The sequence below is a fragment of the Anas platyrhynchos genome, chromosome Z, assembly GCF_047663525.1.
Source record: "Anas platyrhynchos isolate ZD024472 breed Pekin duck chromosome Z, IASCAAS_PekinDuck_T2T, whole genome shotgun sequence".
Taxonomy (NCBI): domain Eukaryota; kingdom Metazoa; phylum Chordata; class Aves; order Anseriformes; family Anatidae; genus Anas; species Anas platyrhynchos.
In genome coordinates this window covers 9,754,309-10,865,745 of record NC_092621.1, presented here as the reverse complement: position 1 = coordinate 10,865,745, position 1,111,437 = coordinate 9,754,309, and the positions used below count along the sequence as shown (strand labels likewise).

Genomic DNA, 1,111,437 nt, shown 5'->3' with positions numbered 1-1,111,437 from the left:
TCCCGGTGTCGGTCCCGGTGCTGGTCCTGGTCCTGATCCTGGCCGTCACGGGCCGTGCTGCCGCCGGGCACGGGCACGACGAGGATGAGGAGTCCCCGCACGCCAAGGAGAGAGGTGAGACGGGGGTGCGGGGGGACCGGGGGGGGGGGGGTCCCGGCTGCACCGGGAACCCCCCATGAAAGGGTTTAGGGTCCCCGATGCATCAGGGCGCCCCTGTGATGAGTTTAGGGTCCCCGATGCACAGGGTCCTCAGGGCATGGAGCACCCCTCTGACGGATTTGGGGTCCCCGAATGATGGGCACCCTTTATATGTTGTGCTGTCCCCCGTGCACGGGCACCCCGATACACAAAACACCCCTCTGATGGATTTGGGGTCCTCAGTGCACGGGCACCCCAATACACAGAGCACCCCTCTGCTGGATTTGGGGTCCCCGACCCACAGGCACACCAATGCACGGAGCACCCCTATGCCAGATTTAGGGTCCCCAATGCACAGAGCACCCCTCAGCCATGTTTAGGGTCCCCGATGCACGTGTGCCCCGATGCACAGAGCGTTTCTATGCTGAATTTAGGGTCCCCAGTGTTCGGAGCGGGGGTCCCCCTTGCTGGCTTGAGGGGCTGCCGTACCGCCCCCGTTAGGGGCCCCCAGTGGGGCCGTGCCCCTCCGGCATCGCGCAGCCCCGCAGCCGCACGTCCCTGCCTTTGTCCCCGCTCCCGCCAACTCCGGTGCGGCCACGACCCCCGGCAGGAACAGCCCCGTTCCCCACCAGATCCTGTTCCTACTTTCCTGAGGGGCTCAGGGCTCCCAGCACGGGGTTTCAGCCTCCCGGAGGGGCCGGAGCTATGGGGCAGGTGTGGGGCTGCCCCACAACTGGGGATGGAGCAGGGGGCTGGGGGCTGCGGGGTGCCTCCCCCCACCCTGTCCCTGGTGGCAGAGGGGGCTTCCAAGTTTTGGGGTCCTTCTTTTAGCAAGGGGAACGCTCAATCCCTTTGGTCTCAGTCCCTTTTCTGACCCGGAGGCTGTGGCGCTGCCAGCGTTCAGCAGGGATTTTGGGGCAGTGCCATGCCTCAGCTCGCCTGGGGCTGAGCACAGCGCGGGGACGTTCCCGTCCCAGCCTGGCCCGTGGGTTTGTGTTTCCCAGGCTCAGCCTGCTAGCGTGTCCTTGTTTCTTTGCCTCTGGTAAGAGTTGCCCTGACCTGCACGGGGACGGCTGCCATGCGGCACGGGTCGGCAATTGTTCGGTGCCGGGAGCTGCTTTTGTTGCTGCGATGAATCACGTTCCTCGCCGCGCTGCGCGTGGGGACGGGGACGCGGATGCTCCTCGCCGCAGAGATGAAGTAACTCCGGCCACAGGGCAGGAGGGTGCCAGGCTCCGGCTGCCTGGGGATGGGACTGGGAAAAGGGGACGGGGGGCAAACGGGCACCCTGACCCCCCCGGGGGTCTGGCTGGAGCCCCGCGGGAATGTGGGGTTTGGTTGGGACCCAGGAATGCCCCCATGCAGCCACATGTCACCGCCAGGCTGGCTCCTTTCCTCCTCCCAGCGTGGGCACCAGGTATGGCCGGTGGCTGCTGGGCACCTGGCACAAGCTGCGGGTTGCCCTCGAGGCTGCCCAGCTCTGCGTCCCCTTCTTCTTCACCCCCTGATGCCTTCTTCCTCCGGTGGAGCCCATTTTTTAGCTTAACCCACTTTCACTTACCTCACTCCCCAGCCTTAAGGGATTCCCCATTTTTCTCCCTCCTGCTGGCACGGCCCTTTTTGCCCAAGGCCCTCCAGCTGTTTCCTCTTTCCCCGACACTCACCGAGGCCACTTGGGTTCACGGGGAGCAGGAACAAGCCGCGGTGATTCCTGCCCTGTGCCTCCCCCTCCCTGTGGGATGCTGCCTGCATCTCGGGGCCCCGCAGCCCCCCAGGAGCACAAAGAACAATCCCTGCGGCAACCTGAGCTGCCGGTGGCAGATTAAAGGCTGATCCACAAGGCTCACGGTCGGTCAGGGTTTAGAAACACACAAGAAAAGGAATTTAATGCAGCTGGGTTTGTGTGGGATCAGTGCATGCAGGGGTTGGAAGGGCATGGGTGCTGCGTGGGGCTGCTTGGGGGGGGGAAAAACGGGGCTGTGCTTGTGGGGCAGGGCTGGGGGCTTGCTGCTGTCCCATCCTGCGGGGTGCAGAGGTTCCTTGTGGGATTTGGCAGGAGGATGCTGCCCAGACGCCGTGCCAGCCCCAGACCTCGTGCCAGCTCCTTGCTGGCCACAGATACGCTCGGGGAGCTGGCTGTGGGCAGCGTGAGCGCGGCGGCACAGCCCGTGTACCTTGATCGGGTTACTGCTTGCGAGGGAAAGGTGCCTGGACCTGTCTGCTCGGCTGGGACCTGTCTGCAGGGGCAGGTCGCTGCTTTGAGGCTTTCCCCCTGTGCATCTCTGCATGTCCTGGTGCTCTCTTGGCTCCCAGAGCACCAGGAACACCCCCCTGTGCTCTGCTCCATGGTGCCCCAGCCTGGCACTGGTCCTCAGCGAGGTGATCCTGCCATCATCCCACAGCCTTTGTCCAGGGGCTGGTTCGGGGCTGTGGCAGGATCCCAGGGCAGCCTGTGGCTGAGCACAGGGCATCGTGTGCCCGCCCGATAAGCGAGCAGGATGTCTGGAGCCATAAACTCCTGTCGGAGCCCATGGCGAGGAGGCACCAGACAGCCCTGCTGCCATCAGATGGCATCGGCACGCGGCTGCCACCGCACATTTGGGCATCCTCAGGTGCCCTGCAGGCTGTGCATCCCCTAAACTGCAAGCAGCTGAGGGCAGAAGGGGCATCCCCCTGTTTTCACCCTATTCCCTGGCTCTGCTGAGGGTGCCTCTTGCTCCGTGCAACCAGCTGTGGGTCTGTGCCCGCATCCCTGCAGCGTTTCCTGGGAGCAGCCTGCTGCTTCAGTGCCTGCCAGCAGCAGCCCCTGGTCCTGCTGGCTCCTCACCGTGCCCAAAACTGCTCCTGCCCTCGCCCCCAGGCTGCAGGACATGCAGAGCAGCACGCCGCTAATGGCAGCGCCTGCCCGGACCCGGCAGGAAAGTGTTGTTGGATGGTGTTGGATATCAAGGAGCGAGCGCCAGGATCCTGAAGTGGGAGGGAGCGAGCAAAGTGCCTGTGTGTGTGTGTGGGGAAAGCACCAAAATGGGGAAACTTGGTTGATGTTGCTCCCCCCAGCTCAGGGAAGGGGGTGGGTTTGGTGCTGGGTGGGAGCGGAGGGGCTCCACGTGGCTGAGCACAAAGGCTTTTAGTGCCTGCAGCCGCAGCCAGCTCCTGTTAGAGCCCCGAAATATTTCCCTGCTGGGACCCCACCGAGGAGTCCTCTCCTCGCTCACCCTCTCCCAGTGCGCTCGTCAAAGCGCTGGGCACCAGCTGTGCTTCTGCTCCCCCCATCCAACATTTTTGGGAGTGCTTTGCAGCCCCTGTACGTGCTCGGGGTAGGGCAGGGCGTGCAGAGAGCTGCAGCACCTCTGTTGTGGTGTGTGGCAGCGGTTCAGCGGCGAGGGGAGCCGGCCCCGTGCGCTGCTCGGAAGGAGAAGACGTGCTCCGGCGGGGAGCGTGGGAGGGAGGCTGAAATTATGCAAATCAGCGTTTGCGCAGGGCGGTGGGGTAATGCTGGTGACGAAGGGTCTGGTGCCTTGCAGGGCTACGCCAGGGTGGGTGCCAAAGGCTTGATCCCATCGCCGGGCTGGGCTGGCACCGGTGCTCCCCCTGCATCGCTCGGGGCGTGCGCCGAGGGACCCGGTGCTGTGCCCAGCTCCGTGGGTGGGGAAATGCACTCGGGTGGCCTCGGTGCGTGGGTAGGTGCAGGTGGATGCTGGGGTACCAAGGGACCCCCGGGGGAATCTGGTACCCTGGGTGCAGCTGCAGCCTTCAGGCTGTTGGATCCCCGTTTCCCTATAGAGGACCAAGAAATGTGGGGCTGTGAGCCCCTGTGGAGCCCCTGCGCCGCAGGAGCAAGCACTGGGACCTGGGGAGCCGGGGTGGGTGGCACGGTGCTGACGCAGCAGGGCAGGTGCCAGCACCGAGCTGTTGCTCAAGCTTCAGGTGGAAGGATGAGAAGCCTTCTGTCAAGGCAGAGTTCCTGGAGGTGAGCAGAAAAGCAGGGTGCCGGGGCAGGCTGTGCCGGTTCGGGCATGTGCAGCGCACCCAGGCATCGTGTGCCAGCCCCGTAGCTGCTCCAGGCCCGCCACCCTCATGCTGCAGGAGGGGAATCCTGCCTGGGAAAGCTGCTGAAGCACCTCTTGGGGGTCCTGTCTGTGACCACTGCATCCTTGGCACAATTGCACGCTTGTTCCTGCCCTGTGCAGGCAGCCGCATCGTGCCCAGCCCTCTGCTGGGCTCTGCACCTCCAGGAGCACCCCACACCTTGGGCAAGTGGCTCCCGAGCCTCTGAGGTGCTGCAGAGCGATCACCACCACGCTGTTCCCATATCCACGGCCCTGCTGTCCCCAAGCATCCGCGGCCACCAGGGCTGGCTCCTGGCAGGGAGGAGGGCAGGATCCCGCTGGGCTCGGGGCCCCGCATCAGCTGCCTGGGCCTGGGAAAGCGTGCCTCTTCCTTTCTCACCCGTGAGCTGGAATCCACTCCTATTAATAGCAAGCGGCTGTCGGTGGCCGTTGTCAGTGGCAGGGCACTTGTTGGCCCCCGCTGCACCCCGTCCAGGCTAATGGGCATCTGCACTAATGAGGGATGGAGATGTCTGGGGACTGGGCTGCGCCCTGGGGAGCTGAGGGAGCGGGGTGGGTGCTGGCCCCAAGCCTCTCTGACCCTTTTTGGGTTGGGATGTGCCAGCTGGGGGTATCGGCGCCGTGCCACCACGAGCACCCCGGTGAGAGCGAGCCCGAGGAGGTGAATTCGCTCTGTCCTGGTGCAGCTGGAGGAGCATGGGCACAGCTGCTCCGCGATGAAAGCCTGTATCTGCAACTTATTTTTCCCCTTATAACGGTGATAACAAAGTGTCGAGCCCTGGAGTTTCCCCTCGGGGTGATGCACGCAGGGAGAAGGCAGTGCCCCCCGGCTGTGGGGCAGGAGGAGGAGGAGGAGGAGTGGGGAAGCGAAGGCTGGGAGGGGGCTGGGGGTGCAGTGTGAGCCCCGGGACCTGCTGCTGGGGCTGTGAGCACTGCCTGTTCGCTGCCAACCTTTCCCTTCCATTCATGCTCTTGTGTGTGTTTTGTTTTTTTTTTCTTTTTCCCCTTTTCCTTCTCAAGGTCCTGGTGACAACCACTGGAGCTATGAAGGTAAATACCCTGCAGTTTTCCTGCTTTCCCCCACCACCCAGCGCACGCTGGGCTCGAGCCAGCCGTGGTTAATGATTACAGGGCTCCTGTGCGCACTCAGCGGCTCGCCCTTCCCTCCTGCCTGACCCTGCTGCTTCAGCGGTGCCCGAACCCGGGCATGGGTGGGCTGGAGAGCCCGGGGTGCTCCCATTTGGGGAGGGCAGCAGCAGCTCACCCAAACCCTCATGTTGGGGTGCCTTTGGGGCCAGGCTTCCCCCCCAGACAGGAGCTGGCCGCATCCTATGCCAGGCTGGGCTCCCCAAGGCTGGACTTGCAGCCTGTGCTGGGACTTTGACCTGCCCAAGGATTAGCTCGTGTCCTCACCCTTGCCCTCTGTCCCCTGTCCCTCTTGTCCCCTAGGCTGGGGCTGGCCTGAAAAGTGCTGGAAGCAGCCCCCTGTGGTGTAAGGGGAGGTTTTGGGGACATCACCCATCCCTTTGTGGGGCCGGCACCTCGCCACCTGTGGCCGTGGGCACGTGTGGCCCTGGTGGCACCGTGCTGGAGGGGCTCACGTAGCAGCAGGAGAGGCAACGATGAGCAGCGAGCGTGTGACAAGCTGCAGGCTCCTCCGCCTGCCAAGTCCACTTGTAAATGATCTTCTCGCGCTCTTCCCAAACACCCCAAAAATAGACTTTTCTGGCAGCTCACCGCGCTCGGAGCCCTTTCGTGGCACAGCTGCGCGCCGTCACGTGGCAGCAGGGAGCTGCTCCCGAGCTAGCTTGGTGGAAACCAAGCCTGTGAGCGAGGTGCACTGCCCAAACTGCGCCTGCCCCTTCCCTCCCACCCACCCCAATTCCCCCCCGGGGGTCTCCTCGCTTGGCTGGCCTCACCGCTGCTGCCTCCCCGTTGCAGAACCGGAGCGCTGGGGCGAGCACTACCCGGCCTGCTCGGGCAACAAGCAGTCCCCCATCAACATCGAGACGGAGAAGACCATCTTCAGCCCCGAGCTGCAGCCCATCCAGCTCTCCGGGTACAGCCTGCCCAACAGCAAGAAGTTCAAGCTGAAGAACAACGGGCACACAGGTGGGTGCGAAAGGCACCGGGTGCCGCTCCTGGCAGGACCAGGCTTCCCTGAAACCCTCCCAGTGGCTCTTGGAGAGCTTTGTTCAGGTGCTTTCCAGCCTGGAGGGGAGAAACCAGGAGATGGAGAGCTCACAACTCGCTGCCTTTGGGTGGTGGCTCCGGGAATTTGTTATAATCCATGTTTCCTCTAAAAACATGCCCCTAATACTTCTGGTGCAAGTTTGCAGGCATCGTTTCCACTTTCAAAGGACTGGTTGGTCCCTGGTGTGATTAGCCCTGATGGTACCCACCCCTCAGTCTTCTAGGACACAGCTTTGGCCAATTTAAAGCCCATGCTTCAAGACACTATCTCAGGATCTTAGGGCACTTTTAGAAATTGTTTATTTCCCTTCTCCAGTTTTAGAAGGGCTATAAAGCCCTTCTAAATACTGCATGCAGATACATGCACTATCTGGCATGGAAAGACTGATGCTACGTTAACATAAATGGATTCCGTTCCAACTTTTTTGGGGGGGAAAAAAAAGAAAAAAAAAAAAAAAATTTCCTTCCTGCCCTGCAGCTGGAGATGGCAGCTCCTGGCTGCCACCAGGTCTTTCCAGGAGCACCTCGCTCATCCTGTGCGCGCTGGTGGCTGCCGGTCCCCAAGAGAAGCTGCTGGGGACAGCAACCTGCTGAAGGTGTGATAAAACAGCCCCGTGACCCGATGCAGCACACTCGACCAGTCGGACTCGCTGCGTGCCCAGAGCTCTGTTTTACAGCCTCCCGCCCCAGCGTGCCTGCATAGCTGAACGGGTCGAGCTCAGCGGTTGCTATTTTGGACACCCTGGCATCTGGCGTTGCTTGGTGTTCAGAAAGCACTTGTAACATTTTTGTTGAGAGGGCTGGGGGGTGAAGAAGTTTCTCGTCTGCTTATAAGATGCCTTTTTAAATTATTATTATTATTATGGAGCCTTCTGTGCTCGTTCTGAAAAGCCGGGGTATTTCTGCTGTCGCTCCTCCTTATACAACGTGTTCGCTGCACAGACTTTTGCAAGGGCCTGAAAATGACTCAGATAAATACTAGGAATGCCCTGATCTAGATACACAAAAGAAATGTTGAAGCAGGTAAATCCCCAGGGAGGGAGCAGTGTCCCGCTTCCTGTATTTGAGTTCTGTATCTCCGAGCCCGGTGGCAGGCGGCACAGGAGAGGACAAATGACTCATCACAGCCGCGTTGTGTTCCTGATCCCAAACCTGTGCCCTGGCTGGCGATGTGACTGACACTTCACCTACAGAGGCATGAGGAAGGAAAAGGGCTGACGTTAAGAATTAGAAGGTGCTTGGAAGGAGAGGGCAGCTTTTCTCAGGGTCCGGGGATGCTCCGGGTGGCTTTGGTGCATGTCCCAGTAGCTCAGCCCTGAGGTGTGCCACACCACGGCGTGAGGGCTGGCTTTGCTAGATGGAAATTTTGGACTTGGTCTTGGCCAAAAATTCAAATCCTTGAGTTTTGCCTGCCGATCCTTGAACTTTGCCCACGGGCTCTTTATATTATCCTCGCTTAGTGCATCAGGTGTTGGACAGCATCCAGCACAGGGCTGCCCCGTGAGTCTCTGCAGAGGGGCAGAGCCCTCTGAGCACTTCCAGCTCCAGGAACAGCCGCCGTGATTTATTTATCTGGGTGTCCTACAACCCCAAGCCGAAAGCCAAACCCTGCTGCATTTGCACAGCGCTATCCACTGCCCCACCTACAGCCTCGTTAGAGATCAAAAGCGAGTCTGTTCGCTGTCTCCAGCTTCCACCAGCCCAGGGTGACTCTTTCCCCCAAGCCACCTCCTCTGCGAACCTGGGGCGGACTGGACTCTGTGTTTTACTGACCGACCTCTCCCTCCTGCCCCGCAGTTGTCCTGGATCTGCCCGAGTCCATGGCCATCACGGGTGGCTATGCCCAGCAGTACCAAGCCAAGCAGCTGCACCTGCACTGGGGCTCCCCGTCGACAGCTGGCTCCGAGCACACCGTGAACAGGAAGCGTTTTGCTGGGGAGGTGAGGAGCCCTCGTCCCCCTCCACCGTCCTCTCCCAATGCTGGGCTAATGGAGAAGGAGTTTCCCATGTATACAGCCTGCCCTGCCAGCTCCCAAATGGTTTTACCCCTTTTTTTCCACCAGCTGCTGTCCTCCAGCCCCGCTATCCGGGGCTGGTTTGCTGCCTGTAAGCAAGGCAGCTCCCATGGGCAGCTGTTTGTGCTCACTTCTATCCACTGGCACGTGTTGTCTCCATCCCAGCTGCACATTTACCCCTAGCAGGGATGCTCAGTGTGGCTGCATGCCTCTCCCAGCCCTTGCAATGGTCGGGGAGCCCCCATGGGGGTGCGCACCTCTTTGGGGTGCCCAACCTGCATCGGGGCTGTGTGTTTCCCTCCAGCTCCACGTGGTCCACTACAACACCAAGTACGAAAACTTCAAGGTGGCCTTGGGCTACCCGGATGGGCTGGCCGTGCTGGGAGTCTTCCTGGAGGTGAGAACCAGAGCCCAGACCTGGGCAAGGAGGGGTGGGAGTGGGACCGGGCTGGGCGTCAGGGGTAATTCTGGGGACCCGCAATGGTGCTGGTGCCCGTGGCGAAGAGGGTCCAGCAGGACAGGGTGCCCCTCGCAGGCAGCCAAACCTCCTTTTGCTGCTGCATTGCAGGTCGGGCCGAGGGAGAACCCTTACTACGAGGAAATCATCAAGCATCTCCAAAAAATCCAAGGAGAAGGTAAGGCTCCCAGCAGAGAAACCCCTTGCAGTGGAGAGGAAGGGAGAATCCCCTGCACTCCCTGGCACACGGGGTGCATGCAGCAGGGTGGTGCGAGGCTGGGCTGGGCGATGCCCCGGGTCGGGTGTGCTCCGTGAGCCCCGCGCTTGGTCCCGTTCCCCTCCCTGGGGCTGCCCTCACTCCCCTGCCTTCTCCTCCCAGATGAGGAAGTCATGGTGCCCGGGTTCAACATCGCGGGCTTGCTGCCCGACAGCCTGCACCTCTATTACCGCTACAATGGCTCCCTGACCACCCCTCCCTGCTTCCAGTCGGTGATGTGGACGGTCTTCAACCAGACCGTGATGCTCTCCCATGACCAGGTCTGTTGGGGCAGCGCCCGTGCAGGTCCCCGTGGATGCCGTGCGCCGGGGCTTTTTGGCTCCCCAGCACAGTGCGCACCCCGCCCTATTCACCCTGCTCTCTCCTCCCAGATCTCGGTGCTGGTGACGAGCCTGCAGTACGACGACGGCAAGCCCCTGCAGAATAATTTTCGGCCGACCCAGGCCCTGCACAAGCGGTGGGTGCTGGCGAGCTTCGAGCCCACCTTGTCCCGGGAGAGGCAGGTGCCCACGGGTAAGGAGCGCGCGAGCACCCTGGGGGTGCACCGGGCTGCTGGGGCGCAGGGCAAAAAGTGGGGCGAGGCTTCTCTTAGGGGAATGCATTTTTCTAATGGGTTACCCTGGGTTTTGGAGCAGGGCTGGGGGGTGCCAGGCTGGGTACTCACCACCCTGCTCGAGGACAAACAGAGGATGGTTCCCTCGGTGTGTCCTCGAAGCCCTTTCTGGTGGTTTCCAGCTATGAGTAGAAGTTCCCGCTAGCCCTCAGGTGCGACTATCACTCTGCATCACCGTGTCGGTGCCCCTTTTCAGTTCTCTGAGCTCGCTTGGGGCTTTTTTTCCCTGTCCAACATCCTGTTCCTCCTCCTTTCCGCTGGCATTTGTCGCCTTGTGTCAAGGTGACTAATAGAAATAGCACACAGGATGGGTCCCGGGCCCCAGGGGAATGCCTGGCTAACCACACAGTGGTATGCCACCTCTCCTCACCACCACACCTGCAGCCAGCTCGTTAAGGGCTGCAGGATTTAATCACCATGGTCCTCGGCCTCGCTCGCAGCTTCCCGGATGGCTCCACGGCAAATGCTTCACTGAAGCCCGGGGAGATAAAATCTACCGCATTTTCTTTGTCTGGAATATCACTTATCAGAGAAGGATATCGGGTTGGGCTGGCATGCTCTATCTTTGGTAAACCTGCTAGAAACATTATCGTGCTCTCCGTTTACCTCCGAGCCTTTTCTTTTACCCCTTTCTGCAGAAGCTATTCCTCAGCAGGCGCCGGCAGAGGCGAGGGGGCGGAGGTGCAAATGAGCTCACCTCTTTTCTTCCCGTTTGCTATTTCTATCAAACCACCCCAAACAAAGCCTGTGGCCCTGAAGTCGTGTGTCTGAGTGCCGGGCTGGTGTCCCTGTGCTCCCGGATGAGGTTGCTGGTCCCCAGACCTGGCAGGCACTGGGGTGGTGCAGCCTTCCCCGCTCCACACCGCCCCGTGCACCAGTGGGGCTGGGTCCTGTCCCACCTCGCTTTCAGCTCTACCTCCCTCACCCACGCTTGTTGATTTTTCCCAAGCTGGAGGGTCAGGAAAGCTGCTCTAGGATGCTGGCACTGATAGTGCCACCCGGCGCGCGATGCTGGAGCTGTGCAGGTGATAATGCTGCCGGGGCAGAGCAGCGCTGCTGCGCTAGGTAAATATTGCCTGGCACAGGATTTAGGGCATGGGTAGGTGGTGGTGTGGGCTGGCTGTCCCCACGTGGGGAGCAACGAGAGCAGCCCAGGTTTGGCAAAGCCTTGTACTGGCACTTTCCTCCCCCCCTGGCTGTGCTGTGTCTCCTGGGGGTGGTGGCAGCAGGCACAGGAGGTGCTGGCCCTGGGGAGGGTGCCGGGGGACACCCAGTGGGGATGGGGCATGCAGCCATGGGGGGGCTGTTCTGGCATCCCTACAGCAGGCTCTCACACCTCTCCTTTTTTAATTTTTCCTCAGCGGGACAGACCAGCTCCTCGTTTCACGCAGGTAAGTGTGCTCAGCCGAGGCTGCTGGCTCCGTGTCCCCCCCCAGCCCTGTGTCCCCCCCCTACTCCCCTCACCACCACCACCACCACCCGCCCCGTGACGTGCCTGTGCTGGGCTTGCAGGGGACGTGTTGGCTGTGGTCTTCGGGGTGCTCTTTGCCATCACAGCACTGGCCTTCATGTACTACGTCTACAAGCAGCGCAGCCAGAACGCACGGTGAGTGGTGGGCAGAGCAGGGTCGGGGGCACCGCTGTCCCCCCCCCCATACCCCTGCACACTGCTGTATGGGAAACGAGCGTTACGCAGACGAGTTTTCGGGGCTTCCCTCTCTGCCCTAACACCCTGCTCTTTGTCCCACGCCAGGCTGGACTCGCCCACCAAATCCAAGGTCATCTACACAGCGGCCACCACCGAGAACACAGCGTGAGCCCCGCGGCTCAGCCCCGTCCCCTCGCTCCCACCCCGGGCTCGGGGGGCACCAGCCTCCCCCGGCTGCACAGACTGTTCACCTGGGGCAACGCCCAGCCCCAGCAGATATTTTTGTTACAAAAAACGATAAAAACGTTAATAAAAAAGGCCAAAAAAGGTGTAAGAGCTTCCTGTGCTGCCGGCCACCTCTGCCGTCCCAGGAGCAAGCCGCGGAGCGACGCCGGACCCTTCCCATCGCAGAGCCTCCATCCGTGCCCCAGGCAGAGCTCCAGAGCAAGCAGTGCGGGGCTCCTCACACAGCCCAGCCCTGCCCTTCAGCGCCCTGGGACTTCTTCCTCCTCTTTATTTGTGCAAAGCCTTGGAAAAACAGCTGCTGGGGCTTGGTAGGGCCGGAGCGCTGCAGAGGTGAAGGCAGCAGCCCCTCGGCTTCCTCGCCGGCCCCCACCCTGCTCCTCTCGAGCTGCTGGCCTCCGAGGCTCGCGTGCAGCCAGAGCCAAGCCCTGGGGAGCATCAGGGCCCTGCTGCAGCCAAAAGCAACGGGCTCAGGCAGGGGTGAGGGGAGGAAGACACGGGAGGAAGCCTCCACCCTGGTGGCAAGCGAGGAGCGGCCGAAGCACCCCCCCCCCCAGGGCTGGCACACACCCCACTCAGCTATGGTGCTTATTTTTTTTTTTTTATTGGTATAAAAGCCCACTGTGGACAAAGCCGCCTTCTCAGCACTGAGCCCCTGGGCTGTTTCAATATCCCCATCTTGTAAGCACAGCATCAGGGCCGGTGCCTGCCTGAAAAATCCCCCTCCGGCCCCTGGAGAGGGCGACGATCCCCGGGGGGCAGCCCCCAGCACCCCTCCCCAGGCCGTGCTGGCACCAGCTGCAGGCTCGCTGGTCCACGGCCACCCAACCGGAGCTGCTGGGATCCATCTCCCCACATCCCTTCCCACCACCTTCCACCCCCAGCAGCTGCCCCCCTGCCCCACACCAGCCCCCCGACGCCACCCCCAGGATGCCAGCTCACTGCAGTCCGGCGCTGGGGCCACGTCTTGCCGTGAGCAGGGGGCGAAGAGGTGGAGAAAGAAGCACCACAGGGCTCAGCCTCAGCCCAGACAGCGCCTTGCAAAGCTGCTTCCTCCACCCCAGCGGCACAGGGGACGAGGGGGGCATCTTCTGCGCCGGGGGGAGAAGCGAGGGGGGTCCTTGGGATCAGTCTGAGGAAGGATCCGTCCCAGGCAGGGTAGTTCAGGGCCAGCAAAACCAAGTCCTGCAGGCTGGGCTGTCCCCGGAGGGGCAGAGGAGCAGGCCAGCCCCGGTGCCACTTGTCCGCTGGGTGGTGGTCCCTGCCCCTCCGGGGGCTGGCCGGGGTCCCCCCCTTCCAGGAGAAAAACGTATTGCAGAGGAGGCGAGTGCCGATGGTGTCGCCGAGATGGAGGGGAGGGCAGGGGCAGCTGGGGACAGGAGCGTCCTGCGGGGCCTCAGGATGCCAGCTGGGGGCTGGCTCCGCTCTGCGAACCTGTGGAAACCAAGACGGGGTGGTGGGGGGGAGATTTTCACCAAATTTCATACCCAAACCACCTCCCCCTCGGAGTCAGCCCCAGGGTCTCCTCCTGTCCCGTGGGAGAGGCAGTCAGCTCCTCGCCTCGTTCCCCAAGAGACCCTTTCCCCACCCCAGGACCCAGCACCCAGAGGGTCCCCGGCACCCAGAGGGTCCCCAGCACCCAGAGGGTCCCCAGCACCCAGAGGGGTCCCTGTGCCCCTTTACCAGGCACTTACAGAGCAGGAAGCGGCGCAGGTTCTGTGCAGAGCCCCCCGAGAGCAGGTAAGCCCAGACAGCAGCAGCGGCCATCAGCAGGTAGGAGGGCACCAGGCTGCCCACGTACAGCGGGTTCCAAAACGTCTGGGGTGGGGGGAAAAGCAAAAAAGGGAAAGGGTGAGAGGGGTCTCCCACAGCCCGGCTGCTCCACGTAGCCACCGTGTCCCCCTCCTGATGGTTCCAGTGGTGTGGGAAGCCTGGTGAGGGTCTGGGATGGGACAGGGATGTGTGGCAGCATCCCTGGAGGCAGCACGGGGCTCTGCTCGCAGCACTCACCGACCCCGAAACCGCGAGGTGCATGAGGACGACGGCGGCGATCTCCCACCAGCGCCGGTTCTCGCAGCCGTGGAAGAAGAGGATGCCCCAGAAGGTGTGCAGGAAAATCAACACCATGGTCATGAAGGCTGCGGGGAGCAACAGCGGGGGGTCAACAGGGAGCCACGGGCCCTGCGGGGGGCTCCGATGGGTACGGGGAGCAGGGATGTGGGTTACGGCCCCATTCCTCACCTGAGGTCAGGAAGTAGAGCTGCGAGTCCCCGTGGATGCCCACGGTGCCCGGTCCCAGCGCGTCTGCCAGGAGGTTGATCATGGAGAAGGCACCGCTCATCAGCCCAAAGCCCACGCCAGCCACTGCCGGGACAGAGAGGCCGTGACACCCCAAATCCACGGTCCCCCACCCCCACCCCCAGGGACCCCCCAAACCCCACCAGTACCCCGGGTACCCGCGCGGCACTCACCGTATGCCATTTGCTGGATGGAGATGGGCGAGCAGCCGTCCTCGCTGAGCGCCACCAGCCCCTCGATGGCCTTCCTGCAGGGAAAAATGTGTCACCAGCAGGCACCTGGCTCCTCGCTCAAAAATCCTGCCCTTGATTAATGGCCCTGCGGGCACTCTGCACCAAAACGCACCGCGGGGACCCTCCTGAGCCACCGCCACGGGGCTGAGGCCACCTCGGGGACTTGTTCAGCTTTGGGACCCTCAGCACAAGGACATCGAGGGCCTGGAGCGTGCCGGGGGAGGTTCAGGTTGGAAATTAGAAATTTATTCTCAGAAAGAGCAGCCAGGCACTGGGACGGGTTGCCCAGGGAGGTGGTGGAGTCACCGTCCCTGGGGGTGTTCAAGGAAAGGCTGGACGTGGTGCTTGGGGACAGGGTTTGGTGTGTGACAGTGGTGGCAGGGGGGTGGCTGGAACAGATCTCGGAGGTTGTTTCCAACCCTAATGACTCCGTGACCCCAAATCCAACCCCACAGACCAGGTGTGGGGGCCGCCGGGGTGCCGCAGCCCCAGCAGCAGCACCGCAAGCTGCAGAGCGCACCCCTAGGGCACGCACGCAGCTGGGAGAGCAAACCTATTATATTTTTTTTTAGAAAACACACAAAAAAAAAGAAAAAAAAAAAAAACACAGAGGGTGCAGAAAGAAGCTCCAAAAAAAAAAAAAAAAAATAGGAAAAGAAGATTGCAGGGAGGAGAGGCCGGGGCTCTGCAGGACGGAGCTCTGCCACCCTCTGCCTGCGTGCCGCAGTGCTGCCACCTCCCCGCCGCCACCACCACCGCCACCGGGTCTGGGGCTCAGACTTTGCCCCGGTGTCCCCGTGCCCCCCGGTACCTGAGCAGCTTGTAGTAGAGGAAGCGGAAGGCCTCCTGCAGCAGCACCGAGAACATCACCCCGAAGATCAGCAGCCCCCGCTGCAGCGCCTCGTCGCGCGGGTCGCTGGCCTTCACCGCGATGAACCAGATGAGGGAGGACAGCAGCAGCGACACCAGCCAGAAGAACGCCCTGCGGGGCACCGGGAGCGTGTCACCGGGACGGTACCGGGGACGGTAACGGGGCCTGGGCACCGCCGTGTACTGGTGCTGCCCGTACTGGTACCAGTGCCATGGTACTGGTGGTGCTGTGAGCACTGGCGGTGCCCATACTGGTACCGGTGCCATGGTACTGGTGGTGCCCGTGATGGTGCCGGTGCCCCGGTACCGGTGCCCCCGTGAGTACCGGGGGTCGCGTTGTGCCCGTGACACCCCCGGTGCCCACACCAGTGCCCGGTACTGGTACCAGTATGGGTGCTGGTGGTCCTGCAGCACTCATAGCAGTGCGGGTACCGGTGGCTGTGGCCGTGCCCACACCGGTGCGGGTGCCGTAGCCCTGCTGTGCACACCCGTACCGGCACCACCACCCCTCCCGGTACCGGTACCGGTACCAGTGCCCACCCCAGCCCCATACCCATACCGGTACCGGTACCAGTGCCCACCCCAGCCCCGTACCCATACCGGTACCAGCCGCAGCACCGTGCCCCGGGCTGGGTGCGGGTCCCGGTGCTGATCCCGGTGCCGGTGCCCCCCACCCCCCGGTCCCGGTCCCGGTCCCGGTGCCGGCACGGACCCGGCGATGAGGATGATGATGCGCAGCGGGTCGCGGGCGATGGTGAAGAGGAAGAGGCTGAGCGCCGGCCCGAAGGCGATGAAGGTGCACCCGAAGAAGACGGCGAGCGTCATGGCTGCGGCTCCGGTACCGGCTCCGGTACCGGCACCGGCTCCGGTCCCGGGGGGGGTCCCGGGCTGGGCTCGCACCGCGGGGTCCCGCCTGCTCCCGGCCCGCGCCCCCCGCCCTTCCGGGGCCGCCTGACGTCACCCGCCGCCTGCGCGCGCCGCCGCCCGGCCCGGAAGAGCGGCGAGGGGCGGGGCCGGCACCGGGCAGCGGGGGCGGGGAACCGGGAGGGGGCGTGGCTTCGGGGAGGGGGCGTGGTCTGCCAGGAGGGGGCGTGGTCTAAGCATAAGGGGCGTGGTCTAGACACAGGGGGCGTGGCCCCGCCCAGGGCCGCCTGGTCTACCCGGAGCCCACGGTGGCCGTGTCCCGCAAAGGGGGGGTCCCCCGTGGGGTGTCCGGGGGTGGCCCGGGGAAGGTGCTGCGGCTGGGGGTGCTGCATAAAGGGGGCTGCAGGAGAGCTGGGGGGGGATCTGTGTCTGGGGGTGGTGATAGGACAAAGGGGAATGGCTTTAAAATAAAAGAGGGGAGATTTGGGTTAGGTGTTTGGAATAAATTCTTTATTTTGAGGGTGGTGAGGACCTGGCACAGAGGAGCTGTGGCTGCCCCATCCCTGGCAGTGCTCAAGGCCAGGCTGCATGGGGCTGGGGGCAGCCTGGGCTGGGGGGAGGTGTCCCTGCCCGTGGCAGGGGGGCAGAATTGGGTGGGCTTTAGGGTCCCTCCCAACCCAACCCATGCTGGGACTCCGCGGTGTGCAGCTGTACCCCCGGAGCCCTGTCATCTTTAGGGTTCCCCTCCCTGTAGAGCAAGGGGCAGCGGAATGGTGGCAGCGTGGTGCTGGGCCCTGGGGGGCCGGCTGGCGGCCTTGGTGCTGCCATCACCGGGAACAGCCCGCAGAGCCTGGCAGAAATGAGTTCAGAGGTGAAGGAGGAGCTGTGGGAGGGGTGCAAATGGTCGAAAGGGCCAGCACGGTGCAGGAGGCTGGAATGGGGAACGGTGCTGGGTGTGAAAGGGCTCTTTGTGTCGGAGGGACGCCCGGCAGCTGGGGACGCGCCCTGATAGGGAGGCCTGTTTGCAGGGCAGGGTGCTGTGGCGGCTTTGCCCTCTTGTGCCTCTTCCAGACAGACAAATCCCCTCCAGGGAGCTGCTTTGAGCAAACACCAGCTCCACTCAGCGATGTGCTGTGAGGAAAGACCTGAGGAGAAACCCCAACCCTTGTGCACGTCCTGGGATGTGGCAGCCCAGAGGGAGAATGAGCAGCAAGGGCAGAGCCCTTTGAAGCTCAGCTTCAGCCTGCAGAGCTCCAAACGAGATTTTGGGGGCCAGAAGCACCTGGGCAGGAAAGAGCTGCCAGCTCTCCATCCTCTCCCGAGCCCAGGGGCGCAGCAAATAAAGGGAAGTGGTCAGGGAAAGCTCGCCCTGTCACTCGACGGGGTGATGGCCTGGCCCAGCGAGGGGTCAGCACAAATTAATGTTTCCTGGCCACCTGAGGCTGTGCTGCCAGGGGGATATCCGCAGGGTAGTGTAGGACAGCAGGGCTAAATGCAAGCCGTGGAGGGGCCTGGAGCAGAGGGCAGGGCTCGATCACAGCTCCGGGCATCCCCAGGGAGCCCATCCCTGCTTGGTGACAGCGGCGAGGCACATCCTGCCAGCCTCCTCTTTGTGCTGGAGAAAACACAGCAGAGCAGGAGGGGACTTCCTGAGTGTGCTGGGAGTTGGTGGCCTGCCATGAGGGCGTCTGTGGGTTTGTACAGCTGTCCCTCGGGCGGCTGGTAGGACAGAACGCAGCGAGGGCATAGGGTGAGCAGCTCCAGGCCTGGAGAAGACCCCAGTAAATGTGCACGTGCTCATTTTGGGCTGAGCTTGGGACTTTGAGGTTCCCTGTGCATCCTAAGGTCCCATCCCAAGGCCAAGGCCGTCCTTGTGACTGCTCTGCCTGCCCCACAGCAGCAGCCCCGCACCTCCCAGCGCCCGTGCCCCCCACCCACAAGGACCAAGCGCACCCGTCCTTCTTGTCAAACTGCTTTAATATTTGGACATGAAGACAGGACAGAGCCGTTGGGGCTGTGCACAGACAAGACGCCCCCCGAGCCACGGTGTAAGGCTGCAGGGCTTCCCTTCTCAACGGATGTGTGGATTTGGCCAAGGCGCAGTTCAGCTGATGACATCCTGAGCGTGCCAAGTGGGGTGCACGTGTGGGGTATAGGGAAGAGGGGCGGGGGCTCCCCAGGCAGCTCAGAGGTTGTTCAGCTCCAGCAAGGTCTGGTCCAGGACCTGGTGGATGCCCACGTTCTCCTCTTTGGCACTGGCCAGACTCTCTGTGAACACAAGGGACACCCAGCCACGCACACAGACACGGCACAGCCGGACCCACGCACACCACGCCAGGCACAGACACACGCACACGGGACACGGCTCAGTATGAGCAGCCCCAGCAGCGGCAGGGATGAGCCCACGACCCCCGGGTGGGGGGCAGGCAGCCCCCCTGTCTTCAGCTTCTCCATCCTCCCGCTGCGCCCCGTAGCCCTTGGCCAGCCCCTCCGTGGTGCGGGTACCACCACCACCGCCACCACCGCGGCCCCATCTCTCCCCGTCCTGCCGTCCCCACCAGCACGTGCACGAACCCTTGAGAGAGGAGAAGCTGGTGCCAGCGGCACAAGCTGGGTGCTCCGTGAAGAAGAGGAGTGAGACAGCAGCCCGGGAGGGCGGGCAGAGAGGACAGCAGAGAAGGAGCAGAGATATCGAGGCTGCAGGGATGAGCTCCGACGGGCAGCCCGCTGCCAGGGTGGCCTCCTCCGGTGCTGGCTTGCGGTCGGCATCCCCCTCCCCGTTAAGAGATGGGGATGGGGGCACCCTGCGGGGACCCCACTCTGAGGGCACCCTCCCTGCGTGGTTTTGGGGTGATGGGAGGGAGGGGATAGCAATGACATAAATCTCCAAATCCCTTCCCATGCCAGGGGACAGCCACCACCGTGTGGGCATCCCAGGACTCGACAAAACCCCTGATCCCTCTCCCCAAAAAAAAAAATTGGCTCCCCAAAGACTCCCTGTCCCCCCCAGCAGGGTGGTTATCCCCATGGGGAGCGGGCAGGGGTTCCCAGCCCCAAACCAGCCTGGCCAAAAGGGGGCAGGGGGGCAGCCGGGGCTGGGTGTGAGGCTGTGCTGGGGCTGGAGCTGCCTTAGCTCAGTTGTTAAGCTCGGTAAGGATGACCCGCAGCTCGTTAGTGAGAACGCGGTTTTTCTCGGCCTCCTGCCGGGAGCGCTCTAGAGAAAACGGAGACGTCAGCGCAGCAAAGGGGAGAGAGAGAGAAAAGAGAGTTAGTGAAAAAGAGACAGTGCTGCCTGCGAGAGCCTGCGCTGGGCACCCCGCTGCGGTGCCACTGGTGCCACACCAATTCTGGGTTTTGGGGCAGGGTAGGATGGTGAGGGATGAGGATTAGGGACCCATTTAGGGCCAGGAACTGCTGACGAGCAGTAGGGCCAGCCCTGTTGGCACGAGAAGGGGATGGAGGAGATGTCAGGGCTGCGAGAGGTTGTCGTGGTGTCCGGGGGTGTGGGTGGGGAGAGGACAGGACCGGGTCTAACCCTACTAATTCAGGCTGAAAGAGCAATGGAGAACGTCTTGGAAGGTGGCAGAAGATGAGGAAAGCTGTGTCCGGGAGCCGGGGGCGGTGGGGGAACGTCCCCAAGCTGAGGCACAAAGGGGCTCAGCAGTGGGGGTCCCCACAGCCACCTCCCACCCCCGGCTGCCGGCGAGAGGGAGCAGGCAATGAAGGGGTGAGCGTGGGGAGCCAGAGCAGCATGAAGAAAACGAGGGAGAAACCAAGGAGAGAAAACGCTTTATTGAGACCAACTCGGTGACCCGGAGGGACAGAACAGAAAAGAAAAAAGTCATGAAATGCAAACTGAAGAGCGATGTGCGAAGGAAGGAGGGGAGCGGGGAGAGGGGAGCAGGGGGGGGAAAGGGGGGGAACCGGGGGCTGCCTGCCTGGGGACGGACACCCCTCATCCCCATGGGGCTGGAGCCCAAATCTCCTCGGAGGTGCTGCTTCTCCGGGACGTGTCCCCCCACCCTGGGCACGGCTTTGCTGGGGGGGGTGCGGGGTCCCTGGTGCTCGTGCTGCCGGGACGTGGGGGCTGCTCCCCTTTCCCCCAAACACCCTGTAGCGCCTTACGCCTTGCTTTCCCCAAAAAGAGGGACCCCCACGGGCCAGGAAGGACAGAGTGGGGATGGGAAGGGCAGGGGGAGCAGTGGGGGGGCCGGGCAGGCAAGCGGCCGAGCTGGGGAGGGGGGGGATGAAGGTGAGGATGAAGGGGTTGGGGGGGGAGTGCGGTGCTGGTGCCGGGCCGGAGGGGCTCAGAGGGAGGTGATGTCGTTAAGCGCATTGTCCAGCTCCTCGCTGATGGCTTTGTACTTCATCTTCTGCGCATACACTTCGTCTGCAGGCAGTGGGGAGGGGGCAGCAGGGGGGTGGCGGGCGGTGGAGCGGGGAGGGGGCGAGTGGCAGAGAGAGAGAGAGCGGGGGTGAGCGGGGCACAGGGCGTGCGGGTATGGCATCGGGCACAGGCAGAGTGGATGCAGCCCTATTCCCCTCCCACAGACCCCCCAAAAAAACCCACAGCACCCCAGCCTCCCCCCCTACCCACCCCATTGCACGGGGACCTGGCTTGCCCATGGGGTGCTTTGGCCTCAACCCAGCTGAGCCCCCCCTAATCAGGGACACGTCCTGTCCCATTGTCCCCATGACAAAGGGGTCAGGAGGCGGTGGGGGTGTTTTTACCTTCCAAATCATCGATGGTTTTCTCCAGCTTCGCCACAGACCGCTCGGCAAACTCTGCCCGGGTCTCCGCCTGCAGGAGAGGACGAGTGTGATGGGGGCGTCCCTAAACCTGCCCCCAAAGCCCACCCCGGAACCCAAAACCACCCCAAAATCATCTCCTGCGCCTGGGCTGCTTGCAGGTGCCGAGCACATTAATTAACCTCCAAGCCTGGGATTATTTCCCTGGGAGCACCCATGGGGACCCAAAATGAGCCTTACCTCCTTCAGCTTTTCCCCTAGGAGCTTGATTTCCTCCTCGTACTTGTCCTCCTTGGTGGAATACTGCAGGGACACAGAGATACGTCCGTGAGCCCCGTGGGACACAATTTGTCACCCTTTTTCCCCCCCCACCACCCAAGGGACCCCGTCCCCCCCAGCCCCAAGCTCTGCGCCCAGCCCCCGCAGCCCCTACCTTGTCAGCCTGGGCCTCCAGGGACTTCAGGTTGTTGGTGACAATTTTCAGCTCCTCCTCTAGGTCACCACATTTACTACATCCCAAGCAAGGCGTGGGGAAGGGGGGAGGAAAGCAGGGCCGGGGATGGTGGTTGGGGAGGAGAGGAGCGGGGAGCAGGAAGAGCGGGCGCAGGGCAGGAGGAAAGAAAAAGAGAGAGAACAAGATGAGAGAGGAGAAACCTCGGGCAGCAAGGGTGGGAGAGGAGCAGAGCCGCCGGGCACGGGTCCCTTCCTCGTGCCAGCCTGTGTCAGCGCTATCACCACACTCCTGCAGTCCTCCGAGGAGGAGGAGGAGGAGGAGGGTGAGGAAGAGGAAAGCGGGCACGGAGGATTGTGCCCAGCCCACGGTGATGCAGGGGAAGGCGAGGTGAGGGCTGGCGGCCGAGGCAGAGTGGAAAAGAGGTGGCTTGAGAGCGACAGAGAGAGGGGGGGCTGCCGCACGTCGCCCCGCGCCCCTGCCCCGGTACCTCTTCCTCTGAGGCAATGAGGGATTTGAGGGTCTGGTCCATGGTCCGCAGCTCCTCCTCCAGCTGTCTCACTCGGCTGGGGTGGGAAAGGGGCCAGCAGAGAGCAGGGTCACGGATGTGCTGGGGGGTGCGATCCCTCTGCCTCCCCCCCACCCCACACACACCTCCCCGTCCCCACAGGGACGCTCGGACACCCCTGTCCCCACACGGACACGGCATGGGGGTGGTGTGGGACCCCCCCTGGGAGCCCCCCGCTCACCTCTCCGCAACCTCTGCCCTCTCCTCCGAGCGCTCCAGCTCTCCCTCAAGGACGACCAGCTTGCGGGCGACCTGTTGGTGGCATCAAAAAGAAGGTGTCAGCCCCAGAAAAGGGGGTGTAAGGCCACAAGGGGTGTCCCCGGGGGGACACCGGGGGACGGGGCACGCACCTCCTCGTATTTGCGGTCAGCCTCCTCTGCTATGTGCTTGGCCTCCTTCAGCTGCATCTCCTGGAGCTCCATCTTCTCCTCGTCCTTCATGGCCCTGTTCTCGATGACCTTCATGCCTCTGAGGGAAGCCAAAGCAAGGAGATTAGGAGGTTTCTCCAAGGAGAGATGTTATGGCTGTGGGTCGAGGTGGCACCTACACCTCCTGCCTGCCCCTGCCATCCTCCAGCCCCAGCACCACGGGGCAGTGCCCGGGGACAGCGGCACCCCCTTGGCCACCCCGTGCCGGTGGCACCCCGGGGATGCTGCTGAGCACAATTAAAGCAGCAGAGATGCCCCATTCTGGGGACACGTCCTGGAGCAAAGAGCTGTGGGCATGGTGCCTCTCAACCAGGCTGGTCCCAAACTCATCCCTCATCCCTCAGGAGCTGCTCCTTGCACCGTGCAGGAATCCCCTCTGCGGAGAGCAGGGGGCTGCTGGTGATGGAGGGTGACCCGATACGACCCTGGCTGTGCCCCCCCCCGTCACACCTCTCGCTCTCATCCGCCGCCTTCTCGGCCTCCTCCAGCTTCTGCAGGGCGGTGGCCAGGCGCTCCTGGGCCCGGTCCAGCTCCTCCTCCACCAGCTGGATGCGGCGGTTCAGAGAGGCCACCTCAGCTTCAGCCTGGGGAGCACAAAAACACAGGGTCACCGCCCGTCCCCAGTGCATTTTTCAGCAGGAAAATGTGCATTTGCCTGGAGCACCCCTTTGTGCCGTGCTCGCCCAGCTGGGACACGCGTCCTGTTTGCCCACCCCAAGCACCTCGCTCGGTGCCACACAGCCCCGGAGGTGGAAGGGGTGCGCTCCATGGGGCAGCACGGGGTTTGGGGTTTGCAGAGCCGTGAGTAAAGGAGGAGGAATGCCCTGTGCAGATTCGCTCCCGAAAAGGAGATGGGAGCCACTTGTGGATTTCCTGTTTACGGAGGCAGCGGCGGAGCCAAGCGGCCGGGACGCCCTCCCCAGCCCCACACCACCGAGCCCCACTGCGCCGTGGGGCCATTTGGGGCCCCCGTGCTGCCCCCCCTACTAATTTACAGCCCGGTGCCGGGGGGCAATGGAGCGAGTCGCCCTCGTCGGGCTGGCTCCTGGCCAAACCTCCTATGGGGCCGGTGGGACCGGGTCCCATTATTTCCCCTCCCCAACCTCCTCCCCGTTCGTTCCCAGGCTCCCCGCGCGCGGGGCCGTCCGGGAGAGGTGGCCCTGGCCCCCCGCCAGCCCCTCGCCGCCTGGCCCCCGCGCTCTTTCCATTTGCTAAGGCCCTCCTGCTCCGTCACCGCCGGGAAACGCTGCCTCAGCAGCTCCCGGCCCCGCAGGGAGGGGGCTGCTGGAAGGAGAGGGGAGCAGGGATTAAAAAAAAAAAATTAAATTTAAAAAAATGGGGTGCAAAGGGATGGGCAGTGCTGAGAGCATTGTGCCTCCTGCTTATTCATGGGCTGGAGCAGGCCTGGCACCGCGCTCCAGCAGCACCCTGGGGACACGGAGCAGGGAGCCAGGCGGGGATGTCCCCATACCCACCACCACCATCCCCTATAGGTGAGGGATGGCAGCACCTCTGCTGACGCTCTGCATCGCACCAGAGGGGGCTTTTTTTCCCCGGGGATGACCCCCCCGAAGTGGGTCAGAGCTGCCCGGATGGGCAGTGGGGAACATGAGCTCGCCGTCAGCGCCTGGCGAGCGGGGAACCCGATCTGCGGCGGCAGGAAGGGGCCGTTTCCTCCGCACGCAGCCCCGGGTGACAACAGCCCGGGTACCGCGCCCAGCTCTGCCGCCCCTGATAGCGCTGGGGATGTTACGGGAGCAAGAAGGGGGGGGGAGCAGAGGAAAAAGGGAAAAAAAAAAAAAGCACGAAAATAACGCCCAACAACAACAAGAGAAAGCAAAAAAAAATAAAGCCGCAGCAGGAGCGAGCTGCCGCCTGGAAACGCCGTCCCGCTGCCACGGGGTGGGAATTGCAGCCCACAGTGGTAAATAGGGGGGTTTCTCCCCAAAAAGGGACACGATGGGGAGCAGGGGGGCTCTGCTGGGGAGCCGGACACAGAGCCTGGGTGGGGGGCTCTCTGCTGAGCCCCCGAGGGGGGCACCTTTCCCGGGGGCTGCCAGCCCCAGCCCAGCTGAGGCGCTGAGCTGGACGCTCACCGGGGAAGCCGTGGCGAGCCCCACATGGGAGCATCCCTACCAAGGCCCACCTCTGGTGCTGGGGACCCTGCCCGGAGCCCCCCACCCCGTACCCACACCCAGGGGGCTCCCACACACCGGGATGAGCACCCCGTGCCCCCCAGCCCCCTCTCCCCAGTGCAGCAAGGATGCCGGTGCCAGGTCCCCCCAGGGCGTGCCATGGGGCACCTGGGGAGCGGCCACTTGTGCCCGTAGCGGGGTGGCCAGCACCCACGGGACCGTGCAGCTCTGCTCCTCAGCATCCAGCCCTATGGGGCCAGCGGTGCTGCCCCAGCAGCGGGGGGTCCCTGGGGTTCCCCAGCCCCAGGAGCCTTACCCGCTCCCGGGCCTGCCGCTCGGCATCGGCCTCCCGCTGCAGGTGCTCGGCGCGCTCCTCCGCCTCGTCGGCCACCTGCTGCAGGCTCTGGATCTTCTTCTTGACGGCGTCGATGGAGCTGATGCCGGCCATGGCCGTGCGGCCGGCGGGGAGCACAGGGAGGCCGCAGCACCGAGCCCTTTGTGGGATCTGCCTGGCTCGGGCAGGAAGCGCTCAGGCGGCGGCCGCTCCCGCCGCCCGCCCTGCCTCCATCCCTTCCTGCTCCTCCTCCTCCTCCTCCTCCTCCTCCTCCTCCTGCTGCTCCTGCTGCTGCTGCCATGGGCAGACCCAGGCCCGCTGCGCTCCCTGGACAGAGCGCGCGGTGCCCCCCGGGTAGGGCGCATGGGTCCCCGTCAGGCTGGGTGCCAGCCCCCTCCCCAAAAAAGCAGATACGTGCCCTCCCCGGGCACAGCAAGTGTCCCCCCAGCCTGGGCAAGACGCACGGTGCCTTCAGAGCAAGGCACGTTGCCACCCACCCTGGGTGGGGTGCCCCCCAGCAGGGCACATTGACCCCCCCCGGGCAGGGTGCATGGCTCCCCACCCAGCTAGGGCACTGGGTGGTGCCCCCCAGCATAGGGGATGCAGCCCCCTCCTAAAGCAGGGCACGCAGTGCCCCCCAGGGCTCCAGCAGAGAGGCAGAGAGGAGTTTGGAGATGATTTTTCTGGGGAACAGGGGTCTGGGGGTGCCCTGTGAGCCCCCACGGGCAGGGGAGCAGCGCACACATGGGTGCTGCCCAGCTGCAGAGCCAGGGGAAGGATTTCTGCCCCACAGGCAAGAGGGATGGGGCAGGAGGGCAGAGCCCACTCCGGGGCATCCCCTGGGGTCCCTTGGCACAGGGTGCCCCCGCTGTCTCACCCCTTTGGCATCTTCTCCCCAAGCTGGGACCTGGCCAGCAGCCCCACAGAGACCCCCGGGGCCAGTGCCCCAGGGGAGAGGTCGGTCCCTGGCTCCGTGCCCCCCAGCTCTGTGCCCCCCAGCTCCGTGTTCCCATCTCAGCAGATGCCCCGGTGCATCAGGAGGGCACGGCACGGTGGCACAATCTGCCTGAAGGAGCTCTGGCAGCTCACACCTGCCTCCAGGGACAGATCCGAGCCATTCCCGGGCTGACCCCACTGGCTGCCACGGGGTCTGGGGCCACCCTAGGGGGGCCAGCACCCAGCCATGCCACTTGGGGTGGGTCCTGCAGCCCAATGTCCCCAGCCAGGTGGCATGGGGGCACGTGGCATCGGGCTTGGCCCCTCTCCCAGCCTGACACTTGGGCACAGAGAGGTGCACGGGGCACAAACGGGGGGTCCCAGTGGCCTAAGGGCAGTGGGATCAGTGGGATCTGGCAGCGGGGGACAGGCTGTGGGGGCAGGCACCCCGTTCCAGGCTGGGTGCCTCCTGCCCTGGCCCCACCCAGGGATGCAGTCACTTCCCAGCAGCGCCCGTTCCCTCCCACCGGCTCGGGGAATCGCCAAATAAGAGCAAAGTCTCGGCTTGGGAGAGCACCGGGGCGGGAACTTGGGTGAAGCCTCCGGGATCGTGGCCTGGGAACGGCTCAGCCTGCCTTTCCCTGCGCCCGGCGGGTGGCTGGGGACGGGCTGGCCACCGAGGACAAGTGGGGACGGAGGGGCTGCGGGGGATAAACCCTGCTCCGGGCTGGCGTGCTGTCCCCTCATGGGGGACACGGAGGGGATAGGGCCGTGGTGGCCTCGTCAAGCTGCTGGGAAGGATCTGGAGCTGCCAACCCTGCGGCTCGGTCCTGCTGCTCCTTGCTGAGTGGGAGCACTTAGCGCTGTCAGCACGTCCCCATCGGGGACACCTGGGGACTTCCAGGTCTCGCACGTGGAACAGGCTGTCCCCGCGCACGGCACAGCCTCCTGCCCCTTCCTGACGCTGCTCCTTCACCACAACCCCACTCCAGGCCCTTCCCCTGAGGGGCCAGGGGCTCCCCGTCCCCAAATCTGCCAGGACAGGGCTCTCCTCACCAAAACCCACGACCTTTCCCTGCTGCTTTGGAGCGCTCTTGGTGCCACCAAGCACCCTTGTGTCCCCTCCGTGCCCCACACCAAGCTCACTTCATCCCACACTGATCCCACCAGTACAGACCAGTACAGACCAGTACAGACCAGTACAGCCCCCAGCGCAGCCCCCGAGGCCAGCCCAGCGTGCCTGCCTCTTGCCAAGACCAACCAGCCCTTCCAGAGGGTTTCCAACGTTTTAACAACTTTGTGTCTGAGTTTGGGCAGTTCCAAGGGGTCAGCAAACAGCCCCAGAGCCTTCCTCAGGACAAACTTCCCAAAACTCCTACAGGAGGCAGCCGGGCACAGGGGGACACTGGCACCTCGCTGTCCAGAGCTGGGGGGCGCACAGGCTGGGGACACCCCCTCCTCGCCCCAGGAGCCTCTCTGGGGACAGCCATCCCTCTGTCCCTTTTGGAAGCACCAGGGATGATGCAAGGCAGGCACTGGTGGGACTGGGGACACTGGGGTGGGTTTCAGGCTCTGTCTCCTCTTTCCCCCATCCCCATTTCTCCGCTGCCACCACCTCCTGTGCCCATGGAGGTTGGGGGTCCCTACTGGGTGGCACTGGGAGGGGGGGCTCCGGTCACTCCTGGGGGCTCTGGGCCACCCTGGGGCCATTGCTGCTGCTGCTTGTCCCTGCCTGCTGTCCCCTGCCCTTGGCGGCCACCTTGGGGATTTGACGCATCCCCCCCGTTTGGCTCCACGAACCAGCTGGGATTGAATTTTTGGTTCTCAATCCTGAAAAGCCTGGCCGTGCCCCTGCTGGCCGCGCTCCCGACGGCTCCCCTTTAGCTTCTCCTCCAGTTTCCAGGGTTGGCTTTCATCAGAGAAGGACTGGCCATCAAAAGGAGGGTTTATTTATAGGGTGTCAAATGCCCGCTGTGGCACCGCGGGTCGTTATACCCCGCTCCCGGGCGGCTCTGGGGCTGCGCACAGCTGTTCCGCCCTTCATCCCCGCCGGGCACAAGCCAATTTCAACACCTTCCTAACATCTCCCCGGCGGGATCCATTTCCCAGGAGAAACATCAGTCATGGCCCTAAATAAAACTCTTCCTGGCCTTTCCCTTCCCAGGGTACAGGGCGGCACGTTGGGGGTCCCCCCCACATGCACCCCAAGCATCCTATGCAACCGGTGCCCAACACCTGGCCAAGGGCGAGGACTTTTCCCATTTCTCCACTCTTTTCCCCTTTTCTACCTCATTTGAGCAACGATGTTCAAGTTTTCCCTACACATACATGGGCGACGCTCACCGAGGATGTGTGTCCCGGTGAGTTTTGGGGCGCTGGGGCTGAGCGTTGCCCCCAAACCTGGGGGTACCCCTGTGGGATGTGCCCAGCACCCGCTGCCCATCCCGGTGCCGGCGTGGCGGGGCCGGATCCTGCCACCCTCCCCACCAATATTTCCCATATAAGGCTCCCCTCTTCCTTCGCCCCCCCCCCCCCCCCCGGGGTCTGGCGCCCGCGCAGGGGAGGGGAGGGGTTGCCTACGTACGTCCGTGGCTTTCTTCTCCGCCTGCTCCAGCTTCTCCTGGGCCTCCTTGACGGACTCGGAGTACTTCTCCACCTCATCCTCCGTGCCCTTCAGCTTCTTCTGCAGGCCCTGCTGTTCCTCCTCCAGCTGTGGAAGGGACGGGTTATGGGGTGTCAGGGGGGGGCTGGCACGAGGTTGGCAACCCCAGGGCACCTACCCATCAGGGCACGGTCACCCTCATCCCATTGGCATTGTCCAGTTGATTTTGGGGCCACACGTCCTTGGAGAGCCACAGGTCCTTGGGGTCGGAGGACCCCTGAGCCCGGAGAGGGCAATGGGGTCCCAATGTGGGGGCACCAGGAAGGTCCCCACCTCTTGTGGCTGAGGTGGGAGCACGCTGTCCCCAGGGGTGTCCCTGGCAGAGGGACAAGGGGGTGGCACTAGGGTGTCCCACCAAGACCCAAGGAGTTTTGGGGGTGCTGAGGGGCAACAGGGACAACAGGCTGGGACACTGATCCCCAGGGCTGGACACCCAGCGGGGTGAGGTCCCCAGGGTGGCTGTCCTTAGGGTGGGGGTCCCCAGGGCTGGGGGTCCCCAGGGTGGAGGTCCCCAGGGTCGGACACCCATCGGGGCAAATCCCAAGGGCTGGGGACCCTTAGGGCTGGGATCCACGAGCTGAACACCCATCAGGGCGAGATCCCCGGGGCCAAACCCCTTTAGGGTCAAGCTCCCCATCAACTTTTTTTTTTTTTTTGGGGGGGGGGAGTTCAGTGCGACACCCACCTGCTTGCAGCGGTCCTCCGCCTGCTTCTTGTCCGCCTCCGCCTGCTCGGCTCGGTCGATGGCGTTCTCCTTGTCCAGTTTGAGCATCTGCATCTTCTTCTTGATGGCCTCCATGGTGGCGGTGGCGGTGGCGGTGGCGGTGGCGGGGCTTGGAGCACGGGGGGCGGCGGGGCTCGGAGCACCGGGGGCGGCGGCAGCACCGGCACTGAGCCCCCCGCCCCGCCGCGCCGCCTAAGAGCCGGGGAGGGGCCGCGCCGGGAGGGGGCCGCCCCGGTACCTCCCCCGCCGCCCGCCAGCACCTTTTAGGGACAGGCTTCGACACCGGCACCGAAAGGGACGGGAGAACGAGAAACGGGGGGGGGGTACCGGGGGGAGGCACCGACAAGGCACCGGGAAGCCGCGGGGGAACCTGGAGAGGGGCGCGCCGGTGGGGATGGGTGGGGGGCACCGGCAAGGGACGGCGCTGGGGACAGCCCAGGGCTCTGTGTTAGGGTTACACTGGTGGCACTGAACTGGGGACACCCCCAGGGGACAGCGCTGGGGACACCCCAGGGGGACAGCACTGGGGACACCCTAGGGGGACAGCAGCGGGGGTACCCTGTTGGCACTGCGCTGGGGACACCGCGGGGCTCTGGGCACACTGAGTGGCACACAGGGATGCCCACGCGCTGTAAAACCCCACAGGCACAGTTTTCTGGGGCCGCAGGGACCTTCCTCGTGCTGCGAATGCGCTGGGGGCACCCGAGGACTGTGGTGATGCTGCTGGACCCCGGTGTCCCCTGGGTTGTTTGTGGTTCCTGTCACCCCTTCAGGACACCGCGCTCCCGGCACCGCAGCCCCCTGCTGCAGTCCTGTGCCCCCCGGAGCTGGTGGCACCCCTAAATTCACAGCATTTTGCTCAGCCCTACGCAGATCCCCGCTGCAATAACGCTCCTGTTTCCCAGCACCAGTCCCATCCTCTCCCTGTCCCCCTGCCACCCCCTGAGGGTGGCCGCGGTGGGATCCCCAGTGTCCCCCCCTGCACCGGGCAGGCTCTTCCCAGCACAGCCCTCCCAGGACACCCTTCGGTGCCGCCCCGGCATCCTCCGCGCAAGGCCTGGCAGAAAAACACAGAGGGAAAATCCTTTGGGAGCGAAGGGAGCCGAGCACTGACCTCCCTCCCCATCCCGCTGCTGCGTCACGGTGGGGCAGGGGCCCCGCTTCAACGGGGGAGCCCCGGTGCCACCCCGATGCCACCATCACCTCGTGCCCAGGTGCCACCGACCCCAGTGTGCCGGCACCTACACGTCCCCTAGGGTGGCATTTCGGCGGGACAGGGGGCGTGCGGGCTGCCCTGCTGCTTCTGCCCTAAATAAACCGTATTCCGCAGGCAAAAAAAATGCAAACCCTTCAGATCCCGGCTCCTCCAAAAATACCCCGTGCTTTAGCCCTGCTCGTAAATGCTTCTGGCACATTCCCAGCTGCAGGGTGGGCTGGGGGACGGGGGCGGGGGCTGGGATGGGGCAGGGTGGAGGGGACGTGTGGGCTCCCCAAGCCCATCGCCCCCCAGCTGCATCCAGCCCGGCACAGGGCTCCCCAAAATGTGGTGAGAGAAATCTGCCCTGGGTTTTTGGCAGAGGGGCGCAGAGAGCTGGAGGGAACAGCTTTGTGGGGGCGACCCTGAGAGTGCAAGACAAATTTTGGGGGTCACTGGGAGGGCGTGAGGGGCATCTCCCAAGGACCAAGGGGCTGCCGGAGCCATGCAAAGCGGTGGAGCCGCGGCTGGAGGCTGGCGAGCGGTATTAGTGCTGACGAATTAGGCACATATTTGGAGAAGGAGAGCCAGGAACCGCCAGCACGCCGCTCTCGGGGGGGAGGATCCATCTCCCGTCGTTCCCAGATGAGGATGGATGGCCTTTGGGGGAAGATTCATCAGCTCGGGGCAAAGCTGGTGATGTGCACGGTGCGAGCAGCCGGGAAGGGGCTGAGGCTTCCCAAGCCCGGATGAATTTGGGACACGGGCACCTTGTGACTGAGGTGCCCCAGGTCCAAGCACCGCTCGGAAAATAACCCCCCATAACACAGCTGGGGAGATTTACGGGGCCAGGGCTCTGGCCAGGCTGAACCCTGCCCCGTGTCCCTCCCCTGGGGATTTACTGCTGCCATCTGCGTCCCCTCTCTCGCCCAGAGGACATCGCCGGGGGTCCCCGCTGCTGGCAGCCCCCTGCCCAGGGGCAGGAGGGGCAGGGGGTGAGCTGTGCCCTCTCGCCCCTCCTCAGAGTGCCCCGTGTCTGTCCGTACCTGGTCGGGAGCCTGGTGCCGGGTCAGGCCAGCGCAGATTGTCAGGGGACAGCTGGGAGGGCTGGGATTCCTGCGGGGCGCACAAATCCCCCCTGGAGCCAGGCCACCGCCGCGGGAGAGCGGCCCCAAAGCAGGGGGGACGGCACCTCCACCCCCCCGGGATCAGCAGGGATGTTGTGGGGGGGGGGACCCCAGAACAGCTCCAAGCCCCCTGGCGTGGCCACCACCACCCCTGCAAGCTGAGACCTTGCAGATTCGTGACATAAAAGACCCATCCTCCTGGGTGTTTGCTGGTGCCAGGGGGAGTTTTGGGGACAGGGGGGACGCAGGGCGCAGGGGATGACAGAGGTGTCCCCACTCCACCCCGCAACATCCCTAGCACCACTCGGGTCCCCCCAAAATTGAGTGATGGGGTGGGAGCAGGTGGGGCAGCTGCCACCCACACAGGTCAGCCCCGGGGGGGATATTTTGGGGCCTGAGCTCAACGCCGGCAGCCGGGGGGGCTCCGGCTGCATTCCCAGCCCCACGGCACGCTGAGGGACACAGCCCCAAGCGGGGAGGCTCGGGGGGGGGTGAGCGTAGCGGGGGGCTCCCCACCTGCACCCCCTCCTGCTGCCCTGCCCGGGGATATTTTCGTCCGTCCGTCCGCAGGAATGGGGCCAGGAGCGCAGAGCCCCGGGGGCAGGTGCTGCGCTGGAGCCCGGCCGGCCCCCAAATCCCCCAGCAACAAAATCCCCCCCTGGCCCCCAGCGGCACCTGCGAGGGCCGCACATGGCTGGCAGCGGGGGTCCGGGCGGCCGGGTGCCGCTGCTGGACGTGCCTCGAATATTTTCCGTGCTGGAGAAGCGCCTGCGCCACGCTCCCCCCCCACCCCCCCAAACCCAGGAGGGCTGGCAGCCCCACAGGGGGGTCTGCGCCCCTGCCCACCATGTCCTGCCGTCCCAAATCCACCCAGCAGCCCCCAATTTTGAGATGCTGGCACCCCCAGGGATTGCCAACCCACCCTTTTCCTTGCGCCTTCCCCACGGACACGTGCACGGAGAAAGCAGGAAATCCATTTTTATTGATGAAGGCATCTTGTCAAAGAGCCATCCAAATCCCCATACATCAACCCCCGAGCTTCGGGGGAAAAGCTGGATTCCTTTCATGTGTAACAGGCGATGCTTAAAGTATCAAAATAGTGAGAGAAGCCTCAGCAAGTGCAAGGGATAAGGGATAAAGGGGGGGGTCCCGGAGCCACGGAGGGGTGAGGAGCTGGTCTCTGGGCCCCTGGGCAGGCGCTGGGCTGCGGGGGGTTAGTGGGGACGAGGTGAGCGAGGGGGATAAATGAACTCTGAAAAGCTGCAGGCTCGATACTAAAGAAATTTAAAAGTTATAAAAAATACTGAGTCTCAGAAAACAACGCAGGCACTTGGGAAGGAGGAGGAGGAGGAGGAAGGCAGAGCTGGCTGGGAGGGCGGGGAGGAAGGGCCCCAGGGAGAGGGTGACGAGGTTGGGGGAGAGCAGCTCTGGGGCAAAGGCATCTCGTGCCTGCCCCGAGCAGAGGCACTGCGGTGGTGCGAGGATGCTCTGGGGAGGCTCGGTGCCTCCCAGGGATGCTGAGGAGGAAGAGGGGCGGGTGGTTCAGCCAGCAGTAAGGCAACAGAGGTGAAAGGCGGCTCGGTGCAAGAGCGTTAGCAAGAGGAAGGTGCAGAGCTGCTCCTTGCAGCCCATGGCACAGGACAGGGCGAGACACCAGCCTGTCCCCCCGTCCCGCCTGGAGGAAGGAGAAGAAGAAGAAAGGAGCGAGAGAGAGGGCGACAAAGGCACGAGAAGAAAAAAATAAAAAATAAAAATCCTGAAAAGGGTTTAGAGGGCTGGACCCACCGCAGGAGGAAGCCCCCCCGGCCCTCTTCAATGAGGCTTAGCAGCGGGGGCACCCGGGGCTGGTCCAGGACAGGCTCCCACTCCCGGCAGCCCCCCGAGGTGCGCGGGGAGGCGGGCTGGGCGGCGAAGCGGAGGTGCTGGTGCGGCGCCTGCTCGGGGCGGTGCTGCGCGGTGTCTGGGTTAGTCCCGGCGCGCCGGTGGTGGTGCAGGCAGGGCTGTGGGGTACCCGAGGGCAGCCCGGCGTTGCTCGAGGTGGGGGGTGTCTTAAATAGGAGCCGGCGGCAGCAGTCTGTGCAGTGAGTGGCGGCAGGGCTCTGCCCGGGCGCAGAGCGGCGGGGGCGCGCGGGGCTCAGTTCTGCTCCTCGTCCCGCAGCTCGGAGGGCAGGAACTTGTACTGCTGCTGCCGGATCATGGCCAGCTTCTTGCGCGCCTCCTCCAGCTCACGCTCCTTGCGCAGCATCTCCTCCTGGGCGGCGATGATCTGCCGGGGGAACGGGGAGAGATGGGTGCCTCGTGCGCCCCTGCGGCTCTCGCTCTGCGCCCTGCCACCATCCCCTCCCACCTCGCCGTCCCAGAGCAGCCCACACCACGCCCCTTGGGTGGCACAGGAGAGCGTGTGGAGCTCCCCCTGCCCCGCTGGAGCTCCCCCTGCCCCACCGCAGCAGCCCCGCTCCTCACCTGTGCGATCCCCCCCACCATCTTCTCCTTCACCACCACCGTCTCGTCGTGGTCCTGGAAGGCGGCCGCCTTCTGCGCTGCCTTCACCAGGTTGTCCGACGCTCTCTTCACCGCGTTCCCGGCCGCCTGGAGCAGGAGAAGAGGTGAGGGAACAGCATCCTAAGCCTGGGGCACAACTTACAACTTGGTGGGGGCGCCCCTGTCCCAGCCAGGCAGGAGAGGAGGCCGGGCGAGCTGGGAGCTGCCGGCAGAGCTCCCCGAGGATGGCTCGCTGCCACCAGCGCTGCTCATGACCATTTCAGGCACTGCTGCTCCCAGACGGGTGCTTGTGGTGCTTCCCTCGCTCTGCTCCCATCCAAGCAGCAGGGCAGGGATTTTGGGGCAGCCTGGCTGACCTCTCCCAGCCTTCACCCCGCCGGGATCCTCACGCTGACCCCCAGCGTGTGGGCATTAACCTCCATGCCGCGGCCACAGAGGGTTAATCTCCGGTGTCAAAACACGTCCCCAGACATTAATGCCAGGGATTGGGTGCACACATTTCAGGCATTCCCAAGCCAGACCATCAGCCCTGAATGCCCCCGGGGCTCAACAACCCCCAGCCTGGTGGACAGGAGCCCAGGATTACACACGCAGGCAGCCAAACAAGGTCCAAAACACACGGAGCCTGCGCCCCAGTGAAGCACCCGACGAGTGGATGGGGAACCCCAGCCTGGGACTCACCTGGAGCCTCTTCATGGCCTCCGAGTCGTGGTCAGCCTTCACCTTGCAGGCCACCAGGAGCTGCGCCGTGGAGGCAGCCACCTGCTTGGCGGACGAGATGAGCTTCTCCTCGCTGGCGTGGCCCTGCACCGCCGCGTTGGCGGCTTCGCACAGGTTGTTGGTGGCCGCTGCCACCATGCGTGCCTGCAGCAGGAGAAGGGGGTCAGGGGGGGACGGGGAGCCTGCAGGAGAGGGTCCCCCAGGAGGACAAGGGGATGAGACATCGGCTTCCACGCCACGACCCAGCTGGTGGGAGAGGGAGCAAGCAGGGGGCTGCCTCCTGCACGGAGGAGAGCACGAGGGCAGCGCGTCCTCCTTTTGGGAGCAGGAGCAAGGGGAGGTCCCCTGCCGCACAGGCAACACGTGTCCCTGATACTCACGGCTGAAATCAGTCCCTGGGACCACTGCCCGTCATCCACCGCGTTGGCTGGGATGGCTCCCACCTGTGGGGCAGGAGAGGAGCACTGAGGGCTGCTGGAGAAGGCAGGGAGCCCAGCACAGTGCTTCAGCTCCGACTCTCGTGCTGCTCCTGCCCTTCCTCCCTCCCAGCCCTACCTTTCCTTGGGCCACCAGCTCCCGCTGGGCGGCTGAGGCTGCCTTCACCAGGGCGCTGGTAGCTGCCGCGATGGATTTGGCAGCTTCCAGGATCTGCTCCTCAAAGTCCAGGCTCTCATCTGCTTGCTGTGGACAAGAAGAGGAGCGTGAGCCCCAGGTGGGACTGCCAGGAAGGTGGCAGGGGGCTCGTGGGGGGCTCAGCACCCCGTCCTACCTTGGGCTTGGCCCTTGGCTTCAGCTGCTCCAGCTTCTTGGCCGCAGCCTCGATGGCAGCCGCTGCACCCAGCAGCTCGTTCTCGGCGATGACAGTGGGGTCTTCTGGGTCAACCCACTCCGTCCCTAGAGGGGACAGGGACCCAGGCAGGTTAAAGCCACGCACGGCCTCCTTTCTGACCCACCCCACCTCCTCCCACCAGCACGAAGGCCCCAGGCTCTAATCACAGCCCTAGATGCTGTCCCGGAGGAGGACGGAGCCGTGGCGCTCACCTTTCATGGCCTCGGCTGCCTGGATGAGCTCGGTGACAGAGCTGGCCACACGCTTGGAGTACCCGGCCAGCTGCTGCTTCAGCTCGTGGGTCGGCTTCTGCAGGATCTGGGGGAAAGGAGCAGAGCTGAGCACGCGAGGGAGACCACAAAGCAGGGGCAGGACCCTACCTGGCAGCCCCTTCTGACCATGTTTTGCCCCTCGACCCCAGAATGTGGCTGCCTGAGAAGGTGCCACCACCAAAACCCAGCCACTCTCGTTTCAGGGGACCCTGAGGGTCCATTGGAGGCGATCCCCCAAGAGAAGGGGAGCAGAGCCCCCCAGCCCCATGAGTATGTGTCAGTCACTGATTGCCATCCTGTCTCAAGCCAGCTCATCTTTTCCTTTCCCTTGGCCCTATTCAGTCCACACCTTCTGGGACACCTCGCAGCACCGAGGTCCTCATTTAAGTCAGGGTCCTTCCAGCGCTCAGCAGCTGCCCCCCAGGGTCCCCTTTTCCCCCCGCAGGATCCCCTTTTCCCCCCCAAGGACCTCCTCCTCCCCACTCAAAGCACTTCCATGCACACACCACGGCACGCCCGAGGCCACACGTCAGCTCGAGCAGGGTGAGTAGAGGCACAGACAGCGGGGTCCTGCCCCAAAACCACACGGCAGCAGCCGTGCCACCCCAGCACCAGGCTGGGCACGCCACCAGCAAAGGCTCATGCTGAGGTTAGGCACCGGCAGGCACACCGAGTGTCGCCGTACTCACCGGCTGACGGGGAGCACCGAGGGGAGAGAGAAGAAGGCAGTGAATGCCCTGGCAGGCAACGGGGACACGCGCGGGGTGGGGTGGAGGTGAGGAGGAGAGGGGGGAGGAAGGTGGGGAGGTCCCGTGCCCTGCTGCCATCACCGCTGCAAACTTCAGCCCTGCCTGCTGCCTGGTGGACGGGGCACCTCGCTGCTCCCCACCCTGAGCTCTCTGCCTGCACTTTTCAGCCTGCATTCCCCTGCTTTTGGTGATGGAGACCTATTGTTACCAAATACCACGTCCCCACGGAGCTTCGCATTCCTTCCCCTCCCCAGTGAAATATGCTGCTGGCTGGCTCCTTCCCTGGGAGCTGCGTTTCCCATCCCCAGCCAAATAACTCCCCTGCACTCTGACCGCTCCTGCTCGCACACCGTGGCCTTGGTTCCCAAAAGGACTGATCCAGCACACACACTGCAAGCCTCCACTGCTGCTGGGGGCAAGGCAGCGTCCTGTCCACAACCTTCCCAACCACATCCCTCCGTTTGGGGCAGGGCTGACAAAGAGCTGCTGACTGCCCCCCCAGCACCTCCACGCTGCCCTCCTGAGCACGCCTGGGCGAAAAGCCGTGTTATTAACTCTGTCATCTGCCCCGACAAGATTTTTAAAGTTGCTAAACGGTCCTCTTTCTGGAGGCCAGAAGCTTGCTAAGATGCACCTCCGGTGAATAGTTCACGGGATGGGCTGCACGTATGAAACTCAGGAGACATCGCGTGGCGGCTGGAAGGCGACACCCAAAATGCAGGGGAATAGCACGCTTCTGCGAGCAGTCTGACCTTGGGCACTGCCACAGTATGTCATTAGCCCAATCATCTGTTAACAACAGGTCAGCCAGAGAATTTCACCTAGCACTTCGGTCTTGGCTGCGGTGACTTAACGAGTGGCTGGAGCATCTTCCAGAAAGACATTTGATCTAGATGCAGAGCACGGAAAACTCACTGCCCCCCTTGGAACCGTATCCCTATGTCCTCCAGATAAAACCATCCTTTGGTTTCCCCCATGCCTGGCTTCAGTGTCTAGCCCTCGGGTCCTGCCTGCCTCCCTCTTTGTTCTCAGTCCCTTTTTAACCACCCTAGTGAAACCATGCTGTTCACAGACCCCACGCTCGCTCTTTTTCCTCGCTCCAGGTCCAGGCTATCATCAGCTCTGCAGGCACGCGCTCTGTGCATCCACCCCTGCAGCAAGATCAGCTCTCAGCATCTTGCCAAGAATGCAAACCGCTGGAAGCACCTCACTGCACCCTTTCTTCCCATCTCCTGCTTAATCCAGCCTTAATTTGCTTCATTCGAGCCACACCGATCTTGCAGGGCAGCTCATTAAAGCGGCCAGCTGAAGGGCTCGGGAGGACTGAGCTGGAGGAGGGCTGGATCAGGAGGGTGCAGCTGGCCTCTGCAGTCAACACCTCTGCCACCGCAGGCACTGCCTGTCTCGCACACCCTTGTGCGAGCTTAACGAGCTCTGTTTTCACACTGGCTCTTTCTCACTCCCACCACTCATAATGGAAGCTGCTTCAGGATTCTGTTCCTGTGTTGTCGAATTTCCAGCCTCCATCTGTTTATGGCCGGTTAATCTCCATCTGTTGTTAGCCAAATACTTTTCTTTAGAGCTTGCTGATCACTCCGACATCTGCTTCCGTAAGTAATTGCAGGCGGCCCTCCCATCCCTCCTCACCTTGCCTGCCTAAGCAATCAGGGAGCACGAGAGGTGCTCCTTTCCTCTGCGGGACCTTCACGGGGACGGAGGTGGGCCACACAGTGGGTACAGGGGCGAGGAACGGGAGAGGGACCTGTCACCAGCTTTTTCAAGTTGATTTTAACATCGACTGTCTAGCTCAGGTCAAAGCAACCTTAGCCCGGAGCACTGCAGCAATGAAGAGCTGTGCAGGCTCAAGGCAGCCAGCAGGTCTCTCCTTCAAGGCAGGACCTGGAGGACACACCTGTGTGCCAGCAGTGACCCCATGCCACCTCCTCCCCTGCGCTCAGCCCCGTGCAGGGCTCACCTCGGGCACTCATGGGGAGCGCACTAAAAAGACCTCAGAGGGAAGAAGATCTACAGAGCCCAAAGGAAGACGGGGATCTGGGGAGCACCCCGTTGTTCAAGGGAAGCCTCAGCAAACCACGGAAAAGGAGTCTGGGGACACTCACCACCAGCACGTGCTCCAGCAGCTCCAGGTACCCATCGGCACACTCCCTGCCGAAGCGCAGTGCCCGCTGCCGCACGTCGGCGCTCACCTCGGGGTGGTAGGCGGCCTCCTGCAACCCAGGGACAGAAATTCGTATCAGGACGCCTCCCCTGCCATATAGGGGCTCAAACAGGCCACCTGCTTGTCCCCCAGCCCCGTGCCCGCCCCACAACCCCTGCCCATCCCCGTGGCACCTTGCAGGCGCGCAGCATGTCCGCAATGGCGCGGCGGCTCAGGTTGGCCGTGGCGATGACATCCTCCTGCCGACACGAGTTGCCGGCGGCCACAGCTTTGGCCGTGGCCATGGTGATGCCTTTCGTCATCCGGATGAAGTCCTCCGGGGTGGAGACCTGAGCAGGAGGCACCGGGGAGGAGAAGACCTGAGAAGAGAGAGGCACAGGGGTGAGGTTTTGGGGAGGCAGGAGGGCAGGGGGGGAGCCCCGCGGCGCTGCGCTCACCGCCAGCTCCTGGCGGATGTGCTCTATCGTGGCCTCCAGTGCCCGCGTCCCCTTGGTGGCCTCGTCCTCCACAGCCTTCACTGTCTTCAGCAAGGAAGTGACGTTGGTCACCATCACCTGTGGGAGGGAGAACAGAACTGGGAAAAAGCCCCCCGGAAAGCTCCGGGATGCTGCCGGCGCCTGTCCCTCCCTCGTGGTTTGGTCTGGATCTGCCCCTTCTCCATACTCCACTCACACCTCCTCATCTTGATCTCTGTGCCCCCTTGCCCTGACTGCCTCCCAGTTGTCCTCCCATCCCCAGACAGGCACAGAAGTCCTTTCCTCCTCTTCTTCCAGCCCTCCTGCCCCATCCCCTTCTCCCCGTTGCACCCCAGTGCAGACCTTGGCGGAGTTCTTCAGCTGGTAGACAGCAGGGTCATCCCCAGCTTTGCCAGCAGCTGCTTTGGTGGCACCGATCAGATCCCCAAGTGCCTTGGCCACGTCCTTCACAGCATTGATCAGAACCACCTGGGGAGAGCAAGACCAAGGTCACGGCTTTGCTGTGGACACACTCAGGCTGCGGGTGGGGTGGCCCAGCAGCAGAAAATTCGGGCACCCCAGAACATGCCATCTACACGGCGTTCAAATCAGCCAGCTCTGCTAGCACCAGGCAAAAAACTCAACCACACACCCCACCCTACCTGAGTCTCTGGGTCTTCAGAGCCCAGGCTGGCAGCACCCAGCTTCACCACCTCCGCCAGGCGGGTGATGGTGGTCACGGAGGACTGGGCAGCCTGCGCCAGCTTCTCCTGGCTGGCCGTGGCGTTCTGCACCAGCACCTTGGTGTCCTCCACCAGCGCCTTGGCTGTCTTCAAGATGCCCTCCCTGGGGAGAAGAAGGGAGTCAGAGAGGGGTGTTTAAGGAAAAAACAGAGAAGCCTCTGCATGCACACGTGCTCCTTGCTCCCTGCCTTCCATCTGTATGAGCTGGAGGGGAAAAACTGCCGGCACAACCCGAACTCGCAGGTCTCCTTGGGGCTGAGCTTACAGAGATGTGAGTAGCAGGGCAGAGCCTGCCCCCTGTCCCCAGCTGAGCAGGGGCTGGCCAAGGTGTGGTACCCCCCACCCTGGTACCTGTGGTCAGCGAAGGTCTCCGAGTTCTCCCGATTGAGGGTCCCTGCCGTGGCAAACATGATGGTGGTGTCGAGGTCAGCGATGATGCCAGAGACGGCGCTGGCAGCGGTGATGCAGGCTTGAGTCCCGCGGTTCCCAGCCTGCAGGGCTGCCAGCACGTGGGACACCTGCGTGGTACGAGCAGGGTGACTGAGAGAGGCACAGCAGGCTCAGGACATCCCTACCACACACCTCTGACACCTCCCCAGGACAGACACCCTTCAATCCAAACAGGATCCTTCATCCCCTTCTTAGCTCCCATTTATTTTTATCTCGTACCTATCGTGCTTGTGGGTACAGGAGACACTGCACTCTGCTGCTTTCCAAACAAACAGGGCTAGCACCTTATCAGAACATTACAGCTCCTTCCTTCTGTAAGTGCTAAGCTCAATTTCTGTGCTTTGGCAAGAGCTCGTAAGATAGTAAGTTTCCTGACGGAAAGTAAAAGCTTGGAAAGGAAGAACCAGGAGGAGGCCCCGGGCACGCAGACATGTGCCAGGTGGTACGAAGCAGTGTTTGCTTTGCCTCTGTAATCTTGCTTGCAAGCATTGCCACTCTACCCTTATCAGTTGTATTTTTTAAACCATTTTTTTTGGTCTGTTCCTAATCAGTGTGCTTTTTCAGACTGGCTGATGGGCAGGATGCTTTCCATCAGGCTAGCAAAAGGTGCAGGGGATACTGATCACCTAGCATGAGCTTCAGGCTTACTGGAGGCACAGCAAATACTACACACACCTCTGCAAGGGCTGATTTAGAGAGCCCTGGGCTGCCAGCAGCGTGTGGATCAGTCTTCCTTGGCAGGCTGTTACCAGCACTTCAGCAGGCAGCACCTGGCTGCCACAATTGCCCATCACAGTGCAAGTTGTGATGGTGCCAGGAGGGGAACCCATCCTCTGCCGCACCAGCTGAATTGTGCCAGGGCCAGAGAGCAGACAGAGCCCAGCAGGGTGACATGAAAACCCCTGGTGGAGGCTCAAAGGGCACGTGGCTCAATCCAGAGTTGTTCTCACATCCTTCCTCCCCTCCTGGTACCCGCCCTGGGACCCTTGCAGCCGCTCACCTTCTCGGAGACCTTGCGCGCGCTCTCGATCAGCTCCTTCTTGGTGTAGGCATCGCTGGGGCTGCACTGCAGGGCTCCAGCCTTGGTCACCAGGGCAGCACAGCCGTGACCCAACTCCTGCACCCGGCGCTTGATGTGGGAGCCGATCTGCAAGAAAATACAGGCGTGAGACAGCCCGAAGGGACACCCTGCCCGGGTCCCCCCTCACGATGCTCTCACCTCCTCATTCTCGGCGGTGAGCGCAGCCGGCTTGGCCTCCTGTGCCAGCTGCCCGTATTCGTTGGTCAGCTGGTTGGCCAGTATGCCCAGTTCGTCTGGGTTGGTGGTGGACTTGGTGACCTGCAGGTGGGAGAAGAGCAGGGCTCAGACGGGCTTTAGGGTGGGACAGGGGAGCAAGGAGGGCAGCTGCCCTGCTGGGCGAGGCGGCAGCACCACTGCTTCTGCACCCACCATCTCCTGCACGGTCACTGCGATAGCCTTGGCCGTCTTCACCATCGTGGTCTGGTAGTCCACAAAGGTCCCCTCTGGTTCACCCATTGGCCCCTCGTCAAGCTGAAAGAAAACATTGGGAGACTTTGGCCCTGCCCAGTGATCCTGCTTGGCCACAGCACAGCAGGAGACTCGTGCTGCCCTGCCTCAGGTTGTGCCCACCATGGCCCTGAGTGTGCCCTCACCACCCTGAACCCCAGAATTTTGATGTCGAAAGATCTGAACATCTTCTGCATCTCTCCCTGCCTCTGCCTCCTCCTTTTCCCCAGCCCTCTCTGCGTTCCCCTCACCTGGTTGATGGCCTGGGTGATGGAGTCCACCATGCCCCCGACGACACCCGCGGCGCTGGCTGCCTCGTTCAGGGTGGTGGTCAGGTCCTCCACAGCCTCCTTCATCATCTGCACGGCCTCCTCCAGAGCCTCCTGCGTGTGGGCGGCTTGCTGCAAGGAGGAGACGGAGTGAGAGAAGGAAGAGACAACAGGGACACCAGCTCTGGGTTTTGGTGCCACACGTAGGACACGTGGCACGTGTCCGAGGCTCACCATGTGCACCTCCTGCTCACCTTGGGGTTCCCACCGGCCTCCTTGGCAGTGTACAACATCTGCAGGGCAGACTCGGCCAGCGTTTTGGTCTGGTCCAGGAGGTTCATCTGCTGCTGGTGGTTGGGTGTCTTGGAGGCAGCGCCAATAGCCGCCAAGATGAGTGGCTCAAAGTACTGAGCCATCTGGGACACCTAGGGAACAGCAGCGTCAGTGCCAGCAGCTCCTGGAGGCTGCTCACAACCCCTCCTCCCGATGTGGGGTGCTCCACACGCCTGCTGCCTCAACGCCCCCTCCCCACCCATCCCCTCCCGTTACCTTGTGTCCCAGCTGCGAGGCCTCAGCCCGCGCGGCGCTGGCCACGGGCTCGATCAGGTGGTTGATCTCCTGCACGGCCGTGATCATCTGGTTGTGCAAAGCCTGTTGTGAAAAAGAGCGCACGGCATGAGGCCGCGGCAAGGCTGGCCTCGCTGAGCTCTGCTGGGGAGGAGTTAGCCTGCCCCCGTTAAGCAGGGCTCCCAGGTGATGTTTGATCGCTGAACAACAAGCTCTGGCTCCGAGGGCTGGCAGACAGGGTGCTGCACAGCCCTGCTCTGTCCCTCCAAGACAGACACACAGCAGGGACACAAAGCCTGGAAGAAGGCTGCTCTACCCAGCACCTGGCTGGGCGGATGCTGAAGACACAAGGAGGGCTCCCAAAGCCCTGTGTGGAAGCAGAGGAGGCCAGCAGGGGCTCCAGACAAGGACTTTGTCCCCCGCTCACCTCCTGGGAGATGCCTTCTCGAGGGGCCAGCTGCTGGCTGATGGCCGCCAGGGAGGCCTGGTCTACCTCCCGCATGCACCTGTTGAGGACGTCGATGGCCTCATCGCACTCCCGCTGCCCAGGAGCTTTGTCCCTGCGTGACAGACAGGCCAGATGAGCCAAAACGTCCTCGTGGAGTGAGCCCAGCCAGGGGAAACCATCAGCAGGGGCTCTGGCCAAGCACTCCAGGCAGGCTGAGAGGGCCGCAGCCCCGTCTAGGCCCTCACGGCCCTCACCTCATGTTGGTGATCAGCTTCTTGATGGAGTCCGAGACGGTGCGAGAGTGCCCGGCCAGCACCGACCACTGCGGCGGGTCCTTGGGGTTGACGGCCAGGGAGCGTGCGGTCTGGATGAGGCCGGCAGAGCTCTCCAGCATGGTCTTGGCAGACGAGACGATGGGCTCCATGGCTCTGCGTCCCTGCGCAGGGAGACGGAGGCCCAGTGACACAGACGGAGGGGCACGTCGCCCCTTCTCCTCACCCAGGAGCAGCCCCTCGGTGCCCAATGCTCAGTGCTGCCTCCTCATCGCACCCTCCAGACACCATTTCGGCTCTGGGTCCCATTTCAAGCTCCTCCCCACCCTGCCGCAGCGCCCACCACAGCCAGGCCACCCCCTCCCTGCCCCAGCGGCACCCCACCTCGGGGCTGATCTGGGCAGGGACGGTGGCAAACTCGGGGTTGGAGGCGAAGGCTGTCAGGTTGTCCACAGCCTCTATCAGAGGAGCCGTGGCCGCGCGGCACCGCTCCCGGTTCTCCTCGTTGAAGGCTCCATCCAGGGCCTGGCGTGGAGATGAGATCCAGCAGTTAGCCACCCATCCCTCAGCACACCCCAAATCCCAGCTCTGCGGGGCTGGCCACTGCCACCCCAACCCCAACACACCTTGATGGTCTTCACCAGGTTGGCCGTGCTGTTGGCCACCTCCTTGGCCGACTGCACGAACTGGCGCTTGGCCACGGGGTTGGCGGTGCGGGAGGAGGCCAGGCGGCACGTGTTGCACAGGGCCGAGGTGTGCTTGGCCACGATGGTGGCTGCTGACAGCACCTGGGGAGGAGAGCAGGGTGAGGCAGGACCCGCAGCACCTCCCTGCTTTCCAGCACCCCCTTTTAGGCAGGAAAACGGCCGTGGTGGTGCCCAACCTCACACCCACCTGTGACTGCGTGCAGGCTGGGTCCACCAGGTTCTGGCAGGCCATCTGGATGGCTTGGTTAGCTCTGGCAAACTGAGTTGGGTCCACCAGGCCCTGCTGTCCCGCCTGGCTGTTGGGATCTGAAACTCCCACCAGGTAGGCAGCCTGCGGATAAAAGAGAGGCAGTGAGGGCTTGCACCGGGGCAGGAGAAGGCTCCCAGCACCGGGTGAGATGGATGGGGCTGGGACCGAGCGCATCTCACCTGGGCTGCTGCCTCGGTGAGCCCGCAGAGAGCTTTGGAGGCGGCGCTGATGGACTCCCCGAATTCGGGCAGCTTGCTGTTCTTGGCGTTCTGCGAGATGCCGGCCATGGACTCGCCCAGCACCTGCGGGACACACGGCCACCAGCTGGAGACCACCGCTGGCTGCCACAGCCTCAGGGCTCACCGTGCTCCGCCAGCCGGGTGCCTGTAACCCGCAGGAAGACACCCACCTTGGAGTTCTCCATGACGCTGTCCAGGCAGTTGAAGTAGGACATGTCATTGACGGTCTGCGTGGGGTTCTCCAACAGCTCCTTCACCGTCTAGAGAGACACACGGGTGGCACGTCAAGGGGAAGGGTCCGAGCTCTCCACATCACTGTGCACTTGCAGCTCCTTTTTGCTCTCTCCTGCCTCGTGTGGCACAGAGGAGCTGCTCCTCTCCCCGCCCCAGACATCCCAGCACCCAGCCAAGCAGAATTCTCCAGTTCTCACCTCCAGCTCCCTCAGGGCATTGTCGCACTCCTTCTGTCCTGGCGCCTGCTGGGTGCACATGGTGATCAGCTGGTTAATGCTGTCGGTCACAGCCCTGCCGGGGAGAGACAACGCCTGGATCAGTGCCACCGTCACCGCCCAGAGCCACCACCACTGCAAACATCCTTAACCTGGCTGTGGGGCATGTCCTGGTGCAGGAAACGGGCAGAGGTTCGGGCTGGAGGACACTCCTACCAGCCCAAGGGCCTGTCTCTTTTGGCAGCCAGGCCAGGATGACGTTAGATAAATGGTTTCAGGACAGCCCCAGAGCAAGCTGAGCAGCATGGAGGCAAACACCAGGACTCCTGAAGCTGCTGGCCCAGCACACACTTTGGCACTTGCCCACCTCCCTCCACGCAGCCCGAGCAGTTCCTCCTACCGTGCAGCCGCTGCCAGCTGATTCTTGAGGTTGGGGGACGCAGGGTCGGCAGAAAGCGCCTTTGCTGCCAGCAGCAGCTTGCTGGAGGACATGGAGATGCTCTTCAAGTTTGACACCACCTGCGCCTGGTCTTCCTTGTTCTGCAGGGAGCCAAAAAGTCACCTACAGCAGGTTCCCGAGCTCCCTGCCCACCCCCTGAGTTTCTCTGGTGGTTTCTATGCTGCGCCAGCTCCCTTCACCCAACCCACCCGCTGGCCACCAGCAGCAAGCGTTTGGTGACTACACTCACTGCACGCAAGCCACTTCCTCCCCTGCTCTTGCTATTTATCCCACCTCCAGGCTCCATCTCGAGGGTGTTACCCACAGCAGCTCACAGCAGTCCCCGAACCACTGCTCGTGGCTGCATGCCTCCCCCAGCACTCAGCAGCCTCCCACCGTAGCCAGGACTGCCAAACGGGTGTTTGCTCTCACCGGGGACAGGCTGGCCATCTCCACGCCCGCCTGCAGGAACTCGTTGAAGTCCTGTCCGAATTTGCCCGAGGACTTGGCCAGGTCCTGCGGGGTGCCCCGCGATGCCTGCACCAGCTCGTTGGCAGACTGGTTGAGTCCCGCTGCCGCCCGGTTCAGCTGGCTCTGTGCCTCCTGGAAGGTCTTGTTGCTGGGAGGGAACTGGAGGCAGGGAGGGGGTCAGGAGCAGCACGGTGAGCCCAGCACCCTCACACACCTGGGGACGTGCCGGAGAGCATCCAGCACGGCCGGTGCGCACCGCAACACCTCCCCGTCCCCCTCAGCCCCGCGCTGAGCTCACCGAATCCGACAGCAGCCTCTTGCTGGCCTCTCCCACCATGCGGATGGCAGCGTCCACGTCCCGCTGCCCAGGCAGGCAGTTCACGCAGCGGTTCAGTGCCTGAGACACCGCCTTGGCCACCTGCAGAGGACAAGAGCCTGGACCTGAGCAAGGGTCCCTGGGCCACCCCCATCACCCTGCCTCCATCCCGCTGCCTCCCCCGGGGTCCCGGTCCCACCTGCACCAGGCGCTGCTGGCTGTCGGGGTCTCCAGGCTTGGCCACCGCCTTCCTGGCCTCCTCGATGAGGTTGTTGGCCTTATCCATCACGTCGCTGGCGCACTCCAGCATGGCACCCTGCGCCTGCGGGTCCGACGTGTTGGCCGCCACGCCGCGGGCAGCCTGGCTGAGCGAGCGCAGCGCCTGGGCCACCTCCCGGGCAGCGATGCCTGTCAGGGGGGAGAGTGATCAGTCAGAGAGAGCACAGCCCCTCCACGGGGCACGGCCAGGGCATGAGGGCTGGTACCTGTGTAGTTCTCGTTGCCCTGGGCCACCTCGCCCAGCAGGTGGGCAATGGCAGAGGTGACGGCCTTGGTGCTGTTCCCCAGGTCCTGGGCGCACTTCTCCATCTGCAGGGCGAGCAGGGGTTACACCCCACCCAGACAGCCCCCAAACCCCGTGCACAGCACCCTGTGTGCCCCCTCACCGTCTCTCCAGGCAGAGGTTTGAGCTTGCCATCCCTGGCGGCCGCCTTGGCCTCCTGCAGGTCCCTCTCCAGGCTCTGCACCAAGCCCAGGGCCGAGTCGATCTCCAGGGGCCCGCAGGCCTCCTGCGCCTGTGGTGGGGAGAAGGAAGAGCGGTTTTGCAGGAGCTTGGCCACATTTAGAGCTGTCCCACCCTCCTCCAGCAGCCTCTCACCTTCTGTGCAGCCGTGCGGAGCTCGGCCAGGGCTGCAGCCAGGTTTTTGGCACACTGGCTGAGCTGCATAGCGGATGCCTGGTCGGTGATGGTGGGCACGGTGGCCTTGGCTGCGGCTACCATCTTCCCACCGGGCTGCCAAGAGAAAGAGGGGTGAGACGGGGTGGCACACAGCTGGCTGTCCCCTGGCTGCCCGCGGCAGGCAGCAGGTTTGGGGGTACCTGCAGGAAGTTCTGGCTGGCGGCGATGAGAGCCAGCTGGGCACTGGGGCTGTCTGGCTGAGACTGGCTTCCCCGCACACCCTGCACCAGCATGGGGATCTGGTCAGCCACCACCTGCAAGGAGAGAAGGTAAAAGTCACCGCAGGGGACACGGAGAGTGCAGGTCCCTCCGGTGGCTCCAGCCAAACCTGCCCTCCCTGCCCCCTGCAGCTCGGCCACCCGCAGGTCTGACCGATGGTGGCTGTGGAGAGAGGCTCTGTCAGGGAGTGTAGCAATAGGACAAGGGGAAATTGCTTTAAAAAAAAAAAAAAAAAAGAGGGTAAATTTAGTTTAGATATAAGGAAGGAGTTCTTCACTCAGAGGGTGGTGAGGCCCTGTCCCAGGCTGCCCAGAGGAGCTGTGGCTGCCCCATCCCTGGCAGTGCCCAAGACCAGGCTGCATGGGGCTGGGGGCAGCCTGGGCTGGGGGGAGGTGTCCCTGCCCATGGCAGGGGGTTGGAGCTAAATGATCCTAAAGGTCCCTCCTAACCCAAACCATTCTATGAGCTCACGATCATTGATCAGAATCAGACATGATCAGAGTCAGACATGAACCTAGCCCCTCAAGAGCATCCTTGCAGGCATCCCCCAGAACCCAGTGCTCTATAACAACACCCAGAGCCATCCCCGACCCCTTTACAGATGCCAAACCCCACTAACATTTTGCCAAAGATGCTGCATGACACCAAGTCAAGTTTAAAAAACCTTTAAAACCCCCTCACGCCGTATTTGCCAGAATCACTGTTCTCACAATAAGGCTGCTCGGCACAAACACAATAAAAGCTGGGCACGTAACTACAATTCTCTCCCAGCATCTTTTCCCACCAGGTTGGTCCGTTCTGCCCCGTGCCCCTCACCTTGCAGCTCTGCACCAGCTGCTGCTGGGCGGCAGGGTTCTTGTTGGAGGCGGCAGCGTGCTGCGCGGCGGCGATGGTCTGGGTGGCGGAGGCGGCCGCTTGCTTGGCTGCGTGCTGCAGGGGGAAATCCGGGGTCAGCCGTGGGGGCAAGGTGGTTTGGAAGCCCCTCCACCATGAACTAGGGTCCTGCTTCCCTCTAAGGCTCACCAACCCTGCTCCCTCTCTGCCCGGTGCTCACCTCCAGCTTGTGCACCAGCTTCTTCTTGATGGCGTTCTGCGCCGCAGCGTTGGTGGCCATGCGCAGCCCCTCTGCTGCCTCCCGCAGCCGCTGCTGCTGCTCCTCGCTGTCCGGGTGGGCTGCGGCTCCCTGGGCAAAGCAGGAGAGCCGTCACTCCTTTATAGCCCACACTTTACGGGGAGCAGCCCCTCTGCTCCAGCAGCTCCTCCCGTGCACCACGAACCTTTGCGGCCTCGACCATCTTGGCGGTGGCGTCGGCCAGGATCTTGGCTGCACTCAGCAGCTTGCGCGAGTTCTCCAGGTCTGTCTCTCCCTCTGCGTCAGCCTTGATGGCGTTGACGAGGTCGGAGGTGGCCTGGGCCAGGATACGAGCCTGCCTCACCATTTCCCCTGGGACAGAAAGGAAGGGTGGCCATCAGCAAGTCCCCTGATACCTCCCCACTCCACCACACCAGCCTCCAGGCACCCGACCACAGCAAAGGCACAGCAAACAGGCATGGAAACACGGCCCCAGAGAGGCTGCTCCACCTACCCGTGCTCCCTCCAGCCCCCCACCCACTCTGCTCCCCCCCCAGGTGCCAGCAGCCGCTCGCTCTCACCCGCGTCGCCCATGGAGCTGAAAATGTTCTCGGTGACGTTGAGGATGGTGTCGGTGGCCTGGTCGTAGCGCCCGATGGGCTGCCCGCCCGTGGCGTGCTGCTTGATGTGCTGCAGCAGGTCATTCAGGGCCTGGGTGACGGCGGTGGCTGCCACCCCCACCTGCTTCAGCAGCTGGTCGTCGCTGGTGGCCGCCTTGGAGGCCTCCACGCAGCCCTCTGCAGACTTGGCCACCAACTTGCCGGCCTCGATCAGCTGCTCCTGGCACACCGGGGAGCTGATGGTGGGAGCCACCACCTGCAGGGGAGGAGAAAGCTCTGTCACCACGCAGTTCCTGCTCTCCAGGAGCTTTCCCTGACCTCCAAGGAGGAGAGGAACCAGGATTTGCTGTCCCAAACCCCGCGGGGTGGTGGTGGGTGCCTCTTACCTTGGTGCAGGCCACCAGCTGGGAGGTGGAGAGGGCGCACTGCGTGGCGGCCGCGATCACCTGCGTCTGCAGCGCCGAGTCCTCCGTTTTCTGAGCCACGTTCTTGGCTTTCAGCACCAGGGCGGCGGCGGCACTGGCCACGGCCTTGGCCAGCTGCATCAGCATGTCCTGCGGGGATGGAGGAGGTCAGCGCTGGAGTCACCGCGGAGCCCAGCACGGCACGGCCGCCCGCGCGGCTCTCTCGTGAAATATTCAGCAGGGAAACATGAGCTGAGGGGGCCTTTCCGCCACCTCGGCCTCGCAGCGAACTCCTGGAGCGGCTGGTGTGGCTGGCAACTCCTCGAGCACATCCCTACGGTGTGCCACAGCCGGCACCAGGACGCTGCCCTGGATAGGAACAGCTCCAGGAGCAGCTCGGACAACCTCCAGCATCACCCGTGATGCTGCGACAGGAACAACCCGTGCCACATCCTCAGTGGTACCGCAGCGAGAACCACAATGCCAGGATGCCCTGCCAGCAGGCAGCTTCCCTCGCAAAATGCCCGACCCCACAGCACGCTGCAGCCCTCAGGACCTGCAGGGAGCTCGGACGAGGTGCTGTGCCCAGGGCACGGCTCCCCGGCGGCTGCACGGGCACCCTCCTGCTGCAGACAGCAGCTACGGCGCTGCCAAGCCCCGGCCCTCCTTCCGAGGGCGTGCTTGCAGAGCGTAAACCAGGCAAAACCACCACCAGGCTCTTGAGCAAGCCCTGAAGCTGCACCCTGCTACGACAGCGAAGCCTCTGGCCACCAAGCAGAAAGGTCACACCGTACCCATGTCTCCTGCGAGCAAAGGCTGCTCCTGCTGCCATCCAGGCAGGACAGCAGCCCGAGAGCACATGCACCAAGCTCAGGAGCCACCAGTTCCCCGAAGCACAGCAGCTGCCCGAGGCAGAGAAGCAGCCCCCCGGCAGAGGAGCCCAGAGGAAGGAAGCAGATACACTTGGGTCTGGTGGCGGAGGGGCAGGCTGCCCTGCACATTGCCCTCCGGTTCCTAAATCTGCCCCTTGTGGCCACAGTGAACCGAAACGTCTCCGTTCGGGAGCCTGTTTTAGTCCATGCGAGGGCTGGCTCCCTCTCCCAGCACAGCCTGCTGCCTCCCTTGTGCTGGGAGCAGCAGTCATGGAAAAACAGCGTGGCTCAGCAAAAAAAAAAAAAAAAAAAACAACAAAAAAAAACCAACCACGAGGCTCCAGCTGCCTCGGTTCCCTGCTCTGGGCAGCCTCACAGACCCGGGCACAGCTCGCCCGGGCAGCGACCCGAGTGCATGGACTTCGGAGAGCTGATTAGGAGAAAAGCAGATTTTCCACCAGAGCCCTTCTCCCAAGAGTTCAGCTGATCGTCCCCAGAGGAGCAGCCCTCACATCCGAGAGGGGCAGACACCACCGAGCCATGCCTACAGCTCCCTTTTACCGTCTTTGGGTCAGAGGCAGACAGGATCCAAGCGCTCCGGCTTTCTGGTATCTACATGAGAATCCACAAGACAAGAGGCGTTACAGGACCGCGGCTCCAAGGACGGGGATGGGAATCGGCCTGTCCCCTCCCTGGGCAAAGTCACCCTACGCGGGCCAAGCTTCAGCACGGACCTCTCCTGCCGGCAGAAGGTCCCCGCGGGGCGCTCCTGTGCAAGGCAGAAGGTTTTTCCGAGCGCGCGTCCCCGTGCGCGGCCAGGCGCACCCACCTGGAACCGAGGGTCGGTGTCGCTCTCCCCGATCTGCTGCAGCAGCTCCCCGCTGGTCTGGCCCACGAGGCCGGCAGCCTGCAGGAGGTTCTGGCGGGGCTGCAAGGAAGGAGGAAAAAATGAAAATAAATAAATAAATAAATAAATAAAAACAACAGTGGGTTTTGAGTACCGTCCCTCTGCACCCTCGCACCTCGGCGCTGGCAGGCTGCGCCGTTTTCAGCAGGTCGGAGACGGCGCTGGCCAGGTTCTTGGCTGCCTGCAGGAGCTGCCGCCCGTTCCCTCCCTCATCCTCCATCAGCGCAGCCAGCAGCTTCACGCCCTTGGACATCTCGGTCAGGTTGGAGGATATGGTGGTGACGGCACAGCCCACAGCCGTGTAGTCGGTATCTGCCGGGTCCCCTGCACGAGAAGGAGAGGAGATGTGGGGGTGGGATACATCCAGTGACGCCCCCAAAAGCCCCGAGTCCAAAAAGTGGTCACGTTATTTGGGAAGGACGGCACGGGAAAGGAGAGCTGGACCACGCTGCGGCCGTGGTTTAGGGGAGGAGAGGTCAGGCACAGCAGGGGAAGGATGGGGAGCAGCCTGTGCACAGACAGGGATGTCGTGGGGTGGAAAGGCACGGAGTGCTGCTGGTTCTCCAGGCACATCAGAAGAGGTCTGGGCTCTGTTAGCCCTGCTTGAGCCAGGCTGCCTCCCTCCAGTCTCCAAGGGAGGGCAGAAACATGGATCTTCATCCAAAGGCTGGAGAAGGGAGACCAAGCCTTCCCCAGAGGTGGAGGATGGCTACTGTCCTCACCTGCAGTCAGGTTGACCACCGAGGCTGTGCCAGCGGTGATAGCATCCACCTGGGAGTGGATTTCATGCTTGGACTCATCCATCTTGTTCTTGCGCCACGCTTTGGAAGCCTAAAATGAGGAGAACAGGGTCAGGAGGTGGAGGTGGCGGTGGGGAGCCCCAGACAGGTGAAAGAACGGGGAGACAAGGAGAAGGGAAGGAAGAGAAGGGACCTCCCCAAATTCAGCTCATCCTAAAGCTGCAAGCGTTTGAGAACAAGCCCCCCACAACCAAGTGCCTGGCCACAACCCCACCTCTGCAGGGAGCAGATCATCCCAGGAGCTGCCGACACTTCTCCTGGCACACAGCCTCATCCACCCCACCACAAACCAAAAGCCCCCCCAGCAGGGCTCCCCCAGCCTGGACCCTTTTTCCCCAGGCACTCACAGCATCCTGCCCGAGGGGCGGCAAGGTCTCGAAGTCGTCCAGGGTGGCCTGGGCTGCGTTCACAGCCTGCATGCTGGAGTTGATGGTGCCCGTCAGTGCCTGCTGGGCTGAAGTCTGCAAGGCAAGGGCAGGGTGAGGGGAAGCGCTCTGGGAAGGAGCTGACATAAAAAAAGGGGGGCAGACAGCAAAAAGGGGGGGGTCTCCACTCTGCGCCCCCAATGGGAAACGCCCCATCCCACTCCAAATTGGATGCCCAGTGGGGAACCCAGCCCACAACCAGCTCTCTGGGGACAGAAGCAAAGACTGGAGGGACACAAAGCTTTTACTGGGGGCAGGCTGAGGACCACTGAGGGTGACAGACTCTTTGTGGCCCTGCTCAAACATTTCCTTGGCTGCAGAGGAGGATGAAGAGGAGGGCAGCCCCCCCAGCAGCAGAAAGGCTGCGCCACAAACCACAGCAGCAGGAACAGCCCCACAGGTGCCTGCACCCCACAGCGGTGGGCACAGGGGAGCTCTTACCAGGGGGGGCATGTGCCCGCGGTGCATCTGGCCGCTGGTGATCTGCAGCTGGGCCTGGGGCATGGTGCCCACCTGGAAATTCTCGGGGCCCCCGGCCCCTGTGCGCATGATGGCCGGCAGGGCCACCGAGCCCAGCTCCGCCTTGCCAACACGGTTGAACTGCTGCTGCAGCACTGTCGACCTGAAATGGGGGGAAAAAAAGCAGCAGGTAGATCCAGGAACACTTGGACAAACCTCCCCAAACCAGCATCGCCGCCGTGTACAAGCACCCCGAGGGTGAAGGGTGCCCGCGGGGTGCTGGGGGCTGCAGCCATCCCGCAGCACAGCACGCTTACTTCTTGGGAGACACCGAGTCCTCCAGCATGGTGGACTCCTCATCACCCTCCAGACCGAAGTGATCCTTGCTCTTTTTCTGTGGAAATGAAGAGAAAACACGTCAGCCTGCGTGCACCTCCCCAGCCTCCCCAACACTGCCCAAGCTGGGGCACCCCCAAAACCCCACGGCACATCCCCAGCCCCCCCAGCAGCACTGCGTGCCCAAGGGGCACCTTGCAGCACCCCAAGGAGAGGAGCCAGCTGTAGGCAGGCTCCCCACACACCCAGGCACTCGCCTTTTTCAGGATGATGTCGATGTAGCCGGCGATCAGCTGGGCGATCTGCTCCCCCTCCGTTGTCTGCACGGAGTAGTAGCCATCCTGGTAATCTCCGAAATCCTGCAACAGCATGGCACGGGGCTGCACCAGGGCAGGGCGCTTGCGCCCGTCCTGAGCCCCTCTGGTATGTGCTAAGCACCCGTGGCCAGCTGCTGTGCCAGGAGCAGGGCTCAGCACCTCCATCCACCCATCTCGGGGCCAGCAGAGGCAGGGGGAGCAGGGTAAGGCTGCCCCACGGAGGGGGACAACTCGGGGGGCGAGCAGGAGGGCTGGGGCTGGCTCCTACCAGGGTGAAGCTCTTGGGGGAGGCTGCCCAGCGCTTGATGTTGGTCAGGCTCCACTCCTGAATCACTTCCTTGGTTTTCTCGTCCACGCGCATCACGCACTCCTTGGTGATCCCCAGCAGCCGCGGCACCAGCTTGTTCTTCCCCTTCATCTTCTCCTGTGGGACAGACAAAGGGGTGAGGGGCTGTCCCAAAGCTGGCTCAGGAAAGACACAGCAAAGACCCCCAAGGCCACGCTTCCAGGTGGGTCTTGGAAAGGACACGGGGAAAAGCAAGAGCCAGGGAGCGAGAAGGCAGCACGGAGGGAAAGCCAAAACGAGGGGCAGGGAGACGAGGAAAGCTGGAGCAACGTGGGGTGAGGAGCGGATGGGGACAGGAACGATGCAGGGATGCTGGAAAAAAAGGGAATTTTGGCCAGCCAGCACAAGGGGTGGGGTGGGGAGCTGCTGCTCTACCTTGACCAGGAAGAAGGAGACGCCGTAGGTCTTGAGGGAACGGGCCAGTTTCACGTAGCGAACTTTGGCCTCGATCTCACTCATGTTCCCGCAGCCCTTGTGGGCCTGCAGCGAAAATGAGAGGATGTCAGGACAGCTCCACGGACCCCTGGCTGTGACACCGTGCTGTCCCCCCCCCATCACAGCCTTCCCAGGCTGTCCCCGCTCCGCCCTGCACGTACCATGAAGATCTTGCGCTCCCCTTTCTGCTTGATGTACTCCTTGGGCAGGAAGTCCTTCAGCCTGCCAAAAGACAGCAAAATCAGCTGTTAGGGCACGGTTTTTGGGAACAGGAAGGATGTGGGAGAGGTCGCAGCGCTAACGACAACTCCAGGACCCGCAGGGCCTCTCCTCCTCGGAGCCACCCCTCAGGGATGACGGAGCCCCAGGGGCTGCGGCTCGGCGCAGGCGCTAAGGGGAGGGCACTGGCAGGGGCAGCGGCACCCCCGGGACACTCACTCCAGAAAGCCTGGCTTGTGCTTCTGCTCGTTGTGCGGCCCGAACTGGATCTGGCACTGGTAGCCAGCGAACTCGCACGCTTTGTCGAAGGAGACGGGGTGGGAGCCATTGAGGATGTCATCCCGAGCCTGCGCGGGGAGAGAAAGCACCGGGGTCTGAGCACCCTGAAATGCCCCCACACGGCAGCCCCTGGCCCCAAACCTTAATTATGAGCCCCGAGGGGCACAGGGCAGCGCCGTACCTGCACGTAGAGCAGGTTGAGCTGCACGGGGTCTCGCGAGTCCACGTTCTGGTCGGAGTAGAAGAACTTGCGCCGTAGCAGCAGCGTCTCGTTGTCGTCGATGCCCTGCTCGCGCAGGGTCCGGCCGTGGTCCAGCCAGTTCACTGCAGGCGAGGGCAGAGCATCAGCAGGGACGGACAGACAGCCGGGCAGGGACAGACAGCGGGGCAGGAGGCCCTGCTCCCAGCCCTGCTGCCCCCTGCAAGGGCTGGATCCATCCCAAGCACTCCCCGGCACGTACACTCATCGTCCGTGTGCAGCTTCTGCTTGAGCTTCTCCATCTTCTTTTCATCCCGCAGCAGGGTCTTGTCCTTCTTCAGCGTGCCGGTGACCTCCTCCTTCTTCTCTTCCATGATCTCCCGAACGAGGGAGTACTCATCGTAGTTGGTGATGCCTGCAGGGGGTGCACGGGGCTGAGCTGGCACCGCTGCGCTCCTTCCCTGAGACCCTCCCGACCCTCACCAAACCCGTCCTCTCACCGATCCGGGCGCATATCGTCATCAGCATGTCTGTGACGGTTTTGGAGTCGTCGACCATGACTGTTTTCACTGTCCCGTCCAGCATGCGGATCTTCAGGGGCCGCTGCTTCTTCTTGTACTCCATGGTGTCCTGCAGGCACAGTGAGCACAGCTCCCAGCACCGGCACCGGGCACCCGCAGCTCCCCCTGACCACGCGGGGGGGACGCGGGGTGCACGATGCGGGCTGGGTGCTTACCCCATTGCGGAGCATGTAGTAGTCCAGAGCCTTCCCAGCCTCCAGCCAGATCCCTTTCTTTGGGTCTTCATCCGAGAGGAACAGCCCGAAATCGTTGGCTGGAAAACAGAGAGGCTCTGTCGGCACAGCCCCGGGCCAGGACAGAGCGCTGCAGCGAGCAGCCGCTGCTGCCACGAGCAGGGGGAAAGCCTGAGTGGGCACAAAGCTGGCAAAGGAGCGCCGGGGTAGGTGTGTGACATCCACTTATCTACAGGGAAACTCATCAAAAGCACGCCTACGCAATGGTGACAGTCACAGCTGAGGAGGGAGCTTGGAGCTGCGCTTGACAGCTGAAAACTTTGGTGCGAAACACAACAAGGCACGATGACAAGAGGCTGCAAAACCTAACAGGCAAAGCACGGGGAAAAAAAGCTGGGTTTTACCAGGAAGGGTGCTGGGAACCAGGCAGAGGGCATCGCCTCCCCGGTCTGTACACCCTCAGCAAACCTCGGGGCGTTGCTGCCCCTTGAAAATACAGCGAGGTGGACACGCTCGGTACGGCGCGCCAAAGAAGCTGGCACCCCTTGCTTTGGGGAGGAGCAGGCTGGAGGAGGACGTGCTGGAGGTTTACAAGGTCTCGGACATGGTGAATTGGTGCAGAAGCGATGTTCTGTAAATCCTGCCAGCTTGTGCCAGGGGACTGGGTGGGTCGGCTGCTGCCAGAGCCCAGGGACAGCCCCGCTGCTCTTACTGCGAGAAGCAGGACGGGGTCTGGCCCCGGGAAAAGCCCTTCTCCTCCCCTCCAAAAGCCCTTCTCCTCCCCTCCAGCAGCTGCTGGGCCGGCCATTGGTTTTGTAAGCGGGCGTTGCTGGCGGGGAAGGGGAAATTCCTGAGCTGCCCTGCGCCTGCCCGGCTCACGCTGTGCCGAGGATCCTGCTAAAGGGAACAGGAGAAGCGGGGAGGCTGGGCTTTGCTTCTCTTTTCTTTCTTTTCTTTTTTTTTTTTTTTTTAATAAAAGAAAACAACTATTTTCGAAGCCAATTTTAAGAGGATAATTCTAAAGCTCTGAAAACCGAGCAGCTTGTCTGGATCTTTGGCTCGGGAGGGGAGAGGCGCTTCCCGACACGGGGCAAGAGCAGAGCTGGAGGCTGTGCGCAGAGGGTGCGGGGATGCCACATTTCAGCCACAAAACCCAGGCCAAAAGCAGGGGAATTGGGTAACGCCTGGCCCAGCAGCTTGAAACCCCTCTCCTGGCTCAGAGGGAGAGAGGAGCAGGGCAGGAAAGCACGCTCAGGATGGGTCTGCTGGGGGGCAGGGGCTGGGTGTGCCCAGATTGAAGCAGCCCAACCCTGCTGAAGGTGACAAAATAAACGAGCAGCTCGAAAAGGGATCCACCAGGGCCACCGGGTAAGGGCAGCGAGGAGAAACAACAGCTGCAGGGGTCACAGAGGGAAAGCAGAGCTCTGAGCAGAGAAATGGAAGATCTGTCTGCGAGGTTCCCAAAACTGCAACCCAAAGTATTTTGGAGAGCCGGGGGCACGGCGGTGGGGAAGGGGAGGCAGCGAGGAGCAGCAGCGCTGAGCCCAGCCCCGTTTCCAGCAGGGCCGAGCTCCAGCTGTTCTAGGGAAAAGCCGTGAGCAAAGGGGGCAGGAACTCGGGCACGAGCAGCTCCCTTTAAGGTTTTTCTCCTCGCCCTTTACGAGCAGCTTGGCCCCGGGCCCAGGGGCAGGAAATGCAATGGCTGCGGATCTGTATAAACACCCCGTCCCCCTCCGAAACCGAAAGCTGCGGTCACACAGAGCGAGAAGGCATTTCCTCTGCTCCGCCAGGAATCCGCTGCTCCCAGATGTCGTCGCCTTCCCCTCCTCCTCCTCCTCTTTCTCCTCCTCCTCCTCCTCTTCCTCCCGTGGTCCCCACACCGTGGCTGCTCCCCGCCCGAGGCAGGAATCAATCGCCCGGGCACGGCTGGCGTGGTGAGCTCGTTTGTCATCGGCTTAATTCTGAGCCTGACGGCAGCAGGGAGATATTGCAGCTGAGAAGAGGCTCGGCGAGGTAGCAGCTCACCAGCACGTCACGGCCTCGCGGAGGGCCGCCGGGGAGGGATGTACATTCCCCAAGAAAGGAAAAGTGAACTTATATGGTGCAGGAGCACCCGCCGGGAGCACTGCGGCTGCTCAAGCCCACCTAGCCTTGGCCAGATTAATGAATGCAGGCAGGGGAGAGGAGAAAAGAGGCAGGCGGGGAGCTGGCTCGGAGAGCTGGACCACTATTTCACTTCCCCTGCCGCCCTGAGCCCCCACATTTTGTCCCGGGCATAAATGAGGGAGCACAAAGAGCCCCAGGGTCTGGCGCTGTGCTATGAAAAGGAGCTGATGGGGAGCATGGAGGTGCGAGGGGAGCACCGGTCAGGCTGCAGGAAATACGGGTTATTCTCATTTAAATTCTCATTTAAAGAAAAATAGTTAATAAGTAAAAATAAGTAAATACGTATGAAATAAGTAAATACTAATTTTTAAGTAAGCGACCTCACAAGCTGATGAGCCGCGCCCTGAGCACGCAGGTCACGTCAGCTCCTCTCGGAGCTTTTTGGGGCTGCAACCCCACACGGCGGGGACACTGCCTTCATTTTTGGGAGCCTGTGCGCCCAGCGAAGGGCCACCAAGCAGCGATATCTGGGCCACCTCTCCCAGCACGCTGGCAGAGCAGGACCTGCAGCGCGCCCACACCAGCATCGCTGCACCATGGGGTGCAGACCCCGAAAAACTCCAGACCTCCAAAAGCAGCCGCGGTGCTCAGTGAACACAAGAGCATCCTCGTGGATGAGGGCTGTCTCCTACAAAAAAAAACACTCCGCACAAAAGCTTCTGAGGTTCTGAATCCAGTTTTTTTGCCTCTAGCAGGGACAGGCTCCCCTCTCCCTTAAACCTTAAACACGCGCCCCACTGCTACTCTCATCTGGGAGCAGAAACCCAGACCTGCGTGGAATGAAATGGGAAGGGGAGGCTGTGAAATGCTGAATTTTTAATTTTTTCTTTTTTTTTTTTTTAGGGGACTGAACAGCCTTATGCTGAGCAGCAACAGGTCACGGAGAGCAGCCTGAAATAAATTTGGTTTTGTCCAAAGCTGCAGAAGTGGGAGAGGGGCTTGGTGTCCTGACAGCACCGATGCCAAGCCTGTCCCGGGTAAGTGAGAGGCTGTTTGGGGCGTGAAAAGGAAAAAAAGGAGATGCGGCTGGGAAAGCAGAGACCAGGGCAGCAGGAGAGGGCAGGGGATGAGCCCAGGAGGAGGAGGGCACTGCAGGGAGAGGACGGGGTGACCGTGGACTTACGCTGTCCCATCTGTGCCTCGGGCACCCGCTCCCGGATCATGCGGCAGGCGTCGTACACCATGGTGGAGGGCTCGAACTGCATCGTCTTCACCACATTGCCGATGCTGATCTTCAGCGAGAGGGCAACCATGGTGGCGGCTGGACCGTCCCCACTCCTGCGTCACCTGCCGGGGGACACAAGCGGGTCAGCTCTCGGTGCCAGGACCCCGGGGACCGGGCGGTGGCTGTGATCTTCTGGGGCGAAGGAGATTTGTGTGCTCGCCCCACCAAATGCGCCTTGGTGCTGTGGTGGGGGAGCAGAGATCAGGGCTCAGCTCCCCAACTGAGCAAGGGCTGGTGGTGGCAGCCACCGAGGTCCTTCATGGACACGAGGGCTTCAGATGAAGCTCCTCACCCCGCAGCACCCAAGGGTGGTTTTGAGCTCTGTCCGGGACGGTGCCTTCCGAATCCTTCCCCCCAGCATCACGGGGTGGGTTCTGCAGCCCTCGCCCAGCAGCCGGGAGGAAACGCGTGCCAGCAGGGCGGCGAGATAAGCTGGGGCAGCGTGACGGGAAGGGGGTTAATTATAACCGCCCTGACACAGTAAGCCACAAGAAGGAAAACCCTGCTTTGACCCGAGGCCACCAGTGTCCGGCCCCGCTATCGGAGCCCAGCAGAGGTCCCACACGGCCACCCCAAGGTGCCGAGCCCGGAAAACCCGTGCGTGCTTCCTGGGGGCGCAGAGCCCTTGGGGAGCAGATAGGGACCCCTGCACCAGGGGGGGTGCCCCGTGCCCTCCAGAGCCCTCTGGACGGAGCGACCCCGCTCCTCCACCGGGGCTGACCCTCTGCAGGCTCCCCGCAGGCTCGGATAGCCGGAGGAGGCAGGAATCCCAGCGGATGCACACCGCATCTGCCCGGGGCCAGGCGGGAGGAGCGCGGTGCCGCCTCCGCCAGTGCATGGAGCGGCTCCAGCTGCGCATTCCTGAGCCGTTCGGCAATGCTGCGTGCAGCAGGAGCCCTCGCAGAGGCCCTCGGCCCCCGCCGACGAGGAATGCGAGGCGAGCGGGGGGCTCCCCCCCTCCACACACCCCGAGCACGCACCCTGCCCCGCAGCCCCCTGGGCAGGATGAGTCCCCGCGGCAGCCGGCGGTGGAAAAGGGTTTTTTCTTTTTTTTTTTTTTTTTTTTTTTGAGTGTTTCGCAGGCAGGGCGGGCTGCTGCGGTCAGCGGGCCGGCACTCGTCATCTTCCCTACATCTAAAAATATTCCGGAGCTGAGCGCAGGGCTGCCTTCCATCCCTGCCCCCTGAGCCGCCCTGGGGAAAGGAGGACGTGCAGCCTCCAGGGCAGGGTCAGGACCACGAGGGGAACAGCATCAGATGATGAAATTAACTCTGTCCCAGCCCAAACCTGGGTAACGCTGAGGGGGGAGAAAAAAAGGATGGTGAGAGCAGGCAGGAACCCGTCCAGCTGTGCCAACCATCCCAGCAGCCCCACTCTTTCAGATCTTTGACCAAAACAGATCTTTGGAGGAACCCAAACCCTTTTTGGAGGCGTTTCCATCACCAGAAGGGCAAAGGCAACATTTTGCAGCAGGGCAGGGTCCGCCCCACAGCACGCACGCCCTCCACGACCACCAGCAGCCGCACGTGGCCAAGGCGAAGGCTGAAAGCAGGGTGCGAAAAGCAAAGCACAGAGAGCTCGGGCTGGGGGGAAAAGGGCACTTGCCGTGGGCGTTGCAGCTCCACACCCGGCGTAACGCTGCAGGCACTCACGTGCAAGGTGCTCAACGCCCCCAGCCAGCAGCCCAGGCGCCCTGGCTGGGGCTGCAAAGCAGAAGTGGCCTCTGCTGCTCACAGCAGCACGCCCCGAAGCCCACGGCAATCTGGCGGCGCCTCGTCACGTGCGGTGGTTTGCAAATCACCCCGGGTGCCTCCCATGGGCACCAGGCAGCAAGGCAAACGGCATGGCGATGGGCGAGCACGGCCACCCCGTGCCACCCCTCGGGATGGGGGGGGGGGGGGAGAAAAAAGTTAAAAAGGAGAAAAAAAAATAATAATAATAAAAAAAAAAAAAGGCTAGGTGAATGCACACCGAATTTCCTGGCCAAGCTCCAGGGAAGGCAAACAAGCCTCGCTGGCAAGCGAGGGCAGACGGGGCGGCCGGGGGCGCTTCTGCAGCGAGCCCCGGTGACGCAGCGGGTGCCAGCCCTGCGGCCTGGGCAAGGGGAAAAAAATAAAGTTTTATGTTGGTAACGGTGATGGAAAAACAGCTATCAAGTTCTGGGGTTTGGTGTTCGGGAGGCCAGGCGGTGTGGCACGGCGGTGGCACGCTCCCTGGAGCCACAGCCCCGCGCCCAAGGCGCTCGTCCCGCAGTTTTCACTACCTTCCGGGTCCGTTTCCCGATTTCCCCTGTTTTTGCCCCAGCGGAGCCGCAGGGTGCCCCCGCTGCAGGAAGCTCCCCCAGCCCTTCCGCCCCGCGGTCACAGCTCGGCGGCGAGGCAGGATCCGGGGAGCTGGGGGATTTAATTTATTACCTTTTTTTTTTTTCTTTTTTTTTGGTGTCGTTTTAGTTCCTTTTAACCAGCCGCCAGCCACAGCCCAGCCCTCGGGGTTAATCTGTAACCGGCGGGCACGGAAATCCCGTAACCGGCTGGCTGCCGCGGGCTGGGGGTGGGGTGCGCGCCGGTTCCCCACCCCCCCCTCCTTTTTTTACCCAATTTCGCCCGGTTTCGCCCCATTCTGCCGGTTTGCGAGCTGTCAGCCGGGACGAAGCCTTCCTCCTCCTCCTCCTCCTCCCTGCCCGCGGGGTCACCCCGCGGCCGCTCCCGGGACCCCGGCAAGAGGAGAAGGGAGGAAGAGCGGAGGAAGGGTGGGGGGTGGTGTTGGGGGGGGTGTTGGGGACACCCCCACGGATGCCGCGACCCCCGCAGCGCGCCCGCGCCCTCCCCTCCCTCCCGCACCCCGCCCCTCGGGGGGTCGCCCCCCGGTGCCCCGGGACCCCTCCCGCTGCCGGGGCGCCCCTCGGGGCTCCGTGCCCGCTCCCCCGGCCCCGTGTACCTGGAGCAGCGCGCCGGGCCCGCCGAGCCTGTGCGGCAGCGGGGCGGCACCGCCCGCTTCCCGCCCCCGCCCTCCGTCCCTCCCGCCACCATTCCCCCGCCGCGCATGCGGCGCCGGGGCGCGCCGGCGCGCCGCGGCGGGGCGGGACGGGGCCACGTGGGCGGGGCCACGTGGGGCGGGGCGCGCCGGCGCGCCGGCGGAGGGCGGGAAAGGGAGTGCGCCCAGGGGGGAGACGCGATCAGCGCCGCAGCCCCCATGGAGCCGCCGCCGCCGCCGGACCCGCTGCACTCACGGTCCCTCCCCGCCGCCCTCACGCTGCCCCCCGGCCCCGTTAGCCCTCCCTCGGGTCCCGGTGTGCCCCCCGAGCCGCCCTACAGCCCCCCTGCCTACCCCGTGCATCTCGCACGCTGGCCGAGGCCTGCCCCCCCGGCCCTCCCCACCCGGGGGCTCACGGTGCCCCCCGGGGCTCCTCGGGGCTCCCCGGTGCTCCTCGCTGCTCTCCAATGCCCTCCGGTGCCCCCCGGGGCTCCTCGGGGCCCCCCGGTGCTCCCCGCGCCCCCACAATGCCCTCCGGTGCCCCCCGGTGCCCCTCCGTGCCCCCCCCCGGTGCTCCCCGCTCCCCCCCAATGCCCTTCGATGCCCCCCGGCGCTCCTCGGTGCCCCCCCGCATTGCTCCCCGCTGCCCCTCACCCCCCCACACCCCCTCCCGGTGCCCCTCGATGCCCCCCGGTGCTCCCCAACGCCCCCCAGTGCCCCCCGCTGCCTGCCGAGCCCATGCCGAGCCCGCAGCCCCCAGCAGAGCAGAAGCAGAAGCAGAACCCAGCTGGGGGGCACGGGGGTGAGGCGGCCGGGGACAGGCTCCTGCTGGCCCAGGGGAGCCTGCCTGACCTCGAGGTGAGCTATGCCTGGGGGGTGGCTCCTCCTGGGGAGGTCTGGGTTGGCTCCGTGCTCATGAAAGTTTTGTTTTTTTGTTTTTTTTTTTTTTTTCTTTTATAGCGGCTGAACCGGGAGGTGGACGAGTTGCTGTTGGACATGCTGAGCTCCTTTCTGGACACGGTGGAGTCGCTGTACATCTCCAAGCTGCCTGGCAACAAGAGCGGTGTTTCTGGGGAGCAGAGCCTGCCCCAGAGCCCCGGCAGTGCCCCGGCCAGCAACACGCAGAGCTCGGACGTGGTGCAGGGTGATCACAGCTCTTCCCCCCAGCAAGGCTGGCCGGCACCAGAAAGAAGCGTGAGGGGAAACACAGAAGGAGATGCTTCCATCAACCCTGGTGAGCGATGTGGGGGGCCCTTCAGGCCTGGCTATGCATGGTGCGGTGCCTGAAAAAAAGAAGGAAAGTGTGCAGAAAAGCACCCTGACACAGAGGCCTCCTGTGGGGGCACAAAGCAGCGATGCAGAGACTGCTATCGTGCCTTTTCAGGCATAAAATCACAATTTCACGCTACTCGGATGTGGCTGGTGAGGTTTTTGTGCTGCTTCGCTGAGGCCCACAGCTTGACTCTCCCTTCTTTCCTTCCTTCCCCAGAGCCATGGATGGGTCAGGAGAGCATGGATGTGGCAGTGCAGCCGAGCACCAGTTTCCCAGTTGCTGTTAACGTGGATGCTGGACCCCAGCCCTTGCCCGAAGCCACCACGCAGGTACTGACTGCTGTGCCTAAGGCAGCCTGTGCCGGTGGGCCCAGCCTTTGCTTCTCATCACATTCCTCAGAGCAATTTCTCCCTTGCCTGTAGAAAAGGGAAGATACCTTTGGGAAAGCTTTCAGGGAGCTTCTGCATCCCTTCCCTGCCCCGGGGTGGGCTCCCTCCCTGTGCTTTGGATTTTCAGTAGGTATATTTCTTATTTCTGCTGTTTTTCTAGCCTGCCTTACCAGAGGTGGTGCTGCCCGGGGAGGGGAATCAGCTCCTGGAGAACAAAGGTGCACCACTGCAGACCGGCCAGCAACTGAGCAAAGTGAGTCCTGGCTGCAGCCTGCCAGTCCCAAACAGACTTTGATTCCTCAAAATCCTCAGACTTTGTTTCCTTTGGAGCTGAAAATGCAGGATGGTGCCTCGGCAGGGCCACACGCAGCAGGCATCAGGGTCCTGCTCCTCCCTTTGGGGCCCTGGCTCTTGGTCCTTGTGAGACTGACCGCAGGAGGCAGTAACACCACGAGTGCTTTCAGCCTTCTCCCTAATTGCCTGGTGGCTTGTGTGCTGCCTGCTTTTCGTCTTTTTGCCTTCCTTCGTTTTATTTTATTGCTCTGCTACGCCAGGAAGCTGCCGGTCTTATCAGCAGGCCAGAGTTTGCCTTGCAGCTTTTGCATTCATGCAGTGGCGTGGGAGGAGTAGGGCACAGAAGCAGGCAGCTTTCTGCTTTCAAGGCTGAGAGCTGTGCAGCGTTTGTCAGGGCTGTGCTATCACCTCGGGGGAGGGCTGCTGATGAGGAATGGCTCTTGCAGGCTGAGGAGTGGCTGCTGAAGAAAACGTGCCGGAAAATGCGGAGCCATCAGTTGGCCCTGGACAGCCATCGCAAGGATAAGATCTACGTGGTGGGCCTGGAGAACAGGTACGGGCACACAAACACACCACTGCTGTGCTCTGCTGCTGCTGGGGTCTTTTCTCCGCGGGCAGAAAGCCAGCAGACCCTGCTGGGGGGGCTCAGAAGCTCGGGGCATGGCCCTCCTGCTCCGTTAGGCTTGGGGGAGGCACTTGAGCCAAGTGTTGAGCAGACCCAGCAGTGCCTGTGGCTGTTCCCTGAGGAAACCCCCCTGGTGAAGTCCCTGCTGCTGACTAACGAGTTAAAACCTCTCTGTTTTTTTTTTTTCCCCCCACACCCTCTGCTGTTTGCAGGGTGGCAATCTGCACGGCTCAGAACCACGAGCTGCAGAAGAAGGTGCAGCTCCTGCAGAAGGACAACACGTGAGTTGGTGGCCGGAGGTGGGGTGGGGAGGGTCACAGCCAGTCGCTGAGATGTCGTGCCTGCTCTCCTGCAGGTCCCTGATGGAGCAGCTGCACAAACTGCAGGCCCTGGTGCGAGAGCTGACGGCCACGGACACCACGGCGAGGTGCCTGCACCCGGCGTGGCAGGCAGCACGAGGCAGGCAGGAGGAGGCTGTGCTGGAGAGGCTGAACACCGAGTCCGAGGGCACCTCGCTGCAGGGCAGCCTCAATCCCTCGTGGGGCGAGGGGCAGAGCCTGCCCGTGCCCGATCTGAGGTACGCCTTCAACACCAGCTCCTCCTCCTCTGACCCTGCTGCCGCAGCGGGCTCCGAGCTGGGTCCTCCCCAGCCGCAGGGAGCAGCTCTCCTGCAGCCACCCCTCGCCCTCGGGGGTGCTGGTGCCATGGAGAGCCAAGAGGCAGGAGTAGGAGGAGCGCAGCACCAGCGTCTTTATCCAGCAGCAGCAGCACACCAAGGAGATGTGCCCCTCGCCCCCTGCTTTCTGCCGGCCGGGGTGAGGCCGGGCGCCCCGCAGAGCTGTGTTGGCAGAGGGTCTGTCAGAGCGCAGGCTTTTAAATCATCTCCTGGCGGCTGGTAGCTCAGAGGGGGGGTTACCAGGGAGGAATTGTGCTGTGGATGATCCGTTCCTGCACCCCGGAGCTGTCACAGGAGCCTGCCCGAGGTGGGGTGGGGAGATCTCCGAGCTGGAGTGCAGAGGGTGAAGGGGAAGGCTGGGGGGCCTCCTGGTTTGAGGGGGTTCCTGTCCGCTGGCTGGGTGCTGAGCACCCCAGCTTTGAAGGTGTGAGAAACAACAGAAGTTGTGTTTTTGCAGTAGAGAGCTAGGTTTCTGTGTTCCAAGGTGGTTGTGTAGTCATAACGAGAAATGTTAAGTAGGTTAAGTGGACAGTGGAAGGCCTCGGCATTCCAAAATAAGGTAGAAGCTTGAGAAAAACAGGATGAGAAAAATAGGTGTGAGAACAGTAAAAACAAAGATCACGGGTTCTCAAAGTGTAAGAAAGGAGAAATTAAAGGGTTGGAAAAACAAAATAATTTTACAGATATGTTATAGAGGAGCGTTGAGTAGCTTGTGAAGCTGTAGTACTCAGTGAGAAAACACAGGAGGTGATCGGGTGTCGGGTAATAGGCAACAAGAGGTTAAGGTTTATTTACTGTAATGCGCTCCTGGTTGACAGGACGCCCACCGTTACAATCACAAATAAAATAGTTTCACGGGAGATCCTGTCTGGAGAAAATTATTGGAGATTTTCCTCACGCAATCAGCTGGCTCTGGGCTGGCCGGCTGAGGCTGGGCACGGTGCTGGGAGCCCTGCAGAAGCACCCCGAGTGCAGGAGCCCCCTGCCCAGCCCAGCAGAGGCTGGGGATGCGTGGCACCCTGTGAATAATTCGGGATGAGCAGGTGCTGAGTGCGCCAGCCTGCGGTGCTGTAAGCTGCGGCAGAACCCAGCAGCTTCCCCTGGAGGAAGTGCAAGGAGCCCGCCGTCTGCCCCCACCTCTGCTTTCATAAGGAGAAGCTGCACAATCGCAGGAAGTGGAGCAAAGCTGGAGTGGTGCAACAGCCCCGTCCCTGCGGGGGGCTGGGGGGCGACGGCTGCTGCCCGGGGGCTGCGTGCTGAGCTCTGCCGGGGTCACCGGGGTGGCTCCTGAGCCCAACGCGGGGCTTGGGGTGCGGGAACCCCAAGGGAAGGAGGCATGCTTGTGGCAGAAAAGCACTGGGAGAGGGGTTGTGTGGGTGGACAAGAAGTAAAACTGCTTGCTTCGTCTCCGCTCGTGAGAAGAAGAAGCGGAAGAGTGGGGCTGTGCCTCGGGACAGGTGGCAGCGCGCTTCTGCTTCTGGGGCGAGGTGACCCCGGGAAGGCGGCTGCTGCTCCTTCCCCAGCCACCTCCTGCGGTCTAGGAGCCCGGAATTGCATTTGTTTCGTTTTTTCTGCAGTTTGAGGGCAGGGTGTGTAATGCTGCCGGTGCCAGCTGGAGTCCCAGACGTTGGCCTGGGGCTAACCAGTATCCCTGCGCGCCGTCCAAGGCGAGACGTGGCGGTGTTGGCAGCAGTGCCGGGCACTGCACCCCGTACCTGCCACCCTGCCGAGCGCCAGGAGGGGAGAGCTGGGGGGTCTCAGAGCCTGCGCGTCGGGTCCAGGTGCTGCTCTGGAGACATTTCGGGGTCGGTGCCCTGTGTCCTCAGCCCCTTCCACCGCAGTAATGCTGTTTTTTCACCATTTTCCATGCTGCCATGCCTGCCTTGCAGCAAGCAGCTGTGAGCCAGCAAGGGGAAGGCAGCATGGCATGGCTTCACGCCGTGGCACAAGGGGCAGCGATGAGAAAAATGCCAGGAATGAGCCCTTCAGACGCATGGTGTTCCCATCGGGCAGAGGAACAGCAGGAGCCTGCTATTTCTGTGACCCCCCCCTCCTCGTCCTCGCCGGGGACTGTCCCTGACGGCTCTCCCTGCACGCACTGGGTGGCACGGGGCATGCTGCTGGCACAGCCACAACACTATCCCCAGCTCGTGTGGGGCTGAGCAGCGTCCTGAATCCCCTGGAGGTGGTGGGGACCTCGGGGTGATCGTGGGATGGGGGCCACAGGAGATGGGAGAGGCACTGGGACACCACAGGAGGATGTCCTGGCAGACGGGAGGTGAGAAGACAAGAGCCAGAGGATGTTTTGCAGCAAAGCTTTATTGGGAGCAAAGGAAGAGGAAGGAGCTGGGTCTGCAGCCCAGCACCGACACTGGCCTGGGACCCCACGGGGCCACCCTCACTCCCAGCGCTTGCGCAGGCGGGTGAAGGTGTTGATGCCGACCCTGTGGGGACAGAGCAGGAGACGTCAGGCAGGAGGCACGGGGCCACCACATCGCTGCCAGGTCCCATACCTTTGCCCCGGGCTCACCTGGTGGCTTTCCAGTCGTCATCGATGCTGTTGACGTGTGACCGCAGGAGCCACATGGTCTTCAGGATCTCCTTGCCGTGCTCATCCACGAAGCACTGGCCCGTGAAGACGGTGGTGGAGTCTGCGGGGAAGGGCAGGTGAGGGGAGTGTGGCCAGGTCTGGGACTCCTTGGCCCTGGGGACAGCTCGCTCGGGGATGGTGGCGTTGGGGCAGGGAGGGATAAGGGGACGGGGGCTGCATGGAGATGGGCAGACAGCAGGGAGTTCAGCCCCAGCCCCTCCTTTGGGTCCTGGGACCAGGAGGTGGCTCTGGGGGCAGGGATGGGGACCCACTGCGGGCACAGCAGGGGATGGGGGAGACATCGGGGAGCCCAAAGGCAGGGATCATCAGGGATGCAGCAGGGAAGGGCAGGACAGCATCAGCGGTGGGGTTGGGGGCAGCACAAGGAGGGATGGGAAGCCCCGGGGACACCGCAGGGAGGCTGGGCGAGGAGAATAACCTGAAAAGCTCCACTTGACGGTGAAGCCGAAGGTGGGCTGGCTCTTCTGGTTGCTGCTGTGCTGGTTTCCCCTGAGCGGTGATATTTTGATCTCTTTTGTCGTGGCCGTCACAGCCGTGTGGTAGGTGCCGGTGAACTCACCATTGTTGTTCACAGCCCCGATGGTCATGTTGGAGCCCAGGTCGTTGATCCAGAGCCCGGTCAGCACGCACTGGGGCAGAGATCGCTCAGCACCGGGCAGGAGGCAGGCAAAGAGGCCCCCAAACCCATCCCCAAACCGTCCCCATCCCCTTACCTTCTCAGCAGAGAGGCCGGGGGCCAGCAGGGCCAGGCCGAGCAGCAGCAGGAGGGAGGTCGTCGGCACCATCTCTGCAGCAGGTGGATGAGCGGCTGTGCTCCTCGCAGGGCTCCCTCGCCTTTTTATTGCCGCGGGGTGCCAGCTCTGTCCAGGGTTGGGTTGTGCAATTTGGGGCGGTTCCACCTCGGCAGTTCCCAGCTGCAGGCACGGATTCCCAAAACCCGGTGTTGAAACTGTCCCTCCTTGCTGGCTTTTACAAAGAGCCCCGCGGGGAGGCTGGCTGCACAGAGGCTTAGCTGGGGAAAACCCCTTTCAGGGAGGATGCTCCCTTCTGCTGACCCTCGGCCACCTCGGGGCTGTGGCCAGGCAGCACATGCTGTGCCCAGCAGCATTTACACCAGCCCCCGCAGGGATGACAGCATCACAGCTCCAGCCCGCTCCTCCTCACCCAGCTCCATCATCCAAAACAAATTTGGACCAGAGCTGCTGCGAGGTTTCCCGGTGTGCAGCTCGCTCCCGGCTGCAGCCAAACACCGGGTGCAGCCCCAGGGGCTCACGCTCTCCCAAACCCCTTTTTAATAAAGTCTTTATTCATTTCTTAATAAGCAAAACCCCCCAGCCCTGAAAAAGCCATTAAGGAGCATGAAACCATCACGCCCTGGGTGCGCCAGCATACAGGTCTGCTGCCGTGTTGGCAGGTTAGAGGAAAAAGGCTGATTCTGAGAAGCAAGCATTCCTCGAATATCTTGGATGTCGTGTTCTAGTGCTGACAAATATTATTTTTATGGCGGGGTTTTCAAGTCGCTTTATTCATGTATTTTCATACTTCCGCTTTTGTTGCCGGCCGAGGAGGCTGACGTGACTCAGTTCATGCCAGATTTTCTCATATGTTCCTTAAAAACATCCAAGGTGACCTCTTAAAAAACAAGTATTACTTCCCCAGTCATCACCCACAGGCACAGAGAAAAAGAAAATAAATCCATTTCTTGTAAGGAACAGCTCAGAAATTCATCTCTGTTCTCCTTTTGTTTTAGCCTCACTTCTGAGCCCTGGTTTCTCTCAGCTGCAGGACTGACCCGTGCCCGTGCTGCTGGGCACCTCGCTGCCACCTCTCCGCAGAAGCCTGCGGACCCCTCGCTGCTCCCCCAGCATTGCACTTCCCAGCAGGACCAGTCTGGGGATTTAGGCTCTCGTGGCTCATTTCCCAATGATTTTCCAGCCCTTGGTCTCTCTGCTGCACACAAACACATGCCCCTGCTGTGACAGCAGCCGTGCCTTTCTTGGAAAAATTCTCGCTGCTGTGTTGACTTTGCTTTTATCTAGGAATCGGCTGCACCTCGAGGTAGGATTTCCTATTAAGCTGCTGGGTTTACTTTGGCTGCCCGGGCACAGCTCATTTACACCTGGATAGGTTTCGATCAGCAGAATAGAAACTCCAGCATCAGCACTATTTACCATTACTTTTCCTAGATTTAATAAACCTTAGCCTGGTCGCGTGCAGGAGCTGGTGCGCAGGGTCTGTGCGCTGAGCATCCTCCGACGTCCCCCAAACCGGGCAGCACGTGGCGAGCCCTGCGATTGAGTCAGCCTTGGGAAATATTTCTCCACAAACGGTGGAGAAAATGACTCCTCTCTGGAACCAAAGATCACCAGCCCAGCCTAGAGAGCTGTCCGTGCGGGCCTTTCTGAAAGCTGGCCCTCTAAGATGCAGTGGTAACTGGTGTGCTAAAAAGAAAATAGTAGGATTACCCATTTATATGGTCACATCGAACCCCCCGGTCTTTGAAGGAAAGCCTGTAGGCAGCCCATCCCGTGGGGTTAATGAGCAACTCCAGCAGGTCTCAACAATTCAGCCAAGCCTTGAAGGAAACCTGACAGCTTTGGCAGCTGTTTTGGTTCTTTGCCTGCCGGCCCAGGACGTCACCGCGCACAGGGATGGCCAAGAGGGGTGAGTGGTTTGTTTTTCGGGGACCATGCACTGTGCTGAGCCCCCCGTGCTCACCCCTGGGGGTGTCCCCACGTCGCCAGCCTCACGTCCCAGCTGAGCCAAAGCCCTGGCGCAAGGCAAAGGGGGGGCTGGCTTCCAGGGGGCAGCAGGGGAGTTTCACCTCCCCGAAACCAGGTGGGTGCAGCCACCGGGCAGGACGTGAATGAGGAAAAGGATGCGAGGAGCCCAGCCCTGGTGACAGGCTGTTCACGGGGCCAGCCTCCCATGTAGCCTGGTGGCATTTTGGTACCCGTGCCAGTTTCGGTGCCTTCCTGGGGCAGGGAGTGTGAGGACTTCTTGCTCCCATCACCAGCCCACGGGCAGGATCTCACAGGAGCCAGCCTGCCCGCAAGGCATGCCCCCAGCTTCCCCCAGAAGGGGGACAGACAGCTGGACAATAGTTTGCTAGGCACTGGAAGTGGTTAATCAGCTGAAACCTGCTCCCCCAGCTCGCAGCACAGTGCCAAGCCAGGGCCGTGCCGCTCCGCTGAGCTTCAGCTGCCGTGCCCGCGGGGCTGGGCTGGGGATGCTGGCAGTGCCATCCTGCTGACGGGGAGCTCGTGGCAAAGCCTGTGGGGTGACGCAGAGACAAATCCTGCAGCTGGACACGGGGGGCTGTGGGCACCAGGACGCTCATATGGGTACATGCTGGGAATTGTACCGCTGGCAGACCAGAAAGGTGGGCAAAAGGCAAGGGAAGGGGTAAACGCTCTGGCCAGCCCTCAGTCAGCCCCATAGTGCTGCAGAGTGAAGCCCCTCTCTGTTTTGCTCTGCACAACACTGCTGCACGCCCACAGTATGAACTTTTCCTGGTCTGGGGAGAGCCCCAGCTGGCAGCAGAAGTATTGCAGCCCTTCTTCGGGGAAACCCCGCTCGAGCACCGGCCGTATTTTTATCCACTAGCACCAGCTGATGGATGTTGGTGGAAATGGAACAACTCGCGGAAACCTGGCAAGCCCGCTCGAAAGAGAGGCAGCTGTCAAGGCAGAGGGAGCCTGGAAGAATAAATCAGATTGCTTTGGAGACGAAACGCGCGTGGCCCAGTTTTGATGGGGTTGCGCAAAGAGCAGAGGACGGGACCCAAAATATGGGCTGTAACCAGAGCTGTGCTGGGCGGCTGGGCGAGCGGAGAGAGGTCGGGGTGACCGGGGAACCTGCACAGCCGCGGGGAGAGGCGTGGGAGTTCGTCTGCTGAGGGTGATGGAAAATGTTGCCTGATAAAGCATGGAAACGCTCCGTGCTTTGCAGGTCCCGCTGCCTGGCAGGGAATGAGGATGATTAAAAAAAAAAAAAAAAAAAAAAAAAAAAGTACAGCCTTGGCTAATATGGATTCTTTTCTTTTTTTTTTTTTTTAATGTTTGAGGCTGGGTTAGGCTGTGGCATGCAGAACCTGTGGGGTGCAAGCTTTGCCATGGCCATGGGGCAGCGGGGGTCACCCCGAGAGCCCCTGCTTAGCTGTCACACCTTCACGGGGTGGGTGAAGCCGCATCCTCGCAGGACGAGGACAAGCTGTGCAGGATCTTCCCTCCTGGGGCACGTTTGCGCGTGAAGATGTTTCTGCCCACCCTGCAGGGAAGCAGAGAGGTCCCGTGAGACGACCCACATACGCAGCCTGCTCAGCGCCGCATGTGATGGGGGGTGTCCCCAAATGTTCCCCAGCTTGTCCCATGCAGCTGCTGGACACCCCGTGTCCATTCCCCACAACCCCATCAGCTCTCCCCCTCCTGGCTGCAAACCTCACACCGGAGGGCTCCCTTGGGGCAGCCCCCACGCCCTGCTCACCCCACTAAGGGATGCTCTGAGGGGTGCGGGGGAGGACCCATCCCCAGTGCCACTGCCCACCACGTCCCCCCGCTACCTGGTGGCTTTCCAGTCCTCCTCCAGGGACCCAACGGCTTCGCGCAGCAGCCACGTGGTGCTCAGCACCTCCCTCCCGCTCGCCTCCACGAAGCACTGCCCAGCGAAGGTGGTGGTGGCATCTATGGGGAAGGGGTGAGGTGGGAGGGGGACGGCACCCGATCACTGCCCCCCTGTGCTGGGGTGCCCCGAAGCCCCCCCTTTTCCCCAGGCAGACTTCCCAGGGGAGGACAAGTCCAGCTGGCTGCTGGAGCAACTCATGGTGCTGGCCCCGGTGCCCCAGCACTTACTGGAGAACACGTCCCACCGCACGGTGAAGGCAAAAGTGGGCGATGCCACCTCACTGGGCTGCTGCTGGGCTCCCTTCAGCGGGGAGACACGGGGACAGCCGCCGGCGAGGGTCACCCGGGTGAGGTACTCGCCCTGGAAGCCGCCGTCATCAGTCAGTGCCGAAATCTCCATCAGTGAGTCCTGCTCGTTCCTCCACAGCCCGCTGAGCTGGCACTGCGGGGACAGGGACACGGGCCATGCACCGTCCCCATGTGCAGAGCCCTCACCCCATCCCTTAGCCCCCTACCTTCCTCTCCGCGGGGCTGATGCACACCACCAGGGCCAGGAGCAGGGCCAGGGCGAAGGCACCGCTCCCCATGGCCGCGGGGCTGCCCAGCACCTGGCACGGCTCCCCCTGGCCCCTTTATAGGGCTGTAACTGGAGCCAGGGCCAGAGCAGGCCAGGCGAGGTCAGGGTGACCCAGGAAGGGCTGCGGGGGGGCTGCACACCCCGTGCCGGGGGCTCGCGCCGCCCACCGCCGTCCCGTGCCACCGCCAGCTGTGTGGTGTCAGCTCCTGCTGCCGGTCCTGAGCCATCTCTGCTGGAGCATGTGGCTTTGCTGGGAGATGGGGCTGCGGCCGCAACCCCAGATTAATCCCTCCGGTATGTGCAGAAGGGAACTTCAGAAGACAGCAAGGTATTAAAGTCTGTGGACCCCAGCCTGGTGAGACGGGAGCTCCTTGGCTTCATCTGCTTGGGAGAAATAACGTCTGGGTGGAGACATGCGGCACAGAGCCATTGGGTGCTGAGATGCTGGGCACTGAGAAACTGCCTGCTGAGATGCTGAGTGCTGAGCGGTTGGATGCTGAGGATTTGGGTGCTGAGGTATTGGATATTCATGTCTTGAGGTGCTGAGATGTCGGGTACCGAGATGCTGGGCATTGGGATGTTGCATGTTGAGAATCTGGGTGTTGCGATGTTGTATACTGAGATGTAAGGCACTGAGATGTGCGCTGGGCTGTTGGGCGTTGAGATACCGGGTACTGGGATATTGGATGTTGAGATGCTGGGTGTTGAGATGTTGGGTGCTGAGATATTTAGCACTAAGGCTTTGGGTGCTGAGAACCTGGGTGCTCAGATATTGGGCATTAGGTGTGCCTATAGGGCTAGGAAGCAGGCTGGGGAATCAGGAGGTACGTGCTCATTTTGGGTTTCATGTGCGTGGCTCACCCACATGGCACAGCCCACGGGCACGCTGTGGTTGGTGACATCCTGATAGCGTTGACGACACGGGCCCCCACCCTGGGGACAAGGCTGGCCCTTCCGGAAAGCTTGGTTCTGGTGTGCAGGATAGGGAGCCACATGAAAGGGCCGGCCCTGGGGTGCTGCAGCCAGCCACGGAGCCCCGTTGGCATCCAAAGTGTTGGGCGCTGAGGAGTTGGGTGCTGAGGAGTTGGGTGCTGAGGAGTTGGGCAGTGATAAGCTGGTTACTGAGGTGTTGTGTGCTAACAAATCGAGTGCTGAGGAGTTGGGTGCTGAGATGTTTGGGTTCTGAGGTGTTGGGTATTGAGGAGTTGAGTGCTGTGTAGTACTCATGTAGGTTTACATGTCAAGGTTTTGGTAGAAGGTAGCCATAGGGATGGCTTCTGTGAGAAGAATCTAAAACCTGCCCCATGTCAGGTAAGGGCCCCGCAGCTGACCAGAGGCGAGCCAGTAAGCGATGTTGGTTGCACCTCTGTGAGAGCAGATGTAAGACGGGGGAAAAAAAAATGAAAAAAGAAGCTGCACCTCAGAGCAGCTGGGACAGTGAGAGGAGTGAGGAACAGCCTTGCAGGCACCAAGATCAGTGGAGGAGGAGGGGGAGAGGCGCTCCAGGAGCTGGAGCAGAAGTCCCCTGCGGCCTGTGGTGAGGCCCATGGTGAAGCAGGCTGTGCCCCTGCAGCCCATGGAGTACCACGGTGGAGCAGGGTTCCACGCTGCAACCCGTGGAGGAGACCACGGTGGAGCCGGTGGCCCTGCACCGATGGAGGCTGCGGCCTGTGGAGGACTCCCACTGGAGCAGGCCCTGGGCTGGACCTGAGCCTGTGGAGAGGAGCCCACGCAGGAGCAGGGGGAAAGGAGGGAGCTGCTGCCCACCAGTGGGGGACCCGTGCTGGAGCAGTTTGCTCCTGGGGGATGGACCCCGGAGGAAAGAGCTGCGTGGGAGCACTTCTGGAAGAGCTGCTGCCTGTGGGCAGCCCACACCAGATCAGTTCATCAAGGACTGCATCCCGTGGGAGGGACCCCACAGCACAGGGGACGAGAGTGACCGAGAAGGAGCGGCAGAGAAGAAGCACTGTAGGCTGACCATAACCCCCGTTCCCCTGCGCCGCTCGGGGGAAGGAGGTGGAAGAGGGTGGAGGGGGGGGAGGTGCTTTTGGGTTCTTTCCTTTGTTTCTCACTTCTCTAGCTTGTTACTAATAGGCAATAAATCTTACTGTCTCCCTATGCTGAGTCTGGTTTGCTCAGCACTACAATTTTTGAGTGATGTCCTGGTACTTACCTTAACCCTTGAGCCCTTTGCATCGTGTTTTCTCCCCCTGGTCCTTTGAGGAGGGGGAGTGAGAGAGGCGTTGTGGTGGAGCTCAGCTGCCCACCCGAGTGAAACCATCACAGGAGTTGGGTGCTGAGGAGTTGGGTGCTGAGACATTGGGTGCTGAGCCATAGGGCGCTGAGGTGATGGGTGCTGAGAAGTTGGGTGATGATAAGTTGGGTGCTGGGGTGTTGGGTGCTGAGAAGTTGGCTGCTGATGTGTCCCCTGTGGCGGCACAGGGGACGCCGTGACATGGGTGCCACTGCTGGTGCCGCCACGCCATGGGGTGGGTGTCAGGGACCGGGGTCGGGTGATGGAAGAGGCAGTGGGACGCCATGGGGGGGACACGAGAGCCAGGGCTCACACATAGCCCAAAGGGACAGGAGGTGACAGGAGCCAGAGGTGTTTGCAGTAAAGCTTTATTGTGAGGAGAGGCAGCGGCATTGGCCATGCCCAGGTGTTGTCACGCAATCACAGAGGCACAGAGTGTTCTGGGTGGGAAGGGACCTTACCCACCACCCAACTCCAACCCCCTGCCATGGGCAGGGACACCTCCCCCCAGCCCAGGCTGCCCCCAGCCCCATGCAGCCTGGCCTTGAGCACTGCCAGGGATGGGGCAGCCACAGCTCCTCTGGGCAGCCTGGGCCAGGGCCTCACCACCTCTGAGTGAAGAATTTCTTACGAATACATGTATCTAATCTAAATCCCCCTGATTATAGTTTAAAGCCGTTCCCCCTTGTCCTATCACCCCCCGGCACAGAGTCCCACCCCAGCTCTCCTGTAGCCCCCTTCAGCTGCCACAAGGCCTCTAGAAGCCAGTGGCCAGCCTTGGGACCCCCACGGGGCCAGCCTCACTCCAAGTGCGTGTGCAGGCGGGTGAAGTTGTTGGTGCCGACCCTGCGGGGACAGAGCAGGAGACATCAGGCAGGAGGCACGGGGCCACCGCATTGCTGCCAGGCCCTGTGCCTCTGCCCAGGACTCACATGGTGGCTTTCCAGTCATCTTTGATGCTGTCGACGTGTGACCGCAGGAGCCACATGGTCTTCAGGGTCTCCTTGCCGTGCTCATCCACGAAGCACTGGCCCGTGAAGACGGTGGTGGAGTCTGTGGGGAAGGGCAGGTGAGGGGAGTGTGGCTGGAGCCATGAGCCCCGAGCAGGGCAGTGCCAGAGCCGTGGCTCCTTGGCCCTGAGGACAGCTCACTCGGGCTTTCCCTGCCCTCTGGCACACTCAGGAACTTTGGGAACAGCACAGACACACGCTGGGTGGGGAATGCCCTGAGAGCAGCCCCGAGGAGAAGGGCCTGGGGGTGTTGGTTGACGAGAAGCGGGACATGGGCCAGCAATGCGTGCTCGCTGTGTCCTGGGCTGCACCAACACAGTGTGGGCAGCAGGATGAAGGAGGGGATTGTCCCCCTCTGCTCTGCTCCCATGGGACCCCTTTGTCAGGGGCTGGAGAGATAGGACAAGGGGAACGGCTTGAAGCTAAGAGAGGAGAGATTTAGTTAGGTGGTAGGAGGAGATTCCTCACCCAGAGGTGGCGAGGCTCTGGGGGCAGGCATGGGGGACCAATGGGGACATGGGAGGGGATGGGGGAGCTGTGGGGACACCAAAGGTGGGGAGCCCTAGGGGATGCTGCATGAAGGGCAGGAGAGCCTCAAGGCTGGCACAGGGCAGGGCTGCCGAGCATCAGGGCACCACAGGGGAGGGTAGAGCGAAGGAGAAAGCACAGGGAGTGGATGGGAGCACCGGGGACACCACAAGGAGAGGAGACAAACCTGTAAAATTCCAGTTGACAGTGAAGCCAAAAGTGGGCTGGGTGTTGTTGTGCTGGGTTCCCACCAGAGGTGATGCTTTGATCTCTTTTTTCGTGGTCGTCACAGCCGTGATGTAGGTGCCAGCGAACTCGCCGTTGCTGCTCAGCTTCCCGATGGTCATGTTGGAGCCCAGGTCGTTGGTCCAGTTCCCGGTCAGCACGCACTGGGGCTAGAGGGGGTTCAGCACCAGGCAGGAGGCAGGCAAGGAGTCCTCAAGGGGCATAGTCCCACTACCCATAGCCATCCCCGGACCTAGCCCCATCCCCATCCCCAAACCCATCCCCATCCCCTTACCTGGTCAGCAGAGAGGCCGGGGGCCAGCAGGGCCAGGCCGAGCAGCAGCAGGAGGGAGGTCGTCAGCACCATCTCTGCAGCAGGCGGACAGGTGTCTGTGCTCCTCGCAGGGCCCCCTCGCCTTTTTATTGCCACGGGACTGCAGGTGGCAGCTCTGTCCGGGGTTTTGTTGTGCAATCGGGGTGGTTCCACCATGAAGGGGCCATTCCCACCCCTACAGGATGTGGTTGCAGATAGAGACTCCCCAAATCCGGTGTTGAAACTGTACCTCCTTGCTGGTGTTTACCAAGAGCCTTGCAGGGCAGCTGGCATCACAGAGGCTCAGCTGGGGAAAACACTTTCTAGGGAGGATGCTCCCTCCCTTCTGCTGCCCATGAGGGCCCTGGGGCCATGCCCAGGCTGCACAGGGAGTGCCCAGTAGTATCAATGCCCCAGCCCACTCCTCCTTCCCCGGCTCCATCATGCAAAGCAAACTCGGGACCAGAGCTGCTGCAAGGGCTTGCAAGCCCAGGGACTAGGTTGGAAACCAGGAGACACATGGCAATTGTGATCTAGTTTTCTGATTTCAGCTGGGGCAGGCAGCAGCTGGCAGTGAAGGGGGATCAGTGCAAGGACGGGGCTTAGATATTGTTCTCCACTGCCTTCCCTCTGCTGCTGCAGGGCCAGAGGTATCAGGCTCATTCACCAATGCGACAGGAACCTTGCTTGAGATGTCTTGATTCGTACTGAACACGCTCTTAGCCAAGACAACTCCTCCTCCTCCACCAGTCTGCAGTTTGGTATTTTCCAGGATGAAGCAGGGGAGGGCGACCAGCTGAAACCCCACCACTCCTGCCACCCGTAGAGCTGCTGGGGACGGAGCAGCTCAGGCTCTTGCAAGACCCTCCTGAGAAGTGAGAGAAGGAGAGCAGGGGAGGCTCACCTGCTGCTCGAAAGCTCCTCTCCCACTGAAGCACTAGGCTGTGGCTGCCTCGATCGCATTGCCCTGATCGCACTCCAGCTCCGGGAGGCAGGAAGCAACCTGCGGGCAGTCTGGCTGGAGTGGTTTCCTCACCTGCCCGCAGCCAAGTGCTGATATTTTGGGTACTGAGGTGCTGGGCACTGACAGATTCAGTTTTGAGGCACTGATGGATGCTACTAATTCCTTCATTTTTTTCAGGTAATCCTTTCACAAGGTAGTGCCTGAGAGGGAAACAACTAGACTGAATGAAAACATCGCCCATTGTCACTAGATCTCCTTTCTGCTTTGCTGCAAGGATGTAATCTGCCGACTTGAAGGATGTGTGTGGGTGAGTGGGCAGGTGGTGCTGGGCCAGCTGCTGTGTGCCAGGGTAGGAGGGAGGGCGTGTGCCTATAGGGCTAGGAAGCAGGCTGGGGAATCAGGAGGTACGTGCTCATTTTGGGTTTCATGTGCGTGTTTTGATCAGGAAGGATGCGTAGTTTTGTGCAGTACGGGTGGTCCCGGCCCAATATGACTCCCGTGTGCTGCTCCAGCACGGAGGATGTGGCCAGAAGCTGAGGGAGCATGCCCTTGCTGGCTCACCCACACGGCACAGCCCACGGGCACGCTGTGGTTGGTGACATCCTGATAGCGTTGAGGACACGGACCTTCCGGAAAGCTTGGTTCTGGTGTGCAGGATAGGGAGCCACATGAAAGGGCCGGCCCTGGGGTGCTGCAGCCAGCCACGGAGCCCCGTTGGCATCCAAAGTGTTGGGCGCTGAGGAGCAGGATCCTGAGGTGTTGGGCACGGATAAGCTGGTTACTGAGGTGTTGGGTGCTAAGGAATCGAGTGCTGAGGAGTTGGGTGCTGAGGAGTAGGGCCCTGAGGTGTTGAGTGCTGAGGAGTAGGGTCCTCAGGTGCTGTGTGCTTTGGCGTTGTATGCCGAGGTGTTGGGTGCTGAGGAGTTGGGTGCTGAGTAGTGTGTTTACATGTCAAGATTTTGGTTGAGAACTTGGGTGCTGAGGTGTTGGGAGCTGAATTGTTGGGCACTGAAGTGTTGGGTACTGAGGAGTTGGGGGCTGAGGAGCTGAGTGCTGAGGTGTTGGGTGCTGAATTGTTGAGTGCTGAGAAGTTGGGTGTTGAGAAATTGGATTCTGAGGAGTTGAGTGCTGAAATGTTTGGGTTCTGAGGTGTTGGGTGCTGAAATGTTGGGTATTGAGGTGTTGGGTGCTGTGAAGTTGGGTTTACATGTCAAGGTTTTGGTAGCAGGGGGCCATACGTGTGGCTTCTGTGAGAAGAATCCAGAAGCGGCCCCATGTCAGGTAAGGGCCCCACTGCTGACCAGAGCTGAGCCAATAAGCAATGTTGGTTGCACCTCTGTAGAGCAGATGTAAGACGGGGGAAAAATAAAAATAAAAAAAGAAGCCGCACCTCAGAGCAGCTGGGACAGTGAGAGGAGTGAGGAACAGCCTTGCAGGCACCAAGATCAGTGGAGGAGGAGGGGGAGAGGCACTCCAGGAGCTGGAGCAGAAGTCCCCTGCGGCCTCTGGTGAGGCCCATGGTGAAGCAGGCTGTAGCCTGTGGAGAGGAGCCCACGCAGGAGCAGGTGACCTGGCAGAAGCTGCTGCCCATGGAGTGCGAAGTTTGCTCCTGAGGAATGGTCCCTGTGGTACGGACCCATATCTGGAGCAGTTCTGGAAGAGCTGCTGCCTGTGGGAAGCCCACGCCGGATCAGTTCATCAAGGACTGCATCCTGTGGGAGGGACCCCACAGCACAGGGGACGAGAGTGACCGAGAAGGAGCGGCGGAGAAGAAGCGCTGTAGGCTGACCATAATCCCTGTTCCCCCGTTCCCCTGCGCTGCTCAGGGGGAGGAGGTGGAAGAGGGTGGAGGGGGGGGAGGTGCTTTTGGTTTCTTTCCTTTGTTTCTCACTTCTCTAGCTTGTTACTATTTGGCAATGAATCTTACTGTCTCCCTATGCTGAGTCTGGTTTGCTCAGCACTACAATTTTTGAGTGATGTCCTGGTACTTATCTTAATCCTTGAGCCCTTTGCATCGTGTTTTCTCCCCCTGGTCCTTTGAGGAGGGGGAGTGAGAGAGGCGTTGTGGTGGAGCTCAGCTGCCCACCCGAGTGAAACCATCACAGGAGTTGGGTGCTGAGGAGTTGGGTGCTGAGACATTGGGTGCCGAGGTGTTGGGCATTTGAAGAGTTGGGTGCTGAGGCACTGGTGATCAGTTTGGTAGTATCAAGTGAAAGGCAGGGTGAAAGCACTCAACCCCAGAACCACAGAAGCCCTGCACGCCCATGACGGCATGGCTCGGCACAGCTCAGCTCAGCACAGCTCAGCACAGGCCCCCAGCAGCCCTCACCTTCCCGGCGGCAGCGGGGTGGAGGCCAAGCAGGGCCAGGGTGAGCAGGAGGCGGCAGCGAAAGCTCCCCATGGCTGTGCCTGCCAGGGCCGGGCTCTGCCTGCACAGCTCCAGCCCCGCTCGGCCCCATTTATAGCAGCGGGGGCTGCGCAGTGCCTCTGGGCCTCCTGCCAAGGGGCACCCAGTGGTGACGGGCCACCGCCTGTGGTGGCACAGGGGACGCCGTGACATGGGTGCCATTGCTGGTGCCGCCACGCCACAGGGTGGGCGTCAGGGACTGGGGACAGGTGATGGAAGAGGCAGTGGGACGCCATGGGGGGGACACGAGAGCCAGGGCTCACACATAGCCCAAAGGGACAGCAGGTGACAGGAGCCAGAGGTGTTTGCAGTAAAGCTTTATTGTGAGGAGAGGCAGCGGCATTGGCCATGCCCAGGTGTTGTCACGCAATCACAGAGGCACAGAGTGTTCTGGGTGGGAAGGGACCTTACCCACCACCCAACTCCAACCCCCTGCCATGGGCAGGGACACCTCCCCCCAGCCCAGGCTGCCCCCAGCCCCATGCAGCCTGGCCTTGAGCACTGCCAGGGATGGGGCAGCCACAGCTCCTCTGGGCAGCCTGGGCCAGGGCCTCACCACCTCTGAGTGAAGAATTTCTTACGAATACATGTATCTAATCTAAATCCCCCTGATTATAGTTTAAAGCCGTTCCCCCTTGTCCTATCACCCCCCGGCACAGAGTCCCACCCCAGCTCTCCTGTAGCCCCCTTCAGCTGCCACAAGGCCTCTAGAAGCCAGTGGCCAGCCTTGGGACCCCCACGGGGCCAGCCTCACTCCATCACTTCTGCCCGGCGGGTGAAGGTGTTGATGCCGACCCTGCGGGGACAGAGCAGGAGACGTCAGGCAGGAGGCACGGGGCCACCAGGCCACCGCGTCGCTGCCCAGACCCCGTGCCTCTGCCTCGGGCTCACCTGGTGGCTTTCCAGTTGTCATCGATGCTGTCGGCGTGTGACCGCAGGAGCCACATGGTCTTCAGGATCTCCTTGCCGTGCTCATCCACGAAGCACTGACCCGTGAAGACGGTGGTGGAGTCTGCGGGGAAGGGCAGGTGAGGGGAGTGTGGCTGGGTCTGGGCTCCTTGGCCCTGAGGACAGCTCACTCGGGCTGTCCCTGCCCTCTGGCACACTCAGGAACTTCGGGAACAGCACAGACACACGCTGGGTGGGGAATGCCCTGAGAGCAGCCCCGAGGAGAAGGGCCTGGGGGTGTTGGTTGACGAGAAGCGGGACATGGGCCAGCAATGCGTGCTCGCTGCCCCATGTCCTGGGGAGGGGATGGGGGAGCTCTGGGGACACCAAAGGTGGGGAGCCCTAGGGGATGCTGCATGAAGGGCAGGAGAGCCTCAAGGCTGGCACAGGGCAGGGCTGCCGAGCATCAGGGCACCACAGGGGAGGGTAGAGCGAAGGAGAAAGCACAGGGAGTGGATGGGAGCACCGGGGACACCACAAGGAGAGGAGACGAACCTGTAAAATTCCAGTTGACAGTGAAGCCAAAAGTGGGCTGGGTGTTGCTGTGCTGGGTTCCCACCATAGGTGATGCTTTGATCTCTTTTTTCGTGGTCGTCACAGCCGTGATGTAGGTGCCAGCGAACTCGCCGTTGCTGCTCAGCTTCCCGATGGTCATGTTGGAGCCCAGGTCGTTGGTCCAGTTCCCGGTCAGATCGCACTGGGGCAGAGCGGGCTCAGCACCGGGCAGGAGGCAGGCAAGGAGGCCCCCAGGGGCACAGCCTCGCTGCCCATCCCCAAACCCATCCCCATCCCCTTACCTGGTCAGCAGAGAGGCCGGGGGCCAGCAGGGCCAGGCCGAGCAGCAGCAGGAGGGAGGTCGTCGGCACCATCTCTGCAGCAGGCGGACGGGTATCTGTGCTCCTCGCAGGGCTCCCTCGCCTTTTTATTGCCACGGGACTGCAGGTGTCAGCTCTGCCCAGGTTTGGGTTGTGCAATCGGGATGCTTCCACCATGAATGGGCCATTCCAATTGAGGAATTCAGAAAAATATTGTTACCAGTAGCTGGCTTCAAGGCCAATCTATGTGACTGCTAATCACAAGGGGGTTGTTTTCTTGCAGGTGGGGTTGTTTTCTTGCAGTTGTTTGTCTGAGTGCTTTTGACCAATAATCTTGTGTGAAACACTGTCCGCCCCTGTTAAGTTCTCTATAAAAGTTAGGCTATTCGGGCAATAAAATGGAGCATGATCTGACTCTGCTGGTGTCTGTCGTGCTTTCGGCCGTGCTTCCTGCAACATATGGAGCCCGAACAGGCTGAGACCCGAACAGGCTGAGGCTGGGACATCGGAGCGGCGCCGGGACATCGGGACACAGGAGCGGCGCCGGGAGACCCGAGGCACACGGCAAGCCGGCCACCGCACGGAGAGAGCAGTGGGTGACGCTGCAGGGCTACGGCCAACTCCGAGAGACAAGGACAGACCTGGCGGACGCCGGAACACCTGAGAGACGTTGAAACACTCTGCTCAGCGACCTGAACAACGGAATCGCGGCGGGAATCGGGAAACGGAAAAGGAATCGCGAAGGGACGCGGGAAACGGAGCCGCGGCGGGACGCGGGAAACGCAATCGCGGCGGGACGCGGGAAACGGAGGGACGCAGGAAACGGAGCCGCGGAAAACGCGGGACACTGAAATAATCGCGGTGCGATGCGGGACATCCGAGATCGAGTTGCTACGGGAGGCCAGAGGCGTCCGTGGACACCGGCAGCCGACCCTCACCGTGTGGCGAGTCGGCACAGAGCAGAGGGGCGGACATCAGGACCCTGCAGCCTGTCTGACATAACCACGGAGGCAGCGGCAGCAGCGGCTGTGCTGCTTCGCTCTGGCATTCTTTTTATAAAAGGTTTATCTTGCAATGCAAAAAAGACTATTCGTCCCCAGATCGGTGTTATAACTGTGTTTCTGGATAAGGTTCCGTGGGGTTGCCACATCCTACGGATTACTAATGACGACTTAGCTCTGTTGTGGGGCAGGAGTGCAGAGACGCAGATTACACTGCCAAATGCCCACCGGCAGGCTCGTTCACAAACAGCTTCTAAGGTTGCAGCCGGCACTGCCTGCAGCCGTATAGCAGGCGTTACACTCTCTTTCCTAACCAGTAATCATGTGTCTCATCCAGTTGTGGTGAATGGGCAGTGGAGTAAAGAAAAGGGGGAGAGTAAGGGGCGGCAAAGACAGAAACGGTAGCAGGAGGATGCCACTGACACTGACAGCATGGGTAACAGTAGTGTAAGTGACACAGGTGATGGTGCAGGGCGCTCTGCCTGCTGCTCGCCCTCGCCTGCCTGTGCACTGCTGCCGACGGTGCTAGAGGAAAATGTGAAGACTGCTCAGATGGCAGTGATGAGAGTGCTTGTGTGAAGAAGACGTGTGCTGAATCTGACTTTGTGTGCAACAGTGGTCAGTGTGTGCCAAACAGATGGCAGTGTGATGGGGATCCGGACTGTGAAAACGGGTCTGATGAGAGTGCTGAGCTGTGTCCTATGAGAACATGCCGGGTAAATGAAACCAGCTGTGGTCCTCAGTCGACCCAGTGTATCCCGGTGTCCTGGAAATGTGATGGTGAAAAAGACTGTGACAGAGATCCTGACTGCAAGGACTGGGGTGATGAGCCCCTGGAGGAATGCAACATAAATGAATGTGACTGTCCAGCTGGGTTTGAGTTTGTAGACAAGAGAAACTGTGGAGATATTGATGAATGCCAAAACCCTGGTATCTGTAGTCAAATCTGTATCAACCTGAAAGGTGGCTACAAATGTGAATGTAGCTGTAGCTACCAGATGAATCCTGCTACAGGAACCTGGAAAGGGCCATACGGGTACAGAAATACAAATAACACCCGTGTTTACGATGACACTGCTAAACAGGGTTTAGGGGTTTATAGCATGGAGACAAGGGGTAACAACTACAGTGTTTGGAACAATTGTGCAGCTTTGGCCTTGCCTCCTGATGTTTTTCTGATTTGTGCGGATAGGGCCTGGCAAGGTATCGCTGCAAATGCTATCAGATGTCCATGTTACTTAGATAAACTCATTGTATTTGCTCCTAGCTTGTCATGGTTGTGTGAGATCACCAGACATAAATGGGCATTGCTTGCACCGGATTGCAATGATAATGTTGAATTGTGTGGGGTTGCAGCTAGAGCGGCGTTGGCAATTTTAGTGCCTGGAGTGGCATCTGTGGCCGCACGTAGCAACTTAGAAAAATCAGTATGCTGGGCCGAGAAGCAAGCCTATGCCACGACAGAGATACTTGAGGAGATCAAAAATCAAAATAGTCTGCGACATGCGCTTTTACAGGATCAAGCTGCTATTGACACCTTGCTTTTGGCTCAAAGGCATGGGTGTGAGGACTTTAAGGGAACGTACTGTTTAAACCTTTTTGATCATAATGAGTCAATTCACAAATCCATTACTTTCCTGAAAGAGCACACGAAAAAGATTCAATATGGTATCAATCCTTTCAATCAATGCTTCACTGATTTGCTTGAAACAATGCATAGATGGTTACTGGGATTAGTCAAAGAGGGATTAAGGATTCTGTTTGCTGGGGTGTCAATCATCATTGCATGTGGTATTGTGATAAATGTGGTTAAAGGGTTACTTGCAAAAATGTTATATTGGGCATGGTTTGCTCAAAAAAAAAAAAAAAAAAAAAGGGGGAATTGTTGAGGGATTTTTGAAACAGCAAAAATCCCATGGCTTGCTGTAACTGAGCAAACCAATCTACCAGGGCAACTATGAGAAGTTCCCATGACAGTGTTCCCACATCGCCCAACTGAGGAATTCAGAACAATATTGTTACCAGTAGCTGGCTTCAAGGACAAGGTCTGTGTGACTGCTAATCACAAGGGGGTTGTTTTCTTGCAGGTGGGGTTGTTTTCTTGTAGTTGCTTGTCTGAGGGCTTTTGACCAATAATCTTGTGTGAAACACTGTCCGCCCCTGTTACGTTCGCTGTAAAAGTTAGGCTATTCGGACAATAAAATGGAGCATGATCTGACAATACTAGTGTCTCTCGTGCTTTCGGCCGTTCTTCCTGCAACACCCATCCCCTTACCTGGTCAGCAGAGAGGCCGGGGGCCAGCAGGGCCAGGCCGAGCAGCAGCAGGAGGGAGGTCGTCGGCACCATCTCTGCAGCAGGCGGACGGGTGTCTGTGCTCCTTGCAGGGCTCCCTCGCCTTTTTATTGCCGCGGGGTGCCAGCTCTGCCCAGGGTTGGGTTGTGCAATCGGGGTGGTTCCACCATGAAGGGGCCATTCCCACCCCTACAAGATTTGGGTTTGGAATTCTGAAAATCTGATGTTGAAACTGTCCCTCCTTGCTGGTGTTTATCAAGAGCCTTGCGGGGGAGCTGGCATCACGGAGGCTCAGACGAGGGAAACACTTTCTGGGGAAGACACTCCCTCCCTCCTGCTGCCCCTTGTTTGCACTATGGCCATTCCCAGGTTACACAGGGGCTACCCGGGGATATCAATGCCATATTCTGAGCTGCCAGGCAGAGAAGGACCTGGGTGTGATGGTGGACAGTCGGCTGAATATGAGCCAGCAGTGTGCTCAGGTGGCCAAGAAGGCCAACGGCATCCTGGCTTGTATCAGAAACAGTGTGACCAGCAGGGCTAGGGAGGTGATCGTCCCCCTGTACTCGGCTCTGGTGAGGCCGCACCTCGAGTACTGTGTTCAGTTTTGGGACCCTCGCTACAAGAAGGACATGGAGGTGCTCGAGTGGGTCCAGAGAAGGGCAACGAAGCTGGTGAGGAGCCTGGAACAAGTCCTACGAGGAGCGGCTGAAGGAGCTGGGCTTGTTTAGCCTGGAGAAGAGGAGGCTCAGGGGCGACCTTATTGCTCTCTACAGATACCTCAAAGGAGGCTGTAGTGAGGTGGGGGTTGGCCTGTTCTCCCACGTGCCTGGTGACAGGACGAGGGGGAACGGGCTTAAGTTGCGCCAGGGGAGTTTTAGGTTGGATGTTAGGAAGAGCTTCTTTACTGAAAGGGTTGTGAGGCACTGGAACAGGCTGCCCAGGGAGGTGGTAGAGTCACCATCCCTGGAAGTCTTCAAAAGATGTTTAGATGTAGAGCTTAGGGATATGGTTTAGTGGGGACTGTTCGTGTTAGGTTAGAGGTTGGACTCGATGATCTTGAGGTCTCTTCCAAGCTAGAAATTCTGTGATTCTGTGATTCTGTGAGAGGAGCCCACGCAGGAGCAGGTGACCTGGCAGAAGCTGCTGCCCCTGGAGTGCCAAGTTTGCTCCTGAGGAATAGTCCCCGTGGTACGGACCCATATCTGGAGCAGCTCTGGAAGAGCTGCTGCCTGTGGGCAGCCCACAACCAGATCAGTTCATCAAGGACTGCATCCCATGGGAGGGACCCCACAGCACAGGGGACGAGAGTGACCGAGAAGGAGTGGCGGAGAAGAAGCGCTGTAGGCTGACCATAAGCCCCGTTCCCCCGTTCCCCTGCGCCGCTCGGGGGGAGGAGGTGGAAGAGGGTGGAGGGGGGGAGGTGCTTTTGGTTTCTTTCCTTTGTTTCTCACTTCTCTAGCTTGTTACTATTCGGCAATGAATCTTACTGTCTCCCTATGCTGAGTCTGGTTTGCTCAGCACTACAATTTTTGAGTGATGTCCTGGTACTTATCTTAACCCTTGAGCCCTTTGCATCGTGTTTTCTCCCCCTTTGCCTTTGAGGAAGGGGGAGTGAGAGAGGCGTTGTGGTGGAGCTCAGCTGCCCACCCAAGTGCAACCATCACAGGAGTTGGGTGCTGAGGAGTTGGGTGCTGAGACATTGGGTGCTGAGCCATAGGGCGCTGAGGTGATGGGTGCTAAGAAGTTGGGTGATGATAAGTTGGGTGCTGGGGTGTTGGGTGCTGAGAAGTTGGCTGCTGATGTGTCCCCTGTGGTGGTACAGGGGACGCCGTGACATGGGTGCCACTGCTGGTGCCGCCACGCCACAGGGTGGGCGTCAGGGACCGGGGTCGGGTGATAGAAGAGGCAGTGGGACGCCATGGGGGGGACACGAGAGCCAGGGCTCACACATAGCCCAAAGGGACAGGAGGTGACAGGAGCCAGAGGTGTTTGCAGTAAAGCTTTATTGTGAGGAGAGGCAGTGGCATTGGCCATGCCCAGGTGTTGTCACACAATCACAGAGGCACAGAGTGTTCTGGGTGGGAAGGGACCTTACACACCACCCAACTCCTACCCCTGCCATGGGCAGGGACACCTCCCCCCAGCCCAGGCTGCCCCCAGCCCCATGCAGCCTGGCCTTGAGCACTGCCGGGGATGGGGCAGCCACAGCTCCTCTGGGCAGCCTGGGCCAGGGCCTCACCACCTCTGAGTGAAGAATTTCTTACGAATACATGTATCTAATCTAAATCCCCCTGATTATAGTTTAAAGCCGTTCCCCCTTGTCCTATCACCCCCCGGCACAGAGTCCCACCCCAGCTCTCCTGTAGCCCCCTTCAGCTGCCACAAGGCCTCTAGAAGCCAGTGGCCAGCCTTGGGACCCCCACGGGGCCAGCCTCACTCCATCACTTCTGCCCGGCGGGTGAAGGTGTCGGTGCCGACCCTGTGGGGACAGAGCAGGAGACATCAGGCAGGAGGCACGGGGCCACCGCGTCGCTGCCTAGGCCCCGTACCTCTGCCCCGGACTCACGTGGTGGCATTCCAGTCGTCTTTGATGCTGTTGGCGTGTGACTGCAGGAGCCACATGGTCTTCAGGGTCTCCTTGCCGTCTGTGTCCACAAAGCACTGGCCCGTGAAGACGGCGGTGGAGTCTGCGGGGAAGGGCAGGTGAGGGGAGTGTGGCCGGGTCTGGGCTCCTTGGCCCTGAGGACAGCTCACTCGGGCTGTCCCTGCCCTCTGGCACACTCAGGAACTTCGGGAACAGCACAGACACACGCTGGGTGGGGAATGCCCTGAGAGCAGCCCCGAGGAGAAGGGCCTGGGGGTGTTATTGATGAGAAGTGGGACATGGGCCAGCAACGTGTGCTCGCTGCCCCGTGTCCTGGGCTGCACCAACACAGGGTGGGCAGCAGGGCGAGGGAGGGGATTGTCCCCCTCTGCTCTGCTCTCCTCCCGTGGGACCCCTTTGTCAGGGGCTGGAGAGATAGGACAAGGGGAACGGCTTGAAGCTAAGAGAGGAGAGATTTAGATAGGTGGTAGGAGGAGATTCCTCACCCAGAGGTGGCGAGGCTCTGGGGGCAGGCATGGGGGACCAATGGGGACATGGGAGGGGATGGGGGAGCTGTGGGGACACCAAAGGTGGGGAGCCCTAGGGGATGCTGCATGAAGGGCAGGAGAGCCTCAAGGCTGGCACAGGGCAGGGCTGCCGAGCATCAGGGCACCACAGTGGAGGGTAGAGCAAAAGGAGAAAACACAGGGAGTGGATGGGAGCACCGGGGACACCACAAGGAGAGGAGACAAACCTGTAAAATTCCAGTTGACAGTGAAGCCAAAAGTGGGCTGGGTCTTGATGTGCTGGATTCCCACCAGAGGTGATGCTTTGATCTCTTTTGTCGTGGTCAACACAGCGGTGTGGAAGGTGCCAGCGAACTCACCATTGTTGTTCACAGCCATGATGGTCATGTTGGAGCCCAGGTTGTTGGTCCAGCTCCCGGTCAGCACGCACTGGGGCAGAGGGGGCTCAGCACCGGGCAGGAGGCAGGCAAGGAGGCCCCCAGGGGCACAGCCTCGCTGCCCATCCCCATCCCCAGACCTAGCCCCATCTCCTTACCTGGTCAGCAGAGAGGCCGGGGGCCAGCAGGGCCAGGCCGAGCAGCAGCAGGAGGGAGGTCGTCGGCACCATCTCTGCAGCAGGCGGACAGGTGTCTGTGCTCCTCGCAGGGCTCCCTCGCCTTTTTATTGCCGCGGGGTGCCAGCTCTGCCCAGGGTTGGGTTGTGCAATCGGGGTGGTTCCACCATGAAGGGGCCATTCCCACCCCTACAAGATTTGGGTTTGGAATTCTGAAAATCTGATGTTGAAACTGTCCCTCCTTGCTGGTGTTTATCAAGAGCCTTGTGGGGGAGCTGGCATCACGGAGGCTCAGACGAGGGAAACACTTTCTGGGGAAGACACTCCCTCCCTCCTGCTGCCCCTTGTTTGCACTATGGCTATTCCCAGGTTACACAGGGGCTACCCGGGGATATCAATGCCATATTCTGAGCTGCCAGGCAGAGAAGGACCTGGGTGTGATGGTGGACAGTCGGCTGAATATGAGCCAGCAGTGTGCTCAGGTGGCCAAGAAGGCCAACGGCATCCTGGCTTGTATCAGAAACAGTGTGACCAGCAGGGCTAGGGAGGTGATCGTCCCCCTGTACTCGGCTCTGGTGAGGCCGCACCTCGAGTACTGTGTTCAGTTTTGGGCCCCTCGCTACAAGAAGGACATGGAGGTGCTTGAGCGGGTCCAGAGAAGGGCGACGAAGCTGGTGAGGGGCCTGGAGAACAAGTCCTACGAGGAGCGGCTGAGGGAGCTGGGCTTGTTTAGCCTGGAGAAGAGGAGGCTCAGGGGCGACCTTATCGCTCTTTACAGATACCTTAAAGGAGGCTGTAGAGAGGTGGGGGTTGGCCTGTTCTCCCACATGCCTGGTGACAGGATGAGGGGGAACGGGCTTAAGTTGCGCCAGGGGAGTTTTAGGTTGGATGTTAGGAAGAACTTCTTTACCAAAAGGGTTGTGAGGCATTGGAACAGGCTGCCCAGGGAGGTGGTGGAGTCACCATCCCTGGAGGTCTTTAAAAGACGTTTAGATGTAGAGCTTAGGGATATGGTTTAGTGGGGACTGTTAGCGTTAGGTCAGAGGTTGGACTCGATGATCTTGAGGTCTCTTCCAAGCTAGAAATTCTGTGATTCTGTGATTCTGTGATTCATGTGCGTATTTTGGTCAGGAAGGATGCGTAGTTTTGTGCAGTGCGGGTGGTCCCGGCCCAGTATGACTCCCATGTGCTGCTCCAGCATGGAGGATGTGGCCAGAAGCTGAGGGAGCATGCCCTTGCTGGCTCACCCACATGGCACAGCCCACGGGCACGCTGTGGTTGGTGACATCCTGATAGCGTTGAGGACACGGGCCCCCACCCTGGGGACAAGGCTGGCCCCTTCCGGAAAGCTTGGTTCTGGTGTGCAGCTGATAGGGAGCCACATGAAAGGGCCGGCCCTGGGGTGCTGCAGCCAGCCACGGAGCCCCGTTGGCATCCAAAGTGTTGGGCGCTGAGGAGTTGGGTGCTGAGGTGCTGTGTGCTGAGGCGTTGTATGCCGAGGTGTTGGGCGCTGAGGAGTTTGGCGCTGAGTAGTGTGTTTATATGTCAAGGTTTTGGTTGAGAACTTGGGTACTGAGGTGTCGGGTGCTGAGGAGTTGTATGCTGAGGTGTTGGGCGCTGTGGAGTTGGGCGCTGAGAAGATGACTGCTCATGAGTTGTGTGCCGAGGGGTGTTGGGTGCTGAGGTGTTGGGTGCTGAGTAGTGGGTTTATATGTCAAGGTTTTGTTTGAGAACTTGGGTGCTGAGCTGTTGGGTGCTGAGAAGTTGGGTTTACGTGTCAAGGTTTTGGTAGCAGGGGGCCGTAGGGGTGGCTTCTGTGAGAAGAATCCAGAAGCGGCCCCATGTCAGGTAAGGGCCCCACTGCTGACCAGAGGCGAGCCAATAAGCAATGTTGGTTGCACCTCTGTGAGAGCAGATGTAAGACGGGGGAAAAAAAAAATAAAAAAAGAAGCTGCACCTCAGAGCAGCTGGGACAGTGAGAGGAGTGAGGAACAGCCTTGCAGGCACCGAGGTCAGTGGAGGAGGAGGGGGAGAGGCGCTCCAGGAGCTGGAGCAGAAGTCCCCTGCGGCCTGTGGTGAGGCCCATGGTGAAGCAGGCTGTGCCCCTGCAGCCCATGGTGTACCATGCAGGAGCAGGGTTCCACTCCACAGCCTTTGGAGGAACCCCTCCAGATGGAGCAGGTGGCCCTGCACTGAAGGAGGCTGCGGCCTGTGGAGGACTCCCACTGGAGCAGGCCCCGGGCTGGACCTGAGCCCATGGAGAGGAGCCCACGCAGGAGCAGGGGGACAGGGGGGAGCTCCCGGCAGTAGTGGGGCAGAGGCCGAGCAGGGCGGGCACCTGGTGGTTACGGGCCACCACCTGTAGTGGCACATGGGACACCATGACATGGGTGCCACTGCTGGTGCCACCATGCCACAGGGTGAGCGTCAGGGCCCAGGGATGGGTGATGGGAGAGGCAGTGGGATGCCACGGGGGGGACATGATGTGTGTATTTTGGTCAGGAAGGACGTGTAGCTGTGTGCTGTGCCGGTGGCAACTACTTCGGCCAGCCCGTGGCCCCTTTTCCTAATTTTCGCCTTCCTTTGAAGCAGATTGGCCAGGGCCAGGCGTGCCCTGGATGCTTGATAAACACCTCGATGGCCATGTCACAGCCTTGTGTCCCTGTTAAGGGGACAGACCCCTGCCCGCCTCCTCCACCCGGCTCGGCCGCAGGGAAGTAACAGAGAGACACAGGGCAAAGGTCTGCTGAGCACAGCAGGGTTTATTTGGCTCGTGCTGCAGGGTCGCTGGGAGGCGCTGGGAAGCACTGGGAGGCACTGGGAGGGAGCCAGCGGGCAGCAGGACAGCGGAGAGCCCCAGGACCATGGGGTGCAGGCGGCTGGGTCCCCATCACTTGACGCGAGTGAAGACGGAGGTGCCAACCCTGTGGGGAAGGGGTGTCAGTGGGGTGGGAGAGGGCACTGCCAGGTGGCAGCGAGGGCTGGGCTCACCTGGTGGCCTTCCAGACGTCCCTGCGGGAGGGGACCCCTTCCCGCAGGAGCCAGGCGGTCTCCAGCACCTCCTTCCCGCGGCGGTCCACGAAGCACTGGCCCACAAAGACGGTGGTGGAGTCTGCGTGGGGTGAAATGGGGGCTGAGGGGGGCTGAGTGCTGGTGGCTCCGAGAGGGGGAACCTGGGCCACCTCCCTCCGACAGACAGACACCCCTGCCATGTGCCCTGGGCAGACAGAGGGACCTCCCTGCCATGCACCCTGCCCTTTCCTATGGACAGACAGACACCCCTTATCCCTTCCCCAGGCAGGCAGACAGACGGACACCCCTGCCCTTTTCCACGGACAGACAAACACCCCAGCCGCCTTCCCCAGGTGGGCAGAGACCCCTTCTCTATTGCCAGGGCAGGCAGACAGTCCTACTAAACCCCCCCCAACAGACAGACAAACAGACAACAGTGCTCGCTGGCTGTCCCATGGACATACCTGCAAACTGCCACTGCACGGTGAAGCCGAAGGTGGGCTGCTGCCCCTTGGTGCCGGGAGGCTGCAGGGCTCCTTGCAGAGGGGACACCAGGATCTGCTTGTCGGTGGCTGCCACCGCGGTGTGGTAGGAGCCGGAGAAGGTCCCGTCCATGTCCAGGGCCAAGAGGGTCATGTTGGAGCCCAGCTCGTTCCTCCAGAGGCCCTGCAGGTCACACTGGGGGCCGGGGGACAGCACAGGGCAGTGTGGCATGGCACGGCACAGCACAAGCACGCAACCCCAAAACCACACAAGCCCAGGGCCAGATGTGCTGCACCCCCATGACGGCACGGCTCAGCATGGCCAGAAAGGCCCCCAGCAGCCCTCACCTTCCCGGCGGCAGCGGGGTGGGGGCCCAGCAGGGCCAGGGCGAGCAGGAGGCAGCAGCGGAGGCTCCCCATGGCTGTGCCTGCCGGGGCCGGGCTCTGCCTTTGCAGCTCCAGCCCCGCTCAGCCCCGTTTATAGCAGCGGGGGCTGCGCGGTGCCTCTGGGCCTCCTGCCAAGGGGCACCCGGTGGTGACGGGCCACCGCCTGTGGTGGCACAGGGGACACCGTGACGTGGGTGCCGCTGCTGGTGCCGCCACGCCATGGGGCAGGGGTCATGGGAAGCACCACGTCGGCACCAGCCGGGGACCCCGCAGGGTGACCCTCGCACCCAGGAGGGCAGGAGGTGAAGATTTAGTGCCAACCCCGCAGGGACAGAGGGGGGAACATAATTGTGGCCCTGCAGGGGGGGCACACATGCCTCCATGTCCTGCTCTGGTGCCAGGGGCGCAGAGCACCGTGCCCACTGGGTTGCTGCCCAGGCGCTGTGCCTCTGCCCCCGCTCACCTGGTGGCTTTCCAGTTGTCACTGTGCCATCAGTGTGTGGCCGCAGGAGCCACGTGGACCTCAGATCCAGGAGCTGGTGGCACGCTGGTCTCTGGCCAGCCCCATCAGCCTCCCACGCAGCCTGGTGGCATGTTGGTACCTGTGCCAGTTTTGGAGTATGCTTGTTCACTTCTAGTTCCCATCACCAACCTGCAGGCATGACCCCCCTGCACCAGGAAGCACAAAACACATACCTGGACAATAGTTTATTAAGAACTTGAAATAATCATCCTCTAAAATCTGCTTCCCTGCCCACGCCAGCTCACGGCACGGTGCCAGACCAGGCCAGGGGCTGTTGGGGCTGGGATTGTCACTGGCCCCCCAGGGATTGTTCCAGCAGGACCCCCCCCAGGTACAGGGGTCAGCCCAGGGGGCCACACACTACAGCATCCATGTGTCTATGTGTGGGTGGTGGGGGCGGCCGCATCCTGCACCTGGCCCCTACCCTACCACCCACAGCCTGCAGGAGAGGTCACGCTTGCTCCTGGGCACGAGGGGTGCAGGGGGGGATCCTGCAGGCTGCCGGAGCCTTGAGGGCACAGCAGCACTTCCCCATCTGCAACAGGACCCAACCCGTGCCTCCGGACCCCTCATGTGCAGCAGGAGCCCCCCCGAGGTGAGGTGTACATAGCTTAGGGGCTGAGGAGGTAGGGAAGGAAACAGCAAGTTGAGCATCCTTAAAGAGAGGAAGGCACGGGACAAGGTCCCTGACTTCCAGCTGAGGCCACAGGGCCCAGGTTATCCCCATTGCTTTGCTCGCTGCCCCCAGGCACAGGGCTGGAGGGGGCCGGGGGGGCACAGGGTGCCCGGCCAGCTCGGCTCTCCAGGGCCAGCTGCATGCTCCAGATGCTGAGGGGCCGCATGTAAGCCAGCGAGCGGTAGACTTTCTTCTCACAGTAGGCTTCGGGGGTCTGGAAGGCCATGCCCAGCTGCTCCCACACCGTCCTGTAGCAGCCCTCAGCCGTATGAAAGCCCTCCTGCACCATCCCCTGGGGGGGAAGAAGAGGAAACCATCAGCGTCTGCACTGCTCGAAGAGGACACCGGCCACCTCCGCCCGTGGCCCCTCCGCTCACCTCCTGGATCATGGTGGCAGCCAAGGCATAGACCACGCCGATCCACACCTCGCTGGACTGCACGCTGGAGGTGTCGGGCACGCCGCTGGGACGCATGCCATTCACTGCCCCCATGGTGCCGCCGGCGAAGCCCATGACGTTCTTCTCAAAGATGGTCTGCAGGGCGCTGACAACGTGGCTCTTGGGGAAGACCTGCATGAAAAAGAAGCTTGGTGAACCAGGAGCAGCTTCTCCATAAGAAATAGGATGGAGAATGCCAGCAAAATGCCTTTTTCTTCCCCAAAGAGAGAAAAGCAGCTGCTCGGGGGAGATGCAAAACTTCCCACTTCCCAGTGTAGACCACACTTGGACTGGCCACGTTTGAATTCCTGGTTATGGACAAGGAAATTTAGATTCAGCTCCGTGGAGTAATTAAAATCAGGGCTCAGTTTTTACTGATTTCAGCAGGACTTCAATCCCTGCAGCTGCGCTGCCAGGCAGCGATGCAGGACCGCGGCCCCAGCCAAAGGTTGAAGCGAGCAGGGACAGCACGGCCCTGAGGCTGGACCATGACACGTCCTGTGGCTCGCCGGATCTGGCACGAGAGGCTTGAAACTTTCACCCCTAGTAAAAGTTAAAAAGGTCTGTGAAAGGTCAGCCACGCTCGCTACACAAACAGCCGCTTCTGGAGAAGAGGGGAGGAAACGCAGAGCCTGCCCCGCACCCCCACCTGACGGGGGAAAAAAACAAGTTATTCAACAAACTGCAGCCAAAAGCTCAGGACACTTCGGAGAGCTGAGTAAGCTCTTGCAAAACCAAACCAAAACAGAACAACCCGAGCATGAAGAGGCCAACTGCCCCAAACAGCACAGACAGTTGCACGAGGACAAAGAGCCTCTGCACGCAGCTGAACGTAAATAATGCTTTTCCACAGCTTGCTGAAGATGAAAACCAAAAATGCATTGGCAGTCACTGCCTGGAGCAGGCTAACCCGGTGGCTTCTGTGGACTCATCAGGGAAAGGCACCGGGTCCCTTTTGTCTGTGCTGAAGCCAAGCATCTGATACAGTCATGTTTCTGGCGTGGCTGTGGATCTGGAGATAAGCACAAGCACTGCTTGGGAAGCCTCTTCTCCTGCGGGATGGTTTGGGGCAGAGTTTTTCCTCAGGGCTGAGGTCACTGATTTTTCTTACTTTGCGTTCCCTCACTGACCTGTACACACAGCAGGAACGCGTTACAAGCAGGAGTGCTGCCAGCAGGGCAAGTGATCAAAACACATGCAAAAAAAAAAAAAAAAGCACACAAAAAAAAAAGGATGACCGTAGTAAGCAGAGAAGTTCACCAGTGCAGCCTCCAGCAAGCTCAAAGCTCACCGGGCAGCAGAGAACGACACCTCAAGCAGCAAAGTCGGACATCAACAGAAACAAGAGGCGAGATTTTGGACTATGCCACTTTTTCTGATTCCAAAAATGCTGCTGGAGCACCACAGCTGTGAGAAACTAAGTTGTTTTTGCAGTGGGGATTTTTTTTTCCCGTATTCCAAGGTGGTTGTGTAGTCATAACAAGGAGAAATGCTAAGTAGGTAAGTAGACAGTAGGAGGCCTCGCTGTTCCAAAACAAGGTGGAAGCTTGAGGAAAAACAGGATGAGCGGTGTGGGAAACAGTAAAACAAAGATCACAGGTTCTCAAAACGTAAGAAAGGAGAAATTAAATGGTTGAAAAAGAGAAAAATAGTATATATATGGTATAGAGGAGTGTTGAGTAGCTTGTGAACCTGTAGTACTCAGCCCTGAGGAAACAGGGGAGGTGATCAGGCGTTGAGTAGTAGGGAATAAAAGGTTATGATTTGTTTACTAAAATGCACTCCCAATTGACAGGACGCCTGCCATTGAAACTGCAAATAAAATAGCTTCACGGAAGATCCTGTCTGAAGAAAATTATTCGAGATGTTTCTCGCACAGCACAGAGCTGGAGGGCAGCTCCCCAAATCCTGCAGGCTGCTCGCAGGGGAGGGCTCTTGGGGCAACCTCTCGGCACCAGCAGAAGCGACCCACGGCCCTCAGGCACCCGGCGGGCTGCTCTGAGCTTCCAGCAGCAGGGTCTGTCTCTTCCCTGCTGCTCGGAAATAACCCATAGCAAGGCTCTCTGCTGCCCCGCTGCGTCCCAGGCGCTGCGTTACTGCTGCTGCTCTCGCTGCCCCCTTGTTGCATTCGAGCAGTCTCCAGCCCATTCTCCTCTCACAACCACACAGCTGCAGCTTTTCATGCCCCAAATCAACCTTCATCTCCTCCGACACTCACTCAGGACTTCATACCAGGCAGCGCACAGCATGTGAAAACGCGTGTTTTCTCCCCCCCCCCTTTTTTTTTTTTTTAAACAAATACCATTTTGCTGAGAACAGCACCCAGCGGGACCTGGCTAGCAGTGTGCCAGGCTTGGAGGAGGCTCCTGCTGCACAGCCTGTTCCTCAGCACTCATTTTCGCACTGATTTGCCTCAAACAGCCTCCACCCCACTGCTGCCCCGTGCACAGGAGGTGCTGGAGCCCCCCCAGCCCCACAGCAGGCGCTCACCCTGCTGCAAGCAAAGCCTCCCCAGTCCCCCCCCTCTTACCTCCAGCTCCCCGTGGTCCAGGCCACACGCCCCCAGGAACCACTGCCCCGCACACTGATCCGACATGATGCTGCTGGAGGTGCTGCTCCCGCTGCTGTCGTAGTTGTAGTATTTTCCTGGAAAACGCAAAAAATAAAAAAATAAAAAAACAAATAAAAAAGGGTAAATGGGTGTCCGACCCCAGCACCCTTCCCGGCGTGGCTTCCCACCGACCAGCACCCACCGTTCCACAGCAACCTCTCGAAGGCCTCCTTGCCCTTCTGCAGGATGCCGCTGTACTTCTGCTGGGTCTCCTTGTCCCCCAGCACCTCTGCCATCTCGCACATCACCCGGACAGCCGCCAGCCACAGCCCCCCGCAGTAGGCACTGCCGGAGCAAGGAGAAGGACAGCAGCGTTGGCAGCGTGGCACAGAGCTCCCCCAGGAGGGATGGAGAGCGTGCCCCCACCTCCTGCGCTCCCCGGAGGCTGCTCTCCACCACCCGCCCCCCTGCTCACCTGGCTCCGTTCACCACCCACGCGTCGTACGTCTGGTCAGCGAAGCCCCCGTTCTCGATCAGCCCGTCGTTGTCCGTGTCAAACCTCAGCTCCGACTCCATCACGGCCTGCGGGAGGCAGGGGGAGGATGGCACAGCCCCTCTCGGGATGCCTCCCACCTCCCGTGTCACCCCTAGCAGGGTGTCCCCCCTGTCCCCTGGTACCTGGCAGACCGGCCACATGTCCCGCAGGTACGGTGCGTCGTGCGTCAGGTAGTAGTCGCGATACACCTGCAGCACGAACTTCAGGTTCAGGTCCTTCCAGTTGGCCGTGTCGTGGATCAGGTAGGCGTTGACGCGCTGCCAGGGCTCGTCGTCTGCACGGGGATGGAGAGGATGCAGCAGGGCTCAGGGCCAGGTCCCAAAATGTATCGTGCCCACCGCAGCCCTCCTGCTGCTGCTCACCATCCCCATGTCTCCCTTGCGCGGGCTCCACGCAGAGCACGCACTGCCACCCTCATCCTGCACCACCAGGGCCACCCAAGCCTCTTATCACCAAGCCTCTTATCGCTTTTATCTCTTACAGAGGAAGGGACGTGCTGCACCCCTCACCTGGGTCCCCGATGTCGTGGGGCACCACATTTTTCAGCTTCACCTGTGCCGTCTGGCCGCTCATCAGGTACTGCCGGGGCTCCACGTCCTCGTTTATCACCGTGACGGCTGGAAGGGATGCAGGGGGTTAGCAGTGTAGGAGACACCACAGCGAGCCCCGTTGCCTCCATCCCATGCTATGAAGCCAGCAGGGCATGGCACGGGGGGATTGCAAATCCCAGGGCTCAGCAGAGGGGCTGGAGGGGGATGCTGTCTCCGCAGCACCATTCCCTATGGCAGAAGCCATCCCAAACCCTCCGCCTGCTCACCGATGTCGTACTGCAGGCTGATCTGCAGCTTGGGCCACAGCATGATGAGGGCGAAGGAGGCGTAGAAGTGGACGTCGTAGGTGTTGTACATGCGGTACTCCTGCCCTGCAAGCACCGGAGAGGTGGTGAGGGAGGGCAGACCCGCCGTGGGGATGTCAGGAAAGGCAGGACCCCCTCCCCATGCCACGCAGGGCTTCACCCCGTGGGGGCTGCTCAAACCACCCAGGGTCAGCGATGGGGAGTGCATTTGGGACCGTCCAACGTGTCCCTAGGAGTTACCTTCTAAATAAGCAAACCTTCCGTACTCCCGCAGGACAGGGAGGAGGTGGGACAGGCTGGCCACCCCCGGGGTCTGCAGCTCCTGGGGGAGGCAGTCGTGGGGCAGCTCCAGCCAGACGGTGCCCCCATCCGTCAGGAAGTACAGCTCATTGAACAGCGCCGACTTGTACCAGGAGGGCAGCTGGCTGCGAGGGGGCAAAGACAGGGCAGATTCAGCCTCCTCGGCCCCTGCTGTCCCCTGCGGGGTCACCGTCCCCACCCGTGTCCCACCTGTTCTCCAGGACTGGCTTCTGCCACGCGTCGATCTTCCTCTCCCACTCCTCATAGTGTGCCAGGGCATAGCGCACCAGGGCAGGAGCCGCGTCCCCGTTGCTGCCGAAGAAGCGCGTGTACCGCCTGCCGAGAGCATTTTGGGGTCAGGGCCCAGCCCAGGGGACACCCCAAGGGGACCCGGGCACCCCAGCAGCTGTCCCCGAGCCACCCACCTGAGGTGCAGCTTCTCCTTGGAGCCGAAGTGGACGCGGGGCATGTCCCACGCCAGGGCCAGCTCCAGTGTCCGGTGGCCCCGTGCGGGCACTGTGCAGGTGGCACACACGGCTGCTGCTGTCTCCTCCCCCTTTGCTGTCACACTGCTTCTACCTGCCAGGAAAATTAGGTTAAAAAAATGTCCACGGATGTCTAGGGAAGCCTAGAGAGCCCCAGGGGAACAAGGCTTTTGGGGCATGCCCCAGCACCCTGCACGCCACAGGGTACATCCATTGCGTTTCGGAGATGGCACTAGCGCACATGAGTAACTGCTTTTTGCCACCAGGACAAAAATACCTGCTGTGGGTGAAGGGGGTTAAAAAAAAAAAAAAAAAAAGTCATGGAAACAGAGGAAAAAATGAGGCAGGAAAACCAGCAGGCATGTGTGGAATGGCTGGCACACCCCGTCACCGGGACTGCGTGGCTGCCAGCCCAGGCACCGGCACTTTGTGGTGACAGCCGTCGCCTCCAGCTCTCCGGAGGGTGCTTGAACTGTGCCCTTATTTAAGAAGCACCCTCCGGCGAGCAGGTAATTATATGCTGGTCCTGACATGTGTAGCAGGTAAACTCATTAAGGCAGCGATTTTCACAGCAGCACAGATCCTGCTGACGATAACAGCGAGCGTGCACGAAGGAAGGAGACCGCATCCTGGCAGCTCCGCGCGCCCTTTTCAGACAGCAGGTAGCAGACAGCTTTCCAGAAATGTTTATGCAAGCAATGACATAACTTGAGCTTCACGAAATCCTGCAGAGGCACGGTGCCAACACTGCAGATCCGTCAGCGCTACCTCGTTTGCAGGCTGGCCTTGGTGGCGGCAGCAGGTTGCCAGCACGGGCGGCGAGGTGCTGCCCTGCTCCAAAGCAGCCGGCTGCGGGAGCGAGCAGGCAGCTGAGGATGACGCAGAAGCAACAAGGAAATACCAGAGACCTTCAGGAAACCCTCGCAGCAACAAGAGGGCAGCACACTGCGCCGGCTCCAAGGCTCGGGAGCTGCTCAGTGCTCCCTAAACAAATGGGAACCGGCTCGGCTGGCGGCGTGAACTCGAGGAAGGCGGCCGGGCACACAAGCCTCGGGTGGATGGGACATTGGGACATGCAATTAATGCAGCCCGAGAACAGCCCTGAAATGGTGCAAGCAGCTCGTGGGGAGCCACAAGGTCAGCACGACAGGCAGCAGGGAATTTGGAGACGGACTGAACCCCAGCAGAAGGGAAACCCACCCTTGGTGAGCGCAGCACGGCTGGCACCCTGTAGCCCCCCCAGGTACTCACCAGAGGGGGACTCCAGCTTGCCATCCTGCAGGAGGTCTTGCCACACATCCCTGCCTGACCCCGCGGGATCAAACGCAGTAAGGTGGGTGACGGCCGTGCCAGCCTGGGGATGAGCAGAGCATCAGGAAATGCGATCAGATCCCCCCCGAGCTGTGCTTTTGGCAATGACAACCCACCAGCAATCCTACAGCCCTAGACTTGCTCCCCATCCATGCCACCTCCTGGTGACCTGAGGGCTTCAACCACGGCTTCTCTTACTGCAGACCCCACTCAGCACCCAGCTCCAGGGCTGTCCCCAGCCCAGGGCCACCACCAGGAGCAGCCCTCCCCGTGGCACAGCCCCATCCCTGCTGCCAGCCCTCACCTTCTCCCGGGCAGCCACAGCAAACGTGAAGGGGTTTGTGGGGGTGCAGTGGTGCAGCAGGACGCCGGCCACCCGCTCGCCGCCCTCCTGCAGGGTGAAGGGCTCGTTCCAGTGTCCCCCGCTCTTGTCCGCCTTCGTGCCCGTGCCGTTCTGCATGCTGAACATGATGGACACCTCCACGGGCTCCTCGTTGCCATTCTCCACCTCCCAGATGAACACTGCCACCGGCAGGCTGGAGTCCTGGGGGGACACAACATCACATGCAGGGCTTGCAGCGCTCAGGACTGCTGAGCCGGGGGTATTTGGGGAGCATTTGGTGCCCAAATCCCGATGCTGGGCAGCACGCAGAGCAGCACTGCAGGCTCAGGAGGGTGTCTCAGCACGTGCTGGTGCCTGCTGCCAGCTTCCTCCCGTGCCTCGCCGGGGTAAGAGCAAGGTCAGGGCTGTTGGCAGCTTCCCACCCTCGCCTGGGGCTGGGGATGAGCAGTGGAGAGGGGAAGAACATTGGGAAAGCCCAGCTGGGAAACCCCAGCTAATGAGCAGCCCTTCCCTTGGGGACGTCAGGCAGAAGGCAGCTGTGGTGCTCAGGAGCAGCTGAGCAAGCACCCGCACGTGAGGGCTGCGGGTGTCCTAAAGCCTTGCTGCTGAGCCTGCGGGCACAGGGCCTGCCTCTCGGGGTGGGCAGGAGCTGGGGAGCTGGGATGGACACCCAGCAAAAGCCAGGGCAGGGAATAAGCAGGACATGGTGTCAAAGCACAAAGAAGGGAAAGGAGCAGCTGCCGGAGCTGGAAGGGACAACCCCTGGCAGCACCGGTCTGGATTTAACAAATCTTGCCAGCAGCTGGCACCAGAGATGGGATATGAGGACCAACAAGCCCAGGTTGGGAAAGAGAATTAACACGGAGGAAAGCCTGGCTGGCTTCAGACAGAGCCTCAGCAGCATCTCCAGGAGCACGGGGACCATGAAAACACCACCTTGTCCCAGGGCAAGGGCAAAACCACAGCAGCATGCCAGGGCACAGAGCAGTGCTCGGGGCTTGCCTCACCTTGTAGTCATGGGGGATGACCGGGGAGACCTGCCGGCACGTGAGCACCACGTTTTGCCCCGGCAGCTCGTAGACCATCCAGGCACGAGGGTACAGCGCGTGGTAGAAGGCGTAGTGCCCGCAGTACCCCCAGTTCCAGCCCTGCAGCTTGCTGGGTTTCTCCACGGACAGGACCTGCTGGTAAACTGTCTGCCCCTTGCGACGCAGGCACACCGTGAACTGGGGAGGAAAGGAGCATGAGAGGGGTGAGATGAGCCCCGCTGTGGGGGTCTCAGTGGCACAAGCAGGGCGCAGCACCCAGCCCCGTGCTGGCCCCGCTCCCCAAGCTCAGCATTTTGGGGAGCCAGGGAGCCCTACCTGGTCGGCGATGACCGTCCCGTAGTGGTATTTCCCGGGGTTCAGCTGCCAGCGGCAGAACTCGCCCCGCCAGCCACGCGTGATGGTGCCGCCACCGATCCCGCCCAGCGGGCAGCCTGGGGGACACAGGGGTCAGCTCCCCAATTCCCAGCCACCTCATCATCCCCCTCGTGCCTCGGCTGCCCCACGCAGCCCCCACCTCGCCCCTCGTGTTCCCCAAATTCTCCCTGCCCCCACAGGGTCCCCTCGCCAACAGGGTGGGTGCTGCCACCACCTCCCACAGCGCCCCGTGCCCAAACCCAAGCTCACCGTAGATCTGCTGGAGAGGGACGGCACACAGGAGGTCAATGAAGGCCGATTTCTTCTCGATGCAGGTTTTCTTGTACCACCACCTGAAATACCTGCAAGGAGACCAGGAGGAGGAAGGGTGATGCACGGCTGAGCCCGGCGGTGACCATCAGAGATCTCCTTGCTGTGAGGATCCAGCCCTGGATGACCGGGCTGGTGCTTGGTGCCGAACCATCTGCGTGCCTGTGCAACCAGACAGGAAACACACACAGCCACGCAGCATTACGCTGAGCAGGTAGAGCAACGGGGAAAGGCTTTTCCAGCAAATTTGGGGGCGACGACAGCCTGCTCCCTGGTTTGGGAGTCCACGGCCAGGCACCAGGAGAACCGGCCCATCCCGCTGCTGCTATCTGCGGCCGCATCTGCTGCATCTGCTCCTGTCTCAGCAGCCCCGGTTTGGCAGCGCTCTCCCCCGAGGGGACGTGCCTTCACTCAGCACCCGCCCAGCAGCTCCCCGAAGGGTTTCTGGCTTGGGGAGGGAAGGAGCCCCCCCAGAGCTGGGGCTGCTGCTGCCCAGGTGCACCCAGACCCTTAGGAGGGGGGTGGCAGGGGAACCTGGGTTCTCTCCCCGCAGCACGTAGTGGAGAGGACTGGGATTTTACAAGCAGGAGAAATCCATCCTGCTCTGCAGCACGAGGAGCCACGCCGGGTCCACAGGGCATTGCTTTCCATGCAGGCAGGCTGTGGAATTAAAACCCGTCCAGGCAGCGCCCAGCCCGCCCCGGCGCCCTGTGCCGCCAGCACATCCTGGTGCATGCGGGGGCACCGAGCCCTGCGGGGCTGCACAGGGGCAGCAGGGGGGTCTGCACCCCACTTTGTATCCTCTGAAGATCTGGGGTGTCCCCTTATGGGGCCCCACAGCCACCCCAGGATATTGCAGGAGCTTTCCAGGTGCCACAACAGCCTCTGAGGGCTCCCTGCTGTGCGCCCCCCCTGCGCAGGGGGCAGGGGTCTCCGTTTATTTGACACCCACACCAGGTGAGGCCGCACCACAAGCAGGGTTTCAGCAGCTCGAACCCGCAGCCTGAACCCTGAGCTGGTGCAGCAGCACCCAAATCTAATCAACCCCATGGCCAAACACGCCCCGAGCCCACAGCACGGCCCCGTCCTCTGTGCTGGTGGCACACGGGGCCCGGCGGAGGCAGCCTTGGCCACGTCCTTGGTGCCAGCAGCTGGCACGGGGCTGCGTGCTGCCGACAGAGCCCTTTGCACCCCGATCCCTTTTCCTCCAGGACCTACCCACGGAGCCACCACCGGCACATCCCCAGCGAGCTGGGCAGGGGGACGGGCGAGCCGAGCGGTGGCCTCCACCTGGAGCCTCCGGGGGAGGCCGGGAGCAAGGCCGAGGGTGGGAAAACAAGCGGAAAAAGGGTGGTGGCGAGGGCAGAAAACACCGAGAGGGGCTGGGGGGCGAGCGGGGGGGGGCAAAGCACTTGGGGACAGCAGGGTAGGGGGTGTCAGATGGGTGTCAGAGCAGTGCCTCCCAGTGCTCCCAGTGCTCCCAGCACTCAGCATCACCCCCTTCCCCACCTCCCCGCCCCCCACACCGTGCCACCCCCCGTGTCCCCCCCAAAGCCCCCCACCCCCGCTTACCGCAGCGCCAAGCCGACGTGCCTCAGGACATCCCGCAGCGGCACATCCCCGGCTCCGTAGGGCCGGCGGGGCTGCGGGAAGCGGTGTGCGAGGCAGAGCCGCCAGCCGGCCGCCACCACGCCACGGCCCCGCGCCGCCCCCTGGTAGCCCCCCATCAGCGGCCCCGGCCCCGGCCCCGGCCCCGCGCCCGCCATGGCCCCGCCGCGCTCCCGGGCGCGCCCTTTCCTTTGGCGCGCCACGCCCCCGCCTTTTATTGGCCACGCCCCCCGCGCGGAGGCCACGCCCCCTCCGCCCTCCGCCTCCCCCGAGGCCGTGACGGAAATTGCCGAAGGTTCCCGAGCGCCCGGCGCCCGCCCGAGGGGGTGCCGGAGGTTGCCGAGCGCCGCCGGAAGTTGCCGAGCGGCGGCGGCGGCCTGAGGTGGGGGGGGGGGGAGGGGGGAAGGTGGAGGTGAGTGAGGGGCTGCGGCGGCGGGAGGAGGGGGAGGAGGAGGGGGAGAGGGGGGGGGGTGGGTGGCTCCCCAAATTTTTAGGGGGTGTTTTTGTGAGTGGGGAGGCCCCGAGGGGATGGGGAAGGGGAAGGGGAGCGGCTGCGCGCGGGCTGTGTGGGGGCGCTGGGCCTGGAGCCTGAGGTGGGGCCTGCGCCTGGGCCTAGGCCTAGGCCTAAGGGGGGGGAGGGGGGGGGCGGGCTGGGGCCGTCCCTGTGCCCCCCCCCGGGGGTGTTTGGCTGCTGTGGGTACGGCTCTGGCCACCCCTGTCCCCCCCACGGGTGGCTGCCTGCTGTGGGTATGGCCAGGGACATCCCTGTGTCCCCCCCCAGGGCTGTCTGTGCACTGTGGGCACAGCTGAGGCCTTCCTGTCCCCCCCCCACGGGTTTCTGCCTGCTGTGGGTATGGCTTGGGCCATCCCTGTCCCCCCCCCATGGGTGCTTGCCCCCTGTGGGTATGGTCATGGCCATCCCTGTGTCCCCCCCAGTGTCCCCGCTCAGCCCTTCTGCTCCATGGCACCACCCCAACCGTTTTTCTCTTTCTTTCCCTCTCCCCGTGTCCCCAGTTCTCTGTGGCAGGTTCGCAGCGGGGCCGTCCCAGCCATGATCGAGGTGGTGGCCAAGCTGGGCCGCGGGCCCGTGTTCCTGGCTGGGGAGATGCTGGAGTGCGTGATCACCTTCACCAACCCTCTGTCGGCAGCCTCCACCTCTGCCAGCAGGTACGGACGGCGGCACCGGGCCCTGCTCCACGCTCAGCCCTACAGAGGCAGCACCAGCACAGAGCTGACAGGGGTACCCGGTGGGGCTGTGGGGCTGCGGTGCCAGCTCAGCTGCCGGTCACTTCCCCACCCAAGGTGCTCCCTAATGGTGCTTCGTGCCATCTCCATTTCAGGGCGGAAACTGAGGTAATAGTTCTGGTTTTCTGCCCCCAAGGGAGAGACTGGAAAAAAAAAAAGTATGCAGGCAGAGGCACTGGGAGAGGTGCGTTTAAGTGCCCCTCAAGTGGCAGCAGAATTGCTGGCAGAAAATGAAGCCGAACTGGCTATCGAGGTGGGATATCTAGTTACACCAGAGTGAGTCTCTCGGGGCAACAAGCAGCAGCGTCATCATTTCCTACGTCTGTGGAGGGAGCCGTGTGTGGCAGCGAGCTGATGGGGCAGCGTCATCCCTGCTTCCAGAGCTGGCAGTAGCCAAAGGGGCGAGCAGTGCCCGGAGGGAGGAAGAGGCTGACTTCCGTGGTAGCCTTTTCTGTGGCCCAACCTTTTCTGTGGCCCAGCCTTCGGGCACTCCCCTCTCCTTGACTCAGCTGTGCCCAGAGCAGGCGCTGAGCAAAGGTGACGAGATAAGGAGCTTCCTACCTTGGCTCACAGGCGTGACTCACCCGCAGCCTCCGTGTCAGCAGTGTGTGGCCTTGTCTGATGTTCCAGGGGTGGAGGTGGTTTTCCTGCCCTGTGTCCTTCCTTCCCGGGAAGTGTTGATGTCCTGCCCGGTCAGGTTCAGCACCTTTGCATCACCACTATGACTGTCTGAGGTGGCTGCTTTGATGGAACCGCTTCCCGGGCTCGCAGTCTCAGCAAAGCAGCCTGCTGCATTGCCACCGGAGGACTCTTTTAAATTATCTTCCTTAACTTTCCATCGCCTTTTCCTTGTTTCTCTTGCCTGCTGAGCTAAACATTCAAATTCAGCCACGCCACAAAGCATCTAGCTTTCCAGAGCTTTGCCTCGTGGGGAGGTGGTGTTATTCTCCCCACTTTTGGGAGCATGGCACGTCAGGGAGTTGCTGGCTGTGCTCAGAGGGGAGTTGCCCCTGTTCTTCTGAAACATGTGGCACCGCACAGGTAGACGGTGGGGCAGTTTTGGAGGTTCACAGCCCGGTTTTGGAAGGTTTATTTGGGAACCTCAGGCCTGTCGTGGTGCCTAGAAAACCGCCTCTTGAAAAAAAGAAAGTTTTCAAACTTAAAAAAAAAAGTGAGCTACTGACAGTTGGCTAGGTCACAGGAACAGCTAATGGGCTGGTGGTTAAAAGATGAAGCTGCAGGTCGTGTAAGGGCAGCGGCCAGCACAGCGCAGCGTGGCTGTGACACAGCTAGACCTGTCAGGGAAGAGAAGCTTCCAGCGCCAGCACGTGGGGCTGTGCAGATGCAAGAACTGCAGCGTGTGTTTCAAGCACGGGAACAGGAGTCAAGGGCAGTGAGTACTGGCAGAGAGTGAGCTGGGTTTTGGTATATGAGGCGCTCAAGAAGCGGAGCTGCCCTGCCCCAAACCATGCAGTGTGGCTGGCGTGGGCTTCAGGAGGAGCTGCAGGGAGAAGGGAGAGGTGGACTCGGCCCCAGAGCAGGATCCCTGTGTGTCCTGGCAGCTGGACGAGGTCTGCTGGTAGGAAGGCACACACAAATTGTGTTTGTCCGTCTGGGTAAAGAATTAAAACAATTCAGCAGTATTTCATCAGGCAATGCTGAGAATAAATGGAAAATATGCAAAGTGCCGTGTTTGAAGGTGCTGTAATTGTGGTACGCTGACATAAAGTTGTTAAACATTGTTAGGGCACTCCCTGCTTCCATGCAGCAGACACCTCGTGGAAGAAAACCTTAGGAAAACGTTAGGAAAAGGAAGAAAACCTTATGAAAGCTGTGCTGGTGCTTTTGGAGGCACAGAGTAGCAACTTTTAGGGCCAGAGGTGTCTAGGCAGAGGATCCATCGTGTGCTCAGAGGGCAGCTAGGGCACACATGAGATCAAGTGGCGCATAATTAGCCGCAGTGAGTGCAGCAAGGTCTTTCCCTGGTTCGTCTGCACGTTCAACTGGTCTGATTAGTCACACCGAGGGATTCCCGTGTGCCACAAAAGATCCCCGTAGCGCCTGAGGTTCTGGTGTCAGTGCTTGCTAATGGGATTGTGATGTTGGATAACACCAGGGGCGCCGGACACCGGCTGCATTCACAAGTCTGCCATTGTTCCTGCAAGTCTGAAAGAACAGATACGGGGTTGGGAGCCTGGAAGATTTGTGCAGAGCTGTGGGAAGTGCCCATGGGGTGACCCGCAGAGGGGTCCTGAGGGGGTTGGAGGGATCCTGGAGGGGTTTGGGGTCAGTGCCCAGCTCAGGATTGCCCTAAAGGTATGTTTGGAGGGGGGACTGTGGGAATGGCTTCAGCAGCAGTAAAGCAGGGCCCACTTCGTTCCCAAAAAGCAGTCACGCATGGAGAGGGGCAGGAAAAGCTGCTGTCCTCCAGCCCGTGCTCACTGCCACCTATGTGTAAGCACAGAGTGAGTTTTGCTTTCCTTTGCCCTCAGCGAGATGCTGGCGTGGGCCAGCGCCCAGATCCACTGCCAGTTTCATGCCAGCGAGAACCGGGTGGCGCTTCCCCCCTCCGACGGCAGCAAGCACGACGTGCAGGCCGAGAACGAGACTGTCTTCGTCCCCAACAGAGGTGAGCGCTCCCCGTTTTTCGGGCAGAGAAGCCGAGCAGGGGTCGAGCAGGCCGTGAGGTGTGTGCCCGAGCCCCTGCTGGCTTCCTGCTGCAACTCCCTGCTGCGTGGCCACCGCAGGACCTCATTAATGCTGAGATCACAGCGGCGCTAGCTTGGAGCAAAACGGGAGGGTTGTCGGTCCAGCTGTTCTGGGAATGTCTCATGGTCTGAGCAGGACGTGAGATATTTCCTCCTCGGCCCCTTCTCTTCCCCATTCCTCCCTGTGAGGGTGAGGCACGGCTGGCCCCGGGCGCAGCAAGTGCCCCCCTCAGCCCACAGCCCCTCGGGGGCTGGCCAGGGGCAGCGTTCACGTGAGGTTTTGTCTCTTCTAGGAGAGCGGGGCCAGTGCATCCTGTCCACTCCACCCAAGATCCTGTTCTGTGACCTGCGGCTGGATCCCGGGGAGTCCAAGTCCTGTGAGTCCTGTCTGCTGCTCCCCCTCTTGCAGGGTTCACATCTGGGGGGACCCCTGCGCTCAGAGTGCTGCCAGCAGCCGGCCCTGCTGCTCGCAGGAGGCGAGGGGTGTGAAGTGAGTGCTAAGGAACACAGCCAGAATCTGTTCTCCACGCACTGCAAGGTGTCCCTCAGCTCTGCCCCTGGCCCGTGTCCTTTGGCACAGCTCCGTGGTGTGGCTGCAAGGCATGAAGTGTTCCGAAATACCTGTCTGCAGCTGCACGCGCCTGCCTTCCCCTGCCTTTATTTCTTCAGATGCACTGGAGCATGCTTGGAGTTGAGGCTGGCACCCTCTGCAGGCGTGTGCTTCCTCCTCAGGCCGGGGATGTCCTGGGGATTGCTGTCGTCAGCCTGCTCTGGTTTCCCTGTCCTTTCTGCCAGGAAAGTGAGCACTTCTCATCGTCCCTGGCTCGCAGCTCTCTGTGCCTCCCAGCCTCTCAGTGTTCTTCCAGTGGGCCCCCTTTAAGCTTTCCTTCATCGCTGCTTTCCCTTTTTCTCCTTGGAGAGCTTTTTACCCTTTTTGGAGGAAATCTGCAGCAGCTGATTTCCCTGCTTCCAGGGAATGTTTTGCACCGGCGGCTTCTACCTGACCAGGCAGCTGTGACAACACAAGCATGCGCTGTCGCCCCTGGGCTGGTGGCTGCTGACCCAGCCTGTCCCCTTGTGCCAGATCTCTGCATTGCAGCCTGGCATCAGGCTCTGCAGGCTGCACGTGGGCTCATTCCTCGGGATGTCCCAGCGGGGATCCACCCGAAACGGGCGATGGACACCTCTCAGGTCAGAGAGTGAGGAAGCCTCAGGTGGAAGGGGCTCTGCTGGAGCGTCCAGCAGAGCTGTGAGTGAGAGCACGGAGCCGTGGGCTGTGTGACATGCTGGTTTTCACCAGCCCAGGTAGCTGGGACAGATCGAGGGGACTTCCTCACGTGGTGGCACGGCAGGAGGAAGGTTTGTCACGTGTGGTGCCGCAGTGTGTGACCCCAAAAACCCTCTGCATGGCCAGGCTGTGCTGAGCTGCTCACACCAGTCCCACCGTGTGGTGCTGCTCCCCTCGCACGAGGCCGCAGCTGGCACGCTTGCGGGCTGCTGCTGGGGGCTGCTGCCAGCTCCGTGGAGGCAGAGTTAAGGCTGCGTGGGTGTGTGTCTTAATTCTTCATTTCCTGTTTTTCTGAAGTTTGGGGTTTTGCTGCACGGTTTGGAAAGGCAGAAAGAAGTCAAGAGATCTGAATTCTGCTTCGGCAAAGTACCGTGCTATTAAACCGTGGCAGGAGTTGGCACTTGGGGCTGAGGTTGTGTGAGGCTGTCGCTCGACAGAAGGCCTTGTTTTGGGTTGCTTATGAGCTCCTTCCCCACTGTCTTCCCCATGTTATGGTACCTGTATGTTGAAGGTGACTCACCTCCCGTCCACTTGACACACTGCCCGGACTGAGCTCTTTAAATTTGTCACCATAAAACATTTTTTTCAAGCCCTCGAGTCATTTCTGTGGCTGTTTCTGCCTCCCCTCTGGTGTTGCAATGCCTCCAAATACTTGGTGGGGAGGGGAGGAAATGGAGGCAGCCCCGACACAAGCCAGAGGGTACGGGGGAGGGTCGGGAAGCATCCAAAGTGCCAGGAATGCGCTTCCTCCCTCCTGGGGCCTGCGGGGAGGCTGGCCTTCCAGAGGCTTCCTGAGACTCTGCATTCCTGTGCCAGGCAGCAGGCACCACGTGTTGCCCATCTTCCTCCCCAAATGCCCCAAAACGCAGTGATGTCTGCTTGGGTTGTCCTCGCTGGGCATGGAGACCCTCGTGGGCACTTCTGCTGAACCTGCTGCAGGGATGGCAGCGGTCTGCAGCAGCACTCCTGGGCCCTCCCGGGAAATTCCTGGTTTTCCTCTCTGTCGGGGCAGTTCTCAGCTTTATCAGCACCTCGTTCCAGCCTTTTGTTTGTAGGTGTGAGAGCCTGTGGGCTCTGGTCACCAGCGAGGGCTTTTTTGTCTTTCCAGTCCTCTTTTTTTTTTTATAAAAAAAAAAATCCAGAAGTTATATTTAAAACATAACCCTAGCGTTTGATCTAAGCCTCAGCGTTCAGAACGTGCCAGACTCGGGGAAGGATCTGTGGTTGAGCAGCAGGACGCTGCCCTTCCTCTGGCAGGGCGTATCTGCGTCACGGTGGGCAAGCCAGAGGTGGAGACTTTCCACGGGCCGCTGCTTGCGTCTCTCCCCTTACACAGCCCGCAGCCTGGGGGGGCTGCAGAGTGAATATCAGAAGAGGGATGAGGTATTGATCAGCATCCCTCTGCCTCGGGTGTTATTTGTGCACAAGTGAGGCAGGGCCCCGAGGAAACCGTGACTCGTGACTGCTGCTTGAGAGCGTCGCGTTTATGTGGTGCACGAGGCACGTTCAGGTTGAACTCGTGATGAGTAAGCCTCGTTTGTATTCCTGGATTTTACACTTTTCACATTTTTTTGATGCACAACATGTGTATGCTGGAAGCAGTGGATGGTGATGAACATGAGGTGAGGGGTGCCCTTGAGGGGAAGCTGTGGATGCGCTCGCACCACTCGGGAAAGGAAAATTACCAGCACAGGGAGAGAGTGATCTGACAGGGAGCCTGCTTGCCAAGCAATCCTTCTCGTGCTTGTTGCAGACTCGTATTGTGAGACGCTGCCCATAGACGGTCCCCCCTCCTTCCGGGGGCAGTCGGTGAAGTATGTCTACAAGCTGACCATCGGCTGCCAGCGCGTCAACTCCCCGATCAAGCTCCTGCGCGTGCCCTTCCGTGTCCTCGTGCTGCATGGTAAGGCCACACACTGCCCTGCCCTCCCTCGGGCACGCTCTGCAGCCCACCCCACTGACTCTTTGCCTCCTCTCTAGGCCTCAAGGATTACCAGTGCCCGCAGGATGAGGCCGTCGCACCCTCAAACCCCTTCCTGGAGGAGGAGGAGGGCTTGAAGAAGGACTCCCGCCTGGCGGACCTGGCGACGGACCTGCTCATGGCAGCCACCTCCCGACGCAGCCTGCGTAGGTCGCTTCCCCTGGGTGAACCTGCTGTCCCCACTCAGTGCTTGCTGCAAAAACTCCCTTTTCTGGCAAACCAAGGCTCTGCCTGCGGCTGTGGAGCGGCTCTGTCAGGGCCCGCTTGGCACAGAGTTTGCCACAGGCTCCTCCATGCCCATGTGGTTTGCTGTTGCTCACTGCTGACCTTTCTGAAGGAAATGCTGCTTCCAGGGCCTGTCCTTCCTTCCCAAGCAGCCAAGTTGTGTCTGTTGGGCTCTTCGGGTGACCCAGGCTGCTGTGTGGAGCACAGCCTGCTCCTCCTGCAGCTCTGCCCCTTTCTGTTTTCTCCATAGACCTCTACAATATCAGCAGCAGCCGCGGGAAGGTGGGGACCTTCTGCATCTTCAAGACCGTGTATAAGATTGGAGAGGATGTCATCGGGACCTTCAACTTCTCAGGAGACATCCCGTGTCTGCAGGTCAGCGCTGGCCTTGGGTTCACCGTGGGGAGAAGCAGGGCTTTTGGGTGGGCAGGGGGAGAAGGGATTGGGGTGGCACTGAGCTGCTGTGGGGTTTCTGATGAGGTCTCAGTTGGGGAAGGGCTCTGGTTCTCAGCTCACTTGGACAACGAAGGCCCCAGGCGTGTGAGTGTGAGCTCCTGTCTGTTTGCCCCGCAGTTCTCAGTGAGCCTGCAGACAGAAGAGAGCATCCAGGAGGAGTTCCAGCGCCGGCGGGGGCAGCCCGTCTCCTTCAGCACCCACGCCCGCCATCAGGAGGCCTGCCTGCACACAGCCCAGAGCAGCTTCAGCCTGCCCATCCCGCTGAGCTCGACCCCGGGGTTCACCACCAACATCGGTCAGTGCCCTGCTCCCGCTGCCAAGCCCTCCGCGGGGCCGCGTGGTGTGGGAGGGAGCCGGCCCTGTGCGAGTGGGAGTTATTTGGCCCCGTGGTGCTGGCTGCTGACCCGCCTCTTGCCCGCAGTGTCCCTGAAGTGGAGGCTGCACTTCGAGTTTGTGACCTCGGGGGAGTCAGCGGGGACCTGCCTCGTCCGTGGGAGCCAGCCGGAGGCCGTCACCTGGACCGGGGTGGAGCAGATCGAGGTGGACACTTTCAGCTGGGACCTGCCCATCAAAGTCCTCCCCACCAACCCCATCCTGGCCTCCTACGTCTCGCAGTTCTCCAGCACCAACTCCATCACCATCTGACGGGGGCAGAGCCGGTAGGACCCTGCCATGCCAGGGTGGGCAGCGGGGTGAATTTGGGCTGTTTTCGCTGCCGTGCCCTGCACCTTCAGCCGGGGAACAGACCCTGTGTGCAGGGCGAGGGCTCACCCAAATGGGATCTGCCTCCCGGGGAGCAGCCCTGCCTGTGCCTTGCCCCCTGAGGGGCTTCCAGGAGGAAAGGGCCCAGCCCAGGGAGCGAAACCTTGCAGGAAAGTCCCTGCGGGACAGCCTGGTGCTGCTGGCTCCTGCTGGGCTCCTGGATGTGGCTGAGTGCTCTGCGTGGAGCCAGGAGGCAGCACCACAGCCGTGACCCAGGACTGCGAGGTGCTGAGCGCCCAGGCTGTCCTCTCCCTCTGCTCCTGAGCCCGAAGGCATCCTGCTGGTCTCGGGATCCTCGGGGGGCTGGAGTGAACGCATGCTGTGTGCTGAGGAGCTGGGACGGAGGTCTCCCTGCTCAACGGCCAGCCCCACGTTTCTACCAAACCTTCCAAAGAGTTTTCCTCTTTGCATGGAAACCTAATAAACACCCGAACGTGCGAAAACAGCCTGGGACAGAACATTTTCCTGCGCCCTTCCCGGTGGCAGAAGCAGCGCGAGGTTACCACAGTCACTATCTGGAGACCTTTTTGTTTAATACTTTTATTGCAAGAACAGAAACATCTACACAGGGCTCTGCACAGCACAGGCATAGCACCAGCCGGGGTGGGCTGTGGGGCAGCCAGCTCCACGGGGCACAGGCAGGTTGCTTCAGCTCCCTGAGCCCTACCAGGGCACCCAAAACCTGCAGCTGGGACAGGGCAGCGGGCACGGGGACGCTGGGCTCCTCCTGGCGACATCTTCCACCAGTTGTCCCCACGTCCCCACTGCCTGCCCAGGGCTGCTGGCTCTGCTGCAGGGCTGCCCGGGGCTGGCGCATGGTGCTGGGGGTCCCTTCTTGTCCTGGGAGCTGCAGGAGCAGGGGCGTTAGTGGTTCCAGAGGTGGGTTTTGTGCCCCTCGTGCTCCGGGATGGAGAAGGGATGGGCCAGGGCACGTGGGTGCTGCTCGAAGGGCCACCCAGTGGGCTCCCAGTGGGCTCCCAGGGGCTGCCCAGCGAGGGGATGGGGGCTGTGGGGGGATGCGGGGCGATTTGGTCCTGTGTCTCTCTCTTTTTGGGGGCTGTGCCCCAGGAGGACATCCCCTGGGATCTGCTTTCCCACGGGCAGCCTGTCTCGGGGCCCGTCCTCGCCTTTTTTTTAATTTTTTTTTTTTTTGTGAAGGGGCCCCGGCTCGCTTCGGGGAGCTGAAGGCGGAAGCGAAGCCGTACTGTGGCAGCGCTGGGGTGTAAATGTTAGCTCAGGACGATGGTGTACGGACAGTGGTTTCCCTGGAAGGTGGCTGCAGTGGTGTCTCTACGGGACGGGGCAGGTCTGGAGCATGCAGGAGGTGCGCTCTGGAGGAGAAGGGGGGGGGATGCTGGCGGCGAGGGTCTCTACCCGCTCAGCCCCGCGCCCAGCACCTTGTTGCTGAGCGGCTCGGGGGTGCCGGCCGAGCCCCACTCGTGCTCCACGCTCTTCACGCAGGGCAGGCTGGGGTTGGCCTTCTGCACCACCGAGATCTGGCAGGTCTGCGTGTCGTAGTGCGCCTCGCACCAGTCGGGGAAGTCGATGGGGTGCTGGGTGCTGCGGGAGAGGGCACAGCAGCACCATCAGCTCCCCCCTGACGCCTGCCAGGGGGCTGCCCACACCCTTCCCAGACCCGCTGCTGTGCATTTATTGCCCACAGACCCCTCTGTGACACCCCTCGCCCTGCCACCCCTCACCGGGCCGTGTCTCCCCGCAGCCCTTGGGGTCTCCACCGCGTGTGCCACCCCCACAGCCCGTCCCCAGCGCCCCTCACTCACGTCTCGCAGCACCCCACGCCGATGGGGTGCAGGCAGGTGCACAGCAGGCAGTTGGTGCTCAGCCACGACTCCCCGAGGGCGAACTGCTTCCCCTCGTACTCGCAGGGAGCTGTAAAAAGGGAAAGGTGGCAATGAGCTTAAGGAGGGAGTGTGTGGGAGCCCCCTCGGCCTCCCTCCACCCCGAAAGGACACAGGGCAGCCCTCTTCCCTCTGCTGCTGGTCCTGCACGCTTGGCCCCAGCCGGGCCCCTGCCAGGAGCTCTCCGTGGCCCAGCGAGCTGTTTCTCAGCCAGAGCCCTGGGGAGCTGTTCTGTGGTTTATAGGCTGCTCCTTCCAGTCATCACCGGCCCGTGAGCGCGCTCCCCAGCTCGGCACAGCCTGGCAGGCAGGCAGGGCACGGCCCCGTGCCCCAGGGGGAAGACGAGGCCTCGTCCTAGCATCAAGCGTGCCCTCCCGGCTCACCTCCCCGCTTACCTTTAGCCTGGAAGTAGCATTTGGCCTGGGAGCCCGGCAGCTGGAGGAGGAGGGAGAGCAGCAGGCAGAGCCTGCCCCAGGCGCACGCCGGCTTCTGCGCTCTCATGGCCATGGCTGTCGTCGAGCTGGGCTTCCCCGCGGTCCTGCCGAGTTGCCTTTCTTCTCTTTCTCTCTCTCTCCTTTGCTCCTTTCCCTTTTCTCTCTCTCTCTCTCTCTCTCTCTCTGCCTTTTTAATGCTCTTCCCCTGATCCCAACAAGAGATATTTATAAAGTTCAGCTTTACGACCCTGGCCACCAGCTGTGCCCCACTGGAAAAGTTGTAAAACTCATTTCCTGATTTGAAAGGCATGAAAACAAGAGGTAGGATCAAGATTTTTAACAAGCTGTGAAAAGCTGATTCATGCCCTCCAGAAATGTCTCCAGTTGGAAGCCCCTGTGGGTGCAGGGCTCGGCAGCGAGGGGAGATCCGAGGGACCCCAGCGGGGTTGCCCCAGGCAGGGTGACAGAAATCTCCTGACCATGAGGAGAGCTTTGGGCTCCCCATCACGCTGTCACTGCAAGGTCTCCGAGCATCCCATCGGGCAGGGACCGGGGTGGCACAAGCACCACATTAAGCACCAGCAAATGGGTGCAGAGGTGCCACATGCAGCCCACGGGTGGCTCAAGGGGGAGATCTCCCCCTTCTCCGAGCCCCCAGTGTGGGTTTGTGGCCACGAATGTGCTGAGGGTAAGGGTTTATCCCCTAGGACAAGGACATGTGGTGATTCCCACCGACACGGGGCCCTGCACAAGTCCCCAGTGTCCCCAGGGCTCAGCTCGGTGGTTCTGGTGTGAGTGTGGAGCCCCTGGAGCCAAGCAGCCCCCTCCAGCAAAATCAGGGAGGCGACCAGAGGGATGAAACCCAGAGGCACAGGTGGATTTGGGCAACAAGTGGCCAAAGAGAGGAGCTGCTGAGCAAAGAGCTGGTGTGCCCGGGGCAACTCACAGCCCTTGTGACACGTCAGGAGAGCAGGGCTGCGGGCACGGGACAGCCCGCTGGTGGCTGCAGTAGCAGCGGCGTGCGTGGGTCATCCTCCCTGCTGTTAATCTGCCTGGTGCTGAGAGTTTGGGATAGGTTTACACCCTGACGCGTGAGGCTCAATATCCCTTCCAGAATTTGTGTTGGCATCCTCTGTTATAGCTGGATATTTTTGTTATCCGCGCGAGTGTCCAATCCCTCCCTGAATCCCACTACATTTTGGCCTGAGTGCTTTCCTGTGGCAGCCTAATTAAGCAGAGAGTGAAAAAAAAAATAAATGATAATAATAATAAAAAATGCTTCCTTTTATCCGCTTTGGATTCGCCACTTTCGGATTTCCAGGCGCGTCCCGTTGTGGCCGGAGACCCTTTGTCACCTGGTGTCCCTGTCCCCAGATGTCACCCAGAGCTGCCTCAGCGGATGCAGGGAGCTGGGACGGGGCTGCCTCCCTCAAAGCACTGCCCTGGCTGAACAAGAGGCAAAAAATCTTGCGTGTCCAAAGAGAATGGGGAAAAAAACACTGGGGAATAAAAAAAAACAAAATGGGGAGGCAGAGGGCAGCGCGTGTGGCCGGCTGGGAAAGGCTGGTGATAAATCGGAGCGGCTAGGGGTACCCGTGAGTAACCCAAGGACCGTGGGCTGTGGGCTGGGAGGCTGGAGCGCATCAGAAACAAATGGAAATCGCCCTCTGGAGCAGAGTTGTTACTATATAAGGAGGATAAAAGTCCCCGTCGTCGGGGCGGAAAACGAATATTCCTATTGTGTGTTTGGAAGAAGGAGCCTGGCACGCTCGCAGCCACAATGAACTAATCCATCTTCGTTTCGTCGCCGAGCAGAGAAAACGTTAAACAAAAGCGGTGTTTTTAATTTGGAGGCCCCGGTGGCTTGCCTGGTCTTCCAGGGGGACGCCGAAAATCCGGGGAGAGGGCGGCTGGGGGCCGGCAGCTCAGAGAGCATCGCCTGGAGAGGGACTCAGGGCGCGAGGGCTGCAGGGCTGGCACCGGGGATGCTGCGGATGGAGCATCCCTGGAGCACCGGTGTGCCAGCGGGCAGCCACCAGCCCCGAAACCCCAGGACCCTTGGTGAGGAGCTGCATCCGTGTCTCAGCATCACCCGAGGGCAGCTGGCTGTGTCCCAGGAGGGCACGGTGCTGCTGGGCTCCCCGCAGAGCTGCTGCAGCTCCCGGGGCACACGGGCGGGCAGGGGGTGCCAGGATGGGGTGGCAATGCTCGCCCTTCCCCCCCGGCCCCACAGGAGGTGCGTGGGTAATAAAAGCTGATGGACAAGTTGCCATCGGCAGGATCCAGGAGTGTTATAAAACCTGAATCTCCTGAGCCTTCAGCTCAGGCTGCAGCTGCAGAGCAGGAAGCAAACAGGATCCCGGCTGGCATTGTGAAAGCAAACACCATAAATCCAAGGAAGTGCTGCGATTGCTGTTTTAGGCACTGGGGAGCTTGGCTCCTGCTCCCCACAAGCACTTTATTTTCTCTCTAAACAGCAGAAATTAAAAAATGAAATAGAAACAACACGACTTATCGCTGGGCCGAGCTGGGTCAGTGTCAGCCCGGTCCCAGGGCGCAGGGCAGGGTTTCAGGGGGATGCCAGCTCTGAGCTGTGCCTGCTGACCCATCCCCGTGCCCCCAGCACCTAAAGGGGACCCCAGGGCACCAGCAGAGCCCTCTTCTGTGCCACTGAGCTGCTGTCACACTGCTCAGAGCCACCCCACGGGGTGAAAGCAGCTGCGGCTGTGCTCCAGGAAGAGGACAATGCTCACATTTCCTTGCTCGCCCTTGTGCTCCATCTGTCTCCATCATACTCCAACGCTCTCCATCCCCCCTCATCTTGCTCCATCCTTCTCCATCATACTCCATTCCTTGCCTTCACGCTCCATCCCTCTCCATCCTGCTCCATCCCTCTTCATCATGCAGCATTCCTTTAATTTTCACCCCTCTCCAACATGCTCCATCACTCTCCATCATGGTCTATCCCTCTCCATCCTGCTCCATTCCTCATCCTGATCATCCATCCCTTTCCATCATGCTCCATCCTTCCCCATCACACTCCATCCTTTTCCAGCGTGCTCCATCTCTGACAATGCTCCATCCCTCTCCCTCTCCATCCCCTAGGGTACTGAGGGAACTGGTGGTTGTGATTGCTGGGCCACTCTCCATCACCTACCAGTGGTCTTGGAGATGTCCCAGATGACAGGAGATGTGCTGATGTGACGCCCACCTCTAAGAAGGGTCTTAAGGAGGATCTGGGGAACTCCAGGCCAGTCAGCCTGACCTTGGTGCCAGGAAAGGTGATGGAACAGCTCATCCTGAGTGCAGTCACACAGCATGTGTGGGACAACCAGGGGATCAGGCCCAGAGAGTGGTGGTGAATGGAGTGACATCCAGCTGGCCACAACAACCCTGTCGTCCCCCTGCGCTCTGGTTCCCAGCTGGATGCGGTGATCGTCCCCCTGTACTCTGCTCTGGTGAGGCCGCACCTCGAGTGCTGTGTTCAGTTTTGGGCCCCTCACAACAGGAAAGACCTCGAGGGCCTGGAGCGTGTCCAGAGAAGGGCTGTGAAGCTGGTGAGGGGTCTGGAGCACAAGGCCTGTGAGAAGCGGCTGAGGGCACTGGGGTTGTTTGGTCTGGAGAAGAGGAGGCTCGGGGAGACTCATTGCTCTCTCCAGGTACCTGAAAGAGAGGTGTGGGGCGCTGGGGGTCTGCCTCTTCTCACAGGTAACCAGTGATAGGAATAGAGGGAATGGCCTCAAGTTGCACCGGGGGAGGTTCAGGTTGGGAATTACGAGACATTTCTTAGAGAGAGGCATTAGGCATTGGAATGGGTTGCCCAGGGAGGTGGTGGAGTCACCGTCCCTGGGGGTGCTCAAGGAAAGGCTGGACGTGGTGCTTGGGGACAGGGTTTAGTGGGTGACCGTGGTGGCAGGGTGATGATCCTGGAGGTCTTTGCCAACCCTGATGACTCTGTGATCCTCTCCCATGCCCTCCCCAGAGGGGCCCAGCCCTCTGTCTGTTGCCCCACCGTGCCTCCTGCACCCCGGTACCACCTCTCCCAGCAGGGCTCCAGCACCTCCAGCACCTCCTGGGGTGCTCCCAGTGGCACCCGCAGGCGCCCTGCTCCCAGCCCTGCCTCGGGCCAGCCTTTGGCACCGGGGGTTACCCCACGTGTCCCCCTCACCCTCGCCGCTGGCACCACTGCCCTCGGCCTCCTCTCACGGGAAACGTGACGGGAGGGCGCGGGGTGTTTAGGAAAACAGGCCTTGGCACCCGGCGGCCATCCCGGGAAAATAAAAACATCCGGGCGGGCAGCGGTGCCGCGAGCGCGAGAGACCGGCACTCCATAAATCCCCCGGAGCAGGTGCTTTGTAGTCGGCACAAGGAAATGAGCACATTATTCATCTCGGCTTAAACCCCTAAACGCTTCCTGTCCTGTGAGTCAGAAATAGCCCTGGGAGATCGGTCCCAGGCCCCGCAGGAGCCGCGCTGTCCAAGAAAGTGCCACGAGCCTGCCAGGCCTGGGGCCAAGGCGAGGGCGGGCGCACGTGGCAGGGAAAGTGGTGCTGGGATGGGGGCACCACAGCAGGACCTCTGAGGCTGGTGGCACCGATGGCACTGGTGTCACCAACAAGGCTGGCAGCATCAACGGGGCTGGTGGCACCAATAATGCTGGAAGAACCACTGAGTGTGGTGACACCAACGAGGAGGGTGGCACCACTGAATCTGGTGACACCTCCAAGGCTGATGGCACCAATGAAGCTGGTGGCCCAGTGAACCCTGGTTGGTGGCACCAGTGTGGTTGGTGGCACCACAGAGGCTGGTGGCTCCAGTGAGGATGGTGGCTTCACATTTAGTGGCACCCCTGCAGCGCGTGGCACCACTGGGACTGGTGGCTCTAATGAATCTGGTAGTATCATTGAGAGCGGTGGCACTGCTGGGGCTGGTGGCACCAATGGAGCTGGTACTAATACTGAATCTGGTGACAGCAGTGAGGCTGGTGGTACCACCAGGGCTGGTGGCACCAATGAGGCTGATGGCACCAAGAATTTGGTGGTGCCACTGCAGCAGATGGCACCGCTGGTGCTGGTGGCACCACCAGTTCAGTAGGGTGCAGGGAAGGAGACACCCACAGGGGACAGTGGTGCTTTTCGTGTCCTGGGTGACTCCCGCAGACCTTTGCTGGCCTTTCTCTGGCAGCAGAACCACAGCCCCACTGCTCCACGCATCCCTTCTCCAGCCACAACCCCCCTCCTCGCAACCCCACACCCATAGGGCCCCTCCTTGGCTCTGGGGCATGGTGGCCCTGAACCGGCCCTGAACCCGAGGAGCAGCAGAGCTGCCGCATTACCCACGTTTTTCCCTTTAAAATATTCGCTTCTGCTCCATTTTTTCCGCTGTTGGCACGCCAAACCCAAACACAAACAAGGAGTCCTCCGGGTTACCCTGACAACTGCAGCGCACGAAGCCCATAAACACAGAGGTCACCCCGCGTGCCGGCACCCGGCCCCGCTGACGCCGCGGCCCGTGACCTCCTGGCCAAAGCCACCACAACCTTCTGGAGATGTTCCTCACCCAGCAGGGACCGGGTGGCCTTTGGAGCAGACGGGGAGCAGATGGTGAACCCAGAGCCGCGTCCCCTCCACCCTCACCACTCTGCATCTCCAGAGGTCCCCGTGCCGCGGCACCGTGCGTCCCCGGCGTGGTGGCTCCCGCTGCAGCTCCTCCACCCAGCCCGGTGGAGCTGGAGGTCCTGGAGGCACCCACTGCCGGTGCCTGGCGTGCTCTTCACAGCCACCTCCCGGGGCTGACAGGTTTCTGGCCCCGCTCTCAGTGCAGAGGTGAAGGCGCTTGGCAGGGCTCTGCAGCCCGCCAGATCCAGGAGGCGGAAAAAACATTTATTTTACTTATTTATTTTTTTATATATATATTTCTTACACTCCAAGGGTGGGGGGGGAAGAGGGGTGACAAGGACAAGCCCTTCCCGTTGGGACACCCGGGGCACACTTTTGGCAGCGTGCCCCCGAGGGAACATTTTGGCACAAATTCTCCGGCTCTGGGATGCGAAGCTCTGAGGGGAAGGCGAGGCACAAACACCCCAAAATCCGCCAGGGCACCGTCCCCACGTGTCCGAGGGGTCTGGCGGGGCACGGAGCCCACGGGTGAGCGGCTCCACGCGGGGGCAGCCGTCCCCTGCTGCTCCTTCGCGCTGTCACCCGTGGGAGCTGCGTGCGCCCTGGGCGCAGGAGCCGGTCCCCGGGCCCCCTCTGGCGGCTCGCAGACGCCAGCACGGGGCGCTCCGGGAAGGTGCCGGGAGGGGGGGGGGCGGAATTTTTGGCCAGGTTTCGGATGCTCCCGCTCGGGTTTCGCCGCCCCGCGGCTATTTATACCCAGCAACCCAATCCCCCGGCTGGCCGAGGACGTGTCACTCATCGCGGGGACACCTGCGGGGTGGCACCGGCGGGGCGAGCGGGGGTGCCGCGCCCGCAGCTCCGCGCTCCGTTCACCCCCCCTTTTTACCCCAAATCCTGGAGGGGACGGGTCTCACCCCCCCTCCAGGTCCCCCCGCGTGGGGCAGACACGGGTGGGGGGCTGCGCGTGTGTGTTTGGGGGGGGACGGGGCTCCCGCTGCCCGCCCGCCCCACGGGACTGCGGGCGAGCCGGGAATGCGAGGAATGCGGGGCGGGCACGCTGCCCCCTGCGGGGGCCCCGCCGCCCCCCCGGCCGCCCCCTGCCCCGCCTGTCCCTTCCCCGCAGCCACCGCTCCCCCCCCGAGAGCCCCGGTGGGATCCTGAACCCAAATCCACAGGGGGATGTGTCCCCAGGGGGACACAGAGATCTGGGCACCCCCACGACCCCCCTCACGCTGGGGACCCCATAACCGGGTCTGGAGACCCCCAGAAGTTGGACATTCCTTCCTCAAAATCCCCTCGTGCTGAAGACCCCCGGAGCTGGGGCAGCTCTTCCCCAACGCCCCCACTCTGGGGACCCCCAGAACTCGGGCATCCCCTCCCCAATCCCTTCATGCAGGGGACCCCCGGTGCCTGGATACTCCTTCCCCCAGCTCCCCAAATCCCCTCGTGCCGGGGACACTCACAAACTGGACACCCCTTCCCCAAAATCCCCTCATGCTGGACAGCCCCAGAGCCTGGACACCCCATCCCCAAAATCCCTTTGTGCTGGAGACCCCCAGAATTCAGGCACCCCATCCTCAATCCCCCCCACAATGGGGACCCCCAGCACTCGGGCATCCCCTCCCAACTCCTCTCATGCTGAACACCCCCTCCCCAATCCCCCCACGTCGGAGACCCCCAGAGCGTGGACACCCTCTCCCCCAAATCCCCTCTTGCTGGAGCCCCCCGGAGCCTGGACACCCCTTCACCAACACCCCCGATCCGGAGACCCCTGCAACCTGGGCACATCCACGCTGGGGACCCCCAGAGCTTGGGCACCCCCTCCCCAATCCCCCCACGCTGGAGACCCCCGGATCCCATACACCCCTTCCCCAAAATCCCCTCGTGCTGGAGACCCCCGGATCCCGTACACCCCTTCCCCAAATCCCTTCACGCTGGAGATGTCCGGAGCTGGGGCACCCCCTCCCCAATCCCCCCACCTTGGAGACCCCCGGATCCTGCACACTCTCTCCCCCAAACCCCCTCGTGCTGAAGACCCCCAGAGCCGGTTCCCCCCCTTCCCCAACCCCCTCCCACTGGACACCCCCTCCCCCATCTCCCCTCTCTCTGGACCCCCCGGGAGCCACCACACCCCTTCCCCACCCCCCCCACCCTTCAGCGCGCCCCAACCCCAACTCACCCCCTGCTCCAACCCCACCTCCCCCCAACCCCCGACGGCGGGGCCGCCCCCCCCTCTCCCTTCTCTCTCCCCTTTCTCCCCTCTCTCCCCTCTCCCCGTGGGGGCGGGCGGTGGCGGCGGCGGCTCCGGGGGCGGGACGGGGCGGTCCGGGGGGGCGCTGCCCGGTCCGGGGCGGCCCCGCCCGGGGGAGGCGCAGGCGGCGGCGGCGGCGGCGGCGGGCGCAGGATCCGCGGGCGCAGGATCCGCCGGCGGGGCCCATGGCTCCGGGGCTGCCGCTGGTGCTGGCGGCGCTGCTGGCGGCGGCGGGGGGCGGCGGGCACCGGGGGACACCGGCGGCGGTGGCGGTGGCTGCGCCCCCCGACGGGGCGGTCGCCAACCTGACGGTGGCCGTGGTGCTGCCGGAGCGCAACGTGAGCTACGCGTGGGCCTGGCCGCGCGTGGAACCGGCGCTGAGCCTGGCGCTGGAGGCGCTGCAGCGTGGGGAGCCGCCGCTGCTGCCGCGGCCCTTCTCGGTGCGCGTCGAGTTCATGAGCTCGGAGCTGGGGGGCGCGTGCTCCGAGTACGTGGCGCCGCTGAAAGCCGTGGACCTGAAGCTCTACCACGACCCCGACGTGCTCTTCGGGCCGGGATGCGTCTACCCCGCCGCCTCGGTGGGACGCTTCGCCTCGCACTGGCGGCTGCCCCTGATCACGGCCGGGGCGGTGGCGGTGGGCTTCAGCGAGAAGCGCGAGCATTACCGCACCACCGTGCGCACCGGGCCCTCGGCACCCAAGCTGGGCGCCTTCGTCTCCCACCTGCACGCCCACTTCAACTGGAGCTCCCGCGCCGCCCTGCTCTACGTGGACCACAAGACGGATGACCGGCCCTACTACTTCACCATCGAGGGCGTCTTCCAGGAGCTGCAGGACGGCAGCAACCTCACCGTCCGGCACCACATCTACTCCCCCGACGAGGGCGGCGCCGACACCGCCATCCACTTCATCAAGGCCAGCGGGCGCGGTGCGTGGCGTGGCGTGGCGTGGGGTGAGGGGGGGGAAAAATGTCCCGTGGGGAGCGGAGAGGGGATGGGGATGCGGTGGGATCTGTGTGGGGCACGGTGGGACGCGTGTGGGGCACTGACAGGGCAGGGGGGTGCGGTGGGAGCTCTGTGGGGCACGGCGAGGGGGTGGGGGGACAGTGGGACCTGTGTGGGGCACGGCAAGGGGTGGGTATGGTGGGACCTGTGTGGGGCGCAGCAAGGGGATGGGGATGCAGTGGGACTTCTGTGGGGCGCAGCAAGGTAGCAGGGACAGAGTGTGACCTCTGTGGGGCACAGCGAGGGAGCAGCGGGACCCCTGTAGGGCACAACAAGGGGACAGGGACGCTGGGACCTCTGTGGGGCATAGCAAGGGGACAGGGACACCGTGGGACCTCTGTGGGGTACAGCAAAGGGGTTGGGGTCACAGTGTGGCCCTTGTGGGGCACAGCGAGGGGTGGGCACAGTGGGGCTGCTGTGGGGCACAGCAAGGAGCCAAGGGACCTGTGTGGGGCAAAATGAAGGGATGGGGACCTAGCGGGACCCATGTGGGACCCAGCAAGGAGATGGGGGTGCAGTGGCACCGCTGTGGGGCACAGCGAGGGGACAGGGACACAGTGGGATACATAAAGGGCACAGCAAAGGGATGGGGGTGCAGCGGGACCCATGTGGGGTGCAGCGAGGAGTGGGCACATCGGAACCCATGTGGGGCATGGCATGGGGCTGGGGACACAGTGGGAGCTGTGTGGGGTGCAGCAAGGGGACAGGGACACAGTGGGACCTGTGTGGGGCACGGCGAGGGGCAGGGGACGCAGTGGGACCCCTGTGGGGCACGCTGAGCTGTGAGCACACTGCGGCTACAGGGCACGGTGAGGGGCGAGCACACATGCTCACAGCAGGGCTGAGGGGGCAGCAGAACCCTTTGGGACCCCCCCTTGGCCCAGGACCCCCGCTCGCAGCCCCCCACCACCCTCACCCCATGCAGGACCCCCCACTCCCCAGTGGGATGTGTGGCACAGGAGCGAGCAGAGGGACATGGGGGCACCCTGGTGGCACGCTGTGGCTCGGGCCACCCTGCCCTCTCCGTGTCCCAAGCCCGGGGGCCATCGGGGTCGGGGTGTCCCCGGGGGCAGGCTGGACCCGGGCACCACGGGGAGGCGGAGGGTGACGGTGTGGACGTGGCCGGCTGTCGGGTGGCGCTGGCGGTGGCTGCGGTGCCGGCACGCCGAGGTGCTCGGGGGGGAGGTGGCAGCCTCCTGCCCCGTGCCGGTCCCTGCTTGTGGCCGTGGCAGACGGACGGGGACGGGGATGGGGACGGGGACGGCCCCACCCTGGTGCCAAGCGGGGGGTATAAATCAATTTGTCGCCTCGGGAGAGCGGCTATATCGGGCCGGGAGGAAATGGAGGGGCTTAGGGAGGCAGCTGGAGAGCAAGGGCAGCCTGACGCTCGCTCGTCCATTATTGATGAGCGGGGTGTATCGATCCTGGAGGCAGCCGCCCCGCGCGGCTCCTTAATGGATCCTGAGATGCTGTGTCATTAAGGAGGACATCGAGCCGGGGCCAGCGGAGCCAGATGGGGCAGCGGGGGAGCTCTGTGCCCTGGGGCTGAGGACGGGGGGCTTTGGGTAGGATTGGGGCGAGGCAGCACGCGGGGAGAGAGGCTGAATGCGGCCCTAAATCGCCCCGATGCGCATCGAGGCGGAGGACACGAGGATGGGGGTCCCCTGGGGTGAGGGACCCCACATCCTTAGGACCTCGGTGCCACCGCAGGGTGTCAGCTCCCATCTCCCAAGCGTGGCTTTGGCGAGGCAGGGGACAGCCCCACGTGTCCCCCCGGAGCTCCTCACCCGTGCTGCTCACAGCCCCGAGGAGCAGGGTCTCCATCAGCGAGAGCGGGGCGGCCACGCACCTGCCCCGTGCCTGCGTGCGGCCACCCGGTGCTTGCCACCGTCCCTCTGGCAGGGGCCTGGGCGACGTGCAGGGGCCCACGTCCCTCCTGCTGCTCGTGAGAGCGCTGATATAATTACAGCCACGGCGCAGGGAATTACCGGAGCATCTGCCCGCCGAGCGCAGGTCCTCCGCCTGGGGGAACGGGCGGGCAGGAGGAGGGGGCCCGGGCACCTTCCCCTGATGCTTCCAGCCCTGTGTTAGCCCCACATCCCACACGGGGAGCCACTCGGGTGCCGTGCGCCCCCCTCGCCCCCCTGCCCTTTGACCGGGCGTGCGTCTGTCACCGCCGTGGGGCCGTGCCACCATCTGCCACCAGCTGTCACCACGGCCCCCCTGCCACCAGCACCGCTCCCGGCGCGCTCATCACCTCCAATTTCCCCCCACCCCGCTGCATTCCCAGTGTTGTTGTTTTTTGTTTTTTTTTTTTTTCTGTGCGTGTTTTTACTTTATTTTTGTATTATTATTATTATTATTTTGCCCCCGCTGCCCCCGAGCCCTCCCCCTGGTGCCCGCAATGGGGCCGGGGCGGGAGGGCCGCGCGCCGGGGCCAGCGTCTGAGCGTGACATTCCTCCGGCGCCCGCCGCCTCCTCCCCCGTTGCTCAATCCCGGGTTCCCAGCCAGGCTGGCTGGAGCGGGGGCCCTGGTTTTCCGGGGGGAGGGAGGAGGCAGTGGCAGGAGCCTCCGCTCTGGCCCTCCACGAGGGTGAGGAGGGCCCCCGCTCGGGGGGGTTTCGGACACTCTCCGGCGCAGCCCGTGGGGCGCACAGCCCCACGGACACGGTGCCCGCGGCCAGCCCCACGCGTCACCCGCTTGGACATCCCAATGGGGCTGGTGGAGCCCCCCGGCAGCGGGGCTGGGGTCTCGGGGGGGTGTGAGGACGGGGCCCGGGCACCCCCTTTGCCGCCCGGGTCGCGGCAGCAGATGCTCTGTTTCCAATTAATGCCGCGGCCCCGCCGAAGGTGCTGGAATCCGGGAACCTGCACATTCCTGCCGCACGACCGACCGCAAACCCAAACATGTTTTTGTCCTTCTCCTCGGCATGGATTCCCCAGCGGCCTCCGGGCAGAGGCTGACGGCCTCCGGGGGCACGGCCTCGCTGCTCCTCCTGGACCCACTTTTCCCCTACCCAGAGCCGGTGCCGGGACGGTGGCGTCCCCCGGGATGGGGTGCACGGGGGTGCCAGTGATTTTGGGAGCTCCCCTTTTTCTCCAGGGTGCCTGACGTGGCGTGGGCAGGTTGGGGCGGGTGAGGGACGTCCCAGGATGGGGTCCCACCGCGGTGCTCCCCTGACGCCCCGTGTCCCCGCAGTGGTGTACCTCTGCGGGCCGCCGGAGATGCTGCGCCGGATCATGCAGCTGGCGCAGCGCGAGAACCTGACCAACGGCGACTACGTCTTCTTCTACGTGGACGTTTTTGGGGAGAGCCTGCGGGGAGATTCTGCCCGTGATGCCTTCAAACCCTGGCAGCAGGGCCCGGGACAGGACTCGGGGCTGCGCGAGGCTTTCCAGGTGAGCTGCGCCTCCCTACGGGGATGGGGACGGGGACGGGGACGTGCCCAATGTGGCCCCGCTGCGTGACACGGGGCGCTGTGCCGTCCTGCAGACCGTGCTGGTGATCACCTACTACGAGCCCCAGAACCCCGAGTACCAGCACTTCCAAACGCAGCTCATCCTGCGAGCCAAGCAGAAATTCGGGGTGCAGCTCAACTACTCCCTGGTGAGCGTCTCCCGCTGCGTGCCGGGGGCACCGTCCCCTGGGGGGGCTGTGGGGTGGCTGTGTGGTGCCGTCCCGGCAGGGTGTGTGCATGGCCCTGCTGTGGGGTTGTGGATTTTCAGGGATGTGCATGGCCCCGGTTTGGGGTTATGGGGTTGCAGAGGTGTGCATTGCCCTGTGGTTTGGGGTTATGGGGCTAGGGAGGTGTGCATGGCCCTGGCGCATGGTTATGGGATTGCAGTGGTTTCCATGGCCCCTATATGGGATTATGGGGATATGGAGGCGTGCAGGGTCCCAGTGCAGGGCTGTGGGGCCGCGGGGGGGGGTGCGTGCCGTGCTGAGGTCCCTCCTGGCAGATGAACCTGGTGGCGGGGTGCTTCTACGACGGGGTGCTGCTGTACGCCATGGTGCTGAACGAGACCCTGCGGGAGGGCGGCTCCAAGAAGAACGCCACCCACCTCATCGAGAAGATGCGGGACCGCAAGTTCCAGGGTAGCTTTTTTGGGGAGGGGGGAGGGAGTTGGCAATGGGTCTTGGGGGCTCGGGTCCCGCCGTCCCCATCCCACCCACCAGGGTCCCTCTTGTCCCCGCAGGGGTGACGGGGCTGGTGAGCATGGACGGCAACAACGACCGGGACACCGACTTCAACCTGTGGGCCATGGGCGACCCCGAGAGCGGGCAGTACGAGGTGGGGGGCGGCACACGGGGGGGTCCTGGGGGAGGTGGGGAGGGGCTGAGGGGGTGTTCCAGGCTCAGGTCTGTCTGCCCAGGTGGTGGGACACTACTCGGGCGCGGAGAAGCAGATCCGCTGGCTGGGCCGTCCCATCCGCTGGGTGAAGGGGGCCCCCCCCTTGGACAACCCGCCCTGCGTCTTCGACGTGGATGACCCCTCCTGCGATAAAAGTGGGTGCATGCCCCCCCCCCGGTGCTGGCATCCATGGGGTCTCCGAGTGCCCAGCGTCCTTCCCTGGGGGGTTTTGGGCCCCTCGAGTGGCGTGCTAACAGTGTACCCCCCCCACATTTCACTGCAGCCCCCCTCTCCACGCTGGCCATCGTGGCTTTGGGCACCGGCCTCACCTTCGTCATGTTCGGCATCTCCAGCTTCCTCATCTTCAGGTGGGTCGGGGCTGGGGGAGCCGTGCCTGGGTGCTGGGGGGCAGGAGCCTGACCCCCTGTGCGTGTTGTGTGTCCCCCCCCCCAACCCCACCCCAGGAAGCTGATGCTGGAGAAGGAGCTGGCCAGCATGCTGTGGAGGATCCGCTGGGACGAGCTGCACTTCGGGAGCGCCGAGCGCTACCACAAGGGCGCGGGCAGCCGGCTCACCTTGTCCCTGGTGAGAGCCCCCAGGACACTGCCCCTGTCCTGTCCCTGTCCCCCCCGTCCTGCCCCTGCATGGCCCTCCGTCCCCTACAAAACCACAGCCATGTTGCACCCATCAGCTGCACTCTTCCATCCCCTATCCGTGCCCCGTACCTCATCCTATAGCCCCTGGTACGGGGCGTGCAGACCTGGTGCTGGCCCTACACACCACAATTCATCCCTTGCCACCCCTCCTTGGGGTCCCCATCCCTAACCCTCCCTCCCCGCAGCGCGGCTCCAGCTACGGCTCCCTGATGACCACCCACGGCAAGTACCAGATCTTCGCCAACACCGGGCATTTCAAGGTCAGTCCGAGCGCCACCACCACCCGATCCCCCCTCGGTCACACCCCTGGTGTGATGCTGGCACCTCGCTCCTCTCCCCAAATCCTCCTGGCGGGTGCTAAGCTCTCTCTCTCCTTACCCCCAGGGCAACGTGGTGGCCATCAAGCACGTCAACAAGAAGCGCATCGAGCTGACGCGCCAGGTGCTCTTTGAGCTGAAACACGTAGGTTTTGGGTGGGCACCCTGATGGGGGGGCATGGGGTTCCCTCCTGGGGGTGGTGGGGCTGGGGCACCACTGGGGGCACCCCCAGTGGGGGGATAGAGAGGGATCCCTGTGGTTTTGTGGCCATGGTGCGTGGCACAATGGGGAGCAGCACCGCGTCCAGGGGTACCCCACATCCAGACATTGCCTGTTCCCCCCCTCCCAGATGAGGGACATCCAGTTCAACCACCTGACGCGCTTCATCGGGGCGTGCATCGACCCCCCCAACATCTGCATCGTCACCGAGTACTGCCCGCGGGGCAGCCTGCAGGTAGGGGGGCGGACACAGGGCGTTGGGGCGAGATGGGGGAAGGGGGGGGGAGGCTCCAATTTTGGGGATGGGGTGGCCATGGGGACCCTGTGAGGGTGGTGCCGGTGCCACCGTCCCCGCGCTCGGCGTGCTGCCTCCCCCAGGACATCCTGGAGAACGAGAGCATCAACCTGGACTGGATGTTTCGCTACTCGCTCATCAACGACATCGTCAAGGTACCCGAGCTGTGCGCACGGGGTGCAGGGTCAACGGGGAGGGGGGTGCCAACCTCACCGTGTCCATCCGTCCGTCTGTCTGTCTGTCTGTCCGCCCCCAGGGAATGGTCTTCCTGCACAACAGCATCATCGGGCACCACGGCAGCCTCAAGTCCTCCAACTGCGTGGTGGACAGCCGCTTCGTGCTGAAGATCACCGACTACGGGCTCGCCAGCTTCCGCTCGCCCTGCGACGGCGAGGACACGCACGCGCTCTACGCCAGTGAGCGCACACCACAGGGGAGGGGGACGCGGGTGGCAGGAGGGCACGGGGTGGCCCTGCCTCACCATCCCGTGGCCGTGTCCCACCAGAGAAGCTGTGGACGGCCCCGGAGCTGCTGCAGAAGGGTCGTCTGCCCCCGCAGGGCATGCAGAAAGCTGACGTCTACAGCTTCGGCATCATCGTGCAGGAGATCGCCCTGCGCAACGGGCCCTTCTACATCGAGGGCATGGACCTGAGCCCCAAAGGTGTGAGGGGCTGGGTTACAGGGTGGGGTGGGTTTTGGGGAAGGGATTCGTGCTCATCAGTCCCCTCTCCTCGGGCAGAGATCGTGCAGAAGGTGCGCAACAGCCAGAAGCCGTTCTTCCGCCCCTCCATCGACATCGGGGTGCACAGCGAGGAGCTGGCGGTGCTGATGGAGCGCTGCTGGGCGCAGGAACCGGCTGAGCGCCCCGATTTCGGGCAGATCAAGATCTTCATCCGCAGATTCAACAAGTGGGTGCTGGCAGAGGCCTGGGGCGGGCTGGGAAGGGGGGGTCCCACGGTGTGCGTGTCCACACCGCCTGTGTCCGTGTCCCTGCAGGGAGGGCAGCACCAGCATCCTGGACAACCTGCTGTCGCGCATGGAGCAGTACGCCAACAACCTGGAGAAGCTGGTGGAGGAGCGCACGCAAGCCTACCTGGAGGAGAAGCGCAAGGCGGAGAACCTGCTGTACCAGATCCTGCCCCAGTGAGCGGGGGCGAAATGGGGCCAGGGTGCCCATTGTGGGGTCGTGGTGCTCGTTGTGGGGTTGTGGTGCCCGTTGTAGGGTCGTGGTGCCCACCGGCTCCCTGTGCCGCTGTTGGCAAGGGGAGGATGGGCTGTGGGATTTTGGGGAGAGGGGCACCCATCGTGGTGGTGGCCCCCCGGCACCCACCGCCCCCTTTTTCCCCTGGCAGCTCCGTGGCAGAGCAGCTGAAGCATGGCGAGACGGTGCGAGCCGAGGCGTTTGACAGCGTCACCATCTACTTCAGCGACATCGTGGGCTTCACCGCGCTGTCGGCCGAGAGCACCCCCATGCAGGTGGGGAGCGGGGACGGGGGTGGGCAGGGGGCTTCGTGTGTGTGTGTCCCCCCATCACCACCACCACCAGCGCCAGCCCCTGCTCCTTGCAGGTTGTGACGCTGCTCAACGACCTCTACACGTGCTTCGATGCCATCATCGACAACTTCGACGTGTACAAGGTGAGGGGGACGGGGAAGGGGGGGGGGGAGGGCGAGGACGGGGGCCGAGCCGAGCCAAGCCCACCCAACGTCCCCGGTGCCGTGCAGGTGGAGACCATCGGGGACGCCTACATGGTGGTGTCGGGGCTGCCGGTGCGCAACGGCAAGCTGCACGCCCACGAGATCGTCCGCATGGCGCTGGCCCTGCTGGAGGCCGTCAAAACCTTCAAGATCCGCCACCGGCCCAACGACCAGCTGCGCCTGCGCATCGGCATCCACACCGGTGAGCCTGGGGGATGCAGCCTGCGTGTCCTCCCCCTCCTCCTGTGTCCCCGTCCCGTCCCGGCCTGAGCCTGTCCCCTGTCCCCTGTCCCCCTCTCCCTCCCCAGGCCCCGTGTGTGCAGGAGTGGTGGGGCTGAAGATGCCGCGGTACTGCCTCTTTGGGGACACGGTGAACACGGCGTCCCGCATGGAGTCCAACGGGCAGGGTGAGCCACAGGGACGGGGATGGGCACTGCGGGTCCCGTCCTGCTCCACATCCTTATTGTGTCCCCCCCACACCTCTCCTTGCGCCCCCAGCCCTGAAGATCCACGTCTCCTCCACCACCAAAGAAGTCCTGGATGAGTTCGGCTGCTTCGAGCTGGAGCTGCGCGGGGACGTGGAGATGAAGGTGAATCCCTTCCCCAAGGCCCCCCCCTACACCCCCCCCTTTCCACGGGCTGGGGTCCGTGGGGGGGTCTGACCACCGCCCTCCACCCCCAGGGCAAGGGGAAGATGCGGACCTACTGGCTGCTGGGCGAGAGGAAAGACCCCAAAGTCGTCTGAGCCCGGCGCAGCCCCCAGCCCCCCCGTGCCCCCGGGGAGCACCGGAGCAGGTTTGGGGCGTGCGGGGCACAGCGGCCACGGCACCGCCTGTCCCCCCCCCATCAGCACCAGCAAAGCCTTCCCGAGCCTCCCGCTGCCCCACGGAGCGGGGGGACCGGCCTCAACCCCCAACACCCCCCTCCCCAAAGCCTCTCGGGGTCCTGATCCCCCTTCCCACCTCCCCGAAACCCCTCGGCTCGGCGGGCTCTGAGCCGCCCCCTGGGGCCTGGCTGCCCCGCAGGGCACTTTGCCTTCTCTTTTCAGTACTCAGCCCCTCCTTGCGCCCCTCTCACCCCCTCCCCGGGGGGGGCAAAGGGAGCGGGGCAGGCTCAGACCCTGCTGCTCCCACCTGTGCCCCCCTCCTCTTCCCCTGTACATAGCCCTCCCCCCCCGGCTCCTGTAAATACCCCCTCCCCAGGTGTAAATATAGGCGTCCGCGCAGACTATTTTGTTGAAATACAACCTGCCCCCAGCGCCGCTGTCTGCTTTTGGGGGCTCCGAGCTTGGGGCTGGATGGGGACGGGGACGGGGACGCGTGTCACCCACCGCGGGCACAGGGAGAGGACGCATCCCCGGGGATGTGCCGCGTTTGGGGGTGGTGCTGGCTGCCAGCAGGGGGTGGTTATCGGGGTCCCCTGCCCCACAGGGGACAGCCAAGGTGCGCAGGGTCGCAGGGACACCCTTGGGTGCCAGGGCAGGGACACCGCCTGCTCTTTATTGCTTGCTCGGCCGCACCCCGTAGCTTTCGGCGACGTGGGGCAGGGGCTGCTCCAGGTACTCGGTGATGGGGGTGGAGAAGGCAGCGTTCCTCCGAAAGGGGCTGTCCCCGGTGCGGATGCAGGTGACGCCCTGGAGGAGAGGGACGCGGGGACCCCCGTGAGCAGGGGGTGCTGTCCCCACGGGCAGGGTGGGCTGGGGGTGCTCACGGGCACGCTGCGGGCTTGCTCCAGCCAGAAGCTGCAGGGCTGCTCCGTGCGGTAGTCGTGGGGCTGCGGTGGAAAAGGGGAGCCCCTGTGTCAGCCGGTGAGGGGGGGGCGGCATCCTCAGGGATCCCTGGTGGGGTGCGAGGTGTGGGGTGGGTACCTGGGTGGTGGGCGGCGGCGTGGGCTGGAAGCCCCCTGCCTGGAAATCCCGGTGCGTGGTGGAGAGGCTCTCCATGGGCGCACGGGGTGGGGACATCTCCTCCAGCAGCTCCTGCCTGTGGGACCACCCCCCCAGCTGCCCGATTTTGGGGTCCCCAAGCACGGGGACCACCCTTGGGGCCGGGGAGGGGCAGTCTCACCTGTACTTCTGGTAGAGCATCAGCTCCAGCATGGCCTCCCGCTGCCCTGCAGGGAGCCGGCACCCTCAGCACCGGGCTGAGCCCCTCGGCACCTCGCTCCCCCCGTTATTTTATTTTGGGATGGGGACCCCCGGTCCCACCTCTCGCCAGCATCGGGACGCTGTGGGGCGGGCGAAAGGCCTGCTTGGTGGTGCTGCTGGGGGGCGGCTGGGCTGGTGGCTGGAGGGTCAGCAGCCCGCGGTGGCCGTGCCGGTGGACGAAGCCCTCGCTGCCCATCTCCGGCACCGGCACCTGGTCCAGGTCGTTGGTGGCTCTCTGGGGACACGGCGTGGCTCCAGCACTTCCCCTGGATGGCACCGACCCCTCCCCGAGCCCCCCAGGTGCATTGACCCCCCAAGGGGTCCCTAAGCACATGCTGTGCCCTGCACCGATTTGAGGAGCAGGGGGGCTGTGGGGTTACCTCCTCCTGCCAGTTGTGGATCAAGCAGCTCCCGCGGGGCACGACCTGCACGGCCATCGGGGCCGGCACCTCGGGGGGCTCCGTGGCCACAGCCAGCACCTTTGGGACCTCCTCGGCTGCGGCCTCCTGCTCCTCCTGCTGCTCCTCGTCTGCGCCCGGCTCCTCACCGCCGTCCACCACCACCACCCCGGGGGGCTCCCCAGCCGCGTCCCCCCGGCACGAGCCCCCCACGGGCAGCAGCACGTCCCCCCGCATCCTCACGGTGCACGGGGGGGGCTCATCCCGGGGGTCCCCCCCATGCTTTGGGGGCACACAGCCGGTCAGAGCCACCCTGCGTGCGGGGACAGACAGCGGGGTCACGACCCCCAGTGCCCCCCTGGTGACCCCTGCCCTTTGGGTGACCCCAGCACCAGGCGGGGTCACCAGCACCCCGCCGGGAACCCCCCAAAACACCCCCCTGGTGCCTCCCCAGCACCCCTGGGCCCCCTCCCCAGTGCCCCCCCGGTGCACCCCCCGGTGCCCCCCGGTGCCCACCCTCTGGGGGTCTCCGTCCCCCGCCGCGCTCCGCGCTCCATGGCCGGGCCCGGGGGCTCCTCTCCCGCGCTCCCCCCCTCGGTCTCCATGGGGACGGGGGACGCCGTCCTCGCCATCTGATTGGCGGAGCCGAGCGCGGGGGCGCCTCCCATTGGCGGAGAGCCTCGGGGGGGGCGGGGACAGAGTGGGGCGAGGTGGCGGGAGATGGGCGAGGGGGGCGTGGTTTCGGGGGAAGGGGGCGTGGCCAGCGGCGCGCGCGCGCGCTCCGTCCACGTGCGCGGCCGCAGCCCCGAGGGGGCGTCCGGGGCGCGCCGTGCGCCCTCTGCGCGCCTCGGGGCGGGGGGCGGGGGGCGGCCCGGGAAGGGCAGGGCAGGGCCCGGCCACCGCCCCCCCGAGCCTGCAGGACGCCAGCCCCGCTCTCCGCCCCCCCCCTCTCCCACCCCTTCCAGCCTCGACGGGCGCCGTGCAGAAGAAGGGCCCTTTGACGGCGGCGGCCCCCGGGCTGTTATTGCAGCGCTCTGCGGTGTGCGCCGGCCGAGCCACCGCGCTGCCGGCGCTGGGGCCTCTTGTTTATCCTGGCCGGCCTCGCGTCTCACCCCCGCGGCCCAGCGGGGACGGCCCCCGCCCCGGGAGCTCGGCTCCAGGCCAAGCCGTCGGGGAGGGGGGAGCTGGGGGCCGGCCGTGCCGGCAGCCCCGCGGAGGGGCCCGGGGCTGTGGCTGCTGCGAGCCCATCTGCCGAGCAGCTGCCGGGAGAGAGAGGAGCGCCGGGGGGGCGCCCACACGTGTCCGGGGTTGGGGGTGAGGGGGAGGCCCCCCCGCGCCGTGCCCTCCGTGTCCGCCCCCCCGGGGATGTGGCTTTGCTCCGGGGCACCCTGCGGGGAGCCCAGGGCTTGGGGCCCGGCAGCGGGAGCTGGAGCACATCTGGGCGCAGCGTGCCGCTGACACATCCATCCCCCCCCCCCCCCGCTCCTTCTCCTCCCCCCCCCCTTCCCCTCGATGTCTTTGGGGAACTTGCGTCATTTGCGATAGTCCTTGGCTGGGGAACGAAAACAACCCTGGGCCCCCCGCCCGCCCCAGCACAAAGTGTGTGTGGGGGGGGGCACAATGCTCATGTAGCCTGCATGCATGTTTTAGGGACCCCCCCCAGGACAACGCCAGTGCCCCCCCTTATTCCACACATCCCCGTGTTTTCATGTGCAGCTTCTGGGGAGCCCCCACTAACGGGGTGCTCCGGAGCAGGGGTCTGCAAAGCTGCAAGGGGTCTGCAGAGCGCAGGGACCCCCCCCAAACCTCCATGAGCCCCCCAGCCGGGCCCCAAGAGCCGCCGGCAGCGACACCCGGCCGAACAGACCCCACATTATCCCCGGCGGCTGCGGTCCCTGCGCGCCTGGCGGGGGCCCAGGCGGCCGCGCCGTGGTGCCAGGTGGGCTGCGTGCTGCGCCAGCGCCGGCCCCCTGCTAAATTTAGCGGTGGCCGGAGCAGGAGGCACGGGGCAGGGAGACGATGGGATGCCGGGGCTGTGGCCCCGCTGCTGCCCCGCACGTGGCTGCATGGCCCGGTGCCACCGTGTGGGTACGGGGCTGTGTGTGCCTTGCACGTGCAGGGGGTCCAGGGGGGTGCAATGCAATTTGTCCTGCACGGTGGTGCATGCACGGGGGGGTCTGGGATGTGCAATGCAAGGGTTTGCACAGTGGTGCATGTATGGGGGGGTTCTGGGGTGTCCAATTTGTCGTGCATTGTGTTTGCACAGGAGGCATGGGGTGTGCAACACATTTTGCACAGTGGTGCTTGCACAGGGGATCTGGGGCGTGCAGTGCAACCCTTTGCACAATGGTGTGTGCACGGGGGGCTCTGGGGTGTGCACGGGGAGGATCTCACAGCGGAGGCCTGGTGTGGAGGCCCAGATAAGCGGCAGCACAGCCTTCATCACCCCCCCGAGAGCGCTGGGGTTGTCCCCCAAAAAAAACAGAGCCAAGCAAGCCACTGCGGGTGCCCCGAGCAGCTTTATTGTGGGGGTGACCCGGGGGGCTCAGCCGGGGGGCCAGCCCATCTGCCGCCCCCCCAGCACGTGGAGGTGCAGGTGGTAGACGGACTGGGCGCCGTGCTTCCCGTCGTTGATCACTGCCGGGAGAGGGACAGGGGGTCAGTGTGGGGGTGGTGTCACCCGTGGGGGGGCACAGGGGAGGGGACCACCCCCCCCACTCACCCAGCCGGTATCCGTCCTCCAGCCCCTCCGCCTTCGCCGTGCGCGCCGCCACCACCATCAGGTGCCCCAGGAGCTGCGGGGAGGGGGGCAGGAGGCTCAGCCCTGCGTGTCCCCCGTCCCCACTCGTGTCCCCAAGCCCCCACTCACCTGGGCATCCTGCGGTTCCACGCAGCTCAGCCGCGGGATGGGGCGCTTGGGGATCACCAAGAAGTGCACGGGCGCCTGGGGGGCCACGTCGCGGAAGACCAGGCACTGCGGGGAGGGGGTGCAGCGCCCTGAGACCCTCACTCACTCACTCGGGTGGGGGGGGGGGGTCCACGCGTGTCCCCGCTGCCCCTCTTACCTCCTTGTCCTCGTAGAGGATGGTGGCCGGCACGGTGCGGGCGATGATCCTGCTGAAGATGGTGGGCTCCGTGCCCGCCCCGGCGGCCGCCCGCTGCGCCTTGCCCACCTCCCCGTCCTGCCCACTGAGGGGGCGCTGGGGGCACACACGGGGGGGGGGGGGGGCGTGACAACCGGGCACGCGTGGGTGGGTGACACCCGTGGGTTTGGAGACATGGAGGGGACACACACAAGGACATGCAGGGAGCAACAGCGGACGGGCACGGGGGTGGTTGGGGGGGGGGTTAAGCTGGCGAGGTGGGGGCCACGCGTGGGCCCCCACGCCGCAGGGGGGCTCTGTGCGTGTGTGCGCGTTTGCACGCCCACTCGTGGACTTTGCACGGGTGCGGAAGCGGGCGCAGGACCCACCCCCAAGCCCCCTCCCCCCCCTCTTTCCCCCCCCCATCTTTCCTCCTCCTTTATCCCACGCACCCCCCTCCCCACGCACCCCACGCGTGCCCACCTGCCCCAGGCGCGCCCCCGCCACCCAGGCGCGCGCCCACCCCCGCGCGAGCACCGCCGCCGCCATGGCGCGCGCCTCCGCGTCCCCGCCCCCCCCCCGGGCTTCCGCCACGCCCCCCCCCGCGTCCTTAAAGCGCCCGCGCCCCTTCCCCCCTGCGCCCACGCGTGACCGCGGAGGGGGGGGAACCCACGCGTGGCGCGCTCCAGGCACCCAGCCCGACCCGTGCAGGGCGCATTGCTCCCCCCCACTCATCCCCACACCCGATGGTGGGTGCTGGGGGTGACCCCCCCCACGGTCACGCGTGGGCGTCCCCCCCCTTAAAAAAAAATCCAGAGCCAGGGCTGTGCCATCAGGGGTTTATTTCCTGCCCCCTCAGAAGCCCATGTGCGGGCGCTTGCGGCGGAGGGGCTGCGAGGAGGAGGAGGAGGAGAGCTGGCTCTGGGAGGAGGGGATGCAGAGCGGCGCCCCCGGCGTGCTGGGGGGCTCGGGGGGGTCCTGGGGCCCCTCTGCCCACACGGCCAGGTAGTCCCGCAGCGTGCGCCGCCGCTCCTTGGGGATCCCCCGCGAGCGCAGCTCCTGCGAGGACAGCATGGGCTCCACAGGGGGCGGCGGGGAGGGGGCAGCCGGCGGGGAGCCCCCCACCACCACCTCCAAGGGGGTGGCCGGGGGGGACGAGCGCGGGGGTCCCGCGTCGCTGAGCTCGGACAGCTCGGACTGGTAGGTGACGGAGGAGGTGAAGCTGGCCGAGAGGCTGCGGTGAGCCCGTGCCGCCTTCTGCCGCCGCCGCCGCTCCCGCAGCGCCTGCCGCCGCTGTGCCAGGCTGGTACCCGCGCCCCCAGACCCCCACTCGCCCCCCCAGGCTGCCGTCAGCCGGGCGCTCAGGGCATCGGGCTCTTGGGGGGGTGGTGGCGGGGGTCCGGGGGGCTCGGGGGCTGCATCCCAGCGCTGGATGCGCTCCCTGAGGCACATGGCCTGGCGCAGCCGCTGGCGCAGCTGCTGGTGCAGGGCGCTGGGTGCCGCGGGTGCCGCCAGCTCCTTGCGGGTGAAGAGGCGCCGCTTGCTGATGGTGGGGGGTCCCGGGGGGCAGGCGTGCCGCGGGGAGCCCCCCCAAACCCGCAGCAGGGCCCGCAGCCAGCGGCGGTACCGCAGGGCAGCGGCCGGGCTGGGCACGGCTGGAGGGGGCTGGGGGCTGGCGCGGCGCTCCGCGGGGGGCTCGGCTTCCTCCGTGGCCACCGGCGTGCCCACCTCCTCCTCCTCCTCGTCGTTGATGATCACCTCCAGGTTGGAGAGGTAGAAGGTCTGCTCTCCTTCATCCTCCTCCTCCTGCGCCTCCTCCTCGCTGCTGAACAGCGGGGAAGAGCCCGGGGCCTCCTGCGTGGCCTCCTCCTCTTCCTCCTGGCGGGGAGCGGGTGCTGGCGCCGCCTCGTGCCTCAGTGCCTGGTAGAAGACATCCCCGGCCTCGGAGAGCTGGAAGACCACCAGGGCCTCCTGCCGGCCCTGCTGGTGCTGCACGGCGGCCAGCCCTGTGGGGACAAACACATCAATTGCCACCTGTAGCGACCCAGTGGCCACGTCCCCTCTTTGCCCCCGGGACCCCCGCGTGCTCCCCAGCTTTGCTCACCGGCGGCGGGGGCACCGAGGCGCTGCTGGAGCCAGTGGTGGCGGTGTGGGAGCTGTGTGGGGAGGTGAGGCAGGCAGCTGGCGATGCTCTGCAGCCTCTGCGGTGGTCCCACCAGCTGGCAGGCCGACTTGCTGCCCCCTGCAAAACCGAAGTGCCCCAAAAAAAATCACCCTGTCCCTCCGTGGCACCACACGGCGAGGGGGGGGACGCGGTGCCCAAGGTCAGCCCTGTGCCCCCCCGTGCTGCTCTCTCACCTGTGTACTGCAGCAGCAGCAGCTCCTGCATGCGGGAGGCGCCCAGCACCACCTTATGGCTCCTGCCCGGGCCCCCCGGCGCCACTTGGGCAAAAAGAGGGGGGGCCTTCATCATGTGCGCCCACTTCAGCACGGGCACCAGCGGCAGGCGCTCGTCCATCAGGTACACGGCGAACTGGGAGGGGGGGGGGGACACAGCTCAGCGGGGCTCCCCTTCCTGCACGCCACTTATCAGCAGTGTTAAAAGGGTGTGGGGGGGTCCAGGGCTGTGCCCCCCAGCCGTGGGGGGACTCACCTGGGTGGTGACGAGGTGCTGGCAGGGGTGAGCCCGGCCCAGGTACATGGGCAGCACCACGCGCTCACCCTGCTGGCACCCGGCTTCCTCGCCCACCTTGAAGAAGTCGAAGTGGCAGCTGGAGGGGGCCTGTGGAGGCAGAGCAGGGTGCCATCAGCACCCCAGGGTGCCCGACCCCCTCCCCACTGACCCCACGCCCCCGTCCCAGGCTCACCCGGGTGTCCAGGCACTGGATGCCGGTGCGGTCGGCGCAGCTCAGCACCCGTGGGTGCGCGGTGAAGTCGCTCCAGCGCCAGGGCGAGTGGTCCCGGAAAAACAGGGTCTGGGGGTCGTGGCGGAGCCGCTGCAGCCTGCGAGGAAAAAGGGGCACCACCAGTGGGTAGGGGGGTTTCCCCACCACCCAGCACCCCAAAATCAGAGGGGTCCAGAACCCAGCGCCCTGACTCACCCAGTCTCGACGCTCCAGAGGTAGACGGCTCCGCTCTGGGTGCAGACAGCCAGCTCCCCTGGGAGGTGTGGGCTGTGGGGCAGGGGGACGGCATCACCATGGGGACAGGGGGGTCTGTGGTGGCAGCACAGCCCCCCAGGAGCTCGTTTTCCCCGGCACCCACCTGACGGTGAGGCAGGAGGCCGGCACGTCGGTGCGGATGACCTGCAGCGGGCTGGGGGCAGCGCCCGCCCTGCCCGGCACCCTCCAAACTCCGCAGTGGTAGTCGGAACGGACGCCCACAAAATCTGGGGACACACACACACACACACACACAAGGTGGCTGGTTGAGAGGGCAGGGTCCCCAAGGTGTCATCTCAGGGTTGTGGGTCCCGGGGCTTGCTCACCTTCTCCATCCACCCGTGCGGCACCCACTTGCCGGATGCGCCCGTTGAGCTCAAACTGCGCCGGGGCCCCTCGGGCACGGGGCTGCTCCTCCAGCACCACATCCTGGAAATCTGGAGGGGGGCAGCTAAGGGCACTACCACAACCCCCTCTACCTTCCCCAGCAGATACCCCTCCCCGTTTTCCCCCACAGGTAAGGATACAGAGGTAATTCATGGCCTCCGCGCCGGGGTAGACCAGGCGTCCCACGCGCCCGCTCGCCTCCTGGGGGGGCAGCCAGGCCAGTGCCCCCCCGGTGGGGCTGTCGTCAAAGAGCAAGCCGGCCCACTGCAGCAGCAGCTCCTCGTGCACGCAGTCGGCCAGCAGCCCCAGTGGCACCTCAAAGAGCCAGTCCCGGCACAGGTGGGAGAACCAGCGCAGGCGGGAGACGAAGTGACGCCGCGGGCAGCCGCTGCGGGGACAGCCAGTGTCACGGGGAGGGGGTCCTCCAGGAACCCCCCCCCCCCCCCAAATTCCCTGTCCCCAGGGTGCACTCACCGCCTGGCCTCCAGCCGGTTGAGCTCCTCCACCAGGGCCGTCATGCGGATGGTGGTGTCCCGGGAGGGTTTCTGTGGGGGTAAAAAAGGGTCAGGGCTGCAGTGAAGGGGGGCTGATGGAGACCCCATCCCCAAAAAAGAAACCAAACAGGCACTGACCTTCAGCTTGGAGTCACCCAGGTGGAAGTTCTTGTGCAGCAGCTGCCCCAGGGAGCCGAAGGCGTCCTCTGGGTGATCCACAAAGAAGTGTCCCAGCTGTGCGGGTTGGCAAAGGCAGGGTCAGGATGTTTGGGGACGCCGTGGTCCCCACCAGGCTGTGCCCCAGCCCCTCGCTGGTACCTGCTTGGTGAAGTCCAGCGCAGCTCCCGACCTCCCTGCCCGCAGCTTCCTGCGCAGCACGCCGCGGTACAGGATGTCCTGGGGGACCAGAGGGGGCATCCAGCAGCCTGCGGGGACAGAGCAGGGCACGGCTGGCACCGCGGGGACGGGATGGGACGGGTGCCAGCACATGGCTCGGTGCCTGGGGGCACCCCAAACCCCCCCCCCTCCCAGGTCCTCACTGTCGTTGGGTGGCAGCAGGGGCACGGCAGCAGCTTCGCAGGGCTCCCAGCTCTCGCCCTGCCGGCTGCGGCGGGGCACGAACGGCGGCGGCACCTGTACGGGGACAGAACTGGGGAGGTGAGGGTGGCCCCGGTACCCCCATCCCCAATCCCCTTCCCACCCCCGCTCCCCTCTCACCTGCCCACTCCCGGCCTCCAGCACCTGCCCGTGCTCCCCCCAGCCGGCAGCCGGTGCTGGGCCGGCCTCATCCTTGGGGGGGCCGCAGCCGAAATAGGAAGGGAAGAGAGCGGCGGGGAACTCCATGGGGACACCGGAGGAGCGGGGGAGGTACCGGGTACCGGGGGGGTGCGCCGGGTACCGGAGGGTCCCGATCCCAGTCCCAGTCCCAGTACTGGTACTGGTCCCAGTTCCGATCCCAGTTCCGATCCCAGTCCCAGTGGTTCCCGATCCCGGTCCCGGTCCCGGTCCCGTTTCCCGCCACCCCGCCCCGCCCCGCACGCGGCCAGAGCGCGCGCGCGCGCCGCTGCCGCCGGGCTGACCCCGCCCCTCCCGGCAGCTCCACCAATCAGCGCCCGAGGCGCGGAGGGCGGCGATGGGCGCGCTGAGCGGCCAATGGCCGGGCGGGGAGGGGGCGTGGCGCGCCGGGTGACGTCATTCTCGCGGGCGCGCGTCGGGCTCCGGCGGCGGCGGCGGGGCGGCATGGGGCGGCGGGGCGGCGCGGGGAGGGGGCGCCGGGACCCCCTCGTCCGCCCCCCGCTGCGGCCGCCGCCGCTGCTCCTCCTCCTGCTCTTCCTCCTCCTCCTCCTCCTCCTCCTCCTGCCGCCGCCCGCCGGTGAGCGCCCCGGGGGCCGGGGGTCGGGGGTTTGGGGGGGGGGGGGGGGGGGTCACGGGTCCCCTATGGGGGGGGCACGACCCTATAGTGGGGGGAGCGACCCTGTAAAAGGGGGCACGGACGCTGTGGGGTGGTGGTATAGGGGGGACGGTGGTGGTAGAGGGGGGTATGGTGGGCCTGGGGGGGGTGCGGGGTGCGTGGGCAGGGGGCTGCGCTGTGTGGGGAGAGGGAGGGGGGGGTGTGGGGCACGGTGGCTGCCTGCTATGGGGCATGGGGGCGCGCAGAGGGGTGTCCGCGCAATGGGGCGCGGTGGGGAATAGGGGGAGAAATCCCCCACCCCCACCCCACATATAGACACCAGGGGGACGCGGGGGGGTGCCGTGGGGTGCGACACGCGAGGGGTGGTGTCGGGGGAGGGGGTCCCGAGGTGTCTGTGGGGCGGGGGGGGGGAGATTTGGGGCCGCGGGAGCTGTCCCCGGTGCTGAGCCCCGGCCGCGGGCGCTGTCCGCGGTGCTGAGCCCCGGGGCTGCGCGTCCAGCCCCGGGGGGCTCCGTCCCGGTTCCCGACCCCCCCCCAACCTCACCCCAGGGGACTGAGCACCGGGGACCCCTCCTGGTGGTCTCCGTCTCCCCAGGGACCCCCCTAACACGGAGCTCCGGTCCCCTGGGGGTGCCATGGAGAGTCCCCCCCCAGGGAGGGCTCGTGGTGGAGGATTTGGGGTCGGGCACCCTACACGCAGACGGGCATTTGGTGCCCGGTGATAGGGGAGGGGGAGCTGCCTTTGTTCCAGGAGAGGGATGCAGGAGCAGATGCAAGTCGGGGCTCAGCCTGCTGGGGCTGCACACACACACACACACACACGCAGCACCAACACACACGTGCCCGCCGGCACACACGCACGCGCGCGTGCACCCCCGGCCAGGCACAGGCTGTACGAAGCAGCCCCTTCCTCTCCGCCCCCCCCAATTCCCAGCTGGACGAATCCCCCCGGGGCTGCTGGAATCCCCTCTGCTGGCATCCCGCAGCCACGAGCATCCCATCCTCAGTGCATCCCTGGGGAATGAGGCCTGGGATTCCCGGGCTGGTGCTGGGCAGGCGTCCCAGCGGCAGGGCAAAGTTGTTACGGCTCCAGGGACGTGCCTGCATCCCCGCTGCTGCCCAGGCTCCTGGAAATTCCCCGTGGGATGCTGGCTGTTTGGGCAGCCCTGCAGGAAGCATCTTGCAGGCTGTGCGCAGCCACCCGTGGGTGTGCACGCCTCCGCCTCACCGTGCACGCAGGCGGCACCCCCCGTGTGCATGTGCGCACCCCATATGTGCACCGTGCCTCCCCCGCCCAGCGGGGCAGAGCTTGGGGAGGGGGTCCCAGCCCCACTGAGAGAACCCCTTGGGTCTCCCCCCGCAGACGGGCTCTTCGTGACCGACTACTTCACCCGCACGCCGCGCAAGCTCAGCCCCTTCCGCTCCTTTGCCAGCATCGAGCTCTTCCACTTCCACATCCCCGAGGACACCGTCATCGCCGTCTGGAACCTCATCACCTTCAAGGAACAGGGCGGCACCTTCGGGGACCACTGCCCGGACCGCAGCATCACCGTGTGAGCGCACGGCGTGTCCCCGCTGGCGGGCACTGCCCCGCGGTGACCCCTCCTCGGTGTGTCCCCCCGTGCCACCCCCCCAAAGCTGCGCCCCATTAATCGCCGTGCCCCCTGCAGGTATTTCCGCTCGGGGGCTCCCTCCGTCATCAACCCGCTGCGCACGCACTTCCCCAGGGACACGGCCGTCCCTGGCTCCTTCGCCCTCACCCTCACCTGGACGCTGCCCAACCGCACCACCGGGGTGTTCAACGTCACCAGCCCCCTGCCCGGGGACTGGTTTTTGGCTGCCCACCTGCCCAAGGATGAGGGGAAGATCTCCGTCAAGGTGCAGGGCTTTGGGGTGGGGTGGGGATTGGGGAGGGCACGGTGCCCAGCTGGCATTTGGGGCTGGCGGTGCGTGGGGTAGGTGTGGGGCACTGGGTGGCTCTGGAGGGGGGGTACCGGGGTGGGCAGCACCCAAATTCCCTGCTGGGCACCCCCCAAACCCCCGTGCTGATTTCCCTGCTGGCTTAGGGTCTCTACGAGGAGTGCCAGTACCTCTTCCAGCCGCAGCTCATCGTGCAGCGCCTGGTCAACATCGCCGTGCTGTACCCCGGATACGCCTCCGAGCAGAGCATGGGCCCCCACAACCGCTCCTGCCTCTACAAGTGAGCACGACGGGGGTCTGCCAGCCTTTTTGGGGGGTGGTCATCTTCCCAGGGGTCCCCCATCCCTCTGCCTTGCCTCCCCCAGCCCCTCTCCGTGTCCCCGCAGGGTGTTTGTGCCCAGCTACACGTCGCGCGTGCAGGTGGAGGTGCTGCGGTGCCGGGGGGCCGAGGGCTGCCCCCTGTGGCTGTGGGTACGGGCCAAGGCCCCCCCCCTGCACAACTCCACGGCGCTGGACTGCCGGGAGCACGCGCCCTGCCAGCTGGCGCTGGACCTGCCCTTCTGGCAGCACTGGTACTACGTGCTGGTGGAGAGGCACCCCGGCGTGCCGGGCACCGTCTCCTTCCAGGTCATCGTGCAGCTCACGGGTGAGGGGATGCGGCCTCGGTGTTGATTTGGGGTGCTTGTGGGGTCTGGGTGACGGGGGGGGCAGCCAGCTGTGCTGGCACGGGGGTGCTGGGAGGCTTTGGGGCACTGGGATGCACTGGGATCCGTGCTTTGAGGCACTGGGATGTGCTGGGACACTGAAGTGCTGGGAGGTGCAGGGGTGCTTTGGGACACGGGGATGCTTTGGGATGCTGGGACACAGATGCTGGGATGCTCTGGAAGGACTGGGATGCTCTGGGAGGTGCTGGGACACTGGGATGCACGGGGACATTCTGGGAGGTGCTGGGATGCTCTGGGGTGCGTGGTGACATCGGGATGCTTGGTGACACCGGGATGCTGGGTGACACCGGGATGCTTGGGGACACTGCCAGGCGCCAGGACGCACGCAGGGAGCTGCGCTGGGAGGCAGAGGGGATCAGTGCCGGCTCTGACACCTCTTCCCCTGCAGACTGCTCCCGCCCCAGCCTGTCCCGGCCTCCCTTCCTGCCCTCCAGCGCCTCCATGAACATGCCCCACTCCTTCGGCTCCGCGGGCGGGCTGGGGCTGGGTGCCGACAGCCCCCCTCCCGCCAGCCCCAACGGTACCAGGCACCCTCTGGCCGCCGTCCCCAGCGCCGCCGAGCGCTGCTGGCCCGTGCGCCCCACGCTGCGCAACGAGCTGGACACCTTCTCCGTCCACTTCTACATCTTTTTCGGGCCCAACGTCTCGGTGCCGCCCGACCGCCCCGCCGTCTTCGTCATCAACCTGCTGCCGGTGCTGGACAGCGGCGGGGTGCTCAACCTGGAGCTGCGGCTCAACGTGGTGAGGACACCAAGAGCGAGGTTTGGGGCGCTCCCGGGGGGATGGATGTGGCTTGGGAGCTTTGGGTTGGGGCGCGTGGTGGTGGGCTGGGTGCTGTGGGTGGCGGGTGAGGGGGCTGTGGCAGCAGTGGGTGTCCCCAAATGGCTTGGGGCCGTGTCCCCTCTGCCACCAGAGCTCCCTGCGTGGTGAGAACGCGACGGTGTTCGGCTGCCTGAACCACGAGGTGCCGCTGGCCTCCAGTGACAACGCCTCGGTCACCTGCGAGACGGGTAGGCTGGGCAGCCCCCCTCCTCCTGCTGCACGCCAGGGGGTCCGCACCCCTCTGTACCCCAGCATGAGGGTCCCCTCACCGGTGCTGTCCCTGCCGGCAGAGTCCCTGGCAGGCTTCCTCCTCTCCGTCAACGCCACGGCCAGCCTGAGCCGTCTGCGCATCCCCTACCCACAGACGGGCAGCTGGTACCTCAGCCTGCGCTCGCTCTGCGCCACGGAGCACGGGTAGGAGCCCTCCGCGGGGGCGCAGGGTGGGCGCACGGGGATGGAGCTGGGTGAGGGTCCCCACGGCTCATGGTTGGGAAGGGCTCGTGCGCACCTGGGGGTGCCCACACCGCACCCCGGCTCTGCTCGGTGTCCTGTGGGACCCCTCCAGGTTTATGGCTCTGCTCCCAGCCCTGCCACACCGGTGTCCCTGTGGGGATTTGGGGTGTGGGCACACCTGGGGTTGGTGCTGGTGCGAGCAAACGGTGCCATGTACGCTCCTTGTGCACGGGGTGCACACCTGGCTGCGTGGCAATATGGATGTGGCAGAGATGGGAGCTGCCTTAGGGGCACGGTGGGTGCCTGCTGACCCCATTTTCCCCCCACCCCTGGGGCAGGTTCGAGCCCTGCACCAACGTGACGGCCGAGGTCTACCTGCGCGCCTACCTCTCGCCCTGCATCAACGACTGCGGCATCTACGGGCAGTGCAAGCTGCTGCGCACCAACAACTACCTGTACGCCGCCTGCGAGTGCAAAGCCGGTGAGATAACCCCCCTGTCCCCCCCGCCCGGCTCCCCCCAGGGTTGCTGGGAGGGGGTTTCCCCCGCCGCCCCCCGTGGGTGCTGCGTGGTGACAGCCGCTCTCCTGCCCGCAGGCTGGAACGGCTGGGGCTGCACGGACAACGCCGAGGCGTTCTCCTACGGCTTCCAGCTCCTCTCCACGCTGCTGCTCTGCCTCAGCAACGTCATGTTCGTGCCTCCCGTGGCCATCGCCGTGCGCAGCCACTACCTCCTGGAAGCCGCCGTCTACATCTTCACCATGTTCTTCTCCACCGTGAGTTTGGGCGGTGGGCGAGGGGCCGGGGGCAGGGGGGCCATGCGGGGTGGCTCTCACCTCCTTTCGTCCCCCATTCCCTGCCCCAGTTTTACCACGCCTGCGACCAGCCGGGCATCGTGGTGTTCTGCATCATGGACTACGACGTGCTGCAGTTCTGCGATTTCCTGGGCTCCCTCATGTCCGTCTGGGTCACCGTCATCGCCATGGCCCGGCTGCAGCCCGTGGTCAAGCAGGCGAGTGCGGGGACAGGGGAAGGGTCCCCCCCCACCCCCCCCGGGGGTGGGCGAGGGACCACCCTGACGCCTCCTCACCCACAGGTGCTGTACCTGCTGGGGGCCATGCTGCTCTCCATGGCCCTGCAGATGGACCGCCACGGGCTCTGGAACCTGCTGGGACCCAGCCTCTTCGCCTTGGGCATCATGGCCATCGCTTGGGTAAGGACCTTGGGGCGCATCCCCAATTCAGGGGATGGGGAGGGGGGGGGAGACACGGCTGCCCCCCCCCAACCCTCAATTCGCTGCCGTCCCCACGCAGACAGCTCGCACCATCCGCCGGCGCCACTGCTACCCCCCCACCTGGAAGCGCTGGGCTTTCTACCTGTGCCCCGGGGCGCTGATCGCGGCGGGCGCCGTGCTGCTCTACGCCTTCGTGGAGACGGAGGAGAATTACTTCTACATCCACAGCATCTGGCACCTGCTGATCGCTGGCAGCGTCGGCTTCCTGCTGCCCCCCCGCGCCAAACCCGCCGGGCGCCTGGGGCCGCTGCCCCGCCGCAAGGGCTGCGGGTACCAGCTCTGCGTCAACGAGCAGGAGGAGCTGGGGCTGGTCGACCCCGCCGTCGCCTCCATCAACAGCATCTGCACCGGGTGACGGCACCCCCAGGAGAGCGGATTTGGGGACCCTGGGGTGGGGGGTGGGGGATGGGGGGGGAGCAGAACCGGGGCTGTCCATCTGTCTGTCTGTCCGTCCGTCTGTCTGTGCGTCCCCGGAGCAACCAGGACTCCGCTGATGGTCACCCCTTGAGCTGCCCCTCCTGGCACCCCGGGTGTGGCTGGAGTGGTGACGTCCCTGCTGGTGCCACCAAGGCACGGGGAGGGGGCACTGCATGCATTGGGACCCCCCCCCTACCCCCTCCTCCAGCTGCCTTTTGGGGTGTTGCGGGGGGGGGGGACAGGGATGCGGTGCCAGGCAGGTCCCCAAGCCCTGTGTGACAGCCACGGGGCAGCTCCTGGGGTGCTGCTCCAGCCCCCCCCCCCCCCCATGAGCCGTTCCCTGGGGATGCAGCCCCGGCGTGCTGGGATTTAGGGGATGCCTAACGGGATTACCAGCTGCAGGCGGGCGGGCGGCTCCCTAATAGGATTGAGATCTAATTAACCCGGTCCCCCGGGAGCCAGGCCCCAGCTGGGGGCTGCAGGGGGGGGCATCTGGAGGGGATGATGGGGATAGGATGGCGAGGCTGCAGCCCTGCTGGGGCCGGCGAGCCCCATCGAGCCATGGGGGCTGCTAAAAGGGTCCCGGGGGACTGGCGGCTGCCATCCAGGATATCATCCTCCAGCCCTTCCCGTGTCGGCCAGGCTGGGTGAGGATTAATTTTTAATTAAAGTCGTTGCTCACTTCACCACGTCCAGCTGCGTCTCCCCGGCAGTGTCAGCGGGCACCGCGATGCCAAGGAAGGGGTCAGCGCCCCCTTCCCAGCACCTCCAGCCCCATCCCCATGGGGATGCTTTTGGGGCCGGACTGTGTTCCCCCCCCCATCATGGATTTGGGGTCCCCACGACTCGGACCCCCCCCCCCCCCATAGGAGCATCCTTCTGGTGCTCTCCATCCCTGCCTGTGCCGTGTCGCCGTGGTGACGGTGTCCCCATGGCAGCCAGGTGCCTCCGGCATCCCCATGGCAACTGGGACCCGAAAAGGCTCGGGGTGGGAGGGGTGGGGGCTGCGAGACCCCCGGGATTGGGGATGGGCTTGGGGGTGGGCGCTGGTGCTGTGCCTGGGGCAGCGTGAGCCCTCGTGGCCCCTGCCCCTGCTCCAGAAATAATAATAATATAATAATAATATAATAATAATAACAATTAATAATTTCCCTCCTCGGAAATTATCACCCCAAAATCTGGGGCTAATTACGGCTCATTATTAATTATAACCAATGGAGGCGCCTCATTAATTAAGGGAGGGGTGAGCACACCCCACTCCCTCCATCAGCCCCTGGATGGGCTCCCCCTCGACCCCCCCCCGCAGTGCCGGCAGAGCCCTGGCAGACCCAAATCCGGGCTTTTTGACACCAAAACGCCCCCCCCCCCCCCCCGGCAGCCTCCCCTCCCCCACCCCGCCGCGCGGGGAATCCCCTCCGATGACGTCACCGGGAACCCCCCACCGCCCTCGCCCCGCCCCCTCCCCGCTGTCTGATTGGCTGCGCCGCCTTGGCCCCGCCCCTGGAGGCGGGGCGGGCCTCGGGGTGGCCACGCCCCCCGCTCCGTACTGATCGCCTATTGGCTGCCGAGCTGTCACTCCAACCCGGCACAGACCCGGTTGCTCGGCTGGCTGCTGCGTGCCCCACTGCGGCCCCATTGAAACCCTATTGTGGCCCCATTGTGTCCCCTTTGAAACCACATTGCAACCCCACTGTGGCCCCACTGAAACCCTATTGTGGCCCCATTGCAACCCCATTGTGTCCCCACTGTGGCGCCTTTGAAACCCCATTGCAGTGCCACTGCAATCCCATTGCAACCCCATTGAAATCCTATTGTGTCCCCTTTGAAACCCCATTGCAACCCCATTGCCACCTTATTGCAGCACCATTGCAACCCCATTGCAATCCCGTTGCAACCCTATTGCAACCCCTTTGCAACCCTATTGTGTCCCCACTGCGGCGCCTTTGAAACCCCATTGCAGTCCCACTACAACCCCATTGCAACCCCACTGTAATCCTATTGTGTCCCCTTTGAAATCCCACTGCAACCCCAGCGCAGCCCCATTGCAACCCCATTGCAGCCCCATTGTGTCCCCTTTGAAACCCCATTGCAGCCCCACTGCAACCCTATTGCAGCCCCATTGAAACCCCATTGTGTCCCCTTTGAAACACCGCTGCAATCCCATTGCAGCCCCTTTGCAACCCCACTGCAACTTCATTGCAGCCCCATTGCAACCCCATTGCCCCCCTATGCACCCCCTGGCAGGCCCCCCCTCCCCCCCCCACATCCCCAGCCCACCCCCACCTCACCATACCCCACACCTCTGCCTCCCCCTGCCCCCAGCACCCCCCCACACCCCCATGGCACTGGGGGGCACGGGGCAGGGTCTGTGCCCCCATGGGAGCTCTGCCCCCGCTGTAGGACGGGGCACGGTGCCGGTGCTTTCCCAGCCAGCGGCCGTGCCGGGAGCTGGGCCACCAGGTGCCGGGGAGGGGTGGCCCGGTGCCACCCACCCCATGCAGCCCCACAGCTGCAGAGGGGGCACGGGGGGCGGCCGGGGAGTTCCTGGGGGGCTGTAAATAGCCCAGTTCCCCCCAGTTCCCCCCAGTTCCCCTTCCGCTCGTCTCGAAAGCGAGAAAGGGAACGTGTGTGTGTGTGTGTGTGTGTCCCACCCCCCCGGGGATGCTCAGGCAAAAGAACTGGTGGATGGGCACTGCTGGTACAAAAGCTATTTTTAATGTTATTAAAATCTGTAAATTTCTATAAATGTCTAAAATAACCGGGGGGGTAGTGGTGGATCTGCTGCGGGGGTGCGCGCGCTCACGGCGGGGCGCAGCCGGCGTCGGGGGGCACCTGGGACTCCTCCTTGCCGCAAGGGGGGAGCCCGGGGAGCAGCGGGATCTGGGGGTCGCCCTCGAAAAGGGGGGCGGCGTGGGGGGCGTAGTGGGCGTGGGGGGCCGGCGGCCGGAGCAGGAGCTGGTGCAGGGTCTCGCCCACCTGCACCAGGCTGTGGGAGAGGAGGTGGAGGTGGGAGACGGTGTCGCTGGCCAGGCTCTCCAGCAGCGCCTGCTGCTGCCGCGACGTCTGCAGGATCTGCACCAGCAGCTGCTGCACGCTCTGCAGCAAGCCCGCCACGCCGCCGCCTGCAGCAAAAAGCGGGGTCAGGGGAAGCCCACCCCTCACCATGCGCCCCGGGGGGCTTTGGGGGGGCACCCACCTTGCAGGCTCGTGTCCGCTGAGTCTTCGCCCACCGCGTGCTCGCTCGCTGCAGCCATCCCCGGGGAGCCTGGGTTTCCTCGCCCCATCCCTGGGGACGTCTCACCAGGAAAACCTGCGGCCAGGGGTTGGCACGGAGGGCGCAGCGGGGTCCTGGGGATCCCCGCTCAGCCTGTCCCCGCTGCCCTGTGCCGGGGAGAGGGCACAGACTCACCTGCCTTCAGCTCGGCGCTCTCCTCTTTCAGGCAGCCTGCGGGAGAGCAGCGGTCACCGGGGGATGGCTCCGGCCCCGCGGCGACATGAGCTCGGTGGCTGGGGCACGGTACTCACCCGGGAGGGGTTGGGGAGGGATGCAGCAGCTGGTACCTGCAACGGGAACAGGCTCAGAGCCTGATTACAGGGTTGAAAGGGGGGAAATGAGGACAAGGAGAGCCTTACGTGGGGTGGCCGCGGGGTCGGGCGATGCTCCATCGACGTGGTCCCCGCGGGCTGCAGGGAGAGAGCAGAGAGGAGACGCGGGGTCTGGCGGCACCCGCCGGGGGATGGCATCAGCCCGGGGTCTGCCTCGCTGCCCCGGCCAGCCTGGCGTGCCCTAGCCACAGCTCCCCAGCGCCCTGCGGGGCCTCAAAGCGCCTCCCGAGCTAGGAACAAAAGCAGGAGTCACTCACCCACCACTGCAATGCAGCCACCTCCGGGCTGGAAGGCAGCAGCTGCGTAGCGGCGCACGGCCAGGCTACGCAACAGATTAGGGCTGGAAGTGAAGGAGAATCCCACATCCACTTGAAACTGCAGGGGGAATTTAGGGAGACAACGTAATTACCCGGTGCGGATGCTGGCCAGGATGCCGGGGTTCGCTCCCCCAGTGCCAGCGGGGCCAAGGGGGGGGACACGAAGCAGCAGCCGGGGCTTCCCCAGCACCGGGCCCTTCTCTGCTCCTGTTTTTGGGGAGGTGTTTCGCCTGGTCCGCCCCGCAGCCCCGATCCCTGCTGGTGAGGGGAACAGCACCCGCTCCCTTCACCTGCCCGCACACACGGGCCCAGGGACGGATCCTGCATCGCCTCGGCACCGTCCGGGTGCGCTGCAGGATGGGGATGCTCCCGGCTCCATCCCTCACACCCAGTCCCAAATCCTCCAGAGCTCTGCAGCGTGCCGTGCCCTGAGGCCAGCTCCGAGCCAGGGACACCCCCCCTCCGCCCCCATCCCAGCTGACCCCAAACCCTCTTGCTGCAGGGCTGATTTGGAGCCAAACTTGGGGGGTGGGAAGTTCCCACACCCCATCCGCGAGCATCCCAAAGGGAACACACCATGGTGGGGCCCTCCAGGGACAAAAGGCCCCCTGACAACCCCCGTGCCCCCCCGTCCCTGCATGCTGGCACAGGCTTGAGCTGTGGCGGTGGCCGTGCAGCCCGGCGCGGCGGGGCAGGACGGTACTTACGGCTCTCCGGCTCGTCCTTTGGGCACTGCAGCAGCGGTGCCAGCAGCACGGCGGGGGTCTCTGCAGCAGCTGGGGTGCAGCACGCAGACAACAGCATCAGCAAGGGGGCCCTGAGGGGTGCAGGACACCCCCCGGCCACGACAAGCCCCCCTCCAGCTGCCCCATCCCGTGGGTACCTGGCGGTGCCGGCGAGCGTGCGGCCAGCGACCTGCGCTTCCTGGGGGGCGGCTTGACCAGCTCTACAAGGGGAAGGAAAAAGCTCAGATCAGGGCATCACGGACCCTGTGCAACACCGGGGAGCCCGCACTTCCCCAGCACCCACCGGGCAGCCGCCTCTCCCCAAAAACGGGCCGCCCGGCCGCCTTCCAGATGCTCTTCATGGTGCGGTAGTGCGGGGGCAGGCGCGACGAGTGCCGCCCGGCACGGCGGCGCGTCTCCCGCTCCGAGTGGAAAGCCTGCTTCAGTGCCTTCCACTTGGAGCGGCACTGGGCCACGCTACGGCCGTAGCCGGCCGCCGCCAGCCCCCGGGAGATCTCCTGCCACAGCGCCTCGTTGGGCCACGACGTGGAGGCCATCAGCAGGGCGGCCTCTCCGGAGCCTTCCACCAGCGCCAGGAGGCTGCTGACCTCCGCTGGTGTCCAGGCTCGCCCGCGGGGCATGCTGTGGGGTGGCTGGGGTGGCTAGGGTGGGGGGAAGGAGGGTGGGTGCCAGGCGGGGCTCGCCCTCGGGGGTCGGATGCGCGCTCTCCAGGGAGCCCCGTGCGCCCGCGATGGGGCTGCACCGGGGATGGGTGCGCGCTGCGCCGGGAGCTGCACCGGGAGCTGCACCGGGAGCTGCTGGGAGCAGCCGTGGAGCCGCAAGGAGCATGTGCAGCCCCTGGAAATTGCCGCTGGGAAACGTAGTCCTGGCCGTGCCTGCCCCTCCCGGCACATCAGGGGATGAGCATCCCCAGGGTGCTGCCCCCCAAACCCTCAGGGCACGGCAGGGGTGCGCATCAGGGCGCAGGGAGGGGACGCAGCGCCCCAGCCCCCCCTCCCCCCGGCTTTCCAGGGCTGCGATGGAGTGGTAATTCGTGTTAAGAAGAGGGTTGGTATTAATAAAGAAGGGGGAGAGGTGGGAGTGTGGCCATGGGGGTCGGAAAGCCCCGTGGTTGAGGGTAACATTAGGCTCTTAACGATGAGGCCATCAGGAATGTAAAGAGTTTAGAGGGAACAAAGAAGGGTGATTCAGGAGACGCCACGCCGTCTCGGGTTGCTTGTTCCCCAGCCATTAAGGCATGGAAGTTGCTGGGGGTTTGCTGTTTGCTGTTGTTTGCAAAGTTGTTTGGCCAATGAAAAGCTGTTTTTGAAAAGGACTGCTGTGGGGAAAAGGGTATAAGAAGGGAGCATGCCCTCAAGATAATAATAATAAAAAAAAAAGCAACACGATGAAGTTGTGTCATCAATAAAGAAGCAGAGAGAAGGGATGAAAAGGAGCAGGCTGGCAGAACGGAGACCAGGACGGGAGCAGGCACACTGATCGCCTCATGAAGATACATGTGGGTTCAGCCAGACTCAGCAAACTGCTCAGAGAAACTCATACAGAAAGTCGCTGGAAATGGGCGCACTGGAGATGGGTACGCTTTTCTTCGATCTGGGAAGAACGGGATACATAAGGCCTGAAGACCGAGTTGCTTGACAACTTAAAGCGGGACATATTGTTCAAAAGGAATGGAAAATGGAGACTGTTGTGGAGGACATTGATAGTAATAGGCTTAAAGGATTGTTTTTTGCCTTTTCTGGTTGTACATATGTACAGGATATATGGGTGCACTCGCATTTAGTACGTAAAAGCCATGTTCTGTATGTTTAGGTTTGATGTTCATGTGTCCGTGTTGTTAGAGCACAGACCCCACGCTCCCAGCGCTGTTTGCTCGCCTTTTATAACTCTTCCTGAATTCACATCGAGTGGAGACTTCATTTAAACAGCCCCATGCAAAAGAGGTGGCAGGAACCACCTCTGCACCACAGCCCTGCTGCTCGACAGCAGGCAGAGCCTGGGGACGTGGAGGCAGCCCCGCACCCCGACGGTGCTGGGGGTCCCTGGATTTGGGATCAGCCTCGATACGTCCCCAATACACGCCTGAGACAGCACTGGGGGGCGTGGGGTGCCCCCGTGCCAGGGGTCCCTCCTGCCTGGGGTTCCCCTTCTCCCCGTGTGACTCTGCTGCTGGGGCCCCCCAGGGCTGTGACCCAGCTGGTGTCCCTGGGGACCCCTCCGGGAAGTGACGCTTTCCATTTCGTGTCACACTCGGCTGCCAAAGGGGGGCCAGGAGGGGGCTGCTGCTCCCCCCTTACCTGCAGGGTGCACGGCCAGACACCAAGGGGAGGATGGAAGAGGGGGTCACGTACGCAGATCTGCGCTTGCCCCCCGTACCAGGTAACGGCACGCTGCACCCCGCTGCCCCCCACCCTCCCCAAATCCCTCCCTGCCTCCCCAAATGCCCCCAGCCCCGCTCCCTCCTCACCCATGCAGCTGCTCTCAGAGCAGAGGGGGCACAAGCACTGCACCTCAGCTGCATGGCACCCCCCTGACACCCCCTGTGAGCTCCTGCTCACACCACTGCTCCGCTGTCCCTGGGGAGCCTGGGGACCCCCCCATGCGCCCTGCTTGGGGCTCACCGATCTTTGCTGGTTTGGGGGCTCTCCCCCCAACCCTGAGCCCCCAGGACACGAGGTAATTCCCTCTCTCAGCTCCCCCACAGCCCGTGAAGCTGCCCTGGCACTGGGCACCCCTCAGCCTGGGAGTCCTGTCCCTGCTGCTCCTGCTGGTGCAAGTCATCCTGGTCGGCTTGAGCTTCCACTGTGAGTACTCCCTGCGCCCCCCCCATCCAGCAGCCCCCCCGAGCTGGGGACCCTCCTGCTTGGGGCTGACGGTACCGCAGGTTTCTGGGCTGTGGGGTGAGTGTGAAAAGCGGTGAGTTAAAATAAAACACCCCTCGCCTGGCTGGCTGGAGCGCCGAAGAGGAAGGAGAGGGGAAAGCGTGGGCTTGGGGACGGCGCCGGGGCACCCCGCTCCGTCAGCTGGCCACTGCGTGCAGACAGGACGTGACGCTGGGGCCAAAAGGCAGAAACCTGCCATGTGCTGGGCTCCCAGCCACGGCACACACCGCCAGGGCTTTGTCCAGCTGGGCTGGCACGGCACCATGAGGGGGGACAGCCCCTGGTGGGGACGCTCCTGTGCCTTTCTTTTGTAGATCTAGCCCATCAGGCGAGCTGTGCCCAGAGAGAGGAGAAGAGCCTCAGCTACGTGCAGCAGTCTTTGCGAGGTAGGAGGGCTTCCAGACACCTTCCTGGGCTCCCTGTCCTGGTGGCACCCTGTCTGTCCCCTGTCACCCCACGGTGCTGGGGGCTGGGGACAGCCCCGTCCCGGCCAGCCCTGCAGGATCGTGCCTCTGGTGTGCAGAGAGCTGCCAGTTCTGCCCGGCCGGATGGATGGGGGACGCGGGGCGCTGCTACTACTTCTCCTCTGCCAAGAAGGGCTGGGAGCAGAGCAAAGACGACTGCTGCTCCAGGGGGGCGCAACTGGCCACTGCCCGAGCCAACAGCACCCTGGTGAGTCCATCCGCCTGCCCCGGCCATCCCGACCCCCCCGTGGTCATCAATTCACTCTGATCACCACCTCAGGGTCCCCCCAGTGGCTCCCCAGTCACCACCAGCATCGTTTCAGCTCCCCAGCTCCAGCCCCTTTGCCCAAACCCCAGCGGGGAGCTGGCGATGCTGTGCCCAAACCGCACAGCCCCCTGCGTGGCTGGGTGTCCCCGGGGAGCCCTCACTTGTTCCCTCCTGCTCTAGGCTTTCCTGACACGCGTGGCCCACCTGGACACCTTCCACGTGGGGCTGAAGCGGGACAACCCCAGACCTGAGTGGAAGTGGCTGGACGGCACCGTGATGAGGGGGTGAGGCTCGCAGCTTGTCCCCTGCCAGCACTGCTGAAAACCCAAAAACAGGGCTCCGGGAGGTGACAGGGGGACGGTCAGCCTACAGGCAGGGACACGGTCACCCTCTTGGCCATCCCTCTGCTTCCCAAAGCAGCACGGGGGCGTTTTAGGGAAGGGAAGATAACAGGGACACGTACCCAGTGCCTGCGCCCTGCTTGAGGACGAGCTTGGGGCTGGATGAGGGGCTGGGGGGGGAGGGGTCTCCCAAAACCAAATTCCCAGCACGGCGCAGCTGGTGCTGAGCCACCTCAGGACATTCCTGGGATCCAAAAAAGAGGATTTCCAAGACAAGCAGGGGCTGGGTGTGCAGGGATCACAGCTCGCTTCCTCACCAGGGGCACGGGGAGGGCGCGCTCTGCCCCCCGGCACCCCCACAGCCTCGGCTCCAGGAGGAGCTGGGGGTGGGCCAGCCCTTCACACCCCACTGAGTCCCCCCTCTCCTCGCTCCCCCCTGCAGGCGCCTCCCCTTCCAGCGCCCCAGCAGCTCCTTCATGGCTTGTGGCAGGGTGTCCAGCTCGGGGCTGTCGGCTGGCTTGTGCGGGGAAGCCCTCGGCTGGGTCTGCGAGAAGAGCGCGGTCACCCTGCAGTGGCTGCCGTCCTCCATCCCCACCTTCCTCTGGGGGAACACCACCTACACCTGCGTGGGGCCCTAGGGCCTTGGGGACAGCCTGGGTGCTCCTACAGCCCTGTCTGACCCGAGCACAGGCACCCCAGGGTGCCCCCTCTCCATCCCTCCCCCTGGCATGTTTGCGCATTGCCAATAAACTCTGGCACTCACACTGTCTGGCTCTTTTTTGGGGGGACGAGGTTTGGGGGGCAGAGCCAGCAGCCATCCGAGTGTCCCCATGGCCTGGTGGCCACGTGGAGCAGCTTCTGCGTGGGTGCAGTGGGTGTCCTTGGGGTTTGGGCTGCCTGGGGTTTGTCTCAGGTGGGAGGTGCCCCACGCTGACAGCTCCGCATGGAAAACCCCGGGTGTCCTCCCAGCACGGGAGGCAGGTGCAGCCCCCTCCTCATTTCTGCCTGATCACTGAGCTGGTGCTGGGATGGGGAAAGGGACATGGGGGGAGAATGGTCCAGCTGTGGCCAGGGCTCCAGGTAGCCCAGGGTGGCCAAAATGCGCCCAGAGCTGTGCGTAAATGATGCAGCATGGGGCAGAGCGCACTGCGTGGGATGGAGAGGAGCAGTTTCCCCTCCCGGAACAGTCCTGCCCATGAAATAAAAACCACATCTTGCAAATGAAGTGATTACTTCTGCTTTCCTACATATCAAGAAGTTCCTCCACCTGACGTGCCTCGGGGCCACACGGCAGCCATAGGACGGAGCTGCCGCGGGTGCCGCATGGCGCACAGCGTGCTCTACGCCGACCTGCGCTTCGCCAAGGGGCCACGGGGACACAGCATGGCCAGCGGAGTGCTGGGGGCAGGTGGGAGCCGCGGGACCCCCCCCAGTTTCCCCGTGCCGGACCCCTGCCCACTGCCCCCTGCCTTCCTCCTGCAGCCCCCGGCATGGATGAGGCCGACAGCCCCTATGAGAACGTGGCACCGGGGCCAGCACCCGTGAGGCCGGCTGGGGAAGGGACCCGGCACAGCCCAGGTGAGCTCCCAGAGGGGGATGGGGACAGGGACGGGGGTCTCGCGGGGGTGCTGGGGTCCCCTCTGCTCCCCGGCACCGTGGGTGACGCCGCGGCCGCTCGTGTCTTGCAGGGCGCTGCTCCCGGCGGCGCTGCGTCCCCGCGGGGCTGCTGGCAGCCAGCCTGCTGCTGCTGGTGGCCCTGGTGGCCCTGGGAACCTGCTGTGAGTGGGGACGGGCACGGCGGGGTGGGGGGCTCCGGGCAGGGGCTGGGGGACGGGGCGAGCCTGGGGTGGGGGCTGTGGGTTCCTCACTGGGTGCCCTGCGCTGTGCCTGGCTGGGACGGCTTCCAGTGCCTCCGTCTGCTTCCCAGTGCCTTCCCAGTGCCTTCCCAGTGCCTTCCCAGTGCATTCCCATCTCAATCCCATTACCTCCCACCCCTTCCCACTGAATCCCTTCCCTTCCACCACTTCCCATCACCTCCCAGTGCCTCCCATTTGCTCCCAGTTGCTTCCCATCTCTTCCCACTCTTCCTCATTGCCTTCCCATTGCCTCCCACCAATTCCCATTGCCTCTTAGTTGAAGTCCCACTCCCTCCCATTGCCTCCCCTTCATTCCCACCACCTCCCATTGACCCCCAGTTGCACTCCCATCACCTCCCAGTGCCTCCCATTGACTTTGAGTTGACTTCCCCACACCTCTCCCTGCCTTCCCAGTGCCTCCCATTGGCTCTCCATCACCTCCCACTGCCTTCCAAGAGATTTCCCACTTCCTCCCATCACCTTCCATCACCTCCCATCACTTCCCAGTGCCTTCCAGTTGATTTTCCATTGTCTCCCAGTGCCTCCATCACCTCCCATCACCTCCCACCACCTCCCCATCGTCTCCCCACTGCCTCCCTTCCCCTCCACAGCCTCACCCCCCACACCCGGCCATGCCCCGTGTCCCACCTCACCCCAAACCCTCCCCAGACTGGCAGGCGACCCGCGAGCTGCGGGACACGTCCCTGGAGCAGGCGGCCGAGCGCGGCCGCTTCTCGCAGGAGGCGCGGGCGTGGGAGCAGAGCCTGGAGCAGGCGCGCCGGGAGCTGGCGCAGGCGCGCACGGAGCTGCAGCGAGCGTGGCGAGAGGGCAACAGCAGCCTGCTGGAGCTGGGCAGGCAGGAGGCCGAGCTGGCACGAGTCTCGGGGGCCCTGGCCGGCGCCCAGAGAGAGCTGCAGGACGTGCAGGGGCGCCTGGAGGCCAGCGAGCGTGCGGCCAGCAGCCTGCGCGCCTGCCTGGACGCAGGTAGGGCCGCGGGGCGGTGGGCACGGGGCGGCGCGGCCAGGGGCTGGCGAGCGCCTGAGCGGTGCCCCCGTTCCCAGACTGCTGCCCCCCGGGCTGGCTGCTCTACCACGGCAAGTGCCTCTTCGTGTCCTCGGAGAAGAAGAGCTGGCGGCTGAGCCAGGACGACTGCGAGGGGAGAGCCTCCCAGCTGCTGCTGCACGACGAGCGGCAGGGGTGGGCGCTGCCGGTACGGGGGGGCTGCGCTGGGGAGGGGGTGTCCCCGCTGCCCACAGCCCCCAGCCCCGTGCCCGTCCTGCTGCAGCACGGCCCCGGCACTGCCAAGCGTGGGGCAGGCCCTGACGGCCTCTCTCCCGCAGCCTTTCCTGCTCGAGGGCAGCACCAAGTACTGGGTGAAGCCGAGGACCAAAAATGCTGTGAGGACGGAGGAGGACTTTGGGTGGGTGAGTGGGGCAAGCTGCCCCTCTGCACCTCACCCTGCTGGGGACTGATGCTCGGGCAGGGGCTGCTCTGGCCTGCCTGGGGCTGGCAGCGGGCTGGGGACACGGTGGCACACGCCACCCTGTCCCTCTCACATGCTCCTTTCCTTCTAGGTACACGTGGCTTTGGGAATGCACACTGATGGGCTCCGGGATTGTGGATCTCACATACTGCTACAGGTCTTACCACTGGGTCTGCGAGCAGCCCCCCAAGCTCAGCAACCTGTCCGAGATGCTCTCTCCTCTCCTGGCTAGGGGCTGACCCCGGCACCCATTCTCTGGGGGTGTAGTTTGGGAACGGAGGTGTTGGGCAGTTAAAGGATGATTTGTGGAGAAGAGCCTGGCTGTCTGAGTCTCACTGCCGCGCATGCCCACAGCCCCCTGCCCTCCTTTCCTGGCTCTCTGTGAGCACACAGCAAGCCCTGCTCGCACCTGCTGCACGGCAGGCACCTCTTGCACCTTCTGGACCTGGCTGCGATGGTGCCATCGGTGTCCCCAACCTGTCCCCCTGGGGGAGTCCCTTGGTTTTATCGGCTGCTCCATCGCCGGCTGTCGATGACTTGGGATTTGCCAAGGAGAGGTGGCACCTGCCCAACCTGCCTGCCTGCCACCACGGGGAGCACTGGGCTGGGGACACGGGGACAGCAACGTGGCTCTTTCACTGTGACCCTTTAGGGCTGGGACACTGAGAAATTGGGCTGGTGGGAACAGGAGAGCAGGCAGCCGTGTCGGAGGGGCCCCGGGGACCCAGGAGCAGGAGGCTGTGCAGGACTCCCTGTGGTGGCAGCACCCAAGGGCATGGTGGTGCTGCGGTGGCTGGAGCTCGGGGAAGCCCCTGGGCTGCCCAGGACCATCCGGACAGGCACAGACACACCAAGTCCTCGTTTCCCACTGAGCTGAGCTCTTGGTGCACCTCCCAGCTCATCTCTTCCAGCCTCACCACGCTGTGGCCCGGCTCCACCAGCGTCCTTCCACACCTCTCCTCTCTCAGGAGCTGCCTAGGTCCAGGTCCAAAGTGGTCCTCGCCTCCACCACCTCTCTGGAGGTGCCATTTCCCAAAAGCCCTGAGCGAGCAGGGAGGGTCAGGGCTGTCCCCGGGGTCCCTCATTGTCCCCCCAGGCTGTCCCCCCTCACTGGTCCCACCATGGTCTTGGAGATCTTCCCCCCGAAGTGTCAGAGCTCTCCCCTTTCCCCCATCTTCCCAATCCTCCCCCATCCCTCCTATGGCTTTCAGGATCCTCACTGCACCCCCGTTTCCTCCCATGGCCCTAAGGGCTCCCCAATTTTTCCCCCACGGCCTCAGGGCCCCCCATTGCACCCCCATTTCCCCCGACATCTCGGGGCTTCCTTGCTGGCCCCAGGGAATGGGAGGCTGGCCGGGGCACATGGGGACACGAGCATGGGTCTGAGGGGCAGGAGCAGGGTGGTACGAGTGCGTGCATGCGTGAGAGAGAGGGGAACAAGGTCTGTATTCCTTGCTTTACAACACAGACAGCGCTCAGCTCTCCCAGCCCGTCTTCCCAGCGCTTTGCCATGCGGCGCAGGCAGTGTGTGCACGGTGGGGGGGTGTTTCTGGGGGCACCCCCAGCATCCTGTGACGGAGAGGGGGGGGTGGCAGCACGGTCACTCCTCGTCCAGGAGCGATGCGAGGGCCTTGGACACGCTGCTGAGCCTCGGGGGCTGCTCGCAGATCCACTGGTGGTACCTCCTGCATGATGACCGCTCAATGCCTTTGGCTGCTGACAGCGAGCACTTGGCAGGGTAAGGGTGCCTAGGGGGGAAAGCATGGGTCAGTGGGGCAGGGACAGAGTCCCCATTGAAACCATCTCTTCCCGTGGATGCTGGCATGGGTAAAACCCCTCCAGGAGCCAAGCAGAGCTGGTTTCACAAGGCTTTGGGCACTTGGTGCTTTGCATGCCCCAGGGATGCGCATCCCCGCTTGGGGAATGGGCACAGCACCCCAAAAACGTGTTGTACCCAAGGTGTTTTGGGGCATCCCTCCGAGGAGGCTCCCCTGGGGGGTAGCAGCACCTCCTGGGCATGGGTAAAAGGGAAACCTGAGGGCGTGGTGCCCGTGCCAGGGATGGCTGTATTTACATCTCATACAGCTCCTCGTCCTGCTGCACGACCAACCCGGCGGCGCTGGCAATCTGCTCCTCCACCCAGTACTTGGAGCCGCTGGTGTGCAGGAAAGGCTGCGGGAGAGAGGCCGTCAGGGCCTGCCCCACGCTTGGCAGTGCCGGGGCCGTGCTGCAGCAGGACGGGCACGGGGCTGGGGGCTGTGGGCAGCGGGGACACCCCCTCCCCAGCGCAGCCCCCCCGTACCGGCAGCGCCCACGCCTGCCGCTCGTCGTGCAGCAGCAGCTGGGAGGCTCTCCCCTTGCAGTCGTCCTGGCTTAGCCACCAGTTCTTCTTCTCCGAGGACACGAAGAGGCACTTGCCGTGGTAGAGCAGCCAGCCCGGGGGGCAGCAGTCTGGGGACGGGGGCACCGCTCAGGCGCTCGCCAGCCCCCGGCCGCGCCGCCCCATGCCCGCCGCCCCGTGGCCCTACCTGCGTCCAGGCAGGCGCGCAGGCTGCTGGCCGCACGCTCGCCGGCCTCCAGGCGCCCCTGCACGTCCTGCAGCTCCCTCTGGGCGCCGGCCAGGGCCCCCGAGACTCGTGCCAGCTCGGCCTCCTGCCTGCCCAGCTCCAGCAGGCTGCTGTTGCCCTCTCGCCACGCTCGCTGCAGCTCCGCGCGCGCCTGCGCCAGCTCCCGGCGCGCCTGCTCCAGGCTCTGCTCCCACGCCCGCGCCTCCTGCGAGAAGCGGCCGCGCTCGGCCGCCTGCTCCAGGGACGTGTCCCGCAGCTCGCGGGTCGCCTGCCAGTCTGGGGAGGGTTTGGGGTGAGATGGGACGCGGGGCATGGCCGGGTGTGGGGGGTGAGGCTGTGGAGGGGAAGGGAGGCAGTGGGGAGACGATGGGGAGGTGGTGGGAGGTGATGGGAGGTGATGGGAGACAATGGGAAATCAACTGGAAGGCAGTGGGAAGTGATGGGAGGTAATGGAAGGTGATGGGAGGAAGTGGGAAATCTCTTGGAAGGCAGTGGGAGGTGATGGAGAGCCGATGGGAGGCACCGGGAGGTGATGGGAGGCACTGGGAAGGCAGGGAGAGGTGTGGGGAAGTCAACTCAAAGTCAATGGGAGGCACTGGGAGGTGATGGGAGTGCAACTGGGGGTTAATGGGAGGTGGTGGGAATGAAGGGGAGGCAATGGGAGGGAGTGGGACTTCAACTGGGAGGCAATGGGAATCGGTGGGAGGCAATGGGAAGGCAATGAGGAAGAGTGGGAAGAGATGGGAAGCAACTGGGAGCAAATGGGAGGCACTGGGAGGTGATGGGAAGTGGTGGAAAGGAAGGGAATCAGTGGGAAGGGGTGGGAGGTAATGGGATCGAGATGGGAATGCACTGGGAAGGCACTGGGAAGGCACTGGGAAGGCACTGGGAAGCAGACAGAGGCACTGGAAGCCGTCCCAGCCAGGCACAGCGCAGGGCACCCAGCGAGAAGCCCCCAGCCCCCATCCCCAGGCTCCCCCCAGCCCCCAGCCCCTGCCCGGAGCCCCCCATCCCGCTGTGCCCGTCCCCACTCACAGCAGGTCCCCAGGGCCACCAGGGCCACCAGCAGCAGCAGGCTGGCTGCCAGCAGCCCCGCGGGGACGCAGCGCCGCCGGGAGCAGCGCCCTGCAAGACACGAGCGGCCGCGGCGTCACCCACGGTGCCGAGGAGCAGAGGGGACCCCGGCAGCCCCCCGAGACCCCCATCCCCATCCCCCTCTGGGCGCTCACCTGGGCTGTGCCGGGTCCCTTCCCCAGCCGGCCTCACGGGTGCCGGCCCCGGTGCCACGTTCTCGTAGGGGCTGTCGGCCTCATCCATGCCGGGGGCTGCAGGAGGAAGGCAGGGGGCAGTGGGCAGGGGTCCGGCACGGGGAAATGGGGAGGGTCCCGCGGCTCCCACCTGCCCGCAGCACCCCGCTGGCCATGCCGTGTCCCCGTGGCCCCTTGGCGAAGCGCAGGTCGGCGTAGAGCACGCTGTGCGCCATGCGGCACCCGCGGCAGCTGAAAGGAGAAGTGAGGCCGGCGCTCGCAGAAGCAGAAGTTGGCTGCGAGCCGTGGCAGATGGGACCAGCGAGGCACAGCCATGGGGACCGGCCCCTTGCCATGGCAGCAGCAGCCCCAGCACGTCCCCTCCCACGCCCCGAGAGCCGACAGCGTCCCCTGGGTGCACCGCGGCTCTCGGGCAGCGGTTTGTGGGGGCACGGGCAGGGCAGAGGTGAGCCCAAATTTCTGGGGCTTAGGGAAAGCCTCTTCTTGCTCCTCCTCTGTGCTGACATCCATCTCTCCCCAGGGAATGAGGAGAGCCACGGCCACCTTCAGAGGGGCCAAGGAGGAGTCTGAAGAGAGAAAGTTTCAGCAGCTTCCCCCCAGTCTTCAGCCAGGAGATGGAGCACATCCTGTGGGGCACGTGGTGACCAGGGGGGACACAGTGCTGGCTGAGTGGGATTTGTGAAGGAGCTCTGGGAACAAGTGTCCCCATGGGCTGGGGACACGGGGACAGCAATGGGGGCCTTGCACCGTGACCCTTCAGGGCTGGGACATGGAAAAATGGGCTGGTGGGGACAGGAGAGCAAGGGGCCGTGCTGGATGAGCTGGGGGGACCTGGCACAAATATCCTGGCACAAATATCCTGGCACAAATAAATACCCATCACAAATGTCCATCTCCACCTGGGGGTGGCTGGAGGGGCACCGGGGTCCCAGCTCTCCCCAGGAGCCCCTGGGATGCGAGGAGGTGCAGGAGCTCGAGGTGCCCCCCGCAGCCCCCTTTAGGGCGAACATTTCCACCCCTGCTGCCTGCCTGGGGGAGCGCTGCCTCACCCGGTCCTGCTCAGGAGATTTGGGTCCCCCCCTCACCCCGCTGAGCCCCAGGGCTCAGCCCCACGCCACTGTGCACCCAGGGGCCCGTGACGGCTCTCGGGGCGTGGGAGGGGACGTGCTGGTGGCGCTGGGGCCGCGGGGAGGGGGCCGGTCCCCGCGGCCGTGCTTCGCTGGTCCCATCTGCCACGGCTCGCAGCCAACTTCTGCTTCTGCGAGCGCCGGCCTCACTTCTCCTTTGCACCCCGAGACGGGCAACCGCCAGGCAGCGGGGCCACCCCACAGGCACCCCACAGAGCCGGGCGGGAGCCAGCAGGGATCGGGACTTGCCCGGCATCTTCCCGCATGGCACAGAGCGTGCTCTACGCCGACCTGCGCTTCGCCAAGGGGCCGGGGGGCCGTGGCACGGCCAGCCAGGCACTGGAGGCAGGTGAGAGCTGCAGGACCCCCACATTGCCCTGTGCCGTGCCCAGATTTGTTGGCTCCATGCCCCCTGCCTTCCTCCCGCAGCCTTAGGCATGGACGAGGCCGAGAGCCCCTACGAGAACATGGCATCGGGGCCGGCACCCGCGGGGCCGGCTGGGGAAGGGACCTTGGAAAGCCCAGGTGAGCGCCCAGAGGGGGACAGGGCACCTGGAGACATCCTGCTGTGGGCAGTGGGTGGTGCCTGAGGGTGCTCCCCATCTCCCCTTGGAGAGATGAGGCGCCCACGCCGTGCCACCTGTGCCACCCTGCTGCCACCGCGGGGCTGGCCTGGGGTGGTGGTGGTGGCGGTGGGTGATGCTTGGGGCTCCTCGTGTCTTGCAGGGCGCTGCTCCCGGCGGCTCTGTGTCTCTGCGGGGCTGCTGGTCACCTGCCTGCTGCTGATGGTGGCTGCCGTGGTCCTGGGGGCCTGCTGTGAGTGGGGACGGGGCGGTAACGAGGCATGGGGACAGGGGAGAGGGGACGGGGTGGGTGCCACAGGCGGATATCAGGTTGTGTGTGTGTCTGTGGGTCCCCCTGCCCTGTCTGCCCCTGGCTGGCCAACGTCTCTCTCACATCCTGCGCATCTCCCTCAACCATCTTCTTCTTTCCTTCTCCTGCCCCTGCCCTGCCCTCCCCTGCCACCTCCACGCTTCCCTGCCTCCCCCATCCCTTCCCACCCGGCGAGGACACCTCCCTGCCCTCACACCCCATGCCCCGCGTCCCACCTCACCCCAAACCCTCCCCAGACTGGCAGGCGACCCGCGAGCTGCGGGACACGTCCCTGGAGCAGGCGGCCGAGCGCGGCCGCTTCTCGCAGGAGGCGCGGGCGTGGGAGCAGAGCCTGGAGCAGGCGCGCCGGGAGCTGGCGCAGGCGCGCACGGAGCTGCAGCGAGCGTGGCGAGAGGGCAACAGCAGCCTGCTGGAGCTGGGCAGGCAGGAGGCCGAGCTGGCACGCGTCTCCATAGCCCTGGCTGGTGCTGAGAGAGAGCTGCAGGACGTGCAGGGGAGGCTCAACACCAGTGAGAGCACTGTGAGCCTGCTGCGCTCCTGCACGGCTGTAGGTATGGTGATGGAGCGGCCCCAGCACTTCTGGGTGGCCGCAGCACCGAGGCACGGGTGCTGGGTTTTGGGGGGTGTGGTGCACCCCCCCCCCCATGAATCTGCAGCCTGGTGGGTGGCTGAGCGGTGCCCCCCTGTCCCCAGACTGCTGCCCCTCGGGCTGGCTGCTGTACCGCGGCAAGTGCCTCTTCGTGTCCTCGGAGAAGAAGACGTGGGATGACAGCAGAGCGGAGTGCGAGAGAAAATACTCCCAGCTCCTGATCACCAAGTCCTGGAGTCGCTGGACCGTGCCAGTATGGAGCTGGGGCACCCCAGGGGCATCGGGTGGCACGGGGTCGGAGCGGGGCACCAGGGCTGGTCAGCTTTGGTGGGGAGATGAAGAACTCAAACAGCACAAAAAACAGCACGAAAAAGCCCCAGAATGACCCTGTTGCTCCTTCCCCAGACCTTCCTGAAGAACGCGGACACCGTGTACTGGATCGGGCTGCAGAAGACCAGCTTCCCCTGGTATGACTACGGCTGGCTGGAGGAAGGGGAGCCGGACAGCGACGGCATCACGGACGCCTGGTTCTGGGTGGACGGCTCGCTCTACGACAGGTACCCACGGCACGGCCGGGCTGGCACCCCCTGCCCGGACCCCTTTCTGCGAGGGGGGACAAAAGGAACCTCAGGCTTTATTTGGGATCGAGACAAAGCATTTGGGCACCACTCTTTTCTCCCACTTGCCTCCCCGGTCATCCTTGAGGGGAAATCAGAGCTTCCCACCCCGGGGGTCCGGGGCTCCTCCCCGCCACGTGCGTCTCAGCACCGCTTCCTCTTGCGGTGTCTGGAACCGGTGGGGAGGAACGGCCTCGTCTGGCCGGGTGCCCGGCCCCTGCCCCTCGCACCCTCGGGCTTTTCCCCAAAACACTGCTGGTGCTGGCCATCGGCAGGCTCAGCGGGGCTTGGATGCAGCCCCGATGTTGGTGTTTGTCCATCCAGGCCCTGGCAGTCGAAGCTGAACGGGTCCTGTGCCGTGATCAGCCGCGGGAACATCAAGCCGGCGCCGTGCGAGGCTGAGGACGACCTGCACCTCTGGATCTGCGAGAAGGCGGCGGGGCCGAGCGGCCCTTTCATGTGATGGGTGGCAGCTGCTGGCCACGGTGAGCTCAGCCCCCGGGGGTGTGCGAGGAGGGGAGGCAAAGGGGGAAAAATGGGGAAAAAAAAAAACATCCCTGGGTGCCGTCCGCTGAGCACTCCCCCTCTGCCTTCCCTCACAGCGCCCGCACCCCTGCTTCAGCCCTGCTGCACCCCGCGATGGAGCCTGCCCCACGCACATCAGCCCCTTCCCGTGCTGCAGAGCCCTGCCCGACCCCAAACGAGGTGCTACAGCGGGGCAGCACAGCCCCAAAAGCCAGCCCCATGCCCCCAGCAGCGAGCCCCCATGGCCAGCGCCACCGCCGCCGTGCAGTAGCCCCAGCCCTGAGGCTGGAGCAGGGGATAGCACGGCGGCACCTGCCCCCACCCCACTTTTAGGCTTTTAGGATGGCCGCAGCTTTCAGGCAGCTTCAGAGCCCGAGGATGGAGCCATCACCAGCGCTGGCATTTAGGACTTCTGCTAATTAGGGAGCAGCGCAGTGACCTTTAGGATCGCAGCCTTCTGACGGCCCAAGCAGCGCCGGCACTCGCGGTGCTTGGACACGAGACGAGCCACCGGGGATTTTAATAGCTGCCACACGTGCAGCGTGGCCCTGATTTACCTTCAGCCTGGCGAGAGCAGAGGAAGTCATGTTCAACCAGGCAAAGATGCTCTCGGGTTTATTATCGGGCCCTGCGTGCCATTTATAGCCGATTAATTGGTATGTAAATCACCCTGTTTGAAGAGCACAGGGCTGTTACAGGCGGGTTTTGGAGGCGCACGTGTCGTTGCTCTGTCTTGCCCACCGGCTGAACCCACTTTGTAGCAAATAAAGAGCTTGTCTGCTGATTGCCTCTGCCTTCACCACCCCGAAGCGGAACCCAATCATCCCCAAACAGAAATGGGAATTTCACCAAAGCTGCCCCAGTTGAGGCAGACACTTTTGGGGGCACTGTGGCAGGGCTGATTCATCCTGCCAGCCCCCAAGGGACACGGCCAGACCACGTCCTTGTCACCGGGCTCCCCACCCCGCTCAGCGCACCCCCAGAGACACAAGCAGCAGCCCGGCTCGCTGGGACATTCAGTTTTTATTGAACACTTTAAATAAGCTGGGTATATATTACTAGCAATTATTATTATTAATATTAAAAAAACAGAAACAAAAAAGAAAAAAACAAAAAACACAAGAGTTCTGCATTCACCAGTGCACGGTGCGGGAGGGAGGAAAGCCGGCTCCCACCTGTGCTGGGTATCCCCCCCCCCCAGTGCCCTCCCGGCCACTCGGGAGGTGCTGGGGGGCGCAGGCTGCCCTCCACTGAGGGGAGGTGACACGGAGGTGTCCCCCCGACACCGGTGTGGTGGCGGGGCCGGAGGGGGCCCAGTGTGCCAGGGGGCTCAGTGCCAAGAGCTGGCACCCCCCACCTGCACACTGCGCCTCTCCGGCATCGCCCCTCTGCACACCACAGTGCCTCTGGCGTGTGGGGGACCAGGAATGCTCCCCCCCCTTGTGAGGAGGCAGCAAGGACACCCCAAAAAATCCCCATAGTCCCTCCAATACACACATACACACGTGACTGCTCTGCCCCTTCCCACCCTCCCCCCCAAAAAATCTGCTTATCCCCCTTCTCTCCCCCTTCTCTGGGGGGCTCTGAGTGCCCGCCGAGGGGCGAGCCCTTGGGGACAGGGGGGGTCCCGCAGCCACGGCTTGAGCCCTGCGGGGAACCAGCCCTGCTGCCCGGGGCAGCGGTGTTATTGCACTTCAGCCTAGCCCCACCGGGACCCCCGCAAGGACCCAGCCCACCTCGGGGCTCCCCACAGCCCCCCGAGGCCGATCCCAGTGGGACGGGCACCTCGGCAGCGCCGTCGTGGCCACCAGGCACCGGGCGAGCGCGAGGACAGACTCGGGGAGGGGGACACAAAACCCCAGGCTCCCAGAGCCACCCCATGTGCTAGGGGGGGGTCCTGGGGACCCCTGGCCGCAGCCACGGTCCCCAGCACTAGGACTGTGCCTCCGGCAGCTTCAGGCTGGGCTCCGCCAGCATCGGCCCCGGGGCTTTCTGGAGGCGGCCGCGCTCGTGGCAGAGGAGGCTCTTGGCCTCGCAGTTGAGGTTCTGGTAGCGGGGAGGGCTGGGCGCGGGCCGGTGGCAAACGGAGGCGAAGCTGAAGCTGAAAGGCCCCAAGCAGCAGCCGGGGCAGGGCAGCACCTCGTCCTGCTCCAGCACGGTGCCGGCGCTGTGCCCGGGCAGCATGGCCGCGCGCTCCGTCCGCTCCAGCGCCGCAGCGGCGCAGGGGATGCTGAGCTCGGAGAAGCCTCGCTCCAGCTCGCTGCCCCAGGCGTGCGGCTTGCTGACCACCACGTGGTTGTTGTTGAAGAGCAGCCCGTTGGGTGCCCTCGGCTCCGGGTGCCAGGGCTGGGCCCCCGAGGCCGCCGTGCGGATGAAGTTGCTGGTGGCGGGTGCCGGCGCGGGGACCCGCGGTGGCGGCGGCTCGGGGTTGTCGGGGCTGCAGTCCATCTGCTCCTCCGCCGCGGGGCTGAGAGACGAGGCACGGACCCCGTTCTCCAGCTCTTCAGCATCCTCCTGGCCCCGCTTCGGGCTGTGGGGCCGGGCTGGGGACCCCACGCCCAGCTCCAGGCCCCCGCGGCGGGGCAGCTCGGGGGAGGCGGGCAGCGAGTGGCACTTGCGTGGGGCCGCGGCGGGCGCCGAGAAGTCACACTGCACCTCCACGGCTGGCTCGGGTGTGACAGGGGTGCCGAGCTGCATCGGGGCCGGGGGGGGCAGGTCGAAGGTGAGCGAGATGACTGACTTGCTGGGCGTGTCGAAGAGCTTGATCTTGCCCCCCTTCAGGTCCTCGCGCTGGGAGAAGGGGTTGACGCGCGCCGGCGTCTCCTTGGTCCTGGCCCCGACGCAGGGCTCGGCCGGCCGCGGCGGGGTGGGCGATTTGGGGGGGAACACGTCGGACTGGCTGCGGGACAGGCGCTGGTCCGGCTGCAGGTGCTGCGTCCCCAGCTCGCGCAGGGGCGACTGCTCGGCACGGCTGGGCGCCCTCCCGGCCACCCCTGGGCAGGGGCGCAGGACAGGGGGGTCACCGGTGCCCTGGGTGCCCCCCGGCACCACGGGGCAAAACGGGGAGCAGCCGGGCGGTGAGAAGCAGGGCTGCATCCTGCAGACCTCCTCCCACCCCAGCCTGCTCCCCAGTAGCTGTTGGGGTGGGGAAGGGGCACCCCAAACCCCCCCAGACACCCACGTACCGTTGAGCGCAGGCGTGGTGCCGGGTGCGGGCAGGCTGTCCCTGATGCTGAAGAGGGTGGCCCCAGCGCCCTCCACGCCCAGCTGGTGCTGCAGGACGCCCTCCAGGCACTGTGTGATTTCCAGGAACGAGGGGCGGGAGGTCGGCTGCATCTGTAGGCAGGACAGGTCCATGGTGAGGTTTGTGTCCCCTCCCCATACCCTCAGGGTGCACTGCCTGGAAGAGGCTCCAACGGGCAGGGAAGGGGATCCCCGATGGGACGCCAGGAATTTGGGCATCCCCAGGGCTGGGACTCACACTGCAGCAGTGGAAAGCCAGCTGGAGGAAGGCGGCCGGGCAGTCGATTCCCACCATGGTGCGGAAAGCGGTGACGTCCAGGCCAAAATCCTGCACGGGGGAGATGGGGGGGGGGGTGAGGCCAGGTGTTATGGGGCTGCTTAAAGGAAGAGGGGACCCTGGGGTCACCCAGGCTGGGGGAAGGCTGCAGGTGCTGGGCATAAATCCCTTCTGCTCCCTGTCTGAAGGCACCCACCCTCCTGCCTGGGCTGCCCCCAGGCCCCGAGGACAGGCTATGGGCAGAGAGCATCCCCCTTGCTGCCAGGAGACGTTGGGGATGTGGTACCCCCACCCCGAGATGTGGGGCAGCTCCTCAAAACCTCTACCATACGCAGGGGGCTCTGCTCTGTGCATGTCAGTCCCCCTCGTTTGGAGACGTGTCCCCAGCCCCGGTCCCACCAGGTGCCACCCTCGCTCCCCCCTTCCCAGGGTCACCTCGGTGCGGGGCAGGTAGTCGGGGTCCGCGGGGACGCGAGCGATAGTCTCGCACAGGATGATGCCGTAGGCAAACACATCAGCCTGAGGAGAGAGAGGAGTCACGGGGGGGTCCTGCGATGTGTCCCCACTTCTGTCAGCCCTCCCTGCACAGCAGCACCGGGTCCCAGCCCCTTCGGCACCCCAGGGACACCCGTCCCCATCCCTCCGTGCCCCTCCACGTGCCCAGCTGACCCCAGGGCTGCAAACCCTGAAGACGGCCCCACACGGCGTCACCTTCTCGTTGTAGATCTCCCCTCGCAGCACCTCGGGCGCCATCCAGTATGGGGAGCCCACCACGGCCAGTGGCTCCTTCTCGCTGCCCTCGCTGGGGGGGGGACACAGCAGGATGTCAGGGGCCCTGTCCCCCGTGCCCGTACCCCCCAAAACCTCCCTCTCCCTTTTTACACCAGCTCTCCTCCATGCACCCCGTGACTCTTCTCTCCACCAGGCCACCCACACTTCGCCATCACACCCTTCTCCATCCCCAAATCCAGCCCCATATGTCCCCACCACCCCCATCCCTGCCCTTCCAGCTGGACCCCAAAATCCCCCCCTTCCCAGCGAGCTGGATCCCCTTGCTCTGAAGAATGCGACGGACAGACGGACACGCTCCACACACCTGTAGGTGGGGATCTTCTCCGCCAAGCCAAAGTCTCCCACCACAGCCGTGTAGCCGCTGGCCTCGCAGCGCACCAGGCAGTTCTGGAGGGGGGACAGGGAGGACCCCGTCACACCTCGGGCACACCTCGAGGAACAGGGAGGCGAGGGCAGCGGGCCGGCCCCTACCTTGGAGGTGAGGTCGCGGTGGAAGATGCCCTTGGAGTGCAGGTAGCGCAGCCCCCGGGCGATGTCGAGGGCCAGCTGGATGCGCGTGGACCAGGAGAGGAGCACGGGGCTGTCCAGCAGCTGCTCCAGGTTGCCACCGTTGATGTACTGATGGGACAGACACCGCCTCGCTGCACCCCCCCGTCTCCATCCCCTGCGCATGGGTCTCTTCCCACCCCATGGCACAGCCACCCCCAGAAGGCAAGGAAGTGTCCCCGTGGACGTTTTCACCCCCTCCCCATGGATTTCCCCCCGGACTCGTGGCCACCATCCCGCTCTCACCTCTGTCAACGCGTGCAGCTGCCCCTGGTGCACGCACACCCCCATGAACCTGCGGGACAAAGAATTGCTGAGGGTGGCACCGGGGGGGACCCAGGAGCTTGCCCAGCCCCGGTGGCAGCCCCCAAAACCCCCCCCAGGCTCCATGGAGCGGGCCCCACCTGAGGATGTTGGGGTGCGAGAGGCGGTTCATCAGCTGCACCTCCCGCAGCATGTTGCCCCGGTTGCTCGTCAGCTTGTTCATCTTCAGCACCATGATCTGCCCCGACTGGCGGTGCCGCACCTGTGGGGGGGCACGAGAGGGGGCTCAGCACCCAAGGGACCGATAGCATTACAGGGGTGCTCTCCCAACCCATGACACCCAACCCCGCTCTCCCCAGGACACCCCGCTTGTTGTGCTCCCCCCAGCACGTGCCCAGACCCCTGGAGATACCATGGCAGCTCCTGCAAGCCCCAGGGGTGCAGGACTGGGGGGAGGGGGCAGCACAAGCTGGCTGTTTTGTCTCAGGACCACAACCCCAGCCAGACCCCAATCAGCTGGTGGTGGTGGTGGGCGTGAGGGCAGAGGGGTCGCATCCTGCCCAAATCATCCCCGTGGGGCACGGCGCGTGGCCGAGGCCGTATATTTAGCCAACCCCAGCCCGATGCTGTCACACGAGCCGGGGGGCTGGCCCCCTGCCAGGAACAGCAGCCAGGAAGGCGGCCAAGCACGGACACCCCCGGACCCCCCACCCTGCATTGAGGGGGGGGCGAGGAAACGGGCACGGGGCAGAGCACGGCACTGGGGGGGGGTCCCCTCCTCAGCAGACACAGGGGTCGGGACAGGACCCTGGGACAGCACCCCATGGGAGGGGGGCACCCTGCTGGTCCCAGCTGCCCCCCCCTGGCAGGCGGGGAGCCCAGGCATTCCTCGGCGCTGCCGTCAGCTCGCTGCTCTTCTCCTTTTTAGTCGATGCTGGTTGCAGCCGCTGCGCCGCTGCCAGCCCCTGGCCTTCCCCACGTGCCCCCTTCCACCCCCCCCCCCGGCCAGCCTTGCCATGGCCAAACACAGACGGCGTCTGCAAAAACACCGGGGGCTCCCCGAGCACGTGCTGCACAGACGGGAGCCCCACGAGATCCCCGTGCCCGGCGCATCCCGGCGGCAGTGCTGCCCTCACACAGGGCACGGGGCTGGGGGGGACAGCTCGGCACCAGCACCCTGCTCGGCCCCACGGGGCTCCAAGGCATGGGGGTGCTGAGTGGCTGCGATGGGGATGCCTGGTGGCATGCTCCGTGGTGCTCCTTGGTGGCTCTGTGCCGTGGGAAGGGCTGGGTGGCTCCCCCAGGGAGCCCACTGGGCCTGGTACTCTGCGCCCAGGGGCAGGAGGGTCCTGGCACAGCCCCATCCACGAGCCCACGGGGCCACCGGGCACCCTGAGCACACTCACAAGCTGTCCTGGTGTCTGTCCTGCCTGCTCCATGGCTGGAGGACACCCCTGGTCACACAGGGGAAGGGGTGACAGCCCCCTGGCCTGGCAGGTGGCTTCCCACAGGCACTGCCCCCATAGCCCACCGCCACCAGGGGCTGGCACCATCCCAGCACCTCGGATGCCCTCCGGAAGCAGTGGCAGCCCCAAGACACAGCAAGCCACGACCCCAGGCGACACAGGCCCACACTGGGGGGTTTTCCACCCCCTTCCCGACCTTCCCAAATGCCAGCATCAAAGGGAGTGGGCAGCAGAGCCCCCCCCCCCCCGGGCAGCACGGGTCCCCCTCGCCTCTCCACGCCCTGGCCGTGCGCCCAGGAATCCCAGCACATTCCCCAGAGCTGAGCTCAGCCGGGTGCTGGGGGAGGCAGCAGCCCTCTGTCCCCCACCCGGGAGCCAACCCTCGCCCCCTGTTAAAGCCCCCCAGCACCTTGCAGAGCCCCCCACATCGTGCGCCTGGCCGGGGATGGAGGGGCACCCCACCCATCCCACATCCCCATCCCATCTGCTGCCCTGGCTGGGGGAAGGGACGGGGCTGGCTGCGGCCCCAGCCTGGGCACGAGGGATCCGGGCTCTTTTCACAGCGGAAATTAGAGTCTTATTTAAAGAGCATGCTAATCAGAGCGAGCAGACGGCCTGGGCCCTCCCTGCAGCCGCTGCTGCTGTCTAGACGCAGGGCGAAGCCCCCCGGGAGGAGGGGGGGTTCGGTACCCAGTGCCCCCAGCCCAGCACAGTCCCACAGGGGCATCCTGCACCCCTGCTCCCCGGGGAGCCGTGTGGGAAGGCGCTGAGGGCAGAAGGAGCACACACACACCAAGCTGCGGGCAACCCCAGGGTGGCTGTGCCTGAGTTCGCAGGGATCCCAGTAGCGCAACAGGTCTGTCACCGGGCGGGACTGGAAAAGCTGCTCATCACACGGGAAAGGAGGATCGTGCGAGGAATAAAAAAAAAACAACCAGGCTGCTCCCAGGCCGGCCTTTGTGAATTTGCTTCCTCCCCGCCTGCCCCGGTTTCCCTGCCGGTGCCGCCTGTGCCACGCTGCTCCACCCTGCTTTGTGAAACGAGGCAAGGTCCGCCGATGAAGGGCACGAGATAAGAGCCAGCGTGTCATGAGCTGCGCCGCTGGGTCAGGAGTAAACAGCAGGTCTCAAAGGTTGGCAGGGAACGCCGGTGGAGACGGGCAGGCGGGCGCCGTGCCGCAGCCCTCGTGCGAGGTCGAGGCACGGCACAGGGCTGCGCCCCGCCGCCGGCGCCTGCGTGAGGACGGCGATGTCCCAGCACAGCCCCTGCTGCGGGTGGCACTTGGAGAAGCGAGCACGGGACCCGGGGATGAGATGCAAGGGTGGTGTAAGGGCTGGAGAAAACGCCTGGCACAAACACGCCGGGCTCAGTCTGCTCCGTCTGTCGGAGGGATGGAGGGGCGGCTCACAGCAACGTCCGTGCACCCGAGGGAACAGGGGGCCTGGTGCCTCCAAAATCACATGGGGAAGGCAAAGGGAACAGGCACACGGGGAGAGAAACCAGGCCCAGCTTCGGCCTGGCAGGGAGCAGCCCCTGGGGATGAGGGCAGCTTTCCATCAGCAGTGCTCCGCCTGCTCTGTGCGGCCTCTCGGAGAGATGCGCTCGGGCCCTGGCTGCACCGGGGGTGATCCCAGGAATGCCATCAGACAGCCACTGGCACCATCAGTGTGCCAGGGAATGGGGACCGAGGTCCAGGTCTCCTCCTTGTCCCCTCTCACCCACCCACCATGGCTGGAATGAGGCAGGACCCAGTGAGCGCTCGGAGGGGGGAGCCTCGAGCACCCACGGCCATGGAAAGCGCTGCGGGAACAAGGGAGGTGGGAGGAAAAGGGGCTCCGTGCTGCCCTGCCAAGCTGCATCCTCCTCGTCAGCCTCGCCAGCCCCAAACCCCAAGCTCGGCGGCCCACCATCCTGCTGAGATCTTGGCCCCAACCCACCGCACGGCACAAAGCCCCATCTGGCCTCCTCCTGCCCCTGCCTGCTCCAGCCCCCAACACCGCGGTGGGCACGGCACCACCAGGGCAAGCGGTGCTGGAGCACAAGGAGCACAGCATAGCTCCCAGAAGGGGCCAGGGGAGCAGAGACAGCGAGCAAGGAGACACCGTGGCCTGGCAGAGACGTGGCAGCATCCATTATTAACGAGCCGTATCCACGCCTGGCATTATTAAATGCCTCCCCCCTGCTCCCGGGTGCTCCCAGCCAGGGATCGATAGCAGGAGCCCGGCCAGCGGGGAGGCCACGGCCTCATGGAAAGAGAGGTCCCCTCTGTGCCCCCCACCCTGCATCCCCCCTCCCTGGGGGCTGCTTCTCCCCCAGGCGGGATCCCAGCGAGGGCAGCAGGGTCCTGGCTGGGCAGAGCGGCTCTCGAAGCCGCTGGAAGCGTGAGGGCGGCTCTGGCCCTGCGTTCTGCAGCGACGCCGAGGACAAAAACAACACGTGCACGCACCGCCCCTCGGCTGGGTGCTGACAGCGGGCGGGTGGCACCACCGGGACCCCAACCCGGGCACGGCCACAGGCTGAGCATCCCCGCGCCCACTGCCCTCGCCCACCCACCCTGAGCATCGGAGGGCAGGGGGGTGGCACCGGGGGGGCTGTGCGGCACCACCCCGCTCTCCCCACCCCGCTCACCCGCTGTGGGCTCCCCAAAAACCCCACCAGGGTCACCCCGGAGTGGCTGCACCTCCTGCCACCGGCACGCCCGGACCCCACAGCGGGTTCCAGGGGCTGTCACCCCCCCGGGGGGCTGTGTCCCCCCATGGTGGGGATCAGATCCGCCGCTCGCCTGCTCCCTCCGACGGAGCAACAACAGCACCGGCAGCCTGGTGAGGTCCCCGAGCATCCCCACGGACCCCCCCCCAAAAACCCACACCGCGGCGGTACCGGGGACCCCCGGAGCCCTCCCCGCAGACCCCTGAGGGTTGGGGGGTGGCGAATGCGCCCACCTTGAAGACCTCGGAGAAGAATCCGGCGCCGATCTTCTCGCAGTAGAAATCGTCGATGCGCGCCAGGGTGGAGACGGCGCTGCGCAGCGCCCGGTACGAGGAGGGCCGCAGCCTCCCGCAGCCCGGCCACGGCCCCGCCGCCTCCCCCTCGCCTTCCTCGGCTCGTTCCCCCCTCGGTGCCAGCCCGGGCCTCCGCGGCAGCTTCTCCCACTCCATTTCGGCCCCGCCGAGCACCCCCAGCGCCATTCACATCCCCCCGGGGCACGGCGCCGGGGGGGCTCCGCCGCCTCCTCCTCCTTCTCCACCGCCTTTTCCTCCTCCTCCTCCTCCTCCTCCTCCTCCGCCGCCGCCCGGCCGGGCTCGGCCCGGCCCGGTTCGGCCCGGCACGGCTCTGCCCGGCTCTGCAAGCGGCGGGGACGAGGTGCCGGCGAGGTGCGCGGTGCTCATGGCCCGGCGGCGGAGCCCCGACCCCCGCCGCGGCCCGGCGCTGCGCCTCCGCCGCCCCGAGCGCAGGCACCGGCGGGGCGGAGACGGGGCGGGTTCAGCCCCTTAACTCCTTGCCGGCTGCCGACAGCGGCCCCGCTGCCTGCTGGCAGCCCCAGGGGCTCGGGGAGAGGCGCTGGGGGCCGGGGTCTCGGCTCTCCCTGCGCGCACAGCCCTGCCCGGCAGCGGGGAGCGCAGCCGAGACGCCCCCCGCGCCCCTTTCCTGGGGTCCCCGCTGTCTCCCCGTTGTTCTCCTCCTCGCTGCTCTTTTTTCCCTGCTCCGTGGGTGATTTGCACGGTCCTTCATGCAGCCGGGCTGTCCGTGCTCTGTTCCAGCTGCCTGCCTGCCCCAGCCCCTCCTGTCCCTGCTGGGAGCGCAGCCCCACGGGGTGTCCCCCAGCATGGCATTTTTGGCCGGTGCTTGGCTCCAGGTACAACAAACACAAGGTTTTCTTCCTTATCCCAGGAGGGGAGGACAACCTAGGGCAGGGGAGCCGAGCTTCTGATCTCTTTGCAGTGGGAGCAGCTCCCTCCTCCACCGAGCAAAACCAGCCAGGCCTCCCCATCCCTGCCCTTCCCTTCAGCACATGCGAGCAGCAGCCCCAGCAGGGCCAAGGCAGTGATGGAGAGGCCCGGAGAGGCATCTCAGAGAGAGAAGCTCACAGGACCGCAGCCCGTTCCGGGCTCCTGCTGCTTACAAGTGGCTGAGTTCACATCCAATTAAGCTGTAACGAATAAATGAAAGCCCCGGAGACAGCCCTGGCTGTGGAAATTGTTGCTGCAGGATTTATGGTCCCTTCTCTCATCAGTGCTGGTAACTCTTCTGTGCCATTTCCACCCCGATCTGCTCCTGCCTGGCACAGCAGTGGTGAGCCCGGGTCCCCAGGGCCACCAGCCCTCCAGTGGTGCCATCAGGTGCCCTCCAGTGCAAAGCCTGGCTGGGCTGAGCCTGCTGCAAAACCCGAATTAAGCCCCTCAAGCCCTGGCTAGAAGAGCAGGAGGGGCTTCCCGGCTGTGCTTAGCTCCCCTGTGGAGCTGCAGGGTAGAGGAGGGGGGCTAGGGGGCTGTGTCCTCTTTGCCCTTCTCAGGGAGAAGGCTGAGGGCTCAGCAAACGCCTCCCCCTGCCCTGCCTGCTGGGGCTGCTGTGGGGAGAGGTCCTGGGAAGCTACACGGGAGGGATTTCCAGCCTGGAGGTGCAGACCCAGGGTGCGCAGGACAGGGGAGCATCTCCTGATTCAGTCAGCCCCAGTGTCCTCTCCTCCCCCTGTCCCCTCTGCCCACACTCTGTGGCCTTCCCAACCCGCTGCTTCCCCTCCTTTTCCCCAGCTCCCTGCTTTCGAGGGGGCCACCCACGTGCAGCCAGGCCGTGCCCAGCAGCACCCAGGGCAGGTGACGCAGCAGGACTACATTTCCCAGAGCTCTGCCTGTCCCCGTGCTCGGCGCCCAGTGCCGTGGCTGCGAGCTGCAGCGTTCCGCCTCCGGCTGCGAGCAGGGGCTGCCGCGGTCCCTGCTGTGCAGGCGCAGTGCTGCCCTGCTCCCCGGCCCTCCAGCTGCAAGGATGAAGGCCAAATATTTGTTGTATCAGTAATTTTCTGCGAGCAGAGTCAGCACAGCAGCCGGGCAGCGTTGGCTCACCCCCTCCTCTTGTTTCCTGCTGATGCTGCTCACACCTGGGTGCCGGTATCACGGCGTTTGTGGGTTTTTGGGGCAGCATCCGCATCCCAGCCCAAATCTTATCGGTGGGCAGTGATTCAAGGTTGCTCACATGAGCCCTGCCAAGATGTACGACGGGGTGCCAGGGGGCTGAGAAACTCTGAGTCTGGCTGGGTGGGTACCCAGTGGGAGCACTTAGGGCTGTGTGTTTGCAAACACGGGAATGGTGGGGAAAAATAATAATATTTCTTCATATATATATGAAGAAATTCAGCCCAACGCTCTGAAAAGAAAGGACAAGCAGCCCTGTGACCTTGGCGAGGTGACACGCAGCCGTGTAAGCACAACCACGTCCTTGCAGTGATCCAGCACTGCAGAGAAGCTTCACTGGTCACCGGGAGCTGGTCACCTTGTGCCGGGCAGGTAGGAGCACACGACCACCTCCAGCATCTCCCCCTCCTGAGAGGCTGATCTCCCAACGTGTGCCACGCTAATAACCACAGCGCAGCATCCCCAAAATGCTTGTGGCTCTCCGTACGTGTGTCAGGAGAAGAGATGCTGAGGAGCTGGAGCTGCTGGGCAGCGTGGGGACACATCAGAGCTGCCCAGCCCTGTGCTGGCCGACCTGCGCTGCCAGCTGCAGGGGAGCAGGGCTGGGAGGCTCCGTGGGGCTTGGCCCTTTGATCCTGCCGGGCTTGGCGTCGCTGCGGGGAGCAGGGAAAGGCTGGGGAGAGTGTGTGTGGCTCAGCACGGAGCCTGCCTGCAGCCCTGCAGGACAAACCCAGGCCAGCGGTGAGGAGTTGGGGCAGGTGGGGACGGTGCCACCTCGAACCGGTGGCCCCAGCAGGGCGCTGAGCTGCTCCCATGCCACCCCAAGCCATTAATCACCTTGATTACGGTGTCCTACTTTCTGCCCAGCCGTGTGAGGGTGGCCGGTCACCCCACCCTGCCTGGCTGTGCGGTGGCTGGTTGCGCCAGCGCTGGGTGAACTGGTCTCCTGGGGTGCTGGCAGCCAGGAGGGACCTGGGAAAGCCAGGAGGTTGTGGGTGAGCTGTGTGTCACCACCAGTCCTGACACGGGCTGTAAGTCACGCCGTGATGTCCCCATGTTGGTGGGGACATTCCCTGCGGGGTGCCCCGGAGCCTGGGTTCTCATGGAGAACCATCACAGGCAACATCCTGCCGAAATCCCCAGGGGTGAGAGGCACCCTCCTCTTAACTCCTCCAGAGATTTGAGGCTTGAGCTCCACTGTGTCCAGCACCAGCCTTCCCTCCCCAGTCTCCCAGCAGGGATCCCGGCTGGATCCCGGGCTGGAAGCACACGTGGCTTTGTGCACGTATTTATACAACAAAGGGCAGCTGCTCCCTGGGCACCGTGCCATGCTCACCACTTGCACCGACCTACCAGGACACCGTGCCCTTCTCTCTCCTTCTCCTTTGTGGGGAACAAGCTCACACAACGCGGCCAGATGTCCCGACCTGTCCTGAAGGCGAGGGGAAAAAACCAGCAGGCTCCCCGGCTGCTCAAATGGAAGAAAGTGGTGAAAGGAGGCACAGACACACCCGTGATGATGGCAACCCCACAGCCAGCACACGGCTGACTCAGGCAGGGGCTCTTCCAGCTCGGATCTTGCTGGTGGCAAGGTGACGGCCACCTCCAAGGCTCCATCGGTGCAGGGCAGGCAGGACGAAGCGTTGTGCACCCTGCAGAAGCCCAGTTTGCTCCAGTAGCTGTGCCACCTTCCCCCTCCGCCAGGCCACTGGCTGCAGCTCATGGGGAAACAGCTGCGTGGCTTTTTCGCCCCTATTCATCCGGCTCCTCCCGGGCTCGGGATATTTTGGGCACTTCTCTGTTCCCAGCTACCCTGGGTGGCACAGGATTGGCTTTCCTCTGGAAGCTGTGCAGGCTGAGAACCGAAAAGGGGAAATGCCAAGCCCTTTATTTAAGCCCCGTGTGTGGAAGGAGAGGCTCTGCCAAACACATGCAGTCCATCAGCTGCCGAGGAAGGCGAGCTGTGATGTGTGGGGCGATGGGTGGAGCGTTTTGGGGGGAGCAGCACAGAGGCCTGAGGAATGCGAGAAGGGAGACCATCTCACATTTCCCCACCTCCAGGGTTTATCCGTGCTGCCTGTCCAAGAACCAGGGTGGGACGAGCTGCGGGCGGCCCCAGGGAGGGGAGCAGGAAGGGCTGGGACAGATGTGGAGCTGCTCGGAGCTGGAAACCCCATTTCTGAGCACATCTCCTTCAAACCCACGCCCCTCCTGCCTTACCTCACCCTGCTCCCGGCTGCAAAATGCTTACGTCCGATTTTGGGGCTAAAAATATCTTTCGGGGTGGTCAGCAAGTGCACAGCCAGATGGGAGCAGGCTGCAGTGTGAAGGGAAAGGTGCTGAGATGGCAGAAGGTCCGGCTTCCACCCCTGGACAGAGGGTGCTGGAGGGATTTCTTTGCACCCCGGCACTTGTGGGGATCCCCCAACCCTCCTTCTGCCAAAGTCTGGAGGTGTGGAAAGGAAATGCACAGGCAGGGGAGGCAGGGACATGTGGCCTGGGAAGAGCACGGGGCTGCTGTCTGGATACGCAGGGAAAGGATATGTTTGGATACATCAGGGAAGCCACAGCAGAGGTGGAACTGAGCTTGGCAAGGGATGCAAAGAATAACAAGAAGGGATCTGTAGGTACATTGGCCAGAAAAGGAGGGCCAAGGAGAGTGTGTGTGAGATGGACAAGAAGGGAGAACGGGTAACAACAGGCCTGGAGAAAGCTGAGGTGCTCAGCAGGTTCTTTGCCTCAGCCGTCACTGCCAGTCAGGCTTCCCACATCCCTCCAGCCCCTGATCTGCAGGTGAGGGCTGGGGGAGAAAAGTTCCTCCTGGTGTAAGTGAAGAGCAGGCTGGAGACCACCTGGTGAAACTGAAGAGGTACAAGTCTGTGGGGCCTGATGGCACGGATTCCAAGGTCCTGAGGGAACTGGCTGATGGAGTTGCCGAGCCTCTCTCCATCATATTTCAAAAGTTCTGGTGGTCAATGGCTCTACATCCAGGTGGAGACTGGCAATGAACCCTAGGGGTCTTTCTTGGGACTAATGCTGTTTATAATATCTTGAGCAACGATATAGACGATGGAATCAAGTGCACCCTCAGCAAGTTCGCAGATGACACCACGCTGAGTGCTGCAGTTGACTCAACAGAAGGAAGGGAAACCATCCAGAGGGACCTGGACAAACCTGAGCAGTGGGACCACGTAAACCAAATGAGGTTCAACAAGTCCAAGTGCAAGGTGCTGCACCTGGGCTGGGGCAATCCCAGACATGAGCACAGGCTGGGAGAAGAATCCACTGAGAGCAGCCCTGCAGAGAAAGACCTGGGGGCTCTGGAGGACAAAAAGCTTGACAGGAGACAGCAGCCAAGAAGGCACAGGTGGAGGGAGGGAATTGTGCCCCTCTGCTCCCACCTGGAGTGCCATGTTCAGGTCTGGGTCCCCCAGCACAAGAAGGATGTGGGGCTGTTAGAGCGGGTCCAGAGGATGCCAGGAGGATGAGCATGACATGGGAAATAGAGTTTACTGTAGGAGAATGTGGTGGATGTGTTAGCAGTGTTTTCCACAAAGCCGGATCTCCAAAAGCCACAGCTACTTCTCTTTTCTCTGTGGTTCTGTGGGTGGTTTTGGGCCCTAAATGCTCTTCCCCGTCAGAAGTAAAACTGGCTGTAAATTATAGGTGGTTTGGGTTTTTCCCCCTATCAATCTGATGGTTCGAGTGCTGTTAGTTCATTGATAACTGAACCAAACCTTCGGGAAACGGCCCATCAATCATGTTCATGATGGTCAAATCAAAACTCCCGAGGTCTCACCCCAATTGAAGGGAGGTTATGTGGCTGGGTAGCTCTGTTATTAGAAAAAAATAAAATAAAAAATACACACTCTCTGAATGCTACAGCAGGAAATCTGTAGTAGAAAGCATCTGAGAGATATTGAGATGAGTCAGTGAGATTTACTCCCATGGCAAGGGCGAGGGCAGTGCATGTGGAGGACTAGCAGCCCAGACATCACAGGCCCAGAGGGTGGTCTCATGGATCTGGAGCTCATCAGCTCCCATAAATCACGCACTTGTGAACTGCTGTGTGACTCAGCAGTCCCTTGGAAACCATCTCCTGCTTGAACCCCGTAGGGATCCCGGCGAAATAAGGCATCATCAGTCGGTTTAGCAGCTCTGATGTTACACTGTGCAGGGGCCAGACATGTGGCTGCGTGCTGTGGCTTTCAGCAGGTCCTCAGCGTTTTTCTACTGCCTGTTATACACTGAAAAAAAAAATAAAAATAACAATAACAAAAAAGGATGAATTTCTAAGGAGAAGGAGGACCAGTACAGACTGCATCTCAGGGCAGGGAAAAGGAAAAGAAATACATCAGTGGGGTGGTGAAGAGCTCTGTGGGGCTGGGAAGGGGCTGCTCAGGAGAGCTGCAGCAGCAGGGGAAGCCTGGCAGCAGCGAGTGGCCTGGAAGATGGCTCAGGGAAGAACTTGGTGATGTCTGGGAGGAGGCCTGGGGAGTCTGGGTTATACAGCTTTGGGGTTATGGGCCAAGATGAGGGAGTTTCCTAACCTACCCAAAAGCCTGAACTAGCCCAGGACAATCTTCTCCATCTGGCTCCAGGAAGACCCCCTTGCCCCCGGTACTGCACACCCTTCGTGTGCTTCCCTGGGGCAGCAGAGTGGCTCCGGGGAGGCTTTGGAGGAGCCATGGGAGCGGATGGACCGAGGTACCCCTGCGACACCAGTGCGTGTGAGCGAGGAGCGGGTCTGTGGGTGCTGGCTGCCCAAAGGGGAAGCTCCTCACGCCAGGCATGATTTCCCTTGGTGTCTGTTTCATTTCTCCGTCTGCACCTCTCCCTCCGGTGCTCGGTCACGCAGACACCTTTCCCCATCAGTGGGGCTCCAGCTGTGGTCCTGCCCTGTGCTGGGCAGCACCATGGCCCTGCCAGGGCTGGCTCTGGGCTTTCTGCTGGTCCTCAGCCCTCTGCTGGGGACACAGGAACAGAGAGATCCTGCTGCCCGAGCCCGACGAGGAGCCAGGGACGCAGGTAAGGGCTGGCTGCTCCTCTCTTTTCAAGGGAAGCTTTTGCTGCTCGTCTCCCTGCAAGTCGTCCTTGCGGCTTTCCACTGCTTGGCACATGGTGGCTGTGCTGGAGAGGACTAAACCCAGTATCCATACTGGTCCTGAGCCTCTTGGGCATGTCAGGCTGTGGTGGGGTGAAGCTGTGTTTTGGGGATGTAGGGCAGTGATCCTCGGTGTGCTGGAAATGCCTCCACACTACAGCCCCCTCCGTGCCTCCATGGGGTGGGCAGCACGTCTGGGAGCAGGAGGTGGCTGGTTCTCACTGTGTGTTGGGCAGGGGAAGCCTGAGCACATGGCCTTTCTGGGGTGATAATAGCAAAAAAATCGCCCGTTGCTGTAGACATGGGTGCTAGTGCCCAGCAAAGACCTGGGGAGCCGCGAGACCCAGCCCTGTGCTGGCTGGGACACTTGTTCTCTCTCCAGTCCCTGTGGTTGTCCAGTCTGTATTTTGGTGGGATTGTCCTTCAAACATTTTTTTCTATTTTTTTTTCTATTTTTTTTTTTATTCTTTTTCCATGGCAGGAGAGCTAGGGGCATCCCTTAGGGCTGTGCTGGGCTCTCATGTACTGTACCCTGGGGCTGGGGGTACCTGCCGAGCTCCCCCTGCGGCACGGCAGGAATTGTTGCTCTTTGCAGCAGGGGATGGGGAGCCTGGGGCGTGAGTCATTATCTCTGCAGGGAAATGTGAGCAGAAGTGGCCTGCCAAGCTGTCCTATGGGGCGTGAATCATGCTAACCATCTCTGGTGGCTGGAGCGATGCTGCTCTTGCAGCGATGGACAAGGTTTAGGCAGATGGATGACTGAGGTCTAAGGTCTGTCAAGATTTTTGGCTGTCTGGTGTGAGGGCACTGGGATCCAGCTGAAGGGGATGAAGTTTCCCACCTGGGTAACACATACGAAGGAGCAGGGTGTGAGAATCCACCACAAGGGAAGGGAAGCTGGGTGAGGTAGGGCAAGACGGGCTCATTTTGGGTGAAACACATGGAAAAGGGTGGGTGCACTGAGTGGGCTGTGAGGCCTGGGGATGCGAGTGGGGATTAGGGGCCTCATCCTGGGAGGTGCTCAGCTCTGAATAAGGAGGACCAGCAGCCCTCTTGATGGGACCTGCTCACACCTGAGGGCACTGCCATCGCCCTGTGATCCCCTGGGCTCTCCCTCCTTCAGGAGGATGCAAAGCTCCCTCCGACAGGGACCCCAGGCTGCAGTTTACCCCTGGCCAGACCAGCTATGCCTTGAGCAAGCTGATCCAGCTGAGCTGCGCTAGGAACTACAGCCCACCGGTCCCCCAGATGCATTTCCAGGGGCACCCAGAGCTTGTGTAACAAGAAGACCACCTGCACCTCTGTAAGCACAGTCCTGCAGCACCTTGATCCCACTGCCCTGGGCTGGTGGCTCCGTGACACGGCTGTCCAGGAGGACCTGGATGCTTTTGTCCCCATGGACGGCATCCGCTGGGAGGCAGAAGAGCTGGATGGGTTCATCTTGAGGCTTTGTGGTCAGTTGTGCCTTGTCAGCAGAAGGCCGGGCTTCTGCCTTTTGTCCTGGCTGAGGTGTGACACCATGACAGCTGCAAGACCTTCCCCTCTCTGTTTGGGACCCAAAAGACATCTCTAGTGATTCCTCAGCCACTGCTGCGCCTCAGCACCTCCCGCACCACCTAAACGCACTTTTCCCTCTGCCAGAAACGTGCCAAAGGCCCTTGTGGGACCCCAGGCTCCGTCTGACACCAGACCAGGAGGAATACAGCCAGAATGAAGAAGTGACGCTGAGCTGCCCCAAGATTTTCCAGCCACCCTTCACCCACGTCAGATGCGCAGGGGAAGTGCAGCCCAACATTCACGGGAAACCTACGTACATCGAGGGGTGGCTGGGAAAGGGCACGGGAGGTGCCTGGATCCGAATTCGCTCCAAGGTGGAGTGCATGGGTAAGGGAGGCACCAGGAGCCATCCTGGGTGCCAGGAGAGTGGGGACAAAATTGGAGGGGAACGGGATATTTCTTCTCTGCCACTCTGCAGTCAGCCAGCAGGGGCAGCTCCATGCACAGCCCAATCTTTCCAGGTGTCCTGATGCATGCCCCCTGAGTGCTTCACCTTGCTGCCTTTGTGGGGCAATTCCTAAGGCCTTGGCCTCTTAAAGGATCCCACAGGACCCTGGGATCAAATGCTGATCCATCCATCTCTGTGCTAGCTTTGTGCATCTTAAGAGCCCCTTGTGTGTGTCCAGACACACACACACACACAAAAGAAATATACAAAGAGGGTAGCAAGACACTGGAAACTGGCAAGACAGCCCAGAGAAGTTGTGGATGCCTCATCAATGGATGTGAAAGATGTCCCTGCCAGTGGCAGCAGGGTGGACTACAGGGTCTAAAAATTTCCCTTCCAACCCAAATCTTCTCCAGACACTGCAGCACCTGTAGTGTGCTGAGGAGTGGTCCAGAGCCAGAGGAAACTGTAGGCAGTGCTCGAATATTGTGTGGGAGAAGGCAGGATGGGCTCAGACACTAGGTGTGGGGGGACATGGCAGTGAGAGAAGGGTGAGGGTGAGGGAGGTCTGCACAGGGCTGGGAAGGGAAGGCAAGGCAGTGACCCTCTTCAATGCTTCCTTCACAGAGGCCTTCCAGGTCGTGCCTGGGACCTTGGAGGTTTCCACCACCAGCATCAAACTGAACTGGACCTGCAGTCTGCCCGATGCCTGCCAGCGCATGCAGGCCACGTGCAGGCTGGCAGGGCCTTCCTCGCCCTCCTGTGAGGCTGAGGAGGTCACGGCAAAGGAAACACTGCACGGCCAGAATGGAACATTTACCTGCAACCACCTGCAGCCCTACACTTTCTACAGCATCACCATCTCAGTGCCTGCCAGCACCATCCTGTTCTCAAGACTCCTGAGAACAAAGGCAACAGGTAAGTGTCCCTTGCCTGTCAAGGTACTTTTGCTTTTCTCCCCAAAATCTCAGCCCCAGGTGGGTGTCCCTGTGCGTGACCCCCTCTCGCTGTGCTTGCAGTGCCCGAGAAGCCAGAGCGGCTGTGGCTGGATGCCAGCACGGGGACGCTGCGGTGGCAGGCGCTGCCCTCCTGCAAAGGGGAGATCCTCGGGTACCAGGTACCAGGGGTGTGGGGGCTGCCCATGGGTGCAGGCAGCAGGGAGAGGGGTGTTTGTAGTGACATCAGGACCCTGCCATCCCCCTCGGGGCCGGGTGGGAGCCAGGTGCTGGTCCCCATCAGCTCCTGTCCTTCCTGCAGCTGAACATCACGGCCAGGAGCGCGCAGGACGGCAGCTTCCTGGAATTCCAGCAGGTGACAGTGAACAGCTCTGTCACCCAGTACACGCCACCTCGTCAGATGCCCGGCAGCAAGTACACAGTGACAGTCCAGGGCCTGACGGCTGCTGGTGCCGGGCATGCATCCTACCTGGAATTTCAACCCAGTGTCTTGGGTAAAGGTTTCTGTGCTATGGGCCTGCTTAGGCTGGTGTCTGTCTGTCCACCCTGTGCCATACAAGATAGTGCCCTGGCCCCAGAGGATGCCTCTGTGGCATTGCTTCAGCCCCTGCTTGGGTTTGCACTAGCAGAGCTGGCCCCTCTCTGACATCTAATTCTGGCAACAGCAGGGAGCATATGAGGAGTCTGCAGGAATCACAGGTTGTGCTAGGAAGACAGGTCAGAAAATGAATATCTGTTCTTTTTATCTGTGAGTTGTGGCATCAGAGGCAGCAAGGCATGCATGTAGGGCTTGGTTACCATGCTATTCTGTAGCTCCTGCAGGAGGCAGAGGGTTTTATTACTTTCCCTGAACAAAGTAATTGCAGTATGGTATCTATCCTTCTGTGAGTGCACACTTGGACCTTTTATCTGGGCAACAATAACAGTGCCCACCTTTTTGTTGTGCAGGGTGTGATTGCCTTGCACCTGGACAAGGAAAAACAGTTTAAGTACCTGAATTTGCAATTAAGGGCCCCACAAAGTGCATCAGTAAGTGGGGTGACAGGAGGTGCCTCGCCTGGAGCCCAGTGACCCTACGGCTCCTCTGGTGCCAGGGCACGGCGAAGTGAAGGGCAGCCTGAGCTGGGCTTGGGGTCAGCTCCAGAGAGCGGCTGCAGGGGGTCTCCTGCTGCAGGTGGGATTGTCCTGGGAAGCTGCCGGCCGTGGGATGTGGTGGGGGGCAAAGAGCGAGCATGGAAATGGGGTGGAGAAGGGATTTTGTGGGCAAGTGACAAGGGGAGCCCCCTCCCTCCCAGCAAGGCTTGCTGGGGGGCACGTCATGGCACATGGACGGCTCTCCTTCTGTCTCCCGTTGGTGTCTGGAGGGACTGCTGGTGGTTGCTGATAGCTGGTGGTACCCTGCCCCACCTCAGCACCCACACCCCAACTAAACCCGCTTTTGCCTTGCCCAGGTACATGCCAGAAGCCCTGGTGGGACCCAAGGCTCCGTCTGGCACCAGACCAGGAGGAGTACCACAGGAACGAAGAAGCGACACTGAGCTGCCCCGAGGGTTTCCAGCCACCCTTTACCCATGTCAGATGTGCAGGGGAAGTGCAGCCCAACATTCATGGCAAACCTGTGTACATCGAGGAGTGGCTGGGAAAGGACCCGGGAGGTGCCTGGATCCACATTCGCTCCAAGGTGGAGTGCATGGGTAAGGGAGGCACCAGGAGCAATTCTGGGGCCTGTGTGTGCTGGGGAAAGCAGGAGGAGCTGCCACAGGCAGTGGGAGGCAGCTCCTGTGCATGTCTGGGGCTCACCCATATCGTGTCCTGGAGCTCCATTCCTCACCAGAGCGGACCAGAGACAGGATCCCCTTCCCCACATGTCCTGCCCTGTCCCCTGTTAAGCTCTGTGGGTCCTGCCTCTATCCTGCTAATGCTTTCCCCTCTTGTCGGTGCAGTGAAATGCCAGAAGCCCCAGTGGGACACCAGGATTCTCTTTGCCCCTGACCGTGGTTCCTACGACCTCAATGAGACGCTGACACTGACATGCCCTGTAGGGTACTGGTCATCCAGCCCTGAGGTTGCCTGCATGAAACTCAACCCAAGGCAACGCTTCCTGATTCCTCAGATCGGCTGGTTTGTGAAGGACAGCACGGGACAGTGGAAGCCTGTAGAGGGGAATATGACCTGTGTGGGTGAGTGAGTGAAGCAGCCACTCTGTTCTCCCCAGGCAGGGAAAGCGGTGCCAGATACAGCCTACAGCCCTAAGGCACCAAGGCCCTGTGCTTGGGGTGGTGCGGGAATGGTGTGGGTGTTCGCTGTGGAGAAAAGAGCTGCTAATGCAGCAGGGTTTGTGTCTGTCCCTGTCAGAGTGAAAGGGAGCAGTCACAAATCAGCTGCTAGGCCTGTGGTGGAGACTTAGAGGGACCACAAGCACCTGGCCTTGTCCTCTGCCAGCGTGTCTGGGAGCACCCCAGGCCCAGAGGAAAGTGCAGGCAGTGCCCAAATGTCGTGGGGGAGAAGGCAGGATGGGCTCGGCCTCTCGTTGCTGGGGACGTGGCAGTGAGGGAGGCCTGCACAGGGCTGGGAAGGGAAGGCAAGGCAATGACCCTCTTCAATGCTTCTTTCACAGAGGCCTTCCAGGTCATGCCTGGGACCTTGGAGGTTTCCACCACCAGCATCAAACTGAACTGGACCTGCAGTCTGCCCGATGCCTGCCAGCGCATGCAGGCCACGTGCAGGCTGGCAGGGCCTTCCTCCCCTCCCTGTGAGGCTGAGGAGGTCACGGCACAGGAGATGCTTCATGGCCATAAAGGAACATTTACTTGTCCGCCTCTGCAGCCCTTCACTGTCTACAGTGTCACCATCTCAGTGCCCCCCAGCACCATCCTGTTCACACGGCTCCTGAGGACAAAGGCAACAGGTAAGTGTCCCCTGCCTGTCAAGGTATCTTTGCTTTTCTCCCATAAAACTCAGCCCCAGGTGGGTGTCCCTGTGCGTGACCCCCTCTCGCTGTGCTTGCAGTGCCCGAGAAGCCGGAGCGGCTGTGGCTGGATGCCAGCACGGGGACGCTGCAGTGGCAGGCGCTGCCCTCCTGCAAAGGGGAGATCCTCGGGTACCAGGTACCAGGGGAGTGGGATGCAGGCAGCAGGGAGAGGGGTGTTTGTGGTGAGATCAGGACCCTGCTGTCCCCTTCGGGGCAGTGTGGGAGCCGGGTGCTGGTCCCCATCAGCTCCTGTCCTTCCTGCAGCTGAACGTCACGGCCAGGAGCGCGCAGGACGGCAGCTTCCTGGAATTCCAGCAGGTGACAGTGAACAGCTCTGTCACCCAGTACACGCCACCTCGTCAGATGCCCGGCAGCAAGTACACAGTGACAGTCCAGGGCCTGACAGCCGCTGGCGCTGGGGATGCTTCCTACCTGGAATTTCAAGCCTATGTCTCAGGTAAAGGTTTCTGTTCTATGGGCCTGCTTAGGCTGCTGTCTGTTCACCCTGTGCCATATAAGATAGCAGCTTGGCCCCAGAATTGTGGGGACAGAGCACTACAACCCTAGGACTGTGTGCCCTCAGTCTATCCAGACTGCATTGGACAGGTTTCTGGTCCCTGTGGGTGTTTCCTGGAGATGGGACACTTCTTGTCACTCCAGATCCTTCCTGCCTGTTTCACCTGAAGGCAGGACATGGCTGTGCCTCACTACCTGTCCCTGCATGGAGCCAGGACTGCAGAGCCTGGACACACGCACGCACACATTCACACACCCCAAGGCAATGTTTGGGCACCCACACAGGCTGTGGCACCCACTGCTGGCTGTGTGCTTAGTTTCAGGGCAGCCTCCAGGCCCCTGGCCATGGACTGCGGTCACCGTGGTGGCTGTGCTGTCAGCGATGGTCATGCTGTCTGCTGGGATCCTGTGGTTTGCACTGTCTAGGTAAGTAGGCAGGGAACTCAGAGTTGCTGCTCTGCCTCAGGCCATGATGGGCTAATGGGGTGGCTGGTGACAGAGGGGGCTGCTCTCACCCTTTTCTGGGTGCCATGTGTGAGAAACATCTCAAATAATTTTCTTCAGACAGGATCTTCTGTGAAGTTATTTTATATGTGATTGCAATGGCAGGCGTCCTGTCAATCAGGAGTGCATTTTAGTAAACAAATCATAACCTTTTATTCCCTCTTATCCAACACCTGCTCACCTTCTCTGTTTCATCACTGGCTTAGTACTAAAGGTTCACAAGCTACTCGACGCCCCTCTGTACCATATATGAACCATTTTTCTTTTTTTCAGCTGCTTAATTTCTCCTTTCTTACGTTTTGAGAACCTGTGATCTTTGTTTTACTGTTCCCACGCTGCTCATCCTGTTTATCTCAACTTATTTTCCACCTTATTTTGGAACAGCGAGGCCTTCTACTGTCCACTTATCTACGTAGCATTTCTCCTTGTTATGACTACACAACCACCTTGGAATACAGAAAATTAGTTCTCTGCTGCAAAAACACAACTTAGTTTCTCACACGAGAGGGCAGCAGCTGGTCCTGCTGTGGCTTGGCTGGTGGGCTCCTGGCTGGGTCTGCAAGTCAGCAGCCCCATCAGCCTCTGCCCAGCCTCAGGACACCCCTTTGCCTTCCCAGGAGGAGGAAAGCCTTGCCCAGGAAAGCCGAGGAGGACCATTACACAGGTAGGGCCACGGCAGTGGGGCCAGGGTATAAGGAGGGCAGGTCATTGCCAGGAGAGCCCTGCAGCCCCCTGTGCCGCTGCCTGCCCGGGTCTGCGCTGCTCCTCCTCCTGCAGCCCTGGGTCCCTCACGCTGTTTTGTCCCCTGCAGAGCTCCAGCCCTATGAAAACTCGGACCACTACTGTGTGATCAAGGAGAGGTTTCTGGCCGAAGAAGAAGCAGGTAGGAGATGGCCCCCACACATGTATGGGGCAGAGGGTCAAGAGCGACCCGAGGAAAGGGCCGTGGCAGTGCCAGGCAGTGCCCATCGCTCCGGCCTGTCTCAGACCCTCACGGCTGTGGCAGCGTGAGCTCTGCCGAGGGCTGGCAGCAGCCTCTGCCCTGGGTGCTGTTGGTGTCCGCAGGTAGAGGTGGCCGGGCTGGAGAGCGACCATCCCTGTCCCTGCCCCTGCCCCTGCCCATCCTGGAGTCCTCAGGAATCAGACAAAGCAGTGAGGGAGAGGAGAAGATGGGGTGAATGTCCCCGGATCCGTGCTGGTGGCACTTTCATTGTCTCTTGGTCCTCCACAGCTGGAAGCAGGGCCTCACAGCTTGTGCTGTGCTACTGTCCCCCACCCCCCATATTTCATCCCTCATTAAGCTCCTGCACACTTTGTAACACACCAGGAGCAGCCCAAGGCATGGGATGAAACGCTTGCACCCACAAAATTGTGTCCTCCAGTATTTTGGCTCAGCTATTCCATCCTGACCTGGTGCTTGCAAGTGTCATTTGAGACCAAAGCACCCCACTGGGTTCCCAGCCCCTCTTTGCTTTGCAGCCCCATCCCCATCTAACTCCAGGACTCTGCCTGAGCTTTGCCCAAGCTTGCTGCCCTCTCAACTGCTCTGTTGTATCCAAACAACCAATAAAGTAGTGTGGTCTGCAGGGGGCTGCCTGCCCCACTACGGCATCCACCTGGCCATGAGTCCTCCCTTTTGTGTGTGTGAAAGCTGTGTCTGTGTGAATCTTCACAAAGAAGACTGGCCCAGGCTTTTGCAGGGACGATCGCCGCCGTCTTCTCCAGCTCTGTGGGTAGGCTGAGATGTCTGTATGTCCTCCTCCTGTCCTTGGGGACACGGGCCGTCATGAATGGGCTGTGAAAAACTGTGGGATGTGCTTTTTGTACCCCAAAATGCAGCCACGATGGGAGGGAGGGACATGCGGGAGGAACACCTCCTGCCTTCCTTCTGCACTGCCCCTTGGTCTGCAGCCTTGGTGGGATTGTTTCTCTGCCAAGTTCTCACTCTTCTCTCCCAGCTGCTGTTGTGCAGCAGCTTTTCCCTTTGCTGTGAAGAATCCACTTGAGCCAGATGTCATCATTTCACCCCGATGCTTGCTTCTCCTTGCAGGCCATTGCGTAGGTGTGCGTGGTGAGTGGTGGTGAGTAGTGCTGAGACTCCAGTCCTGCCCTGGCAGTTAATGCAGTAGATGCCCTGTGATTGTAAGACTGAGGCTGTCTCCCTGTCCTTGCACCTCTGCAAGGTCTGGGTTGTGATCTTTTCCCCTTGTGGGAATGCCACAAGTCTCCTGGGTTGATGTGGCACCTCCCAAGCCTGCAAGATGTGCCTGTCTGCATTTGCCATCCCAGATGGTAGGAAGCATCTCTCGCATGTCTTCCAACTCACAGAGCACTCCCCTTCCTGACAGCCAAAATGAGCAGCCGAGTGCCAGCTTGCTGTGCTGTACTTTTATTGAAGTCATCCCCTGGGAAGTCCCTCGCCTGGGGGGTTTCTCCTGTTAGCATCTACCACCATCCGCTGACTCAGATCTGCACAAGTAAGTGACTCTTGTGGTCTCTTGGTCTGACTTGTTCTCTGGTTGCAGAGGTGGGTCTGAGAATAAAGTGGCACAAGCTATGGTGGGAGGGTTCAGTGTTTGTTGTGCCAGTCTTGGGGAATGCCAACATTTGAGAGAGACATGGAGCAATAGGAAAATCCCTGCTTGGTGTGGGACTGACAGGCAACAAGGTGTCTCTAGGCACTGCAAGCAGGAAACCCTTCAGATATCAGCACATCATCCTTGCCTAACAATTTTGCACAAGAGCCTTGTGTACCTCTTGCAATATGCTGCAGGCTATAAAAGCAACCTGACAGCCGCACAGCTCATCCCAAAAGATAGCCAAGGACCCGAGGCAGGGGGAGGCCGGTCGTTCCCAGGGCATGTGGCTCTGGCACCTCTTCCCAGAAGGGACAGGTCATGGGAGCCAAGGGCTGAGTTTAAAAAAAAAAAAAAAAAAAAAGAGTTCTCAGGGACATTTTTTCAGCTTCCAGCAGTTTGCAGGTCAAGGACTCCCTGAGTCAGAGGGGCTATCTTTGCATGTAATGGCTTTTGATGGTGTTTTCTTCCTTGAGCTTGTCTAACCTCTTTTGGATAATACAACAGCCTTAGGATGCACTCTGTACACTGGCAGGGAGTTCTCCAGTTTCACCTGACACTGCATAAAGATCCCCTTTCCTTTCTTTGTTTCTAAACTGCCACCTTTTGAATGCTCCTCCCTCCCAGTATTATGGAGAAAATCGAATGGCAGGCATTCCCTTTCCCTCCTCTCTGAGTCCCTCATTTTATACAGCTGCCATATCCTGCTTCCATTTTACTTTTTCCTGCAGGAAGAGCTGTGGCTTGCTGGGTGCTCCCCATCCAGAAGGCATCCCAGGTGCCTGCTCAGTCGCCTGTCTCTGAACATCCCTATTTTCCCATATCCTTTTGGAAATGGGGGTGCAGGATTGCACATGGTGTTCAAGAAGCAGGTGAACTAAAAAGAGGTGAACCATGGATTTATCTGGTATTGTATTCTCATTTGTCCTGGTAGGCGTACGTGTTGTAACAGGCAGTGGGCCCTGAGCTGCCTCTGACAGACTTTCTAGTACTTGGGATCTTGTGCTCTCATGGCTCTGAGGAGAACATCTTGCTGTAAAAGTATGATTGTTCCTTGTTTACCTAAGCTGCATTTTATCTGCAGTTCTGTTTGCCAGTCATTGGAGTCTGCTCTCATTCTGCAGCGTTCTGTCACAGCTGGCTTCTGTTTTTAACACCAGGCATCGTCAACAAGCGTGACTCCTTGCCCCCCCTGAGTCTGAGACTCTGCTCCCTGAGAAGAGCAGACCTGTTTCATTTTGGAACCAGTTGCTTCCTCAGGTGAGAGCTATCCTCTTGTCATACCCCAGACATGAGCTCGGTGACCAGAGGAAGGTAAGAGCTGTCACCCCTGTATGGGGGTGACCCTCCTACATCTGTTCTAGCAGGTCTGGGGGAACAGTGCTTCCACATCCATCTTTACCCTAGCCTTCAGGATATTGTAACCTCCCATCACAGACCTCCCTCCCAACTTGGAGATGAGTACCTGATTCTGAACAGTGAATCTGGAGGCCAGTTCCTTCCCTCTGTCATTGCCATGACTCTTGCCCTCTGTGCCTGCCCTCCTGGAGCTGCAGGCCCTAGAACAGCACATGGCAATCACGGTGTAGTTGCATCCAGGCTTTATGGCTTGGGGATAATGATGTCTTTTTCTTTCTCTCTGATGACACAAAGGAGTTATTTGTGTTATCAGTTGTGCAACACTCTGGTTCTGCTCTCTCTTTTACACTCTGCAGGATTCCTTGCAGTTCCACTCTCCTTTGTACCCTTGACTCTTGCCAGATCTCCTAATACTGTCTTGGAAGACATCAAACAGCTGTGATTACTGAGGGGAAGTGCTGTGACCTGTGACATCTCCAGAAGCCACGTGTGCATGAAGAGGCTTTGGGAAGCGTGTGGCAGAAGCCTCAGGAACTCAGAAGCCTCAGACTCAGTGAGTGGCGTTTGGTGAACGCGCTCTGGCAGCAAGGAGCTCTGTGGGGTGAAGCTCTGGGATCCTGGTGGCTGGGGCTCTGGGGAGTGCCAGTGCCAGGGTGTCCCTGGGGAAGGAAAGCAGCAAAAGGCAGCAGTGCTGACACCGATGGGAGGATCCCTCCTCAAAGAGGAAGGCTCTTGTGTTCAAAGTGATTTCCCGTTGAGAAAAACCATCAGATACAGTTTCAGTGCCTGGAGGCAGCAAGTGGGGCTGAGGTCTGAGTTGTGCCCAGGCATTGGATGCTAGCATGGCCCTGCGGTTGCTGGCTTTGACCTTCTTCCTGGGAATACAGACACAGGAAGATACTGGTCCCAAGGCCCAAGGAGCACCCTGGGAAGCAGGTAAGAAATGCCCATTCCTCTCTCTGAAAGAGAAGAAATTTTTCCTCTTTCATTTGCCAGTCTGATGTGCCTTTTACCACTGGCAGCACATGGCAGCTGTATCGTAGGGGCTGGAGGTGCAGCTGGGTTTGGGGATGGAGGGCAGCAAGGCTCAGTGTGCTGGGAAAGCCTCTGTGAGCTCTGGGCTGTCACGCTCCATGGAGGGGGCAGTGTCCCTGGGAGAAAGAGGTGTCTGGTTCTCACCGCATGGCATGTAGACAAAGCCTGAGCATGTGGCCTTCCTGGGACGATAAGGGCAATGTCCTCTCTGCTGGGGAGCTGGTGCTGGTGCTGGTGCTTATTGGATCTGTGGGCTGGAGACCAGGGGGACACCTAAGGAGTTTTGCCAGCTGGGACACCTGCTGCCTCTTGGAGACCCTGGGGGCAGGATACGTGGTGTGACGGGCCAACCCTTGCCTTCTCTAACTGAATATATACATATATATATTTATATCCATTCTTTTCTGTTCAGATGATGTGAAACTCATGAGATGCGATCATTCTCCAACGTCATGTTAAGGAAGTTCATTGCATAAATTCTGTAGGACCTGAAGGATCTGAGACAGGCTTGAATAGGGAAGTGCTCCTTATCTACATACCAGAAGTGTAGGCTGCTGACTGCAGGAATCATAGGCATTTCCAATTATGTTCCTATTAGGAGGCTGTCCCCATTCAGCAGAGCTCCCGTGTGCCAAATCCTCTGGGCCAGCCTCGCGCGTGCCCCAGCTCTGAGCTCCGCTACCTGAAGAGCCGCAGGCAAGGCGATGCGGCTGGGAGCGAAGGAGTGGGGGTGGCGGGCAGGGTTCTGGGGGCGCGCTGAGGAAGCCAGATGACAAATCTGCGTCCCAGCACTGGGGAGGAGGCAGCGCTGCGTGCGCGGTGCCAACGCTGCCGGCAGAGGATGTGGTCGGGGCGTGTGGCGCAGCGCTGCTCCCTGCGCTGAGCAGGCGGCATTGTCCCTTTGTCCTATTGTCCCCCGGCTGTCTTTCTGCACGGCTCTCTCAGAGCTTTCCTCAACGCCTGTAATCCTGGGGCAGCGAAAGCCCAAGGGAGGCCGTGGAGGAGCCCCGTGGGGCCGCACACCCCGGCTGTGAGCTGCATGCTGCCCCGTGCTGCCACTTCCCGCTCCACAGCACAGCTTCCCGAAACACCAACCTCACCTCCTGCTGCTCAAAGCCTGCCAGCTGCCCTCCTGCACGGTGTTGGCCTCGCTGAAGCTTCACCTGGACGCTTTATTGTGTCTGGGGCCTATGCGCAGCTCTCTGCATGGCCCCGGTGTGTGTCTCTGAGTGCCTCCGTGCTCGGGCATGCTGTGAATCCCTCCAGGGCTGGAAGCCCAGTGCTCCTTTCCCTGCTCTCTCGGAGCACTCCCGGAGCTCCAGCCTGGAGGAAGGGGCCAGCCCCACGTGCTGTGCAGCGTTACCCCTGCCTCTGCCGGGATGTGCCCTGCAACGAGGCACAAACCCCTGGAGAGGTCCATCAGCTTTGGCTCTTCCCATCCCGCTGACACGCTCTCCTTCTTCTCTGTGCAGTTTGCCCGAAGCCGCAGTGGGACTCAAGCCTCCGCTTTGTCCCAGAGAAGACATCTTATGATAACGGGGAGGAGCTGACACTGAGCTGCCTCACTGAGGATGATCCTCCTCTCGCTGTGATCAGATGTGTTGCATGGATCTTCTGGGGACATGACTGGGAGGTGAAGGACAAGTGGGGAAGGTGGCATAGCATTGAAATGTACCAGGCCTGCACAGGTAACTCGGAGGCAGCAGCTCTCCCCTGCCGCGGGCTCCTCTCCATCAGCAGGGCCCCTGGCGTCTCGCCGTGCCTGTGGGATGCCTCGGGCTCGGCTCTGGGATGGCCCCGGCCGGGAGCAGCCCCCGAGCTGGGCCGGGACAGGAGCCCCCAGCGGGGCCCGGCATTGCCTCTGCCCTGCCTGAGCTGTGGCCAGATCCTGCCCTCAGCCCTGCTGCTCTGAGCACCTCACAGCCCCGCGGGGCTCCTGTCCCGCACCCAGGGGCTCTGCTGACGGATGACCCCGCAGGCAGTCGTGGTCCAGCCTCAGCCCCCTCCTGCCCCACCACCCCGTCCCCAAGGAGGACTGTCACGCTTTCTCCCCTGCAGGAACATGCCAGAAACCCCAATGGGACAGAAGGGTCGTGCTCGTCCCAAGGAAAGGCAGCTACACACCAAATGAGGAACTGAGGCTGTCTTGCCCTGGAGTTGTCAAGCCCTTCTTCATCAGTGCCAAATGTGTGAGGGAATTTCAAGGAGTGACTTCAGGACAACCTGTCTATGGGGACAGCTGGTGGGGGAGGAGAGACAGAGGCGCCTGGACCCGCATTGAGGAGCCCGTAGCGTGCGTGGGTACGCGGGGCAGCTCTCCCCGTCCCCTCTCTGCCCTCACACTCCCGCCCCAGCCCCTGCTTGGCGCTGCGGTGCCCTGCCGGCTGCTGAGGAGCTCCCCCCTCAGAGCACCCTCCTTCCCCACTGCTCCCTGTGACGCTGCTGTCCTGGGCTCAGCACCCCTCGGGTTTCCTCACGGCCTTGGTTCTGGCCTCCCCGAGCCTCCTGCATATCCCCCCCAACTCTCACACAAATTTGCCTTTGACAGTAAAATGCTCGAGGCCCCAGTGGGACGCTGACCTTCGTCTGGCACCAGAGCGCAAGGTTTATAATGAGGGCGAAGAAGTGACACTGAGCTGCCCAGAGGGTTTCCAGCCCCCCTTCCAGCAGGCTAAATGCGCATGGATACCTCAGGCTGTGGCTACAGGGGAGCACAAGGGCACCTGGACACAGAAAAACGAGTTGGGGCAATGGGTCCCCATTCAGAGCCCCACAAAGTGCATCAGTAAGTGGGGTGACAGGAGGTGCCTCACCTGGAGCCCTGCGACTCCTCTGGTGCCAGGGCACGGCGAGGTGAAGGGCAGCCTGAGCTGGGCTTGGGGTCAGCTCCAGAGAGCGGCTGCAGGGGGTCTCCTGCTGCAGGTGGGATTGTCCTGGGAAGCTGCCGGCCGTGGGATGTGGTGGGGGGCAAAGCGCGAGCATGGAAATGGGGTGGAGAAGGGATTTTGTGGGCAAGTGACAAGGGGAGCCCCCTCCCTCCCAGCAAGGCTTGCTGGGGGGCACGTCATGGCACATGGACGGCTCTCCTTCTGTCTCCCTTTGGTGTCTGGAGGGACTGCTGGTGGTTGCCGATAGCTGGTGGTACCCTGCCCCACCTCAGCACCCACACCCCAACTAAATCCACTTTTGCCTCACCTAGGAACATGCCAGAAGCCCTGGTGGGACCCAAGGCTCCGTCTGGCACCAGAGCAGGAGGTGTACAAGGAGAACGCAGAAGTGACGCTGAGCTGCCCCGAGGGTTTCAAGCCGTCCTTCACCCACATCAGATGTGCAGGGGGAGTGCAGACAGCAGAACATTCTGGATTTGTAGACAGAACTACCTGGCTGGGGAGGAAGAGCACAGGTGTCTGGATTCACATTGAGGGGCCTGTGCAGTGCCTTGGTACGTGGGTTGGCAGGAATTACCTTCTCTGCAGCCCTGTCATCCAGTCCTACCCTCCATGCCTCTCTGCGTTTCCCACATCCCCACCGTGTCCTGGGCCATGCTCCCCATACCTGAGCGCATCCCTTGGTCTCCCTGGGTTTGATGCCTGAGACCAGTGCCCAAGCAAATGGTGGCCCAGCCTCACCCACCCCTGGGCAGCCCCACCCCCACTGCCACTCACCTGCTTTTGCCTCTGCCAGAAACGTGCCGAAAGCCCTCGTGGGACCCAAGGCTCTGTCTGGCACCAGAGCAGGAGGTGTACAAGGAGAATGAAGAAGTGACGCTGAGCTGCCCTGAGGGTTTCGAGCCATCTTTCACCCACATCAAATGTTCAAGAGAAGACCAGTCCATCAGCGCTGGGAAGCCTGTGTACAGAGAAGTTTGGATGGGAAAGGGCTCAGGAGGTGCCTGGACCCGCATTCGCTCCATGGTGCAGTGTGTGGGTAAGAGAGGTGCCAGGAGCTCTCTTGGGGCCCTGAGTGCTGGGGGATGTAGGGGGAGATGCCAAAGGCAGTGGGAGGCAGCCCCTCCACCTGCCCAGGGCTCGCCCTGTGTCCCCAGGGGTGCCTGGGCGGGGAGGGGGCTGGCAGCCTCTGTGCCTGAGGGTCCCGGCAGGAGGGGCTGTGGCAGCCAGCTGGGGGCAGTGGCTGGAGCTGACCCTTCCTGCCCTCATCCCCTTCCTGGGGCCGTGCTGCAGAAGCTGCTCCACGTTGTGTCCCGCAGCTCCATCCCTCACCGTAGCGTGCCAGGGCAGGGATCTCCTGCCACGTCCCCTGCCTTGTCCTGCATGGCCAGCCCCTGCCCTGCTAGCACCTTCCCTTCTTGTTGGTGCAGGAAAATGTCAGAAGCCCCACTGGGACCCCAGATTAATCTTTGTCCCAGACATGGCATCCTACATCGTCGGTGCAGTGGTGATGGTGAGCTGCCCTGAAGGGTACTGGCCTCCTCCCATGAAGATCGCCTGTGTAGATATCCCAGGCCAAAGCTCTCCAACTCTTCAGAGGTCCTGGGTTGTGAATAAAAGCACTGACTACTGGCAGCCTGTAGATCACTGGCTGTGCGTGGGTGAGTGAGGAGGTGCATTTAAGAGGGAAGGGTGGTCCCGATGGCAGAGTGCTGCTGGCCCTGTTTCAGAGGCACGCATGGAGGTTGCCAGCCGGGTGCGGGTGCGCTCTGTGGCGAGAGGGCCAGCGCCCGTGGGAGCATTTCCCTCCCGAGGGGCTGAGCCCGCTGCCAGGCAGCAAGGGAACGGAGCCAGGGGTCTGCTCCCACCAGCAGTTGCCTCGAGCACTGAGAGGTGATGCAAAGCTCACGCCCAGCTTCCAGTGATCCAGACTCCTCCAGCTCTGCAGCTGGAGACCTGCCGTGGGCAGTGTCACCTCCGCCTTCCTCTCCCTGCTGCTGGGTGGGAGCAGGGCTGTGACCGCAGCACCTTGCAAGGGGGCCAGGGGAAGGGAAGGCAAGGCAGTGACCCTCTTCAATGCTTCCTTCTGTTATAAATGGCTCAGTCTTCAAATCAGGACTACAATCAAAGTTCACAATTTATTAAAAGAATAGAGGTAAGCAAACAGCGCTGGGTGCGCCGGGAGTCTCCACTCCACCAGTACGCACACCAGCTACATCAAGTAGCTGATTTTTATGCTCCTAGACTAATACATACTCATTACTACTTCTAAAAAAGACTGGGTTATTATAATTAGTTTCCAGAATCCAAACCCAGTCCCTCCTACTGGAGCATGCGCATCAGTCTCCGGTGGTCTCCCTGGGGGTCTCTGGGGGTCTTTCATGCTGAAGGCTCGTAGTCTTCCTCTCAGTTTTTTTTTTCTTGTCCTTCCCTTTGTACTCCTTGGCAGCATGTCAAAAGCTTACACAGCGTCCCCTGCAAGTTTTGTCTCCTAGCCATCCTTCAGCTTCTTTTTTCTTCTCCTTAATCTCCTGGCCACCTGGCCAGATATCAGGGGATTGCACAGTGTCCCATTTGGAAGCCATAAGTCACTAGTTGATAGCAGTGGTAAGTGGGCTCCTCCGCGGAGGGGCTGGCTCACCCCGCGCCCTGTACCCGAGGCTCTCTGCCACGTCCTCCCTTTTCCCAGCCTGGCACCTTGCTGTGGACAGGGGCTGGTGAGTGCAGGAGCTCCCTGTGGGGCACAGGACACCTTTCTTTTCTCATAAGTGCAGGTGATCCTCCATCCCACACAGTACATGAGCCCACAGACACCTCTATACCCTTGCACAGATTCGTTGCCATCACTGGGGCCATTGCAGATTCATGACCCAGGCTGTGGCACCCACTGCTGGCTGTGTGCTTCTTTTCAGGGCAGCCTCCAGGCCCCTGGCCATGGACTGCGGTCACCGTGGTGGCTGTGCTGTCAGCGATGGTCATGCTGTCTGCTGGGATCCTGTGGTTTGTGATGTGCAGGTGAGGAGGCAGGGAACTCAGAGTCACTGCTCTGCCTCAGGCCATGCTGGGCTAGCGGGGTGGCTGGTGACAGAGGGGGCTTTCTGCACTGCTCTCACTCTTTTCTGGGTGCCATGGGGGCTGCAGCTGGTGCTACTGTGGCTTGGCTGGTGGGCTCCTGGCTGGGTCTGCAAGTCAGCAGCCCCATCAGCCTCTGCCCAGCCTCAGGACACCCCTTTGCCTTCCCAGGAGGAGGAAAGCCTTGCCCAGGAAAGCCGAGGAGGACCATTACACAGGTAGGGCCACGGCAGCGGGGCCAGGGTATAAGGAGGACAGGTCATTGCCAGGAGACCCCCACGGACCCTGTGCCGCTGCCTGCCCGGGTCTGCGCTGCTCCTCCTCCTGCAGCCCTGGGTCCCTCAGGCTGTTTTGTCCCCTGCAGAGCTCCAGCCCTATGAAAACTCGGACCACTACTGTGTGATCAAGGAGAGGTTTCTGGCCGAAGAAGAAGCAGGTAGGAGATGGCCCCCACACATGTATGGGGCAGAGGGTCGAGAGCGACCCGAGGAAAGGGCCGTGGCGGTGCCAGGCAGTGCCCAGCGCTCCGGCCTGTCTCAGACCCTCACGGCTGTGGCAGCGTGAGCTCTGCCGAGGGCTGGCAGCAGCCTCTGCCCTGGGTGCTGTTGGTGTCCGCAGGTAGAGGTGGCCGGGCTGGAGAGCGACCGTCCCCGTCCCTGCGCAGGACGCTGGGAGACCACGGCGGGTGTCAGAGAGCAGAGACCGCGGGGAGGACGACCCCAGCTTAGTGCTGGTGGCTGCCAGGACCCCGTCTCTCATGTGACTGTGACCAGCACTGGGGGTCTCGTCCGGGCAACCAGAGCAAGAGGACTGCAGCCATTTCTTTCAGGGCACGAAGACACTGCCCTCTTCAGCCCTCCTGGCCTTGCCTGGACAGGCAGCGGTGCGAGAGGCTTCCCAGTCTGACCGTGGGAAGAGGCACTGGGTGCTCCTGGGCCTGGCATTTTGGAGGCCTCCTCATGGCCCTTTCTCGAGTTTTGGTGCTCCCCAGCTGTAAGCAGGACCTCGTACAGCCTGTGCTGGGTTATTGTTTCCCCTCCCATTTCCTCTCTCGTCTGTCACTAGCACCCTCTGCTACAGGGCAGGAGCTGCCCACGGCCTGTGCCAGCGAAGGCGTGTTTTCACAGAATCACAGAATTTCTAGCTTGGAAGAGACCTCAAGATCATCGAGTCCAACCTCTGACCTAACGCTAACAGTCCCCACTAAACCATATCCCTAAGCTCTACATCTAAACGTCTTTTAAAGACCTCCAGGGATGGTGACTCCACCACCTCCCTGGGCAGCCTTTTCCAGTGTCTAACAACCCTTTCAGTAAAGAAGTTCTTCCTAACATCCAACCTAAAACTCCTCTGGCCCAACTTAAGCCCATTCCCCCTCGTTCTGTCACCAGGCACGTGGGAGAACAGGCCAACCCCCACCTCACTACAGCCTCCTTTAAGGTATCTGTAAAGAGCGATAAGGTCACCCCTGAGCCTCCTCTTCTCCAGGCTAAACAAGCCCAGCTCCTTCAGCCGCTCCTCGTAGGACTTGTTCCAGGCTCCTCACCAGCTTCGTTGCCCTTCTCTGGACCCACTCGAGCACCTCCATGTCCTTCTTGTAGCGAGGGGCCCAAAACTGAACACAGTACTCGAGGTGCGGCCTCACCAGAGCCGAGTACAGGGGGACGATCACCTCCCTAGCCCTGCTGGTCACACTGTTTCTGATACAAGCCAGGATGCCGTTGGCCTTCTTGGCCACCTGAGCACACTGCTGGCTCATATTCAGCCGACTATCAACCATCACTCCCAGGTCCTTCTCAGGTTTTGGGTGTCCTCCAGTGCTCTGGATGCATCTGCCCCTCATCCTAGGGAGTGTGTCCGGCCTCTGGGACCAAGCACATTGTTGGTGTGGCCTGCGTGCTCTGCTGGAGCTGCTCCCCATGGATATCGGGCCGAGAGGGAAAGGGTGGGCTCAAGCCAACGGGGAATGAGCGGGTTTGTGAGATGGGGAAACTGAGGGGCGGTTTGTGCTCCTTCCACCTCCTGGGTGCCCACATGCTTTACCCCACTCTGCCCGCTCTGTTGGGACAAGCAATAAAGGCCTGTGGTTTGCAGAAGGCTGTGAGCGGGCTGTCTGCCTGCGTGGTGATGGAGGCCCAACTGTTCCCCTTTGGCTCAAGTCATCACCCGCAGGACGTGGGAGATGAGCCCAGAGCTGTCCTTCCTAAGCTCCTCTGAGACCCCTCAGCAGCAGGCCTGAGGATCTTCAGAGCTCTGGTTGTGGTGAGGAGCTGCTTTCTGTCCTCCCTATTCCCCCCCGGACACCAGGGCCTGGAACATCCCAGACATGGAAGGTCAGCCCAGAGGCTCTCCTTGTTGAGCAGCACACTGCTGGAGGATGGGCTGAGCATGTTCACACTGCACTGGGTGATGAACGGGCTGAAGAGCAGGGCTCAGAGCCTGGTGGTGAACGGGGCCGTTTGAAGAAGCAGCAGAGATGGCTGTCTTCCACAGACAACATCCCAGTGATCCCCAGGACACGGCTGGGGGCCTGTTTCTGGAGGAAGAGAAAAGCAGTAGTGCTTAGGAGTGGGAGGGAGGATTGAGCAGCTCCGAGGGTTTCCTGAGGCATTCAGCTGGCACTGGAGGGCAGGGTGCTTGCTTGGATGGGGACAGACAATATTCCCTGCTGAGGGGGAGGAGGAGGAGGCAGCTGGGGACAGAGCTGAGGGGAAGGGCAACACGCGGTGTTTGTTGGCCGTGTCTTTCTGAAGGAACTTTGTGTGAGGGTTTTGAGGGACTCCTCTCAGTTCCCCTCTCCTTCCTACCCCTGGCTCTCGCCAGCTCTTCTAACCGTGTCTTGGAAGACATCAAACAGCTGTGATTACTGAGGGGAAGTGCTGTGAGTGTGACATCTCCTAAAAGAGGCTTTGGGAAGCGTGTGGCAGAAGCCTCAGGAACGTGAGTGGCGTTTGGTGAACGCGCTCTGGCAGCAAGGAGCTCTGTGGGGTGAAGCTCTGGGATCCTGGTGGCTGGGGCTCTGGGGAGTGCCAGTGCCAGGGTGTCCGTGGGGAAGGAAAGCAGCAAAAGGCAGCAGTGCTGACACCGATGGGAGGATCCCTCCTCAAAGAGGAAGGCTCTTTCACCACATACGACTTGCTCATGCGGCTGCTTCCTTCCTCTGGTTGCAATTCTTGCAATCACAGCTGCCAGTGCCTGGAGGCAGCAAGTGGGGCTGAGGGCTGAGTTGTGCCCGGGCACTGGATGCTAGCATGGCCCTGCAGTTGCTGGCTCTGAGCTTCCTCCTGGTCCTCGTCCCGCTGCTGGGAACACAGGAAGATACTGGTCCCAAGACCCAAGGAGCACCCCGGGAACCAGGTAAGAAGTGTCCGCTCCTCTCTGCAGGAGAAGCTTTTTCTGCTCTTTCAGCTCCAATTCTGGTGAGCATCTTCAGCCACGGCAGCACGCGGCAGCTGTACCGCAGGGGCTGGAGGCGATGCCTGTAGCAGGGTGGGGTGCAGCTGGGATTGGGGAGGGAGGGCAGCAAGGCTCAGTGTGCTGGGAAAGCCTCTGTGAGCTCTGGGCTGTCACGCTCCATGGAGGGGGCAGTGTCCCTGGGAGCAGGAGGTGTCTCACCTGCTTTTGTGTCTGCCAGAAACGTGCCGAAAGCCCTCGTGGGACCCAAGGCTCCGTCTGGCACCAGAGCAGGAGGAGTACAAGGAGAATGAAGAAGTGACGCTGAGCTGCCCTGAGGGTTTCGAGCCATCTTTCACCCACATCAAATGTTCAAGAGAAGACCAGTCCATCAGCACTGGGAAGCCTGTGTACAGAGAAGTTTGGAAGGGAAAGGGCACGGGAGGTGCCTGGACCCGCATTCGCTCCATGGTGCAGTGTGTGGGTAAGAGAGGTGCCAGGAGCTCTCCTGGGGCCCTGAGTGCTGGGGGATGTAGGGGGAGATGCCAAAGGCAGTGGGAGGCAGCCCCTGCGCCTGCCCTGGATCCCCAGGGGTGCCAGGGCGGGGAGGGGGCTGGTGGCAGCCTCTGTGCCCGAGTGTCCTGGCAGGAGGGGCTGTGGCAGCCGGCCGGGGGCAGTGGCTGGAGCTGACCCTTCCTGCCCTCATCCCTTTCCTGGGGCCGTGCTGCAGAAGCTGCTCCACATCGTGTCCCGCAGCTCCATCCCTCACCGTAGCGTGCCAGGGCAGGGATCTCCTGCCACGTCCCCTGCCTTGCCCTGCATGGCCAGCCCCTGCCCTGCTAGCACCTTCCCTTCTTGTTGGTGCAGGAAAATGCCAGAAGCCCCACTGGGACCCCAGATTAATCTTTGTCCCAGACATGGCATCCTACGTCCTCAGTGAAGTGGTGATGGTGAGCTGCCCTGAAGGGTACTGGCCTCCTCCCATGAAGATCGCCTGTGTAGATATCCCAGGCCAAAGCTCTCCAACTCTTCAGAGGTCCTGGGTTGTGAATAAAAGCACTGACTACTGGCAGCCTGTAGATCACTGGCTGTGCGTGGGTGAGTGAGGAGGTGCATTTAAGAGGGAAGGGTGGTCCCGATGGCAGAGTGCTGCTGGCCCTGTTTCAGAGGCACGCATGGAGGTTGCCAGCCGGGTGCGGGTGCGCTCTGTGGCGAGAGGGCCAGCGCCCATGGGAGCATTTCCCTCCCGAGGGGCTGAGCCCGCTGCCAGGCAGCAAGGGAACGGAGCCAGGGGTCTGCTCCCACCAGCAGTTGCCTCGAGCACTGAGAGGTGATGCAAAGCTCACGCCCAGCTTCCAGTGATCCAGACTCCTCCAGCTCTGCAGCTGGAGACCTGCCGTGGGCAGTGTCACCTCCGCCTTCCTCTCCCTGCTGCTGGGTGGGAGCAGGGCTGTGACCGCAGCACCTTGCAAGGGGCCAGGGGAAGGGAAGGCAAGGCAGTGACCCTCTTCAATGCTTCCTTCACAGAGGCCTTCCAGGTCGTGCCTGGGACCTTGGAGGTTTCCACCACCAGCATCAAACTGAACTGGACCTGCAGTCTGCCCGATGCCTGCCAGCGCATGCAGGCCACGTGCAGGCTGGCAGGGCCTTCCTCCCCGTCCTGTGAGGCTGAGGAGGTCACGGCACAGGAGATGCTGCACGGCCAGAATGGAACATTTACCTGTGACCATCTGCAGCCCTTCACTGACTATAACGTCACCATCTCAGTGCCCCCCAGCACCGTCCTGCTGACACGGCTCCTGAGGACAAATGCAACAGGTAAGTGTCCCCCCACAGATATTGTGATGGTCAGCGACTGTGCTGGGCACAGCAATCAGAAAACAATAGAACATTAAGTCTTTGGTGAATGAATGAAGGCACTTAGCAGAACCGCTGCCTTGGGATTCCAGAGGGCAGACTTTGGCCTGTCTAGAGATCTGGTTGACACAGTCCCCTGTTAGGCAATTCCACATCCTGAAGGACTCCAGGAAGGCAGGACTTTCTTCGAGGGAGAAATCTTAATGGTTCAGGAGCAGGCTATCCCAGCGTGCCCAAAGTTGAGCTGGTGGGAGAGAAGACCTGCCCGTCTGATCAGAGAGCTTTTTTGGGAACTCAGGAAGGGAAAGTGAGTTTATGAACTCTGGAAGAAGGGGCAGGCAGCTCAGGAGGACACAGAGCTATTGTCAAGCTGTTCAGGGAGAAAATGAGAAGGGCCAAAGCCTGGGACTCAATTTGGCTAGTGCAGTAAAAGACAAGAATTAATACTTTCATAAATACCTCAGCAGGAAAACGGCAAATAGAAGACTAAGTGGAATCTCCATCCTAGTGAGAAAAGATGAGGATAAGACTGACGTACTTAATGCCTTTTTTTCATCACTCCTTATCAGCAAGGCCAATTGCTCTCAGGGTACCCAGCCCCCTGAGTTGGAAGGTGGTGTCAGGGGGCAAGATGAAACCCCTGTCATACAATGGGAACTATCAGTGACGTCCCTCCATCTTCTGAATGTTTGTAAGTGTATGGGGCTGTGCAGGATCCATCCAAGGGTACTGAAGGAGCTGGCAGAAGTGCACACCAAGACACTTTCAATCATATACCATCAGCTCTGACTAACCAGGGAGATCTGGAGGTTGGCTGCAGGTTAGCATATGTGCCTCTGTTCTGTGAGAAGGACAGGAAGGAGGATGCAGGAGGTTTTGGGGTTCGACTGCACCCTTAGACATTTTGCAGGCAACACCAAGTTTCATGGGAGCGTTGATCTGCTTGAATGCAGGAGGACTCTGCAGGTGGGTCTAGGTAAGCTAGGCCTATGGGCTGAGGCCTACCAGTCGTCTGGTATTCCACATGGCTAAATGCCATGTGCTGTGCTTGGGCCCCAACAACCCCTTGCAGTGGTCTACACTTGGAGAAGAGTGTTTGGAAAGCTGCCCAGCACGGAAGGACCAGGGGGTGCTGGTTGACATGAGCCAGCAGTGTGGCCATAAGGCCAATGGCATCCTGGCCTGCACCAGAAATGGAGGCCAGCAGGATTCATCTGGAGCTCAATCTGGCTACCGCTGTTAAAGATAACAGAAAATGTTTTTATAAATACATTAACACAAAAAGGAGGACTAAGGAGAATGTCCATCACTTACTGGATACGGAGGGAAACTTAGTGACAAGAGATGAGGAAAAGGCTGAGGTGCTTAATGTCTTCTTTGTCTTAGTCTTTAGCAGCAAGAGCAGTTGTTCTCCAGATACCCAGTACCCTGAGCTGGTGGAAGGGGATGGGGAGCAGAATGTGGCCCTCACAACCCACAAGGAAATAGTTGGTGACCAGCTACGGCACTTGGATGTGCACAAATCGATGGGGACAGATGGGATCCACCCGAGGATACTGAGGGAACTGGCGGAGGAGCTGGCCAAGCCCCTATCCATCATTTATCAGCAGCCCTGGCTATCGGGGGAGGTCCCAGTCGACTGGCAGCTAGCAAACGTGACGCCCATCGACAAGAAGGGTCAGAGGGCAGACCTGGGGAACCACAGGCCTGTCAGTTTGACCTCAGTGCCAGGGAAGCTCATGGAGCAGATTATCTTGAGTATCATCGCGCAGCACTTGCAGGGCAAGCAGGCGATCAGGCCCAGTCAGCATGTGTTTATGGAAGGCAGGTCCTGCTTGATGAACCTGATCTCCTTCTATGACAAAGTGACGTGCTGGGTGGACGAGGGAAAGGCTGTGGATGTGGTCTACCTGGACTTCAGGAAGGCTTTTGATGCCATTTCTCACAACATTCTCCTCAAGAAACTGGCTGCTCATGGCATACGCTTCATTGGGTTGGAAACTGGCGGCGTAGCCGGGCCCAAAGAGTCGTGGTGAATGGAGTCAAATCCAGCTGCAGGCCAGTCACTAGTGGCGTTCCCCAGGGCTCAGTGCTGGAGCCGGTCCTCTTTAATATCTTCATCAATGATCTGGATGAGGGCATTGAGTGCACCCTCAGTAAGTTTGCAGATGACACCAAGTTAGGCGCATGTGTCGATCTGCTCGAGGGTAGGAAGGCTCTGCAGGAGGATCTGGATAGGCTGCACCGATGGGCTGAGGTCAACTGCATGAAGTTCAACAAGGCCAAGTGCCGGGTCCTGCACCAGGGGCGCAATAACCCCAAGCAGAGCTACAGGCTGGGAGATGAGTGGTTGGAGAGCTGCCAGGCAGAGAAGGACCTGGGAGTGATGGTGGACAGTCGGCTGAATATGAGCCAGCAGTGTGCTCAGGTGGCCAAGAAGGCCAACGGCATCCTGGCTTGTATCAGAAACAGTGTGACCAGCAGGGCTAGGGAGGTGATCGTCCCCCTGTACTCAGCTCTGGTGAGGCCGCACCTCAAGTACTGTGTTCAGTTTTGGGCCCCTCGCTACAAGAAGGAAATCGAGGTGCTCGAGTGGGTCCAGAGAAGGGCGACGAAGCTGGTGAGGAGCCTGGAACAAGTCCTATGAGGAATGGCTGAGGGAGCTGGGCTTGTTCAGCCTGGAGAAGAGGAGGCTCAGGGGCGACCTTATCGCTCTTTACAGATACCTTAAAGGAGGCTGTAGAGAGGTGGGGGTTGGCCTGTTCTCCCACGTGCCTGGTGACAGGACAAGGGGGAATGGGATCAAGTTGAGCCAGGGGAGTTTTAGGTTGGATGTTAGGAAGAACTTCTTTAGGGAAAGGGTTGTGAGGCATTCGGATGGGCTGCCCAGGGAGGTGGTGGAGTCACCATCCCTGGAGGTCTTTAAAAAATGTTTAGATGTAGAGCTTAGTGATAAGATTTAGTGGAGGACTGGTTAGTGTTAGGTCAGAGGTTGGACTGGGTGATCTTGGAGGTCTCTTCCAACCTAGATGATTCTGTGATTCTGTGACTATGAAGTTATTGTCCCCTTGTACACAGCACTGGTGAGAAAGCATATTGAATACTGTGTTCATTTTTGGGCACATCAGTATAAGAGGGATATTGAGCTGCTAGAATTTGTTCAGAGAACAGCAACAAAGTTTTTGAAGAGACTACAAAATAAGCGTTCTGTGCTTTGTGCATGACTCTGTCTCGCTGTGCTTCCAGTGCCCGAGAAGCCAGAGCGGCTGTGGCTGGATGCCAGCACGGGGACGCTGCGGTGGCAGGTGCTGCCCTCCTGCAAAGGGGAGATCCTCGGGTACCAGGTACCAGGGGAGCAGGGGCTGCCTGTGGGTGCAGGCAGCAGGGAGAGGGGTGTTTGTGGTGAGATCAGGACCCTGCCATCCCCCTCGGTGCCGGGTGGGAGCCGGGTGCTGGTCCCCAGCAGCTCCTGTCCTTCCTGCAGCTGAACATCACGGCCAGGAGCGCGCAGGACGGCAGCTTCCTGGAATTCCAGCAGGTGACAGTGAACAGCTCTGTCACCCAGTACATACCATCCTGCCAGATGCTGGGGAGCAAGTACACAGTGACAGTCCAGGGCCTGACGGCTGCTGGTGCCGGGGATGCTTCCTACCTGGAATTTCAACCCAGTGTCTTGGGTAAAGGTTTCTGTGCCATGGGCCTGCTTAGGCTGGTGTCTGTCTGTGCACCCTGTGCCATACAAGATAGTGTCCTGGCCCCAGAGCTGTGGCATTGCTTCAGCCCCTACTCGGGTCTGTGTGAGCAGAGCTGGCCCCTCTCTTCCAGTACAGAAGATGGTGCCCAGCCCTGCCTGAAGGGACCCTTGGGGCTTACGGCCGGAGAACGCTAAGGCTGTGGATCTTGGCTGTGGAGCCCAGTCGTGCTGTCCAGACTGGCTTGGAAGTTCTTCCAGACTGACACCCAATGCCAGGGTTTGGGTGAATGGCCCCGGCTGTGGCACCCACTGCTGGCTGTGTGCTTCTTTTCAGGGCAGCCGCCAGGTCCCTGGCCATGGACTGCAGTCACCATGGTGGCTGTGCTGTCAGCGATGGTCATGCTGTCTGCTGGGATCCTGTGGTTTGTGATGTGCAGGTGAGTAGGCAGGGAACTCAGAGTCGCTGCTCTGCCTCAGGCCATGCTGGGCTAGCGGGGTGGCTGGTGACAGAGAGGGCTTTCTGCACTGCTCTCACCCTTTTCTGGGTGCCATGGGGGCTGCAGCTGGTCCTCCTGTGGCTTGGCTGGTGAGCTCCTGGCTGGGTCTGCAAGTCAGCAGCCCCATCAGCCTCTGCCCAGCCTCAGGACACCCCTTTGCCTTCCCAGGAGGAGGAAAGCCTTGCCCAGGAAAGCCGAGGAGGACCATTACACAGGTAGAGCCACGGCAGCGGGGCCAGGGTATAAGGAGGGCAGGTCATTGCCAGGAGACCCCCACGGACCCTGTGCTGCTGCCTGCCCGGGTCTGCGCTGCTCCTCCTCCTGCAGCCCTGGGTCCCTCAGGCTGTTTTGTCCCCTGCAGAGCTCCAGCCCTACGAAAACTTGGACCACTACTGTGTGATCAAGGAGAGGTTTCTGGCCGAAGAAGGAGCAGGTAGGAGATGGCCCCCACACATGTATGGGGCAGAGGGTCGAGAGCGACCCGAGGAAAGGGCCGTGGCGGTGCCAGGCAGTGCCCAGCGCTCCGGCCTGTCTCAGACCCTCACGGCTGTGGCAGCGTGAGCTCTGCCGAGGGCTGGCAGCAGCCTCTGCCCTGGGTGCTGTTGGTGTCCGCAGGTAGAGGTGGCCGGGCTGGAGAGCGACCGTCCCCGTCCCTGCGCAGGACGCTGGGAGACCACGGCGGGTGTCAGAGAGCAGAGACCGCGGGGAGGACGACCCCAGCTTAGTGCTGGTGGCTGCCAGGACCCTGTCTCTCGTGTGACTGTGACCAGCACTGGGGGTCTCGTCCGGGCAACCAGAGCAAGAGGACTGCAGCCATTTCTTTCAGGGCACAAAGACACTGCCCTCTTCAGCCCTCCTGGCCTTGCCTGGACAGGCAGCGGTGCGAGAGGCTTCCCAGTCTGACCGTGGGAAGAGGCACTGGGTGCTCCTGGGCCCGGCATTTTGAAGGCCTCCTCATGGCCCTTTCTCGAGTTTTGGTGCTCCCCAGCTGTAAGCAGGACCTCGTACAGCCTGTGCTGGGTTATTGTTTCCCCTCCCATTGCCTCTCTCGTCTGTCACCAGCACCCTCTGCTACAGGGCAGGAGCTGCCCACGGCCTGTGCCAGTGAAGGCGTGTTTTCACAGAATCACAGAATTTCTAGCTTGGAAGAGACCTCAAGATCATCGAGTCCAACCTCTGACCTAACGCTAACAGTCCCCACTAAACCATATCCCTAAGCTCTACATCTAAACGTCTTTTAAAGACCTCCAGGGATGGTGACTCCACCACTTCCCTTGGCAGCCTGTTCCAGTGTCTAACAACCCTTTCAGTAAAGAAGTTCTTCCTAACATCTAACCTAAAACTCCTCTGGCCCAACTTAAGCCCTTTCCCCCTCGTCCTGTCACCAGGCACGTGGGAGAACAGGCCAACCCCCACCTCACTACAGCCTCCTTTAAGGTATCTGTAAAGAGCGATAAGGTCGCCCCTGAGCCTCCTCTACTCCAGGCTGAACAAGCCCAGCTCGCTCAGCCGCTCCTCGTAGGACTTGTTCTCCAGGCCCCTCACCAGCTTCGTCGCCCTTCTCTGGACCCGCTCAAGCACCTCCATGTCCTTCTTGTAGCGAGGGGCCCAAAACTGAACACAGTACTCGAGGTGCGGCCTCACCAGAGCCGAGTACAGGGGGACGATCACCTCCCTAGCCCTGCTGGTCACACTGTTTCTGATACAAGCCAGGATGCCGTTGGCCTTCTTGGCCACCTGAGCACACTGCTGGCTCATATTCAGCCGACTATCAACCATCACGCCCAGGTCCTTCTCAGGTTTTGTGTGTCCTCCAGTGCTCTGGATGCATCTGCCCCTCATCCTAGGGAGTGTGTCCGGCCTCTGGGACCAAGCACATTGTTGGTGTGGCCTGCGTGCTCTGCTGGAGCTGCTCCCCATGGATATCGGGCCGAGAGGGAAAGGGTGGGCTCAAGCCAACGGGGAATGAGCGGGTTTGTGAGATGGGGAAACTGAGGGGCGGTTTGTGTGCCTTCCACCTCCTGGGTGCCCACATGCTTTACCCCACTCTGCCCGCTCTGTTGGGACAAGCAATAAAGGCCTGTGGTTTGCAGAAGGCTGTGAGCGGGCTGTCTGCCTGCGTGGTGATAGAGGCCCAACTCTTTTCCCCTTTGGCTCAAGTCATCTCCCGCAGGACGTGGGGAATGAGCCCAGAGCTGTCCTTCTGCAGCTCCTCTGAGACCCCTCAGCAGCAGGCCTGAGGATCTTCAGAGCTCTGGTTGTGGTGAGGAGCTGCTTTCTGTCCTCCCTATTCCCCCCCGGACACCAGGGCCTGGAACATCCCAGACATGGAAGGTCAGCCCAGAGGCTCTCCTTGTTGAGCAGCACACTGCTGGAGGATGGGCTGAGCATGTTCACACTGCACTGGGTGATGAACGGGCTGAAGAGCAGGGCTCAGAGCCTGGTGGTGAACGGGGCCGTTTGAAGAAGCAGCAGAGCTGGCTGTCTTCCACAGACAACATCCCAGTGATCCCCAGGACACGGCTGGGGGCCTGTTTCTGGAGGAAGAGAAAAGCAGTAGTGCTTAGGAGTGGGAGGGAGGATTGAGCAGCTCCGAGGGTTTCCTGAGGCATTCAGCTGGCACTGGAGGGCAGGGTGCTTGCTTGGATGGGGACAGACAATATTCCCTGCTGAGGGGGAGGAGGAGGCAGCTGGGGACAGAGCTGAGGGGAAGGGCAACACGCGGTGTTTGTTGGCCGTGTCTTTCTGAAGGAGCTTTGTGTGAGGGTTTTGAGGGACTCCTCTCAGTTCCCCTCTCCTTCCTACCCCTGGCTCTCGCCAGCTCTTCTAACCGTGTCTTGGAAGACATCAAACAGCTGTGATTACTGAGGGGAAGTGCTGTGACCTGTGACATCTCCAGAAGCCATGTGTGCATGAAGAGGCTTTGGGAAGCGTGTGGCAGAAGCCTCAGGAACGTGAGTGGCGTTTGGTGAATGCGCTCTGGCAGCAAGGAGCTCTGTGGTGCAGTGTGTGGGTAAGAGAGGTGCCAGGAGCTCTCCTGGAGCCCCTGCGTGCTGGTGGATATAGAGGAGGATGCCAAAGGCAGAGGGAGGCAGCCCCTGCACCTGCCCAGGGCTCACCCAGGGTCCCCAGGGGTGCCTGAGCGGGGAGGGGGCTGGTGGCAGCCTCTGTGCCCGAGGGTCCCCACAGGAGGGGCTGCGGTACTGGGATGTGGGTTTTTATTTTTGGGGCGGGGGGGGGGGATTTTTTCTGACATATGGAATTTTCCTAGTTATTTTCCAAAGATTCCCCCAAAAGGGGAACTTCATTCCTACTGATGTGGTTTGCTTTTTGCTTCTGCACCTCTATAAATGGTTTTTGAGCCTCTACACTGAAAGACTCCAAAGTCTCCATCAGAGAAAACAAAACACCTCAAGGCTCCTACCACCAGACGGGCTCTCAGGCCTGGGATCACTGCCATGGCACCCACACTGCGGGTCCCCGTGGCTGTCACCAGCGTGTCACCCAGCATCTGCTCTCAGCCTGTGCTCCAGCACCCATTCAGCACCTCGGCTTTCCTGCCCAAGCGTGCGCCACCAGCTCACAAAGACCGTCAATGCCCTTTTGGCGGCCTTTTTCCACAATTATTTCCAAGTTTTCAGATATTAATCGAGGGAGAGTTGTGCTGACGTAGTCTCTGCATGACTCTACTGAGCGTGGAAGCTCCATCTTCCCGCAGAAGTCCTGGAGAGCCAGGCTGCTCACACGTCCTTCTGGGACCGCTGCTGTCCATCCCGAAATGGTTGGGGCTGCTCCCACAGAGAGCCCCCAAAACCTCTCCGGCCAGCACTCAGAGAGCTGCGGGGCTGTGAGACGGGTGTGAAGCTGCCCCGGTGCTCCGAGGAACGAAAGCAGTGCTGACAGCGGCAGAGGTTCCCTCTCCAATGAGGAAGCCTCTCGCCCCGCATGCAGCCGCTCTGCCTGCCTGCTTCCTTTCGCTGCTTGCACATCTCGCAGTCGGGCGGGCGCTGAGCAGCAGCCGGCGGGACGAGCCCTCGGTCCTGCCAGGGGGGAGAAGGCAGCATGGCCCTGCGCTGGAGCCTTCTCCTGGCCCTCACGCCTCTGCTGGCAGCAGAAAAGATGGAAAGGGATGAGACCGGTTACAGAGAAAATCGCCGACAGGCAGGTAAGAGGTGGGCGCTCTTCTCCCTGCGAGAGGAAAGTGTTGGGCTCCCTTGCTGCGTGTCTGCCGTGTCCCCTCGCCACCGGCAGCACGCAGCAGCTCTGTCAGAGGCTGGAGGCGATGTCCGTGCCAGGGTGTCCTGGTTTCAGTTAGAACAGAATTAATTTTCTTCCTAGTAGCTGGTGGAATGCTGTGTTTTGGCTTAGGATGAGAAGAGTTCTGATAACACCCCGATGCTTTAATTGTTGCAGAGCAGTGCTTATACTAAGCCAAGGACATCTCTGTTTCTTGCTCTGTCCTGCCAACGGGCAGGCTGGGGGTGCAGTAAGAGCTGGGAGGGGACAGACCCAGGACAGGTGACCCAAACTAGCCCAAGGGGTATTCCATACCATCTGGGGTCATGCTAAACAATATATAGGGGTGGCTAGCTGGGGGGAGGGGGCCGGACTGCTCGGGGTTAGGCTGGGCATCGGTCAGCGAGTGGTGAGCAATTGCATTGTGCATCACTTGTTTGTACATATTATTATTACTGTCCTATTATCACCATTGTATTATTATTATTATTATTATTATTATTGTTATTATTATTTTTGTTATTATTATTTTCCTGTCTTATTAAACTGTCTTTATCTCAACTCACGGGCTTCACTTTCCATTTCTCTCCCCCGTCCCAGAGAGGGAGGGGGGAAGGTGAGCAAACGGCTGTGTGGTGTTTAGCTGCCGGCCGGGTAAAACCACGACACAGGGACATGAGGGCATCGGTCATGGTGTGGTGGGGTGAGCCCCCCAGCACCAGGCAGCCCCCAGCTCCCCCTGTATAGCAGCCGGGGCTGCAGCCCGGGACGGGGTGAGAGGGTGGAGAGCCAAGCCCACAGGGGTACCTCGCAGCAAGGCTCGCTTTCTAAGAGCAGATCGAGGTTGTTTTGCTATTTCCAGCGTCCGTCAGCAGAACTGGGAAGTGGGACTGACATTTTAATCGCAGCAGAGCCGGTTAATTGCGTGCCTGGAGGGCCAGGTGCTATCTGAGCTTGCAGGAGGTGGTGAACCCATCCAGGGCAGCACGGCCTGGGGCCTGAGCCCAGCTCTGGGGACCATCGCCCTGCCTTGTTCTGCATCCATCTGACCTGGAGGCCGTCTCTAAACTCACCTTGCTGCAGCTGGGGGGCAACAAATGTTCAGTTTGCACGTGCTCACGTTGTAGGGAGCTGCTGTATGTACATGTATGTCCCTGGGCTGGCACAGGCTGGAGGAGCCCGCAAGTCGAGGACCCTGGCTGTCACCAGGGCCCCAAAATGGGACTGTTTTTTTTCAGGTGTTGATTTGAACTCAGGCCAGGTGGGGGACAGCAGGGTCTGTGCTGCATGGCATAGGCCAGGGGAGCTGTGCCCCTGGAGGGACAGGGAGTGTGAGCACAGCACGCCATCACTGGAAAACCAAGGGCAAAGCCCGCAGCAGAAGACATCCCCCTGCCCCTTTCCCAAATCCTCCACCCAAGCTGTCCTGGGTGTGCTCTGCACGTCTCGGTCACCCGACCGTCCTAGGACAACTCTGGGGTTGCCTGCAGCGGAGACGGTATTGCTGAGTTTGCACCTTGGTGTTTGTGAAAAAGGAATCGAAACACGAACGCTTCTTGGCCACTCCCAGAGGCACGGGCAGCCCTGCAGGCACGTGAGGGGTGTTATAAGTTGCCCCCTTAATTAATTTTCAGAGAGCATCGCATTAATAATAGAAAGGAATTTACTGAGTAAGCAAACAGCAAGCAAAACAGCGCTGGGTGGCCGGGGAGTCTCTGCTCTGCCAACGGCGCGCACCTCACCCCCGCCAGGGTCCCTTTTTAGGTCTCGGTAATTCCAGGATTACGCAGCACATCCTGGTATGTTCTGCGACTGCGCGCACTGTTGCTAGCGGGTCGTCTCTGTCCCTCTGGTGGTCGTGAAGATGAAGGCCTTGGTCTTCCTCAGCGCTGTGGTTCATCTTCTTTTTTTATTTGGTCATGTTGGCCCAGCGCAACACAGGAAGGCAGGATGTTGACACACTACTTTAGCAACTTATCAGGAGGTGGTTACCTGAGCTTTGCAACAGTGTCTTTGAACACAAGAGGCAACTGAGATGCAGAAGGAGAGAAGGGGAGGGGGTTCTCTTTTTTCTTACATTAAGCAAAAGAAGTTTCATAGTGTCTAGCCAAGCATTCTACAGCTCCTTCCTTCAGCAGGGAGCTTTCGCAACTCCCGCTCCTCAAACAGAACTCCTTGCTTTTCTAATACAAAAGACAACGAACAAACATTTAGGGTGTATTACACGGGGTACAATCAGGGAGAGGGGCACAGGCCAGGGGACAGTGGAAGACCCGCGGCACACTGCTCAGAGCTTTACTCAATGCCTGTACCAAGGCCTCGTGCTCTTACAGCCCCGTTGTGCCCAGCAGGGAGGTGGAGAAGCTTGCAGGGGATGTTTTCCTGCAGGGCTGGCTCTGTTTGGCCATGATTCACTCGCAGACGCCCAGGAGCCATAGCAGCAATGCCCAGCGCTAGGTAGAACGAGGCTCTGTTCAAACAGTTTGTGTTAGTGGAGTTGAGCTGCCAGAAGGGGCTCAAGGATAATCCTGGGGCAGCGAAAGCCCAAGGGAGGCCGTGGAGGAGCCCCGTGGGGCCGCACACCCCGGCTGTGAGCTGCATGCTGCCCCGTGCTGCCACTTCCTGCTCCACAGCACAGCTTCCCGAAACACCAACCTCACCTCCTGCTGCTCAAAGCATGCCAGCTGCCCTCCTGCACCGTGTTGGCCTCGCTGAAGCTTCACCTGGACGCTTTATTGTGTCTGGGGCCTATGGGCAGCTCTCTGCATGGCCCCGGTGTGTGTCTCTGAGTGCCTCCGTGCTCGGGCATGCTGTGAATCCCTCCAGGGCTGGAAGCCCAGTGCTCCTTTCCCTGCTCTCTCGGAGCACTCCCGGAGCTCCAGCCTGGAGGAAGGGGCCAGCCCCACGTGCTGTGCAGCGTTACCCCTGCCTCTGCCGGGATGTGCCCTGCAACGAGGCACAAACCCCTGGAGAGGTCCATCAGCTTTGGCTCTTCCCATCCCACTGACACGCTCTCCTTCTTCTCTCTGCAGTTTGCCCGAAGCCGCAGTGGGACTCAAGCCTCCGCTTTGTCCCAGAGAAGACATCTTATGATAACGGGGAGGAGCTGACACTGAGCTGCCTCACTGAGGATGTTCCTCATCTCGCTGTGATCAGATGTGTTGCATGGAGTGACTGGGAACATGCCTGGAAAGTGAAGGACAAGTGGGGAAGGTGGCATCACATTGAAATGTACCAGGCCTGCACAGGTAACTCGGAGACAGCAGCTCTCCCCTGCCGCGGGCTCCTCTCCGTCAGCAGGGCCCCTGGCGTCTCACCGTGCCCGTGGGATGCCTCGGGCTCGGCTCTGGGATGGCCCCGGCCGGGAGCAGCCCCCGAGCTGGGCCGGGACAGGAGCCCCCAGCGGGGCCCGGCCTTGCCTCTGCCCTGCCTGAGCTGTGGCCAGATCCTGCCCTCAGCCCTGCTGCTCTGAGCACCTCACAGCCCCGCGGGGCTCCTGTCCCGCACCCAGGGGCTCTGCTGACAGATGACCCCGCAGGCAGTTGTGGTCCAGCCTCGGCCCCCTCCTGCCCGAGCACCCCATCCCCAAGGAGGACTGTCACGCTTTCTCCCCTGCAGGAACATGCCAGAAACCCCAGTGGGACAAAAGGATCGTGCTCGTCCCAAAGGAAGGCAGCTACACACCGAATGAGGAACTGAGGCTGTCTTGCCCTGAAGGTTTCAAGCCCTCCTTCACCAGTGCCAAATGTGTGAGGGAATTTCAAGGAGTGACTTCAGGAGAACCTGTCTATGGGGACAGCTGGTGGGGGAGGAGAGGCAGAGGCGCCTGGACCCGCATTGAGGAGCCCGTAGCGTGCGTGGGTACGTGGGGCAGCTCTCCCCGTCCCCTCTCTGCCCTCACACTCCCGCCCCAGCCCCTGCTTGGCGCTGCGGTGCCCTGCCGGCTGCTGAGGAGCTCCCCCCTCAGAGCACCCTCCTTCCCCACTGCTCCCTGTGACGCTGCTGTCCTGGGCTCAGCACCCCTCGGGTTTCCTCACGGCCTTGGTTCTGGCCTCCCCGAGCCTCCTGCATCCTCCCCCCCAACTCTCACACAAATTTGCCTTTGACAGTAAAATGCTCGAGGCCCCAGTGGGACGCTGACATTCGTCTGGCACCAGAGCGCAAGGTTTATAATGAGGGCGAAGAAGTGACACTGAGCTGCCCAGAGGGTTTCCAGCCCCCCTTCCAGCAGGCTAAATGTGCATGGATACCTCAGGCTGTGGCTACAGGGGAGCACAAGGGCACCTGGACACAGAAAAACGAGTTGGGGCAATGGATCCCCATTCAGAGCCCCACAATGTGCATCAGTAAGTGGGGTGACAGGAGGTGCCTCACCTGGAGCCCTGCGACTCCTCTGGTGCCAGGGCACGGCGAGGTGAAGGGCAGCCTGAGTTGGGCTTGGGGTCAGCTCCAGAGAGCGGCTGCAGGGGGTCTCCTGCTGCAGGTGGGATTGTCCTGGGGAGCTGCCGGCCGTGGGATGTGGTGGGGGGCAAAGAGCGAGCATGGAAATGGGGTGGAGAAGGGATTTTGTGGGCAAGTGACAAGGGGAGCCCCCTCCCTCCCAGCAAGGCTTGCTGGGGGGCACGTCATGGCACATGGACGGCTCTCCTTCTGTCTCCCTTTGGTGTCTGGAGGGACTGCTGGTGGTTGCTGATAGCTGGTGGTACCCTGCCCCACCTCAGCACCCACACCCCAACTAAACTCGCTTTTGCCTCACCCAGGAACATGCCAGAAACCCTTGTGGGACCCAAGGCTCCGTCTGGCACCAGAGCAGGAGGTGTACAAGGAGAACGCAGAAGTGACGCTGAGCTGCCCCGAGGGTTTCAAGCCGTCCTTCACCCACATCAGATGTGCAGGGGGAGTGCAGACAGCAGAACATTCTGGATTTGTAGGCAGAACTACCTGGCTGGGGAGGAAGAGCACAGGTGTCTGGATTCACATTGAGGGGCCTGTGGAGTGCCTTGGTACGTGGGTTGGCAGGAATTACCTTCTCTGCAGCCCTGTCATCCAGTCCTACCCTCCATGCCTCTCTGCGTTTCCCACATCCCCACCGTGTCCTGGGCCATGCTCCCCATACCTGAGCGCATCCCTCGGTCTCCCTGGGTTTGATGCCTGAGACCAGTGCCCAAGCAAATGGTGGCCCAGCCTCACCCACCCCTGGGCAGCCCCACCCCCACAGCCACTCACCTGCTTTTGCCTCTGCCAGAAACGTGCCGAAAGCCCTCGTGGGACCCAAGGCTCCGTCTGGCACCAGAGCAGGAGGAGTACAACAGGATGGAAGAAGTGACGCTGAGCTGCCCTGAGGGTTTCGAGCCATCTTTCACCCACATCAAATGTTCAAGAGAAGACCAGTCCATCAGCGCTGGGAAGCCTGTGTACAGAGAAGTTTGGATGGGAAAGGGCTCAGGAGGTGCCTGGACCCGCATTCGCTCCATGGTGCAGTGTGTGGGTAAGAGAGGTGCCAGGAGCTCTCCTGGGGCCCCTGCGTGCTGGGGGATATAGAGGAGGATGCCAAAAGCAGTGGGAGGCAGCCCCTGCACCTGCCCAGGGCTCGCCCAGGGTCCCCAGGGGTGTCTTGGTGGGGAGGGGGCTGGTGGCTGCAGAGTTGGAGACCTGCCCTCATCCCCTTCCTGGGGCCGTGCTGCAGAAGCTGCTCCACGTCGTGTCCCGCAGCTCCATCCCTCACCGTAGCGTGCCAGGGCAGGGATCTCCTGCCACGTCCCCTGCCTTGCCCTGCATGGCCAGCCCCTGCCCTGCTAGCACCTTCCCTTCTTGTTGTTGCAGGAAAATGCCAGAAGCCCCGCTGGGACCCCAGATTAATCTTTGTCCCAGACATGGCATCCTACATGGTCGGTGCAGTGGTGATGGTGAGCTGCCCTGAAGGGTACTGGCCTCCTCCCATGAAGATCGCCTGTGTAGATATCCCAGGCCAAAGCTCTCCAACTCCTCAGAGGTCCTGGGTTGTGAAGAACAGCACTGACTACTGGCAGCCTGAAGATTACTGGCTGTGCGAGGGTGAGTGAGGAGGTGCATTTAAGAGGGAAGGGTGGTCCCGATGGCAGAGTGCTGCTGGCCCTGTTTCAGAGGCACGCATGGAGGTTGCCAGCTGGGTGCGGGTACGCTCTGTGGCGAGAGGGCCAGCACCCGTGGGAGCATTTCCCTCCCGAGGGGCTGAGCCCGCTGCCAGGCAGCAAGGGGACGGAGCCAGGGGTCTGCTCCCACCAGCAGTTGCCTCGAGCACTGAGAGGTGATGCAAAGCTCACGCCCAGCTTCCAGTGATCCAGACTCCTCCAGCTCTGCAGCTGGAGACCTGCCGTGGGCAGTGTCACCTCCGCCTTCCTCTCCCTGCTGCTGGCTGGGAGCAGGGCTGTGACCGCAGCACCTTGCAAGGGTGCCAGGGGAAGGGAAGGCAAGGCAGTGACCCTCTTCAATGCTTCCTTCTGTTATAAATGGCTCAGTCTTCAAATCAGGACTACAATCAAAGTTCACAATTTATTAAAGGAATAGAGGTAAGCAAACAGCGCTGGGTGCGCCGGGAGTCTCCACTCCACCAGTACGCACACCAGCCACATCAAGTAGCTGATTTTTATGCTCCTAGACTAATACATATTCATTACTACTTCTAAAAAAGACTGGGTTATTATAATTAGTTTCCAGAATCCAAACCCAGTCCCTCCTACTGGAGCATGCGCATCAGTCTCCGGTGGTCTCCCTGGGGGTCTCTGGGGGTCTTTCATGCTGAAGGCTCGTAGTCTTCCTCTCAGTTTTTTTTTTCTTGTCCTTCCCTTTGTACTCCTTGGCAGCATGTCAAAAGCTTACACAGCGTCCCCTGCAAGTTTTGTCTCCTAGCCATCCTTCAGCTTCTTTTTTCTTCTCCTTAATCTCCTGGCCACCTGGCCAGATATCAGGGGATTGCACAGTGTCCCATTCGGAAGCCATAAGTCACTAGTTGATAGCAGTGGTAAGTGGGCTCCTCCGCGGAGGGGCTGGCTCACCCCGCGCCCTGTGCCCGAGGCTCTCTGCCACGTCCTCCCTTTTCCCAGCCTGGCACCTTGCTGTGGTCAGGGGCTGGCGAGGGCAGGAGCTCCTTCTGGGGCACAGGACACCTCTCTTTTCCCATAAGTGCGGGTGATCCTCCATCCCACACAGTACATGAGCCCACAGACACCTCTATACCCTTGCACAGATTCATTGCCATCGCTGGGGCCATTGCAGATTCGAGGCCCAGGCTGTGGCACCCACTGCTGGCTGTGTGCTTCTTTTCAGGGCAGCCTCCAGGCCCCTGGCCATGGACTGCGGTCACCGTGGTGGCTGTGCTGTCAGCGATGGTCATGCTGTCTGCTGGGATCCTGTGGTTTGTGATGTGCAGGTGAGTAGGCAGGGAACTCAGAGTCACTGCTCTGCCTCAGGCCATGCTGGGCTAGCGGGGTGGCTGGTGACAGAGGGGGCTTTCTGCACTGCTCTCACTCTTTTCTGGGTGCCATGGGGGCTGCAGCTGGTGCTACTGTGGCTTGGCTGGTGGGCTCCTGGCTGGGTCTGCAAGTCAGCAGCCCCATCAGCCTCTGCCCAGCCTCAGGACACCCCTTTGCCTTCCCAGGAGGAGGAAAGCCTTGCCCAGGAAAGCCGAGGAGGACCATTACACAGGTAGGGCCACGGCAGCAGGGCTGGGATGTAAGGAGGGCAGGTCATTGCCAGGAGAGCCCCACGGACCCTGTGCCGCTGCCTGCCTGGGTCTGCGCTGCTCCTCCTCCTGCAGCCCTAGGTCCCTCAGGCTGTTTTGTCCCCTGCAGAGCTCCAGCCCTATGAAAACTCGGACCACTACTGTGTGATCAAGGAGAGGTTTCTGGCCGAAGAAGAAGCAGGTAGGAGATGGCCCCCACACATGTATGGGGCAGAGGGTCGAGAGCGACCCGAGGAAAGGGCCGTGGCGGTGCCAGGCAGTGCCCAGCGCTCCGGCCTGTCTCAGACCCTCACGGCTGTGGCAGCGTGAGCTCTGCCGAGGGCTGGCAGCAGCCTCTGCCCTGGGTGCTGTTGGTGTCCGCAGGTAGAGGTGGCCGGGCTGGAGAGCGACCGTCCCCGTCCCTGCGCAGGACGCTGGGAGACCACGGCGGGTGTCAGAGAGCAGAGACCGCGGGGAGGACGACCCCAGCTTAGTGCTGGTGGCTGCCAGGACCCCGTCTCTCGTGTGACTGTGACCAGCACTGGGGGTCTCGTCCGGGCAACCAGAGCAAGAGGACTGCGGCCATTTCTTTAAGGGCACAAAGACACTGCCCTCTTCAGCCCTCCTGGCCTTGCCTGGACAGGCAGCGGTGCGAGAGGCTTCCCAGTCTGACCGTGGGAAGAGGCACTGGGTGCTCCTGGGCCCGGCATTTTGAAGGCCTCCTCATGGCCCTTTCTCGAGTTTTGGTGCTCCCCAGCTGTAAGCAGGACCTCGTACAGCCTGTGCTGGGTTATTGTTTCCCCTCCCATTGCCTCTCTCGTCTGTCACCAGCACCCTCTGCTACAGGGCAGGAGCTGCCCACGGCCTGTGCCAGCGAAGGCGTGTTTTCACAGAATCACAGAATTTCTAGCTTGGAAGAGACCTCAAGATCATCGAGTCCAACCTCTGACCTAACGCTAACAGTCCCCACTAAACCATATCCCTAAGCTCTACATCTAAACGTCTTTTGAAGACTTCCAGGGATGGTGACTCCACCACCTCCCTGGGCAGCCTGTTCCAATGTCTAACAACCCTTTCAGTAAAGAAGTTCTTCCTAACATCCAACCTAAACCTCCCCTGGCGCAACTTAAGCCCTTTCCCCCTCATCCTGTCACCAGGCACGTGGGAGAACAGGCCAACCCCCACCTCACTACAGCCTCCTTTAAGGTATCTGTAAAGAGTGATAAGGTCACCCCTGAGCCTCCTCTTCTCCAGGCTGAACAAGCCCAGCTCCCTCAGCCGCTCCTCGTAGGACTTGCTCTCCAGGCCCCTCACCAGCTTCGTCGCCCTTCTCTGGACCCGCTCAAGCACCTCCATGTCCTTCTTGTAGCGAGGGGCCCAAAACTGAACACAGTACTCGAGGTGCGGCCTCACCAGAGCCGAGTACAGGGGGACGATCACCTCCCTAGCCCTGCTGGTCACACTGTTTCTGATACAAGCCAGGATGCCGTTGGCCTTGTTGGCCACCTGAGCACACTGCTGGCTCATATTCAGCCGACTATCAACCATCACGCCCAGGTCGTTCTCAGGTTTTGGGTGTCCTCCAGTGCTCTGGATGCATCTGCCCCTCATCCTAGGGAGTGTGTCCGGCCTCTGGGACCAAGCACATTGTTGGTGTGGCCTGCGTGCTCTGCTGGAGCTGCTCCCCGTGGATATCGGGCCGAGAGGGAAAGGGTGGGCTCAAGCCAACGGGGAATGAGCGGGTTTGTGAGATGGGGAAACTGAGGGGCGGTTTGTGCTCCTTCCACCTCCTGGGTGCCCACATGCTTTACCCCACTCTGCCCGCTCTGTTGGGACAAGCAATAAAGGCCTGTGGTTTGCAGAAGGCTGTGAGCGGGCTGTCTGCCTGCGTGGTGATGGAGGCCCAACTGTTCCCCTTTGGCTCAAGTCATCTCCCGCAGGACGTGGGAGATGAGCCCAGAGCTGTCCTTCTGCAGCTCCTCTGAGACCCCTCAGCAGCAGGCCTGAGGATCTTCAGAGCTCTGGTTGTGGTGAGGAGCTGTTTCTGTCCTCCCTATTCCCCCCCGGACACCAGGGCCTGGAACATCCCAGACATGGAAGGTCAGCCCAGAGGCTCTCCTTGTTGAGCAGCACACTGCTGGAGGATGGGCTGAGCATGTTCACACTGCACTGGGTGATGAACGGGCTGAAGAGCAGGGCTCAGAGCCTGGTGGTGAACGGGGCCGTTTGAAGAAGCAGCAGAGATGGCTGTCTTCCACAGACAACATCCCAGTGATCCCCAGGACATGGCTGGGGGCCTGTTTCTGGAGGAATAGAAAAGCAGTAGTGCTTAGGAGTGGGAGGGAGGGTTGAGCAGCTCCGAGGGTTTCCTGAGGCATTCAGCTGGCACTGGAGGGCAGGGTGCTTGGTTGGATGGGGACAGACAATATTCCCTGCTGAGGGGGAGGAGGAGGAGGCAGCTGGGGACAGAGCTGAGGGGAAGGGCAACACGCGGTGTTTGTTGGCCGTGTCTTTCTGAAGGAGCTTTGTGTGAGGGTTTTGAGGGACTCCTCTCAGTTCCCCTCTCCTTCCTACCCCTGGCTCTCGCCAGCTCTTCTAACCGTGTCTTGGAAGACATCAAACAGCTGTGATTACTGAGGGGAAGTGCTGTGACCTGTGACATCTCCAGAAGCCATGTGTGCATGAAGAGGCTTTGGGAAGCGTGTGGCAGAAGCCTCAGGAACGTGAGTGGCGTTTGGTGAACGCGCTCTGGCAGCAAGGAGCTCTGTGGTGCAGTGTGTGGGTAAGAGAGGTGCCAGGAGCTCTCCTGGAGCCCCTGAGTGCTGGGGGATATAGGGGGAGATGCCAAAGGCAGTGGGAGGCAGCCCCTGCGCCTGCCCTAGGTCCCCAGGGGTGCCTGGGCGGGGAGGGGCTGGTGGCAGCCTCTGTGCCCAAGGGTCCCTACCGGAGGGGCTGCGGTACTGGGATGTGGGTTTTTATTTTTGGGGTGGGGGGGGGGATTTTTTCTGACATATGGAATTTTCCTAGTTATTTTCCAAAGATTCCCCCAAAAGGGGAACTTCATTCCTGCTAATGTGGTTTGCTTTTTGCTTCTGCAGCTCTATAAATGGTTTTTGAGCCTCTACACTGAAAGACTCCAAAGTCTCCATCAGAGAAAACAAAACACCTCAAGGCTCCTACCACCAGACAGACTTTCAGGCCTGGGATCACTGCCATGGCACCCACACTGCGGGTCCCCGTGGCTGTCACCAGCGTGTCACCCAGCATCTGCTCTCAGCCTGCGCTCCAGCACCCATTCAGCACCTCGGCTTTCCTGCCCAAGCGTGCGCCACCAGCTCACAAAGACCATCAATGCCCATTTGGCAGCCTTTTTCCACAATTCTTTCCAAGTTTTCAGATCTTAATCAAGGGAGAGTTGTGCTGACGTAGTCTCTGCATGACTCTACTGAGCGTGGAAGCTCCATCTTCCCGCAGAAGTCCTGGAGAGCCAGGCTGCTCACACGTCCTTCTGGGACCGCTGCTGCCCATCCCGAGGGGGCAGCTCAGGCGTCGTGTCGCGTGGCTGCTCCCACAGAGAGCCCCCAAAACGGCCTCTCCGGCCAGCACTCAGAGAGCTGCGGGGCTGTGAGACGGGTGCGAAGCTGCCCCGGTGCTCCGAGGAACGAAAGCAGTGCTGACAGCGGCAGAGGTTCCCTCTCCAATGAGGAAGCCTCTCGCCCCGCATGCAGCCGCTCTGCCTGCCTGCTTCCTTTCGCTGCTTGCACATCTCGCAGTCGGGCGGGCACTGAGCAGCAGCCGGCTGGACGAGCCCTCGGTCCTGCCAGGGGGGAGAAGGCAGCATGGCCCTGCGCTGGAGCCTTCTCCTGGCCCTCACGCCTCTGCTGGCAGCAGAAAAGATGGAAAGGGATGAGACCGGTTACAGAGAAAATCGCCGACAGGCAGGTAAGAGGTGGGCGCTCTTCTCCCTGCGAGAGGAAAGTGTTGGGCTCCCTTGCTGCGTGTCTGCCGTGTCCCCTCGCCACCGGCAGCACGCAGCAGCTCTGTCAGAGGCTGGAGGCGATGTCCGTGCCAGGGTGTCCTGGTTTCAGTTAGAACAGAATTAATTTTCTTCCTAGTAGCTGGTGGAATGCTGTGTTTTGGCTTAGGATGAGAAGAGTTCTGATAACACCCCGATGCTTTAATTGTTGCAGAGCAGTGCTTATACTAAGCCAAGGACATCTCTGTTTCTTGCTCTGTCCTGCCAACGGGCAGGCTGGGGGTGCAGTAAGAGCTGGGAGGGGACAGACCCAGGACAGGTGACCCAAACTAGCCCAAGGGGTATTCCATACCATCTGGGGTCATGCTAAACAATATATAGGGGTGGCTAGCTGGGGGGAGGGGGCCGGACTGCTCGGGGTTAGGCTGGGCATCGGTCAGCGAGTGGTGAGCAATTGCATTGTGCATCACTTGTTTGTACATATTATTATTACTTTCCTATTATCACCATTGTATTATTATTATTATTATAATTGTTATTATTTTTTTTGTTATTATTATTTTCCTGTCTTATTAAACTGTCTTTATCTCAACTCACAGGCTTCACTTTCCATTTCTCTCCCCCGTCCCAGAGAGGGAGGGGGGAGGGTGAGCAAACGGCTGTGTGGTGTTTAGCTGCCGGCCGGGTTAAACCACGACACAGGGACATGAGGGCATCGGTCGCGGTGTGGTGGGGTGAGCCCCCCAGCACCAGGCAGCCCCCAGCTCCCCCTGTACAGCAGCAGGGGCTTCAGCCCGGGACGGAGTGAGAGGGTGGAGAGCCAAGCCCACAGGGGTACCTCGCAGCAAGGCTCGCTTTCTAAGAGCAGATCGAGGTTGTTTTGCTATTTCCAGCATCCGTCAGCAGAACTGGGAAGTGGGACTGACATTTTAATCGCAGCAGAGCCGGTTAATTGTGTGCCTGGAGGGCCAGGTGCTATCTGAGCTTGCAGGAGGTGGTGAACCCATCCAGGGCAGCACGGCCTGGGGCCTGAGCCCAGCTCTGGGGACCATCGCCCTGCCTTGTTCTGCATCCATCTGACCTGGAGGCCGTCTCTAAACTCACCTTGCTGCAGCTGGGGGGCAACAAATGTTCAGTTAGCACGTGCTCACGTTGTAGGGACCTGCTGTATGTACATGTATGTCCCTGGGCTGGCACAGGCTGGAGGAGCCCGCAAGTCAAGGACCCTGGCTGTCACCAGGGCCCCAAAATGGGACTGTTTTTTTTCAGGTGTTGATTTGAACTCAGGCCAGGTGGGGGACAGCAGGGTCTGTGCTGCATGGCATAGGCCAGGGGAGCTGTGCCCCTGGAGGGACAGGGAGTGTGAGCACAGCACGCCATCACTGGAAAACCAAGGGCAAAGCCCGCAGCAGAAGACATCCCCCTGCCCCTTTCCCAAATCCTCCACCCAAGCTGTCCTGGGTGTGCTCTGCACGTCTCGGTCACCCGACCGTCCTAGGACAACTCTGGGGTTGCCTGCAGCGGAGACGGTATTGCTGAGTTTGCACCTTGGTGTTTGTGAAAAAGGAATCGAAACACGAACGCTTCTTGGCCACTCCCAGAGGCACGGGCAGCCCTGCAGGCACGTGAGGGGTGTTATAAGTTGCCCCCTTAATTAATTTTCAGAGAGCATCGCATTAATAATAGAAAGGAATTTACTGAGTAAGCAAACAGCAAGCAAAACAGCGCTGGGTGGCCGGGGAGTCTCTGCTCTGCCAACGGCGCGCACCTCACCCCCGCCAGGGTCCCTTCTTAGATCTCGGTAATTCCAGGATTACGCAGCACATCCTGGTATGTTCTGCGACTGCGCGCACTGTTGCTAGCGGGTCGTCTCTGTCCCTCTGGTGGTCGTGAAGATGAAGGCCTTGGTCTTCCTTGGCGCTGTGGTTCATCTTCTTTTTTTATTTGGTCATGTTGGCCCAGCGCAACACAGGAAGGCAGGATGTTGACACACTACTTTAGCAACTTATCAGGAGATGGTTACCTGAGCTTTGCAACAGTGTCTTTGAACACAAGAGGCAACTGAGATGCAGAAGGAGAGAAGGGGAGGGGGTTCTCTTTTTTCTTACATTAAGCAAAAGAAGTTTCATAGTGTCTAGCCAAGCATTCTACAGCTCCTTCCTTCAGCAGGGAGCTTTCGCAACTCCCGCTCCTCAAACAGAACTCCTTGCTTTTCTAATACAAAAGACAACGAACAAACATTTAGGGTGTATTACACAGGGTACAATCAGGGAGAGGGGCACAGGCCAGGGGACAGTGGAAGAGCCGTGGCACACTGCTCAGAGCTTTACTCAATGCCTGTACCAAGGCCTCGTGCTCTTACAGCCCCGTTGTGCCCAGCAGGGAGGTGGAGAAGCTTGCAGGGGATGTTTTCCTGCAGGGCTGGCTCTGTTTGGCCATGATTCACTCGCAGACGCCCAGGAGCCATAGCAGCAATGCCCAGCGCTAGGTAGAACGAGGCTCTGTTCAAACAAACAGTTTGTGTTAGTGGAGTTGAGCTGCCAGAAGGGGCTCAAGGATAATCCTGGGGCAGCGAAAGCCCAAGGGAGGCCGTGGAGGAGCCCCGTGGGGCCGCACACCCCGGCTGTGAGCTGCATGCTGCCCCGTGCTGCCACTTCCCGCTCCACAGCACAGCTTCCCGAAACACCAACCTCACCTCCTGCTGCTCAAAGCCTGCCAGCTGCCCTCCTGCACCGTGTTGGCCTCGCTGAAGCTTCACCTTCATTGTGTCTGGGGCCTGTGGGCGGCCCTGCTGTGCTCTGAGTGCCTCCATGCTCGGGCATGCTGTGAATCCCTCCAGGGCTGGAAGCCCAGTGCTCCTTTCCCTGCTCTCTCGGAGCACTCCCGGAGCTCCAGCCTGGAGGAAGGGGCCAGCCCCACGTGCTGTGCAGCGTTACCCCTGCCTCTGCCGGGATGTGCCCTGCAACGAGGCACAAACCCCTGGAGAGGCCCATCAGCTTTGGCTCTTCCCATCCCACTGACACGCTCTCCTTCTTCTCTGTGCAGGATGCGCAAAGCCTGAGTGGGACTCAAGCCTCCGCTTTGTCCCAGAGAAGACATCTTATGATGACGGGGAGGAGCTGACACTGAGCTGCCTCACTGAGGATGATCCTCCTCTCGCTGTGATCAGATGTGTTGAATGGATCGGCTGGGGACATGCCTGGAAAGTGAAGGACAAGCAGGGAAGGTGGCATAACATTGAAATGTACCAGGCCTGCACAGGTGAGTCGGGGGCAGCAGCTCTCCCCTGCCGCGGGCTCCTCTCCGTCAGCAGGGCCCCTGGCGTCTCACCGTGCCCGTGGGATGCCTCGGGCTCGGCTCTGGGATGGCCCCGGCCGGGAGCAGCCCCCGAGCTGGGCCGGGACAGGAGCCCCCAGCGGGGCCCGGCCTTGCCTCTGCCCTGCCTGAGCTGTGGCCAGATCCTGCCCTCAGCCCTGCTGCTCTGAGCACCTCACAGCCCCGCGGGGCTCCTGTCCCGCACCCAGGGGCTCTGCTGACAGATGACCCCGCAGGCAGTCGTGGTCCAGCCTCAGCCCCCTCCTGCCCCAGCACCCCGTCCCCAAGGAGGACTGTCACGCTTTCTCCCCTGCAGGAACATGCCAGAAACCCCTGTGGGACAGAAGGGTCATGCTCGTCCCAAGGAAAGGCAGCTACACACCGAATGAGGAACTGAGGCTGTCTTGCCCTGAAGGTGTCAAGCCCTCCTTCACCAGTGCCAAATGTGTGAGGGAATTTCAAGGAGTGACTTCAGGAGAACCTGTCTATGGGGACAGCTGGTGGGGGAGGAGAGACAGAGGTGCCTGGACCCGCATTGAGGAGCCCGTAGCGTGCGTGGGTACGCGGGGCAGCTCTCCCCATCCCCTCTCTGCCCTCACACTCCCGCCCCAGCCCCTGCTTGGCGCTGCGGTGCCCTGCCGGCTGCTGAGGAGCTCCCCCCTCAGAGCACCCTCCTTCCCCACTGCTCCCTGTGACGCTGCTGTCCTGGGCTCAGCACCCCTCGGGTTTCCTCACGGCCTTGGTTCTGGCCTCCCCGAGCCTCCTGGCCCCGCTCTCACACAAATTTGCCTTTGACAGTAAAATGCTCGAGGCCCCAGTGGGACGCTGACCTTCGTCTGGCACCAGAGCGGGACGTCTATGAGGAGGGCGAAGAAGTGACGCTGAGCTGCCCAGAGGGTTCCCTGCTCCCCTTCCAGCAGGCTAAATGTGCATGGAGACCTCGGGCTGTGCCTAAAGGGGAGCACAAGGGCACCTGGACACAGAAAAACGAGTTGGGGAAATGGGTCCTCATTCAGAGCCCCACAATGTGCATCAGTAAGTGGGGTGACAGGAGGTGCCTCACCTGGAGCCCCGTGGCCCTGTGGCTCCTCTGGTGCCAGGGCACGGCGAGGTGAAGGGCAGCCTGAGCTGGGCTTGGGGTCAGCTCCAGAGAGCGGCTGCAGGGGGTCTCCTGCTGCAGGTGGGATTGTCCTGGGAAGCTGCCGGCTGTGGGATGTGGTGGGGGGCAAAGAACAAGCATGGAAATGGGGTGGAGAAGGGATTTTGTGGGCAAGTGACAAGGGGAGCCCCCTCCCTCCCAGCAAGGCTTGCTGGGGGACACGTCATGGCACATGGACGGCTCTCCTTCTGTCTCCCTTTGGTGTCTGGAGGGACTGCTGGTGGTTGCTGATAGCTGGCGGTACCCTGCCCCACCTCAGCACCCACACCCCAACTAAATCCACTTTTGCCTCACCCAGGTACATGCCAGAAGCCCTGGAGGGACCCAAGGCTCCATCTGGCACCAGAGCAGGAGGTGTACAAGGAGAACGAAGAAGTGACACTGAGCTGCCCCAAGGGTTTCGAGCCATCTTTCACCCACATCAAATGTTCAAGAGAAGTCCAGTCCATCAGCGCTGGGAAGCCTGTGTACAGAGAAGTTTGGATGGGAAAGGACCCGGGAGGTGCCTGGACCCGCATTCACTCCATGGTGCAGTGTGTGGGTAAGAGAGGTGCCAGGAGCTCTCTTGGGGCCCTGAGTGCTGGGGGATATAGGGGGAGATGCCAAAGACAGTGGGAGGCAGCCCCTGTGCCTGCCTTGGATTCCCAGGGGTGCCTGGGTGGGGAGGGGGCTGGTGGCTGCAGAGTTGGAGACCTGCCCTCATCCCCTTCCTGGGGCCGTGCTGCAGAAGCTGCTCCACATCGTGTCCCACAGCTCCATCCCTCACCGTAGCGTGCCAGGGCAGGGATCTCCTGCCACGTCCCCTGCCTTGCCCTGCATGGCCAGCCCCTGCCCTGCTAGCACCTTCCCTTCTTGTTGTTGCAGGAAAATGCCAGAAGCCCCACTGGGACCCCAGATTAATCTTTGTCCCAGACATGGCATCCTACGTCCTCAATGAAGTGGTGATGGTGAGGTGCCCTGAAGGGTACTGGCCTCCTGCCATGGAGATGGCCTGTGTAGATATCCCAGGCGAAAGCTCTCCAACTCTTCAGACGTCCTGGGTTTTGAATGAAGGCACTGACTACTGGCAGCCTGAAGATTACTGGCTGTGCGAGGGTGAGTGAGGAGGTGCATTTAAGAGGGAAGGGTGGTCCCGATGGCAGAGTGCTGCTGGCCCTGTTTCAGAGGCACGCATGGAGGTTGCCAGCTGGGTGCGGGTACGCTCTGTGGCGAGAGGGCCAGCACCCGTGGGAGCATTTCCCTCCCGAGGGGCTGAGCCCGCTGCCAGGCAGCAAGGGGACGGAGCCAGGGGTCTGCTCCCACCAGCAGTTGCCTCGAGCACTGAGAGGTGATGCAAAGCTCACGCCCAGCTTCCAGTGATCCAGACTCCTCCAGCTCTGCAGCTGGAGACCTGCCGTGGGCAGTGTCACCTCCGCCTTCCTCTCCCTGCTGCTGGCTGGGAGCAGGGCTGTGACCGCAGCACCTTGCAAGGGTGCCAGGGGAAGGGAAGGCAAGGCAGTGACCCTCTTCAATGCTTCCTTCACAGAGGCCTTCCAGGTCGTGCCTGGGACCTTGGAGGCTTTCACCACCAGCATCAAACTGAACTGGACCTGCAGTCTGCCCGATGCCTGCCAGCGCATGCAGGCCACGTGCAGGCTGGCAGGGCCTTCCTCCCCGTCCTGTGAGGCTGAGGAGGTCACAGGACAGGAGATGCTGCATGGCCAGAATGGAACATTTACCTGTGACCACCTGCAGCCCTTCACTGACTACAGTGTCAACATCTCAGTGCCCCCCAGCACCATCCTGTTCACACGGCTCCTGAGGACAAAGGCAACAGGTAAGTGTCCCCTGCCTGTCAAGGTACTTTTGCTTTTCTCCCCAAAATCTCAGCCCCAGGTGGGTGTCCCTGTGCGTGACCCCCTCTCGCTGTGCTTCCAGTGCCCGAGAAGCCAGAGCGGCTGTGGCTGGATGCCAGCACGGGGACGCTGCGGTGGCAGGCGCTGCCCTCCTGCAAAGGGGAGATCCTCGGGTACCAGGTACCAGGGGAGTGGGATGCAGGCAGCAGGGAGAGGGGTGTTTGTGGTGAGATCAGGACCCTGCTGTCCCCTACAGGGCCGGGTGGGAGCCGGGTGCTGGTCCCCATCAGCTCCTGTCCTTCCTGCAGCTGAACGTCACGGCCAGGAGCGCGCAGGACGGCAGCTTCCTGGAATTCCAGCAGGTGACAGTGAACAGCTCTGTCACCCAGTACACGCCACCTCGTCAGATGCCCAGCAGCAAGTACACAGTGACAGTCCAGGGCCTGACGGCTGCTGGTGCCGGGGATGCTTCCTACCTGGAATTTCAACCCAGTGTCTTGGGTAAAGGTTTCTGTGCCACGGGCCTGCTTAGGCTGGTGTCTGTCTGTGCACCCTGTGCCATACAAGATAGTGCCCTGGCCCCAGAGCTGTGGCATTGCTTCAGACCCTACTCGGGTCTGTGTGAGCAGAGCTGGCCCCTCTCTTCCAGTACAGAAGATGGTGCCCAGCCCTGCCTGAAGGGACCCTTGGGGCTCACAGCCGGAGAACGCTAAGGCTGTGGATCTTGGCTGTGGAGCCCAGTCGTGCTGTCCAGACCGGCTTGGAAGTTCTTCCAGACTGACACCCAGTGCCAGGGTTTGGGTGAATGGCCCCGGCTGTGGCACCCACTGCTGGCTGTGTGCTTCTTTGCAGGGCAGCCTCCAGGCCCCTGGCCATGGACTGCAGTCACCGTGGTGGCTGTGCTGTCAGCGATGGTCATGCTTCTTGCTGGGATCCTGGGGTTTGTGATGTGCAGGTGAATAGGCAGGGAACTCAGAGTCGCTGCTCTGCCTCAGGCCATGCTGGGCTAACAGGGTGGCTGGTGACAGAGGGGGCTTTCTGCACTGCTCTCACCCTTTTCCGGGTGCTATGGGGGCTGCAGCTGGTCCTCCTGTGGCTTGGCTGGTGAGCTCCTGGCTGGGTCTGCAAGTCAGCAGCCCCATCAGCCTCTGCCCAGCCTCAGGACACCCCTTTGCCTTCCCAGGAGGAGGAAAGCCTTGCCCAGGAAAGCCGAGGAGGACCATTACACAGGTACGGCCAGGGAAGCGGGGCCAGGGTATAAGGAGGGCAGGTCATTGCCAGGAGACCCCCACGGACCCTGTGCCGCTGCCTGCCCGGGTCTGCGCTGCTCCTCCTCCTGCAGCCCTGGGTTCCTCAGGCTGTTTCGTCCCCTGCAGAGCTCCAGCCCTATGAAAACTCGGACCACTACTGTGTGATCAAGGAGAGGTTTCTGGCCGAAGAAGAAGCAGGTAGGAGATGGCCCCCACACATGTATGGGGCAGAGGGTCGAGAGCGACCCGAGGAAAGGGCCGTGGCGGTGCCAGGCAGTGCCCAGCGCTCCGGCCTGTCTCAGACCCTCACGGCTGTGGCAGCGTGAGCTCTGCCGAGGGCTGGCAGCAGCCTCTGCCCTGGGTGCTGTTGGTGTCCGCAGGTAGAGGTGGCCGGGCTGGAGAGCGACCGTCCCCGTCCCTGCGCAGGACGCTGGGAGACCACGGCGGGTGTCAGAGAGCAGAGACCGCGGGGAGGACGACCCCAGCTTAGTGCTGGTGGCTGCCAGGACCCCGTCTCTCGTGTGACTGTGACCAGCACTGGGGGTCTCGTCCGGGCAACCAGAGCAAGAGGACTGCGGCCATTTCTTTCAGGGCACGAAGACACTGCCCTCTTCAGCCCTCCTGGCCTTGCCTGGACAGGCAGCGGTGCGAGAGGCTTCCCAGTCTGACCGTGGGAAGAGGCACTGGGTGCTCCTGGGCCCGGCATTTTGGAGGCCTCCTCATGGCCCTTTCTCGAGTTTTGGTGCTCCCCAGCTGTAAGCAGGACCTCGTACAGCCTGTGCTGGGTTATTGTTTCCCCTCCCATTTCCTCTCTCGTCTGTCACCAGCACCCTCTGCTACAGGGCAGGAGCTGCCCACGGCCTGTGCCAGCGAAGGCGTGTTTTCACAGAATCACAGAATTTCTAGCTTGGAAGAGACCTCAAGATCATCGAGTCCAACCTCTGACCTAACGCAAACAGTCCCCAATAAACCATATCCCTAAGCTCCACATCTAAACGTCTTTTAAAGACCTCCAGGGATGGTGACTCCACCACTTCCCTGGGCAGCCTGTTCCAGTGCCTCACAACCCTTTCAGTAAAGAAGTTCTTCCTAACATCCAACATAAAACTCCTCTGGCCCAACTTAAGCCTTTTCCCCCTCGTCCTATCACCAGGCTCATGGGAGAACAGGCCAACCCCCACCTCACTACAGCCTCCTTTAAGGTATCTGTAGAGAGCGATAAGGTCGCCCCTGAGCCTCCTCTTCTCCAGGCTGAACAAGCCCAGCTCCCTCAGCCGCTCCTCGTAGGACTTGTTCTCCAGGCCCCTCACCAGCTTCGTCGCCCTTCTCTGGACCCACTCGAGCACCTCGATGTCCTTCTTGTAGCGAGGGGCCCAAAACTGAACACAGTACTCGAGGTGCGGCCTCACCAGAGCCGAGTACAGGGGGACGATCACCTCCCTAGCCCTGCTGGTCACACTGTTTCTGATACAAGCCAGGATGCCGTTGGCCTTGTTGGCCACCTGAGCACACTGCTGGCTCATATTCAGCCGACTATCAACCATCACGCCCAGGTCGTTCTCAGGTTTTGTGTGTCCTCCAGTGCTCTGGATGCATCTGCCCCTCATCCTAGGGAGTGTGTCCGGCCTCTGGGACCAAGCACATTGTTGGTGTGGCCTGCGTGCTCTGCTGGAGCTGCTCCCCATGGATATCGGGCCGAGAGGGAAAGGGTGGGCTCAAGCCAACGGGGAATGAGCGGGTTTGTGAGATGGGGAACCTGAGGGGCGGTTTGTGCTCCTTCCACCTCCTCGATGCCCACATGCTTTACCCCACTCTGCCCGCTCTGTTGGGACAAGCAATAAAGGCCTGTGGTTTGCAGAAGGCTGTGAGCGGGCTGTCTGCCTGCGTGGTGATGGAGGCCCAACTGTTCCCCTTTGGCTCAAGTCATCTCCCGCAGGACGTGGGAGATGAGCCCAGAGCTGTCCTTCCTAAGCTCCTCTGAGACCCCTCAGCAGCAGGCCTGAGGATCTTCAGAGCTCTGGTTGTGGTGAGGAGCTGCTTTCTGTCCTCCCTATCCCCCCCCGGACACCAGGGCCTGGAACATCCCAGACATGGAAGGTCAGCCCAGAGGCTCTCCTTGTTGAGCAGCACACTGCTGGAGGATGGGCTGAGCATGTTCACACTGCACTGGGTGATGAACGGGCTGAAGAGCAGGGCTCAGAGCCTGGTGGTGAACGGGGCCGTTTGAAGAAGCAGCAGAGCTGGCTGTCTTCCACAGACAACATCCCAGTGATCCCCAGGACACGGCTGGGGGCCTGTTTCTGGAGGAAGAGAAAAGCAGTAGTGCTTAGGAGTGGGAGGGAGGATTGAGCAGCTCCGAGGGTTTCCTGAGGCATTCAGCTGGCACTGGAGGGCAGGGTGCTTGGTTGGATGGGGACAGACAATATTCCCTGCTGAGGGGGAGGAGGAGGAGGCAGCTGGGGACAGAGCTGAGGGGAAGGGCAACACGCGGTGTTTGTTGGCCGTGTCTTTCTGAAGGAGCTTTGTGTGAGGGTTTTGAGGGACTCCTCTCAGTTCCCCTATCCTTCCTACACCTGGCTTTTGGCTGCTCTTCTAACAGTGTCTTGGAAGACGTCAAACAGCTGTGATTACTGAGGGGAAGTGCTGTGACCTGTGACATCTCCAGAAGCCACGTGTGCATGAAGAGGCTTTGGGAAGCGTGTGGCAGAAGCCTCAGGAACGTGAGTGGCGTTTGGTGAACGCGCTCTGGCAGCAAGGAGCTCTGTGGGGTGAAGCTCTGGGATCCTGGTGGCTGGGGCTCTGGGGAGTGCCAGTGCCAGGGTGTCCGTGGGGAAGGAAAGCAGCAAAAGGCAGCAGTGCTGACACCGATGGGAGGATCCCTCCTCAAAGAGGAAGGCTCTTTCACCACATACGACTTGCTCATGCGGCTGCTTCCTTCCTCTGGTTGCAATTCTTGCAATCACAGCTGCCAGTGCCTGGAGGCAGCAAGTGGGGCTGAGGGCTGAGTTGTGCCCGGGCACTGGATGCTAGCATGGCCCTGCAGTTGCTGGCTCTGAGCTTCCTCCTGGTCCTCGTCCCGCTGCTGGGAACACAGGAAGATACTGGTCCCAAGACCCAAGGAGCACCCCGGGAACCAGGTAAGAAGTGTCCGCTCCTCTCTGCAGGAGAAGCTTTTTCTGCTCTTTCAGCTCCAATTCTGGTGAGCATCTTCAGCCACGGCACCACGCGGCAGCTGTACCGCAGGGGCTGGAGGCGATGCCTGTAGCAGGGTGGGGTGCAGCTGGGATTGGGGAGGGAGGGCAGCAAGGCTCAGTGTGCTGGGAAAGCCTCTGTGAGCTATGGGCTGTCACGCTCCATGGAGGGGGCAGTGTCCCTTGGAGCAGGAGGTGTCTCACCTGCTTTTGTCCCTGCCAGAAACGTGCCGAAAGCCCTCGTGGGACCCAAGGCTCCGTCTGGCACCAGACCAGGAGGTGTACAAGGAGAACGAAGAAGTGACGCTGAGCTGCCCCGAGGGTTTGCATCCATCTTTCACCTACATCAAATGTTCAAGAGAAGTCCAGTCCATCAGCGCTGGGAAGCCTGTGTACAGAGAAGTTTGGAAGGGAAAGGGCACGGGAGGTGCCTGGACCCGCATTCGCTCCATGGTGCAGTGTGTGGGTAAGAGAGGTGCCAGGAGCTCTCCTGGGGCCCCTGAGTGCTGGGGGATGTAGGGGGAGATGCCAAAGGCAGTGGGAGGCAGCCCCTGCGCCTGCCCTGGATTCTCAGTGGTGCCTGGTGGCAGCCTCTGTGCCCGAGGGTCCCGGCAGGAGGGGCTGCGGCAGCCGGCCGGGGGCAGTGGCTGGAGCTGACCCTTCCTGCCCTCATCCCCTTCCTGGGGCCGTGCTGCAGAAGCTGCTCCAAGTTGTGTCCTGCAGCTCCATCCCTCACTGTAGTGTGCCAGGGAACCTTTCTCCTGTGGCATGGGCACAGCCAGGAAGGGCTGGGTCTAGGAGCACAGTCTGTTTGAACACAGCGTTGCTGGGTGACACTGACACCGCTGGGTTATGACTCAGTAGTGAAGATTGCCTTGAGCAATGGTAGCCCACACACTCAACCGCATTTGTTCCTGTCTGAACTCCTCCAGCTCTGCAGCTGGAGACCTGCCGTGGGCAGTGTCACCTCCGGCTTCCTCTCCCCGCTGCAGGGTGGGAGCAGGGCTGTGGCCGCAGCACCTTGCAAGGGTGCCAGGGGAAGGGAAGGCAAGGCAGTGACCCTCTTCAATGCTTCCTTCACAGAGGTCTTCGTGCCTGGGACCTGGGAGGCTTTCACCACCAGCATCAAACTGAACTGGACCTGCAGTCTGCCCGATGCCTGCCAGCGCATGCAGGCCACGTGCAGGCTGGCAGGGCCTTCCTCCCCGTCCTGTGAGGCTGAGGAGGTCACGGCACAGGAGATACTGCACGGCCAGAATGGAACATTTACCTGTGACCATCTGCAGCCCTTCACTGACTACAGTGTCACCATCACAGTGCCCCCCAGCACCGTCCTGTTCAAATGGGTGATCAGGACAAAAGAAACAGGTGGGTGTCCACAGGGGAGTCCAAGAGAGGAGGGACATTCCTGGACTGTTTCACATGTGGGGGAGGCAGATAAATGCCTTCTTCACACAGCAGCTGATCATGAGCACCCTGTCCCCACTGGCACCAGGAGCCACGGGCACCCAGCTGCGGGCTCAGCCCCAGGTGGGCGTCCCCATGCCTGACCCCCTCTCGCTGTGCTTCCAGTGCCCGAGAAGCCGGAGCGGCTGTGGCTGGATGCCAGCACGGGGACGCTGCAGTGGCAGGCACTGCCCTCCTGCAAAGGGGAGATCCTCGGGTTCCAGGTACCAGGGGAGTGGGGGCTGCCCGTGGGCTCTGCGCTTCATCAGGTGCCTCAGGGTGGGTGCTGGACACAGGCGGGTGGCAGACCGTGGGAAATCCTTGAGGACCTTGAAGTCCACCCCCCTGGCTGATTTTCTAGCTGCTGTGATACGTTTGAGCATTTCTGCCTCCCTCTCATGTTTCTCCTGCTGCTGTGCTGCCTGCAGGGGCTGTGGGTGCCAGGGGGTTTCCTCCCCAGCTCTGCACAGCCTGTGGTTTGGCAGACGCTGGGGCTCTGTGTGCAGCACCTTGTGACGTGTCTTGTGGCGCAGCCTCATGGGCTTTCCTGTGCCTCAGGGGCCTTAGTTCTGGTTTGTGGCACAGGAAAGGCTGTGGTGTGCAGTGCTGGGAGCAGGAGGAAGGGGGCCAGTGCAGCACCCAACCTGTAGGAGTCTCCCCGTGGGGACTGGATGTGATGCAGCCTCACTGAGGATGCCTTGGAAATCAGCCTGGAGAGCAGAAGAGTGCTCTGAGCAGCTCCACCTGCAGCTGCTGCTGCTGCAGGGGTGTCTGTGGTGCAGCAGATTGCTCTTGCTTCGAGTGCTGGCCCCAAATTCCCCCCTGTCCTCCTCCGGTCTGCGCTGAGGTCCACGCGTGGGGCCAAGGTTCCCGGGGCGTCTCTCCGGAAGCTTCCCAGCTGCAGGCACTGCTGGGCTGTGGCTGGCTGTGTGCTGGGCACGTTCCCCTCCAGCTCCGTGTCCTGTCCCCAGCTGAACGTCACCGCCTGGGGCCCGCAGGACGGCGGCTTCCTCCAGGTCGAGCGGCTGAGGCTGAGCAGCTCCGTCACGGAGCACCCGCTGCCTGCGCACGGCCCTGGCACCAGATACACGGTGGCCGTGCGGGGCCTGACGGCTGCCGGGGCCGGGGCAGCACTGCTGGGGACCTTTCAGAGCAACGGCTCGGGTAAGGGTGTGCGTGCGCTGCCCCCAGCCCTGCCCTGCCTCGCCGGGCCTCCTGCTGATGCTCGTCCCTGGCTCTTCCTGCACAGACACCGCAGCCCCTCCTGATGCCAGCTCCCGCCTCGTGCGCGACATCTCCCCCTCCCAGGGCACGGCCGTGCTTCGCCTCCGCCCCATCCCCTGGGTCCCCGGGGCGGCCAGGTGAGTGCAGCCCCTGCTCTGCACAGCCCCGAGCAGCGCTCACACCTGCAGCTGCCTCCTTCCAGCTCTTTGTCCCCAGCCCCGTCTCACAGCCCTGCCTTGCAGCGAGCACCAGCTCCTCGTGGCCATGACGCACAACAGCACGGCGCTGGAAGATGCCTGCTCAGGGGAGCCGCAGCCCTTCAATGCCAGCCACCCACCCGATACCTATGTGGCCGCCGTGCTCAACCTCAGTGCCCAAACGGACTTCGTGCTGGGCGACGGGACCCGCGGGCACGGCTTCCACAACGCTCCCCTGCGCCCGGGCTGGGACTACACCGCCCTGCTGCGCCTCGAGCAGCGCTCCCAGCAGGTACCCGTGGCCGGAGGCTGCAGCTCCCTGGGGACGCTGCTGTCAGGGGACATGGTGGCCCTGGGTGGCAGCCCTCTGCTCTGAACTCTGCTTCTCCCAACAGGAGGAGACTTTCACCTGCATGTGCTACAGCTTCTCTATGGGTAAGTGGGCTCCTCCGCGGAGGGGCTGGCTCATCCCGTGCCCTGTACCCGAGGCTCTCTGCCACATCCTCCCTTTTCCCAGCCTGGCATCTTGCTGTGGTCAGGGGCTGGCGAGTGCAGGAGCTCCCTGTGGGGCATAGGACACCTCTGTTTTCTCATAAGTGGCTGTGATCCTCCATCCCACACAGTACATGAGTGCACAGACACCTCTATACACTTGCACAGATTCGTTGCCATGGCTGGGGCCATTTGAGATTCATGGCACCCACTGCTGGCTGTGTGTTAGTTGCAGGACAGCCCCCTGGCTCATGGACCGGGATCGTCATCGGGGTGGTTGTGCTGATATTGCTGCTGCTCCTGTGTGCAGGCATCGTATGGTTCGTGGTGTCCAGGTGCGTTGGTTGGGGACTTTGGTTCAGCAGGACCCTGGGTGACACCAGCCTGTCACTCACAACTGCCCTTTGTCCTTGCAGGAGAAGGAAGGATGTTCCCATCAAAGCTAAGGACAACAATTAAAAAGGTAGAAAAATGCCATTCCCTGGGCTGTCATCACATCGTCACAAAGCAGAGCTCTCCTGGGTGGGGCTGGCCCTCAGGAGGAACATCTGCTCACCCCATTCTCTAACACGTACCCCCATTTGCCCCAGCCCCAAGGTGGCCAGGCTGGAGAGCTGTCCTCACAGCCCCTGCCTGTCCCAGAGGACTGGGCAATGGTCACGGAGATGGGGTGGTCGTCCCTGGATCAGTGCTGCCAGCTGCTGGGCACCCGGCTCTCCTGAGACCATCACCAGCACCGGGGGTCCCATCCAGTTCAGCAGAGCAGGAGGAAAGTAGGAAGCCACGGAGGGTCGCCAGCTTCTTCTCCCCCGACCCCCTCCACTCCCCAGCTTTTGCTTGCTGTTGAAAGGCCCGGCACTATTTCATGAGGCTTTCTGCAGTTCCCTTTTCTAGACTTTGATTTTGCTTTCCTGGAAGCAGGAACTGGACACATCCTTTGACTCAGATTGAAGCTCGGGCTGAGGGACAGCCTGTGCTCCTGCCATGTCCTGGGCTCCCCACCCCTCTCCGCCTCTGTGTGCTGAAATCCAGCCAAACCCAGGGCTCTGCTCGAGCGTGGTGTGACTGCACTGCCCTTGCTGCTCTGCCTGCTCTGTCCAGACAACCAATAAATGCGGTTTGGAGGGGACTGCCTGCCCCACTACAGCTCCTGCCTTGTCGTCTCCTTGCCCTTACAGAGTCATGCTCCCTGTAGGGTGCTGAATTAACTGCGCCTTGTTGAGAAGCCCTCTACCACACAGGCATGGCCCTGTGCCCATGCCTTGGCCAGAGCTGGGGGACCTTAGCTCCTTTGCAGCCCCCATGTCAGATAAAACCTGGAAAAGAAGTGAAGATCAGAGCTCATCCCCACCATGGCCAGCACAGAGCCTTTATTGGTGAGACATGGAATAGAGTACAGAGTCAATCCTGGCTCTTGAGCCGCAAAGGGAGAGGCAGTCTCCATGGTGCTGCAGCCTCTCCTGGGCAGTAACCTGCAGGAACAACGTCCGGGGATCTGGGTTGGTGCTGCAACCTGGCACTGCCACGGTGGAGCCAGACAGGCTGGGGAGGGAGCCCCTCTGGAGCTGGTAGGGCACCTGGATCAACGTCGGGAAGATGGAGCTTCAGAAGGGGTCTGCGGGGGGTGGAAAGGACCAGGATAACCTTCTGGGGTGGTGGATTGTCCCTCCCATGGCTCTTCACAGCCTTGGGCTTTGTGCTTCTCTTGAAGCAGGACAGGAGGCCTGTGCTGCTCAGCCCTGTGGATCTCACAGGGGTTTGGGGCTGCCCTGACTGAACATGGGGTGTTGGTGGAGCTACCCTGAAGGGGTAGGGGAGCCTGGCTGGGGCAGCGGGTTCTCTTCGTCCCTAGCGTGGACGTGTCAAGTACTGGTGCCTCTCCTCTGATCTGCATTATTGGGCTGTGGTGCTAGGTAAATTCCTGCCCAAACTCTGGTTCCTGCTTCAAAGTCTGACCACAGTTTGGAGACAGTCCAGGCTGAGCTGTGCAGCTGCAGAGAATACTTGGGGTGGCTCATCGGAAGAGTAAAGCATCGCGGGGCTGTGCACACCCTCCTCCTCTCCTCTCCTCTGGTTTCCACCATTTCCTCAAGAAAGCTGAAGTCCTGTCCAGAGATGGGCTGTGACCATGCCTCTACTTGAAATTGCCGTAGGTTTCAAACGAGTTCAAGTAACTGAGGGCTAGTTCATAGCAGAGTCTGTACTGCTCCTGCAGATAAAAGGATGCAGGTGAGTATGTGGTGCCCAAATGCCTGTCACAGAAGGCCAGCCTGGTTGCCAACAGCCCCCCGAACAAGCCAGGCAGAGGTTCAGCCCCCTCTCCTCTGCCCCCAGTGAGGAATCACAAATGTAGGCTTGGTGAATGTAGGATGAAGGCTGGGCTGATCCTAGGGGAGCCAGCACCACCAGGTGGCTGCTGCTCACTCCCATCCAGGATGTGTACACTGTGACAGCCTTGAGGACATCAATGGTCCACGTAGACCACAATGTTCCTGGAGCTGGTGGTGAGGTGGGTGCAGGACAGGCACCCAGGCATAGACCAGTTCTTGCTCTGGTGTTGCCACCCCCGTCCGAGTTTGGTCAGCACCTACCACGTCTTTAATCAGCTGCCTGCGTTGCCTCTTCAGCATCCTCACAGCCTGGGATACATCCACCAGCCCCTCGCTTTGGATCTGCTCACACAGGAAACTGGCAGCACAGAAGATCCCGCTCCGGCTGGCACCATCCCTGCAGGGCAGAGCAAGGGGAGGCACTTACCCTACATATCCTGGTGTCCCACCAGCCAGAAGAACTCATGCCCACACTTCACCCGAGCTGAGACAGGAGCTGTGAGCTGTTTTGAAGGATACAGCTGGACTGTGGCACAGGCTGCTCCTCCAAAAGATATTTCTCACCAGCAAGTGACGAGGATGTGTCCGTCCTGGCACTGCCGCTGGTGTGTCTCCACCTTCCCCAGCAGGCTGATGATGGTGGCAGGGTGCGGGGGAAGATGCTGCTTCATGGGCCAGTCCTCCAGCTGCCAGAACCGGACTTCCACCGCAGCCTTCTTGGGCTAGGAGGGAAGAAAGACAGTGGGTCAGGCAGAGAAGAAGCCCACTGGCTTCGTGGAGGAGAGGCAGGACAGTGTGGGCCTGGCTCAGCTTGCACAAAGAATTTACCTGCTGCCTGTTGGTGAGGGCGAGTGTCCAGACTGTGAAACCAGCTCCAGGCTCCTCTGACAGCAGCTGGACGTGGAACCGGCCGTAGATGGCTTCGCCCTGGGTGGGCCAGACCTCCACATATGTCTTGGGGGAGACATATGCATGGTCACACAACGCCCTGACCCCCACGTGGAGTTCAGCAGCTCGTGTGGGTGCATTTGGGGCAGCCCCCTGCCTACACGTGGGTGCTCTGCCTGCTTTGTGCTTGGGACAAATCCGTGGGGCTGCAGCCAGAAAAATAACACCAAAAACCAAAGGGCTGCCCCTGTTACTCCTTCCTGTGCCTGTGGGGACGCCTCACCACTGTTGTACCAGTTATTCCACAGGGCTGGGGCTGTTCTCAGGGCGCAGCCACGTGGAGCCCAGAGGCTTGCAGCTCATCCCCATGGCAAGCAGGACCCCGGCAAGGAGAGCTGCATGGGGGGGCGAAGGCAGAAAGCAGGCTGCAGGGAGAGGGGAGGGCAGCTGACCTTGTCCAGCTCCTGGAGCTGGTTCAGCACAACCACCGCCGTGCAGGTGTAATCCCAGACCAGAGCCCAGAAATCCACCAGCGTGCTGGAGAAGGGCAGCTGGGTGATGATCAGCCTGTCCTCCTTGGTGTACGTCTGCAAAACACACCGGTTGGGAGGCGTGTGTGTGAATTTAGAGGTCACACAATCCGCAGATAGAGCAGTGCCTGCAATAACCACACTGAGCAGCCTCCACGATGCTGAAGGCTGGACTGGAAGGCTCTGAAGACCCAGGGGCAGAGCCCGAGGAGATGCAGAGCACCCAGCAGGCGAAAGGCAGTGGCTGATCTGAGCGTGCTGGCAGGGCTTAGGCTGATCATGAGGGCCATCTCCTGGCAGCAGGGCTCCAGGCACTGCGAGACAGGGCTGTCTCACACCTCGAGGTGGGGTGGCACGGACCAGCCCTGCCTCAGGCAGTGGTGCCTGTGAAGCCTCTGCTTGCTCCCAGCAGCTCCAAGCCCTGCTGAAGCTGGAGCCTTACGTTGGCAAACACCGCGTTGATGTAGCCTGGTGAGCCATCAGCATTCAGCGAGGACATCAGGATGGGCCGGCAGGAATCCGCTGTGGAGGCAAGGGGCAGAGAGAGAAGGGGTGAGCCATCTGCCTGCACAGAGGGGGATCCGGGTGGGGAAAGTCCTGAAGCAGCAGTAAATCCACCCTCCCGACTCAGTAGGTCATGGTGATGGTTGGACTCGATGACCTTGAAGGTATTTTCCAGCCTAGATGATTCAATGGTACCAAGTATTGCCAACCAAAAAGTGATGCTTGGTGCAGAATGCTCCATCCCCTGGTGGTAGCATGGTGCTGGGGAGGGAAGCAGCATCGCCCCCCTTGCTGTTCTCAGGAGCTGGGTCTGGGAGGAAGGGGGCAGCCCAGCCCCGCAGTACCTGGCAGGATCCCTGGTTTGCGGTTCTTGGGCTGGTTGCTGGGTTTCTCTGCTTCTCTGCACGGCAGGAGCTGGAACAACTCAGAGAAGTTCTGCACTGCCTGTAAGGGATGATTTAGCTTAGTGAGTCCTGCCTCTCAGCTCCCTTTCCATCTCCATCCACCCCAGAGAAGTGCTACCAACATCTCCAGCCCGCAGCTGGGTGAAGGCTGTGGCAGGAGGCCCCAGACCCAGCGCACCAGGCCCTGGTGGTACCTTGAACTCCTTCTCAAGGACGTTGCTCTGGCTCTGGGTCTCAGCCCCTTGGAGGCAGCGGATGTGGCTGGCGACGCTCTCCACCGGGACCCCAGTGCTGCCGCAGAGCAGGCCTTCAAGCAGCACCTCGTACAGGAAGGCATACTGCTCCTGCGTGGGGACACGGGTCAGTGCACCATCTGGAGCAGCTCCACGGACAGCCCTGGGACCCCAGGCCACCGGCACTCAGACTGCTCTGCACTGACATCAACCTGCACCTGGAATGTGCCAGCTCCAGCCTTCACCTCCCTGCTGGACACCTCTCCGTGCAGGCAGCCCTGCTCTAAGGAGCAGCCAGAAAATGCAAAAACCCAGTCAGGAGCATCTTCCTCTGGTTTAGTGCTCTCTCAGATCAGACTTCAGCTCAAAGGAAGCCCAGAAAACCAATGGACTTGTCCTCCTGATATAGGAAGACTGGTATGTAGCTGGATTTAAGTAGCTGGATGGTCCTGCCCGACCTACAGTTTCCTCCACAGGATCACAGCACTGAACAGATCGTGAAGACATAGTCCCTTGCCCAGGACACTGCAGCCCAGAAGATGCCAGGCAAACATCCCGAAAGCCTGAAGGACACATCCTGAAAGCCACACACGCATGCTTGTTGCCTATAAGACTGCCCTTCCATGCCAGACTACTGGTGCATGTGGCTGCTGCTGCTGCTGCCACTTCAGAGGGTCTCAGAGGAATGTGGCTCCTGCCTAGGTTTGGACACCATGTTGAATACAAGAACCCACAGCGTCCATCACCTGGCAGCTCCAGTGCCTGTAGCTGAACCGCACAGAGTTGTGTCCACTGTGGCTCGGTTCACCACATCCCTGGGAAGGGTGTGAAGCAGATCTGCAGCCTGGCAGCGTGCAGGGATCAGGCGACTCTCCTCACCTTGGTCTGCACCATGCTGACCCGCTGCTCCCGCAGCTTCTGCACACAGTGAAAGACGTCCACCTTCCCCTCAGCCTTTGCCATCTTCAGGAGGAAATCCATGGCGATGAAGGTACCCGTCCGCCCGATCCCAGCACTGAGGACACAGAAAAAGAGAGGTTGGTGCTGCCCTGGCCAGCTTTGCTGCAGCACCCGAGCATTCCCATCCCGGTACCTGCAGTGCACCAGCACAGGGCCAGCAGGGGCTTGTGACTCTCTGTTGTTCACTCTCTCCACCAGGTACAGGAGCTGGGCAGGGTTTCTGGGCACCCCATGGTCTGGCCACTGCTGGTAGTGAAGTTGTTCCACTGCTCGTGGGAGAGGACAGCCTGCCTGAAGAGAGGGAGACACGGCTGGGAGCAGGAATCAGCCTGGTGTGAGATATGTTCATTTGGTTCGTGTCAGTACGGAACAGTGCTAGGGCTGCATGGTATGATGAATGTGACCTTCTGTCTTACATACCCTTGTATAACCACAAGTCTAAGGAAAACAGAGTGGTTAATGTATATAGTTCTTGTATCTTGCAAAGGAATGTTTTAGCAATTCATGTCAATAGAGAGCCTGAAGGGAAATGTATTTGTAGGCTTTTCCTTGAAGTCTCTGATATCTGGGGGGTGTCAGAATAACTGCTAACTATTATGACTATTGCATGGGACACTATGCAAGTCTCTGATATCTGGCCAGGAGATTAAGGAGACGGGGAGAGCTGAAAAACAACTGAAAGACAAAGCTTGCAGGGGACATCGCACAAGTCTGACATACAGACAAATTGGACAAAGGAGAAGGACAAGAGGGAGGAAGACTACGAGCCTTCAGCACGAGAGACCCCCAGAGACCCCCAGAGGGACCACCGGAGACTGATATGCATGCTCCAGTAGGAGGGTTTGGATTCTGGAAACTAATTATAATAACCCTGTTTTTTTTAGAAGTAGTAATGAATATGTATCAGCCTAGGAGCATAAAAATCAGCTGCTTGATGTAACTGGTGTGCGTCTTGGTGGAGCAGAGACTCCTGGCACACCCAGCACTGTTTGCTTACCTCTATTCCTTTAATAAATTGTGAACTTTGATTATAGTCCTATTTTGAAGACTGAGCCATTTATTACACTGGGAAGTTGTGTAAAGCAATGGCATGACAACAAACAGAGACAAAGCACGGCAGGGATGCACCAGCACCCAGCCTCCCCCCTGCACCCCACCGCAGTGACAGCTTCACCAGAGCTCATCAGACAGCAAAGGGCATGATGAGGACTTTGAGCAAATTCACCAAGCCACAAGATTTGCTTTATTCTCTGCTTCCCCCTGCTGAGAGCAGTGAACTCGGAGGAGTAAATGCAGTGTGTGTCCCAGAGAGAAAAAAAATTTACAATGTGGAGTCTTTCCATAGTCATTGAAAAGCCCCTGCTTCCCCAGATCAGACACTTCCTAAGGCTGATACTGTATGATATGAATATAGTCACATTTATACCAGCCCATCCTCATTTTTTTTTCCTGAGCATCACATTCACTTGGCCAGAGCTAATAGACCCTGGGACAGAGTCCAGTGATAGCACAGCTGACCTGCTACTGCTGGAGACCAGGCAGGGCTGACCACCAGCAGCACCCTGCATCTCCATCACAGCCACATGCCAGTCTTACCTTTTGCAGGCAGAAGATGCGTGTGATAAGGCCCGTGGTGGTCCTAGTGTTGTTGAGTGTCACGGTGAAGTCCCCGTAGACTTGCTCCTGCTCTGGCCAGTACTGCTCACACTTGGTCTGTCAACAGCAGCGAGACTGCTGAGCACCAGGAAGCTCATTTGGGGAGCGTTACAAGCCAGCTCTTGGTGTGGAGCTGCTCCCTGCCCTCATCGAGGGCTGCACTGAGAGCAAAGCAAAGCAGGCAAGGAAACCTGGGCACCGGGGAGACCTGAGCTGAGCAGAGGGGGAGATGGTTCCTGTACCTTGTTCTGCTCCACTAAGCCTGTCAGCATCACAATGACCGAGATCTTCTCCTGCCAGACCATCTGCCAGAAATCCACCACCGTTCCGGGCAAGGGGCCTAGAGGAGGAAGAGGAGAGCCTGGTGTCAGAGCCCAAGCCGTGGAGATGCTCCCAGGCTCCTGGGTTAGGGTTAGCCTCGTGTTTCCCTCTGCCCAGGAGTTACACTGCACAGCCTGGAGGGCATTTCAGCAGCTTTGCGAGGAGCCTGAGATGCCCTCACTGCATGGAGCAGACTGACCCACTGCAGCTCTGTGCTGCTGGAAGGAGCCTGATGCTGAGCACAGCACTGTCAGGCATTTGCAGGGTTGTCCCTGCTCACCAGCCTCCAAAGGAGAACGAACCAGGGGACCTCATCCTTAGCTTGGGCAGTGCAGGAGCTGGCTCACAGCCTCCTCCTGTGGCCAGACTAACACCACCTATGCCCTGCAAAAGCTGTGACCACCAAGGACAACAGAAGCACAGGAGATACAGGGCCCTGGATGGAGCCTTTAGCAGCTCCTGGGCTGCTGTCCCAGCTCCCCACATACCAAGGGGCTCAGAGCAGAGACTGGCATTTCCTGGGCAGTTCATCCCTGTGCCAGCTCTGGGCAGTTTCCAGGGCTGGAAGCACTCACCTTGAGCTGCAATGAAGAAGCGCGGACTCCGGTAGCTCTGTGAGAGAGAGTTTCAAGCAGCTCCAATCACCCAGGTTAAACATTTAACAAGAAATACAAGAAACACAAGGCCCATCCCCACAGGTACCAGAGCACCCAGCACAATATGTCCCACAGCACCAATCCTGGACAGCACGGAGAGGCAGGGGCTGCCTCTCCATCCCTGTGCCCTTCCTACTGTGAGCAGGTCCCTCTTTATTAGGGATGAGGACGGTGCACAAACCCACCAGAGTGCTGCAGGCAGCTCAGAGAGGACCAGGGAGAGCAACATCCCAAGATCTGCCAGCATGTGAGGACAGCAAGTGCCAGTCCCTGGGGCCACCCGTGTATGCATATCTCCTACCCTGCCCAGGGCAGCGATTCCTTGCTACCTACATCCACGTAGCTGGCGTTGATGTAGTCGCTCCCTGCTTCTGCAGAGGGCTGCAGCACCACACGGCAGTGGTCATCTGGAAGAGAAGGGAGGTGGGAGTCAGTGGGCTGTCGCTCTGGGGCAGCAGTGAAATGACTGTTTCAGGAAGGAGGTGTAATTCAGGAAAACCCAGGGCTGCCCGCTCCCTTCTCAGCAGCCTTCCAGGCCTCAGGACATGTTCAGAAGGAAAGAACAATGAATGAAACAAAAGGTGATGTGGCACAGGCAACATGTTTTTGGAGGGGCACCTACACCCGCCCAGCACCCAGCCATCTCCAAATGCCCATGCCAGCCCCCAGAGAGCCCTGCTTACAGGGAATGATGAACTTGTAGCGGTTCTTGCCCTGGTTACACGGCTCCTTCCCAGCATCACAGGGATGCAGCAATGTCGAGGTCAGTTGCTGCAGAGGAGGAAGATGAGCTCTGGATTAGCCTAAATTCTGGGGCTGGCTGAGGCTGCCTGCATCGCATGCCCCTCAGGGGGCTGGGACTGCATGGACAGTGCAGCTGGACAGGAAAGCAAAGCTAAACCAGACCTGGTACTCTGCCATCCGCCCGGCACCGTGACTGCTGGCTGATTCATCCTCTGTCTGCTCAGCCTCTAATTCTGCCCTCTTAAGCCTCTTCAGAGCCTCCAGCAGTTCCTCCACTGGGATCTGTGTGTTCAGCTTGTTGACACCTACGGGGACCACCAGGGGAGGAGGTGACCTGATAGCAGGGAGCGGGACCCCACCAAAGCCCAGATTGTCCCTCCCCATCCCGCTCCCCCTCTTTGGGGATGTGTTCCTTTCCCCATACCATCCAGTTCTGACCTCCCTTGGTCCCATAAGGACCTTACAGTGCCTGGAAGCACCCAGCCTGCACTTTTAACAGGCAGCCTGTGCAGATGGGGCCTCTGCTCATACTGCACCTCCTCGACATTTTCTCAGGGGGATAGTGCTGTTGCTTTCAGACGGTTTTGAACTGCTGTGCTTTCGCCTGTAAAACAGCAAGAGAGGCCCTTGGACACTCAGGAGATGGAGAGAAGATTTATATCAGGGTCCACCCTGGGTAGCCCAAGGACCTTGGTATCCCATGGCAGCACAGAGAGCAGAAGAGCAGCACATACTAACCTGAAGAGCAGGAAGAGCAGCAGAATCCCCAGTGCCAGAATTAACATTGTCACCACGAGTGCCATCAGCACAGGCTTCCTCTTCAGCAGAGGCACCGGCTCCTGCCCTATAAACAACACAGTTCAGGATCAGGCTCCTGCAGAGCCCGAATCCATCAACGGGAGACTCCACAGGGGGGTGGGGAGAAAAGCAGCTTGCATCATCATCCATCACAGGCTCTGTGCTGGGGCGAAGTTAGGCTTGTGCAGGAGTGGGTGCTTGCGTGGTGTGAAGCCCTTCAGCGTGGGCTGTGTCTCTATGATTGTCCCCAGGCGTGGCCAGAGCCAGGTGAGTAGTTTGAGTTTTGGGAAACGCACTTGCACTAGGGCAGAATGAGGACTAAGATGCAATGTGAGATGATGGCATGGAAGCTGTGCAGGGTCCAACTGTACCGCAAGTGCCCAAGTGGCCTCAAGATCCAGGGAACATCCAAGAGGCTGAGGGTAGCATCTGGCTATAGCATCACCCCAGAGTTTGGGAAAAGAGAGGTGTCCTGTGCCCCACAAGGAGCTCCTGCCCTCGCCAGCCCCTGACCACAGCAAGGTGCCAGGCTGGGAAAAGGGAGGACGTGGCAGAGAGCCTCAGGTACAGGGCACGGGGTGAGCCAGCCCCTCCGCAGAGGAGCCCACTTACCCATAGAGAAGCTGTAGCACACACAGGCGAACGTCTCCTCCTGTTGGCAGAAACGGGGGCAGAGTTCAGAGCAGAGGGCTGCCACCCAGGGCCACCACGTCCCCAGGAGCCGCGGCACCCAAGCAGCTGCAGCCTCCAGCCACGGGTACCTCCTGGGAGCGCTGCTCGAGGCGCAGCAGGGCGGTGTAGTCCCAGCCCGGGCGCAGGGGAGCGTTGTGGAAGCCATGCCCGCGGGTCCCATCGCCCAGCACGAAGTCCGTGGAATTGCTGAGGTTGAGCACGGCGGCCACGTAGGTGTCGGGCAGGTGGCTGGTGTTGAAGAGCTGCAGCTCCCCTGAGCAGGCATCTTCCAGCGCCGTGCTGTTGTGCGTCATGGCCACGAGGAGCTGGTGCTCGCTGCAAGGCAGGGCTGTGAGACGGGGCCGTGACAAAGAGCTGGAAGGAGGCAGCTGCAGGTGTGAGCGCTGCTCGGGGCTGTGCAGAGCAGGGGCTGCACTCACCTGGCCGCCCCGGGGACCCAGGGGATGGGGCGGAGGCGAAGCACGGCCGTGCCCTGGGAGGGGGAGATGTCGCGCACGAGGCGGGAGCTGGCATCAGGAGGGGCTGCGGTGTCTGTGCAGGAAGAGCCAGGGATGAGCATCAGCAGGAGGCCCGGCGAGGCAGGGCAGGGCTGGGGGCAGCGCACGCACACCCTTACCCGAGCCGTTGCTCTGAAAGTCGCCCAGCAGTGCTGCCCCGGCCCCGGCAGCCGTCAGGCCCCGCACGGCCACCGTGTATCTGGTGCCAGGGCCGTGCGCAGGCAGCGGGTGCTCCGTGACGGAGCTGCTCAGCCTCAGCCGCTCGACCTGGAGGAAGCCGCCGTCCTGCGGGCCCCAGGCGGTGACGTTCAGCTGGGGACAGGACACAGAGCTGGAGGGGAACGTGCCCAGCGCACAGCCAGCCACAGCCCAGCAGCGCCTGCAGCTGGGAAGCTCCCGGAGAGACGCCCCGGGAGCCTTGGCCCCACGCATGGACCTCAGCGCAGACCGGAGGAGGACAGGGGGAATTTGGGGCCAGCACTCGAAGCAAGAGCAATCTGCTGCACCACAGACACCCCTGCAGCAGCAGCAGCTGCACATGGAGCTGCTCAGAGCACTCTTCTGCTCTCCAGGCTGATTTCCAAGGCATCCTCAGTGAGGCTGCATCACATCCAATCCCCACGGGGAGACTCCTACAGGTTGGGTGCTGCACTGGCCCCCTTCCTCCTGCTCCCAGCACTGCACACCACAGCCTTTCCTGTGCCACAAACCAGAACTAAGGCCCCTGAGGCACAGGAAAGCCCATGAGACTGCGCCACAAGACACGTCACAAGGTGCTGCACACAGAGCCCCAGCGTCTGCCAAACCACAGGCTGTGCAGAGCTGGGGAGGAAACCCCCTGGCACCCACAGCCCCTGCAGGCAGCAGGAGTGTATTGGGTTTATGTGGAAAGGTTTGGTTGTGGCGGGCTGCACGGGTGGCCTCTGGGAGAAGAATGCAGAAGCTGCCTCATGTCAGATAAGAGCCAGTTTCAGCTGGCTCCACAGGGACCTGCTGCTGCCCAGAGCTGAGCAGGAGTGATGTTGTTTGTGCCCCTATGAGTGCAAAGAAAGGGAAAAACAAGCTGCACCTCACAGCAGCTGGGAGAGAGGAGTGAGAAGCAGCCCTGCAGCCCCCAGGTGAGTGCAGCAGGAGGGCAGGAGTTGCTCCAGCAGCAGTTCCCCTGTGGCCTGTGGAGAGGCCCCTGGTGGAGCAGGCTGTCCCCCTGCAGCCCATGGGTCCCACATGGAGCAGATCTCCACGCTGCAGCCCCCCCATGGGTGGAGGAGCCCCCGGTGGAGCAGGTGGATGTGGCCTGAAGGAGGCTGCGGCCCATGGAGAGCCCCCGCAGGAGCAGGCCCCGGGCCGGAGCTGCAGCCCATGGAGAGGAGCCCACGCAGGAGCAGGGGGTCTGGGGGGAGCTGCCCCCACCCGTGGGGGACCCGTGCTGGAGCAGTTTGCTCCTGGGGGATGGACCCTGTGGGAGCAGTTCTTGAAGAGCTGCTGCCTGTGGACAGCCCCCGCGGGCTCATTTTGGGAAGGACGGCATCCATGGGAAGGACCCCACATGGAGCAGGGGCAGAGAGGGACCGTGAGGGAGCAGTGGAGACGAAGCGTCAGGGACTGAACACAGCCCCCATTGCCCGTTCCCTTGTGTTGCTCAGGGAGAGGACGTAGAAGAGGGTGAAAATGGGGGGGAGGTGTTTTTAGTTTGTTTTTAGTTTCTCACTGCTCTAGCATATTAGTAATAGGTAATAAATTATATTAATCTCCCTATGCTGAGTCTCTTTGCCCCTGACAATAACTGATGAGTGATCTCCCTGTCCTTATCTCGACCCTTGAGCCCCTTTCCCTGTGAGGAGGGGGAGCGAGTGATCAGTTGTGGTGCAGCTCAGCTGTAAAGCTTGGTAAAGCCAGCACAGGGAGGAACACTGAGAGGGAGGCAGAAATGCTCAAACTTATCACAGCAGCTAGGAAATCAGCCAGCAGGATGGATCTCAAGGTCCTCAAGGATTTCACATGGTCTGCCCGCCCGCCTGTGCCCAACACCCACCCTGAGGCACCTGACGAAGCGCAGGGCCCACGGGCAGCCCCCGCTCCCCTGGTACCTGGTACCCGAGGATCTCCCCTTTGCAGGAGGGCAGCGCCTGCCACCGCAGCGTCCCCGTGCTGGCATCCAGCCACAGCCACTCTGGCTTCTCCGGCACTGCAAGCACAGCGAGAGGGGGTCACACATGGGGACACCCACCTGCGGCCGAGATTTTGGGGAGAAAAGCAAAAGTACCTTGACAGGCACGGGACACTTACCTGTTGCCTTTGTTCTCAGGAGTCTTGAGAACAGGATGGTGCTGGCGGGCACTGAGATGGTGATGCTGTAGAAAGTGAAGGGCTGCAGGTGGTCACAGGTAAATGTTCCATTCTGGCCGTGCAGCATCTCCTGTGCCGTGACCTCCTCAGCCTCGCAGGGAGGGGAGGAAGGCCCTGCCAGCCTGCACGTGGCCTGCATGCGCTGGCAGGCATCGGGCAGACTGCAGGTCCAGTTCAGTTTGATGCTGGTGGTGGAAACCTCCAAGGTCCCAGGCATGAAGACCTCTGTGAAGGAAGCATTGAAGAGGGTCACTGCCTTGCCTTCCCTTCCCCTGGCACCCTTGCAAGGTGCTGCGGTCACAGCCCTGCTCCCAGCCAGCAGCAGGGAGAGGAAGGCGGAGGTGACACTGCCCACGGCAGGTCTCCAGCTGCAGAGCTGGAGGAGTCTGGATCACTGGAAGCTGGGCGTGAGCTTTGCATCACCTCTCAGTGCTCGAGGCAACTGCTGGTGGGAGCAGACTCCATGAGTGCCTCTGAAACAGGGCCAGCAGCACTCTGCCATTGGGCCCGCCCTTCACTCTTAAATGCACCTCCTCGCTCACCCACACACAGCCAGTGATCTTCAGGCTGCCAGTAGTCAGTGCTTTTATTCACAACCCAGGACCTCTGAGGAGTTGGAGAGTTTTGGCCTGGGATATCTACACAGGCGATCTTCATGGCAGGAGACCAGTGCCCTTCAGGGCAGCTCACCACCACCACTGCACCGACCATGTAGGATGCCATGTCTGGGACAAAGATTAATCTGGGGTCCCAGCGGGGCTTCTGGCATTTTCCTGCACCAACAAGAAGGGAAGGTGCTAGCAGGGCAGGGGCTGGCCATGCAGGGCAAGGCAGGGGACGTGGCAGGAGATCCCTGCCCTGGCACGCTACGGTGAGGGATGGAGCTGCGGGACACGATGTGGAGCAGCTTCTGCAGCACGGCCCCAGGAAGGGGATGAGGGCAGGTGTCCAACTCTGCAGCCACCATCCCCCTTGCCACCCAGGCACCCCTGGGGACACAGGGCGAGCCCTGGGCAGGTGCAGGGGCTGCCTCCCACTGCCTTTGGCATCTCCCCCTACATCCCCGAGCACTCAGGGCCCCAGGAGAGCTCCTGGCACCTCTCTTACCCACACACTGCACCATGGAGCGAATGCGGGTCCAGGCACCTCCTGGGTCCTTTCCCATCCAAACTTCTCTGTACACAGGCTTCCCAGCGCCGATGGACTGGTCTTCTCTTGAACATTTGATGTGGGTGAAAGATGGCTCGAAACCCTCAGGGCAGCTCAGCGTCACTTCTTCGTTCTCCTTGTACACCTCCTGGTCTGGTGCCAGACGGAGCCTTGGGTCCCACGAGGGCTTTCGGCACGTTTCTGGCAGAGGCAAAAGCAGGTGAGTGGCAGTGGGGGTGGGGCTGCCCAGGGGTGGGTGAGGCTGGGCCACCATTTGCTTGGGCACTGGTCTCAGGCATCAAACCCAGGGAGACCGAGGGATGCGCTCAGGTATGGGGAGCATGGCCCAGGACACGGTGGGGATGTGGGAAACGCAGAGAGGCATGGAGGGCAGGACTGGATGACAGGGCTGCAGAGAAGGTAATTCCTGCCAACCCACGTACCAAGGCACTCCACAGGCCCCTCAATGTGAATCCAGACACCTGTGCTCTTCCTCCCCAGCCAGGTAGTTCTGTCTACAAATCCAGAATGTTCTGCTGTCTGCACTCCCCCTGCACATCTCATGTGGGTGAAGGACGGCTGGAAACCCTCGGGGCAGCTCAGCGTCACTTCTGCGTTCTCCTTGTACACCTCCTGCTCTGGTGCCAGACGGAGCCTTGGGTCCCACCAGGGCTTCTGGCATGTTCCTGGGTGAGGCAAAAGCGGGTTTAGTTGGGGTGTGGGTGCTGAGGTGGGGCAGGGTACCACCAGCTATCGGCAACCACCAGCAATCCCTCCAGACACCAAAGGGAGACAGAAGGAGAGCCGTCCATGTGCCATGACGTGCCCCCCAGCAAGCCTTGCTGGGAGGGAGGGGGCTCCCCTTGTCACTTGCCCACAAAATCCCTTCTCCACCCCATTTCCATGCTCGTTCTTTGCCCCCCACCACATCCCACGGCCGGCAGCTTCCCAGGACAATCCCACCTGCAGCAGGAGACCCCCTGCAGCCGCTCTCTGGAGCTGACCCCAAGCCCAGCTCAGGCTGCCCTTCACCTCGCCGTGCCCTGGCACCAGAGGAGCCGCAGGGCCACGGGGCTCCAGGTGAGGCACCTCCTGTCACCCCACTTACTGATGCATGTTGTGGGGCTCTGAATGAGGACCCATTTCCCCGACTCGTTTTTCTGTGTCCAGGTGCCCTTGTGCTCCCCATTAGGCACAGCCCGAGGTCTCCATGCACATTTAGCCTGCTGGAAGGGGAACAGGGAACCCTCCGGGCAGCTCAGCGTCACTTCTTCGCCCTCCTCATAGACGTCCCGCTCTGGTGCCAGATGAAGGTCAGGGTCCCACTGGGGCCTCGAGCATTTTACTGTCAAAGGCAAATTTGTGTGAGAGTTGGGGGGGATATGCAGGAGGCTCGGGGAGGCCAGAACCAAGGCCGTGAGGAAACCCGAGGGGTGCTGAGCCCAGGACAGCAGCGTCACAGGGAGCAGTGGGGAAGGAGGGTGCTCTGAGGGGGGAGCTCCTCAGCAGCCGGCAGGGCACCGCAGCGCCAAGCAGGGGCTGGGGCGGGAGTGTGAGGGCAGAGAGGGGACGGGGAGAGCTGCCCCGCGTACCCACGCACGCTACGGGCTCCTCAATGAGGGTCCAGGCGCCTCTGTCTCTCCTCCCCCACCAGCTGACCCCATAGTCAGGTTGTCCTGAAGTCACTCCTTGAAATTCCCTCACACATTTGGCACTGGTGAAGGAGGGCTTGACACCTTCAGGGCAAGACAGCCTCAGTTCCTCATTCAGTGTGTAGCTGCCTTTCCTTGGGACGAGCATGACCCTTCTGTCCCACAGGGGCTTCTGGCACTTTCCTGCAGGGGAGAAAGCGTGACAGTCCTCCTTGGGGATGGGGTGCTCGGGCAGGAGGAGGCTGAGGTTGGGCTATGACTGCCTGCGGGGTCATCTGTCAGCAGAGCCCCTGGGTGCGGGACAGGAGCCCCGCGGGGCTGTGAGGTGCTCAGAGCAGCAGGGCTGAGGGCAGGATCTGGCCACAGCTCAGGCAGGGCAGAGGCAAGGCCGGGCCCCGCTGGGGGCTCCTGTCCCAGCCCAGCTCGGGGGCTGCTCCCGGCCGGGGCCATCCCAGAGCCGAGCCCGAGGCATCCCACGGGCACGGTGAGACGCCAGGGGCCCTGCTGACGGAGAGGAGCCCGCGGCAGGGGAGAGCTGCTGCCCCCGACTTACCTGTGCAGGCCTGGTACATTTCAATGTGATGCGACCTTCCCTGCTTGTCCGTCACCTCCCAGGCATATTCCCAGTCACTCCATGCAACACATCTGATCACAGCGAGAGGAGGATCATCCTCAGTGAGGCAGCTCAGTGTCAGCTCCTCCCCGTTATCATAAGATGTCTTCTCTGGGACAAAGCGGAGGCTTGAGTCCCACTGCGGCTTCGGGCAAACTGCAGAGAGAAGAAGGAGAGCGTGTCAGTGGGATGGGAAGAGACAAAGCTGATGGACCTCTCCAGGGGTTTGTGCCTCGTTGCAGGGCACATCCCGGCAGAGGCAGGGGTAACGCTGCACAGCACGTGGGGCTGGCCCCTTCCTCCAGGCTGGAGCTCCGGGAGTGCTCCGAGAGAGCAGGGAAAGGAGCACTGGGCTTCCAGCCCTGGAGGGATTCACAGCATGCCCGAGCACGGAGGCACTCAGAGACACACACCGGGGCCATGCAGAGAGCTGCCCATAGGCCCCAGACACAATAAAGCGTCCAGGTGAAGCTTCAGCGAGGCCAACATGGTGCAGGAGGGCAGCTGGCAGGCTTTGAGCAGCAGGAGGTGAGGTTGGTGTTTCGGGAAGCTGTGCTGTGGAGCGGGAAGTGGCAGCACGGGGCAGCATGCAGCTCACAGCCGGGGTGTGCGGCCCCACGGGGCTCCTCCACGGCCTCCCTTAGGCTTTCGCTGCCCCAGGATTACAGGCGTTGAGGAAAGCTCTGAGAGAGCCGTGCAGAAAGACGGCCGGGGGACAATAGGACAAAGGGACAATGCCGCCTGCTCAGCGCAGGGAGCAGCGCTGCGCCACACGCCCCGACCACATCCTCTGCCGGCAGCGTTGGCACCGCGCACGCAGCGCTGCCTCCTCCCCAGTGCTGGGACGCAGATTTGTCATCTGGCTTCCTCAGCGCGCCCCCAGAACCCTGCCCGCCACCCCCACTCCTTCGCTCCCAGCCGCATCGCCTTGCCTGCGGCTCTTCAGGTAGCGGAGCTCAGAGCTGGGGCACGCGTGAGGCTGGCCCAGAGGATTTGGCATGCTGAGTGGGGACAGCCCCATGCTGCCTGTGCCACAGTCCCCGCGGCTTGAGGGGCCTTTTAGGCATTGAGACAGGCACAGCAGTGTGCTGCAGCTCATCCACTGTCCCCTGGCCTGTGCCCCTCTCCCTGATTGTACCCCACACGTGCCTGCAGGGCTGCCCGTGCCTCTGGGAGTGGCCAAGAAGCGTTCGTGTTTCGATTCCTCTTTTTCACAAACACCAAGGTGCAAACTCAGCAATACCGTCTCCGCTGCAGGCAACCCCGGATTTCTCCTAGGACGGTCGGGTGACCGAGACGTGCAGAGCACACACAGGACAGCTTGGGTGGAGGATTTGGGAAAGGGGCAGGGGGATGTCTTCTGCTGCGGGCTTTGCCCTTGGTTTTCCAGTGATGGCGTGCTGTGCTCACACTCCCTGTCCCTCCAGGGGCACAGCTCCCCTGGCCTATGCCATGCAGCACAGACCCTGCTGTCCCCCACCTGGCCTGAGTTCAAATCAACACCCGAAAAAAAACAGTCCCATTTTGGGGCCCTGGTGACAGCCAGGGTCCTCGACTTGCGGGCTCCTCCAGCCTGTGCCAGCCCAGGGACATACATGTACATACAGCAGGTCCCTACAACGTGAGCACGTGCAAACTGAACATTTGTTGCCCCCCAGCTGCAGCAAGGTGAGTTTAGAGACAGCCTCCAGGTCAGATGGATGCAGAACAAGGCAGGGCGATGGTCCCCAGAGCTGGGCTCAGGCCCCAGGCCGTGCTGCCCTGGATGGGTTCACCACCTCCTGCAAGCTCAGATAGCACCTGGCCCTCCAGGCACGCAATTAACTGGCTCTGCTGCGATTAAAATGTCAGTCCCACTTCCCAGTTCTGCTGACGGACGCTGGAAATAGCAAAACAACCTCGATCTGCTCTTAGAAAGCGAGCCTTGCTGCGAGGTACCCCTGTGGGCTTGGCTCTCCACCCTCTCACCCCGTCCCGGGCTGCAGCCCCGGCTGCTGTACAGGGGGAGCTGGGGGCTGCCTGGTGCTGGGGGGCTCACCCCACCACACTGTGACCGATGCCCTCATGTCCCTGGCACGGACATCGCCCCAGCCTCTGACAGAGCTGCTGCGTGCTGCCGGTGGCGAGGGGACACGGCAGACACGCAGCAAGGGAGCCCAACACTTTCCTCTCGCAGGGAGAAGAGCGCCCACCTCTTACCTGCCTGTCGGCGGTTTTCTCTGTAACCGGTCTCATCCCTTTCCATCTTTTCTGCTGCCAGCAGAGGCATGAGGGCCAGGAGAAGGCTCCAGCGCAGGGCCATGCTGCCTTCTCCCCCCTGGCAGGACCGAGGGCTCGTCCCGCCGGCTGCTGCTCAGCGCCCGCCCGACTGCGAGATGTGCAAGCAGCGAAAGGAAGCAGGCAGGCAGAGCGGCTGCATGCGGGGCGAGAGGCTTCCTCATTGGAGAGGGAACCTCTGCCGCTGTCAGCACTGCTTTCGTTCCTCGGAGCACCGGGGCAGCTTCGCACCCGTCTCACAGCCCCGCAGCTCTCTGAGTGCTGGCCAGAGAGGCCGTTTTGGGGGCTCTCTGTGGGAGCAGCCCCAACCATTTCGGGATGGGCAGCAGCAGTCCCAGAGGGACGTGTGAGCAGCCTGGCTCTCCAGGACTTCTGCGGGAAGATGGAGCTTCCACGCTCAGTAGAGTCACGCAGAGACTACATCAGCACAACTCTCCCTCGATTAATATCTGAAAAGTTAGAAAGAATTGTGGAAAAAGGCTGCCAAAACGGCATTGTCGGTCTTTGTGAGCTGGTGGCGCACGCTTGGGCAGGAAAGCCGAGGTGCTGAATGGGTGCTGGAGCACAGGCTGAGAGCAGATGCTGGGTGACACGCTGGTGACAGCCACGGGGACCCGCAGTGTGGGTGCCATGGCAGTGATCCCAGGCCTGAGAGCCCGTCTGGTGGTAGGAGCCTTGAGGTGTTTTGTTTTCTCTGATGGAGACTTTGGAGTCTTTCAGTGTAGAGGCTCAAAAACCATTTATAGAGGTGCAGAAGCAAAAAGCAAACCACATCAGTAGGAATGAAGTTCCCCTTTTGGGGGAATCTTTGGAAAATAACTAGGAAAATTCCATATGTCAGAAAAAATCCCCTTAAAAGAAAAAAACAACACATCCCTGGGGCCTCCGTTGCGCTGCTCCCGGTGCTAACAGCCTGGCCTCTCCAAGAGCCCTGCATTACCCCATCTAAAACCTCAATTGCCCGTAGAGGAAGCGTGGCCCCCGTGCTGCCAGGAAGCCCTGTGTACTTGCTCATTCTCTCTCTCTTCACACTTCCCCTTGCTCCGCGTCGGAAAAATCCAGACTTGAGCATACCCGTGCTCCGTGCAGAGGGCTGGGGGTGTCGCAAGCCGCCGCTGCCTCGCAGCACACCAGGCGCGCTCCGGTTACGCAAGGCCAAGCCAAAAGTGCAGAGGCAGCATCTGGCCTGGCTTCAGCGCCTGGGACACCACAGGTGATCCTGGGATTTTGTGGGGCTGGCAAGTGTCACAGCCACCCCATGGCACAGCTGGGAGGGTGAGCAGCGTGTCTCATCACTACCCCCATCCCGCGGTGAGGACCGCATCCTGCCGCGGTGCCGCCCTCAGAGGTGACAATAAAGAGCTCAGTGCTTGCAGCCCGGCACCAGAGCTCTCCTAGGTGAGGCGAATACAAAGACCCCCCTAAGGATCCGTAAGAATCTGTCTGCTCTCAGTTCTTCATGCTCTGAGCTACCAGCACCACAGATTTTCGGGGTCAGATGTGCAGTTCACAAAGTGTTTTTGCAAAAAAAAAGGACTGATGTCTGCTTCTACAGGCTCCTTGCTCTGTATTTTTATCTTACTGATAAAATCTTTACTTCTCACCTGCCTGACGCTATTTTGCGTCATCTCGCCATGACTTCAGCTCTTTGAAGAGCACCTCTCTGTTCCACATAACCTCTGGCCCTAGCATTTAGCCCTGCTGATTCCCCGCTGCCTTTTGACGCCAGGAGCCCTGACAGGCTGCCTTAAATCCTGGCACAGGCTTGCTGGACGGTGCTGCTTCCTTTGGGTACATCTTACCCAAGTTTCCGCTTCTCATGCATTTCCCCTTTCTGAAGCTAAGCAAGATGCCCCTGGACTTTCCAAGCTTTGTTGGTTAGTAAGGGTGATGGAAAGAAATCCCATTGTGACTGTCACTGGCAGGCAGCTCTTGGCTGACACCAGGCTCAGCCCAGCTCTGCACAGAGCTCAGTTCCCCAATTTCCTCCCTGGATCCTGTGTCCGGCTGCAGGCTCCCACTTCAGCACCTCGGGGTGCTGCCACCAGCGGGGTCACACCAACAGGGACCCAGGAACTGGATCCTGTGAGCCTGGGCTGGCCAGTATGGGTCTCAGCGTGTCCCAAGGCTTTGTGCTCAACCCTGGGGCTGCCTGTGCTGCCCTGTGAGCATCCCATCCCATCCCATCCCATCCCATCCCATCCCATCCCATCCCATCCCATCCCATCCCATCCCATCCCATCCCTCTGTGCCTGACACCAGGGCAGGTTCCTGGTGCTCCCTGTGCAGGCTGTGCCCCTTTTCTCCCCCCCTGCAGGCTCCCCCAGCCCCACAGGGCACTGCTGCTGCTCCCCAGCTCCCTGGGCGCTGCCAGCCCCTGCCCCAGCACCCAGGGTGTTTTCTCTCTCTGTTTTGGGAAGGAAGGGAGCCGACAGCTCTCAGGACGCTGTGTAAAAGCAACCTTTTACAGCCACAGCTGTGCCAGGGAGGCAGCAGCAGCCCAGAGCAAGGTGGCACAGCCACGGGACCCCCCCAGTCCCCAGCACTGAGGGACCCCAAACACCTTGAGGGAGGCAGGCGCTGCTGCTCCCTCCCTGCTCTTAGCCCTTAAAGCATCTCTGCTCCCTCTGCACCTCCCAATCCCCTCCCTCGTGCCTTTACCTCTCCTACTGCCGGGCCCCAGACCCCAGTGCCCCGAACCCAGGCTCCCCCTTGCTTCCCACCTGATGGACGCTCTGCTTCCAGGGTTCATCCCCCGAGCCCAGCATTTCTTCGCCAAGACTTATTCTGAGATCTGCAAGGATTCCAGGAGCAGCTTCACCCAGCAGCAGCTGGGGTCTGCCCACAAGGAGCAGGAGCAGAGGACACGGCTGCTGTGCCAGGACCGTGACATGAGATGGGCAGGACCCCGTGTGCATCACGTTGTGGGTCCAGGGCTGTCCCCGGTGGGCAGGGAGACGTGGGGCTGGCTGTTATGGGGAGCATGTCAGCAGGAGGTTGAGAATGACTTCAGTTGAGAATGACATCCTGGGAAGGGATGGGCTCCTGGGGCTTGCTCCCACAGGGCTAGGATCTAATGCTCTTGCCAGCCTAAGTGTAAATGCCCCAGAGCCATTCCCTGTGAAGTGACCCACAGCCACTGAGCCTCGCGGAGAGGTTGTGCCAGGCCCTGGGTCCCCAACCCCACAACCCATCCCTCGCCACCTCCATCCTGCGCTGCTCAGGACCTGCTCCTGCTGCTCACAGGTTACAATCCCCTGGGGTTGGGGATTCTCTGGAGGGGTGAAGAAAGGACCTCTGGATGACACAGGGATTGGATCTACCCCTCTTGGCCAGGTGGAGACCATCTCCTCCCTCTCCCATCATCTGCCACGAGCCAAGGATAGCAGGGAGCAACCCATCTCACTCTGAAGGTCAACTGCTGGAGGCAGGAAAAACCACAGGCATCCCCCCAGCCCTTCTCAGGGACAGGCTGAAATCAAAAGGCTGGAGAGCAAGGGACCTCAATCAGCACCTTTTTTATTAATATGCATCATAAATAAAGAAATAAATAAAGGCGAGACACCTTGTTCTAATGGGGAGATACAAATTAAATACGGTGCGACGTCCGCTAAGCGATGTACAAGCAGGAGGTAACCTTGCAAGACCAGGGCCCCTCGCCACGGGGAAGCCAGCCCAGGCACAACGCCGTGGGCAGCACCCACCTGGCCAAGGCACCAAATACTGGCACGGCCTTTCATTAACACTGACCCCCACCCGCTGGGCAGGCAAGGACCCCCACCCCACCCCAAGAACATGGCAAGGCGCAGGGGTGGGCTGGCACTGCCTCTGTCGGGGAGCCCAGGACCCCCCCCAGCAGCCCCTTGTGCATGACACTCGCCCCCGACCCCACGCCATGGGGAGCATCCCCCCCGCCCCCAACCCCTATCCCCATCTCCCTGCTCCCTCTGGGAGCAGCCCCTGCTCTCCCTGCTGGGAGCACGGCCCCCGTCTCCAAACAGCATCCCACCCCTATCCCTGTCAGGGACCCTGCCCTCACCCCCTTCCCCTCCCACCCGCCTCCACCGAGCATCCCAGGGCATCCGAGGCACTGCTCAGCGTGGGGGGCACCCCACAGCCCCCAGCTCCGCACAGGGTGGCACTACCCAACCTGGACCTACATCACACCGAACATCCACGCGCCTTCCTCACGACCCAAACACCCTCTCTCTGCACACTCACGCGGCCCCATTTCCCCTCCCGTGGCCGTGGCTGGGCAGCCTGGCAGTGCACGGTGCTCCCACCCCGTGGCGATGACACCGCGGGGTGCTGGAGGCCGCGCTGCCACCCCCGGCAGGGGACGGCCAGCATCCTGCACCCTTCCAGAGAGAAAAAAAAAACTGAGCCAGCGCCTGCTGGGATCCCCGCTACGTACAAGCCCACCACCTGCAGGTGCTGGAGGTTGGTGTGGGGTGGAGGGGGCTCAGGCAGTGCCCGGTGTGGCTGCATGCACGGCGACGCCTGGCAAGACGAGGTGCAGCTCGCGGAAGGCCCCGTGGCCGGTTTGGCCTTTGGCAGCTGCACAAGGAGGAGCAAGAAGGAACCACCTACGGTTACTGTATTCTGTAATGGCAAGAAAGGTAAGAAACTAGCAAGAAGCTGTGTCTGTTTGTCTGGCAGAGCAGAATATCCCCAGTGGAGCCTCAGTAGCCCACGGTACTGTGCTTGGCCTCCCGGCCAGGTCAGTAGTCCTCGTCCTCCGGGTGGGTGACGTACATGATGGGTACCAGCCCCTTCTCGGAGCCGAGGCTGCACTGCAGCCAGTCACCATCCACCTTGGAGATGACCTGCAGGATATCCCCTTTGTTGAAGCTCAGCTGTCCTGCCTCAGTGGCGATGTGATGGCAAAGAGCTTTCACCTCACTGCGGGCAGAGGGAGGGGAGAAAGGGTTCGATCACCAAACAATGCTCACACTGCAGAAAACCCTCCTGCTGCAACACCCAGACCCATGCAAACCCCATCCCACCATGTCCCCAGCCCCTGTGGGACAGCCACGTGCCACTGCTCACCAGGGAGGGTTGGGACACAGCCCCCGGGCTGGCCGTGGCAGGGGTGACACTTCAGGTGGCTCTGCCCGGGGGGGCTCTGGCTCAGGAGCTGCTTCTCGCCACATGCTGGCCCCAACCGTCTGGGCCACCAGCTGGAACACGGACTTGTCCAGGCTCAGCCAGCCAGAGGGCAACCTGCAAGAAGGAGAGAGAAGCAGGTTGTGGTGGGGAAGGCAACCTCTCATGGTCTTCAGGGTCTGGATCACGCACAGCATGCACTGCAGCCCCCAAACTGTTTCCTTCCCAAGGGACCCAGCATCCTGCAGACCTCTCTGCTCACCTCTGATGGACCACCACAGTGTAGCCCAGAGCCCAGCTGAACCAGCCCCTCCAGCCCTAAGCCACCCATGTCCCTACCTGTTAGGTTGCTTGGGCTCCTTTTGCACCTTCCTGGACCCAAACAAGTGTCCCCACTTGATGGTCTGGCTGCTCTCAGACGCACTGCTGCTGCTTTCCTCTTGGGGGGCTGCTGCTGCTGCTCCCAAACTTTGCGGAGTCCCAGTCTCCTTCTCCTTGCTGCGCTTCAGCTCTGTAACCACCGAGTCTGGGGGGCTGCCCATCCAGAAGGGCCAGCTCCGCTCCTTGACCTCTTCACCAGCTGGTACCTGCTGGGGCTTTTCCAGGGGCTCTTCCACTGCTCCAGGACTTGGCCTGCTGGCGATCTTGGGCTTCTCCTCCAAGATGCCTTCAGCAATGGGGCAGGCTTCTGCACCCTCCACCACGCCTTCACGTGGAGGTGGTGCCCTGTGGGTCTCAGCTGGCCTGGGGACACCACTCAAGGCCTTCTTCTTCTTTTCATAACGGATGAGCTTTGAGCCTTCAGTCGAGCCTTCAATGTAAATCTGAGAGCTCTGCATGAGCTGGTACCACCAGCCCGCCTGCTTGTCCTTCTTCCCCTCCCACGTGCTCTCTCGCACCTTCCTCCGCTCTTCCTCCCTGTCCCCATCTCCAGAGGAGGCCCCCACTCCCTTCACCCTCTCACTTTCAGCTCGTTCAGGGCTGTGGCCTGGCGACACGCCACCATCTCTGCCACCCACTTTGCATGCTTCAGGGGCAGTGCTGCAGCCATCAGGATCCTCGCTGCTGCCCCGCGTCCGCATCAGCTGCAGGGTGGAGTGCGCGGAAAGCAGCAGGTCCTGCTTCACACGCAGCAGCTCCTTCTGCTGCTGCTGCTCTTTGCCCATCTGCATCAGGTGGTGCTCAAACAGGAGGTCTAGGTTGAAGGGCAGCAGGGAGAGAGGCTGGAGAAGGAGCAGGAGCTCCTCGAACAGAGGCTGGCACACGCTGTGGGACAGGCACAAGAAGCCCACCGGCTGGTAGTGTGCCAGGATGATATCTGTAGGGCAAGAGGCAGTGGTCAGATGAGAGGCCCCTGCCACCTTTGCCAAGCCAACAAGAAGCTACTGGGGAAAGGAACTGAGCACTGGTTTCTGGCCACAGCTGTGGCTGCAGTGTGAGGCTCAACACTGGGGCAGGGAGCACTGGGCAAACTGGCACAGATCCTGCTTCCTGCAGCCACCACCTGCCTGTCAGATTACCCACTGGAACGACCTCTGTCACAAATGCCAGAGGAGCAGGGTGAAAACAAAAAGCATCAGAGATGGTTGGCACACATTAAGATTCTCTTTTCCATCCCCCTGGATATGGGCAAGGAGCTGCAGATCTGGGCTGGGACCAGTGCCCGGCGGGGAGAGGTGTCAGGGACAGCTGAACACAGCCTTCCAGGAATAATAGAACAGTATTTCTACCTGCAGCTTTCATCCTCACTTCCTTTGGACACTTGTGCCCTGCCCCACCACTAGCTTTGCTGTCAGGTGTCACTCATGTCACTCACAGCACAGAGTTTGGCATAGGCTTTGTGCCTGTTTGTCTGCAGTGAGTTAAATTTACACCGCAGAGGGGATTTGCACTTTATCTGCAAACCCTGTGCCTAGCCTTCAGCCACTTGGCAGCCCCACCTCACACTTTCAGTTCTTAATGATGGCTTGAAGACTTGCAACGGTTGTATTCTGCTCCAGAAAAACAGGGTGCTTCCTCTCGTTACACCGCTCACTGCAAAGGCAATCTGCTCCAAAGTGCTGACAGCACACAGGGACCCAAGCAATGTCTGCTGTCAGCCCCCAAACCTGCCAGAAGACACTGGGCTGGACTTCTTGCAGTGCACGGGGCCCTGGGCTGACACAAACACTGAGCCAGCAGCACCCACAGGGAACCCAGCAGGTCGAGGGTGTCTGCCTCACTGTGCACTTAGCACTTAGTCATGCTGCTTGCAGGCATCAGGCAGCTTGGTTATTGCTGCTAGGTTATCTACACACTCCAGAAACACTTCTGGTTGAAAAGAAAAACAACTGATACTTCCAGGAAAATCTGCTCTTTGTTCGCCTTAAGGCTTCCCTTTCTAATTCACATGCCTCAAGGGTTTCAGATAAGTGTTCACACTTCCAGTTCTATGAAGCTCTCAGGCACTGGACAGGGGATGCAGACATTTGGAGAGGGTTAGATCTGGTCTCCTGACTGAGGGATTTGTACTGTAGGATATAGCCTTGGCTACTAGCTGTAGGTGGGAAGGACAAAGGTGGGCACGCTCTCCACAGCTCAGGTGGAGGGAGCTGCATGGAGCTTTGATTTCCACCTCCCTTCCTTTAGCTGAGCAACCATCCAACTACACTTACAGCAGGAATGCAATAAAGTCTAGCAGAGGGGAGCAGCACAGGCTGAGAGACCACCAAGAGACAAATAGGGCCCAGAGCTTAGATCTGTACTGCACAGTGTGCAGAATTTGGTCCTCTCTGCAGCCCACAGCCTCTTACCTTCATGGTTGTAGAGGTGGTTGAACCAGAACTCCAAGGACCGGATACTGTAGGAAGGGAACACGGGCAGGGAAGAAGAGAAAAAGCAAAAATCAATTTGTGCCCTTCTTCACTCCCATCAGCACACACTGAGCACAGCCACCCAGCCTGTGAAGGAGCAAACCTGTTTGCTTTGCAATGTGGAATTGTGCAACTGCAATCCCTAACAGCCAGGCTCCCAGCAAGTTTCCACACCGCTTAGCTCCTATATAAACAGCTTAGCTCTGCTGAGAAGTGTTTACATGGAAGTGGAAGATCAACTACAAACACGAAATCAGTGCATCAAACTTGGCCCAAAATACGCTGGCATCCTGTGCCAGCAGAAGAGAGCTGTTGGGAGAGCAGGGCATAGCTTGCTCCTAGGGGTCCCACAGTATTAGGAGACCTTGGGGTCTCCATTGCCAGTGTCAATGGTCTTGCTCACATCTGCAGAGGAATGGGGAAGTACCATCCTAACAGCACTCATCCTGTCACAGGCAGAGACAGAACACCACTGACTTTTTCTGTCTAACACAGTGTAGTATTTACACTCCTTATCCAAACCAGAAGGGTCAGCCTTGAGTCCTGGAGCAGGGCAGGTCAGTTTCCCTTTCAGAGACTCATGTGCTGGGATTCACTGCAGCTCTAGGAAGCAGTGTCACAGGGATTTTCAGGAGTAATATATGCATATGTTATGTCAATCCCTATATGAATCCTGACAGACAGACTCTCCCCACCTAGCATTTTGGGGCCAGAATAAGATGACAAAGTTCTTCAGTGGGCCAGCCCTTCTCAGTCCTGGCCTAGTAGGGGCAGGTTTTGTTCCCTCTGGTGTTCACTGAGGCTCTCAGCTTCTTCCTTCCCTCACCTACAACTGAGAAGCTGCTTCCTAGGTTTCTTAAATCTTTTCATTGGCAACAGTGCCTGCTTGCAGTCAAGGAACAGCACTTTCTGCCAGCCCTGGACAATGGCATGCAGTCAGCCCAGGGAGCCTGCTTACTTGAGGAGGCCGAAGATGAATGCGTTGAACCTCATGTTGTGGTTGGTGAGCTCCGTGTACTGGCTGATCTTGCTATAGAGGCTGTGCAGCAGCTTGGTAGAGGGGCCTGTCGAGAGAAGTGAAATGCTGGGGTTAGTTGTGGTCAGCAAAGCCAAAACAGCCTTCAGGCATAGCCAGAAGGTGTCTGAGTTCCCATGCCTACAATGTGCCCAGCTACCATGCCTACAAGACTCTCCACCAGTCACCAAGACGAGTTCACTCCACTCCAACAGTGAGACTCCACAGAGGAGATGGGTTGCAGTCCTTCTCAGGCTGTCATTCCAAAACTTTGGGTGAGTTTCAATGCATGAAGGTGCCCCAGGGACCTGCTTCCCACAGTCCAGAGACAATCATGGCCCTTGTCTCAGAATCACCAGTCAAAAATAACATTGCATTTGTTGGTTATAATTTGAGGTGTCTGTAATCACAGAGAGAACTCCAGAGCTGGAGATGTGCCACAAACAGGCTAGAAGGCTTCCCAGCCCTGGCTGTAAGCTCTTTGTGATGCAGAAATCAGTGTGGGCCTGCCATCTGTAACCTCAGAAAGGAGTTCTGCCAGATGGTAGCCACTGCCACGATCTGGGGTGCAGACTGGTACTAGCAGAGGGTGCAGGTGACAAGGCTAAAGATGAAGGTTTAGAAACAACCCAGAAACTCAGGGTGGCAGGAGAAGAGTGTTTTTTTTTTTTTTTTTTTTTTTTTTGTCTGGGCTTTTTTCCATTGCTAGGGCTTGTTATAAGAAAATTTGGACCTTCCCCAGCACCTCCCAGCTACAGCACAGCAGTACCACAGAGCACATCCTCCATACCTAATTGGGTGGATGCCTCCACCACACTCCAGGGGATGTTTCTCCTCTGGCCAATGATCATGTCTAGGACGTAGGCCTTGAGCCCATCACTCAGGATGTCCCGGACAGCTGGGCACAGGTATTTCAGGATGAGATGTCCCACGTTGGGGCTCACAGAGCTGTTCCCAAGTTTGGCCTAAGGGAGAAGAGGCAACAGGGAGGGGGTTGGTAATTGCTCTACATGGTACAAACACATGCAAACATCTCAAGCCCACTTGCCTACTACAGTCACGTAGCTGGCAATACCCAGGCTATGATGAAGCTCAGCAGTTCCTGGAATAGGCAGGTTCTTCCTCCTCACCCCTGTTGCTTCATAAAATAATTCTGGGTTGCTCCCTGAAAGGTCTGACCCAGGCTGAGATAAGGCAACAGCATGTGAAGAGAATGTCCCAGTTTGAGAAGAGGATATTCCAGTTATGAGGGATACCCAGTTCTCCTCACAGGTATACCAAGACTGTCTTGCTGGAGGAAGAAAAGAGATGGGACTTTTTCTGCTTCTATTTGGAAGCAGGAAGCAGAAAGTGACCTAGGAACTTCCAGCACAGAGAGGTTAAGGAGCACTTAACTCAGTGACGAGCTGAGCTATAATTCCTAGGGATTACTATAAATAACCAGGATGAGGGGAAAATGGCTGGGCAGAGCCCATGCTGAAGTGAGGAGGCATGTAAGAGCCCAGCATCAGCAGGGAGGGACACATCCTGCAGCATGCAGTCCTTGAGATGCCAAGGGTCAATCCAAAGGGGTCAGCCTCGGGCCGTACACATCATGTTGGTGGTCCAAGGCAGCTGTATTCGGGGCACAGATTTTACCAGCTGAGCTGGAATTACACTAGCCAGTTGGCATGGGTCCACAAAGTCCTGAACTCAGACTGAACTTCTGGGTCAGGAATAATCCTGCCAGATCCATCAGGCGTGGGAGCATCATGCACGGGTGCTGCCTTTTGACAGGTGAATGCTCAGCCCTTGGCACTCTGACACAAAGAAACCCCGGATCAAAACCATAGCACTGTCTGGCAAGTAAAGTAATGGGCAAATGTTGCAATTATTCCCCAAACCAAGACAGCAGACATAGGAAATTCACAGTGAAGTTTTCAAAAAGCTGTGGAAATCCAAACAGCTCATGTTACGCTGCACAACAATCTCTGCCTCAGCAACAATTGTAATTAGGGGAAAATTACCCTGGGCTGTGAGATAAGACTGAATTGGCTTGGAAACTGTCCTAGTCAAGTTTCTCCTTGGGGATGGCACTCCAGGGGAAATTGTCATCTTCAAACAGTGTTACATTGCTGCCACAGAGTCCCTGCAGCTGAAGGATACTGTTCTGGTTTGATAGGAGGCACCACAAACATGCTGAGCATCACAGGACTGACAACACCATCTGGGTCAAACAAGCAAGCTTGATCTGCTTGTGTTAGTCCAGAAATAAGCAACAAGGGGAGCACAAGCCAAAGACAGCCATGGGCCATCAAGATGCACTCTGAAACCAGCGGGTATGTGGTATGGGCCACAGGGAGAGACCACCTGCCCCAGATGAACAATGAGTAACCCTTTTTTTTTTTTTTTTTAATCATTATGGAGTCCTGTCATACATCAAAGCACTGCACTGTGCCCTGCCACCAGTGCCAGAACACAATCTGGAGACAGATGGAGAAAGGAGACATAACTCCCCACTGTATGAGAAAAAAGAGCCATTGTGCCACATCTGACCAGAGGTCCACCTGGCCTGGTATTCTCTACCAGGTAGAGTATATCATGCAAGTACATAAGAAACAGTCAAACCGGAGCAAAAATATATAATACTTCCATTTAATAATGCTGTCCCAGCCTACAGATAGGACTACCTAAGGTGGACATGATTCCTTTGTGTGTAGTAGACATCAGTGAATTTCCTTCCCCATATTTTTCCAATTAAACCCACGTAATCTTTTGGCATCCCCAATATCATGCAGCAAGAACACGTTTACTGTCTGCTGCATGAGATAACATCAGGTTTCTTTGTTTTGTTCTTGGTACTACTAGCATCACTTGATGCCTCTTAGTTTTTGAAGTGGAAAATAACGGAGAGGCAGTATTTCTCCATCCTCTCTACATCACTGATGATGTTGAGCAGCCATACTGAAAGCAAGACTTACCTTCACCCCTGGATCCCTGCTGGTTCCAAAGTGAGCCACAATCAGGTCGACAGCAGTGTTGATTGCCTTCACCAGACCTAGAGGGAAAGAGAATCAGAGGTGCCCGAGGGTCTTCTAGGACAAACCCAGACCAAATGCTTCATGAAGAAATCAGGCAGGGGTATTTACAGGCTGTGCCGGCACATGTAGTCTCTCTGGGGACATGATTATCTCTGCATGTAAAGTCTGTCCTAACTCCTCAGCAAAACTATCCCTGCTGGTTCCAGCACTCACACATCAGCCTGGCAGTAAGACAAGCTCTAGAAGTGGCTGAAAACATAAGTGGCTGATAAGACATCTTGTCAAATATTCCCAAGGGACACAGAACATCACCTCCACTGCACCATCCCCTGTTGGAGCAGAAATGGGGTCTGAGGCAATGACAGGGCAGGAACCATGTATTTGGCAGGGGCTAACAATCCAGTGGTGGGTAATCTGACATCTGCTCCAGCACAATGCAAGAACACACGTGGAACAGGGGGGAAGGCCCTCTAGGAATCACCATCACATAACTGGTAAGGGCACGGGGACCTTTCTGCACATCACTTGCCTCCGACATGACACAGAGGCAGCTGCCACAATCCCATCCCCAAGTCTGCATCTAGTATGGGTCCTATCACTTTCTCTCACCCTTTGATATAAAGACTTCAGCATATAAGACCCAACAGACTTTTTAACTAAATCACACACTCAGGCCAACACCTGCAGCTCCACACAGATTCAGAGGTCTACCCTTTACACTGGGATGGGGTGGCTGCATGCTTTGCCTTAGGGCCATGCTCCCCTGCCTGCCTGCTCTCTCCACACATTCTTGTGCACTTAAGGCCCTTTCTAATCGTTAATTCCTGGGACAAACAGCTCATGTATACTTTGTAGTATGTGGTGAGGTACAGAGAACACACGAACATGTAATGGAAACAGCTGGCAGTCCAGGAGGGACATCTAATTACGATGCTACAGCAGAGAAGAGCAGGCAAGGAAACCATTATGTCTACAGAGATGAGGTGAGAGAGAGAAGCACCGCTTGCCTTATGCTGTGCTATGCCACATTCTCCCCAACTGCCACAAGGGACACACGGACTCACCCTTCTTCTGCAGCAAGTCGATAGAGATGGACTCCGTGTTGCCATCTGGGGAGAGGCAGAATTCAGCTGGGGGCTTCTCAGCTAGTGAGAAGTAGTCAGGGAAGAAGTCAGTGTAGGTAAGCTGGAGCTGTCTCATGGACTGTCCTGCAGGGCCAAGACAGGAGAGAGAAGGGTCAGCCCCAGAGCCTCTCCCACATCATTTTTCCCAGAAGCAGGCTGCAACAGCAGGAGTCTTCCCATCTCCCTGTCCAAGACTGGGACAGCAAGGCTATAGGCTTCCTACTTTCCCAGTGATGTTCTGCAACATGTTCAACCCCACAGTTCACCCAACATCCAGCTCCAGCTCGGCTGGGGACCTGCGGGCACTGGAAGGTGCTGTGGGAGGTTCACCTGCATGGGCTGGTGCTAAAGAAAAACTCACTGTGGGTCAGAAGAAGAGCAGACTGAGAATCCCTACTTGTCTCTTACAGGCATCGACAGGCAACAAGCAACATGCCTTCTGCCTGCCCCCTGGGACGAGCTCTATTTCCATGGGGAGACTTCTGCAGGAGTCCTGAGCTACAGCCCAACATCCAGCATGTGCGAGATGCTGGGGCAGATGGGCAGCCACTGGGACACAGACATGAGATCTCCAAGGGGCACAACCCCCGTGTAAGACATGAACTACAAGCTGGACACAGGCTTGGAGCACTTGCTGAGGTTTCAGCTGGCCTTTCAACCCAGCCCAGAGCCAGGCCTGACAGTTCTCAGCTCACGGGGAAGAAGGGAGGCTCCACACCTTGTACCAGCCAGTAAGGCAATTTTCACCTTCCTCTTGCACCCCTCAGCCCCACTGTGGGCAGATGCCTCAATCCTCCTGCTCAGAGCTGGCAGGGCAGTGACGAGGCCAGGAAAAGCTGGGACATTGTACCTGAGCCCCCAGGCCACCCCCAGACCCCCCAGCAGAAGGGCGGTGCGCACCGTTCAGCTTGCAGTGGAAATTGTTGGCGTTGAGGGCGCCGGGGAACTCAAAGATGGGGTTCCCCCGGTTCAGCCGGGGCTCCTGCTGCCTCCTGTCTAGGCTGCTGGCTAAGCCGGGCAGCCCCGAAACGCGGTCCAGGCCCAGGGGGTTCCTCCGCCTGTACTCTCGCCACTTCAGCGCTTGAGGGGAGAGGTGGTTTGCTGCAACGCCACGGGCAGCGTGCACCCGATGAGAGGACGCGAGTGGACAGGAGGACAAACGAGGAGAGAAGGAGAAAGAACAGATTGAGAGAGAGAGAGAGAGAGCAAGTTAGTTGCAGTCCAGCAGCATTTCAGGACGTTAGCACATATACAACAGGGGGAGGTGGAGGCCACAGCCTGGCACGGCAGGGCAGGAGCCCAGTGGGCTGGTGGCTGCAGGCACAGAGGGAGTGGGTTCAGGGTGCCAGCACCCAGCATGGGGAGCTGTAGGATCAGCATCCCTCTCACAGGAGGCACTCAGGACTGGAGGGACATGCTCTTAGTGCACAGCTTTGCAGGCAGTGATCACAAGGGCTGCAGGACCCTGCAGCACCCAGATGCAGTTTTGGCTCAGGTTGTTGCTGTGGGAAGGGAGGTGCTACAGAGGGCAGCCACAGCCAGGGAGCTGGAGATGTTTCCCCACCAGCACATCCTGGTGGATGGGTACTTACCATTGAGGGGCCGCATTCCCATGCTGCTCAGGGGACCAGAGCTGCTGGTCTCACTGCCACTCCTCCAGTGGGGATCTGCATGGGCTCCAGCTCGGCTCAGGGGCACACCGCCCAGGGAAAGGGGCAGGAGGGACCCACTGTGGAGTCGGTACTCGGAGAGATGTGGGCTTGGCTCCAGCGGTGCCTCCTTCTTGGGAACCAGCCTGGGGTTCTCCTTTTGCCTCAGGGCATCAGCTTTGGTGGCTTGGGAGGGTTGCGTGGCACTGACAGCAGGGGAAGACCTGGTAGGGAGCAGGTTGGCAGAGATGGGGCAGGACCTGCTCCTGGGCGGCTGGCTCTCTCCAGCTCTCTCCGCGGTGGGTGAGGAAGAGGAGTCCACGCTCTGAAAGAAAGGCACGTTGCATCGCACGGGAGAGTAACTGCCCAGGGGGGACGGCCGGGTTGTCTCCGGGGCTGGCTTCTTCATGCAGCCATCGTTGAGGGAGGCAGCTCCATCCGCTGAGCGCTGGGTCAGCAGCGCACTGTGGGCTTGGCTCCCCGCTGCCTGCTCCGCCAAGGCCTGGGAGCTGGAGGAGATCTGCTGGCTGGCAGCCCGGTTGCTGGACAAGCTGTAGAGTTGAGAGAGGCTGGAGGCAAAGTGGCTGTGCAGAGCACGGGCCTTGGGCGGCTTGCTGAAGTGGTGCTGGAAAACGAAGGGCTGGATGGGCAGAGTCGTGGGGCGCTGGTCCTTGCTGTAGCGCACCACGGGCTTGCTGTCTGCGCCGCCACCTTTGGGGAGAGAAAGGGGGACAGCACGTGAGGATGGGCAAAGGGACAATCATCGTGAGCTCGGTGGGTCACGGGCAAAAGGGAACATGCTCTCAGCTGTGGGAGGAGGAGAATGAGCTAGATACCAGTGACAAAAGCAGAGTGGTTCAAGTCTGAACCAGTTACATGAGCTGGCAGGGTAAGGACATGTAACTGCTGTACCTGTTCCCCCCTAAGCACACAGCTCCCTTCCTCCCTCTCCCTGTACCAGCCCCAAGTGTTCTCAGTGAAATCAGGCCCACAGCAGAGTTAGAAGCTTCCAACCCTGGAAAAACATTACTCTGCCCAAGCAAGGGACAAGGAACTCCTAAGGGTGTGTACCAGGCTGATCTCCTATGCATGCATGCCTGCTGCTCCTGATGGGGCCACGTCCCAAGGACACAGATAAAAGGTGACCCACTGTGTGCACAGTGCACAACACGCCTGACCAGGTTCCTTGATCACCACCCACACTGCACGGGCGGGCAGGTCCTGGCTTACATCCCTGCCACTCCTCCAGCCCACAGCAAATCCTGGGGCAAGGATGCTGAGGGCCTGTAGGACCTCTCACAAGCAGACCCCCAATGTTACCTACTCCCCATGGGGTATGCCAGCCTTCTTTCCCTTTAGCTTGCCTTTAGGAGAGGTTGCTTTCCCTCTGGTCCCTTATCAGACCCTTTAGACTTGCATGTTGCTCTCGGTTGGAGACATGTAATGCCAATGTCAGTGTGGAAAGCAATTCAGGTTCTACAGGCTTTCTCATAGAGGCAGCTGGGGCAATTACCCTGGTAATGGCCATGTGCTCCTCCAGAGGAACCTCTGCTGCAGGCCTGTGTGTTGTGAAAGAACTGGCCAGGACACTACAGCAAACACATAGCTCCTCTGATCTCTGTAGGGCTCATACTGTAAGTGCTGGCAGAGACAAGTCTCCATGAGCCCGGCATCGAGCCGGGACTGTTGGCTATGCCACTTGCCTCCTTGCCTCTGCCCCATATGGATCCAAAACAGAGAGTCTAAAAACCAACCAGTGGTTCCCTTCCCTTTGTCTGCTGGGAACATGGCTCTATGGAGCATCTGTAAATCTGTCTTGGGAGCTAAGGGCAGGTCATGGGCTGAAGGAGTACTGTGCCCTGAAAGGGAGTCAGAATGAGACAATCCTCCAGGCTGCACAGACCCTGAGTGCTTATCCTCCCTTACATGATACAGGAGGTTTGCACAAATCCTCGGTTTTCTGAAGAAATAGGAGGACAAGACACTTGCACTGATCTGGGTCTGCAATAAGCACAGCAGGGCTGACAAAGCCTGCTGTGCTTATTGAGACCAGCAGACCAGGAAACTGTGCAGGCTCTGGTCTCTCATTGCCATGCACATTCCTCTGCTGCTCCCCTCTAGTCCCCAAAAAGCTTTTCTGGTTACTTCTCCACTCTGCCTAGTTTGGCTCCTTACCATCTGCTCGGGCTCTAACATCTCTTTGTCCGTGGCCACTGGCAGAGCTACCTGAGAAGCTGGCATCTGCCTCCGTCAGCAGGGAGAGAGAGGCTTGCTCACCTGCCCCATGCCCACTGGGGACGGTCTCAGTGGAGCCCGAGTCTTTGGTGGAGCACAAAGCCTGTCTGTCCCCAAAAGGGTGATTCAAACAGAAGCCCTCGCAGCTCCGATTCAGGCCGTGGACGAAGGGCATGGGTGGAAGACTCTGGCTGCGGCGAGCTCTCTCTTCAAGGAAGGTCGGGCAATCCCGCTGCGTCTCGGGGATCGGGGAGAACTCCAAAGAGGAATCGCCACTGGACCGGAGCGGCGGGGAGGTGCCGTTCTTTTTCCTGCCCTTAGCAAGCTCGGCGAAAGATGTCACTCGCTTCGGGGGGGAGCTCTGGATGGGTATCGCTGGGCTTTCACTCAGCTTGACCGGGCAGCTCACCATGCGCTCCAGAGAGCCCAGCCTGCTGCTAGGGCTCCTGTCCAGGTTCTGATCATAGCTCCGGGAGCGCTGCCGGCTCGTGTTGAGGTTAGGTGGCGACACGTTCACATAGACCTGGCCCTCAATCATGTTCTGTGTGGCTTCTCCCTTTGTCTCCTCTTCACTGCACTCCACGTTGCTTTCTTCTTGCCTCAGGTCAGGCCTTCTAAAAAGATAGTATTCAGTGGGCTGGGCTGGGCTGCCTTTGGTGTGGTCTTCCGAGCAGCTAGTTATGGAAGATCCTGCCGGGCTGGGAGATGACTGGGAAGACAAGTCACACGTGACTAGCTTATAATAATTCTGAGTAGCCACAACGAGCCGCGCTTGGCTCTGGAAGCAGGCAGTGAGGTCTGAGCTCTCTGAAGTGCAAGGCTCACAGTGGAGGTGGTAGGAGTTGCAGTTAGCATCCAGGACAGGTGAGGAGGAGTGGTGACACTCACACGCCTTCCCTGAACTCTCCGGGTGATGCGACTCGCACGACATCTTGGATTCTGTGGGCGATGAATGCAGATCCAGGTAGAAAGCTCCCGTGTCTGAGTGGCTGCAGAAGGAAGAGTCGCAGGACAGGTTGGCTGAATTCAGGTTAGATCGAGAATGGCCGTTCATTTTGTTGTAGAGAGCGCTGAAGTTCACCAGCACCCCATCGGAGCTGTTGCAGGAAGAGTCGCTGATGTAGCCCATCTGCTGGTCAATCACTTCAGACTGACTTGACGAGCTGTAGCAGCGACAGCGGTGGAGCTCGGAGCTGGAGCAGCTGCACGTCCGGCTGTGCAGGGCATCCTGATTCCTCAGTGGTTCACCCGTGTTTTGGTTCCACTCCTGGTCGCCACCATCAAAGGAGAAGCTGGAGGAGCTGCCGCGATGGCAGCTGCATTCATCCAGCTCCATGCGCTCGGTGGCCTGGTGGCACCGGTTGGCGTTGTTCCTCTTCTGGATGTCGTCGCTGCTGATTTTGTCCTCCTGCCCATCTACCACACCGGACCGGCTGGCCATGTTCCAGGATTTCACAATTTGGTTGGAGTCGTGGAGGTGGAAAGGAGGCAAGGCTAGCTCGTGCAGGTGAAAGGGAGGTTTGCCAGCCGCAAGGGAGTTGTGAAGGTGGAAAGATTTCTGACCCAAGTCATCCCCAAAGATGCTGAGGTCTTCTCCCTCGTTCAGTAAGAAAGGGTTGTGTCGCTTGCTGGCACTAGCAACAATCAAGTCCCTCGCTTTGCCTTCTTTGTTGTCTGAGGCCTCTGCTGAGCTCTCGGAGGTCTGGAGAAAGCTGCTGTACACCAAGGAGTCGGTCTGTGAGAGGTCTCTCTCTGGAAGGGCAGAGGTCCGTGTAACGTTGAGATCTGGCTGACAGAAGGGGTTGGTCCTTTTGTTCACGGAGCAGCACTGTCTGTCTGGGACCTGGCAATGCACCAGGGGAATGTGATGGACAATCAGCGTCTCGCCAGTCAGCTTTGGTGGACTATCCATGGTGAGGAATGCTCTTCAGGACATCAGTTAAGTTGGTGCTACCCATGGGCAGGTAGGGCTGCGCATGAGAGGCTGGGAGGACACTTCTCATGGGGGAATTCAGATACCTAGAAAGAGACAAAAACACAAAGAAAGTCACTTCTTAGGAAAGGCAGTGAGTATTTAAAGCATCCTTGGTTTGACTGAAGACTTCATGACCTAACCAGAGCAGTCCTTGTCAGCACAACCACCTGAGCAATCTTTCTTCAGGGAAAGCATTACGGTGGAAGACAAACATGTTGCTTTCTCTCTGGACTCCAGAAACAATGCTTGTGCTTCCAGATGACCTCTCTCAGACTTACCTGGGGTAACTGATTTCACTCAAGTGGTCAAAGGACATCACAGGCATTGTGTCAAATGAAAACCTCGCTGCTGATGGCATTGCAGACTCACAGGAAAGCAGGCAGAGCACAGGGTCTGAAATGAGGAGCTGTGCTCTGATGAGGGCAACCCGTCTTCTCTCATGGGATTCAATATCTTTACCTGCTTTTAGGTATCCTCAGCTTTCCCATACAAACAAGACCCTTCACTGCACTGCAGCACTACAGAGACAGAGGTCCAGGCACAAACTGGAAAGCAGGAACAGACTGGAACAGGAAAGCAGCAACAACCATCCTTCTCCAAAATCCAGGAGGCCCCATGAGCTCCTGAACTCCTTTAATGGTGCCCAGGGAGGAGCAAAACTATTCAACTACTTAAGCACACAAGGGCCTCTCATGTGAAAAGGAGTAGATGGAATCATTGCCATCAGAGAGGCAATGGGGAGCAGCTGCTGGTGGTTAAATAGGTGCCATGCAGCACGCTGCCTTCTGCAAACCTTTTGCTGGAGGCTAAGCCTCACCTCAGGATGGTTCCTCTTATGGTCCTGGGTGCTTGGTTCGCAGTCCCCTACTGCTCTGCCACTCTGTGTGTGACACTTACCTGCTTATCTGATTATTTACTGCATTTCACTGCACTGTATTTACTGTCCTGCTGCAACAGCCCTTTTGCATTCCCTCCTGCATTTCAGAGGAACCAATGCAGAGGAGTTGGGGGAACAGCTAGGACACCAAGGAGGTGGAGAAACCAGAAAAAAGAAAAAAAAACACGTTGACCCAAGGTGATGCTGAGGGGAATTAAGGCTCTCATATAGCAGTCCCTAGCTCTGAAATCCCCAGCCCAAACACTGTTGGTCAGCAATCCACATCCCATCCAGGCATCCCCAGTGCTCACAGCACCCTGTCACCACATACTGTGATCTCTGGACACCAGGACCCTGGGTCTGCTGCCACCAGGGACCTTCAGACTCTAAAAAAGTGACTTTTATGGTTTCTAAATCTTTATCTACATCAACCCAGTGTGTGTGACTATGGGTTGATAATGGATTTGGACCAGAGCCTCAAAGGCACATGGGAGCCCAGAAAAGAAATTGAGAAATGTAGGATAAGTGAAGTCAGAGCGACAGTGTAAGCAATGAGACAGCTTTACAGGAAGAAGATCAGCAGCTTCAGTTCTTCCAGCTTCACGGCATAAGAATAGCAATTAAAAAATGCTAAAATAAAGCTGATCAAAAGAAGTACTTTCCTCCCACGCACAGTACAGATTCTTACCGAGACAGGAAGTGTTGGCAGAAAAAAAAAATAGAAAGATGGAAACAGACCTGGTGTTTACAGTAAAAACCCAATGATGTAAAAGCTAATGCTAACGCTAGTGTTAGTGAGCTGACAAGCCTTGTGGATCAGGCTAGACTCTACCAGAGACCCACGTGAGGGGCACACACCCCCTCATACCTGCTTTGGCTGTGATGTTTCAGCCAGGATTAGGTTCTGAAGTAGAGAGGTCAGCTGGACCACATGCAGTGGGTTGTCATAAGGCCCTAAATTCCCCCCACCTATAGTCTCTTCATGCTTACAACACCCTTCCCTGCCCTTTCAGCCAGTCCTCTGGCTCCTTTCCCACAGCCCTGCAGTGGCTGAAAGGCGCAAGTCCCTTCTCAGTCCCCACGACCACATTGTTCAAGAACCACCATCAGCCACAGCAGCTCCTGGCTCTGTGCCTGCCACACACACACTGAAAGTGGTGTCCAACAGCTTGGGCAGTGTTCCTGTCCCATTTTGATCCTTGTGCACTGTTGATGGTACTTGTAGCACCCCTATTTATCCTGTGCCTCCCCCAGCACTGTGGGAAAAAGCCAGCCCTGGTCTCCTGGTGCCTCCTTGCTCATTCAGACCTCCCCTTCCCTCACTACGACCCCTGTAGCTGGGTTTAACACTTAGATGACATCTCTCCGTAAGGCTCTGCTGTATTTTGAGTGTTGCCAGAATGCAACAGCATGAAAAGCATCATTTTGAGGCTCCAGACCGTGACATCTAAACACCTCACTGCGGAAGCACGGGGCCTCTGCTGCTTCTCACCCTCACCCATCTGCTGGCCAGCCCTGCCAGCAGCACGCGCTTCACCTCGGTGCAGATGCTGCTGTGGGAGGACAGGGATTGCAGAGGCACACTTTGACATTTCACAGCGAAATGTCAAGGGAGCTCGCGCACTCCCAGCTGTCCCTCTGCAGCGCTGCCCGGCTGTTTGGTGTCGGTGGCAGCTGTGATTCACGGTCACAGATGCTGCAGCATCTCTGCCTGCACCTACACCCTGCTCCCAGCACGAGGCTCTGAGGTCCAATATCAAAGGGGGCATGCTGCCAGCTCCTGCTGGGAGCCATTCTTCTAACAGCTGCCCTAGGGATATGCATGGGTTTTGTTTGCACATCCTCTTGTCCTGGGGATGCAGGGAGGTTAGGCAGTGGATCTGCCAGCTCAGGGATTGCTCATTTCCAAACCCATTCTCCCTGACCGTACCATCTCTTGGCTCTTCCTCCCTCGTTCTGGAAGACTGCAGAAGGATCCTCCCTCTTCTGTTTAGGGTATGGTAGGTTGAGATCTACACTAGGGTGTAAAATCCAGCAAGAAGAGTAATTTCAGATTCTGCTGGCTTTGATCAGCTCTCTGTAAAGCCATCACACCCCTTTGCAAGGAGAGACTTCCAGAAGTAGGGATGGGCAGTCTGTATCCAGACACTTTTAGCCAAATAGGTTAGTTCTTCTTATTTATCACTCACAATAGCACAAACCCACATAGTGCTGGAGCTTTCTCAGTCCTAAACAAACAACAGCAAACACAGCATCACCCCGCAATGGAAAATGGAAAAGTGTGTCAGAGTAGCACAAGGCTGGGAGGCAAGCAAGGAGCACCGTGACTCTAGATGCACCAGCACAACACCCATTTTGATCACAAATGTCAAAATGTGGTGGTCACAGACCCCCCAGGCTTATCCTGCTATCTGTTACCACTCTGGGCACACTTTCAGGGTTCCATCACTGATTGCTTGAGAGCCTGCTCTGCTCGATGCTGGCCACTGCATGCAGAGCGTGGCTGGGTCCAGAAGACAGTGACCCAGCTTTTCTCACAAGATATAAAGCAATAGCAAGAGAGGCATGTAGAGATTTAAGAAATAGATGTGATTTAAATGCAAAAAGACTGTGCCTAGAGAATGGAGGAAGGAGAAGCAGGAGCAAGATGATCAGGTCTGTCAGTTGGAGGAGCTGCTGGAGTTTTTGGAGGCTGGCTTTTCTGAACAGATCACTGTTTTTACAAATCTCAGCCCCTTCATCTGTGAAATCAAATGCCCAGTATAAACATTTTTACCTGTGATGGTTCTTGCTGCCTTTTTCTGAATGGCTATGGTTTCAGTCATCGTCATCTTCCTCACATGAACCCAGATTGAGCAAGTGACTCAAGAGTGAAAGATGGAAAAACGGGGTTAAAAGCTGGGCATTTAGTTCCATAGATGAGCTGGCAAAAATCCTTTTGTATTGGAGCTGCTTGTTATTTCGGCATCATTCCATGTGAATCCCTGACTCCTGCAGAACATTTGCACTAACGCAGCTGAAGAAGCCATACAGATCTACAAAACAAGCACGAGTAGAAATGCTGCAAAGAGCAGCACCTCGTGTGAGCTTGCAGCCACGGGCACAATACAGACATCTCATTACTCCATGAGGAAAGAGGGCTCCAGTTCACTGCCTGTAGGTTTACCTCTTGGCAAAAGGGCTGGGAGAAGTGGTCAAACCAAAAGTCACCCTCCAGCCACCCCACAGGACAGGCAGTGTGGGGGTTCTCAGGGCTTGGGGCAGCTGCGCACTGGTTCTGCCACCAGTTTCCAAGATCCCAGTAATGCAGCTCATCCCTGCCCCAGCTTTGTCAACCCAAAAGCTGCCAGAAAGCACTGAATGGTTAAAACAAAACAAAACAACTCAATAGGAAAATTCCAGCCAGCTGGAGAGCATTCAGGGAACAGCGTGATGAAGATGGAGCAAGGGGCACAGGGTGAACGGCCTGGGGACAGAACTGAGCTATCCAAGTGAGTAAAAAGAGAATGGATTTGAGGACTTGGGAAGCCCGTAAGCTGTAGTAGGGTGGGACTAGCCAGTGGTATTTGTTTGGACATCTGCTCATTTATTGCCACTTAATACTATTCTGCCAAATTCATGCCTTCATTAAATGATTTAATAAATCATCCAGCATGTTTAATGAAAGAAAAGGTGCAAGAGGAAATAGCAGTTGTTCGACTCACCCTAAGCCTCCTGCTGCCCTTCCCTCCCTCAGGGAACAGGGAGCAGAGTGAGGGTGGTCTGCTTAGTTCCAGGGTGAATACTCCAGCACCCAGTGTTTCCAGGGCACTGCCACAAGATTGAAGGACTAGATACTTCTTAAATTTCTGCCTCAAGTCAGGCTGGTTCCTCTTGTGGTCTTGAGCAAGTTCCTGAAAAGACCACTTTCTTTTCCACAGCAAGGTGCTGCCTGGGCCCGAGATTTTTGCAGAGGTTTCCAGGACAGGCTGACTAAGTCCATTATTAATGTATCATTACATCCCAGAGCTATATAGGATTATGATGCATTCAAAATGGAAACGGCAGCATGTGATGGTCAATCACAGCCTTGTGCACGTGACAGCAAGGAGCTGCTCGGGTCAGGGAAGAGAAGCTTGCCAGCAGAGATGACAGGGCGAGCAAGATGAAAGTAATAATAGGTAGTGCGTGCGTGCCTAACAATGACACAACTAGGATGAGCAGGTACCGCCTCCTAGTCAGAGGAAAAGAAGTCCCAGCTCTTTGGGGCGCTTTGAGTTACAGAAGGCGTTAACAGTAGCTCAGGGAGCAGCTCCATGCCAGCCACCACTGGACAGTGACTGAACCTGTTTCTCCCGTGTCTGTGCTCCTTTGCTCCGTGACTCACCAGCTGCCATGTGGCACTCAGCAGGAGCCACTTGCAGGCCGTGACTCAGGGACATGGCCCCGGTGATCTGGGTTGGAATCTGCTCCTCCTCCTCCTCCTCCTTCTCCTCCGGCCATCCTCTGCCCCAGCCCCCACCACATATGCTCCTAATTACCATATGCAAATCTGCAGAGGAGAAAGAGACTCTGATGTTAATATCTCACTGAAATTGCTGCTGAATTAAACTCCAAGCACAGTAAATCCTTTCTTATCGCAGACGCTGTAGTGGCAGCAGCAGGAGGAGGGGCTGCATTTCCATAGCATCTTTCAGCCTGAGCACTCTGAAAGCATATCTAAGATTTTGTAAGAACAGAAATTACACAATTCCTTCCTGAACCATGGATCCAGCTGGGTTCTGGCGCCTGGCTGCTACATGATTCCCAAAGCCCTCAAGAACCCATGCTGAAAATAAAAAAATATCCAATAAGCAAATGAAATTACTGGGCAGACTCAGTAGCTCCAATGTCAGGCTGAACCCCTCCGTGGCTGCAGTTTCTCCAGGGCTTAGCCACGAAGCAGGGCTGTGACTATCAGCTGGCTACTTCATGAATATGCTCTTTGTACAGACATGATCAACTGAGGACCACATCTGTGGCTTCATGGATCAAAGCTGGTTCCCTGACTTGTGCCTGGAGGCACACAAGATGGCAAGGCTGTTCCCAACACCTCTGTTATATGGCCACATGCAACTGGGAGCAAGCAGCCGTCCTTGCTCAGGTGTGTGCTGCAGGGGTGAAGGCTCCCGAGGTCACAGCGAGAGGCAGAGAGGGCAGAAATGCTTCATATGGGTGGGAATGTTCTCAGCATTGGCGATTTCAGGGGTTGCTGGGAATGTGAAGCATCCCTAGAATTAATAGGTCACAAAACTCTCCCACTGGGCCCTCAGGACTTTCCTAACATTTCCTGGAAGATGGCTTCAGACAGCTCGGCTTTGCTCAGCCTGTGACAAAGGAGCTGTCCTGCTTACCCAAGGGTTATGGGAGGATAATTTCAGAAGTTTTGTCTGCACAAAGAAAGCAAATGAGGACAGCTCCATCTCAAGAAGGATCTCTAGACCCCCTATCACCTTCGTGACTTGGGGGGAAGAGATGAGCTAAGCCCTAGAAGTGACAAAGAAGGCCTGTCTTCACAGGGAATAAGATCTTACCGCAGCACAGGTCAGCACAAAAATACTCACAAGCCACTCCATGGCTGCGTGACTTCATTATTACTTGCTGTATATCCAGGCTGAGACAGCACTGCTTTTCTGTCAAGACCATGCCTGGCAGGAATCACAGCTGCAAAGCAAGCCTGAACCCTTACTGCAAGGCAAAAATATCAGCGACCAAGGATGAAAATGCAAGAAATAAGGTGCTCAGTCGTAAGACAGCTCAGTTAGAGAGGCTGTGAAATTATGCTTACTGTTTAGCCCAGAGCTCCACGTATATTCAAATCACTCAGTGTCAAGTGAAAAGCAACCATTTCTGAGACAGCAGATTTTAGGTGTACAACCTAGATGTATGACATTATGTTACAGATGTTGCAACACAGCAAAAGCAGAATGGGCAGCAAACGTGGATAGGGTATTCAGTGGAAATTGAAGAAAAAACCCATGGGGAACAAGTTTTTGAAACAACTAAAGTATTGCCCCACAACCCACCAAAAATAAAACAGCTAGAGATGTCAAAAAGCCCTTACAGGATAATTTTCAGACTTGAACACAGTGGTGGTATGATGGTTTGTTACAGCAGCCATGTGAATAGAAGCAATGCAGGCATGGCATTACCTCGCCGTGATGGGCATCAGTTCTGCCAGCTATCCAGGATACCTGCATTTGCAGAGCTTTATTATTTTTAAATTATGCAATTGTACAACAAATTTAGGACATACCGTGTGCAACCGGATCAGAAGCTCCAAAAGCAAACACAAACAGAAAAACATCCCAGCAGCAGGCTGGTTTTATTAGATGTTCCTCCTCACTGCAAATCTAAATGGTTTTTCAAACAGCAGCTATGTCCAACAGCTGAGTCCTGCCCAGACTGCAGAAAACCTTAACCCTTCCCAGCTCCCAGCACATATTGAGACCGTGCAAGATTAGAAACTGCTCTTTGCCCTACACAGCAGGTCTTGATGTGACCTCCCTGCCCAAAACAAGTCTACCAAGAATGCTGGTTTTTTCCAAGAACTAAAAAATCTAGGGCAACTGTTGCCACTAGCTCAGAAACAGAAGGAGGAAAAAGAAGCATCGGACAGATGAACATATTTAGCCTTCATGGATCAACAGCCTCGGGGAATTTTTAATTTCAGCATGGGAGCACAGAAGTCTGTGGACTGAATCAGATGGCCAGTACTGCCTGGTCCCTCGCCTTTGGCAGTGGAGTTCAGAGGCTCAGCATGAGGTGTTATAACCCCAAAGGGGGCAAACGAGCAACTGGCTGTTCCATTTTCCCCCTTCAGACATGGGCAGCCTCCACTTGAGAACACTTTATATCTAGAAGCGGGTTTCATAATCCTTCCATAAACAGCTACGTGCCCTTACAATCATAATGCTACACATTCTTGATATCCCTGATAGTGTTCAGGGTTTTTTTTCTATTTTTTTTTTTCTGAACCTTTGGACCCTGCAACATCCTGAATCATTGAGCTCTATAGGTAATTACATGCCACAGTGGTAGCTGTCAGTCAGTCCTTTTGAATTTACCAACATTTACCTTCATTACTTGTCCTTGTGTTAGGAGAACGAGAGCATCATATTTCCTGCTGCGTTTGCCACCCCTCTGAGCAGCCCCAAGCTTTTCATCCTGCTCACATACAAGATCCCAACACCCGTCTCTCTCCACTTGTGTATGTGTTTGCACGGTGGCGAGGCAGAGCTCAGAGGATCTGGATGAAACTGCAGCATTAATTTACATAACAGAATATTTTCCATGCAACAGAGCTAACAAAAGGCAAGCCAGAACCTTAATAAAATACTTATGAAGCAGACCAGGCTCTACTAATGATTACAAATACTTTTCTTCTGAGAGGAGAAACTTATCCCTCAGCAGGGGCTGGCACCTCAAAACAAACTTGGCTTGTAAAGCTCCGGCTGGGACAGTGATCAGCTGCCCTGAGTGAGACATTTATTTTAGGATAATGCTCCAGAAGACAGCTCATGTGCTAATTAGGCTCGGAATGACTGGGCTCAACAGAGCATTAAGGGTCTAACTAACTAAATCTGATAACCCTGGATTAACCAAGGTCTTCTGCTAAGGAAAGTCTTGCCGGGCTGCAGAGGATGCACAGACCTATAGTAGTAGAGAAGAAGGGAGAGCAAACTGAGATGATCCTTGGCTCTGTACTGGATGAGCAGGTCAGCGTTCCTGGGGATGCACCAGAGGGAAGATCACTCTGCTTTAAATCACTTCAAGCGTGTTCAAGAGGGTAGAGGAGACCCCTCAAGACAGTAGGCTTCCAGACCTTTCATTATAGGGCATGCTCACATTTGGAAATCTTCTTTCCTGAAGCTGTTGTATCTTCTCTGCACCAGAAGTCTCAAAGAAGACCACATCACGTATCTACATCATGTGGTGAGGAAGAATTTGTCCCTCCTAAGCCCTTACACTGAGATAGGGCTCAGCTCAACCAGGAGGTTTCAAAACTCTGCGACTTCTGTTCTGAACATGTGCTATAAATACGCTGGGTAGTCTTTGTTATTCACACAAATGCCAAGCCGTTTGGGAATATTGCTGGGCTTTGAGTTTAACAGCAAGATTCATGGACTAATTAATCACAGTATGTGAAAATTATTCCTATTATTAGTTTCAAATAATCCTCCTTAATTCTCTGGAATACTTTGACGTTACAAGCTGGGCAGCACATCAATCACTATCTTCTTTCTCTAGACCATTCATTATTTCATATTATGCATCCTACAGTTTTCCATTTCACACAAATAATTCCAGTTTCTTCAGTCTCTCCAGTTATGAAAGTTTTCCAGGTCTTTGTTCAGATTCCTGGGCAGTTTCTCAGTTCCCACCAAGTCTGTAGTCATCCTTCTGAGCTGGGATGACTAATTAATTGCACACACTTTCCCAATCAGTGGTGGGATGCCCTCTGCTTTATGTATCAACATTAAAGGACTCTGTATGATAATTTTCCATTCCTTTTCTTATGTACCTTAACATTTAAATATAGATGTTCATTAGTAAAGTTCCTTATGGCCAGCATGACATCAAAAGCATGGCATTTGGTAGTTCAAAGCCAGATAATTTGGAATCTGGCAAAGTACACTGTTGTGGCTATCCTTGTTAAACTCTTCTACCATTTACTGAAGTCAGCATCAAGCTCAAAAACTCCAGGCTTACAAAAAGACTAGCACAGAAGAAACCAAGGGATTTTTTCACAAATATACATTTTCTGAGGAAAGGAGTTTGTCTTCACTGCCTCTGGAGCTTGTTTTTTGGGGGTTTTGCACCCTCAACTTCCACAAATACTTGGGGTTTATGTGTGGGGAGTTTTACCTGTCTTCATGCAGATTCTCTTTGTGGGCTCTCAAGAGATAACAGCATCCTCAACATCTGATTAAGGTCTGGACTGAAAGAAATTTTGTCTGGTGAAATTTGCTTATTTAATCAGCAAGGTCTGGTGGCCTGCCTCCATGAAAGAAGATTCTCCTTTTGCTTTTATCAGCAGGCCAAGAGGTTTTTGTGGTTTTTCTTTTTTAACCTCAATTTGTGCCAAGGGGAAAGCAGGCAACAAGATAGGAGACCAAAATACTGCCTGTGGAACATCCTTTGGTAAAGAGAGGAATCACCCCCCTGCACCTCCCGGACAAATACAAACAAGTCGCTTCAGTTAAAAGTATTTCTACACCCTGCAAAACCAAACCATGTCAGCAGCACAAAACCTGAGAGGGGTCAGTTACAGAGATCTTACAGAGATTTTTTCTGGGATCTTTAAAGCTTGTGCAGTCACCAGCAGAAGCACAGAGAATAGATAGCCCAAGGGATCAATGACTGCTATTGGTGTCTCAGCAAGATATGGTTGAAAGTATGCTGAATGACCTGAGATGAGAGTGTTGCTACCTTTGTGTGATAACCACCTTCATGCCCACTGTTTGTCAGTGCTGGGACATACCTGTTTCTGACAGTTCCTCCTCTCCTCCCCTGTTATCGTGCCATGAACTGGCTAGTCCTACTGTCCTCAGGGATAGAGACCTCTGGGAATGTCTGAGGTCTCTCTGCGCTCACTGCAGCCTCACTTTTCCTCTCCCAAGTCCCCCCTGAAAGGCATGGAAAAGAGGAAACAGAATGAAAGCAAGTGGGAACAAGAAGGCTGTCAGGCTTACAGACACGAGGAGTAGTCACCACCTTCAGAGTGCTTTATACATCCAATAATTATAAATAGCAAGTGTCTGCAGAAATGAAAATGAGGCATATGACATGGAGCTGAGGCAAGACATCTGAGTAAGGAAGATGCTCCCCTCCATGGCCATCACAAGGACTATGACCTGCAGCTGGAGGATAACTCTTAGCAGTAGATTAAGTAAGATGCCACTGAATGTGGGCTAGGGAGAACATTTTGTTGGCGACAGAAAATGACTCAGTGCAGATGCCTGCTGAAGCACATTTGCTGTTCTTCTGAAGGGTCAAGCTACAATCACTGCTCATGATAAGCCACATTCAGGCAGGAAACCCCTGAAAAGTGGCTGCAATTGTTCATGTGCTAACAAGCAGTGATGGAGAGGGCAGCCACAGCAAGCCAGACCTCAGGGCAGATGTGTCGCTCCTGCTGTGGATCATAAGGAATGATCCTATACGTGGGCTTATGACTTTATCAGCTGAGTTACTGGGAAAGGTCTGCAGGTTGGTCTACCAGGGAGAAAAAATGCAGTGCAAGCAGGCACTGTAAATAGCCTCACTACAAAGAATAACAAATTTCCCTAGCACAATGGTCCAGATGGGTCATTTTCCCTGCTGAGAAGGACATCTGTGAGGACAGCTATGCTATCTGAGCTACAGAGAACACAGGTGGCAAGAAGCACAATGCTTGTGTCCTGCTCTTTGCCATGGGAGCCCCAGAGGGGGACCAAAATAAGGTGCCTCAATAAACAATTTACATGAATTGGAAGTACCAGGTAAAAGGAGGCTAAGCAGGCATGTGGTTGCTCCTGCACCAATGTGTGCAGGGCAGAGTGGAGAAAAACCTGCCCACTGAAAGCATTTAGGTCACACTTCTCCAGAAGTAATTGCAGTTGGTGCCAGTTCACCCATCATCAGCCGTGGCTCTGGAATTAAAACAAACCAGTGAGATTAGCCTAACGATGTAGGGAGCATGGACTCCTTGTTCCCTTCAAGAGCAGCACCTGAAGAGCCCATTCCCTTGGGGCCAGAAGGAGCTGAGTGAAGATCAAATCAAGTCTGTGTTAGCCAACACTCAGGAGCACAAGGTTTTCCCAGAATTGACTACATCATGGTTAACTCATCAGCTCAAACACCACATAGATAACTTGAGTTCTCACCCCCCACAGAATAAAACTCCTGAAAGAGCATGCTTTTTTCTTTCCTTGCACAGTTATGCAGGAATGTTCCTGAGCAAAGAGAGCCACAGATGCACAGGTGAGTCTCTTGCGCATCTGGGAACCAGCATGAAGGTAGACTTTCCCAGTCCTGTACCCATCCCTTGTCCATGTGTCCCACCCCTTCCCAAGAACACAGCACACTAGTCTGGGTCTCCTATCCACATTGCAGCTCAGGGCAGCTCATTTGCAAGAATTAACAACTGCAATCCTTTTTTTTTTTTTTTTTCTTTTTCCTTTTTCCCTATCTAGATGACCACCTGAACTCATAATCTTCATCTCTGTGTTTCTTCAAGCTCCCCCCACCTGGCAGCTCTACCTATTGGTCTGTTTATCAATTTCAAGAGTTTTTGGGAACAAAGGCTCTTTCTTACACCGCTCTGCTTGGCACCCGGAGCACTGAGCCCTGACCTCCACACTGCAGTTTCTTGATGTGAATGCATTGTGAACAAAACTGCCCACAGCACGAATGCCACTGCCACCAAACCACCAGCAGCCTTGCCCAGTGAGAAATATTTGCATGTGTCTGATGGATGGAGAAAAAAACATTATCTGCATATTCCTGAGGTTACAACACAACTGTGGTGGGGAGAGGAAGAGTTCGTGGACAAGCCTGCTCTTGCTCTCATCTTAACAGGTGTGTCCCTGCTTTGACCCACTTATTTCAGAAAATGAATGCTAAAATAATTTTTGTCAAGAGAGAAAACTGGAGCAGAATCAGGGACCAGAGCCATTTTGACAGCCCATTACTTTCTCTTTGGAGACTAACCAACTTCCAGATGAATGCTGCGGCACGCAGGGAGCCTGCTCAGCAGATAACACAACAAATCCCTGCTAAGGCTGGTTACCAACACAGCTGTCATTGATCATTGCTATGGATTTCACCCCCTGCCAGCCAAGCTCCCTCAGCTCCTCCAAGCCTTACCCTGAAGCCTTTTGCGTAGCTCTGGGACCGGGTAGCCTTCTGGCTCTTTTGGACCTACAGACCAGACCACCAGAAGCACTTTATCCACATCAGGATTCATTGCGCAAAGCAGCAAAGGTAGCAGATAAATGAACTTTCCCACCTCCAATGGCATTTTAATAACTACCACAAATACGGGGACATTGTTTTCTCATTTAAATGTGATTCCACAGCTGACAGGGAGGCATCTCCATCTCAGATCCTCAGTGTCTTACCCACACACAGAGATCTCCGCCTCTCTCACTTTTTCTTTGTGTTTTTTTTTTTTTTTTTTTTTTTTTTGTATGTGTGTTTATTCAGTACTCAGGTGCATCAGGACCTTGGCTATTGGGATGAGTTATTGCCCAAAGTCTATGATATAGAAATCTATATCTAGATTTGGACTGAGTATCTCAAGCTGATCCAGTTTACATGAAACAGAAGAGTAAAAAGCAAGCAGCTCTGTGATAAAACCTTTTTAGTTTTTAAAGAGCAGATCTTTGGAATACCAGGCAAAACAGTTATAAAGCCAACAAGAACAAAGAGCTCAGGGAATTACTGCAGAAAAGACTTTGAATGTACATCCTAAGTAAAAAAAACATCTGGAATCACCAAGCAAGGTGAGGAAATTAGAATAACAGGGCTCCTGACCAAACTGAGTGAATAACCACACCGAGAAGGCTATTACAGTCAAGCAGAGACTTCATCTTTGATACTGTTTTGGCATGAAGAAGAACATGGAAGCTGCGTCAGTGACAGGTTAGACAATACAGGGAAAAGAGGGTGCAGAGAAGGAAATGAGCATTTGAAGTGGAAACAAATCCAATGAGATTAATACGCTCCAATCAGAAAGGACAAGATATTTTTGATCCCAGAACAATGAAAAAATCATTGCATGATCACAGCTAACAACAGAGCTTTCGATAAAAACACCCATGAGGAAAAAGAAAGAGAGAAAGGAGCTGAAGCCAGGTGGCTGGCAAATAACAAAGGTAAGGCATGTACCTATTCTGAAAGAGGAAGGGAAGTGACCCATGTTAGATCTATCAGCCTGCCCTTACTACTACATAAGGCTTTCAGAAAACATTGGCAAAGAATAATGAGACTGGGAAATAAATGAAAAATGGGACAAAACACAACATGGGGTTGCTAAAGGCAGGTTACTGTCTGGCTATCAGGAATAACACCAGAGTGAGACCTTGCCTCACCAGGAGCATCAGACTGCAAGAAAATTAACATCTCTGGGTCAGAGAAATTTTTCCTTGCTTGCTACCAGAGCCTCAGGCACCCTGACAGGCAGCAGTGGAGCCATGGGCAGCTGCTTCTGAGTCCACTGCATACTCTCCTAGGCACCTGCACTTTGTGCAATGCAGGTCCAGGCCCTTGGACCCCAGGAACCAACTGTACTTCATCCCTCCATTTCGCATCAAGGCAGTGAAGAAGACACACAGCAGCGATTTTATCTCCCTGCTGCGGATCATTTCAGCCAGCTCCAGTCGCCAGAAGCTCTTGTCCATCTTTTAGGCTCAAGCATCTCAGGGCAGAGATTATCTGTGCACTCTCACGGCTTAACAGATGTTCCTGTAAGAGTGGCACCTACCAGCGAGGCACAGCCTGCACGTCCTGAGGAGTGTTCCCTCCCATGCAGCAAAGCAGGCTGCACCACCTTCTTTTCATTCTGTTACGCAAATGTGGTAAACAGACTGTACACAGATTTTCTTCCACAGCACGACACAAGTGTGTGTATCTGCAGTGATCTACCTCGCTGCATGACCTATCCTCTGATGCACCTATGGATGCACACGTGCTGCTCTTGCCCCCAGCACCCTCCTGCAAGAGGCTGCTCTGCAGAACCACCTCTCCATAGCACAAACATGGTCCAGGAGCTCGTCTCCCTCTTCCCACAACACCAGGAGCACTTCCCGGTACCCACTTCCATCAGGCTGAATGGGATGGAGGCCTGGGGACACAGAGAGGGGGATGGAGAGGGATGGGGAGGGAACGACTGTCTGAGAATCTGCAGCAGTGAAATGGTTCCCTCAGACAACTGCTGCAGAAAAGGCTGTGCTGAGGAGCGCGCCTGTCTCAACAAACCAGGTGGGGATGCACACAGGGAACACAGTGAGAGAGGCTGGGAATGATACCACAAACAACATATTTAGATTCCCTGACCACGAAGCCAGATTTCCTCCCCTGTGCCCTGTGTGTCTCTGACCCACAGCTTTCTGTTCCTCTAGCTCTGCAATGCTCCTCGCACCTGCCTTTTCTGCTCCAAGTTTCCTCTATAGCTCTGCCAAACACTCACCACTTTATCTATATGATCCCTACCATCCTGTGGCACTTGACAGGCCTAAAGATGCTTTATCTGCACTACTCTTGGGTCATTTCAATGCTAAGCTGCCCCAAGCACTCTGCCAAGCTGGCACACTGCAGAAGGGTTTTGTGAAGAGGTTGGACGTGCCAAGCTCACTCATTAGCAGCACTGCTAGGCAAGGCTCTAGGTGTTCGGAGGTTAAAAAAAAAATAAATGCAGAAGATCTTTATACTCCCCCATACTCCACACACCCTTAACAACACCCATCAATCCAGTCCCTGTATGATCTGTTTCTCAATAGCCAATGTTAATTTCACTTCCATTAACACCACGTTCCTCCCAAACACCTACAGTTGCAACCCCACATGCTCAGCATTTTCCATAAACCCAAAAGATTGCATCTTCTGTTTGCTTATTTACTTACATTACCACATTCCCATGTATACGTTCCCCTACAGCCACGTCACTGCATCGCAGATACCCAAATCATTCCTCCGTACCTTTGCCTTATTGTTCTCACTAGCTGTCATCCTGATCAGTCCATATCCCTTTCCCACATAGATCCTTCTCTTTGTTCAAGCTCTTCTCCTTTTGCATGTGCAGCAGCAATTTGATGGAAGGATTTGTGAAGGGGGTGGGGGTGGGAAAAGAAGGAGGAAGGCAGGGAGGAGGGAAAAGATGGATTTGGTTATAACAGAACCATGTAATTAAGCTCTAGTAACTGGTACCCAGCCCAGACCACTCATCTCAGTAATTAAAAATAGCAGTTCCTCCATTCTGAGATAACCTTTCTCATCTGATCGGCAAAAAGAGGCAGGGAGAAAGCATTCATTTACACAGCCAGCACAGACACACCCTGGGCAACACAAAGGATTCCAGTCTGCACAGATCCCAGTGTATCATTTTTTAGAAGAGCAAGGTTTTACCTGCCACACTATTTTATCCTAATGCCTTCTGAGCAATTGATTTACTCGTGTTAAAAAAGAAGAAAGCAAGAATTTGTTTTAAAAAGCCAAAAGCCATAATGACAGCAGCCCTTCCTGCGCTCGCGTCCTTTGTTTCTGCCTTTTCATGGAAGTGCTGTCTGTCAAAACAGCTTTTGAGCTGCACAGCAGCATCACCGCCGGGGATGCACAGAGAGCGTGACAGCTCGTGGGACCACAACAATCCGTGTGGGCTTGGCTGTCATGGCAGACACAATGGAGAGCTGTGCGACTGCACCAAGAGAGCACTGTTGGGGAGAAATGCGGATCGCCTCTGCACAACCAGCCCCGGACGTGACAACCGCTATTTCAGAGCCACAATGGACAAACACGCATTCTGCACAGCAATACTAGCCTCTTCACTCCCTTGCATAATTATAATCACGACAGCTCCAAAGCAACGCAGCCTCTGAACAGACAAAGCGATCCTAAAATCTTTAAGCTTCATTGGGTAGCTGGCAATCTCTGCAGTAACAAGCAAGCCAGACGCTTCACAGGACAATGGACGGTCTGAAAACCATCAGTAAGGCAAACGCCCACCCCGCTCATTTCTCCATCTCACCTTTCCACAGATCCTCTGCTCCCCGTCTCCTCTCCCTGCACACTCTCTGCTCCGGCAGCGCTGAGCACTCTGATTCCAGTGGGCTCCGTGCTCTCTCACCAGGATGCTGTGGGAAACACAGAGTCAATTATTTTTTTTTTTTTTGTTACAGCTGCATCCCTGGCAATGCAGAGGGTCTGCGCAATCACATCTCCAATGCTCCTGCTGCTGCTGCTGTGACGTTGCTGCGTGTGAAGGAGCAAGCATGCCCACAGCACAGCCACTCCGGCTTGCAATCAGTCCCTGTGGGACCTCAGACAAGGGAGGGCATAGGAGGGAGCAGAGAAGGAGAGGAAGGGAGAGAACAAATCAGGCTGGAAGATGGAGGATTGATTCTTACAGGAACAGGGAAATCAGGAAGGTAGCAGGAGGAGAAGCATAAAATCAAAGCCTATGCCATAGGACAGAGCTGAAGCATCTTATTAAGTGATGAGCTTGGGTTTCTGATGCTGCCTGACTGCAAGCTGTCTGATCTCTTCTGGCTTTGTAAATGAAAGCAAAAGGAACCAGACTGCTGTGTTTCTACAATTGATAATGGCAGCCAGAGCCCTTGGCGATAAAACTGCAAAGTAACGCACAGGAGGAGGAGGAGGATGGGAGGACTTAAAACTGAAAGATCAGGAAAACTACAAGAAGCTTCTTGAAGCTTCTTTTACATTTCTGTAGTGCATTGTCGTAGAGAGCTTCATCAACAGCACCTACACAGTGTCCCTGAAACGCAGTCACCCCCAGAGTGAGAGGCAGCCACAAGCACCTTGACAAGTGTCAAATACCTCGCAGTGACAAGATGTCTGAAGTCCAGGCTGTCACAAGGAATCTCAAGCCAAAATCCCAGCAACTATTAAGCAGAGCCTGCCATTATCATTCTACCCATAACCTGGACTAAGTCCTGGCATGCCCACAAAGCAATCCATGGCAGACTCTGATTCCTGAAACAAAGCTTTGCCACCTGCAAAAGGCCAGGCTCTCCTGTTATCCCAGGACTACATTAAAGGATTTTTCACCCCCTTCCTTTCACCAAAGGAACACCCTTTCACCAAAGCCACAACCTGTTCCATATGCAAGTCAGTGCAGCTCCTTATGAGGCACAGGAGGGACATGTGTGGCTCCTTTAGGGTTTCTCTTCTGGATAGAACCTGGAGCCCTCTCCTTCCTCCCCAGTGCCGTATTTTTTTTTTTTTTTTGGTCACATCTGGGCATAAGCACACATCCCACAAACCCAGATGTGCTCTAGGCTGTTTCAGGGGAGGTAATCCCAGCACTGGAGCAGCTCCTCTGAGGGAGCCATCCCGGAGGGACATCACCACCACCATCACTGCTCCCAGAGCCGCTGCCCTGTGCTTGGCAGAGCTCACAAAGCCAAGCATCTGTGGAGGAAGAAGCTCTGTGTCCACAAGCCAAAACCCACCTCCAAAACAGAGGGGAAAGGCAAGTCAGAGAACAGCTGAAAATGTCACACAGATGCACAGGGCAAAGAAAGGAAGAACCATCAAGGGCCTGATGCACTCAGAATGACAACCAAATAAAACAAGGCCACACAGTACTTTGCAGAAGCTTCTGCCCCTGGAGAGGTGGATGTAAAAAGCCATGACAGAAAGAGCCACTGAGACCCATCCCGCTGTGCTGTCAGCGCCAACCAAGGCCGGCTCCAGCAGGCGCCGCCGGCCCGCTCAACCAGAACAGGGAGGAAGGAGGTGGCCAGGCCCAGCCGCGGGCTCGGAGCAAAACAAGGGACACTTGTTACCCAGGAGACTCGTTCCCACAGCAGAGAGGAGAATGGAAACTATGTCAGTGCCCTCCCCAGTCCTCCGCAGGCCTTGCCAGCGCTGAGGGAGGCGGTAGAAATGCTGGCAGGCTGAGCGCTTGCCCGTCTCCCTGTCCCCACCATGGGACACCGGCATTGACCGACTGACCAAGGCAAATGCCTCCCTCAAGGGGCAGATCTGCACGCCAAGGCTGATGGAGTTTGGGGCTGTTTTGTTAAAAAAAACAGAGGCAGTAATGCATCAGGCAAAGGGCTCCCTTGGAAACATGACTTTTCAACTGTTTCCCTACATAAACATCTGTGCCTTCCTCCCCAGCACGGTTATTCAGTTCAGCACTTTCCCCATGCTCGTGTGGCCTCAGATAGGCCTCTGGCTTATCAAGAAACATTAATCTTATTACCTATATGCATCCCAGTTGGGGGGCAGGGGTTTTGCCATCTCACTTCATTCCCCCTTGCTCCAAAGGGATGTCTCTGAGACAAGGCAACCCCATCCACCACCATCCCAGCTGTTTCAGGAATGCCAGACAGAGGGATGTTGGTTGCAGCTGAACCAACAGTATGGTCCTTCTCACCTGGAGCAAGGAGCAACAGAACACACAGGCCATCAGGAAAGCAGGGAGTGCTGTAAACTTTATAAAAAGTCCTCAAAAAGGAAAAAAAAAATCATTCCTCATCCTTGCAAGCCCTGCTCTTTGAGGTCAAAGAACATTTCTTTCTCAAACACAGAGATCAATACAGGCTAATCGTTACCAATGTGCACTTGACAATTTTTCTGTTCGCTGTGAAGTGGGAACAAATATGGGAGTTCTTGAACGACAGGTCAAAAATCCAACCAGACAGAGGAAAGCACACGGTAGTGTCATGCTAGTGCCTGACCTCTCAGTTCCCACATTCTCCCCAGAGGATCACCTATCGATCCCTGCTGAGCCTGCCTTCACAGAGTCACAAAATCATAGAATCATTAAGGTTGGAAAAGACCTCCAAGACATCTGGTCCAACCATCCCCTACCACCAACGTCACCCACTACACCCTGTCCCCAAGCACCACGTCCAACCTTTCCTTGAACATCCCCAGGGATGGTGACGCCACCACCTCCCTGGGCAACCCGTCCCAGTGCCTGACTGCTCTTTCTGAGAAGAAATGTCTCGTCATTTCCAACCTGACCCTCCTCTGGTGCAACTGGAGGCTGTTCCCTCTAGTCCTGTCACTGGTTATCAGAGATAAGAGGCTAACCCCCAGCTCCCCATAACCTCCTTTCAGGTCGCTGTAGAGAGCAATGGGGTCTCCCTTTCAGAGCAGGTCTCAGGACAGAGGCACAGGAGCCTGTGGGGCTGTGCAAATCACAGACACAATTGTAACAGCAGGATTCACCAGACACCCACCCCATGGTGGTCTTGCCCCAGCAAGACCTGCATATGGCCCAGAACAGCAGTAGTGATTTATTCAGGGCTAGCAACCCCAGGGAGAGTCACAACTCCAAATCAGAAATTGGCTTGAAATGAGAAAGTTGTTGCTGTTTTTTACCATCCCCCCCCCCCAAAAAAAAAAAAAAAAAGAACATTTCTTGTTTGCTAACCATTGTCTAACAGAATTAATTCCCAAATTCACTTCTCCGATGTTTAAGAACCTTCTCTAAATTTCTGGCTTATCTTTATGCATGTGTTGCTCACCCCTATTCACTCCTGTTCCAAAAATGATCTTTAACGTCAGCATTTATCCAGACTGTGTTTAAAGTTATATCATCCCATTTCTTTAATCACTTTGCATTAGATAGGCTTTCCATGCTTTGATCATAAGTAACCCTTCTCTGGACATGACCCAGTTTAAATACAGTCTTCAGAGTGTGATGGGAAATGTTGACAATCTTCCAAGCCAGATCTCACCATGCCTTAAAACACAAAAATGTCCCTATTCTCTGGTACAAATAATTTTCTAATATGTCACAGTGGATGACATTTATCTTTTCATGGCTGCTCACAGTTATCCTGAAGGTCACTGATAGATCCTGGGTTTTTCTCCATCTCTCTCACTTTCCCCAGTGAGCTCCTAGCTGGAGCTGAACTTTTTGTTCATTTCTCATGCACACAGCCATGCAAGTTTGAACTACCCAGTTCCTGTTTGTATTATTCCTTAAGGTCATCCCAGCTCTTCCTGCTGAATAACCATAAACTGCTTCTGAATTGATGAGGCTTTTTGACTCTGTGTTTAGGAAACATCATTAACAATATTATTTTTCAGTGCTCAGAGCATTAAATAGCTTTTATTTCAGGGCTATTCTGTATCAACAACTTCCCTTCAGACCAGTAGTTCCTCTTTCAACGTTCTGGTTACTCTTCCTTTAGCCTGTTTGCTGCTCATTACCTCTCAGCAAAGGGCATTATTGACTGAAGAAGTCACAAGTCCACATACGTTCAAGGGGAATCGGGACAAGCACTTGAGAGATCCATTTCAGGTTACTAAACAGATAAAATACAACAGACTTAGCAAATCACTGAAAAAAAAATAATGATTATTGAGATATCGTATCTGCTTGCCTTGCTCTCACTCATCACTAGCTGACCACCTGCAACCTCTTTTGATAAATAAATACTGGGCTAGGTGGATTCTTCATCCGAATCACTATAGTGATTTTCTTCTTCTGTGTACTGAGGTTGAATCCTTCCTAATGTTAGCGGCTGCTGCCTTACTGCCCAGGAATGGAGACAGTTATAAGTTCCATAAAAAGTCACAACTAACAGATAGGGCTAGCTCTGGCATGGCTCCCACTGGGCTGGGCTGAGTTCCACATACCTCAACAATACTGAGATGGCTACGGGAAATCCAAATCCAGCCCACAACCAGCTTGTCTGTCTCCAGTCCCCTGCAGCCCAGTATGCTCATACTGTTCCTCCAGGAGAGAGCTACTATCAGCATTTTAAGTGTGGGAGACCAGGGCAAGAAGGAGATTTGAATCCTTGGAAAGCTGTGGGGAAGGAAGAATTGATCCAAGAATGCCAGTGCCCATCTTTCAGCCCTAATACTCAGCTCTCCCCATGCAGGAGAGCATGAAATAGGCAAACATTTTTAGACAGAGGGAAATCAGGACAGAAACAGTGGAACAGTTCCTGAATTTCTGTCTGTAGTCTCAGCTTTATTCTGATAAACAAAGCTCAAAAAGCTGTACAGTATACTTTAAATTAAAGCAAAACCTGGATGTAACTAATGCACCCTGAGATTTCAAAGTGCCTGAAGGAGGAGCTGAGCTGTAACAGCAATGCTGTTTCTTCAAGCATGTACTCAAATATTGATGATACACTGACTGGGAATAAAAACTCTTTCACCAATCAAAACATTGGCAAAGAAATAGAAGGGGTATTGTTACCAAAAAAAGATACACCTTCTAATCTGACAATCAACCACTTGATCTGAGCAGCCCATGTTAACAACAGATATGAAGGTGTAACTGGTTTCACTTCTGTTAAAAATCAATTTTCAAAAATGGGAACAATCCTGTCTCTACAGCACAATTCACCTAAAGCACTTTAACTAACACATTTTCACCATAAACTATGAGTTCCCCACTGCCATGAAGAAAGTCCTAATTTCCTACATTTTATGTCGAAGCTGGTTGGCAGCCACGGTTCTGCTGTACTCATTGCTTCATATTCTGACCGCAAATAAAAATTGTATACTTCCAGCTCAGCAGCTGAGAAACTGCAGGGCTGAGCTGAATCTGTGCAGCCCTGAGATGGTTTGCTATCTGCACACTAAGCACAACCAGAGACTGCTGCGTACACAGCAAGCATTGCTCAAGAAAGGTGGCTGCTTCTGGTTCCCATGATGTACACTGAAGTGACATTTCCTTCCCTCTGCAGGGGAATCGCCTGGCTGGCTCCAAGTGAGGGTGGCTGCGCTGCAAACAAGCCTCTGCTCAGAGGCAGTAAATGGGTGGGACGTAGCACAGCAAACAGGAAAGGGTCAAGCAGGAAAGGAGAAAAACGTCACTCTTGGACACAAGAGAGGCCACATCCAAGAATGGAAAAAGCCTCCTGTTTTAGTACTGAGTCATAAATATTCCAGTTTTCCAAGGCAACAGCAAGTATGAAGATTGCTCTGGATTTCACGCAGAAAACCCACACTCGCCTCCCTCTGCGCATGCCTGTGCACTTCTCTGCCATCGCTGCTCAGAGCAACAACAAAAGCCAAGCACGGAGAGCTGTCAGCTCACCACAAAGTGTTCCAGCAGATCTCCCCACTCTCAAACACTCCCACCTTTACCATGAAACCCAGGGAGCACACAGCTACCAGCTGATTTATTAGAGATGCGTGATATTAATTTTGTTTATACTGCTTTTTTTCCTAAGGTTGTACATTTATCACCCAAACTTGACATGCTCTGAAGTGATACCTGCCCCAGCTTGCTATGTTTTAATGCTAAATAAAGCAACCCTTAGTACTTCTGCAAAGTGCTCTGATTAGAAGAGACCATTGAAGGTACACCCAAAACCCGTCCCTCAGCAGCAATGCAGAAGCACATGAGTGGCAGATTATAAGACGCCAGTGCCACACAGAAGACTGCGTGTGTTCATGGACACCCACATCCCAGTAGGTGCTTAGAAAAGCTGCAAAGAGGAGACAAAACAATTAAGGGGGAGCTGTTGAAAACGTCTGCTAAAAAGCCCGTGTATCGCAGGCTTGTAACTAAATCCTGGAGACTCAGTCCACCTCTCAGGCATTTAACCTGCTGACTGAAATGGAGTGGTCGTCTCTTAATCTTCGTCTGTACCATCTGTTTGCTGAAGGGAAAAGGTCTGTACATAAACAGCAAATGGACATAAATTATAATCATTACCATGACACCTCACACAGCACAGACTGCACATCCTCACCCATAATCATCATGCATGACCTGCTCATTCAGAAGGGATTTGTGGTTACCATAGATCACAGGCTGAACTTGAGTAATAGTGGCATTTTGCTTTGAAGCAGACAAACAATAAGTCCGGCTGTGTGGACAGGCATGCCATACGCAAGACATGGAGTAATCTTTCTTCTCTACCCAACATTGGTACGTGCCCCAGCTTTCCACCAGCCTGGCAAAAGTATAGACAAACTGGTGACAGTTCAAAGACAGCAACAAAAACCAGAAAGGAGTAAAATGCAAAGCAAGTGGGTTAGCTGTCTGTAGAAAACTAGGGGGTACATTAAAGCAGTTCTGAAATGCATAAAAGGCTGCTGCCAAAAACAAGTTAATAAGCCATTCTCCACATCCCAGGGCAACAGGAATAGGCTGCCTGACAGGCAGCGAGGGAAGTTTAGGTTAAACACCAGTAATGACAGATAAAACATTCATTATTCCACCAAAAAAACACAGCAGTCAGGAGATAAGACTGGTTTTCTTCATACTATGCATGGTTCTGTGTGTCTCAGAAGCTCTTTGCGTTACTTATTTAGAGGTAGGCATTCCTGCTGGTTTTCATAAGCCCTTAGTGTGAGAAATTGGAAAGGTGTTTATTTTTTTTTGTCTGGGTTTGCTGACAAAGAAATGCCCAACTCAGGATCCAGGCCAACTCTGTGTGCCACAGCATTAGGGGAAACTGAAGAAGGGAAGGGGCAGGACTGTAAAGACATGGGATGCAGCAGTGATGTCCCAGTCCCTGGGAGCTTCTCAAGAGAGGTGAGATGAAGAAACATGAGGAATGGCATTGTCTGAGTAACCTATGCCTGGGTTAGGAAGATGTAATTGCATGACTTCTGGAGGTCTTATTCTCATATGATTTCTGTTTGATTCAGAGGACCAGGAAGCCTCTAATGCAGGATTAAAAGCCTAGAGCAGTTTATTCAGGTAGAATACCTGGCCAAAGAGAAATATGCTTCTGGAAAGACAGCAAACCTACAGGTGAAGACTGAGAGTGTAAAAGCATCCCATGCCAGCTGATCCAGTAGCTATTAAAAACATGCTCGAGTTTGTTTTTTCTAAATGGAGTAAGTTCAATAACAGCTTTCAGCCAGTGGATTCATCCTCATTTCATCCACCACAGTGAAGAGACATCGCTCATAAATTTGGTCTTGTTGAAGGTGACCCCTGACCACAGCTGATAACCCTCCTAACTTTCTCTTTGGTGATTATGACTTCTTCCCATCTATAGGGCAGGCTGTACGGGACTGCCAGTCAGCTGCACTGTAGGTCTCCGTGTCAGGTCAGCCCGTGATTAAACAACCCTTTGGCTTTATGTGCTTACAGGTGTATGCTTAATCAGGACAAAGTCTAATCTGCAGCATCTAGCTGCAGTGTGGCCAGTTGTGCAAGGCCTGCGTCCTCTGCACACACGTTCCACCCAGCAGGCAGCTGTCCTTGTGCAGACAGGCACGGGAGCACACAGAGCCAGACCTGGGAGGTGTGTGTCCATGCACTGTGTGCAGCAGTTTTGCTCAGGATGGAAAAAGACCCATGGCGAAGGAAATGCTATAAAGGGGATTCGTGCGTGGGAGTAAATCCTGATGTGCTCTTTAAAATAGAAAGGAAAAGCTGGTAGAGGCAAAGCCTGGGCTCACACAGTGCCCGTGACCTGGCGTTGGTGGCAAAGCAGGTCACAGGAGACTCCTGACAATCTCATTGAGTTTAGACTGCAGCAGGCAGACCGAAATAGGGCTCTACCCTCAGGTGAGGTAGCCTAAAGAGACGGTGCATGATGCTCTGTGATGCTCACCAGGGAGATATTTCAGCACTTCAGGAATTGCTGGAAACTGTGGTGTGGTGCCCTGGCACCTCACAGAAACACATCAGCAAACAGCCAGCAAAGAGGTGCTTCAAGATGGCAAACAAGGTCTTGTGTCCCCATGCATCCCAGACACATTCCAGCCATGGGAACAGGAGCATACCAGGGTGGAAAGAGCGCTGAAAGTGCCCTCAGGAGCTCCGTAATGATAATACACGGTGCCTTGGTGCAGACCTAATAATAAACAGCAATGATGATGACTCAGAGACCTCTTATGTTGGCTGGACATGGGAGAGGAGCAGGAAGGAGCAGAGGAATAGAAGAGAAGGATGCCCCTGATTGAAGGTTAGCAGGTTATTCTGCCTCACAATATCTGGGAAAAAAAAAAAAAAAAAAAAAAAAAAAAGAGGAAGACGCTTTTCATCTCTGTAATATTTTTCCACCTCTGGACAGTTCTGAAGTCTGTACTTTCAGTGCACTCCATTGAATGCAACCCTTAAGAAAGCATTCCAACCAGTGCACAACCTCATCAAGAGCCTTAGCAAGGAAAAGAGAAGGAAGAGAGAAGCCCAGCTAAATGGCCAGAAGGGGAGGAGAGCAAGTGAGAGCTGGGCACAGTAGATAAGACAGCCAGAGCCAAACCACAAGCAGCTGCTGTGCTCTCACCAATTCTCAGTGCAACGGCTGGAGAAAACTCCTGGCTACCATGTTCTAGCAGGACCCTTCCTCCATCCCAGGGAACACCGCCAGGATGAGTATCCCCACATCAGAAGAGGTGAAGCATGGAGTGACAAGCAGCAGTTGTGACCTTTTCAGCAGTTTTTGCACGCCCGCTGCTTTCACAGCAATTTTCTGTATCAGCTTAAAATAAACCCAGTCCTTCAGAAAGTAATGTATTTAGAGATTGCAGAAGTATCTGGCCCTTCCTCTTCAAAGCCAAAACGAGCACAGATGTATCTGGAGATACAAATACGGAGGCCTAGGAGCTATCAGGAGGGATTAATGTTGTAGTTCTGTTTCAGACACTGAAACAGAAGTGTGGTCTCCTTGCCCACGACACATCTGCCTTCAAATCAGAGCAGTTAGGTTAGCCCAAGCACTGCCCCATGACTGCAGCATGTCTCTGCTCTTTTCCTCTTCTTCCATGCAGAAGGCTCCACATATGAAGCCACATCACAGCATTATTATTAGACCAGCAGAGCTACAACACCTGTCTACAGGACTGAGCGTCTTCTGATGGAGCTCCTCTGAGCACAAGCCCTCCAAGATGCATTTCTACAAGCTCTGGGCTCCATACACAAAAATGCAGGGGGGTCTGCTGCTCTGGCCCACACGACCTGAAAACAGGAGAGAGGCTGATGCTCCAGCAGCCTGAGAGCAGGAGAATTACATACCTAGCACAGGATTTGAGCATCAACAGGCAAAACCCAGCCTGAGGGTAACAAACTGCAGCTCTCAGCTCCCCAGTGGGATGGGGAGCTCTTACACAGCCCCAGGAGCACAGCTCCCCAGCATCTCTGCAGTCTCTGCAGAGGGGTCTGGTTTCCAGTTAGAGGCACCAACTAGCCCATTAAAAGCGCAGAATTTTGCAATTATTTTTCATGGTTATATGGATAGCAAGGATGTCCAGAGCTATAGATGTTAATTCTACATACAGACATAGTTCGACATAATTTAATATGCCTTCTGCAACTAAACCAATCTCCAGCTCAGCATAAGCCTAACACAGGGCCAGAATGCCTACATATGCCACTGCTATGGCACAAGACATTGGAGGAGCAGCTAGATCTGGCCAGTGGCAGGCAGCTGGCAACAAGTCAACCCCTCCTGGCATCTCCTCCTGATATTATGCCTGCCATTAGACCCAGAGATAATGCACAGGACATGCAGGGAAAGCTCTGTAGCAAACAGCCTAATTAGAAGTGCAAGTCTCACATCCTCTTGGGGAACAGCAGATCTGCTGAAGGTCAGCATCCCCTGTGGTCAGCACGGCAGCGAGGACAGGGAAGCAGCAGGAGCCCTGCTGGCCCCCCTCTGCTGCACCCACCCAGGAGCCAGGGCTCTCTATGAAGAGCCCCAAGACACCATCCCCGAACCGACGCCAGCGTTTGGGCAGGGCTTAGTGTTATTTTTAACACTTGTGCACATACCTCTTTGGATGAATCCTGGGAGAAGCTTGTCACCAAAATAGTATGCTGTGGGCACTATTTATACACCCACTGGCAGCAGAGCAGGGTGCGCAAATGAGGGAAGGCTGGAAGACCCCTCCCTCCCCTCCTCAATGCTTAGGAACTGGGGGTGCAGGGCGCCCTAAAACAGGTTTTGTTACTCGGGTCAGTCCTCAGAAGGAAAGCATCACCTGCAGGAGGCCCCCAGGGACAACAGCAGCCTCAGGCCTTTCCATAGCAAAGCACACCACCTTCGGGGACTAAAGGAAAAAGAAGATACCCTTTTGAGACTATTCAGGGAAAGGAGACTCTTCCCTTGTCTAATTTTATATGGTTATTCTAGAAGATTTGCTTCTCCCTTGCCATTTCCATGCCTACTGAAATTCCTTGTTTTATGTCTTTTGTGGGTCTCTTCTCCCTCTGCCCTTCTCCCAGGACACATCCAGACTGCTCCCTACTTCCAAAGTGACCCTCCTGTCACCTGGAGAAGCAGGTGACACAACTTGTAGAAAATGCACAGGGTGCAGCACAGGAAGAGAGAAGAGAGACAGGCTCTGGGGTATCAGAGCACCATGCTGGAGCAGAAAGGGAGACAGGGTTTGATTTTCCAGTGTGTAGGTACAAACAAGGTGGATTTATGCGTTTTGTTCCCGTGTAGCAGCATACCACCTGGTCATCAGAGCCACAGCAGAATACAGAATCAAACCAGATACGCACTGCTCCTTGGAGCACTCTCTCCAGGTGGGACAGGACAGATCACACCCCTTTTAGCAGAGCAGCTGGAAGGGATCAGCTCCTACCTTGCCAGACACAATCTCCCCAGATGTCAGGCTCAGCTCGCTGTGGCTGGGAGTCGGGCACGGCAGGAACTGCATGAGAGCAGCAGGAGGAACACAGCACGCAGAGCCAGAAATCATCCAAAGCAAACCCAGCTTGTCCCCGCGCTGTCCTGGGGATCAGTGAGCCTGGCTGGGGGGAAACTCCACAGGCAGCCCCTCCTGTTGCTGCAGGATGGTGGGGCGCACTGACAAGGCTCTTCTTCCAGGCAGGAGCTGGCTCAGGGACTCCTCCAGCCACCGGTCACCTGCCTCTCCTCGGGGACAGCGGTGCCAGGGTGCTCACCTTGCTCCCTGAGCAACTGGGCAGGAGAGACAAGTGAGGGCTGCAGGCTGCCGGCCATGCAAGAGCCGGATTGCTAATGAAAGCCCCAGTGTAAATACAGATGCCCTCTGGAGAGGACTAAAGCAGCAATGCGGCTCGTGTTACAGAGAGCCATTTACAGCGAGCTCAGAAAGAAGGCAGTGTGATGGGGCTGTGCCGCCGACCCCACCGCCTGCCTGCTCCTGCAGCGGGGTGGGAGGGCAGCTGCTGGACGTGGGGACGCCCAGCTCCATGATCCTACAACTCCAGGCACAGCAACTGCTAGCAGGAACGCAGTTTTCCACCCTACACCCAACACGAGATACTCCAGCCCCACAGCTCCTTGGCACACACTGCTCCAGTGGCACATCACGGCTGGGAAGAAAAGCATTGCCCCATACACGTGTGTGTGTGAGGCCAGCTCATGGGGCAGCAGTCCACCCTCACCATCCATCTCCCCATGCACAGGGACTCCCCGGTCACTGGGATTTACCCAGTTCACTGCCTCTGGCACCTCCTGCTAGGGTTCTTCTTTTCCCTCCCATTTCAGGGTAATTTATCAGCTGGATTGCAGCTTGGACCAGATAAAGAAGATGGGGAGGATAGGGACCAGTTCAGCAGAGCAGCAATGTGTCAGAGGGTTTGGGGGCTTTGCTTTTTGTCCCCACAGCTGGAACCAGCAGTTAGAGGGGTTTAGCAGGTTTCAGCTACCACCCACTAAAAGACCTCAGCAAGAGGCTGAGCAGGAACTGTTTCAGGGTGCATACCACAGCGGGCACGGCCTATTTTCAGTATGCCTGATGCCAGACAGGCACACAGCTCACATCAGGGACCTCTGGGAGCCACCAGTGACAAAGAACAGGGAGCCCACAGAGTTCGGTAGCAACTGATGGGTATGCTGTAGAGGCTGGGGAGATCTCTGAAAAAAATACCATCTAGCCTCAAAAGAAAAAGGTTGAAAACAGCTGACTTAGGTCAATCACATTGGTGAATACTGTTAACCTAGCTATAAGGAGGGCACAGGGACCCCAGTGTAACAGGTCTATGTGCTGGTGATGCCTACAAGCATGGCCCAGCTAGCGAGGCATTAAGCCAGCCCGAAATACTCCCTATTGATGAGAGCAGCCTGGCTGCATCACCTGCTGTCTCCTGTCCCCAGAAAAAAAGGGGAAGGACAGTTGTTGAGGTTAAAACTCCTTGCTCTGCACCTGCTGATAGCCCTTCCCCAGGCTACAGTGAGCAAGGTGCTTTGTGCTTTTCCCCTCCACCACGGCACAGCCCAGCTGTGTTTGGGATGGGATGCTCTCCCAGCTCTGGGATGCTCTTGCACAAAAATAAAGGGAAAACTTCACGATGTAACAACAGTAAATCTGGTGCCAGGTGCCAATCCCCAGCCTGTCAGAAACAAATTGAAGACAGGACTGGGTCTCCAAGGACCTGTTCATCAATAGGGGCTCCATAGAGAGGCTGCCTCTCCAAACATGATGAGCCTTCATGATTTATTCCTGCACAGTGACAGACTGGTTCACTGCTAATCAAGACAACACCAAAGCCATGTCTTCAACCAATTGGCTTATGCAGCCAAATTGGTCTCCACCAGGGAATGGCTAACCTCTGGATAGTCCCAAACAGTATTAAAACCATTCACAACAACCCAGGCTCAAATAAAGCAGCTGAGAGTGTTTAGATCAAAGCTGCAGTAAGGCTTACAGCATCGGCAGCAACTGCAGTCCTGCTGAGGCACAAGTGAGAGCCCTGCAGCACCCACAGCCTGCCACGAGCACTGACCTCGGCTGGGAAACACTGGCTGCAAGCTCTCCCCTTTGCCTTCAGGAAGGTGATACCCACAGAAGATGGGGTTTAGGCATCTGCACAGCCTGGCCTCATTTTGCCTTGGAAGCTGCTCCTCCCTACAAGCACTGCTCCACCTCGGTCTGACCTGCTGCCCACGGTCACTGGAGGAATCCAGGCAGTACCAGAGAGGACAGGCACGGTCAGCATCGCTTCGTGGGAGTTTACTTTCCCAGCTCTAGCTGTGTAAGACCTCAAGCAGACCACCACCCCGTCCCGTGCCTCAGTTTCCCCGCCTGTGAAAGAAGCACCATAACACTTACCAAGCTCCTGCAGCTGTTGTGAAGTTAAGTTCACCACGGGACGCTTGCAGCCTGGAAATAGTTACAAGCATTCTGCAAAGCTCATTTTCCACCCCTAAAGCAGGCTCCTTGTGGCTTTCCCAGGCTCATGCGCTTCCTTCGCCCTCACCAAGACATGTAGGCAGCAAAGATCCCCATCGGCCCCAAAAGCAGGAGCTGGGGTGCCTCTCCCAGCTGTGCCCAGGCCATCTGCCAGGCAGGAATGCAGAATATCAGCTGAGGGCTGGAGAAGAGCTGTCAAGGCAGCGGAAGGGCTGGGGCTGCACCATGCTGGAATTCCAGCAACGCGCAAGCACCCGCCCGCCCGCCCCAGTAACGACTCCTCCCTGCCCCAGACCAGGCTGAATCACTGGAAATACCAAAACAATGATGAGGTCACGTTCCCCAAGCAAGGAACCAGAGCCAGATATAGAGGCAGGGAGAAGCATGCTAAAAAGGGACTCGATGTACAGGCTGGAGGCTCTGGCAGACAGGCACCCCAGGCATTTGTCTCGTTTAAAAACAGCTTGAGGCTGCCAAGAGGCTTTTTTTTTTTTTTCTTTTCCTTTTTTTTTTTTTTCTCTCTCTCTCTGCAGGGAGCAGGGAGCTGGGCAACGCTACAGGGGCTTTAAACTCTTTATGTGGCCTACTGAAAGAGGCACAAACGTTGGAGTGCATAGATTTGCATTCAGCTCTTTACAAGAATTAGGCAGAAGTAAAATTGTGACTCAGTTCCACGTCCAGCATCCCCCAAATCTCCATCTTGCTGTGATGCCAGACTCAGGCTTCAGCAGCTAAGAATCCACCTGCAACAAGCTGAACAGCAGACAAAAATTGCATGACCATTGCTGTCTGGTTGCTTTTTCTACAGCCTCAGCCAGCTTCCACAGAAACAAAACATTGGTTTGGTAAGTTTTCAGTGGGGTGAGCAGCAAAATAACAGCAGCTCCTGCTAGTGCTCCTAAAAGGAGCATCTCAGGCATTCTGCCATCAGCAAGGCAGTGCATTTCCAGCCCTTCCCAGTTCTCCGTGGAGGGAGGCTGGAGATATTTACTACTGAGATGGTGGAGGAAATTATGACACAGAACATGGAAAAGACGGAGGAGTTCACAAGCCTGCTCTTTGCCCTTTCTGTAGGGCTGGATATTTAGATGGATAACACAAACACCCAGCACTATATGAAGAAGAGGCTGGAAGAGTCCAGATTTTGTTCCATCAGGACATAAATCGGATCCTAACCAGAAGCCCATGGGAGCAGAAATAGGAGCCATCACCTCGCTCCTCTCCTGGCTAGGCAGCAGTGGCTGGCTAAGCTGGCGTGCTCTCTGCAATAGCCACAGCCCTGCCTGGCACACTGCTGTGCCTGCACCAGTCTCTTCCATCTGCAAGTGCTTTCATATTTGCTAAAAAAAAAAAAAAGAAAGATATTAGAAAATTTGCAGTGTGAGGTCCCTCCCACAGAAGGAGGAAGGGAGGGAAGGAACCAAGGCTGGGACTCAGCAGTCACTGTGCAGTGATGCAGTATCATACCCCTGCTTGGACATAACTCGTTGTGGCATCCTCTGGGAGAAGCATTGCTCCAGGGTCTCGGCTTGGCTGAGACATGAGCATTACCAAATCCATCCCAGCTCCTTCCAGGGCAAAAGCACTGCTGTGCTACAGGGCAAACTGAGACCTATGTGGTTCCCCAATGCGAAGGCTGCGGGTGTTGCTGCCACCACCTCCTCTAGCCAAAGGCACCACCAGGACTCCCACCACCCCAGCCAGAAATCGCTCCTCCGCCTCTGCCTTCCCTGCAGAGCAGTGACAGAGGAAAGGAGTGACAGGAAAAGGCACAGACAGGCGTTGCCTTTCCTCTGATAGCCTGGAGACCACGGTGGAGCGGGGCAGACTGGCTCCCAGCCTGACAGAGGGAGCCAGCAGAGGACTGCAGCAGGTGGCACGTCACCAGGAAGGTATTTCTAACAGCCTGTGCTGCCCCATCTCACTGGGATCCCCCACCGTGGCCTGGTGGCCTGGTGCAGGGAGCTGTGGAGCTTTGCATGGTACAGCTCTGATGCTAACTGCTGGTTCATGCTCTGCTCTGACCCTCCCAGCCCCTCTCCCCATCGCAGACACCTGATGGGCACACCGCAGGCTTTGACAGGCAGAAACTCAAAGTTGTGTGTGTGGCAGCACAACCGTGGCAGCAGTAGGATGGCCACGCTCCGCATCCCAGCACACCAAATCCGTGCTCACACGCTGCCATCTGAACCTTTTTTTTTTTGCCCTGGCACTTGTGGGGGACCCAGGTGTGGTTTGAACCATCCACCGTGACACCAGCCAACACAAAGTTCTGCTTGCAAAGGACACCAGTGAGTCACCCATGAGATAAACTACCATGGTGCTTGTGCGGATTTTTTAAGCAGAAAATTCTGAAATCTCAAAGCAGTTGTTTTAGCAGACAGGCTGACGGCATCCTAAGGCAGTGTCCTCCAAAAACAGCCTTAACAGCCTGGCCCAGGCAGAGATAGTGGTGTCAGCAGAGCATTTGTGAGGGTTATCCATGGCACGAGATGGTTCAGACGGGTCTTGAGGAGGACACATGCTGCCCTCCCTGGCTCCACTGAGCGTTCAGTAGAAGAGCAGAGCCCAGCACAAGGTGTAAGGACTGTGAAGATGCTCAATACATACCAACCCCAGGCACATCAGACATAAGATATGGAAACCAATATTCCCAGTCCAGGCAAGCGCATGCAAGAATGGGAAGATGGGGAGAAACTGTGGGCTTTGGATGAGCAGCAGCTGTCACAAGCAAAACCCCAACTAGGCTTCTTGCTCCAAAATCAGAGGAACAGAGACCTATACTCAGGAATCACAGAACCACCTTTCCAAGTGTCCTTTGGAGAAGAACTGGGAATTATGTGTTCAGCAGAAGGCAGGTTGCGTGAGGCCAAGCAGAGGTGGGGGAAGCAGCCTCCCTGAACATCTGGGAGGGACAGAGCAAGCAGAAAAAACTCCTCCCAGCCGAGCTTCCCCTGAAGTGCTCCAAGTCGAGCTGGCAAACCCACAGGATCTGCTGCCTGGCCCAGCTTCAGCAGAGCTAACCACAGGAAATAACATCAGGCAGCTACATCTACACGCAATAACTTAATTTCATTGATTCCACAGAGATATCCTTGCCACAGCAGCTTGATGGAGTGGGGAAAGGCTGGAGGAAGCACCCCCTCTAGTCTCCAGCCCTGCAAAATTTTGTCTGCGATCCCAGCAGAGAGAGAGAAAGGAGATTTTAGCAAAGCCCTGTGAGCGGGCTGGGTTATGACATTGTGCAGCTCACTTGAAAAGAGAGCAGACGTACTGCTCCCTGCACACCTGCTCTGCCAGCCCACTCGATCTGCAGCACAACCCAGCCACTGCAGAGCAGGAAACACACGGAGCCAGGCACCCTGCGCAGCCAAAGGTGTCAGACAGCATCTGCTGCCCCAGCAGAAACCGAACCAGAAGCAGAACTGCAGGCGCTGGCAGCCACAAACCAGGCTCGCACCTTTTGAATATTAAATGTTCCCTTAACCACAGCCTGCAGGTTGCCGAGGGCTCAATAGCCAGCAGGTAAGGCAGCCTCTAGGTGTTGCCAAGCCCAAAGGATGCCAAACCACCGCTCAGTGAAAGGCCGGCAGGCAGGGACCTGGCCCAGCAGCCTCTCTGAAGCACATCATCTGGGAGACTGTCAGACTCCGCTTCTTAAACATGAGGCTACAAATTAGTTTTCTAAATACAGACCTGCACTCTGCATGGAATGAACGGCCTGGCAGGGGGTAGCACTCTGCTCAAGCTGACACAAGGACTTGGGTTTAAGATTCAGGGCAGCTACTGTCTCCCCGAGTCACCTTGCTCTGCTCGCTCCTGGGCCCTGCGCCTGCGGAACAAGGCGGCGCTGATCCTCCCCGCCTCGCAGGAGAGACACAAGGCTCAAAGATCCCAGGACCTCTGTTGTAAATCCCAAAGCTAAGGGAGACAAACAGGGGTTTATGAAAGAAGCCAGGCTTCTTTTATTAAGCGCCTAATACAATGTGGAAGCAGGATGCAGGCTTGTGGCCCTCCCCATTGGCCTTCCCTTGGGACACAGCACAGGGATCAGACAGACATCTGCAGTGCCATGCATGGTGTGGCCGGGGGTGACAGCACCTCCAGGTCTGTCCCAGCATGGCATGCAGGTTGGGGACCACCTGCCCTCGCAGTGCAGACCTCCAGCCCTGCAGCACTGCCCTCCTGGGGGCACAGACAGCTGCCCCCGAAGCCCAAACCGACAGAGGCCTTGCCACGAGGCAGCGGTAGGAAGGTTTGTTTTCCTAATTCAGAGGAAGCCTGGCCCCGCTCTGATTTCCCGCAGCATCTCGTGGTGCTGGGAGGGCGTGGAAGAGGCCAGGTCCTTTTATAGCCCCAGGGTCTGGCAGAGGGCTCGGCCCTGTGCAGAAAGGCTCGGTGCAGCAGCTCCATCCAGCACGAGCAGGGAGACGGGGGGACGAGAACCACTTCCCTTCACACTGGGAGCCACAGGAGAGGATGCTCCTTCACAGCGCCAGCCAGAGAGAAAAAAACATCCTCTACTTCTGGGTGAATTATAAAAAGTAGGACAGCAGCAGGAGAGCTCTGGGAAAAATGAACGGCAGCTGAGCTGCAGCTACGGCCAGCGGTGTTCTTGGATCAAGCCTGGTCAGAACGGCTCTGTGCCCTTCTTCTGAGCCCTATACCACAGCCACTTCAGGAACCCAGTCCAGAGCACTGAAACCTGCTCCTGGGCAGGGGTCTGAGGCCAGGAACTTGCCTTTACTGGGAGGAATGACAGCTCCCTCACCCCAGCATGTTCACAGTGGCCAAAACATCATCAGGTGCAGATAAAGCCCTTACCAGGCTCACGGAGAAACCCCCGAGGACATCAGTTTAAAGCATGCACAGATTTACGCTATGATGACTGCAGCTCCTGCCCACGTTATCAGACGTGAGGCAGCAAGAGACAAGAAGTGTTTATTTACCTAATACCTCGACTTCTTCCAGGCAGTCAGGAACTCTGGGTGCTGGGTACCCTGGATGGATGGATGCACAGGAACGTGGCCATACCAGGGACCTCTGTCCAAAGCACCCAGTCCTGAGCACCATGAGGCTGTCCCAAATGGGCATCCCTCTGCCACTGCATCCCAGGTTAAATCTCCCCACAGAAGCACCCACATGGACTGGAGCCAGTGTTCTTCCCTTTGCAATAAACAACATGCTTACAAAGTCAGAACACGAAGATTTATATCTGCTCAAAAAGTACGTGTTGAAGGAAAGGTGCATTTTCAAGCTTCATTCTCCCCATGTCGTGTGGTATTAGTTTGCCTGAGCAAGGGCTTTGCTGCAAGGACAGAGCTGGATAACTGTGCATATCGACAGCAAAGCTCAGAATAATAACCACTAACTGCCCGGGGGATTGCAGAGATGATGTGGACATAAGAAAAGCAAATGCAGGCTAGACAAGGCAGTGAGCCATCAGCACAATTGTACAGGCACTGGTGACAGGAGCATCATACAAAACAAATCTGGTCATCCGCATTTAAAAATGATAAACTCAAATGAACAGGTGCATAAAGGGCCTGGGGGAAAGAGAAAACCTATCAAACAAGAAGAAACTTAAGAGCCTGGCTTGTTTAGCCTAGCCAAATGTAGGCAGAGAGCGTATAGGATTGCTCTCTAAATATATCACGGGAGACAAACAAAACTGCTGAAGCAAAAGGATAATGCTGGCACAACAACAAGAGAATAAATGTGCTGTGAACACATTTAGGCTGAAAATGAGAAGGGGAAAAAATCAAGCATCTGAAGAGGAAGCCTTCCCGCTTCCATCTGGCACAGCTGGTTTTTTAGGATGAGTTTTATCAGTGCTCTGAAGGGGTTACAGGACACAGCACCTCCGCCCAAAGGTACCCACAAGGTCCCTTACGTGCCCGGCTTTGTTCCCAGCTGGGAATTAGCAGGGGTCGCTAATCAGAGGGGCTCCCTTCTTGTAACACTCCTTGCTGAGGATCACACCCACTAGAGATCTTGGTACCAGCACATGGCACTCCCTCGCCCTCCCGTGCCACAGGAGCTGCTTATGATTAATGACTTCCAGGCTACAGCTCGGTGCAAGAGCCTTGTGTGGATGCAGATGGAAGAGGTGAGAGCCGCCAGGAGCCCAGCAGGAGATACCTAAAGCCCCCTCCAGGTATTTCACTAATATTTCACTGCGATATTTCATCTCACATTCTGGGGGGGGGGTGGAGGGGGAGAGGAGATGCTGTGCTGTGCCCCCCTTCCACCTCTGCTGCTGTATACAAGAAGTAACCGTATCGCTCACGGGTTGGCATCAAAGCATTGTCTTTCCTGACCCCAAAACCGTGGGGGCAGTGAGAATGCAGGTGCTACAGCAGAAGCCGTGCACAAACCTCTGTATTACAGAATAACGCAAAGAAAAAAAAAAAAAAAAAAAAAAAAAAGATAAATAAATAAATAAATAAATAAATAAATAAAACAGGGATTTTTTTTTTTTTTGGGGGGGGGGGGAGGAGGGATCTATCTCTCAAACAGAAGACGTCCAAAAAAAAAAAAAAAAAAAAAAAAAAAGACCAAACGGCCTTCCTCAAGCTCTCTTTTAACCATTACACAACATCTCGCATCCCCAGCCCCCCGGGACCCCCTTATGTCCCCCCCAGGACCCCCCCCCGGTCCCCAGCCCCGCTCACCCAGCCGGTGCCGCTCCGCTGTTTGCAGCCGGGCGCCGAGGCGGGGCCTCGCTGCTGTCCGTCCCCCCCCCGGCCCCCCCAGCCGTGACCGCCCCCGGGGCAGCTCCGGGGGGAGGCTTTAGTCCCGGAGATTCTCGCCTGAAAGCTTGGGGCTGCCACGGGGTGAAGCAAGCGGCAGAAAGAGCCCCCCTCGCTTCCCCCCCCCACCCCCCCCCCACCTCTGCGAGCGCTTTTAGCTGCTTTGGTTATTTGTAAGAGTGTAAAATTGCCAAAGTGTCCTGCTCGGAGAAAATCCGGCTGCAGGAGGCGATCAAATCTGGCCTGTGCGGCTGCACTGGCAGCAGCAGATCAGAAAATCGTCCACGATGAGACCTCTGGTAACAGCAGCCTTGCAGGATAGCAGAGAAGTGCAGATCCAGCACGACCACCGCCTGCAGGGCTTTTCCTAGGGTCTTGCTGCTCTGAGCTGTCCCCTGCAGCTTCCTTGCTTTCCTGATTGTTCCCCAAGCCAGGACACCACATTAAAAGCACTGTTATCTCAGATCCATCCTCCCACAGCCCACCCCGCCACCTTAGGACACCCAGGAACAATCTACGTGTATGGTTATAAACATCTCTGATCAATTAGCAGGTAGGCAACAAATCGATCATCCCAATATTCTCTTTTTATTAAAAAAAAAATATTTTATAAAATCAGGAGTGATGTAGGACAAACATCACTGCCGGCTGATATGTCTCAAATGTCGATCTGGTCAAAACCACCGAAATAGTTGTAGCTGGAGCAAGTTCCCCGACAGACCCATCAGCCCCTGCATGTCCTCTGCAGCCTTTGCAAATCCCCTTTAGCCAGAAGGTGCTTTGTATGTAAACCTTGTGACAGGAGTGACACAGTCTCAGAGTTTCCTCGCCCTCAACCAAAGCTTTGCCTCTGCTGCTCAGCATTAAAAGCTGCTGCATGACGTGCTGGGAACAGCTTTGACAGGGCCCTCAGTCCACACGCCAGGCTGGGTGTTGCAGGGTTGTCTGCTTACCTGCACACACTGTCCTCGCTCTCCTTTTTCCTCTAGCACTGGAGATGCTGACTGTGAAAGACATCATCCTAACCAGAAAGCCACCATTGCCTCTGCAAAGGGAAAGGTGAAGCACCAACTATCACAGCAGTTTCCTCAGGCTCTCACTTTATTTCGGTATCCCCTTGCAGGGAAGATCACTGGATTAGAATTTGCTCCTTCCCTAGTCAAGCAGCTCCTGCCTGATGAAGTCTGGATCCAGTCCCAGCTCTAGTTTGCACTGCCTATGCTGAAATTTAATACTGCAGTTTGCAAGGAGCCTCCCAGAGCAGCAGGTGCAACAGACTGCTTTTTTTTTTTTCTTTTCTTTTTTTTTTTTTTTTTCAGAGTTAAACACAGGGAGATGAAACCTTCTATTAGGGCTTAAACAATTTCATACTGTATCTGCCGAAACTGGGACCGCAGGCAGCAAGGTGTTGTATGCATACCTGATGAAGTGGGGATGTTGCTGGCCTCTTGCCATCATAGGCTGCCTCCACGGATAGCTCAGAGACTCAAGGCAGAGAGCTCCCACTAAATACCAGATGGTTAGTGTGCAAAAATTCTAATTCCATACCAGGGAAGAGTCTAAATTTGTATAAAGGAGATGAGAAAATATAACAGCCAAACCTGCTTAGTCCTCTGCACAAAAAAAAAATAATAATAAATATATCCCCATTTAGACAGCTCAGCAGTGCTGAGGGACAGATCCCCATGCTTCCACACTGGCCTTCCACCCAGTAACCCTGCTGGTTATTGGTACTGGTGTTACAAACCCACGAGCAAATCCCAGCATCTAGAGATCACCACCAATTCACCAGGTCCCTCTGCTGGCAGTCAGATTGATAGGATTTGGTGGAGCCTTCTGCTCTCTGCAACGTGTGATTGATGAATGAACCTTTCCTGAACAAAATACCAGCCAGCACAGAGAAACTCAGCAGAGGCCCCTGAGCCCTCACTAATATCCTCTGAAACTTGACCACAGCAGGCAGCAGGGTGGGTGAGAGGACAACCAGGTCACGCTTCATCCGTGACTCACGGCAGCAGCGGAGTAAAGGGCAGGACAACCCATGCCAGCGGTGAAATAGCATCTTAGCCTCTGATATTTCTTGCATGATTTCCACCCAGTCACACACTGCATGTGCCTCAGTCTGTTATGGTGGGAAGTTCACCTGGTGCTGGAGGCTCACATGAGCCCTAGCCATGATACGGGCTTCTCCGTGCTGGGTTTTAAGGCTTGATCTATATGGGTGCCTGAACTTCTTTTGCCCTTCTATTTTAAGTCTGAATGAAATGGCTAGTGCCCAGCTACAAAACCTGAGATGGCTGTGAGGACAAAGGTCTTTTACAACAAGAGCAGATTTGCATTGCAGACAAGACGAGGCAAACTGATGAATGCTGAGTCCTTGTCCCTTGACCAGCTAGGAATGTCTCTGAGCTTGCACTCCTGGCTGCAGATGCAGGAAGAGGGTGGTTTGGGGGCACTGGCCTCCTTTTGAGAAACAGAATTAACCGTTTGGTTGGAAGGAGGTTACTTCAACCTCATCCCTTCCATAGTGCTTCTGTACAAAATAGTTAAAAGGCTACAGAATTACATGTATTACAGAGACAGTTGATTTGGGGGTTGTGTGGCTGGACCTAAGGCACACCTGGGGTCAATACCGTTACCCCAGTAATAAGGCCCAGCGTGGATTCATGACAGACCCAAAGGCACATGATTGAGAAGGACATTGCCAATTCAGCCTTTTCCTCAGCCTGGACGTCACTTTGCTCTGAGGTATGTAAGGGGAGATAAAAGTAGCGTTACAAACAAACTCAGGGAGCCTCCCACAGCATAACCAGGGAGGCCCTCTGAGATACCACATGGTGTCTTTGCTTCCCCCTGCCCCTCCTTCCCCAGGAGCAGGACATGTCTTTGGAAGAGGAGCTGAATCCAGAGAGCGCATGTGGGAGAAAGGAAAGGCCCAAGCCCTTGCTTTGGTAGCCCAGAGGGCAGAGCTCTGGGCAGCCACGGGCTGGGTGCTTTGCGGGGAGCACAGCCTCCTCTCCCAACAGCCTTTTTTGGTTCGGTTTGTTTGGTTTGGGTTCTTACAGTCCCTTGTGTTTATGCTTGTCACTATTGGGTGAAAATGTTCCCGTTGTGGCAAAAGGTGATTTTGGCCGCATGTTTCTCCCAGACATGATGAGGGCCCCGAAACCGTGCTGGTGGGAGAAGGCATAGCCGGAGCGGCGCGTGCTGGTCCGACGCAGGCGTCTCTTGGGTGAGGGCGGAGGCGGCCTCTTTTTGGCTTCTTTGATCTTGAGTAGGACCTGAAATCAGAAAATAAGATGGAACAAATGCATCATCATTCAGAAACACAGCAAAAGAGGAGCGAAGAAAGGGGGAAAAACGCAGGGGATCAATGCCAAAAAATAATGATTGACAAAGCAGGAGGATGGCAGGATGGATTGCAGAGCAGAAACTGAACACACAGCACAGGGTGGCAGCCTGGTAAAAGGAAAAACAAATCTCATTCTGAAAGGCGTTGCTGGGAGTGTCGTCTGTAAGACATGGGTGGGGATGATTTCAGCATATTGTTCCTTACAGCCCTGTGAGGCCTCGGTTGGGGTATTGCTGCAGCTTTTTTAAACGCTTCAGTCAAGTAATCCAAAATGTGAAAGTCATCACAACAATAGCCAAAAGTCCAGAAAACAAGATTTATAAGGAAATGTCAAAGCGTTGGCTTACTTAATCCAGAAAACAGACTACTACAGGGGATCTCTAATATATAAAATCTTTTTTATGATGAGAATGATGATCAATAGACACTCATATCTCTTGGCAGAAGGGAGAAATATGATGCAATTTATTTGCAGGTTGGAGGCTCTCTGTTCCCACATGGCCACCAAGATCTTCTGCTGACAGGCATCTATTCAGAACTGGGCTATCAGAGGCAGGAGGACAACGCTGAGTGCCAGTGCCTCAGGATAATCCCGTCTCTGTCCATTGTGCCTGCGACAATGCTGTAGGTACTTGGCTGTCTAAGTGTCAAGCCTCTATTTAAGTTCCTTTTATACTGCCACCAGGGGATCTTGATACAGTAGGAAACCCAAACAACCCTCTCCTGTGACAGTTCATTTCCCAGAGGAAGGAAAAAAAAAATTGATTTTGCACTAGAGGTGCTCACCCAAAATACAAAAGATGGCAATCTGGGCCACAGCTATGACAAGCTTCTACTCAGCTGAAGAGTAAATTCAGCCCATTTTTGCACATCTGAATTTCCTCTGTGTCCTGAGGACTTTCCTACCTAGAGATCTTCTCTAGCACCCACCTACCCCTCTGCAAGGGCCAAGAATTCCCCTTCACTCCTTCCCTGGAGCACCTGGGAAGCTCTGCAGACATCCAAAGGATGACCAAGGCGACCTCTGAGGAGCACACCCTTGAGGCTCTGCTCAGAGATACTCATGCCTCGCAGCTAAGTGCAGGAAGAGGAAGGAAGCACGAGGTGGCAGCAGCATTTAGGAGATGCTCGTGTTTGAGGGGAAGCCTGGGGAGCTGTGGCGATGCTGATCTTGTGCAGGGGGTCATTCGCTGTAGTGAGTGGCGCTCTCTGCCCAGTCCATCTCTCCCAGCCTCTCCTTGCCCTATTGGCCTCACCCTTAAATTCTGGGGCATGAGAGGGCAGCTGGTTTCAGAGGGGGCAAATAACCACTGGCTACAAATGAAGTGAATTCTGAAGTAAAAAAAAAAAAAAAAAAAAAAAAAAACAAATTAAAATAAACATCAAACATGACTGCCTGGGTGGAGGGCAAAGGGCTGCGTTCTGCCAGGCTAAAAATTGTGCGTCAGGACTGAAATATACTGCTCCTTTGCCACCAAGCCTCACCACTTAAACCCCGCACCTAAAAATAGTGCTGCTTCCTTGCTCCAGTGCAACCCAATCCACATCTAAATAATCTCTGCCTTGCTCCCAGCTGCAGATGGCTTGAGCTGTGCCAAAACCCAAATTCAGTCCTCCTCCTCAAGGGACTGGAACCCAGATGGACGGCAGCACTTGCACCTGCAGGAACATACACTCTGAGCAACGCCAGGCCCTTGCTGTATGGCTCCGCAGTAAGCCTAGCTGGTAGCAAGAGGGCTTCTGGTTTACTGAAATATTTCCTTACTTTGTCACTGGCAGTTGGCCTTAGCTGAGCTTTCAGGAATCGAAAGCCGACCACAGGCAGCACACAGAGGGCGATGCTGAGGAAGATTGCTAGCCACACGTTGGGTTGGCTGAGGGTGTTTCGAGCTGTACCTGAAAAACAAACACACAATTAAAAACGTAGGAGTAGTGCCTCTCACCATCATCCTTTTTAACATCATAATTCAATCACTGTGACTCCAAAGTACTTGGCAAATAGACCAAAATATAAAGCAGACACCTTCTCCAACAGTGACATCAACGTGCTGCAGAGAGGACAGCAATATCATTACCACCGTCTGAGACAGGAATGCAATGTTCAGACTCAACTGCAGCCACTCAGAGAGACAAGATGTCAGAATGTGTGCTTTATCTCTTTACAAAGAGTCAAATCATTCCAAAAGACTGATGTAAACGTTCAAGAGACCTTCTGCGGCAGTCCAGCCCCTTTCACCTTCTGGCAGGATGTCACTGACCAAGGAAGAATACTTTTTTCTTACTCTCCTGCAGCATTTCCTAAAGCCCACGGACTCTGCCCAGTAGCTGATGGGATCACAGCCCTTTATGAGAGCAGTGTGCATTGCTCTGCACATGCACAGGCAGTGTGGCCTGAAGGGTGTGTGCAGAGCATCTGCCATGTGGTGGCGTGATACTGCCATGTTCTTTGAAACCAAAGTGCTGGCTTCGGGCTCCTCCAAAAACTGAAGGAATGTCGGATAGAGCAAACAGTCTGCAAAACCCTCATTATGGGGTTTAATGATGCTGTTGGCAGTAAAGTTGCTGAGTGTTTTCTTTTCACTTGGCCAAATTCTGCTGTATTACAACTCCACTGAAATTAAAGTAAACAAGTTGACTGAGTCTAGACTAGAAACAGTTCCCTTAGACATGGCTTCAGACTGAGATCTTATTAAGTAGTACTCAGCATTATGGCTAATTTGACCTCGGTAGTGCCAACAGAGCAGCAGATAGAGATATCCCTAGCAAGTGAGTTACCAGCTGTCTTTGGAAATGGAGCAGCCACTCTGTCTGCTCTCACTCGGCACTTTTAATACTAAAAGCCATCTTACAGTGGATATGACCATCTGCTTGGAAAATACATTGCAAATGGCAACATTGCATCCTCAGGTATTTCTAAAATGGCCAACCACCTTGATATTGCAGTAAAAATGGGCAGAGCAGGTCTTGGCTTACAATTCATCCAGAAATAAAAGTATTGATTAATACCCCAATCCAAGACTTGAAACAAAAAGCTTCAGGATTTCGGGAGTAGAGTCTCATAACAATGCTACATCAATATTGGGTATGGATGCACAGAGCTATTAAAAACATTTAAATTACTTTGCTAAGCTTGCATCTACCTCCTGGTCAAAGTCTCAAGACAGTCTGCACAGGTGTAGAAACCTCATATGCAGTACTCCAAAGAGCTGGTCATCCCTCTTATTTCCTTTTTCTTGGACATTTGTCATTTAACTTGGATGAAGGCTCACCGTAGCCACATGTAATTTTCTCATGTTTAAATGGATGTTGTATTTCTGTGCCCTCCTATACTATACCAACATGTCAACTTATTTACAGAAGAACACACATCCTTCTGCAAATAAAATGCTTCCAGATATCTGTAAGAACTGAACATCTGGAAACACTGTAAAAGTGTAGCAGAAAATGTTCCAGCCAGCTCAGCAAATTTATTTAAAGCATCAGTCCTCTGGCTGTGTATGAGTGCATTCTTATGCGAGGAAGCGAACATGGCACATGTTCACGTGGATGGATAGGATTCAAAATAAGCATTCCCATCAGCCTTCAGAAATATCCTGGCATATCTTGTAGAAAAGGTAATCAATATATTCTGTAGCGTGTTATCACCTTCGGAGAAGCAGTAACACATACTAGAAATACTTGACAGAGTTAAGCCAAGTGCAATCCAGTTTTGTCCAAGAGCTTACCAACAAAAGGAAACGAGGCTGTGAAGATCAGGTACATGCCGTCACTGTACATAGTGAAGGTGATAGCGAAGTAAACAGAGAGGCTGCCCCAGATGAAGAACTGGTTCACAACAGTCCAGTACGAGGTGTCCAAGCCAATCTGAAAAAGAGAGCAACGCAGAAGTTGTCAGTGCCTTAAATATTTAGCAGATTTATTTTGAACACCACCAGAGATCTTGTCCTTCACTTTGTACCACTGCCACCAAGAGTGGCATTCATTCAAGACTCAAGAAATACCAACCCACAGATCATAGGATGCTGGAAGAGCATTTCAGGCAAGAATTACTACATTTGCCCTCTTCTTGCCCTCTTCTCAAGGATTCATTCACGGCTAGTACTGGAGACAGGATACTCTCATCAGTGGAGCCATGCTTGTGTTCCCACCCCAAGCTGTGATCTTGGGTTGAAAGTTAGGAGAAATAGTATACAAGACCTAAGAGAGCAGAAACTGTTAGCTAGGGAAGTGTAATCAATTTGCTTTTGTTTTGAGAAATGTCACCCATCCTGTCAGTATCATGTGAAATTTGTAGCTCTCTACAAGTCTTAGCTATTTCTTCCAGCATGGGGTCTCACCATGATGAAGGCCCTATAAGTAACTGCCTGATAGCAGACAGACACTGCTATACTTCAAACCGATCCCATAAAACTGGAAGGAGTCCTTTTCTACTCCTAGCCTTAACTATTTTGTCTGCTGTGACATGAAGCTTCCCAAGGCGAGGACTGTCTTCCTGTGACCATGATCTTTCAGAACAGACAAATCTGCCGTTCTGTTGAACCAAGGAGAATAATCTGGTGTCAAGACTTATTTTTACAGAAATTCAAGATGCAGCAGTAAACACAGTGCTATCAGAATCAGTGTCTCTCCAGATGCTGCCTTCATAAAACAGTAACTGATTCCTAAAAACTTTACCAAGGATGCCTTACCTGTACAGACACCACAATCAACAAGCAGGTCTGGGCCATCAGAGCAAAGGACTGGTAGTCAGCAATGGCTTTCCCATCACTTCTCATTGTATTGTACATGGCCCCATAGGGGATAAAGAACAGAATGAGGGAACTGTAGATCCCTTGCAACATGCACTTGACAAACACTATTTTGTTAAAATAGAGGTTTTGCTGGCCAGGTACATATAGCTGAGGAAACAGCAAGCTCCAACGATCATCCACATCCTGAAAGCAGAGAAGAGATAATCAGATTTGCTGGCACCCACCCAACAGAGCACACAAGACCACTTAAGGCTGTCATGTCCTTGTGATGTGCATTTCCATGAGAAAAGGCCTTGCACACAATTCATTCAGTTGTGCTGACTAGCATGCTGCATCCCAAGGTCACCTGGACACATTTTCCATACTGAATTTCACCTTCCTTGTACTGAGAAATTTGACTAATGTAAGTGTTGCAAAAAAATGAAGGTATGTTTCACCTTAATCAGACTGCACGACCTATTCTCCTAAGAGTTTCCAGAAAGCTAAGGGATAGAAAATTCCTTTATTTCTGTATTTCTATTAAGGTTAAAATATGTAAATGAAATTACTGCAGGAAGACCTCCACTAGAAAAGCAGAACCTGGAACACCTGGCTGAGGAGATCTACAGAGTTCTGCATCATTTGCTATTCTGTGTGGTGATAAAAAAGGCACTTGTCTAGCTTCAGGAAAAGACCTGGTAAGATATGACTACCTCATGGGACTATTGCAATGCCAGCTTTTATTGTAGTCAACAGCCTAACCCAAAAATGTTACCATGCACTGAAACCCTCAGGCCAGATCAGGATAATATACAATCTCCTTCCTTATGTGTCCTTTTTTTGTGTGCTCTCAGGTCTCACTGGCAAGAAACTATGTGAGGGGCTATCACAATAACTACCCAAAAAGTCATCTGCTTTTGCTTCATGGAACCAGCTCAAAGAACCCAGAGACAAGCAGTGATTGAAACAGTACCTGATCAAAGAGGCTCATTCCTAGCACCGGGAGGGAGGTGTAAACCAAATTGTAAAGCGTAATGAACCACTCATCATAGACAGTCTAAAGAGAAAATACAGAGCATGGAGTTAGCAGAAGGCTTCTTTTTCCCTCTCTTCAAAAGAATACACAAATATAAAAGGAATATTTCTGCTCTGAGATCTTCAAAAGCTGCCTGGACATGGTCCTGGGCAACCTGCTGTAGATCATCCTTCTTGACTGAGGGATTGGACCAAATGCTTTGTTTTCTTACAAGCCACTGAAGCATGCAGGTGCTCTGGGGTTAAACTGATTACTTTAAATGTAATAATAAGTCAGACATGGGTCTTACACAGATCTGCACCAAACTGGTCAGGTTCTGAGTAATCTGCATCATTGTTTGATGTCTGTGGTCAGTTTGAACACATCCAAAAATCCCAGGAGGCACCTATGCTCTTTATAAGGCACCTAAACATCTTCAGGCATCTGTCCTTTACCAGCAGTACAATGTCTGCTTTATACTCTTACAATCTGAAGACATATCCGCGTGCCTTACAGTGACCTGGGGGGAAATGGCTTGGTTTATTTCCATTTAAAATATTTTCAGATACTTTGCTTGAAAATGTTAGACATAACCATAAAAAAACAGAAGCTGACCTACCTGTGCAGAGAAGCCAGAGAAGAATCCATACCAGAAATGCACTAACGTGAAAGCAAAATTCTTATAGAAGAAGTATTTGAGGAACTTGCACATGCGGATGTAGGACCAGCGGCCGTGGACTAAGAGCAGGCGCTGCAGGTAGCGGAACTGTGCGAATGAGAAGTCACTGGACAAGACTGCCTGCATCCCCTCCTGGCCACTGATACCAACCCCGATGTGGGCAGCTGCAACAAGAAGGTTATTGGCCATGTCAGTACAGTGTGGGTTTGGGCAATCCCACTACTTAAAAGAATTACCCTCATTGAGCCACTGTGTTAATTCCCTCCCAGCCTGCATTAAAAAAAAAATAATAATCATATATAAAGATATTCAGGAAAAAAAATAATTGGGGGTGGGGGGTACTAATTCTTTCAGCAGCATTATGATTTTAGCTGTGTTGATACATTTTCAATAAGTGGCTTGTATTATCTGAATGGAATGACACCACCCTCGGTGGCAATTCATACTTTCTTAATGTTTTCCAACAACACAAATCATTGCTGCTGTTAGAAATTAAAAGTATTTTTTCATATTGTTGTATGAACTGTATTCATATGCAAGCATATCCTTCCAACAACCTTAAAGCATCACTCCAGACAAGCAAAACCTTTAAGTTGTCAAACCCGTTATAGATTTCTCAGACACAGTGGAACAAGGCAGACTGCAGCCTTTTTACATTTCTTGGGCTTTATTAATTCAATCAAATAATTAGATAGAAGAGTCATGTCTCTTTTAGTAGCAACTTGGGTTTATTAAACATGGACATAAGTTTAATGTGACAGCTAATTATACAGCTTTAACTAATGAGGACAATCTTGATGGCTGAAGGTTGGTGAGATTCAGAGGTTTCCATGGAACAGTGAGTTGATAAAATCCCAAAGTCCCAACCCTCTTGTAGTGGTAGGGTTAGTTTCTAATTATCCTGTACATTTTAACTTGCTTTTCTTATCCTTTCTTCACTGTCTGCCTGACTTATCTCCCTTGAAGCTCCCTACTTAGCCTTTTCTTTCTTAATTAAATGGCTCCAGTTAATCAATTCTTGCAAATTAACACAAGGAAGATTAGCAATAGGCCCTTCTGAATAATCTTAATTTAATTATACATAGTTAGGGGATCTCTTTCATAAAATCAGTGAAGTAATGCAGCATCAAATGATGCTCAGACACGAAGGGGCCTAGGGGCCTGTGTTTTACAGCACAAGGGAGATAACTGACAAAGGGCCTCGCCACATGGAAACATTAAAAAAAATCCTGGATCATTATACAGGCTATTTACAAGTATGATGATTTCCTTTCTGCCTGGCAGTTAGGTCCCGTCTAAAACAAGCTTTTCTGTTCTTTGTATTACCATTGTGATGATGGCCATGCAGACATACGGGGAAGACTTGTTGTCCCCCAGTGGGCTTTTGTTTATTCTGAATGTAAAAACCAAGAAACCTGGGACATGACCACTTGATGCCATGACAGGATCATACAGAGGCCCCTCAGAGATGCACTGCTGATGCCAAGCCAGTTAGCAAACACGACATCGAGTCAGCTTTCTGGGGCATGCCGTCTGCCAGACATTACTCACTTTTGATCATGCTGACGTCGTTGGCACCATCTCCGATGGCCAGGGTCACCGCTTTCTTGTACTTCTTCACCAGCTCCACCACCTGGGCCTTCTGCAGCGGAGTGACCCGGCAGCAGATCACCACTTTGCACATGCAGGCAGTTCGCACCAGTTCCAGCTCCAGGTTCTCTTCCAGCGCGTAGGCCTGGGAAGAAAGGACAAAGACAGTGCCTAGCAGTTTGTCACACACTGGCAGCAGCCTGTGGCCACCCAAAGAGGATGCAGTGGGAGGAAAATAAGAGCTGAGTTTGGTTTTGCCTTCAGCACAAGGAAGGTACGAGACGCCTGAAAGTTCTTCCAGGCCAGGCTGATGCAATATGTGTTTTTCTCATCAAAATGCCCATTGCACTTCACCGCTGTAAGTAACCTTGATACACCTATGAATTTGGGCCTTTGAACCATCACACAGGAGCACAACAGCCATTCTGGCTGAAGCAGCAGAAGAGGGGGCACTGCATTCACACAGCTGCTACTGGGCCCAAGATAGCCCTGCCCATCTCCAGGCCTTTGCTCATCCTTCTTGGTTTATTTTTTAAGCTCTGCCTGCCAAATCTGTGGTATAAATAGAACAGATTTCAATTTGGGACTACTTAAAGGAAAGAAAAATGCACATAGAACAGCTTTAGCTCAGGTAAGCATAAGAAAGCAAAACACAAAACCAGAGCAAATGCAACTTTGCTCTGAGTGCTGACCTTTAAATCACTCAGCCACGTTATTTGTATTCAGGAAACATACAGCTAATTGGATGTCTGGTCACCTCTCCAGCTCTGCGTGAGAAGGAGCAGTCTTATTTTTTTGTAGTTCTTTCAAATTTTGTGTTTTGGCTCCATTCTTTGTTTATGTCTCTTCTCAGTAGACATTCATGGAAGGAATCTACACAACTTTCTCTTCCTCAGAGCCATCACAGCAGGCTCACTGCCCTTTCAGTGTAAGGCAGACCATCCTTTGGCCTGATGTCTTTTTTTCTTAAAGCCAAGAGCTGTGAGTCACCAGTGCCTCTGCTTCCCTCCCATTAGTGGTGGGCAGGGAACAAGAGACCTTTCTTAGCTTGGTTTTAGGGCACATGCCAGTCACTGCAGCTAGGGACACAGCATCCTGACTGCACGGCACTAGCAAAACATCACCACATAGAAACTATATTAATCACCATACAGAAACTATATCACCATGTAGAAACTATATTAATGGTATAGCACGCAGATCAACTAGCTGTATGAAGATGCCATTGCAGATGCTGCTGTGCTCTGCTCTTTCCCTCTGCTTCAGCAAGACCACATGTACACAGTTCCAGTATTCTCTAGGCTCAGAAACATAATGCTCTCAGTTTTCCCCCATGTTTTCCAGATCATACATGATCTTAGTTTTCTTTGTACTCTCTCTAGTTGGCCTATATTTTTCTCAAAATAAAGGGCCTGAGTAACTTGAATTATTTCAGCTAAGATTTTACTGATGCCAAATGGAGCAGGAGGATTTCTTCACATGTTTTACAAGTCTTAGGATCATACATACATACATTTCTATATGTTCAGTTGGTTATGTGAAAGAGGAGGATGATGCATTTGTTCTCTCTGGAACTACATTTTCCATTTTTTCAACATATTTCTCCAATATTTCATAATTGTTTTCAAATCTAATTTTGAACTCTTTCTCTACCCTGCAGTTCCTCCCAGCCTGGTGTTATCTGCAGATTTAAGAAGCTTGCTCTCTTTGTAGGCAGTTAATTAAAACACTAAATATTGAATAGATGTGAGATTGCCCCCTGTAGACACCACTTAGCTGTTGTTTCAGATCTACAGTAGACCCTTATGAGCCATACTGCCAAACAGTCTTGCATTTGTCACATAAAAATTTCATCTAGGCCATATTACTTCAGTTTGCTTGGAACAACATCATGGGAGAGAGCATCAAACAATTTATTAGTCAAATTATATGATATACACTCTATCTGTTATCAGATATATTTAGTAGAATACGTTCTTGGCATACTCAAAATCCATGTTTGATGTTATCTTCTTGGGGCATTCACAGAGTGTCTGATTATTCTTCCAGTATATTTCTGTAAAGGATAATCTTTATTGCTCCTGTTCACTGAACATCAGGACCAGCTTTTCCCTTTTCCAGTCTTCTGAAACCTTGCCCATCATCTTTGATGTCTCAGATAACAACTAGAGCTAATCTTCAATCGGAGTGGGGGTAGGAGGGAGGGAGGAGCAGCCCTCTGTGGCTAAATTTTTAAAGCATTTTCAGACTTCCAACATATTCTAACCTATTAAGTTCCTAAGAAAATTGAGTCCCATCATGACTCTGAGCATTCCTTACCAGGCTGTGACCGTTGATGACCAGACCATACACCCCATTTGCTTGCTCATCAGGTAGGATCTTTGTTTTTTTGGAAGATTTTTCAAACTGAATGTTGATTTCATCACTGTCTAGAAAGGACTCTGGCTTCATCTTTTTCCTTGCATTCCTAAAAAAGTAAAAATATCCAGATAATAATTAAATTCTTGCAAAGATGTATGCTTTACTAATCAACTTTATGAAAATAGAAATTTTATGCTTCCCTTTGTTAACTTAGTTCAATTTTCCCTGTATCCCTACCACAACATGAATGGTTTAGCTGCAGCTGTTTGTGCATATCAGCCACGTGCTTCTGAAACTCTAACAAGTGTTTGCTAAACTTGTGCTGCTACAGGTCAAAAAACTCATCAGAATGTCACAAAGGACAGTACCCCAAAGGGATCCCAATTTTCCATGCATGTTGTCTGACAACCACCTACTTCAACTGAAAAGGATGGAAAAACTTCCCAATTTTCCACCTATATCTAAGAACTTGTGTCTTCTGAGGACGCTGTGGAGGAAATTAGGTTTCCAGATAATGCTAGAAAAGGAACATATCCAAGCAAAAAATTGTAATGTGGATGAACAGTAGAGAAATACAATAGATCAAGTCTGGCTTTGTGGCTCCAGATCATTTATCCAGTGCCAATTGATGTTGCTTGCACTGAGACTGCTGTCTCATTCGTTTATATAGATTTGGCCTCTTAGTGCAAGAAGTTTCAGAGTTAATCCACACAGGAGATTTCTACACTATGTCTAGCTGCTAGGTCTTCCAGGAAATCGGCTAGCCCTTATCTAGAGTCCCTGAAATGAGATACATCAGGTAAACATACAGAAAAAAAATAAAAAAATAAAAAATAAAAAATAAAAAATAAAATAAAAAAGAAGAATAACAACATACTGCCCCATTCCACTGTAAGTGCAGAGTAATGAAGCTGTATATTTCAGCCATTTACCTGAGTTCACTAAGTACATCATCAGACGTGCTGCCTTCAACAACGAAAACATCTGCCATGTCATCATTCAGCAAGTTGCAGGAGTAACCAATATTCATTGCTGTCTCTGAGAAAGATAAACCAAGAAGATGACACATCTTAGTACCCCAAACCCACCAACAGTCTCTGCGGACTTTTTACACCCGTGACAAAAGCTCACATTCTCACTCAAAACACCTTGCAGCCTTTCAGAGCCAGCAGTTTAATACAGCTAGATGAGTCACCCTGATGGACGTAGCAGCAAATCTCTCCTAATCAGGCTTCATAAGGCAATGGAAAAAAATAATTCTACTAAAATAAAAAAGTTCAAAAGACCCTTCATTCTGCATACTTAGAGTTACCAAGATGTTTCATGTAGATTCAAAAAAAAAATAAATTCAGGATACTTAGCTTTCCTTCCCCTTCTCCCTCCAAAAAAAGCCTCAAATCACAGCTCTGAAGAGTATCAAGACATTTCATTTAGAATATTCTAGTGGGGTGGGTGTGGGGGGAAGGAAGTATTTAGGTATTTTATAAGCAAAACTATTTCATTCTTAACATGAAATAGAGACACTTCATTTTTTTCAAAAGTTCTGCTTGTTTTTTTGCGTGAAATAATTTACAATTACTTTTGGTCCCCTGGAAACACCATTGTTCGAGGAAGCTTGCTATTTCTGAGAGAAAAAAAAAAAATCACTGGATTCTATTCACAGTTCTTTCCAACTTAATGCCTTTTCCAGAAGCTTATGTTTTCTCCATTTCCATTCTGGAATATAATTCCAGGACTACATTGAAACAGAACTAAGATCAACGTTAGCATCAAAGTTCCTTGAAACTGGGACCAAATTTTTTTCATGACTTCTTCACCAGGACAGTCAACCGTACTAAAGTGACATCTTTTTACAGCATAAGACAGAGGCTACAGGATCCTCATTGTCACCTCTCCAATGGCAAAGGATGCTATTGTCATACTGTTTCCAGCCTCAGGACAGGAATTAGGAACAGGCACTAGCTACAGTTACCTGGTCTAATTCCAGTTCACTGGAGCTTGTCTAGCTGGCAATGAAGCAAAGCCCTGTAAATTTATCATCTGTGCAGTTTTTCAAAGGAGAGACAATGACAACACAGGTCCTAGCAGAATCATCCCACCAGTGAAAGAGAAGGGAAACATCCAGAGCTGTAGCCCCTTTACCTTGCTTGTCTCCAGTGAGAACCCATATCTTAATGTGGGCTTTGGCAAGAGTCTCGATTGTCTGCGGGACCCCATCTTGTAATTTGTCCTCAATTGCTGTGGCACCTAGCAGCTTAACAGAAAAAAACACAGGGAGCTGGTGAGTATTCCCATTGTGAGTAAGGGAGAAAGCATTAGACCTCTATGTGGTTACTCAAGCAAGCACAAATGAAATCCAGGTATAAGGTTGCATTGACTTTCATTATCCCTCAGGAAATGTACCGGATGGAGTAGAGCCCTGATCCTACAAATGTTTTATTTTGTAATCCCCCAGACTCAGCTGGATCATGAACACGCCTGAAATTAATTGCCACGTTTGCACCCCTACAGGTCCATGTTCTTCCACGTCGCCTTCACAGCAGATAGAGATTTAACACAGGGATGAAGACAGATGGGGATTCCTGTCTCCAAACTGCTGTTGGGAGACTAAATTCAAGGGCTGGCTTTAAGAACAAGATCTATTTTGGTTTCCTGGAATGTTTATCATCCTCAGCTATGAGTGTTATTAATACATACAACAACACCACGTAAACTTTCCATAGGCTTTTGAAAACTATACAATCCATGTTTTGCAGCAGGAGTCCCTTGTCCAGCTACTGAGAGCTTAAGTGCTTGTAAGCATACTAGGCCACCTCCTGGAGGACCTGCTCATTCCTGGCAGCCTGATTCTGCCTTGGAAGCCCAGAGATGAACACTGATGTCAAATGCACCCAGGAACACGGACTAAGAGCGTGCATTCCCACATCCATTTTCCTTAATTTTTAGGTTGATCAATGATAAATAGTATGTTTACTACTATTCCCTGAATATAACCATGATCCACCTCTATTCCTCCTTGCTGTCCTTATATCCTTACTCACCCTAAGGACCCCAGAATGGGTCTGCTATGCACAGGGACTTCTGCTCTTGACATCAACCAGACTGTGATACCTGGCAGCCTTCTATGCCTACACAAGACTCCTGTGCTGACTCTGGCCCTTGTATCCATTCACTCTCACAAGCCAGGGACTCCTACACCCACTCTCTGTCCTTCCCTGCAGCACCTTCTGGAAGTAAAATAATTTCCACACTGGGTGCAGAGAAGGGTCTGGTGTAAACTGTTTCCTTCCTAACCATGTTTCTTCCTCCTGTGAGCCACTGACCTCGTCTCTACTCAGGCCATGAGCTTCATAACCCTTACGTGCAAAACAACTGTCTCCTTGACTTCTTGAACCTCCATGTCATTCCTGCTTTGGACATGACCCACACAGCATTTGCAAGATGTAATCTGCAGAGCTGCAGGATTAGCATTTCCCATTGCTGAGACTGGGAGAGCAGCAGGCTCTGCCCTATGGACTATGCAACTTCCAGAGGTCAGCTGCTTCTTCTAGGCTCACATGTGCTTCTTCCCAGGCCCTGCTGGCATCCTGAGCACACAGCTTATGAAGGAGCAACAGTGCAGCTCCCCAGCTTTCCAAGATCTCAGGAAAGAGTTGCTGTGAGTGCAAAAGCTGAATTGCTTCCTCTCAGATCCCACACATCCTTTTCATTCATTATTCATGGCTGTAAAGCACAGGCAAACCGCAGGGCTGTAACAACACTCAAGGAGAAAAGAATGACTTGCAGATCACAAGTTTAGTCCTATTTCAGAGTGACACAAACATCTTCGTGGACATCATCCCCCCATCCTGCCCAGGGCTGCAAGAACAAAGGCAACACCCTCTGAAATGAAGGGGGACCTGGGGATTATTCACTGCCTGCCATTTCACAGAGAGGAAAATAAATAGATCAGCCACTTGCACATACAAAGGATGGCTATGAAATATTTGTGTCCCTGTCATCTCCCTTAAGCTCTGCTATGTCACTTCATCATGAGAAAGCTACTCTGACACCCACGTGAGTTAAAATAACACCATTCCCAGGCACTGGTGGCTGACACCCCAGTTACTGGCTCCTCACGGGGGTGCCAGCAAAAGCCCAGCATTGCCATATTTCAAACCACTCCCGTCACACAACCCACCGAGCTGTTTGCAGCGCAGTGTTTACTGGAGTCACACTGAGCTGTTTGTTCACAAATCACTATCTCGGCTGCCTCCCTCAGAGCTTGGCCCAGATTCTGTGAAATACCAACCATTAGATCTTTTTCGATCTCTTCATATATCTCAGACAATTTGTCTTCCCGTCCTTCCAAGGCAGTGCTTGCTTCGTGGTGACGCTTGATCCAGTCCTGAAAGTATTCTTCATCCAAGTTTTTATAGGCCACGACGAGTGTCCTCAAACCTTCCCCAGCAAACTCCTGCGAGACAGTGGTGAGGCAGAATAAGTCAAAGGAGAACAGACTCCTTGCTCTGGTTTACAAAAGACTCTCTGAAAGCAAACATCTATTTGTGAAAACTTGTTACCTAATGTCTGCAGAGGAAAGGTGAAAAAAAACACACCTTAGACCACAAACCTCAGGGCGCTTTTTAAAAACTAGTTCCAGGTCACTTTTACATCCTTACAAAGAACAAATTTAAAAGGCCTCTCTTATATTCTTGGTCTAAAACTTTACATCAATCAGGCAGTTGTTTGCCAGGTTCACATTTCTCAACATGAGGTTCAGAATAGTAAGACCTAAATAAAACACGCTGAACTCTGCCTTGAGTTTCAGAGCTGCACTCAACTTGCTGAGGGGCTGACCTAAATATTCAGGATGAGCACAATCACTCATTACATCTCTCCAAGTCCTTGTAAGTGTGCTTTCTGTAGATGTACAACTGACAGTACATTTCTCAGTGTTTGACAGTACAATTCTGTGTTTGGTGGAATAACTGAGACCCCTCTCTGCACACTGAGGCTTCCCTCCATAACAGGACATCCACTTTCTTTCTGTTTTGGGATTCCAAAAGAGCAGATCTGAAGTAAAGGTGCATCAAGGACAGGCCACATCCACAGCTCATCTCCCCAGGCTCTGACCTCTCCTTCACACACAATGTTCTCTGGCTCCCCCAGGCAGTGAGCAGGGATGTTTGTGCTATTGCTCAACCTCCCTGGCAAATCTTTCTGTTATCTTGTGCTCTGCTCCGTACCAGCAGGAGCTGGCATCAACAGAGGGAGTAGATGTTGGCCAGGACATCCACCTCTCACTGCATTTTACTCTACACCGCCAATATAAAAAGCCACGAGGTTTGACTGCTGCATTTTACATGCTGCCCGGGCAACAAGCCCATATATGATCTGGAAAAAGGGAAGGGAAGGGAGACTCTCATAGAATCACAGATTGGGTTGGGTTGGAAAGGGTCTTAGAGACCATCCAGTTCCAGCCCTCTGCCATGGGCAGGGACACCTCCTACCAGGTGAGGTTGTTCAAAGTCCCATCCAACCTGGCCTTGAACACTTCCAGGGATGGGGATTCCACAACTATGCCCCAGACCTGCTCAGTCTCTTCTGACTGAGGCCTCTCAGACCACAATCACTGCAGATTTGGATTGTATTCACCTGAATTATTCCAATCAAGGCATGCCTGCGTATGCTGAGTACCTGCATTGTACAATAACAGCAGAATTGGATGGGATTTAGCTGCCAGAACACAGATATATAGTGCTATTTTGGGTGTTTCCCCTGGTCTGCTTGGCTTCCACTTCCTAACCTATAGTAATGCAGCTCTTCTGAATGTCCTGCATTGTATTTGACATCCACATCCAGATGTTCTGGGTAACCTAGGGCAGTTCAAACGGTACTGGTGAAAGCTGATTTGATACCTAAAGCTTTAGAAATTAATTTCCCTCTTAATCCCCCATGAAATATACATACACATACACATACATATACACATACACATACATTTGGTGTTTGGGCGCTGCTTCTAAAATCTGTATTCTGTCTCAAGAAATTACATTTCTGTACCTGGAGAAAAGGCAACCATCAAATGCAGATTTGCAGTGCAGAAGAAAACACTTACATTCAGATGTTCAGTGGTCTCCTCCTTGAGAGAATCACAGGATGGATGAAGCAGTTCATAAAGAATGGTGTCAGCCCCCTTGCAGTATAAAGTCAAGTCCCCTTCTGGACTCCGCACTAGAAGGAAGAAGAAACAAATTCTACAGATACCAGACTGAAGCACTCAAGATTCATAGCACTTGCATCTAAACAAAGGTTTTCAGTCATATCCAAACTCTACCAAGTGATGGCAAACTCCCAGGAATCAAGACGAGCTTTGCTTAGAACAGAAGATAATGCAACTACCGTCAGCCTTAGTGGTAGCAGCACAGGCAACTACACCCTGATTGCACTGGTCTGAGCAGATGCTCTGTTGGACTCTGGTTCCTACAAGCAGATCTTCAGGTGGGACATCTGCATTCAAAAGTCAAGAACAACTTGTTCTTGGGGTACTGGTCCTGCTGCCAGTAAAGGCGCTTAAAAGCCTGAAAAGCCATGAAGAAGGGAGCAAAAGGAACATACCGATAACTGACATTCGCTTGCGGACATTGTTGAAGTCGAGAATAGCCAGCAGTTTGTAGATTTTCGTTTCTCCCATTTCCACAACAGTGATGGTCTCTGGTGTGCGAGCCCGGAACACAAATCCGAAGTTTCTGGCAGCAGTGACAAGGGCTCCCTCATCAGGAGACTGGGCCTGATACACCAAGTTACCTGACACGCAAGAAAAAAAAAAGGCTTCTACTTTGTTTCTGATATTAATAAATATAAAATAAAAGTTTTTTTTGTTTTGTTTTGTTTTTGTTTTGTAGCAGTTATCTATGTATGGAATAGAAAAGGAGCTGGGCAAGCTGTCTGCCACCACAGGAAAGCTGTGGCACCTGCAGTTTCTGCACGTGAGGTGTGGTGGTGGCAGTAATGACATCTCCATCACAGAAACACACAGGGATTAGAGGCTCTGGTCCTTTCTGCTCCCATGTGGCAACTCCAAAAACACTAATTTATGTGTTGCCATGCAACAGAAAATCACCGGGGAGCCAAAAGGACCGGTAACAGCTTCTGTGAAGAGCAGACACACCGTGGTGGTGCAAGGTGAACAGAACCACTCAGTCTGGTACCTTTAACAGTCCTCACCTTCTTTCTTCTCTTCTGGCATCACTGTGTGACAAAGTGAGAGCAGGCGGAAGAACCTGTGGGTTGGGACGTCACTCAGCTTCACAGCTTCGACCAGGCTGTGGTCATAGAAGGCAAACTTTGGGTCGGCTAACGGGTTGTAGGAGAAATCAACCTTCTCCGTGTTCTGCAAAAACATGGCTTTGTGTTATTTCTAGAGCTCTCTGATGGCTGCCCACTGATGCCTGCCCATGACAGCGCCCCTCTCTTCCTTACATTTACAGAGGTCCCTCTCCTGCAGGGCTGTTCATGACAGACTGATCAATCTGAGTAAGTGGGAAGCCTCAAAAGCTACTGAGTTGAAGCAAAGGGCAGGCACCTGAGATGCCTTTCAGAGCAGCACTCAGGCTGATAGTCTTGATTACCCAAAAAGATGCCTCGCTCTACCAAAGCATATTTTCCTACAGGATCCCTGCTAAAGAAATGCCTGCCTTCAAAACACGGCTGCTTTGAGACATCATCCTCCTGATTTCAATGCTTGTCCAGGATAGCTGTGTGGGGAGGCCGAATTCTAAAGGCTGTGTTCCCCACCCTATTCTCCCAAAGCAAGAAAAAGCCCTGATATGGAAAAAGATGACAGACAAGTGATGTAAAGGTTCAGCTCCACAGGCACCGCCCTTATTGTCCGAAAACAAGGAGTCCCAAGCAGAGGGGAACAGTGGAGAAACAGCCAGAAGCTCAAAGCATGAAATGTCACGGAGGAATGCACTGCAGAGCCTGCCCGGGATGATCCCAACTCCCGCCCCATCCCAGTGAGCTCAGAGTTTCCAGGATGGGAGTCATGCATCCTTCTGACCTGCTCCAGCTGACAGTCAGCACTTGCCACAAGAGCACAGCCCCCCCACCTACACTGATTTGCGCAAGAAGGCCTGGACACTCCAACCCCATGAATATGTGGGCAGCGTCCTTTTAACCTGCAAGACTCTGCTCTATCTTGTATCAGGGGCAGGAGGAGCTGCCTGGTGGTGAATTGGCAGGAGACCAGCATCTCTCCCCCAGCAAGCCAGCCCTTTGAAATTTTGCTGCTGGAGTGAGGGCAGCCTGGTGGGCCAGCGCTCAGTACAAGCAGCCAATTTCAGTGCGTAGTTTTAAAGTGCCTGGAAATGAATCACTGGAATGAGGAGTGGGATTTTCGTCATCATTTTGCCATTTGTTACTTGGATCACTGCTTGCAGTTTTCAGACATTTTAAGCAATGAAATCCAAGATGCGGGTTTGTGCCAACAAACAGGCTGGATAGAAATGGAGAAGCCACTCATTTTCACACTTTCCAGTGTCCAGACATAGGGGAATTTGACAGTGACCTTGTTATGCATATGAACTGAACTCACTGATTCCCAGCCAGAACTTTAATTCACTGCCAAGGATAATAAAATTCATCAGTGTCCAAGTTTCCAACCAATATCAATGGCCAAGTGTTCAGAGGAACTGTGCATGCAGTAGGATGTCATGTGAAGCTGAAGGAACAGTGGATACTCAGGCTGCCCACCCTGCAAATTCAAAGCAGCCTTACTGGAAGGGAATGCAACTCTGACGAGCCTCTGATGTCCACAAGAACACGATTTCATGCTGTCAGGATCAAGAGGAGCAGCATGAATGTGAGCTATGCCTGGATGGGATTTGTCCACTGGCACCTATGGAGGCAGGTTCACAGAAAGCAGAGATTCTGCTACCACTTGAGCACTTACCTCAGTTATTTCTATCCTTTGTCCAGACATGTCATACACATCACCTGCAAGCAAGAAAGACTGAGGTTATAGCCATAAGCCTCAGATAAGAGCTGTCTCCGAGCTTTTCTACCAAAAATAAACAAATAGATAGATTTAATAAATAAAATAAATAAAGTGTTTTGAAGCTAGTATCAAATTAAAAAGTTTCAGTAGCACAAACAGCTTGAAATGGGGACTGGGGACTGATGATTCATATAAATCAGATCCTACGTCAATCCATGATAAAATCCAAAGACTGACAGATGCTGAAAACAAAAAGCAGTTGCCGTAAAGATGTCTGGCATTTGAGTAAAGAATTGGCTTCTGCCCAGAAGGAACATAGTGCTAGGAGAGTGTTTTCAGGGTATGACTTCTCTTGTGCCTTTCTTTCAGAATGGGAGACAAAATCCGGCTCCAGGATTATATTGGGATTGTAACAGTTCCTGGACAACCAAAGAGAAGTTGTCAAAGCCCCTTCTTCCCATGCTTAGGTAGCAAGGCTGCTTGATAATCCCTGATATCCCTGAATTGATAATCTAGTCAGAGAAATGAATGACGTCTCATCCCCAGTGAATGGAGTTTCACTACTGAAGCTTGAACAAAAATTTCACTAGGAAGCTCTGGACTGTGTCCAGGCCGGCCAGATTCAATACTTAATTGAAATAAGATTGAAATACAGCAAAGTACATGAATGACCAATCCATACCTGTATCAGCAACCTCAACTGTGATGACTACAGCCAATTCTAATTACTAGTAGTCCCTCATAAAAGCCCTGAAGTTGTAGAAAGAAACTCAGAAGCAATCTTTCCTGAGAACTGCACATCGGTTGATCCCGCTGGGAACTGTAACCAAAAGGCTATTCGACACCTTCTCCTCAATATGGAGCCTAAGCCTCTACAGCCTCCTTCCTGGCAGCAGAACCAATTCATTCTTTCTTTTGGCATGGCTTTCAAAAATGCCACGAGCGTAAAATCCAAAGTATTCTGGAGAATTAGCTAAGCATTTAGAAAAAAATAGGCAGTAGACTGTCTGCATTCTTTCCACTTATTTCCCGTTCATTTCTTGAACACACATCCTATGTCTATGTTAACACTGGTGACATCCACTTCAGAAAAATAAACTACAGGATATATGAATAAACAGACTGAAATTTTAAAAACTGTTTAGCAGCACCAGCTCTGGTCAGCATAACAGTACTTTTACAGACGTTGTGCTGCCCAAATACAGACAAAGTAAGATTTATAGGAAGAAGTAACTCCTTTAATTAGACCAAAAGTCTCCACTGGGAAAAAAAAAAAAAAAAAGAAAAAAAAAGAGACAAGCTTTCTGGCACATCAGTCCATCAGCAGGTCTGATACAGGCAAAACAACATCCATCTCCAAATAGGATGTGACTAATTTCTCTGGGGGAATGTAATGATGTTAATCAATTAGTCAGTTTGTGAATGGTTAGCACCTCCTGAGGAGGGTGAAGAAAATTGCCTGGGGCTGTACAATGAAGGAGCCTGTTATATCAATGATTATTAGGATCTAACAATGCTACCAACTTTTCCAACTCACTACAAACTTTTCTTCTGATATGTCAAGTAAGCTAGGGCTGCAGATGAATGACCATGCCATTGACTAGGCACTGACTGAAGGTTAAGCAACCTGAAAAGGATTTGGAAAACCACTGCTCATGATGGAAGAAATTACTGAATGGGAGAGGTAGCAGTATAAGTAGCTGACAAAAGTTACAGACAGCACTGTGAGGATTGGCTGATTTCACAAACAGATAAGAGGGAATCATGAGAAACACCTGCACCCCACGTATAGCTGGAAGGGAGGACTGGGGTGTTTGGGGGAGTAGAGTTTTGCAGGGTTAGTAATGGCTGGGTAACCATATCAGTAATACCACGAAAGGCTGAGATCACCTAGGTAGTGATATCAGAAAAAAGAACACATTTGGGTACAGATGTAGTAAAACTACAATGCGGGAAAAAGTAATAAGGTGCAGATTCTTTATTTCAGTGGATACTGGGGCAGGAAAAGGGCGGTAAAGGGGTAGCAAAAAGGGGAAGCAAAGGACAGGAAAATGATATTAATCTATTTAAATAATATAATATCTGAGCTGCCCAGGTATATCTGACAGATAGCCCTGTACTTGATCCTGCAGCTTCTTATAAAACACTCTCTTCTGGATATCATATTTAGTTTCTCTCTACTGAGAGGTGTAAAACCCAGAGAATATGACGAATGGATAATATACCGTAGGATTTGCCGTTGATGGAGCACTTGTTGAAACACATGATGTTCTGAGTGAGGGTCCCTGTTTTGTCCGAGAAGATGTACTTGATCTGCCCCAGCTCTTCGTTGAGTGTAGTGGTACGGGCCTGGGCTGGTGTGTCGTTCAGTGGGTAATACATCTTGCGGTCCCAGTCAATGTAGAAACTGTTACCCAAGCGTATAATCTCTACACTGGTAAATCCAAAAGAGAAGGCGATGGAATATTTATTAGTTTAAAGGACAAGATCTTTATCTTCAGCTACCATCAGCAACTGCAGCTAGAAGACAACTTTGAAGGCAATGACAGGGCGTACTCATCAGGTTGTCCTTAAGTCGCCTGTTGTAAGCAAAGCTGAAGCAAGCCTCACTGAAATGATCAGATATGCTTATAGTAAATTCATTTCCATTGTTTATAGAACAACTTCTCATAAATACATTTGAGAAGTTTCAGCAGTACACAGGAAATTTTGAAAATCTGATGCTTTCTTTCAGCCTGCACTTGCTTCAGTTGAGGTTACTTTTTTTTGTGACAGACGTCCATAGGCTGGGCAATGAGTTAAGAAAACCACCAATACATCATTTTCACCCAGACAACCCCTATGCTACATTAACCCTGCTGTGAACAAGTGGCAGTCGTTCATGCATGGCAGGCAAGCAGACTGAAAAGCGAAGCAGCAGCAGGAGCAGCAGGGTGTTTCATTTTGTGCAGTTTAAGGAATGTTTTTAGTGAAATTCAGGGCTGATCTGCTCTGTGGTGCCCGGGGATGAGTGCAAGCAACCCCGACCATGAGAACAAGTGAGTCACTGTGTAACTCAATACAATCATCAAGCAGTATCAGCTCACAGACAGCATGAATTTCCACTTTGCTGCTGGTTTGACACACTGGGGAGGAACAGGGTGAATTCCTCGTATTTACCAACACAAAAGAGTCTTAGAATACAACTTCCGACCCTGCAGCTCTGCGTGTAACTCCTCATCCTCCCAGCAGCTGCAGGGAAAGGGCAGCACCAGTAGCTAAGATCTGTCTTTTGCAGTTTGAAATCACAAACTTTTCACAAACGCTCTCTGTGAATCACACGGCAAGGGTTTGCTCTGCAGTCAGAAGCAATTCTCCCTGAAGAGTTGGATTCAGCGATAAACTATACCAGCCTAATCAGTCTACACTGCAGCCTCAAGGTTTTGGAGGCAACTTCTTCACAATTCCTAGCCTTTAACCCTGCTTGCCTATCTGCAACAAGCAATGCAGCACTGTGTTCTCTGGGAACTGATGGAGCTGACTGTGTCCATGCAGCACCAAGCACTAGAGATCCTCAGCCTAATTACACCTACTTACCTGGCAATCCACCCCTCACCTGAGCCTTGAAGCCACCTCAAAGAATGTGCTTTTCACTTTGGTTGGCAATGCAAATGGGGGAGAGCACGAAGCTACGAGTAGCAGGTTTCCAGTCTCACTCCCATAGCATCCTACCCTTACACCTCTCATTCAAATGCAAAGTCATCCTCTCCTGCTCCAGGGCTCACTGCTGTCTCAGCTCTAGCCCTGACAAAGCCCACTGAAGCCAGCAGAAAGCAGAGAAGCAAAGCACCACCGGGTTGTGGAGTTACCCATCAAAATGTTTTTAGGCCCTGTCAAATAATGTTTGGACATAGGGAAAAGAAGATAGGGTCTCACTGAAAAAGACAACATGTTTTTACCCCCCTGTCCTTTTAAAATGATACAGGGCTTGTTAAGACCCACAGAAAAACGGTGCCTATGAGATGTCTTCACTAGATGTCAGCAGCATAGAGAGCTGGCCTTGGCTGTGTGGGATCATCCAAAATGGGGTTGCATTTATGTCCAGGAAAATTCTGCTCCCAGATGAGACAAAAGCTAAAACTCTCCTAGGTGAAACATGAAAGGAGGTTCTGGCACGTACCTGACGTAGAGTGAAATCGGCACCACTGTGTTTAGAATGATCACGTATGACCAGAACATGAGGAAGCCGGAGTAGGAGGCAGAGTTGACACCCTCTGCCCAGGGCAGATAGACTTGGAAGTTGTAGCCCTTATCAGACTCCCAGATGCCATTGCCAATGGCTAGGATAAGACACATCAGTGCTAAAAATCCAAAGATCTGGAGGAAAAAAAAAAAAAAAGAAACTACATATTAGAAACAGAATTTGTTATATACAGGTTAATTGGATGACCCTAATCAAAAGGGGTTGAACAGCTTGAATCACTGAGGAAGGCTCGTAGGAGTGCAGGAGGAAAACAGGCAAAAATCTGATGCTTTGTCTCAAAGATGCCACTATACTATGAAGTCTTTAGGGATTTGGGGCTTTAAGTAGAAAGTAGAGTAATTTTAAGTAGAGTTCTAAAACAGGGTGTTCATGGGCAGCGGGCTGCAGAACATCAGATTTCATTAGAGATGAGTTGAGCTGCTACTCTTCAAATATCTGGCTGTGTGTTTGGGAATAGAAACTCCCTGGAGGACTTCTGACTGTTAGCCAGATGTACCATAGTTTCCTCACCATTTCTGAAAAATTAGTAAAGATAATTTGTAATTCATGAAATCCAGCACTGTGCAGGGTGGAATTCAGCACTGGATACCCTTCTGATGGTTAAAGGAGAGTTAATCACTGACTTAGAACTAATGGTTGCCTTGGTACCTGCCATCACAATCTGATTACATTTCATTTGAGCAAACAGAAAGCAACAGAAACCAGTGAGGTGTATCCTTGGACTTTAGGGAGGCCTATTTCATGAAGCCTAAAGCAATCAGGGAAACAGCAACTGGGAAGAAAATTCCAAAGTGGGACACCGTAATGAAAACGGGGACTTGCTCAGGAACACAATTTCATACACACAAAAGCATTACATAGGTCATAAAAGTTGTTTCTTTGTTTGTATTTTGGTTGTTGTTAAAAGAAGATAAGAATATAGCTATACAATTAGTTGGAAAAGAAAACAAAAAGAAGGGGGAGAAGGAAAGCTAATACAAATGAATATGAACCGCAGTGAATTACAGAACTGTGACTAGCTAATAGTGATGCAAATACCAAGAAAACAGTGAACTCAGTAACAGAGTTGTGGAAAAGGCAGACATTCGGCAGACGTTCCTCCATGAATGATGGAGGAATGAAGCAGAAGGATGTATCTATCCCATATGATGTAGCAGATGGAAAAGACAGTATACCTACTGTGACAAGGAACAATATGTGTCTCTACCTGCTAATAATAACCATTTTCAAATCAGTGTGTCCAGGTAATTTAAAGCTGAAAGCTTGAAGGGACTGAGACATTTTCTTAACAAATTAAGTTAATTTTTAACAATGCTTTAAAACTGTGAAGTTCCACCATACTGAAAATCTGTTAACATAATTACAATATTTCAAAGGTTGAAATGGTGACTGTGGGAAAGATAAACAGAAGCTAGCATGACATCATTCCTGGACAAATGATAATGAAAAGAATTCTGTTGATATCAACTTCTCCAAATATTTGCCTTAAAAATCTACCATCCTATTAAAAATGTGAAGACATGGAATCAGCAGGCTGCACAACAGCACAATTAAAAATCTCTTGCAACTAGGGTCATTAGTTCATTATTAGTAATTATAATAATTAGTCATTAGAGGAAATATCAGTTCACTGGGCCATTATGTATAAGGCCACTCAGCAGTAACCACATTACAACAGTAACCAACTATTTTTGAAACAACAATTGTGGTACAAATGTAAAAACATTGCTGGTAGAGCAGATGTTTGCATTGCTGAGGTAACCTGTGAAGGGGAGAGTGATACTTTACGGTGTGACTTGAATCACTTGGTTAAAAGTCCAACCAACTTGAGTTTTAATACCTAGAAGATGGTAAATGGAGACTTCCGCAAATATTTTTGGGCTGAATTTCAGGAGGCATGTTTATTTCCCACAACAGTAGTAGTTTTTCTGAGTAATTGTGGGAAGCCCAATAAATTACCCCACTGGTGAAATGCAGACAATATTGCTTGCTAGTAAGGAATGTGGTGTGGTGTTCATAAACCTCCGTGGCCAGCACTAAAAACAGACTTCATTTTGAGCTGTTGTAATCAGGATGATCTAAGGATATGTGAGAGGCATGACCCAGGAACAGGTTATGTCCTTTATTAAGCCAATAGATGGAGAAAAGAGATGAGCCCATCCATTTTTAGAGGTATTTCAGTTGGTCAAGAAAAAGATATGACTTCTCTCTGCAGACCTTGTCTGTTATAAAGGAAATGAATTAAAAAAGGCACTTGGCTCTTTTATCCTATCGCTGTACCCTGAATGATTCCTCATTGCCCCACAGGTTAAAATTTGTCAGTTTGTCATCGTGAATCTATATAGGAAATTCAGTGTGTGATTTAACAACAGACAAACGTGGGGCAAGACAACTGAACTCTCCTGTAATACTGCATCTCGTGTCTACTGCTGCATTTGTTTTATGACTTTATTTTGCTTTACGTCCACTTTCCATGATAATGCTCTTGTCCCTAACAGCTCAATTTGTGTGCAGTCCTCATGCTTGCACAAAGACCACTAACATGCTGTTTGCTTTCAGAAAAATGTGAAAGACCGAGCCGTTAACAGTGGCCCCAGAGATTAATTTCTCTACAGAGAAACAACTGCGTGTAGGGTGTTGCAATCATTGCCGCAGCTCTGCAAGAGAAGGATGTGAATAAACCTGATCACAGACGGGGGACACTTCCCACCATCAGCAGCCTCCCTCTCAGGGACCTGCCTGTGCAGAGATGGATCCTCTGCAGGACTGAGTCAGATTTCTGGAAGGAGGAGCTGACTTTGGATAGACATTTCTTTTCGGACAAAGAATTAAAACAGTCTCAGATTCTTTGCTGGCACTTTGAGCTCTGCTCTGGGATTTTATGCAATAAGGCATTTAGTGATGAAGCTGACAGCTATATTTCTCTGAAAATGTGCCTCCCCAAACCTGCAAAAAAAAAAAAAGAAGGAAAGTTTTGGAGGAAGAACCATTCCTGGCTTTGGAAGTAGTGGCCCTGGCTGAAGAATATTCACGTCTTTCCCCAAGAAATGCTGTGTTCCTCTGCTGCTGTTTTCTGCCCTGTGCTGCCAAAGAGCCTTGCAGAGAGAAATGCTCCCAAACATGAACAAACAGTGATGGTTTCCATCTGGAAAGGTTTATTTGCAATTAACCCCTGTTGGGACAGACCAGGATCAATGCTGAACCAGGTCTCCGTTGGCATGCCCTGCCAAAAAACTGATTTGTCCCTGAAGTTTTATGGACAATTAAACACAAAATAGCTTTGCCAGTGTTAACGTGGAACAAGTTTCATTAAGCTAAAATAAGCTATTTATAGCAAGCTGTGACTGCTTGTATTTCCAAACTCAAGAGAGCAATATAGTGCCTCTTTTTATGACTGTGCTTCGCAACCTTTGACCACCCAAACTGTTGGAAAGACCTGGTGCCACATCCCCTTTGGTGTGCCAAGAGCCTGTTTCTTGAGTTAGGGCAGAGCTGTACTTAGACACCAAAATGTTAGGTGCCTTAAAAATGCATAAAGTAGAAAAACTCATGCTTAGCTCCAACAGAGCCGCAGAACCCAGGCAGAGGCTGATGCAATCCACTGCAACTTGCTCTCTTTTTTAATTCTTTTTTTTTTTTTTTTTTAACGGATCCAAGAAGTAAATCCATCTTGCTCGCATTGATGAAGAGAGGCCAAACAGACTGAAAGCTCTGGGTGGGACCCTTGACTTGCGAAAGAACTTTTGGCAAACCTTCACTGAGTGCTAAATTCTGAGTTCGCTGCACAGTTTTTCTCTGCTCCATTCCTTTGCTCTTTGGATCCCTGACATCTCTGTCCCAGATGTAGCAGAGCATGTTTAAAAACATGAAGTTTTTCAGAAACCTGCAAAAATCTGAATGTTAGATGTCCAAACCTTACATGGTTTTGCTGTCCCTTTAAGTTCAAGGGAAGAAAACAAGCTGATGAGGATAGGCAAGAATTTCACTTGGCAGAGATTGGTGTTACTAAAGTCAAGGGAGTGTCCTCACTGCACACTGAGCAAGGACTCCAGAGGGCCTGAAGACGACCCTGGAGTGGCTCTCTGTGCTGTGGCATTGCTTTACAGCAAATATGCACATGCAGATGAGCAGGACGCTGCTTCACAGCACTGACAGTCAGTCTAACCACTGTTCCAACCTGCTCTACCCAACCATGTCTCCCACCCTGGGACCCAGCTAAAGAGCTTTTGGGAGTCTGAGAGAGAAACAAGAGGACAAGGTCTGGGATGAATTGTCCAGGATGGGCCTGGAGATACTTGTGCTATGAGGCATACACTCACAGAGGGCAGGGAGAGCTCAGAACAGCCCTGCACAGGCTTTGCCCTGGGCTGTGGTAGTCAGGATGCTGTTGGACACCTTGAGCTCTGTTTTCCCCACAGCTTGCTCTAGTACCATGGGATGGATCCGGCTCCCAGCCTGGCTGCCAGGGTGGGATGGAGAGCAAGGGCAGGAGGGAAGAAAGGGAAACAGATGGCACTGATATGTGACCACAGGAGCAGCCAGACCTTCTCAGTGTCACAAATTGAAGGCAGTGCAGCATGCATGAAATAGCACAACATGATTGCTTCTGAAGTAAAGTAAATCCTTGAAAATAAATAGCTTTTCTTCAAACAGCATTGAGTAAAACATCATCAGAATGCATGTCTCTGAAGAAGAGCAGTAACAACCAGAACAGTCCCTTCCCCGAGCAGCTTTGAACTCGAGAGGTAAAATCTGAGGGAGTCTGCAAAAGAATCGCTACCTCTGCCTGGAAGCGTTTGCCATTTGTTACAACCACTGGCTAGCATAAACCTCAGCTTAGATCTGTTTTATCATCTGTGGAGAGTGCCTGTGATATAAGATTAGTGTTCTCAAATTTGCCAGCTGCTAAAAACACCAGTTTCTGGGTATTAGCAGGACCGTGTCTAACTTTTTTACCCTCATGTGATAAGACAAAAGCTGGCATCATGTAAATTAACAAGCTCAATTACCAAGTCCTATACAGATATCAAAGATGCCAAGAATCCAGGAAGAAGAGACAGAACTGCTAATGTTTATATAAATATAAAATGACAAAATTACTAGGGAAAAAGGCATTTGTGGGCTTCAAAGTGATTCTCACAAGAAAAAAAAAAAAAAAGAAAAAAAAAGTAAAGCAAGCGAGAGCACAGCAAATGAAAAGCTGATAAGAAAGGTTCTTAACATTGTCAATATAATGGCCTTGCTTTGCAAGATGGGTTCGCAGAGGCACTGCAGGACTCAGTCTGCTAATACATTTCTACAGAATTTTTCTTTTTATCACGAGTCACTTCTGATACTCCCTCATTTGTGTGGACAAAGAGGTGGAGCATCTGGAAATGATGAACACATCTGAAGAAATTAAGCTAAACTAATCGGACTTACCATCAACACAAGGACGTTCATGAGCCGATCAATGCTTGTCCTCTTAAAAGTTGTTTTTCCACTGTTCTGCATTAGTTTAGTGTCTGGCCCTGGAGATGAAACAAGTTCATTAATTTTAGAAATAAAGCTTAGCAGTTCTAAAGCCTTTTCCCTCTGAGGCCTCACTTTGCTCTACAGCATAGATACCCATCAGAACCCATACAGTTTACAGGGCTAGTGGGAAATTTAGGCAGAAAAAGGTTAAGTCTCTTCCCTTATATTATATGGAGAGAGTCACATAAAGCCATTAATTCTGTATTTTGATCCATTCTCTTCTTTCAGCAGTCAATCCTCCCTTTCAGGTTGAATTACTTTTCACAGAATACCTGATACTGCTCTGTTATTAGTGACATATTATACATTGTCTCATATGTCTACAGCACTATAGAAACAATAGAAGGTCTATGCTTGTAAAAAGCAATATAGTAATAGTCTACAACAATATCGTTGATGACTGTGATATTCCAATATGGATTGAAGTCATATAGAAATGCTGTGGAATTTTTAATTGGATATACTTAAGAGTAGGAAATTTTGAACAAGTCTGGGCAGAGAGACTCGTATTGACCCAACATGGGTCACTAATGGCAGATTTAAGTTAGATTTAATTCTTAAGTGCTTTCATATTGAGTGACCAAGACTTTTCTCATATACTTCGCTGCATGTTTTTCTGAAATAAGAGCCTGCCTCTGCTAACAAAAACATTTAAGTAAGATTGAATGGGATGTTATATCATTTGCAACTGAGTTTTCTCTTATAGACCAATGTTAAAAATTTCAGGTTAAAATCCCCTATGGTATGCAAAATTCCTAGCCTAGTTTTAAACTAAGGGATTGCATGTATTGTTTTGAATTATTATTATTATTATTATTATTATTATTATTATTATTATTATTATTATTATTATTATTATTATTATTATTTTGGTTTTAGCACTTAGAAACATATTTTCCAAAGAGGAAAATATTTGGTTCATTTGTCCTTACTAGTGTGATGTGCTCCTGTGCTAAAGCTTTTGTGCTTTGCAATTCACGTCAGTTTTTCTACCCACCAGCATAAATAACGAGACCAAAGCACCACTCTGTGTTCCTAATAGTACAGCCCCTCAGCAACATCTTCTCATTGTCCAGGGCATACTTCTCTCCTCGAAGAGTAAGAGTTCCTGTGAACTTATCCAGCTTGTTATTTGGTGCCTCACATTTAACTTCACCTGTTCAAGGAAAAAAAAAAAAAAAAAAAAAAAAAGCTGGTAAAAATCTTTGTAACCTAGAAATATGCTGATCAATACTGCATTCTCATGGGATCCCCACACAGGGAATATCAGTAATAATAGATTGTAGCTGCAGTTCCCTGCTGACCCTGTCATGTCCATCCTTTATCCTACATTTACTGATGTTTTGAGATATTGCTCCTACCCCATATCTTTTCATAATCCAATGGGCCACAACAAATTTGGATTTATCTTAGATTTTTCAAAATGGCCATTTTTTACTGGTAGAGTCCAAAACAAAGTTTCCACTCCTTTTATGTGCATAAGAAGAAATACTGAACAAGCAACATACTTTTAATCCTTTTACAGCAAGTTCATCATGGTAGGATGTCACTGGATAATTTTAGGTAGCAGTGCTGACCTCATATAATTCCTATTCCATTTTCTTTAAAACTGCAGGAACCCAAGTGAGAAAATCATTGCCTGAAGGCTGCAAGAGAGTAATTAATTGAAGTGTCTTTGTTCACTGTTTTTAACTTCATCTATTTTATACCTTAAAGTCCCACTGGCACTTGCAAAAAGATGCTACTGTCTTTGTCCATGTAGCTGGCACTATAAGTTATTGGAGAACCAGTTTCCATTTTCACACTTATTTATTTCTTATAACAAAACACGTTCACATAAAACTGTAAATAAAGATACGTCAGTATAAAAAATATTTCAGTCAACATTTGCACCCAACTTCTGAAGATTCAAAGCAGAGTCCTGTGGATGTATTGGAAAGAACTGGAAAATACAAATACACCTTACTGAGATTCCAAGATTTCAGTCTGTTCAGTTAATCAGTAGGAACGTTGACATTATTTTGATCACAGGCTGCAAATATCTACATAAGGACCAACATTTGCAGAGAATACAGCTCTCCCAGCTGTTCTCAGATGCAAACACACAGCTCAAGAGGTTGGAAGCAAAATCCAGGGAAGTGTAGAAAAAAAGTACAGCTTTAAGTATTGTGGTAATCTCCACCACTGAAAAATTTGAATTCAGGAATGGATGTTCTTTTCATAGAAAAGAAGCTCTACTGTAGTGCAGATAAATCATCAAATTTGAAAGATGAAGCAACTAAGAAATTCAATGATACATGTGACGTCAGAGCTGATGATGCTGATCTGTTTTATCATCTAGTTGATCCAAGAACAATCAGACCTGTCCTCCTTAATTTGTAAAAGTCTACAGTAACCACACCTATCTCATGACAGCCCTCACAACACTCAAAAAGCATAATGAAAAGAGAGGCTTTGCAGCGTAAGCTGAAACACAGCACAATGAGACTGGTGAACCAAAACCAGGGCACGATCTGTCACTAGGAAGACTGTGCCTCTCACGCTACCATTGAGATTGAGTACCTCATGTGTACCTAATGTGTACCTCATCTGAATCTGCTTTCCAGTAAGTGGATGGGTCTGAGATTTTGACATCAAAACGTATCCACTCAAATTAGTCTGACCACAAAAAAGTGAGAAGCTTGAGAGATTCACCCAGTGCACCTGCCCCAATGACTCTGAAAGAAGCTGTGCCTCCTGGTTCCTTCTTCCATTAAGTTAAACTGAATGAGTTTCACCTGAAAGAGTTAAATACTGCGAAGTCTACATGTGCTAAGTAGTAGGTAAGAGAAAAATACTGCTTCCTTTCTTGTCTCCCAGTTCCTCATATCAAATCAAGTTCATCATTTTGCAAGCATCTTCTTTATCTGAACTATCGCAACATCAACAAACATCGTAACTCACTGTAAGCATTCCACTGAGTGCCTCTATTAGCTGCTCAACCCTTCCCTCGCTTCCTCTCTTAAGAAATAATTAGATAAAGAATTACATAAATATTTAAATACTTTCACAGAGATAAGCTAGGGAAATGCAAGGTTGGGTCTGATTCCAGGCACTCTTCCCAGTGTTCTTCCAAATATAAATCATCCTGGGAAACATTTTATTCATTTTAGCATTGCAAAGAGGCCACTTTTATTTGCAGTGTAACCAAAATAGAGATATAAAGGACAAATAAATATTTGATAGAGGAAATTTAATTTCCAAATGATTTTGAAACATTGTTTTTTAATTATGCAGTATCAAGAATGCAGTATCTTTAGATAAGCATTATACAGAAAATGCTTGAAAAATGTTTTAAGATTAGGATTTTGCTTACAAACTGATACTCACTGCAGCCTCCTCAGGAAGACAGTTAAGACATGCAACCTTGACTATTAACTTAGAACATCCAGCTGCACCCGCAAAAGCATATTTCTCAAGACCTAAAGCACTCAGAACCACAGCCTTCACTTTGGAGAAGTCCCAATGTACTGAGCCATCGCTGAGCTGAGACCACACACATTATTTCACAAAACCTCAACGTAGAAAGTGAAAGAAAAGCCTATGGCTTTGGATGGCACTACCAGAGACTGCATAAGCTACGCTAACTCTCTGCCACATCACCACCATTTTTCCCAGAATCATTATTTCAAAGACTGTTGTTTATTATTATTATTATTATTATTATTATTATTATTATTATTATTATTATTATTATTATTATTATTATTATTATTATTATTATTATTATTATCATCATCATCATCATCATCATCATCATCATCATCATCATCACCATTTTCCTCTTTACTTAAAAGTACTTCCTGAGATCCTGCAGTCCTTAAGAAATTCCAAGGACAGCAGCGCTCACTCCACCCCTTTCCATACTGACTCTTCCCACAATCCTGCCCTCCTATCAAAGCCAACAGGGCTCTGTGAAGCTTGACAGACACCCCTCGGTCTGTTCCCCCATCCTCTCTCTGCAGAGGGATGATGCGTGAACATGGGGTATTCTGTTTGCAGCAGGTCTGGCTCCTTTTTCCTATATATGTGCTGCTACATATTTGCCATACAAGACAGTGTGAAGAAATGATGCCTTGACTGTTAACCACATCTGCACTGCTGGTCCATAAATATCTTAAAATGCAGTCTTTTGGGGGCACTAACAGAGGAGAGAAATTGATAGAAATGAATTTTCTGTGTAGACTCACCATTGAACTCTGTCAGTTTCTGAAGGTCTTCTCCAAGCTCAGCAGTGACTGTCAGTGCCTGCTTCACCTTGAGGTTTGTTTCACTGTAATAAATTACATAAGGCATAAAGGACTGAGTCCAGCACTCTGTGAAAGTCTTCCTTCTGTTCTTGAGGACTGTATTCTTCCCTAGACATCCGATGGACCATGCTGTTATGGGCCTTTTTTACCTGGCCAAAGGGATGTAGTTGTCTTTTTCAGCTGCAGAGACATGCAGTCCAGAGGAATTCTGGACATGGGACCAAAGAGGGCAAGGTGGCTCTGCCACTGTCACCACAAAGTGTAGGACCAAGCATCCCATCTCCCTGAGCAGCTTGCTGTCTATCCTGCCACTCATACCACAGAATCCCCAGGTACCTGAGCATGTAGGAGAGCTTTGGATCTTCTCCCATACTATTCCAGTCCTGAAGTGCACTGAAGTCCTGGGACTAGCTAGCAGGGGCGGTGAGTTGAAATGCAACATCAAAGAAGCATTTAATTTGTCCTAGGCCTCCTAAAAGTTTTCACTGGCACTTGCATGTACCAGAACTATGGGCTCATTTTCAGGAGGAAGCAGAAGGAGAAAATCCAGAGGACTGCATGTAGGGTCCAAGGAGACCAGGTCACCTCAGTCTCTCTGGTCTTGGTCACCAAAGCAACACCAAAGTCCACAGCTGACACTAACTCTGGGCAACGTAGTAATGCAAATTGGGTCATAACAATGAGGCCAGCTCCAGTTTAAGCTTACTAATACAAATAAGCTGTAACCCTCTGACTTTTGTGGCCAGTTGTGCCTTGGAGTAAGCAATGTTTGGACCGAGTAGGCCCTTGCAGCATCCAGGGCCACCCCACAAGATTTTGGCCTTGTTCTGGCAGCAGTGACTGACCCCCAGGAGCAGGAAGGCTTGCTTACCCGTCCAGTTCAGCCGTCTCGATGTAGGTCAGGCTGTGCGGCTCACTGCTCGACAGTAACAGCAGATCGGCCTGAACACAAGCAAACAGACTGGGCATGAGTTATGGGCAGTGGCACTGCTGTGCTGCCTGTGGTTTCTGAGCACTGCAGCTCTCTGGGGCAGTTGTCATCCCTGCTGACTAGTCTGCTCGTGAGTGATAGGCAATAAGAGCAATTGTGGAGACTAACTGGGAACAGGACGGAGAGAAACTGTACTTACCGTCACAAAGTTGTTGTTTTCTAGTTTTATTATATCCCCAACTTGGACATTCATCCATTTTTCATCCTTCAACCTGCAAGAGAACTCCCAGTGAGTAGGCACATAGAGCAAACACCACTTATGAACATAGGCTACTCTGCTCAGCTCCAGGCTGTACGTCTCTTCAAGCCTTGGCTGATGGTACAAAAGAGCAGGGTCTGCCACTGTGTGGCCTGGTCTCTGCTAGGCTAAGGGACAACACAAAAAGCACTGCCCTGTCCAGGTTCTTCCTTCCTTCTCCCAAAGAGCCACAGTGTCTCAGAAAGAAACTCTCCCCATCTGCAATGGCCTTCACAGCATGAAGATGCACAGGCACCCAGCTAAACTGCAAGTACCAGCATAAGTCTTGATAGCTGTGCATGAAAATCCTAGAGGGTAAAACTGTCATGACATATCAAAACAGGACTGGGTAGTCAAGCTGGAATTCACCTAAACCCTCAATATCAGTCCGAGCTGGGGAAGGACCTGTGTTTTCCTTTTTTTTTTTTTTTTAATTAGCATGTTTCTATTTTAATTTGTTTACTAGACACAGTAACTAATAGACAGTAAACTAAGAAACTGGTTTACTTAGCAGAAAGCACAAAAACTATGTTCCTATTCTTCAGCTTCCAGTTATATTTTTAACTGTTCAATCATCCATTGGAGTTTACACAATATACTACTATCTATAGTACAGAAACAAAAAAAAAGTCACCAGAAACTTCACAGCTGTCTACAGCTGTGTCCTAAGGCTGCTGGACTCCATGGAGCTGCAAGCAAACAGCACATCTGCCTGCTACAACAGCCAAAGCCCCTGCTATCGCTTCTGAAGAAAAAGAACAGTGCTAAGCAGTACAATAGCCAAAATACATTTGAAATGTTTTGAGTACTTTTAAGTCTGAGGCATTATGCACATAAGTAAACACACTCAAAGTATTACAACACGAATGAGGAAGCTAGCTGTACTTCTTGATTTAAAATCACTTGTTGCTCATGTCTGGTTTTGCTTAACGCTGAAATAAAGGCTATGAACACAGACAGGGAGATAGCCTTGATGGTCATTTGCAGGGTAAGGAGTAAAATAATATAACACTCCCAAGGTAGCACTTATTTAAACATACATGTATATACATCCAGGAAAAGGAATAGATTACTTTTTGTCTGTGCAGGGTCACAGCCATAATGTCTACACTGATCGTGTTACCATGTATTGGGTTATTTAAGCAGCCACATAATGCAGAACCGCACTGTGACTTAACAGGTGGAATGGCAATTCCATTTTAAATTGTTTAGTGATCTTTGGGAATCACAAAGGGGAAAAAACTAAATGCTCTTCCCAGTGGTACATGTTCAGCCAAAATTACAGCAAAAGAAAAAGGACTTACATGCCATTGATCAGGACCTGGACTGGGCGGTTGTTGACGTGTTTGTCGCTTTTGTGTCGATTCTGAAAATTTGATCATCACGTTAAATGGCATTTCCAGGAAACCAAGCATACAATAGCTGTAGGCAGTTCGTTAACATTTTAGGTTTTCACCCAGCTGGCTGAATGGGTATGGCAGATTAGACTCACAACTGAGTCATAGCTGAGCTCATGTTCAGCTAGTAAGACAGGACTGCAGAGAGCAGCAGGCAACACAGGGCTTGCTCTCTGAGGGAAAAGGGAGGGCAGGGCTTTTTGTGCCTCTCAGCACAGTCCTGATTTAAATGCCATTGGTCCTGCCCATCACAGTTCCATAAACTAGGCACCCAGAGAAACCCACCCCTCTGCTCTGCTATGGGAAGTGACCAGAGGTGTTCCAGATGAACAGAGATGCTCCCCGGGGAAGCACCGCTCCATCTCTGACCTGTCCACATGCAAAGCTGCACTGAGTCTTCATTGAGCACTAAACTTATTTTCGTGAAGGAAGAAAATCAGATGTTGAACTCAGCGCTGACCTAGTCTCACTCCATGAAGTTGATGGAGCTTTGTCTATTAGCTCTGAAGGGAGCAGATTTGGGGCAAAGTTGGGCAAGAATGAAAAATAACACACATGTTGTATGCTTACTTTCCTAAGAGACCCTCCTACATTGTGGCTATATGTCAGAGAATGAGTTCTCTGAAGTGGAAGCCTAAAATCAGACCTCTGTGCATGTGTCCAGGCATACCCATTGGTTATCACATTTTCCAACATGCTGAGCAGTTCCAGATAAAGTTGATGGAGCTGCTGAGCTGCTCAGCAATTAGGAAATCCTGTCTCCCTTTCAGATAATGAGATATAAATTTGGGGATCTAATCTCAGACCTCATCTTGGCCAGAGATCAGTTCTCCAATACCGCTGGCTGTATTTATTTTAGATGGTTTGCTTCAGTCATTGTGCTGGAGAATGATGAGCAAACTCCAAAGTATACAACAGCAAAATGGATCTTACAAAATCATCGATGGCATCCTTGACTCCTGATACGGCCAGCACCAGCACGAGAGGCACCACTGTTGTAAACCAGGCCAGTGAGGAAATTTGAGGAATCAGCTGTAGGAATAAGAGATCTCAGATTATTATTATTTTTTTTTTTTTGCCTTTTCAGCCGCTGGAAATAAAACATTGTTTTCTGTAGAAGCTGCAGACAACATTTTTCTACAATATCTGAATATAGATTAAAGACAGAAATACATCTCTGTCACTTACATGTGACCACACAAATATGGGAGAGCTAGGGAACCCATGCTTTGCTCACAAACCAAGCTGTAATTTAGGATGTAAACAGGTGCTATCAGGAAATGCAATGGGTTGCTCTTTATTTGTAGCTTTGGGATCACAAAGTCCCCAGCGGATTTTTCTGGAGGCACTGACATGGGCAAGCCTGGTATGTGGGACCCAGAGTTATCCAATCAAGGCCTGCTGTGCAGAGCTTTCAGTGCTTCAAATGCTTTGAAAGAATCATAGGATCATTTAGGTTGGAAAAGACCTCTAAGATCATCGAGTCCAACCGTTAACCTAGCACTGCCAAGCCTACCACTGAACGACATCCCTCTCACTGCATCCATCAGAGTGGATTTGGGCAGTGTTAACCCTGTGGGAATGGTTAAACTGACATTTATGCCACCAAACCTTATGGAGAAGCACTGCTTATGGAGAGGCACTCTTTGGGATTGCTCCTTCCACTGCATTGTCACTACCCAGATCCTACATGCATCACCAAATCCAGCCAGAAGGAATGATGTTTAGGGACCAGCAGAGCCCCACACAGCTGTGGAGGCTGCAGAGCCACATAACTATTTCCTTCTCACCTAACCGGGAAGATGCATGTCCTTTGGGACTGTGCCCATGGCAAAGGGAGGCAGAGTCCCCACAGCCTACCAGTCACAGCCTCTCCTTTCAGTGCTACAGGGATGGAGTGAGCCAGCAGAAGAGGCAAAAAAAATTAAACAGGGGCAGGGAGAGGTAAAAGACTAATTGTTGCCCTCTTTAGCATAATTGGATGAAGGCAGCAGAAAAAGCACTATGCTTTTATAAACTGTCACTCCTAGGTGGCTCAGCAAAAAACACAGCTGAATAATTTAAGGCAAATAACTTGAAATACTGTAAATTTGATAGACAAACAGCTAGAGTGCAGTGCAACAACACAGGAACAGTGCTGTCAGCTTAGCTGAAAAGGCACTTCTACTATAAGCCGGTTTCTTGGAAAATATATGTGGGCTGAAATTTCCCAAATTCACTCCCTGTAAATAAGCACAGAAGATTATATATAATTTGGTACAGGCTGAGTGAAATTATGCCTAGGTGGTCTTGAGTTGAGAGACCATTTGAGTTGAGAGATCATTTGAAAAAGGCAATTTTGAAAAATCCTGTGCACTGAAATGATCAGATTTAAAATACAATTACTGACACAATCAAAATTGTACCAGTTGTTTGTGTATTTATTAATTTATTTATTTTGGATAATGTGTATTCCAGTATGACTCAGCAATGACAGACCACACAGCATTTTTCCATATTCTAGCAAAGGGCAAAGGGGCAGAACTCCTGATACCAATTTCTCTGGTGTGTCCAGCTTTCAGATACGGTAACAGCATCATCATCAGCTATGAGCAAAGGGCAGCTTGATGCCACTAGGAGCCACAGGGTTCGGTGGTGCTGCCACTGTCTGGTATGATCCATGTTAGGCTCCATCCTCACCCTGCTGGGCAGGGAGCAGCAATATTCAGCTTTATGCAAACGAGCTACAACCCTCAGCCTTCCTGATGTTAACTCCCTCCTTCCCAGGGAAACTGTACAGGTTACAAATTTGTCCTTCTTCATGCTGTTTCCTTTAAGGCAGCCAATGCAGTATAAAACTTTGCCTTTAAACCGTTTATACTAACAAAGGAATAAGCAATGTAAATCCAAGGACAGGCAGGAGCACTCGGGTTTAGACACAAAGGAGTAAGAGGGCAGGGCATGAAAAATTTATACTATTTGCTGAAAAGTGCAATTAATATTTTTCTTCATTTATTTCAAACCCTCATCCAAAGGTTAGAGAGGAAATTGCTTTTTTTCTCCTCTACTTTCTATCTATTTTAAGGTTTTGCTAAGATGATAATTCATAACAGGGAAATAGCTTGCACTTTATTACAACTATCAACACATAGCCAGGCTTTGATAACAGACAACGCAATCTGTTAGAAAGAGCACAGCACAGTGAGTCCATACCTGCAAAATCAGCAAGAAAAGAAAGTAAGCGTTGGCTATTCGCTGGAACTGTTCAAACAGGTTGAGAGGCAGGAAAGTGAAGAAGTTGTATTTCGATGTTTTAATTGAATTGTTCTGTAGGAAAAAAAAAAAAAAGGCAAACAAATAGGATTGGTAAAACAGGAAACGAAATTACAGCACAACCCATTTCAACTGTGTTTTTACTTGCTTATATTTAGCAATAGCATTGTTTTCAGCAGCAGCTCAAAAATCATTTCCTTTTCCCCATACAGTCATGCCGAGTCTGGGTAAACAGAGAATTCCTCATGGAATTGATGAAAACATGATGCTCAGCTTATGCCAGTGCAGTCGCAGGTGGATGCAGGTAGGTGTAGTCACTCAGAGACATGTTGTCCTTTTATTATTCTTTCCACTTACAAGACGCACAAACAGAATTGAAAAAAAAAAAAATATGGAGCACAAGCCAGACATTTTGTTGGTAGAATCTACAAAACAGAGTTAGAAAACACATGCAAGGCCACTTATCCATAACTTGTCCTGAGACTTCACAGCAGCAGTTTCTGGAGCTATAGGTCTGTCAGGGGGAGAGCCTGGCATTATGGCCTGTAGCTGATTCAGCAGCCTGGCGAGGTCACTGGTTTCTATTCCATAGGGATCACTTGAACGTGGTGTTGTGCAAGCAGCCACTAATGCAGGAAATCACCATTTCACTAAGCAAGCTGCAGCTTTGTTCCCTATTTCCAGTTTCTTTTTCTAATTACAGACAGCCCCTCCAGCCACAAGCAATGGCTGGTCCCCCGTCTGTCTGCTTCAAAACAAAGATACGAGCTCAGTATTACAGCACGGGGTATTTTCTTCCCTAAAGATCAGAGCTCTCTGGTCTCTTTCTTGCCACCATGGCTCAATCCATTGTACTAAGCTCACCAGCTAGGGCTGTCTCAAATTCCTCGAGGTTTTAGCACAGGTCTGCCCGTGCTTTGTAGTGCTCTTTGGAGCTGCCCAACACACCAGCTGCCAGAGCAACACCTCTCCATGCCTCTCAGCAGCACGGTAGCAGCAAGTGCTATTTCCACAGTCCTGCACCGTAGCGGTGCTCAGGGCTGTGGTAGCAATGTGAGATCCTGGGCTGTGTGCCCAGCATCAACCCAGAGGTTTACTCTTTTCAAGCCTAACACTCTGTTGGAGTATCAAATACAACCTCCCGAGGGCACAACAAAGTACGAAGGGACACACTGAGCCTAGAAAGAGGCACGGCATGAGCCCAGGGTCTCAACACCAAGGACAGAAAGAACTACACACACCTGGGCAAGCGGATGTGACCCACAGGTTTGTTCCTCAGCTTGACAGGAATTTTGACAACTATTTTTCCCAGCATTGTAGGGAAATGGCAGGCACTTTCCTCCCCTTGGTATTGAGGTGTGCTGTGTTTTCCTTTTATATGAAGTTTATTACTCACTCATCCAGGGTTAGTCCTGGAAGCATGTATGCCATCTGTTGCTAGCATATCTAAAATTTATCTCAGAAAAGCTCTTTAGAAAAAAGCCTATTAACCCCCTCCAAGAAAACCTAGCATGACAGCACCCAAGGAGGTTTATATTGCACAGTGCATGTTCATCCAGGAGTATATTTGCTGGTTCCATTGAAGAGCAAACAGCAACAATACTGGCAGCTATAATGGTGACATTAATACATACATTAATCTAGGACCTCTACTTCTAAACTGACTCATATCAGCATGTTTCCACTGATAAACCAGTTATTTATCATCATCACCATCAAGTGTGTAAGGGGGAAGCAATTCAATTCTACGCAGTTATTAGATTTCTGGCTACATCCAGACACAAAGTACAGCAACACTCTTTGGCACCAACTTCATGTTTTATTCTTTAATACAAGCCAATGAATAATCCTCTAAAAGAGCAGAGGTGGAAACGCCCTTCATGGAAGAGCTAGCCAAATCCTCCAGTCGGAGGCAAGAAGAGATGATTATCAGTGATCCTCATATGAAAAAATATTGCCTGTCTCCTGGCACCATGTAGCCATTGCTGGGTGTGGCTAACTCCACCTGTGATCTAAATACCATGACATCTTGTTAAATTTGGTTAATTTCAGAATTCCTCAGCACGGGATATGTACTGCATGCAGGCTCTATGGACACTGCTAAGACAGAAGCAGCAGAATAGCAGCATCCCCTGCAAACACAAAATTCAGAAAATTAAATGCCTCTGTTGACAAGTCTGTGCCCAACAGAGTCTGGCAGATTATATTTAACAAAATCTGGATCTAAAGATGTCCAATAACCCTACCAAAAAATAATAATAATAATAATCCCTGCCACTTAACTTAAAAAAAGAGAAGACAGTTGCTACAGGAAAAAGTACGGATAGGGAACTTGACCTTCATGCGTCACCAGATTTCAGAGGGTCATATACTTGGGAAAAACTCATCTGTAAACACAAAGTTTAAAGGACTTTGCCTGAAAAAATCACAGAGGTGGGTAGGAAAAGAATGGGAGTGGTTTATTTCAATTCCTGCCTTCTATTTCTGTCCATTAATTACGTCAAGAAAACCACCGAATGAACCAGAGACATTCAATTTGTTTCCTATTGCCATTAGGCATGTTAAAATCCCCAAACATAACAGCTTCCACATGCTTAACTACACAGATCTGAACATCCAGTGTTTTTTCCACATCAGTTGAAGATAGTGATAATGTTTCTGATGTGCAGTTTTGGGGACTTTGGGACACTGCAGACCTCAGGATGAGGACAGGTAATATCACAGCGGAGCTGCTCACTATTACAAAATCTATAAATAAAACCCAACACTAGAAGAATTCCCCATAATCATTATAAAGATTTCTAGTTCAACAACTAACTTGTTCATGGCCTTCAGGGGCTAAGGGGATTTAAGTATGAGATGGTAGAAACGAACTAGGAGAAGCATCAGCCTTTCCAGCTGAAGGCTCTGCATTCCCATCCAAGGATAGAGCTGAAGCCTTTGAAGTGACATTTAACTATGAAAACTGAAACCTTTGAAGCGACATTTAACTATGAAGAGGCCTTTCAGGAACTCCTCATTCCCCAGCAGAATCACAAAAATCAAACATCCAAGACCAGCAGCTTCATGGGCCCAGCACAAAGTCCCTCGTTCTGCCCTAGACTTCATGGTTTACCTTTGACAGCCATGGACCTGTGTCCCCAAGGACCAGCATGACCCTGGTTACCCAGCCCCAGGCTCTCAGGACGTGAAGCATGACATGAGAGCAGCACCGACCTGTGGGCGAGGGATTAATCTCATCTGCTCTTTTCAGGGGCTACGTTCGCACCTCCTGGAGGTGCGACTCCACCGCAACGCTGTCCCTAAGAATAGTGCTCATAGCACCACGGTTACACGAGTCCAGATCTGGCGGATGAGCTGTTACTTCGGGGGTGTTTTCAGATGCCTGCCTCTGACGTCAGGCTGCGGGCAAGCGCTTGGCAGATGGCTCCTACCTGTGTTCGCAGAGCAAACACAAAGTCGTCTCCTTGAAATAAGAGACACTGCAGATTTGTGGTTGTATTGCAGCGGCTAAAGGGGGATGCCCAGAAAAGGCAGGGTATGGCAGGGCATTATCCATCTGAGTTTGTCCCCCTAACTCAGTCCTATATGAGTTCCTAGCAGCTGGACAACATGGCCCAAAGCAAATCTTAGAGAAAACTTGGCTGTTCATCAGGAAGGTGTGCCACAACACCTGGTAATTCACTGGCACCCGTGTAGCACAGGGTATACAGACCGACGAAGCAGCTGAGAAACACAAACGGCCTTCCCAGGTGCTCAGATAAAGCCTTGCAAGGAGATGGCAGGAGGGCGATTCAGCGGCATGCTGTCCACCTGCAGTAGGGCAGTTTGGAAGCACACAGCTGCCATATGCAGAAACACGACATAGTACTGTGAATGTGCTCAAGGACTTGTTTAATAAACCCGTGGAACACGACACGTGGTGCTACTGAGGCTTTGTTTTCATAGGCAGTACTGGATAGCCATATGAGATCTGTTTTAAGCCTAGTAAGTTCATTTCCTCATTCCCCAAAGTGGGCAGCAGCCCCAGCTCAACATGATTGAGAAAGGCCCACTGGAAGGCAATGGGGTTACCTGGTGCCTGAAAAGATCTCATCCTGACTCTTGGAAGAAAAGGATTGGCCTAACACCAGAAATTGAAAGATTCATATCCAACCCACACCGCTTCTACTCTTTTTTTTTTTTTAATTATTCTTTTTTAACAGCTTTGGAAATTTCTTACATGTGCAAACCCTTGACCCGCCTTTGCCTCTTGCAACTAATAATAGAGTTCCAGTATCCAATCACACATTCAGTATTCCAGGAAGATCTCTAGGAAAATGCACTCACTGGGCTGAGTTTTCCTTCCTTCTGCCTGCAGCCACCCTGATACAGAGCTGTTAGTCAGTCGCACAGCGGTGAGTATGCATGGGGGCAGAAAGAGGTGGCGTGGCTTGCCAAACCTATTGAGCCCTGCCTCCCAGAGGAACCTTGGACTTATGGTGTGGTCTTGTTGTCAGCCCTGTCTCTGGATCGTCTCCCACTGCTCCTGACTGGGCTTCCTAAAATGGACCTAAAATGGATCATTACTTAACCTTGACTGGGACTGCAGTGTGACCCTGCAACCAGCCTGCCCCATCCCCTGACCAGGCACTGCAGGTCTGTGCCCCGGTCAGGGAGGACACTGAATGCACTGGGGTCACTCCAGCTCCCAGCTCATCCCTTCTCGTGGGGCTGCTCTGGGACAGTGATTCAGAGGTTGTTTGGATGGATCCAGCCAATGCTTTCCTAAATGCAGAAAGCACTGGTCACTGCTGCTCCTTTAGGAGCTGCTGTGACCCCTTTGCACATTATCAGAACACACTCCCTTCAACCTCAGGCATGACAAAGGTGGGAAACATTTGCAGGTTCAAGATGGGATCAGAGGCAGACGTTGCTGCCTTCCTGACCACATACCAGCAAGGTCTCTGCGGATAACCCTCTGGGCATCCTTCTCAGACTGAAGCATGCAAGCACAGAGGGTGGAGCAGTCTGAGCCCACTGCCCCAGCTCCTTCCTCTCCCATGAAATTTCAAAGAAATAACCCAGCTGCCCCTCCAGCCCAGGGTAATGTGTATTGGCCATAGGAAGTTATATACATCCCCCCTATTTCACTGGAGAATTCATTAGGTGACCAGGGGAAACAAAAAGAGTGCAAGCAGCCCCCTCGCTGCTGGCCCTGCAGAAAGGATGCTGGTTTGACCCTAGATCCTGAACCAAGATGAAACTTGTCATTGACTCATGGGCCCTGCATTTCCTCTCCTATTGTCTGCAAGCCAATTTCAAAGTTGTTTTCGCAGCCCTTCATGACGTCCCAGTGCAGCTGTGCTGAATTCCAATGTGAAAGCGAAGGAATAAAAGGGAGTTGGAATCAAAGCAAACATTAAAACCCTTCAGAAGAGATTTTGCTCTCCAGAATTTCCATGGACAGAGAGGTGCAGGGCTGGCCCACTGCGGTGGGTCTGTGCTGATGTGTTCCCCGCGGCGGTGGTGCTGGGGACAGTGCAGCCAGGCTGAATCATCTCAGACAGGAATCGTGATAAATCCATTTAAATCTCACTGGAACACACCTGGCACCCTGCTTTTCACTTCATTTTGGTCATTATGCAGGCAAATCTCCTACAGAAGCCCGGAAGGATCTGTCTGCCTGAGGTGTGAATAAATACAGGATTAAGACTTGACTTTTCAATTTTGCAGACCCATATTGAGTCCATTTCTGTGCCGCACTAAGTGCCTTTCCATGTCACTTGTTCACGCTTCGATTCTGACTCATTCCAAACTAATTTTGTGAACTGGTGGGCAGTTCGTACCTTCACACTCAGCCCTTCCAGTTAACTGCACAGCACTTTGTTCTAAAGTTTGGTTTATTTTTTTAAGCTACTGTGTTCTTGCCGTGCAGGATAAAGCCAAGAATGGGGCTGCATCAGTCTGAGAGCTCAAGTTTCAGCTTCAGTCTTCACACCAAGTGCAGATAAATCCTGACCTACCCAAGTGCTACCAGAGCCACTGCTAGAAGCTGCTGCCCTTAACCACAGCAAAACTCATCAGAAGGTGCACAAGGGGCATCACCAGGTTGTGTTGTTTTTCGATGAACTGAGGGAGCAAAGCTGCCCTCTGGATCCTCCTGCAGGTCCATGTGTGATCTGGACGTGCCCTTGCATGAATTGGCAAGTGCTGCTTTCCGCAGTGCATCGCATTCCTGCAGAGCTGGTTTGAGAGTATTCAGGAGTCTTGCTTCACATCAGGAGACCCAGCCTCCAGAGCTGATGTCACCCTCCATACACAGTAGATTTTTTTTTCCTAATTTTTTTTTTTCTCCCCATTTCTTCCGTCACAGATAACCTGTAGACTTTGCACCATGCAGGGAAGATAACCACAACTGACTCGGGGCCAGCACACCTCCTCCAGCTGCACATGCCCACTTCCCTGTTCTCACCGAGGAGACAAAGCAGCTCTGTACCTTTGATCCATGCCTACACAAAAGAAACTCTCTTTTTAGTGAAAGGCCCAAACCTGTGTGCCAGCTGTGACATACAGCCTGGCTGCAGCAGCACAGCAATACACTACACCTCTGTTTGCATTTCCCTTTCTTCTCTGCGCTGACCTTTCTCAGCAGCTGCCTCACCCTGAAGAAACATTTACTGCCTCACCTAGCTTTGTTACAAGAACCTGTTCTATAGGTTTTATGGCTTACATGGCCTTAAGTTACCAAGTAAAATAAACCCCATCCCTGTGGCTTTCACTGTATAAAACACTTTCTAAGGTTTGTTGTATTTCTGTTTCCTTCTAGTTTCTGCCCAATATCCCTTATATTCAAGTGCAATAACTCAGCACATCCTCCCTTCTGTCTTGAGAGAAGACAAGGTTCCTGGGCACAAGGACAAGGGCTAACTGTCCTCACCATGGGATTGACAGCTGGAGGACTGCTCTTCTCCTCCTGGCCCCTCTGATCATCCTGCCCACTTGTGCAGATTCTCCTGGCCCGAAAAGCTGAGCACCACCACGAAACAAGGAGAGCACTTCTGTGGTTTGTGTATACACGGGTCAGATTAAACATAAACAAGCGCGAACACATCTTGAGGAGGGAGGACCTCAGCTGCAGGAGACGGAAATTGCTCCATGCACGAAATGCCAGCATGCTGACAGCCAACTGAACCTAACATCTGCTGGACCTGAGCGCCCCAGGGCAGGGTCTGGAGTCCGGGTGGTCTTGGTCCTTCCTGCTGAACCAGAATCTAGTGCTCAGCAGTGTGACCCCACAGCAATCACAGAAATCTGAATCTGGAAGGGGCCCGGATTTGACTCTTCTGATGGACTACAGCACTGCTAGAGTACAATGCATATGCCAAAGCAATGGGAGCTTCTCTCTCTTTTGGGCATTTCCAGATGTAACCACAGGACCTAAATGAATTTATGAGCATGGTTAGTAACTGTCATGCACCATGGCAATGTGATTTTAGTACGTGGAACTTTTGTCAAGACTTATTGGAAATAAGCAGCCCAGGACATGATGTTCAGCCCTGTACAGTATTGGCAGTGCTTGCATCACCATAAAGCATTTTTGTACCTCATGACCCACTCACCTACCTACTCAGGATTTGGCTCTTTCTGGACAGTTTTCTAAAATTTTTAAGCCTCAGTCTATACCAGACTCAAGAAATCATGAGCTGACTAAAATGAGGGGTAGGATTACTGAAACTCGCAGCCAAGGTTTAACAGATTATATTGAGCTGGCTTTTTGGCTGCCTCTGCTTTCACACCTAATTAATAGACTCTTATGGAAACTCTCCAGAGCTCTCACAGTCCTCACCTTGATTTTGGTTATTTGCAAACCCTTGGGCATGTAAGCAATCAGCTGGGAAGCAGTGGCATGCAGTTAGCTTTATGAATGGCTTTTCACAAAAATTGACTCAGCACCAGAAGAGTTGCTTGCTCTCTCTGCCCTGACCTCATTGTATGTCTCCCTCTTGCTTCCCTGCCCCACTGCTTCCCATAGTCCACATTCCAATCATCCCATGAAAGATCCAAAATCCACACATAGAGGCAATGCCCACCCCAGTACTGATACAGCAGGTTCTATGCAAATCAAATGCACTTTCCCAGTCCCAAATCACCAGGCTTGATAAAGCATTTGTGCTGCATAGTCCTTTACATATACTAAGCACAACACATTGCATATTTGGGATACATGCAGCAGCTCTGTGCCTAGGAACTCTCTAACCTGTGTAGTTCATGGATGAGAGGTGATTATTGAAGAGCATCCAGTTCATGTTGCAACAAATCAGCTACATTAGAGATTTTAAGTTAAACCTGTGGCAAGCCAAAATTTCTATCTCACAAAAAATCACACTATTCTGAAATGTCAAGTGTTTCCAGTTACGAAATTACCAAGCAAACATCCATAATGTTCCTAAACAAAACACAGTTCAAAGGAGCTCCTGAGTAAAGCTGAAGGATGAATTTCACCTCTGGAATTCAGATATGCAGAGGACAAAAATTCACAAAATTCATTTCAGTATCAGTTGGCAGCTGCAAATGTGTTGATTGCCCAACCAAGGAGGTGACCCTGCAGCCAGGCAGTACAGGTCTACCGGCTGGGCCAGCCCTCCTCTGCACAAAGGGACAGCAAATGGCCCCTTCTGGAAATCAAGCTGAGTAAACCAGAGCCTGGCAGACCTGGGTGACAGCCAGTCCATGCCATGGTGCTTCTTGGAGGCACAGATTTCGTGGCACAACAGTAACCCAATAAGGCTGCTAAGGAGCTGGAAATAAAAGCTGGCAGGAAGCCACGAAGGCCAGACTCAAAACCTTCCTGACAGAGAGGATTTCGCTGTGAGAGCCGAGGAACTGACACATTTCCTTTCATGTTTTACTTTAAATGAAGCCACATTTCCAACAGAAATCTCCCCCCAGGTTCCGTTATTGAAAGACCTTGGAGCCTGATCCTGCAAACACTTGGCTCACAAACGATTTTCTGGAAGTGTAGAAAGCCACTGCATTGTGCTCCTCCAGCATTAGGCCTCCTTTGACTGCCCATTCTCAGGGCTGACTCCAAAGACAGAGCTGCCTGTGGGTGACTCAGCAATGAACCATCTTTCTGACGTGCTCCCTGGCACATCTACCCCCCCATCTCACCACAGGGCACAGCAAAAATCTTTGCCCAAGTCTTTCTGGTAAGCCCAGGGAATTAATCCTCTTCCCTAAATGTAGGCTTAAACCCATTGCTTGTGGAGTCACAGCCAGAATTCACTCATGTCGTGTCCTTGAAGCATCGAAATGAACATGAAGGGAGAGCGCCTTGTAGTGAGAAGACACGAAACAGATGCAGCAGCATCTGTCACTGCATCTGCACAGAGCAACATATGCTGGTTACTTACAGCATATTCAAACTGCAGGTTAAAATCCCGTTTGTTTGCTTGAAGGTGTCTCTCTTCCTCTGCAAAGAAGAAGAAACAAATCAGATGTCTTTGAAGGTAGGCAGAATCGATACAGGCACAAATCAGAAAAATCAAGCAGAGCTGCTGAAAGGTAATGTCAATGGGAATCTGTACTCTGTGCTGAATGTCCCATGTCAGGGAATTGAAGATGCTGGTGGCACTGATAAAGCAGTGGTTTAACAAGTTGTTCACCTTCTCTTGGGCAGGAATCACCATTCAACTAGTGCTGATCAATATGAATGAGATGAGATGAAGCCCTGCTTCATCTCCTCCCCTTGAAGCCTCTGGAGCTGTTGCCATGAGCCTACTGTTGGCGCCCTTCCCCCAGTACAAATGCACATCCTTGCATCATCCCACCACAGCTATCCTGAAATAAAAAAATACTGGAAGGGGTTTCAAGGGGTCACCAAATCTACCCTCTACCTCAAGGGATGGTCGTGGCTGTCACTCTCAGTAAATGCCCTAAAACACTGCAGTGATGGCTATTGTTTTGACTGCCTCTTCCAGGACTGCAGTGTCCTTCCCAGGGGGAAAGTTTTTTTCCCACTAACGTAAAACTCATTATTTCAATTTAAACAAATTGTATCTTGTCCTGTGATGATCAAAGGTGCTCTTTCTGCTTCCCGTCATTTCCTTGTACTACTTGCCAAGGACACAGAGCCCAGATGACTTCGTTATGTAGGGAAGGCTGCTAAGCCTTGCTGTAGTTTACTCTTTGGAAGAAAAGGCAATTCATTTCTTTAGTCACTTCTTAACATGTTGATCTCTCAGAAGTGGCATCATTCTTGATGCTCCCCAGTTGGCTTCCCAGCTTGTTCACCTCATTCTGGAAGCTCAGCACCCAAAAAGAGCCTTAGTTTGCAGCTGGGGCTTACCAAAGCTGACAGGAGTACAAGGAACACTCCAACTATCTTAGTGACAACAAATATTTAAATGGAAAATCTCCTAGAAGTAATTTAAAATAATATCCTTTTGCACCACCAGCACTTGGATGACAGTGTGCCAGGATAAAATCCATTTTGGCAGATCCTTTCTGGCAGAGCTGATGCCTCATCAGGCAATACAAAACTTTCATTTGTCCTTATTGAACTGCATCCAATTTTTTTCAGACTATGTCTTCAGTTAGTCAATTCTAATCCTATCTTTCGGTGTGCTTGTAGTTCCTGCCAGGGTGGTACCATATGCAGATTTACTAAGTGTGTGCTTTATTCTGCCAGACAAGACGGAAAATATAATACTGAATACCAGATCCGGGATACATCTATGATGACACTCTTGAGTTTGATTACCAGTCATTGATAACTACTCTCAGTGTCTGAAAATAATAATAATAATAATAACAATAAGGTTTGGCACTCACTCTACAGTGATTTTATCTTGGGCATCTCTCTCCAGTTTACTTGTAAAAGCGCTAAAGTGACAGCCAGGACACATAACAGCTATCTAAGGCTTTTTCACTAGCCCTCGGGCTACCACTAACACAGAATTAATTTGGGTTTGATGTAGTTTTTCTGGACTGCTGGCTGTTAATTATCTCTTCCCCCACACACTTCTAGTTGCTTTGAAGTGGTTTGTTTGACTCTTTCAACCTTTACCCAAGAAGTGAAGCCTATATATCTGTAATCACTCAGCTTTTCTTCTTCCTTTGTTTCCAGGTAGGTGCTATGCTTGCTCTTTTCCCAGTCTTATGAACCTTGCCTGTCTGTGCTCCACAAACTCCCTAAGGCAGCAGTGCTCCAGGCCAGTTTCTACCTTACTCAGCCGACCCATTCTTTCTCTGTTCCAGCCCCAAAGCTCTCCCTTTCTCCTCTGTTGATGGCAACTAATGTGTGAGATGCCTGATAAAAGAAAAAATATATGTATCAGATTTCTTAGCGTGATTTTCTGATTTTTTTTTTCACTGTATAGCAGACATAAATCTTCTTTGATCTTCCACCTACTAGAAGGGTTACTGAAACCCAGAGAAACCAATCTTTGCAGAACAAATTGTATTGTCCTTTACATCCTCGCTAACTCTTTCTCACTTTGTGCCTTTGCCACAAGAGTTTGTGCTGGATAAAACAACCTGCTGTGCTCCTTCTAGAGGCATCCTGCTTCTGTCTGAGGTGACTGAACAGCTTGTGATTCCACCACTTCATTCACCCTCCTGAGCCTCTCTGAAACATGACAGCTTACACTTCTGACCTTAATACCAAATATCCAAGGAAATGACTTTAATTCTCCCCCATCCCAGATTTCCTTCGCATGAGATATGAGTGACTAGTTCTTCATATTTACCAATAACTCCATTCCTGAAGACTGCTTTGCTCTTGTCACTTTTGCCCAAGCATCATGCTATCATTTTAGCATCATTCCCATTCACACCGCCTTCTGCTCTCACATGACCAGTCAGCTCCTCCCTGTTGAAGGGAATCAGTTCTGGAACAACCTTCTCCCTACCTCCAAAAAATTTTCCACCTTTGCACCAAAAGTTCGGGCCAGTTCACCCCCCAAGCAAGCCAAACATGTTGTGTTCCCCTCTGCTCCTTCCCAGCTCTGAGTCTGCATAATTGTAATTCCTTGTTTACCACCATGCCCTATCTTTCAGAAAATTAGCCTAACTTCTCACAAGGACTGCCCTTCTTGGTGTGCTATGCCTGTGTTCCTTACCCGTGCATTCCATTACTCAGAGATCTGTGATTTGCTCATCTCTTTCTCCACACTGGATCTCAGAGCACATGAACATAGATGGAAAACATCTCTTCCCCTGCCACCTCTGTTACCCTTCCAGAATAAGCTTTATTCTTTTCTATTAATATTCCAGCCTCATGAGTTCCAGCACGTGTCTATTATACCTATTAAATGATGTATTAAGACATCTAGTTCTTCCTGTTTATTCAGTCCTGCATTAGCAAGTGCCTAAGCTATTCAGGGCATTGAACTGCTGCTATCCTTCCTCCTTTCCCTCCAGTAACCCTATAAATAACACCATTTCCCTAATTTTTAAGCCCTTTTACGGATCACCAGCGTTTGTCTCTGCCTATGGGCTGTTTTCATCAAGCCCTCTAATTACTAATTTAAGGCCTCTTTACTAGGTTAGCAGGTAAATGTGCTTTTCCTTTTCTTCAGGAGCATCTAGCTGTGTCAAACATTTTTGAAACATCTCCCATATGTCCCGACTGGGTGATTCAGATCAACACAGAGGCTTCATTTGAGATCCTGAAGATGCTTAATCTTGAACTGCTTTCCTCGGACACATTTCTCTGCTTCTACAACAGGAAAAACAAGATGCAGGGAGATCAGAGTAACCTGTCCAGAGTTCCAGAGGAAAGCAAAACTCCAGTGGTCCATGCTGGCATGGCTTTGCTTATTATATTATGCCCCCTTTCAGGAATTTACTTGAGAGTAACTGCTGTTATCAACGCAGATGACAGATAAAGGTACTTATTAAAACCAGGTCTGCCCAGGTGTTGCCCCAGACAGATCTACAGAAACCCATGATGGACAGAGGCACAAAGACATCCAGAACTGCTCCTCTATGCTGGAGCCCTGTGGGTATTTACTCCCATCCCAGGACACAAGCAATGGCACGTGGCAGAGCCTTGGGGTCCCCCAGAAACTTCTGAGAGGCTCTTCTGTTCCCGATGACCACCTCTTCTTTGTAGGCAGGGCAGTCCCCTCCGTACAGCCAGGGGAGAGACTGGGAAGATGGATTTTGGGTGCTCCCAGAAAGTAGCCTGGCTTCTCACTGAAGTGATTGATACCCTCCCCAAGAGGAATGGATTCTATGCAGACAGACAGCTGCCAGCAGCTTAGGGATGGCACAGAAATACCAAGCAGTGGGACTGGGAAACACAACAGCACATGAAACTTGCTCAGGGCACTGCTCTCCTGGTAGGACAGTGCCTCAGGGCAGGTTTTCAGGGACTAACCCACTTCTGAAGGTATTGGATAGCCATAAGCCTACTTCAAATGACTAGAAATCCTCTGGCTGGTGATAGCACATCCACCTTGAGTACCAGGACCCCTGACTTTCTGGAGACCATAGCTCTGAGAGGCAGTGTCCCTAAAGGCTAAGATAGAAGGCCAGCTGCTATCAGCAAGATTTTTATCTTCCTTTCCTGGATAACAGCCAACACCTTTGCTAAAGCAAGAACAAATTGCAAAGGGTGCCTTGTCTGACAACACCAGCGAGCAGAAATTACTCCCCTGTATCTGCCCTGAAGGAGAACCACCACTGACCACAGGACAACACTGCCTCAGTGGTTTTATTTTGTGCCAACAGAGAGGCCCTGCTGCTATCTCCTAAACCACCAGTTTCTCTTATTCTTCTGAAACTGTCCAGGCAGAAATGAAGTCTCTTGCATGATCATTGGAAATAAAAAGGTAGAGAAACTCTATAATTGCCCCAGCTATTCCTGGAAACTGCAGCTCAGGGTATTTTGGCTGTAGGTGCAAGCACGCATGTCTTATCATGTGCTGTTAATTCTAGAAGCATTGAGGAAAAAGGGAGGGGAAAACGGAAAAGCTATCAGAAGAGAAGTTTTTCATTTCTTGAAACTTTTTTTTTTTTTTTAAATCTTATCTCTGAGCAACTTGTATTAAACTTTCTGCTTCTGCAAAATGCAGTCACAAATCACTGGAAAGAAGGAATGGGATTTGTGCTCCAAGTTATCATTTCACTGCCACCGAAAACTATTTTAAATTATTCATCAGTGGAAACTCAGTATACATAAGTATGGCTTCGTGCCCAGTTCTTGGTCTAACCACTGAGACCAAGTCACTGGGAAAGTGGCTGTTTTCTCAGGCAGACAGATTTAGGATCTAAACCACAGAATAACATCTGGATTTAATAACATTAAACCCATGCCAAAAATCATCTATAAATGTAACTGGCCAGCCCACCAGCCTCCTCCGTTTCAGCCTGTTGCACGGAAAAGTCCTGCAAAAGGTTAGATTCAAGATCTGGTCAGAGAGTCTGGAAATTTTCTGCTGGTTTATGTTAAGGAGCATGTGCCAAGAGCAATGCTTTAAACAGGCCATTGGAAAGGGTTTGTAGAGATCAGGTCTTGTGGCTCCGAGGAGCAGGAGGTTAAGATCTGCCTGGTTTTGCCAAGTCATATACAAACTGGGGCCTGATATCTTATGCATGAAACAAACAGAGCCCAGCTAGGGGAGTGCCGGGGTAACCGAGCCTGACAACAGAGCTGAAACAACATAAACTCTGTAAAAAAATAAATAAATAAAAAATCTCTGCTCCACCCTTTAAACAAGTGGCTTCAAAAGCAAGAACACTGTGCTGGATCAGCTGCACAGACTGGCATCCTGGAGCTGGGCTCTTGCCCTCGGCTTGCCTTGCAGAGGGGCTTTTAGCAAAGCTGTTAACCTTACCAGTGCCAAGCTGCAGAAGCAGCAGTACTGTTAAGCTGTTATGCTTCCACCGTATCTCCCCTCCCCTATACTGTTGTGGGCTCTGCTGTGGGGCACCTCATTTTTCCCTGTGTGATCCAGCTTTCAGTGTCACCTCTCAGCGATGGCACAAGTGCCACCTGGCATGCAGCACCCAGGAGATGACCTGTCTCTTACAGGCAGAGCATCCCTAGCCCTTATTTCTGGTCTTTGCTGGACTGTTACTCCTCATGCACAATTAACTAAAACCTGACATGGTTCCTTGACACCTCTGTCCTCCCCCTCAAAAAAAAAAAAAAAAAAAAGAAAAGAACGGTGGCCATTAAAAAACAACTCCACGGGAGAGGGCAAATCATTACATTACTACTAGGTAAATAAAATTGCTGCTCCTGGAGAGGTTACTAGGCAAGCTATTAGCCAAATTCTCCTTTCACCTTGAAGCAATAATTGCTCCTTTTTGAGAAAGGACGCACGCAGCAAAGTTCCAAATTTGCAGGCGCTGTACCAGGGCAGAGTCCCCACAGCTAGGTTAAAGACAGCAGGCTTATTTTGTACAGTATATATAATACAATCTCAAATTCACAACACAGCCGTGCCTCGCTGGGATCAGAGCCGCACTGAGTGAGCTCTACACAAAAACAAAGCCAGCAATCTTTACTCATCCAGCCCAGTGTTTTAATAGTGATCAGGGAGGACGTGGGTGAAGGGAAGAGTGAGGTGAGGGGTCTGAGCCCCACAGCCTGCAATATCTAACTCGTTCAGCTGGCCTGGGACACAGGGAAAAACTGAACCCTCATCACCTGAAAGTCAACCCGATGCTCTGAGCTACCTGGTGGCACAAAACCAAAGCCCATCCCTGGCTGGAAATGCAGCCAGAGTCAGCCACAGTGCAGCCAGTGTGCGTGTGGCTGGAGGAGAGGTGAGACCAGGTGGGACGGAAATGGGAAAAGTGAGGATTACAGCCCAGCCCTGCCCAGAGCGGGCACAAACCCAGCTGCACGGCAAACAAAGGTATCTTTTATTATTGACTCAAAGGAGGGGTTCTCTGGGACTCGGTGTTGTAAAAACGCGTGTTTTTGAAGTGCAGATGTCCCTTCCTCTGCAGAGCCCCTCTGGCTGGAGATGATGTATGCTGGCAATCCCATGCATTTTCATCTCTGAAATGGACTAGCTTGTACTGAGTGTGAGGGATTTAATTTAAAAATCCTGAGGCAAGACCATTCAGATACACCACCATAAACAGATTTAGCCTATTCCCTCCTGCCTTCTCCTCCATTATTAAATGAAGATCTTCTTTATCATATCTTTTTGCCTCAGAAGAACTAGAATCCTCCTTCCTCCCGGGGAAATTAAATGCAAGAAACATGCTTTTGTGTTCATGGACTGTGTTTCTGTGCCTGGTACAGCCTGCTGCTAGCACCAAGGGAACGCCATACAGTTTTGCCAGTACAGGTAAAATATTTCATATGATCCTGGACCAGGTATTAATGCAAGATGAATTTTTTACTGGCATTGCTAACATAGGGCTCTCTTAAGAGATGTGCTGAGATGTCTCTATTTTCATATGGCAGATGCAAGGTCTGAAAGTAAAAATTTTTGCGGGTGAACAGGAATTATTTCTGCTTCAAGTCCAGTAAATGTTTAATGTGATGCTAAAGTTCAAGATTAGATCCTGGCCTTTGTAGAAACAGTATTTGATATTATCACCATAAGGAGAGAGAAAACAAGAAGAAAAGGCTCCAAAAAGATGCTTTGGTTTGCCCAGGATGTACCACACTTGTGGCCAAACAGGACTTCTGGGACACAGGCCTGGAAGAGGTGCTGGATAACCTTACACCATAAAGTTCTCCTTTTTTTTTTTTTTTTTCCTGGGATGGGACAGAGGCTGCCTTGCCTCTCCCTTCCTCCTTCTCCTGTGATAATACCAGCTCTGGTTCGTCCCTCCCTGCAATGTCTCACCCACCTGCCTTGGCTCTGGGCAAGGGCTGGGGCTCACCAGCTCTCAGGAATGCCTTGCAACAGATTATTTCTCAAGAAGCATCTGCATCATTTCACACTTGTTTTCAGCCTACTTCAGAAGGATAAATAACCACTTTAAAATATTTCTGCAGTGGGAATTCTGTCTTCTTCATTTTGAAAAGCTTTAATTTTGGATATATATAATCTTAATTTGATTTATTTTTTTTTTTGTAATACTAGTTCAAAATAATTTGACCAATATCAGCATGCCAAATAAAGCAGATGAATTAGTCATTTGTTTTTATTTTGAAAAAGTAGTCTACCAGTGACTGGCTGGCACATATTATATCCTTTACTAGAAAATAGTATCTCCTAGACATGCTGGTAACACCACAGCTTGACACAATTGCACATGCTGTTAATAACAGCGACGCACAGTTGATAGGAAGTGATGTAAATTCATAAAAATAAATACAGCTCTGAAACGAACTTTGGGAAGTTTTACAATTCACAGTTATTTTCCTAATGGGAAATTAAGTCAAAATAAATATATTTTTCATACTCAGCGCCTGCTGTGGGGAGGTATTTCCTACTGAAGCTGAATGGGAATCCCAAAGGCCAGCCAAGCTTCAGGTCCATGGAGCCAGTCTTGGGCTGCCTTCTCCATAGGGAGCTGCTCGCCCCTGCTGAGCTCTGCCCAGAGCCTGGTGCACAAAACCTGGTGAACCTGTGCTGAAGAACAGGCTGTCCCCAGCAGCAAGAGGGAAAGCCCAGTGCAGCTTTACAAAACCCCTGTCTCGATTTATGCCCTTCCTCTCCCCCTCGCTGTGCCCCTAGGCTGGGCTTACGGAGGCAAAGCTGCAGAAACGACTGCTCTTGCCTTCAAATTGAGAAGCACTGCTTGGTGTGCACCAGGAAAGGAATTTACACCATGTAACTTGCCTAGTTAAACTGGACTTCTCCTGAAAACGCTCTCCTAATTTTGTTTGTACATGGAAACAGCCACGTCTCGCCGAGGAGAAGCAGCAGAGTATCAGTGCTCCTCATGGGAGGAACCCTGAATTTCAGCTGGTGACGCCTGAGGTAATCCATTCCGTCCTGTGAAAGTCACTGGAGACCTGTGCTAGGGGTATGAGGTTGGTTGACACCTGGCTTTCATTTGGGAATGGAAAATAGGCCTTTCCTTGGGCAGTTCTGTCCTGAGACTCCTCCAGAGGAGGACTAAGAACTCCTCCAAAGACAAAGTTTCCCTATACTAAATGGTTGCATTAAAATATCACTTCAACCATGGCATTAACTACAATGAAACGTTCTCAAAAAGCAATCATAACCCCTTGATTTTTTGAGGCTGCAAGGCAAAAGGATTAAAAATTAAAAGGGAGGAAAGAACTCTATCAGTTCCCTGTTATGGAAGCTCCTCATTCCCTGATCACCCCAGTCTCCCTCATCCTCCTCTGAACATCTTCCAGTCTGAATTCATTGGTTTTGAACTGGTGATCTAAAGCAGGTAAAATGTGAATATAAATGATCTTTCTCTATAAAACATGTTCTTTTATATCTAGGAAGAAATAAGTTGCTTAGACACTTGGTTGAAGATGGGCTGAACGCTGCTGTGCTAAAACCCAAACACAAGGCCAAGAAAATCATAGATTTTTCCTGATATAGCAACATAATCTTTTTGATAATCACAGACAAGCCTGTGTTGCCTCACCTCCAAAGCCAAGAAGGAGAAAGACCTCACATCTGGCAGAGATCCCTCCCTGGGGGCAGTCACCACCTCCTCTTATAGGACCATCAGAGCAGCAAATGGTTGGCCCCATCCTAACCCCAGGGCTCACAGACTGCCCTGTGCCAGGGAAGGGGAACAGCAGCACTGCTGCAAAAATAAACCCTTGGGAAAATGTTATTGAGTCTTCTGAGCTCAGAGAGTCTGGGAAAAAAAAATCTTTTTCATGTCAAAATATGAGTATGGCACTAATCTCTGCTTGGCCCTCTGCAAGGACACATGCGTAGCCCTCCTCCTGGGCTTCTTCCTAGCACACATCTCTAGACAGTTTTTTGCTGGAAACCTTGGTGAGGACTGTGCTGTGCAAGGCAGCTGCTCCCAGGCTCCACACCTTTGGTTCAGGGTCTGTTTTGGGATGCCAAGTGGAGCTCGCAGGGAGGGAGTTGCACGGGCTCTGGTTTCTGTCCCAGGGTTGGTGTTCCCCCCGTGGTCCTGGGCTGCTCTCAGCCTGCACCTCTGTGCTTTGCTCTTCTTCCTACCCCTCATTAAAAGGAATACCTGGGCCATTGCAGTTAACACATTTCATCACCAAAAGACTGCATCAGACCACCGCATAACTTTATTCTAGCTTATTTTATAAACTGCTTGGGAGAGCATTATGCATCGCTCCTCCACACCCCCTGCAGGAGATCCACCTAGAAAGGACACCAAAAGCCAGACCATCAGAGCATACAAACTTTGCAGCTTGTTCTGTTTCAGCTGTCCTCCTGTTCACTGGCACAAGGTCTGCAGCACTTCCCCAAGGCAGTATGAAATGCAGGAAAAGCAAACGAAGTGTGCCTTCCTCCGCCTGCTCCGTAGGTGTAGGGCATGCTCCCAAACATGCTCACAAGAGCTTGCACTTGTTTTGAATTTACATTTCTTATGTTTCCACCAGTGGCAATGGTGTTACCAGACTTCACTCACCTTTCAATTTCTTCTTTCCAAATTTTAATCCAAATAGAGACATCCCCAAGCTTTATTTTAGTCCAACTCCATGGAATTTCTGCAAGACAAAAGAGAAGGCAGTTCAGTGTGGGTTTCCATCTCCGCAGCACAACACGATGCCACGCATACACATAATTATGGTGTGTTTTAAATGATAAACCATCTCAGGTCTGCAGGTTGCACTGCATCAATGTGCTACCTTACCTTGGGCATTTTGATCTGTTCATCTCCTGACATGGCACAAAGAAAGGGCCAGGGATGGAGAGTCTAAAAGGAACATTCCTGCTCCTTTGGCCCTATATGAAAAGGAGAAATACCCCCACTGGGCTTGCACCTTCGGTGCAGAGGAACTGGGTGGCTACCCAGCAAGACCAGCCTCCCTGAGGAGGAGGAAGCAGTGGGAAGCACTGGTTTCCTGTACATCTGCTGGTGCTCACGCTGCTGTCTGTGGCTGGTCACTCTCATTCATGTTTGGGGTGGACTGGGCTGTATGGCTCTGAACAAAACTTCTCCCCTGCTCACTGCAAGCCTCCTGGCCCCCCAAACAGGCACCAGGAATGCTTTAAGGCACAGGCAGAGGAATTGTGCCTTCAAAAAGTTACATCAAAGTCTGTTGGTAGTGAAACTGTTGGTGTTCCAAGTATCGGACTGTTTGGAGGAGTTTAGTGGTTATGTTGGTGATAACAACATGAAAGACCCCTGAGCATGGGAAAAAACAGCACTGCTTAGCATGCCTGAATCAGCATGAATGCTGTATCATTGCTTAACAGGACAGTGGAGCCATGGTGAGATACTTGAGGGAATTGTGATTTATAAGGAGCAAGTTTTCTAGGTGATACAATGAAGAAAAATTTTGATACTGCTCATGTTTCATGGAAAAAAAAAAAAAGTTCTGGATAAAGAACACTGAAAAGAGAGTTCCCAATGATTTGCAGATACGTCACACCATCAGAGACAAAACACACCACCTAATTCTGTCTAATTTCAAAGCAACACTTATTTAAAATACTATCCTATCTGTGCTGGAGCAAGGCTGTCTAAGGAGAAAAATATAGCAGATAACATATTTTGGAAACACAGTTGTGAACGCAGCCCATGCCACTGCCTAAATGCACTCCTGATATATCACTGTTCTGCAACTGAAAGGATGTTAAGGAAAACCCTGCAGCCATTGCAGCTGGTGCTCTGAGCAGATATTCCAGCCTGTGATTTCTGTGCAGATGAGACCAGTCTGTGATTCTATGGAGGGGGCTTTGGGCAACCTGATCTAGTGGGAGGTGTCCCTGCCCTGGTCAGGGAGGGGTGCAACTGGGTGATCTTGAAGGTCCCTTCCTACCCCACAAACTGGGGCTTCCTAGAGCACCGTGAGCTGCAGAGCTGATGGTCAATGGCCCTCCCAGGAGGCTGCAAAAGGTTGTCTGGCTGTGAGTATTTGATACAGGTACACTGCTGAACTCTGACTTTGCTGTATTTGCCAAGCATTACAGAAAGACTATCCACAAGTACCAACCACCCCCCCACCTGCGTGCTCAATTGACAAGGGATATAATTTCAGCAGAGGAAAAAAAAAAAAGATGTTTATATACTTGGGGGAGCAGAGAAGAGAAAGAGGCTATAAGACTTCTTGCAGCAGAAATAGCATGAAACAGCCGATGGAGTTCAGATCAGGTCTGCACCTCATAAACCAACACCTGAAGCTTCCTTCAGCTCTGACACATGGGTTTTGTTAATTACTGTGATTTTTAAGTCACCAGTTTCAGGCATGACCTCAGTGTGACAACAAGACTGCAACAATACACTAATTTGTCACAAAGGGCATCTTTAATTCCTTCAGTTTCTCGTTGCATTTTGGTAGGATTGCATTCATTGAACATCTTTGCTCAGCAGGAAATTTAAGTTACCATCGTGGACAGATTGATACAGCACAAATATCCCTACAGGCTCACCATCCCCATGAAACTTTGTCTTTTAGGGCCAACACAGTGGTAATTTTGCTCTATCCATCTGTACCAATTACACTTCCCTTGCGTTGTTTCCATCACACAGATTTATTACAGCTGCTTGTTTAGCTAAAGCCCAGGAGTTATGAACCCAAGCTGACCTGATCCTCTGTGCAAAACTCAGTTCCTGGCTTGCCCTAACCACAATGCCACTTGAGAATGTGTCAGCACACAATGGGCACACACGCAATGCCACCGAGGGCACGACACACCCCTATTGTGTGAAGGTGCACCCTTTATTTTCATTCTATTACAAATAATCTTACTTTGCTTCTTTGTTACTGACTCACACATCTAATCCCCGTGCTCCTTCAGATAGCAAACCACACACGGGCTGTAGCGTGCCTGTCTGCGAACAGCCTGCTTTGAGCCAGCACTCCTCAACACTTGCAGGTGCCTGTTGGCAGTCCCAGAGGTCACTGGCCTGCTGCTGCAAGCGGGAAAGCAAACCTAAGCAAATGCCCATGGTGTTATCCCTTGTGGTGGTGCTCCAGGTCCTGCTCCCGGTGGTGTTAGCTGTCACTAGTCGTGCAGCAAGATGGATTATCTCGCCTGACCCTAGCTCTGCCTATCTTTTAGTCCCACCTGTATCTATCAACAATCTCCCCCAGGCTATACATATATATATATATATATATATATATATATATACATATAAAATTCTTTTTTTGCCAGGTTCTAATTGTAATCATAATTCACATCCCTGTTCACTCTTCTTTATGTCACTCTCTGTTTTTTCAAATTTGACATTCAGTTTCCCTTTCAAAACTGTAACAACTGCTCTTCAGACTCTTACTGCTCATGTGCATTGCTTTGGTTTAATTTTCCTTCTTGCTTTCTGGAAAAATGACGTCTCTCTTATGTTTCATTTTTATGCGGCGCAAAGTACTTCTCAAATTTTGGTGGGGCACTTTCGCAGCCTCCTATTCCTGAGTTAACCAAAAACCCATAAAGTATATGAAAACCTTCCTTAGTCAGAAGAAAGACAATTTTCTGCTCGCCTTCATTTTACCTGTCACAAGCTGTTTTCAGATGCAAACTCCTCAAATCTCCTAAGTTGTTTTCCACTGGCTGGGTCAGCCCTGGCTCAGCCCTGGCTGGCTTTTTTGCTGCTCCATTTTCTATTTGATTATTTTCTTTCACTTCTGTTTACTACAGGTACCCCATGCTCAGTGATGAACTGGGGCCCACATTATTTGAGAGAGGTCTTTATTAAGCACACAGGTCCAGCTCCTCTGCTTAGCAGGACACGTATTACTTCCTTGTGTTTCTATAGCAAACTATAGAAAGCCTAGGACTTCTAATGTAAATAGCAGTCCTTTTCTAGGCTTTTCTTATAGAAAGCCTAGAACTTCTAAGTCTATAGAAAAAAAAAAAAAAAAAAAAAAAAAGGACATTTAAAACTCTGAATCCCACTTCCTGATTTGTAGACATTCATAAGCTACAAGTAAATTATCCCTTCTCACTACAGAAGGCTTTTGTACCTGCAGTGCTCTGCAAACCAACTAGCTATGGCTTACACTTCTGCAAAGACAATCCACCTGTTTTATGGCTGCTGACAGCTCAGCTGTGGGGCTTTGAACACTTTAACATCCACGGTGAGAGAAGCTACTTGCATGGGGCTTGAGCAGGGAGGGGATGCTTTCTTGCAAATCAGGCTCAGCCTATTTAATGCCTGGGAGACAAGAGCCAGAATCCAGACTTGGCTCACAAATGCAGCTGCAGCACTCCTCCTGCACAAGAGGCAGGTGGATATGTGGGATTTGCAGGGACCACAGTCTTATCCAAAACCATGGATCTCTGAAGGGGATTTACCAACTGAACAAAGGCTGGAGCATGCAGTCTGGGGGTGGACGGAGGCACCTCCTGCATCCACGGCAAGGAGTGGAAAAATAAGGAAAGACATGGCACAACTGTGATGAATGGAGAACAGATGTTGCAGATGGAAAATATGGCTGGTTTCTTGGCCCCATTTCTCTGGGTGTGGCTACACAATACATCAGATTCAATGATAAATATGAACTACGAAATACATGGTGCTTCTGTTCCCATCACCTTGCTCCCAGACTCTGTGAACTGATCCATGGTAAATACAGTCATTTTGGGAAAGGTTATTTTAATCCAGATCAAGGGGTGTGGTTGAGTACAGGCTGAAATTCCTGCCCAAGCAGTGGCTTTAGCAGATCTGAGGGGCAGTAAATTGCACACTAATGCTAGAATGTACCCAGAGTCCAGGGAAAGTGGGCAGGAGAACATGATTTTTCTAATCAGTTTTGCCACCATGCACAGTGTGGTATGTATACATTCTAAATAACTGAAATAGCCCCATCCAGGTAAAAATTTAGAATGCATGCCATACCTTCATTCACCGATTTTCCAGGTCAGGTTTTGCACTTGAGCATGGTTTGTAAGTTTTTTGTTATTGTTTGCTTTTATCTGTATTTAGCTGATCTAACAATCACAGATATCCACAGGGCTTAAAATTATCTTTTTTTCTTATGCAAAAGTACTGAATATCACACAAAAAATCCTCAGTATTTGAGAAGGTACATCCCAAGCACATGGCTTGGTGACAGGCCGGGTTCAAGACTGCCCATGCTGCCACGTGGTCTTGGTGGAGCAGTGCTCTTAAACACCATGAGATGAACCAAATCTAAGTCCCCAGGTTTTGAATGCACATCACTGTAAACTGGATTGGGAGGTACAACTGGGAAAATACAAAAGGTTTAAAATGCATTAGGTCCCCAAACTCCCTGTTTTTTTTTTTTGTTTGTTTGTTTGTTTTTCCCCATGCCTGGGTTGTGCACCTGCTAAGGGGGTGCACAGCATCAGGCAGTAAACCAAGAGGTCACCTTCACTGCTGGGTATCAGAGAGGGACACAAGGTTGGAGCAACGCTTGCTAATGCTCTGGCAACAGCAACGCAGAGGCCTGGCACGCTTGGCATGGACTGGCCTCGTAATGTGCCACATAAAGCCATGTTTGTAAAGGGCCTCCTTTAAAGGCTTGCTGTGTTAACCCTTTCAGCCAAATTGATCAAATTTTGGTTCCAAAGAGTATGATGCATTTGCTTTCCCCTTTCCAAAGGGAACACTAAAATTTCAGCTTTCAGAAATAATCAGCACTAATCATTTTTAACATCAATGCACACTAGCATTTGTATTTCTACACCTCTCCTTACATCCCCTCGTGTTTGAACTCCACAAAAACAAAACAGGGAGCACCAGGTCTCACACTGCTCCCTGCTCTGCCGGTGGGAAACGCCGAGGGCGACTTGCAGAGCAGGCAACTGAAATGTTTGTTTTTAATCCCAGAATAGCGCTCTTTTAGGACTGAAATGGGACTGGCCTGCATTCAACCACGAATAAGTTAAAGAAACTAAAAATGGTCACTCCTGCCCTCAGGGTTCACAACAAAAACAGTGGCTTGGGTTTAAATCTACTCACTTACTGCACAGGCTTTGAAAGTATCCCTGAAAACTCCCCAGCTCATTAAATACCTGAAGGGGTGTCTGGGATGAGGTGAGCTGGCTATACTTGGGTTCTGTTTGCAGCTACAGGTACAGAAACCCACAAAACTGTGCGCACACCAGAGCGCTGCTACCCCCTCCGCTCAAACGCGCCAACGCAATTAGCTCTAATTGCCGGGAAGCAGCCTCGGTCTGTTATCTGCCACGTTTTAAAGCGACGATCCAATATCCTCCATCTGTCTTCATTAAAGCACTGCTCACGCTGACACCCGAGCAGCCCAAAACCTGCTTTCTGGCCCGCTGGGCGCAGCGCTCGGGTTACGCTGGGAGCCGGGCGGAGGGGCTGGGGGCAGCGGCAGCCCCTCGCCCCCCGCAGCCTCCCGAACAAAGCAACTTCCCCGCACGGCTCCGCTCGCTCCACCCCGATCTCGATCGCCTGGGTGAAAAACCTCAGCCCAAAGCTCTCCGATTAAGCTCCGCGGTTGGCAAAAAGCGCAAGTTTTTCTGCCCCCGAAAGCTGGCAGAGGGATGGGGCGAGGCGAAGGGGAGCGCTCGACCTTACCCTTGAAGGCTTGCAAAAAGTCACACCAACAAAGTTGCTGCCCTCCATAGCACTCGCACACGCTCCTCTGGTCTCATTCACATGCAGCTCTGTCCCCTCCCGGGACCAGCAGCTCGGCTCATAGTGGCGGCGAGGACGTTCCTCTAAGCAAGAAAAAACTTCCAGACGCTGCCGGGCATCGTGGGCTCACCTCCCAGCCCGCAGGACCTGGAGCAGACCCGCTCTGCCATGCAAAGTCCCGGTAACTAAAACTTACTCTAAGTTCCCTACTTCTTACTTCAGTCACTGGGCTTGGCGCCTTGCCAAATCCTTCCTTTTTTTTTTTTTTTTTTTTTTTTTTTTTTTAAATTCTGTTTCCTGTAGATAGGGAGAGTGTAGCGGCGCCCTTAAAAATAAAATGCCCAGCACAACGTGCTGTGAAAGACCACGGCAGCAGGAGCACGGAGGGATGGGGCACCCTGCGTGACCCTGGAGATGAGCGCTGGTCTCCTCACCTACCTCCTGTTGGCGCAGAAACCTTCAAACCATGAGGGTAAAAGGGTCCGGCGTATCAAATTGCCTTAAAAAAGGATGAGCTTGGTAAGGGATCCATCTCCCAGCAGCAGCCCCTCTCCGTAACGCCGAAGCCTGTCGGGGTTCCTTACACCCAGGGAAACTGCCCTACAAGCCGATCCCAAGGCTCCACCTCGTCCACTTTCCAACAGTTGTGAGCAGCAAAAACTCTGCAGGGAGAAAGCCTCATAAAGCACGATTGCATAACTCAACCACAGGGCTTCCTTCAGCCCGTCAGAGGATCGCCTTGGCGCTGAAACACCAGGGTTTGCTCATCCCTGGCAGTGTGACCTCCCCGTGGCCACTGGGACATGCGCATGGCCTCATCGCTGCCTGGGGACCCTCCTCGCCCTCAGCAGCCTCCCGATATTCCTGCTTGTTCCCCTCCCAGCATGAAAAACATCAATGTTTTTCCCCCAGTTATAGGGCCGCTCACAAGAGAGTGCCCCCATAGATGCCAGAACCAACCAGGTTTACTGCAGAGACCCAAACCAGGCCAACGGCGACGTTAATCCATCTTCCTGCTTCCCTACACCCGTGGACTGTAATTATTCTGCGATCACCCTAAGATGTGTCAACAGTAGCGTCTGCCAGAAACATGCCAGTTCACTGCAGACAGCAAGAGAAAGTTTAACTTGGAAGATTTCTATTTGTATTTCTCTCTCCATTTTTTTTTCCTTCATCTACTGTGTTTTCCCACTGGATTGATGTTAGATGGATTGATGCTAGAATTAATTTCAAGGCTACCCGCAGATACTTGAATGCATCGATCAGCCCATTAATTATAGTAACTTGAGAGGCAAAGGTTTGGCAAAAAGTATTTTCTGGAAGGTGAAATTTTCTGAAGTCCTGCCATGACAGAAAGCTTTGTAAGACCCAGGATGCTGTACCAGCAGTGCTCCAGGGGACACAGAAGGATGAGTGCAAAGGCGCAAGGAGCAGAATTAGCAATTTCTGAAGGAAAAGCAAGAGCATGTACCCCTCTGCACTGGGGGTTATGCCAGATACTCTGGCATTGACTCCAATGTTATTCTTTCAAGTTACACCTATTTTAGACAATATTTATTCAAATTCCTAATAAATAAATAAATAAATGGATCTACATAAACAGCCAATGTGGGACACAGTGTACAGGACTGATCTCCTCCAGACTCAGGACAGATGATTTTGAATCGAAAATCATCTAACTCAAAAAGGAATTTCCCCTGCACCACTAGCCATTTCTCACGTTCTCACCACCCACAACCCATTTCAACAGCAACAGCCACAAGTATCTTCTTTTTTTTTTTCTTTTTTTTTTTCCCTGCAGTCAAAAGAACAAGGATTTGGATTAATTTGGCTCTCCTATATATTTGGAGAACCCCTTGTTCTTGCTCCGTTCTGCAGTTTTATTCCTTCTTAGCTTCAGAACTTGTTTTTTTTTTTTTTTTTTTTCTTTCTTTCTTTCTTCATTTTAAGACGTTAGCTGAGTTCCCCACTACTACCACTTTCTTTGCTGCTCTCTTTATATGAGTGTGTTACCACATTGACCTTGGCCACAGTCATTGCTTCCTTACTAGAGATAAGTTCATCTCCTTCCTTTAACATGAGGGTAGACTCAACCATAAAACCTGCTGGCCTTGAGGCTTGTTGTTTAGACTTCAAAATAGCTAAAAATTAGGTAGGATGTTTTGTTCTTTGTGACTTTTCATGGCACTGAAATCCATTTCATTCACAGAGGCAATGACTTTTTCCCCCCTGCTGTATGATCCCCATGTGCTTCAGTGGGACTACTCGTGTAAGGCAAGCTCAGCACATGCAGAAGCACTCAGAAAAACAGGAGTTACTCTGTACTGACCCATCTCTGAGATCTCTTGTCTAGCCCTACACTTTGGTCCCTGGGAAACATCTTCCCAACAACCACATCACTTCCTCCTTTGCCAATTTCTGAACCCATCACGGAAGGATGCAGCCTGAAAAGTAAGTTGTCTGGATTTCAGTGCCTACGTACACGTACCCCAGGTGTTTGAGCTCCCACTGCAGTCAGTGTGGTTTGGGCAGAAGTTCAGCTGGCCAGCTATAGCAAGGCAGCAGCAAGTTTGCTGTGATCACTGGTGTGTGAAGGAGTTCATTCTGCTGCCTTTCCAGTAAAGGAGAGCAAGCGGCTGCACACCATAGGTCTTCATCTTTGAGTCCTCCACTTTCCAAGCTACCCACTAGTCATGGGTGGCTGGCATAGAGCAGGATGGATTTACGTTCATGCCATGAAGAACTTATTTCAGCACCACAGCAGGGAGAAATATTTCCAGTCATTCAGCCTGTGCTGGATTTCAGCTACAATCAAGGTGCAAAACTGAGGACTTATTGGCATCTAAGGGATGCCTCCTTCTGGGCCAGATCCTATGTTCCACCAAAAAGCAAAGCTGAGAGAACAGTTGACCTTAACTGGAAAACACTGGACTCAAACATGCCTGTTGAGTTAGAAAGATTTTTTTTTTTCTGTTACTGCCTTGTAACTCCAGTCTTGCCCAAACTGCAAGGTGTGAAGCTTGACCTGTTCCACTGTTGCTGGTGTCTCTCATGCCACACTCATTTAACTGCTCTGCCAAAGAACCGATAATGTTCTGATAAACTGGTAGAAACTTAGCATATCTCTGCTTGAAGGGATGCTCTGGATTCCTATGCATACACACAGCTCCTTGGGTCTGAAGGCTATGGTACGGCCTCAGCACGGCAGGTTCATGCAGCAATATTCCCATACCCCACTGATTATTCCAGCACTTGGGTGCTGTAAGGTACATGCCCAATGGAAAAGGTCAGAAAATAGTTTCAGTGGGTGTGTGCAGAATAACATGACTTGTACTGATCAGGATGCAGTGGAGGGCCGCTTACCTGCAGCACGGAAAGAAGGGTGCGTGGATAGAAATTCCCTTTCGCCATCAAACCCCTGTCCCAGTACTCTTAGCCTTTAAAAAATGATCCTCTGGGGAAATTCATGAGAAATCCACAAAGGTGGAGCCTCTTGCATATGAAAGGAAAGCAGCAGCTTGCTCTGATGACTGTTGATCTCATCTTCCTGGCACTAACACCAGCTAACATGATCCCTTCTTGACTTTTTAAAACTGAAATTAAAATAGTCTCTTTCTTTCTTCCTTTTCACAGCCCAAAGAAGGCAGAGCAGAGGTGAAAAACTTTTGGTCGGAGAGTGTTTATATGGTTCAGTTGTTCATGTTACACTGAGGAGGAGATAAAATTTGCATTCAGTTCTGCAGGGAATGAGGCCCAAAATCAACCCGTCTCTGAAGTCCAGTTCCTACCAGATTTGGTATCTTGCACTTACAAACTCCCCCTGGCCAACAGTTTCATTGCCCTGGTTGGGAAGGGGCTGTTGCAAGGGTGGAAGTCTTGCAGGGACCTGCAACACCTGCAGTGATCCTGTTAAGGGATTTGAGGCACACTGAAATTAATAGGACCTGATGGAGATACACCTGGCACGGGACTGTGTTCTTGGGCTATAAATATGTGTCTATTTGCTGGTGACACAGCACATGCCCAATTGCACGGGGAGAGCACGGGGATTAATTAGCAGCAGCCCCAGATGTGTCCACCCTGCTTTTAGCACGTATTTCCTAATCACCTTCAGTGAACTAAGTGGAATCCCGAGGGAAGGGGGAGGAGGGGGGAGATTGGGAGGTCTTGTTAAAAGCTAATCATGCCTACGTGAATAGAAAAATCAATAGCTGAGGGCAAAGCAACAGCCCAGCCTGTTAGAGCCTCAGATTAAAGTGCCCTTTGTAACACGGGTATTACACAAGACCTCCCGCTGTTATTTGCAAGGCAGTAGCTGCCACAAACACACATGCTTTATCTGGTGGCACTTCAAAGACTGTCACATGCACGATCCTCAGATACATCAAAAAAAAATCCACAGCTCATACCACTGAGGAATTAGGATACCCCCCGGTGGGACCCTGTGCTTGATCACACAGAGGGAATCCAACCCATGCAGGGCGAGCAAAAGGCCTGGGTATTTTGGAGTCTTCCCATGAGCTACTAGGTTTCTGTACTAAGTGTGCGTGAAGGAGATGGGAGGTTACAGGATCCTCAGGGGACAGATAGCTCCTGCATGCCCTCCAGCATCACCCAGGGGCCTGGGAGTATTTGCTTAACCCCTCAAGGTTAGCTTTATGCTTTTCTCTGACACTCAGTCATCCTTCACATGGAAAACTCAGGTGGCACTGCAGGAGGATTCCTTTAAATACCATGTCGCATTCATTATGTTCATAAGCTCTATCAATAGTTCCCAATTAAATGTGCCATGTGTACGTACAGCTGTACTGTCTCTTTTCCAGGTTACAATCACACACATCCTGCCAAGAACAACACTGAGGCAACCTGCTGCCTGGCATGAAATTCTCCCTAGCATCAACGATCTTTTATATATTTTATATTATTATTTTCTACATTACATCTTTGTTATGCTAGCACTAAAAACTGAGACCGAGTGACTTCTTGTCCTGTCCTATCTCAAGTTCTGTGAGTTCTGAGAAGAACAAGGAAACCTCTCCCTTGTGGTCAGGACAGCATCAGAAAAACAAACAAACAAAAAAACTTATTAAACAAGAATTGGCTCCCCTCCGAAACATCAAATTTTAGCTAATTACCCAAAGATCTAAAATGGCTGCTCTCATTTATTACCCTGGCATAAATAGAAATAAATAAATAAATAAATAACTGGCCATATTGATTTCCCTGGAGATTTCCCCAAAGAAACTGCATGGTATTTTTATCAACAGCTTGATCTTCAAAAGCAGCACCACCTTTGCAGTAAATAAGCAGCGCACAACCACGGCTGTGCCAGCATGGCCACAGCACAGGCATGCCAGGGCCTGGCACCGGCAGCCTTTGCTTTTATTCGGTGCAGCTTGTTTCATGTTATATTCTTCCCTTCTGTGCTCTCCAGGTGTTTAATAGAAACACATGTTCCTCGGCACTCCGACGGCTGAGAACAAAGGCCTGCATTATTCTCACCTCTGTGTTTAAGCAGCGAATTCCCGCTAACTTGAATGGAAGTTATGCACATAAATCCCTCTGCAGCCATATGAAAGAGAGGAAGAATCTGGTGGGTGCGCAGGGCCTTCAGGGTGTGATTGCAGAGTTAAGTTATTCTCCCCAAAACTCTGCAGCAATTTACAAAATCCTGGATGGGGTCAACACAGCAAAAAAAAAAATCAGGGACTAGAGTGCACACCCACAGGTGCTGGGCTTACAGCTCTTGCTTAAGGTTAGTTGTGTCCATTGCTCCTGTTGGGGTGTGATGCAGCATGACAGAAGACCTTTATATTAAAGGGGGTATATGGAGAAGGGAGGTATTTAAGAGAGGTATTTATTATTAAGAGAGGCAGGTATTTAAATTAAACCCCCTATTCCCAGGGTTATGATTTTTCACTCCACGTTTGGTTTTCACATACTGCTCACAGAATAAAACTAGTTGTGGACCCCATAAGAAGAGGGGCATTTGCTGTTTCTGATAGTGATCAAGGCTGTGCAAGTATATCTCTGGAAGGCAAAAGACATGCAGCCTGGAGCTAAGAATGTGCTAATGAAGGCACACAGCAGAAAACTTAATCAAAGACTCAGAGAGACGAAAGGGAATTAAGTAAGGTATCAGCAGTAATGAATGTGTAGTCAGGGGAAATAAAAGGAGTTTTCTTAACATAGAAATAAACAACAATAAAAACAAGCCCAAAATTAAACACACACACAAATAAAAAAAAATAAAAATAAAACACACAGTCCTCTGGCTTGGTGTGACACAGAAAGAAAAGCTCAGGCTTTGCTCTGTGCCTCCTCTCCCCAAGGAGAGGGATAATCTTCAGATTGCCTCAACAGGACATCCCAACTTAAAATAAAAGAGGTGAAAGCTGTGTTTAGCTCAGTGCAGCTGATGAGAAGTAGTACTCCTATGCACAATCTTCAGGGTGTGTTTTGTTATTTTAGCCTCTTTTGTGCCATGCTCCATTATTTCCAATTCAGAGGTTTTTGTTGTTGTTGTTTTTTAACTTCCTCACAGCCTTGATTTCTGGTAAGCAACAAAGCACTCCTCATCCATGCAGGACATGGCAGATCCCAAGGGCTGAGCTCCATGATTCCCTGGCTATTGCCCAGCTCCAGGTAAGGGTACTGGTACCCCTGGCACACTGCTGAGGCTGGTTCAGCAGCTGCTATTGCAAGGCTTGAATGAAGAAGCATCTTCTAAGGACTGGTGATATCTGGACAAGTTCCCTGGCATGAAGCAAAGTGCTAGAAAACACATGTAATCCCTAAAGACCTTTGCAACAATGGTGTAATCAGAACAGAATTAATGCCCTGTGTGGGTAAGTGCGGGTTGTAATTTCTCTTAGAAATAGCAAGATTGGATTAGCTTTGGAGGAGAGAGTGGTACAGAGATGCAAATAGCTCAGACAAAGGTCTGAGTGTTTCTTTGGATGTCATCTGCTGATCAGGGAGTGTCTGGCCAGAAAGGCAATGACATAAATTTTCTCCTACAGTCAGTCTGCTATTTTGGCCATGGGAGGAAATGTAGCATAAAACACTGGGAGGCCAGACAAAGGCAGTTTCCCAAACAAATTTTTGGATCATATCTGGGAAAAGAGTTACACTAAAAAAAAAAAAAAAAAAAAAAAAAAAGAAACTTTGTAAACCAAAAAAGAAGCAATACACATAATACACATTAGCCTGACCAGCCATGTTGTAGCACAGCTTTACAGTAAGGGCTAACCAGAAAGGCTCCAAAGAATGATGATCTCTGTCAAACAGGCAGAGTCAAAAGTAGTGTCTGGCCGCCAGCTGCAGCTGGGAAACCTCTCTGTTATGTGGCAAAGGAGTGGGTAGGATGTCTATACCTTAAGACTGCCGAAAATGTGTGTGATGTGAGGCAACCATGCCAGGGAGGCATGAAATTTAAATAGACCAAGGAATATTCTGTGTATCACTTCATTAATCGACATCTGGAATGGTGTTGTAGGATTGATCCCAATTATATATTATATACAGTTTCAGAAGTTTTATGTCTAAAGTATTTACACAATGCATCTCTTGCTCAGAACTGTTCCACGACAGACCTCAGTGTTCAAAGGCTGGAAAGCAGGCACAGAAGAAAGATATTCTGCACTGGATCTGTGTGGTGTCTACTGACCCCTTGATAGTTGTGGTTGCTGCTGCTGCATTTCAGAATCCACAGGCTGCTTCCAGCATTTACCGTTCATTCGTGGTGGAAGGATTTGAATGAATGGTTTCTTGGAGGCTGGTGTCAGTCTGCAGCTCATCTTACAGGTGTCCTACAACTACGATCAGGTTTGTCCATCTTTGATTCTTGTTTCTAGTCTTCTGTTTGTTACTGAAACAAGGAGGGGACTCCCTAGGGCCTCTTACAAGCATTTGAAGGGGAAAAAAAAAAAGGCATTTAGGGAAGGGAGAGTCAAGTCAAATAGGATAGGGTAGGATAGGGTAGGATAGGATAGGATAGGATAGGATAGTTGGAAGGGACCTAAAAAGGCCAAGTCCAACTTCCCAACCACTTCAGGGCTAAGCAAAGAGAGCTGTGAAGGCAAGGTAGCAAACGTAAGAGGATACAACTTAAGGTGTTAATCAGGGTAGCCATGGCTTACAGCCTTGCAGATAAACATAAATCATCATCAATTTCTGTCTGTATGACAGTTTCTAGAAGTTACAACTACTCATGAGGAGATGCACGCCTGCCTGGATAATTTTGTTATGGGGGAGAAGCCTTCAGGAGACGTGGGAAGTAGGAAGCACGTCAGCCATCCCACCCTGGTGGGGGGCTGGAGACTTTGGGGTGAAACACTCAGAAACAGAGAGTGCCTCCACGTCCACAAGGGCACCGCACCACTGACAGAAGGGTCTAGAAGATAATAGCAGGGAGAGCAATCCTAATCAGGATGCAACACAGCAGTCTGTTGAAACAAACCATAAGTTAAGCAAAATCATTGTTCTCACTCCCCTCGTGGCTGTATCTGTATCTTTTGTACTGTTATAAAGCCACCAGTACAGATTTAAGATGGAAAAGTAAACTAAATCTTATTTGTTCAAGAGGTGAAATGGCCAGTGGAGAAAGTGTTGGCAACATTCCTTGCAACAACAGCAGTATAAATTGCACAAAATAACAACTCTTATCAAAAGGCAGGGAAAAGAAAGTGAAGGTCTCGATGTTTAACTAGTGGGTAATCCAGGTGGTCACTGAAACCACAACCTGTAGTAGCTCCCAGTCCCAGTAAACTCAGGATAACGAACAATGGAGCAGGAAGGAAGCAATGGATGAAAGCATAACGCTGAATTACCTACGGATGAGAGCAGGGCACAGAGGCCCCTGGGTTGTGTCAGGGAAAGTGAAAAGGAGCCTTGTTCATCTGCAGGTTGTAGTTATTGGCCTTGTCCATGGGGCATGTGCCCAGTCCTGACCTTGGATTCACCGTTGTGTTTCCCAGCCTTGGTGGAAGACTCTCGCACTGCTGTTCACCATACAAGGAAAAGCAAAGACCATGATCTCCTTGCATTTCCTCCTAACAATGATCCTGCTTGGGACACAGCTTTAGAAACACTGGAAAACTGCACAATTCAACTTTTGAGATGGAAGATTCATTTTCATATCTAAAAATATAGTTAAATACATCCATCCAGTAGCTACAGACTGTAGAGCAGAACTCACCTCTTTGAGCTTTCCAGCCTTAAAACGGTAACAAGTCCTGGGGACTCAGGTGGCTTTTCACCATCACCTTTCCTTTCAGTAACTTTTTTGCTTAAGCCCAGAACAGTGACTTTCAGTAATGCTAAAATGCATGTAGGTTGTGAACATCCTAACAACTAGAACCAAAGCTAAAGTGCAGCAAGTCACACATTTGGCTAAAGAGAAAGCCACAGAGAGCTTTTATCACTAAGAAAAACAGGGCATTCACTCAAAAGGAAGTGAACAGCTTCTCCTGAAACGTGAACCACAGGATATTTCGCTCTGATGGTTTGCAGCTTAGTAACTAAGATATAAAGAGTGCCTCTATCACTGTGTCCTGGTTTCAGTTAGAACAGAGTTAATTTTCTTCCTAGTAGCTGGTAGAATGCTATGGTTTGGCTTAGGATGAGAAGAGTGCTGATAACACCCCAATGCTTTAATTGTTGCAGAGCAGTGCTTATACCAAGCCAAGGACATCTCTGTTTCTTGCTCTGTCCTGCCAACGGGCAGGCTGGGGGTGCAGTAAGAGCTGGGAGGGGACAGACCCAGGACAGGTGACCCAAACTAGCCCAAGGGGTATTCCATCCCATCTGGGGTCTTTATCTCAACTCACGGGCTTCACTTTCCATTTCTCTCCCCCATCCCACAGAGGGAGGGGGGAGGGTGAGCGAACGGCTGCGTGGTGTTTAGCTGCCGGCCGGGTTAAACCACGACACACTGATAGTATGGCTTTAACCTTTCCTTTTAATTCTGTTTTTGAAATACATTATAATTTGCAGAGATTTACACAAAGGTTAGTGCAGCAAGCTAATTTTAGCATAAAGAGTCCTCTACCTTGCGAACTCCTTTAGCAAATCTCATGCAGGCTTCTGTTGGACTTTTGCTTGTGTCAGGATATCCAAATTGTCATGTATTCACAAGCAGAAAGAGAGACAAGTAATGCTGTGTGGTGAAAATACATGGCTAGAGTGTCTTACTGCCGGGCTAAAAGTCAAACCAGATAGATATCGTTAGATATGAGGGAAAAGCAGAAGATATCCTATGTCAGGTAAGACAGGATTCTGAGGGAGAAGTGGCCATTTTTCTCTGTAGTTCAGAAGAAACTTTGGATGTGTTTCATCTAACCAGTTCTTCACATTCATAGTCTTTGGGCGTCCACCAGTTGGCCTTCTAGGCTTCCACCCTCCAGTTTTAAAGGCAGGAGACCATTTATCACTTACTGCACAACAGGCCAGCAAACAACACTCATTAATTGACTCATCTCCCAGTATGAGCTAGAGCACGTCTTCTCTGGAGCCAGTTACGATGCAAAACCTTTCCGGATGGAGGCAAGATGTTCCCATTTTTCATGCCTTCGCTGTTAAACTAGGATGCAGTTGCCATCAGCAAGGACAACACCGAGCACATTTTAGGTGTGGGCACACAGAGAAGAGGTCTGGATCTCCCTTCAGGGAGGCAGAAGAGGGGCCTAGACCCAAAGCCAGCAAAATGAGCATGAACTTTGCCTCCATTGTTGGAAAGCTTTCTTAAAACCTCACTTCCGTGGTCCCAGATCCTTCTACTTTTGTGTGTCGTTCACCCTGTAAAACTGGCACTACATAAAGAAAACTTAGACACACGACCTGTTCTCCTCCAGAACCAGCATTTACAGACACAGAAAAATCCAGTATGCAAAAGAAGAAAAAACAAAACAAAACAAAAACAAACACACAGCAAAAATACCTGAAATCCAGACACCTATTCAAGGCTTTACTTCTCTTCCAGAACAAGAAATTGGCCTACCTGGCTGTTCTGTGTCGTCTTTTCTATCTGTAGCTGTTTGCCAAGGCAGACAGAAGGATTGTTTTCAGCACCACGCAAAAATCCCTAGAGGATTATTCAGCAGAGCATGCCAGGCTTCTCTCCAGCGGAGCTGCGAAGCTCGCTAGGGAGCACCACGCTTTCCAGGATCTGGAGGTAAACCCGCGCAGGGACAGGCTGAATGTGATCCAGGAGTTACAGGATGTCTCGGTGTGCTTCGTGTGCTCGGGAACGGCTGCAAGAGAAAAGGCAAAGTTCCCGAAGCCGTGGGTGGAACATGGCACTGCGTTGCACTGAGTAAATAAAAAGCAATTGATCCTTGGACTTGGGTATGACATCAGGTATTAAAAAAGGTTTATACCATAGGCAGGACTCTGTATTTCATCCGAGAGTAATGGGACCATAAAACCCTGCTTGTGCCCATTGCTGCAGCCAAAGCAGTAGCCAGACATGCAAACAAGACATTGTTCTCAACTTTTCTGCAGCCAGCAGACTTATTTTCTTTTCACAGGTTGAGTATTTCAAACATAAAACACGTTTTTTCTCAAAGGCTAGATGTTTCACTACCTCCCATAAGGACTTACAAAATGTATGCAACTTCAGTGGCATAATCAATTATTTGGGGGGTTTATGGCTCCAAGTATGACAGGATCCTGATGCAGGCTTCTGGCTGCCATGCTTATGCTAACAAAACACAGAGGTTCAACTTCTGACACACAATTATTTACTTCAGTGCCCTATTTATTCTTTAAAAAAAAAAAAAAAAAGGCAACAAATAATTCTGTAAGAAGTAGAGAAGAGACGGAGTTAAACTAAAAAAAAAAATCACTTAAACACAAATGGGATAGGGCATAATATGGGCATTTAAGATTTAAAAAAAGATAATAAAAAATTAAGTTACATTTATCAAACCGCACCAGCACTGCAGATTTTCCTGCAATTTCCTGCAATACAACCCCCCCCAGTGCTAACTCACAAGCTTTGATTTGCTCCTGTAGGCTGTTTTTCTACCCACTTTTAAGGTCGATGACATTTTCTGTCTGAAAAATTCAGAATTAGTGTCAGGTTTAAATAAATTAAAAATAATAATAATAATTGTCGATGTACCTTGCAACATGCTAAATTATTGACATAGATAACTTTTTTAAAAGGTACTTCGTATCTCCTTAACCATCTTGTCTGTTACGCTGGGATTTTTTTATACGTGCTTTGTTCCCTGCTAATGAAGAGACTTGTCTGTACCACTACTCTTTGTAGCTTTTTTCAAACTAAATTCTTTGGTTTTCAGTGCAGCAGATAGGATTACAAACATGGCAGTGAAAGCTTACTGCTTTATTTAACATTCTCCCAGCAGATAATGGGCCATGGTTATGACTAACAGGTTCATGCAAGCATTGAAAGAAGGAAGGATAGCAAACTGAGCAAACAATGAAATGAGGCTCAAATCTATCCTCACACCTGTGACAGATTCTGGGCAAGTCACTTGTTACTGCTTGAACTTCTATTTTCTTATTCATAAAAGGGAATAATAATTCTTTACTTCCTCAAGAGATCAAGTATGAGGCATCAAGGACTATGAGGCGTTTAGAAACACATCCATGACATCTCAGTGCATGAGAAGTGTTAATCCTCTCAGAGGTAAAAAGAGCATAATATCCCCAAAAAAGAGCATGATATCCCAAACTCCTGGTAAAAACCTTTTTAACCTTCTAAATTTTTTAAAAAAGGGACTCTTCACCTTCTCTGGGAGGTAGAAGTGAATAAGTTTTTTTCCGCTCACTTTCAGGTTCTAGCACTGGTACATCACACTATTTTTAAAACAGAAAAATGGCTTCTAAAGGAGAAAAAAAAAAAGAGAGAGAGAGAGAGAGAGATGCCTCAACACTGCAGGATTCAGTTAATATCAATATTAACATGCCATTCTCTCCTGCTAGCATTTTGCCACCAAGCAGTGTGGCTCTGAGTCTGCATGCTGGTAGGAAGGCTTTTACACAGTGTTCGCAATCGGTGTTGGAGGCTACGCAAAATTACAATTCTTTCCTGTCTGTGCTGTTTTGGTCACTAAAGTAAAAATAACTTCAAATTAACAATGGCTAATAATTTAGAACTAAAAGTACAGCTTGAGATTAAAGCTTTCACTGCATGAGAACTCCTTTTGTTTGGAGTTTAAGAGCTACTGCTTAAGAATGATGCAATATTTCAGGGGGAAAGAAAGACGTGCTGCTGCCTAATGGAAAATCATTTTGCAAGAAGTGCATACACAATTTGCTCTTCCCTTAACCTCCCTCACTCTTCCCCAAAGCTTTCTTGCAGAGGAATGCTTCCAAAAGTTGTTTTTTTTTTTTTTTTCCCTTCACAAAATACAACATCACAGGGAGCGCTCCCCATCTTCCGCCTGTCTCCAGGTTCTGGACCATAGGTGAGATTACTAACCCAGCTCCCTTGTCCTTTGCGAGCACAGTCTGTTTGTAGAGACCTACTGAAAGTGTTTCTCCATGCTGAAGTTCTGCTTTAGAAGCCTCTTGCTATGTTGTGGCTTCCTCCTATGGCTGTAGTGTGCTGGGAAAGGGATGTGGCAAAGGACGGACCTCTAGCGATTTCTCACGGCGGTTCCAGCAGCGGGGGCACCAACCTTCCCGGAATGAGAAAGTTCAGCATAGCACTGCTGGATGAAGCAGAAGAAAACAAGGTTTGGTGCTCCTGCAGATCCAAGCAAGAAGGACAAAACCACTCTAACTGATGACTGGTCCTAAAACACAGACGCATCCATCGGCTGTGTGATTTCACCCAATATTTTGGTCACGGGCCAGCCCTACTTCATTCTCTAGGGCCTGACATGCAGGCCACAAAGACAATGCAGTTTGTCAGTAATACATAACTGAATGTCTAAGAACATGGACCAGTTGTGTGTGAAGAGAAATGGGCACTGAGTTAAGGACGCCTTAGTTCAGAGCTGTTGGGTACAAATCTCCCTGCTTACAATGTGGTTATGCCACAAACCACTAGCGCAGTTTCATGAGACATTGCCTTTGACATGAAAACCACCTCCAAAAGCTCCCCATCCTCAGACTGGGAGCTGATTTAGAGAAGAAAAAAAAAAAAGTGCATGTTTGCATTTTCAATCAGGTTGCTTTCCTTATCTGCCTCCCTGCCGCAGGCATTAAGACAATGTCAGCACAATACAAACTGTGACAACAGAGCTTTTCAGCAGCTGAGTTCAAAACTTGGTCGCACAAAGACTTGTGTTGGCACAACCCCTGGGATAGTGAACTGTGATACAAGGGTCTAGGTGAGGTCAACTTCTTAGTCAGTTTTGCGGCTGCAGCCTGTGTCTCTTGGAAGCATGCAAAGGCCACGTGTGAAGCCACATGGCAATAATATCAGCTAAAAAGTCACCCATGGGTGCCTAAGATATGGGCCAGAGGGTGGATGTTACAGAAATGGGGGAAGATGGGAACTTTTGCTGTTGAATATTCAGCTTGACTGTTTACTGAGAACCCAGTTTTGTGAAGTGTATTTGCAACAAGGCAGCTTTAACTTGTCTTCAAAGACATGATCCAAGTCTCTGGAGGGAGCTCCCATGTATATTCAAGACAGCTACCCAAACTCACTCGCAGAATTTAAAAGTCTCCTACAAAGAAATGTGCCAGCAGATGCTTCCTGACATTTAATGCTAAACACTCTCTAATGAGGCTATAAACAGCCCTTCACTCCAAAACATATGAAGGAGTAGCACAAGACCCCAGGGAGGGAGAGCTCTGTAGAAATGCAGCTATTGTTCCTGATTAGGATTCAGGCAGGCCTCTCCGGCATTGTTAATTCCAGCTTGATTTGTTCTAAGGCATGTGTCAGATGTTTGTTGCACAAACAGACTCCCTGGTGCTTGCACCACGATCAAAAATGAGAATAAGACATGCAATTAAAGAAAGTGTCACAATCTGAGTCTAAAAGAAGCACACGTCCATGTAATCATTACAGCCCACTGCTGTCGTGAGAGCTTCTGACCATAGTTTCCATTTTCACTTTTGCAATAGTGTGGTTGTCACCTTCCAGTGAATTTCAGGAAGATTTATGCGCCTACTTCCCTTTGGCTGCTGCGAAAAATCTCAGTTTCCCAGCAGTTTGTTAGAATACTAATGACGAGACCTTCAAAGTGATAATTCCTGAGCCTTCTGGAGAAATTGGAAGTTTCGATCATGGCTAAGGACTCACAGAGAAACCTTCCAGTGCTCTGAACTATCCTATTAGCAGTAAAAGTAGAGAACGTTACAAGAAAAGAACATTAAAAGGCAAGAGAGACATCTTTATAAAGTATCAGCTAAGGAATAGTAACAGGAAAAAAAAAAAAAAAAAAAAAAAAGCCCTGTTCTCAATAGGGTTGAACCTCAGGTCATGTCGTTAGAGGTGTGCCAAGGCTTGTGCAAGCTTTATGATCATGTTCACCTTCACTTTTCCTGTGACTGAAATTGCCATCATTAACACGATCGATACTTAACATCACTAACGTTGCTGGACTTTGAGCTTACAACAGTATAGTAAATTGGACTTTCACCCCAGGCACCTAGCTTTGTGCAAGCAAGTAAAAGACCACAAAATGTGCATTAAAGTTTAATAAATGGGCACTACCACGACTGGAAACATTTAAAGCATTATTACATGTGATCGCTGACTTCTGTCTAGCATTGCCCATCCTGAATTAGAGCTTTAAATTGTTAAAAAATACTCGAATATCACATTAATTATAATAGGGTTAATTAAAAGCAGCATAGTGCATAAGTGATGAGAATTCTTATCTCCCAAAATGTGCAGCTCTGGCATAATGCTGGGGATGTAGGAATGTGAGAGCACGGAGGCTGCACAGGCAGGGTAAGAGGTGCACAGAGCCTATTCCCTCACTCTCAAGGGGTCAGCTCCACCTTGAAGGGGTTTTGCTGATGAGGAAAGGCTCACATACAGCGACATCCATGCTAGCAGAGGAGAAATTTGGGCAAAGGACTTCCATAAACCTACTGGATGCTGCGAGTTTCTTGGTTACTGCCAGTGACACTACAGGGGCCTTTGTACTGAGGCTGCCAAGATTCTGGAAGAGGTTTGGGGAGGGCAAATTAAGCAGGAATTATGTTTTTCTGGGATTTTTCACACATTCCTGTGTTTTTCTGAGCAGCTGAATTGTTTTTCCTCTTCTTTGGGGACACTGAGTGAAGCCAATGTCACAAACACACCTGAAACCCTCTGTTCTCCTCAGCAACAATATTTAGGTTTTTAAAAAGAGGCATCTGACAAATAAGAAAAGGAGGAATAATTTTAACAATGACACACCCAAGGGCAGTTTAAACACACAGGAGAATGAGTTTAAAAAAAAAAAAAAATTAAAAAAAAAAAAAAAAAGAATGTTTTGTTAGCATTGTTTCCTCATTTCCCTACAGGTTTTTGGTGTTCCTGAGTATGTTCCTTGCACGCTGGGGACACTGTTGAAAGATGCAAATTCAAAGCCACTGTGAAGACTCCTGTGATAGCCCCTAGCTACCAAAATAAACCTTTGGTTTAGCTTTGCAAAATCAAGCTTCCTGCTCTCTCCCATCTCCTCTCAATAAAAGATAAAGACTCGACTTAATAGGTGCCCTACTTACCTAAGGCTTTGATCTCCTGCAACTCTCCGCTAACAGAAGTTGGAAATGATTTCTGAAGGAGCCTCGGCGCGTGTGAATTCACAACCCAGAGAGTCGCTTCGCTTTCCAAGAGGGCTGGCTTTAGCACTGCATCACTTCAAAGGAAAGAAGGGAGCTGTTTTCCCTGTACCGCTCCATTTCCCTCTCCGCTGCCTCTGGACGCTGTCAGCCGTGGCACCTGCGATGTTTCTCAGGACAGGCCCCACGCTGAACTTCTCTGAACCATATCCAGGGAGGGAAATACACTAAGAAAAGGCTTTGGTTTTCTTTGCAGCACCAAAGACAAGCCAGAGCAGCAGCCTCCTCCTGTCCCAGCCCCACCTGCAGCCCCCCTGCAGCAGGAGCAGGCAGCTGTGGCGCAGGGGACTGTTTGTGCCCACCCTGATTTAAGTGGGGGACTTTGCTTGCTGTCACCAGCCCGTGGCCATACACGATATTTTGAGAGTTTGTATTTCCCTCACACACACCATCCACATTGAACTGCCGTGTCCAGCTCACAAAGGTGACACCAAAACTGGACACTTGGGAGCGTTTCCAAATCTCCAGCACAAACCACAGCTGCGCTCCCATCCCTGCCCTGCTGGGTCTTGCCTAATACATAATCTCTCCCCACCGGGTGTCATGCTGTGACTCCTACTGGGAGGAAACGTGACTAAATGTTGTTTCTCTGTGTGGATTCTCCAGGTGTGCACTTAGACCAAGGCATGGTCTGGGCAATGGGAGGAGGATGGAGCCCTCCGTGCGTGCCACCGTGCACCCAGGGACAGACGAACTGCCACGTGGACAGAGCTGTGCTTCCAGTTATGCCCTCAGTCTGAGTGGTTGATTTAATGTCTCACAGTCAACACGGGGATACGTGCTGTGCCTGCACAGCCCACACCACCGCTGCTTTCCTGAAGAGGCAGGAAAGTCAGCTTGCCCCATAGCATGAAAATTAACCGGTCCAGGCCATTTTCCAACATTAATGTTGTTTTAACAATAACCTGCTATATACAGTAAGGCTCTACCATCCAGTTTCAGATATTTTCCATTAAAACCTTCTCTGTAAAGGACATTTAGCTTGGAACCTAATAGGAAACAGCATTCAGCACGGATAATATCTGACTGGTACGGCTCTGCAGCTCACCTGCCAGTTGTCCTCGAGCTGAAAAGGGACCAGAGGCTTTTTTCCCAGATGATCATTTCTCCTGATTTCTGTCATGTCTCACGAGCCTTTGTTCCAAGGCCTCTATAAAGAACTCTTTGTGCTGTATTTGAGCAGTAGCTGTGCCAGACCCAGCTCCTAACAAAAATAATACGATTAACCTGGCACGGAGAGCCCTGTGGTTGGCTGGGGTGGCTCTGGGCCAGCAGAGTTACGCTTGTAGGATCTCATCCCCATGTTTCTGCACAGCAGCCGATTGCACAGGATCACACCCTACCCAAAGTAGGGCCCGTAACAGAGGTAAGCACTTACACAAGTGGCGAAGAACGCATTTCTCCTGGCTCAGGTCCCACACGCAGACCAGAACCCAGCCGTGTTGGTATAGCAAGCACGTGGGAAATCTGCTCGTGCTGCTGCAAAGCAGATAAAAGGAGGATTGCTCCCACGCTGTTTGACAAGAAAATTTTGTCCTCACTAAATACTTAATGTCAGAATTTTACAACATTCAGTTCTGCAAAAACAGTCCATTACGGAGTTGCTTCACTCCCATGAAAAGCATGAGGGGGCTGCAGAAGCAGACCCTGTATTCTGGGTAAGCAAGTTCACCAAAAATGCTACACAAGTCCTCCAGCATTGTTTCTGCTGCAGAGGTGAACTTTTTTTTGCTGTTGTCCTAGAACTAGATAATGCATTTTCTTCATTATTTACTATGTCAGTAATAGGGAAAGAAATCCCTGAAGATTCAGGGGTACTATTTTTAGTAGGGGGAAATATATTTATAGGATCCATATTCTACAAAGCTATACTCCAATTAGATGATATGAGGAACTAGCTGGGTATAAAAGAGAATGTGTTAAGGTCCCAAATCTTTAAGAGATGAAAACATCTCTGTCCTCAGAGGGCTGGCCCATTACTTACAACAAACAGGTAACAGGATTGATTGAGACTCCAACAGGCAAGGCTGTTTCAGGAAAAAGAATAACCTTGTGTGTTTGAGAAAGCTGTAGCGAACAGACATTTAAAAGGGAGACTTTGTGCTACCCACAGCCCATGGAGGGTGAACTATTGTTAATCCATCTCTGGTGTTTCACAGGAAAGGTGGGAGAAGGAGACAGATACATTCTGGTTTAGCTTATCTCTAAGCAGCTGTTCAGTGGGATGGAGAGGTCCTTCCAGAGGACTCCTGAAACAAGGAAGCACGGGAATTGGTGACAGTTTGTGAATTTGGCATTGCTTCCTTCTTTGGTTTTGGACCCAATTCCAGGATGACTGTCTGGGTCCATGTGGGTTCATTGCAGCAACTAATATTTTTCTGGTAAATCTAGAGCTAGACAACCCCGTCAAATCTCTCAACTTCTTCTGCTGTGACCACTGGACCTCCTGTCATTACTCTGCATTTACGTAAGAACCAGGGGCTGGAAACCTCAAACCCACCAAGCTGACATCAGAAAGCTGAAAATGTCCAGACTTTTAACCAATAGAGCAAAAAAAATAAGGGTTGATCTCCATTTCTTAGCATTTCACCAGAAAGAAGAGGCATATTTCTTTGGGGGAGGCAAAAGACCTCTCCAAAGCTGTTGAACCCAGAATAAAGTTTACTGGGTGATTAGATGGCCCGTGCAATGCAGTAGGTGAAACCAAATGACCAACCTCCTGGCTCTTCCCGGGCTCTAATGCTATGGATGTTAAGCATATTGCAGTCATTACAGGAAAATCCATAACAGTCTGTAGCGAGCAGGGCAGATGGTGGGGTTGAAAAGAGAGAGACAAAGGACTTCTCTGCCACTGAAGTAGATGGCATTTCATTGCTTGAGAGGATTGCTTTTTAAACAGATGCTCGTGATGCTTTCCGCTGATTCATGTTTTTCTGTCAATCTTTTGAAACCAAATTGCATGACTCAGATGAAACCTACAGTGTGTACAAAATTGGCTATGGCATTAACACTTAGTATACCGAAGCTCATTGTATTGGGAGAACGGTGTTTTTTTACAGAACAGATGAGAGCTACGCTGGTTTGGGCATGGCCCCAGACAGGCGATTCAACATGGACAGAGGCACAGCTCACCTTGACTGCCCAGACAAGCAGTGGTAAGTTACGAAATGCAAGAGAAAAACAGTAAGTGACTTTTCAAGGACAGAGAAGAAAAAAGATTCTTCCCACCCAAGGTTCCTCAGCCTTCATCTTTTTTGATGTTATTTTTAGTTAAAAAGGGCATTTGCTGGCATCACTACATCTAAAGAATTTAAGGGTGGTTTGTTGCCTATTGAGGTGTCTTTTTTATTGTGGAAAGGCTGGAAATGGACTAAGAGGAAGGGGTGGTCACTGAGTGCCATAATGACAATTATCAGGAGACTTTTGGGAAGCATGGCTTACGAGCACGGAAATCGGTGTTTCTGCTGACATGACATCACAGAAACATTGAAATGGGGTTTAACACCCAAGCTTATGAGTGGAAAAGGCTTGCTACACCATCCTGGGGGTATGAAAGATTTCTTATATTTCTAATTTTTCAGGACTGCTCCCAGAGAAGAAAAGAAAAAGAAACAAAAAAACAACTGTTGAAGTCAATGTCCTACAGATCTGTAAATCAAAATTTCCCCCAAAAGAGCTTTTACTTTCTTTTCCTACTAAACTTGTCATTTTTGGAAAATTAATTTCATAGGATGCAGCACTAACCAGGTGACTGAAGCCTTTGTACTTAGTTCATTCAGGGAGTAATGGCAAGGGTTTTGTTAATCTGGCCTCTAGCTAAATGAACCAGACGTTCTCCAGCTGTTTTTCCTCATTCCAGTTTCTACATTGAACTACAAGCTCCCCCTGCAGAAAAACACACAGGGATTGCTCATGCAGTGTTATGGTCAGCTTAAAAAGAGACAGAAAAAAAGAAAAAGAAAAAAAAAAAAAAAAAGTAGTTTGGAGGAAGCACATAGAGTAGCTTCTATGGCTGCTGTACAGTAGTTTAACATGTAGCACCGACTGTGGTCTCAGGCTTCTGCAGATGAACATTTTGCTTCTTCCAAAGGGGGTGAAAAGAGGCTAAAAAAATAGTGTTTTTTTTTGTTTTTTTTTTTTTAGGTTAAAAAAAAAAGTTTAATATTGTTTTAGGTTTAAAAACCTAATGTTCCTGAAACAGTTTCTTTCTTCAAACTTGCTCCCCCCCCCCGCGCCACCAGGGAATATGCTGCTGTTGCTGCCAAGCCTTGAAAAAACCTCGGTCACCATTGTGTGTGTTTATTGCATCCATGATGGTCATCCTCTGAAACTTCCTCCTCTGATGAAACAGATGACCTGACCTAGGCTTGACTCCAGGCAGGCACATAAAAATAATTCCAAATAAGGCTCTGCAGCCTGACAAACTGCCGTGCTTGAGAGCAGGATAAACTGACCATGTTTAGCAGCAACTTAAATTAAAGGCAGCTTTCCGACTTCATCACCTCTTGCACTGTGATACGCCTCTGCGAGTCTCTAGCTGTGATGAGGAGGGACGTAAATCTTAGCAAATAAATTTCTGCTTCTGAAGACGCAGACAGAAAAGGCTTACTTTGGTAGGCTTGATGAACACCACAGGATAGCAAAATGGGTCTTAGGAAAGAGTATCTCAGGAAAAAGAAGGATGCACAGTGGGCACTGCGACTGCTGCTTTGTTTAAAAAATTTATTCAAATGTACGTCCCCTTAGGTTGGTGCACAGGGTTGATATTCTCACTTATCTGAATTAGAGCCAATAGTTGGAAATCTTTTTGGCTGACAGTTGTCATTACAGAAGACCAGTAGCTCAGCGATTGGTGAACAGCTGCTATTAATAATTACATTACCAGATGCGACAGCTGACAGATTTTTGTCACCACAAAATCACGATGATGATAAAAGGAGGTGTTATTCTGGGTTTGCTTCCAATAAGCAGTGAAAACGCTAAAAAGAGCAACTCACAGAAGCACTATGAGCCCACAGAATAGTTATTTAAACCATAAATGCAGGGAAAAATAAGGGTTTTAATTTCTGGGAAAAAAAAAAAAAAAGGAAAACAAAACAAAACACAACACCACACAGGTATTTAAAATCGATTAGAGATCAGTAAGAACTGGTTAAATTCCACCCAAGCTAACCTTGCCAAGGGAGCAGAGATAATATGATGGCTCTTTGAGGCACAGCGATTAAGATAACAGAGGAAGGAAGAGGTGCTATGTACTTTTTCATAGCCAAAATTGAAGCTGGAGCTGTGGTCTCACAGGGAAATCATTACTGGGCTGGAAGAAGTCTTTGACAGTTTGCAATGAGCACTGCAGGCTGGGGCTGCTATCACCCCGAGTGCTTGGGGGTGCGATGAGCATCTCCAGATAAAATCTTCGATCTCCGAGCATTCTGAATCTTATCTGGTAGTCCTCGAAATGTCAATATGTTTACATTAATTATCACATTGTGTTGTTTTGTACTAAAATAAATAATGCTGTGCTTCCAGACTTCTGCTTGTCATCTGTAGGCTGCCAGAAACAATCACTCTTCCTTCCGGATGCAAAAGTGCTCTGTTTTTTCCTTTTCATTCAGTGTGTTCTGCAATGCACGAAGGGTGCTGAGGAACCATCTCCAGAGTCTCACGACCTCGCCTTTGCTCGGTGACAGGCAGGATGGATGGCATGGACTTCCCCAGGTCAGACTGACACCACGGCCTGGGATTAGGCACTGCTTGTATCTGACTTGGACGCGTTTAGGAGTGAGGAACTTGCTAAAGTGGTTGTGGTGTTGTGGCTCTGTCTTGTAGCTTCATCATGGTTCCTTGAGATTTCAGGGTTGGCGGAGGATTCCTGCGTTGTTCTGGTCCAAGGGGGAGCAGTGTGGATGTTCCTGTTCCTCTTCTGAGCCTAAAGGCCTGTTCCATGGTCTTGGTTGGCTGAGGAACAGGCTGCAAGTGAACCCTGTAGCCCCTTCTGTCACATGCTCTTTTTCAGGAAGGGCAAGGTCAAGAACAGTCAGATGAGAAAAAATCCCACAAAAGAAGAACTTCGCCTCGGAGGGACTGCCCATCCGAAAGAAACTGCCTGAGACAGAGCTAGGAAATAGAAGACACTGCGTTATGGTAGCCAAAACTCAAACAGGCTTAAGCACCTCCAGTTCCTCGGGATGCATCATTTCCAGGAGAATCTTCTGAGAACACCGAAATGTGGAACTGGAGGTCTGACAGCCGCCAGGGTCACTTCATCAGTGAAGGTGGAAGTTCTGCATGGGAGGATAACACACAAAATGTATAATGCTTCTTAATGGGGAATCAGCCCCAGTGAATTCCAGCTTCTCAAGCTGATCTGAACAAATGTGCAGTGCTTTAGGAAAAGTCTTGAAGGAAAGAATAAAAAAAAAGGCAAGATGGGAAAAGAGAAAAAAGGCAACGTGGGTTTGACAAAAGCAGAATGTGCAGGTCTGACTTGACCTTTTCTCTGATAAATGATTTCCTAGCGCTAACCTGCCAAAGGTGTGCATTTCTGTAAGCTGGCTTCATTGACTCTGAAATGTCTTGGGACCTGCCTGCAGAGAAGCTGGAGTTGGTGAATGAATTCATAGGTGACATAAAGGAAACAGGCTGAGCAATGTGAGAAGCCTATAAAATCAGGGAGGCATAATGAGTTGTTTTAAAGCTAGGGAAAAAAAGTGATGCTTAGAAAGGCTGCATATCAGAGCAGATGCATCTATGCACAGATGACTGCAAAATGCAGAGCACTCCTTATGAGCAGAAACTTTGCCATCTCTGCTAAACTGGACAAAAGCTATGCTATCAAAGCATCGGGAGCTAGGAAAAAAAACCTTACACTAAACCACACCGTGGTGCAAGAACAAGTATTTCTGGGTTGGCCATAAATCACTGAGACAGCAACTGTGAAGATTTCCAGATATTGGAGAACTGAGGTTCTGAAGAATCCTCCAGACATAGCTGAATCCTTGTCCCCATTCCTGGTTTGGAAAAGGACGTTGTGGGGTTATGCCACAACCACCAGGGAGGGCTCAGGCCCCCAGTGTATGTTCAGCCAAGTGCTAGGGACTACCACCAGCCTCATTAGCTGCACTGAACACGTTCACAGGTCTTACTTGTATGGAACCAGAGTCTGGACTTCCTCCAGTGCTACTACGTTGCCTCTTCCCTCCTTGCTGCTACCCAGAAACTGGAAAATTGAATGCTGTCCCTGAAATGCCCACAGTATACTTGGTACGTCCTAGTCTCTCCCCAGAGCCTCCCCCTCGCCTCCCACCTCTCCGCCTTCATCCATCAACTTGCAAATCTCTTCCAGGAAGACTGATAAAATGCCTTCCCCACCTCTGCCCTTAGGTCTCCACTCTCACATCACTCACCCCGAAACACAATGTCCTTTCCTGTAAGGCCATTCTATCCCCATCATGTGTCACAGGCATGCACCAACCCCTTTGAGTCCTTCTGTGTTACACCTCCCACTATTTTTACGACGGTGTGTCACAGTCCTGAGTTGGTCACAGCTTTACAAGGCAGTTTCCTGAAGATCAAAAAGTCTGTTAATCCAAAAGCCAGGCGTGCTTTCCTTCTATTCATGGAAAATGATCTCATCTTTTCAAATAATGGCTGGGAATAAAAAGATTTTTAATAGTTCTCTGCCATCCGCTGAAACTCTGCAGGGTGGCTCCTTTCTCTCAGGTTTGTGCTAGCTCTGACTTACCAAATTGCAGCCACCTCTTGAGCTTTCCATTCAGGTTCCTACGAAATATGTCCCTGTCATCTGGGGTGTCTGGCTGCGTGTCTGCTCCCTGCTCCTCCCAGAGCCTGCCAAAATCCTCTGCTGGCAGCCTGGAGGCTTTTTTGGACTACTGACTTTATAGCGCCTAAGACTAGGAACAAACTGCTACCTTCAAGAGGCTTCCTTCTGGAGCACCTGGTCTGCATCTTGAATGCTGGATGCTGCTCTGGTCCTCGTGTTCCTGATCCTCACAGCTCAGAAATGGCCCATGTTAATGGAAAAAGATTCAAAGAAGGATTATCAGAGGTTTGGGATAGCTGAATAAACTGGGACACTGCAGCCTCTGAACAGCAATGACTATGGGGTGGGGTGTGATACATTTACAGTATGGTAGCCCCAGTGTGGGTGGGTAGGACCAACACTGAAGCATCTTTTTGGACAAAAGAATAGCGGGCATCAGATTAAATTAGTTGGAGCCATTAGGTCTTCACAAAGCAACTTGTAAATCCATGGAACTCCTTTTCGGGACTTAAAAGATGGGAACAGGAAAAGGATAAGCTTAGGACTTACTAAAGAGAAGTCACAGGCTCAGAAACATCCCAAGCTAAACACTGCCAGCACCTTAAAGTGCATTGTTGGTTTACCCTGTTCTTACTCTTCCCTGGCCTTGTAACTGCTTGTAACCACTCTTGGAGGCACAATTTGCGTGAGACGGACTCTTGGTCTGAAATCAAACTGCAGTTCCCACAGATTCAGCAAAAAGCCTGAGGGTAAGCACAGTCAGACCAGCAGCAGAATTCCCCCATGCGCCTTCAGCATCCAGCTCATCTCTCACCCCTTTCCTGTGCCTTTTGAAGTTAGTGTTGTGACACTCCACAGACTCCTGCTGCAATCTGTGGCAAGTTACCACTAATGGTGCTTGTCATCTTTGTCACGATGTTTCCATCCCAGGTACATCAGTTTTTTTGTTTTTTTTTTTTGTTGTTTTTTTTTTTTTTTTTTTTTGTTTGTTTTTTTGTTTGTTTGTTTTTTAAATATAAACATACTGTTTAATTAATATAAACATTTACATAATGTTACATAAACATTATGTAAATATAATAGTCCTATATATTTATATAAAATATATCCATTTAACATATTTATTATGTGTAGATTTTTTTACACACACACACAGTGTCATCCAACTGTCACTTTGGGGAGTGTTCAGACGGAGTGAAGAGAGCCACGTGCACAACACCCTGTTATTGCCACAAGTACAAGAGAAAAGCCTGTGGTTGCAGCTCAAGTCTGCATGATTTTTCAGGCAGGAAAGACAATCTGAAAGTGTCAAGAATGAATGTAGACCCAGGAAACAATCCCAAATGGGCTGTTTCAGACAAATGTGTTACAAAAGCAACACTTACGGAAATTGATTCTGCGATTAGGAAGTTCACAAACTTGGTTTGCAGGACAAGTGCCAGACTGGTGGATAAGCTATATATTCAGGAGCCTTGGATTCCCAGCTCTATTAAAAGTAGCCAAACCTTTTGCCCTGCCCAGGCCTCTTCCCCCTGGATACAGACAGTGCTTTTCCTTTGAATAGCTCTTTATTGATTCCTCTCCACTGCAGCGCTCCCTGAAGCAGTGACTGGTGAACATACCAATGAGCTGGAAATTTGTGTCCATCTAACTGTATTGAAGTAGGGCTTTGAAGTTGTGCTTTAAACAGCATATCACGTGCTGTACCATCAAACTCAGTGACTTCCCCCCATGATGAAGCTAGAAACAGAAATGCAGCTACATGCTGGACCATTAGGTAGCTGAGTTACATGTAGTCACATTGCTAAGCATGCTACCCAAGGAAAAGATCTCAGAACACAAAAATTGAGGCCTGCATCATCATGAAATATCAATCTCAGAGTTATTTGAGCTTGTCTGCTTGAAACTGGCAGCATCCCCAAAAAATGAGAGGGAGTAATTTACTTGACAACAAGAAGGTTTATTCTTTCATCTCATCAACATCATCTACACAGTATTAATGCTCATATCAGGCTGAAAGCTACGAATCAAGTTCGGTATACATTATTTTTTCTTCACGTGTTACCTGTAAAGTACTGTACTGCCTGCCTGAGTCTTTCCATTTAGCACCGTCAGGAGGCTACCTGAGTACAAAGGAAACTTGACTTAAAGGCAAGAAAGGAAAACAAAAGGAAATAAGTTATTCTCTATGCTTTCCTGCGATTTCTCAGTGCTCTATCAGAAGCCACGAACTTGAGGAAAAGATGTCAAAGACAGAGGCACTCCACCATGGAGAAAGAGGGAATTGTCTAGCTCATACCCCATGCTGGGCATCTACAGTACTGAAGAAAAAACTACATACTAAATGAGAGTAATTTGCAAAGATGCAGTAGCGATTCTAACCTACATGATTTAGCAAATCCAATTACAGTTACACTTCAATAGACAACTCCAAATGCTGCTAAAGAGTTTATTAAAGACTGTACTAACAGTTCTTGTAACAATGGCACGTACAGCTATTCAAAATCATGACAAATAGCGTGAAGTTTTGAAGAGCATTATTATAAATACACCATGGACAAGAACAAAGCAGATGTGCAGTCTCTGAACTCTATGAAGCAGGCCCATGAAATACAGTAGTCATATCATACAGCTGTACAAGTGTCAGAGAAAATAGAAAATAAAATACAAAAAAAGTCATTCAATACGCAGTCCTTAATTTATTGACAGTTTACAGTACTTTATGGGCAAGGACTGGCTCATTCCAGCTACACTTTGCAGAGTACAAGGGCAGCTGGAAATAGCAAAAATCCCCATCAGAGAGAAAAAAATAATAAAAAAACATACTTCAGTTACAATCACTACTCCGAACCTTCCTTTTTATGAAATTTCAGTCAGAAATTCTGACATCCCTGCAATCAGAACAGTGTTTCATTTTTTCAAGAAAACAAAACCAGGATGCTTCTTCAAGATAGTGCAAAAATATTTTCAATGGTATCATTAAATCACAGATTAATGACAATCAGCATGGATCAGCCGCGGCATGGCCAACAGCAGCTTCAAGATCAGAACCAAATTGACTTGCTGCCCCTTCACCAGCACTCAAGAGTGAGTGCTTGCAGAGGGAGAATGTATTGTTCTCTCCCACACAAGCCATCATGTCTGGTTTCATAGTGAGGAATGGTCTCAGCTACTTAAGGTAACAAAATGCTACAGGAAAATTGCAAGTATTAAATTATTAAAAAAAAAAACAACAACAACAAAACACACACAACTAACGAAAGAATATTGAAGTGGAAAAATACAGCAGCCATATTATTTGTCATGGCTCTAGTGTTGTTCCCTTCCTTACCACGTCGGTCACAGTAGTCAAAGTATGACTTGTGGAGTTCAGCAGCTTACAGCACCCCCATGGTGATGCAGGATCCCCAGCAGCACACAGGGATTTATATTCTCCGAGACACACCATTTAGATCCAATGGCAGGGCAGCTACAGTCTGCTCCTCATGTGTTGTCTTAGCAGCTTTTTGCTCTAAGACCTTAAACCTCTCTGCACTTGTTCAGTGATGCCCATGCTCACAGCAGCACATCCATGGTCATAAATTTATTTGGGGTACATCTTCAGAGAAATTTGCTGCTGCTGTTTTAAGCAGACACCGAGGTGTCACATTGAGACACTGGTGTAATATCTGTGCAAGAACATTCTTTGGCAGCTCCACAGTGCATAAATTTAATGCTTTGCCAAGACCCCAAATCGTTCTTCTTCTCCCAATTTCCATACAGTTGGTTTGTTTCATAGTGTGATTATGTAGAGCCTTTTTAACATCTGCCAGCTTCAGAGGATAAAATCACAGTGCTGCATATCAACAAAACCCAGCATACCCAGCCTGCAATATAAAATAATTTATATACACAAAGCAGAATTTGCATCTTAAATAAGAAGAGATTGTCTCATTCTCTATGGTGTTTTACCCAGCTACTAAAAAATAAATAATTCACATCAGATTGATGGATTGTTTCCTGTACAGCACACGTGCGTTATCAGAGCTGACAAAGACAACATGAAAAAACCTTTTGTAATTAGTAAAAGAGAATTGTTGAACACTTGCACATATTGGCACAAGGCAGAAGAGAAAAGGGAACATTACACAGCTGAGCTCAGGTGCCTTCCTCTGTGGAACGGGACTCAGATTTCAACTTCACAAATTCCCTGGCAACCTCATCATTGGTTCTTTGAGAGAGGATCCTCAGGACTGTAAGTCCAGTCTCATCCATGTGAATCCTGCGCCCAAGAGGGCACCAGCAAGCACAGCTTCCTTTGTCCACTATATCTCTGAGCTGCATCACTGCTATCCCCAATACTCGATCCTCTCGAGCAAAGCAGTAATCCTTCACACAGACTTGGAGCTCGTAAGCGTCAGGGCCATCTTCATTCCCCAGTATGCTGAAAAACATACATGAGTTTACTTATAGCTTCTCAGAATATATCAATACCTTTAAAACAAACAAACAAGAAGTCAGCAGCTGAGTAGAGTGCTAGATGAGTTCTACAAAACTCCAGACAGAGAAGTAAAACATATGGTATATGCATATTTTCGTTGTTTCACAGTTGATAAAGACAACCTGGCTATTTAAAGAGAGAAAAGAAACGACCCTTTCCAACTTGCTTTTGCATGCGTGTGTGTGTTAAACTGTGAAATGAACAGAGCAGAGAACATTAAAGCCATGCTAATAGATTTTCAACTCTGACAACTTTAAACAGTTCTGCTTCTGCTAAGTATTGCTTCATTTCAGTAATTAATATTTTAATTGGATGAAGTCTTTGTTAAAGATTCAAAACCTTCCATTAAAGCAACAGCTAATAGAAATACATCCCCAACCTTTTTGATGTTTCTAAAGCTAAAAGACAAAGAAAAAAAGCCACAAAGATCTCTTCATTTGGAGAAAGCCTGCCTTTTCCCACATCAAACGAAAATTATGTGGCCGGTCCCTCTCCCCTGAGAAATTTACAGTCTTTTTTCTGGTCACCTCTTCTCTTATTCTGAGACCCACAGAGTGGTTGAGGGTGGAAGGCACCTCTGGAGATCAGCTGCTCCAATTCCCCTGCTCAAGCAGGGCCCCCTAGACTTACTCATTTTTACTGTACAGCTGGGCGAAGACTAGTTTGTAGCTCCTTTTGTTGAGCCTTTCAAGAAGGAAGATTTCTTTGTAATAATGAAAACCAAATAAGAAGAGATCAATAGTCAGCGTTGAGAAAGGCTGCAACTGCTACCAGATCCAAGGGCTGTAACCTTGGAAACAAAGATGCACAAGTTCACAGAGCATGTCCCACAAGTCAAGTTGGGATAAAAAACACATGCAGAGGAAAAAAAAAATAAAATGCATAATGAACTTTTAGCCTCAACTCTATCAACAACAGATATAAAGCTCATTAAAATAATGTAGCATGGTCAAATATGCTGACAGCGCACAACGCTTTTCTGAAAGTGGCCAAAAGACTGCTTGTAAAGAACAAATATCACATCCCACCCACAGCAAAAACTCCCATCATCTAGCTTTTCCTGCCAAGACACCAAACACTGGGCCAAGCTGCTGGTTCAAGTGCTCCTTTGGGTCCTGAGCAGTTTGTTTGTGGACACTGGAAAAAACTAACCGTCCTCTGCATCTAAACTTGCCAGATCAGATCCTCAGGCTATTTTTCACACTTACAAGTGAAAAGTTTCATTGTATTTGGGAGCCCAGTTGTTGCTCTTTGACTTTGTTGTGAACTTCCTCTTCTTGTCACTTTGATGGGGCCCAATCATGGTGATTTCGACGAAGGGACGGAACATGCCAGATGTCTGCCACTTCAGGTCGTTGGCTGCCACAACTGGAAAAGAGAGTCACAACCTGCTTTAGAATAAAAGCTCATTTGTTCCCATTGCTCTGGACATCTTTCCGATCTGATGTCCTTTCAGTTCTTTGTTTCAGAGGATCAAGTCCAACGCAAAACATGCATGCCTCCCAACACATTATGGGCGGGATTATCCTGTAGTATGAATATGTGTTTGTTGTTTATTTTCTTTTCTTCATTTGTTTTGTTTTATTTTTTACTCCTGTGTAAGTTCTGTAAAGGGAATCTAACGCTTGGGACATCACATTGCTCTTGCCATATGCAGAGTCGAGAAAAACAGGTATTCATGCAGCGCTGATAGTCCAGTGCTTAACTCTAGATCGACTGTGGAGTGAGAAAAAACAGGGCATTTTGGGGGCTGATTTTGAAGTCTGTTGAAAAGAAAAATGAGACTGCAGGTAAGACAAACAAAGCATATGAGCTGTGGGTGGTTTCAGAAACCACAATTATTAGCTCTTTATTTCTCATTCTCTCTCAGGTCATTGCAGGAAAACACTGAAACATAGAAAATAGCTGTAAAAGTCAGCTTTTTCATTGCAGTATAGATTTATCCAGTAGAAGGAGGCCTGGAGAGCTGTTTATATATATCTTTAGAGGAAATTAAAGTAGTTAAATATGCTGTATTCAAGCAAAGGAGATGAAGGAGGAAGAGGAAGCCTGAGATGAATCATTGCTTTGGTTATTTTCAGAGCAGCAGTTTGGGGATCAATTTGGCCTTCAGGGTGGAGGAGAGGAGACACTGAACTCTTCCTGGCTCAGTGATTTCTTGGTTTACACTGAGCAATTTTGCAACATCACTCTGTCATGCTGCTGTGTTCTCTGCAGCACAAGCTAAACTGTGGGGTCTGGTGAGAGCCATCATCTGATTTTTGTTTACTTCATGTATCGTTGCCAATAAACAACGGAACTGTACATTGCCATGTCATTCACTGGCCTGGACAAGCTCATTTACTCTTCCTCTACATGTTTCTTATGTGAAACCGAAAAACAATTTTGGATTTACACCCTGCAAACTCACACAGAAATATAATGCCTTCCAACTGGAAAATTTGCCTTGATCCAATAACAGAGCCCAAGCACAACACATGCTTTGTCCTACCTTTCACTGTGACCTTGTGTTCACCAGTTCCTGGATGGGTATACAGGTCGATCTGTATGGACACTTCTCCCACAGGATCATCTACACCAGAGCCTGTTGAAGAAAATTGACACCCCCCATGCATGCACAGATTATTGCTTATTGGCATCCATCTTTGCCATGTGGCCTCAGCAGACAATAGCATTTTCACAGGACACCTTCCACAGCTGGCTTTTCAGTCAGCCCTGATAATATAACATCAATGCAATTAACAACAGGCTTGCATGCCCAACAAGCATAAACACTAACTTTTTTTTTTTTGCACTTCACTGTAAGAATGACATCCTATTGAGAATACCAGTAAGAATTTAAAAAGAATTTAAGCTACCTAAAACTTGACAATGGACCCTCAGAGAAAAATGTTTTTTTCCAGAGGTTCCTTCCAAGCAGTTATAAATGCATGCAGGCATTCCAGTGGTGTGCATCAGCATTCCCACCAGCTCATGGAAGTAAGGACACAAATTAAAAAATATAAACCACAACAAAAAAACATAGAAGTAGTTTAGGGAAAAAAATAACGAGACAGAGATATTAGTGATTTGCACTGAGCCATAGTGCAGTCTCACCCTCCAATAATGTCTCCATGCTGTACATCAGATCAAAGCTGTCATCCTGACTGCCCCCACCTGCTTCCCTTCAGAAGATAATGAGAATCCCTTAACTGTTGTTAGAAAGAAGCACCCAACTTGCATACTCATTTCTCTTCATCAGATAGGCAGGGAGAAAACGAAATGTAGTTTTCAAAGAGGAAAATGTAACGTAATAACAGCAGGAGAACATCACATGAACCTTACAATTCCTGTATGATGGTGTTTTCAACATTTTCACTTTTAACCGTAATTATCATGCAATATGGGGAAATGACATTTATCTGGTTAGGAAAATCAAGATGTCATATAAATTACAGAAGACTGCTTTGCAAAATGAAAATTAAGTTCTTTGATAAGATAGTGAGATTGATTTTACTTTCTCTTTGATAACTGTCAGATCTAAGGTTGACAATTAGCAATGCAGTTGTAATTGGGATACCTACAGGGTAATTGGATACCTAAGAAGAGCAGCGTTATTTTGTTAATTTTGAGGCTGAGATGCATTATGAAGTGAAAGAATGGGTGTGTTTGATTGAAATTCAAGATAAGGAGCTTGAAAGATATCATTAAACAAACATTTTGATTAGATAGATCTAACATGTCAACTTTTACAAGAACAGTCTGCAGGCAGCAAAAACATTCATTTAAGAAAACAGGAGGTTGAGAGCTAATCTGTGCAATTCTCTGAAGAGAATTACTTGGCACAGAAGAACTGTAGGCAGTGAAAGTCACATTAATATAGGAGTAAAAGTATCTGTGCAAACACAACAATCTCAATTCATCATCTTAGGGGTAGGTTCTCATTCCTGACCTGAGCACAACAGACAGCCTGTAGGCTGCAACATTTGTACATCATCTTGAATGTACTGTTTTATCTTCACTCAGTAGTGATGTGTTCCCTCTTTTCTGTATCTAAGTATAGAGCTTTAAAATCAGGAGGCTTAATTATTGACCTGACCCATCTGATGGTGCAGGCCTATCACTCCTGCTGTCAGCATTTTCTGTGGGAACAGACAAGGTTACCAGCAGTGTGTATATATATATATATATATATATATATATATATATGCATAACAACTTTATCAGGTTGAGCAATCTAATAAACATCAGCTGCCAAACACAGAGATTTTCATTTTACTGATCTTTAGTGGAATGAATGGGTTATGAATGAGACTGATGCTTCAGAGGAGTCTCAGCAGAACTATCCCATTATCCTTGAGGGAGACAAAATTTAGACTGTTTTTTTTTCTTCTACTTTCACTCTCATTTTTTTACACCAAGAGCTTGTTCTATTAACTGATACGTTTACAGAGACAACAAAGCTACTTAATAAATATCTGTAAACAGCCAGTGAAAATATTCTGATCACGTACAACTGTATTCATACACATGCTTGCACATTTAGTGGCAAGCAGATTTAAATCTAGACATGAAAGCTTCATTGGTGTTGTGATACTGGAAGGTGAAACTGCAGAACTGAGCTCGTGCAATGTCTTACAAACATATTTCACCTAAGACAACAAAAAGACTTCAGACAGCAGAAAATAAATTGAGAGATGAAACACAACAAGACTTAATTTAGGGTTCTCCTAAACACCCAGACTTTTGGCTACCTTTCAAGACAGATGGTTCAAGCTCGGCCCCAGGTTTGAATGCATATCGTACATTACCATGTATTACAGTAGCCCAGCTCTGCAGACTATAAGCATGCAAGTCTAAGACTTGAAATAGCAATTCACAGCAATAAAGGGTAGGGAAACAAGTCCATAGCATCTCTCAAAATACAATCCATTTTCAAGACAGCTTTCACATCCCATAAATAAATCTCAAGCTTCAGGACAGGCTCTCAGGCAGGGTACAGACTCCCACACCGTGCAACCCATGGCTCTGTCTGTGGGATGCAAGCATTCTGTGAAAGTTCACTTCTACAGGGAGCTACAGGGAATGGGTCTCTGGAAAAGGTTTCTGAGCACGGGCAAGATGACTTCAAAAGCAAGGCAGTTGGCTAATGTTGTTATGGTAACAACATTAGTCTCGAACATACCCTTATCAGGAAGAACGTCCTCATTAGCGGTAAACCTAATACCTTTCCCATCATGCACTAAGACATGAATTCAAAAGGCAAGAAGCAAGCAGGACAGAGAGAGAAGAGTGTGAATTACAATGCAATTAGTGGCGTCACTTAAACAAATGCAAGACAAATATTCTAGCTCTTAACAGACAAAATATCCTCTTAAATCTGCTATATCAGCCCCAAGTCTGCAACTAAGGGATTGTCTGGGATAAAACAATAACAGAATCTGTGCTGGCATAACTCCACGGCAAGCTCTGATCCAACTTTGCGGAACAAATGTTTAACAGCATTGTGCCACAGATGCCTGCTCAGTAAGATAGATAACTCACAAACTGGAAGGTGCAACTATTGAGCGATGGAGTAGGAGAGGCAAACATTCAGCATTTAAACAGCTTTGCATGCAGCTATTTCCTCCCGTAGGCTTGCAGGAAGCTTGACTTAGGCAAAGCGAAAACATCAGTCAGAAAGAGCTCTATAAAGCAAATGTCAGCTGAAAATACTCGTGCTGTCTATTCTGTCCCTCCAATGCATGTGCAGATCTCTAAACTATTCTACCAACTGTGGTAACTCAGAAGTGTATGCAAGTAACATCCTTTTCTAGCCCCAACCTCAGGAGCAAGTCACTCTTTTCTCAGAGATACCCCATTGCTGACATTACAGATATTAGGTGGTGTAACTCCAGCCCTTTGTTCCCCAAACAGGGCCCAAAACTCTCAAGTCTAGTAATGTAGATGATGCTGATTTGGACCAGCTCACTGGCTCATCATGCCCAGTACCTGTCCCTCAAAACAGATCAGACAAGCCACAAATGTCATCGGTCAGCTGTGTGACATAACTGGTAGCTTTGTAATGCATGCATCTTATATACCAAAGCTAGAGCTTATTCTTTCTAAGATTCTTTAAAAAAACAAAAAAAAAAAAAAAAAACAAATACACACTCTTCTGTAGCAGCTCTGTACACTCCTACTGCTCTCAGATTACACTCATTTCTCTTTGTATAGCTGCTAAACGCTTGCCCTTACTGCAGTTTTACCGTCAATTTCATGTACTACATGAAACTGCTTTGTCATACTAGCTTCAAATTTGCCACTTTCCAACTTCAACAGAGCATCTTCTTCCTCTGACTTTAAACACCCATAACTCTAGAATGGAGCATAGAACAGCGGTGCTGCACATATCCTTACATCCCAGCTCATCATGTCAATGTAATACAACCTAGTTAAAAAACTAGCTTCAATTCGTGGTCTGAGCATATCAGGGGAAGTATTTGCCATAGAATAGCAAAGATTGAAAATGCATGGTGTACACAAGCTCCCAGTTAAGAAGTATTTTGTCTAACTCTAATAAGCAACAGGAAGACCCTGGAGTCCCTTGTTGTTGTAGTAGTCTTTGACCTGTCTGGCCACTGGATGTCATCATTGCTCTGCTGGGACGCAGTTACAGGACATTTCTCTCAAATGCAATACTGACTTGTAAGTTAACTTCTGCAGTTTAATGCAGTATGCTTCAACCTAAGCAAGTATATATTTATGCTGATGAAGGCAAGGATGACTCAGTTCCTAAAAAATACACTCAACAACTTTTCACTTTAAAACAAGCCTTGTTGTATCTAAGAATTCACAGTGCCTTCTCCACTGGTTGAGGAATAGCAATACCAAGCAGTCTCACTCACACACCAGGGTGTGTTGGCTAGGGAGTGCTTTCCCCTTGATTTCAGGGCTTAGTGCATCAATACCCTGGCAGAGTTCATATGATCTGTGGGGTCATCAGCTCGCATAGGCTTGGGAAGATTGAAGGAAACACTATCCCCCAAACAACAAGATTGCAGAAAGACTCCCTCCATGGAGTTTTATTTTTGTTGCTGAGATGTAATAGCCCAATGCTTCTATCTAAACAGCCTGAAAACTTAGATCATTTTCAGTTTTGACCTAACTTATATTAGGTATCTGTCCCCTTTTCCCTTAGATTCACAGGCAGCCAGTGGAGGACCCTGACTATAGGTTAAACTATTCTATACAAAGGTCTGGAGACACTTCTATGAAAGTAATGGAAGATGGAGGCAATTAACTATTTACCACTTCTCAGTCAATGAAATAGCACTATTATTGTGACTTCTCAGAGAAAAACAAAGGACTCCGGTGACCCATCCCAGCAGCATATTAAAATGTTGTGGTGCCTTGCAATCATCCAGCTAGTATACATCCTGTACTGACTGCAAACAAAAAGCCAGTGCTGTCCTTACTCCTGTAAGAAACTCTTCCCTATACAGGCAGCATGTAGCACTGACTCATCACATTGCTGTCAATCAGCATTAGTCAAAACCACATGTGCTACTGACAACTGGCTTGTGACATAGGCACCAAATAGTTTCTGCAGTGATGTCTTGCTGAAATGGTCTCTCACACCACCGCCTAAGTCTCAGTACAGTAACTTCACATCTCACTTTGTCTAAGCCACCCACCCACATTAATTCATGAAACGTGACTGTTACATGAGAACTGCAGAAAAAAAAAAAAGACCACAAACCCCCTCAGGACTTGTTTCACATATTTCTGTTCTCTCAAAATGTAGATGTTGAGGAGGAAATAACCCATTTTCCCTCTTTACTAGTTTCAAAAGCTCTGAGCTGTCACATTTCCAGAAATCTTACTGCCAAAAGCATTCTACAAACTGGCAGCACAAGACAGAGCACAGGCAAACAGAGCAGATAGCTCCATTCAACTTTGTCAACAACACAGAAGTCTCACCCTGAGCTGTCTGAGTCTGGACAAAGGTTTTGATGAGAGTGTCTGTGGTCTGAGTGTAGAGAGAGAGAGCATAGCGCAGTGACTGCAGGTCCGGACTCTTCTCCAAGAAAGTTTTCTTCAGACCATTCCCACCAGCATGGAAATATTGCTAAAAATAAAAAAGAAACAGGAAAAATACTGAGGAAGAATCACAATGAGCAACCAATATTTACAGTCTACTGTATGCACAGACTGGGAAGGGCAAAATTCACAACACAGTTTCTGTACTTGAAGCCCAGCTCTAGGCAGACCAGCTGATACCAACTGCTAATGGCTTTCCTATTCCAAAACTCTTAAACTGAAGTATGCTGACTACCTACCTGTTGTTACACCTAGTGTCTTACTAGCTGTAATAACAGCAGCAGACTCCTGCCATCTCCTAAACTGGGACAGGCACTATCCTCCCAAATAGCACTGGGTATGTGGAGCAAGGGAATGACAGAGAAAGAAGTGGGATCACTTACTTTGATAGTATCCAGTGCTAGATCCAAAACTGCACACTGCTTTGGAGTGAGACTCCTAGTTTCTTCTCGCACCATATGATCCTGCAAACAATCGTTATAATTGGTATTAGTATTCCATCAGACACTAAAGGAAAAGGAGTTCCCAGTATCGCCTTTCTCTGGATTCATGCTGTGGCTACTTAATGGAATCTCAGAATCGTTCATTATGGCTTAACTTGAAAACAAACACACTTGTAGGCAGAGAAAAATAAGGAAAAGAATGTATAAAGATAAGAGATGATTTCAAAATCAGTTTGTCTCTAAGAAAATACAAACAGCAATCTACTTGCTACTCCTGCCATTTTACAGCATCCACAATAAAACTCTCAAAACACCCCCCAAAGCAAGTAATTCTGAGAATCAGATATTAAGCAAAGTTGTTAGATGCTTTTTGTGGATTTTATTTCTTCCATCTACAAAGGTCACTACTTTATCATATCACTAGTGTAAAGGGAGCAAAACAAACAAGCAATATGGTTTAGAAAATTATTTTGCTAAAAGAAAAAGTTGTCTCTTTGGGAAGAAATTGCCTTCCCTGCGGTAGGCGTATATCCCTGTTAGGTTCCTACCTGGCTATCATACTTTGGTATTTCACTAAGCTCTTCTCTGATGCTTAGCCTAGGTCTCAGAGAACCCCTGAACATTTTAGGAAGTGAAAGCTTTGGACAAACCCAGATTCTAACTATTTGGTCTGCTGGAGGATCAGATCAGCTGGCTGCAGCCTGGATATTGAGGCATTCTTGAAAAATACACAGGCAAATCAGGCAAAGGCTTCTTATCCCTGCTTTGATATGAGATACTTCCCAAGAGATATGTCCACTGAATAGTCTCTGAGCACAGCAAGCCCAGTGTGAGGCATTGTGTGTGTTTCACACTGATAAGCCTGCTGGCCATCTTGCAGCCTAGTGATTCCTGCACATTTGGTAAGATGCAAAGCATCTTCTGTTGCAACAAGCTGTCCTTCAGGGAGTAAGAGCTCTCCTCCCTCTTCTTCATGAACTGGGAGTAATTCAATTGAAGATGATGTGGCTTCACACTTCGGTACACAGAGGGTAAAACATTCTTTCTCTGTCTGACAGCCAGATTAAGCGCACAATCAGCCAGCACCCAAGGCCACTTCACGGGAGAGGCTTATTTTGTCAGGGTAGCTGTGCCCCCAAGGCAGAGGGGCTTTCATGTCTGTTGAAATAAATTTCTTGGTCTGCATGCCAGATTACCCATTCTGCAAGAGAAACCAGGTGGTCAGCATATTTCTCTTAAACATCTAAATAGCTCGCTCACTCCTGCTCTGAGTGGTCACACAGACTGTGTCCGTGGTGTTGCTGCACAGCAAGATACCATTGCTTTCCAGAGAGTTTCCTGGTGTCATTTACTTCAACACATTGTGTAAAAATACCCCCGAGATTGGGCTGGTAATACTTGCACCTACACATAGAAGAGCCCACGACTGTCATTCCCCTGTGTACGTGCCCTCTGCTCATCCCACACTGTTCCTATAAAGGACTGTACAGTGTGCTACCTTGCACTTTCCAGATTGCAAGCCACAAATATTTACATCAATTCATTACGTAACTGCAAGTGGAAGTCATCAAAATCTTTTCCTGGTCTCTCACATTCATCTTTGTATTCTACACAGGTACTCTCAGAAAAACCTGCACAGTTGGAGCTCGGCTGGTTACCCTCGGGGCAGGGCAAAGGAGAAGAGGCTACTGCTCCCTGCTCCAGCTTCTGGCTCTGCAGGGCAGGCAGCAGGAGCAGACTGTTTGCGCTAAAGCAAACCAGGCAGAAGGAGCTTGATAATAAATGGGAGGCAGATATCTGGCACCAAGGTGCTAGTTTTATGGTTGGTTTTCCAAGCGTTTTAAAATGCACTGGGAAATTGATTTGTCATCAGGACAAGAGCCTGTGCTCATCAGGTCTGTCAGGTTCAGTTTTCAGCTGAGTTACCTGATTCACTAGCGCTCTTTTCCTACCATTCTATTTCAGACAAATAAAGGCTTCAAATCCATGTTGTAATTTTCCCAGGCTTTTAGTGAAATGCACAGGAGAGGGGCTCTGAAGAGCTATTTATTCATGCTTTCCCCATTAGCTTGTACATGCCTGTAAAAACAAAAGGACCAAAAAAACCCACCCTTGATGCTTACACAAACCCAAACAATTTACACTCTTGTAACACCCTTACTCTTCTGGAAATTTTTGGACTGTGTCAGTTCACACCATCTGTTTGAGCTAACGGTCCCCAGAATTCAGGTAGTAGAGTGCTTTCACACTTGCATAGAGCTTTGTTGCCACATATAAAATCTTGTGCACCTGTGCTGCTTTCGTCCTATATGTGGATATGCAAATAAAGTTTGAAAATACACCAAGGCTTGCCTGATTTCCATGCGTACATGCATTTCTAAAAATGCAGTCCAGAGATAGCAAGGTTAAGCTTTACAGTAACTGAACTGAAGACAAGCTGCTGCTGGGGTTGGCCTTGATCTGACCAGTGCAAATGGAACAAGGCAAAGCTTCCAACTCATTCCTGGCAAAAGGCACTTTGTATATTTTAAGAAATTCCAGTAAAGAAAGAATAGGGAGGAAGTAAAAGATAAGAGTGAATGTCACTGACTAAGTCCGAGAACACAAGAAATTCACAGGAACTCTCAGTTGTCTGCATAAACTTGACCTCATGACCTGGGAGGAGTAACAGGGAAAATTCAGAGCTCATCCTCTGAATACAGATGTGCACAACGAGGGCAGGGATGGCTTCTCCTTCAAATGCCAGGTGCCCTTTGCTGTTTTTCAAAGGGAAGGGGACACTCACAGAAAGATGGAGTCATAGTTAGAGTCTGTGGTCCAGCTCCCACTCTTCCAGTCTGGTTACAAAGAGCCTCTCTCCCCTTTTCTACCATGGAAGTGACATGAAGCATTGTAAGCACAGGAAACAGAGGAAGTGGTGCAATCCTCTAGAGTCACCATGTCACCAGGGAGGACAGCCTGGCTGTGGGAGTGCACAGGGCCATCACCAGCACTAGTGACAGATAACAGCTATTCCCCTTGGGAGCCACACTTGAACGGTTTACGTTATGCCATGGTTAACTGTTGTGTTGCAGCCTCAAAATGTAGCTGGAAAAGAGTACGTGCATCTAACAAGACATGTCCGGATCCCTACAAGGACTTCTAATAAGCACTACCTTAAATGAATTGTGTACTGCCCTGAATCATAACTGTGCATGTAAAACATGTCTGCTGGGCAAGGGAAATAGATAGCTATGTAAGGACAACTGCAATAAGTGCACAAGACAGAAAATATCATGGGAAGAGATGAACATTTTCTGAAATTGCACTAATCACGTAGAATAATGCCCTTGGCCATGAGAAACTTTCCCTGATCATCCCCCAAGACAGAGTTCACATTTGTTGCCATCTTCCTTGCTGCACAATTTGTGCACTGTGACGCTTCAGATTTAGGCCTCTTCTTGCACAACACCTCCTTTGTAGCACAAGTCAAACCACAGTTTGAATGCAAACCAGCAATTTGGATGTTGTAAAGCATCACTATTTTCATACCACTCCTGTCGTGACCAGTGAATTAATGCTTGATTGACTTATGATGAGGTGGCGTGCACTTAGTAATGCTCGTGTCATGCACTGTCACGTCACGCAGTGTCAAAACACATCAACATAGCCTTCATGCTAAATGCCAGCTTGCCTGTAAAGAGAGCCCACGCAGAAGGAATTTACAGACACAGGCTCTGTACCATAAGCAGCAGTTATTTTTGTAACAGTTCTTATAATTCATCAATAGCTAGCACAGGCATCTTTCCGACCAATATCTTGTTATCAGGATCACATAAGGGACTCCCTTTTATAAAAGGGGATACAGAGGAACTGGCCAGATATCAATATCTCTACTTTTTTCATTTTTAATAGATATACCAAGCAGATCACTGTATCTATGGAAGAAATAAACTGCTTTGATGATTAAACCCACAATAAAATTTAGCACTTCATTTCAACACAATACTAATGTTAGCAGAATGCATTTAAAAGCACATTTAATGCATTTAAAAGCAATTTGTTATAATTGCATTCAGCCACAGACCACGGGAAGCAAAAGCCATGCTATGCACTACTACACTTCTACGGTTAAACACAAGGGCACAAACACAAGCCATGCATAACAATACCTTCAGCTTTGACAAGTGTCCCAGTTCCTTAGCAGCACTGAAAATCAACTGTGTGCCCTATGATTGTAAAAAGTTAGAGAAGAAAGGAGGGAAAAAACGTTATACACAACCTTTGCATATTTTTCCTTTCAGCAAGTCAAGTCAGTTCACAGACAGAACTTTACATAACCGCTGCAAGGCCAGTCACAACAACTTGTCTCCTTGCCAAATTATTACCTAGTGTAAAACGTGGCATTTCTGTATATACCAAATCCAGAGCTGTTTAAAAGCACAGTATCCTGCTAGCTTTCTTCCTCTTGCTTGCAGTGGCCACCTACCCAGAGGGGATGCACCCTCAAAGAGCTTGCACAGGCTGGGGGTGAAGGCAGCATACTGACCTTCATCTCCAGGTACTCCTCTAGATTTCAAGTCAAGTCCAAATACACCTGAATAAATAAATACTGGGTAAGACTGTCCAAAGCAAAGAACACACAACTGATGACAATCTCTCTGTGGAAGTAGAGAACAATCAATAGGGTAGGAGTAAGCATAGCTCAGGTCAGAAACAATTGGATCTGAGCAGTCTTCAGGTGGGACAATGGTGAATGAAATCCAGTAAATATATACTGGATAAATCCAGTAAATATATACTGGATTTCATTCACAGCATCACTTCTACACATCAAAAGCTTGGCCACAGCTCTTCTTCCCCCACTGTGGCTTATCGATGCTGTGTGACCAATGAAGAAACAAAAAGGGACAATAAATCCGTATGACAGAATTTTTTTCGTCAAGCTACTTACACACTAGAATAAAGGATTCTTATTATATATTCTTACAAATACTTTCCCTGTAATGGTTACAACAAAAATATTTTTCCTTTTTCACACCACAGTATTTCTCTCCTGTGTAATACTCCTTTTGCCTGGGGACTTAAGCCCAAAATTAAGTGAGAAGAAAAAAACAACCAATGTCATTTCTCTTGCCTCTCCTCCCAGAGACATTTTATGGGGCGCACTGGAATTTATTTTCTTCCACTTTGCTCTCTTTCATTGATCTACACTTGACTTTTTATTCAAAAAGTCACAACTGTCTGTCTATTACTCCACTTGGAATAAAACCCCAGCCTACTGTAATTCTGGCTACGAATTGTTCATCCATCATATTGTGAAACTTTGCTCTCTGCTTCAGCCCTCTACACAAAAAGCTATGGGCTCTTTCCTACTTAAATGTCACTTCCATTATTGTCTCAGGAAAGCTTTAGGTATGTCAGGGGAGATGTTCTCTCAGATATGATCTTTGGCTCTCCTCACTTGCAATCAGTCATTAGGGGCTAGCAGTAGAAGTAGGTGTAAATGCCACCACAGGTACCACTTAAAAAAGGCATGTCCCAGCTGAATGCCTGAAATAAGATTTCAGGGACAATCAGACACGCTTGTGGGTGGCACTTTCCACCCAGCAGGGTCTTTCTGCTCAGGAAAACACTTGGGAGAAGATACAGATCGTCATCTTTGGGGACTGCTTGTTGGCTCCATAAGGACCACACTTCCCCGAAGGTCTCCAATAAATTCTTTCTACAGTCCTCCTTTGCTTTCCTCTACTATCCCTTCTTATCTCAATAGCCTTTCATCCTCCTACTTAACCACAACTGCCTATCAACATTGCTCATCCCCAAATCCCTGAAATGTTAACATGGTAAGACGCGAGACCAGAATTATTATATTGTCCTTTGCCCCTGACTGTGGCACTTAGCTTGTTTTCTTTGCTGCATTCTTCAGTATTTACTCATCTGTTGCCTTTTAACTCAGCACTCTGTGGAGAAGGAACAATGTATTTGCAGAGATGACCCCATGAACTAGGTTCTACTGCAGAAATCTTTGTTAAGAACATTTTTATATTTTTTCGTTGGATTAAAAGTTAAGATCAGCCCCACTGATGCGCTTCCCTGAGTAGAAAAGCATCTTTATACCTGTCACTAGAAGTTGCAGCTATCATTGTACAGAAGAAAAGCAGAGGCAGTTTACAGCTTGTTACAGTAATAGTGGGAAGACTGAGCTGCTCTAGGGACGCTGGACATCCTTTCCCCATTACAACAGCAATCCAGAAGTGAATTTCTAGATGAGATACTTTTTCTTTAGCTTCTGAAATTGCTCGAACTGAAAGACTCTGTGACCTGAAATCAGATAACATCTTGATTTGCTCTATCCATAACCATTACCTAACCCTCATTGTTCCTCAACCTTTTGTGTCTGAATAGAAATCAATACAGAATGAACATTATTGACTTCATAGATAAACAAAAGCTCTTGAAAACTGATTAAATTCACAACTCTTAAGGAAAAAAAAAAAAAAAAAGCAGGCATAGATAATGCATCCAAAAAGAAAAGCTTATAAAATGAGACTGGGAGCTTCACTTGCTGCCAGTACCTAGTGGACAGTATAAAATATTACAACTCTCTAAAAACTGAAAGAGTTTAAAATCTTATGTATTTACAGCAAGCAAATAGGGCAATTATTGCATTCCAGGAGCAATGAAGAGAGATTTCACTGTGAACCATACCAAATAATCCAAGGGGCATGGATTCATCCAATGTTTTGGTACCCAACAGTGAATCCTGTCAGATGCACCTGCTGTTCTGTGCGATTGATCATACAGCTTGCTTGACTTACAAGTCTTAAAACATGGTTCTTAAGCCTGGTGACCAAGCAGAAAAAAAAAAACACTTTTTTTTTTTTTTAACTAGACTTTGAAAAAATCAAGTGAGCATCCTCAAAGCACACTAACATTAATATTTCTTGATTCAGGATCTTCAGCCTTCATTGGACTTTTTTTTCCCACCCTATATATACATACACACATTTGAACATTAACTAGCCTAGGCACATAGCCTCCCTGCCGCAGGCTTCAAAGGAGGGCAGGTCAGTAACACTGAGCAATACCCAGTGATGTGATACACTTCAAGGAACAAAGCTGATAACTGCTCTTCAGTTCTTCTTGACCATTTTTCTCATCCTCATCAATCAGTGCCAATCTCTGTCACTGTGTCTGCAAGGAGAAGTTATTTTACTGTTATATGGAGTTTGTCATCGATGTTGGTAACGCCTAATGAAAATCTGGACAGCTCCTTTCTTTGCCAAGCAGCATTCTTGTAAACAAGATTCTCAAAAAGTTATTTATTCATGGAAAACATTACAAAGCTTTACAGACAGCACTTATTCCAGGGCAGCTCTAGGGAATTAAAACAACTACACTCACATATTGTGTCATTTTGAGAAAAACTGCCCACGATAGAATTAAAATTTTAAGGATTGAAGATGAAGGAAAATTAAGACTTTCCTATAAACTGTTTCTACCTAGGTCTGTGGCAAACACAGCTGAAAAGGGGACAGACTTTGGACAGTGCTGGTTTGCCTGGTTCTTCCCATGACAATAATTATACCTTCCTAAACTTTTTGGAAACCTGAAAAACATCTGTAGTCTGCAACATGGAGATTTTAAATTCAGTGTTAAAGGTATGAATTTGTTTTTCCCCAGCAAAAGCACTTGGAGAAGGACCATCAGCTGACTCAAGTATAATTGCTAGAAGCCAGAAATGTACTGATTTATATTCCATGAGACTCAAACTCTTACAGTTTAACTGTTCTACTGCTTAGTTGACAAAGTTAAGAAACAAAAGCCTACTGCAAATCTTTTGAATTCCAGCCCTATTTTGGAAGATGTATTATTACTCAGACTTATTTTCTGAGACATAAAAGTGCAAGGAAGTTTTATGTGGTATTGTACATTCCTTTCTCAAATCTTTTGAATTCATACATTCAACAACAATGGAATCTGATCCCTTATTAACAGCATTTAAGATAATTCAAAAAAAGTCATAATTTGCTACTATCCATTAAAAATTAGACTTTTTGAATGTGTCATGGTATATTAAACACTGAAAACATAAGCTTAGAAGTGGGAATGAAAAAGGGACAATAATTTCCTCTAGGTACAGAGATCTGAGCATGTGTACAGTTCACAAACCATTGTTTCAGTGAAGACTAAGAAAACTCTCTCCTCATCACAGAGGCAGTCTTGTAATTTTTTTCTTTTTTTAGCCCCCAGCTAGCAAAAGGGAGAGATTTAAACTAACACAAGTTAAGAAAGGTTTCAGAAAACCTCTCACAGACATACTCTCCACTGGAGTATTGCTCTGGATTAGCATTGCTCAGAGAAAAGCCTAATGAACAGCCCGTTTGGAAGTCACGTGTAAAATCTGTCTGCAGCTTAAACCAAATTTGTTCTTATTCTGGGCCATGTTCTCATTTAGTGAAGAAAAGTCTGATGAGGAGAAAAAAGCACAGCAGGAGCAAGCACAAATGGAGCCTCACATGAATGGCTGCAGTGTACTGTGTGAAGTAAATAAAGGAGAGGCTGTGGAGGAATCAGTTGTACGAGAATTAATCAACTCTTCACTGACCTGGACAGCCACTGATGAAATACTATAGTCCCATGTTAACTAGGGAGGGAGAAATAAATATATATCTAACTCATTAATATCCCCAAGTGCTGTGCACTGAACCCCAAAATAAGGATTCTCAGAGAGCTATGTTTGCATATCCACTCATCCAAGGCAAAGTGTGTTCAATTAAATGTTGATCTTTACTTAAAACAAGTGAAGCATGAACTGCTCTGTGAATTACTGGAGATCATGTTGCTACTAATCTCACAACACACAGCCAGTCAATACTCAGACAGGTAGCAGCCAGTCATCTGAAAGTTATTAAGGCACCAGCATCTCACGTCATTGGTATCAGGCCATAAAACTGCCCAAACCCCAATGCATCGTTCACTGGCAGTACCTGACTGCTGTCTCATCTCAGTCATACCCTACACAAAATCTTCCAGAAGCAGCAGAGAGCAGAAGGGGAAAGTTCAGGTTTTTCTTCCTTGGGTAATGAACTTGTCCAACCCTACTGATTGTATCATTCTATGATTCTACCAGAGTATGCATTCCATGAACACCATCAGAAACACTTCCACATCTCCAGCAGGTTTACACAAAGGAGAGAAATTAAACATTCCAGAAAAGGGACTCTTTTCTACCATCAATATCCCCTGCATCTTAAAGGCTGCAGAGAATTTTTAGGAGGGATGCCATCCTACTGTGGTCCATTGAACACTCAGAGGTAGCATGTGGCTTTCTCTTGCTGAGGACAGGGAGGAAAGCCTCCTCACTGTGATATAATTTATTATACAGCTAAAAATCCGGCCATGAACATTTTATATTATCTAAGAAAACTGAAGGTGCACATCATTACATAAAAAGAGCTTCTCAATTTGAAGCTGAAGTGCTGGCAACATGAAACTATTTGTAAAAAATAAATAAAATAAAAAAAAAAATTGCTTATAGCAACATCCTACAGGTTGGAAGAATTGCCTGATCACAGTTCTTGCCTTCTTCATGACACAAACACTGAATCACACTCTGCCTTTAAAACTCAAAACTAGCCACAATAATGCTCAAGCAGCTCCTCCCTGGTTCTCTGAGGCCCTTGATCTAAATGCTTCCAATTCTGAAGGGTTGTAATAATGCTGCTCTTACGTGATGCATTTTAGCACCTGACCCCATCAAAAATTACTTTTTACAGCAGTTCAACAAAGGGAAATCAATTCAATTTTTTTTTCCTCCTTTATGAATTAAAAGGGGAAATAGAAACAATCACTCAAAATCTGAGCTCAGAGCAAGCAGTCTTAAGCAAATTTAAACCTCATGCTAATTTGGTGCTTAGGAGGCATGACAGCACGCTGTCTCAGTGATTCTGTTTAGTTTGTCATCATCAAGGTCAGAGGCAAAGGCCTTCCCTCTCTTGAAGCAAGAAATACCTAGTGCAAATTGCAGGTTAGCATCACTTCTCTATATGCTGCAACCCATAAAGTCCACTCAAATTATGTAGGCAAGTGCTGAATAGTGAAAACTACTATTGTCCTACCCACAACTGGGATGAAATAAATCAGCATAAATTAGCCACAGACCACAAGTTCACTCCAACATAGATGAAAAGAAGTTCTGGATCATCTCCAGATAATGAGGTTGTAGTCCAAACTTCACACTGCCTACAACTAAGTGTCATCCCCCAGAGCAGCTGGGCATGCATGACTGACATTTAATCAGTTTCCGTGGTTTCTCAAAAGTAGGAAAGAGGTTAATCTTTCATTGTTAAAAATGTCACTACATTCATGACACACATTCATCCAGCACATCCACACAGCTGAACGATTATATGAAAAAGACTGCCTTTGAAGGCAAACTATCTGGACATGCTTCCAACTCCCCAACACCAGACACACAGAAAGCATGCCAACCCATATTGATGTTAAAACCTTATGGAAGATGTCATTAAAAAGGAAGCCCAAATTAACCACATCTATACAGAAGAACACCTGACCAACACATGACAATAATTAGGCAAAAGTATTTACAGGCATTGATCTAATGCCAAGAAGCCATCACTAACTACCAAATAAGCCCTTAAAACCAACTTTCTCTAAGGGACTGCAAATTCCTAATCAGTGTGATTCGATATACCTGATGACAACTCCTTTTAGATCATGGATTTTCTTTCTTTCTTTCTTTCTTTTTTTTCTTTTTTTTTCAAAAAAGAGTGTGCTTTCTGTCTTGCAACCCCACTATAAATAGAGCTGCTGTCTTACTTTACTGGATATATTTTTCCATCCTAGAGCAGGCTACATGCAGACAAATTTACCTGGACAGATGACTCATTAGGCCAAAGAGCTGAGTTACACAGGGAATGGCAACACTTTCTGCTATGAGTCAGGTAGGAGAAAATGCTTTACCGTGTGGTCTGTAAGAGGAGGCAGCACAATCAGCTTCTCCATGGTATTCATTACCACCCTCCAGAGCTCTTTCAGCACCCGTTTCAACACTGTCTTTTCACACACAGTCGCAAACAGCGTCAGGCTGTAAGGAGAGAGCAGCAAGAACTGAGCAAATTCAAAGAATGCTATTCGCAAGGAAAAAGGAGATGTGTATGGCAGAATCAATGCCCCATCCAAAGCAGCTTCTCATAATGATTGCTTTAAGGGTAAAAAGAAATCTTCCTTTTTCATATAGTATGGTCTCCCTACATCCTGGGAGTTCTAGTGTTGAAGACCTTTGGATTATTGACATTTCTGATCTCAGTTATTTCTACTGACCTGTGGATTATGGAAGATATCACTAGGTTATGGTGATTGGGAATACTCCAAATAAGAACAGATACCACTCAGCTGGTTCCATTTAAGATACTTCCCACTGTATGGGGCTTACGCAATATATAGGAAAAATTACAAATACAGAATAATGGTTTCATATCTTCAGGGGTTCATTATACTATTCTTTGTTGAAAACCTAAATGAATACTTCGCAGACTGTTATACAGAAGTTCCTGCAAATGCACAGCCTCTGATAGCTGTTGAAGTCCCTGTATGCTTAACCTACAGAACCACCTCAAAGCATTTCTTGGACTTGTATCTCGTTGCAATTGCAGTCACCACTGTCCTGGTTTTAGCTAGGACAGAGTTGGTTTTCCTCCAGAGTTGGTTGGTAGAATGCTATGTTTTGGATTTAGGATGAGAAGAGTGCTGATAACATGTTGATGTTTTAATTGTTGCAGAGCAGTGCTTACACCAAGCCAAGGACATCTCAGCTTCTCACTGTCCTGCCAGCGGGCAGGCTAGGGGTGCAGCAGGAGCTGGGAGGGGACAGACCCAGGACAGCTGACCCAAACTGGCCAAAGGGGTTTTCCATACCATCTGGCGTCATGTTAAACTATATATAGGGGTGGCTAGCTGGGGTGGGGGCGCCAGACTGCTCGGGGTTAGGCTGGGCATCGGTCAGCGGGTGGTGAAAAGTTGTACTGTGCATCACTTGTTTTGTACATATTATTATTATTACTATTATTACTATTATTATTATCTGTCCTAATAAACTGTCTTTATCTCAACCCACAGGCTTCAGTTTTCTCGTTTCTCCCTCCCATCCCACAGAGGGAGGGGGGAGGGTGAGCGAACGGCTGTGTGATGTTTAGCTGCCAGCTGGGTTAAACCACAACAACCACCCATCATGTGCCATGTATTTATTCTCTTTTACATAAAGCAAAATACTTTATCTCCCTATTTATTCCTCCTTTATTATTGTACAGGCTACCAAAAAGGCCAAGAAACAAGATTCTTCTTCAAATCCCAACAAGTGTTTTCAATAGCATTTACTAACCACACTGGGAGAGCTATAAAACAGGAATTCTGCAGCCAGTAGCAGTGCACAGATGATAGCCAACTTTCCTACACTGTAACATCTTATTTTAGATGATGTCTGCTACAGTTAGTAAATGAGCAAAATTCAACAGAGACAAGACTGATATGGGTAAGATGCAGGAGGTAATAAAAATGAATTTCCTTCTGTAGAGGAGTAAAGAAAATACTCCAGGCTTGGATTATTATCAAAATGACTTGCTCCATGGTTGTATGAAAAGCCTATAGCATCCCAGGTTCCTACTGATACAAAGGAAGATGGCTTCTGAGGATTATTGAAGGCACGCATGGAAAATGCTCAAATGAGAGGGCTCCTAGATGTAATGATTGCTGCAAAGAGTCACTTACCACATAGTGACTGAAAAGAAAGATGGGATGATCAATAAAAAAAAAAAGAAGAAAATTATTTTTTATGCTTTTAAGCCTTCACATCTCCCACAGCATTGTTTTATTAAGAAAATCTTTGGCCACATCTTTCAAAATAAAGAACTGCTGTGCATCAATGAGAATTTTAACTTTTATAGAGATCAAAAACTATTTCTCTTAGTAGGCCACGGGTTAGCTGAAAAGAATTATGTGCAATTAGCAACAGAAAGTCCCTGAACAGCTGAATCATGTGTTAATGGCAACAGTTAATTAAAGCAATGGATCTGCAGTTCACCTACGCCAAGCTTGACTTGCAGAAAACTTATGTACATCACCTAGTTCAGAAGTTCATTTTCTAGTCAGAATAACACTGGGTATGGCTAGAACACACACTCTTGATATGACTGTGACACTGAGCAGTGCATGTATCAAGTGTGCAAGTATGTTTTGCAGTATGTTTGCTAATTGGCCACAGTATCCATATGTATAGGAGAAAACCACAAATTGAATATTTAGAGTTTACTGTATGCCTCAGCCTTTTCCACTACCTGATCAGCAGCGTGTTTGCCGATTGCTATAGCTGCCAGAGGGAGAAAGGGAACAGAGTGAGTTCTGGCAGTGCATGAAGATATGATACATGCCTTGAGAAAAACGCAGATATTGGAAGAAAAGCCATGAGAATTCACAGGCTGGACATATCAAGAAATACCCAAGAACACAGAGCTGTTTTTCCTTCCCCCATCCTTTTCCTAATCTGATGCACTGTATGTGTAATGTGTATCTGAATACTTGCTTACTTTCCATCCAGGAAATCCATCAACGGCCTCAGGACGTTATCTGCATCTTGTGCAACTGTGTTTCTGGCATTAGCGGCAACATTTCCTGTCCCTTTCACTTGGCAGAGTATATCAGACATCTGCTTGACACATTCATCAATACGAGTCTGAAAGCTGGGCAGGTAAGAGAAGTAAAAACAAGATTATCAGTGGCAGAGCTATCAGCTATCTTACATACGTTAAAAACACTGCAAATCCATAAACTACGTATTCAATTACATATTCTTCCTCCCTCAAGTTTTCTGCTTACTTACCGTATTTGCTACCAAGATTCATGCTATCCAGTTCCTTATGCACACCATCCACAGACAGCCTACCACCTCTGAACAAAACACACATCACACTTGAGATCAATTTGTTCATTGAGATTGCAAAAAGAAACGATCCTTTCCAGATTTTGAGAAATGCCATTATTCTTAGCTAAAGCTGCTCTGATGTATTTTTGCTTTCTACATAGGGTGTTACACCACAAAGATTGGGATATAGTATGGAGCAATGGCCCAGCACGTACACAACTCTGAGCACCTAACAGTCAATCGGCAACAATCTGGTTATGACCCACCATAAGTCAAGTCTTGAAGATCATAGAAACGGTGTGAAAGCAAGAACTGACTGAAACCAGTCCACTGCCATGCAGTCCATGCTATACTGAAATGTCAAATACGGATGCGGGGCTCAGCTGTGCAATGAGCACACTGTGCTCATTGACATGCAAGTGGCATGCAAGCCATTAAAGCAGTTACCTTTCCATTTTTTACTGCTAAGAGGTTCAAAATGAAATAATACAATGGTTAAATATGATGAATAGCACAGCGGAATTGTCAACATATCAAATTCAGTGAATAAAGGGAAATGCTTTGACATTTAAAAGAACAATTACTAACAATAGGCTTTACAAGTGACATTTAACTATCCACTAACAGCACATAAGTTTGAAACCAGGAAGAGAAACCAGTGCTAGTAGCTCAGGTAGATTTCAGAGCAGGGACACAGGTTTGGAAACCAGCTTTGTATCTGTAAGTGGCACAGACTTTTGCTTGAGTCACTAGGACATCCACATCCTGAGTCCCAGCACACAGCTCTTTCTGTCCTACAGCTCCCACCTTCCTTTCCCACTCCATTACATCTTCCCTTTCCTGCAGTGCCACCTCTAGCCTCATGGTCTCTCTGGTTCACTTCTAATCTGCGTCTCACCAGAGCAATTCCAGACAGACAATGGAGGGTTCTCTGCATGCAGCCTCCGCTTCCACTTTCCTGATTTCTAGCAGAGAGGAGTTTGCAACTATCAGTTGTGGCTACAACAACAGCAGCTTAACCAGACATAAGCCACAAGGAAAATAGTACCAACAATCTCCTGTACTGCTGACAGTCCCTATTCTGTTGCAGGCTAATCTCACCCCATAGTTCTTCCAAATACTGCATCTGTTTTGGGACCCTGCTTGAAGATGCTGTAAACATCCAGCCAGGGGATAAAAAAATAATAGAGTATCTTCAAAGGTTAAAATTAACGCAAGGTAAAATTGTCACGAATTATGAAAAATGGTTAATCAGTTACTGTGGCAACAGGTTCACCTAAAAGCAAGGCTGATGTAGACATACAGCTTGACAGGTGCCCTTGGCAGCAGCAAGTTAAAAGACAGCCTCGCTTATACTGACAAACAGGGTGCCTTGCTCCACAATTCCTGCAGGAAATTCCTTCCTTCACTCCTACAGCCTCCAAGAACAAAACATCAGCTAGCCTTGCACGAAGCGTAAAGCCTTTCAAGTTTCACCTTCTCTGCTGAAATCCTTTAAAGAAGAAAATGCTTCTGTGTCCAAACACAAGCCTCTCGGCACAAAGGTTGTAAGGCTCATAAAGATACGTGCTGTTTTTTCCCAGCTGGTGCAATTATCTCACAGACGAAGCAGAGTAAGATCTGCAGTGTCAGGTGTGCACAGTGCTGTAGGAGCACTGTTTACAGACTCTGTATGGAATATTGTGGATATCTGTCTTACCTCCCACGTTTACATCCTTCAGAAGATCATATATACAGCTTATACAGTAAACTGCAGCTCTGCTTTCTATCCCCTATTACTGTTAAGGAATAAGCAAAGCATCTGAGCTGTCTGACTGGTAAAATCTCTCTCTGGCACATCTCTCTGAAATGCTCCCTGGTATGTATGCCGATGCTGAATAATCTCTTTAAATCATACTTGCAAATGTCAAGATTGTACCCTAATTGTCTTGTAGCAGTGACACCATGGAGACAGGTTTCAGATAAAACTCACTCCCTAATTACGATTTCTCACTTATTCCCCATCTAATTATGAATTTTATCAATTCAGCTCTGTTACAGTTGGAATTTCTCCATTTCTTGCTATACCATCCACTGGCAATGGGAACTCCCCACTAGCTCTGTGTGCTGAAATCCAGATAAATGATGACAAATCCCACCAGGATTTTTGGTCTTAAGCACTGCAAATCTGCAGACTGTAAGAGGCCAAGTTGGTACAATTTGTTTTATTCTCCTCACCCATGCTTCAACTACATGCCTGCATTAATCTTGTAATAAAGCACAATATGAAATGAATGGGGTTTATCATGAGAAGTGGTTGGTTTTGGAGATCAGTTTGGAACCCTGTATTTCTAGATTTTGTTTAATTAACATCTTTTATAATAATTTTGTAGTGAACCATAAAGTCAAACACATTTTTATATTCAGGTAAATTGTATCATGATTGAAAATAAAATTTAATTGCCATCTGTGGCGGGCAATTCTTTAAAGAGCTCCTCCCTTGAAAGACTAGAAAACACCATCCATTGCAACATCAGAACAAGTCAATCTCAAATTCTAAACCCGTTTCCTTTGTATTCCAATACTCATTTAACAATCAGAAATCAGTCAACTATTTCATACATTTAGAGCAGAACATTTAAACACAAATGTTACTTCATAAATGCTAAGCTGGAAACTGCTTTCCAAGCAATAAAGTAGCAGGCAATTCTGTTACTGACAAGCACTACTTACAGAAAAAAAATAATTTCACGTAATTCAAATACATTTTACAGTTGAGGGATCTCCCTGTTACATTTCTAAGCAGAGCAATACAGAAAAGAGAGAGTTCTAAAAACATTTCTCACTTCTTTATATGGTCTCATATTTGAAAGACCATGAATTTAGGACAAAAAGAAAAATAGAATGCAATTTGTTACAAGTTTCTTTTCTCTTCTCGATCTGACTGAACGAGATTAGACAAAAGAAAGGAATGCTTCAAAAACAGGGACCTCATTATACTCACCTGTTACCAAACACTGCACTCAGCTCATCCAAAACATTGTTCAACTTCACCTGCAGCTCTTTGAGATGGTCACTTGCTTCTGCATCCAACTGCGGATGAAAGAAGAGCACTTAGCTTGAACCTAGAGGGGCAGCCTGGTCTCCTTCACACTGCTCTTGTTCACTGTTGAGGCCACTCTTAAAAAGAGCAGGTGAACCATCAACAATGGACTTTGTCAGCTGGGATCCTCTCCACCACTGTCTCCTGCTGTTACAGAAGCTGTGAAATCATCAAAAGATATTTGCCCAAACAGCAGCAAGGCATTGCTGCAGGCTCCAATACCCTCACAGTCCTCTTACTGATATTTGCAGAGTTAAGAAAGTGAATGTGAACTCCCCATGGCCAACAGCATAAGCAAGCTGAGAAATTAGCAAATACTGTGTGTTACCTTGGGCTCATGGGTCATTTCATTGCTAAGTCTATAAGGAGATAGGACTGACTTATTAGACTGGATGTTATTTACTTGTACGCCTCTCTGTGCATGGTCTTGAAAGATGCTATTTCACCCTCCAACCTGCTGTCAGTATTCAAAAGTAAGATTGACCCAGCCACTGCTCTCAGAAGACTGGACCCCAGCTATTCTGAAAATGTGTACACAATATAACAGCAAGAACTGTTGTGCACTGATCACTTTTGGAAAGCATCGTCTCAGCTTTGTGTATTGAGTACAAACAGCTCTATTCTGACACTGATCTGGACAGCTTTTTCAATACAACTATTCAGAGAAGACTTGACAAGAAAAAATTAAAAAGTGCCCCAAGCACTAAATGGATGCAGCTGATATGTTGGTATATGCTGTATGAAAAGTGCTTGCTCCAGTATTACCAGCCCAAAGCCATCTGTTTTTGCATTCAGCAGTGCCCTTCACTCCTGTTGTCGTCATCATTCCAGCATCGAAAGAGCCGATTGTGAGAAACCCACCTCTGTGTACACATAACACCTCATGTTGAATGCTTAGGGATCATTTGCTTTGAAAAAGCAACTTGGAAGACCTGTTTCTTCACAGGCAAGCTTCTTGTAAAACAAAAACCTTCCAGAAATGTTTGCATTTGGCATTCAGAATTTCAGCCTTACCTCTAAGGCAGAGTACCTATTTACCAATGTAACGGGCTAGGTGGTTAACAAACAGTTCAGATTTTTACATTTTGTGTACACATACACCTATAGAGGATTTGACCACGACAGGAGCACCCACTACTGTACTCAGCGCTGAAGACCTCTTTACAATTCTCACTGTCTGTTAGAGAAAGCTGAGCCTTAAGGGATTTGGAATTTGATCTGTTCATTTTCCTTTGGGAGCTGGTGTGGAAAACTAGCTCTCTATTAGGCACTTGAAACTGTGCTAATGAAACTACTGGATCATTTAAAGAATAGGGGGAAAATAAGCAAACAATGATTACTTAAGCCTTATAACTTCAGGCATTGCTAGCTGTAGCTATTTTTCCTTTATTAAAGTGAATTCATATTCCTTTTACCTTTAGAACTCACTACAAAGGCAGAGTAAAGCTAACATAATGCCAATCAGCACTCTTTCTGGCCAACCATGTAGGTAACAAAAACAAAAACAGCATCTGTTGGTGGTGGTTTGTCTTGCCCTTACATTTTCCTACCCTTCTCGTACTATGAGAAGGGATGAGTCACAAGTTGCCTGGTTCGCTATCTGTAATTAAAAGTGCTGAACAGTATTCTGGTTTTGGCCACTTCTGGGAGGTTTGAGGCAGAACCAGTTCAGGATCCATCCAAACATTTCAAGGAACTGCTTTTCCAGTTGAGGAGAAAACAGAACAAAATGGAACAAAACAACAACAAAAAGAAATTGGCACAAGACACCTGTTCCTCTCTGTTTGCTTCTTTATAAGCTACCAGAGGCACATGTACCAAGGTTTGGATGTCTGAGGTCAAAAGCAACAGCTGATCGCTCTGGTTCATGAACCATGCAATTAATGACTTGTTCTACCACGAGGTGACGTAGACTGCTCACCAACAACCTCTGAGCTTCTCCTTGCTATTATACTTGTTGATTGCAATCTCATCTTCCTGGGAGCAGAAGAAAGGCTGATTGCCAGGGCTGGGACTGCAAGAAGGGACAGCTGGAGCAATGCTTTGCCAAGAGGATGAGCCCCATCATCTGTGGCTAGGAGCTGTTCCTCTTCCAGCACATCAACCCATAGCTCTCTGGGTGCAACTGGCAAGACAGTCACGCAGGTTTAGCTTCAACGTGCCCAGCCTCACCCTCATGAAGCAAAGTCCTGGTGGTAAACATTCTGGTTCAGTAATCACCAAGTTCTCTGCCATTCTAGAATGGTTGTTTTCTTCTGGGCAACTGCTATCACAAAAGGAGAAACTGCAAAGTATGTTCCTGATTGCTGATGCTTCGGTATTAACATGCTTTGACATGAAAGCAAACCTCAGAGAATTAACTGAGCATGATTGAAGTCCACTATGAAGGGGCAAGTAGGTGTGCACTGCTGTCTCACATACATAAATTACAGAGTCCCTATAACACCCCGTATGACTTCAAGCTGTTCTTTGCCAATATGGTGAAGCACTGATAACGGTGCTTAAACGAAACAGCATTTATTTTGCTGCTTAGCCAATGAATTCCTATCCTAGTCTATCAGCTACCACTGATAGCAGGAAATGCTACTTGGACTGCATGATAAAGCTGACAGGTAGTGTAAAGCAGTATTATGCAGCTGGGTCACTGAAATACATCATGGCCAGACCATTTTCATTGGGTGCTCGAGCTCAGCAGGCTTATGATACCCATTCCGTGGGTGTATTGAAGATGATTCAGAGGAAGAAAGCTAATGAAAAGTTCCCCGTGCAAAGCATGGGACAGCACCAACAGTGAGGTGGCTTCTGATATCTGAGCAAATGTTCCAATTCCAGTGGAAATAAAGGCTGACACTTACATAATTCTGTGTTTGAGAATAAATGTATGGTACAGAAGACTGAGGTGCACATAAAACAGAGAAGCAGTAACTTTATCTACATTTCAGGGAACAAAGCAGGGTCTATTGATTTCCTGTGATTATCTGGGACTTGGCAATTCACAGAAACTGGGCCTCAAAGTTTCATCCAAGCACATTCAAAGCAGGAACATCATGTTCTCTAATAGTTTGAAATGTGGCATTTACACTATTATGAACTTCATTTTAGACTGATCTTTATCTCATGGATGAAATGGAACCCAAAAGCCTAATAATTTGCTCTGATGGGTTTCCAGGTTCTTCAAAGGATGTCATTTGTTCTTCCTTGGTGTCTACACACAGTGATGAAGCATGAGCAACCAGAACTGGAAGGCTCTTCTGTAACTGGAGAAACACATCTCTCTCCTTCAAGAAGGTTCAAGAAGTTAATCAATTCACATCTTAAAGTCAGAGAACCTGTGAATCATCAGGTTGCTGATATCAACAACCAAAGAATCTTGCCCTGTGCTCTTGTAAAAAATAGAGAAACTTTATACAAGTTATTGGGTTCATCTGACTCCTGTTTGAGGTTGCTGGTTTTTGTTCTGCCTCTCCAGCTAGCTAGTGGGAGCTCCTTTCTGCAGAGCTAACTGTAGGGCAGTGAGCTCAGACTGAACTAAGGGGACTTGCTGCACCAAATTTTCATCCTCCTGCAGTGCTCAAGAGTAAGAAACCTGAAGAGCTGAATACAGACAAGCTTTTCAAACACTAGAGTGGCCTTAGCTATGGCATATGGGAGGGTAATGAGGAGCAATCAGCAGATGCCACAAATCCTTTGAGAACATTCTTATCAAGTCTTGGCTGTTTTTAAGTTTTCCTATAATTTATTATTCAGTTAGCTAACTTCGGATTTAAAATGTGGGCTAACCCTGGCTAAGCATTAAGAAGAGAGTTTCCCAAAGCATTAATTGTACAGCTTAGCTTGTAACTGAAGGCATGAAAATTGTATGATGACAATCTGCCACTACTCAGTAGCTAATTCTCTGGGTTCCCTAGGCAGCGCTTCTCTCCAATATTCACCCTGCACACTTGACTTCAAGGCAAAAATGTACAGAAATGTTTTAATCTAGGCTTCCACAGCACAACTGCTTTTAATTTCACTGTTATGAGTTCATAACTCTCAAAAAAAAAAATGAGCAAAATAATGGGCTACAGCAAGCAGTTTCTCACAAGCAAAATGAGAAAGGCTTATTCTAGTGTCAGAGACAGCACAGAGAGAACACAAGTCTGCAGAAAAACTGCAAAGGTGGATAGAAAATGCAGGTGACATTAGATTTCAGTAAGTAATATATGAATAAATAAATGGGACCACAGTCAAGCAAACAATAGCAATTAACCTATATAGCCCATTTTAGCAAAAAGCAACCCAGTTTCTGTCCAGCACTCATTGCTAACTCCACTGCCCATTATGCTTTTAAAGCCAATTATCACTCCATAGATTCTGCCCTTCCAAAACTGGCTTCAGAAACATATGAGAATGCTTTTGAGCCATGCTGAAGCTGTTTTGATCCTGTGAGATCAACATATATCAGATAGGAAATGAAAGTATTAATTATAAATCCTAAAAGTCATCTGTGTTTTCCTATGAACTAAAAATATATGTACATACACCCCGGGATCTCAAGTACAGAGCCAAGAGAATCACTCTGCAGAGTGCTAAGGTCCTGATGTCCTGACCCTTATGAGTAGTTCTGACTAGTAATGTTCATGGACCACAAGACATCACACATTAAATCCAGATATAAAGTACAATTTTTGCCTTTTTTTTTTTCTTTCTCTCTCTTTACCTTCTGCATACTACAGCTTAAAAAAGAATGAGAGAAGTGGGGCAGAAGTAACGCTCCTCATTCGGGGTGCAGAAGGAAGGCATTCTATCACTATATCTAGGAGCCAAATTACCTAAAATAGTACTGGGCAAGCACTTCTGTTTCTTGTTACAACATTACACTGCAGGGCAACTATCGGTGAACCCTAGATGTAGAAGCAAGAAAATGAGAGTTTTTTTGATTCACTGGCCAAAAGCCCCTAGGTAGCAGAGTTGTTTAAAAGCTTTCCAAAGGTGTGCAGTGCTAGTGTCCTGTAGAAGGAGATGTATCTGTGAATCAGAAGCAGATGAAGCCACAAGCAGCAATAACTAACAGCAATCCCCCAGTTCTGGCTTCCCACACTCTACACCTAACATACCCGTTGTAGGAACAACAGAATAGTTGACACCCAGTTCTCAACAACACCTCTGAGAACACAAAAAGGTGAACAATTCAAGACAACCAGGGCATAACAGTATACTATTTTCTTAATCCCCCAAGGAAGCAGTTCGTTTTTGGTTAGAGCAGTCAAGAGGACAATGTTTACATTTGCACAAGCTGCGTGGTGTATAGATAAATATCAAATCTGTCACAGAAAGTAAACTGCCCCTCTTGAAGGAGAAGATAAAACTCAGATGCATTTCCAGCAGCACGTTTTTTAAGCATTCCGTTTTCAAAGCAGTTGTCTCACCAGTTGACACTCACTAGGACAGCATCAATCTGCATCAGAAAAAGGACTACTCAAACTAGAGAGACCATATTTACTGTAGCAAAACAAAGGCTCTGGCAGATTTCAAGTCAAGAAGCAAAGTACTACTTAGTCTCCAAGAGTAAAACCCCTGGGAAGAGCAAACAATTCAGGCATCTAACACAACACAATTTATTTCTGGTGATCAGTGGCAGCCTAATGAAGTGGACAAGCAGCATTTGAAAAGAAAAATTCTTTCCAAAAAACAGCTTCCGAGCACATTTGCCAGGTTTCTTCCTACATGTTTTACTGCTCACAGTCTGTGTTCCTCTCCCCCCTACACACCTTTTATTTTATTTTTTTTCTTTTCTCTCTGATTCCACACAGCAGAGGAAATAGTGGATTGATACCTCTGTTTCACCTTACCTACCTCATGAGGAAGGTTTTAAAGGGCAGAACGCAGAGAAGAGGTTTAGGCTAGGAAAAGAAGCCAACTGTCTCATTAAATACTACCCTTTCCCCCATAAAGATACTATTTGACAGAGTATCAGGAGGTACCTTCAATCTGAATTATAAGGAAACCCTACTTAATAGCCAGCACTATAGAAAAAATAGCAAATTGATTTCTTAAGGGAAATTAAGTGCACATGAATTAAGATGTTATAAACCACTTCATAAACGTGAAATCACAGATTTACCTTTTCCTGGGACAAAAAAAGCCTTTATCTATCACTGCTATTACAGCTGAGAGCGTATCATTTTATTTTTTGATGTAATGCTAATAAATTAGGATTGTTGAGAACCTTGCAGTTTTCTTTGCATCATGGGGTAGATCTTTTTAAAGAGATTTTTGCCACTTCATAGAATTCTGCCACTAAGCACAAGAAAGATTTGTAACAGCAGTACAAACAAAAACTGAGCTGCCCATCAAAGTGGATTTTTCTCTTGGCATACAGATCATAGCACATGTTCTACCACAACACAAGGAAAGAAAATGCACTTAGTCTTAGAAAACTAATTTTTCCTAACATCAGTATCAGCAGCCTTTTCTCCATCTTCCTGAGTCTTGAAAAGCAATGAAAAAGAAAAAAAAAATACACAGATTATATCAAAACAGAAACAGTGACTTTGGGGAGAAAATCCTTATTTCTGTGAAAATGGCTATCTCAGAACAAGAACAAAAACTAAGAACGATATCTGTATTCATGGACACATCCAAGTATCCAGCAAAGCGTGAGTAGAGCTCATATATTTGCATGTCTGCAATATATTAGATATTGGACATTTAATGCAAGAGGCACCCACATTCATATGCCATGAAAAATGTCTTAATGTCAACAGCTCTCAGACTTGTGTGTCTTCATTCAGAATTGAAGAACCATCAGCCATGCCTACATCCAGCCAACATGAGCACAGTACATATCCTTTTTTTTCCCCTCCTCTATACTATTCTCTATTTCAAAACACATGCTCTTGCATCTTGTGATAAATTTAGTTGAAAAGTCTTCAGACATGGCTGCCTCCTCACGCTTGTGAAAGTGCCAGGTGTCACATTACCTTATGACTACAGCCTGCAAGTACTGGTATGACGCCAATTAGCTACTAACAGTGCAGTAGGAATGAGAAATGTTCGGTCTCTTAGCGCTCTTACCTCTTTACCACCCATAGCTTCAAACATCTTCTCTAGCTGCACTCTGAGTTGCTGGATGTTATTCATCAGGATGCAGGGCTGACGGGACAAAAGGAGATGCCTGTTACTGCTCAGGACAGCAACACATTTTCATGGGTGGTACAGGCTGTGCCTCAACACCCTCCCTCAGGTACCACCAGATCTCACAGATTCTCACAGTCAAATAGGAGGTAGGGCAAGCAAAAATTTCAGCACTCAGACCTAAAAAAAGTTAAGTCCTCCTTTCTCCAGCTTGAAATCAGATGGCCAGTTCCAGCAAAAAAACAGATCAGGGAGCTCTTCTCCATTGTACCTTTCTCCACAGTTTTACCACAAAAAAAGAATCAGTGTCAGGACAAAGTCCAACTCTCTCTACATCTCCTGCCATGCTATACAGTAGTCCTACCTATGTTGCCTTTGGCCTTTTAATGCTGTACTGCACTATCCTGAGTGGTGTAAATCCCAGATCAGAAGGGGAACTGCCAGCCAGAGCTGCATTCAGAGACACATGTGGGTTCTGCCAGGACGAGACTGAGAGCAACAGTCAAAGGCAGCTTGAGCAACTTTCTTCCCTTTGTAGTTTCACTTCCTGGGACAGATGGGTGAGACACAAAAAAACATATGGGACAGAGCCAAGGTTCAAAAATGTTTGCTTTTTTATTTGTTGCTGCCTTTTTTTTTTTTTAGTTAAATATCGTGAATTTTGGTTATTTTATTAAACAGTAAGATAATTTCATGGATACCTCAGTAAACCAAGAGAGCTGCTGTGTAACAGACCTAGAGGGCAACCTGTGTCCTTGCGCCTTTTTCTTCCCCTCCTTTTCTTCCTAAATCACCTCTGTGATGTATGACCCAGACAGACAGACTAGAAGTTAATTTCATTTGGACCTGACAACCTCCAAGCCCTGCAAATCACCTTCACAACCTATTTTTATTTTATGGCCAAGCCTGAACTCAATCCACAAATGCCTAGGAATTGATGATGAAAATCAATACTGAAAATATTTACACCATAAACACAGTCATGTACAATGCAAGAAAACCAGCTTTTTTTTTTTTTTTTTTTTCAATTATGATAATTATGTGAATCCCCAGAATGGTAATGAAATTCAGCTGGACTCACCAGTTTCTCCTTGGAACAGTAGGATTGGAAGCTCTTGGACAGGATATCAGCATACTGCATCAGCACTTTCCCAATAGTCTGCAAAGACAAGATGTGAGTACTATTACTTGTGCTCTAGCAAAACAGAAAATCTTCAGGAAATAAAACCAAAGCCAAAGACCACAGTCCTTCTAAACATCATACTGTTTTGCATCCCACTACATGCAGACAAATAGCTGGATGATAAGGGTATTACCTTAGCAAACCTCCTATTATAATGAGCAACAATGACAGGGTCTGGGCACTCCAGCTTCTTAATGATCTCAAAGCTCTGATTGAGCTGGGTGAAGACATCCACCACTGAGCAAGAGAACAGAGCATGCTCGGATGTTTGCTGGAACTAAAACAGAAGTACAAAGAGAGTCATTCTCAGATGGGAAGATTTGAAATGCACACATTTCATGCAGGTCTCAGTCATCTTTAGAGCTAGAAATGGGACAACTATACCAAAACCCACTTCTTCCTCAGAATTAGGCAAAAGCTCTCTAAAAGGCCCAAAGCAGCTAAATAGCCATCTCTGTTGGGGCTACAGTTCACCATCCTTCACCAACTACAACATGAGAAGCGTTAAGGAAATGTAGCATGATGCTGGAAACATTATTGAGATGCATGGCTTGCCTGTCAATAACAAGGAAAGATGAGTGAAGAACTTTTTAAGACTGGCTTAAAATTGAGACATTAAAGAGAATGCTTACATTATTAACATCACAGCCTACAGTGCCAACAGTCACTAAAACTGGAATGCTCTTACTTTCCATTGGGAATACTCAGCAAACTAAGAATAAGATTACTCTATCTAGGGATTAATGTCACATTCTCATTGCATATATGCAAACTGCCTTACATTTCTATTGCATATCACACAAACACAAAGAGAAAGAACACCAAGCCACTGGCTGACAAATTAACACCAGCGGAACAGAATAGACATACATGAATGATATGCACCTTGCACAACAAGACTCTAACCCATAGAGGAAAGTCCTAAAATAAACAAGTTTTCCCAAATGTTCAGCATGCAAAAAGGGCTGTGTCATCCGCCTGTATGACAGCTGAATTTACTGTGTTGTTATTTGGTTCTGGGCACTGAAGCATGCAGCACCAAGTCCTCCACTCAGAAACACCTACATACCCCATCTTTTTTATCTCTCTCCAGAGCACCATGCAGGAATTCTAAGGAAACATCTTCATTTTCATCCAGCCACTGCATCACGAACTGCTCAAACCACCTGCACGAGGAACAGGAAAGACAGGAAGTTACAGCAAGAAACACAGCATTCCAACCAGACCTCACCCCAGCGACATGCCCGTCCCTGCAGCACCCAGCAGATGTTTAGGTAAACTAAATACCCTCAGAATAACATTTGCCCTTCCTCATTCACCACCATTACTGTCAGACAGCAGTGCTGTTTCAGCAACCCTTGTGTCACTTGGGCTGCTCCAGCAGAAAAGATAACCCAGCCTCTGCAGACTGCTTGTCATGTGCTGTTTTTGCCTTTCTCCTCTTTCTTCTTTCTTGCTACCTTCCCTTCTTTTTCCCCCTTAGTACCTCCTTTAACATTTCATCACCTCATAGTACTTCTACTGTATTTTTTCCCTTTCACCCAGGTGCCAGACGGGACATGAGAGATCTCTATGCCCACTGTCTGTATGTGCCAAAACTGTCCTGCTGCCCATTTGGGTCTGACATCTTTCACATGAGATATGTGAAGGAGTATAGAGAGAGGAAAAGAGTCTGTTTTCCAGGGCCCTTCAGCTATTTTATCCCTAGATACAGACATACTTCTGGACTGCCACAATGGAGAAGTTTTCTCCACCTTAGTGCTGCTCTCCCCTTCCCCACTCTAGAGCATCCTCCCATTTCCTTAGCTTGTTGACTGCACTGTGAGGATGTTTAAGATTATCTTCAGGTGATTACACAGCACATCCTCCAGGGCTTGCTGGAAGCTGGCCAGCCCTGTAAGCAGCTTTTTGCTGTTTTTATTTTAAAGTACAAACTTAGTTCATGCAAAAAGTGCTAGACCAACAGCCTTGGAGCAGAGTCGAGTCCCCAGAGCACGCAAGTCCTGAAAGCAGGACAGCAAAGTTTGTCTCTGTTCCCTCTCCTTACTTGGGAGAATAAATTGGGGAATGTGGTAGACCACATTCCAAGATGCTACTGCAACAGCCACTGCTGTGTCTTAGGGAGATGCCTTGCATGAAATGGCATCTGGAAGTACAAAGTACACCAAACAAAGGGCTTCTACACAATCCCACCTTGCCTAAAATAAACAGGCAAAGTGAGAAGTAGCTTCAGCAATGGGATCTTAGAGCTGGGCATGCCTCTGTTCTCTGCTCTGTGGGACATAAACACATAGCACAAGTGAGATGATTTTTTCCTGTCTGTGTTTAAGTAACAACAGAACACCTATGACTTTATTTAAATGTCTCTCTAGGATTCGATGTGTGCAACTGCAGCTGAAGAAAATCTTAACTTCAAATATTACTAAACAGCATTCACAAATAAGGGAAAAAATGCCCATACGTGATTTCAGTCCACACAAATGATTTTTATATGAGCTTCACAGAAAATAACCTCTTAATAGGCAGCTGTGTTCATGCAGATTGTGATAATTATGGGCTGAGTTTGCAAAGAACATGAAAGCATGTGCCAGACATGAGAGGGAGATCAAGAGCAAATTCACAGACAGAGCATACTAGATAGCCTTAAATGCTCTCTACACTTTGAAATATAAAGCACATCAATGCTAATATTGGAAACTGTAACAGACACAGTGTTAAATGCCAACAGCAACCTGTCCATGCAGCCTTATTTATTGTAGACAGTGAAAGTGGAACACTGTCATAGACATATGCAATTCCCATGTTCTTGAAAACTTCCTTCTAAATGAAAACTCAAGCTTCTAAAAATCAGTATATTTGGAAATTTGCTGAAATTTTCTTGCACTTTCCACATTTCACTTTTAATTCCAACAGTATAGTTTGAAACTACAGATTAATCCTTAAAAAAGAACTCGGGCAGTTTACAAGGAAGCAACTATCCATTGTCCACCTTTTTCAGAGCTCAGAGACTGCAAGGCGCTGCTTCACACACCATTGCGCAACATACAGAAAATTACTTGTTTGTGCCAGAAGCCACGATTTTGGCTCTGAGAAGTAGAACTACTTCCTATCATTCACCCTTGATTATTGCACCATATCTATAAGAAATGGCCATTCAGTGTTGAAAACAGTCATTGCACGTTTTTATGGCTACCATATGTTGGTGTATAATTGCATGAATTGCATAGGTATTTTACTGTTTCACCAAATTGTCTAGACAAAGATGGTAAGGAAAAAGGTACTGTTCATTTTTTTTTACACCTAAAAAAAAAAATCATTAGCTCCAGAAAGAGGTTTAATACGAATGTTAAAGTGCAAAGTGAATCACTCAGCTCAGGTTAAGAAATCAGTAACTACATTTGCAAAGCCAGCCTCAACTTTGTCCTTTGCTGGCTAGCAGTAAAGCACAAAAGATATACATCATCTAATAAATACTTCTAGTCCCTGGGCACATTCAGGACTAAAACATGCTTTGAGCTGTAACACAAACCTAGAGTTATCTTAGGCCAAATATCCCTTAAAGTGTTTTACTATCAGTTCTTAGGCTGTCGAGCAAGTAAGAAAGGACTTTGGGGACTACGAGGGCAACATATAAAAAATGATATCCAAAATAATGTAACACAGAAACTAATAAAAAAAAATTGATTTCATGCAGAAATAGCTTCAAAATGTTGTTATACGGCATATATTTTCTCTGCTTCAATTATTGATCTAGAACCAAACGTTGTAATGACTCACACACCAGCACACAAGGCAGAGGCTCGTGGTGCTGTTTCAGAGACATTCTGTGCTTGCAGGGGTCGGCACAGCATGGCTTGAGTTGGCACAGCCAACATCTCCAAATGATTTTCGCACAGAAAACCCCTCACTCCTGCCTGCAGAGAAAAGCAGAAGTGCTTTGCGGCTAAATGAAAGTTTGCCTGTTGGTTGCACAATAGAAACATAATACAAAAGGCTCCAATTTCAGCTTGGCCATGAGCCTGGCTCCTGTGGTATTAGGCTTCACAGGTGAATTAATCTTGTTCATTTCTTGTGGTAATGTATGTGGGTACCCAATGAAAATTCAGTGGGCTTTGGCAAGCACAGAGGCATGAAGGCAGGCAGGATTTCAAAGAGTTGGAGAGGAAAATACTGGTTAATAAAGTGAACCAGAAGAATAAGACAGAATTTCGAAGGCAAGAAAGCTTTCCCCACTTCTTTACATACCTAAAAGGCTAGTGATTTTATTTTTATTTTTTATAGAAACTGACACTTTACAGCTTTTATCTGGCAGCTAAAAACAAAGTAAGTTTTGAAGATCCACTCTCAGCTGTGTTCCTACTTCATTTTCAGAAACTGCTGCTGAATTTCAGAAAATAAAGGGAACATAAAGACTTCAACCTCAGCACTTTGGAACCTTCACCTCATTCAATTGTATCCTAAGGCTAGGAGAAATATGGTTTTGCACAGTTTCAACAAGAAATGCAAGTTTGTGGATAGCCTTTTGCCTTTTTTATAAGATAAATATCTCTGCTATTTTCTGGAGAGAGGCAATTTATTTTCACCTGAGTTTACTGATGGGCAAACTTGATGCATGAACTCCTTTGTTTAAGGAAGTTTTAAGACTGTTTAAGTAAGCTTAAGGAAGCCCTTCTTTGTTGTGCAGGTGACGGAGCACTGGCACATTTTGCCCAGAGAGGCTGTGGAGTCTCCTTCCTTGGAAATCTTCAAAAGCCACCTGGACTGGTCCTGGGCAACCTACTCTGGGTGTCACTGCTTGAGTTGGACCAGATGGACCCAGAGGTCCCTTCCAACCTCAGCCATTCTGTGAGTCTGTGAAGACCAAAAATGTTTGGATGAAACAAATTCAAGTGTTGCTGTAAATGATATGAAGGGTGTATGCAGAAATAGGTGAAGGCCATGGTTGAAATAAACATCATTTGTTCCTGATAACACGTCTATTGTACTAAGATGTAGTGAGATGTACTAACATGTAAGTGTACTAAGATCTAAGTGTGAAGTAACAAGGGAAGCCATTGGCTGTACAAGTACATGAGCTCCAGTGCTCATATACACAAAAGCCAGCAGAGCAGAACAGTTTACAAAAGACAGCAAAACGAAACTGAACATCATTATCCTGATTATACAGGAGCGAAAAGGGATTAAGAATATGTAATGGCTTGCCTAACACTGCACTGATTCAGAGGCACAAAGAGAACCAGGCTTCTGAGACTGTCGCTCCTGCACCCTATTCACTGAATGAATGCCTCTCACTGATCTGATTTGTTAAGCAAGGCCCATGGTCCAAGCTGAGCAATTACACCAACTGTCTCTCAAGTCTGATTAGCACGCAGATAACATAAGGCTTGTGCGCAGAGGAGGATGGGAAGAGTATTCAAAATACCAGACTGAAAACACCGTCCAAGCAAGATGTTTTTTCCAAGAGGGGCAAATGCAGAGTGCTGCATTTGGACAGCAGTTAACAGCCACATACCAGATGGCAAGAACAGGTAGGTAGGACACTGTCAAGGGTGCCTGGGGGCTGGCTTGTGACCCACTGGAAACATCACTGGTTGACAATATCACTGAAGAAAGAGGCTGCTATCATCCCAGTGTGCTAGAGCAGAGCACTGTCTGCAAGACAAGGCCCAGATGAAACATCAGTGTCTAAGTCTAGGTGTTTTATGTCAAGACACAGACCAGCTGGAGAGATGTGAGTAAACCTTACTTAGAAGAAAAGCTAGGAACAAATGGGAACAGGCAAAAGACTGGGAATGGATATGAAAAGAACAGATAGCTCTTGTAAAACTGAGCCTGTTTATATCCTGTCCATGCCCTGGCTGGTAGGACAGGATATAGTAAGCTCCAGCTGAAGCAAGGAAGATTTAGAGGGGAAGAAGGTGGAGTGTGTTAAACCCACAAAACTCAGTGGAGGGATAAGAGTGAGATGTGGAGCAATCAAGCTTCTGAAAACCAGTTAGACAAACACCAGTCAGAAACAACCTAACAGCTTCTGCCTCAGGCCAGGAAAGGAGTTCAGTTATAGTATTCTCACCAGGCTGATCAGACAGCTTTCTGGGCTCATTTTTTTTTCTTTCTTTTTTTTTATAAGTTAAATAAAGCTTGCGAACAATTGCTTAGAGCTTAAGAACAAGAGCTTATTTGACATTTCTAACTAACTCACCTGGTCCTGTCAGAAACTGAAAACATTATCTTTACTTACAAATTCTGGTGTGTGTGCATGCATGACACATCCATACACAGATATGCAGACATTCATACAGATAAAGTTTACTAACACAAGAACACAAGTACTCATCTAGAAGTCTGCTGTTTAAGAACTGACCATTCTTCACATTGCAAGCACAAAAAACCACATTGTTTAAAAGACTGCCTATGCCACTGCTAAACTTTGAGATATTTGGAAGACACTGTACAATTAGGAATTGAATTGTGTCAGGTACAGGGGCGCAGAACACCAGAGGGAACAAAGATGCACATAAACATAGAAAATAAGCAGCAAAGAAATGTTGTATTTATATAAAGGCAGCCACAGGAGAACCAACTGAATACCCTCAAGATAACCCAAAGGAGAGGGATAGTGAGGATTTACTACAGGAGACACAACACACTCACGCTGGATATTCAGGCACTTTTCCCTTGAAGGCAGGCAGATCACGAACATATTCATTGTACAGCCACTTCACTTTGAAGTGTAAATTCATATAGTCTGCACTTTTACACAGTCTGTGTTTCTCATGCTCTGCAAGGAAGGAAAAAATCAGTTAGGTCTGAATTTACCACCACCAATGCATCAGGCAGAGGAAAGCCTTATAAAGCATGTCAGTAGCATTCACTGGTTTTGAGGGTGAAGCATCTATAGAGCCACAAAATCTTCATGACACGGGATTTTGGCAGTAAGCAGAGGTTCTCAGTAGTTGACAGGTGGGGCTCTGGAGTCTGTTTTTGTGGTTCCAATTCTTACTTCCAATTGTTGAATACCGTTTGGTTGTCAAGGAAATAAAAAGAGAGCAGTCTTTTACAGCCCTTCCATCCATTTAACATATGACAGTCCAGATTTCATCTACTGCAGTAAATAAATCCAGAAAAGTGAAACTGTTCGTTCTTGGATATAAACAAAGTCAATACAAATATATTACACCACACTCCCTAAGAGACAATAGTAGAAAGAATCAAGTTCTTTAGAGTTTGAACATGTCTATCACAAGCACATTTAGACCAGTTGTGAAGCTTTACACAAGTCCTCTCCAAGTATTTTCACTAAAGCACTGACATACCCACCCTGACCAACTTTAACCAGCAATGTGAAGACTGAGAAACAGTAGATATGAGGTCAGTGGTCACTGGAGCAACTTTGATATCACCTTTACCTACAACCAAATTCTCAATGATGCAAGTAGAGTTGTAGCAATAGCCTTTTCCTTTCCTGTACCACAGAAAAGGTAACATGTAGACAGAAATATTCCATTTCACATCCCAAATAAGGCAACAAATTGTTCTCTGGTATCATAAAATGCTCCCAGGATGGTCATAGCATGATATTTCATTTCTATGCATCCTGCTGAGAGCTTGTGCAGACAGCTTCTCATCACTAGCTTGGTCTCAAGTAGTTACCATTATTTTACATTACACTTCACATACAGGTTACCTTCCTGCAACAAATGCATTTGAATCCTGTCTACGCAACCCAAAAGAGTTTATTTGCTCTTAAGCAGCATGTGGACTGCCTGCACTTGCACATTACTGTGCATGAAAAGCACCATCACTATGTGTATGGCAGGTTAGCAAGTCAACTGCTAAGGCACGTAAGGCACGTTTCTTTAGCACGTAAGAAACTACACAAGAGCTGGAGCCTTCTCTGATCCCAGTTCGGAGAAATTAAATCAGTTTCCCTTCTGAAAGAGAAGTGCCTTGCTACTACGTATTGTCTTCCTGAGTGCAGTCCACTGAAGCAACCCACATATAACCTAGGTGAGCTGAGCCTCTTCCTCTTGCCAGTTCATGTTATGTCTATGCACCGAGGTTATGTCTGGACAATGCAGTTCCTCCCTGTGTAAAGCACATACCTCCACAATGCGACCCTTTTCATGCACACCTTCACTGCTAAAGCACTTGCCATACTCAGACCTACATTTTGCAGAAATCATCTGCTTGGACTACCTCTCTCCTTTCTCTCCCACAGGAAACAAACATATGCTTCACATCTTTGCTCTCAAGGACCTTCACAGCCTCTATCCTCACTACCATCTTTCAGCTGTTGACTCCCACCCCTGATCAGCCCACAATTCCCATTTTTAACATACTTGTTAAGTTTCCCAAAAGCACCCCCAGGCTTCCTCCATGTCACCCCTCACGTACTTACAGACAGCTTTTTGTGTGGGTACACAATAAAACTCTTTAAGGACATTACTGCTAATATGTGCAAACAGGATCTAACTACGTTAAAAATTGTAAATCTCTCAACTTCTAATGGCTTTAATCTAGTACCTTGGTGCAAGTATCCAGTAAGTGGGTAAGAATATGTGAACAATACATGATAAAGACATTTATCATCAGAGCACATGCTTTAATGATATATCATGGTTACAGCTTCCTAAGCAGCTACCTGACAGACAAACTTACAATATTTTCATGTAAATGTGAATTCTTGCAGCTATTTCAAAACATTAAAAAAAAACTTTCACATTTCTTTTGAAGCTTCAGTAACATGCACAAGAAGAAAGGCCAAATAAATTATGAATTATCCAACTGAAAATACAAAAAAAAAATGAACTTCTCATGCATAATTACTCTACAAGCCTTGTCAACTCCCGAAGCAATGGAAGACTCCAGTGAGTTGACTGCAAACCCCTTTAACAGTACAACACAGATTTCTTTCTAATTCTTCTGATTCACTTTTAGCAGATCCATACAGATACAATCTCAAAGAAAAAAGGAAAAAAGAAATCTATCCTTTGTTTAAAAGAAATTAAAACGTGCAATATCTGAGATGCATAAACCCCAGGGAAGATGATTCAATGGACGAAGTATTTTACATGTGCTACTACTTCACACATCCTGTGATCTATTACTCTCCACAGTGAATTTGCTTTTATTGGAAGCTGAGGAAAGTACATTCATGTTTTTCCTCAAAAAATCTAACATTCTTTTTGAGCACTAAGGAAGTATGTCCCTAATTTGGTGTCTGAACTGCTGATCTCCCTGTAGAGCAACTGCAATAGAAAATGCTAAGTCCTCTCTGCAAATGTAAAACTGGAAACAAGCAAAGCAATAACCATACCCACGCTTAACTCCCTCTGCAAGGGTGAGGAAATCAATGGACAATTAAAACTTCATTAACTTTGATACGTGCAAGGTCTGTTCTGCATGGTGAAAGAGCTGCTCCTGCAGAGGGAGGAGGGTCTGACTCAGAGGCTGGCTGCACACCATGATGAAGGCATGGCTTCATCCAAAAGTCAATCTCCCCCCAAAACTAGGGAACCACCACCTTCCTAAGTGCCACTTACACTGAAGCCAGCAGCCCCCATGATTGAAGTATAAATCAAATCACCACTGTGTGAAAGGGTGGATATGTAGCTTTAATCACTCAGGACAAAGCAACAGATTCACTGTGATGTGCTTTACAGCACTTAGGTCAGAATCTCGTAGGGAGTCTTTGAGCCCTGTTTTTTAATGTCATGCACATGACAAGCCAAGTTGGCCATCAGTAATTCTTTTCTGAAATTCTCCTAGCCTTGATGTTAGCTGTCAAAACATGACTGTGTGAATGTAACAGTGGTGGATGTAACAGCAGCAATGTATAAATGTTGTAGGTAAAAAAAAAAAAGTTAAAAGGACTCAAATCACATCTATTTCAATTAAGCAGTGCACTAGAAACAATTAATTCAATCCTTTTCCTGAGGTAGGATATTCAAAACACTACTAAGCAGCAGAGAAGGAAGATGCAAAGCAACCACAGAAGCAGAAGCCTATGGACTGCTGCTACCTATCCACCTACGCAGTAGAGGCTTGACAACAAGGGGACAAAACTACAGAAAAAAAGTAAAAGAAAACGGAGCTCTTACCACCATAAAAGAGAACTTTACGTATGCGAAAGAAAGGTGGGGCTAGTGATAGAAAAGACAAAAGTGAACTATAACATCTCAAACATGCTGGAGCACAAAGAAAGCTGACAAAGCCCAAAACCCACTCAACCCCAACAGCTTACAATATCCATCTTCCCCTCTTCAATGGTCTCCATATGGTTTTGATCACCTCTCTTTGGAAAGGGAAAGTTTAAGAGCACTTGAAGACAACATGAAAACATGTCAACTTTCTAAAATTTCACTTACACCTTTCACCCAGTGCAACCTGCGTTTCAGACCCCCAGATTGAAACATAATTTAGAAAAAAAATAAAGTGAGGAGCATAGGAGCCATCACTCTTAACACATTTCTTTTCTGCTGACTTTTAAAGAGCTATGTGGCAGCAACAGTGAAAGTGCACAGATATTTTGCAGGACCTGCTGGTATTTTACCTTCAAAAGACCACAGAGTTCTGTAATTCTCTTACATTTCCTCAGCAGATTTCATCTCCAAACAGTCTTCTCCGGAGAAGAGCTTTTAGGGTCACTGAGGCCATATTATTAAGGTATTAATAGGGAACTGCTTCCTAGCAGCATGCTTTTCAGTGTCACGGCCAGTTCTATTTTTGAATCAGAGAACAGGACTTCCACCACATCCTTAATCCATAGGCCAGCAGTCTGCCCTCTGTGGATTTTTTTTCCTGATCATCAACCTACTTTCCCTGTGTTAATTTCTAGCAAATAATGATGAATTCTTGCAAAGAAACTCTATTAGGTACTGAGTCTGTTGAAGTGTTAATACTTTTAGACAGCTGGCATCTGTGTGTGCATTTAATCCCCCTCCCCTCATTATAAGTGAGATTGTGGCAGTATGATTTATTTCAATCCTGCCTGCCAAGGCTACTCAGTCTCTCTTCCTATCAGTTATTAACACCAATGTGTCCAAAATAAGATAAAATGGTGTTAGTAAGGATGATATCAATTTTCTATTACTGTCATTTAATGGTTTCCTCATAGGGGAAAAGCAGAATCCTTCTTTGCTTGGGAAATTGGTGCTTTCTGGGTCACAGAGGCTTCACACAGGATGGTGAGAAAACTAGTTAATTCCAGTTTAGTTTCATCTTCCAGCCCAAAGTGGGTTCACATGGAGGCTATCCAGATGTCGAGCACTAGTCAGCATCCCAGACATGGAGTTAACGACAAGGCTTGGAAAAAAACACACTCTACCTTATTACAAGGTAGTGTGATCTTACCAGCCAAATCTGGGACACAAAAACTTCTCTATCTGATCTGCTTTACCCTCAGGCTGATGGGGAACAAGGGATACTCATGAATGCCTCCCTCTGTACTGCCTTCACCAGTGAGGATGGAAGGGCCAGGTCTGCTGTTCACAGTGCCCTGAGCTGTCACTCCTTTTTGGGGGGAGGAAAAACAATACAGACCTGGTAGATCCTAGAGCTTCTGCTGTGTCTCAGCATCTGAGTCTCCTTAGGGGAGATGATGACTTTGCTTTTGCTGAAAACAGGTGCCCTTCTCACAAGACTACAGATTTAGTGATAGAGATGCACAGAACAGTAGTTTTTGTAGTGCAGTGCACCACTGCTGTACATTAGCATTTCTACATTGCTATGCATGGACTGCTCAGTGCACAGGAGGTGAGCTCCAGCTGGGAGAGGCATGGTTAGCTGCCACCGGCAGGGAAAAAGGAGAACTACTTGTGTAGCCAGGTGCTGCTCTGCAGCTCAGAGAAGTGATTTCCCTCCTGAGCCTTGCACCTCCCTCTCACTGGTTGCAGAGCAACCAGGCCTATGCTCCCTCTACACTAAAGCTATTGCATGACATTTAAGTTGGAAGCAAATTTACTGACACTACAGAATAAAAGGGCCACAGATCCCCAGTGTCATCCCAGCCAGGAGGGAAAGAATAATGCCACACATGAACTTGGAGTTCTGACCTTAGCAGTTAGTCCCTTGGATGTTATCAGCAGCCTAACGCCTGTGACCCAACAAAGGGGCTCTCACCCACAGCTGCTCAGCATATTGGGTACCATCGAAAAACAATTAGATATACTCATCAGAACAGGAGTCTCTTAAGCTGCACATAACCTCCATTTCTGCAGCAGTAGTACAGTCTTCTGAGTCTTTGCAGATCTGCTCATCACTGGCATAAAACTACAGGACACTAACGCTAACATTAGCAACTACATCCAAAGTACTAAAACTACAGGTGCTGAACGTCTTTGCCTACTTAAAACTATATACTCTACCAAAAAGCACAAACTTACCACTTGGTGAGGTGAATGAGCTCATGTTATCCAGAACTTAGGAACAGAACACAAGGGAAAACACCATTAATAAAGTTAGGAGCAGGTATTATATTCTGGGTTCATGTGCATGTATCTATCTCCACAAAACATATCAGCTTTTGTTGCAGAGAGCACCTGAGGCATGCAGATGTCAGAACATACCAGAAGTGTGCCCAGGGACTACTCCGCAAACTGGCAAAGACAGGAATTTAAAACTCTTGATGCAGTTAAACTGGTAGAGAAATTAGTGACTCAGACTGAAAAATGACAGAGACAAGAGTTGATGACAGCAAATCTAATCATCATCCTTCACATCACTTAATCTGTTTCCTTTAATCCCTTTTCCTCCTTTTTGTTTAAAAAAAAAAAAAAAAAAAAAAAAAAGCAGTGAGCTAATCCAATCATGTATTTAAAATACATGTGTTGAAGTCCATAACTGAATTATTGTAGAGCTTGTTCTAAAGGTTATGTTCATAAGTTTCTGGAGAGCAAAGCAGTGAGAAAACATGCTCAACTCAAATGGAATTCTGCACCCTGAGGATTTTCTTGAATATATATTTGGAAGAGACGCACACCTCAGCAGACTCTATCATTGTTCAATCCTCCTGCAGGACTTGCATAGCTACGGTAGAAACATACACACGCACCCCACGCAGTTTTTCAGCTTTTGTTCAAAATGCAAAACCTTTCCCATCCATCAGATGCCTTTATGTCAACCCTTCTCACCAAAAACACTCTGAGGAGGGATGCTCTTTGAACAACTATTTGCTATGCACTGATGAACTCACACGTGGAAACATTACGTCAATCCCTGTTCAAAGAAGCTCACAACTGACCAGAAGTGTATCAGAAAAAGGTAGAGTAAGCGCAGATGCACAAGGGAAGACAAAATCACCGGGAAGGTCTAAAGGGGACAAGGTATGAGATGTGAGCAGAGAAAACCTGGGAGGCAGAGTTAGCCTTGGCACTGGCAACCAAATAAAGCCATTCAAAATGGGAAAAAAACTGTCAGGTTCATGCAATCAGTATTTTTTTTCGCAGATGTATTTTAGATGAAATGGGGTAAGGGATTCGTAGGAAAAGAAGGCAGCAACTAGATCTGGAGAACTGCAGTTCTCGTGGCTGGTAGGAAAGGAGTTAAATAGGGCACTTTCAACACCTAGAAGTGCACAATGAATTCCTGTGGGTGAGTGTACAGGGCTAAATAAGAACAAAATGGAAAGGGGAGCCTAAAGGGTTTGCAGGAACAAATGGTTTCTAGAGAAAGCGAACATGAAGTAAGCATAGTTGCCTTCTTTCTATCACGAGCCAGCAGTGCCAGACACTACAAAAGAGACACTTTGATGCAGTAGGTCTTGGCCCCTTTCTTTCTAATGTCTTGTTCTTACATCAACATGATCTCACAAGAGGAAGACACTGTGGGGTACAAGCGTGTATCAAAAGTTCCTAACACCAAAAAGAATACTTTTCATCTAGATCTGCATCCTGCTAAACTCAAGCCTAGAGCTTGCAAAAGGTGTCCTCACAGCACATTGACAGAGACTAAGAAATAGATGGAGTCAATCTGCTTTACCTACAGAGAAACTCCATGTTTTGGTGTTGTTTTTTTTTTTTTTAGCGGTCTGAAAAAGGAGTCTGACTTGACCAGGTTTTGGAATATTGAACTACAGCTAGCATGCTGTAAGCACCACTAAACACTTTTGTTTTCTTAGACTGTCACCTTAGGGATGATTATAAACACTTGGGCAAAATATTGAGAAAACAACTGCTACCACAGTTGCAGAGAGAGTGGGAGCTGGATACTTTCTGAACCTTGTAAGAAGCAGTCTGCACTCTGCAAATAAATTTATAGGTCAAAAAACAAATTCAGAAATTGTAATGAACTCTTAGAAGAGTGGCAGAATTTCCTTCTGGGAGTTTGTTGGGCTCTACACATGCCTACCCTGTGTTCAGAAACAGTAAAATTCCTCTTTTACTCTGAGCCTGGTGGAATTATGCCAGGACTCATTTAAAATGAAGATGTCTGCAGCAGGATTTATTCTAGCACCACATTTCCACCAACAGCATAAACAGTTTACACTGTATCATCCAGGGACACGAGTGTACACCTGCTGCTCTAGGCTTTTCTGCCATTGTACACTGCAGAAAGAAGATGCTGCTGATCTTAGCCATCATAGCTTCAGTCCAAAGTGAAATTCTAGTTTCAAAGCAGCTGGGACAACAATAAATAGCTTGCAACGCAGCCTGACACAAGGTCTAGAGACTATGTCATGCAGTTTTCAGTCGCAATTCTCATCCACATCTGTCCATAAAAAAACACATTAGAAATCCCTGCTCCAAAGAAGTGGTGCTACTAATGTATTTAAGCCTCAGTTATACTGAATAGATTGAGACTTAGAGGTCAGCGGCAAGTCAGCTGGCAGCAGTGAGAAATTCTCTTACCTTCCATGGCATATTTCATATCCTGGGCAAAAAGACTCCACATCACCTCCGCGCTGATCTTACCAACAGCAAGCTCCTGAGGAAACCTGAGGGGACATTTCAGAGAGGCTTTGGAATTTATCCAAGCAAAGGGTCCCTCTATACTCAGTACTGAACTAATCTACAAGCTGAAAATCTCAACATTACAGATACTTCCTTCACCCAAAGAAATGACCAGCTAGATTTTGGAGATCATGGCCTCAAATGTATGGCAAAGATTAAGCAGACTGAAAACAGCTTTGCTGTTGAGATTCATTTTAACTCACATCCGCCCTGGATATCTCCCCTAGAACAGACATATACAGGAATTTGGAGAATGTGATCCCAATGCACCTTGCATCTTTTTCACTTTCTTGTTCTATTTCAGCTTTTTTTTTTCTTTTTTCTTTTGTTTTCTCTATTATTACTAGGCTGATGGGTGAGCAGTAATCATGTGTTAATGTCATGTTAGATCAATGATCATAATCTAACCGCTTGGGTATAGATACCTTCACAGCTACCTCCCTCTCTTCTGCCCTGTTCGATGGTTGGAAGAATGTTGGAAGTTAAACACCCCAGACTCAGCTTTGTTTGCAGTGTTGAGCCAACCCCACCCAATGCAATTTCCCAGTGCAGCACAGAACACCGTGTTCCTAAATAACGAAGTAAGGTACTGTCACCATGGCACCATTGTGTGCATTACTGTGCATCCAAAAAAAAAAATAACAAAAGAACTCTCACCCCATTTTCACGTGCCTCCCTGAGTTCAGGATTGTAATAATCAGGGTGTTTGTGCTCGAACGCCATCGTAACTGAACCTTTTGAAACTCTTCCATCCCAATCAAAAAGAGTTATTTATATAGACAGAGACAAATAAGACAGAAAGACAGACAGACAAGATAAGTACTTCTATAAATACACAAATGACAGAAGAGATAGAAAGCAGTTTAACAAATAAAGCAGAGCACACAGAGAGACAAGTATTAACCATAAAGGACATGGAAGATTCTTACTGATTCAGTACTGGAGAATAAGAATTCTTGTCCTCTTCTATGATGGAAACTATTAAAGTGATGAGTTTTGGCCAAAAATCCAAGTTTCTGATACTGGGACCCTGTTCCTCAGGAGGAAGATCCTGATTTTTGTTCTGTGAAAGAAGCCATTGGAAAACCAGTGTAAATTTAAAGGGTAAAGAAAAAGCTGACAAACGGAGATCATGTTGCTCCTTACAAACTTCAAACAGTAATTACCTGAGAGGACTTTCTTCTGAAGAGTTTACATTATGTCTACTGGCAACTTGCTTCATCTAATATGAAACAAGGTAACTTGCCAAATCATGCTGTTTACTGGTGGCTAATCCCCCTTTATTGGCATTTACCATGATGCTAGCAGGTCAGGCTTCAGGAAACCTCCTGAGACATCATTTGCTCTAAGCTTGTTCCAAATACTTGCACTTTAAGCACTTGAGTTGATGACTATTTCTGTGTTGACACATTCTGTATGCATTACCATGGAGTGGGAGCTCTCATGGATTTGAAAAGAGTTTGTGTCTGAAGGTAGATCCTAAGCCCAGTGCAGTATACAGAGTGCCAGAACTGAAGACAAAACCTCACTGCTTGAGGCTTATCAAAGCTAGTCTCCTTGATCAGCCTACTTAGTTTTTGCTCACTCAAAGTTGCATCAAAGTTTCCATTCAGAAATATCTGCTCAGGAAATAAAGTAGCTGAGACTAGGAAAACAAACTGTAGTGTGATTACTGTAAAACATTTATCATCTTCTACTTACTCATTAGTGCTCGTTAATTGATTACAAGTTTTGTGTGTTCAGAAGAGAACAAGTCAAAATTTTATTTACGTTGGCTTTTTATGTCAATTAGCATTCGCATGATTATCTTAGTAAAATCATAAACTTTCATTTTTGCCTACTTATTAGCTACTCACAGGATCTGTCTGGTACTCGCGACTGTACAGCTCATGACAGTTGTTGAAAATGTACTCATAGGTGGAGTTGAGGCAAGCTTTTACACAGTCCTTCACTACCTGGCTGGCTCGAGGTGGACTCTGCAGCTCTTGAACCTGCACAGAGACAGGAAGAATAGTTCAAGCACTGTTAATAAACCAAACCAGGAAAGAACAAGTCACCTGTTTGGAACTACCCAGGAATCAGCAAATCTGTTTTCAGCAACTTGTGATGTAAGTGACCTGAAAACATCTGCAACTCCGCTCAGTCTCTTTGGCTTCCTCTCCAGGTATAAACTAGGAGTGATAACATTTATGTCCCTTCAGGATCACTTAGAACGTAAGAGAGATTTTGTCATGTAAAGGAAAAATCTTCCAGATAAATAAATCACACAGATTAATATCTGGTTAATCTGAGCCAAGCCCATGCAGTTTCTGCTAAATTTATAGGATTTTGCAATAAAGCCAGTGAACAATCTTTTTAACCACTGGAAGAACATGCAACGGGCCATCAGAGGACATTACATCTCATCTGGAAAGTCTTGTTAAAGACCAGACACTTGCGTGCTTTTAAATACAGTAAGTTTTATGACATCTTCCTTCACCAGCATTACTGAATATAAATCACATCAGAATTCATAGCAACATGCCAGTTGATAGGCCTTCCCCTCTTTTAACAACAGTTCTTTTAATTATTTCATTGTTACATTGTTTTAGAAAAATACCACAGGTTACCACAACAGATAATTGGGCATCACTCCATGAAACTATACTCTGAGACAATTTTATTATCACTACCTCTATAATTTTCAGAGTATTTCTATAAACCAAACTTTTAATGCAGGCATACTGTCTGAATGAAGACTGTATTTTGAATGTTCTAAAATACTATTTACTAAAGGATTTAAGATCAGAATTTTAAGCTCTTCCTCAAATAACTCAAATGAAAATCTTGGTTTGTTTTTGATAGGATTAAAAACTGCTATAACACTAGTTAAAACAATGGGTTAAAAAATCAAGCGTTAAAAATAATCTCATTACATGTTGCCGGAACAATAAATGTAATGATAGAACTTGCATATCAGCATGCAGAACAACTCTCCTGGATCTCTTCTTACAGATACTATCCAATTTCAGTATCTTACCCTGCAAGAAAGACATTTTAAAATATTTACTAGATAAAAGATGGTGAAGAGATGGTTACGACTGATAAATGGTGTAGACAGTTTTACAGGAAAAACTTCCTCCTGCCCCTCTTCAATTTTTTTTGGTGTGTGTGCACACCATATTTATGACTGAAGAACCCCAGGGGAAAAACAGCTTTCATCTTCATGAAGCAAAATACAGTGAATACATGCATGGTCAGCAGACAACCTTCATTTTCCGTACATACCTAAAGCACGCTGGCATAAAATAGTTTAAGAATTGGAAAAAAAAATCTTGGAGCAGGAACTGAGGATGTCCCATTCCCATCCCCATCCATTACACTACCTTCATCCTGAAAAAAGTAATGCTGGTCAGCAAATCTACTGTAGACTTCAGGTCCTGTAGCCGTTCACGACTGCTGGCTGGGAAGTTATTCTGTTGACAAAAAAGCGAAATCCTGTTGGAAAGCACAGTCAGATCCATGCAAAGCTTCAAGCACGTTCTAAATAAGGAAAGTGTCTTGGAAACATTTTCTGCTCGAGAAGCGTATACCAGTCAAAACAATGCTCAGTAAATATGGCCTTTTTGCTGAAGGAGCTCATATGTTTGCTTAATTAAATAGCTTCTCATATGAACATGAAGTCTGTGGATGCCAGGACACGGACAACCCCCAGCAGCAGGAGAACTTTCCTTGGCTGTAGAATAGAATATAGAATAGAATATCCTGAGTTGGAAGGGACCCCTAAGGATCATCAGGTCCAACTCTTGACACCGCACAGGTCTACCCAAGTTCAGACCATGTGACTAAGTGCACAGTCCAATCTCTTCTTAAATTCAGACAGGCTCGGTGCAGTGACCACTTCCCTGGGGAGCCTGTTCCAGTGTGCAACCACTCTCTCTGTGAAGAACCCCTTCCTGATGTCCAGCCTAAACTTCCCCTGCCTCAGCTTAACTCCATTCCCGCGGGTCCTGTCGCTGGTGTTAATGGAGAAAAGGTCTCCTGCCTCTCGACACCCCCTTACGAGGAAGTTGTAGACTGCGAGGAGCTGGCAATGAGCAACAGCCTCACCACCATCAGCCCTAACTGCTGCCTGAGGTTGCGTGTACAGGTCCTTCCCTTTCTGCACTTAATGAGTGCTTTTTGTCTTTTCTGAGACAGCAAAAGGTGTGGTATACTTGAAACCTCTGCAGAGAAACAAACTGGGTTGAGAAGAGGAAATGAACTCTTCTTCACTGTCAGAATTCATCATAACCACTCAGTCCCCTCTCAGATTCAATCCACCAAGGGAAGCATTTATCCTCCAGTGCCTCTTTTGCTCTCATGTACTCATTTTACATACTATCCCCAGCACCTTGCTGTCTGTAACTGTTGTTTCCCCTTCTGCTCTCTGGGTTCCACTGAAATCAGAAGTCTAACTGTTCTTTCCAGATGCTGGTACAAAAGTGTGAGTGAGTGAGTTTGTGTCTTTGTCTCCTTCTGGCACTGAGGGCATTTACCAAAAATCAAGATTTAAGCACAAAATGTTAGATGAGTGTTGGGGAATGAATGCATGTTCTTGATAAGGACATGATCTTGATAATCAATATTATTATACTTATATAATCCTGATGATAATAATCATAATACTGAATAATCCTGATAATAATCAGGAAAATATAGTATTATCTATATTGAATACCTATAATATTATCTATCTGTGTTTATGTCAGCCAGGAATGAACCAAGAGAAAAGAGCTACTGACGTGCATACAGAATAACTTCACTTGTTCACAAAAAACTTTTCAAAATAATTATGCAGAGTGTGACTTCAAGCTACTCTTGAGATGTTCCTACCTCTTCTCCCCAAAGCCCATCAACCTGCCCTGGAAAGAAAACACCGGTTCAACACTTTCTTTTTCACAAATCTAGCGTTGATTTTCCTTGTTTATTGATTGTTTTAAGTGCTTCCAAATAGCTTGAATCAACACAGAGGTGAGGGACTTAACGCGGATAATTTAAACTGCAAAATGTCATATCCTCTCTTGAAAGCTGGAAGCTGAAATACCTTTTCCTTCCAGAACTTAACCTGTCCTCCCAGGGTCTTAAAATAATCACTAAGGACTCAGACGGCTCCAGACAGTTGCTGTCTAAATACACTGCCAATTCAAAAACATCAAAATTGTTGAAAGTGTACAAATCTTTCCTGGTCTTTTACCAAAGATCTTAATTGGTTGTCCAAAGTTTACTTGCATTAGCCACCTGAAAGCAGCTTTTATTGAAGACCAAATAAATAAAAGGCATCACCAGTACAGCTTCCTGTTGCCATGCCCTGATAATTTTCCCTCTGCTGCTCAGTGCTCTCTTTGCACCTTGTCTTTTAGGATCGCTCATTACACAACATTCCTTTTATCTTCTTTTGTGCCTTGCCCTTTCTGTCCTTTTGCTTGTCTTCCTAATGCACTTCTCTTATTAGTCTACTCACATTCCCCTTTTCTGTATGCTTTTACTGTCTTCCAGATAAATGTACCACCCAGAACAGAATCTGCTTTTTAATATATAAATAAAAATCAAAGCTCACATTTTGCCATCATATTTCAAATTTTCAATGAATTAGTCACTACTTAAAATAAAGGACTTGAAAAAAAAGAAAAAAAAAAAAAAGCCCAGTAACAGACTTGTTATTAAGATTATGTTGACTCTGGAGTAGCAAAGAAAGGAACTAGAGGGCCTAAGAAGCCTGGAGGATTAATGTAAAACATCTGAAACTTATTCCTTCCCCCGTGTGGTGAAGTGTGTGTGTGTGAGGGTTGTGGGTGTGGGTGGGAAGGGTCTTCAAACTGAAGACAGATCTTATAGATACAGAGTCAGGGATAGTGATTCGAGTCTGCCAGACCTGAAATAAGTGACAACATGGCTGGGGGTCCTCTCAAAGATTTCTCTCACAGAGAAGAACAAGTCTGTTTTCCCTTTGTACAAGATACCTGAAGTAGTAGATAATAATTCAAACAAATTAATCCAATCAGTTTGCATTCCTGGGAGAATACCTGAGATAAGCATAGTTCACAATTCTCAGATTACTTTAGAAGCCTTGAGGAAGCTACATTGGAAGAAAGAATGTGGTTTAAATTCTACCCACGAGGAAAAACAAAATATAATTCCATAAGAGACAAAGTAACCAAAAACTCAGAGACATAAGAAAAATCCAAACTGTGTGTTTCCACTCTGCCTATCACAAATGCCTGAAAAGATTTTGTTTATTCCCACTCACCCTGTACATTGAGAGATCAATCCGAAGTGAATTATGAAGCTGGTCCAGAAGCTTCACGAATCGTTCTTTCTATTGAGCAAAAAACGTATCACATATCACTGTCCAATCCATGTTCACAGTAAGATGCAGAATATCAGAGAACTAGTGACAGATCTCTAATCTAAACCAATAAATCCAGGAGAGTGGGAGGAAGCAATACTGACACATTGTTTTGTGTATTTATTCTTATACTGTAATTACTTCTGAAGTTTGTGTAACATTAGAAGTAGAAGAAAAACATTCCTTTATCACTCTGAAATAGAAGTAGAACAAAACCCTTCTGATTTCTGCTAACAGTTTGTACCAGCTGAATGCTTAAGAGAAAATATTTATTCAGAAATGAGTAAGGGAACAGTCAGAAAAGGGTCGAATTTGGAACAATGATACAGCTCCAAGATCTTATGTATCAATTCAATGACAAGCATTGCAGAGTTCTTGTTGCCATTTTCTTGAGGTCTCTCAGCTAGATTCTGGCTTGGCTTTGTGAAAAGACTCCTCCCTCAATGTACATATTTCTCAGTCTAGCAAAGGAGCTTGAGCTATTCTAGGTACTTTTCCAGAATGCTCAACTCCAACACGTTATATGGAAAACAATTGAACCATTAGTGGGACAGACTTTTATTTCCCTTTAAGCAGTTGCTGTTTTTAAAAACAAAATTCTGAAACCATCAGATTACACGGTATATTTTATCAACAGCATCAACATGCAGAATGTAATACAATTCTCTAATTTCCATACCATCTGTGCTCCAGTGCAATTTGAACATGAAGACTAAACATCACAATATGCATCACACTGATTAATATCTAAAATGTGTGATGATGACAATAAACTCTGCTTTGTCTAGTCTAGAAGGGCTCAATAGCTTCCAACTTCTCATGGATATAATCTTCCTTAAACAGAGCAACTTATTTATTGACAGGCAGAAATACCATAGGCAAAATAGAGAAATCCAGTTGTATCACCAAACATACCCCAAAATTGGAGGCTGAAAAGCGGTCCGAAGCAGACACATTTGTGGAGGCAGTTGTGTGCGCGTAGTAAGCATTGATATTGGCAAGTAAGGTGCTCATCACAGCTGGCACACCTGGGCACATGTATTTGGAGGAGAGACATGCAAAATGCCTGCAAAAGGAAAGTTCAGTATAGTCATTTTGGACTCTTCTATGTAGTGCTTCTTGACATGCCCATGGTTTCCACAACACAACTCAGCCAAGTTTCCTACCCCTTTAATAGCCACCCTGCTCTAGGTAGCAACCTCAACAGGCACAAGTTTTGTTTTCTCCCTTTTAGTAAATCCCCAGCATTTTGTTTCCAGTTTTTCACAAAAGATGACATCTAAACAATACATATGTTAGGAAAAAAAGAGAAAAAAAAAAAAAAAAAGAGAAAAATCATTTTTACTACATTTCTTTCCACAGCATGAAAGAGCTTTTCAACCCAACAATATGTTGCCAATAGCTTGTGACATAGGTAATACTCTGGGTTCTGATGCCAAGTCCAAGAGCCAAGCCTGGCACACAGAAATCTATATAATTTACTGCTACTTGAGGCAGCCACAGGTTCTGAGGTGACATAAGGCAGCAGCGATTGCAAAGCATTCAAGCACAGCAAGATCACACACTATTATTTCTGTGCTGCACTGATAAGTGACTCCTTAGGGCTAACCCTTCCAGCCTGCAGGAAGCATGCATGCTCATTTGCTTTTTCCTATTTAACTGCTCTCATTAAAGTGCAAGAAACCATCCTGCAGGAAATCTCAAAATTATGCCAGAAGCTTTCAGGCTTGTGAAATGATTAAACAATCAAAGATAATCTGTTAGACATAAGGGGAAAAAATAATCAGAGCTTAAGAGGTCTGATATTACGAGACCTGGCAAGTCAAGTTCATTCCAACAGACGGGAGAACTTGGCAATTTTTAAGCAGTCCTTTCATACAAGAACCCTCACTGAATTCCCAAACTAAACTTGGGAACTATCTTCTAAATGTACTTTTCTCCCCAAGGGACTCAGACATTAGCTTCTGTGTTCATTAACCTACAAATAATTATAACCAAAAAAGCCACAGTGAGACAATTTCACAGAAACACACAAATCAATATTTCAGATAAACATGATAGCTATGCCCCAATGTTAACTTGGTGGCTACATGATATAAATTGTTCTTTTAAGCACTCATGTAAACGACAGACACATAAAATGGATTTGTCTAATTGAAGAAGAGAAAGTGTAAGGCGTGGGGATCTCATCAAAGTCCGCACTACTTAAATAGAGAGGGGGGGGGATCATCAAGAGGACTGAGCCAGGCAAAAATCCTTTCAGAAGGATGAAAAATAGAACAACAATATGTAGCAGTTACAGGATAGGAAATTCCACACAAGATTTTCTAACTTGGATTTCAACCTGGAATTTCTTCTCCAAAATAATACAACCCAAGAGCAGGAGCCCACAGAAATGGTGGATCTCCCTCCTCAGAGATTTTCAAGTAACTGAGAGGCTCTAAGCAGTCTTGTCCAACTTCCAAGTTAGCCTTGCTATGAGCCAGGACTAGACCTCCGGAAGTACCTTCCAATTGCTTTCCATCTTGACTTAAATTAGCAGGCAGAAAAAAGTGTTCACAAGGTGACAATAATCATATCTCATCAGAGGACTGAAACACCCAAAGCTTTCAGGTTCATAAGTGAACATTTTCACGTTAGTCTGCTGTATTTAATATTATGTTTAAAATAAGAAATGAGCTAAGCATAGCATTACTAGTTCTTAAGCAGAATGGCTAATCCCAAATCCAACTGAAAGTACAGTGACAAGAAAAATGCTCTTGATGATCAAGAATTGCATGAGCATAGATCCAAACAGGACAAATTAGTGCTCCATTACTAAAGCTTTCTGTAAATCCCTCTAGCATCCCTCTAATTTCCTCTGACTGGAGAACAGTGATTTCTCAAGACTGTATCAATAGCCACAACAAACCTGTAGGACAAACAGTTTCACAAAACCTCTTCCCTTTTCACATCACCAAAAATCTTAAGTGGGATTCTTTTTAATATCAGATTTTTCAAATAGAGATTTTAGACTCTTAAAACAAGAGTAAGCTATCAATAATAAAATACAATCATTTACACTCACAAAGTTGGTGTAATTCTTCAGAATTAATTTTAAAGATAAAGGTGCTCACACAAGCTGCCCAGATGGAGCCTAAATTCCAGCACTTCGTCAGACAAGAATTTCTTGACTTTGAGAAATCAGAGACTGAGACATGCAGTCACTCACTGTCTGCTCACAGTAAGCCCCTTAAGGAGTAGCTGTTAATGTTAATGTTAGCATTCCATTACCAAGACACTTCACCTTAACAGTCACATCAATTAGATAAAGCAAATTTCTGCATTAAAAGACAACACTAAATGCATCTTACGTCATGGCCTGGTATATTGATTCAATGCCGTAACGCATCGCAAATTCATCCACAATCTCTTGAGCTGTCTCATCAAAATACACCTTCCAGGCATCATCTCCTTTGGCATCAGGAATCTTCACCACTCCACTCCCTTGCACATCTGTGAGATGGTGAAAGAGGTTCTGAAATACAAAACAGGAAAGAAATTATATGCAAAGCTGCTGAAGCTGCCAAGTGAGTTTCATGACCAGCTTGGAATTGCCAAGAACAAGGCACTAACACACATTTCTTTGCTCTCCTCCCTCTTTCCTTCTCCCTACCCACTATGTATTTTTGTGCTTTGACTTGCTTTTCTTCTTGCATACTCCCAGCTGAATTTTTCCACACACATACCTACAACTTTAACCACCCAACATTGTGAATGATGCAGAGGAGTGCATCAATGCAATGAAGTCAGGCTAATTAGTTTCCTGAAACCTACACACTTCTGTCCTCAAAAGAATGACTTAACATGGACAAGCTATTTAATCCAGCTGAGGTAACAGCCCTGTATCAGCTTTGTAATTATTATTATACAGTGGAACAGTACATATATATTTTTTTAAAGGACGTCCTTAAAATCACCATTAACAACTGGACACTTGTGTTATTATTCATCATAACCTTTTGCCTTATCTAACACTGGAAAGCCTTTCAAGCTATTATTGCTGTGCAGAAATTGCAATTCAGTTCAGTGGGTTTCTCAGTAATCCTCAAATTTATGTCTCTTACAGATTTCATCAGCTTTTCAGACAGCTGGCTCCCTGGTAGTAAGGGATGCAAAAGTCTAATGATCTAATTAGGAGTTAGAAGACACTGCATTAAACAACTATTTTTCCTGATTAAATTATTCTAGCTGTAAATCATCTTCATTTTATGATGTACAAATGAAAGAAGGTGATACTTGAAAAGAGACATACTTCCAAAAATGAGCGGAAGCAAGTGATTACGCATCAGGATAAAAATGAAATGGATTATGAAGCAGAAGCAGTCACTGAATTAAAAAACAGCAAATTTATATTGAAGAACACAAAACACACTTCTAAAAGAAACTTGTGTTCACTTAAGCTTAGTCTGTCTCTTTCCCGGTAAGGCCAAAAGACACTGCAGGGATCATCACGCCCTTTGTCTGGAAAAATAAGTTGTTCCTGTAGCTGAACTTTCATCTGTGACACATCTGTCCTTTTCTAATCTGAATTTGCTTAAACTTCACTGGACCTTGTGATATCCTTATTTATAAGGTGAAAGAGGCTATTGCTACTCTTCCCTATTCAGGCACTTAAAGACTAATCCTGTCACATGCCTTCTCCTTGATAAACAGACTGAGCACCATGCATCTCTCAGACATTCTCATAAGTCTTTGAATTTCTCCCAACTTCTACAGCTCTGCCTGCCTGTCTTAGTCCATCTCAAGATAGATCAGTACCCAGCAACCACAGCTTATCTTCCATTCCCCAATAATTGTTCATAGCTACACACCAGTGGTACGAGGAATTTATACCAACAGTATCTGCACTGCTCACAGGCCAGAGTCAAAACCCTAACCCAAACAGAATTTACTCAAAAAGCAGCTAAGGTAGAAAATGTAACTTTTCATCATGCATCACAGACCAACTGTCCAGGTGTAAACTGCAATGATATAACTGCTCCTTGCTGCACGCAATACACAAGTGGTTCTGTTCACGATGTTCAGAGACAAGTAGCAGTAAAAAACACAGCATCTCCCATGGAAATGCTGTATATCTGGGATCCCAAAAGGAATGTGCAAATGTTTAATTCTGAAACAGATCTGGTCTGGAGTTTTACATTTTAGAAGGCTTTCTCTAAAGAAAGACACAGGTATAGTACATGCTGAACACATCAGATAAGGAAATTCCTAAGTTTCTTCATGTTATACTAGTGGGGGCTACGAGTTGGACCACTGTCTGATCACTGCCTGACAGCAGCACAGCTGTGGCAGTGGGACAGACTGAGCCAGCCAGCATTCAGCATGGGGGGGCGAGCCTAAAGCCTTCCTGGCCTTCTGTACAAATGCAGGTCTGATGATTCAGTGACTTTCCAGACCTGTGCAGCAGCCAAAAGAAGGCTCACCTAGGGCAAGAAGGAACATTTTAAGGAAATAGAGGTCAGAAAATTGTTTCTTTGACAGAAAGGAGGAACATAACATTGAATGAGCTGAACTGCTCCTTACCTCATGAAGGCAAGTGTACTGAATGTGATATGGAGCCACTTTCTCCTCGCCTTTGATCTCCACGTTGATTTGCAGACGAATAGCCCCAGACACCGCAGACTTATCCGTTCTTTTCTCTAGAAGGAAAAATCATCAACAATTACATAGGTTTTTCACATTCAGAGCATAGGCATCTTTGGTGTGCCAACACTAACAGAAACTGCTGGAAGCTCAGGCTGAATTTATAATTAATAGAATCACAGAATCGTCTAGGTCAGAAGAGACCTCCAAGATCACCTAGTCCAACCTCTTCTTCATATTACCATGGAGAAAACTTTCTGACTTTTTTCTTTCAAAACATTAAAGACTAAGTAGATATCAGGAAATCACTGATATGATACACTCTAGATATGACACATCTAGCTAGAACAACATATACTTCTTTACAAATAAGCCAGCCCTTCTGAGAGCACATGCTATAGGGTCCCTGGGCTTTGATCCAGTCAGCTGAACTAGAACCACCAAGGACTGTACTGCAAACCTCTCTAGACAAAGACTCATATGACAGCAAGTGATGGAGTTCAGTATATCACACACACAGCCAAGACAAGATTTTACCACGGCCACTTAGAAAATGCCAGCGTGTCAAGAAGATGTCGCTCAGATCCCTTTTCTAAGGATACAGCTGACTGATGTGAAATTTGTTCCTTACTTCCAGCCCTGCTCCAAGCATTTACCCATTCTACTTTCCAGAGCCTAACAAGAGAAAAAAAATCACTGTTCTGACAGGCTATACTCCTGAACTTCATTTTAACTGGGACAAAAGCCTTGCAGCTGCTCTGCAGCATCATCATGTCCCTTAAAATCATCTAGACAAGCAGGCTTTTTTTTTTGTCCTTTCTTACAAACTGCCCAGATAGTTCTCACATGTTCCCAAACTGATACACGACATGTTTTCAGTCCCAAAGCCCCACTCACCAAGGTTGTACCACACATCCATTTCACCACTCAGCGTACGGACTTCAATGATTGTCTGTCCCAGGAAATCATCCGACTCGCGCTTCAGCCTCTGTTTGACACGAGACTTGATGTCGTCGTCTTCATCCCACACTCGCACCTTGATCCGGTCAGAGGAATTATGGCACTCACTGAGAACAAGACAAATATAATATTGAAGAGCTCATAATGTAGCTGACATTCCTACACTAAATGCTTTACAATCCCTTTGACCTGCCTGACTAACTACAGAGCAGTGCATAAACAAGATAAAAACAATTACTTTATTTAAAAGCACAGAATCCTATAGTAATCACACAATGTTTTTTTGGTGAACTCTAAATGTCCCTGAGATGTGTTAGATACTGCACTTCAGATGCACACTGAAGGAGAGCGCCCTGACCGCAGCCACCAACTTCAGACTTGCTAAGTGGCTGTGACTCCTCTGCTCTTCCTCACTCTCAGGAGCAGCTCCCCGAACCGGGGAATTCTTTTCACTGTTGCTGGTTTTGCTGTTAAGCTTGCAAAAGATGATCGCTAGGCTGGTAAACTCAGCCTGCACACTCCCCCCAAAAAAAACACTGATAAGCATCACATTGCTTTCTCATAGCCCTCCCCATACACGATCTCCTGTTTGGCTGTATGTGTTGAAGGCTACTTCTGTTTACACTCATACAGTATCTAGGACTGCATGGTCAACACCTATGACAAACACTTTTCATTATCTTTTTTAATTAGAAAGATAAATAACCCAGGTGGAGATAGTTTTCTTATTTCAGAACAGTCACGAAGCAGTAGTGTGTTAATATACAATACATTATATTCAGATCATACAAACATTACCTGTGCGTGGGATGAAAGGGTGGGATATATTAGTAGCAAAGTTGGTATTTAATTACTGGAATTGATTCTGTCTATTATTCACAGCTGAGACTGATACTTTCCCCATGTCTTAGGCAGATCAGTAAAGACATTTCCATTTTAAAAAAAAGCATTTTACTGCTTGCTGAACCTGCACCTTTCACCCTAGTGCACAGGCAGAATTTGCAGCCCCCTTTCTTTGTAGGTGCTCATACACCTTTTGTAGACGCAAACAGGCTCCTGGATGTCAGAAGTGGGTAAAAAGACCTTATAATAAAAGCTGTGCTCATTTACAGGGCATGCAATACAATAAAGCAATCTGAATGCTCACATGAGACCATGACAAGGGTGATTACTCACCATAACCACTACAAATGTCTGCCCTCAAGGAAATAAAACCTATGAAAACAGGCAACTTCTGCGGAAGGCCTGTTTTCCAGCCTTTTTAACGTTAACATGCTGCATCTGTTGCTAAGCAACAGGGAGAAGGAAGAAATGGGTCAGAAGAGATCTGCTAAACCCGGTCAATAGGATATGGCATGACTGGCATTTGCATGCTCCTTACCAAGAAATCATTTGGGATCTTATTGCCACTATTGTGATCCAGGGCTGCTTAACAGAAAACCCTGCACCTTCGAGTGATTTTTCCAGTGAAGAGGGATATCTGGGAATTACTATTGTGAAAGTTAGTAGCAATTCTAGGCAGTTTTGATCACTGACAGAAAGCATCCTTGTTTCCTTCCTTCTCTGTAAAATCAAAGCTGTATTTAGAGATCAGAAGAAAGAAGGTTCAATGTTTCTTCCCTTCCTCCTTCTCAACTTCAAGGATGTTTTCCTCTGAGAAAAAACAAACAAACAAACAAAAACATGCAGCAAGAGTTCACAGGCAGGGAATGCTTGGACTGCTGCTTTCTGTAGCTCTCTAGTTTATCTGAGTGCATACCGGCAACACATCATAAGCAGATGAAAGAAATCCTCTGTTCCTGACACAGTGTACAAATGTACATCCTGGCAGTACCTTAAACGTTCAGGACACATGTGCCTAAAAACACAGATCAGTACAAAGTGGCATTTACAAAGCACCAACAAGTTAACTCCTGACTTCTTCAGACCTCACCTTCTGGCACTGCAGTTCTTTGTTAAGACAGCTTTGATCTTACTTGTCTTTACTACCAATGTTCAAAAACTTCCTCTTTCCTTTAGGAAAACATTTACTGTTTAGACCTAAATCTACTTCAGGTTCCACATGCATTGTCCCATACTCCCCAAGTGCCTATCACCCTTCACTTGGGCTGCAACAGCATAACTCACTGCTAAGTGCCACAGCAGACTTTGCAGTAGCATTTGCTGAGCTACTGGAACTTCTACTTTACCACACTTCTATTGTTTTTAAGAGACCAGTCAATTCATATTCCTCATGCTGCTCCCATGCCAGCGAGAGCACCTTATCACTCACTTACAGCAGCTGAAAGACTTAGGCTGGTGGCTTACCTACAAAACATCTTCATCTAAGTCTGTAGGAACCACAGTCTTTTCTTTCAGTGAAGGAAGACAGTTGGGTCAACACTGGCTCACCTTTTACAGCACACCCCAAAACAGAACCACAAACATTGGCCAACTTGAGCTTAACTGATAGCAGGCTTTCTAGCTAATAAAAATGGCATCTGATTAGTGACAGCAACCCGGCTCCATAAGACTGTGGCTAACACATTCTGCTGCTAGAAACTTTCCCCTTCATTACTACAGGAGCTGGCAAGTTTCTAAAGATGCCTGCCCTACTTCTTCTACATTTTTGTAAAGAGTGGTTTCCTAACAATGTGTGCATACATGTGTCTGCCCAGTCTACCACACAGCCGAGCTCCCACAGCTTTTCCAAGAGGATGCAAAGAAAAAACTCTTTGAGACCTTGTCATAGGGAAGAAACTATCAAACGTGTTCATGCCCATTTCAGAGTGTGAGGAACTGGAAACCAGGTTCTCTTTGTTGTGTGACTCAGAAAATGACTTTTTCTTTTGTATCTACATTCTTCTGATGTTTGCAGTCGTGCCATTTTATGTTTAAAAAGGTTACTTTGATACTTCAGGGTATCAAAGAAACATTTTTAGGAAACAGCACACTGTATCTGCAAGAAAAAATTAAAATCATGAATTTCTTTCCATGGAGTTTCCTACCTAATGCCAGTAGTTGCAGGAGCAGTGGAACCAGCAGAGCCTGGTTCTGCTGACTTGCTCCCTATCCCACACACTACCTCCAGCTCTTCTATCACATTCCCCCTTGGCCTTCCCCAGACTCAAACATATCCCCCCTGTGCTGTCAGTGCTCTGACATCTTCCCATGCCCAGCTATCAACTGGGCTGAGGGGAAACACAAAGTTGTTGTTACTTCTGATGCCTGTGCACAGTGCCACACTGATACATGCACACTAATCAGTATATTGGTGGCTAAGCATAGAAGGCAACTCCAGAATTTATGTTATAGTCTACCACAATGAAGTTAATAATTTGTATCCCTCTAATCTAGCTGAAACTTCTAACAATCACTTTCTATGTTTTTTAATAAGTTTGAGACCTCTGTCTGTCTATGAATGTTGGCCCAAACTGGCTAAGATGCTGGCTAAGGTCTGGGACAGAGTAATACATGTGCATCCTGTCCTCCAAAAGAGCAGGCAGAAAGTAAAAGAAACATCTAAAAATGACCCTAATATGTTCAAGTCAGTGATTTGTACTCTGATGTGGGGAAAAAATGGCATTTGTGCTGAATTGGTTAATCAGTTGTTGCAGGATTCTTACTTCAGCTCCCACTGCTGGAATGCTAGAGGGACATGGCAACCCTCATGAGGGTGCAGGAACCTCGAAGGGTTGCAAGGTTATACCAGAAGACATACAAAGTCTACACCCATAAAACTTCGTCCAGCAGTTTACAAAACAAAGATATGAAAAAGGAACCCACAGTAAGGATAATAAGTTTAGAGTACAGAGAGTGCCAAAATAAAAAGCTGTATCCTTCTGACACCGCTAGTTCATATTAGTGAATCTACGGTCATGAAGAGAAAGAGTCTGGTAAATACCCATAAGGGTTTTTTTAATGCCCATTTGTGTCACATTGTAGTGGATTTACATGGCAAGGGTTTGGTAGTGGGGGGCTGTAGGAGTAGCTTCTGTGAGAAGAATCCAGAAACTGCCCCATGTCAGAAAAGGGCCTGTTTTCAGATGGTTCCGCTGCGGACCAAAGCCAAGCCAATAAGCGATACTGTTTGTGCCTCTGGGTGAGCAGATTTAAGAAAGAGAAAAAAAAAATGCTGTGCAACAGCAGTTGGGAGAGTGAGGAGTGAGCAGCAGCCCTGCAGCCCCCAGGTGAGTGCAGCAGGAGGGCAGGAGGTGCTCCAGGCACACAGCAGCAGTTCCCCTGCGGCCTGTGCAGAGGCCCCTGGTGGAGCAGGCTGTCCCCCTGCAGCCCATGGGTCCCACAAGGAGCAGATCTCCACGCTGCAGCCCCCCCATGGGTGGAGGAGCCCCCGCTGGAGCAGGTGGATGTGGCCTGGAGGAGGCTGCGGCCCATGGAGAGCCCCCGCAGGAGCAGGCCCCGGGCCGGAGCTGCAGCCCGTGGAGAGGAGCCCACGCAGGAGCAGGGGGTCTGGGGGGAGCAGCTGCCCATGGGGGACCCGTGCTGGAGCAGTTTGCTCCTGGGGGATGGACCCCGTGGGACAGAGCCGTGTGGGAGCAGTGCTTGGAGAGCTGCTGCCTGTGGGCAGCCCCCGCGGGCTCAGTTTGGGAAGGACGGCATCCATGGGAGGGACCCCACGGGGAGCAGGGGCAGAGAGGGACCATGAGGGAGAGGGACAGACTGCAGCCCCCATTGCCCGTTCCCCTGCATTGCTTGGGAGGAGGAGGTGGAAGAGGGTGGATGGGGGGAAGGTGTTTTTAGTTTCTTTTGTTTCTCACTGCTCTAGCTTGTTATTAATAAGCAATAAATTTTATTAATCTCCTTACACTGAGTCTCTTTTGCCCATCATGATAATTGGTGAGTGATCTCCCTGCCATTATCTCAACCCGAGCCCTTTCCATCATATTTTCTTCCCCCTTTTCCTATGAGGAGGGGGAGTGAGAGAGCTGTTGTGGTGGAACTTGGCTGCTGACCTGAGTAAAACCACCACACACATCCACATGGATATTTCTTTCCTATCAACTTCTCATCTCAAGAAAGGTATTATCAGGACGTTAACCCTGCAGGATACACCCAGACCTCAGTTTCACTCCATTAATACTGCCTTCAGACATAGATTGTCTATCTCTAAAATGCACTGTGTGGATTAGAGAGGTAAGAAGCCAACACAACCCTATCATTCAACACACCCATTTCACATGAAGATGTTTTCTTAAACTATATTGTTTTCTCATATTTTCTGCGTGAAGAACAGGAGAGCCCAGAGACCCCAGTGCAATCATGACTCTGCTGTGTGCTTGGCAACTTACAGAGAGGAAGACAGCCCCTGCTTTGTAGAGCTGACAGGCTAATAAAGACGAAAAGCAAGAAGCAGATATAGCAAGAACAAACGACTGAAGTGAGGGAGCAGAGGTATCAACAATATTTTGCAGATTTAAAAGTAGGTCAAGTCAAGCCCAGATTTAAGTAGTTTCGTTGTGCTTTGATATTAAAAAAAATATTTATGGTTCAAAGAGTCTAGCGAATATTTATATAGCCATGTTCTATGAGCAGTTTCCCTTCTGCACAATTGCAGATGCAGCCCTCAAGAAGGGCCTGTAAAGTTTCACAGTCTGGTGCAGAGAATATTTTATGCAGTGGTAGAGGACAGACAAAAAGGGCAGAGCAGCTTGCAGAAGTAGGGGATGTGAGTGCAGGAGGTGGGAAAATGTACAGGACAGAAGAACAGATCAGCAGAACTTTAGGACCTGCAAACATTTTAGCTTCTGAGGAGCAAAGTGCCAAAAAAAATCAAAATGGTTTTCTGGAAAATCAAAAAGAGTAGTTACAGTAATCAGTATGAGAAGCCCACAAAGAGTTGTAACTACATACACTTCAGGAAATAAGTCTTCAGGAAATGGTCTGGCTTTAAAAGCAGGAAGATTTGGGTGTGGTTCAAATGAAAGTGTCTAGAAATGGCAGCATCCAACTGGGAGGTCTGCTGTGGCCAGCCTCAATGGGAACAGATTACAAAACTTTTCAGGTCAGATGAATTTTTAAATGATACCAAGGCTCTTTAGTCAGGGAGAAAAAAAAGACAGCAAAAAATACACTGAAAGCAAAATCAGAGTGGTAAGAGAACAAGGCTAAAATCCTTAGCAGTTTATAAGTTAAGCACAACAGCACAAGAATATGCCATGAGATCCAGCTGTTGCTGTCTAAGAACAAAGAAATGAATTTTCTGTTCTTAGTTGCATGAAGCTTGTTAACAAGTACAATCATTTTGCCATTACCCAATGCTACAACACTGGCTGCACAAATTAATCATGCAGCTCTTCTAACTACAAAGAGCAGATAAAGTGATTCTGAGCTTTACATCCTTAGCTATATTAACTCAGCTTCCCAAAAGGTGCTTGCCATGGGGCATCAATTTTAATTCAAATATAAATTTCACATTGGTCACTGAGCAGGGAAACAAGCAGTATTTCATCAGAGTGCCATTTTCAGCATCTGCAGTACCTAGAGAATAAAGAAAGCAAGACAACCAAATGGTCCCTGCCACGCAATGAACAGAGGAGGCTGAGGATTCAGAGTTCCAGTGACATTTACAAACATGGTGGTCTCCAAAGGTAAAGACTAAAAAACAACACTGAAACAATCTCATATAACCACAGAGATTACTGAAAGATGCTGAGCTTGATAACAAGCTCAGCAGGTGAAAGGAAAATTGAGCAACCAAATGGAACCTTTTGGGTGACAACGCAGTGGTTAGCTATGCAAAAGCACCATTCCCAAAGGATTAACAGGAATGTATATCATCTGTGGCTCTGCATGTCCTAGTAAAATATTGGTTATCTGCTAGCAGGAGGCACCGCATTTACTTTAACTGAGTTAGTCTTCTGTAGTAAGAGAATAAACTTGCCTCTTGCAAACTGCCCACTGACAATGCAATCTGTTCCAGGCAATGATTTCACACCCACCATTAAGGCCTTGTGCACAGATATATTCAGACAATACAACTTCAAGGGGATTTTACTTTAAAATGAGGGAGTCATTTTGTGCCTAGGCCAAGAAACCTAGCAAAGCCCCGTTTGCATCCAGTAACTTCTAGTGCTCATCATTTAAGACTGCGTTCCTTCCTCAAAAAAATAAATAAAAAATGGTATGGACAGCAAATCTGTAGCTGAGCCCACAATTCTTCTATTAAAATGGAACTCTTAAAACCTGTCTACCATTGTAACTTGTTCAAATAGATGCTCAGTTTCAGCCTTTACAAAGAGAGATTACTAGAAAGCCAGTATTTTCTACCTATAGTCCAAATTATGTCTAAATGGAGAATTAAAGCCTTGTCTTAATTGCACTGGAGATTACAAAAATATCTTCCCTCTCACATTACTGGGCTGTTTCCTAGGGAAATGAGTTCATAACAAATTTATTTTCAAAGGTTCTGCATTTCAACACACTGTGTGAAAAATTACCAGCTAGATGGAGAAGAGATCTCCAAACTAGCTACCATTCTTGGAAAGTCGGCAGCCACATGTCTTTTATGTACCCATCGAACCAGACAACTCAGAACCAACTGAAGATAGGATACATACTGCTTTCTGTCCAGAGTTAAGGGCAAGAGAGGCTGAGGGCATCGAAGATAAGTCTAGAGGGCAAATGAAGAAGAATACCTACTAGCCTGCTCAACATAGCTATAAGGAAAGGGATCTGGGATTATAACAAAATAGGAATAGAATGTAAAGCCAAGGGAAGCACAATTCATTAGTGCTTGCTGATACAACTTTTTTTTTTTTTTTTTTTTTTTTTACTTGCAGCAATGTCTGGAGTCTCCTGTCAAGCTTCATCCTGCCAGACACCATACATGGGGAGTCTCTGCATCAAGCCTGCAACTCCTTGAACTGAGCAGAAAGATCAGCTCCTTGTATTTTCATAGGTGTTCAAACTTAATTGAAAGGCAAGTTCTCTGTAACATGTTTCCTAAAGGTAAGGATGAAAATATACAAAAAGATGATTTTCAGAAAGAAACAAGACACCTGCCTGGTGACGAACATGCTCTAAGAACTGGTCATTAATCTAAGCAGAAGCCCAAGTGACATAGCCTAGTAATGACCTAAATAGTGCTTATAATGAAAACCCAAAGTCTTTTCAACCTTGTCTTTTTCTAAAATACAGTTCTAAATTTGGACTTCCAAATTGGGTCAGAACTACCACAACATCTCCTTAAATATGGCTTTAAGTTAATGTACTTTTCCATCCACCACTGTAAATAAGCACAGAGAAGCTATTTCAAATAGTTATTGCAGCCTTAAAGTTTTTAAAACTTGTTTAAGCTGCTTTTAATAAACTTTACTGAGTCTGTGGAAATTATTGTATTGCTCAGCTGTATGCAATCTGCCTCAGCTTATGTCATGGATTACAATAACACTATGACAACTGATACACACATGTTTTTGATTCCATAACCAACCTTTGAAACTATGGTGGAATTGTGATCCCATAAAAGACACTGGGCACCTAATGAACACCAGCTGCAAACAAATCTGTCCAACAAGCCAAGCAGTAGAGGAACAGCAATTACTAACCTATACAACACTGACCTGAACTCTCTCTACTTGTGTATCTTGCACCCACTGAAATATTTTAGTGTTCTGAACATCTGACTTCTCATACATCTGCTGCTAGGTAGGCTTTTAAAAACTACCCTAACATCTTTCTCCCACTATAACAAGTTATCTTAACTATAAAAAAAACACATGCACCCTCAACCCTCAAAATTGAGCACCTCAATTGTCGTAGCAATCTCTTGTAAAAAAGCTTGGTAAGTAATGGGTATTGTCATGCATATGCGGATTTAACTTTCCATTGGGTTACGGAAGGTAGAAGATTTCAGCAATTTTTAGAGTAGTAAGCTCTAAAAAAATGACCCACACATGGAGGAAAAAAAAAAAAAAGGCATGTAAAAAGACTGGCACTGCACACACTTTTAAATGATCCTCCTCATCCAGCATATGTTGAGCTTTGACATCAACCAATAAAACAGCACACGGATGCCAGTACTGAGTGATCTCCTGCATTTGATCTGGATACAGTCATCAATTCATTTACCTCTTCCTGCTATTCCAAGGCAATTAAAACAACCACCTAGACATAGATAAGATTCAAAGTAGCATCAACTCTAATGCCCAGCAGCATATTATCTGCTGAATCATAGACACAGATAAAATCTAAACAGCAGCACTGTTAAAACTGTGACATTTATCACGTTGTGCTATCTATCTTTAAACATAGTATTTGTTGAAGCTCCTAAAATTAGAAGGGAACACACTGCAAATACCATGGTAACTACTTGGCATGGTAAATCAAGGTCCTTAAGGCTCCCACACAGACTTACTGCTATTGTGACTAGAGTTAACCAAATGGCATCTAAGCATACTTACTACTTACCAAGAGGTTCCATTACTTTGGATTAAAGTAAGAATAAACTTAATACATAAATAAAAACCCAAGAACTTACTCTCTCAAAATAGCACTGAGATTTTTCTGATGTTAATGAGGAGCTCAAAACTACTTTAAAATAATTTTGTTTGGACTGTGCATTTTAAAGACAAAATTAGATTGATATAAGCTTGATTATAATATATAATTTCAGCTTGCAGAGAGCTCACTTCAAGCACAAGGGAAAAACAAGGAGGGGGAAAAAAGAGAAGAAATAAAGATGTCTGGGGTTGAAAGAGATCATCCAGAATCTTCAGAAACTACTTACCCAGTGGATTTCACATCTCCCTTTTGTGTTGTATTGTGTTCAATGATAAATTGAGGGTAGTGTTTACTTATTCAATAAAAGCAGGATAGAATAATACATTCTTCAGTCTTTTGAGCATATTTGATACTTTAAAAAAATGTGCCTCCAGCCTTTCTTTTCAATACAGACATGGATACATTGCTCATCTTGAAAGCAGATAATCCCTCAAGTTATTGTTACATTGATTTTCCTGAACTAAAGGGGGAGATGGCAGTGTTGCAGACAAGTGACAAACAAATAGCTACCTTTAACCTGTGTTGGTCAAACACCAATCACAGCAGCAGGTCACAGAAAGTTTGCTCAGCCTTTTATACAAACTTCACTCTTTTATATTCCAAAGAATTTCGAAACTACTTCTATTATACAGGAACAAAAGTCACCAAGTTAAAGATTTTCCTTTCTTTATCTTTCTCTAGAAACATTAACGTAAGAACGCTCACAGAGCAGACAAATTATCTATATAAAAGCAAGAAAGATGAAGTGGACAAGCGTGCACTACGTACATTATTACAGACATCAACCCTCCAGACGGGCACACAATGTCAAGCAGAAATGAAACCTTCATACACTACAGGCAGTGTGGGACTGCATGTTGACAAAGATGGCATAACTGTCAAGTACAGATCACACAAAGAGGGCTACGAGTCCTTGTAAGAGTACTTACAAATAAAACTTCTCTTCCCAAACAGGGTTAAGATTCCCAAAAATTGTTTTTGTCCTCTTCTTTGTTTTACCAACTTGAACAGTTACATACGGATCGCTGGAACCAGTCTTGTCTTTGGCTTGCAGACCCTGAGCACACATCACTGGAAGGAAAAAAGAAGGGTTTTTATAACCATTCACCAATAATTCTGTGTTCGCACACCATATGAAGCAGCAAATCAGCCTGGCCAAAGAAAGAGGAATATCACTCATAAGAGTTTTTTCTGATGAGCCTCAGCTCATGGCACATTACAACACCTAGGGCAGGAGCATCTCCACCTGCCACCTGTGCACTGAGCAGAGAGAGGGAAGCCTGCTCTCTCTAGTTTCACAACTTTTCCTTACCTTAGGGCCCCAAGCAAGAATGAGTGAACCTGTGCCTCCCTTCACTCACCTGTGATTGTGATCTTTGCTGACCATTTTGAGGTGCCATCAAGAACGCTCTGCTTCACCGTCTTCATCTGCTGAGCATGTGTCAACTTGCTCTCACAGAACACATCTCTAATCAAGTCAAAGATCTCTGGCTTGTTTCGTTCACGGATTTTCATTCGATCTTTCATGGCCATGATGAAATTCTGGGTTCTGTCTTCAGCTCCATGCTTTGAGCTCTTCTCTGCTGCTCCTGTGCATCAGGAAGTAAACAATGCTCATCAGAAACAGGCAAACACACCAAGTCATGCTTCACTGAATAGGTGGCAGGATCAAAGTCATGGGTTACTCTCCACATTATGCCTCTTGCTCTTGGTACTTACAGTCAGACCCTCCATTTCAACATACATGAAAGAAAACTTGGACCACAAAGAGCTGGAATGTAATGGAAGGGGAATGTCCAGATTCTTCGTTATAGAAGAATCTCTGGGACGAGATTGCTCTCCTGAAAACAGGCTCAAGTCCAACACCATTGCCGTTGAGAAAGACCTAGAAATGAAGTTTACTGTATAGCAGACATCAGCATGCCCCCTCTTCTCATCATTTTGCTTTAACAGGGGCCTCTGATCACTTGCATACCTCTTACAAATTTTAAAAGTTAATTTAATTATGAGATAAGAATGCTCGCACAGTCAACTATTCCCTATTCAATTCTGACAGCCATGTTTGCTGTCAGAACCCAAGCACAGACAGTTGTGTCAGATGTGAGGAATGAGTTAATAATACTGACATGAGCTAACAGGGCAGACAAACCAGGGTGTGAAATGAAATACAGGAATCAGACTCCACACCCTCTTTCTACATGCAGTCTGCATTTAAGGGATTTCAAGTTATGACCTTAAATCAGACACAGTTAAACCAAGACAAAAGTCCTGTGAACACATTCAGACATTATTTCAGTTTAGTTTAATATGCTTTTGCATGCTTGTTTTTTCTCAGATACTTTATATTAAGCCTTGTCCTAGAAAAATGACCTTCCCCAGCTGTTCACCAAATACTGAATGAATTACCTTAAAAAAGTGATATAGCATGAGCAAGCCTGTGTAAAGGCAGCCATCAATCACAAAGATACCCAAAAATTGTTTTCGTCTGGATCAAGAGCACAACTATGGTATCTGGAACACCTTAACACAAGACTTTACTATTTTGCATACAAAGACAGTTTCAGCATTTAATGACCAAGAAGAACAAACTTCTGTGAATGCACCCTCATAAAGGACCCCCAGCAGTACATCATAACAGGGAACCTCGTTAGCAGGCTCAAAAGCGTGCCCAGTGACTAATACTGCCTAAAGACATCCATTTCTAGGACCTCCAATCTAATACCCTTTACCGTTACTAAATTCACTTCAATAAAGAAACAAAACTCAATTATAACTTCTACCATCCAAACCAAAAAGAATAAAAACACAGTTTGGAACAGACTGTGACCACTGAAGTTTCAGAAGTTCATTAAGAACACCGCATACCAAGGTATGCTATTAAAGACCTGGGTATAAAACAAGCCATAATTTTGCATTACCTGATAATTATTTTTTTCATTTTATTTGCTAGAGGCTTGACGTTCAGTATTCCATTTAGTACAATAAAATTTATCTGAGAAAAGGCCCCAGAGTTTCCTATTGTTGGCTTAAGATGAAATGAAATCAAAATACTGGAATTAATTATGTAGTCCCTGCTGTCTTCACTCACCGGTGATGAAGAACTACCACTACCCAAAGTGATGCCTGTATCAGACTATCATCCAGCTGTAGACCCAACACTTATTAAAGGAATATGAAATTGAAATGATACCAGGGGCTATACTTTGAACTTCAGATAAGAAATGCTATTCAGCATTAACAGAACTAGGTCTTTTAGGGATGGAGGTGGACTATACAGTATATGCAGAGCTACAGAAACTGTAAGAGGCCAAGCTGAAAAAGTAGCTTTTCCTATGAGGAATTCTAAAATCTGTAACAATACCAAGGAAGGGCAGGACAGAGTTTGTTTTTGACCTGACCTTATGGTAATGAAGAACCAAAGTCAAATATTAAGGGCTAGTGTCATAAATGAGTGAGTACTCTATTTCAGAAACATTTTCTAAAGAAATTATTAGCCAGGCAGCTTGCAAACAAATGTTTCGCTGCTGATCACACAGATGGGACCAGAGGTAACACAATTTTGGAGCAGTGTGGTCTGCATCACTGCCTTAATGGCAAGCACTCCAGAAGCATCAAATAGGCTTTTGACAGCAAACATAGATAAATGGAAGAGTCCTGGCTAAAAATATATTTCACGTCCCCACTACCTCCAGAGACCTTGTATAGTGGAGCTATTCACCAAAACTTGCTTCGGGTCTAGCAGCTGCCTGTGGCATCCTGAACTGCAGAAGATGTAAGCCATGCCACACAGACCCCTAGACATTTCTCTTTCATCATCTCTCAGGCTTGGCTCTGCTTCCTGACATTCAGAGGTAACTGCCCATCTCCATCCACGCTGCTCCCCCACTCTGCCCAGATGATTTATTAGGAAAAAAGGCTCCACTATTTCTCCACAGGAGAGATATTTGTCTCCCTGCAGGAGTTACACATGAACTGCAGTGCGAAAACCAGAATCAGACACTGTGTTTAACTATGCACAATAACAGAGTAAAGAACAGACAAACCCTCTGTCACAACAACATAACTGCTCTTAATTTTGACATCTGTTTGTTGGTACAAAACCACCATGGTTTCCACAATAACCATCAGAGGATTAATTACATAAAACATAGGTGATATAAGCCCGATGCATGTCACTGCACTGGAAGGTCAAGGGTGCCTCTCCTACAGCTAAACTTGGATCATATTCATTCAGCTGCAAAAAGTTTAGGCCAGTGGTGCATCTTTTCAAGTAGTTCTGTAAATGGCAATAAAAAGGCAAGGGACTATACAAGTACTGTGTATAGACACATATAGTACCATATATATGGTACTATATAATATCTGGGCTTTCCTTATCTCTTCCTCCCTAGGAATGAATCACGAGTCAATTTATAACTGGAAACAGAAAGCAAGTACGACTATATTGGGAATGGTATTGATACAGCTATTAGTAAACTGCCAGTGCTGTTATCTCATGCTGTAAGAGGAAAAAGTCAAGAAAGCAACACTAGCAGGATAGAAGGCAGCTGTTCAGTAGGCGGATAATGCTTAGAAATTATATATTCACAAAACTTAAAATAGATATTCGAGTTTCAAATAAAGGTATCCTTCTTCCTTCTATGCAAATATTTTCCTGCACAGGATTTGGGAAGCAAACAAGCATTCATCACCATGGTGCCTAATCATCATTCAATGCCAAAGCCAAGATGATTATCACAAGAGTGACTTATTGGTCTCCCTAACAGTCCACTCACGGAGCCAGTCTCTGGAATGCAATCTGTTCAGAGTGCAACACAGAACTTTCTCATCCAAAACCCAAAAAACATGCCAGACTTCCAGTTCTGAGTCAAAAAGTGCTGAACAATTCCAACGGTGAACCAAAGCCCCAAGAGACAAAACAGTACTAAGTGGGGCGTTCAGCACTAGGTTTGTTGCTCTAGTGCACCATAAAACAGCACTAATATAACTAATTACACAACAGAGATTTCAAGTTCAATACAAGTTTGAAGATTGAGATCTCAATTCCTCAGTTTTAAGATCTCCAAAGAACTGTATTTTGATATCCCAGGGTAATTTCTTTCCTCAGGTTTACCTGTAGTCTACTGAGGACTTAGATCAGCATCACTGCTGGGAAATGAGACATATACTTGCAGAATCAGAATAATAGGGCTTTCCAAATGCTAGTCCAGGACCGTGCATCTCCCTTTTGTCAGTACTTCACTAGTGTAACATCCTTCCCTTCCACCCTCTTCCTAATTCTGCCTACTTTTCTGCATCCATTTCTCTGCATCCTGCACATCCATCCTCAGCCATCATAAGGCTTCCTTTGATATCAACATTTCCCAACTGGTTGTATTTCAGTTAGTAGCACACTGGTGTTCAGGGCAAGAGATAAAGCCCCCTTTTTTCAAAAGCTTTATATGCTATGAGGATATATAAAAACCAACCAACCAAACAAACAAGAACATCTATCCATCCATTTCCAGCCAAGTAAGAAAGGAATTGTACTCAACCAGTGGAGACCTCCAGGAACAGGTGAAAGATAGAGAGCATCTTCCCTAAAGCAAGTATTTATGAGATTATAATGAAAAGGTAAAGTTCTCCATCATCAGAATAGGATCTTGAAAGTACCTAGAATACAGAAACTTAATACTTTTAATGCTCTCAGAGTTAACAGCTTGGTGCCAACAGAGCCATTAACCAGATGGCTGCAGTACACATGCCACAAATAATTCCAGCCTTACTGCATTTCAAATATTGCCAATTCATGGAACAGCCTTGTTGAACTGATCTGCAAGGCATGTCCCATCACACAACACTTGTAACAAAACAAAACAAAAATGCTGAACCCTAAAAGCTGGGAGGTTGAAAGTTGCTTTTGCTGTTTTGTTCTTAAAGAAAATTCCGATAAAATATTGATACCTTTCATCTCTGTTGGGTGTCATTCCTTGGATGCAACGTTTCCTGGAAATACATTCTAGACACATTCTTAATTGCCTACCAGACAAAGGCATTGAGGCAGCAGTTTCATAGACATGATGAGCAAATTAGCTTCAATAGGGAAGCAGCACCCAATTTTACACAAGTGGATTTTGTTTCAAACAAAGTACTGCTGAATTTGGGTATCTTATTGCTACTGTCCCACATATTTGTTCACTGTTATCAGATACTCAGTTTCTTAAAATATAGACAGTAAGTAAAAAGCCCTTAGAAGAAATAACCAAACTGAATTCTCATAGACTTGGGGAGAGAGATCCATTTATTTCCCAGCACTGAAGCATAGCAGATGGATAAACATCACATCCTGATTCTTAGGTCCCAAAGCATCTACCCCAAAATTCAAAATATAGACAACAGAATTTGTGACCAGCCTGAAAATTCAATTTACTCCAATGCAACATTTTCAGGAAGACTTGCGCAGACTTGAATGAAGATACATCCTGAGGCATTAAGGCCCAATCAATAAAACTGTACTTGTTACCAGCCTGAAAACTCATTTTGCTCCTCCAATGCAACATTTTCTGGAAGCCTTAATTAGATGCTCAAGTGATGATAAAGTGATGATAGATTTTGAGAACACTTTTTTTTTTTTTAAAGAGAAAAACCCCACCAGCAATAGTAAAACTTATTTTATACAGAAACCCCTCCAGTTCACTATATGAGAAACTTCAGTCTCAGACTTATTGGATCTCTACATTATTGCTTGGGCCCCAGAAGCACCCATTTCTCATTCCTCAAGCACAGTCTATGCTCTTCAAGCATATAAAAAAAAATAATTCATGTTTTCCCCATCTTTTTCTAGCCTTGTGGGTTCTCGTTAGAAGAATTTTAGCATGAACATGCCAAAAGAAAGAACACAGTTTCCTGAAAAAGCCTTATACTAGACTTCTAGTATCAATAACATTTGTTTCCCCAGCCCAGCAGCACATCCACATATTGGCTGCAGTGTTATCTTAATTTCCCAGCACTGTCTTTCCTCCGTCTTCTCTTCCTTTTAATTATACAACTGATGTCTTCAATTTCCCTTATGTCTCTACCCCACACAATGTTACCTACTACTCTCATATTGGTAGCTTCATAGCTCCAGCTCATGGCCTCTGTATCTCCCCTGTTCTGCTGCTGGGCAGTTTTCAAATAACTGAGTCTATGAAGTTTCGTGGGGTTGTGTTTGTTTTGTTCTTGTTTTTATCTTACTATGTGTTCTTCACCTGTTTTGAGCCCAGCACACTCTCGTTTGCTTCCCCTCTGTTTTTGTTTTTTGTTGTGTTTTTTTTTTTTTAAACTCTCCATCCTGTAGTATCTTTACGATTTGAAAGAAAATGTGAAAAGCAAACATCTTCAATCCTAGAGAATAAAATAACAAGATCTTATCTGTTACTTCACTGTATCTGAAAAGTAGAGTTGGTTACAGCTGTTGCCTCTGTTATACACAGAAGTGCACAGTCTTTTGCCAACATCACATCCCACAGCCCATTGCACAAACTTATTTAACTCCAAACAGAGATTAGATAAACTGCCCCCACAGTTATTTTTCAGAGGCTGTTCCAGAGACTCCCTGTTCTCATCATCGAAGTTATCTTGTAGCTTCCACCTTTAATTTTCTTGAAGCAAATTTTTTCTATGTTTAATTTTGTAAATGGTAAGCTTAAACAGACCATCTTTCTCACTGCTGTACATCTCCCTCTTCCCAATCATAGTTCAGGTATAAAAATGTTCAAAGAAGGATTAGACAAATTTTCGAAGCCATCACTGCCTGCTATTAAACATAGCATCACAGGAGCTCTTCACTGCATGTCTTACACATTTGCCTTGGGCTCCATCACATCTTTAGAAAGATGATTTTGGGCCAGACCCAGTATGGCTATTCTTAGGTTCCTGAAATAGCATCATTCCTGTCCTCGTGTTCCACACTGCCAGGCCTCTCTTTTGAAAGATGAACAAGCAAACTCATATCTCACACATTTTCTCCTTTACAATTGACCTCTGCCCAGTACCCTTCCTTGTCTGAGTCCTTCTTTGACAGGGATTGCCACAGCTGCCCTCTGCAGGAATGCTTTTTTCCTCTTTACCATTAGTCAAACTTAGTTTTCCTTCTATTGTTTTTGACTTCATTACCTCTCCTCTGTACAGCTTTGTGCCTGTTTCCTCACTGCTGCTCATGCAAGCCTAATTTTCCTCTGCTATCAATAGCATTTTCCCATACTGAGATACCATGACTCCATCATGACACTGCAACATCTTGGGTGTGCATCTGAATTAAGCCTGGATACACATATCAACAGCTTTTCATCTCAAATACTGAAAATCACAAGTTAGCATATGGTTCTGGTGAACTCTACAGACTTACCATAGATCATCAGTCTTAACTATGACTTATTTAAAAACTCTGCACACATCAAAAATATGTGCAGCAACAATGTCTACGTAAGGTGTCACAACAAGCTTTAAGAAAAACAAGTGACCTATGATCCTTTAGGTATCCCTTGCTGGATCATCCAGTCTGGTTTTTCCAAATAACTAGAGTCTGAGATAGGTATGGGATTTGACTCCCTATACTCCTGTAAGTGCTGACACGGATTTTCAATAAGCTGTTTTTTACATCACAAACTTCTGATTCTTTCTGACTTCAAGCTGGAACACCAAAAAAATCAAGAGCGAACAGAAGCAGCCCCACCTTCCTACTCAAGATTTAACACTTACACAGTGGAAACTTTTATTCCATTTAGGCTAAGATATTTTGCTCTCAAGCAGGAATATAAATTTGAGACCAAATCAAGAAACAGCTTTAGGAGCAAATAAAAATAATCTGCCCAAACCAGATGCCTAAAATCATACTTTCTCTCTCTCTCTCTCTTTTTTTTTTTTTTTTTTTTTTTTAGGAAAAAAAGAGAAAAATCAAATCCGTTTAAACTTCTCCATTGTATGGGCAATATGGGCAAGGTCTCTTTTACTATGCAAATTATTAGCTCTTTGCTTTCTTTGAAGGGAGGGCTCAGGTTTTGAACACAGCAGAAAAACAAAATAAACAGAACTGCTAGTGGTAAGATGAGATACTGCCCATATGCTTAAATAATACCTTCGTATCTGACCCATCATCCGTCCTCATTCAGACTTAGGTCTCTGTAGCGACCCAACCACAGGGCACTTCTATTCAAATAGCAACATGCCTTGACAATCTGCACTTAGTATAGAGAATCCTGGCTAAGTCCATGGGCAGTATCCACTAAGCAGGAACCCACTGCTTAAAATCCAGTAAAACAGACTGAACGTTTAAATAAAACCTGACTAAGATAGCAGGGCATGATGGACAGAACAGGAGTCAGAATATCCAGCTTAGTAGCCTATTCACTTGCCCTTGCTGCCTCTCTTCCGTGCAGGAAATGCTAGCAAACATGTCACTTGTGCTGACACAGAGAGAGATTAAACACATTACACAGGTTAAACAAACTCTCTCTCTCTCTCTAGATATCTATATATCTATATATATAATATATAGGTATCTATATATATCTATATAGATAGATAGATAAATAGATAGATAGATATTTGTGTGTGTATACACGTGAAAGAGTCAATTACTAAACCTTCCTTTAAAGCACACAAAGTACAACATTGCAAAGAAGTTCTCCTGCATCAGTGTAGCTGCATCCACAGGGTGATGAGCACAGGTTTAGCCTTATGGCACCTTTTCTGAAAAGACAGTCATTTTAACAGATACATCTTTGCTTAGCATTGAGGTATCACCTTTATAATTAGGAAAGTTCTTGTAATGCTTCTTGAACAGCCATGTTCCACTGCGCTGGACAGAAAGCTGCAAAACCGCTACTCACTCTGTAAGCAGTCAGCGTTGAGCAAGTCTTGGCACTTCTCGTGGCATTTGACCCCACATTCAGCGCAGCGCATTCCCTGCCGTGCAATACCCCATAACAGCCCCTCACATTCATAGCAGTAGGTAGGAGTTGTGGCTGTCCACACTTCAAAGTTGTGTGGGGTTGTACAAGAGATAGGGTAAATTAAGGCTTGCAAGGTCTTCTTATAGACATGAGATTTCTGAAAGACAAGAACACACATAAACCAACATCCAGGAAGGTGTCTGAACCTGTTTTTGCTAGTTAACACATGGGTTTTAGGGAAAAGGCATGAACAGTGCAATTTATCTACACATTTAAAGCAAACAAATTTATCCAAATTCTACTAGTGACAGTAGAGAACATACTTTCAGAAATGTTTCTCTAGACATTTAAAAGAAAGTGGAAGAGAAGGAAGAAATTAAAGTTTGTGGATGAGGAACACTTTACATAAAGCAAGTTTTGCACACTGTCTCCCATCGTAGATAACACACAAGGAAATAAGTTTTTATTTTTTAGGATCATATTAAATGTTATTTTTTACATGTTTAGTTTCTGTAAACAAGTGATACAAGAAGCTTTGCATCTATATTTCTAGACATCTGTGAAGCTGGCTCTGCATCCCAGAGAGCCAAACTCCCCTAATTTGCTTACTGAAAGTTAACATGAGCCAAGCAACCCTCCCACTTACCAGCTCTTCATCTTTGAGAGATGTTCTAGTGGCCATTGCTGAGGTAATTCCGGCTTTCCGGGACTGAACCAGTGACTAGAAGGAAGAAAATGTGTTATTCACTACCAACATTCAGAAACGCACTGGTACTACATCCCCGAAGATGTGAGCAAAGGCACTCTTTCATGCCAGATACCAAGCCTATTACATTGAAGTTACTTTCTTAAATGATAGCTCACATCTCAAAAGACTTGAATGCATACTCTGGGAGGTCTCCAACTAGTTTTCATCTGCCCACGGGCAGTCTCAAACTTTTATTTGTTTCTCTGGTAATAATGATAACTGGGTTCACTTCAATGTTCTGGTAGCAATGGAAACACCAGTATTGCCTAAGATAATTACGTGGGACTCAATCTTCTATATTTAACTTTATTCATAAACAAAAGGAGATTATTTTGTCAGTTTTAAAACATACCCAACACTCCCAAATGTGACAGTGAAACGATACAAACAGGATAAAGGGTGGGTTGGGAGCACAGGTTTGAATGTGCTGGTGAGTCACACTCGTGGGCCATCACTGAATGCAATGAACAGCATTTTCCCCTGAAAACTGACCCTTTCACATCACACCCATGCCATTCTGAACCCTTGAGCAGCAGAGGACCTGCCTTTGAAACACCTAATACTCTTATATAAAGATGAAGGCTGAGAAAGAAATTAAAGCCAGCAATATCTATTCTGAAATCATCAAATCATATCAGACATCTTCAATTATGCTCTGATTTACATTATTTGAAGACAGACCAAAAAAGTTCATTCCATCAGTGATGTAGCAGGACAGAGTGCTGAATATGCATGCACTGCAATACTGCAGGTTCAAAATAAAAAGCATAAGAGCAGAGGGAAAATAAGGTATAATAATTTTTGGTTTTGATAAAGGTTTGTTAGATTGTCTTTAGCTCCACTTACCATGGCCTGTGGAGAGAGAGAATGAAAGCATACAAAGGAAGCAACACAGGTTAATGCCATCATTGCACAGGTTTAGAAGACACAAGCAGACAGTAAGATACATTAGGCTTCCCATGCATAAGCTGGCAGAGAGAATTGTATGCATCTTTTCACAGGAATTGCAGGATATAGAAACTTTGGTCTTTCAGATGTTACAGCATCTCCCCAACTATGAATGTGCTATGTGTACTGATCACACAGACAACAGAAACCATTTGTCCCAGAGAAGCTGTATTTCACCACATCACACAACCATAAGAAACTTGTCTTCATTACTTTCTTGGTTCTATTGCTTCCTCAGCACAGGAGCCTACTGGCAATATTTCAAATTACTTTAAAAAATCCAAGCACATATGTTCGTTTATCTATCCGCTCAAATTCCAACCTTCTGTTAAGTTGCCAAGTCTCACATGGACATCATAACTTTCCACAAAGTATGCGATTTTTAGGAAAATATTTAAAAATAATGCAGGCCCCAAAATAATCAAATATTCTGTGTAGAAAAAGAAGGAAGATGAACATGAAAAATATCTTAATTCTGCCACATGAATGCAACACTCTGTGAAACCATACCTTGTTCTCAGAGATTTTTCCAAGCGCAACTCCTTAAACCTCTTTTTCAAGAATTAATTTAACTAAGCAGGAAACTTACAACTCTTTGAAGTGACAATGAACATTACCATATGTCAAAAAATAAAGCCACTTGCACCAGTGACTGTGTCGCAGAAGAAAAATCTCTTACCAGATCACTGACAAGTGGAATTGGCTTTTTTTTGCGTAGATCAGGCATGCTATCAATGCCATAGAGACCACCTGCAGGCCTGGAAAAACAAGAGGAAAAAGGATTAAAATAATCTCACCATAAGTGACAGACAGTAAACAGATGACCAAAAAGCTTCCTTAGAACACCATTCTCTTTGCTAATATCACATTCAATAAGAACATGAAGAATCAGTTCACTGCAAACACAACTTAATGATAAACCAAACTTGTTTAACTGCTTTAAAAAAAAGGCATCTTCTTCATCTCAAGGCTGAGTGTCTGAGCTACCTCAGAGCAGACTGCAGAGCATCCAGTCACTGCCACTGGCCAGTGAAGGCAGGCTTATCCTCACAGCTTTCTTGGGGCATGGATTTGGCAAAAATCCTCACCTAACAGTAGAACCAGAGATCTGCAGCAGTCTCTGTAAAGGTTAAGAGGGTTGGCACTGGTAACCTGTGTGTTTTGCTGATTTGGTATACCGCAGTCAGTCACAATGATTTAAGACACCACAACTACTAGAATAGGGGCAAACTACACTTACTAATATTCTGGGACAAACCACTCTTACTAATACTCTACATATCAAAGATGCATATGGAGCTACACTTTAAAATGATCTAGAGAAACAAATTTGCACATGCCATGGAAATTTGCAGGCTGGCGAGTGGCTACAGGCAGCCTGCCTTCTTTGGAAAGCAGGGCCTACTCAAATTTACGTTTAATATAGCCAAAAGTCAAAAAAAAACCAACAAAAATGTAAGTCTGGGAAAAAACAAATGATGACCAACCACCTGCGTTATAGCAGACCATGCTAGGATGGAGAAAGATGTCACTGCAAAACCTAGCACAAGGCTGTGTCAAAAGAGGGCAGGTGTCTATTATATATATGAACATGCCATAGTGCTGCAAGGGTAAAATTGACTTTTTTGACTGGGCATAGGAAGGCGACACATCCAATCCATGTCTGAGTTGACAGATGCTGCTGGCTGAACAAGTCTGGTGGGAAGGCGAGCAGTGAAGTGTGACCACATGAACTGCCCTTGCCTCCACATGCAGCATTAGGCATATTTGCATTACAGAGCTGTGCACGGTTCTTTGTGCTCCTACATAATGAACAAACCCCATTCACAGTCTGCTACACTGCTCTGCCAGCAAAACGTGAACACTAGATCCTGCAGCTGGGAACGGGGGACTAACTCAGGCATGAAAAAGATCCAGGTTTACTTTACAGCAGTTCACTCAGTTTAAACTGCTGGAGTCTCTGGCAAAGAATGTGTTCTCTAGTACTGGAAATCCTTACAGCAAGGCTACGTGGTGTTTTTACTAAAGGCTATCCTCATTTCCAACACAGCTCCAGAAAATATTTTTGCCGGAGTTACACCGCAGTAATCCCTTCTGACTTACAACAGAAAGATCTGGCCCAAATCAGCAAACAATAAATATAAGCAGAAGAACTCAGCACAGTCTTGCTGGGATCAAACAGGATTTTTTTCTTCTGCTGTCCTAATGCTACAAAATGCTGCCTGATATTAGCAATACTATTTTGGAGTAAAATAGGTTTCGCAAAAGACTATTTAGATGATGTCAAGAATTCCAGTATTATTTAAAACACAATACACTTTAATTTATTGTTTAAATCACAATACAGTTTAATTTATTGCTAAGTTTTGGGTCAAAAATTTGGGTCAAATCATTATGAAAGCATATGCAAAATATAAAGGGAGCGTCTATAAGAAGAAAAGATTCAATAAAATAGTCACAAGTAAAAATCCAGAGTCAATGCCCCTGCTAAAGCTAACAGCACAGCTAACAAATAACACTTCTTTTCTACATAATTTTAAAAGGTTTTTTCTTTTTTTTCTTTCTAATTCAATTGAAAGGTAACTGCGACACTGATGTTTCTAAGGGGAAAAAAATACTAGAATTGTACGTTTTATAATTCAAGACAAGCCTAAACAAGATACTGTGCTTGAGAAACATGTCTAGTTACAGCCTGGTTTCTTGCAAAATATTTATGTTAGACTAAGGTTTTTGCACCTGTAAAATAAGAGAAATGCTTCTAAGCCAAACTGACAGAGAATAGCAATATTTGAAAGGTGTTTGCATTTTCCTCTAAGAGAGGTGTCTTAATACCTAGACAGCTATATGCTCAAATAACCTGCTATTAGCTTATTATTATTAAAAAAAAAAGATTCTTAATTTTCAAAACTATTTAGCTTGTGCTTTCAGCTACCTCAATCTCTATTCTAGCACAATTTCTTCTTTGCTTTACACAGTGTTTGTACAGACAGAAGTACTAATGCTGCTTCAAATATGTACACCATGGCTTCATATACAATAGGGTAACTCTCCTCTGCAATGCCTGCAATATTTATAGCATTATCATGGAGTGCTATATTGGGAAGTGAATAGCATCTCTGTGCGAGAATATGATTTGCACTAATAAATAAAATATACAGATATGAGATATTACACCCAGAAACTGATCCATAATAAAAATTAGTTATTTTTTTAAGCTAGCTTTCCAAAACCTGTGGTTAGAGACATGAAAATATTATGCCATTATGCTAAAAGTGCAAATAGCTTAAAGCTATTCAACCCATCTTTTAATATGACCTTTATCACAAAGAAGTTTACATTAAATCTTGAAAATTTAAGGAAGTAAAGATTGTTTGTGATGACAGAAGATGGTTAGTGCCCTCAAGGGACACCACTTCTCTAATCCTCACATGAAAGAACTCCAAACCTGAGTGCTTTAATATGTTGTGGCTAATTAAGCCACAACGTGGCTAATAGTGGAATTAAAGGTTCACCATCCACCACCACGTTTTCTGGAAATCTCTTGTATGCAGGGATATAGTAAATAAGACAAACTTTCATCAAAACTACATTACTCAATTTGTTTTGTTAAATCTCCCATATAAGAGGAAGAACTTACAGACTAGAGCAAACATGGCCTTGAACGGACAAAATAAATTTTAACTACTTCAGGACTGCAGCTCTATTCATCTTTCAGGCTAGGAAATCATTTCATGTGTCTGCACCAGTAAACTCAGTGCACTGACTCCTTGTTAAAGCAGGAGAAGGTGCTGTTTATAGTTAGAATAAATCACTGTCTTCTGCTCCTGCTAATTGCCACTTTTCCAGCAAAGTCTTGGACTCCTTAAGAAAGCATGGGGTTGCTAGGCAGCTCCAGGCATCTGCAGGTGTGGAGGAAGCTTTGTGGGAATACCGACATTACAGAACAATGACTCCCAGAGCAGAAAGCCGTATAATGAAGCCTCTGATTTAACTTTGCATTTTATTAGGAAAGCTTCCTTCAGTACTATGAGAATTAACTTGTACGTTCAGCAAGACAACCTCTTGCTGAGATATCAGGACAAATCTGCTGCTACATCAGCTCCTAATGAGTGCACCATTACCAAACCGTATCGCTCTAATCACAAATGAGGCACATAACCTAGCAGCTTGGAAAATGCATCGTTCTTTTTTTTTTCCATAGGGGATTCTAGGGAAGCTACCATGCTGGCACCTATTATGCTGAGTATCATGCTGAAATTACACACAATCAGAATTTGTCTGCTTCATTTGCTGAAACTAGTGTGTTACGGAAAGAAAAATCTCTTACTCTCACCTGTGTAGACGAGGTATGATGACCACTGTTAGAATGAAAAGCTGCAATGATTTCCAGAGCTACTCCAGGTTTGCCTTCTACATTAACCACAGGAATCATTACAAAGACAGAAGGCTTCCCCAAAGCTACCTTTATTTCTAAGAGCAACTTACACAGCAGTTTTTCTGAGCTACTCTTTCCCTGTCCTGAACCAGTCACACCTGACACCAGGGAAAAGACCCCTCTTTGTGGTGTTCAGCAAGGCTTATTTAGTCATACTGTCATAAGTGCCTGCCCCCATCACATTGGAAATTACACATTGCAACTAAATCCTGTCCTTAACCACAGATCTCCAGAAGAGCTGCACAGCCTACCTCTAGCTGTTTAAAAAGAGGCTATAAAATGTAGCAGCAGCCTGGCTCTAAGCGAGGCATGGCTACCTGATTATTCCCCAAACCAGACATTAAGAGCATCAGTAGTGCTGCTCCTACTTAAGTTGAACTGGAGACCTCAAACTATACTCTAACTATGAACACAGTGAAATGAGGTCTCAGGATAGTACTTACCCTCCTTTGAGCCAGGGTGGTTTTGATGGATCAGCCTCATCTTGACCCTTAAATGGGGGAAGGCAAAAGAACAATATGAAATTAGCTTCTGAAAACACCAGATAAAAAAATAATTTTGCTTATATGCTGAGTAAAGGATAACAGACCACACTGCATGCAGGCAAATGCATACAGACAGTCACTCAAGCACCTCCAAAGGCCAACACATCAGGACAGGTCATATGGACACACGGGATATGAGATATCACTGAACACCTAGAACCGGGACCAGAAGAGCCTGTTCAGTGCACCTCCTCTTTCAAAAGGAAGTCTTAAATAACACCTCATCTCTTCCCTTCTTTTTTTTTTCTTTTTTTTTTTCTTTTTTTTTTCCAGCCCAACAAAAGCATGAGATAAGGTAGCGCTCCTGTTACTACAGGTCACCACTGACATGAACATGGTCACAGTGAGGACACTATAAATTAAAAGCACCTGTATGAAATGCGCAAACGATTGATCAGCATGGTACTTTGTACAAGCACTTCTGAACTTTGTTCACTCTCAAATGTAAAGACTCTCCAGCCCCCGGAGCTGGACAGTCCCATTGCAGCTCCATCCATTCAACTATTTAACTTCCAACAGGTGACCAGGAAGGGCCATCACTTGCAAGGATGGAAGCCACCACAGGCAGCAATACGAGGATTAATTTTCATGAATTCAAACCATGTTCTTATGTTCTCATAGGAGTGTATTTATAGAGAGACATTTTGTTTCTTTGAAAATCTTCAGTAGATCAATTAGAGATGAGAAGTGTTCAAACATTTACAATCGGAGAAAAGAGAGTTTACTGCATAAGGGGAAAACGGTCTATCTGTAACTGCAAGTATCTTTGTTCCAGCTTACAGCTCATATATTCTTCTGCACACCTTGACAGAAAAACTGGTTTCCAGCAGCAAAATATGATTAAGGAAGGCACATTGCTAATATCTAACACTCCAACCTCAGATAATCACATCTGCCAAGAGGCTGTAACTTCCACACAGTGAAAACAAAGTACTTCCAGCCATGGGACGTACAACCCAAGAATCATCACAATGTAACAGAATATCAGGAATTGAGCTCAAATTATATGCAAGATAAAAGAAGACAGCCCCCAGAGATTCATTTTTGGTGCTGTGCTTTGGATGAGCTGTGCAACCTCAGGTTGTTCACATGTGTCAGACAAAAAAAAAAAAAGGTCTCCCAAAAAAAAGGTCTCCCAAAAAACCAGAAATAACCAAGAAAAACAAGTTTCTGCTTGAGATCTCAAAATCAAAAGCCCCTACTTCTTATTCATTATTTCTAGAACTCCAGGGGTAGGCAGATCTGAAGTCTACATATTTGTATTTATTTTAAACAGTCATGAGCAACATGACATATCCATAATTGAATGTACTCCCCAGGTTTTCTATGGGATCTCAAAGGCCTGTGGATGAGGTAGCTGCAGCCTGGACCCATGGCCCAGCACTGCTGCACATTTGCCCCATACCCAGAGATGCACACCAGGCTCCAGGCTCTTTTACCTAGATGACTGCTGGAGCTCCACTCCAAGCTGTGCTCCCCAAACCTCTCAGCCTGAAACCTGCATTTTCTCTGGAGGGACTTGGCTCAACTGCAGGTCAAGAGAGCAGATTTTGTGAAGCAAATGCAACCAGATCCTTCAGAGCACAGAAGGGAGGACATCCCTAACTTTGCCTTTGAACACTTGGAAGAGCTGCAACAAGAAAGCAATCACCAAATGGAGCAACGTTTTACACTGGCCAGAACTCGACAGATCACAAATAGCAAGGGCAATACTGGAGCTCTGAGCCCACTAGATTATCAAGAACTATTTTGGAGGAAAAAAGATTGAGTTCTGTTATTTGAGCAATAACCATCTCCCAAGGCAGCTGAGAGTCAGCGGAGAATGGCAGAGAACACTGATGTAGGGAAGGGCAGAAGGCGTGATTGGGAAATGAACTTCCATTGCCCAGATTTTGACAAATGCAAAGTAAAAATGCTGGGAGTCCAGATAAACTGCACTTCTGCTCATTTATCTTCATTACTTTTGCCAGGCATTTCAGACATGTAAATAAAAAGAAAATAAGAGAAGAGGAAGAACTTCTGTAGTGACGAGATTAAAAATCATCAAGGTAAAAAAGCAAAAGAAAAACAACAGAAAGAGCTTTCTGTAAGTGACAATATTGATGTGGGGCCAAAGCAGGTGATGGCTGTGTGGAAACAGGAGTTATCACCAGACGAACAAAAGTAAAGAGGTTAATTTGCTTCAGGCAGTGTTCTCCCTGGGGAAACGCTGAGGGAACCAGCGCCTGACATCCAGTAAACAAGGGCTGATGCCATAAGAATGGAGAAGAGCCAATACAGTACCCACAGCTAAGGCACTGGGAGAGGAGGAAGGAAATGTGATCCAGACTGGCACAGGCTCATTATTGGCTTCAACAGCTTGAAATACTTCATAGCAAACACGAAGGAAAGAATTAATATGGAGGTAAGGAAAATGGCAAATACGGAAAATAGGAGAAAAAAAACACCATACATGGAACACTAGTTTTTGAAAGCATCAATTTGGGTTTGACAAAGCAACCATTTTTCTTTAGAGAATGAAAGGAGTTATCAACTGAATTTTCATTTCAACAAAAAAGCTTTGATGAAATGCCATGTGACATTAATAAGGCTGGATAGGCTAAGGAGGAGTAGGGGAGCTTTGTGGTGGGTAAACAAATTACTAGTTGAGCCATGGACAACGCAATAAGGAAGCTAGTGGGAGTAAGGACCTGCTGATAAAATCTGCTGATGACAAATATGGGAGAATTATCAATACAGAACAGAACTCAGACCTTGATGGAAAAAAATTGATGACACTGAAGATTGCAACAACAGATTAAATATGGTAGAAATAGAAAGGTCAGAGCACCAAAACCTGACGTGAATTCTACTGCACACAAGGGGTTCCTCGGTGGAAGAACAGCAGGTGAAAGCAGACTTGAGTTCTAGTCATTGCGCTGTGGCCATGAGCCACTATGATACAGCCATGTAAGGAGAGAGTATCATCTATAGAGGATATCTGCTGCAACATCTCCATAGAAATAAAAGCATAAGTAACACTGTACAGTGCTGGCAAGACACCTTCACAAAGGCATGTACAATCTTATTCTAAATCAAAGTAAAAATAATTTACATAAAGATGGCAAAGCCAGTGTGAGGATACAAAGACAATACTGTAAGAAGAGAATGAGACAAACCACTTACAAAATTAACCTTTTTCCTCTGTTTAAGGGAGTGTGGAAGAGAGAACAGACAGCATGGAAGAACTTACGCTAAATAAAAACGGTGGGTGAAAATTCGGTGTCTAACCATGACAGTCCTGCAGTAACCATTCAAAAGGAAATGCAGACACCAAATCTAACCATTTTCAAAGAAGAAAGATGGGCAATTTATGTAGGAGATAATGACAGTATTACACATTGCCAAAGGGCTACCATGCACCAAGAAGCCTTCTGTAGTCCCTTGTGATACTGATGTATACAGCTGAAGAACAAGTGGCCACATTACCCACAAGTGTTGGCATGCAGATTAACAGGGTGCAGGCACCTCCAGGAGTGCCAGTTAAACAAATCAATCCATAGTTTATATCCCTGTTATAGGCAGGAACATTGTAGACGTTCCTCTATCCTTGCAGGCAAATGGCAATGTTGTTTAGGTGGAACTGCTGTAGCTGGGGAGTTTTCTACCTCTGAAGGTAAAAGTTGCTGCAGGACACAGAAGGGCTCCAGGAGCTGCTCTGGGTCTTGCCACCAGCCACAGATCTGCCCAAGTCTAGCCCAAGAAAACAGCCAGGCTCACTCTGAGCCTGGGCAAGCAGAGAAAATGTTGGGAAAGATGCAAAAAACATCTGGGTGCAAAGAACACCTGGAACAGCTGAGTTTGTTGATTTGTTTTTTTGAACACTGTCCTTCCCAAAACAAATGGAATAGCAATGTTGACACATTTAACACCTAGACATGTACATGCTACAGAGAAAGTAATTTTATGGATGGCTTCTACTTCACTTCTCTGAACTGTTGTGTCACTGGGTCTTTCTTTGTAAGCTTTCCTGATTCAGTCTGAATCAGGATTTTTTTTCCACTGATCTCCAGTAAGCACTGAAGAGATGGAGCAAAAAACATAAACGAAACTGACCATCACCTCCCTATTCAGTTTTTGTATTTCTGATGTTGATGGGTGACAGTTTTACACCCACTTCCAACAAATGTCTTCAGCCAGGGAAGTGCCTGTCACCCCTAGTAATGCAGCATGTTAACTCACAGGAAAGGATGCTGGAAAGTCGTCTCCAAGTAATTACAGTTTCTTACCAACCAAGAGCTGCTTAGCCAAATCATGTCAGTGACAGCAGCATAAATTGAAATGGATTAAAAAGAGCATCTAAGGCACAGTATTCAGTCATAGGGAAGACAATGTTTACTGAAGCCTAAGAAGGCATCCAGTAGGAGTTGTGCTTATTCAGGAAAAGCAGCAGCCAAGATTACAAGTAATTTGAGAAGTTATTTAAAGCTGCAATTTGCAAATTTTGCAATTTATCTCATACACGGGAGGATGTTTCAATGGAGAGAATAAACAAATATTTCTGTAGAAAATAAAGTCCATAAAACAGAGGTGCAACCAGAAGAATTACTGTCTTTCTTTTGGAGGAACATCCCCAGATCTGTTAGCCAACTTCAGGACGACATAAAACTCTAAACACCTAACTTTCCATCACATTTAAGTATTGTGTCTAAGAGAAGGAAAACATGGAAAGGTGCAATATTTCAACAGATAAGGAAAACAAATCAGTGACTTTTTATTTGTTTTGCAAATCCTGCTAACTTGTTTTCAAATACCATGCTTGGTTATCAAACCTACGATACACAAATTAGATATAGATGAATCTGAATCAGGCAAAAGCAACTGTTTCACCATCTAAATTAAACTTCTAGTCACGCCTAATTAGATCCTTTCTTCAAGGGTATTAGCAGAATCAGACTAAGTTAAATCATCCCAATTAAACTAGTTGGTCTTGTGGTTCAATGTCTTTATTGATTCAAGCATGCTGCATTTTACATGGATCCAAAGCTGCAACAAGCAGAAGGATTATTTCAACATCAGTGCATTCAGCAAGATCATCAATTTAAAAAACTGAAAAGCTACAAAGGAAGCTCCTTCCACCTGATGATTCTTCCAGTACTAGTTTTCCACCTGACAGATGAGTTGCCTACATGAGACTGCAATGTTTCTGCACCAAAGCCAGAAGAGGACAGAATTTGTCACCAGTCCCAGATACGTCTGCACTTCCAATAAAGCGCTAATGGATGGACATTTGCCAGTAAGAATGATACAAACCTCTTGATACACAGGCCAATAAAGCTTAGAAATGAGAAAGCATCAAACTCAATGGATAGGATCTACATGGAAGCCAAAAAGCCACGCAATGTTCAGTCTGCTCCAGGAAGGTAATTTGGTCTGATCCATACAGCTAAGGGAGAGACAGACACGCAGTGGGCACCTAATCCATGCAGCATAAGTTCAAGAAAATAAAAAAAGGAAACTAAGAATTTAACAGCCAGAACTTTCTCTACATGAGATACAGTCACAAACACAAATTAAGATGTTACACAGCAGCCAAAAAAAAATTATGTGGATCCTCTTAGAAGGAAAGAGTTATTTGTTGCCCTCAGGCTGCCCACACAACTGAGCACGATGAGCGGAGAGGCAACAGGTCCAAGACTGGAGAGGCAATTACTACCTACAGCCGATAATTAGCTAGTTAGCTAAGTATCTATTAGCTAGTTAGCTAATTATCTGATATTAGCTGATAATACAGCTAATACCTACCTTTGAGCACTGCCCTGCTCAAAGCAAAGTGCAACCCGGAGCTAGAATGGCATGGCATCTGCAGCAGACACCTCCCAGCACCCATAGTCTCATTTAATCTTGGTACTACAGCCCATAATGGTACTTTTGACTTTGATTACTGTAAGCATACGAAACAATTAGTGATGGAATGAAACAATGCAGCTGAGGAATAATGCAAAACGAGGAAATGCTTGGTTTAAGCAAGATTCGTAAAGAGGAAGACTGGAAAAGACAAAACAAACCATTCGTATTCTGCACATGGTGCCTTTGCACACTACGTGCACCCCACAGAGCACTGAAGGGCGGAGACCACCCAAAGCATTCACATTTTCTCTTTGTACAAGGTACTATGCACTGAACAGACTCTAACTCATACACAGCGTTAACGTTTCCTCTGACAACCACAACATGCTAAACTGAATCTCAGCGCTGCAGCTGGAGCAATGGTTACATGAAGACAAGGCATGCACACACAGCAGTTTCAGAAAGGGATGCTGGTTAGAAGGGACAACATGTACAACCTGGAGCTCTCCTCTACCTCCTTCTGTGAAGAAAAAAAGAGAGAAGAAGGAGGGGAACAAAAGTTAATAGACCGGATTTCTGCCATGCGCTCTGTGAAGTGATTTCAGAAAGTGGGGCAAACATTTGCTGCGAGTTGATAAAACATTTGTGCAGCACCGAGTTCTCCACGTGCTTCCCGGGACATAAACCAGTTAATCTCTATGAATTAAGCTCAAGTTAAACTCTGATCAAATTTCACCCATAACTGCACATGCATTAGAACATTTAGTTTTGAGAGCTGATTTTTACAGAGTTACAGTTCCTGTTTTTATTAACTCAAGAATTTTAAGTAATCAATACAGCATTAGAGGTGCCATTTATGACACTTGAGAGACAACCTGTATATAATACAAAGAGGAACAGATTTGTTCCCCCTTCCCCCAGAGTACATACACTATTTCCATTTGAAGCATCCCCCTTCCTTCCCTCCTCGCCCCCTGTACATTTCGCCCGTGACGAGGAAACTGGTAGCTCCCACGGAACACATTCTGCTTTTGCAAATACCATAATGCAAGGAGATATTTTCTGGCTTTATAAATCTAGGCGGTTCTCCTCTGAGAAAAAATCCAGAAGCCTCCTACACTAAATCTCATGTTTATGGATAGGCAATTTCAAGGCTAGTAAAGTTACATGAGAGTCACACTAAAACTTCCGGTAGAGACGTGGCATCTTGTAAGCCTTCCAATCAGATAATTCTCTATCTGCACAGAAGAGTCATATTACTCATTTGCTAATGAAAGATGGAGGAGAAGGAATGTCTTCATGGCAACGGGGGCCACTCAGACGGGTTTAAAAGCTAAAATAAGTTTTCAAAGTTGCTCCCTGTACGGGTGTAATTACACACATGCAATCACTAAGACAGGAAAACAGAGAGGCTATTTTAACTCAATCACTAAGGAGAAGTCAAATTACTTCAGCAAATGAAGTGGGGGATTGTAGCTAAAATAAAAGCCCTACTTTCCACCTTAAGACATGCCTGCATGGATCCTCAGCAGGAGCACCACCTTTCAGTGGTGCCCAGTGCCAGGACAAGGGGCAATGGGCACAAACTGGAGCACAGGAGGTTCCCTCTGAGCATCAGGAGGCATTTCTGTGCTGTATGGGTGTCAAAGCACTGGCAGAGGTGGCCCAGCGAGCCTGTGGGGTCTCCCTCCTTGGAGATCTTCAAAAGCCACCTGGACATGGTCCTGGACACCCTGCTCTGGCTGTCCCTGCTTGGGCAGGGTCTGGGCAAGAGGGACCCTGAGCTCCTGCCCACCTCAGACATTCTGGGATTCTGGGAAATCCCCTGAACCACCCTGCAGGCCTCTAGTTTGTGAGCTAATGGAGGAGAAAACACAAGCAGCAGCACGCTGCTGTCTTCTGTGTAACAGCCACGTTTTGCCAGTCAGCTCCACACGAACCTGCAGACCTGGAGAATCTGAGGAAACTTAGGGGCCATCCCAGACTCAGCCAGGAACACGTGTTTTTGGGCATAGACATTTCTGACTCTTCCCCTCTAAAACCATTTTCTACACCATCCTCCTGTCTGTGCCTTCCTATTAAGTAAAACCTCAGCCAGGCAGCCCCATTCCACTTCAAGTCCTCTTTTTTTGTCCCTCTCTTTAACAGTTACCCCAAGCCCTACAAGCCCAATCCCATCTTCTCCTGACTTGGTCTCTTTGGTTGTCTCAGTGTATCACAGACAGATCCAGACTTTCCTCATCCTTGGATTTCATCTCTTTTTGAACCAGATTCCTTCCTGGTACCTCCTGAGCCTGTGAAGTGTCTGAGTGTAGGGGATGGAGAAGACCTGGACTCACTGCCACTCTCAGGTCTGCCATGGCTCCATCATGCTGAGCAGGGAAAACCCGATTTTAGTCCCTGGCTGGAAAACACTGGGGACAGATGGAGTGCAACAGCTTAACTGCAGCAAGTTACCAGTGAGCATACGCAAACTACACATTTTTTTTAAAAGCTTATTCACTTCACTTATTTGGGGATGGTTTTCCACAAATAAACCCTTGACAAAGACCTACCACTGCCAAATTTTAAGGTCAGAGGGCAACAGAGCTTCTTAAATACAAGTCAAGCTAATTTTGATACAAGCAGAGCAATGACTCTTGCATTAGGCTCATTTTGGGAAATGCTGGATTAGTTTGGCTTAAATTTCCTATATGTCTTTGACTTCTGAGCCCCTTCAGTTTAAAGCTAATAGGGATGGTTTCATGCTAAATAACATTTGGCAAAGCTCAGAGCCACTTCAGGCAAAGATTGAAAATCTTCCGATAACACCCCCTTACAGGAGGTGTGCTCACAGCATCATCAGTGACTAACCTGGTTAACCCCCAGTAATAGAATTCTTTCACCATTCCACTTCCAAACACTTCATTTACGTCTACAAAAAACCTGTCATTTCAGGATGGTGGGTTTTGTTGTTGGTTGTGTGTGTTTTTTTTGTTTGTTTTAAGAACACGCATAATCACACCATCCTTACCTAATTTGCTTTTTTTGCCTCTTCCAAATTAAAACTTTAAAAGCTTGCTCATATTTTCAGGGGATATTTTAGTTTCTTTTTTGACTTCAAATTAAATACAACTATTTACATACATCTGCTAACTTCTAAATTGTTCTGGTAATTTGCATCTGTGTACAACTATAAATAATTTAAGCCTTTATGCCAGTGCATCATCTCTGATTCACCAAAACACACAGACTTACTAACACCTTCAAAGTTACCATCTATTCCTTTGCCGCAGCCTGCTACCAAACGCATTTAATAAAATACCCTGAACTTGAACTTTCAATCAGGCATAAGTAAGACAGCGGTTCAGGCTCAGAACCAAAAAGCCAGCAGGTAGAATTTTTTCAGAGTTTTCAGTGGACCTGACCCAGGACTTAAAAGCACATTAAGAACAAATTAATGTCTTTGAAGTAGGACATATACAGGCATCTGCAGCTGGGAAAAACAATACTACCACCACCCTTTTGTTACACTCACAGTTTGATGCTTTTTCCAGAGGAAGAAAATAAGAGCTTGGCCCAAACATATTTTAGGTTGAGCGCAACTCAAACAAAATTGTTGCTTCACTTTCTGAGAAAACGCATGCCAAAACAACCCTATTTCAAACTGAATGATTGTATGATTAATTTTGTCCTGCAGCCCCTGGCACGGCTGCCATCCCTCCTCTCGCTCTAGCTACTGCCAAGAGGTTACTTACCCCCTGCCTTTCTCTGCCTGCTTGCTCCATCCTCTGCTAGCACTGTGGGTTCTTTTTGTGATGCCCTGCTGTACCTTCCAGACAGGGCTGCTCTTCCTTCACAGCTTCCTTGCCTTGCCCTGAGGGTCTGGCTGCTTTGCTACCTAACCTCTCATCTATTTTTTTTCCCTAAGCTCTCCCCCTTTTCTCATCCCTTAGCCATTTTTTCCCAGTATCTTTGACTGTTTTGGAGTCCTCCAGTCACTCAAAGCACGCTTCCTACACCGTGATTTCATCCCATGCTTATTGGTGTAACCTCAGTTGTCACATCAACCATATAGATACGGCTTTACATGAGAATCATGCAAACATTAACTCTTCACATAGGAAAACTGAACAAGGGAGGCTCAGGATGCCAATCCACACTGGAACCAGATTTAAGATACTGAATTCCAGTTGTAATCATTATCTCCTTCACTTTTTGGCTACTTCTTGCCCTGCAAACATGCCTGTTCTGCTCAAACTCTACTGACACAAGCAGCCTCCTCTCACAGCTGGTGAAGCCTCAGAAACAGTTGATTCTTTTGTTGATTTGTGGCAAAAGTTAACCCAAACCACTGCCTGCTGCCCAGGTCCTAAAACTAGGACAGGACTAAGTTTTCTAATAAAAAAAAAAAAAGTCAGTTTGATCTTTATTATCTATAATTGAGTGATTTGAACATTCCCTTGAAAAACAGAAATAGGTATATATCTGTGCCAAGCCTGAAAGAAATCCTAGTGCTTGACTCATTAAAAACCTATTGTTTGAATTAACTCTGCAATAAGGACCTCACATAAAATAAGAAAGTGAAGAGATGATTACATGCTTTGTGATCTGCATAACTGAGAAGGTCACTAGTAGAGAAGTCAAATATGGATTGTTTCCTCAGTAAAAGCGCAGTCACTGGAAAAAAACACCCTGAGCAAGACAACTTTTACAATAGGAAAAAGAGCACTGATTATTCTAACTTTCATAGTTGCAATGAGAAAAGTGAACAAAATATTTGATGCAAATATTTGAGGCTTGAAATAAGGAAATGAAGATTTCAAACTGTAGTTCCAGCTTCCCTTAACTGTGCAATGATTTTGACAGAGATGCCACTGAGAGAGTCCCCTTACTTTTTGGAGAGGGAGCAGGCAGATGGACCTAGATTTCAACGTTAGATTTGGTTTTACCAAATCAAGGCCTATCAAAACACTGCCCCTCAAAGCATGTTGGTCATTTCCATCTTCCATGTCCTCAGGAAGGGGTTAATCAGCACTGCTCCTCCATTGCATCAGCTCTCATCTGTTGTGGTCAAACACCTCTTTATCTGTACTGGTAATAAGGAATGCAGCTCCACAGAAATGGAATATTATCTCATAGACAAGTTACAGAAATAATATGAAAACACAGGTCTCAACTTTTTTTTTTTTTTATAATTACTTTTTATTTTTGTTTTTAAGGTCTCTAGTAGGGTAACATCTAGCAGCAATTAACACCAAGAACTCCCACTTCGTGATGGAGCCACTTGAAGTCTGGAACCACTCAACTCCTAAAACTGCAAATCCAGCTACTTATAGCTCAAATGCACACTTAGTTATCACATCTTAACTATTATATTTAACAAGGAACCAAGTCACGAATTATGATGAAAACCCCTAACACCTGCTATTTTGAAGATACACTGCAAATCTCCCTCCCTCCCCCTCTCTCTCTCAAAAAAAGTGAAACTTCCTAATTTGCATTCCAGTGTGTTGTACAACAAATTTTAGGGCTTTTTTTTGGTCAGTACTATTGCACAGTGCATGCAATTGCTCTCATAACCACCTCCTAAGATAGTTCTAATAAACTGTTCAGAGTAAGGTGTTAGCTACTAGCTGCACAAGATACCTGATTTTGATATCTCTTTAAAAACATTTATTTTAGTTTACCTGAATTTGTCTCCTCAGCAGAAATCCAGTTTCCTTCCTGTGCTAATTCTTTTAACAGTCTCCTACGCATTTGTCTCTTTTCCCTTAGCACATTTTTGAAATTGTTGATGCATTTGTTCAGGTAGATGGTCTCAGCGCACACCTTCTCAAGGCTCATAGGTCTGCACTCCTTTCCTTGCTCAGGCAGAGAGCTTGCATCTACTCCAATCTCATCAAGAGGTGAGTGCTGCCCAGTAGGAATTTCACAGTCTGATGACGGCATCAAACACGAAACAGGAGACTCACACGGAACTGAGGAAAGACTGGAAGGAATGAACTGCATTTGAGCAGACGCTTCGCTATTTGCAGTTGTGTTGGCCTGGCTCTCAGAGGACTGACTAGGAGGGGTTTCTGCAAAGTTGTCGGAGCTGCCACACATACCTGAACTGGTCAGCATCAATGTATTGTCATCATCCATCTGTAAGCCACTGTCATTTTCCAAAAGCATTTCAGAATCGCTTGTCTCCAGTTTGTTGAACACCACCTGCAGAGCAGACCTGAAATGATTAATGGCTTTCCCAAGCTTATTAGTGTAAAACTTCATGTCTACAAGATCAATGTTATCCCGGGAATGGTCAAGAAAATACTGGGAATTTTCCAGGACATCCCTAAAGACCTGATCAGTTGGATCTTGATCATTCAGGTCCATTTGGATCATATCTTTCAAGCTGTCACTACTGTCAGCCATTTCATCTGTTGTGTGATCATAGCTAATGGTTGTCACCCCACTAGAAACATCTTCCCTTTGAGCATCAGCTTTCTCCGGATTGGTAAATTTGCATGGGGTATCACAGTCTCTTTCAATTCCTTCTGCAGTTATCCTCTCATCTTTATCTAGAAGGGAAGAACCATTCTCAGTGCCACTCTCAGTACCATGCCTGTGTTCACTTTCAGTGCCTGAAGCACACATCTGGCTTGCACGACCCAAAGACTCTGATGAACGGCAATCATTTCCATCACTCGGTGTGGCCAAACCAGTCACCTGTGGATTTTGTGGAGGTTCACAAAGGGCCTTGTGAAAGTCACTCTCACATGAAGGCTGCTCACTGCAACTTACTGTTCGTGCTTCCTTCCCAGTTTCAGGTACCAAGTTGCTTTTCTTAGTCAAGGTTGACTTCTGCACAGAATCACATCTCTCCTCTGTGCTCTGTGCTTTTTTGCTCGTGCTTTTATACTTAACCTGGCATGAGTCAGTTCGAAGGTGCCCAGCTCCATCAGTTCTCTGAGAAGCATCAAGATTCACCGAGTTGCGATGATTTTTCTTTGAGCCAGACTGAGAAGAGACAGACTCTGCTTTGCGGCCCCTCTGGACATTTTGCTGCTTTTGCTCGTCTCTGGTAGCAATCCGGACCCCTGAGCTTTGCAGAAGAACAGATTTCTGTAAAATAAAGTCTCTCTGTTCACAATTGACAAGTTTCACAACTGCTGGCCTTGGTGTTAAAGGCTTGCCTGTACCAGCATCTGACCTATACGCGTCTTTTATATACTTACTGCATTGGATACCGTTGAAACAGTGATATTCAGACAAGAAGCTGCAGATAAGCTCTAATGTGTTTTCGCCATCTTTTTCTGGAATGCCATAAAAATATAACACTGGTTCTTCCTTGTGTACCTCCCTATTTGCCTCCTGAGTGTGTGTACTCGAGGTTTTGGCAGTGGAACCACTTTGCAGGCCTTCTATCTCACTCAAGACCGTATCTACACAGCTAGAGACTTCATCCACAGAGCCTTTTATCAAGGTGAGGTGCTGCCGGAGCTCTGCAATCTCCGTCTGGATGCGACTTATTCCCTGAAGCTCTTTAACGATGTAATCAACCACATCAGCTGAGCGATCTCTCGACTGCCGTCTACGGCTCTTGTACGCAGCAGGCTTTTCCTGGGGAAAGCACCCTTGCCTTTCAGCTATCTCTCTCCAGCTCATTGTGATGCTGAGGGAAGAAAGGTCCTGCTCCTCAGATACTCTACCCTTTCTTTCAGAAGAGGTCTGCATCGTACCATCAGAAGCATTTCCTTCCGAGTCCTTCTTGTTCTGTTGAACCGAGCACGGTATTTTCACATAGCCATCCCAGTTCAGTTCCACCTCACCAACGCACACTTCACTCGTGCCCTTGGAATCGTGCTCTCCATCCTGGTGGAAGTCCCCTCCAGCAGTGGAAAATTCGGTGCTGGCAGAGCTCCTCTTTATTCCGCAAACAAACATGTCCGTTTCGATCTCTACTGGGGAGAGCTGGCAGTGATGAGCGTGGCTCGGGTTCTCATCTACCTGGCCTTGAAGAAGCCTCTTCATTTTGTCCCGCAGGATTAGATGGAGTCTTTGCTTCCGGAATTGCTTCCTGGCCCACAATTTTACAACAGGTTTTCTGTGCAGAAGCGCAATTTCATTTTCTTGCTTTTTCAATCTACTTCTAGCAAACATCATCAGCAGCTGCACCTGAGTTTTTCATAGTGCTACAAGCTGCACAAGCACACATCAATCACTTCCCAATGCACAACTCACATCCAGTTTTTATTCTGTCACGAAGCAGCTACCAAAAGAGGGGAAAAAAGATTACAGTTTGGTTCAGATAGAAATAGCCAAAGTAACTTAAGCAGATTTTTTTTTTTAAAGCATCCACATCAAAGCAGGCAGAAAGAGGATGTACTATTTAAAGTGTACAGTCATCACCTTGGTTTTGGCCACCTCCCCAGATCAGACCCTTCTTTGCTGAAAGAACTGTTTCTTACTCCTACCCCTGCCCTGGAAATTTAAAGAGAACAAAGAGCAACTCTGTGGCCATTCCCTTACAGTACCATGTCTGCAAGTTCCTCTAAACTGAGATCCCCATGATGATGTGCTTTACGATGGAATTACCCCTCAAATACAGGATTCTGACAATTATTAAAAGTTTTATCCCCACACATTTCCTTTCAGTCCATCCACAGTCTTCGTCCTTTCTTGATTCAAACCAAAGCAGAAATAAAATTTTACTTGGCTCAGTACCAGCTATCCCACAAGAACTGTACAAAGTCATGCAAAGTGGCAGGAAGACTGGATGACAGATTTTGAGTGTAAAACCTTTTTGCTATTTTAATATTTTAATCTTAATATTTTGCTACTAAACACTAAAAAAAAAATAAATCTCAAAGCTTACTGGCTCCCAAGCTAACCTGCAGTTAAATATGCCACACTCAGCATATGTACGAACAGGCTGAGCTGACAGCATGAAGATTCTGCACGTCACTTCTACTCCAACCCTCAAGATTTTGTAGTGGATCATTTTCCCTATTTAAATCGCCTCTGCAAAGAACAAAGAAAAAAATACCATGCTACCTAATTAAAACTTTTTGTGTGTCTTCACTGCTGTACATACTAAGCAACACACAAACATCTCTTTTTCTCCAGAAGGTCAGGCAGAGACCCAGGCAGACATCCTCCTTGAGTCAAGGAGGCTGGAGGACGCCAGTTTGGGCTCGCTGCTGAAGCACACATTCTTTCTCATGTTCTTGTTTCATGGAAGATCTATAGTAGATGCCTTTAATTTTTCATTTTTGTAATTATCCAGTCCTTAAAAATGACTTTCTTTTAAATTCACAATTAGAAACAACATCGCACGCAATGTTCAGCCTAAGTTAAATTTCGCTGAATGATGCTTTATGGAGGAAGGCTTACTGCCACGTTGAAAGGAACAGAAACAGGGTCTCTAGTCTTAAAACAGCTAGACCAAGAATAAGGTTCATGTCAACATGTCTTTCTCCTACTCCATTCTCACCATCCTTTAAGGACTGGTAACCTTGGTTTCCCTGGCGTGGTCTTTGCAACCCCGAAATCTTCTGCAGAGATGGTCGTGTGTTGTCCTGGCAGCACCCACTAGTGAGGGCTGGACCAGGTGCTGAGCCCAAGTGTTTCACATTCTCATGCTAAGCAGAGGACTGAATGCCACCGTAGGTTTGTCTGCACTGAATTATGCCTTTGCCCAAAGACCAACAAGCTCCCTCCGAAAGAAGGGAGCCTTTTTACTGCCCAAGGGCCAGCTCCAGAGTTCACAGAAGCATTCACCAGGTGCCTCTTTCAGAGGTGAAACAGCAATCCCCATTTCAGAAGATTAATTCAAGGCTTGTACACCTGTACTGACCCCAAACTGCCGAAGAACAGAAGCCCTTTCTCTAATAATTCCTCCAGTTCTGCCGGACAGCCATTTGTAATATCACCAGCATTTTGTTGCCGGTGAGCATTTTTATCCCAGTGAAAATTTTGTTTTCATAGTTGTTGCTTCTCTTTGAGGGCTGGGAAGAAAATAAAGGTTTCTGATCTGGAGGAGATGGCACTTGCAAATACCAATCTCTATAATCAGAGTTAATTAACATGCTATAACAGAGGCTGCATCTGTGCTTAAGGCTTAAGCCCCATAATCCAGCATCTCAAATGAACTTCCATACCTGGCCTTATGTAAGTTAAACAAATTCCCCATTAAATTTGTAAGCTTCTTAAAGAAATTAATTTTTAATTTTATATAATTTTTCAGGTCATTAGTCCATAAAGATCTACGTTTTTTGTTGTTGCTGTTGTTGTTTTTTTTGTTTGTTTGTTTGTTTGTTCTTTTGGTTTGGTTTTGCTTCGTTTTTAGTATCTCTTATCTAACTAATCCCTCATAGAACAGGGTTGACCTAAGAAATATTTGCTCAGGCTATCTTCTTCCACTACTTAAACAATTTACCTTTCCACTTGATAGGCTAACTAGTAATTAATACTAGAAAAAAAAAAAAGAAAAAAAAAAGTTCTGTGTCAATTCTGTGTCAATATTAAGAAGTGAGCCTTCAGAGAACAAGCACCTGAATTCAGTGGCACCCTGGAAGAAGAGACCTACAGCTGTGGCTCCCTCCATGTGTTGCTTGAGGGTAGCTAGCAGGGATGCTCATTGCAATTATTTTCCAGCGTATCAAACCCTCAGTGCTAGGAGAAAAGCCTACACATGCTTGTGCAAGGACTCCCTTGGAAAGCTCAGCATTTGTCACGCTTCCTTTCTGCATGCAGCTTTCAGTGCACCAGAGGGGCTTAATAATCATTTTAGTTTAAAAAAAGAAATCAAGCTGAAGTTCACTCTTGGTTCTTTTGTCTGCTTAAACGCTTGATAGCAGCAGTTTGTTACAGAGGGTGCTTTTTCCTGCTGAACACACTCACAGGACTGCAGCCATTGCAAAGCAGGCAGTTAATGCAAACACTACAAAGCTTTCATTTGTGTGCTCACACACGTGTACACATATGCACACACACCTATTTCATTTTAGACTTCCAAAAAACAACAACTTTGATTACAAATACCAGCAATACCTTTCCAGCTTGTCCCAAGAAGGACAGAAACTGCTCCCCTTGAGTCCGGGAACAAGACCAGAACAGAGCATGAGGACACGGGCAATGCCTCTCCACCTCTCTGTACAGTGGGTGGAAGCGAACAGAAATCTCTCTGCTTCCATCAAAGAGCAAAACCCTGCCACTTATAAGAAACAAGCCAACAAGCAGGTAAGAGAATTGCCTGCTTCCCTCCTCCTTCCCACCTTGGGTGCATTTCCTTGCTTCCTTCCTGCTGACCCAAAGCAGGCATTGTGCAGCTAACTGTCCCCTGTAAAAGTTCCTTAATCCTTTAATGATGGTTTTGTTAGGGTCATGCTCCCTTGTAGCACAGACAGTAAAGTGACACTGAAACCTTAATAAAGTTTCAGCCAAAAAAAATACCTAATTTTGATGCAAATCCTCACTGAAGTCTTTCTCTTCCAGAATCACTTCAGAAGTCATATTAACATATATCAAGAAATCACATGTTTAAATAAAGGATATTTGCATCCTGATATCCTGCCAGATACTGCAAGCCCTCACACAAACTTTGTTCTGGTTGCATTTTTAGCAGACATTTCTCTGCAGAACTTACAGCTTCGCCCAGTTGTCTCTGGGTGGGCAGACTGAAGAGCAGCACGCACAGTTTCCACTATTTCTCCAACCTACAACTAACCAAATGGATGTTAAGCCCAAGGTAAGCAGGAGTAAGACATCACTGCCTTTCTTTGGGGATGTTTGTGTTATCTTGTAATTTCCATGAGGACCAAATTGGCATCTTAAGATTTTAAAATCAAGGTGGGGAGTGGGGAGGAATGATGAACCAAACACTGCACAACTAATTACCTGGCCACAGGTGACATTTCTGGAGTATCTCTAACACAGGAACAATACTTACTCCTCCTGATATATTGGATTGTGATCACAACAGGAGCAAAAACATGGCACGTCATCATCAGTGATTGAGAAACAAGAACATGAGAAATCCCATGAAGGAATAAACTGCAGTTAGGAGATCTCTGCTCGACAACTGGGGATCAGTCACACTTTACACTGACAGCACTCTCCAGAAGGTCAGTCTCCACCAGAAGCTGCAAACCACTCTGAACAGGGTGTTTGCTTCCAAGACCCACTGGGCAGACACGGTTCAAAGCAAAGGCAGCTTTGCAGTGCCTTTAGCACTGCCCCAAGCAGCAAAAAGCTGGCAGTTAAGCGGAAAAACAGGGTGTGAGATCACAGCTTCTTTGTGCCTACTGAAGCTCCACTAAAATCTCTCTACCAGCTCTCTGGTTTTCATCACAGTAAGGGAAATAGCGAGACACCTTTACCCCAGACTATCACATTAGAAGGTGCTGGTACACAAGGGTAGATGTGATGTTCAGACTCAAAGAGGTACAAAAAACAATTAACCATGACCAAAAAGTATTTCACAGCACCTTCTCTGCCTATTGACTCACACCACCATGGCACTGCGTGAAGTCTTTTGGGCTAGATTATATTTTTAGTATCTTCCACACACAGTGGTATTGTGTTACCCGTGCAAGCAATTACTACAGGAAAAGCAATGAAGTGACTGATAAATGGTCTTCTTACTTTATGAAACAACGTTTAAATATGAAGAATAACATGAACCAATATGCAGGACATTCTGGGAAAGGAGGTTTTGGCATCAGCAAGAGAAAGAATTCATGGCTAAGGCTGCCATAGCAACATCGCCCCAGCACTTTGCATGCTGAAACATCGACTCTTCCTGGGAATATTACAGCATTTTTAAACACTTTAATTGCTGAAAGAATCTGAACAGCAAGGCTTGACAGAGATACGAACAGTTACAGCCAGCTTTGCTGACGTTATGACTTCTGGAGGTGAGCATGCAATTTACTAATTAACATGATTAGATTTAATTTTGGGATGGATCATAGCTAAACATGAAATTCATTGCTTGCTTCCGAGAATGAGTCTCTTTTCAAACCTTCTGATAATTAACAGAAACTAACTTTTGAGTCCTGGCATTGATTATTGGAATAAGAAGTTACAGGGCTGAGCAATCCTGTGCAAGGAACACCAGGACTGGAGAACAAAATGTACTCTGAAAAATGCGCTCACCTCGGGGCATTTCTGCTAAATGTAAGGTACACAAGGCACACATGGCACTTCACAGTGGACTATGAAGGAAATATATCCATGCTATTGAAAAGATTGTCATTACAAAAGGATGAAAATGGTTTTTAAAAACAAAACAATGTGAGCAAAAAGCTACTTCACACTCCCTTGGCAATCCTTCCACAGTCCCTTCAGAGCCCCATTGCCTGCCAAATCTCAGGCTGCGTTCCTGTTCTGGTGCTGCAGCACAAGCTGCAAAACTGCCTAACTGCATCCCAGCCCTGCCCATAGGACTTTCTGAAATGTTCAAGCACTTCCACTAACATGCTCCAGGTTTCATCTGTACCTCCAAACAGATTTGTTTCAATAAAACTGAGCAAAAATTGTGTCAAAACACTTCAGACATCCGTGAGAGCCAGCCTTCCTGCCTATCACATTTTGGAAAAACACACTTGAATCCTTTCCAGAACAGCTTGATAGATGAGAAGAGGGAAGAGGACAAAAGGTCAGATTTGGCTAGTCAGTAACCCTCATGGTGGAAAAAATGATCTGGGGAATACAACACATTGGATGAATGAATTACACAGGTCTGTACCTCTCCCATCACAGTAATTCCTTAACTTTTACGCAAAGCCATTAAACTGAGGCAAAAACACCTCTGAATAATATTTTGCTGTACCAGCATGTTATTGATGTAGCTACAAAGTGAAGGAACTGTACAAATCACTAAGTATGAGGGTAAAAACTCACTAAAGTGTTGCAAGCATGTTCACCAGCATGAAAAATTTTGTTGAGAGACAGCATGAAATTAAATTCATATAATTAAAGAGTGTCGCTGTGTAGGGGAGTAAACAGATTGCACGCCCTGCTTTAACTCCTTAATAACCACTACAAACACAGGAGACACCAAAAAAAAAACAGTTAAGTGCCTCAGCTTTCTGTTAAATGGGGCTAATGTTGGTCTCCCTCCACTGGCATCACTTCTGTGAGCACGGATGGAGAAGGATTGAGATGTTTGTGCCTTTTCAGTGAAGCTGCCTTGAGAGCACCCCCACGATCTCCGTGGCACCAGGCAGTGCTGCCATTCCTGGAGACAAGCTCGTTCCCTGTGGAGCCACAACCTTTTAGCACAGCTTTTTCTGCAAGCTAACAGTGGCAGTGGATGGCACAGTTGCAGTAACAAATGGGGTCTGTCATTACCTGGTGGCTGAGAAAGGAAGGCATCCAGAGACAGAATCAAAGAAAGAGGGGTTGTGTCCTAGTGCAGAGAGGCACAGGCTAGAAGCTGCCGACCACGAGAACTCACAGCTCACACATAGCCAGCAGCAAGCTAAGTTTAAGACACCTACCCCCAATGTGCTGAAACCATCCTGTGCTGAGAAAAATACAAAAAGGATAACTGAATGCTAAAAAAAAATAATATATAGAGAGAAAGAAAAAATCACAGCTTCTTCTGTTGTTATTAAGTAAAGTTACTTCACTCCCTGGCAGCAAATATAAAACCTAAGCAGCCAGCTATCAGCAGTTTAAGAGCAAACTGAGAAGGAATTAAGTTCAGTAGCCTCTGTTTCCAGAGCACTGCTTAGGTTACATGAGGGAGTTTTGTACACAGCTGAATCAATCAGGTATCTCCAGTAAATGATTTACCCATGACAACCTAAAGCACTGTGATATAACCAGCTCTGACTGTTCCTTAAAAGAGATTTCTTCCAAGTCAGGATCCTAAGGACCAAGTACTATATTGAACAGACGAGCCATGAGCAAGAAGCAACTTTTTGTTTAAAGGAAGCAGCAGTGAAAACAAGCACAAGTACTGCAGCATGCTGACAAGTTGGCTGGTCTTGGGATCAGGACTGTACAAACATCTGCTAGGTTTTGGATTAAAGTTGCTGAATGTTCAGCTACCTCTAAGAGAACAGAGAGAGACAGAGCACTGTCAGTCCAAACCCAGTCCTTCTGCTTTAAATGAGGTTTGTGTGCTCCATTATGAAAGCACTGAAGGATACTAAGAGCTCTGCCTCGACTAGCAGAAACAGAACATGCTGTACCTTTCCTCTACTTGTAATCCAATTTACAACCCAGTGCTGAAGCAATAGTTTGAACTCCCCAAGTGCTGCCATCTCTGACAGGAGCCACCAGGAAACATTCGTCTCTTGGATTTCTCTCAAAACTCTGGTTACTCACTGTGGTCTGGAGCTGGTTTTCCAGGGAATGGTGCCTCAGTTAACAGGGCCAGCCAGGTGGGGGAATGACAGGCAGCACTCACCAACCCAAGGTGATGAATTAAGAGATGCAACTTCTGTTGTCAGGGCAGAGCTAACATAGCTGTAGTACAGGCTGATGCTATGTGATCTTGCTCACCGTTTCTGACCTTTCCTGCACTTCTTTAGAGCAGACACTCGGCAGCTTTCAGAGAGGCTGGGAAGAGGTAACGTAGGCAGCTGATAGAACAATTAGGCTTTTCCAGCTCATGCTGCTAAACTGCAGCGCTCTTCAACTAAAATTCTCCTGGGCTAAAACTGAAGCTTTGCTTCTATAAGCTTTCTCCTTTTCATCTTGAGGGCAGAAGACCTTAGCATTCTGTATTAGGTCTTGATGTTTATCCCCCAAAGGCTCTCTCCATTAGCAAAAGAAAGCTGCCTGTATAAAAGGAATGAAAACTGAAAAGATATCTGAAACAGCCACGCCATCTGCTCTGATTCATGAGCTTGTACAGCATCCTCATTGCTTCTTCATGCCAGTCATTTCATCTCATCAGCTCGCAACCTTCTCAGCACAGGAAATCAAGCCAATGATAAATACTCTGGGTTAAAAGCAAGCCTGTTTTAAGTGACATTTAAGGCAGAATCAAACCAGTAATTTAATTACTCTGAAGCTATTTGCTCTTCAAGTGATCAAACTTATATTATCCCAAAATTCCCTTCCCTTTAACTCCTCTTCACACAGTGATTTTGATGTCAAATTCCAGCTGAGAAACAAACCCTCCTAACAGAGAAGTGTGAGAAGTAAACAGACAACCTCAATTGTACCAGCAATAGGACATCTACAATTAGTGTCTAATGGGTGAATACAAAAACTAAGAAATAGAGCACACAAATGAACTTACTAAGAGTGGATTGTCTTTTCAAAGCATGTGTTTAAATCCAGTAAGCTTCAAATGGAGCTATTGTATTACCAAAGTAAACACATGCACACAGCCCACTCAAAATAAAGAACAATCCTGCTTGTTTGCTGCCTACTTGCAGTTTATACCCAGCCACTTCATTTGTTCCAGTCATTCACTTACCTTTCTGCTTCAAAATAAAATGTTTAAATGTAAAGGAAATACATAGAATAGAAACTACAGAATACAATAGCTTGGTTTCATAGAAAAGACAAGTCCCGAAGGAGTCCTAATCTTGTTAAAGGTTCACCCGATAACGAACTTTCACTGTGGAGATTATCAACACATTGTTGGTGTCCCATCTCAGGTATCGGGGAAAGCAATGTAAAAAGGCACCGAGAGTATCCTGTTCCACAGCAGCACTACGATGAGAAACCATGCAAAGTAGAAGGCATGTTTTGAAGAAAAAAAAAAAAAGAAAAAAAAAAGCAAACAGTTTCTAAAAATCCAAAAAGCAAAAACCAGTAGAAGCCAGTGAATGCAAAAGCCAAAAATGCAGAAATCCTGTCAGCTTCAAGGAGTATCCCTCAACAGAAATTCTTTAATTCATCAACACAATGCATCTTTTCCCTTTCCCAGGCAGTACCAAGTACAGTAAAAACTTCATCTCTGTCTTCAGTTGTGACTCAACAGAAAATATTGTACTTCAGAGGCAGAGAGAAAGCTGTGCAGCTATTGCTACTTTACTCCTCCTCGTCAGCTGCTTACTGCCTAGCTCCTCACACGCAGCCTCCCCGCTTCGCTCACACACCAACACTCCTCGCCTTGAAATGATTCTCCACTTTATTATCCATTCAGAAGGAAATACGAACTGATAGAGCCAATCTGACTAAAGACAAAGCGCGCTCCTTTGGCATTACGAGAGCAGGCAACAGAGCACAGCGAGGCGATCTGTGCTGGAAAAGCGCTCTGTCTGACTCCTGGCATCCTGCAGGACTGCGGAGCAGGGGGCTGGCAGAAAAGCCCAGGACAACATAATTAACCAGTTCCAAGAAGATTCTTTGCCCGATGCAGATATGTATGTCTATTTTTGCATCTCCCGTTCACCCCAGACTAACCCACAAGGTTCAGCAATGCCCTCACTCAGGCGGATCCTGTCTGGTTTCCAAGGAAGACTAGTGCCAGCCCTGCCACCAGTGTGGGGGATTGAACACCCGGTGGGTGATCTTGCATTTCCCAAAAATATAAGTCACATTGTTACATAAAGAATGACTGCAGAAATGCTGTGCACAGAATCGGATCCACTCACGTTGTACTGACACTTCTTCCCTAGGAAGTGAGCAGCAGCAGGCACTGATCCCATAAAAAGTGCTTAATTAAGAAGTGCTTATTTGCCCCACAAGCTGTCCCAAAGGCATCCAACGCACCACTGCTAAAAAAAATCTTCCTGGCCAGTTGGTCCACACTCACATCCCCCTTCTGACAAATGCTCCCTGCATCCTGTCAGTAGGTCCCCCTTCTTTGTGTACCCAACACAAGCACCTCCTTCCCAAATGCTGTTTCTCTCCTGTGCCTTTCGCACCGAAGGCGCTATGAGGGAGCTGCGTGCATTTCCTGCTTTGATCGAGGACAAATCCCCGCATCTTTCAAAACAAAGTCTTTTTGCAGTGTGGGGTAGGATTCTGAAGAGGCCTCTATGACTTAGCTGTGGAAATGCCACTATCTTCCCATCTGCTCAAATACCTCCTACCTCCTTGTGAGCCAGCCGTGCTTAAAATGAGATTTGTTCCTCTCCATCACGCACCAGATCTCTTACCTATGCCAATACCAACTTTCATTCACCATTTCCTCTTACAAGCATCACTGTGCTCCAAGCCTTGCCCTCACCGCGTGGGATATTCTCACGGCATCTGGAAGAATCAGCTGACAACAGCCAGGCTGGTGTCTCCATCTGCTTATTTATCTGGTGGACACAAGCACAAGTTTTGCACACAGGCAGACTAACACCATGGTGCGCAATACTTGGGTCTTAACAGCAACAGCAATGAACAGTGCCCTTCTGCATTTTCCAGGTGCAGACACAACATTGCCCCTTGCAGCCAGGCACAGACACCAAGTCACCGACCTCGTTTCAGAGCCCGTGTGAGGCTGGAGTTCACTGACATCCTCCATCCCCCAGAGAATCCTCCCTTTTTTTTTGCTCTTTCCCTTGCTGCAAGGCCAGGGACCACGGGTCAGAGTTTCAGAGGTGCTTTAGCTTTAAATGCCTTTAAGAGCCTGACCCCGAGGTTCTCATTATATGCTTGCACCCCGCCAGGATAAGGCTCTTACCCAACCAAGGGCACCGAGTTCCAAAAGAAATGATTGCTACTAAACACACCAATTACAGCACTTCAGCTCAGAGCTGAAGCTCCGTATCAAATGCATCCACATAATGATGAAGACTGCCCAAGTGAGAAAATAAAAATGCAATTCAGGATTTGCGTGGCACTTAATATCTTCAAACCGCTGTACATAACACAAAAAAAAAAAAAAAAAAAAAAAGGACTTTTCAGGAGTCTCATTTGCACTAATAGTTTTAAAAAAATAAGTCAGACAACACTCAGTTAACATTGGCATTAACTGTTTATAGCACCTGGATTACCCATTGCATAGCATCGTAGGCTTTCATTTGCCCTACTTTTTCCAATGATCTGACTACAAACAGAGCCATTGACACACTGCCATCTCTGCCCCTCTAGATCTCTTCTTTCCATGGTCTTTGCCTGTCCCTGCAGTCATCGATGCACTAGCACATCCAAGTCAAAAATGCACTGGGGCCAAACACAAACCTCCACCCATCGCTCGAGACCCTGAAAGCCTGTGCAGATTTCCAAGCACTACCACAGAAAACCCCAATACTCCCATGAATGCCCTGTAGGAACAGGAGAAGACGAATAACATGAAAAGAGTGAGCAAGTTTCAGGAGACAAAGAGACAGGAGACATCATTAATAGAGGTCATGAGCAATGAAGTGTTGGAAAATGCCATGGTCCTCCCCATGGCTCACAAGGAGAGGAGGAGAATGAGGCTATGAACAGACAAAATATAGGTGGCTCTCAGCAGCTAGGAAGATAGCACTTTTCAAACATTTAAAATCTCTTACCTAACACAAAGGAGATTGACACAGGTGCTGTTTTTCAGGAATGCTTCATTTATGGAAATAGCGAAGATAATTTGGAATTAGGACACAATTCACGTCGAATGAAAAGCCAATGAGAAAGTGTGCTTTACCTTAAGGCTCAGAGCACTGAGTTATTTGCCTTCTACGGGAGAAATAAACTTCCACTTAAAAATTTAAATACTTCGTACTGTGATTTTTTAATTCGCCAACAGATTTTAATTTTAGGTTGAGCCAGCAGGGAGTTATTAAAACTGATAAAACCAGGCTCAGCTATATAGGCCAAATGCTTTGATGTCTGCGAGGTATACATTACCCTTTCTTCTTTTTTAATCCTCGTTATCTTTCTATTTGATTCTAACTTCCTGTAAAATACTGAATTACTGATAAAATTGTGTAAGTAAGCAATTCCTCCACGAGCACGAGTGGATTAACCAAAGAAAAAAGAGGACACTTAAAGCACAGGTCCTGCTCCTCCCTCTCCTACACACTCACACCCCTTTCTCCCTGCAGGAAAACAAGCAAGAACACTTGGAGTGCCCTGGCTCCTAAGGAAATACAAAACTGGGGGAACAAAGTAAATTAACTGATAAGATATTACATAAAGAGAAGAAACAGAGAAGAATGAAAAATCAATGGAGACAGCCTGAATGGAACAGCAGGGATAAATTCTGCCCAACTCACACTCAGGTTTAATTCATCTCACAAATGGACTCAGACATCTCTGACCCAAGAGCTCTCTAAAATAAATTATTTTCCTCCCATTGAAGCAAACAAAAAGAACCATCTGTCCCAAATGAAACTGCTTCTTGCATCTCCCTGAAGACAGAGTTTTCAGTAAGGTAGTTTAGGTTCAGAGCTGCATCGGCCCTTAGAAGTTCAAATACACAGTGTAATATCTATCATCAATTGATTCTGCAGTGAAAACATGCTATTTATTATCTTCTTCAAAGCCACACAAAGATCAAAATCAATCTGCAGTCTAAAGACTGAAGTGCTAATGAAAAAGCAGCGACTTTCTGCTGTTTGACAGCCATCCCCAGTGAATACCCTGCTTTGAGGAGCTGTGCATCACCACAACATAAGCAGTGCTGCTCAGACCGCAGGCTGGAGGAGATGGTATATTCCAAGGCATTTAAAGCTATCGTGTCAATGACATTTCTCTCATTACAGCCACCCGACAGCTCCAGACCACATTCATCCAACATTCATCCATTTAGGACGTTGCCTTCAGACAAAAGAACAAGTTTCTTCAAGTAAGGTGTCACACAAAGCACAGATTCTTTCTTTTCCCCCTAGGAAAGAGGGGAGGTAAGGTGCAAAAGCAACCTGCAAGCTTGGGAGGAAACAGAGGCAGAGGTTCCACCTACAGCACCCAGAACATCCCAGAAATTTACTGGCCAGAGATTAGCCTTCAAACACCTGAAGAAAAAGGAAGGGCACGTGTTCTTCCTCAAAGCCCCCAGAATTTCCCCTTTTTAAAAAGGGTTTTTCTTCCATAAAAGAAGGTGAATTATTTGCTTTACAGAAAGACAAAATGTACCGGGACTGTTTACCTTCCAAGGACAGGCAGTGCAAGTCCATCTGCTGTAAACAGGTGAGCCCAAATCACTGACTGACTTGTTAACTTTGTACTAAAGGAGACAACACTCCATGTGACAACATTTATTTGAATGTAAGGATGTCTGCTCAGCCCTGGGAATGAAGGATATTTCCAAGGCTAAGCACAGAGCAAGATTCAAGGAGTGAGATTTTTGTAAGGTAAATGAAAAACCTGGAGTTAAAATAGCACTAATGCTTCTGCAGGGTGATGAATCCTCATGCTCCTCACTTTAGGCCAATCTTTACCACGCAGGGATTGAGAGGAGACCTCAGAGCTGCCTGCAAGGAGTCCTCCCACCTCCTTCCTCTGAGGCTGCTGCTGCCACACCAAAAACTGCTCAGAGAATTTACACAGTCTTGGCTTTGGGGAAACAAAGCCAAAAGCTATCAGCTCTGAAACCCAGTGCTTCACAAAAAAAAAAAAAAAAAAGGCTGTTTTATTCTCATCCAATAGGTTCCAGGCACCCCAGGGCACAAACCAGCCTTATTTCCCAGACACCACGCTCCTTGCAGGAGCTGCTGCTCAGACACTAGCACCCCACTCATCACAGCCCACACCAGCCTTCAAAGTCAGATTATAAAAGCAAAGCTGATTCAGGTGGCAGGCTCAGGTTAACATCTTGTCTCCTTGTGCCCCAGCAACGACAGATACTAAAAGCTTCCTTAAATGTTCTCCTGAAAACAAACAAATGCCTCCAGGGCTCTTGTCCCGGGTTTTGGCTGCCCACCCATAAGTGATGAAGCTTTTCTCAAGCTGAATTGTCACTCTCCATTTTTAATCAAAAAGTAGAAGCAGAAGATGGATTCACAGCAAATCTTCCACATTACCTTCTACAATCTAGCTGACTCGAAAATTTTACCTACTGGCTGCTCCCATTCCAGAAGCAACAATTAAACTTGCTTTTAAATCAGTCAGCCTGAATATCTCAGGTCAACAGGCAGTGAGGAAGCATTTATAGCAGAGAAAACTCTCCCTCTGCTGCTTCCTCCTTCAAATTACATCTCTCTTCCTCCTAATGGCATCCATAACATAAGGATTTGATACTCATGAAATTGGAAAATTACAATCAATGCCTTAATTGCATACCTAATTAAATAATCAACATCACTAAACAGCACAGGCATCTGAGCACAGACATGCTGGAGGTGGAAAAACCTGGAATTATACTCTGAGCTGTAATTGCTTTTTTGATCGAGAAACCTGGGAAGGAAAAGTTGCAGATAATTTGAAATATAGACCTCAGGTAAACATAACAGCCTTCAGACATGAACCAGCTGGGGCACAGAAAAGGGACGTAAACCAGTCAACATTTATATCGTAAATGCAGATAAAGACATAACAGGTTTAATGTGCAACAGTGGAAAGCTAGGTTAGACATCTGGAAAAGCTTTTAATCGTAAGCAAGCAGAGATTGTCTAGGGAAGCTACACAATCTCCAGCCCAGAAGCTTTTAACAAGCAGGAGCACATGCACTTTTCAGGGATGCTTTAGAGGAAAATGGATGGTCTAATTAATCTCCTCACGTACTGACCAGGTCTGATGTTTATTGCTCATTACTTACATCATTCCACAACTTGTCTCAGGTAGAAAATTACACGGTAATACACATACCAGCTAGCAGACACCTGTGTCCTAACTTTGCATGTCACCTTGGCAGGCTATTTAAAGACCCTGGTGTCAGCTGAGCACTATCACCCTTTTGGGAGCAGTGACAGAAGACGAAGGTGTGTTATTCCCCACAGATGGTCTGCGTGACAACCCAGCTGCCCACCGCATTGCAGCTCAGTTCAAACACTGCAGAGCCCTGCAAAACCCTACCTGAGCTTGACAGTGAGAAGAGGGAAGTGGCCTCAGACACAACCACTTGTGCATTCTGCAAAACGTAGGTCCAAAACATAAGGATTTGGCTACTGGAATTCAGATCTTTCTCTGCAGTAAACATTGCAGCCAGCATCTCCAGCATCCAATTCTTTTTCAGGATCCAGACATCCTCTTTTCATCCAGCCTAAATCAGCACTGTCAGGACATGATACTCTGCCCATCTCCTACTGCATGCCCTCAGGACAAAGTAGTTTTGTATCCCTCAAATTGCTCAGGGTTGATTTTCTTGCTCTGGATAAAGGTTCCACTGTTTAAAAGGGCTGCATAAAGCACTTATTTTTTCTTCCCACATCATTTCAGGATCCAGATTTTTATTATTACTTTATTTTGCTATACACAACGTTATCCTACAGGGTAGCACTTTGTGTGTATTTAAAAGACTATTCCTTCTCCGGTTGGAGGTAAACCCCTTTCTCAGCAAGAAGAGAGGGTGTCCTACTGCTCTCTGAGCAGGAAACTCTTTGTTTCCTTTGCATTGCTCAGTGCATGACCATATGTATTATTTATTGCATTGTAGCTATGTCCTACAATAACAACCACTGTTACATGCAGTGGCTTAAGGAGCATTCACTGCACACATCACCATATTATTCAAGTAATTTAAACATTAATTTAAACATTTGGTGTTTTCATATTATTTCTGTAAAGTTTACAAGTCCCCACTGCAAGCAAAGAATGAGGGCATAATCAGGTCAAGACCTGTGCCATTTGGACAGCTACCTCAAGATAACCAAAGCCAAATTTTTCAGATTACTTAAATTTGGAGCCCCTCAAATACTACGGAGCCTGGCTTACAGCTACTTCAGTTATTGCTGTGATGGCTCATTTCCAGCATCTTAAGTCAAATAACCAGAAATCAAGCAATGGGTCACAGGGAGAAGCGGTAGGAAAACCCTCCTCAAAGGCCACCACAACATGGCTTGTTCAGCCTCATGTAACAACGGTCTGGCAGAAGAATAATAACTAGTAACACAGAGAAATAACCAGCTACCTCTGCTGACAGACTGCTTTCTCTACCTGCACTTTCTCCCTCATTTGCTACAGATGTACCAACTTTCAGTAAGCATGGAAAAAAGCTTTCCAATACACCACCTTCGCCTTAATGACTGCTGGCTAAAATAATATTCCTTTCTCTCTAGGTAGGAATAATTTTGTACATTTATATTCCCCGCAGAAGACAGCAGTTGATTAATGAACCAAAATGCTCCATAAATACTTGTTATGAACCACATATATGCCTCAGTCAGTCTCTAAGGACACTGTTAGTGTGTGCACTGAACAAGAAAAAGGGACACTGTCACACTGGCTCTGACAAAGCTGACCCCAGCAATCACACTGGTATTAATAAGCCCTGACACAGCTTTCACACCCCCAGTAAAGGCATTTGACAGGTTCTACAAAGTGGAATGTTGGTCTGGAAACCCAGTCATGAGAAAGGGGAAGAAATTCAGTGCAAAAAAAGTGAAAATAACTGGATTTAGCAAGCCTCTGCAAGGGGATAAAAACTGCACCACAAGCCAGGTTTAGGTCAGCTATGTAAAGCAAAGTTAAATGACTGAGCGGCCAATTAACCACGTTGTCAAGTCTGTGATGGGAGGGACAACCACATTTTGACCAAAACACACCCAAATCCTGAGCAGAGGGGGTAGGGGGAGCATTCCTGTAGCTGACTCTGCTCTGTCTCAGACCACTGAAGCCACACCACCTCCACTGGAGCCAAAAAGAAGCAGATTCAAATACAGGATGAGAAAAGGATGATTCCAGCAGCTGTACAGAGTTTTATATTAATTAGTTATTACTACTGTCAGCTAAAAATAGAGTGACTTAATTAGAATGAGCAACATGTATCCATGTCACACAAATATAAAGACGCCGTACTTGCTTTAAATTATGTTTCCTAAAACAAGGCATAACAAAATTCAGAGTGAATACGCCAGACAATCTATAGATGTGTGTAGACAAAACTGGATCCTTCACGTACCGTGTTTTTGAGATATCACGAAAACGCATGCATTTCAACCTGCTATACTAACACGATATGCTGAATAAAAATAGAAAAAAATTTAAATAATTTGCAGCAAAATTTAGCATTCTCAGTTTCTCAACAACAGTGTCTCAAAATGTGTGTGCTATCTTAAAAGACAAGGTGAATATTGACTCATTAACAAAAATAAAAAACAGATGGAAACATGGCTAAAATAAAACTGATCTTTTACATAAAGTAATCTCTATTTTGGTTACATACACGAATAAGTGAATTATACTTAGAGCAATGTCCAAGGTGTGTCTAAATATATAAATCAGCTCAAGGTTAAATCTGAATTTCCTTCTAGCTGGATAGCTCTATTACTTCCTTTTTAGTATGTACTGCAGACTTAATGTTGCCTTAATATTCTCTGCTGCTTTTCAGGCTCTCCTAAAAAAGATAATTTCCTTGTGTTAGCTTTTAGAAACTTTTAATGAGTATGTGTTCAATTGCAATTTACTCTCTAAATAAGCAACTGAAATCTCATGGGAAATTTTTTAAATCTTTTTAAGAACAAAACTGTTTACACACTACGCCATATTTTCTGAAACTGTTACAACTTGATCATTTGTCAGAAAACAAAATTATAGCTCTGACAGGTTCATTACCAAGCATGAATCACTGATACACACCGTTCTTCAAGAAACCCCTCACGCTGTCTTGGATCCTTAATGTTTTCTGCACAAGTGTATCGAAAAGTCACCATCCAAGAGGGACCGCAATATGATTTTGGCAGTTTTACTTCAGTATCTATGTAGCAAATACCTCTCCCACACACCTCTGGTTGTGCTCCGAAGCCCACAGGGTCCTGCAAAACAGCAGAGCTCGGCAGCAAAGGCAGGCAGGTGGGCAGTGTGAACACAGGGAGGTTACACTACAAAAAACAGTTTCGGAGGCTGCGGTTCCACGGACATTTCTCACAGCCTACTTAGAGGCTTCCTAGATGATGAATTCCCATTCTTTGCTCCCACAGGCGACTGTCATATAATAGCTTTCATAAACAGACCCATTTTTAGATTAATTAGAAACAGAAAGGGCAAAGAAACCCATTTGGAAGCTGTTCACTAACAATTAGAAATATCACTTTCTGATTTCTAGCCTGGGTTTGTTCATAACCAGCTTATACCCTTCTGTTCTTGCACTAACATTAACCTTTAGCTTAAATAGCTGCAAAACTTGCCAATATTTACTCCCCTGCTCTGTTAGTACATGGCGGCAACATCTGCTCTAAGCTTCCAGTCTGCTCAGCTAACTGAGCCGTACTTGCCTGGCCTCAGCTCACATCCTCAGCATCTCCCCTCTGAGGACTGCCCCAGTGTCCCCTCTCCCACAGCTTATCCAAATCATTTGCAGGTTTCCTGTGTGGCATCAACTTAGAAATAGTATGGAAATAGAACCACAGAACGGTTTGGGTTGTAAGGGACCAGAAAGAAATTCCAACCTCCTGCCATGGGCAGGGACACCTCCCACCAGACCAGGTTGCCCAAAACCCATCCAGCCTAGCCTTGAGCACTGCCAGGGATGTCAAAGTCCCACTCCACAAAGTCGTAATTTGTTCAGACTCTGAACAATAAGCAAACAGCAGACACTTTGCTGGTGGCCGTCACACAGCCTAAAATGCCTGTTAGTATGCTAAGAGTCCTGGACGCAGAGAAAGTTCTCGTATCATCTGGAAAACTACTTTCCAATGGACTGCAATTATTTGCTGTATCACAAGACCTTCAAGCAGCCTGAATTCAGTAAATCATTGACATTAAAACGTGCAAAAAAATTTTTTTTTAAAGATACTCCATTTTATGTACTACTTAACACCAGAACTGGAATCCTGCTGCCTTCAGGCATAGCACTAAGAATTACACACAGCATTCTGACCTCCAGATGCCATTTTTTTTACAATACAAAGGAAAAAGAAAAGCAGTCATTTACTTAAATCCAGATGCAGAGCACTAGACAATGCCAATCACAACAGCCCTTACACAACTCCAAAAATCAGCTCAGACGCATGCAGAGCAACCCTGCTCTGCATCTAAACAAGTTGTATAACCACACAGGTTGGAAAACAAGACAGAAGTGAAAGGAAAACTACAACGAAATGGTCATGTACTAAACCCATCTTCTGTTCTACTTCCTTTTCCTATGGAGTTATGATACTATTCAAAACATTTGCTAATATTGCACTAATAATGTTTCACTTGAGATGTGCTCAGCCAGTGCTGTTCAGCTCATCCCCTCCCCAAAGTCCTGTGCTTTGTAAGCCAAAGCACACTGCTATTTCTCCAGAGCAGCATTTCTTGTACAGATTGTCTCAGTAATACGCAACACTGGGAAATATCCCCTCCGCCCACGCAGAGCCTTAAAAATAAGAGTGTGAAGTCTGGCTCTCCCAACAGCCAATGCTATTTTTAAGAGCTGCGTATGTGGCAGGTAGGAGTCTCCCCACCCACCTCTCCCATTGCACCCCTATTCTGAGCAGGAGGAACTGACTTACTCCAATGCTAGATCCATCTCAATTTCCACTTAGCACCACGTGCAAGTGCACGTGGAGGTGGTCAGGACACGGTAGGTTTCCATGCCACACTCCACAGCAGATACAAACCCTCGTCAACAAAGCACGCTGCTGCAATTCCTTCTGCCATCATGTGCCCAAATCAAAGCACAAAGAGGGGGATTTTGCATAAGATGGCAATGGATGCCTCAGTTCTAACATTTTTAGTACTCTTCTATTGATGATGATATATTGTTAAGAGGAATTGGTCTGCTCTCCAAACAGATTTGGGTTCCAATTATTCCTCAAAGCTTCAGACAACTGCTGCAGCAAGTCCTGGGAAAGTATATGGACAAGGTATTTGAAGAAGTTTTGATACAAACATGGACAGCAGCAGGGAGGGGAAAAACATTTACCATAGTTCATCCCAGTTCTGAGGTGCTTTGTGCACATTGGATAGTTTCTTCAGTCTACAACACACAAGCCACTTCTGCAGACAAACACAGAAATTGCTGTGACCAGGTTGAGAGAAATGATAAAGACGAAAAGGCAGCATTTCTGTGCACACTGTTAATTGGGAACCTAGGAGCAGTGTGAGACGTAAGGTCATTTACCCACACTGCCACCTCACCACTGCCACCCACATCTCACTCTCTGATCAGCAGCAGCACAATTCCAGTGGAAGGGAGGAAGGTGAATAAGGAATCTTTTCCTCCAGAAAACATCAGCTCGTCGGAATCCAGCCCTGTTTCACAAGATCGTGATGAATGTCTAAGAGAGCGTATCTCAGGTCTGAAATATCTAAACAGGGAAGGGAGAGGATGAAAGAGGCATTACCTAGATAAGAGCTGCAGCTTAGCAGTCAGTGCACTTTGTATAATGGGGAAAATCTAGGTTAAAGTCTCTGTACTGGCCAGTTTAGGCCAGGAGCCAGTTGTTCCCCACATTCCCTTATTCCAGATATATTCTAACTTAAGCTGATGGCTCCTCTGCAGAGGGGTTTCCCTTCCCAGGTCACATCCCAGTCAATCTCAAAAAGACAGAACCAAAAAACCTAGCTCCTAAAAATGAAACAAACAAACAAACAAAAATACACAGAACTACCCTATGCAAAAAACCCAGCCACTTCCATCCAGCTTCACTCCAGAAGTCAGTCACTCATGAAGTATTTCAAATCAAAAAATGAGATCTCCCAGCAAACTATTCATGTACATCCCAGTACTTGCATGTGTCAGTGTGACCTTACAAGTCACAGAACAGGACCACACAGTTCAACCACACCTGGTTACTCAAGCTTAACACGTAGTGATGGAACAGAGCGAGATGTGCCTGGCTGGGGAACATCCTGTGCTTGTAATCTATATCCTAGATGCTGCACAGACAGCCTTCCTTTTCTTGTTAAGGAAATCAATGGAATAGACATTGGAAAAGAAGTAAAATGCACTTCAATTCTCATTTAAAGACTTCATAATTATTTTGAGCTGTAGATGTGCAGAGTTTACAATATAAAACTAGAAAAGTGAAGCTATAGTCCTGAATAGTACTACAAATTAGGAAAATAAACAACATGTCAGGATTTTTTGGCTTTGTATTTTTACCTTCTCATGGAGAGTATCCCCAGGTCTCATAAGCCCACGGGAGGCTTGCAATGGAAAAAGTAAAATAGTGTGCCAGGACAGGTAACTATGCACTCTTATCCGCTCTTCAAACATCTGCTACAGCTTTAAGAAAGATTCCCAAGTTTGTGTGTGTTTTTTTTTTTTTTTACCCTCTAGCCAGCAAGTGGGAACTTGGTTTTCACCGAAGGGGACAGACATCCAGTGTTTCAGGGAATGCAGACCTTCAACACTGAAATTGGTTTTTAGCAGAAATGAATGGAATTGGAGCATTACTGCACCGATATGCTTACAGAAAATCACAGAAAATCTGGTTAGCAATCAAATAGGCTTCTAGCTGCTCTGGTCATCATGAAAAGCATTTCTGACTGGTATGCTGCTGCACAAGAGATGCATTCCTCTTAACTTTAGCGTAGGTACTGTAAAAAGGGGAAAGCCTTCTGATTTTTCCCACTGGAGATAAGGTTATTGAAAATCTGCTGAAAATCACAACAGCTGCATTAATGATGGTACAAGACTATTTCCTTGTGTGTGCACACAAATAATGACAATTGCTATACCATAACATTTGCTGTAAAGCATGGAAAAATGCTAGTAGGTCTCAGAGAATCTTGGTAATGATAAACATTTTAGCCCAAATAGATGTAGATATGCAGGTATCTTATTTGAGATGTTTGGAGATGAAAGAATGCTTCCCTCCTCCGAGCAGAACACATCAGCCAAACCTTCCCTCAAAGAGATGCAGCCAAGAGACAGCAGACACAGGTTGTTGAAGTACCAGGGCATCTCCTCACACTAAAAGCTGCCTTGGAAAAGCCAATGAGGGGCTTTGGGGAATCCCACAAGACCTGCCAATTCGTGACGTCAGAAGCCACCCATAAGAAGACACAACAAGGGAAAATGATAGCAGGTCTCCACTCCTTTTGTATTTAAATGCTTTATAAATAATTCTGGTCGCACTTTCCCTAAGAAGTATGAAAACCACATACGCATTTTATAGATAAGGTATGCAGAAAGCATTTGCCACTGCAAGAACTGCCACCCAACATCAGCCTGCACTACAGCTGGCAGCAACCCTTGCACTCATGCCTTACCAGCTCCTCTCTGGAGCAGGAACGGAGACCTCCTAAGCACGAGGGTGCTCTCCAGACCCCCACCAGCCCTGATCCCGGAGACATTTGATCATCAATGTTGATACAGCTGAAAGCTAAAGATAACCTTTATAAATACCACAGGTAAAAAAAAGGAAGACGTCTAAGTGGAGATGTCGTTTCTCTGCATAAAGAGAAGTTTCTGGTAACTTTCTGAAAGAGTACATAGTGCTTCAGTTTGCTTCTTTGTCACTGTGTGGGAGGCTTTCAAAATGCTGAGCTTACTCATCTTCACGGGACTGATAAAAAGACACCTTGGCAACAAAGCTTAAGGGATGTGAAATGTCGAAAGTAAACTACTGCATGGACTGCACTGCTCCTGAGAGGCACAAAGGGTTTCTGGTGTCTTGGTGACTGTCTCAAAGCAGGTACATCCTCCACCAGCCACCGTGCAGTACCAGTTGTACTGCCTGGAGGGCCCGCATTCATATGTAGGCAGTGAAGTCCAGAACGGACTCTTCAGGGCACCTCACATAAGAGGAGAACAGTTTGCAATAAAACCTTTCTTTGTCAAAATAAAAATAGGGCTTCACACTTCAAAACCACTGATATGACATCCTCCCTGGACCATGGCTTTTAGAAGTGAGAGCAGTAATCCCCTGCTCTGGGTGCTTCTCATATTCCAGAACGATGTCATGAACTACATCTGCCACCTCGGTACGTGATCTGGTTACACAGCCATCAACAAGAACAGGCTATTGACATTTAACAGGCAACATCTGAGATTAAAATCAAAATAATTGGTACAAAATGGCATCTATAAAAGGAAAAGCCAAAGAGTGAACACTGCTGCAATGACATTGGTTTTGAAACAAAAAAAAAAAAAAAAAAAAAAAAGCAAGTATACTGATGTATTTAACTTTCTGACATAAAAAAGTGTTACAGAAGGCTCTTTCCCCCAATACATAGAATCTGTTTAAGTGCATAAAATTCCAGGCCCCATACACTCTTGTAATACCTTTAAATGCTGAAAGATTTTCTTGAGATGCAATATGATAATTTCTCTGAATTTTTCCTCTTCTCCAGTGAGCCAATTCTTCAGTATTATACAAAACTCAGTCAAATTTGTTTAAAAATCACCCAGCCACATCCCTAGCTGAGGGCTATTTCAGTTAAGGAGGGCTGCAAATTGAAAATGCAATAGCCATGTGTTTGTTGTTGTTCTGGAAAAAAAGCTCCCACAGAAGGACTGCAGCAGACAAGCTATCAATTAATCCCTCTTTGTAGACAAAGTTCTAAGTGTGAAGGTGAGAATTATTGAGTCATTCCTCTCAGGGCTGAATGTCCTAGGTTGATTTTGGCATAATTAATTTTCCTCTTCACAAACACAGAAAGAGCAGCAGAAAATAAGAAAAAGAAACTATGCATGCTACCACAAAGCTTTTTTAACAAGCATAGTTACAAATTTCTGAGCCATTTTGTAACTGTCAAGTCTTAATTAAAATACTACATTTCTCTGACTCATGGTGCTGTGGGATGTATGCATATTATTCACATGAATATTAATCTCTTCTCAGGTAGGAGGCTCAATTGCTCAGGAGATTTATAATCGCATCACATATGGAAACTTATTGGGTGTCTTTTTTTCAAATTTCAGCCAGATAATTAACAATTAAGAGCATTAAGAACCGTTTCAGTAGCCTATGCTAGAGGAATCCAATAGTTCGGATCAGCGAACTGGAGCTCCACAAGTACTAATATGAAATAATATCACGGACTGAGGAAAGGAAACACGGAAAAGAGCTGGAGGCACTGCTTTGAACATGAAGGACTTAAGCAGCAGCTGTAAGGGCTGGAACAAAAGAGGAAGATAGTCCTCTTGAAAGCTTCTAGGTAATGACAGAAGATGGAAAAACGTTAATATGGTGCTCAGATAAATGAGGCAAGACCCTTCCTAACTACCAACAGAATCACCTGAGACATTAGACTACTATCACAGGGAGTTTTAAAATCCTGATACCCATCTGGATAGACTGTATTGGTAACACTGACTTTCAAACAAGACATAGAAATAAGCTGATGATGCAGAACATGCATAAAGCAACTAGCAGAGCTCTTCTAGGTTTGAGAGAAACGACAGAGAAATGAGTTGGGGATGCAAATGTATCTGAGAAATCTGTGACAGCTTTTCTGATGCCTTGGAAAGAAATGAGTGAGGCACACTAGATAACCACTATCTAGTTTCAAAACCAGAAACTAAAAAATAAAAAAAAAAATCAGAAAATCGGTAGAGATCATGAGAAACAGGCTTGAAGGGCAACGAGATCAGGAAGCTGTTTAGCAGTTAACAAAACAACATTAACAGGCATAAATCACTAGCTGTCTCAAGTGAAGAAGCAGAAAAGGATGTGCATTGAGAAACCAGTTCCAACCCATTGCAAGCTCTTCAGAGGGCTTGGACCTTAAAGTACAGATATCTTCCTGATAGGGTTTGTAAGGATGAGCATGAACATGGAGGGAAGAAATCTGAAGGCCAAAGCACAAAATTAAAAATCTAGCAGTGAACACACAGTATGACCAAAAAAACAATGCCTACTATTCATAGGAAAGGAGAGCTATCATCAGGTGGCATTAAGATGCCTGGAACATTTGATGCCTTAATTGCTTCTGGTTTTTGCTGACAGGGACAACTGCAGTCAGGTAGCTAGCAAAATTAAATGTTGTTGGGTTTTTGTTTGTGTTTTTAAAATAAGTTTAGTTAGCTTAGCAAGTTAGGAAAGATAATGTTGTAAAGGAAAACAAATGCATGTAATTATTTCTGAGTCAGATGGCCCTGATAAATCTTCATCCTCAGATACTAGGGTGTAACACCAACGCTGCCAATCCACAAAGCACTGCGAACTTGAAAAACAGGCAGTGCACCTAAAGATGGGGAAAGGGCACACGAAGCATTTATGCCTAAGAAATAGGAATAGGGGGACCTACATAATTATTAAGAAATTATAATTACATAACTTTTTTTTTTCTTCCTGGGAATTAAAAACTGGAACAAATAGGCAAATTATTTGCAAATCATCTATAACATAAAAAGGAGAGAAATAACGGAGCATACTTTCATCAAAAGTAGAACTGTGTCAAATGCATTTAACTTCCTTCTATAACAAGGTAAATTAGTCTTAGGGGTATGAGAAGAGAAGAGAAAGTTTCATACCCTGAAGTCTTAATGAAACTGCTAAAATAGCCTGAAACACACTGGAAAAATTATATTCATGGTAGACGAACTCAAAGAATGCATCAAGTAGGGACCCTCCAGCAGTTCTGGTAGCGCACAGCCTGGCAGCTTCAGTACTACATAACTTCTCACATATGACTTGAAAGATTTGTAGGCATAACAGATTACAAAGAGACAGACAGAAATGTGCTTAATGAGTGAAAAAAACAATTCTGTGAGAACAAGTGCAAATCCATATACAGATCTAATCCAATGCAAATATAGGCTAGGGAACGACTGATAAAGCCCTTCATCAGAAGGGACCTCAGCTCCGGAAAGAATGGATAACCATGGATCAGCAGTGTCAGCCTGAGACAAAAAGGCACCACCACAGCAAGACACCTGATATCTTGGGGTATCAGGATCACAGCCTCGGAGAACAAAGTCTTCCGTGCTCTATAGTGCACGTGTGCACTCTCTCAGCTGGATTTCCACATTCAACTTTGGACACTACTTCAGAAAGAAGAAAAGAATGAAAAAAGATAAGGGCTGATTAAAGAGTGACTATAAAAACTGACAAAGAAAAGGCTAAAAGGGTACCTTGGCAAATACAAGAAGAGTGAGTGGGGCTTGGTTCTTTCTTAGCAACAGAGAGAGGAAGGGAATCAGGTCTACACTTTACCACTTGTCCTACTCAAGAGAAATGGATTTCTATGGAGCAAGAGAGATCTACAGCAAAGGTTAGGAAAAGCACAATAAAGACAGCTAAAGCCTGAACAGCCTGCTGGAATACTCCACCACTTAAGATTTTTGTTTTAAGGAAAGTTTGGATCAAAAGTTAGCAGTGGTTAAGTCAAAGTGAATTGTGACATTTTGCTGTCACAAAACCACCAGTTTAGAAACACTAAAGCGGTGTTTCTGTTAACAATAATTTCAAAGAAGTCTTACTTTAAAAATTCAGCAGAAATACTGAATCAGAATACATTAATCTGAAGTTTTAATTAACACCGAATCACCTCATGGTCCTTGTACTCTCTCAGACAAAAAGATATCTAGGCAGAGGCATCAGTGAATGTCTTGTCCTTTCTAGTATGCTTGTGCACGTCTTCTTCTCCATAGGTACAGAACTAAACTCTTTTCCTTGTGCATGCTACAGAACAAAAATGGAAGTTCCCTATTGTCTTGGATGCTAATGGTAGTCTTCCATTTCAGTGTCACACTGATAGTTTTGACCTAAATTAATTCTGCTCAAAAGTGAAGTAACACAGTAGTTGTTAGCTTGGAAATAATTTACAATCCAGATAAGCCAAGGGAAAAAAACATTTCTGCTATGGCACTTCGGATGCCTTTCAGACAAAAACCTTGTCTTCACAAATATTTGCAGCAGATCCAGCAGAGAAAGAAAAGTTCTGCCACTGATCAATAGATACTGTAAAATTCTTTCTTAAAAAAAAAAAAAAAAAAAAAAAAAAAAAGTTATATAAGAAAGTAGTATTATATTAGCTCTGCACTTTGTACTTATATTGGTAATAGGCAATATTTTATCAACTATAGAACATGAACACACCATATGGTTTCTTTCTGTGGGCCTACAGACACATAAAAGCAAAAGATTTGTAATAAAAAAACAAACTTTGGGGGGATTAATTGCTGTTTTCTAAAAACAACACTGTTTATACTGTTGAAGAAAATGTCGCAACCTTTTCCTTTTGACTTCCCAAATCAAGATTATTTATTTTTAAATCTTACTTTCATGAGCTGGAAATACCAAGAGACTTATTATACACCCACTTTCAATTAGTATATATAAAAATATTTGATGTAAAACTTCCCAAGGAACATTTTCACACGACAAATAATACAGATAACTCCTACTAAGCTAACAAGCTATCCCCAAGTTGCCTTGAGAAAAAGTCTTCATTTTTAACAGTTCAACACAAACCATCTAGTTCCAAACCTTTTTTGATTACCGTATACAAATTTTTAGCTAAGTTCCCCGCTTCTGCATCTTTTCTCATAATTCATCTCTAGTTCCAAAAAATAGTGTCCAAAATGTTTGGTAGAATTAGATAGCTCTAAGGCCATCAGAACAAGCTGCAGTCCTATACAGCATTTTAGATTGTTTTTTTTTTTTGTCTGCAACACATCAGAACTGTAACAGGAAAAAGAAATTAAACCTTCAGCCACAGATCTAAAATCCAGGAAACACAGAGAAGGAGGGAAGCATTTCTCCATCCTACCTCTTGAAGCTGCAGCCGAACTTTGCTAATGGCTCGAATCCAATGGGCTCTTGCTGGAGAAAATGGTGGTGGTTCGTTGTCACCGTGGTAGCTTAAGAACAAGAAACAGAAAATCACTATATGTCAAATACTCATATGTAACATAAAGATTCAGCATTACATTCTGCAATCACAGCTTCAGCTCTGGAAGCGGCAGTAACCAACAAACTCCTCGCAAACATAGCCCTGCACGTGTTATGTTAAGTGAGAAACTAAAGCAGAGATTTTCTCATGTGCAAGAACTATCTTGGAAACTGAAGAGCTGAAAAATGTAAGCTAGGGTACAATCCTAGTCTTTTGGTGGAAAATCCACATAGATAAAAGCTTAGTTTAAAATATTTTCTTTATTAAAAATAGCTCCAGGAGAAAGAAGTCATCAGTCGGATCATCAAGAACACTGTCCAAGATTCCTAATCAAGCCACTTCAGCACAGTGGTATCATAACTTCATACAAAGAGATTTTCCATCCTCATGCCTGTTGCAGGTCCCTTTTTAACACTGCCTCTTCTCACTCCTACTGCTAAGAATTTACAGCTTCTTTTCAGTGGAAAGGCTGGCAACAGGGCTCAGGTGTGTTTTTCCTAATCACTGTGCCTTTCTCACTCTGCTTTTTCCCACAGCTTTTCAAGAGGGCACAGGTATCTAGCAGCAAAGCTTCACCTCTGTGCCACACAACATATTTCATGCTCCATCCTCATGACACATTGGGCCCTTGATTGTATCCCTTCCTTTGTATGCTGTTGAGGTGTCAATCATCCTGAGATGCACCAGGCACAGTTTTTGCAATAGCTGATAGCAACAAGCATCCATGCTGCACATCTAGCTCAGGTGCAAATCCAGAGATCAAGATTCAGAGATTCTGAGCTAAGTTTCCTGTGTATTCTATGGAGACAGGAAAGTGTTACCACGGTGGAAAGAATGGGAGCTAGTGAGGCAGTAATATCAAAACTAGATGCCTAAATTAGCTTGGAATAGGCTACGTGAATAACCCTCCGTGTAAGCAAATATAGGCCAGCCATTCTGGGACAAGACTCTGTAATGAGAAGAGGAAAGTGAGTCAGAGTTTAAGAACAGATTAACGCTCTTGCTAGTCTTGTTTTCCTTTTTTATATCTTTAGTGTAAGAGTTGCCTACACATGAACTGCTGTGGTTAATTCTTTCACATAAGCACAATGACACCAGTGTATCTGTACATGCCATACTGTAATCCCCAAAGACTAGGCAGACATCTTTCTGTGAATCTAACTGATCCATCCATCTTAACCAGATGAAAATAATCCTCCATGCTAATGAAAATATAGCCATATCCACACTAAGGGCTTCAATGATTTAACTACTTCAAGAAAATACAGATACTCTCAAACCTAAGTGGTGGAATTTGAAATTCCTGTAAAACCTGTATGAAATCCAGAGCATTACTCCTCAAACTTAGCTGAAATGCTTCTGAGGACTGTCTTCAATACTTTCAACAACTTGTAAAGTCCAAGTGCAAGGACAAGAAAAGCTGCCATCATGAATTAGAGCAACACGTCAATTCATGAGGTAAGTCTACAACCTGCAACTACATAAACAGTAACTCTAGCTGTGGTAGCTTACTACGCAGGAAGAGAACAAATGCAGCTCTAACAGTCACTAGATGGTTGCTCATGCATAAGCCTGATCACACATGAGCAATAAAAGCAGCTATATTTGGGCTAAACTACATTTATCAAACAAACTGTCCAAGAAAATACAGCAGTTAAGTTTCAAGGGATTAACAGGTTCGTAGAAAACATAGTTTAAGTTTAGTCAATGTCTCATAAATAACTCGTTCTACACACAAAAATGTTTCACAGAGCAGCAACACCAAACTAGCTGTAAAAGACCACTGTAAGAACAACGTATATAATTTGCACCAGGAAACAACAGGGACAAATCCTGTTTGAATCAGATGAAAAGATCTCAGGAATAGAGCACTTCACCTACCTCAATTGGGTTCTTGCATCAACATCCTTGGGCTTGTCAAGTTCCAGAGGTAACTTAGCTGCAGAATGATCTTTATGCTTCTCCTCTGTCTCACAGACCTTCTCCTCCCCTCCTTTGCCGCGAGGCTCCTCCTGCTCCCTGAGCCATGTCTGGCCATCTTTCTGGTAGCTGCCCGAACTGCGGTAGGAATGATTTGACTCTCTTTCCTGGTGATCGTCATCTTGCTCAGAGCCATGGGCACTTTCATGGGAATGGTCCAGCTCACTCAGGTGAGAGCTCCCCTGGCTGACATTACAAGAGGAGCCATATCTACTACTGCCAGCAGGACTATGAGAGAATAAGAAAGTCCGTCAGATAAAGCAATAACTTTGAAAAAATGAAAATCAATTTACACATCTAAAAACCTGCATGGGATACTAAATATACTAAAAAGATATGTTACGAAGCCATACCTAGCAATGATGCCCCCTGAACTAGGTCTAGACTTCTGAACTTCAAAACTTGGGTAGGCAATAGAAATACACAGCCTACCACCACATAGATTATGTATGATACGGAGTTACAAACATCTGCCTGGCACCAATTGTTCACTTCCCCACCCTACATCATCAGCTAGACACTAACAGTGAAGATATTCTAATAGCCAGAGAGGAATAAAAATGGAAACGTGGGAATTCAGAGTGGAAATGTTTGACTTCTACAGTTTCACTGCAGCTTTACCATGACCATTTAGGTTGTTAATAAGAAGTTACCTTTGTTTATATTTATATAATTATAATAAAATACACTGAAGTCAAGATTAAGGTTAAAACCATCACACTTAAAAACCTTTTACAACAACAGGGAGAGCAGTTGTTCACAAAAGAATGCTGCATATCTCACATTAAAAAAGCTCTCTCAACAATTTCATTTATGAAAAACAAAACAAAACAAAGCACATCACCACCAAAGGGGCGTGATCTCTATGAGTCAAGACACCACTTCCAGAACTGAATGCCCAGAATCCTCACACAAGTTACAGTTGATGGAAATTTCTAAATTTCTCATGCAGTCAGGAAAACTATGGCTCAGCCACACTAAATATTTCTATCCAAGAATTAAGCAGCACTGATGTTCCTCTCACTTGTACAGTAAGGAGAATTGGAAGCCAGATGGGAAGTTTGAGGAGTGCAGTTCAGCAATTGTTAGATCAGAGACAGAACCACTTCCACTTACTAAATGCACATCTGTGGGTGATACAAGTCTCCAGTTCAAATTTTGATGGCAATTTCAACTTGACACATACACAGATCTGAATACAGCTTCGTGAAATACTGATACTTCCCTTTATTAGCTTCCCTAACTGCATGAAGTAACTTTTGCAGAGATTTTAGGAAGAGCAAACATTAGAATACCTTCACTGATATCTCTGAAAATGTTTTAGAAGCATCAATAATGTGAAATGAATCTATTTAGTTCTATAATACGTTAGCAGTAAGTTAAGTTTTTCTCTAAAATTAAGTTTTTACTTTGCAGTTTGAAAATAACAAGGTCATTCCTTTCAATACCTTATCTAGTGTTGATTTTTCTTAGCAAACACAACATAATTATCACTAAACAAGAAAGCAAAGTGAATTGTATGCAGCAGAATTAACACACAAAGAACTAAATTTCTGACAGGCTAATGAAATTAGCACTGAAAGCATTTCATTCAGCGGGACACAGTGCAAGAACATGGGAAATCCAATCAACACTTACAGAAAAAAGAGTGGAGAAAGTGGAGAAAACAGTATAAGGGTTTGTGCATTACTAGTGATAGCGGTTTACCACATCCTCTGTGACAGCTATCAGTGATACTAAAAACACTTAAATACAGATGGGACTGAGCTACTAACATCAGACACCAAGGCTAACATCTACTGTTGCAGTATTGCATTATAAATGGTCAATCAATTGAAACCATTTATTATGCCTCATTTATAACTAGCCTTTTCTCTTTCAGTTGTTCCACGCTATTCAGATCTGCAGGCTGCGTGCTAGGATGAAGCACAGCTCCATTAGGAGCTGAACCAAGCTCAGTTTCTTTCAGTTCAGGCTGCTCTGGTGCATACTCATCTGCCTGATCTTTCTGTAATTCGCTGGAAATCACGTTCTGCTGATCTTCGGGCTCTTTATCAAACTTCTCTCCCAGCTCTTTGTTGGATGCATCATCAACAGTGCTTGCACCAGATGGTTCTTCAGAAAGTTCATTGTCTACAATGTCAGGCTGCTTTGAAGACGAGTTTACTTCTATATTTGCATCAGTCAGTTGATCTGAGACTGCAGATTTTGAGTTTTCATCTGAACTGACTGTTCTTAACACCTTGTCATCTGGTTTTGACAAAGCCTGTGGTGGTACATGTGGTTCCCTTTTGGCAGAGGTCTCCTTGTTATCTTTTTGCCAGGGAAAGGAGAAATCTAGCTTTTTCCCAAACACTGCTCCTTGGGCACTCTCTGGCTTACTCACCTTTTCTTCACTGCCTCCTTCAAAGAGAGTCGAAGAAAGTTTCTTAAAGCTGGACATGAGGCCCTGCTCTGCCCCTGCTTTATTAACAGAAGGCGGCTGCTGAGAGAAGAAAGACCCAAATGGCTTTCCAGTATCAGCAGATGACATAAAGCTGAATTTTGGCAAACTGGGCATGCTTGGTATTTCAAAGACTGACTTACTGCTGCTTGCATCTGTAGGAACATTACTAGGCTTACCCTGTTTCTTCAACTCACATTCAGAAGAACTTCCTTCCTCAGGTATCTCGTTAGCTGACAGATTCTTTTCTTGTCCAGCAGTTTGCAGCTCTACCTCGCTTTTTTCTTGTTCATCCAGCTGAAGGTGTTGAACACTGGGCTCATCAACTGGAGCTGTGGGTTCTCTGCCATCACTAATGATCGTGCCTGGCTGGTCAATGCCAGCATTAGCCTGATCCCCTGGAACAGCAGGCTCTGATTCAACTGCAGCACTCTTATTTGACTGGGAAAGGTCTGTGTCTGTCCCATCAACCGGGGCTTCAATTTCCAGTTCAAGCCCACCACTAGAGCCAGTCTGAAGGGAGTCAACAACTGCTTTGTCTGTGGAAGCATCCTGTTCCTCTGTTACATGTGAAGACACGTCTACTTGGCATGGACTTACCTCATTCTGGTCAGTGGCCTCAGGCTGCTCTGTACTGACTACACTACTGAGATCAGACTGGCATGGTTCAGCATCTATCATCTCAGAGGGCTGTGCATCACTAACCAGCTGCAGAGCCTCCGGGACTTCACTTTCACCAGAGACCACTGCTTCTGGGGTGATCCTCAGAGGTTCCTCTTTACATGTTTCTGAGTTCCTGTTTTCTTCATTTTCTGTCTTCATGGGAGATTCTTTTGTGAAGTTCTCTTCTACTGAGACAGGCAATATGTCCTGCTTCAGAGAGCTTGACATATCTATTTCAGGCTCTCTGGTTGCAACGCTATCTTCTGTCTTCCTAGAGTCTTTTGCTGGAACGGACCCAATGACATCTTTCATTTTGCTGCTTTGAGGTTTAGGGGTGGATTGTGGAGGCATCTCTTTTGGAGATTCTTTTGGACCTTTGAAGATGCCAAAGAGATCGTTTGTGAACGCTGGTGCTGGGCCACTTGGGAGGGATGAGAAACCAAAGAAGGAGGAGCTTTTCTTCTGTGCAGTAGGAGGTGCAGGAGCTTGCGGTTGAGAAAAGAAACCAGACAACGTTTTAGGAGGTTTCATTTTTGTCATGAAGCTTGAAAACATTTCAACTGAAGAATCCAGTACCGATTTATCACCCTCAGATTCTTTAGGTTTGTTTTGCAAATCAGATGCCTCTGGCGTTTTAGGAAGAGAGTGCGACTCTTGTGCCTGTTGTAACCTGTCACCAGGAGTTTGTTTGGGTAATTTATGTTCCAGCAACTCATGTTGTGCACATACTTCTTCAGAGGCTACTTCATTTTTTACGTCACTTGTAATATTTGAGTCATTTATAATCATTGAATCCATTTTAGCATCTAAGTCTGTACTATAATCTTGAATTTCAGAAGCTTGTTCTTTTGAAGAATATGGCTCTTCTTTATCAATTGGAAATTCATTGTCCGTCTTCCCTGTGCTACCCAGAGCATCATCTTCTGCCCCTAAGGAAACAGTCTGCTCATCGCGAGAATGCTTCTGCACATTGGGAGCCTGAGGGCAAGGACCAGAAGCATCCAAACCAATTCCAGTGGTGTCATCAGTCTGAGGAGGCTTTTTTAAGTCACTCTCTTTATCTACCTCGGCAACATTTTCTGCATTTTTCACTGCCAGCATTTCTGATTTATTTTCTTTCACGGTGACTTTATTAAACGTTTGTTTGCCAGTCACTGCTGCAATAATATCATCAACTTCTTTTTTATTGTCTGCATCTTGCTGGCTGGCACAACTAGCAATTTTGATACCGGAATCACTGGAAATACTTTGTGTCATATATGGCTTAGAGTTCGCTGGTTTAGGTGGTTTTGTATTAACCTCCTGTCCTGGAGTAGTTTGTGGCTTTTCATCCAAAAAGGATGTCAAATTGAAGAAGCTAAAGCTGGTACTTTTTTGAGGTACGCTCTTGTCAGCAGTTGGACCACTGGAAAAGAAGGAGGGCAGATGAAACAGCCCCTCCGTTTCTTGCTGCTTTGCACTAGTAGGAGCAGGAGCGGGTGCTGAAGGCTTTGGTTCATCTGATCCAGTGAAGAAGGAGAATATGCTCCTACCGGCTGGCTGTGGCTTTGGAGCAGTGATATCAGAAAAGCTGAATGGGAAACTGAAACCTGATTCTTTAGGGATTTGATCTGGCCTTGTCTTTGTCTGATTAGTTGTGCCACCTGAACGATTTCCTCCTTGTTGCTTTGGTCTGTCTGTGGGTACAGCTGACTGATTCGACTGGCTTAGATTGGGACCTACACCCAGTGGCTTCTGTGAAGCAAATCCAGGAGGCACTTTTTTACTTTCAGAAGACTCCTCCTCAGCTTTTCTGCTCGGTTGTTCCTTTTGTACCCCAGGGCTAGGAGAGATCTGCCTGTCTGTGCCTTCCGTTCTCACCCCTTCCTTAGGAGTGGAGGACAGACATGGCATACTAACACTCTGAGGACCACCAGACTTTTCACTTTTTTGTCTTGATTCAGCCACATTTCTACTACCGGTTTTTGGCAGAGTTGCAGCACTTGGTGTTGGCTGAGAAGACACAGCTTCCACTTTGAAGAGATCTCCAATGGATCCAAACAAGGATGAGATGCTGGAGGCTTCCTTCTGTTCTGGATGTATCACCTTTTCTGGTTTATCATTCTGACTTTTTTCCAGATCTGGTGATGGTTGTGGTGCTTTACTTACTTGTGTTTTGAAGAAGTCAAAAAATCCAGAACTTTGGGTTTTGTTAGCAGCTGAGCTTCCAGAAGAATCTTCCCCAAGGCTGAACAGTTTCAGAGCACTTTTAAATAATGTTTCCTCAGGCTCAGGGGCTGGGTGGCTCTGATTTGGCTGTGTTTGACTGGGTTCATTAATACTCACATGTCGTTCAAGATGCCTGGAAGCTGGCATTGCCTTAGCAGGTCCCTCTGCTCTTACAGGCCTGCCATCTGGAGCAGTTTGGCTCAGTTGAGAAGGAGATTTTGTTAATCCTGCTTTTTTAACATGGATGTTTTCATTCTGATTGAATTCCAGCTTTTCGTTTCTAGCAGCCTCCAAGCTATGATCCGATGAAGTATTTCTTCTCAGTTGTGATGTAACAGGAATCTTTTGCCCTGCCTGTGCCTCATCTGATTTCCTATTTGGTACAAGTGATAAAACATCAGTTTTATCTTCTGATGTTTTTGACCGTGTGTCTGCTCTCTTCAAGGAAGAATCTTCTGGTGTCTCCGAGTCAGGACCTGAAGACTTCCCAATCAGCCCACCCAACGCAGAAAACAGAGAGGTAACTTTGTTCACTGGCATTTTCTTATCTTCTTCAGTCTTTTTTGCTTCTGTTACTCTTTCAGTAGTTGCCACAGTTTCTTCAGCTTTAGGAGTAGATTGAAACAGATGGAAACCAAAGAATCCTGACGATCCGCCCCCAGCAGTAGTCACAGGGACAGCCTTATCCAGTTCCTTGGTGTGGGCTTCCTTACTCAGCGATTTATCACGAGCCCCTCTGGAATGTGTTCTAAGATCAAGGGTTACCGCAGATTCCTCGGCATAGTTCTGGGTTTCCTTTTCAGGTCTAAAATCGACTTTGAGTTTTTGAAGTTTATAACCCGAGAAGTCTAGTGGCTGCTCTCTCTGATAATAAATGGACTCTTCAAACATCTGTGAAAACGTCTCCAAATTCATGTTCATTAACTGATCACTCCTCTGCAAAGCTACTGACAAATCCAGAGGTTTATTTGTTGAATAATCATCCAAGCACTCCTCCTCAGCAAACCAAAACAGCTCATCTTCATTGCCAAGAGGGACCTTAAAGCCACAAACAGCAATTGTGTTGTCTTCCAGCACAGCTCTTGGAAGGGAACCCATCTGAACATTATAATCCCAGCACTCTGGGTAGGAATAAGTCTCTGGAGCGCACACATAAACATACTGCCCAGTGGGATCAGTGAGCAGTGAATACACATACTGGCTATCGCTGTACATGTAGTATCCACAATCTCCATCTTCTGATGGCCACCATACACCCTGCTCAAGCATCATCAGCCACTCCTGATAGTCCTGGCTATAGGATGAGTACATAAAGTTCTCATCCATACTTAATGTCTCTTGGTCAATTAGGGTCCACATAGTTCCATCACAGCCAGAGGAGTAGCTTAAATCCATTGGCAGCTCTTCTAATGAGTAACTGCCTTCTCTCTCAAATGGTGGAAAGTTGCTGTAACTTTCATTGAGGGAATTAGCAGTCCAGGCATCGTTTTCTTCTGAACAAACATCCTGAAACATTAGTTGGTCAAATGACTCATATGACAACACACTTAAGTCCAAACTTTGTCCATCAAAATTGGCATTAGTCTGCCAATCCATCACATTTGCATTTCCATCCTTTTTACAGAGATTCACTACCATGTCATTTTCAGGCCAGTCCATGAACTGAGGGGGCGGAACAGAGTTCTGGTTTAATACGTAGTAAACCGGCAGAGCTATTTCACGAGCGTCAACAAGCTCCCCCACTTCATATTCCCATTCAAAGCTAGAATGACTTCTTGTTTCCTGATAAGCTGAGTACTGCTCTGTAACTTTATGGTTTTTATTAGTCAAATTATGAAATTCATTTGACTCTTTCTTTAAAAAGGTTGGAAAACTCCTAGATTCTGCATCCTGATAAGCGACTTGCCTACTCTTCACAGACTTTCCAGATAAGTCGTGTACCTTAGCTTGAGGATTTAGAGCATCATGGGGCACAGAATGCCCAGCTGGCTTATTTACTCTTGTGCTGGGCAGGTGGTCAGTAGTTTTGGAAGATTCCATCGTTTTCACATTATCCAGTTTCTCCTTTGGTTTGGGCAGCAGATTTTTAAAGAAGCTGGAAGTTTCTTGCTTTTCTGCAGTGCTGCTTTGAGTATCAGAAGTAATTCCCGAGTCACTGGATTTTCTCTCCAAGTTAGAATCCTCACTTCTATCAAAAAGCTTCATGAAACCAAGAGAGTTTGATTTCACCTTCTCCTGCTTACTTTCAGCCACATTTTCATTTGAAGCAAATTTAAATAAACCAGAAAATAATCCAGAAGAACTGCCTTTGTGGCTATCACTCTCATTTTTAACAGTCAACTCACGGTTATTGGCAGTGTTTTCATTGGAAGAAATGTGAAGCAATCCAGAAAGAAAACCTGGTGTGTGCTTCTTCTGCATATCATCTGCAATTGCAGCTTCTGGCCCTCTGTCTGAAGGGATGGATTCAACTACACTGTCATTTAAGTTTGCATTTAGTCCTTTTGGTAACCCTCCTTTTAAACGTCTAGGTTCTTCCTGAGCATTCTTAGTTCTCTGCTGCTCTCCTGAACCAGTAAAGGTAAGAGAGGTGCTCTCCTGGTGTTTATTTCTGTTTTCTTGGGCACTAGGTAAGTTTTCTTTTTTCTTGTTCTTGGTTTGTTTAAATTCTTCCTTGTGGTCTGATAAATCTGGAACAGAGCTAGATTTTAATGAAACAGCATTTTCTAAATTACTGCTTCTGTTTTCAGGCAAAGAAATGTCACTAGAACTCTGACGGCTTGTTTGGTCCTTAGAATTTGCTAGATTTTCTGCAGAGGAAAATTTAAATAATGAAGGAATAAAGCCACCTTTCTCCTTTGTATGTTCTTCCTTGTCTGAAAAACCCAACCCACTGAAAAAAGGAAGTTTCCTGGTAAAAGGAAATGAGTGTTCTTCACTTGATGAACTGTTTTGTCTTACATCTTCCTCAGACTTATGGCCTTTAAAAAGCCCAGGCGTATTTTCTTTCTGCCCTGGATCAGCAGAAGGAAGTAACAACTGACTGAAAGACTTTTTGAGTGGACTAAAAAAGCTTTCAGGTGCTGCACCCTGATCTTGAGGCTCTGAATGAAGCTCCCCATTAGCTCTATTTTCCTTCTTTCCCGGTCCGTGACCTGCAGTATGCTGATCCCCTACGTGATCTGCAGGAGGCTGCTCCCTGGCAGCATGTGTGCCCTCCTTTATGGTGGCATCTGGCTGATCTGTAACATGATGCAAATCAGACTGCTTCTGTGGCACATCCTGCTGCTTTGGAGCCAAGAGACCATCTAAATTGGCTTTCAGACTGAAGGAACTGACGGAGTTTGTGAGCCTGCCAAAGATTGAAGACACAGAAGTGCTATTTGTGTTTACCCCTGCCTCACTTTTGGTCTCACTCAGCTGTGTCTCAGGAACCATACTGCTGGTTTTGGCTGCCGTCTGTCCAGACGATCTCTCGCTTCTGTTTTCCTCATCGGCTTTGACAGCATGGCTCTCCTCCTTGGTGTGCTCCTCTTTTACGGCTTCTGGTTTTGGCACTTCCTTCTCAGAGAAGATCTTTAAAGGATTAAGCATGCCTAGAACAGAATTCATAACTGAATGCTGGTTCTGCTGGCTGCTGGTTTCCTGTGTTTGCTGGAGCTGTTGCGGTATGGAAGCCTTACTGTCCACCTGAGTGGTTTCTTGCTTGCTAGAGTTTACATTTGGGGCTCTTTTATCACCACTCACCTGCGATGGTAGCAAAGAGTGAATGGAGAACTTTGCGTCAGCTTTACTATCTGCCGCCATTCCAGAAGATGAACTCTCACTTTTGGGCTTGCTAGAAAATACATTTGAGACTCCACCTTCTGATGAGGTTCTGGTTTCTGTCTTTTCTGGCGTGGAAGAAACCAGCTTTTCAACAGAGGCTGTGAGCTGCTTTGTGCTTGACCCCACCTTTTCAGTCAAAGAGCTGAACAGGGAATTCACAGTATTCTTCACACCTGACAAGTCTGGAAGAGATTCAGATTTGCCCTTGGTACTCCCCTCCGCAGCAGGATGCTTGGTCTGTTCAGACTTCCTGGCTTCTATGGAATTATCAGCATTATCCAGCTTCAGTGATATGCGCTCAGCATTTTTTCTTGTCTCTGGCAATGTAGCAAATTTGCTGATTTCTTCCTCCTTTTCAGCCAAGTATTCTGAAACTGTTTCTACCAGACACTGAAGTTCATCCATCGTGTCTACATACTCCTCGCTGGGTTCTTCAACAGGAGACAGTGTCAAATCTTGCATAGGATGACCACGCTTGCTCCCTTTAGTCCTGTGTTTTTTATCACAGCTAGCCTTTAACTGGGACCCTGAATTTGCAGGGTAATTAATAGTGAAGTCTCTCAAATGGCTGATGTCAGAATCACACCATGTTTGTGAAAGCATTGCCAGTTCCTCCATCTCCTCATCTGAAACAGGCGAGTACTGAAACTCATCAGAAGCACTGCTGTCAAATTCCTCAAGGATATCCAGGGGCACAAAAGTATTATCTGGCATCCCTACGTGTTTCATATCTTCACCATTACTAAGGTGAAGTGAGCCCTCGTGGTTCAATGCCTGCTTGTTGGGCAACTTACCGCTTTTAACCATTAAGCCATTTTTGTATGGACGCAGGATGGGATAAGCAGACAAACCTTCCTTATTTTCAGATCTGCTGGTATATTTTCCAGTCCTATCATATACTGGGAAATCATCACTAAGTTCAGAAATAGTTGCCACACCATTGAAATAATTTTTTTTCTCCCTGGAAAAGTGCAGGCCTCCATTACTTTGCAGGCTCATGTGTTCACTCTCTTCAAGACTGCTGTATCGCAGTTTCTTTTTCCTTCTCCTATCTATTGTGTCATACTCCTGAGGGTACCTAGGGACATCTACAGATCCTGACTCCACACACACATTTTGGCAGCATCTTGATCTTTCACAGTGATTGAAATTTTCCCTTTTTGAGAGAGTTTGCATCTTTTTTATGCTTGCTTCCTGCCAACTTCTACTCTTATGACTCTTTTCTAAGAATTCCTCTATTAGCAGTTTTCCTAGCTCTTCATAGTTACTCTCTTGTTCTTCTTCTCCGTCTTCAGAATTAAATGGAATAATCCTGACTCTGTCATTCCTAGCTACAGATCCTTGTCTAAGATGAAAAATAAAGAGAGTGGGAGGGAAAGGACAAGAGACAGAAAAAAAAAAAAAAAAGGAAAGGGGAAAACAACAATTTTTTAAAAAAACTTTAGAAAGGACAGAAAACAACAGTAATGAAAAACATGCACTAAATAAAAGAAAATTAAAATGAGAAACATCCAGACATTACAAAACTGAAAACCTGTCAATCTACCACCATTAAACTTCAATCAAACCGTCAAAAAAAAAGCAGTACGGGTTATGGTATTCCACCGGTTACAGTTGCACAGAATTTGGAAACGCCTGTTTGAGAGAGAACAGCTTTTTGTGATCAACTGAGGGCACACAGCCTTAGCTGTACCAGTACTCTGCTGCTACTTTTTTAGGCATGCTTTAAAAAAGTCAGTTATTACAGTAACAGAACTACTTTAAGATACTGCACCCACGCACACCATTCCACTATGCTATGCATGCATTTCGGTTACTCTAGGCAGCAGACTTCAATTTAGCAGTATTAGCAGTATTCATAAAGCCCACGGGGCACTTTGTTTCTCCCAAGGGTGGCTGAAGGGCAGTGAATGTATGCAGAGACTCAGCAATGACTGGACTCCAAGGAAGAAAATACAGAACAAAATACAAACCGTGCACACCATCAACATGAGGAGCTCCAGGTATGCCACCGGTCCTGTTTGCTGTGAGTGCTCTCACTGCAGGTAATGTACTCCCTCTGCAGATGCCCTGCAGCATGGGCAGACCCAGCACCAGATCCCTGGCCTCATCTAGGAACTACTGAGCTCATGGCTGGAGTTACTCTGGTTGTGATGCCATGAGGCCTGGTGGCAAAGTGGCCAGAAGTCTGTGCAGAGCAAGGATGGATCACTTCTTTGGGCATCTGAGCCCCGAAACCTGGTACAAGTAGAAGACAGCCTGAGTCTCTTCTGTCCTCCACCAAGGAAACTTACCCTCTAGCCTGCTGCCTACATGTGTACTGACAACAACCGTCTCCCCTCAAGGGGCTCCTGCCAAAGCAAAATGAAGATCCTTGGGGATGCCACTGGGTCAGAAGGCAAAACAGCCCATAGGCAACTGATACTAGCCCAGTGCCAGCCAGAAAGGCTTTTCAGGATCTGTACTTCCCCATCTAAACAGATCCAGTAATCCTCATTGTCCATTGTGAGAGAACAGATTTAAGCACGTAGTATTGCTGTCAAGCCAGCTGAAGCTTCCCAGAAACCCAAACACATGGTTCTTGGGAATTCAGGATTAATTCCTAGCCCAGGATCAAAAAGATTAAATATCAGTTGATCCCCAATCCAAAACCTAGTAGCAAGAAAACTTCATGTTTGTCTAAATCTTCCAAGAGTTCCTGTAAAAAAAAAATCAAAATGCTCATCTAAAAGGTGCACAGCAACTTTGTTTCATGTCATCAGTTGTCGGGAACCAGGCAGCGTGAAGGTGCACCGACCCTGATATGATAAGAGCAGATCAAGAGAAGAGAAAGGGCAAAGGGTACGTGGGCATTGTATGGATACTGCTAATACACCAAGTCTTCACCTCCACAGGCTGAGCTGCCTGAGCACCCCAATGTAGGATGCTGGTGGGATAGCACTAAAAGAAAAATAGGTCATTGCATTTTCACTGTTGCTGGTTTAGTGCTTCATTTCCATCAGTATTAGGTAACTTGCACTAATTGGAAAGATACTCATTACCTTAAATGAGTCCTGTTGCACACAGTGTAGAACACTTCCTACACTTCTTGCTTGCAATTTTAAGTTCATAATGGGAATGACTATCTGTAAAAAACTAATGAAATTGGAAAGACTCACAGAGCCACCATAGTTACTGGATCAAGCCCTTCCAAGACGGAGCTAAAAGCAATGGAAGCTACGTGAATGCATGAAGAGCCATTAGCTGTAGATGTTGAACCAACGATTGCCTAATTTAGGCAAAGAAAAGATTTTTCTTTCTAATTGAGCTCTTTCTGCCAAAAGGGCTTCCCCTGCTACTCTACAGAACGTTTTATTAGAAATAGAGCAATGACAAGAAGTCCAACACCCAGGAGAAGAAAAAGATGACAAGATCAGCCCGGCACTAGACCACCACAGATCTGAAACACAGCCAAGGCAAACAGCAAAAATCAGCTGAACTGTGCCACAAGATGACTTCACAGCAGCAAGAGCAAGAAGACAAACACACAGGCTGCACAGAGGTTAACCCACCTATCAGACAGATCTAGAGAGTGCCTGCTCTCTAGCGAGCACTGGCGGCTTGTCATTTGACTAGACTCAGATGTGGACTCTAGGTCAGTTCGGCCACTCACAGTGGAATCTATGCTATCATATCGCCTTGGGAGCAAACAGGCAAGAGCAGGGAGACATGGAGGACACATGGTTACACAAAATGAACATTGCAAGGAAAGGTTAGTGCCTGAATTAAAAAAATAAATAAAACTGTGCAGAAGAAAACTTCTATTTTGAAGTCAGACTGGCTGTCAGGAGCAAAACACTCTCCCAGAGCAAACAAGAATAGTATTTGTTATCCTTTGTGGAGAGGAGAATGAAGCATGTCCTTCTATCAAGGGAATGCAATTATGCTTAACAGGCGATAACGAGGATCAAAATTCTTCCAGCCAAACCCAAATGTTGTTAGAAGAAAAAAAAAAAAACACAGATGTTAGTACAGCCAGTTCCAATTGAAGCATTTTGGCATTTCACCTAATTCAAGACAGGTTTAGCTGAACTTTGTCTGGTTCCTCTGGGTCTGCCCTATACAGCCTCCTACAAGCTGTCATTTCCTCAGCAATCATGAATTGCAGTCTGCCAGGAACTTCATCAAGCATCTGCCTGGTCCACGGCACATAAAGTTGCTAAGAGCAAAAGTTAAACACATTTTGTTTTTGCAAAACTCCACACAACTGAGTTTTGAAAATATTTAAGATTGCCCAATGTGTTTTTTTTCCAGCCAGTTCTACTTAGAAATACCTTTCTGATAAGAAAACAGAATCCCATGTAGCTTCTTTGGAAAGCTTATTTGCATTTCCTATTTTTAAGATTAAATATGTAGTAAAAAGTCTTGCTAGTCATGTAGGAAATGCACAGGGGAACAGGAATTCTCAAAGGGAGCAGGCTACAAAGTTCTTAGTTTTTAAGTAAACTTTATCAGTCTAGATTCTCTCATATCCGTACATTAAATAAATTAAAAATAAAAATAAAAATGTATTCCATCTTGGTATTCTTCAACAATTCAAACCAGAAGTCTTTTCTCTGGAATGTCATGTTACAAACACATTTATTCACTAGATATGGCTAGAAGTTCACAACCCACTGTTCAACTTGGCTCTTCCACAAAAAATAGCTTCAATTCATCTTCACAGACTGTCAGCAAGATCTTCAATAATTTTATTACTATAAACTAATAGTATAGAACAGCATGGAAAAGGGACTACTTTGCTTACATTAGGTATTTAACAGACTAGGAAAAAAGCACCAAGAATGAGGTCATACTGCAGTAAATGCATTTTGTTGGCTCACTTGCATGAAATCCCAGCAACAGTGACAACTTTAAGTGTTACCATTAAATTTCAGCTTTTATCATTAAAGAAAAAAGTTAAAATTTAGCCTCAGGCATATTCAGGAAACTGAATTCAGGTTCAGGCTTGAGGAAACAAGAACATTTTTACCAAGAGTGATGAGTTAGAACAAATCAGTTACAATGCATATAAAGCCCTGCACCTCCAGCTCTGGCAGTATTTAAGAAGCTGCCTTTCTTCCACACCTGAGGCAGAGGCAGCAGCATGCTCTGTTCCATACCTCAACTCTTCTCAAGTTGACTAGCACTACCCAAGTTCTTCATTTTCCCCTTACATTTAACTCATCTTTTCTTTGAAACAATGTTTTTGCTACATTTTTATAGCTCCCAGCTTTAGTTCAAAACCATTGATCCTTGTAAGTTAACTCTGTTATGCTTAATACTTAAGAGCAATTGTGAAACTACTGATATAGGGTCAAAAAGTTAATTTAGAGCCAGTAAACTTATCTTTCAGGCAACCCAATGGGAAACACACTATTCAACAATGTTGCATGATAACAGAAAATAATCTGTTGAAGACTTTCTCCTTAAATATGTTGCTTTGGTAGAGCTAATAGAAGAAGAGGAGCTAATCTGAAACAGAAAATACATTTGCCCCAAGAAAGAGGGGCATATCCTAATAGGATAAACTCTGCCAGACAGGGCTTTGTGAGCACACTGAAGCGTCGGTACCAGAACAACCTATTAGTAAGTGTCCTGGCCTTCAAAAGTTAAGGAAAATGTACAGACAAGAATAAATGACCTCATAGTTGAGTATATCTTTAAAAGGTAATTCACTGAACTGCAGGATCTGGTGCAATACATAGTCTTACAGGTTTTTCCTGGTTAACAGTTAAGTCCCAGTGTTAGCAAAACACATCATACCTTCCCAACAGAAGCCTTTTAGAGCCATTCTGCTGCCCTCCTCTGCTAGCACAATACCTTCAGGTTCTGCTGTGGAAGAGTAATGGGAAAAGAAAAGCTGCCCAGAAGGCATCACCCACCTGACGGCCACATGCTCACGATAATCCAGGTCATAATTTTGTAGGGAGTCAGCACAGGATTCCCTCAAGACTCCTTGTTGCTGCAGGCGTGATGGTACGGTGAACTGGTGCACAGAGGCATTGGGCTGAGCAGTCGTGTGGTATGGAGGAGGAATGCTGTTACTGGTCTCACTGCGATAGTCACTGTCTCGATCATCCACAGCACTGTCCGCATCTTCAAAGGCTAAGAAACAAAAGTAGTTAAGGGCACAGCTCTTTAAAGTTGCTTCGCTGGGACAGTGAAGCTGATTTTGTTTTTAAAAAGCTACCAAAAGAGTCCATGTCTGTCAAGGATGGACATCCACCTGGTAGCTGGTTATAAACTCTGGTTCCCTCAGTATGTACCAAGGAGCTCCAGCAATTGCCTCCTCACCTTCCTTTCCACCTCCTATCATAGGATTTTTCTCTTTAGTCTTTGCTAATAGGCAGATTAAAACATTTTTCATAAAAATCAGAGCAGAACAAAATAAACAAATCAAAAACAGTAACTCAACATCAAAACTTACAAGTTCTTTGTTACTGCCAAAACGAACTTTTAGATGCTGGGTAAAAATATTTCCTTATGGAAAGGAGCTCTTTCTTGGAAACTTTTATTCTGTTTAGCTGTAATGTCGTCTCTCCTCTCGGCCGTCTTAACCACTGTTACAGCATTTTGGGTTTTTCATTTGAAATGTGGTTTGGTTTTTGTATTTTTTTTTTTTTGGTAAAGGTCTTAGTTTAAGTTAAGAGAAACTAATGAAAAATGAAGAAATTCAAGGCAGTCAGCAGGGAAATCAGGACTGGGAGAGCAGCCCTGCCTATATACAATTACTAGCTCTTACAGGGGAAAAATGCTGCATTTAATACACCCAGGTACATTAGCCTGTTAAATTTAGTAGCGAACACTAATGATAACCTTCACAAAGGAAAAAGCTCCGCTCCCTCCCCATGAATTCATCTCTCTGGAGAGGCACTTTGCTTGCTAACCCTTCAGAAAAAGAGAACAGCAGAAAGGGTTCAAAAATACAACGCTGGTCTACGGCTGTGTTTGGCTGTGCAGAATGCAAGGTTATCTTTGCAAGCTCAAAATGAAATACGCACATACGTCCCCATACAGCAGTGGAGTGCACCATTAACATGCTTGAAACAAAGGGAAAAAAAATAGCCATTATTCACTCTATCCACCACTACCGGCCTGTTTAGAAAGGACAATCAAATTCATATGCCCCCCTGTGGTAAGTTATTCAATGGTCTGTAGCCTACACAGCCATTCACCCTGAGGCTGAGCAATGAAGTGAGAGTGATGTTTTCGTGCCAGATCCTCTAAAAAAAAAAGTTTACACTGCTGCAAATAGGATGCACAGTCAGGGAATGCCTTTTTTCTTCCAGTAGTGATTTCCACCCCACTAATTTGATTTCCATTTTGTTTCATCCGGAGTAAAGGGCATTCTTAGTGATGTATTCTGTTCCTTTCCACCTGAGTCAGGTTACTTCAATGTCCTACAGTGGATGGAAAAGTAGAAAACAACCCCAGTAGAAAACATGCCTACAATCTACGAACTGCTTGAAAAAGCCTGGCTCTACCCTCTTACCTACAGTCAATTCAATTTGATTGTCCACACTGAAAACAGAGATAAGCCTCCTGCTTTTTAGTATTCTAAATGCTGCATAGTTCTTGTCAGTCTCTAGTCGATTGAATAAAAATGAAGAGCAATCATACACTGCTTTATTCAGCTTTGTTAAAAGTGCAACGTCCATCAATTTTAACACAGTTCAGTGCTTAGAAGAAATACTGAAGAAATGGTACACAAAAAGGATTTGAAATGCCAAACCTCTCCGAGAAGCATCACATGTCCACCCTGTGGAGCAAGAAGTGATGTACTGGTAGACCACAAGGCACACACCACCCTCCGAAGGATAATGAGCTATTACTTAGATGAGCAGTCTCATCGTTCAACACTTGAGCCACCACTGTCTAATGTACAATAATTACTTTTGTAAAGTAATTACAAAAATTATATTAAAATAATTATTTTTGTAGCAAATAAAAATCTGCAGTACTATTACCTGCATCAAAACAATAGTAAATCCAGTAAATTTACTAATACTGGGCCAAACTTACTACGCTGCTGTGGTAAGACTCGCACAATCATGGTCATCATGCAGACCAGCAGGAAGCAAAGCACAGCTTCTCTGGATGAGTAACTCAGACCAGCTGATGGCTCAGGGATTTCCAAATTCCCCAACTTGACAGTAGCAAAAGCACTATCTGCACTTATTATCCAGTCATCACATCCCACCTCTGTACTACTGGGCCCCATTAACCAATTGCCTCACCAGTTTTCTCCACGGAGCTTGGAAACAGTCAGTGGATGCTCACAGCTCTGATAAATGCAGCCAGCTGCTGCTGGAGGCAATCCCCTAATCCTAACCTATGGCCTCATGTTCCTGCCTGTTTTTGCTGGCTCTAGCATCTTGTCCCTAAGCAGTGAGCAGGGTCAGATGCCAAAACCCTTTTGGACTGCAGAAGGGGTTGGTTTCCAGCCTAAGTGGCTGCCAACAACCAGCTGAGCACCAGCTAACCTCATACTACCCACCTAAATACGACAAGAACTTCACGGCAAGCAAAATTTGCCACTCCCCTGGGACACGGTCTCTGGTTGATCTTCTTTCTGCTCCTTTTCTACAGGAAAGGTAATATACATCATGTCTCAAAAGATTTTCCCTATGAACCACAGTATCTCTAAGCAACATCTAAAAATAGATGTTGAATGTTAATCAAACATTTGCAGCATCTATGATTATTAAAGTTGGCACCAGAATTTCTCTCAATTCATACTGGTGTATAGCATGAGGAAGTCTCTTTGAGGTCCTCACACAAAATGTCTCCCTGAAGTCAAGTTTAAAGGATGCAAGGCTCCAGCTACCGTATCATCAATGTGGCAGGAACACGTTTTCTGTTATGTATGTCCCATGCACCTACCGTATCTATAGATGTTAATACCAGGCAGAAATCCTCAGCAAGAGCTGATTCATAAATACGGCCAGCACCAGAAACTTAGTCACACTGAACTGCACCTACCTTATGAGCAATCTCACTTTATTTAACAGAAATGTTCCCAAATGAAGGCATTGATTAAGACTGATTAAGAGCACCAAAACCTGGCTCATATGTGCCTTACAGCACACATTACCCCTGCAAGAAAGTATGTTGCAAAGTGTCTGTACATGGTGCCAATCCCATTTGTTAACATACTTGACACTTCAATTTTATTAAACAAGAGCCTGACAAGAACTTGCAGAAGCAGCTTTGTGTATACCAAATCCCTTCAAAAGGAGAAGGCAAGGGGAGGAAAATTGGACCTTACAACCCACATTTCAGCAAAATATCCATCACAACACACACGGTGTGATATTGTCTTCTTCACATAGATGGGACACCAAGCCAAAAGGACAGCTGTAACTTGGCCTCAGTCTCTGAAGATCAGTTAATTCATAACAAGACACATAACAACAAACACCACAAAGTTAGTAATTGTTTTATCCCATGCTGAGAAATTTCACATGGATGGAAAAGCTTCCAAGGGATGAAAACAGATTCTTTATCACTGGACCCACTGCCTAGAGAGTGGGGGGTAAGGCTGAATGGCAGGGCAAGGAGCATGCTGTTCATGTTGTATAACTGAATATTCATGCATATAGGCAGCATAAGAAGAAAACCTATTGTACAGTCACATCACAAAGTAGGATTTTACAGAGTGGGGAAAACAAGGAAAGGAGATGTGTTCAGAGAACCCTCTTCTCCAATACAAGCTGCTTCCTGGAAACCTTCTTATTCCTCTCCTGCCTCCAGAAGTTATTATTCCACTGCTGCAGGGCTGAATACATAGAGCTTTAATATACTGATATCAAAACCACTTTGAGCAGTCATGTCATGTCAGCTCTACTAGTCACGTTTAACCTCACAACTTCCTTTATATCAAGCTTCAGGACATGGCAACAGCAAAATTATTACAGGTGGCTGGAGGGATGCACTTTCACAGTTTCTTAAGGTCCCAATGTACAGCCTGAGTTCCTCTCAAAAAGCTGCATTCAGCTGAAATTTCTAGCGGTGATGTGTCATCGGCCACTGAGAGCTGGGGTCCAATTCCCAAACTTAGAAATGCTTCACAAGCTTGAGTAAAAACCTGAATAAAAACAGTAAATGCATCACACTCAGTTCGTGCTAGGTTCTGTACTCCAAAACTCCACTTCTTCTCCAAAATAAGCCATTAAGCTTCTCCCAACTTCTGTTTTTATAAGAACAAGGTAAAAGAGAAGACAGCATACTAACTGAATACATGACATTTGTTCCAAGTCCAGAACAGATCTGTCAGCTCCACACAATGGCATTTACAACTCACCTTCACCACTCTGCACCCATTTGAATTTCTTCTATAAAAACTTCTTACAACTTCTTTCCTTAATCAAGTCTCAGAACCTGATATTCCATTGTCTACTGAACCATCAGTCACTTCTGACAACCGTGCAGCCTTTCTGAAATCTTATAATTAAAATGCATGGAAGGTTAAAGAGGACTACTGAAGTAACTGTGGGGATGAGGGGGCTGTCACTAAAGGACACTGGGGCATTTTTCTGAGTCTATAAGTTTCCATACTAAAAACACAGATTTTCAGTAATGATTTAAGTGCAACTTTGCAGGTTATTAGTTCATCCTATTGCCTTCAACACTTAACATTCATTTCAAATCTGGATAATTTTAAGACAGCTACTTTGCTATATTCAAACTTTACACTGAAGACTTTCATAACCTTGTTTTTCCCACTTAAAAACAGTTTCTGCTGCTGAATCAGTCAATAGTTGAGAACTGGACTTACAGTTTGAAGTGCAAAGCATGTCTTGAATATTTACCCTACTTCCTTAAGTCTATGCTTTTCTTAGAATTAAACCAGGTCAGCAGCACAAGACGTCCCTTTGCCAAAATGCCTTCTGTCCAACCAGCATGACTCTGGACTGCAGCACTTTTCTTGCAAGAAGCTCCTGCTAGGATAAAGTCTTCCAGGTACCATCATCCTGTTTCTGCCACTTCCTTTCCAGTTGCTGTTGCAAATTGACAGCTGTATTTTTCATGACAGTGCCAAGCTAATGGATTTGGCTTGGAAACATCATCAATGCTGACCCAAGCCTTCCTAAAAGAATGCTAACAAGATTTCAAAGAGGACAGCACAGCAAGGATGAGGGGGAAGGAGGAACGGAGATGGAAGAAGTACAAGGCTCTTTAAAAGAAAAAATATAATAATAAAACACACACCAACACCCCAGAGAAACAGGTGACACACTCTGTACACAGCTCCCGTAAATCTCTGAAAGACTAGCATCTAAGCATCCTCATTTCCCCCAAGCACAAAATTGGTAAAAGAAGTTTAGCTAATGCTCACTTATCACACTTCTGAGAGCAATCCCACACAATTAAGACATCCAACACTGACAGCATTAGGAAGTCATTCAACTTCATTGATGCCTAAAGAATTTCTGCTTTGATCACAGACAAGAGAACAAGGAGGACAAGACGTGTGGGAGAAGAAAGTGGAAAGTCACTGGTGGAAGGAAGACTTTAAAATTCAGAACAGATCCATGATTTTACCTTATTCAGCTGTTTACAGGTTAGAGTGAAAAAAGATATATAATTAGTGAAATACACTGTAACATTAGCTGGGCACCTTATTTAAATTACTTGGCTGTATTAGATTGCCCTTTCCAAATTGCATTATGTCTAGAACAGAAAAGCATCAGGCAGAATCACCTCCCTGCTGGCAGCAGCTGCCGTCATTGCTCTTTGCATGCTCCCCTCAGCAACAGACTCGCTCTTTGTTTTGACACTGGGAGCAGACACCTTCATTTAAAGATTGAAATACCAATCCTTGCAGGTCCTCCAGGCACAAGAAGCCATGCACTGTAGCTTAAGCAGAAGCTTTGCCTGTTGCAACCTGTGGGAATTCCAGAAAGTAAAGATGCTTCATGCACGTTTTCTGGGCAAATTAACAAAAACCTTGAGTTGTGGGGCCTCTGCAAAACTCCTGCAGCTGAAGACTCACTGGTGTGATAAGTCAGTTCTACAGATCACAGACAGCTGTGGTATCTAAGTTTTACCTTTCCAAGGCTGGTGAGCACTCATTAAAGAATAGCCTTACCACTTTTGCCATGGAATTGTCTCACTGAGTTCAAACATGCTACAGTACCTGCTGTTCTCCTGTCTCACTGGTGCCTGCGAACTGTTTTCACTTTCAGATTTGCTCCTATTTGCAGTCTTTGGAATTTCTGTGGTCACTTCCAGTGTTTCTTCACATCTTACTAAAACAGTCACTTCTGATTCCCCTGTGTTTTTCAGTTACTTCAAACACGGACTTAGGCTTCACATATACAAAGACCAACACAAAAATGTGTACAAGTAGAAACCAGAATCATTTTCACAGGAAAAGAGGAATATTCCAATTCTGCTGTCTTCTCCTCAAATCCCAATAAAAGCACAAGCAGTTCAGCCAAAACAAAACTAAACAGTGGGGGGAAAAAAAAGAATGGACAGCCATCCACACAAACATGAAGATTCAGTGAAAGTGAGAGAAAATACAATGGAATAGATTTTCTATATGCATGAATATTCCCACTTTCCTCATACTGGAGCATGCTGCATCATTACAGGATCAGGAAACTTGCAATAAGTTAAACTGTTACGTACTCAGCTGCTCTCCCCATCCGAAATAACTCCAGTTGCCTGCATGTAACACAAATGGCAGCAAAGAATAGGAATGGAAAAAGAAAGCTTAGAAAAGCAAACCACAAGCATACTTTTCACGTATTTAAAATGCTTTATAGATTGTGAGCTTGAAAGCAAGATTTTTTATTTATAAAAACAACATTAAATTCTTTTTGGGATTTCCTGTTCACTGTCCAGTGTGTTTAGAAGGCATTGTAAAAAAATTAAGACCACTGTAAACTCTATAGATTATTAAGAAAACATGCATTTAGTAAGACAAATAGACAAAACATTTATCAACACACTGTGCAGCACAAGCAGTTAAACACCATCCTTCCTAGTACACAAATTATCATGATTACAGACGGAACGTCCCAGAAAGCAGAGTCCAGGTAAGATCCATACCTGAATTCTAGACTTAACAGTGCAAGCCAAGTGGCAAAAGTTGTTTCACGTTTCAGCTTGTGTCCCTCTTCCAGAACAAAGGTAACTCTGCACTGAAAGCACCACAGCAGTAATACTAGCATGAACCACCTTGCAGAACTTACAACCCTCACAGCACCTTATGGATGCAAACAATCACACATCAATTCTGCAGCAATCAGCTGATCTCTCCACATTAAAATCAAAGGTGACAACAAACTCACACCAAAGCTTAACATAAGTCGGTAAAACAACCAAGTTCTGGCTTTTCAATAACCATGTTGTCATCTCAGGGTGACAACTCAGGATGATGGTGGTAATCCAACAAACTACTATGTATACTGGCCCCTCAGAGCAATTTTGCAGTATGCATGCAACTTGCAACCCCAAAGAAAAGTCCCAGAACAAACATTTCTGGAAGATAGAGTATAAAAAGGAACGTTTGCAGGAGTGTCGATATGCAAGTACAGAAATAAATAAATACAAATCCTTCATATGCAGGCAGCACAAAGTTCTAGTGGACTATTTCTTGCTTTTTGCTGAAATTGCTCTCTAAATGAGAGAGAAAAAACAAGTCTATAGAGTAGAGTGCTAGCAGACTATAATCTGAGGCATCACAAATGCTGCTGTGGACTGGAGAAGCAACAAGTGCAACAAGCCACCACTCGGACAACTCATCGGAGCCTGTTGCATGCTGACAACATGGAGATGTACCCAGACACATCAGAAGCCTGCCAGGATCCACCAGACAGTGTTTACATGACCCTGACCACACAGCTATCATCTCAGACTGGTTTTTGCAACAACAAAAATCCACAGATTGCCTAATGATCAGTTTTGACAGAGGCCTGAGTCTTTTCCAGGGGAAAAATATGAGGAGAAAGAACACACAGCCAAACTGGCAAAGAAAAAACAAGTAGAGAGATGTGATTTAGTAGCTTAGTGGGTAGCACTGATGATAGGGGGACTGTTGGACTAGATGATCTTGTAGGTCCTTTCCAACCTTGTGTTTCTGTGATTCCAAAGCACATGAAGCAAGAAGAGATGGGATGGGGAGGCAATCAGAAGAAAGGGTACAGAAGCAAGAGGCAGCAAGGACAGGAGCATCAGAGAAGGCATGGGGAGAGGGCTGATGAGAGAGAACAACTAGTAGATAGAGCTCTGCACTGAGCTTTAATTTGCTGTCATAAATAGTTCATGTAAAGGACGATGACTTCCTATTAATATATAAGTCAGATAATGGCGTATCTCTTTCTCATTCCTGAACAGCTAGGTGAAGCCACCAGCACATTGGAAAACAACCTCAGCATCTTCTGCCATCGAAAAATTCCTATCTCAGGTAAACAGCAGGAGTCAAAGGAGGACAGTGTTCGAACATTTGCAGCCTACATTACTTTTAAAGATCCAGCAAAACTCTGCAGAAGCACAACGTTATTGCACTCAGACAACATGCTACCAAAACCCATTTCATAATGCACAAATAAATGCACATCTAATATCCCAAAGCAACTGGGGACAAAAAACATCAGACGATACCATACATTTCCATAACCAGCACACAGATTGGAGTACTACAGAAGAAGTGGAGTTCACCTGTGCTGCAGCTTTTCCCAAAGATAAAAATCCTAGATTGACAGCCTCGATCCCTCAGGACTAAACACTGATCTGTACAGAAAGAACAAGTTTCAAGGTAACACCAATCCTCACTCCTAAAGCCAGCTCCAACCATTCCTAGTCCTTGTTTCGTTAACAGCAACTGTCTAGGTGGCTGGCACAACACTACTCACAGTTGTAAAATGCAACAAGGATAAAACCACTAAGCACTGAAAACATGCCCCGGAGACGAGGTCTGTCCTTGGAGGAGAAATATTACATCTGCCATAGAAGAAAGTGCTCAAACTGACAGTGACGTCCCTGAGCCAGCTACTTACCTCTCTACCTTACCAAGTTCCTCACATACAATATAAACATCCCCCAGACAAAAGCAGATTAGAGCCTGTTATTTCAATGCACAAGGCATAGCAGCTGATGCCAAGTAGGGTAGCAGAGAGGGAAGAGCAGCTTCCTTTAGATACCAGCTCCTTACCTTCCAAGTGTTCTCACATTGAGAATTTGGGTCATGCTACAACTAGAGACTACCTAGAAAGACAACACTGCAGAAGCAAGGAAAAAGATGCACCAAGAGAGGCTATGGGATTTTCCCAGCCAGCATCTCAAAACTCCACTTTTGTTTGTTTTTACTAACACCCACTTCACTTCAGCATCTAACATTTTGGATAAAAGATGAATTTATTAAAGATTCAACACATATGCTGCTTCATTTAAGATTCAGGAGCTAACAGTATATATCTCAGTCCTTCAGCATAATCACAGAAGACCTGGGTTGACAGTCTTGATATTTTGAAGGTTAATGAAAACAGAATTTCTTTTTAGCCTTTTCAAGTTGTTTTCATGCTTCGTAGAAAAAAATATATGAATAACCTCATTTTGTGAAGAAAAAAGGACCTTCCAAATCACCTTTGGGAACAAATTCAAACCTGTCCAAATCTGAATTGAAAACACCAAGAAGTCCAGACAAACAGAAAATGGAAAGCTGCAATTCTAAAAACATTCTGCAACAAAATATATTAACACTGGAATATATGATACAGACAAAGCAGACTAGTTACTCTGTGTGCTCTTAAACACCAACACTGCATGTCTCAGTTATCACGTTATTTTGTATTCACAAGCTTCAGTATTCAAAAATGAGGTTTCGTATAAACCTCCAATTAAGGACTAAGCGATGCCAGCAGCCTGGTGCCTTGCATGCTACAACATTCCTGTCATTAACACATTTTATAAAATACATTTAAGTTCCCACAGTTAGCTGAACATAACATATGCTCACTCTGTGCCTCAATTATGCAACTATTCAAGGAGGAACTCCTCCTCCCTACTTCACACTGTCAAGCCTGGATCAGCAGGGACACTGTAGAAAAGCAGAATATTCCAAGTTTTTAATGCAGTCTAATTTGATTTCCTGCATGCCATTTTGTTTCACTGCTGTTTACAAGTCTCTAAAAGTGGCTGGGCCGTACTACACCCATCAGAACATTACCGTTCACTGCTGTCCACTTCTTACATGCTGATAAATTACTTAATTCTCTTTTTTCTCTCTCTTCCATGCTGAGTGAAGAAAAGAGAGCATCTAAACATGTTTATAAAAGCAAACTAAGCTCAAGAAATTACAATATACTTGGTGCTGATAAAAATACTGTTTATAGAATACAAACAGAGCTAGGCAGGTACCGAGCAGATTTTTCTTCTAGATTTCATATACCCCCTTTCCCTTCACTAAGGCCCTCCACACAACATACATAGATCTTGGAGTCTACAGAAATGTATTTAATTCCAGTATTTGATATACATCCCAAATCACACACATACCATTTTAATGAATAAGAGTCTAAAATATAAAACAACCATTAAACAGCAGCATGTTAGAGCCAAGTCAGGTTTTCAGTAACCAGAATAACTGAAAGGGTTTCATAGCAATCATCACCTTTTCCAGTCAGTTTTGGAACACCATAAACGAGGAAGGAGACCTTTGCACAAAAGGAGATGAGAAAGCACAGGGCAGAGATGACCTAGCAGTTGACAGGGACAAAGACAAGCACAATAGCACTACAGCTTCGCCTCCCTGCTTAGTACTCCATGTTTTCGACCACACTTTACTGAAGTTTAGCACGCAGTTTATACCGAAATTTTGGAGTATATTAATTTCAGTAAATTAAATGGTCCTAATGGTCAGCTTTATCATAGCTGAACAAAATCAGACAGGGATAAGAATTTAAGCAGGGCTTGGACACCCTTGGTAATGTGATGGTTATCCACAAAGTTATTGCAAGCTTGTGCAACTCATTAATACAGACAAAAGAATCACACACTGACTGACAATTTTGGCTACAATGGAAAACCTCTAACATTTCTACCACTGCACTAATACTTAACAGATCTGCCATGTCTTAAGTTTCTAGGCTACCAAGTCACACAGACTATTTTGCTGAGAAATGTAGTAAACAAAAGAAACAACAAAAGGTTTATACACTCCTCCTTGAGATACAAGTTTAGACTACAGTTGATTATCTAGCATTTCCTATGTGCATAAAGTAAAGACTAATATAATGTTGCACAGCAGCAGAGAAGATATATTTAGTGCCTTTTTTCTTCTTCAAGATTTTCAATCTTGACTTTCTGTACAAGACTCATTGCTCAAGGACACATTCAAGGACACATTTATGGCTTGCGTATAAAGCTGAGCTATAATTTTGGATCAGTTTAGTATCATCAAATTTAGAAAACAAATGGTTATAAATTTCAGATTAATTTTCTGTTATTGCTATGACACTAAAGGATGACTAATGATGTTTCAGAATCCATTAAAAAATCCCAGCAGGAAAAAAAAAGAAGCATTCATGAAAAGCACTAAACAAATTATGAAACCTATGTGATTAACTGAGCATTTACTTTTTTGATCACTGCTTATTAAGAAACATGTTACTATTAGCAGTGTTCATCATTTCAGGAAGAGTTTTGAGGCTTATTTAAATGTTCCAGCGTTTCAGGAAGAGTTGGGGCTTATTTAAAAGTCAAAGCTTCATTTCCTTGTCAAAACCTTTCAGAACACAGCACGTACTCTAGGAAAACAACTACCTAAGTATATCTGCAGGATCAGCAGCAAAGCCACAGAGCTGCTCTCCTCCAGAGTTCAGAAGTAGGTCAAACTTTGTTACTGTACAGCCTTCTAATATAGACAGTATTTTTAACCTTCATTTGCTGAATACTTTTCCTTAGACACATTCAATCCCGAAGTAGCAGCTTTAGCCTAAATATGCAGGCAGACATTTTACAGCAACACTTCGAATCTGCTTTCCTTTGAGCAGACCTATCACTCTTCCACAGCCAGACCAGGCACTGAGAACTGCAAAGCCTCAAGAAAATTAGTCTCCCAGATGGGATTTATCCTAAACAATGAGGAACAGGAGTTGTCAGTCACCCAAAAGCAGAGAGGCCAGGGAATGCTGTTTTCCCAGCCCATCAGCTAAATCATCACACCACAGCCCATACAATGGTTTCACTTGTACAGACGAGCAGTTTTATTTTGCCTAGCTTAATTTGAAAAGTCATTGATGTGTCCTGTTTTGAATTTCGCTGACTATTTTTTGAGGATTGTTATAAGGCTTACTGTTTGCACTGCAGCCACTGGTTTTACTAGCTATCCAGAACACCTTTTCAATGACTGCAGCAGGATCTTCAGTGTCACCTGCCCTTGAGAAGATTAAAATGGTCACTGACCTCTTCAGTACTCTTCCCAAATGAGCCTTGTCTAGAGATGCCATGGGTAGCTGCAGACCTCTGTTGTTTCTAAATGCAGAAGCAGGCTAGTAACTTCAGGAAAAATAAAAAAAAGAAAAAAGAAAAAAAGAAAAAAACAACCTTGCAAAAATATAGATGTGCAGCAGTATATCTACAACAAGGAGAGCAGTATTTCCCAGCAACTGCAGCACACTATGCTGCCTACCACTATAACGCTACAGATCATGCACCTCTGTGAACAATTTAAATGGTTAAAGGCATGCCTTGTTTAAAAGCATTTTGATACTGCCTAGCCTTGGTATAGATTTTTTTTTAATTATATTGTTGCTTGTTAGGAAAAAATCGCTTACTGGAACATCAATTCATCACATTCACTGCCACAGGGTCAGTTTGACCAGTTGAACACTGGTGGACAGCAGCCAATGTATGCTTTGATTAGAATAAACCATAGGATTCAACACGAGCTCAAGATGATATGCTTGAATGAGTGCACATGTAAGCTTGGATGGCTATTGATTTCACTCTGTGAAAACAAGCTGCAACACATATCCTGCCAACACAGCTCTTTAAGCAAGAGCTCTACCCAGCTGTCTTGGATCCACAGCCTGCCCCAGCCTGTGAGCTCAGTGCCACCACCTCTGCCAGAACTGTACCGCCAGTGCTGCGGAAATCCTAGCAATAAGTTTTGATAGCTCCTACTCAATGGCACTTTAATGGCCACTGATGACAAAAGATGTTAGCATCCACAGTACAGCACCCTAAATACAAGGTAAAAATCAGTGTGGGTATATCAGGCTGGCTGAGGAGCAGGGGCAAGGCAGAGAGAAGAATTTGTTTGTATTTAAAGCATTTTTTAGCAGACAGAGATCCTCACCGGTGCTGTGGAATGCACTGTAATCTCAGCATCAGAGCCTGTTCATGCTGAGGAATATATAAGCCTTCCTGACGCATCAGTGGAATCTGAGTTCCTAACAAGAGAACTAGTGTGGACATCAGCTACAAAAACTCTGAATGTGAGCCTTTGGTGCTTTTAAAACAGAATTAATTATGAAGACACTAACAGAAATTCGCCTCACACATTTTGCAGGAATAGACTTCTTTTAAAATTAGTGGGAAAGAAGGGTCAACACAACACATTGATTTGGTCTCAAACGATACCCTATACTGTGTGTAAAACATTTTGTCAGCTTTTTAGTCGTTAAAAAGCTGCTTATGCATCAACAAGAAAGCTGTAGGATTCATTTTTTTTCCTGCACGCACACACACTCATTTCAGATTGTATTTAGGATTCCTTTTTATTCTCCTGAACTAGATGCTGTCTTGCTCCTTTCTCTCTGATCTGCTGGCAGAGCAAGGACAGGCTAGGTCTGTTTTTTTTTTGCTGACATGACTGTGAATCAGAGCAGTCACTTCTTTCCTTGTTGCATCAACTCACAATCCTGAGACAGGGAACAAATTTACCCCTTCTGAAAAAAAAAAAAATGAAAAAAGAAAAACCACAGCCATGGTAGACAGGCACTTTACAGAGCAAAAGACACACAAGACAGAACTACAATGTGCTATGGTCTATGAGGGCATAACTGTGAAAAGAGCAACAGCACAGGCTCCAGGAAACAGAAGAAAAGTATATGCTTTATCATCCCTTCTCTGCATTCTCACAAAGATTATCAGCCCGAGATAACAGGACAGGCATAACTGGTTGATTCAGGAGCAGTTAGATTATCTTCTCTGAGAATTATACTGAACAAACCACCTCTCCACCAGATTTGTAAACTCCCTGAAAAAAAAGGTATAGGGCAGCATCAGTAACTGATATTAACCAAGGCAGTCAGATATTCTCCCCAATGATACTGAGTACCTTTCTCATCCTCATTTGCACTGCTGTCTGCTCCAAATCAGAGCTGCACTTAAAATACTGACAGCGTAACTCACTTACGAATTATAATGGCCTTTTACATTGCCAGAAATGATCTTGAGCATTCAAGGAAAATAAATCTATACCTACAGCAGTAAATAACTTGAGTCAATAAGCTCTAAGTAATCAAATAACATTTTTTCAATGCTTTATTTACAGTGAATTTCCAGACAGTAAAAATTTACTTTCTTTTTAATTCACATTCAATTTCAGCTTGTGGGTAAAATCCAATATGAGGATGCTGCAGTTATCCAACAACAAGGTATCAGGAAATTAAAAATTATGGTTCTGGAATGACAAAATCCACTGGCACCACATAGTGCCTTGCTTATTGCTTGAGAGCACTAGAATTTAAATCAATTGGTAGCATGTGATCTTGCTGGGTCAGGAGAAATATTACAGAGGAGCACATAGGTTGTGAAGTAAAAACAAAATGACCAAGTATAACAAAGGAAGAAGCAGGAAGCGCCAGGATCAGTTAGAGACATGTACAAGAACAGAGCTACCTGCTACTTTTAAGAATAGGTAATGCAGGATTGGGTTTCATAGATAAGTAACGATAAGTCTGACTTTTCCAGGGACAAAGCAGCAATCAAGAATGAGACTGCCAGCTCCATTATCTCTAGAAAAATTAGAGTGCTAAATCTGGACTAAGCTTTCCGGTGGCACCACGCCAAGGCAGCAGCCCATGAATGAGCAGAAGTGAGAACCCATCCCCATAGATCAGCTGTTGGGTTTTAGACATGGCCTCCCTATGGCCCCCCTATCTTCTCTCACACACTGCCCCATCCTTCTCCCCCTCTCTACTGCCAGTGCAACACAAGATGTTGTGCCAAGGCAGAAGATAAGGAAAAAACAGTGAGAGAAGGTGGTTTGAGAAAGTGCACAGATATGTACAGAGAGCACAGGCACAGAACAGGGCAGAACTGTAATCTAATACCTAATTCTGAGATGTATGGGCATGTATTTCCACATCTAATGAACCTGATGATCCTTCCTTCTAGAGTAGGATTTTCTCTACCTATAACAAAGAAGCCAGAGGAGCCTTCTGACAGCTACAGGAAGGCAAATCACTACACCAGTAGCACGTGCAGGTGCTCTCCCTCAACAATAATGCAGTTCCACCAGGGAACACAGGTTAACTGGGAGGGAGAAGAGCTCTCTAGGTCCCATTTCCAACAAGTCAGGCCAAGACTGACCCATGCTTCTGCCAAGCTAGACCAGATATAAAGTTACTTCTGGAAATGCAAGCTATGCTATTGCTCTATGGTGCATAAGGTGGGGGTTGTGGTCATGGTTTTTGTTGTGTTGGTTTGCCTTTTTTGTTTGTTTGTTTTTGTTGTTGTTTGGTTGTGTGTTTTTTTTTTTTGTTTGTTTGTTTTTTGTTGTTTGTTTGTATAAGTATTTGGAAAAATGGGGCAAAGTCTCATGGGGAAAAAATTACTCATATTCAGTGGGTTTTTTTGCACCTTCTAGATACCTAGTTCTGTTGTCCAGATGATCGTATCCTGTTCCCAGTAGCAATTGGATCTCAGCTAGCACATCATGATGGAAAATCAGATGAGCCTTACAAATGTTCCTGAGGATATTTTTATTATATCTAAAAATATATCTATCAATTATTTACCCACATGTTAAGAAAGAACATTCTGTTCTCAACGTGTTTTAGGTTCAGGAAGGACACCCACTCTGTTCCTATGTAAAAGGGGGTTGAACGCCTGCGTCATATGCAAAGGTCGGGTCAGTTTTCAATACAGAGGCACAGTCAATACGTCTTCTTGGTTGAAATCTTGAGTTCCAAAGGACTATGCAACATTCAGGCAAGCTTATAGTTCTTATGCAAAGAATAATTAATGGAAAGTTCATTTTCCCAAAGTACTTCTACATCAAAATTACTGTTTCATATTTGGCCATGTAAACAATTAGATATTCAGAGATGCCGACTTCACAGAGGCAGTAGATAAGCAGAAGTACATGCAGTGCCAAAAGCTTTATTGAATTACTGGAAAATTCTTTAATACATTAGCCACATACTGCTATTAAATATTTAACACTAGAATTCTAATGACCGTTTTAATCCCATGAATGATTAAATTAATTCTTATGTGAAATTCATTGTTCTAATCAGGGGTCTTCAATTAATTGTTGTAAAAGGTCACTTTTTAGCAAGACACAGGCTGTTAACATGCAACACAGAAAGGTCATTTGTAGTTCTACACTATTTTGTCTGCTTGCAAGAGGAGAGCTGATCCTCCAGGGAAGACACCAGCTTCGAGAGCTTGAGGATGTAAAGGCACCATGCTGTGGGAATAGGTGCAGCTATTTTCCCTACACGGAAGCATTCCTCCCAGTTTACCTAGGCTTCACAATATTTAGAACAGTCAATCAAACCAGCCTCTCTCAAACAAAAACAAAGTCCAAGGCACACAGCCAGGAAAGTCATTTCAGCAAATAATACATTCATTACGTGGACACTTTATATCAGACTGTTTTTCATTGACCTTCTAACACTTAAGAGTTCTGTATACTATGCTAGTATGACTTTGTCAAGTATTACACTTTCTCCAATATTTCTTATTTGTAGGCCTTACAAAACAATTGTACCCTTCCACATCTGAATTTATCTAAGAAGTGCTTTATTTTGTATTTACACTCTTAAAAAAATTTGGTGTTACCTAGGTTATCAATGCTGGAATACTTTCATATAGCCTTGTACATTTTCCAGCTACAGAACACCTTCAGATTTCCTAGGCAATTAATAACATTCATGTTTTCTTCAAGACAGTTTAAAGGTAACATAATAAAAGCACACAGATAAATTAGTTTTCCTCATGCAAAAAAAATAAAGTAATTAACATTTCCCTAATGTTAACAGATTCATAGAGATCCTACCACCAGCCTAATGGATAAACAGCCTGCAAAGTATAATATGCAAGTCTTATAAGATTTTAAGTAGAGGATACAAGATTTGTTTAAATTATGAACCTTGAATTTTATTAATGTTGCTATCAAAAGTAGATAAGGCATTCATAAGAGACACCACTGAGCTTTCATCTACTATATGTTAAAGCAGTGCTTCAGGAATCTAATTTTGTGGACCATCAGATACAGTTTGTACTATGCTGTTTTCCCATCCATGTTTTCAGAAGCATAAAAAATGCAAGATGAGATAAGCAGAAATTAGTAAAATATTTATCATTCATCATCACAGCATTTAAAAGTAATATCAAGTACACAAACCTCAGATGCATTTTAACAGGCTACTGGCAGGGCTTCCAACTCCATTCTTCTCCTCTTAAGACTTCAAAGTCATAAAAATAATTTTCAACACATGATATTTAAAGAGAACACAACCTGACTCGGCTGTATAAAGAAAATTCAGCAATCAATTTTCTTATTTGCATTGGTATTGAAGGAGTCTGACAATCTTTGAACACGTTGTGTTCCTAACCCATGAGGACGTACAAACACATTAGTGACTCAATACCCATTTTCACTTTCTAGCATCAGAAGCTTTACACCAACGTTTGCAGGGCAGAGCTTTTCATAGCCAACAAAATTTATTTGCTACGGAGACATTAAAGCATTTCAAACAAGAAATTATTGTTCAGATGTACCATCATTTTATAACTAAACAGAGAAGGAAATCAAGTACACAGAACAAGGGAAAAAAATAAAGCCTAACTTACAACACTGGGAGGCAGCACTGGGCAATGGTTTCTTCTGGACTTCCTCTTGAAAGGAATACTGAAGAAAAAAAAAAAAAGAAACCCCATTAAGGAAGCAAATGGTAACTTTATGAAACAGATTTTGGAGTATGACATGCCACACTTCAGAGAAAACACCTGTGGTGTTATCATAGTGCTAAGTATTTACCTTAATATCCATATTCAAATATACTCCCAGATGCCTTCTCTCCCTTTTCGTGCCAAAACCAGTAAAAACTGCACATCTGTTTAAGGTAATGTCTGCTCTACTGCAAGCACAGGGCCTATTCTGAGTTCAGGGAGCTCAAATCAGACATCTAAAAGCTTTGATTCCCACAATGTTACTATTATGGGGAGCTCAAAACCACGCACGAGTCCATTATGTTTTATACACTCTAGTATGATTTCAACAGTTCAAAAACAAAGTGTGGGCTCACAGCAACATTACACCAGGAGACTGAAGTGGCTGGATAATTAGTGTGCCCAGCAGGGCAGTAACACAATGTTTTCCTATCCAACACATACAATGGATCACCGAAGAGTTTGTATGTCCAAAGTGAAGAATTTTAACGTCACATTTAATTCTAAATTAGAAACAGTAACATATTTCAATTAACCAACTCTGACTTTTTACAAAGCTGTTTGGTACAGCATCAAAGTGTTCCCTAAGGAAATGCCAGTGGTCGTATTTTGTTATTTTCCTCTGTGCTGCATTATACAGAGATAGAGGAAAATTAGGACAATTGGGTAAAACAATAACAGTCTTTGTTAAGTATAAAGGGTCTAAAGACAAAGGAAGTGGCAACCTCAGTGACCTGGTGCTGCAATCTGAGCAAAACAGAACTGCCAGACAGCCTCTCCATGGATTTGGTAGGGATTAATGACCAGTACATTACACGGTGGGCAGCAACTTGCAGGTTTTTGCTGTGCCAGTCTTCAAATCTGTGTTATTTAAAATGCACAAGTGATCCTGAAAGGCAGTTAGTCCTATCATCGGGAAACTGCCACCTCAATGAGTTTAAGGCAGGATTGTGAAACAAGAACTACTGGATCTCGCAGTACTGACTGTTGTACAAAATGGTGAAAGGAAGTCTGATGATGAACAATTTCAGTGGCACAGGACAGCAGGGGTTCTGAATGATCATACTTGGATCCAAAAATGACAGCAGTTTGTCCTTTCTAAGGCAGCAACCCAATGGCTATCAGCAGGCCCAAAACACAAAGTGAACATAAAGCGTTTGCAGGAGTAGCAATTAGAAAGCACTTTATAACACCAAATACAAACTACAAATGAACCTGCATCTCGGATATTTTTGTGCAACTTTAGTCTGTTGATTCTTTGTCTCAAGCAAAGATAGCTAAACTTAATGCACAGAAAATATAGACACATTCCTGCATGAAATACCACTGTAGGACTGGGACTCTGCAGCCCAAAAGCCATGCAGAAGGAGAGGTTTGTGGAGCTGAGTGGCACAGGGTGAATGAATGAGGATCAGTCATTCAGCTTCTCCAAAAAAAACCTGCTCCCAGCTGGTTTCACAACAATGGGTTTATTTGCTCAGAGCAAACAAGGTATTTCTTCAGGCTATGCACAATTAAGTTGCTGAATTCCTTGCTGTTTAACTGACCTAGGTGAGTTCAAATAGCAACTGGCATCAACAGAAGAAAAATCGATCAAGTTTTTAAACACAACCATAATGCCTCTGGCCCTGGAAGTTCCAGAGCTACAAGTCGCTGCAAATTAGGGGAATACACAAGGAAGATATCCCTGTTCTGGGTCACCTTCAGACACTGGACAAGCTTTCTTACATTTGTCATGTTCTCACTGGTGAAAGGAAACATTCATAATAAATTTGTGATCGTTATGTCACAAATACAGAGGCATGATTTTGTTACTAATATGTGGTGAAAGCATGCATTTCACATGCAGATGGGCAGCACTCCAAGAGGAGGAGAGTCTCACAAAGCTCATGACATCGTTCAGCAAATTCAGGTTCAGTGAAACACTAGAGGGCATCTATGCTTCACTGAAGTACCTGGCACAGGCTTCTGCTTACAGTCCACAGGAGCAGGGAGGCACCACAGCAGTATCACTGACACACAAAATCATAGATTTAGTTTCTCATCAGCTCCAAGAGGTTCTCAAACTTCTATGAAGGCAGGAGGGGTTTGCCTTCAAGCAATTACGTTTTTATCGACCCAAATACTGGTCTGTTCTCAGTCAAAAAGAAAACCCACCTTGTTTTTTTTCCGTCTAGGAAACCCAACAACTCAAAGAGTGAAGACGAGATGAAAAATCCCAGAAAAAAAAATTCCTCAAGTCACTGACAGAACATTTTGCAAGATATTTTGCTAAGGAATGAGACTTACTAAGAGTTTAAGCAAGTGCCACACTTCTGCTCACTGGTGTTGGCATCAACGCAACAGGTAAGAAATGCTAAACTTCTGGTACAGACATTATCATGTAAGTCCTACTTTGCAGACAGTACAATAGTACTAAGTGTAAATAAAGGTTTTATTAGTATAAATGTTCCAGGTTCTCTAATAAAAATCACAACTTTTCATTTTGTAGTGGCTTAGCCAAGTACATACTAAGAAAAACCAGGAAACCAAAGTCATAGCTAGCAGGTATTACAGTGCAAGATTCATAAACTGAGCCACAAACAACTGGATTAAGACAAAAGTTTTCCCTCTAGCACTGTCGTGGTTCCAAGAAAGGTTCAGTATCTTGTTTTGTCTTCTACCCAGAAAAAGCTAACTGCAATAAAAAATCCTTTTTGATTTGATTTCACAAATGAAGAGAACCTATCATAGCCCATCAAAAACGTTTCACTCACTTGTGAGTTAAGTATGATATTAACTTTCTTTTGAGTGTATATGCAGCAACTGAACAGTTCTCACTATGTGAGCACTTCCCCAACGCAGGGAAAAATGTTTCTCTACTTAAAAATAACAGTACACTTGAGAAAAATATTCTGTAAGCAGTCCACAGAAAACTCGTAAACAATTAAGATTTAGTAGTTACCTTAGCAATCACAGAGATCTAATATAAAGAATAAATGTAAGATATAAGGGATACAGGGCTACCTTCATCTTTTAATTCAGATATTTACCTCATCATCTCCCAGAGAATTTATTTGTTCTAATTTTCTGGTCCAGTATCTGGCTTCTTCCTCTGGAATATCTGTAACAGAAGAACACGCCACACCATCTTATTAGCCAGGCAAGTTTGCGTTTACCACCAGCAGCAATAAAACAGGGAGGGTATTCCAACAGAACATCACAGGAGAAAAAAAAAAAAAAAAAACATACTATTTTGAATCAACAAGATTGGCCTACACTAGCACTCGGAAAATAAATGTTCTAAATACACAATTCAGGGCTTACATTACTTTCTTGTTTAAAGCCAGTTAACCAAAAGCACAATGCACAAAGGTCACAAAGAGTAAGACTGGTTCATATGATATTTAATTCAAGTATTGGATGTATGGAGAGCCACTTCATATTAATGCACTTGCTAGATACTTAATAACACACAGCAAGATCAAGAGCCTCTTCTGGAGGTTTTTATAACCTCCAAAGCACAAGGAGTCCTTTTGGATAGCACATCTTACACGTAAACTTGGTATGACATAAAGGTAGCAAAAAAAAAAAAAAAAAAAAAAAAAAAAAAAAGGGAAAAAAGGGAAACAGTCTCTTGTTTTCCTTTGCAGGTAGTAAGCCAGACCTGGTGAGGAAATGAACAATGCTGCAGTCATATTCATATGGAAGCACACTCTTATTTCTACACCACAATGCAACTTCCTTGGGAAATGAACCATGACAACCAACCCTTTTACCTTCCAGAAGGTTTACCAAGTTAAAGACTGACAGAAAGTAGCCGGCATTACCAACTTTGTTTTGGGAACTACTTTTTATTTCACACTTTGAGGTAATACAGTGTCCTAGCAGTTTGAAGGGACCACTGAATTCTGCCACTCAAAACTTCATCTCTCAGAAGGCACCCCTGGAGATGCAGGTGAACTGCTGGGGAGAGCGTAACCCAAGGCAAGTCAGGTACAAACTGTGAGTAAGGAACAGAGCAAGAGGGGTACTGCACCAAGGGAAATAACCCACTGAAGGAAAAGCATCAGTCAGGCTCCCCACCCAGAGCAATTAGATAAATTATTTAGGGATGGGGAAAGAGGGGTATAAAATTACTGGAAAAAGGGAAGAAAAAAAAAAAAAAAACACAAAACTTTCTTAAACCACACTCAGCATCACTCTGCATGTTGAGTGGTCAGGTGGCCATATCTCCAGGAGAGCTCAATTTCTAAAATGTGTTTATTCTGGCCAAAACTGCACAAATGTAGAAAACTTTAGAGCTCATATAGGGTGGTCGTGGCAGAGGCAGGAACAGCTCCAGCTAGACAACACCAGCCCTAGAAACCACACCATCCCAAACACTGACAAACGAAGAGGAGAAGCACAGTACCACTTAGGCTAGTTTTCCAATCTCCTGTAAGCTCCAAAACAAATCTGCTTGCCTGCAACAAACTGTACCCCATGAATACAGCCTCAACAATATGCACAGGCAAGAGTTACATCCACTCTTGTTCTGAGAGAAACAAGAAAAGGTTTTATTGGCAGATGAACGTTTCATTGGGATGGGAAATTAAAAAAAAAAAAAAAAGCAACAAAAACAATGATTTCAGAAAGGACCAGGTATTCATTGCTTCTTAGACTCGAAGGGTTACATGTGCTCTCCTCCACACAAATTACCCTCTTACAAAGAGGATGACCCCAAAATAGCTGGAGAAAATAGCAGCCACTGTACTGGAACACAAAACTCTTTTAACAAGAACAAGGAATTTCCAGATTTCATAGAATTTGAAGTTTCAGAAGTAGGTATTTCCTTGGACTATAAACAAATGCCTACACTTTTTTTTTTTTTTTCCAAAAAAGAAACAACTTTTTTTGTGAAGTGAGTCTCACCCAGACAAGGAGGATAAAACAGACCCACCTGAGAAAGTTTTAGGGCACTAGAAACTCAGTACCTGAGTCAAGAAAACATGCATTAAGCAGAAAAGAGAAAATTTGTTTCTCTTTTCTTGCAGGGAGATCAAAGTAATTTATTTTAATCATAATACACAGAGTCGATTGCTCTTTCTGATCTATACTACACTGCTTTGTTGTTATATGCTCTTACAAAACGAAGTAGGAGAAACATGAGAGGGTCTTCCCATAATTATGAGAGTTGTAGAAAAACATAGATGCTTTTGATCATCAGAGCTGTGGATCACTGTTGTATAAAACCCTTGAGCTCCACGCAAATTAGGGATGATATTCAAAGGTTATCTGAACAGAATACATTTAGAAAGAGGACATCAATTAACTTCACTGAGCCCTGGACCTGAAGAGATTCAGGAAGACAAGAAATTCCAAGAAGGACTTGAAGCAATCCAAATATTACATTTAAAAAAAAAACATATATATATATATATATATATGGAATTTTGTCCTCAAAAGCCATCACATCTGTAAAAGATGAAGAAAAACCTCAAACTTAGGACCAAAGATTACAGCCAAAACAGTTAAACTAAAATCTAGAAATCCATAAACCTGAAATCTAGACCAAGGGGATGTAGGAGGAACGAAGCAATGGATTAACATCGACATTGGAGAAACTGCTTTGGTCTCAGGGTAGGCTTCAACGCTTTCTGATAGCCCACAGTTTAGCTGCATGCCCAGGCAACAAGGAGCACCGTGTGCCTCTTGCATTTGTTGTTCCTATCTTGTATCCAAGGTGCCTGTTTCACAAACAGAGCTAACATTCTTAGTACAGGTTTGCTGTTCTAGCAAAACAGCTTCTTACAATAGTCAGCAATCAAGTCTAGATAATGGCTACTTTAAGGATGTCTTTTAGATCTTAGGGACGCTCTTGTCATCCATACTAATAGCCATACAGCTACTACACAGCAAAGTTTAAACACGAAACAATAAATTTCAGTCAAATTACCTGCTCAGAAGAATAAACACTCATTGAGACAGAATTATAGATTTTTTTTTTTGAGAAATCAGTTTGTTACTATTTTTATTTTCCCCATCCAATTGTGTCTGGCCTTAATCACCTGTTTTGTTGAAGCTGGTTCTTTGGAATGCAGAGAATGGAGATCCCTAATGCAGAGCTCACAGACGGTGACGCTTACATGGCTATGTCCACTAGCCAGCTCCTACGTCACTACCCAGCTTTGATTACAAACCCAAGTTCCTCTGCTACATTAACTTTTGCTTACAAGATAAGAAGCTGAACTAGTTCAAACAGAGGCCATCTGATGCCAGCTAAGGACTCCACTGACAATGTGCTCAGTAAACAGGAGGAGCAAGTTCATATGGCAGAGAAACAGAACTGCTGAACAAGAACAAAGAGGGGATGGGAAGACCTGTACCCTAGCGTCCTGAGGCCTCTTACTGTGACACCAACATAAAGGCTGCAAGCTTTATTGTCCTTGCTCCTACTGCCATCATCTGCTGCAAGCCAAATTCCCTGTGTCTGGGCTGCTGGATTCAGGGAGCACCAAGGGCTGGATGTTCCCTAAGGGAGAGGAGGTGAGTGGGATCCCACAGGCCAGCAGGGCAGGGACTTGCCAGCCAGGGCCCTGTCCTACAGCTCCCAAGCAATGTGAACTGGGCAGGTCCAGAGATCATGGCCAGGTTGAAGTGAGAATCCATTCACCAGTCCTTCACCATGGTGCTGACAAAGCATATCTGAGGTCAACAAGGAAGTGAGGCCACATCAACCCCTGGATTTATGGGGTCCATAAGCATCAGTAAGTCCTACAGCATCGCTCAGGTATTAAGGCTCAGAGTGGAGATGAAAAGGAAATGAGCACTCAGGGACCTGCCACCTGTGCTGTAAGTGCTATAAGTAAAATAAATGCATCTCCCCCCAGACCCATTTCATACAAGTCTTCACCTGGATTCCTCTCTTCCCAGCCCTAGTTCCTCGCCTTTCTGGAGGAATGGGAGTCTTCACAAGCTCTCACTAAAATGCCTTTGTAGACCTGAGCATTTCTCTTTCTGTACAGTTCCCAAGACAATAAAGCAACAAAGAATATCTACTCCACCTGATGGCTAGATGCAGATCAGCATGCTCCCATGCTGGGAGTGATGTGAATACTAAAAGCATTTTCACTCCAATTATCTTACTAGAAACAGCCTGGCACAGACCCAAACTGCTCTAGTTCAGGAGCCAAATGCATTTTAAGTACTCTATCCTGTGCAACTCACACATAGCCACTGAGCTTCTAAATAGGGGAACAGGGTAAAATTGCCTCTAAACAGCACAATTTCACACTTGATAAGCAGCATCTCAAAAAGTCTGTGGCAACACACACTCACTGCATCTGAGGAGACTGTCTTCTCCACACCAGCAAAGTTCCTAAAAAAAAAAAAAAAAAAAAAAAACAGAAAAGCTGCCTCCTTACCTTGATATGTCTATCTCATTTCTGAGAAGAATCAGATTTGATCAGTTGAGAAAGCTGCTCCAACCTGTCTTAGCTAACAACTGTTTCCTCCCATGAAGAAGACAGTTTGTTATTTTTAAAAGAGCACAAAAATGCTTTGTACTGTAGGGGTTAATGTGAACCCTGAAGTGCGTTGGTATTTCAAATGCACACACGTTGGTGCATTCTTACAGAAGGTGACTTTCAGTCATCCTGTTTCTTCAAGATCACACATTTCAGAACATAGGGCTGGCAGGGGACATTTAGCTGACAGTCCAGCACCGCAGCCCATCACACACAGATGCTCACTGCAGACAGGGCTACAGGTCTGCTCTTTCCCCTATACACCACAAGCTAACACCATAATAACACTACCAAACATAAGGCAAGAGCTGCATCTGGAACCTGCAATGAGTTATGTGGAAGTTCTAACAAGTTATACTGTTGTTCCATTACAGAACTGGGCATTAACAAAGTTTAATTTCTGGACGACCAAAATAAAGGTCATTTTATATCACCAGACTACAACTCTCACCAGACTTTTTTAGGAGATGATTGCTTCCCAACCCCAAGGCTGGTAAACACTTAAAAATATGTTCACATGAAAAAGGGGGGAAAAAAAATAAATCTCTTGGTTGTCTGCATCAGGTACTACCACTAGCACCATCAGCACACTCTTGCACTCCTTTCTGCTTTTAGTTGTCACCCACCTCCAGAGTACCAGAAGAAAACATACCAGGTGGAAGCAGGAAGAGCAATCTAATCCAGGAAATAGGAAGACTGGCTTGTTTGTACTACCATCACTGTATGCAATTATGTTTTACACCAAGGACTTTACCTTTCTGGGGTTTTGTATTTTTTCTTTTCCGCCCCCCCCCCCCCTTACAATCCCTTGCAAACTTTTCAAGTTCCAACTAAATGCATTGAAACACTTTAAATATATAGATTGAGTAGCCTGGGATACCGTATTTCTGTGCATCATCTAACCTAAATGAAACAGAGTAGCCAGAAGTGATGGAAAAAGTACAAAAGCACAGCCAAAGGAAAGAACACTGCTTTGTTACTGCTGCATTTTACCAGACCTGGAAAGCAGCACAAGCTGCACGTGTGCGCACACGTTGCTCAGGTTCTCCTGCATCTATAACAGCCAGGAGGACTTCACCCGGGACACAAAATGTGATACACAATGTTCCCAAGTGTCACCGCAAACACACTTATTAAAACATTACGTCTACAGTGACAGAGCTGCTGACTTAAGAACTTTCACGGCAGATCAACGATCCATTTAGTTCTCCATGTGGGCTTAAAGCAGCAGTTTCCAGCTGATAAAAACAACACAGTATTAACATGCAGGGCATGAAGAGTCCCCCCTGCTCGCCCCCCAGCTACAGGGAGGCTCCTCAGCAAATCTACCAGGAGCAATGCAGAACTGTGAGCTGAGCTACCTCCCTGCACGTCTCCAAGTCTCACAGGGCAGGAAAAAAGAGCCTAAACCACCTCACAGTTCTTCTTTCTCTACCCCACAGGCAATGGCAGCAGACACGCAGTCACCGTGAGAAGGGAAGCACTGCTGGACGAGATGATATGGGCAGATGCTGTCTTCCCAGGAGGAATATCCCACACGCTCAGTACCTCCGGCTGTTCAGCCAGCTTCTGCCCTCATCCTGAAGGACAGACTGAAAACAGAGTTCTAATAAAGGCAAAGGCGTTATTCCAGGGAAGAGCAGCAGAAGCCTTCAAACAGCTAACTGATGCTCCCATCCTTTCCTGGACATTACAAAACACTGCATGAGCTGACAACTTTTCACACTCCATAATAAAAATCTTTCAATGTAGCCGTGTCAAGTTCCTGTTATTTCAGCATTTGGCATAGAAAGCAAAGGAACAAATAATAGATGCATTACAAATGATCACTTGTCTTATATCAGAAAGAGAAAAGTCACAAAATTCTTGTTACTTCTTGCTTAACATTCGTAAATTTTCTTAATGAAATCCTACTTTTCAGAATTAGATTTTGTGGTTCTGTAGAACATTATAAATTTTAAAATACCATTTAAAAATAAAAACAAAACAGCAAAAACAAGAGTCCTGTGTTGAGTGGATTAGCAGGGAGAAAACACTATTACATGTAATATTCATCATTTGTTAAATCCAGGTTCTGTACCACATAGGTACAAAAGGCTGTTTTTCCTATACTTGAAAAAAAAAATCACAAAATATAACACATCCCAAAACATGAATTGCAGAATAAATTAAATCCACTTTTGGACACCATCTGAAGATAAGAAAACATCAGAATTTCATGTTCTTTTAAAACAGAGATAATTTAACAAGTACCATCAGAATGAACTTCGATGAGAAGGTAGCAGCTGCCAGCCTTGCCCTTTAGCTACCCTTCCTGTATTCTCTTCCTATCAGGAGGCTAAATCTTTGCCCCAAAGAATTAATATTTCACCCCATATCAAAATGGTCAGTTGCTCCTCTCCTCACATAAAAAACAACAAGTAATTTTCACAGTATCATAGAATCATTTAGGTTGGAAAAAACCTCTAATATCATCTAATCCAGCCTTTAACCTAGCACTGCCAAGTCCACTATTAAACCATGTCCCCACATCTACACATTTGTGGTTTGTTTTGTTTTGTTTTTTTTAAAACCACCTCCAGGGATGGTGACTCTGCTGCCCTGGGCAGCCTGTTCCAATGCCTCACAACCCTTTCAGTGAAGAATTTTAAACCTCCCATGGCACAAGTTAAGGCCATTGTTCCACTTGTCATAACACAGGAAAATTGTGAAAGTTTAAATTTAAACTCATACTCCTGTTATTTTTCAGCTGTGCTACCCTATTCTTAGGTATATAATAGATACAGAGATTAGAGTTAGATAAAGCAAAGTGGGCTGGTGAATAAAATAAGGGTTGAGGAGGAAGCAGGCCTGGCATTACCTCCCTGATGAGCCAATTCTTTTGCAAATACAGCTGGAGAAGCCAAGAGACCTAAATTTGAGCATCACAACCAACCCCAAGCAATCCACTATGAGGACTAGCTACAGCAGCTATGTACCTCTGCAGTTGGAAAGCAGCTTGCCATTATTTTGCGTTAAAGTCATAGCCTGTGGCCCACAATTAACCATGATTACAATCAGAGAAGCTTCCTAGTAGGAAGGTCACTGAACTACAGTAACACTCAGCTCTGAGAAAGTTCCTGACACTACCACATCACCTCCTGAGAAAGGGAATGTGCAGTCAGGAGATGGTAAAATCTTTCCAGCTCCTTTCTTTTGCATTCTGCCCTTTCCCTTTTTAAATAAGAATCCAAAAGCTAAAAATGAATTCAAAGAGCATGAGTGAAATCCATGGAAATTTTACACATAATCATACACATGCCCACCTTTTAGGTGCATTCTTTCCAGCACTTGTAAGAGATCACCATTGCCTATTGTTTTCAGAGAATGGATTTTATATGTCATTAAATCCCCAACTGATTGAAAAAAAAAAAAAAAACAAACAAAACAAGCAAACAAAAACACTTAGTCTCTGATATACAGCATCTCAAAAAAAATCCCAGATGCGGACATGGTGGGACAGCAGCAACTGTTGTACCATGTAAAGGGTAATAGTGACAATGCCTACGTCTCTCTAAACTTTACAAACGGAAATCTCATGGAGACAGAAGTTCTTCAACCTGCGTAGGGTTATGCAAATATCCACAGGATTTTAATGCGTAGGACAGAGCAGTGGGCGTCAGCATAAGCAATGAATCAGGGTTAGCCGGGGACACTGTGAAATTGTGCTGAATGCACCATTTTGAGCTATATCCGTAAGCTCTGCGTAGAAAAACTACCCAGGATCTACCCAGCACTGCAGCTAAAAGTGGCAGAGTGACAGACGGTGCCTCGTTCAGTGTCACCTGGCCACACTCAGAATAGAGCTTACCTCCTGCTGGAGTAAATGGGAGAAAAAAGCTCCGTAATGCTGATATTTTTAGGAAAAAAAAAAGTTAATTTTTGCCTCTTTAAAAACAAAAAGATTTAAACAAAAAAAAACAACAAAATCCAAACAAACCACCAAAGAAAACCACAGCACAACTCCAGACCGCAAGATCCGGTAGGGATCACTGGAACGCACTAAGCCATGGGGATCCATGGCAACATCCTCAGGTACCATTTTAGAGCTGACCTCGGTAGAAAATAAACTTTTCTGTTGGAGGATATCAAGATTCACTGCATCTTGAAAAGTTGGTAACAAAAAGTGTGCTGTCAAAGAGAACATGCTGACAACATACCAGGGCTCTTCCCTAAAGAATTTTTCCTTATATGTAATTTTATGCTTGTTCAGCCCAGTACCAAAAACTTATCTGTACAAGCCTGCATTTGTCCTCCAAGTTAATGCATTAAAAGATTGTTCCAAAAGAAGGTCCAATCCCCCTAGTCAATGAACTTCCTGCTGACAGTATGACAGCACTGAATCACCAGGAGAGTTTTTATGAGGAATAGGGATGGCTCCACACCAGCATCAGACAGCTTAAGAGGTCAGACACCTTTTCCCCTTTAGACACCGGGCTGTAAAGAGCAGTGCCTGCTGCCTCCACAGAACACTACGCTCACCCTAATTGCACCATCCAGTCAGTTGTGCACTTGAAACAGTAAACTCAGCACAGCTCTCGGAGCACAAGATGCAATTCATATCGATTTTAGTGCCACAGGACCAAAGCCCACATCCTCCCTTGCACCAGGAAGGGAGGTTTATGAGACTAGTAGATGACCTAACTTCTTTCCACAACAGATGGCTGATCCTGGCAGTTGCTGGCCAAATGCCAAGGGGTGTACAAATGTTCCACCAGTCCTTAGAGCAAATCAAATTGTTCAACTCTGCCAAGGGCTTAGTTAAAAAAAAAAAAAAAAAAAAAAAGATGAGGCCAGCAATGACAGGCATTTTTGACAGGAAAGGAAAGGGAAAAAACAAAACAAAACACGTAAGCCCCCTAAACATCATCTCTGTTCTAACGGTCTGGTAAGAGCTGGAAAGAGCCTTTCTTTGCCTTGGATGCACTCTAGGCTAAGGCCTTCCTTTTGGTTCTCCCACCTCCTAATTCAGAAAAAAATAAAATAAAATAAAATAAACCACACACCTTTACTTAAGATGGGTTTGCTCCGATTAGCTGTTTTTCCACATTCTGTACTTTGCAGCCACAAGTAACTTCCCAAAAGGCAGTTATTCGTATGACACCAAGTTATTTACATACCCTGTTAATGATAATGTTCAGGGGCTCTAAACATTAATGTTCCACTAACTGAACTGCCTGCTTTTAGCTGGGTTTAAGTGCAGCTACCACATAAAGCTCATTCTAAACAGCTCTAACAACAAACTTGACCTCTTCCAGAGCCAAATGTGTCTAGATTCAAAGAAGCAAATGTTCCCTACTCAGGAACAAAATGTCTGACTGCACAATCCTGAAATATTACTAGTGGTTTCTTAAACTGCTGCTAGTCTAAACATTCCAGCACTCTGAGACCTTCAAATCTTCCTTATTGATTCTTATCTTGTAAGTTAGAAAGTAGCCAAACAAGAAATGAACAGCAGCAATTTGATCTGTACTGAACTGTTTTGACAGAACTGCAAATAAGCACAACTTCATTTTATGACTCAGGTTGCTCCTAAACATTTTATCTCCACTGTCAGTGCCCTAGGTAAGTTACTGAAATGCACTCACCAAAAGGTAATTCAAATCTCGTGTCCAGCAAAATTCTGTGAGGAGTCGGGTTTTTGGTTCCGCAGATTTCATCATGTTTCATTACAACTTCTGCCTCTAGCGTAGACCACTCCCCAGGACCTTCCTGTGAATCGCAAGCCACAGATGAAGTTTCAAGTCTAACACATCCTTTTGGAGCAATCTGTCACACATTTGTTATGATAAACTCCAGGAAGAGCCTCTGCACAGTATTATCAAGACCTAGTACCTGCTTTTTACACCTAATGACATCCATCCAGCATGTGCTGGCAGTTTTGGCTTCCAAGTCCTAAATGCCTTTATAAAAATGAGAAGCATCCAATTTCCTACTGTTTTTTCAGTACATATCAGCACCACTAGACAACATCTTAACACTGTACCCAGATTTAATTTTTTTTAATATGAAGACATGCTCTGTGCCTGCCTTGAGAGTTACCTTGTCTATTATCATAATAATTATAACACCCTCTTCAGCAGGGATTTACAGAAATTTGAGCATCAGACTAAAGGGTCCTCAAAATCTCAAACAAGTCAAATATACACATTCCAGATTAAGCCCTATTTTCTGATTTACCATATAAGACCAGAGACAACTACATAAATTCAGTTTTGGTCTCACTGTTGGCAACCTTGTCCAAAAAAAAAAAAAAACAAAAAACAAAACAAAACAAAACCAAAAAAAAAAAACACCAAACCCCACACACGAAGTGATGCTAACACATCCCTCTTCCCTCACACAACCTTCTTGACTTGGCAAGTCGAAGTTCTGCTGAGCAGCACAGTCCTGAGCTGCACCAGACTAGATTTGTAACACTATCAACATCGGAGTTGTCAAAATAAAGTTTCTGTGTCAGCTTAACCTCATCAGATTGACGAATGGCTTTCAAAGCAATCCACACGGTCCCAACCAGGGTGTCCCAGATAAGTCCTTTGTTCCATACTTCAACAATTAGGCCCAGGTCCAGCCGACTGATCTCACTGCAAGAAAAGAAAAGAAAGCACAGGTGAGGAAAAAGAACACAAAACCATTCTGCTTTACGTTCTGCATTACCAACATGATTATCCCAGTGAATCTTTCCATGCAGCTATGTCAAGCTGCAGACAGCTTCTGGAGGTACGTGGTCAAGGCAGCTCATGCTCATAGGGAATTCCTTATGATCATTTTCTCATAATTTAACACTAACTACACAAAGACTACAAAACAAAAACTGCTAACTACCCCATGCATGGACTGCCAGTTGGAAACTTATCTCAACAGCTATGTGCGCAGGCGGAGGAAATGTATCTTGGGATGAAATATAGAGGTGAGCAATTCTTTGCCATCAGCTACCCCACTTCTAACAAAGCAAGTTTATCCTTACCCTCAGCAACAAAAGCACATTCTGTCAGGTCCAAACATGCTAATATATATCCCAGAGCTGCCATATACCAGGAGTAACAGTCCCAAACACAGCTGTGCTGCAGTAGCAGCACTACCCATTGCACAGGACCACGTTGCCCTGCTTCTCCTCCAGTGCTGGCTTGTTCCTCTGCATGGCCCTGCAAGCCACGCAAATCTCTGGCAGCATGTGGCAATAAAGGCACGTGACTCCTGACTGCTAAATTCTTTGACATAATAATTGTCTTCCCTCTCAGTGAGCAAAGGATATATCACAAATTCAGCATAAGAACAGCATAAACAGGTGCACAGCCTGAATGTTGGTAAAAGCAATGAAGAACAGAAGCATCCTGATCTGTCCGTTGGTACAACATTGTCCCATCTACAAGCAAAGGCTGTAGCTCCTACTTCTTTGAGCTCAGGACTTCCCCTTGTGCAACTTCTAATCCCCAAAAGCAGGTATCTTGGGCACAGAGTGCTGCTGTCCTTCTGGCCAGTCAAATACAACCACACTAAGTTTAAGGAAGGAATTAGCTAATCACTGATTTCTGTAGACTGCCATCTTGGCCAAAAAGGAACCACTGCAAATCCCAGTATATATTTGAGCTTTGTCCCAGATATTCCTTACAACTTTATAAGAGAATGTTTTGTCTATAAGGCCATGTGGACATGGCATTAAGGGACATGGTTTAGTGGTGGGACTCAATAGGTCAGCCTGATGGTTGGACTTGATGATCTTGAAGGGTTTTTCCAACCTAAATGATTCTGTGACTATGGTTCGGATGTTGCTACTCAATACAGCTGAGCTAAGAACTGTCTACTTGCGCTGTCGCTGCTCTGCCTTCCCACTGCTTGCCTCCTGGGAGCCTGACTTTTATCTGATTGAACAAACCTGAAACAACAAAAATGTCCGATTTTCTGTTGGCTGGACAAGTATGAGGCCACAAATGGAATAGAAGGAAAGACATACTGTAAAGCTACATTCTTTGATTCAATATACACTGACATAGTAAGACCTGAAGACACCTGACAGGTTCCTGTACAGAATTCCACAGGACAGGTCACCAAATTTTAGAAAATAAAAGGACTTTCAGTGAAATGGCTTTGTTTGCTTTTGACTGTCTCCATTTCTCCACCTTCTGGTTAGACGCAGAATAGCTTCAAAGAACAAAAGATTTTAACTTGGTGTCCCTCCCTTCTCACATGCACACACAGAATTTAAATGAAAGACGTTTCTAACAACTTTAACACTCATTAAATCATCATGTTCTAACATTACAGTTTGCAGTTGCACTTCAGAGGTGCTTGTTGCAAATATTCAGCCCGTTTAAAGCTGCTTCAAAATTAGAAGATATCCCAGAGATGACACTGAAGTGCTTTGCTGATCTGGTAAAAAGCAAATCTCCAACACTTTCAGAGTCCCAAACTCTGCACTGCTACTTCTCACAAAGAGCATTTCTCATAAAGAGGAAGCAAAAACTACATACAGGGTTTAGAAAGTCTTTCCTAGGTTACACTGTATTCTACTGCACCTTATAAAAATGGTAAACAGAGACAGTAAAAGCACCCTTCTTTCAGAGAAAAACTCCCATGTTTGGAAAAAAAAAAAAAAAGGTCTTGTTATAAAGAAGCATCCCAACTGCACTGTTGCCTGGCTAAAGCAGAGGAGATAATGTTGAGGTGGTTCAGCTAATATTCTGCTTTCCTATTCCCTAGCAACTAATTACTGAGTAGCAGTGACCTTACAGTGTGCTAGCTGAACTCCTAGCTGCAATCAGAAAGCAGTTCCAAGAGCTGTCAGGGGAAGGAGGAGGAGCAGCCTAGAGCAGTCACCCAACACAAACAAGTGCCATGCCTAAATCACTGGTGAGTAGCTTCCCCGGTGCCTGGCCATGTTTAAACATAGTTTCTGACCATGGGTCAAGAACAAATCACAGAAGAATGAGTTAGTAACTCCGGTACTGGCATACGACTTGGCAGACAGGTACAATTCCCTGCCCCAACCTTTTCCTGGTCCTAGATGTATGGTAGTGGCAGCCACTGCCTCTGTGCAAAAAGGAGCTGAAAAGCTGAGAAGATGGAATTTGGGAGCATGTGTTTGACCAGACACTGAAGGACAGGCTCCAAAGTCTCCTTCCTGAAGCACACACCTCAGGTGCTGTTCCAAAAACAAACAACAGACATAAAACAAGAGAGCTGAGAGCACTGCTCTGATGTTAACACTGTACTGACCCAGGTGAAAAAGCTTGCTCAGAGGCAAAAGTTTCCCACTTCTGGCAGAGGTGAACCAACTGCTGCTGGATTGGGTAATGTGCTCACTAGGCCCCATGTGCATCTCTCGCTACGGACACTATATGAACACCTTAGTTCCACTCAAAAACAGCAGCACCAGCTTTGCATTTCACAACACAAACACCATAATTCCCCCACCTAACAGCAGCATCCAGGTCAAGTTCAGATAAAAGAACTTGGGAGTCAAGGATTTAGTAATCTCGGTTCACTTGATCTTACAAAGCTACAGAAGCAAAACCAGATGCACTGTCAATGAGCCATTCATTCACTCGAGTCAAAAAAAAAGACACCATTCTAAAAGATAATGGGAAATCTCTGGCTGTGTGTCAGGACTATGAGAACCAGAGCAAATCAGAGGTGCCAACTGCACCAGAAGCCCTGAGAGAGCTGGAACTGGTTCTGCTGCTCGTGGCAGGGACTGATGGCCCCTCAGCTTCAGCAGGGGAGCTGGAAAACACATCCATGGGCAGCAGGCCAACAGCAGAAAACATCAACACACAAGCCTTTAAAGGTCTGAAGTCTGATCAAGAATAGCCCCTGCATACAGGTAACCAGGATCACAGCACTGAAGCCCTGAGTGCACTAACAGGTCTTAATTACCCTGACCAGCCTCATCAGGAGCCTCCCACCACACCTTTGTCCCATGGCCCAGGATCTCCAGTTAAGCCCAGCGATAGTCCATCAGTCCTCACCTAAGTTGTGTTGCAGATGTGCTCGCTTCCAGCTGACCACAGCTGCACCCATGCCTGCCCATGGACTCCATCAATCCTCTGCCTTCCCAGCTCCACCTCAGCCTTGTCACTAAGGACCTGACTGGCAAGTGCAGGACTACCCCAGCCACCACTAGACAAAATCCTGAGCCTGACCTGCTAAATTCTACTCCCTGCTTGATCTCGGGGATGCCTCATTACTACAGGCTTGCCTGATGACTTATCTCTCAGCAGCTTCATGTAGATGGCAGTGCTGCCATCCCACAAGCACCTCACCTCCGCACAGCACCATACTTACAACATGAAGTCCTGTTCCCAGCATGGTTGGTCCCCTCGCACTGCTACCGTCGTGCTCTTCACGTTTTGCACTTTCAGGGTCACATACGTATTGAATTTATCTGGGGAATAAGAGACAAAAAGTTTTCTTCTTCAGTATACAATTTCGTATCATAAGCACAACATTTTAAGGTTTTCAGTCTGTACAGTGCATCCCAGAGGGACCAAAACCAAAAGCCCAGGTGGGAAGACATCAGTGGGTTAAAGACCCAAGAGTTCACGATGCCTTTCATCTTCCATCAAAGTTTCAGCCACTTTTCTTTTTTTTTTTTTTTTTTTTAACAAATTAATAAAAATAGATAGCTAAGCACTTGCAGTAAGTCAGGGACAAAGCAGAGAGTACAAAATCCTGAAGAACATTGCCACTTTGAGTGACTGCTTCCTGAAATGCAGATGAAAGGAAGAGACACTCCAAAGGAACAGGGCCCATCACATGGACTGTGCACAGCTAAAAATAAAACTTGTAAGAGATAAAAGCCAGAAGCTGTTGGGCTGATCATACTATATCTCTTCCCTTCTGACCTAACTACTTTCCTTGTTCCTATCTGATTTTATATCTATGAGTCCACAAAAAAAAAAAAAAACACTTACAGATGACTCAGGGGCAGACAGAAAAAAAATGAATTATGCTGAGTGTGCCAAAACTGATCTGTATTGGTTAAACCAGCTGATCTAGACAAATTGTGTTATGCTCACATTTTGACAAGACAGGGTTTGTTCAGATGTTTCACTTTTCCTATTAAATCTGAAGGAAAAACACAGAACAGCATTTTTTCCTAGTTGCTACTACCTCTTTGCTAATAAAACCAAAAGCAGTCAAGCGCAAACACACATGAAGTCTGAATCAGCATCTAAGAACAAACAAACTTCCTTTTAAGATGAGTTACTAACTCAGACCTACCAGTTTCAAACCCAGAACAAGACATCTACTAAGTAGCTAAAAAGCAGTGTACAAATTTTAATACTTTGATGTTCTGCTGTACCTATTCTCAGTTTACATCAGACCACCGTCCATTTTAATACTGCCAAAATCGACATTGCTGTGAGCTACTTTAGCGTGTCCCAGCATCGAGCTTCAAGTATCCTAAATGGACATGTAGGAAAGGGGAACTTCATGATCCAGAAACTGAAGTAGGAGTGACATCTCCCACTTTACATCTCACTTTACATCTCTCTCACTTATTTTAATGCCGTTTCTGTCTTATGATTTTTCTTTGCTGTTCCTAAGTGTTTCTAAAATCACAGCTACAAGTCTATTTTTGTCAATAAGCCTCATGGGATAATTATTTTTGTGGAAATGTTTTCTCTTTTCATTTTCCACCTTTTACCATCATGAGTTTCTTTTTCTATGGAAATAAAAATCCATTCCTATCCACTTTCATTTGTCATGTATTTGGTATACGTTTTCCCTGTTTCCATGTATTTTTCTTTTCTCTGAATTAATATGTTCTAGCCTTTACATTTTCTCCATAGATTAGGATTTTATGGAGGCTGTAATTATTCCTGTCACTTCCACATGCAGTTCCTCTATTCACAAAACAAATAAAACGAGCACAGTTTGATGGAAAACCTATGGCACTACCACATATGTAGTGATATCAAAATGTTTTCTGCAGTGTGAAGTTGGATTCCATCATGTATAGCTACATTGATTGGCACTGTCCTGGAGCCCTGGGCTTGCTGGTGAAGTCACACACTTCAGTTGAGCTACATCTAGACTACAGGACAAATACAGTCCTGAGAAGGGTTCTTACGTGGAAAAAGGATCAAGTACGTACTGCCCCCTTCTAGCCTGTGCATTCAGTTTTCTTATCCTGAAAAAAAAAATCGAGGTTGGTGCATGCACAGCTCTTGACCTCGAGTGGAATATGCACAAGACGACGGCAAAAGAAAATGCACAAACAAGAGACCTGGGAAGCTTTCAGCTATATAACCTGAGCACCACCATACAAAGAGAACACAGCTGAACTAATACATCATGAATAAAGCTCTGCAGTTGTTTTGGATCTAAACTCCTTACTAGGTGTTGTTCCAGAGGCCATACTTCATTCTTAAAAAGTTTCAGTAACAATATTTCAAACAAGTATTTGTAGAGACTTTCTGAAACTGATCTCCAAGGAGGAGAAAAAAAAAAAAAAAAAAAAAAAAGCAGACTGCTTATTCTTTTTGTAAAATAAATAAATCAAATTTCATTCAATAAGCACATTCATTAGCTACGGGATTCCTTGTCTAGCCCAGTGAAATAGATGCTTAGACTGCAAACCCTGGGTGCCACCAGCTGTTTTTATTTCATTATGTGGATACAAAACCTGGCAGATGGGATCTCAGTCCCAATCACAGCCAATGCAGACTGCCACCTAAGTGAATGAACCACTTCTGTGCTCCATCCAGCAGTCCCAACCGGGACTGAGGAGGCACTGATCCAGTCAGGCACATGGCAGTTCTGCCTGGTGGACATCTTCAGATCTTGTTTTGAACAGGAAAGGGGAGAAGGATGAGAAGAAAGGGCAGGGTGGGATGGGAAGTGGTGACAGTGAAGGAATCTTTCCTCGGCCATCACCTGTGTGGATGAGGTAAACAGGTAGATGTTTCTCAGTACCATGACACCAGGTCACATCCTCAGGCTGCCTGGACTCTTGGGGTGGCTTTTGCCCCTCATAAGGACAACACAAAGGAGCAGAGAGGAGTAGAGGAAACCTGGAGGGAGCATTGAGCCTCCTAGAGTCACCATGACTACAAACAAGGCTGATTAGAACAAGCAGCAGAGAATTGCTTACCTGGTGGTCCTTGGAGTTTAGCTTTTTTTACTGTAAAGAGAAAAAAAAAAGAGGCTGTTAGTGATTTTGTCCTGCTAAGGTTTCATTCAAGTGACAGTGTCACAGGATACCGTGTTAATTGGAGAACATCCCCCAGTAGAAGCCTTGAAGCTGGAATCTGTACTTATTTTCACAGTTTAACAGTTCTGGTGACAGAGCCTCTTCTGTACCCCATTTCACCTCTCTGAAATGATGCAATTAAAAGGAAATCATAGGATTGCAGTTTGGAAAGCAGTATGATATGACTAATGCAAGACAATTTCAAAACTGGTCCTCTGCAAACCAGAAAGTTATTTTGGGTCTTAGCAAAATGTCATTTCATACCCCCTTCACTTACAAGGTTACAGACACTCAGAAGAAATTGAGATTTCCTTATAAGCCAAGGATCTCTCTTCAGGAGTGCTGAGCAGACTCTGAACCACAACTCAAAAACAACCAAGCCCAAATAGTAGCCCTGGTATGACATCTGTAAATCAAATTAACCCATTACGCCAAACAAACAGCAGTCTGCATTCAAATGTCACTTTTCAGAGCTCTCCTCTGTTAATTCAATTCCAGGACAGTATTTATTGAAAACAACGGTTAGAACATAAAACAGCACTGGCTCTTATCTCACTGGATGGAGAAGGGTTCTGTCTACCTAGGGGAGATTTTGTTTACAGTTCTCTTCTGCAAGCTCACATCCTCACAGGTATTGCTAAGCGTAAGCACTAAGATGAGACATCTCCGGGCTCCAGGTAGTTTTCCCAGTGGAAAACAAACGCTCAGAAAACATATTTAACAAGCTAGGAAGCAAGATACACCTGAGAGCAAAGGAAAGGCTGAAGAACCGATGTAGTAAATTTCCTTTCAACAAAGCACCCGGCACTTACTAAATGCTTGCAGGGTCTAACTTCCAAGGTAAACACTCTAGATAGTACCTGTAAAAAGAAAAATAAAAGGCCCTTACGTGGTTACATGCACGGAGCTGCAGCGGGGCCTGATGCTGAAGAACACCCTTGCTATTTGATAAATTCTGCTTTGCGAGCATTTGCAGCTCAGGTAGGTGCTTGTATGAAGGGAATGCGGTACCAGTTACAGTGTGAGACAGAGAGGTTTTATACAAAAGTTTAAAGGGATGTAGCTTTTTGCTAGACTGCTATGGCCAGCAAGCCTTAGGTCCAAAATAAGGAAGCTCATTCTCTTCCCGTTTTGGAGCCTGAACCATTTCTTATGCTAAACCTAATGGTGCAAGGAAAAGATACAACGGTTGGGGCTGACTGAAGACATAGATTCCTTTTTGATCTCCCCAACAATCTGTTTAACCACTGAGCAACGGGGACAGCAATTTACGCATTTCCTTGGTGCCTTTGGATACCACAAAAAAACAGGTATTTAATGAGTAAACACTGTCCAGAAGGGGGCATACATCAGCTCACCTCAGGTCCTTCCCCTCTCCTTCCCCTTTGCAAAAGGGGAGGGGACACAGAAACTAGTGCATGTACTTGAGGGAAGGGGAAAGGCAGAAAGAGAGGGCAGAGGATGTGCATTAAGCTTCAGCTGGTCTCTCTCCCTGGCTGCAAGAAGCTCCAGTGCTGTTTGCAGGAAAGTGGACATACCCTCAGCACAGAAATCCCAGATTATTTGCCAAAAAAAGCAGCCAGAGTGGGTGAATATCCCCTGGACACGGAGATGGACACAGCCTCCACAGCAAGCAACAGGCAAGCACTTCCTACAGGTGTGTAAAAGGCACAGCAAAGGTGCAGCTCCCAAAATACAATAGGTTTGCTTCCCTGGAGGAAGGTTTTGTACCCTCACCAGCTCATTCTGTCTCACTTGAGCTGCTATGTGCCAGGTGCCCAAGAAACAACGCAGAGGAGCAGTGAAGTTGTCAAGAAACCCAAAGCATTAGAACTTAGTTACTCAGCGTCACAACAAAGACCGAAAAAACACTGCTGGTGGCTCAGCAGGAGGAGGGCAGACTGTAATCTAGCCACATGAAATACTGCCTTGTATAAAAGAAAACATAAGAAAGGAAACCATCCTCCAGAGCACTGGCAGTGCTAAGTTTAGAGATACAGTTGTTTCTGTACTGTCCCAAAGTAAAAAGCTGAAGACAAGAAGTCAAAGATCCAGATGAAAGATTTCCTGACTTACTCCCACTTATCCCAGGGGAATGTCTGAGCTCTGGGGAAGCAGCATTTCTAAGCAAACTGAAAACATTAAATCCCCTTTGGTTTAAAGCAGCTGCTCTCAGCAAACAGGGCAGTGCAGAAAGCCCAGACATCCAGAGGCAGACACGAAATTGGGCTGAGCCACAATCCTCCCACACCGCTGCAACCCTGGATGGAAAGAATGGCAGAGGAGGAATGAAAATGTTAAAAGATCAGAGAGGAAGGAGGCCTAGAGCTTTGACTGCCATGTGCAAGCGCTGCTTTACACAGGCACTGACATGCACCTGCTCCCTCTGTGCAAGCAAAGAATGATTTAATTGCAAGGGGAAAAGAAAGAGACTGGCATATCAGCGAGACACGTATTGCACCTCAATTCAAGGAGCGCTGGTAACAGCTATTAGAAAGCAGACAGACTGCACTGAAATAACTGGATGCAAACTAGACAGATGGGGGGAAAAAAAAGCAATGAAAATTGATGCAAGCATTCAATTCATCCAGACAATTTTCCTTGGGGAACCCTTAACATTATGGTGTTGCTCTAAATAGCAAGAAAACGTTTAGGTTGAAGTCCTGCCTGTGATGCTGTATTAAAACTAAAAAAAAAATAAATAAACAAACAAACTAGCTTTTCAGAGGCTCTGTGGTTGTCAGTTACAAAGGACTGGAGAATGAAACAGACTCTTAAAGGCTAGGAAAGATAAAATACAAGCCAGACATCACAATGGAGGTATATAATCATTGTGGGGTGGTGGAAACCCAACAGCAGGACAAATGTCAGAGAGCCACAATTTTACACAAATACTCTTACTACACACTTCTCCGTCTGATGGACACCTTCCTGACTATGTGCACCATACACCAGCCAGTGGATTAAAATCAAGCATGCCAAATTATTACAAGGTTTAGACAACAACCCCCTGATCAGGAACAGACTTGTACTCAGTTAAAGGGAGCACGGCTGCTCTGAGCATCCGCAGATTCAATCTCACCTTTAACATTTGCTTGCAAATCAGGGGGATGTGGACATGGGGAGTGCCTGAGCAGATGGCCGAAAGATTACATCCTCACTAAACCCAGCACATGACTTCCGAGCTGGTCACTCACCACACTACAACAAAATCCACATCCTTCCAGAGGCCAGTCAGGCACCACGGATGGGCTGTGGGAGAAGAGCAACGGAGGAGAGGAAGCAGTATGATTAGTGCTCCTAGAAAGAAAATCAATGCAGAAAGCAGAGCGTTCAAAATGCGTTTTCACAATCAGCAAATTGACAAATAGTTTCCTCTTCCCCCTGAAACATGAATGCAGCCTTAATGCGTTTCTGAGCGCAGGCCACGTAATCTAACTTCTACAGCCAGACAGCAGAATCGATTCCTGTTTCCATTTCGCCCTGCGCTCTCCTCCCCTCCCGCGGGTGCTCAGGCCTCAGTGCACGCTGATACACGGCATGAGGTGCAAAGGTTGCTCACGCAGCAGGAACGAGAGCCCACAGCAAAAGGCTCTAGCCAAAGAGCAAAAGGTACCAGCCAAGACTGAGACTAAACTCGGTGCCTGAGCGTCCTTGCAGCACACACACGGAACGGAGGGGACCCCTTTGGGAAGGGAGAGGCTGGCGTGGCGGTGCTCTAGCCCCTCAGGTCTGCTACATTTTCCATAAGCTACTGAGTCTTTGGTAGCTGCTTTGCTGTCTGAACCCTGGAGCAACTGCTCTAGAACACGAACTCATCACAGAGGCAGAAACTCAGCACCTCCTACACACTTCTTGAAAGTTACTTATAAAATCCACGAGACACCAGCAAGTGGTGTAAGACCGGAGCATCCACCAAGGTCTGTTCTGTCCCTAAGGATCCCACAAGTACCTTTCCTTCCACATCTTACGTGCACATCCTCACCTCACATTTGTGGGCAAGAAATCCTTGTGTTTCCCACTACCTGAATCCAAAAGTGTGCTCCAAGACAGAGGAAGCAGAGGCTGTACAGGGACCCTGACCCCAGCCTTGTTTCATATGGTCCCTATAAAAGCCCAGCAGCATCAGAGGTATGCTATTAAATGCAACAGCAGAACAGCAACACTGACTGTGACATGAAATCTTCTCATCCCTCTGTAACTCTGAGAAAGGAAGGTCTTGATGAAAAAATAGCTTAATGGTTTTCCGAGCCCGTTATGGGGATTCAGCATCGTGCAGCTACCTGGGCATTTCCAGCCTGAAACAGGTTTGGAAAGAAATGCTCCACTGCATTCTCACCCATTCAGATCTACGCTAGGTACAGAAGGAAAGGACGTTCCTGAATGAGCACAGAGCAAGAATAATTGTGCAGGAGCCCCCCCAGCAACCCAGAGGGGTTCGGCAGCACCGTGACAGCCCCTGCAGGAGCCGAGCACAGCACCCGCTTGGACTCCAACCCTGGCAGCAGCACAGGGCTGAGTTAAGGCAGTTATTGCAGCAAGACATTCCTTCAGCCTCAGGGCCAGGTGAGAGACTTAAGCCACATCTCTTACATTATGCTTTGTCTTTCTGCCAGGGAAAACAAACCGCGGGTTTGCACACAGCCATTGTTCCGCTGAAGCAGTGAGGAGAGTGCTTTGTGCGCTGCCTTCAGGAATGACGTGTTGGAAACACAGTGGGTACCTTCACGGACCAACAGACGTAAAAGCTGCGACTGTGTTTGCAATAAACAGAGGATAACGTTTTGTTACGGCTTGGTGTGAACAGCGGAGGGCTGGGCTGACCAGAAAACTGCTCTGGCAGCAGAAGGAAGAAGAGCAGAAACCCAGCACTGACTTCTATCAGCCCCAGAATAACTAGGGTTGCTTTTAAAGGCAGAATTTTTCTGACTGAATACCTGAAATGGTCCTTCAAAAATCCATCACCTGTTGGACTGCAACAGCTGTGGAGGGATCTGGATGGCCTCAGCAGCAAGGCACCTGTACCATGATGTTTACCTCAACTGAACTGAAAGATTTAGCTGCCTCAGTAAGCACTCCAGGATAAATGGAACAGAAACAATAGTGATTTATTAATTTTTAATAGTTAATCAAGAAAGAAACACTTTCACACTGCCTTTCGTGTTCAGGTAGCAAAGAGCTTTCCTCAATCTGACCACTCTAAATGCCCACAGGACAACTTGTCTCACCTTGCTCAAGGCATTGGGAACCAAATAAAAGCAAGGTGCGCTCATTTCAGCAACCAGCTGCATATAAAAATCATCTACTACCACTCTCAGATTCTCTTGGGCAAAAAAGTAAAAAAAGAGCTTCTATTCTGTTGCCTGCAGTAGCAAATTGATCTACCCAAGGGATTTCCCTTTTGCCAGATGTCTTGAGAATGAATTACAATCCCTCTTAATTCATGTGAATTAGCATCTTCCTGCTCAGACGATCTGCAAATTCATTACCCTGTCCAGAGACACACAATGCTACTAAATTTATTTGATTTACTATACAATTTTCAATGAAGCTTCCTCAAAGCCACTCCACCCCTGCTGCCCACAGCACTGTGACTTACAGCAGCTGGGAAACATTTAAATCCTTGGAAGGCTTTTCCAAATTCCTGTGCACAGACAAAATCAACCCCATTTAACTTTCAGGACAACTGTAGACAGCAAACACAAAGTGGTGCACATCCCAGTAAACCTCCCAGCAGCCAAACTTCACTAGTAATTCTTTTGCTTTATTGGTAAATCCTCTGGCAGTGTAGTATTTAGAGCCTGCGTGCATACAAATGTCCCAACCCACAGTCAGAAAGTACCCTGGTGGCCTCCCTCCACAGCTCAGACGTCCCCATACACTGGACCCGAGGGACATTTCCAGCCCTGAAGGAACACTGCAGCTGTCTCCTCTTGCCTGGTTTTGCTCTCGAATCCTCCCCTCAGCATTTGCTTCTTGCCAGAAGTTTCACAGCCTCAGGCTCGGCACCCCTTCGCCTGTACAGGCTGAACTTTGGTGAGCCAAGTACTGAAATCTATCCAGAAAAAGGCAAGCTTTTTTATACAGAGAAGTTATATGTCACTGTCTTGTCTAAATCTCCTCTATTACTGCCATAGCCCGTGGGCATCAGAGCGACAGCACAGCGGCAGGCTGTCTGGAGCATTCCCTGCTCTGTCTCATTCACACGAACTTGGAGAGGTGGCAGGGATCGTCACAGCCTACACAGGAATAAGAAAGCTGGCAGGACAGCATGATGGCACAATGATCAGAACAAAGACGCACCTATTCTGTCCAGTACGCAGCCTGATGACTTTGGTGAACCAGGTAATTTCACACCTCCTACAGATTCTGACACTTCTTATCTCAAGCTTCTGCACAAAGCTTGCTGAGTACACACAGCACAGCTCTACCTGCACCGGAGTTTTACAGTGCTCCACTTCTTCTGTCCTTACAACAAGGGTTACCTAGAAACTTAAACACAACAAATTTAAAACTTGCTAGAAAACCCTGAGAGTTGCAAACGTGCCAAACAAAACCCCGTTATCAAGGTACACCTGAAATAAATATCCAGCTTTGCAGATTCTTTCGACACAGGGTGCTTACAGTTTTTCTTTTTTGTTGTTTTTGTTGTTTTTTGTTTGTTTTATTTAAAACTCAACCCTCACTAGCAAAAGAAGCCTTCGTTTAAAAGACTCTATGTCTCTAAAAGACGTCATGCAACAGAAGGGGTGGCAATTCAATTTATTTTCTACAATAGTTTAAATGCAGAAGACAGTGTACGTAGGCCTCTAAACACTTTCAGTGACAAAATTGATTCAGACAGTTGGAGAGACATCTGGATCTCATTTACAGGTTAATCTGTTACCAGATTTGATTTGACACACTGACTTAACATCACACAGGTTTGCATGCTCCTGAACTGAAGTGTCATAGGCATTTGTGCTTGTTGCTTAACTCAGGAACTCACCCACCTGAAATATTCCTTGAACTACTTCAACAGCAGAAATTCACAGGTCAAGGAAATGTAGTTATGTAGTTAGCACACCCCTGCACAAACAGTGAAGGCAGGTCTAGAAACTTCTCAAAGAGTGCCCATTAAAAGGAAAATTATAAATAGTGCTACAGAATATGTGCTGAGGGAATTGGGGATAAAGAGGTTTCTTAGAACAAAAATCAAACTTGTGTCTCACAAAAACAAAAATAAATCAAAATCATCTTACTAGAAGGATAAGGGACAGGAAGAATAAAAGAAACTAGGTGTGCAGCTTGGAGAAAGCAACTGGGACAGGGAACAAAACACAAGAGGAAAAGGTTTGCAACTGGTTCTTTCCCTGAAGGGACAGCAAACATCAGACTTCCAGGATCCTGACACCAGCACCTCTCAGCAAATATGTATTGAGCAGCAAGGTCTTGCTGTTATTTGTTGTTTTGAAAACAAAATTTTAAATAGAGTAGTTAGCACTGGATAGGTTCACTGAGAGGAAGGGAGGGAACTCATAAAACTGTAGATCCCAAGACCCAGAACTCCCTTAATCTCTGAACTAGCAGAAGGATATGGCGATTTTACTTAAACACTGGCACAGAACAGGACCCACACTGTCAAAATACAACCCATATACCACGACCACTAAGGACAAGGGCTGTACTGCAAAAGGAATGATGTATTTTAAAAAACGTGCTCATCATTTTACCCCAAAACCTTCAGGAGATCTTATCAATAAAATGCTTAAAGCATTGACAAGCTATTTCATAAGCCACAGCTCACACCATTTATACACTGAGCATTAGCTCTTGGAGCTTCCTTACTGCACAGCAGAAGGTTTATTAAGTTTACTTACAGCTGATCCCAGAGAGAGCTTCCTGAAAGTCAGTAGGAAACATTCAACTGATTTCAGATAAGCAGCAGCTGAAATAAGCTTGACAACATTGTTCCTTCTGCCGGGGTAAAAAGAGAATATTCATGACCCATACAGCCAGAAGAGCTGGAAACAGATGCTGGGAAGCAGTAAAGAAAGTAGCAACATGCAATCCTTGAACTTTACAACCCCCTGTAACAGATTAGCACTGCTAGTGAATCCAAAGCCCCAACAGCCCATAAAATATTTTCCAGTTTTTACATGAAATAGAGTTGGAAACAGAACAAGTGCAGAAGCCTCCAATTCTAGGCAGCTTGTGTGGCTAAATGTTGTGCAGGAGCAAGAAGGAGGTGGAAGTGTAAGGGGAGGAGCGGGTCACATTGTGTTGGTGTTCCCAAAGCCAGGTGAGATGCAGCATCGCAGAAGCTCTTCCCAGGCACAGGGTTATCTATCCCCCTTTCTCCTGTGGTCCCACAGCCCAGCTGGCAGACCGCCAGCCTCAGGAGACTTCCCCAGCCAACACAAAGCAGATCAACCACCTGAGCCTCACGTCACCTTTCAGGTGAGGAGCAGAAATCGTAAGCCATCTCCTGCCAGCTTTGGGACGTGCTGCAATGACAGCTTCCCAGCGCCCAGACAAAAATCTTCCCTCCAGCAACGCATCTAATTACCCGTCCTTAAAGGCTGTGCAGAAACTATTAGCTCCAACCCTCAGGAGCCCCACAGCCTGTGACAGACACGGTGCCTCAAAGACACGCCAAGTCAAAAATGCTCCAGAGAGCCCTTTACCTCATTACTCACCTCTTCAACTTCTCTGGCAATAATCATGATCTCAATGCAAGCTGACAAGTTAATTCTGGCAAGACAGGAGCCAGCATACTGAGATGCTTATTTAGAATTGTGCTTTACTCCTGCTAACAGCCCCACAAAATCTGAAGAGTGAGGTCCCTTATTACTACCACCACTGTTTCTCTGGGGTAGATGCACACACAAGCCATCTAATCCCTTCCTAGCTTTGGCCAGACCTGGCACAGGCAGGCAAGCATCACCTCGGACTGTTTGGATCATCTGAATTTTTCTTGAGAGGTGGGAAAACACATACTGAAATATTGTTATGATATGATTAGCAAACCAGAAGCCTCTGTCTGAAGTTTACTAGGGGAAGACGGGGGTGGAGCAGAAGATGGTGATGGAGAAATATATTTGATCCTATTTATGTAACAAAACTCCTTTTAAACAAAAAGGAAAACTCCTTTTAAGCAAAAAGGCAACAGAGGTTGTAGCCAACCTCCCTGATCCTGGAGGAGAGCTCCACCTATACACACTTAGCATCCAAACATGGAAACCAGCTGATAAGAAGCACAGCTCGGAGAAACCCTCTAACATCTACTCCTTCCCTTCTCGGCTGACCAATGCAGACACGTTGCTGAAGATTCCCTGAAGTTTCTGCTCAGCAGCTGCTTTGAACTGAGCAGTGAGGACAGGAACAAAATCTCTTATTCAAATCATGGAGATTACGGAGAGGTTAATCCTCCTGACGCTGGCAACACAGACAGCTCTGTCAGGTGACCTGGTTCCCCAACCAGGAGGTGAGCTAAACAGCAATCCAAGCTGCCTCTTCTCTCCAATATCCTGTTGTAGCCTTCACCTTATTGTTAAAAAAAAAAAAAAAAAAAAAAGCAGCCTGGATACAAAATACTGGAGTGAGTTACCATGCAGGTTACCGGTTTCTCTTAACTTTTCAGTTTCATGATCAAAAGAGACAGCATCTCTACTCCTGACTCTGTGCCTGATTAGGAGAAAAAAAAACATCAAATCTTTCAGAATTTGCACATGCAGAAGATAAATACTACTGGGCAGAGAAGAAAGGAGGCTTCTAATTTCAGTGACATAAATTACCCTGCTTTCAAGCTCTGCGAGGATGAGAAATGCATTACTTTAAGTAAGTGGAAATGCCTTAATTGATACTGTGAACAAAACCTGCACCATTTAATTTCACAGAAGACAGACTTAAATTCATATATGCTCATAGCTGTCAATGACTAAGGAAATATGTATAACGTAAGCTGTACCCTAACACCAGAAGGCAGGAAGACAGACAACATATTGTCTGCTGGAAGACACTCTGAGCTGGTGAACTGACTTGGCTGGCAAACCAATAGTTCAACTAGTTTACAAGAAAAGCTTGCATATATAAAAAAAAAAAAGAAGAAGAAAAAAAAAAAAAAACACGAAAAGAAGAGAAAAACCTCATTCAGAAGTGAGTTCCTTCAGCAGTTTTATTTTATTTGAAAATGAAGTCCACCTCTTCACAATTAATTTCTTCCAGGACACAAAGCACATGCAGCAGCTGCCCAAGCCTCGTAAGCTGTCTCTGGTACCAAAGAAAGAAGAAAGAGCAGGAATTACAGATGGAAATAAAACAACTGGAATGTATTTCTCTCTCTTTAGTCAACAAAAGCACTGAAGTCACCTGTCTAGTGTCCTGAATGACTAAGGCTTCTATGCTCCCCAGGCAGATTTAGGTTCAACATGAAGCACCCTGGAGCAAAAGCTGCTGGCTAACCATACCAGCAGTGATCACCATCTAATCACAGCCTCCCTATCTTCAGGTAGTTTCACTGAAGTTACAGGATGGCAAGCAAGCAGCCAACTGAATGAACACGGCTAATCGTCAAGCTCACCTGAGCACAAGCTTGCCCTAAGAGGGACTGAGCTAAACAAATCTCATTGTTCAACTTCAGAAGTTTAACATACTTGCCAAAAAAAGAAACTCAAAAATAAAGCAACAGCATATTTGTGATGGATTCAGTAATATATATATATATATATATATATATCCCACCATACTACAGCAAGAGATAAGCTCCCAGGCAAGACAGCACCTGCGTTTTCCTGCACCAAGTAATGAAGCAGAATTGGTCTAATTTTGAAAAATCGTTTTAATGAAAATGTTAACATTATGTTATTTAAATATTTAATTGCTTTGACCAGAGACAACCGTAACATCTAGGAGACAGAACAAAGCTGACTGCAAGCACTAAGGAAAAGTAAAAGAAATACTTAGGATATCAGCTACAGTATAACTGAATGAGATCCCCAGACGAGAACTGGGAATCTAAGAGAATACAGATTAGAGATGAATTCTTTGGAAGCCTGATTTTACTCTTGGCATTCACAAACTGCTCAGACAACACTGGTTCTTGGATGACAAAGACAAATTCCAGAAGTTGGACCATGAGACTGGCACCAGCTTTCAGGACTTCTTTTGTTTTGCTTAAGGTCTTAAGATGCTAATCACTTACAATATTCCCTAGAAAGAAGCTGAAAAGGATATTTCAAGTTCAGGTTATAAAGACAGAATGTGTTTTCCAAAATCCAGCTACAGACTGATACCCAAGCATCATTTAGGAAGAGCAGCTGACTGCTCCCCGTGGCAGTACTGGTATCTGAAGGAGCTGTGTCTCCTGAATACACCAGCACTTACCATTTTTGTTTTGACACAGCAAGTACACAGAACTGAATCACAACCAGATGTTACTATTGACAAGGATTACACCCAAGACGGCTGTCCTGAAACCCATGTGTTTGCTTGTATTTCAGCCTCCATAAAAATTACACTGAAATTCCATCAGGGTAAATACCATTAGTATCAAAATCATTAATTAAAATAAACAGCCAACAATCAGTAATAATTTAGTATGAGCAAGTTTCCCCACTTGCTGTTTGGTTTCTTCTTAATAAAATGTGTAACTAAGCAAAATGGTACATCAAAACTTTACCTTTATATATATTGTTTATAATGAACAGTTGTCAGAGCAGGAACTCACACCCCAATGAAGTCAGTGCTGTGAGCATCACAAGACGGGAAGGGGTCTTTCTGGTTACCACCTCTAGCTTCCATTCTCATAAAGACCCTAGGTTCCAACCAAGGCTTTAATGCATGACACACTTATACCTACTATACCTTATGCCAATGTTATCCTCCAACTTAAGTGGCTTTTCCCATCCTGTGCTTAATTTCCTGAAGTTATTTCTGAACAGAAGTCATAGATCCCATCAATGCTTGTTTATCAGGTGGAAGAAGCCACAGCCTCCTGCTCTTCTCACTGGAAGGACTGAAAGGAAGGGAGAGCCAGCCAAATTTACTTCCACCCTCCCCATTAAGTCCTACCTGAGCTTGTCCATCCCAAGTAGGCTCATCCTGTGCAGGCTTCTACATTCACAGACAACTTACCCATGCCTTCGTCCTTCTCTCGTACCCGGAATACTTTCCCCAGCACACACAGCTCCACCTTTTCCTCTTCCCACAATTATCCCATACTGGTTGGCAACACAGTTCTGAATCACAAGAATTCCTCTTATTCCATGAAGCTCCTTGTTTTTCAGAAATTCCTGTTATTTGCCTTTACACGTGTAACTCCTCTACTTAATACCAGCTCCTTATGGGGTCACTTAATTCTTCGTGCATTATATTTCTCTACTTCCAAATCGATTATGCCATTAGGACTGGGCTTAGAAACAAGTTTGACACACACATTCCTACTTTTCTTGCCACACCACAAGCGGAAGACGCCTATCTGCTTTTCCCACCAGTTTTTTAATGTTAGTAGCTTCTGCTACAGCCAGTCTCTCACCCACCTTACGTTTCTTCTGCCAGTTCCAACCTTCTTCAAAGAGAAACATCTGCTGTGGTGATTGGCAAGATGCATGTTTTCATACAGAGCCAAGAGGTTAGCCCAGCAGTCTGCCTCTTGCAAGCCTACACCACATTTATACAAAATTACCTTCCACACCGCTTCCATCTATTAACCTTTTATTACTCTCACTTTAAACCTCAAGCTATCACAATCTCCTCTGCTTTTGAGATCAGGATGCACATATTGCCCACACTTCTCTCTTATCTCCTTATCTTTCTGCCACCCCACAAAAACCACCAATCTCCTTCTCCGATTATGTGATGCCACTGCTGGCTTACAGCAGCTACCAGACTTAGATTTCAAGCATTGTACATGTTAGCACTCTGGGCTAGAGCTTACCTGACTTATATTCATCAAGGTGTAGAAGATTTGCTCCCACCTTATACATCTCTGTATTGTTTTCAGCCCTCACAAGAAACAACTGCAGCTCAGGGATCACACCCAGCTCATCTTTACACCCTGTCCCTATGCACTGTGGCCTGATTCCTTCCTCTGCGAGATGGGTTGTTTCTCCTTTTCGTGTGATCAAAGCACCTGCTGTTACCTGTTTTAACATCCTTTGCAAGAGCTCTCCTCTTCTGCCGAGTTGCAAACCCCTGCCTTATCCCTGCACTTCCTGATCCCCAAGATACATCTTCCTTTACAAACAGATTTTTCTGCCCACACCTCACATAGGTTCAGTGTTTGCTCACCGTATCCTGACACAGTGATCGGGTCAATCATCAGCTCTGGGGTCATTTGCTAGGAGAAGCCTTTCCTTGTTATGTGAGATGTTAATATTTGCCCCTGCAGCTTCACAGACTTCCATGTCTTCCTCCATATCCAAGCTCCTGACTTCACCAAAAGGCTTCTATATACTTTTTGCAGGTGCTGGTATACAAGTTTACCTCTTCAATTTCCCCTAGGTTACATTGTGGTCACTCAAACCAAGTTCAAGTCCACATCCAGCATCTCCTCAGCATTCTCTGTGCTGCTTAAAGCCACAATTAAATTTGCCTTGCTCTTAGGGCCACAGTCACTACGCAATGATGAAACCGGCAGGTACCACAGCCCTGTACCCAGCCCTGACCAACTGCACGCCTCTGCTGCGGGGAGTTAGCCTGCCACACTGACAATGCCCAGAAACACTTCTCTCTAACCACATTACAAGATTTCTACCCACATTTAAATCCTGGACACCGTAGATCTCCAGCGTTACCACAGCAAAATCTCTTATCGGCTCTTCCCAAAGTAATTTCAGCCAAGCTGGTTCCCTTTTATCCACCCTAACGCCACTTTACAATTCTGCATCCCTAACGTGGCAGAATACTGCCACCAGTCACCTTTGTTGCTCTCTTTCCAGAGCAGGGCATCCCCTCCAATATCTCCATTCCCATCGTAACCCCTGTCATTGCTGCTTCAAGTCCTACACCAACAGCTCCAGCACCACCACTTCAGTCACAAGCTTCCCAAAGTGATGTTTAAGAAACGGACTTAGAAAAACTATTAATAAAATGCATTTCACTTTTTACTCTTTTTACTTCCTATAACTTTGTACATCACTTGTTATTTTTAGAGTCATGCAATCCTTAATTCATCTCCGACACCAGCTCTTTCCTGCTGCTGAGAAAAACTAGAATGCCAGCCCCAGCAAGCGTGCACAGGGTTAAGTCCTGTGTATTCACACTCCAGTCACGTGCAGCTCTGCTCCAATAGAGCCTGAACACATTTCTAGATCTCTGACTGAAGTGTCCGACACTTACAGGACGGTAACTACAAACTCAAATTCACAACAGGTTTGTTGCTAGCCTCCTGCTAAGCCACACTCTTCCCACCTAGCCAAAGCGTAACAAAACAGTGATTTAACACGCCAGCCTGGCAGGTTGCGGCATGTCTTGATCTCGTTTCAACCACCAAAAAATATATGTAAGTGTTTTTCATTACAGTCAGATCACCCATGAAACAGACAAGAACCTCCACTTAAGTAACAGGCATCACCAAAGTCCCTTTTTTCCCCAGTCCTTAAGTACTGGCAGGGCGGGGGATCAAAATTTCCTAATAGTTTTTCCAGCCCAAGGAGAGGCACACCTGCTGCTGTGATGCTGAAGCTGAACAATCGGTTCAGTTTAAAAAGCATAAATTTGTCATGTATGATGATAATCAACATAAGGCTGCCTAGAACTGCTGCAAATCCTTTGTCAATTTTAATTCAGAAACTGATCTTTTTCTAAAAGACTCGAGGTTGTTATACTAAAAAAATACAGTGTCCTACAGAGGGTCATATTAGATTACTACAACAATCCATTCTGGCCTTATAACTATAGAGTTTCTAAGCAGTTAATCTCCTAAAAAAATCTGCTATTAAAATGGAGCATACGCAGACTCCACTTACTTAATTTGATATGTGAAAATCTAATAAAATTTTGCACACGCAGCAAGTTATACCAGGTAGGAAAGGCTGAAACATAATTACTGTCTCATATCCACTTCCCCTCCCCACCAACTACTGTTCATGTTACATGCCACGTCCAAGTTTCCATATATAAGTTTCAGCTCAAATCAGGATTTCAAGTCTGGGGCATGTGTGAGCTAAAAAAAATAGAAAGAATTTATTTCATAATTAACAAGAACTTATTAGTCTGTAAAACATCACAATTTTGGTGGTGTTTGAACTCCTACCTCCGAAAATGAAGGCAGCCTCAGCTTTTTAGTAATTTATGGGCCTCAGGCTCTTAAGAAAAGTCACGTGAAATGCACCTTTCAAAGAGGCCAAGCAACTTCCTTAAGAACAGCACCCACTTGCTTATAAAGAAAGCATGATGAAGAAGAGTTCAAAAGATTGGGAGGCTAAACAGAATCTGAATGACATGCAGTTTTCTAAAACGTGTGTAGCTGTTAATGCAGTACTCAAATTCCCTCCTCACCCAAAGCTGATAAGCTACCTTGGCATCATCTCAATTAGTGCGTGGTACTGCTGGCATGATGGAAAAAAACAGTTATTAAAGGTTTCCAAGATAACAGCTTGCAGATCCCCAGTGCACCTGCAGTCGTAACACCCCACAGGGGCTCCAGTTCCAAAGGACTGTGGCTGTTGCAGCAGAAGACCAAGTGACGGCTAAATGGGGATCAGCACAGGCACTGGAAGTCAGAAAGCCCTGGGTATTTCCTGAAAACAAGTTCTGGGGTTTGAGAAATCCCTCAGGAAAAGCAGGTGTTCATGAAGGATTTCCTTCTAGACATTCAAATGACTCCAAATTCATTTACATTTTATTTTAATTCCTCAGAAACTGGAAGTTGGCCAAGCAGAAAATTTCAGTTTATATTATGGCTTAAATGAAATTTGTCCCACAGTTTCTTCCGATACAGCCTTTCCATCACTACCTGACCATACAGAACTGTTCTGAAATACCTTTTAAAAAATACTTTTCAGCAATTAAAAAAAAAAACCTGAAAGGGATGAGTTTGCATAGCAGTCTTTGAATAATTTGGTCAAGCATTTACTGAAAAAAATTGATTTAAAGAAACCTTCTTGGAACACTCAGGATGCCAACGTTCAGAGCAGAGCAGAATAAAGCATGCAGCTCTCCATCGCTGAAGTTTACAATGTTGTCTGGCCTCAATCAGGTACCCAGTGACAGAAAAAGATATAAAAAATGCCCCCAGTGAAACGTTACCATTGTGCTGGCACAAAGCTGTAAAGGAATGGTTTAATGGGTTTAACTCCAGACCCAAACTCCCTTCCTCAGCAGAGGCCAAGAAAGATGGCACCAGGTTGGCTATATGTTGCAGACTTCACCTGGACAGGAGTGACCCAATATAGCCTTTACTGTAAAACTCCTCCTTTTATTTTTTTATATTTTTTTAATTATACACCTTAAGCTGAATATTATTACACTTATCTGGGCTGAGAAAATAAGCACGGAGTGAGCTGATGCTCAGAAGTGCAATTCTGCAATTATTTTGTATCGATAAATTACACCTCCATGGTGGAAATGCTGGAGTTTCCTTAGAAGAGCATTTGGCTGTAAAGAATTAAGAGGGTTAAGTCACAGGAGCTTTAAGTAATAAGGTTAAAACCAGTATTCCTTAAAGGGACACAGCCAGGGCTGGAAGCCAAACTTCTTTTAAAACTCAGCAACAGTTTTAGGCTAGAGATTATCTCGAGGAAGACACCTTCTCTTATCCCTCATCAGACATTCCCTTCTAGTTCAACTCACTTTCCATTCATAAGTGATGTTTGGGTGCAAGGAAGAAGATGAGGGGCCTAAAGCCTGCACAAAGTTGTTTGAAGATCATGCCATGTTTCTGTTTCTAAATGACCCTTTTCCTAGATTACAGGCAGGCAAAAAGGGAACAAAATCAGGGTGTTTTTTTAATGCTTAACACAGCTTTTAACCCATGGAACCATGCCCAGAAATTATAGAACCTCTACAAATTTTAAGTCTGGACATTGAAAGTATACCCTGAAAACAAAGGGGGGGGGAGTAGTATCTACCTGACAACATCTCAGTTTAATATAGAGTCATAAACTCATGAAGATTGGAAAAGACCTCCAAGATCATCTGGTCCAACCATCACCCTACTACCACAGTCATCCACTAAACCCTGTCTCTAAGGAACGGTTGGACCTGGTGCTTAAACACCCTCAGTATAGAATTTCAATAAGCCAAATGTCTCTATAACATAGGCTTCTCCATTGAATGCAGGTACACAACTCCCTTACAGTTCTTTCCAAAGCTTCCTCCAACTCACCTGACGAAAGGATGAACCTACAAACACTCAAGAGCAGCATGCTAGAGAGAACTTGAGCTGAGTCACAACCACCAACTGGTAGCATTTATTTTCATTTTTAAGATACCCTCACCTACTTGTGAGAGACACAGCAAACCTGCCAGCGACATCCCTGTTTCTTCACCACTTTCCCTAACAGCAGGGTATGAGTTCATGTAGTAACGTGGTGCTTAAGGCGTTCAACCAACACCAGCCAAAAGAATTCTTCAGCTGAGGACTTCTCTTCCTCTAACCTGACCCCATATCCATTGCAAGTTTCTTGCATTCTACACTGCATAAGAAAGGAAAGATCACTAACATCAACAGGTACTCACTGTCTTATGTAAAAGTGTGATAATTCAATTGAAGCTCAAAGCTAAAAATTGGCAAAATAACATAAGGAGTCTGTATTGAAAGCCTGTTGAAGGAGGGGGGCACCTGAGCTTTTTGTGACACACTGAGTAAACCTCACTTTATCTTTTCATTGAACAACAAATCATTGTTTGGAGGTGTTTAAACTTTTTTTTTTTTTTTTTTTTTTAATCTGGATTAAAATTGAAGCTTTCTATCTCAACTAGAACACAGATACTCAGCAAAACATGTCACAAGCAAGGTGCTTGGTATGGTAGTATTTAACTGAAATGTGAACTCATGGAAGACAGTATTAGTCAAATAAAGCTGGTCAAGTTGAGAAATACTTAAGAGCTCTTATGCCTACTGGCAATTCCACAGTTCTTTTAAAACTTGTAGATAGCATTCCAACTAAAAGCGCTAAGCAGGAAAAGTACTTTGGATCCCTATTACAATTTACTTCTGCAGAACAGTGATTTCAAAATTGCCTACAGTAGTTGTGATCAAATCAAATACCTAGCAATACACAAGAGACATTTCAGAAATTCACAAAGCTGGGGATAGTTATTAGTTATTTCACTGAGAAAAATAAAATTGAACAGGAACTGTAATATCAGATGCAGAAACCATTTACGAAGAGCTTTCTAGGGAACCAAAAGCCACTACTCCTTGAGCAAGTACAATTTTAGTCCACCCCACTCCAAAAGCAGCAAAGAGATACAAGCCACTGCACAACATACAAGAAATAAACAATTATCAATCCAGGTTAATTGGCCCTACATGTAAGGGGAGATGAGATAAATACAAAAAAAAAATCTTAATCATCTTAGAGATAAAAAGAAACACTAACAAGAATATTGCCATCCTAACTCAGTCACTGATTTATTTGCCAATGGCAAAGAAATGACAAGCACGCAATAAACATTTGCTGTATGCTTGGGGAGAGGCAAGGCACCTGTGTGAGCACGTACTTTGCAGTCCACCAGTAAGTGAAGACAAAATCCAAGATGCAAATAATAAAAATCAGAAAGTCTAGACACCTGAAGAAGCCTGGAGCCCTGTGACATTTGCTTTAAATACATGCTGAAAGATTAAAAGAGTCCCTAAGGAGACCAGAGTGCCACACTCCAGGTGACAGTCAGCATGCTCACAGGAGGACAGGTACCTACAGATCACTGAGTACACCAGGCAAACGGCTGTAAAAACTAATACATCAATCACTGTTTACAGGGTAAAGTTCTGAAAAAATTGTTACTGCTAAAGCAGTGAGAGCAAGTTGCTTCCACACACTTGAATACAAAGAAAATGCCAGGTACTAGCAAGTTTTAATCTACTGAAGAGAGACTGAGGGAAGTCCAAACACATCCTCACAGCAGCTCCCGATCTGTTTGCAAGACCACACAATGAAATCCCTGTATGAAAAGAGAGGTGTTGTTAGACACAGCACTCTGGTTTCAGGTCTCTAGGAAGAGCAGTGAGAACAGCTTTCACCGAGTGACTGAAGTAGTTTCCAAAATATTGTGTAAAAATTGTTAACGAGGTATAGGGGAAAAAACAAGGGAGGCAAGTTTCAAAACAAAGTAATAAAAGGATCATTTGCCACCAGACATATGCATTTCACAAGCCTCCAAGCCAAATATTTAAGGGAAAGTCCAGGATTTAAAAAAAAAAAAAAAAAAAAAAGCAGTTATATTGCTTGGACTTTATATGACACTATGTAAATTGTAACTAGCTCTCAAACTGTTACAGTTCATAATAAGGAATTTACAGAGCTTGGATTAAATCCATCAGTATGTTGCATATTAAAATATTATGTTAAAAACAACTTTAACACATTTGACCTAGCAGATCCCAAGCTGAAGGAGTCAGCTGAGAGGACACCAACTGAGAAAAAAAAAAAAAACAGATGCTGCCCAAATTCAGGAAGCACCTCTGCACATTTCCCCTACCCCACTGAAAACCAGAGAGGATTTTCCAGCCGTTCTTAGTGACCAAACTCTTAGAACAAGGAGTCCACATTACTTGCTGATACGCTGCAGTACTAGTGCCCAAAGCTGAAGGAGGGTTTGAAAGAGAAAAGTGAATGAACATCTATGCATCACAAGCCAAATACAGTCTGTAGGTTTTAACCATTCCTGCTACTTAACAACAGAAGCTTGAAAGCTTTACAGTTCCCTCTCTGATTAAGCCACCAATTCCATGTCACCCTTCCAAACCCCAAACTTAAGACTCAATGCATTGAGGCTCTGTTAAGAGCTAAGACACTTTACCTTAGCATCACTACCCAAAATTGTAACACATTTTGTTCCAAAACTACATATGCTGGTAGTTCCCTGATTAATTGCAAATAGAGAAAATGAATCTGTAATAATATATAGCCACTTCTTCATGAAGCAATGTATTTGTATTAATACCTGCAGATCTGCTACTGTCTTCTGAATCTAATTTTGTTCTTTTCCATTTTAATCTACACAGAAGCAGGTAGGGTTTTGTCATTGTCTTGTTTTTTTCAATTCTGCAACCATTTCAGAAAGCAGTCACAACACAGCAGTACAGTCACCCTATTGCTGAGAGTACTATTTACAAGAGAGAGTCCTTCACCATTGAGAAGCAAGAGCTGGAGGCGCTGCATTCAGCCTCACAAAGAACACAGAGGTGAGTTGAGGCTATTGTATTGAGGAAAAAAAAATAAACACAAAAAAAAGCCCTTATGCTTGATTACTGGCCTTCTAGTTATGGATGTTTCTATATATTCAACAAGGTGGACATGCTTTTATTTCTAGTGTCAGTAACACTCATTTCCATTTTCCCCACTAGCTTTTTTCTCTTGGATGTCGGAGTTTAGTCAGGTGGGCAGGTACTGGAACCCCAGTTTAGCTGGCAACACAAGAAAGCGCTGTTAGGTTCCCTGAGCTCCACTCCAGCTGTTCTGACAAACCAAAAAAAGTCACCAGATAAGCAAGCTTTGCAGCTCTTCAAAGCACCAGCAACATAAGCAGCATGCAATGAAAAGAAAGTCCCTAGCCCCTAGATGTTATGAATTTCCCACAGCAGTCAAAAACTTAAAATTTCAGAGAGCAAGACCAGAACAGATCTCCTAACTCTATGTCCCACATACCTCAGGCAGCTAAGTCTCAGACTGATACTGCAGACCAGACATCAAGACAAAAGCACTGCGCCCTCACGGGACTAAGCCACACACCACGTGCAGGGATGACACAAGATCCCCACTGCCAATATCCCTGGAACAGCAAAGTAAAGCATTTCAGATACTGATACAGGGATAGGACAGGTGATGTATGAGACAAAGCAACACGATTTTTATTACTATTATCAGATGGAGAAGGTAGGTTCAGGAACTAGGGAGACAAAGGAACTGAAGACACAGCATAAAGCTGTTATAAAGAAGGAAGGAAGACTAGAAGAGAGCCATCACTGGGTTTGGTAAGAAGCTATGACATTATCCTGAGATACCAAGAGCTGGTGGCAAAGTAAAATGTAATAAAAGTGAGCAAGTGAAAGGGTCTGAAGTACGTCTTTGGACAACGATGCAAATAGAGCAAAGGAACTGATGACAATACACTGGTGACCAGATGATCCATCCTCGGTGGGGTCCTTGCTTGGTATGACCCTTGCAAGCTGTGCTGAGACAGCACCTACTTCTGCCTGTAAGCTGGTAGACAGAAAAGATCAGACAAAATTTAATGAAGTTAAGATCCAAGGTAAAAATCAAGACTTCCAAAAGGGAAAAAAGTTAACAACGTAAGACTGATGTGAAAAACTGGACTGCTTCCCTGGGACTACTTTTATTTAATGCATGCTATTTTCACAAACACAACCCTAAATGCAAACTAATAAAGCGAACTGTGCCAAGAGAAGATTATGAGACATAATCCAGACACAGCTGCTCTGAACTGGAGTATATGCAATCTCTTTTGCGCTTAAGCGGTAGAATCAAAATATGAAGAAGTCTTCTCTAAAGGCCTCAGTTGTGTAAAATTTAGCATTTGTTTTCTGCTTCACTTACACCCTCTGCATCTTTCAAGATTCCTCCTCCCCAAGAGTCCCTTAGATTGCTCCTACAGCCACTTCCCACATCCTCCAAACACTTGCAGGTGAGCCCAGACTCAGACTTCTGCAGAGTTTAGATTTCCTGCCAGGCACTTCTACAACAGACAGGGCACAAAGCTACTGAAAAAAAATACCTGATTTGATCTCTGAGAAGAAAAAAAAAAGAAATGTACCTCTTAAAAAAAAAAAAAAGAAAAGAGAGATCAAGTCACAAATGTCAGCTGCTCTATCGGGAACAAAGGCAGTGCTCAGATCTGTTTTGTGTGCACTGTTTTAGATTATCCATTCATTAAAATATCATTAATGCACATAATTCAAGTAGGGAAAAAATCTGTGAATTACAACACTTTCTGGCTGCTGGGCCTCATGTTACACTGCCACTTAGATTTTTTTCCATGTTTCGCTTTTATCTGTTAAACTGCAATTCAGAGGCGATTAACAGTGTCCTAATCACCTACTTTTCTTTCACAGGTTTTTGGTTGTCTTTCTTTTTTTAATCTCAGGTCTAAAGCATACAACCCTAAGTTACTGTGCAAACTTAGATGTGTATCATTTTTAATGCAAAAAGCAGCTTGTTATAAATAAATACATAAGTCAACACAACTTACTCCTGCTTGCACCAAAAGTAATTGTTTTTACCTCACCTTCTGGTACCTATTTTGTTTTTCAGACTGCTCTACACCAGTGTAACACCATTTTACGTTTAATGGTTCATACTTGTGAGTTCTCATGAGCTTATTCTTTCAGTCATGAACATTTTAAAAAACACATTTAGTAAATTGACTGTATTCTTCATTCTTATAATAAAGGTGATCTGTATCATCTAAATCACTGCCAGTATTATCTGCCATCTTAGCACAGCAGGTGGATATAGAATTTCATTTTCACAGCAGTTCTCCACCACACAGTCACCAACCACTTCATTTTTCTTCTTTACATCTTTGCACCCAGACAAAAATAAACCAAACACAAAAGTGTATCATTTTGGACCACCGAAATGCTTTTGTCCCAAAGGGTCTATGGATGATGAAGGAACAACCTTGCAAAGCAAGACTGTCTCAGTAACTGCAATATCCAGTTCATGGTCTTTCACTACTCTTAGTAGATGGGGTATAAATACACCTTTAGCACAAGTGGCCAAGTTTCATGCAGGCATCAAAAGCAGATTTTTTTTTCCATAGGACAGCCTGAGAGCATTTTGAAGATCAACCACTAAGAAGAATGGGGAAAAAAAGTAACATTTAAGCATCCCTGAGCTAGTAAGAATCAGCTTCAGATAAGATATTTTGGTAAAACTTTCCAAATTTCTAAGTCCACCAGAGATGCTCAGTGTGCTTTAGAGATTAGAGAACATTTTTAAGATAAGCTCCACACTTACACAACTCTCCTACCTCCTAAAACAGAATCTTTCTATTTTATTTTTTTTTTAATAAAAGGTTTGAAACTTAATTAAGAAGCCCTCTCATACAAGAACACTGCCCTTCCCAAAACACTGCACACTCAATATACTCCTATATTACTCAGATGGCATCTTTTCATTAACACTATCATCAAAACATCGATTTCCATTCAAAAAGGTGATGAACAGCTGGGTGAGGAGCTGTTATCAGACCAAGGGATACGAGCAAAAGAAAAGCTGAACTGGCAGCATCACACCAGTGTCAGTTTTTTATCATATCTGGCAAAGGAGCTGAGAACATTAAAACAATACTTCTAAGCCGAAGGGCACGGCTGTGGGGACACCCTGCGACCAGCGTTCAGTGCAAAACACTGACAGGAGACACGTCCCAGAAGCACGAGTCCTGGCAGATGGTACCCTTCAGGGATTTAATTATTTTTTATTTTTTTTTTTGCACAAGAGAGCAAGAAATTGAGAACTGGAGATAAAGAGCAAGCGACTAGCACTGTAACCCATCCTGCATGGGAAAGCGCTACTTTTCGGTAACCTGTTCAGCAAGGGGACGAGGCTCGATAGCAGGAAGAGATGATTAGTGATGTACCTGAAATAAATAATGCTGCAGGTTAGAAGCACAGACACTGAGGATAACAACGTTAAGGCTACTGACAGCAGCCTGCTCTCTGCCAGCAGTGCAGCTTCATTCAGCGGCAGCGCTTCGACTCGTGTACAAACGAGCTACGAAACTCAAACACGGCTCCTCCCCGCTCCCAGGTTTTGGCCCCTGGCTCCTCGGCATCGCACCTGCTGCTTCCTCGCCTTCCTCGGGGCCTCTCCTCGCCCCAAAAGCTGTCCTCGCCCTCGGACAGACCTGTGGGGTTGGGGTTGGGGGGGGCTCGGCCACCTGAAGGTGCGAGGCTCAGCGCCGCCTTCACGGCTTCGCCACCCGACGGGGGCTCAGCTGAGAGGCAACCGGGATGCCGGGAGGGATGGGAACCGTCAATTAAAAATAAAACACGGAAAGCCCCACGCAGACCTGAAACCTCCCAGCTGTGCTCCCACTGCGAGCACCGCACCGGAGCGAAAACCAACTTTGGAGGCAGGTGCTGGGGGACTTGCCCGTCCCTTCGCGGATCCCTTTGGGGATCCCCACGGCTTCGCCACACTCCTCTCCCCCCGTTTGAGGCAGGAGACACCCCGAGGGGTGTGCGGGGTGGCCACCACCTGCGGGTGGCACCCACCGGCAGCCCCGGCTCCGGCTCCGCCACCGCCCCCACTCACCTCGCACGCACAGCAGCGACATGGCGGCGGCCCCCCTCCCGCCGCCGCGCCTCAGCTGCGGCCCCGACAGCCGCCCCCGGCTCTCCTCATGCCGCCCCGCAGCCGCAGGTCGGCCGGGCGACGAGGAGGAGGAGGAGAAGGAGGACGAAGAGGAGGAGAAACGAGGGAGGAGCGCAGGAGGAGCCGGTCCACCGAGCCCCGCTGAGGGGAGGCAGCGGCCGGGGCGGGGAGGGCAGGGCGGGAGCTGCCCGCAGACATCCCGACATGGCCGACAGGGGGCGCCGCCTCGGGCAGCACCTCAGGGCAGGGAGGGCCGAGCCCCCTCCTCACGGTGCTTTGCCTCTGCTTTTCTTCTTTTTTTTTTTTTTTCTTTTCTAACTGTTGTTTTACTCCTGCGCTCGTTTGAGTCATGTCCTCGTAGTTTTAACAGGTGGCCTCTAATTCTTTTAGTGCTGCTTCATCCCAGAACCCTTGTCCTACTTAGTCCCAGAACTCTCACGCTGTTTCAGCCCATAACCCTCACACTTCTGCATCCCAAACTGTTCATTCTGCAATGTACTTTTGCTTACAGATGATCCAAGGAGAAACAAATCCTTTCTGACACTGAAACTCAAAAGCAAAGTGGCATCTAATGTGATTTCTAAGCCATTAATGCTTACAATGAACCAAAAGTCTGCAGGGGGCATGGGACAAATCCCTTGGGTGGGTCTTTCAAAGACTTTTCCCAAAATTCAGATCTAGGCAGGAGACAATGAGTTATGTCCTGTGCAGCAGTGTGTTCTACTGCCTTTGAGTTTGCTGCACAGAAGTGTATCAGTTGTGGAGATACGGCAAAAACACATTCAGCTTATCTGAGATGGCAAGGGGGACCCCTTGAACTTTGTTCCTGCAAGCAAGCAGGCAGACTGTGTGAGGCAGACTGATGGTCTCAGAGGACTGCAGATGCTTTCTTCCCCCAGCAGCACAAGCAGCCATCACAGAATCACAGAATCACAGAATTTCTAGCTTGGAAGAGACCTCAAGATCATCGAGTCCAACCTCTAACCTAACACTAACAGTCCCCACTAAACCATATCCCTAAGCTCTACATCTAAACGTCTTTTAAAGACTTCCAGGGATGGTGACTCCACCACTTCCCTGGGCAGCCTGCTCCAGTGTCTAACAACCCTTTCGGTAAAGAAGTTCTTCCTAACATCCAACCTAAAACTCCCCTGGCGCAACTTTAGCCCGTTCCCCCTCGTCCTGTCACCAGGCACGTGGGAGAACAGGCCAACCCCCACCTCGCTACAGCCTCCTTTAAGGTATCTGTAAAGAGCGATAAGGTCGCCCCTGAGCCTCCTTTTCTCCAGGCTGAACAAGCCCAGCTCCCTCAGCCGCTTCTCGTAAGACTTGTTCTCCAGGCCCCTCACCAGCTTCGTCGCCCTTCTCTGGACCCGCTCAAGCACCTCCATGTCCTTCTTGTAGCGAGGGGCCCAAAACTGAACACAGTACTCGAGGTGCGGCCTCACCAGAGCCGAGTACAGGGGGACGATCACCTCCCTAGCCCTTTGTCAGCAAGGAAGCTGCAAGGGCCAGCAGCAAGGCAGGTGGTAAAGGGATCTCCTCCTGCTGTTCCAAACTGGCCTCAGTGCTGCTGAGGTGCTCCACAGAAGCTCTGGTTTGCTTATTTGCATGTTATTTAAGTCTGGTAGTACCGGCATCTGTGTTTTGGCTGCATATCCTCAAAGCCTGCCTAGCTGCAAGCTGAGCACAACACTAGCTTCACAGTTAACTCCAGGGGACGCCTGAGTTCCTGCATGCCTGAGGGTAGGATGCCAGATCCTCAGCCTTTCCAGATCTCCAGTACTCCTCAGCTTTCAGCGGAGTCTCAGAACTTTTTGCCAGTGAAAGATCAGCTTTCACTGATCAACAGCTTGGGTCTCCAAGCTGTTTGCACACCTCTCCTTGTCCTTCCTTTGCAGTCTTCTTGCAGAAGAAAACCCTTTAGCTGCACAGGAGCTAATCTGTGAACTAGCCATGTGAGAATTTCTTCACAGATAGGGTGATAAAGGGGTGGTCAAGCATTGGAACAGGCTGCCCAGGGAAGTGCTGGAGCCTTCCCTGGAGGTATTTAAGAGACATGCGGACATGACACCAAGGGATGTGGTTTAGTGGTGGGACTGGTGGGTCAGGCTGATGATCTTGAAATTCTTTTCCAACCTAGATTGCTCTGTGATTCTATCATTCTAAATCCATCATGACTGTTCTCCTTTTGCTGCTCCCCATTCCTCTGCCTGTCCTAATTTAAAGACTGAAATCTTTGGAGCATGATTGTCGCCTACAGCACCATACAGAACTTGGTACAGAAAAGTCCCATCTTCCCTACTGCTTGCAAAGGCTACCATAACACAGAAATTACCTCAACAAAAGCAGATGATGTCACACTTTTGAAAATCACAGTAACATGTTATTAGTAAGCATGGCAATCAAGTAATCATCTCGTAGCTAGGAGCTTTGCTGGGAGAGACGTCATTACCAGCAATGACTATGAACACTGGGATTATCACAGGTGTTATGAATTCCTTGCAGTTCCAATGGAAGTGTTTTAACAATTATTATCTGATCCAAAGAGATTGTTTGTGTAAGCACTCCAGCCAGATTCTAACTCCCAAATACAGTGGTTGCTTGTATGCCTGTCCATCCCCTCCCTCCTTTCCACTTCAAATAGGCTGGAAGAGGGACGATGCTACTGCAAATAAACTTTTGCAAGGCAGAATTACTCCCCACTAAATTAAAGTTGTTCTATGAAATTAAATTCTCTGTGTTTTACCAGATGAAGTGACAGTCTCCAAATGCATATTTTTCTGTTATTTTTTCTAGCTCTTCCTCTGGACATTGTTGTCATTAGTACAGAAATTGTTTAATATTAAAATTCCCATGCAATATAAGGAGGGAAAACAGAAAAAGCAAACAAACAAACAAAAAACTTCCTGTACTGTCCTCAGCCTCTTAGAAATGGAAGATCTTTCCAGGTCTGTTTCTATAAATCCACGAGAGGAAATAAAAAGTTCACAAATAATTATAAGCAAAGCCCTAAATCCTATTGCAGACTTGATCTAAATTCTGCAGCTCACAGTGTGCTCTGCTAGCACAGGCAGTACTGCAATTTTATTTTTATTTTAATGAAGAATTTCACTGATATCAAGAGGGGAAATACGGTGCAGCAAGCACACTGACACCCTGAAACTATTCATCTTTCTGAACTAAGATTGAGGTACTCTGCAAATTCAGAAACAAGTCGTTGCTGGCAATTCTACACCAGGATGCCTAATGTTCATTCTCTGCAGAACAAGAGTTAATTTTCTCTGGCTACTCAAGCTTCAGCCATTGGTTCAGGATCACCTGCTGTTCAATAGGAGGGTTATAAATGGGTGGTCCCTGACTTACTGCAGCCTGCCAGCTGTTTTATACGTGCCTATTTGTTATAGTTTCTCTGTTGAAAGAGCAATCCCATAGATATACTTGCACACTAAGTAAACTGTGTTTTCCTCTGCTTTTCTTGCTCTTATGCCTATTTTGAGTTTTGTATTTCTACTGCTTTAGAATGGATCAAACTGAAACCTGGTGTGTAGCAAACCCACAGGGGCTTTATTTTAAATCAAAAGATTTAGATCTGTTAAACGATTTTTCTGTTATGCAACTGACAAAAAAAAAAAAAATCATCTCAGACCAGGTTTTTGGGGCTAAGCTCTAAAGATAAGGAAATAAAAATGCTTTTAATTTCCCCCATGATGTTTGGCAGGAACTGAGTGCTGAATATAGACTAAGCAGTGGACTGATATTCCAGTATTGGGAAACACCACTCAAATTTCACTGTAAAAGCAACAAGCTACTGAGCTGGCTTTCACTGGTATTTCTGTTCTGTTTATTTACTAATAAAATGTAACATTTGCAGAACAGCTAGGCGATTGCAGGATCTTTTTCACAACACTATGTGGCATCCTACCTGTGCGGGGAAAACATTTCAATAGTATCTTGAAGTGAAGCTTTCCCTACAGTGGATCACAGCAGATAGTCAGTGCAGTAGCAGTAGAACAACACATACGTGCTCTGGAAGTAGGCTGTAGTTCCTTCCATTATATTTAAACCAAGATGTTGCCTTTAACATTCTGAAATGCCCAACATGGAAAATACCTGTGAAATTTTAAAGGTCTGGAAATGGATAGGACTTCGTGTCCTACCCAAAGGAGTGCGCCTGCATGTCATGTTGCAGGGCAGAGAGGTAAACAGGGCAGTGGAGGACAGCAATCCCCACCAAACAACCAGCCAACCTTTGGGCTGCATCTTCATGTATCTTCTTTCCTGTGTCCCCAACTTAGATTTTCGTAAAGGTGACTTAGCTACATCTGGAAGTGACAGAAGTGATCTGTCAATTTAAGGCATTAACCCAAGGCTTAATTTTAACCAGAGACTCCCCTTGCACTGTTCAACCTGTCACCATGCCTGAGTCTTTCCTTTTGGTATGCTCCATAATGTCCCACTTTGGCCCTTCAAATCACTCTCTGCAGACATTTGGCTTTCTCCCCATATAGCATGGGTGCTTGGATAGGGTTTAGTCTTTGTGCCTCAATCCTCCACCCACAAAATGGAGATTGTGACAATTATTAATGAAGTAGGTATTAAAGATAAGGGGTTTCCTGAAGATGAATACATTAGCAAAGATGGGATACTCAGACACTCTCACCACATAACCATATAAGACAGATAGCACAAAGATATCTGTCAGCTTTTAGATTACAAATCCCTGTTCAAAAGGCTGGAGAAGCAAGAAGCATCCTTTTATCTCAGGGAAAAAACCCTCTGCGTAGCAGGGCAGCTTCCATGGGAACTGACCTCTCAATTACAGCTGCTCACAGAAAAGTCTTTCAACCACTCATGTTGGAGTCAACAGAATTGAACCCATTTCTCAGGCAACGATCCCAAGAATCCCTGTGAGCATCTGCACATTTCTTGTTCATATTGGGCATTTCGCATTTGAGCATTTCTTGTTCATATTGGTGCTCTTCGTCCTTGAGCACACGTGGTCTGTCATGTGCAGCGTGATGTCTCTATCTGACCAAGCAGTGAACAGCTAAGCCAGCAACTCAGGCTTTCTGTAAAATAAAAACCCTGACAGGGAACATGTTCCCAAGATCTGATCGTCCTAGGTCTTGATACATGCTAGGATTGGTGCTCTCTGACAGTGAACCTTCATTTGGCCAACACAGACGCTGCCACTATTGCTGTTCCCCAAAAAACAGGAGCCTTAAAATATCCATGAGCTGAAGGATGTTCAGGTGCTCTGAAAGCCTTGCCTTACACTGAAATGATCTTTGTGACCAGCAGAAACACTCACATTTAAGCCAAACTTATTTTTGGCTAAGTTTTATCCTTAATTATCTCCCCTTGGCACAGATTTGCCATTGGTGGTCAGGAGTTGGGGACCTCTGGGGTCCAAAGCCCTGTCCCTGTGGCCACACAGCAGTCCTTTCACAATCTCTTTGGTGGTCTGCTCCAGTGCTATACAGGAACCAGGCAGCAGCTGCCACCTCCAGCCTAGACATATTCATGCTCTTCTTTATCCTCCTTCCAACTTCACCTTTCAGCTTAAGCAGTGTTTCTCCCTTCCTAGTATTTATGTACTAGGTGTATTTATAGGCAGTAACCCCATCCTCTCTCTGATTTTGGTTTGCCAGACAAAAAAAAAAAAAAGATTTTTTTTCCACTGGCTCTGACTGTATGATCTCTGCTTTGTAGCTCTTTTTTTTTTTTTTTTCTAAGCTAACTCTTTTCAAGAACAGATGGCATGTGTTGTACACAGCAGGCCACATGGATATCAGACCGGTATTTCCTGAGGTTGGTGTCTCACATTCAATGTGTGGTTTGTGAGATGGCCACCTTTTGATCTAATAGGAACATGCAACACCCTTTGTGCTATTTCACACTCCTCTTTGATCTGATTCACATTTAAATTGAGCCACAGCTTCCCTGTTATAGAGGGAGAAAAAGAGAGGAAGGGAGATAGAATAACTATTTTATTTTAAAGAAATCACACATTTTGCTTTTCTAAGAGGAGGCACTTTTATCTTGGAAAGGTGCACAAGCCCTCACCCCAGACAGGCTTGCTTCCTGCCTCACAGCTGTGCCTTTAGTTTTTGTTCTGCTCGTGTTAACAGGAGAAGTTCGAGGTGTACAGAAGGTTATTCTTCAATAGAGAAGCCTAGAGGGAAAGCTTTTCTCTTGCTTTTGTAGTTTTTATTCATTGAAGAGGAATATTTGCAGAGAGAAAAGAGGAGCTATTTGTCAAAGCTAAAGGAAAAATTGTTGTCAAATACAGCCCGAGTGATGGGCTCAGAGGAAGAAACACCGTGAGACTGCAGAGGATTCCTCTATCTGCTTGCTCTGGTTCACCATTCCAAAAGCAGAGTGAAAAGCTGTGGAGTTGCTTATCTTCTAGCAAAGAGTACCACAGGTGTAAAGGAGACTGTGCTACCCCTTGGGATTACTGGGTCCCTCTAGCTTTGCTGGGGGGCAACCGGCCGGAATTTCTTCCCTTTGGTGTGATTTCATACCACAGCGTATATGTTACCTGAGAGCAGCAGGGAGAGAAAGGGGGCTTCCGTATTAAAACAAAAGATGCCTCCGTAAGACACATGGGACTGTATTTATGAACAATATGGGTTTTGTCAGGGGATTTTTATGGTGCTCTTGTAAAATTACTTCCTAGAGCAATAAAGTACATAGCAGGGAAGGGCCAAGCTCCCACAGCTTGCCACAACCACCAGCCTTCTAGAAGTAGCTGGGTGACTGACATTTCCTCTGCTAACAGGCTGGTGAACCCTGCGTAAAGGTGTCCATAGGTGCTGCAGTCCAAGCAGCATGCATGTGTGCCGTGCCTTCCAGCTACACAGAGAACAGGAGAAAGCAGGCAGCCATGCAGGCAGGCTCACCCTCCTCCTACACACACACATCCAGCTTTCAGAGCTGCGATAGCAGAATAAAAATAAATAAATGAATAAATAAATACATAAATAATAATAAAAAAGCGCCTTTGTGAGCACTTTCTGCCACCAGTCTCCTTGCAGGGGTGTACAGAGAGCAAGCATTTTGTAATGCTGTCCTCCCAGGTTTGCCCAGGATTCTCACTGCTATTGAATTTTGACTCCTTTTATCCCCTTTTCCAAAGGATTTGAAATCAAAAATAACAAAATAAAAATAAATGAAAATAAAAATAAAAAATCCAAAGAAAGTAACGTGCAAAGATAAGAGAAGCCCTTTTATTTCATTAAACGCCTGTGCACCACCCAACACTCTGCTGCTGACCGTTGCAGGTTAACACGAGATTTAACATATCTGTGTCCACAATGCCGCCTGCCTGGCAGCTGTGGGGCACTTTCCTTCATACCAGAGCCAGCTGCAGGTGAAGATAAGTCACAGAAGATGCAGCACAACAGCCTGAAAGCTGCTGTTTTTGTGGATTGTAACTCTTTATTACTGAGGTTGCTGAACTTCACTGTGTATCCGTGGTGGTAGGTGCAAGAGGATGAGTTTTGAAAGAATAATAAAAATAGAAAATCCTCTCAAAATCTTCCCCAGGAGCTACTTGAGTAACATCTGTTTGAACAAGATGAGTTTCACTTAGGTACTTTTTCTCTATACTGTTGACTGCAGCTTTGAATGAAATATACTGATAAACAGCAAATGCAAAAGCAGAATTCAAACTGTAGCTAACAACCTGAAATTTCCTCTGTTTCTTGGTCAGGGTATTATCATTATATGATAATTATATGATATGTTATATTATACTATATTATAGAATCATAGAATACCCTGAGCTGGAAGGGACCCATAAGGATCATCAAGTCCAGCTCCTGGCACCACACAGGTCTACCCAAAAATTCAGACTATGTGATATATCACATATGCATATGGTATATTGCAACCAGAACAGCTACCATTCAAGAGCTCTTTAAGGCTCCCAATAGTTGAGGATTTAAAAATAAATAAATAAAAATAAAAAGTGGAAAATACTGCCCTTTTAACTTTATTTTCTGTTATAAAATGACTAAAAAGACCTTGCTCCACACTAATGTAAGTCCAACCCAGCTGGTTACATACAATTGTTTATGGAAATCAGCAAGAGGTGGAGAGAAATAACCTGGCACAGATATGGTTGTTTAAACATTAGAACTGAGATAAGGGGTCTGCAAGGATCCTGCCACCGTCAAGGTTTGCCTTGGCAGCAAGCCGTGAAAGCGGAGGAGTCCCAGGGTGCTGGGTCACAGCTGCCAGCCCCACAGAGGGGGGGCTCCTTCTGTGGGGCACTGCATAGGGCAGCCCCAAACCTCACCATAATGCCTGGAGCCCTTTGCAATATGCCGTGATTTGAAGCCATCCTGCAGCTCCCCTGGGAGACTTGTCCAAACGTACCCAAAGGGAAGGAGCAAAGGCCACCAACACCTCCAGCCCCCACACCTCCACCCTGAACAGTGTCCTGGGGTTGTTGTTCCCCCCTTGATTGCCTTCTTTCCCATCTCACAGAGTCCCAGAATCCCAAAATGATCCCCAAATCCCAAAATCAGGTCAAGAGGAGCAGCAGAAAGCAGAGTGATGTAGGAGAGGACAGAGAGCACCTCATATCTAGTCTTCCTTCACCTACAGGGAAATATCTTTCCCAGTATGCTGAGATGCCTCGCCCCATTTGTGTAGTTTCTCACACCTGAGCATAAAAACCACACAGCCTGGCGTGACATCCACCAGGACGAGCTGAAAGGGTCGTGACAGAGATGCCCAGCAAAAGGTGAAGCCATGGTCCACCCATCTGGACCAAACCCTGCCCTTGCCAATTAACAGCTGGGAGTCTAAGACTTGCCAGGAGGCAGAGGCGTGTCTCTAATGTGTATAAATAAGAAGCCACCAGGAAACAACCTACATGAAATGACATTTGCTCAGCCCAAAGCATTTTTGTACAGTACCAGCTTTGCATTCCGGCCCTTTATACTTCCTGCTAAGTGATAAAGCCAAGATCCCAAGTGCATGCACTCAACAGAGACCCTACAAGCTTTTCCTTGGGGTCCCAGCATCCTGGCCAAATTCCAGTTGGGTAATTAGATCATGATTGGGTAATTGCTCGTATATGCCATTCCTCTTCCTTGGGGAGCCTGGCTCTAAATTATTTGATGCTTTCAGGACTTCTAGTCATTAGCAAAGCTGTTTCCCTTGCCCGTGGGAGACCAAATGTTGGTGGAGCTTGGGGAATGGCTCCACTGTGCATGGGCTGCCATGGGTAGGACGGGTATGGCCACGGTAATCAACAGTCCTCCTGACATTTGGGCAAGGATGCTCATTTTGCAAGTCTGCTCGTAAAGCTGAGGTGTGAGCAGTAGGACCCCAAAGTGGGAAGATGAACCCAATGTCATTGTTACGCTTAGTGGGTGGGGAAGAAACAGATTGGCAGAGCCACTAGGGCATGCTGGGGATCATTTTGTGGTTTACAGATTGAAATTCTCAACGAGACTCATTACAACTTGTTTGCTTCCAGATGCTGTTTGCTTTCATGTTCAGAGTTACATGCATTTACATAGAAAATTCTTCCTGGAAAAATGCTGAGTACTGGCAACTGCACAAGTTTAGAAAAAGTCAGCATCCAAAATGCAGGAAATGTTAGGTAGATGCCATAATTTTTTTTCTGCATTTTGATCCTTAATTGCTGGCTGTTTATATTCCATGTGATATTTGCGTACACACAAACAAAGCTGCTGATTGCCTGCAAAGATACCCAGTGTTTTCCTTCCATCCCAGGATGTTTCATCCATCATCTGCTTGTTGCCCTACCCAGCAATTCTTCTCTGGCCAGCAGCTCTCTTTCAGTTAACTATCACCTCCTGTTCCCAACTGGTAGCACCGGTGCCGTCTTCCACATCCAGAAGCCACTTGAAAAATGAGCCTTGGCTGACACATCCGCAGGCTGGTTACAGCCTGCAGCATCCACAGCAAGCTTGACTGGCACAAAAAGCCAGATTTTCTGGCACCAGGGCCCCATGTGTAAAGCAGAAACAACACAGAAGAAAACATCCCTGAATCCACCTTCCTTTAAGGCAGCCAAGTTTCTGTAGAAGTCTCCCATGATAGTACCAAGCAGTCCAAGCGCTGCTTCTGTGTGCAAGCATCTGCCTTATCAGCATCCAGCAGCAATAAAGCGCATCCTTTCCCTGCAGGATGCGCCTTGGTGTTGAAAGCCCCAGACCCAAAGCACAAACCTAATGTGTTTCTTGGGTGTTGCTTGCAATCTGCAGGTTTATCACAAAGCTGCCAAGTTTGGGTGCTATTTAGGGAGAGTTTCTCCCTGTGGCCTCATCAGTTTAGTGCTGATGGTGAATTTGCACAGAGCAAAGTCTCTAACTTCTCCTCAGTTAGTAAGTTTTAGTGCTAATTTTATCTGCACGTAGGGATGGAGGAGCCAGGATCTCTACTTTATCTCAGCTTTCTAGAAGAAAGAGCAGATTTCTTCTGGTGTTTATGTTGATGGTTTTGACTTTCCCAACAGCAGGAAAATGGGGTTGAGATGCACACTGGAGTCTCTGGCCAAAAGCAGAGCAGTGAGCACGGCTGGGAGGAGGCAGCAACCTTGCAGAAGCAAAACTGAGCCTAAGAAACTTTCTCTTTGTACTCAGGGTTTGCTCAAAACTCTGTGCACCTACTTCCTTGCCATCAGTGCTGAATGCTCTCAGCCTCATCCTTTCTACATTTCTGTATGCTCATATGGCCACCTAGCTGTCTGCAGAGGTGGGATGTACCAGTGCCTTGGCCATGAAGTGAATCAGGAGACACTTTTTCTTGACACTGCATTTGTGCCAACCTGCACAGCTGCCCCACTTCTCCATGAAGCTCTTGATGACATTTCCTATCCCCTTCTTCGTTCTCTTGCTGTCCCAATGCACAGTTAGAAGGCAAGCAGGTAGTTTTTCTCCCTCACTTGTCACCACTGGGACATTGACCACGTTTTCCTTCAGTTCTGTGTCCTCTCAGGTTGTTCCCTCAGCATCCTTCACAGCGGGCACCCCCTCAGCTTTATGTGAGGTCCCCTCTGGGTCAGGATTCAGCAGGGCAAATGCAGGTGTTGGCAGTATGGGTGTCTGTCTCTGAGCTCTTCCCACTGTCTTCTACAAAATCAGTGCAAACACCTCTCAGAAACAGTTGCCTTCACCCTCCAAAACATTTTCAAACTAAGTTAGGTGCCCTGAAAGTACCCACTTCTCTCCACTGACTGTAAAGGGAGCCTGGGGTCCTTACAAAGCCCCTTTTCCCAGCCGAATGCTTGGACCAGGCTGACACAGTCCTAATGAAAAAGCACACAAAGATGCTGCATTTGTCATCCAGCTCCCTCTGCTCTTCACCTTCTGCTTGTTTTTATCTACACAGCCTCCACCATCCCTCCACACCCACCCTGCAACGCTCCCCAAACCTGAGCTGCCTGCTTAGCTCAGCCAGCACACTGAGATCCGCACAGTGCTGGATGGCTTATTTTCATTTTCCTCCGGCATTTCATTTCCCTTGGCATTGTTTCTACCTGCTGCTGGGCCTCAGTCTGCTGGATTTTCCTTTTTGCTGTGAGCCTGCACGGCAGCCGCTGGAGCGCAGCCTCTGGGGAGCGTGGAGCTGCTGCAGTAACTCAGGCCGCCGTGGCTGAAATACGCTCTTTGCCTGATTAAATCTGAACAGGGATTAGTCATGGAGGAGGAAAGGGCTGCAACTTTAATTCATGAATGTTATCCTCTTTCCTTCCCTCACCCACTTAGCAGCAGAGTGGGTGCCTGGCTGCGGAGCAGCACGTATATTAGAGGTACAGGGATCACCCTGCTCCCTGGGGACTCAACAGCATAAGCTGCATCATCAGGTGATGCTTATCAGCACTAGGTCATTTGGGGGATGTGTGTTTTTTCCTCCCTGAAATGAAATCAAACCAGCTCTGCTTGCAGGGCTTTGTCATGCAGATCTAAGCATGAAAGGCAGCCCTCTAAGCCAGAAATTGCTCTGGGGAGCCCCAGACCACTTTCCAGGAATTGCTGCAGCATCCTCCACCAGTGCCATGCAATGCCCGCAGGCAGGTGGCCTGTCCCCCCCATGGCACTGCTCTCCTTTTTGCTGGTGCTCCAAAGCTGGTGAGACTCATACAGGAACCCTGCACAAGCAGCTGCAGGGATTTTTGTGATGTTTAAGTCCCAGTCCTCCTGAGAGCCTGATAAGGGACTGGGTGCGTTCACTGAAATGAAGGGCTGGTGGCAGGGGGCAGAGCCAGGTGCTGGGAGCCAAAGAAGCTCAGCAAAAGTGGTTTCTTCCTGGGCATCCCCACACATCTGGGTGTGTTTGCACATCTGGGCGCTTTCAAGGTGTGATGTTCAGCAAGATCTGAACCCATTAGTGGCAGCAGTTAGTGCATCCCTTCCTTCAGATCTGCTCCTCTGCTCCACGGGCTCCCCCTGCCTTTGTTTGCTCTATAGATGCAGATGTGCTTAAGATGCAGAGAGGATCAGATAAACTGTTCTCCAAAAACTGAGAGCAGTCCCTACCCTAAAGATTTGGTTTTAAGACAAAGGTACAATCGGGTTGGGGTCTCCCAATGCCTGGATTTAGGAAACCAAAACTCAGATTACTGCAGCAGAATGAGGGGTAAGCATGCTCAGCATGAGATTTGCTTTTAAATACAAAGGAAATGGTGCTTGGTGCAGGCCACTACCAAGGACTAACACCTCAGCAGCGTTCTCGTGTGTCCCTGCTAGAGATGAGCAAACAAGAAGGGGAAGGGAGAGCATCAGGATGGCATCAGTTCAGCAGCAAGTGCACAGCCAGCAGCTTCAGCCGCCCCATGGACATAGATAAATCCCAGGCTGAGCCGAGCATCACCAGGAAGATCCAGTGAATCATTCTACATGGTGATACGGTGAACCCCGAGAGGTGAGACCTGATACCAAAGGCGAACCTCCACGGCTTTGTGACTTTGTAAAAACGCTGTCACAGCCCCCTGTGTGTCCCTGCTCCCCGTGGAGGGCAGGGAGGAGCCCATCGCTCCCCATGTGCTGGCTCCTTTATTCCTTTCTGCACTGCTCCTTCTTGCTCCGAGCTTCTCCTCCACGGCTCCGGGCAGCTCCCAGATGAAAATAAGCAGGGCTGGACTGCCATCTGGTGTCAACAGGCAGCATCCTCTGACCCAGCACGGCGAGGGGAAGGCATTTCCAGTGACCCCAAAGGGCCAGGAGGCACCCCAGGGTCCCCTCGGCTTCCAGATGGACCCACGGACCTCAGCCCCTGCCCGGCAGCCCCCTTTAGGACCCCCCTCACCCACCAGAGGGGAGCATCCCTCCCAGCCACCAGCCGTCACCGAGCCCTGTGGATGGGGCTCAGCCAAAATCCGAGCCAGCAGGCACCCCTTGGCCCTAGTGGGAATATTTCTGCGTTGGTCTCCACCACCAGCACCCTGCCAAGATGACGCTGAGGGGATGTTTGCCGAGTGCTATCGTGGTTAACACGGCCCCAACGTCACTGCACGGCGCCGGGCAGCCCTGGCACGCACCGGCACCGGCACAACCGGCGGCTTGCAACAGATGCTATCTGGGTTGGTAAACGGAGTTTATCAGCTCCTCCCTTGCCTTTTTTTTTTTTTTTTTTTTTTTTTTTTTAAAGGCAGGTAGGAAGGAAAGAAATCGTCTCTGCAGGAACACAGCAGTGGGAGATGCTGGGGCATGGGAGAGCAAGAGGATACCTTCCTGCGTCTGACATGGGCGCAAAGCTGCTCTGCACCACTTGCACCCTGTCCAGAGCCATCCCTGGTGCTATCCTTAACCCAAAGCACCAAATTCCCACCTCCAGGCTGGGCCTGGCTGATGCTAGGAGCTGCTCCCCCATGTCTTCAGGCTCAGTGGTGTCCAAGGATTGAGGATTTTATGTGCCCCAAAGGAGAGAGGTGCACCAGGGTTATTTCCTCAGTGTTGAGCTGGCACATGTGTGCTGGGACTGGGTAGCTCGAGTCGGACTTGATGACCTTGAAGGTCTTTTCCAACCTCAACGGTTCAGTTTTGACCCCAGGCTCTGTTCCAGCATTGTGTATGGGGCTGCAGCTGGGCACCTCTGAGCACCACTGCCAAGGGGCAGGCAGGGACAGCCCCAGCCCAACCGCCTGCTCAGAGCAGAGCACAACCAGCCCAAACTGGCCCTAACACCACTGCTCATTAAAGTGGCATCAGATCCACCTTTGTGGTGCTGCTGCCAACCTCCCCCCCCCCTTTCCTGCAGGACTCTGAATCCTGGCAGGCACCCCAATTTGGGGCAAGGCAGCTCCCGAGCTCGCTTGGGGTGACTTCAGCTGGGTTGCACCCCGATCCCTGCTCCAAGCCACGCAGGGAGGACTTCCCGCAGGTGCCGCAAGGCAACGCCACTCCTGTCCCCTCTCAGAGGGGAGGAGGGCTGCTTGGGGATGACGCTCTTCATGCCTGAGTCACCTCCAGCCTTACAGACGTTTCGGTTGAACAGGTAAATGAGCTCGGTGCTGGAGGCTGGTGAGGGAGAGGTCCCGCATGGCTGGGTCTTGTGGGGCTGACCAGGGGCTCTGGTGCAGCACCTAGGGGCGTTGGGTCCAGCATCGCCTCCAAGCACCGTGACGGCTGCTCCTACCAGCTCCTCCAAAATCTACCATGATCTCTTCCTGGCTGAGCCCCAGCTCCATCTGAGCCCATCCCTCACCCCGTTCCTGCATCTCTTTACCTACACACAGCCGGCCCGGCTGCCGGCACGGGGCGAGGCGTCGGCTCCGACGCGGCACTTTCCGGATTACGAAACCCACCCACACCAACAAAACGCGCGTGTGCACGGGGAGGCATCACCTCTCCGTGATGCCAACTAAAACCTCGGCAGGAGCCTGGCTAGTGTCAGCCCGCTGGCTGCTCGGCAGCCTGGCAAACCGGCCGTGCTGCTCGGCAGGGCACTCACCCAGCGATGAACTCACCCTGCCGGCACCCCGCCAGCGTTACCCTTCAAAGGGAAGCCCCGCGGGCAGCGGGGCTCCTGACGGAAGGACGTCGTGGCGCCGCACGCTGCCTGGGACACCTCATCTTCCTGGGGAAACACCCCGCTGACGGCCCTTACAGCGCGAGGGAGCCGTGTGCCAGGGATGGAAACCGCTCCCTGTGCACATGGGTGGGATGGCTCATGCGGGACCTTTCCCTTCTCCCCATCTCCTCCAAGCATCTGGAGGTTTTACGGGCATCCCCCACAGCCCCGCAGCTCTGTCCCTGTGCCTACCCATCGCCAAGTGGCCCTGATGGAGGCTGTAGGCAGGGAAGTGGAGCAGAGAGGATGAAAAATCAGAATATGCCTGTCCGGAGAGCAATGCAGAAAGGGTTAGGCAACGCTCTCACCCCACCAAGCCTGTTAGCACGAGCTCTGGCATCCCGCTCCTTAATCCTGCTTTTGGAGCTGGAGTCGTGCTTTAAAAACCAAGGGAGGTTGCTAAGGGACAGCGTGCTCGGCAGGGACATCGCTCGCCAACCCTAAGCGCTCCGAAGCGGGAGGTAAATAACTTGGGGCATTATTAATCCTCCGCTGCCCACACAATGCACAGAGATGTATTATCCCCGCCGAGGACAAAGGAACCCACATCTCCCCACAGCCAAGGAGCTGAACCAGCAGATCCTTCGGATGGGGCTCGGCGGTGACTGAAGCTGTTCCAGTTCAGTTCCTGCTCGGGCCGATAATGCCTCATTAACCATTTGCTAATGCCGAGCTCGTTTCAGCCCCTTCCAGCCGTGAGCACAGCCTGTGCCGTGCCCACCGCGTGGCTCCAGCCCACGGGGCGCTTCCACGGCCTCTGAAATGTCCCCGATGGGACAGAAAGGGGACAATTTTGCCACGTAGGCAGCCCCTGTTGTGACCGAGTGGGGGAACCCAGCCAGGCTCTTCCTCCCCGAAACCAGCACCTGCACGTGAAACGCCCCGTGCTGGCCCCAAACCTGCTGGTTTTAGGGCAGCATCACGGCCGGCTGAGCAGCAGGGACAGCTGTGGAGCGGATTCACGCCACGTTTCCTCCACACCTCCCTCAAACCCCTGCGGTTCCTGCATGGAGCTGCCCAGGCCGGCAGCGGGCTCGTCCCACTCAGGTTTGGTGTCACGAGGGGATTTGGGGCCCTTTGGTGGGGCTGTGTCCGTGGGGAGGGGGACACCCATGGGGCTGTGACTGGGGGAGGTCACAGTGGGGCTGGGGGGTGGTGTGTGTGGGGTGGGAGGTCTGTGGGGCAGGAGGCCAGGCCTATAGGGCCGGGACATGCTGTGTCCGTGGGGTGGGTGTCTGTGGGGTGGGTTTCTGTAGGGTGGGTGCCCATGGGGGTGGGTGTCCATGGGGTAAGTGTCTGTGGGGCTGAGGGCCTGTGGGACAGGAGGCCAAGCCTGTGGGACCAGGACTCACTGTGTCCATGGGGTGGGTGGCTGTGGGGTCTGTGGGGCAGGAGGCCAAGCCTGTGGGGCCAGGACACACTGTGTCCATGGGGTGGGTGTCTGTAGGACCAGGGGTCTGTAGGACAGGAAGCCAAGCCTGCGGTGTTGGGACATGCCATGTCCATGGGATGCATGTCTGTGGAATTAGGGCTCTATAGGGCAGGAGGCCAAGTCTGTGGGGTCAGGACAGGTGGTGTCCATGGGGTGGGTGTTTCGGGGGGGGGAGGGGGTATCTGTGGGATGAGCGCTTGTGGGGTTGGGGCTCTGTAGGGCAAGAGGCCAAGCCTGTGTGGCTGGGACACACTGTGCCTGTGGGGTGGGTGTCTGTAGGGTGTGTGTCCTTGGGGTCAGGGGTCTGTAGGGCAGGAGACCAAGTCTGTGGGGCCAGGACATGCCCTGTCCATGGGGTGGATGCCCATGGGGTTGGTGTCTATGGGGTGGGTGTCTATGGGGTGGGTGTCCTTGTGGTGGGTGTTTATGGGGTGGGTACCTATGGGGTGGGTGTCTATGGGGTGGGTGTCCATGGGGTGGGTGTCCATGGGGTTGGTGTCTATGGGGTGGGTGCCCATGGGGTGGGTGCCCATGGGGTGGGTGTCTATGGGGTAGGTGTCCATGGGGTGGGTGCCCATGGGGTGGGTGTCTATGGGGTGGGTGTCTATGGGGTGGGTGCCCATGGGGTGTTTATACATGGGGCCAGAGCCCCGTGGGGCAGCACCCAGCTCTGTGGGGCCGGGACATGCGGTGTTCACGGCGTGGTGCCCACGGGGGGCGTTTCACGGGACCTGGACCCTGTGGGGCCGCCTCAGGGGTTTTGGGGTCAGCGCCCCCCCCCCCTCAGCCCCCCCTTTCCTCCCCCTCCCCCTCCCCCTCAGCCCCGAGCCAGGCCCCGCCCCCTCCCCGCCGCCAGCCAATCAGAACGCTCCCCGCGAGGGCCCGCCCCTTGCCCGCTGTCATCACACACCCGCACGTGGAGGGGGCGGGCCCCGCGCCCCTGGCGTCACCACCCCCGCGCTCTCCCATTGGCCTCCCCCCCGCTCCTCTCCCCTCTCCCCCGACCCTCCCCACCAATCAGCGGCGCGGAGGCGGCCGCGGGGGGGCGTGGCCTCGCGGCGTACCCGGAAGGAACGCCCGGGAGAGTCGGGGCCGCGGCGGCGGCGGCGGCGCTGGTGGGTCCGGGCCGGCACCGAAGGGGTTAACGCTGCCCCCCCCCCTCCCATCATCGGCTCCGGTTCCAGAAGGTTCGGGGGGCTCCGGGACCGGGGGGGGGGGCTGAGGGGGGGGTAAGGGGACGGGGGGGGGCTGGGGCGTGGGGTGAGGGGGGGTGGGGGTGAAGGGGGTTTGGGGTCAGGGGGTTTAGGGTCAAGGGGGTTTAGGGTCAGGGGGGTTTAGGGTCAGGGGGGTTTAGGGTCAGGGGGGTTTAGGGTCAAGGGGTATAGGGTCAAGGGGTATAGGGTCAAGGGGTATAGGGTCAAGGGGTTTAGGGAGAAGCCCCTCCTGAGGGTTTTGGGGAATTTAGGGGAAAGGGGTGTAGGGTCGGGGGGTGTAGGGTCGGGGGGTGTAGGGTCGGGGGGTATAGGGGCAGGGGGTATAGGGAGAAGCCCCTCCTGAGGGTTTTGGGGAGTTTAGGGGCGAGGGGTATAGGGAGTAGCCCTTCCTGAGGGTTTTAGGGACAAGGGATATAGTGAGAAGCCCTTCCCAAGGGGTTCAGGGACAAGGGGTATAGGGAGAAGCTCTTCCTGAGGGTTTTAGGGGACAAGGGGCTTAGGGACAAGAGGTATAGGGAGAAGCCCTTCCCTGGGGGTTTAGGGGACAAAGGGTTTGGGGACGGGGAGTTTAGGGACAAGGGGTTTGGGGTCAGGGCATATAGGGAGGAGCCCTTCCCAAGGGTTTTAGGGACAAGGGGTTCAGGGGCAGGAGGTATAGGGAGAAGCCCTTTTCCCCAGGGTTTTGGGGAGAAGGGGCCTTGGGGGACAAGGGGTTTGGGGACAAGGGGTTTAGGGACAAGGGGTATAGCGAGAAGCCCCTCCCAAAGGTTTTGGGGAGAAGGGGGGGGTTGGGGACAAGGGGTATAGGAAAAATCCCTTCCTAAGGGGTTCAGGGACAAGGGGTTCAGGGACGAGCCCTTCCCAAGGGTTTTGGGGAGAAGGGGTTTGGGGACAAGGGGTTGAGGGACAAGAGGCACAGGGAGCAGCCCTTCCTGAGCATTTTAGGAAGAAGAGGTCTGGGGACAAGTGTTTTGAGGAGAAGCCCCTCCTGAGTGTTTTAGGGACAAGGCTTTTTTGGGGACAAGGCTTTTTTGGGGACAAGGCTTTTTTGGGGACAAGGCTTTTTTGGGGACAAGGCTTTCGGGCCAAAGCGTCACCCGGCCAAGCCCCGCCGCCGTCCCCGTCTCGCCCCGGCAGGCAGAGCGGTGCTGGCGTGAGCGAGGCTCGGGGCCGCCGCGGGACTACGGCTCCCGGCATGCAGCCCGGTGGCCATCACCCCTGCGGGGTCGGTGCCGTTCGGGTGCCGGGTTTTTGGGGGGCCTGCTGGCAGAGGGACAGCTTGCCGGGGGGGGTCTCAGCCACAGGGAGCGAGGCGGCGCTTGGGTTTCGCTGCCAGGGTTGGTCCTGGCGGCTTCCTCGCAGCTGAGCCAAGCGCCCAGGCCGTGCGTGCTGCCGGTACGTGCTGAGCTTTCCCCGTCCCTGTGTCCCCCTCATCCCTCGGCGTTTTCAGGTCTTGCTCCCCTCCTGGGTTCGGGGAGAGGGGAGGAAGCTCCCTCCCCTGGATCCGGGCTGGCCTCCGAGGGTGGGGAGGCACATCAGCACTGCTGCCTTCCTCCTTTTTGTCCAGCGTCTAGTCCTGGCATGTCTCCGCGTAGCAAAGGGCAGAGACACACAGGATGATTTTTTTTTTAATTTAATTTTCAGGTTTTCCTCCTGATCCTGAGGATGTTTTCAGGGGGTGGGCATTGATCTGGGTCCTGAAAGCTGATTTTCCTAGACTCCTGACGCTTCCCCAGCCCGGTACCTGCCCTCACTGCTCCGTGCCTGCCTGTGCTTGTCCCCTGCCGGTGCTGGGTCTGGTGGCATCGTCACGCACTGTGTGGAAACCCACAGTGCCTGGGGGGCAGGATGCTTCGGGTACAGAGCGAGGAAAGGAAACGTCTCATCCCTGTGCATGTGGCAGAGGATGTAAAGGGAAGGTAGAAAGCTGTTTGGGTGAGGAAAATGGTGTTGTGGTGCTCTGAGAGGACTGCCAGCATAGCTGCGATTCAGATATCGGAGGCTTCCCTGGCTGGAGGAATTAAGGATTCGGGTTTGAGGCAGGACAGGTGTGAAGGGCAACGCGGGGGGCAAACGCGAAATCCCAGAGGGAGCCATTTGTACGCTAGCAGATGGCTGGTGGAGGATGTCATTGTGGGTGAAAATGTGAGTCTGCAGCGAAAATCTCCTCCTGGAGGTTTTGCCCGGTCCCTTTCCACCTCACACCGCAGCCGGGACCCCCCCTCCCTTCATCGGGTCGCCTGGGTCCCTGCACCTGGGTGGCAGCTGCGTGTTTCTGCTCTGCTCTCCTGTTGGCAGCACCTGGCAGCTCTGCTTCCTGGGGCAGTCTTCTCTGAGCAGCTTTTTGTTTGTTTTTCCATTCCTCTCGTGCCCACGGGTACGCCAGCCAGGTTGCTGTAACCTCCAGAGAACCTGGCCTTGCAAAGCTTGAGGTTTGATCTAAAAACTATTTTATTTGATGGGGAAGCTGCCTTGCACATCTCTGTCCTCTCTTTGCTCCTCTCCTTCATGGTCTCCTTTTCTTGGCCTTGCCAGTGCTTAGCAGCCGGTTAATTTTCCCCCGTTTCTGTCACCGTCCCCAGCTGATTGTGAATCCTGTGATAACAGCAGCCAAGCTCGCGTGCTCTGCATCTCAGAGCCGGTGGTCTGCAGCCAGAGCCGCCTGCCTGGTGGCCTGGACCACCCCCAGCCGAGCAGTGCGGTGGCAGAGCAGCACTTGGAAGGAAGCCTGCGGAGAAGTCCTGTGTGCTGCAAGAAGTACAGTCAGCGATTCAGCTGGAAGTGCTTTTAGTAACGAATCCATGGCCCGGGCCCGGGCTGATGCCAACACTCTGATTGTTGCTGGAAGTTAACAGAGACGCAAAGCCCTTTGTGCAGGAGCCGGGGTGATAATCCACATCTCCTGCCCTCGGCCCACGGGGGGTGATCGCTGCCTTCCTGGGAAGGGTTTTTGGCAGGCCCTGTCAGATGGATCGCCCTCGCTTCCTGCGCCACGGCAGCGTGTGGGTGGCAGCTCGTCAGCCGTGTCCGAGGCAATTCTTGTCACTGGCACGCTCCTGCTCGCAGCCTTCCAGCGTGGAACAGCAGGGCATCAGGGGAGGCTTTTAAACGTGTATACAAACTGCCCCCAGACAGCTTTTGCTGATCATCCCAGTGACCAGGGGAGTGTGAGGCCTGTTTTTGGGGAGGCTGGCGTTGTCCTGGTTTTCAGGGACATCTCGTCTGCACAGTGCTATCTCCGGTAGCCTGTAATCTCAGCACTGGGAGCCCAGGGAGGAGCCTTAAACAACGGCTTTGTGACAGTTCTGGCTGGCCTCGTGGAGTTTTCCATAAAGCAGTTGTCGCTTGCCCCCTTTGCTGTAGCCTGGGAAATGCTGCAGCGTCGGGTTTGGCTGGGTGTCTTTGGGGTGAGAACACCGGGTTCCCCCACAGCACTGTCTGCCCCTTCCTGCCTTGGCCGTGCCCTGAGGCTTGGTGGGCAGCCAGGGGACAGCAGAGCAGAGGCTGAGCTTGTCCCTAAACCCTATCCCGGTGTGCCCACGGATGTACAGGCAGCACCCGTGCGGTGGGGCAAAGCCAAGGCTTCCCCCTGAATTTGGGGAAGGGGAAGAGTGGCAGCGACCTCAGCACCTGTCTCGTGGATCCGGCTCTGTCCCAAACAGCACGTCTACCCCGAGTCACTCGGGGTGTTAACAGGAGAAGGTTGTAGCTGGAGGGGTGACTTTAGCACGGGTAGGAGATCCTGTGGGGTCTTCACGATGCTGGGGGTGCTCAGGGTCCCTCGGAGCTGTGCGCAGACCATAAAACCGCTTGGCTTGGGGTGTGAGCCATCGCTGGCCGACCAGCACTGGGGAGGTTATTCTGTGTGGGCAGGTTATTGCTCAGCTGAATTTAACTTGGATCTTTAACGTGCACCTCTTGTCTTTCCAGGTGACCCAACGCAGCCACAACCAGCAGCCCCAAGACCACGCTGCGGGTGCTGAGAGCTGCCTCCCCTGCCTGCGTCAGCCCTGTGCCCAGGTTAGCACTCATTCAATCACGATTATTCTCCAGGAGGGTTAGAGGAAGGCCGGGAACGCCGTGCTTGTCCTCCTGCCTCCCCTCAATCCCTGGGGACAGCTCAGCACAGCGGGTGTCACGGAGCTGCTCACCCCCTGGGCTGGCAGGGTGGCCGAGGGAGCCTGGGTGGGTGTCACCTGCACTGCCGAGACTGCTGAACGCTGCACGCAGCCACCAGTCGGGAGCTAAAGGGCAGTGTATTTTAAACCCTCGGGACCTTGCTATCTGCGGTGCTCGCTGAGCTTGTCCTTCTGTCCACCAGCAGTGTGGAGTGGGAGGATTTCCCAGCTGCTGCTCTGCTGCTTGCTGTCCTTCAGCTGAAAAAAAAAAAAAAAAAAAAAGAGAGCTAAGGCTTCACCCAGAGCTCAGCAGAGGCACAATCCTGCTTTCTGTCAGAACCAGTTGAGCTCTGCCTGCATTTTCCCAAGACTTTGTAATTCCAGGAGGGAGCCTGGCTCTTGGCCATGGCGTATCAGTGATTCAGGAGGACTGGCAGTCTTTGTATGGCCAGAAATGTGAAGGTCTTTGGGAAGGGAGCCTTCACCTGCGTTTTGGTTCTGGAGAACCGCAGCGAGGCTCTCTCTCGGTCCAGAGTTCAGGTGCAGTTTGGCCAGGAGAAGGTTTCGTGGGGCAGCTCAGTGCACGTGACTGCCCAGGCTGCACGGCTCTTCCTCTCGGCGTCTGCCAAGGAAGGTTGGGGCCAGGCCAGAGACAAGTGGAGGCTGGGCCTCGGGCCATTTTTTCCTTCCCATTTCCTTCAGCCTGATGCCGAGGTGGAAGCCGCGGGCAGTGAGGCAGGGGTAGATTCACCTGGGAGGTTAAAAGGAGGGAAGGAAGGCGTCCCTGTTACATGGGGTGGCAGCAGCAGAGCAGCCCTTTTATCCAGCTGAGGCGTGGTGGACACTAATGCCTGCTCCTTGCTGAGATCCTACATCTTAATGATGGAAAAGAGAGGTATTATGTGGCTTCAACCAAAGAGGTGCATTTACGTGCTCTTAGCACGTTTGGGCTGCCATTGCCCCTTGGTCATACCAGTAGGTCCTCTTCCCACTGGAAACCTCAAGGAAATGCTTCTCCCCCTTCAGGGATGGGGCCCTGGGTTCCTCGTGAGTGTTGGCACCGGAGTTATGCGAGGAATCCCCTCTTTGCCCTACCATCTCTGCTGCAAGGAGGGCGGGCATTCAGAGATCCTCTTCTTGGGAGTGCTGGGACAGCTGGATCCTTGTTCAGTTCTCGCTGCTCCCAAGAATGGAGCAGAGGATCATCTGCTGGGGCTAATTTTAGGCCTCCAAATATTGCTGATGTCCCTCTGAGCTCCTATTTGTGTGCAGTCCTGCCGTGCAAGAGTCCTGTGTACCAGGGTGTAAAGGTTTTGCAGGGGCACAGTGTGCTGGGGATCAGGAAGAACTTTGAATTCCTCACTTACCTAAAGTGTCTGAGCCAAATCCTTTCCCTATCAGATGTAGGTGTGACCCTCCTTTTTTTTTTTTCGGCCTCGTGCCAGGCACCCTTTGGACCTTGCTTTGTGGGTGCCCACGCATTGCGTGCCTGCAAACCATCAGCTTCCCAGCCTTTGCCTGCCAAAAACTTGGCATCCCTCTTGTTCACAGCAGCCGGTTCCTGTCACCTTGGATGGATGCACCCAGCACCAAGCGCAGTTTTCCGTGAAGGTTTTGGGTGTGGAAATGCTCAAAGGCCCGTGCGAGCAGGGCTCTGACCTTCTCTGGGTGGCTGCACAGCATCTGCCGCTGACATCCTCCCACCTAGCACGGCACAGGGTGAGGCCTCCGGGCCTCTCCCTTATCTGCACACACAAGGCTTCTCAGCCCCTCTGAACTTTCTGGTTTCCACCTGCTCAGGCGATCGCTGTCACGTCTTTCAGCCAAGCTGAGGTTAGCACCGAGCTCTGCCGAGTTCTGTGTCGAGGCAAGACGTGGCTCTGTCGTTCTGGCCCATCTTTATTTTTAGCCTGTGTAAGACTTGTGTGATGGTATCAGGAGGAAGTTGCACGTTCTCCTGAGCTCCATGACTCATCCTGGATGAGGACCGAGGCTTTGCTAGCTTCTGCTATAACCCTCAAGTGATGTAACCCGTTGTGGTGGGCCCTGCGCGAGCTGGGGAAGGGCAGGGGAGGGAGGAGCAGCAGCAGAGAAGGAAGCAGAGCTTTTAAAAGTGTTTTATCCATCTTGTTAAGTCACTGAATGAATTGATCTAAAGATACTGGTGGGTATCACACCTGAACGTGGCTCGGCAGGGTCCTTTGTCTTCCCTTGCATCTCGTGCCTGTGTCGGGGAGGAGAAAGGGAGAGGAGCTGTGCTCGCAGGCTGGGCTGAGTAACTGTTTAACAGCACATAGCAACAGTAGACAACAATTTTTAGGACAGGAAGCGAATCAGGATCTTGTCTCCTGTTCAAGCCACAGCGAGGTTAAGTGCGGCAGAACAGAACTGCCTAAAGTGGAAATGGGCTGGGACCGGAGAGCGGAGACTCGCCGCCCTAGAGACCTCCGCTGGGCTGCGGCGAGAGGAGCCTGGGACCTCTCTTTCCATCAGACCTGGTGCTGCCGCAAGGTAGAAGGAGCTGCAGGGGGCTTTCTGACATGCAGAAAGCCTCACGTTGTGCCGCTGGTGGCAGCGGGAGGTGGGCAGGGGCTGCGTGTCACCGCGGGGACGCTGTCACCCAGCTGGGGCGGTGCGCCTGGGTCCGGCGTGGGCACCGTGCCCACCTGGCGGGCCGGGATGGGGGCTTGTGGGGTCCCTCTGCCCCCCTCTTTTTTTTCCTTGGGGATTTTTGGGAGCACGTCGAGGGGGGTTTGACGTGTGGGATGGCGGGGAGGGGACAGCAAGGCTTGGGGGAGCAGAGACAAAGGAGGGAGGCAGCGGGGCGTGCTGGGGGGATTGCCATGGCAACTCGAGCTTTCGGCAGCCTGTGCTGCGGCGCCCGAGCAGCCTCTGGGCTGGCCGTGCATCCTGATGCAGCCCTGGACCCCTCCTTTTGTGGGCTCAGTGTCCCCCCAGCACCCACAGCCATCCTCCCTGGGGAGCAGCCGTGGTGCTTTGTCCGGCTTGGGCAGCTCCTGTTTGCTCGGGTTGAAGCCTTGAGTTGCAGAGCAGGCCCAGCTGGAAGGAAACCGGTCTCCTAAGCCCTCTCACTGAATCACGGAGGGCAGCGTGGCGTCCTGCTGCCCTTGCTCATCCTCGGTTAATCGATGTAAGTGGGTCCTGCTGTGCCTGCATCTTGCAGAGGTGCCGGCCCCGTGCCGTGCCGTGCCGCGCTGTCCATCTCGCACAGCCGGTTTGCCTTGCCCCGGGGTATTTGTACGCTGGTGGGGAGCAAGCAGACACTGATGAGCCCTGTGATATGGTCTGAGACCATCCTCTGGGCAGGTGAGGGAGGCGTTGAGCAATTCTGAAGCTGCTTTCAGGCAGACCCCTTGGCAGAGGATGGCAGAGGGCCAGCTCCTGGTACTGAAGGAGGCAGGGAACATCATCGCCACTCGCTGCGTGGAGAGAAGGGGTCAGGGAGCCAGGCTCCAGCCTGGCCATAATGCGAGTGTGACTGAGACCTGACCTGTCCTCTGTCAAGTGCCTAAAGCCTTGGGTGTGAGCCAGGGGAACGGGACTGGCTGGTCTCAAGCACAGCTTGCCCATCTCGACACCGATCACTGAGTGAGCTGTAAACCTCTCTCGTTACACCTTCCAAAGGTCAGTGCTCTGCCCAAAACCCAGCGTGAGGGAGGAAGGAGCCTGCCCTGCCTTCAGAGGATGCTCTCAGAGGATGCTCTCAACTGATGCTGGTCAGACAGGTGGGGTTGTTACGGGACGGTGCGTGCTGCTGTGGTGCCTGCGGTTGGGATCCATCTGGGACCAGGATGTTCAGACAGAGCTGGAGGGGAAAGGATGCCCAAACAGCCCTCCGTTCTCTGCGCTGGCAGCTGGAGCTTCCTTCCCTTGGGGGGGAGCTGAGGTGCTGGTACCTGACGTTGAGGCCAATTTCAGATCATCAGCTCGAGCGCCGCTCTTAACGCACGCGACCTTCAGCACTTGGCGTGAGAGTTGGCCTGGCAAAATGTTCCAGGCGTGGACGGTGGCAGAGTGATCACAATCCATCGAGCCAAGCAGTAGTTCCCTCTGACCTCATTTGCACAGCCCGTTTCTTCTGATCTTTCCTCCAGACTGAGGCCCCAGGAAGTGCAATGAAATAGCATGGAGCGGTGGCAGGGCTGAGTGGATAAAGCTGTGCGGTGTGCGCGTGTGTGTGTTGGGGCGTGGATTGCCAGTTTCTAGGGCAGAGAGTGTTTTTTTTTCCATTTATACAGCACCTTGCATGCCGAGATCCTTGTCTAAGACTCAGGCTCCTGGGCGCTGTGACCTGATGAGTTAGAACCGTGTCATCTTTGAAGTGCTGCTCCCCGTGTTGCTGCCTTGCCTCCTGCGCATTTTTAAGCGCAGCACCAAGGACCAGAAAAGCCCCAAGGCAGCAAGGTCACATCGGCTCCCAATTCGGGGAGGAGTTAGGCGCTCAGTGCTGGAATAAGCATTTAGGGAGAGGCGGCCAAGAGAGATTTCCTCCTGGCTGAGCTGCAGCGTCGAGGTTCGGAAAGTGCTGTGTGGGTTACGTGCTGCGCTCTGCTGCCATCGCCTCGGCGGCTCTGGGACACGCACGCCTGCGTGGAGCCAGATGGGGACACTCTGCTCAGGAGCATCACTGATAAAATGGAGCTTTTGGACATCAGGAGCAACGTTAATGGTGCTGCTGCTGAAAAACCGCCGGGGATTTCAGCAGGGACGTGAGGAATTGTTGGGTCCAGAAGAAAGCTTTGCCGCGGCGGGCACTGCTACCTGCATTCCCTAAATTGTGAGAAGATAAGCAAGCCCAGCCGTGCTGTACAGATTGCCCTGTCTGGAACATGCATAAAGGATATTCTGCAAGAGCCAACTTTTTGCTCAGCTGGGACCTGGGGGAGGCATGTCTGGACTCACTGTGCTGGGGTTTTCTTGCTGCCAGCCAGCAATGCTGTGGCTGTGCAGTGAGGGCGTAGCAAAAAAAAAAAAAGTTACCAGGCACTTGTGTCCTTTCCGTACCGTGCTTCCCTTGCTGATGGGATTAGTCTGGGCCAGAGGTGTACAAAGGGTAATTCCTGAGGTCCTCTCTGCCGCAGCTGCCAGCAAAGGAAAGCGCTTGTGGCATCAAGTGGCAGGTCTGAGCTTTCAATTCATCTTCTAGGAGCCTGCAAGAGCCAAAAATATTATCAGGCTTTGAGGAACTGGAACATTCTCAGACTTTTTGTCTCGGGCTGGTCGGCCTGCCTCTCCCTGCGGCTGCCAGCCTGGGTTTCTAAAGGTATTTGCAGCAATTTGTCCTGGCCAGGTGATAAAACTTGGTGGAGAGAGCCAGAAGTCGTGGCACCGAGCTGCCAGCCTGCAAGTGCTCCTCTGGCTGCTGTGCCTGCTTCCTGCAGCCGACGGGCTGCTTCGTGGCTGGGATGTGTGGAGGAAGCAGGCTTCAGATTGGAAATAGCCTCTCCCTTTCTCCTCTGCAGCTCTCTTCCTGGCAGCTCAGTACGGGTGATTTATTACCGATAACAGCCCTCTCGTTCTGTTTCCCTGCACTATCTTACTGGTAGCGTAACCCAACAAAACGCAGCAATGCTTCCTGTAGGAAGCTGCTATCAGAGGCCTGTCGTGTCGCAGAGGCTGGAAGCAAGGAGGAGCAGTTTACCAGGAAATGCCTGTGTTTGTTTCTCGGGGAGGAAAAGGCATCTCACCCCTGAAAGCTTCCTCACAGCCTAACCCCAAATGTCGCTGGCGGAGCTGCACCAGCGTGAGCAGCGCTGAGAATGCTGCCCTGGGAAAGGTGTGAGCAAGGTGGTGGTGCGGGGAGAAAAGTCTCATTCTGCCTGTGAGCGAACCTCCAGGAGGAGTACCAAGAAGAAAAGGTATTGCTTTTATAAACCCTTGTAAGGAAAGAGCAGGGAATTTCCTTCGGAGTGAGCTTGTCTGAAACTCGATATGTCTCAGATGTGTGTTAAGAGAGAAATGAAAAGATTGTGCTATAAAGCGATAGGGGATAATGAATTTAATCTAATATGGTGTGCCCTGGGAAGCAGAGCTGGGGCAAGGAAGGATATTGGCAGCAACATCATGCTTTGTGTGGCAACAAAAGCAAATACCACCTGAACACACATCCCTGGGAGGGTGAAGGGGTTCACTCTGTAGGGTCTCCAGGAGGGTGGAGCAGGACCAGGGGACAGGAACCTGGGGGAAGATGCTGGGAGATCTGTAGATGAGCAGTGTGTGATTGCTGTGCATCTTGCTGCAGCGTGAGCTTTGTTTTCCCATTTGGCAGCTCTGGTGAACTGGACGGCAACGCTGGGCTCTTAACCTCATTGTGGTCGTGATAAATGCAGCAGAGAAAGAGTAACTCGAATAGCATCAGTGAAATGTCTGAACTGGAGCCGAAATGATCGAATCTATCATTAGCCTCTGGGTTTACCGAGGAGATGGATGGTGATCCAGCCCCCTACCAGCCTTTTGGGGGCCAGGACACTCTTCTGCTTTATAATGCAATCTCTCCGTATCTAAATTTTTGGTTCCCAAGTGGTATTACCTTTTCTTGGCTGAGTTGCGTGCACCTGCTGTATGCTGGGGCTCTCAGAGGACAGGATCCCCTAATGCTGAGTGACTTTTTTCTTGAGGTTTGTTTGGCAGAAAGCTGCTGTTTTCCCCCCGTTTACTGATGATACACCACTGCAATTTCTTGCCCCTCCTGCAGGAGCAGCAGGGGCACATCGGGCCAGCCTGAGTGGTGCAGACACCAGGAGCTTTCCATGCCATGAAGATGCCTGCTGTGCCGATGCCCTCCTGCTCAGCACCCTGTGCCTCTCACTCCGACTTGCTGCACGCCGTGCCTCAGTTTCCCTGTGAGGCAGGGAGGGACCGAACCAGCCTGGTGAGGGGCGCAGGGGAAGTTGCAGCAGCCGGTAGGAAATGGCCTTTTGGGGTGCTGCAAGGTGGCCCTGCCCCATCCTGTCTGTAGAGGAGGTGTTTTGGGGTGCTGCAAAGCAGCCCTGCTCCGACCCAGCTGCAGAAGGGATGCTCCGTGGCATCCCTTGCTCTCCGTGCTTTGCAGCTTGGGGCAGGAGCAGAGGGGTCCTTGCAGGAGTGATGAGAGGAGCACACGGTCCTGCTGCTTCCTTCCTCACCCCCGTTCCTGTTTTGCTGCCCCAAATCCACCTGCTTGTGGCATGGATTGTAATAAACCTGCTAAACTGGGGACAGGCACCGTACAGAGCCGCAAACCCTTCCCACCCTCGTGTTGCTGCAGCAGCGTGGGGCAGAGTCCCCACAGGCACTGCTTGGCAGTGTATGATGTTGAGGACGAGGATGGTCGGAGGGGTCTTGTTCTGCATCCTTCCAGCCACCAGCAGATTGTCAGCACAGCTCTTCCCTAGGCCCCGTGGCTGCTGCAACCTGCCATGCCTCTGTGAAACACTTTGTATGTGAGGCAGTGCCCCAAGGGTTAAGCCACGGTCGTGGGGCAGGGTTTGTAGCAGGAACAAAGAGGGCTTTTAAAGTTGGGATAGGAATAGAGGGAAGGGATTGAGCCTTTCCCAGTGTGTTGAATTACAAAGGTCATGGAGACCCCTTTGCTGGGAGCCAGCAGCAGTTGAGGTCCCTGTTGGAAGTGGGGCAGAGAGAGAGGAGATTGTGGAAAACGGTGAGAGCGAGTTCTTGGGGAGCTTTAAGACCAGAGTGAAAACTCAATAGTATCCCGAGACAAATGAGCCCTGAACACAAGGCTGGGAGCCGGGGGGCCGGGATTGTCTGCTCAGTTCAAACCTTCAGTCCTGACGTTTTGGGGTGGCTTGGTTTTGTTTTTTTTTTCCCCTATATCTCACTCCTTGATGTGAAAGTGTTTAAGCTGTGCTATTCCCACCCCTGCTTTTGAGGCTGTTAGTGAACGTGTCAAGCATCCTTTCTGCAGTGGGGAATTGTTTTGCTGACCGAGGAGGCTGAGAGGGAAGGACCCAGCGGCACATTGGGGTGTCTGGGTACCCCCATCAGGGTGAGAACAGGCAGCTGAACTGATCAGGGCAAAAACAGCAGGAGCTGCTGTCTGGAGGAGTGTGGTTAAATGCAGGGGGACAGTCCTGCTGGGAAGGATCCTGGTGTAAAGTTAATTGGAACAAAGGAGGAAGAAGGAGCCCTTGTCTGCTGGAAGGAGACCGGCTTTCGATCCATGGGGAAGTGGTGAGGCTGTCTGGGCTGAACAGACCACACTAAGGCACTCGGGTGTCTCGTAAGTGCTATCCAAAATTGTAGGGCAAGGGGGCACTTGCAGCTGCCCCACGTGTGGCTGCTGGATTTATGGCATCACCCGTGCAGCCAGTGCTGGGGCTGCTCCCTCCTGCTCTGCGCCGGTGAGTGCTGCAGGGTGAGCAGAGGGTCAGAGGCGATGCCTTTGAGGGAGGCCCTCTCCAAAATGCAGAAGAGGGCCTGCAGGCACATTTTACTTTGTCAGGAGGCTTTTAAATGCCTGCCCGGGCTAAAAGTGGAATTTTGCACGTGTAGTTCAGCAGGAAAGCCGAAGTCTGGCTGCTTTCCTATCCAGGCCTCTCTGCTTAGCATCATCTGTGCTGAGTGCCCCATGGGGCACAGCAGCAGAGGGACCAACAGAAGAAGCAAGGGAAGGGATGGATGGCAGAAACCTCCACTTCCCTTCCCACAGCAAGGTGGGAAGCGAACACAGCTTGTTTCCATCCTGAGCCTCGGCCGGTGCGAGCCAGCCCACCCAGGATGTGTACGGAGGGCTGCAGGATGTGCTGAGTCAACACGAGCATCCCCTTGCACAGGGAGGTTTGATCGGGGCTGCCAAGACAATAGGGGTTTGCAGCTTGCAGGAAGGGTGAGCGCCAGCTGCAAGCCACACGGTGGGCTTTCCAATTTTAGCAAGCTCGGATTTGTGTTACTGACCAGAAAAGGAAGCTTTGTCCTTAAAACTTGCAGGCTGGGTTAGCAGGCGCTTGGCCATTCCACCCCATCCCTCGCCACGGGTACGCTCCCTAATCTAAGCTTTTATTTAAAGAAATTCCACATCTGGTCCTTACATCGGATCGGGTGACCTTGGATGTGATTTTTGGAACAAAGGGCTGATGCTTCACTGGGCTCTGTCTAGGAGATGGAAAGTGGTCCCAGGGAATGCTCCATGAGCGCTGGGTGCCAGCTCCAGCTATTTCATCTCCCTGAGTCCTGGCAGGAGGAGATGCTGGGAGGGGAACAGGCTCTCTTACAGCCTCTGTCCTCGTGCTGGCAACTCCGACTGGGTCGCTGCAGCCACCAGCTACGTTAGCAGCCTTGTGGCTGCTCTGTTTTTTTCCAAGCACCATGAAGGGAGATGTGGGGAGCACAGAGCCACTGTGGGAAGGGGAGCCCAGCAATGAAAGGCTTGGTTTGGGGCTCCTGGAGAGACGGTAAATGTCCTCTGTTGACCTTGGTAGATGGCTCCTTGTCAGACTAGCAATCTGTGTGCCTGCCCTTGTTAACAGGAACCGTTTCAGGAACTGTTTCATCAACTTCACGTACTTCTCGCTGCTTAGCATCTGCGTTCAGAAAGCCTGAACTTCTCCCTCTGTCGTTGCCCAAAATCCTCACTTCTCACGCTGCCCTTTGACGTCACCTGAGCAGCAGAACCATGCCGCTGACTTAAAGGTGGGTGAATAAATCCCTCTGCTGGCAGTTCAGGAAGCCCTTCTTTTCAGAGCCTGCTTTCAGCATGTGCATTTAAATTGCTGGGCCTGTCCTGCTGGTGGCTGCTGGTTTGTTCAGGTGCTTACCCGGTGCTGTGACCTTGGTGGCACCGTGACCGTGGTGTTGGCTGTGCCTTTGGCCACGCTGATAGCACGCGGTGAGCACTGTGCATCTCCCACCCTGCTGCCCCTGGGGAGCAAAGCATCCTGATGGGAGCCTGCAGGAGAAGCAGGGTGGCCTGATTTGGTTCTCTTTGCCCTGGGAAGGCAGATTTTCTCGGTGGGAGATGGATCCTCCAGCCACAAGGCTGCAGCAGGGAGAGGCGCAGCTCCGCAGCCCAGGCGTGTGCACGGATCCGTGTCTTCCCTGCGTGCCTGCTCTCCCTCGTGTGCTCCTTGATGGATGTGCTCTGCTCTGCAGAGCCGCTCCCCAGCAGGAGCAGTGATGGGCGATCAGCCTTTTGTCACCTCTGGCTGCTTCGGTCCCTTCCAGAGCCTGGGATCAGCCGAGGAAGCTCTCCACCCCGCAGAGCCAAACTGGGAAGAGGCGCAGCACAGGATCACACATGTCAGCCTATACCCAAGGCAGGTCCACCGGGTGTCCCTCCCGCAGCCAGAGGTGGGGTCAGGCTGCCAGAGGGCTGATAAAACCACCGGGTTTGCCTGGAAGGCAGCCTCGGAGCCCGGAGGAAACCCGCCCCCGGCCTCGCTCCTTATCTCTGCCGTGCTTGCGCATGGCAGCGCTCCCACTCCTGGCTGGCCCCGCCGCCCCGACGTGGCCTCGAGCCAGCGCTGCGGGAGAAGGGGGGTTTGGCACCACTTCCCCTGCCCTGTTTGCTGCCTCACGGAGCTTGTGGCATTGCCCTGACGCCCGCGGCCGGCCCTGGTAAAAATGGGTGAGTCAGGCAGGAGGAGGAGGTGAGTCAGAGGGGGGTGAGTCAGCGGGAAGCAGAAGGCAGGTGCCATCCCAGGGCTGTCGGGAGCCCAAAGGGCTGGCAGCCTGTGCTGGGTACCCCCGGGAGCTGGGGGAGCCTCAGGGCTCTATGGAAGCAGAGCAGTGGAGACGGGGAAGGATCCAGCTCAGCCGTGTGCTGCACCAGGTCCCTGCTCGTGTCTCACCGCCGGTACGTGTCCGTGCCCTTGGAGGCACTGCTGGAGGGACTGGAGACGAGCACTGCAGGGAGCAGAGCGGTGTCAGGGTACCCCAGCCTCTTTTGGAAAGGGTCAGCCCTTGTTCCAGGAGGCAGTGGGGTGTGCAGGCACCTTGGGCAACCCCAGCAGGTCTCTGTCCTGGCTGGGTCCTGCCCGGTAACCTTCCCCTCCACGCTAAGAGAATGGGAGAGGCAGGATGGAAAAAGGGGGCAGAGAGGGATAAGAGGTAGGTCTTTATTAAGCCAGGGGGAAGAGCCGGGCTGGGGAGGATGCTGTACAGCTCTGGGCCACAGCTGCAGAAATCCTGTGTGATCTGTGCCCCTCCGGCACTGCTGCAGACCCTGGGGGGTGTCTGGGGGGCTGTGGATGGCTGCTCACCTCCTCCAGCTCGGGGCTGTTTAATTTCTACCTAGCCCAGCTGGTCTCTGCTGAGTTTGACTCGTGGTGGTCCCGCTCGTCATGGCTGAGGGCTGGTCCCCCATGGGAACGGTGGAAGTAGGGGCAGCAGTGAAAGCAAATCACTGTGTATTTAGGGCCAAACTTCCTGGAGTTTGGGCTCCATTTCCATTTGGAATTCCCACCTGGGCATTTCTGCAGCAGGTGCTGGAGCAGGCACTCGGTATCTCCGACAACCAGAGCCATAGATCAAATACCTGAAGGGAAAACACCCCGCGCTGGTCTGTGCTTGGGGGAGCCTCTTGTTTCATCACCCCTAAGGTCTTGTAGGCTTGCAGCTGGCTCCAGGTTACCTCCTGTCCTGCCTTTTTACCCTTGGCTGGGAGGGATGGAGATCAACAGGCTGAGTTGTGCCTGCTTGCAGGAGGCTCCAGCTGGGGCAGGAGGTGGTGGTGTCCCTCCCTGCCACGGGTGACTGCTCCCTCCTGCTGGCCAGCTTCTCACCCCGGAGCTCAGTCTCTGCGGATTAACCTTTTGCCCTGTTTCTCCTGCAGGGCTTCCTCCTGCCCTGGGAGGTTTTGGGCTCCAGGCAGGTTGGGGTGAGCCAAGATGAGGCCGTGGAGGTGATGAGGGGTTGGAGTACAGGAGAGGGGCAGTCAGAGCTGCAGGTCTGTGCAGCCTGGGAGAGGGGAAGGGTTTCACTGCTGCCTGGTAGGGCTTTGGAGAGAAAAAGCCCAGAGCCAGGCTCTCCTGGGAAGTGCCCAGGAACAGGATAAGAGGCAGTGGCACAAGATGCATCGAGGGAAATTCCAGTGAGACATCAGGAAAAATATTTCCCCAAAGGACAGTTGAGCTCTGGAGCAGGGCCCAGAGAAGGGGGAGCAATCTCCAGATTCAGAGAGCCTCAGCCCTCGGCGAGGCCAGCCCCGAGCAACTCGCTCGAGGTTTGCCCCACTCCAAGCAGGGTTGGACCATGAGGTCCCATCCTACCTGCACCACTGCCTGGTCCTGCAGCCCTCAGGGCACCTGGCTGTGTAGCAGCTCATGGTGTGTAGGGCTGACATGGTTGTAGGTGCACAGAGGGCTCGGAGGTGTGTTTGTCCATCCCCTGGCCGTGGCACAGCAAACACCAGCCCTTCTCCTGGCTTGGTTCACTTCAGCCAGCCCCCAGCTCCACAGCTGGAGGGGCTCTGGGGTTATCGTCCCCGTGGTGCCTGTCCCAGGCCCGGACACGGTGACAATTGGAGGGGGAAGTCACCAAGTAGTCTTTTTAAAGGCTCCAGCTGCCTGACCATCCCGAGCAGATAGGGAGCAGATGGAGGCTGAGATGAGCCCAAAGGACTGTCTGGAAAGAATTACTTGCTCCCAGTATTTTCTGTTTCTTTGCCAGCCTTTTATTCTCATGGCTGCTCTTTTCCTGATCCTGTCCTTCTGCGAGGCTGGCTGCTGGCAGCTTCATCAGCCTTGTCTTCAGAAACAGCTTCGTTCTGCGATTTATTGAGTCTCCTAGCTTTGACCCTGATGTCTGATGCTCCAGAAGCCTGAGTCCCACGTGCAAGTGCCAAAAGGGTTTTTAGTGCTTTCCCTGTCCTGTCTGCAAGAGTCACAGAGCAAAGGGGGCTGCGTGTAGCCTGGGCAGAGCTGACCTGCAGCAACAGCTCCATGTGCCTCCCCATCTGGCAGAGGATGCCCCTGGCGTTCAGGCTCCCCAGACACTTTCATGTGGGTTTTCAAGGTCTAGGACATTCCCACGAGCCCACATTTGTCCCCAGCTCCCTTCTCAAGTTGCTCATCTCAGCCTTTCCCATGGGCTCGTTGCTGCTGGGCTGCGACTCGGTGTGAGTGCTGCGCGCTCCCTTCCCCTGGCCGCCTCTCCGTGCCGTCTGCCTGTTGCTCAACCCAGCTCTGGGCCCTGTTGCATTACTTGGATGTCCCTGTTACAACACGCGTGCATCAGGAGAAGTGGGGACCACTCATCTGAGCCAACAGGCCCCCGAAATCTCCTCCCAGCTGCGTGGGTAAGTCACTGCATGGCCGGGGACCTGCTGGTGTCTGGTGGTCCGTGGAGAGCTCTCGGTTCCTTCGTGGGCTCCCTGCGCACATCAGATCTGGGGGGATGTCTGTGTCCCCCGTGACATAGCTGCCACCAGGGTTGGTGTTTTGCACCTGCTGGTGATGGCTCAGCTGCTCTCTGAGATCTCTGGGCTGTAGCAGCACAGCAAGCCATGGTCTGCAGCAGCAGCAAGCCCAGCTTGCTCAGGAGGGTCTTCATGTTGTAGGGACAGATGTGGGAACTCGTGTCTTGTGCAGGAGGCTTGTCTGATGTGGCTGTGTCTTGAACCCTGGGCAGGTCCTCTGCCACCGAAACACAGGCCTTGGTGTCCTCGATGCTGCCATCTGCATCCAGCACCTCCATCCCGAGGCCATCCCCACTGCGTGCAGCTGCAGGGTGCACGGGAGGTTTGGGGCCACGGGGTTTGGGGGTTCCGTGGGGTGAAGCAGGAGCTGGTGCTGCCCTGCTGGCTTGACTATGCCTGGAAGCAGGCACCCCAGGCCCTCTTGTTGCACTTCAAAGAGGCTTGGGCACTTGTGTGTTCGCAGTGGGAGTGTTCAGATGACAGCTGTGACACCCTTTTCCTAATGCCAGCAGAGAGTTTTTCTCTTATCTTCAGTCCTCACTGGAAGGAGAGATTTTTGCCTTTTCCTGGCAAGACACAGGACATCGAATTCCTGGTGGAAATGCCCCCTCCTTGCAGCAGCCCTCCTGGACACATCCAGTTCTTTACAGTCAAACACCTCCAAAACCTCACCCTGAATTCCTGCCCAGCTTATGTCCCTGCTTCTGGCCTTCACAGCCTGGAGACTCCCTAAATCGCAGCTGGGAAGGGATGAGTTGGGTGCAGGTGGTATCTCCTCCTCCTGTGCCACTCAGACATCCAGCACGGGGAGTGGAAGAGATACGGGATGTCCCTGCTGCCTTATCTACAGGCTGCAGCTTGGTGACGCCGAGCCGGGTGCCGGTGCCCAAGCACCTCCCTTGGAGGGCTCTTACGGTAAAAGGAAGTGTATTGCAAGAGGGGTGGTGGCGAGCAGGGACGCTTCCCACGGGTCAGCGCTGCCCTCCTCACCGCTTCACCTGCTCCATCTTCCCAGCTGTGGCTTTGACACCCCTGCCCGGAGTTGCTCCGGGTAATGCAGCATCCCCGGGACTCTCTGTGACGTGGTGAGCAGCAGGGCAGGTAGGGAAAAGGTGACACTGCCGTGGCTGTCCCAGCTGGGGGCTCGTCACTGGGTCTGGTGGGGTGCGTGTGTGGTGGTGTAGGTTATGGTGTGAGCTGCAGGGCTCGGGTAAGGAGCTGAGGATATGGGGGACCTGCAGGGGGTGCGCCTAAACAGGGTCTGCTGGCTGCGGAGGACGGGGATGTGGGGTGAGAGTGAAAAACAGCATGCAGCAGGGGATGCAGAGCCAGGCTGCCGGGCAGAGGGTGTGGGGAAGGTGAGGATCAGGCAGTGTGGGTGGCTGCAGGGACTCGGGGCACGGTGAGGAGGAAGGTGGATGGCTGTAGTTGTGTGCAGCGGTGGCCAGGGGTGAGTGTTGGGTGGCCAGGGGGCAGCTGAGGTGTGAGCAAAGAGGTTCCTGTCACCCGCTGATTGCCGTGCTGACATCCCTCAGCTTGCAAAACCTCAGCCCACAGCCCCACAGCACCCCGCCGGGGGCTCAAGCAGCCCGCTCGGGTCATGTTTCCCTGCCACAGGGAGCAGACAGGATGGGAGTTACCAGTAAGTGATTCGCCTTTCCTTTAGGGTCAAGTTAAACAGGTCAGGATAGAGTTCCCCAGGGCTTCTGAGGCAAGCATAAACCAACCCCAGGGTGTTATTCCTCCTCCTGGCACATCAGATAGTCAGGCCGAGAGGACTGTTAATCCTAATGCCTGTGCTTCACTTAGCGTGGTGGTGACCTAGTCCTGCTTGGACCTGGCGGATGCCTCCCCTGGACGAGTGTCCTGCTGAACACGTGGCAGCACGTCGGTGCCCCGGTCACGGCCAGTGTGCTGAGCAGTCGTGCTCCCTGCCCTCTGCCATCCTGTGAGCTTTGTAAGCACAAACAGCAGGAGGTTGCCCATCGCTTCCAGTTGGCACCAGGGGCTGGGATGGAGCCACCAGTCCCCGCTCCCCGGGCTGCCACCCATGGGACCAGCGAGGGGAGCCTGCCCTTGTGTCCCTGCATGGGGTGGCACTTCTTTTGTCACCCCGGGGTAACCACCACCACAAGGTTAACTCTGGAGCCTGCACGGTGCTGAGCTCCGCAGACTCCCCTCGCCATAAAACTTGCACGCCTGGTGCCGGCTGCACTTTCCCCTCGGGAGTGGCGGCGCACGGTGGTTACCCCGAGGTGGGAAAGACACGGCGTTTGGCGAAGCGAAGCCAGCCCGGAGGAATTTTCCCCTTGTGGCCAGCTGTTGTCCTGGGCCTGGCTTGCGTCCTGCAGCACTTCCCACCCCACACGTCCTCGGGGAGGGGACCGAGGCCGGCCCACCCTCCGTCCTCCCTCCGCCGGGCGAGCGGGTGCCACGGTGGGTGCTCGCGGGGGTGAGTAGCTGCGGTGCAGCCCGTCAGCATCCTGCTGCCTCCGCAGGGATCCTCTTGGGCAGCAGCGGAGAGTTTTCCCCACCCCCAGCTCTGCCGCTGCCTCTTTGTTTTCTGGCAGAAGCCTCCGTGCCTTTTCATCGCCGTTGAGGCGCTGAGCAGGAGCCTGCATGTGCCGTGAGCGCGTCTCGCCGGGGACGTGACAAGGGCTGCCAAGCCTGCCGGGCTGCGCATCGCCCCGCGGGGGCTGGTGGGCAGCTCCAGGGGTCTCCCTCCCATGGGCTGCCCCTCGAGCAAGGCTTCGAGGCCGCCGCTTTCCTCCGATAAGCCTCCTGTCTGCTTGGCAGCTCTCCTGCACCTTGCCACAAGTGGAGTAAGTTGGATGGGGAGGGCACGGTCCCCAGCCGGGCTCCACGCGGGGCTCGCCGTGGCCATCGTCCCCGTGCCATCACTCCTGCCGGGCAGACACCTGAGAGGAGAGCGGCACGGGGGGCTGCGGATCCGGCAGCGGCGGCTGAGGATTGCGTGTGCTGCGCCTGCCTCCTCTCCGCGCATTTGATCTCTCGACTTCCAGCGGGGACTGAATTCCTGTGCTGGATTCTGGGCTCGGCTCTTGTGAAAGGATCCAATTATTTCAGAGCTTTGAGCATCTCCATTTGCTGCCCATATTTGCAGCGCCCGGGTCTGCGCTGGCTGGAATTCCAAGTGATTAACGTGGCTGTGACATCCCTCCTAGGGGTGTTATCTTTGCTCGCTGTCCCCCCACCGCCCCCCTTTTCCTCCTCCAGCAGCGAGCCTGCGAGACAGGCAGGCAGAGACAAAGGTCTGTCCTCAACCTGGGCTGTCCTCCCGGTGAGCCGAGCGGCTGCTGCTTGCCTGGGATCTCCCCGTGCTGCGGGTTTCGTGGGCTCCCGGCTGGACGCCGCCGGCTGCATCGCGGAGGTTTGAGCCTGCTGGGCTGGGTGGGCAGGGGGTGCTGCCGGCTGGGGAGAGCAGCCTGATTGTCCTGCCGGGTGCTGAGCTGCTTTTCATTCTCTGAATGTGCTTTCCTAGGGGAGAGGGGCAACCGTGCATGGAGGGGAGGCTGCTGGGGGGGGTGGTTTGGGTATTGGGGAAAGCCACGCACAGGTGGCCATTGCCTTTGGGGTCTGCCTGCAGACCCTGCCAGCCCCCTTCCCAGCCGCAGGCTATTGTCAGCAGCGCTGATGCCGAGGCAAGGTGTTGGAGGAGATCCGGGTGCGGGGCGTCAGGTGGTGCAGGGGTAAAGCCTGCGGGCTTCCCGAGCCCCCCGGGGGGAGCTCTCATTGTGTTACCCCAGCACGGCGAGCGGGAGGGCTTGGACCCCACGTAGCCTCCCCATGGCACCTGCCTGCGGGGATGGGGATGGCACCGTGGGGCAGACCCCAGCCCGTGGTGGGGACGGGAGGTGTCTGTGTGCTCGGGAGCTGTGTCCTGAGGGGTGTTGTCAGCCTGCAGCGAGGTGCTGGGAGGGAGGGAGGGAGGGACGGTGCCATCGGGCAGGAGGAGGTGCGGGGTCTGTCCCTGCTGCTGTCCCTGGTGGCTTCCAGGAGCTCGCACTCCTGATGTGGGCACGGCCCCTTCCCATCTGGGCTGGGGCTTCCTCCCTGCTTTCTTGCTCCTTCCCTCTGCACCCTCTCTCCTCCCCTCTCCCTCCTTTCCACCAGGCGTGAGCTCCTTCCTCCCCAGCCTGAAGCCCAGGGGACCTCCGGGGCCACCTCCACCCCGTTCCTCCTTCCCTGCAGGCACCCCTCTAACTGCCTCCTCTCCAGGGTTGCCGCCTCGCCCGGGGATGATGCTGGAAGTGGTCCCCAGCCTCGCCTGTCCGTATCTCTGCTGACAGCCACGTACCTGACCTTGCAGGCCTCAGAAAAACCTTCCTCTGACGCCAGCGTTGCTGCTGGTGCTGCCGTTCTTCGGGCGTGTGATGGGAACTTTCCGCCTGCCGGCGCTTCTCAGGCTCCGCTCTCAGCCTGTGCCAAGGACCTTGTGGCTTTACACGTTCAGCGGTTACATTTTCTTCCTTTTTCTGGGTTCGGATAGGACTGGCAGAGCTGTGGCTTATCCTCTGGGCAGTCACCTCCCAGCAGTTTCTGTCGCTTCTTCTCTTGCCTCGTGCTCTGCACGAACCGTGGGTGATTCTCTGCCAGCCCCGCTCCTGCCTGAACCCAGGGAAGCTGCAAGGGTTTCCTTAGCTCTTCCCAGGAGAGGGAGCAGAAGGCAGTGTAAACACCAGCTTGGCATTGCTTTATTGTCCAAAAGGTGCAAGAAGGTCTCTCATCCGTGCCAGCCCACGGTCTTGGTGCTCTGCCCCAGGCAGCGATGCTCAGACCCACAGTCTTGGGTCCTGCTGGGTCCCTTTGGGCACAGCCCTTGCTCTCCTCACATCAGTGCCAGGTGCCCCTGTCCCACTGCTCTGCCCGTCCTGCCCCCAAATTACCCCCAAAGCTGCCTTTCCCTAGGTCTAGCCAGGCTGGGGGAAGAAGGGGAAGCTCTGGATCCTGGTGCCAGGAGACCCACAGCAGGGCTGTGGCACTGCAGCACCGTAGAAGGGATTTTTTCTCCTTCAAAACATGGTTGGTACAGAGGGAGCTTTGCCACACAGCAAACATCCTGCTTGTCTGAATGATGGTCTGGGGCAGATGACTGCCCTGCTGGCCCTGTTGCTGTTGGGGTGGCCTGGGAGGTTGGTGTGAGCAGGGCAGAGAGCAGGAGGAACTCTTGCCAGGCTTCCCCTTGCAGGCAAAGCCCATTCAGTCCTATCTTAGAGCACTGATACGGGCCAAAACACCAGCAAAATCACAGCTGCTTGGGCTTAGGTGGGACCAAACCTTTAGTGTGGGCACAGGGAGCCCCGAGTGGCACCTGTACAGCTCTGCAGGGCTGGGGAGGACCCAGACCTGCTCCTGTCCCATCCAGGCTGCCAAAAGCAGGGCTCCAGAGATGCCTGGCTCTGGGGGAAGAAGAAGGGAGAGATGTCCAGGGGATGTCTCCCTGTCCCTGCTGTAGGTGCAGTGGTTTGGGGTCCCTGTGTTGCTCTGTAGAAGGGCTGTGAGGGGCTCCTGATGCATTCAGGAGAGAGGAGCAGTGCCGTGCTCCTGCTGCTCCCTGTCCCAGCTACAGGGCGTGTAAAGGGGTGCCAGGGTGTGCTTTTAGGGGTGGGATGGGGAATCCTGGTGTTTCCCTGGGTTGGCAAAACGAGGTTCAGCCCCTCAGGCTGGGGGTGCACCCTACTGCCCTGTGCTGGCATCACCGGGTGAATGGCAGGGAGATCTCTGGCATGGGTTTGTGGTGTCAGCATCTCCTGATAGACTCATTCTCCTGCAAGGCAGCTGCCTGTGGGGAGCAAAGGGCTCAGCCTGCCTGCCCGGGGACTTGGGAAGGGCTGTGGCTGCAGCAGGGTGTGGGTCGGAGAAAAGAAAGGGCGCAGGCTGAATCTGCACTTTTGTCCTGCGTGGACACTGGCAGGAAGGATGTGGCTTTCTCCTGCCGCCCCGTGCTGACTCGTGCTGCTGGCTGCTGATTTTGTTTCCCAGTGGCTGGCCGTGCCGCAGAAGTCATGGTGCAGACCTGCCCTGGGATGCAGGAGGGAAGCAGCTACCTGTGGTGAGAGCTCTCCCTGTTCCAGGTGTGCGGAGCTTTTGCAAAAGAGCTTTTGTCAAGGGTTTGGACCAGGGGGGTTGTGGTGCTGCAGCGTTGACTTGTTCTGCTGCGAGTGCTCTGTGGGAGCTGGCGTGTTGCACCTCTGTTCTGCCTCTGTTCTTCCCCGGGCTCTGATGGAGGTGGCTTTTGGGCTGGTCTGCTCTGAGAGACTGGGACTAATCGCAAATCTTACTGGAGATGTAACGAAGGAGCAGCACGTTTTCTATGGCAGTCAAAGTCAGGCCACATGTTCGTTGTACCAATGCAGAGTTTGCTGGACCGAGGTGCAATGGGGTATTTGGTGCCTCTGAGCATCCCTGCAGGGATTTTGTTTGTGTGCCTGGCCCTGCTGTTTCCAGCTTTCAGAGCAGTGCTCGTGGTCAGGTTGTTCACAGGCAGTGGCTTCCTGGAGGGGAGCTCCATGGCTGAGGCTTCATGGGGAGGGAGGTGCGTGGTCCCCAGTGGTAGGCAGCATTTTCTCCTTCACCCAAAGCTTCCTAGGACTGCAAAGCTCCTGAGCGGCCCCATAACAAAGGGACTGAGGATGGAGGTGCCCAAAGGCTGTGAAGGTGTTGCACTGTGAGCTGCTGCCTGGATTAATTCTCCTCTTTGCCTTCTTCCAGGCATCAAAGCTGCGGTGCTGGTGGATTGTGACCACAAGGGAGCTGTGCCGCAGCTGCAAATCTACTTCACACATCAAGGGTGCCTCTGAGCAGGTGAGAGCTGTGTGCATGGAAGGATCGCTGTCTTTGCTCTGGGGGAGGCTGATGGGAGGGCATCGTGCTCAGAGTTGTCAGGCTCCTGGTTTCTGCCATCCCTGCCATGCGTCTCTTACTGGAGGAAGGTAACTGCAAGCTCTTTTCCTTGTCTTAGGGCCAGAAAGTGTCCTGTACTGTGGGTGGATGGGCATGAGCCCAGTGGCTAGCTGGAGGCCCAGAGGCTGCTGGTGATCTGCAGTGTCTTGGAAGGCAGACCATGGAACGATCACCAAAAGGAAGCAGGGATCTGTTCCTACACACAGGTTTTCACACAGGAAGGCAAGCGAAAGGGGTGTAAAGGACAAGCAAGATATGAGAGTTTACAGCTGAGCTTAAAGTATTTGTGGCTTACATGGAAAGTAAAGTGAAAATGCTTTAGAGATGACCTATAGATTCATGTGACCTTTGGATCTGGGAGAGGCTGAACTTCAGTACTGAATTCTCAGTGTGACCCTGCGGGCAGGTAGCCCCAGGCTTTGGGCAGCCTGGTCCGGTGGGAGGTGTCCCTGCCTGTGGCGGGGGGCTTGGAACTGGGTGATCTTTAAGGTCCCTTCCAACCCAAACCATTTTGTGATTCCAGCCTCCTGCCCTGCTCTTGGCGAGCCTCTGAATCTCACCGTTCCTGCATCTCCCCTTTTCTTTGCCCTCAGAGCTGCTGTGGAGACTGAAGAGCTGGAGAGGACGGCGCAGAGGTTCGGAGGCACACCGTGATGGTGGGAGCCATTCCACGGCAGCCACGCCGCTTCTGGGGGGTGCCTGGCTGGCAGGTGTCTTCAGCGAGCTGTGCCAACGACAGCCCACGGCGGGACGGGGAGGTTGATCCGGAGCACGCTGGGGTTCTGCTGCAGAGGGGTGAGTGTGGGGGCAGCCAGGAAGGGCTGCAGTATGGGGGTTACGCAGCCTCAGAGAGGGGATGAGGTGGGAAGGGACCCCTGCCCAAGCAGGGACACCCAGAGCAGGGCGCACAGGACCACGTCCAGGTGGCTCAGCCTTCTCCCCTCCAGGATGAACAGTCCCAGCTCTCAGCCTTTTTTCATAGCAGAGGTGTTCCAGTGCCTTAATCATCTTAGTGGCCCCTTGCTGGACCCTCTCAGGTGTGGCCTCAGCAGCAGGGACATGCTGACCACCGCTGACCTGCTGGCATTGTTCCTCAGAATGCAGCCCAGGATAGCATTAGCCTCTTTGTGGAAATAGAAGCCTTGTATAGCATGAAGGAGGCTGAGTCCTCGAGGAGGTCAGGGATGGGTGAGATGGATGGTGCAGGCACCTGTGATGTGCTCTGCAGCCCCTGGTGCCACCCAGCTGCTTCAGGACTCTGGCCCAAGCTGGCAGAGCTCCCCGTGACAATAATTCAGGTTCCCCCAGGTGGCACAGACAGGTTCCTGTCCCCACTGTGGGGCTGGCAGCCTCAAAGCCAACCCTGCCTCCTGTAGCGCATGGGGCTGGGGCTGGTTTCTTTGGCAAGCGCTCTGAGATCTGGCTGCTGTTGCCCAGAGGGGTGATTACAGTCCAGAGCCCCTGGGACTGGTCTGACCTGCCTGACTCCTGTGCTCCAGAGCAGCACGAGCACAGCAGGTCCCTGGCAGAGGGCAGGCCCCCTTCTCTTCACTTGCACAGGCTTGTCCCCAGACTTGTAGCCTCCAGCCCAGCTGGAAACTCCTCTCTGTGCCCAGGCCAGGAGGGAAGCGCTGATCCTGCAGGTGGGTGATGCTGTGGGGTTCCCTGCAGAACCCACACCGAGCTGGTCCCTCTTCCCATCCCTGGGGAAGGAGGTCCGAGCAGGGCTGCCCACCTCCCACGGGTCCAGAAGGCAGGACGAGGACCCTGATCCCTGCTGACCTCTCTCCTCTCTCTTTCCAGATGCTGCGCTGCAGTGCACCCCATAACGGGAGGCTCGCTCGGACATCCTGAGGGAGAGGGCCCAGCTCCTGCCCTGCCCTCCCACTGTCACCCGTGGCACTTTACTGTCCCCCTCCTGCCGCTGCATGGGCTGTCCTGGCTCCAGCTCCTCGTGGGGCCCAGCCAAGTGAGGCTCCATGCGGCACATCCACGCGGAGACGTCCCTGCCCCCGGAGCCCAGCGCTGACTCCGGCCTGCCCCGACCCAGCGGAGAGGCGGCCTTGGAGCCTTCCTCGCAGCGCTGCACCCACCACGGCATCCTCATGGGCTACAACGAGACGGAGATCAAGCGCCAGAAGGTTTACCAGGTCTCCATCTTCTCCCATCTCTCCAGCTCCTCCGAGAGCACGGAGCAGCGGGCGGGCAGCCGGCCGGCTGTCAAGAGGGGATACCCCGAGCAGCGAACTCCGGAGGGGGTGCGGGATCCCAAACGAACTCACTGGGGTGGAGGGGGGGTGGACGGCAAGTGCGAGAGGGGCCCCGGGCAGGCTGCCCTGGAGGATGACGATGCCTTCGAGGACGGTCTGCTGGTGGAGGAGCTCTCCCTGTGCGGCTCTGCCCAGCACTTCTCCCATAGCGGGCTGCGGGTGGTGGAGCACCGCTGCGAGGGCAGCCCCAGCCGCAGCCCCAAGGCCAGCAGAGAGGACAAGCCGCAGGATGCCTCCTCCTCCTCCTCCTCCCGGCCTCAGCACATGGCTTGCAGTACTTTGCACACGAGAGACGGTTGTCCCGTTCCACCAGGGGATCAGCCCGCGGGCTGCGGGGAGAATGGGGATCGGGCGAGTGGCCACAACCTACTTGACCTTGATTTGCACAATATTGCACAAACGTCCCAGCTGGACTCTGGTGGGAGGAGAGAAAAGCCGGGGAGCAGCCCTGCTCACTGCAGCAGGGCTAGCGGAGGAGAGGAATGGCCAGTGGCGGCCAACGGGTGCAAGGAGCCCCCGACCCCGCAAGCGGTGCTCAGCCCCGAGCCTGGCAGCCTGAGCTCCCTGGAGAAGACGCCTTGCGGGAGCAGCCGGGTCAGCGGCAGCAGCTGCCCAGCCAAAAGGAAGCTGCTGCCTGCTGGTGAGGTGGTGGCCGACTCCTGCTCCGAGGATGAGAGCTTGTCCCCACCAGCGAGGAAGAAGAGGGCCCTGCCGTGCCACCCGGTGCCCACAGCCTGCCGCAGCACCGACGCCAAGGGAGCCCCTTTCTGGAACCACCTGCTCCCTGCAGCCAAGGTGAGCATCGCTGAGGGGTAGGAGGAGGCAGGGAAAACAGCCTGGAGACACCCAGAGCTGTCCCTCTTGGGCATGTGGCCCATGGTGGCACGGCACCCTGTCCTCTCCCAGTGCCACGGCACAGTGGATAGTGGCCAGCCCTGGGACACGTCTGTTGCCTGCCACCAGCCCTACAAAAGCAGAGGCACCCTGGCTTGTTGCTGCTCAGAGCAAGGATACCCTGTGCGTGGGACACACACAGCTCCATCCCTGTCCACGTGCCCTTTTTGGTGACTGTCCCCCAGCCTGGCTGCCCCCAGCGCTGCCCTTGCAGAGTGAGGTCCTCCAGCAGCTTCCCTCGGTTTTCCAGCCTGGTCATGCCAGCTAGCTCCATCATCCCTTTGTGTTGTGCTGCCCTTTGTGTGGCTTCCAGAAAGGAAAACCCCTGAAAAGGGGGCACTTTTAAAAGGAAGCAGCAGTGAGGCCCTGGTTTTAATCCCCCCACCCTACAGCTGTAGGAGCCAGGCTGTGGGCAGCCCAACCCTTTGCCCAGATTTTGCATGAATCGCCTTGGGATAGGACTTTTCCCAGACTGGCCAGGGAGCTTTGTCGTACGTGTTACCCTTCCTTAGATGTGGTTTACGGGGTGGGAGGCTGCGTGCTGCACCCTTGTCTTGGGTTTTGCCACCACCTTCCTCAGCAGAGCCACTATGGGAGGGTAAAGACCTGCCCTGGCAGCCAGATCTGGGTTTGGGCAGCTCTGCAGCCTCTCTGTGCTTCATGCTGCCCCGCATGCCATCCCAGCAGGGATGTGGGACAGGGCAAGAGGTGGTGCATGGTCCCTGTTTGATGCCCTAACACATTCCTCTATTTTATGTCCCTTCCAGAGCTCTGAAGATTGCACTGCGGTCGGGAGGAGGCTGAAGAGCGGGCTGCGCCTCAAATCGTGAGTGTCCCAGCAGCTCCTGCCCCACACAGCAGGTCCAGGGTGTGCAGCAATCCCAGCACCCTACAGCCTGCTGTGGGGTGGATGGGTCGGGTGGGGTTCCTGGGCATCTCCCCTACACAAGACTCTGGGCTGTGGGGTGGAGGGAGGCTGCTCCTGGGGTTAGGAAAATGGCTCAACTTCTACCAGGGAAAGGGGTGGTGGGAGGGACGTGTCCCTATCAGGGGAATCAGGGGAGAGGGCTCTGCACCCCCAGGGAGATGTGTTCTCTGGCCCCATGATGATGCTTGCTCTCCTCTCCCAAGGCGACATCTCCGGAGCAGCCCCCGGAGGGGAACCCGCCCCTCTGCAGCACCCTGGGCCACCACCACCGTCAGCCACGCTCTGCTGGGCAACTTTGAGGTAACAGCACCCACACGGTGATGTCCTGCTGGGGAGGGAGGTGGGTCTGGAGGGCTCGGGCTGGGCTGGCATTGGGCTGGGAGAAGTTGAGCCCAACAGGAGCTGGATGCTTTCTGTGGCAGCTGGAGTGGGGCTGGGTTGCCTGTCCCCAAGGGCTTCGTGCACATTGGCGATGTGACGTAGCAGCTGCAGGTTCTTTGCCGTGCCAGAAGGCTGGTTTGAGGCCACCTATGGCTGGATGGGATGGGATCTGTCCTTGAAAAAGCAGCTGTGGTCTCTTGCGGGCAGTCTCCAGTCCCTGACTCTTCCCTCCTCTTTCAGGAGTCCATCCTGAAGGGGCGCTTTGCACCGTCAGGACGCATCGAGGGCTTCACAGCAGAGATCGGTGCCAGCGGCTCCTACTGCCCCCAGCATGCCACCCTGCCTGTGGACGTCACCTACTTCGACATCTCTGAACACAGCGCACCCTCACCTTTCCTGGTACGTGCACAGGGGCTGAGCTCTTGGGGGAGATGAATGAGGGCTGCGTCCAGACACTGCACGTCCTCAGGGGCTGCTCTTCTCTGGAGAGCTTGGCTCAAGCAGCCACATGTCTGAGGAGACCACCAGCTATGCCAGGAGCAACATTTAACCTGCAAAGCAAAGAGAAAGTGGGGTCTTGGCCCCATGCTGCGTCCCAGCTGGGCTCTCCGTGGGCTTTCTCTCTCTCTCTCTCTCTCTCTCTCTCACACACATGCTGTTTATTTTGCCCCAGGGAGTGATTGACTTGGAGGCCTTGGGAAAGAAGGGTTACAGTGTCCCCAAAGCTGGAACCATCCAAGTGGTGAGTGGTAGCTGGGCTCCTGTTGCTGCCTGGGGTGGAGATATTCCATAATCACAGAATCTTAGAATGGCTTGGGTTGGAAGGGACTTTAAAAACCATCTAATTCCACCACCCTGCCATGGGCAGGGACACCTCCCACCAGACCAGGTTTCCCAAAGCCCCATCCAGCCTGGCCTTGAGCACTGCCAGGGACAGGGCATCCAGAGAGTCTCTGGTATTGTGCTGCTTAGCTGGGGCAGCAGCCAGAATTTTTTCTGCAGAGTAGCAGCATGGCCACCAAGAAAGCACAGTGGAGGGAGCACAGGACCCCCAGGGTGCTGGCAGGAAGACAAGGGGGCAGGAGATGTGTGGAAGGATGATGCTGGTGGGGTGTGTATGTGCAGTGGGGATGGGATGGGAATAAGGGAGTGGAGGTGGGTGCAGAGGATGAAGCTGTGGGCCAGCTCAGAGTGACCTGTGCTGGCTCTTCTGTGAGGGACACGGACTGGGCAAGAGCTGAGCCTCAGGCAAAGCCCATTTGGGGCTGGTGCGGGGCAAGGACAACTCTTCTGGTCCCTTGTGTCCTCTGTTGTCACCCCCAGACACCCCAGCCCTGTCCTATGGATCTGTTCCTGGGCCCTTCCCAGTCTGACCCCCCACCTACCCATCCTCTACCCCCAGACCTTATTTAACCCCAACAAGACTGTGGTGAAGATGTTCTTGGTGACGTACGACTTCCAGGACATGCCGGCCAACCACATGACCTTCCTGCGCCACCGCATCTTCCTGGTGCCCGTGGGGGAGGAGGAAGGGGCCACCGTGGCCCCCAGCGAGCCACCGGGCACCAGCCCGCCCCGCAGGGTCCTCTGCTACCTGATGCACCTGAGGTAGGGCGTATGGGGTGGGATGGAGACCTGTCCTGGGCTCCCTAACCCTCTTCCCTATGTCCCTGCTTCACCTAAACTTGCAGCCCCCTCTGGGGTGGCAGCCTGACCCCATAGCCTTGGGGGAGAGCAAGGACCAGCTGCTGTTGGCACTGGAAGAGCTGCAGGGAGCTGTTCTCCTGCCCCATGGCAGCCACCTCTGTCCCTCTGGAGGCAAACAGAGCGTGGCCACCTTGACCAGAGGCCATAGGAGGGGAAGGAGTTGTGTCCCCACCTCCTGATGAGGCTGTGCTGCCCTTGCCTTCAAGTCTGAGGCTCTTCCACAGAATCATAAAGGTTGGAAAAGACCTTCAAGATCATCTGCTCCAACCATCCCCCTACCCCCACTGTCACCCACTAAACCCTGTCCCCAAGCACCACGTCCAACCTTTCCTTGAAAACCCCCAGGGATGGTGACTCTACCACCTCCCTGGGCACCCCTTTCCAATGCCTGACTGCTCTTTCTGGGAAGAAATTTCTAATTTCCAACCTGAACCTCCCCTGGCGTGCTACTTGAGGCCATTCCCTCTAGTCCTATCACTAGTCTCCTCCCAGGTTTCACAGCTCCAAGTCGGGGAAGATCTACCTTCACGACGACATCCGGCTGCTTTTCTCCCGCAAGTCGATCGAGGTCGACTCGGGGATCCCCTACGAACTGAAATCTTTCACGGAGATGCCAAGGAACCCCTGCTACTCGCCCTGGGCCTGACCTTCTCCCTCGCCCCGGGGCTGCCGGGGAGCTCCCAGCCCGCTGCTTCAGGGAGAGATGAGTAAAGGAGAGATGAAGCCCTGCCACCTTCACGTGTCACCCTCCTCACCTGCCCCCAAGTCGCGGCTGTGCCCCCCTGCCATCGCCAAGGGGGCTTCATGAGGAGGGATGGGGGCAGCCCCAGGGACGTGCCCAGGGTTTTTGCCGCTGCTGCCCCAAACTGGGAGGCACGGCTGGAGGCAAAGGGGGGAGGCTGCCCGTGCCCATCCCCGGGGCGCGAGCTGAAAGCGTGGAAAAAGTTTGTATTTATTAGTATTTATTGTCACTGGGTGGGTGGAGGATCGGAGGCGCTGCTTTTTTTCCCCCTACAGGTGCGGGATGAGGCCCCAAACAGCGGGGGCTGCACCCCCAGCCCCATGGGGCTGCCAGGGCACAGCGAGGGCGGCCGTGGCCCCAAGTGGAGGGAGGGGGTGACCCTGTTAGAAGCCGGGGGGCTGTGTTAGAAGCCGGGGGGCTCTGTTAGAAGGTGGGGGTGAGGCTGAGACTCGCTGGGCACCATCTCGGTGATGTCTGAACCATGGGGGGGTGCGTGTTGGTGGATCCCCTCGCCCCTTGGGACAGAGGAAGGAGGGAGCCAAACCCGGAGCTGAGGGAGCCCCGCAGGTCGCCGTGTGTGTGTGTGTGCGTGTGTGAGGCAGTAAATTTGGGGTGGGGGGGGGGAAGAGACGGGGAAGGGTGGTGTGGGGGGGGCAGAGCTGCCTCAGCAGCCATCCGCCCCCCTTCCCGCAGCGCCGCACCGGTACTTCTGTGTTGGGTTTTATTTAATAAACGTTTGGAGACCGAGCCCTGCCTCACGCACAGCTCCCTGAGGGAACGAGGAGGAGGGGGAGGGACACGAAGGGGAGGGAACACAAGGCTTGTGGCCGCCGAGGAGAGCCGGGAGGCGGCATTGAGGGCTCCGGAAGAGGCGGTGCGGCCCGGGGAGGTTCCGGGGCGGCGGGCGGGGAGCGGCGGCGCTTTGGGGGGGCAGCGATGCTGGGGCGGGCAGCGCCAGGGCTGCTGCGGGTGCGGCCGGGGGGGCAGAGCCGCTGGGGGGGCCGGGAGGGTCTGGGGAGGGGGTGTGGAGGGGTTGTGGCCCCTTATGAATAACGTGGGGTGCGAGGGAAGGGGGTGGGGGGGGTCTGTGGGCAGCCACGCTGTGTGGGCTGAGCCCGCTTTGGGCACCTCGGGGTGCGGGGTGGAGGGGGAGGAAGGTGAGGATGAGGATGAGGAGGGTGGTGGTGGTGGTGGTGGTGGTGTCAGGGGGCTCCACGCTGTGCCTCTCGGTCCCCGCAGCGCGCCCAGCAGCTGAAGCGTTCGGCCTGGCTGGCCCCAGCTCCGCAGCGGCTCAACTCCGGCCTGCCCGTCAACATCGGGGTGCTCTTCGTGCCGCAGCAGGAGGCCTGGGTGGTGGAGAGGATGGGCAAGTTCCACCGCATCCTCGAGCCCGTAAGGAGATGGTTTTCGGCCCTGCTGGGGGCTGGCAGGTGCCTGTGGCGGCGGCCGGGCGCGTGGTTTGCATGGGGTTTCAGTCAGAGCACCTGGGATTATTCTGACAGGCTGCCATCCTTTTAGGTGCCTGTTGACTAATTTCTATTAAAATAGTGTTTTAAAAGCAGCGAGAAACCTAAACTCACCGCGTTTGCGCTGCCTGAAGCGTCTGCAGCATGTCGCGTACTTGGGGTTTGTTTGCACGGCGCTCTCTGGGTGGGCAAACTTCTGCCTGGCTTCAGGGCTCAGCTGCCTGATCCCACCTTTTCCGCAGGGTTTGAATTTCCTCATCCCTTTGCTGGATCGGATTCGTTACGTGCAGAGTCTCAAAGAAATTGTCATTAATGTCCCAGAGCAATCAGCTGTCACCCTAGGTAAGGAACAGGCTCTGCCTCCTGCCCTTTCCCTTTCCCTGCATCTGTGGTGAACAAGGGACAGCGTGGGGATGAGGGGAAATGTCCCAGGCTCCTAGAATCAGAGAATCATTCGGGTTGGAAAAGACCTTCAAGATCATCTGCTCCAACTATCTCCTGAGTACTGCCACCCACTAAACCCTGTCCCCAAGCACCACGTCCAGCCTTTCCGTGAACACCCCCAGGGACGGTGATGCCACCACCTCCCTGGGCAAAGCGTCCCAGTGCCTGACTGCTCTTTCTGAGCAGAAATGTCTGTGGACCCAGACTTGCCCATACCCATGGCACTATGACCAGCAGAACCCCTGGGGGTCCCTTGAGCCCCTCTGGGCTGCTCCACTTCTTGCCATGATGAATACAGCAGGCAATAATCAATTTTTCAGATTTCAAAAGTTTTCATTTGTTGAACCAGGAAAAGTCTCCTGGGTTTTTGTAAATGACACATAAAAATTCTGGATCTGGTTGGTGGACTTGTCTGTTATAATTCTGGTGTTAAGTTTCTTTTTTTTTTTCCCCTCCTAAATCTTTTACCTGTTAAGATAGCTACAGCATGAGATGTTTTGATCTTGACACCTGAGGTTTCTGGTGTATTTAAAAGGCAGAGTGAGGCACTTTGTAGGGAAATTAGGGATCCTTCTGACAAAGCATTTTACACAAGGAGACCTATTTCAGCTGATCCCTCTCTCCATGCTACGCTGTTGACAACAGGAAGGAGAGGGATGACTGTGCCCAGCTCTATTAATTCTGTCAGGGGAGAGGGGGGCTGCCATGCCTTTTCTCCTCCATTTTAGTAAACAGGATGTGTCATTCTTTTCCCGGCAGATAACGTCACCCTGCAGATTGATGGAGTGCTCTATCTGCGGGTCATGGACCCCTACAAGGTACCGTCCCTGCTGTCCTGGGGCCCAGCTTGACCCTGGAGGCACGAGGCAGCTTGCAGCCTCCCGCACCCGTGGCTGTGCCCTGCAGGCTCTGCGTGCACAGCCTCACACAGCTGGCTGCCGTGGCCAGCCTCTCCTGGCCTTTTTCTCTTTGAGATGCACGCTGCAGCCTCTGTCGGGCTTGCTGTGCTCCACGAATGGGTGGGCTGAGCATCCCCTTCGTTGGGATTGCTCTCTTGGAGGAAGAAATCAATGGGGGTGTCTGTGGCAGGTTTTTCATCTTAGCACAACCTTTCCTCACCTTGCCTCTTTTGGGATCCCTTTCAGCAACACCACGGACTCTTCTTGTTTTTGCTTCTGTTCCCCAGGCCAGTTATGGGGTGGAGGATCCTGAATATGCCGTGACACAGCTGGCCCAGACCACCATGAGATCTGAACTTGGCAAACTCTCCCTCGACAGAGTGTTCCGGGTGAGCAGGGGAGGTGGATACCAGCACTGCCAACATCTGGCATCAAGTCAGCTACACTTTGCTTAGGCCCAGTGATGAGTGTCTTGGCTGAAGTGGTTCAGGGGGGCTGTAACCCTTACTGGACAGAAGCAGGAGCTGTTTGCGTTCCTGGGACATCTCTGTATCCAGCTGTAGACCAGATGCTTGCATCAGCAATTTCAGTTTGGGGCACTGCCCTTTCTAGGAGAAGGTGACCCCTCTGAGAGATGTGGGAAGCCTCTTGCCCTGCCCTACACTTGTGGAGTTGGGATTTTCTGGCTGACCTTTGCCCACAAGACGAGGTGTCTGTTTCCCTTCTGACCCCTGTCTCATGCTAAGCACCTCTCCTTTGTTCTCTGCTGTTTTTTTTGTGCCTGCCAGGAGCGTGAGTCCCTCAATGCCAACATAGTGGATGCAATCAACCAAGCCTCAGACTGCTGGGGCATCCGGTGCCTGCGATACGAGATTAAGGACATCCACGTGCCCCCAAGGGTGAAGGAATCTATGCAGATGCAGGTTTGTCTCTCTGGGTGGGCAATCTGGAATGAGAGGGAAGTTTCCTCTTCCACGAAGCAAGGCTGTTCTCCATCCAGAGCTGGCTGCGCTCTGGGCCATCCTGCAGGGAGGGAAGCCTGTTGGCACTTTGGCTGTGAGCACACAGCTGTTGAGTAAATAATCCCCATTCTTATTTCTGCAGTGGTGACCCCTGCCTAGTACATACAAGCTCTGCCAGCTGTTTTTAAAATCCCCGGGGCCTGTTGGGCTCTGCAGGAAGCAAATTGCAGAGCTGGAGGTCTCCCCTTGAGGAAAGGGAGCCCAGGGCAGGCCTGGAAGGGGAGGAGGGGAAGCAGGCTGGCCTGTTAGATATGGACCAGACTGAGGAGGGTTGTGTGGGCTGGTGGGTGTTTGTGGCAGCAGTTTCTGTGAGCTGGTGGTGCCCAGCAGCGTTACAGCGAGTGCCCCACATGGAGTCGGTGTGGCATATTGTGAGCAGCATGCCCAGGGCTGGGGCAGCGTGGCGTGGTGTGGTTTGGGCTCACTGCTGCAGCAAACTGCGTCTGGGAAGCAGAACCAGCCCTCTCTCAGTTCGGTAGCTGTCTTCTTACCCTTTGCTAAGCTGCCCTTGCCCAGCAGGGACATAGAAGTGTCTTTGCTGTGCTTGCCCCTTGGGTGGGATTCCCCCGAGGGGCTGTCAGGCATCTGACCTGTGTTTGCAGGTGGAGGCAGAGCGACGGAAGCGTGCGACAGTGCTGGAGTCAGAGGGGACGCGGGAATCTGCTATCAACGTGGCTGAGGGGCAGAAGCAGGCCCAGATCCTGGCGTCGGAAGCTGAGAAGGCTGAGCAAATCAACAAAGCTGCTGGTAGCACCTTTGGCTAGAACATGTCTTGAACACCAGGGGATCTGCAACCCTCTGTACTGGGGGGTGGTGCTCCCTGGGAGCAGATTGCACTGCTGTGAGCCAGGCTGCCTCAGCTGCTCTCATCCTCCCTGCTGGGACCCTTGGGCTGTGCTGCAGCTGGTGGTGCTTCCCAAAGCCTGGGGCAGCAGGAGAAGTGTTGCAGGACAATCGTAGTGCTATTGTTAGAGAAAAGGAGGCGTTGCATGCACCACGTTTTCTTGATATACTTCTTGCAAGCGTGTTGTCACAGTTCTGATCTGCATTCCGTGCTTCCTTGCAGGAGAAGCCAATGCCATGCTGGTCAGGGCCAAGGCCAAGGCCGAGGCCATTCAGCTCCTGGCGGCTGCCCTGGCCCAGCAGGTGAGTGAGGGCTCCTTGGGGCAGCCAAAGCTTTGGTGCCAGCACGGGGAGGTGATCCCAAAGCTGAGGTGGCACCTGGCTTCCTCGCAGATACCCCCTGGCATCTTAGCAAAGAGTTTTGCTGACACCTGGGGCAGGCTGGGGGTGCGGGCACGGCTGAGCTCTTGGTAGTGCCTGGATCAGCCTCCTTCATGCTGAGCCTCGGCCGTCTCTCCACAGCACGGTAGCGCGGCTGCCTCCCTCTCTGTGGCCGAGCAGTACGTGAACGCCTTCTCCAAGCTTGCCAAAGACTCCAACACGGTCCTGCTGCCAGCCAACACTGGCGACATCACCCACATGGTTGCACAGGTCAGTGTCGGAGGGGGAGAGACCCTGCCTCTCGTCAGAGGCTGAGGGAGGTGAAGCTTGCAGCCCCTGTTGAGGAGGTGGTAGTGCAGGGAGAGGAGAGGTGTGGACATGAGGAGGAATTTGGCCTGGTGGGTGGGTGTGAAATAGAAGGTGTGGGCTGGGGAAGCTGCTTTGCAGCATCCTGTGGGAACTGGAGGGTCTCTGTTGTGGCAGCCCCTGGCTGTGGGGCTGGCCTGAGCCAGCTTGCAGCTGTAGGAGACAGGACCCTTCCCTTCGTGCCAAAATAAGCTGGCAAAAATATGAGGTGAGTGATGACTTTCTGTCTCCTTGAGGTGGAAGTTTGCCTCTTCCCTCTCCATCCCTGAAGAAAAAGGACTGAACAGGGATTTGGGTAACTGAAGGCACCACTGAACTGGCAGGAGTCCTCCATGAGGCTGACTGATCTTGTGGTGTAGCACAGCGACATCAGGGCCACGAACAGAGCCCCTTTAGAGACTGCTGGGGCCCTGCCTCCTTGTGGGACCTGCCCTGTCCCAGCCCTGTGTGTGCCCTGTCCAAAATCGCCACAGCCCCACAGCAGGGACACTTCTTGCTGCCCCACAGGGCCTTCTCCAGAGACCTTCCCTGTCCCCATAAGCGTGCGTTGTCTCTCCTCCCTGATGGCTCTGTCATTCCCTGCAGGCCCTGGGCATCTACACCACGCTGACCAAGACGCAAGCTGTGAAGACTCAGGACGAGATACCTCCGGCCCACGGGGACCCCCAGCCCCCCAGCACGGAGGTGCTGAAGGCAGAGCAGGCGACCTCCAGCTAGCGGGGCCTGGAGGACACTGGACACACTGACGGCGCAGCACCTGCCAGAGTGGGGATATTTGCTCAGGGCCTGCTGGGCTGTGGGGAGCACTGCTCCGCTGCCCTCCCCAGTGGGACTCTCTTCTTTTCCTTCCCTTAGCCCTAATTTTGTATTTGGATTTAATCATGTAATAAATAGTCCTGGTGCTGCAGCACATCCTGGTGGTGCTCAGGGCTGTGTATCGATGCAGGGTGAGGTGATGTTCGTCCTGAGCCAACTCGGGGGGCTGGATAATCTTCAGAGGATTGCTCCGGGGGGCTGTGGGCTGCCTGTCCCTGTGGCTGGATTTTCGTGCAGCCTCGCACCAGGCTGGGTTTCACCTCACGTGTGGCAGCTCGAGCTGTCGCTGCTGTCCTCAGGGGATGGGGACTGGGACAGGGGTGCAGTGGGTACTGGTGCAACTGGTGTCAGTGCCCAGCGAGGGCTCATGGCCTGCTCTGAGGAGAAGGGGAGCAGCACAGGAGTGTGTCAGGGACCCAAGAAGTGCTCATTTTTGGGAACAACCCCCTCAGGAACCCTCCAAACCCCACAGGATTGCTTCGTGTCTGAGGCAGGGGTCTGGCGGAGGGGATTTTCCCCGAGCCTTTCCGCGGCGCTGCATTAACCCACGCAGCCCCCGCTCTGGCTGGGCTTGGGGGAGGGTCTCAGCTCCCTAAAAAAAAAGCCTTTTTGGAGGACTCGGCTCTGGGGAACGGCTCCCGGCCGCCGGGTGCCGCTGTCGCCTCCGCCTCCTCCTCCTCGCCTCGCCGCCGCTGGGCGCTTCCGAGGGCGGCGGAGGCCGGGCCGCGGGGGCCGCAGGTGAGGGAGGGCCGGGGGGTGCCCGGGGTGGGGGGGGGGTGAGAAGGGTGGGGAAGGGCCCGGAGCGGTGGGGGAGGACAGTGGGGGGATTTTGGGGGAGGCTGAGGGGAGTGGGGGCACGGGGAAGGGGCGCTGGGGAGCGAGAGGTGGCAGGGGGGCGGTGGGGGGGGAGCGGTGGTCGGCGTGTGGGGCTTGGGGTGTCAGGGGGGCTTGGGGGTGTTAGGGGGGTTTGGGGGTGTCAGGGGGACTTGGGGGGTGTTAGGGGGGTTTGGGGCTATCAGGGGGGTTTGGGGGCTGTCAGGGGGGTTTTGGGATCAGGGAGGGTTTGGGGGAGCAGGGAAGGGGGTAGAAAGCAGGCTGGGGGAGTGGGGGGGTGGTGGAGGGGATTTGGGGTACCGGGGGTTGGCAGCACAAAGGGATTTACCCAGGTTGGTGCAGGGGGAGGTTTGTAGGGGCAGTGGGGTGCATGGGGTGGGTGCTGGTAAAGCCCTAGGGGATGGAGTTGACCCCTTCTCCCCCCGCAGGATGCAGCGGTGGCCAGTGCTGCTCTTCCTGGCCTGGGTCTGCTTTCTGTTTTTTGCTGGCATCGGGCTCTTCATGAGCGGTTTCCTGCTCACCCGCATCGAGCTCGCCAACAGCAGTTCCTGCTCAGACCCACTGGTGCCGCCGCCCTGGGACGAGCAGAGCCTGCCGCCAGGCTCCTGCTGGCTGCCCCGCCGCTTCCCCAAAGCCGTGCTGGTCATCATCGATGCCCTACGTTTCGAGTTCGCCAGGTTTAACCCAGCCAAGGTCAGCCCGCTGCCCTACGAGAACAAGCTGGGTTTCCTGCACCGCCTGGCCAGCTCCCAGCCCCGCCATGCCCGCCTCTACCGCTTCCGAGCCGACCCTCCCACCGCCACCATGCAGCGCATCAAGGGGCTCACCACTGGCTCGCTGCCCACCTTCATCGACGTGGGCAGCAACTTTGCCACCTACGCGATCCAGGAGGACAACCTGGTGGCACAGCTGGGGCAGAACGGTACGTGTGGTGTGCGTCTGGGGGGAAAAACATGGAAAACGCTGGCCAGGACCTGTATTCCTCTCTCTCCGTGGTGAGGGAGCTGTTTACCATGCCACCCATTAGCTAATTATTTCACCTTCACCCAGATATCAATTATTTTGGCCTGGGCTGTCATGCAGGCTGGGTTTCTCTGGCGTGTTCTGAGAGTAGGAAGCAAACGGGAGCATGGCTGGGATTTCTACAAAGGTGGTGAGGAAGCAGGTGAAGGTGGCTGTACAGGTAGTGACTCACAAGGTCACCTCCAGGAGTGGCTGTGAGAAGCCAAGGGCATTGCCAGTGGGTTGTGTTTGCAGTTGGGTGATAGGCCTCATAGGGGCAGAGCTGGGCCAGGTGTGCTGTGGGGTGTCACACAGGGTGCCTGCGGCTGTCACCATGTGTTTTTTTTTGTAGTTTGGTGCTGTCTGGCTGTGTAAAGAGCTTGTTTGGGTGGGATGATGGAGTGGAGAGAGAGAAATGGGCCTGCTTAGCACGGGAAAGAGAAGACTTAGGAGAGACCTCATCAATGTGTTTAAATTTCTGAGGGAAGGGTGTCGAGAGGATGGAGCCTGCCTCTTTTCAGTTGTACCCAGTGACAGGATGAGGGGCAACAGAAACCAGCTGAAGCACAGCAGGTCCTGGCTGAATATGAGAGGGCCTTTCTTTGCTGTCAGGCTGACAGCCCAGGAACAGGTTGCCCAGAGAGGTTGTGGAGTCTCCTTCTCTGGAGATATTCTACAAAAGGCACCTGGAAGCCATCCTGCGCAGTGTGCTCTGGGTGATCCTGCTCCCCAGGGGGTTTTGAACTGGATGATCCTCAGAGGTCCCTTCCAGCCTCAGCCATTCTGGGATTGTGTCACCCAGAGATTTCCTTCTAGGGCTCAGTGCAGCAAGGATGTTAGTCATGCCTGTGCCTGGGGTGAGGCAGCAGTGCTGGGCTGTCAACTTGAGAAAGGTGGGCGCATGCAGTAAGTCATCAGAGGCCAAAAACACTCATAGACCCTGCGCAGGGTTATGGTTCCTGCTCCCATGCTGGAGAGGCTCTGTGAAAACACCGAGGGGTGGCTGGTGGCAGACAGAACAAGGACGGGCAGAGTGAAGGCAATGGAAAGTTGCCGTGCTTTTGCCTTCTCTTTTCTGCATGTGAAGCCCCATCACTGTCATGTTTCAAGTCTCAGCACAGAATTTTTATTTTAGGTCACTTTTGAGTGTGGGTTGGAGAGGAGCCAGTGCTCCAGAGCCTGACCTGGATCTGCCCGAGCTCTTTTCACCAACGTGGGTAATGGCATAACTCACGTGGGCTGCCAGCTCCCGTTAATTCATTTCTTTCTGTCTCAGGAAGAAGAGTGGTCTTCATGGGTGATGACACTTGGGAAGGACTCTTCCCAAACAAGTTTTTCCGCTCGTATTTCTTCCCTTCTTTCAACGTGAAGGATCTTCACACTGTGGACAATGGGATCCTGCAGCATCTCTATCCCACTGGTAAGCAGCTCTTCTCCCAGGGCTTGGCTAACCCTTTATCTTACACAGGGGTCCTGCTGCAAGTTTGGGGTAGAACTGTGGAAGTTTTTGTTTATTCCAGAGTGGCACTGGACAGCCTCACCCACTGTTGTCTGCTGCCCAGGGATTACAGTGCTCTTGCTGGATTTCCACAGATAAACCAGCTTTCAGAGCCTGTAACTGCTTCTCTAAGTACTTTTCCTCCATCTGGGAGAGAGCACAGATTGGTAGGATTGGACTACAGTTTAAAGCTATCCTAGAAATACACTGCTAGGAGAGAACAGGAGGATCATCTGTCTCCTCACACTTAATTTTGGTACGTGGCCACCTGGGCAGTGGCATAGGACATACCCAGTAGTGCAGCTACGTGGTGGGAGGCTGGGGCACAGCGCTGCTCTCAGCAGAATTTCAGTGTTGACATCCCAGTCTTGGGAAGAATGTGAAGTGTGAGACTGACCTGTGAATTTTGTGAGATTTCAGACTCCTCTCTCAGCACGTGGGACTAGGGGAAATGTTCTTTGCTTTATCTGTGCATAAATCTAGCTAAATCAAAGTTGCAAAAGTCTTTCACAGGGAAGGTGGGGAAGTTGCCCCAGCAATAGGTGCTGCCTTGTAGGAGAGATGCAGTTTGTCACTGAACTGCAAGCTTGTTGGTTTTCATGTGTGAAGACCCCAAAGCAGAGGAGAGGGGCTGGGGTGACTTTGTACCTAGGGACAGCAGTGGTGTGGCGGGCCCATGTCCCAGGTGGGACACAGCAGGGCATGTTGATTAGGCTGACCTGAAATATCTCCAGGGATTTCTGCATTCTTCTTTTCCTGAGCCTGCCCTCGGTTTAGCTCAGTTTATGTCAGTTTGAGTTGAGGGTATTTCAAGATGACATGGGTGACAGTGGGCCATTCCTCTCCTGAGGGGTGGTGAATGAAAAATACGGATACTGGGGCACTTCCAGGCGTTGGGCTACCCACAGCATGGCACCAAGGTGCACAGGCTAAGAGTCTGGCTCTGTTAAAACATTCACTGATTTGCTTGAAAGATGGGAGTGAAGATGGGAGGAAGGGAAGAATCAGCAGTTTTCAGAGGTAGCCAGACAGCTCTGGCAGAGGGATCTGGGAGGAGAACACCTTCCTAAACCGTCAGCTATTATGTGACAAGGCCTCTCTTGTTCTGCAGTGGACAGTGGTGAGTGGGACTTCCTGATTGCACACTTCCTCGGCGTGGACCACTGCGGGCACAAGCATGGACCTGACCATCCTGAAATGGCAAAGAAACTCACCCAGATGAATGAGATGCTCAGGTGATAAAAGGGTGTGACCACCAGCAGATAAAACCCTAGCTGTGGGACAGTCTCAGTTGTGTAGACCTGTGTTTGTGAGGGAATGGCAAAGAACAAGGTTTGGTTTTGAAACCGAGGTTGTCTTCAGATCTTCGAGCCTTGGTTCTCAACCAAACCGTGGTGGTGCATGTAGAGTACAGCTCAGCCTCACTTTCTGTGTCGCTAAAATAGAGATTGTCACACGGAAGCTTGGCTAATATTTGAAAAATTTTTGGAGAACCCTGGCTAGGGAATGCTGCATTTTCTGTTCAGGCTCATGAGTTGTGCCTTCATGTCAGAGGGCAGAATGTGATCCAGAAGTTCTGATCACACAGCACAAAATGTTGTGGCTTTTGACTCAGGATCGATTTCATTTTTGCTGCTGGAAGGAGGGCATAACTTGTCTTTCTGCTTGTGAGAATGAAGCATACATTATGTCATAATTCTTCCATCCTTCAGGGACAAATCCCCTCTGTCTTCCTTCAAAGTAGGAGATTGCTCACACAATGTGATACAATAGACAAGTCCCAAATAGGATCAACCTGAAATTTGTTCCTATTGGGAACATTCCTTCTGAATTGTATTTTTTCAGAGGTCCTTTAAAGCCTTAAGGAACCCTGTTTACAGGGGTTTTAGGCAACATCGGTGCACTCCATCTCAGGGCTCAGTTCATTTTTGAAGCATCCATTACCATAGTCCATGGTTTGGTTGTTAGAGCTTCGTGTCAGCACTTAGTTCTGCTCAGATCCTTTTGTGTGCTTCACCTCTGTTGTGCAGGCAGGCTTGGTGGGGGCATGTTGTCTCCCACCCGTGCTTCTAAATGTTGACATTCCTTATCGTGGTGCCAGGTCCTTGGTGGAACACCTGGGGAATGACACCCTTCTTCTGGTGGCTGGGGACCATGGCATGACAGAGACTGGAGACCACGGTGGTGACAGCGAGAAGGAAGTGAACGCAGCACTGTTTGTGTACAGCAAAACACCCCTGTTTGACACCGACCCTCCTGAGGTGAGAAGCAGCTGGTCCTTATCTGCCACTGCCTGAGGTGGCATCCAGGGGGAAAATTGCGTCGTGGGGTACAGAGGGGAACTGCTCTATTGGGGTTTTTTGGATTGAGATGGCTGGGAAGTCTGTCACCTTTCCTGGGAAGGTGGAAACGTGGGGACAGTGTTTGGGACCCAGTCACAGACACTCAGAGGGATTCAGGCCCCTCCGGCTGTGAGGAGTGTTTGAGTGAGGCCTGGTGAGCTGTCAGACAGCCAGAACCAGACCCAAGGACCTGCAGGAATCCTCCCTCATCTGTTGTCAGTGGGACTGAGCTTCTCATGCTTTAACCCCTCCTGCTTCCCACAGCACCTCCTCTCTGCAGGGCTGCCTTCCCCACCGTCCCCTCTCCCAGGTGTAAGTCTGCCTTGCTGTGTCCTTGCCAGAAGCCTCATTCCTCCCCTGTCTCTCCAGGAGCCCGAGGCCGTTCCCCAGGTGAACCTGGTGCCCACTGTGGCCCTGCTGCTGGGGGTGCCCATCCCCTACAGCAACATTGGGGAGGTGATGGCTGAGCTCTTCTCCGGGGATGGCGATGCTGCGTCTGCAGCCTTGCAGCAGCTCTCCGTCTATCACGTCAACGCCAAGCAGGTACAGGCACTGCCTTCTGAGCTGTTCTTCTCTCGTGTGGAGGGGAAACAGCAGGGAGAGACTTGCTGACAGTCCTGGGGTAGTAACGGGGGTTAGATGTGTGGTCCTGGCTCCTGGAAATGTGGGGGGTTTACTGCACACAGCTTCTCGTGTGGGAGCTGCTCTCAGCCTGCTGGAGAAGATGTGACAGCAGAAGTGTTCGGTGTCTGCAGTGTGTTTGTAGAGGAGCAGGGTGCTTTGCCATTTAAAGGTGATAATGTAATTTACTGTCCATTAGTCACCGGGAATATTCATCATGGTCTGCGAGGAGTTAGCCTCATCCAGTACGGTCTATTTAAATATTTGCACTTAGCTGTCTGAGGAGGTTTCTGGATTGATCATGTTGGTTTTTAAGGAACGTTGGCTTACCAGGGAGGTTGGGCAAGCCTGGGGGGCAGCTAAGTGTGAACGTTTGCCATTTGTGGGCAGGGACAGGCTGATTCTGCCTGCACTCTGAGGAGACTGGAAGCTGTATGAATGTGTCAGTGAGTTTTTGGGATTGAGCTGATCTACGCTGCTGAGCAGCTTGACATTTGCGCAGGTGCCCTGCCCTGCTAATGCCCTCTTAAGGCTTTTCTTAAAACTTTGGGATTACAGCTGGCTCTGTTCCTGTGGTCTTGAAGTAAGAGGCAGAAGGAGCTCTCCTTAGCCCATGGTACAGTGCATTAATGTACTTGTACTCAAAAAGAGAACAGTTTGTTCTGATCTACTACAAGCTCTTTAATGTGATGTTTATCCTCAGGAGAAAAAAAAAAAAAAGGTGAAAGTTGACATTGGGTTTGGAATAATTCCATTCTGAAGGGGTTGTGTGAGGAGGGTGACAGTGAATCCCTTTCCTGGTGCTTTTTTTCTGACCCTGTGTGCTCTCTCCTGCTACAGGTGGATCGCTTCCTGCGCTCCTACTCGCAGGTGGCTCAGGACCTGCCAGCGGAGCAGCTCCAGCGCCTGCAGGAGCTCTTCTCCAGCGCCGTGGAGGAGCACACTCAGCTCTTGGCGCAGGTGCAGGGGGCGATGCTGATGCCTCCGGAGATGGAGCCCAGGCTCAGGAGCCTCATCAGTCGCTTCCAGCTCTACCTGCGGGAGGCACGGGCTGTGTGCACCCAGTCCTGGGCCCGCTTCCATCCCCTGCGTATGGTGGGGGGCTGCGCCCTCATTGCTGCGTCCTGCTTGCTCTGCTACGTGGCCTCAGAGCTGGCCGCAGTGTCAGACTCTTTCTATCGCAGCTGCCTCCTGTACCCACTGCTCTGGGGCCTGGTGGTGGCTGTTCTGCTTGGGCTGGCCTGCACATTCACCCAGGAGGGGCTGGATCTCCTCCTGCTGTCTTCTTGTGCAGCCGCAGCTTCTCAGCTGGGCTTTTTCTGGCACTGGTGGGGCCGGCATCCCAAACGAGCCCGTTTGGTGGGCAGCCAGCCACCCTTGGCCAGCGTTGGCCCGAGGCAGAGGCTGCGAGCGTGGCTGGTACTGGCCTTCCCCATGGGCATCCTCCTGTTCCGCTGCGGAGCTATGTTTTCCGATAGCTTTGTGGTGGCTGAGGCACGGGTGGTCCCATTCCTGCTGGCCTCACTGGTGACGTTGCTGGTGGGGAAGCTCCACTGGGACGGTCGCCTGACTGTGCCAGAAGGCCCCAAGCAGCAGCTCCTTGGCTTTTCCTCTTACCGCAAAGAGAGCTGGTACCTGCTGTGCCTGGTGGCCGCGCTTCTGCTCTGCGTGCGCCTCTCCGGCTTCTTCCACCAGTGCCGTGAAGAAATCCCTCAGTGCCGGCCCTCTGTTTTCCTCGCGCCTCTTGCCAGCCTGAGAAACACACGGGCCAAGAACCTCTTCTACCTCCTGTGCGTGGCCTTGCTGGCCGGGATGGTGTACGCGGTGCGGAGCTGGCTGCGACACTACGGCAATCTGAACAGCTCCGACCCCCTCGTGCTCTTCGTGCGCTGGGGCTTCCCGCTGGTGGTCCTCTGCATCGCCTGCTACTGGGCCGTCGCCTCCAGCGCCGAGGACTCTCTCGGCAAGCTGCAGGAGCTGGTGCAGGTGGCCGTCGTCGCCTTTCCCTGGGCCGTCTACGGGTTAACGTCCGTGGGGTTGCTGCTCCTGCTGTGCCATCCCATGACGGTGTTCGCAAAGGACACGCGGGAGTCGGCGGGATCCATCGTCACTCCCTACCAGGGGGTTCCCAGCTCCGAGGTCGATTTCCTCCACGTCATACCTCAGATCTACAGGAGGATGCAGGAGTCTCAGAAGAATCGCCTGGAGCGGGGCAGCTGCAGGGCCACGGTCGCAGCGTACGGGCTGGGCAGCGTGTACTCGGCGGCCCTGGTCATAGCACTCACCCTGCTGGGCTTCCTCTTGATGCTCCTGCACAGCGAGCGGCTGAGTCTCGCCTTCCTGCTCCTCTTCCTGGAGGCCTTTGTGCTGCTGCACATCCACACGCGTGCCAGGAGCCTCGCAGGAGACACTGGTGAGTCGGGGCTCGGTGGACGTGCAGCCTTGTCCTAGTTCCAGTGGGAGAGGTGGGGCTCTTTCTCCAATCCTGGGGAATGGCAGTGCACTGATCCTCCTTGGAGGATCCTCCTAGTTTCTGTTAGACTGCTTAAATCCTCAATTAGAAGAGAAATGGGAGGAAATGTGGGAGAAGGAGGGAATCCTACCCCCGTCCCTTCTCTCCAGGGTGTGAGCAGCCACCAAGCACACTGCTCCTGATGGAGTGCAGGAGCAGGGTGGGCAGCAGAGGGAATGTCTGGTCACACACGGTGTCCTGTGCCAGCAGTCTGGCTAGCTTTTCTGAGACACAGAAACATGTGGGAAGGGAACCTGGAAGAAAACCCAGTAGGCTTCTTTGGACTGTCTTGTTCTTTGATACTGATATCTCTCTCTCTCCCCACCCTCTCTTTCAGAGTCTTTTTCAGTGCCCTGGTTCGCAGTCATCTCCTGGCTCCTTGCTGCTTCCCAGTTCTTCTATTCCACGGGCCACCAGCCCATCTTCCCGGCCATCCACTGGAATGCAGCCTTCGTGGGCTTCCACCTCGACCACAGCACGAACCTCCTTCCTGCTGTCCTGGTGGGCGCCAACACGTTTGCCTCCCATATCCTCTTCGCAGGTAAATCAATTTCTTCCTGGGCCGTTGAGCCTGAGCAGGCACGGCTTGCTGCCTTGCCTTGTCTGGAGGCTGAGCGCGAGGTGATGAAGGCTCCGGCACCAGCTGAACAGCAGCATCCTCACTGTCCCCTTCTGGGGCCACAGAGCTGCCCGTGGCCTGCAGCCTCCGTGCAGTTGTGCCTGACCAGCGAGCTGGAGCTGGGGTAGATGCGTCCTGCACGTCCAGGGCGTGACAGCAGAGCCTAGACTGCTCCTCATCTCCTGGGCTCCCGGTAACTTCATGTGCCTTTGTCCTTGAGGTAGTCGGCTGCCCTCTGCTCCTGCTTTGGCCCTTTGTGTGTGAGATGCCCAGCTCACAGAAGAAGAAACCCAAGAAGGAGCCCCAGGAGGAGCTGCAAGAGGTGGAGGAGCACATGATGGAGATGAGGCTGCGGGAGTCCCCGGAGAAGTTCTCCGCTGCCCTGCTGCAGCTGGGGCTGAAATACCTCTTTGTCCTTGGGACACAGGTATGGACTGAGGCAGGGTGGCTGTCTGAGGAAAACAGGGTGCTGTGAAAACCATGGGGCACACTGACGTGGGAAGGGGCTCAGCCAGGACAGAGCCAGGCCCAGGGGTGATACATCTAGTTGCAGGTGGAAGAGCAGATGCACAGTTCCTCTTCTTAACCATGCCGTTTGCCTTTTGCTTTGGGAAGGGCTCCAGCATGGAAGCAGAAGAGCAGATTAGGCTGCTTTCCCTTTCCATCTGCCCAGAGTGGGAACATCTGTTCAGAAACTGCAGGGTTGTAGCCCTGCTCCCCCTCGTCCCAGTCATGCATCTCTATTTGTGCCAGCTCTGTTATTTTCATCTGTTCTCGTGTTGTGGTGATGCAGGGAGCTCAGCATCAGAAATCTAATCCCACAAAAGAAGTGAGTAGCTTTTTGGGGTTTAGCCTTTCAAATTGCTCTCCTGTGTGGTCAGACCAGGGACAGCTCACGAGAAGGGGCAGACCCTTGCAGCAGGACAGCAGGAATGTCCCTCTCACCTCCCTGGTGCTGTCCCAGACCAGCCTTTTCCTCAGAGGGCCTGTGTGCACCACGAGCTGTTTGTGTTTCCTGGCTTGAGGACACAAAGAAAGGAAATCCTCTTTGGGATGCTTATTTCTGATGTGTGACATGCCAGCCCCTCAGGTGTGCACGGTTTAGTACCACCTTCAGATGTGAACCTACTGCCCAGGAGGTCTCTCCAGAGTCACCTGTAACTTGTTTTTCCTGGTCTCCCCCACAGCTTCTGGCCTGTGTTTGTGCAGCTATGATCCTCAGGAGGCACCTCATGGTCTGGAAAGTCTTTGCCCCAAAGTAAGTCCCAGGAGTTGCTCCGATGCTGGGTGAGGGCTCGTATCTCTGACATCTTGGCTAGAGTTCACAGCCAGTAATGCTGGAAGTGACAATATGATCGATCATTCATGACTTTCTACCTAGCAGGGGCTGTAGGAGTGTCCTTGTTTAATTTCCTGCTTGAAGTGCAGAAGGTGGATTTAAGCTGGAGCATTAAAACTTGTCCTTATGGTGATTTCCAAGGACACCCAGAGTCTACCTGGAAGCTAAGAATATTCGTGTCAGGGAGCCAAAGGCAGAGGTACCAGAGCACAAATGAGATGCAGACCTTTGGGATAGCAGGCATGCAGGGCATCCTTGGCCTCTGAGGATTTCCAAATCTCACTTGGGTGCCTTCCTGATCAGCCTCTAAGCCAGTCAGGAGCCAGAGGCATGCTTTGCTTCCAGGTTGCAGGCAGTATGCACTGCTGGGGCGTGAGTCTAATTCAGGTTTTAGGATCTGTGATGCTAGCAGCCTCTCACTGTCAGGGAAAACTGTCTGCTGGGAGTGAGCATAGCATGCTGGCTGTGATATCCTTACTGTGTCTGTTGTCCCTGCAGGTTCCTTTTTGAGTCGCTGGGCTTTGTGGTGAGCAGCATCTGCCTGCTGCTGGGGATCTCCCTGGTGATGCGTGTGGACTGTGCCGTCAGCACCTGGTTCAGCCAGCTTCAGCTCAGGTAGCGCTGGAGATGTGGGGATCCTGACCTGCTCGTCGGCCGAGGCTGTGGTCATCTCCCTGCTTCCCTGGGGCCAGGAGGGATGCACCAGCCGCCAGCAACGAGTGCCTGCCGACAGCAGTCGGGGATTATCTCCAGCTCCCTGCCTCAGCGTCGCACAAAAGGACCGGTGCCAGCTGTTCCCTGCTTGTTGTGAAGCTCTGCAGGGAGCGTGTTTCTCAGCGGCTGAGGCTGGAGCTCTTGCTGGGAGTTTGTTAGCAGCAGGAGGAAGCCAAGAAGCAAGAGTCCTGAAGTGCTCCTCTGGGGAAACACCAACAGGAGGCCTTGCTGCTGCTTTCTTGACAATTGTCCCCACTGTGCAGCTGGTAGGCTGCAGGGGCCGGCAAGGTGCCTGGAAACGTCACCTTGCCTGAGCAGAGACATTGACTTACTGGAAGGGGATCGCTGAGGAGGGGAGGGAAGGGGAAAGGAGGAGAGGGAAGGCTACAACCCTGCCCTCTTGCTGGGTCCTGCAGCCACCGCTTCTCTCCACATGCTCAGTTTTCACGCTGGAATCAAAGTGTACATAATTATGTATGCAGATGGTTCCTGGGGTCTCGGTGGCAGCTGCTCCGCTGCCAAGCCAGTTTGTTGGTCTGTAGTGAGGCCCGTCCCACCCTATGCTCCTATTTTCTAGTCTTCCTCGACACTCCTAGGGGCAGTGGGGAGCAGGCTTGGCTGTCTTGTACAGCCAGCAGCAGCTCAGCTTGTTGGGAAGGTGGCAGCAGGGATAACTGTGTCCATGACTGAGAAGCTCCACTGGTCGTCTTGGCCTGGCAGTGTCCACACAGACTGGGCTGTGGCAGCCAGGGCTCCCCATCTCCTCCTGAGCATGTGCCACAGGATGCCAGCAGTTAATTGGGAACAGTTGGGTTGCATTTGGACATAGTGACAGAGCATCTGACTCACCTCTATATTGGGCCTTGTCAGGAGGAAGGGGGAGGCTGGAGAAGGTCTCCTAACTGCAGGAGCAGCCTTGGTGTGTGCTGGGAACAGCTGCTTGAAAGCCCTGAGCGTGTGACAACTCCTCTGCGAGGTGGCCTAACCCGCTGGTGTCTGCGTACATGCTGAGGGATGTTGATGTCACCTTGATGGGATCCCACGCACTGCAGAGGATGGCGCCTGTGATCCAATACTTGGTGCTTATCTCCCTCTTAACCTTGCTTTTCTGCATGGGGCTTTGTGCTGCAAGCCAGCTGTCTCCTACCTGCTCTTGACGGCTTGCAGTCAGGAGATGTATTTCTGTGTGGGCAGGCGTGGGAAATAGTGACCATGGTGCCTGGCTGCATTCCAGCTAAATTCCCCCTGCGCTGCTGATCTGAGCTGGGATTTCTTACTGCCCTGAACCACTGTGTGGCTTTACTTGGTGCTATGAAACCTTTCATCTCTTTCTCCTTTGGAAAGAGCTGGGGACTGCTTGCCTGAGTTTCAAGCTTTGATTTTTGTTCTGGTCCCCGCTGGATTTTTAACTCATGCATTGTAACTGCCCCTGCTTGAGTTCCTTGCTGCAGACTGCCTGTGTAACTCCTCGGCTCTTCCTCTCCTCTGCCCTGGAGAGTCTTGGGAAAAGTGTCTTGCTGCTTCATTGATCGTTTGAGTTCTTGCTAACAGCCCCAAGTGCCCAGCAGCTGTAGAAAATATCCCTTAAGGACAGGTTTAGTTATATTTTGCCTGAGCAGGGTGGCTGATGCTTGCTCACGTGCTAGGGTGCAATTCCCGAGAGGCTTACACTGCTCTGATTTTGGCTTCTGTTGACCTGCTTGTGCTCTTCCACCTCAGCCTTGCATCTCCCCTGCCCTCTGGGCCTGTCCTGCTTAATTTCACCTGACAAAACTAGGGACTGTGTTGTAGCTGCCTTGGCTGGCGCACTGCAGCCTGGATGCATGCACAGTGGTGCTGGTGCAAGGAGAGGGGCAGCAGCTTGCAGCTGGGAACTGTGGGGATAGGAAGGGGGCAACCCACCATTAGATAGGCTTAAGCAGTTTCATCCTTGAGATAGTTTTTTGGCTGTGTACTGTGACTCCGTAGTGGCCAAAGGAGTGGTTTTCAGGTACCACAGGGGTTATGCTGAGGGGTGAGCGTGCATTTGTGTGGAGAGAAAGGAAGGGATGGAGGTGGCAGCTCCCCAGTGGATTTTCATTTAACATGAGGTTAAGGTGTTGCTAACTCCCAAGGCTGGGACCCCCATAGGTCTTCTCATAACCTCATAAACTGGTCGGCAGCTTGCTGCCTGAATGTCTGTGTGCTGGCAGAAGTCCTTATGGCCACTAAGGTTGTAACGCCGGCCTGTGACACCCCTGCTGCTGCCACCCAAGCCGCTGGCCTTTGTTCTCTCCCACCTTTGGGACTAGGTCCTCTTTCAACATCTGCCATCATGCCACCAAGCCTTCCCGTGCCTGTTTTTCATGGTCGGAGCACTCAGCATCCTCTCCTCAGCCCACCATCTCTCAAAGACGTAGCCTCTGCAGTCTTGCTGGGGCTGGGGGCTCACAGCCCAGGGCAGAGGGAACTGAGCTGCAGCTCCCTAAAAACACACACACGTGTCTCACTAGAGACCTACCAGATGGCGTTGAGGCCCCGTATAAATTCTGACTTTTGAAGTCAAAATTAGGGCTTTTTTAGCCATTTCCTGTTTTAATATATTTGAGCCTGTGACAAAAGCTGAAGCTCCATCGGGGCGCTTCAGACAAATCGTTCTGCCTACTCATGCCGCAGTCTCCTCTCCAGAAATACTGTAACCTCATTCCCCGAGTCCTCTCACAGAAGTCTAAGGATGCATTTCAGCTCACTTCAGCTGGGTTTGCTACTTGTGGTAGCGAAACTGCAAGTATGTTGTCACTGTGGTGATGCTGGGGACAGAGGACTGGCCGCTCGTGCTGGCTGTTCTGCCAAGGGAGACTGGCTACTACACCAAAGAATTTAGTCAAGAAAAGTTTTCCAAGGGCTGGAGATCCTCCTTCTTTCACTGACATGTTTAGTCTTTACCAGCTTTCCCCAATGGCCCTCAAGCTGATTGTTTGGCTGCTGTTCTTCTGAGTACGTTCAGGATGACAGAGTTAACGTTTGTCCAAGGCTTGATGACCTCGGAATGACAACATGCTGCTGGTGGTGGAACAGACGTGGCTGTGCTTGTTTATTTAAAACCCCAAAAAGTGTATGATTGAAAGTACTCATCAGGGCCCAAGCCAAGGAAAGCTGATGTGCTGGGGGGGAGAAGGCTCTGCCCTGGATCCTCCCGTTCAGGTTGTCACCAGAGCTGGATGGTTCCCCGGAGCTGGTGGGAGCTGTGCAGTCCTGCCCCTTCCCTTCCTCCTGGCCACCACCTCCCCAGTTCGGAGCACTCCATGTGGGATGTCCTGTGGGGTGGGATGTCCTTGGGGCTGGGAGGAGAAGAGGGCAGCATTAGAGCAGGCCAGGACTCCAGCATGGCATCTGGTGTCCTCTTGGTGGCACAGCTTGGAGGCAAACCAGTGCTGGCTGCTCCTGAGCTCTGTTTATTTTATTTAATTTTTATTTTGTTGAGTGGAAGTGCACAAAGCTCTGTGGGGTAGCCCTGGGGGCAGTGATTCCATGTTTTATTTCTGGTCTGTGTGTCCCCTGGCTAAGTGTGCCATCCTCAGGGGAGAAGTTTCCACCCTCTGCTCCTCAAAGCCATTTTGTTTAGTGGCATGCCCTGCTTGGCAGTGGCTCCCTGCCTGTCTGTGCAGGAGGGCAGCTCTGCCACCATACTTCCTCATCCCTCCTTGGTGGGCCAGGCCCAGCGGGCAGTGAGGGAATTTTTTGTGTCCAGCTTGTGCTTAGTGCAAAACCAGCCATGGAGGGGAAAGCACCTTGGGGGGCTCCCTGTGCCCTGCTGCTGGCAGCATGGGGGCTGTGCTTTGGGGGCACCATGTCTTGGGATGTGCCCCTTCCCTGCAGCCAGTTCCCGTGCCCCTTTCCCCACCCCATCCCCGTCTCTCTGTCCCTCAGCGCCCCGGGGCTTTTTCCCCACAGAAAGCACCACAACACATAGAGCCGGGAAGGCGAAGCTCGCCAGCTGCGAGTTTTGGACCTTCCCGGCCGCCATCCCCCCCTTCTCCGTGCACTTTCAGCCGTTGCCCTGGCAACGGCGGCTTCCCGCCCGCCCCGCCGACCAATGGGACGGCGGGGCGGGCGGGCGGCGGCCAATCAGAGGAAGGCGGGAAGGCGGACGGCGGGCGCCGCCATGATGGGGCCGTAGGGCGGCGGCGGCGGCCATGAAGCGGCAGCGGGGGGCGGCCCCGGAGCCCGGCTGCCTCCGCGCCTGGGCGGCCGAGAGCGAGGCCCTGGCAGGGCGATGGCGGGTGCGGAGCCTCCCTCCCCGCTCCCCCGGGGCTGTTCCCGGGCCGGCTGCGGCGTGAGGGCAGCGGGTGAGTGCGTCCCTTGCAGGCAGCGCGGCGCGCCGGGCCCCGAGGTGCTGAGGCGGCGGCGAGGCAGCAGCGAGGAGCCTTCGGGGAGCTGCTGCTGCGGATGAGGGGTGAGTGGAGGGCCCGGCCACCGGCTTCTTGGTGGCTGCGGGCACGAATTGCGTGGGGTGGAAGCGCCGGTCCTCAGGGCTGCAGAATCACAATCGTTAACGTTGGAAAAGCCCTTCAAGATCATCTGGTCCAACTACCACCACTGTCACCCCACCCACTAAACCCTGTCCCCAAGCACCACGTCCAGCCTTTCCTTGAACACCCCCAGGGATGGTGACACCACCACCTCCCTGGGAAACCCGTCCCAGTGCCTGACTGCTCTTTCTGAGCAGAAATGTCTCCTCATTGCCAACCTGAACCTCCCCTGTCACTACTTGAGGCCATTCCCTCTAGTCCTGTCGCTAGTTATCTGTGAGAAGAGGCTGACCCCCAGCTCCCCACAGCTTCCTTTCAGGTAGCTGTAGAGAGCCACAAGCTCTGCCCTGAGCCTCCTCTTCTCCAGACTGAACAACCCTAGTTCCCTCAGCCGATTACAGGATTTGTGCAGACTCTTCACCAGCTTCATAGCCCTTCTCTGGATATGCTCCAGGGCCTTAACACCCTGGGGGATGCAGCTGGGCTTTGGGGTGCCAGGAAAAGGTGAGCAAGCTGTTCCCTGTGAAGCTGCAGGACTGGGCTGCTTGTCACCGTGCTGCACTGAGGAGAGCTGTAACTGGGCCAGGGAGGAGTCCTGAGTGGAGAGAACGGTGCTCTAAGGACCACTTACAGAGCATCGCAGGGACTGGATTGTCCTGTGGTGGTGCCTGGGGAGACACAACACAGGAAACCTGTGCAAGGGGATAGATCTGTGCTGGAAGAGGGTAGGCTGCTGGTGTGGTGTTCTCTTGGATGTGCTGGAGGGTCTCTGGCCTGGAGAACTGCAAAACTTGGCTAGCAGAGAAATGGATGGCTAAATCAGTATTGGCACCTGGAGAGGTGGGTGACACCTGCTGTCACTCTGGGTAGTGCAGTCCCCAGGCTGTAAAATCTCACAACAATAATGCCAACAAAAAAACCTTGATAGGAAACTTCTGTTGTCACAGAGCAGGATGATAATACATCAGCATGGATGGCTGTAGGGTTTCTTCAAGCCATATCCAAGCAGCTCAATTTCTTGTCGAACTGGCTTTGATTACAGGGCTGCCAGCTGCCCTCCCCACCTTGCCTCTGGAGCTCACCGTCCTGTACAACTCCCTGCTCTTTGTTTTGGGAACATCAGACCGTGTTATCGAAGGAGAAGCAGAAGGAATACGCCAGGGGCTGCTCAGGGGTAAGGAGAACAATCTCTGCTTTGGTGATGTCCCGCAACTGGCCAGAGGAGGGGGAACTGTGAACGAGGAAGGCTGGATCTGCCAGGAATGGAGGAGGTGGAGCTGCTCCTGGGGGGGGGTGATGCACAGCTGCGTGGCCTTCAGCCTGCTGCGGAAGGGCAGAAAGCTTTAAGGGAAATGAGAGTTTTCAAGGCATAAAGTGCCAAGTCTCTAGCAAAGTTGTAGTGTCAGTAGAAACTAAGTGGTTTTAATAATTATGCTGTGAGAAAACTCACTGAAAAAGGCTGTAAGTTGGAGAGGGATCTGCAGTGTTGGTGTGTGTTTGTTTGTGGGCAAATGTCCTCAGGACGACTTAGCAAAACACAGGTGTCTCCTGTGTGTGCAGTCATTAACTCTGCTGTCCAAGAGCTTGGTTCCTGTGCTGCTCCTGTAGCCTGGGCAAACCCACAACCTCCTCCCATTTCTTGCTGCAAGGAACCCTTGCTTGCTTCAGCCTTTCTCTCCCTCTTGGGACGACGTCTGTTACAGAGCACTAACTTGTCTTACGCCTGGTTTCTTTTTTGCTGTTTTTCTGTGTTTGTCTTGCTTTTAATTTTCGGCTTCCCTTTCTTCCAGTTCTGGAGGCTTGTGGAAGCTCTGGGCAGGACCTCAGCACAGAGGAGCTGTGGCAGAAGGTGCTGCAGGAGGTGACCGATGAGACGCTGCGGGCCCCCCTGCACCGACTGGGGGCCCTGCAGGCAGCGTGGTGGCTGGCCGCCAGCCGCCTGCGAAGTGTTGCCGGCCTCTTCCAGCTCCTGAGCAGCGCTGAGGTAACTGTGCATGTGTGGGTGCTGTTCCAGCGTGCCACCCCTACAGCTCTAGTGTGCATTAGTCATCTTCTCTTAGCCTTGGGGGATCCTTGAGCTGGCTGCCCCTCATTATCCTGCTGGTCTTGTTGCCTCCTTCACTCTGCAGCTGGCATCTGAAGCTTTTCTGGGCAAGTCAGGTGTTCTGCACCTGTGAGTGGGCATGAGCCAGCTCACCGTGCCTCAGAGGGATGGTGCCTGACTTGTTTCTGCTGCCAGCAGCCCTGTTTAGTCTGGTGGATGAGAAGCACTTGTATTTAGCCTTCTTGCTGTCACTGTGAGTTTCCACGCGGTCACAGTGTGTGCCCTACCTATATCTGTGCAGACCCAAATAAATACCTGCCAGTTTGCTAAAGAACGCAGAGCTGACATAAATATTTTATTTGTCATAAATCCCACTCTGCAAAATGTTTCCGTAGTGTTTGGAGATCTGAGTGCTTCCCAGCTGGTGTGAGTAATCCTCTGCCTGGCATCCACACAGCCCCGCTGCGTCTGTGGGTCCTGGAATAGCTCCCACGTGCTGCGGCCCTGGACCTTGGGGTGCTGAGCCAGGTGGCTGGGGCCGGCTGGAAGGGGCTGCAGGTGGACGTGCGGCCTCTGCGGGGAGCAAGCTGTGGATGGTGGGACAGAGAGAAACCTTTCCTGCTGATAGGGGAGCATCTTTTCAAATGCCCTCAGGCAGCAGCCAGGTCTGCCTTGCTGGGTGTCCCCCAAGCTGAGGACAGCTCACTCTGAGGTGGCGGGGTGCTGCCTGGGGTCAGCAGTCACACTGAGGAGGTGGTAGGACCTTGCTCCCCAGCACAGAGAGCGCTGTGAAGGGTTTGGTGGGAGTTCTCTTCCCCTGTGCCCTGGGATCATTGTTTCCTGCTCCCCCTCAGTGTTCCCTGCTCTATCTTTCGGTGTGCTCACAGGATCTGGGGAGAGTTCCCTGCAGCGTTGGGGAGAATGAGCTCCTTGCTCTCCTCAAGGCATGGAAGGTGCCGGCAGAGGTGGCTTCCATGTCCCTTGTACAGAGCGCTGAGGACTTGAAGGAGACCCTGTGCACTGCAGCAGCCTTCCTGCAAGGTTTGTGGGGACGTTCGCGTCCCTGCCACTCCTTCCCCTAGTCTCTTGTCCCAGGGCCCCCTCTCCCTGCTGTTGTCCCTGTTGCTCTTTCCAAGTAAACCAGCTGTTGGGCTTTTCAGGGCTCTTCTGTAGGAAAAGGACCTGGGCTGAGCCTTTGGGTCTCAGTTTTGTCGTTTGGTGTCCAAATTGCTTCTCTGCTTTTTTCCCAGCTAAGTCTCTGTGCTGTCACTGGGTATTCTCTGCACATCTGTGATGAGCTTTATGTTGGTGTTGGGGCCCTCCAGTGATCTCTTAGAAAGTGGAAGCCTGGCAGAAGAGGATTGTCCTTTCTTCTGTCTGTCTTTTGGTGCCTGCCTGTTTGCGAACACATTGTTCCTGCTGGATTACAGTGCAGTGGGAGCCCCGCAAAGCTGTTGTGCAGCCTTGTAGCCTGCTATTGCAGCACGTGATTGATCTCATCTGACTGCTGAGTTCTGTTCTGGCCAAGCTTTTTGCTCACTCGCTGTCCTGCCAACAGCTGCAGGGCAGCCAGCGCTGCCTTGCTGTGTTTGGTCTGACACGGGGCCTTTGTGTGTGTAGGGAGAGCAGGAGATGCTGCACACAGACCTCTCAAAAGTCTCTCAGGAGGTAATAGTGCTCCCAGCAGGGAGGTGACAAATCTGAAGGTGTCATAGGCAGGCATCTTGGTATCTGGGCTTGGAAACTGCTATTATTTCTGCTGGATACTTCCACACAGAGTGTCATTTTTCTGTCAAACAAAAGATCCCAGTGGCAGCAGGAGGGAAAGGGCACGTTGGGGCGTAGCGTGGCCTGAGCCATGGGCCTGGTCCCCTTGTGGGGGGCTGTGGGATCCCCTGGGAGGGGTAGAGGTGAGGGGGATCTACCTGTGCTTGTTCAGGGGCGAGGCTGGGTGGGAAGGGGAGCTGCAAAGCTGAGGTGTTGGTCTGTCCTAGGGCTACAGGAGATGGAGGCCGGGAACCTCCCTGCTGCCCTGTCCCTTCTCCAAGAGGCTGCAGGAGGATTGTGCTCCAAGAGGGTCCTGGCCCAGATCTACACCTGCCTCGGCTGCTGCGCTCGGCAAATGGTAATGGCCAAACCTCTGCCCTGCTGGCAGGAGAGGGGAAACAGCAAAGAGCTGCATGGGGAGGCTCAGGCTGTCTGCACTGCCTCTGTGTAGTCCTAGGCTGCTGCAAGATGAGGTGTGGAGCAGAAGTTACCCTTGTGGCCCCATTCTCCTTGGGCAGCTGCAAAACCCAGGCAGGGATTTTGTCTGAGCATAAAGGGTTGATATAAAGAGGCTCAAAAATCAGTCCCAGGGAGGGAGGGAGGCTGAAGTGCTGCAGCCTGGTGATACGAGTGTGCTGCCTTGTAGCATTGGGTGAGTTCTGTGAGGGAGCCTGGCAGTGCAGAGGGGCTGGGAATCGCTGGGATATCCTGTATGAGCCTGCTGCCCTTGCTTAGGGGGATCTCTGGAGTAGCAGAGCAGAATGGTAAAGGCATCAGCAAGATGTCCTTGAAACTTCCATCTCTTCCCATCTACCTAGGGCAAGCCTCAGACAGCTCTTCAGCACCTGAAGCGGGCCCTCCAGGTGGACTTCCAGTGCCTTCCTGCCCTGTACCACGTGGCAGCAGTGTACCAGGAGCTGGGGGAGACGGACGTGGAGCTGCAGGCCCTGGGTCTGCTCTATGAGGTTTGTCTGTTTTCTGTTCTGCTGCTGCAGGCTAGTTTTTTGCCCAGCAGACCCTGCAAAGAGCTTCAAGCAGGCTTCTGCCTTCTAGGGGGCTGGTTTACTCTGCTGTTTTTTCAGCAGTGGGCAGGAAGGAGCCCGCTTCACTTGGTCAGGAACCCCTGCTCACACCTGGCTGTTGGATGTAGCAAGACCTCCGAGTCCCAGTTTGTGTTCTCAGTGGCTTGGGAGAAGAGGCTGTGCTCTAGTGCCAGAGAGTATCACTCTTTCAATAAAGCAGCTAGTAAAGACGCCTTCACGAGACATATTGTGGCTGTGAGAGAGTGTTGTTAGCCCTAGCAGCCTTGGTCTGTCTGGGAGGAGCAGCTCACAGCAGGAAACACTGAGTTGGCTCTTCAGATGTTTGAAATGCCTAACAGACAAACAGCTGCAGAGAGCGAGCTCTCATTACCAATGGCCCAAGATCTGGTCTAACCAGGTCTGTGGCTGCGATGGGAGGTGCTGTTCCAGGCAGCTCAGAGCACCTTCAGCCCAAAATCGGAGGCACAGCATCCTCTGGGTGGTCTTGCACATCTCCTGATGCTGTGCCTCTGTGATTCTGGTTTGCTCTTCCATTTTACTGGAAATGGCTGTGCTGTAATGAGTAAGAGCAGCGTGGTTGTGCTTGTAGGGTACATACAGCCCTTCTACTTGTCTTGGTGCATCTGCAGATGCCAAAAACAAGTGATTGCAGCTGCTCAGGACTCGAGCAGGGTTGTGCTAACCATATTTTCTGTTCCTGTTTCACAGGCTTTGGAAAAGAAACCTCCGTCAGCTGCTTCCTCCAGTCCGTATTTCCTAATCCGAACAGAGCTCCTCGTCCACACACCAATCCACACTTCTCTCCTTCGCCATCGGCAGCCCTCTGAAGTGAAGTACCTGCTGGCACAGCGGTGTCTTCAGGAGGGGAGGTAACAGCTGCCTCCATTCTGCTTGCAACACACTGTTTGTTTCGGATCTGTGGTTATTCTCCATACCCCTGGAAGCGGCTCAGTTCAGTGCTGCTGTTAGAGGTCTGCTGAAGTGGTGGGGCTTGTAACCAGAGCGAGTACAGTGTGGGGAGCGCCTGCAGGCTGGTGATTCAGGTTCAGCCTGGATGTTGGCACTTCTTGGGCTCACCCTGCTCTTCCTACCATGTGTCCTGTCCCTATTGCAGGGTGGCTGATGCAGTGGAGCATTACCTGGATTTTTTGGCTGTGCTTCAGGAGGGGCTGCAGCAACAGGCAGGTATCTTGGTGAAGAGTTCCCTTGGAAATTTGGTAGGTGAGGTTCGGATCCCCATCCTGAGACATGGGCCTGAGCTTTGTACCTGGACTCCAGGCTTCAGTGTCTAGTTTGAGATGTGAAGGAGATGAGCAGGGGGCGTGCACCTGCGGCATGTCTGCCTTTGGACTCACGCCAGTGACCACTTGCCACTGCTGTCTGGGGAAAAAGCTTCCCTTTAAACCGTGGGGAGCAGCTGTTGGCCTGGTTTTGGATGGCCTTTAGGAGCAGCGTTTCACCTTCTTGGATGTTGAGCTGTTGCTGCTTCGCAGCCTCCTCCAACAGGCTCCAATGTCTGTGGGAAATGGTCTGAGCGTTGCTGGGTAGCAGCTCCGGGTTCCCAGTAAGCGCAGGGAAGGATGCGCTGCAGCTCTGTCTGAGCACTGCCATCACTTCTCCCCAGGTGCCCCTGGATGGTGGCTCAGCTCTGCCCAGAATCCCTGAGGCATTCCTGGAAGCAGCATCTGCCTTGCAGCAGGACGGGAGGCACCGGGATGCCATAACGGTGTGCGAGGAGGTCATCAGCCGGACAAATGACCTGATCCCACGGATGTTACAAGTTGAGGAGGGGCTGGAGCAGCCAGAGAGCCCCTCACCTGGCACAGGGCTGGCCGGGGGGCTCCTGTCCCGGAAGAAGGAGAGTCTGCACTGCCTCACCTGGAGAGCAGCTGCCTACCTGCACCAGGGCTGGGCGTGGGTCAAGCTGGGCGAGAACAAGGAGGCCGTAACGCAGTTCAGCAGGTGACGAAGTCCCCCAGGAACCCAGCAGGCAGCAATAGCTGGTGTGGGCAGAGCGCAAATCGGCGTGGGGGCTGATGTGACAGCCTGCAGCTGACTTCCCAGCCCAGGCACGGTGCTGAAGTTCATCTGTCCTCCCACCTGCAGGTGCCTCAGCGAGCTCTTGCGGTTCCCCCTTTGTGGGCCTGGTGCAGAACCGACAGGTGAGGCTGTCCGCAGCCGTGTGCTTGGCAGTGGCGGGGAAAGGAGCGGGGCTGTGGTCCCACTGCCACCTCTGGCAGGAGGCTCTTGTCCCGGTGTGCTGAGCTCTGTGCCACGCTGGGCCTCTGAAGGGATGGGCTGGTTGGGCTGGGGCAGGGTTTGCCCTCAGCTCTGCCTCCTTCCCTGCTAGGTGACATGAAGTGGTTGTGACCTGGAAAGCTTCTCAATTTGGGATTCCAGGGAGTAGATTTTCACCAGTTTTTGCAAATAAGCAGCCAGAGGCCAGGCTGCTGCCTGCTGAGGTTGATGTTGAGCTGCAGGCTTGTGACGTACTGAGCTCTTGGTGTATTTTTTGCTCATTCCCTCTGCTGCCTCCTTGCCTCTCCCAGCCTGGCAGCCAGAAGCTGAGCTCCGCCACGAGATGTTTGTGGAGCTGGCACACGAACAGCCTGAGTAGACGTGTGGCCTGTTTTACCACTACCCTGGGGTGTGGGGGCAGTGTCTGGAGGGCGCTGTCTGCAGGTGTGCGTGTTTTTCTTTTCGTGACAGGGAATCTCCTGGCAGAGGTGGAGGTTCTCCAGAAGATCAGGTTGCTTTCCCTCATCGGGCGAGGTACGCAGTTCCTGGAGCTGGGGAAGCACAAGGAGGCCTTGCTGGATTTCTATTACGGCTTGCAGGTCTTGCCAGGTGAGAGGCTTTTTCTGTGCTGCTTGGAGGGTTCACCCATGGGCACCCGGACCAGCACCTTCTGCTCAGTGCTCCATCAGTGCTGAAAAACTGTAGGGATGTGAGCTTTATCAGGGTCTGCCACGTCTGCTGCTCCCAGTCCTGACCGAGGTTCCCCCCCAGAGCCTTGCACTGGGGCTGCAGGCCTGCTTGCAGACAAAACCCGGGCCCCAGCAGAGGAGGGGCTGGCTGTGCCGCAGGGCTGATGTCATCTGCCTTGGCTTCTGTCCTGGCTGCCAGCCCCGGGGCTGATTAGAGCCCGTGATGCAGCCGGGAAAAGTCCTCCCCCATTACACCACCTCTCCTCCCCTGACGTGTCTCGCAGGTGACCCAACTGCTGCCTCTTATCTGGTGCAAGCCCTGTGGAAGCTGAACCGAAAGCAGGAGGCGGCCGCTCAGTGGCAGAAGCACTTGGCGAGGCCCATGGGGGAAGACGGGCAGCAGGAAGGGCAGGGAAGGTGCGTTGTGGGGCGTTTGGGATGTCCAACAGCTGCAAACAAGAGCTGCAGAAGTGCACAGCCCGTGCTTTGAACTTGGGGCCGTTTATCTCTTCCTGCAGCTTGAGTGTGTCAGAGGAGCTCCCCCGTTGTCTTTGACAGGAGGGGTGAACGTCCTAGTAACACCAGGGGAATACCACAGACCTTATTGCTGCAACACCCTTCTTTTTCAGGCCCTTCCCTTTGTACCTGGTTTCGTGTGTGCAGCAGGCGGCCTTCCCGCAGAGGGAATCTCTTGCTGGCAGCATACAGGATTACATCGGGACCACGAGCCCGCATCCCTGCAGCTAACCCAGCCCCGTCCTCATCACACACACTGGGGTCTCCCTGCACTGGAATGACACTGGGACTCCCCCAGGACTCAGAACTGCTCTTGGGTGGAGCTGGGTTTCCCAAAAGACAGAACAGATTCCCTTTTCTAATAAATTTTATAATAAAGCCTCACATTTATTCAATTTATGTTTTTTCTCTTTTTTTTTTTTTCTGTGCCCTCTTTCCTCCAGCAATTCAGAGCCCTTGAATTGCTGCTGTGTGCGTTGTCTTTCTACTCGCCCTCAGTGAATGTCCTCTGCCCATGCTGTCCCAGCCTTGGGTGAACCTTGTCTCTCACAAGCCTAAAAAAAAGGTTGAAAACAACTTTTTGGTGCCCAACACGACGAGGCCCTGAATGTATCGCCTCAATAACTAGGTCGGTGCTGATGAGGCAAGAACTTGGCCTCGACCCGAAGTAGGCTGCGCGGTGAAACTGCGCTCCTGGAAGAGGTTAAATTCAGTGGGGTCCCACTCCTCTGTGCTCAGGTTGTTCTTCTTCACTCCCACCTTACTTCAGCCCTAAAAAAAATGAATTAGGCACAGGAGCACGGGTAATTAATAATTAATTTATTCATAAGCACCTGCAGGAAAACAAGGGAGTGGCTGGCTGGGAGCAAGCGTCAGCAGTGCTTGGTGTTCTCCGAGGTAATCGGAGAGAGCTCACCATCCACAGAGCCCTCCACAAAAAAACAAAAACCTTAAAACAGGGGAAACCGCCCCAAAACCCGCCCTGGGCCCACGCGAAAGGCTGGGGCCGGGCTGAGCCCTGGCGCGCTCAGCGCACCAGTGCCTGTGCCCGAGCTGTCAATCACCCACCTCCCGCTCCTCCTATTGGCCGCTGGCGGGGCGGCCCCTCCCCCTCCATTTTCCTATTTTTCCCATTGGCCGCCGGGCTGGCGTTGCCAGGTAGATCAGCCACAACCGTGCGAACCCCGCGATTGGCTGCCCGCCGTGGCGCTTGGCTCGCGCCGATTGGGAGGGGAAAAAGGAGAGGGACGGGACGCAGAACCCGAGCGCCCTTTCCCCCCCCCTCCCCACATACTCTTTTCCCATTGGCTGAGCCCGCGCCGGCCGGAATTTCTGATTGGCCGGCGCGCGCTGTTGCTAGGCAGGCGAGGCGGCGCGGGGCGGAGCTCCCCCTTCCGATGAGTCGGCTCTGAGGCCGAGGCAGCGCCGAGCACCCCGAGAGCCGCCGCCGCCCGCCCGCCGCCGCCACCACCGCCACCACCACCACCCGCCGCGCACCCCGGCAGCCTCCTTCCTGCACCGCCCCGCTCCGAGGAGCCCCGAGCCCCTTCCCCTCAGCGCCATGGCCTCGGGATCCGAGTAAGTGCGGGCCGCGGCCTAGCCCTGCGGCCTAGCCCTGCGCCTTCCTCCCCCCCCCCCCCTTCCACCCTCCTCCATTTCTCCTCCTCTTTCTCCTCAGGGCCCCGGCGATGGCGCCGTGCCCGGCCGGAGGGGCCGCGGCTGCCCCGATCCCGCTGTGTCATGCAGGCCCCGAGGAGGCGGGGCTGGGCGGCTGGGGAGGGGCCGCGCCCTCGAGCGCGCTCCCCCCCCCCCCCCTCACCTCAGCATCGAGTCACTGAGGGGGGGGCGGGGGTGAGGCCGGGGCCCCCCTCACGAGGCCTCCCCACAGCCCCGAGGCCTCCCCCCCCCCCAGGCTCAGGGCCCGGCCCGAGGCCTCCCCGCCTCGGCCCGTGCCGGTTTCGGGCCCGTCCCGGCGCTGTGGGGGTGGGGGTGTTGTGAAAGAGCCCCCCCCACTAAGCCGTGGTGGCTCCTGGCCCCTTGGCCTGGCCCCGCTTCCAGGCCTCGGATCGGCTTTCAGGCTCCCTCGAGCGGCGGTGCTCGTCCCACATGTGCTGGGCAGCGAGGGGGGTGTTAAAAATAGCACCGAAAGGCATTTCCCAAATCCAGGAGCGCCTGCTGGGTCCTACCAAGGCGTGCCCAGAATCCGGTGAGCACGGCAGAGCTAAGAAGCAATAGGCCCCAAACCCCGTTTTGCAGCTGGCCGAGGTGAACGCTGCCTTCGAAAGAAACGTGCGCTGTCACAAAGTTATCACCGCCACCTAGGAACCCGCAGAAGTTATTCTGCCACGGGAGCTGCCTCTTAGCTGCGATTCTGGGCTCAGTGCCGCTAGCAACCATCTTGCTGAGCCGAGATTCAGCACTGCAGGAGCCACCAGAGCGTGGTTTCTGAAGAGCTTCTCTTTTTCATGTGCCTACCTGCCTGGCATAGCGTCTGAGGACTTGGTGTCTCAGGCACGGGGATGAACTCACTGCTTGGTTGCCCTGTGTGTGGCTGCAGTCATCAGAAACATCAGTCGTTAGTTTTAGTGGATAAAATGCATTTCGGATCTATAATACTGACTTAGGGAAAGCAGTTCAGCCCATAACATAGCTGTTCAGGGTCAGGGTTGTAAGAAACTACTGACAGGCTTGTCTCAAAAGAAGGTTCGTGAGGGCATTCGTTTAAAAGGCCCACCAGCCTCCAGAAGGCGAGATTGTTTTCACTTTCATTGCTGAAGCTGGAATCGTTTTGAGTCAGGGACTTTTCCACGATATATTTACCACAGACTTGCAGGAACATCTTAGTTCCCTAGTTCATGGGGATTTTTGGAGATTAGTGCTTGTTTTCAGAAGAATGGCTTGCCAGTAATTGTTTTCTGCTCTCTCCTGATATTGTCTGATGTAACATGTAGCCTTTGGGCATTAATGTGTACTGAACAAGGGGTGCTCTGACAGAGAAAAACACAGAAAAGTTAAAAGTTGTTAAAATGGCCCCCCTCCCCTTCCCAGTGTAAAATGGGTCTGTTGGGCTGCTTCACTGAAATAAAAGGGGGCTAAGAACGAGACTTGGGAACCCATTTTTGGGGGGCTTCAGGGCTAGTACATGTTTGCTTCAATTTTACTGATGTCTTGTGCTTTATGTACAAGTTTGCCCATTAGCTGTGCAGGGGATTATGTCCTCACTCCTGCCCTCTGTCTAGGGGCAAGCTTTGAATTTCCTTTTAATCCCCAAGCAGCTCTAAAGCTATGTTTTGTGTTCAGTTTGTCTTTTTGTTGAGTCAGTGAAAGAAGTGAGGGAGAAGGAAAGTGTGTGAGGGAGCTGACACAAGGGATGAGTTGGGGAGATGATCTGAAGAAGCTGCAGTTTCTGACAGAAAACTCATTGGGGACCTTTAAAAATTGCTTAGGTTAGCAGTCTGCCTTGGCCCCTCACCGAAGTTTACCAGCATGCATAGGAAATAGGCAGAAGAGGATCATGACCCATGCTTTAGGCTTTCCAGCTTGATATTTTCAGTTCAGGCTCTCCTTCCCTGCTCTGTAGATGTTGTCTGAGTGTGGTTGAGGGGCGCAGACATATTTTGCTCTGTCATTTCAGTTAATGCACGAGGAATCCCCAGGAGAGGTGCAACGAGGGCAAATGGTGATGGTAATGTTCTCAGCTGCTCCAGGAAGACTGTCAAAGTCCTTACACTTGTCTGCAGGAGAAACAGCATCGCTTGCCTGTGTAGCTGTCATGTAATTTCCTAACACTTTTGGTTCTTTGTCGGCACAACTCTTAGGTCAGAGAACTGAAGCTGAGCCCAAGTGTTTGGGTATCTGTGCGCTGTTTCCAGGATACCTTTATTCCTTTCTTAATGCCCCCAAGTTTTTCGATTGCTTTAAGTGCAGTAATGTACTGATAGCATTGATCCAGCCCTCACTTCTTACTTAGGGAACTGCAGATTCAATTCTTCAGTACCAAAACTTTGTTTTTACATTCAGCAGAACTAAATGTACCTCTTGCTGTGTACTGGAAGATTGCTGAACTTTGTTTTTTCCCCTCCAATTCTTCTACAGCTTTTGCTTTATTGAAAGCTTTGGTCAAAAAAGCTTTCTCTTGTTGCCCAATTCCTCTTCCATTTATTTTTCTCTGGAGTCCCAGTCCATTTTTTAGGCTGCATTACAGTCTCTGTGTCCTGAGGGAGAGCTACTCAGTTTCAGTGCCAGTTCATGCAGCCAAACTCCTGGCAATGGTTTCTTATCAGAAGCTCTTTGGATCCACATCTCATGTGTGGAAGGGTGTGAATTACATTCAGCCTCTGAACTAAATGGAAGTATTGTCGCTTGCTGGTGTCCCCTAGTTCAACTTCTTAAAAGCACCTGCTGAATTAATTTCCAGTGTCCAGGAGCTGATGTCCTTACAAGCACTTTGTTATTTCTGCCCGCTGTTTTAACTACAATATGCTATCGGACCTGACAGTTTATTTATTTCAGTTTTCTTAGTGCTCTGTTAGCTTTTCAAGGAAATCCCAGCCCTTTTAGGACTCTCCTAGCACCATGTTTTAGATTGAAGATGAAAGTCGTGAGCTTCTTCCTGGATGTGTCCAGCAGACTTCCTTGTCTCTCTTTGGGTTTCGAGAGTGGATGCATAACACTTGACATGCTCATTGACAATGTTAATTTCTTACCTATTGCACTCTTAATGAAGAAAGGGAAAAGGCAACTTGGCCAGTATTGGCAGTCCTGGAAAGACATGTTTTACAACTCCTTGTTTTGTTTGCTTAAAATAAGGTCATCCTCATTTGCAACATGTTTCCTATGCTAGTAGAGCTTATGCAAAGCTTGAGAACCTTTTGGAAACAAGCTGGCTGCTCTCATAGGCTTGTATTGTTCCCCTCTTCTTTTGAAGCCTCATAGAGAGGAGCCAATACTGCACAGTCAGTCTTCTGTCTCTAGGGTGTGAGGGGTACCTCAGGTAACAGTGCTGGAGGTATGTCGCACCTCTCTGATGTACCTCTAAGAGATGCAGTGAACACACTAAGCGAAGCTCTGCTGCAACGTGCTGCCTTCATGCTGTGCAGCTGCTTGCTCTGCCACTTCCACTCAGGGTTGGATTTCTTCTGGTTATTTTGTCCCTAAAAGAGCTAAACAGAGCCAGAGGGTGCAGACAGCATGGCTGTACTCAGAGCTTCCTGCTCTCTGCTGGTGCTTGCTGCTCGCTTAGGACAAAGACAGGTATTCTTTGTTTGTTTTGTCTCATTAGGATCAAGCCAAAGCCTGCATCATTTTCTGTTATGTCCTTAGATGTTGGCACTTGTGGACTATCTTGAGAAAGTAGTCAGACGCCTATGAAGGGAAGTTCCAACAGTCTCTTAATGTTTTGATTGGCTAATGTACAACTTCCAAGATCATCTTGGTTCATGGTTTTTTTTGTTTTGTTTTTTAAATGAATAATTTACTGTATTAGATCTTGAAGGAAATGATTTAATCTGCCTTTATCCCCTTTCCTTGCTGTTTGTTTTGCTTCATTTTTGTCACGACAAACAAATTATCTGTCACATTTCTTGTGGTGTAGTGGGCTAGAGCTGCTGTGACTCCTATGAAGATGTTGCAGAAGGGTGCTTATACCCTTAAAAAAAAATAAATCACATTTTTAGTGAACACTTGGATATTTCTGCTGGGTTTAGCTAATAGCCCTTGACAGGCTAAACTCTTACAGCTCTTCCTGTCAGGGAAGCTGCAACACTGTGATTTAATTCCCCTATTTATCTGGGATTTGTCACCAAATAGACTTAAACTTTTGTTTCAGTTGCAGTGGTTACATGTGATTGCAGATGAGTCTGACTAATTCTTTTAGGCAAAACATCTTAGAGTCAGCAACATCTCACTGACCACTTCTTTTCACCGATAGCTTCGCAGCTATTTCCATTTGAGGCTGGTAAGGTAGTTAATACTTACTCACAGAAAGCATTCTGGTTTGCACACCTGAAGTGGGTACCTGCAAAGAATATTCTCCTTTGTCTTACAAACAAGTATGTTTTTTAAAAGACGTGACAACAAAAGCCTATAGGAAACGGAGACCAAAGCAGGGGGGTGACTGAAGAGGGAGGAGTGGTATCGCTGAGACTCATAACTTGTGTTTTCTTCCCCAGTTCTAAAGCGGATGACTTATCGACTGCAATTCTGAAGCAGAAGAACAGGCCCAATCGGTTAATTGTTGACGAAGCCATCAATGAAGACAACAGTGTTGTGTCACTGTCCCAGGTGCGTCATCGGGGAAAATCAAAGCATTTCATCTGGGTAATACGCAAGCTGTTGCTGTACGTTGAAAAAACTTGAAATTTAACTTTGCAACATCAATCTAACTATTTGTATAAGAAGCTGCAGCTGTTAAAAAGCGAGGGAGGTGGGTTGTCTTGTTCTTGAGTGCTCTTCCATGCTAAAATATATTTTGATGGTGATCTTTTGAGATTCTGTTGAGTTTAAGCCCTTAGTCTGGCTTCAGGATTAGCTCATGACCAGTATAGTGGGATCCTGTGTCTTTGTGGATTTAGTTCTCGTCTTCCGACATGTAATTCTCCAAAGTAACTCCCCTTCAAACACTTGAATTCTTGTTTTGTCAAAAGCTTTCTCTAATGATGTTGTTGTTTATAGGCAAAAATGGATGAATTGCAACTGTTCAGAGGAGATACTGTTCTGCTAAAAGGAAAGAAGAGGAGGGAAGCAGTCTGCATTGTTCTGTCAGATGATACCTGCTCAGATGAGAAGATTCGCATGAACAGGGTTGTTCGCAATAACCTGAGAGTGCGCCTGGGTGATGTGATCAGGTGGGGACTGCTTTGCTGCCTGTTGTGTGTCCCTGGGTTATCTAAATAACTTCTGCACTGGCCCTGAACTCATTCAGTCAGTAGCAGAGGCAGGATCTGCAGGAAGTATCCTTAAGTCTTCCAGAGGAGACCTCAGAAACATTTTCAAGTGCATGGCTTACGTCAGGGATCTCAGTTAATTTTTGGTTGTGTTTCTGGCTGTGTGCGTATTGGGTTTAATACTAAAAAACAATGGTAACGATTCTTGAAGTCTCTTCAGCACTTTCATGAGTCCAGGTCCTGTCATTAAATTGAATCGTTCAAATATTCCACTGCTGTCAGTTTTCTTCCCAACTTTACATTGTCAGAGGAACTCACAAATTTTTCATGTCTGAATTTCTCATCTCTATGCCATTAACAATGGAGGGCATTAAGCAATATTGTAATTGATCTCACAGTATCTAGCTCAAGCATGAAGCTGCCCTGTGGCGTACAGAAGTTGAAACTTGATAGGAATGGATGACAGAAACATGAATCAGTCAAATACCAAGATTAAAAATCCCCAAAGGAAGTTATGTTCAGGTTATCTATATTTCCGTTCTTGTTATAAAAGTAATTTTTGAATTATGAGTGCTTTAAAAATGTTGTGGTAATTTTGTTGTACAACACTTGAAGAAAGCGGTGAGAAAACACTGAAGTGCACATCATGAGTTACAGAAAAGTATCCATTCTATGATAGGAGTAGGGCAAAACTGCCTGAGCACTTCTGAAATACAAAATTGCTAATTTGCAGGCTTAAATATGGGAAGGCTGACAGCTTCTCCCCCTGAGCATCTTCCTAATATGGAATATCCTATATGTTTTAGGAAAATTGTAACCTGGTTTCTGGCACTTCTCTTCCTCGGTTGGTACCTGGTTAAAGCTTTAAACGTAAAATAAGTTTTACACAAGCTTTGTAGAGGAGAGGGATGAGGCTGTACCCTAGAAAATGCAAGTTTTAAATACCGCCAGGGTTGGAACAGAACAGTGCTTTGACCCAGTCCCTGTGAAGTAAAGGTGAATTCTTACCTTAAAATGACACGAGGCTGCTGTTGGAGTCTTTGCTAGTTGACAATTGAGCCTCTGCCCTCCCCTCTTCTTCTGGGACTGTGTCTATAGCAGTTCTCAGCCCTCCAGATGCATTACATTACATTAGCTTCATTGCAAGGGTCAGAGAACTGTGACACTTCTTGCCCTCATAACTTTTTCTTGCTGATCTTTAATTACTTATTGTCTTACCTTCTGTGGCCTGGTCTCTGCCAAAATACAGATTCATGCATTAATCACTTCCTGCTTGTGGTCCGTAAACTGTTTTCCTTCTGGGAGAGCTGGTCTCTTCCTTTACCCTTCTGCTGTATCCTCTCTGTAAAACATGTGGTAAATGAATCTGTTAAGAGTCTTAAGCAGAGCGGCCTATGAAAAGTAGTATGCTCAGTTGCAGTTCAGTGTAGGCTTTTCCTAGCAGGCGAAGCACATTTGAGCTTTCTGCCTCTCAGCTGCAGCTCGATACTGAGCTATCGCTACGGTAGGCTGTTTGCCTACCCTGTAAAATCACGGCTGTGGCGTTTGTTTAAAAAGCTGGAAAGGGTCTGAGGACTTTAACCTAAATGTCATCCTCCACAAAGTGGGATTGACAGATGCCTGGCTGCAAGCCAATTACCACTGATTGGTACTTTGAGAGCCTTTGCTCTGAATCAGGGTTATTGGCAGCAGGGGCTCTATTTCTTGTAGTAAGTTAGAGAGATGAAGGAAAAAAGTTATCCCCAGCTCCCTTTCTCTTATTGTTGGTTCAGCAGCAGCTCCTTATGGAAACAAAAATTAGCTTCTGACTCTCTCAGGTCTTCTGGCTGCACTAGTAATTTCTGAATTTGCTGGGGATGGCAAGGGGCATTCTGGCAGAAGAGCAGAGGTAGGAAGAAAGTCTGAAATTCCCCAGCAGCCTGGATAAGGCTGAGAGGATTGAAGAAAGACACATGTTGTGAAGACTAGCTCTCTGCTGGGCATGGTATTTGCCTTGTCAGCACTGAAATGTTCTTGGGCAGATGGGAAGCCTCAGCACAGATTTTGAGAGTCCTTCCTGGTGGTTGTGCTGGCCTGGGAAGTGACATTACTGCCTTTTCCAAACTCACATATAATTCGAGGATGATTCAACTAACTGGAGTTTTCTTCTGTTGCAGCATCCAGCCCTGCCCAGATGTGAAATATGGCAAACGTATCCATGTGCTGCCAATTGATGACACAGTAGAAGGGATCACGGGGAATCTGTTTGAGGTCTATCTCAAGCCATACTTCTTGGAAGCATACAGACCCATCAGGAAAGGTAATAGCATGTGTTTTTGTAGTCCTTATGCTGCTGATTGTGGTCTAGTCCTGAGACTGGGTAAAGAGAATTTCTGGGGATTTGCACAGCTCTCTACAAAGCATCAGACTGACATCTGCAGAGTGATATTTTGCTTGTTCTGATTCAGTTTTCCCTAATCTTCAGAAGAAAGGGTGATATGTATTACCGGCTGGCACAGCAGCATGAGTATTCTGCTTTTTTTTTTCTTGCTACATTGGATGGGAGCGTGTTGAAGTCTTAGGTAGAATTTATTTTAATAAGATTCTCTCCTATCTTGCTACCACTCAAAAGGATTGTGTGTTTGCCTGTGTGTTCATTAATTGGTGGGATAGAGCAGCTGGCACCATGACTAAATTCACTTCTTCAGAGCAATTCAATTAGTAACTGTGAGAGTGCTTAGAAAATGAAATGCACTTTCAGAGCTGAGCTAGTAGCACTTCTGCTGGAACAAGTAGGTTCTAATGCAGTATAAGCACAAGTTGAATGAAGTTTTCCAGCTTCTGTAGCCCAGTTTAGCCAGGAGTCATAGGCAATATTATATATTACCCTCCTTCTGCAGACAAGCAGTTACTGTAACTAATAGTAACTTATATAACCACTTCCAAATAATTTTTTTTTTATGTTAGGGCTTTTCGCTGCTTCCTTGCTTCTAGTGCTTCTGGCTAGAGCTTTTCCTCTTCGAGGCAGTAGACAGAAGTAGGACATTCAAAGCTGCACTTCACGTGTCTTTGTGCAGATTGGAACAGCCACTCCGAAAGTCACTTCTTTGGAGCAGTAGTAGCAAAACCAATAAGCAAATGGTGTCTGGAGAGAATTTCTCTAGTGAAACAGATGTTGCTGTGCTTTAGTGCAAGGCACTATGAGTCAAAATGGGACAGTTTGTGAGTTGGTTGGAGAAATCTGTGTTTGGGATCGAGTCTCATGTTGCTCTACAAACTTCTTGAAAGCTTTTTGCATCTCAGGGTGGTTTGACATTTCAGTCTGGATTTGGTTCCTTCTGTCTCATGACTTTTCACTTGCAGTGGTTGCACCATTTACTGTCTCTGGGCAGGCACCTCTTTTGTAAAGCAATAGCTAGTTTTTAAAGGAGACAGTAAAAACTTGAGCATCTTACTCCTGGACTCTATTCTTAGCCAGTTTCAAAAGATCAGTGTTGCTTGACTTCAGTTTGTGACTAGGTAGCTGATCAAACACAAATTGTAAACCAGTTTGAACATTTTTTTTTTCCTAAACTACATCTGAATTATTCTTAGGAAGTTTTTTAATAAAAAATTGTTCCAGAACAGTTGAATTGGAACTGAATGGGAAATAAATGTGATTAGTTGCCTTTGTTTGGTATTTAGGCAGAGAATTCTTTTCTCTTGTTTGCTGTTTGTTTCTGGATGAAATTTGAAAAGTTTAACAGCTGCAAATCTGAACAGTGCTCTGGCAGTCACACAGTACGTGCAGCTCTTGAGTCTAAAATGTAGAGCAGTGTTAAAAATGCCAATGGCATATGCATGCGTAACCTACTTCCTTATCCTCTATGGCTGCTGGTAGTACAAGGGCTGACATTTTGCAGACATCAGCTGCAGCAGGACACTGAAATGTGTGATTTTCCAGGTGACATCTTCTTGGTGCGTGGAGGAATGCGTGCGGTGGAATTCAAAGTGGTGGAGACAGATCCAAGTCCCTACTGCATAGTGGCTCCGGACACAGTGATCCATTGTGAAGGAGAGCCCATCAAACGAGAGGTGAGCTGAACCCTGCCACGCAGTTCTTGTCCTGAATCCACTCTGTCCACTAAAATCTGTTTCTGTGACAGTCTTGGGGAGCAGCAGAGTTGCAGTTCCTGGTTTGCCATTTTGTGTATTGAGTGTAAGGGTTAGGAACTCTGGTTTCAGGAGATGATCTGCTGCTGAAGGTAGTGGGAGAAATGTGCTTCCAACATCCTTCCTCAGACACTGAGATAAGACTAATGTTTAGGCTTGCTGAGAAAATGGTACAACTTGATAGCAGCTAATTTTTTGCATCTGCTTCCAGGTATCTCATGCTGGACTTAGATGCGTCTTTTAATTCCAAAGTTCTGTTGATCCATAGCAGGGAAGACTTAATGTGTAGCTAAATTTCATGCCACGTGAAGAGAAAACGATTAACGCTTTTTGAATGAGAAACTCAAAATCTCTAAACAGTTTTATTTATTTTAATTCAATCCATTAAGTTGTCTAGCCTTGAATATCCCAGGTTTAAGGCAACTTGAGTTAATTGTCTGTCAGGAGTTGGCAACCTTACTTCTGTAGAGTAGGAAATCTCAGGCATATGAGCTAAGGTGGCTGTATACTTCACAAAGTTAGCTGCTTTGTGAAAAATTAATGTCTGTTTGACAGTTGTGGGGCACTGGATGAGTCCTATTTGGGCTCTTCAGGACACAGTAGAGTCATTTAGGAGCAAGTTCAGCCAAGGCCAGCAGAATGAGGTCAAAATAAGAGAGGCTGGGAGAATGGCCTTGGGCTAGAGAAGGGAAGGTAAAGGGAAAGGCTTTCTGGCAACTGCCTGATGAAAAGATGTAGATGACCAGGTTCTTCTGAGGCTTGTGCCTGGGGATGGAATTAAGAGACAGTTGCAGAAGCTGGGTCAAGGGAAATTCTAAGAGATGTTAGGAAAAAGGTTTCTACAAAGCCTAAAGAGAAAGAATCTCCAGCTCTGGAGACCTTCAGTGCTTGACAGGGTCAGGCTCTGAGCAGCCTGCTTCACATTGTAATCCTGGCTCTGTGGGGCTCTGGCTTGATCCCCTCTGAGATTCCAGACTGTATTACTTTATGGTTTTATTGTGGCGTTAAGTTACAGATAACTAAGGCCAGTAGAGATTTCAACACCCATGAGCAGAATGATTGCTGTAGGGCTGTACTGGAGAACTAGCTACAGCTGGTCTTACTGCACATCTGAATTTCATCGTTCTCAGTTAGTTTGAGTCAGTCCCAAAAGAAAACACTGTATCTGAGAACTGTATGGTAGCTAGGGCATTTTGAGCACTGAGAAATGTTGTTTGCAGTTTAAGGAATATTTTATACTGGGCTCCGTTGTCTGTTTTAATCAGTTAGACACATGAGAAGATCACACAGCTTGTTTTGTGCTTGAGTCTGTAGCAGCAGAGGATGTCATTCAAGAGGCTGGGTTTCATTGAGGTCTAGGTACATGCAGGTAATTCCTGTTGTATATCTGGGAAGTCAGAGCTACAAAACAATTGTAGAAGAAAACAGGAAGTCTTTTAAGTAAGCATCTCAATACAGCAAAGAAGGAACAACGAGCAGTAGCCCAGATTCCTGGTTCTGTAAACTGGAAGGGATTGTTGTACCCATGTCTTCACTCAAATATTTAATAATTTTCCTTCCCGGCAGGATGAAGAAGAGTCCCTGAATGAAGTGGGCTATGATGACATTGGTGGCTGCCGGAAGCAGCTGGCTCAGATCAAAGAGATGGTGGAACTTCCCCTCCGACACCCTGCGCTCTTCAAGGCCATAGGGGTGAAGGTAAGCACCTGTATGCTCTAGGTTGACTTTGCTGTTGTCTTTGATATAGGAGGTTTATGACTTATTGGAGGGGAATAAGTAACTTTTTTTTTTTTAAATGCTGGTATTAGGAGGCTATTTCCTTACATTTTAGACACAGATTAAAATGCTGGCACTTGTAAAGCAGAGTGATGCTTTGAATCATTGCTGTCAGTTACTGGCAAGGTTTTTGTTTGTGTGTCATGCAAAGTAGTCAGGGTGTTGATGGCTGGATGGCAGTTGTTGCATGAGCCTGCATCACAGTTTCGGACTGGCTTTATCCAGTGCTTGAAATACATTGTGAAGCTACTCAGGCGTTCAGGTACTAGCTTACCACCTAAATCCCTTGCCTCTGTCCCCAGCCTCCACGTGGCATCCTGCTGTATGGTCCTCCTGGCACTGGTAAAACACTGATTGCCCGAGCGGTGGCCAACGAAACTGGGGCCTTCTTCTTCCTGATCAATGGTAAGCTTTGAGTCTGCTTTGGACCCAAACCTGCTGTGTGGTCATTCTTCCAGCTAATGGTAGTGAATGGTTTAGATAAGACCACCTTATAGCCGCCTCTGTGTCCTTGACATCTTTTCTTACCTCTTTCAAGTGCCTCACTGAGGACACTTACGTTGAAGCATCTGTGGTAGTGGCACTGTCCTTAAACTTGATTGTTTTGTATCAGTGGTTGAAAGACAGTTTTGCGATGTGGGAATTTGGAGTCTGTTTAGATGAGTGTTCATTTATGTTGGTAAGGGCAGAGCTAGGAGTGAAGCAGTGAGATTATTCTTTGTATATGGGCGTAGAACACTCATTTCTGTTGCTGACAGCATGTTTTGTTCAAAAAAGAAGCTGGTCTGCACTGCAGTTCTTTTTCCTTCAAGTGAAGCACAAGACCTCTTTTGTTCCACATAACATTAAATTGGGACGAACATTCCTAAAAGCTATAATGAGTACTTTGGAACTTAGCTAGAAGTGACAGGACCTCATATTGTTTGATCTCACCTGTAGCAGTTGAGGTAGATACTTGTTTATGGCCATTGAACAACAGATTCTGAATTTTCCTTGCTGCTTTTCTGTCCCATTCTGCAATCAGTGCTGGCATAACCAAATGTTTGTATTTGAGGAGTGCTGCTTTTCTTCCCCAATTTCAATCAGATCCATTAAGGTGAAAGCAGTGGATTGTACAGCACAGCATAGCAGAGACCAGCAGTAGGGAACTGCCTCGCTTTTTATCTCAAGATGTCATAAGTAAATGGGCTGTTGCAAACCATATGTTACCCTTGTCATCTACTTCCTAAGTCTGTGAAAGGTGTCACTGTATGCTTATAAGCCAGCCTTTTCTTTAGAGACTTGTACTTCTGGTGCATAATAAAAGTAACGTTCTTTGTCAGAATTAGTGATGTGGTCTTTGTGTGGTTGACCCAAGCCTGCAGCTGCAAACAGCACTGTAGGCAGAACTGGTATGAATCGGTGAGTTACTTGAAGTGAAACAGTGTGGTACCTGCCCACACCCATGACTCTGCAGCTGGTTCACTTCAGGCAGCTGTAGCAGCTCTGCAGCCTGAGGGTCAGGTTTATTTTTCTCAGATCTATCAGAAGAAGCTTGCTTTCTCTTTGTGACCACTCCCATCATCAAGATGGAAAAATGTTTTTACTCTTTTTTTTTTCTTGGCGGGCTGTTTTTTTTTTCTTCTTGTTTTATTTTAGTTTTGGAATTCATTTATAGGATCTTATAGAGGTAAATGTGTACCCATGTAATGCAAGCTAAAGACAGCTTAAGTATCTTACAGCTTTTTCCTTCCCTATCCTGATAATTCATCACCATATAATTTGATTGCTTCTCTTGCAAGCTAGGACTGGCATTAACAGTGTGTGGTGGCACATTACAGAGAAGTTCACCAAGTGTGAAATAGGGTAAGAAAAGAGGCAGCTAAAGGTAGCTCACTGACTAGCACTGCATTCTGTTAGAGTAAGCTGAACACACCAGAATAATGATAGAAAATAATTCTGCATTCTGTTCTTGTCTGTTCAGCTGCAAATTTAGTGAACTTGGTTGATAGTGTTTGCTTTGGCTTGAAATATAGATACTCCCATGTGAATGTTGTACTTAAAAAAAATCATCTACATGCCTCGGGGCTAGCTGTGTCTCTTCGGGGTGCCACAGAGCTGCTATTTTTCAGGTCCTGAGATCATGAGCAAGCTGGCTGGTGAGTCTGAGAGCAACCTGAGGAAAGCATTTGAAGAAGCAGAAAAGAACGCTCCTGCCATCATCTTCATTGACGAACTGGATGCCATTGCTCCTAAGAGAGAGAAGGTAAAGATAGCCTGTAGGAGGTAAAGAGGTGTCTGTACACCCTTTTTGGTAGCAGCTGGCATGAATCTCTGTCTGAGTTTAGGGTAAAGCAGCAGTTCATGCTTGAACTCAGTCAGGTGTGAGAAGAATCGTATACAGTTCACAATGTTTGTTATCAGCTTGTGGCTCTCACGTCCAGCTCCTGTGCTGTAGAGCTTCTAGTCTAATAATTGTTTTTTAGTCTAATAATTGTTTTGTCTCTCTGTAGACACACGGAGAGGTGGAACGTCGCATAGTGTCTCAGCTGTTGACTCTTATGGATGGACTGAAACAGAGAGCACATGTGATTGTTATGGCAGCTACCAACAGACCTAACAGCATTGACCCAGCACTCAGGCGATTTGGTAACCAGGATTGTCAGCTGTTTTCTGTAGCATTGTAATTGTTTTACCCTGATATGCAGTTGAGCTCCTCCACAACTGCTCTCTCACTCCCCCTCGCCTCAAAGGAAACACAAGAGAAAACACGATTGAAAGGGCTCAAGGGCTGAGATTAAGGGTAGGGGCATCACTCACCAATTATCTTTATGGGCAAAACAGACTCAGCGTAGGGCGATTAGTAATTAGTGCCTATCACTAGCAGATTAGCACTGTGGAAAACTAAAATGTGGAAAAGCAAACTAAAAACTAAAAACACCCTCCCATATCCACCCTCTTCTGTGTCCTCCCCTGAGCATTTTTTTTTCCCCTTTCTTAAATCTGCTCTCCCAGAGGCACAAACAACATCACTTACTGGCTCACGTCTTTCTCAGAGGATCTGGAGCTGGCTCCTCTATGCCATGGGGCAGCTGCTGGGATCCGCTCACAGAGGCCACCCCTGCAGCCCCCTGCTACCAAGCCCATGCCACGTAAACCCAATACAATTAGATGCTTTGTTACAGACTATGCTTCAGGGGCCTTGGAGAGATTGAGCAGAAATTAATATTAAAAGTCTTCTGTGTGTTCCATAGACTATTGACTTGTGTCTATCTGCTGCTTTGTAATTTATTTCTAGGCTTCTGGCCTTTGATATAATTTCCTGTTTTATTTAAGATAGAACTTGTAATAAAAATACTTCGAAATCATGTGGTAGTCTCTATTAGGTGAGGCTAGCTCAGGACATACTGAAGGAGTAAAAGACTGCTTGACGGGCTATGTGTGCCTCAGATTGCAGAAGAATTGTATGACTTCCCTTTTATTATTGAGGAGTCGGGTAGCTTCCAAGCTCCATGTTTTCAAAGCTCTACAGTGTGAATTAATGTCTGGTGTATGAGCAGTTGGTAAAGTGTGTAACAGCAAACCTGCCAAGCTTGCAGGAGAAAATGACATCTTCAGTGTGTAGAAGCATGACTAGAGGCAAATGATAGGTGTATGTATGGAGGCAAGTGATAGGTTTATGTTAATACCACAGTAATATATAGATTACCTGCCTCCCCAGATAATGGGGCAGTTTTTTTCTTTCACAACCTGGGTTTTGCTGGGATGATTACTGTAGGAAGTTCTAAAAAACTAAGTATGTCTCTCCGGATTTGTATACTGTTATGCTGAGGACACAAAAGTGGAAGTAAACACAAATGCCTCATGGTGTACTGTAACCCTCGTTGGTTAAGGGAAGTATTCTTTCCTACAAATGAAGCTTGGAAAATGTTGCTAAACCCGCAGTACCCTGCTTTTTGTAGTCTTGAAGTCTAGTTAATACAGTAGTTCCACTTTTCCAAAATGGCTAAGGCCTTTATTCTCTCTGAGCTGACTATGAAACTATGCTGATAGATGCCGTAGAGAAACTCAAAACTGGCATTTTCTGAAATTACATCTCTGTAGCTTGTCATTATGTCGTTCAGTCTAAAGCATACAGCAACTGCAGCTTCTTTGGTTTGCAGAATCAGCAGCTCAACATATGTTTTGTACTCCCCAGGTCGTTTTGACAGAGAGGTAGATATTGGAATCCCAGATGCAACTGGGCGCCTGGAGATCCTGCAGATCCACACAAAAAATATGAAACTGGCTGATGATGTGGATCTGGAACAGGTGAGCAGAATGCTGTTGGGAAAGCTTGTCTCTGCAGGCTGACGTTAACTGATGCTGTGTTTTGTGGCAGAGTTGTTATGGCTTTGATCATATAAATGTAGTTGCTCGTTTAGGACAATGTGAAACTGGCTGAACGCGTGATCTCTGGGCTTCCTTCCAACTAGTTTACCAGTGACTAAAAATCCTCACTCACTAGTTAAAAGTGGCATGGCTAAGAGAAACAATTGTGTGTCAGTACAGTCTGCATGTGCCTTGCTACTGTCCTCCTGGGTTTGTTTGCCGTGTGTTTCTACTAGTAACCCTAAAACAGCTCTCAGGGAGGTGAGTGAGTGTTGTGGTGACATGGGATACCGCATGTAAACTCAGTCGGTTCCTGTTATTTCTGTCTTGAATGAAGAGCTCCAGTCTTGGGGTTATCTTTCTGTGTTGTGCCATCTGAATTCCAGTTGCAGCTTTGATCTCAAGTGGGAGGTGGAACAGCAGTGTCTCTGCCTGTTAATTACGAGGTGGCACTTGCCTCCTGAACCCACAGTGGAACGTGGAACACTGATGTTTCTGTCCTCCAGAGTTCCATTGCACCTCCGAGTGAGTCACCAGAGCATGCAGATTGCTTGCTTGTGTCCCTGTGAGTCATAGTCAGTGCTTTGCTTTCAGGTGGCAAACGAGACCCATGGACATGTTGGTGCTGACTTGGCTGCTCTTTGCTCAGAAGCTGCTCTTCAGGCTATTAGAAAGAAGATGGATCTCATAGACCTAGAAGATGAAACCATTGATGCTGAAGTGATGAACTCACTGGCTGTGACCATGGATGACTTCAGGGTAATGCAAGAGTGCCCCTCTTTGAGGTGCAATGTGTAATTGTTTATCTGAAGCATGTGAACATGACACGATAGCATTATTTAATGCCATTTCTTCTAACAACAGTGGGCTCTGAGCCAGAGCAACCCTTCTGCTCTTCGGGAGACTGTGGTAGAGGTGCCACAAGTTACCTGGGAAGATATTGGTGGTCTAGAAGATGTAAAGAGAGAGCTCCAGGAGCTTGTACAGGTAAGAATTCGCAGCTGATTTTTTGCAAAGTCAGGTTAAGTAATAATTATTCTGGTAAAATCCAGAGCCTCTTCATACTCCTGTTTGGACTGTAAACAGAGTAAATGCAGTTTTTGTAGTAACTGCTTGTAATGGACTGAAAATACCACGGTGTTCTATCTTAGTGAACTCAGGGAGAGGAAGGTGCTGGGAAGCAGCGTCAGACTTCCCTTAGTTGAGTATAAGATGACATCTTTCATGGGTCTTGTGCTAAATGCAGCATTTCAGCCTCTCATAAGTGAAAGCCAGCAATGTGACCATTGCTGAGAATCCTGTTACGTGGTGGCTTTATCTGCCAGAAGGTAAATGAAGATTCTCGTGCAATGAGCTTCCAAAGGGCTTTTTATTGGTGTTACTATTGAGACAGGTGAAAAATAATTGTGAAGCCTTCTGTGAAAGGAGACAAAAAGTCATGAATGTCTGTGGAAACTTCTGGTGTCTGCATCAGGATGGTTTCTTTCTGATACATTCCTACTCACAGGGTACATCCCCACTCTCAGTTGTCACTGTAGAGGCAACCTGTCTGTGAGTTAATAATAAATAAATAGAAATCTAATTTTCAGTCCAATTTTCTGGTGTTAAACCATCACCTAGCTCTGACCTTGCTGCTGAGGATAGAAGCTCATATCAGCCACCTTGCGTGTCTCTGGAGGGCAGAGCTGACGAGGTTGGATAATGAGCTGTTCCCTTTTGCTTCTGCAGGGCAGAACGAAGCTGGGGTTAAGTGTACTGGAAAACCATCCAAACTGGTGAATAGTTCTTAGGGATAAATAGGCATTTTAGGGCAGCTTTACAATTGGGCTGTGCTGCTTTTTGAACCGGTTCTCATCTAAAATCTGTAGTGGCCCTGAGCAGGCAGAAAATTGTGTTTAACTCACTAGAAATCTCAGATACTGTTTCTGGTAGGAGCAAGGTGCAGGCCTATTCATCACGAGAATTTTTTGTTGTTTCCTCCTGTAGTATCCTGTGGAGCACCCAGACAAGTTCCTCAAATTTGGCATGACTCCATCAAAAGGGGTTCTGTTCTATGGGCCACCTGGTTGTGGTAAGACGCTTCTGGCCAAAGCCATTGCCAATGAATGCCAGGCAAACTTCATTTCCATCAAGGGCCCAGAATTGCTTACCATGTGGTTTGGAGAGTCTGAAGCCAACGTGCGCGAGATCTTTGACAAGGTAAGTGTTTCTTCTGCTCCCCTGTGCTACATTTCTGCTGAGATACCCCCAGAACATCGTCTCCGCTCTGCCTGTCTTACTGGCCCAGTTCTTACTTGTGTATTTTTTTGTGTGTTTTCTCCACTTGGACTGTGAGCAGGGGCTGCTTTCCCAATGTTACAGAATTAATGCTGTTTGGGAACATAGCTAATTAAATGTTCTTTCTCCCACTACAATTTGCATCTTCTGTTACAGAACGATAAATGTGCTAGTGCCTTAGCCATGAGGCTGGCATGAGAGTGACATAAATATGCTCAACATGCCTTGAAAACTGACATCTCAATAGCTATTAACTTCTACAGAATTTCAAAACATCTTTCAGGGTCTTGTCCTGCAATATGCGTGGTGCAGAAAGGAGTTCCACTCCTGCTGCCCAGCTCCCTGTAGATTGTGTTGCTTCCTGTCCCACGTAGGGATTAACTCGGGGATCCTCACTGTTGTGGTCAGGAGAGCTGCTGGAAGAGCAAAGCAGAAAGGAGAATGAGAGGGGAAGATGTAGGTTGGAAGGGAACCTCAGAGGCCATCTGCTCCAACTGTTAGTCCAGAGCAGGAACATAACTTGGAATTCTGGCTTGTGTGTGTGAGGTTCTTGTGTGTATTAGTTGATTAGTGCATTAGCATACTAGCACAAACCAAGGATGGAGAATCTCTGACCTCTGGGCCTGTGTACTAATGTTAGAATTCCCTGATTGTAAAGATTTTTTTCCTTATTTCTAACTGGAATTTTCTTTGCAGCAGTTTGCACCCACTTTCACTGCACACCTCGAAGGATCTGATTTCTTTTGCCTGTAGTTACCCATTAGGTAGCTGAAGATGGGCTGGATTTGCCCCTTCTATTTGATATGTTGTGACTATGGATACCCCAGTGCCTAAATAACCAGCTGACATCCCCAGATCTTGCTGGGAGAGTTTGCTCCTGTCAGATTGGTTCCAGCTTTCCCTCTTGGCATTAGAGTTACCACACTTCTGCTGTTTCTACGGTGCTCTCAGTTTTGAAGAAATTCACCTTGTTACTCAGTATTTAATTGGGGTTTTCTAGAGCAGCTCCTCCAACCTGTCCTTGAGGCAGTAGTGCTCTGGTACTCCTCTGTAATTTTAGGGTATGCTCAGTGTGAAATCAGTGTGCTCCTCACCTGGTGTTATTTAACAGGGACTAATTGTTTCTGTTTTCCTTTTGCAGGCCCGCCAAGCAGCCCCTTGCGTGCTCTTCTTTGATGAGCTGGACTCCATCGCAAAGGCTCGAGGTGGGAATATCGGAGATGGCGGCGGTGCTGCAGACCGTGTCATCAACCAGATCCTGACAGAGATGGACGGCATGTCCACCAAGAAGAACGTCTTCATCATCGGTGCCACCAACAGGCCGGACATCATTGACCCAGCCATCTTGCGCCCTGGCCGCCTGGATCAACTCATCTACATCCCCCTGCCTGACGAGAAGTCCCGGGTGGCTATTCTTAAGGCCAACCTGAGGAAATCACCAGTTGCTAAGGTAGGATCCGTGCCATGACTGCACCTGAGTTGATTTTGCAGTGTGCTGCACTTGCTTCTCACGAGCTGGGGACAGAGAGGAGGGCTGGGGACTGCTCCACGCACTGCAGAGCTGTGAAACCTTCCATCTCTGAAGAGTGGAAATAGATGGCAGAGATAGGGGGAGGCTCGAGTTCTAAAACAAGGTACCAACGCAGCTAGATATCAGCGTGTCAGCACAGCAGGTCTTTGTCACATAGTAGAGTTCTGCCTACAGTGCAGGAACAGGAACGCCTGTTATGGCAAGATGGAGGAGATTCTTGTACTCTGAAAGAAAAATAAATGTAAAAAACGGGGGTGGGAGATGGAAGTTGAAGAGGAACCATTGCAGTTAATTGTTGCTGAGCTCTTTCATAGGCAAGAGTTCTATATCTTGCCTGGGAAGCAGGCAATAATGAAGCTTATGGGGTTAATCAGAGGAAAACAGGTATCAAGTGAGTGTGCAGACTTTTTTAGGCCATTCTTAGTTTTTTTAAGAACTGCTGGGAAGGAAAGCTTTAAAGAACATTGCAGTGCTTCTCTATCAGTTGACAGGAAGGAGGCTGTTTGTCCTCCCCATTTCCAATCATCTCATTTGACTCCTAAAGTTGAGACCTGAGGAAATCACGTCTGGAAGACTGCCTGCCTCTTCCTGAAGGTGAACAGTGCAGAGGCATCTGTAGCTGTGTAGCAGGCTCTTTCTGTGAGCGGGGAAAGTGTGGCCTGCCTTTGTGTGTGGTTAACTTTTACCAGAAGCAAGAGCCTTAACAGCTCATCTTCCTAAAACTGACCAAAGTTAAGGCAGTGCGTTGGTACTGTGGGATCTAAAGGCACTTCTTTGTCACCTGAGAGTGCAGGGTGTAAAGGAGATCCCTCTCTGGTTTTCCCCTAGGATGTTGACCTGGATTTCCTAGCTAAGATGACCAACGGCTTTTCGGGGGCTGACCTGACAGAAATTTGCCAGCGTGCCTGCAAACTGGCCATCCGCGAGTCCATCGAGAGTGAGATCAGGCGAGAGCGTGAGAGGCAGACCAACCCTTCTGCCATGGTGAGCGGGGCACTCAGCTTTCCCTGCTCATGAGAGAGGCAGCCCACCTCTGCCCGTGGGTGAGGGATGATGCGTTCCTCTCCATAATCCTCAGATGAGGACGAGTAGGCTTGGCACAGAGCGCTGAGCTGGAGCACTTTGTTCTCTTCTTGTGGGAGGGTGAGGGCCTCCTGTTGTGCCTCATCACTGGCATTGCTCAGAAGGCCCCTGCTGCAGCTGTGACTCAGTCTGCTGCAGCATCCCTCCCTAGCCCCTGCCTTGGCGAGTATTGTTGCATCCTGACCCAGAGGGGGGCTGTGGGTGGGTGTCAGGCTGCCCACAGCTCACCTGGGCCCTCTGTCCCACTGCAGGAGGTGGAGGAGGACGACCCGGTTCCTGAGATACGCAGGGATCACTTTGAGGAGGCCATGCGCTTTGCTCGCCGCTCTGTCAGTGACAATGACATCAGGAAATACGAGATGTTTGCACAGACTCTACAGCAGAGCCGTGGCTTTGGCAGCTTCAGGTAACCCTGAGGGAGGCAGGGAAGGCAACGTGGCTCAGCTAGCCTCAGAGCAGAGCACTGAGGGCAGCTTTGCTGTCCTCTGGGTAACAATCCCCTCTTCCACTGCATTTTCTGGTTCCCCCCAGCGTGTACAGCACCCAGCTGAGCACGCAGTGGTACAGACTGTGCTGCAGGGCAGCCGTAGCTGCTCTGTTAGTGCTCCTGAAACCCATCGGCCCTTTTTCCTTTAGTGCAAGCAACATCTGGCAGCAGTGTAAAGCCTTTGCATGACCTGCCGTAAGGCTTCACCACATTTCTCCCCTTTCCTACTTGGCATCCGGGGGCTGGTGTGGAGGGAGGGATTGTGCTGAGCTGTGAGGAAGTTTCTGAAGAGCTTCTCTTTCCCCTTTTTCACTGCTGCCTGCAGGTTCCCATCAGGAAACCAGGGAGGTGCTGGTCCAAGCCAAGGCACAGGAGGTGGCAGCGGGGGCAACGTGTACAGTGAAGACAATGACGATGATCTCTACGGTTAACTCGCTGTCCTCATTGGACCAAACTCCAAATCAGGCCACGTTGTACAGGGAAAAATCCAATGTTCAGTGGACTCTCGGCTTCTTCATTCCTCAGTCAGAACAGTGTAGCTGCACGTCAGACTTTGTACAGGGAATGTTTTCTGCAAACACACAAATACAGACCGATGTTCAGTTGGGAGGCAGACAGTGAATTAACAAGGAGGGGAACCAACTTAATTTCTGAGAAATTTCTGTTCTAGTTTATGTGGCAGAATCAGCAGCTTTAGCAAAGGGTACAACGTTAGCCTGTATTAAAAAAACAAAAAACAAACACAAAAAATAATAAAAAAAAAAATAAAAATCCCACAAAACTCTAGCCAGGCCCCCGGCAATTCCTTTTTGTGGTACTGCTGCAGCATCAGCAGCGCTGCCTCTGCAAACCCTATTTCTCACTTGCTGTCTGAGCACTCCTCACCTGCCCCTCTTGTCTGTTTTGTGCATTTCCCTGGAGAGTGTGAGGTTGCTCTCTGTTCATACATCTCTTAGCTCATGTTAACAGAAAAAACTGGTCAGACAATGTCTCTCCTGTGCCATAACTTGGCAGTAAGCACCGAGTAAGAGAGCCCTGCTGCCAGTGGCAGGTATCTGGTGTTGCTTCGCTGATGCTGGCCGTGAGCTATTGAGTTTCCTGCTGCTTTCACTCCAGTGCAGCACAGGGCTCCTCCAGAAATCCCCCTTTCATCCACCCTGCCTGAAGGCAGGCACGAGAGAGTTCTTGGGCTGTCTCTGGAGTCTGGTGCAGCGTGACCTGAGTGTGGTTTGGGAACAGAAGCTTCCTTTGATGCTGTAGCAGCAGTGTTCGTCAGGCTCTGCGGAGAGATTTCCCCCTTCTGCAGAAACAATTTGTGCGTCCCTGTGGGCTTCTGATGAAAGCTTTGGTTCTTTGCTGTCAGCTTGGCCTTTATTGTGCCTTTGACTCAGTAGTCAAGTTTTGATCATATTCTTGTGCTTTTTCTTCAATTTCTTCTAGCTTTCTGGCCTGCTGCTTGATTTATTTTCCCTTCTCTGAACTGAAAGACGTGCTACTGCTGTACTTAGCATTCGGTATGAGAGAAGTCCTGGGTCTGGCAGCTGACACCTGCCCTGTCCTGGTGTGTGTGCTCATTCACCTGTAGCTGGAGCCAGGGCTGCACCTGCTGAAGCAGGTAAATGGCCCAGAGAGCAGAGCTGCTCTTAGAAGGTGCGTGGCCAGCTGCAGGGCAGTGCTGCAGCAGGAAGAGCAGCTGTGAGCCTGTACCCATGAGCCTAGACCTGTGCTGCGTGGCGTTTGGGCTCACCCCTGAACTCCATGAAAAGACAGGGATCCTCCTGTTCAGCATAGTTACTTTCACTTCCACTTTGTTTTTTTTGTGGGCTCTGGCTTTAAAATGGGGAAAAGGGGAGGCTCTGGGTGCCTGCATATTCCCAAGGACCAGCTGAGTGTGGCAAAAAGAGCTTCAGTTCAGTGCCTTGATGCTCGCCTTTGACCCCCAAAGCTGGGAGCTGAGTTCTCCTCCTGCCCTGAGCAGTCACAGCAAATGCAGCCAGCTGAATTTGATCCTCCTTTCCCTGCCTGACTTGAACAGCTTCGGCCACCAGCAGGTAGGTGGGGCTCTCTTCCCCATGTCTGGATCACCCAGCTTGGGGCTGGATTTGGCGCTGGGCAAGGGAAGATGTGTTTAAACACAGGAGCAATGATGCTGGCTGCATGTGGCCCAGCCCTGAACCAGAGGGCAACGGGTCTTGGCACAGAGCGTGGATGTGTGCTGTTGGCTTCTAGAGAGCTGCAGCAACTGAGGATTTCTGCAAAGATGCTGAACTGTGGATGAAATTGGGATAAAACGTCCCCTGGGGCTTTTGGGGTGACTTCTTCCACAGCAGGAGCTGTAGAGTGCCCAAGCAATTTAGGGCATATATGGCCCTAAAGCGTCTCAGATGTAGATGAGCTCCATCAGCCTACCAAGGCTTAAAGGGAGGATAAAAAAGGGTGAGGGAAGGTTATGGCTGAAGGATAGGGCTATCCAGGAGGAAGGGGGCTTGTGGGGAGAAAAACTGAAATCGAGAGCGCTGCCTAAATAGCACAACCACCTGCTGCAGGCTGTGCTAGGAGGCTGTGGGAGCCCCCGGGGAGGCTGGGCAGCCTCTGCTCGGGTGGTCTGTCCTAGTTCAGAGCCGACTGCTGGCACCGTGCCTCTCCTGTCCTCGCACCACCTTGCACCAAGGTGGAAGATGCTGCCAGCTCACGGGGCTGCGCTGCTGCTCTGCGATGTGCTTGCCATCAGCCACCTGGGGAGGGGGAAAGGGGCTGTTCCTCAGCAGGAGCCCTGCAGGACTCAAAAAAAAGCCTTGTCAAGCTCTGTCAGGGGGGTGGGTTTGGGAACATCACCCCCAGCCCCTGGGCTTTGTCCCTGCTGGTGGCAGATCCAGCCCCGCATGCCTGTGGGCTGTGCAGGATGGGGCAGGAGGCAGAGGGGTGGCGGTGCATGCGTCCCAGCTCCTCCAAGCATAAGGTTTCCCTGCCTCCTCTCCTAATTAATTTAATTAGCACAATTAAATGCAGCAGGAGGGTTGGAACCCCTCCTCTTCTCTAACTCCTCTGGGATGTGGCTCCTGCTGGGGACAGCCCTCAAGGGAGCCCCCGAAGCATCTGCTTCTGCCCTAGAGCAGTGTATGGGGGCTGTGGGTAGTTTTCTTGGCCCCCTTTATTGCCACCATGGGTGGCAGCTCCTTGTCCTGCCCCTGTAGCCCTAGAACCACGTCTGTGGTGCCCCAATCCTACAGCTCAACCCCACCAGAGCCCGCACAACCCCCCTCAGGGCCTCAGTGTGTGCAGCATGGGGGGCGAGGCCCTGAGGCCTAGGGCCTGGCACCAAAGTGTAGGACTAGAGGGAAGGGTCTCGAGTTGCACCAGGGGAGGTTCAGGCTGGAAATGAGGAGACATTTAGGTTGGAAATGAGGCGACATTTCCCCCCTCAGCTGCTCTCTCCTGCCACCAGAGGGCAGGCCCCGGCCGTGCTTCTTGTGGGGCCCGGGTTCCCACAGCCCCACAGCGGCCCTGTGGGCACCACAGCCCCATGGCAGCCCTGTCAGCACCGTCAGCCCCTGCTGAGGGGTTTCTGCCCACCATCTTGTGGGCTGAAGGCCTACAAGGCTCTCTGAGAAGAGCTGTGTCCCCAGGCAGCCCCCACCAGCAAGAAGCCCCCTTCATTGCCACAGCACTCCACTGCCCCCAGCCCCTCCTCGCCCACCCTGGCCTCCATTCTCATGGTATCTTGGCTGAAATTGCACTCCCCTGCCCATGTTGGTTGTGTTTTGGGAGCCCTGAAGGGATGCAGAGCCCTAAAATGCACCCCCCCCCCCAGTACTAATGGGGACGGGGGTCTGAGCCCCTTCCCCAGCCCCACCATCGGCACCAGGGCAACCGCAACCCCCGTGTCTCCTATCACAACGCGCACCAAGGAGTTAATATTTTTTAAAATACTTTATTTTTCTCTCAATACTGACATTACAAAAAAAAAATTACAAAAAAAAAAAAAAAGAAAAAAAAAAGAACCACTATAAAACATTCAGGTCTCATTGAAACTGAGAAAAACAAAGCAGCTTGCATCTGCGTGCTGACCTGTCTTCTCACTCCATCAGTGTCCACCAGGTTTCCGTACATCGAACTCCACAGGGAACGGCGGAGGGAAAAGGCGTCGTGCCCTAACCTGAATTCAAACTGGTCACAAAATTAAGCAGTGCTTTAATTTAATTTAAGAGGTCTCCTCTCCCCGTGCCCTGGCCATGGCACAGGCCGTCCTCCCGCCGTATATGATGCACTGTACAGCTGTACACCCCATCCCAGCTCAGAGGATGCTGTGCCATGAGCTGAACCCCCCAGGATCCCTATTTCAAGTCATTGATTTCTCTTTATAAAAAGGATGCCTTGGGGGGGAGGAGGGTGTTTTGGCTTTCTCGGTGCTGGTCGGGCTGGAGATGTGGAGCTGAGGTGGTGGAGGAGCCACACAGAGCCAGGTCGGCTGTGCCGCCTGTTCTGCAGGACCCCTCCTGGGAAAAACTGGCAAGAGGCAGAGTTGACCGAGAAAGGTAAGAAATATAAAAATTCTCCTGATGGAAATCCAAAGTTTTTTAAAAAAATACAGCATTTAAAAACAAAACCACCAAGCAGATTGCCTCATGCTCCTTCCAGCTCCACCATAACACCCAGAATTACCTCCTGAATTAAACGTCCCTGTAGAAAAATATATACACGTGCCTTTCTCTTCCTAATAAAATCCCTAAGGTTGAACTCAAACGCTTGTCAAAACCACAGCTCTGCTGACGCTTGGCTCTGCTTTTGCACCCAGACTTGTGCTACACACATACTACGTTCTCACAGGCATGATGTTGGTATGGCTGAGCCGCGCCCCCAAAAGTCGGGGTGAACCACTCCAGGAAACCCAAAACGGGCAGAGCAAACCCTTACGGAGTTTACCTAACAAGCTAAATATATGTATAAAAAAAAAGCAGCAATGCAAAACTCAACACATCTGAACAAGAAAGCTCCCACCCTGGGCTCCCCTGTCCCCCCGGCCGGCAGCAGGTGCGTGGGACAGCGGGGGCAGGAGGCTGGAAGGGACCATCCCCAAGTGCTTTGAGCTCCGTCGATTGGCACAGGTGATGCTCGGTGGTGGTCTTGGCACAGGAGAGTGGACCGCAGTAGCACGAGGTACCGTGGTCCCCGGTTAGAAACGGTCCGGCTACAGTGGCCACCGCGCGCAGGAGCGGTCCCTTGGCCGTACGCGCTCAGGAGTTTCCTTGGCACCTCGGTATGGCCGGGACCCCGAACAGCAGCAAGTATCAAAGAGGGAAGGAGAAAACTAACACGGGGGGGTGGATGTGAGATCCTGTGAAGTCCTATTTACACTGCGCTTAACCCCTATGAGCCCATCCTCTAGTCAAGAGGGTTGGCTGGAAAAGCAGGTGACACAAAAAACCACAAAGTGATGCACCTCCCCGGGCAAACAGCCCGTGCCGCTCGCTTGTGCAAGGCAGCAAAGCTGGACCTCTAGAAAAAGAAAAGAAAAACAAAACAAAAGGCTGGCAGCGAGGAGAGCTGCGAGGGCAGGAGCCTGCGCTCACCATTCCCTCGCTGCTGGAGTAGAAAACAGGCTGAGAGGGGAAGGGGTGGGAGGGATGGATGGGGACTTCTGGGGAAGGAAAGTGGGTTTTTTGCATTTGAAAGTGCTCTGGCACCTCTGCTCCGTGTGGGCCGGATGCTGTGGCACGTGCGTTTGGAGTATTGCTGCTTGGAGAAGAGTCCCCGGGGCTCTAGGAGCACGGGAGGTGCTGCTTGAGGATCTGTCTCGTCTGGGGAGCTATTCTGTCTGGGAAGCGGATTTTGAACTCCACGATCAAGTCTCCTCGCTGGTTGGGGGCCTTGGGGAAGGGCAGCCCTTCCCCGCGCAGTCTCTTCACTGTGCCCGGCTTGATGATGTCGTTGCAGGGCAGCGGGATCACCCTCCCGTCGATGGTGGGAATGTTCACGGTGCAGCCGCACAGGGCCTGTGGGGAAAAGCGGGGAGACGCCGTCAGCCGGGCTGCCAGCCCCATGGCACCCAGGGGTGCACCCAAAGAGACCCCAGCCCCGCTCCCCGTCCCCAGCACTGTGGGACAGAAGCCCCACGGGTGGCAGGATCCCCGCTCCCCATCCCCTGCTCCTCCCAGCAAGCGCCCCGCGGCTCGCAGCAACAGGGCAGCCCAAATTTAGCCCTTTCGCTACCCAATCTGGGATCCCAGCAGGGTGTGTGGGGGGGGAAGCCGAAAGCCCAGCTGAGCTCATCGGATGCCTCTGCGGTTCATCAGCTGTCACCCTTCGGAGCCCGGGGGTTATCTATAGCACAGCCTGTGCCCCCCACCCCAGCCAAAGCCTCCCGAAGGTTACGCCGGCACGGGGCACGGCACCGCGCTTTCCTGGAAGCTGGGGGCCCTGCAGGGCTGCTCCCTGCCACCAGCCCCTGCTCAGGCAAAGGGTTAGGTTACTGCACTGCGCCACTGCCCTGCAGCTATTTTTATACCTTGGTGGCCCAAGAAGGAAGAAGCAAGAACGAGACGGTTCCCCGAAACTGCAGGCTTGGGGAGAATGGCCCAGGCATGCCCTGCATCCCTGCTGCAGGGACCTCCATGTGGCCACGTCCCCCCCCCCCCTTGCAAAGTAGCCACGTCCCCTCACTGCAAAGCCAGGAGCTGATTTTCCAGGCTGCCCTCTTCATCCCCATCCCCATCCCTATTCCCATCCCCATCCCGGGGCTGGGTGCTGCCTTCCTGCAGAAGCCGGCAGCAGCCGCAAGCCGCCCTGCGTTAGCGAGCCACGTGATGCGGGAATGCAGCAAGAAAATCCTGGTGTCCTTAAATAACTCAGACAGCTCTGCCGTACACGTGGGCAGCAGCGTCTCCGGGCTTTCAGCAAGGAGAGAGGCTGCTGCTGACGGAGGACTGCGGAGCGATACTTCTGGAAGGGGAGGATTTGATGGGGCTGGTCCTGTCCTGCATGCAAAGCACTCGTCCCCTCGGGATGGGGTTTGGGGGTCCCGGTGCCCTCCTGTCCCCAAAAGACACCCTGCAAGGGGAGTAGGGGAGGATGTTCTGCAGCCTCCTTCCCAGGAAAAGCAACAGGGACAAAGAAAAAGGGAGCAGCAGCAGTCACAGCCCTTCTTCCCCGCTGACCCCTGGCTTGAGGCTGAAGGCTGCTGCTTCTGCTGCGGTGCCAGGGCTTTGCACCAAAGCCAGCACAGAGCCACCCCTGCTGGGCTTGGCTCTAGGGCTCAGGTGAGCTGAGAAGAGGAAAGATGGAGCCTGCTGCCTCTTTGCACAACCCATCTGTGCTGGGTCTCCTCCCAGACGGGATTTTTCGGGCTGTAGGAGGAGGTTCAAAGCCGGCTCTGTGCGAGCAGGGGGTGCATGGCCACAACGTGGCCAGAGGGAAGCCAGGCGAATACTTCAGCTTCCAGAACGAGCTTCTGAGACCAAAGTAGGGCAGCAGAAGCGTGGCTGGGATGCTTACACCCAGCCCAAGGGACAGGAACACCAAGCAGAGAGCCCCCTGCCAGGCTCGCGGCGTGGGCGCTGCTCCTCAGCGCCGTGCTTGCCCCGCAGAAGCCGAGGGACGCGAGCAGAGGCAGGCGGTGAGCGCACAGACAGGATCTCAGTGTCTCCTTCCCGGAGCCAAGACGCAGGAATTAGAGGCGATCTCTCCTTCGCCGTCTGTTCCTGTTTTCGATCCTTCTCGCCCAGCTCGGTTGGCATTTGAGAAGCTGGAAGCTGAAGCAACACCAGTACCCGCAAGCGAGCGCCTATAGCAGGGCGACGCGCGGCGAGCGCAGCCCCGGAGCTGCCCTGCATCCTGCAGAGAGGTTCGTTTTTTTTTTGGTAGGAAACCAGCGTGGGTTTGATGGCTGAGCCGCAAGCACCGAGCTTTATCTGGGTCAGCGGCGGGTCCCGCTCTGCGGGCAGCAGCGGGGGGGCCGTCGGATGCTGCCGCCTGGGTGCTTCGAGGAAGGTGACGCCAGGTGAAGGATGCCGCGAGGCGAGGCGCCGCTTCCATCGCGGTGAAACCCGCGGGTGCTGCCTCAGATCTGCCTTCCAGGAGCGCAGCTGCCGTAGCAGTGTCACTCCGCCCTCCCTCGGCCTCCCACTGCGGTGCGCGCCTGTAATTTTAGGCACGGACACGTCCCTGCAGCCCACGAGTCTCTTGGGGAAGCCCTCTCGCACCTCCTGGGGCGGCAGAAGCCGTCCCAGATGAGGGATGCGGGACGAGGACGCGAGCACCAGAGGTGCTGGGATGTGGGGATGGGAAGTGGCAGCCCAGCCACCAAGGTGGCATCGCCCATCACCACCAGAGACAATATGGGTAAAGGTCTGTGGGTGCTGGGTGCTACTGGTTCCGATGGAAGAGCAGGTTCAGGTTCAAGAAGGGGCCATAAGGAAGCAGATGCTGGAGTTTCCAAGCCCTCCTGCCACCCCATCCTACCCCAGTGCCCCAAATGCAGGGCCATGGCTGGAAGCCTTTCTCCCCTTGGCTGTAAGATGCTGGCCAGGGGTCTCCAGCATGACCACGAGTGGGATCACAGCTCCAAGGGCCTGCTGGCACCCTGCTGTGCAGCTAAGGAGACCAAGGCTCAAGCTAAAAGAGGCAGACTCTCAAGGATGAACAGTGCAAGGAAAGCACTCGAGGCTACTCGGAGGCTGTAGGCTTAGGTAATGAAGAGGTTGTGCTGTGATTCACTCCGCCACGCACCGAGATGGTGGCATATGGTGTCGGGGAGCTCCTGGCATCTGCTCCTGCTTCAGAGTACTTCAGCTACTTCTTCTCATGTCAGATAAAAGCAGCAAAGCTGCCCTGGCAAGCGGGAGGCTGGGGCTGGCAGCCAGGCCAGCATCTCTCCGAGCATCCCCAGCACGTTCGGTCTGCGGCGAGGGAGCGCAGAGAGCAGGCAGCCCGGCTCAAAGAGCAGAGGAATTTGCCTGGACCAGCAGTTTCCACCGGTCTCTCTTCGTGACTGCTGTGATGTGAAGCAAATGCCCTGTTTACGGGCAGCTGGATGGAGATCACAGGGGCAGGAGGCAGCCAGCACCTCCCCTGGCACAGCACCGCTGCACGGGGCCGGGCGCGCTGCTCTGCTTGCTGCTCACGGGGCAGCATCAACCTGGACCCAACGTGGGCCAGACATCAGGACAGCCATCCCGGGGGGGTAATTTTAAGAGATAGGGGAATGCACAGAAGGAAACATCCGAGATATGGCATGCAGGACTCCATAAATAATGCAGTCTCTCCCAAGTATTTCTGGAGGGGCCAGCAGGAATAAACCTCCATACTCCAATCCCCTCTGCAACACAAAAGGAAATTCAGCTCCCAAGCCCACAGGTTAATTAGAGATGATTTTGTTTCAGGAGTGCCCAGCTCTGCCTGCCCCTCAGGGTTGCCCTTGCCCCCACTGTAGCTGGTCACAGCCCCAGCAGGGATGCGGAGCTGTTGCAAAGCTCTTCTGACTTGCTGGCACACTCAGGAGCTCACGTTTCCCTACCTCAGGTCTGGCCCATTGAGCTTATTTCTATTAAATGCATTTGAGAACATAAATCTGTCTTCAAAAAAAAGAAAAAAAAAAAATCAGCTCATTAAGAAGACAGACAGCGTCTACAGTCTGAAAGGAACAGCAAATGGCAGCTGCCAAAAACGTCAATGTTAAATGCAGCTGCCAGCTGGGATTTATTAAAAGGTAGTTAGGCAGCAGCAGCAGCAGCAAACGGCACATCTTGTTCTGGGGTAAGCTCCCCTTCCTCTCCCACCTTCACACGGTTTGCTGCTCTGGTGTCTCACTGTGACCTCCAGGACTGACAGCCTGGATGCGCTGGGTTTTGCTCACAGCCTTTTTGTTGAGATTTCGCCCTTTGTCCAGGGGAGCCAGAAGCAAAGCAAGCAGCTGTTCGGGGCTAAAGCAGCGCTCAGCAAGGTCAAGGTGTTGCTTTTCTCTGTGTGACCCTGCTCTCATGTGGGGTGGTGCCTGGCACCGTGCAGGACAGAAACATGAACAAGCAGGGACCAGACCGGTGTCAGCAAACTTGGGGTTTCCTTTGCTCCTACAAAGCACCCGGGCTTTCCTCCACATGTGAATACCCTACGCTAAAATAGAAGGGCAAGACATATGGGGAAGGGAGAAAATGGGTAAATACCACCTGTATTCACTCAGGCAGCCCGGCACGCTCAGTCAGGACTGCAATACCCATGTCCTACCTGCAGCATGGAGGCTGAGCTCCAAAACTTGAGCACGAGCTGGTCTCCTCTCTGCAGAGGACTTTGCTCGTGTCTCTCACACCCTACCTGGTCCGTCCTCTTCGGCACAGGACGAGGACCGGGTCCTGTCCTGGCCACAACCCCGTGCCACCTCTCACCCAGGGCATTCCCACTGGCACCCACCTCTTTAAGACTGATGTTTGCGGTGTAGACCACGTTCGTCCCGTCCCTCTTGAAGTGCGAGTGAGGCTTGTCCTTGAGGATGAAGACGATGTCAGCAGGGATGTTGTCCGGCGTGGCGTCCCCTTCTTTGGGGAACGTGATTTTGGTTCCCTCCTTCCAGCCCCGTTTGATGACAATGTTCAGGATCTTATCCTCAGTCCGCATGGTCCGGCCATCGGCGTTGAGCCTTCTGCGGGTGATCTTCATCCTCTTGGTGGAGCCGTGGTAGATCTCTTCCAGGGACACCTTCAGCTCGTGGATGACGGGTGGGTCTTGGACCTTCCTCCGCGTGTGCAGGGACTCCTGGTGCCGCCGGTGCACCCCGTTAATGCCGTTGAAGCCAAAGCGGCCGAAGGCACTGAAAGGATCATCATCGTCATCAATATCCATGTCTTCCTGGTCAAAGCCATTGAACACCCGGGAGCGGCTGCTAGCGAAGAAGATATCGAAGGGGTTGGAGCCTCCGAAGAAAGACGCGAAGGTGGCGTGGGGGTCTCCGTGGAAGGTGTAGTGGAAAGTGTTCCCTGAGCCACCTGAAGAGCCACCTCCAGTCTTGAGACCTGGAAGAGAAGGGGGAAGATGAGGCGTTAGCACTCCCTGCCAGAAGAAAGCTGCTGGCTCTCCAAGCTGTGTGTGCAGACACAAGTCGACACGTTGGCTCCACGGCACCCAGTTGTGCTGCACAAAATGCGTTTTGGGTGAGTTACCTGTCACCCAAGGTGAACTGCGCTGACAGCCACAGCCCAGGAGCATCGTGTCCAGCATGTTAGAAAATGCTTTCGACTCAGTGAGCAACCGTGCAGCCATCAGGAATTTTGCTGGCAGAGCACAGGGAGGTCAGCAGACCTCCCAGCCACCCCCCAGCACACGGGGAAGCAGCTTGCTGCGCGTTTGGCCAAAGGGGTTGACCCGAGGAATCCTCCTGCTGTGGCTCTAGCAGCCCAATTCACAAACCGACCGAGAAGTTTGAGGCTTGCACCTTCCAGCAGCCACTCCCAGGCAGAACTGCCCTGGAGATACAGGGGGGGTCAAACTGAGCAGACAAATGCGGCTTCCCCTGGCACCAGGGATGGGGCATGCTCTGCGCCAAAGGATGGGTCACAGAAGGAAGAGGCCAGGTGCATGATTATGGGCCAGCAGGGTAAAATCTACCTACTGGGGAGCTCCAGGATAACTCGAGAGTGGCCGCAAGTCACAAAGAAATCCAGGCCCTGCCCTTGCTTGGGAGCCAAAAGCCCCAAGACTCCCAAAATCGTGGAGTGGGAGGGGAGAGCACCGAGGCTGAGGCAACCAGCAGAGCTCACCAAAAGCATCAAAGTGGTGCTTGAGCCCCACGGAGCAAGCGCTGCCATTTCTCCAGACAACCCCACGCCCCTCAAGAAGGATTGAACCTGCTGTTTTTTTCCTCTTTGGGGTAATTCAACCCAAACTCTGGCCCTGTCTGTGGCCCCAGGAACAGGCCCACTTCAAGCCCAGCCTCCCCGTCCCGCTGCAAGGAAGGGGGCTGCTCCTCTGCAGTTATTTTTTTCCTTCCTGCTTTAACTCACTCTTATTTTAGCCGCCGTCATCCCTGGAGAGCCCCTGAGCCCAGCAGGCTGCAGCCAGCAGGTTTCACCTTTACGCAGTTGCCTTAATCCCATGACGCCAGCCAGAGGCCAGTGCAGAGGCAGGGTCCGGTTTCGGCAGTGCCTCCAAGGAAATGCTGGTTTTCTCGCTCGAGATAGCCGCTTCTAATTTTAAACGGCAGCAAATCACCGCGGCTCGGTGCGTCCCTCGTGGCCGGGACAGAAATAACGGGTTAAGCAACTCCTACAGGCAGAGCAGAGCGTGTGCTGCCAGGCACTGATTTCCCAAAGCTTTGCCCAAGCTGGGTAGTTTTGCTCAGATAAACCATGAGGGAGTTCCCCCAGGTCTGTCTGAGCTTTCACACCCAGCAGCCTGGCTGCTGACAGCACTTGGCACCCCTGGCCACGTCTTCCAAGAGCTCCTTCGTGTTTTTTTCCTATAAGTTTCTGATATTCCTTGTTCCCCAGCATCTTTCAGGAGCGGGTGTAATTTCACCAGGCAGGGGCAAGACTCTGTACCCCCTGAGACCTGTTCACCTCTGAATAGCAGAGAGCCCTCCCCGTGCCTTCCAGGAGCAGGATGGAGCTGATAAAGGGATCTCCAACCACTGTGTACTCCTGATAGTGTCCCCAAAAAGGACGGACCCGCTTGCTGGGCGCACAGGAGGGGCTGCATCTTCCTCCGAGCAGCCTGCCCATGGCAGACCTGCTGCTCTTTTAAGCACCCAAGTCCCTGGCTGATTAATGCAGATGCTATTCAGTGCTCTCCTCACCCTCAGCAAATGGGGTTGCAGTCTTCCATATTCGACTAATAAGGCTGTGTGTGGCGGAGCTGCTCTCCTCCTCCATGCCAACCGGCGGACAACAGCAGCCACTTAGTTTCAAAACAAAAACCTATTACTTAAATTGGGAAAAGCTTTGATTCATCTAGGTCAGCCTGTACCGGGGAGAAAAGTGGGACTAGCACTTCCAACCCAGCACGCTGACGGGGATCCTGCGGGGGGGACATCCAGGAAAAAGGGACATTACTGGGCTGGGAAATTTAGGCCGAGCGCAGGGCTGATAAAGGATGACCGCAGCGCGCGGGCACGGCCCGGTTGGCGAGCTCCTTTTCAGTCCCATCAGCTCTGCGGAGCTCTCAAGTGCCATCTCCCCAGCTGGGAAGAGAAGCAAAAGTGGCACAGAAATGGGTCGGGACATTATTTCTGGCAGCGAGGCGGTGAAGTGTTTGCTCTCCCCGCTTCTGCTCCCGGTAACCTTGATTCGGAGGCAGGCGTGCGCCCTGGGGGTGCAAAAACACCCCCGAGCCCCACATCAACCTCCTTGGACGCACACAGACAGCCACCAGGATGCCTCCGCGCCCCGGCCAGCCCTGCCTTGGAGCAGAAGCACAGGTCCCCTTACCTTCCTCCCCGTACTGGTCGTACACGGCTCGCTTCTTGGGGTCGCTCAGGACATCGTAAGCCTCCGCGATCTCCTTGAACTTCTCCTCGGCGTTGGGGTCTTTATTCTTATCGGGGTGATACTTCAGGGCCATTTTCCGGTAGGCTTTCTTGATCTCATCCTCGTTGGCTCCGGACTGGATGCCCAAAATCTTGTAGTAGTCCTTCCCCATGACGGCGACGCTGCCTGGTGCCGAGTACTTATTCCTGAAAGCAGAGAGACAGCTGGCTGCAAGGCGAGCGCGGCGCTCGGGCAGACGGAGACGGGAGCGGCACACACTTATCGCCGAGCCGCCTCTCCCCGCATCGCACCGGCCAGCAGCACCACAGCCGCCTCAAGTCCACTTTTTTTCCCCCAAAAAACGAGCGCGAGGACACGGAGCAGTGGCACAGGGACGCGCTAGCGCGGCAGGACCCGCATGTCCCCGGGCGCTGCCTTTGCCTCGCCAAGCTCCGGGGTGCGGAGAGGCATCCTGGCCGGGGAGCACCGAGGCGTTGCGCTGGGTTATTATAGGGGCAAGGCCGACCTCGGAGGCGTGACGGTCTAAATTCGGCTGTCCCCGTGCCCCTCCTCTCCCCAGCCTCCTGGGGCTTCGCCAGCCCAGGGCAAGGAGAGGAGCGGCCGGAGGGGCTGGGGGGGGGGGGGCGGCGGCGCAGACGGGGAGCCAGCAGGGACTGCGCCGCCGCGCTCACCTCAAAGGAACTTCAAACATTTTGTTCCTGAAAGCAATTGGCATTCAGCTGGAGATAAGTGCTTCCAGCATGTCAGAGCTGTAATTTGTATTTAGTGGAGAGAGAATGAAGCCGTTAGACAGAAACATCTTGCGGTGGTGGGAGGTTTTTCTTTCTTTCTCTCTCTTTTTTTTTTTTTTTAAACACCTTCTAGCCTGATTTGCACTCCCTTTGAGTCTTCAGCTAAATGTTGCAGTAAGCCAGAAATATTAAGAGGTGGTAAAATGTCATCGCAGCCTGACACGACGCGGTGAGGTCAGCACAGGCAAGCGGCTCCCCGCATTCACTTTCCCCATCATGTGGGAGGCTGAGGACAGAGCCATGCCTATACTAAGGCATCGAAAACCCGGTGGCCGAAACCCAAAGGGAAAGGGTGGGCAATTAATTCACTCCACAGGCATGCTGCTGGAGCAGCAAACCCAGCGAGGAGTCATGGAAATTCGGAGAGCAGCTCGAGGAGGCACGAGACCAACTGCTCGGGGCAAGAGACGAGCGAGGCTCACGCTCCTCAGAGCACGTTTCCCGTTGATCCTCACCCTTGGGTTTTCTCACTCTCAGCTCCTGTCCCTGCCAAGCCCGACCTGCTCTGCCCCACCTGGCCGAGCACAGCTTGCTGCTTGCTCCTTGCCGTGCTCCTCTCCAGACCTTGCCCCCAGCTGACCCTCCGACCTTCAGCACAGTCTTTGTGCTCATGTCCTACTCCCCTCTCCAGCCCTGTCCCTGTTTTTTTTTTTATTATTATTATTTTTTTTCTTCTGGGCCTGGCCCAGACCCATCCTTGCCCCATAAAACCCTGAATTGCCCTGGACAGACCGACCTGGGCAGCTCCAGCTCTTTGAGCCCCTCCAGCAGATGGGTTTCTGCATCACACCCTGCCCTTCGCATACCCAGTGCTCCCCCTCTCCGTGCTCTATCCATAACCAGATGCTCCTGCTGGAGGTCTTGGAGGGACCCCTCGCCCCCAGCCACCGGCTTTGCCCTTTATTCCTCACCCCCTGAGCCATTCCCTTGGAGATCTGGAGGAAGGGGCCAGACACCAGGCGCTGCCCAAACCATCTCCCCCACGGGCGTCAGGGGCAGAAGCGAGAGGCAGCGCTGCTGCGGCGCTATTGTTAGAGGCACAGGAAGGCCTCTGGGGGCGTAAAGAGCATCTCTACAGCATCTCCAGCTCCCGGCTTCTAAATGCCAGCACGTTTCCCTACCAGCACAGCCTCCAGCAGGAGCCCTCCAGCTTCTGTGCAGAGAGCAGCCGTCTCCGCAGAGCCCACACAGCCATTACGAGATGCCCACCACCGTCTGCGTCTGCTCCCCGTGACAGGGGGAGGGGGGGGGGGGATGCAGCAGGTCCCCCAGCCGGCATTTCGGAGGTGGCCCGAAATGTCTTTTTTTTTTCTTCTTTTTTTTTTTTTTTTTTTTTTCTCACCGTGCTGTAAAAATAAGCCACGAACCACAGCCTCCCACAGCAAGGCGAGGCGAAGGAACCAAGGTCAGCGGCGCTGTGAGTGCTGACAGGTGGCAACCTGCTGGGCACCGCGGCACGGACAGCACAGGACCTGGCCTCCCGATGGACAGCAGACCCTTTTTTTTGCACGATCCCAAAACCAAAAAAAAAGCCTCCTCCAGCAAGGTCAAACAAGGCAGCGCTGAATTCAACCCCCTGTCGCACCCCAAAGCACGGAGGTCGCAAACCACGGATTTCACCCCAATATGGTTCCCAACAGAACCCCCCCCCCAAAAAAAAACCCTGCTGCAATTGCTATAAAAGTCCCCAAATCGTCACCCCCACACCCACCCCCCACACCCACCCAAGAGGTCTTTACCCTCGAGAGGTCTTTGTGGGAGGGGGGTGCGGGGGATGCCTGCGGGGGATGCTCGCGCCGCGTCCCTGTCCCGTCGCCGCCCTGAAATCCGACGGTCCCACGTCTCTCCCAGCCCCGTCACCTGGCGCCGCCGTCCCCACGCCCCACGTTCGGGTGACCCCTGGGGTGAAGCCACGCTCCGGAGGCGACGCTCACATGTGCGGTGGTAAAACACGACTCTGTCCCCGCGCGCAGCCTCCCTCCCACCTCCCCGCGATCAGCTGCGCCTCGCCACGGCTCCTCTCTCTCTTCTCCCCCTCCAGCCGCTCAATCATCCGGCTCTGCCTTCCCATTTAACCCTCTCGGGAGCGGGGGAGAGGAGCTGCTGAGCAGGGGGGGGGGCGGGGGGGCTTCGAGGTGGGTAAGGCACCTGCATTTCTTCCCCCGAAAAGCTTAGGGAAAAAGGGGGCTGCACTGGGAAAACAAAACGCGGGCACCGGCGTCTGGCGGCTGCGCTGCTGAGCGCACGGTTCTCCCCTTAAGAAATAATAATTAAATAATTTTAAATTTCAAAAAAAAAAAAAAAAGAAACCTTTGTTCCAGCCCTGCACATGACATCAGACCATGCAACCTCTGGATCGGCGAGCCGGCTGAATAGCAATCCCTTGACATAATCCCTCTGCTCCGTGGTGGGGGAGCGAGCCCCCCGCGCCCGGCGGCACGGCACGGCACGGCGAGGAGCCGGGCACCGCGGGGTGCTCATGGTCCCCCTGGCCACCAGCACACGGGACATGGGACACGGGGAGAGGGCCACTTACCGAAACTTTACAAAGACATTCAGAGTCCAGCCGGTCACCTTCCAAGGCTCTGCCTTGATTTTAAACATCGCGCCGGCTCCGCAGCCCGGCGGGGATGGGGAAAGCGGCTCCGACCTCAGCCCCAAAATGAGGGGAACTGGGGACAGGGGTGCCAGCCAGCCGCCTTTTGGGGGCTTTGCTGCAGCAGGAGCCCCTCCACGAGGTCGCTTGGCAGGCAGCGATTTCCCTCTCGGGGGTTTTCTCACCGCTTTCCTGAGCGGAGAGGTGCCGGGTGGGCGCGCGGAGCGGTGCGGCGCGCTCCCGAATTAAAGGATTTCTGTCTGTCTGCCGCCAGCTCGGGCACCCTCCCCGCTCCCCAAATACCTGAACACCCCCGGCACAGCTGCCCCCCAACCCCACAGAAGCGGCGGTGACGAGCAGCCCGGTGTCCCCAGCAATGAATCGCCGGTCACGGCGGGGCCACGCGGGGAAGGAGAAAAGTAGGGCAGCACCGATGCACCACGAGGCGGAAAAAGTAACGGGGACCGCTCTGCATCACCCCAACGGGGGTCTCCCCGTGCGTGTCCCCCTCCCCGTTTCCCCCAGGTGCCGACACCGGGGCAGGAGGCATCCAGCAGCTCCCGGTGGCACAAAACCTCCCGGAATAAAGTCACCTTCACGCCTCGCACCGTGGGGGTGCACGCCGAGGGACCTCACCCCCCGAAAGCGTCCCCGAGCCCGAGCGAGAAACTTGGTGTCCGAGCACCGAAGGACATCACCGGGGTGTCGGAGGGACGCGGGGTGGGACGGTGCCGGGTGTGGGGGTGCCGTTACCTCTCGGCGCGGCTCCAGAAGAGCAGGATGGCCGGCATGGTGCTGCCGGGGAGCGGGCGAAACCCCGAGTTGTGCTGGAGGGGAGCGCGGCGCGTCGGGGCAAGGCAGTGCCACCCGTGCCGGCTGGCAGGCGCAGGGAAGCAGCCCGCGATGTCATGAGTACACGCAATGAATCATCCCATCCCCGGGCCCCCACGCGCGCACCGCCCGCCTCCCCCTTCCCCACCGCCTGCCCTCCCCCCCCCCCCTTTCCCTTCCCATTCCCCACAGCACCCAACCCCTCCCCACTCGGCTGCCTGGCGGCACCTGCGTGGGGATGGGGTTCGCCCCCTCGCCCCCCCCCCCCCCCCTTCCTGGTGCTGAGCCCCCGCAGGGATCCCACAGATAAGTGGGGAGGGGGGTTAGGATCCCGGACACCCCCATCCCAAAGGGGTAGGGACCCCCACTTTTGGCCCCATTGGGGTGTGGGGGGATGGGGTAAGCCCCCATGTTGCCTCCCCATATAGGGTCCCCCGTTTCCAGCCCCTGTGGGGTGTCTTGTACTTGGGTGGGGATGGGGTTAAGCCCCTTTTCTGACCCCCCCCATATAGGGTCCCCCATCTCCAGCCCCACTGGGGCACTACCACCTGTGTGGGAATGGGGTTAAGCCCCTTTATACCCCCCCCCCCATATAGGGTCCCCCATTTCCAGCCCCACTGGGGCACCACCACCTACGTGGGAATGGGGTTAAGCCCCTTTACACCCCCCCCCACAAATAGGGACCCCACTTCCAGCCCCACTGGGGTGCCTGTAACTTTTTGTAGGGACGAGGCTGAGCCCCCTCACTGCCTCCCCACCAAATCCTATGTGGAAATAGGATTCCCCAGTCTCCCCCTCCAGTCTCCCCAGTTCCTAGCCCCACAGGGGTGCGTGTACAGCTTAATAGGGACAGGGTTCAGCCTTCCTCATGTGGGGTCCCCCACCTCCAGCCCCTCTGGGGTGCTGTGAGCCATGTGGGGACAGCGTCCCCGAAATCCTCTATGGGATGCTGTGACCTGCATGGGGACTGTGTCCCCAAATCCTCCACGGGGTTCTGTCACCCTCGTAGGGACAACTCCCCCAAACCCCTTATGGGGTGCTGTCACCCATATGGGGACTGTGTCCCCAAACCCCCCATGGGGTGCTGTGACCCATATGGGGACCGTGTCCCCCAAGCCCCCTATAGGGTGCTGTGACCCTCATAGGGACCATGTCCCCCAAACCCCTTATGGGGAGCAGTCACTCACACGGGGACTGTGTCCCCAAACCCCCTATGGGGTGAAGTGACCCTCATGGGGGCTGTGTCCCCAAACCCTCCACGGGGAGATGTCACCCTCACGGGGTCCATGTCACCCCAGACCCCTATGGGGTGCTGTGACCCTTATAGGGACCATGACCCCAAACCCCTTACGGGGTGGTGTGACCCACACGGGGACCATGACCCCCAGACCCCTATGGGGTGAGGTGACCCCCATAGGGACCCTGTCACCCCAAACCCCCTATGGGGTGCTGTGACCCCAATAGGGACCAAGTGACACTGGGGGCGGGGGGGGATTTAACCCCTTCCTGCCCAGATGACACCGGGGGGGGGGGAGGGATGTTGCTGTATTTAACCCCTTCCTGCCCAGCCGGCTGTCACCCCCCCCCCCCAAATCCCCCAAATCCCCAAATTGTGGACAGGGGTTAACCCTTTCCTCGCCGCCCCCACCTGAAGGGGGGGGTCTGGGAGGCGGTGGTGCTGTTGGTGGTGCTGTTGGTGGTGATGGGGGGGGGTCGTTAACGCCTTCCCCGCCCCCCACCGGGGGCTGTCACCCCCTCCCCGCCCCCCGCCCCCCCCCCAACTCACCGCTCCCGCCGGCGCCGCGCACGCACTGCCCCCCCCTCCCCCCCCCCCCCCCATTTCCCGCCCCCATTTCCCGCCCCGTGACGTCAGGGGAGTCCCGCCCGCGCGCCCCCGGCGGAGAGGGGAGGTGGGCGTGGCGCGGGAATGGAGGGCGGAGCTCCCGCCCCGCTTCGCCCTATCATTGGGCATAGCGGGTGTCAATCCGAGCGGAGAGCTACGCTCATTGGTTGCTTTCCAGGGAGGGGGCGGGGCGCCCCCTCCTTCCATCTCCTGCCGCTGATTGGGTGGTTCAAGCCGGCACCGCCCTGCCGGAGCGTTGTGATTGGTGGAGGGCGGCGGCGAGGCCCCGCCCCCCCCGGCGCCGAGCCCCGGTGGCTTTTTATAGCGGCCGGGCGCGGCGGGATCCCCTCGGGAAGCTTCTGGAAGCAGTGACGTCAGCGGGGCGCTGCGCGGCCGCCCCCTCCCCTCAGCGGGCGGCCGCCATGTTGGGGCCGGGGGCACCTCAGTGCCCCGCAGCCGGTGCTGCTCCTGTCCCTGAGTCAGGAAGGGTGGAAAACACCTCAAAAATCACCTGCTGCAGCCCCCACAGTCACTGTCACCCACCACACCGTGTCCATAAGCACCACACCCTGCCTGCCCCTCAGCACCCCCTCTGTGGGGGTCATGGCGGCGTCACCCAGCTTCGGTCCTGCTGTGTCTGAGGGAAAATGCACAGCTGGTTTTGGGGAAGAAAAAGCGGTCCTTGCTCGTCCCCGTTTGGCCCAAAAGCAGGGCTCGGTTCACCTCACGGCACAGCACTCCAAGGGCAGGGAACACAATTCTGACAGGATGAGGGGGAATGGGATAAAGCTGTGCCAAGGGGAGGTTTGGGTTGGATGTTAGGAAGAAATTCTTTATCAAAAGGGTTGTGAGGCATTGGGATGGGCTGCCCAGGGAAGCGGCGGAGTCACCATCCCTGGAGGGCTTTGAAAGACATTTATCTGTACAGGTTAGTGATAAGATTTAGTGGAGGACTGGTTAGTGTTAGGTCAGAGGTTGGACTCAGTGATCTTTAAGGTCTTTTCCTGTGATTCTGTGACCTACAAAGCCTCAGATGTTGAATCTGAGAGCTGCTGTGAGGCATCGGGGCTGTTAGCATGGCATCTGTCACGCATAAAGTGCTGTGCTTTTATACTTTACCTCATGATGTCTTTAAATGGACATTCCGCAGTAATTTTGGGGTGACAACCAGCCCTTCCCCTGGGGGTTCGTCACAGCATTTTGGTCCCCTCGTTCCTCTCCTGGGGCTGGGGTCTCCATCAACCCAGTGATGGAAACTGGTGGCTGCCCAGGCTCCTTTCCTCCCATGAGGTGTTTGTGGAGCATCCCTGAACTGGAAGAGTCAGTGTTTTCATTGTGCTCTCTGCACAGCGTCTGAGTCATCACGATATGAAACCAGCACTTACTGTTATCTGTTATCTGTCTATCTTGCTGTCTATTTGTTCTGCTATCCGTGTACCCAGAGGGACTGCTGCTCTTGCTACAAAGGGCTCGTGCCGCTCACCCAGGGCAATGTCAATGCCCTGGGCTTGCAAACTCTTTTCTGTTCCCTTTCCCAGCCTTTCATCAGGAAAGGCATTGGAGGCCCTGGGGCAGAGCTGGCACTGACCGTATCCGTGTCCGCAAATGACTGGCTTGGCGTGCAGCTGTGTGGGCTGAAACAAGGGCTGTGAGAGCAAGTGCTTTGGCTCAGGAGCCCACAGCATGGGGGCTGGATGGATGCAGCCCATAGTGCCCAGAAAGCTGGGCAGGGGAAGGGTCAGCAGAGCCCCTGCTTCCCTCCCTGGGTGCTGTGCCCGACAGTGGCTGCCTTAAGCAAAACGGCTCTTCCTCCACAGCCTGTCTGCCAGCACATCCGGCACCCTTTTAAAGAAACGCTAGAAAAGCGCAGGGAAGGGTGACAGGAATAATTAAAGGTATGAAGCAGTTTCCATACAAGGAACAATTACATAAACTAGCTCCCTTCCGTCTGGGGGAAGAGATGACTGAGGGAGGGATGACGGAGAATAATAAAATCATGTGTGGCTGGGGGAAGGTGAGCAGGGAATGGCTGCTTATTTTTTTTTTTTTTTTCCCTTAAAGGGCTTGTGGGCATCACGTGCTGAAATAGGCAGTGGCACCTCGGGGCACGAGCGTGCTTCGTGGTGCAGTTTGGGATTAACATTTTGGAGCTGCTGGCCTTTGGGGGGGTGGATGCTGGGGAGGTGTGAAAAGCTTGTCTGGGATCAAAAAGCAATTAAGCAAATTTCTGAAGAGAAAATCCACTGCAGGCTGTGGTGAGCACAGCGATGATGCTTCTGGCTCAGGAAATCCCCAGGCTATGGGCAGCCGGAGCGGGGGAGCACGTTGCAGGGGTGTTGTGCTCACCTCAGTCTTCAGCTCTTCCCAAGGCATTGTGTGTTGGTCTCCATGACAGGGAGGCAGGGGACCGTGTGGGGGCTGCTTTTCTGTAAAAACACGTATTACATCATTCCTTGCTGTTTGGAGGTCAGGGCAGCGGATGAAGCCACCAAGCTCTTCCACCTCCTGCCCCGCGTTGTGGCTGCCAAGTCCCCAGCTGCTGTCACACTGCTGTGAAGGAGACCTCTCCCCTGATCCCACCACAGCCCCATTGATTTGGAGGTGTATGTGGGGCACAGCTCAGCCTGCCCAGGGCACAGGGATCCCAGCACGGCTCAGCAGGTGGGCAGGAGGGTGGTTTTCACTGCTGCCATGCCCCCGGTCCTGCTCAGGCTCCCCCGCTCCACATGGCGCGGGGAAGTCTCCGCCTGGGTGAGCTCCAGAGATGCATCTGAGGACACCGGGCTTGGCGGCAGCAGCAGGGTTTGTACTCTGTTCTCCGCAGCGAGAGCAGCGCCCACGTATTCGGTGCTGTCTCTTCTTCCTGCCTGCTCCCATCCTCGGAGATGCCGCCCTCCTTTTCCAGCACCCTGTGCTGCAGGATGAGGAAAGGGCTGCAGGAAAAATCCATATCCGTTTTTTATTTTTCTTTCTTTCTTTCCCAATTATTATTATTATTAATTATTAATATTGGATTACTGCCCCCTTCCTCGCTTTCTGGTGTCCTTGCTGTGGTCTGAGGTGGTTGCATCTCCAAGGTGGTGCTGGTGGGGTCAGGTTTGGGGGCAGCTCCTACCTGCAAGCTGACCACGGTCCTGAGGGCATGGGGACCTCGTTCCTCTGGGCTCTGCCAGCCCCTGGCCTGTCCCTGGAGGAAACCACCCAGCAGGGATGGCTCTGCCACCAGCCCCTGTAACCCCAGCTGTGTTTGTGAGGCAGGCTTGTGCCTGCCCGGCTCTGAGCACTGGGACAATTCAGGTGGGAAGGGTCCCCCCCCAGGAGGTCTCTAGCCCAAAGCCCTGTTCAAAGCCTTGGGGATCAGAGAGGGATAAAGCTCAGGGTTTTATCCATCCTGGTCTTGAAAACCTCAAAGGATGGCGACAGCGCTAGCAGATCCTGTTCCAGCCGCCTCTCCCACGTCCCTGTGGCACTGCATCTCATCAGAGCCTTCCCGGTCTCCCGAGGGCACGCGGGAGGAAGGGGCTGGAAGCTGCTATTAGCGCTAATGATGATGTTTAATCCGTCCTTGCCCATCGGTGTCGAGGATGCCGGCCGCTGCCTCCCCCTGCCAGCACTGCCGGCGGCGGAGCCGGCCGCTCTGCGCTGTGCACCCGCGGGGGTGGCATAATGAGCCGTGTCCTCGGCTCAACCTGCTGCTTCCTCTCCCGGCAGTGTCTGTGCTGCCAGCTGGGTTATTTAATTTATTTATTTTTTTTTTTCCCCTCTTTCCTGCCTCTATTCTCGAGTGGTTCCCAGCCGGTGCTGGCACCCAGCCCCTGCTGGACCTCTCTTCCCAGGCTGACTGCGGCAAGCCCCCCGTGGTGAGCCCCTCGTGCTCCTGTGTCAGACACACGGAGGAGATGCGAGTGGCTCTGTGTGGGAGGGCTTAGTCCCCTCCGGTGCCCACACCTGTGCCCAAACTCTGGTGGAGCAGCCAAAACCTGAGGGCAGAGCATGTGAGAGCGGGATGAGAGGGCAACAAGGGCGATGCTGTGATGTTTTGTGGGGACCCCCAGCAGGGAGGCCAGCATCCAAAGGGCATTGGACACCCTTGGGGATCCATCTGCACCTGGGAGGCATGTGCTGACGTCTGGCTTGGCTCCATTTCAGCTTCCAGCTTTTGATTTGGTGCTTGCTCTGATTTCCTCAGCAGAAGAGAGCTGTGGCACCTGGTGTTTTCTCCTGCAGACGGTTCCAAGTTAGTTTTTAACCACGGATGCTCCCAGCAGGGGTGGGTTATAGCTGGAGGTGGGTAGTGTCAGAGCTAGACAGACCCTCCACATCTATTGGGAGTGTGTCCCTCTCGTGCTCTTCCTCTTGCAGATCTGTGGATCTACTCAGTAATTTCCAAGTGGAGCTGATTGTGCCACTATCTATTAGTTCATCAGGGCACAATTGGTACCCAGCTGACTGCTGGAGGAAGCTTAATTCCTCCATGGTGCTACCAAAGTGTGGCCTCTTAAAAAAAAAAAAAATGACCTGGGGGTTGGCTGCCAATGGCAGTTTTCTGAAAGAACAGGTTGGCTTGCTTTTATTTTATTTTATTCTTGTTTTCATTGCCTCCCAAGCCCTGTGACTGCCCCAGCCCGATGGCAGGTGGCTGCACAGAGATCACTGTGGGCAGCAGGTGACGTGCTGGGGACAGAGACTCAGCAGTCCTTGGAGTTTCCAGGGTGTTTTTGGAGCTTTCTGCTGAAGGTGGTCTCCCCGAGTGACCACCACCATGGTGTCTGGGTGTGTTCACCCTGTCCTGCCTGGCAGCGATGCCTCTAGCTCCAGCAGGTGCTTGCTGCAGGTGCTTTTGCTGGGTGTGTTGCCCTGCTCCTCAGGGAAAAGGACTTGGATCTTGCCCAGGCTGCACCCAGCAACCTTCTGCCCTGCTCCTCCTGTGGCTGCTCAGCATGGAACCAGGCTCCTCCTCACCTGATGGCAGGGCTCAGACCTCTGCTTGCCACAGCCCCCTCTGTAACGCTGCCTCGAGGACACCCCAAAAGCCCAGAGAGCCCTGAGCTCTCCTCTGAGCCGCAGGATTGCTCCTCAGGGCTAGGATGCTCTGGGGATGCAAAGGTGTGGAGGCCCTGCAGATCCGGGCAGCTGTGGGGCCACATCTGGAGGAGAGGGGGGTTAATTCCCAAAGCCACATCCCATTGCTCAAGGTGGTGGAGGCACCTCAAGGCACCCCGATAAAGCTGGCCGTGGCTGTTTCTGCCTGGCTGCGGGGATCTTGAGTGCAGTGCCCGTGCTGAGCTGGGGATAAGGCAAAGCCCGGCAGCCTGCAGTGGGTTAAGGTTGAAGGGAGCCTTGGCAAGCACCGCTCTCCAGTTTGCTGAAAGACAGCAAGCAAAGGAGCCAAAGTTACAGCCTGGTGTGGCTGGGGAGTGTGAGAAACTAGGTTGCGTTTTTGCAGTCAAGAACTAATTTTCTGTATTTCAAGGTGGTTGTGTAGGCATAACGAGGAGAAATGCTACGTAGATAAGTGGACAGTAGAAGGCCTCGCTGTTCCAAAACGAGGTGGAAGCTTGAGAAAAACAGGATGAGCGGTGTGGGAAACAGTAAAACAAAGATCACAGGTTCTCAAAACGTAAGAAAGGAGAAAAAAAAGGGGGAAAAATGAGAAATTAAAGGGCTGAAGAAGTAAAAAAATTGCACATGCATGGAATAGGGTATTGAGTAGCTTGTGAACCTGTAGTACTCGGCCCTGAGGAAACTGGGGAGGTGATCAGGCATCGGGTAATAGGGAATAAAAGGTTATGATCTGTTTACTAAGAGGTGCCCCTAATTGACTGGACGCCCACCATTGCAATCACAATAATAATAATAAAAAAAATCTTCACAGAAGATCCTATCTGAAGAAAATCACTTGAGATTTTTCTCACAGGGAGCAAACAAACAGTGGCATCTCTGCCCAACAAAGGGCTGGGAAAATTAATGCTGGAGCAAAACCAGCCTCAAAGCTAATTCCCCCTGTGCCTCAGCCTCCAGTTAGGGCAGCGGCACTGAATGTGCAGCCCGAAGCAGAGGGGAAGAGTGGGAGGGAGGCGGGGAGGAGAAATTGTCGCTGCTGAAGGGGAACAAAAACTCATTCAATGTGCCCAAAGCAGGTTGGCTGCGCTGCCCGTGGCCCCGGGGAGCTGCTGCACGCTGGGACGATTGCAGGTCTGCTCCTCAGCAATCGGCACGCAACCCCCGGCGGTGCACAGCCCGCGCTGGCATGGGGGGAAGCAATATGGATGAATGCAAGTCCTTGGGGCTGCTCCTAAATTCTAGATAAGCTCCAAAAAAAAAAAAAAAAAAAAAAAAGTGTTAAATTGGAAGGAAATGCACCCAGGGGGGACAGGGAACAGGCTTGGGGTACCCTTCGGTGCCTGCATTGCCGCATGCCGTGCTGGCGCTGCACCGCGGTGCCGGGTGCTGCTGGGAGCCTGTCAGTGAGGAGGTGGGTGGTGGAGATGGGATGTTTTCTCGGGCACTTCCCCGGGCTTAAGAAAAAAAAAGAAATTAAAAAAAAAAAAAAAAAAGGAAGTTATTCTAGGAAAAGAAATGAGCTGAATGCGCTCCCTCTCCCCGCGCAGTGCGGTGGCTTGTCACACTCCCAGCTGGAGTTATGTAAGGACGCAGGGAGAGTGGGGTCACGCTGGGGGGCAGGCAGGGAGCAGGCATCTTTCTGCCCCAAACGTGTGCCCTGGGCGTGCTGAACCCCCTGTGCAGAGCCGTGCACCATGTGTGCACACGTGTGCACGTGTTGCACGTGCCCCAGGTTGCATGGGAGGGCGTGCTGTGAGCCAGCACATCCCAAAGGAGTGTGCTTGCCAAGGTGATAACCCCAGCCAGACCTTCCAGCTTAGAAATGGAGATTTCAGGTTTTAGGCCACGGTCCCCTACAAGGGTGTCCTGGAGGGACTGGGTCTGGGCGTGCTCTGCTTGAGACCCCTCCAGGAGGAAAAGCACATGCTTGTGCCACGTGTATGCGTGTGCAGGCATTGCGTGCCCCGTGGCATTCACACGTTGCATGTCATGCACATACATGTGCTGTGCATGTGCTACATTTACATGCCATGCCATGCTTGCACACGTCACACACATGTCACACGTGTGTCACAATGTGAGACCCCAGGAGCCCTGGGACACCTCTCTGCAGTGGTGACAGGAGGGACATCCTCTTTTGGGGGTGGCAAGGGTGTCCCCCCATTGCAGGGGGTGACCCTAGGAGAGGGGTGTGAGGAAGAGGATGATGTTGTGGTGGTGGCAGGAGATGGGGGCCAGCTTTTCTGGGGACATGCTCGTGTGCCTGTGCTTGGAGGGTCCCCTCTGGCCACGAGGAGGGGGTTTGCTCACCGTGCCTGCTGCAGGCATTTGGGACCAAACCACAGCAGGAGACCACAGCCACACCACGGAGGGGTAGCAGGTGAAATCTGCCCCCTCCCCAACCCCCCCCCCCCTTGCCCTGGGATGGCTCTGCGTGCGAGCACAGGCACACGCACGCATGTGTGTGTGCGAACCCCGCTGCGCTCAGAGCCCGGTGCCGCAGGCGGCGGCTGCGGGGGGGATTTTTTTGGGGGGGCGAGCGCGTCTGGCGCAGATGCCTGCCTGCGCCCGTGCTGCCTGCACCCGCTCGGCTTCCGGGGAGGCCGCATGAATGAGGCAAGTCGCTATTTCAGCGCTGCCTCCGGCGAGGCTTCTCCTTTAGAGGCAGGCGTCCGTGGGCGCCTGCCTGCGTATGCGCGTGGGCTCGTGCCTGCGTGCACGGGTGGGTGGCGAGGGGGGCTTCGGGAGAGGTTTTGCCACGTCAGGGAATTCACGCCGGGGGCTGGCGCACCCCCGCTGGCCCCACTGCCTCTCTCCTGCCTGGCACGGCGTTGTGTAACTCTGCTGGTCCCCGTGCCGGGTCTCCGGCCACGTGGAGGGGATGCTTTCGCTGCAGACCCTGCCTGGTGACATCCTCCTGGTGTCTCCCCTGCTGTGGTGGATGGAGGGGTTTGCTGCCAGAAAAAGCCCTTGGCAGCCCCAAAATAATATAATAATTAAAAAAAATCATTTTGCTTTCCTTGTTCTCTCATGTGCAATCCTTAAAGTGCTTGCTCGGGAGGAATTTGGGGTTTTCTCTGTGCACTTGGGGGGTGGAGGGGACCTGACTTCCAAAACCTCTTGGGGGTGCTGGAGGAAGGACAGAGCTGGGTGATGGGGGAGCACCATGTGGGGGCCGTGCTTTGCCTCCTTGCACCCCACCAGGTGGGTTTGCATCTCCAGCCTCAATCCTGCCCAGCCACTAAACAGTGGGTGCATGCCCCAGAGCCCCCCCAGAGCTGCATTTCTGGAGCCCTCCCCACCCTCTATCAACCCCCACAGCCCCCCAGTAGTGTGTGCCTCCACAGCTCCCTGCCGGGATGCCAGGACCCCCTAGACCCGTGCTGAGACCCCACAACTCATCTCATGCAATGCCAGGCGATGGGGAGCAGCTGTCCCCTGCTGGAGTTCCCCGGGGACACGGAGTGGCCGGGAAGCAGAAGCCGAACAAGGCGAGGGGGATCCGCTGGCATTTTTCTCTCCTCCAGCACCCACGTTGCCATGCTGGTACCGTTGCCATGCCGGTACCGCTGTTGCCAGGCTACGCCGAGGCTGTCGGAAGAGGATGTCAGGATGCTCTGAGGATGAGGAGAGCGGGGATGAAGCCGAGGTGATGCCGTGGTCTCGGAGTCCCCCCTTGCTGCCAGCTCGGGGACCTGCCGGGCACGGCACAGCACCCGTGGTGGGGCAGAGGGGACCTGGTGGTGATGGGGGTGTTGCTGCCCCTGGGAGCAGGGTCCTGGCCAGCTGCTGGCCGTGTGGCACTTCCCCAGCATTGATCAATTCATCCCCATAACGGGGTTAGGGTGCTGAAGAGATGGATGGCCTGACAGCAGCCCGGTACCTCTGCAGCAGTGTTTTATTAACCGGCTTTATAAAGTCATCAGATAAAGCAGCCAGGGTTATTGGACACTGCTGTTGAACACACAGTCATGAAATCCTGCTGGCAGGCACTGAGTTATATCCCTTTACTTTATCTCCTTTCCTGGACCACGGTCCTGTTCTTACAGCCTGTAGATGGCCAACTGAGGGACCCAACCTCCTCTGCCCTTTCTGACCATCCTGTGCTCATTTCAACTCTGCCACTCACCTGCACCATTAAAAGGAGCCACAGATCTTGTTAACCCCTTGAGGCACTCCTGGCTGCAAATCATTGGGGTTTTTGGGGTTAGGAATGACTCTCCCCTTGCGAGCATCTTCCTGGGCTGGAGGGCATGAATATGCCTCAGCTCCGCTCCCCATACACAGGAGAGATGCCACATAGCGGGGTCATTTTTCCTCCTTCCTCTCCCCACTGATAAAAATGCACCTCGTGTGCGCTGGGGTGGATTTTTGCAGTGCCAGCCCCCAGCTGTCCCCCAGCAGCCGTTCCCACCGCTGGCCCATGACAGTGTGGTGTGGTCTGCAAGCAGAAATAGCTCCTGCAAACACCCTGCACGCCTCGGCCGGGCAGGGACGGGGCTGTGCACGCCTGCTGCTGCCCTGTGCAGGCAGCTGTGGGGCGTTTCACCGCACACAAGTCGCTTTGGCAGGGAATTTGCTGGCTCTGCAGCACGGCAGGTCTCCGTGCCAGCACGCAGGATGTGGTGGCTGCGGGTCTGGGGAAGGGCAGGACCCCCCCTTTTTGTCTGGAGGGATTTTCTCCTGAAATATGGGAAGCTTTCAGGGTGCTGCCCCCCAGATCTTGAGCTGCCTCTCCCCGGCTTGGTACCCGGGACCAGGGAGGGGGCTGCTGCCAAAGCATCCCACCAGCCTCCTCCCAGCTCCTTCCAGCCCCCCCCCGCGCTCCACCCCCACACTCCAGCCTAAATAATTCCTCCTCTGCCTGGCGGTTTGCAGTCTGCTCTCGTGTCCCTCCCTTAGTCATCACTCAGCCAAGCGAGACAGATATAGTCGGGTGCGGATCGCTCTCCCCAGCCCCCCGGATCACTTCACTGCCGGTCCCTGGCTGTCTGCTGGGTATTGGGGTGCCCCGTGCCGAACAGGAGGCACCCCCCCGACCCTTTACTGCCCTTGTCGTCGCTCTGCTGGCATATAGCAGGATGCCACGGTGCGTGGGGGGCCAGGGCAGGCTGGGGGCCACTCTGCTGCCCTGCCTCCTGCGTGGGGTGCGTGTCACCCAAACCAGGCTCTGTGTCCCCAGCTGGATGATTCCCAGCCTGGGGCTGGCTTGTTGGGGTGAGTCTGAGCCTAATCGGTGCTTTCCAGGTACCCCGGGTTTGTCTCAGCCCCATAGGGCTCCCAGATAAGTCGTGGGCTGATGTCTTGTCACTGGTGCCCCCATTGAATTCCTGCTGTGAGCTGCCCCAGTGTGGGGATTAGGGGACATTGGGGACCACGTGTGCTGGCTGTCAGGCCCAGGGGTGCACCCCAGATGCAGTGTGGATGTTGGGGATCATTTGGGGGGGACAGGCGTCATACGTGGCATCATACAGCCGCCTGCCCTTGCTCTCCAGAGGGACCATCAGCGTCTGCTCTGACGCCAGCAGCAGGGTTTAGGTCTCTGCAGCTGACATGGGAAGGCAGGACCTGCTGTTTGCTGTACCCCCAGGCATTTCCCTCCCCTCTGTTTCGGCCACCATCCCTTTTGCCACCTCCTGGTCCCCCTGGAGGGCCGGGGCGATGCGAGTGGGAAGGTGCAGCGGGCACGGAGAGAGGCACCTAGCACTTCTGCTGCTCCCTACACTGACGCAGGAGAGGACCTGGACACCCTGCCAGGGCTCTGCGTGGGCTGCCGGCATGAGTCACAGCCTCCAGCAGAGCGCAGGATGCTGGCCGAGCCCGCTGCCGCGCCGTGCTGCCCTCATCCTTGCACCCTGCATCCCCACACGTGGGGCTGTGCCGGGGGTCTCAGCGTGCTGGGGACAGGAGGAGGTGGCTGGCAGTCCCCTGCCGTGTCAGAGCCACCTGAGGAGGGGTTCCCAGGGCTGAGAGGAGGGCAGGGGGCTTCTCTCCCTGTGTAGGGTGGCAGGATTGGCCCTTCTTGGGTTAAAGATGGGACCTGGGCACGGTGTTTGTGGGGAGAGGAAGCACAGGCAGCACTGGGGGACCTGCAGGAGGATGTGATGGGGCAGAGTAGATGAGGTCTGAGCTATTTGGGGCAGGAGGAGAAGGGGGTTGCAAACACCGCTACAAAACGAGGATGGAGAGGAGCCCCCACATCCCTCATCCCTGCGTGCTCCGACGGCCGTGGCACCACTGGGGGGGCTCATGGCTGGGCTGTCCCTGTTGTCCCCAGGCCCCAGCTCTGGACGGGGGACAGCAGGGACCTCTCGTCCCCTGCCACCACCCCAGGCCGTGTCCCCATCCCTGCTGGGACCGCCGGGGAGGGATGCGCGCAGGTCCCCGAGTGCCACCGTGCGCCCGCAGCGCGGAGCAGGGGCGACACCGTGTGGGCACCGCTCTGCTCGGGGCTGGGGGCGCTTCCTATGGCCCCTCGCCACCCGTCCCAGCTCCTTCTGCCCCTAAAGCCTCCTGGAGGTCCCCCCGGAGGGTCCTGGTCTTGGAATTGTCCCCTCTCTGGCTCTGGTGTGGGGCACACTGTGGTCACCTCCCCATCGCACCAGAGCTGATGGCACCTGGCCGTGACTAAGGGAGCCCTGGGGCCATGCTGAGCCCGCGGATGCCCAAGCTTGGATGAAGGAGCTCTCCTGCAGCCCGGGGTGCAAAACCAAGCACCCATCTTCCCCACAAGCAGAGGTTTTTGGGGCAGCTTTGCACCCTTTTTGCAGTAGCTGTGCATCCAGCAGAGGGTGCCACCTCCCCGTGCCACTGCAGCGGCGTCCCCTGGGACAGCGGGGGACACCCCGGGCCGGGCAATGAAACCTGGGTGCTCAGCGCTGCGGGATGTGGGACCTTCCCCTGGGGCCCTGGGATGTTTCCACACCTCCAGTAAAATGAATTTATTACCCTGGGATTTCCTTTTTGGCAGGGTCTGGGCAAGAGGGAGGAGTGGGAGCAGGGTCCGTGGGGCTGGGCTGTTCCTGCTGCAGCCTTAAATCCCTCCACAGCATCCCCGTCCTTTGATCTGGGGCTCTGGGACCTGTGATGCTTCACACCAGCGTCTGGGACAGGTTTGCAGAGGCATTTTGGAGGCAGGCTGCGTGCTGCTGAGGCTTTTTTGGGGACAAGGACACGTTTCCCACCACGACCAGGCTGAGCTCACCAGTCTCAGCCGAGCAGAAGGTGGCAGAAGCTCCGGCAGCACCCTGTGCACTGCCCACCCTGCGCTGGCTGGCTGTGGACGTGCTCAGCCCCCCGGCTGGTGCTGGCTGGGGACCTGCAGCTGCGGCACCGCGTGCATGCCGGGCAGCTGGAGCGGTGGTGACAGCACAGCCCTGCAGGACATGGGCCAGCCCAGCCACCTGCGTCCCCTTATTAGCGAGCTCCCTGGGGACAGCAGCAGGCCACGTGCCCTGGCAGGGGTGCCAGGCTGCTCAGAGGGGTGGCATGGGGACGATGGGGCTGGGAATGCCTCTGTGCCCTGTCCCCAGGCACGGGGAAGCAGTGTGGGGCTGGCTCTGATGTGGCATTGCACAGCGGCAGGGTGGTTTGGGGACAGACCCACATGTCCTGGGGTGTCCCAGGGGTTGGGGAGCAAGGGGCGGGGGGAGCAAGGAAGAAAGGAACCCCCACACGGATTTCACCCCAGGAGAGTGCAGCATCACCACCTGCAGCATCCTGGCTACAGGTGCCCAAACCACCCACCAGCTCCTCCTTCCTCCTTCCACCATCCTCTTCCTCTGGGCAATGGGTGCCTCGATTTTCTCCATGGGGTTGACTGGACGGCACCGCCGTGGTCTGGACCCAGCGGCAGCTCCTGGGGAATTGCAGCCATGGGGAGGAAACCCACTGGGGCAGGCGAGCCCCCCTTTGCTGTCAGCCTGCTTCCCGCAGACCAAGTGCCACCAGCAGCTTTCGCTGGGTTCTCCAGGGATGCGGCCAGCCCTGGAAGAGCCTCCAGCCTTAAAACACCTCCAGGGTGCCCGTTGTGTCTCTGTGGGGTTATTCCAGGCTTCCCAGACCCGCTGCAAGCAGCCTGTTCCCAGCACGCAGCCTTCACCGCCGCTCTTCCTGCTCACAGCCTCCACCGGGCAGCAGCGGGGTCCCCCCAAAATTTTGGGGACCTCATACAATCAGCATGCAGAGGGTGGTTGGACACAGCTGTTTAATGGACACCTCCCCGTACAGCGTGCAGGCTGCGGCGCCCCATCCCCGGCGCCTTGCTCCCCGCGCCCCACCTCGGTCCCAGCACCCAAAATTATCCCCAATGGCGCTGCCGCATCTCCCGGCCTTGAGCACGGCCGACAAACGGGGAGCGCGGTGCCGCGGCGAGGCCGCGGAGGCAGCACGTGGCTGTGGGTTGAGGTCCCGGCCTCCATGCTCGGGGGGCAGGGAGGGGACGAGGCTCAAAGGGCTCCAGCGCCTTCCCCTCCTGGCCTCCAGCCTCGCCCCTGCCCTGCAGCCTCACCCCAATGGACCCCCCCCCTCCCTCCCGGCCTCCTCCTGCGGGGGCCTCCAGGGCACCGAGCTCCCGCCCTGCCTCCCCCCAGCCAATCGCAGCCCACCACCCGTCCCTCGCGGCCAATCTGACGCGGAGGCAGGTGGAGAAGCGGAGCGTCGTCTCCCCCCCCGCCAGCCAATCAGCAGCTGGCTCCCCCCCTAGGGCAGGCAGCGGGGAGCCGCGCGGGATTGGCGGGCGGGGCGAAGCGGGCGGGGCCTCAGCCAATGGGGAAGGGGGTTGTGGGGCGGGTTGCCATGGCAACGGGGCTCTTGCTTCCCTTCCCCTCGTTGCCATGGGGGAAGGCGTCGCCGGCCAAGATGGCGCCGGGGCGGGCGGGGCGGGCAGGGCGGGCGCTAGGCAGGCGGCTGCAGGTGGACGGCGGCGCTGTTGGGGCGGGCGGCCAGGATGTAGGCGACGTTATCCCGCAGGAAGCCGGGCCAGTCGACGCGCCTGTGGGGCAGAGACCGTCACCCCCAAATATCCCCCCAAATAAATATCCCCCAAATAAATAGCACCGGGGGTGCTCACCCCCCATCACCCACCAGCCACCCCGTTCCCCATCCCTCACCAGGCGTCCTCCTGCTCGGCGGCCAGCAGCGTCTTCTCCTGGCTCTTGGCGCTGCCGCTGCTGGCAGGGCTGCTCTCCGACATGGGTCCCACGTGGCTGATGCTGCAGGGAGGGAGGCAGGGTGCTGGTTATCCCCACCGCCCCTTCCTCCTGCGAGTTTACCCCCGCCACGGGTGTCCCCGTACCTGACGTTGCAGGACGGCGTCTCCTTCTGGTGCTTGCGGAACCAGGCGTGCCGAGCCTTGTGGCACTCGCCCTCACCGATGAAGCCGTCGCCGTCCTGGTCCAGCGCCAGGAAGGCTGCGCGTGCCCGCTCGCGCTCCTTGGCTGTCAGCAGCCGCAGCAGCGAGTTCTAGATGATGGGAGGGGGAAGAATTGAACAGGGAACACCCCTGACCAGGTTTGGGGACCCCCTTCACCGACTGGGGAAGATTTGAGCAAAGCCGTGGTTGGTTATATCAGGGATATAACCCTGATATATCAGGGCTATATATCAGGGTTATATATCAGGGTTATATATCAGGGATATATCAGGGTTATATATCAGGGATATATCAGGGATATATCAGGGTTATATATCAGGGATATATCAGGGATATATCAGGGTTATATCAGGGTTATATATCAGGGATATATCAGGGTTATATCAGGGTTATATATCAGGGATATATCAGGGTTATATATCAGGGATATATCAGGGTTATATCAGGGATATAACCAACTGCAGTGGGTAACCCAGCGGTGGGTTATAACCCACTAAAGGGATATAACCAACTGCAATGGGTAACCCAGCCCCGGCACCGTGGCCATACCTGCGGGCGGAGTTTCTGCAGCAGCTGGATGGACTCGTGGGAGAGGAAATCTGGCCACTCGACGTGCCCCTTCTTGTCGGGGTCCAGGGCGGAGAATTGCAGGGTGGCCGCTTCCTCCTGCGCCTCCCCCATGGGCTGCTCAAACTGCTGCTTGTGCACCAGGTGCTTGTAGTGCAGGAAGTCGTCCAGCGTCAGGCAGGTGTCTGCGGGGGCAGGTTTGGGGCATCCCTTCCGCCAGCCTTCCCCCTGGGAGCGCCATGCATCCCTCCCACCTCCCTCCGCTTCTTCAACCGCTACGGGGGACCCGAGGCTGGTGCCCTTAGCAGAGCTTTTTACCTTCTGCTGGTCAGGGCAGCGGTGAGACCCTCACCCAAGGGGTGAGGGAGGGCTCTGCCCATCCCTGCATGGGGAGGGTGCGCACCTGGAATGATCTTGCACTGCCGCAAAGTCTCCATCAGGCTGTACATCTCCTCCTCCGTCAGCAGGAGATTGAGGTTGTCCTAGAGGGGGAAGATGGGGGGTGGGCGTTAGCATATGGCTGCTGGGGGGAGGTGGGGAGGGGCTGGTGTCATAGCATCACGGAGTGTTTTGGGTTGGAAGGGACCTTAAAGACCACCTAACTCCAACCCCTTGCCATGGGCAGGGACACCTCCCACCAGCCCAGGCTGCCCAAAGCCTCGTCCAACCTGATCCGGAGCACTGCCAGGGATGGGGCAGCCACAGCTCCACTGGGCAGCCTGTACCAGGGCCTCACCACCCTCAAAATAAAGAATTTCTTCCAAACATCTCATCTAAATCTCTCAATATCTTATCTATGGGCACTCACGCAGTAGTAGCAGCTCCAGCCGGTCTCGGTGTGCGCGGTCTCCGTCACCTCCACGGCGCTGTCGTTCTGCAGGTAGCCCATGCGGCGCAGGCAGCCGTCGTGGTACACCCGGCTGCAGACGCGGCAGGGGAAGAGGCTCTCGGCCGTCCACACCTCGCAGATTTCACACATCTCGTCGTTGAGGATCTGCGGAGAGGTGGGCAGCAGAGATTCAGCACCCTGCTTAGAGAGCAAGCGTGGGTGCTCCCCGACAGGAGGGCAACACATCGTGGGTGGGGATAGGTGTAGGGGTGCAAAGTTTTGTGGGGCAGGTTTGTGGGGTGGTGGCACAGTCAGCAGGTGGGTGGTGGGGTCACGGCTGGCTTGCTGGCCATTTGGGGTTAGAGGAGGGGGCATGAGTCCATCGGAAGGTGGATGGGTATGGCTGTAGGGCCATAAGGATGGATGGACTGCGTCCACGCATGGTCCATCCACTGCTGGCTGGACTATAGGGCTGGGGGGGGGGGGGGTGGAAGTTTTGGCCTGTGTTTTGGCTGGTTGTAGGCACGGACAGAGAAGCTGTAAGGTTGTAGGTTGGCTGTGATGCGGGCTTGTGCTTGTGGGTGGTTGTTTGGGTAGGGCTGAAGCTGTGGGTGGGCTGTAGGATCACAGGTGTGCGTGGATAAGCTCTGGGGTTGTAGATAACTGGGCTGTGAGGGCTGTAGGTGTGGATGGCCAGGCTGGTCCATACACACAGAGCACTGCTCCTGCCTCCAGCCTCTGCTGCCCAACACCTTGCTCCGAGGAGGCTGCCACCGCCTGGTGAGCACCGTGGATGCCTGCAGACCCCCTTCATGTCTCCAACCCCAACCTCATCCCTCCCACCCCAGCCCCACGCTCAGCTGCTCGCCTGCTCCCGCTGCTCCAGGCTGATGTCCGGGGGCTCGTCATCGTGCAGCTCCCGCTGCGGCCGGATGAAGGCGGGCGGCGTGAACCTGTTGGCTCGATCAAACTCCTCTGGCTCCACGCCCCGGCCGTCCCGCAGCCTCTCCCACGCCGCCTTGCTGGCGCTGCCCTCCTCCGGCTGCGAGGGCCCCGCGGGTGCTTCCTCCTCTCCCTCTTGCACCGTCTGCTCCAGCGTCCCGCGGCGTGTGCCCCCAGCCTCCGCCCGCCGCCGTGCCGCCGGCTGCTCCCGCAGCCCGTCCTTGAAGGCTGACACGGCCAAGCTGACCTTCTGCACCTTCTCCACCGTCTGCCGCCTCGACATCAACACCCCCATGGCTCTGCGAGGGGTGGGGAAGGCGCTGAGGTCTTTCGGTGCAATGCAGCACGCAGCTGCTGCACCATCGAGCCAAGCTGCTGGCCCCAGAAATGTGTCCTGGTGGCTGCGTGACCGCCACACAGTGCTGCAGTGGTGGGCGTGGGGAGATGGACCCAAACCCATGTGAAGACCTGGCCTTGGAGGGTCTGAGTGCTGGGGGCATGCTGCCTCACCCATCCCATCCCTGCAAGCTCCAGCTTACCCAGAAATGCTTCCAGACCCTTCCCACACCAAACCAGTGGATCCCAGAGGGCTGGGACCAGCTGTGACCCTGCTTCTTGCTTGCAGAAAAAGAGAAAACCTCTTAGGCCAGCCAAGGGTGAGAAGTGTCCTCCCAGCAGTTCTGCTCAGGGCTAGGGCATGGTTCTCCCACCTTCCCTAAATTTCCTAATTCCCTAAATTTCTCTTCATCTGGCACTTGGTGACAGCGATGAGGCAGGGGGACATCAGCGCAGCTATCTCCCAGCCCCTCCAGCCTCTGTGGTGTGCCAGGAGGCAGGGAGGTCCCCGGGGGAGCGGGATTAATTAGCAGCACACGTGCACACAGGGATTTCGTAGCTGCAGGAGGGCCCAGTGCTGCAGCAGGGAGCCTTGGTGCGGTAATTACAGCTGCCCTACATCGGAGCAGGGTTGTGCGGGCCAACAGCAGCTCTGGGTCACGTTTGTGCCAGAGCAGCCACGCAGCAGAAGCTCAGCCCCACGCTCACACCCAGCCAGCCCTGTGCACGCACACACTCAGGTGTGCAAACCCAAACACCACTGCGTACACGCGCACGCAGGCGGCTTCCCGGCCCCCCACCCCGGGACCATCTGCGCTCATGCCCACGCGCGGCGCCGGGTGTGCAACACGTGGGCCCCGTCCTGCGTGCGGGGGCACACGCGTGTGCCCCCCCGGGAGCCACACTCTGGGCTTGGCACACCTCTGTGCAGCGTGCAGGTGTGCGCAGGGGTATTTGCACCCCGGGTCCTTGCACCCAGCTTGGTTCTGGCACCCGGTGCAGCAAAGGTGGGAGCGGGGGTGAGCTGGAGGCGCGTGTCCAAGCTTTCACAGCAGCATCACTGCGGCTGTGACGGCGGCGGGGGAGACACCTGGGTGTTTCTGCCTCCTCGCAGCATGGCCACCCCCTGCCCGGGAGGCTCAGGAGCCCAATGGGCTTGGGTAGGTTCAGCATTTTTCTGGGCAGCACTGCAGATCTGCCTGTGAGCTGCTGAGATGAGGGGCACAGCAGGTAGAGCCCCCCCCGGCATCAAGAGCTGCCTTCGCAGGTCTCGTGGAGAAGAGCCAAAAGAGAGGAGAGCCTCAGCTCGCTGTGCACCAGTCTCCCCAGTAGCTATACTGGTGCTCCTGATCCCCAGCATGGCAGTAGACCTGGAGGGTCCCAGCCCACCTCCCTGCCTCCAGCCCCCTCCTAAGGCCACCTTGCGTGTCCCCTGTCACCAGCACTGAGTCCAGAGGCTGTCACACTCCTGTCATGGCTTGTGTCTGTTCTCAGCCCTGCTGGCCTCTGTGCATGGACCCCTTGCATTTTGCCTTCACACCCAGCCAGGTTTTTTGCCCCTCTCCCTCACCCTGGCACAGGATGCCTGCACATCTAGGGGCTGAACGGCTTCAGCCCTGTCTCCATCACCCAGCCAGACCCAGGCCCAAAGCTCTCCAGACACCTCAGTGCTGCGTTGCTCTCCCCAGAACCCCCCCCCCAGGATGTGCTGGGGGGGGGGACATCACCCCCACACAGCGCCTCTCCCCACCCTGGGGCTCCACACTCTAGCTTTGGGTCCAGCCAAGAGGCTCTGGGTGTCCCCTCCTCTCCTGGTGGCCTCTGGATGCAGGGGGACCAGAGGCACCCCTGCCCAAAGCAGCCCAGATCCCTGCAGCCCCCACCATGGCCACATCCTGCCCCCCAAATCCTGTGTCCCCACGTATCCCCGAGGTAATCCAGCTCCATTTGCTGTTAGGAGCTGCCCTGCAAGGTGCCCAGTGGTCTGGGATCTGGTGTCACCGCCCTGCTCACCTTGGCACAAACACGGGGCCTGTTTTTAGGTTGCCCCCATCAACGAGATAAATCTGGGACAGAGCTGGCTGCACCAAGCCCTGCCAGGGGCTATCACAGCGATCGTGGGCACCTTCCCCTCTTCCCTTCCCTTGCCCTGCTTGTCTGTATCCTGCCTCATTCCCCCGGGCTGCCCCACTTCCCTGCACTCTTCTGAAGAGAAACGCTTCTTGCTGCTTCATCCCTGGAGCAAAACACAGCCAGGAAGCACTTCATCCTCCTAGCACCGATGGCTCATCCTTCCCAGCCCCACGGGGAAACCGAGGCACGGCCGGGATGGGGCTGCTGGCCAGCACGGAGGCACTGCTGGGGGTGCCAGCATCAGCTGGAAGAAATTCTTTATTTTGAGGGTGGTGAGGGTGGCAGTGGGTGGGTGCAGCGCGGTGCGGCGTGGGCGTTGTGGTGGCTGGGAGCACGGGAGGGATGATTTGGGGGTGGACGTGTTACGGCACGGCTGGGAGCGTGGGGCGGGTGTTACGGCCTGGTGGTGGTGTGGGGGGGTTGGAGGGGGCTGTGGGTGCAGGTTTTGGGTGGGGGGTGGGATGCTGCAGCAACTCTCTGGGCAAGGCGAGGGCCAGCGGGTGCTTGGTGTGGTGCGCCATGAGCAGGGTCCTTGGCACACCTTGTAGCATCCTCGAGGGGATGCAGGAGGGGTGTGAAGGAGCAGGACCCCTCCCCCCCCAGCTCCTGGCTGTTGAGGAAAGATGCTCCTGGACCCCCCTGCCCCATGCTGGCTCCCACGGGCCAGGCCAGCTCCCTGCCTTCATGAAGCTCTTCATGGTTTTACCCCCAGCACCGTGCCCGTGAGAGTCCTGGGGCTGCTGCCCTGTGGGGGGCAGAATTAGGGACGGGGTGCCAATGGGGTGCGGACACCCTGGGGACCCCAGGAGCCACAGCAGCTTGGTCTGAAGGGCACGGAGCAGAGCAGGGAGGAGTCAACGCAGCTCTGGCACAGCCCTGCCCAATGCTGCCTGCCAGGGCACCCCGCAGCCCACCCCCTGAGCTGACTGGGGCAGCCGGGGGGTCCCCAGAGGGTTCCAGCAGCACCCCCTTGTCCCCTCTCCTTGTTGTATGGCACACGCCGGGACCAGGGCACTGCTGGGGCTGCTGATGGGAGGTGACCCCATTGCAGCAGGACAGAGGGGTCGGTGGCATCCGATGCTGGTGGCACCCTCCCCACCCTCTGCAGGGGCGCAGGAGCCTGGTGGGGAGGTCTGGGGGAGGTGGGCAAAGCCCCAGCTGTGCTGTGCCCCCCTCCTGGGGACACCCAGCCGGCGGCTGCTCTCCCTGCGGGATCCGGCTGCCCGTCCTGCCGCACCACGGCTGATTTTATAGGTGTGTCGCACGTTTCCATCTCCCAGAGGGGGATGAAAATGCCGTGACAGCAGAGTCCCTTCCCCTGCAGCAGACACAGCTCCCGCCCAGCTCCCCACTTCTCCTCATCTCCCTCCCCAGCACCCACATCAGGACCCCCGACGCCTGCGCAGGACCCTCCGCCATCCACACCCCCGCTCCATCCCAGGCACCCCATCCCAGCACACCATCACCCTCCCCGGCACCAGAACCCCAGGGTCACCCACCCACGGGTGTTGGGATGTGCAGCCAGTAAAAAAAAAAATAAATAAATAAAATAAAAAAGAAGCCAAAAAGCCACTTACCAGGGTCAGGGTCCTGCTTGGGAGCAGCACGAGCCCTAGAGAGCTTCCCAGGCGATGCCCATGGCAGCTGCTCCCGGCCACCACCTCCTCGGGTCCCGCGGGCGCTCACCGCATCCCGCGCCGGGGGGACACAGCGGCGAGGCTGGGACGCGGGGAGCCAGAAGAGCTGGGTGCTCGCTGCTGGAGGATGCAGGAGACGGCGAGATGCTGGGAGCGGATGCCTGTGTCTAGCACACACACACACACACACACACACACGCGCACGCACGCTCGCTCACACACACACGCGGAGGAAGCAGGGAGCTTGTGACTGGGGCTGAGCAGATGCAGCCTGGTTTGCTGTCCCTGTACCAATTGCTGCCTGAGCCGTGTTAAACAGCTCTCTGAGAGATGAGGCTTTTTTTTTTTTTTTTTTTTTTTTAACCAGGCTGACGTTGGCTGGGAGATACCAATAAAAGCTTTCCCTGCATCTCCTCTGGCCCCGAGGCTGAGCTCCTTTTCTTAGAGACAACCTCAAGGACTACGGAGATGGGGTTGCATGGGTGTGGAGGATCAGAGGGCTCCCCTGTGTGCAGAAGGGGACTTCCCCACACGGAGCCCCAGCCACGATCTGCCTGAGGCCACTTTAACCCATTGCCTGCTGCTCACCCTGTGGAGCAGGGATGTGCTGGCTCCATCCAGCCCCGTGTGCCCGGTGCAATGCAGCGTGAGGGGTTTTGGCTCTCCTGGTCCCCAGGACTGGGTGGGTGCACGCTGCAGGGCTGCAGCAGGGCTGGGGGCTCGTGGAGGTGGTGGGGAAGGAGGGAGGACGCTGTGCTGGTAAGGAAGGTGCAGCCCCAAAGTGCCACTTCTGAGGGTGGGACATTTGCTCCATGTGCACCCCCCACGGTCACTCAGCCCTCCTGGGATGGGTGTCACTGGCTGGGGGTCTGCTGTCCTGTTCTGGAGGTGCCCGCTGTACCTGGAGGTGATTGAGGGTGCCAGGGTCTCAGAGCCCTCTGGGGAGCAGCTTCCAGCAGTGCTCTGGGCATCCCTGCTTGAGCTGGGGTTGGACCAGATGACCTCCAGGGGCCTCTTCCCCCCTCAACCATTCTGTGAGTCGGTGCATCAATGGTGAGAGACCTCTGGAGAACCCCCTCACCCCTTCCCTTCTGGTCCCTGACCACCGTCTGGGCTGGGCTGACTCCCGTCAGCCCTGGAGCTGGTGGCCCTGCGGCTCCTCGCCACGTGCCAGCCCCGTGGGAGCTGACAGCGGCCCCGCTTCTGCTGCACCAGCTGCAGCTTTCCACCGCGCCTCCGTAAAGACCTTTCGCATCCTCCCACACCCGACCAGCAGCGAGCTGAGGCAGGCTGCAGCTCGTGGCATCCATGGCAGCACCCGGCTGCTGCACTGGCACCCGAGCTGTGCCGTGGCTGCCTTCCGTGGTGTCTGCAGATGCACAGAGCCGTGCTCCAGGCAGGATTCATCCTGCCTGCTGCTTGTGCTGTCAGGTCCTGTTCTGCCTCGCTCCGTTGGCTGCGGAGCTTTGCGGAGAGTCCTGTGGCCCTGCCCTGGCCCTGGGTGCCTCCCTTTGATAAAACCCTTCTGAGGATGCTCCCCTTTAGGGTGAATCTTGCATTATGTGGTGAGCAGAGTGGAAGGGTGGTGGGGTGCACGTGGTGCAGAGAGGGACGGAGAAAGGGGAGGTGAGCTGTAAATGGGGCCAGAGGAAAACATCTCTGCAGCCAAGCCCTGGCCCCAGAGGACTGGGGAAGGGAGAGGCGGTGGAAGACTGTGCTGGGAGGTTGCAAGAGCATTAAGTGCTTCTGCGGGGAGAGCCATGCCCTGTCAGGCCCACGGATGAGAGCAATGATTCCTGGAAAAGCAAAGGCGAGGAGGAGCCCATTCCCCTGCTCAAGCTGCCGGGGGGATCAAGCTGCCATCCCCTTCCTCGATGCCAGCATGGCCTGGGGGATTTGGTCCCCTGGGTAACACGACCTGATGCCCACTCCTAGCAAGGTTCAGAGCCTGCTTGGGGCACTCAGCAGGCTCCACCGCATGCAGGATGCAGGATGTGGGATGCAGGATGTGGGATGTGGGATGCGGGATGCAGGATGCGGGATGCTCTGGCATCCCCAGGGTCCCCTGCCCCTCTCTGCAAACCCCCAGTGCATCGGAGCGGGCACGATGGCAACAGGCTGGGAAAGCTCTTGGCATTGCAGGCAGCGCCGGGCTGCTGGGGGAGGGCTGCAGGGGTGGAGGTGAGAGCTGAGCTGCCGCGGGAATGTGCATTTTCGTCAGCTCTCTCTCCCCCCCCCCCCTTTTACCCCTCCCCAAATCTCGCATGACGCCCGCGTGTAGGTCACTGGCTCCCGCAGCGACGCGGCGTGTGGGCTCACCATCTGCGGCTGCTTCTGGAGCCCACAGCCCGGGGATGTCGCAGCCTCCGCTCCTCCCGGCGCCCTTTCTGAAGCCAGCAGCACCCAGCAGGGTCGCAGGGTGAAGGCTTTGCCTGTGGAAGAGGGGGAGATGAGCTTTTGGAGGACGAGCCTGCTGCAGAGCGGGCGGCTGCGCGAGCTGGCTGTTCCTGCCAGTCGGCAGGAGGTGATGGAAAAGGGAACTTGTCAAAATAGCGAGAGATCTTTTTTCAGGAGATTACAAGTTTGGCTGATGGAGATAATAGTGTTGAGGCGCCGCGCGGCGGGTTCGCTTCAGCACTGGTGCGGGAGGCGAGGGTGATGCCAAAATCGGCATGAAATGGGATAAAAAGCGAGCGCCTGATGGGCTGCTGTGCAAGGCTGCAGCAGGGAAGGGCAGAGCAGCGCCCATCACCGCATACAGGCGGAGCAGAACTGAGCCGGGGAGGGAGGCAGAGCATCCCTGCGTGGTGTCTGGCTCCCTCCGTGTGCGTGGGCTCCTCGCAGGGGATGGGGCCCTGGATCCCACCCAGCTGCAGACACAATCGCCCCCGTGGACGCAATCCCTCACCACAGACCTGATCCCAGCTTCAGACCTGACCCCATCCTCCGGCGGCACCCAGATGTGACATCTCCTGACACCTCCCAAGGCCACCTGAGAGCTGTCCGTCAGGGCTGCGGCTGTCTGTCCATCACATCCACCTGGGATGTTGTCCATCGTGTTCCCACTGGGGTGGCAGCCTCGTTGACACCACCATTTGCACCCGCAGCCATCGGTGCAGCTCTCTGCTGGCGTTCCCACACCCTGACCACCCTCCTCACCAGTGGCTGCCCCCCAGGTGTGTGTGGGGTTGCAGAGCTGACCCCTCCCCAGGGCTATCATTTCGAATTGCTCTGCAGCTCCTGCTCCCCACATTCACCCTGTTGTGGCCCTGGAGGTGGGGACAGGGATGGGGACAGCAGGTGCTGGCTCTCCCTCTGCCCTTGGTGGCCAGGGAGCCCCAAGCAGAAGCAGCTGGATGGTGCCCAGGGGGGACACGTCCCCTCCTTTGTCCCCTGTAAGCAGCCAGGCAGTGATGAACCCAAACTGGGTTAAGAAGCCGTGGATGCTGGCTGCTTGCCTCATGGCCGTGGCTCACTGTTTATTTGCTCCGAGCCACCTTCATCGCTGTGATAAAGGGGAAAAGCTGATGGGGACCGGTGCCAGGACCTGGGGAGAGGGTGCAATGAAAGGCCACAGTCTGACCACGTTGATGGATGCTGAAACTCCCCATGGGGAGCCAGGGGAAGGGAAGTGGGGTGACAAGTCAGGAGGAGGAAGCCCACAGCCCACCCTGGGGTCTGCAGGGGTCTGCCGGGTCTGCAGGGAGAGGTGTTCCCCACGTCCCCGCAGAGCAGCCGGGTGCAGGGCCACGGGTATCTCCTGACCTGCTGCAGCTGGCTGCTCGCCAGGCCTGGCCCTGATGAGACGAGGATGCTCCCTCTGGACAGATAACTGCCGAGCACTTCAGAGCTCTCTCCTCGAGGAGCACTCTGCCAGGCATTATCTAAATGACCCTCTCCACAGGGCCACTCCAGCTGGCTCCCCGCGGGCAGCCTTCGCTCCAGCCTGCACTCTCCTCGCCACCTGCGAGCCCCAGAAAGGGGTCGAGGCCAGACCCTGTGGCCACGGCTCTCTGGGGAGTGGTACCCCCTTGCCCGAAATGGGAACACGACGATAAACAAGCAGCTGAGCCCCTGTAGGGGAGACACTGGTGCCCACAGGGATACCAGCCCTGCCTGCTGCTGCCCGTCCCTGCAGTGTCACCCGTCCCCGTGCATGCCACCTCCGCCGCAGGGCATGCGAGCAGCCTCACAGAGGAGCTTTTCAAGTGGAACGGAAACGTCTAATGAAGGCCGACTTCATTAAACGGGGCTGTCACGGGGATGATTGCTGCCTTCCTGAGCCGCTTTGTGAGCAATAAAGATGTGCGAGCGGCACGGAGCGGAGCAGCTGGGGAGGGAGAGGGGGGGGAGCACAGGCAGCCTCCCGAGCCTCTGCACTGCTGGTGAAGGCACTGCTGGGGCTGTTTTTGGGGCTGGGGGTGAGCAAGCAGCTCCCAGGGCTGGGGGCAAGCGCAGAGCCCAGCTGGCTCCATGGCAGTGTGTCCCAGCAGAGCTGAGAGCCGGCACTGCTGCATCCCACTGTCGCACCCCAGCTGGGTCCAGCCTTGCAGCCTGCACCCATGCTAGGATCTCCAAAACATTCCTGGGTGCTGTGATTTAAACATGCCTGTGGTGCTTGCAAGTGAGACCAGCACCTTCAGCGTCTCCATTGCTCCCTGGGCAGGCAGAGCCTTGCAGCACGTTGCGCCAGCCCCGTTCCCATGCTGCAGCATCCTGCAGGGAGGCTTTGTGCAAAGACTTGGCCTCTCCAAGCCTGGAAACCTTGGTCCTGCACCCATCCGAGGGGCTGTGTGTGCTCCCTGGGCTGCATCTCAGCCCCTGGAAGGACCTAGCACCCCTGAACCCACTTGGGGACCCCCAGGGGCAGAGGACGGGCACCCCTGAAGGTGGCACGGGGACAGCCCTGCAGAGCAGCATTGCCCCGCTCCTGTGTTCTCCTCTTAATCAGCTAATTGTGTGTTTGGAGTTTCAGGCAAGGGCCCCAGCCTGGTGTCGCCATAACAACCGCAGCAGCATCACTTTCAAACACTTACAAAGCAGGCTGGAAATGCAGAGGGGGAGCAAAACAACAAAAACATAAAAAAAAAAAAAGGAGCCGAGGCCAAACAGGGGGTTGATGGGAGGGGAGAGTAAAAGGGCTGTCTGCGCCTCTTTCATTACACCACGAGGAGTCCCGCAGGGCAGAAAGTGCTGATTAAAATAGCTCTTGCTGGGATTCAGAGGCTTTTTGGGGAAAAAAGAAAATGCCCCTGCCTGCTGGAGTCCGTCTGAGGCACTGCTGGTGGTAGCATCGTCTGGGTTTCTTCAGCACAGGCTGGGCAGGGGGGAGGGGGGGACTGTGAGACAAGGTCACCAAGTTGGTGTCCCTGTGTGGAGGGGTGGGAGCTGTCCCAGGGACCCTCTGTGAGCTGCATCAGGCCTCTTCAGCACCTCCTGCCCAGCTGGACAGGCTCCGGGCTGCTTGTCCTTCCTTGGTGCTGCAGCATGGCACGAGCCCTCCCTCACCGCTGTCCCCTCCATCTCAGGCAGTGCCCGGTGTGGTGCAGGTGACAGAGCAGCCCCAGTGTGGAGGCTGTGGGGGTGCTTCCCCCCCCCACTCCCCCAGCTTCCCCTGCAAACCCATTTAACGGATTAAATTTTTATATTCTGAGCTGTGCTGGTGCCCAGAGCACAAGGCTTTGCAGATTTTAGCGAAAAGAGAGCCGCGTCACGGGCAGGAGGCATTGGCTGCTGCAGGGACACGGGGGAGATGGGGAGAGGGGAAGGCGGCTTGGAGGAGGGGTGAGGTACGAGGAAACCCAGTTTCTGAGGGTGGCACGTGGCCTTTTTGACATCCTGCCTCGTGCAATGGCCCTTGCTGTGGCATCTGAGTGCCTCTGCTTCTCTCCATCCGTGCACCCGCAGCCCTCAGCCAGGCTCTGACACCCATCCGAGCCACGTGCGAGCCTGGTGGCACCCTGCCATCGGCCCTCCTGCCTGCTCGTCGCCGAGGCCCATACCCCAGCCGTCATTTCTGCAGTTAGCCTGGTGCCAGGCCCTGGCTTATCAGCCTCGCCCAGCGCCGTGGAGCAGTCCAGATGGCTTTCTGCTGGCACGGCGCAGCCCCGGCAGCTCGCGTCTGGTGTGCGGGCAGACCCCTGACACAGTGCAAGGAAGGCAAATCCTCACCTCCCAGGCTGCGTGTGTGCTCCCAGCTGCTGCCAGCCCCACTCTGATGGAGCAAAGCAGCCAGGTGCCAGTGGGATGCCCCATGCCAGGCGGTGTGCCTGGTGGGAGCACCCTGAGGTGTCCCTGCTGGATCCTGCACCCTGGGGCTGCCCAACTACGCACCAAGCATCAGGCAGGAGCTGGGATGGGCAGGGGCATCCTGCCACAGCTCCCAGGACAGGCTATGTTCTCCTGCCCCATGGGAGCTGCTGCCTGCTTTGCCTTGCTCTGCCGGGAACATCAGGGTTTGGTGCTCACCAGGTGTCCTTTTGACAGGGAGAAGCCTCCAAGTTGTTATCCCTGAGCTGTTTCTCCCCTGCAGTTTAAGATGGTCAATGTGACATCTATGCAGGCGTTGGCAAGAGGGGACGTGGGGTCCCAGGACCTTGCACCCACCTGGGAGGGCCCAGGCACCTCCTGCAGCATTTCTGGGCCACCAATGCTTGGGCACAAGGCTCCTTTCTGGGCAGCTCTGGCCGTGAGTTTTATGGCTGCCTGGAACACCTCCAAAGGATTGATTTACTGTAATTCCTCTGGAAAGCAACTTTTGTGATTGCTAGCCTGGAGATCTCAAGCTGGACTTAAACAACAGGATCCTAAAGAGGCCATGAATAATTGAGCCTAATAAATATTAATAACTCGCCTGCATGGTGGCAGGGCATGTAATTGCAAGGAGCGTTCTGGAAGCACGGCTCTGCAGGCAAACGTGCACTCGCGGCAGGGCTGGGGCACAGCCTGGTTAACACTGATGCTGCTGGGCTGCGTGGAGCCGTGCGTGGCTGCTGTGAGCCCTGCAGCCCTCTCCTGGGTTAGCGGTCAAGGGCAGGGGGTGGTGGCCACCATGCGATCGTTTAGGTGTCCTTGGTGGGCTTCTCACCACGAGCACGCCTCCTGTGGAGGCTGAGTACGCGGACAGCACCCACAGCATCCTTTGGCAAGGATGCTCTCTGCTCCCATGGCCAAATGGTAAGAAGAAGAAGGCACAGTGTAAAATTTGGTGACTCAACAAATCATCTGAAGTTTGGGTGCAGGTGGGTTTGGGTGAGTCAAGATGTGAATGGATGGGATATGGATTTCCCCACGTGAAAAGACAGTGATGGGGAATCCACATGGCCACCCCTGTAGACTGAGGGATGTCGTGTAGGCAAAAGGCTGAACTGGTCACTCAAGTCTTTGCTGAGCAGCACCAACCTATGGATCAGACCTTGTACAGGTGTAGGATCCTACTTAAAGACACTGTTTTTTGGTTTTTTTTTTTTTTTTTTTGGACTGGAAATATAACCACAAAGCTCAAACCAAAAACCAGCCATTCTCCTTCTGGGGTGCTCTAGGTCCTCAGTGGATTGCCTGCCTGAAATAACTCTCTGCTTGCCACTTTCTTTTGACTGAGCACACCCAGCATCACCCTCGCCTCTGCTTTTCAAAGCAGATGAGGAAGAGAAGCCTGGAAGGGACCACAAACACTCGCACGGAAGGTCACGCTGTGCTGCAAAGACTCAGCAGTGCTCTGAGCAGGGTAGAAACATGCACATGTGGGGTTTGCCAGAGCTTTCTGGGCATTGCATATCAGGGCAGGGAGCTTGGAGACCTGCCCTTTCACAAGGGCTTTGCTGCCTGATGCTGGTGGTGTGAAGGAGCCTACACAGCTATACAGAGGAAGGGGACAGAGAAACCTGTATTTGGGTATTGGATGTTGCCCAAAGCTTTTCCAGAGCTTTCTGCCTGAAAACTGCAGTGCCTGGGCAGCTGAGAATACGACCTGTGAAAGCCTGGCAGGGGTACTGTGAGGCTGTATCTCCTGCAGGAGCCTCCCCCACACTGAGCAAATGTTTCTTTTCCCCAAACTGCCTGGCTGTTGAGATTGCATCTTGCAAATGCGGTTTCAGACAATAACAGCTTGCAATTATGCAGCGCTTTCAAAACCAAGACATCCTGAATTTCGTTAACGTCTTTGTATAAAACTAGCTGAGGCTGCTGCTGGGATGCAAAGCTCCAGCCTGTGCAGAAGTCTCACAGCTGGGATCACCCACAGCTTTTCTCTGTGCTGTTCTGGAGACGATTCATCCTGAGGGCCAGAGTAAGGGGGGCACAGAGCACATGGAGTGATGGACATCTCACGTGGTCTCCAGCACCTTCACGCTGTGTTTTCCTATGCTACAGGTTTGCAGGTGACACTGGGGATTATCCATCCAGGAACCAAAGGACACCCCCAGGAAAGAAGGGCTCTGCACTCTCCAGGGGAAGGGTGATGTGACTGGGCATGGATCGTTAAAAGGAGTGGTAATTGCTCAAAGACTGGTTATGGAACAGAACCTCTTGGATGCCATTTCTGAGAATGTAAAGGGTGAGGAGGTAAAATGGCAGGGGTTTCCCAAGGGCAAACCATGCTGGATGCTGAGGGTGGCCACCAGCTGTGCGTCAGCAGCCAGAAGGCCAGCAGTGAGTGAAACACCCAGGGGCTGATGCAGGGCTTGCTACCCGCAAATAGGGCAGTGACACAGAAGGAACCTTCAGCAGAGCCGCAGGTGCCACTAGATGAGGCTGTGACACCAGCACAGACTCAGTCTGGAGGGATGAGACGAAGGCGAGCACCGACCCCATGAAATCCAGCAGCGCTGAGGTGCAATAACCCTGGCTGGGGGCCGAGTGGCTGAGCTGCTGGGAAGGACCCGGGTGTTATCATGGGCACTAGGCTGAATATGAGCCAACAGAGCACTCTGGCTGCTAAAAAGGCAAACCACATCCTGGGCTACATTAGGAGGAGCGTGGCCAGCAGATCGAGGGAAGTTATTATCCCCTCTCCTTGGCGCTGGTGAGGAAGCACAGATCGCAGGAGCATTTCTCAAATAGCTCCTAACAGCAGCACTCCCACAGCTTCCTCTGTTGTTAAAGAGATGTGAAAATACAGGCAATGATACAGAGGTTGATGCAGGAGCAACGAGAGGGAGCTGTAGTATTATCCCAAGGCACTTACAGCACTTGCTCGGGAGATAGATGGTATGTCTTGACAGTCCTACATAGTTCCAATGAGACATTTGGGGAAACAAGTAGCTTTACACTTTAGATATTAGCTTCTCTTTTGGATAAAAAATTAATGAAAGGATGGGCTGAATAGAGCCCGCTTTCCTCTGTGGTCACAGATATCCCCAAATATGAGAACATCTAAATGCTTCCAGCCGCTCTTCCAGAGGCTGCTGCACAGCTGCTTCCTAACAGAAAGAGAATAATAATCGTCTGCTGGACTATTTTCAGGCTAGCGATGGAACTGTTTTGGAAGTATTTGAAAATGTGGAGATGTGAGTGGTCTGTAGAGCTTGGCAGCTCACAGCTCCATGCACCTGACGGTGCTCGGGGGACCTCTGGGAGAGGTTGCAAGGGAGCAGGCAACAAAAAGGAGGATTTGTCTGGGGCTGCCTGCCCAGCCTGCTCAGATCAGTGTTTTTTTTTTTTTTTTTTTTTTCTTCCCAGCTTTGGCTGATTCAGAATTTCAGGTGAGACCTTTGCTGGCTGAAGCGATTACCACACAGTCATCACTTCAGATGATGTAAGGTGGGCAGGAGGCACGTGCTGGGGAGCTGGTGGCTCAGCCTGGGGGCAATGCATGCCCTGAGGTGCCTTAGCAGCCAGCACCCATCATTTCAGATGATTGCAGTGCATCGATCCCCAAATCATCTCTGCTTCTCAAAGCTTTTAGGCTCCCTGGGCTCCGCTGCACTCAAAGGCAGCGGCATGAAAGAACATTTTCCTTTTGTAAACAGGTTCTGTCAGACGCAGCGACCTGCTTAGCATTGATCCTGTGAGGCTGAGCTTCAAATTCAATTTGTTTCTATCATACCTGTGAAGAGTTTGGTAAATTGATTTTAAGAATGAAAATGTAGTGAGAGTGATTACAGCTGAGAATACCATTTAAAATAATAAGATGAGGCTTCTGATCACTGAATTGTTGGCCTGAGCAGTGCAAAAATGTGCAGTAAAGAGAACAGTATTTCTGTAAAGCATCACTTAAAGTGTTAGCCTTTATTTTTCATGAGATTACTCCAATTTTGATGCATTTTTCTGGGCAGAAAGCCCTGGGAAAGTCATGGAGTGAGGCCGACAATCTCTAAACCTGCAGTCTGTGTGACTGTTGTAATCTCTGCACAACTGTAACTGATGAATATGAATCATATCGTTTCTATGCATGGCAGAAAGTAACCTACTTCTAGCCCTGAGCAGGCTGCGGTAGGTCTGTCTGCCTCTTCCTGCGGCTCTGTGCCAGCAAGCGGCTGTGGGATTTGGGGCAGACTGGGGATGCTGCAGGAAAACCCTGTGTCCTGACTTGGTCTGTGGGTTAAAACCAGCTCTACCCATCAGTCTCAGGGGTGTTGGTCACGCTGCTCTGTGCTTGCCTCCCCTGAAGACCCATTTAGGGAGGGGTTTGAGGGACATTGAGGCGGCACATTGCTGGAGGGAGGTCTGACAGCCACCCCAGAGGCAGCCCCAAATTAACATGGTGAAGCAGTAGCGGCAGAGATGCGACAGAAGCAGAGGGATGGCCAAGCGACAATCTAATGAGTGTTAATGGGAGTCAGGAATTAAATCCTGCCGGCTCATTAGCATGGGATGAGGTGCCATCTGCCATGGCTGGCAGGTTCCCTGCCACTGATTTTTTTTTTATTTTTTTTTTTTGGGGGGGGTGGTAGGTGAGAAAAATCTCAAATAATTTTCTTCAGACAGGATCTTCTGTGAAGCTATTTTATTTGCAATTACAATGGCAGGTGTCCTGCCAATTAGGAGTTCCTTTTAGTAAACAAATCATAACATTTTATTCCCTATTATCCAACGCCTGGTCACCTCCCCTGTTTCCTCACTGGCTGAGTACTACAGGTTCACAAGCTACTTGATGCTCCTCTATACCATATATGTACAATTTTTCATTTTTTTTTTCAACCCTTTAATTTCTCCTTTTTCCTTTTTTTTTTTTTTTTTTTTTTTTTCCCTTTCTCATGTTTTGAGAACTTGTGATCTTTGTTTTACTGCTCCCACTCTGCTCATCCTGTTTTTCTCAAGCTACCACCTTATTTTGGAACAGCGAGGCCTTCTACTGTCCACTTACCCACTTAGCATTTCTCCTTGGTAGGATTACACAGCCATCTTGGAATACAGAAAATTAGTTCTCTACTGCAAAAACACAACTTAGTTTCTCATGTGGGGGGGGTGGCCTCTTCTGTGGGCATGGCAGGAGAAGAGATGGGTGCCCAGAAGGGACACTGCTTCCCTTGTAGCAGCAGTAGGCCCTGCCCCTGTCTGACCAGGGGCTGAAATCAGCTTTCTGAGGCAGTGCAGTTTGGCCATGCACAGCTCCAGTTTTGCTTTAACACAAGTTTCAAGACAACGTGACTTTCCAGGTGCTCTTCCTCCAGTCTCTGTCAGGATTCCCTCCACGGACGGCTAGCTGGAGGTGTGCCACGCATCGCGGAGACCGAGTCCACTGGGCTGGCAGCAAGCAGCAGGTGAGATGTGTGTGGCCAGAGCTGCAAGGCAGCTGGCAAGGGACAATATGGGGCATGGGTGCTGCTTTATGGATGGTGCTGGGAAGCCTTACAGAGGCTGGAGGGGCTGAAGGAACTGCCTGCCACCCAGAACCTAAAGGCAAGGGTGATAGTGGCAGCGCAGCAAACAAAGGACTGCAGGAGGGTTGCTGATGGAGTTGCAGGCAGAGAAAGAGCATTGGGTATGGTGTGGGGTGTGGGAGAAGCTGGGAGCTGGGATCTGACCCTAGCCCCAGGCAGGGAGCCCAGGGGGAGCCATCGTGCCCCCTACCCTCTCCACAGCATGCAGCACAAGGGTAGCCGGGAACAGCCAGCAGCCCCGGGCAACATCCCCATGGTGGCAGGATGCCCAGAGCCACGGGACCCTTGCCTGGGGCAGTGCTCGCTGTGATGGATGCTCTGTGCCAAGCTGTTCCCCACTGTGCTGCAGCCTCTTGCTGTGGATGTGCAGCTCCAGGCCCTCGTGTTGCTCCTCAGACATGAACCTGGGCTCGGTGCTGTGAAATTAGAAGGGCACTGGAAGGGAGTGGTGTGCTGGAGGCCATTGGGCAGGTGATGGATGCTCCAGGCTCCTTCTGCTTGGCTTGGTCTGGATGGACGAGGGGTTTGGGCTCGAGGGAGCGGACACAGGGACTTCGTGATGGTAGGGGGGCAGATACAGCATGGGGATTTTTGGACATCACTTGATGCAGCTGTTCCACAGACAGCTGCACTGGCCCAGGGAAGTGTTGCAGCTTTACTTCTAGGCACTTTCTTGCTGTGTGCATGCCGAGCTTGCTGTGCTGCTCTTGCCTCAGCTGCATGCTGACAGGCGCTGCAATGTGGGGCTGGCTCCTGTCCTTCCTGTCAGCCACACACAGTCCTGGGGTGGGGGTGAAGTCAGTTTGGCAGCCCTGGACTTTTGTCAATGCCATGTTGGCTGGGCTGAGAAAAGCTGGGAGGGCCATGCACAAGCCAAGGGACTCCTCCTCCCACCAGTGTCGTCCCTCATCTGGGCAAAGAAGACTCTTGGGCAGAGAGGTTGGGGAGCAGAACGTGGCCCTCACAACCCACGAGTCAGCATGGATTTATGAAAGGCATGATGAACCTGATCTCCTTTATGACAAACCTGATCTTCTATGACAAAGTGACGCGCTTAGTGGATGAGGGAAAGGCTGTGGATGTGGTCTACCTTGACTTCAGGAAGGCTTTTGACACTGTTTCCCACAGCATTCTCCTCAAGAAACTGGCTGCTCATGGCTTGGACTGGTGTACGCTTCATTGGGTTGGAAACTGGATGGGTAGCCAATCCCAAAGAGTTGTGAATGGAGTCAAATCCAGTTGGAGGCCAGTCACTAGTGGCATCCCGTAGGGCTTGGTACTGGGGCTGGTCCTCTTTAATATCTTTATCAATGATCTGGATGAGGGGATCAAATGCACCCTCAGTAAGTTCGCAGATGACACCAAGTTAGGTGCGTGTGTCGATCTGCTTGAGGATAGGAAGGCTCTGCAGGAGGATCTGGATAGGCTGGACCCACGGGCTGAGGTGTTGTGGTTCCGCTCAAGTGGGCAGCCGAGCTCCACCACAGCCACTCTCTCACTCTCCTTCCTCAAAGAGGAACGGGGAGAAAATACGATGAAAAGGGCTCAGAGGTTGCTATAAGGAGAAGAAGTAATCACGCAGTAATTATTGTAGCGGGCAAAACAGACTCAGCGATAGTAAGATTTATTGCTTATTACTAACAAGCTAGAGAAGTGAGAAACAAAGGAAAGAAACCAAAAGCACCTCCCCCTCATCCACCCTCTTCCACCTCCTTCCCCCAAGTGGTGCAGGGGAACAGGGGAACGGGGCTTATGGTCAGCCTACAGCACTTCTTCTCTGCCGCTCCTTCTTGGTCACTCTTGTCCCCTGTGCTGTGGGGTCCCACCCACGGGATGCAGTCCTTGATGATCTGATCCGGCGTGGGCTTCCCACAGGCAGCAGCTCTTCCAGAACTGCTCCAGATATGGGTCCGTAATACGGGGTCCATCCCTCAGGAGCAAACTGCTCCAACCTGGCTCCCCCACCGGTGGGCAGCAGCTCCTGCCAGATCACCTGCTCCTGTGTGGTCTCCTCTCCACGGGCTACAGGTCCGGCCCGGAATCTGCTCCGGCAGGGGTCTTCCACAGGCGGCAGCCTCCGTCGGTGCAGGGCCACCTGCTCCACCGTGGTCTCCTCCACGGGCTGCAGTGTGGAACCCTGCTCCACCGTGGTACTCCATGGGCTGCAGGGGCACAGCCTGCTTCACCATGGGCCTCACCACAGGCCACAGGGCACTTCTGCTCCGGCACCTGCAGCATCTCTCCTCCTCCTTCTTCACTGACCTTGGTGCCTGCAAGGATGTTCCTCACTCCTCTCACTCTCCCAGTTGCTGTGTGGCGCAGCGTTTTTTTTTCCCTGTCTTAAATATGCTCTCACAGAGGTGCAAAACAACATCACTTATTGGCTCAGCTCTGGAAAACAATGGGGCCCTTACCAAACATGGGGCAGCTTCTAGATCCTTCTCACGGAAGCCACCTTTATGGTCCCCTGCTACCAAAACCTTGCCACGTAAACCCACTACATTAGGCCAACTGCATGAAGTTCAACAAGACCAAGTGCCGGGTCCTGCACCTGGGGCACAGCAACTTCAAGCTGGGAGAGGAGTGGTTGGAAAACTGCCTGGTAGAGAAGGACCTGGAAGTGTTGGTTGATTCCTGAGGAACAATGTCAGTGTTCAAGGCTGGATAATCTCCCGAGAGTTGCCACTTGCCATTTGGAGTCTTTACTGGCGTGAGAGGAGAACTGCAGGGGTGATGAGACTTGACAGTGCTTCCCCATTGTTCCAGCTCTTTTACCAGTTTGCTAAAAGGAAGGGTTGTGGTTTAACCCAGCAGACAGCTAAGCTGCACACAGCCATTTGCTCACTTCTCAACAGTTGGACTGGGGAGAGAACCAGAAAAAAGGTAAAACAAGTAAACGATGCACAATGCAATTGCTTACCACCTGCTGACCAATGCCCAGCCTGTCCCCAGGCAGTGGCGGCACACCCTGGCCAACTCCCCCAAATTTTATTGTTCAGCATGATGCCATACGGTATGATACATCCCTTTGGTCAGCTGGGGTTAGCTGTCCTGGTTCTGTCCCCTCTCAGCTCCTCGTGCACCCCTGGTCTCTTTGATGGCAGGACAGCGTGAGGAGCTAAAACGTCCTTGGCTCCATGTAAGCACTGCCATGCAATAATAAAAATACTGGTCTGTTATCAGCATTATTCTCTTCCTAAATCCAGAACACAGTACTATAACAACTACAAGGAAGAAAACCCGATCTCAGCTGAAATCAGGAAAGGATGGATGGCATCAGAAGGGAACCTGGAGTGTGGCATATTAACCAGCTTGGGGTCGGGGACAGAAGCAGCTGTCAGACACAGCTGGAGCTCGGAAGTGGGCTCTGACCCTGGCCCCAAGCGAGGAGCCTGGGGAAGCCATTCTGGACCCCCATGGATGCAGCACAGGGGCGTCGGCCTGCTTCGATGTGGGCTGGGGCCTGTGACCTCACAGAGGCATCACCACGTGCTGTCTGTGACCTCACCACGTGCTGTCTGTGACCTCACCACGTGCTGTCTGTGACGTCATGGCCCTGTCCCTATAAAGCTGCAGCCACACCCCACATCTGCCAGTGCGGTCGTACCTGGCTGTGAGCGATGGTCGACAGCGTGTTTCTCCTTATCCCCAGCCTCCTGCTTCTGGTGGTTGGGATCTCCCTGCTCACCAGGGGTCGATGCCAACAGGTAAAGAGGGCTTGAAGGTAGGGGAATTTGGGGTTGGGAGACTGGGGGCTTTGGGACTGGAGGGCCAGGAGATGTTGGAAGGGGTCCCGTGGGTCCCTCCCCAGGTTGGTCACTGTGCCGTGCTTCTGTGCCCACAGGGTGATGGCCGACCCCGGCGATCTATGAGACGACGACAGCGGCAACCACCGGTACTGAAGCCAGGTGAGTCCCCCGTGGGTCAGCCTCAGCCCCGAGCAGCCCGTCCCTATGGGCCTGAGGTGGCCCTGGTGCCTCTCTCCCACTGCAGCTCAGACTCCCTCCCTCTTTTGCAGGTGGAAAGCGGTGTTACAGGGCAATTGGTCTGGATGACATGGTACATGAGTCCATCCTTCGCCCACATGGGGGGCTGCCTCACAAAGGCGGGCAGCTCAGTCACCCTTTCAGTTTTTCCATGGCCCCCCCACCTGTTCATTGTATGGCTAAAGTGGCTGCAGGACAAGCACCAGGACAAGTTGCAATGCCAAGGAAGGATGATCGTGGCATCTCTGGAAGAGAAGACAAGTTGCTCTCTTCTATCAACACCAGTGAAAGAGTGGAAAAAACACATGGGCTGTCCAGAAAGAATGAGCAGCCACAAGGCCTGACACACCTCAAACTTTCAATAACCGAGCTTAAGTGTCATGGGGAAGGAAACAGGACTGAAGAGTTGTGCTCTAACATGAGCTCCTCCAGCCAGCCACCACAAACGGACTGCATTGTGCGGGAGAGCATTCTCCGCCCTGATGGACGACTGCCTGACAGGAATGGATTGTTACTGCAGCCTCCTGTACTGCCCGGGGCAGAACCAGCCCTGTCCAGCCCTGAGAACACCATCCGCAAGAGCTTCTTCCAGAAGCATGAGGGGCAGGCAAGCAGAGAAAAGGAATTCCCACAGCCTCACGGATTGTCCATGGCTTCTTCAGCTGTTCCTGGCATGGCCAAAGTGGCTGTAGGACCAACAGCAGGACCACCTCCAGTTGTGAGAAATGCTGAACATGACATGACAGTGAAAAAACACAAATTAGAGTCTTCCACTGACACCGACAGAAGCATGGGGAATCCAAGTGGGTGCTCCATACAGAAACAGTACCCAAAGGGCCTGAGGCCACGAAAAATATCTAAGATGGAGATTCTGGATTCCAAGGAAGAAAAGAGGAATCAAGACCCACACTCTGGGGTCAGCCCCTCCAGCCAGCCACCAGAAATGGACTGCATTGTCCAGGAGAGCATTCTCCACCCAGATGGAGGGCTGCGTCAGAAAAACGGGGAGTTCCTGCAGGCCATGCCCCCTTTGGCATTTCCCAGCTTGACCAACAGGGAAAAAGGGCTATCTTTGCCCCAGAGGGAGAGAAGAGATGGCGGGTCTGCACCTGGCAGGGACACTGACTGTGCTCTTAGTCACAAGGAATGCACAGGGAAACTGGACGGGCTCCCCAGGGAACAGCAGCAACCCAGGACTGGCACTCAGGGCTCCACGGGATGCAACAACAGTGTTCCATCAGCAAGAGGGATCATTGCTCAGGAGAGGTTACTTGACCCACAAGATGGACGGCGTCAGTGGGAGGAGGTGTCCATGGGGCGATGTCTACAGGATGACCAGCTGCCTCTTAAACTGTCCACGGCTGTTCCAGTGCTTCCCAGCCTGGCCAAGACAATTATGTACAAAGACCAGGGCTGCCAAACTGACTATGTTATCATCCTGGATCCCTTTGTGAATGATATCAGGAATGGGAAAGAGCCCCCCACTGCAGCGCCTCTCAGGATCACGAAGCTGCAGCTGAAGGAAGAGCTCCACAGCAAGCTCCGTGAGCACATAACAAAGAAGTGCCGGGAAGTACAGCTGCAACGCTTCCCTGGGCCAGTGCAGAGGTCCATGGAAATGAAGCATCAAGCACTGTCCAAAAATCCCCATACTGTTGCTGCCACCTTACCACCACAAAGTCCCTTGGTACGCTTCAGCAAGCCCAAGACCCTTGTCTATCCGGACCAGATGAAGCAGAAGAAGCGTGGGGCATCCATTGCCTGCCCAGAGGTCTCCAGAACACCACGCTCCCACCCCATGCCTGTCTACTTCTATAGCCTTGAGTCCACGTTTATGCCTGAGGAGCAGCGTGAGGCCCTGGAGCTGCACATTCGTGCCAAGAAGCTGCAGATCCTTGAGAGACGTCTGGGCATGAAGCGTCCATCCCAGTCAGCTGTGCCCCAGGAGGAGGGTGGCAGGGCAGCCCTAAGGACCAGCGCCCTGCCCAGCACACCCTGCAAACCTACAAAGAAGTCAAACACCTCCCGGAACCACGGATCCCAGCAGCCAGACTCCACTGAGGCAGTGCGCAAGGGCAAGAGGAAGAATGTGCGGAAACTCTACTCAGGCCTGAAGGGCAAGGCCCATGGTCACAAGTATCAAGCGAGGAAAGGAGTGACAGGGGACAGGGGCCAGGCAGCTCACTCCTCCAGTTCAAATAAATCCTCATCCTAGCCCCAGGGTGGTAGTGGTACCCACTTTGTGAAGCGCCAGCAGACTTGCGTTGGGCTGTGCCTTCAGGCTGGAGGGGGGTGGCAGGGAAGGGGTGTCCCTGGGCAGGGGGCTTGCCCATGAGTCCGGTGTGAATTCACCCATTCCTCTCTTAATTCTGGGGTATTCTAACGGGCACCTTCTCAAACTCCTAACTTGCAATTCCCAACTGGTAGCTCAGAACACTCATACTTGGTTTCTTGCATCCATGGACAAAATAGTTGCCTACCCAAGGCTGAGAGAGCTCTTCCTCTCTCTTCTGTCACACTGCACTGGGCACCCTCTGTGCCACCCTGGGAAGTAGCAAAGCTTCAGCAGTCCAGCTGATGTTGTGTTCACTTCTAAATCTTTTTGGGGAAGCTCCATAAGAATACCATGCCAGAGAGAGAGCAAGAAACATTCTAGAAGGGCTCTAGGTTGGGATCTCACTGAACTAGCTTTTTTATTTGTGATTGTGGTGCTGGGCGCCCTGCAAGCAGGAGCGCACACCACAGATGTATCATAACCTTATATCCCCTATTACCCAATGCTTGATTCCTCCCCTGTCTCCTCACTGGCTGAGTACTACAGGTTCAGAATGTACTCAACACTTGTTACTGTACCATATCTGTACAATTTTATTTGACCAACCTTTAATTTCTCCTTTTCCCTACTTTTTTCTTCCCTCATGACTGGAGAGGCTAGTGACTTTTTGTTGTTGCTGAATCCACAACTGCTGGTGTTGTTTTTCTTGTCCATCCTCCTTGTTCTGGGACAGTGGGACCTTCCAATGTTCCCTTCATCTGCTTAGCATAGTCCCCACTTCTATGCCACTGTTATGCCGCAGTTATGCTGCACGATCGCTTTTATATATGCAAAGGTTGAGAATTTTCCACTGCAAAAACACAGCTTTAATTCTCACACCCTCACCTCGGTTGGGGCCCTCAAGATGCATGAGGCATGGAAGGGCCTGGAAGTGTGGCTGGGGGCCTTGCCCACACCAGATGCTGCTGGGAGTACTAAATTCGTTCATCCAAGGGACCCATCCCTTGCTGTGGTGCAGGCTGTGCCCCTCACAGCAGGGCAAGACAGGGGTCATCATGGCCCACGCATTAAGAGAAGGAAGCACAGAGGCTGAGGGGGGACCCCAACCCCACCGACAACACCCAGGCCTTGCTGGTGCTGTGCCTCCCTGCCCCACTACTGCCTCCCCCAAACCTGCAGCTCACACTGCAGGGCAGGAATTGGGTCCTCAGTGCATGTGGAGCTGCTAGGGAGCCACATTGCTGCCCAAGGCAGGGGCACTGCCTACATGTTCAGATGGCAACTGAACCTGCCCAGACTGAGATTCAGGATCACAAGGCAGGAAACGGAACTGAAATGATGTGCACGGTGGGCTGCTCCTCCAGCCAGCCACCAGTGCTGGAACGCGTGGTGCATGAGAGCCACCAGATGGGCTATGTCCCACCATCCAGCCAGCATCAACAGGGATAATCCTTGGTGAGAGTCTTCTTGACAAGATAAAAGGTGATGTGGGTGGAAGGACCTGTCCCAGCAGACTCTTGGATTGTCCACGGTCTTCCCTGTGCTTCTCAGGCTGGCCAACAAGGTATGCAGAAAGACTGGGGCTGCAGAACTGACTTTGTCATCATCCCGGCCCCTGCCACAAGGTACCTGTGCTCGTGGCACTTGCGCCAAGCCTGTGGCACCCAGGGTACTGGAGCGGTACCGACCAGCAACAGCATCCACTCCATCTGGGGAGCAGAGGGGAAGGTGCTGCTCTCTGCTCTGTGGGGAGAGCAACAGGACCTCTGTGTGGAGGGAACAGCATGGAGCTGTGACAGGGGAGGGTCAGGCTGGGTGTTAGGAAAAGGTTCTTCACCAAACAGGATGGTTAGGCACTGGAACAGGGTCCCTGAGGGACATGGTCACAGCAGTGAGCCTGTCAGACTCCATGCAGTGTTTAGACAATACTCTCAGACATTGGGTTTTGGTTTTTGGCCCTCTGTGGCCTCTTTTGTTTTTCTTTTACTTTTTTTTTTCCCCTTCTTTTTTTGTGAATAGTGGGACTTCTTCTGTCTTGACTAGAAAGTGGGAATGTCCACTGCCCCCAATCTTAACATACTCTGCATTGTTATACCACTGTTATGTCTACACAATCACTTTTATATATGCCAGGTTAGTGGCATTTTCCCCTACAAAACCACATCTTTCATTCCCACAAAAGGGCACACGGTGACCTTCAGATTACACAGCCCTGAATGCTGCCACTGCACTGGTTACTTTGTCTATTCCCAGTAGAACTGATAAAGTCTATTTTTCTAATGAACAGGCCTTTCCACAGATGGACACAGTAGACCACAGTAGACCTGTAGGATGTGGTTTTTATGATTCCAATACTGGAGACAGAGAGCGAGGAATCTGCTTGTACCTGGCAGGGACTACAATATACATTCACTTGCTTGCTGCAGGATTTTCAGCTTAGTCCTGCTACACTGGCTAGAGAGCTAGAAAGAGGAAAATTCCTTCAGGACATTACTGTGGTTCATAATAAAACATAATCATTTTTGCCAAAATATGGAGCTTCCATTTTCAGGAACTAGAGGCATACTTGTTTGTACATACCCAAAGCAAACAAGAGCAGAAAACTGGTAAAGTAACACAGCTCTTCAACAGATACAGGCAGGTGCAACAGAAGGAAATCAAGCAGATTTCTGCGATTGTTTCCATTACCTCATTGGGAAACGATCATTGGGAAGCAATCCCCACCAACCTGAACTCATAGGCATGAAACAGGGCAAGGGGCGCTTTAGGTTAGTTTACTGGCTTTCAAGAAGACAGGCCACCTTAGCTAGGCAAATTCAAAGGCCAACACCCATCTGGGTGAAGAAAAGAAACACAAACACAAATGCAAACAGCAGTTACCCTCTGGTCAGTATCCCAAGAAACTTGCACAGATTCACCAGAGCCCTCCTGCCATTGTTAGGAATAATGGCGTGAGAAAAGGCAATGGCAAATCTAGGAAAGGAAAGTATCATAAATGTTCCAGTAGAGTGCAGAAAAACTTCAGAAACTGAGGTCACGTTGAGATTGCAAGTAACAATACAACATGCACTGGCATTAGACCATGTGTCAGGTGCCAAAGGAACTCTTGGTGACCTTGTGAGCAGCAGTGGTAGACCAAGACAAAAGTAAAGCACGTGTAAAAAAAAATAAATAAATAAATCACAGAATCACAGAATTTCTAGGTTGGAAGAGACCTCAAGATCATCGAGTCTGTAATAAATGGCTCAGTCTTCAAAATAGGACTGTAATCAAAGTTTACAATTTATTAAAGGAATAGGGGTAAGCAAACAGCGCTGGGTGCGCCAGGAGTCTCTGCTCCACCAAGACTCACACCAGTTACATCAAGCAGCAGATTTTTATGCTCCTAGGCTGATACATATTCATTACTACTTCTAAAAAAAACAGGGTTATTATAATTAGTTTCCAGAATCCAAACCCTCCTACTGGAGCATGCGTATCAGTCTCTGGTGGTGTCTCTGGGGGTCTCTTGTGCTGAAGGCTCATCGTCTTCCTCCCTCTTGTCCTTCTCCTTTGTCCAATTTGGCTGTATGTCAGAGACTTGTGCAATGTCCCCAGCAAGCTTTGTCTTTTAGTTGTTCTTCAGCTCTCCCTGTCTCCTTAATCTCCTGGCCAGATATCAGAGACTTGCATAGTGTCCCATGCAATAGTCATAATAGTTAGCAGTTATTCTGAACCACACTCCCCCCCCCCCCAGATATCAGAGACTAAAAGCCTACAAATACATTTCCCTTCAAGCTCTCTATTGACACGAATTGCTAAAACATTCCTTTGCAAGATACAAGAACTATATACATTAACCACTCTGTTTCTCTTAGACTTGTGGTTATACAAGGGTATGTAAGACAGAAGGTCACATTCATCATACCATGCGGCCCTAGATTTGTTCCATACTGACACGAACCAGATGAACATATCTCACAAGTCCAACTTCTGACCTAACACTAACAAGTCCTCCACTAAACCATATCCCTAAGCTCTACATCTAAACATCTTTTAAAGACCTCCAGGGATGGTGACTCAACCACTTCCCTGGGCATCCCGTTCCAATGCCTAACAACCCTTTCAGTAAAGCAGTTAAAAAAAGTCAACTATTGTTAAGAAAGATCAACTATTGCATATAGCTGAGGCAGGGACTAGCTTGGTGGGAAAAGATTTGGTAAAGACATCTGGCATTTGAATAGTAAATTGTTAGACCGGAATAATGGTGTTATTAATGGAGTGCTCTCAGACCCTGGGAGCAAAGATATATTTGCCTTTGAGTGGAAAGACCCTGAAATGGGGCAGAAGCAGCAATACAGATGGACAATACCTCAGGGGTATACAGAGCCACCGAATGTATTTGATTAAGTTCCAGACCAATTTTTGAGCAATTTGACCTCCAAGGGAGGTGTTGCTGTTACAGTATGTGGATGATGGTCAGGACAGGAGAAAACAGTCATGAAGGAAGCCACTAACAAGCTGCTCAACTTTCTGGGAAAACAGGGCATGAAAGGATTGGAAAATAAAGTATAATACATAGAAAGAGAAGTCAAGTATTTAGGGCACCTAATGTCTGAGGGAGAATTAAGAATGAATCCAGGGAGGATTCAGGGAACTGTTGAGCTACACCTACCCAAAACTAAAAAGAACTTAAAAAGTTTTAAGAGAAAGAGGGTTTTGAGGAATTAGGAGTGATGAAGTCCAAAGGAAAACAGATACTCCCAGAGGGGAGAAAAATGCTTAATCAAGTGCTAATGAGGCAAATATTAGCTGTTTTACATCAAGAGAGTCATTGGAGAATTCAAGCAATGTGTGACACTGTGCTGTAGAAATATGTATGTGTAGGAATACACATACTCTGACTGAACGAGTATGCAGGAGTTGTGTAGTATGTCAAAAGGTAGATAGGAAAATTATCTGCAGTCAGCCCAAAGGAGGGAAAGAACCAGGAATTCAACACTTCCAAAATGTACAGGTAGATTTTACAGAACTCCTTAGAGTAGGTAGATTTAAATAATTATTAGTCTTGGTCAATCACTTCTCAGGGTGGGTAGAAGCTTTCCCTTCAGTATCTGCTACTGCGAACATAGTAACTAAAGTAATTCTAGAACAAATAACTCCTAGGTATGGAACTGTTGAAAATCTTGACTCTGAACAAGGAAATCACTTTATGTCAGAAATGTTGCAAGGACTATTGTGTACTCGAAGATTCAAGTGGAAATGTCACACTCCTTGACACCCTTCCTCTTCTGGAAGGGTGGAGCGGATCAGAAAGTAAAGAAGCAGTTGACTAAGTTCTGGAAACTCGGCTTCCCTGAATGAAGTGCTTACCTTTGGCACTTCTCTGAATTCAAACTGCCCCCAAGAAAAGATGTGCGAGTTTCACCATATGAAATATTATTTGGATTGCTGTTCATGGACAAAGGGAATGCATTTACCTCAATTTGAGACAAAAGATGCTTTTCTTAAGAACTCTATACTCGGGCTGTCATCCTCTTTGTCATCTCTAAGAACCCTTCGATCATTAGCTCAAACCCCACCCTTGGAAGCCCTGATCCATCCAGTCCGAGCAGGAGATTGTGTTTTGATGCAACCATGGAGAGCATTGAAACCACAATCTGCATGGGATGGACTGTTCCAAGTGCTCCTGACTACTGAGACAACAGTAAGAATGGATGAGAAAGGGTGGACTCATACCTGGGTAAAAGCATCATATAACCCTGATACCTGAGAGACTGCATTAACAAAGACTTTTAAGGTTAAAATTGTTGAAACTATCTATTGTAAACCTTTAACTTCTCCTTAGAAGAATTTTTAATTAATTAATGAGTAAAGGGGATTGAATTACACAGAATTGGAGTGTTTCCATGGAACACTCCCTGGACATGTGAGAAAAAGAGGTAGAGGGGAGAGGGAGGGATGGGGGGGGGGGGGGGGGGAAGGGGTATTTAATCCCCACCAGAAGAATCCTTATTAGTTTGTGATTTTTATCGTTTTCCTTAATGTTGAGGGATTTTTGAAACAGCAAGGAGGCCATGACTTACTGCAGCTGAGGAAACCAAGCTGCCAGGATGACTATGAGAAGTTCCCATGACAGTGTTCCCACATCGCCCGATTGAGGAATTTAAAAAATATTGTTACCAGCAGCTGACTTCAAGGACGGGATCTATGTGACTGCTAATCACAAGGGGGTTGTTTTCTTGCAGGTGGGGTTGTTTTCTTGCAGTTGTTTTTCTGAGTGCTTTTGACCAATAATCTTGTGTGAGAGACTATCCCCCCCTGTTAAGTTTGCTATAAATTCAGGCTATTCAGGTAATAAAGAGAAAGCATGATCTGACCATACTGATGTCTGTCATGTTTTTGGCCATTCTTCCTGCAACATATGGCGCCCGAACACGCTGAGACCCGGCGAGACATGGAGAGATGCTGAAAGACCTGAGAGACCTGAGAGACACAGAGAGACTAGGCGCAGAGATGCGGTAATACGTGAGATGCTGAGAGACTCGGAGCACAGACCCGGACAGACACGGTGAGACGCGGAGCAGAATCGCGGTGAGACGCGGAATAGTGCAATATCGTGGTGAGATGCAGGGCATCCGGGCTCAGCGTGCTATAGGAGATTGGCGGTGTCAGTGGAAACGGCAGACGACCCCCACCGTGTGGCGAATTGGCACGTAGCAGAGAGGTGGAGATCACGACCCTGCAGCTCGCCTAACCTCACCACGGAGGAGGAAGCAGCTATCCAGCTTCTCTCTAGTATTCTCGCTAAGACAAGTGTATCATGCAATGTAAAAAAAGATCAAATCCTTGGTGCGCCAGGCCCAGAAGGAGGGTTTTCTGAAGGAAATCCCTCTAATGTTTAGCCCAGATGAGTGGTGGCCTGTAGGAGATCGCTTATGGGATAAAGGCATCTCAAGTGGAAAGCTAGATAAAGATGTAAGTGGGATAAGGCACACAGCAATTAATGTGCGGTGCGGTATGAAAACCGAACAGCAGCTGGCAATGGTGGTGGCGCAAGCTTTGTCAGTACCGTCTGGGACTGACAGAATGCAGAGTACAAAACCTGAGATCTCAGGAATGTGGCTGGCACGATCTTTTTCATCAGTTCCTGCACCAACCCCAGTTCGGGGTGTGACCTCTCCAATAAAGCAATCAGAAGCAGAAATAACTAAGGCACTATTGGAGCAGATTGCTGATGGGGAGTGGGGGTTGCCCTCCCCACCCCCTGCACCGGAAAATCTTGATGAAGCTGCGCTGCCAGCATCTGTGCTGCTGCCAGGCAGCAATAAATCCACTCGGGATACTTCACCAATGAGAGGTGCAGCAGCAGCTTGCAAAAATCAACCTTCACTGGAGGAGTTGCTCCAAGAACTGCTAGAGAAATTGGAGAACTTAAAAATTACAGATTCAGAGGAGCCTCCTCTCTCGTCTGCCCCACCGGAGGCGACTCCCTCATTATCCATTGCTACAACACCGTTGGCACCAAGGAGGGACAGGTGCTCCCATGTCATACATGATGCCATCATAGAAGGGCATTGGCATGCTACATACTTGGCCTGCCCTATTATTATTACCTACCCTGTGCAAGGCACCGGGTTGTGGCAGCCGCATGATTGCAAGCTTTTACAGCAAGCTCAAAAAATGGTTATGGACTATGGCTTACAATCCCAGGAGGCTCAACAGATAATTCAATGGATTTTCCAGGCAGAACTAATGTGTCCACTTGACTGTCGAAATTTGGCACACTTATTGTTAACTCCTTCCCAATTGTTATTGTTTGAAAGGGAATGGTTGCGGTTAGCACAGGGGGAAGTGGTTTGACTGCATCAACCGGGAGACCCTCTGTATAGGATTACTGCAGAGATGTTAATGGGGATGGGTCCTTATCTCAATACCCAGGTTCAGTTGCAGTTCTCTGTGATTATTCACCAAACAGCTGCACAGCTTGCACCGAGGGCTTTTCTTAGTCTCCCAGGGGAAAAGAAAGCGCCTCCATTCACATCTGTAGAACAGGCCCCTGGGGAACCATATGATAAATTCATTGATCAGGTGTAGGCAGCAATTCCTGATCATCCTGATCTAACAGCAGAGTCTAAAAGCAGTCTGCTTAAAATGCTTGGATTTGATGATGCAAACCCAAAAACTCAAAACATCTTAGTTACACTGCTGAGAACCACACCGGTAGAGGAAATGTTGGAAAGGGTACAGAGAGCTGATCAGTCCAGGCAACCAGGTGTGGTAGCAGAGGCTGTACAGGACTGTCAGAGATTTGCTTTTAAGGTACCCTCCATTAACAAACAGGCCCCGGCAAAGCACTATGAATGGCTAGTGCTTCCGCAGGGGATAAGGAATTCCGCTACATTATGTCAATTGTATGTGGCCTGGGCACTACGACCAATTCAGACAGTGTGGTGTGAAGTAATTATTTACCATTATATGGATAACATTCGGTTTGGTAGGCCAGAATGCTTCCAGGATTCAGATTTAAAGTTTATTCAGGATACTTTGGAAGCAAAAGGGTTGAAGATAGACCCTGAGAAGGTTCAACAGAAACAGCCATGGCTATACTTGGAATGGAAAATATCAGACTCTACTATTCATCCACAGAAAGGTGATATAACTATGGTGTTACACAATTTGACAGATGTACAGATGTTCCTGGATAATATTCAGTGGGGTTGCCTCATTGGATGGATTACTAATGACGACTTAGCTATATTATTACCTTTATTGTGGGGCAGGAGCGCAGAGCTGCAGATTACACTAACAAATGACCACCGGCAGGCTCTTTCACAAATAGCTTCTAAGGTTGCAGCTGGCACTGCTTGCAGATGTATAGCAGAAGTTGCACTCTCCTTCCTAATTAGCAATCATGTGTTTCATCCATTTGCAGTGCTTGGTCAATGGCAAAAAGAAAAGGGGCAGAGTAAAGGGCCACAAAGACAGAAACAGTATCAGGAGGATGCCACTGACACTAACAGCACTGGTAATAAGAATAGCATAAGTGAAACAGGTGATGGCAAGGGTGGAATGATAGGGCAGCATTTTCGAGTTCTGGAATGGATTTTTCTACTGATTCAGCCAAAAACGAGTGTTCAAACGGGCAGAAGCTATTGCTGAGTTAGTACGTAAGGGTTGCTCTCAGAGTATTGAGATCAGCAGGCAGACACCAGGAGATATTAGTCTGCTGATCTCTCAGGACCATTTGGAACAGTGTTTACAGCAATCCATGCCACTACAAGAAGCTGTGTTAAATTACCCAGGATTGGTACATTCCCGAACTCCAAAGGGGCCTCTCTGGCAAGTTATAAGGTCATATAAATGGCAGGTAGTACCACGGCTTTCGTCCCGACCAGTGGTGGGTCGCACTGTATACACTGATGCAGGTGCAGCAGGTAGGAAGGCTGTGTGTGTGTGGTACAAGAATGGAAATTGGGAGAAATACATAATTCCAGGGGAGACAGGGGATACATTACAAACACTGGCATTGTCTGCAGTTGTTTGGGCTTGTCAGTGCTGGACGCATGAGCCGATTAATATCGTCTCAGGTTCTCTGTATGTTGTCAACATGGTAAAACGGATAGAGGATGCCTTGGTATGGCAAACTAAGAGGGACAGATTGTTATTATTTCTGCAGCTGCAAGATGCCATTGGAGGGAGAATTGCACCTTACTATGTTATCCATATACGTAGCCATCAGTTCTCAATTGGTTTAACAGAAAGTAATTCACAAGCAGACAAGTTGGTGAGTATAGTCACAGAGGGGCGTGAGAGTGATTTTGCACATGCGCGAGTGTCACACGAAATGTTCCATCAGAATGCAAAGGGTCTTTGGAGAATGCTTGGATTTACTTGGACAGAGGTGAAAGGAATAGTAAGAGTGTGCCCTTCCTGTAGTCATCATGGACCAGGGTTAGGTTTGGGTATTAATCCACGGGGTGTTAAGACACTTGAGGTATGGCAAATGGATGTAATGCATGTACCAGAATTTGGTACTAAAAGATATGTGCATGTGGGTATTGATACCTTTTCAAGATTCATATGGGCAATGGCACAGGGAGGAGAAAAGGCACTCCATGTGTGCAGACATCTAACGGTGTGTTTTGCTGTTATGGGAGTGCCACAGCAGATCAAGACAGACAATGGCCCAGTGTATGTCAGCAAAAAGATTAGAACATTTATGAAAATGTGGGGAGTAAAACATGTCACAGCTATTCCATACTCTCCCATGGGCCGAGCGATTGTTGAACGATCACATCAGGTTTTAAAGGAAAAATTAGCGAGACTAAAAGAAATCAAGGACATTGATGAGCGGTTGTCCAAGGTGCTGTTTGTCTTAAATCATTAATGTTTGACTGGTGACCGAGAAGACCCTCCTGTGAGTATTCATTTTCAAACAATAAATAGTGCAGCACCAAATGTGTTACCACAAGTAAGAGTGAATTACTGAGATCCTGCCACAGGAACTTGGAAAGGGCCATACGGGTACACAAATACAAATAACACCTGTGGTTACAATTACACTGCTAGGCAGGGTTTAGGGGCTTATGGCACAGAGACAAGGGGTAACAACTTTAGCGTTTGGAACAATCGTACAGCTATGGCCTTACCTCCTGATGTTTTTCTGATTTGTGGGGATAAGGCCTGGCAAGGTATCCCAGCGAATGCTATCGGAGGTCCATGTTACTTAGGTAAACTTACTATATTTGGTCCTAGCTTGTCACGGTTGTGTGAGATCACCAGACATAAATGGGCATTTCTCCCACCAGATTGCAATGATAATGTTGAGTTGCTTGATGTTGCAGCTAGAGAGCAATTGGTGATTTTTGGTGATGCCAGGAGTGGCATCTGCAGCCGCACTTAACAACTTAGCAAAACTGGTATGCTGGGCCGAGAAGCAAGCCAACGCGATGACAGAGATACTTGAGGAGATGTTACCAGATCAAAATAGTCTGTGACATGCGCTCTTACAGGATCAAGCTGCTACTGACTTCTTACTCTTGGCTCAAGGGTATGGGTGTGAGGACCTTGAGGGAATGTGCTGTTTGAACCTTTCTGATCATAATGAGTCAATTAACAAATCCATTACTTTCCTGAAAGAGCACATGAGAAAGATTCAATATGATATCAATCCTTTCAATCAATGGCTCACTGATTTGTTTGGAACGATGCATAGATGGTTACTGGGATTAGTCAAAGAGGGATTAAGGATTCTGTTTATTGTGGTGTTAATCATCATTGCATGTTGTATTGTAATAAATGTGGTTAAAAGGTTATTTTCAAAACTGTTAAATCGGGCTTGGTTTGCTGAAAAAGAAAAAGGGGGAATTGTTGAGGGATTTTTGAAACAGCAAGGAGGCCATGACTTGCTGCAGCTGAGTAAACCAAGCTGCCAGGATGACTATGAGAAGTTCCCATGACAGTGTTCCCACATCGCCCGATTGAGGAATTTAAAAGATATTGTTGCCAGCAGCTGACTCCAAGGATGGGATCTACGTGACTGCTAATCACAAGGGGGTTGTTTTCTTGCAGTTGTTTTTCTGAGTGCTTTTGACCAATAATCTTGTGTGAGACACTATCCCCCCCTGTTAAGTTTGCTATAAAAGTCAGGCTATTCAGGTAATAAAGAGAGAGCATGATCTGATCATACTGTGGTGTCTGTCGTGTTTTCGTCTGTTCTTCCTGCAACACCTTAATTATTATTTCTTAATTATTATAGGAGTGTATATATATATATATAAATTATGTATTTTAAGTTTATCTTAGTAATACCTATCCTCAATGGATTAGTGATAGGATAGCGGGAAAAATCGGCATTTCCAATTAATTCAGAACAACTCTTGAGTTCTATCTTGAAATAATTGTTGGATTTGCACCCAGATGCCTAGAAAGATTGAAAAGGCCTTGTCCTTGATTCCTATTTCCAGCAGCAACTGTGTCTGGATTCTATAGATTTCTAAAAATGACAGATCATACTGAGTCTCAGGAAGGAATAGATTTTGAAGTTGAGCTCCCTACACATAATCCTGGCTACAATACACTGTATTATAGAAACTCAGGGGGCAATAGTACTGACCCTGGGTGTGGAAGTATTATGCATGAAATAGGGAATAATCCGTACTGTTCCGAATATGGTAGCCACAGGAATGCTAATATACATAATGCACACCAGATACAACATGAGAATCCTGTAACCAGACGGCCTGTCCCAAATGGCAAGGGGTGGTACTGGCTGTGTGGCAATAAAGTCAGGAAGATGCTGCCCCTAGGATGGAAGGGAGCTTGCACCCTGGGGTCAATAATTCCAAATGTAACTATTATTGAAGACCCACAAAGCTAAACCCTCTTGAGACCACAAGCAGAATTAAGTGGACTCCAGATAATCCTCTAGTAAAGTTCTCTAGCATTTTACAGCTTTGCAAAGTGGTTCTTACCTTGCTTAGGGGTGAGTGAATTAGAAAAATCTATTGTAAATATCTCAGCTATAATGGAGGAACTAGAAAATAACTTTGATAAGTTTGCAAAAATAGTACTCTAGAATCAAATGGTATTAGATTTATTAATAATCTCGTAAGGAGGAGCATGCACTGTGATTATTACTATTGCTCTATATATGTAGAACAAATACGACAGATTTGACTGATCTAAACAATATTTGGGAAAAAAAGAAAAAATGAAAAAAAAAAAAGATCCTACATAGAGTACCTCAAAATGACAATTCCTGGGGATTTAGAAATATTTGGGAGAAACTAACCTAGGGGTTACCTGAATAGAATAGGCTCAAACAGCTATTTGTTGGAATTGCAATAACAATGGCATTGTACATGTATAACTTGGTGGGTCCTATGGCAATAAGGGCCTCACTCTTCCACAAAATCATAGAATATCCCAAGTTAGAAGAGACACACCTGGATCATTGAGTCCAACTCTGGGCTCTGGAAAGGACCAGAAAAACAAACCCAATGTCTGAGAGCATTGTCTAAACACTGCATGGAGTCTGACAGGCTCACTGCTGTGACCATGTCCCTCGGGGACCCTGTTCCTGTGCCTAACCATCCTGTTTGGTGAAGAACCTTTTCCTAACACCCAGCCTGACCCTCCCCTGTCACAGCTCCATGCTGTTCCCTCAGGTCCTGTTGCTCTCCCCACAGAGCAGAGAGCAGCACCTTCCCCTCCGCTCCCCAGATGGAGTGGATGCTGTTGCTGGTCGGTACCGCTCCAGTACCCTGGGTGCCACAGGCTTGGCGCAAGTGCCACGAGCACAGGTACCTTGTGGCAGGGGCCAGGATGATGACAAAGTCAGTTCTGCAGCCCCAGTCTTTCTGCATACCTTGTTGGCCAGCCTGAGAAGCACAGGGAAGACCGTGGACAATCCAAGAGTCTGCTGGGACAGGTCCTTCCACCCACATCACCTTTTATCTTGTCAAGAAGACTCTCACCAAGGATCATCCCTGTTGATGCTGGCTGGATGGTGGGACATAGCCCATCTGGTGGCTCTCATGCACCACGCGTTCCAGCACTGGTGGCTGGCTGGAGGAGCAGCCCACCGTGCACATCATTTCAGTTCCGTTTCCTGCCTTGTGATCCTGAATCTCAGTCTGGGCAGGTTCAGTTGCCATCTGAACATGTAGGCAGTGCCCCTGCCTTGGGCAGCAATGTGGCTCCCTAGCAGCTCCACATGCACTGAGGACCCAATTCCTGCCCTGCAGTGTGAGCTGCAGGTTTGGGGGAGGCAGTAGTGGGGCAGGGAGGCACAGCACCAGCAAGGCCTGGGTGTTGTCGGTGGGGTTGGGGTCCCCCCTCAGCCTCTGTGCTTCCTTCTCTTCATGCGTGGGCCATGATGACCCCTGTCTTGCCCTGCTGTGAGGGGCACAGCCTGCACCACAGCAAGGGATGGGTCCCTTGGATGAACGAATTTAGTACTCCCAGCAGCATCTGGTGTGGGCAAGGCCCCCAGACACACTTCCAGGCCCTTCCATGCCTCATGCATCTTGAGGGCCCCAACCGAGGTGAGGGTGTGAGAATTAAAGCTGTGTTTTTGCAGTGGAAAATTCTCAACCTTTGCATATGAGGGAAAGGCTGTGGATGCGGTCTACCTTGACTTCAGTAAGGCTTTTGGCATTGTTTCCCACAGCCTTCTCAAGAAACTGGCTGCTCTTGGCTTGGACTGGCGTACGCTTCATTGGGTTGGAAACTGGCTGGGTAGCCAGGCCCAAAGAGTTGTGGTGAATGGAGTCAAATCCAGTTGGAGGCCGGTCACTAGTGGCATTCCCCAGGGCTCCATTCTGGAGATGGTCCACTTTAATATCTTAATCGATGATCTGGATGAGGGGATCAAGTGCAGCCTCAGTAGGTTTGCACATGACACCAAGTTAGGGGTGCGTGTGTCAATCTGCTTGAGGGTAGAAAGGCTCTGCAGTAGGATTTGGATAGGCTGGACCCATGAGCTGAGGTCAACTGTATGAAGTTCAACAAGGCCAAGTGCCGGGTCCTGCACCTGGGGCACAACAACCCCAAACAGAGGTACAGGCTGGGAGATGAGTGGTTGGAAAGCTGCCAGGTGGAGAAGGACCTGGGAGTATTGGTTAGTAGTCGGCTGAATATGAGCTAGCGGAGTGCTCAGGTAGCCAAGAAGGCCAGCGGCATCCTGGCTTTTATATGAAGCAGTGTGGCCAGCAGGTCTAGGGAAGTGATTGTCCCCCTGTACTCGGCTCTGGTGAGGCCGCACCTCGAGTACTGTGTTCAGTTTTGGGCCCCTCACTACAAGAAGGACACTGAGGTGCTTGAGCGTGTCCAGAGAAGGACGACGAAGCTGGTGAGGGGCCTGGAGAACAAGTCTTACAAGAAACAGCTGAGGGAGCTGGGTTTCTTCAGCCTGGAGAAAACGAGGCTCAGGGGTGACCTTATCGCTCTTTAAAAGTACATTAAAGGAGGCTGTACTGAGGTGGGAGTTGGTCTATTCTCCCATGTGCCTGGTCACAGGACGAGGGGTAATGGGCTAAAGTTGCGCTAAAGTTGCGCTAGAAGTGTTTTAGGTTGGATATTAGGAAGAACTTCTTTACTGAGAGGGTTGTTAGGCATTGGAACGGGCTGCCCAGGGAAGTGGTGGAGTCACCATCCCTGGAGGTCTTTAAAAGACATTTAGATGATGAACATAGTGATGTCGTTTAGTAGAGAACTTCTTAGTGTTAGGTCAGAGGTTGGACTCGATGATCTTTCCACACTTCATCCATCTTGAGTGCCCCAACTAAGGTGAGGGTATAAGAATAAAAGTTGTGGTTTTGAGTGGAAAATTCTCAACCTTTGCATATCTAAAAGGGATTGTGCAGCATAACAGTGGCATAGAAGTGGGGACTGTGCTAAGCAGATGAAGGGAACATTGGAAGGTCCCACTGTCCCAAAACAAGGAGGATGGACAAGAAAAACAACACCAGCAGTTGCAGATTCAGCAACAACAAAAAGTCACTAGCCCCTCCAGTCACGAGGGAAGAAAAAAGTAGGGAAAAAAAGAAATTAAAGGTTGGTCAAATAAAATTGTACAGATATGGTATAGTAACAAGCATTGAGTATGTTCTGAACCTGTAGTACTGAGCCAGTGAGGAAACGGGAGGAATCAAGCATTGGGTAATAGGGGATATAAGGTTATGATACACCTGTGGTGTGCGCTCCTGCTTGCAGGACAGCTGGCACCACAATCATGAATAAAAAATCTAGTTTGGTGAGATCCTCACCTGAGCCTGTGTTATTTTCTACAGATTGCTTCTCACAAGGGTATCCTTATGTACCCCCTTTTCCCACACACGGTTCGTCAGATATAGCTGGAGATGAGTTAACTCCAGGGAGGTCAAGCCTCTTGCGGTAGTCTGAGGGGGTGCGTCTGGGTTTGCTCAATCCCTTTCACAGGAGCTGCCAGCTCCATGGCATTGCCTTTGCCTAGATCGTCTGAATCATCACTGTCAGGAGGATGAGGAGAACCGGGATTGAGCCACGTATCTCTTGACTATTCGTCATCCTCAGTGCATGTAGCAGCTGCTGCTTTAGAGTACTCAATCTGAGTAGGGCATAGGAAGTGAACCCTACACACGTGGGCATTGGCTAACATGTGGGGCTGCACTTTTGATGCTAAGAAGGTATTTTGCTGTCCTGGCTGCACATGTCAACTGTTAGATGACTGTTACATGCCCTGTTACCTTCTAGAATTCTCTAGTTGTGAGCTACCAGTTGGGAATTGCAAGTTAGGAGTTTGAGAAGGTGCCCATTAGAATACCCCTGAAGTAAGAGAGGAATGGGTGAATTCACATCGGACTCATGGGCAAGCCCCCTGCCCAGGGACACCCCTTCCCTGCCACCCCCCTTCAATCTGCAGGCACAGCCCAATGCAAGTCTGCTGGCGCTTCACAAACAGGGCATGACTCCCACCCTGGGGCTAGGATGAAGATTTATTTGGACTGGAGGACTGAGCTGCTTGGCCCCTAGTCCTCTGTCACTCCTTTCCACACTTGCAACCCAAGACCGTGGGCCTTGCCCTGCAGGGCAGAGAAGAGTTCCCGCACATTCTTCCTCTTGCCCTTGTGCACTGCGTCAGTGGAGTCTGGCTGCTGGGATCCGTGGTTCCGGGAGGTGCTCGACTTCTTTGTAGGTTTGCAGGGTGTGCTGGGCAGGGCGCTGGTCCTTAGGGCTGCCCTGCCACCCTCCTCCTGGGGCACAGCTGACTCAGATGGATGCTTCATGCCCAGACGTCTCTCAAGCATCTTCAGCTTCTTGGCACGAATGTGCAGCTCCAGGGCCTCACGCTGCTCCTCAGGCATAAACGTGGCCTCAGGGCTGTGAAAATAGACAGGCACGGGCTGGGAGCGTGGTGTCCTGGAGACCTCTGGGCAGGCAGTGGATGCCCCATGCTTCTTGTGCTTCACCTGGTCCGGATGGACGAGGGCCTTGGGCTTGCTGAAGCGTACAGAGGGACTTGGTGGTGGTAAGGTGGCAGCAACAGTATGGGGATTTTTGGACAGTGCTTGATGCTTCATTTCCATGGACCTCTGCACTGGCCCAGGGAAGCGTTGCAGCTGTACTTCCCGGCACTTCTTTGTTATGTGCTCACGGAGCTTGCTGCGCAGCTCTTCCTTCAGCTGCAGCTTCGTGATCCTGAGAGGCGCTGCAGTGGGGGGCTCTTTCCCAGTCACAACATCAGTCACAAAAGGATCCAGGATGATAACATAGTCAGTTTGGCAGCCCTGGTCTTTGTGCATAGTTGTGTTGGCTGGGCTGGGAAGCACTGGGTGTGCCATGGACTGTCCAGGAGGTGGCTGGGATAGGTCAACCTGTGGACATCGCCCCATGGACACCTCCTCCCAGTGGCGTCGCCCTTCTTGTGGTTTAAGCAACCTCTCATAAACAATCACTCCCCTTGATGATGGAACAATATTTTTGTCCTTGTGACCAAGAGCACAGTCAGTGTCCCTGCCAGGTGCAGACCCGCCATCTCTTCTCTTTGTCTGGGGCAAAGATAGTCCTTTTTCCCTGTTGGCCATGCTGGGAGGTGCTGAAGGGAGCATGGGCAACCCATAGGGCCGCAGGAACTCCCCCTTCCTCTGACACAGCCCTCCATTTATGTGGAGAATGCTCTCCCGGAGAATGCAGTCCATTTCTGGTGGCTGGCTGCAGAAGCTGAACCCAGAGTGAGGCTCTTGAGTCTTCTTTCCTTCCTTGTAATCCAGAATGTCCATCTTGGATATTTTTGGGTGCCTCAGGCCATGCGGGCACTGTTTCTGTATGGACGGCCCACTTGGTTTCCCCATGTTTCTTTTGTTTTCAATGGAAGACTGTGACTTGTGGTTTGTCACAGTCATGCCATGACCAGCATATGTCAGTACTGCAGGTGGTCCTGCTGCTGTTCCTGCAGGCACTTTGGCCCTGCCAGGAACAGCTGAAGAGGCCGTGAAGAATCCCTGAGGTTGCAGGAATTCCTTTTCTCTTCTTCTCTCATCCTCGTCACTGTGATAGATGCTCTTGCGGATGAGAAGGACTGTTTCTGTCTGATGCAATAGAGAAGGCTGCAGTAACAATCCGTTGATGTCGGGCAGCCGTCCATCAGGGCGGAGAATGCTCTCCCGCACAATGCAGTCCATTTGTGCAGGCTGGCTGGAGGAGGAGACCCCAGAGTGTGGCCCTTCAGTGTTGTTTCCTTTCTTGCAATCGTGAATCTTCATCATGGATGCCTTGGGCACCCTCGGGCCATCGAGGCACTGGTCCTGCATGGAGATCCCACTTGGTTTCCCCATGCTTTTGTCAGTGTCCATGGAAAACTCTAACTTCTTGTTTGTCACAGCCATGCCATGATCAGAATTTCTCATGACTGTAGGTGTTCCTAGTGTTGGTCCCGCAGCCTCTTTGGCCATGCCAGGAACAGCTGAAGAAGCCATGGACGATCTGTGAGGCTGTGGGAATTCCTTTTTTCTGGTGGCCTGACCCTCATCCTTCCGGAGGAACCTCTTGCGGATGGTGTTCTCAGGGCTGGACAGGGCTGGTTCTGCCCCGGGCAGTACAGGAGGCTGCAGTAACAATCCGTTCCTGTCAGGCAGCCGTCCATCAGGGCGGAGAATGCTCTCATGCACAATGCAGTCCGTTTGTGGTGGCTGGCTGGAGAAGCTCACCTCAGAGCGCGACGCTTCAGTCCTGTTTCCTGCCCTCTGATACTGAAGCTCGGTTTTTGAAAGTTTGAGGTCTGTCAGGCCTTGTGGCTGCTCATGCTTTCTGGAGAGCCCACGTGTTTTTTCCACTCTTTCTTTGGTTTTGATAGAAGAGAGCAACTTGTCTTCTCTTCCAGAGATGCCACGATTATCCTTCCTTGGCATTCTAACTCGTCCTGCTGCTCGTCTTGCAACCGGTTTAGGCATACCAGTAACAGCTGTGGGGGGCTATCGCTCACAGCCAGGTATGACCGCACTGTCTGATGTGGAGTGTGGCTGCAGCTTTATAGGGACACGGCCATGAGGTCACAGACAGCACGTGGTGAGGTCACAGACAGCACGTGGTGATGCCTCTGTGAGGTCACAGCCCCCAGCCCACACTGAAGCAGGCCAGCGCCCCTGTGCTGCATCCTCTGGGGAGTGGGGGGGGTCCAGAATGGCTCCCCTAGGCTCCTCGCTTGGGGCCAGGGTCAGAGCCCACTTCCCATCTGTAGCTTTGCCTGACAGCTGCTCCTGTCCCCAACCCCAAGCTGGTTAATATGCCACACTACAGGTTCCCTTCTGATGCCATCCGTCCTTTCCTGGATTCTGATGACATCGGGTTTTCTTCCTAGTATGCACTATGGTACAGTGTTGGTAGTGAATGCCCTGGGGGGCTGCCTACCGCTGTTGAAGCAAACCAATTGGCAGCACAGATATGACCCAGTTTGGGTTGCTGCACTATGGTAAGACATGCTGCCCCAACAAAAATGCTGATGTAAAATTACAGCATGTAGATACTCACATGCCCAAGAAGCACAACACCAAAGAACGTGGGAGAAGTGACCAGGTAAAGCAGCCTGCAAAAATGGAAATGAGTACTTGGAAGAGGTCTGCCTTTTCGGGGAAATTAATGAATATGTATTAGAGCTCATGTAATATGTAACGGTATTCATGTATAAAGTTGTGAGAGACGACCGGGCAGGCACGCACCTTTTTAAGGGGAGCTATTCCCAGTGCGCCCAGTGCACCACAATAAAGTATACCTACTTTACAACCCTATGGTTGTGGAGTCTTTTCCGCGCGTCAGTTTGGTGAGCCAGCCAGGAGGACTCTGTTCGGCTGCAGGATTGACTGTGGAGCGAACCTCCTAGGCACACCCTGAACTTTTTTCTTTCGGAGGAGCTCCTCTCCCAGCTGCTCACTGCGGGGATAGAGGAAGATCCTGTGGTTGCGAACAAACGGTATACCTTAATAAAGGTAAGCCAGTTGGCCAGGGAGGTTGATAAGCCGCATAGAGACGTCTAGCGCGCGACATGAACCCCGAGGGCGTCCTGGGAGGTGGCTGGTAGAGTGGCCAAATGGGAGGTGGCAGATAGAGCTGCCAAAGGGGTTTTGGGGGCCAATAGAGCAGTAAAAAGGGGTTTTGAGTAGAAGCTGCCATACCCTGGTTCTAGGAACCACAAGAAACCTCCTAAAGATCATGAAAGAGACGGGAGGAGGGTAAGCGAGCTTTAATGGTAACTGGCATAATGTTTGCAGCTGCTGGGGAATAATTCTAACTGGAATAATAATTGTATGTTGTATATGTAAAGGCCGGGGCATTTTTGTTAAAGTGTTCTTTTAAACATAAGTTAATATGTAAATATGTAAATATAATATAAGAACTGTTATTGATGTGTATGCCTAAGGGATCAAAATTTGCCCAGGCATATTATCGGCTCATCAGGTTTAAATGTCCTCAGTGTAATTGTCTACAGGCACTTAATTTACAGTGGTCTGATTTTACTTGTGTATCTATATACATGTATATTGTGGATTTTGGAGGGATTGGGATTGACTAGTAAAGAGCTTCTAGGAAAACGGTGGAATATTAACCACTGTAGATTACAATAGGAAAAGTTCAAAGCAAAGAAATCCCAAGGAAAAGCCTCCTAGGATGTGTGCTAACACATTGGAGGGATATAGTGGGGTGAGAGGGTACAGAGAGTAAAAGAACTCTTATCAAATATTGTAATCAGTGGTGGCCACTTCATAAACTAGAGGATGGAGAGGAGTGGCCCCTAAATGGAACTATTAACTATAACACCATATTACAGTCAATGTTGTTTTTGTGGAAAGAAGGAAAACAGGATGAAATGTTGTATACTGGTGTTGTTTCATCATCTTAGAGGGAAAAGGTAGAGAATTAAATTGGCCCCTGACTGAGCCTTTGATGTTGGCATTAGAAAAGTACAGGCTGGAGAAAGATAAAGGAAGTGTTAAAAGGTTTGTTGAAAGTGTTAAAGGTGTTTGAAGTTGAATGAGCAGGGAAAGAGGATGTAGGGATGCTAATAGTTCTGCCTCAGCCCGAGGCTGAGATCTCAAATCATGGGTGTTAGCCCTCTGGGGCAAAGGGATCATGATGGGTCTGAGAGAGAGTAGTTATGGAAACAGAAAAGCAGTTAACTCTTAAAACAATCTGAGTTCATGTGCGAATTCAGATTGCTGATGGGACCACTCAGGGAACTGTGGACAATTGCATTCCCCTGACCTACCCAAGTGAGACCCTAATCATCCTGAAAATTATGAACGGTCAAGTAAATACTAAAATCTGGTTGAATTGGGAATTGAGAATATGCTTCCAACAACGTCCAAAAGAAACCCCTATGGAATTTTTGGACCAACTTTGTAATGGAAAACAAAACAAAACAAAACAAAAACAAACAAACAACAAGAACAAAAAAACACGATTTGGACCCAGGTTCGGAGGACAAATTGACTAGTCTTTTCCTAGGGTAATTGGCCCCTGATTTCAGCAAGAACAATGGGGACCTGAGGAATCTACCCTAGTGGATCCTCCACTGGTTATAATGAAGCTAGGGGAGGAATGAAAGTGAAATTTCTTGTTGATACGGGGCAACATATTCGGTTCTAAATCAGGCATTAATGCCTTTAGGGAATGATTATGTTAGGGTAAAAGGTGCAACCGAAAAGGCTTATTTTTGTGAACCTTTGAAGTATAAGTTAGGGAAACCATGGGGCATACACAGATTTTTATATATGCCTAACTCCTCATGGGCACTCTTAGATAGAGATTTATTAGAGCAATTAGGAGCAGAAATTGCCTTTGAAAAAGGGAAAATGGAATTACGGATAAGAGAAGAACAACTAATAAATGTGTTGAGCTTGGCACTAATACAGACTGACCCTAAAAGTGCAATACCCTTAGAGATCACAGATCAAGTATATCCAGGAGTTAGGGCCACCGAAGTCCCTGGAAGAGCTAAAAATGTGACCCCAATAATTATCAAATTAAAGCCAGGAGAGAAACCCATTAAGGTTAAGCAATATCCTTTGAGAATAGAAGATAGGAAATGAATTAAAGAGATAATTGATAAATTTCTACAGTATGGATTATTGGTTGAATGCAAATCAGAATACAATACACCCATATTGCCAATTAAAAAGGCAGATGGAAAAAGCTATCGGCTAGTTCAGGATCTGAGGGCCATAAATAAAATCACCGAGGATATACATCCAGTAGTGGCAAAACTTACATTTTGCTGACTAAATTAAAGAATAGTCAAGTCTGGTTTACCATACTGGATTTAAGACGCCTTCTTCTACCTACCCTGAGCCACAGAAAGCCAAAGCCTTTGAATGGGAAAAACCCCGAGTCAGGCAGAAAGATGCAGCTTACGTGGACAGTGCTACCTCAAAGATTCAAGAATAGCCCCACTATTTCTGGAAACCAATTAGCAAAGGAACCTGAAACTTGGATACCTCCGGACACAGAAGGGGCTTTGTTACAATACGTAGATGATCTCTTAATAGCTGCTGAGACTAAAGAGAGTTGTATTCAATGGACTATAAGTCTTCTTAATTTTCTGGGTTTAAATGGATATCGAGTCTCTCAACAGAAAGTCCAGCTGGTTCAACAAAGCGTGACCTACTTGGGATTTGAAATTTTGGGAGGACAACGAGAACTAGGAACTGAACGTAAGGAAGTCATTTGCCAGACTCCAGAACCCCAAACGGTAAAGGAGCTATGAACCTTTTTAGGAACGACAGGTTGGTGTCGCCTTTGGATTTATAATTTTGGACTAATGGTAAAGCCTCTATATGAATTGATAAAGATTAATCAGTCAAAGTTAATCTGGACTGGAGGAGTATGAAATGCCTTTAAACAACTTAAACGAGAATTGATGCAAGCTCCAGCTTTGGGATTACCGGATCTCTCAAAACCCTTTTGGTTGTTCTCTCATGAGAGACAAGGGATAGCTTCGGGAGTATTAGCACAAAGATTGGGTCCCTATAAATGAGCAGTAGCTTACTTCTCTAAACAATTAGATGAAGTAAGTAAAGGATGGCCTGGACGCCTTCGAGCTGTTGCAGCTGTTGTTATCAATATACAAGAAGCTCGGAAGTTTACAATGGGACAGAAAATGACAGTGTTAGTCTCCCATATGGTCTCAGCAGTTTTGGAACAAAAAGGAAACCATTGGCTTTCACCACAGAGATTTTTAAAATATCAAGCAATGTTAGCAGAACAAGATGATGTAGAAATTGCGGACACTAACGTCGTAAATGCAGCTTCTTTCCTTAGCGGAACTCTGGATGAACCTATAACCCATGACTGTACAGAAACAATGGAGACTGTGTATCCTAGTCGACCCGATCTTAAGGAAGAACCTTTAGAAGATGCTGCTGAATCTTGGTGTACTGATGGAAGCAGTTTTGTGAAACAAGGACAACATAAGGCAGGATATGCTATTACAACCACTCAACAGGTAATCGAGTCCAAACCATTACCCCCTGGAACGTCCACCCAGAAAGCAGAGATAATTGCTCTTCCGTGAGCACTGGAACTGGCAGCAGGAAGGAAAATAAATATTTGGACAGATTCTAAATATGCATTCGGCGTGGTGCATGCTCATGGAGTGATTTGGAAAGAACGTGGATTGCTGATCGCTCAGGGAAAACAGACAAAACGTGCTGAAGAAATTTCAAAATTGTTAGAGGCTGTAAAACAACCAGAAAAGGTAGCTATCATGCATTGTCGGGGACACCAAAAGGGGAACGCCGATTTTGAAATTGGAAATCGATTGGCAGATCAGGAGGCTAAGCAAGCAGCTGAAATAACTGAAGTGAAGGCATTGTCTTTGATACCAGACAGTAAAATCTAAACTATATACATGAACCAAAAGACAAATTATACAAAAGAAGACTTAAAATTAATTGAAGATTTGAAAGATAAAATGAAACCAGATGGATGGGTGTATTTAAAAGATAACCGCGTAATAATATCCTCTAATTTGACATGGCCCATAGTTCTGGCCCATGTGTTCTGGGCAGAACACATATAAAACACACTGGGGAGCTGACACATTGCATAAGAACCTGAGTCAGACATTAGTGGGACTAAATTTATATACAACGATAAAACAAGTAACTCAACAATGTAGCATTTATTTACACAATAATCCCAATACCAAGAATAGAATAAAATTTGGAATAATTGGTAAAGGAAATTATCCAGGGCAACAGTGGCAAATTGATTTTTCAGAACCCCCTAGAAAAGGGTGGTATCGTTATTTACTGGTTCTGACTGACACGTTTTCAGGATGGCCCGAAGCCTCTCCCTGTCGACAAAGCAAGAGAAGTGGTTAAAGTCTTGTTAAATGAAATAATACCACGCTGTGGGATTCCAGTAGCAATGTCTTCTGAGAGAGGTTCACATTTTTGTGCGCAAGTGGTACAACAGATAAGTAAGATTCTAAAGACAGATTGGCAACTGCATACTCCTTATAGACCGCAGGCAACTGGACAGGTAGAAAAAATGAACCATTTAATTAAAAAAACAAATAGCTAAAATCAGACAAGAAGCTAATTTGTCATGGCCTCAATCCATCCCTTTAGCATTACTTAGAATCAGAGTTAAACCTGGAATAAAAGAGAATTTGAGTCCCTCTGAAATCTTATATGGAAGGCCGTATCAATTTCTATTTAGTGGAGAGGATCTAACACACTTGGGATCAGAATATTTATATGCTTATATAACCAAACTTCAGAAACAACTAGATAAAGTACATAAATTTGTTTTAGGGACCAGGGCTGGAGGGTTGGATCAACCAATCCACCCCTTCAAGCCCGGGGACTATATATATAAAGACTTTTTCAGGACAGCCCCTAGAGGAAAAACGGAATGGACCGTATCAAGTGTTGCTGACAACTCACACTGCTATCAAGGTTAGAAAACAAGCCGCTTGGATCCACCATTCCCGAGTGAAGAAAGCTCCAGAAGCCCCCTGGAAAGTAACGCTAGGTGATGATGAACTGAAACTAAAGCTTAGTCGAACAAAATGAGGACATTACAGTCGGGAGTATTTGGTAATATATTTGGCAGAAAATTGGTTGATAGAATTGTTTTGTTTCTGTGGCTTATAGTTGTAATTGTGATTCAAGATGGTGCCTCTGTGATAAGACAGAATGGCGAGTGGCCTTGGACTGAAGCCGTAACAACAGAGGATAAGAGCATAAATGGAAAGTTAGCAGTTATGGTCATCTGGCGAACAAATGGTAACCATTTATATACACCATCAGAATAGCAAAAATTAGGGGAAGAGTGGACACACCAAAGAACCATAGGGGACGAAATTAAAGTAGGGTGCCGAATGATTAATGGAACGACCCACGAGAAAGTAACGGGGATTTTAGTGAAACTGATTTCCAAAAATGGCCAACGAAAATGTTGTATCCACCTAGGTAAATTAGATTGCTGGTATAATTTTACATTAATGCAGAATGTAGTAATCAGCTGGTTTTGGACTAATAATGGCCAAAAGTTCAAAATCAAGAAGGGTGAGGGCCTCATATTAAATTTTACAATAGATGCGGCACTTACTCCAACAGTGGGACCCTCTACAACCTATGCCCCATCCCCAACCAAACTGGAAGCCAAAATTTATGAAACAGGCCCACATGTAGTAAGGAACACAGGCCAACAGCAATTATTATTTAATCCGGAATGGTCTCTCAAGCATGTTGAATTGCTAATACAAATTAACATCTCGGCAGTTCAACCAGCCTGTTCTCCTTTCCTAAAGACATCATTTGAAGACTGGACAATACAGTCACAAAAGCAAGCACACCTCAGAGGCAGGACACAAAGAGACTTAACTGGAATGCTAGGAACAGGGCTAGGAGTTTTAAATGGAATGGATTCAGAAATATTAATGAATAAGCTATCCACAGCAACAAGTGATTGGACAAAACTAAAACAACCCCTACAATCATGCTTCTTGGCATTGGGAACTAGCCAATGGCAAGTTTCAAAGGTGTTACTAAGATGGGAAAAGGCTGGAGACCAAGACCACAAGCTAATAATAGATGCACTTAGTATGGTTCAAGAGGATGTATCTTTAGCTCTTAGTTGTAGGCAAGCACAGTTATGGCTGCAGGCAACGGCTGCCTTGATCATTAGGGAAGGAAGTGAAGGCATTTTTCCGGGTTGAAGTCCGAAAGGCTGTTTGGGACAATGCCAATGACTTTAAGAAGAAGTTCCAGTTTTGGTAGACTCTGCTAAATTTTACCTATGATCCCACTGTTAACACGGCTACTGCCTTTGTGCTTACTATACGTAATGCCACAGTTTATGTTATTCACCCGATAATTGCACTAGGATTAAACCATGAGAAGACAGTGCTCTATCCTTTGGAGCATAGAACATGGGCATGGATGGAGAATGGGAAATGGCAGTCTGTAAATTTAGAATTATGTGTTACCTGGGAGCAACAAGGATTTATTTGTGAAAGCAATACAATTGATGCTCAGGATGTATGCTTTGACACAGAGCAAGGTGTTTGCCACTTTGAACTTCATCCAAATACTAGTCAAAAGACTGTGCTCGTATATATTGGTCAAGGCTGTGTGTGTTTAAGAACTGCTTGTGATTTTGTAGAAGTAGATAAGGAGAACGTAACTCTGCGTAGCAAAAATCATTCTAACTTTTGCATTTGTAACTTTGTTAAAATCGTCGGGTGTGATTTTCTATATTTGACACCAGTGGTATCACACCAGTTGATCAAGTCTAACAGCACAATGTATCGTAATTTATTACTGACACCTACTGGGATACACTCTATGGATGGTCGACAACCGCAACTGGGATTTTCAACACATTGAGTCACCCCATTATTGTTTTATTGATATTAGTTGGTATAAGTTTAATATTGTCTTTTGTAACACCTGTTTGGAATTGGAAACTTTTACAACGAATGTCCATGTTAGCTTCCTTGACAAACGTGCATGGAAAGGTATTGAGGGGTACATATCATAAAGACTGGGAAGACAAATTGTCGTATTAAGGAAAAGAATTTACTAGATTTTCCAGAAAAGGGGGGAATGACATTGGATGAACCCACTTTAGGATAGAATCAATCTTGTAGTGAAAATATAATGAGAACAAAATATACGACATCTTGTTATCTGTCGTCCTTCTCTTATGTTGAAGCACCTTGTTAATTGCAACATCCCGTTATCTGTCGACCTTCAGTTATGCTGAAACTTGAGCTAACTTGAGCCAACTCGGTGTTCCTGCGGTCTTCCTCCAGAAGACCAGTGCCCATGTCACGAAGACCCCGGCCCACAATTCTTGGGAGGCTTTACGCAAGCGCAAGGACTGATAAGCTAATTAGCATACGAAGCGAGAGTAGGGGGGGGGGGTAGGCAATGAATATGTATAGGCATTAATTGAATATTCATCGTTTTGCTGTATAAATATGAGATAGTTTATTACTTCGAACATGCACGTTAGGTGGAAGGATCCCCTGTGCATCCAGCGCTGACAATAAAGGATACTTCGTCACTTAGAAACTTCAGCTCCGATCTTTGAATCAGAGGGACTACAGGGACTGGCCTTGAGAAGCACCAGGGAAGGTTTAGGGTGGAAATGAGGAGAAATTTCTTCTCAGAACGAGCACTTGGGCATTGGAACACGTTGCCCAGGGAGGTAGTGGAGTCACGGTCTCTGGGGGTTTTTAAGGACAGGTTGGACGTGCTGCTTAGGGGCAGGGCTTCGTGGGTGACACTGCTGGCAGGCGCCGCCCTGCTGAGGGGCTTCCCCCCTGCCATGGCCGTGGATGGGGCGGTCAAGGCCCGCACGTCCCCGGCACCGCCCTCGCCCCTTTCCCGCCCCCCGCCGGCGCCCTGACTGGCTGCCGCCGGGCAGAAGGACAGCTGCCGCTGCCAGTGCCAGCACTGCTCCCCCCTGTGAGGCAGCCCCCTGTCTGTGTGCGTGACGCTGGCACTGACCGGTACAGCTGCTTGCGGCCTGCCCAACACAGAGGGAGGCTGAGCTGCAGTGGGACAGAGGCCTGCGGTGCCTGGGGGCTGTTTCGTTGTGGCTTTGCAGGGTGTGCTGGGCAGGGCGCTGGTCCTTAGGGCTGCCCTGCCACCCTCCTCCTGGGGCACAGCTGACTGGGATGGACGCTTCATGCCCAGACGTCTCTCAAGGGTCTGCAGCTTCTTGCCTCCAATGTGCAGCTCCAGGGCCTCACGCTGCTCCTCAGGCATAAACGTGGCCTCAGGGCTGTGAAAATAGGCAGGCACGGGCTGGGAGCGTGGTGTCCTGGAAAACGCTGGGCAGGTGATGGATGCCCAACGCTTCTTCTGCTTCACCTGGTGTGGATGGACGAGGGCCTTGGGCTTGATGAAGCGTACAGAGGGACTTGGTGGTAGTAAGGTGAGGCCCTGGACTCAGGCAGAGTCCAGGGCCCACAGGTTCCAGCTCCTGCTCCAGCACAGCATCCTGACACAGCCTGCCTGGGGAGATCCCTGATCCTGGGAGGTGCTCCATGTCTTTGTGCAGGACACGACGGGCAGGGTGATGGTCCCTGGAGCTGCACACAGACCTCTTGCTGTGAAAGTGCAGCTCCAGGGGCTAGCGAGGCACAGATGCCATGATCACCCTGCCTCAGCACCGCAGCTTGTCCTGCTGCCAGCCCTGCAGCCACTTTGGGCATTCCAGGCAAACCCCAGCCACCAGCAGCAGGAGGCAGAAGGACAGCTGCCGCTGCCAATGCCAGCACTGCTCCCCCCGGTGATCCCCTGGGGAGCATAAAAGTGGCCTCAGGGCTTTGGAAGTAGATGGGCATGGGGTGGGAGCGTAGTGACCTGGAGGCCTCAGGGCAGGCAATGGATGTCCCACGCTTCTTCTGCTTCACTTGGTCTGGATGAGGAGGGGCTTGGGCTTGATGAAGCACTGGGTGTGCCATGGACTGTCCAGGAGGTGGCTGGGATAGGTCAACCTGTGGACATCGCCCCATGGACACCTCCTCCCAGTGATGTCCCCCTTCTTCTGGTTCAAGCAACCTGTCACGAATAATCACCCTCCTTGATGATGGAACAATATTTTTGCCTCATGTAGGGCCCGAATGTCAGTCCTGGGTTGCTTCTGTTCCCTGGGAAGACCGCCCCGTCGCCCTGTGCATTCGTTGTGACTAAGAGCACAGTCTGTATGCCTGCCAGGTGCAGACCTGCCATCTCTTCTCTTTGTCTGTGGCAAAGATAGCCCTTTTTTCCTGATGACCAAGCCGGGAAATGCTGACGGGAGCATGTGCAACCCATAGGGCCGCAGGAACTCCTCCTTTGTCTGAGGCAGCCCTCCATCAGTGCGACGAATGCTCTCATGCACACAATGCAGCCCGTTTGTGGTGGCTGGCTGGAGGAGCTGACCCCAGAGAGAGGTTCTTGATTCGTCTTTCCTTTCTTGTAATCCAGAATCTCCATCTTAGCTATTTTTGGTGGCCTCAGGCCATGCAGGCACTGTTTCTGTATGGTGGGCCCACTTGGTTTCCCCATGCTTCTGTTGGTGCCAATGGAAGACTGTGACTTGTGGTTTGTCACAGTCATGCCATGACCAGCATTTCTCAGTACTGCAGGTGGTCCTGCTGTTTTTCCTGCAGGCACTTTGGCCATGCCAGGAACAGCTGAAGAGGCCGTGGAGAATCCCTGATGTCACAGGAATTCCTTTTCTCTTCTTCTCTGGTCCTCATCATTGGGATAGAAGCTCTTGCGGAGGAAAAGGACTGTTTCTGTCTCATGCAATAGAGAAGGCTGCAGTAACAATCCGTTCCTGTCAGGCAGCCGTCCATCAGGGCGGAGAATGCTCTCCCGCACAATGCAGTCCGTTTGTGGCTGCTGGCTGGAGGAGCTCACCTCAGAGTGCGACTCTTCAGTCCTGTTTCCTGCCCTAGGATACTGAATCTCAGTTATTGAGATTCTGGGATTCTGTGGCCACCCTCTCAGGGCACAACTGGTCCCAAACAGCCAGCCTGACCCTCCCCTGTCCCAGCTCCGTGCCCTTCCCTCGCTGCTGTTGCTGTCCTCTAGCACCTCAGCGACACCTCTGGCAGCTCAGCGCCTGCCCCTCTGCTCCCCTCGTGAGGAAGCTGCAGGCCGCCATGAGGCCTCCTCTCAGCCCCCCCTAAGCTGGGAAGGAGCTCTTGATTACTTTTGGTGCCACTTGATGGCACAATGCTCAGCACAACGGCTTGACTTTTGCTGAAAGGAGCAGCTAACAAGGGGCTTTTGGAAGGGCCAGTGTCAAGGGCTTTGTCATGGGGTGTCCTTTGGGGCCTGCCTCAGCCCCAGCTCTCTCAGATGCTGTGGTCCCCTCCGTGCTGCTGGTTCCCCTCAGAGGGACGGCTGCAGCCCACAAGTGGAAGCTGCCATCAGAGTCTTTGGCCTCGGGCCCAGCTGGTGCCTGGATGCAGGGACTTGGTGGTGGTAGGGGGCCAGCCCCAGCACAGGCATCTTTGGGCTGCGCTCCATGCTTCATTTCCATGGAGCTCTGCACTGACCCAGGGAAGCGTTGCAGCTGTACTTCCCGGCACTTCTTTGTTATGCGCTCACGGAGCTTGCTGCGGAGCTCTTCCTTCAGCTGCAGCTTCGTGATCCTGTAGTGTGGGGCTCTTTCCCATTCTTGACATCAGTCACAAACGGATCCAGGATGAGAACACAGTCAGTTTGGCAGCCCTGGTCTTTGTGCATAATTGCGTTGGCTGGGCTGGGAAGCACTGGAACAGCCATGGACAGTTTAAGAGGCAGCTGGTCATCCTGTGGATGTTGCCGCATCCGCATGTGCAGTGGGAGGATACCTCCTCCCACTGACACCATCCATCGTGTGGGTCAAGTCAACTCTCATGAGCAATGATCCCTCTTGCTGATGGAACACTGTTGTTGCATCCCGTGGAGCCCTGAATGCCAGTCCTGGGTTGCAGCTGTTCCCTTTGGAGCCCGCCCAGTCTCTCTGTGCATTCGCTGTGACTAAGAGCACAGTCTGTGTGCCTGCCAGGTGCAGACCTGCCATCTCTTCTCTTTGTCTGTGGCAAAGATAGCCCTTTTTTCCTGTTGGCCAAGCTCGGAAATGCCAAAGGGGGCATGGCCTGCAGGAACTCCCCGTTTTTCTGACGCAGCCCTCCATCTGGGTGGAGAATGCTCTCCTGGACAATGCAGTCCATTTCTGGTGGCTGGCTGGAGGGACTGATCAGCTTCTTGATCTTGACAGGGGCTGCAGTGTGGGGCTGGTTCCCATGCTTGACATCAGCCACGCATGGAACCAGGCTAGTAACATAGTCCATTTGGCAGGCCTAGTCTTTTCATAGTACCGTGTTGGCCGGGCTGGGAAGCACTGGGTGTGCCATGGACAATACAAGAAGCTGTGAGAACAGGTCCTCCTGTGTATGTCGCCCCTTGGACGCCTTCTCCCACTGATAGTGGCCCTCATCTGGGTCAAGGGGACTATCATGAATAATCATCCCCATTGCTGATGGATTCCTTTTGGGAAATACCCCAGCTGGCAGCTCTTCACCTCCTCTGCCTGGCTTGGAGACCCGCACGTGGGTCCCTGGGTGGTTGGGGGCAAGCAGGGCCTGCAGGCGCTGCCTGTTCCTGGGGAGCCTGCCCAGTTTCCCTACACTTTTCTTGCAACTCAGGGCACAGTCGATGTGCCTGCCATGTGCATCTCTGCCCTTCCTTTCCTTGGTCTAGACCAAAGATGGTGCTTTTGCCCCTTTGGCCAGGCTGGGAAATGCTGAAGGGGCAATGGGCACACCAAGAGGCCGCAGGACCTCCCCATCCATCTCAGGCAGCCCCCCAGCCCAGCCGCCTGGGGGGATCCCTGGTCCTGGGAGGTTCTCCATGTCTTTGTGCAGGACACGACGGGCAGGGTGATGGTCCCTGGAGCTGCACACAGACCTCTTGCTGTGAAAGTGCAGCTCCAGGGGCTAGCGAGGCACAGATGCCATGATCACCCTGCCTCAGCACCGCAGCTTGTCCTGCTGCCAGCCCTGCAGCCACTTTGGCAATTCCAGGCACACCCCGGCCAGCAGCAGCAGGAGGCAGAAGGACAGCTGCCGCTGCCAATGCCAGCACTGCTCCCCCCTGTGAGGCAGCCCCCTGTCTGTGTGAGTGACGCTGTCACGGACAGTTCAGCCTGCCCCAATGGACTGGTACTGCTGCTTGCTGCCTGCCAAGCTGGGAGGGTGACCCATGTTGGCTGGGCTGTGAAGTGCTGTGGACCAGCTGTGAGTGCACTGGAAGAGCTCCTCCAGCACTGTCGTCCCTCATGTGGGCAAAGGAAAATCTTGTGCACAATCATCCCCATTTTTGGTGGCTGGATGGAGGAGCAGACCTCAGCCGGTGGCTCTTGAGCTCCGCTGCCTGGCTTGGCGATGTGCTTCCGAGGCACCTGTCAGCGCTGGCTCCCCCAGGCTCCTCGCTCGGGGCCATGGTCAGAGCCCACGGCCCAGCTCCAGCTGTGTCCGACAGCAGCTCCTGTCCCCCACCCCAAGCTGCTTAGTCTGCCACATTACACGGATACGCTATCAAAGCACGATCCAAACTGAAAGACGAATGCAGCCAGGGAATGGATTGCAGGCCATGAAGAAACCCTAGAGCTGTTCAAGGAATGCAGAGTTCTGTGTGAAGCACCTGGACCCATCCACCCAGCCCTGGCCCTCTCTCTTCATACCAAGGCACGAGACAAAGACTGCTGGTGGGGGCTGTGCAAAGAGGCCGCAGGAACTCCCCCTTCCTCTCAGGCAGCAATTTCTCTGGGCGGAGAACGCCCTCACGCACAATGCTGCCCATTGCTTGTGCCTGGCTGGAGGAGCTGACCCCAGAGTGCAGCTCTTCAGTCCTGTTTCCTGCCCTATGATACTAAATCTCGGTTATTGAAAGTTTGAGGTCTGTCAGGCCTTGTGGCTGCTCATTCTTTCAGGAGAGTCCACGTGTTTTGACCAGGTCAAGCAGAAGGAGCCTGGGGCATCCATCACCTGCCCAGTGGTCTGTGAGGAGCGTGGGGGATCAGGATGGCTCCCCCAGGCTCCTTTCTTTTACTCATGGTAAAGATTCCCAACTCCCTCGATATCTCTCAATGCCACAGCGTGAGCCTGGGATATCAAAGTGAATACAGACAGTCACTGCAGCATTTTACAATTCCAAGTTAGTAATAGGAGTGATAACACCAGGCTTACCCCAAGCAGTATCAGCAAAATGATAATTGGATGCCTTTTAATGTTTGGATCAGGTCGTGGTGTTTAACTGCATTTTGTTGGAAGATTGATCAACTGGTGGGATACCACTGGTGCCAAATATAAAAATCACACCTGGCAATTACAAATACAAAAGTTAGACTGATTTTTGCTAGGGAGAATTAAATTTGGATGAATTTCAAAGTGGCAAACACCTTGCTCAGCGTCAAGACATACGTCCTGAGCGTCAATTGAGTTGCTTTCACAGATAAATCTTTGGTGTTCCCAGGTAACACATGACTGCAGATTTACAGTCTGCCATTTCGCGCTCCCCATCCATGCCCATGTTTTATGCTCCGAAGGATAGAGCACTGTCTCCTCAGGGTTTAATCCTAGTGCAATGATGGGGTGGATAACAGAAACTGCGGCATTCTGTACAGTAAGCACAAAGGCGGTAGCCATGTTAACAGTGGGATCATAGGTAAAATTTACCAGAGTCCACCAAGAGTGGAACTTCCTCTCAAAATCATTGGCATTGTCCCAAACAGCCTTTTGGACTTCAACCACCTGAGCCTTCTTCAATACCCTGTACCCTGAAGTCCCAGAAAGTTTAGGAGGCTTACTGTCCAGGCCACACATGCTTCTTTTGTCTGGGTGGCTATTAGCACATCGTCTAGGTACTTCAACAGCCTTCCTTCTGCTGGTGGGGCTTCCCAGGTCTCCCAGTCCTTTGCAAGTTGTTCTCCAAACAAGGTGGGAGAGTTCTTAAAGCCGTGAGGCAACCTTGTCCACGTGAGCTGTGTGTTGTGCCCACGCTTAGGGCTTTCCCACTCAAATGCAAGTATTTTCTGGCTGGCTTCATGGAGAGGGAGGCAGGCACAAGGAGCCATCCTTCAGGTCTAAAACGATAAACCAGGTTAGCGCTGGTGTTAAGCATGTTAATAAAGTATATGGGTTTGCCACCACAGGGGAAAGATTAACAGCTCGTAGATCTGTATGACCCAAGATGATCCATCAGGTTTTCAAACAGGTAAAATGGGAGTGTTGAAGTCAGACTGGCACTCTTTTAGCAAGCCTAATTGTAAGAAATTTTCAATTATTGGGCTAATTCCCTCTTCACTGATTTCCTTGTTACTTTCAGTAGCCGTCATCATCAAACTCAACACTTCCACATACCTTTGATCGTTTACCTCCAGAATAATCTCCCCAGTTTGAAACCAAATGGTTGCTTGTAATTTTGCAAATAATTCTCTCCCTAGGAGTGACTCTGGAGAGATGGGCGCGTATAGGAACTTGTGAATGCCCCACTGTTTCCCATATTTATATTTCAATGCTTTGCAGAAATATGCTCTTTCAGATCGGCCAGTTGCCCCCTTCACTACAACGTAGTCACTCCCCACTGGTACTGATGCTTTCCTTAAAACTGAATATGTTGCCCCCGTATCCACCAGAAGTTCCACCTCTTTTCCCTCCTTCCCCAGCTTCATTTTTATAGCCAACGGATCTGCTGGGGTAGACTCCCGCGGTCTTCCTCAGTTGTCTTTTGCATGTGCGACCACCACCTCCCTTCCCCGGTTCCCTTTTCCATTTCTTTTCTGTTCCGGGCATTGGTTTTTCCAATGCCCACATTTCTTACATAGGGCACATTGCTCCTTGCCTAGCCAGGGCTCTTCCTGTCTGCGCCTCCTTTTTCCTTCTCCCCTAACAACTGCTATCAGCCTCTTCTGCATGTTTAATTGAGGAAGATAAAAGTCCTCTCTCCTTCCAAATTGCCCTGTGTGCATACACCACACCAAAGGCCTATTTCAAATCTGTCTAAATGTTTGCCAGCTCAAAACCTCTTATCAAGGTGATGATTCCCACCTGTTGGGCTGATGTTTGTTACCGCATATCCTGTGAGGCGAAATCCCTGGCGGACAAAGCTGCTACCGTCTATATACCAATCCTGCACATCCTCTAGGGGTGTATCCTTTAAGTCTGGTCAGCTGGAGTACACCGTGTCCGTGGTCTTGATGCAATCCTGACTAAGGAAAGAGGCTGGGTTCACAGAACTAGTGCTGGAAAACTTCAGTCCATCCATTATACACATTCTCTTTTTTTCTTCAGCAGCTATCATTTGCACATTGCAACAGCGTTCCCTTTTCCCAAAGGGGTATTTCAGACTTCAAGATCCTCTGTTAGGATTTTCCCATTCAAAGGCAAAGAGTTTCTGTCCTTCAGTTGCAACGGGCAGGTGGAAAAAGGCACCCTTTCAGTCTGTTTCCATTTTTCCTTGTTCAAAAGAAATTTTTGCATTCAATTTTTCCAGCAAGTTCCTTCCCAACAAGGGCCTTGGCAAATCGGGTGAGTATAAAAACTGACGAATTCCAAGCATTTTTCCCAATTTAAATTTCAAGCATTACAAAAAAAAAAAAAAAAAAAAAGTGCCTTTTCCTGTTTCCATGACAACTCTCTGGAACCCATCATGATCCCTCTGCCCCAGAGGGCTCACACCCATGATTTTGAGATCTCAGCCTTGGGTTGAGGCTAAACTACTCACATTCCTACATCCTCTTTTCCTGCTCCTTCAACTTCAAACAGCTCTGTCAAATACTACATGCTACACCTTTAACACCTCCAACAACCCTTTTAACGCTTCTTTTATCTTTCTCCAGCCTGTACTTTGCTAATGCCAACACTAAAGGCTCAGTCAGGGGCCAACTTAATTACATACCTTTTCCCTCTAAGATACTAAACAACATAGCAGCATACAACATTTCATCCTATTTTCCTTCTCTCCTCAACAGCAACATTAATTGCAAGATGTTGTTATAATCAATTGATCCATAAAGTGGCCGTTTAGCTTATAGAGTGGCCACCAGTGATTGCAAGACTTACTAAAAGTCCTCTTGCTTTCTGTGCCCCCATTTCTAACAATATCCTTTCACTGTGCCAATACGCACCCAAGGAGGCTTTCTTTAAGACGTCTTTGTTTTGGATATTACCCGTTTCCTTGATTTCCCATTCCCACTTATTTATTACTATTCCTTATCAATTACTGTCCCTTGTTTCGTTTTCCATGCAAACCTTTTTATTGCAGGTTTTTGCTATCTTTTCCTAATCTTCTGCCCAAACCTCCCAATTCGCTGGGATTAAACTCTTCTTTCCACATACAAACTTCACTATTTCAGCTTCTTAATGAGCCCCGTTCCAACCATAAATCCACAGGGCTTCGGGAAAACACCTGAAGCCCTCAGCCCTCCATCTTCTAGACAAACAATACCAACTTTTTCACAAAGTTTACATTTCAACAGGACCAAATTTCAACCCGAAGGCCAATTTTTTTCATGCACTTGGTTAGTAAGCCCACACAAAATAAGGAATCACTCCTACGCATCCACCAATATGGGGGTTTTAAAAGGTATTGAGGCCTAAATAAAATCACTCTCCCCTTCTTACCAAACTCTCAGGACTAAAGCCCCAACCACCAAAGAAGTGACTCTCTCCGTTCCACCGCTTTGATAATCAGTCGGCCCCCTCCTCCCCCGATACTTTGGAAACTGACCAAACACCACAGCGAATATAGCAAAACTTCTAAACTGTTACTTAGATAATGTTCCCGCCTTCCTCCTTATCGCACTCAAAACATTTAAGGGCAGAAAAGAGCATTACAAGATGCACCGCCGGGCCCGTATATTGGGCACCACCAGTCAACACTTGGGTAAAACAGCACTTCCTTTTGATCTGTCATGTGCTACAGACAATAACCAAACTTGTCTGTACCATCTCCCGTGGATTCGTGTTCCTCGTGGATTAACTCACTTCACGACAATAATTTGTCTCAAACACATACACTTACACAAATGTTTCAACATGAGATACCCAGCCATCTACAAAGAAGACATACAATTCTTAACACTCCCATTAATATCCCTCCAGCAGCTGCAGATGTTACCCAGGGAACCTTGTTAAAATTGTGAGAGGCCCTCTTACCCTTCTCCTGCTTCTTATACAGTCATCAGCAGGTGCGTTCTGGCTCCCAATACTGAGATGCAGCGGTAACCTTGGATTTGCTCAATCTGCTCCCAAGACCGCTGGCAGCCATTCCATCGGCCACTGTCAGAACACCCCTGAATTAAGAGAGGAATGGGTGAATTCACACTGGACTAATGGGCAAGCCCCCTGCCCAGGGACACCCCTTCCCTGCCACCCCCCTTCAATCTGCAGGCACAGCCCAACGCAAGTCTGCTGGCGCTTCACAAAGTGGGTACCACTCCCACCCCGGGGCTAGGATGAGGATTTATTTGGACCGGAGGACTGAGCTGCCAGGCCCCTGGTCCCCTGTCACTGCTTTCCTCGCTTGATACTTGTGACCGTGGGCCTTACCCTGCAGGGCAGAGTAGAGTTCCCGCAGGTTCTGCCACTTGCCCTTGTGCACTGCCTCAGTGGAGTCTGGCTGCTGGGATCCGTGGTTCCAGGAGGTGCTCGATTTCTTTGTGGGTTTGCAGGGTGTGCTGGGCAGGGCGCTGGTCCTTAGGACTGCCCTGCCACCCTCCTCCTGGGGCACAGCTGACTGGGATGGACGCTTCATGCCCAGACATCTCTCAAGGGTCTGCAGCTTCTTGCCTCGAATGTGCAGCTCCAGGGCCTCACACTGCTCCTCAGGCATAAACGTGGCCTCAGGGCTGTGAAAATAGACAGGCACGGGGTGGGAGCGTGGTGTCCTGGAAAACGCTGGGCAGGCAATGGATGCCCCACGCTTCTTCTGCTTCACCTGGTCCGGATGAGCAGGGGCTTGGGCTTGATGAAGCACTGGGTGTGCCAAGGACTGTCCAGGAGGTGGCTGGGATAGGTCAACCTGTGGACATCGCCCCATGGACACCTCCTCCCAGTGATGTCCCCCTTCTTGTGGTTCAAGCAACCTGTCACGAACAATCACCCCCCTTGATGATGGAACAATATTTTTGCCACATGTAGGGCCCGAATGTCAGTCCTGGGTTACTGCTGTTCCCTGGGGAGACCGCCCAGTCTCCCTGTGCATTCCTTGTGCCTAAGAGCACAGTCTGTGTGCCTGCCAGGTGCAGACCTGCCATCTCTTCTCTTTGTCTGGGGCAAAGATAGTCCTTTTTTCTTGATGACCAAGCTGGGAAATGCTGAAGGGAGCATGTGCAACCCATAGGGCCGCAGGAACTCCTCCTTTGTCTGAGGCAGCCCTCCAGCTGAGTGGAGAAGGCTCTCCTGGACAATGCAGTCCCTTTCTGGTGGCAGCACTACCCGAAGCACCTGTCCCACAAGCAGTGCCCCAGGAGGAGGGAGTCCGGGCTGCCCTGAGCCCTGGCACAGTGCGCAGTGAGGCTGGCTGCTCTGGCTTCAAGAGGGACCCGGCCCCACAGGCAAAACCCTGAGGACACCCTGGGGGCTGCCAAAGGCCTGGCAGGACCAGAGTCCAGCGTCGTCTCCCTGGCCCTCGGCACAGGACTGAAAACTGCGAGCCTGAGTGCTGAGCAAGGGTCAGACAAGCAGGAGCACCATGGACACTTTGTGGGACCAGCCCCAGGAGCCTGGCAAGGCCACTGGGGCAGCAGCACCCAGCAGGCCGGAGGCTCTGATGGCAGCTCCCACCTCTGGGTTGCGGCTGTCCCTCTGAGGGGAACCACCAGCAAGGGGGGGACAACAGCATCTGAGAGAGGTGTGCTGAGGCAGGCCCAAAGGACCCCATGTGTCCCTGGAAGAAGACGTGCCCTGGCAATGCTGCGAGGTCCCAGGTGGGCTTGCTGCAGTCACACTGGGCTCTGTGGAGTTGCTCTCGGCAGCCTTCCTTTTGGACCTGCCTCCTGCTTCTGGTGGCCGGGGTCTCCCCTGCTCACCAGTTCTCAGTTCTGACACATACAGGGGGCTTGAGGGTGGATGGTCTTGGGGCTGGGGGACTCGGGGCTTTGGGAGTGGGGGCCAGGATGTGTTGGAAGGAGTCCCGTGGGTCCCTCCCCAGGCTGGTCACTGTGCCGTGCTTCTGTGCCCACACGGTGATGGCCAGCCCCAGCGAATGAGGGGATGTCAGCAGGAAACAGCCCCCAGGCACCGCAGGCCTTGGAAGCACATCTCCAAGACAGGCAGCAGAGCTGAACAACCACTGCCTGAGGTCTCTTCCTCCATCAACTCACCAGAAAAGGGGAGCATTGTGTGCAAGAGTTTCCACCGAGATGAGCTAATACAGTGGTGGGAGGCCAAGTTCTAGGAGAATCAGAGGTTGTCCACTGTCTGTGAGAGCGTCATTCACCCAGACAAGGAACTGCCTCACAGAGGGGAGAAGAAGCTCTGGCACCCTCCCAATATGTCCACGGCCACCAAAGCTACCAAAGCAGGCAAGGCCAAAGTGGCTTCAGGACCATTGGAGAGACAAGATCAAATGCAGCGAAAGAACGATCATGGCATCTCTTTGCGAGAAGACGCCATCCAGCCACCATCAACGGCCACGATTACGCATGAGAGAATCCTTGACCCAGAAGTGGGGCTGTGCCTATGCCTCTGAAGTATCAACTGCACCACTCAGCTTTGTGTCATCTGCAAAGTTGCTGAAGGTGCGCTCCATCCCACGTTCCATGTCACCACTGAAAACATTCAACAGTACTGTTTCCAGTGGTTTTTGATATGGTAGCGCCAAATCAAAAGGTTTACACAAGTCATGGTTGAGGACATTCATTGCTCTTCCCTTCGTACCATTCCCCCAATTTCTTTCCTTTGTTTTCATGGGGGAAAAAAAAAAAAAAAAAAAGGCAGACCAGGAAACACTGAAGAAAATAGGGAGAGCCGTAGCTTGTGTAGTCTTTCTGTAGCTTGTGTAGTGTTTTAGCTGAGAAAATAAGGAAAGGGAGAGACAGGTAGCCTTCAGCTAACAGAAGCAAGGAAGGTAACGGGTAAAAAGTAAAAAACAAGAAGGAGAAAACCAGCTCCAGACTGACCTATAGTAAGCTTTTGCTCATTAGGGGCCACTAACATGGTAAAAATAACACCCATCAAAATGCTCATGTGGAACTTGGTGTCCCATCCTCCCCTCCCCTTAGGTTGGGTGAGCTGTAAGAGCCAATCAAAAATAGCCAAAGAGATAGTTTTCACAAGTTTGCTGTGTATAAATGATGGTGGTTTGAGTCAGAGGTGTGCTTGCTTTGCGAAAGATCGCCAAGCGCCTGACACTGCAGAGTTCTATGATTACTTACTGAATTAAAAGACCTTCGTGTGGGTTCTGACCCAGTGTGCTTTCTGGTGCAGCACTCTGCGCACGAATCTACAGACCACACTGTCATCCTTTTTGTCATCTGTCGGTACCCATGGATTGTTAGCTCTAAGCCCACCCTTGGAAGCCCCCATCCATCTATTCCAAGCAGGAGATCGGGTTCTGATGCGAATGTGGAGAGAATCGAAGTTACAACCTGAGTGGTTTGCGGATGAAAAGGGCTGTGCGTGAGAGCACTGTGTGTGAGAGCATTCTCTGCGCAGATGGAGGGCTGCCTCAGGGAAATGGGGAATTCCTGCAGCCTCTTGTGTTGTCCCCGCAAAGCTGCCACGCTTCCCTGGGCCAGCGCAGAGGTCCACTGAAAAGAAGCATGGAGCGCAGCCCAAAGATGCCTGTGCTGGGGCTGGCCCCCTACCACCACCAAGTCCCTGCATCCAGGCACCAGCTGGGCCCGAGGCCAAAGACTCTGATGGCAGCTTCCACTTGTGGGCTGCAGCCGTCCCTCTGAGGGGAACCAGCAGCACGGTGGGGACCACAGCATCTGAGAGAGCTGGGGCTGAGGCAGGCCCCAAAGGACACCCCATGACAAAGCCCTTGACACTGGCCCTTCCAAAAGCCCCTTGTTAGCTGCTCCTTTCAGCAAAAGTCAAGCCGTTGTGCTGAGCATTGTGCCATCAAGTGGCACCAAAAGTAATCAAGAGCTCCTTCCCAGCTTAGGGGGGGCTGAGAGGAGGCCTCATGGCGGCCTGCGGCTTCCTCACGAGGGGAGCAGAGGGGCAGGAGCTGAGCTGCCAGAGGTGTTGCTGAGGTGCCAGAGGACAGCAACAGCAGCGAGGGAAGGGCACGGAGCTGGGACAGGGGAGGGTCAGGCTGGCTGTTTGGGACCAGTTGTGCCCTGAGAGGGTGGCCACAGAATCCCAGAACGGCTGAGGTCTGAAGGGACCTCTGAGGATCATCCAGTTCAAAACCCCCTGGGGAGCAGGATCACCCAGAGCACACTGCCCAGGATGGCTTCCAGGTGCCTTTTGTAGAATATCTCCAGAGAAGGAGACTCCACAACCTCTCTGGGCAACCTGTTCCTGTGCTGTCAGCCTGAAAGGAAAGAAATGCCCTCTCATCTTGCAGCAGAACCTCCTGTGCTTCAGGTGGTGTCCACTTGCCCCTCGTCCTGAGTTTAAATGGCGGCCTCCTGCACTGGGTGAGACACAAACAGCCCTTTTCAGCCCTGAGAAGACCAACCAGCACAGCTTCTTGTGGAAGGATGAGGGGCAGGCAAGCAGAGAAGTGGAATTCCTGCAACCTCATGCATTGTCCATGGCCTCTTCAGCTGTTCCTGCAATGGCCAAAGTGGCTGCAGGACCAAGAGCAGGACCATCAAGAATCACAAGAAATGCTGATTGTGGTATGTCTGTCAGAGACCACAAATTAGAGTCTTCCATTGGCACCAAAGAAGCATGGGGAAGCCAAGTGGGCTCTCCATACTGAACCAGTACCCAAAGGGCCTGAGGCACCCAAAACATTCAAGATGCTTCCGGATTACAAGAAAGGAAAGAGGAATCAAAGGCCACACTCCGGGATCAGCACCTGCAGCCAGCCACCACAAAGGGACTGCATTGTCCGGGAGAGCATTCTCCACCCAGATGGAGGGCTGCCTCAGACAAAGGAGGAGTCCCTATGGGTTGCCCATGCCCCCTTCAGCATTTCAGCATCATTGACTGTCTGTGGCCTCTTCAGCTGTTCCTGGCATGGTCAAAGTGGCTGCAGGACCAACAGCAGGACCACGTACCATCCCAAGAAAGGCTAACGTCTGTGATGGCAGACATGGCACGTCTGTGATGAACACAGATGAGAGTCTTCTGTTGGCGCTGACAGAAGCATGGGGAAACCAAGTGGGCTCTCCATACAGAACCTGTGACCACAGAGCATGAGGGTGCCCAAAACCTTCAAGATGCAGACTCAGGATTACAAGAAAGGAAAGAGGAATCAAGGGCTACTCTCTGGGGTCAGCTCCTCCAGCCAGCCTGCACAAACAGAGGACTGCATTGTGCGGGAGAGCATTCTCCGCCCTGACGGAGGGCTGCCCGACATCAGGGGATTGGTACTGCCCAGGGCAGAACCAGCTCTCTCCAGCCCTGAGCACACCATCCGTATTAGCTTCTTTCAGAAGGATGAGGGGCAGACAAGCAGAGAAAAGGAGTTCCTGCGGCCTCGTGGATTCTCCACGGCCTCTTCAGCTGTTGCCGGCATGGCCAAAGTGGCTGCAGGAACAGCAGCACGACCAGTTCCGCGCACGGGGCGGTCACGGCCCGCACGTCCCCGGCACCGCCCTCGCCCCTTTCCCGCCCCCCGCCGGCGCCCTGACTGGCTGCCGCCGGGCAGAAGGACAGCTGCCGCTGCCAGTGCCAGCACTGCTCCCCCCTGTGAGGCAGCCCCCTGTCTGTGTGCGTGACGCTGGCACTGACCGGTACAGCTGCTTGCGGCCTGCCCAACACAGAGGGAGGCTGAGCTGCAGTGGGACAGAGGCCTGCGGTGCCTGGGGGCTGTTTCGTTGTGGCTTTGCAGGGTGTGCTGGGCAGGGCGCTGGTCCTTAGGGCTGCCCTGCCACCCTCCTCCTGGGGCACAGCTGACTGGGATGGACGCTTCATGCCCAGACGTCTCTCAAGGGTCTGCAGCTTCTTGCCTCCAATGTGCAGCTCCAGGGCCTCACGCTGCTCCTCAGGCATAAACGTGGCCTCAGGGCTGTGAAAATAGGCAGGCACGGGGTGGGAGCATGGTGTCCTGGAAAACGCTGGGCAGGTGATGGATGCCCAACGCTTCTTCTGCTTTACCTGGTCCGGATGAGGAGGGGCTTGGGCTTGATGAAGCGTACAGAGGGACTTGGTGGTAGTAAGGTGAGGCCCTGGACTCAGGCAGAGTCCAGGGCCCACAGGTTCCAGCTCCTGCTCCAGCACAGCATCCTGACACAGCCTGCCTGGGGGGATCCCTGATCCTGGGAGGTGCTCCATGTCTTTGTGCAGGACACGACGGGCAGGGTGATGGTCCCTGGAGCTGCACACAGACCTCTTGCTGTGAAAGTGCAGCTCCAGGGGCTAGCGAGGCACAGATGCCATGATCACCCTGCCTCAGCACCGCAGCTTGTCCTGCTGCCAGCCCTGCAGCCACTTTGGCAATTCCAGGCACACCCTGGCCAGCAGCAGCAGGAGGCAGAAGGAAAGCTGCCGCTGCCAATGCCAGCACTGCTCCCCCCTGTGAGGCAGCCCCCTGTCTGTGTGCGTGATGCTGTCACGGACAATGCAGCCTGCCCCAATTGACCGGTACAGCTGCTTGCCGCCTGCCCAACACAGAGGGAGGCTGAGCTGCAGTGGGACAGAGGCCTGCGGTGCCTGGGGGCTGTTTCGTTGTAGGTTTGCAGGGTGTGCTGGGCAGGGCGCTGGTCCTTAGGCCGCCTCAGAATCCTGGGGTAGGGGTGAAGCCAGGTGAGTCCCTCGTGGGTCAGCCTCAGCACCGAGCAGCCCATCCCAATGGGCCCGAGGTGGCCCTGGTGCCTCTCTGCCAGTGCAGCTCAGAGTCCCTTTGTGTTTGGCAGGCGGCAAGAGGCCTTACTGGTCAAGTAGTCTGGACCACATTGTACACGAGTCCATCCTTCGCCCACATGGGGGGCTGCCTCACAGAGGGGTGCAGCTCAGTCGCCCCTCCCTCAGCTGTTCATTGTATGGCTAAAGTGGCTGCAGGACAAGCAGCAGGACGAGTTGCAAGCCAAGGAAGGATGATCCTGGCATCTCTGGAAGAGAAGACAAATTGTTCTCTTCTACCAACACCAGCGAAAGTGTGGAAAAAACACGTGGGCTCTCCAGAAAGAACGAGCAGCCACAAGGTCTGACAGACCTCAAACTTTCAGTAAATGAGATTAAATGAGATTCAGTGTCCTAGGGCAGGAAACAGGACTGAAGCGTCGCACTCTGAGGTGAGCTCCTCCAGCCAGCAGCCACAAACGGACTGCATTGTGCGGGAGAGCATTCTCCGCCCTGACGGAGGGCTGCCCGACATCAGGGGATTGGTACTGCCCAGGGCAGAGCCAGCTCTCTCCAGCCCTGAGCACACCATCCGTATTAGCTTCTTTCAGAAGGATGAGGGGCAGACAAGCAGAGAAAAGGAGTTCCTGCGGCCTCGTGGATTCTCCACGGCCTCTTCAGCTGTTGCCGGCATGGCCAAAGTGGCTGCAGGAACAGCAGCACGACCAGTTCCGCGCACGGGGCGGTCACGGCCCGCACGTCCCCGGCACCGCCCTCGCCCCTTTCCCGCCCCCCGCCGGCGCCCTGACTGGCTGCCGCCGGGCAGAAGGACAGCTGCCGCTGCCAGTGCCAGCACTGCTCCCCCCTGTGAGGCAGCCCCCTGTCTGTGTGCGTGACGCTGGCACTGACCGGTACAGCTGCTTGCGGCCTGCCCAACACAGAGGGAGGCTGAGCTGCAGTGGGACAGAGGCCTGCGGTGCCTGGGGGCTGTTTCGTTGTGGCTTTGCAGGGTGTGCTGGGCAGGGCGCTGGTCCTTAGGGCTGCCCTGCCACCCTCCTCCTGGGGCACAGCTGACTGGGATGGACGCTTCATGCCCAGACGTCTCTCAAGGGTCTGCAGCTTCTTGCCTCCAATGTGCAGCTCCAGGGCCTCACGCTGCTCCTCAGGCATAAACGTGGCCTCAGGGCAGTGAAAATAGGCAGGCACGGGCTGGGAGCGTGGTATCCTGGAAAACGCTGGGCAGGTGATGGATGCCCAACGCTTCTTCTGCTTCACCTGGTCCGGATGAGGAGGGGCTGGGGCTTGATGAAGCACTGGGTGTGCCATGGACTGTCCAGGAGGTGGCTGGGATAGGTCAACCTGTGAACATCGCCCCATGGACACCTCCTCCCGGTGATGTCCCCCTTCTTGTGGTTCAAGCAACCTGTCACGAATAATCATCCCCCTTGATGATGGAACAATATTTCTGCCTCATGTAGGGCCGCGAATGCCAGTCCTGGGTTGCTTCTGTTCCCTGGGGAGACCGCCCCGTCTCCCTGTGCATTCCTTGTGCCTAAGAGCACAGTCTGTGTGCCTGCCAGGTGCAGACCTGCCATCTCTTCTCTTTGTCTGGGGCAAAGATAGTCCTTTTTTCTTGATGACCAAGCTGGGAAATGCTGAAGGGAGCATGTGCAACCCATAGGGCCGCAGGAACTCCTCCTTTGTCTGAGGCAGCCCTCCAGCTGAGTGGAGAAGGCTCTCCTGGACAATGCAGTCCCTTTCTGGTGGCAGCACTACCCGAAGCACCTGTCCCACAAGCAGTGCCCCAGGAGGAGGGAGTCCGGGCTGCCCTGAGCCCTGGCACAGTGCGCAGTGAGGCTGGCTGCTCTGGCTTCAAGAGGGACCCGGCCCCACAGGCAAAACCCTGAGGACACCCTGGGGGCTGCCAAAGGCCTGGCAGGACCAGAGTCCAGCGTCGTCTCCCTGGCCCTCGGCACAGGACTGAAAACTGCGAGCCTGAGTGCTGAGCAAGGGTCAGACAAGCAGGAGCACCATGGACACTTTGTGGGACCAGCCCCAGGAGCCTGGCAAGGCCACTGGGGCAGCAGCACCCAGCAGGCCGGAGGCTCTGATGGCAGCTCCCACCTCTGGGTTGCGGCTGTCCCTCTGAGGGGAACCACCAGCAAGGGGGGGACAACAGCATCTGAGAGAGGTGTGCTGAGGCAGGCCCAAAGGACCCCATGTGTCCCTGGAAGAAGACGTGCCCTGGCAATGCTGCGAGGTCCCAGGTGGGCTTGCTGCAGTCACACTGGGCTCTGTGGAGTTGCTCTCGGCAGCCTTCCTTTTGGACCTGCCTCCTGCTTCTGGTGGCCGGGGTCTCCCCTGCTCACCAGTTCTCAGTTCTGACACATACAGGGGGCTTGAGGGTGGATGGTCTTGGGGCTGGGGGACTCGGGGCTTTGGGAGTGGGGGCCAGGATGTGTTGGAAGGAGTCCCGTGGGTCCCTCCCCAGGCTGGTCACTGTGCCGTGCTTCTGTGCCCACACGGTGATGGCCAGCCCCAGCGAATGAGGGGATGTCAGCAGGAAACAGCCCCCAGGCACCGCAGGCCTTGGAAGCACATCTCCAAGACAGGCAGCAGAGCTGAACAACCACTGCCTGAGGTCTCTTCCTCCATCAACTCACCAGAAAAGGGGAGCATTGTGTGCAAGAGTTTCCACCGAGATGAGCTAATACAGTGGTGGGAGGCCAAGTTCTAGGAGAATCAGAGGTTGTCCACTGTCTGTGAGAGCGTCATTCACCCAGACAAGGAACTGCCTCACAGAGGGGAGAAGAAGCTCTGGCACCCTCCCAATATGTCCACGGCCACCAAAGCTACCAAAGCAGGCAAGGCCAAAGTGGCTTCAGGACCATTGGAGAGACAAGATCAAATGCAGCGAAAGAACGATCATGGCATCTCTTTGCGAGAAGACGCCATCCAGCCACCATCAACGGCCACGATTACGCATGAGAGAATCCTTGACCCAGAAGTGGGGCTGTGCCTATGCCTCTGAAGTATCAACTGCACCACTCAGCTTTGTGTCATCTGCAAAGTTGCTGAAGGTGCGCTCCATCCCACGTTCCATGTCACCACTGAAAACATTCAACAGTACTGTTTCCAGTGGTTTTTGATATGGTAGCGCCAAATCAAAAGGTTTACACAAGTCATGGTTGAGGACATTCATTGCTCTTCCCTTCGTACCATTCCCCCAATTTCTTTCCTTTGTTTTCATGGGGGAAAAAAAAAAAAAAAAAAAGGCAGACCAGGAAACACTGAAGAAAATAGGGAGAGCCGTAGCTTGTGTAGTCTTTCTGTAGCTTGTGTAGTGTTTTAGCTGAGAAAATAAGGAAAGGGAGAGACAGGTAGCCTTCAGCTAACAGAAGCAAGGAAGGTAACGGGTAAAAAGTAAAAAACAAGAAGGAGAAAACCAGCTCCAGACTGACCTATAGTAAGCTTTTGCTCATTAGGGGCCACTAACATGGTAAAAATAACACCCATCAAAATGCTCATGTGGAACTTGGTGTCCCATCCTCCCCTCCCCTTAGGTTGGGTGAGCTGTAAGAGCCAATCAAAAATAGCCAAAGAGATAGTTTTCACAAGTTTGCTGTGTATAAATGATGGTGGTTTGAGTCAGAGGTGTGCTTGCTTTGCGAAAGATCGCCAAGCGCCTGACACTGCAGAGTTCTATGATTACTTACTGAATTAAAAGACCTTCGTGTGGGTTCTGACCCAGTGTGCTTTCTGGTGCAGCACTCTGCGCACGAATCTACAGACCACACTGTCATCCTTTTTGTCATCTGTCGGTACCCATGGATTGTTAGCTCTAAGCCCACCCTTGGAAGCCCCCATCCATCTATTCCAAGCAGGAGATCGGGTTCTGATGCGAATGTGGAGAGAATCGAAGTTACAACCTGAGTGGTTTGCGGATGAAAAGGGCTGTGCGTGAGAGCACTGTGTGTGAGAGCATTCTCTGCGCAGATGGAGGGCTGCCTCAGGGAAATGGGGAATTCCTGCAGCCTCTTGTGTTGTCCCCGCAAAGCTGCCACGCTTCCCTGGGCCAGCGCAGAGGTCCACTGAAAAGAAGCATGGAGCGCAGCCCAAAGATGCCTGTGCTGGGGCTGGCCCCCTACCACCACCAAGTCCCTGCATCCAGGCACCAGCTGGGCCCGAGGCCAAAGACTCTGATGGCAGCTTCCACTTGTGGGCTGCAGCCGTCCCTCTGAGGGGAACCAGCAGCACGGTGGGGACCACAGCATCTGAGAGAGCTGGGGCTGAGGCAGGCCCCAAAGGACACCCCATGACAAAGCCCTTGACACTGGCCCTTCCAAAAGCCCCTTGTTAGCTGCTCCTTTCAGCAAAAGTCAAGCCGTTGTGCTGAGCATTGTGCCATCAAGTGGCACCAAAAGTAATCAAGAGCTCCTTCCCAGCTTAGGGGGGGCTGAGAGGAGGCCTCATGGCGGCCTGCGGCTTCCTCACGAGGGGTGCAGACGGGCAGGCACTGAGCTGCCAGAGGTGTTGCTGAGGTGCCAGAGGACAGCAACAGCAGCGAGGGAAGGGCACGGAGCTGGGACAGGGGAGGGTCAGGCTGGCTGTTTGGGACCAGTTGTGCCCTGAGAGGGTGGCCACAGAATCCCAGAATCTCAATAACTGAGATTCAGTATCCTAGGGCAGGAAACAGGACTGAAGAGTCGCACTCTGAGGTGAGCTCCTCCAGCCAGCAGCCACAAACGGACTGCATTGTGCGGGAGAGCATTCTCCGCCCTGATGGACGGCTGCCTGACAGGAACGGATTGTTACTGCAGCCTTCTCTATTGCATGAGACAGAAACAGTCCTTTTCCTCCGCAAGAGCTTCTATCCCAATGATGAGGACCAGAGAAGAAGAGAAAAGGAATTCCTGTGACATCAGGGATTCTCCACGGCCTCTTCAGCTGTTCCTGGCATGGCCAAAGTGCCTGCAGGAAAAACAGCAGGACCACCTGCAGTACTGAGAAATGCTGGTCATGGCATGACTGTGACAAACCACAAGTCACAGTCTTCCATTGGCACCAACAGAAGCATGGGGAAACCAAGTGGGCCCACCATACAGAAACAGTGCCTGCATGGCCTGAGGCCACCAAAAACAGCTAAGATGGAGATTCAGGATTGCAAGAAAGGAAAGAGGAATTAAGAACCTCTCTCTGGGGTCAGCTCCTCCAGCCAGCCAACACAAACGGGCTGCATTGTGCATGAGAGCATTCGTCGCACTGATGGAGGGCTGCCTCAGACAAAGGAGGAGTTCCTGCGGCCCTATGGGTTGCACATGCTCCCGTCAGCATTTCCCGGCTTGGTCATCAGGAAAAAAGGACTATCTTTGCCACAGACAAATAGAAGAGATGGCAGGTCTGCACCTGGCAGGCACACAGACTGTGCTCTTAGTCACAACGAATGCACAGGGAGACTGGGCGGGCTCCCCAGGGAACAGCAGTAACCCAGGACTGACATTCGGGCCCTACATGAGGCAAAAATATTGTTCCATCATCAAGGGGGGTGATTGTTCGTGACAGGTTGCTTGAACCACAAGAAGGGGGATATCACTGGGAGGAGGTGTCCATGGGGCGATGTCCACAGGTTGACCTATCCCAGCCACCTCCTGGACAGTCCTTGGCACACCCAGTGCTTCATCAAGCCCCAGCCCCTCCTCATCCGGACCAGGTGAAGCAGAAGAAGCGTGGGGCATCCACTGCCTGCCAAGCGTTTTCCAGGACACCATGCTCCCACCCCGTGCCTGCCTATTTTCACAGCCCTGAGGCCACGTTTATGCCTGAGGAGCAGCGTGAGGCCCTGGAGCTGCACATTGGAGGCAAGAAGCTGCAGACCCTTGAGAGACATCTGGGCATGAAGGGTCCATCCCAGTCAGCAGTGCCCCAGGAGGAGGGTGGCAGGGCAGCCCTAAGGACCAGTGCCCTGCCCAGCACACCCTGCAAACCCACAAAGAAATCGAGCACCTCGCAGAACCACGGATCCCAGCAGCCAGACTCCACTGAGGCAGTGCACAAGGGCAAGTGGCAGAACCTGCGGAAACTCTACTCTGCCCTGCAGGGTAAGGCCCACGGTCACAAGTATCAAGCGAGGAAAGCAGTGACAGGGGACCAGGGGCCTGGCAGCTGAGTCCTCCGGTCCAAATAAATCCTCATCCTAGCCACGGGGTGGGAGTGGTACCCACTTTGTGAAGCGCCAGCAGACTTGCGTTGGGCTGTGCCTGCATATTGAAGGGCGGTGGCAGGGAAGGGGTGTCCCTGGGCAGGGGGCTTGCCCATTAGTCCAGTGTGAATTCACCCATTCCTCTCTTAATTCAGGGGTATTCTGACCCTGGCCGATGGAATGGCTGCTAGTGATCTTGGGAGCAGATTGAGCAAATCCAAGGTTACCGCTGCATCCCAGTATTGGAAGCCAGAACGCACCTGCTGATGACTGTATAAGAAGCAGGAGAAGGGTAAGAGGGCCTCTCACAATTTTGACAAGGTTCCCTGGGTAACATCTGCAGCTGCTGGAGGGATATTAATGGGAGTGTTAAGAATTGTATGTCTTCTTTGTAGATGGCTGGGTATCTCATGTTGAAAGCATTTGTGTAAGTGTATGTGTTTGAGACAAAGTATTGTCGTGAAGTGAGTTAATCCACGAGGAACACGAATCCACGGGAGATGGTACAGACAAGTTTGGTTATTGTCTGTAGCACATGACAGATCAAAAGGAAGTGCTGTTTTACCCAAGTGTTGACTGGTGGTGCCCAATATACGGGCCCGGCGGTGCATCTTGTAATCCTCTTTTCTGCCCTTAAATGTTTTGAGTGCGATAAGGAGGAAGGCGGGAGCATTATCTAAGTAACAGTTTAGAAGTTTTGCTATATTCGCTGTGGTGTTTGGTCAGTTTCCAAAGTATCGGGGGAGGAGGGGGCCGACTGATTATCAAAGCGGTGGAACGGAGAGAGTCACTTCTTTGGTGGTTGGGGCTTTAGTCCTGAGAGTTTGGTAAGAAGGGGAGAGTGATTTTATTTAGGCCTCAATACCTTTTAAAACCCCAATATTGGTGGATGCGTAGGAGTGACTCCTTGTTTTGTGTGGGCTTACTAACCAAGTGCATGAAAAAAATTGGCCTTCGGGTTGAAATTTGGTCCTGTTGAAATGTAAACTTTGTGAAAAAGTTGGTATTGTTTGTCTAGAAGATGGAGGGCTGAGGGCTTCAGGTGTTTTCCCGAAGCCCTGTGGATTTATGGTTGGAACGGGGCTCATTAAGAAGCTGAAATAGTGAAGTTTGTATGTGGAAAGAAGAGTTTAATCCCAGCGAATTGGGAGGTTTGGGCAGAAGATTAGGAAAAGATAGCAAAAACCTGCAATAAAAAGGTTTGCATGGAAAACGAAACAAGGGATGGTAATTGATAAGGAATAGTAATAAATAAGTGGGAATGGGAAATCAAGGAAACGGGTAATATCCAAAACAAAGACGTCTTAAAGAAAGCCTCCTTGGGTGCGTATTGGCACAGTGAAAGGATATTATTAGAAATGGGGGCACAGAAAGCAAGAGGACTTTTAGTAAGTCTTGCAATCACTGGTGGCCACTCTATAAGCTAAACGGCCACTTTATGGATCAATTGATTATAACAACATCTTGCAATTAATGTTGCTGTTGAGGAGAGAAGGAAAATAGGATGAAATGTTGTATGCTGCTATGTTGTTTAGTATCTTAGAGGGAAGAGGTATGGAATTAAGTTGGCCCCTGACTGAGCCTTTAGTGTTGGCATTAGCAAAGTACAGGCTGGAGAAAGATAAAAGAAGCGTTAAAAGGGTTGTTGGAGGTGTTAAAGGTGTAGCATGTAGTATTTGACAGAGCTGTTTGAAGTTGAAGGAGCAGGAAAAGAGGATGTAGGAATGTGAGTAGTTTAGCCTCAACCCAAGGCTGAGATCTCAAAATCATGGGTGTGAGCCCTCTGGGGCAGAGGGATCATGATGGGTCCCAGAGAGTTGTCATGGAAACAGGAAAAGGCATTTTTTTTTTTTTTTTTTTTTTTTTTTTTTGTAATGCTTGAAATTTAAATTGGGAAAAATGCTTGGAATTCGTCAGTTTTTATACTCACCCAATTTGCCAAGGTCCTTTTTAGGAAGGAACTTGCTGGAAAAATTGAATGCAAAAATTTCTTTTGAACAAGGAAAAATGGAAACAGACTGAAAGGGTGCCTTTTTCCACCTGCCCTCACAGGATATGCGGTAACAAACATCAGCCCAACAGGTGGGAATCATCACCTTGATAAGAGGTTTTGAGCTGGCAAACATTTAGACAGATTTGAAATAGGCCTTTGGTGTGGTGTATGCACACAGGGCAATTTGGAAGGAGAGAGGACTTTTATCTTCCTCAATTAAACATGCAGAAGAGGCTGATAGCAGTTGTTAGGGGAGAAGGAAAAAGGAGGCGCAGACAGGAAGAGCCCTGGCTAGGCAAGGAGCAATGTGCCCTATGTAAGAAATGTGGGCATTGGAAAAACCAATGCCCGGAACAGAAAAGAAATGGAAAAGGGAACCGGGGAAGGGAGGTGGTGGTCGCACATGCAAAAGACAACTGAGGAAGACCGCGGGAGTCTACCCCAGCAGATCCGTTGGCTATAAAAATGAAGCTGGGGAAGGAGGGAAAAGAGGTGGAACTTCTGGTGGATACGGGGGCAACATATTCAGTTTTAAGGAAAGCATCAGTACCAGTGGGGAGTGATTACGTTGTAGTGAAGGGGGCAACTGGCCAATCTGAAAGAGCATATTTCTGCAAAGCATTGAAATATAAATATGGGAAACAGTGGGGCATTCACAAGTTCCTATACGCGCCCATCTCTCCAGAGTCACTCCTAGGGAGAGATTTATTTGCAAAATTACAAGCAACCATTTGGTTTCAAACTGGGGAGATTATTCTGGAGGTAAACGATCAAAGGTATGTGGAAGTGTTGAGTTTGATGATGACGGCTACTGAAAGTAACAAGGAAATCAGTGAAGAGGGAATTAGCCCAATAATTGAAAATTTCTTACAATTAGGCTTGCTAAAAGAGTGCCAGTCTGACTTCAACACTCCCATTTTACCTGTTTGAAAACCTGATGGATCATCTTGGGTCATACAGATCTACGAGCTGTTAATCTTTCCCCTGTGGTGGCAAACCCATATACTTTATTAACATGCTTAACACCAGCGCTAACCTGGTTTATCGTTTTAGACCTGAAGGATGGCTCCTTGTGCCTGCCTCCCTCTCCATGAAGCCAGCCAGAAAATACTTGCATTTGAGTGGGAAAGCCCTAAGCGTGGGCACAACACACAGCTCACGTGGACAAGGTTGCCTCAGGGCTTTCAGATCTCTCCCACCTTGTTTGGAGAACAACTTGCAAAGGACTGGGAGACCTGGGAAGCCCCACCAGCAGAAGGAAGGCTGTTGAAGTACCTAGACGATGTGCTAATAGCCACCCAGACAAAAGAAGCATGTGTGGCCTGGACAGTAAGCCTCCTAAACTTTCTGGGATTTCAGGGTACAGGGTATTGAAGAAGGCTCAGGTGGTTGAAGTCCAAAAGGCTGTTTGGGACAATGCCAATGATTTTGAGAGGAAGTTCCACTCTTGGTGGACTCTGGTAAATTTTACCTATGATCCCACTGTTAACACGGCTACCGCCTTTGTGCTTACTGTACAGAATGCCGCAGTTTCTGTTATCCACCCCATCATTGCACTAGGATTAAACCCTGAGGAGACAGTGCTCTATCCTTCGGAGCATAAAACATGGGCATGGATGGGGAGCGCGAAATGGCAGACTGTAAATCTGCAGTCATGTGTTACCTGGGAACACCAAAGATTTATCTGTGAAAGCAACTCAATTGACGCTCAGGACGTATGTCTTGACGCTGAGCAAGGTGTTTGCCACTTTGAAATTCATCCAAAATTAATTCTCCCTAGCAAATATCATTCTATCTTTTGTATTTGTAATTGCCAGGTGTGATTTTTATATTTGGCACCAGTGGTATCCCACCAGTTGATCAATCTTCCAACAAAATGCAGTTAAACACCACGACCTGATCCAAACATTAAAAGGCATCCAATTATCATTTTGCTGATACTGCTTGGGGTAAGCCTGGTGTTATCACTCCTATTACTAACTTGGAATTGTAAAATGCTGCAGTGACTGTCTGTATTCACTTTGATATCCCAGGCTCACGCTGTGGCATTGAGAGATATCGAGGGAGTTGGGAATCTTTACCATGAGTAAAAGAAAGGAGCCTGGGGGAGCCATTCTGATCCCCCACGCTCCTCACAGACCACTGGGCAGGTGATGGATGCCCCAGGCTCCTTCTGATTGACCTAGTCAAAACACGTGGACTCTCCTGAAAGAAGAGAACCTCCCAGGATTTCTGCCTCCTGCTGCTGGTGGCCGGGGTGTGCCTGGAATACCCAAAGTGGCTGCAGGGCTGGCAGCAGGACAAGCTGCGGTGCTGAGGCAGGGTGATCATGGCATCTGTGCCTCGCTAGCCCCTGGAGCTGCACTTTCACAGCAAGAGGTCTGTGTGCAGCTCCAGGGACCATCACCCTGCCCGTCGTGTCCTGCACAAGGACATGGAGCACCTCCCAGGACCAGGGATCCCCCCAGGCAGGCTGTGTCAGGATGCTGTGCTGGAGCAGGAGCTGGAACCTGTGGGCCCTGGACTCTGCCCTGCAGGGCATTGCCCACAGCCTAGCCCAGCAGAGGTGTTTGTCGTCCCCCCAAGTGGGATGGGAAAGAGAAGTGGGAGGGAAGAAAAGAAAAAAAATAAATAAAAGCTCATGTGCTGAACAGGAAGAGGTAATAATGCTGTTGACAATAAAACCTATAAAGCAAGTGCTGTTCAGTGCAAAAATTCCTTGCCACCTGCGGTCCGATGCCCAGCCTGTCCTCGAGCAGTGTTCCCCCAGGCCCAGATGCCACATAGTGTGGGACATCCCTTTGGGGCCAGCTGTCCTGGTTCTGTCGCTCCCAGCTCTTTGGGCACCCCCACAGCGTAAGGAGTTAAAAGTCCTTGGCTCTATGGAAGAGCTGCTCTGCGGCCATTATCGCAGACAGAAACATGGAGACTCTCCAGAGTCTGTCTCTCCAGACAGGCCCAGGACCTGCAGGTTATGATGGCACTCCATCTCTCAAGGACAGAGATTGAGAACTAAAAGAAAGGAAACAGGGCTGAAGAGCTGTGCTCTGGGCTCAGCTCTTCCAGCCAGCCACCAGCAATGGAGAGCACTATGTGTGAGAGCATTCTCTGCGCAGATGGAGGGCTGCCTCAGGGAAATGGGGAGTTCCTGCAGCCTCTTGTGTTGTCCCCGCAAAGCTGCCACGCTTCCCTGGGCCAGCGCAGAGGTCCACTGAAAAGAAGCATGGAGCGCAGCTCAAAGATTCCTGTGCTGGGGCTGGCCCCCTACCACCACCAAGTCCCTGCATCCAGGCACCAGCTGGGCCCGAGGCCAAAGACTCTGATGGCAGCTTCCACTTGTGGGTTGCAGCCGTCCCTCTGAGGGGAACCAGCAGCACGGCGGGGACCACAGCATCTGAGAGAGCTGGGGCTGAGGCAGGCCCCAAAGGACACCCCATGACAAAGCCCTTGACACTGGCCCTTCCAAAAGCCCCTTGTTAGCTGCTCCTTTCAGCAAAAGTCAAGCCGTTGTGCTGAGCATTGTGCCATCAAGTGGCACCAAAAGTAATCAAGAGCTCCTTCCCAGCTTAGGGGGGGCTGAGAGGAGGCCTCATGGCGGCCTGCGGCTTCCTCACGAGGGGAGCAGAGGGGCAGGCGCTGAGGTGCCAGAGGACAGCAACAGCAGCGAGGGAAGGGCACGGAGCTGGGACAGGGGAGGGTCAGGCTGGCTGTTTGGGACCAGTTGTGCCCTGAGAGGGTGGCCACAGAATCCCAGAACGGCTGAGGTCTGAAGGGACCTCTGAGGATCATCCAGTTCAAAACTCCCTGGGGAGCAGGATCACCCAGAGCACACTGCCCAGGATGGCTTCCAGGTGCCTTTTGTAGAATATCTCCAGAGAAGGAGACTCCACAACCTCTCTGGGCAACCTGTTCCTGTGCTGTCAGCCTGACAGGAAAGAAATGCCCTCTCATCTTGCAGCGGAACCTCTTGTGCTTCAGGTGGTGTCCGCTGCCCCTCGTCCTGGGTTTAAATGGCGGCCTCCTGCACTGGGTGAGACACAAACAGCCCTTTTCAGCCCTGAGAAGACCAACCAGCACAGCTTCTTGTGGAAGGATGAGGGGCAGGCAAGCAGAGAAGTGGAATTCCTGCAACCTCATGCATTGTCCATGGCCTCTTCAGCTGGTCCTGGCATGGCCAAAGTGGCTGCAGGACCAACAGCAGGACCATCAAGAATCACAAGAAATGCTGATTGTGGAATGTCTGTCAGAGACCACAAATTAGAGTCTTCCATTGGTACCAAAGAAGCATGGGGAAGCCAAGTGGGCTCTCCATACTGAACCTGTGCCTGCAGAGCCTGAGGGCACCAAAGCCAACGATGATGGAGATTCAGGATTGCAAGAAAGGAAAGAGGAATCAAGGGCTACTCTCTGGGGTCAGCTCCTCCAGCCAGTCTCCACAAACGGACTGCATTCTCTGGAAGAGCATTCGTCGCCCTGACGGAAGGCTGCCTGACAGGAAAGGATTGTTTCTGTGGCCTCCTGTACAGCCCAGGGCAGAACCAGCTCTCTTCAGCCCTGAGAACACCATCCATATTAGCTTCTTTCAGAAGGATGAGGGGCAAACAAGCAGAGAAAAGGAGTTCCTGCGGCCTCGTGGATTCTGTACAGCCTCTTCAGCTTTCCCTGGCATGACCAAAATGGCTGGGGGACCAACAGCAGGACCACGTACCACCCCAAGAAAGGCTAATGTCTGTGATGGCAGACATGGAGTGTCTGTGATGAACACAGATGAGAGTCTTCTGTTGGCACTGACAGAAGCATGGGGAAACCAAGTCGGCTCTCCATACAGAACCTGTGCCCACAGTGCCTGAGGGCACCAAAGCCAACTATGATGGAGATTCAGGATTGCAAGAAAGGAAAGAGGAATCAAGGGCTACTCTCTGGGGTCAGCTCCTCCAGCCAGCCTCCACAAACGGACTGCATTGTGCATGAGAGCATTCGTCGCACTGATGGAGGGCTGCCTCAGACAAAGGAGGAGTTCCTGCGGCCCTATGGGTTGCACATGCTCCCTTCAGCATTTCCCAGCTTGGTCATCAAGAAAAAAGGACTCTCTTTGCCCCAGACAAATAGAAGAGATGGCAGGTCTGCACCTGGCAGGCACACAGACTGTGCTCTTAGGCACAGCGAATGCACAGGGAGACGGGGCGGTCTCCCCAGGGAACAGAAGCAACCCAGGACTGGCATTCGCGGCCCTATATGAGGCAGAAATATTGTTCCATCATCAAGGGGGGTGATTATTCGTGACAGGTTGCTTGAACCACAAGAAGGGGGACATCACTGGAAGGAGGTGTCCATGGGGCGATGTCCACAGGTTGACCTATCCCAGCCACCTCCTGGACAGTCCATGGCACACCCAGTGCTTCATCAAGCCCCAGCCCCTCCTCATCCGGACCAGGTGAAGCAGAAGAAGCGTGGGGCATCCTTTGCCTGCCCAGCGTTTTCCAGGACACCATGCTCCCAGCCCGTGCCTGCCTATTTTCACAGCCCTGAGGCCACGTTTATGCCTGAGGAGCAGCGTGAGGCCCTGGAGCTGCACATTGGAGGCAAGAAGCTGCAGACCCTTGAGAGACGTCTGGGCATGAAGCGTCCATCCCAGTCAGCTGTGCCCCAGGAGGAGGGTGGCAGGGCAGCCCTAAGGACCAGCGCCCTGCCCAGCACACCCTGCAAAGCCACAACGAAACAGCCCCCAGGCACCGCAGGCCTCTGTCCCACTGCAGCTCAGCCTCCGTCTGTGTTGGGCAGGCCGCAAGCAGCTGTACCGGTCAGTGCCAGCGTCACGCACACAGACAGGGGGCTGCCTCACAGGGGGGAGCAGTGCTGGCACTGGCAGCGGCAGCTGTCCTTCTGCCCGGCGGCAGCCAGTCAGGGCGCCGGCGGGGGGCGGGAAAGGGGCGAGGGCGGTGCCGGGGACGTGCGGGCCGTGACCGCCCCGTGCGCGGAACTGGTCGTGCTGCTGTTCCTGCAGCCACTTTGGCCATGCCGGCAACAGCTGAAGAGGCCGTGGAGAATCCACGAGGCCGCAGGAACTCCTTTTCTCTGCTTGTCTGCCCCTCATCCTTCTGAAAGAAGCTAATACGGATGGTGTGCTCAGGGCTGGAGAGAGCTGGTTCTGCCCTGGGCAGTACCAATCCCCTGATGTCGGGCAGCCCTCCGTCAGGGCGGAGAATGCTCTCCCGCACAATGCAGTCCTCTGTTTGTGCAGGCTGGCTGGAGGAGCTGACCCCAGAGAGTAGCCCTTGATTCCTCTTTCCTTTCTTGTAATCCTGAGTCTGCATCTTGAAGGTTTTGGGCACCCTCAGGCTCTGTGGTCACAGGTTCTGTATGGAGAGCCCACTTGGTTTCCCCATGCTTCTGTCAGCGCCAACAGAAGACTCTCATCTGTGTTCATCACAGACGCGCCATGTCTGCCATCACAGACGTTAGCCTTTCTTGGGATGGTACGTGGTCCTGCTGTTGGTCCTGCAGCCACTTTGACCATGCCAGGAACAGCTGAAGAGGCCACAGACAGTCAATGATGCTGAAATGCTGAAGGGGGCATGGGCAACCCATAGGGACTCCTCCTTTGTCTGAGGCAGCCCTCCATCTGGGTGGAGAATGCTCTCCCGGACAATGCAGTCCCTTTGTGGTGGCTGGCTGCAGGTGCTGATCCCGGAGTGTGGCCTTTGATTCCTCTTTCCTTTCTTGTAATCCGGAAGCATCTTGAATGTTTTGGGTGCCTCAGGCCCTTTGGGTACTGGTTCAGTATGGAGAGCCCACTTGGCTTCCCCATGCTTCTTTGGTGCCAATGGAAGACTCTAATTTGTGGTCTCTGACAGACATTCCACAATCAGCGTTTCTTGTGATTCTTGATGGTCCTGCTCTTGGTCCTGCAGCCACTTTGGCCATTGCAGGACCAGCTGAAGAGGCCATGGACAATGCATGAGGTTGCAGGAATTCCACTTCTCTGCTTGCCTGCCCCTCATCCTTCCACAAGAAGCTGTGCTGGTTGGTCTTCTCAGGGCTGAAAAGGGCTGTTTGTGTCTCACCCAGTGCAGGAGGCCGCCATTTAAACCCAGGACGAGGGGCAAGCGGACACCACCTGAAGCACAGGAGGTTCTGCTGCAAGATGAGAGGGCATTTCTTTCCTGTCAGGCTGACAGCACAGGAACAGGTTGCCCAGAGAGGTTGTGGAGTCTCCTTCTCTGGAGATATTCTACAAAAGGCGCCTGGAAGCCATCCTGGGCAGTGTGCTCTGGGTGATCCTGCTCCCCAGAGGGTTTTGAACTGGATGATCCTCAGAGGTCCCTTCAGACCTCAGCCGTTCTGGGATTCTGTGGCCACCCTCTCAGGGCACAACTGGTCCCAAACAGCCAGCCTGACCCTCCCCTGTCCCAGCTCCGTGCCCTTCCCTCGCTGCTGTTGCTGTCCTCTGGCACCTCAGCAACACCTCTGGCAGCTCAGTGCCTGCCCGTCTGCACCCCTCGTGAGGAAGCCGCAGGCCGCCATGAGGCCTCCTCTCAGCCCCCCCTAAGCTGGGAAGGAGCTCTTGATTACTTTTGGTGCCACTTGATGGCACAATGCTCAGCACAACGGCTTGACTTTTGCTGAAAGGAGCAGCTAACAAGGGGCTTTTGGAAGGGCCAGTGTCAAGGGCTTTGTCATGGGGTGTCCTTTGGGGCCTGCCTCAGCCCCATCTCTCTCAGATGCTGTGGTCCCCACCGTGCTGCTGGTTCCCCTCAGAGGGACGGCTGCAGCCCACAAGTGGAAGCTGCCATCAGAGTCTTTGGCCTCGGGCCCAGCTGGTGCCTGGATGCAGGGACTTGGTGGTGGTAGGGGGCCAGCCCCAGCACAGGCATCTTTGGGCTGCGCTCCATGCTTCTTTTCAGTGGACCTCTGCGCTGGCCCAGGGAAGCGTGGCAGCTTTGCGGGGACAACACAAGAGGCTGCAGGAACTCCCCATTTCCCTGTGGCAGCCCTCCATCTGCGCAGAGAATGCTCTCACACACAGTGCTCTCACGCACAGCCCTTTTCATCCGCAAACCACTCAGGTTGTAACTTCGATTCTCTCCACATTCGCATCAGAACCCGATCTCCTGTTTGGAATAGATGGATGGGGGCTTCCAAGGGTGGGCTTAGAGCTAACAATCCATGGGTACCGACAGATGACAAAAAGGATGACAGTGTGGTCTGTAGATTCGTGCGCAGAGTGCTGCACCAGAAAGCACACTGGGTCAGAACCCACTTCGGGTCAGAACCCGAAGGTCTTTTAATTCAGTAAGTAATCATAGAACTCTGCAGTATCAGGCGCTTGGCGATCTTTCGCAAAGCAAGCACACCTCTGACTCAAACCACCATCATTTATACACAGCAAACTTGTGAAAACTATCTCTTTGGCTATTTTTGATTGGCTCTTACAGCTCACCCAACCTAAGGGGAGGGGAGGATGGGACACCAAGTTCCACATGAGCATTTTGATGGGAGTTATTTTTACCATGTTAGTGGCCCCTAATGGGCAAAAGCTTACTATAGGTCAGTCTGGAGCTGGTTTTCTCCTTCTTGTTTTTTACTTTTTACCCGTTACCTTCCTTGCTTCTGTTAGCTGAAGGCTACCTGTCTCTCCCTTTCCTTATTTTCTCAGCTAAAACACTACACAAGCTACAGAAAGACTACACAAGCTACGGCTCTCCCTATTTTCTTCAGTGTTTCCTGGTCTGCCTTTTTTTTTTTTTTTTCCCCCATGAAAACAAAGGAGAGAAATTGGGGGAATGGTACGAAGGGAAGAGCAATGGATGTCCTCAACCATGACTTGTGTAAACCTTTTGATTTGGCGCTACCATATCAAAAACCACTGGAAACAGTACTGTTGAATGTTTTCAGTGGTGACATGGAACGTGGGATGGAGCGCACCTTCAGCAACTTTGCAGATGACACAAAGCTGAGTGGTGCAGTTGATACTTCAGAGGCATAGGCACAGCCCCACTTCTGGGTCAAGGATTCTCTCATGCGTAATCGTGCCCGTTGATGGTGGCTGGATGGTGTCTTCTCTCAAAGAGATGCCATGATCGTTCTTTCGCTGCATTTGATCTTGTCTCTCCAATGGTCCTGAAGCCACTTTGGCCTTGCCTGCTTTGGTAGCTTTGGTGGCCGTGGACATATTGGGAGGGTGCCAGAGCTTCTTCTCCCCTCTGTGAGGCAGTTCCTTGTCTGGGTGAATGACGCTCTCACAGACAGTGGACAACCTCTGATTCTCCTGGAACTTGGCCTCCCACCACTGTATTAGCTCATCTCAGTGGAAACTCTTGCACACAATGCTCCCCTTTTCTGGTGAGTTGATGGAGGAAGAGACCTCAGGCAGTGGTTGTTCAGCTCTGCTGCCTGTCTTGGAGATGTGCTTCCAAGGCCTGCGGTGCCTGGGGGCTGTTTCCTGCTGACATCCCCTCATTCGCTGGGGCTGGCCATCACCGTGTGGGCACAGAAGCACGGCACAGTGACCAGCCTGGGGAGGGACCCACGGAACTCCTTCCAACACATCCTGGCCCCCACTCCCAAAGCCCCGAGTCCCCCAGCCCCAAGACCATCCACCCTCAAGCCCCCTGTATGTGTCAGAACTGAGAACTGGTGAGCAGGGGAGACCCCGGCCACCAGAAGCAGGAGGCAGGTCCAAAAGGAAGGCTGCCGAGAGCAACTCCACAGAGCCCAGTGTGACTGCAGCAAGCCCACCTGGGACCTCGCAGCATTGCCAGGGCACGTCTGCTTCCAGGGACACCTGGGGTCCTTTGGGCCTGCCTCAGCCCACCTCTTTCAGATGCTGTTGTCCCCCCCTTGCTGGTGGTTCCCCTCAGAGGGACAGCCGCAACCCAGAGGTGGGAGCTGCCATCAGAGCCTCCGGCCTGCTGGGTGCTGCTGCCCCAGTGGCCTTGCCAGGCTCCTGGGGCTGGTCCCACAAAGTGTCCATGGTGCTCCTGCTTGTCTGACCCTTGCTCAGCACTCAGGCTCGCAGTTTTCAGTCCTGTGCCGAGGGCCAGGGATACGACGCTGGACTCTGGTCCTGCCAGGCCTTTGGCAGCCCCCAGGGTGTCCTCAGGGTTTTGCCTGTGGGGCCGGGTCCCTCTTGAAGCCAGAGCAGCCAGCCTCACTGCGCACTGTGCCAGGGCTCAGGGCAGCCCGGACTCCCTCCTCCTGGGGCACTGCTTGTGGGACAGGTGCTTCGGGTAGTGCTGCCACCAGACAGGGACTGCATTGTCCGGGAGAGCCTTCTCCACGCAGCTGGAGGGCTGCCTCAGACAAAGGAGGAGTTCCTGCGGCCCTATGGGTTGCACATGCTCCCTTCAGCATTTCCCAGCTTGGTTAAAAGAGAAAAAGGACTATCTTTGCCCCAGACAAAGAGAAGAGATGGCAGGCCTGCACCTGGCAGGCACACAGACTGTGCTCTTAGGCACAAGGAATGGACAGGGAGACTGGGCGGTCTCCCCAGGGAACAGCAGTAACCCAGGACTGACATTCGGGCCCTACATGTGGCAAAAATATTGTTCCATCATCAAGGGGGGTGATTGTTCGTGACAGGTTGCTTGAACCACAAGAAGGGGGACATCACTGGGAGGAGGTGTCCATGGGGCGATGTCCACAGGTTGACCTATCCCAGCCACCTCCTGGACAGTCCATGGCACACACAGTGCTTCCCAGCCCGGACAACACAATTATGCACAAAGACCAGGGATGCCAAACTGACTATGTTCTCATCCTTGATCCGTTTGTGACTATGTCAGGAATGGGAAAGAGCCCCGCACTGCAGCGCCTCTCAGGATCACGAAGCTGCAGCTGAAGGAAGAGCTCCGCAGGAAGCTCCGTGAGCACATAACAAAGAAGTGCCGGGAAGTACAGCTGCAATGCTTCCCTGGGCCAGTGCAGAGCTCCATGGAAATGAAGCATGGAGCGCTGCCTAAAAGTGCCCGTGCTGGGGCTGGCACCTTACTACCACCAAGTCCCTCTGTACGCTTTATCAAGCCCAAGCCCCTCCTCATCCGGACCAGGTGAAGCAGAAGAAGCGTTCGGCATCCATTGCCTGCCCAGCGTTTTCCAGGACACCACGCTCCCACCCCATGCCTGTCTATTTTCACAGCCCTGAGGCCACGTTTATGCCTGAGGAGCAGTGTGAGGCCCTGGAGCTGCACATTCGAGGCAAGAAGCTGCAGACCCTTGAGAGATGTCTGGGCATGAAGCGTCCATCCCAGTCAGCTGTGCCCCAGGAGGAGGGTGGCAGGGCAGTCCTAAGGACCAGCGCCCTGCCCAGCACACCCTGCAAACCCACAAAGAAATCGAGCACCTCCTGGAACCACGGATCCCAGCAGCCAGACTCCACTGAGGCAGTGCAAAAGGGCAAGTGGCGGAACCCGTAGGAACTCTTCTCTGCCCTGCAGGGTAAGGCCCACGGTCACAAGTATCAAGCGAGGAAAGCAGTGACAGGGGACCAGGGGCCTGGCAGCTCAGTCCTCCGGTCCAAATAAATCCTCATCCTAGCCCCGGGGTGGGAGTGGTACCCACTTTGTGAAGCGCCAGCAGACTTGCGTTGGGCTGTGCCTGCAGATTGAAGGGGGGTGGCAGGGAAGGGGTGTCCCTGGGCAGGGGGCTTGCCCATTAGTCCAGTGTGAATTCACCCATTCCTCTCTTAATTCAGGGGTATTCTGACCCTGGCCGATGGAATGGCTGCCAGCGGTCTTGGGAGCAGATTGAGCAAATCCAAGGTTACCGCTGCATCCCAGTATTGGGAGCCAGAACGCACCTGCTGATGACTGTATAAGAAGCAGGAGAAGGGTAAGAGGGCCTCTCACAATTTTGACAAGGTTCCCTGGGTAACATCTGCAGCTGCTGGAGGGATATTAATGGGAGTGTTAAGAATTGTATGTCTTCGTTGTAGATGGCTGGGTATCTCATGTTGAAAGCATTTGTGTAAGTGTATGTGTTTGAGACAAAGTATTGTCGTGAAGTGAGTTAATCCACGAGGAACACGAATCCACGGGAGATGGTACAGACAAGTTTGGTTATTGTCTGTAGCACATGACAGATCAAAAGGAAGTGCTGTTTTACCCAAGTGTTGACTGGTGGTGCCCAATATACGGGCCCGGCGGTGCATCTTGTAATCCTCTTTTCTGCCCTTAAATGTTTTGAGTGCGACAAGGAGGAAGGCGGGAGCATTATCTAAGTAACAGTTTAGAAGTTTTGCTATATTCGCTGTGGTGTTTGGTCAGTTTCCAAAGTATCGGGGGAGGAGGGGGCCGACTGATTATCAAAGCGGTGGAACGGAGAGAGTCACTTCTTTGGTGGTTGGGGCTTTAGTCCTGAGAGTTTGGTAAGAAGGGGAGAGTGATTTTATTTAGGCCTCAATACCTTTTAAAACCCCAATATTGGTGGATGCGTAGGAGTGACTCCTTGTTTTGTGTGGGCTTACTAACCAAGTGCATGAAAAAAATTGGCCTTCGGGTTGAAATTTGGTCCTGTTGAAATGTAAACTTTGTGAAAAAGTTGGTATTGTTTGTCTAGAAGATGGAGGGCTGAGGGCTTCAGGTGTTTTCCCGAAGCCCTGTGGATTTATGGTTGGGACGGGGCTCATTAAGAAGCTGAAATAGTGAAGTTTGTATGTGGGAAGAAGAGTTTAATCCCAGCGAATTGGGAGGTTTGGGCAGAAGATTAGGAAAAGATAGCAAAAACCTGCAATAAAAAGGTTTGCATGGAAAACGAAACAAGGGACAGTAATTGATAAGGAATAGTAATAAATAAGTGGGAATGGGAAATCAAGGAAACGGGTAATATCCAAAACAAAGACGTCTTAAAGAAAGCCTCCTTGGGTGCGTATTGGCACAGTGAAAGGATATTGTTAGAAATGGGGGCACAGAAAGCAAGAGGACTTTTAGTAAGTCTTGCAATCACTGGTGGCCACTCTATAAGCTAAACGGCCACTTTATGGATCAATTGATTATAACAACATCTTGCAATTAATGTTGCTGTTGAGGAGAGAAGGAAAATAGGATGAAATGTTGTATGCTGCTATGTTGTTTAGTATCTTAGAGGGAAAAGGTATGGAATTAAGTTGGCCCCTGACTGAGCCTTTAGTGTTGGCATTAGCAAAGTACAGGCTGGAGAAAGGACAGAAACTCTTTGCCTTTGAATGGGAAAATCCTAACAGAGGATCTTGAAGTCTGAAATACCCCTTTGGGAAAAGGGGACGCTGTTGCAATGTGCAAATGATAGCTACTGAAGAAAAAAAGAGAATGTGCATAATGGATGGACTGAAGTTTTCCAGCACTAGTTCTGTGAACCCAGCCTCTTTCCTTAGTCAGGATTGCATCAAGACCACGGACACGGTGTACTCCAGCTGACCAGACTTAAAGGATACACCCCTAGAGGATGTGCAGGATTGGTATATAGACGGTAGCAGCTTTGTCCGCCAGGGATTTCGCCTCACAGGATATGCGGTAACAAACATCAGCCCAACAGGTGGGAATCATCACCTTGATAAGAGGTTTTGAGCTGGCAAACATTTAGACAGATTTGAAATAGGCCTTTGGTGTGGTGTATGCACACAGGGCAATTTGGAAGGAGAGAGGACTTTTATCTTCCTCAATTAAACATGCAGAAGAGGCTGATAGCAGTTGTTAGGGGAGAAGGAAAAAGGAGGCGCAGACAGGAAGAGCCCTGGCTAGGCAAGGAGCAATGTGCCCTATGTAAGAAATGTGGGCATTGGAAAAACCAATGCCCGGAACAGAAAAGAAATGGAAAAGGGAACCGGGGAAGGGAGGTGGTGGTCGCACATGCAAAAGACAACTGAGGAAGACCGCGGGAGTCTACCCCAGCAGATCCGTTGGCTATAAAAATGAAGCTGGGGAAGGAGGGAAAAGAGGTGGAACTTCTGGTGGATACGGGGGCAACATATTCAGTTTTAAGGAAAGCATCAGTACCAGTGGGGAGTGACTACGTTGTAGTGAAGGGGGCAACTGGCCGATCTGAAAGAGCATATTTCTGCAAAGCATTGAAATATAAATATGGGAAACAGTGGGGCATTCACAAGTTCCTATACGCGCCCATCTCTCCAGAGTCACTCCTAGGGAGAGAATTATTTGCAAAATTACAAGCAACCATTTGGTTTCAAACTGGGGAGATTATTCTGGAGGTAAACGATCAAAGGTATGTGGAAGTGTTGAGTTTGATGATGACGGCTACTGAAAGTAACAAGGAAATCAGTGAAGAGGGAATTAGCCCAATAATTGAAAATTTCTTACAATTAGGCTTGCTAAAAGAGTGCCAGTCTGACTTCAACACTCCCATTTTACCTGTTTGAAAACCTGATGGATCATCTTGGGTCATACAGATCTACGAGCTGTTAATCTTTCCCCTGTGGTGGCAAACCCATATACTTTATTAACATGCTTAACACCAGCGCTAACCTGGTTTATCGTTTTAGACCTGAAGGATGGCTCCTTGTGCCTGCCTCCCTCTCCATGAAGCCAGCCAGAAAATACTTGCATTTGAGTGGGAAAGCCCTAAGCGTGGGCACAACACACAGCTCACGTGGACAAGGTTGCCTCAGGGCTTTCAGATCTCTCCCACCTTGTTTGGAGAACAACTTGCAAAGGACTGGGAGACCTGGGAAGCCCCACCAGCAGAAGGAAGGCTGTTGAAGTACCTAGACGATGTGCTAATAGCCACCCAGACAAAAGAAGCATGTGTGGCCTGGACAGTAAGCCTCCTAAACTTTCTGGGACTTCAGGGTACAGGGTATTGAAGAAGGCTCAGGTGGTTGAAGTCCAAAAGGCTGTTTGGGACAATGCCAATGATTTTGAGAGGAAGTTCCACTCTTGGTGGACTCTGGTAAATTTTACCTATGATCCCACTGTTAACATGGCTACCGCCTTTGTGCTTACTGTACAGAATGCCGCAGTTTCTGTTATCCACCCCATCATTGCACTAGGATTAAACCCTGAGGAGACAGTGCTCTATCCTTCGGAGCATAAAACATGGGCATGGATGGGGAGCGCGAAATGGCAGACTGTAAATCTGCAGTCATGTGTTACCTGGGAACACCAAAGATTTATCTGTGAAAGCAACTCAATTGACGCTCAGGACGTATGTCTTGACGCTGAGCAAGGTGTTTGCCACTTTGAAATTCATCCAAATTTAATTCTCCCTAGCAAAAATCAGTCTAACTTTTGTATTTGTAATTGCCAGGTGTGATTTTTATATTTGGCACCAGTGGTATCCCACCAGTTGATCAATCTTCCAACAAAATGCAGTTAAACACCACGACCTGATCCAAACATTAAAAGGCATCCAATTATCATTTTGCTGATACTGCTTGGGGTAAGCCTGGTGTTATCACTCCTATTACTAACTTGGAATTGTAAAATGCTGCAGTGACTGTCTGTATTCACTTTGATATCCCAGGCTCACGCTGTGGCATTGAGAGATATCGAGGGAGTTGGGAATCTTTACCATGAGTAAAAGAAAGGAGCCTGGGGGAGCCATCCTGATCCCCCACGCTCCTCACAGACCACTGGGCAGGTGATGGATGCCCCAGGCTCCTTCTGCTTGACCTGGTCAAAACACGTGGACTCTCCTGAAAGAATGAGCAGCCACAAGGCCTGACAGACCTCAAACTTTCAATAACCAAGATTTAGTATCATAGGGCAGGAAACAGGACTGAAGAGCTGCACTCTGGGGTCAGCTCCTCCAGCCAGGCACAAGCAATGGGCAGCATTGTGCGTGAGGGCGTTCTCCGCCCAGAGAAATTGCTGCCTGAGAGGAAGGGGGAGTTCCTGCGGCCTCTTTGCACAGCCCCCACCAGCAGTCTTTGTCTCGTGCCTTGGTATGAAGAGAGAGGGCCAGGGCTGGGTGGATGGGTCCAGGTGCTTCACACAGAACTCTGCATTCCTTGAACAGCTCTAGGGTTTCTTCATGGCCTGCAATCCATTCCCTGGCTGCATTCGTCTTTCAGTTTGGATCGTGCTTTGATAGCGTATCCGTGTAATGTGGCAGACTAAGCAGCTTGGGGTGGGGGACAGGAGCTGCTGTCGGACACAGCTGGAGCTGGGCCGTGGGCTCTGACCATGGCCCCGAGCGAGGAGCCTGGGGGAGCCAGCGCTGACAGGTGCCTCGGAAGCACATCGCCAAGCCAGGCAGCGGAGCTCAAGAGCCACCGGCTGAGGTCTGCTCCTCCATCCAGCCACCAAAAATGGGGATGATTGTGCACAAGATTTTCCTTTGCCCACATGAGGGACGACAGTGCTGGAGGAGCTCTTCCAGTGCACTCACAGCTGGTCCACAGCACTTCACAGCCCAGCCAACATGGGTCACCCTCCCAGCTTGGCAGGCAGCAAGCAGCAGTACCAGTCCATTGGGGCAGGCTGAACTGTCCGTGACAGCGTCACTCACACAGACAGGGGGCTGCCTCACAGGGGGGAGCAGTGCTGGCATTGGCAGCGGCAGCTGTCCTTCTGCCTCCTGCTGCTGCTGGCCGGGGTGTGCCTGGAATTGCCAAAGTGGCTGCAGGGCTGGCAGCAGGACAAGCTGCGGTGCTGAGGCAGGGTGATCATGGCATCTGTGCCTCGCTAGCCCCTGGAGCTGCACTTTCACAGCAAGAGGTCTGTGTGCAGCTCCAGGGACCATCACCCTGCCCGTCGTGTCCTGCACAAAGACATGGAGAACCTCCCAGGACCAGGGATCCCCCCAGGCGGCTGGGCTGGGGGGCTGCCTGAGATGGATGGGGAGGTCCTGCGGCCTCTTGGTGTGCCCATTGCCCCTTCAGCATTTCCCAGCCTGGCCAAAGGGGCAAAAGCACCATCTTTGGTCTAGACCAAGGAAAGGAAGGGCAGAGATGCACATGGCAGGCACATCGACTGTGCCCTGAGTTGCAAGAAAAGTGTAGGGAAACTGGGCAGGCTCCCCAGGAACAGGCAGCGCCTGCAGGCCCTGCTTGCCCCCAACCACCCAGGGACCCACGTGCGGGTCTCCAAGCCAGGCAGAGGAGGTGAAGAGCTGCCAGCTGGGGTATTTCCCAAAAGGAATCCATCAGCAATGGGGATGATTATTCATGATAGTCCCCTTGACCCAGATGAGGGCCACTATCAGTGGGAGAAGGCGTCCAAGGGGCGACATACACAGGAGGACCTGTTCTCACAGCTTCTTGTATTGTCCATGGCACACCCAGTGCTTCCCAGCCCGGCCAACACGGTACTATGAAAAGACTAGGCCTGCCAAATGGACTATGTTACTAGCCTGGTTCCATGCGTGGCTGATGTCAAGCATGGGAACCAGCCCCACACTGCAGCCCCTGTCAAGATCAAGAAGCTGATCAGTCCCTCCAGCCAGCCACCAGAAATGGACTGCATTGTCCAGGAGAGCATTCTCCACCCAGATGGAGGGCTGCGTCAGAAAAACGGGGAGTTCCTGCAGGCCATGCCCCCTTTGGCATTTCCGAGCTTGGCCAACAGGAAAAAAGGGCTATCTTTGCCACAGACAAAGAGAAGAGATGGCAGGTCTGCACCTGGCAGGCACACAGACTGTGCTCTTAGTCACAGCGAATGCACAGAGAGACTGGGCGGGCTCCAAAGGGAACAGCTGCAACCCAGGACTGGCATTCAGGGCTCCACGGGATGCAACAACAGTGTTCCATCAGCAAGAGGGATCATTGCTCATGAGAGTTGACTTGACCCACACGATGGATGGTGTCAGTGGGAGGAGGTATCCTCCCACTGCACGTGCGGATGCGGCAACATCCACAGGATGACCAGCTGCCTCTTAAACTGTCCATGGCTGTTCCAGTGCTTCCCAGCCCAGCCAACGCAATTATGCACAAAGACCAGGGCTGCCAAACTGACTATGTTCTCATCCTGGATCCGTTTGTGACTGATGTCAAGAATGGGAAAGAGCCCCACACTACAGGATCACGAAGCTGCAGCTGAAGGAAGAGCTCCGCAGCAAGCTCCGTGAGCGCATAACAAAGAAGTGCCGGGAAGTACAGCTGCAACGCTTCCCTGGGTCAGTGCAGAGCTCCATGGAAATGAAGCATGGAGCGCTGCCCAAAAGTGCCCGTGCTGGGGCTGGCACCTTACTACCACCAAGTCCCTCTGTACGCTTCATCAAGCCCAAGCCCCTCCTCATCCGGACCAGGTGAAGCAGAAGAAGCGTGGGGCATCCGTTGCCTGCCCTGAGGCCTCCAGGACACTACGCTCCCACCCCGTGACCATCTACTTCCAAAGCCCCGAGGCCACGTTTATGCTCCCCAGGGGATCACCGGGGGGAGCAGTGCTGGCATTGGCAGCGGCAGCTGTCCTTCTGTATCCTGCTGCTGCTGGCCGGGGTGTGCCTGGAATGGCCAAAGTGGCTGCAGGGCTGGCAGCAGGACAAGCTGCGGTGCTGAGGCAGGGTGATCATGGCATCTGTGCCTCGCTAGCCCCTGGAGCTGCACTTTCACAGCAAGAGGTCTGTGTGCAGCTCCAGGGACCATCACCCTGCCCGTCGTGTCCTGCACAAAGACATGGAGCACCTCCAGGATCAGGGATCCCCCCAGGCAGGCTGTGTCAGGATTGTGAGGAATGTTTTAACAATTCCAATTCGTGTCCATAAATTCGTGTCCATAAAGAATAATTCTGTTTGAATCCTGTCTGCCTCTGGGCCCTGCACTGGCAATTTAGTTCTTGAACCACAGATGCAGTGTGTCCCAGTCTCCCCCTCATTCTAGTCAATTTATCACGTCTTCAGAAAACACTCCTTAAATTTGTGAACCTGTTTGCTTTTGTTATTCCGGACTTCTATTTCTAACAGTTACAGCCTTTTTTCCTGTCTTCTTCGAGATTAACTTAACACTGCTATAGATGTGTCTGTGAATGGCTGGGGAAGAATGTTTTAATTACTCGTGAAGCGTCAAATAAGAAAGCTGTTTCTGTTTGATGTCTGGGAGTTTCAGAACAACTGATAACAACTAGTGACTGTTATGAGATACTATGTGGGTCCTTGGTATCTGGCCAGGGGGGGCCAAGAGATTAAGAGGAAGAAAAAAGAAGCTGAAGGACGGTTGGGAGACAAGACCTGTGGAGAGTGTACAGAGAGTGTTCCATAAACTTGGAATAGTGCCGAGTAAGTACAAAGGGTGAGAGGAAGACTACGAGCCTTCAGCATGAAAGACCCCTAAAGACCTCCAGAGAAGACTGATGCGCATGCTCCAGTAGGAGGAACTGGACCCCGGAAGCTAATTATAATTATCTATTTTTTTTAGAAGTAGTAATGAATATGTATTAGTCTAGGTGCATAAAAATCAGCTGCTTGATGTAACTGGTGTGCGTCCTGGTGGAGCAGAGACTCCCGGTGCACCCAGCACTGTTTGCTTCCCTCTATTCCTTTATATTCTTTTAATAAATCCTATTTTTTTATTTAATCCTAATTTGAATCCTGAGCCATTTATAACAGGATGCTGTGCTGGAGCAGGAGCTGGAACCTGTGGGCCCTGGACTCTGCCCTGCAGGGCATTGCCCACAGCCGAGACTACCAGAGGTGTTTGTTGTCCCCCCAAGTGGGATGGGAAAGAGAAGTGGGAGGGAAGAAAAGACAAAAAAAAATTAAAACCTCATGTGTTGAGCAGGAAGAGGTAATAATGCTGTTGACAATAAAACCTACAAAGCAAGTGCTGTTCAGTGCAATAATTGCTTGCCACCCGCGGTCCGATGCTCAGCCTGTCTTCGAGCAGTGTTCCCCCAGGCCCAGATGCCACATAGTGTGGGGCATCCCTTTGAGGCCAGCCACCAGCAATGGAGAGCACTGTGCGCGAGAGCATTCTCTGCGCAGATGGAGGGCTGCCTCAGGGAAATGGGGAGTTCCTGCAGCCTCTTGTGTTGTCCCCGCAAAGCTGCCACGCTTCCCTGGGCCAGCGCAGAGGTCCACTGAAAAGAAGCATGGAGCGCAGCCCAAAGATGCCTGTGCTGGGGCTGGCCCCCTACCACCACCAAGTCCCTGCATCCAGGCACCAGCTGGGCCCGAGGCCAAAGACTCTGATGGCAGCTTCCACTTGTGGGCTGCAGCCGTCCCTCTGAGGGGAACCAGCAGCACGGTGGGGACCACAGCATCTGAGAGAGCTGGGGCTGAGGCAGGCCCCAAAGGACACCCCATGACAAAGCCCTTGACACTGGCCCTTCCAAAAGCCCCTTGTTAGCTGCTCCTTTCAGCAAAAGTCAAGCCGTTGTGCTGAGCATTGTGCCATCAAGTGGCACCAAAAGTAATCAAGAGCTCCTTCCCAGCTTAGGGGGGGCTGAGAGGAGGCCTCATGGCGGCCTGCGGCTTCCTCACGAGGGGAGCAGAGGGGCAGGCGCTGAGGTGCCAGAGGACAGCAACAGCAGCGAGGGAAGGGCACGGAGCTGGGACAGGGGAGGGTCAGGCTGGCTGTTTGGGACCAGTTGTGCCCTGAGAGGGTGGCCACAGAATCCCAGAATCTCAATAACTGAGATTCAGTATCCTAGGGCAGGAAACAGGACTGAAGAGTCGCACTCTGAGGTGAGCTCCTCCAGCCAGCAGCCACAAACGGACTGCATTGTGCGGGAGAGCATTCTCCGCCCTGATGGACGGCTGCCTGACAGGAACGGATTGTTACTGCAGCCTTCTCTATTGCATGAGACAGAAACAGTCCTTTTCCTCCGCAAGAGCTTCTATCCCAATGATGAGGACCAGAGAAGAAGAGAAAAGGAATTCCTGTGACATCAGGGATTCTCCACGGCCTCTTCAGCTGTTCCTGGCATGGCCAAAGTGCCTGCAGGAAAAACAGCAGGACCACCTGCAGTACTGAGAAATGCTGGTCATGGCATGACTGTGACAAACCACAAGTCACAGTCTTCCATTGGCACCAACAGAAGCATGGGGAAACCAAGTGGGCCCACCATACAGAAACAGTGCCTGCATGGCCTGAGGCCACCAAAAATAGCTAAGATGGAGATTCTGGATTACAAGAAAGGAAAGACGAATCAAGAACCTCTCTCTGGGGTCAGCTCCTCCAGCCAGCCACCACAAACGGGCTGCATTGTGTGCATGAGAGCATTCGTCGCACTGATGGAGGGCTGCCTCAGACAAAGGAGGAGTTCCTGCGGCCCTATGGATTGCACATGCTCCCGTCAGCATTTCCCGGCTTGGTCATCAGGAAAAAAGGGCTATCTTTGCCACAGACAAATAGAAGAGATGGCAGGTCTGCACCTGGCAGGCACACAGACTGTGCTCTTAGGCACAAGGAATGCACAGGGAGACGGGGTGGTCTCCCCAGGGAACAGAAGCAACCCAGGACTGGCATTCGCGGCCCTACATGAGGCAGAAATATTGTTCCATCATCAAGGGGGGTGATTATTCGTGACAGGTTGCTTGAACCACAAGAAGGGGGACATCACTGGGAGGAGGTGTCCATGGGGCGATGTCCACAGGTTGACCTATCCCAGCCACCTCCTGGACAGTCCATGGCACACCCAGTGTTTCCCAGCCCAGCCAACACAATTATGCACAAAGACCAGGGCTGCCAAACTGACTGGGCCAGTGCAGAGCTCCATGGAAATGAAGCATGGAGTGCTGCCCAAAAATGCCCGTGCTGGGGCTGGCACTTTGCCAACAAAAAGTCCCTGTGTCTGCTTCATCAAGCCAAAGTCCCTCGTCCATCCGGACCAGGTGAAGCAGAAGAAGCGTGGGCATCCATTGCCTGCCCTGAGGCCTCCAGGACACTACGCTCCCACCCCGCGCCCATCTACTTCCAAAGCCCTGAGGACACGTTTATGCTCCCCAGGGGATCACCGGAGGGAGCAGTGCTGGCATTGCCAGTGGCAGCTGTCCTTCTGTATCCTGCTGCTGGTGGCCGGGGTATGCCTGGAATGGCCAAAGTGGCTGCAGGGCTGGCAGCAGGACAAGCTGCGGTGCTGAGGCAGGGTGATCATGGCATCTGTGCCTCGCTAGCCCCTGGAGCTGCACTTTCACAGCAAGAGGTCTGTGTGCAGCTCCAGGGACCATCACCCTGCCCGTCGTGTCCTGCACAAAGACATGGAGCACCTCCCAGGACCAGGGATCCCCCCAGGCAGGCTGTGTCAGGATGCTGTGCTGGAGCAGGAGCTGGAACCTGTGGGACTTGGACTCTGCCTGAGTCCAGGGCCTCACCTTACTACCACCAAGTCCCTCTGTACGCTTCATCAAGCCCAAGCCCCTCCTCATCCGGACCAGGTAAAGCAGAAGAAGCGTTGGGCATCCATCACCTGCCCAGCGTTTTCCAGGACACCACGCTCCCAGCCCGTGCCTGCCTATTTTCACAGCCCTGAGGCCACGTTTATGCCTGAGGAGCAGCGTGAGGCCCTGGAGCTGCACATTGGAGGCAAGAAGCTGCAGACCCTTGAGAGACGTCTGGGCATGAAGCGTCCATCCCAGTCAGCTGTGCCCCAGGAGGAGGGTGGCAGGGCAGCCCTAAGGACCAGCGCCCTGCCCAGCACACCCTGCAAAGCCACAACGAAACAGCCCCCAGGCACCGCAGGCCTCTGTCCCACTGCAGCTCAGCCTCCCTCTGTGTTGGGCAGGCCGCAAGCAGCTGTACCGGTCAGTGCCAGCGTCACGCACACAGACAGGGGGCTGCCTCACAGGGGGGAGCAGTGCTGGCACTGGCAGCGGCAGCTGTCCTTCTGCCCGGCGGCAGCCAGTCAGGGCGCCGGCGGGGGGCGGGAAAGGGGCGAGGGCGGTGCCGGGGACGTGCGGGCCGTGACCGCCCCGTGCGCGGAACTGGTCGTGCTGCTGTTCCTGCAGCCACTTTGGCCATGCCGGCAACAGCTGAAGAGGCCGTGGAGAATCCACGAGGCCGCAGGAACTCCTTTTCTCTGCTTGTCTGCCCCTCATCCTTCTGAAAGAAGCTAATACGGATGGTGTGCTCAGGGCTGGAGAGAGCTGGTTCTGCCCTGGGCAGTACCAATCCCCTGATGTCGGGCAGCCCTCCGTCAGGGCGGAGAATGCTCTCCCGCACAATGCAGTCCGTTTGTGGCTGCTGGCTGGAGGAGCTCACCTCAGAGCGCGACGCTTCAGTCCTGTTTCCTGCCCTAGGACACTGAATCTCATTTAATCTCATTTACTGAAAGTTTGAGGTCTGTCAGACCTTGTGGCTGCTCGTTCTTTCTGGAGAGCCCACGTGTTTTTTCCACACTTTCGCTGGTGTTGGTAGAAGAGAACAATTTGTCTTCTCTTCCAGAGATGCCAGGATCATCCTTCCTTGGCTTGCAACTCATCCTGCTGCTTGTCCTGCAGCCACTTTAGCCATACAATGAACAGCTGAGGGAGGGGCGACTGAGCTGCACCCCTCTGTGAGGCAGCCCCCCATGTGGGCAAAGGATGGACTCGTGTACAATGTGGTCCAGACTACTTGACCAGTAAGGCCTCTTGCCGCCTGCCAAACACAAAGGGACTCTGAGCTGCACTGGCAGAGAGGCACCAGGGCCACCTCGGGCCCATCGGGATGGGCTGCTCGGTGCTGAGGCTGACCCACGAGGGACTCACCTGGCTTCACCCCCACCCCAGGATTGTGAGGCAGCCCTAAGGACCAGCGCCCTGCCCAGCACACCCTGCAAACCTACAACGAAACAGCCCCCAGGCACCGCAGGCCTCTGTCCCACTGCAGCTCAGCCTCCCTCTGTGTTGGGCAGGCGGCAAGCAGCTGTACCGGTCAATTGGGGCAGGCTGCATTGTCCGTGACAGCGTCACGCACACAGACAGGGGGCTGCCTCACAGGGGGGAGCGGTGCTGGCATTGGCAGCGGCAGCTGTCCTTCTGCCTCCTGCTGCTGGTGGCCGGGGTGTGCCTGGAATTGCCAAAGTGGCTGCAGGGCTGGCAGCAGGACAAGCTGCGGTGCTGAGGCAGGGTGATCATGGCATCTGTGCCTCGCTAGCCCCTGGAGCTGCACTTTCACAGCAAGAGGTCTGTGTGCAGCTCCAGGGACCATCACCCTGCCCGTCGTGTCCTGCACAAAGACATGGAGCACCTCCCAGGACCAGGGATCCCCCCAGGCGGCTGGGCTGGGGGGCTGCCTGAGATGGATGGGGAGGTCCTGCGGCCTCTTGGTGTGCCCATTGCCCCTTCAGCATTTCCCAGCCTGGCCAAAGGGGCAAAAGCACCATCTTTGGTCTAGACCAAGGAAAGGAAGGGCAGAGATGCACATGGCAGGCACATCGACTGTGCCCTGAGTTGCAAGAAAAGTGTAGGGAAACTGGGCAGGCTCCCCAGGAACAGGCAGCGCCTGCAGGCCCTGCTTGCCCCCAATCACCCAGGGACCCACATGCGGGTCTCCAAGCCAGGCAGAGGAGGTGAAGAGCTGCCAGCTGGGGTATTTCCCAAAAGGAATCCATCAGCAATGGGGATGATTATTCATGATAGTTCCCTTGACCCAGATGAGGGCCACTATCAGTGGGAGAAGGCGTCCAAGGGGCGACATACACAGGAGGACCTGTTCTCACAGCTTCTTGTATTGTCCATGGCACACCCAGTGCTTCCCAGCCCGGCCAACACGGTACTATGAAAAGACTAGGCCTGCCAAATGGACTATGTTACTAGCCTGGTTCCATGCGTGGCTGATGTCAAGCATGGGAACCAGCCCCACACTGCAGCCCCTGTCAAGATCAAGAAGCTGATCAGTCCCTCCAGCCAGCCACCAGAAATGGACTGCATTGTCCAGGAGAGCATTCTCCACCCAGATGGAGGGCTGCGTCAGAAAAACGGGGAGTTCCTGCAGGCCATGCCCCCTTTGGCATTTCCGAGCTTGGCCAACAGGAAAAAAGGGCTATCTTTGCCACAGACAAAGAGAAGAGATGGCAGGTCTGCACCTGGCAGGCACACAGACTGTGCTCTTAGTCACAGCGAATGCACAGAGAGACTGGGCGGGCTCCAAAGGGAACAGCTGCAACCCAGGACTGGCATTCAGGGCTCCACGGGATGCAACAACAGTGTTCCATCAGCAAGAGGGATCATTGCTCATGAGAGTTGACTTGACCCACACGATGGATGGTGTCAGTGGGAGGAGGTATCCTCCCACTGCACATGCGGATGCGGCAACATCCACAGGATGACCAGCTGCCTCTTAAACTGTCCATGGCTGTTCCAGTGCTTCCCAGCCCAGCCAACGCAATTATGCACAAAGACCAGGGCTGCCAAACTGACTATGTTCTCATCCTGGATCCGTTTGTGACTGATGTCAAGAATGGGAAAGAGCCCCACACTACAGGATCACGAAGCTGCAGCTGAAGGAAGAGCTCCGCAGCAAGCTCCGTGAGCGCATAACAAAGAAGTGCCGGGAAGTACAGCTGCAACGCTTCCCTGGGTCAGTGCAGAGCTCCATGGAAATGAAGCATGGAGCGCTGCCCAAAAGTGCCCGTGCTGGGGCTGGCACCTTACTACCACCAAGTCCCTCTGTACGCTTCATCAAGCCCAAGCCCCTCCTCATCCGGACCAGGTGAAGCAGAAGAAGCGTGGGGCATCCGTTGCCTGCCCTGAGGCCTCCAGGACACTACGCTCCCACCCCGTGACCATCTACTTCCAAAGCCCCGAGGCCACGTTTATGCTCCCCAGGGGATCACCGGGGGGAGCAGTGCTGGCATTGGCAGCGGCAGCTGTCCTTCTGTATCCTGCTGCTGCTGGCCGGGGTGTGCCTGGAATGGCCAAAGTGGCTGCAGGGCTGGCAGCAGGACAAGCTGCGGTGCTGAGGCAGGGTGATCATGGCATCTGTGCCTCGCTAGCCCCTGGAGCTGCACTTTCACAGCAAGAGGTCTGTGTGCAGCTCCAGGGACCATCACCCTGCCCGTCGTGTCCTGCACAAAGACATGGAGCACCTCCAGGATCAGGGATCCCCCCAGGCAGGCTGTGTCAGGATTGTGAGGAATGTTTTAACAATTCCAATTCGTGTCCATAAATTCGTGTCCATAAAGAATAATTCTGTTTGAATCCTGTCTGCCTCTGGGCCCTGCACTGGCAATTTAGTTCTTGAACCACAGATGCAGTGTGTCCCAGTCTCCCCCTCATTCTAGTCAATTTATCACGTCTTCAGAAAACACTCCTTAAATTTGTGAACCTGTTTGCTTTTGTTATTCCGGACTTCTATTTCTAACAGTTACAGCCTTTTTTCCTGTCTTCTTCGAGATTAACTTAACACTGCTATAGATGTGTCTGTGAATGGCTGGGGAAGAATGTTTTAATTACTCGTGAAGCGTCAAATAAGAAAGCTGTTTCTGTTTGATGTCTGGGAGTTTCAGAACAACTGATAACAACTAGTGACTGTTATGAGATACTATGTGGGTCCTTGGTATCTGGCCAGGGGGGGCCAAGAGATTAAGAGGAAGAAAAAAGAAGCTGAAGGACGGTTGGGAGACAAGACCTGTGGAGAGTGTACAGAGAGTGTTCCATAAACTTGGAATAGTGCCGAGTAAGTACAAAGGGTGAGAGGAAGACTACGAGCCTTCAGCATGAAAGACCCCTAAAGACCTCCAGAGAAGACTGATGCGCATGCTCCAGTAGGAGGAACTGGACCCCGGAAGCTAATTATAATTATCTATTTTTTTTAGAAGTAGTAATGAATATGTATTAGTCTAGGTGCATAAAAATCAGCTGCTTGATGTAACTGGTGTGCGTCCTGGTGGAGCAGAGACTCCCGGTGCACCCAGCACTGTTTGCTTCCCTCTATTCCTTTATATTCTTTTAATAAATCCTATTTTTTTATTTAATCCTAATTTGAATCCTGAGCCATTTATAACAGGATGCTGTGCTGGAGCAGGAGCTGGAACCTGTGGGCCCTGGACTCTGCCCTGCAGGGCATTGCCCACAGCCGAGACTACCAGAGGTGTTTGTTGTCCCCCCAAGTGGGATGGGAAAGAGAAGTGGGAGGGAAGAAAAGACAAAAAAAAATTAAAACCTCATGTGTTGAGCAGGAAGAGGTAATAATGCTGTTGACAATAAAACCTACAAAGCAAGTGCTGTTCAGTGCAATAATTGCTTGCCACCCGCGGTCCGATGCTCAGCCTGTCTTCGAGCAGTGTTCCCCCAGGCCCAGATGCCACAGAGTGTGAGGCATCCCTTTGGGGCCAGCCACCAGTAATGGAGAGCACTGTGCGCGAGAGCATTCTCTGCGCAGATGGAGGGCTGCCTCAGGGAAATGGGGAGTTCCTGCAGCCTCTTGTGTTGTCCCCGCAAAGCTGCCACGCTTCCCTGGGCCAGCGCAGAGGTCCACTGAAAAGAAGCATGGAGCGCAGCCCAAAGATGCCTGTGCTGGGGCTGGCCCCCTACCACCACCAAGTCCCTGCATCCAGGCACCAGCTGGGCCCGAGGCCAAAGACTCTGATGGCAGCTTCCACTTGTGGGCTGCAGCCGTCCCTCTGAGGGGAACCAGCAGCACGGTGGGGACCACAGCACCTGAGAGAGCTGGGGCTGAGGCAGGCCCCAAAGGACACCCCATGACAAAGCCCTTGACACTGGCCCTTCCAAAAGCCCCTTGTTAGCTGCTCCTTTCAGCAAAAGTCAAGCCGTTGTGCTGAGCATTGTGCCATCAAGTGGCACCAAAAGTAATCAAGAGCTCCTTCCCAGCTTAGGGGGGGCTGAGAGGAGGCCTCATGGCGGCCTGCGGCTTCCTCACGAGGGGAGCAGAGGGGCAGGCGCTGAGGTGCCAGAGGACAGCAACAGCAGCGAGGGAAGGGCATGGAGCTGGGACAGGGGAGGGTCAGGCTGGCTGTTTGGGACCAGTTGTGCCCTGAGAGGGTGGCCACAGAATCCCAGAATCTCAATAACTGAGATTCAGTATCCTAGGGCAGGAAACAGGACTGAAGAGTCGCACTCTGAGGTGAGCTCCTCCAGCCAGCAGCCACAAACGGACTGCATTGTGCGGGAGAGCATTTTCCGCCCTGATGGACGGCTGCCTGACAGGAACGGATTGTTACTGCAGCCTTCTCTATTGCATGAGACAGAAACAGTCCTTTTCCTCCGCAAGAGCTTCTATCCCAATGATGAGGACCAGAGAAGAAGAGAAAAGGAATTCCTGTGACATCAGGGATTCTCCACGGCCTCTTCAGCTGTTCCTGGCATGGCCAAAGTGCCTGCAGGAAAAACAGCAGGACCACCTGCAGTACTGAGAAATGCTGGTCATGGCATGACTGTGACAAACCACAAGTCACAGTCTTCCATTGGCACCAACAGAAGCATGGGGAAACCAAGTGGGCCTACCATACAGAAACAGTGCCTGCATGGCCTGAGGCCACCAAAAATAGCTAAGATGGAGATTCTGGATTACAAGAAAGGAAAGAGGAATCAAGAACCTCTCTCTGGGGTCAGCTCCTCCAGCCAGCCACCACAAACGGGCTGCATTGTGTGCATGAGAGCATTCGTCGCACTGATGGAGGGCTGCCTCAGACAAAGGAGGAGTTCCTGCGGCCCTATGGGTTGCACATGCTCCCGTCAGCATTTCCCGGCTTGGTCGTCAGGAAAAAAGGGCTATCTTTGCCACAGACAAATAGAAGAGATGGCAGGTCTGCACCTGGCAGGCACACAGACTGTGCTCTTAGTCACAACGAATGCACAGGGAGACTGGGCGGGCTCCCCAGGGAACAGCAGTAACCCAGAACTGACATTCGGGCCCTACATGAGGCAGAAATATTGTTCCATCATCAAGGGGGGTGATTGTTCGTGACAGGTTGCTTGAACCACAAGAAGGGGGACATCACCGGGAGGAGGTGTCCATGGGGCGATGTCCACAGGTTGACCTATCCCAGCCACCTCCTGGACAGTCCATGGCACACCCGGTGCTTCCCAGCCCAGCCAACACAATTATGCACAAAGACCAGGGCTGCCAAACTGACTATGTTCTCATCCTGGATCCGTTTGTGACTATGTCAGGAATGGGAAAGAGCCCCCCACTGCAGCACCTCTCAGGATCACGAAGCTGCAGCTGAAGGAAGAGCTCCGCAGCAAGCTCCGTGAGCACATAACAAAGAAGTGCCGGGAAGTACAGCTGCAACGCTTCCCTGGGCCAGTGCAGAGCTCCATGGAAATGAAGAATGGAGCGCTGCCCAAAAATGCCCGTGCTGGGGCTGGCACCTTACCACCACCAAGTCCCTCTGTACGCTTTATCAAGCCCAAGCCCCTCCTCATCCGGACCAGGTGAAGCAGAAGAAGCGTGGGGCATCCATTGCCTGCCCAGCGTTTTCCAGGATACCACGCTCCCAGCCCGTGCCTGTCTATTTTCACAGCCCTGAGGCCACGTTTATGCCTGAGGAGCAGCGTGAGGCTCTGGAGCTGCACATTGGAGGCAAGAAGGTGCAGACCCTTGAGGGATGTCTGGGCATGAAGCGTCCATCCCAGTCAGCTGTGCCCCAGGAGGAGGGTGGCAGGGCAGCCCTAAGGACCGGAGCCCTGCCCAGCACACCCTGCAAACCCACAAAGAAATCGAGCACCTCGCAGAACCACGAATCCCAGCAGCCAGACTCCACTGAGGCAGTGCACAAGGGCAAGTGGCAGAACCTGCGGGAACTCTACTCTGCCCTGCAGGGTAAGTCCCATGGTCACAAGTAACAAGCGAGGAAAGCAGTGACAGGGGACCAGGGGCCTGGCAGCTGAGTCCTCCGGTCCAAATAAATCCTCATCCTAGCCCCGGGGTGGGAGTGGTACCCACTTTGTGAAGCGCCAGCAGACTTGCGTTGGGCTGTGCCTGCAGATTGAAGGGGGGTGGCAGGGAAGGGGTGTCCCTGGGCAGGGGGCTTGCCCATTAGTCCAGTGTGAATTCACCCATTCCTCTCTTAATTCAGGGGTATTCTGACCCTGGCCGATGGAATGGCTGCCAGCGGACTTGGGAGCAGATTGAGCAAATCCAAGGTTACCGCTGCATCCCAGTATTGGGAGCCAGAACGCACCTGATGATGACTGTATAAGAAGCAGGAGAAGGGTAAGAGGGCCTCTCACAATTTTGACAAGGTTCCCTGGGTAACATCTGCAGCTGCTGGAGGGATATTAATGGGAGTGTTAAGAATTGTATGTCTTCTTTGTAGATGGCTGGGTATCTCATGTTGAAAGCATTTGTGTAAGTGTATGTGTTTGAGACAAAGTATTGTCGTGAAGTGAGTTAATCCACGAGGAACACGAATCCACGGGAGATGGTACAGACAAGTTTGGTTATTGTCTGTAGCACATGACAGATCAAAAGGAAGTGCTGTTTTACCCAAGTGTTGACTGGTGGTGCCCAATATACGGGCCCGGCGGTGCATCTTGTAATCCTCTTTTCTGCCCTTAAATGTTTTGAGTGCGACAAGGAGGAAGGCGGGAGCATTGTCTAAGTAACAGTTTAGAAGTTTTGCTATATTCGCTGTGGTGTTTGGTCAGTTTCCAAAGTATCGGGGGAGGAGGGGGCCGACTGATTATCAAAGCGGTGGAACGGAGAGAGTCACTTCTTTGGTGGTTGGGGCTTTAGTCCTGAGAGTTTGGTAAGAAGGGGAGAGTGATTTTATTTAGGCCTCAATACCTTTTAAAACCCCAATATTGGTGGATGCGTAGGAGTGACTCCTTGTTTTGTGTGGGCTTACTAACCAAGTGCATGAAAAAAATTGGCCTTCGGGTTGAAATTTGGTCCTGTTGAAATGTAAACTTTGTGAAAAAGTTGGTATTGTTTGTCTAGAAGATGGAGGGCTGAGGGCTTCAGGTGTTTTCCCGAAGCCCTGTGGATTTATGGTTGGAACGGGGCTCATTAAGAAGCTGAAATAGTGAAGTTTGTATGTGGAAAGAAGCGTTTAATCCCAGCGAATTGGGAGGTTTGGGCAGAAGATTAGGAAAAGATAGCAAAAACCTGCAATAAAAAGGTTTGCATGGAAAACGAAACAAGGGACGGTAATTGATAAGGAATAGTAATAAATAAGTGGGAATGGGAAATCAAGGAAACGGGTAATATCCAAAACAAAGACGTCTTAAAGAAAGCCTCCTTGGGTGCGTATTGGCACAGTGAAAGGATATTGTTAGAAATGGGGGCACAGAAAGCAAGAGGACTTTTAGTAAGTCTTGCAATCACTGGTGGCCACTCTATAAGCTAAACGGCCCCTTTATGGATCAATTGATTATAACAACATCTTGCAATTAATGTTGCTGTTGAGGAGAGAAGGAAAATAGGATGAAATGTTGTATGCTGCTATGTTGTTTAGTATCTTAGAGGGAAAAGGTATGGAATTAAGTTGGCCCCTGACTGAGCCTTTAGTGTTGGCATTAGCAAAGTACAGGCTGGAGAAAGGACAGAAACTCTTTGCCTTTGAATGGGAAAATCCTAACAGAGGATCTTGAAGTCTGAAATACCCCTTTGGGAAAAGGGGACGCTGTTGCAATGTGCAAATGATAGCTACTGAAGAAAAAAAGAGAATGTGCATAATGGATGGACTGAAGTTTTCCAGCACTAGTTCTGTGAACCCAGCCTCTTTCCTTAGTCAGGATTGCATCAAGACCACGGACACGGTGTACTCCAGCTGACCAGACTTAAAGGATACACCCCTAGAGGATGTGCAGGATTGGTATATAGACGGTAGCAGCTTTGTCCGCCAGGGATTTCGCCTCACAGGATATGCGGTAACAAACATCAGCCCAACAGGTGGGAATCATCACCTTGATAAGAGGTTTTGAGCTGGCAAACATTTAGACAGATTTGAAATAGGCCTTTGGTGTGGTGTATGCACACAGGGCAATTTGGAAGGAGAGAGGACTTTTATCTTCCTCAATTAAACATGCAGAAGAGGCTGATAGCAGTTGTTAGGGGAGAAGGAAAAAGGAGGCGCAGACAGGAAGAGCCCTGGCTAGGCAAGGAGCAATGTGCCCTATGTAAGAAATGTGGGCATTGGAAAAACCAATGCCCGGAACAGAAAAGAAATGGAAAAGGGAACCGGGGAAGGGAGGTGGTGGTCGCACATGCAAAAGACAACTGAGGAAGACCGCGGGAGTCTACCCCAGCAGATCCGTTGGCTATAAAAATGAAGCTGGGGAAGGAGGGAAAAGAGGTGGAACTTCTGGTGGATACGGGGGCAACATATTCAGTTTTAAGGAAAGCATCAGTACCAGTGGGGAGTGACTACGTTGTAGTGAAGGGGGCAACTGGCCGATCTGAAAGAGCATATTTCTGCAAAGCATTGAAATATAAATATGGGAAACAGTGGGGCATTCACAAGTTCCTATACGCGCCCATCTCTCCAGAGTCACTCCTAGGGAGAGAATTATTTGCAAAATTACAAGCAACCATTTGGTTTCAAACTGGGGAGATTATTCTGGAGGTAAACGATCAAAGGTATGTGGAAGTGTTGAGTTTGATGATGACGGCTACTGAAAGTAACAAGGAAATCAGTGAAGAGGGAATTAGCCCAATAATTGAAAATTTCTTACAATTAGGCTTGCTAAAAGAGTGCCAGTCTGACTTCAACACTCCCATTTTACCTGTTTGAAAACCTGATGGATCATCTTGGGTCATACAGATCTACGAGCTGTTAATCTTTCCCCTGTGGTGGCAAACCCATATACTTTATTAACATGCTTAACACCAGCGCTAACCTGGTTTATCGTTTTAGACCTGAAGGATGGCTCCTTGTGCCTGCCTCCCTCTCCATGAAGCCAGCCAGAAAATACTTGCATTTGAGTGGGAAAGCCCTAAGCGTGGGCACAACACACAGCTCACGTGGACAAGGTTGCCTCAGGGCTTTCAGATCTCTCCCACCTTGTTTGGAGAACAACTTGCAAAGGACTGGGAGACCTGGGAAGCCCCACCAGCAGAAGGAAGGCTGTTGAAGTACCTAGACGACGTGCTAATAGCCACCCAGACAAAAGAAGCATGTGTGGCCTGGACAGTAAGCCTCCTAAACTTTCTGGGACTTCAGGGTACAGGGTATTGAAGAAGGCTCAGGTGGTTGAAGTCCAAAAGGCTGTTTGGGACAATGCCAATGATTTTGAGAGGAAGTTCCACTCTTGGTGGACTCTGGTAAATTTTACCTATGATCCCACTGTTAACATGGCTACCGCCTTTGTGCTTACTGTACAGAATGCCGCAGTTTCTGTTATCCACCCCATCATTGCACTAGGATTAAACCCTGAGGAGACAGTGCTCTATCCTTCGGAGCATAAAACATGGGCATGGATGGGGAGCGCGAAATGGCAGACTGTAAATCTGCAGTCATGTGTTACCTGGGAACACCAAAGATTTATCTGTGAAAGCAACTCAATTGACGCTCAGGACGTATGTCTTGACGCTGAGCAAGGTGTTTGCCACTTTGAAATTCATCCAAAATTAATTCTCCCTAGCAAATATCATTCTATCTTTTGTATTTGTAATTGCCAGGTGTGATTTTTATATTTGGCACCAGTGGTATCCCACCAGTTGATCAATCTTCCAACAAAATGCAGTTAAACACCACGACCTGATCCAAACATTAAAAGGCATCCAATTATCATTTTGCTGATACTGCTTGGGGTAAGCCTGGTGTTATCACTCCTATTACTAACTTGGAATTGTAAAATGCTGCAGTGACTGTCTGTATTCACTTTGATATCCCAGGCTCACGCTGTGGCATTGAGAGATATCGAGGGAGTTGGGAATCTTTACCATGAGTAAAAGAAAGGAGCCTGGGGGAGCCATCCTGATCCCCCACGCTCCTCACAGACCACTGGGCAGGTGATGGATGCCCCAGGCTCCTTCTGCTTGACCTGGTCAAAACACGTGGACTCTCCTGAAAGAATGAGCAGCCACAAGGCCTGACAGACCTCAAACTTTCAATAACCGAGATTCAGAATCATAGGGCAGGAAACAGGACTGAAGAGCTGCACTCTGGGGTCAGCTCCTCCAGCCAGGCACAAGCAATGGGCAGCATTGTGCGTGAGGGCGTTCTCCGCCCAGAGAAATTGCTGCCTGAGAGGAAGGGGGAGTTCCTGCGGCCTCTTTGCACAGCCCCCACCAGCAGTCTTTGTCTCGTGCCTTGGTATGAAGAGAGAGGGCCAGGGCTGGGTGGATGGGTCCAGGTGCTTCACACAGAACTCTGCATTCCTTGAACAGCTCTAGGGTTTCTTCATGGCCTGCAATCCATTCCCTGGCTGCATTCGTCTTTCAGTTTGGATCGTGCTTTGATAGCGTATCCGTGTAATGTGGCAGACTAAGCAGCTTGGGGTGGGGGACAGGAGCTGCTGTCGGACACAGCTGGAGCTGGGCCGTGGGCTCTGACCATGGCCCCGAGCGAGGAGCCTGGGGGAGCCAGCGCTGACAGGTGCCTCGGAAGCACATCGCCAAGCCAGGCAGCGGAGCTCAAGAGCCACCGGCTGAGGTCTGCTCCTCCATCCAGCCACCAAAAATGGGGATGATTGTGCACAAGATTTTCCTTTGCCCACATGAGGGACGACAGTGCTGGAGGAGCTCTTCCAGTGCACTCACAGCTGGTCCACAGCACTTCACAGCCCAGCCAACATGGGTCACCCTCCCAGCTTGGCAGGCAGCAAGCAGCAGTACCAGTCCATTGGGGCAGGCTGAACTGTCCGTGACAGCGTCACTCACACAGACAGGGGGCTGCCTCACAGGGGGGAGCAGTGCTGGCATTGGCAGCGGCAGCTGTCCTTCTGCCTCCTGCTGCTGCTGGCCGGGGTGTGCCTGGAATGGCCAAAGTGGCTGCAGGGCTGGCAGCAGGACAAGCTGCGGTGCTGAGGCAGGGTGATCATGGCATCTGTGCCTCGCTAGCCCCTGGAGCTGCACTTTCACAGCAAGAGGTCTGTGTGCAGCTCCAGGGACCATCACCCTGCCCGTCGTGTCCTGCACAAAGACATGGAGCACCTCCAGGATCAGGGATCCCCCCAGGCAGGCTGTGTCAGGATTGTGAGGAATGTTTTAACAATTCCAATTCGTGTCCATAAATTCGTGTCCATAAAGAATAATTCTGTTTGAATCCTGTCTGCCTCTGGGCCCTGCACTGGCAATTTAGTTCTTGAACCACAGATGCAGTGTGTCCCAGTCTCCCCCTCATTCTAGTCAATTTATCACGTCTTCAGAAAACACTCCTTAAATTTGTGAACCTGTTTGCTTTTGTTATTCCGGACTTCTATTTCTAACAGTTACAGCCTTTTTTCCTGTCTTCTTCGAGATTAACTTAACACTGCTATAGATGTGTCTGTGAATGGCTGGGGAAGAATGTTTTAATTACTCGTGAAGCGTCAAATAAGAAAGCTGTTTCTGTTTGATGTCTGGGAGTTTCAGAACAACTGATAACAACTAGTGACTGTTATGAGATACTATGTGGGTCCTTGGTATCTGGCCAGGGGGGGCCAAGAGATTAAGAGGAAGAAAAAAGAAGCTGAAGGACGGTTGGGAGACAAGACCTGTGGAGAGTGTACAGAGAGTGTTCCATAAACTTGGAATAGTGCCGAGTAAGTACAAAGGGTGAGAGGAAGACTACGAGCCTTCAGCATGAAAGACCCCTAAAGACCTCCAGAGAAGACTGATGCGCATGCTCCAGTAGGAGGAACTGGACCCCGGAAGCTAATTATAATTATCTATTTTTTTTAGAAGTAGTAATGAATATGTATTAGTCTAGGTGCATAAAAATCAGCTGCTTGATGTAACTGGTGTGCGTCCTGGTGGAGCAGAGACTCCCGGTGCACCCAGCACTGTTTGCTTCCCTCTATTCCTTTATATTCTTTTAATAAATCCTATTTTTTTATTTAATCCTAATTTGAATCCTGAGCCATTTATAACAGGATGCTGTGCTGGAGCAGGAGCTGGAACCTGTGGGCCCTGGACTCTGCCCTGCAGGGCATTGCCCACAGCCGAGACTACCAGAGGTGTTTGTTGTCCCCCCAAGTGGGATGGGAAAGAGAAGTGGGAGGGAAGAAAAGACAAAAAAAAATTAAAACCTCATGTGTTGAGCAGGAAGAGGTAATAATGCTGTTGACAATAAAACCTACAAAGCAAGTGCTGTTCAGTGCAATAATTGCTTGCCACCCGCGGTCCGATGCTCAGCCTGTCTTCGAGCAGTGTTCCCCCAGGCCCAGATGCCACAGAGTGTGAGGCATCCCTTTGGGGCCAGCCACCAGTAATGGAGAGCACTGTGCGCGAGAGCATTCTCTGCGCAGATGGAGGGCTGCCTCAGGGAAATGGGGAGTTCCTGCAGCCTCTTGTGTTGTCCCCGCAAAGCTGCCACGCTTCCCTGGGCCAGCGCAGAGGTCCACTGAAAAGAAGCATGGAGCGCAGCCCAAAGATGCCTGTGCTGGGGCTGGCCCCCTACCACCACCAAGTCCCTGCATCCAGGCACCAGCTGGGCCCGAGGCCAAAGACTCTGATGGCAGCTTCCACTTGTGGGCTGCAGCCGTCCCTCTGAGGGGAACCAGCAGCACGGTGGGGACCACAGCACCTGAGAGAGCTGGGGCTGAGGCAGGCCCCAAAGGACACCCCATGACAAAGCCCTTGACACTGGCCCTTCCAAAAGCCCCTTGTTAGCTGCTCCTTTCAGCAAAAGTCAAGCCGTTGTGCTGAGCATTGTGCCATCAAGTGGCACCAAAAGTAATCAAGAGCTCCTTCCCAGCTTAGGGGGGGCTGAGAGGAGGCCTCATGGCGGCCTGCGGCTTCCTCACGAGGGGAGCAGAGGGGCAGGCGCTGAGGTGCCAGAGGACAGCAACAGCAGCGAGGGAAGGGCATGGAGCTGGGACAGGGGAGGGTCAGGCTGGCTGTTTGGGACCAGTTGTGCCCTGAGAGGGTGGCCACAGAATCCCAGAATCTCAATAACTGAGATTCAGTATCCTAGGGCAGGAAACAGGACTGAAGAGTCGCACTCTGAGGTGAGCTCCTCCAGCCAGCAGCCACAAACGGACTGCATTGTGCGGGAGAGCATTTTCCGCCCTGATGGACGGCTGCCTGACAGGAACGGATTGTTACTGCAGCCTTCTCTATTGCATGAGACAGAAACAGTCCTTTTCCTCCGCAAGAGCTTCTATCCCAATGATGAGGACCAGAGAAGAAGAGAAAAGGAATTCCTGTGACATCAGGGATTCTCCACGGCCTCTTCAGCTGTTCCTGGCATGGCCAAAGTGCCTGCAGGAAAAACAGCAGGACCACCTGCAGTACTGAGAAATGCTGGTCATGGCATGACTGTGACAAACCACAAGTCACAGTCTTCCATTGGCACCAACAGAAGCATGGGGAAACCAAGTGGGCCTACCATACAGAAACAGTGCCTGCATGGCCTGAGGCCACCAAAAATAGCTAAGATGGAGATTCTGGATTACAAGAAAGGAAAGAGGAATCAAGAACCTCTCTCTGGGGTCAGCTCCTCCAGCCAGCCACCACAAACGGGCTGCATTGTGTGCATGAGAGCATTCGTCGCACTGATGGAGGGCTGCCTCAGACAAAGGAGGAGTTCCTGCGGCCCTATGGGTTGCACATGCTCCCGTCAGCATTTCCCGGCTTGGTCGTCAGGAAAAAAGGGCTATCTTTGCCACAGACAAATAGAAGAGATGGCAGGTCTGCACCTGGCAGGCACACAGACTGTGCTCTTAGTCACAACGAATGCACAGGGAGACTGGGCGGGCTCCCCAGGGAACAGCAGTAACCCAGAACTGACATTCGGGCCCTACATGAGGCAGAAATATTGTTCCATCATCAAGGGGGGTGATTGTTCGTGACAGGTTGCTTGAACCACAAGAAGGGGGACATCACCGGGAGGAGGTGTCCATGGGGCGATGTCCACAGGTTGACCTATCCCAGCCACCTCCTGGACAGTCCATGGCACACCCGGTGCTTCCCAGCCCAGCCAACACAATTATGCACAAAGACCAGGGCTGCCAAACTGACTATGTTCTCATCCTGGATCCGTTTGTGACTATGTCAGGAATGGGAAAGAGCCCCCCACTGCAGCACCTCTCAGGATCACGAAGCTGCAGCTGAAGGAAGAGCTCCGCAGCAAGCTCCGTGAGCACATAACAAAGAAGTGCCGGGAAGTACAGCTGCAACGCTTCCCTGGGCCAGTGCAGAGCTCCATGGAAATGAAGAATGGAGCGCTGCCCAAAAATGCCCGTGCTGGGGCTGGCACCTTACCACCACCAAGTCCCTCTGTACGCTTTATCAAGCCCAAGCCCCTCCTCATCCGGACCAGGTGAAGCAGAAGAAGCGTGGGGCATCCATTGCCTGCCCAGCGTTTTCCAGGATACCACGCTCCCAGCCCGTGCCTGTCTATTTTCACAGCCCTGAGGCCACGTTTATGCCTGAGGAGCAGCGTGAGGCTCTGGAGCTGCACATTGGAGGCAAGAAGGTGCAGACCCTTGAGGGATGTCTGGGCATGAAGCGTCCATCCCAGTCAGCTGTGCCCCAGGAGGAGGGTGGCAGGGCAGCCCTAAGGACCGGAGCCCTGCCCAGCACACCCTGCAAACCCACAAAGAAATCGAGCACCTCGCAGAACCACGAATCCCAGCAGCCAGACTCCACTGAGGCAGTGCACAAGGGCAAGTGGCAGAACCTGCGGGAACTCTACTCTGCCCTGCAGGGTAAGTCCCATGGTCACAAGTAACAAGCGAGGAAAGCAGTGACAGGGGACCAGGGGCCTGGCAGCTGAGTCCTCCGGTCCAAATAAATCCTCATCCTAGCCCCGGGGTGGGAGTGGTACCCACTTTGTGAAGCGCCAGCAGACTTGCGTTGGGCTGTGCCTGCAGATTGAAGGGGGGTGGCAGGGAAGGGGTGTCCCTGGGCAGGGGGCTTGCCCATTAGTCCAGTGTGAATTCACCCATTCCTCTCTTAATTCAGGGGTATTCTGACCCTGGCCGATGGAATGGCTGCCAGCGGACTTGGGAGCAGATTGAGCAAATCCAAGGTTACCGCTGCATCCCAGTATTGGGAGCCAGAACGCACCTGATGATGACTGTATAAGAAGCAGGAGAAGGGTAAGAGGGCCTCTCACAATTTTGACAAGGTTCCCTGGGTAACATCTGCAGCTGCTGGAGGGATATTAATGGGAGTGTTAAGAATTGTATGTCTTCTTTGTAGATGGCTGGGTATCTCATGTTGAAAGCATTTGTGTAAGTGTATGTGTTTGAGACAAAGTATTGTCGTGAAGTGAGTTAATCCACGAGGAACACGAATCCACGGGAGATGGTACAGACAAGTTTGGTTATTGTCTGTAGCACATGACAGATCAAAAGGAAGTGCTGTTTTACCCAAGTGTTGACTGGTGGTGCCCAATATACGGGCCCGGCGGTGCATCTTGTAATCCTCTTTTCTGCCCTTAAATGTTTTGAGTGCGACAAGGAGGAAGGCGGGAGCATTGTCTAAGTAACAGTTTAGAAGTTTTGCTATATTCGCTGTGGTGTTTGGTCAGTTTCCAAAGTATCGGGGGAGGAGGGGGCCGACTGATTATCAAAGCGGTGGAACGGAGAGAGTCACTTCTTTGGTGGTTGGGGCTTTAGTCCTGAGAGTTTGGTAAGAAGGGGAGAGTGATTTTATTTAGGCCTCAATACCTTTTAAAACCCCAATATTGGTGGATGCGTAGGAGTGACTCCTTGTTTTGTGTGGGCTTACTAACCAAGTGCATGAAAAAAATTGGCCTTCGGGTTGAAATTTGGTCCTGTTGAAATGTAAACTTTGTGAAAAAGTTGGTATTGTTTGTCTAGAAGATGGAGGGCTGAGGGCTTCAGGTGTTTTCCCGAAGCCCTGTGGATTTATGGTTGGAACGGGGCTCATTAAGAAGCTGAAATAGTGAAGTTTGTATGTGGAAAGAAGCGTTTAATCCCAGCGAATTGGGAGGTTTGGGCAGAAGATTAGGAAAAGATAGCAAAAACCTGCAATAAAAAGGTTTGCATGGAAAACGAAACAAGGGACGGTAATTGATAAGGAATAGTAATAAATAAGTGGGAATGGGAAATCAAGGAAACGGGTAATATCCAAAACAAAGACGTCTTAAAGAAAGCCTCCTTGGGTGCGTATTGGCACAGTGAAAGGATATTGTTAGAAATGGGGGCACAGAAAGCAAGAGGACTTTTAGTAAGTCTTGCAATCACTGGTGGCCACTCTATAAGCTAAACGGCCCCTTTATGGATCAATTGATTATAACAACATCTTGCAATTAATGTTGCTGTTGAGGAGAGAAGGAAAATAGGATGAAATGTTGTATGCTGCTATGTTGTTTAGTATCTTAGAGGGAAAAGGTATGGAATTAAGTTGGCCCCTGACTGAGCCTTTAGTGTTGGCATTAGCAAAGTACAGGCTGGAGAAAGGACAGAAACTCTTTGCCTTTGAATGGGAAAATCCTAACAGAGGATCTTGAAGTCTGAAATACCCCTTTGGGAAAAGGGGACGCTGTTGCAATGTGCAAATGATAGCTACTGAAGAAAAAAAGAGAATGTGCATAATGGATGGACTGAAGTTTTCCAGCACTAGTTCTGTGAACCCAGCCTCTTTCCTTAGTCAGGATTGCATCAAGACCACGGACACGGTGTACTCCAGCTGACCAGACTTAAAGGATACACCCCTAGAGGATGTGCAGGATTGGTATATAGACGGTAGCAGCTTTGTCCGCCAGGGATTTCGCCTCACAGGATATGCGGTAACAAACATCAGCCCAACAGGTGGGAATCATCACCTTGATAAGAGGTTTTGAGCTGGCAAACATTTAGACAGATTTGAAATAGGCCTTTGGTGTGGTGTATGCACACAGGGCAATTTGGAAGGAGAGAGGACTTTTATCTTCCTCAATTAAACATGCAGAAGAGGCTGATAGCAGTTGTTAGGGGAGAAGGAAAAAGGAGGCGCAGACAGGAAGAGCCCTGGCTAGGCAAGGAGCAATGTGCCCTATGTAAGAAATGTGGGCATTGGAAAAACCAATGCCCGGAACAGAAAAGAAATGGAAAAGGGAACCGGGGAAGGGAGGTGGTGGTCGCACATGCAAAAGACAACTGAGGAAGACCGCGGGAGTCTACCCCAGCAGATCCGTTGGCTATAAAAATGAAGCTGGGGAAGGAGGGAAAAGAGGTGGAACTTCTGGTGGATACGGGGGCAACATATTCAGTTTTAAGGAAAGCATCAGTACCAGTGGGGAGTGACTACGTTGTAGTGAAGGGGGCAACTGGCCGATCTGAAAGAGCATATTTCTGCAAAGCATTGAAATATAAATATGGGAAACAGTGGGGCATTCACAAGTTCCTATACGCGCCCATCTCTCCAGAGTCACTCCTAGGGAGAGAATTATTTGCAAAATTACAAGCAACCATTTGGTTTCAAACTGGGGAGATTATTCTGGAGGTAAACGATCAAAGGTATGTGGAAGTGTTGAGTTTGATGATGACGGCTACTGAAAGTAACAAGGAAATCAGTGAAGAGGGAATTAGCCCAATAATTGAAAATTTCTTACAATTAGGCTTGCTAAAAGAGTGCCAGTCTGACTTCAACACTCCCATTTTACCTGTTTGAAAACCTGATGGATCATCTTGGGTCATACAGATCTACGAGCTGTTAATCTTTCCCCTGTGGTGGCAAACCCATATACTTTATTAACATGCTTAACACCAGCGCTAACCTGGTTTATCGTTTTAGACCTGAAGGATGGCTCCTTGTGCCTGCCTCCCTCTCCATGAAGCCAGCCAGAAAATACTTGCATTTGAGTGGGAAAGCCCTAAGCGTGGGCACAACACACAGCTCACGTGGACAAGGTTGCCTCAGGGCTTTCAGATCTCTCCCACCTTGTTTGGAGAACAACTTGCAAAGGACTGGGAGACCTGGGAAGCCCCACCAGCAGAAGGAAGGCTGTTGAAGTACCTAGACGACGTGCTAATAGCCACCCAGACAAAAGAAGCATGTGTGGCCTGGACAGTAAGCCTCCTAAACTTTCTGGGACTTCAGGGTACAGGGTATTGAAGAAGGCTCAGGTGGTTGAAGTCCAAAAGGCTGTTTGGGACAATGCCAATGATTTTGAGAGGAAGTTCCACTCTTGGTGGACTCTGGTAAATTTTACCTATGATCCCACTGTTAACATGGCTACCGCCTTTGTGCTTACTGTACAGAATGCCGCAGTTTCTGTTATCCACCCCATCATTGCACTAGGATTAAACCCTGAGGAGACAGTGCTCTATCCTTCGGAGCATAAAACATGGGCATGGATGGGGAGCGCGAAATGGCAGACTGTAAATCTGCAGTCATGTGTTACCTGGGAACACCAAAGATTTATCTGTGAAAGCAACTCAATTGACGCTCAGGACGTATGTCTTGACGCTGAGCAAGGTGTTTGCCACTTTGAAATTCATCCAAAATTAATTCTCCCTAGCAAATATCATTCTATCTTTTGTATTTGTAATTGCCAGGTGTGATTTTTATATTTGGCACCAGTGGTATCCCACCAGTTGATCAATCTTCCAACAAAATGCAGTTAAACACCACGACCTGATCCAAACATTAAAAGGCATCCAATTATCATTTTGCTGATACTGCTTGGGGTAAGCCTGGTGTTATCACTCCTATTACTAACTTGGAATTGTAAAATGCTGCAGTGACTGTCTGTATTCACTTTGATATCCCAGGCTCACGCTGTGGCATTGAGAGATATCGAGGGAGTTGGGAATCTTTACCATGAGTAAAAGAAAGGAGCCTGGGGGAGCCATCCTGATCCCCCACGCTCCTCACAGACCACTGGGCAGGTGATGGATGCCCCAGGCTCCTTCTGCTTGACCTGGTCAAAACACGTGGACTCTCCTGAAAGAATGAGCAGCCACAAGGCCTGACAGACCTCAAACTTTCAATAACCGAGATTCAGAATCATAGGGCAGGAAACAGGACTGAAGAGCTGCACTCTGGGGTCAGCTCCTCCAGCCAGGCACAAGCAATGGGCAGCATTGTGCGTGAGGGCGTTCTCCGCCCAGAGAAATTGCTGCCTGAGAGGAAGGGGGAGTTCCTGCGGCCTCTTTGCACAGCCCCCACCAGCAGTCTTTGTCTCGTGCCTTGGTATGAAGAGAGAGGGCCAGGGCTGGGTGGATGGGTCCAGGTGCTTCACACAGAACTCTGCATTCCTTGAACAGCTCTAGGGTTTCTTCATGGCCTGCAATCCATTCCCTGGCTGCATTCGTCTTTCAGTTTGGATCGTGCTTTGATAGCGTATCCGTGTAATGTGGCAGACTAAGCAGCTTGGGGTGGGGGACAGGAGCTGCTGTCGGACACAGCTGGAGCTGGGCCGTGGGCTCTGACCATGGCCCCGAGCGAGGAGCCTGGGGGAGCCAGCGCTGACAGGTGCCTCGGAAGCACATCGCCAAGCCAGGCAGCGGAGCTCAAGAGCCACCGGCTGAGGTCTGCTCCTCCATCCAGCCACCAAAAATGGGGATGATTGTGCACAAGATTTTCCTTTGCCCACATGAGGGACGACAGTGCTGGAGGAGCTCTTCCAGTGCACTCACAGCTGGTCCACAGCACTTCACAGCCCAGCCAACATGGGTCACCCTCCCAGCTTGGCAGGCAGCAAGCAGCAGTACCAGTCCATTGGGGCAGGCTGAACTGTCCGTGACAGCGTCACTCACACAGACAGGGGGCTGCCTCACAGGGGGGAGCAGTGCTGGCATTGGCAGCGGCAGCTGTCCTTCTGCCTCCTGCTGCTGCTGGCCGGGGTGTGCCTGGAATGGCCAAAGTGGCTGCAGGGCTGGCAGCAGGACAAGCTGCGGTGCTGAGGCAGGGTGATCATGGCATCTGTGCCTCGCTAGCCCCTGGAGCTGCACTTTCACAGCAAGAGGTCTGTGTGCAGCTCCAGGGACCATCACCCTGCCCGTCGTGTCCTGCACAAAGACATGGAGCACCTCCAGGATCAGGGATCCCCCCAGGCAGGCTGTGTCAGGATTGTGAGGAATGTTTTAACAATTCCAATTCGTGTCCATAAATTCGTGTCCATAAAGAATAATTCTGTTTGAATCCTGTCTGCCTCTGGGCCCTGCACTGGCAATTTAGTTCTTGAACCACAGATGCAGTGTGTCCCAGTCTCCCCCTCATTCTAGTCAATTTATCACGTCTTCAGAAAACACTCCTTAAATTTGTGAACCTGTTTGCTTTTGTTATTCCGGACTTCTATTTCTAACAGTTACAGCCTTTTTTCCTGTCTTCTTCGAGATTAACTTAACACTGCTATAGATGTGTCTGTGAATGGCTGGGGAAGAATGTTTTAATTACTCGTGAAGCGTCAAATAAGAAAGCTGTTTCTGTTTGATGTCTGGGAGTTTCAGAACAACTGATAACAACTAGTGACTGTTATGAGATACTATGTGGGTCCTTGGTATCTGGCCAGGGGGGGCCAAGAGATTAAGAGGAAGAAAAAAGAAGCTGAAGGACGGTTGGGAGACAAGACCTGTGGAGAGTGTACAGAGAGTGTTCCATAAACTTGGAATAGTGCCGAGTAAGTACAAAGGGTGAGAGGAAGACTACGAGCCTTCAGCATGAAAGACCCCTAAAGACCTCCAGAGAAGACTGATGCGCATGCTCCAGTAGGAGGAACTGGACCCCGGAAGCTAATTATAATTATCTATTTTTTTTAGAAGTAGTAATGAATATGTATTAGTCTAGGTGCATAAAAATCAGCTGCTTGATGTAACTGGTGTGCGTCCTGGTGGAGCAGAGACTCCCGGTGCACCCAGCACTGTTTGCTTCCCTCTATTCCTTTATATTCTTTTAATAAATCCTATTTTTTTATTTAATCCTAATTTGAATCCTGAGCCATTTATAACAGGATGCTGTGCTGGAGCAGGAGCTGGAACCTGTGGGCCCTGGACTCTGCCCTGCAGGGCATTGCCCACAGCCGAGACTACCAGAGGTGTTTGTTGTCCCCCCAAGTGGGATGGGAAAGAGAAGTGGGAGGGAAGAAAAGACAAAAAAAAATTAAAACCTCATGTGTTGAGCAGGAAGAGGTAATAATGCTGTTGACAATAAAACCTACAAAGCAAGTGCTGTTCAGTGCAATAATTGCTTGCCACCCGCGGTCCGATGCTCAGCCTGTCTTCGAGCAGTGTTCCCCCAGGCCCAGATGCCACAGAGTGTGAGGCATCCCTTTGGGGCCAGCCACCAGTAATGGAGAGCACTGTGCGCGAGAGCATTCTCTGCGCAGATGGAGGGCTGCCTCAGGGAAATGGGGAGTTCCTGCAGCCTCTTGTGTTGTCCCCGCAAAGCTGCCACGCTTCCCTGGGCCAGCGCAGAGGTCCACTGAAAAGAAGCATGGAGCGCAGCCCAAAGATGCCTGTGCTGGGGCTGGCCCCCTACCACCACCAAGTCCCTGCATCCAGGCACCAGCTGGGCCCGAGGCCAAAGACTCTGATGGCAGCTTCCACTTGTGGGCTGCAGCCGTCCCTCTGAGGGGAACCAGCAGCACGGTGGGGACCACAGCACCTGAGAGAGCTGGGGCTGAGGCAGGCCCCAAAGGACACCCCATGACAAAGCCCTTGACACTGGCCCTTCCAAAAGCCCCTTGTTAGCTGCTCCTTTCAGCAAAAGTCAAGCCGTTGTGCTGAGCATTGTGCCATCAAGTGGCACCAAAAGTAATCAAGAGCTCCTTCCCAGCTTAGGGGGGGCTGAGAGGAGGCCTCATGGCGGCCTGCGGCTTCCTCACGAGGGGAGCAGAGGGGCAGGCGCTGAGGTGCCAGAGGACAGCAACAGCAGCGAGGGAAGGGCATGGAGCTGGGACAGGGGAGGGTCAGGCTGGCTGTTTGGGACCAGTTGTGCCCTGAGAGGGTGGCCACAGAATCCCAGAATCTCAATAACTGAGATTCAGTATCCTAGGGCAGGAAACAGGACTGAAGAGTCGCACTCTGAGGTGAGCTCCTCCAGCCAGCAGCCACAAACGGACTGCATTGTGCGGGAGAGCATTTTCCGCCCTGATGGACGGCTGCCTGACAGGAACGGATTGTTACTGCAGCCTTCTCTATTGCATGAGACAGAAACAGTCCTTTTCCTCCGCAAGAGCTTCTATCCCAATGATGAGGACCAGAGAAGAAGAGAAAAGGAATTCCTGTGACATCAGGGATTCTCCACGGCCTCTTCAGCTGTTCCTGGCATGGCCAAAGTGCCTGCAGGAAAAACAGCAGGACCACCTGCAGTACTGAGAAATGCTGGTCATGGCATGACTGTGACAAACCACAAGTCACAGTCTTCCATTGGCACCAACAGAAGCATGGGGAAACCAAGTGGGCCTACCATACAGAAACAGTGCCTGCATGGCCTGAGGCCACCAAAAATAGCTAAGATGGAGATTCTGGATTACAAGAAAGGAAAGAGGAATCAAGAACCTCTCTCTGGGGTCAGCTCCTCCAGCCAGCCACCACAAACGGGCTGCATTGTGTGCATGAGAGCATTCGTCGCACTGATGGAGGGCTGCCTCAGACAAAGGAGGAGTTCCTGCGGCCCTATGGGTTGCACATGCTCCCGTCAGCATTTCCCGGCTTGGTCGTCAGGAAAAAAGGGCTATCTTTGCCACAGACAAATAGAAGAGATGGCAGGTCTGCACCTGGCAGGCACACAGACTGTGCTCTTAGTCACAACGAATGCACAGGGAGACTGGGCGGGCTCCCCAGGGAACAGCAGTAACCCAGAACTGACATTCGGGCCCTACATGAGGCAGAAATATTGTTCCATCATCAAGGGGGGTGATTGTTCGTGACAGGTTGCTTGAACCACAAGAAGGGGGACATCACCGGGAGGAGGTGTCCATGGGGCGATGTCCACAGGTTGACCTATCCCAGCCACCTCCTGGACAGTCCATGGCACACCCGGTGCTTCCCAGCCCAGCCAACACAATTATGCACAAAGACCAGGGCTGCCAAACTGACTATGTTCTCATCCTGGATCCGTTTGTGACTATGTCAGGAATGGGAAAGAGCCCCCCACTGCAGCACCTCTCAGGATCACGAAGCTGCAGCTGAAGGAAGAGCTCCGCAGCAAGCTCCGTGAGCACATAACAAAGAAGTGCCGGGAAGTACAGCTGCAACGCTTCCCTGGGCCAGTGCAGAGCTCCATGGAAATGAAGAATGGAGCGCTGCCCAAAAATGCCCGTGCTGGGGCTGGCACCTTACCACCACCAAGTCCCTCTGTACGCTTTATCAAGCCCAAGCCCCTCCTCATCCGGACCAGGTGAAGCAGAAGAAGCGTGGGGCATCCATTGCCTGCCCAGCGTTTTCCAGGATACCACGCTCCCAGCCCGTGCCTGTCTATTTTCACAGCCCTGAGGCCACGTTTATGCCTGAGGAGCAGCGTGAGGCTCTGGAGCTGCACATTGGAGGCAAGAAGGTGCAGACCCTTGAGGGATGTCTGGGCATGAAGCGTCCATCCCAGTCAGCTGTGCCCCAGGAGGAGGGTGGCAGGGCAGCCCTAAGGACCGGAGCCCTGCCCAGCACACCCTGCAAACCCACAAAGAAATCGAGCACCTCGCAGAACCACGAATCCCAGCAGCCAGACTCCACTGAGGCAGTGCACAAGGGCAAGTGGCAGAACCTGCGGGAACTCTACTCTGCCCTGCAGGGTAAGTCCCATGGTCACAAGTAACAAGCGAGGAAAGCAGTGACAGGGGACCAGGGGCCTGGCAGCTGAGTCCTCCGGTCCAAATAAATCCTCATCCTAGCCCCGGGGTGGGAGTGGTACCCACTTTGTGAAGCGCCAGCAGACTTGCGTTGGGCTGTGCCTGCAGATTGAAGGGGGGTGGCAGGGAAGGGGTGTCCCTGGGCAGGGGGCTTGCCCATTAGTCCAGTGTGAATTCACCCATTCCTCTCTTAATTCAGGGGTATTCTGACCCTGGCCGATGGAATGGCTGCCAGCGGACTTGGGAGCAGATTGAGCAAATCCAAGGTTACCGCTGCATCCCAGTATTGGGAGCCAGAACGCACCTGATGATGACTGTATAAGAAGCAGGAGAAGGGTAAGAGGGCCTCTCACAATTTTGACAAGGTTCCCTGGGTAACATCTGCAGCTGCTGGAGGGATATTAATGGGAGTGTTAAGAATTGTATGTCTTCTTTGTAGATGGCTGGGTATCTCATGTTGAAAGCATTTGTGTAAGTGTATGTGTTTGAGACAAAGTATTGTCGTGAAGTGAGTTAATCCACGAGGAACACGAATCCACGGGAGATGGTACAGACAAGTTTGGTTATTGTCTGTAGCACATGACAGATCAAAAGGAAGTGCTGTTTTACCCAAGTGTTGACTGGTGGTGCCCAATATACGGGCCCGGCGGTGCATCTTGTAATCCTCTTTTCTGCCCTTAAATGTTTTGAGTGCGACAAGGAGGAAGGCGGGAGCATTGTCTAAGTAACAGTTTAGAAGTTTTGCTATATTCGCTGTGGTGTTTGGTCAGTTTCCAAAGTATCGGGGGAGGAGGGGGCCGACTGATTATCAAAGCGGTGGAACGGAGAGAGTCACTTCTTTGGTGGTTGGGGCTTTAGTCCTGAGAGTTTGGTAAGAAGGGGAGAGTGATTTTATTTAGGCCTCAATACCTTTTAAAACCCCAATATTGGTGGATGCGTAGGAGTGACTCCTTGTTTTGTGTGGGCTTACTAACCAAGTGCATGAAAAAAATTGGCCTTCGGGTTGAAATTTGGTCCTGTTGAAATGTAAACTTTGTGAAAAAGTTGGTATTGTTTGTCTAGAAGATGGAGGGCTGAGGGCTTCAGGTGTTTTCCCGAAGCCCTGTGGATTTATGGTTGGAACGGGGCTCATTAAGAAGCTGAAATAGTGAAGTTTGTATGTGGAAAGAAGCGTTTAATCCCAGCGAATTGGGAGGTTTGGGCAGAAGATTAGGAAAAGATAGCAAAAACCTGCAATAAAAAGGTTTGCATGGAAAACGAAACAAGGGACGGTAATTGATAAGGAATAGTAATAAATAAGTGGGAATGGGAAATCAAGGAAACGGGTAATATCCAAAACAAAGACGTCTTAAAGAAAGCCTCCTTGGGTGCGTATTGGCACAGTGAAAGGATATTGTTAGAAATGGGGGCACAGAAAGCAAGAGGACTTTTAGTAAGTCTTGCAATCACTGGTGGCCACTCTATAAGCTAAACGGCCCCTTTATGGATCAATTGATTATAACAACATCTTGCAATTAATGTTGCTGTTGAGGAGAGAAGGAAAATAGGATGAAATGTTGTATGCTGCTATGTTGTTTAGTATCTTAGAGGGAAAAGGTATGGAATTAAGTTGGCCCCTGACTGAGCCTTTAGTGTTGGCATTAGCAAAGTACAGGCTGGAGAAAGGACAGAAACTCTTTGCCTTTGAATGGGAAAATCCTAACAGAGGATCTTGAAGTCTGAAATACCCCTTTGGGAAAAGGGGACGCTGTTGCAATGTGCAAATGATAGCTACTGAAGAAAAAAAGAGAATGTGCATAATGGATGGACTGAAGTTTTCCAGCACTAGTTCTGTGAACCCAGCCTCTTTCCTTAGTCAGGATTGCATCAAGACCACGGACACGGTGTACTCCAGCTGACCAGACTTAAAGGATACACCCCTAGAGGATGTGCAGGATTGGTATATAGACGGTAGCAGCTTTGTCCGCCAGGGATTTCGCCTCACAGGATATGCGGTAACAAACATCAGCCCAACAGGTGGGAATCATCACCTTGATAAGAGGTTTTGAGCTGGCAAACATTTAGACAGATTTGAAATAGGCCTTTGGTGTGGTGTATGCACACAGGGCAATTTGGAAGGAGAGAGGACTTTTATCTTCCTCAATTAAACATGCAGAAGAGGCTGATAGCAGTTGTTAGGGGAGAAGGAAAAAGGAGGCGCAGACAGGAAGAGCCCTGGCTAGGCAAGGAGCAATGTGCCCTATGTAAGAAATGTGGGCATTGGAAAAACCAATGCCCGGAACAGAAAAGAAATGGAAAAGGGAACCGGGGAAGGGAGGTGGTGGTCGCACATGCAAAAGACAACTGAGGAAGACCGCGGGAGTCTACCCCAGCAGATCCGTTGGCTATAAAAATGAAGCTGGGGAAGGAGGGAAAAGAGGTGGAACTTCTGGTGGATACGGGGGCAACATATTCAGTTTTAAGGAAAGCATCAGTACCAGTGGGGAGTGACTACGTTGTAGTGAAGGGGGCAACTGGCCGATCTGAAAGAGCATATTTCTGCAAAGCATTGAAATATAAATATGGGAAACAGTGGGGCATTCACAAGTTCCTATACGCGCCCATCTCTCCAGAGTCACTCCTAGGGAGAGAATTATTTGCAAAATTACAAGCAACCATTTGGTTTCAAACTGGGGAGATTATTCTGGAGGTAAACGATCAAAGGTATGTGGAAGTGTTGAGTTTGATGATGACGGCTACTGAAAGTAACAAGGAAATCAGTGAAGAGGGAATTAGCCCAATAATTGAAAATTTCTTACAATTAGGCTTGCTAAAAGAGTGCCAGTCTGACTTCAACACTCCCATTTTACCTGTTTGAAAACCTGATGGATCATCTTGGGTCATACAGATCTACGAGCTGTTAATCTTTCCCCTGTGGTGGCAAACCCATATACTTTATTAACATGCTTAACACCAGCGCTAACCTGGTTTATCGTTTTAGACCTGAAGGATGGCTCCTTGTGCCTGCCTCCCTCTCCATGAAGCCAGCCAGAAAATACTTGCATTTGAGTGGGAAAGCCCTAAGCGTGGGCACAACACACAGCTCACGTGGACAAGGTTGCCTCAGGGCTTTCAGATCTCTCCCACCTTGTTTGGAGAACAACTTGCAAAGGACTGGGAGACCTGGGAAGCCCCACCAGCAGAAGGAAGGCTGTTGAAGTACCTAGACGACGTGCTAATAGCCACCCAGACAAAAGAAGCATGTGTGGCCTGGACAGTAAGCCTCCTAAACTTTCTGGGACTTCAGGGTACAGGGTATTGAAGAAGGCTCAGGTGGTTGAAGTCCAAAAGGCTGTTTGGGACAATGCCAATGATTTTGAGAGGAAGTTCCACTCTTGGTGGACTCTGGTAAATTTTACCTATGATCCCACTGTTAACATGGCTACCGCCTTTGTGCTTACTGTACAGAATGCCGCAGTTTCTGTTATCCACCCCATCATTGCACTAGGATTAAACCCTGAGGAGACAGTGCTCTATCCTTCGGAGCATAAAACATGGGCATGGATGGGGAGCGCGAAATGGCAGACTGTAAATCTGCAGTCATGTGTTACCTGGGAACACCAAAGATTTATCTGTGAAAGCAACTCAATTGACGCTCAGGACGTATGTCTTGACGCTGAGCAAGGTGTTTGCCACTTTGAAATTCATCCAAAATTAATTCTCCCTAGCAAATATCATTCTATCTTTTGTATTTGTAATTGCCAGGTGTGATTTTTATATTTGGCACCAGTGGTATCCCACCAGTTGATCAATCTTCCAACAAAATGCAGTTAAACACCACGACCTGATCCAAACATTAAAAGGCATCCAATTATCATTTTGCTGATACTGCTTGGGGTAAGCCTGGTGTTATCACTCCTATTACTAACTTGGAATTGTAAAATGCTGCAGTGACTGTCTGTATTCACTTTGATATCCCAGGCTCACGCTGTGGCATTGAGAGATATCGAGGGAGTTGGGAATCTTTACCATGAGTAAAAGAAAGGAGCCTGGGGAGCCATCCTGATCCCCCACGCTCCTCACAGACCACTGGGCAGGTGATGGATGCCCCAGGCTCCTTCTGCTTGACCTGGTCAAAACACGTGGACTCTCCTGAAAGAATGAGCAGCCACAAGGCCTGACAGACCTCAAACTTTCAATAACCGAGATTCAGAATCATAGGGCAGGAAACAGGACTGAAGAGCTGCACTCTGGGGTCAGCTCCTCCAGCCAGGCACAAGCAATGGGCAGCATTGTGCGTGAGGGCGTTCTCCGCCCAGAGAAATTGCTGCCTGAGAGGAAGGGGGAGTTCCTGCGGCCTCTTTGCACAGCCCCCACCAGCAGTCTTTGTCTCGTGCCTTGGTATGAAGAGAGAGGGCCAGGGCTGGGTGGATGGGTCCAGGTGCTTCACACAGAACTCTGCATTCCTTGAACAGCTCTAGGGTTTCTTCATGGCCTGCAATCCATTCCCTGGCTGCATTCGTCTTTCAGTTTGGATCGTGCTTTGATAGCGTATCCGTGTAATGTGGCAGACTAAGCAGCTTGGGGTGGGGGACAGGAGCTGCTGTCGGACACAGCTGGAGCTGGGCCGTGGGCTCTGACCATGGCCCCGAGCGAGGAGCCTGGGGGAGCCAGCGCTGACAGGTGCCTCGGAAGCACATCGCCAAGCCAGGCAGCGGAGCTCAAGAGCCACCGGCTGAGGTCTGCTCCTCCATCCAGCCACCAAAAATGGGGATGATTGTGCACAAGATTTTCCTTTGCCCACATGAGGGACGACAGTGCTGGAGGAGCTCTTCCAGTGCACTCACAGCTGGTCCACAGCACTTCACAGCCCAGCCAACATGGGTCACCCTCCCAGCTTGGCAGGCAGCAAGCAGCAGTACCAGTCCATTGGGGCAGGCTGAACTGTCCGTGACAGCGTCACTCACACAGACAGGGGGCTGCCTCACAGGGGGGAGCAGTGCTGGCATTGGCAGCGGCAGCTGTCCTTCTGCCTCCTGCTGCTGCTGGCCGGGGTGTGCCTGGAATGGCCAAAGTGGCTGCAGGGCTGGCAGCAGGACAAGCTGCGGTGCTGAGGCAGGGTGATCATGGCATCTGTGCCTCGCTAGCCCCTGGAGCTGCACTTTCACAGCAAGAGGTCTGTGTGCAGCTCCAGGGACCATCACCCTGCCCGTCGTGTCCTGCACAAAGACATGGAGCACCTCCAGGATCAGGGATCCCCCCAGGCAGGCTGTGTCAGGATTGTGAGGAATGTTTTAACAATTCCAATTCGTGTCCATAAATTCGTGTCCATAAAGAATAATTCTGTTTGAATCCTGTCTGCCTCTGGGCCCTGCACTGGCAATTTAGTTCTTGAACCACAGATGCAGTGTGTCCCAGTCTCCCCCTCATTCTAGTCAATTTATCACGTCTTCAGAAAACACTCCTTAAATTTGTGAACCTGTTTGCTTTTGTTATTCCGGACTTCTATTTCTAACAGTTACAGCCTTTTTTCCTGTCTTCTTCGAGATTAACTTAACACTGCTATAGATGTGTCTGTGAATGGCTGGGGAAGAATGTTTTAATTACTCGTGAAGCGTCAAATAAGAAAGCTGTTTCTGTTTGATGTCTGGGAGTTTCAGAACAACTGATAACAACTAGTGACTGTTATGAGATACTATGTGGGTCCTTGGTATCTGGCCAGGGGGGGCCAAGAGATTAAGAGGAAGAAAAAAGAAGCTGAAGGACGGTTGGGAGACAAGACCTGTGGAGAGTGTACAGAGAGTGTTCCATAAACTTGGAATAGTGCCGAGTAAGTACAAAGGGTGAGAGGAAGACTACGAGCCTTCAGCATGAAAGACCCCTAAAGACCTCCAGAGAAGACTGATGCGCATGCTCCAGTAGGAGGAACTGGACCCCGGAAGCTAATTATAATTATCTATTTTTTTTAGAAGTAGTAATGAATATGTATTAGTCTAGGTGCATAAAAATCAGCTGCTTGATGTAACTGGTGTGCGTCCTGGTGGAGCAGAGACTCCCGGTGCACCCAGCACTGTTTGCTTCCCTCTATTCCTTTATATTCTTTTAATAAATCCTATTTTTTTATTTAATCCTAATTTGAATCCTGAGCCATTTATAACAGGATGCTGTGCTGGAGCAGGAGCTGGAACCTGTGGGCCCTGGACTCTGCCCTGCAGGGCATTGCCCACAGCCGAGACTACCAGAGGTGTTTGTTGTCCCCCCAAGTGGGATGGGAAAGAGAAGTGGGAGGGAAGAAAAGACAAAAAAAAATTAAAACCTCATGTGTTGAGCAGGAAGAGGTAATAATGCTGTTGACAATAAAACCTACAAAGCAAGTGCTGTTCAGTGCAATAATTGCTTGCCACCCGCGGTCCGATGCTCAGCCTGTCTTCGAGCAGTGTTCCCCCAGGCCCAGATGCCACAGAGTGTGAGGCATCCCTTTGGGGCCAGCCACCAGTAATGGAGAGCACTGTGCGCGAGAGCATTCTCTGCGCAGATGGAGGGCTGCCTCAGGGAAATGGGGAGTTCCTGCAGCCTCTTGTGTTGTCCCCGCAAAGCTGCCACGCTTCCCTGGGCCAGCGCAGAGGTCCACTGAAAAGAAGCATGGAGCGCAGCCCAAAGATGCCTGTGCTGGGGCTGGCCCCCTACCACCACCAAGTCCCTGCATCCAGGCACCAGCTGGGCCCGAGGCCAAAGACTCTGATGGCAGCTTCCACTTGTGGGCTGCAGCCGTCCCTCTGAGGGGAACCAGCAGCACGGTGGGGACCACAGCACCTGAGAGAGCTGGGGCTGAGGCAGGCCCCAAAGGACACCCCATGACAAAGCCCTTGACACTGGCCCTTCCAAAAGCCCCTTGTTAGCTGCTCCTTTCAGCAAAAGTCAAGCCGTTGTGCTGAGCATTGTGCCATCAAGTGGCACCAAAAGTAATCAAGAGCTCCTTCCCAGCTTAGGGGGGGCTGAGAGGAGGCCTCATGGCGGCCTGCGGCTTCCTCACGAGGGGAGCAGAGGGGCAGGCGCTGAGGTGCCAGAGGACAGCAACAGCAGCGAGGGAAGGGCATGGAGCTGGGACAGGGGAGGGTCAGGCTGGCTGTTTGGGACCAGTTGTGCCCTGAGAGGGTGGCCACAGAATCCCAGAATCTCAATAACTGAGATTCAGTATCCTAGGGCAGGAAACAGGACTGAAGAGTCGCACTCTGAGGTGAGCTCCTCCAGCCAGCAGCCACAAACGGACTGCATTGTGCGGGAGAGCATTTTCCGCCCTGATGGACGGCTGCCTGACAGGAACGGATTGTTACTGCAGCCTTCTCTATTGCATGAGACAGAAACAGTCCTTTTCCTCCGCAAGAGCTTCTATCCCAATGATGAGGACCAGAGAAGAAGAGAAAAGGAATTCCTGTGACATCAGGGATTCTCCACGGCCTCTTCAGCTGTTCCTGGCATGGCCAAAGTGCCTGCAGGAAAAACAGCAGGACCACCTGCAGTACTGAGAAATGCTGGTCATGGCATGACTGTGACAAACCACAAGTCACAGTCTTCCATTGGCACCAACAGAAGCATGGGGAAACCAAGTGGGCCTACCATACAGAAACAGTGCCTGCATGGCCTGAGGCCACCAAAAATAGCTAAGATGGAGATTCTGGATTACAAGAAAGGAAAGAGGAATCAAGAACCTCTCTCTGGGGTCAGCTCCTCCAGCCAGCCACCACAAACGGGCTGCATTGTGTGCATGAGAGCATTCGTCGCACTGATGGAGGGCTGCCTCAGACAAAGGAGGAGTTCCTGCGGCCCTATGGGTTGCACATGCTCCCGTCAGCATTTCCCGGCTTGGTCGTCAGGAAAAAAGGGCTATCTTTGCCACAGACAAATAGAAGAGATGGCAGGTCTGCACCTGGCAGGCACACAGACTGTGCTCTTAGTCACAACGAATGCACAGGGAGACTGGGCGGGCTCCCCAGGGAACAGCAGTAACCCAGAACTGACATTCGGGCCCTACATGAGGCAGAAATATTGTTCCATCATCAAGGGGGGTGATTGTTCGTGACAGGTTGCTTGAACCACAAGAAGGGGGACATCACCGGGAGGAGGTGTCCATGGGGCGATGTCCACAGGTTGACCTATCCCAGCCACCTCCTGGACAGTCCATGGCACACCCGGTGCTTCCCAGCCCAGCCAACACAATTATGCACAAAGACCAGGGCTGCCAAACTGACTATGTTCTCATCCTGGATCCGTTTGTGACTATGTCAGGAATGGGAAAGAGCCCCCCACTGCAGCACCTCTCAGGATCACGAAGCTGCAGCTGAAGGAAGAGCTCCGCAGCAAGCTCCGTGAGCACATAACAAAGAAGTGCCGGGAAGTACAGCTGCAACGCTTCCCTGGGCCAGTGCAGAGCTCCATGGAAATGAAGAATGGAGCGCTGCCCAAAAATGCCCGTGCTGGGGCTGGCACCTTACCACCACCAAGTCCCTCTGTACGCTTTATCAAGCCCAAGCCCCTCCTCATCCGGACCAGGTGAAGCAGAAGAAGCGTGGGGCATCCATTGCCTGCCCAGCGTTTTCCAGGATACCACGCTCCCAGCCCGTGCCTGTCTATTTTCACAGCCCTGAGGCCACGTTTATGCCTGAGGAGCAGCGTGAGGCTCTGGAGCTGCACATTGGAGGCAAGAAGGTGCAGACCCTTGAGGGATGTCTGGGCATGAAGCGTCCATCCCAGTCAGCTGTGCCCCAGGAGGAGGGTGGCAGGGCAGCCCTAAGGACCGGAGCCCTGCCCAGCACACCCTGCAAACCCACAAAGAAATCGAGCACCTCGCAGAACCACGAATCCCAGCAGCCAGACTCCACTGAGGCAGTGCACAAGGGCAAGTGGCAGAACCTGCGGGAACTCTACTCTGCCCTGCAGGGTAAGTCCCATGGTCACAAGTAACAAGCGAGGAAAGCAGTGACAGGGGACCAGGGGCCTGGCAGCTGAGTCCTCCGGTCCAAATAAATCCTCATCCTAGCCCCGGGGTGGGAGTGGTACCCACTTTGTGAAGCGCCAGCAGACTTGCGTTGGGCTGTGCCTGCAGATTGAAGGGGGGTGGCAGGGAAGGGGTGTCCCTGGGCAGGGGGCTTGCCCATTAGTCCAGTGTGAATTCACCCATTCCTCTCTTAATTCAGGGGTATTCTGACCCTGGCCGATGGAATGGCTGCCAGCGGACTTGGGAGCAGATTGAGCAAATCCAAGGTTACCGCTGCATCCCAGTATTGGGAGCCAGAACGCACCTGATGATGACTGTATAAGAAGCAGGAGAAGGGTAAGAGGGCCTCTCACAATTTTGACAAGGTTCCCTGGGTAACATCTGCAGCTGCTGGAGGGATATTAATGGGAGTGTTAAGAATTGTATGTCTTCTTTGTAGATGGCTGGGTATCTCATGTTGAAAGCATTTGTGTAAGTGTATGTGTTTGAGACAAAGTATTGTCGTGAAGTGAGTTAATCCACGAGGAACACGAATCCACGGGAGATGGTACAGACAAGTTTGGTTATTGTCTGTAGCACATGACAGATCAAAAGGAAGTGCTGTTTTACCCAAGTGTTGACTGGTGGTGCCCAATATACGGGCCCGGCGGTGCATCTTGTAATCCTCTTTTCTGCCCTTAAATGTTTTGAGTGCGACAAGGAGGAAGGCGGGAGCATTGTCTAAGTAACAGTTTAGAAGTTTTGCTATATTCGCTGTGGTGTTTGGTCAGTTTCCAAAGTATCGGGGGAGGAGGGGGCCGACTGATTATCAAAGCGGTGGAACGGAGAGAGTCACTTCTTTGGTGGTTGGGGCTTTAGTCCTGAGAGTTTGGTAAGAAGGGGAGAGTGATTTTATTTAGGCCTCAATACCTTTTAAAACCCCAATATTGGTGGATGCGTAGGAGTGACTCCTTGTTTTGTGTGGGCTTACTAACCAAGTGCATGAAAAAAATTGGCCTTCGGGTTGAAATTTGGTCCTGTTGAAATGTAAACTTTGTGAAAAAGTTGGTATTGTTTGTCTAGAAGATGGAGGGCTGAGGGCTTCAGGTGTTTTCCCGAAGCCCTGTGGATTTATGGTTGGAACGGGGCTCATTAAGAAGCTGAAATAGTGAAGTTTGTATGTGGAAAGAAGCGTTTAATCCCAGCGAATTGGGAGGTTTGGGCAGAAGATTAGGAAAAGATAGCAAAAACCTGCAATAAAAAGGTTTGCATGGAAAACGAAACAAGGGACGGTAATTGATAAGGAATAGTAATAAATAAGTGGGAATGGGAAATCAAGGAAACGGGTAATATCCAAAACAAAGACGTCTTAAAGAAAGCCTCCTTGGGTGCGTATTGGCACAGTGAAAGGATATTGTTAGAAATGGGGGCACAGAAAGCAAGAGGACTTTTAGTAAGTCTTGCAATCACTGGTGGCCACTCTATAAGCTAAACGGCCCCTTTATGGATCAATTGATTATAACAACATCTTGCAATTAATGTTGCTGTTGAGGAGAGAAGGAAAATAGGATGAAATGTTGTATGCTGCTATGTTGTTTAGTATCTTAGAGGGAAAAGGTATGGAATTAAGTTGGCCCCTGACTGAGCCTTTAGTGTTGGCATTAGCAAAGTACAGGCTGGAGAAAGGACAGAAACTCTTTGCCTTTGAATGGGAAAATCCTAACAGAGGATCTTGAAGTCTGAAATACCCCTTTGGGAAAAGGGGACGCTGTTGCAATGTGCAAATGATAGCTACTGAAGAAAAAAAGAGAATGTGCATAATGGATGGACTGAAGTTTTCCAGCACTAGTTCTGTGAACCCAGCCTCTTTCCTTAGTCAGGATTGCATCAAGACCACGGACACGGTGTACTCCAGCTGACCAGACTTAAAGGATACACCCCTAGAGGATGTGCAGGATTGGTATATAGACGGTAGCAGCTTTGTCCGCCAGGGATTTCGCCTCACAGGATATGCGGTAACAAACATCAGCCCAACAGGTGGGAATCATCACCTTGATAAGAGGTTTTGAGCTGGCAAACATTTAGACAGATTTGAAATAGGCCTTTGGTGTGGTGTATGCACACAGGGCAATTTGGAAGGAGAGAGGACTTTTATCTTCCTCAATTAAACATGCAGAAGAGGCTGATAGCAGTTGTTAGGGGAGAAGGAAAAAGGAGGCGCAGACAGGAAGAGCCCTGGCTAGGCAAGGAGCAATGTGCCCTATGTAAGAAATGTGGGCATTGGAAAAACCAATGCCCGGAACAGAAAAGAAATGGAAAAGGGAACCGGGGAAGGGAGGTGGTGGTCGCACATGCAAAAGACAACTGAGGAAGACCGCGGGAGTCTACCCCAGCAGATCCGTTGGCTATAAAAATGAAGCTGGGGAAGGAGGGAAAAGAGGTGGAACTTCTGGTGGATACGGGGGCAACATATTCAGTTTTAAGGAAAGCATCAGTACCAGTGGGGAGTGACTACGTTGTAGTGAAGGGGGCAACTGGCCGATCTGAAAGAGCATATTTCTGCAAAGCATTGAAATATAAATATGGGAAACAGTGGGGCATTCACAAGTTCCTATACGCGCCCATCTCTCCAGAGTCACTCCTAGGGAGAGAATTATTTGCAAAATTACAAGCAACCATTTGGTTTCAAACTGGGGAGATTATTCTGGAGGTAAACGATCAAAGGTATGTGGAAGTGTTGAGTTTGATGATGACGGCTACTGAAAGTAACAAGGAAATCAGTGAAGAGGGAATTAGCCCAATAATTGAAAATTTCTTACAATTAGGCTTGCTAAAAGAGTGCCAGTCTGACTTCAACACTCCCATTTTACCTGTTTGAAAACCTGATGGATCATCTTGGGTCATACAGATCTACGAGCTGTTAATCTTTCCCCTGTGGTGGCAAACCCATATACTTTATTAACATGCTTAACACCAGCGCTAACCTGGTTTATCGTTTTAGACCTGAAGGATGGCTCCTTGTGCCTGCCTCCCTCTCCATGAAGCCAGCCAGAAAATACTTGCATTTGAGTGGGAAAGCCCTAAGCGTGGGCACAACACACAGCTCACGTGGACAAGGTTGCCTCAGGGCTTTCAGATCTCTCCCACCTTGTTTGGAGAACAACTTGCAAAGGACTGGGAGACCTGGGAAGCCCCACCAGCAGAAGGAAGGCTGTTGAAGTACCTAGACGACGTGCTAATAGCCACCCAGACAAAAGAAGCATGTGTGGCCTGGACAGTAAGCCTCCTAAACTTTCTGGGACTTCAGGGTACAGGGTATTGAAGAAGGCTCAGGTGGTTGAAGTCCAAAAGGCTGTTTGGGACAATGCCAATGATTTTGAGAGGAAGTTCCACTCTTGGTGGACTCTGGTAAATTTTACCTATGATCCCACTGTTAACATGGCTACCGCCTTTGTGCTTACTGTACAGAATGCCGCAGTTTCTGTTATCCACCCCATCATTGCACTAGGATTAAACCCTGAGGAGACAGTGCTCTATCCTTCGGAGCATAAAACATGGGCATGGATGGGGAGCGCGAAATGGCAGACTGTAAATCTGCAGTCATGTGTTACCTGGGAACACCAAAGATTTATCTGTGAAAGCAACTCAATTGACGCTCAGGACGTATGTCTTGACGCTGAGCAAGGTGTTTGCCACTTTGAAATTCATCCAAAATTAATTCTCCCTAGCAAATATCATTCTATCTTTTGTATTTGTAATTGCCAGGTGTGATTTTTATATTTGGCACCAGTGGTATCCCACCAGTTGATCAATCTTCCAACAAAATGCAGTTAAACACCACGACCTGATCCAAACATTAAAAGGCATCCAATTATCATTTTGCTGATACTGCTTGGGGTAAGCCTGGTGTTATCACTCCTATTACTAACTTGGAATTGTAAAATGCTGCAGTGACTGTCTGTATTCACTTTGATATCCCAGGCTCACGCTGTGGCATTGAGAGATATCGAGGGAGTTGGGAATCTTTACCATGAGTAAAAGAAAGGAGCCTGGGGGAGCCATCCTGATCCCCCACGCTCCTCACAGACCACTGGGCAGGTGATGGATGCCCCAGGCTCCTTCTGCTTGACCTGGTCAAAACACGTGGACTCTCCTGAAAGAATGAGCAGCCACAAGGCCTGACAGACCTCAAACTTTCAATAACCGAGATTCAGAATCATAGGGCAGGAAACAGGACTGAAGAGCTGCACTCTGGGGTCAGCTCCTCCAGCCAGGCACAAGCAATGGGCAGCATTGTGCGTGAGGGCGTTCTCCGCCCAGAGAAATTGCTGCCTGAGAGGAAGGGGGAGTTCCTGCGGCCTCTTTGCACAGCCCCCACCAGCAGTCTTTGTCTCGTGCCTTGGTATGAAGAGAGAGGGCCAGGGCTGGGTGGATGGGTCCAGGTGCTTCACACAGAACTCTGCATTCCTTGAACAGCTCTAGGGTTTCTTCATGGCCTGCAATCCATTCCCTGGCTGCATTCGTCTTTCAGTTTGGATCGTGCTTTGATAGCGTATCCGTGTAATGTGGCAGACTAAGCAGCTTGGGGTGGGGGACAGGAGCTGCTGTCGGACACAGCTGGAGCTGGGCCGTGGGCTCTGACCATGGCCCCGAGCGAGGAGCCTGGGGGAGCCAGCGCTGACAGGTGCCTCGGAAGCACATCGCCAAGCCAGGCAGCGGAGCTCAAGAGCCACCGGCTGAGGTCTGCTCCTCCATCCAGCCACCAAAAATGGGGATGATTGTGCACAAGATTTTCCTTTGCCCACATGAGGGACGACAGTGCTGGAGGAGCTCTTCCAGTGCACTCACAGCTGGTCCACAGCACTTCACAGCCCAGCCAACATGGGTCACCCTCCCAGCTTGGCAGGCAGCAAGCAGCAGTACCAGTCCATTGGGGCAGGCTGAACTGTCCGTGACAGCGTCACTCACACAGACAGGGGGCTGCCTCACAGGGGGGAGCAGTGCTGGCATTGGCAGCGGCAGCTGTCCTTCTGCCTCCTGCTGCTGCTGGCCGGGGTGTGCCTGGAATGGCCAAAGTGGCTGCAGGGCTGGCAGCAGGACAAGCTGCGGTGCTGAGGCAGGGTGATCATGGCATCTGTGCCTCGCTAGCCCCTGGAGCTGCACTTTCACAGCAAGAGGTCTGTGTGCAGCTCCAGGGACCATCACCCTGCCCGTCGTGTCCTGCACAAAGACATGGAGCACCTCCAGGATCAGGGATCCCCCCAGGCAGGCTGTGTCAGGATTGTGAGGAATGTTTTAACAATTCCAATTCGTGTCCATAAATTCGTGTCCATAAAGAATAATTCTGTTTGAATCCTGTCTGCCTCTGGGCCCTGCACTGGCAATTTAGTTCTTGAACCACAGATGCAGTGTGTCCCAGTCTCCCCCTCATTCTAGTCAATTTATCACGTCTTCAGAAAACACTCCTTAAATTTGTGAACCTGTTTGCTTTTGTTATTCCGGACTTCTATTTCTAACAGTTACAGCCTTTTTTCCTGTCTTCTTTGAGATTAACTTAACACTGCTATAGATGTGTCTGTGAATGGCTGGGGAAGAATGTTTTAATTACTCGTGAAGCGTCAAATAAGAAAGCTGTTTCTGTTTGATGTCTGGGAGTTTCAGAACAACTGATAACAACTAGTGACTGTTATGAGATACTATGTGGGTCCTTGGTATCTGGCCAGGGGGGGCCAAGAGATTAAGAGGAAGAAAAAAGAAGCTGAAGGACGGTTGGGAGACAAGACCTGTGGAGAGTGTACAGAGAGTGTTCCATAAACTTGGAATAGTGCCGAGTAAGTACAAAGGGTGAGAGGAAGACTACGAGCCTTCAGCATGAAAGACCCCTAAAGACCTCCAGAGAAGACTGATGCGCATGCTCCAGTAGGAGGAACTGGACCCCGGAAGCTAATTATAATTATCTATTTTTTTTAGAAGTAGTAATGAATATGTATTAGTCTAGGTGCATAAAAATCAGCTGCTTGATGTAACTGGTGTGCGTCCTGGTGGAGCAGAGACTCCCGGTGCACCCAGCACTGTTTGCTTCCCTCTATTCCTTTATATTCTTTTAATAAATCCTATTTTTTTTATTTAATCCTAATTTGAATCCTGAGCCATTTATAACAGGATGCTGTGCTGGAGCAGGAGCTGGAACCTGTGGGCCCTGGACTCTGCCCTGCAGGGCATTGCCCACAGCCGAGACTACCAGAGGTGTTTGTTGTCCCCCCAAGTGGGATGGGAAAGAGAAGTGGGAGGGAAGAAAAGACAAAAAAAAATTAAAACCTCATGTGTTGAGCAGGAAGAGGTAATAATGCTGTTGACAATAAAACCTACAAAGCAAGTGCTGTTCAGTGCAATAATTGCTTGCCACCCGCGGTCCGATGCTCAGCCTGTCTTCGAGCAGTGTTCCCCCAGGCCCAGATGCCACAGAGTGTGGGGCATCCCTTTGGGGCCAGCCACCAGTAATGGAGAGCACTGTGCGCGAGAGCATTCTCTGCGCAGATGGAGGGCTGCCTCAGGGAAATGGGGAGTTCCTGCAGCCTCTTGTGTTGTCCCCGCAAAGCTGCCACGCTTCCCTGGGCCAGCGCAGAGGTCCACTGAAAAGAAGCATGGAGCGCAGCCCAAAGATGCCTGTGCTGGGGCTGGCCCCCTACCACCACCAAGTCCCTGCATCCAGGCACCAGCTGGGCCCGAGGCCAAAGACTCTGATGGCAGCTTCCACTTGTGGGCTGCAGCCGTCCCTCTGAGGGGAACCAGCAGCACGGCGGGGACCACAGCATCTGAGAGAGCTGGGGCTGAGGCAGGCCCCAAAGGACACCCCATGACAAAGCCCTTGACACTGGCCCTTCCAAAAGCCCCTTGTTAGCTGCTCCTTTCAGCAAAAGTCAAGCCGTTGTGCTGAGCATTGTGCCATCAAGTGGCACCAAAAGTAATCAAGAGCTCCTTCCCAGCTTAGGGGGGGCTGAGAGGAGGCCTCATGGCGGCCTGCGGCTTCCTCACGAGGGGAGCAGAGGGGCAGGCGCTGAGGTGCCAGAGGACAGCAACAGCAGCGAGGGAAGGGCACGGAGCTGGGACAGGGGAGGGTCAGGCTGGCTGTTTGGGACCAGTTGTGCCCTGAGAGGGTGGCCACAGAATCCCAGAATCTCAATAACTGAGATTCAGTATCCTAGGGCAGGAAACAGGACTGAAGAGTCGCACTCTGAGGTGAGCTCCTCCAGCCAGCAGCCACAAACGGACTGCATTGTGCGGGAGAGCATTTTCCGCCCTGATGGACGGCTGCCTGACAGGAACGGATTGTTACTGCAGCCTTCTCTATTGCATGAGACAGAAACAGTCCTTTTCCTCCGCAAGAGCTTCTATCCCAATGATGAGGACCAGAGAAGAAGAGAAAAGGAATTCCTGTGACATCAGGGATTCTCCACGGCCTCTTCAGCTGTTCCTGGCATGGCCAAAGTGCCTGCAGGAAAAACAGCAGGACCACCTGCAGTACTGAGAAATGCTGGTCATGGCATGACTGTGACAAACCACAAGTCACAGTCTTCCATTGGCACCAACAGAAGCATGGGGAAACCAAGTGGGCCCACCATACAGAAACAGTGCCTGCATGGCCTGAGGCCACCAAAAATAGCTAAGATGGAGATTCTGGATTACAAGAAAGGAAAGACGAATCAAGAACCTCTCTCTGGGGTCAGCTCCTCCAGCCAGCCACCACAAACGGGCTGCATTGTGTGCATGAGAGCATTCGTCGCACTGATGGAGGGCTGCCTCAGACAAAGGAGGAGTTCCTGCGGCCCTATGGATTGCACATGCTCCCGTCAGCATTTCCCGGCTTGGTCATCAGGAAAAAAGGGCTATCTTTGCCACAGACAAATAGAAGAGATGGCAGGTCTGCACCTGGCAGGCACACAGACTGTGCTCTTAGGCACAAGGAATGCACAGGGAGACGGGGTGGTCTCCCCAGGGAACAGAAGCAACCCAGGACTGGCATTCGCGGCCCTACATGAGGCAGAAATATTGTTCCATCATCAAGGGGGGTGATTATTCGTGACAGGTTGCTTGAACCACAAGAAGGGGGACATCACTGGGAGGAGGTGTCCATGGGGCGATGTCCACAGGTTGACCTATCCCAGCCACCTCCTGGACAGTCCATGGCACACCCAGTGTTTCCCAGCCCAGCCAACACAATTATGCACAAAGACCAGGGCTGCCAAACTGACTGGGCCAGTGCAGAGCTCCATGGAAATGAAGCATGGAGTGCTGCCCAAAAATGCCCGTGCTGGGGCTGGCACTTTGCCAACAAAAAGTCCCTGTGTCTGCTTCATCAAGCCAAAGTCCCTCGTCCATCCGGACCAGGTGAAGCAGAAGAAGCGTGGGCATCCATTGCCTGCCCTGAGGCCTCCAGGACACTACGCTCCCACCCCGCGCCCATCTACTTCCAAAGCCCTGAGGACACGTTTATGCTCCCCAGGGGATCACCGGAGGGAGCAGTGCTGGCATTGCCAGTGGCAGCTGTCCTTCTGTATCCTGCTGCTGGTGGCCGGGGTATGCCTGGAATGGCCAAAGTGGCTGCAGGGCTGGCAGCAGGACAAGCTGCGGTGCTGAGGCAGGGTGATCATGGCATCTGTGCCTCGCTAGCCCCTGGAGCTGCACTTTCACAGCAAGAGGTCTGTGTGCAGCTCCAGGGACCATCACCCTGCCCGTCGTGTCCTGCACAAAGACATGGAGCACCTCCCAGGACCAGGGATCCCCCCAGGCAGGCTGTGTCAGGATGCTGTGCTGGAGCAGGAGCTGGAACCTGTGGGACTTGGACTCTGCCTGAGTCCAGGGCCTCACCTTACTACCACCAAGTCCCTCTGTACGCTTCATCAAGCCCAAGCCCCTCCTCATCCGGACCAGGTGAAGCAGAAGAAGCGTTGGGCATCCATCACCTGCCCAGCGTTTTCCAGGACACCACGCTCCCAGCCCGTGCCTGCCTATTTTCACAGCCCTGAGGCCACGTTTATGCCTGAGGAGCAGCGTGAGGCCCTGGAGCTGCACATTGGAGGCAAGAAGCTGCAGACCCTTGAGAGACGTCTGGGCATGAAGCGTCCATCCCAGTCAGCTGTGCCCCAGGAGGAGGGTGGCAGGGCAGCCCTAAGGACCAGCGCCCTGCCCAGCACACCCTGCAAAGCCACAACGAAACAGCCCCCAGGCACCGCAGGCCTCTGTCCCACTGCAGCTCAGCCTCCCTCTGCGTTGGGCAGGCCGCAAGCAGCTGTACCGGTCAGTGCCAGCGTCACGCACACAGACAGGGGGCTGCCTCACAGGGGGGAGCAGTGCTGGCACTGGCAGCGGCAGCTGTCCTTCTGCCCGGCGGCAGCCAGTCAGGGCGCCGGCGGGGGGCGGGAAAGGGGCGAGGGCGGTGCCGGGGACGTGCGGGCCGTGACCGCCCCGTGCGCGGAACTGGTCGTGCTGCTGTTCCTGCAGCCACTTTGGCCATGCCGGCAACAGCTGAAGAGGCCGTGGAGAATCCACGAGGCCGCAGGAACTCCTTTTCTCTGCTTGTCTGCCCCTCATCCTTCTGAAAGAAGCTAATACGGATGGTGTGCTCAGGGCTGGAGAGAGCTGGTTCTGCCCTGGGCAGTACCAATCCCCTGATGTCGGGCAGCCCTCCGTCAGGGCGGAGAATGCTCTCCCGCACAATGCAGTCCGTTTGTGCAGGCTGGCTGGAGGAGCTCACCTCAGAGCGCGACGCTTCAGTCCTGTTTCCTGCCCTAGGACACTGAATCTCATTTAATCTCATTTACTGAAAGTTTGAGGTCTGTCAGACCTTGTGGCTGCTCGTTCTTTCTGGAGAGCCCACGTGTTTTTTCCACACTTTCGCTGGTGTTGGTAGAAGAGAACAATTTGTCTTCTCTTCCAGAGATGCCAGGATCATCCTTCCTTGGCTTGCAACTCATCCTGCTGCTTGTCCTGCAGCCACTTTAGCCATACAATGAACAGCTGAGGGAGGGGCGACTGAGCTGCACCCCTCTGTGAGGCAGCCCCCCATGTGGGCAAAGGATGGACTCGTGTACAATGTGGTCCAGACTACTTGACCAGTAAGGCCTCTTGCCGCCTGCCAAACACAAAGGGACTCTGAGCTGCACTGGCAGAGAGGCACCAGGGCCACCTCGGGCCCATCGGGATGGGCTGCTCGGTGCTGAGGCTGACCCACGAGGGACTCACCTGGCTTCACCCCCACCCCAGGATTGTGAGGCAGCCCTAAGGACCAGCGCCCTGCCCAGCACACCCTGCAAACCTACAACGAAACAGCCCCCAGGCACCGCAGGCCTCTGTCCCACTGCAGCTCAGCCTCCCTCTGTGTTGGGCAGGCGGCAAGCAGCTGTACCGGTCAATTGGGGCAGGCTGCATTGTCCGTGACAGCGTCACGCACACAGACAGGGGGCTGCCTCACAGGGGGGAGCGGTGCTGGCATTGGCAGCGGCAGCTGTCCTTCTGCCTCCTGCTGCTGGTGGCCGGGGTGTGCCTGGAATTGCCAAAGTGGCTGCAGGGCTGGCAGCAGGACAAGCTGCGGTGCTGAGGCAGGGTGATCATGGCATCTGTGCCTCGCTAGCCCCTGGAGCTGCACTTTCACAGCAAGAGGTCTGTGTGCAGCTCCAGGGACCATCACCCTGCCCGTCGTGTCCTGCACAAAGACATGGAGCACCTCCCAGGACCAGGGATCCCCCCAGGCGGCTGGGCTGGGGGGCTGCCTGAGATGGATGGGGAGGTCCTGCGGCCTCTTGGTGTGCCCATTGCCCCTTCAGCATTTCCCAGCCTGGCCAAAGGGGCAAAAGCACCATCTTTGGTCTAGACCAAGGAAAGGAAGGGCAGAGATGCACATGGCAGGCACATCGACTGTGCCCTGAGTTGCAAGAAAAGTGTAGGGAAACTGGGCAGGCTCCCCAGGAACAGGCAGCGCCTGCAGGCCCTGCTTGCCCCCAACCACCCAGGGACCCACATGCGGGTCTCCAAGCCAGGCAGAGGAGGTGAAGAGCTGCCAGCTGGGGTATTTCCCAAAAGGAATCCATCAGCAATGGGGATGATTATTCATGATAGTTCCCTTGACCCAGATGAGGGCCACTATCAGTGGGAGAAGGCGTCCAAGGGGCGACATACACAGGAGGACCTGTTCTCACAGCTTCTTGTATTGTCCATGGCACACCCAGTGCTTCCCAGCCCGGCCAACACGGTACTATGAAAAGACTAGGCCTGCCAAATGGACTATGTTACTAGCCTGGTTCCATGCGTGGCTGATGTCAAGCATGGGAACCAGCCCCACACTGCAGCCCCTGTCAAGATCAAGAAGCTGATCAGTCCCTCCAGCCAGCCACCAGAAATGGACTGCATTGTCCAGGAGAGCATTCTCCACCCAGATGGAGGGCTGCGTCAGAAAAACGGGGAGTTCCTGCAGGCCATGCCCCCTTTGGCATTTCCGAGCTTGGCCAACAGGAAAAAAGGGCTATCTTTGCCACAGACAAAGAGAAGAGATGGCAGGTCTGCACCTGGCAGGCACACAGACTGTGCTCTTAGTCACAGCGAATGCACAGAGAGACTGGGCGGGCTCCAAAGGGAACAGCTGCAACCCAGGACTGGCATTCAGGGCTCCACGGGATGCAACAACAGTGTTCCATCAGCAAGAGGGATCATTGCTCATGAGAGTTGACTTGACCCACACGATGGATGGTGTCAGTGGGAGGAGGTATCCTCCCACTGCACATGCGGATGCGGCAACATCCACAGGATGACCAGCTGCCTCTTAAACTGTCCATGGCTGTTCCAGTGCTTCCCAGCCCAGCCAACGCAATTATGCACAAAGACCAGGGCTGCCAAACTGACTATGTTCTCATCCTGGATCCGTTTGTGACTGATGTCAAGAATGGGAAAGAGCCCCACACTACAGGATCACGAAGCTGCAGCTGAAGGAAGAGCTCCGCAGCAAGCTCCGTGAGCGCATAACAAAGAAGTGCCGGGAAGTACAGCTGCAACGCTTCCCTGGGTCAGTGCAGAGCTCCATGGAAATGAAGCATGGAGCGCTGCCCAAAAGTGCCCGTGCTGGGGCTGGCACCTTACTACCACCAAGTCCCTCTGTACGCTTCATCAAGCCCAAGCCCCTCCTCATCCGGACCAGGTGAAGCAGAAGAAGCGTGGGGCATCCGTTGCCTGCCCTGAGGCCTCCAGGACACTACGCTCCCACCCCGTGACCATCTACTTCCAAAGCCCCGAGGCCACGTTTATGCTCCCCAGGGGATCACCGGGGGGAGCAGTGCTGGCATTGGCAGCGGCAGCTGTCCTTCTGTATCCTGCTGCTGCTGGCCGGGGTGTGCCTGGAATGGCCAAAGTGGCTGCAGGGCTGGCAGCAGGACAAGCTGCGGTGCTGAGGCAGGGTGATCATGGCATCTGTGCCTCGCTAGCCCCTGGAGCTGCACTTTCACAGCAAGAGGTCTGTGTGCAGCTCCAGGGACCATCACCCTGCCCGTCGTGTCCTGCACAAAGACATGGAGCACCTCCAGGATCAGGGATCCCCCCAGGCAGGCTGTGTCAGGATTGTGAGGAATGTTTTAACAATTCCAATTCGTGTCCATAAATTCGTGTCCATAAAGAATAATTCTGTTTGAATCCTGTCTGCCTCTGGGCCCTGCACTGGCAATTTAGTTCTTGAACCACAGATGCAGTGTGTCCCAGTCTCCCCCTCATTCTAGTCAATTTATCACGTCTTCAGAAAACACTCCTTAAATTTGTGAACCTGTTTGCTTTTGTTATTCCGGACTTCTATTTCTAACAGTTACAGCCTTTTTTCCTGTCTTCTTCGAGATTAACTTAACACTGCTATAGATGTGTCTGTGAATGGCTGGGGAAGAATGTTTTAATTACTCGTGAAGCGTCAAATAAGAAAGCTGTTTCTGTTTGATGTCTGGGAGTTTCAGAACAACTGATAACAACTAGTGACTGTTATGAGATACTATGTGGGTCCTTGGTATCTGGCCAGGGGGGGCCAAGAGATTAAGAGGAAGAAAAAAGAAGCTGAAGGACGGTTGGGAGACAAGACCTGTGGAGAGTGTACAGAGAGTGTTCCATAAACTTGGAATAGTGCCGAGTAAGTACAAAGGGTGAGAGGAAGACTACGAGCCTTCAGCATGAAAGACCCCTAAAGACCTCCAGAGAAGACTGATGCGCATGCTCCAGTAGGAGGAACTGGACCCCGGAAGCTAATTATAATTATCTATTTTTTTTAGAAGTAGTAATGAATATGTATTAGTCTAGGTGCATAAAAATCAGCTGCTTGATGTAACTGGTGTGCGTCCTGGTGGAGCAGAGACTCCCGGTGCACCCAGCACTGTTTGCTTCCCTCTATTCCTTTATATTCTTTTAATAAATCCTATTTTTTTATTTAATCCTAATTTGAATCCTGAGCCATTTATAACAGGATGCTGTGCTGGAGCAGGAGCTGGAACCTGTGGGCCCTGGACTCTGCCCTGCAGGGCATTGCCCACAGCCGAGACTACCAGAGGTGTTTGTTGTCCCCCCAAGTGGGATGGGAAAGAGAAGTGGGAGGGAAGAAAAGACAAAAAAAAATTAAAACCTCATGTGTTGAGCAGGAAGAGGTAATAATGCTGTTGACAATAAAACCTACAAAGCAAGTGCTGTTCAGTGCAATAATTGCTTGCCACCCGCGGTCCGATGCTCAGCCTGTCTTCGAGCAGTGTTCCCCCAGGCCCAGATGCCACAGAGTGTGAGGCATCCCTTTGGGGCCAGCCACCAGTAATGGAGAGCACTGTGCGCGAGAGCATTCTCTGCGCAGATGGAGGGCTGCCTCAGGGAAATGGGGAGTTCCTGCAGCCTCTTGTGTTGTCCCCGCAAAGCTGCCACGCTTCCCTGGGCCAGCGCAGAGGTCCACTGAAAAGAAGCATGGAGCGCAGCCCAAAGATGCCTGTGCTGGGGCTGGCCCCCTACCACCACCAAGTCCCTGCATCCAGGCACCAGCTGGGCCCGAGGCCAAAGACTCTGATGGCAGCTTCCACTTGTGGGCTGCAGCCGTCCCTCTGAGGGGAACCAGCAGCACGGTGGGGACCACAGCACCTGAGAGAGCTGGGGCTGAGGCAGGCCCCAAAGGACACCCCATGACAAAGCCCTTGACACTGGCCCTTCCAAAAGCCCCTTGTTAGCTGCTCCTTTCAGCAAAAGTCAAGCCGTTGTGCTGAGCATTGTGCCATCAAGTGGCACCAAAAGTAATCAAGAGCTCCTTCCCAGCTTAGGGGGGGCTGAGAGGAGGCCTCATGGCGGCCTGCGGCTTCCTCACGAGGGGAGCAGAGGGGCAGGCGCTGAGGTGCCAGAGGACAGCAACAGCAGCGAGGGAAGGGCACGGAGCTGGGACAGGGGAGGGTCAGGCTGGCTGTTTGGGACCAGTTGTGCCCTGAGAGGGTGGCCACAGAATCCCAGAATCTCAATAACTGAGATTCAGTATCCTAGGGCAGGAAACAGGACTGAAGAGTCGCACTCTGAGGTGAGCTCCTCCAGCCAGCAGCCACAAACGGACTGCATTGTGCGGGAGAGCATTTTCCGCCCTGATGGACGGCTGCCTGACAGGAACGGATTGTTACTGCAGCCTTCTCTATTGCATGAGACAGAAACAGTCCTTTTCCTCCGCAAGAGCTTCTATCCCAATGATGAGGACCAGAGAAGAAGAGAAAAGGAATTCCTGTGACATCAGGGATTCTCCACGGCCTCTTCAGCTGTTCCTGGCATGGCCAAAGTGCCTGCAGGAAAAACAGCAGGACCACCTGCAGTACTGAGAAATGCTGGTCATGGCATGACTGTGACAAACCACAAGTCACAGTCTTCCATTGGCACCAACAGAAGCATGGGGAAACCAAGTGGGCCTACCATACAGAAACAGTGCCTGCATGGCCTGAGGCCACCAAAAATAGCTAAGATGGAGATTCTGGATTACAAGAAAGGAAAGAGGAATCAAGAACCTCTCTCTGGGGTCAGCTCCTCCAGCCAGCCACCACAAACGGGCTGCATTGTGTGCATGAGAGCATTCGTCGCACTGATGGAGGGCTGCCTCAGACAAAGGAGGAGTTCCTGCGGCCCTATGGGTTGCACATGCTCCCGTCAGCATTTCCCGGCTTGGTCGTCAGGAAAAAAGGGCTATCTTTGCCACAGACAAATAGAAGAGATGGCAGGTCTGCACCTGGCAGGCACACAGACTGTGCTCTTAGTCACAACGAATGCACAGGGAGACTGGGCGGGCTCCCCAGGGAACAGCAGTAACCCAGAACTGACATTCGGGCCCTACATGAGGCAGAAATATTGTTCCATCATCAAGGGGGGTGATTGTTCGTGACAGGTTGCTTGAACCACAAGAAGGGGGACATCACCGGGAGGAGGTGTCCATGGGGCGATGTCCACAGGTTGACCTATCCCAGCCACCTCCTGGACAGTCCATGGCACACCCGGTGCTTCCCAGCCCAGCCAACACAATTATGCACAAAGACCAGGGCTGCCAAACTGACTATGTTCTCATCCTGGATCCGTTTGTGACTATGTCAGGAATGGGAAAGAGCCCCCCACTGCAGCACCTCTCAGGATCACGAAGCTGCAGCTGAAGGAAGAGCTCCGCAGCAAGCTCCGTGAGCACATAACAAAGAAGTGCCGGGAAGTACAGCTGCAACGCTTCCCTGGGCCAGTGCAGAGCTCCATGGAAATGAAGAATGGAGCGCTGCCCAAAAATGCCCGTGCTGGGGCTGGCACCTTACCACCACCAAGTCCCTCTGTACGCTTTATCAAGCCCAAGCCCCTCCTCATCCGGACCAGGTGAAGCAGAAGAAGCGTGGGGCATCCATTGCCTGCCCAGCGTTTTCCAGGATACCACGCTCCCAGCCCGTGCCTGTCTATTTTCACAGCCCTGAGGCCACGTTTATGCCTGAGGAGCAGCGTGAGGCTCTGGAGCTGCACATTGGAGGCAAGAAGGTGCAGACCCTTGAGGGATGTCTGGGCATGAAGCGTCCATCCCAGTCAGCTGTGCCCCAGGAGGAGGGTGGCAGGGCAGCCCTAAGGACCGGAGCCCTGCCCAGCACACCCTGCAAACCCACAAAGAAATCGAGCACCTCGCAGAACCACGAATCCCAGCAGCCAGACTCCACTGAGGCAGTGCACAAGGGCAAGTGGCAGAACCTGTAGGAACTCTACTCTGCCCTGCAGGGTAAGGCCCACGGTCACAAGTATCAAGCGAGGAAAGCAGTGACAGGGGACCAGGGGCCTGGCAGCTGAGTCCTCCGGTCCAAATAAATCCTCATCCTAGCCCCGGGGTGGGAGTGGTACCCACTTTGTGAAGCGCCAGCAGACTTGCGTTGGGCTGTGCCTGCAGATTGAAGGGGGGTGGCAGGGAAGGGGTGTCCCTGGGCAGGGGGCTTGCCCATTAGTCCAGTGTGAATTCACCCATTCCTCTCTTAATTCAGGGGTATTCTGACCCTGGCCGATGGAATGGCTGCCAGCGGACTTGGGAGCAGATTGAGCAAATCCAAGGTTACCGCTGCATCCCAGTATTGGGAGCCAGAACGCACCTGATGATGACTGTATAAGAAGCAGGAGAAGGGTAAGAGGGCCTCTCACAATTTTGACAAGGTTCCCTGGGTAACATCTGCAGCTGCTGGAGGGATATTAATGGGAGTGTTAAGAATTGTATGTCTTCTTTGTAGATGGCTGGGTATCTCATGTTGAAAGCATTTGTGTAAGTGTATGTGTTTGAGACAAAGTATTGTCGTGAAGTGAGTTAATCCACGAGGAACACGAATCCACGGGAGATGGTACAGACAAGTTTGGTTATTGTCTGTAGCACATGACAGATCAAAAGGAAGTGCTGTTTTACCCAAGTGTTGACTGGTGGTGCCCAATATACGGGCCCGGCGGTGCATCTTGTAATCCTCTTTTCTGCCCTTAAATGTTTTGAGTGCGACAAGGAGGAAGGCGGGAGCATTGTCTAAGTAACAGTTTAGAAGTTTTGCTATATTCGCTGTGGTGTTTGGTCAGTTTCCAAAGTATCGGGGGAGGAGGGGGCCGACTGATTATCAAAGCGGTGGAACGGAGAGAGTCACTTCTTTGGTGGTTGGGGCTTTAGTCCTGAGAGTTTGGTAAGAAGGGGAGAGTGATTTTATTTAGGCCTCAATACCTTTTAAAACCCCAATATTGGTGGATGCGTAGGAGTGACTCCTTGTTTTGTGTGGGCTTACTAACCAAGTGCATGAAAAAAATTGGCCTTCGGGTTGAAATTTGGTCCTGTTGAAATGTAAACTTTGTGAAAAAGTTGGTATTGTTTGTCTAGAAGATGGAGGGCTGAGGGCTTCAGGTGTTTTCCCGAAGCCCTGTGGATTTATGGTTGGAACGGGGCTCATTAAGAAGCTGAAATAGTGAAGTTTGTATGTGGAAAGAAGCGTTTAATCCCAGCGAATTGGGAGGTTTGGGCAGAAGATTAGGAAAAGATAGCAAAAACCTGCAATAAAAAGGTTTGCATGGAAAACGAAACAAGGGACGGTAATTGATAAGGAATAGTAATAAATAAGTGGGAATGGGAAATCAAGGAAACGGGTAATATCCAAAACAAAGACGTCTTAAAGAAAGCCTCCTTGGGTGCGTATTGGCACAGTGAAAGGATATTGTTAGAAATGGGGGCACAGAAAGCAAGAGGACTTTTAGTAAGTCTTGCAATCACTGGTGGCCACTCTATAAGCTAAACGGCCCCTTTATGGATCAATTGATTATAACAACATCTTGCAATTAATGTTGCTGTTGAGGAGAGAAGGAAAATAGGATGAAATGTTGTATGCTGCTATGTTGTTTAGTATCTTAGAGGGAAAAGGTATGGAATTAAGTTGGCCCCTGACTGAGCCTTTAGTGTTGGCATTAGCAAAGTACAGGCTGGAGAAAGGACAGAAACTCTTTGCCTTTGAATGGGAAAATCCTAACAGAGGATCTTGAAGTCTGAAATACCCCTTTGGGAAAAGGGGACGCTGTTGCAATGTGCAAATGATAGCTACTGAAGAAAAAAAGAGAATGTGCATAATGGATGGACTGAAGTTTTCCAGCACTAGTTCTGTGAACCCAGCCTCTTTCCTTAGTCAGGATTGCATCAAGACCACGGACACGGTGTACTCCAGCTGACCAGACTTAAAGGATACACCCCTAGAGGATGTGCAGGATTGGTATATAGACGGTAGCAGCTTTGTCCGCCAGGGATTTCGCCTCACAGGATATGCGGTAACAAACATCAGCCCAACAGGTGGGAATCATCACCTTGATAAGAGGTTTTGAGCTGGCAAACATTTAGACAGATTTGAAATAGGCCTTTGGTGTGGTGTATGCACACAGGGCAATTTGGAAGGAGAGAGGACTTTTATCTTCCTCAATTAAACATGCAGAAGAGGCTGATAGCAGTTGTTAGGGGAGAAGGAAAAAGGAGGCGCAGACAGGAAGAGCCCTGGCTAGGCAAGGAGCAATGTGCCCTATGTAAGAAATGTGGGCATTGGAAAAACCAATGCCCGGAACAGAAAAGAAATGGAAAAGGGAACCGGGGAAGGGAGGTGGTGGTCGCACATGCAAAAGACAACTGAGGAAGACCGCGGGAGTCTACCCCAGCAGATCCGTTGGCTATAAAAATGAAGCTGGGGAAGGAGGGAAAAGAGGTGGAACTTCTGGTGGATACGGGGGCAACATATTCAGTTTTAAGGAAAGCATCAGTACCAGTGGGGAGTGACTACGTTGTAGTGAAGGGGGCAACTGGCCGATCTGAAAGAGCATATTTCTGCAAAGCATTGAAATATAAATATGGGAAACAGTGGGGCATTCACAAGTTCCTATACGCGCCCATCTCTCCAGAGTCACTCCTAGGGAGAGAATTATTTGCAAAATTACAAGCAACCATTTGGTTTCAAACTGGGGAGATTATTCTGGAGGTAAACGATCAAAGGTATGTGGAAGTGTTGAGTTTGATGATGACGGCTACTGAAAGTAACAAGGAAATCAGTGAAGAGGGAATTAGCCCAATAATTGAAAATTTCTTACAATTAGGCTTGCTAAAAGAGTGCCAGTCTGACTTCAACACTCCCATTTTACCTGTTTGAAAACCTGATGGATCATCTTGGGTCATACAGATCTACGAGCTGTTAATCTTTCCCCTGTGGTGGCAAACCCATATACTTTATTAACATGCTTAACACCAGCGCTAACCTGGTTTATCGTTTTAGACCTGAAGGATGGCTCCTTGTGCCTGCCTCCCTCTCCATGAAGCCAGCCAGAAAATACTTGCATTTGAGTGGGAAAGCCCTAAGCGTGGGCACAACACACAGCTCACGTGGACAAGGTTGCCTCAGGGCTTTCAGATCTCTCCCACCTTGTTTGGAGAACAACTTGCAAAGGACTGGGAGACCTGGGAAGCCCCACCAGCAGAAGGAAGGCTGTTGAAGTACCTAGACGACGTGCTAATAGCCACCCAGACAAAAGAAGCATGTGTGGCCTGGACAGTAAGCCTCCTAAACTTTCTGGGACTTCAGGGTACAGGGTATTGAAGAAGGCTCAGGTGGTTGAAGTCCAAAAGGCTGTTTGGGACAATGCCAATGATTTTGAGAGGAAGTTCCACTCTTGGTGGACTCTGGTAAATTTTACCTATGATCCCACTGTTAACATGGCTACCGCCTTTGTGCTTACTGTACAGAATGCCGCAGTTTCTGTTATCCACCCCATCATTGCACTAGGATTAAACCCTGAGGAGACAGTGCTCTATCCTTCGGAGCATAAAACATGGGCATGGATGGGGAGCGCGAAATGGCAGACTGTAAATCTGCAGTCATGTGTTACCTGGGAACACCAAAGATTTATCTGTGAAAGCAACTCAATTGACGCTCAGGACGTATGTCTTGACGCTGAGCAAGGTGTTTGCCACTTTGAAATTCATCCAAAATTAATTCTCCCTAGCAAATATCATTCTATCTTTTGTATTTGTAATTGCCAGGTGTGATTTTTATATTTGGCACTGTTGCCGACGGAAGGAAGACCCAGCACATCAATATGAGTGAACAGTGAACTTCAACTTTAATGGATAGCTCAGTCGCCTTTTATCTAGTTTGAACATAATCAACTCATACATATTGCAGAAACTAAGCTCAGGATTGGTTAACACTTCCCGGGCTTTTCAGTCTGGTCCTCCTTCTTTTGGCTACTTGTCCCACCTTAGGGACTTTCCCGATGGCCCAAGGGCATCGTGTCCTTGAGCCTGATTGGCTCTCAGCCAGCGGTGTACGTGCCAAGGCTCATGTGAGTTGAGTACGGTGCTTCACCAGCCCATTGTCTCCCAACTGCTCAACATTCACATGTCCCGCCTCACTTAACGATTCCTCCACAATTCCCCCGTTTTTATTTTGCAGCAACTATAATCAATATAACTATAAGTAGAAAACGAAGTTCCTCTTTGACAAAGAAAAAACCATCCACCCATGTTCCCAAAAACAGATGTAAACCAACCTCCGAACCAACTATCTTTTACTACAATTTTTTGCGTATGATCCCTTAACCATTTCAAACATAATCAACTCATCAACAAAAGGATCAGATGCAGCCAGCCGTCATTGTCAAAGATAACGCAACCAGAATCCCTTGTGCCGTTAGATCAGCCATGGTTGCTGTTATTTGTACTTGATGACTTTTCTTCTGGCTGGTTTAACACATCGACTAGGAACCCAGGTTGGCCCTGTAGGGGAAGAGATACACACATAACCTCGCCCCATATAATTCACATCAGCAGGCCGCAGCCATTGTCCCGTTTTCGTATCTCGGTACAGTACTCTCATAATACATTTATTATCATTTTCAGACTTAATGTAATGACGTGTCGCGGGTGGTTCATCATCATCACCAAATACACACAAATGATTGAGAACAAATAAGGTTTTATCCACCCTCTCTCTAATATCTGCAATGTCTTTATCTTGGGCTTGTAAAATTTGATGTTTCCAACCATACTCATCCTTCCAAGTCACTGCAGCAGTTCGAGAACGTTTTCCTGCGTCAGTGAAAACTGTCACTGCATTCTTAAGTGGGATAGAGGATCGTTTTGGCTTTGTTATCCATCCCTGGTTTTCCATCCATGTCAGAGCTGTTGATTGTAATGTTTTTGCTACTATAGTAGCGCCATCCTGTAGTAGTGCAGCTTGTAACTCTTCAGAGTTTTGTATATACCATTCCGAATCGCCTGGTTTCATGGGTAACCAGATAGTATTTGGAGGAACCCCATCCACTTGCAATATTCGATTCCTCCCCTTCTTTACTAATTCTGCTAATGTTGCAATTTTTTCTTGAATTTTTCGTCGAGGTTGTAACGGAGGAGCTATCCATTCTAATACCACAGTTTCTCCTCCCTTCTCCCCCGTTTTTATTTTTTGCTGTGTTATGGCACCCATCAGGCATTTTGAGCCACATAGAACGGTAAGATCGAGTGGCTTATCAGATATACGTCGATGCGTGACACTCGTTGTGATCAAAGATGCGATTTGTTGTAGTATTTCTTGTTGTTTTTCTGATAGTGTCACTTTTGAAGCAGGATCAGTTCCTTTTAATAACGGCCGAAGGGGATTTAACAGTTCATTCGGAATCCCGACTACTGGCCTGATCCATTGTAAATCTCCCAGCAGTTTTTGAGCATCATTAAGAGTTTTGATATCTGATTGGATTGTAAGTTTTTGAGGCTGAATGGTGGAATCTGTAATTTTCCAACCCAAAAACTTCCAGGGACTTGTCTCCTGAACCTTTTCCGGTGCAAGTATGAGTCCCATTTGTTTTAAGGTCAGTGTTAAGTCATTTTTCTGTTGTAGACTTGATTCGAATGTAGGCCAATGCGGTGGCCAACTTTGCGCAATGATTATTGTCACATCTGCGCCAGTGTCCAACAATGCCTCAATTTACAGTTTCTCATCCTTTAAACATACTGTGATTTTTTGTCGTGGTCTCTGCTGCATGCCAAGCGTTAATAACGCTATTTTTCCTGCGGAGCCAAATGCTCCGAGTCCTTGGTCCTTATTGACCATCGGTGGTAGAGATGCTGCAAGGTGTGGCAACGGAATTAATTGAGCTATCTTTGTATTCCGCGGCACATGCATTGAGGGAAACATTGCAGAAACTATAATCTGTATTTCCCCACAATAGTCTTTATCTGTAAGTCCAACCAATATTTGTAATCCATTCAAGGTAGCAGACGATCTTCCGATCAATAAAGCTCCTACAGGATCACCATTGACAGTAACTGGTCCCATAACTCCTGTTCCTACCCTGGTGGGTTTAGAGTCCAATAACGTTACATCTACTGCTGTTGCCAAATCCAAGCCGAGACTCCCTCTGGTGACTGGTCGGAGGTAAACGGTGTCGTTCCGGCCGCTGTGGTAAATGCCGCTTTTTGTGTCGTCGCGGGGCGGTCCTTCCCGCTGCTCTGGCCGTTTCCCGACGCACCATACCGACAGATGACACCACACTGATCTCGTTTTGCACTCTCGTTTCCTATGTCTGGTGATCCCACAGCGAAAACAACGCGGTGGCAGTGAAGTCCCTCGGCCAGTAGGACGGCCTCCGGGCGTTTGCAAAGGAGCAAGGGCAGCGAATACTTGATTCTGCGATTGCTGTGCAGTCTCTCTGAATACCTGTGCCTGTTCTTTCATGCTACTCCCTAGTTGTTTTATTACATCTACCAGCATAGCCTGCGGACCCACGGGTACCTGAGCCATCCTTTCTAAACCCTCCTCAATTGTCCAAGTTCCCGGTAACGTAGCTAATATACTACGAGTTGAAGGGTTGCAGTTTTGAATTGCACACTGCTTTAGAATAGTGCCCTTTAGATCATCAGGTACCCCAGCCGCTTGTATTGCATTTGCTACTCGATCAATAAACAACCCAAATGGTTCCTCCCTTCCTTGCTTGATGCCCATATAGGATGGTATCCCCCCTGGCTCTCTAATTTGGTCCAAGGCTCTTCGAGCCAATCTCATTGATTCTTTAGCTTTGTCTGGACCCAGCAACGCTTGTGTGTCTAATCTATAATATGGTCCGAGTCCCATCAATTCCTCCAACGTGACACCATACAATGGATCTCCAGGTGCCCTTATTACAGCTACTGCCTCTTGACAAACACTTTGCCAATGCGCATTAAAAAGAAGCTGTTGATGTTGTGTTAGGATCAGCTTCATTATACCACGTATGTCCCCGGGGAGCAATATATTAGTTCCCCAAATATAATCTAACATTTGCCGAGTAGGTTCCCCCTTTAAACCAGAATCATTTACTGTAGATCGTAATTGAGTTAATAGTTTCCAGTATAAATTTGTCATATTAACGGTCACATTACCCTGTGCATCTGTTGGCGAGTATACTACTGGAAAAGCTTGTGTTAACTGTGCTGCCGTTTCATAATTCCCTTCACGCAGTGCCTCATTTGCTATTTGCCTCCATCGCTCCTTTCCAAGGCCAATAGGGCCTGGGTCAAAAGGCACGTTCAGGTCAACAGGGGGCGTAACAGCAAAGGCCTTCGATGGCTGCAGACCTTCTCCTCCCTGCGCCCCCGTTGTGAAGGGATTTATATTTGATGGAAATGAGTTAGCACTGGTCCTTTCACTTGCTCCTTCCTCACTTTCTATTGGAGCGGTTGGAGCTGCTGGTAATGAAAGCTCCTCCTCTGTATCAGAGGACATTGTCACAGGCACCTCCAATTTTCCCGAGACCCCCTGTGTAATAGTAGAAGTTCTAACGGAAGGTGGCAACGGGCAATCTGTTCCTTCCATATTTATTTGCTGTGGATTAACACTATTAACCCTGCTTGGTGGTCCTGACCACTCTGTTGCAGCAGCGGCAACTCTTTGTTCATCTTTATGTGTGGCTAATGCATTAACCACTACTCTCCATGGCCTCATCAAATCTCCCAGTAAACTTAACATCGTTCCTAACATCATCAAACAATTTATTTCCAAATTTACGTCACTCTGTTTGTTCAAAAAACTGTATCAGGATTTGTAAAACAACCTTTAGCTAGCCCATATACTAATAACCCTGGCAAATCTTTTTCTACAATCTGTATTTAAAATGCTCCGCTTTTCTAAAAAGCATTTGAGCAAATAATACGCCGCTTATCTTTTCATACCTTTATATACGTAGGTTGCAGCCTTTGCAAAGACCTCGGCGGCGCTTTTCCGGCGGGACCCTAAATAGGCTCATCCCGGGTGCGGGGACTCCCTTTCACCTTCGCGCGCACCTTCCCGGCGCGGGTGCGGGGATTCTTGTCCCTTCCACCTCCTGGGCTGCGTTGCAGGACCGGCTTCTCCTTTATTCCATCCAACCGTGGCCCTGGATCACTGCCAGCAGTGTCCAAATCCTGTTCAGACTTGTCCCTGTTCGGGCGCCAATTTGTTGCCGACGGAAGGAAGACCCAGCACATCAATATGAGTGAACAGTGAACTTCAACTTTAATGGATAGCTCAGTCGCCTTTTATCTAGTTTGAACATAATCAACTCATACATATTGCAGAAACTAAGCTCAGGATTGGTTAACACTTCCCGGGCTTTTCAGTCTGGTCCTCCTTCTTTTGGCTACTTGTCCCACCTTAGGGACTTTCCCGATGGCCCAAGGGCATCGTGTCCTTGAGCCTGATTGGCTCTCAGCCAGCGGTGTACGTGCCAAGGCTCATGTGAGTTGAGTACGGTGCTTCACCAGCCCATTGTCTCCCAACTGCTCAACATTCACATGTCCCGCCTCACTTAACGATTCCTCCACATGGCACCAGTGGTATCCCACCAGTTGATCAATCTTCCAACAAAATGCAGTTAAACACCACGACCTGATCCAAACATTAAAAGGCATCCAATTATCATTTTGCTGATACTGCTTGGGGTAAGCCTGGTGTTATCACTCCTATTACTAACTTGGAATTGTAAAATGCTGCAGTGACTGTCTGTATTCACTTTGATATCCCAGGCTCACGCTGTGGCATTGAGAGATATCGAGGGAGTTGGGAATCTTTACCATGAGTAAAAGAAAGGAGCCTGGGGGAGCCATCCTGATCCCCCACGCTCCTCACAGACCACTGGGCAGGTGATGGATGCCCCAGGCTCCTTCTGCTTGACCTGGTCAAAACACGTGGACTCTCCTGAAAGAATGAGCAGCCACAAGGCCTGACAGACCTCAAACTTTCAATAACCGAGATTCAGAATCATAGGGCAGGAAACAGGACTGAAGAGCTGCACTCTGGGGTCAGCTCCTCCAGCCAGGCACAAGCAATGGGCAGCATTGTGCGTGAGGGCGTTCTCCGCCCAGAGAAATTGCTGCCTGAGAGGAAGGGGGAGTTCCTGCGGCCTCTTTGCACAGCCCCCACCAGCAGTCTTTGTCTCGTGCCTTGGTATGAAGAGAGAGGGCCAGGGCTGGGTGGATGGGTCCAGGTGCTTCACACAGAACTCTGCATTCCTTGAACAGCTCTAGGGTTTCTTCATGGCCTGCAATCCATTCCCTGGCTGCATTCGTCTTTCAGTTTGGATCGTGCTTTGATAGCGTATCCGTGTAATGTGGCAGACTAAGCAGCTTGGGGTGGGGGACAGGAGCTGCTGTCGGACACAGCTGGAGCTGGGCCGTGGGCTCTGACCATGGCCCCGAGCGAGGAGCCTGGGGGAGCCAGCGCTGACAGGTGCCTCGGAAGCACATCGCCAAGCCAGGCAGCGGAGCTCAAGAGCCACCGGCTGAGGTCTGCTCCTCCATCCAGCCACCAAAAATGGGGATGATTGTGCACAAGATTTTCCTTTGCCCACATGAGGGACGACAGTGCTGGAGGAGCTCTTCCAGTGCACTCACAGCTGGTCCACAGCACTTCACAGCCCAGCCAACATGGGTCACCCTCCCAGCTTGGCAGGCAGCAAGCAGCAGTACCAGTCCATTGGGGCAGGCTGAACTGTCCGTGACAGCGTCACTCACACAGACAGGGGGCTGCCTCACAGGGGGGAGCAGTGCTGGCATTGGCAGCGGCAGCTGTCCTTCTGCCTCCTGCTGCTGCTGGCCGGGGTGTGCCTGGAATGGCCAAAGTGGCTGCAGGGCTGGCAGCAGGACAAGCTGCGGTGCTGAGGCAGGGTGATCATGGCATCTGTGCCTCGCTAGCCCCTGGAGCTGCACTTTCACAGCAAGAGGTCTGTGTGCAGCTCCAGGGACCATCACCCTGCCCGTCGTGTCCTGCACAAAGACATGGAGCACCTCCAGGATCAGGGATCCCCCCAGGCAGGCTGTGTCAGGATTGTGAGGAATGTTTTAACAATTCCAATTCGTGTCCATAAATTCGTGTCCATAAAGAATAATTCTGTTTGAATCCTGTCTGCCTCTGGGCCCTGCACTGGCAATTTAGTTCTTGAACCACAGATGCAGTGTGTCCCAGTCTCCCCCTCATTCTAGTCAATTTATCACGTCTTCAGAAAACACTCCTTAAATTTGTGAACCTGTTTGCTTTTGTTATTCCGGACTTCTATTTCTAACAGTTACAGCCTTTTTTCCTGTCTTCTTTGAGATTAACTTAACACTGCTATAGATGTGTCTGTGAATGGCTGGGGAAGAATGTTTTAATTACTCGTGAAGCGTCAAATAAGAAAGCTGTTTCTGTTTGATGTCTGGGAGTTTCAGAACAACTGATAACAACTAGTGACTGTTATGAGATACTATGTGGGTCCTTGGTATCTGGCCAGGGGGGGCCAAGAGATTAAGAGGAAGAAAAAAGAAGCTGAAGGACGGTTGGGAGACAAGACCTGTGGAGAGTGTACAGAGAGTGTTCCATAAACTTGGAATAGTGCCGAGTAAGTACAAAGGGTGAGAGGAAGACTACGAGCCTTCAGCATGAAAGACCCCTAAAGACCTCCAGAGAAGACTGATGCGCATGCTCCAGTAGGAGGAACTGGACCCCGGAAGCTAATTATAATTATCTATTTTTTTTAGAAGTAGTAATGAATATGTATTAGTCTAGGTGCATAAAAATCAGCTGCTTGATGTAACTGGTGTGCGTCCTGGTGGAGCAGAGACTCCCGGTGCACCCAGCACTGTTTGCTTCCCTCTATTCCTTTATATTCTTTTAATAAATCCTATTTTTTTTATTTAATCCTAATTTGAATCCTGAGCCATTTATAACAGGATGCTGTGCTGGAGCAGGAGCTGGAACCTGTGGGCCCTGGACTCTGCCCTGCAGGGCATTGCCCACAGCCGAGACTACCAGAGGTGTTTGTTGTCCCCCCAAGTGGGATGGGAAAGAGAAGTGGGAGGGAAGAAAAGACAAAAAAAAATTAAAACCTCATGTGTTGAGCAGGAAGAGGTAATAATGCTGTTGACAATAAAACCTACAAAGCAAGTGCTGTTCAGTGCAATAATTGCTTGCCACCCGCGGTCCGATGCTCAGCCTGTCTTCGAGCAGTGTTCCCCCAGGCCCAGATGCCACAGAGTGTGGGGCATCCCTTTGGGGCCAGCCACCAGTAATGGAGAGCACTGTGCGCGAGAGCATTCTCTGCGCAGATGGAGGGCTGCCTCAGGGAAATGGGGAGTTCCTGCAGCCTCTTGTGTTGTCCCCGCAAAGCTGCCACGCTTCCCTGGGCCAGCGCAGAGGTCCACTGAAAAGAAGCATGGAGCGCAGCCCAAAGATGCCTGTGCTGGGGCTGGCCCCCTACCACCACCAAGTCCCTGCATCCAGGCACCAGCTGGGCCCGAGGCCAAAGACTCTGATGGCAGCTTCCACTTGTGGGCTGCAGCCGTCCCTCTGAGGGGAACCAGCAGCACGGCGGGGACCACAGCATCTGAGAGAGCTGGGGCTGAGGCAGGCCCCAAAGGACACCCCATGACAAAGCCCTTGACACTGGCCCTTCCAAAAGCCCCTTGTTAGCTGCTCCTTTCAGCAAAAGTCAAGCCGTTGTGCTGAGCATTGTGCCATCAAGTGGCACCAAAAGTAATCAAGAGCTCCTTCCCAGCTTAGGGGGGGCTGAGAGGAGGCCTCATGGCGGCCTGCGGCTTCCTCACGAGGGGAGCAGAGGGGCAGGCGCTGAGGTGCCAGAGGACAGCAACAGCAGCGAGGGAAGGGCACGGAGCTGGGACAGGGGAGGGTCAGGCTGGCTGTTTGGGACCAGTTGTGCCCTGAGAGGGTGGCCACAGAATCCCAGAATCTCAATAACTGAGATTCAGTATCCTAGGGCAGGAAACAGGACTGAAGAGTCGCACTCTGAGGTGAGCTCCTCCAGCCAGCAGCCACAAACGGACTGCATTGTGCGGGAGAGCATTTTCCGCCCTGATGGACGGCTGCCTGACAGGAACGGATTGTTACTGCAGCCTTCTCTATTGCATGAGACAGAAACAGTCCTTTTCCTCCGCAAGAGCTTCTATCCCAATGATGAGGACCAGAGAAGAAGAGAAAAGGAATTCCTGTGACATCAGGGATTCTCCACGGCCTCTTCAGCTGTTCCTGGCATGGCCAAAGTGCCTGCAGGAAAAACAGCAGGACCACCTGCAGTACTGAGAAATGCTGGTCATGGCATGACTGTGACAAACCACAAGTCACAGTCTTCCATTGGCACCAACAGAAGCATGGGGAAACCAAGTGGGCCCACCATACAGAAACAGTGCCTGCATGGCCTGAGGCCACCAAAAATAGCTAAGATGGAGATTCTGGATTACAAGAAAGGAAAGACGAATCAAGAACCTCTCTCTGGGGTCAGCTCCTCCAGCCAGCCACCACAAACGGGCTGCATTGTGTGCATGAGAGCATTCGTCGCACTGATGGAGGGCTGCCTCAGACAAAGGAGGAGTTCCTGCGGCCCTATGGGTTGCACATGCTCCCGTCAGCATTTCCCGGCTTGGTCATCAGGAAAAAAGGGCTATCTTTGCCACAGACAAATAGAAGAGATGGCAGGTCTGCACCTGGCAGGCACACAGACTGTGCTCTTAGGCACAAGGAATGCACAGGGAGACGGGGTGGTCTCCCCAGGGAACAGAAGCAACCCAGGACTGGCATTCGCGGCCCTACATGAGGCAGAAATATTGTTCCATCATCAAGGGGGGTGATTATTCGTGACAGGTTGCTTGAACCACAAGAAGGGGGACATCACTGGGAGGAGGTGTCCATGGGGCGATGTCCACAGGTTGACCTATCCCAGCCACCTCCTGGACAGTCCATGGCACACCCAGTGTTTCCCAGCCCAGCCAACACAATTATGCACAAAGACCAGGGCTGCCAAACTGACTGGGCCAGTGCAGAGCTCCATGGAAATGAAGCATGGAGTGCTGCCCAAAAATGCCCGTGCTGGGGCTGGCACTTTGCCAACAAAAAGTCCCTGTGTCTGCTTCATCAAGCCAAAGTCCCTCGTCCATCCGGACCAGGTGAAGCAGAAGAAGCGTGGGCATCCATTGCCTGCCCTGAGGCCTCCAGGACACTACGCTCCCACCCCGCGCCCATCTACTTCCAAAGCCCTGAGGACACGTTTATGCTCCCCAGGGGATCACCGGAGGGAGCAGTGCTGGCATTGCCAGTGGCAGCTGTCCTTCTGTATCCTGCTGCTGGTGGCCGGGGTATGCCTGGAATGGCCAAAGTGGCTGCAGGGCTGGCAGCAGGACAAGCTGCGGTGCTGAGGCAGGGTGATCATGGCATCTGTGCCTCGCTAGCCCCTGGAGCTGCACTTTCACAGCAAGAGGTCTGTGTGCAGCTCCAGGGACCATCACCCTGCCCGTCGTGTCCTGCACAAAGACATGGAGCACCTCCCAGGACCAGGGATCCCCCCAGGCAGGCTGTGTCAGGATGCTGTGCTGGAGCAGGAGCTGGAACCTGTGGGACTTGGACTCTGCCTGAGTCCAGGGCCTCACCTTACTACCACCAAGTCCCTCTGTACGCTTCATCAAGCCCAAGCCCCTCCTCATCCGGACCAGGTGAAGCAGAAGAAGCGTTGGGCATCCATCACCTGCCCAGCGTTTTCCAGGACACCACGCTCCCAGCCCGTGCCTGCCTATTTTCACAGCCCTGAGGCCACGTTTATGCCTGAGGAGCAGCGTGAGGCCCTGGAGCTGCACATTGGAGGCAAGAAGCTGCAGACCCTTGAGAGACGTCTGGGCATGAAGCGTCCATCCCAGTCAGCTGTGCCCCAGGAGGAGGGTGGCAGGGCAGCCCTAAGGACCAGCGCCCTGCCCAGCACACCCTGCAAAGCCACAACGAAACAGCCCCCAGGCACCGCAGGCCTCTGTCCCACTGCAGCTCAGCCTCCCTCTGCGTTGGGCAGGCCGCAAGCAGCTGTACCGGTCAGTGCCAGCGTCACGCACACAGACAGGGGGCTGCCTCACAGGGGGGAGCAGTGCTGGCACTGGCAGCGGCAGCTGTCCTTCTGCCCGGCGGCAGCCAGTCAGGGCGCCGGCGGGGGGCGGGAAAGGGGCGAGGGCGGTGCCGGGGACGTGCGGGCCGTGACCGCCCCGTGCGCGGAACTGGTCGTGCTGCTGTTCCTGCAGCCACTTTGGCCATGCCGGCAACAGCTGAAGAGGCCGTGGAGAATCCACGAGGCCGCAGGAACTCCTTTTCTCTGCTTGTCTGCCCCTCATCCTTCTGAAAGAAGCTAATACGGATGGTGTGCTCAGGGCTGGAGAGAGCTGGTTCTGCCCTGGGCAGTACCAATCCCCTGATGTCGGGCAGCCCTCCGTCAGGGCGGAGAATGCTCTCCCGCACAATGCAGTCCGTTTGTGCAGGCTGGCTGGAGGAGCTCACCTCAGAGCGCGACGCTTCAGTCCTGTTTCCTGCCCTAGGACACTGAATCTCATTTAATCTCATTTACTGAAAGTTTGAGGTCTGTCAGACCTTGTGGCTGCTCGTTCTTTCTGGAGAGCCCACGTGTTTTTTCCACACTTTCGCTGGTGTTGGTAGAAGAGAACAATTTGTCTTCTCTTCCAGAGATGCCAGGATCATCCTTCCTTGGCTTGCAACTCATCCTGCTGCTTGTCCTGCAGCCACTTTAGCCATACAATGAACAGCTGAGGGAGGGGCGACTGAGCTGCACCCCTCTGTGAGGCAGCCCCCCATGTGGGCAAAGGATGGACTCGTGTACAATGTGGTCCAGACTACTTGACCAGTAAGGCCTCTTGCCGCCTGCCAAACACAAAGGGACTCTGAGCTGCACTGGCAGAGAGGCACCAGGGCCACCTCGGGCCCATCGGGATGGGCTGCTCGGTGCTGAGGCTGACCCACGAGGGACTCACCTGGCTTCGCCCCCACCCCAGGATTGTGAGGCAGCCCTAAGGACCAGCGCCCTGCCCAGCACACCCTGCAAACCTACAACGAAACAGCCCCCAGGCACCGCAGGCCTCTGTCCCACTGCAGCTCAGCCTCCCTCTGTGTTGGGCAGGCGGCAAGCAGCTGTACCGGTCAATTGGGGCAGGCTGCATTGTCCGTGACAGCGTCACGCACACAGACAGGGGGCTGCCTCACAGGGGGGAGCGGTGCTGGCATTGGCAGCGGCAGCTGTCCTTCTGCCTCCTGCTGCTGGTGGCCGGGGTGTGCCTGGAATTGCCAAAGTGGCTGCAGGGCTGGCAGCAGGACAAGCTGCGGTGCTGAGGCAGGGTGATCATGGCATCTGTGCCTCGCTAGCCCCTGGAGCTGCACTTTCACAGCAAGAGGTCTGTGTGCAGCTCCAGGGACCATCACCCTGCCCGTCGTGTCCTGCACAAAGACATGGAGCACCTCCCAGGACCAGGGATCCCCCCAGGCGGCTGGGCTGGGGGGCTGCCTGAGATGGATGGGGAGGTCCTGCGGCCTCTTGGTGTGCCCATTGCCCCTTCAGCATTTCCCAGCCTGGCCAAAGGGGCAAAAGCACCATCTTTGGTCTAGACCAAGGAAAGGAAGGGCAGAGATGCACATGGCAGGCACATCGACTGTGCCCTGAGTTGCAAGAAAAGTGTAGGGAAACTGGGCAGGCTCCCCAGGAACAGGCAGCGCCTGCAGGCCCTGCTTGCCCCCAACCACCCAGGGACCCACATGCGGGGCTCCAAGCCAGGCAGAGGAGGTGAAGAGCTGCCAGCTGGGGTATTTCCCAAAAGGAATCCATCAGCAATGGGGATGATTATTCATGATAGTCCCCTTGACCCAGATGAGGGCCACTATCAGTGGGAGAAGGCGTCCAAGGGGCGACATACACAGGAGGACCTGTTCTCACAGCTTCTTGTATTGTCCATGGCACACCCAGTGCTTCCCAGCCCGGCCAACACGGTACTATGAAAAGACTAGGCCTGCCAAATGGACTATGTTACTAGCCTGGTTCCATGCGTGGCTGATGTCAAGCATGGGAACCAGCCCCACACTGCAGCCCCTGTCAAGATCAAGAAGCTGATCAGTCCCTCCAGCCAGCCACCAGAAATGGACTGCATTGTCCAGGAGAGCATTCTCCACCCAGATGGAGGGCTGCGTCAGAAAAACGGTGAGTTCCTGCAGGCCATGCCCCCTTTGGCATTTCCGAGCTTGGCCAACAGGAAAAAAGGGCTATCTTTGCCACAGACAAAGAGAAGAGATGGCAGGTCTGCACCTGGCAGGCACACAGACTGTGCTCTTAGTCACAGCGAATGCACAGAGAGACTGGGCGGGCTCCAAAGGGAACAGCTGCAACCCAGGACTGGCATTCAGGGCTCCACGGGATGCAACAACAGTGTTCCATCAGCAAGAGGGATCATTGCTCATGAGAGTTGACTTGACCCACACGATGGATGGTGTCAGTGGGAGGAGGTATCCTCCCACTGCACATGCGGATGCGGCAACATCCACAGGATGACCAGCTGCCTCTTAAACTGTCCATGGCTGTTCCAGTGCTTCCCAGCCCAGCCAACGCAATTATGCACAAAGACCAGGGCTGCCAAACTGACTATGTTCTCATCCTGGATCCGTTTGTGACTGATGTCAAGAATGGGAAAGAGCCCCACACTACAGGATCACGAAGCTGCAGCTGAAGGAAGAGCTCCGCAGCAAGCTCCGTGAGCGCATAACAAAGAAGTGCCGGGAAGTACAGCTGCAACGCTTCCCTGGGTCAGTGCAGAGCTCCATGGAAATGAAGCATGGAGCGCTGCCCAAAAGTGCCCGTGCTGGGGCTGGCACCTTACTACCACCAAGTCCCTCTGTACGCTTCATCAAGCCCAAGCCCCTCCTCATCCGGACCAGGTGAAGCAGAAGAAGCGTGGGGCATCCGTTGCCTGCCCTGAGGCCTCCAGGACACTACGCTCCCACCCCGTGACCATCTACTTCCAAAGCCCCGAGGCCACGTTTATGCTCCCCAGGGGATCACCGGGGGGAGCAGTGCTGGCATTGGCAGCGGCAGCTGTCCTTCTGTATCCTGCTGCTGCTGGCCGGGGTGTGCCTGGAATGGCCAAAGTGGCTGCAGGGCTGGCAGCAGGACAAGCTGCGGTGCTGAGGCAGGGTGATCATGGCATCTGTGCCTCGCTAGCCCCTGGAGCTGCACTTTCACAGCAAGAGGTCTGTGTGCAGCTCCAGGGACCATCACCCTGCCCGTCGTGTCCTGCACAAAGACATGGAGCACCTCCAGGATCAGGGATCCCCCCAGGCAGGCTGTGTCAGGATTGTGAGGAATGTTTTAACAATTCCAATTCGTGTCCATAAATTCGTGTCCATAAAGAATAATTCTGTTTGAATCCTGTCTGCCTCTGGGCCCTGCACTGGCAATTTAGTTCTTGAACCACAGATGCAGTGTGTCCCAGTCTCCCCCTCATTCTAGTCAATTTATCACGTCTTCAGAAAACACTCCTTAAATTTGTGAACCTGTTTGCTTTTGTTATTCCGGACTTCTATTTCTAACAGTTACAGCCTTTTTTCCTGTCTTCTTTGAGATTAACTTAACACTGCTATAGATGTGTCTGTGAATGGCTGGGGAAGAATGTTTTAATTACTCGTGAAGCGTCAAATAAGAAAGCTGTTTCTGTTTGATGTCTGGGAGTTTCAGAACAACTGATAACAACTAGTGACTGTTATGAGATACTATGTGGGTCCTTGGTATCTGGCCAGGGGGGGCCAAGAGATTAAGAGGAAGAAAAAAGAAGCTGAAGGACGGTTGGGAGACAAGACCTGTGGAGAGTGTACAGAGAGTGTTCCATAAACTTGGAATAGTGCCGAGTAAGTACAAAGGGTGAGAGGAAGACTACGAGCCTTCAGCATGAAAGACCCCTAAAGACCTCCAGAGAAGACTGATGCGCATGCTCCAGTAGGAGGAACTGGACCCCGGAAGCTAATTATAATTATCTATTTTTTTTAGAAGTAGTAATGAATATGTATTAGTCTAGGTGCATAAAAATCAGCTGCTTGATGTAACTGGTGTGCGTCCTGGTGGAGCAGAGACTCCCGGTGCACCCAGCACTGTTTGCTTCCCTCTATTCCTTTATATTCTTTTAATAAATCCTATTTTTTTTATTTAATCCTAATTTGAATCCTGAGCCATTTATAACAGGATGCTGTGCTGGAGCAGGAGCTGGAACCTGTGGGCCCTGGACTCTGCCCTGCAGGGCATTGCCCACAGCCGAGACTACCAGAGGTGTTTGTTGTCCCCCCAAGTGGGATGGGAAAGAGAAGTGGGAGGGAAGAAAAGACAAAAAAAAATTAAAACCTCATGTGTTGAGCAGGAAGAGGTAATAATGCTGTTGACAATAAAACCTACAAAGCAAGTGCTGTTCAGTGCAATAATTGCTTGCCACCCGCGGTCCGATGCTCAGCCTGTCTTCGAGCAGTGTTCCCCCAGGCCCAGATGCCACAGAGTGTGGGGCATCCCTTTGGGGCCAGCCACCAGTAATGGAGAGCACTGTGCGCGAGAGCATTCTCTGCGCAGATGGAGGGCTGCCTCAGGGAAATGGGGAGTTCCTGCAGCCTCTTGTGTTGTCCCCGCAAAGCTGCCACGCTTCCCTGGGCCAGCGCAGAGGTCCACTGAAAAGAAGCATGGAGCGCAGCCCAAAGATGCCTGTGCTGGGGCTGGCCCCCTACCACCACCAAGTCCCTGCATCCAGGCACCAGCTGGGCCCGAGGCCAAAGACTCTGATGGCAGCTTCCACTTGTGGGCTGCAGCCGTCCCTCTGAGGGGAACCAGCAGCACGGTGGGGACCACAGCATCTGAGAGAGCTGGGGCTGAGGCAGGCCCCAAAGGACACCCCATGACAAAGCCCTTGACACTGGCCCTTCCAAAAGCCCCTTGTTAGCTGCTCCTTTCAGCAAAAGTCAAGCCGTTGTGCTGAGCATTGTGCCATCAAGTGGCACCAAAAGTAATCAAGAGCTCCTTCCCAGCTTAGGGGGGGCTGAGAGGAGGCCTCATGGCGGCCTGCGGCTTCCTCACGAGGGGAGCAGAGGGGCAGGCGCTGAGGTGCCAGAGGACAGCAACAGCAGCGAGGGAAGGGCACGGAGCTGGGACAGGGGAGGGTCAGGCTGGCTGTTTGGGACCAGTTGTGCCCTGAGAGGGTGGCCACAGAATCCCAGAATCTCAATAACTGAGATTCAGTATCCTAGGGCAGGAAACAGGACTGAAGAGTCGCACTCTGAGGTGAGCTCCTCCAGCCAGCAGCCACAAACGGACTGCATTGTGCGGGAGAGCATTTTCCGCCCTGATGGACGGCTGCCTGACAGGAACGGATTGTTACTGCAGCCTTCTCTATTGCATGAGACAGAAACAGTCCTTTTCCTCCGCAAGAGCTTCTATCCCAATGATGAGGACCAGAGAAGAAGAGAAAAGGAATTCCTGTGACATCAGGGATTCTCCACGGCCTCTTCAGCTGTTCCTGGCATGGCCAAAGTGCCTGCAGGAAAAACAGCAGGACCACCTGCAGTACTGAGAAATGCTGGTCATGGCATGACTGTGACAAACCACAAGTCACAGTCTTCCATTGGCACCAACAGAAGCATGGGGAAACCAAGTGGGCCCACCATACAGAAACAGTGCCTGCATGGCCTGAGGCCACCAAAAATAGCTAAGATGGAGATTCTGGATTACAAGAAAGGAAAGACGAATCAAGAACCTCTCTCTGGGGTCAGCTCCTCCAGCCAGCCACCACAAACGGGCTGCATTGTGTGCATGAGAGCATTCGTCGCACTGATGGAGGGCTGCCTCAGACAAAGGAGGAGTTCCTGCGGCCCTATGGATTGCACATGCTCCCGTCAGCATTTCCCGGCTTGGTCATCAGGAAAAAAGGGCTATCTTTGCCACAGACAAATAGAAGAGATGGCAGGTCTGCACCTGGCAGGCACACAGACTGTGCTCTTAGGCACAAGGAATGCACAGGGAGACGGGGTGGTCTCCCCAGGGAACAGAAGCAACCCAGGACTGGCATTCGCGGCCCTACATGAGGCAGAAATATTGTTCCATCATCAAGGGGGGTGATTATTCGTGACAGGTTGCTTGAACCACAAGAAGGGGGACATCACTGGGAGGAGGTGTCCATGGGGCGATGTCCACAGGTTGACCTATCCCAGCCACCTCCTGGACAGTCCATGGCACACCCAGTGTTTCCCAGCCCAGCCAACACAATTATGCACAAAGACCAGGGCTGCCAAACTGACTGGGCCAGTGCAGAGCTCCATGGAAATGAAGCATGGAGTGCTGCCCAAAAATGCCCGTGCTGGGGCTGGCACTTTGCCAACAAAAAGTCCCTGTGTCTGCTTCATCAAGCCAAAGTCCCTCGTCCATCCGGACCAGGTGAAGCAGAAGAAGCGTGGGCATCCATTGCCTGCCCTGAGGCCTCCAGGACACTACGCTCCCACCCCGCGCCCATCTACTTCCAAAGCCCTGAGGACACGTTTATGCTCCCCAGGGGATCACCGGAGGGAGCAGTGCTGGCATTGCCAGTGGCAGCTGTCCTTCTGTATCCTGCTGCTGGTGGCCGGGGTGTGCCTGGAATGGCCAAAGTGGCTGCAGGGCTGGCAGCAGGACAAGCTGCGGTGCTGAGGCAGGGTGATCATGGCATCTGTGCCTCGCTAGCCCCTGGAGCTGCACTTTCACAGCAAGAGGTCTGTGTGCAGCTCCAGGGACCATCACCCTGCCCGTCGTGTCCTGCACAAAGACATGGAGCACCTCCCAGGACCAGGGATCCCCCCAGGCAGGCTGTGTCAGGATGCTGTGCTGGAGCAGGAGCTGGAACCTGTGGGACTTGGACTCTGCCTGAGTCCAGGGCCTCACCTTACTACCACCAAGTCCCTCTGTACGCTTCATCAAGCCCAAGCCCCTCCTCATCCGGACCAGGTGAAGCAGAAGAAGCGTTGGGCATCCATCACCTGCCCAGCGTTTTCCAGGACACCACGCTCCCAGCCCGTGCCTGCCTATTTTCACAGCCCTGAGGCCACGTTTATGCCTGAGGAGCAGCGTGAGGCCCTGGAGCTGCACATTGGAGGCAAGAAGCTGCAGACCCTTGAGAGACGTCTGGGCATGAAGCGTCCATCCCAGTCAGCTGTGCCCCAGGAGGAGGGTGGCAGGGCAGCCCTAAGGACCAGCGCCCTGCCCAGCACACCCTGCAAAGCCACAACGAAACAGCCCCCAGGCACCGCAGGCCTCTGTCCCACTGCAGCTCAGCCTCCCTCTGTGTTGGGCAGGCCGCAAGCAGCTGTACCGGTCAGTGCCAGCGTCACGCACACAGACAGGGGGCTGCCTCACAGGGGGGAGCAGTGCTGGCACTGGCAGCGGCAGCTGTCCTTCTGCCCGGCGGCAGCCAGTCAGGGCGCCGGCGGGGGGCGGGAAAGGGGCGAGGGCGGTGCCGGGGACGTGCGGGCCGTGACCGCCCCGTGCGCGGAACTGGTCGTGCTGCTGTTCCTGCAGCCACTTTGGCCACGCCGGCAACAGCTGAAGAGGCCGTGGAGAATCCACGAGGCCGCAGGAACTCCTTTTCTCTGCTTGTCTGCCCCTCATCCTTCTGAAAGAAGCTAATACGGATGGTGTGCTCAGGGCTGGAGAGAGCTGGTTCTGCCCTGGGCAGTACCAATCCCCTGATGTCGGGCAGCCCTCCGTCAGGGCGGAGAATGCTCTCCCGCACAATGCAGTCCGTTTGTGGCTGCTGGCTGGAGGAGCTCACCTCAGAGCGCGACGCTTCAGTCCTGTTTCCTGCCCTAGGACACTGAATCTCATTTAATCTCATTTACTGAAAGTTTGAGGTCTGTCAGACCTTGTGGCTGCTCGTTCTTTCTGGAGAGCCCACGTGTTTTTTCCACACTTTCGCTGGTGTTGGTAGAAGAGAACAATTTGTCTTCTCTTCCAGAGATGCCAGGATCATCCTTCCTTGGCTTGCAACTCATCCTGCTGCTTGTCCTGCAGCCACTTTAGCCATACAATGAACAGCTGAGGGAGGGGCGACTGAGCTGCACCCCTCTGTGAGGCAGCCCCCCATGTGGGCAAAGGATGGACTCGTGTACAATGTGGTCCAGACTACTTGACCAGTAAGGCCTCTTGCCGCCTGCCAAACACAAAGGGACTCTGAGCTGCACTGGCAGAGAGGCACCAGGGCCACCTCGGGCCCATCGGGATGGGCTGCTCGGTGCTGAGGCTGACCCACGAGGGACTCACCTGGCTTCGCCCCCACCCCAGGATTGTGAGGCAGCCCTAAGGACCAGCGCCCTGCCCAGCACACCCTGCAAACCTACAACGAAACAGCCCCCAGGCACCGCAGGCCTCTGTCCCACTGCAGCTCAGCCTCCCTCTGTGTTGGGCAGGCGGCAAGCAGCTGTACCGGTCAATTGGGGCAGGCTGCATTGTCCGTGACAGCGTCACGCACACAGACAGGGGGCTGCCTCACAGGGGGGAGCGGTGCTGGCATTGGCAGCGGCAGCTGTCCTTCTGCCTCCTGCTGCTGGTGGCCGGGGTGTGCCTGGAATTGCCAAAGTGGCTGCAGGGCTGGCAGCAGGACAAGCTGCGGTGCTGAGGCAGGGTGATCATGGCATCTGTGCCTCGCTAGCCCCTGGAGCTGCACTTTCACAGCAAGAGGTCTGTGTGCAGCTCCAGGGACCATCACCCTGCCCGTCGTGTCCTGCACAAAGACATGGAGCACCTCCCAGGACCAGGGATCCCCCCAGGCGGCTGGGCTGGGGGGCTGCCTGAGATGGATGGGGAGGTCCTGCGGCCTCTTGGTGTGCCCATTGCCCCTTCAGCATTTCCCAGCCTGGCCAAAGGGGCAAAAGCACCATCTTTGGTCTAGACCAAGGAAAGGAAGGGCAGAGATGCACATGGCAGGCACATCGACTGTGCCCTGAGTTGCAAGAAAAGTGTAGGGAAACTGGGCAGGCTCCCCAGGAACAGGCAGCGCCTGCAGGCCCTGCTTGCCCCCAACCACCCAGGGACCCACATGCGGGGCTCCAAGCCAGGCAGAGGAGGTGAAGAGCTGCCAGCTGGGGTATTTCCCAAAAGGAATCCATCAGCAATGGGGATGATTATTCATGATAGTCCCCTTGACCCAGATGAGGGCCACTATCAGTGGGAGAAGGCGTCCAAGGGGCGACATACACAGGAGGACCTGTTCTCACAGCTTCTTGTATTGTCCATGGCACACCCAGTGCTTCCCAGCCCGGCCAACACGGTACTATGAAAAGACTAGGCCTGCCAAATGGACTATGTTACTAGCCTGGTTCCATGCGTGGCTGATGTCAAGCATGGGAACCAGCCCCACACTGCAGCCCCTGTCAAGATCAAGAAGCTGATCAGTCCCTCCAGCCAGCCACCAGAAATGGACTGCATTGTCCAGGAGAGCATTCTCCACCCAGATGGAGGGCTGCGTCAGAAAAACGGTGAGTTCCTGCAGGCCATGCCCCCTTTGGCATTTCCGAGCTTGGCCAACAGGAAAAAAGGGCTATCTTTGCCACAGACAAAGAGAAGAGATGGCAGGTCTGCACCTGGCAGGCACACAGACTGTGCTCTTAGTCACAGCGAATGCACAGAGAGACTGGGCGGGCTCCAAAGGGAACAGCTGCAACCCAGGACTGGCATTCAGGGCTCCACGGGATGCAACAACAGTGTTCCATCAGCAAGAGGGATCATTGCTCATGAGAGTTGACTTGACCCACACGATGGATGGTGTCAGTGGGAGGAGGTATCCTCCCACTGCACATGCGGATGCGGCAACATCCACAGGATGACCAGCTGCCTCTTAAACTGTCCATGGCTGTTCCAGTGCTTCCCAGCCCAGCCAACGCAATTATGCACAAAGACCAGGGCTGCCAAACTGACTATGTTCTCATCCTGGATCCGTTTGTGACTGATGTCAAGAATGGGAAAGAGCCCCACACTACAGGATCACGAAGCTGCAGCTGAAGGAAGAGCTCCGCAGCAAGCTCCGTGAGCGCATAACAAAGAAGTGCCGGGAAGTACAGCTGCAACGCTTCCCTGGGTCAGTGCAGAGCTCCATGGAAATGAAGCATGGAGCGCTGCCCAAAAGTGCCCGTGCTGGGGCTGGCACCTTACTACCACCAAGTCCCTCTGTACGCTTCATCAAGCCCAAGCCCCTCCTCATCCGGACCAGGTGAAGCAGAAGAAGCGTGGGGCATCCGTTGCCTGCCCTGAGGCCTCCAGGACACTACGCTCCCACCCCGTGACCATCTACTTCCAAAGCCCCGAGGCCACGTTTATGCTCCCCAGGGGATCACCGGGGGGAGCAGTGCTGGCATTGGCAGCGGCAGCTGTCCTTCTGTATCCTGCTGCTGCTGGCCGGGGTGTGCCTGGAATGGCCAAAGTGGCTGCAGGGCTGGCAGCAGGACAAGCTGCGGTGCTGAGGCAGGGTGATCATGGCATCTGTGCCTCGCTAGCCCCTGGAGCTGCACTTTCACAGCAAGAGGTCTGTGTGCAGCTCCAGGGACCATCACCCTGCCCGTCGTGTCCTGCACAAAGACATGGAGCACCTCCAGGATCAGGGATCCCCCCAGGCAGGCTGTGTCAGGATTGTGAGGAATGTTTTAACAATTCCAATTCGTGTCCATAAATTCGTGTCCATAAAGAATAATTCTGTTTGAATCCTGTCTGCCTCTGGGCCCTGCACTGGCAATTTAGTTCTTGAACCACAGATGCAGTGTGTCCCAGTCTCCCCCTCATTCTAGTCAATTTATCACGTCTTCAGAAAACACTCCTTAAATTTGTGAACCTGTTTGCTTTTGTTATTCCGGACTTCTATTTCTAACAGTTACAGCCTTTTTTCCTGTCTTCTTCGAGATTAACTTAACACTGCTATAGATGTGTCTGTGAATGGCTGGGGAAGAATGTTTTAATTACTCGTGAAGCGTCAAATAAGAAAGCTGTTTCTGTTTGATGTCTGGGAGTTTCAGAACAACTGATAACAACTAGTGACTGTTATGAGATACTATGTGGGTCCTTGGTATCTGGCCAGGGGGGGCCAAGAGATTAAGAGGAAGAAAAAAGAAGCTGAAGGACGGTTGGGAGACAAGACCTGTGGAGAGTGTACAGAGAGTGTTCCATAAACTTGGAATAGTGCCGAGTAAGTACAAAGGGTGAGAGGAAGACTACGAGCCTTCAGCATGAAAGACCCCTAAAGACCTCCAGAGAAGACTGATGCGCATGCTCCAGTAGGAGGAACTGGACCCCGGAAGCTAATTATAATTATCTATTTTTTTTAGAAGTAGTAATGAATATGTATTAGTCTAGGTGCATAAAAATCAGCTGCTTGATGTAACTGGTGTGCGTCCTGGTGGAGCAGAGACTCCCGGTGCACCCAGCACTGTTTGCTTCCCTCTATTCCTTTATATTCTTTTAATAAATCCTATTTTTTTATTTAATCCTAATTTGAATCCTGAGCCATTTATAACAGGATGCTGTGCTGGAGCAGGAGCTGGAACCTGTGGGCCCTGGACTCTGCCCTGCAGGGCATTGCCCACAGCCGAGACTACCAGAGGTGTTTGTTGTCCCCCCAAGTGGGATGGGAAAGAGAAGTGGGAGGGAAGAAAAGACAAAAAAAAATTAAAACCTCATGTGTTGAGCAGGAAGAGGTAATAATGCTGTTGACAATAAAACCTACAAAGCAAGTGCTGTTCAGTGCAATAATTGCTTGCCACCCGCGGTCCGATGCTCAGCCTGTCTTCGAGCAGTGTTCCCCCAGGCCCAGATGCCACAGAGTGTGGGGCATCCCTTTGGGGCCAGCCACCAGTAATGGAGAGCACTGTGCGCGAGAGCATTCTCTGCGCAGATGGAGGGCTGCCTCAGGGAAATGGGGAGTTCCTGCAGCCTCTTGTGTTGTCCCCGCAAAGCTGCCACGCTTCCCTGGGCCAGCGCAGAGGTCCACTGAAAAGAAGCATGGAGCGCAGCCCAAAGATGCCTGTGCTGGGGCTGGCCCCCTACCACCACCAAGTCCCTGCATCCAGGCACCAGCTGGGCCCGAGGCCAAAGACTCTGATGGCAGCTTCCATTTGTGGGCTGCAGCCGTCCCTCTGAGGGGAACCAGCAGCACGGTGGGGACCACAGCACCTGAGAGAGCTGGGGCTGAGGCAGGCCCCAAAGGACACCCCATGACAAAGCCCTTGACACTGGCCCTTCCAAAAGCCCCTTGTTAGCTGCTCCTTTCAGCAAAAGTCAAGCCGTTGTGCTGAGCATTGTGCCATCAAGTGGCACCAAAAGTAATCAAGAGCTCCTTCCCAGCTTAGGGGGGGCTGAGAGGAGGCCTCATGGCGGCCTGCGGCTTCCTCACGAGGGGAGCAGAGGGGCAGGCGCTGAGGTGCCAGAGGACAGCAACAGCAGCGAGGGAAGGGCACGGAGCTGGGACAGGGGAGGGTCAGGCTGGCTGTTTGGGACCAGTTGTGCCCTGAGAGGGTGGCCACAGAATCCCAGAATCTCAATAACTGAGATTCAGTATCCTAGGGCAGGAAACAGGACTGAAGAGTCGCACTCTGAGGTGAGCTCCTCCAGCCAGCAGCCACAAACGGACTGCATTGTGCGGGAGAGCATTTTCCGCCCTGATGGACGGCTGCCTGACAGGAACGGATTGTTACTGCAGCCTTCTCTATTGCATGAGACAGAAACAGTCCTTTTCCTCCGCAAGAGCTTCTATCCCAATGATGAGGACCAGAGAAGAAGAGAAAAGGAATTCCTGTGACATCAGGGATTCTCCACGGCCTCTTCAGCTGTTCCTGGCATGGCCAAAGTGCCTGCAGGAAAAACAGCAGGACCACCTGCAGTACTGAGAAATGCTGGTCATGGCATGACTGTGACAAACCACAAGTCACAGTCTTCCATTGGCACCAACAGAAGCATGGGGAAACCAAGTGGGCCCACCATACAGAAACAGTGCCTGCATGGCCTGAGGCCACCAAAAATAGCTAAGATGGAGATTCTGGATTACAAGAAAGGAAAGACGAATCAAGAACCTCTCTCTGGGGTCAGCTCCTCCAGCCAGCCACCACAAACGGGCTGCATTGTGTGCATGAGAGCATTCGTCGCACTGATGGAGGGCTGCCTCAGACAAAGGAGGAGTTCCTGCGGCCCTATGGATTGCACATGCTCCCGTCAGCATTTCCCGGCTTGGTCATCAGGAAAAAAGGGCTATCTTTGCCACAGACAAATAGAAGAGATGGCAGGTCTGCACCTGGCAGGCACACAGACTGTGCTCTTAGGCACAAGGAATGCACAGGGAGACGGGGTGGTCTCCCCAGGGAACAGAAGCAACCCAGGACTGGCATTCGCGGCCCTACATGAGGCAGAAATATTGTTCCATCATCAAGGGGGGTGATTGTTCGTGACAGGTTGCTTGAACCACAAGAAGGGGGACATCACTGGGAGGAGGTGTCCATGGGGCGATGTCCACAGGTTGACCTATCCCAGCCACCTCCTGGACAGTCCATGGCACACCCAGTGTTTCCCAGCCCAGCCAACACAATTATGCACAAAGACCAGGGCTGCCAAACTGACTGGGCCAGTGCAGAGCTCCATGGAAATGAAGCATGGAGTGCTGCCCAAAAATGCCCGTGCTGGGGCTGGCACTTTGCCAACAAAAAGTCCCTGTGTCTGCTTCATCAAGCCAAAGTCCCTCGTCCATCCGGACCAGGTGAAGCAGAAGAAGCGTGGGCATCCATTGCCTGCCCTGAGGCCTCCAGGACACTACGCTCCCACCCCGCGCCCATCTACTTCCAAAGCCCTGAGGACACGTTTATGCTCCCCAGGGGATCACCGGAGGGAGCAGTGCTGGCATTGCCAGTGGCAGCTGTCCTTCTGTATCCTGCTGCTGGTGGCCGGGGTGTGCCTGGAATGGCCAAAGTGGCTGCAGGGCTGGCAGCAGGACAAGCTGCGGTGCTGAGGCAGGGTGATCATGGCATCTGTGCCTCGCTAGCCCCTGGAGCTGCACTTTCACAGCAAGAGGTCTGTGTGCAGCTCCAGGGACCATCACCCTGCCCGTCGTGTCCTGCACAAAGACATGGAGCACCTCCCAGGACCAGGGATCCCCCCAGGCAGGCTGTGTCAGGATGCTGTGCTGGAGCAGGAGCTGGAACCTGTGGGACTTGGACTCTGCCTGAGTCCAGGGCCTCACCTTACTACCACCAAGTCCCTCTGTACGCTTCATCAAGCCCAAGCCCCTCCTCATCCGGACCAGGTGAAGCAGAAGAAGCGTTGGGCATCCATCACCTGCCCAGCGTTTTCCAGGACACCACGCTCCCAGCCCGTGCCTGCCTATTTTCACAGCCCTGAGGCCACGTTTATGCCTGAGGAGCAGCGTGAGGCCCTGGAGCTGCACATTGGAGGCAAGAAGCTGCAGACCCTTGAGAGACGTCTGGGCATGAAGCGTCCATCCCAGTCAGCTGTGCCCCAGGAGGAGGGTGGCAGGGCAGCCCTAAGGACCAGCGCCCTGCCCAGCACACCCTGCAAAGCCACAACGAAACAGCCCCCAGGCACCGCAGGCCTCTGTCCCACTGCAGCTCAGCCTCCGTCTGTGTTGGGCAGGCCGCAAGCAGCTGTACCGGTCAGTGCCAGCGTCACGCACACAGACAGGGGGCTGCCTCACAGGGGGGAGCAGTGCTGGCACTGGCAGCGGCAGCTGTCCTTCTGCCCGGCGGCAGCCAGTCAGGGCGCCGGCGGGGGGCGGGAAAGGGGCGAGGGCGGTGCCGGGGACGTGCGGGCCGTGACCGCCCCGTGCGCGGAACTGGTCGTGCTGCTGTTCCTGCAGCCACTTTGGCCATGCCGGCAACAGCTGAAGAGGCCGTGGAGAATCCACGAGGCCGCAGGAACTCCTTTTCTCTGCTTGTCTGCCCCTCATCCTTCTGAAAGAAGCTAATACGGATGGTGTGCTCAGGGCTGGAGAGAGCTGGTTCTGCCCTGGGCAGTACCAATCCCCTGATGTCGGGCAGCCCTCCGTCAGGGCGGAGAATGCTCTCCCGCACAATGCAGTCCGTTTGTGGCTGCTGGCTGGAGGAGCTCACCTCAGAGCGCGACGCTTCAGTCCTGTTTCCTGCCCTAGGACACTGAATCTCATTTAATCTCATTTACTGAAAGTTTGAGGTCTGTCAGACCTTGTGGCTGCTCGTTCTTTCTGGAGAGCCCACGTGTTTTTTCCACACTTTCGCTGGTGTTGGTAGAAGAGAACAATTTGTCTTCTCTTCCAGAGATGCCAGGATCATCCTTCCTTGGCTTGCAACTCATCCTGCTGCTTGTCCTGCAGCCACTTTAGCCATACAATGAACAGCTGAGGGAGGGGCGACTGAGCTGCACCCCTCTGTGAGGCAGCCCCCCATGTGGGCAAAGGATGGACTCGTGTACAATGTGGTCCAGACTACTTGACCAGTAAGGCCTCTTGCCGCCTGCCAAACACAAAGGGACTCTGAGCTGCATTGGCAGAGAGGCACCAGGGCCACCTCGGGCCCATCGGGATGGGCTGCTCGGTGCTGAGGCTGACCCACGAGGGACTCACCTGGCTTCACCCCCACCCCAGGATTGTGAGGCAGCCCTAAGGACCAGCGCCCTGCCCAGCACACCCTGCAAACCTACAACGAAACAGCCCCCAGGCACCGCAGGCCTCTGTCCCACTGCAGCTCAGCCTCCCTCTGTGTTGGGCAGGCGGCAAGCAGCTGTACCGGTCAATTGGGGCAGGCTGCATTGTCCGTGACAGCGTCACGCACACAGACAGGGGGCTGCCTCACAGGGGGGAGCGGTGCTGGCATTGGCAGCGGCAGCTGTCCTTCTGCCTCCTGCTGCTGGTGGCCGGGGTGTGCCTGGAATTGCCAAAGTGGCTGCAGGGCTGGCAGCAGGACAAGCTGCGGTGCTGAGGCAGGGTGATCATGGCATCTGTGCCTCGCTAGCCCCTGGAGCTGCACTTTCACAGCAAGAGGTCTGTGTGCAGCTCCAGGGACCATCACCCTGCCCGTCGTGTCCTGCACAAAGACATGGAGCACCTCCCAGGACCAGGGATCCCCCCAGGCGGCTGGGCTGGGGGGCTGCCTGAGATGGATGGGGAGGTCCTGCGGCCTCTTGGTGTGCCCATTGCCCCTTCAGCATTTCCCAGCCTGGCCAAAGGGGCAAAAGCACCATCTTTGGTCTAGACCAAGGAAAGGAAGGGCAGAGATGCACATGGCAGGCACATCGACTGTGCCCTGAGTTGCAAGAAAAGTGTAGGGAAACTGGGCAGGCTCCCCAGGAACAGGCAGCGCCTGCAGGCCCTGCTTGCCCCCAACCACCCAGGGACCCACGTGCGGGTCTCCAAGCCAGGCAGAGGAGGTGAAGAGCTGCCAGCTGGGGTATTTCCCAAAAGGAATCCATCAGCAATGGGGATGATTATTCATGATAGTCCCCTTGACCCAGATGAGGGCCACTATCAGTGGGAGAAGGCGTCCAAGGGGCGACATACACAGGAGGACCTGTTCTCACAGCTTCTTGTATTGTCCATGGCACACCCAGTGCTTCCCAGCCCGGCCAACACGGTACTATGAAAAGACTAGGCCTGCCAAATGGACTATGTTACTAGCCTGGTTCCATGCGTGGCTGATGTCAAGCATGGGAACCAGCCCCACACTGCAGCCCCTGTCAAGATCAAGAAGCTGATCAGTCCCTCCAGCCAGCCACCAGAAATGGACTGCATTGTCCAGGAGAGCATTCTCCACCCAGATGGAGGGCTGCGTCAGAAAAACGGTGAGTTCCTGCAGGCCATGCCCCCTTTGGCATTTCCGAGCTTGGCCAACAGGAAAAAAGGGCTATCTTTGCCACAGACAAAGAGAAGAGATGGCAGGTCTGCACCTGGCAGGCACACAGACTGTGCTCTTAGTCACAGCGAATGCACAGAGAGACTGGGCGGGCTCCAAAGGGAACAGCTGCAACCCAGGACTGGCATTCAGGGCTCCACGGGATGCAACAACAGTGTTCCATCAGCAAGAGGGATCATTGCTCATGAGAGTTGACTTGACCCACACGATGGATGGTGTCAGTGGGAGGAGGTATCCTCCCACTGCACATGCGGATGCGGCAACATCCACAGGATGACCAGCTGCCTCTTAAACTGTCCATGGCTGTTCCAGTGCTTCCCAGCCCAGCCAACGCAATTATGCACAAAGACCAGGGCTGCCAAACTGACTATGTTCTCATCCTGGATCCGTTTGTGACTGATGTCAAGAATGGGAAAGAGCCCCACACTACAGGATCACGAAGCTGCAGCTGAAGGAAGAGCTCCGCAGCAAGCTCCGTGAGCGCATAACAAAGAAGTGCCGGGAAGTACAGCTGCAACGCTTCCCTGGGTCAGTGCAGAGCTCCATGGAAATGAAGCATGGAGCGCTGCCCAAAAGTGCCCGTGCTGGGGCTGGCACCTTACTACCACCAAGTCCCTCTGTACGCTTCATCAAGCCCAAGCCCCTCCTCATCCGGACCAGGTGAAGCAGAAGAAGCGTGGGGCATCCGTTGCCTGCCCTGAGGCCTCCAGGACACTACGCTCCCACCCCGTGACCATCTACTTCCAAAGCCCCGAGGCCACGTTTATGCTCCCCAGGGGATCACCGGGGGGAGCAGTGCTGGCATTGGCAGCGGCAGCTGTCCTTCTGTATCCTGCTGCTGCTGGCCGGGGTGTGCCTGGAATGGCCAAAGTGGCTGCAGGGCTGGCAGCAGGACAAGCTGCGGTGCTGAGGCAGGGTGATCATGGCATCTGTGCCTCGCTAGCCCCTGGAGCTGCACTTTCACAGCAAGAGGTCTGTGTGCAGCTCCAGGGACCATCACCCTGCCCGTCGTGTCCTGCACAAAGACATGGAGCACCTCCAGGATCAGGGATCCCCCCAGGCAGGCTGTGTCAGGATTGTGAGGAATGTTTTAACAATTCCAATTCGTGTCCATAAATTCGTGTCCATAAAGAATAATTCTGTTTGAATCCTGTCTGCCTCTGGGCCCTGCACTGGCAATTTAGTTCTTGAACCACAGATGCAGTGTGTCCCAGTCTCCCCCTCATTCTAGTCAATTTATCACGTCTTCAGAAAACACTCCTTAAATTTGTGAACCTGTTTGCTTTTGTTATTCCGGACTTCTATTTCTAACAGTTACAGCCTTTTTTCCTGTCTTCTTCGAGATTAACTTAACACTGCTATAGATGTGTCTGTGAATGGCTGGGGAAGAATGTTTTAATTACTCGTGAAGCGTCAAATAAGAAAGCTGTTTCTGTTTGATGTCTGGGAGTTTCAGAACAACTGATAACAACTAGTGACTGTTATGAGATACTATGTGGGTCCTTGGTATCTGGCCAGGGGGGGCCAAGAGATTAAGAGGAAGAAAAAAGAAGCTGAAGGACGGTTGGGAGACAAGACCTGTGGAGAGTGTACAGAGAGTGTTCCATAAACTTGGAATAGTGCCGAGTAAGTACAAAGGGTGAGAGGAAGACTACGAGCCTTCAGCATGAAAGACCCCTAAAGACCTCCAGAGAAGACTGATGCGCATGCTCCAGTAGGAGGAACTGGACCCCGGAAGCTAATTATAATTATCTATTTTTTTTAGAAGTAGTAATGAATATGTATTAGTCTAGGTGCATAAAAATCAGCTGCTTGATGTAACTGGTGTGCGTCCTGGTGGAGCAGAGACTCCCGGTGCACCCAGCACTGTTTGCTTCCCTCTATTCCTTTATATTCTTTTAATAAATCCTATTTTTTTATTTAATCCTAATTTGAATCCTGAGCCATTTATAACAGGATGCTGTGCTGGAGCAGGAGCTGGAACCTGTGGGCCCTGGACTCTGCCCTGCAGGGCATTGCCCACAGCCGAGACTACCAGAGGTGTTTGTTGTCCCCCCAAGTGGGATGGGAAAGAGAAGTGGGAGGGAAGAAAAGACAAAAAAAAATTAAAACCTCATGTGTTGAGCAGGAAGAGGTAATAATGCTGTTGACAATAAAACCTACAAAGCAAGTGCTGTTCAGTGCAATAATTGCTTGCCACCCGCGGTCCGATGCTCAGCCTGTCTTCGAGCAGTGTTCCCCCAGGCCCAGATGCCACAGAGTGTGGGGCATCCCTTTGGGGCCAGCCACCAGTAATGGAGAGCACTGTGCGCGAGAGCATTCTCTGCGCAGATGGAGGGCTGCCTCAGGGAAATGGGGAGTTCCTGCAGCCTCTTGTGTTGTCCCCGCAAAGCTGCCACGCTTCCCTGGGCCAGCGCAGAGGTCCACTGAAAAGAAGCATGGAGCGCAGCCCAAAGATGCCTGTGCTGGGGCTGGCCCCCTACCACCACCAAGTCCCTGCATCCAGGCACCAGCTGGGCCCGAGGCCAAAGACTCTGATGGCAGCTTCCACTTGTGGGCTGCAGCCGTCCCTCTGAGGGGAACCAGCAGCACGGTGGGGACCACAGCATCTGAGAGAGCTGGGGCTGAGGCAGGCCCCAAAGGACACCCCATGACAAAGCCCTTGACACTGGCCCTTCCAAAAGCCCCTTGTTAGCTGCTCCTTTCAGCAAAAGTCAAGCCGTTGTGCTGAGCATTGTGCCATCAAGTGGCACCAAAAGTAATCAAGAGCTCCTTCCCAGCTTAGGGGGGGCTGAGAGGAGGCCTCATGGCGGCCTGCGGCTTCCTCACGAGGGGAGCAGAGGGGCAGGCGCTGAGGTGCCAGAGGACAGCAACAGCAGCGAGGGAAGGGCACGGAGCTGGGACAGGGGAGGGTCAGGCTGGCTGTTTGGGACCAGTTGTGCCCTGAGAGGGTGGCCACAGAATCCCAGAATCTCAATAACTGAGATTCAGTATCCTAGGGCAGGAAACAGGACTGAAGAGTCGCACTCTGAGGTGAGCTCCTCCAGCCAGCAGCCACAAACGGACTGCATTGTGCGGGAGAGCATTCTCCGCCCTGATGGACGGCTGCCTGACAGGAACGGATTGTTACTGCAGCCTTCTCTATTGCATGAGACAGAAACAGTCCTTTTCCTCCGCAAGAGCTTCTATCCCAATGATGAGGACCAGAGAAGAAGAGAAAAGGAATTCCTGTGACATCAGGGATTCTCCACGGCCTCTTCAGCTGTTCCTGGCATGGCCAAAGTGCCTGCAGGAAAAACAGCAGGACCACCTGCAGTACTGAGAAATGCTGGTCATGGCATGACTGTGACAAACCACAAGTCACAGTCTTCCATTGGCACCAACAGAAGCATGGGGAAACCAAGTGGGCCCACCATACAGAAACAGTGCCTGCATGGCCTGAGGCCACCAAAAATAGCTAAGATGGAGATTCTGGATTACAAGAAAGGAAAGACGAATCAAGAACCTCTCTCTGGGGTCAGCTCCTCCAGCCAGCCACCACAAACGGGCTGCATTGTGTGCATGAGAGCATTCGTCGCACTGATGGAGGGCTGCCTCAGACAAAGGAGGAGTTCCTGCGGCCCTATGGATTGCACATGCTCCCGTCAGCATTTCCCGGCTTGGTCATCAGGAAAAAAGGGCTATCTTTGCCACAGACAAATAGAAGAGATGGCAGGTCTGCACCTGGCAGGCACACAGACTGTGCTCTTAGGCACAAGGAATGCACAGGGAGACGGGGTGGTCTCCCCAGGGAACAGAAGCAACCCAGGACTGGCATTCGCGGCCCTACATGAGGCAGAAATATTGTTCCATCATCAAGGGGGGTGATTGTTCGTGACAGGTTGCTTGAACCACAAGAAGGGGGACATCACTGGGAGGAGGTGTCCATGGGGCGATGTCCACAGGTTGACCTATCCCAGCCACCTCCTGGACAGTCCATGGCACACCCAGTGTTTCCCAGCCCAGCCAACACAATTATGCACAAAGACCAGGGCTGCCAAACTGACTGGGCCAGTGCAGAGCTCCATGGAAATGAAGCATGGAGTGCTGCCCAAAAATGCCCGTGCTGGGGCTGGCACTTTGCCAACAAAAAGTCCCTGTGTCTGCTTCATCAAGCCAAAGTCCCTCGTCCATCCGGACCAGGTGAAGCAGAAGAAGCGTGGGCATCCATTGCCTGCCCTGAGGCCTCCAGGACACTACGCTCCCACCCCGCGCCCATCTACTTCCAAAGCCCTGAGGACACGTTTATGCTCCCCAGGGGATCACCGGAGGGAGCAGTGCTGGCATTGCCAGTGGCAGCTGTCCTTCTGTATCCTGCTGCTGGTGGCCGGGGTGTGCCTGGAATGGCCAAAGTGGCTGCAGGGCTGGCAGCAGGACAAGCTGCGGTGCTGAGGCAGGGTGATCATGGCATCTGTGCCTCGCTAGCCCCTGGAGCTGCACTTTCACAGCAAGAGGTCTGTGTGCAGCTCCAGGGACCATCACCCTGCCCGTCGTGTCCTGCACAAAGACATGGAGCACCTCCCAGGACCAGGGATCCCCCCAGGCAGGCTGTGTCAGGATGCTGTGCTGGAGCAGGAGCTGGAACCTGTGGGACTTGGACTCTGCCTGAGTCCAGGGCCTCACCTTACTACCACCAAGTCCCTCTGTACGCTTCATCAAGCCCAAGCCCCTCCTCATCCGGACCAGGTGAAGCAGAAGAAGCGTTGGGCATCCATCACCTGCCCAGCGTTTTCCAGGACACCATGCTCCCAGCCCGTGCCTGCCTATTTTCACAGCCCTGAGGCCACGTTTATGCCTGAGGAGCAGCGTGAGGCCCTGGAGCTGCACATTGGAGGCAAGAAGCTGCAGACCCTTGAGAGACGTCTGGGCATGAAGCGTCCATCCCAGTCAGCTGTGCCCCAGGAGGAGGGTGGCAGGGCAGCCCTAAGGACCAGCGCCCTGCCCAGCACACCCTGCAAAGCCACAACGAAACAGCCCCCAGGCACCGCAGGCCTCTGTCCCACTGCAGCTCAGCCTCCCTCTGTGTTGGGCAGGCCGCAAGCAGCTGTACCGGTCAGTGCCAGCGTCACGCACACAGACAGGGGGCTGCCTCACAGGGGGGAGCAGTGCTGGCACTGGCAGCGGCAGCTGTCCTTCTGCCCGGCGGCAGCCAGTCAGGGCGCCGGCGGGGGGCGGGAAAGGGGCGAGGGCGGTGCCGGGGACGTGCGGGCCGTGACCGCCCCGTGCGCGGAACTGGTCGTGCTGCTGTTCCTGCAGCCACTTTGGCCATGCCGGCAACAGCTGAAGAGGCCGTGGAGAATCCACGAGGCCGCAGGAACTCCTTTTCTCTGCTTGTCTGCCCCTCATCCTTCTGAAAGAAGCTAATATGGATGGTGTGCTCAGGGCTGGAGAGAGCTGGTTCTGCCCTGGGCAGTACCAATCCCCTGATGTCGGGCAGCCCTCCGTCAGGGCGGAGAATGCTCTCCCGCACAATGCAGTCCGTTTGTGGCTGCTGGCTGGAGGAGCTCACCTCAGAGCGCGACGCTTCAGTCCTGTTTCCTGCCCTAGGACACTGAATCTCATTTAATCTCATTTACTGAAAGTTTGAGGTCTGTCAGACCTTGTGGCTGCTCGTTCTTTCTGGAGAGCCCACGTGTTTTTTCCACACTTTCGCTGGTGTTGGTAGAAGAGAACAATTTGTCTTCTCTTCCAGAGATGCCAGGATCATCCTTCCTTGGCTTGCAACTCATCCTGCTGCTTGTCCTGCAGCCACTTTAGCCATACAATGAACAGCTGAGGGAGGGGCGACTGAGCTGCACCCCTCTGTGAGGCAGCCCCCCATGTGGGCAAAGGATGGACTCGTGTACAATGTGGTCCAGACTACTTGACCAGTAAGGCCTCTTGCCGCCTGCCAAACACAAAGGGACTCTGAGCTGCATTGGCAGAGAGGCACCAGGGCCACCTCGGGCCCATCGGGATGGGCTGCTCGGTGCTGAGGCTGACCCACGAGGGACTCACCTGGCTTCACCCCCACCCCAGGATTGTGAGGCAGCCCTAAGGACCAGCGCCCTGCCCAGCACACCCTGCAAACCTACAACGAAACAGCCCCCAGGCACCGCAGGCCTCTGTCCCACTGCAGCTCAGCCTCCCTCTGTGTTGGGCAGGCGGCAAGCAGCTGTACCGGTCAATTGGGGCAGGCTGCATTGTCCGTGACAGCGTCACGCACACAGACAGGGGGCTGCCTCACAGGGGGGAGCGGTGCTGGCATTGGCAGCGGCAGCTGTCCTTCTGCCTCCTGCTGCTGGTGGCCGGGGTGTGCCTGGAATTGCCAAAGTGGCTGCAGGGCTGGCAGCAGGACAAGCTGCGGTGCTGAGGCAGGGTGATCATGGCATCTGTGCCTCGCTAGCCCCTGGAGCTGCACTTTCACAGCAAGAGGTCTGTGTGCAGCTCCAGGGACCATCACCCTGCCCGTCGTGTCCTGCACAAAGACATGGAGCACCTCCCAGGACCAGGGATCCCCCCAGGCGGCTGGGCTGGGGGGCTGCCTGAGATGGATGGGGAGGTCCTGCGGCCTCTTGGTGTGCCCATTGCCCCTTCAGCATTTCCCAGCCTGGCCAAAGGGGCAAAAGCACCATCTTTGGTCTAGACCAAGGAAAGGAAGGGCAGAGATGCACATGGCAGGCACATCGACTGTGCCCTGAGTTGCAAGAAAAGTGTAGGGAAACTGGGCAGGCTCCCCAGGAACAGGCAGCGCCTGCAGGCCCTGCTTGCCCCCAACCACCCAGGGACCCACGTGCGGGTCTCCAAGCCAGGCAGAGGAGGTGAAGAGCTGCCAGCTGGGGTATTTCCCAAAAGGAATCCATCAGCAATGGGGATGATTATTCATGATAGTCCCCTTGACCCAGATGAGGGCCACTATCAGTGGGAGAAGGCGTCCAAGGGGCGACATACACAGGAGGACCTGTTCTCACAGCTTCTTGTATTGTCCATGGCACACCCAGTGCTTCCCAGCCCGGCCAACACGGTACTATGAAAAGACTAGGCCTGCCAAATGGACTATGTTACTAGCCTGGTTCCATGCGTGGCTGATGTCAAGCATGGGAACCAGCCCCACACTGCAGCCCCTGTCAAGATCAAGAAGCTGATCAGTCCCTCCAGCCAGCCACCAGAAATGGACTGCATTGTCCAGGAGAGCATTCTCCACCCAGATGGAGGGCTGCGTCAGAAAAACGGTGAGTTCCTGCAGGCCATGCCCCCTTTGGCATTTCCGAGCTTGGCCAACAGGAAAAAAGGGCTATCTTTGCCACAGACAAAGAGAAGAGATGGCAGGTCTGCACCTGGCAGGCACACAGACTGTGCTCTTAGTCACAGCGAATGCACAGAGAGACTGGGCGGGCTCCAAAGGGAACAGCTGCAACCCAGGACTGGCATTCAGGGCTCCACGGGATGCAACAACAGTGTTCCATCAGCAAGAGGGATCATTGCTCATGAGAGTTGACTTGACCCACACGATGGATGGTGTCAGTGGGAGGAGGTATCCTCCCACTGCACATGCGGATGCGGCAACATCCACAGGATGACCAGCTGCCTCTTAAACTGTCCATGGCTGTTCCAGTGCTTCCCAGCCCAGCCAACGCAATTATGCACAAAGACCAGGGCTGCCAAACTGACTATGTTCTCATCCTGGATCCGTTTGTGACTGATGTCAAGAATGGGAAAGAGCCCCACACTACAGGATCACGAAGCTGCAGCTGAAGGAAGAGCTCCGCAGCAAGCTCCGTGAGCGCATAACAAAGAAGTGCCGGGAAGTACAGCTGCAACGCTTCCCTGGGTCAGTGCAGAGCTCCATGGAAATGAAGCATGGAGCGCTGCCCAAAAGTGCCCGTGCTGGGGCTGGCACCTTACTACCACCAAGTCCCTCTGTACGCTTCATCAAGCCCAAGCCCCTCCTCATCCGGACCAGGTGAAGCAGAAGAAGCGTGGGGCATCCGTTGCCTGCCCTGAGGCCTCCAGGACACTACGCTCCCACCCCGTGACCATCTACTTCCAAAGCCCCGAGGCCACGTTTATGCTCCCCAGGGGATCACCGGGGGGAGCAGTGCTGGCATTGGCAGCGGCAGCTGTCCTTCTGTATCCTGCTGCTGCTGGCCGGGGTGTGCCTGGAATGGCCAAAGTGGCTGCAGGGCTGGCAGCAGGACAAGCTGCGGTGCTGAGGCAGGGTGATCATGGCATCTGTGCCTCGCTAGCCCCTGGAGCTGCACTTTCACAGCAAGAGGTCTGTGTGCAGCTCCAGGGACCATCACCCTGCCCGTCGTGTCCTGCACAAAGACATGGAGCACCTCCAGGATCAGGGATCCCCCCAGGCAGGCTGTGTCAGGATTGTGAGGAATGTTTTAACAATTCCAATTCGTGTCCATAAATTCGTGTCCATAAAGAATAATTCTGTTTGAATCCTGTCTGCCTCTGGGCCCTGCACTGGCAATTTAGTTCTTGAACCACAGATGCAGTGTGTCCCAGTCTCCCCCTCATTCTAGTCAATTTATCACGTCTTCAGAAAACACTCCTTAAATTTGTGAACCTGTTTGCTTTTGTTATTCCGGACTTCTATTTCTAACAGTTACAGCCTTTTTTCCTGTCTTCTTCGAGATTAACTTAACACTGCTATAGATGTGTCTGTGAATGGCTGGGGAAGAATGTTTTAATTACTCGTGAAGCGTCAAATAAGAAAGCTGTTTCTGTTTGATGTCTGGGAGTTTCAGAACAACTGATAACAACTAGTGACTGTTATGAGATACTATGTGGGTCCTTGGTATCTGGCCAGGGGGGGCCAAGAGATTAAGAGGAAGAAAAAAGAAGCTGAAGGACGGTTGGGAGACAAGACCTGTGGAGAGTGTACAGAGAGTGTTCCATAAACTTGGAATAGTGCCGAGTAAGTACAAAGGGTGAGAGGAAGACTACGAGCCTTCAGCATGAAAGACCCCTAAAGACCTCCAGAGAAGACTGATGCGCATGCTCCAGTAGGAGGAACTGGACCCCGGAAGCTAATTATAATTATCTATTTTTTTTAGAAGTAGTAATGAATATGTATTAGTCTAGGTGCATAAAAATCAGCTGCTTGATGTAACTGGTGTGCGTCCTGGTGGAGCAGAGACTCCCGGTGCACCCAGCACTGTTTGCTTCCCTCTATTCCTTTATATTCTTTTAATAAATCCTATTTTTTTATTTAATCCTAATTTGAATCCTGAGCCATTTATAACAGGATGCTGTGCTGGAGCAGGAGCTGGAACCTGTGGGCCCTGGACTCTGCCCTGCAGGGCATTGCCCACAGCCGAGACTACCAGAGGTGTTTGTTGTCCCCCCAAGTGGGATGGGAAAGAGAAGTGGGAGGGAAGAAAAGACAAAAAAAAATTAAAACCTCATGTGTTGAGCAGGAAGAGGTAATAATGCTGTTGACAATAAAACCTACAAAGCAAGTGCTGTTCAGTGCAATAATTGCTTGCCACCCGCGGTCCGATGCTCAGCCTGTCTTCGAGCAGTGTTCCCCCAGGCCCAGATGCCACAGAGTGTGGGGCATCCCTTTGGGGCCAGCCACCAGTAATGGAGAGCACTGTGCGCGAGAGCATTCTCTGCGCAGATGGAGGGCTGCCTCAGGGAAATGGGGAGTTCCTGCAGCCTCTTGTGTTGTCCCCGCAAAGCTGCCACGCTTCCCTGGGCCAGCGCAGAGGTCCACTGAAAAGAAGCATGGAGCGCAGCCCAAAGATGCCTGTGCTGGGGCTGGCCCCCTACCACCACCAAGTCCCTGCATCCAGGCACCAGCTGGGCCCGAGGCCAAAGACTCTGATGGCAGCTTCCACTTGTGGGCTGCAGCCGTCCCTCTGAGGGGAACCAGCAGCACGGTGGGGACCACAGCATCTGAGAGAGCTGGGGCTGAGGCAGGCCCCAAAGGACACCCCATGACAAAGCCCTTGACACTGGCCCTTCCAAAAGCCCCTTGTTAGCTGCTCCTTTCAGCAAAAGTCAAGCCGTTGTGCTGAGCATTGTGCCATCAAGTGGCACCAAAAGTAATCAAGAGCTCCTTCCCAGCTTAGGGGGGGCTGAGAGGAGGCCTCATGGCGGCCTGCGGCTTCCTCACGAGGGGAGCAGAGGGGCAGGCGCTGAGGTGCCAGAGGACAGCAACAGCAGCGAGGGAAGGGCACGGAGCTGGGACAGGGGAGGGTCAGGCTGGCTGTTTGGGACCAGTTGTGCCCTGAGAGGGTGGCCACAGAATCCCAGAATCTCAATAACTGAGATTCAGTATCCTAGGGCAGGAAACAGGACTGAAGAGTCGCACTCTGAGGTGAGCTCCTCCAGCCAGCAGCCACAAACGGACTGCATTGTGCGGGAGAGCATTCTCCGCCCTGATGGACGGCTGCCTGACAGGAACGGATTGTTACTGCAGCCTTCTCTATTGCATGAGACAGAAACAGTCCTTTTCCTCCGCAAGAGCTTCTATCCCAATGATGAGGACCAGAGAAGAAGAGAAAAGGAATTCCTGTGACATCAGGGATTCTCCACGGCCTCTTCAGCTGTTCCTGGCATGGCCAAAGTGCCTGCAGGAAAAACAGCAGGACCACCTGCAGTACTGAGAAATGCTGGTCATGGCATGACTGTGACAAACCACAAGTCACAGTCTTCCATTGGCACCAACAGAAGCATGGGGAAACCAAGTGGGCCCACCATACAGAAACAGTGCCTGCATGGCCTGAGGCCACCAAAAATAGCTAAGATGGAGATTCTGGATTACAAGAAAGGAAAGACGAATCAAGAACCTCTCTCTGGGGTCAGCTCCTCCAGCCAGCCACCACAAACGGGCTGCATTGTGTGCATGAGAGCATTCGTCGCACTGATGGAGGGCTGCCTCAGACAAAGGAGGAGTTCCTGCGGCCCTATGGATTGCACATGCTCCCGTCAGCATTTCCCGGCTTGGTCATCAGGAAAAAAGGGCTATCTTTGCCACAGACAAATAGAAGAGATGGCAGGTCTGCACCTGGCAGGCACACAGACTGTGCTCTTAGGCACAAGGAATGCACAGGGAGACGGGGTGGTCTCCCCAGGGAACAGAAGCAACCCAGGACTGGCATTCGCAGCCCTACATGAGGCAGAAATATTGTTCCATCATCAAGGGGGGTGATTGTTCGTGACAGGTTGCTTGAACCACAAGAAGGGGGACATCACTGGGAGGAGGTGTCCATGGGGCGATGTCCACAGGTTGACCTATCCCAGCCACCTCCTGGACAGTCCATGGCACACCCAGTGTTTCCCAGCCCAGCCAACACAATTATGCACAAAGACCAGGGCTGCCAAACTGACTGGGCCAGTGCAGAGCTCCATGGAAATGAAGCATGGAGTGCTGCCCAAAAATGCCCGTGCTGGGGCTGGCACTTTGCCAACAAAAAGTCCCTGTGTCTGCTTCATCAAGCCAAAGTCCCTCGTCCATCCGGACCAGGTGAAGCAGAAGAAGCGTGGGCATCCATTGCCTGCCCTGAGGCCTCCAGGACACTACGCTCCCACCCCGCGCCCATCTACTTCCAAAGCCCTGAGGACACGTTTATGCTCCCCAGGGGATCACCGGAGGGAGCAGTGCTGGCATTGCCAGTGGCAGCTGTCCTTCTGTATCCTGCTGCTGGTGGCCGGGGTGTGCCTGGAATGGCCAAAGTGGCTGCAGGGCTGGCAGCAGGACAAGCTGCGGTGCTGAGGCAGGGTGATCATGGCATCTGTGCCTCGCTAGCCCCTGGAGCTGCACTTTCACAGCAAGAGGTCTGTGTGCAGCTCCAGGGACCATCACCCTGCCCGTCGTGTCCTGCACAAAGACATGGAGCACCTCCCAGGACCAGGGATCCCCCCAGGCAGGCTGTGTCAGGATGCTGTGCTGGAGCAGGAGCTGGAACCTGTGGGACTTGGACTCTGCCTGAGTCCAGGGCCTCACCTTACTACCACCAAGTCCCTCTGTACGCTTCATCAAGCCCAAGCCCCTCCTCATCCGGACCAGGTGAAGCAGAAGAAGCGTTGGGCATCCATCACCTGCCCAGCGTTTTCCAGGACACCATGCTCCCAGCCCGTGCCTGCCTATTTTCACAGCCCTGAGGCCACGTTTATGCCTGAGGAGCAGCGTGAGGCCCTGGAGCTGCACATTGGAGGCAAGAAGCTGCAGACCCTTGAGAGACGTCTGGGCATGAAGCGTCCATCCCAGTCAGCTGTGCCCCAGGAGGAGGGTGGCAGGGCAGCCCTAAGGACCAGCGCCCTGCCCAGCACACCCTGCAAAGCCACAACGAAACAGCCCCCAGGCACCGCAGGCCTCTGTCCCACTGCAGCTCAGCCTCCCTCTGTGTTGGGCAGGCCGCAAGCAGCTGTACCGGTCAGTGCCAGCGTCACGCACACAGACAGGGGGCTGCCTCACAGGGGGGAGCAGTGCTGGCACTGGCAGCGGCAGCTGTCCTTCTGCCCGGCGGCAGCCAGTCAGGGCGCCGGCGGGGGGCGGGAAAGGGGCGAGGGCGGTGCCGGGGACGTGCGGGCCGTGACCGCCCCGTGCGCGGAACTGGTCGTGCTGCTGTTCCTGCAGCCACTTTGGCCATGCCGGCAACAGCTGAAGAGGCCGTGGAGAATCCACGAGGCCGCAGGAACTCCTTTTCTCTGCTTGTCTGCCCCTCATCCTTCTGAAAGAAGCTAATATGGATGGTGTGCTCAGGGCTGGAGAGAGCTGGTTCTGCCCTGGGCAGTACCAATCCCCTGATGTCGGGCAGCCCTCCGTCAGGGCGGAGAATGCTCTCCCGCACAATGCAGTCCGTTTGTGGCTGCTGGCTGGAGGAGCTCACCTCAGAGCGCGACGCTTCAGTCCTGTTTCCTGCCCTAGGACACTGAATCTCATTTAATCTCATTTACTGAAAGTTTGAGGTCTGTCAGACCTTGTGGCTGCTCGTTCTTTCTGGAGAGCCCACGTGTTTTTTCCACACTTTCGCTGGTGTTGGTAGAAGAGAACAATTTGTCTTCTCTTCCAGAGATGCCAGGATCATCCTTCCTTGGCTTGCAACTCATCCTGCTGCTTGTCCTGCAGCCACTTTAGCCATACAATGAACAGCTGAGGGAGGGGCGACTGAGCTGCACCCCTCTGTGAGGCAGCCCCCCATGTGGGCAAAGGATGGACTCGTGTACAATGTGGTCCAGACTACTTGACCAGTAAGGCCTCTTGCCGCCTGCCAAACACAAAGGGACTCTGAGCTGCACTGGCAGAGAGGCACCAGGGCCACCTCGGGCCCATCGGGATGGGCTGCTCGGTGCTGAGGCTGACCCACGAGGGACTCACCTGGCTTCACCCCCACCCCAGGATTGTGAGGCAGCCCTAAGGACCAGCGCCCTGCCCAGCACACCCTGCAAACCTACAACGAAACAGCCCCCAGGCACCGCAGGCCTCTGTCCCACTGCAGCTCAGCCTCCCTCTGTGTTGGGCAGGCGGCAAGCAGCTGTACCGGTCAATTGGGGCAGGCTGCATTGTCCGTGACAGCGTCACGCACACAGACAGGGGGCTGCCTCACAGGGGGGAGCGGTGCTGGCATTGGCAGCGGCAGCTGTCCTTCTGCCTCCTGCTGCTGGTGGCCGGGGTGTGCCTGGAATTGCCAAAGTGGCTGCAGGGCTGGCAGCAGGACAAGCTGCGGTGCTGAGGCAGGGTGATCATGGCATCTGTGCCTCGCTAGCCCCTGGAGCTGCACTTTCACAGCAAGAGGTCTGTGTGCAGCTCCAGGGACCATCACCCTGCCCGTCGTGTCCTGCACAAAGACATGGAGCACCTCCCAGGACCAGGGATCCCCCCAGGCGGCTGGGCTGGGGGGCTGCCTGAGATGGATGGGGAGGTCCTGCGGCCTCTTGGTGTGCCCATTGCCCCTTCAGCATTTCCCAGCCTGGCCAAAGGGGCAAAAGCACCATCTTTGGTCTAGACCAAGGAAAGGAAGGGCAGAGATGCACATGGCAGGCACATCGACTGTGCCCTGAGTTGCAAGAAAAGTGTAGGGAAACTGGGCAGGCTCCCCAGGAACAGGCAGCGCCTGCAGGCCCTGCTTGCCCCCAACCACCCAGGGACCCACGTGCGGGTCTCCAAGCCAGGCAGAGGAGGTGAAGAGCTGCCAGCTGGGGTATTTCCCAAAAGGAATCCATCAGCAATGGGGATGATTATTCATGATAGTCCCCTTGACCCAGATGAGGGCCACTATCAGTGGGAGAAGGCGTCCAAGGGGCGACATACACAGGAGGACCTGTTCTCACAGCTTCTTGTATTGTCCATGGCACACCCAGTGCTTCCCAGCCCGGCCAACACGGTACTATGAAAAGACTAGGCCTGCCAAATGGACTATGTTACTAGCCTGGTTCCATGCGTGGCTGATGTCAAGCATGGGAACCAGCCCCACACTGCAGCCCCTGTCAAGATCAAGAAGCTGATCAGTCCCTCCAGCCAGCCACCAGAAATGGACTGCATTGTCCAGGAGAGCATTCTCCACCCAGATGGAGGGCTGCGTCAGAAAAACGGGGAGTTCCTGCAGGCCATGCCCCCTTTGGCATTTCCGAGCTTGGCCAACAGGAAAAAAGGGCTATCTTTGCCACAGACAAAGAGAAGAGATGGCAGGTCTGCACCTGGCAGGCACACAGACTGTGCTCTTAGTCACAGCGAATGCACAGAGAGACTGGGCGGGCTCCAAAGGGAACAGCTGCAACCCAGGACTGGCATTCAGGGCTCCACGGGATGCAACAACAGTGTTCCATCAGCAAGAGGGATCATTGCTCATGAGAGTTGACTTGACCCACACGATGGATGGTGTCAGTGGGAGGAGGTATCCTCCCACTGCACATGCGGATGCGGCAACATCCACAGGATGACCAGCTGCCTCTTAAACTGTCCATGGCTGTTCCAGTGCTTCCCAGCCCAGCCAACGCAATTATGCACAAAGACCAGGGCTGCCAAACTGACTATGTTCTCATCCTGGATCCGTTTGTGACTGATGTCAAGAATGGGAAAGAGCCCCACACTACAGGATCACGAAGCTGCAGCTGAAGGAAGAGCTCCGCAGCAAGCTCCGTGAGCGCATAACAAAGAAGTGCCGGGAAGTACAGCTGCAACGCTTCCCTGGGTCAGTGCAGAGCTCCATGGAAATGAAGCATGGAGCGCTGCCCAAAAGTGCCCGTGCTGGGGCTGGCACCTTACTACCACCAAGTCCCTCTGTACGCTTCATCAAGCCCAAGCCCCTCCTCATCCGGACCAGGTGAAGCAGAAGAAGCGTGGGGCATCCGTTGCCTGCCCTGAGGCCTCCAGGACACTACGCTCCCACCCCGTGACCATCTACTTCCAAAGCCCCGAGGCCACGTTTATGCTCCCCAGGGGATCACCGGGGGGAGCAGTGCTGGCATTGGCAGCGGCAGCTGTCCTTCTATATCCTGCTGCTGCTGGCCGGGGTGTGCCTGGAATGGCCAAAGTGGCTGCAGGGCTGGCAGCAGGACAAGCTGCGGTGCTGAGGCAGGGTGATCATGGCATCTGTGCCTCGCTAGCCCCTGGAGCTGCACTTTCACAGCAAGAGGTCTGTGTGCAGCTCCAGGGACCATCACCCTGCCCGTCGTGTCCTGCACAAAGACATGGAGCACCTCCAGGATCAGGGATCCCCCCAGGCAGGTTGTGTCAGGATTGTGAGGAATGTTTTAACAATTCCAATTCGTGTCCATAAATTCGTGTCCATAAAGAATAATTCTGTTTGAATCCTGTCTGCCTCTGGGCCCTGCACTGGCAATTTAGTTCTTGAACCACAGATGCAGTGTGTCCCAGTCTCCCCCTCATTCTAGTCAATTTATCACGTCTTCAGAAAACACTCCTTAAATTTGTGAACCTGTTTGCTTTTGTTATTCCGGACTTCTATTTCTAACAGTTACAGCCTTTTTTCCTGTCTTCTTCGAGATTAACTTAACACTGCTATAGATGTGTCTGTGAATGGCTGGGGAAGAATGTTTTAATTACTCGTGAAGCGTCAAATAAGAAAGCTGTTTCTGTTTGATGTCTGGGAGTTTCAGAACAACTGATAACAACTAGTGACTGTTATGAGATACTATGTGGGTCCTTGGTATCTGGCCAGGGGGGGCCAAGAGATTAAGAGGAAGAAAAAAGAAGCTGAAGGACGGTTGGGAGACAAGACCTGTGGAGAGTGTACAGAGAGTGTTCCATAAACTTGGAATAGTGCCGAGTAAGTACAAAGGGTGAGAGGAAGACTACGAGCCTTCAGCATGAAAGACCCCTAAAGACCTCCAGAGAAGACTGATGCGCATGCTCCAGTAGGAGGAACTGGACCCCGGAAGCTAATTATAATTATCTATTTTTTTTAGAAGTAGTAATGAATATGTATTAGTCTAGGTGCATAAAAATCAGCTGCTTGATGTAACTGGTGTGCGTCCTGGTGGAGCAGAGACTCCCGGTGCACCCAGCACTGTTTGCTTCCCTCTATTCCTTTATATTCTTTTAATAAATCCTATTTTTTTATTTAATCCTAATTTGAATCCTGAGCCATTTATAACAGGATGCTGTGCTGGAGCAGGAGCTGGAACCTGTGGGCCCTGGACTCTGCCCTGCAGGGCATTGCCCACAGCCGAGACTACCAGAGGTGTTTGTTGTCCCCCCAAGTGGGATGGGAAAGAGAAGTGGGAGGGAAGAAAAGACAAAAAAAAATTAAAACCTCATGTGTTGAGCAGGAAGAGGTAATAATGCTGTTGACAATAAAACCTACAGAGCAAGTGCTGTTCAGTGCAATAATTGCTTGCCACCCGCGGTCCGATGCTCAGCCTGTCTTCGAGCAGTGTTCCCCCAGGCCCAGATGCCACAGAGTGTGGGGCATCCCTTTGGGGCCAGCCACCAGTAATGGAGAGCACTGTGCGCGAGAGCATTCTCTGCGCAGATGGAGGGCTGCCTCAGGGAAATGGGGAGTTCCTGCAGCCTCTTGTGTTGTCCCCGCAAAGCTGCCACGCTTCCCTGGGCCAGCGCAGAGGTCCACTGAAAAGAAGCATGGAGCGCAGCCCAAAGATGCCTGTGCTGGGGCTGGCCCCCTACCACCACCAAGTCCCTGCATCCAGGCACCAGCTGGGCCCGAGGCCAAAGACTCTGATGGCAGCTTCCACTTGTGGGCTGCAGCCGTCCCTCTGAGGGGAACCAGCAGCACGGTGGGGACCACAGCATCTGAGAGAGCTGGGGCTGAGGCAGGCCCCAAAGGACACCCCATGACAAAGCCCTTGACACTGGCCCTTCCAAAAGCCCCTTGTTAGCTGCTCCTTTCAGCAAAAGTCAAGCCGTTGTGCTGAGCATTGTGCCATCAAGTGGCACCAAAAGTAATCAAGAGCTCCTTCCCAGCTTAGGGGGGGCTGAGAGGAGGCCTCATGGCGGCCTGCGGCTTCCTCACGAGGGGAGCAGAGGGGCAGGCGCTGAGGTGCCAGAGGACAGCAACAGCAGCGAGGGAAGGGCACGGAGCTGGGACAGGGGAGGGTCAGGCTGGCTGTTTGGGACCAGTTGTGCCCTGAGAGGGTGGCCACAGAATCCCAGAATCTCAATAACTGAGATTCAGTATCCTAGGGCAGGAAACAGGACTGAAGAGTCGCACTCTGAGGTGAGCTCCTCCAGCCAGCAGCCACAAACGGACTGCATTGTGCGGGAGAGCATTTTCCGCCCTGATGGACGGCTGCCTGACAGGAACGGATTGTTACTGCAGCCTTCTCTATTGCATGAGACAGAAACAGTCCTTTTCCTCCGCAAGAGCTTCTATCCCAATGATGAGGACCAGAGAAGAAGAGAAAAGGAATTCCTGTGACATCAGGGATTCTCCACGGCCTCTTCAGCTGTTCCTGGCATGGCCAAAGTGCCTGCAGGAAAAACAGCAGGACCACCTGCAGTACTGAGAAATGCTGGTCATGGCATGACTGTGACAAACCACAAGTCACAGTCTTCCATTGGCACCAACAGAAGCATGGGGAAACCAAGTGGGCCCACCATACAGAAACAGTGCCTGCATGGCCTGAGGCCACCAAAAATAGCTAAGATGGAGATTCTGGATTACAAGAAAGGAAAGAGGAATCAAGAACCTCTCTCTGGGGTCAGCTCCTCCAGCCAGCCACCACAAACGGGCTGCATTGTGTGCATGAGAGCATTCGTCGCACTGATGGAGGGCTGCCTCAGACAAAGGAGGAGTTCCTGCGGCCCTATGGATTGCACATGCTCCCGTCAGCATTTCCCGGCTTGGTCATCAGGAAAAAAGGGCTATCTTTGCCACAGACAAATAGAAGAGATGGCAGGTCTGCACCTGGCAGGCACACAGACTGTGCTCTTAGGCACAAGGAATGCACAGGGAGACGGGGTGGTCTCCCCAGGGAACAGAAGCAACCCAGGACTGGCATTCGCGGCCCTACATGAGGCAGAAATATTGTTCCATCATCAAGGGGGGTGATTGTTCGTGACAGGTTGCTTGAACCACAAGAAGGGGGACATCACTGGGAGGAGGTGTCCATGGGGCGATGTCCACAGGTTGACCTATCCCAGCCACCTCCTGGACAGTCCATGGCACACCCAGTGTTTCCCAGCCCAGCCAACACAATTATGCACAAAGACCAGGGCTGCCAAACTGACTGGGCCAGTGCAGAGCTCCATGGAAATGAAGCATGGAGTGCTGCCCAAAAATGCCCGTGCTGGGGCTGGCACTTTGCCAACAAAAAGTCCCTGTGTCTGCTTCATCAAGCCAAAGTCCCTCGTCCATCCGGACCAGGTGAAGCAGAAGAAGCGTGGGCATCCATTGCCTGCCCTGAGGCCTCCAGGACACTACGCTCCCACCCCGCGCCCATCTACTTCCAAAGCCCTGAGGACACGTTTATGCTCCCCAGGGGATCACCGGAGGGAGCAGTGCTGGCATTGCCAGTGGCAGCTGTCCTTCTGTATCCTGCTGCTGGTGGCCGGGGTGTGCCTGGAATGGCCAAAGTGGCTGCAGGGCTGGCAGCAGGACAAGCTGCGGTGCTGAGGCAGGGTGATCATGGCATCTGTGCCTCGCTAGCCCCTGGAGCTGCACTTTCACAGCAAGAGGTCTGTGTGCAGCTCCAGGGACCATCACCCTGCCCGTCGTGTCCTGCACAAAGACATGGAGCACCTCCCAGGACCAGGGATCCCCCCAGGCAGGCTGTGTCAGGATGCTGTGCTGGAGCAGGAGCTGGAACCTGTGGGACTTGGACTCTGCCTGAGTCCAGGGCCTCACCTTACTACCACCAAGTCCCTCTGTACGCTTCATCAAGCCCAAGCCCCTCCTCATCCGGACCAGGTGAAGCAGAAGAAGCGTTGGGCATCCATCACCTGCCCAGCGTTTTCCAGGACACCATGCTCCCAGCCCGTGCCTGCCTATTTTCACAGCCCTGAGGCCACGTTTATGCCTGAGGAGCAGCGTGAGGCCCTGGAGCTGCACATTGGAGGCAAGAAGCTGCAGACCCTTGAGAGACGTCTGGGCATGAAGCGTCCATCCCAGTCAGCTGTGCCCCAGGAGGAGGGTGGCAGGGCAGCCCTAAGGACCAGCGCCCTGCCCAGCACACCCTGCAAAGCCACAACGAAACAGCCCCCAGGCACCGCAGGCCTCTGTCCCACTGCAGCTCAGCCTCCCTCTGTGTTGGGCAGGCCGCAAGCAGCTGTACCGGTCAGTGCCAGCGTCACGCACACAGACAGGGGGCTGCCTCACAGGGGGGAGCAGTGCTGGCACTGGCAGCGGCAGCTGTCCTTCTGCCCGGCGGCAGCCAGTCAGGGCGCCGGCGGGGGGCGGGAAAGGGGCGAGGGCGGTGCCGGGGACGTGCGGGCCGTGACCGCCCCGTGCGCGGAACTGGTCGTGCTGCTGTTCCTGCAGCCACTTTGGCCATGCCGGCAACAGCTGAAGAGGCCGTGGAGAATCCACGAGGCCGCAGGAACTCCTTTTCTCTGCTTGTCTGCCCCTCATCCTTCTGAAAGAAGCTAATATGGATGGTGTGCTCAGGGCTGGAGAGAGCTGGTTCTGCCCTGGGCAGTACCAATCCCCTGATGTCGGGCAGCCCTCCGTCAGGGCGGAGAATGCTCTCCCGCACAATGCAGTCCGTTTGTGGCTGCTGGCTGGAGGAGCTCACCTCAGAGCGCGACGCTTCAGTCCTGTTTCCTGCCCTAGGACACTGAATCTCATTTAATCTCATTTACTGAAAGTTTGAGGTCTGTCAGACCTTGTGGCTGCTCGTTCTTTCTGGAGAGCCCACGTGTTTTTTCCACACTTTCGCTGGTGTTGGTAGAAGAGAACAATTTGTCTTCTCTTCCAGAGATGCCAGGATCATCCTTCCTTGGCTTGCAACTCATCCTGCTGCTTGTCCTGCAGCCACTTTAGCCATACAATGAACAGCTGAGGGAGGGGCGACTGAGCTGCACCCCTCTGTGAGGCAGCCCCCCATGTGGGCAAAGGATGGACTCGTGTACAATGTGGTCCAGACTACTTGACCAGTAAGGCCTCTTGCCGCCTGCCAAACACAAAGGGACTCTGAGCTGCACTGGCAGAGAGGCACCAGGGCCACCTCGGGCCCATCGGGATGGGCTGCTCGGTGCTGAGGCTGACCCACGAGGGACTCACCTGGCTTCACCCCCACCCCAGGATTGTGAGGCAGCCCTAAGGACCAGCGCCCTGCCCAGCACACCCTGCAAACCTACAACGAAACAGCCCCCAGGCACCGCAGGCCTCTGTCCCACTGCAGCTCAGCCTCCCTCTGTGTTGGGCAGGCGGCAAGCAGCTGTACCGGTCAATTGGGGCAGGCTGCATTGTCCGTGACAGCGTCACGCACACAGACAGGGGGCTGCCTCACAGGGGGGAGCGGTGCTGGCATTGGCAGCGGCAGCTGTCCTTCTGCCTCCTGCTGCTGGTGGCCGGGGTGTGCCTGGAATTGCCAAAGTGGCTGCAGGGCTGGCAGCAGGACAAGCTGCGGTGCTGAGGCAGGGTGATCATGGCATCTGTGCCTCGCTAGCCCCTGGAGCTGCACTTTCACAGCAAGAGGTCTGTGTGCAGCTCCAGGGACCATCACCCTGCCCGTCGTGTCCTGCACAAAGACATGGAGCACCTCCCAGGACCAGGGATCCCCCCAGGCGGCTGGGCTGGGGGGCTGCCTGAGATGGATGGGGAGGTCCTGCGGCCTCTTGGTGTGCCCATTGCCCCTTCAGCATTTCCCAGCCTGGCCAAAGGGGCAAAAGCACCATCTTTGGTCTAGACCAAGGAAAGGAAGGGCAGAGATGCACATGGCAGGCACATCGACTGTGCCCTGAGTTGCAAGAAAAGTGTAGGGAAACTGGGCAGGCTCCCCAGGAACAGGCAGCGCCTGCAGGCCCTGCTTGCCCCCAACCACCCAGGGACCCACGTGCGGGTCTCCAAGCCAGGCAGAGGAGGTGAAGAGCTGCCAGCTGGGGTATTTCCCAAAAGGAATCCATCAGCAATGGGGATGATTATTCATGATAGTCCCCTTGACCCAGATGAGGGCCACTATCAGTGGGAGAAGGCGTCCAAGGGGCGACATACACAGGAGGACCTGTTCTCACAGCTTCTTGTATTGTCCATGGCACACCCAGTGCTTCCCAGCCCGGCCAACACGGTACTATGAAAAGACTAGGCCTGCCAAATGGACTATGTTACTAGCCTGGTTCCATGCGTGGCTGATGTCAAGCATGGGAACCAGCCCCACACTGCAGCCCCTGTCAAGATCAAGAAGCTGATCAGTCCCTCCAGCCAGCCACCAGAAATGGACTGCATTGTCCAGGAGAGCATTCTCCACCCAGATGGAGGGCTGCGTCAGAAAAACGGTGAGTTCCTGCAGGCCATGCCCCCTTTGGCATTTCCGAGCTTGGCCAACAGGAAAAAAGGGCTATCTTTGCCACAGACAAAGAGAAGAGATGGCAGGTCTGCACCTGGCAGGCACACAGACTGTGCTCTTAGTCACAGCGAATGCACAGAGAGACTGGGCGGGCTCCAAAGGGAACAGCTGCAACCCAGGACTGGCATTCAGGGCTCCACGGGATGCAACAACAGTGTTCCATCAGCAAGAGGGATCATTGCTCATGAGAGTTGACTTGACCCACACGATGGATGGTGTCAGTGGGAGGAGGTATCCTCCCACTGCACATGCGGATGCGGCAACATCCACAGGATGACCAGCTGCCTCTTAAACTGTCCATGGCTGTTCCAGTGCTTCCCAGCCCAGCCAACGCAATTATGCACAAAGACCAGGGCTGCCAAACTGACTATGTTCTCATCCTGGATCCGTTTGTGACTGATGTCAAGAATGGGAAAGAGCCCCACACTACAGGATCACGAAGCTGCAGCTGAAGGAAGAGCTCCGCAGCAAGCTCCGTGAGCGCATAACAAAGAAGTGCCGGGAAGTACAGCTGCAACGCTTCCCTGGGTCAGTGCAGAGCTCCATGGAAATGAAGCATGGAGCGCTGCCCAAAAGTGCCCGTGCTGGGGCTGGCACCTTACTACCACCAAGTCCCTCTGTACGCTTCATCAAGCCCAAGCCCCTCCTCATCCGGACCAGGTGAAGCAGAAGAAGCGTGGGGCATCCGTTGCCTGCCCTGAGGCCTCCAGGACACTACGCTCCCACCCCGTGACCATCTACTTCCAAAGCCCCGAGGCCACGTTTATGCTCCCCAGGGGATCACCGGGGGGAGCAGTGCTGGCATTGGCAGCGGCAGCTGTCCTTCTGTATCCTGCTGCTGCTGGCCGGGGTGTGCCTGGAATGGCCAAAGTGGCTGCAGGGCTGGCAGCAGGACAAGCTGCGGTGCTGAGGCAGGGTGATCATGGCATCTGTGCCTCGCTAGCCCCTGGAGCTGCACTTTCACAGCAAGAGGTCTGTGTGCAGCTCCAGGGACCATCACCCTGCCCGTCGTGTCCTGCACAAAGACATGGAGCACCTCCAGGATCAGGGATCCCCCCAGGCAGGCTGTGTCAGGATTGTGAGGAATGTTTTAACAATTCCAATTCGTGTCCATAAATTCGTGTCCATAAAGAATAATTCTGTTTGAATCCTGTCTGCCTCTGGGCCCTGCACTGGCAATTTAGTTCTTGAACCACAGATGCAGTGTGTCCCAGTCTCCCCCTCATTCTAGTCAATTTATCACGTCTTCAGAAAACACTCCTTAAATTTGTGAACCTGTTTGCTTTTGTTATTCCGGACTTCTATTTCTAACAGTTACAGCCTTTTTTCCTGTCTTCTTCGAGATTAACTTAACACTGCTATAGATGTGTCTGTGAATGGCTGGGGAAGAATGTTTTAATTACTCGTGAAGCGTCAAATAAGAAAGCTGTTTCTGTTTGATGTCTGGGAGTTTCAGAACAACTGATAACAACTAGTGACTGTTATGAGATACTATGTGGGTCCTTGGTATCTGGCCAGGGGGGGCCAAGAGATTAAGAGGAAGAAAAAAGAAGCTGAAGGACGGTTGGGAGACAAGACCTGTGGAGAGTGTACAGAGAGTGTTCCATAAACTTGGAATAGTGCCGAGTAAGTACAAAGGGTGAGAGGAAGACTACGAGCCTTCAGCATGAAAGACCCCTAAAGACCTCCAGAGAAGACTGATGCGCATGCTCCAGTAGGAGGAACTGGACCCCGGAAGCTAATTATAATTATCTATTTTTTTTAGAAGTAGTAATGAATATGTATTAGTCTAGGTGCATAAAAATCAGCTGCTTGATGTAACTGGTGTGCGTCCTGGTGGAGCAGAGACTCCCGGTGCACCCAGCACTGTTTGCTTCCCTCTATTCCTTTATATTCTTTTAATAAATCCTATTTTTTTATTTAATCCTAATTTGAATCCTGAGCCATTTATAACAGGATGCTGTGCTGGAGCAGGAGCTGGAACCTGTGGGCCCTGGACTCTGCCCTGCAGGGCATTGCCCACAGCCGAGACTACCAGAGGTGTTTGTTGTCCCCCCAAGTGGGATGGGAAAGAGAAGTGGGAGGGAAGAAAAGACAAAAAAAAATTAAAACCTCATGTGTTGAGCAGGAAGAGGTAATAATGCTGTTGACAATAAAACCTACAGAGCAAGTGCTGTTCAGTGCAATAATTGCTTGCCACCCGCGGTCCGATGCTCAGCCTGTCTTCGAGCAGTGTTCCCCCAGGCCCAGATGCCACAGAGTGTGGGGCATCCCTTTGGGGCCAGCCACCAGTAATGGAGAGCACTGTGCGCGAGAGCATTCTCTGCGCAGATGGAGGGCTGCCTCAGGGAAATGGGGAGTTCCTGCAGCCTCTTGTGTTGTCCCCGCAAAGCTGCCACGCTTCCCTGGGCCAGCGCAGAGGTCCACTGAAAAGAAGCATGGAGCGCAGCCCAAAGATGCCTGTGCTGGGGCTGGCCCCCTACCACCACCAAGTCCCTGCATCCAGGCACCAGCTGGGCCCGAGGCCAAAGACTCTGATGGCAGCTTCCACTTGTGGGCTGCAGCCGTCCCTCTGAGGGGAACCAGCAGCACGGTGGGGACCACAGCATCTGAGAGAGCTGGGGCTGAGGCAGGCCCCAAAGGACACCCCATGACAAAGCCCTTGACACTGGCCCTTCCAAAAGCCCCTTGTTAGCTGCTCCTTTCAGCAAAAGTCAAGCCGTTGTGCTGAGCATTGTGCCATCAAGTGGCACCAAAAGTAATCAAGAGCTCCTTCCCAGCTTAGGGGGGGCTGAGAGGAGGCCTCATGGCGGCCTGCGGCTTCCTCACGAGGGGAGCAGAGGGGCAGGCGCTGAGGTGCCAGAGGACAGCAACAGCAGCGAGGGAAGGGCACGGAGCTGGGACAGGGGAGGGTCAGGCTGGCTGTTTGGGACCAGTTGTGCCCTGAGAGGGTGGCCACAGAATCCCAGAATCTCAATAACTGAGATTCAGTATCCTAGGGCAGGAAACAGGACTGAAGAGTCGCACTCTGAGGTGAGCTCCTCCAGCCAGCAGCCACAAACGGACTGCATTGTGCGGGAGAGCATTTTCCGCCCTGATGGACGGCTGCCTGACAGGAACGGATTGTTACTGCAGCCTTCTCTATTGCATGAGACAGAAACAGTCCTTTTCCTCCGCAAGAGCTTCTATCCCAATGATGAGGACCAGAGAAGAAGAGAAAAGGAATTCCTGTGACATCAGGGATTCTCCACGGCCTCTTCAGCTGTTCCTGGCATGGCCAAAGTGCCTGCAGGAAAAACAGCAGGACCACCTGCAGTACTGAGAAATGCTGGTCATGGCATGACTGTGACAAACCACAAGTCACAGTCTTCCATTGGCACCAACAGAAGCATGGGGAAACCAAGTGGGCCCACCATACAGAAACAGTGCCTGCATGGCCTGAGGCCACCAAAAATAGCTAAGATGGAGATTCTGGATTACAAGAAAGGAAAGACGAATCAAGAACCTCTCTCTGGGGTCAGCTCCTCCAGCCAGCCACCACAAACGGGCTGCATTGTGTGCATGAGAGCATTCGTCGCACTGATGGAGGGCTGCCTCAGACAAAGGAGGAGTTCCTGCGGCCCTATGGATTGCACATGCTCCCGTCAGCATTTCCCGGCTTGGTCATCAGGAAAAAAGGGCTATCTTTGCCACAGACAAATAGAAGAGATGGCAGGTCTGCACCTGGCAGGCACACAGACTGTGCTCTTAGGCACAAGGAATGCACAGGGAGACGGGGTGGTCTCCCCAGGGAACAGAAGCAACCCAGGACTGGCATTCGCGGCCCTACATGAGGCAGAAATATTGTTCCATCATCAAGGGGGGTGATTGTTCGTGACAGGTTGCTTGAACCACAAGAAGGGGGACATCACTGGGAGGAGGTGTCCATGGGGCGATGTCCACAGGTTGACCTATCCCAGCCACCTCCTGGACAGTCCATGGCACACCCAGTGTTTCCCAGCCCAGCCAACACAATTATGCACAAAGACCAGGGCTGCCAAACTGACTGGGCCAGTGCAGAGCTCCATGGAAATGAAGCATGGAGTGCTGCCCAAAAATGCCCGTGCTGGGGCTGGCACTTTGCCAACAAAAAGTCCCTGTGTCTGCTTCATCAAGCCAAAGTCCCTCGTCCATCCGGACCAGGTGAAGCAGAAGAAGCGTGGGCATCCATTGCCTGCCCTGAGGCCTCCAGGACACTACGCTCCCACCCCGCGCCCATCTACTTCCAAAGCCCTGAGGACACGTTTATGCTCCCCAGGGGATCACCGGAGGGAGCAGTGCTGGCATTGCCAGTGGCAGCTGTCCTTCTGTATCCTGCTGCTGGTGGCCGGGGTGTGCCTGGAATGGCCAAAGTGGCTGCAGGGCTGGCAGCAGGACAAGCTGCGGTGCTGAGGCAGGGTGATCATGGCATCTGTGCCTCGCTAGCCCCTGGAGCTGCACTTTCACAGCAAGAGGTCTGTGTGCAGCTCCAGGGACCATCACCCTGCCCGTCGTGTCCTGCACAAAGACATGGAGCACCTCCCAGGACCAGGGATCCCCCCAGGCAGGCTGTGTCAGGATGCTGTGCTGGAGCAGGAGCTGGAACCTGTGGGACTTGGACTCTGCCTGAGTCCAGGGCCTCACCTTACTACCACCAAGTCCCTCTGTACGCTTCATCAAGCCCAAGCCCCTCCTCATCCGGACCAGGTGAAGCAGAAGAAGCGTTGGGCATCCATCACCTGCCCAGCGTTTTCCAGGACACCATGCTCCCAGCCCGTGCCTGCCTATTTTCACAGCCCTGAGGCCACGTTTATGCCTGAGGAGCAGCGTGAGGCCCTGGAGCTGCACATTGGAGGCAAGAAGCTGCAGACCCTTGAGAGACGTCTGGGCATGAAGCGTCCATCCCAGTCAGCTGTGCCCCAGGAGGAGGGTGGCAGGGCAGCCCTAAGGACCAGCGCCCTGCCCAGCACACCCTGCAAAGCCACAACGAAACAGCCCCCAGGCACCGCAGGCCTCTGTCCCACTGCAGCTCAGCCTCCCTCTGTGTTGGGCAGGCCGCAAGCAGCTGTACCGGTCAGTGCCAGCGTCACGCACACAGACAGGGGGCTGCCTCACAGGGGGGAGCAGTGCTGGCACTGGCAGCGGCAGCTGTCCTTCTGCCCGGCGGCAGCCAGTCAGGGCGCCGGCGGGGGGCGGGAAAGGGGCGAGGGCGGTGCCGGGGACGTGCGGGCCGTGACCGCCCCGTGCGCGGAACTGGTCGTGCTGCTGTTCCTGCAGCCACTTTGGCCATGCCGGCAACAGCTGAAGAGGCCGTGGAGAATCCACGAGGCCGCAGGAACTCCTTTTCTCTGCTTGTCTGCCCCTCATCCTTCTGAAAGAAGCTAATATGGATGGTGTGCTCAGGGCTGGAGAGAGCTGGTTCTGCCCTGGGCAGTACCAATCCCCTGATGTCGGGCAGCCCTCCGTCAGGGCGGAGAATGCTCTCCCGCACAATGCAGTCCGTTTGTGGCTGCTGGCTGGAGGAGCTCACCTCAGAGCGCGACGCTTCAGTCCTGTTTCCTGCCCTAGGACACTGAATCTCATTTAATCTCATTTACTGAAAGTTTGAGGTCTGTCAGACCTTGTGGCTGCTCGTTCTTTCTGGAGAGCCCACGTGTTTTTTCCACACTTTCGCTGGTGTTGGTAGAAGAGAACAATTTGTCTTCTCTTCCAGAGATGCCAGGATCATCCTTCCTTGGCTTGCAACTCATCCTGCTGCTTGTCCTGCAGCCACTTTAGCCATACAATGAACAGCTGAGGGAGGGGCGACTGAGCTGCACCCCTCTGTGAGGCAGCCCCCCATGTGGGCAAAGGATGGACTCGTGTACAATGTGGTCCAGACTACTTGACCAGTAAGGCCTCTTGCCGCCTGCCAAACACAAAGGGACTCTGAGCTGCACTGGCAGAGAGGCACCAGGGCCACCTCGGGCCCATCGGGATGGGCTGCTCGGTGCTGAGGCTGACCCACGAGGGACTCACCTGGCTTCACCCCCACCCCAGGATTGTGAGGCAGCCCTAAGGACCAGCGCCCTGCCCAGCACACCCTGCAAACCTACAACGAAACAGCCCCCAGGCACCGCAGGCCTCTGTCCCACTGCAGCTCAGCCTCCCTCTGTGTTGGGCAGGCGGCAAGCAGCTGTACCGGTCAATTGGGGCAGGCTGCATTGTCCGTGACAGCGTCACGCACACAGACGGGGCTGCCTCACAGGGGGGAGCGGTGCTGGCATTGGCAGCGGCAGCTGTCCTTCTGCCTCCTGCTGCTGGTGGCCGGGGTGTGCCTGGAATTGCCAAAGTGGCTGCAGGGCTGGCAGCAGGACAAGCTGCGGTGCTGAGGCAGGGTGATCATGGCATCTGTGCCTCGCTAGCCCCTGGAGCTGCACTTTCACAGCAAGAGGTCTGTGTGCAGCTCCAGGGACCATCACCCTGCCCGTCGTGTCCTGCACAAAGACATGGAGCACCTCCCAGGACCAGGGATCCCCCCAGGCGGCTGGGCTGGGGGGCTGCCTGAGATGGATGGGGAGGTCCTGCGGCCTCTTGGTGTGCCCATTGCCCCTTCAGCATTTCCCAGCCTGGCCAAAGGGGCAAAAGCACCATCTTTGGTCTAGACCAAGGAAAGGAAGGGCAGAGATGCACATGGCAGGCACATCGACTGTGCCCTGAGTTGCAAGAAAAGTGTAGGGAAACTGGGCAGGCTCCCCAGGAACAGGCAGCGCCTGCAGGCCCTGCTTGCCCCCAACCACCCAGGGACCCACGTGCGGGTCTCCAAGCCAGGCAGAGGAGGTGAAGAGCTGCCAGCTGGGGTATTTCCCAAAAGGAATCCATCAGCAATGGGGATGATTATTCATGATAGTCCCCTTGACCCAGATGAGGGCCACTATCAGTGGGAGAAGGCGTCCAAGGGGCGACATACACAGGAGGACCTGTTCTCACAGCTTCTTGTATTGTCCATGGCACACCCAGTGCTTCCCAGCCCGGCCAACACGGTACTATGAAAAGACTAGGCCTGCCAAATGGACTATGTTACTAGCCTGGTTCCATGCGTGGCTGATGTCAAGCATGGGAACCAGCCCCACACTGCAGCCCCTGTCAAGATCAAGAAGCTGATCAGTCCCTCCAGCCAGCCACCAGAAATGGACTGCATTGTCCAGGAGAGCATTCTCCACCCAGATGGAGGGCTGCGTCAGAAAAACGGGGAGTTCCTGCAGGCCATGCCCCCTTTGGCATTTCCGAGCTTGGCCAACAGGAAAAAAGGGCTATCTTTGCCACAGACAAAGAGAAGAGATGGCAGGTCTGCACCTGGCAGGCACACAGACTGTGCTCTTAGTCACAGCGAATGCACAGAGAGACTGGGCGGGCTCCAAAGGGAACAGCTGCAACCCAGGACTGGCATTCAGGGCTCCACGGGATGCAACAACAGTGTTCCATCAGCAAGAGGGATCATTGCTCATGAGAGTTGACTTGACCCACACGATGGATGGTGTCAGTGGGAGGAGGTATCCTCCCACTGCACATGCGGATGCGGCAACATCCACAGGATGACCAGCTGCCTCTTAAACTGTCCATGGCTGTTCCAGTGCTTCCCAGCCCAGCCAACGCAATTATGCACAAAGACCAGGGCTGCCAAACTGACTATGTTCTCATCCTGGATCCGTTTGTGACTGATGTCAAGAATGGGAAAGAGCCCCACACTACAGGATCACGAAGCTGCAGCTGAAGGAAGAGCTCCGCAGCAAGCTCCGTGAGCGCATAACAAAGAAGTGCCGGGAAGTACAGCTGCAACGCTTCCCTGGGTCAGTGCAGAGCTCCATGGAAATGAAGCATGGAGCGCTGCCCAAAAGTGCCCGTGCTGGGGCTGGCACCTTACTACCACCAAGTCCCTCTGTACGCTTCATCAAGCCCAAGCCCCTCCTCATCCGGACCAGGTGAAGCAGAAGAAGCGTGGGGCATCCGTTGCCTGCCCTGAGGCCTCCAGGACACTACACTCCCAGCCCGTGACCATCTACTTCCAAAGCCCCGAGGCCACGTTTATGCTCCCCAGGGGATCACCAGGGGGAGCAGTGCTGGCATTGGCAGCGGCAGCTGTCCTTCTGTATCCTGCTGCTGGTGGCCGGGGTATGCCTGGAATGGCCAAAGTGGCTGCAGGGCTGGCAGCAGGACAAGCTGCGGTGCTGAGGCAGGGTGATCATGGCATCTGTGCCTCGCTAGCCCCTGGAGCTGCACTTTCACAGCAAGAGGTCTGTGTGCAGCTCCAGGGACCATCACCCTGCCCGTCGTGTCCTGCACAAAGACATGGAGCACCTCCCAGGACCAGGGATCCCCCCAGGCAGGCTGTGTCAGGATGCTGTGCTGGAGCAGGAGCTGGAACCTGTGGGACTTGGACTCTGCCTGAGTCCAGGGCCTCACCTTACTACCACCAAGTCCCTCTGTACGCTTCATCAAGCCCAAGCCCCTCCTCATCTGGACCAGGTGAAGCAGAAGAAGCGTTGGGCATCCATCACCTGCCCAGCGTTTTCCAGGACACCACGCTCCCAGCCCGTGCCTGCCTATTTTCACAGCCCTGAGGCCACGTTTATGCCTGAGGAGCAGCGTGAGGCCCTGGAGCTGCACATTGGAGGCAAGAAGCTGCAGACCCTTGAGAGACGTCTGGGCATGAAGCGTCCATCCCAGTCAGCTGTGCCCCAGGAGGAGGGTGGCAGGGCAGCCCTAAGGACCAGCGCCCTGCCCAGCACACCCTGCAAAGCCACAACGAAACAGCCCCCAGGCACCGCAGGCCTCTGTCCCACTGCAGCTCAGCCTCCCTCTGTGTTGGGCAGGCCGCAAGCAGCTGTACCGGTCAGTGCCAGCGTCACGCACACAGACAGGGGGCTGCCTCACAGGGGGGAGCAGTGCTGGCACTGGCAGCGGCAGCTGTCCTTCTGCCCGGCGGCAGCCAGTCAGGGCGCCGGCGGGGGGCGGGAAAGGGGCGAGGGCGGTGCCGGGGACGTGCGGGCCGTGACCGCCCCGTGCGCGGAACTGGTCGTGCTGCTGTTCCTGCAGCCACTTTGGCCATGCCGGCAACAGCTGAAGAGGCCGTGGAGAATCCACGAGGCCGCAGGAACTCCTTTTCTCTGCTTGTCTGCCCCTCATCCTTCTGAAAGAAGCTAATACGGATGGTGTGCTCAGGGCTGGAGAGAGCTGGTTCTGCCCTGGGCAGTACCAATCCCCTGATGTCGGGCAGCCCTCCGTCAGGGCGGAGAATGCTCTCCCGCACAATGCAGTCCTCTGTTTGTGCAGGCTGGCTGGAGGAGCTGACCCCAGAGAGTAGCCCTTGATTCCTCTTTCCTTTCTTGTAATCCTGAGTCTGCATCTTGAAGGTTTTGGGCACCCTCAGGCTCTGTGGTCACAGGTTCTGTATGGAGAGCCCACTTGGTTTCCCCATGCTTCTGTCAGCGCCAACAGAAGACTCTCATCTGTGTTCATCACAGACGCGCCATGTCTGCCATCACAGACGTTAGCCTTTCTTGGGATGGTACGTGGTCCTGCTGTTGGTCCTGCAGCCACTTTGACCATGCCAGGAACAGCTGAAGAGGCCACAGACAGTCAATGATGCTGAAATGCTGAAGGGGGCATGGGCAACCCATAGGGACTCCTCCTTTGTCTGAGGCAGCCCTCCATCTGGGTGGAGAATGCTCTCCCAGACAATGCAGTCCCTTTGTGGTGGCTGGCTGCAGGTGCTGATCCCGGAGTGTGGCCTTTGATTCCTCTTTCCTTTCTTGTAATCCGGAAGCATCTTGAATGTTTTGGGTGCCTCAGGCCCTTTGGGTACTGGTTCAGTATGGAGAGCCCACTTGGCTTCCCCATGCTTCTTTGGTGCCAATGGAAGACTCTAATTTGTGGTCTCTGACAGACATACCACAATCAGCGTTTCTTGTGATTCTTGATGGTCCTGCTGTTGGTCCTGCAGCCACTTTGGCCATTGCAGGACCAGCTGAAGAGGCCATGGACAATGCATGAGGTTGCAGGAATTCCACTTCTCTGCTTGCCTGCCCCTCATCCTTCCACAAGAAGCTGTGCTGGTTGGTCTTCTCAGGGCTGAAAAGGGCTGTTTGTGTCTCACCCAGTGCAGGAGGCCGCCATTTAAACCCAGGACGAGGGGCAAGCGGACACCACCTGAAGCACAGGAGGTTCTGCTGCAAGATGAGAGGGCTTTTCTTTCCTGTCAGGCTGACAGCACAGGAACAGGTTGCCCAGAGAGGTTGTGGAGTCTCCTTCTCTGGAGATATTCTACAAAAGGCGCCTGGAAGCCATCCTGGGCAGTGTGCTCTGGGTGATCCTGCTCCCCAGGGGGTTTTGAACTGGATGATCCTCAGAGGTCCCTTCAGACCTCAGCCGTTCTGGGATTCTGTGGCCACCCTCTCAGGGCACAACTGGTCCCAAACAGCCAGCCTGACCCTCCCCTGTCCCAGCTCCGTGCCCTTCCCTCGCTGCTGTTGCTGTCCTCTGGCACCTCAGCAACACCTCTGGCAGCTCAGCTCCTGCCCCTCTGCTCCCCTCGTGAGGAAGCCGCAGGCCACCATGAGGCCTCCTCTCAGCCCCCCCTAAGCTGGGAAGGAGCTCTTGATTACTTTTGGTGCCACTTGATGGCACAATGCTCAGCACAACGGCTTGACTTTTGCTGAAAGGAGCAGCTAACAAGGGGCTTTTGGAAGGGCCAGTGTCAAGGGCTTTGTCATGGGGTGTCCTTTGGGGCCTGCCTCAGCCCCAGCTCTCTCAGATGCTGTGGTCCCCTCCGTGCTGCTGGTTCCCCTCAGAGGGACGGCTGCAGCCCACAAGTGGAAGCTGCCATCAGAGTCTTTGGCCTCGGGCCCAGCTGGTGCCTGGATGCAGGGACTTGGTGGTGGTAGGGGGCCAGCCCCAGCACAGGCATCTTTGGGCTGCGCTCCATGCTTCTTTTCAGTGGACCTCTGCGCTGGCCCAGGGAAGCGTGGCAGCTTTGCGGGGACAACACAAGAGGCTGCAGGAACTCCCCATTTCCCTGAGGCAGCCCTCCATCTGCGCAGAGAGTGCTCTCACACACAGTGCTCTCCATTGCTGGTGGCTGGCTGGAAGAGCTGAGCCCAGAGCACAGCTCTTCAGCCCTGTTTTCTGTCTTTGAGTTCTCAGTCTCTGTCCTTGAGAGATGGAGTGCCATCATAACCTGCAGGTGCTGGGCCTGTCTGAAGAGACAGACTCTGGAGAGTCTCCATGTTTCTGTCTGCGATAATGGCCACAGAGCAGCTCTTCCATAGAGCCAAGGACTTTTAACTCCTTACGCTGTGGGGGTGCCCAAGGAGCTGGGAGCGACAGAACCAGGACAGCTGACCCCAAAGGGATGCCCCACACTATGTGGCATCTGGGCCTGGGGGAACACTGCTCGAAGACAGGCTGGGCATCGGACCGCGGGTGGCAAGCAGTTATTGCACTGAACAGCACTTGCTTTGTAGGTTTTATTGTCAACAGCATTATTACCTCTTCCTGCTCTACACATGAGGTTTTAATTTTTTTTTTCTTTTCTTCCCTCCCACTTCTCTTTCCCATCCCACTTGGGGGGACGACAAACACCTCTGCTGGGCTAGGCTGTGGGCAATGCCCTGCAGGGCAGAGTCCAGGGCCCACAGGTTGCAGCTCCTGCTCCAGCACAGCATCCTGACACAGCCTGCCTGGGGGGATCCCTGGTCCTGGGAGGTGCTCCATGTCTTTGTGCAGGACACGACGGGCAGGGTGATGGTCCCTGGAGCTGCACACAGGCCTCTTGCTGTGAAAGTGCAGCTCCAGGGGCTAGCGAGGCACAGATGCCATGATCACCCTGCCTCAGCACCGCAGCTTGTCCTGCTGCCAGCCCTGCAGCCACTTTGGGTATTCCAGGCACACCCCGGCCACCAGCAGCAGGAGGAAGAAGGAAAGCTGCCGCTGCCAATGCCAGCACCGCTCCCCCCCGTGAGGCAGCCCCCTGTCTGTGTGCGTGACGCTGTCACGGACAGTGCAGCCTGCCCCAATTGACCGGTACAGCTGCTTGCCGCCTGCCCAACACAGATGGAGTCTGAGCTGCAGTGGGACAGAGGCACTAGGGCCACCTTGGGCCCATCGGAATGGGCTGCTCACTCCTGAGGCCGACCCACAGGGAATGACCTGGTGCCAACACTCACCAACACCATTTCCACCATCACTTGTGCTGGCCATCACCCTGTGGACTTAGGAGCACGACACAGTCACCAACCTTGGGAGGGACCCGTGTGGCTGCTTCCGACACCAAGTCCCCCAGTCCCAAGACCCCCCATTGTCAAGCCCCCTGTATGTGTCGGAACTGAGAACTGATGAGCAGGGGAGACCCCGGCCACCAGAAGCAGGAGGCAGGTCCAAAAGGAAGGCTGCCGAGAGCAACTCCACAGAGCCCAGTGTGACTGCAGCAAGCCCACCTGGGACCTCGCAGCATTGCCAGGGCAGGTCTTCTTCCAGGGACACGTGGAGTCCTTTGGGCCTGCCTCAGCACACCTCTCTCAGATGCTATTGTCCCCCCCTTGCTGGTGGTTCCCCTCAGAGGGACAGCCGCAACCCAGAGGTGGGAGCTGCCATCAGAGCCCTATGATACTGAATCTCAGTTACTGAAAGTCTGAGGTCTGTCAGGCCTTGTGGCTGCTCATTCTTTCAGGAGAGCCCACGTGTTTTTTTCAACACTTTCGCTGGTGTTGGTAGAAGAGAGCAATTTGTCTTCTCTTCCAGAGATGCCACAATCATCCTTCCTTGGCATTGCAACTCATCCTGCTGCTTGTCCTGCAGCTGCTATAGGCATAAAGCACTGACGAGTATGTTAAGAAGATAAGGGGTCAGTGGAAGGTCCCACTGTCTAGTCAAGACAGAAGAAGTCCCTCTAGTCACAAGAGAGGAAGGGGAAAAAAAAAAAAAAAAAGTAAAAGAAAAACAAAAGAGGCCACAGAGGGCCAAAAACCAAAACCCAATGTCTGAGAGCATTGTCTAAACACTGCATGGAGTCTGACAGGCTCACTGCTGTGACCATGTCCCTCGGGGACCCTGTTCCAGTGCCTAACCATCCTGTTTGGTGAAGAACCTTTTCCTAACACCCAGCCTGACCCTCCCCTGTCACAGCTCCATGCTGTTCCCTCCACACAGAGGTCCTGTTGCTCTCCACACAGAGCAGAGAGCAGCACCTTCCCCTCTGCTCCCCAGATGGAGTGGATGCTGTTGCTGGTCGGTACCGCTCCAGTACCCTGGGTGCCACAGGCTTGGCGCAAGTGCCACGAGCACAGGTACCTTGTGGCAGGGGCCGGGATGATGACAAAGTCAGTTCTGCAGCCCCAGTCTTTCTGCATACCTTGTTGGCCAGCCTGAGAAGCGCGGGGAAGACAGCCACACTTCCAGGCCTTTCCATACCTCATGCATCTTGAGGGCCCCATCCGAGGTGAGGGTGTGAGAATTAAAGTTGTGTTTTTGCAGTGGAAAATTCACTGGAAATGAAAGTGGAAAATTAACAGTGGCACAGCAGTGGGGACTATGCTAAGCAGACAAAAGGAACATTGGAAGGTCCCCCTGTCCCAAAACAAGGAGAATGGACAAGAAAAACAACACCAGCATTTGTGGATTCAGTAACAACAACATAAGGTCACTAGTCCCTCGAGTCACGAGGGAGGAAAAAATAGGGAAAAAAAGAAATTAAAGGTTGGTCAAATAAAATTGTACAGATATGGTATAGTAACAAGCACTGAGTATGTTCTGAACCTGTAGTACTGAGCCAGTGAGGAAACGGGAGGAATCAAGCATTGGGTAATAGGGGATATAAGGTTATGATACACCTGTGGTGTGCGCTCCTGCTTGCAGGACAGCTGGCACCACAATCATGAATAAAAAATCTAGTTCGGTGAGATCCTCACCTGAGCCTGTGTTATTTTCTACAGATTGCTTCTCACAAGGGTATCCTTATGTACCCCCTTTTCCCACACACGGTTCGTCAGATATAGCTGGAGATGAGTTAACTCCAGGGAGGTCAAGCCTCTGGCGGTAGTCTGAGGGGGTGCGTCTGGGTTTGCTCAATCCCTTTCACAGGAGCTGCCAGCTCCATGGCATTGCCTTTGCCCAGATCATCTGAATCATCACTGTCAGGAGGATGAGGAGAACCGGGATTGAGCCACGTATCTCTTGACTATTCGTCATCCTCAGTGCATGTAGCAGCTGCTGCTTTAGAGTACTCAATCTGAGTAGGGCATAGGAAGTGAACCCTACACACGTGGGCATTGGCTAACATGTGGGGCTGCACTTTTGATGCTAAGAAGGTATTTTGCTGTCCTGGCTGCACATGTCAACTGTTAGATGACTGTTACATGCCCTGTTACCTTCTAGAATTCTCTAGTTGTGAGCTACCAGTTGGGAATTGCAAGTTAGGAGTTTGAGAAGGTGCCCGTTAGAATACCCCAGAATGAAGAGAGGAATGGGTGAATTCACACCGGACTCATGGGCAAGCCCCCTGCCCAGGGACACCCCTTCCCTGCCACCCCCCTTCAATCTGCAGGCACAGCCCAACGCAAGTCTGCTGGCGCTTCACAAAGTGGGTACCACTCCCACCCTGGGGCTAGGATGAGGATTTATTAGGACTGGCGGAGTGAGCTGCATGGCCTCTGGTCCTCTGTCACTCCTTTCCACACTTGCAACCCAAGACCGTGGGCCTTGCCCTGCAGGGCAGAGTAGAGTTCCCACAGGTTCTGCCACTTGCCCTTGCGCACTGCCCAGGGAAGCGTTGCAGCTGTACTTCCCGGCACTTCTTTGTTATGTGCTCACGGAGCTTGCTGCGGAGCTCTTCCTTCAGCTGCAGCTTCGTGATCCTGAGAGGCGCTGCAGTGGGGGGCTCTTTCCCATTCCTGACATAGTCACAAACGGATCCAGGATGAGAACATAGTCAGTTTGGCAGCCCTGGTCTTTGTGCATAATTGTGTTGGCGGGGCTGGGAAGCACCGGGTGTGCCATGGACTGTCCAGGAGGTGGCTGGGACAGTTCAACCTGTGGACATCGCCCCATGGACACCTCCTCCCAGTGATCACAGATTCACAGAATCTCTAGGTTGGAAGAGACCTCAAGATCATCAAGTCCAACCTCTAACCTAACGCTAACAGTCCCCACTAAACCATATCCCTAAGCTCTACATCTAAATGTCTTTTGAAGACTTCCAGGGATGGTGACTCCACCACTTCCCTGGGCAGCCCATCCCAATGCCCAACAACCCTTTCAGTAAAGAAATTCTTCCTAACATCCAACCTAAAACTCCCCTGGCGTAACTTTAGCCCATTCCCCCTCGTCCTGTCACCAGGCACGTGGGAGAACAGGCCAACCCCCACCTCACTACAGCAAGGAAGAACTTAGGAAGAAATTAGGAAGAACTTCTTTACTGAGAGGGTTGTTAGGCATTGGAACGGGCTGCCCAGGGAAGTGGTGGAGTCACCATCCCTGGAGGAAGTTAAAAGACATTTAGATGATGAACATAGTGATATTGTTTAGTAGAGAACTTCTTAGTGTTAGGTCAGAGGTTGGACTCAATGATCTTCCCACACTTCATCCATCTTGAGGGCCCCAACCAAGGCGAGGGTGTGAGAATAAAAGTTGTGGTTTTGAGTGGAAAATTCTCAACCTTTGCATATCTAAAAGGGATTGTGCAGCATAACAGTGGCATAGAAGTGGGGACTGTGCTAAGCAGATGAAGGGAACATTGGAAGGTCCCACTGTCCCAAAACAAGGAGGATGGACAAGAAAAACAACACCAGCAGTTGCAGATTCAGCAACAACAACATAAGGTCACTAGTCCCTCGAGTCACGAGGGAGGAAAAAATAGGGAAAAAAAGAAATTAAAGGTTGGTCAAATAAAATTGTACAGATATGGTATAGTAACAAGCATTGAGTATGTTCTGAACCTGTAGTACTGAGCCAGTGAGGAAACGGGAGGAATCAAGCATTGGGTAATAGGGGATATAAGGTTATCACAGAATCACACAGAATCACAGAATTTCTAGGTTGGAAGAGACCTCAAGATCATCTAGTCCAACCTCTAAGCTAACACTAACAGTCCCCACTAAACCATATCCCTAAGCTCTACATCTAAACGTCTTTTGAAGACTTCCAGGGATGGTGACTCCACCACCTCCCTGGGCAGCCCGTTCCAGTGCCTAACAACCCTTTCAGTAAAGAAATTCTTCCTAACATCCAACCTAAAACTCCCCTGGCGTAACTTTAGCCCATTCCCCCTCGTCCTGTCACCAGGCACATGGGAGAACAGGCCAACCCCCACCTCGCTACAGCCTCCTTTAATGTACTTATACAGAGCAATAAGGTCACCCCTGAGCCTCCTCTTCTCCAGGCTGAACAAGCCCAGCTCCTTCAGCCGCTCCTCATAGGACTTGTTCTCCAGGCCCCTCACCAGCTTTGTTGCCCTTCTTTGGACCCGCTCAAGCACCTCGATGTCCTTCTTGTAGCGAGGGGCCCAAAACTGAACACAGTACTCGAGGTGCGGCCTCACCAGAGCCGAGTACAGGGGGACGATCACCTCCCTAGCCCTGCTGGTCACACTGCTTCTGATACAAGCCAGGATGCCGTTGGCCTTCTTGGCCACCTGAGCACACTGCTGGCTCATATTCAGCCGACTGTCCACCATCACTCCCAGGTCCTTCTCTGCCTGGCAGCTCTCCAACCAGTCATCTCCCAGCCTGTAGCTCTGCTTGGGGTTATTGCGCCCCAGGTGCAGGACCCGGCACTTGGCACTTGGCGGGGCAAGGCCGGGTGAATCCTGGGGGGGCATTGAGTGAACCCCCAAAGCCCCCCCTCTATGTGTGACCCCCCCGACCCCTTAGGCCTCGCCGTACCCAAGGTCTCGCGGTGGGCGGTGGGCGCGGGGGTCCCGGTGAGGGCGGCCACCAGCGCGGTCTTGCCCACGCCGCTCTTGCCGCTGAGGAAGATTTTGTAGCGCGCCGTGGGCACGGCCAGAGCGGGCGGCAGTGTGGGGTGCTCCAGGAGGGCCCCTTCTTGTGGTTCAAGCAACCTGTCACGAACAATCACCCCCCTTGATGATGGAACAATATTTTTGCCCCACGTAGGGCCCCGAACGTCAGTCCTGGGTTACTGCTGTTCCCTGGGGAGACCGCCCAGTCTCCCTGTGCATTCCTTGTGCCTAAGAGCACAGTCTGTGTGCCTGCCAGGTGCAGACCTGCCATCTCTTCTCTTTGTCTGGGGCAAAGATAGTCCATTTTTCTTGATGACCAAGCTGGGAAATGCTGAAGGGAGCATGTGCAACCCAAAGGGCCGCAGGAACTCCTCCTTTGTCTGAGGCAGCCCTCCAGCTGAGTGGAGAAGGCTCTCCTGGACAATGCAGTCTCTTTTTGGTTGCAGCACTACCCGAAGCACCTGTCCCACAAGCAGTGCCCCAGGAGGAGGGAGTCCGGGCTGCCCTGAGCCCCGGCACAGTGCGCAGTGAGGCTGGCTGCTCTGGCTTCAAGAGGGACCCGGCCCCACAGGCAAAACCCTGAGGACACCCTGGGGGCTGCCAAAGGCCCAGTAGGACCAGAGTCCAGCGTCGTCTCCCTGGCCCTCGGCACAGGACTGCAAACTGCGAGCCTGAGTGCTGAGCAAGGGTCAGACAAGCAGGAGCACCATGGACACTTTGTGGGACCAGCCCCAGGAGCCTGGCAAGGCCACTGGGGCAGCAGCACCCAGCAGGCCGGAGGCTCTGATGGCAGCTCCCACCTCTGGGTTGCGGCTGTCCCTCTGAGGGGAACCACCAGCAAGGGGGGGACAACAGCATCTGAGAGAGGTGTGCTGAGGCAGGCCCAAAGGACCCCAGGTGTCCCTGGAAGAAGACGTGCCCTGGCAATGCTGCAAGGTCCCAGGTGGGCTTGCTGCAGTCACACTGGGCTCTGTGGAGTTGCTCTCGGCAGCCTTCCTTTTGGACCTGCCTCCTGCTTCTGGTGGCCGGGGTCTCCCCTGCTCACCAGTTCTCAGTTCCGACACATACAGGGGGCTTGAGGGTGGATGGTCTTGGGGCTGGGGGACTCGGGGCTTTGGGAGTGGGGGCCAGGATGTGTTGGAAGGAGTTCCGTGGGTCCCTCCCCAGGCTGGTCACTGTGCCGTGCTTCTGTGCCCACACGGTGATGGCCAGCCCCAGCGAATGAGGGGATGTCAGCAGGAAACAGCCCCCAGGCACCGCAGGCCTTGGAAGCACATCTCCAAGACAGGCAGCAGAGCTGAACAACCACTGCCTGAGGTCTCTTCCTCCATCAACTCACCAGAAAAGGGGAGCATTGTGTGCAAGAGTTTCCACCGAGATGAGCTAATACAGTGGTGGGAGGCCAAGTTCCAGGAGAATCAGAGGTTGTCCACTGTCTGTGAGAGCGTCATTCACCCAGACAAGGAACTGCCTCACAGAGGGGAGAAGAAGCTCTGGCACCCTCCCAATATGTCCACGGCCACCAAAGCTACCAAAGCAGGCAAGGCCAAAGTGGCTTCAGGACCATTGGAGAGACAAGATCAAATGCAGCGAAAGAACGATCATGGCATCTCTTTGAGAGAAGACACCATCCAGCCACCATCAACGGGCACGATTGCGCATGAGAGAATCCTTGACCCAGAAGTGGGGCTGTGCCTATGCCTCTGAAGTATCAACTGCACCACTCAGCTTTGTGTCATCTGCAAAGTTGCTGAAGGTGCGCTCCATCCCACGTTCCATGTCACCTCTGAAAACATTCAACAGTACTGTTTCCAGTGGTTTTTGATATGGTAGCGCCAAATCAAAAGGTTTACACAAGTCATGGTTGAGGACATCCATTGCTCTTCCCTTGCTCTTTCCCTTGTTTTCATGGGGGGAAAAAAAAAAAATGCAGACCAGGAAACACTGAAGAAAATAGGGAGAGCTGTAACTTGTGTAGTCTTTCTGTAGCTTGTGTAGTATTTTAGCTGAGAAAGGAAGGAAAGGGGGAGACAGGTAGCCTTCAGCTAACAGAAGCAAGGAAGGTAATGGGTAAAAAGTAGAAAACTACAAGGAGAAAACCAGCTCCAGACTGACCTATAGTAAGCTTTTGCTCATTAGGGGCCACTAACATGGTAAAAATAACACCCATCAAAATGCTCATGTGGAACTTGGTGTCCCATCCTCCCCTCCCCTTAGGTTGGGTGAGCTGTAAGAGCCAATCAAAAATAGCCAAAGAGATAGTTTTCACAAGTTTGCTGTGTATAAATGATGGTGGTTTGAGTCAGAGGTGTGCTTGCTTTGCGAAAGATCGCCAAGCGCCTGACACTGCAGAGTTCTATGATTACTTACTGAATTAAAAGACCTTCGTGTGGGTTCTGACCCAGTGTGCTTTCTGGTGCAGCACTCTGCGCACGAATCTACAGACCACACTGTCATCCTTTTTGTCATCTGTCGGTACCCATGGATTGTTAGCTCTAAGCCCACCCACTTCCACCCGGAGCCCCCCCCTATATCCTTCCAATAACTCATAATACAACCCAGCGTACTTTTCTTAGGAATTTCACTGCTCACTCGCCCCCCCATTTTCCAGTTTACACTTTCAGAATACATATATCACTTGCAAAAATGCAGGCACGCAGGTATCTTGCAATAGCGATGTCACAAAACTACTGTTATTACCAGGAGATATTGCCAAAGTCACAATAACAACAATCAGAGTCAAATTCCACATGCGATAGGTCAGAAAACCGAAATATGTAACACTGTAATGATATCTTTCTTATAAGAACGCCACGAAACTACTGTTATCACCAAGAAAATAGCCAAAATCGCAGTAACAATAACCAGAGTTAAATACCACACTCCATGAGTTAGAAAACCAAAATAGGCAACACAATTCCAGATGGACCTTAAAGCGAGCTCTTTCCTTAAGGTCCCCAAATATACTTATGGTACTAACCACAAAGTATATACTAAATACTGCCTTGCAGAAGATCACCTTCCGACTTACAGACGGTTCCAGATGACCGGTCTAACAGAAAACCAAACCAGAATAAAGAATATACTCACTTACAATGACGGGCTCCTTGTCTGCCTCCGCAGTGATCCAGTGAGTCGAGGAGTCCCTCCGGGAAATCCCGGGGGTACCCTAGGGAGTCCTGACCCCAGCGGGTCCTGCGGTCCGGCAGAGAGGTTGTCCCATCTGGGTTGCCAAATTGATTTAAAGATCAAAGCCGAAATTTCTTTAAGTGGTATATTCTTTATTGCAGCGCTGGATGCACGGGGGATCTTTCCGCCTATCATGCATGTTCGAAATGACAAACTATCTCGTATTTATACAGCGAAACAATGATTATTCTATTAGTGCCTATACATATTCATTACCTAACTCCGCCTACGCTCCCTTCGTATGCTAATTAGCTTATCAATCCTTGCGCTTGCGCAAAGCCTTCCAAGAATTGTGGGCCGGGGTCTTCAGGATGTGGGCAGTGGTCTTTGGGAGGAAGGCTGTAGGTCTTCCTCGTGATGCACTTTTCACCTTTTGCTTAATCAGTTGTTTTCCAAGCTGTAAAAATGCTGAGTCGGCTTTCGGTTTAACTGAGGGTCGGCAGATAACAGGATGTCTCAGTTAACAAGACATAACAGACAGTTGACTCAAGTTATCTCAAGTCTCAGCCTGACTGAGGGTTAACAGATACCGGGATGTTTTCAAATAACAAGATGCTTCAACATAACAGAAGGTCAACAGATAACAAGAAATCGTTTACTTTGTTCTTGATAACTTTTAACCACAAGTTTTATCCTGCCCTAAAGTGAGTTTATACAATATCATTCCCCCCTTTTCTGGAAAATCTAGTAAATTCTTTTACTTAGTACGAAAATTTTCTTCCCACTCTTATGATATGTACCCCTCAATACCTTGCCATGCACAATTGTCAAGGAGGCTAACATGGACATTCTTTGTAACAATTTTCAATTCCAAACAAGTAATACAAAAGACAATATTAAACTTATACCAACTGATATCAATTAAACAATAATTGGTTGACTCAGTGTGTTCAAAATCCCAGTTGCAGTTGGTGACCATCCAAAGAGTGTATCCCACCAGTTGTGACTTGTGTCTTGCCTTTTAACTAGTTGCTTCACTAGTGTGAGGGTAGGTAATAACTTACGATACATTGTGTTGTTAGACTTGATCAGCTGATGGGATACCACTGGTGCCAAATATAGAAAATCACACCCGACGATTCTAACAAAGTTACAAATACAAAAATTAGAATGGTTTTTACTATGGAGAGTTATATTCTCCTTATCTACTTCTACAAAATCACAAGCAGTTCTTAAACACACACCCCCTTGACCAACATATACAAGCACAGTCTTTTGACTAGTATTTGGATGAATTTCAAAGTGACAGATACCTTGCTCCGTGTCAAAACATACATCCTGAGCATCAATTGTACTGCTTTCACAAAGAAATCCTTGTTGTTCCCGGTGATGAATGATTCGAGATTTACAGACTGCCATTTCCCATTCTCCATCCGTGCCCATGTTCTATGCTCCGAAGGATAGAGCACTGTCTCCTCATGGTTTAATCCTAGTGTAATGATCAGGTGGATAACACAAACTGTGGCATTCTGTATAATAAGCATGAAGGCGGTAGCCATGTTTACAGTGGGATCATAAGTACAATTCACCAGGGTCCACAAGGACTGGAACTTCTTCTCAAAATCATTGGCATTGTCCCAAACAGTCTTTCGGACTTTAGCCGGAAAAATGTCTTCATTTCCTTACCTAATGATCAAGGCAGCTGTTGCCTGCAACCATAACTGTGCTTGCATACAACTAAGAGCTAAGGATACATTCTCTTGTGTCCACTCTTCTCCCAGTTTTCGCCATTCTGATGGTTTATATAAATAGTTACCATTTGTTCGCCAGATGACCATAACCACTAACTTTCCATTAAAGTTCTTATCTGAGGAATTCAGAAAAATGGGGTTGTTTTCTTGCAGTTGTTTGTCTGAGTGCTTTTGACCAATAATCTTGTGTGAAACACTGTCCACCCCTGTTAAGTTCACTATAAAAGTTAGGCTATTCGGGCAATAAAAACGGGAGCATAATCTGACTCTGCTGGTGTCTGTCGTGCTTTCGGCCGTGCTTCCTGCAACGTCCTCGAACAAATGGCGCCCGAACAGGCTGAGACCTGAACAGGACCTGAACAGGACATCGCAGCGCAGCGGGAGCCCAGCGGCGCCGGGAGCCCAGCGAGAGCAGCGGCGCCGGGACATCAGAGTGGCAGCGCCGGGACATCGGAGCGACGCCGAGACCAACACATCGGATCGGCGAGACCGACACATCATCGGAGCGGCGCCCGGAGCCCGGAGCGGCGCCGAGCCCGGAGCGGTGCCGAGGGACATCGGAGCGGCGCCGGGAGACCCGAGGCACACGGAGGGACTACCGCCGGACGGAGAGAGCCCTGAGAGACGCTGCAGAGCCACGGACGGCTCTGAGAGACACAGAGAGACCCGGCAGAAGCCGGAACACCTGAGAGGCACTGAGAAACTCCAAGCACCGACCCGGACAAAGGACGCACGGTGAGACACGGGGAAAAGAAACCGTGGGGAGCGTGGAAAAGATCCGCGGGGAAACGCGGGAAACGGAGCCGCGGAAAACGCGGGACACTGAAATAATCGCGGTGCGATGCGGGACATCCGAGATCGAGTTGCTACGGGAGGCCAGAGGCGTCCGTGGACACCGGCAGCCGACCCTCAGCGTGTGGCGAGTCGGCACAGAGCAGAGGGGCGGACATCAGGACCCTGCAGCCTGTCTGACGGAACCACGGAGGCAGCGGCAGCAGCGGCTGTGCTGCTTCGCTCTAACATTCTCTTTATAAGAGGCTTATCTTGCAATGCAAAAAAGACTATTCGTCCCCAGATCGGTGTTATAACTATTACTAATGACGACTTAGCTCTATTGCGTGGCAGGAGTTTACCACTGTTGTCCCAGATAAATTTCCTTTACCGATTTATTGGGGTTATTGCGCAAACAGATGCTACATTGTTGAGTTACTTGTTCTCCCCGATGTGTTTTCTTGTGTTCTGTAAGAACTTTGGGCAAAGTCAAATTAGAGGGTATTACTACGCAGCTATCTTTTAAATACACCCATCCATCTGGTTTCATTTTACCTTTCAAATCTTCAATTAATTTTAAGTCTTTTTTTGTATAATTTGGCTTTTTGGTTCATGTATATAGTTTGGATTTTACCGTCTGGTATCAAAGACAATGCCTTCACCTCAGTTATTTCAGCTGCCTGTTTCGCCTCCTGATCTGCCAATCGATTTCCAATTTCAAAATCGGCGTTCCCCTTTGGTGTCCCCGACAATGCATGATAGCTACCTTTTCTGGTAGTTTTACAGCCTCTAACAATTTTAAACATTTCTTGAGCATGTTTTATCTGTTTTCCCTGAGCAGTCAGCAATCCATGTTCTTTCCAAATCGCTCCATGAGCATGTACCACGCCGAATGCATATTTAGAATCTGTCCAAATATTTATTTTCCTTCCTGCTGCCAGTTCCAGTGCTCACGGAAGAGCAATTATCTCTGCTTTCTGGGTGGACGTCCCAGGAAGTAATGGTTTGGACTCGATTACCTGTTGAGCAGTTGTAACACCATATCCTGCCTTACGTTGTCCTTGTTTTACAAAGCTGCTCCCATCAGTATACCAATGATTCATCAGCATCTTCTAAAGGTTCTTCCTTAAGATCGGGTCGACTAGGATACACAGTCTCCATTGTTTCTGTACAGTCATGGATTATGGGTTCATCCAGAGTTCCGCTAAGGAAAGAAGCTGCATTTACGACGTTAGTGACCACGATTTCCACATCATCTTTTTCTGCTAATATTGCTTGATATTTTAAAAATCTCTGTGGTGAAAGCCAATGGTTTCCTTTTTGTTCCAAAACTGTTGAGACCATATGGGAGACTAACACTGTCATTTTCTGTCCCATTGTAAACTTCTGAGCTTCTTGTATATTGATAACAACAGCTGCAACAGCTCGAAGGCGTCCAGGCCATCCTTTACTTACTTCATCTAATTGTTTAGAGAAGTAAGCTACTGCTCGTTTATAGGGACCCAATTTTTGTGCTAGTACTCCCAAAGCTATCCCTTGTCTCTCATGAGAGAACAACCAAAAGGGTTTTGAGAGATCCGGTAATCCCAAAGCCGGAGCTTGCGTCAATTCTCATTTAAGTTGTTTAAAGGCGTTTCATGCTTCTCCAGTCCTGCCTAATTTTGACCGATTATTCTTTATTAATTCATATAGAGGCTTTACCATTAGTCCATAATTATAAATCCAAAAGCGACACCAACCTGTCATTCCTAAAAAGGTTCGTAGCTCCTTTACCGTTTGGGGTTCTGGAGTCTGGCAAATGACTTCCTTACGTTCAGTTCCTAGCTCTCGTTGTCCTCCTGAAATTTCAAATCCCAAGTAGGTTGTGCGTTGTTGAACCAGCTGGACTTTCTGTTGAGAGACTCGATATCCATTTAAACCCAGAAAATTAAGAAGACTTATAGTCCATTGAATACAACTCTCTTTAGTCTCAGTAGCTATTAAGAGATCATCTACGTATTGTAACAAAGCCCCTTCTGTGTCCAGAGGTATCCAAGTTTCAAGTTCCTTTGCTAATTGGTTTCCAGAAATAGTGGGGCTATTCTTGAATCCTTGAGGTAGCACTGTCCACGTAAGCTGTGTCTTTCTGCCTGACTCGGGGTTTTTCCCATTCAAAGGCTTTGGCTTTCTGTGGCTCAGGGTAGGTAGAAGAAGGCGTCTTAAATCCAGTATGGTAAACCAGACTTGACTATTCTTTAATTTAGTCAGCAAAATGTAAGTGTTTGCCACTACTGGATGTATATCCTTGGTGATTTTATTTATGGCCCTCAGATCCTGAACTAGCCGATAGCTTTTTCCATCTGCCTTTTTAATTGGCAATATGGGTGTATTGTATTCTGATTTGCATTCAACCAATAATCCATACTGTAGAAATTTATCAATTATCTCTTTAATTCATTTCCTATCTACTATTCTCAAAGGATATTGCTTAACCTTAACGGGTTTATCTCCTGGCTTTAATTTGATAATTATTGGGGTCACATTTTTAGCTCTTCCAGGGACTTCGGTGGCCCTAACTCCTGGATATACTTGATCTGTGATCTCTAAGGGTATTTCAGTTTTAGGGTCAGTCTGTATTAGTGCCAAGCTCAACACATTTATTAGTTGTTCTTCTCTTATCCGTAATTCCATTTTCCCTTTTTCAAAGGCAATTTCTGCTCCTAATTGCTCTAATAAATCTCTATCTAAGAGTGCCCATGAGGAGTTAGGCATATATAAAAATCTGTGTATGCCCCATGGTTTCCCTAACTTATACTTCAAAGGTTCACAAAAATAAGCCTTTTCAGTTGCACCTTTTACCCTAACATAATCATTCCCTAAAGGCATTAATGCTTGATTTAGAACCGAATATGTTGCCCCGTATCAACAAGAAATTTCACTTTCATTCCTCCCCTAGCTTCATTATAACCAGTGGAGGATCCGTTAGGGTAGATTCCTCAGGTCCCCATTGTTCTTGCTGAAATCAGGGGCCAATTACCCTAGGAAAAGACTAGTCAATTTGTCCTCCGAACCTGGGTCCAAATCGTGTTTTTTTGTTCTTGTTGTTTGTTTGTTTTTGTTTTGTTTTGTTTTGTTTTCCATTACAAAGTTGGTCCAAAAATTCCATAGGGGTTTCTTTTGGATGTTGTTGGAAGCATATTCTCAATTCCCAATTCAACCAGATTTTAGTATTTACTTGACCGTTCATAATTTTCATGATGATTAGGGTCTCACTTGGGTAGGTCAGGGGAATGCAATTGTCCACAGTTCCCTGAGTGGTCCCATCAGCAATCTGAATTCGCACATGAACTCAGATTGTTTTAAGAGTTAACTGCTTTTCTGTTTCCATAACTACTCTCTCTCAGACCCGTCATGGGTCCAGAGGGCTAACACCCATGATTTGAGATCTCAGCCTCGGGCTGAGGCAGAACTATTAGCATCCCTACATCCTCTTTCCCTGCTCATTCAACTTCAAACACCTTTAACACTTTCAACAAACCTTTTAACACTTCCTTTATCTTTCTCCAGCCTGTACTTTTCTAATGCCAACATCAAAGGCTCAGTCAGGGGCCAATTTAATTCTCTACCTTTTCCCTCTAAGATGATGAAACAACACCAGTATACAACATTTCATCCTGTTTTCCTTCTTTCCACAAAAACAACATTGACTGTAATATGGTGTTATAGTTAATAGTTCCATTTAGGGGCCACTCCTCTCCATCCTCTAGTTTATGAAGTGGCCACCACTGATTACAATATTTGATAAGAGTTCTTTTACTCTCTGTACCCTCTCACCCCACTATATCCCTCCAATGTGTTAGTACACATCCTAGGAGGCTTTTCCTTGGGATTTCTTTGCTTTGACCTTTTCCCATTGTAATCTACAGCGGTTAATGTTCCAACGTCTTCCTAGGAGCTCTTTACTAGTCAATCCCAATCCCTCCAAAATCCACAATATACATGTATTTAGATACACAAGTAAAATCAGACCACTGTAAATTAAGTGCCTGTAGACAATTACACTGAGGACATTTAAACCTGATGAGCCGATAATATGCCTGGGCAAATTTTGATCCCTAAGGCATACACCTCAATAACAGTTCTTATATTATATTTACATATTTACATATTAACTTATGTTTAAAAGAACACTTTAACAAAAATGCCCCGGCCTTTACATATACAACATACAATTATTATTCCAGTTAGAATTATTCCCCAGCAGCTGCAAACATTATGCCAGTTACCATTAAAGCTCGCTTACCCTCCTCCCGTCTCTTTCATGATCTTTAGGAGGTTCCTTGTGGTTCCTAGAACCAGGGTATGGCAGCTTCTACTCAAAACCCCTTTTGGCTGCTCTATTGGCCCCCAAAACCCCTTTTGGCGGCTCTATCAGCCACCTCCCGTTTGGCCACTCTACCAGCCACCTCCCAGGACGCCCTCGGGGTTCATGTCGTGCGCTAGACGTCTCTATGCGGCTTATCAACCTCCCTGGCCAACTGGCTTACCTTTATTAAGGTATACCGTTTGTTCGCAACCACAGGATCTTCCTCTATCCCCGCAGTGAGCAGCTGGGAGAGGAGCTCCTCCGAAAGAAAAAAGTTCAGGGCGCGCCTAGGAGGTTCGCTCCACAGTCAATCCTGCAGCCGAACAGAGTCCTCCTGGCTGGCTCACCAAACTGACGCGCGGAAAAGACTCCACAACCATAGGGTTGTAAAGTAGGTATACTTTATTGTGGTGCACTGGGCGCACTGGGAATAGCTTCCCTTAAAAAGGTGCGTGCCTGCCCGGTCGTCTCTCACAACTTTATACATGAATACTGTTACATATTACGTGAGCTCTAATACATATTCATTAATTTCCCCGAAAAGGCAGACCTCTTACAAGTACTCATTTCCATACTCCCCACTCTTAGCTCCTTCTGGTTGTGCCTGTGCAGTGTAGCCTGGTGGTCGTGGGTAGGGGTCTTTCAGGATGAAGGCAACGAGGAAAAGGAGGTTAAACTCTCTTTACCTTTGTGGACTTTGACCTTCTGTTGGACAGCTTAGGCCTTTTATTTTTGCTTATCTTTGCCTTGTTTCCTGCCAACAATTTGTGCATTCTTTCTTAACAAGACGTTCATTCTTCCCTCATCCGTTAGCCTTGAACGATATCTTCTTTTTACATCTGCTTCTCATCTACATCCCTATAATTAGGGTATTTTTAGGTTCTCATCCACATCCCCAATACTTAAGATTCCTTACCATCTCTGTAACGTAGCTAAATACTAATTCAGATTGGTTTTAGCATCTTCCCCATCTCAAGCCCGTGGAGGAGACCACGGTGGAGCAGGTGGCCCTACACCGACAGAGGCTGCTGCCTGTGGAAGACCCCTGCCCAAGCAGATCCCAGGCCAGACCTGTAGCCCGTGGAGAGGAGCCCACACAGGAGCAGGTGACCTGGCAGGAGCTGCTGCCCGTGGGGGAGGCAGGTTGGAGCAGTTTGCTCCTGAGGGATGGACCCCGTGTTACAGACCCATATCTGGAGCAGTTCTGGAAGAGCTGCTGCCTGTGGGAAGCCCACACCAGATCAGTTCAGCAAGGACTGCATCCCGTGGGAGGAACCCCACAGCACAGGGGACAAGAGTGACCAAGAAGGAGCGGCAGAGAAGAAGCACTGTAGACTGACCATAATCCCCATTCCCCCATCCCCCTGCACCACTCAGGGGGAGGAGGTGGAAGAGGGTGGATTGGGAGGGTGTTAGGAATGTTTTAACAATTTGTGTCAATAAAGAACAGTCCTGTCTGCCTCTGGGTCCTGCACTGGCAATTTAATTCTTGAACCACAGATGCAGTGTGTCCCAGTCTCCCCCTCATTCTAGTCAATTTATCAAGTCTTCAGAAAATACTCCTCAAATTTATGAACCTGTTTGCTTTTGTTATCCCGAACTTCTATTTCTAACAGTTACAGCCTTTTTTTTTTTTGAGACAGCTATAGGTGTGACTGTCCCTGTGAATGGCTGGTGAAGAATGTTTTAATTACTGGTGAAGTGTCAGTAAGAAAGCTATTTGTGTTTGTATGAAGTCTTTGATGTCTGGGGGTTTCAGAACAACTGATAACAACTAGTGACTGTTATGGGATACTACGCAAGCCTCTGATATCTGGCCAGGTGGCCAAGAGATTAAGAAGAAGAAAAAAAAAGAAGCTGAAGGACGGCTAGGAGACAAGACCTGCAGGGGATGCTGTGTAAACTTGACATGGTGCCAAGGAAGTACAAAGGGGAAGGACAAGAAAAAAATTTGGAGAGAAAGACTACGAGCCTTCAGCATGAAAGACCCCTAGAGACCCCCAGAGGGACCACCGGAGACTGATGCGCATGCTCCAGTAGGAGGGACTGGACCCCGGAAGCTAATTATAATAATCTGTTTTTTTTAGAAGTAGTAATGAATATGTATTAGTCTAGGAGTATAAAAATCAGCTACTTGATGTGGCTGGTGTGCATCCTGGTGGAGCGGAGACTCCCGGTGCACCCAGCGCTGTTTGCTTACCTCTATTCTTTTAATAAATCCTATTTTTTTATTTAATCCTATTTTGAAGACTGAGCCATTTCTAACAAGGGGAAGGTGCTTTTGGTTTCTTTCCTTTGTTTCTCACTTCTCTAGCTTGTTAGTAACAAGCAATAAATCTTACTGTCTCCTGATGCCGAGTCTGTTTTGCCTGTTACAATAATTACTGCGTGATCTCCTTGTCCTTATCTCAACCTTTGAGCCCTTTTCATCGTATTTTCTCCCCGTTCCTCTTTGAGGAGGGGGAGTGAGAGAGCGGCTGTGGTGGAGCTCAGCTGCCCACTCGAGCGGAACCACCACAGTCACGATGCTGTACAACTTGCTTTAAAAGGCCCAATAGAGTGTTTTGGGTAGTGGTGTGATTTACTTGGTATGTTTCAAGCAACCTGCTAGTTGTTTTCACTATGGTGAGTCTGTAGCTCTTGCCTTGGAAGGTCATGGTAGCATTCCAATATAGACAATCTGCCAGGCCTCACCCTAACAAAAACCTAGCCAGCGCCCTCTAGTCCAGGGAGACTACTCATGTAGCTCACTTGATTGCTGCACTTGTATCACATTTTGGGGAGATCTGTGTGATGGCCTCAATGGTCAGGTCCACTCCTCGATCAAGACCCCACTGTACATGCCAGCCCTCCCTAAATGTCTGGATGTTTCGTTGGCCCATCGAGCCAACAGCCCGCCCTTAAGTTCCCAGTCCAGGTCTACCTGAGACACATTTTTGCAGGCTGCTTTACCTGGTCACTTCTCCCATGTTCTTTGGTGTTGTGCTTCTTGGGCATGTGAGTATCTACATGCTGTAATTTTACATCAGCATTTTTGTTGGGGCAGCATGTCTTACCATAGTGCAGCAACCCAAACTGGGTCATATCTGTGCTGCCAATTGGTTTGCTTCAACAGCGGTAGGCAGCCACCCAGGGCATTCACTACCAACACTGTACCACAGTGCATACTAGGAAGAAAACCCGATGTCATCAGAATCCAGGAAAGGACGGATGGCATCAGAAGGGAACCTGTAGTGTGGCATATTAACCAGCTTGGGGTCGGGGACAGGAGCAGCTGTCAGGCAAAGCTACAGATGGGAAGTGGGTTCTGACCCTGGCCCCAAGCGAGGAGCCTAGGGGAGCCATTCTGGACCCCCCCACTCCCCAGAGGATGCAGCACAGGGGCGCTGGCCTGCTTCAGTGTGGGCTGGGGGCTGTGACCTCACAGAGGCATCACCACGTGCTGTCTGTGACCTCACCACGTGCTGTCTGTGACCTCATGGCCGTGTCCCTATAAAGCTGCAGCCACACTCCACATCAGACAGTGCGGTCATACCTGGCTGTGAGCGATAGCCCCCCACAGCTGTTACTGGTATGCCTAAACCGGCTGCAAGACGAGCAGCAGGACGAGTTAGAATGCCAAGGAAGGATAATCGTGGCATCTCTGGAAGAGAAGACAAGTTGCTCTCTTCTATCAAAACCAAAGAAAGAGTGGAAAAAGCACGTGGGCTCTCCAGAAAGAATGAGCAGCCACAAGGCCTGACAGACCTCAAACTTTCAAAAACCGAGCTTCAGTATCAGAGGGCAGGAAACAGGACTGAAGCGTCGCGCTCTGAGGTGAGCTTCTCCAGCCAGCCACCACAAACGGACTGCATTGTGCATGAGAGCATTCTCCGCCCTGATGGACGGCTGCCTGACAGGAACGGATTGTTACTGCAGCCTCCTGTACTGCCCGGGGCAGAACCAGCCCTGTCCAGCCCTGAGAACACCATCCGCAAGAGGTTCCTCCAGAAGGATGAGGGTCAGGCCACCAGAAAAAAGGAATTCCCACAGCCTCACAGATCGTCCATGGCTTCTTCAGCTGTTCCTGGCATGGCCAAAGAGGCTGCGGGACCAACACTAGGAACACCTACAGTCATGAGAAATTCTGATCATGGCATGGCTGTGACAAACAAGAAGTTAGAGTTTTCCATGGACACTGAAAAAAGCATGGGGAAACCAAGTGGGATCTCCATGCAGGACCAGTGCCTCCATGGCCCGAGGGTGCCCAAGGCATCCATGATGAAGATTCACGATTGCAAGAAAGGAAACAACACTGAAGGGCCACACTCTGGGGTCTCCTCCTCCAGCCAGCCTGCACAAATGGACTGCATTGTGCGGGAGAGCATTCTCCGCCCTGATGGACGGCTGCCCGACATCAACGGATCATTACTGCAGCCTTCTCTATTGCATCAGACAGAAACAGTCCTTCTCATCCGCAAGAGCGTCTATCACAGTGACGAGGATGAGAGAAGAAGAGAAAAGGAATTCCTGCAACCTCAGGGATTCTTCACGGCCTCTTCAGCTGTTCCTGGCAGGGCCAAAGTGCCTGCAGGAACAGCAGCAGGACCACCTGCAGTACTGACATATGCTGGTCATGGCATGACTGTGACAAACCACAAGTCACAGTCTTCCATTGAAAACAAAAGAAACATGGGGAAACCAAGTGGGCCGTCCATACAGAAACAGTGCCCGCATGGCCTGAGGCACCCAAAAATATCCAAGATGGACATTCTGGATTACAAGGAAGGAAAGAAGACTCAAGAGCCTCACTCTGGGTTCAGCTTCTGCAGCCAGCCACCAGAAATGGACTGCATTGTCCGGGAGAGCATTCTCCACATAAATGGAGGGCTGTGTCAGAGGAAGGGGGAGTTCCTGCGGCCCTATGGGTTGCCCATGCTCCCTTCAGTACCTCCCAGCATGGCCAACAGGGAAAAAGGACTATCTTTGCCCCAGACAAAGAGAAGAGATGGCGGGTCTGCACCTGGCAGGGACACTGACTGTGCTCTTGGTCACAAGGACAAAAATATTGTTCCATCATCAAGGGGAGTGATTGTTTATGAGAGGTTGCTTAAACCACAAGAAGGGCGACGCCACTGGGAGGAGGTGTCCATGGGGCGATGTCCACAGGTTGACCTATCCCAGCCACCTCCTGGACAGTCCATGACACACCCAGTGCTTCCCAGCCCAGCCAACACAACTATGCACAAAGACCAGGGCTGCCAAACTGACTATGTTATCATCCTGGATCCTTTTGTGACTGATGTTGTGACTGGGAAAGAGCCCCCCACTGCAGCGCCTCTCAGGATCACGAAGCTGCAGCTGAAGGAAGAGCTGCGCAGCAAGCTCCGTGAGCACATAACAAAGAAGTGCCGGGAAGTACAGCTGCAACGCTTCCCTGGGCCAGTGCAGAGGTCCATGGAAATGAAGCATCAAGCACTGTCCAAAAATCCCCATACTGTTGCTGCCACCTTACCACCACCAAGTCCCTCGGTACGCTTCAGCAAGCCCAAGGCCCTCGTCCATCCACACCAGATGAAGCAGAAGAAGCGTGGAGCATCCATTGCCTGCCCAGCGTTTTCCAGGACACCACGCTCCCAGCCCGTGCCTGTCTATTTTCACAGCCCTGAGGCCACGTTTATGCCTGAGGAGCAGCGTGAGGCCCTGGAGCTGCACATTCGTGCCAAGAAGCTGAAGATGCTTGAGAGGCGTCTGGGCATGAAGCATCCATCTGAGTCAGCTGTGCCCCAGGAGGAGGGTGGCAGGGCAGCCCTAAGGACCTGCGCCCTGCCCAGCACACCCTGCAAACCTACAAAGAAGTCGAGCACCTCCCTGAGCCATGGATCCCAGCAGCCAGACTCCACTGACGCAGTGCACAAGGGCAAGTGGAACATGCGGGATCTCTACTCTGCCCTGCAGGGTAAGGCCCACGGTCTTGGGTTGCAAGTGTGGAAAGGAGTGACAGAGGACTAGGGGCCAGGCAGCTCAGTCCTCCAGTCCAAATAAATCTTCATCCTAGCCCAGGGTGGGAGTCATGCCCTGTTTGTGAAGCGCCAGCAGACTTGCGTTGGGCTGTGCCTGCAGGCTGGAGGGGGGTGGCAGGGAAGGGGTGTCCCTGGGCAGGGGGCTTGCCCATGAGTCCGATGTGAATTCACCCATTCCTCTCTTACTTCAGGGGTATTCTAATGGGCACCTTCTCAAACTCCTAACTTGCAATTCCCAACTGGTAGCTCACAACTAGAGAATTCTAGAAGGTAACAGGGCATGTAACAGTCATCTAACAGTTGACATGTGCAGCCAGGACAGCAAAATACCTTCTTAGCATCAAAAGTGCAGCCCCACATGTTAGCCAATGCCCACGTGTGTAGGGTTCACTTCCTATGCCCTACTCAGATTGAGTACTCTAAAGCAGCAGCTGCTACATGCACTGAGGATGACGAATAGTCAAGAGATACGTGGCTCAATCCCGGTTCTCCTCATCCTCCTGACAGTGATGATTCAGATGATCTGGGCAAAGGCAATGCCATGGAGCTGGCAGCTCCTGTGAAAGGGATTGAGCAAACCCAGACGCACCCCCTCAGACTACCGCAAGAGGCTTGACCTCCCTGGAGTTAACTCATCTCCAGCTATATCTGACGAACCGTGTGTGGGAAAAGGGGGTACATAAGGATACCCTTGTGAGAAGCAATCTGTAGAAAATAACACAAGCTCAGGTGAGGATCTCACCGAACTAGATTTTTTATTCATGATTGTGGTGCCAGCTGTCCTGCAAGCAGGAGCGCACACCACAGGTGTATCATAACCTTATATCCCCTATTACCCAATGCTTGATTCCTCCCGTTTCCTCACTGGCTCAGTACTACAGGTTCAGAACATACTCAATGCTTGTTACTATACCATATCTGTACAATTTTATTTGACCAACCTTTAATTTCTTTTTTTCCCTATTTTTTCCTCCCTCGTGACTCGAGGCACTAGTGACCTTATGTTGTTGTTGCTGAATCTGCAACTGCTGGTGTTGTTTTTCTTGTCCATCCTCCTTGTTTTGGGACAGTGGGACCTTCCAATGTTCCCTTCATCTGCTTAGCACAGTCCCCACTTCTATGCCACTGTTATGCTGCACAATCCCTTTTAGATATGCAAAGGTTGAGAATTTTCCACTCAAAACCACAACTTTTATTCTCACACCCTCGCCTTGGTTGGGGCCCTCAAGATGGATGAAGTGTGGGAAGATCATCGAGTCCAACCTCTGACCTAACACTAAGAAGTTCTCTACTAAACGATATCACTATGTTCATCATCTAAATGTCTTTTAACTTCCTCCAGGGATGGTGACTCCACCACTTCCCTGGGCAGCCCGTTCCAATGCCTAACAACCCTCTCAGTAAAGAAGTTCTTCCTAATTTCTTCCTAAGTTCTTCCTTGCTGTAGTGAGGTGGGGGTTGGCCTGTTCTCCCACGTGCCTGGTGACAGGACGAGGGGTAATGGGCTAAAGTTGCGCCAGGGGAGTTTTAGGTTAGATGTTAGGAAGAACTTTTTTACTGAAAGGGTTGTTAGGCATTGGAACAGGCTGCCCAGGGAGGTGGTGGAGTCACCATCCCTGGAAGTCTTCAAAAGACGTTTAGATGTGGAGCTTAGGGATATGGTTTAGTGGGGACTGTTAGTGTTAGGTTAGAGGTTGGACTCGATGATCTTGAGGTCTCTTCCAACCTAGAAATTCTGTGATTCTGTGAATATCCAACCTAAAACACTTCTAGTGCAACTTTAGCACAACTTTAGCCCATTACCCCTCGTCCTGTGACCAGGCACATGGGAGAATAGACCAACTCCCACCTCAGTACAGCCTCCTTTAATGTACTTTTAAAGAGCGATAAGGTCACCCCTGAGCCTCGTTTTCTCCAGGCTGAAGAAACCCAGCTCCCTCAGCTGTCCCTTGTAAGACTTGTTCTCCAGGCCCCTCACCAGCTTTGTCGCCCTTCTTTGGACTCTCTTGAGCACCTCGATGTCCTTCTTGTAGCGAGGGGCCCAAAACTGAACACAGTACTCGAGGTGCGGCCTCACCAGAGCCGAGTACAGGGGGACAATCACTTCCCTAGACCTGCTGGCCACACTGCTTCATATAAAAGCCAGGATGCCGCTGGCCTTCTTGGCCACCTGAGCACTCCGCTAGCTCATATTCAGCCGACTACTAACCAATACTCCCAGGTCCTTCTCCGCCTGGCAACTTTCCAACCACTCATCTCCCAGCCTGTAACTCTGTTTGGGGTTGTTGTGCCCCAGGTGCAGGACCCGGCACTTGGCCTTGTTGAACTTCATACAGTTGACCTCAGCTCATGGGTCCAGCCTATCCAAATCCTACTGCAGAGCCTTTCTACCCTCAAGCAGATTGACACACGCACCCCTAACTTGGTGTCATGTGCAAACCTACTGAGGCTGCACTTGATCCCCTCATCCAGATCATCGATCAAGATATTAAAGTGGACCATCTCCAGAATGGAGCCCTGGGGAATGCCACTAGTGACCGGCCTCCAACTGGATTTGAATCCATTCACCACAAACGGACTTCATTGTGCATGAGAGCATTCGTCGCACTGATGGAGGGCTGCCTCAGACAAAGGAGGAGTTCCTGTGGCCCTATGGGTTGCACATGCTCCCTTCAGCATTTCCCAGCTTGGTCATCAAGAAAAAAGGACTCTCTTTGCCCCAGACAAAGAGAAGAGATGGCAGGTCTGCACCTGGCAGGCACACAGACTGTGCTCTTAGGCACAAGGAATGCACAGGGAGACTGGGCGGTCTCCCCAGGGAACAGCAGTAACCCAGGACTGGCATTCGCGGCCCTACATGAGGCAGAAATATTGTTCCATCATCAAGGGGGGTGATTGTTCGTGACAGGTTGCTTGAACCACAAGAAGGGGGACATCACTGGGAGGAGGTGTCCATGGGGCGATGTCCACAGGTTGACCTATCCCAGCCACCTCCTGGACAGTCCATGGCACACCCGGTGCTTCATCAAGCCCAAGCCCCTCCTCATCCGGACCAAGTGAAGCAGAAGAAGCGTGGGGCATCCATTGCCTGCCCAGCGTTTTCCAGGACACCATGCTCCCACCCCGTGCCTGCCTATTTTCACAGCCCTGAGGCCACGTTTATGCCTGAGGAGCAGCGTGAGGCCCTGGAGCTGCACATTGGAGGCAAGAAGCTGCAGACCCTTGAGAGACGTCTGGGCATGAAGCGTCCATCCCAGTCAGCTGTGCCCCAGGAGGAGGGTGGCAGGGCAGCCCTAAGGACCAGCGCCCTGCTCAGCACACCCTGCAAACCTACAAAGAAATCGAGCACCTCCTGGAACCACGGATCCCAGCAGCCAGACTCCACTGAGGCAATGCACAAGGGCAAGTGGCAGAACCTGTAGGAACTCTACTCTGCCCTGCAGGGTAAGGCCCACGGTCACAAGTATCAAGCGAGGAAAGCAGTGACAGGGGACCAGGGGCCTGGCAGCTGAGTCCTCCGGTCCAAACAAATCCTCATCCTAGCCCCGGGGTGGGAGTGGTACCCACTTTGTGAAGCGCCAGCAGACTTGCGTTGGGCTGTGCCTACAGATTGAAGGGGGGTGGCAGGGAAGGGGTGTCCCTGGGCAGGGGGCTTGCCCATTAGTCCAGTGTGAATTCACCCATTCCTCTCTTAATTCAGGGGTATTCTGACCCTGGCCGATGGAATGGCTGCTAGCGATCTTGGGAGCAGATTGAGCAAATCCAAGGTTACCGCTGCATCCCAGTATTGGGAGCCTGAACGCACCTGCTGATGACTGTATAAGAAGCAGGAGAAGGGTAAGAGGGCCTCTCACAATTCTGACAAGGTTCCCTGGGTAACATCTGCAGCTGCTGGAGGGATATTAATGGGAGTGTTAAGAATTGTATGTCCTCTTTGTAGATGGCTGGGTATCTCATGTTGAAAGCATTTGTGTAAGTGTATGTGTTTGAGACAAATTATTGTCGTGAAGTGAGTTAATCCACGAGGAACACGAATCCACGGGAGATGGTACAAACAAGTTTGGTTATTGTCTGTAGCACATGACAGATCAAAAGGAAGTGCTGTTTTACCCAAGTGTTGACTGGTGGTGCCCAATATACGGGCCCGGCGGTGCATCTTGTAATCCTCTTTTCTGCCCTTAAATGTTTTGAGTGCGACAAGGAGGAAGGCGGGAGCATTATCTAAGTAACAGTTTAGAAGTTTTGCTATATTCACTGTGGTGTTTGGTCAGTTTCCAAAGTATCGGGGGAGGAGGGGGCCGACTGATTATCAAAGCGGTGGAACGGAGAGAGTCACTTCTTTGGTGGTTGGGGCTTTAGTCCTGAGAGTTTGGTAAGAAGGGGAGAGTGATTTTATTTAGGCCTCAATACCTTTTAAAACCCCAATATTGGTGGATGCGTAGGAGTGACTCCTTGTTTTGTGTGGGCTTACTAACCAAGTGCATGAAAAAAATTGGCCTTCGGGTTGAAATTTGGTCCTGTTGAAATGTAAACTTTGTGAAAAAGTTGGTATTGTTTGTCTAGAAGATGGAGGGCTGAGGGCTTCAGGTGTTTTCCCGAAGCCCTGTGGATTTATGGTTGGAACGGGGCTCATTAAGAAGCTGAAATAGTGAAGTTTGTATGTGGGAAGAAGAGTTTAATCCCAGCGAATTGGGAGGTTTGGGCAGAAGATTAGGAAAAGATAGCAAAAACCTGCAATAAAAAGGTTTGCATGGAAAACGAAACAAGGGACAGTAATTGATAAGGAATAGTAATAAATAAGTGGGAATGGGAAATCAAGGAAACGGGTAATATCCAAAACAAAGACGTCTTAAAGAAAGCCTCCTTGGGTGCGTATTGGCACAGTGAAAGGATATTGTTAGAAATGGGGGCACAGAAAGCAAGAGGACTTTTAGTAAGTCTTGCAATCACTGGTGGCCACTCTATAAGCTAAACGGCCACTTTATGGATCAATTGATTATAACAACATCTTGCAATTAATGTTGCTGTTGAGGAGAGAAGGAAAATAGGATGAAATGTTGTATGCTGCTATGTTGTTTAGTATCTTAGAGGGAAGAGGTATGGAATTAAGTTGGCCCCTGACTGAGCCTTTAGTGTTGGCATTAGCAAAGTACAGGCTGGAGAAAGATAAAAGAAGCGTTAAAAGGGTTGTTGGAGGTGTTAAAGGTGTAGCATGTAGTATTTGACAGAGCTGTTTGAAGTTGAAGGAGCAGGAAAAGAGGATGTAGGAATGTGAGTAGTTTAGCCTCAACCCAAGGCTGAGATCTCAAAATCATGGGTATGAGCCCTCTGGGGCAGAGGGATCATGATGGGTTCCAGAGAATTGTCATGGAAACAGGAAAAGGTACTTTTTTTTTTTTTTTTTTTTTTTTTTTTTTGTAATGCTTGAAATTTAAATTGGGAAAAATGCTTGGAATTCATCAGTTTTTATACTCACCCGATTTGCCAAGGTCCTTGTTAGGAAGGAACTTGCTGGAAAAATTGAATGCAAAAATTTCTTTTGAACAAGGAAAAATGGAAACAGACTGAAAGGGTGCCTTTTTCCCCCTGCCTGTTGCAACTGAAGGACAGAAACTCTTTGCCTTTGAATGGGAAAATCCTAACAGAGGATCTTGAAGTCTGAAATACCCCTTTGGGAAAAGGGGACGCTGTTGCAATGTGCAAATGATAGCTACTGAAGAAAAAAAGAGAATGTGCATAATGGATGGACTGAAGTTTTCCAGCACTAGTTTTGTGAACCCAGCCTCTTTCCTTAGTCAGGATTGCATCAAGACCACGGACACGGTGTACTCCAGCTGACCAGACTTAAAGGATACACCCCTAGAGGATGTGCAGGATTGGAATATAGACGGTAGCAGCTTTGTCCGCCAGGGATTTCGCCTCACAGGATATGCGGTAACAAACATCAGCCCAACAGGTGGGAATCATCACCTTGATAAGAGGTTTTGAGCTGGCAAACATTTAGACAGATTTGAAATAGGCCTTTGGTGTGGTGTATGCACACAGGGCAATTTGGAAGGAGAGAGGACTTTTATCTTCCTCAATTAAACATGCAGAAGAGGCTGATAGCAGTTGTTAGGGGAGAAGGAAAAAGGAGGCGCAGACAGGAAGAGCCCTGGCTAGGCAAGGAGCAATGTGCCCTATGTAAGAAATGTGGGCATTGGAAAAACCAATGCCCGGAACAGAAAAGAAATGGAAAAGGGAACCGGGGAAGGGAGGTGGTGGTCGCACATGCAAAAGACAACTGAGGAAGACCGCGGGAGTCTACCCCAGCAGATCCGTTGGCTATAAAAATGAAGCTGGGGAAGGAGGGAAAAGAGGTGGAACTTCTGGTGGATACGGGGGCAACATATTCAGTTTTAAGGAAAGCATCAGTACCAGTGGGGAGTGATTACGTTGTAGTGAAGGGGGCAACTGGCCAATCTGAAAGAGCATATTTCTGCAAAGCATTGAAATATAAATATGGGAAACAGTGGGGCATTCACAAGTTCCTATACGCGCCCATCTCTCCAGAGTCACTCCTAGGGAGAGATTTATTTGCAAAATTACAAGCAACCATTTGGTTTCAAACTGGGGAGAGTATTCTGGAGATAAACGATCAAAGGTATGTGGAAGTGTTGAGTTTGATGATGATGGCTACTGAAAGTAACAAGGAAATCAGTGAAGAGGGAATTAGCCCAATAATTGAAAATTTCTTACAATTAGGCTTGCTAAAAGAGTGCCAGTCTGACTTCAACACTCCCATTTTACCTGTTTGAAAACCTGATGGATCATCTTGGGTCATACAGATCTACGAGCTGTTAATCTTTCCCCTGTGGTGGCAAACCCATATACTTTATTAACATGCTTAACACCAGCGCTAACCTGGTTTATCGTTTTAGACCTGAAGGATGGCTCCTTGTGCCTGCCTCCCTCTCCATGAAGCCAGCCAGAAAATACTTGCATTTGAGTGGGAAAGCCCTAAGCGTGGGCACAACACACAGCTCACGTGGACAAGGTTGCCTCAGGGCTTTCAGATCTCTCCCACCTTGTTTGGAGAACAACTTGCAAAGGACTGGGAGACCTGGGAAGCCCCACCAGCAGAAGGAAGGCTGTTGAAGTACCTAGACGACGTGCTAATAGCCACCCAGACAAAAGAAGCATGTGTGGCCTGGACAGTAAGCCTCCTAAACTTTCTGGGACTTCAGGGTACAGGGTATTGAAGAAGGCTCAGGTGGTTGAAGTCCAAAAGGCTGTTTGGGACAATGCCAATGATTTTGAGAGGAAGTTCCACTCTTGGTGGACTCTGGTAAATTTTACCTATGATCCCACTGTTAACATGGCTACCGCCTTTGTGCTTACTGTACAGAATGCCGCAGTTTCTGTTATCCACCCCATCATTGCACTAGGATTAAACCATGAGGAGACAGTGCTCTATCCTTCGGAGCATAAAACATGGGCATGGATGGGGAGCGCGAAATGGCAGACTGTAAATCTGCAGTCATGTGTTACCTGGGAACACCAAAGATTTATCTGTGAAAGCAACTCAATTGACGCTCAGGACGTATGTCTTGACGCTGAGCAAGGTGTTTGCCACTTTGAAATTCACCCAAAATTAATTCTCCCTAGCAAAAATCATTCTAACTTTTGTATTTGTAATTGCCAGGTGTGATTTTTATATTTGGCACCAGTGGTATCCCACCAGTTGATCAATCTTCCAACAAAATGCAGTTAAACACCACGACCTGATCCAAACATTAAAAGGCATCCAATTATCGTTTTGCTGATACTGTTTGGGGTAAGCCTGGTGTTATCACTCCTGTTACTAACTTGGAATTGTAAAATGCTGCAGTGACTGTCTGTATTCACTTTGATATCCCAGGCTCACGCTGTGGCATTGAGAGATATCGAGGGAGTTGGGAATCTTTACCATGAGTAAAAGAAAGGAGCCTGGGGGAGCCATTCTGATCCCCCACGCTCCTCACAGACCACTGGGCAGGTGATGCATGCCCCAGGCTCCTTCTGATTGACCTAGTCAAAACACGTGGACTCTCCTGAAAGAAGAGAACCTCCCAGGACTTCTGCCTCCTGCTGCTGGTGGCCGGGGTGTGCCTGGAATACCCAAAGTGGCTGCAGGGCTGGCAGCAGGACAAGCTGCGGTGCTGAGGCAGGGTGATCATGGCATCTGTGCCTCGCTAGCCCCTGGAGCTGCACTTTCACAGCAAGAGGTCTGTGTGCAGCTCCAGGGACCATCACCCTGCCCGTCGTGTCCTGCACAAGGACATGGAGCACCTCCCAGGACCAGGGATCCCCCCAGGCAGGCTGTGTCAGGATGCTGTGCTGGAGCAGGAGCTGGAACCTGTGGGCCCTGGACTCTGCCCTGCAGGGCATTGCCCACAGCCTAGCCCAGCAGAGGTGTTTGTCGTCCCCCCAAGTGGGATGGGAAAGAGAAGTGGGAGGGAAGAAAAGAAAAAAAATAAATAAAAGCTCATGTGCTGAACAGGAAGAGGTAATAATGCTGTTGACAATAAAACCTATAAAGCAAGTGCTGTTCAGTGCAAAAATTCCTTGCCACCTGCGGTCCGATGCCCAGCCTGTCCTCGAGCAGTGTTCCCCCAGGCCCAGATGCCACATAGTGTGGGACATCCCTTTGGGGCCAGCTGTCCTGGTTCTGTCGCTCCCAGCTCTTTGGGCACCCCCACAGCGTAAGGAGTTAAAAGTCCTTGGCTCTATGGAAGAGCTGCTCTGCGGCCATTATCGCAGACAGAAACATGGAGACTCTCCAGAGTCTGTCTCTCCAGACAGGCCCAGGACCTGCAGGTTATGATGGCACTCCATCTCTCAAGGACAGAGATTGAGAACTAAAAGAAAGGAAACAGGGCTGAAGAGCTGTGCTCTGGGCTCAGCTCTTCCAGCCAGCCACCAGCAATGGAGAGCACTATGTGTGAGAGCATTCTCTGCGCAGATGGAGGGCTGCCTCAGGGAAATGGGGAGTTCCTGCAGCCTCTTGTGTTGTCCCCGCAAAGCTGCCACGCTTCCCTGGGCCAGCGCAGAGGTCCACTGAAAAGAAGCATGGAGCGCAGCTCAAAGATTCCTGTGCTGGGGCTGGCCCCCTACCACCACCAAGTCCCTGCATCCAGGCACCAGCTGGGCCCGAGGCCAAAGACTCTGATGGCAGCTTCCACTTGTGGGTTGCAGCCGTCCCTCTGAGGGGAACCAGCAGCACGGCGGGGACCACAGCATCTGAGAGAGCTGGGGCTGAGGCAGGCCCCAAAGGACACCCCATGACAAAGCCCTTGACACTGGCCCTTCCAAAAGCCCCTTGTTAGCTGCTCCTTTCAGCAAAAGTCAAGCCGTTGTGCTGAGCATTGTGCCATCAAGTGGCACCAAAAGTAATCAAGAGCTCCTTCCCAGCTTAGGGGGGGCTGAGAGGAGGCCTCATGGCGGCCTGCGGCTTCCTCACGAGGGGAGCAGAGGGGCAGGCGCTGAGGTGCCAGAGGACAGCAACAGCAGCGAGGGAAGGGCACGGAGCTGGGACAGGGGAGGGTCAGGCTGGCTGTTTGGGACCAGTTGTGCCCTGAGAGGGTGGCCACAGAATCCCAGAACGGCTGAGGTCTGAAGGGACCTCTGAGGATCATCCAGTTCAAAACTCCCTGGGGAGCAGGATCACCCAGAGCACACTGCCCAGGATGGCTTCCAGGTGCCTTTTGTAGAATATCTCCAGAGAAGGAGACTCCACAACCTCTCTGGGCAACCTGTTCCTGTGCTGTCAGCCTGACAGGAAAGAAATGCCCTCTCATCTTGCAGCGGAACCTCTTGTGCTTCAGGTGGTGTCCGCTGCCCCTCGTCCTGGGTTTAAATGGCGGCCTCCTGCACTGGGTGAGACACAAACAGCCCTTTTCAGCCCTGAGAAGACCAACCAGCACAGCTTCTTGTGGAAGGATGAGGGGCAGGCAAGCAGAGAAGTGGAATTCCTGCAACCTCATGCATTGTCCATGGCCTCTTCAGCTGGTCCTGGCATGGCCAAAGTGGCTGCAGGACCAACAGCAGGACCATCAAGAATCACAAGAAATGCTGATTGTGGAATGTCTGTCAGAGACCACAAATTAGAGTCTTCCATTGGTACCAAAGAAGCATGGGGAAGCCAAGTGGGCTCTCCATACTGAACCTGTGCCTGCAGAGCCTGAGGGCACCAAAGCCAACGATGATGGAGATTCAGGATTGCAAGAAAGGAAAGAGGAATCAAGGGCTACTCTCTGGGGTCAGCTCCTCCAGCCAGTCTCCACAAACGGACTGCATTCTCTGGAAGAGCATTCGTCGCCCTGACGGAAGGCTGCCTGACAGGAAAGGATTGTTTCTGTGGCCTCCTGTACAGCCCAGGGCAGAACCAGCTCTCTTCAGCCCTGAGAACACCATCCATATTAGCTTCTTTCAGAAGGATGAGGGGCAAACAAGCAGAGAAAAGGAGTTCCTGCGGCCTCGTGGATTCTGTACAGCCTCTTCAGCTTTCCCTGGCATGACCAAAATGGCTGGGGGACCAACAGCAGGACCACGTACCACCCCAAGAAAGGCTAATGTCTGTGATGGCAGACATGGAGTGTCTGTGATGAACACAGATGAGAGTCTTCTGTTGGCACTGACAGAAGCATGGGGAAACCAAGTCGGCTCTCCATACAGAACCTGTGCCCACAGTGCCTGAGGGCACCAAAGCCAACTATGATGGAGATTCAGGATTGCAAGAAAGGAAAGAGGAATCAAGGGCTACTCTCTGGGGTCAGCTCCTCCAGCCAGCCTCCACAAACGGACTGCATTGTGCATGAGAGCATTCGTCGCACTGATGGAGGGCTGCCTCAGACAAAGGAGGAGTTCCTGCGGCCCTATGGGTTGCACATGCTCCCTTCAGCATTTCCCAGCTTGGTCATCAAGAAAAAAGGACTCTCTTTGCCCCAGACAAATAGAAGAGATGGCAGGTCTGCACCTGGCAGGCACACAGACTGTGCTCTTAGGCACAGCGAATGCACAGGGAGACGGGGCGGTCTCCCCAGGGAACAGAAGCAACCCAGGACTGGCATTCGCGGCCCTATATGAGGCAGAAATATTGTTCCATCATCAAGGGGGGTGATTATTCGTGACAGGTTGCTTGAACCACAAGAAGGGGGACATCACTGGAAGGAGGTGTCCATGGGGCGATGTCCACAGGTTGACCTATCCCAGCCACCTCCTGGACAGTCCATGGCACACCCAGTGCTTCATCAAGCCCCAGCCCCTCCTCATCCGGACCAGGTGAAGCAGAAGAAGCGTGGGGCATCCTTTGCCTGCCCAGCGTTTTCCAGGACACCATGCTCCCAGCCCGTGCCTGCCTATTTTCACAGCCCTGAGGCCACGTTTATGCCTGAGGAGCAGCGTGAGGCCCTGGAGCTGCACATTGGAGGCAAGAAGCTGCAGACCCTTGAGAGACGTCTGGGCATGAAGCGTCCATCCCAGTCAGCTGTGCCCCAGGAGGAGGGTGGCAGGGCAGCCCTAAGGACCAGCGCCCTGCCCAGCACACCCTGCAAAGCCACAACGAAACAGCCCCCAGGCACCGCAGGCCTCTGTCCCACTGCAGCTCAGCCTCCCTCTGTGTTGGGCAGGCCGCAAGCAGCTGTACCGGTCAGTGCCAGCGTCACGCACACAGACAGGGGGCTGCCTCACAGGGGGGAGCAGTGCTGGCACTGGCAGCGGCAGCTGTCCTTCTGCCCGGCGGCAGCCAGTCAGGGCGCCGGCGGGGGGCGGGAAAGGGGCGAGGGCGGTGCCGGGGACGTGCGGGCCGTGACCGCCCCGTGCGCGGAACTGGTCGTGCTGCTGTTCCTGCAGCCACTTTGGCCATGCCGGCAACAGCTGAAGAGGCCGTGGAGAATCCACGAGGCCGCAGGAACTCCTTTTCTCTGCTTGTCTGCCCCTCATCCTTCTGAAAGAAGCTAATATGGATGGTGTGCTCAGGGCTGGAGAGAGCTGGTTCTGCCCTGGGCAGTACCAATCCCCTGATGTCGGGCAGCCCTCCGTCAGGGCGGACAATGCTCTCCCGCACAATGCAGTCGTCCGTTTGTGCAGGCTGGCTGGAGGAGCTGACCCCAGAGAGTAGCCCTTGATTCCTCTTTCCTTTCTTGTAATCCTGAGTCTGCATCTTGAAGGTTTTGGGCACCCTCAGGCTCTGTGGTCACAGGTTCTGTATGGAGAGCCCACTTGGTTTCCCCATGCTTCTGTCAGCGTCAACAGAAGACTCTCATCTGTGTTCATCACAGACGCACCATGTCTGCCATCACAGACATCACTGCCTTTCTTGGGGTGGTACGTGGTCCTGCTGTTGGTCCTGCAGCCACTTTGACCATGCCAGGAACAGCTGAAGAGGCCACAGACAGTCAATGATGCTGAAATGCTGAAGGGGGCATGGGCAACCCATAGGGACTCCTCCTTTGTCTGAGGCAGCCCTCCATCTGGGTGGAGAATGCTCTCCCGGACAATGCAATCCCTTTGTGGTGGCTGGCTGCAGGTGCTGATCCCGGAGTGTGGCCTTTGATTCCTCTTTCCTTTCTTGTAATCCGGAAGCATCTTGAATGTTTTGGGTGCCTCAGGCCCTTTGGGTACTGGTTCAGTATGGAGAGCCCACTTGGCTTCCCCATGCTTCTTTGGTGCCAGTGGAAGACTCTAATTTGTGGTCTCTGACAGACATACCACAATCAGCATTTCTTGTGATTCTTGATGGTCCTGCTGTTGGTCCTGCAGCCACTTTGGCCATTGCAGGACCAGCTGAAGAGGCCATGGACAATGCATGAGGTTGCAGGAATTCCACTTCTCTGCTTGCCTGCCCCTCATCCTTCCACAAGAAGCTGTGCTGGTTGGTCTTCTCAGGGCTGAAAAGGGCTGTTTGTGTCTCACCCAGTGCAGGAGGCCGCCATTTAAACCCAGGACGAGGGGCAAGCGGACACCACCTGAAGCACAGGAGGTTCTGCTGCAAGATGAGAGGGCATTTCTTTCCTGTCAGGCTGACAGCACAGGAACAGGTTTTTCCCAGCTTGGTTAAAAGAGAAAAAGGATTATCTTTGCCCCAGACAAAGAGAAGAGATGGCAGGTCTGCACCTGGCAGGCACCTGGCAGGCACCTGGCAGGCACCTGGCAGGCACCTGGCAGGCACACAGACTGTGCTCTTAGGCACAAGGAATGCACAGGGAGACTGGGTGGGCTCCCCAGGGAACAGCAGTAACCCAGGACTGACATTCGGGGCCCTACATGAGGCAAAAATATTGTTCCATCATCAAGGGGGGTGATTGTTCGTGACAGGTTGCTTGAACCACAAGAAGGGGGACATCACTGGGAGGAGGTGTCCATGGGGCGATGTCCACAGGTTGACCTGTCCCAGCCACCTCCTGGACAGTCCATGGCACACCCGGTGCTTCCCAGCCCCGCCAACACAATTATGCACAAAGACCAGGGCTGCCAAACTGACTATGTTCTCATCCTGGATCCGTTTGTGACTATGTCAGGAATGGGAAAGAGCCCCCCACTGCAGCGCCTCTCAGGATCACGAAGCTGCAGCTGAAGGAAGAGCTCCGCAGCAAGCTCCGTGAGCACATAACAAAGAAGTGCCGGGAAGTACAGCTGCAACGCTTCCCTGGGCAGTGCGCAAGGGCAAGTGGCAGAACCTGTGGGAACTCTACTCTGCCCTGCAGGGCAAGGCCCACGGTCTTGGGTTGCAAGTGTGGAAAGGAGTGACAGAGGACCAGAGGCCATGCAGCTCACTCCGCCAGTCCAAATAAATCTTCATCCTAGCCCAGGGTGGGAGTCATGCCCTGTTTGTGAAGCTCCGTGCCCTGTTAAACAGGGAGTCATGCCCTGTTTGTCTAAAGCTCCGTGAGCACATAACAAAGAAGTGCCGGGAAGTACAGCTGCAACGCTTCCCTGGGCCAGTGCAGAGGTCCATGGAAATGAAGCATCAAGCACTGTCCAAAAATCCCCATACTGTTGCTGCCACCTTACCACCACCAAGTCCCTCGGTACGCTTCAGCAAGCCCAAGGCCCTCGTCCATCCACACCAGATGAAGCAGAAGAAGCGTGGAGCATCCATTGCCTGCCCAGCGTTTTCCAGGACACCACGCTCCCAGCCCGTGCCTGTCTATTTTCACAGCCCTGAGGCCACGTTTATGCCTGAGGAGCAGCGTGAGGCCCTGGAGCTGCACATTCGTGCCAAGAAGCTGAAGATGCTTGAGAGGCGTCTGGGCATGAAGCATCCATCTGAGTCAGCTGTGCCCCAGGAGGAGGGTGGCAGGGCAGCCCTAAGGACCTGCGCCCTGCCCAGCACACCCTGCAAACCTACAAAGAAGTCGAGCACCTCCCTGAGCCATGGATCCCAGCAGCCAGACTCCACTGACGCAGTGCACAAGGGCAAGTGGAACATGCGGGATCTCTACTCTGCCCTGCAGGGTAAGGCCCACGGTCTTGGGTTGCAAGTGTGGAAAGGAGTGACAGAGGACTAGGGGCCAGGCAGCTCAGTCCTCCAGTCCAAATAAATCTTCATCCTAGCCCAGGGTGGGAGTCATGCCCTGTTTGTGAAGCGCCAGCAGACTTGCGTTGGGCTGTGCCTGCAGGCTGGAGGGGGGTGGCAGGGAAGGGGTGTCCCTGGGCAGGGGGCTTGCCCATGAGTCCGATGTGAATTCACCCATTCCTCTCTTACTTCAGGGGTATTCTAATGGGCACCTTCTCAAACTCCTAACTTGCAATTCCCAACTGGTAGCTCACAACTAGAGAATTCTAGAAGGTAACAGGGCATGTAACAGTCATCTAACAGTTGACATGTGCAGCCAGGACAGCAAAATACCTTCTTAGCATCAAAAGTGCAGCCCCACATGTTAGCCAATGCCCACGTGTGTAGGGTTCACTTCCTATGCCCTACTCAGATTGAGTACTCTAAAGCAGCAGCTGCTACATGCACTGAGGATGACGAATAGTCAAGAGATACGTGGCTCAATCCCGGTTCTCCTCATCCTCCTGACAGTGATGATTCAGATGATCTGGGCAAAGGCAATGCCATGGAGCTGGCAGCTCCTGTGAAAGGGATTGAGCAAACCCAGACGCACCCCCTCAGACTACCGCAAGAGGCTTGACCTCCCTGGATTTAACTCATCTCCAGCTATATCTGACGAACCGTGTGTGGGAAAAGGGGGTACATAAGGATACCCTTGTGAGAAGCAATCTGTAGAAAATAACACAGGCTCAGGTGAGGATCTCACCGAACTAGATTTTTTATTCATGATTGTGGTGCCAGCTGTCCTGCAAGCAGGAGCGCACACCACAGGTGTATCATAACCTTATATCCCCTATTACCCAATGCTTGATTCCTCCCGTTTCCTCACTGGCTCAGTACTACAGGTTCAGAACATACTCAATGCTTGTTACTATACCATATCTGTACAATTTTATTTGACCAACCTTTAATTTCTTTTTTTCCCTATTTTTTCCTCCCTCGTGACTCGAGGGACTAGTGACCTTATGTTGTTGTTACTGGATCCACAAATACTGGTGTTGTTTTTCTTGTCCATCCTCCTTGTTTTGGGACAGGGGGACCTTCCAATGTTCCTTTTGTCTGCTTAGCATAGTCCCCACTGCTGTGCCACTGTTAATTTTCCACTTTCATTTCCAGTGAATTTTCCACTGCAAAAACACAACTTTAATTCTCACACCCTCACCTCGGATGGGGCCCTCAAGATGCATGAGGTATGGAAAGGCCTGGAAGTGTGGCTGTCTTCCCCGCGCTTCTCAGGCTGGCCAACAAGGTATGCAGAAAGACTGGGGCTGCAGAACTGACTTTGTCATCATCCTGGCCCCTGCCACAAGGTACCTGTGCTCGTGGCACTTGCGCCAAGCCTGTGGCACCCAGGGTACTGGAGCGGTACCGACCAGCAACAGCATCCACTCCATCTGGGGAGCAGAGGGGAAGGTGCTGCTCTCTGCTCTGTGTGGAGAGCAACAGGACCTCTGTGTGGAGGGAACAGCATGGAGCTGTGACAGGGGAGGGTCAGGCTGGGTGTTAGGAAAAGGTTCTTCACCAAACAGGATGGTTAGGCACTGGAACAGGGTCCCCGAGGGACATGGTCACAGCAGTGAGCCTGTCAGACTCCATGCAGTGTTTAGACAATGCTCTCAGACATTGGGTTTTGGTTTTTGGCCCTCTGTGGCCTCTTTTGTTTTTCTTTTACTTTTTTTTTTTTTTTTTCCCCTTCCTCTCTTGTGACTAGAGGGACTTCTTCTGTCTTGACTAGACAGTGGGACCTTCCACTGACCCCTTATCTTCTTAACATACTCGTCAGTGCTTTATGCCTATAGCAGCTGCAGGACAAGCAGCAGGATGAGTTGCAATGCCAAGGAAGGATGATTGTGGCATCTCTGGAAGAGAAGACAAATTGCTCTCTTCTACCAACACCAGCGAAAGTGTTGAAAAAAACATGTGGGCTCTCCTGAAAGAATGAGCAGCCACAAGGCCTGACAGACCTCAGACTTTCAGTAACTGAGATTCAGTATCATAGGGCTCTGATGGCAGCTCCAAGCTCGGTTGCGGCTCTCCCTCTGAGGGGAACCACCAGCAAGGGGGGGACAATAGCATCTGAGAGAGGTGTGCTGAGGCAGGCCCAAAGGACCTCATGTGTCCCTGGAAGAAGACGTGCCCTGGCAATGCTGCGAGGTCCCAGGTGCGCTTGCTGCAGTCACACTGGGCTCTGTGGAGTTGCTCTCGGCAGCCTTCCTTTTGGACCTGCCTCCTGCTTCTGGTGGCCGGGGTCTCCCCTGCTCACCAGTTCTCACTTCCGACACATACAGGGGGCTTGACAATGGGGGGTCTTGGGACTGGGGGACTTGGTGTCGGAAGCAGCCACACGGGTCCCTCCCAAGGTTGGTGACTGTGTCGTGCTCCTAAGTCCACAGGGTGATGGCCAGCACAAGTGATGGTGGAAATGGTGTTGGTGAGTGTTGGCACCAGGTCATTCCCTGTGGGTCGGCCTCAGGAGTGAGCAGCCCATCCCGATGGGCCCAAGGTGGCCCTAGTGCCTCTGTCCCACTGCAGCTCAGCCTCCCTGTGTGTTGGGCAGGCGGCAAGCAGCTGTAACGGTCAGTTGGGGCAGGCTGCATTGTCCGTGACAGCGTCACGCACACAGACAGGGGGCTGACTCACCGGGGGGAGCAGTGCTGGCATTGGCAGCGGCAGCTGTCCTTCTGCCTCCTGCTGCTGGTGGCCGGGGTGTGCCTGGAATGGCCAAAGTGGCTGCAGGGCTGGCAGCAGGACAAGCTGCGGTGCTGAGGCAGGGTGATCATGGCATCTGTGCCTCGCTAGCCCCTGGAGCTGCACTTTCACAGCAAGAGGTCTGTGTGCAGCTCCAGGGACCATCACCCTGCCCGTCGTGTCCTGCACAAGGACATGGAGCACCTCCCAGGACCAGGGATCCCCCCAGGCAGGCTGTGTCAGGATGCTGTGCTGGAGCAGGAGCTGCAACCTGTGGGCCCTGGACTCTGCCCTGCAGGGCATTGCCCACAGCCTAGCCCAGCAGAGGTGTTTGTCGTCCCCCCAAGTGGGATGGGAAAGAGAAGTGGGAGGGAAGAAAAGAAAAAAAAAATTAAAACCTCATGTGTTGAGCAGGAAGAGGTAATAATGCTGTTGACAATAAAACCTACAAAGCAAGTGCTGTTCAGTGCAATAATTGCTTGCCACCCGCGGTCCGATGCCCAGCCTGTCCTCGAGCAGTGTTCCCCCAGGCCCAGATGCCACAGAGTGTGGGGCATCCCTTTGAGGCCAGCCACCAGCAATGGAGAGCACTGTGCGCGAGAGCATTCTCTGCGCAGATGGAGGGCTGCCTCAGGGAAATGGGGAGTTCCTGCAGCCTCTTGTGTTGTCCCCGCAAAGCTGCCACGCTTCCCTGGGCCAGCGCAGAGGTCCACTGAAAAGAAGCATGGAGCGCAGCCCAAAGATGCCTGTGCTGGGGCTGGCCCCCTACCACCACCAAGTCCCTGCATCCAGGCACCAGCTGGGCCCGAGGCCAAAGACTCTGATGGCAGCTTCCACTTGTGGGCTGCAGCCGTCCCTCTGAGGGGAACCAGCAGCACGGAGGGGACCACAGCATCTGAGAGAGCTGGGGCTGAGGCAGGCCCCAAAGGACACCCCATGACAAAGCCCTTTACACTGGCCCTTCCAAAAGCCCCTTGTTAGCTGCTCCTTTCAGCAAAAGTCAAGCCGTTGTGCTGAGCATTGTGCCATCAAGGGGCACCAAAAGTAATCAAGAGCTCCTTCCCAGCTTAGGGGGGGCTGAGAGGAGGCCTCATGGCGGCCTGCGGCTTCCTCAGGAGGGGAGCAGAGGGGCAGGCGCTGAGCTGCCAGAGGTGTTGCTGAGGTGCCAGAGGACAGCAACAGCAGCGAGGGAAGGGCACGGAGCTGGGACAGGGGAGGGTCAGGCTGGCTGTTTGGGACCAGTTGTGCCCTGAGAGGGTGGCCACAGAATCCCAGAATCTCAATAACTGAGATTCAGTATCCTAGGGCAGGAAACAGGACTGAAGAGTCGCACTCTGAGGTGAGCTCCTCCAGCCAGCAGCCACAAACGGACTGCATTGTGCGGGAGAGCATTCTCCGCCCTGATGGACGGCTGCCTGACAGGAACGGATTGTTACTGCAGCCTTCTCTATTGCATGAGACAGAAACAGTCCTTTTCCTCCGCAAGAGCTTCTATCCCAATGATGAGGAGCAGAGAAGAAGAGAAAAGGAATTCCTGTGACATCAGGGATTCTCCACGGCCTCTTCAGCTGTTCCTGGCATGGCCAAAGTGCCTGCAGGAAAAACAGCAGGACCACCTGCAGTACTGAGAAATGCTGGTCATGGCATGACTGTGACAAACCACAAGTCACAGTCTTCCATTGGCACCAACAGAAGCATGGGGAAACCAAGTGGGCCCACCATACAGAAACAGTGCCTGCATGGCCTGAGGCCACCAAAAATAGCTAAGATGGAGATTCTGGATTACAAGAAAGGAAAGAGGAATCAAGAACCTCTCTCTGGGGTCAGCTCCTCCAGCCAGCCACCACAAACGGGCTGCATTGTGTGCATGAGAGCATTCGTCGCACTGATGGAGGGCTGCCTCAGACAAAGGAGGAGTTCCTGCGGCCCTATGGGTTGCACATGCTCCCGTCAGCATTTCCCGGCTTGGTCATCAGGAAAAAAGGGCTATCTTTGCCACAGACAAATAGAAGAGATGGCAGGTCTGCACCTGGCAGGCACACAGACTGTGCTCTTAGTCACAACGAATGCACAGGGAGATGGGGCGGTCTCCCCAGGGAACAGAAGCAACCCAGGACTGGCATTCGCGGCCCTACATGAGGCAAAAATATTGTTCCATCATCAAGGGGGGTGATTATTCGTGACAGGTTGCTTGAACCACAAGAAGGGGGACATCACTGGGAGGAGGTGTCCATGGGGCGATGTCCACAGGTTGACCTATCCCAGCCACCTCCTGGACAGTCCATGGCACACCCGGTGCTTCATCAAGCCCAAGCCCCTCCTCATCCGGACCAGGTGAAGCAGAAGAAGCGTGGGGCATCCATTGCCTGCCAAGCATTTTCCAGGATACCACGCTCCCAGCCCGTGCCTGCCTATTTTCACAGCCCTGAGGCCACGTTTATGCCTGAGGAGCAGCGTGAGGCCCTGGAGCTGCACATTGGAGGCAAGAAGCTGCAGACCCTTGAGAGACGTCTGGGCATGAAGCGTCCATCCCAGTCAGCTGTGCCCCAGGAGGAGGGTGGCAGGGCAGCCCTAAGGACCAGCGCCCTGCCCAGCACACCCTGCAAACCTACAAAGAAATCGAGCACCTCCTGGAACCACGGATCCCAGCAGCCAGACTCCACTGAGGCAATGCACAAGGGCAAGTGGCAGAACCTGTAGGAACTCTACTCTGCCCTGCAGGGTAAGGCCCACGGTCACAAGTATCAAGCGAGGAAAGCAGTGACAGGGGACCAGGGGCCTGGCAGCTGAGTCCTCCGGTCCAAACAAATCCTCATCGTAGCCCCGGGGTGGGAGTGGTACCCACTTTGTGAAGCGCCAGCAGACTTGCGTTGGGCTGTGCCTGCAGATTGAAGGGGGGTGGCAGGGAAGGGGTGTCCCTGGGCAGAGGGCTTGCCCATTAGTCCAGTGTGAATTCACCCATTCCTCTCTTAATTCAGGGGTATTCTGACACTGGCCGATGGAATGGCTGCCAGCGGTCTTGGGAGCAGATTGAGCAAATCCAAGGTTACCGCTGCATCCCAGTATTGGGAGCCAGAACGCACCTGCTGATGACTGTATAAGAAGCAGGAGAAGGGTAAGAGGGCCTCTCACAATTTTAACAAGGTTCCCTGGGTAACATCTGCAGCTGCTGGAGGGATATTAATGGGAGTGTTAAGAATTGTATGTCTTATTTGTAGATGGCTGGGTATCTCATGTTGAAAGCATTTGTGTAAGTGTATGTGTTTGAGACAAAGTATTGTCGTGAAGTGAGTTAATCCACGAGGAACACGAATCCACGGGAGATGGTACAGACAAGTTTGGTTATTGTCTGTAGCACATGACAGATCAAAAGGAAGTGCTGTTTTACCCAAGTGTTGACTGGTGGTGCCCAATATACGGGCCCGGCGGTGCATCTTGTAATCCTCTTTTCTGCCCTTAAATGTTTTGAGTGCGATAAGGAGGAAGGCGGGAGCATTATCTAAGTAACAGTTTAGAAGTTTTGCTATATTCGCTGTGGTGTTTGGTCAGTTTCCAAAGTATCGGGGGAGGAGGGGGCCGACTGATTATCAAAGCGGTGGAACGGAGAGAGTCACTTCTTTGGTGGTTGGGGCTTTAGTCCTGAGAGTTTGGTAAGAAGGGGAGAGTGATTTTATTTAGGCCTCAATACCTTTTAAAACCCCAATATTGGTGGATGCGTAGGAGTGACTCCTTGTTTTGTGTGGGCTTACTAACCAAGTGCATGAAAAAAATTGGCCTTCGGGTTGAAATTTGGTCCTGTTGAAATGTAAACTTTGTGAAAAAGTTGGTATTGTTTGTCTAGAAGATGGAGGGCTGAGGGCTTCAGGTGTTTTCCCGAAGCCCTGTGGATTTATGGTTGGAACGGGGCTCATTAAGAAGCTGAAATAGTGAAGTTTGTATGTGGGAAGAAGAGTTTAATCCCAGCGAATTGGGAGGTTTGGGCAGAAGATTAGGAAAAGATAGCAAAAACCTGCAATAAAAAGGTTTGCATGGAAAACGAAACAAGGGACAGTAATTGATAAGGAATAGTAATAAATAAGTGGGAATGGGAAATCAAGGAAACGGGTAATATCCAAAACAAAGACGTCTTAAAGAAAGCCTCCTTGGGTGCGTATTGGCACAGTGAAAGGATATTGTTAGAAATGGGGGCACAGAAAGCAAGAGGACTTTTAGTAAGTCTTGCAATCACTGGTGGCCACTCTATAAGCTAAACGGCCACTTTATGGATCAATTGATTATAACAACATCTTGCAATTAATGTTGCTGTTGAGGAGAGAAGGAAAATAGGATGATACTACAACTTCCTCGTAAGGGGGTGTCGAGAGGCAGGAGACCTTTTCTCCATTAACACCAGCGACAGGACCCGCGGGAATGGAGTTAAGCTGAGGCAGGGGAAGTTTAGGCTGGACATCAGGAAAGGGTTCTTCACAGAGAGGGTGGTTGCACACTGGAACAGGCTCCCCAGGGAAGTGGTCACTGCACCGAGCCTGACTGAATTTAAGAAGAGATTGGACTGTGCACTTAGTCACATGGTCTGAACTTGGGTAGACCTGTGCGGTGTCAAGAGTTGGACTTGATGATCCTTAAGGGTCCCTTCCAACTCAGGATATTCTATGATTCTATGATTCTATGAAATGTTGTATGCTGCTATGTTGTTTAGTATCATAGAGGGAAAAGGTATGGAATTAAGTTGGCCCCTGACTGAGCCTTTAGTGTTGGCATTAGCAAAGTACAGGCTGGAGAAAGATAAAAGAAGCGTTAAAAGGGTTGTTGGAGGTGTTAAAGGTGTAGCATGTAGTATTTGACAGAGCTGTTTGAAGTTGAAGGAGCAGGAAAAGAGGATGTAGGAATGTGAGTAGTTTAGCATCAACCCAAGGCTGAGATCTCAAAATCATGGGTGTGAGCCCTCTGGGGCAGAGGGATCATGATGGGTTCCAGAGAATTGTCATGGAAACAGGAAAAGGTACTTTTTTTTTTTTTTTTTTTTTTTTTTGTAATGCTTGAAATTTAAATTGGGAAAAATGCTTGGAATTCGTCAGTTTTTATACTCACCCGATTTGCCAAGGTCCTTGTTAGGAAGGAACTTGCTGGAAAAATTGAATGCAAAAATTTCTTTTGAACAAGGAAAAATGGAAACAGACTGAAAGGGTGCCTTTTTCCACCTGCCCTCACAGGATATGCGGTAACAAACATCAGCCCAACAGGTGGGAATCATCACCTTGATAAGAGGTTTTGAGCTGGCAAACATTTAGACAGATTTGAAATAGGCCTTTGGTGTGGTGTATGCACACAGGGTAATTTGGAAGGAGTTTTATCTTCCTCAGGAAGATAAAGGAAGGAGTTTTATCTCCTCCTGGAAGGACTTTTATCTTTTATCTTTTATCTTTTATCTTCCTCAAGTAAACATGCAGAAGAGGCTGATAGCAGTTGTTAGGGGAGAAGGAAAAAGGAGGCGCAGACAGGAAGAGCCCTGGCTAGGCAAGGAGCAATGTGCCCTATGTAAGAAATGTGGGCATTGGAAAAACCAATGCCCGGAACAGAAAAGAAATGGAAAAGGGAACCGGGGAAGGGAGGTGGTGGTCGCACATGCAAAAGACAACTGAGGAAGACCGCGGGAGTCTACCCCAGCAGATCCGTTGGCTATAAAAATGAAGCTGGGGAAGGAGGGAAAAGAGGTGGAACTTCTGGTGGATACGGGGGCAACATATTCAGTTTTAAGGAAAGCATCAGTACCAGTGGGGAGTGATTACGTTGTAGTGAAGGGGGCAACTGGCCAATCTGAAAGAGCATATTTCTGCAAAGCATTGAAATATAAATATGGGAAACAGTGGGGCATTCACAAGTTCCTATACGCGCCCATCTCTCCAGAGTCACTCCTAGGGAGAGATTTATTTGCAAAATTACAAGCAACCATTTGGTTTCAAACTGGGGAGAGTATTCTGGAGATAAACGATCAAAGGTATGTGGAAGTGTTGAGTTTGATGATGATGGCTACTGAAAGTAACAAGGAAATCAGTGAAGAGGGAATTAGCCCAATAATTGAAAATTTCTTACAATTAGGCTTGCTAAAAGAGTGCCAGTCTGACTTCAACACTCCCATTTTACCTGTTTGAAAACCTGATGGATCATCTTGGGTCATACAGATCTACGAGCTGTTAATCTTTCCCCTGTGGTGGCAAACCCATATACTTTATTAACATGCTTAACACCAGCGCTAACCTGGTTTATCGTTTTAGACCTGAAGGATGGCTCCTTGTGCCTGCCTCCCTCTCCATGAAGCCAGCCAGAAAATACTTGCATTTGAGTGGGAAAGCCCTAAGCGTGGGCACAACACACAGCTCACGTGGACAAGGTTGCCTCAGGGCTTTCAGATCTCTCCCACCTTGTTTGGAGAACAACTTGCAAAGGACTGGGAGACCTGGGAAGCCCCACCAGCAGAAGGAAGGCTGTTGAAGTACCTAGACGACGTGCTAATAGCCACCCAGACAAAAGAAGCATGTGTGGCCTGGACAGTAAGCCTCCTAAACTTTCTGGGACTTCAGGGTACAGGGTATTGAAGAAGGCTCAGGTGGTTGAAGTCCAAAAGGCTGTTTGGGACAATGCCAATGATTTTGAGAGGAAGTTCCACTCTTGGTGGACTCTGGTAAATTTTACCTATGATCCCACTGTTAACATGGCTACCGCCTTTGTGCTTACTGTACAGAATGCCGCAGTTTCTGTTATCCACCCCATCATTGCACTAGGATTAAACCATGAGGAGACAGTGCTCTATCCTTCGGAGCATAAAACATGGGCATGGATGGGGAGCGCGAAATGGCAGACTGTAAATCTGCAGTCATGTGTTACCTGGGAACACCAAAGATTTATCTGTGAAAGCAACTCAATTGACGCTCAGGACGTATGTCTTGACGCTGAGCAAGGTGTTTGCCACTTTGAAATTCATCCAAATTTAATTCTCCCTAGCAAATATCATTCTAACTTTTGTATTTGTAATTGCCAGGTGTGATTTCTATATTTGGCACCAGTGGTATCCCACCAGTTGATCAATCTTCCAACAAAATGCAGTTAAACACCACGACCTGATCCAAACATTAAAAGGCATCCAATTATCGTTTTGCTGATACTGTTTGGGGTAAGCCTGGTGTTATCACTCCTGTTACTAACTTGGAATTGTAAAATGCTGCAGTGACTGTCTGTATTCACTTTGATATCTCAGGCTCACGCTGTGGCATTGAGAGATATCGAGGGAGTTGGGAATCTTTACCATGAGTAAAAGAAAGGAGCCTGGGGGAGCCATCCTGATCCCCCACGCTCCTCACAGACCACTGGGCAGGTGATGGATGCCCTAGGCTCCTTCTGCTTGATCTGGTCAAAACACGTGGACTCTCCTGAAAGAAGAGAACCTCCCAGGACTTCTGCCTCCTGCTGCTGGTGGCCGGGGTGTGCCTGGAATACCCAAAGTGGCTGCAGGGCTGGCAGCAGGACAAGCTGCGGTGCTGAGGCAGGGTGATCATGGCATCTGTGCCTCGCTAGCCCCTGGAGCTGCACTTTCACAGCAAGAGGTCTGTGTGCAGCTCCAGGGACCATCACCCTGCCCGTCGTGTCCTGCACAAAGACATGGAGCACCTCCCAGGACCAGGGATCCCCCCAGGCGGCTGGGCTGGGGGGCTGCCTGAGATGGATGGGGAGGTCCTGCAGCCTCTTCGGTTGCCCATTGCCCCTTCAGCATTTCCCAGCCTGGCCAAAGGGGCAAAAGCACCGTCTTTGGTCTAGACCAAGGAAAGGAAGGGCAGAGATGCACATGGCAGGCACATCGACTGTGCCCTGAGTTGCAAGAAAAGTGTAGGGAAACTGGGCAGGCTCCCCAGGAACAGGCAGCGCCTGCAGGCCCTGCTTGCCCCCAATCACCCAGGGACCCACATGCGGGGCTCCAAGCCAGGCAGAGGAGGTGAAGAGCTGCCAGCTGGGGTATTTCCCAAAAGGAATCCATCAGCAATGGGGATGATTATTCATGATAGTCCCCTTGACCCAGATGAGGGCCACTATCAGTGGGAGAAGGCGTCCAAGGGGCGACATACACAGAAGGACCTGTTCTCACAGCTTCTTGTATTGTCCATGGCACACCCAGTGCTTCCCAGCCCGGCCAACACAGTACTATGAAAAGACTAGGCCTGCCAAATGGACTATGTTACCAGCCTGGTTCCATGCGTGGCTGATGTCAAGCATGGGAACCAGCCCCACACTGCAGCCCCTGTCAAGATCAAGAAGCTGATCAGTCCCTCCAGCCAGCCACCAGAAATGGACTGCATTGTCCAGGAGAGCATTCTCCACCCAGATGGAGGGCTGCATCAGAAAAACGGTGAGTTCCTGCAGGCCATGCCCCCTTTGGCATTTCCGAGCTTGGCCAACAGGAAAAAAGGGCTATCTTTGCCACAGACAAAGAGAAGAGATGGCAGGTCAGCACCTGGCAGGCACACAGACTGTGCTCTTAGTCACAGCGAATGCACAGAGAGACGGGGCGGGCTCCAAAGGGAACAGCTGCAACCCAGGACTGGTATTCAGGGCTCCACGGGATGCAACAACAGTGTTCCATCAGCAAGAGGGATCATTGCTCACGAGAGGTGACTTGACCCACAAGATGGACGGCGTCAGTGGGAGGAGGTGTCCTCCCACTGCACATGCGGATTTGGCAACATCCACAGGATGACCAGCTGCCTCTTAAACTGTCCACGGCTGTTCCAGTGCTTCCCAGCCCGGCCAACACAATTATGCACAAAGACCAGGGCTGCCAAACTGACTATGTTCTCATCCTGGATCCGTTTGTGACTATGTCAGGAATGGAAAAGAGCCCCCCACTGCAGCGCCTCTCAGGATCACGAAGCTGCAGCTGAAGGAAGAGCTCCGCAGCAAGCTCCGTGAGCACATAACAAAGAAGTGCTGGGAAGTACAGCTGCAACGCTTCCCTGGGCCACTGCAGAGCTCCATGGAAATGAAGCATGGAGCGCTGCCCAAAAGTGCCCGTGCTGGGGCTGGCACCTTACTACCACCAAGTCCCTCTGTACGCTTCATCAAGTCCAAGCCCCTCCTCATCCGGACCAGGTGAAGCAGAAGAAGCGTGGGGCATCCATTGCCTGCCCAGCGTTTTCCAGGATACCACGCTCCCACCCCGTGCCTGTCTATTTTCACAGCCCTGAAGCCACGTTTATGCCTGAGGAGCAGCGTGAGGCCCTGGAGCTGCACATTCGAGGCAAGAACTGCAGACCCTTGAGAGACGTCTGGGCATGAAGCGTCCATCTGAGTCAGCTGTGCCCCAGGAGGAGGGTGGCAGGGCAGCCCTAAGGACCAGCGCCCTGCCCAGCACACCCTGCAAACCCACAAAGAAATCGAGCACCTCGCAGAACCACGGATCCCAGCAGCCAGACTCCACTGAGGCAGTGCACAAGGGCAAGTGGCAGAACCTGCGGGAACTCTACTCTGCCCTGCAGGGTAAGGCCCACGGTCACAAGTATCAAGCGAGGAAAGCAGTGACAGGGGACCAGGGGCCTGGCAGCTGAGTCCTCCGGTCCAAACAAATCCTCATCGTAGCCCCGGGGTGGGAGTGGTACCCACTTTGTGAAGCGCCAGCAGACTTGCGTTGGGCTGTGCCTGCAGATTGAAGGGGGGTGGCAGGGAAGGGGTGTCCCTGGGCAGGGGGCTTGCCCATTAGTCCAGCGTGAATTCACCCATTCCTCTCTTAATTCAGGGGTGTTCTGACACTGGCCGATGGAATGGCTGCCAGCGGTCTTGGGAGCAGATTGAGCAAATCCAAGGTTACCGCTGCATCCCAGTATTGGGAGCCAGAACGCACCTGCTGATGACTGTATAAGAAGCAGGAGAAGGGTAAGAGGGCCTCTCACAATTTTAACAAGGTTCCCTGGGTAACATCTGCAGCTGCTGGAGGGATATTAATGGGAGTGTTAAGAATTGTATGTCTTATTTGTAGATGGCTGGGTATCTCATGTTGAAAGCATTTGTGTAAGTGTATGTGTTTGAGACAAAGTATTGTCGTGAAGTGAGTTAATCCACGAGGAACATGAATCCACGGGAGATGATACAGATAAGGTTGGTTATTGTTTTAAGTGATATATTCTTGTGGTATGAATGAGAAGTGCAAGGGGCCTCTCTGTGTGATTGCATGATTGTGCAATCGTCTTGGGCACAACTGAAAAGAGACAGGCTCCATCCTCTGGGCATCCTCCCCTTAGAAATTTAAACACGTTGATGCGGTCTCTCCTTAGTCTTCTCTTTTCCAGGATCAGGAGGCCAAGTTCTACCAGCCTATCCTTGTACAGCAGGTGCTGCAGTCCTTTAATTGTCTTTGTAGCCCTTCTCTGGACTCTCTCTGGTAGTTCTATGTCCCTGTTGTACTGGGGGCACCGGAACAGGGTCCCCAGGGATTGTGGTTGCAGCACTAAACTTTTCAGAGTTCATGCAGTGTTTAGACAATGCTCTCAGACATCGGGTTTGGTTGTTTGGTCCTCTCTGGAGCCAGGAATTAGACTCGATGTTCCAGGTGGGTCCCCTCCAGCTTGGGATATTCTGTGATTCTATGGAAGTGTGAGGTTCTGTATGGAGAGTCTTACTGGTTTCCCCATGCTTCTGTTGGTGCTAATGGAAGACTGTAATTTGTGGTCTCTCACAGACATGCCACTATCAGCCTTTCTCGGGATTGTTGTTTGTTCTGCTGCTGTTCCTGCAGCCACTTTCGCCTTGCCAGGACCAGCTGAAGAGGCCATGGACAATGCTTAAGGCCATAGTAATTCCTTTTCTCTGCTTGCCTGCCCCTCACCCTTCCAAAAGAAGCTGTGTCTGTTGTCTTCTCAGGGCTGAAAAGGGCTGTTTCTGTCTTTTGAAGTACAGGAGGTCTCTGTAACAACCCACTCCTGTCAGGCAGCCCTCCATCTGCATGGAGAATGCTCTCATGCACAATGCAGTCCATTTGTGGTGGCTGGCTGGAGGAGCTGACCCCAGAGCGTGGCCCTTGATTCCTCTTTCCTTTCTTGTAATCCTGAATCTCCATCTTGAAAGTTTTGCGTGCTCTCTGGCCCTGCTGTTCTGTGTGGAGAGTCCTATTAGTTTCATCAAGCCCAAGCTCTCCTCCTCTCTGTGCTACGATTATGTGCATAAAATGGCAGCAGGCCATCACTCAGCAGAGGTAAAGCTGATGAAAATGGCCAAGAGAGAAAGACTAGAATGAAAGAGAACTTTCAAAAGGAGAAGAGCCACTATTTAGTGTACAAAGGCAGCCTGCAGAGTGAGGAAAAGCTGCAGTCTTGCCTGCAGTGCAGGCTTTGGAAAGGAAGCAGCCAGAAGGGGCTGCCTGAGTGTGTGGGTCAGTCCCACCAAGCCTGTGGAGACAGCATTACTGCCCCATGACTCCGGCCCTTAATGAAGCCCTTCGTTAAGTGCTCATTTTAGCAGAAGTCGAGCAGTTGTGCTGAGCATTGTGCCATCAAGTGGCACCAAAAGTAATAAAGAGCTCCTTCCCAGCTTAGGGGGGGCTGAGAGGAGGCCTCCTGAGAGGAAGCCTGCGGCTTCCTCACGAGGGGAGTGGAGGGGCAGGCACTGAGCTCTACTCTGGGGACAGTGACAGGACCCAAGGGAACAGCATGGAGTTGTGACAGGGTTGTACAGGACAACAGGTTGTACAGGTTTGTGACAGTTCTGTGGTCAGGCTGTCTGTTTGGAAATTGGGGTTGGGAAGCAGGCTCCTTGGTTAGCAGTGGAATCCCTTCCTTATCACTGCAAGATGTGCACATCTTGTTCTACTTCTTTCCAAAGGCAGAGTCCAAGTGTCTGATTCTTGTGTGATTCACTGGGGCCTCATAATTGCCAGCCTCATAGGGACTACACTGTAATGGTTTCTGGTTTATAAGGGTTTCTTAAAAACAGCAGTTCAGCCTGAGACACCAGGACAAGCAGTGCGCTCAGGTGGTCTCACCAGAACCAGTGTCACTGTGCAAGGGACAGCTCCATCAATGAAAACAGGGTCTGGTGATAAGCAAAGTGGTGGGGGACAAAAAAAGTGCCTGAAAGCATGTGCTTTAGAAAGGTTTTAGAGGATGAATCCCAAACTGGACAAGTGGGAAAGTGGGATGTGTATAAAATTTTGGACTCTTGTGGGATATATGCATGGCTGACCACAGAAACGATGAGGGAGAAGACATACTTTATTCCAAAACACACCCTTTTAAGTCTTTTTTTTTTTTTTTTTTTTTTTTTCCAGAAATGAATGTGTCCTGGTTTCAGTTAGCACAGAATTAATTTTCTTCCTAGTAGCTGGTGGAATGCTGTGTTTTGGCTTAGGATGAGAAGAGTGCTGATAACACCCCGATGCTTTAATTGTTGCAGAGCAGTGCTTATACTAAGCCAAGGACATCTCAGCCTTTTGCTCTGTCCTGCCAACGGGCAGGCTGGGGGTGCAGTAAGAGCTGGGAGGGGACAGACCCCGGACAGGTGACCCAAACTAGCCAAAGGGGTATTCCATACCATCTGACGTCATGCTAAACAATATATAGGGGTGGCTAGCCGGGGGGAGGGGGCCGGACTGCTCGGGGTTAGGCTGGGCATCGGTCAGCGAGTGGTGAGCAATTGCATTGTGCATCACTTGTTTGTACATATTATTATTATTTCCCTATTATCACCATATTATTATTATTGTTATTATTGTTATTATTATTTTGTTATTATTATTTTCCTGTCTTATTAAACTGTCTTTATCTCAACTCACGGGCTTCACTTTCCATTTCTCTCCCCCGTCCCAGAGAGGGAGGGGGGAGGGTGAGCGAACGGCTGCGTGGTGTTTAGCTGCCGGCCGGGTTAAACCACGACAGTCTTTTTGGCGCCCAACGTGGGGCCCGAAAGGTTGAGATAACGGCAGATCTGACCAGAGTGTGTTAAACTAAAATTGGTGTAAGGATTAGACCTGCTTAATAGTCACTTGTCATAATGCTGATTGCTTTAATCTCAACTCTGCTGCGCCTGTTTTCCAAATTGAGTATTATAGTACATTATTTTCCATATTTGCTCTCTGTCGTGTTGTTTATCCTCTCCGGGCCCTGGTTTCAGATCATTATGGTACTGTGTGTTGTAGCAATGGCTTATGAGACGATGAAATATGTGGTCATGACTCTAACTTGTTATTTGTATTCAGTAACATCGTCGACTCTGTACTTTGGAAACTGTATCTTGGAAACTATTAGCAATTATACCTATTGTTTTTTTTCATTAGGGAGTCAATCTGTGGAGGGGAAAGGGGAGGATATTTTTCCTTACTTGCTTACTCTCCCTTTCTCCTTCACCCCCCCTGTATCCTCCTGGATCACTCTGCCTTCCTCCTTCACCACTCTCTTATCCCCTGAGCTTGTCAAAACAGCTCTCCAAGATATTGAGTATTTCTGGAATACTCAGAATACCATAGTCTTGTTGTTCTGCCTCATGAATGCACTTCAGATTCTGCTTAAAGTTAAACAACTACTTGGGGAGCTCATCTGGAGATCTGCCCGGAGGCAGGATAGTTGTGGGTGGCAGGGAGTATGGGTGGATATGGGCAGGCATCTAGAGCAGTTGGCACCCCCAGTGTGTTGGAAATTCACCCCTGAGCAATGGCAAAATCCTCAAAAACTGGCAGAATGCTTGAAAAAAAGGTGTCATGATTCTGGCAGTTCCAAAGTAACACAAATCATTGTAACGTGCTGGGGCCTGGCTCATGCCTATCGAGCTGCCATTGATACTGCTATCAACTTAGTGACAGACCCTGCGGCCACTCCAAGCCCTGTGACAGATCCAACGGCCACTGTGACCCCTACGGTGGATTCTGCAGCCGCTCCAGCCCCAGCTCCTGCAGCCACTCCAGATCCGGTTCCTGCAGCCGCTCCAGTCCCAGCTCCTGCAGCTGCTCCAGTCCCAGCTCCTGCAGCCGCTCCAGATCCGGTTCCTGCAGCTGCTCCAGCTCCAGTCCCAGCTCCTGCAGCCGCTCCAGTCCCAGCTCCTGCAGCCGCTCCAGTCCCAGCTCCTGCAGCCGCTCCAGTCCCAGCTCCTGCAGCCGCTCCAGTCCCAGCTCCTGAAGCCGCTCCAGCTCCAGCTCCTGAAGCCGCTCCAGCTCCAGCTCCTACTGCTGCTCCAGTCCCAGCTCCTGCAACTGCTCCAGCTCCAGCTCCAGCTCCTGTAGCCGCTACAGCTCCAGTTCCTGCAACTGCTCCAGCTCCTGCAGCCACTCCAGCTCCTGTGGCCGTGTCAGAGAAACGAGCTGTAGCAGTGCAAGTTGACCCTGCAGAGGGTATTCCAATCCCTGTAACGGGGTCAGAGAAACGAGCAGTAGCAGTGCAAGCTGCCCCTGTAGAGAAGGTGAAAAAATGGTATAGAGATTCAGGTCGTTTAGAACGCAGAGAGTCTTCTGCCAATCCAGGTAAGGCTTCTGCCAAAACTAAGTATAGAGATGACGAAGATGACGACGACGCTGGGCCATCAAGGATTCAGGAGGAGGAAGATGAGGATGCCGAAAAAGCAACAGTAACTACCCGAAGCCTAAACGAGCGCGAGCTACGAGATGTGCGAAAAGATTTTGGTCGCTGTATAGGTGAGCAGCTTGTCACCTGGCTGCTCCGGTGCTGGGACTCTGGAGCCAATTGTGTGGAATTAGACGGCAGGGAAGCCAAGCGGCTGGGGTCCCTTGCTCGAGACGCCGGCATTGACAAAGCAATTGCAGATGGAGCACAATCCACCAGCCTCTGGAGGCGTCTTCTCTCAGCTGTGAGGGAAAGGTATCCCTTCAAGGAAGAACTTTTATGTCTACCAGGCAAGTGGACCACTATGGAGAAGGGAATCCAGTACCTGAGGGAATTAGCCGTACGGGAAGTGATTTATGAGGATCCAGACCAGAGACAAACATCTAAAGATCCAGATGAAGTCAAGTGTACACGACCCATGTGGCGGAAGTTTGTACGGAGTGCACCATCATCATATGCCAGCTCATTGGCAATAATGGCCTGGAAAGAGGATGAGGAACCCACAGTAGATGAAGCGGCTAAACAACTCCGGCAGTACGAAGAAAGTCTCTCCTCTTCCTTACAGGCCTGCGTCTCAGCTGTGGAGAAACTTTCTGAAGAGGTCCACCAACTTAAAGAGAATCTATCTTCCTCCCCACCTGAACCAACCAGTGTCCACCGACCAAAAGAGAACACCTGGGAGAAAACACTTTCTGAAAAGTTTCACCAACTTGAAGAGAGATTATTCTCCTCCGCACCTGTACAAAGCAGTGTCTCAGCTGTCAGGGGTAGGCGTTCACCCACACAAGGAAGACGATATGGTGGGTACTCACCCCGTGCCACCCTCTGGTTTTACTTACGAGACCATGGAGAGGACATGAGAAAATGGGATGGAAAATCTACCGCGACCCTAGAGGCACGGGTACGTGAGTTGCAAAAGAAAACAATCAGGAAAAAGGGATTCTCCGAAAAGTTTGCTGCTCCAACTTCCAGCAGACAGTCCTTCAAACACAGAAACGAAGAAGATTCTGACCAGGATTAGGGGGGCCCTGCCTCCAGCCAGGGGGAGGAAAGGGACAATCGAGTTTATTGGACTGTGTGGATTCGATGGCCTGGCACATCACGCGCACAGAAGTATAAGGCTTTAGTAGACACCGGTGCACAATGTACTATAATGCCATCGAGCTATAAAGGACCAGAGCCCATCTATATTTGTGGAGTGACAGGAGGATCTCAGCAGTTGACTGTATTGGAGGCTGAAGTGAGTCTGACTGGGAATGAGTGGGAAAAGCACCGCATTGTGACTGGCCCGGATGCTCCATGTATCCTTGGCATAGACTATCTTAGAAGAGGATATTGCAAGGACCCAAAAGGGTTCCGGTGGGCTTTTGGTATAGCTGCCTTAGAGACAGAGGGCATTAAACAATTATCTACCTTGCCTGGTCTCTCAGAGGACCCCTCTGTTGTGGGGTTGCTGAGGGTCGAAGAACAGCAAGTGCCAATCGCTACCACAACTGTGCACCGGCGGCAATATCGCACCAACCGAGACTCCCTGATCCCCATCCATAAGCTAATTCGTCAATTGGAGAGCCAAGGAGTGATCAGCAAGACCCATTCACCTTTCAATAGTCCCATATGGCCAGTGAGAAAGTCTAATGGCGAGTGGAGACTAACAGTGGACTATCGCGGCCTGAACGAAGTCACGCCACCACTGAGTGCTGCAGTGCCAGACATGCTGGAACTTCAGTATGAACTTGAATCTAAGGCAGCCAAGTGGTACGCCACAATTGATATCGCTAATGCATTTTTCTCCATCCCTCTAGCAGCAGAGTGCAGGCCACAATTTGCCTTCACTTGGAGGGGAGTCCAATATACTTGGAATAGGCTGCCCCAGGGGTGGAAACACAGCCCTACCATTTGCCATGGACTGATCCAGTCTGCGCTAGAGCAGGGGGAAGCTCCTGAACACCTGCAGTACATCGATGACATTATTGTGTGGGGTGACACAGCAGAGGAAGTTTTCGAGAAAGGGAAGAAGATAGTCCAAATCCTTCTGAAAGCCGGTTTTGCCATAAAACAAAATAAAGTCAAAGGACCTGCACGAGAGATCCAGTTTTTAGGAATAAAATGGCAAGATGGACGTCGTCAAATCCCAATGGATGTGATCAACAAAATAACAGCTATGTCTCCACCAACTAACAAAAAAGAAACACAGACTTTCCTAGGTGTTGTGGGGTTTTGGAGAATGCACATCCCAAATTACAGTCTGATTGTAAACCCACTCTACCAAGTAACCCGTAAGAAGAATGAGTTTGAGTGGGGCCCTGAACAACAACAAGCCTTTGAACAAATCAAGCAGGAAATAGTCCATGCAGTAGCCCTTGGGCCAGTTCGAACAGGACCAGATGTAAAGAATGTGCTCTACACTGCAGCCGGGGAGAACGGCCCCACCTGGAGCCTCTGGCAGAAAGAACCTGGGGAAACTCGAGGTCGGCCCCTGGGGTTTTGGAGTCGGGGATACAGAGGATCTGAGGCCCGCTATACTCCAACTGAAAAGGAGATATTGGCAGCATATGAAGGAGTTCGATCTGCTTCGGAGGTGGTCGGTACTGAAGCGCAACTCCTCCTAGCACCCCGATTGCCAGTACTAGGCTGGATGTTCAAGGGAAGGGTCCCCTCTACGCATCATGCAACTGATGCTACATGGAGCAAGTGGGTTGCACTGATTACTCAGCGGGCTCGAATAGGAAACCCCAGTCGCCCAGGAATATTGGAAGTGATCATGGACTGGCCAGAAGGCAAATACTTTGGGATATCATCAGAGGAGGAGGTGGGTCGTGCTGAAGAAGCCCCACTGTACAACCAGTTGCCAGAGAATGAAAAGAAATATGCCCTGTTCACTGATGGGTCCTGTCGTATTGTGGGGAAGCATCGGAGATGGAAGGCTGCTGTATGGAGTCCTACGCGACGAGTTGCAGAAGCTGCTGAGGGAGAAGGTGAATCGAGTCAGTTTGCAGAAGTGAAAGCCATTCAGCTGGCTTTAGACATTGCTGAACGAGAAAAATGGCCAGTTCTCTATCTCTACACCGATTCATGGATGGTAGCAAATGCCCTGTGGGGATGGTTACAGCAATGGAAGCAAAACAACTGGCAGCGCAGGGGCAAACCCATCTGGGCTGCTGCATTGTGGCAAGATATTGCTGCTCGGGTAGAGAACCTGGCTGTGAAAGTACGCCACGTAGATGCTCATGTGCCCAAGAATCGGGCTACTGAAGAACATCAAAACAACCAGCAGGTGGATCAGGCTGCTAAGATTGAAGTAGCTCAGGTGGACCTGGATTGGCAGCATAAAGGTGAATTATTTATAGCCCGATGGGCCCATGACACCTCAGGCCATCAAGGTAGAGACGCAACATACAGATGGGCTCGTGATCGAGGGGTGGACTTGACCATGGACGCTATAGCACAGGTTATTCATGACTGTGAAACATGTGCTGCAATCAAGCAAGCCAAACGGTCAAAGCCTCTTTGGTATGGAGGACGATGGCTGAAATATAAATATGGAGAGGCCTGGCAGATTGATTACATCACACTCCCTCAAACTCGCAATGGCAAGCGCCACGTACTTACAATGGTGGAAGCAACCACTGGATGGCTGGAAACATATCCTGTGCCTCATGCCACCGCCCGGAACACCATCCTGGGCCTTGAAAAGCAAGTCCTATGGCGACATGGCACCCCAGAAAGAATAGAATCAGACAATGGGACTCACTTCCGAAACAACCTTATAGACACTTGGGCCAAAGAACATGGTATTGAATGGGTGTATCACATCCCCTATCATGCACCAGCCTCCGGGAAAGTTGAACGATACAATGGCCTGTTAAAGACTACCTTGAAAGCAATGGGCGCTGGGACGTTCAAAAACTGGGATACGCATTTGGCAAAGGCCACGTGGTTAGTCAATACTAGGGGATCTACCAACCGAGCTGGACCTGCCCAATCAAACCTGTTACGTACTGTAGATGGGGATAAGGTTCCTGTAGTGCATGTAAAAAATATGCTGGGTAAAACAGTCTGGGCTACTCCTGCCTCAGGAAAAGGCAAACCTATTCGTGGAATTGTTTTCGCTCAGGGACCTGGATACACTTGGTGGGTGATGCAAAAGAACGGAGAGGTCCGGTGTGTACCTCAAGGAGATTTAATACTGGGTGAGAATAGCCCATGAACTGAATTGTACCATGTTAATTAGTATATTACACTGTATGTTATCACTACCATGATTACTATAGGTGACTAATTAGAATGTATGGAAAAGAGTGTAACCTGAGCATGACATAAATGGTATGGAATAAGGGGTGGATAGATGTCCTGGTTTCAGTTAGCACAGAATTAATTTTCTTCCTAGTAGCTGGTGGAATGCTGTGTTTTGGCTTAGGATGAGAAGAGTGCTGATAACACCCCGATGCTTTAATTGTTGCAGAGCAGTGCTTATACTAAGCCAAGGACATCTCAGCCTTTTGCTCTGTCCTGCCAACGGGCAGGCTGGGGGTGCAGTAAGAGCTGGGAGGGGACAGACCCCGGACAGGTGACCCAAACTAGCCAAAGGGGTATTCCATACCATCTGACGTCATGCTAAACAATATATAGGGGTGGCTAGCCGGGGGGAGGGGGCCGGACTGCTCGGGGTTAGGCTGGGCATCGGTCAGCGAGTGGTGAGCAATTGCATTGTGCATCACTTGTTTGTACATATTATTATTATTTCCCTATTATCACCATATTATTATTATTGTTATTATTGTTATTATTATTTTGTTATTATTATTTTCCTGTCTTATTAAACTGTCTTTATCTCAACTCACGGGCTTCACTTTCCATTTCTCTCCCCCGTCCCAGAGAGGGAGGGGGGAGGGTGAGCGAACGGCTGCGTGGTGTTTAGCTGCCGGCCGGGTTAAACCACGACAGAATGAAAATCCTGTTGTGCAAAATACAGAAAGGGAGGCAATATCTGTATCCACTGCTTGGGAAGATGCAAGGAGGGCTGTGAAATATTTTCCAGTTTATCAGGCATGAGAGAGGATGACATACACTCAGGGCAAATATTTTAAAAGTAGCAGCCCAGATAAATTGTACCCAAGAGCCCTGAAAGAATGGGTTGAGAGATCTTAGCAGCAGTGGTATTTATTTCTTATACAACTGGAATTTCCCTGGATGGAGATGCTGTGGCAGACAAGCATCTGCTGGGTATCTCCCTGCTCAGGCATCCGCGTCCCCCTGAGCACAGAGCATCCTTCATGAGAGTCAGGCACAGAGGGATGGCATGGTTCTCACTACAAGTGTCTTGCAAGAAGAGTGCAAAAGCACTGCTTGTGCTTTCTAGGAAAAGCCAAAGCAAAGCAAAGCCTGTGCAACTCCCATGTGAGGTTTTAAAGGAGGAATGGGAGCACACTCCATGCAAAGGGGCCCCTCTCTGCTCTGCTCCTCACCTCTGCCTCCTCCTCCACCCCCAGGTTGGCAAATAAATGTGAGCTGCTGTGGAGAGAGATCACTTCTTCCCAGACAAAGGGTAGCCCTGGAGCTTGCTGCTGGAAGAGAGCATCTCCTTGTGGTGTGCATATGGACCTGACATGGGTACAGTTCTTCTCTTGTTTGAGGCCATTCAGAGGGCACAATCACCAGCCATCTAAACTGCCCTCCACAACGAGGACATTCTAATATTACTTACCTTCATTCTAATATTGCTTAGCTGCTGTTTCTTGACAATGTCTCACAAAACCACGTGTTTTGTATAGCATAGCTTCCAAGTTGCTTTTCCCAGCCAGCAGCTTTTTGCATGTTCTTTGACATTTGCATAATCTAAGCTCTGAGATCTCTCATAATCTTGTTTGCAAACTGCACTTCTATTACTTGTTCTTCCCTTTGCTATGGGGAGGGTATTATGGATGCCCTAGGAAGTGTACCAGTGGCAGGGATCCCTGTGGCAGTTTGGGGATTCCAGGTTGTCCTGGCTTGGGTAGTGGCAGGGGGTGATTTGAGGAGGGCATGTGTACCCTGGGCATCATCATCAACACCCATCAGCCTGTTCCTCTGGAACCAGTTCTGGGCATGATAACATTCAACATAATGGAAAATGAGTATTACAGGGGTGAACATGAAATCTGTAGGCACAAAGAGGCAAGGAAAGAGTTATAACGTTTAAAGGACGGAGCTGCCACACAGCTGCCAGCAAAGCTCCAGTCTGCGGTTATGCAGGAGGTGTGAAAAGCTGATCTGATGGCTCCCTCTGGCTGTAGGCTACGGGAATCTGTGGAAAATGCATCCTGTAGCTGCTCCATTCCTACAGACATCAAAGGAGCTGGGGAATCTGTCTGTTTTCTGGAGCTGTGGTCTGCAAAAGGCCTCCTCCACCTCTTCGTCCTAGCAGTTTTGGGGAAAAGCAGAACCAAGGGGGTGGTGCTGATCTGGGCATCAGCCAGAAATTGAGGGTGCACAGGAGCTGTTGGATCCTCCTTTCACACTGGTCTGAGCAATAGCCTCGGCAATGTGTTTGGCTTGCTAAAAGGCAGAAAGTCTCAGCTCTTTCTTTTCAACCCTAGGCGGTAATCATCCTCCTTTTCCCAGCTCTCATTATACCACAGCTGGGTGCTGCATCAAAGTTTGGGCTCCCACAGGAGAGACATTGAATAAGCAGGAGAGAGTTCAGTGGAGCCCACTGAGACGGTGGGTGCTGGAGCTAATGCCGTGTATGTGAGGAGCTGGGCTTGTCCTGCCCTGAGAAGGGATGGCTTTGAGGGGACCTGGGAGCAGACCCCAACACTTATGGGGAGATTACTGAGAAGGTGGAGCCAGGCTGTGAATGGAGGTGCACAACAGGAGGAGGAGAAAGTGGTCTAGCTTAAAACCTGGGGAGGTTTTTCACCACGGGGACAGTCACCCACCAGGAGAGGGACCCAGAGAGTTTATGTGATCTCTGACCTTGGAGGTTTTCAAGACCCAGATACACAAAGTCCCGAGCAGCCTGGTTTGATGCCACTGCTGCCACTGCTTTGGGCAGGAGACAGGGCTAGAGACCTCTGTGCTGGATGGATATGTAATACTGTGAAATGAGTGTGAGGAAGCAGGGGAAACCAGTAGCTGAAAATGATTTTGGCCAAATGGAGCCTGAAAGAGGGATGGGGGAAGGCTGGAGAAAATGACTGCTGGTGCCTGGTGTGAGCCTGAAGGCAAGCTGGTCATGGCAAGGGCCTGCCTGAGGCACAGGGCTGGTGAAGGAGAGCGGGACCAAACAGCCTGGGGAGACAAACACAGTCATACAAGATATAAAGTTAAATGTGAGCATTTCCATCTAGATTCAAACTCATCCCAACCTGCACTTCTGCTAGCTCCAAAGGAAAGGGGAGATTAATGGAGCTGTTTGGAAAGCATTTGTAAATGATTTGGGCTGGTGTGGCCACGAGCCCACAGGGAGGGCAGTGAGGAGGGGGTTGCAGCTGAGTCTGGATGAACTGACAAACATGCATGGGAAGGCCACCGAGTGCCTTGGTCCTCTGGCAGAGAGGAGCACTCTCACCCTTAGCCAGCACCACAATATCCTCTGGCCCTCAGGGACAGTCCCTGCCTCTCACCCCACCCCTGTGCATCTAGTTTGCCTCAGGCTGGTCTATCTCAAAAGCACGAGTGAGTGTCTGTGTTATTTATCAGCCCATGCAGTGATGTTCCAGCAATGTTACTGAAGCCCGAGTGGTGCTCCAGGAGGATGCAGCCAACTCCAGTGTCTCTGCAGTAATAAACCAAGAGATGCCAATGTCAGAGACCTTTCTGAAGCAATACACAGCCCCTGGTTTTGTGGTGGAGGTGGCAGGAGACCTGTGGCTGCAGCTTGGGAGAAACCAGAAGGAAAGGAACAAGCTGGAACATGACTGCAGTTTCCCTCTGCTCAGCAGTGGCTGCTGCTGTCTCACAAAATCAAGAAATTGGCTGTGTGTGCTTTTCCCTTGCTCCTTTTATCTTCCCTTCCCGCTCATCCATCTACAGTCACCCAAAAAGTTTCTCTATCTGGTTATGTCCCTGTGATTTTCTGGGACACTTTTCTCCTCCTGACTAATGAGAAATACTCCCCCTCTTGTCACAGTTGATGGCAAGGACACTGTCGGTGCTGCAGGTCCCTGGGGTCCCCTGGTCTGTGCTGGGCTCCCAGTGCTCCCCTGGCAGCTCCTCTAGCTGGAAAGCCCCTGCTTATCCCCCACCTGCTTTTCAGGAACGTGCTCATTCCCTGCTTCCCCCCCAAAACCCCTTCCCCCCCCCCCCCCAGAAAAAATAGGAAAATTGAAAATACTTTTCCTATTCCTTCCTCCACTTGTGCTCCTCCATAAAATTAATTGCGCTGTTTATTTGTTTCAAAATCTCCTCTCTGTAAGTCTGAGCAATCGTTCTGCTTTAACTGTCCTCGGATTTTGAGGACAAGCTGTCCTGTTTGTGTTATCGGCAAAAGTTCGAGGCTGTCGTGCCTGGAAGGCTTCGCTCTGGGAATGGCCCGCCGTGCCGAGAAAGGGATGCCACAGACGGGACAGTCAGCAGGCCCCCGCACCCAGGTCGTTCAGATCCTTGCTCCCACAGCTATCGCTGGCCCTCCTCACCCTGTGCCCTGCCAAAATCCAGGCGTGTTTTGCCTGAGCTTTTTGCTTTGCAGCAGTGCGAGCGTTGCCTGTTGCCTTCAAAACTGTGTGCTGGCAGGGGATGAGGTTCTGGTGTGGCTGCCAGTGTTGCCAAATGCCTGCAGCCATTTGAGCCTGCCGGTAAATCTCCCCAGCTTATGTTGTGCTGGCTGTGGGGAGAATGAGGGGGCTGCTGAAGGAAGGGAAGGAGAGGGGAACAGACCCCCCCATACAATTTGCCTGGGGCTGGGCAGGCTTGGTGGGTCTGTGCATGGCCAGGGAAATGGGCTGTGTGCTCTGCTCTGCTCCTGTCCCCACCCTGTGTCCCCAGATCACACGAGCATCATAGCAGTGTGTTTTAGCCCCCTGCCACGCTCTTGCAGGTATACGGTCTGATAAAATCTCTTCCCTACCTCAAAAGCAGTAATACTGGGGGACCTTCCCCACCACCAAACTGCACGTTTCAGCCACTAGCCCCTTTTAGGGGAGCATTTGGCTTCTCTCTCAGCTCCCATCCCCTGGGACTCGGTGCTGAACTGCTGGGAAGGGTCATGTTTGTCAACTGCCCATCACGCACTGCAGTCAGCCAGGGCCCCCTTCTTTCCTAGTGCAGCCAGCTGCAAGCTGCTTGCTTTGTACGGGGCTGAAAATGGGCTGGGGGTTCAAAGCGATCCCTCAAGCTTGTTCGCCGAGGGAGGACGACCTGTTTACTTTGACAGGGACAGCGGCTTGCTCAGTGGGTGGCTGCAGAAACCTCAGCACACAGCTGGACAGACACAGGGTGGCTTATCTGGCTTATTTGTCATGTTGGCCTGGAGTCTCCCAGCCATGAGAGATCGAAGGATACAAAATCTGGAGTCAATCTGCTCGTGTACAGCTCCAGCCAGCATCTACTGCCTGCGGCCGTAGGGTTGCGAGGGACAACACGAGGACACAGGGCTGTGATGGGGACAACGTGGGGCTCCTCTCTGCCCAGGCTGGCCTCTCAGCCTGGCTCTGCAGGCTTCTTGTGGACACAGGAGACAATGAGATCCAGGCGCTGTGCTGGGAAGCGTCACAGACGTCAGTCTCCTCTCCAGCAGCTCCAGGCATCTTTTTCCCACCCTCACTGCCCCCCTTAGTTTCCCCCTTGAGGGACCTGTACCCAGTGGCCCTGGGGCTTGCAGCATCCCTAAGCTGGTGGCTAGAAACATCTGGGTTAGCACTGAGCCCTTCCTGGGAATTCCCTGCATGGATGCCACAGGTTTGGTAGCTCGTGTGTTTTTGTGCCGGAGTGCTGACAAGAGCTGCTTGCAGAAACAGGCTGGAACTGTTTGCAAACCTTCCAGGCTGGGTCTTTGCCTTAATCTCTGTGATTAGCTCAAATGGAAAGGAACAGCTGGGCAGCTGGGGAGCCTGGGAAGTGGGACAAACACATGTGAAATCCAAAGCTTCCCAGAAATTGCTCTATATTGAATTTAGTGCTGAGAGACTGGAAGGTCAGCTTTTTAGGGGGATATCCTCTGAGTGGGAGAGAGGTGCAGGCCTGGGTAGCAGCTCACGGTGTGCATATCCTGGCTATGCCATGAGGATGGAAGAAGGCATGGGTGCTGCATCTTCCCTTGTTTCTTCTTCCTTTGGGCCTCTGCTTATGCTGTTTGGAGTTCAGGGCTGGAGAAACTACTGGGCAGTTCAGTCTTAGCCCTGTGCAGACTACAGAGATTGTGAGATGGCTCTGGTGACAGGGAGGCATTGGTGCCTGTGTGGAGACCCACGAGGGATGCTGCTGATCCACCCAGTCCTCCCAGGCTCACTGTGGCCCAGGCTACAGGTCCCCAGATGGAGCTTTCTGCACCCAGCTCTTCCCAGGCAGCTTGGGGCCAGCTTGCTGGGACCTCTCATGGACAAGGAACCGTGTGTGTCCAGGGCTTGCATCTCTTCAGGGTTCTTCAAGATGCATCTCCCGTTGTACCTGTGAGGGCACCAGGGAGCTCCTGATGGGTTTGGGAATAGTGACAACCACGCAGAGGAAGACAAGCAGGAAACCTCGCTGCAGGGCGGCCAGCGGTGACAGATCCTCCTGAGCACACAGATGAAGCCCGTGGGCAGCAGAGAGTGGGCGGATGCTGCATGTTGTTACAGGGGAGTCCTCGGAGGGTGCTCTGGGTCTACAATCTCCTAAGGGCTGCACCCACCCCAGGAGAGCTCTTCTGATGTGCTGCTTGGTTCGCTTTAGTATATTTTAAATGCCTATTCCAGCAAAGTGTGCTGAACCCAGGCGGCAGCCAAGTCTCAGGACAGCGGGAATTTCCAAAAGATTTAGAAGAAAATGTTATGCCAATATTTGACAGGGGTATAGGGGCGGACCAGAAAGATAGTGCACGTGTCTGGGGGAACACTTAGTCACTAGCACATCCTCAAGCTGGAGGACATCTCTAGTAATAGAAAGTTTTTAAACAGGATAGTATTTTTTCCCGAAATCTCTATTGGACTAAGGAGCTCCCAAGGCAGATAACATCAAGTGGGAATGAAGGGCAGCTTGACCTCCAAGAGCTGCTTGGATGTTTGGAGAGTTATCCTTATCTCTGCAGTGCTGTAGCCAAAGTGGCTGTGTGTGATACTGGCTGGATGCAGAGCTCGGGCTCAGCAGCCCGGAGTTAATCTCTTCATTCCCAGTGACACACGAGCAACTGCAAACTTCAGCAGGTTCCAGAAGATCTATTAAATCACCCTGCATAACACAGCCAAAGCTTATGATGGGGCGGGGGGTGTTCCCCGAGCTGAGATGACTTGCATGAGAAGCTGCAGCCACGCAGACACCGGGTCGGCCGTCCACCCCGGCCGTTCCAGACTCCCCTTTCAGAGAGGAGAACATTTTGTGTGCGCTTTCCATTGTAAACACATTTCCCAGCCTTTGTGTTGATCTCCAGACTCTCATCCCAAGCCCGCTCAGCCTGCTCTGTGTGCGTGCCGGTGCTGCCACGGCACAGGATGTGCCAGCCAGTCGGGGGCACACAACCTCAGGATCACCACGAAGGGAGCAGGGGCAGGCGGGGGGCACTGACACCCCCCTGGCAGGGGCAGCAGTGGGGCTGGCAGGGTCCTATTGCTTGGAAGAGAAAATAGAGACGGTGCTTGCAGCCCCCCGTGGCCCTGCTCCCCTCAGGGGTGGGAGCAGACGGCAAAGATGAAGAGAGCAGGAGCATCCGCAGAGGTTTTGGCACTGGAATGGCACACAGTCCTCCGCTGCTGGCTCGAACATCTTCCCCCTCTCCCTCCAGCAAGGCTGTTGTTTTGCAATACTGGCAACTCTCACAGAGACCTTCGGGACTGGAGCAGAGCCCTGGACAGATGGGAATTAGGGCCATGGCCCTTGTGGTCTTCCTGGGGGTGCAAAATCCCCTTCCTGATTGCAACCACAGTTGATTACTGCTGGGCTACAGGGGGCACAATCTGTTCTGAATCTCTTCTTGGCAGCCCCAAGCTCCTCCAGACGTCTGTGACATGCGGGGTCTGCTCTGCTGCAGGGTGCTGGGACAGGACCCAGTGAGGGAGACAGGGATGGGACCCCTGGACCCTACAGCACGGAGGTGGACCTGCAGAGCGCACGCACTCCAAGGCTCCCTGGTGTGTGCAGAGACATCCAGCAGCACCAACACCAGAGGCAGATCTGCTCTGAGTGCTCATGGATGCTGCTCTATCTGGTGTCTATGTGCTGCAACAACCCTGGCTGTGCTAGAACCATCTTGCTGTCTCCTTCGCTCCCTTCAAAGGAGAAAGGGCCTCCTAAGCTACTATGAACTGGTCTCTAAGGGAAAAGAAGTGGGAAGGGACACCCACCAGAGCACAGGGAACATAATATTTGGAAGCGGGGCTCTGCTTGAGATGCTCCAGCCGGCCGGCAAAAGTCTGAGCCCTTTGGTTCAGCGGGTGGCTGCAGGCGGTGTCTGGCGGGCTGGGAGCAGCGAGGGGCTGGAAATTCCCTTTGGGGCTGGGGATCAGGCGAGGCGGCTGCTTGCAGCGTGGGAGCAGCGGGGAAAAGCTGCAGGGGCAGCGCCGGGAGACCTCCCGGCAGCATCCGCCTGCCAAAGCTTTGGAGATACATCACGAGGATGGAGATGGGGCACACCAGCCCGTCGGGACAGAGCAACTTTGGGCTGTGGGAAGTGCCAGGTGGGCCAAGGCAAATTGCTCGTTCACCTCCCCAGGTCAGGGAGGGAGGATTCAGCTCTTCTCCAGAAGAAATGTCAGCTTCAACGCTGCTTTCTGGCTGACATCCTTCTTCTAGGACAACTCAGTTTCGTGAAGAAGCTCGCACAGTTTGGAAGCACAGAGGGAGCATGGACATTTGAGTCCATGGCATCACCAGAGCAGCCTAGGGTTTGCTGGGGACTTTGGAAATGCTCCACAGTCTCCACAGCACCTCCAGCTCTGTGTAGCTGGAAAGACTGGGGGTTCCTTCTGCCCACTGTGGGATTGCCCTGTGGTATATTGGGTGGAATTGTTGTTTCATGAGAAACTGGATGCTCTGTAGGCACAGGAGAGCTCATCACTGCTGTCACTGTGGGGAACAGACTGTGGGCCATGTCCAAACACAGTGGTGGAGGACTGCTTGCTGGTTTCTGGTCTTTTTCTGGCCCTGAAACTTGTGCTGGACAAGCACAGCTGTAGGGCAAATTTGGTGGGACACAAAGTGCTTGGGTGCTTGTGAATGCTGCACACCAGCCTCCTGGTCCACTACAGACACCTACCAATGCTTCCCCAGTGCCATAAAGGGAGGCTCTGTCTAGGTTACTCCATATCAGGCTCTTTTAAAAGCTCTTTAACTCCTCATCTTTTCCTTAAAACCTTGTCATTTTTCTTCTGAAAGGCTGACTCCAGAACAGGCGGTGTAAGCAGCGGTCTGCTGATGGGTGTATGCACAGGCGTCACCTCCAGCACTGTGATTCCCTGATGTTTGTGCCAGCCACGCATTTTGTAAGTACAGGGTATTTTGGCAGCTGAATCTACTGAGATTAGATGTTTTGATAGACAATGGGGCTATCTGAGCTGTGCTTACAGAAGGATGCTTGCCTTGATTGATCACGACCGTGGACTCAATGACAGCTCCTGGCCTGTGGTCAGACAAGACGAACATACCCATTGCTCCTGTCCTCCAAGTCCATTATAACAAAACTCCCTAACTACTGCCTTGCAGCCTGGGAGTCAGCCTGGCTCTTCCCAGGTGCAAGGCAGGGGGTGATTTTCTCAGCGTGGAGCCAGGTGCTCCTGCTGCATGGTCCGAGGGGTTTTGGCAGGCGGATACCACCGGGAGGTCTCCCGGTGCTGCCCCTGCAGCTCTTCCCTGCTGTTCCCACGCTGCAAGCAGCCGCCTCGCCTGATCCCCAGCCCCAAAGGGAATTTCCAGCCCCTCGCTGCTCCCAGCCCGTCGGACACCACCTGCAGCCACCCGCTGAACCAAAGGGCTCAGACTTTTGCCGGCCGGCTGGAGCATCTCAAGCAGAGCCCCGGCTCCAAACACTGCTCACCCTATGAACCAGAGGGCTCGGATGCTTGCCAGCCGGCTGGAGCATCTCAAGCAGAACCCCAGCTCCAAACACTGCTCACCCTATGCTTACCCCCGGCCTCCTTTGGAGACCAGTTTGGGGGCCAGGCCAAATGTCCCATCCCATCTCTCGAGGTCTTTGGTGTGCCTGGGTTAACCACGGCTCTGTGTGTGCCTGCAGGGAGGTTGCTCTGCCTCATGCAGGTCATTGTGGTGGAGCAGAGCATCCCTCCTGCATTGCTCCTGGCTGCCAGAACCACTCTCGGGCCACCCCTCATGCCTTCAAGCATTGCCCTCACTACAGAGTCAGCTACGGCGGGCCTCCGACAGCTCCAGCGCTCTGCCCCGTACCGCTGCTAACGACCGGCCGAGTTTGGAGATGGAGCTCATAACTTCTTCCTATTGTTTAATTGTATCCGGGCTGGGTGAGGCCTGTGCATTGTGGAGCGGGGCTCCCTGAGCCCCCCCTGACCATTTCCTCCCCGTCCAGCAGCTGTTTCCTCTCCATACAGCTGCTGGGAAGTGCTCGGCCACTCCTCAGCCCCCTCGGCTGCAGGCTCTGCGGAGCTGCCCCTCCACCAGCCTGTGCCTGGCGCCAGTGCCTGGCAGCTCCTCACCCCGCGGGGCTTCACCTCCTGTCTTCTGGCTCTCTCTCCATCCCCAGGCACTTGTATTTTCCACCTCTGCCAGGGCATTGGGTTGCTTCTTCCCTGTTCGGGGCTGAAATGGGGGCAGAGCGTTTTCCACTCCTGGCTGAAGCACATCCAGTTCCCAGCTCACACGCTGCTCTAACACACTCTGCAAACCCTCCTGAGCCTTCCCAATGTTGTGCTTCATTTCCCTTTGGCTGTCTTCAGTTTCTCTGTCTCCGTCTCTCCCCTCCTGCCGAGCTTGCCACGGGTGCCAGCTCCTGTCTGCTGCGGGCGCTGGATCTGGCCCCTCCGGGCGAGATTTTTGGGGTCGGGCGGGTGCCAGGGGCGCGGGGCAGAGCGGGGCTGCCTGGCGGATGCTTGGGTGTCTGCAGCACGGCTCTGCCTGTTTTCAAGCACCGAGTCCCACGTCCCTGGGCACGGAGCCGTGAAATGGAGAAGGAGCGGTTTCCTTTCCGACAACACTCAGCCGCCTCATTTCCCAGCAGCTTCCTAAATCTCACTGAATTCACACGCTAGGCGGGCCGGGCTGGGACTGTGCTTTTGAGCCGAGTGTGCCCCTACCAGTGTCCCTGCTCGGACAGAGCCCAACTCAAACCTGGAGGCAGCCTTGCTGACTGCCTGGCTTGGCTGGCAGATACCTGGTGCCTTGCCTGGGGGATTTATGACTTGTTACCTCTCCATTTTCAACAAGAGGCTGGGCTGGCGCCAGCAGTTTCCACTCTGTTTTTACTCTGCTGCAGGGAGAACCGTAGGGTTTCTGGATGGAGGATCGCCGTGCTCCTTGCTGGGAGAGGAGCTGGGCCAGAGCTCGGTGGAAGGGGTGGGGACCAGCTGAGAGGGGCCCTGATTTTGGAGGGTTATGCAGACTCCAATTGGCACGCTCTTCCCTGCAGCACCCACTTCTGGCCTAGCATCTCTGCCGAGAGCAGGAGCATCTCACTGTGCCCCTGTACAGCAGGAACCTTGGCCACTGCATGAAGGTTTTCACCCTGCCACAGAGGAGAGAGCTGAGCACCCGAGCCCACCTGCTTCCCCTGGGGAGGGGGGCAAAAAGGCAGAGCCAGCCCAGCCCCTTGCTTTTCGGTCAGGGGGAGTGCTACGAGCAGCGCTGCACACCGTGCAGGCAGAGCTGGAGAAAGAGGGCATCATGCTGCTCTGCAGCACTGCTCAGCTCCCTCTCAGCATTTCACCCCTGGCAGATTTCTCAGCAGAGAGCCAGCGCTGCCCCAAAAGCCTCCCAGCATCTCTGTGGATGTGCAAGCAACTGAAGAGTTAACCCCTTGTACCCACACCCGGCTGGGAAAACACATTTCCTTGGGGTCAGAGTGCTTGGGGTGCACGGGGGCCAAACCTGAGGATGTCAAAGCTCTGGTGTGCGGGGAGGGGGGTCCTGGGGTGCCCTTCCCAGCACCATGTGCTCACCCGCTCTTCCCATCAGCCCTGCCACACGCTGGGGACAGGGAGGCAGCCGTCGTGTGTGCCGCAGGCTTCCAGCAATTCTTTTCCCATTTCCTGAGGACCGCCGCGCTGCATGGCATTTCTGCACCGTGTGGCTGACAGGCAGCCCGCTCCCCTTCCCAGCGGCGGGGGCTTTCCAGGCTGCGGGCTCGGCGAGGTGTCTCCGTGGCTCGGTCCTGGGAATCGGGGGCCTCTGCAGGAAGGAATTTGCTGGTCAGCGGGCTGAGCGCAGCCGAGCGACCCCGTTCCTGTTAGCAGTGACTTTAACTTGGACGCGGCGTCCAGGAGGATTTGGAAATTCCCACCCCCAGGATGGATCCCCTGGATGCCCTCTGCCTGTGTGTGCGCCCGAGGAGACTCTGCTGCCGGCCCCGAGCATGCCGAGGAGCAGACCCTGCTGCAAGCCAGGGAAGCAATTCATAAGCAAACTCCAGGCTCTGGTGCTGGGGTGTGGGGTGCCAACACGGGAAGCGTTTGGGATGGAGGCTTGAGCGAGGCTCTGCAAGCTCCTGGGGTGATTTCAGTGCCTGGGAAAGTGCCAGAAGCAGGGTAGCCCTCACTATGGTCCCACTGCTTTTGCACACAGGGTGTGAGGGTCCCTGCCTAGGACCCTCTCCCCTCTTTCTGCAGTTTGGGACATGTGAGGGGAGGGAGCTGCCTGAGCTTGGGGGAAATGGAGAGCCAGGGTGGGGGGGTTCCAGTGCCTGGGGCACTAAAGAGGGGCACCCTGCCTGTTTGCAGCCCCCTCATCCTGCACCTCTGAGCTCTGGTGGCTGCAGGAGCCCAAGCTGGTGAGCAATGGGTATAAGTGGGCACATTCCCGAAATTGTGCCTGGCCAGGGCAGAGCAGAGAGGCTGCTGGAGACTGCTGGTGTTGGAGAGCCCTTTTTAGGGCTTTGCTTCTGTCCCCCCACCCCTGGCAGCTCCTCTTTTCCCTGAAGGTGAGGTCTAGCCTCATGACTGCCCGCAGATGGATGCTTATCCCACTCCCACTGCCAGAAGCTCCCTGCTTGGCTGGGGGGAAAGGTGGCAAAGCAGGGCACCTGGGGAGGACGGGGTGAACTGGGGGCTCTGGGAGGATGGGTGCAGGAGGGGAGACGTGCACAGACCCTCCATGGACCCTGCAGGTACCTGTGGCTTCCATGGTTTGCCCAGCCCATGAGCATGCTGCTGGGTACCCCTGCCCTGAGCTTGTGTCCCTCCAAACCTCCTTCCCTGCAGGGACCAGAGCGAGGGTCCGCTCAGCTGGCTGTTTTCTTTGGGATGCAAATTGCAGTGACCAGAAACTTGCCAAAACTGATGCCTGCAAAAGGGAACACGTGCCCTGACCTTCCTCAGCAGCTCGGACCTCGTTTGGGGCTGGCCTCCAGCCAGAGGATGCTGCTGCAGTGTCTTCAAAACACGCAGAAAGCCAGGGACTTTCCAGGAGTCTGCTGCTGCAGCCGGGGCTGAGACTGGGCAAAGGAGGCAGCGGGGCTCCGTGCTGGGCTGCAGAGCTCTCCTGGGTCTGACTGGTTTGTGCTGGGGGCCACTGGTGGCATCTCTCCCCTCTCCACATCACTTGCCTTTGTACCTCGTGCGCTCCAGGACTGGGTTGACCAGGATGGGTGGTCAGGGCTGGGGTTAAGGGCGCAGTGATGTCCTGGTTTCTCCAGCACACTCTTGTCCCTGCAGTGGGACAGGAGATGCTGTTGGTGTCCCAGCTGTGCCAAGGCTTTTGGGTTTACCCGGGTGCTCGGTGCCTGGGCACTGCTGCCTGCAGAGGTTACAGGATGAGGGCTGGGAATGCTGTAAGAGCTCTTTTTTCTCACCCTGTCCTGACACCACCGATGCTTTGGGGTTGGAGGGATGCACGTGGAGACCCACACAACCAGGGGATGCATCCACAGGCAACTTGCTGCTGCCCACAGCCCACTGCCTCCTCCCCAATGAGGGGGCGAAAGCCAAGGCTCACTGCTCTGCTTTCTGCAGAAGTTGGGACTTTTTTCTCCCCCTGGGTTACTCATTGCCCTCGATAACTGCTTCTGAGGGTCCTTATCAGCAACTGGTGAAGAGTCCTGGGGCTGCAGGAGCAGCAGCCCAAGACGAGGGCAGTGGGGTGCTGCAGCCAGGGCTGGGGAGATGAAGGGGACTTCTCGCTGGTGGGGGCTGCCTGGGGAGAGCTGGGGAGATGCCAGGACTCAACTTTTCTCAGAGAGACCCTGGGACAGGGCATGATGCAGCAGCACAGGATGCACCCAGGGAAATTCCGATTAAATAGTGGGGAAAATGCTTTCAACATGAGAACATTTCGAGCGTTGGAACAGGTTGCCCATAGTGGTTGTGAAATCTCCATCCCTGGCCGTGAAACCTTCATCTTTGGTCTCTTCCAGTCCATGGCCTGAAGCTGTGGAGGTCTCTGGCCATCCCCAGCTGAGAGCAGGAGATGCTTTTAGGGTTGCCTTTGCCCTTGCAGCTCAGCTCCCCCAGACCCACTTCTTGCCAGCCATGCTCAGCCTGGGGCTTTGCATTTTGTCCTTTGTGTTGGACCTCAGGAGGAGCCCAGCAGCCCCTCCTCAGCTGGTTGTGGTCCCTGCTCATCCTCAGCTCCCCACAATCCGGTATCAGTGCCAGCACAGGGAGCATGCAGACACTCGGGGTTTTCAGACTTACAAAAGGGGAGCAGGCTGTGCTGTCACCCCCAGCCCCATTTGCAGCTCAGCCCCGGCACACCCCAGCCCTACAGACGTGCTCAGAAATCTGAGGAGCCCCTGGGGTCTCGGGGGCAGGAATGCAGGGTCACCTTCTCACCCGCACGGGTGACTTGGCTCGGGAGCAGAGCACAGGGTGGGGAAGTAGCAAAATTCACTCCTTGCTTTCCTGGATGGCTTGGCCACCCGCCAGGGTCCCTGCCGGGGGAGCAAACAGGCAAACAGCAGCGGCTGGGAGCTTGTAGAGGCAGGTTGTGGGGCCGGGGAGGAAACAGGAGCCCGCAAACACATCTGGATGTGGTGGGGGCCGCGTCTTGGGCATGCCCCCCGCCTGGCACCCCGCTCCGTGCTGGGCAGCTGGGGACAAGACAAGACACATCCGCAAAGCGGGGCTCGCTGCTTACAGGAAACATCCCCCCTCCCTCCCCTCCATCACCCAGCCTCCGGCCGGCTGGTGGGCGGCCTGCCAGGGGGGGCCGAAAATGAAAGCAAAGTGTCCGGAGATAAATAGGAGCAGCCGAGGAGCGGGACAGCAGCGTGCACCCTGCTCCCAAATCCCCTGCAGCTCGCCATGGCTCTGCGCATCCTCCTGCCGCTGCTCCTGCTGGCCGCTGCCCTCCTGCTCCTCCCGGCTGAAGGTGAGGGGGACTCAGGGGTCCGAGCCCCCCCTGGGCTCCATGCAGGGTGCTGGACCCACGGGTGGTGTGGCACAGGGGGGGTGTTTGGGTGTTGGAGCCGGCTGGTGGGGTGGCAGCCCCCTGAGATTTAGGGCAGGGGCAGGAGGTTGAGGAGCAGCCCCTCGCGAGAGCTCCCACCGTCGCTTTGCTGCCCTGTGCTGGTCAGGAGGAGGAGGTAGAAGAGAGTGACTGGAGGGACTGTTTTATTTTGCTTATTTTGCTTTTAGTTCTCACTGCTCTGTATAGCAACAGGCGATAAACTACATTAATCTACTGCAGGCTGAGACTGTTTTCCCTCTAATGGTACCTGGGAGGGATCTCCCTGTCCTTATCGCAGCCCATGAGCTTTCTTTCATCCTGTTCTCTCCCCCTGTTCTTCTGAGGAGGGGAAGCAGCGTGGTGGAGCTCAGCTGCCCGTCAGCATGAAACCACCACAGCATCCTTCCCCAAAACGACACCGAGCAATCCCATGCCCTCAGCCCATCGTGCTGCGCTCCCCCAGACTGGGAAGGTGCCGAAAAGGGCTTGGAAGGGTCCGAAATCCCACACCTCCTCCTTTCTGCAGGTGTTGACAATGTGGCCTCAGACTGCTGCCTGAAGACCAGCAAGAAAAACATCCCCAGCGCCTGGGTGAAGTCCTACAGGATCCAGGGCCCCGAGACGGGATGCCTGCTGCGTGCCGTCGTGTGAGTACCCTGGGGCAACCGGGGCCACCCGGCGTGGTTCGGCTTCACCCCAGCCCTCCCTGTGTGCTCCCCACATCCCTGCACACCCCCTCAACAAACCTCTCTGCCCACCCCACAGGTTCACCACTAAGAAGGAGAAGAAAATCTGCTCCTCTCTCACCAGTCCAGCCGTCCAGAAGCTGATCCGCAGCCTGGAGGAGAAGCAGAAGAACCCCCCTCCGAAGCCCCAGGGCAGATCCAGGCGGCTGAAGCGAAAGCAGGCCTAAGCCAGGCCTGGAGAGGTAGGCGAGGAGCTGGGGGGGACACGGGGCGGTGGGGCCACCATGCTGCCCCCCACCCCAATTCATCCCCTTGAGCAGCTCGGGGGCTGTCAGAGACATGCTTGGGGACATGCAGGGCACGTCGTGCATGGTCCCCCAGCCACTTTGCTCCCGCTGAGACCCTCACCACCCCTTCCTTGCCATCCTCTCCCCCAGGACGGATGCTTTCCCCACCAACGACCGACCGCCTGGCAATGGACATCCGCAGCACGCCTGCCCGCCGGCCCCAGGGGGGTGAGGAGGGGGTGTCTGGGGGGGCTTTGCCCTTTCCCACGGCCCCCTCCCCACCGTGGGCACCCCCACACCGGCTGGATGCTGCCGGTGCTGGGGGGCACCGGCTGTTTGCTCGCCCACGGCCACACTAGCCGAGTGTGGCCCATGGAGGTGGGCAGCTTTGCCACGGATGCGGGGCTTTCTGCGGGGCACCTGGTGGGATGGCAGCTTTGTTTTGGGGTTTTGTACATTTGTATTTATATTAAAGACTCTGCTTTCATTCAGTCTCACCCAGAGGGCCCTAATTCTGGCTCCTCATGCTTCACAGAGCACCCTTTATGCTGCAGGCTGGCTTGTCTGGAAGGTCGCTTTTATTTTTCTTACCGAATAAGCGGTGGCTACCGTTCACTCCCTTCCGGCCCCTTTTGCTCCTTTCCAGCTTGCAGGGCTGCGGGGCGCCAGGCGGGTCCCACGTCCCACTGCTCACGGGCTGCTGGCTGGGAGCTGCCTCCACGGCCACTCGTGGGGCTGAGCAGCAGAGGGGGGCTGCACGGTGCCACGGCCCCACTTTTACAGCTGTTGAAGTGTAGTTTGCAGGAAGACAGGCTTTTTCAAAACATGTTTTGATTTTATTAAATCCTTTCTTTTTCTTTTTTTTTTTTTTTTTTGGTATAAATTGCAATGAAATCAGAGCAAGCTTTTCATTTCAGTGCAATTTTACCCTTTTATCCGCACTTGGTTTTGCTGTATTCAGAGATTCAGAGATTAGTAAGCCAGGCGCTTTGCTTTCAGGAAGAAACTCTCTTACACTTTATTCTCCCAGATGAAAAGCTTGCATGGTGAAAATTGCACGCAGGTGGGGGAATAGAAGAGTTTGCAAGATTCATTACAGACACGCTGCAGTTGCTTGTGAGCAGCTCTATCTCAAATCCTTAGTAAAATGAGAAATCTCTGCCCTGCGTGCGCTGGCAGGTGAGGCTGAAAGGGGGGGCACGGAAAGGTCCCAGGGAAACATCAGCTCCCTGTGCTTGCAGACCCCGCTGGTGTGCCAAGGAGCGATGGAAGGGCTCTGCCACTGCTGCAGTGTTATTTGCTTGCAGAGATCTCAGACACGGACTTTGGTCAGTAAAGCTCTATTAAGCTGTATAATTGCAATAATTGGATTTGTGGGGCTTAGCAATATCAGCAAAGGCAGCGTTCTGGCTGGGGATAGCTTGTGGCTTAGTGCTTCTATTAAGCACGATTATCTGGCTTGATTGCTTTATCGGGCAGGCATCAAGGTGTATTCTTTTTAAGACTGTGTAAAGAAACTGTGAAGAACTCGACATCGGCCCCGGGCACCAAGCTGTCTCTGTGTCGCGACGGTGCGCGGCTGTCCGGGCTTCAGGCAGGATATAAAGCAATAAAATATATCCTTTAAACTCAAACCTAGTCCTTCTGCCTCTCTTGATGTCCTTTGGGAAGAGCTGCAGGGGTCGGGTGGGGGGGTCCTCGGTGGAGGGGCTGCTCTCCTGCCCCACAGATCGCCCCACTGGTCTTTGCTTTTGGTCTGAGCAGTGCTAGTAAAGGAGTTACTGGTAAGGCTCTACTCTGGCCTGGGAGCTGCGGGACTGGCCCGGGCTTCTGCAGGGGTGGCTGTTGTGCTGATGGCGTCAAGGGATTGTGAAATTGTGGGAAAAACCCCTGGAAAGGAGGCTCAGCCAAATAGGTCTGCAACCACAAAGGGCAAAGCGTGAGGAAACAGCTGGAGCGAGCCAGCACGTGAAGCGCTGCCTGTTTTCTCTGAGGCTGCAAATATAAGCACTGCAGGGGCTTTTCTTCCCTCAAGTGTGAGATGGCTTTTGGGCTAAGATGGGTTAAAAGCTCTGGCCTTGCGTATGCTCTGTAGCAATTTACCCTAAAAGTAGTGCTTGTAGGGGAGCCGTGCTTGGGCACGGATGCCCAAGCATCAAGGCACACGTGAACACAGACACAGATGCACAAACGCAGCCCCCATGTGCCACCTGCCTGCACGCACATGGGCATCAGCACACCAGCCTCACTGCAGAGCTCTGCTTTTAGGGAAAATAAGGTGCAAGAGGTGTTGTGGGGCCCTGTGATGGGTGAGGAGGGTGGTGGAGGCACTGCTGTGATGCATGGTGAGGTGTGATGGCACCGGGGAGTGTCTCCGAGGGTGCTCCATGAAAAAGGAATGATGGCCTGGGTGGGCTTTCAGGGAACGCGGCCACCCCAGAGCAGAAAGGATTAGGTGACAGGCAGAAAGTAGCCAAGCAAGAGAGAAACCACACGCCGCAGCCAAAAGAAGGGAAGTCCTGAACCCGGGCCAGATAATGAGCTCAGCACTTACCCGGTGCAGACGGAGCTCCGCGCTCGCCCTGGCAGCGCAGCAGCGTGCTGGGCTGGGATGCTGGGCTGAGCTCCAGCGATGCTCAGCTGGGGACATGGGCACAGGATTTGTCCCTCCACACCCAAGAAATGGGAGCAGTGTGCTAAAGGGGCTGTGGTATCCCAAAACATCATCATCAGAATATGCAACATGAGGGACAGTGATTGCGTCTGGACCTTGTGCCCCTCTTAGATAGGGATGGGAGAGGGCTATGGGTTTGAGTTATTAAATGGGACATGCAGGCATGGAGAGCCAGCATCTCCAGCCAAGCTGCTCTCCTGGGCTCTGCCAGGGTCTTGAGAGCAGCACAGAGGTGGAGGAGCAGCTGGTGAGTGATGGGGACTCCCACACTCCCTGGTCCATCCAGGTCCTGCAGGTCCCGAAGCCTCCTCCCAAACCTTTTTTCCCCTGAGAGATGGGTGCTGCCCTGTGGAGGTTGAGCAGCACCCAGCTGAGGGGGCCTCCTCTGCATCAGCGATGCACCTCATGCACTTGACCTCAGCATCCATGATGTGTTAGGGACAGACAGGCTCCAGCAGTGCAGGAGTGGCACCTTGGGCATCCCTCTTAACCAAGCCCTCAGGCCTATCTTTGCTGTCTTCTAGCCAAAGGCATGGCTTGTTCATTGTTTTTTCCTTAATTCCGCTTAATCACCTTGGCAAGGTTCCCTCGGCTGGAGGAGATCCAGCAGGGCCCTGTGTGCTGGCTGTGGCTGCAGTCCCTGTGCCACTGCAGGACTGGAATGGGATGGAAGTAGCGTGGGGGCCTCTCCCATGCTGGGCCGCCGTAGCAGAGACAGAGAAATTGAAACAGCTGTGATTCTGGCCCAGTATTTCCCAATGTGGTAAATGCAGCCAGGCCAGATCCTGCCCCAGGGACTGTCTGTGCCTGGAACACGCTGGAATTCCCCCTTTGCCCTTCCCAGCTCCACGTCTTGGAGGTGGGAAACGGAGCACCACAAGGCACCGCAGGGAGAGCCCAGGGGGGCTCGGGGAGGGCTGCAGCGGGGTCAGTGCTGCCTGAGCAGAGCCCAGGGATGCAGGCGATGCTCACACGGCCTGTTGGCATGTCGGTGGGTTGGATTTCCCACGAGGAGCCCCCTTCCCCTCCTGCACAGTCTGTACTTAAATTAACAACTGCTTTACCCAGCCTTCTGCAGGGGTGAGCACTGGGGGATGCTCGCGCTGCCTGCGGTGCCTGGTGCTGGAGGAGGCCTGGGTGGCCCAGCACACGCCGTGCCCTCCCCTCTTCCCAAGTTGCACCTCAGGGGAATGGGGTGACCACCCTGCCTGTCACAGGGACGCGTTTGGTAGATGACCACGCTCTTCTTAGAAATCCCACTGACCCCAATGGAGGTCATGTCCCCCTTTCACAATGCGGAAAGCCCCTTTCCTCACTGTCCCATGCACCTCCTGGGGAGCGGGGGTGACTCAAACCCAGCCATGCTTTCACCCCCTTGGCACCCGCACAGCTCTTGGGGAGAGGCAGAGCCTCTGTGTCCCTCAAGGCCTGGGGGCTGCCGGGGACACTGCAGGACTTAACCCATATGTGCTCCCGGCTCTCACATCTTCCTCTCTGTCCATGGCCAGCCCTTCACCACGGGCCCCCCGCAGTGCCTCCCCACAGGAGGAGACCCCCAACACCCCTCGCTTCTCCTGCAGGCCTGGCTGTCAGCATCCTGTCCAGGGGCCATCGTTCTCCCTGCTGTGGGGTCTCTTTGGGGATCAAGTAGAGACTTTGTCCTGGCACCAGCCTGCAGCCTCATGCCACCCGAATCTTTCTTCCGCCAGCCAAGATTTCTCCGCGATAAAGAGGGTTTGTGAGTGCTGAAAGCAGGCAGGACCGCAGCTAAGCTGGCACATCCTGTTTGCACTGCTCTTCCTGCCTGCCTGTCCCCTCCGGCACGGTGCTGGGTGTGGGCACAGCCCGAGGCAGCGCTCTCCTGATGGAGGACATCAGCCCGAGGTGCAGGCATGAGAAACCTTGGCTGGTGGCACGGCAGGAGTTGTGGCATCCGCCTTGCCACATGCCAGGGCTGGAGCAGGCTGGCTGAGGGACAACCACACGGTGGTGGCACTGGCCCGGTGGTGGCCTCGAGGAGGAACAGCCCCTGTCCCTGCTCTGCTGTGCAGGTTTGCAGCACGAGCGCGATCTTTGCCCACGCATCCTTCCAGTGAGCTGCTGGCACCTCGAGCAGCACACACAATCTCCCTGGGGGATTTCTGCTCGTGTACCAATATAAAACATGTTCCCAGAAAGCTCGATTGCTGTTTTTGGCCATAAACCTGTTTGCTGGGTTGCCTGGAAGCCGTGCTGTCCTTCGGCATCTCAGCTCAGCCTCAGGGCAGAGCACACTGGCTTGGCTGCCCTCCATCTGCCAGCACTGCACAGGGGCACCAAGGTTTTGGATGTGCCTGGTATTCTGGCAGTGGAGAGGGGAAAAGGAGAAGCCAGACTCCTGCAACCAGGTTGGGGGGCTTAGGGGGAGTCAGGCATCACCCTATTACTGACATACACCCCAAGAATGGAGTGGAGGCAAGTTGTCCCCCTCAGCATCACCAGCTTGAGACTATGCGGTATCTCTGGATGTCCCAGAGAGGCTGTGGAGGATGAACTGGTAAATGCAGAGGATGAAACCCCACAAGTGCTTTCCCAGGGCTGCAGGGTGTTTTTGCAGGGTGAGGGTCCTGACTGGCAGCCCCCATGCCCTGGGAGCCAGCAGTGGGGAGGACAGAAGGGTGTTTGGCTCCGGGGATGCAGAGCAGCTGGCTTCAGGGAAAGCTGACAGTATATTCGGGAACTGCTCAAAGATCAAAATCCTGCCTGTGGCAAGGCTTGTTATGACTTCCCACCCCTCTTCTCCAAAAGAAAGTGAAAGCCACGGGCCAGAAGGATAAATAGGCAGCGAGGAGTCCCAGCACCAGAGCTCAGGGAAGCAGTGCAGAGCTCACCTCTCCTGCCCAGAGCCCCGCTGCCTCCAGCCCATCCTCTGCCAGACTCAGCGACACAATGCAGCAGCTGCATCTTCTCTGCCTCGGTCTCCTGGTGCTGGGATGTATCCTGCACGGTAAGAGGGAATCTCTCAGGGTGCCTTGCTTGTGGAAGGGCTAGGATCTGTTTTCTTGCCTGCTTTTGCATTTCCAGCAAACTTTTAGAGGGACCTATCGCTGGGGCTCAATAGCAGCCCTCCTGAGTCCTCTGCTTGTAACCCATCCCAGAGGGACTCTGTCCTGACCAAAGTCCAGGAAGGAACCCGCAGGGGCTGGAAATCTGTGCTGGGGACAGGCTGTGGAGCACTCCTGCCTCCCAGTGCCCTAGCCCAGCCTGTGCACACCAGGCTGGGATCAGCTTTTTTTCCACTTCCATCTTCCCCTGCCCGAGCAGCCCTCACCACACCAGGGGAGTATCCCTGGCACCGGAGGGGAAGGCACCACTTTGGTGCATCTGCTTGCAGGGTGGCAGCAAGGTGCAGCTCAGTGTGGGATGGGCTGGGGCATGTGTAGCTGCCAAAACAATGATTGTTTCAGCAAATACAGCCAAAGTCATGCCCAGACCCTTGGGAATGGTGTCTCCAGTGTCTGGATGGCAGCACAATGAAGCCAGCAGGTGTCCCCTGGCCAGCGCTCACCCCAGGGATGCGGGAGGGAACCCAGGTGTGCAGAATGGCTGCCCACTCCCCATCCTGCTGCTCTTCTCCTCTTTGCTGAGATGTGAAGGAGGCAAAGGGCTGCCAGCACCTGGGAGCGGGGCCAGCCAAGCGTGTGCCTGCCTGTTCGGGCAGGACTGCGTGCCAGGGCACGGCTCGGCACGCTGCCAGCGCGGGCACCATCCCGTGGAGCCCGGGAGTGACCTCAAGCCACGTGTCCCTTTCCTCCTCCAGTGCACGGCGGCAACAACGTCCTGGACTGCTGCCTGAGGACGAGCGAGAATCCCATCCCGCGGCGGATCGTGCAGAGATATCAGATACAGCTGGTGCAGGACGGCTGTGAAATCCCTGCCAACGTGTAAGGACCATGGTGATGGGCAAGGGATGGAGCACGCAGCAGGGCAAGGAGGGAGGCAGAGCAGGGATGGCAAGCTGCATTTGGGAAATAGGGGGAGAGGCGGAAGGGGAGGGAAGGTGGAGGGGATCGGAGGCTCAGACAGAGCAGGACAGACACGCTGGGAGGTGAAAATCTGGGGAAAACGGGGCTGAAAGTCATCGCAAGGAGCAGGTGGAGGAGGAGGGTGAGGGAGGCAGTGTGAGAGCTGGGGCTGTGCTGAAGCATCCCCAGGACATCCTGCTCAGCAGCTCTTGTCTTTCCCCCTGTGGGCCCTACAGGTTCATCACCGTGAGGGGCAAGCGCCTCTGCGCCCCGCTCGAAGCCCCATGGGCTGTTCGCCTCCGGGAGAAGCTGGACTCTGGCTCTGCCAGGAAGGTAGGAGCTGGCCCGTGCTCGGTGTGGGTTCTGGGGAGTGGGGGTGGCCTGGGGATGGCTCGAACCTGCCACCAAAAGGGATGTTCCCAGCCCGAATGGGACCGATGGATGCCACAGAAAAGGGTGCTGGGAGCAAAGCACTGACCCCCTGCTTCTGCCCTGTGAGCTCAGAGTTGGCAACATCCACATGTGGCTCTGCTCAGACGGTCCTGGTGACCACCTTGACATCAGGGAAGGGGCCCCAGAGATCTCCTACCCCAGGACCATGCTCATTCCAGCTGTGTTTTTCATTTCCCCAGGTCCCAAATAAAGGCAATTAGGCTCTGAAGAAGCCTGTGGCTGGCCCCAGCACCCATATCGGGGCCAGCTCTCAGCTGTGAATCTGAAGCTCATGAAGCCGACTTGCTTCCACCTCCTACTACAGTGCACGGGGCCAACCCTCCTCGGGACTCATGTCAGTGCATGGGGCTTGTCACAGCCCTGCAGCTCTCTCTTCTCCCCTCTGCCACCAGTGTGACTCAAAAACCTGCGTCAGGCTGAGCCGGGGGCTGCTGGACCAGAGTCTCCGCTCCAAGGGTGCTCGGCATCTCCAGCACCCTTGCAGCCAGGAGGCTGGTTTGATGGACTGATCTGTGAGATGAGTTTTGGGGATCCCAGCCTTCCTCTGAGCGCCAGTCTGTTCCCTCGGGTTTCCATCATCAGCCTTGAACCTGAGCGCCTTCTGCATCCCTGGGAAGGGCAGCGGGGATGGGACTGTGCAGGGATGGAGGGGAAGGGGTAGGGATGTTTGTCACCACTAGGTCGGTCGCGTGAGGTCCTCCAGCTTTCCCCCTCCTGCCCTTCCCTGCCCAGGTGGAAATGGAGCCAGTGCCAGCATCCATGGTTTGTCCCAGCCTGGCACCACTGGCTGCTGTGGCATAACTCTGGTGTCCACTTGGCCAGGGCCTTACTCACAGGATGGGAATGGTGGAGGGTCCCTGCCCTTGTCAGGGACATCGTCCTCCTTCTCAGTCCCCAAGCCTGCCACCGTGGTCAAAGCCTGCCTGGTGCTGCTGCCCGGGCAGGGATGCAAGAGCAGCGCTTGTGCTGTGCTCAGGTATTTGCTGCTAGATCTGCTCAGTGCAAAAATTACGGGTGTTAGCTGCTTCTTTCCTTTCTTTTTTTTTTTATATTTTTTATTTTTTTTTTCTCTGGATTTGTTAAATAAAAAGAAAAGCCTATGAGTTGATGGTTTGCCTCGTTTTTGATCCTGAAGCTCAGTGTGGAGGGTGGGGGTGCTGTAGCACAAGGCAAGGGGCTGTGCTGGGTGCAGGGGTAGGAGAAGGGCTTTAGGGAGATGAAGGGTGCAAGGGAGCGTGCAAGTATTGCAGCATCCAGACCAGGCCACTTCGGTTCCACCAGCACCTCTGCTGGGAATGGGAGCTTTGTTCTCGCAGAGAAGGGAAACTGAGGCACAGAAAGGCTTGGGCTGCCCTAGCAGCTCAGTGCCAAAGCACAGCTGGGCGGCAGGACAGGAGAAAGAGCTCTGAGGGAAATGCAGGCATGTGAAAATCCCAGTGTCCCTGCTCCTAAATGCATCCTTGGGTAAAACACAGGGGTGGCACATCAGCTCCTGCCCGTTGTCACCCATGAGCTGTGAGTCCCTGGACGCTTTGTTCCCAGCTCTGTGCACCAGCGCTGTGGATGATCAGGTCCCTAAAACTGAGCCAGTCTGCCCTAACGCTTGCTGCCCCAAAATGGCCTCATGGAAACTGCCCCTTCACCCTGGCGACACAATGTTTGAATAAACCTGCTCCCCTCTGCCGAAGCATGGGAGAAACGTGCAGAAGCAAGGCTTAGTGCAGCCAGCAGCCAGGCACAGCCAGCAGCAAGGCACTATGCTCTGGCATGCACCTGTACACAGGGTTAAATCATTTGCACTGGGCACAGGCTGGGAGTGGGATGGCCCGGAGACCCTTCCCAAGGAAAGGAACAGCATCCGTGGTGGTGCAGTGGCTGGGGACGCCCAGGCACTTGGTGGCTGTTGCTGAAACCTGTTGAAAGCAAGATGAGCTCCAGCCCTTTCCCTCTGCTGGTCTGCTTCTCCCTTGGTTGGTGGCTTCAGGTGTTCCCCCCAGGGTCCTCCTCCTGCTCTGTGTGCACTTGCCATGCCCTGGGCTCAGCTGCCTCTTGCTGTGATTTTCCCAGAGCCCTCGCACCGGCTCTGTCTGCCCCAGCTCATTAAGCACAGTGACAGCTCCAGCAATATAATCCCGGGGAGGGGGAGGAAGAGGACGAAGGCTGGTATGGGAAGAGAGGCCAAGACAAACAATGTGAGTGGGAAGAGAGCTTAACCAGTGCTTGCTTTGGCAGAGCTTCGCTGCTGCTCGTTTGGTGACCTGCGAGGGGCCGCACCAAGGAGGAGGAGGATGCTTGGCGCGGATCTGTGCCCAGGCTGAGCTGCTGTGACTGGTGGGCAGGGGCTGCAAGAGGGACTTGGCCTCAGATGGATCAGGTCTTTCCTTAGCTAAGGGCTATCTTGCCAAGGAGCATGGTGCCTGGGCTCCCACCCCTTCCACCCTCAAGGGAAGGGCAGGAGATGCCGGGCACTGTGTGTGCGTGGTCCTGGCAAGGAGGAGCCAGCCTGGCTGCAGCCCCAAAGCAGCTCTCCCTGCTCCACAGTCCGTCTCGTGGGAATCTGTCCAAACCAGCAGGGCTCAGATCTTAGTAAACAGCACAGAGAGTTTTTCTGATATAAAAGTCAATGACCTTTCTGGAGGGAAGTGGCCACTATCCTTGGAGAAAGCAGCAAATCATGGACGTGTCAAAACCTTGGGTCCCAGCCGAGAGCCAGTTTCAGTAAAAGTGCTCCAAGCCCTCTTGTTTGTCTCTCTCTCTCCAACTGTGTTTTTCCTGCTCTCTGCCTACCCTTGCTGCATCCTCAAGTGTCAGCGTGGAAGATCAGGACCCAAAGCACAACAATGCAGACATAGCCTCAGCAGGACCAGGTTTTGGTGTGAGGTATTCTGGAGCATCAATTGAATCAGCCATGGTCCTTTATCAATGCCTAGGATCTGTATTTCTCATGTCATTGCAACTGAAAAGCTTTCCTAGGTATCTGGCAAAAGAGCCCTTCTTCTGGTGGCTGTGCACAAGGCAAGGCTGTACCTATGCCAGAAAATTGAACATGAGTTGTTCTCTGGCCCCAGGTCTCACAGCTGGCATCCTGAGATCTCTCCCATTCCTCCCAGGCTTGGTGGCAGCTTTCTCTGATACTTTCCAAGTGGATGTAAGACACATCAGGCATGACCTTAGTGCCCAAGTGCAAGGACCAGTTGTCCCCTGTGCTGGTGGTCTCCTCTGCTTGGTGCCAAGGCAAGGAGCTGCTCTCCATGGGCACAGCTCCCTTGGCACCACCACTGGACGTTGCTGGTAGGGGCTCAAGGACCTGCCTGGACTATTTGGAGGAGATAGGATGTGGATGGATGGGCAGGGTGGGAAGCCAGGCAGGGAAAAGCCCCACTGCTCTCTTCCCGCTGTGCTCTAAACTCTTGCCTAACCAGTAACATGTGTGGGTGATGGAGAGGATCCAGGCCTGGCATCTCTCCTCCCCAAGCCCCTCCTGGTTTTTCATTCATTCCCAGCATGTCATCTCCGGTACTGCTTGTCCAGACACTTTCTGCTAAGGTTTGTCCTGTGGGAGGATGCCAGCACTCTTGGCCAGGCTGTGGGGCTCCGAGCAGAACTGCACCTCCTGCAGCTACATCCCAGGAGCCTTCTCCTGCATCTGGATGGTCCCTGGTGGCCTCACCCAGCCGAGCATCTGGGGACACAGGAGGAGCTCCCATCCTCCGGGCTGTGCTGGGTCCCTGGGGACCTGCTCAGATCATTGCACAAAGGCCACCCCCAGAGCACCCAATAAGCTGGTTTAGATACAGCTTTCTTGAGGGCCGGGGGGAATCTACTGCCCAGGCTCTATACCCTCTTTTCAGGTCCCCCTTGGGCTGATCTGCCCCGATAAGTGGGAGATTGCTTGTGGGGGCACAAGAGAGAGTGCATAGAGAAGGATGTGCCACGAGGGATATTAGGAGCTGAGTGATCCCACCACCAATGACCACAGTCTGCTTTTAGACACCCAGAGTCCTAGGAGCTCGCACCATCAGCAAATACAGAAATGTGGCTGAGTATCCCCCAACTCCTCCTGTGAGCAGATCTGGCTCTAATTACTCAGGATGGGTGCTACTTGGCTAAATCCCACTCACATTCTCTGAAATGCTGGGGCTTCCCTCTGGCCTTCTACCTTTCCTGCCCAGCAAAGAACAAACTCACTGCCAAGCATTTTCAGTTTTGTTTCTCCACTCTTTTGAGTTTTACTCTGACATTCAGTGCCTGAATATTCAGTCAGACCTCTAAAAATATATATATCTATTAGTTGAGCAAAGCAGGGAGGTGGGTTTCCAACAACCCTGGGGTCTGAGCTTTGTCATCCATGTTTTGCTGGTGGGATTTGGGGTTATCACCCCAAACCATTTCACAGGGGTTTTCTGAGACTAGGAAGTTGTGGGGTGAACTTTGCCCATAGGAGAGGGAATGCAGGAGTTTTGGGGTGCCTGAAAGCTGATCTCTATTCCCCTAAAGGTTGACTCCAGGAGTCAGTCATGCTCAGAGAGAACAGGGTAAAGTAGCATTTACTGGAGGGCAGGAGCAGCAACAAAGCCCTGCAACCAAACCCCAAAAACCCCACAGCAGGGAACAAGATGGGATGTCCCCTCTTGTCCCATGCACCTGATGGCTTTGCTCCTTGCCTAATGCCCTGGAGCCTCTCCCTGCTCCTCTGTGGTCTGTCTTCTTGGCTCTGATCCCTGGGACTGGAGCAGGGGGGCTGGGTACTGTTCCTAATGCAGGTGAGAGGAATGAAACAGAGTCCAGTAGCTTTCTGACACGGGTACCTCATGACACAGGGACCTCATGCCCATGCTGGGCTTGGCTTTTACACACAGTGGATGATGTGGCTCGCGGCACTGTAGGCTCAGCCACCAGCCAGAAGCACCCTTGCCCTGCTCCCAGAGCACCCTTTAGAAAGGGAGGGGGGACCCATCCTCTCTGCCCTCAGGAGCACCCATCTTCTCTTCGTGCACAGTAGCAGTAAAACCTGGAGATAAAAGAGAAAACTGGGAGGACAAGCAAACAGAAGACTTGTCCTGCTGCCAGAAGTCTCTGGAAAGTACCTTCCTTGTTACCCATCCCTCCCTACAACCTGCTAGGCATCAACAGGAGGCTTAGTGACGTTTTCTGTGGCACTCCTCACCTCTCCCTCATGTTCTAGGAAAGGTGTTGGCTGGTGTGTCCTCCCAGCGAGGGCAGGGGAAGGGAAAGAAGAGAAGGTTTTGGAGCTCCTTATGAATTTAGGAGAATAAATTAAACCCGTATGCATGCAAAACCTTTCTACATCTGGGGTGGAAAGGGAGCTGGAAGATTTTGTCACAGTATGTTATGCTTGAGAGCTCTTGCTGCAATCCTGGCTTATCCCTAGCAAGAGAAAACATCTCATGCTGGGGTCTTCATCTCTCAGCCCACCTGGCCCTGTGTTGCCCAGCTTCTGCCCCGCTCCCTCGGTCCCCTCTGCCCCAGGTTTGCCCATGTGCTGGCCGTTTTGTGCCCGTCCAGAGGGATGTGGCAGCTGTGTTGTGTCAGCAGGAGGTTCACCCTCTGCAGCCCTCAGTCTTCAGCCACTACTAAACGCATCTCTCTCTTCTCTGTTTTCCCACAGAAAGCGAAATTTTCTTTCTTGCAGATGTGTTGGCTGGGAAAATCCCTCCTCTGCTAGGCTGCGCACTGTCCCCACGCTGCAAACACACAACTGTGTTTACATGTGCGTTCCTTAATCTTGTTTAAACCACCAAGCCATGGCTTTCCACGGAAGATGCTGCTCCAAACAAGCAGCACTCGGCGGAGTCTCCTGAGCCTCTGAGGCGGTCTTTGGTGAAAAACTCAAGACTTTTCACTGAATTCCTCCACAGGTTGTAATTTCCCACCTTCCGTTTACTTGTTGTGGCTTTTGGAAAGCCACCAGTCAGCATTTAGACGGCAGCCACCGCGTTGCAAAGAACAGAAGCAGAAGTGTCTCAGATGCAGCGACGGACTCGCCCTCCACCCGCAGCGCCTGGTTTCATTTCCCAGCTGTGGCACAGCGCTCCAGCATCCTCCTCTGCCCCTGCCAAGGCCAGCTGCCTCCAGGGAATTCCCAGTGCTGGAGCCCGTGGGGTTTCATTGCCTGCCAGGAGGGGGAAAGGCCGAAGGGCTGAAGTCCGCTGGGTTGAGCCCTGTTGTTTTTGAAGGCTGTGTCCATGCTGCGCTGTGGTTCTTGGCTGGGTTTGGCTTGCCAAGGCAGGGCAGCAGGGCCTGGAGCTCTGCAGGTCTCACCTGGGGTGGAGGAGCATTGCAGTGGAAGCAGGAGGCATAGGGAAATGGTGGATTGCGTTGTGGGTTCTGTGGTGAGGAAGGCCTGTGATGGCTGTGTGGTGTGGTTGGCATGCTGGAGGCATCCAGGGGGACCTGGGCAGGTTGAGAGGTGGGCCTGTGTGAACCTCATGGTGTTCAACAAGGCCAAGGGCAAGGTCCTGCACCTCAGTCGGGGCAATCCCAAATACAGACTGGGTGACGGATGGATGGGGAGAATCCCTGTGGAGGACTTGATGTACGGGAGGACAAAAAACTGAACATGAGATGGTGACGTGCACCTGCAGCCCAGCAAGCCAACTGTACCCTGGGCTGCACCAACACAGCGTGGGCAGCAGGGCAGGGAGGAGATTGTCCCCCTCTGCTCTGCTCTCGTGAGACCCCAGCTGGAGCCCTGCACCCAGCTCTGGGGCCTCCAGCACAAGATATGGCTATGGACATATTAGAACAAGTCCAGAGGAGGCCACAAGGATTCTCAGAGGGCTGGAGAACTTCTGCTGTGGGGACAGGCTGAGGGAGCTGGGGGTGCTCAGCCTGGAGGAGAGAAGGCTCCGGGAAGACCTTACAGCGGCCTGCCAGGGCCTAAAGGGGCCTACAGGCTGGGGAGAGGCTCTTTTTCAGCAAGTGGAGTGATAGGACAAGGAGTTATGGCTTTAAAGTAAATGAAGGTGGGTTTAGATTAGATATTTGGAAGAAATTCTTCACTCAGAGGGTGGTGAGGCCCTGTCCCAGGCTACCCAGAGGAGCTGTGGCTGCCCCATCCCTGGCAGTGCTCAAGGCCAGGCTGGACGGGGCTTGGGCACTGCCAAAGTACTGGCTGAAGGAACCTGGGTTTACCCTCCTTCCAGGAACAGAAGAGATGGCCTCCAAATGTACAGGAGGCTGCTGTTTCAAAGAGAAAGTGAAGAAACTGTTCCCTTAATTCACTTCTGGTAGGACAAGAAGTCACAGAAAACCTTGGGGTCAGTTGTTGAAGGGAAATTCCACTTATCAAGAATGGTCAGTTGAGGAAATGCTGCCTCTCCACTGCTGCAGATTTTACGGTTAGACCATGGCCTGTTGGAAAGCTCTGAGTTGTGCTGGCCCTGGCTTGGCACAGGAGGGACTGAATGACCTGTGACAGCCCTTCCAAATCCTTTGTTTCCCATTATTCTGATCTATCAGTGCCCCAGTGGGTGAGGTGGGTTTTCTCTGCCGTATGTTATTTTTCTGAGGGCTGCATGAAGTCATGGGAACTGCGATTTGGTGTTCGTGCAAGATCTGAAGCATCTGAAGCAAGAGAAATTTAACCAAAATGGGCTCCAAAGTGTCCGTGCTCAGTGTTTTTGCTGAATGAGGAAGGTCTCAAGCAGAAAACATCTGGAATCGGACCAAGAGCCACACACACTCCTAAACAAAGGAGATACATGGACTTGGAAGAGAAAGCAGACATGTAAATGGAGAAGGAAGGGGCCAGCAGCAGGTTGGGTTTCTCTGGGTCTCATTTGTCTTCCTTGTGCTTCAGCTGTCTCGAGTGAGAGCTGTGAGGCCGTGGTGTGCCAGGACATGCTGGGCCATCCATCATGGGCTGTGCTGGCTGCTGGGGCAAGCCCGTGCCGAGCAGAAGCTCCCAGCTGTCCAGAGGGGCTCTGCCTCATTTGCTTTATCAGTTTGGAGGCTGCAGCCTTTCCCATACTGCATGCAGGCAGATGCAAGCACAGAACAACTTCTTCCAGCAGGGCATTGACCCCCTACAAATGTGACCCCAGGGGGCTTTTCTACAAGAGCTCTGGCTGGGTTTCAGGAGGGTCATTGCTCTCCTGCTACTAGAACCTCTTCATTTCTGCCTGGGAAGCATTCCTCCTGCGCTGGATCTTGGCCCTTGTAAGGTATGGCTGGTGGCACTCACACAAGGTTTCTGGGTTTCAGCCAGCTCATTCTGCTTCCTGGGCCAGTGCTTGAATGGTCTCAGCCTGCTCAGTATTGCTTCTTCTCTTCCAACAGAGTGCCAGACTGAGTGGGGAGATGAAGTAATTCTTCACCTTCACCAGTCCTGGCAATTCTGCAATGCTTTGATATGGATCTGCTACAAAGGGCGTTCTCTGAAAGTCAGGAGTGTGACAGTGGGTACCAGAGCTGGTCTGAATAGCCTGCAGCTCTGTGTCCCTAATACACGGGTCACCAGGGACAGCACAGAGTACAACACAAAAATTCCCAAGCGAACATTTTTCTCAGCTGCCTGCAAAGGAGGAAGCCATGGTGGCTGGAACCGTGGGGGCTTCCCGTGGGGCAAAAGGGTCTGCATCTTCCTTCCCAGCCTTCCTGTGGGATATTTGTGTCCAAGGATTTCCAGGCAGAGGGTGACAGGGCCAGCAAAATGTCATCAGAGAGAGCAGAGCTGCCAAGTGTGCAAAGGGAGCAGAGGACAGGGGAGCTGGGGAACTCTTCAAAGACAATCCGATGTACCAGGCTGGTAGTCCTATTTGGGCACAGCAGCACAGAGTGGAAAGTCCCTGGCTGGCTCTTTTGTGTCTGATAAGGCAGACTGGCCCCATGCCCTGCTGAGGAGGGACATGCTTGCAGATCCCTTCCTTCCAGGAAAAGGAGGGGAGAGGAATCAGGGCATCAGAGTGATGGAAAACAAAGGCATACAGGTCCTTCCTCCAGGCAGCCCCAAGCTGCATGAGCGGGGAGCTGCTGGGAGGGCTGGGCAGCAGGTCCAGGGCTGCTGCTCACCTGCAGGCTGAAAGTATCACATCAGAGCCTGCCAGGCACCTGAGCTGCCCTCCTCTGTCCTTACAGTGCCTCAGTCCCTTTAGAAGTGCTCTGGACCCCTGGAAGACATGAAGGTATTTTAAAATCCCCCTTCACTGCTGTTAGAAACATTTTTCCCCTGCGCTGCTGCAGCGCTGCCAGAGCTCCAACCCAGCAGCTCCAGAGCTCCTGTTGTCCCCAGGTCTGACATGAGCTATGTCCATCCCTGCGGCGACCAAGTGGCAAGCTTAAACCAAGTGGAAGTGCCTCACCTGGGCAGAAAGCACCCGGCTGAGGATGGGGAGCATTTAGGTGCAGATGGACACATCGCAGAAGGCAAGGCTGGGATGAGGGGTACTGGCAGCAAGGCTTTTCTCTTCCCTTCATTCCTGGGAGACTGTCACCTACCAAGCCTTTGTCACGTCCCAAGGAAGTGGTTGCAGATGGGGACATACACACTGTCCGGGAGGGAGCGTGTCATGCCGATCCTTTGACCTTGTGTCCTGCAGGGCAAGAACTCTCCTGGCTCCTTGCCCTGCCCTAACAATGCTTAACCCAAGGTCCCTGCCTCCCTGAAAAATCCTGGCCAGCAGAAAAAGCCGGCCACCCACCGGGAAGGAGCAGGAAGGCACCACCGAGCCTCTTCTTGCCTTTGTTTGTGCAGAGTCCAAGGCCGGCCAGCACTCAGCACTGTCCCTGGCCACGTGTGTGCCAGCACATCCCAGAGACACGGGGGGACAGGCAGCAGAGGAGGACAAGCTGGGGAGGGCTTTGTGTGAGGGTTTTTGGGCTGTGTGTGGGTAAACAGCAAGCCTCAGAGGTGTGCACAGAGCAGTGGGGTGCTCTGGGAGGTGTCTGCCCTCTACCCATAAAGATTGTCTTTGCAGGAGACTGTATCTCAAGCACTCTGTGAAGTGCTGGGATGGGTTCACAAGCCTTGCTCCCTGCAGGTCCGGAGCCCTTCTTTTCCTTTCTCACATACAGAGAAAGACAAAAACTCCTCCAAACCACCACCAGCACACCAAGAACACAGCAGACCTCATGTGTGCACTGGCACTCACAGTCAAAGAGCCTGCACCGCTCACAAAGAGCATGGAGGGAAGGCACAAATTAACATCTGCTGGGGCTTTGCTGCTTTCTAACCTCCCAAGCTGGTACAATCTTGACAGCCTCAAGCCTTGCACAGATCCCTTGCTCTTCATGGATCCCTTCCCCTGCTGCTTGATGTCTCACCCCACCCCATGCTGCAGCACAGTGGCAGCAGGGACCAGGACAGCGCATGGCATCACACCAGTGCTCCATCCACATTTCCCAGTGCCATTCCCTGAAAACACCCTGCAAGCATCCACGCAGGCTGTGCAAGGCCCGTTGAGCCCCTGCGAGGACAGGAAACCACCAGGTTTGCAGCCGCATGGGACAAGGCTGGCCGGCCCAGCCCGCCGCTTGTGCATGCACTGAATACAGCCCAAGGATGTTTTTTTAGCGAGCTCCGAGCCACTCACAGCAAACTTCTCACACCAATGCCATTTACCTCCGTGGCAAAATAAGCTGCTGATTGTGCAGCGGCGGATTAAAGGGCTCTTAATATCTTTATTGGGTACAAGATACACAAACTCGGACTAGTAACTTTTCTCAAGTGGGAAAAAAAATGTGAAGGCAAAACTAAATGATCGAGAGAGAGCTCAGCACTTTATCAGCCTTTTTACAATGTACTCAGGCTTGCAGATTACAGAGTCTTGCGTGCGTTTGTGTAAATACGCACTACGATATCCTTAAAGGGACACTTGCAGCCCTCCCTCCCCATATTCCCCCCTCTCTTCTGGCACTGTACAAGCCAGGCTGTAACTCCCTGCCTGCATTTTGCAGAAAGGTGGCTTCCTCTTCTCCTCTGGAAGACCCTGAAATGTCACCCAGGCTTTTTCTGTTCTATAGGGAATGTCACCGGAGCTGGAGCTGGCAGCGCGAAGGTCGGGGCGAGTTGAACCTCACCCTCTGCGGAGGCTGATGATAATTTATCCTTTGCCACTGATGGATTGTTAGCATTTTATCACTCTGCGTCCAGCCTCCAGCATCAGGGGCAATCAGGGGCATCAGGGCAGTGGGTGCTGGTCTACTTGATACTCTCATAGGAGCAAAGGAGTACAGGGGAGGTGGGTGACACCAAAAGCCCAGATCCTAAAGACACCAAAGCCACACTGTTGGCTGGGCAGCATCCCCTCTGCGCACCGCTTTGGGTTTCTGCTGCCTCCCTCCACCACAACACCCATCCTGCTTGTGTGTAGCTGTCTTTCTGGCTTTTTCCTTATTTTCTGGCTTGCAGCTGTGTACTCTTCTTTGAGGAAGAGTACAGAGGTTGCTACTCTGGGGAATCACAGCTGCGGTTGCGGTGTGCTGGAGCCTGTGCTGGGAGCTTTCACTTCCCTTCATAGACATTACCCTGGTGAAGGCAGCAGGTCTTCATTTTTTTTTTGTTTGTTTTGTTTTCTTTTGTGTTCTTCACATTTCTTGTCTTCAGGAGGAAATGAAAGCACGGCCTTTCTCGCACTGGTAGCTTTTCCTTTGGTCTCCAGACCTTGGTCAGCTCTTAGGTCTCCTGCAGGCTTCCAGGCAGCCCCACAGGGCAGGAAGCACTGCAGGGGTGAAGCAGGTCTGGAGGTCACCCATCAAATCTTTACCACAGCTTAAGAACTTCTGCATTTGTAGGATCGTGATGAAAAAGTACAGACAGAAAGGGTATCTACTGCAGAGCTTCATCCTGGAGCAGTGCCAAGCTGCTTATGAAGGGGAAGAAGCAGACACAGCTGAAATCCCACAGTCCCCGCTTAGCTGGAGCAGCTTGGTGCAGCCCCTCGGGTATTTTTGAAGCTGCTTCATGCCGGAGGATGCTGGTGCAGATGACCTGAGAGGTCCCTTCCAACCTGAACCATTCCCTGATTTTATGTTCTCGCCTGGCAGCAGCAAGTGAGGGACGTGGATGGTGTCACTGCTGCAGGCAGGAGGGGACTTGGGTGGGCTAAGATATGGGGACCTAAGATGTGGTCCAAGCAAGGCTCATGGCAGCCCGTCACCTCTCACGCGTGCCATACAGAGGCAAGTAGCATTTTCTTGGTGAAAACCACCCAGGAAGAAAATCCCAGAACCTTGAGCCCACAGGGAAGGGCCAGAGCTGCTCCCAGGACCTGGGCTGGAAGCTGAGGTCAGGAAAATGTCATGGCAGTGGGGGACATCCTCGGGCAAGGGGAATTGCCCATCCCTTGGTGTCCTCAGCTCAGGGGTCAGCAGTCGGAGGTGATGGGGATGGGTTAGCAGAGCGAGGTAATAGTCAGCCTGGGGATACTGGGGGGTCTCTGATGCTGTGGCCCTGCAGGCACAGAGCCCACACAGCCAAACATTTCCCCCCTGGGCCAAACCCTCCTGGATCTGTAAACCTCACCATCCAGAGCGGCGCAGCCACGTCTGTGCCGAATTGCTGCTCCGCCACTTTTGGGGACACTGACTCCCAGGGCAAAGGGACGGGGAAGCCTCTGGCCATCCTTGTCACCGCCTCTGCCCCGATCCCAAAGCCCCAGGCATGTCCCCGGCCGTCAGCACGTGCCAACACAAGCACTGGCCGGGAGCCCAGCCCCGCTGCAGTGAGCCAGAAGGGCTTCTCGCCCGCCCCGCTTGTGGTCCAGTGGCCGCGGCGGCGGGTCAGCGGGTTTGGCCGAGGCACGCTGTCCCGAGCCACATGCTGCTCACCAGCTCCCGACAGCTCCCTCGGTTTCTGTTCCCCAGCCACCCTTCTTTCATTTTCTGTGTGTGGTTTTTTTTTTTTTTTTTTTTTTTTTAACTATAAATAGCCCCAAGAGGGACTTCCCATCCTCAAGGAGGAAGAGGCAATTAATCCTTCCCAAAGGAAGTCTCCAGGAAGCCTGGAGGACCCTTCTCACCCAAGAATAAACCGTGCCCAACAACAGCCCCGGACAGGAAACATCAGAGGCAGCAAATGGAGCTGATGCTGCCAGGAGCAAGGCTTTCGAGCACTTCATGGAGGAAAAGCAGCTGCTGTTAGTTCATTAACATGCCTGGCGGCTCCTTGCACAGCCCTGCTCTGGCTGTTTGCACACTTGGGCACATGCCTGAGGCTCTGGAGGGCTGGGTTTGCCCCAGGAGCAAGGTGGCAGGCTGCTGACGGGCTGCAGAGGTGCCAGAGCTGGTAGAAAACTCAGAAAACTTCTGCACAAGGTTAGTATAGAGACCATGAGGTACTCTGGGGCTGAATTCAAGCAAGCACACACAAGCCTGGAAACACATCTGAGCTGGCAAAATACCTTAGCCGAGCGCACACATCCACCTGCACAGCTTCCATCCCTTCCTCCTTTACTCACACCCGGCACAAGGGCTTGCACGTGGAGCTGGGGGCTTGCCCTCCTGCTAGCAGGCACGAGGACACATCTGGCTGGCACACACAGCGTGATTAATCCCCAGCAAAGCTTCTGGCTTTGGCTTCATGGCTGCCCGCGGTTCAAGGTGCTTTGTGGGGTTATCCAGATGCCTCTCTCACATTTATAGGGTGAGGGATGGGTCTCCTAGGATTGGGGCAAAACCAGGCGGGTGGTAAAGAAGGGAAACCCAAAAAATGGCAAAAAAAAAAAAAAAAAAAAAAAAAAGCAAGATGTCCGTGGCATGGAGGACCACTGTAGGCTGTCCACTGAGCAGGTTTGGCCAAGCTCCAACCCTCAGCCCCGCAGCAGGCAGCCCCAGGCCCTCAGCCTTCCCCTGAGGAAGGATTCTCGTTTCTTAGCCTCCTCTACTGGAGGAAGGCATGTAACTCCTCGGAAGGCTATTTTAAAGGCGTTGTTTGCCATCTAGTGGGAAAATAGTGTCTGGGCATCCTTCTTGACTGCTCTGAGACTGGGGGAGGATGGAGCTTGAGGCCTTGGCCCCTGCAGGAGCTCTGGGGAGAAGGAAATGAGGAGAGGTGCTGCAGGCTCAGCTTCCTGCACAGCTTTGCCTCCCCCAGGCACTTTACTGGCCCTTTGCAGCCAGATGTAGATGCACAAATGCAGACCAACAGCACAACCCCTTGGGGTTGCTCCTGGCTGTGCTGGTGCCCTGCATATTTGGGGAGCGAAATAAAGGCACCGTGACCTGTTGCCTTCCAGCCCAGCATCCTCCTGCAGCACAAGATGCAGCTGGTGGGAGGTGAGCAGGTCAGGATGCTCCTTGTCCCTCCCCAAAGGCTGCTCCCAGAAGTGTTTCCTGCTCTGCTTCAGTCCCCGTAGCTCAAGAAGCAGCTGGAGGAGAGGTGTGAACTCTTGCTTGGACACCGGGCCTGCTTTCAGTGAAAAGAAAAAAGGGAAAAAAAAAAAAAAAAAAGCTGGCAGGGAAACCCAGTGCTTGGCGAGCTCGTCTAAAGTGCTGCTGTTGGGCTGAGGGGGGAACAGGCATTTGCGGAGAGCATCACGAAGCAGCACTGGTTGGGTACAGCTAAGCTGCTGGTTTAGCCTCCCAGCACCTCTGTGTCCCTGTGTTTGGAATTTTTTGTCTTTCCATGAAAGCCAAAAAGTGTCCTGGAGGCAGGGAGGGGGCCACCACAGCAAACAGGGAGAGAAACAAGCCTTTTGTGCAGGGAGAAGCCTATAACCGGGCAGCAAGAAGAGGCGGCTCAGGCCTCTCCTCTCCCCACGTTTGGGTGCCAGCACATCTGGCCAGGTGGTGCCCAGCCTTCTCCTTCAGGAAAGAGAGCTGGTGCTGGGCACAGAGTTTGCAGCTAAAGAGAAGCAAATTAAGAAAAAGCAGTGTGGGTGACCTCCGGGGTCTTGAGTGTGCTGGGGGCTTGGACCCCCTTGCAAGACCCCAGGCAGAGATATCCCACTGAGTTCAGATTTACAGCCACGGTGAATGCCCAGCACTGGGTTTTTAAATCATTTGTGTCTGGATTCGCTGTGCCCCTGGGGCAGGATCCCTGCCCTGCTCCCCCTGCCTGGACAGCATGAGACCAGGAGGGTGGAGGTGCCCCTCTCTGCCCAGCACAGGGGCTGACTTTCTGTTGATCCAGGCTCTGTCTCCTCATGCCAGTCGTGTTACCTCTTCCTTGGGGACTGAGCATGTGGGTCACACAGAGGAGCTGTCCCCAAATACTGTCCTTGCTCTGCCAACGGGCCTCCCATTGCCAGCCTTATGCATTTGGCTTCCAAGCTGTCCTCACAAACGTCTCTGCACGAGCATCTTTGATGCTTAGGATAGTATTTGGGTGTCCCAGTGGCTCACCTGCCTATCCATTCATCCATCCATCCATCTGTCTGTTCCTCTGTCTGCCCAGTCCTTGCATCCCTCTATATATCAAGCTCCCTCCCCCAACCCACTCATCCTTCCCTCCCCACTGATTCCCTCTGTGTATGTGTTCCTTCCTTTCTCCCTTGCCCCAGGATTCATTCCCTTGTACTTCCTAGGACCTACCAGGGCTGCTTCTTTCTCTTTCCTGGAGGAGAAGGGAAGAGAGCAGCAGGAGAGTGAAGGGAGGGCTCTTTTGCAGACAACCTGCCTCCTGTGTGCACAGCACAGCCTGTCCTGGCAGTGAGAGGGGAGAAAAGTCGGGGCTCGAGGGCCAGCCCAGACATTTGGGGCAGGATCCCTGCCACCCCAGTGACCTGGGCATCGCTGCACAGCCCGTGACCCATCACGGTGGCTGCAGCGAGGCAGGATTGGCAGCACCACTGCCTGCCCTGGGTGCGTCCCGGCAGGGCTCCAGCCTCCTACAAGCTCAGCCGCGAGCCAGAGCCACCAAAGAGCCCGAGCCCTGAAGGAAGTGCCCTGGCCCGGCGGTGGGACAGGGAGGTGCCGGCACTGGGACTGCTCTCATGGTCCCTTCCTGTTTTTCTCCTCCGCAGCTTGGAGGCAAAGTTGACTTTGGCATCTGGAGGCCTCTCCTTTATCCCAGATTGCTGCTCACCCCAGCCTCACGCCTCACTGCTCCGCAGCAGCTCTGCGCTCCCCGCATCCAGCGCCAGCTCGAGCTCTCCGGGCACGCAGCCCCCAGCAGTATAGCTATGCCCTATGCCTTCAGACCCCCAAACACTTTGCTTGATGCTTCCCTGGGCTCCCAGGCTGCCCGTGTGTCACATTTATGGGCTGCTGGGGGACATGGGCATGGCTCTGGGCACCAGCAAGGTTCCTGTGGTCCCTGCCAGCTCCCCTGCTCCCCTCGCCAGCAGCAATTCCCTTTTATTTGGAGCAAGCCTGCACTCTCTGGAGGAGCTTTTAAGCAGGGCAGGATGTGGGGGCCAGAGCTGTTGGCTCACACTTTCCCATTTTCTGGCCATTGAGCTCCTGAGGCACAAGCAGGCGTCCGCCTCTAAACCAGCACCAGGTGCTGGCAACACGCAGCTCGCTTTGCAAACACTACGGGATGGGTGTTGTACGTGTTCAGCAGCATCCTATGGACAACCACAGCCTTGATTCCCTCCCCAGGGGTATTCAAAGTGGGATCTGGTGGTGGCAAGAGCTGTTTTCAAGGCAGGAAGGGCTGTCCATGGGGTGCCGGGGACCAAAAGGAGATGAGGGTGGCTGTGGCACGTCAGGAAGAGGGGCACAGCTGGGCTGGGTGCTGCAGGCTTGGCTCCCAGCCCAGGATGGCACCATCCCAACAGTGTGCCAGAGATGGAGGTGGGCACATGCCTGGTGGTGCCACCAGCCCTTGCAAAGGGCACAGAGCTGCCCCCCACTCCCTGGCAGAGCCCAGCTTTCATCCCCAGCTCCAGGATGCTGGGGTAAGATCCGACCAGAGCCACCTCCCAGCCCTGCCTCGCATGGGGACCACGGTGGTGGGATGGATCCTGCCTCGGACAGCCCCAGGTAACACAAGAGCCCCCAGACCCACCCCACGCTGCTGCTGGTTGCGTTTCCCCATCTGGATCTGATTGGGCATGGAGCCGCTGGCGCCGAGCACCGGGGCTGGGAGGTGCCAACACATGGAAGCGATTACGGGGGCCGGGTCGAGGTGTGAGGAGGGGCCCGAGCAGCACTCGCCAAGCAGGGGGCTCTGCTCAGGGTTGTGTCCCCGCTGCGGGACAGTGGAGATGCCCCAGCCACCAGCCTGCAGCCTCTGCTGGCACTCAGCAAGGGCTGAGCAGGGCAGGGGGGCTCTGGCAGCAAGGTGCAAAGGGGTCTTGCCTGGGCAGCGCCAAAGCTACCCCATTTATTGGGATCACAGAAAGGTGTGGGGGTCCCTTCTGCCTTCAGACGGCTGGTGGAGGGGGCTCAGCGACGCGCAGCACCCTTGGGAGCCTGTGCCCATGGTCCCCCTCGAGGTGGCACGGCGCAGTGGCGCGGGGCTGGCTCGGTGCCCCGTCCCCACGTGCTCAGCGTGGCTCGTCGCCCTGAGTCCGAGGTGTCTCCAGCCGGCTCCTGGCGGGCACGGGCAGCCCAAAGCTCCTGGAAGCACAGCCTCCATCCTTAGGGTCCATCCTGCACCCAAAGGGTGCTGGGGGGCAGTGTCCGAGGCCGTGCAGCGTGGGGCCCTTGGGGCCGACAGTGGTGTCACGGCCCCTACGTGGTGAGCGGGTGCACGGAGCGGGGTCGGACGGGGCTCATGGCAGGATTTGGGTCCCTGCAGAGAAAGAGGAAGGGGGTCAGCCAGTGGCACTGCCTTGCCTCAGCCCTTCCCTGCGCCCCTGCCCCGGCACTCACTTGGCAGAGCCTTCAAGTGGGTGGCAGCAACCAAGAAGTTGTGGGGTTTGGTCTCGTCCTTGCTGTGCTTCCTCACTCGGAGCCTGGGGACGGAGAGGTGGTGGCTGAGGACCCCGAGCAGCCCTCCCTGGGCGCAGGGACTGCTCTGCACCCTTATCCAGCTGGGACCCCAGCACAGGGCCTGGGGGACGTGGGGTGCTCGTATTGGGGTATCAGGGGCCAGAGCGGGATGGGGACAGCATTCATGCAGCCAGAACCCCGCCTACCAGATGAGGATGGTGATGACGAGAACAGCAGCCAGGATGAAGAAGGCGAAGATCCCAAGGGAGACCAGGATGGCCATCTTCTCCAGAGGGTCGCTGCGGTCTGGGACAGGAAACTGTCACGGCCGAGGGATGCCACGGACCCTGGCACTTGGCGAGGTCTTGGGACCTGCACCCAGCCCAGTCCCCAGCCTCACCCGCGACCCCCAGCTCTACTCACTGATGGGCTCAGGGTTGGGAGCCTGCGAGGGCTCCTCTGCCAGGCTCTCCAGGCTGGCATCTGTAGTGGTTCCTTCACTCGCTGTGGTGGCCGGGTCTGGGAGGGCAGCAGGGTTGGGAATCAGTCACCCAAAAGTGGAAGTTCAGTCACCCAAAATCAGGGGTAGCATTGCAGGGAGGAGGAAAGAAGGTTGCCTTTGGGGTCTGGGAGCCCAAGGGTGTCCTTGGGGTGTTTCTGGCAGCTCCACTTTGCCCTGAGAGCCTTGGGGGACAGTTCCCAAAGTGCACCCTGCCATGGGGCAGCAGGAGGTGGGAGCTGCTTTGCCCCCTTGCAGCTCTACCTCCCAACAGGGGGCCAGTTTTTGGGTGGTGCGGGGCAACGTGAAGGGACCCCAGGAGCTGGATCTTGCCCTGGTGACACTCGAGGGAGGGAGGTAACATGGGGAAGGGGCTGGAGGGGCTGTGGGAGGGTCGGTGCAAGCCGTGAGGACCCCTGCCCCGCACCTCTGACCGGAGTGGCCCGTGCCTCTGCGCTCCACTCGCTCCAGTTCCCCGCGTCCAGGAAATCCTTCGCGCTCACTTGCACCACGTGCTCCAGCCCCGCGAAGGCGTCCGTGATCACCTCGGACAGGTTCACCGTCTCCACCTGGGCAGCAGGAGACGTCGGGCACGTGGGCAACCCCAAAACCTGAAGCCACCATCCCAACCCCGGCACCCCTCGCCGTGCGCCCCCGCGGCCACCGCTTACCACGGACCAGGAGCGGTGGATGACGGGGCGGTACTGGAGCCGAAAGCGGAGCTGGAAGTGGGGCTCCTTGGGCCAGGAGGCGGGGTACTTCCAGCTCACGTAGAGCCGCCGCGGGGCCAGGGGGACGGGCTCCACCACCAAGCCCTCCGGAGGGTCCGGCTTAACTGAGCGGGAGGGGACAGGGACACCCCGTCAGGCCGTGTCCCCACGCCACGGGTGGATGAATGGATGGACAAAAGGGACAGGCACTCACTGATGGCCTGCATGGTGATGTCCAGGAGGCGGAAGCTGGAGCCCAGCGGGTTCACCTCGGTGATGTTCAGCCGGTAGGAGCTCCAGAACTCCGAGCGGTGCACGGTGCAGGTCCCAGCGCGGGATGGGTCCTGCAGGCACGGCCCCACGTGCCCGCTCTTGTTCCTGCAGGATGGGGAGGTGGGGTGGTGACGTGTCCCCCCAACCCCAGTTGTACACAGCTCCCTGGTGCTGCTAAGGGGGGGACACATGGGGAGAACACCACACCAGGAGCCTGATGGAGGAGGCAACCCCTGTTACATCTCTGGAAGGCTCCAGGCTGCTCCTGTCACCTCTAGATCCCCCAGATGGCCAAAGGGACCCCCCCATCCCAGCTCCATGGCTTGGGGAGCCTGTTTCTCCATGGAGTTATCGCCTCAGGGACCCTACTGAGGACAGGGGCAGAGCCTTTTGGATGGGGACTGGTCCCCCAGGGCACAGGACCGGGGTGGGAGTGAGCCCTACCTCCGCTTCTCTTCTCCCGTCAGCGATTTCTTCCTGCCAAGGAGAGACAGAAAAGCAAACGGTGAGGACTGGGGGACAGGGGGCAGCATGAAAACAACCTCACCACAATCCAGCATGGGGACACAAGTCTCCACACCAGCCCTGGGGGGCTTCTTTGCCGCACCCCACTGCCCCTCTAGCACCCCTTGGGCACCATGGCACAGGGGCTGGAGCTAACACCGTGCCCAGCACAGCCAGCAAGGCACAGGGGCTGGGGGTCCCAGGCTAACCAGGATGTGCAGGAGGGTCCCCAGCACCGGAGGACATCCCCTGCCTGCTGCTCTTGAGTGCACAGCGGCAGCAAGCATGCTAATAAAAGCGGCCCTGGAGGGACGTGGTGTTATTTTCCACTCCCCAGCAGCTGGCTTGCTCTCTCCGTGCGCTCCAGCCCCAGGACCCATTGCTTTCTGCTGCCAGCTCCACGTGGCTCCGGTTCTGACCACCCTTTCCCCACTGTGCCCATACATTTGGGGGTGCCCAGGGCAGGGTGGGGATCGAGGAGAGCCCTGCTCCCCTCCTGCGCCTGCACGGCTGGCAGCGGGGCCCCGCTGCAGGTTTTACAGGCTCCGGCTGGCTTCAAAGCAGCCCCGTAATTTGGCCTGCCGTGATAATAAGAAGCAGCGGCAGCGCCGTTTCGCCAGCTCCTTTCATCCTGGAGCACGATGAAGTGCTTGGAGGCTTGCAGATAACCCGCTTCTCTTGCCCACCCCCTCCGGCACCAGCAGGGAGGGAGGGAGCCTGTGCTGGACCCCAATGCTGCTCTGGAAACCTGCTTGTGCATGTGCCCTAAAGCACGCTCTGCTCCAAGGAACAGCCCGGTCCTTGGCTGCGATGCTCTGGGGCAGGTGGTGAACCTGGGGTGCAGGCTGGGAGGTTGGGGTGCAGGCAGGATTTGGGGGTTATGCTTAGGAGGGCTCCCCCAAACCCCTATCCTCACCTATAGGTGGTGATATATCTTGTGGGGAGGAAGGTCTCCAAGCTGGAGGTCCAGGAGCAGGAGAAGTTCTCATAGTCGGACGCTCTGCAGGACACAAAGGGGACCCCCGGCAGGTCTGGAGCCCGCGGGGAGGTGACGGTCAGCGAGGGGTCCCCTGCCCTGCAGCACAGCCAGCACGCGGGGACCTGCGCACGTCCCCTCTCGGCACCCCCTGGCCACCCGGCCCACGGACACACTACTCACGCCCCAGCCGCAGGGACACGGTGTGCAGGAGGCTGCCATCCTCCCCGTGGCAGCTGTAGGTCCCCGCAGCAGCCAGGCTGGCGTGTGGCAGCACCAGGGCTCCCTGGTGGACGGCCGAGCCCTCCGGCAACGCCGCAGCCCCCTCTCGTCTCCATTGCACCGGCGAGCTGGGGAGGAGAGAGATGGGGCGTTAGGGGATGGGGACAGCAGGGACACCCCGCAGGCTTTGGGGAGACAGGCACAGCTGGGGATGGAGACGTTGACTTTCCTCCCATGCTGTTGTTTTTTTCTTTTGTTTTTCTTTTTTTTTATTTTGGAGCCCTCCCGTTAAACCACCCCGTGGTGTGCACACAAAACACCTACCCGGCGCGGGCACCGGCGCACGACAGGGTCACGTCCGTCCCCACCTGGCCGTACTGCACACCTGGAGGGACACACAGAGGGGTGTCAGCCCCGCGTGCCACCCCTGGGGTCCTGCTGCACGCGGGGAACTGGGAAGGACTGGTCCCAGCTGGGGCTGGGCAATGGGCAGCTTTAGGAGCAGGCTGGCCAGGGGACACCCAATGTTGTGGGGCTGCATTTCGGGAAGGGAAGGCATCTGTAGGGTAGGCACTGATGTTGTTTGGTCTGTGCCCTTTTTGGGGGTGCCCCTGTGTCCCCATGCTGGGAGGGCTGTGCCTTACTGTGATCGGGGGTGCTCACCTTCCTCTCCCCAGCCCTCGGGGACGGCGAGGGAAGCTGACGCCAGGGCTGCCGCGAGGAACACCATCACCCTGCCCAGGCCTCGGGTGGGACTGTGCATCTGGGGGGGCAGAGAGGGAAAGGAGAGTGAGTTATCCCAGTGCTGGGATCTGCATCCCTGCGGGACCATGCGCCCTGCCCCAGCACCTCACCCCCTCCTGGTGGGGACAGCAGGGTGACCGTGACACCCTCACTCCTGTCCCCGGTGAGGGCTGCTGAGGAATCCCCATACCTGGAGTGGGGACACGATGTGAAAACGCTGGCCAGGAGCTCAGAGCTGTGTGGGATGGAGGGATTGAGGGCTCTTTGCTGTTGCAGCCCTGTGCTGGGACCCCTGGCTGGCTCCCAAGCCCTGCAAGCAAAGCAGGGTGGTCCAGAGCCCTGCACTGGTGCAGCTGGAGCAAATAGAGATCAGTTCTGGCCTGGTTTTATGCAGCTGGAGGCAGCGTTTGGCTCTGAACAGGCTGATGCAGCAGGGGGAGCAGCTCTGTGAGAGCTCAGACTGCACCGAGAGCGGGGATGGCTGCGGGTCCCTTTCACTCCCCATCCCTGGATGGCATCAGGGCTGGTCCGTGCAGCCCGTGCCCTTCTGTGTCAGGGGCATTAAACTTCCTGCAGGCCCCAGGCACAGGGGCAGGTGCATGCTGCAGCCCCGTGGGCGTAAATCCCTGTCCTGCTGAGTCACCTGGGCTTGAGAGCTCCGAGGGAAATATCCCAGCCCTGGAAAGCTGCCACGGAGCAGCTGGTGGTGTCCGTCCCGCAGGCAGGCGGCCGGTCTCCAACTCGGCGAGCTGGGGCTGATGCTGCTCCCCCTGTGCTCATCTGGTGCCCGTGGTCCACACACCAAACCACGAGGGTTGCAGGAAATGAGAGAAATGGGGTGATGTGGTAAAACCCAGAGAGGTGGGGAGCTGGGCTCTGGCTTCCCGTGTGCAAGGAGGAAAAGGAACGTGTCGCTCCTGCATCACACCACGGTGCTCCAGATACCTGCAGGAGCTGCTCTCCGCCCTCCTGCACACGCCAGCCAGGCTCAACTGCAAGCCCCACACATAAATAATTTCATGAGACTGTCATAAGCTTTTCCTACTAAACCACACAGAGAAATGTTCCCAAGAAACATCAGTGAAAAGAGCCCTGCCAAAACTATGCTGGTAACTGATACTAACTGGGAATACTAGGCCTGAAAGTAAAATATTTCAGTGATGGAAAAAAAGACTTAAAATACACTCTAAAAGCAGACACCAAAAATAACTCCAAGCACCACACTGGCCAAAGTTAAGGGATGGTGCTCGGGGGGATCAGGGAGAAAGGAGAGTGTGCTAGCGTGGACATAGTTTGAAAACCAAATAATTTCTTCTCCTGTCTGTCCTGCTCCGTGAAGTGTGGGCTGTTCAAATGCAAAAGCAGAGCTGCCTTGCTGCAGCCCCAGCCCAGCCACGGCTTTTTGCCCCCTGGATCCCCTCATTTTTTTCCCCAAAACTCAGGAGGGAGGGGGTGCTCCTGATGCCCTGCCCAACCGCTGCCAAAGCCCAACCGCAGCCAAACATCACAGGACGGGACACGGGGTGACCCCTTCTGTGCCATCCCGACGGCCACAGACAGAAGCCCACGGGAGGGGTGGCAGCCACGGCACCGTCCCACCGGGCAGGAGCCGCAGGCTGGGGGAAGACCCGGGGACTTTGTGCTCCAGCAGTGCTGTGGCGTGGCCGGCGGCCAGCCGCTCGGGGCCAGGCAGCCGCTCGGTGCAGGAAGGATGCCCTGGCTTTCTGCGCCCAAAATCCCTCACGGAGGGTAAAATACTTGTGAAAATGAATGCCCACACATGTGTACGGCCGGGATGTCTTCCTTAGCAGCGCTGCTCTCTCCCAAACCCCACACAGGCGGAGCCTGGCCCCGCTATGTCTGCACCGGCGGTGACGCACCCGGGGACAGGGAGTCCCGGCAGAGTGGCCTGGAGCCCAGCCGGGGCAGAGGGAACAATCAGAGTCTTTCTTCCTCCCCGCATGGCTGCTCCCTGCCTGGACGGGGTGACCTCCCCGGCCACCGCTGGGTCAGTGGGGACAGCCCGGGGCGAGTGGCTCAGCCCCAGGATGGTGGCAATGTCGGGCACCCCTGCCCTGGAGCGGGGTGCTCTCGTTGCGCCCAGGCACTGGGTGAAAATGCAAGGTGCCGTCTTCCACCCCGCACCACCCGGCTGTCCCTCTGTCCTGCTGGGCATCAGTCCTGGTGTGGGATGGTGGGGACATGGCTAGCAGCTGCTGCTTTTCCCCCCCAGGGCTGCACAGCACCAGTTCCCAGAGCCACGTTGGGAAAGGACAAGGGCTGGGATTGCACAGCAGCGCGCAGCGCGCTTCGTGACTCTTTAGCCTATCCAAAGATTTTCTGATTGAGGCTTTTGGGGAGCTGTGGGACAAGCCCTGCTGCGAGCCCCCTCCTGCAGAAACCATCATCATCAGCATCTTAAAACGCTACAAATCAAATTGTCCTGCCTCCCCCCCAAAATCACAGCCACGTGCACCAGCACCGATGCACATGTGGGATGTGACAGTCCCCTCGGCATGGCCATGCTGTGCCATGCCCCGCAGTGGCCTGGCAGAGCTCGGCGCAGATTCCTGGGGGAGGCCAACTTTCCATTGCACTCGCTGCTTTGAAAGACAGTGGTTTTGGTTTTTGTTTTTTTGCTTTGCTTCATTTGAAGTCACTCTTCAAAGAGGAAGAGACGCACACAGAGCCAGGGGTGGGGCGGGGGGGGGGACACACGCAGACGATGCCGCATTGGCACGGGGGAAACAAGAGCTGGGGGCACACACGAGTTGGTCCCCACCGAGTGCACAAAAGCCGTGGTGCCTCCCAACCCCTCCACAGGGTGGTCTGGGGCAGCATCACTGAAATGGAGACGTAGGGGGAGAAAAAAAAAAAAAAAAACCAACAAAACACAGCACGAGCACTTGGCAGCCCTGCCCACCATGTGCTGGGTGCTTCTGGAGTCACCCACCTGCAGAATGCCACCCTGCAGCAGGCAAGGGGTGACACTGGCCAGCTCTGGTGCCCTGCCTGTGCCATCGTGCTGTGGCCCTGTGCTCGAGCATCCCCGGCCCTGCTGCCCAGCCCCTGCTCTCCGCCAGTGCCCGCTGTGGGAAACCGCTCCCGTGGCCAAGGGCGGTGGCGTTTTGAAGCAGCAGGAATGTCCCTCTTCAGCTCATTTTCCTTCAGGGTCGGGCGGGGAGCGCCCCGCTAAGCCCCCCTCCTCCTGGCCGCCCTGCAGGAGCGCTGTGCCCTGCTCTGAGGAGCCGCAGCGTGGCCTGAACCCCTGCCCGTGCTGCTGCCCTGCCCAGAAAGCTGGCAGCATCCCGGTCCCACAGCAAAGCCAGGGCAGGCAGGGGGAGGAATGGTGACCCCCAACCCTGCACGCCCTGACAGCGTCCCCTCTCCAGAGGCGAGTGAAAGGCTGGAGGATTTTGTACCTGACAGCACGGCTCAGTGCGGAGGGGGCACAAACCTGTGGCACCCGCATGGCCCCCGCTGCCTCTTGCGTTGCCTTACCAAGCTGGAAGGGGCCGTATCCTGCACCAGGGCTCGCCCTCTGGGAAGCAGCTGCCGTGCCCTCATTTTCAGCGCTTTTTATTCGCATTCATCCTTTGCTTGCTTTTTGCCAAATCTGAGCACAAGGGGAGGCGGGGGAGAGGAGGAACCCAGGGCCCCTGGGGAGCGTGCCTCTGGCACCCACCAAGCTGCAGCATGCCTGGTGAAAGCCAAACAATGGGTGCCAATGGAGAGGGAGGGAGGGACGTTCCCCCTCCCTCCCCTCTTTTTGGAGCCACCAGGGCCATACTCAGCCCCCAGGACTGCTGGCAGTGCCCACAGCACCTCCTCACCCACAGCTCTCCGAGTCCAAGGGGTAACCACTGCTTGCTGTCCCCAGCCCGTGCAGTGCCTTGGGGACCCCAAAAAGCGCTGCTTCCCTTTGCACCTCTTCATGCACACAGGCAGCACAGCACCCGCTGCAGGAATAACCCCGAACAAACCAGCAAAAACAGCTGCATACTCTCCCTGGGGGGCTGGTGCAGTCCAATAAACCCTATTTTAGCTCAAATGCGGGGTTCGAGCCAGCACAACCCAAAGGTGGGTTACGCAGCCCAAATGCGGGGCTAACCCCAGCACAGCCCAAACGCGGGGTTAAACCCATCACCGCCCAGGGAAGGGCTCTGCTCCACTCCCACCCCAAACACCCATCCTCATCCAACCCATCACCACCACCCCAAGCCCAGCCATGCCCCACTGTTACCCAAACCCGAGCCCCCCCCCTGTGTCCCGGGGGCCACCCCTCGCACCTCGCTCCTCCGTGGGGCCAGCAGCTGCTAACGGGACCCGGTGCTGGGGGACCAGGGGGCCACCCCGTGCATCAGCATCGCGGCGGCTTCGTTGCGGGACGGTTTCTGCTCTGACCCTGGGAAACTCCCACCCCAGCGCTGCGATTTCCGCCCGGCCCCTCGCCCGCGCCCTCCCCTGCCCCAGCCCGCGGAAGGAGAAGTCTCTGGCTCCCGGCTTGTAACCTGAAGCATCGGCAGGGGCCAAACAGCAAGGGCTCTGTTAGCAGCCAGCAGCCCCCGAGCCCTGCCAGCTGGCAGCCTTTTATTTAGGGGAGGGTGTGTGTGGGGGGGGGGGAGTGAGAGGAGCCCCCAGCACCAGGCTCCCCGCCTAGCCCTAAGTTGCACGCTGGAGAAATTCCTAAAAATAATCTGCTGGCCCTAAAGACAGCTGGCCGGCGGAGGGCAAGGGATGGAGAGGGGTCCCGTGGGAGGTGGCCGGGGGGCCCCATCCTTACTGTGCCTGCAGAGCCTGTGCCAGACCCAAGGGCAGGGGTGGGACCCGCTGGGCTTTTGCTCGCAGGGACCTTGGTGAGCTTGGGATAAGAGCAGGGCACGAAAGAATAAAACTCTCTGTCCCAGGAGAGTTTTGGATTTGGGGTGTTTTCCTGATCCCGAATGAAACTGGGTGCTGGAGGCTGCGTACAGGCTTGGTTTTGCCAAATTTGCTTTGCTTTTGGATGCTGAAGGGCTTCACCACGCTGTCCAGTCCTCGTGCTGCCTGGCTCTCCTGGGGCAGCGCAGGGAACCCACAACGGACCCAGAGGCAAGCGGTGCCTGGCCCTAATTAAAAACCCCCAGAGAGCATGCCGGAGGGGCAGAAGCTGAAGCTGTGATTAAGGACATGCGCATCCACATATGAACATCTACACACACACGTGAGCATCCCATGCAAGCCCAGCACCCGGCTGCTCCCGATGAATTTGAGCCTGGAGCCAGGTGAGAGGGGCCCCGCAGCGCATCCCTGCCCAGAGCAGCAGGCAGCACAGCCCCATCCCGCCCCGTGCCCGGGGGCTCGCTGGTGTCTGGGAGCAATTGGGCACAGCTCCATTTCCAAGGCACGAAGGCGCTCGGGTCAGCCAAAACGCTGCGGGGCAGCAGGTCCAAAATAAACATTTCGCCGTTACTGCCTGCTTTCAGGAGCTGGTAACGTTTCATTTCGACAGCACACATGCTCCCGCAGCTAGCAATTTGCTGTCACTCTTCTGCAAAACAAAATCCCTTTTGGGCTAAGGGAGGATTTCAGGTGTCACCGGGAGCCACCCGGGCAGCCAAATAAAGCCACCGCCAAAGGACCATGAACTCTGCGTGCTGTGGCACCTGCACGGGGGGGGACAGCAGCTGCAGACCCTCGTGCCCACAAGCTCTTTTTTTTGCCCCTTTGCTCACGCTGCCACAGCAAAGGTTCCCCAATTCATTGCCACCTCCACCTGGGGCAAGCAGCCACGGCACAGGGCTTACACCAGGAGGTGTAAGAAGGGGAGGCCACCGCCACGTTTAAGGGACGGGGGCAGTGAGTTGAGAAGGTTGGAAAAACACCGGCTGGATCGTTTTGTGCTGGGGGAAAAGAAAAAAAAAAAAAAAAGAAAGTGCTCCTGAAAGATTAAGTGTGAGCGTATCCGAGCAGGGGGGAAAGCAGGGCAAAGTTGTGAGCGTGCTGACACATCTCCTTCCACGATGCTGGAGGGACGCCCCGGCCCTGCTCGGGGACAGCTCTGTTTACAAGCTCCCATTGTCTCCTTTTTTCCTTTTCTTCCCCCCCACCCCGCCCCTCCGATGTTATAGTTCAGAGTAAACAAAAGCAAGCAGCCTCTCTCTCCAAACATTTCAACCATCCCAAACTTTCTCTGGAGGGGGGCTGCCCGTGGAATTTTCCTCATCCAAAAGAATTTCGAAATGTTCCCGTTTCAGCCTGCTTTGAATCGAGGCCAGGGCGGCTCTGAAATCCTTCGCGAAATGCTCGAGCTGCCCTCTGCGCAGTCCTGGCTCCGGCTGGGGGACCGAGGTCCCTTCAGCAGCCACAGCACCTCAAAAATCCCCACTTGGAGGGGGAATGCTGGCATGTCCCAGCCTGTGCAAACTCCTCCAGCCAAGCCCATCACCTGCAGGGAGCTGGCAAGCTCCTGGTGGGGATGGATCTGGGTTTTTATGGTTTACTGATGGAGCACCTCGATTCCCCCAGCAGTTTGCAGCCCGCTCTGCGCCCACTTGGGCAGGGTGAGCAGGAGGGGATGACACGCTGTGGTCGGGGCCAGCGTCCTTCCCCATGGATGGAGCAGGGACACAGCCTCGTGCCCTGCATATCCCTAGGCGATGGCACCTGGAGCGGATGAGGAAAGCTCCTCCAGGATGAGCCGTGGTGGGTGCTACCCAGCGCATGGTCAGGGTGGGCACCCCAGGTGCTTGGCACCGAGTTTTAACCCCACGAAGAAGAGGTGGGAGCCCAGGGTGGGCAAGCAAAGACCCCCACGAGCTGCCTTGGCTCTGGCTAGCACGGATGTGCTGTGGGACCTGGCTGCGCTGCTCAGCCCCTGGGCAATGGGGGCACCGGGGTGGCCCCTGCACCAACTGCAGCGAGGAAAGCTGAGCTGGAAAGCCCACCCAAGAAAGGCAACGAAGCGGGGAATCGGAGCGCTAAACAAACACCCGACCTTCAGCCGGGCTGGGATTTGGCTGTCAATGCAAGCCATTGTGGTGGCCTGGCATGTTAATGTCCCCTGCTCGCTTTCCCGAACGGTCCCTGGATGGGTGTCACCGGGTAGGTGGCCCCGCAGCCCGACAAGCACCGGGGCACATCGGGGAGCCCTTAAACCCTCACCCTGCTGCCATAATCCCCCCGCAGTGGGACACACAGGGGGGGCTGGGGGTCTGCAACCCCTCGAAGCACACACATGGAGGGTTGGCACCCGCTCCATCCTCCCCCCGGGTGGGCACAGACCCCAGGTGGGGGGTACCTTGGCTCCAGGCGGGGTGGGGGTCATGCTGTGGAAGGGGGGTCCCCTGCCAGCTCTGCACCATCTCCCAGGCAGCCTCACCAGTGCCTTCTCCTCCTGTGCGGGGGCTTTTCCATGGTCCCCCCCCAAGCCCAGCCCGGCAGCCCCCTCCCCTCTAAAGGGGCCAGGCAGCGGCTGCGTGGGGAGCAGAGCCTCTGGCACAGCAGATGGGGGCTGCAAGGCAAGACTCCCTCAGGTGTGTTTGCCTTGGCCAGGGCTCAAGCCTGTCCAATTAGAGCTACAGAAAACATATATTAAAAAGGAGGGGGAAAAAATAATACTCTCTCCCGCGCTGGGGCCCTGGGCTTGGCCGGGGTTTCTCGGTCGGCCAAGCGCAGGCGATGCAGGCTCTGCTGGCAGCCGCCCGGGGAGGGAGGGGTGTTTGTGGATATTAAAACGCAGTCGTAAAGAAGAATAAAAGGGCAGCCTTGTTTCGGAACGAGTCTCCGAGGCTTTCCCCTCTCCCGGCATGCTCGGCACCTGGCCGGCTCCGCAGCACTGCTCGCGAGCGGCTCGGGGGCAGCCAGCGTGCGGTCACAGCCCTGGCGTGTCCTGGGGAGGGCAGGGGCAGCAGCCTGCCCTCGGCATCCACCTATCCACCCTATGGCCACCCTATGGCCACCATCAGCTGCCCCACGGACCGGCAGCACCTTGGCACAAGCCCCCGTGCTGATGCTCGAGGAGCGCAGCCAGCCCAGCACCTTTGGGCGGACACAGGTTTCAAAGCAAACCCCTGTGTGAGGTTAAAACTGCAGCTTGCCCTTGTGGTTAAACCACCCCTGCACATCCCAGCCCGCTGCTCGCCGCCTGCCTTTTCTCCTGCCCCAAAGTCTCGCTCTGCCCACGGGAAAACTCTTGGTATCGGGTCCCCGGGGGTGAAGGAGAGGCCGGTCAGAGTTTCTGCTTGCACTGCCTGGCATCAGGCCTGGCTCCAGCATTTACCAGCAGGCAGCTCGGGAAGGAGGAGAGATACGGACGGGGGGTGGCAAGGTGTTACTGCCCCCACACAGCTCCCTTGGCGGCTTGCAGAGCATGGAAAGGGGCAGCTTCGACCCCACATCCATCCCCAGTGATGGATGTAGCTTCCCTGCAGCATCTCCTCCCCAGTGTGCTGACCTCCCCACCACCACTGCAAAAAGCAGCAGCCAGGCGGTGAGGGAGCAGCCCCAGCCTGGAAGGTGCCCCCATCCCATCCCATCCCATCCCATCCCGTCCCGTCCCGTCCCGTCCCGTCCCGTCCCGTCCCGTCCCCTCCCCACCTGCTTGCCGGGCGCACACCTGGCTTCTTGGCACAGCCGCTGCCCCTCTGCCCCCTCCCCAAGCGGCTCCCGGCCACGTGGCAGCGAGGAGGGGGACGATGGGCTGCGAGCCCAGCAGCCTCCCCCATCCATCCCTCCCTCCTCCCCTCCGCCTTTTCCCTGGCAGCTCCCCAGAACCGCAGGGCTCACCGGGCCTCCCGTCCCCTCGCCGTGCCGCGGGGACCCCGGGCACACCCCGTCCCCCTCGCCACGGCTCGGCCCCAATGACTAACGCCCTGGGTGCCGCCGGGGCGAGCGGGGCCCGTCCCTTGGCCGTGCTCCCTCCCTGCGGCGGTGAAATCACGTCTGGAGAAAGCACGCGCGGTGCCGGCGGGTCCCCCCCCTCCCCGCCTCCCCTTTGCTGCTCCCCACGAGGCTCCCTCGCTCCCTGCCCGCTGGCTGCCTGCCCTGGCTCTGCAGAACCCCGCTCCCCGCGGGACCCCGCCGGCCCCGCATGCAGCCCGGCGTTGTGGATGGACAGAGGGACGCTCCAGACGCACGGCCTGCGAGGGAGCTGGCGGCAGCCCCGGCGGCCTCCTCCGTAGGCGCGTGGGAGGGCGGCGGGGCCAGCAGGCTTCCTGAGCTCATAAAAATGCTCCCAGGGAGCGGGCAGCAACCTCTGGCCTCCCTCTAACCTTCCTAACAGCAGCACAGCCCCTCTGGAGCCGGGGAGGGGGAGGGACGGCGAGGGATGAGCCACCTCTGCTAGCCACCGGCCCCAGCCGGCACGTGGCACGCGGGTGACTAATTTGGCTCTTTAAACGCCTCCGCAGCACGGGAGCGTGGCTCCGGGTTAGGGTTTAATTATCTTCCTCTGCTGCCCGTGCGCTCTGCCTGCTGTGGTGCCGCAGGGACCACGGGGACGGTGTCCCTGCCACCGGCACGGCTGGCACCGAGCAGGTCCCCCTTGGTGCCGGGGATCTGGTTGGGAACGCGGCGAGGCTGCAGCTCGGGGCTATAAAAAGCACCGCTGTGGAATGCAGCACGCCGCTTCGGGGAGGGGAGGGAAAAAATAAAAATAAAATCAGGTGCCGGATGAGTCAGGGAGTGACAGCGCGCACTTCTGGGTCAGGACTGGCCGCGGCACAGCGCGCCTTCTTCCCTTCCTCCCCACTTCCCAGCCAGGAGCCTGGAGACGTCCCAGCGGGGCCAGGGAGCGCAGAGCTGAGATTTGGCGAGGCCCCGAGGGTGGAGGATGGCAGCGAGGCTGGGACAGCAAAGGAAGGACGGGGGATGATTGGTACCTCCTGCCAGCGCCACAGCCTCCCCTCGCCTGGCCCAAAGACGCTGGATCCAGGCACCCAGCCTCCTGGCAGCTCTCCCCCAGCAGCTGGCTTTGGGCAGCGCTCAGTGTTTGTCCGGAGGATTAACCGTGCCCTGCTTTACAGCCAGAGGCTCCCATCCCCGTGTGATGGCAGGGCTGGTGCCACCACAGCAAGAGCGGGCACCCCGCTGTGCACCATGGGCACCCCAAGGGGGACCTCACCTGGAGGCAGCAAAAGCCAGGGGAAAACACATCCGAAGGGAGCTCCCCGCCCCGGGACATGAGATGTTTGCACAAGCCTGAGCGGGGGAAGGTCAGATTAATTTTAAACCTGAATAAACAAGGGGAGAAGGCAATGCCAGAGCTCACCCTTCCCTGCGGCTCCCTGCATCCCTGCCAGCGGGGATGCATCCAAGCACGGCTGCATCCAGCCCGGGGCTCAGCCCCGGGACTCTGCCCAGCCCCAGGGACCGCGGGGACAGCCCCACGCTGTCCCAAATCCTCCCCTGCCGCGGGGCCTCCCCGACTTCGAGGAGCTCCCGGCTGAGTCAGTGCTGGCAACGGGACGGCTGACAGCGCAGCGGCTCCCGCTCCCCATCCAAAAACCCCTCCAGCTGCAGCACCGGGTGCCCAACCCGGCTCCCACAGGGATGCCCCCACGCCGTGCCACCCCATCCTGCTGGGGACAGCTACAGGGCTCAGCTGTCCCCCCCACCAAACGCCCCAGCTCTGCCTCTTGGGAAATAACCAGGAGAGGAAAAAAATAAAATATTGTTTGTGGGTCAAGAGGAGAACGGAAAAAAAAAAAAAAAAGTTTGCATTTTTCGTGCCAAAAGGAAAATGAAAACCAAAACATTTTGTTCTAAATGATAGGCCTTGTTTAGTTTTCAGTGGTTTTACTTTTTTAAAATGGTTCAAATTAAATCGAGCTAAAATTGGCTTCCAAACATTACCTTGGGGTGGGGAATCAAATCAAATCAAAATCAAAACGTCTCATTTGGAAAATGTCAGAGCGAAACGCCGCGGCTTTTCCAGCCCGGCGAGAGCCGAAGCCAGGCGCTGAACCCAGCCTCAATTCACAACGTGTGCCGGCCTCCAAAAAACTGTCTTTATTTCTTTTTTTTTTTTTTCTCCAGCAAACGAAGCAGCTGCCCGCCGTAACCCCTGCCGGCTGTGCCAGTGGGCGGCCGCCAGCGCTGGCGCTCCCGGTGCGTGGCTCCCAGCGGGGACATCCCCGCGCCCTGCCGCTGCACGGACGGAGCCCACTGCAGCCTTGCGCCCGAGTCTGACCCAAGCTGCTCTTTAAAACTTCTGTTTAAATGTCTTTTCTATTAGGTCAGCATTCCTCCTTCGCGCAGGGAAGGTGGTTACGGGCTGCAGCCCGGCACACAGGCTCCTCAGTGCCGGCTGCTGGCGCTCTGTCAGCGAGCAGCCTGCCCACGCGATTAAATTACCGAGAAAAATGGATCGTTTCTCCAAGCATTAGGTGCGTTAACCTCTCTCGCGGTGGCGAGGCCCGCTACAGGCGAGCTGTTAATTGGAAATTCATAGAGCTGGCCGCAAAAGTTTCCTTCGGCTCCGCTCCGCCCTGCCCTTGTTGAGGCGAGAGGGATGGTGGGGAGGCGTTTGCTGCCCTCCCTGAAACACCGGGGAAAATAAGGGAGGAAAAACCCTCAGGGACCCTTCTGGGCAAATAAACAGCTGGCATGGTCCAGCTCCAGACCTGCTCACTGCTAAACCCAGGTCCAGCGTGTGCCACCCCCCTGGTGGGGACATCACCTGGGGACACTGCCCCAGCACCTCTTCCAGCTACACCACAAGGGACAAAAATAGATGCTACCTGCCCCGCAGACCTTGCTTACATCCTTTGCCCATCCAAGACACAGAGCGAGCATCCCAAATATTTAAAAAGCTCCATCCCAGCCCAACCTGCATCTCAGCATCCTCCTCCCGGGCTGCTTTGAGGCCAAACCTCTGCGCCTTGCTGGCTCAGCAGAGCCCCTGGAAGCATTTTCAGAGCAAATTGCCCCCACAGTCGGAGTTGCAGGGATCCCAGTGCTTATCTGCAGCCTCTGGGGAGGGAGCAAGGGGGGGTTTGCAGCAGCCCAAGAGCTTTGTCAACAGGATGCTCCGGGAGCCTGTCCCCTCCTGGGTTCACACCCGTCGCCGCTGCGAGGGGCTGCATCCTGCTCCCGGTGTGCACCCTGCACTGTGGGGAGCTCCAGAGGGGGAAAAATGCAGCAGCCAGGGAGTCCCACGCTGCCAGGCTGCTTTTGGGTGCTGTGGGTGCAAGGACAAGGGGCACGGCTCAGGCTGGAGATGGGGAAGAGAGCAGGGCACGGCATCGGGGATGGCCGAGGGAAAAGGGACGCTTCCCCGGTGCTGTCACACTCCAGCTGTAACGCTGCAAAACTCAGACCCGGGATGGGGCCGAGCAGCCTCGGTGGAGCTGCAAAACAGCCTCCTGGGAGCCTGGCAGGAGCTACAAATCAAAAGCAGCCCACAGGCAGACAAGTCCCCCGGGGTTGCGTGTTGGCCCTCGCGAGCCGAGGATGGAGCAACAGCTGGTCCAGCCCACCAGCTCCTCCTAACACTTTGCCTGGGGCAAAACTCATGGAAAGCGAAGGAAAGACTCCCGTGGACTTCCCCAGGGGTTCAGGGCCGGTCCCAGCTCTGCACGAAAGTCTGGGGAGATGCCAGCTGGCCTGGGCACCGTGCGTGACAGTGGCTTTCGCAAAGCGAAGCAGGGACACCGCAGCTGAGCCAGCCCCGGGGGACCTTTGCGGGGCCGTTTCGGCACAGCTGTCGGGAGCTGCAGCCCCTCTGTCGCAACCCTGGCACGGCGCTGGGCGATGCTCTGGCACAGCCACCCACCACCACCCCGTGCAGCAGCCCCCCGTGTCTCTCTCAACGTCACCGAGGCCCTTTTGTGTTTTGTTTTGTTTGTTTTGTTTTTTTTCTTTTCCTTTTTTCCAGTTAATTTTGCAGGAAGGCGCGGTCTGAATCACGCCTTTCATGGCATTATTGAATTCAGGAGGCATTGGTGCCCGCACCGACTTTCATCAAAGAGGGGCTGGCGAGATCCCGGCTCCTGCTATCGGTCTGGCCAGGATGAAGCGTGCGGGGTTTCGGTCCCAAAGGAAAGGGCTGGTGAAAGCACAGGAAGGGCGAAGGAAACAGCTGACCCGGCACCACCGTGCCAGCCCCGCGGGGCACAGGGACTTGCTCTGCACGGAGCCACCGCCTCTCATGTGCTCTGCGAGCAAATCCAAACCCGCGTGCCAAAATCAGGCACTCGCCCCTAGGGCTGCCCACAGGATGCTACGTGGCATCCCCTACACGGGACGGGACCCGGGGGCAATCCCTTGCTCTGGGCCCCCAGGAAGACCCCCCATGATGGCTGCAGAGCCGATGCCACCTGGCCATGCTCCCAAAAACGGTGCCAAGCCAGCACTGGGCCCCTCTGTGCCCCTGGCGTGGCGGGGAGCTCTGCTGGCTCATGGCTTCTGTCACTTGGTGCAGCTCCAGCATCATTGTTTTAACCAAGCTCACCATCCCTTGTTTTCACTTTAGGAGCTCGGGTAAAATAGAAAATGCCCAAATGACCTTCTTTCCACCATCAGGATTTCATTAGACGCAGGAGCCCTAAACTTTTCCACCCCTCCCTATAAGGAAATCTCTGCAGGGCCGTAACCATTTTTATTATGTTGTTTCTATTTCTGCCCTCTCCGTATTGAGAGGAGGGGACCAGAGCCCAGCAGCCGCTGGGGAGCCCTGGAGTGATTTCCAAAACCCCGCTAAATGCTTTCAGCATCAGCCCCTCTCCCCACGGCCAAGCATTTCGCTCGCACTTTTGCACAGCGCAGCAAACGCTTCCACCGAGTTGTCCGCAGCGAGGTCTGCATGGTCTTCCCGAGCGGCTACAGACCAACAAAAACCCGAGGACTCGCACGATTTTCCTAATCCCTGCTTACAGTGGGTGTTTTCTCACGCTGCTCAATGCACGATCTTACCTGAGGTTCCCCCAGCTGTCGCCACCCGCACGGTTCAGCCCCGCGTCCGACCGCACCAGCTCTCACCCGAGGTCCATCCAGCCCGGCTGCCATCTCCAAAAGCATCTTCAGAAAACGTGTGCGAGCAGATGTGGCCTTCCCCCCCCCAGCCAGACCCTCCAGCAAACCCTTCCGAAATCCCTCGTAAGCTTTTTCAGCAATGACTGATCCCTTCTGGCCCGAGTCCAGGCTCCGCTGGTCAGATGTGACCACAGCACAAATCCCGCTAAGACAGAGGTGAATCAGGTCCTGCAGTGCCGTTCGCCTTCTTGCTCCTCTTCTCCCAGACCCCAAACCCCAGATGCAGCAGAGAGGAGGAGACGTTTGTCCCTTTTTTTCCCCATGTCTGAGACTCGTGCTCTGGAGGGGAGGCAGGATCTCACCCCTCAGCCCCGCTCACTCATCCATCCTCCCTCCAGCCGGTGCCTCTGAGCAGTGCCACCCGCAGCAGAGCCCGACGCACACTTTAGGGGCTGCGGGTGCTGGGACAGCACGGCAGAGCCCAAAGCTCACCCCGTTCCGTGGCCGTGCCAGGGCTGCCTAAGTGACAGGGTGACTCAGAGACTTGGGGAGCAGCCAGGCTCAAGAGATAATTCCTATTAACATGCTGATCTCTGAGACGACAAACCTGCTTCTAATTTCTAGAGGAATTTTTCTTTTTTTTTTCCACGGAGACAGCCCATGGGAATGTGACTGTTGGAGATGACGAGCAAGCCATGACTCTAAGACATCACCTCCCTTTCCCACCTTCGCAGCCTGGAAGGGAGGATGTGCTGGAGAACAACATCACTGGGAGGCGTGGAGATTTGCTGCTAAGAACTCGGGCCACGGGGTCACTAAATCCCCGTCCGGGGAGACTTGGTGATTTTCACACATGAGATGCTTCTGTAACCACAGGAACACTTAGAAAAACCAAAAACTCTCTAAACATCCCAGCGAGTCACCCCAGATATCCCAGGGCTAATTCCTGATGCCGGGTTTGCATCAGCATCCCGAATGCCAGCGAGGCCCCATCGCACCGCCCGGGGGAAGAGCGCCCAGCCGAGCCAAGATCCATCCTCGGCTGCGGCTTCGGCATGGGCAGAGCCACCCTGTGCCACGACTGAACAAGAGGAGAGGAAACGAGACGGGGGGAAAGTGCCCAAAGAAGCATCTTGCAAGGGGTTTTCCTTTCCGTTTTCCTTCACAGCAAAACCCACAGGGAAAGCATGAAAGCACTGTACATGCGCAGGCACATCGCCAGGCTGGGCTCCGTGCACGCTCTGCCCAAACCCCCAGCACACATCTCCAGCGAGATGTTTACAGCCCGCTGGTCCCCACGCTCAAGCCAGCCACCCTCCCAAATCCTGAGGCTCTGCCGTGATGCTGGATGTAAAAAAAAAATAAGCACCTTGCATCACCAGCCTCGCCAAGGGGACTGTGGCTGTCACCCGGCCAAGGGCGGATGGAGTGAGCTGGAGATGGAGAGAGAGGAAGATCAAGGCAGCCCACATCTGATCCGACACAAGGAAACAAGAATCTCTTGGCTTGCTCAGCCTAACAAAATAACGAAGATGCTATAAATACAGCGGGGTAAACACCGGAGAGGGAGAAGAGGTCTTGAACTAAAAGCACAATGTTGGCACAAAGCCAGGTGGGAATAAACTATCCAGGAATATACTCGGGCAGGAAATCAGAAGAGGTTTAGCCCTGCGTGAGCAGGAAGAGCCTGGAGTCGCCTTTGAACATGACCGGAGCAGGAAGAAAGGGCTTGAACCGAGAGCTTGTGACAGGTGAGGATGTCACACTCCGTCCCTGGCTCCCTGTGGTTCCCCGCTAATGCTCGGGATGGTCCAGGTGAGGTGGGGGAGAAGGGGAGAGAACAGGGCTGGGTGGCACTTGGGTGCCTGCAGATGGGGGGACGCAGCAGCTTCTGATAAACCCTGCAGCCACAAAAGGGAACCGGCGCTGCCTCCAAGCTGAAGACGGCGGGGAGACTCGCGGCGCTGTGAGTCATTCATTCATCCTTCACAAACAGGGCCTGCGCCTGGCCAAGCATCCTCCTCCCCCCCTGCCGCCGTGACAGCCAGCCCAGAGACTTCTCCGGGACGGGGAAAAAATGGCTTATCAGACATGATGAAGTTTTCCCTTCCCCGTGAGGTTCCCAAAAGACCGAAGCAGCTCGCAGAGCAGGAGGCAGGGCGAACCCTGAGCCGTTCTTCTCCGTGGAGCAGAGGGCACATGGGTGCTACAGGGTGGGGGACGCGGTGGCTGCATCCCACCCCATTCCCACCCCAAGAAAGAGCCCTGTTGACCCGGCTTCCACCAGCAAGAAGCCCCACACAGGGCTTGGGATGCCACGGGCTCCGTGCAGTCCTGAGCGTAACCCAGACGGTGACCTGCCCTCGCATAAATGCTGGCGGAGAGCAAACACCCCACCTCCTCCGGCAAACACCGCCGCCAGACGTGGCTGCAGCCGAGCAGGAGCGGGCAACTCCTGGCACCCCCTCGGCCACCGACACGGCAGGTTTCTTGCCGTGGAGATCGGATTAAAGAAAAATGAGGCTCTGGAAGCGGCCTCACGGAAGGGGCTGGGATTGCAGACAGACAAATCCAAGCGCAACGCAGCCCCGAAGCCCCCTTTCGCACACTTTGCCAACTTGCTGCCAGAACTCAGGGGGGGACCCGGGGAGGGGACGTGGCTGTGTTTGGGGGTGACACGGCCAGCGTGTGAGGGTGGCACCAGGGCTGGGCACCCGCAGGGGCTGCCAGGGGTCTGAGGAGCAGTGATTGGGACCAGCGGCCAAGGGCAAGGAGGGACAGGGCAGGCAGAGCCCTTGCGGTGCCTGCGCATGGGAAAGCGCCTCTCTCCGCGCCTCTCCTAATTGAGAGCAGCTTTTCCCTCCCCCGACCCCCCAGGAGAAGACAGGGCCCTGCCAGGGGGACCGGCGGCTTGCCTGGTATTGTTCGAGCCTTCCTCCAAAAAACTCTCCCCGGAGACGAGGAGAGCGGGGGTGGGGCTGAGGGGGGGAAAAGAAATCTGCGGGTGATGGGGAAGGGGCTCAAAGCTTGCGCCCCCCGACCTCTTCCCACCCCCCGAGCATCTGAGGCTCGCTGAGCCGGGAAGGGCAGCAGCACCGGGTACCCCCGTAGGCAGGCTGGAGGAGGGTCGTGGGGGGGGTGCGCTACTTTTCCCCGTACCTCCGGGGCAAGCGGCAAACCACCGGGATACACCGGCGCCGGGAGCCTGCCCGCAGCCGGGCGCCCCTCACCGCGGCGTCGGGGCGGCGGCGAGGAGCCGGGATATAAGGGGAGGGGAAAAAAAGAAGGGGATGTGTGGGGAGGGGGGTGAAACGAGGAGGGGGTGTCCTACCTTCCTGCGCTCCTCCGCGGCTATGTGGCCATGGTGCTCGGCGAACCGGGACCGGGACCGGGACCGGGACCGGGACGAGTGGCACCGGCGGCGGGGAGCCCGCTGCGGGCTGCTCGGGGCGGCAGCGGGCGGTCCGGTCCCGCCGCCTTCGCTGCACAATTGGAGCAGGGCGCTGCCAATCCTCCGCCGCCTCCCCGGGACGCTTCCTGTGCCTCCGATCCGCACCCGGCTCCCGCACCGGCTCCCGCAGCTCCGCGCCCCCCGGGCGCACCGCTCGCCCCCCGGCCCCCGGTGCGCGGCTCGCCCCCGGGCACCTCCAAGGGGCAGCGCCCCCGGGGGTCGGGGCTGAGGGAAAGGGTTTTTTCCCTCCTCACGGCTTTCAGGGAGCGTTTGCATTCCCCTTTTTCACGAAGCCTTGTTTGTTTTCCCCTTGGATTTGTTTTTATTTTTTACTTTTATGGTTTCGTCAGAGTGAAAATTATCCTGAGGAAGGAACACGTTGGAAGTCTGCAGTGGGAAGCAGCTGGTGAAAACCCATTGGGAACTTCCCTTCTCCTGGCCCCCGGGGGCTAAGTGTGGTCTGGGGTCCCCCTGGGACGGGATGGAGACCCCAGGTGAGGACATTGGGGCCGTAGGTTTCCGTCTGCCTGGGCACGGTGCCCGTGTTGAGATAAGGGCCACATGCCTGGGTGTGTGCAGCACCCATGTGGCGTGACGCCAGGAATCCTACAATAACAGACCTCTCTGCAGCCCTTCGGGGATAAACGGGGTGCCTCCACATCGCAGCCCACCTCTGCAACCCTACAATAACAAACCGATCCTCGCCGGCATCCTCACATACCTCTGCAACCACACAACAGCGCCCAGCTACCTGCTCGTGCTCTGCACCCCACAATAACAAACTCCTGAGTCATCTCACCTCCTGTGTAACCCTGAAGTAACAAACTGGTGTTTTCCTTCGCCCCAGCCCTCCCATGCAACCCTACAATAACACAGCGCCCCGGGGCCGGCGCGCGCTGCCGTCCTTGCAGCAGCAGCGCTGGCGCAGGCGGCGTTCCCGGGAAGTGGTGTAACCAGCAGGGAAACCCCTCCCTGTCTGGAGTCTCCTCTGCCTCCTGCCCTGGGGTGTTAAGAAATTCGATGAGCGGGATATGGGGTGTTAAGGAATTCCGTGAGCAGCATATAGGGTGTCCAGGAATTCGGTGAGCGGGATCCGATGGGAAAACCGACCTGTCCCTTGGGGTGGCAGGGCTGGGGGATGACAGATCCCTACCCCTCGGCAGTGCCTGTGCTGCCACACGGGTTGGAGAAGTGAGGGCTTTGCTGCTATATGTAATCACAGTGGTTTTCCCCATCCGAAAAGGGGACGGCTGCCGTGCTCCTGGGGCTTTGGGAGAGGTGGGGCGAGATATGTGGCCGCACTGCGGGTACGCGCTCAGCTGTGGTTGAGGCTTGGTGCCCACATCGCGCTAGGCACGGCCCAGCTCGGGACATCTGCTCGTGGCCTGGGCTGCCGCCTCACCAGCCACATGTGGCCGGGTCCGTCCCTCCCATGCTACAAGAGCTGGGGCCCTGCCAGGGCTGGGGATGTCCCTCTCCGAGCTGGCCCCGTGGCCTCTCCGGTGCTTTGCGGAAGTGGTCTGACCCCACCAGCCTGCTCACATCTGCCCCAAACCAGTGGCTCACATGGATTTGGGGAGCCTGGAGATGTAGGGGGGCTGCTTCTGGGCAGGGAGAAGTCCCCTCCATCCAGCTCCTCTCTTTCCCCTTCCCACCCCCATGCTGCTCCGCACCCCGATACCCTGCAATCTGCACCGTGCCGAGCATCCTCCTGGATCGGCCCCTTCAGAAAGGCCGGAGCTGGGTGGGTGGCAGCCAGCATTCAGCTGTGGGTCTCCCACCCCAGGAGCAGAGTTTGGGCTTTCCCCCACACTTCGTGGTGCTCGCTGGGCGCCGGGAGCCGGGCTGCTCGGCGCCGGTGCTGGCAGGCGGCCACGCGCTACTTTCCCTGCCGCCGCAGCGCTGGAGAGCCGAGCTGCTCTGCAGATGCGGGGAATCCCCCAGCTCCCCGGGCCTGAGGTTGGGAAAGCGAGAGGAGAGGTTGATTTGGAGGAGCCTTGAGGGCAGATAGACACCTCACCAGGACACGGGGATGAGGGACACAGGCCTGTGGGGCTTGCTGGGGCTAAGCAGAGGCAGCGGGAGCGAGCAGAGCCTGAAATGTTGAGTGAAGCTCAGGAGAAGGCTGCAACCTCCATGAGCATCCCAGCTCCTGCATCCTGCTCTGGCTCACTATAACATCTCCCAGGCTGCCAGTTTGCAGCAGCTGCTCCCCCACTCAGCACCCCAGGAGGGCTGAAGGTGGGGTCTGCAGGCTTTCTCTTCCCTCTCCCTCTCCTCTGAGCAGACACCAGGCCAGAGAGGAGCTGAGCTCTTGTCCAGGCAGGTCAAGGTGAGCAGATGGCCACAGCTTACATTACACTGTCACAAGCCCATGCATCACCACTGACCTCCTGGGCTGTGCGTGGCTCTGCCTTCCAGCCCACGGCTTCAGACCAAACTCAAAGGGAGATGTGTGATGCTGGCGTTCAGGTGCTGTGTCTCGGTGATGTGCCAAGGCACAGGGACGCTAGTCCTCAGCCACGCTGGATGCATTCACAACAGCTGGATCGCTGCCTGGAGTGAGCAGATGGATGGATGCAGATGAGAGCAGCTGGAGGCTGCAGTATCCTCCCGAGGAGCACACTGCAAACCTCACCCCTGCGCCCAGCCCTGGTGGCTGTTCTGATGTCCCAGAGGTAAGTGTGGCTGTCCCAGGCAAGTCAAGGCTCTGCAGCCCCGCTCACGCTCGCGGGGCACGTGGCCAGCCTCTGGCCGACGTGCACAGGGCACGGTGCTGCTCAAAGCTCAGGCTTGCTGTGTGTTTACCCTGGCCAGCCCGAGGTGTACAGGAAACCAGAGAGCTCTGCTCCCTGGCTGTCGCTTTATTTATCATGGTCACAGCTCGGGCTGCTCGCACTGTTGAAAGGAGGTAGCAGAAACCCCAAGTGCTGCACCACAGCTCCCACCCTGCCAGCCCTGTGTTGCTCCATTCATCTTGCTGTCCTGTGGCCGAGAGCTGGAGCAGGACAGCACGATGCTCCATGCCATGCATTGCCCGTCCTGTCTCTGAGCAGCGAGGCTTGTCCCAGATGTGTCCAGCCACACCACGCTGGGACAAATTGCTGACATGATTCCTGATGCCACACTGCAGACATTACCTGCGCTGGCACACGGGTGTCTCAACCTGGCTGCATCATCCCCAGCTCCTCACTCATTATATAAAATTGCAACAAGCATTGCTGTTGGTCTCCAGAGCTGTACCCTTGCACCAGAGCTTTCTCTTCATCCGTCCCCATCACCCCAGGGCAGGAGGCACAAGGGACAGAGCCCAGCTGCCACCCTGATGCGGAGAGCCCAGGACTCACCACTCTTTGGGCTCACGGGACCCCAGCAGCTCGCTGCCCATGGCCAGCAGCTCCACGCAGCCACCACCAGCCCTGCTGCCGTGGCAGGTCCACATCCTGGAGTGGACACCAGGGTTGCTTTAAGGATGGGGATAGATTTAAACCTGGCCCCTTCCTCTGGCAGCCCCAGCAGCTCGCACAGCCGTGCGCGGCAGCGTGCCAAAGGCTGCGTGCTGCAAGCCAGGGGCGAGCTTGCAGCCGAGGAGGGGAGGCGGAGAGAGGAGACATTATTATAACACCCCGCTATTTATAGGGGCTGCCCTTTGCCAGGGCTTGACTGGCAGCAGCAAGGGCTGGGCTGGCGCCGGGGGAGTCAGAAACAGCAGCCAGAAACCTGGGGACATGAGAGCGAACCTGCCAGCCCTCGGAGGGCTCCTCATCCCGGCTCGCAAGCGGAGCCACGTGGCTCGCCAAGCTGCCTGGCTATTAAAGGGAGAAAATGCCAGTGAGACGATAAACAGGGGGAAGCGAGCCAGCACCCAAAATCCACGGGTGGTTGGCAGCTCTCTCCCCTCGCACAGCCACCAGCTCCTTTCCCTCTGCCCTTCCTTCGTCTCCCCACGTTTTGATGTGTGCGTGCCCCCGTGTCAGGGGGCAGAGGAGCAGTGTTGGGAAGGGGATGCTCTGCACCCCCACAAGTCCTTTACACCTCCATGAGTGTTGTGAGCAGCCCAGTGACACATTCAGGCCCCAATGGTGTTTAGGCACTTGGTCTGAAATTACCAACGGGTTGGTTTGGGCTGCTAAGAGTTAAATATGTGGACGGCACAAAGAGCCTCTTGGAAAGAGGGTTTTTAGAGCTCCATACTAGTTTTGTTCTGCTTTGGCCTCATATCTGTGTTTTTCACCAAAAAAAAAGCCAGGGAGGGATTCGCTGAAGGACCATGACACCAATTGATTCTGACTTTCTGAAGACATGACATTTATAGCGTGAGATAGCGAGCAACAAGCAAAGAGAAGTGGAACATGAGAAATTATTTCCAAAGGAAAACTTGAATGTTTCCTTCCAGAAAGGCTGGCCGTAATGCCTGGATGCTGCTGGACTCCACCTCGCCTCCCTCCTGTTGCTCAGGGTGTATTTCTCTGGCTCTGGGCAGCATCTCCCCTGCGCTGGACCTCAGTGGCTGCTGGATGCTGCCCACAGAGCTGCCCCAAGACACCCTGGCCCAAGGGTGGGACTTGGCTGCTTCCCAAAGCCACCAGCGATTACAAGTTGGCTTTTGGTCGTTCAGACACAGGGATATTTCACTCCTTGGTTGCTCAGCAGAATAACTCCCCATCTCCCCAGCAAATCTCAGCAGAACCAAAGGGATGCTGCTGCTCCTGAACTGCCTTCTCTGGCTGGGGATGCTCCTGCCCTGCTTCCCACACCAACTCCACTGATGTCCAAAAGAGACCCCCTTAGTCCTCACAGGTTTGTATAAAATCAGGTCAGGGCCATCCCTGGGATCTGCTGGATAGGATAGGATAGGATAGGATAGGATAGGATAGGATAGGATAGGATAGGATAGGATAGGATAGGATAGGATAGGATAGGATAGTTCAGTTATCAGGGACCTACCAAAACAGTTGAGTGCAAGTGCCTGAGCACCTGAGGACTAAGCAGAAGTCAAAGCCTGGAGATGAGGGCATGATCCAAATTTCCTCTTGCCCAGTGGGAGGCATGGGGCATCAGCCAGCTCTCTGGGGAGCCCCTTGCAGTTGTTGAGCACCATTGCAGAAAGGAAATTTTTCCTGATGTCCCATCTGAATGTCCCCCGGCACAGCTCTGTGGCCTTCCCACACATCCTGTTGTGCATTACCCTATGCCTGATAATTGCTTTGTTCTTTAACTGCTTTCAGTATCCCTGAGGATAATATTCTCTGTGACTTTTCCAGGGACTAAGGATAACTAATAGGTCTGTAGATTTTTTAGGGGGCTCACCACTACCTATTGCACCAGGCCATTGCTCATCCAGCCCTGAACTTCTTTTGACATCTTACTTGCTTTTGCAAAGATGGGACTGAAAAGGAATGAGATAAAGGAGACAAAACGAAGAGAGGGAGACCGTGGGGGTTCCCCTGTGTAGAAAGCAATGTTTTATCAGCTAGCCCGAAATGCCATAAGGGGCTTTTCATAGAAGCATAGAAAGGTTTGGGTTGGAAATGGTCCTAAAGCTCACCCACCTGCCATGGGCAGGGACACCTCCCCCCAGCCCAGGCTGCCCCCAGCCCCATCCAGCCTGGCCTTGAGCACTGCCAGGGATGGGGCAGCCACAGCTCCTCTGGGCAGCCTGGGACAGGGCCTCACCACCCTCACAGTGAGGAATTTATTCCTAACATCTACTCTAAATCTCCCCTCTTTTAGTTTAAAGCCTTAACCCCTTTTCCTATCAGTATACTCTCCAACAAATAGTCCCTCCCCAGCTTTCTTTGGGAAAAAAAAGGTTTCTTTTGGTACAGCCAGGACTGTCTTTCTGGGCTACAAGCACACATTGCCAGCTCATGTTGAGCTTCTCATCAACCAACACCCCCAGATCCTTCTCTCAGCTCCTCACACAGCCTCCCTGCACGCCGTGCTGACACGAACCCTTCATCCCAATGAACCCCTCCGTTATATATGGAGTGGTAATTCCTGTGGAGAAAATGGTTGATATTAATAAAGAAGGGGCAGATTTAGGAGTGTGGCCATGGGGGTCAGAAAGCCCCCAGGTTGATTATAATATCAGACTCTTAACGATGAGGCCATTAGGAATGTAAAGAGTTTAGAGGGAGCAAAGAAGGGTGATTCAGGAGGCTCCATGCAGTCTCGGGTTGCTTGTTCCCCAGCCATTAAGGCATGGAAGTTTCTGAGTGTTTGCTGTTGCTGTTATTTGCAAAGTTGTTTGACCAATGAAAAGTTGTTTTGAAAAGAACTGCTGTGGAGAGAAGGGTATACGAGAGGAGCCTGTCCTCAAGCCTTCATCACGATGTGATGAAGTTATGTTGTCAATAAAGAAGCAGAAAAAAGGAGTGAAGAGGAGCAGGCTGGCAGAATGGAGACCAGGATGGGAACAGGCACTTTGATCGCCTCATGAAGATACATGTAGGTTTGGCCAGACTCAGCAAACTGCTCAGAGAAGCTCGTACAGAAAGTCGCTGGAAATGGGCGCACTGGAGCTGGAGAGAAGCTCGAGCTGAGAGAAGCGGGCCCGGCACACAACTGCCCCTCGCTGGTCAGCAGCTGCACATTGTGGGGAATCATACATGTACGTCCTTAGGAACAGAGACTGTCCTGGGAACCTTACAGCTTATTCTCCTTATTAACAATCAGACAGTTTATGATCCTGAAACATGGGACCAAACTGAGGTCAAGGTGTGGGACTCTGCAACTAAAAACGACAAGGTTGCAGTGGGATTGCTCGGCACCTGGCGAGCAGTCTCTGAGGCCTTAAAGAGCCCTGTGGGACCACAGGCAGAAACGTGGGGTTTGCCAGGCAGTGAGGGAGCAGCGGCCTTGTTTACTGATCCGCCATAGGCCCCTCTGCTGCTACAGCCATCGAAGGCTTTTGCTGTTACATAAGGCCTGAAGGCCAAGTTGCTTGACAACTTAAAGCGAGACATATTGTCCAAAAGGAATGGAAAATGGAGACTGTTAAGTCATGGAACTTAAAGGACTGTTTGTTACCTTCCTGATTGTACATATGTATAGGCATACTCAGGTTTAGTATGTTAAGCAATGTTCTGTATATTTAGCATGTTTGATGTTCGTGTGTGCATGTTGGTGGAGCATAGACTCCCCACGCACCCAGCGCTGTTTACTTGCCTTTTATATCTTGTATAAATATTACTAAATTCAGATTCATTTATAACACCTTGCTCCACCAGGCAGAGATAATGCTGCAGGAGGGGGCTTGACCCGGGGATGGGCAGGGGGCAGGCAGCAGCTCCCAAACTGTACCCGAGGGGGGATACTCAGGAAGGCTTCGGGGACCCTGGAAAGGGGAGCAGGGGCAGCACCCCGGGGTGCCCAAGCAAACGGCGGCTGCTTTGCTCGAGCTGCGGCTGCCATCTGCCGGCAGCTGCTGGGGGCTGAGCGCGGCCCCGACGGCTCCGAGCAAACAATAATCTGAAAAGACAAGGTGGAAAAAAAAAAAAAAAAAGCAAGCAACAAGAGAAATAAAAAAAAAAAAAAAAAAGAAAGAACGAAAAAGGAAAATTAAAAAAAAATCACAGTAACTATACTTGAAGAAAATAGAAGAAAAAAAAAGATAAAAAAGAAAAGAAAAAAGAAAAATAAGGGAAGAAAAAAAAAGAGAGAGAAATAATGAGGGTTTATTCCCACCTGCACACCAGCAGGTGTGCTTTCCTAGCAAAACACCCACCTGGGATGCAGCAAACTCCAGGATGCCGGGGGTGCCCCTCTCTGAGCCCCTGCAAGCTGCTGTGGGGTGAGCAGAGATGGCAGCCCCACAGCACAGCTCTCTGTGCCCCATGGGACCCATGCCCCAAAGCTGTGTCCCTGATGGTGCAGAAAACCTGCTTTGAGCAGCTGAAGCTGCTGGTTCCTCGCCCCGCTGCTATCAGCAAGTGAATGCAGAGCCAGAGGACCAAGTGAAAGTGCCATTCAGCGCCCGACAAGGCCCCTTTGAGCTCCCTCGGAGCCTCTGCCATGCAGGCACCCTGGGGCCGTGCCAGAGACTGATGTCTTCAGCGCTGGCAGGCTGACTGCTGTCCTTCCTGCCGCCCCGTGCTGAGCCCCCCGGCATCTCCCAGGGGTTGTGGCCGAGGCCAGGAACGGGGCTGGATGCTGCCCCGAGCTGGCATCACAGAGGATGCCTGTCAGACAGAGATGTCCGAAGAGGGGACAGGCTGTACTCCTTCTGGGTTTTGAATTTTGCAGGATCAGCCAAGGGATGGTGCTTTGGGAAACAGCTTTTTTTTGATCTGGAAAAGGGCAAAAGTGTCCAGCTGGAGCTGTGTTTTTCAGCAGCTCGGAGCAATGCTCCAGGCAGAGCCTGGCGCCTAGGGGAGGAGTGGTGTGATCCAGGGGTGTCTGCCCATCACAAAAAGATGGACCTTGAGCTGAGAGGCAGCAGAGGAAATGAGGATAAGGTAACTCATGGCAAGCACCTCTTGAGCAGGGCCAGGTATAAATGGAGAGCAGCCCACCTGTATATAAAGGGAGGGAGTGACAGCCACCCCCTGCACCAGAAAGAGATGTTGTGGTTGGAGCACAGCAAGGTGGATTTAGGAGAGACATCAGGAAAAGCTGATTTCTACACCCAAACTGATCACCTGGAGCGAGGCATGGGTTTGTAGGACAAGCTCAGGGTGTGTTAGTGCCCTGCTGCTGGAGGTGTGATTTTCCAAGGGCCATGAGCAAGCTGCGGTTCAGAGACAGCCATAATATTTTCTGCTGGGGGTCACTGGGAAAGCACAGACTGGGGGCACCCCACCCGTTGGGTCTGGAGCACCTGTATCAACAGGAGAACAAACCGCGCACTGAGATCTGTTTTCCTAAGCACAACTGGGTTTTGTAACCCATCCATGAGAAAAAAAGCACCTGTGGAGCAGAGGGTGCCATTCACAGGGGCACAAGCAGCATGGAGAGTGTGTGCAGAGGGAGGAGGGGGTACGGGGCTGTCTGTGAGCAGAAATGAGGGATTTATGCATGGTGACATAAAACCATTATCTTCAGTCAAGCCCCTGGGATTTGCTGTCTGATTGGGTTAAAGCTGTTTGCTGGAAGCTGGTCTGAGGCTTTTTATTGGGGTCAGGATGAAAGGTTGGTGTGGGAGAAGGGGAAATATCCCCCCTTAAGGGATGTCTCTGTCCTTGGCTGTGGGACTGAGTGAGCTGCTCCCATGCAGGGTCCCAGGGAGTGTCCCACAGGACATGTCACCAGTGTGCTGGCACATGTCAGTAAATCCAGCTTGAGGCTGTCCTGCAGCCTTTGCAGTAGACCTCCAGCACGGACCAGATGTATGACTGCATACCATACATGAGGAAGTCCCTTCTGCCGAGAAAGCTGGAAAAAAAAAAACACTGCTGGGGAGACACATTTCAAGACAGGACCTTCACCCCTCTGTGCAGGTGCTGCCGGCTGAGCTGGGAGCTGCAGACCCCATCCCCACGGCCACCCCAGGGCGCAGCCCAGCAGCACCCAGACAGTTTCTTAGCACAGCCATGCGATGGCAGCACAGACCGCTGCTGGAGCTGGAGCAGGGCAGGAATTGCACATCGCAGCCAATTTTGCTCCTGCAAACAGCTGCACGTCAGGCAAAGGCAGTCCAGAAGGATCGACCTCCTGAGCAGGGTGAAGAGGATGGGCTGGGGAGAGACCTCAGGCATGGGGCAGGGGCTGCTGCCTTGTCCCTGTCTCAGTGCCCCAGTGGGCAGCACCCTGCTTTGGGGATGCTCACACTGCAGCAGTCCTGCTGCCTCCCCCCAGCCTGCAGAGCCTCTCTGCCACAGCCTTTTTGGGGTCCCTGGCTGGTATCTCCATGCCACCACCTTGCTGGGGTAAGGAATGGGGTCAGCCCAGCCCGCTGCCTGCACAGAGCCCCCCAGGGAACAGAGGCTCTCTGGTGGGATGGGAGACTGGTGCTGCTCCTGGAAGGGCTGGTGGTTGAGGCTGGGGCTGGGAGAGGTGGCAGCACAGGGTGTATGTGGGCTGTGAGCTGCCAGAGGGACCAGCAGGCTTTTGGGAGCGGCTGGCACTCAGCGGGGTGAGGAGATGGGGTGTTTTAGGAAGGACTCTGCTGCTAATCTGGCTTGCATCCCTCATTGTGGACATTTGTTAGAGACAGAAAGGCACAGGAGGGGTTCCAACATCTCCCCAGGCACAGGCTGCCCAGCCCAGCACAACCAGCTTCCAATGGACTGTGCTGGGACAGGCCCTGCTTTCTGCACCTGCATGTGCCAAAGGGCACTAAAAAAGTGCAAAGACAGTAAATTCGGGCATTGGACAACTTTTTCCTTGACCAAATAACTTGGAAGCATTTGAGAAAGACCCATCCTCCCCCAGGTAACAGCACACAGGGACACCAGGAAGCTGTCACACCCCAAGGATTCCCCTACACCAAGAATGTTGGAGCACAGGGAGCACCCATGACCTGCAGACAACCTTGGCACCTGTTATAAAGTTATATTGAATATCAACACCTCCTGATTTTTTCCTTTATGGTTCCTGCAAACACCCACTTTTTTTGGAAAAGCTGCTCTTAGGAATGCAAAGTGCTGTGTGGATTTGAGCACCGTGGCAAACCCAGCATCACCCTGTCGCAGCGCGGCGCACAGATGGCGAATCGCCGGCTCCCTGCTGGGATGTGCCGCAGCAATCACACAGCAGCTCCTGCCCCAGCTGTTGGACCGAAGGCAAGCACCTCTGCAGCTTCAGGAAGCACCAGGGGGGCGAGAAAGGCAAGTCAGATGCTGCAGAAAAGCCTTGGGTGGGGCACAGCTGTGGGACCATATTTTGGCTGGGATCTGGAGGTTTCTGGTGGTGCCCATGTGCGGATCCCACTATTGCCCTCACCCCTAAGCCCCAGCCCTGTTTGTGCTAAAAGCTTCAAGCAGGCTTCCCTGCCGGACTGAGCAGCCAGTCATCCCAAAAATCCCAGCAAAACCAGTGTAATGGTGCCAGTGAGCCATCCTCCTGCAGCACAGGCATCTCACCGCCTGGCACAGCCCATGGCCTGGGTCATCCCCAAGTCCTGCCATGCACCAGCCTGGGGCAGGCAGGTCCTGACCAGCTGGGACTCTCCTAAATTTGTCCCCAACATCTCTGCGGGTGGGGAAGCCGTGGACTCCCTTGGTGTCTCCTTCCAGGTGATTTGCAGGTTGTGATGATAGCAGGGACGATTTATTCCCAGCCATCTGATGCTTTCTCGCCCGAGCATACTCCCACACCGAGGGAGTGCTCAGCAAAACACAATTCTGGAGGAGAGTCCCCTGAGACTGCGAGAGTCCATGGGCTTCATCTCTGCAACTTATAAAAATTTTACTACAAATCTTCTGGCCCAACCGAGCCAAGAGTTTGCTCCATAAATTACAACCAAGCCAGGGATTAGGAGCACTAAAACAGACGTACTTCGCAGCTAAAAATAAGGCACGGCACAAGCTTGAAGATTTGTTCTGCCTAGAAGTTTTATTACACCCAAACTGTATGAGATAATGTGCAACAAAGAAATGCTTAGCGGATCCATCTGCTTTTGGACACTTTTGCCTGTGCAATCGCTTTGGAACGAGGCAATGAAACCGCAAAAGAGAGTGGAGTTAGACGGTGTCACGGAGTGCAGAGAAACTTTCTCCAGACAAAGGAAAAGGCGACCCCGTGCCCTCCCAGCACTGCACCTACCCTAATCCTGCAACCCTGGAGAAAATGCATCCCCTGTGCTCCCTGAACCTGGAAATGCCTCTTGTTTGCCCTAGCTTTGCAGCTGGAGAGCATCCAGCGAGCCTGGGTGGGGACCCTGCAGGGTCCCCTTGGGTGAGTGAGGACATCTCCTGTCCCTTCCAGGAGTTTGGGCATGTGGGGCTGTTTGGAGAGGGGCAAATCTGCCAGCTCTGGTGCTGGGTGCTGTTGATAGAGGTGGATGGGCTCCCCAAGCTCACAGAGATGAAAAGACTTCAAGAAAGATTTTCCTCTGGGCTAGGACTTGGCTGTACCTCTGGAGTGCCCAGCTCCCTGCCCTCTGGGTGGCTGAGCATACCCAAAAATCTGCAGTGCAAATATTGCAGTGTTGTACACACAGGTCAGGATTTAGGATGGGTGTTCTGGAGGGATGCACAAGAGGGAGGAAAGCACCATTAGACCATAGGGACCTGGAAGCATCCTGCTGCTCTCTAGACCCTTGCAGGAAACTGACATGTCTTGGGGACACCAAGCTGTGGGGTGAGGATTGCCTTAATAAATGTTATGCCCCTGCTCTGCTCCTGGCACACCCCAGCAGGCTCACACCTTCAGCATTGCAAGCCAAGGAAGTGCCAAAGGAGCTGGGAAGAGCCAGGATGGCTTAGCCAGGAGGCCCAGCTGTGTAACAGGAGCAGAGCAGGGGACGTTCCTCTGGGGACACCCATCCAGGAGCAGGATGGAGCAGCACAGTAAGGCTGGTGGGACAGCGTGAGCTTCAGCATCACGTGCGAGGTGTGGGTCGGCACGAGCCTGGCATCCCTCAGCGATGGAGCCACGCCGGCTGGCTGTATATTAGAGAGCTGTATTTCTGTCAGAGAGTCCTCGGGTGACATTGAGAGCTCTGGGAGTGAAGTGCCTGTCATTTATCAGCCTCCCTGGAGTCCTTGTGGCAGGAGCAGACTCCACGGCGCGTGCTTTGGGCCACAGAGATGTTGCCCCCGGGGCTTTGCAGAGCAGTGCTGGCTGGCAGCGAGGGTGGCCACGACAGAAAGAGCCTTTGTGGTCCACAAGGGCAGCAGTTTTGGTGTGCAAGTCCCAAGCCAGCACTGGGGCATGGGGAGGAATGTGACCTTGCAGCTGGCTGCTGGCTGGATGCTTTTCTAACCCAGCACCGCAGGGCTGCATGCTGCACCATAAGAGTCATCCCAGGCTGGTTAATCTTTGTGCTGTGGCCAGAATCACAGCACTGAGGAGTCCAAAATGTGGAGTCACCCACGTCAGGAGGTTTTTTTTTCTGGAGGGAAGCAGAAAATTGGGAAAGACAGCACTGGATCAGTCAGCATCGACACGGTGAGCACAGCCAGGGGATGCACAGCCTAACAGAGCTAGGGATCTCAGCCACCCTGTGACACTGCAGCTCTCACCCTGTCCCCTGCCTGCAGCAGAAACAGCTCAGCCTTCCCCTGCCTCCCAAACCACCTCAGCACCAGCTCCACAGCAGCCCCTGCTGCAGCTCAGCACCAGCCGGAGAATTTGCTGGGGACCCACAGCCTCAGGTGTGCCCAGGTGGTCACCAGGGCCACCAGGAGAGGGCCAGCCCTGGGAACATACCCTGCTCTGAGACCAAGCTGTGGCGCACAGCGAAGCCATCTGTTTCCATCCCGCAGCTGCCGTCCTTCCCATTGCAATTTACTCTGCCTCCTATAATTTATTCATCCCAGGATGCAGCTTGTACATCTGCAGTATCATTACTGGAGACGCCATTAGCTTGAAAATTTTATAAACCTCTGTGCAGGTGATAAGTTGAAAAGTTAAAGAGGGTTATTGTGGCAGGAAAAAAAAAAAAAAAAAAAAGGGGTATTTGCTCAGTGTTCATCTCACACCAGAGAGCTGGGCTCTGGGGGGCCGTGGAGGGAGATCAGCAGGTTGGTGTGAATGAGTAAACTGTTGCCAGCTCCCAGCCAGCTCAGCCAGCTGCAAATCCCTCCCTTCAGGATCCACGTGCTGGCCAAGGGGCCTACAGGCATTTCCACATCTTTCTCCCCTCTTGCCTCTTCAGCTGCGCCGTTTCCTCAGGGCGGTGACAAGAGGGGCTGCAAACCCAGATGTGTGCTCCTGGACTCATTGCCCCTGTTTCTGCCAGGGTGTGTGATGGGGCAGCCCCAGCATCGCTGCACGGATGGGTCTGTCTGTCTGTCTGCTGACTTTCCACTGCCTGGTGAGGGTTAGCGTGATCCTGGACCATCTGCCTGCTGCCTGCTGGCTCGGATGCTGCAGGGCTGGATAACCCACCTTCCACCTCCCCTCTCTCTGCACCTTGTCACTCTGTCTCCTGCAGGTCACCATCCTGCAGTGTGGGTTCACCATGCACGGGTTAATTCCCTTATCCAAGCCCTGGGCTTTGCCATCAGTCAGTAGCAGTCCAAGCTCAAGCTTCAGCCACCATTTCCCACTCTCTCCACCCTACCGGCATCTTGTGTCTCCTTCCAGAACCGCCTTTCCCCAGGATGCTCCAGGACCAGCTTGGAAAGATACAGCTGGAGGGAATTCACAAACCCCAAGCAACGGGAGGGGAATGATTCTGTGATTCTGTGAAGCATGGGGAGATATGCAAGACACATCATCCCAGCTGGGACTGAGCTGTTCCCAGCTTGTCCATCTCTTCCAGCACTGCCAGGCTGTCTCATCTCTTTTCTTTCCCTCAGGGACACCAACCTATTAAGGTTCCTGTTCCCCATCCCTCTTTCCTCACCGTGATTTTCTGTGTATGTTTTATTGTGGGAGATGGAAGTGAGAAGTCTGAAATGCTCCTTGGCAGGAGGACAGGCTCATTCTGCTGCCTGACACAGGTAGCCCTTGCCTGCTGGGGTGGCTTTGCCCCGGGCTAGTTCCCCTATGCTTTTTGGGGTGACAAGCTGTGAGAAACACCTCTCCCACATTCACAGACCCAATTCTGGTGGTACCAGAATGGGCCAGACTTCCCATCCCATCCAACTTTGGTGCACTGCTGACACCAGACACCATCCCCACGCTCCTCCCCACAGATTCCTGGCTCCTCAGGAGCAGAGCTGCCTCCTAGCAAGTCCTGGTCATCTTCTGCAGACCACGGTGTCCGGGAGGACTTCATGACCCTCAGCAAGCCTTGAAGATCCTGGGTTGACTCCATGCATCATGGTGAGCTAGGATAGAAAAGACATCCCTAGACTGCTGCTGCCCATCACCAGATTTTGGGGACCTGCACTGCAGTGAGGTGTTTCTGGGGGTTCTGGCTTCCTGCCCAGACCCCATGCACAGAGGGACACTTTGGGGACCGGTCACCACCTGCCAGGATGGGATGGAGCCAGCCAGCGGAGCAGAGGTGGCTGGAGGAGCTACATTGAGACTACAACCATGATGATTCCTTCTGGAGAGCAGAGACCAAGCAAGACTGAGCCTGATGGCCAATGTTGGCAGCCAAAACGAGCTCCTCCTCGCTCTGCTGCTGCATTGGCTTTCTTCTCCCCATGAGGCACCACTTCCAGCCGCTGATATGCAAGGAAAGTCTTTTCTAATTGTTCCTGACTTCAGACTGCTGCCAGGTAAACAGCATGGAAATTAGTGGAGACAAGTAAATAATTTGTAAATAATCATTTATTTATTACTTTCCCCTCCTTTCCCTGTGCAAGCAGATTGCAGGATGCCTCAGAAGTGCTCGCAATTTGGAGCGAGTTCTCTTGTGAGGCATTTCCCACTCCCTATAAATAACTTATGAACAGATCAGAGTGAATATTAAAGGCCTGAAAATCCAGAGACTTGTGCTGCTGAGCTGAGTAAGTGCCGCTCCAGCTCCTCGAATAGACGAGCTATCCAGCGAAACAGCATGAGGAGCTTTCACAGTGCTGTAATTAAGGCGTACGCACATTTGTTAGTCAATGGCTTGCCCGTGGGGTAGGGTAGGTGGCGTGCAGGAAAGGAACAGTGCACCCTGAGAAAGGATGCTGCCTTGCTGCCGAGGGTCCATGAATGTCATCCGGACATTAATAAAAACCTTTGCTTTTGGGGCTGGTTCGTGCTATACCGTGTTCCTGCAGAGCTCTTCATGGGAAGCAAACACAGCTTGGCCAGCTGGGCCGGGCTGACACCAGAGGGTCACAGAGGAGCTCTCTGGATAGCCTTGCACATCCGTAAATTACCCGAGCAGAGGTAGAAGGCACGCACGGAGGGTTTGCGCCCCGAACCCGCTGACAGCACGAGGATGCACTGAGTACAGAGCCCAAGGCCAGGCTCACACTTGTCTTCAGCCAGGTGCTCTGCGCTGGGCATTTATCCACCTTCAAGCTCAGCCACCTGCTTTGTGTTATTTTCTTTTAGAG

General features: G+C 52.5%; 45 protein-coding genes and 2 long non-coding RNA genes across 123 annotated transcripts in view; 22 read left to right on the top strand and 25 right to left on the bottom strand.

The window, feature by feature from the left end:
• Positions 1 to 11,745, top strand: part of LOC113840251 (carbonic anhydrase 9-like) — an 11,900-nt gene extending 155 nt beyond the window's left edge. The window contains exons 1-11 of the mRNA XM_038170904.2: positions 1 to 114; positions 5,229 to 5,258; positions 6,150 to 6,320; positions 8,199 to 8,341; positions 8,721 to 8,813; positions 8,985 to 9,051; positions 9,253 to 9,410; positions 9,522 to 9,663; positions 11,125 to 11,154; positions 11,276 to 11,369; positions 11,517 to 11,745. The exon at positions 1 to 114 is cut by the window's left edge and continues 155 nt beyond it. Of these exons, the coding sequence (XP_038026832.1) occupies positions 1 to 114; positions 5,229 to 5,258; positions 6,150 to 6,320; positions 8,199 to 8,341; positions 8,721 to 8,813; positions 8,985 to 9,051; positions 9,253 to 9,410; positions 9,522 to 9,663; positions 11,125 to 11,154; positions 11,276 to 11,369; positions 11,517 to 11,580 (1,106 nt within the window). The 3' untranslated portion in view covers positions 11,581 to 11,745. The remainder of the gene's footprint in view (positions 115 to 5,228; positions 5,259 to 6,149; positions 6,321 to 8,198; positions 8,342 to 8,720; positions 8,814 to 8,984; positions 9,052 to 9,252; positions 9,411 to 9,521; positions 9,664 to 11,124; positions 11,155 to 11,275; positions 11,370 to 11,516) is intronic.
• A 491-nt stretch (positions 11,746 to 12,236) lies between these two features.
• Positions 12,237 to 16,028, bottom strand: LOC119714472 (gamma-secretase subunit Aph-1b). The gene is made up of 7 exons (XM_038170905.2): positions 15,768 to 16,028; positions 14,997 to 15,167; positions 14,126 to 14,199; positions 13,896 to 14,018; positions 13,665 to 13,792; positions 13,349 to 13,472; positions 12,237 to 13,088 (listed from the first exon to the last, which is right to left on the bottom strand). Exons 1-7 carry the CDS (start codon positions 15,878 to 15,880, stop codon positions 13,051 to 13,053), a joined length of 771 nt encoding a protein of 256 aa, XP_038026833.1. The 5' UTR covers positions 15,881 to 16,028; the 3' UTR covers positions 12,237 to 13,050.
• Positions 16,029 to 17,878: 1,850 nt separating this feature from the next.
• TPM2 (tropomyosin 2) lies at positions 17,879 to 29,084 on the bottom strand. 12 transcript variants are annotated; one of them, XM_038169884.2, is made up of 9 exons: positions 28,868 to 29,082; positions 28,105 to 28,230; positions 22,566 to 22,699; positions 22,038 to 22,155; positions 21,869 to 21,939; positions 21,610 to 21,685; positions 20,909 to 20,971; positions 20,651 to 20,720; positions 17,879 to 18,187 (listed from the first exon to the last, which is right to left on the bottom strand). In XM_038169884.2, the coding sequence occupies exons 1-9, from the start codon at positions 28,979 to 28,981 to the stop codon at positions 18,105 to 18,107; spliced, it is 855 nt and encodes a 284-aa protein (XP_038025812.1). In that variant the 5' UTR covers positions 28,982 to 29,082; the 3' UTR covers positions 17,879 to 18,104. The 12 variants fall into 12 exon arrangements, with proteins under 12 accessions (XP_038025812.1, XP_038025814.1, XP_038025819.1 ...); XM_038169886.2 differs by lacking the exon at positions 21,610 to 21,685 and adding an exon at positions 21,102 to 21,177; XM_038169889.2 differs by lacking the exon at positions 17,879 to 18,187 and adding an exon at positions 19,039 to 19,133 and having other exon boundaries at positions 28,868 to 29,084.
• A 3,106-nt stretch (positions 29,085 to 32,190) lies between these two features.
• TLN1 (talin 1) lies at positions 32,191 to 62,170 on the bottom strand. Of its 2 annotated transcripts, XM_038169880.2 has the most exons (58): positions 62,032 to 62,170; positions 58,993 to 59,156; positions 55,686 to 55,783; positions 55,450 to 55,579; positions 55,212 to 55,364; positions 54,932 to 55,074; positions 54,691 to 54,818; positions 54,414 to 54,474; positions 54,193 to 54,297; positions 53,740 to 53,895; positions 53,412 to 53,513; positions 53,136 to 53,212; positions 52,801 to 52,981; positions 52,282 to 52,395; positions 51,857 to 51,965; positions 51,250 to 51,458; positions 51,057 to 51,155; positions 50,789 to 50,839; positions 49,338 to 49,505; positions 48,913 to 49,207; positions 48,537 to 48,703; positions 48,314 to 48,442; positions 48,076 to 48,189; positions 47,181 to 47,294; positions 46,960 to 47,094; positions 46,748 to 46,876; positions 46,568 to 46,670; positions 46,282 to 46,490; positions 46,065 to 46,184; positions 45,728 to 45,925; positions 45,257 to 45,396; positions 44,839 to 44,932; positions 44,578 to 44,667; positions 44,348 to 44,470; positions 44,106 to 44,249; positions 43,838 to 43,999; positions 43,596 to 43,736; positions 43,194 to 43,375; positions 42,919 to 43,051; positions 42,474 to 42,575; positions 42,179 to 42,349; positions 41,907 to 42,056; positions 41,578 to 41,679; positions 41,347 to 41,466; positions 41,128 to 41,274; positions 40,029 to 40,195; positions 39,597 to 39,780; positions 39,298 to 39,423; positions 38,917 to 39,033; positions 38,653 to 38,838; positions 38,421 to 38,528; positions 35,492 to 35,597; positions 35,220 to 35,344; positions 35,006 to 35,131; positions 34,831 to 34,893; positions 34,412 to 34,594; positions 33,692 to 33,817; positions 32,191 to 33,494 (listed from the first exon to the last, which is right to left on the bottom strand). In XM_038169880.2, the coding sequence occupies exons 2-58, from the start codon at positions 59,120 to 59,122 to the stop codon at positions 33,363 to 33,365; spliced, it is 7,677 nt and encodes a 2,558-aa protein (XP_038025808.1). In that variant the 5' UTR covers positions 59,123 to 59,156; positions 62,032 to 62,170; the 3' UTR covers positions 32,191 to 33,362. The 2 variants fall into 2 exon arrangements, with proteins under 2 accessions (XP_038025808.1, XP_038025810.1); XM_038169882.2 differs by lacking the exon at positions 50,789 to 50,839 and having other exon boundaries at positions 62,032 to 62,169.
• Positions 62,137 to 66,184, top strand: CREB3 (cAMP responsive element binding protein 3). The gene is made up of 7 exons (XM_038169883.2): positions 62,137 to 62,925; positions 63,028 to 63,301; positions 63,557 to 63,669; positions 63,890 to 63,982; positions 64,470 to 64,576; positions 64,861 to 64,929; positions 65,004 to 66,184. Exons 1-7 carry the CDS (start codon positions 62,137 to 62,139, stop codon positions 65,545 to 65,547), a joined length of 1,989 nt encoding a protein of 662 aa, XP_038025811.2. The 3' UTR covers positions 65,548 to 66,184.
• A 1,441-nt stretch (positions 66,185 to 67,625) lies between these two features.
• Positions 67,626 to 68,807, bottom strand: LOC113840231 (avidin-like). Its single transcript, XM_027446837.2, has 4 exons — positions 68,649 to 68,807; positions 68,354 to 68,564; positions 67,855 to 67,975; positions 67,626 to 67,768 (listed from the first exon to the last, which is right to left on the bottom strand). The coding sequence occupies exons 1-4, from the start codon at positions 68,718 to 68,720 to the stop codon at positions 67,723 to 67,725; spliced, it is 450 nt and encodes a 149-aa protein (XP_027302638.1). The 5' UTR covers positions 68,721 to 68,807; the 3' UTR covers positions 67,626 to 67,722.
• Positions 68,808 to 71,971: 3,164 nt separating this feature from the next.
• On the bottom strand, positions 71,972 to 73,770 carry LOC113840188 (avidin-like). Its single transcript, XM_038171365.2, has 4 exons — positions 73,073 to 73,770; positions 72,786 to 72,999; positions 72,497 to 72,617; positions 71,972 to 72,204 (listed from the first exon to the last, which is right to left on the bottom strand). Exons 1-4 carry the CDS (start codon positions 73,142 to 73,144, stop codon positions 72,105 to 72,107), a joined length of 507 nt encoding a protein of 168 aa, XP_038027293.1. The 5' UTR covers positions 73,145 to 73,770; the 3' UTR covers positions 71,972 to 72,104.
• Positions 73,771 to 75,740: 1,970 nt separating this feature from the next.
• On the bottom strand, positions 75,741 to 77,604 carry LOC113840292 (avidin-like). Of its 2 annotated transcripts, none has more exons than XM_072031348.1 (4): positions 77,447 to 77,604; positions 77,114 to 77,321; positions 76,321 to 76,441; positions 75,741 to 76,234 (listed from the first exon to the last, which is right to left on the bottom strand). In XM_072031348.1, the coding sequence occupies exons 1-4, from the start codon at positions 77,516 to 77,518 to the stop codon at positions 76,189 to 76,191; spliced, it is 447 nt and encodes a 148-aa protein (XP_071887449.1). In that variant the 5' UTR covers positions 77,519 to 77,604; the 3' UTR covers positions 75,741 to 76,188. The 2 variants fall into 2 exon arrangements, with proteins under 2 accessions (XP_071887449.1, XP_027302729.3); XM_027446928.3 differs by having other exon boundaries at positions 77,114 to 77,315; positions 77,447 to 77,598.
• Positions 77,605 to 81,137: 3,533 nt separating this feature from the next.
• Positions 81,138 to 82,740, bottom strand: LOC113840293 (avidin-like). Its single transcript, XM_038171348.2, has 4 exons — positions 82,581 to 82,740; positions 82,279 to 82,480; positions 81,727 to 81,847; positions 81,138 to 81,631 (listed from the first exon to the last, which is right to left on the bottom strand). The coding sequence occupies exons 1-4, from the start codon at positions 82,650 to 82,652 to the stop codon at positions 81,586 to 81,588; spliced, it is 441 nt and encodes a 146-aa protein (XP_038027276.2). The 5' UTR covers positions 82,653 to 82,740; the 3' UTR covers positions 81,138 to 81,585.
• Positions 82,741 to 87,881: 5,141 nt separating this feature from the next.
• Positions 87,882 to 105,006, bottom strand: GBA2 (glucosylceramidase beta 2). The gene is made up of 18 exons (XM_038170562.2): positions 104,784 to 105,006; positions 103,152 to 103,243; positions 102,843 to 102,958; positions 102,486 to 102,704; positions 101,440 to 101,679; positions 101,076 to 101,178; positions 99,765 to 99,918; positions 99,550 to 99,675; positions 99,280 to 99,464; positions 99,001 to 99,105; positions 98,693 to 98,800; positions 98,306 to 98,457; positions 98,103 to 98,209; positions 97,830 to 97,972; positions 97,607 to 97,722; positions 95,017 to 95,208; positions 93,904 to 94,931; positions 87,882 to 88,374 (listed from the first exon to the last, which is right to left on the bottom strand). The coding sequence occupies exons 1-17, from the start codon at positions 104,975 to 104,977 to the stop codon at positions 94,620 to 94,622; spliced, it is 2,664 nt and encodes an 887-aa protein (XP_038026490.1). The 5' UTR covers positions 104,978 to 105,006; the 3' UTR covers positions 87,882 to 88,374; positions 93,904 to 94,619.
• On the bottom strand, positions 88,329 to 89,393 carry LOC101794086 (avidin). Its single transcript, XM_027447038.3, has 3 exons — positions 89,234 to 89,393; positions 88,462 to 88,582; positions 88,329 to 88,374 (listed from the first exon to the last, which is right to left on the bottom strand). Exons 1-3 carry the CDS (start codon positions 89,391 to 89,393, stop codon positions 88,329 to 88,331), a joined length of 327 nt encoding a protein of 108 aa, XP_027302839.2.
• Positions 92,297 to 93,563, bottom strand: LOC101797394 (avidin). Of its 2 annotated transcripts, none has more exons than XM_038170565.2 (4): positions 93,402 to 93,563; positions 93,036 to 93,249; positions 92,551 to 92,692; positions 92,297 to 92,483 (listed from the first exon to the last, which is right to left on the bottom strand). In XM_038170565.2, the coding sequence occupies exons 1-4, from the start codon at positions 93,471 to 93,473 to the stop codon at positions 92,450 to 92,452; spliced, it is 462 nt and encodes a 153-aa protein (XP_038026493.1). In that variant the 5' UTR covers positions 93,474 to 93,563; the 3' UTR covers positions 92,297 to 92,449. The 2 variants fall into 2 exon arrangements, with proteins under 2 accessions (XP_038026493.1, XP_027302515.1); XM_027446714.3 differs by having other exon boundaries at positions 92,551 to 92,671.
• A 45-nt stretch (positions 105,007 to 105,051) lies between the features above and the next one.
• RGP1 (RGP1 homolog, RAB6A GEF complex partner 1) lies at positions 105,052 to 113,929 on the top strand. Of its 2 annotated transcripts, none has more exons than XM_038170563.2 (9): positions 105,052 to 105,201; positions 105,834 to 105,986; positions 108,557 to 108,693; positions 109,066 to 109,149; positions 111,814 to 111,963; positions 112,041 to 112,187; positions 112,517 to 112,641; positions 112,840 to 113,017; positions 113,144 to 113,929. In XM_038170563.2, the coding sequence occupies exons 2-9, from the start codon at positions 105,871 to 105,873 to the stop codon at positions 113,365 to 113,367; spliced, it is 1,161 nt and encodes a 386-aa protein (XP_038026491.1). In that variant the 5' UTR covers positions 105,052 to 105,201; positions 105,834 to 105,870; the 3' UTR covers positions 113,368 to 113,929. The 2 variants fall into 2 exon arrangements, with proteins under 2 accessions (XP_038026491.1, XP_038026492.1); XM_038170564.2 differs by having other exon boundaries at positions 105,100 to 105,231.
• Positions 113,930 to 114,061: 132 nt separating this feature from the next.
• MSMP (microseminoprotein, prostate associated) lies at positions 114,062 to 115,951 on the bottom strand. The gene is made up of 3 exons (XM_027446616.3): positions 115,739 to 115,951; positions 115,266 to 115,374; positions 114,062 to 115,044 (listed from the first exon to the last, which is right to left on the bottom strand). The coding sequence occupies exons 1-3, from the start codon at positions 115,848 to 115,850 to the stop codon at positions 114,855 to 114,857; spliced, it is 411 nt and encodes a 136-aa protein (XP_027302417.1). The 5' UTR covers positions 115,851 to 115,951; the 3' UTR covers positions 114,062 to 114,854.
• A 7,805-nt stretch (positions 115,952 to 123,756) lies between these two features.
• On the top strand, positions 123,757 to 133,443 carry NPR2 (natriuretic peptide receptor 2). Its single transcript, XM_038170973.2, has 22 exons — positions 123,757 to 124,573; positions 127,849 to 128,048; positions 128,143 to 128,256; positions 128,610 to 128,745; positions 128,847 to 128,941; positions 129,024 to 129,156; positions 129,285 to 129,369; positions 129,466 to 129,586; positions 129,843 to 129,917; positions 130,042 to 130,119; positions 130,325 to 130,429; positions 130,573 to 130,644; positions 130,746 to 130,905; positions 130,995 to 131,150; positions 131,229 to 131,397; positions 131,486 to 131,632; positions 131,842 to 131,965; positions 132,058 to 132,126; positions 132,214 to 132,388; positions 132,495 to 132,593; positions 132,685 to 132,776; positions 132,869 to 133,443. Exons 1-22 carry the CDS (start codon positions 123,832 to 123,834, stop codon positions 132,929 to 132,931), a joined length of 3,210 nt encoding a protein of 1,069 aa, XP_038026901.1. The 5' UTR covers positions 123,757 to 123,831; the 3' UTR covers positions 132,932 to 133,443.
• A 221-nt stretch (positions 133,444 to 133,664) lies between these two features.
• SPAG8 (sperm associated antigen 8) lies at positions 133,665 to 135,413 on the bottom strand. Its single transcript, XM_038170975.2, has 7 exons — positions 135,247 to 135,413; positions 134,713 to 135,043; positions 134,393 to 134,567; positions 134,253 to 134,298; positions 134,054 to 134,168; positions 133,897 to 133,959; positions 133,665 to 133,819 (listed from the first exon to the last, which is right to left on the bottom strand). The coding sequence occupies exons 1-7, from the start codon at positions 135,396 to 135,398 to the stop codon at positions 133,685 to 133,687; spliced, it is 1,017 nt and encodes a 338-aa protein (XP_038026903.2). The 5' UTR covers positions 135,399 to 135,413; the 3' UTR covers positions 133,665 to 133,684.
• Positions 135,414 to 137,230: 1,817 nt separating this feature from the next.
• HINT2 (histidine triad nucleotide binding protein 2) lies at positions 137,231 to 138,406 on the bottom strand. Its single transcript, XM_038170498.2, has 5 exons — positions 138,297 to 138,406; positions 137,796 to 137,930; positions 137,600 to 137,704; positions 137,453 to 137,525; positions 137,231 to 137,367 (listed from the first exon to the last, which is right to left on the bottom strand). The coding sequence occupies exons 1-5, from the start codon at positions 138,360 to 138,362 to the stop codon at positions 137,276 to 137,278; spliced, it is 471 nt and encodes a 156-aa protein (XP_038026426.1). The 5' UTR covers positions 138,363 to 138,406; the 3' UTR covers positions 137,231 to 137,275.
• Positions 138,407 to 138,638: 232 nt separating this feature from the next.
• Positions 138,639 to 142,892, bottom strand: TAF1C (TATA-box binding protein associated factor, RNA polymerase I subunit C). The gene is made up of 14 exons (XM_038171053.2): positions 142,573 to 142,892; positions 142,395 to 142,488; positions 142,174 to 142,280; positions 141,994 to 142,089; positions 141,836 to 141,906; positions 141,502 to 141,749; positions 141,301 to 141,411; positions 141,078 to 141,201; positions 140,915 to 140,986; positions 140,681 to 140,816; positions 140,467 to 140,595; positions 140,172 to 140,346; positions 139,918 to 140,055; positions 138,639 to 139,819 (listed from the first exon to the last, which is right to left on the bottom strand). Exons 1-14 carry the CDS (start codon positions 142,696 to 142,698, stop codon positions 138,669 to 138,671), a joined length of 2,778 nt encoding a protein of 925 aa, XP_038026981.1. The 5' UTR covers positions 142,699 to 142,892; the 3' UTR covers positions 138,639 to 138,668.
• A 107-nt stretch (positions 142,893 to 142,999) lies between these two features.
• Positions 143,000 to 148,943, top strand: TMEM8B (transmembrane protein 8B). Of its 2 annotated transcripts, none has more exons than XM_038171054.2 (13): positions 143,000 to 143,227; positions 144,630 to 144,819; positions 144,937 to 145,144; positions 145,333 to 145,466; positions 145,573 to 145,832; positions 146,300 to 146,652; positions 146,825 to 146,921; positions 147,024 to 147,147; positions 147,525 to 147,667; positions 147,782 to 147,960; positions 148,050 to 148,196; positions 148,281 to 148,397; positions 148,498 to 148,943. In XM_038171054.2, the coding sequence occupies exons 1-13, from the start codon at positions 143,008 to 143,010 to the stop codon at positions 148,831 to 148,833; spliced, it is 2,508 nt and encodes an 835-aa protein (XP_038026982.1). In that variant the 5' UTR covers positions 143,000 to 143,007; the 3' UTR covers positions 148,834 to 148,943. The 2 variants fall into 2 exon arrangements, with proteins under 2 accessions (XP_038026982.1, XP_038026983.1); XM_038171055.2 differs by having other exon boundaries at positions 148,502 to 148,726.
• A 2,648-nt stretch (positions 148,944 to 151,591) lies between these two features.
• LOC119714554 (uncharacterized) lies at positions 151,592 to 154,385 on the bottom strand. Its single transcript, XM_038171314.2, has 8 exons — positions 153,848 to 154,385; positions 153,702 to 153,764; positions 153,526 to 153,594; positions 152,529 to 152,612; positions 152,421 to 152,456; positions 152,305 to 152,340; positions 152,092 to 152,205; positions 151,592 to 152,017 (listed from the first exon to the last, which is right to left on the bottom strand). Exons 1-8 carry the CDS (start codon positions 154,182 to 154,184, stop codon positions 151,695 to 151,697), a joined length of 1,062 nt encoding a protein of 353 aa, XP_038027242.1. The 5' UTR covers positions 154,185 to 154,385; the 3' UTR covers positions 151,592 to 151,694.
• A 1,398-nt stretch (positions 154,386 to 155,783) lies between these two features.
• LOC119714450 (C-type lectin domain family 5 member A) lies at positions 155,784 to 158,283 on the top strand. Its single transcript, XM_038170705.2, has 6 exons — positions 155,784 to 155,943; positions 156,258 to 156,368; positions 156,761 to 156,832; positions 156,970 to 157,118; positions 157,359 to 157,462; positions 157,962 to 158,283. Exons 1-6 carry the CDS (start codon positions 155,895 to 155,897, stop codon positions 158,155 to 158,157), a joined length of 681 nt encoding a protein of 226 aa, XP_038026633.1. The 5' UTR covers positions 155,784 to 155,894; the 3' UTR covers positions 158,158 to 158,283.
• A 461-nt stretch (positions 158,284 to 158,744) lies between these two features.
• On the top strand, positions 158,745 to 161,173 carry LOC119714449 (B-cell differentiation antigen CD72-like). 2 transcript variants are annotated; one of them, XM_038170703.2, is made up of 7 exons: positions 158,745 to 158,927; positions 159,002 to 159,097; positions 159,208 to 159,297; positions 160,045 to 160,359; positions 160,437 to 160,585; positions 160,716 to 160,795; positions 160,950 to 161,173. In XM_038170703.2, the coding sequence occupies exons 1-7, from the start codon at positions 158,843 to 158,845 to the stop codon at positions 161,095 to 161,097; spliced, it is 963 nt and encodes a 320-aa protein (XP_038026631.1). In that variant the 5' UTR covers positions 158,745 to 158,842; the 3' UTR covers positions 161,098 to 161,173. The 2 variants fall into 2 exon arrangements, with proteins under 2 accessions (XP_038026631.1, XP_038026632.1); XM_038170704.2 differs by having other exon boundaries at positions 160,716 to 160,799.
• A 1,107-nt stretch (positions 161,174 to 162,280) lies between these two features.
• On the bottom strand, positions 162,281 to 164,977 carry LOC119714447 (B-cell differentiation antigen CD72-like). Its single transcript, XM_038170699.2, has 7 exons — positions 164,824 to 164,977; positions 164,655 to 164,750; positions 164,461 to 164,550; positions 163,387 to 163,701; positions 163,161 to 163,309; positions 162,933 to 163,030; positions 162,281 to 162,606 (listed from the first exon to the last, which is right to left on the bottom strand). The coding sequence occupies exons 1-7, from the start codon at positions 164,906 to 164,908 to the stop codon at positions 162,459 to 162,461; spliced, it is 981 nt and encodes a 326-aa protein (XP_038026627.1). The 5' UTR covers positions 164,909 to 164,977; the 3' UTR covers positions 162,281 to 162,458.
• Positions 164,978 to 165,171: 194 nt separating this feature from the next.
• Positions 165,172 to 169,229, top strand: CD72 (CD72 molecule). Its single transcript, XM_038170702.2, has 8 exons — positions 165,172 to 166,169; positions 166,250 to 166,345; positions 166,547 to 166,636; positions 166,951 to 167,265; positions 167,408 to 167,556; positions 167,709 to 167,860; positions 168,245 to 168,405; positions 168,523 to 169,229. The coding sequence occupies exons 1-7, from the start codon at positions 166,085 to 166,087 to the stop codon at positions 168,381 to 168,383; spliced, it is 1,026 nt and encodes a 341-aa protein (XP_038026630.1). The 5' UTR covers positions 165,172 to 166,084; the 3' UTR covers positions 168,384 to 168,405; positions 168,523 to 169,229.
• Positions 169,230 to 169,449: 220 nt separating this feature from the next.
• TESK1 (testis associated actin remodelling kinase 1) lies at positions 169,450 to 178,504 on the bottom strand. 2 transcript variants are annotated; one of them, XM_038170698.1, is made up of 10 exons: positions 177,976 to 178,502; positions 173,708 to 173,829; positions 173,550 to 173,598; positions 173,229 to 173,375; positions 173,062 to 173,144; positions 172,677 to 172,767; positions 172,401 to 172,484; positions 171,927 to 172,016; positions 171,631 to 171,781; positions 169,450 to 171,438 (listed from the first exon to the last, which is right to left on the bottom strand). In XM_038170698.1, the coding sequence occupies exons 1-10, from the start codon at positions 178,219 to 178,221 to the stop codon at positions 170,378 to 170,380; spliced, it is 2,124 nt and encodes a 707-aa protein (XP_038026626.1). In that variant the 5' UTR covers positions 178,222 to 178,502; the 3' UTR covers positions 169,450 to 170,377. The 2 variants fall into 2 exon arrangements, with proteins under 2 accessions (XP_038026626.1, XP_038026625.1); XM_038170697.1 differs by having other exon boundaries at positions 169,450 to 171,781; positions 177,976 to 178,504.
• Positions 178,505 to 179,613: 1,109 nt separating this feature from the next.
• LOC106020613 (uncharacterized) lies at positions 179,614 to 194,052 on the top strand. 2 transcript variants are annotated; one of them, XM_072031013.1, is made up of 14 exons: positions 179,614 to 180,534; positions 186,908 to 187,150; positions 187,839 to 188,129; positions 188,231 to 188,328; positions 188,469 to 188,661; positions 189,619 to 189,861; positions 190,111 to 190,347; positions 190,785 to 191,075; positions 191,177 to 191,274; positions 191,403 to 191,595; positions 191,972 to 192,080; positions 192,776 to 192,822; positions 192,970 to 193,041; positions 193,224 to 194,052. In XM_072031013.1, exons 2-14 carry the CDS (start codon positions 187,147 to 187,149, stop codon positions 193,334 to 193,336), a joined length of 1,989 nt encoding a protein of 662 aa, XP_071887114.1. In that variant the 5' UTR covers positions 179,614 to 180,534; positions 186,908 to 187,146; the 3' UTR covers positions 193,337 to 194,052. The 2 variants fall into 2 exon arrangements, with proteins under 2 accessions (XP_071887114.1, XP_038026624.1); XM_038170696.2 differs by lacking the exon at positions 179,614 to 180,534 and adding an exon at positions 184,885 to 185,190.
• A 1,730-nt stretch (positions 194,053 to 195,782) lies between these two features.
• LOC139998596 (uncharacterized) lies at positions 195,783 to 205,248 on the top strand. 2 transcript variants are annotated; one of them, XR_011805716.1, is made up of 12 exons: positions 195,783 to 197,029; positions 198,601 to 198,816; positions 199,187 to 199,429; positions 199,677 to 199,913; positions 200,328 to 200,570; positions 200,813 to 201,055; positions 201,447 to 201,677; positions 202,929 to 203,031; positions 203,260 to 203,306; positions 203,453 to 203,524; positions 203,707 to 204,205; positions 204,889 to 205,248. XR_011805716.1 is itself a non-coding variant. In XM_072030887.1 (11 exons), exons 1-11 carry the CDS (start codon positions 196,936 to 196,938, stop codon positions 203,814 to 203,816), a joined length of 1,839 nt encoding a protein of 612 aa, XP_071886988.1. In that variant the 5' UTR covers positions 195,783 to 196,935; the 3' UTR covers positions 203,817 to 204,408. The 2 variants fall into 2 exon arrangements, 1 of the variants encoding a protein (XP_071886988.1); XM_072030887.1 differs by lacking the exon at positions 204,889 to 205,248 and having other exon boundaries at positions 203,707 to 204,408.
• A 954-nt stretch (positions 205,249 to 206,202) lies between these two features.
• Positions 206,203 to 215,673, top strand: LOC113840127 (uncharacterized). Of its 3 annotated transcripts, XM_072030888.1 has the most exons (10): positions 206,203 to 206,445; positions 206,723 to 206,965; positions 207,349 to 207,579; positions 208,009 to 208,299; positions 211,585 to 211,682; positions 211,823 to 212,015; positions 212,367 to 212,469; positions 212,698 to 212,744; positions 212,891 to 212,962; positions 213,145 to 215,673. In XM_072030888.1, exons 1-10 carry the CDS (start codon positions 206,340 to 206,342, stop codon positions 213,252 to 213,254), a joined length of 1,494 nt encoding a protein of 497 aa, XP_071886989.1. In that variant the 5' UTR covers positions 206,203 to 206,339; the 3' UTR covers positions 213,255 to 215,673. The 3 variants fall into 3 exon arrangements, with proteins under 3 accessions (XP_071886989.1, XP_071886990.1, XP_071886991.1); XM_072030889.1 differs by lacking the exon at positions 207,349 to 207,579; XM_072030890.1 differs by lacking the exons at positions 211,585 to 211,682; positions 211,823 to 212,015.
• A 136-nt stretch (positions 215,674 to 215,809) lies between these two features.
• On the top strand, positions 215,810 to 225,568 carry LOC140000648 (uncharacterized). The gene is made up of 11 exons (XM_072030886.1): positions 215,810 to 216,694; positions 219,798 to 220,013; positions 220,384 to 220,626; positions 220,875 to 221,111; positions 221,526 to 221,768; positions 222,011 to 222,253; positions 222,589 to 222,819; positions 224,071 to 224,173; positions 224,402 to 224,448; positions 224,595 to 224,666; positions 224,849 to 225,568. Exons 1-11 carry the CDS (start codon positions 216,592 to 216,594, stop codon positions 224,956 to 224,958), a joined length of 1,848 nt encoding a protein of 615 aa, XP_071886987.1. The 5' UTR covers positions 215,810 to 216,591; the 3' UTR covers positions 224,959 to 225,568.
• A 144-nt stretch (positions 225,569 to 225,712) lies between these two features.
• On the top strand, positions 225,713 to 243,695 carry LOC101796723 (uncharacterized). Of its 6 annotated transcripts, XM_038170495.2 has the most exons (16): positions 225,713 to 227,246; positions 227,563 to 228,406; positions 231,486 to 231,701; positions 232,072 to 232,314; positions 232,554 to 232,790; positions 233,213 to 233,455; positions 233,779 to 234,009; positions 234,440 to 234,730; positions 234,832 to 234,929; positions 241,608 to 241,800; positions 241,886 to 241,997; positions 242,103 to 242,349; positions 242,453 to 242,492; positions 242,779 to 242,884; positions 242,966 to 243,012; positions 243,140 to 243,695. In XM_038170495.2, exons 2-15 carry the CDS (start codon positions 228,304 to 228,306, stop codon positions 243,006 to 243,008), a joined length of 2,403 nt encoding a protein of 800 aa, XP_038026423.1. In that variant the 5' UTR covers positions 225,713 to 227,246; positions 227,563 to 228,303; the 3' UTR covers positions 243,009 to 243,012; positions 243,140 to 243,695. The 6 variants fall into 6 exon arrangements, 5 of the variants coding, with proteins under 5 accessions (XP_038026423.1, XP_038026424.1, XP_071886986.1 ...); XR_011805715.1 differs by lacking the exons at positions 225,713 to 227,246; positions 241,608 to 241,800; positions 241,886 to 241,997; ... (3 more) ...; positions 242,966 to 243,012; positions 243,140 to 243,695 and adding exons at positions 235,058 to 235,250; positions 235,602 to 235,704; positions 235,933 to 235,979; ... (1 more) ...; positions 236,380 to 236,878; positions 237,564 to 239,023 and having other exon boundaries at positions 227,484 to 228,406; XM_072030885.1 differs by lacking the exons at positions 225,713 to 227,246; positions 232,072 to 232,314 and having other exon boundaries at positions 227,491 to 228,406.
• A 195-nt stretch (positions 243,696 to 243,890) lies between these two features.
• On the bottom strand, positions 243,891 to 261,960 carry LOC101796527 (receptor-type tyrosine-protein phosphatase kappa). 2 transcript variants are annotated; one of them, XM_027446254.3, is made up of 30 exons: positions 261,723 to 261,960; positions 259,464 to 259,679; positions 258,851 to 259,093; positions 258,367 to 258,603; positions 257,702 to 257,944; positions 257,217 to 257,459; positions 256,050 to 256,334; positions 255,851 to 255,948; positions 253,883 to 254,075; positions 253,686 to 253,797; positions 253,335 to 253,581; positions 253,186 to 253,225; positions 252,514 to 252,619; positions 252,312 to 252,379; positions 251,938 to 252,080; positions 251,715 to 251,802; positions 251,365 to 251,438; positions 250,951 to 250,987; positions 250,297 to 250,394; positions 249,995 to 250,111; positions 248,532 to 248,689; positions 248,318 to 248,453; positions 247,400 to 247,549; positions 247,146 to 247,245; positions 246,740 to 246,819; positions 246,220 to 246,354; positions 245,708 to 245,833; positions 245,444 to 245,601; positions 245,141 to 245,276; positions 243,891 to 244,758 (listed from the first exon to the last, which is right to left on the bottom strand). In XM_027446254.3, the coding sequence occupies exons 1-30, from the start codon at positions 261,823 to 261,825 to the stop codon at positions 244,684 to 244,686; spliced, it is 4,245 nt and encodes a 1,414-aa protein (XP_027302055.2). In that variant the 5' UTR covers positions 261,826 to 261,960; the 3' UTR covers positions 243,891 to 244,683. The 2 variants fall into 2 exon arrangements, with proteins under 2 accessions (XP_027302055.2, XP_038026420.1); XM_038170492.2 differs by lacking the exon at positions 258,851 to 259,093.
• A 3,342-nt stretch (positions 261,961 to 265,302) lies between these two features.
• RUSC2 (RUN and SH3 domain containing 2) lies at positions 265,303 to 318,180 on the bottom strand. Of its 13 annotated transcripts, none has more exons than XM_038169794.2 (14): positions 318,082 to 318,180; positions 297,399 to 297,504; positions 291,156 to 291,300; positions 278,742 to 280,820; positions 276,510 to 277,277; positions 275,818 to 276,018; positions 274,858 to 275,001; positions 273,734 to 273,810; positions 271,564 to 271,738; positions 270,717 to 270,822; positions 269,699 to 269,745; positions 267,246 to 268,224; positions 266,850 to 267,023; positions 265,303 to 266,702 (listed from the first exon to the last, which is right to left on the bottom strand). In XM_038169794.2, the coding sequence occupies exons 4-14, from the start codon at positions 280,711 to 280,713 to the stop codon at positions 266,522 to 266,524; spliced, it is 4,824 nt and encodes a 1,607-aa protein (XP_038025722.1). In that variant the 5' UTR covers positions 280,714 to 280,820; positions 291,156 to 291,300; positions 297,399 to 297,504; positions 318,082 to 318,180; the 3' UTR covers positions 265,303 to 266,521. The 13 variants fall into 13 exon arrangements, with proteins under 13 accessions (XP_038025722.1, XP_038025721.1, XP_071886993.1 ...); XM_038169793.2 differs by lacking the exon at positions 318,082 to 318,180 and adding an exon at positions 311,327 to 311,671; XM_072030892.1 differs by lacking the exon at positions 318,082 to 318,180 and adding an exon at positions 308,873 to 309,242.
• Positions 318,181 to 319,383: 1,203 nt separating this feature from the next.
• Positions 319,384 to 397,535, bottom strand: LOC101800696 (phospholipid-transporting ATPase ID). Of its 3 annotated transcripts, none has more exons than XM_005019425.6 (28): positions 397,395 to 397,535; positions 380,285 to 380,363; positions 370,186 to 370,244; positions 360,731 to 360,844; positions 358,472 to 358,570; positions 357,446 to 357,507; positions 356,043 to 356,115; positions 355,784 to 355,854; positions 354,853 to 354,935; positions 351,621 to 351,779; positions 350,531 to 350,619; positions 345,026 to 345,222; positions 343,092 to 343,300; positions 340,822 to 340,865; positions 339,096 to 339,261; positions 338,487 to 338,675; positions 337,987 to 338,102; positions 336,178 to 336,342; positions 334,029 to 334,140; positions 332,819 to 332,924; positions 331,845 to 331,992; positions 329,487 to 329,670; positions 327,876 to 328,099; positions 327,215 to 327,298; positions 326,200 to 326,445; positions 325,237 to 325,375; positions 323,277 to 323,407; positions 319,384 to 321,440 (listed from the first exon to the last, which is right to left on the bottom strand). In XM_005019425.6, exons 2-28 carry the CDS (start codon positions 380,325 to 380,327, stop codon positions 321,219 to 321,221), a joined length of 3,534 nt encoding a protein of 1,177 aa, XP_005019482.2. In that variant the 5' UTR covers positions 380,328 to 380,363; positions 397,395 to 397,535; the 3' UTR covers positions 319,384 to 321,218. The 3 variants fall into 3 exon arrangements, with proteins under 3 accessions (XP_005019482.2, XP_005019481.2, XP_005019480.2); XM_005019424.6 differs by lacking the exon at positions 397,395 to 397,535 and adding an exon at positions 386,834 to 387,147; XM_005019423.4 differs by lacking the exon at positions 397,395 to 397,535 and adding an exon at positions 386,336 to 386,593.
• A 15,839-nt stretch (positions 397,536 to 413,374) lies between these two features.
• Positions 413,375 to 625,388, bottom strand: UNC13B (unc-13 homolog B). 4 transcript variants are annotated; one of them, XM_072030926.1, is made up of 40 exons: positions 625,137 to 625,388; positions 600,613 to 600,642; positions 597,798 to 597,897; positions 593,980 to 594,097; positions 593,102 to 593,225; positions 583,020 to 583,090; positions 579,889 to 579,946; positions 561,732 to 561,954; positions 559,380 to 559,505; positions 546,588 to 546,914; positions 544,584 to 544,674; positions 503,118 to 503,164; positions 498,919 to 498,997; positions 497,190 to 497,264; positions 496,481 to 496,700; positions 487,991 to 488,218; positions 487,559 to 487,700; positions 477,066 to 477,235; positions 476,109 to 476,224; positions 473,897 to 474,060; positions 471,459 to 471,609; positions 470,445 to 470,513; positions 467,542 to 467,631; positions 466,033 to 466,167; positions 465,106 to 465,239; positions 464,075 to 464,160; positions 455,880 to 456,006; positions 450,295 to 450,391; positions 449,359 to 449,502; positions 449,124 to 449,201; positions 447,983 to 448,060; positions 440,828 to 440,916; positions 437,510 to 437,662; positions 434,892 to 435,015; positions 428,075 to 428,131; positions 423,864 to 423,944; positions 423,361 to 423,508; positions 417,911 to 418,003; positions 416,628 to 416,787; positions 413,375 to 415,362 (listed from the first exon to the last, which is right to left on the bottom strand). In XM_072030926.1, exons 1-40 carry the CDS (start codon positions 625,156 to 625,158, stop codon positions 415,077 to 415,079), a joined length of 4,911 nt encoding a protein of 1,636 aa, XP_071887027.1. In that variant the 5' UTR covers positions 625,159 to 625,388; the 3' UTR covers positions 413,375 to 415,076. The 4 variants fall into 4 exon arrangements, with proteins under 4 accessions (XP_071887027.1, XP_038026514.1, XP_038026510.1 ...); XM_038170586.2 differs by lacking the exon at positions 559,380 to 559,505 and having other exon boundaries at positions 625,137 to 625,387; XM_038170582.2 differs by lacking the exons at positions 544,584 to 544,674; positions 546,588 to 546,914; positions 559,380 to 559,505; ... (6 more) ...; positions 600,613 to 600,642; positions 625,137 to 625,388 and adding exons at positions 509,546 to 509,568; positions 514,718 to 517,281; positions 525,454 to 526,165.
• Positions 479,971 to 486,869, top strand: LOC140000653 (uncharacterized). The gene is made up of 5 exons (XR_011805735.1): positions 479,971 to 482,261; positions 482,357 to 482,519; positions 483,594 to 483,715; positions 484,907 to 485,075; positions 486,742 to 486,869. It is a non-coding gene; the product is annotated as an uncharacterized lncRNA (long non-coding RNA).
• Positions 625,389 to 641,280: 15,892 nt separating the features above from the next.
• Positions 641,281 to 674,786, top strand: ATOSB (atos homolog B). Of its 16 annotated transcripts, none has more exons than XM_038171222.2 (12): positions 641,286 to 641,303; positions 646,833 to 646,922; positions 656,509 to 656,671; positions 667,128 to 667,220; positions 667,913 to 668,114; positions 669,123 to 670,384; positions 671,251 to 671,309; positions 671,615 to 671,711; positions 672,033 to 672,191; positions 672,466 to 672,534; positions 673,195 to 673,400; positions 673,992 to 674,786. In XM_038171222.2, exons 6-12 carry the CDS (start codon positions 669,299 to 669,301, stop codon positions 674,143 to 674,145), a joined length of 1,830 nt encoding a protein of 609 aa, XP_038027150.2. In that variant the 5' UTR covers positions 641,286 to 641,303; positions 646,833 to 646,922; positions 656,509 to 656,671; positions 667,128 to 667,220; positions 667,913 to 668,114; positions 669,123 to 669,298; the 3' UTR covers positions 674,146 to 674,786. The 16 variants fall into 16 exon arrangements, with proteins under 16 accessions (XP_038027147.2, XP_038027150.2, XP_038027160.2 ...); XM_038171230.2 differs by lacking the exons at positions 641,286 to 641,303; positions 656,509 to 656,671 and adding exons at positions 642,740 to 642,875; positions 668,819 to 668,962; XM_038171221.2 differs by lacking the exon at positions 641,286 to 641,303 and adding an exon at positions 642,740 to 642,875.
• Positions 674,787 to 675,086: 300 nt separating this feature from the next.
• Positions 675,087 to 680,574, top strand: STOML2 (stomatin like 2). 2 transcript variants are annotated; one of them, XM_038171237.2, is made up of 10 exons: positions 675,087 to 675,210; positions 675,481 to 675,633; positions 675,950 to 676,049; positions 676,911 to 676,969; positions 677,338 to 677,439; positions 677,839 to 677,973; positions 678,675 to 678,819; positions 679,139 to 679,218; positions 679,438 to 679,566; positions 680,248 to 680,574. In XM_038171237.2, the coding sequence occupies exons 1-10, from the start codon at positions 675,178 to 675,180 to the stop codon at positions 680,377 to 680,379; spliced, it is 1,068 nt and encodes a 355-aa protein (XP_038027165.1). In that variant the 5' UTR covers positions 675,087 to 675,177; the 3' UTR covers positions 680,380 to 680,574. The 2 variants fall into 2 exon arrangements, with proteins under 2 accessions (XP_038027165.1, XP_071887514.1); XM_072031413.1 differs by lacking the exon at positions 675,087 to 675,210 and having other exon boundaries at positions 675,627 to 675,671.
• A 518-nt stretch (positions 680,575 to 681,092) lies between these two features.
• On the top strand, positions 681,093 to 695,017 carry PIGO (phosphatidylinositol glycan anchor biosynthesis class O). 2 transcript variants are annotated; one of them, XM_038171215.2, is made up of 11 exons: positions 681,093 to 681,216; positions 681,741 to 682,234; positions 683,591 to 683,734; positions 684,924 to 685,047; positions 685,914 to 686,073; positions 686,524 to 686,697; positions 687,616 to 689,188; positions 689,625 to 689,828; positions 690,131 to 690,333; positions 691,094 to 691,164; positions 691,744 to 695,017. In XM_038171215.2, exons 2-11 carry the CDS (start codon positions 681,742 to 681,744, stop codon positions 691,862 to 691,864), a joined length of 3,267 nt encoding a protein of 1,088 aa, XP_038027143.2. In that variant the 5' UTR covers positions 681,093 to 681,216; position 681,741; the 3' UTR covers positions 691,865 to 695,017. The 2 variants fall into 2 exon arrangements, with proteins under 2 accessions (XP_038027143.2, XP_038027144.2); XM_038171216.2 differs by lacking the exons at positions 691,094 to 691,164; positions 691,744 to 695,017 and having other exon boundaries at positions 690,127 to 690,318.
• A 1,046-nt stretch (positions 695,018 to 696,063) lies between these two features.
• On the top strand, positions 696,064 to 705,162 carry FANCG (FA complementation group G). Of its 2 annotated transcripts, XM_027447003.3 has the most exons (14): positions 696,064 to 696,221; positions 696,307 to 696,394; positions 697,513 to 697,644; positions 698,261 to 698,454; positions 699,402 to 699,555; positions 700,509 to 700,639; positions 701,100 to 701,246; positions 702,033 to 702,193; positions 702,439 to 702,505; positions 702,949 to 703,286; positions 703,431 to 703,486; positions 704,034 to 704,171; positions 704,536 to 704,668; positions 704,881 to 705,162. In XM_027447003.3, the coding sequence occupies exons 1-14, from the start codon at positions 696,135 to 696,137 to the stop codon at positions 704,996 to 704,998; spliced, it is 1,944 nt and encodes a 647-aa protein (XP_027302804.2). In that variant the 5' UTR covers positions 696,064 to 696,134; the 3' UTR covers positions 704,999 to 705,162. The 2 variants fall into 2 exon arrangements, with proteins under 2 accessions (XP_027302804.2, XP_071887497.1); XM_072031396.1 differs by lacking the exon at positions 699,402 to 699,555 and having other exon boundaries at positions 700,517 to 700,639.
• A 993-nt stretch (positions 705,163 to 706,155) lies between these two features.
• VCP (valosin containing protein) lies at positions 706,156 to 728,072 on the top strand. Its single transcript, XM_027447002.3, has 17 exons — positions 706,156 to 706,345; positions 710,938 to 711,049; positions 711,440 to 711,612; positions 713,808 to 713,950; positions 715,574 to 715,704; positions 717,349 to 717,480; positions 717,861 to 717,963; positions 719,670 to 719,803; positions 720,051 to 720,186; positions 721,736 to 721,848; positions 722,503 to 722,667; positions 722,773 to 722,895; positions 723,895 to 724,107; positions 725,327 to 725,635; positions 726,545 to 726,700; positions 727,051 to 727,205; positions 727,612 to 728,072. Exons 1-17 carry the CDS (start codon positions 706,329 to 706,331, stop codon positions 727,715 to 727,717), a joined length of 2,421 nt encoding a protein of 806 aa, XP_027302803.1. The 5' UTR covers positions 706,156 to 706,328; the 3' UTR covers positions 727,718 to 728,072.
• Positions 711,477 to 713,160, bottom strand: LOC140000732 (uncharacterized). Its single transcript, XR_011805903.1, has 2 exons — positions 712,870 to 713,160; positions 711,477 to 712,761 (listed from the first exon to the last, which is right to left on the bottom strand). It is a non-coding gene; the product is annotated as an uncharacterized lncRNA (long non-coding RNA).
• Positions 728,073 to 731,197: 3,125 nt separating the features above from the next.
• DNAJB5 (DnaJ heat shock protein family (Hsp40) member B5) lies at positions 731,198 to 746,817 on the bottom strand. 5 transcript variants are annotated; one of them, XM_038171236.2, is made up of 4 exons: positions 746,760 to 746,817; positions 740,696 to 740,940; positions 737,688 to 738,286; positions 731,198 to 733,279 (listed from the first exon to the last, which is right to left on the bottom strand). In XM_038171236.2, exons 2-4 carry the CDS (start codon positions 740,904 to 740,906, stop codon positions 733,046 to 733,048), a joined length of 1,044 nt encoding a protein of 347 aa, XP_038027164.1. In that variant the 5' UTR covers positions 740,907 to 740,940; positions 746,760 to 746,817; the 3' UTR covers positions 731,198 to 733,045. The 5 variants fall into 5 exon arrangements, with proteins under 5 accessions (XP_038027164.1, XP_027302796.1, XP_038027161.1 ...); XM_027446995.3 differs by lacking the exon at positions 746,760 to 746,817 and adding an exon at positions 744,896 to 745,106; XM_038171233.2 differs by lacking the exon at positions 746,760 to 746,817 and adding an exon at positions 744,083 to 744,788.
• A 13,251-nt stretch (positions 746,818 to 760,068) lies between these two features.
• Positions 760,069 to 768,033, bottom strand: PHF24 (PHD finger protein 24). Its single transcript, XM_038171362.2, has 8 exons — positions 767,638 to 768,033; positions 763,518 to 763,890; positions 762,629 to 762,814; positions 762,224 to 762,302; positions 761,803 to 762,005; positions 761,176 to 761,342; positions 760,991 to 761,092; positions 760,069 to 760,872 (listed from the first exon to the last, which is right to left on the bottom strand). Exons 2-8 carry the CDS (start codon positions 763,884 to 763,886, stop codon positions 760,776 to 760,778), a joined length of 1,203 nt encoding a protein of 400 aa, XP_038027290.1. The 5' UTR covers positions 763,887 to 763,890; positions 767,638 to 768,033; the 3' UTR covers positions 760,069 to 760,775.
• A 13,864-nt stretch (positions 768,034 to 781,897) lies between these two features.
• LOC140000707 (uncharacterized) lies at positions 781,898 to 785,720 on the top strand. Its single transcript, XM_072031361.1, has 3 exons — positions 781,898 to 783,226; positions 783,364 to 783,427; positions 783,538 to 785,720. Exons 1-3 carry the CDS (start codon positions 783,140 to 783,142, stop codon positions 785,718 to 785,720), a joined length of 2,334 nt encoding a protein of 777 aa, XP_071887462.1. The 5' UTR covers positions 781,898 to 783,139.
• A 262,210-nt stretch (positions 785,721 to 1,047,930) lies between these two features.
• On the top strand, positions 1,047,931 to 1,050,772 carry LOC119714498 (C-C motif chemokine 21). The gene is made up of 4 exons (XM_038171036.2): positions 1,047,931 to 1,048,087; positions 1,048,692 to 1,048,812; positions 1,048,931 to 1,049,093; positions 1,049,289 to 1,050,772. Exons 1-3 carry the CDS (start codon positions 1,048,021 to 1,048,023, stop codon positions 1,049,076 to 1,049,078), a joined length of 336 nt encoding a protein of 111 aa, XP_038026964.1. The 5' UTR covers positions 1,047,931 to 1,048,020; the 3' UTR covers positions 1,049,079 to 1,049,093; positions 1,049,289 to 1,050,772.
• A 3,900-nt stretch (positions 1,050,773 to 1,054,672) lies between these two features.
• Positions 1,054,673 to 1,057,369, top strand: CCL19 (C-C motif chemokine ligand 19). The gene is given in 4 exon segments (NM_001310794.1): positions 1,054,673 to 1,054,798; positions 1,055,612 to 1,055,735; positions 1,056,053 to 1,056,149; positions 1,056,449 to 1,057,369. Coding segments are annotated over 4 exon segments (300 nt in total). The 5' UTR covers positions 1,054,673 to 1,054,740; the 3' UTR covers positions 1,056,470 to 1,057,369.
• A 16,099-nt stretch (positions 1,057,370 to 1,073,468) lies between these two features.
• On the bottom strand, positions 1,073,469 to 1,095,673 carry IL11RA (interleukin 11 receptor subunit alpha). Of its 10 annotated transcripts, none has more exons than XM_072031212.1 (13): positions 1,095,263 to 1,095,673; positions 1,077,898 to 1,077,997; positions 1,077,559 to 1,077,619; positions 1,077,196 to 1,077,362; positions 1,076,953 to 1,077,067; positions 1,075,977 to 1,076,009; positions 1,075,474 to 1,075,637; positions 1,075,221 to 1,075,384; positions 1,074,977 to 1,075,118; positions 1,074,474 to 1,074,569; positions 1,074,257 to 1,074,369; positions 1,073,991 to 1,074,073; positions 1,073,469 to 1,073,910 (listed from the first exon to the last, which is right to left on the bottom strand). In XM_072031212.1, exons 1-13 carry the CDS (start codon positions 1,095,656 to 1,095,658, stop codon positions 1,073,850 to 1,073,852), a joined length of 1,695 nt encoding a protein of 564 aa, XP_071887313.1. In that variant the 5' UTR covers positions 1,095,659 to 1,095,673; the 3' UTR covers positions 1,073,469 to 1,073,849. The 10 variants fall into 10 exon arrangements, with proteins under 10 accessions (XP_071887313.1, XP_038026876.1, XP_071887315.1 ...); XM_038170948.2 differs by having other exon boundaries at positions 1,074,257 to 1,074,356; XM_072031214.1 differs by lacking the exon at positions 1,095,263 to 1,095,673 and adding an exon at positions 1,091,872 to 1,092,005.
• Between the last annotated feature and the right edge of the window lie 15,764 nt (positions 1,095,674 to 1,111,437).

Excerpts from the sequence above, each read along its gene's own strand:
- GBA2 (XM_038170562.2), bottom strand. The coding sequence starts at position 104,977 with ATGGCGGGCGCGGGGCCGGGGCCGGGGCCGGGGCCGCTGATGGGGGGC. Across the intron at positions 102,705-102,842 it reads GGACGGTCATCGCCGACCAG|TTCACGGTGTGCCTGCGTCG; the intron begins GTAGGGCTCCCT and ends TTTCCTCCCCAG. Across the intron at positions 99,106-99,279 it reads AAGGTTTGCTTATTTAGAAG|GGCAGGAGTACCGCATGTAC; the intron begins GTAACTCCTAGG and ends CGGTGCTTGCAG.
- LOC119714498 (XM_038171036.2), top strand. The coding sequence starts at position 1,048,021 with ATGGCTCTGCGCATCCTCCTGCCGCTGCTCCTGCTGGCCGCTGCCCTC. Across the intron at positions 1,048,088-1,048,691 it reads CCTGCTCCTCCCGGCTGAAG|GTGTTGACAATGTGGCCTCA; the intron begins GTGAGGGGGACT and ends TCCTTTCTGCAG. Across the intron at positions 1,048,813-1,048,930 it reads TGCCTGCTGCGTGCCGTCGT|GTTCACCACTAAGAAGGAGA; the intron begins GTGAGTACCCTG and ends CCCACCCCACAG.
- LOC101794086 (XM_027447038.3), bottom strand. The coding sequence starts at position 89,393 with ATGACCATCATGGCTGTGAACAACAATGGTGAGTTCGCTGGCACCTTC. Across the intron at positions 88,583-89,233 it reads TGTCAACTGGAATTTTACAG|ACTCCACCGCCGTCTTCACG; the intron begins GTTTGTCTCCTC and ends CCTTCCCCGCAG. Across the intron at positions 88,375-88,461 it reads GACGACTGGAATGCCACCAC|GGTCGGCACCGACACCTTCA; the intron begins GTGAGTCCGGGG and ends CTGTCCCCACAG.
- FANCG (XM_027447003.3), top strand. The coding sequence starts at position 696,135 with ATGAAGCGGCAGCGGGGGGCGGCCCCGGAGCCCGGCTGCCTCCGCGCC. Across the intron at positions 698,455-699,401 it reads AGCTCCTGAGCAGCGCTGAG|GATCTGGGGAGAGTTCCCTG; the intron begins GTAACTGTGCAT and ends GTGTGCTCACAG. Across the intron at positions 702,506-702,948 it reads AGGAGGGGCTGCAGCAACAG|GTGCCCCTGGATGGTGGCTC; the intron begins GCAGGTATCTTG and ends ACTTCTCCCCAG.
- TLN1 (XM_038169880.2), bottom strand. The coding sequence starts at position 59,122 with ATGGTTGCCCTCTCGCTGAAGATCAGCATCGGCAATGTGGTGAAGACG. Across the intron at positions 46,671-46,747 it reads AACCTCTGCCTGGAGAGACG|ATGGAGAAGTGCGCCCAGGA; the intron begins GTGAGGGGGCAC and ends CTCGCCCTGCAG. Across the intron at positions 46,185-46,281 it reads GCCAGCAGCGCCTGGTGCAG|GTGGCCAAGGCGGTGTCTCA; the intron begins GTGGGACCGGGA and ends TGTCCTCTGCAG.
- LOC119714450 (XM_038170705.2), top strand. The coding sequence starts at position 155,895 with ATGGAAGAGGGGGTCACGTACGCAGATCTGCGCTTGCCCCCCGTACCA. Across the intron at positions 157,119-157,358 it reads CCCGAGCCAACAGCACCCTG|GCTTTCCTGACACGCGTGGC; the intron begins GTGAGTCCATCC and ends CTCCTGCTCTAG. Across the intron at positions 157,463-157,961 it reads GACGGCACCGTGATGAGGGG|GCGCCTCCCCTTCCAGCGCC; the intron begins GTGAGGCTCGCA and ends TCCCCCCTGCAG.
- HINT2 (XM_038170498.2), bottom strand. The coding sequence starts at position 138,362 with ATGGCGGCGGCGGTGCTCGCGCGGGGGTGGGCGCGCGCCTGGGTGGCG. Across the intron at positions 137,931-138,296 it reads CGGGGGCGCGCCTGGGGCAG|CGCCCCCTCAGTGGGCAGGA; the intron begins GTGGGCACGCGT and ends GTGTGCCCCCAG. Across the intron at positions 137,526-137,599 it reads TGGAACCGCAGGATGCCCAG|CTCCTGGGGCACCTGATGGT; the intron begins GTGAGTGGGGGC and ends CCCTCCCCGCAG.
- MSMP (XM_027446616.3), bottom strand. The coding sequence starts at position 115,850 with ATGGCCATGAGAGCGCAGAAGCCGGCGTGCGCCTGGGGCAGGCTCTGC. Across the intron at positions 115,375-115,738 it reads ATGCTACTTCCAGGCTAAAG|CTCCCTGCGAGTACGAGGGG; the intron begins GTAAGCGGGGAG and ends CCCTTTTTACAG. Across the intron at positions 115,045-115,265 it reads GGCGTGGGGTGCTGCGAGAC|CACCCAGCACCCCATCGACT; the intron begins GTGAGTGAGGGG and ends CCTCTCCCGCAG.
- LOC101797394 (XM_038170565.2), bottom strand. The coding sequence starts at position 93,473 with ATGGGGAGCCTCCGCTGCTGCCTCCTGCTCGCCCTGGCCCTGCTGGGC. Across the intron at positions 93,250-93,401 it reads ACCCCGCTGCCGCCGGGAAG|TGTGACCTGCAGGGCCTCTG; the intron begins GTGAGGGCTGCT and ends CCCGGCCCCCAG. Across the intron at positions 92,484-92,550 it reads GACGTCTGGAAGGCCACCAG|GGTTGGCACCTCCGTCTTCA; the intron begins GTGAGCCCAGCC and ends CCTTCCCCACAG.
- LOC140000648 (XM_072030886.1), top strand. The coding sequence starts at position 216,592 with ATGGCCCTGCGCTGGAGCCTTCTCCTGGCCCTCACGCCTCTGCTGGCA. Across the intron at positions 222,254-222,588 it reads CTCCATGGTGCAGTGTGTGG|GAAAATGCCAGAAGCCCCGC; the intron begins GTAAGAGAGGTG and ends TTGTTGTTGCAG. Across the intron at positions 224,174-224,401 it reads CTGTGGTTTGTGATGTGCAG|GAGGAGGAAAGCCTTGCCCA; the intron begins GTGAGTAGGCAG and ends TTGCCTTCCCAG.
- PIGO (XM_038171215.2), top strand. The coding sequence starts at position 681,742 with ATGCAGCGGTGGCCAGTGCTGCTCTTCCTGGCCTGGGTCTGCTTTCTG. Across the intron at positions 689,829-690,130 it reads CTCCCATATCCTCTTCGCAG|TCGGCTGCCCTCTGCTCCTG; the intron begins GTAAATCAATTT and ends TCCTTGAGGTAG. Across the intron at positions 690,334-691,093 it reads TCTTTGTCCTTGGGACACAG|CTTCTGGCCTGTGTTTGTGC; the intron begins GTATGGACTGAG and ends TCTCCCCCACAG.
- TESK1 (XM_038170697.1), bottom strand. The coding sequence starts at position 178,221 with ATGGCGCTGGGGGTGCTCGGCGGGGCCGAAATGGAGTGGGAGAAGCTG. Across the intron at positions 172,485-172,676 it reads GGGAGATCTACAACGAGAAG|GCTGATGTGTTTGCCTACGG; the intron begins GTGACGCCGTGT and ends CTCTCTCCTCAG. Across the intron at positions 171,782-171,926 it reads TGGCTTTCCACTGCTGCAGT|ATGCAGCCGACCTCCCGCCC; the intron begins GTGAGTCCCAGC and ends TCCTGCCTACAG.
- LOC101796723 (XM_038170495.2), top strand. The coding sequence starts at position 228,304 with ATGGCCCTGCGCTGGAGCCTTCTCCTGGCCCTCACGCCTCTGCTGGCA. Across the intron at positions 232,315-232,553 it reads GGAGCCCGTAGCGTGCGTGG|TAAAATGCTCGAGGCCCCAG; the intron begins GTACGCGGGGCA and ends TGCCTTTGACAG. Across the intron at positions 234,010-234,439 it reads AGATTACTGGCTGTGCGAGG|AGGCCTTCCAGGTCGTGCCT; the intron begins GTGAGTGAGGAG and ends CTTCCTTCACAG.
- ATOSB (XM_038171219.2), top strand. The coding sequence starts at position 669,299 with ATGCGGCACATCCACGCGGAGACGTCCCTGCCCCCGGAGCCCAGCGCT. Across the intron at positions 671,310-671,614 it reads AGCGGGCTGCGCCTCAAATC|GCGACATCTCCGGAGCAGCC; the intron begins GTGAGTGTCCCA and ends TCCTCTCCCAAG. Across the intron at positions 673,401-673,991 it reads TGCTACCTGATGCACCTGAG|GTTTCACAGCTCCAAGTCGG; the intron begins GTAGGGCGTATG and ends GTCTCCTCCCAG.
- STOML2 (XM_038171237.2), top strand. The coding sequence starts at position 675,178 with ATGCTGGGGCGGGCAGCGCCAGGGCTGCTGCGG. Across the intron at positions 677,440-677,838 it reads CCCTCGACAGAGTGTTCCGG|GAGCGTGAGTCCCTCAATGC; the intron begins GTGAGCAGGGGA and ends TGTGCCTGCCAG. Across the intron at positions 677,974-678,674 it reads AGGAATCTATGCAGATGCAG|GTGGAGGCAGAGCGACGGAA; the intron begins GTTTGTCTCTCT and ends CTGTGTTTGCAG.
- LOC140000707 (XM_072031361.1), top strand. The coding sequence starts at position 783,140 with ATGGTCGACAGCGTGTTTCTCCTTATCCCCAGCCTCCTGCTTCTGGTG. Across the intron at positions 783,227-783,363 it reads CCAGGGGTCGATGCCAACAG|GGTGATGGCCGACCCCGGCG; the intron begins GTAAAGAGGGCT and ends CTGTGCCCACAG. Across the intron at positions 783,428-783,537 it reads ACCACCGGTACTGAAGCCAG|GTGGAAAGCGGTGTTACAGG; the intron begins GTGAGTCCCCCG and ends CCTCTTTTGCAG.
- LOC101800696 (XM_005019425.6), bottom strand. The coding sequence starts at position 380,327 with ATGTCTCTATTTGGATTAAAATTTGGAAAGAAGAAATTGAAAG. Across the intron at positions 358,571-360,730 it reads TTTTCTTGCTGATTTTGCAG|CTGATTCCTCAAATTTCCTC; the intron begins GTATGGACTCAC and ends TTATTCCTACAG. Across the intron at positions 340,866-343,091 it reads CATCAACGGCAAATCCTACG|GTGATGTGTATGACATGTCT; the intron begins GTATATTATCCA and ends TCTTGCTTGCAG.
- LOC113840127 (XM_072030888.1), top strand. The coding sequence starts at position 206,340 with ATGGCCCTGCAGTTGCTGGCTCTGAGCTTCCTCCTGGTCCTCGTCCCG. Across the intron at positions 212,745-212,890 it reads CGAGGAGGACCATTACACAG|AGCTCCAGCCCTACGAAAAC; the intron begins GTAGAGCCACGG and ends TGTCCCCTGCAG. Across the intron at positions 212,963-213,144 it reads TCTGGCCGAAGAAGGAGCAG|GTAGAGGTGGCCGGGCTGGA; the intron begins GTAGGAGATGGC and ends TGGTGTCCGCAG.
- LOC106020613 (XM_038170696.2), top strand. The coding sequence starts at position 185,079 with ATGGCCCTGCCAGGGCTGGCTCTGGGCTTTCTGCTGGTCCTCAGCCCT. Across the intron at positions 185,191-186,907 it reads ACGAGGAGCCAGGGACGCAG|AAACGTGCCAAAGGCCCTTG; the intron begins GTAAGGGCTGGC and ends TCCCTCTGCCAG. Across the intron at positions 193,042-193,223 it reads TCTGGCCGAAGAAGAAGCAG|GTAGAGGTGGCCGGGCTGGA; the intron begins GTAGGAGATGGC and ends TGGTGTCCGCAG.
- TAF1C (XM_038171053.2), bottom strand. The coding sequence starts at position 142,698 with ATGGAGTTCCCCGCCGCTCTCTTCCCTTCCTATTTCGGCTGCGGCCCC. Across the intron at positions 141,412-141,501 it reads GGAGGCCATGAATTACCTCT|ATTTCCAGGATGTGGTGCTG; the intron begins GTATCCTTACCT and ends GCCCCCCTCCAG. Across the intron at positions 140,596-140,680 it reads TCCAGTGCCTGGACACCCGG|GCCCCCTCCAGCTGCCACTT; the intron begins GTGAGCCTGGGA and ends CTGCCTCCACAG.
- RUSC2 (XM_038169794.2), bottom strand. The coding sequence starts at position 280,713 with ATGGATAGTCCACCAAAGCTGACTGGCGAGACGCTGATTGTCCATCAC. Across the intron at positions 271,739-273,733 it reads GCAGGGATCCAGGGGTGAAG|GCCAAACTTGGGAACAGCTC; the intron begins GTAAGTCTTGCT and ends CTTCTCCCTTAG. Across the intron at positions 269,746-270,716 it reads TTCATCTTCGGCCTCCTCAA|TATCCGGTCCTTGGAGTTCT; the intron begins GTAAGCAGGCTC and ends CCCTTCCTACAG.
- LOC139998596 (XM_072030887.1), top strand. The coding sequence starts at position 196,936 with ATGGCCCTGCGGTTGCTGGCTTTGACCTTCTTCCTGGGAATACAGACA. Across the intron at positions 199,914-200,327 it reads GAGCCCCACAAAGTGCATCA|GAACATGCCAGAAGCCCTGG; the intron begins GTAAGTGGGGTG and ends TGCCTCACCTAG. Across the intron at positions 203,032-203,259 it reads CTGTGGTTTGTGATGTGCAG|GAGGAGGAAAGCCTTGCCCA; the intron begins GTGAGGAGGCAG and ends TTGCCTTCCCAG.
- CREB3 (XM_038169883.2), top strand. The coding sequence starts at position 62,137 with ATGCGGCGCCGGGGCGCGCCGGCGCGCCGCGGCGGGGCGGGACGGGGC. Across the intron at positions 63,670-63,889 it reads TGCCCGAAGCCACCACGCAG|CCTGCCTTACCAGAGGTGGT; the intron begins GTACTGACTGCT and ends CTGTTTTTCTAG. Across the intron at positions 64,577-64,860 it reads GTGGTGGGCCTGGAGAACAG|GGTGGCAATCTGCACGGCTC; the intron begins GTACGGGCACAC and ends TGCTGTTTGCAG.
- LOC119714449 (XM_038170703.2), top strand. The coding sequence starts at position 158,843 with ATGGCGCACAGCGTGCTCTACGCCGACCTGCGCTTCGCCAAGGGGCCA. Across the intron at positions 158,928-159,001 it reads CAGCGGAGTGCTGGGGGCAG|CCCCCGGCATGGATGAGGCC; the intron begins GTGGGAGCCGCG and ends TTCCTCCTGCAG. Across the intron at positions 160,796-160,949 it reads AGGACGGAGGAGGACTTTGG|GTACACGTGGCTTTGGGAAT; the intron begins GTGGGTGAGTGG and ends CTTTCCTTCTAG.
- UNC13B (XM_038170582.2), bottom strand. The coding sequence starts at position 517,175 with ATGATGTTTGCTAGAAGTAGATTGAAAAAGCAAGAAAATGAAATTGCG. Across the intron at positions 465,240-466,032 it reads GCGAGTACCAGACAGATCCT|AACAAAAATCAGGATCTTCC; the intron begins GTGAGTAGCTAA and ends CTTCTTTCACAG. Across the intron at positions 428,132-434,891 it reads CTCCTCTTACAGACCACACG|GGCACACAGTTGATTTTCAG; the intron begins GTAAAGCATTTT and ends TTACAATCATAG.
- RGP1 (XM_038170563.2), top strand. The coding sequence starts at position 105,871 with ATGATCGAGGTGGTGGCCAAGCTGGGCCGCGGGCCCGTGTTCCTGGCT. Across the intron at positions 105,987-108,556 it reads GCCTCCACCTCTGCCAGCAG|CGAGATGCTGGCGTGGGCCA; the intron begins GTACGGACGGCG and ends CTTTGCCCTCAG. Across the intron at positions 113,018-113,143 it reads GGGGTTCACCACCAACATCG|TGTCCCTGAAGTGGAGGCTG; the intron begins GTCAGTGCCCTG and ends TCTTGCCCGCAG.
- LOC113840188 (XM_038171365.2), bottom strand. The coding sequence starts at position 73,144 with ATGGGGAGCGGTGCCTTCGCCCTGGCCCTGCTCCTGGCCCTGGTGGTG. Across the intron at positions 73,000-73,072 it reads TCAGCCCCGCGGAGAGGAAG|TGCCAGCTCAGCGGGCTGTG; the intron begins GTAGGGGGCTAA and ends CTGTCCCCGCAG. Across the intron at positions 72,205-72,496 it reads GAGGACTGGAAAGCCACCAG|GGTGGGCAGAAACATCTTCA; the intron begins GTAGCGGGGGGA and ends GCTTCCCTGCAG.
- CD72 (XM_038170702.2), top strand. The coding sequence starts at position 166,085 with ATGGCACAGAGCGTGCTCTACGCCGACCTGCGCTTCGCCAAGGGGCCG. Across the intron at positions 166,170-166,249 it reads CAGCCAGGCACTGGAGGCAG|CCTTAGGCATGGACGAGGCC; the intron begins GTGAGAGCTGCA and ends TTCCTCCCGCAG. Across the intron at positions 167,266-167,407 it reads GCGCTCCTGCACGGCTGTAG|ACTGCTGCCCCTCGGGCTGG; the intron begins GTATGGTGATGG and ends CCCTGTCCCCAG.
- VCP (XM_027447002.3), top strand. Across the intron at positions 713,951-715,573 it reads ATACAGACCCATCAGGAAAG|GTGACATCTTCTTGGTGCGT; the intron begins GTAATAGCATGT and ends GTGATTTTCCAG. Across the intron at positions 726,701-727,050 it reads AGACCAACCCTTCTGCCATG|GAGGTGGAGGAGGACGACCC; the intron begins GTGAGCGGGGCA and ends GTCCCACTGCAG.
- LOC113840231 (XM_027446837.2), bottom strand. The coding sequence starts at position 68,720 with ATGGTGCCGACGACCTCCCTCCTGCTGCTGCTCGGCCTGGCCCTGCTG. Across the intron at positions 68,565-68,648 it reads CCGGCCTCTCTGCTGAGAAG|TGCGTGCTGACCGGGCTCTG; the intron begins GTAAGGGGATGG and ends TCTCTGCCCCAG. Across the intron at positions 67,769-67,854 it reads GACGACTGGAAAGCCACCAG|GGTCGGCATCAACACCTTCA; the intron begins GTGAGCCCGGGG and ends CTGTCCCCACAG.
- NPR2 (XM_038170973.2), top strand. The coding sequence starts at position 123,832 with ATGGCTCCGGGGCTGCCGCTGGTGCTGGCGGCGCTGCTGGCGGCGGCG. Across the intron at positions 131,398-131,485 it reads TTCATCCGCAGATTCAACAA|GGAGGGCAGCACCAGCATCC; the intron begins GTGGGTGCTGGC and ends GTGTCCCTGCAG. Across the intron at positions 131,633-131,841 it reads CTGTACCAGATCCTGCCCCA|CTCCGTGGCAGAGCAGCTGA; the intron begins GTGAGCGGGGGC and ends TTCCCCTGGCAG.
- LOC119714472 (XM_038170905.2), bottom strand. The coding sequence starts at position 15,880 with ATGACGCTCGCCGTCTTCTTCGGGTGCACCTTCATCGCCTTCGGGCCG. Across the intron at positions 13,793-13,895 it reads GCTCTACTTCCTGACCTCAG|CCTTCATGACCATGGTGTTG; the intron begins GTGAGGAATGGG and ends TGCTCCCCGCAG. Across the intron at positions 13,473-13,664 it reads ACCTCGCGGTTTCGGGGTCG|ACGTTTTGGAACCCGCTGTA; the intron begins GTGAGTGCTGCG and ends CCCCCACCCCAG.
- LOC119714447 (XM_038170699.2), bottom strand. The coding sequence starts at position 164,908 with ATGGCGCACAGCGTGCTCTACGCCGACCTGCGCTTCGCCAAGGGGCCA. Across the intron at positions 164,551-164,654 it reads AGGGACCCGGCACAGCCCAG|GGCGCTGCTCCCGGCGGCGC; the intron begins GTGAGCGCCCAG and ends CGTGTCTTGCAG. Across the intron at positions 163,310-163,386 it reads GCGCGCCTGCCTGGACGCAG|ACTGCTGCCCCCCGGGCTGG; the intron begins GTAGGGCCACGG and ends CCCCGTCCCCAG.
- PHF24 (XM_038171362.2), bottom strand. The coding sequence starts at position 763,886 with ATGGGGGTGTTGATGTCGAGGCGGCAGACGGTGGAGAAGGTGCAGAAG. Across the intron at positions 762,303-762,628 it reads GCTGGAGCTGCTACTACTGC|GACAACCTCAATCTCCTGCT; the intron begins GTGAGTGCCCAT and ends TTCCCCCTCTAG. Across the intron at positions 761,093-761,175 it reads ACGCCGTCCTGCAACGTCAG|CATCAGCCACGTGGGACCCA; the intron begins GTACGGGGACAC and ends CCCTCCCTGCAG.
- IL11RA (XM_072031212.1), bottom strand. The coding sequence starts at position 1,095,658 with ATGCAAACGCTCCCTGAAAGCCGTGAGGAGGGAAAAAACCCTTTCCCT. Across the intron at positions 1,077,068-1,077,195 it reads CGTGTCCCTGCGGCTGGGGC|ACCTGCCGGGGGTCCCCTTT; the intron begins GTGAGTAGTGTG and ends CGCGGGCTCCAG. Across the intron at positions 1,075,638-1,075,976 it reads ACGGGAGAAGAGAAGCGGAG|GAACAAGAGCGGGCACGTGG; the intron begins GTAGGGCTCACT and ends CCCATCCTGCAG.
- TMEM8B (XM_038171054.2), top strand. The coding sequence starts at position 143,008 with ATGGCCGGGCGGGGAGGGGGCGTGGCGCGCCGGGTGACGTCATTCTCG. Across the intron at positions 148,197-148,280 it reads TGCAGCCCGTGGTCAAGCAG|GTGCTGTACCTGCTGGGGGC; the intron begins GCGAGTGCGGGG and ends CCTCACCCACAG. Across the intron at positions 148,398-148,497 it reads GCATCATGGCCATCGCTTGG|ACAGCTCGCACCATCCGCCG; the intron begins GTAAGGACCTTG and ends GTCCCCACGCAG.
- LOC113840292 (XM_072031348.1), bottom strand. The coding sequence starts at position 77,518 with ATGGTGCTGACGACCTCCCTCCTGCTGCTGCTCGGCCTGGCCCTGCTG. Across the intron at positions 77,322-77,446 it reads CCGGCCTCTCTGCTGACCAG|CCCCAGTGCGTGCTGACCGG; the intron begins GTAAGGGGATGG and ends AACCCCCTCTAG. Across the intron at positions 76,235-76,320 it reads GATGACTGGAAAGCCACCAT|GGTCGGCACCAACAACTTCA; the intron begins GTGAGTCCTGGG and ends CTGTCCCCGCAG.
- SPAG8 (XM_038170975.2), bottom strand. The coding sequence starts at position 135,398 with ATGGGAGGCGCCCCCGCGCTCGGCTCCGCCAATCAGATGGCGAGGACG. Across the intron at positions 134,299-134,392 it reads CGTCCCGATGCTGGCGAGAG|GGCAGCGGGAGGCCATGCTG; the intron begins GTGGGACCGGGG and ends GGCTCCCTGCAG. Across the intron at positions 133,820-133,896 it reads AGCAAGCCCGCAGCGTGCCC|GGCGTCACCTGCATCCGCAC; the intron begins GTGAGCACCCCC and ends CCTCTCCTCCAG.
- LOC113840293 (XM_038171348.2), bottom strand. The coding sequence starts at position 82,652 with ATGGTGCCGACGACCTCCCTCCTGCTGCTGCTCGGCCTGGCCCTGCTG. Across the intron at positions 82,481-82,580 it reads CCGGCCTCTCTGCTGACCAG|TGCGATCTGACCGGGAACTG; the intron begins GTAAGGGGATGG and ends GCTCTGCCCCAG. Across the intron at positions 81,848-82,278 it reads TGTCAACTGGAATTTTACAG|ACTCCACCACCGTCTTCACG; the intron begins GTTCGTCTCCTC and ends CCTTCCCCGCAG.
- LOC119714554 (XM_038171314.2), bottom strand. The coding sequence starts at position 154,184 with ATGCCCCGCGGGCGAGCCTGGACACCAGCGGAGGTCAGCAGCCTCCTG. Across the intron at positions 152,613-153,525 it reads AAAGGACGAGCCGGAGAGCC|ACCCCGCGTCTCCTCTCTGC; the intron begins GTAAGTACCGTC and ends GGGTGCCGCCAG. Across the intron at positions 152,206-152,304 it reads GAGCGCCGAGCTGAAGGCAG|GTTTTCCTGGTGAGACGTCC; the intron begins GTGAGTCTGTGC and ends CCCTGGCCGCAG.
- TPM2 (XM_038169885.2), bottom strand. The coding sequence starts at position 28,981 with ATGGAGGCCATCAAGAAGAAGATGCAGATGCTCAAACTGGACAAGGAG. Across the intron at positions 28,231-28,867 it reads CGGAGGACCGCTGCAAGCAG|CTGGAGGAGGAACAGCAGGG; the intron begins GTGGGTGTCGCA and ends TCCCTTCCACAG. Across the intron at positions 20,972-21,609 it reads TCATTGCCTCAGAGGAAGAG|TATTCCACCAAGGAGGACAA; the intron begins GTACCGGGGCAG and ends GTGTCCCTGCAG.
- LOC101796527 (XM_027446254.3), bottom strand. The coding sequence starts at position 261,825 with ATGGCCCTGCGCTGGAGCCTTCTCCTGGCCCTCATGCCTCTGCTGGCA. Across the intron at positions 248,690-249,994 it reads GCATCTTCTGCCTGCAAAAG|GCAGGCTGTCCTCTCCCACG; the intron begins GTAAGACTGGCA and ends CCCTCTCTTCAG. Across the intron at positions 245,834-246,219 it reads AGCTCCAGGAGCTGGACAAG|ACATATGTGGAGGTCTGGCC; the intron begins GTCAGCTGCCCT and ends GTCTCCCCCAAG.
- DNAJB5 (XM_038171233.2), bottom strand. The coding sequence starts at position 744,150 with ATGTTTAAAATCAAGGCAGAGCCTTGGAAGGTGACCGGCTGGACTCTG. Across the intron at positions 740,941-744,082 it reads AATGTCTTTGTAAAGTTTCG|GAATAAGTACTCGGCACCAG; the intron begins GTAAGTGGCCCT and ends CTCTGCTTTCAG. Across the intron at positions 733,280-737,687 it reads CAAACATCAGTCTTAAAGAG|GCCCTGTGCGGCTGCACCGT; the intron begins GTGGGTGCCAGT and ends TTTTCCCCACAG.